General features: G+C 40.1%; 10 protein-coding genes and 6 long non-coding RNA genes across 27 annotated transcripts; 8 read left to right on the forward strand and 8 right to left on the reverse strand.

Moving 5' to 3' along the window:
- The first annotated feature begins 5,679 nt into the window (after window positions 1–5,679).
- On the forward strand, window positions 5,680–16,627 carry LOC128139767 (uncharacterized). Its single transcript, XR_008234505.1, has 4 exons — window positions 5,680–5,758; window positions 6,996–7,430; window positions 11,987–12,160; window positions 13,195–16,627. It is a non-coding gene; the product is annotated as an uncharacterized LOC128139767 (long non-coding RNA).
- Window positions 16,628–16,730: 103 nt separating this feature from the next.
- LOC128139846 (uncharacterized) lies at window positions 16,731–19,262 on the reverse strand. The gene is made up of 2 exons (XR_008234526.1): window positions 19,177–19,262; window positions 16,731–16,967 (listed from the first exon to the last, which is right to left on the reverse strand). It is a non-coding gene; the product is annotated as an uncharacterized LOC128139846 (long non-coding RNA).
- An 86,043-nt stretch (window positions 19,263–105,305) lies between these two features.
- On the reverse strand, window positions 105,306–122,207 carry MBIP (MAP3K12 binding inhibitory protein 1). Of its 4 annotated transcripts, XM_052782643.1 has the most exons (9): window positions 122,032–122,205; window positions 116,862–116,981; window positions 114,932–115,153; window positions 114,733–114,829; window positions 113,227–113,292; window positions 111,374–111,526; window positions 108,786–108,883; window positions 107,422–107,460; window positions 105,306–106,264 (listed from the first exon to the last, which is right to left on the reverse strand). In XM_052782643.1, the coding sequence occupies exons 1-9, from the start codon at window positions 122,155–122,157 to the stop codon at window positions 106,157–106,159; spliced, it is 1,029 nt and encodes a 342-aa protein (XP_052638603.1). In that variant the 5' UTR covers window positions 122,158–122,205; the 3' UTR covers window positions 105,306–106,156. The 4 variants fall into 4 exon arrangements, with proteins under 4 accessions (XP_052638603.1, XP_052638605.1, XP_052638604.1 ...); XM_052782645.1 differs by lacking the exon at window positions 108,786–108,883 and having other exon boundaries at window positions 122,032–122,207; XM_052782644.1 differs by lacking the exon at window positions 108,786–108,883 and having other exon boundaries at window positions 105,306–106,267; window positions 122,032–122,207.
- A 108,868-nt stretch (window positions 122,208–231,075) lies between these two features.
- NKX2-1 (NK2 homeobox 1) lies at window positions 231,076–233,057 on the reverse strand. Its single transcript, XM_052783751.1, has 2 exons — window positions 232,689–233,057; window positions 231,076–231,881 (listed from the first exon to the last, which is right to left on the reverse strand). The coding sequence occupies exons 1-2, from the start codon at window positions 233,053–233,055 to the stop codon at window positions 231,211–231,213; spliced, it is 1,038 nt and encodes a 345-aa protein (XP_052639711.1). The 5' UTR covers window positions 233,056–233,057; the 3' UTR covers window positions 231,076–231,210.
- A 49,284-nt stretch (window positions 233,058–282,341) lies between these two features.
- LOC128139770 (uncharacterized) lies at window positions 282,342–305,475 on the forward strand. The gene is made up of 3 exons (XR_008234506.1): window positions 282,342–282,443; window positions 304,684–304,767; window positions 305,177–305,475. It is a non-coding gene; the product is annotated as an uncharacterized LOC128139770 (long non-coding RNA).
- On the reverse strand, window positions 282,402–284,211 carry NKX2-8 (NK2 homeobox 8). The gene is made up of 2 exons (XM_052782646.1): window positions 284,031–284,211; window positions 282,402–282,955 (listed from the first exon to the last, which is right to left on the reverse strand). The coding sequence occupies exons 1-2, from the start codon at window positions 284,194–284,196 to the stop codon at window positions 282,402–282,404; spliced, it is 720 nt and encodes a 239-aa protein (XP_052638606.1). The 5' UTR covers window positions 284,197–284,211.
- Window positions 305,476–317,303: 11,828 nt separating the features above from the next.
- LOC128140228 (uncharacterized) lies at window positions 317,304–321,917 on the reverse strand. The gene is made up of 3 exons (XR_008234655.1): window positions 321,519–321,917; window positions 320,144–320,235; window positions 317,304–318,491 (listed from the first exon to the last, which is right to left on the reverse strand). It is a non-coding gene; the product is annotated as an uncharacterized LOC128140228 (long non-coding RNA).
- Window positions 321,918–337,694: 15,777 nt separating this feature from the next.
- Window positions 337,695–358,768, forward strand: PAX9 (paired box 9). 4 transcript variants are annotated; one of them, XM_052782650.1, is made up of 5 exons: window positions 337,695–338,084; window positions 338,965–339,591; window positions 341,874–342,016; window positions 347,224–347,376; window positions 356,873–358,768. In XM_052782650.1, exons 1-5 carry the CDS (start codon window positions 338,081–338,083, stop codon window positions 357,125–357,127), a joined length of 1,182 nt encoding a protein of 393 aa, XP_052638610.1. In that variant the 5' UTR covers window positions 337,695–338,080; the 3' UTR covers window positions 357,128–358,768. The 4 variants fall into 4 exon arrangements, with proteins under 4 accessions (XP_052638610.1, XP_052638611.1, XP_052638613.1 ...); XM_052782651.1 differs by having other exon boundaries at window positions 341,877–342,016; window positions 356,873–358,568; XM_052782653.1 differs by lacking the exon at window positions 347,224–347,376 and having other exon boundaries at window positions 356,873–358,568.
- SLC25A21 (solute carrier family 25 member 21) lies at window positions 345,062–627,514 on the reverse strand. 4 transcript variants are annotated; one of them, XM_052782656.1, is made up of 12 exons: window positions 627,360–627,514; window positions 476,565–476,613; window positions 431,760–431,843; window positions 390,931–390,997; window positions 384,399–384,458; window positions 381,830–381,937; window positions 376,621–376,785; window positions 365,850–366,031; window positions 364,981–365,033; window positions 353,007–353,088; window positions 351,185–351,260; window positions 345,062–345,654 (listed from the first exon to the last, which is right to left on the reverse strand). In XM_052782656.1, the coding sequence occupies exons 1-11, from the start codon at window positions 627,424–627,426 to the stop codon at window positions 351,245–351,247; spliced, it is 933 nt and encodes a 310-aa protein (XP_052638616.1). In that variant the 5' UTR covers window positions 627,427–627,514; the 3' UTR covers window positions 345,062–345,654; window positions 351,185–351,244. The 4 variants fall into 4 exon arrangements, with proteins under 4 accessions (XP_052638616.1, XP_052638615.1, XP_052638618.1 ...); XM_052782655.1 differs by lacking the exon at window positions 345,062–345,654 and adding an exon at window positions 349,679–350,817; XM_052782658.1 differs by lacking the exons at window positions 345,062–345,654; window positions 476,565–476,613; window positions 627,360–627,514 and adding exons at window positions 349,679–350,817; window positions 387,945–388,136 and having other exon boundaries at window positions 431,760–431,845.
- Window positions 627,182–824,714, forward strand: MIPOL1 (mirror-image polydactyly 1). 3 transcript variants are annotated; one of them, XM_052782649.1, is made up of 15 exons: window positions 627,182–627,384; window positions 628,977–629,137; window positions 661,117–661,181; window positions 663,722–663,856; window positions 665,084–665,163; window positions 681,699–681,885; window positions 684,624–684,759; window positions 685,740–685,845; window positions 697,743–697,872; window positions 703,648–703,681; window positions 703,941–704,111; window positions 728,113–728,220; window positions 773,843–773,937; window positions 801,972–802,193; window positions 822,187–824,714. In XM_052782649.1, the coding sequence occupies exons 4-15, from the start codon at window positions 663,852–663,854 to the stop codon at window positions 822,251–822,253; spliced, it is 1,341 nt and encodes a 446-aa protein (XP_052638609.1). In that variant the 5' UTR covers window positions 627,182–627,384; window positions 628,977–629,137; window positions 661,117–661,181; window positions 663,722–663,851; the 3' UTR covers window positions 822,254–824,714. The 3 variants fall into 3 exon arrangements, with proteins under 3 accessions (XP_052638609.1, XP_052638608.1, XP_052638607.1); XM_052782648.1 differs by lacking the exon at window positions 628,977–629,137; XM_052782647.1 differs by lacking the exons at window positions 627,182–627,384; window positions 628,977–629,137 and adding an exon at window positions 631,893–631,986.
- A 26,211-nt stretch (window positions 824,715–850,925) lies between these two features.
- FOXA1 (forkhead box A1) lies at window positions 850,926–856,502 on the reverse strand. The gene is made up of 2 exons (XM_052782659.1): window positions 855,991–856,502; window positions 850,926–853,526 (listed from the first exon to the last, which is right to left on the reverse strand). Exons 1-2 carry the CDS (start codon window positions 856,060–856,062, stop codon window positions 852,264–852,266), a joined length of 1,335 nt encoding a protein of 444 aa, XP_052638619.1. The 5' UTR covers window positions 856,063–856,502; the 3' UTR covers window positions 850,926–852,263.
- A 454-nt stretch (window positions 856,503–856,956) lies between these two features.
- LOC128140229 (uncharacterized) lies at window positions 856,957–858,094 on the forward strand. The gene is made up of 2 exons (XR_008234656.1): window positions 856,957–857,148; window positions 857,766–858,094. It is a non-coding gene; the product is annotated as an uncharacterized LOC128140229 (long non-coding RNA).
- Window positions 858,095–868,608: 10,514 nt separating this feature from the next.
- TTC6 (tetratricopeptide repeat domain 6) lies at window positions 868,609–934,709 on the forward strand. The gene is made up of 33 exons (XM_052783717.1): window positions 868,609–868,776; window positions 869,159–870,310; window positions 876,447–876,515; window positions 877,222–877,314; window positions 882,008–882,138; window positions 885,484–885,693; window positions 893,571–893,730; window positions 894,230–894,334; window positions 895,332–895,433; window positions 896,400–896,462; window positions 898,367–898,810; window positions 899,773–899,804; window positions 900,494–900,980; window positions 902,615–902,744; window positions 904,202–904,377; window positions 904,809–904,945; window positions 907,067–907,236; window positions 909,429–909,549; window positions 910,871–911,021; window positions 912,429–912,511; window positions 913,616–913,692; window positions 914,564–914,724; window positions 916,779–916,913; window positions 918,221–918,370; window positions 918,633–918,773; window positions 919,415–919,528; window positions 921,075–921,194; window positions 923,667–923,740; window positions 925,604–925,814; window positions 929,096–929,248; window positions 929,452–929,622; window positions 931,064–931,289; window positions 932,668–934,709. Exons 2-33 carry the CDS (start codon window positions 869,501–869,503, stop codon window positions 932,802–932,804), a joined length of 5,544 nt encoding a protein of 1,847 aa, XP_052639677.1. The 5' UTR covers window positions 868,609–868,776; window positions 869,159–869,500; the 3' UTR covers window positions 932,805–934,709.
- A 143,762-nt stretch (window positions 934,710–1,078,471) lies between these two features.
- Window positions 1,078,472–1,080,746, forward strand: SSTR1 (somatostatin receptor 1). Its single transcript, XM_052782660.1, has one exon. The coding sequence runs from the start codon at window positions 1,078,617–1,078,619 to the stop codon at window positions 1,079,793–1,079,795; it is 1,179 nt and encodes a 392-aa protein (XP_052638620.1). The 5' UTR covers window positions 1,078,472–1,078,616; the 3' UTR covers window positions 1,079,796–1,080,746.
- Window positions 1,080,747–1,096,056: 15,310 nt separating this feature from the next.
- Window positions 1,096,057–1,098,195, reverse strand: CLEC14A (C-type lectin domain containing 14A). The gene is given in 3 exon segments (XM_052782662.1): window positions 1,096,057–1,096,367; window positions 1,096,454–1,097,974; window positions 1,097,977–1,098,195. Coding segments are annotated over 2 exon segments (1,407 nt in total). The 5' UTR covers window positions 1,098,133–1,098,195; the 3' UTR covers window positions 1,096,057–1,096,367; window positions 1,096,454–1,096,723.
- On the forward strand, window positions 1,097,136–1,102,339 carry LOC128139778 (uncharacterized). Its single transcript, XR_008234507.1, has 2 exons — window positions 1,097,136–1,097,270; window positions 1,100,914–1,102,339. It is a non-coding gene; the product is annotated as an uncharacterized LOC128139778 (long non-coding RNA).
- The last annotated feature ends 51,094 nt before the right edge of the window (window positions 1,102,340–1,153,433 follow it).

Consider the following 1,153,433-nt stretch of genomic DNA (forward strand, 5'->3'; position numbering starts at 1 on the left):
TCCAAAGTCAGCTTGGAGAGAAAGAGCATGAGTCTCTTCTCTGTAACCCTGTAAATCCATAATTGCGTATGAAGGATGAGGCATGCCTCTGACATGCTTCTACAGAACAGGCCAGCTTGATGCAGTTTGATGGGTAAGATGCTCACATGGAGAACAGAAATTTAAAGGGGATTTGATCCTGCATCCCAAGGAAACACTTATGATACTACTAATGCTACTAATGACTGGGATGAGAAGGGCTGGAATGAAGGAATGGAAGGCTTCTCCTCCTGGATGTGATTTGTCCAAGGTTAGACATCCTCGAGGAAACATCAGCTCTTGAAGATAAGGAAGGTGGCAGAGAGCCTTCTCTGGGAACGTCAGTGGGTTTAGGTGCGGGATGGGCACCAAATTGCTGTGCACTTTCAGGACTCAAGCACTTCTGTTCATTCCTCGTGCAGAAACTTAGTCTCCTAGGAGATTTCTCTTGTGGAAACTTGAGGAAGTTTTGAGGATCTGAATTCTTGATTTGGGTGCCTAAAGTGGTATTAAGATGCCTGCATTCTCCTCTTGAATCTAATTCACGAAGGCGACTTTTTTTAAAGATACATAGTGCATGAAAGTACATGTAAGTGCTTTATTTTGATTTGTCAAAGGTGCATGGGAAATTCACTGTATTTTGGTGCTATTTATCTGGGACACATAGGGATTTTCAGCAGAAATAAGTTAGAATTAGACTCTTGGGCTCTTCAATACCCTTATCTGCCTGTCTGTCTATCTCTATCTATCTGCCTTAGTATATGTTTAGGCACTGAATACATTTGTGAAATTATCCATAAAACCCCAATGGGCCAAGGCTCCAGAGGCCCTTATGTGTCTTTGGAAATGTTTTTTATGGCATTTTACTGCTGCATTATCTGTTCTGTGGTAATAGAATATGTGGAAAAGAAAAGAGTAAGTGCTGGCTTTTTCATTTTGTCTCCAGCTATAATAGTTAAAATCCCATGTTATTTCACTGGAAAAAAAAGAAAAGAACCATGCTGAGAGCATTTCGGGCAATGTAACATTGTTTAGTTTAATTTGCTAAGCTCTTGAGAGCAGTTTCACTTAATATATGGTTCTATATAATGTCTTGGCTTAGTTTGGACTGTGTGAGAGTGAAGCATGAACTCAGGCATAACTCAGTGACCGTTGTTTTTAGTTTTGAAAATACACGGGCACACCTGATTTATAATCAAAGTGAGGAGCTAGTGATACTTGGCATGGGGAAATTACTGTTTAGCTCTGTGCCAGTTTCTGCTAAAATCTCCCAATGTACTTGTGCCTTGGCCCGAGTACTTTTGACTGTTCAAGCAGAAAGGTTCCCTTCAGCAGAGAACTGAGCCAACTGTTTAAAGGGTGTTTTTTTCCCTAATAAAACTTTACAGCACTTCTATGTAGATTTAGTGTTTGTGAAAGGCCCTGCACTGACAGCCCAGGGAACAGAGGCCCTAAGTTCATTCACTGGCCATGAGCAGTGTAGACAGGGATGGTAGCGGTGCTCCTGCCCTGCCGTACTCACACGTGTTCTTCACAGCCCAAACATGATCACCTGTGGTGGATAAAAGATTGATTTGGTCTCCGATGTTCTTCAGTCATTTGGTTTTCATCTGAGACTGTCACAGAGCTGCAGTCTGATTCCAGCTGTGGAGAGGTTTTGTGGTGTGGATGCTTGCACATTACCTTCCTCTTCACAAGGTATACAATAGCTTTTACTGGGTAGTCTTTTTTTATTGTAGTACTGAAACCAGCTGGATTTGTACCAATAACTTGCAGTGAGTGAAACGTCTTTCATTTAATGATCCAGCTCTTTAGCTCAGTTGAAATGTGATGATTAAAACAGTGGAGGAAATGTCCTTAGATACTAGAATTAAAGTAGAATTACTTATGTAGGCATGACCAACACTAGTTCTAAGGGTAAATTTGTATTAAAATGTACTAAAATCAGTATGCACCTCAGAAGCTGCATACAGTGTATTCAAAGACTGCAACTCAAGCCAGCAAAGATGCTAGAGGCAAGGAGCCCTGTCAGGATTAGTTGGACTGCACATACAGCACATAAAGCTTTGCATTTGACATACATACCCCCTTGCATTAGCTGGACAGGCTGCCCCACTGAAGCCCCATCCTGATCTGAGGAGGTCACATCACTCTTTTCCTCTAAAATGAGAGGAGGGTTCCTGCCGTTCATTGAGCAGCCTAGAGCTGGGAGCGATGCCCAGGAACGGGGAGGAGAAAGACATTGCCCCCACCGTTGGCGAGGGAGGGGGTGGGGGGCCGAGCAGACCCAGCACCCTGGGCTCTGCAGGGAAAGCGGCTCAAACATCTCAGGCAGCCTTAGGCAGGAAAATCAGTACGCAGGTGGTTCAGCAAAGACATGGTACCTTTACGTATAAGAAGTAGCACAGCTCTGAATATCTAGAACACTTTTTTACAGATATCTTGAAGGTTTAAGCACTGAGAACAGATGCAAATTATGGCTGAGTTTCATGTACTGCTCTTAGGAAGTTAAGGGAGAAATTCTGCCATTTTAGGCTTTGTTCTGTCTTCTCTTTGAGCATTTTTGAAACTACCCAAATGATGGTCTGTGAAACAGTTATGGTGTGGTAATTAACTTTTTCACTGGGGCTTTAAAACACAGGAGAAATGAAACACTTAGGAATGGAAAATGCACTTCTGGTCTGGCATGGGCATTTACTGGAGCTTGCAGGAATACATTCTAAGGGGGGAAAAATATTAAAAAAAATCTTGTTATTTGAGAGAGTAATATCAAGATGATTGGTTCTCTTGGGGAACGATCTCAGAGTGATCTGAGACTAAATGCCTCACTATATTTCCCTGGTGATTCAGCTCTGAGGGACTTGTGTCAATTAATTTGAGGCTGAATTTAGTACAACTGACTGTGTTTAGAATTAAATGGAACAATTCAAAGATAAAGAACTTATCTCACAACAGTGTTGTATTTTGTGATGATGCTATTTCAAAGTATACACAAAAATATGGCTGAATGTTGCCTTATTTTTTCTATGCTCTGTTTGTACTTCTTAAAGACCTACTGGAATTTTGTACTAATTTTTATGCTTAATTTTGCATCTATTGATAAATGGGAAGCAGCAGAGTTTGACAGAATTAATGTGATGTGCCTCATTTGCCTGTCCACCAAAATCCCACATATAAAGTATTCTTCCTAGATGGCACTGAAATGTCTACATGTTTCCAAGCTGCAGCTTGTCTTAGACAAGCTTATTTCATTGCATTTCATTTCATGGTTCCCTCCAAATGCCTTGCACACAGTACTCCTATATGTTTTCTCGTTTAGAAAGACTTGCCAGGGAAGTTAAGATATTTCAAGTAATTCTGTTCGTGATCCGCAGCAGGATTATTATAGATTGATGCGTGACGGTATCTTGGATTCCTGATGGAACAACGTCCTTAGGATATGAACCTGCATATGCATGCAGTACTGGGAGGCTAATTGTATTTGGTTTAACAACACTAATTTATTGAAACAGGCTTATTATCTGGCCCATAATTTACAACCTGAGTTTAATGAGTCCGTTTGTCTTTTGTTCCTCTTTTCTCTCTCTCCTTTCCCTCCCTCTACCTTGCTCCCTCATTTTCTCTTTCTCTTTTACCTTCTTCCTCTCTCTTTCTCGTCCTCTCGCCCCTGCCCTCTTTCTTTCTCCCCCTGAAAGCATGGACAAGTAGCAGAAGCCTGAGCTACCATCATCACTACAGTCTGAAAGATGAGCATGTGCAAATAGCACTCCCTTAGAGTCCCATAGCATCATCAGTGGCTTTTGAGGCCTCTGTGGCATGCATTGTCCTTGGGACACTGTCACTGAGATGACGGAGAACTCCCATAAATCTGGGCCACCTAAAAATAGGGCAGCTACTCGGTGACTAAGTGCTCACTGTGCTTTGCTCCCCATAAGAGAAGACGCTTTCATGCATTAGGGCCAGCAAAAAGTCCCTGTGCACTACTTACCAGCCTCAAAATAGAGCCTATGCCGCACGTAAGTGGCTCCAAAGACTTATTCTGGCCCTCTGTGCTGGAACAACTGTCGTGCAGCACGCGTGCAATGACTGCCTCCTGATGAGGAGTGGTGTCATCTGATGCTAAATGACAAGGGAGCAAACCAAACACAGGAAGGTCTTTGCTTGCTGCAACAGCTGCTCCCACTGCTAATTGATGCTGTGTATCTGTGGCATCATCCCAGTGCCTATTTTAGGTTGTTTCCAGCTGTGAAGGTTTTTGTCTCACAGCTAGTGGTATCTGTGCAGCTGGCAGAGCGAGGTAAAAATAAACACAACTAATTCAGCAAAGCAATGAGAAAAACGTACAAAGAAATGTAAAAATAATATAAGCCAAGGTTATTTAGGAGAGACATCTGAGTTTGCGTGGAGAAAGGCTGATCTGGCATGGAAAAGGGTTGATCACCTGCCTGTGACTGCCAAGAAAAGGCAAATATTTTAATGTGAATTTTGGGCTTATGAAAAGTGTCAGATGCTAAAATTTTCCAAAGACCAAGCTCTGATGGCACTATTGACAGTTCCTCTACAATGTCCTGTACATATGTTTAAATATTTACTGTTTTGAAGAATGAGGCATTTTGAAGAATGAGAATATATTTGTTCATTTATAATTTTCCATAAACTGCTTGCCTCTTTCCCGAGCAATAGTTAAGTAACTACTGCTAGTCAGAGGGCTTTTCGTTCCTCTCTTAGTTTGGATATTTCTCTTTCAGAAACAAAACTCGTACCACCAAACTAATTTCTCCCATTTCCCCACATCTCTTCTGGTAATACCCACGTTAACCCTGCTTCAACTGCTAACAGCAGTAAGGATGGCTGCACACACATTGGGTAGCACCATCCCCACTGAGACCCTAACCATGAGCTTCCAGTAACTGCAAGGGAAGATAAAAACAACCGGTTTTGTTCTGCAGTTTAATATATAACCTATTTGAACCCAGCTTGTATGCAGGCAATTTTAGAGGAAAAAGAGCAAAGTGGATTTCCTACTCATCCTTCATAATATTTAGATTTTCTGGTTATTGTAGGAACCTTGACTTCGGAAAATCGTCATGAAAAGAGAAAATTTGAGGCACAAATAACCTACTCCTTGGGTGCTGTGTTTATGTACTTTTAAGTATCCTACATGTTGGTCAAAACAGCGATAAATATGTATAACCAGAATTATGTTAGACTTCATTAAATATTTTTATGTATGTATTTCTGGCAATTTGTCTTGAATTTTAGTGACAAGAAACATAAATACTTTTACCGATATTCTAGCAATATCAGTCCTGCTTTAAGTCTCAGTTAAATCTAGGGGGTTTTCCTCTTTAAAATACAATTTGATCTATTTTATTTCAGTAAGTTTTTCCAAAGGTATTTGTATTTATTTTAAATCTTCATAGTTAGCTACAGTTTTGTGAAAAATGTAGGTCATGTGTTTGTTAATGCCAAGAACACCATGACTTTCATTAACTTAGGAAATTAATTTTAGGTTTCAGAAGGAAAATTTTGACTACAACACAAAGAAAATATATTTAATTCTCTGCTGATTATCTGTTATTCCTTCCTTTGCTTCCATGTTTCTAAATGATTATTTTTATTGTTTTGCCTCAAAGTTTTGGATACAACACCACAAGCTGTGCATCGATACCCTGGGTGGGGAGCCTGCTAGAACAGTGCCACGTTCTAGCCTGGAAATACTGACCTTGGCTCATTTTAAGTATGTGATAAACTTCTTCTGTCTGTACTCAGGGAACTGGCATTCACAAGTCAGTCACGTTACTTAGAATGCAAATACATGCTACTTGTTGTAGCGAGGCATGAACTAACAGAAAGTTAAAATAAATGAACCTTACTTGCTTTTATCAAATTGGCCTTGTTCAACTATTCTATTTACAATGTCACTAAGTGTTTTCTTAATACATTCTGATCTGTTCTGTTTTGTAAGGAGAAGCAGTACCTAGAAACACAGAAACAAACATTGCAACAGAAATGGAGCAAGTTCATAAAATAATATTTGGTTAATCTGCAATTATGGAGCAGTCCATACTTTGTCTCTTTGTTTCAGGATATCCATTTCTTCATGTTTCCTGTAAGACTGGGTCCTACACTGGTGTAAAGCTATATTAATATTGTTACATGTCAGTAGAATATGATATGAAGTCATATCTATTTATATAAGCTGCAAATCGAAGCAGCTTGTCCATCATCACCATGTTTGGTGAACCTTAATATAAAATAAAATCTTTAAAACTTGCTAAAAGTCAGTAAGTTTAATATTCTACCACAGTGTCCACTCTGAAATAGTGTTGAGTGGGAAGGAAATTTGTCCCACTTCACTCAAAAGAATATTTTAATGTTCTCATTTAGGAACAGCTCAATTACAGGTATGTGGGTAAATAAGTAGAAGCTTTATATCCACTCTTATCTCACATTCAAACATCTTCAGTTTAAAAAAAAAAAATCCTTTTTTAGTTTTACAGAAAAGTATATGAGTGAAGCTCATTATAAATGGATTTACACTGAATGAGCCCTAAACTGGTAAATGGGACTTCGTCTCTTGGGGAGACGTTGCTCTGGAATCTTAATTTTTTCAGTGCATCTTTTGAAATGTGTGCATTTTTTAAAAACCTGGACAATGTTCTACCTGTTAATGAATCTTTCCAGAATACTTGTTTGCATAGCCAGAGGACAGATGACATCATCTATCTACTGCTAGAGGAGGTTTTGTCATTAACTTCACCGAGACCAGGGTTTTATTCAGTGAGTTTGCATTTTGCTTTAAGCTGGGGGAGTAGAGTTGAGGCCTCGCATAAGGATGCAGCTCCTGTAAAAGTCACTTGCTGTCTGCCAGGCTGCTCTTCTGTAGCCTGCGGGAAACACCACTGCTGATAAGAACAGAAAAGCATCAAAGTGTAATTTACACAACTCCTTAATTTCCGATTTCTGTTCTGCAGTGCTTTCCAAATCCTGTATCTGATGAGGATGCATCTCACCTGCTTGTGCCAACCAGCCAAAATCCAACAAAGTGATTTCCACAGCTTTTGCCCACAAGCCTGAAATTGCTGCAGTGGAATGAGTGTTGCTGAATGAGAGATCTCCCCATTGCTAAAACACTATCCTTAATGCATCCCCTCTCAAATAAATCACTCTGGATGATTTCCACGGATGTCCTACCTAAAGGGACAGTGACCCAAGGAGAAAGAAGCCTGAGAGCTGGGGAGATTAAAAACTTTCTGGGATAAATAAAAATAATATTTTTTTATTTTATTTTTCTCAGAGCATCCCATTCCTTTTATCAAGCCACCTAGGTAGATTCTTGAATCCACCTCCTGGAAAGGAGGCATAAACCTGCTGCCTGAGCCGTCTTAAGAGCTTGATCAAGCAGTGAGGTAAGTGCCTTTTACTACATGGAAACTACAAGGTCAGAAAGGGAAAAAGTACTGACGAGATGGTGATTATGAGCATTAATCATAATAATATCAAGGTCTTATATAGCACTTTTCATCAGGAGATTTTAAAGCGCTGTACAAAAGAGACGAGTCTCGTTATCTCCATATTTTAGTTCTAAAATGTGACCTCCAATACCTTAAGGCTTGTTCTCTGAGGGGAAAAAAAGACTTCTGGAATCAACAATACTTATTCTGTTAAATTTCTAATTGTCACAATGAAGATTTTTTTAAATCTACTGGTTCTGTGGACTCTGTAATGGAATTTTAATTGCTTTACTAGCAGCTCGAGACATAATGAATGAATAAATGTAATTCTTATTAGGACGCTGCCATCAGCTGATTGAACCAGTACATTGGCATTCACAGGGCATATTCAGACAATTACGTTAGCATGTTCAATTATGTTGCTGGTTATTGCCTCATTTGTTGGAGAACGGTAATTGAATATATAGGTGTTGTGATGCACGGTAAAATGGATCAGCTTAAACCACTTCAGCAAGGGTTAAGCCAATCCTTCTCCTTTGCCTTTGCAAAGGACAGATGCATAGATCTTTCAAAGCATCCTAGCTAAGATCTGGCACACTAACTAGCAGCTGAAAGGGTTTTTTTTTAATTAAAACAGGCTAACAATACCACAAACAACTAACTGTGCCCTGAATGCCCTACAAAATAGTTATGTTGAGCAAAACAGGAATATTACTGTAAGCTGCTACTGAAGGGTCAGGTTTTACCTTCTGCTGTCAGGAAAATATTTATGTTTTGTTGTGTTAGAAGATGGACCTTGACATCTATCAGCATAATTTTATCATAGGAGAAAAGATTTATGTCTGCAGAACAGCAGAGAACAAAACTTGGTGCTTGCCCTGCTGCAATGTCCCTGGTGCGGAGAGGCTCAAGCGTTTGCTTGGGATTTTGTTCCTCTTTAGGGCCAAGGTTGATCTGCACAAGTGAGTCTTAATGAGAAGAGAGATTTTTCAGAGCTGTGAGGAGTTTTAAATATCAGAGAAGAAAGTCAGAAAAATAAATAAAATTATACCTTTGTCTGTGTTCAGACAAATGGCGTTGGTGAGGCAGTATTTGGGAAGGTTTAAAAGCCACCCTATGGAAAACACAGTTTTGAGACGCTGCTCCTTGGAAAGTATTTTGTGAAATGATGTTGCTTTTTAAAAGAAGGTCAGTTTTGAACAATGACGTGGACACTGACTGTTAAAGCTGCTGCTTCTAGTGTAGGTCTTGTCCCGTTTTCACTTAAGCAAAGAAGATTTGAGATGTGAAGTACATACAGAAAAAAAAAAAAGCAAACCTACTGGAATGTGCTACATTTCAGGGGACAACCTGTCTTTCCACAAAGGGTGAGACATTTTTGTATAGGAACTGAAAGCATTTTTATCTAATAGCAAACTATCTCCTTTTGGCTAATAATAACACTAATGCCAGACACAAGGCCTGAAGTACCATCTGCTCATTTTTATTTAGAATTTCTCTTTTCATTTGGTCTTTTTTTGTTTGCAATAATGATAAGGAATAAATAAGACTGATCACTTAAAACTCTATTCATCAGACTTGTCAGCTCCATTGGAGCTGGTGATAGACCTTATAGATCCTGCACCAGCTGAACTTAATGCTCTTCATGAACTTTACATTTCCTGGCACTGATGAAATGAGATTGTTTATCTTTGGACTTCAGCTCAAAAAGGTCTTGCCCCTGCGCAAGAAGAAAGATACTCAAACCCCTATAGCAAAATGCTCCTGAACACTGGACCAATATTGGCTCCAGTTGCATAAAGTTTAATGGTATAAAAAAGAAAATTCAAGCTAGCACTTACATCTATCAGGCCAAACCAAATCTGAATTTGCTACAGAACTCAATACAAGTTATTTAACATATTTGTTTTCCATCTATTTTTGGTCATATACTGTTTGCCAACAATCTTTCAGATATCCTCATTCTTCAAAAGCATTTGCAGAACATCTAATAACTTTTGTTCTGCAATTTCTTCAGGTGAGATTTTTGGTATTACAAATCTGAACTATTTTGACAAAATTTACTGATTGCTTATTTGCATTCCCAGATGGATAATTGCTATTTTAAAAAATCAATTTTCTCAGTAATATTCTCATTATTTTTGTCATTGTACTGTGGCTATGCCTTCTAAGGAATTAATTTGCTAAGACCTTTGCAATTGATCCAGTTAATACTGGGTATATAACATCAAAGTGCATGTCTTTTAAAGTTTTTTAGAAAATCCTTCAGGGAGTTTTTTAGCTTATTCTGTCCCTAAAATAATATCTATATATAAGATGCATGTTGCTTAACATGGGTGATTTCATTTCCAAGTAGAAAGAGTATGGGGACAAAGCACTCACTGAAGCAGCTTTACATTCCTGGAGTAAGTAGGTACTACATTTATATCAAAAGGCTTGGAGGAATATAACAGTTTATGGTTTACTCATGTGATGTGCTGACTACTGTCAGCTTTCAGGAGTCAAAGTGAACTGAGAAAGTCAGCATTTCCTAGAATCCAGCCTCAAATGAATGCCACTAATCTGATTATTTCCTTCCAACCTCTCCCAAATGTTTGCAAACTTGCTGTTTATCAAAATAAAGAAGCAAAAAATATTAACCCATATAGCAACGAGGTGAACAGGAGCTGATGGCCATAGAGAAGACACACTGCTTTGTATCATGTCAAAAAAAAAAAAAAAAAAAAATCATCCAGCAGCCTTCAACAGTCCCTTCAAGTAAGAATCCAGAGGTTTTGAACTAGCTGTGGAGTCAAGAGACCCACTGAGGTTTCTCCAGGCCGTTGTACAGCCTGTGTTCCTGTGAACAGACAGCCCTGTTTCAGAGAGGGGATTAAACTGATTGCATGCAAGGCAAAAGGAAAACTGCAGAAGATGCAGGAAAACTGCGGAAGATGTAGTGAGGATGGAAGGACTGAATGTGAGAAACAAGAGCCAAAAACAGTGAGGCAAATGAGGTGCTGGTCTTTTTTGTTAGCAAGGCATATGGAGAGCTAGCATTTTAGCATCTTTTGTTTTGGTTAATAAAATAGGTAAGGACTGCATTACTGAGAGCAACTGGGATGTCCTCCAGGCAGGCAAGTCATAAATTAGTTAGCTGCAATTCTTGTTCTGAAACCTGCTTTTGTTTAAGAAACCATGAAAACAAACCCTGAACATCCAAATGTAGCAGAAATTTTGGGTTTCAGAGGAAGAATTGAAGAAAACACTGATTTGATTAGGAGCACAGTGCCTGCAGATTTCACGCTGTTATTCTCCCTTGAGGGCCAAGGTACCATATCCCGTGGCAGTAAATGACTAGAGAGGCATGAATCGCAGCCTGTTACACCGCAGGGTGACAAATGAATGTCAGACTTCCTGCACTGATGTAGGCGCACAACACTAAGTGCAGCTGCCAGCTTTAGTGGCTGAGAATAGGGACTTATCCTTGGTGGAGGCTGGCACTTTCCTACTGATGCTAAAGCCCAGCCTCTCTGAGCACTCCTTGAAGGATGACAGATACTGTATCTCTTCTTATATTACCTGTAGCTCACTCTTTACTACCTCTTGGAGAACAAAATCCCTCTCGAGCAGCCTCTCTACTATTCCTTCTGTTCTCCTGGTAGTCTCTTGGGAAAGCAAGTTTTGGGAACAGGTGCCTTTTCCTCCTTTTAGTACTCTTCCACCTCTTTGCAGAGTCTTACAATGCACCATCAGTTACAGTTTGTAAGTGAATACCTATGAAAATATTATATGTACCCTGGGAGGTCTTTATGCCATTTATTTAAGCACAACCAGTGTTGACTTTGTCCTCTTTTCAATATGGTATTATCTTTCACTTCAACTGTGAGAATTAACAGCTGTGAATATTTAACAACCTATTTTCCAAGTTGGTGATCTTGGTCATAAGGTCAGAATGCCATGGTGTCTTGATTAGTTTAGCGTGTCTCCCCTTTTGTTGTCTGATCTGAATGACAATTACAGGGCAAGTACTCTGTTTTGTCACTGTCCCAGTACAGCAAATTATGTTCTTTTTATTTGTCACATTGTTAATTTTTGTGAATGGATAGCATTGATGAAAAGCTACTTAGCAAATAAGACTTCATTTGTGAATGCAATAAGCTTATTCTGGAGGGAATCTATTTTTTTATCCTTATCACTGGATAAAATATGTTAAAGAAGATTAATTCTGCTGTGGTGCAATACTTTGACAAGACGTTGAAATCCTTGCATCTAAGACAAAAGTACAGCTCCATTTGCATGAGTGAAGAAAAAATGAACGTGTGCTCAGAGTATTAGGTCTTAAGGCCAGGTTATTCACCTTCTAGACTCATAGTCTGTTTGCTCAACATATTTGATTACAGGTTTAAAACATTGAACAAAAAGGCAGTGCACACGCACCCCAGTTCAGACTTGACTCATTAATAACTCTGAAAAAAATTAAATTTAGCTTAATATCTTCAAGGCTGAAAATGAAAGTTGGGCTCTTTCAGACCATTAGGTTTGGAAATCTCCCACACATCCCCACGGGAATCCCTCCGTTGATTGTTGTACAGCCAAAGACCTCTAGACCTGGTCAAGACTAGACATACTTAACTTGGTGACTCACGGGCTGAAGATGTTAAGGGAAGGTATGGAAGTGACTGGAAATAATATAGCAACAGGTTGTAAGTAAAAGAGAAAAAAAAATTTTGAAATTGCTAGTGCATGTGTTGGAATTTCCTGAGTTAAAGTTTGAATTTATGTTTAACAACGGCTTTTAAATGGCTGAAATAGTTGGATAGAATTGAGAAAAAAGCACTCTAAGAGAAACTCAGGCTGAGTCCCCTGCAGCATCCAAAATAGCTTTCCTACTACTTTTCCCTTTCTTTGTCAAGTAAGGTAATTAACAATTAGGGCTACATTTGCTTCCAAAAGTGTTCTGGAAAATTCATTTTTAAGACAAAATTTATGAGAAACAAGTATATTTCTTGATAATGTACAGTGCACATTAAAGATTTTCTGGCTTTTTTTCCTCCTGTTTCTGTGCTTTCCATGGTTCCCCATCTCTCTTAGCAGGCAATAGACTGCTAAAATATCTGATTGCTTTGCTACTTTTGGGAAAATCAGGTAGATTGCTTTTCTGTGTGCTGAAGAAACGCAACGCAAGTTTTCACACCACTAAAACTCCTTCTGTGAGTCAATCCGTTTCTTGAGAGCGTGCCTGAGCACCCCAGTTAATTCACTCCAATTGCTACTACTAGCATTTTACCTTTCTACATCTTCTCTCCAATTGTAATCAGCTGCTCTGTAATCCTTTGTTTCAAAGTGAAATGGATGTAGCTTTTTTTTATTACTATTTATTTATTTATTTATTTGTCTCTGTATGCTACCATCCCAAACACCAGCAAAATGCATGCCACGGCCACAGAGGCATTATGGCAGTTCTTTAAAGGAGGAAAGAAGACACTAGGCTTTAGAAAATATGTTATTATAAGCCTCAGTAAAGGAAAAAAACCCCAAACTTTCTTCTTTTGACATTTTTCATTAATACATTTATAACCTAAAATAAATAACAGAAACCTACTTTATTGCACAGCTGATCATATAATAATAAAATATGTATAAAATTGTTTAAAAAACTTAAACCTACGGAAGTGTAATGTAATGTGGAAATTATCACGAAAAACTGTACGGGAACAAATGTTTCTCTGTACTCCAGCTGCACCAGAAAATATTGTGTATTGAAGGGGTAAAACCAGACCAGGCAGCCCTACCACACCAGGGGTATTTTGTCATGTAACACCAAAGCCATTACACTGCTATGTTTCAAGGGCTTATAAGGAGAATCAAGACATCCCATCATCTTTGGTTCTGTGGAACAATGGAACAACACCTGAAATAGAGAGCAATCTCATAGGTGGGGGACTTGCTAAGTTTGATTCTGTGGTAGTCAGTGAATCTTCTGTCATTCTCCAATATATCTCTAGTATCCATTCAACCTCTGATAGTATGAGAGACTCTTTATTCACTGAGGAGAGGTGTTGATTAATAAAATTATGCAAGCAGTTGTCTGAATTTTCTTCTTACAATTCAAATACTCCAATGTAATTATTCTGTGAAAAATATACATGTTTTCACAGGCACTGATCACTGCTGTGGTTGATGTTCTCTGGTAAAGTCCAGTGTTTCTAGGAATACACTTGGATCTAAAGTAATAGCTTTTTTAATGATCGGTGAAGACTTGGAAGCTCATAGTCCTAATACCAAGGTTATTTTGAAGATGAACCTAAAATAACTTAAGCTGTAATCATGTTAACTCTTCTAGTATTCTTTATGTCTCACATTGTTTTGGAGCTGGCCCTCCAAAGTGCTAAGCCAGCCAGAAACATGGAGTTGAGCTAACCAAAGCGGTGCTACCTTTGGCTAGTGTTTGGCAGACCTGGAGAGAGACGGTGAGGGTCAGCTGACTGAAGAGTCGTGTAGTCCTAGAGGAGGTGCTGAGGGTCCAGCCAGACCAGAAGGTGCAAGCACCTCCTACAGTCCCATCTGCCTGCCCTGGGATGCCTGGACTATCTGTTGGTCTCTCAGTTAGCACTGGGCTCCTACATTTAGGGAACCGGCTGGTGCCCTCAGTGCTCAGCAAGATTTGTGGTCTGACCTTTGAATGTGTGTATCCGCTTAAAAGAAAAGAGCAGTGGGAGGTGGCCAAAATCTTCATTTGACCGCAGTTCTGCTTTGGTTAATCAGAGAAAATGAGCAGAAAGAAAAAATGTGGCAAGTGGAATACATGCAGTGCTTACTCTCTATATGCTGCTTTGTTTTTAAAAGAAAGAAACCAAGTTCTCACAGGTTTCCATTTTGCTGTTCTTATGAATGATGATGCCATTCTGAAATTTTTCAATGCCAGAGAGAGGAATGTGTCTAAAGTATTTTTGTTAGGGTCCAGTCCCAGTAGAAAGAAAATAAAATACAAAGGTTTTGAATAATATTTGAATGCTACATGTTTTAAAGAGAAACTTGCTTTCTTCTTGCTGGCAGGGTTTCTTATGTTCATCTCTTTAATGCAATGTCGATAACTGAACCTCTTTTTATTTTTAATCTCCACAGTATGATTTTCTGTAAGTATTCTGTTGAGTCTATGAGACTAAAAAACAAATAAAAAACCTTATCAGACTAGGTCTAGGAATACAGCTAGCCAAAAATAGGGAATTTCCACTCCATAAGAAAGTCTGATACTTCAAAATTTGTTTTTGTTTATGAAAATACCCTGTATTGCTCCAAATACTGTAATTGCTCCAAAATTGCACTGTAATGCTCCAAAATTGATGTTTGTTTCTTTTGGATTAAATATTACTCTATATTTTTCTGAGGTTTTCAAATGCTCCTGCCCTGTTCACTTCAATTGGGTGGGCTATTCATGGAGCTGTACTTCTCTGGGCATCTTGTGAAATGCGACCCGACGGTTGGGAGTCCCCTCCGCAGAGGGATGCGGGAGCTACAAGCCACTGATCCATACCTCCCGCAAAACACGATGGTAACTTGAATAGAGGCATAGATGCATACTGGATATGAGACACAATGTTTGTTTGCGAAAAGAACCCTATATATTTTGACTGGAACCAGCTTGAGCCTCGGAGAACTCCTTTTCAGTGGAAAACTGAAAATGACAACAGGACTGAAGTAATTAGGCTAATTCCAGTTCTGCAAAAAAAGATGTTTTCAAAAAGAATGGTATGTATAGCAAAGTGTCTGACCAGCTCTTCTTTGACTGACTTCGTGACTTTTCAAAAGAATGGAACGTTTCCCCCCAAAACCATTTTGTTCTATAAATAATCCATGGTCCTGAGAGGTGAGAAGCAGCAGAGGGAAAAAAAATACAAACCAAGGATAGAGCTGGAGACCCAAATCTTACAGTAATTTTATGCTCAGTGCAGGGCCGTGCAGAAAACACCAAATATAGCGGGCACAGTATGAATCTCTTCCTTTAAAGTTTAATCCAAAGGCCACAAGAATCTCTATTGGATTTTGGCTCAGGCAAAACTGACATTATAACTTTAAATAAGGGTAAGTCACTTGAGTGTGTATATCTATCTATCTATATACCTCCAAATACACTGAATAAAATTTAGGAGTTGGAAAGAGAGAGAGACTGCAAACGTGCATATGAAGAGTTTGCCTACTATCAGGTGGAATTCAAAGTTATAATTGTTTGACTTTGGAAATGTGATCTTTCTCTTTAAGTTCATTCTTAGATTTTAAAGCATAATTTGTTTTGATTGAATTTCTAATGTTAATTAGTGAGGCTTGCACAATTAAAGACATCAAGAACATATAATTACGTTCCTTATAATTATACCATAATTGTTTTAGTATGTTAAATGATCTAATAGATTTTTTCCTGTTTCAACAGCAGCATTACAACCATCTCTGTTTTATGAAATAACTGGCAAACATTCAGTAGGTACTTTCAAGCATTTCAAGTAAAGTTGTGATGGGTATTCATCTACTAATGAAATATTCATGCATTATATTTTTCTCTATTACAAGTGACTTTCACTGAAGCGCCTAATGCTTGGTTTGCTTAGACAGATATAACATTCAATCAAACTAATGGAAACTGTGGAGTACTGTTATACTGGATATTATTAAATCAAATGCTCTTGATAAATATTGAGTCTCTGATGTTAAAAAGCATTTCTAGCATGATGCATGAATAGTAAAACAATACTCTGGCCCCTTGTTAATAATGTTAGTATTACAGCTGTCATCATTTGACAACTAATATGATTTCCCATGTGCATAAATGCTTTAGTCTTAGAGTATTAAAAAAATACTCTCCTTATGCTGTTTAAGGTTTTCCATATTGTGTATGCATTTGCTCCCAATGTAGAACAATCAGACAAGTTTGTGCTACCAGCAAATTATGTACACTTTGTCTGCTTAAAATTTAATATTTCCTTCAAGTAGCATAACTTTCACCCATGTCAATATGAAGAGATCAGTTTTGGTAATTTCATAGGCAGGAAGCTAATGATCCTCTTACAAAGCAATTGCTAAAGGTCTTTGGAGAATTGTCTGGGTGTATTGGTGCTGTTTCTCCTACTTGTTCTCTGGATGCTAAATTTCATTAAATGAAACTAAAATAGATCAAATGTTTTCCTGCAATACTTTTCCACATGAGTTTTTTTGATAGTTTTTGCAAGAAAAACAGGGTGCAAATGTGAAGTGGTTGACAAAACAATGAATAAAACATGCTTCGTGCCAGGATTTTAATGAATAAAATTAAAGTTCAGAGCTTAATATTAAGCTTAGTTTTACCACTTCTGCATATATGAAAGTTGTGACTCCATCAACTTAATATATGCCTAGTCAAAGTGAACTTTGAGTTCATTTCTTTTTAGATGACACTGTATTGGCTTCTTCCAGGGATCAGAAGGGCCTCAGTAAAGTCAGAGTAAGAGCCAGCTCAGCAGGGAAAGTGTCAAAGGAATACTGGAAAAGAAGATGCAGAGAAGATCAGTAATGAAATTGCACTGTTTGATACCAATTAAAGGAATGACTGGACATGTAAAAATATTTCACCAAATATTTCACCTGTTCTATATTTCACCTGTTCTGAGTCACCCAGAAAATAGACACCTTAAGTCACACTCGCTATAAATATGTACAATTCACAGGCCCTGGTGAAAAAAAATTGTCCTTTGTTATCGTGTGCCATGAAGGCACATGATTCTCTGCCTTCACAAAAGAGTTTATGGTATGTGGATGCTGTGCGTATGCAATGCATGATATTCTGGGATCAGGTAACCCCTGCTAAAGGTTAAAAATAAGATCCAGATGTGTTCTGAGGTCTGTATGAATGAATTTGGAAAACTGCCTAAAATCTAAGCTAACCTATTGAGTCACCAGCCTGTAGTAGCCTCCTTTGCCACCTTGCAGGCTGTGGAAACAGTGAAAAAGCGTTGACACCAGGACTTGAAACTTATTCCTTCTTGTGGGCCCGATTCTACTACTTTTACACTGAGTTATTTGATTTAAAATACTATTATACAGTGTTCAGGGACTAGCTGAATAGTTCTTTTGAGATTGCTGTTTTATTTTATTTTTTTACATTTAATTTTAGAAGGGCAAAGCATGGTGCTAGGAAAATTAGGAAATGTGTATAAAATTACGGAGCAGTGACTCTGTAGGGAAAATGTTTACTCTGCAGGCTTTTCTCTTTAAAACACAACTGCTTTAAAATATCACATTAAATTCAAATGTGTGTGTATTTAAAGAAGGTACAAAATATGTGAGGAAAAAAGCCTATGAAGTGCGTAAGGTGGGGCTGCTGTGGATAAGCACTCCTTCTAGCAGAATACTACTACAGTGGTGCCATGAAATCCTGCGTAAGTGGTCAGAACACAAGTAAGAACTGCCTGTGGGTAGTCCCAACCTATTCACAAGCCCTTTTGAACAATTTTCCTACTTTTTAAAATACTGTTTTTGGCAAACATTTGATACTTGAAATACAAAATGCATGAGTCACCTACTGGGATAGGCACAGTATGTGGTTTATTGAATTTAGCTAAATTGTGAGTCATCTATCAATAGTCCTCATAGTGAACGTACTTGTAATAATTTCAGACATTACAAACAAGAGTAGGTATGATTTTTCAAGATTTTTTTCAAGTATTTTTCACTTGGAGTTTTTACTCTTTTTATTGTGCTCCATTTAATGTGGTAGGGAATTGTTAACTTCTTAGTGGTGGAGGATAAAAAGAAAAGGTAGTTTATTGCTCGTCAGTTTAAACAACAAAGACCAGAAATGCAAAACCTGACATATTATAAAATACTGTCTTACAAAGCAAAGTCCTCAACATGAGGTTGAATGAATACAAATTCTTCTTATACAGCTATTGAGATTTATTCTTCTACCAGCATACCAATTTTTGTTAAGTAGTTTTAAAATTCAGAGGCAGCAGTTCTGAAGGAGAGAGCTGCAAATTACCACAGATTCTGACTTGCCAGAAACATATGGTAATTTTTTGTGCTTTTTGGAGGGGTGTAGGTTGCTTTTTTTAAGGGGAAAACTAGCGAGCAGAAGAAAAACGAGGTGAAAAGTATGTATGTATAAAATAGCATCATAACTGTCGTCTGTTGGAGACAAGGAATATAATCTCTTTACTGCAAAAAACCCATGACCATTCAGACATAAAAGCACGGAGGAGCTTTCCAAACAAATTCCTCAGCAGAACAGGAATTCAGCATCCCTATGATGAAAGTGACTGAGTGGTCAGCCCCCTCCAAATCCTTCACTTTAGAGCGGGCCTCTGATAAGAACCTTTCCCTGAATGTTTTCCATGAGCATGAATGATTACACGGGCATTTAAGTTTGCCCCTAAAGTAGTTGTTTCAGTAGCTATTTGAGGATTAGAAGCTGCGAACCCCCTTACTGACAGCACAGAAACTGGCTCCTGCTTGGTTTTCTCTTCTTGCCTCCTCGCCCCTGTATTTTGTTCCTGGGAAGACCGGGCGTCCCCCGGAGCTCGCCTGGGACGTAGAGCTCTGCTCCCCATGCACGACCCTCAGCGAAGATGTTTGCCCTGACGATGGGTTAACCGGTCTGTTATGATAAACTGGTACCTTGTGGTAAACTCCCTCCCAGAATTACATTTTACCCTGGGGGGGGGGGGGGGGGGGGAACCCCTCCTGCCTTTACCCTTGCATTTCCGACGAGGTTCTGCCGAGTTAACTCCTCGCCTTTAGTGCCGTTCCTCTTCGTTTTGCCCGCAGGCTGCCGGGCACCGCACTTCCGCGGGCAGGAGGCGGCGGTGCTGCCGGCCGAGCCGGGGCGGCGGGGCTGCCCGGCGGGGAAGGGCAGGCGGCGCCGGCAGATGGCGCCCTTGCACAAGCGACACCACCGCGCCGGGCGGGGCCGGGGGCGCGGAGCGGGGCGGCGGGGAGCGGGGCGGCGGGGCTTCCCTGCCGCTGCCAGGTGGGGCGGCGGTGCCTCGCTAAGGCAGCGGCGGCGTAAAGACCCGCCGTTTCTCTTAGGCGACTTCAGCGTCGCCCAAAGTCTGCGCCTCCGCGTTTTGTGGAAGAGGAGCGATTTGGCAGTGGGGGGGATGAGGCTGAAAATGAGGACGTGCGTCTAAATTAAGCAAAGAGCCCTGGTGATTCACAAATGAGAAATGTAGGGAGGAAAAGGAGGGCAAACCAAGACAGAGGTACGCGCTGTAGTCACCAGGGTAGCACCTCTGCACACACCCTCTGTCACACTGATCATGCGGCACTTCGTGTTTTATTAAGTTTAATTAAACAAAAATATATATATTTCTTGTCATCGCTGTTAAAGAAGATGCTATTATCTGTTAGTGCGATTTCCTCCCCAGAATGTTACTGCTGAATTGCTAGTGGTTTATATTCTTTCTAACTCATCAGAAGCAACTTCTGGCTATAATATGAGCCAAATAAGTCTGCGTGGGGATTTTTTTATTTCGTTTTAAGAATTAATAACTGTTGGGTTATTAGAGCGAAAGAAGGGGCTTGTAGAATGGCTTGTATGTACACATAAATATCTGTGCAACCAAGTGATAAACTCAGGCAAATGTGGCCATTCCTGCTGGTCCTGTAGCCGTCAGCACTGAAACTTGAATGTAGTGTGAATAGATGGAAGAGAAGCAACATGAACTTTTCCCCTTTTTTCATATTTAGCTTCATCTTTGACTCTCTTTAAATTTCATACATTTTTAGGCACAAATGGTCATCTGGACAAAGCACTTTACCTTCTTTGTTAAGCAGTGTGGAGATCTCAGAGGAGTGAAGATAGCATAGGGACCTGGAAGACCATAGTTAGACAAGCTGTTTGAAAAAATGAGTTTTAAGAATTAGATGAAGCTGGCTTTTACGTTTGTAAGCTTTACGCTTTGTATGCATCCTTCTTATTTCATGCTGTTTATGAAATGCAATGAAGTAATGCTTTAGGAGAAAGGAAATTGTCTTCTGTTAAATCTCAGAAAATGGCTAAGTCAAAACATAAAATACAAATATTGTGGTGTTAAACGTACAGGTCTGGTTAACTTAGGTGGACTTATGTCAGTAATTAAAATCCTGGCTGACAAAAGTTTTGAATTGTATATTGTGGAAAACAGGAGAGGACAGACATGGAAACATTTAAGGAAACCATGGCAACAAATGGCTCAGTAGCTCTATACAGGTAAGAAATGCATGAAATGTATTCATAAGAGAAAGAGGCTTAGGAAAAGAAAACTCTGCAGCCATAGGGAACCAGGGAAGCAGTTAATGCCTGACAAATAAGACGAAGAGAAAAAAAACCACCTCCCCTTAGCGTGTTTCCTAAGAAAACTTCACACACCATCTCTTTCCCAGTCAGGGTTTATGTATGCAGTGTCTTGGGTATGTTGTGAAAGCTGGAATAAGTTTGTGCCTACTTACATCAGAGCAAAGAGGCTATGGAGTCAGTACCAATGCTCCAGCCTTTCCCAGATCTATGGGACAAGAAGGGTCAGGAGGAGAAATTATGCTAGGGTTTATTGGACAAACAGGTGATTCATCCTTCTGCAGAAAATGTCCATTCTAAAGGACTCCTACAATGATCCCTTGACCATAAGCTTCTTCGTTGGCTGTGCTTAAGAGAACTTTGTAGCTCAGCAGTCCTTAAAATTTGTCAATAATGTTTTAAATCAGAATATTCATGGCTTCATGGCTGTGCTGGTTTTGGCTGGGAGAGAGTTAATTTTCTTCACAGTAGCTAGTATGGCGCTATGTTTTGGATTTGTGCTGAAAACAGTGTTGATAATGCCGAGATATTTTTGTTACTGCTGAGCAGTGCTTACACAGAGTCAAGGCCTTGTCTGCTTCTCAACCCACCCCACAAGTGAGTAGGCTGGGGGTGCACAAGGAGTTGGGAGGGGACACAGCTGGGACAGCTGACCCCAACTGGCCAAAGGAATAGTCCAGACCATATGATGTCATGCTCAAGCATGGCGGAAGAAGAAGGAAGGGGGGACGCTTGGAGTGATGGCGTTTGTCTTCCTGAATAACCGTTAACGCATGATGGAGCCCTGCTTTCCTGGAGATGGCTGAACACCTGCCTGCTGATGGGAGGTGGTGAATGAATTCCTTGTTTTGCTTTGCTTGCATGCACAGCTTTTGCTTTACCTATTAAACTGTCTTTAGCTCAACCCAAGAGTTTTCTCACTTTTACTCTTCCGATTCTCTTCCCCATCCCACTGGCAGGGGGAGTAAGCGAGCGGCTGGGTGGTGCTTTGTTGCTGTCTGGGGTTAAACCACGACAATAGCATAGATTTCAGGTTGTCTGATGTGAATTGTTTTTGGACTCTGTTTTCTGTTTTGAGGAATGTATTGTCTTATTTGAGTACTTACCAGTGTGGATCCAGAGGCACACGTATGCCTTGTGTATGACTTCTGAATAGCAGGGTTTTTTGAGAACATGTATATAATCCCTGACTTTCATGCCTCCATGTGAGGCTATAAAGAACACAGAATTCCTGTCTCTTCCCCAGCACTTTTAAGATGCAACCCGATGACTGCTCAGCTCATCCTTTCTGAGAAACTTAAAACCTGTAAAACCTTTTTACATAGGTGTGAAGAGCTTTTTTTCTTTCCTTGTTTGAAATAGATATTTTTTTAAAAGGCTATATCTGGCAGTCCTGTCTAATAGGATTCAGTGTTTTGCATCCATGACAGCTTCTATGCCAAATTCTGAACCTTTGGGATTCATGTATAGGCATGGTCTGTCCTACTGGGAGAAAGTCAGGCCAGGCCCCAGAGAAGTGTTCAGCATGTTTGTCTTCTGTCTGAGAATGCAAAAATTTGAGTGTTCTTGGCTTAACATCCTTAACACTAGTCATCTCGATATTTTTAAAATGTAATTCTAACAACTGCTGTGCTGGTAATGTCAGACTGATACCCCGCTCATGACATTGAAGTCTCCATGAGGGAACCTCTGATGGAAAATAAATATAGTTCCAAAAATCTTTGTGGGATTCTTCCAAAAGAGGACTAAGAACGTTATATTGCTCTGAAGCTAAAGACTCAATGTCCTCTCTTGCTCCCTTGCATGGAGATACAGAATACATTGCCAGGTGATGGATATGAAGGGAACCTTGCTACTAATCCCAACATCACTGTCCATACCAATTAAGGAACAGTGGTGCATCCAAATAGAGGATTTACCACCTTGTCCAACAGTGTCCTCTACAGGGAATTAGCAGTTAACACTGATGTTTGTGGCAGTTGTGTCACTTCATAAGCCCATACCTCATCAACCCCACTCAATTAATTGTTTTCATTGGTTTCAATTGAAAAATCTTCCTCCCTCTTTGTGGAAAGGAACTTCGAGGAAAATTCTGTTGGATCCCACTGGAGTGATACCACAGATGACCATTCTGGCTACCAAGGATTCATAACCATTACTGCGCATCAAGGAAGTGATCCTACTGTCCACCAGCATCTTCAGCCAGATGATCTATGCTAATACTGAGCACCATCCTCCTTTGCGTGAGCCGGATGAATTGTGTTTGTCAGTCATCTGCAGTGAGAACTATTCTGGCACACACATGGAGTAATCATTCATCCTATGGTGGTGCTTTGAGATGCTGCAGCCAGCCTGGACACCCACCCACACCACTAAAAGTTTCGAAGGATTTTCAGGAACTTCCCTTACAACAATGGAGACCCTCAGGGTGCGTCACCCACCCCAGTGAACATAAGCCATGGAAAGACCCCATTATCCTACACACCTACAAGGCTGTGAGAGTCCAAGGAGTGCCTGTTACAGCTGGGTAACTTACGGCTCTCCCAGTGCTTTACACCAGTTGCCTCTGTACTGCCTAACCCACACTTAGGAACTGAAAAGGAGAGAGGAAATGGAAGGTGTTCATCAGTTGCAATTGTGCCAGCAGAGGCAGATAACTGTCATCACAAATGCAGTCTGTAGGTCAGAAACATGGCCTGAAACCACAGAAAATGCAGGTGAAATGACTGAAAACTTGGGAAGAAGAAAACAAGCTTAAACAAGCTAAAGGCTGCAAAACCACAGGGAAAAGAAAACATTACTTCTTGACACTAGATTCTAATCTGAAAAAAAACGGAGTTCAAGGCTTGCTACAAAGGATCAAAGAGATCAGATGACTAACTGGCAAGAATGAAAATGAGGCTTAGAAGTGGCAGACGGGAACCTGAACTGGAAAGCAAACCAAAGCTTTCTGCAGCTGAAGAGGCTTGGCAAAAAGGATCAAACCATCATGGAGAATGAAAGCTTCAGACACAATGAAGATGAAATAATGCTTGCAAAATCCTAGGTTGTGATAAAGGAGGCCAATTGCCTAAAACCATACCTAAAGTGCCTGTCTCTGCTACTTGGCTCTTTTGTGGAGTATTTTTGATGAATTAAGGTTTGGTTAGTATACAGCATTGAAATTTAGATGATGAACTAAATACATTTTGTTGGAATTTAAATTATTTAAATCATACATACATTAGAAGCAATTCCATCTGTTACAGGTACAATATCTCCAGGGGGCTGGTGGTGTTTGAAGGGATGGAAATTGGGCAGCAAGGTTAAGTGGTTCTAATGCACTTTCATGAATAGGGTATGTGCCCCTCTCTTTTCACAGTCAATATAATCCAGGTAGTGTGGGGGAACTGAACTCTTGTCAGCTCTGTTAATTCAGTTCCTCATTAGCCAGTTGGTGCTGCTGAATAGGTACTCACCCTTTACCAGAAAAGCTGCTAATGTATTTATCTTTGCAGAGTTGTGTATGTATCCGATGAAGCTGGTCAGGGAGGGATCGGTATCTTGACTGCTGACTGCTCAGCTGCTTCTGCCCAAATTGTCACATTGACCACAGCTAATGTATTTATCTCAGGACTCGGATAGACCACCACAGGTTCAGTGGAGATCTTCCCTGCTTCTGGCACCATTAATAGGCATAAAGTCCGTGGGACTACCAAAATGTTTGCAAGCTGTTTGAATTATGGCTCCCTTCTGCCTTGAGCCCTCTTTCTGGCTGTGGAGGCAACCTGCCCTACCTCCAGGTTGCTGAGTTTTGACAACTCTGTGGTGCGCTGTGATCTGCAGCTCTGCTGGGCTCTTTAGAACTCTTTTGCAAGTGCTAGTGGCTTCTTTGTCTTTCTGGTGTGATCCCCTCATGCTTTCTGGGATGTTGTAGGAAGCTTCCATTGTTAGCTGGGGTCACAAATAAGCAAGAGAATGTGCCTTTACCAGGGACAGCAAGGAGGAAACTCAGAGATCCCAGGAAAGGTTGGGAATCATGGAAACACTCGCAGTAACATCATGAGAGGGCTTGAGGGCATCTCTAGTTGCACAGAAAATTTCAGTAGTTGCTGGACCTGCAGATACCTGTTTCCCTGCAGAAATAGCTAAGTCCTGCTGTTTATCCTCAGGATACCATTGTAGTGATCTGAGGATCAGAAGTCATAAAAGATAGCCCATTACAGAGACAAACAGGAGCTTGATCTTCTCTGATGTTTCAGGCACACCTTAGACCTTTTCTGCAGGATTTTATAACATTCCTGGTCCCAGCTGTGGCTACCTTGCACAGGTCTTGCTCTTCCCTGCGCCCTTCTGCATTTGGCATGCTGCGGTGGGGAGAGGTGAGCTCAGATCGTTCTTTGCTTCAGTTGCCTGCTGTTAATGGGACAGCCTTCTGAGGCTTGTTGCAGGTAAGTAATTCAGAAAAACTTCTCTAAATTGTCCTGATGACTGAGTTAGCTCCTTGCTTTTTACTGTTTGAGAGATCTGGATGAATAACAAGGGTGAAAGAAAATTACCTTTTTCTTATCCCTTGATCTGGTCCTGAGTACAGCTTGGCTGTAACTGTGCAGTAAAACTGGTGTTGGGATTGATTGCAAGTTATTACATGATCTTTCTGTAAAAGGACTTCTAAGGTGAGCCAGGTGTGTTTCAGCAGGAAGGGAGGGAATGGAAGAAGAGGTGCTGTTTCTTGGGGGGTTCTTTTTTATATTTAAAGTATCTCTAAATACAGTTGCAGAGGCTGGTCCATGAATTCTGCAATCAGGTGCAAATATAAAGCAGTGAATAACAGACTGAGTGGAAATAAGTATTCTTTACAAGGCTGGTTGAAAATTTTTGCCTGAAACAATTCTTCAATGTCAGATAAAGTAGTCAATGATAAAATTATGATTTTTTTTTTTCAGAATATGTGCTTTCCTTAAAAATGTTGAGATTTCTTGGGAAACTTGAACATGTCAAAACCCCAACCAGGGATTTGAAGTGGTGCCTTTTCGGTGACTGAAATTGTTGAGGCTGGAGTTGAACAAAACTTCAAAATAACTAGAGAATTGTAGTTTTGGTTGGACCAAAACCTTAGCTTACTACCAAAATTATGTAACTGGGAATTCCCACCTGGAAATTGTGGCTTGTTTGTCCACTTTTATCTCTGGGCTGGACTCCCCTATCTGGCTGACTTTTGGGGGCACACATTATCAAAGCCGGGAGCAATGGACTTTTCAGCTGGAAGGGAAACCACCTTGTACTGAGCCTGGGAAGCCTCGTCCCCAGTGGTGAGTGGCAACACAAGTCACAGTGGCAACATTACCAAAGCTGAGTTTTCTGTATTTGGCCCCAAGTGTTTAATTAAAATTTCTTTTACTCTTCCATTGAAATCGAAAAAATGCTCCAGAGAAAGTACAGTTACACAAGTTGCTTTTTTTCATCTCAGTATTCCAGTGGATCTTCCCCCCCCCCAGTCTCTATCAAGGATTTCTGTATTCCTTGCAGCTAAACTGTCTGTCCTCTTCCATTAAAAAGCAGAGAAACATGTAGAAATGCTGCCAAATGTCTGTGGTGTGCTCTGCTCTGGCTGCCGCTGCTATGTGCCGATTAACCTGGGAGCTGCAGGACCAGCAAGTCCTGCTGGGCCAGCAGGATGCTGCAACTGGGACCGGCAGGTACCACTGACCTAGTGCAAGGTTCCATAACCTGAGAGCAGCTTCCTGGTAGCACAGTTAAAAATGACAGAACCATAGAGAAATTTTGGAGAATTCAGCTTATATTCTTGTATTACGCCGTTACCGAAGTTGTGAGGTGCCTCTTTCTCCTTACTGTTTGTTGCTCTGCCTGTTTTTGAGGCTGGCTGGTCTTGCTCTTTGTTCTGAACACTAGCCCAACTTTGGAACAGGATCAGTGCCTCCTTGGATCTGAGAACCTCATTTTGTGAGAGCAACTTTTTGTCTTCCTCCAAACATCAATGCAAGGGTACTTTTTTCTGCTTGAGGTATCTTTGGTCGTCTCATCCCTTGATATTTTTCAGTGACTTGACCTCTTGGGTTTTGTTTGCTTTTGGTTTGTGTGTGTACATGCTGTATTATCCCAGATAAAATATATGTAGCATGGGAAGGGCTAAACTTCCAGTTTGTGTTGTGGTATATGGAAAGAATATCTGTGCCTTTCAGAATGTCTGATTATGTTCAGATGGTTCAGTTGACTTACAAACTAAATAGTGACAGGGGCATGCAAAAGGAGAAGGCTAAGGAAGAAGTGTTTGTGGGTAAACAGAGCCATACAGGCTTACATGCTTCATAATTTGAATAGAGGCAGCATGGTCTGATAGCACTAAGAATGTTTTTTGGTATTTTTTGTTTTGTTTGTTTGGGGTCTTTTTCTGCAGTTCTGACAGTGACTTACTATGTGCCCTTGGGTAAGTCACTTTCTAAATTTCTTTCCCTTTCTGCTTTGCATTTGCTATTTGGATTGCAGACTCACCAGGGAAATGGAGCTTTTCCCCGACATATTTGTACAGCACTGAACTCAGTATCACTGTGTTCTTAATTAGAGTGTTCAAATATGGATGTAATACAAATAATAATAATAATTAATTAGGCATTTAATCATCATCAGTATTTACATAACATTGCCAGCATTTAATGTGAATGTTTTATCCAAATATTTTGTGGGAGTTTTCCCATGTATTCTTATCACAGTAGTGCTATACATCTTCATAAGGGAGAAACAATATTTGTTTTTTTATGTTTTTGATTTTTTCTCTCTCTTTTAACTAGAATGTAATATTCTCTCTCACAGCTAATAAAATTTTCCCAACCTTTTAAAAAGGCTCTCATTGGTTGAAGGACATTGCACATTAGACCATAACTAGGCTGCCCCTCATGACAGTCACTGTCCTTATGAAAGCTCTTTAAGTAACCTACAGTGTAGATTTCCACAAAGAGTATCTTGCAGATGCTGGAATGCACAGATTTATTTAGTTCCTTTTGGTATAGTTTAACCAGCTGATTCTGTATAGCATGAACTTTATTATAACAAGCTGAGTGTGGTGTTACCCCAGAAGTTTAGTTAGCCCATACTGTTGCTAGTACTGGTGAAAAGAGTGCACAAAAGTGCCAGATCTCAGGCTGGTGGTCAAATTCGAAAATTATGCATGTACATCCCTCTGTAGCAGTTGAAAGAAAAAAAGACATACAAGATGAGAAGAAATAATGCCAGTATTGTAAATGACAAAGTCTCATGAAATGGCAGAGATATACATGGCATATTGCCAGGGCAAAAGCAGTGTTGACTGTATTGATTTAACACTGGTGGCAGTGTTACAACTCCATGCCTTGGCCTGAGTTCTACATTACCACTGGATAGCAAACCAGATTCTGTTACTGCCAACACAACACAGAAGAAACATTGTCTCAGGGAGAAAAGCAACAGGTTTAATTAATTATTGAAATTTAAGTTTGAACCTGAAAACTGCCTAGGTGCCCAGCCACCGGAGCAGCGTGGCATGAGAGCATGCACAGGGAACTACAGGACTCTTTGCCCTCTCTCTGCAGCAAATCTATGTGTGGTCTGTAGGTAGTTCCCAACGCCCTGGCACAGGATGGGTGGTCAAGGCCATCTTCTCTGAAGGACTGGAACAAGGAGTCTTGTTAAAAGCACTGGTTGCAATGAGTTTGCTGTGGCCTCCGAGTTGCCCTCCTCTGACGGAGCTGTTGTTCTTAGCACTACTGCCCACCAGAAAACACTGTCCTTGTCAAAATATTCTGAGGCCTGGTTGGGTCTCTCATTTGGAGCTAACACAAGGTTTGTTAGCAAAGTCTAGATGGAAATGTAGAAAAGACAAATATGCTTCTTAATTTGCATAATATCAAATCAGGGATTAATGAGATCACATCTGCTGTTTGCTCTGTGATACCTGGTATATGATGTTTGCATTTCCTATTTCATATGGTGGTTTGGGGGTTTGCTGGAAGTGGTTATTTTCTCTAAAGTTGGTTCACTGGTCCCTATTACTCTGGAGGATAGTGGGGCAGTGCCTCCCCCTAGCAGACCCATTAATCTGCCCCTGCACCATTAATCTGCCCCCTCACCTCCCATACATTTTTCCTTCTCTGCAGACTAGACCAATTTCCAGAATAAAAAACCCTGCACATTGGTTGTAGTTTTAACCACTGCAGAGGAATGACATTCATGATGAAAGGGAGAGAAAGGAGATCTCTTTCCTGTTCCTTTTTCCTTTTTTAGGTGAGAAGATGTTGAGAGAAAGCTCCATACTGCTACAATCCAAGGCAGAGTTTCTCAAAGAATCCAGAAACATTGTAGTCACTAAAATATTGTCCTGCCCTCATTTTTCCCATGCTTGCCAGCAAAGCTTTGGCAAATTTGGACAACATTTTTTTTTCTCTGCAAACCTAGGATTCATTTCTTGCAGGAGCGTTACACACATTCTTGGAAACGTATGCACTCTCCAAGTGAATGAGGCACACTGTGCGACTAGGTGGTCCTGCTTTATCATAACATTTAAGTTAAAAAAGTAATTTTACTTCATTCTATTGAGATAAGGAGTAAATAATATGGGATTTGCAATCATGGCAACAAATACAAAAGACGAGAAGACAATTTTAGATTGTTTGTTAAACAAGGTCCTTTTTTTGCTGCTTCAGCATCTCAGCTAGCTTGAAAGACTGGCTAGTAGCTTCTCCACCATACCCCAGAGAGGTGCTAGGCGTTCCTAAGGCTACATCTTTCCTGTTCCTATTTCACTCTGCCAGGGCATCTTTTCACCTTCCCTGCACTGGAATGCCTTACTTCCAAAACCCTTCATAGTAACTGGGCAACATCACCAGTTATTGTGGTGGATTACCTTTTCTCTTCCTCAAGCTTTCTGAAAGAAAGCTGCTCTTGTGGGGCTTAAGTTGTATGTCTTTCCTTGCCCAGCTGGCTTTTCTTGTTATAACTTCCTGCAAGCAATGGTAAAATTTCCCAAATTGTGTATCTTGAAAAATATTTTTTTTTAAGACTTGTTCACTTTGGTATAGGCATCATTAGAAGACGAAACATGGTTCAAGGCACAGAGCCATGGATAAGAGGATATTTGGGCTAAGAAACAACTATGCACTGTTAATTAAGTGGGGATGAATCAGAGATGTGTTCTACAGGAGATCTCTATTCCGTATTCCACTTGGATAATGAACAGGTCTGTGGCATTGAAGGGGATGGTTTCCAGCAAGCTTATCTTTGCCAGTCATAGCCAAGCTATTTGGCACACTGGTTCTCTTAATTTTAACTGAACATAAAATGCAGTCAAGCTCCTTTATGAAACCAAACAACAAAATAAGAGATGTCTGTGCCCAAAGCAGAAAACAGTTAGAAATACTGTAGAAAAACTATCTTTGATAGACTAAGGTGGTGATTTTTTTTTGGAGGGAGGGGGATTACCATTGTTCGGTAACGCAGAGCAAGGGCAGTGGGTGGAACACAGCTGTGGATGTTTGCTCAGGAAGCAGAAAGGCAAGAGCTGCGGCAGGAGAGGCAGGAGCACTCATGGCAGCATTGGCCCTGAGAAGCAGCCAAGACTGAACTTGTTTTGAGCAGATTAGTGTTTGAGAAGGGAAGCTTGGAAGTGCGCCCAGATGAACAGTTCTTGTCTGTTCCTATTGTGCTTGGGGAAGCAGAATGATATGTACATTCTTTGTGTATAAAAAGAGCTGTAGCAAAGAAATATCTGACTCAAATCACAAGCTTCTCCACCTAATAGAAACAGTTCAGCAAATCCCCAAAATTGGCTTATTACACCGAGAAGGCGAAACAATAAAATAAACAGATGTAGGAAGGTACAGCTTTTCCATTGGAACAGTCTACTGCTGGAAAACACTGTTTCTACAACATGAATAATTTCCATTAGAAATCCCTTCTTTGTGGATGTTTTTAATTTAACTAAGTATTTTAACTAGGATTGGTTTAACTCTATGTAGAATGTTCTGTTTCATGTTGGTTTGATAAAATATAAACCTAAATTTCCATGGCAGTGAATTGCCTTTACAAGTAAATGTTCAAGTCCCCACCAGCTCTCTATTGCATCAGCTTGTTGGAGGACTGCCTCTTTCCTCCCTCTATGTCCTTGTGAGTTGCATGACTTTGGGTGCGCACATTCCTCCTGCTCCCTCCCTGCGCCCCATGAGGAAAAAGTCTTTGCAAAGCCTCTTTCCCAGAGAACAGTGTGTTCAAAGCAATTTAGGTTGAGCTGATGCACTAGGAAGTGCTTTTCAGGTATTTGTAATGGATTTTCAAGACAGTGGAAATATCTTCCTTCAACTAGAAATTTCAAAATTTGGGGTATTTCAAATCAGATATTTTTTAGAGTTTCAAATTTGGAGAAAAAGTAATCATTCAGCATGAGTTGTCCTGAGTTTGGACAAAATCTGTCTCTTCCTTCAGGATGGACATTTCAAGTTGCAATCAAAGTACTTAAATCCTAATGATCCCCACCTCTGGTCTTCCCAATGCATCTTGTATATTCTTCACTGGTTGGTCTGTAAACCCTTCAGGGAAGGAAGCATAATTTTTCTTTGGCATCTTCTGAGGCACCATTAAAGCCCCAACAACAGTAGCAGTAAGAGCAGTGACATTATTGATCTCTCTTCTACCTTCTCCCCCTTTTCCTCATGCATTTTCAGTCATTTGAATTCTCTTTTAACCATGTTGGAAGGAGACATCTGTAAGTTTAAAGCTGATGTAGAAGGTTGAAAAGGGAGTCCATCAGTGTTGTCCAACATCAACAAAAGCTGAATACCAGGGAAATGGAGGGCTTTTCTTCTTCACACATAGACACTGACACTCATTCCAGATGGCAGGGACAGTTGTCTATAGTACCTAATAACAACAGAGTTTCAAGTCCTGATGGAAATACCTAAAAATGAATTCATAGCTGAGTTGTCTTAAAATCTGATCATGATTCAGAGCATTATGTATATGCCCTTGAGGCTGAGGATGGAAATGCTCAGCTCCCATCTCCTACAACAGTGACCTAACCACTGAGAAATGTGGGGCTTTCCTGTTCCTTTTGTTGGAAGCTGGTCCACTGTGCTGAAATAAATGCAGGATTCTTGGCATCTGAGAAAGCAGCGACTAGAAGGTTGATGGGCAAACAGTGAGGGAAGCAGGGAAGCGGCTGGTTCTTACCAGTATCAGTTTGGTGCAAATTGCTACCATGCAAAATTGTCTATGCTGGATTTTTGACCTCTAGCCAGTCTGCCTGTTTAGATGAGGCTGCTTTTCATTTAAAGTAAAATAACACTGCAATGGCATAAGGAAAAACACAGTTCTGGGAAAGCCTCTTTTCCCTATTCTGCATACGGTTGTCTTTTGTATTAGCCTTTACTAGATCATTAAATTTGTTAAGGAGGGCATTTTTTGTGGAGGAGGAAGAACCACAGTGGCAAAACAAATAAGTAAATCAGATCAAATCTGGTGAAGATTTTGGATGCCCCCAAAATTGAGGGGGAGAAGCTGAAATACTCCTGTATTTTCAAAGAAAGAATGGGATGTACCATTTTGAAATGGCTTTTGGATTTTGAAATTGGCACATTTCTAGAAATTCATTAAAAAGCATTGAATAGTCCAAAATATTAAAATAAAATTACTTTTCTCATATGTTGCATCTTTGGATGTCTTCTTTTATAGCTTCTTTACTTTTTGTCAAAAATACGTAATGTGTATTGAGACTTGTTCCTTCTTCAGATCCGGAAGAATTTCAAGGACTCCCCATTCCCACAAAATGCTGTCTGCTCCAATCTGTCTCAAACACATCTCACCTTTCTTCTGGGAATTGCAGCCAGGCAGAATTTTTTTCAGTGAACATTACGTTTCCTGAAAATGGAAAGTTAAGGATAGGAATCAGAACTTTCTATAAAATTAGGTCAAATTTGGTGATGAGTTTGGACAAAAAGAAGTTGGAAAAGAAATTGAAATTCTTTCAATATTTTCAAAAGTAAATCATTTGATGTCTCATTTTGAAACTGATTTTGGAATTGAGATGCTGAACCTGGAAGTGATTTTTAAAAATAGGCTAGAAAAAGCAAGTTTTAAAAAATGAAGATGGAACTATTCCCCCCCCGCCCCGTTTTTCAGTTCAGCCATTGAACTGGAAAAACAGAATTCATTTTGGTGGTCCAAGCCTGGTTCTCCTGTCCCTGAAAGCAGTGGGAAACCTCAGCAGGCATTCCTTATGGTCTGAAATAGCAAATCTAACAATTTTAGATGTATAATGATTATTCTTTCTGGCATTCATCCCTCTAAACTCAACAGCAAGGCTGTACCTACATGGCGCTCAGCCTCTGCCTTCTTCACCAGACTGGCAGGAGATTAGCTGGTGTAGGTAAGGTCTCATTTTCCCCACTCCCCAGCACGCAGGTGGGCATCGCTGTGCCCAGAGCACTGAGCACAGAAGAACCACCCCAGACCTTCATTATGCTGGCACCTGCCTTCTGCTGTGGCCTGAGACCCTTTAATTTCCCCCCACTGATGGCTTTGGTTAATGAAGTGTTTCATCCACCTCCTTTCTTTAAAACAAAGCTGAAGCTGTTTCTGATGCTGCTTCTTTAAGTGTTTCCAACTATTACAAGGACATCTCCAGAACAATCTTGGTGATGTAGTGTAAGCACTTACTCTGGGGAGGCAGGTGGAGTTAAATTAGATCTTTTGTGTTGTTCAGGTTAAAGATTTTGTTGTTTTGATGGGTTTAATATTCTCAGCAGCTGATGAAAAAGCCGTAAGCAATTAAAAGCTGATTCTATTAAAAACTCTTGTATGCCTGTTAATGTTAAATTGCTATTTCAGATTGAGATGAAAAGAACTTTGTGATGAAGTTCAGTTTTTACGCTGTTTTCTGTAAAGTGGGCTTTGCTAGTGGTGATACTTTTTACTAATGACACTGCCAGTCACTCCTTATGGTGTGGAGTGATTTGTTTGTTCTAAAATGAACTAGAGATTACAAATATCTCATTTTTTCCTAATGGTTAACCTAAGACTTTGATCTGAGAAAAATCCATTTACAGGTAAGAGTCAGACTAGCTTTATCCATTGCATCAGAGGAGATCCCAGAGGTGATCATTTGTGAAAGATTGTAAACAGCAGTAGAACTGGAAATGATCTGGAGGAATCCTTGCAGAAAAAGAGGCAGACTTCATTCTGAGAGGTGTTAATGGGAGTGTCAGTTCATGGATGTGAGAGGTGGTTACTCCTGTCGAGTACTGTGTGCAGCTTTGGACATGGTACTTCCAGAACAAAGCAGGTCACTGGAGAGAGAGAGGCCACAGGAATGATAAAGAAGTCATATTTGCTAAACTGTGTGGAAAGCATGATGTGTCTGGATCAGTTTATGCTAAATGAAGGGAAAGGCAAAAGGGAACAAGACACAGTTCTTTCAGTATGTCACAGATGGTTATGAAGAGGGTGAAGATCAGTTAGTCTTTGTGTTCGCTACAGGGAGGACAAGGAATTTAAGGGGTTTTCTCCAAATGGGTCAGTGGTAGTCTCTGCATAAACTCAGAAGGCTGAAGCATAACCAGAACACTAATTGCAATTGATTTACCTGTTTTTTCAGCTTCCGTGTATTGTGTTAATCATGTTACTTCATAGTCTTACTGTTTAATCTTCCTTACTTTTGTAACAACCAGTTTTATTCATAATTTCATTAAGTATTTGTATTGTTATTCATAATATGAATATTTGTCCTCACCCAAGATGTGTTGGAAAGCTTGCTTAGACTCACCCAGACAACCGACAACTGTGCCATCATTCTTGCTTTAGGGTGGCACTCATGGAGCTACTAAAAATGGCCACTGCCACTGTGTGGTAGGTGGTGGTTTGTACCACCCGAACCAGAGCGTCGTGGCACCATCATTCCTGCTCCTTGGACTCAGGTGGGCAGAGGTGGGTGCTCGACACCCCACTGTGCAGAGCAGGGGTGTTCAAGATGTACAGAGGAAGTGTGACATTCAGCAAGGGTTTTGGTTATGCAGGGAGCCCCCAAAACAGCCAGGTGCTCTCAGCATCAGCTGCTGAGTAGGGTTAATTTTTGATTGCTTTGGAGTTTTGGAGTTTGGCACCTGAAGCTTGCCTGAGCTCTGTATTAGGGTCTGGATTCTGTCATAAGCCTGGTCCTAAATGTTGAGCAATGAGAGATTTGGTAAGGAAAAGGCTGTAATAAAATCACAGATGATGCTTTTGGGGACATCTATGTGACAAGGTTATAAGCATTTATACCAAGAGTAAGATTTTATGTACCTTTGTATTTTATTAGAGGATTAGTCGTATTTAACATTTCACAGAGTAACGTTCCACATGATAATTCCGTGCTTTATGCCCATCTTAATTAAAATGTAAGAAAAGAGGAACATTTTACTCACAAAATGAATATGAGAAAATTGAATTACAACTGATACTCTAGCTGATCTTTTTTTTGAGATGATTAATTCCATGTGACCAGACTGAACATAGGCTGTACAAGTAATACTGAACGTTAAAGAACCCTGTTAAAAAGGCTAGTATTTTTACAAAAAATGCTGAAAAAACGACACACAGCATAAACCCCCTGGAACAAAATGACTCCATTCATGTCAATGAAAATCTTGTCATTCACTTCAGTGAAGCCAGGTTTTATCTGCCATTTCACCTCACATTATCTTATAATATGAAAATAAGTTTCTGCTACCTATATAACTAGAGAATTAGAGTACAAGATAATCTCCTCTGTAAAATGGCAGGCTTTTGTTCAAAATGTCTACATTCATTGGTTTTATCTGCCTTATCGTCTCTTTTCCTCTCTGATGAATGCAAACTGTTTGGGTAATTTGCTTTGACCAGATCTGTGTCTGTGAGATCTTAAGTGGAAAAACTATTTGCATACTTAAGAATCCTGAGAACAGAGAGTGGCATTATAGGTTGGGATTTAGTTGGGCATTTTTATCCCCTGTGCTGGGCCAAGAGAGACACTTTACATTTATATGTAGCAATTACCATTCCTCATTTTTGTAATTAAACTGTCTGGTGAAAAATTTAACATATAAAATGGAGGCTGCCAGGCTAAGCTTCCTTGCTATTTTCTTTCTTTATTTTTAACATACCATCCCATTAAAGTTTGGATATCCCTTTCTCTCTTCTTTCCTCCTCTGACTTCCGTTCAAAGTTGTTTTGGAAAGTATCTTCTCTCAAAAAATGTGTTCTCCGTAGAAACAGTACTTCACTGGAAATTATATGCAGAAATACTAAGGGGTTGCTTTCATTAGTTTTTCTAAATTAGTTATAGAAATTGTCTCACACACACAAAATTGTAATAGAATGGAAATTGCAGCTGCTACTTTGTGTCATTTTTTGGTTGAAAATGTCAGTGCCACTAAAGAAGACTGTGAAAGATGTTGCTGACAAAAAAATAAACCTACGCAAAAATACGTGCTGTAATAGAACTTGCTGAACTGGCCAGAATTGTGAGTGTGTTTGACAAAACGCATAAATCTGCCTGCAGGCAGGACCTTCGTTCCGATGGCAAGAGTGATGTGCTGAATAAAGCCCACTATGGTGGCTGCATCAATACAGAGAAGTCCATAGAAAATGACCACCTTCCTTTTGTCTATGAAAAGTTTTATTTAAAAAAAAATCCAAACAAGAACATGCTATTAGCAATTTTCTTTTTCATTTGTGTTTAATCATCCAAGTGCAATTCAGAGGCTGAAAGAGCAGCAATGTTAATTGGAAGTATTCTCTCTGCAAAAACTGCAAAGCAGGGAGTAATAAATTCAAACTGGAAGTGGCGGGATGTTTTTACTGATAATACTCATGTACATTTCATTATCCTTTTTGACCCTGGTGGTTGGCAAAATGTAAAACCTATCATTAAAAATGCAGATTTTCTAATATTAAACAAATTTTATGGCTGTTGCTGATAAGAACTGAAACAGATACGCTAGCTTCCACTAACAGGTTCCCACTTTTTCACAGGGCTGCAGTGGTCTTTAAAGAGTGTAGGAATAAAACTCAAATTTATTTCTGTCTCCTATGGTTGTGTTTCAGACTATTTACAAACAAAGATATTCTAAATAATGCTTTGAACTTGTGTTGCTACTCTTACTCAGGAGTGAGATACTGTAGTTCTAGGAATTCTACTTCAGGATGTTTCAAAGCAATTGCCAAATTATTACTTTTTAGACTATAATTACATTTAGTTAGAAACTCACATAACATTTCCATGATGTATAAATATTTTGTAATTAATTCCCACTATCAGTTATGTGTATCAGCATGTGTAACCCCTTCTGTGGATTTATGATGTTGATAATTTTACAGATATTAATTTCACAGTCCTTTGATTTTGTGAATTTCCATGAAAGTGCTGTATTCTGCATGAATTTTCAGGAACATTAATTTTTTCATGTTGCTCAGACTCACAGGAAAGAATTTGCTTGCTGGTCCTATAAAATAGAACTGGCTGTATCGGTCAGAAAACAAGATCTTATGTCCAGATGCTTTATAACTTATATCTGTTTTTTAAACTATTGAAAAAGTGCAGCCTGTGGGCAGAGAAATCTCATTTCTTAAAATCTGCACTTTGAGAGAATTTAGAGTTGTACAAATGGATTTTAAGTTTGATAAGAAAATTGACTGGAGATTGTACATTGTGAATACATTAGGTTTATAAAGACAAAACATGCATGAAGTGCAATTACTGCTAGTGTTGCTATATTAGTATGAATGTTAATAGCATGTTTGTTTTTGAAATGGGTTATGCATTCTGGTAAATGTCTGCTTGAATCTAGTCATCTGTGTATCACTTGTCTAAGTACTCTCATTTAAGATGCCATATCCCTTCTTGTAGCAATAAAGGGGTAAAGCAACATTAATATTAAATAATTAGAAAAACAAAAGGGGAATGATTAAACATATTTACATAATTGAAATAACACTGAGTCGCAGTGGGAAATCGGGACAATGTTGTCTCCTTTCAAAGTAATTCATAATTCAGATTTTTAATTATGGCATATTCATTCATTTAAAGATGATTCTGGATGAGAGGGCCACTAATGAAATACAATCATTAGCATCTAAACAAAGTAATTTAGAAAGTCTCCTTTCGGGGAAAAGATTTCTAGAACATCATCAATCACACAAGATATGCAAAAACAAGCAATTAAACCACACACAAGAACTACAACAACCTTATATATTAGTAATGTACACATGAAAACATAACTGATTACAATGATTAGAGTAGGGTAGTGTGGTTAATTTGTATGTTATGTAGCAATTTCATGGTAGAATGTACCAGGACAGACACATCACACAACAAATGAATGCCATGTCATTGATACATGTTTTAAATATATTAACGTCATTGCAGTCAGTGCCAAGCTATCAATAATAAATCCAGTGATGAGAATCTGGAACTTTGTTCTTCAAAGATGTATAACTCCCCTAGTATGAACTGTGGGCTATGGTTTTGTTTTGGGGGTTTATTTGTTTGTCTCTTTTTTTTTTTTTTTTTTGGTATTGTATTTGATTTTGTTAAATTGGTAAAATGTAGGCTTAGGAACATATTTTATGAGAGAAGCAGGTGCTGCATTAGTTTCTCATTAACTACTCAAATCCTGCTTTGGGCTTATAGCAACAAAGTGCTCATAGACCTAAATGGGTCAGTGATTTACAGGGTCTTTCCATATACACAATTACAATTCATTAAACATGCGGCAGCATTAAATGGACGGAGTAATTCTGCACGACTTTTAATGTCTGTGTGCAGTGTCCTGTTAAAGGGACACAAAAAGGCTGACTTTAAACACCTTCTTCTTTGGGTTAAATTATAATCTTGTTGGAAACCCGTACCATTTCCTCCTCTCATGTAAAGAAAAGGCAGAAACAGCAGTGTGTGCATGCGGGGAGCATCCTGCCGCGGTGAGGCAGGAGCGGCTGGTGTAGCTGTGCTGCCTTTGATAACCACCAGGCTTAGAAGCCAAAATATGTTCTATTGGGTACTCAAAGGATAAAAATACTGGTTAATTTTCAACAGTGCTCCTTCATTTGACTTTACAATTTATAGCAGTGAACATTAATGCAAGAATAGCTTGGTCGAGGAGGAGTTTAAAATTAGAGCACCTCTTCTCATTAGCCCCAGCAGCCTGACCCAGGGTGAACTGAGAAGTAATTTGCCGCCAGATCCTCATTTTGCTTCTGTTATCACTCCTTGTAAATGAAGCGCAGCAATTTATTGTAGCACCTCAAGGAGTCAAGAACATAATGTGTAAAACACATACAAAAAAAATCTTTCTTCACATTCATTAACACCCAGCACATAGAGGCTGTTCACTTTTCACTCTAATGAAGGAGGGGGATCTTAAATCTAAAGCTTTCCAGCCTGTGAAGAAGGCCTCTTCAGGTCATTAGACAGAAGCTGAGCTGGACTGAAGAAAGGTCATTGACAAAAAAGGGAGAATGGCAATATGATGAAAAATAGAAAATGGATAAAAGAAGAGACTTTAGAAAGCTCGGAGAATGGAAAGTACATTTTTGGCATCAGTGATCAACCCTTCTTGTCTCTATGTTCATTTTCCGTTGTCAGTGAAGAAAAGAATATCTGGCTTTTTATTTAGCTGGGAATTGCTCTCGTGTTTGGTCAATTCTCATTTCATCACCCTTGATCTGACCTTGCAGGAAACATTAATAGGCTTATTTTTAAGGGAGCTTTGTCTGCTGGCTATAAATTCAGCCCTTCATTTTGCTCTTTTTTATGAAAAACATGCAGTCTACCAGATTTTAATGTATTCTGATTATGTAACTGACAATTTCCCCTTAGGGAGATCTTTTGTCTCACTAGTCCTGATTAACACTTTGGGTTTATAGCTGTATATTAACACCACATTCAGGAATATTAGGAAGCTCCTATATGCAAGTTAATTTATATTGGTAATATAAATAGAGGAACTTAAAGAGGAGTTAGGAGCACTCCCTGAACATGTGCTGAATGCAGAATGTAACATGTACTTAGGGGTGGAGGCTACCTAAGCCAAGAGGCATAGAAACTCATAGAAAATACCCTTTTGTTTTATTTACCCAGTCTCCAATGGCAGAAGGGTTGAATCTTGCAGTTCTGTAGCAATCACCGTTAAGCGATCTTTTTCCCCACAGATGCATGTAACTTGCACTGATATAACCAGTTATTGACACGTACATGTATTGTGAGGATAAAGACAACAAAGCCATCTTTTTTTGTGTGTTACCATTTTTGTTGTTATGGACAAGCAAATATTCTTTTTCTCATAATATATTTTCTCATGTTTGCCTACATCCCATTGCTGGATCTTCCCTTTGTACAAGCTAATCTCATAAATTAGAGTGTATATATTTTACCATAAATGCTTTCCCATTTAGTTAACAGCATGAGACCATTATCTTGTGACAAAACTCTGTTCCAGTGAAGTCTCTTCATTAAATAAGTAATCATCCTTTACATACAATGGAAACTGGAATTAGTAGTACATAAATATACCATTTGAAAAGCCATCATTTGACAACAACATGACCTACATCAAATTACGCCTTATTCTCCTAATCCTTCTGGAAACTGGTGTGCAGTTATACCCCTTGGATAGTCTTAGACCAAAAACCCCCAATACAAATGAGCTGTCAACATATTCAGCATATCAAAGAGAAGGTAGAGATTATTTTGGAACTCCTCAAGGGTTTGGTTTTACTTTTCTCTAAGAAGCACCCTCGTGAATTATGCATGTAAATAATGCTGCAAACCACTTTATTTGCTGCTGAGCTGGAACAGCAGGTTGCCCAAAACTAATTCTTCACTGTACCCCCAGTTCTGTGAGCTCTGATGTTCAGCTGCTGTCTTGGTATTAGGTTGCGGTATTCTTTTTAACCCAGATAGCTTGGCAGATAGAGGTTAGGGAATGGTCAGACAGGCAGAGCCTCTGGATTGCCACCACTGAAAACCATGTTGAGGTGAAGAAGGCACCAAACCCCCAAATCCATTCATTAGCAGTTAGAACAATTTATCTGCTTGCTTAAGCCATTGGTTTCATCTTACTGCTGATTATCAAGCAGAGTAGAACTAAAGGGGGTAGACATGGGGTCTTCCAAAAGCCTAGCATGTTGAGCCAATTTAAATATCATGGCGTAGCTCGCGCTGCTGCTTCTCCCGTGCATCTCTCAGGTCCACGAGCATTTCAGCACAGGTGCTCACTGGCAGAGGCATCCCGACACCAGTTTGGCCAAGGCTTTCAACAAAGTTATGTCCATGCACAAGTATTTTGTGGGGTCAAATAAAGTACTCCTGGGGTACCATTTTTTTTCTTCTTTGACAATGTTTTCCATGGAATATATACACCTTGTGCCTCTTGCAGGCAGTGCTGGAATTAGAATTGTTGCTGGAATTATGGTTTTCTCTGGAAAACCTGCTACTTCCCTTTGCTTGTCTGGGACTCAGCTGAGCAAGTAGCCCTTTTGCTGAGCCCAAAGGAGTATGTCCTGGAGCACCACAGCTCAGCTGGGTGGAGGGAAGAGAGGGGATGTTATCTGAATTGTATGTAAATGTCCAGAACAGCCAGCTCTAATTGGGAAATCATCGTTGTTCCAAATGCTGTTTATATGGCTCTGGATGTTTATATCACATTCTATAAGAAGATAATGATAACACGACAGCAGCAGCCCTGATATCTGTTCAGTGGTGCAACACTACATTTACAAGATCATATGGCATAGAGCCATTAACGGCAATCCCAGGGGTTTGTAGAATGAATTTGAAGCTGGGGTATTTAGTGAACTACCCACACATCAACTCCCTCATGTTGGCTAGCTAACATTTAGCTGGAAAAAAAGCAGGGCTTCCCTCCATGACTGGAGGTCCCATTTTCTCCATGGGTAACTGGGGGATGGAGGAAAGAGGCCACATCACACCTTCACACCAGGAGCCTGAAGACACCACAAATGGGTCTTTCACTCTGAAGGAAAGTGCTTGTGCCTGATGTTGTAAATACCATGGCAAGTTGAGTCTAAGTTATTAAAAAACCCCTCCAAACTAAAACTCTCTCCCCCCCCCCCAAAAGTATAAAAGTGAATTGATGTTCTTCAGAGATCAGTACATAGCTACTGTCTGTGTTTATCAATTTTTTTTTAAATACCCAGTGAACAATGTGATCTGAGAGACCTTTAAACGGATGTAATATTTATTCATAACTCAGTAGGGCAAGGCTGCAGCATTCTTTTACCTGATATCCAAACCCCATCATTTTACTTCCTTCAACCACTTCCTACTTTCCTAAAAAATGATTAGACATCTCATGTAACTTGTATCTGAGACATACACCTCATTTCTATAGGTAAAAGTGGACTATAGCAGCTCAGACAATAATTAACAATGTTGAATCAGGAATAGCAACATCTCACAGAATATTCACTTATCGAATAGTACCTTAAAACCAAGCAAATAAAATGTTTGAGAAAGGAGGGACTAACTAGTTTCAAAGTCCTGCAACCTTTGCTCAATAGGTATCCAAATGAAAGATTTTTTTCATTTTTTGAAAATACTCAAGAAAATGTCTTAAAATTTCACTTGGGAAATTCCTTGGTGATGTTTTGGTCTTTCCTTTCCTGTCCTTTTATTTGAAATTGTTGAAGAAAAAAGAAAAAGGGAGATGGAAGGGAAAAACAAGACAAAACTTACCAACCATAACCTCTATTTTTTTCATAGCCCAGTATAAAAAGACAACCTTTCCAAAAGCCAAATTATTTTCATGTAACAGTCTTGGTCTTTTTAAGGTCCAAAATACTTGTTATTGAAAACTGCCAGTGAAGTCCTAGAGACAGATCTTTCTCTTACCATCAAATCATTTTGGGGGACTGGGTGGTTGCACATATAAAAGCAATTATTTTGACAGTGTGTATTCTAACCATGTGTATGTATGTACATTAAAACAAGTGTGTATATACTTGCTTTAATTTTCTTGTACGATCCTTTCTAACCCTCGCCTCCATTCAAACCTCCTCTTCCTCCACTCTCTTTTCATTCAGCTCTGTTCTACATTTTTAACTCACCTTGAGGTTTAAAACAGCGAAGGCTGTCTTCTTTTTTTACTGGAGAGCGGGATACAAAGAGCTTTTATGCTGATTGTCACCCTGTGTGGTGGGGAAGGAAGAGCGAACTGAGAGAGGTGAGCCAACCAAGGCGCAGAACGGGGAAATGGTCCAGCTCCTGCCCTCTGTAATTCGCAGACTATTTTAGACACTAAAATTGTGACAGCTTGCTCTTGTGATAAAGATGTTAACAAGAAGAGAAAATGACATTAATTTGATCTATTCTTATAGGTCATGCTGAAATGAGACTGTGATGATACAAAATTATAATAATAAATATGGTAGTAATTTCACAATTCTTTATAGATACTGTTCACAATCCTTTCACATGCAAATGTCCTATCCCGTCCTTCATGACAGTGATTTTTTGGTGCCATCCAGACTCTAATTCAGCATCTTCTAATAGTTGATTCCATAATTACTTTATATTGCAAGAACAATGTAAAATTCTAACCCAGATTAGGATCTCAAGATGGCTTTACTTTTATTACGCTTTCCCCTGGGCCTCTAGGAATATTTCTGATTTAGACATTTTCCATGTTTTCAGAAGCAAATTAGATCATCAGCATTCTCAGCTCATAGTACATTAATAACCAGAGACAAGCAGTGTACAAAACACAAAGTATTGTAAAAAAAAAAAATATTTAAAGATATTTTTGTATGAATTAAAGTGGTGATTTTTATTTGTTGGTATTTTTAGTAGCCAGACAACCTGACAAATTAATTCCTAAATCCTGAAAAGTTTGTGGGCAAATGATTATTTAAATCTGAATGAGATTTAGTTATTTAAAATTCAGCATTTTTATAAGTTCCTCATTCAGTCAGAGAAATACCATCTCTTCTAAGGAGTAATTCAAACAGCAGTATTAAAATTATTGAAAAAAATTCTAATCTAAAATGATATTTCTAATCTAATTCTAAAAATGAGAATTGTGTCATCACAGTGTCTCTTTTTTCCAGATTAGTTTATCCCAGGATGATTTTTACTAAGCAGTGTTTGCGATTTACCCAGGGAATGGCAGCATCTCTACTGAACAAAAGATGCTGAGCTGCACCTTCCAGATGGGAGGAGCGTTCCTCTGACTGGCGATGAGCCCTCATAGTGTAACTTCAGCAGCAGCAGCATCCCCAACGTGTGTTTTGTTGAGTTTACACCTTCTGTATAATCTGGTAGATACCGAGAGTGTGTTCTGCTTAATAGCCTCAATTACAGGTGGAAAAACATATGGTATGGAAATCAGTACACACTAGATGCAATATAATTGCAAGGTCAGCGTGGACAATGTTTGGCTGAAGTGCTGTTTTAAGTGAATAATTTCAATGATGAAAGTGTATTTTTTCATATTTGAGAGCTAATGTACTGAACTGGTCTTTCAGAAACATTGCTCCAATTGCACTGTAATGTTAGACAGCAGATAAATATTAACAGATTTCCCCAACTTCAGCACTAAGCACATATCTTAGTAGGTAATGTGACATGTAGCTACCCATAATTGTACTGGGTTTTGAAATATACCGCTCTTAAATTTAGAATGGGGAGTCATAGGAGAGGACGCTGGAGAGATTTGGTATTCATAAGCAAAGACGGCAAGGGAATAGTATCTGTTCACCTGGGACACTGAAAGCATTGTAGAAGAGCACTGAAGCATAGTGCAATCAGTGGGCCCTGGCGTATGTTCCTCCTTCAAAAGCAAAGTTTCAGGATGACTATATAGATTTTGAAAAAGATAACTATGCTTTCCTGTAAACAAAGTTAAATTGATTTCAACTATTAATATAAGTTATACATAATGCACTCAATTTTGTCTTCAGCTAATGTTGGGATTTACTTCAGTTAACAACTTCCAGTGACTTTTATCGAGTAAGATCTCACCTGATATATTCAGGCAGAAATTGTCAAGATATTGAATTTAAAGTGCTTTTAAACAAGTTTTACAGGAGAGTTACAGAAAGGTGCTCTCCTTTGAAGCACCCATTATTCTCATAAACAAGTAAGCATCAATTTGTTTTCATGTGAGTGTAAAAGAGGAGATTCAGTGAACAGTTGCTTACAGACTTGTATGCAGAAGTACTAATGATTTTAGCAGGATTACTCTTGTTGGGGAAATACATATAATAACGAAGAACAGTAGCAGTCAAGAGTTACGATACAAAAAGAAAATCTGGCAAGATCGTAACAAAAGCAAAAACAAAGAACATAAACTGTATCTAAATAAATCTGTGATCATTTGGCATATTTGAGAACAACACATTTCATTACCTGCAGCTATCTGTCTTTTTCATCATTGCGATTTGTGGTGTGAAGACTCTGAGATAACTATTTAAATTAATTTACTCTATTTTCATAATTCTGATTTATTAAGGTATGCTTAATTAAGCTGATTATTATTGAATAACTTCTGCTGAACACCACAGTTACTCTTTTCCTTAAGTTAATTTTGCATCCTGTTTCACATAGATTATTTCTGATTTATTATGAAATTCAAGAAAGTAAGCATCTGGGTAAAAAGGATGTTTATTGGCAAGGGCCTAATTTACTGCACATAAGTACCATTATTCATTATTACTCTCATTATAGTGCAAAAGACTTAGTTAGCCTTTCAAGTAACACATTTGTAACTAGGTGGAGAAGGTTAGGAAGAAATACAACTCATTTCTCTATTCATACCAATGGTAGCAGGAACCATTCCTGGAGGGAAGCACCAAATGTGACCTGGTATGATTACCTTTCTTTGTCTCCCTCCTCCCCATTTGCTCTTAAGTGTAGTGTAATGACTTTTCCTTACGCTTACCTGGCTGGGAGACCAGAAGACCAAGCCCTTTAGGAAGCTCTATCAGACCTTGTGATGTAGCTGCTGTCAGGTACGTGGTATGTACGCTGTGATGAACGTCACAAAACTAAATGAATTAGAAGTCATAATACTAAAAGAATTAGTTTCAGTTATAAAAATTCTGTGGAAAGTTTCTGCTTTTACAGGAAATGTTGATCGGGGGATTTTTATTTTTTTTTCCTTAAACCTCCCTGGTTTTTTAATACAAGACCAAAATTTTCGAGATAAAGAAGAAACCCTTCTTTAATCAAAAGAGAAAAATGTACATAATGAATTGCCATTGCTTTCAGATTAACTTGCTTTCTGCTTCAACTGTTTGGTCAGGAGATGAGTATATTATGCACTGTGATTCCAAACAAGAGCAGTGACATTGACAAAAGATAAAGCTAATTGAGCAAGGTTTTTTTTTTTACCCTATGGCCCAAGCAGTGCAAACAGCCACCCCCTTGAAAACATCCTGCTGGCATCAATATTCCCCTCTGCATGGCAGCAAGACTCACACTCTTCCCAGCTCAAGGAAGGTGATGTTCTCTTAAAGTCATGCACCATTTTTTGTGCTATTGATATTTAAATGACAATCGTTTATGCAAAATAAAATTGATTTTCATGATCTTTTGTAGATAATGGGAATCACTGGAAGGGACAGGGAGACAGCTAAAGACACTGGAAACCCTATGGTGGTCATCAAGCAGACACATCATAGCTGCATGGACACAAAGGATCCACCCATGCCTAGGAGAAAATGTTTAAAAGTAGCCACTTGCATGCTCTTACTGGATTACAAAGAGGAATACATCTGGGTGCTTGTTTTATTAATGCATTTGGATGAACAAATTTCAAAGGATGTCTATTCCCTTGTTGATACCAGCCTCCTCCAGATAAGAGAAAAAATTTGCTTAAAATAACAGCCGGTATTAGAACAAGAGTAAAACACATTCACCACATAAATGAAATAATTGTAATCAGAAGAGTGGAGTTATCACACTAAGAGGATTTCAGTGAACAGATGAATTCTGTGTATAACATAATCAAATTGTCAACATTGTTTAGTCTAGTCCTACTATTATTCATTTCCTGGATTTTCTGATTGATTTAAATCATGGTTAATTGAGTAATGAAACATTCAGGAAAGTTCAGCTAGAAGAACAATTTGCTAGAGACGATTTCCACTTATTCTTGTTACTACACAGTTCAGTAGATTCAATACATTAGTAAAAAGTCTGAAAGACTATTAGGAGAAAAGTGGTATTTTTGACTGAGGGGTGCTTAAATTGTGAAGCTACATTGGAGGGCTCGGTAACACCTAGTACCAAAGCCCCAACGCGCCAATAAGATTGCTTTTATAAGTTATACAAGAAATAGAAACCTGGGGAATTTCCCAAGGGGGAATATCCAAGGGCTAGGAGAAAGAGGTACCTCTTTTATAAAACACCTTTCCTTGTGATCATTTTATTTACTGATATCGCTGAGTGACAGCGAGGAAAAGCCAGTAGCAAAGAAAAGTTTATTATGTTGTCCTTGTCTGTCAGCTTTTGTCTTCTCCAAGTTCAGAGATCTCGTTTGGGGCTAGGGAATCTATTCATGTTCAATTAGGCTCAGCCCAGACTCGGGAAAAGAACCAGTTCTTGCAGGCAGGGAAAGTGGCTAGTCGTGGTGGGGAGGGCAGCAACAAATATTGCAAAATGAGACAAAGAACATCTGTTTGTGCAGGGTGGGCAGGCACGTGCACTCAGAAAGCTACCGGCATCGGCACAGCAATTGTAAATGGACCATGCAGTTCAGCAGGTTGATTAAGTTAACTCTTTGCTGGAAATATTGTTCTTGGTCATTAATCATGATCTTACTTGTCCAGACTTTTTTTTTGTGAGAAATTAATCAAGCTTAAAGAATAGCCTTTCCAACTCTGCAGCTGTTTTTTCTTTATCTTACTATATATTCACAGACTGGTCTTAACAATGCCGGCTACAAAGCAGATGGTATGACACAGTACATTTAACCTGATGTTCTGATAAAAGATACTATCGAAAAAATTATAATTCTTTGAAATGGAAGCTGATGAGGCAAAAATGGACAATCTAAATAACATCGCTCCAAATGGTAGAGGTGGACAAACGACGCTAGAGTACATTATTCCACTCCACTGGATGAAGTGACTTTCAAGGACTGATTAGCTCCATGTCTGAGAGGGTTAGCCCCCTGCCTGTTATAACAAGTGCCTATGAAAGGGAGAGCTGATCCGACAACTAGCTATGCCAACCGTGAAGTTATTTCAATACTTTCTCTGCTAACAAGTTGATTAATCCCATCATCATTTTGAAAACCTATTTTATATTGAATAAATCATTTTCTAATAAAAAGCAGTTAGGAGGTGTAAAACTTTGACTTCTTCTCAATGATGCTATCAGCTCCTCTGCAGATTTTACCATTTCTGGCTCTCTGCAAGTTCTCTGTGCTGAAGATGATTTTTTTCACACTGACTGAAAAGTTTTATTTTAAAAATGCAGCCTTTAATATCCTAGTGACAACGTCACATCATGAATCTTCTGCAGTGAAGACGTACAGATTTTACTGTAAAAACCAATGTTAAATGTCTCCATTATTCTATTCCTTCTCCTCATTTTTCCCCTTGCTATTACTATTAAGCCAAACACTATACAAACAAATGACTGCTCCCTCCGGGGCCACATGACAAACACATCACTACGCACAAGGGAAAGCTCCAATATAATGTCTTGCATTTGCAACATCACATAATTGTTTGGACCATTTAAGAGATTGTAGACAGCCTGTGAGGAAGAGAAAGGGCTCCAATTAGCTAGGGAAAGTGCTCATTTATGTACTCGGAAATGCAAAGATTTGAAAAATACAGAGCTTAACATTCAGTGGAATTGCAATAAGGCAAATTATAAAAATCACAATAAGCATTTTGGTTTTGTAGAGCAGTTCCTATAATGACGTAACATTAAAAACCATCCTGAAACCCAGGAAAAAAACCCCAAACAAAAAGACGAACCTATATTTTTTATAATATAAGTCCAGGATTTCACACACGTTTAAATACAAATTGCTTTTTAGGACAAGGCTATTTTGTACTGAGAAGCTGTTAGCTTAATAATTTAGAGGAGATAAAACTGGACAAAATTAGTAAGTGGCATCTCAGGGAGAAAAAGGTACATTAGTAACAGTCAGAAAGGTTGAAATCCCTGTATTGTACCTAACTGATAAAACTATATAAATCAAATATGTCCCTGGGAGTTGGGGAGCGGAGATGTTCTTCCTTTAGCTTTTAGATGGAGTCCCTTTGCCCACACTAGAAGAGAGGTCCTTTAGCTGACAGTAGTTCCGAACCCTTGAAAACCTCCTGTGGATATTTCAGTTATGCAATGCTCCTTGCTCACAGGCAAAGTGTCTGCCCACGTGCCGAGACAAAGTCTGGCTGGTGAAGACATGAATGGCCGGTCAGGCTGGGAAAGATCAGTCCACCCGGAATACGAGGCTCCGTACACACGAAGGCTTCAGGTACTTGTGCAGAGCCCTTCTCCTTGTAGGAATGAGAGTTTCATCCCTTAGTGGGTCATTTATTGTTTTTCTAACATTTTCCCCAGGCACAGAAGATGTTTTTACCTTGCCTTCCAAAGGGACAGTAGTCAATCGGAGAGCAGTTTGGATGATAGTATTGCAACTGCCTGTTGAGTACGTGGGGGGGGACAATTGGAGAAAGGGGAGATCTGAATTGTGAAGAACCCCCAAGCACAATTCAACGGTGTAGCTATTAGAGGTGTCCCTCTTGCAGAGAAGGGCCTTTTCTCATATGTGCAGTGTAATGATAGGGCATGTGCCCTTGGACCAGAGTGGTTGAGTAAGTCCACACCATTTATCAGCCAGCTAGAGAGAGAAAAGTATCTTTTTGGTGGGGTAATGGGGATGGGAAAAGTGGAATAAGTGCATTTCTAACTTCCTTGCCACCCCCTTCACTTTTACAAGTCTTTGTGTTGTCCACTTTGGAGTTTATAAATAAATATTTGTATTTGCTTGTATTAACAGTGTTTTCAAGGTGATTGATGCCCCATTTCTGGTCGTGGTGAGCCTTAAGACTGTGGTCCTGAGGCGACTCTGAAGCACACTGCTCCAAGCAATGTACAAGGTAACTGAAGACACCTTCCCTAAGCTACAAGTCAGCAGTAGTACTACAGGGGTGGCTGTGAAGGAACAATCTTCGGGTGACTATGAAGAGTAAGGAGAAGGTGTTCTGGCTGAGAGAGGTGGTGATGTGCATTTGTGAATCTCAGGGACTCGAGATGTTCCTCGGTAACGATTTCAGCTTTGCCTTAGTCTGGGTAAGAGGGGTGTTGCTGAATTTCTCTTTTGCAGTAGTAACAAAGATTTTGCAGTACCAACAAAGATTTTTTTCTCTACCTTGCATTCAAGAAGCTGCTACTCCAACATCCCCTGGTGTGAAATTCTGAATCTACACCATGCTTTATTGTAAGGTCCACGCAAAAACACAGGCTCTCTGTGCAATAACCTTGGAACAAGACTGGTGTCCTTTTTCGTGCCTCGTTTCTCATAATTATCAGAAAAAGCCTCCTACACCCAGGTGTCACAAGCCACAGCCTGGACTCAGGTCTGTCCTCTGCCTAAGGGAATTTAAGCACAGGTTTCTGACATGCAGAATTATCAGTCCATACAAGGGGTGGGGGACAGCACAAACTTCCTGTTTTTTCTGAGACATTCAGTTCTATAGGAAGATCTAAAAGTTCCCTGGGCCAGGGAGAGAAGAAGAGAGAGAAAGGAAAGCTCATTTTCTAAAAAATGAAAATTCCTCTTCAAAAGTTGGATTTATATTTTTTTTATTCTACAGAAATCTGTGTGTAGGATATTTTTAAGGTATCTGATTAATTAAGCAAGGTATTATTTACCTGAGACTCTGAAAATTTTCACGGTACGAATGTGGAGACGTTGCATTAAGGGCTGTGTTGCATTTTTAAGATCTCATATTCTTAGCTAGCCTATTTCAGGGCATGAGCACACCTAGTTAAATACATATCCAGAATTACAAATTTGTTTCCTTTGCCCTATCTCGTTATTCTTAAACCAGAGGAAAGAAGCACTATCACAGTAATGGCAATGGCTAGAAAAGAAGAAAATAAAAGCTGAAAGTTCTAATCAAAACTGTAATCAGAAAGATGACAAATGGTGACGATTATTAAATTTTCTTTGCTCCCTTGATGAATTTAATAAAGAACTAATCAAAGATCATTAGAAGGCTTTTGTGCTTGGCCTGCATTGTAACGGGATTGCAATCTGAATTTGTGTTTTAGTGCTTATCTTGGGCTGAATTGGACATGTAAATATAGAAAAGAGATATTTTTAGCATTTTTCTTTGAAAATATTTATTTTAAAATGTCAAACCATTGTATGTTGCTTCTATGTTTTACACAATAAAAGCAGAACATCTTTCACTGTGGTTAGAAATTTTAAAATTAATATCAGTGTTTAGTGTGAATTTTCTAATGATCTTTGATTGTTTCTTCCTTTAATTTTGCAGGAAAATTAGAAAAGAGACATTTATTTCCCAGGTAATTATGTAAGTATTCCAATTGCTAGGACTACTGACAACTCAGAGTGCCATAATAATATGGAAATTCACCTTTTGCAAATCTTCAGGGTTAATTTAGCATTCTTAAATTTTAAAGGGTGCTTTTTAATCTCATTTTCATATCTCCAATTTGGTGCTGGAGTAATAATACTTATTAGATGCAGTAACTGAAGGTGTTATAGTTTGAGCCATCTTTTTTTTTTTTCTTCTGACTCTTGATATCTGCAGTCTCAGGTTGGATGATGAAAGAGAGATTTTACTTCTCCCCTTTGGCTGAAGTATAATTAAAAGGATAACTAATGCTTGAATATGCTGGAAGAACATGTACACTTCAAATACTGAATTTATAGGTAGCGAGAGTACTGGTATGAAAAAAAAAATCTTCAAGCTCTTTTTAAAGTAACTCTTAGGAGGGTCTAGTTAGCTGGTGATTTATAGCCAACTGGTTGGTTATGACAGGGTAGAGGAGCAGACTATTGATTTCATTTCCACTCACCCTTCGTGTCACCTGGCTAGTTTCTGTCTCCCTAGTTGGAAAGTGCTTACAATAGTGTGCTTACAATACCTGACCTCAACATCTGATCTGTTTGTCTGCCACTGAATAGAATTTTGCTCTTACTATTGCTTTAGCATTTAGGGAGATTTCTTGCAGTAATGTGTAAATATTAAATTAACTAAAGAATTGAGAGTTGTGGATCTGGTGTTACAGAATAGTGTGGCATCTAAAGTGGCCTAATATGACACTTCATCATTTCTGAGGGAACAACATAGATATTTAAAGTAAAATTATTAAGACTGTGAAGGACACATAAAAAATTATTAGGGCACTCTGGCAAGAAATAGCAGAAGGCTATAACAAAAGAGGTAAGCATGTCCACTCCAATGGAATCTACCCCAAATCTAGGCATTACATAACACCATATTAGAAATCCTTATTATTGTTATTGAATAGGATGCTACAGCTTGTGTTGGGTTTTTTTGAGTTAGGATGTAAGAATATCTGTATGTGAAAGAATAATTTAAAAAAACATCGATTTGCTACCCCCCCAAAAAAGGCTACTTTAAGACTTATCCAACCCCACTGAAAGGAATGGGAGACTCCACTTGGTAGTGGTGATGCGCACAAGATTCTTAAGGTATTTATTATGACATGATTATAGTAATTTTGGAGTTACACACTTTGTCTCTCATGCAATAAGACCTATAGATATACATGCAGAAACAGATCAGCTGTTCAGGTGCTCAGAAAGAAATAACACTATCACCCAATATCTAATATAGATGCACCTATATCCTATTGTTTGTGCAGTGTCCAAAAGCATGAATAGCCTTTTCAATAGAAAAATTGTTAAAGAAAAATGGGATATTAGCCTCCAAAATAAGCGCATGATAGTTTCAGGAATAACTCTTTCTAGGACTAGTAAGACATGGGATCAGGATCAGAAGGCAAAGTTAGCTTTGGCTTGATTCCATATTATTGAGAAATTGAAATTGAGAGAAAGCTTGGCCTCTGTGAATTAGCAGGGGATGTAAATTACTACCTGTGTAATGAATAGGTCAATAATTTCAAAGCTAATGTAACTCGACCACATCATCAAATCTACAGACATTGGAAAATGTCAGATAATGGTGAAGTCCTAGCAGAAACACCTTCTGGCATTCAGTCTGCATAAACTGTAATTGTCTGCCAAGAAATACATCATTTCAGTCTTTTTAACAGTGAAAGAGCAGATTTTCAAGTATTACAGACTTCTTTGGATGTGAAGGACAGTTCAAGGACAGGGGCAGCCCCTGGCCCTTCAGCTACTGATGCAGAGATGCTCCTGCCTGCGCTCCCTCCTCTGCCTCCCGCTGGGAGCAGCCCCAGGCTTAGTCTGTGCAGGGTGCAAACCATGGAGCTACCCATGCCATGAGCACTGCTTGGATTTCTTCTTGGAAGGACCTGGGAGGTTTGCTGCAGAGGAGTCCATGAGCAAGCGAGGGTGGCTGCAGGGTAGTTAGCTGGGGGCACAGGAGGGACACAGGGAGCGGGTCACGCTCACGGTACAGACACAGTGTTCACATCCCTTCAACGAACAGGAGAGGAGAGGGAAAGACCCCAAACCGAGTACTTCACTTGTCTTCATCATCTATGGATGTTTTAAATATTTTTTGTGGTCTGTAGTGTTAACACATATGTGATTAACAACTGCTCTATAATTCTAAGTTTGGTGACTCTGTCTTTAAGGCCGTGGAACAAGCTAAAAAAGAGGGTTTATATCCCAGAGCTAGGAATCTACTAATAGAGATCTATGCAGCTAAAAAATGTGAAGCCACGTACCTTGAGGGTGGAGAAATGGTTTAAAATGACTTAAGCCTCTGCATGGCCGTATGATTTCCCAGGACCAACCACAGAAAATGAGATATTGATGAGCAGGAAGACAGAGGATGGAAGGAGCATTTTTCTTGGGAACCTACTTGAAATAGCTGTGGTAATCTTAAACAGTAAGAAAGAGGAAATATACAGCTTTGAGAAATTTCCAAGTCTTGCCTGCCAGACTTTGGATTTGGGTGATCTGCTACAAGAAGACATTTTATTTCTTTAGATTGGCAAGCCCTAAATACAGGAAAGTGGGGAACTCTTGCAGTGCCTGGCATTTCCATGTATTTCCATAGGACATTCACTGGGTTATGGAGGTAACAGCACTTCATGAGCTGGTTTAAGATCTGGTAAAGCATGAATCTGTGTGTAACAAATGTCAGCCCTGGACCATAAATAGCCAGGAAAGATTCTGCACATCATTAATGTAAATGGGAAAGGTACTTGATGTCAGGGGTCTCAGAGGACATTGCAATGGTGAATGAAAATTGTTGCTGCTTCTAGGTAGCAATAGTTCATGGAAAGGGGTAAAAGAAAGTGATCAAATATTGACAATGGGAAAATAATTCCAGGAAAACTAGGGTTTTGGTGGTTTCTAGATATACTATATAAAATTCAGTACCCAAGCACCAGCATTTTTCCAAGTGCCCTTCAAAAACATGTAGTGTGGAGACGATCAGATTCATGTTGACAGTATTCAGCACGGTATGTGACCATTTATGCTTGTTTGCAAATTATTTGCATGACTGTATTCACCACATGGCACAGTACTACAGAAAAGGTTTTAGAGAGGCAGCTTCTTTTAGGTTTTCTTTCCTGTGTAGAAGGAGCTCTCAACTGGCGACATGGTTCCTTCTGGTTTATAGTCCGTGAACCTAGGAGACATGGAGTGAAGCAGTTATAATTTGTGCACAGTTGCATCATGCCCCTGTGTCCTCCTATAATGCACCGAGTGAAAAGAAGGTCCGTGGTGAGGATGGGCCAGGAGGTTGTAGCAGGACCTACAACGTGAAATCCTGCCTGCATAACATAGAGCTACTGTAAGGCTCCTCTGAATGACACCTAGTTGGAAACTGAGCATGTTCCCAAGCAAGCACAGTTAAACTTGCTTTTGTAATTCCCAGAGAGCCACCACTATCCTCAGCAAAGTGTTTCAGTGACTAATTATCGTCATTATGAAAGTGCCATACCTCATTTCGAGCTTGAATTTGCTTTGGTCCAAATTCCAGCACGTGGAGCTTGTTCCACCTTTCCGTGGCAGGCTGCAGAGGCCTTTATTACTTTTTTTGATTCTTACACAGACACTTGTAGGCTGTGATGAAGTTAGCCCTTCGTATCTACCCCCTGCAGTTAGCTAAATAAATAAAACGTATTTAGTGTTTTGCTTTAGGACATATTTACCATCCTTTTTTTATTGCCATGCATCCACCCTTGAGTCAGGTGAATGCAGATCTTTTATTTAAGTAAGTCCCAGGTCTTGTATCCACTTCTTTTCACTTTGACTAGAAAATCCAGTAAGAAATGATAGACCTGCATCTATTATTCACTTTTATTTTATTGGGGGATTTTCTAAGTGTATCTGAGTGTGCAGGCACTGCGGAGGCCAAGGACTGAATATACCCTGAATCTGAGACTTTAATAGAATGATTTTTTTTTTTTTTTTTTTTTGTAACTGTCATTACTTTAAACCCATTGGGTCTCCTTTCCTCTTCAGGAGGAACAAAGGACATTCCAACTCTCCCCAACAAATGGAGGGCTTCCAAAGGAAACAAAGAGATAAGCCATGCAAAATAAAAAAATCCTCACCTTGCAGCAGTGGGAGAGACTCTGTGTGTTTGTTGGGGGGTTTGTGCCCTCGTGAATTGTGTGCATCGCTCCTGCGGCAGTGCCGGCATCACTCATGCTCCCAGAGCTGTGCGAAGGCAGAGAAACGGGGGATAGGAGCTGGCAGCAGAGGACAGCTAAAGCCTCTCCCTGCTGCTGTGGCAGGGAAGACCAAACCCACTGCCTTGGATCTGCACTTAGTGTCAGGTTTGCTTTTGCTGTGTCGGAGTGGGAGGCTGCACGCTGCGTTGAGCTCAGGCTGCTGTGTGAAACCTGTCCTCTTAGCAGGGATACATCCCCTGGCTGTGGAAATCATCCCACACCCCTGTGGTGGTACCCGCATTGTTATATGAGGGCCCCATCCCATTCCCTCTTTTGCATTAGGGCTTTGCCTTCCCTTGGCAAGAGCCAGAAAATAGTCCTGGAGCAGCAAGAGTACAGGGTTGTGCCTGGCTCTGTTATAGTGCTTTCTGCCTGGAAATCTCAGGGTGCCTTGCCAGGATTACCCTCCCGGGTCAAACCTAGATTTAACTGGCAGCAAAACCCCAGTTCTGCCTTACTGTTAGTTTTATGATTGATGATGTTTATTTAATTTCTCATCTATCACTGGCCTGGGATTGTATTACAGTACAGTAAGTATGAGCACAGCTATTTATAGATACAGCAGTAAAGGGATTTGCACCCACTTGGTATTTATTTCTAATTACTGAAATATTTTGAACTAGAGTAAATGGGGAAAAAAACATTAAAATGAGTTTTCTAGGCCTGTGTAATTACATCTAGGTAAAATAAGCCCTGACTGGGGAGAAAAGTCTATGTTCAGATTTCCCCCAAAGCACAGAAAAAACGAAGAGCTGTGAGCCAAGTGAGAGGCAGTGGTTGCGGTGTTGTAGCTTTCTGCCTACACTTGGGAAACTGCTGCTGCAGAAGATAGGTCTGCTGGAGTCGAAGGTGTGATGGCAGCAGGAGGTTGAACACAGACTTCTGCAGGGGTTGCTGCTCAGATCACTGGGTTCTGGGATGTACTCTGCTTGCTAGATTGCATACTTGCACTGCCTTCATTGCCAGAGCTAGTTGGATTAAAGCTGGAGTGGGTGTATTTCCAGACACTACAACACTCCCTTCACACTGCTCTGCAGACACACACACACACACATGCACACACATGCACACATATATAGGCAGAGCTTGGAATCACCCACCCACCCCTGCCTGGTCCTCTCCTTCATTGCTGCAGCCAGCACTCTTTGCTTTTGCCAACAGCATTGCACATACAGGCTGAGTGTCATACCCCAGCTGCCTTTTATACCCTGGCTGATCTTACAATGCAAGAATAGCTACACAATATGGAGTGTATTGTTAAAAAGCACCCCCATATTAAAAATCACCACAGAACTCATTCAGGCACAAGTGTCTCCTGAACTCGGTTGTGGGTTTGGTGGACTCTTGCCTTGCATCATTTGTAACTGAGCAGTATTAGTGCAAGATGCTACTTTTTCTGTTTGGTTTTTTTTTTTTTTAATATACATCTGCATGGAGAGGTGCCTTTCTCTCTCAGTTCCTCTCCAGCCTATGTGCCTCCTGGTACTACACAGCAGTAAGTAAGTGTCTGTTGTTCAGATGTTATTCACTATTCCCTTTTGTTCTACCCAATTTATTGATACAGTGTGAGAAAACAAGTCGAGAGAGGGTTACAATGTTTGTTTCTAAGAGCCATAATGAGTGTTACATTTGTACTTCTGAGTTGTTGTCGTTTATTGCATAACAAAAAGTGAAGAAGCCAAGTACTTTGTCATATGAGTAGAAAATACTTGTGCCCAAAATTTAACCCTTCAAGCAATATATAGGAATCAAAGCGGAATCCATAGAGTTTTTCAAATTACTGAAGGCATTGTAGTGCAATACTTCCTACAGTCCCAGCAAGCTGGTTGTAAAATATATCTTACTGCTTTTATACTTTTAACTGACTTTTCTTTACACAGTGATCTACAGAGGCATAGCGTGCTCAGCCTGCTCATAAATTAGGCAGTATAACTGTAATAGAAACCATGAAGAGGACTGAGTCTTGGACTGAATGTTATCATGCTATATGTCAATAATGACTTTAATTGAGCACACATTACTAGTGAGCATCTATGGCCATTGAAGAACTTTTTTCTTTTTCACCTCCTTAAATATCTCAGTTAAATTATGCGGACAAAATTACATCCTAGCCCATTGCATAAAATCTGAAGAAATAATTAAGGAGTAAATGAAATATTCCTGTTGAGAACAAAAAGAGCTCTGGCTGCTTTTAATGTAAAATATCTTCTCATTTACAAACCTTGTGGAAAAAAAATAGAAAGTGTTTTTTGAACTACTATCCTATTGGTACATATTTACCATTGGGTACAACTTTAACATAGCTCATCAGAGTAATTAGCTATCTATCATTTAAATTGTGGTGAAAGTATCTTAAAACTACTTTTGTGCTCTTATTGCTTTTTAAGGAGCACATTTATACACAAATTGCTTGGCATCTCTGTATCAAGGCTTTGATCTCCTGCACTATCAATTGTTGGCTCAGGTACAAGAGACTGTAAAATATACAAAGCTGACTGCTCTAGACTCCAGTTGAAATAAAAAAGGAGGCTGTTTATACACAGCCACTTATTAGCTAAGTCAGTCAATATTTACATGTTGCAAGTATAATGCCTCCTTTATGTTAGATAAATTATTTAATTCAACCTCTATGAAAATTCCTTTCAAAAGACTAACATTTACAAATAAGTAACTTTTTAGTTCCTTAACTATAATCACAGCCTGAATACTATCCTTGTCTCTTCTTTTTTATCCCAACTATTTGCTTAGCTTTGATAAAATGAGTGTTTTATGATTGATACATAAAGCCATTTATGATTTGTTGCCATATAATGTATTTTTTTGAAAATGTCATCAAACAGGAAAACTAGCTTTTGTGTTACAGATATTTTCCAAGTTTGTTGTTAATGCTGTATGTTGTAGACTTAGTACACCATCATCTGAGAATTAAAGTTCAAGCCTATAGGACCTGGCAGTTGCTAGCATTGCCAGCACGTGTCTTGCTGATAGAAATGCATGTAATGCATTAGATGACATACATCTGTTGATGGCTTGTTTCTTGATTAATGCTTTCCAACAAATTAGGGCTAGAAGCAACAGTGCCTTTCTTCATTTGTGCCTCTCTTTCTGTTGGGACTTTTTGTTGATCTCCAGACTGACTCCATTCTGGTCTGTCAAGTCAGCTGTAAGCAGAGGAAGAGCTCAGAGCTCTGTGTCTTCTTACTATTTTAGTACTTGAAATGGCACACAAATGCCATGATTGCAGATGATTATAACAATAAACAAGACAGTAGCAGCATCACTCGGAAAGAACAGGGAATGAGGGGGAAAGGATTTCTGGCCTTATGTACGTACAAGAAAATATAGACATGTGTGTTCACGCATTTTCATATACAGAGGGTGTTAAATTCTGAGCTCAATTTAGGTTTCCAATATTCTAAAAAATAGCGTGGGTTTGGGGAGTTTGGGGTTTTTTGCATTAAGATACATTCAGACTGCTTTCAGCATGTGGCTCAGAATCTTTCTCTTTTTTTTTTTTCCATTTGTATATGCACATAAAGAAAAATATTTTCCTGCTATTATGTCTTTCTCGCTGGTTTTTGTATAGTCCTATCATCCTTGTAACATTTCTGTCGTGAATTATGTTAGTGGCATTTTTGTGTAAGTGTTTCAAAATACGTTTCAGAGATGTAAGAATGCAAGTGACATTATTTGCAGATGTCACCTCTGACAGTTTTAGAATTTTTATGTGTTTCTTCAGTGGCTCTGTAATGACTGTTATCTTCAGCATTATTATACTCAATAGTTGATTGTATATAGCCATTATTTCCTTAGCGTAAGTCCTTAGCTGTATGAGACTAAAGCTGGGTATGTCCTAAATGGATAAACATAGAGTATTTTGTATGGGGAATGCAGATACAGGTTAGGTTTCCCAATGCAGACAGGCATATTCCACTGAGAGGAATAGAACATAAAGCAGTATTTTCCATTTTGTACTCCTTAAAAAAGGGAGAAAAAAATAGTTTTATTTCTGCTACACCCCGAATCTTCTATTTGTGGATATTCCTAGAAATCCCACTGGTGCCAGTGATTTATTGACATTTGAAAGATTTATGACCCACCTACTTTTCATCTTCTGTTGCAATTCATCCACTTACTGATACTGCAGCCCAAGAGAGCTGTATAAAATTAAACATGTGCAGGTGAACTGTTAGAAGAAGGGATGTGACCGAAAGAGCATGGTCCAATTGACTCAGTGTGCTCCTAAGCTATCGGAGGGGTTGATGCAATCCTCCCTCACAAAGCTTTGCTGGTTCCTAGCAAGCTGAAGGGATCGCTCATGTGGCGTGCAAACACAGTGCGTTCTAATGGCTTGGTTATACCCTGGTCCCTTGGGGGGGTCATATCTCTGCTCTGGGTTGCCCCTCCGCCAGCCTGCTGTCACCTCTCACAGAGCCCCACTGCAGCAGGCAATATATGGCTGTGGTTAAATGCCCTTCGTTCCCAGCTCAGCTTGGATGGGTGAAAACAGGCTGGATGAAGGAGGTTTGGGAGACCAAACAGAACAGGATAAGCAAGAAAAATCTCATGTGTGTAGCGAGGGGAAAGGAGGGAGGGAGGAAGGGATGAGGGAAAGGAGTATTATTTCCAGGCTATCTGTAAATCTGCAGTGGCTTGATGTTTGAGACTTATCTCCTACCAAAATCGTTGCTTGAAAAAAGAAGGATACAAACTTTGCATTGGTGTGAGCAGTTACCCGTCTTGCTAGACCACACGGCTTTCCCCAGCTTGAATCACAACGCCGTGAGCATCTCGTCTCGCACCTGCATCACGCGTAGGCAGGCGTCCTTCTTCAACCACCTGAAATGCCGCCCCTTACTTTTGTTTTCTTTGTGGATACCTAGTGCCAGTATTTAATTTCTGACAAGCCTCGGTGTCGAGGGAGCCTCACAGAGGCTGAGTGCAGGAAGCCTGAGCCAGCACGGGGTACTAAACTGGAACATACCTCTCCGCCACTTGAGAGGTCGGAGTGGTGGAGCTGACTCATACCTTGTAGCCATCAGGCTCCTGGGGCTGGAGATGCTGTGGAGCCAATGTACTTGATTTTAAAGTGGGAGAGAGCTGCAAGATCCTCTCTTCACACAGCATTTCCTTCTTGAAGTGGTATTACTGTTGGCTCTAAAGAAAGCATGTTCTCATACTAAAGATTACGCTAAACCCCACCATGTATTATTTATAGAGTAGCTCCCAGAGAATATTTCCTAATTTGAAAGAAAAGCTTGTGGATTTTTGATGGCCAAAAGATTTTCTACTCATTTGACCACTCGTTTTCTACTCCTATTTGACTACTGTGAAATTATTTCCTGTTATTAGCATAAAAGAGATCTTTTGTGCTGTTGGTCCTTCTGCCTTAAAGACATGAAAATACAGGTTTAAGGTGTCTCGTGAAGGAAAGCAAAATCATCCATTAAGGTCTTTACTATGATCCTGTGCAATTCAGACCTGTGCTCTATGATGAAATGTAATAATGTCCTTTATATTTTATTTATGTGAAAAAATGTCATTACATTTCATACATGACAACTGATTGGTAGCTGGTAGTTTTAGGTTATTTCTCACTAGCCATATGTACAGCATACGGTCTGTGAAAGCACAGGAGCATACTTTTAAGTTGTGTGGACAGTATATCAAAGAATCTCCCCATGCTACCAATTAATCTCATAAAATGTTAATGTAATCCCTTCACAAATATGTAAATGCAGTGCCACTACGGGTCTGGCAAATAATAAACAATAGTTACCTTATCCTGGGCTTTTCCTTCATGTAATTCTCAGCAATAATTTAGTCCTTGTCTTCCACTCTGAAGGATTTAAATGGAATGACCTTAATTCTGGTTTTGTTTGCTCTCTATCTACTAAGCAGCTGCAGTGAAGACGAAGACAAACAGTAGATTAACAGTGGTACCTTTTATAAGGCTGATTAGTTCTTAAAATATGCTCAGTGGAAACAAAAAAGCATGAAATGAGGTCTGAGAGAGAGGCTTTTAGTCTTTTCATTGAAACTGCTACATTTCTTTCAGTAACCCACAGATACTGACTTTTCAATGAAATACTTTCTTGGAGGGTGGTTGTTTTTGCCACCACAGCCTGTATAATATTTCGGAAGTGCGAGGTACGTACTTCAAAAATAATGTTATCTATCTCATTTATTTTGCTGGTTCAGATGAGAACTTCATGGTGGATGAATTAAAAATATTTACTGATACTGAATATCATCCATTTTTTGGTGATTATATATATAATCAGCTGTTAAAACCAACACTGGAATTGATATGGGTGATAGCCGTAATGAGTGCAGCTGGTATTCCTGCAATTTATAAGCACTTTGCAGAAATATGTTTTTAATATGTCCAAAGCGTGTAGGAGAGAAGTGACTCAAGACAATGGGTTGACAACATGGTTTATGGCATGGCTTAACAGCACCTGACAACACCCTGCAAATTTTAGGACTGGATGTAGGAAACAGTTTATCTATCAGTCAGCAAGGCAAAATGTACTCACCTGAGCTGGTGTTAGTTAAAGCCACTGCCTGATAAAAGGGTAAAATAATGCCTCGATCGGGATTTCTGTTTTTACACCTCTCTCCCCCAAAAGCTTACCCCTTCCGCAGCACATGCTCCGCTCCATTTGCGTTACCCGAAGTGGAGGGGAGAGCAGGCTTGCTGATTTAGCCGGCTTGCTACATCACCCACATCCCCTTCCTGAAGCACCTAGGCATTCCTTAGATGTCTCCTATCGAAATCCTGACCCAGCCTGACCCTGCTTATCAACCGCTTGTTGTTCTTTCAGAGTTGAAAGGATTACAGCAGATTAGCTAACACAGCTCCCTTCCCTATATTGTTCTGTGTGCCAGTCAGTTCTATAACAAAATAAAATAGCAATTATAAAGCAGGTTTTAAGAGTGGGTGTACTTCTAATTTGCTGAATGTCATGTTTTGGTACACTTGAATTAATTTTTACATTTTTTTTTAATCTGTGTTTATCAGCAGCTAGCTATTTTTTCCCCCATTTTTTTCTGGATCTGGTTTAGTTGTAATGAAATTCACCACATGCCTAGCAAAATTGCATCCTTTGAGAAGACGTTTTCCCATCTGATGTAAAATATATGTTTGTGTTCAATATAAAATGTGCATAAATACATTTTTCATCTCATTCTCATGTCTGTATTGATTTTTTAAATATACAGCTGTTCACGTACCTAGCACCATCAAGAATAGCCACAAGGTATTTGGGCATTTAAAAAATGTGTTTCCAAGAAGAACTTCAGTTTGGAATTGTAATGAAATCACATGAGAGTGATCCACACTCTGAATTTCTTGGGAGGGTAGGGGAAGGAGGTAAAATGAAATGGAGACGGAAATGAATAAAGTAGCTGCTACAAAGCTGGGTCAAAGGCATCGTCAGAGGGAAATGCTAGGGGTAAGCCAAGCTCCCGAGCAAGTCACAATCCTGAACTACCGAGTTTGCAATAATGTCGAGTTTAAAAGAAGAAAGCCAGTTTGGACAGTAACTTCAAAGCCTGACTCTCCAATGAGAACTGAAGAACTGAGGTCCTGGAGTTGCTTGTAGACAACAACAGAACAATATGGCATCACTTCCCTTTTTGAAAACTAGTAAATTATTCCTTTAATTTTTATCTTACATTTGTGTTTGACCCAGTGGGCTTCAGTGACGTTAATCCTCACTTATCATGGATGTTTATCATCCTGAAAAGTTTCATGTGTTTTTTCTGGCATCAGTAACTTTCTTGGGGTCAGGTCGGAAAACAGGAACCACTCACGCGCAAAATTCAACGGCGAATGTTGAGCCTTGTTTGAATGTGCATCCAAGGAGGTGGTTTTGAGGTGAGCAGGCTCTGACAGCAACCACACCTCCTGCCTGCAGAGCACCAGTGGCTCCCCGCTCGGTGCATGGCCTGTGTCGGCCAAACCATCCTGCCAGCCAGCTGGGCACCTCCTGGGCTCAGCTGTGCCCATTCCTATGGGCTTGCTTTCCCCTTGGCCTGCAGATCTGGCCTCATGGGAGAACCTGGACCAGTGAGGACATACCCAGAGAGCTAGAGTTTAGTCCTGCATCTTCTAATGTTGCACAAGTGGCTGTAACAAACTCTTGTCCTTTTGTATGCCAAACTTTGTCCTCGGGGTTTTTTTATAATAAAGTCTCCTTTGAACTTTATTTTCATCTCTCTAGTCAAAGAGAGCTCCACCTGCTCTGCAGAACTGGCACGCGGTCTTCATCCTCGTTGTCTTCAGCCCCGCTGGTCACTGTGTTATGTTTGTAGGGCATGGAGCCATGTAGGACTAAGGGCTCAGAATGCTGTGTGTTTTCTGCTTGTATTGGGAGAGATTTCAGAAATTCTGGAAGGGCAGTCACTCTTATTTAGAAGTTGAACTGTGGGTATGAGAGTTGAAATGTTGGCAGTAAGGTCTGAAATCACTTTCTGGGCTTGAGCAGTTGCAAGGGAGCCAACTGTTCACCACCCACCTGGATGAGTATGAAGAGTTACACATTACTTTTCATGCACTTCAAGTTAAAGAGATGTGAGACAACCCTGGTCTGGAAACCACATAGCCACAGTAGCTGTGTCACTGTGGCTTGACCTAATAAGCCCTGCTGAGGTGCAGAAACACAGAAGATTTGGCAGTTCTGTCATTTTTCTTGATCCCTGTCTGGAGCAAGTCCCTTTCTCTCCGTCACTTGCGACTGTTAGGTATGCAGAACAAACTCTTATTTTCTTTTTGTTGCCAAGTTATTAATTGACATTCAGGAGAGGGTGGGAGGAAAGAAGCTTTGTCTGGCTCTGAAAAGCACCAGATGTGCTTTTTTGAATTGAGGAGAGGAATTAATTAAAATGAGGTAATGATATTAATCTGTCGACTGCAGTTAAGGTTGACTGCAACAGGAGGGGGAGCTCTCAGCGCATCAGGCAGGGGAAAGGGGGCTGGTGGGGAGCTCAGCTCTTCCAAACCAGAGAGGGGCTGGGGACCCTCCTGTGCTGCAGTGGGAATAGGGGAGGGATGTCACGTCACCCCCTTCACCAAAATACCTGTGTGACTCTGCTGGGCTGCTGCCACACTCAACCCAAAGGCAGAAGCAGGAATGAATATTCAGTGATGAATGCGGGTGGAAACGCTGATGGGAGGAATGAAATACAAATTAAGAAGCATTGGGATTCTTCTTAAAGTGTGTCTGTTTTGATTGCTATTTCTGTAGATTTTTTGCTATGTATTATATTGTTTAACAGAGCAAAAGAAAAACAGAATACATGTTTACTGTGTACTAAGCTGTAAGTACCTTTTTCAGACATCAGTAATCATCCTTTCCAGCTGAGAAGGCAATACACTTGCAATAGAGCTCTCCAAAAAACAGCAATTGTCCTATTTCAATGTTTCTGAAGCTATCCCTTATGGGAAAGCTCTCCTGAATTTAATAAGGGTAAAATGAACAGGGCTATATAGTAATTTCATAGAATTAAAAGAGAATTAGGAATTTAGCAGGAATTATACCTCTGCCGTAGATGAGGCTGGCATTAACTGATGCGAGGCTGTGTGCAGACCTGCCTCTGCCATCTGAGTAAATAATCTGTGTGCGTGTATGCGAGCATGATAGATCCTGATTTACTACTCAGTCTCAGAGGTGTTCGTGTGCACGTTCTCTGCCAGAGGTGCCGGGCATGTGTCCGGAGCACCTCACAGCAGAGGAGCGCGGAAAGGCAGGATCGCTGCTGCGGCCAGACCCCGCTCTTGCGCACGCTTGTGAAACGCGGGGCCAGCTGGAGTCCAAGGTGAACTCTAAGTCAGAGAGTCACTGTACTTCAATGTTGCTTGGCAAATTGTATGAAGACTACCAATTTCTCTAGCTTTTAAAAGTAATTTCTGAGAAAAGTAGAAATTTTTGAGAAAACTAGAAATGATGAGGGATTTGGGGATGCAATACCCATGGGAAGTCATTGTGGCACAGATGCCCAAGTAATTTCATTATTTTGAAATCCCCACTCTTAAGCTTTAAAAGCACATGGACTCCATGATAGGGCAATCTTTCTTCCGCAAAGAACAATCCATTTTTCTGTTACACATAATAGTTATTAAAAAGTTTCATATTCGTGGCAAATTTTTATTTTTTCTATCTTCACCTAAATTACTTTGGCATTAGTCAAAGAGCTAGTCCTTGGATTATGTGTTTGTATTGGTTCCCCTGCAAGGAAATCAACGTCTCCTGCTATTTCTTTTTCGATTCCCAATCCAACACGTGGAGGAGCTGAGCACCTGAGAGGCAAAAACTTCCTTCAGGTGCTAAGTGTGTGCCACCAGCAGTCCCCAGTGCAGGAAGCACATGGGGTACAGGATGATCCCAGCCCTGCTGGGCTCAATAAAGAGTCCAGACAAAAAAAATCTCACTAAATAAGGAGGAAAAGGGAAAATGTCATTCTCATTTTACAGACGTGAAGGGCGGAAATTTATGTCAACAGGTGTTACAACCCAATTCAAGCCACTCTGTGCAGTTTTTCAACTGCCTGTGCCAGCAGTCAAAATCTCACCTCACTCCACATGTGTGGGATCTTGGGCAGCTGAACCCACAAGCACGTGAATCTCAGTGGCTCCACTAAAGATGGTGAGCACATCCATAGCTGTTTGAGTGCAGGTTCTGGCCCTGCCAGCTTTACAGGTAGGCTGGGTTACCTGCAATACTCATTTTTGCTGGCTTTCTTTAAGATTCTTGAGTTTTATTGATAAATTAGTGCTGTTTTGCCTGCAAATCCATGGAACTTTGGTGACATCCAGTGACAGGTTCTGCTGAAAGGTGTTTTTTCCCCCTGGAATGACAGGAGAGAAACAGTGGTAACCTGCTGGTTTCCCCTAATGGGATCAGCAGATGAATTTGAACACAGGCTGAAAATCAGAGACTCTCAAACCATATACTATCGATTGTTTTAAGGCAGTCGGGATTTACATTAGGCTTACCTTCAATCTTAACATGTAAATTGCTGTTGAAAAGGTGTTAATTACTCACAATTTAATGCCAATATCTTGTCTGGCGATCCCTTTAAATAAGCTAAGTCTCCTTGAAGAACTTTCTCAGGGCTTCTCCCCTAATTTTCCTGAGAGGTCTCTTAAAGAAATTGTCTGAACGTCAAAGTCAAACCTGTGAAGAGTCCCTGATGTTTTAATATTTTTTCAGATAGTTTAATTAATATCAGAGTAAAACCTCATTTCTTGAGGGAAAAAAAGGAAAATCAGTGATTACATACACTGATGGTGATATAAAAAGTAATAAACTAACTGTGGTAGCTTACTTAAAAAGGCAGACATTCATAGATTAAATTTTAAAAACCAAATTATTGCATTCACCTGCTAAAGTGTAGTGGTTTAAGCTAAATAGAATCCGGGGTTAAACGACATTGCAAGCTGGAGAGAAATTAATGAATAGTTAAAAACTATATTCAAGCTAAATTGCCAAATGGTTAGCATTGTATAGTAACATTCAAATCACAGCAATTGTTCTTGTAATAAATATAATTTCTACAGCATTTCCGTAGGTTATTCAGTTAATCGTCAGCGCTGTTTTACCTCTTTATAATAATGCATGCTTTCTTTTAAAAAAAAAAAAAAGAACTTGGTTATTTCTTTGGTCAGGGCCTATTTGCTCCTTTTTTATGTGAGATTTTCAATACTCGGCAATGATGCCGAGCAAAAAAGGTCCATCCACTTCACTTGTGATGCCTCGTGCATTACCTAAAGCACAACAGAACAATGCCAGACAACAGAGCCTTTCTCCCCGCTAACAATGCAGTCACCATGACAACCAGCAGAAGAACGTTTGGCCAGAAAAAGCTGGGAGCTTGGCGGACCAGCCTAATCAAAAAATGGAATAACATGACAACAATTACACTGATGAGTGAGAGGGAAGCTACAGATGCATTCAGACACCTATGGCACTGCCGGCTGGATGCATTCAGCATTTTTTTTTTTTTTTTTGTTTAGTGTCTTCTGTTTTTTAAGAGCAGGTAAATAGACAAGATCGAATTGTGTAACAGAATGTCAGTGCTCTAGTTAAATTGAAAATTCTTTTTCTTTTGCTGTGCTACTTCAAGCACACTGAAGAGGCTTTAGGAGAGATGAGGTTTTGAAGTGAAATATGTAATAGATACAATATGAGTGTCACAAGGCAACTTTATTTAGCTTTAAAAATGTAAACTCAGATTTTCAAATGCGCGGATGCAAATAAATATGACCGGATTATGCAATGAATAACTGACCTTGCCTTTCATTATAATTTCAGAAAACTGGACACGTGTCAAGCATTGATTAGAAGTGATGGCTTGTTGTTTTTAAACTAACCCCTTCCGCCTATTAGTATCCACTGTAAAATTTATCATGGCATTTTGTGCAGACCTCTCTTCCAGCTCCAGGGAAACTTGAACTGCAACTGTACATGTGCCACAAATCAAGCAACAGACATAACAATGTACTTCTTCTCTGAAATATCCCAAATTTAGCATTGCGCTAATAGCCTCCTATTATAAGCTCCCAATTGTATGTTAGAAGTTCTGGTATTTTCTTTATAGGAAAGGGGGAAGGGAATTTTCACTGCTATTACTGAAAAATGTGTTTGTGATTTCTACGGTTGAGAATAATTTATACATTTTAGGGAAGGGGAAGGAGGAGGGAAGCTGCTGTTTTTAAACGGTGAGGTATTTGGGGATAGCCAGGAGGTATTTTAGTGATTTGAAAACAGCGGTGGGCACAAAACCCTGGCCATTTCTTTGTGTTTATCTAACAATGGCATGCTGGAGTTGTGCGGCCAGTCCTTTCCATACTACCCCCTGCCTTAGCCAAAACTGCCTCTGTACACCCTTCTGCCCCCTTTCCTGCCCTTGCTACCTCCCGTGTAAATCTTGCAGCCAGCTTTAGATAAGATATCACATGGAATTATTAATTATTTAAATGCACAATTAAAACCGCTATCTGAAAAAATGCTCAGGCAAACCCTTGCTCTTGCTTAAAGCACTTTGAACCTGACTGATTGTGTAAAGGAGCCTTCAGCCATTGCAAAGAGAAAGCCGGGGGATTCTCCTGCTGGGAGCAAATCTTTGCCTGGCACAGCCACCAGCCCTCATCGCTGAGACTCCACCACGTAGGAGAGGGAGACTGCTGGGTGCCAGGGATGGGTCCTGCACAGCTCAACAAACTGAGGGTGGAATACAAGCTAACAGCAAAGCCGAGCAGTGCTTTACTTGCAGTGGTCATCACACACTGACATCATCTCCTTATGTTAGCAGTACAAGAGTTTTTAGGCTGCTAATTTCTACTACCCTGCCACTCTCCCACTAAATTCTGCTTTCCCACTTGCATCCCAGATTCCTAGCACCAGCTTCATATCTGAATTCAGTAGGCAGCTAGAGATAGCCCCATAGAGATCCTTAACCCCATATGCTACTTGTTTTGTACATGTACAAAACTCTTTCCCTCTTGCCCTCTGAGATGTCTGCATTTCACTCGGACACTGATGCTGATCATCTCCTTTGTGCAGCCATCTAAAACCCACCATACCCACTAAAAATGCCTTAAGCGTAGTTGAACTCAGGCTTTTTGGAAGTAAAGTTCCCAGACCAGCAATGAGCTCATCTCTCAACATAAAAGCACTAACCCCCATCACACTCATCTTGGAATTGGGGATATTGGTGCTACAAGGAGGGACAAAGGCAAATTAGGAGGTGATCTTAGGTTGTTTGCTGGGCACCATTTAGATTAAATTAGGTGAGGTGTTGGAGAGATTAGATAGAATAGGTCTGGGTGATAATGGTAAAGCTTAGCAGAAACCTTAGGAATAAGATAAAAAGGGGGGAAACTGGAGAGATTAAGAGAATAGGGACTGTGTTGAAGACAAGTTCAGGTCAGCCAGACCTAGGCTGAAGAGTGGAGATAGAGGACACATTGATCCAGAGGAGGCTAGAGCAAGGCTGGGGCCATAATCATGGTTGTACAGCAAGCTACCGTGCTTGCCCTGGCACCCTGCTGCCCTTGGATCTGTCCCCTTCTCTTACACCAGGCCTGTTGTTGCTGCACCTGGCCTTCTCCAGCTTGCCTAATGAGTACTAAACAGTAGACCACCTGGATTTTTTTTCTTATTTTCTTCTTTCTTTTTTTGTTTTCACAGAAGACCATGCCCTCTTGCTCTACTTTGGGCTCTGCACCCCATTAGATACCCTCAGGCATCCATGAAGGGAGGCACAGAAAGAAGACACATCATAAGAAAGCGGGCCTTCTTTCTACTAGAAGTCAGGCAGCAAAGCCTCCACCTGCCTGTGAGTGCCCTTTGAGATAACTTGAACAGGCTGGTATATCCTTGGGGCAGGCTATTTTCTTGATACAGCCTTTACCTTTTTCATATTTTTTTTTCAGTAAAAAGGGGAAAGATGGATGATGTTCAGCTGACGGAATATCATCAACAGAGTTGCTGCTTCTCCAGGGACTAGAGGCAGCAAGTTGCACGCTTCTTTGAACAGCCAGCAGCAGAAGTGGTTCCTCTGACACCTGCTCTGACCAGAGGAGTGGTCTTCTAGCAGGGGTCTTGCTGGACCTGCAGAGGTGAGCTCTGGGCTGTGGGGAAGTTGGAAGCTAGAGAAGAATGCAGTCCTGAGACTTTCCTCAGCAGTGCCAAGTAAGTATTGCACCATAGAAAGGATCAGCTCAAGTCACAAGGCTGATGCTGTGGTCCCCAGGACCCCGGTGGGGATCTCCAGGCTTGGTCAGTTTCTGGTAGGAGAAGCTCAGCAAGTATGCTGGGCCTAGAATAAGGGACAGCCTACCTCACATCTTTAGGTGAAGAGAGGTATGTCAGATGAGGACTTTGGCCAGGAGTTGCTATTTCTATGTTCTAGATCTAATTCCCATGGAGTGTGTACATGTGGTGACCCACAGTTGTAAGTCTGCCACCTTTTTTGGAGAGAATCATGGATCCAGTGATTCTGGAACAGATCTTGGTTGGTTTAGACACTACTGTATTTTACTCAAATAATAATAGAGCAGAAGTTACTTCCTTCTCTCTTACTTCTATTCAAGATCCTTCTAATCTACCTTCAGTCCTCACTACCTCACTAAAAGCTCACTTGACTTCTGCTTGGCCAAATCTTGGAAAACTGCATTATTGCCCTTTTTCTGCCATTAGCAATTGTCCCCTCCTTCAGCTCCAGCTGCTGTCATTTACCTTCTAGGTCTCCAGCAATTCACATGAAGGATTGTTCTTAGCCATTTTTTTTGCTGAGGTCTCGCAAAGCTTTGTGTCAGCCCCTGTTGCTTCTCTCTTCACATACGTCTCTCCTGACAGACATTAAAGGTACTCCCATTCACACCTACCTGCAAGCAGCTGTGGCTAATAAATACTAGGAAGGAGTGAGTCACAAAGTCACCAGAAACCAGGTGACACACAAACCCCTTCTAAGCAGTATATAGTCATGGTCTTATAAAAAAAAAAACAACAACAAAACCTCTTTTTGTAGCAAATAACAATTAACTGATATCTTGACAAAAACAAATGAAATTTGGGGTTTTCTCTGTTTTTGTTGAACTAAATAACAAAATGCATTGAGGTCAATGGCTTTCAGTCGGACTCTTACAGAAGATAGCTTTTTACTCAGTGCAGAACTGGGAATATTTCTCTCCAAAAGACATACATACAACCTTAAATAAAATCTAATGCAACAAAACAGCAATTTGAACTCTGACTTGTTTTCCAATATCTGGCTATAGAGATCACTGTTGCTGCATTCTTAAATTGAAGTTTAAAAAGATGGATAAAGAAGTAATATCTAAATGTGGAAAATAGGATTATTTAAGGAGACTCATCTCCTAGGTGCATAAAAATAAGATATTCAGGTAATTTTCAAAATGCAGAGCTATCTTATACAATGGAGACAGCTAAAAAGTACCATTTGCTAGCCTGCAGTGAATGATTTGTAGTCATCAGGGTCCTGCAGGTAATTGAGGATATCTGCATCGACGTATTCCGCACTACTGCAAGAATATTATTGTAATGAACCGGTGCGCGTGCACGAGTGTAATTGCCCTCTAGTGCACAGCCTTGGAACTGATCCCAGCTGTGCCATAGGACCGCACTGCTCGAGAAAGGAAAAAGATTCTGAAAAAAAGTCTGAAACGCGGGGAGCCAAATCCAAACCCCAGCGGCATCAGGAGGCTCTGAGTAGCCATGGATGTGATAAGGGAGGGAATTCAGTTAGTGCGCACCAAAACCATCCTGTGGTCTGAACCAACACACGGTAAGTGGAGATGACTGGGGGATTTGCTTCAAAACCTCAGGGCGCCTCCAAACTCAAATACTAACACAAACATGGCCATTAGGAGCCTAGATAACCGTGGGCCTCTTGTTCTGCATCACTTCCAGTTGTTTGCGCAGGGTCGTGTTTCACGGGAGGCTCAGGGTGGACTTCCATAACCTTGTAGCAAAATCTGATCTTTCTGTTAGTGCTGACAAAAAATGAAATGTTCTGAAGGTGCTAATTCTTTCCTCATATGTGCAAGAGAATAAGTCCTGTTTTCCCAATGCAAATCACAGGTAAAATCCCCTCCGTGCTAGTGAGCAAACATTCAACAAAAGCCTGCAAGTAAGTTCATGGCTCCAGCCTCCGAGTCGGATATTTTGTTTGTGTTACTTCTCATTATGTAAGATGTAAGGATTTGCCAGTGACAGAAGGGAATTTCTAGACAAATCGTTGCACAGTGCAGTATCTTGTCTCTTTATGTGAAGAAATTATTTGGTGACTTGTGTAGTTCACATACATGTCTCTCTAGTAGTTTGTTCACAGATTTAAGTCCTCTCTTGGTCCTGGTACTGTGTCTGGTGTTCTAGTTAGTGCAGGTTATGCATGGTTATCTGCCTTCTCTCTGCTTTACTCAGTGTTACCTGACGGTTATCCCATGGCCTATAAAGGATTGATCGCTGGCAGTATTTCAGTTCCTTGATTGCTGTGATAAGCTGCTATGGTTGAGGTAGGAATAAAACAATGTAAAGACTTTAATGCAGTGTTTTCTAAATTTTCCCTTGGTTCATTCTCTCCTCCATCCCTCATATTGCCATCTGACAACTTCTGAGCCCATTGGCAGGTTTCAACCACATTTGTTAGAGCTTCCCACAAGTACTGTAAAAACTGGTGGTTGGGAAGAGGACAGGGAGGCACAACATTTTGCTTATCCAAGGCTTAAGCAGCGACTTGAGCCCACCAAGGCCTGTTTTGCTTAGCCTGGGGGCTGGCCAGTCAGCAGCCACATGGCTTGAAACCCCCCAGTAGTGCAGCTGGGAGACTGTAGGAGGTATCAGGGCCATGGCAGTGGCTTGTTTGTGTAAGTGGAAAATTGGAGATATAGCAGACAGAAGCGAGGTTACACAGCAGATGGGAGACGCTGGTGTTATGGCAGCATGAAGATGCAAGGGTGAGAACACAGATATATTGGTAACCAGCTTTACTCATTTGACTGCTCGTGGAATAGCCTGAAGATGGTCAAAGGCAGAGTGAGGAGCTGAGTCCCTGCCACCCTCCTCAAGCAGGCGTAGCTTCTGCGAAAGCTGCATTAGCACCAGCCTTATGGCAGCATCCCCACCTTGGTTCATCACACAGTCACAGCCCCCGCACCATCCCCCAGCAGAAGTGGTAGGAATAGAAGGCAAATACTAAAGGAATCTTTAAAAAAAAAACCCCAAACCTCCTAACCTGGCTTTACTGCTCTTGTCTACTCTAGCTGGAAAGTAGCAGTCACTATTGTTTTAATTAATCTGCCTTTTCTTGATTGCTTCAGTCCTAATTCCAGCTTGTAGGGATGAGCTGCCCATTCTTTGCCCCTCACTACAATTCCCTGTAACAAGCTGGGTTCAAGTTGTTGAATCTTCTTAAAGTCTTTCCAGTATGGGATGAAGTCTGGATTCCTTTCAAGTCAGTGGTAAAATTCCTGCTGACTTTCACAGAATTTTGCCCACAGCGATTTCAGTATACAGCATCCCTTCACTATTTGTCTTTTAAGACCTCATCAAAGTTTTAAATCTGCCAAAGCTCTATCTGAGAGTTTGCACTCTTAATAGTAAGATCTATGTGTTTGTCAGTCATCAACTTAAAAGAAAAAAGTCAATTTCTGCAGATCATCTTCCTGGGTTTTGCACCATTTTCCTTCCTTTCAGAAAGAATAAATACATTTCCAATGCAGTTAGATCCTTTCTACAATAGCACCTAAGAAATGGCCTCTGCCACCAGACATTTGCAGCAAAACTGTGTTATTACATTTAAATTTCCAAGACTCAGTAGCCAGCAAGTTACTAGAGTTCTATTATAGTTGTAATACATGAACTGCACATTGTTATGGTAATGACATTTTTTTTTCTTCCCTTTGAAGTAGCAGTGTAAATACAAAGAATATCACATTGGTCTTGGAATGATATCTCCTTTGCCTCCACTCTGTGTACCACGCAGTAATCAACTTGCATAAGAAAAAATTAAAACATGATATAGCTCATTCAGTGTTCCTGCTAGCTTAACAAAGGTCAAAACTAAACCAAAGCATCTGTAAGCATTAAGTTCAAAATAAGTGAAGGGAAATACAAATGATACTTTACCTGGCCATCAGCCATGATGCCTAGGAAGCTGGTCTTCAGGTTCAAGGATGGCCTTGGGACAGAATCCAGAACTACACAACTGCGCTCTGAAAGGATCGTGGGGGTTTACAGTGGCGGTAAAAAAACCAACATTGTTTCTTCATATAGTCATCATAAAATATTACAGCTGACCAGATGGTGGAGCAATTACATTTCCATAGTTCTAAATGGCTATTTAGCTTATCCATTTGTGAACTGTTAACTAAAATTGGAAAAGATATCATTCACGTTCAACGGGTAGACATAACTACATGGGACACGCTTAAACTAAGACAAAAAATTTATTAAACCAGAGATTCATTTCCTTCACCTTCTCACCCACCCTAGTAAGAAACAAACAAACAAGAAGTCTTTGACAATAGGGCTGCGGCATAAACAGATGAAAGGCAGGAAACTCAGGGAGCTGAGCTGTCCTGAGAGCACATGTGTGCAACACTGCACGTTGTTTGCTGCAAACGAGCTGAACCCCTCCAGCTGCATGGGTGAACACATGCCGCACTGAAGATCACTCACACACACACAGAGGGAGGGATGAGCTGCTGTGTGAACATAACCCCCTCCCCCAGAACCAGATAGCATTGACACTAACAACACCCAGTGCCATCAGGTCACATTTGTGGGGGTATTTGTCTTAATTCAGCTGCAATGCAGATAGTTTGTGGGTTCAGCTTTATGTAATAGTTAATCAGTGTGCTATTAAATTCTATTACAAACTAAAGTTTAATTTAGCCAAACAGATATGCAGTTCGAAATACTTATCTGTAAGGGTAATGATATATTCCTATATTGTTATAAAGTGAATTTTAGCGCCATTGCCTTCATATGGGTACACAAGAGATAACTCGTGAACAAACAAAGGAGTCTCAGGGCTGAAGTGAATAAGGCAGGGAAAGTTTTCAGGAAGAAGCAATATCTTTTATTGGACAATCCAATTTAAATGGAAAAAGAACAGGCAATGCTTCTTCACGACTGAAACGGATGAGAGCAGAGAGGGGTTTAATGTAGCTTAATGCACTCACTTTAAACCTCTCTCCTTAGTTAATTCAAGTTAACTTTCCTGAGTGCCTCTGTGTAGACTAATCTGCAGGCTTCTGAAGATGGAGCTGCAGTGTGCTGGGAGCCCTGAGCTCCCACCCAGCCTCCAGACGAAGCCATTGGGGTCTCAGCCCTTCTTCTGTGTCACTCCTTTGAAAGGGTAAGGCACAGGTTCCCCACAACCGCCGGGCCACAGCTGCAGTGTGCCCTGTGGTACCAGAGGGCAAGGAGGATGTGCATGCTCGCCAGTGTGGTCTGTGCTATGCCCTGTCTCCTTTTTCCCCACTCCTGGTGAACCACGAGCCTAATTCTGCTGGAGGACTGCAACTGCCTCAAGCCTGTATGGGCTTCTCTCTGCCCATGCAGCAGGAAAGCGCAGTCTGCTCTTATTGTCCATGAGATTAAAAATACCCAAAACAGCTCGAACAAGAAAACGTAAAGAAAAAAAATGAGGAAGGGAGATCTATGTCTCATCCACCATGCAATGACTTCAGGAGTCAGCAGAGCTCTGTAGTTAACATGACCTTGGTACCCTGGGTTCACTGAGAAAAAATGGACTTCAAAAACTGATGCGGAATTTGATGTCTTTTGAAAACAATTAACATAGTAAATGCTTTTAGAGTTTACCTACGGGGGTGCTCAATGCACATTGCTGATCATTTCTGCCCATTTGATTTGTCAGTCATTTTAAGTCCTCCTCCTGTTAAATGTAAAATGTTTGAGGGAGCCACAGGAGAAGTGACCCAGACAGCCATACCGCAGCAGCCGCACCATTGAGGAGGAATCAGCCAAGTATGTAGTTCACAATTTTTCTTCTTCAAAGGATTTCTGAAGTGTCTGCTGTTAAAGTACCCTACAACAGCACCTTAAAATACATGGAATTATACGTTAGAAATAATGTTCCTATCCATTATGGAAGAACTTTAACTTAAAATGCTCTCTCACAGGGACTTTAAGACTTGTCCCCTCTTTCTAACGAGAAGCTCACAGCTTTGTGCCTGCCCTTGCTCCAGACCCCCAGGCTCTGCTGCACTGTCCCTATCGCAGAGCAGCCCTCCTGCCTGTGGCCTGGGAGGAGATCGCAGCAAGGCTCTTAGTCCACTGAGCAAGAGCACTGCTCTTTCAGAGGACAGGCATGACACTTGACTTCCCAGGCAATCTCCGGGGCAGAAATTGGAGGTAAATAAAATGGCAAGCGATCAGCTAAGCCAACCTGTTTTTTATGTCGCCGTGGCAATTTCTGAATGCAGACCCAGAGCAAGACCTCCTTCACACAGCTCCTGGCTGCTCAGCTAGGACCGCATTAAGGTTATTTCCTGATGATTCCTTAGACTTTCTTTGTCATTGCCTGGCTCCTGTATCCCTTCCTTTTAATGCTGCAGCTGTCCTATAAAAGTATCTCAGGTAGTTTAAACTCTGCCTTGGATGGCACTACCAGCACGTAGCGAACCAGAACCCACGTTCATATCCAAAGTCCTGGATAGACTTGTACAACCTGCCCTCAAGCCTGTTTTTACCTCCGTGGCTTAACTACCACATCAGTGAAAGCCAGCACATGATGTGAATATGAAGAACTGGATTTCTTAAAAGCATTAGAAGGCATGGGCTTTCAACAAAAAACGAGGGACAAAAGTAGAACTAGCTGCTGCCTCTTTTTTGAGCCATGTCTGTAATAATCCGTTAAAGGAAAAGAGAGTCTGAGCTCTGAAAGCAGAGCTGGCTCGAGCCTTCACACCAGAGAAGGCCAAGTGGTTTGGTTTCTATTTTTAACACTTTGTTTATAGTGAAAAGCAAGTGAGTTGGGTCTAGCTGTATTTTACAAAAAATACTTCTTTAAGTGAGAACTATACAAAACATACTGGTACTCAAAACTCCCAAATTTAAGAGAGCTATAATTAGCATTGGATGGAAATGCTTAAGTGACACAAATTGCAGGTACCGTCCTCACTTTTCTTCATCCAGAGAATCCCAAGTTACTTCACAGTGAATTATTGTAAGAACATTTTGGTGGCCATTTTTTGTTCAGCAGTGTTTGTGCTCATTCTGCATGTAGTGAAGTGGGGCGTCCACATGACTGCGTGTGCTTTGAAGAGAACGACTGAAACCACCATAACGAGAGAGTCCATGGGTATGACCTTTAGCAATATGTTAACAGTCCCACTTGCAGACTATTTGCAGGAATCAGTTTTCTTTTCCTTCACTTCAAAGTCGGATGCTGAATTATATGACTCTCCAATTCTTTTGACTGGTCTTTCTGTTCTCTGAAGATTGACTCATTTCCTGTATTTGAATAAGATAGTAAAAGTGGATATAAAATATTATTTTGCAATTGTAATCAGAATAGCTCTCAGTGCGGATATTAATAGTGAATTCTAAGACTCTGCCCAATAACAGCTGAGTTTATGGTTTCATGGGCTAGATTCTGCTCTCATTTATTTCTTTGTAAACGCAGAGTAACTCCCAGAAGTCAACTGACTTGCTCTGGATTTCTGCAAAGATAGTGGAAGTCTGCCTCTTGCTCTGTGTTTCTTCTGTGGTGGTGGGGGTGACATCATCAATCTGGATATATGAATCAGGGCGTAGATGAATCAGGCAAAATTAAAAGCAGCTCATTCTCTAAACTGAAACCTCTGCTTTTTGGATTCATTTGTATAAAGAGATCCATTACCTCGCTGCTTCTCTGAGCTGGGTAGATCCTATTTAAACTCTATCACCTCTATCAGCTTTTACCTGTCATTTTTTCACTGCAGTTTGTACAATGTTTTCTGAAACACTGAAGCATGAAACTTGCAGAATTCAAAACAGAGGTACACAAACAACAGGCAGAAATGAGATATATTTTATCAGCGAGGCATGTGGCTCTTAGTACTTTTAAGGAGAGGCTGTTGAGCAAGAGCTCTTCTGGAATGCAGTTTGGCTGTTAATTCTTGATTTTACCAGCTGCTGTGTTGCTTCAGACTTTGCAGAAGTGTGTGCGTATCTACGTGTGCATGTTTGAAGCAGTGTGGGAGGATCTCACGCTGAATCTTGTTTTGCTGGTTAGAGTTCAGAGGCTGAACTGCAGAGTGTAATTCTGAAATTTACCTCTCTCATTAATTCAGATCAGAAGTGTTCCTTTGGCACACCTGCCCTAAGCATACAGAGGAAAAACATCAAAACTGATAACATGTTGGAATTTCATGATCATCCCATGCCAGTTGTTTCCTCTTTTGATGCAAACAACTATCGTGGCTTCTTTATTCAGCCTAAAGAAGGAAAACACAAACCTGTCTTAGCTCAGACCAAGGCAAGTAGAGGAGAGTCAGCAACAGGGCAACCACTGCAATGCACATTTTGAGTTATTCTTTGGTCTCAGAGAAGTTAGGTGTTAGATACAGAGCTTCACATTTCTACATCACCCCCTCAATTCTGTGGTAACTTAGAGATAACTTTGGTGTCTCTTTCATGGGCTACAGTGTGTGAAGTACATCAGTGGTCTGCTTGTTTCCTAATGTGTATGTTTTTCATGTTTCAAAGATTGCCATTTCACGTTATAAACTGTCATTCTGGGAGAGCCAGGGGTGAAACAAACCACAGAAAACAAATTGCTCTCTTATGACTAGATACATTAAAGCCAGCACTTAAGTAACTTTTCTGAGCTCAGTATCTTATCCAGAAGTGTCATCCCAGATGTATGTTAAGAATACCATTGGTCTTTTTTTAAGGTTCGTAGGGATGCAAGAGCATTCTGCAAGCTCCTAGTGGGTCTCTGTTGTCCAAAGTAACTACAGGAGTTAGGGTTTAGCTGCAGTTCAAGTTTCCTGTGTATTGCTGCACATTGCAAAACAGCAGATTTTGAAGCATGGTTACAGGCCGGTTGCTCAAGATGGATTTTGAAGCAATGCTGTGAGAGGCCTGCACATGTTTAACCTGGTGCTGTGCCCAGGTCCAAATCATATCAGTCCTGTGATTAAACCAGCAAGACAGACCCAGTAATTTAGATACCGGTTGCACAGCCAAGGTTCTGCATATCCTACCCGCGGTGTCTGCATACCCAGTGGATTTCAGGAATCTGCACCTTCAGGGGGAACAAATTTTAGGGAAAATGAGAAAAAGTGCTGATCATATGGGCCAAGATTTGCAAACATTACCTATGATTAAGTTTTGGGACAGCCATAGATGTGGGATGGAGGAAACAGTAGGAAAGAAGTTATGGGACTCTAGGGTTCACAGAGGCTATTAACAAGGTGCCAGAGAGATCGGGCTGCCTGGGTCCTCATAGTAGAGCAATGCCATGCCACCCACAGTCCACTGACACCTTCTGAGGGAAAGGAGAGGAACAGCAGTCTGGTATTGAGGTCCTGTTAGAGAGTCCGCAAAGGTCAGGGAAGTTCAAGGTTATCTCTTGGCACACCTCAAACTGCATGGATAACATACCATCTTCATGCCACCTCAGCTTCTCAGCTGGATGTCTGGCTCCTGGGCCTTCTATAGGATCCTGAGAGCATTATTGGCTTGACCAATGCCAATGGGACTGCCTCAGTTCCTTAGTCAGGTGCTAACCCCATTGCATGCCCTTGCAGCCCTTACAGCCACCATTCATCTGGCTGAAGACCCTGGTCCTCTTTGGGAGGAATTCTCCCTGGAACAATGAGTACACATGACACGTGCCAAATAATAATGAACTACTTGATTATCTAAACGGGACTGTGGGAGGTAGGGCTGATGGACCTAGCTGAATGCCAGATCATTATTAAAGCTGGGTTTAAAAATGACACCATTTCAGTGTGTCATCTCTTGGCAGACTCTGCCTGTTCAGAGGACCCTTGCAAGGGATCTCACCGGGGGCTACTGTAGAGTGGAGAGCTGTCAATTCATGTGAGGAGGTCTACAGGCAGAAGTATTTTATTAATGGAGTGTTTGGCTCTTTTGGATGCTGTGGGAGAACAAGGAGGCTTCGCCAGTGCTCTTCTCACCTTGTCTGAGACAGGACAACTGGAAATGGTTCAATGCGTGCAGGAGCTTATAATCGTGGCAGAGAACAGTTAATGGGATGCTTTGCAATACAGGTCTAAGGGATGGGGAATCTTTCCTGTCCAAAAGGAAAAGATGATTATGTGTTTCTTGGATGTCATATCTGTGTATCAGATAAAACTTAATTCAGGGAAAAAACAGCATGCTAAGATATGTTTGGCACACACAACAAAATGCACCGATGGACATAATTTGACATGGAGTAAGGCAGGTGCAGCTATTTCTTAACAAAATCTGTCTCCTTTGGTTTTGACTGTGAATGCAGCTATATTTCCAAATATGTATTTGCTGATGTTTTCATTTCTTCAGCGCTGATGACATAAAAGATCTTTGCACTGGGTATGCTGTTTGCTGAGGAAAATTCCACTTGAACTCCGGAGCAATCTGAAGAATTCTGACAGAAAGTTTGAGGGGGCAGGATTTTACTTTGCACTCTCTCTTGACTTAGGTCTGCTCCCTTTGAAAACAGCCGTAAAGCTAACATTGATTTAAATGGAAGTGTAAGTAAATTGATACTGATTGCTTTTAGAAGCCCTGCCCTGAAAATTCTGAGTTCGCAAAACTTCTGATTTTATTTCTACTGCTACTTTGTGCCTTACAATTTAAAAAGAAAGACCTGCCTACTTAGATTTTCATTAGTGTGAGTTAAACTAATTTATTGTAACCTTTTTTAATGAGCAGTGTTGCTTCCCTTAGACTTGTAAAGTCTGGAAAAGGTAATGCTTTCGAGAGCTTGCACCTAGAAAAAGAAAAGAAATGCTGTGTTAGTGTTGAAACATCTTGTTTTAACATTTTGGAACAGGTTTTGATAATTAATTTTTATGTGCATTTTAAGAAGCCATATGTAAATACAAGCAATATTAATTCTAAAATAAAAATCTGAATGTAATGTTTAAATTATTTAAATAAATCATTTTTACCGAGCAAAATTTTTCTGCCTGAAACTTCATTTGCTGGCTAACTTAAAAAATATTTGCCATCTGTTTGAATTCCATTTTGGAATTTCCTGGAAAATAGAAAATGCAGTTCCTGACAGTTGTAATATGTGGGAGATGTTTTGCTTAGCATTGCAGAATGAAAGTATTGTTATATTTGCAGAGCTGTACTCTTTCTAACAAGATTTGTTAAAACATGGTCAAATACAAGGTATTTTCGTCTTCTGGAAGAAGGAATGTGGCTCTTATTTTTAAGGAAGGGACAAGCATTTTGGAAAAAAGGGTTGAAATTATTGGGGCTAAAAATAATTGAGCTCTTAGTGTGGGAGTTGGCAGCTGAGAAGTTTTTGGGTGGATCAATGGGGAAAAACTGAGTAGAAGCCAGGGCCCTAATATTAAGCATTAGTGAGATTGCTATTGGAAGAGCTTGTGTTTGTCTATCTGTCTTTGAAAAGGACCCTGACATAGAAAAGTGTTACAAGAAAAAATCTGGGAAATCTGACTACAGTAAGAAAGTCTGTCTACAGTAAGAAAGTAGAGGCATCAGCTTTTTCAGTTTATCCGGAAGAAGTTGAAGATCAGGCTTGACTATGGTCTATAATTTCTACAGAGACATGATTTCTGATAGCCCAGGGCTCTTGAACTTTGCAGACCAAGACACAAGTAGGTAGAAAAAATTTAGATTAAAAATAAGGCAGTTTTATGGTGATGCTAATTAACTTTCAGAACAACTTGCCAAGAGATGGAGTGGATTTTCTGTAATTTGAAATCTCTAAATCAGGAATTTTTTTTTTTTTTTTTTACTATGTGTCTTCCTGCTCATCCCTGGGATATAGATAACGCACAGGAATTACCAGCTGGAAACCTCTGTCCCATATCATGCAAGGGATTAAGATAGTCCCTTCTGGCTGTAAGTCTGTGCATATATATTTTAGATAGAGGTGACAAATAAAAGAGTAGAAAGAACAGGATAGAAAGGTGCAGAGGTTGACGGTAGAATTGTCTGGTTACTGCAGATATTATGATTTAATATTCAGTCTTTGATTCATTTCTTTCAGGCTCAATCTTGAAAGGCTCAGGTCTTAAACTAAGTAAGAAAAGACTGTAGCTGGAGGGATCTGCCATGGGATGGGTTTTGTACGTAAGGCACAGCCAGAGGGGCTGGGGGCAGGGAGGGAAAGTGGAGAATTTGTCAATTAAGAGCAGGCAGACAACCTGCTTATCTTTGCTCTTGTTTTTAAATCTATACATACCAAAGGGAGTGGATTATATTTATATAGATGTATAGAAAGAAGCTTTTGCTCTAAACAGCTCCTAATGCAGGTGAAAACCGTGTATTGATTACTTAAAGAAAGTTAAAATAAAAGCAATTTTTCCCCCTTTTCCACACATTGCAGCTTTTGGCCTACCCACTCATAGCTAAAAAAGCATTCTTTCCTGATAATCAAGCTTCAGCTGTCTGAATTTCAGGCCGAGCCTCTCATCTTGAGCTTTGCTGAAGAGCTTCTTTAATTAACCATTATACCACAGATGTTATTGATTTTTTTTTTTTTCAAATCTGGTTGAAACATCATTGTGTTGGATCGTCGCCAAGATGAAGGCCTGAATTTTTTGTGCACTGCTTTTACTCCTTCTGCATACCTTATTAGTCTCCATGTCTGTTAAGTGCAACCCTTAGTATTAACTCAGAAAATACAGCATTGATTTTTAGCCTTGCAGCCGTGATCTAAGGGCTCCTAATTTGGAATGTGGAAACCAGAGTTCTGCGAGAAGCTATATTACCGTACACTTCCTACAAGTAAGACCTTTCACTCTCTTTACCTTTTTGCCAGACTTTTGGTGTGGTTTAAAGTTCTTGGAATTGTTTTGTTGCAAGAGGAACAGAGCAACACGTCTAAAACATGCCTGCTTACCTGTGCATAAATAAACATATGTTTATATATATTACAAAATACATGAGTAAATAAAAAGTCTGATTTGCAAAGGTGCTGTTCACCACAGTTTCTAATTTTTTCAGCTGGGTTGTGGCAGCTCAGTTGCTCTGCAAACCTGTTTTCTCACCTTTAGCTGCAAAAGTGTAATTTGGGGACCTAAATTTTGCCGCCAAGGTTTCAATGTTTTGGCGGCGTTGTTTTAAATTTGACTGAATTTTCCTCTTTTAGCCTGTCATTGGGGTACTCGGATCAGTTATTAGCATGGTGTAACATCTCTGGTAGAATTAGTTCTTGAATTTAAGGACTCGGTTAAATCAAGTCTGCATTGTCGGGGGGGGGGGGGGGGTGGCGTGTGTATGTTTTAGCTTGGGGCAGAAGCTGAGTCCAAGCCTTGAGTGAATCTCAGCCTTCCTAACAACAGCACATTCCTTTCAAAATACGTCTTCCTCTGATGATGAATTCCAGAACTAAAACAACGACAATAGGTTCTTAAATTCTGATAAGATTTCTCTGAGTTTAGTGATACGTTATTTAAACATAATTTGAAGCTTTTAAAAAACTGTAATGGCACCTCTTGACCTTTCCAAAATCACATGGAGCAAGAGATGGTGAAAAATGTTTATTTACTCTGCATTAGAAGCTAAATCCCTGTTCCTTCTTAGAACCGGTAGTTCTTTTATACTGGGGAACTCATGCATGGCACTTCCATTCTTCAAACAAGAGCTAGACAGTCCTACTTGAACTGCAGAAACAATGACCTGCAGTCTATCCTATGCCTGAGTGATAAACAACAATGCAGACCTCTTGACAAGCTCTGGCATCAAGCGTGGAGTCTTGCAGCTCAACATGTCTGCTGAACAGAAGTTAGAAAAAGAAAAGATCATCTTGTAAACAATTAATTAATGTTTGTCATGAATTATCATTTTTACTTCCTTCTCAAGAGGCTCAAAGGGAATAAAAAGGCATTTTTGCAGGTGGTGGCATTCAAAGTAAGGGCAATCAAATGTTTGAGAGCAGTGGCACAGCACTTTGAGTCTCTAAGGGTGAATGGTGCTAGGATTAGAGCACAGCAGGGGGTTGAGGGTTTCAGGTGTGAAGCTTAATGTTTGTGATCAGCAAAAAAAAGTCTTGAATTTATCTAAACTGCTCTTCTGCTAACAGTACTTCTAGCACATAAATGTTCTGAAAGTGACAAGTGTTCTCATTGCTCTTCTAATGCAAACATGATCTGCATTTGAAAGATGCATCCCTTTTGCCTAAATTAGAATGTGCATCACAAAGAGCGTAAGATGATGACCCAAAAACAGTTCTTTACACTCTCTCTCTCTCTCTCACTCACTCTCACTCTCTCTCTCTCTCTCTCTCACACACACACACTTCAATTCACGATACAGCCACAAAAATGTAAACTTCCACTCCTTTTTAGACAGCTACCAGAGCTGACACTCTGTCCATTATTCTGCCTGCACCGCAGGTTTGTAATTAGGATGCTTTACCACCGGTGCTTCAGTTCTTATCTAGCATCATTCACACAGAGTTTCGTGTCTTTGCCGCGCTGTGCACAAGTAGCTCAATTTTATTTCGGTCAAGCAGTTTTCAGGGATTTTATGCTGTGCCATCCTAATGCATTCACACTCCTTACCTCCTCCCCCTGCTTATATTGCTGAGCACCACAGAGAAGGTAGCATGATAGGAGTCCTAACAATAAATTTAAGCTATTCTGAGGAAATTAATGGGTTTAGGATTTGTGTAGAATGTTTGCTATCCCTGGGAAAGAAAAGAAGGTTTTAGTAAATAAGACCAATAAACGGCTTGTGCAAATTAATTTCTGTCTCTCCTGGGACCATCTCTTTTGCCTTTTTGGAAAATATTTTTCCTCTATTTAACGTTAAACAAAATCTTAGTAAGCAGCAGGAAGAATCTGTCCCTAAGAGAAAAAGCATTGTGCAACACAGGTTAGAAATGAAAGCAGCAAGGAAAAAAACCCTCAGATGTATATACAAATGTAGGAAAACTTGCACGGATCCTCTATTTTTGCTTCAGATGTTTTCATGATGCAATATGCTATTACAATTTGGCATCCGGAGGGAGCATGCTGCGTTCTAGAATTTGAGAACTATTGAGGCAGACAGCACAGGCTGCAGACAGTACACATAATGGTAACTATATATATATATATATATATTCCTACATCTTAATTGAACAATCAGAAGAGGGAGTGTTGTCTAATGATTTACTTCATGGGCCTGGGCTGGCCATGTAAGATTGGTCAATAACTTCAGCTTTCAGTTCATAAGCTTGTCTATTTGTAAAATAAGATTTTTAATTGGTATAGAAGCCAATTTTATGGGAATTTTGACATTTGTCATTGTCATAAATTAATAAATTATTTTTGTAAGATACTGTGAGATAGAAGAGGAAGAGTGGTAAAGTAAAATAACTTCATTTTTTAAAGTCTGTCACATAAACTGATAGAAACTGACAATAATTGATTAGTATACGTTTTCATCAGCTAACGTCTGAAGTTCAAGGACTAGATTTCTATTCACCCTGAGGTCTTTCCACCTCTCTTTGGCAGAGTGTCAGGGACTCCATGACGCAGCACTTTATCACCAGAAAAATCTCTATTTGTCAAAACAAATTAGTTTTAATCCGTGCTGCGGAAATATCTGTTTCTAGGCAGTGGTGGCAGGAGAAAGCGTCTCAACTCTAGTTCAGCCCAGGGGGATGCTCAGCGGGAGTAACCAATCTCCAGCTTAGAGCTCTCACTCCACTTGATTTACGCACGGGTCTGGACGTGGTCCTTCCTACTCCAGTGAGTCTCTAAACCCCTCTTTTGAGTGCCCGTCAGCTGGGCTGGAGGGAGTCTCCATCTCTCTAGTTCTTTTTTGGGTCATCCCTGACCCTCACTCGAGCAGAGGACTGATCCCCAGGAACCATCCATGTATTCTCACCCTTCTTTGCTGATTCTTTCTTGTGTGCTTGCTTTTTGCAGAAATAACTAAATAAGAAAGACAGGTCTTCCAGAATCCCAGTAAGTAATGGGGAAAGGTTTGCAGCCCAGGAAAAGTTTTCTGCCCAGCTTAGCGCAATTCCCACGCAAAGACAATTTTGAATAGAGAACCCATGACTTGTGCCCCCACTTTAAGGACCCTTTTACGCCATCAAAGTGGCTCAAGGGGTCCCAGAAATGACAGGGATCTGGTCCAAAATGTTTCTGCCTGAATTCCTGTTGCTGGCCACTCGTTAAGGTGGAGGCAGGAAATAAAAAAGACCAGAAAGTGCGAGCTCTCTCCCACTGCCCCTCCTCACCTGATTTCAGACATTTCTGAGATAACTCACCCCCTCCTCTCGGAGGGACCAATGTTTGGGGGGGACTGAGCCGGGACCTTTCCTCTCCGTCAGTCAGGCCCCATGTCAAAACACTCCTGACTCCCAGGAAGTCGGCTCTGCTGAATCCCGAGGCTTGCCAGTGCCAGTCAGCTGCTGTTTGAACTGTCCTGACCGCAAAATCAAAAGTGGGTCCAAAGAAAGCTGTAAACAGTGTGCAATGAGCCATTTGAAGGCAGCTGATGCCTCATTTGGGGTGACATGTTGTGGCTGATGAGTGTGGATGATGTGGGGTTTTCGATAAGTGCCTCATCAGTATCCTCATCATGATCGTGTTGCTCAGCCACGGCGTGTGCCCTGACTTGATTGTAATTGCCTGAATCTGCTCCTGCTGCTCAGGAGCGCACAGTAATATGCAATAAAACAGCAAGAAGTGAATGTTAACCATCTGAGTTCTGACATGGCTGCTTGCAGTTCAAGTTTTCCATTAAGGACAAAAAAAATCTATATAGACACACAAATATGGATATATAATTGCATGCTTAGAATAATTATTGTTTGTATATGCAATAAACTCATTTTATAAATAATGCATGATGGTCATATACAGATACATAGATAGATGTATCTATATACATCTTCTCCCTGACACCTGTATATACCATATATAAATGAACATCACATGCTCATGGTGTGTAGGTAAATAGTAGAGGGATGAAGAGCATCAGGACCATAATTTCATTCAAATTTTTAGGAACATGAGCAGAACCTGTAGTTAAAGCGATGCAGAGTCTTCATAAATCTTAATAACACGTGTGCATACAGATAAGTAATTGATTTTTAGATGCAGTTAATCTACTCACGTAAATATGTGTGTGTGTGTGTACTTGTGCAGGTGTGAGGGGGGGGGCAGGTAAGGTACACAGGCATATGTGGTTCATACCGCTAAATTAGTCTTTGGAGAGAGCACACTTTATTTTCACATGTTAGCTGGTTTGGATTAATTCCATAGCATCACTGGCTGGAAAAAAAAAACAAACCCCAAACTTTCTGAACCCTGTGCCTGTGAATCTGACAATACAAAGTACTGAGAACTTGTGCCCAGGGGAAGCTCTTCAGAGACTTTTTGTAAGGTGGCAACTGTCATTACCCTGTTGGGATCCCAATGCATGAGAGGGGTTCCGAGGTGTTCTGTTCATGCCCAATGGTGGCAACAGAAAGAGCAGGTTTGTTGATGGCTAGTCAAAAAATAGAACGTAATCAGAACGTGGGCTATGCTCCTTTTTAATAAACAAGTGGCATGGATGGTGTTCTTGACTTTAAAATTATGTTCAGCTTTGGTTATAAGTCAGAAAGGTAATAAAACAAACAGATTACAGTTGTATAATCATAATCCGTGCTGTCTCAGAGTCTAATACTACACCCTTGCAGTCAACAGCTTTGGGGTTTCTATATGCAGCTGGCTTTTTGGCATAGTTTGGGGGACGTTTAAATAATAAAATGTAGACAGGCAAACTCTGTTTGCATTCAGTTAATGCCTGATGGAATGAGCACGTGGGTTTTCGTCTCCACGGTGTTATTTAAGCATTTCAGTAAAAGTGCACAAAAATGTTTCGAAAATGTTATTTGCAGCTGCTGTTGTTACTGTGCATCGTCCTGCATGCTCTGTGCCTGCGTACGGAGGCTACCACTGTAAGGTACGGGTCCTGCTCCACTGAGACAGAAAGATCAGTGTTAAAGTGAAAGCGGAGAAGAGAGAGATTGTTATTTGCAGACCAAAATCACCAGGGCATAAGATTTTTGAAACCCTTTAAAAATAATTCTCTTTCCCCAATTCAAGTGAAATTTGCTCTGCCTTGGAAATGTCCTTAATATCTTCATTATAGAAAACAAATCTGTACAGATTAAACACTCTAAGTCTGACCATTTGAGAGGTAAGACAATCATTATAATTATAAATACTTCTGTTGTCATGTGTGATCAAGTGGATTCGCTGTTGTAGCTTAAATATATTAACTTTAACCCTTTTTAATTACGGATTTAGCACAATGCTGACGGAGTCCCTCCTAGAATCCCGCATTCACCCTGGGCCTCTCTTTATGCTCAAAATATGTAGACAAATAGAGAGGAATTCCAAGGAGGATAGAAAACATGACTGAGAAGTTGGAAGGATTTGTTTATGAGGAAAGATTAGAAGAATGAAATGGGGAGCTTTAGTTAAATGGGATTAAAAGCAACTAATCTGCGTAGCGTTTATAGTTTCAGCGGATGAAACTCATCGTTCCTATTAAATTAACTATGCTTCATTCTTTGAACTTGTATATCAGATACCTGATTACTACTTTACTTATTAAAAAAATAACTTTTACTGTCAACAATTCTGATTTTTCATCATTTTAAGAAAAGAACCTGCGTTTGTTCCACAGAGCAAAGTGATAACAAAGGGATGGGTTATAATCGGGTACAAGCATACGGAGCGTTCAGAAAAGGAATGGCATTTCTTGACTTGGTAAATATTGATTCTGACTATCAGCAGAGAGAATTTTTTAAGGGAGCAATAGCTGGGCAAAAGCCCAGATTTTCTCTCAGTAGCACATACAGGTAGTAAAACAGTTTTTCAAAAGGGGGACTAGGATCTCCATTGCAAGAAACATAGACTACCAGTCTGGATTAAGAATTGGGACAAGATTTAACATTGAGAGCAACCTGACAGTCCTGAGTTACACAGTTTTGCTCTTGAATTAAATCATTCTTGCACTTGGTATTTATTTTCTTTTTTCTTTTTTTTCTTTTTCTTTTTTCTTTTCTCCTTTTTTCTTTTTTCTTTTTACTTTTTTCTTTTTTTCTTTTTTTGTACTTAAAGTATGCATTGCCTTCACATGCACACAAACAACTTTGGATGTGACTTATTATTATCATTAGAAACTATCCTGAGAAAAATTTCATTGTGAGTTTTGCCAGGGACTTTCTAGACATTCAGAAAGAGGCAGCATGTGTCTTGAAAAGTTTTTATACTAACTTAAATTAACTCAAAAACAACAGCTTTATGCAAGTGTAAACCAAATTAATGCAGTGATGAATCAGACCCCACATCTCGGACCTTTCTGAGATCTAAATAGCAAACCACAGAGTCTCAAATTCAAGGAAGATGCAGTATGGTGTAAACTGGCTGGTTTGTTAACTTTGCAGGATTAATGTATCTTCACAAGAAAAGTTTTCTTAAGAAGTGGAGGATAAACAATTCTTTCAGATTGCAGTTTCTACTTAAAACCCATGACAAGAAAAATGGTTTTTTCTCCTTGAAGGTTTGTGTAGCATCAGGATTCCTTTGCATAAAAGAAATACTCCCTAATAATAAGGTATAAAGGAGAGTACAAAAAACCCAGTTTCACCCCAGGATGAAAACGTAAGATTCAGCATGAATCAATTGTAAAAGTTATTCTTCTAGCCCTTGTGTTCATAAACAAATGCACTGGCTCAGATGTTTTTTATCTGTATTGTTTAAAACTCCTATCTAGTCCTGCCTGTGCCAGCTGGGATCAACCAGTTTGGTACTTTTGGATGCCACTTCTAATTCCAACCTGGTGCTCTCAGCCCATCCAGTATAGAAATGTTAATGCAGCATTTCTTGATCAAATGATTGAAGAAATCCTGCCAGATCCAAGCTGGGCTGCAGATTTGTCCTTCCCTTCCCCCTGCAACCCTCCATTCCTGCAACACACAGGATATTACCCCTAATTTTGCTTTCCTCTGCCCAAGCAGTATTCCCAGGAGTGTGGAAGAAACTGTCCCATGGGCTAGATATGCTCACCAGGTTGCCATCCTTGAAACAAAAGATATTTTCTAAGATCTTCATTTTGCTCGGGCAAGCATAGCAATGACCGAACAAGGAGTTAATTGTCAGTAACGGGGGATTTAATGCTGGGTAGGAAGCATGATATCAGCTAAAAATACGATTGTCCGATAGTAATGTTAGAAGTCCTTCACATCTCCTTGCAAGTTCAAAAGGGTATTTGACTCATAAAGAACTTTTTCTTTCTTTAACAAGCTGTAAATTCAGAATTAAACTTGGAATTAAATTCTTAGTTATTTAGAATTACACCTTTTGTGCAGTGTGTGTGAGGGTTGCAAGGAAGAAATGGGCCTGTGCTGCACCTCAGGACACTGTTTATGCAGCTTTACTCGTGCTCTGGAACGACTCTGCTAAAGCCAATGCACAGGAGAATGATTTGTGACCCATCACCTCCAAAGGAGTTTCAAGTTCTCCCTTTTACTGGCTCTTGTTTTTCTGTTCAGAGCACAAGCCTGCTGCACACCTGAATCTGACTCCTTGCCACCACCACATAAGGCATCTCTCAGAGCACCAGTGGGGCTGGGTGGGCTCTTACCATCCCTTGCACACTTTCTGTACAAAGGCCCAAACCTTATGTCTGTATTATATCCACAGTAACATCCAGCTCCTTCTCGGAGTGCTGCTGGTGTGGTCCCTGGGCAGGGGGGCTGCACCTGGCCAGGCCCCCCTTGCTCGGAGCAGGGAGCAGAGCTCAGCCTGTGCCGTGGTACAGGGCAGAGGGTAGGTGCAGCTGCAGTCTGGGCGAATTGTTCTCTTGCTAGATGGTGGTGAGGGAAGGGATTCTTCTTGCCTCACAGTGGCAAATGTTCTGCCTTCACACTGAATACGTGTCCCGAATATTTCCGTGTTCTCAAGATAACTTCAGAGATAAGGGGTTATTTAACTCTCAAATCGTGGCATTTGTTCTACAGGATGTATAACTGCCAAATATTTATGCGATTAACATCTGAATTCAAGCATACTTTAGTAGTACAAAGATGTGATTAGTCTCACCAGAATATGATTTTTTTAATGGACGTGGCTCCCACTTTCCAGCAAAGATTTAATAGCTGAGTCCTGCAGGGAAGTCTCCATTTACTGAACTTTTATAGCTTCAAAAATATCCTAGGGTACATTTCCTAGCATGCAGCGTGGCACAACACAGAACTTAAATGAAATTCCGTGTTCAAAATGAATGAACAAGGTGCATAGTGTCAATCACTAACCTCGTCCTTTCCTACTTCTAGCCAAAATCATATGAATGACTGGTACTGACAATGGGCATGGTTCCAGTGCTTGGGAGCAGCATTTTTACTCTTCAGCCTGAAGATCTGAAACAGGGGGCTAAGAGGCTCTGAGCGCACTTTGGGGTAGCTCCTCAGCCTTCTCCACTCCTCTGGAGATCTTCTGGCATCTCCAGCGTGCAGTGGACAGGCATGGAGGCAGACCAGCTCCCACAGCTGGTTTTGAGCCTCCTCGATCCCAACACACGCGGGGAGACAGGAGCAGTGGCAATGGCACGGGCCCTTCTCTTTCGCCCCTCCACGTGCATCTGCAGCGCCTGCTGACGTCTGGGCAGCTCTGACCCCTACCAGGTGTCCCAAGGGACCTGGTACACGAGCTCTGGTAAAAGCTCCTGGGCTGCAGGAGCCAGCCATTGGGACTTCCCATTAACTTCTCCCACCTTGGTTCTTAACCAAAGGTACTTTTTCCCCCTTTGCACCATTGCCCTCAAGGTCAGAAAGTGGCTCCTGAGCCCCCTACCAGAGGGCAGAGGGCAATTTGCATGTTAGTGCATTTGCAAATGGAGAAACATAAATAAAACAGCAGAAGCGTCTCAAATTCCAAACCCCACCACCTTCCGTGATTTCTTCGCACAGTTAACTATGACAAACCCCAAGTCGGTTGTTATTATGGGAAGAAAACCCAAACAAACTGGAACATAGGTAACATGTTTCAACCCTAACGATGATGAGGACAGTCGGTGGTCAGCCGAATTGCCTTCTATGTGCAACCGAGGGCTCAGACTATGAATCTGATGTAAGTAGCTGGGTGTGCAATAACTGCAGAATCAGCATCTTGTTTTGAAAGGACTCCTGCAAATCCTGCAGGAACATTTGAGTACTAGATGGTGTTGCTATGGGCACCAGAAGGAAGCTTAATATAAGAGAAACTGTCTTAGGAATTCATGGGGGATGGGTGTAAACAGAATACGTATGTAGGAACCGGAATGTCCCTGGCAGTAAAAACCATATGGCATTTGGGGGTTTTTAATGTTCTGCTAATAACATTTTAGCGTAGGTCTTTCCAGAGGGAAAATATAAGCTGGTACCTTTTTTCAAGTTGCCTAAAGTAAAGGATAGGTAAATAGGTAATCGAGTTCTGTAAGGTATATCTGCATCCCATGTAGCAGAAGCATAATGAAATCTGGATGTTCCAGATAGATATAATTTCTCTGTAAAAACAGATATTAAAAAACGGGAATGGAAAATGAGGGAAAGACAAGAACTGCAGTTCCCTCTAGTATTCAGGAAAAAGAATCCCACTCTGCCTTTGAGTACAGTTCGAACTTTAGGCAAAAATCACATTGGCAAGGGACAGCTGGATGATTTAATTCATGGCTAGATTTCTCCCATTCTGTCCGTCTCTCCACCACTGTAGACTACCTAAGTGGATGGAAAGAAAGAAAAAGTAACCAGTGCAGAATAACTGCAAGTATGTCTCAAGACAGACAAAGAGAATGCAAAATTAAATTCTTGATGTGAAAAGGATGGGACAATGAGCCCCTGTCCCCAAGATACCTTCAGAGAGGATTCCATTTCAGCGCTTTCTTTCTTGCTTTCTTGCATTATTTTTCGTTGATGCGTCCCAAAGAAAGCCTGAAAGCCTTTTATTATTTCTTATTTTCTTTTTCCTTTTAGTATGTGGTATAAGTTCTTTCTTTTTATATATTATTTTCCTGCCAATGTTAAAGCAGTTCCCATTTTTCTAGTTTGTTTCTGACACCTAGCTGTGATCAACAATGCTTCCCACTGAATCACTTCTTTCATCTATTCAGCTTCTGTTATTTCCCTTATCTCCTCTCCCCCCTTCACCAGCTTACCTCTCATTAACCCTCAGGGTTCCAAACATATTGTATGTCTCCCAAAGATACATATTTTTATTCAGACATAAGTCATTTTTGCTCGCTAGCCTCAGTTTCCATAATTCCCTAATAGAATAGCTGTGTGTAGTACATACTCTTTATGGCCTGGTGAACAATAAACCCAGACATTAATTTATACTTGTGCATTGTACGCTGTTCCGCTTCACCTTTTTCCCCCTCTGAACTGATAGTCAGATAAAAACTCATTCTTCTCTAACGTAGGAAATATAGTTCAATCCACATGTAAAAATCCGCTTGGCTAGCAATTTTGTTTGACCAACAAAACGAGTATTTTCTAAGGGTCACTTTAACCCATCACAATATATTTAAAATCACATTTTAACTTTTAAAAGTAGTGATAGTGATACATTAAGCTGCATTTCTGCTAGTATAAAATATATGGGGTGTTTCTAGGAAATAAGCTCTCTCTTATGTATACCAATATATTTATGGCTTGTTTTCAGATGTACATCTGCCTTTACTTTTCAGAGGATGAACAATATGCAAAACCCAAGAGATTTAACTCCTGAGATTTAGCTATAACTTTTGCGATTGAAACTGGTGAAAGCAGCTGGAAATATATCCAGCTATTCATGTAGACTTCTCTTTCTGCTATCCCTCCAATTAATTGTGTAACTCAGCTCCAATCCTGAAGTCCTTTCCCAGCTAAAATTCATATAAAGTTTTCAGAAATGTATGTTGTGTAGCACGAGGTGAGAGTGTAAGTTCAGATGCACACAGAAAAGGCTCATTGCTCATTCTGGTAAATAACACACCTGTGTCAATAAGCTTACACAGGCATCTATATTTAAAGTAATATATGGGAGATTATGTAAATACCTTCAGAATTCATTGTGGGTGTAAAAAGAAAACATATTTTGGAAAACACGTTTTTTCCTTGCTACTTCAAGCTTTATTAACATTGGCTTTAAATAAAGGTTATTTAATACTCATGGAAAGATGTGCTTTGTTAATACATTAATGAGCATGTTTACTGGAATCAGGTGGAAGTTTTTATCTGTTATATTAAAGACACTAAACTGTGTGAATGGATTCATCTGTCTCACTCAACTTAAAAACTAACAGTTGGATGATTTGATGTTTATAAAACACAAATGATTTTTTCTTTTTTAGTTTGGGCAACATTTCTCCTGATTTTATTATGTAAATCATCATTATCGCTTGAATGTATAAAGTATCTTTTACCAAAAAAAAAACCCCTTAGAAAAATGAATACATCTTTCATATTTTTAAATGAAATGTTCATACTGGTTTATGGTAAATTTTCTCAAAATCCAGTAAGATTCTAGCACATTTCAATGCAGTCTTTTGAGCAAAAGCAAATTACACCCAAGAACATTCTTATAGATATCAAAAATAATTGGCATCACTAAAAATTTCAAATTCTTGCCAGGAGCAAAATAAATATTTGAGTTACATCTGGTGCAAGTAGTCCTTGCTAATATAATCCTCAGAGATACTCAGTCCTGTATAACTTAATCTCTCCTTCATCTTATATTTATTTATTACTTCGAAAGGTTAGATTTCTATTACAGAGGAACTTATTGGTTCATCAAAGGTTTAATTGAGCTCCTTTGAAAGTATCATGATTGTCCCTATAAAATCATGCATCCGCAGTAAGTGCGTTTATAGAGAACTTACAGCTTTAAATTTCACTTAGAAAAAAAGCCTTATACTTTCCTGCAGGTTCTGAATGCAGATTTACTATAAAATAAGTGAATAATAATACCAGGTTATTTTGGAAAGTGTTCTTTCATGCAATCTCTGCATTTAGCACAATCCCAAAATGGCAGCCCAACAGGTGGTCCTTTCACAGCCGTCAGCCCAAACAATCGGAACAAAAAGGACACCAAGAATCGAATGTTCTTCAGGATTTAAAAAGCTGTTCACTTCCCTTTGTTCATTTTCAGATTTAGCCATGTTCATTATTGTTAAGCCACAAATGCAGGACATTCTTTTTTGACATTTTGCCATAAATAGACACTGACTGAGGCTGACTAGCCAGCTAGCTGCTTTGTCACATGCAAGCGGAAACTACTTCTTCACAAAGCGAATGCATTCCTGGTGCCTCAATGGCCCTGGCAAGCACCGGTTGTGACATGCTGCAAATCTGGCAAAGTCTAGGTTAACAAAAGTATGGGTGACAAAGGCTGAAGTTTCTCTTCCTATATTTTCCTCCACAGTAAGTATTTAATTCTGGCCTAATGAATTTGCCTGGAAGACTGGGTGTCACGTTGACAGGCTCTTGAATGTCTGAAAATATACTTCTGCATTGTGGGCTCTCTTTGGAGGGAACCGTTAGTTAACTGGTAATGATGGACTTCAGGGGCGAAATCTAAGACGAAATACTTGTTTCTCGGTATTTTAAAAGTTGTGAAAGTTCCTTGTTACAGTCATCTCAGTCTCAACATACGTAACAAAAGATGGGCCCAGTCCTATGAGTCTTTAATGATGCAAGGAGCCTTTACAGCCGCCTTCACTGCACTGCGAGGAATTACTCACACAAGTAATGTGCGCAGAGGCACAGAACAAGATTTTTTCCCTCGTGTGTATGAATAAATGTGTAAAACACATGCTTTGTACAAAAGGCAGAGCTATAATGGTACCTAACTGTTCAAATATAGTAAGTGAATTTATCTTCACAATTTTTAATTTACCAAGTCAAATCCTCTTCTGCTACTGTATATTTTAAATGTAGTACACATAATTTGAAATCAGTAATGAAAAAACTCAGTGTTGAATAGGTTATTGAATTAAGCCGATGTTCAGCGGTGTTTGCCATCTGGATGTTTGTCTTGTGGTTTACTTGAGCCCATTTTATGTGGACGAAGCAGTTTATATATGAATGAAAGGGTGAAAGCCAAGACCTGCTGTTGAGACCATGAAGATACTTGGGCAAATTACTTCACTGCGGTTCTGCCCTTCCAGGCTCCTGAACCCACTGGGGTGTTTTCCCTGCAAACCTTCACAGAGGGCTGTGAGTCCTCATGGTGTTCCTCCAAAGGAGGAGGCTCCTGTCCTTTTTTTGTAGTAGCAAAAGTAAAATTGTTCAACTTTTTAATCTAGGAGTGTAAAATCCATAGCTCTCATAGATTTCAGGGGGAATCAGTTAGTCAAATGCTTAGGCAACCACCACCCAAAATGGTTATTGGGTGCTAAATGATGAATATGTGTGTAAGAGGACTTTGGCTTACTTCAACCACAAAGTACACACAGGCCAGAAAAGTTAGCTTGTAAAAAAGAGTTCAATGACACAAAAGTGGGACTTGATGCTCTTTCTAATCTTATCCTTATTCTTAGTTTTATTCTAGCCTTCCTGTCATTCCAAGATTCCCTTACAACTGTTTTAAATCAAGATATCTTTCATAAAGAAAAGTACTTATACGGAACATCTGCATACATTTCTGCAAACCCAAGTCCAAGTTTCAAGTTAAAACTCTGGGAAAAAAAAAATAATTCTGTTTGTGTGGCAGTGCTGATTCAAGGGAAGAAAAGTAGGAGTCACAGGACACAGAGAAACTTCACTAGAATAAATCAAACAGCACTGAAAGTCAATTAATTGCGAGGTAGAAGCAGGGAAGCATCCAGCTTTACCTCTCTCCAGACAGCAATAAGTCTCTTGCAAATTTAGCTGTCAGAAATGATTGCTTTGTTTTCGACAAGTGGCATTACTTCCTCTTATACTGGAATTAAAATTGATTGAAATTGATTCATGACTTTTCAATATTTCCCGTGCCCCTTCATTCCTTTCAATTTGAAAACATTATTTCAGTGAAATAAACACAGATAGAAACAGCATATATATGTTTTGGGGGTTTGTTTTGGTTTTTTTTCTCTGAGACATCTAAGTATTAAAATGAGAGAATGGTATAACTACTGGGTTTTGACTGGGTAGTAATTAATTTTCCGTTAAAGAAATGCTTTCAGAAATGATGTCTTCCTAAGGGAACAAGGTTTTAAAAAATTTTTTTACTGATTCTTCTGGCAAAAAAAAAAGGGAACAAAATAACTATAAATTCTTAAGCAGCCACACAGAAAGGTTCAAATCGGAAGAAAAGTTTTGCTATGCTGCTTGGAAGGGTTTCCCATTTGAAGTCTTGCTCTTGCTTTCGGACCCCCCAGGAGGAAGGGCAGCGAGCAGGCGGTGATGCCAAGAGGTGGGGCTGGCCCGGGAGCGGGGCCGAGGGGGACAAGGAACCCGCGCCAGGCAGGCACCCGCGGGGGAAAGCAGAGCCTGGCAAAAGCGCGCTTATGGTTCAAGGAGCTCGTGACGACATTTTGTGGTGAAACCGCCTGCAGCGTAGCTCTGCCTGAACTTCTTTGGTTTCAGCAGCTGTAAAACTGTGTTTGTTTGGATTCAGCTGCAGGACCAGTTTACCTAAAGTCTTGCAGCAGCGGAATACGGTGTAATTCAGGCATCTTTACTCTGTAGCATTGTTAAAACAAGACCCTATTAGAAAGTCTGCTTATTCTTGTCCCAGATACAAGATGTGATAACACCATTTTAAGTGCAGGACCCAAACACATTTCTTGATATATCGTGACAGTAACCTTGTAAGCCAGTCTTTATGATCCCCATTTAAGTACAGGGAACTGAGGGATAAAGCAGAGAAAGATCAAATGATTTGCACAGAGCTTCACCAGTAACTTGTGGATGTGGCAGGCACTGGCCCAGTCCCTGCTAAATCTTAACAGAGAACTGTAACCATGAGAATATCCTTTCTCTCAGAACACAGAAGTTTGTATTTAGTCTAATTGAATTCTTTGTTTTTCAGTGTTTCTACCACTTGTATTTCAGACCTTTGCTGACTTCTGGTCAACTGCAGAGCCCCACATGAAGCCAGGGTGCCTTGCTTTAAAACAGAGACCTGCATGTCACCCTTACATAGACCCACTGGCAACAGTCCAAGGACTTCCCTTATACCAGCGGGCTTTTTCACATGTTCCAAGCGGTGAATAATGAGCAGATCACCAAAAGCACGGCAGAAAAAGGGAGAGATGAGGGCAGTAATCTGAGCAAGGGGGAGCAGGTGGAAAAGGTAGCAGTGATTGCATAGTAAATTGTCAAGAATGGGAGTGACTAAATACAAAGCAGCTGGAGCCATAGGGAACATGTTGGGATATGGTGAGGAGTGTTGGACTGTGGAAGGATGGTAGGGTTTCTTTCTTATCATGAAGGTATGCTATGTTCTTGGTGATTAGTACCTGGTAAACCTGTTTTTCTAACTCTTACCATAGTAAATCTGTTCCCTCAGAAGGAGGCAAGCAGGCAAAATTCACTGTTGTCACACAGCAGTTTCTGGGCAATGGACAAATTGAATTGAAAGGATATAACAATTATTTTGTCATTCATCAAATTTGTGGAGCTACAAAAATGACTATAACTATCTCCCTGAAAGCTAGATGGTGAAGCCAATTCCTTCCTTAGTTAATCCTCCAAGAGCCCTGAACCCTGGTTATAAGCTGCAACATTGATATTAACCGAGAGAAAACCGGTTCCTGAAGCCTGTAGCCATTGCAGGCAGAATCGTGGGGCTCTGCGTCGTTAGGAGTCAGAAACACCTTTTGCACGGAGATGTTCTGAGGGACTAATAGTCTGGTATTCTTCTGCATGGAAACAGCTCTCCTCTATGCAGTTAATGACCTGATACCCTTTAGACTTCTTGGTGTCTGTGTAACCTTCAGCAGCAGCAGCCTGTCAGAGTCACGTAACCAGAATTGGTTCCTTCCTCTCCTGTTAAACTGCTTTTTCTTTGTTTTCATCTCCTCTGTGCTAACAACCCTTCTGTGTAGCATCCTGCAAGGTCAATCTCTTACACGCTCCTTTGGCCCATCTTGTATCACCCTGGTCTCTTCTCTACCTTCACCGCTATCTGTGCTGGGTAAGTGTCTTCTCTTCTGCAGCTCCACCACCTGGAACAACCTTATTTTGTCTCTTGTTGACTCTGTCTTGTTTCAAATTGCATTTGAAATAGCTTTTCACCTTTGCTATACCTATTTTTCTCATTCTCCGCTGCTTGCTTGCTTTATAATTGCATTACAGGCACTCGGTGAAACACTTTGGCACAGCTAAAAGACAAGTCCATATACACAAATGTTATTGTACTGTATTAAAGTGGAATTCACAGGCCAGAACAGTTTGTTGTTTGGTATGTGTTATTGTTTGAAAACCAAAGCAGAGATGAAACGTTCCCTCTAAGTGTGGGTTTTGAACTGATGCTTCCCTCAACCTGTGCTGGTGGGTGTATCAGTACTGTTTCTCCATGGGTAAGAAGCAGTTAGCATCAGCAACTCTTAACATACTGATTTTTAAATACTTCAAAACATCTCCGTTTTGTAGTGTTTTTCCTCCTTTGCTGTTTGGGACATGTAATAATGAAGAATTGTGAGTGTTCACTCTAAAGGAGAATCTCTCTCATCCCCACAAGCTAAGAAATGTTTTTGTCAAACTATTGCAACATGTCGGTGAAGATTTTCCACCGTGCTGAGGAATCCTGTATTTGGCTGTCTCATGTTAAGCTGTGGCAAATAACTCAAGCAAGCATGACATTTGTTGTTGCGCCCTGTAACTGAAGTTACAGGTGGCAGAATCTGCTTAGCTGTCATTTGAACAGGCTGCCTTCCCACAGCGGTAGTTTAGTCTGTATTAAACAGAAGGCTCTTTCTGCCCCCCTCTCCCATTTTATGATGCTGTTATTTGGTGACATCAAATTCTGAAAAATTAAGGGCACTTTCTTCTGGGTCTGAAGTTGATAACAATTCTTCTGTATAAAGACAACTACAGTGCAGGTTATTCAAACTGCTCCCCATATACCCAGAAGACTCAGAAACGAAACGGAGCAAGACCTAGGTTTACAGGCCAGCGCTTGGTGAAGGCTTGCTCATGCTATGTGTTTTCTCAGCAAGAGAGGATACTCTTTGGTGGAAAACACCTAGCCAGCTTCTGTTCATTTTGACAACTCAAAGGGAAGTGGAAGAGTCTCCATCAAATGCAAAATTCTGTATGTATAAACTGTGGATAAAATAATGTAGCATATGCATGTACAGCTGTATGAGTGACTATGTATAAACTTACTAGAATTATCCTATAACAGGCTACAGAGGCATAGCTTTTATTCTCTCGCAAGTGTTAGTAGGGGTATAATTTTAGTTTTCAGCCAAATGAGTTTGTGACAATTGATTTAGCCTGGCTGTTGCTACAAACTTCATAATAACAGAGCATATTGTAGAACCGGTAAAATAGGTCATAATTAAGTAAGAAAATTTATTATATTTATGTATAAACAACTTATTTGTATTCATAGTGGATTGTCTCCACAAATCTATTCTTGTCTCAGAGCCAAATAGAAATTTAATGTCATTGTTATGTTTAGGTGAACATCACACTCTTATATTCCCCTCTGTTTGGCCTTGAATAAAAATCAGAGCAACAATAATATAAATGGTATGAAAGTAGTCATGAACAGTAGCCCATCTGTACTGGACAGAATTCTTCAAATCAATTAGATGGTCATAAAAAGCTAAACAGATGTGGATGAATCAACTATGGAAATAAAAAGGATTGAACTCTTACATTTATTGTTCATGTATAACCCTTTTTAATAACCAAAATGGGTAAATTACACTAATTAACCTTTAAAAATTTAGATGATTTCTAAATAATAGCTTCAAACAATGCCTATTCTTTTCATTGTTACTTCTAAGTGTTTTGTCCATGACAAGGTAGTTTCATTACAAGATCTACAGAGGCAGTTGTTTAAATGTGCTTTTTCTTTTTTCTTATTTCTCAATCATTAGACTTTCTACAATACATACTCCCACCTCTCCCCCATCAGGTAGCGCTTGAAGTCAGAAGAAATCAAATCCATATATCCTAGGAAGCAATGACAAGAAAACTCATCTCCTGGAGACCACTTGAGTTAGGTCTTACTGCTCTTGGGTGGGATAGATTATCCGATAGGACAGCAAATCCTATTCCTAGCCATAGGAGCATGTTATCTGGGCTAGGGCAATGCTGGCAGCAAAGGCAATGTGTAGCCCAGTGCTTTTGGACAGGTTGCCTGGACCCTCAGCAACCCACAGGGCTGCAGATAGTTTTAATCCACTTTCTGCCATGTGAGAAGATTATACAGGTTCATGTTATAGCACATCTGAAATCAGGGTAGAGAGATTCCTATGGCTACAGAAGCCTGAAGTACTCAGCAAGTCTTCAACAGGAAGGGTTAAGGGAAATGCTTTTATGGGGGAAGGGAAAAGGTATCTGTAAGGGAATCTTTCTGGAGATGTTTTTTCCTCTTCAAAGCCCCCCTCTCCATGCCCTCATTCAGGAGAGGATGGTTCAGCATCTGTTACTGTAGAAAATGTTTTGTTTGTTCTCGCTGGTGCAAATGATTTGTAAACTCACCAATCAAAAATACATTTTTTATGCAGTATTTTGACTACTTCCCCTTCAAATAATGTATCTTTGTCATTCTGCATTTAGAATTTCTCAGTGGTGTTGTAAGGTCTTAATTAAAACAAAAGAGATAACTTATGATGTATTTTTAAATAAATAAATAATCCAGCACTGATCACAATACATTGGATGGAATGGTGAATGGTTTGAGTTTCCTAAATTACTGATATTACCTGCTGATACGAGGGCTGTTCAAAAGGGCACTTCACTTTTGGGTTTATTTATTAAAATCCTGCACTCAACTGTAAGAAATTAGCCTCCTAGAGATGAATCGCTCCCTACTCACGGGAGCCTGAAGCAAAGAAACCGATCATGCACACACAGCAGAACTGCACAGCAACACAAGCTCCGATGTTTTACTACATCTCTCATGCAAGGTGCTAAACAGCAACGTGAAGCATTCCTAACGGAGACAACTTCTTGGCTTAAAAGTGATGCTCTTGGACACCTTCCTCAAATAATTAATGCCAAATTTACAGCGCTGTATGATTATCTTTTTTTATCTTGTAACTGGAAGCCCTTAATAACTGAGCTGAAGTGTGAAATGCAGGCTATTCGACTCTGCAAAACCTGGAAAGATCACTAGGTCAGCTTTCAGGTAAGCATAAATAAGGAGACGCAATGTCTCATTTTATCTGTGAAATTTTACGTATTGCCGCTGGGATACAAGTCTGCCTTGTCTTCTTGCAGCAGAAACCAAGCTATCCTTTCAGTTCTTGGTTGGCTACAGAGATTTTAAGCATTTCCTTCAAAGCATGCACCTTGAACACATCAGAGCAGAAGAGATGTAGCTCAGGTAAGAGCCTTGGCAGCCTGGAACACTTTGCAATCTCTCTCCAGCAGGACATACCGTGGTCATTCTCTTTTCCTGCCAGTTTACAGCAGAATAAGCTTGTTGGTGTTGGTAACGTGGAATAGCTATACACTAGAACAATGGTAAACCTGTTCTGGGTAAGTTAATTAAGCAATGCCATTCTTAATTGCCTGCAATTTTAATATATATATAGATTGGACACGTGTGGGAAAGGTTCACAGAATTTCATCTGAACCTTGTGATATATCATCCTGCAATGGGTTGCAGTTACTTCAGTGCAAGAGTTCCTCCACAGGGAAATGTTCTATACAAAATTACCATTGTGTAACCCAAATCCAGGTGGCTTTTATCTACTACCAAGTTAGGGGTTCACATGGTCCTAAGAGAATTGCTTTTCTTACTGCTACCTCTAGCTGAAGTGGAGAAGGAAAAGATTTTAACCAAGATATAAAGTTCTCTTCTTAACCATACTTTGGTGTGTCCTTTTGGAGGAAAGGGAATGTAAATCAGCCCTGTATCAGTAAAAAGGTCTTGGTTAAGGTGTTGAGACATGTCAACAAGATAGTAAACACTTCCTCTGCTTTTGCTTCATCTGTAGTTACCTTTCAGACTTCAGCTACTGCAGCTCCACCTATCAGCAAGCACTGTTGTGTTTCAGGTGCAGAAGAAAGAAAACCAGCATAATTGGTAGTTCTGGGAAATGGGTAGTGTATGAGGTCTATCCTGCATCCCCTTTATTATGGGGGTGTGGTGGATTGGGTAGCTAATCTCTTCCTGCAGAAATAGTCCTTACGGTGGAAATTAGTTGTAGGAGGTAAAGCCCAAAGAGGCAAAAGGCAAGCAAGGATAAACTAGTAAGATTAGTAGCGCTGAATACAAGAACAATGTCCAGTTCCCCTGTCCCTCTACGCATAAAAGTCATATAGCAGAGGAAGGGAAACTTCCAACAGCTTGGCAGCCCCCTGAAATCTGCAACTACTTTTAATGTGCAACTCACAGCAGAGAATATCTTTCCAATGAATTTTTATAGGACAGGCACACTGTCATTAAGTGTACAAGAAATTAACAACTTGAAATCAAAGAGCGGCAAAGGTCTAATAACAAAGCAAGATGAATACCTTGACATTTTTCAAGTGTCTCTGTAGCATTTATTTGATAAAGTATATAGGGCTAATAAATTACCATCCAGAGTACTTCTGCTGTTGTCTCCTTAGCTATTGTCTTGCTACAATGCATCTTCATTATGCTCTCAACCCTTAACTGCTATGTTGCTGCCATCTTGAGAAAGAGGAAAAGGAGAATCCCATGGCAAGACATCTTTCAAGTAGCAGGCAATTCACTGCAGAAAAAGCCACTTTGAAACTGCTAACGCAGTCTTTTTGTAACCAGCCTCCCTTGAAGAAAGCAGCTTGTAATTTATTCCAAGAACTAACCCCAGATGAGGATTGAAGTATTATTTTTTTTCTGTATATACATATATATGCACTTGTTTTAATGTAAACTAACAACAAATAATTTAATATTAGACAAATCTTTTATACCTAGGTAATCTCTTCTAGGGCTTCACTCCAGAATTTTCCAGAGAAAATTGCATAGTGCAAATGCAGTAGACTTAGCCAGCATGTCCTACCAGTACTTGAGTTATGACGCACGTGAGTAGAGGCTACTGCTTTGTAAAAGCTAAATCCCTGTGGTCATCCTTCCTGTCCCCAGCTGTAACAGCCATCTCCCACCACTCTTCCAAGTACTACTGTGTGAAGTGTGTGGTGCTAGGCACAATTATATCCACACTGTACTCTTTTGAACTATGACTCTTGGGACCCAGTACAAAAAAAAAAAAGTTTGCAGACAGCAAGTAAAGCTTATCTACTGGAGGTAAAAGTTGCAGTTCACTGTGCTGCTTCATCAAAATACCCCTCATAATATGAGCTGTTAGGATTTTCAACAATGGCAATGCTTTGCATAACAGAAGTAGTCACTGTAGGATATGGTACTGATAATGTAGCATACAATCTGAGTAACAGTGCTACACATAGGCAGGTCAGAGCCTTCAACTGCAAAAGTACCTCTTTGTATCCAATGTTGTATTTGAGGCACTCATGACTGCTTGGGTTTATCTCTTCCTGGGTGGGTATTAAGCATCTGAACAAGTAACTATCATGCTGTCTTCTTTCCTGGAGCTAGGACCAGAGCTCAAGCAGCTTTGTCTCCCACTTCTGCTGGTTCGCCTTCAGAGAAGCATTAGGTGCAGTTGCTACAACAAACGTCAGTCTAGATAAGAACACGGAATCACATAAAATGCCTACTATTCTTCAAAGTGCAAGACTGTGTCCAGTCAGTACTGTTTATAACACCTGTCACAGAGACTGATATAGGGACATCGATAACATGACTTATGTAAACACAGCAGTTAACATAGAAGTGTAACAGCTATTTTTCTTCTAAACTGGAATAAAGACAGAGACAGCAAACAAACTAAAGAACTGGTATAAATAGAAAATGGTTTATTTAAAAACAAAAACAAAACCAAAAACCAAAATCACACTTCAGTGTGTGGCCAAAGGTCTGACTTCAATTTAAACTACGTACCCAGCATCCATGCTTCAGAAGTCATGTAAGCATGCATATGGAAGGAAGGGAAGCTGTTGCCTGCTGGCATGCTCCTCAAAACCTCCCCTGGTGTGGTCTTTAGGATATATTAAGTTTGTTAGCAGAGTAAGAAGTTTGAATTCCTACAGGACACTGAGGAAGTGAAGAACAGGTGTGTCTATTTACACATACAGGATTTCCATAACCATCTTTCAAACAGAAACACAATTTGCTGCATTTATAACAGCTGTGAAAACAGCGACAAATATGGAAGAAATGCAGGTAAGCATGCATAATGCAAGGTTTTTTGTAATTTTTTTTTTCCTAAGACAGTTTACTTACGAGGAAGTATTTAATTTTATTTCACAAGTCTATGCAAACTACTTACATGAAAAGTATTCAAAAGATAGCCCTTTTGAATACTCAATCACCAAGAATCACATGTGAAATGTAGCTTTTGTATGCAGGTTAAGACTTTCCACATACAAACAATGCTGCAATCCTCCTTTATAACAGAAGGGAATGGATTATTAGAATGCTATTTCTAAAACATTCTTCATTTTAAAGTAACTATTTCATTAATAAGACCATTTTTCAATGAGTTCTTCTGAAAGAAAGCTTTCAAGATCATCCAAAAGGAGCTTATATGCATGCTTTGCTTTCATTGCTAAAGTCATCCCCAATGAACACTACTCAGGTCTATGGTTTAGGTATGTGTCAAGCATGATGAGGATTCTGAAAAGACTTTATCGAAGAAGCCGCTCAGCCTCCTTGGACTTGCTTTCTTTTGTTTTCCTCAGTAATGCCTGTTTTATAGCATTGATCTTTTCATCAAGTTCAGCCAATGAATAGTTCTGCTAAAAGAACAAAATAAAAACCACAGTCATTTACATCTTGTAATTACTAGAGAAGTGGCCTAGCACTTGATACTTGAGGTCACTGCATATTGCACTAAATGATAGAAATACTTTTGCAGAATTGTCTGAATCTAGTCTATGGCTATTGAAACTTCAAAGAGAAAGAATGTAAACTTAGAAGAAACTGACAGTCCTAATCATGGATCAATATATCCATGCCATTTCCATTAGATGCTTGTTTAACCTGTTCATAAAGAACGGAAAATCCTTTGATGTTAAAACACTGGACAAGACTAGATCTTGCAGAACCCAGCTTTACAACTGAGGGGTTTTTTTCCTATTGCCCAACATCAATCTCCTCTGTGTCCACTTAACCTGACAATTTTTTTTTCTCTTCTTACACAAAGAACCGGTCATCATCCTTTTCATAAAAATATTTCACCGTATGGAGGATTTTTTTCTTGTGTAAATAAGCCTACTTCCTCAAGTCTCAGATGGCCCACATCCCATTCTAAGCATTCTCTCCAGTCCATCTGTCTCCAAGTGTGCTGGATAGTAGCAGACAGTGTTCCAGCTACGGTCTCACTTGCACTGAGGAGAAATTCTCTCTTGTATCGTAAGGTACACAGTTAATGGTTTCCCTTATGTGATAGTGTCATAAAACCAGCAAGTCTAACTGACTTAGGATAACATCAGCTATAATATCAGGTCTTTCAGCAACACTTTTGCCAAGCCAGCCATTTCTACTTTTATTATCTCTTCATAAACTGAAAAAGCTAATAAAAAAAAAAATTAAAATCAACAAAAAAAACCAAGCCACAAAACAAAACCAGAAGACATTACTAGGAGGCTGATCAGAATTCACAAATTGCTTGTTACCCCCAGCTTGATAACATTACAGATTCATTTTATTCTATCATCCTTCTAACTGGTGAAAACACTAACTAACCTACCCTAGTACAGACTCTTAGAAGACTCATTTCATTGTGACACCCATTAACTTTCTGTCTTCTTCCCTCTCTTTCTTTGCCAGCAAGCTATCCAATACTGATGCAGCTGTTTCTGAGAAGTCAGGTATTTACTTGGTTGAACTTCTGATTACTTTTCAGTCAGAACATCCTAAACTTAAGGTAAACAAATTTAATAGCACTTACGTGGGGAGGTTGAACCTTTCTCCTCTTGCCAGAACAGCTCTAAAGAAAAGACATAATCAAAACAGACTTAATGTTGCACTGACAGAGGACCAATGTAACAACATTGACAAGAGTCTTTAAAATACAGAAAGAACACTGACTGCCATTCCATGGATTAAAGAAATCTTTTTTATAATTAAGTACTTTGGATCATGAGAAATACTACTGGAGAGCAGTCAGAAGCTGTTGAAGCTTCTCCACGCTTGGCAGCCAACAACTATCAGCTTAACTAAAGCTTTCTTCAGACAAAACCAAGATCAATATCCAGCTTTTGAAGCTGTCAATATTTTTCTCCCTAAAATTTTCATGTATCCACACTAATATTTACGCAAAACTCTGGACAAGAAAATGCTAATTACTGCACAACACTACTATTGCCACCATCACAAATTTTTCCCAGATCCCCATTCCAGAGAAAATCCTAAAGCACTTTCCATGGAAATTTCAGCTTATGAAAGTGTATGTTTTAACTTCTGTTTTCCAACAACTAGAAGGAATAACCTCACAAAAAATATTGGTCTCCAACACAAAAAAAATGAAACAAAAATTTATAGTACTGCTATTGATTTTTAATTGCTGACTCTTCTTTGGCTGGTCTCAGGGGAGAAGATACAAATTAAAATATGATCAACAGTAAGAGAGACGTTCTTACTGTTACGTGGGGAAAGAAGAGCAAGATAACAGACAAGAAATTTCTACAGACAAGCAGAGCCTGATGTAGCAACAACTAATGTTCTCTTTGTCCTAATCTCCTTTGGTGAACGAAGCGTAAGGTTTACTATTCAGAAAGACAGAACTCTGCCTGAAGACTAGCAACAAAGAAACCAAAGTCACAGAATCACACCAAACAATTTTTAAAGGGTTTACTCTCTCATCCTATTGGAAGTTATTTCACGTAGCTGATCTTTAGTAATCAGATCATGTACAGAAGCCCGAGGGATTTCAGCTGATTTAAGCCATTAATGATTTGTATCGAGATCAAAACTTTAGTCAATTTTCTTGTCATAAGAAACACTTTGGATTTTTGGAGGGGGTGCGGGCAGAATCCAACCTCTATAATACATTTCTTACAAATTAGTTAAGCTCGGGTGGCTGCAATTTCCCCCCCCCAACAAATACTATTTTCTTTCAAATGAGAAATTAGGTAGAAACATGAACTTACATAGATAGTCCACATGAAATATAACCATTACACCAAGCCAGAGTTGTCTATCAAAAGAGTCTGCCCTCTGACTCCTTAGGTTTTTGTCTGTACATCAAAGATCTGAGCACAAAAGTACTGAATGCATTTAGGTACGCTGAAAGAAGTTGAGAGAATTTCTTACTACAGATTGAAAATATTCAGGAGATAGTCCTTCCAGCTCAAGGATTTTATCTTCAAGCTTCTTAATTCTCTGATAAATGTCTCTTGGTACAGGACCACCTAAATACACCAGTACAAATACAAAGAAACCAGGAAAAGCACTTGAGTAACTTTTTAAACTAAAGATTGCAAGTTTTACAGGTAAATTCTTCGAGTCCAGCTATCAACCAGCAGCTGAAACAAAATGAGCGGATGGGATAATAAAAAGGAAGGGTAATTAATATGATTCAGAGTAAAACCTGATTGATAAGCCAGGGCAGTCAGTGAAGACAATAGACAACTTTATGCAGGTGGATGAAATATGTCTGACAAGGTCCCTGGAACAACTCATGATCACTCTTACAATACATTTGTCACGCACCAAATGTTACCACTTCAAAACTGACAGCAGCATCGGGAGGGAGCAGATGGGATGGCAGACAAGACATGAATTCAGCATTGATACCTAAGGTTGTTCTGAAGGAAACCTATCTCCGCTGAGCATCAGAGGTTAGAGGACAGGTATGAGTTGTGCTTGACAATTAACAGCGTTTGCCTGGCCATAGATGGGAGAAGCAGGGGTGGGGAATGTGTATGTGGAATGGAAGAGTAACAGAGCTTTGGAAAACAAACAAACAAAACCCCAAACTCCCCCAGAAACCCAAACAAAAAAGAACAACAAAACCCACAAACACAACAGCAAAGAAAAACCCCATATCAACCCATTTTGCAGCTGTACCACAGCAGCTTGAGCTTGTTTCCCCATGTAAGAACAGAACTGATCAGAACATCAGCCTTAGAAAGAATCTTATTTATGCTACATAGTATTCTATAACCTGAAATCACTGTTTATCACAACTAACTACTGGCTATCCCAATTAAAATGATAGTCTGGGTCTGAACAGTAGTGACAACCAAAGCCTTAGCAAGCTTTTACTCTTTCTCTTGCCACCCATTTCCATTTATTTCTAGGTCTATTAGGTAAGACAATTCTATTCCACAAACTACTGAAATAAGCACTAATGGGTTTCTTGCCATTCATCTATTTCCTCACTTCAGACAGACAATTCTGCAGGTAGCTTCCCTCCTTCAGTTCTGCTCTCTAATGTCACTCAGCAGCTACTAATTAAATCGGCTAACCTCTCACTCTTCTTAATATTGCTGTCTCTTAATGTAAAGGGAAAAGAGCAGTGCTAGCACTAGAAGAAGCTGTTCTGAAAAACAGCAGGTGAGTCAAGAACAATTCTTTCAGTCTTCAGAAACAAAAACTGGTGAGCAGGTAGCTGAGGCAGGTTACCTGCTCAGATGAGTACTTTTTGCACAGCTGCTGGGGTAAGTAACAAATGATCTTGAGACCTTCCCCAGGAATGCTGATTTGGACAGGAGCTGAGCTGGAATTGCACACTTTCATCCTTTTCCCCTATACTGCAGTTTAGCTGACCTGCTCCTTCAAACAAAATTACGTTACCTATTACAGGCACAATCTGGAAGACAGGACCCCTCCTTAGCTACCCCCAATCGTTATCCCTGATATGCATAAACTCCAAAGCTAGTATATGTTGTAACCTTAATGCTAGCGAGCCACTTGCAAATTCTATTTCCATGCACAAAAAGCACCATATTTTTGAGACACCTATACAGCTAAGCATCAAGCCCTGCCGTCTCAACAGTATCTAGGAGTATACTACTCTCCCTACCACCAGAGGATCCAGTATGCATTCACAGGAATCTAGTAATCTAGTCAGTGTTCACCATATTCTTAGAGAAAGTATTGGCATCTATTCAGTATTCAGAAAACAAAAAAAGTAAAGTGTGTGTCTGCAGTATGATGTGTAGAACATTCACTTTCTTAGGTGAAGATCTCAGCTTCTGTTCTGTTTTGAAAACATTTTTCAGGAAAAATACAGATTCCTCCTTGATAAGTGCCTCATTGAGTTATATTCTAGAAAACTGGGGCTGGGGTGAGGAAAGAAACTACTTAAAGTCAGTAGCCTGGTGGCTATGGCATTTATTTTAGTGAAACGTGTGGACTCATGTTTGCATGGCTAAAGGGAAGTACTGACAACAAGCTTCCCACATTCTGGGAAATAAGCTTCTCACATAACTGTATTTCAATAATCATCCACCTTTAGGAAAAGGTTACAGGTTGTGTTTTGGGTTCATCCTATCCCCAGCCCACAGGGTGTCCATGAAGCACGACTGAGTCCTAACCTCAGCTTTTCCCATTCAGTGGGTCAAGGCAGAAGGACTCCACTGACTATGGAGAACCCCTACGTCCAAACATTCCAGATTGTTTTAAATCCCATTCTGAAGTGCTCCTCTCTCATTTGCCACCACATCAAGTGTAGATTTACTAACTCAGCACCCTAATTTGGGCATAAATCTGGGTTCCATTTGGGGCATAAGAGCCTAAACATTAGATTGCAGTACTTGGGGTGACTAAACCCTTCAGTGGATCTATCCACTGTTTTTACAGTCACAGGTTTTATAGACTTGCCCAGGTTTACTACAGTAATTATAACTGTAGTACAAACTGGCACACTGATGTCAAAATAAAAACATGATACAAACCTGTCTGTAACCGTAAGTGTGCTTCAATGTTTTGCAATCTCTCTTCAACAGCTTGGTTTCCACAATCATGAATGGGTACATTGGCTTTGTGACTGGACCCGTGTGCTCCTTCAGATCTAGTCTGAGGTCCATATGTATTTACTACCCTGGAAACTAAGAAAAGAGGACACAAATTTAACATATATGCACATGAAACACAAAGTACATCTAACTAAAGCAATCAAAATATTAAAATATGAAAACGTATGTTAAATCAATTTCACATCAGTCTCTCATGTGAAGGGTCCCACACACATTAAGATCAAAGGTTCAAGTAAAAGTATTTTCCTATTTTTTCATGAGTAACTAAACTAAACAAAAACCTAGGACTTTACATATGCAAAGTAAAAGAATTACTCATACATTCATGTAGAATGGCAGTATCAAGAATTTGTCATCAGCTGCTGATAAATAGCAGAAAACCTGATATCTATGTCAGCAGTTGCACATGTGAGCTGCTGTGAATGCGAAGAAGAGGCCAGACCTAATATTACAGGAAGCATCATAAATACATGAAGATGAGGGGAGGTAAACAACTAGAAGAACCGCTACAAATCTCAGCAAGGAAGTTCTCTTCTAATTTTTGTTATTCGGGTAACAGCTTTAATGACTCTTCAGCTGCTTCTGGGTCTGTCTTTTCCCCCTGCTGAACCATGTCTTCATCGGAAGATTTTGGTCACTTCTCTTGAAATCACGGTCATTTCTCAAATCCTTCCTGATAGGAATACTGCAGTGTACTACAGACTTAAAGACTATGTTGGCAACTCTAGACACTGAAGCACACACCTTCTTACTCAGTACTTCATGAAGGTCACATGTTACATTCTTGCTTCAGTTTATGCTGGTTTTACTTCCAAGTCCTTTCTAAGTGTTATTCATGTTTCAGTTATGAACTGTTTGGGTTTTAGTTACTGGAAGTGCAAACTTTTCTTTTTTCCTGTAATAAGCTACCAGTCAAGTTACAAACTAGCACTCAGTTTAAAAAAGTGACTACTGAAAGGGGTTCTTAATGAAAGATTCTAAACTCATACCCACTTCCCCATCTCCCTTAGTTCACCAGACCTTTTAATGCTTATACCTATCATCATGCTTCACAGTATTCAGAATAATGAATTGCTTTCTAGAACCTGTATTAAGTGGATAACTGAATGCTACCACTCCCAAAAATGGAAGAGAGGGTTACTTTCATTCTCATTTTGGAGATTTTGTTTGTTTGTTTTTAAACACAGCGTAACTTGCATACACCTAGAGAGCAGTAGATGGACAAGCAATCTTTTATCCATAACTTCTGTTGGACAATCATTTCTACACTATTTACTCCTTGCCCAAAGGGTAGTGCAGTGGTAAGCCTGTTCCCCAGCTTGCCACTTCCCATAAATCTATGTCTCAGAACTTCCACTGTGTCCCAACACTATTTTCTAATTCAATATACTTACACCGACTAATGAAAAATAGAATATAATTTTATTTAATCTCAACTCCTTAACTGGACTGCTAGCTTCGCCTTACAAGAAAAGCTAAGAACTGTTCAGCTTCTCTGTCCTGCTTTATCTTTTGCATCTTTCCTTTCAGACAATGAAAATAGGCTACTTTGTTTTGGACTTTAGTGCATAACCATCAGCTTAATGAAGCAGTTATGGGATTGAAAACTTTGGAGAAGTAAGCGAAGATATAAAAGTATTCACTAGAGTCAAAAATCAATAGGTTAAGTTTGAATTTTTTGAGCAATCTATAAAACATTTTAAAGTAAAAAATTCATCAGTGCCATTCTATCTGGACACTCTTAATAAATGGGTGTTAAAATAGTTGCTTACCCTTTATATGGCTTTTAAATCCAGGATAGGGTGTGAAAATGGCATCTGTTCTGGCACAGCTATTTTCTAAATAAATAATAATAATATAAACAGTGAGGTCCTAATTACGTATTTGTAATTTAAAATATTCTAACCATCATCAGTTTTGAGGCTTTTAACAAATCTAAAATTCTTCATACAATAAAAACATCAGAAATACTTCCTTCATTCTATAAACACTTGCTCCTTAATAGTTTCACACACTTGCATGGACCTACTGGTTTTAACTGGATAAGTCACTTATATAAATGTATGCACACTTGTATATAAAATTGTATTGGATCAGGACCAAATTTCTTCCAATTTACATTTTATTTGGTTCTTACTTTTCACTGCACTCCTCTGTAACTTATTTCTTTCTTTCTGCACAGAAGTCTTTTACCTGCTTACCACTGTTATTCTGTTTTTATGTCCTTTTTTGAACTGTTCTCCTATTTTCAGACTGGTCTAGTTTACTCATCAGCATTCTTTTGTCACCTTCCTGCATTTATTCTGATGCCTGTGACTTCTTTAATTTAATCATAAAAACCTACAGTACAGATCATCTCAGTTTATTCTAAAATTTATATTTTAATCTCTGTTCATATACACCAAAGCTTTACACATATTTTATTATGCCTGAACATAAAAAGGAAGGTCTTATATTTCTTCTGTACATAATTAACAATTTTAGGAATCAGTATTTTACTATCTAGCATATTCTACTAGACTTCAGATGTCATTTTCATTCCAACTAATATTCCAGGAGTTAAACTCTCTTCCTATAAAGCTTATGGAACAATAAGCTTTGATCTCTAAAAGCTTAAGTACATCACAGAGACAATGCTCACAGGTACTTAGAAAACCTCTCTGTACTACTTCTGTATATAAAAGTGTCTTCACTTTTAAGACACATTTGGTTACACAGTTACTAGTCATGCTAATGGGATCCTGCCTCCCAGATGGACTTAAGACTGATTATAGATACAGCCAATTGTGACAATTGGTACATTAAAAACACCAATAGCTTGAGTAATGTTGAAAGGAAAAAGTTATTCTAAGTAGCTAGTAATTAAAATTGATTGCAAAAAATACTTTGGTAATTTAACTAGCATTAAATTAACTTCAGTTTGAACACACAATTCACAAGACATTTCTGAATTGCAATTCTGTTGACTTTGGAAGGAACATCTAGCTAAAACATTGGGAACAACAGCTACAAAATCATCTGATTTAAGATCGCAGTTCTTAAAATGAACACAGTAATAGCTATAATCTTTCTGTATGGGATGCATTAAACATTGTCATCCAGTGACTACTTTCTTTTTTTGTCTATCTGACAACATCTGCAGTGCACATGCAAGTTCTTAACTTTAAAACAAAGTTACTCTTAAAAGTTCTGTTTTAAATATAAAATAGTGCTTTTGAAAAATAAAAAAATAAACAACTTAAATTGCTATGAAGATTAAAGTCTGGCTAGCCAGTTACCTTGATTACAATCAATAACATTGCAAAATTCCCTGACATTATTTTCATTGATCTCAGCTTGTTTCCTCTCGATGAAGGCTGATATCCGCCTGTCAATCTGTAGGTAATAAACATGATGGCATGTATCTATTTCATTGTTTAAATATAAAATTTAGAAAGGTCTTTTTGTGGTTTTTTTAAATTTAGGTAAATCACTTACTTCTGCTTTTCCAGCTTTTATTTGGACCACCTCTGGATCAAAATTAATATGAGCATCCTTCAGATCTCCCAAGTCATAACTTGCATACTTTTCTTCTGTCTGACAGTTACCATCATAAACATCTACACTTTTTTCACAAGCTTGGCCTTCTGTTTTACCTGCAGGTTCAACATGGCCTATATTTTCCTCTTTAATCAATGACTGGAGTTTCTCTAAAAGAGGCTGAACAAAGAACACAGTACGTTAGGGTTAAAAAAAAAAGCCAAAAAAACCCCCAAAACAAAAAGCAAAAAGTTATATTACAATTTGTAAAACAGACTAACAAATAATTTTAGAAATTCCATCTGCCTCTGATAGAACACAGTAATAAAATTAAAAAAAAAACCAAACAAACAAAAAGCTATAGTTCCAAATACTGTGCATGCCATGATTCTGGCCTTTTTGACCTGTGCCTTTTAGAAGTTTGTATAGGAAAGCTCCCAAATTTCTGCAAAAGTCTGCCTGCTACCTGTCTGTTACTAGCTAAATCAAAGCTTCAATCATTAGCACCAATGCCACTTAATTAACATGTCATTCAAATGCCTACTCAGAACAGTAAGGCTTAGTATTTTTCCTCCTTAACATGAAAGCCAATGCTTTCACACTGTAAAGCCTTTACTTTATCACCACAGCACTACATTCTCCACTTGAAACTGCAGTTGCCCAAGTGAATGAGAGAATACAGACATGAAATATATAGATGTTATCCTGAACACATGCTTTTTGTGACACGGTTGATTATCTACTTAGGTCATGAAATTAAATGAGAGAATGCACTGACATTTGTAGCAGCAAAAATGAATGCTTATTCTACTGCAATAACTCACATAAGATGTAATCACGAAACCTCAGTACATATATATATCACACCCCCTTTTTATAATTTTTACCAGTTTCATCTAGTCTGAATTTCACTGGTTATTTTCCCTCTAGAATTTTTTTTTTTTTAAAGACAACATGATTTTTACCAGTCACGTTTCCTGAAATGGAATCAAATTCCTACTTGCAGTGTTCTTACAGTTGGATTTTACTTGCTTTTATCTTGCATATTTTCTCTTTTTGTTTATCACACCAAAGATTTGGTGGATGTCTGGAAAACATTAAAGGTCTTTCTTTTACCTACAGACAAGCAAATACAAGAACTTCCTTTTTCACCCTCTCAGTACTACACACTTGAAATAATTCATTGACTAGCTGAAGCAAAAAAATGGTATTCAAATCCCCACCTTTTACAGATGAACTATCAAGGTCAAAACACTGTTCAGTTACCAGCTGACAAACTGCTCACCCTGCCATGCAACTAAATTACACGTACTTTTGGCAGGGTTGGAAAGTTTCAAACAGTTAAAAGAAATCACAGTAATGGTGACTGGCTACTTGGCAAGATGAGACATTAATGTCAAAGAAATTACTCTTTAAAAAAAAAAAAAACTACGCTGAAAATATATTTAATTGCAGTAAGACACTCCAGGATGTGTCATGCTGGGATAATGCCACTTCTTGAACCACTGAAAGCACTCCGTGAGCCTCAAAACTCACCCAACGCATGGAATCATTATCATAGCATGACACACACCTGCCGTGTCTTATTGCTTAATTATAACCCACCATAGATGGAAATGTATCACATTTACAATGCAAGTCTAGAAATCAATGAGGCTGCATTTATTCAGCCTGCTCACCTACAGTGGCTATTCCCACCACGAATCTGAAAAATCCCTAAGTGTGAGTACCTATGAAGCATAGTGGAACCCCAAGCATATAATACTTCTGCATTCTTTTTTGTTGGACATAGCAATATAAGATCAAAATGACTGAAATTTTACAGTTTAGATAATATAACCACACTGATCACTTTTGTCAAGTTGAATGTGTCCAATGAAATATTTACCTGCAAACATAAAATATGCTGCTGAAGTGCACTAAAGAGCAATGTTGGCTGAAGTGCTGATGTGCTTTGAAGCTTGCTCCAATCGATTACAACTTTCACGATATCGTCTCCAAGGTTAAGCTTCAAGAGAGCAAAACAAGCACAACAAAAAATTACGTTGTTATGTTGTATTAACATCACAAAAGTATACAAGACTTCTACAGGACAACAATTATGCTCAGTCTCATACAGACCCCTTTTTATATGAGGACATTGGAGAGGTTTGACATTAATCATAATTCAAGGAGCTGTCATTTTCAAAGTAAGCTGGTATTTGTAGAGTATATTCAAAAATTAAGAATTCCTTACTACCTCATCACACTTTCATTGTATTAATTTGATCTTTAACTTTAGTCGATTCTCAATTCAATTAACTATTGTACAAAAACATACTGTTCATGTTAATCACTCAAATCTTTTCTTTTAACAGATGATATAACCACCAGTAGGAAGAAACCTGCACCCAGGACGGCAGTCTCTGTAAGTTCTTGTATTTTATTCTGAGATTTGCAAGGCTATCTATGCCTGTACGACCAAGGTCTTGATACTGCACCATGCCACATTCTTGAAATTTTTATTTGCTGCTAATCCAGAGGAGGCTTTATATTAAAAATAAGTCTTTAAAAAAATAAATCTTTAAAAAATCTTGTCTTTAAAAAAATAAATCTTTAAAAAATCTTGAGGTTAAACAAACTCTAGACTACACAGCACCACTATCAAACCCATTTCCAAATCACACTATTTCCCTTTATATGCATTCAGATCAAAATAACAATTGCCATAGTCTATTCTCTTTGCCAAGGAATTGCAATATTTAATTCCCAAAGCAATAAAGAGAAACACACATAGTGAATCTGAAGTTTTACTTAAAGGAACTATATATCTTCTATAAGCTAAAAATAAACTTTCACTTTCTAATACAAAGCTGATTGTTAATAATCACTAATGAACTACATACTTTCACACCCATCTTTGCTGTTTTGTTACACTAAAGGTCTTCTCAAGATCTTGAAGTAATGAGCACTTTCATTTCCCAAAGCCAAGTAGGTTGTTCTCCAACCAAACAACCCGTGATGCCCCAAATTCTAGATACAGATAAAACTCTTGTTTAAAATCAAGAGGACCTACAGGTACTCTGAGACACAGAATTCCCAGGTCATATGCATATTTGTACATCTACATCTCAATCCTTCCTTTTTTCTTTTTAATAAAAAAAAGAAAGGAAAAGAGACCTCGGGCAGATGACAAAAGTGACCTTTAACATATGGTCTAAAGATATCTAACTTCTAACGGCATCAAATGTTATGGACAAGAACACAGAATGCATATGCACTTGTTTCCTGAATCCACTGCACAGTGTATGAGGAAACAATGAGAACTAAACACAAGAATGCCTCCATCACTCTGAAGGCAAAGCAGTGGATACAAAGTTGTTCTACATTAATTTTAAACCCCAGTATTATCACAATTTTGTATGTAAAGAACTATAAGCCTGAGCTTTCCTTCTTTCGTCAAAGAATAGCCTTGTTAAATTCAGTGTTAGATTCCAAATTACATACCAAAGGAGATGGTCTGACTAGATATAAAATGTATTTTAGATCATTTTCACACAAGTACTTAAACTACATAGAATGTAGGAAAAGTAATGTTTTAGGAAACACTAGTTTTGAACACGTTACAACATCAAGAATGTTTTTAGAATTTAGTAAGAATAAAACTTTAAGAATTAAGCCATTGTGCATATGTGATCTCCTGAAGCACGTATTTCTTCCAAAAGTTTCTGGAGTAACATCTACTATACACTACGTTACAGTCCACTGACAGGGTAAACAAGGCATAGATGTTAGTCATCGTAATGAAACAAAATAGGAATCCTACTGCAATTTTGTCCTGGTTTCGGCTGGGATAGAGCTAATTTTCTTTCTAGTAGCTGGTATAGTGTTATGTTTTGGATTTAGTATGAGAATGATGTTGATAACACACTGAAGTTTTCAGTTGTTGCTAAGTAGTGCTTAGACTAAGTCAAGGATTTTTCAGCTTCTCGTGCCCAGCCAGCAAGAAGGCTGGAGAGGCACAAGAAGTTAGGAGGGTACACAGCCAGGACAGCTGACCCAAACTGGCCAAAGGGGTATTCCATACCATGTGACGTCATGTCTAGTATATAAACTGGGGAGAGTTAACCGGGCCAGGGCAGATCACTGCTCGGGAACTAAGTGGGCATCAGTTGGCAAGTGGTGAGCAACTGCATTGTGCATCACTTGTTTTGTATATTCCAATTTATTATTATTATTGTTATTGTCATATTATTATTACTATTATTATCATCATCGTCATTATTATTTTCTTCCTTTCTGTCCTATTAAACTGTCTTTATCTCAACCCACAAGTTTTACTTTTTTTTCCCCGATTCTCTCCCCCATCCCACTGGGTGGGAGGGAAGTGAGCAAGCAGCTGTGTGGTGCTCAATTGCTGGCTGGGGTTAAACTACAACAAATTTCCTAATAAGCCTCCTTTTTCAAAAAGAATCAGCTGACATGTGCCTTCATATCCTAGTGTGTGACTCCTGTCCAGGTGGTTCAATGGACAAAACCAGGAGAGCTTCTGATTTAGTATAATTTAGAGGCCAGTGATATTTTAAACTTATAGACATAGTTTTTAAATATAAGTAAAGAATAAACCCCTCCCACATCCAAGTATGTTTCTAGTACAACAGAATTAGTTTTCTCAGTGTTTCACATCCTTCTACCTATAAGAACTGTGACAAGCAGGTTTATAAATTCTGTGATTTGGTAACTTCAAAGCCTTTGTATATTTACAAGTCCACAGCCTATTCTGCAGCAACTCACAGGACCATAAGTCATTTCAGCCCTTTGAAATTGTTTTATGAAAGACACTGACTGTGACTTGGGGCTTAAAGAACTTTTCATCACTAGTCATATTGGTTTTGAGAGTTGTTATGCCCAGATGTCCACCTAGTCACTGTGCTGCAAGTGATGGCTCTAACAAAAAAATTCCTGTGCCAGAAATATTCCTGTTTACAGTCCAACCTTCTAGCATAAATCCAACTTAAGCTACTACGATGGATCACAAACTGCGACAGCTAACGATCTGGCATATGTTCACTCATCTCTATAAAAGGGAAATGGGGAGTCAGTAGTTTCAGTCAAAAATGCAAGATGGATTGCTAGAGTCAGTAAGCTGGTAAAACACCACAGTTAAATCTACCAGAACTCAAGTACTGGCAGACAAGAGTGTAACTCAACAACTGGAAACAATCATGACCGAGCAATTAAAAAGACCTTCTCAGCTAAGATGGAGCAACCAGACCCCTACTCACAGTTCAGTGCAATGCACAGTAAAACAGGCTTGTCGTCATGGAAAGAATACACTCCAAATGCCAATGAAGATAATTTTACTCTGCACCATAACTACTGTAACTCTACTGAGGGGATGTAGCAACTCTAAACTGGTCTCTTGCAATTGTCTGTGCACACCCAAATATTGTTAAAAATCACGAAGCTCTCTCCAGTGACATGCTAGACATAGAGCAAACTTTGGAGAACAAGTACGCTACTGAAGAAGAGAGAGAAACTAGAGTATTTCATGTAGTTTTGAAAACAATTAATTAAACTTGTGATGAGTACCCTAGTTAAGAGCTTAGGAAACTTTTCCTTTATTCTTCTTTGTGTTTTTCATAAATACCGGAGTTCAACTTTTCACTCATGTTAACATTGTATGAACAACAGTATGAATGACAGTATCACATCTAGATAAACTGACAGTGCTAGTTCTTCATTGATTACATTTAGAATTTTCACCAGGAAGAATTATGGGATATTTTGTCCACAATACAGATAGTCTTCCTGTCTCTGCAATCCTATGAATCAGTGGTGTATGATCATCATGTTGTTTAGCACTCCTGGTCAAAAGCAAGGATAGTTTTTAATCACTTTAGAGATAGGAAAACTGAGACTCTTACTAGTCAGCACGTGAATTTTCAGGCCCTTAATTTTGGATTACTTTTGTCTGAAAAGGGAGACAATTATTAGCAGACTTCGAGGTGAGAAGCAAGTATAACACACAATTCTATTCAGATGAGAGGTGAAATGCTCTAAAAAACAATTTCAGATCACTCAGCAGCCACCACTAAAATGCCTCTATTTAACAGAGTCCATTTCTGAGTATTTTTCTAAGATAAACATACATTGTTATATTATCTCCTGCAGATATCGCTCACCATCTGGCCCCAAACCTTCAAACTGCTGTCTAATTTCAGAAGCAAGAGCATGCTTCTACTGCCTTTGCAGAACTACATATATGCTTCCGCAGTGGAAAAGGAATTTATCTGTAAATGATTTATGGTAATAATTACATTGTTACCCAAACCTTCTCCTGATAAGGGCCTCCCACCACTACCTTAACATCTGTTAAATAATTCATAGCCACTACTAAACCTAAAGTAGGCGTTTCAATTTAAGTACCACAGAATTTTTAAAGCAAAGCTGCTTTAAAAATTCTGACCCACCGAGATGCACTGTGTGTTTCATAGTATGTTATTACCAAGGCAAGGCTAACTTCAAGCTCCTGATCATTTACTTCGATTTCAAGCACAAGTAAGCTTTTAGCAGCTTTTCAGTTCCGAATCACTAATCGTTAAGATACAGCGACTGGGCAGATTGCGGCTTCCTACGGGAGAGATGACCCGTCAAACTACAGAGTGACATGAGACGTCCCGCCACGAAGAGGCAAAGGCACGGCCAGGACTATGAGATGCAGCGGCAGGCCGCGCACCCTGGGGCTGCCCGCGCCGGGAGGGATGCAGCCGGCGCCCCCAGCCCCCAGCCCTGACAGGAGCGTCACCGCTCCCGCGGGCAGGCCTCAACAACCTCCCGAAGCGAGGCCGCTCCCTCGTTCGCGGCGGCCGCCTTTTCTCTCCGGCGCCGTACCGGAGCCCCTGGAGCCCAGAGAGGCCCCGCAGGCCGGGGAGAAGCAGAAGCAGAAGCACGCCCTGCTCGGGCCCCCGAGGCGGGCCGGGGCGGGGCGAGGCGGGGCGAGCCGGGCGCGGTGCGGGGCCCGCGGCGCCCGGGCCAGCCCTGCCCCAGGCCTCCCCCTCCGCCCGCCCCGCACTCACCTGCCCCGCCAGCCCGGCCAGGCAGCGCAGAGCGCTGCTCGCCACCTCCGAGGCCGCAGGGTCGGCGCCGATCTCCGCAGCGTGGCCGCCGGGCTGCAGCGGGCCGGGCGCCGCCGCCGCCGCCATGACACCGGGCCGAGCCGCGGCCGCCGGCAAGGTCCCCGCCGTCGCTCCGCGATGACGAACCCCCTCGGGTGGCCGTGCCCGCTGGCCCCGCCCCCGCGGCCTGAAGGACCGGCGCGGCAGCCAATCGCGGGCTGCACGGTCGCGGCCGGCGCTGCGCCGGGGGAGCGGCTGGCCCTGCGGGCGCCGGCTCGCGTTGGCGGGCCGGGGAGGTGACCGGTACCGGCAGCGCGGGGGGCGAGGGGCTTCTCCCGCGGCTCCTGAGCCTGGCTGCCCTGCCCTGCCCTGCCCTGCTCGGCTAGGAGCTGCTCTGCCCCTACGCGCAGGAGCGGCGGCCCGGGGCGGCTTCTCGGCTGCGGCAGCAGGGCCCGGGCTGGGGAGGCAGCCTCAGGCCTGGCTGTCCTGGCCGGGCTCTGACCGTCCTCCTCTGGCCCCCTGGGTTTCCACGCTGTGGTGTGTGGAGGATCCTCTCCTGCAGTACCTGTCTCTGCAGCGTGGCGAGCAGCCCCGTTTCCCAAGCCTGAGGAAGCATCTTAGCTTTTGCTCCTTTCTCAGACCTCTCTGGGACCCTAAAGCTTTTCTCAGCACAGGTCCATTGCAGCCAGCAGGTGAATGACCGCCTCAGTGCTCGTGGAGTCACAGCGTGTTGGCCCAGGCGTGTAGGCCCACCTCTGCGTGCTGCTTTGGCACCTTTGGTACCACCAGGCTTTGAACCCTAGACTGCAGCAGCTCCTGTGGGGTGTCCTCTCCCTGCAAGGCCACCTTACTCCCTCACCCTTTTCTTTGCCTCCTGGCTCCTTCCTGTCGTTCAGCAGCATCCACGGAGCTGTCAGCATGGGCACGTGGCAGGCAGGCTTATCGGAGTGCCTCCGCTGAGTGCTCGTGCATAGAGGGAAGGACAACGCGTGTTTATTAAAGTGCTTGTTTCAGCTGTGCTTTTCTGGTTATACCTTCACTTCTTTACATTCATATGTGTTTCTCTTCAAAGCCTTGACTGTTCTGGTTACAGCAAGGTTGTTTTTTCATCAGACCACAAGGAGCAGGTTTGTCAGAGTACTCTCATTATGGGACTTGCGAGACTGTATTCCTTCTTAAGACCGTCTACTTCATTTCTTTCCGAGGACAGTATGAATGCTGACAAAGATATTCTACCTGATGTTTCCCTTGATACCCTAATTTTGATACTTTAACCGTCATACCTCTTCCTGTTCCCTCCCCCCAGAATTTTTTATTCCATTGGGAAATGGTGAATGTTGTTGTATATACAAATGTTAAAGCATTCTTAAATAAAAATGTTAGGAAGGCAGATTAATTTATTTGACTGATGTTTTGGGGGGTATTTTAAAGGCATTCCTCTGTAAAGCATCCAGATAAAACTGACCTTAATTTACTGAAAATAAATCCCACTAAACTGAAGACGTAGTATTCTGTGTCTCCATTCAGCAACCAACTTAAATATTTGAGAAGTCTCAAGTAGAGTCTGCTCAGTTCCATAGGAAAATTAGTTCCAAAGAGGACTTCAGTGCTAATGATTACAAACATATTTCATGGAGAGCTGTGTTTTGCAAGAATATCTTATCTAAGGTGAGCTAGATGCATTTGGCTGGATTCGGATGATGAGAACCACTCTTCTGGTTCAGAAATGCTTACTGCAGAATGTGTTCCTGATTTGGAAGCTCTGAAATGTAGAGAAACTTACTTAATTCCTGCAAAGATACTGGTTTTGTCAAATGACAGTATCTTGAACACATACACAAAACATGGTAGTCAGTTAAGAAAGATTGTGAGATTTTATTTTGCAGTTCTGTCCAACAATGGTAATTCCAGCTCATGGTCAAGGACTTGCTGCTTCAGCCTGCCCTGGCTCTTGCAGTTTTATCTCCGGACAGGCAGCTGAAGCAATTCTGCGGAACATAATCATTTGGATCAAATCATGAAGCTTTCAAGAATAAAAGAGAATACAATCTCCTTTCCCCTTCCCCCACCAGCACTATAACACTGAATAAACATGTAAGTAATTTGCTGGCCAGAACAGAATATGGAGCACAGATGTAACACCCTGGCATTGATTGTTGCTTCTCAGTGTCAGAGGCGGCAATTTGCCCTGACTGAATCTCCAATGACCTGCAAAGATAGATCAAGTCCAGATGTTTGAACCAAGTTTTAACTTCAAGTGATGAAAGCTCAGCTACCTGATAAATTCCACTTCTGAAAAATGCAGCTTTCCTGGAGTGATGGAGCAGGTGTATGCCTACTTAGCAGTGGCTAGATGTAGCTTTATTAGTTGAGAGACCTGAGATCTTTCCTTTGCTTTTGAGCATGTTATCTTTACCCCTAGCAAGAGGTTGTTTTGGGGTACAAAACGTTTCAAATGAAAAATAAAGTGATAAGCACATAAATGTCAGAAAGGTACTGGAGGTTACACTGCCATATACATGGAAATATAAGGGAGGATGAATGAATGTGGAGGATATCAAGAGATGGTGGAGGTGATGTACCATTATTTATTCAGTGATCATTACAAGAAGAGTAGGCAAAAGACCATGAAGTAGTCTGTAGAGTTGTTGATGTCCACCTATTATTTACTAAGCAGAAACTGGATCTTGGCCTTCTTACGGTCGATGGCAAATGTCTTCTCTTAGAGAAAGAGTAATGATTCCTGTGGGTAAAGAGGACACAGATTTTCTTCCTACTTTCACTATCTCAGAAAGCCTTGAGCTGTGTTGCAGCTGCTAGTTGAATAAATTTGGTAGCATCTGAAATTTCACAGATTAAATTATGTAATGCATTTTGCAAGCATGAACAGAAATAATCTAAAGTGATTTAAGAGATTAGAAAAATGAGAGCATGTGAGAAAATAAGACTACAGAAAAAAATGTGCAAATACGCTAAGACAAAGTATGTTAAACATTCATATCTAATGCAAGAGACAGACCAGAGCAGAACGGTTCCAGAAGATGATTATATGCTCACTGTGTGTAGTGCACAGTAAAAATGAATACACTTGCAATCGCCTCTGGCAGTAAAGCTGGCCACAGTAAATCCAGGCCTCCCATAAAGACAGAGGAAATTACATGGCATGCTCACTAAAGCTGGTGAAACAATAAAATATTGGAAGCTCTCATTGCTGGAAAGATACTGGTAATTTGGAGGGAATTTGTAGAAAACTGGCAAGAAGTAGATTGCCGGAGATACAGATTCTAGTTTAGAACGAGGGATCAGAAGATTTAAATATGTGTAACTTGGCAGTAATGTCCACTTTGAGATATTTTAATAATGTGACTACCAAGGGAGGGAATAATCTGGAATTGCTTTCAACATTCAGGGATAGAGTTATCATGATAATATTAAATCTTCTGCAGCTTGGATCCCTGAAATGGATCTCTGAGGTGTATGAAAGCCTCTCCCACCAAAAATATAAACACAATAGCAAATATTGTTGTTTGGGTGGAAATTATTTTGAAATGGAAAAGAATTTTCTTTTGGTTTTGGACTATTGCTCCTTTTTATTTGGTTCATAAAATGATAAAGATATACACCTCTTTCCAAATCTAGGTGCCTTTAAGCACTTTAAAATCACAGTAAAGTTTAATAAATTAACACAAGTTCTGTTTGCTGGTCACCACTGTTATAATTACTAGCACTATTTCTGCTGAATATTACATTAACGTAATTTCTGAACTCACACTTTAATTTTGTCCCTAACTAATACCCAAAGAAAGGTGGGTGCTTTGCAGAATGTACCAGTGGCTGAGGTTTGTTGTGCTAAAGAGTGAAATGCTGAGCTAAGGAGCCTGTGTAATGTATAAGCAGATTTTTCTCCTGAATAGAAAAACTCATGCTGTGTACTTCTGCTTATGTCAGCTGTAGTGCATAGAAAGGCAAAAGAGACAACACTTCAGAAAAAAATTAAACTGAAATCGTTGGGAGCTTCAGAGGTAAAAACAATACACTGAATTCTGCCCAGTGCCCCAGGCAAGTGGTTCAGCTTGGCAGTGACTACTGTAAATGTAGTTTTCCTTAATATTCAGATTATCAGTGCTGCACTAAATTATCTCAGTTTATAAATAGAAAATTGATAGTATCCTACCCATTGGATTAAAATAGAATAGGACATAACAAAGTCGCCTCCAGAATAAAAGTTTTTATTTATTTTTCCAAGCATTAATTTCAGAAGAAGAGCACTTCTGTTGCTACCTGGGTACCCAGGAAAAGGCATCACTCCAACCAAGGTTATGGGTCCTGGTTCAACAAGATGCTTAAGCTGGTGCCTAATTTTAAGCACTGCTCCAGCTGAAGAAACTCATCCTGCTTCCCTAAAATGTAGCCATGTGCTTATTAACTTCATCAAATAAAGGCTCTGAATTGCAATTCTAATTCTCCAATAGGAGCTGCATTCCTTCAAAGCAAATGTCTTTGCTGACCTTTCGGTGTTTCTCTCACTCTATCAAAATTTAGAAAGCCCTGTTCAGACAGGATTGGAAGGGGATTTGTATGAATGTCCTGTGGGAAATACAGCTGTGATGTATTTGCATTCAAAGAAAAAAAAAAAGCAACTACAAGTATCTTATATTTCTGACTTGCAGTAATTTTATCATTCCTAACAAAATGCAAAATCTTCATGAGGCTGTTGCCTGCTTTCTGTTTAGTGTCCTTATCCTGACATGCACGTAGACCCGTGGCCCTTCCTTTCTGAATTTTTTTACCCTTCAGATTTTCCAATACTGCTCCATGCTTTGCCTTACTTTGGTCATTATTTTTCATGTCTTTGTTCAGTAATTTTACACCATATTTTTTATCTACCTGCCTGCCCTCTCTTTCTTGCTGCTGTCTGCAAATAAGATTAGCATCTTCTGCACAAAATTCTTCAGTTCAGTTATATAATTTGGGATCAAGAACTGACCTCTGCAAGGCCCAGCTCAACAGCTCTCTTAGAAGTCAGTGAACTATTATTATAATTATTCTGTGTTCATGAATTTTAGACTTCTATAGCTACTTTGAACGGTTTGATTATAAACCTCCTTTCTGTAATTTCCTTTTGAGACTATCACATGAAAATGTAGGTGTCTTGCAGAGTAGGTTTCTATGCTCATAGTGTTTCCCTTGTCTGTAAACTCTCAGTAAATTGACACAAGCATTGTGAAATTAAGCACTCATACCTGAAGATAGTCTAAAAATTAATGATTTTCCACTGCATTAATATGTACATGCTGCACATAGTATATATTTAACTCAGGTTTAATGGGATACTTGAAAATCTATATTTAACAGGGAAAGAGGAATATAGCACATTTACTTCAGAGAAACTTTAACTTTTGGGATTCCTTGATTGCCGAGTGCTTGATTTTAAAAACTGTAGCTTGCATCTTTATTAGTATAATTTGGCTATTATTTTCAAAGAAATAATGGTGATGGATGCTTAAGAATATTTAAAATAGGGTTCTTCAGCTGTGCTATGTACAAGCTTTTCACACAGCTTAGCTGGGAGCCAAGTCATTTTCTAAACATACAGTCTTCCTAGCCTTTTCTGTGGAACAGTTAAGTTGCTCAAATTTAAATTTACCTCCTGCTTCAGCAGTTGACTTATAAATCTCTGTACCCCAGTAGCTGGACAGTTATCATTTAATAGACCGCACCTGTTATTATTGGTCCAATCAATCATTCAGTATCCTAGCAGGCTCCTCCATTGGCTTCAGGAACCAGATCCAGATCTGCTTTAGATATGAGATTCATGGACTGATAGTTGAAATTAGGGACCTATACTATGTAGTTGAGTTGAGCCTCTCAAATAGCCTTAAGGAGTTAATATATCCATATTACAATGCAAGATAGGCACCTAAATCCTTTAAGCTCCTCTGGATATATCACTCTGTGTTCATACCGCCTGCAGTATTCTTCCAACGTCTACATCTGTACAAGTAAATACATAATGCCCTTTTTGGATATAAAGTAACTATAAAGTTATTTGAATGATCTCCATTGTATTATAGTGAATGGACAAAACAAAAGATTACACTCATCTTTACACTGTCAGTATTTTTCCAATGCAGAAGAGGCATTTGTTAATAGGGAATATGGAGTCTTTGACATTTTGGGTCCCGATCCTTCAGTGAAGCTAGTCATGCACCTGCTTACTTTGTGCACAAATCATTCTAATGAATTCTAAAGGACTATTCATGTGCATAAAGCTAAGCCTGTGTGTAAAAGCCTTTGCAAGACTGGGCCTAGGTTGTAAGTTTGATAATGACCTGAGGCTGATTCAACAGAGAACAAGCAGTCCTTTTTAAATGTTGAGAAGTGTAACTCCAGCTCAGCTGCACAGGTATGGGCAGTGCTAAGGAACTTCGTAGTACATGGAACTCTCAAAACTGACCAAGAAAAAATGGCAAAGGGTATCACAGATATTTTTTCATTTACATTTTAGAATACTGCATTTTACCTTAATCTTTTTAATTCTTGGCTTCAGCTTAATTTCATCATGGCTATGAATTCCATTTGAATAACTTTATTGCAGGAGCTCAGAAACTTTCCTGTTTTAAATTCATATAAATATATATCTATATAGCCTGTATGAAAGAGTAGATCTGCTTAGAGAATGGTAATTGTGAGAAATCATAACTATGCTCTTTGGAACATTTTTGCGTGAGGAGAAGGCAAGATATCAGCACTGTTTCATGAAGAAGTGCACAGAAGAGCTTTCCATACTTATTTGTTCATACCATGCCATATTCGGGCTTCTGCTGCAAGTGCTTTGTGCTGCACCACAGCAGTTTATGATCTCAGAGACAGCGCATCACCTGCAGGAGCCTCCCAACAACATCAGGGCAATTCCAGTGGTTATGATACATCTCCTGAAATCTTTTTCTCGATATTGCTTCCATAAGTTGCTTCCATCATGAGCTTCCACAGAATTTGATAAAGTTTTTTTCCTGTGTTTAAACACACAGGCAGTGCTACCAAAATCACTATGAAAAATCTATGAGATTACTTAAATGTAAACTGAGTTCCTGCTTGGGGCTATAGATTTGGGCATTTAATATGCTGAGTGTATGAAATAGGGATGTTTATGCACCGTCACAAAAGAGAAATGTTTTCTTTTGCATAAAGCTAACCGTTGTCTTACCATGATCTACTCACTGCTAAAATGATCACTCTACTTAGTGGCCTTTAGGTACCATTGACTATGAAATGTCACTTGTTTGTTAGGCTCACTAAGATAAAGTTGGTAAAAAAGAGGGAAAGAGTCTTTGTCCTGCAGCTTCATCAACTTTTAGTCACACTAGACTGGTCCATCAGAAAATTCCAGTTTCTTCAGTTAAAGGATGAATTTAATAATCTCAGCTGCGTGAAGAACTGAGCAGATTAGGCACGGAAAAAAGCACACCAAAGCTGCAGTGGGTGAAGGTGATAGTCCTGGGACCACCACTGCTGGCTTTGTTCTAGTTGTTGGTCTTGGGGACAGGACAGATCTTTTGCTTGATTTGATGCAGGAAAAAGAGTGAAGAAGATACCTCTTATAAGGCATGCTAATCCTTTACTAACCTTTTTAATTACTATTTAAACAAAGATTAAAGTTTTGGAGTTGGAGAGTCTTTTGCTGCTTTATAATTTAGCAGTTCAGGCTGAAGTTTCCTTTATGTTTTTTCTGTTTTTATGCAGGCAGCCTAGAAGATGGACATTTGACAGGCCACAATAGACTGCTCCTTTCCCAGGTATCTCCTGCTTTTTTCCTTTATCTGTGAATAGGAAATGGCTTAAAGGCACCTGTGTTATGAAGGTCCCAGGGGCAGCTGCCTGACTAGTGAATGCCTGATTATGTGTTAACATGCTTTGTCAGATATTGGCAGAATCTGTTCTCTTCTTTTGCCTTTTCAGCAAGGGTACCATTGACAGACTGGCTACCCATTTATAGAAATGTTGTCCATCAAACTGTGAGGAAGGACAATGGTGTTTTTCTGTGGCCAGTGACTGTGGGAAACTTTTCTTTGGCTATTCAGGCAATTTTTGTAGCTTGCTCTGAAGAGGAGAGACTGATGAGTGCAAAAAGTACAATTAAGCAAAGCCAGACTTCAATTGAAGGCTGTAGTGTAGTCTGCTGTTCTCATTTTTTTATTTGGAAAAAAATCTATGGGTTTTCACATTGCTGTGTGGCATTCAGCGGGGGGCTATTACAATCCTAAATTTTTTTTCTAGACCACCTAATTCTAAGTAAAAATTAAATGTAATGAGAGCCACTTGGAGTTCTGAATATTTTAAAGCATAATTCCCACAGAAGGGATTCGACCTAAACTGCGGAGAGCATCAGTTGGCTAATTATAGCTGCATTTTATATTACAGCAGGTGTCAGATGCAGTCATCTCAATAAAGTCCACATAATACTCTGGAAAATAACAAAAGCTTTTCTTTGAATGTGGGTACTAATTTCTGCTAGGTGTCATATGAGCTCTGATACTTCTTATTGGCGTTAACAAGAGCACTGCAGCACTCAAACATGCTTTTTGCTTAGGATGAATTGATACTGTAAAGCACTTACTAGTCAGCCTTGGCAGATGTCAGTAGTTAATACTAGTGTTGCAGAGGTTGGTATATAATGCAAAGAGTTTTACATAAATACTTTTAGATGATGGGCTGGTTTTGAGAATGAGTGTGAGCCGTGCACCAACTTACTTAATGAAAGCCAAACAGACAACAGCAGGATAACTGCATTTCCTTTAGCTTCTATCTTATTTTAAGTCCTCTGCAAGTAAAGGGCAGATGGGAAGGCAGTAAACTAGGTGAATGAAAACATTAAACTTAATAAGCACTTCATGCTTTCATACCATTTTCCCAATTCAATGGAAGCAGCAAGTTTGAGTTACTGAAATGATGGGTGAGAAAGGTCTTTCCTAAGCCTTGAAACTGAGATCCCCTAAAGATTGTATCTTCAGAACAGCCTGCATGTGATGAAACTACAATCTATAGGCATTTGATGGTCACCTGACTTTTTAATTAAAAGATGGGATTCTATGATTCCAAGAGGAATGTGTTTTAAAATATTCATGAATCAGTAAAATAAATACTGAAGTGGGTAGCCTGCACAGAAGCCCTTGAATACAAGGAATTGTGATGACATTGAAGTGGAATTGCAGGCACAATGGGCAGGGTGAAAAGCACAGGCAGCAAAGCCTGCCCAGCTGATTGTGCTTGGCCTAACATGCAACAGAGGCACTTCCCAAGCTTGCCAGGTACCCTGAGAAGCTGTAAGACAGGAGAAGCCTCAGTACAGAACGGCAGGGTCAGGTCATGGGAGGCTTGCTGCTTCTCCTGAAGGGGATAGGATGTGCCTGGTCCAAGCATGGACGAGGAGAAGGGCTTCAACAAAGAATAATGCCAAATGTTAGGCCAATCATGCAGGAGGAACAAACGTCTACCTTATACTAGCAAAACAAAGGAAATTCAACAGATGATGAAAATCCTCCAACATCTGAGTCTTCTGTAAGAGCAACAAGTCACTTAATGGTCTACAAGCTAGTGCTATATAGCTCTCCCCCACATCATCTCCCCCGAGAAAAGGTACTCCCAAACACCAGGCTGCCTTTGTCTCTGGCATAGAAGCACATGGAGAATTGCAGAGGTTATAGAAATAATAAATACAACTTAATATAATAAATCTTTTCTTTTAAAAATGTAATAAACAGTCAGCAGAACAAAACTGAACCATAAGTTCCAGCATGTTACCTTAGCAACTCTGTAAGAAAAAACAACCACAGGTTATGAAATATCATTTAATTTTTTGTAGAACTGCAGAATAGTTTAAATTACAATCTTACCGCATTAAATACTGAATAGACTAACATGTAGGAAGAGCCTGGATTTGGCCTGAAGACTAGATGCAATAAGTAATTTGTAAAAAACAAGTGAAAGTAAATTACAGAAATATATTCATATTAAAAAGACATGTACTTCTGGACTAACATACACATATTGTTCAAAAAAGTTTCTAAATACAATAATGGACATATATAACCCATGTAGCCTCTAAACCTGGCCAAAACCAGATAGAGAAACTAAACACAGAGGTACAGAGAAGAAAATGAAGGGAGAAATAATTCCTTGGCTAATCTGTGCCTGGCATCTGGGGAGCAGAGGACTGTCTATGAGAGAACTGCTTTAGCTCTCACACATGAGGTTACCTCTAAGGAAAAGACTTATGAAAAGGCCTGAGAACAAAAGCCCAATTATAAAAGCTGAAAGCATGATTGCCATTGTACAAATGAATTTACTAATTTACCCTATTTATTCCACATAGCCCCTTTCTGAAAGCTTTTAATATTGAGAGCAGCCCAGCTTAACCTGGAAAGCTCTGAGGAATTCTGTGAAAGGTTGGAAGGCAAACAAGAGGTGGAGTTAACTGCAGGAACTGTCAACCTAGTCGTCCTTTGGCTGTCTCCCTTTTAGCCCAAAAGGCATGAGGAGACCACCACTGTAGTACATTGGGTTCGTACTATTGCTTTCCCCTGTCTTAAATTTCTGGTGTTGGGATGTGCTCCTGTGCATGTGATACAGAGCTGGGTATTAAAGAATAAAATCTCCTCCTGCCAGTAGACATCCTAATTTTTTTCATTCTAGGGGGAGAAGGTAAGAGGTAGTTTTCAGCAAGTAGAGACGCTGTTGTAAAAAGTAACTACCAACAGTGTCACTCAGAATTTATTACCCTCTGCAGATTACAAAAAACTAACGGCTTCTCCTTGTGATGTCTCTGAAGGATTCTTCGGAAGCAGGCATCTGGCAGACAGTTCCTATGGTAATGACTGTTACTGCCCTATATATAACATGAGTTTTATGTGTGTGTAATTCTTCTCAATTATTCTAAAAAACTGAATCAGTCTGGGATAATTTTGTGTATCACCTACTGTGAAAATTGCTTTGGTGGCAAGCAAAATCAACTACTCTGTGACCTATACTTCTTGATATTAGAGGTTATATGAAACTTACTGCACTCTCTCCACAGTTATTGCTACTTCTTCCCCTCCATTTTTACTCTAAGATTACAGGGATGTGATTGCATAATACAGGCAGCACAGATGGCAGCTGAAGGTCTGTATCTGCCAGGTGTCTGTGTAACAGCTGAGTCAGTGTATGCAGCTGAGCACAGCTCACTTTCTGACATAGATGTTCAGCGCCATTTCTCTGAATTACGGCCTTGCATAACCTTTGGAAGTACCTCTGGCAAATTTTAGACTATACTCAAGTACACAATACTTTGGCAGGCAGAAGTCAGAAGAAGTCTTGCTCTGAATTCATTGTAAATGCTCAGAAGACAGAAATACCTCCTGCATTTGCTACTGTGGATGCAAAGGATGGAGTTAATGATGAAAAACACTGGGAAAGTGTAGGCCCTATATAAATATATCACCTCTAAATATAAACAGTATATAAATAATCACCTATACTCAAAGAAAGTTTGCAGGAGATCCGCTCAGGTTTGCTGACAGACTCCAGTGGAGAGAGGAAGAAGAATCTTTAGAGCCAAGGAGGAAGTCATGTAATCCTATGATAACTAGGAGAGAAGAACTGGTTCTTGAAGTTTGGGAGGGCAGGACAATGTCATTCTGAGCTCTGTGGAATTGACTTCCTCCTGGTAGGGCTCAGATACATCCAACAGCTCCCTGCTGATAGCTGAGGTTCACAAGTCAGGTGTCATGGGGAGAGAAGTGGTGTGATGCAATATATGCACCATCCTGTGACGGTACCACAGTGAGATGCCCTTTTCTGTAGATACTGCAGTTATACACCAGTAGACAGTGCAGATATAAGCTCTTCCAGCCTAATGCTGCTGCTCCCCATGTGCAAACAGATGCAAGAGGTGGGAGACTGGGAACCTTGACTGAAGGGGGAAAAGAAGTCTGAGGAAGAAAGAAACCAGGTGATGGCTTACATAAGAAGCAGTTTGGGAAAGAAGAGGAGGTTTGCACCTTATAGGTCCAAGAACTTCAAATAGCTTAGGGAACAGAGGAAGGTAAGAAATGCAAGAGGGAGTTCTGGACACGGTGCCTAGTGTGACTGACACATTAAGGGGAGGGGCCAGAAATGGAGCCAAAGCCTTATGATTGAGAAGGCTTTGTGCCTCTCCAGTAGTTTTATAGGCAACGTGGTTTCACTGTCCACATGAAACATTAGAGCTGATTACAGTGCTGTAGATCCAAACAAACTGGGGAAATTTGAAGAGGAATGTTCTTCCCTTGAGGACCTTCACAAGATCAGCTTACAGAAAGGGGTGGGGAGTGGGAGAAAAAAAGCACACGGCAAAGAAGAACTGAAAATTCCCAGAGAGTTCCACCAACCATCATAGCTGTCAGGAAGGTGGTTTGTGCCTAAAAGAATGGCAAGTTCCCCAGGGTGCCAGCAGTGCTGTACGGTTTTTGTAATGATTTTGTAGGGAGGTACAGGGACGAGTTCATCCATTACCAGCGCTGCAAAGAACTGAGCTATGGAGTCTAATGGTGGAGAATTTCATTCCTAGATCCAAGCCTGTGAGATTGAAACAATGGTGCTTGCTGCTCCATGTGAAAGATGTATCTTCACTGAGAGCTCACTTCTTTTCCTTGATTAAAGGAGAAAATAAAAAGATTTTTGCAAAAATGAAGAGTAAAATAAACAGGTGATAGTATGTCTGTGGACACAGTTTCATTTTACTTCAACTGTGGCATAAAAGACCATGAAATATCTTCATCTGGCCTTTCATTAAACCACACTATCTTTAAACATATTTGAAGGAAAGTAAAGAGTTTGGAGTATTAAAAACATATACAAAGATTTCGCAGGTAATGTGTATGTGAAGGTTCAAGTAATCATCCAAGGCCAGAGTACTTGAAGAAGTGAGGGACTGTTAAATTACTATGATCTTAAAAATAATTACTGTAATACTTTGGAGAATACATTTGCCATAACAAATATAGAACATATTTTCTAATTTCTATTATGGTTATCAAGGTCATTTAGTGACAGAATGCAAAATCTTTTATTTTTTCTCATTCAGATACTGTCAGGTGCATAAATTCTATAGCTAATGTGTAAAGGCATTTAAAAATTGGAATTCATTAATGAAGAAATTATGTCTTTGCCCAATATCACACAATAATTTTTATCTTGTGAACAGAGTTTAACAATACACAGGATCAGGCTGGCTTTATTCCACTAATACATGCCATTTCCAAAAGTGTGTTGCCTATATATTAAACACAGTGCACACACAAGTACCCTAGCATTCCTTGAAAATGAATTTCAAATCCACATTTATTGTAAGTGCTTTGGGGCAAGAACCATCTTTTGTTATTAAACAATGCAAATGGGATCTTGGCCCATAATTGGGGCTCCTAAGCACTGTGAATTCTTTCACCAATGTCTCACATTCTCTTTCTCCCTCTCTTTGTCCCTCTGCAGATTATGCCAGTGTTTACAAAGGTTGGGATCCCTTGCATCCTCATCAGTTTTTACATTTGCCCAAGAATCAGATTCAGTTTAGCCTAGCATTCTTCACAAAGATAAAAGGGTGACAGATCCTGACACATTTGTGCCTTTCAAAAGTAGAAAAGCTGATTTCATGCATAAACCCTAACCTAAAGCTGTCTCCAAGGTGAAATTGTACCAGTCTTGGTACAAAAAGTGAAAGGAGAGAGATGTTTGAACTACATACAGTGATGTGCTTGAGCACTCTTTCTTATACTATAACCAGAAAATGCTATAATACCCTTATTTTCCATTTTCTTACTACTGAAACTTTGCTTTAAAGCTGATTTCTTTGTGATCAAAAGACACCTAAGACACCTCATTTGTGTCTTAGGTGGTAGCTAATCTTTACATGTATGGGCTTCTATCAGTATTATTTAAAACTATAATACTGGGCAAGAAGATATATTATTGAATGCTTATTTTACAGTTGCATTACCTGGACAAACATACACATGTGAATCATGCATTAATCACTAAATTACTAGACTTTAATGGTCGATTTACACTTGACAGATCAGTATGTTCTATCATAAATAAATGAGTGAATTTACTACAGTATTGATAATTCTTTGTGATTTTATTCAGTGACAGTGATTTAGTAAAACTAGAAAGAAACGTGAAATTATTAAAGACATACAAAGAGCCAGAATGGGGGATACTGCCAAATTAGAAGTCTCTTTCTCAGGTCTGATACTTTAGTCTGTAGTTAAAATGAGCTTTGCCACTGAAAGAGCATTGTGACCATAATGCTTGTTCCCCAAACAGGAGTGGTGTAGCAACAACTATTCAGTCACAGGTTCTTAGGTTGTTTGTATAGTATAAAGCCAGTGGAAACCATTGCAATTCTCTAGCTAGACCTCCCACATAACATAGACCTAAGAATTTCCTGGAATTAATTCCTTCTGGAATTAGAGTGTATGTTTGAGAAAACATGCTATTCTTTATTATAACATTTCCAGAGATAAAAAATCTAGCAAAACTCTGAGTATGATGTTTCAATGATTATTATAACAATGAAGAAAATGGGACCTCTAGTCTAAATTTAGGTAGCCTTTAATTTTAGCCACTGAGTCTTGTTACACAATGATTTGCCCAAACAGAATACATTGATCAAACTTCATCTTTTTTTAGCAAAAACCTTATAGAACTTGGACAAATCACTCTTTAACTTTATTTCTGGGCTTCTCTACAGACAGAACTTAGTGTGCAGAAAGCATGTGAATTCACAGTGCTTGAGCTAGTCAGCTCTAGTTTGCCGGGCACACCCATCTGATGAATGCTAAGTAGCTAAGACATAAACTACCTTACCTTAAAGACAATTGTAATGTAATATACATGAGGTTTTTTTATTTTGCTTTGAAATGAAACAAATTGCCTCTAAAAAAGGTTGAACCAGCAGCAAGAAAAAAGTGATGTACACCTTCTCCCTTTACTCAATACTCTTGTATTTGTGTATGCAGATCACATGAGGCCACAGTTATCATTGGCATATACACAACAGGCCAGGCTAAACCTTATATTCTCAGAAGTATTCAGTATGTTTATACTTCCGTCTGATCTGGTAAGGGAGCAGAACTATATCATTTGAATTATAGTCTGCACTGCACGTAGGCTATAGCTGTAGTTAGGATTGTTCCTAAAGCTCATGTACTGGCTTTAAAATAATTAGGGGGGCTAAAAAAGTTGTCAAGGAAGGAAAACAGTTGATGCCAAAATCTTTTCCAACAAGAAGTTCATTATTAATAGCAAAACATCAACAGAAGCCTCACCTTCAAGGAAATCATGATTAGAGGCTGGAAAAGGGTTAAAGAGATATAGGTACAGCAGAATGTCAAGGGAATCTTGCTATTATCTTATCTCATGGGACATGTTACACAGTATTAGTAGCCTGGATATGGATTTGGACAGTAGAACCACTGACAGGCATGTGACTGCATGGAATTGCAAGATGATAAGCACAGCTCATAGTCCCACATTGAAACCCAGTATTCTGCTGCTAAAGAGCAGACAGAGGTGATAAAGACCCACCACAAAGAAGCAGACCTCTAGAAAGATCCAAGAAGTCATTTTTTTAAAATATTGATTTGGACAGCTGGTGTTACCAGCATAATCATGGTATTTCAGAAATCTATCCAAAGCTACAAGATGTGGTACCAAAGCTACCACAGGACCAGATGTGGGCGGTGTGTCATTGAGCTAGATATGCAGTTCCTGAGAAAGGCATTCTCAAGGTAGAAAATACATGGCCATGATTTTGAAGCATTTAGCTACAAATATCAATTATGTCAGTAGCTTGATGTAACTGCCTGATCCAAATTCAAGGCATCCTTCTTAGAAAAGACCTGAAATTGAGAGCCCAAAGAGCTGTTAGTAGTACAGGCTGAGCTTGAGCACAGTGTTGCAGGGAGAAATCTAATCTGTAGTTCTGCCATGTCCTCTAAGTTATTAACACCACCACAGATTTCTGATTCAGGGCCTCCCATTGAGAGAATTCCTGGCAGCTGCCTTGTTCCTGTGAGAAAACCAGGCCATATAAAACCATGTGTTGTTTGCTTGAACCCTATTACCAAACAATGTAGATGACTTGGTATCTGGTTTCTCCTCAGGCACTTCTGCATGAGACACCTTTAGGATGGCCCAGCCACAGGACTATCCCCATGGTTGTAGGGCAGTTCTGAGCAGAAATGTGATGTCCTCCCTTCTGTAGAAGGTCAATGCACATACTGGTATGCAAGGAGCGTGGGTCAGAGACGTAAATGTGCGCACACGTCTTGGGGAGCAGGGTTAAGAAACCCAAGCTCATCCTCCCATCTGGGTCCCCTAATCACGTTAGCTGAAGTCACACTTGGTCGTGCCATGTCTCTACCTGCACCTATGACTTTTATATTCCTCACTGTTTTAACAAGGTGGGAGAGGTTTCCAAGTCAGAAAAGCCAAAGCCTTGTGATGACACCTGGTCGTACTGGGCCCTTGTAGTTATGCCGCTTGTTTGGGTGGCAGGACCATTGAGTGGAGGCCTAAGCCAAAATTTTTGTAATTACTCTTGGAATTAATATCACTGTCAGATGATAATATGAATATATCATCTTGCTTTTCCAAATACAGAATCTAAATATTGATATAGAGCTTCTGTTTAATTATAACTAGTTCTGCCATTTCAATCTAATAAAGTGTCTCTTTGGATTTCTTTTGTTCCCATTTTTTTTAAATGTATTTTTTAAGTTTAACTCTGTGTAGTTTTTATTCTTGTTAGTTTGTTCTAATTTGTCTTCTCTGATCTGTATCCATTACCCTTAACTTTTCTGTTCCTCCATTTGTTTTATATGAAGTGTGAATTCACTTATCAATTATTTTTACAGCTGCTTTCACTTGGCCATAGGGTAGGTTTGTTTCATAATTAGTCTGCCCTTCTTCCCTTGTTATGCTAATGTTTTGGGAGATATCTATTAAAATGTTCTTAAGCAGCTCACAATTACTGGTCACATTTTTTCATTCATGTTCTTCTCACAGTTGATTTGATTGATTTGTTTCCAGATTGGATTTTATTCTGTTCAGCCATCAAATTTCCTGATGATCCCTTGTGCCCAGGCAACCACTAATGCTTAGTTCTGCAAATAATTCCCCTTTACCTCCTCACTGTAAGGTCCAAGATGGAAACCTACATGGTAGAGGCAACAGTCTGAATAAAGACATCATCACCTAGGATTTCTAGGCAATCCACTGATGTTTTGATATTGGAAACACGAGAAACATGAGAGCTCTTGTAGGGGAGCCCTCTGAGGGGGAGCAAAGATCAGCCAGTCCTGGCTTTATGCCAGACTACCACTTCTCCCCCTTCAGTCTTCAAATAAGTGATACCCATTGATTTTAACATCCCAGTCATGCGAGTTTCCTTTCAGGTCTCAGTAATACCAATGAGATTGATTTTAGGCTCATAATTGAGCTATTCCAATTCCCCCCCCCCTTTTTTTTTCAGCTGGGCTTCTAGGAGTAGTGCCTTGGCAATTCTATAATTTCTTCTCTTCATGCTCTTCAATGTCTCGATTAAGTCTGTTCTCAACATCTCTTTTTTTTTAACTGTGTCAGTGCTCATTTGTTTCCTTTTCCACTCTGTTCTGTAACTGCAACACCTCCTCTGACTCAAGTAGTTGGTCCATCTGCTATAAGACTTGTTCCTCCTCCACACCAGAAGCCACACAAACTGAGCAGCCTCCATCCACCCACGAGATAAAGTGGTACTTCATCCACCTTGCATAATTTACCTAATAAATCACTTTTTGTTGTATATTTTCTATTGTCTTAGAATAGGCTTGCAGTATTCTGTGATAAAGTGTAGTATTGCATCAAGCTAATTACCATCTTGTGAGCACCGTGTTGTACTAGTAGTCACAGAATACATTCCCATTAACTTCATAATCTTGGGATCTATTGAAAATGGGGGTATAAATAAGCAGGTCTTAGAAAAGTGAGTAGTTATATGATTTATTAGCTTTTAGCTTCACTTTCCTCTATTTTTAAACATCCTCTGTTAGTCTTCCCTGCCTTCAGTTGGAAAAAGTAGTGCTGTTGTAGCAGTGGTGATCTAAGAATAGGCAGAGACACAGGGCATGGAGAAAGAGGTACATCAGATCTGCTGGTGTAGTTGCAAAAGAGAGGAAAGCTTTTGGGAGCAGTCTCCTCACCAAACTGTTACCTGTGCAGAGCTGTGATCAGGAACTGCCTGAAAGCTTGTCCCTCTTTCCCACCTTCACCAGCTTGTCTTATAGAAGCTATTCTCTCTCTGTACAAACTGTGTGTATCCTAAATCGCAATGAAGTGATGTTGTTTGCTTTAATTAATTGATGTCTTTTCTTGAATTCTTTATTCAGAACCCTGAGTGAACAATTTTGGATGTCCAAGATCTCTTCTTTGAAACAGAGGTCTATCTTGCATTCTTGAGCACTGTCTTTAGCAAAAGATTTGCAGAATGTTTGAATTGCCAGATTAAGGCTATATCAAGGGTAATTGTTAAAAATCTTCCTACATATTGTCATTCTTTTAATCCTGTCAGTCTCCCCCACATTTTTCCTGGTTAGGATTTCTCTTATCAAACACTCAAAAAAAGTAAGAGGTTGAAGGGTAATGTGATGTTAACACATTTATAACATATTAACTACAGCATTTGTGTCTCAAACAGATATCTGCATAGGTCTTCACAGAAATGAAAAGCAAAATGCTGCTGTGCAAACTAATTCACTGTTTTGTCATAATATTTCCAGAATTGCAGTCAGCTATAAATTAGTTTGAAGGATTTTTTCTGTAATAACAATTTTCAGCATGAAGCTTGACGTTCTAGTTGAAATCTCAAACTGCTACTGATATTGGAGAAGAAACAGAAAAGGATTGGAGGAAGAAATAGCAGAAAATTTTTTAGCTAAATCTGTTCTGGCTTATATTATGTATTCTGTAATTATGTACTTGGGTCTTGTGGTAGTGATATGTTTAATGTAAATGGATGCAATAATGAACTTTACTGAACAGATTTTATAGTACTTTAAATTTGGTTTATATTTATATATCTCTAAATTTGATAAGTCCACATCATAAAAATATATTTATATTGAGTGTGCTGCACAATTAATCTTAGATACTTTAATTACAGTTTATCTTAGTTAAGAATTTCAAGAAGGGTTACGTCTTGTAGTCTTGGGTGCCTCCTTTTTTTCCTGTCAAATTTGGCACTTCTTTAAAATGGGACTGATTTTCAGAGGGGGAGGCACTCACCTGTTTTCTGTAGAGCACATATTTCAAAGGTTTCTTGCTCTGGTTTCCAAGCACAGAGACACTCAAAATTTTCACTTGTTTTTGAAAACTCTTGGTGATACCACATTTTCATATTTTAAATCACACAAAATTTTCTGAGCTGAGGCACAACAAATTGTAGAGGGTGTGATCATGAAGTTGAATGGATCGGAAACTCGTAAGTGAAATCTCAATATTTTGGAAGTATTGAGAGGGGCGAGGTTAAAAATCTGTGTCCTGTAATTATTGGATTAGCTTCCTGGTGAACATGTTGCAGAAACGGCTTCTTTTTTTCATATGAATGACTATATTTTTTTTAATCTGGATTCTGTGAGTTTATATTAGAAGGGGCTGAACATGCAATTCTCTGTAAATCATTTAAGCACCTGAGTAACAATACTGTTTCAGCATCTGCTTAGAGTTATATATATGCTTAAGTACTCTGTTGGGACTTAAATGATGTGGGTTTGGATAGCCTGGTCTTGTTATTACTATTGTCACTAAAGCCTGGTCTTGTTATTACTATTGTCACTAAATATATATAAAATGAAAGTACAAAGCCCTATGATTAATACCTGTGTTGCTCTACTCCTATTTGTCTCAGAATAATAAAGTTTTCCTCTTAGAAAAATTATTTACTTTATTCCCTTACCAATATCACAATATGCTGTATTAGTCCTTGATTTAAAATTTTCCTGAATACTCTCTGAAAATGAAAACCAAATGCATGCTATCTATTTGTTCCCCTGATTATGTATAACCTGAAAGAAATACAGATAGTGAAGCATAACCTTTCATTCCTGAGGCAATATTGGCTATCCTTCATCAAGCTGTGCTTTTCTAAATGGTACCCATTTAATGTCCAAAAATGCTTTTTAAGATTCCCTCCTTCTAAAATGCATCCAAACTATACAGTCTATAATTTCCTGAAGTGTTCCCACAGTCCATCTTCAATAATGACATTATGCTGGCCATTTTCCCGCCATCAGGTCTTTTTCTGAATCAAATGGCTTTGTAAAATGTCTGCAAAACTTGCAATGATAACGCCCCTACTTTTTTTAAGAAATATTGAATATTGGTGATTATTTATTAGTGGAATGCTGTTATTAAATGTCAATATATTATTATACCATATTACAGATGAATTATTAGTTTCCCTTTCCCAAAACCAAATCCACTGTCTGTGTTTCATATAGAAAATACTCACTTGAGGTATTTACTGTAAATCATACTTGCATTTTGTACCTGGTTGCATGTGGTTATTTATAGTAAATGTCCTTAAAATGAGGTGCTGTTTTACAAATAGGAAAAGAGCTAAATCACTTCATTTAATACATTGTCTTTTAAACAGAAAGACAGTGTTCACGGAACAGATTTGAAAAGAAAACTAGCAGAAAGTTAGAGAGATATGCTTGCTATTTAATATATAATTAATTTCATTTAAAGTGCTTCAAAACTAAGATAAAAAATAACCAGAAAAAAAAAAGTATATATGGAACATGTACAACAATACTGCATAAAAAGATGGGTATCAGAAATGCTTCTAGTATGGTGTCATGGCCTGTGTGCTTTAGCTATTTAGGGCAAAAGCCAGTAGCTTGCTAACACAGAACCTGAAGTGTCATATTCCTTTTTAAATATGTTAAATTTAGTAGTAGTAGTACTATCACTGACATTTCTCTGTACTGGATCATATGCCAGTACAGGAGTTTAAGCCTAACTGTTCTATGTCCATATAATAAAACAGTGGCTACTGTCCCATAGAACCTACATTTGAAATATTGGAAGAGAAAAAAATCTGGATACTGGAAAAAGAGGACACAGGGTAAGAGTTACATGTCAGTCACTAGCAGTCACTGTGAAACTACTGTTGAGGGCTCCTCATTAAGTCAATGTTAACTGACTGACCATATGCATGCTCCTATCTGCACCAAATGCAAGGTAAAATATGTTACGTGAAACTGCTTTCCGTGAAAATAAGGCTGTGTGCACATATGGTCAATTACTACAGCTCAGTTGATGCTCAATACTTTGCTAAGAGGTGGTACTGCAAGATGTCTAAGCCTTGTGTTTTGGTTAGTAATTTTTGTGAGGTTTTTGGTGGTTTGTTCAATATATTGCTCCAGCACTTCATTTGCAATACAAATTTTTCATTTTAAATAATTCATACTTAATTACAGTAGTTGTCAGTTTATGTGGTCCTTTTCATTCTTGAAATGCTTTAGAAGCATTAATTCCCGCAAAGTTTTGAGAAGCAATTAAGTATTAATGTTCCATTTTTACACACAAAAACCAGAAAATACAGAGGTTGGGCAAACATTTCTGAACATCAACTGTAAAATTAAGCACTGACTAGATAGAGACATGATCTAATTTTCGGAGGCACTGAAGACATTTGCATATTCAGAATGGAAACTTTTGTTCTAGTAGTTAAATTCATAAAGAATCTTGGATACCGTAATACTGAGCATTACAAGTTTTTAACTACCCAGGATCAAGACATGGGAGGAGTTCATTAACTCAGAGTAATGTTTACAGCAGGTGAGTGTGAAGCTGCCTAAGCTAACACAAAGGAAAGACTGATTTCCAGATTCTCACAATTCCAGCTGTATAAATAACCCTTTACAAACTTCCCTCCACAGGGGGAGAGCTGAACGTGGGCTGAAGAACTGTGCATCCATTCCTGGCATGAACTGCTTAAGTCATTTTTAGAGAAAAAGGAGATTGAGAGAACTGGGGACTGTGAGTATGATCATAAAATCTATTGCCTCAAGCACTCATAAGACTGGGCAAATTTTAGGACAGCTGTTTAACAGCTCCAACAACCAATGAAGAATGTGTGTCCCAAGAAGAGATTTCAGCCAAACAGTGAAGCTGTTTCTTGCTTTTTCCCTCAGCCTGAGGAGAGGACTGCACCTAGGGGAAATGCTCTGATATCCAGAGTATGGTAGAAAAAAGCAGGTCAGTACATGCCTTTATTTTTAACAAAATAAATGGCTAATACTGTTTCACACAAAACCAGTCTCCTATATACACACTTCACATGCTCTGAGCACAGCTTCTATTTCAGGCTTCTCAAAAGGCATAGGTGGGGTGCACCCAGTGTCTTGCTATGAACAAGGAAAAATGGGTATGAGGTGGGTGTTCTGCTGCTGAGCATTTGTGAACATGTATGGAAAAAGATGTATAAGTAGTGAGAATTTTAACTGGTAGTATCTCTGGCCTATGGGACTAAGTTGCAGCTTTGAAGATTTTGACAAGAGTGGTGTTGAAACTGTTATAAATATATGCCCTAAGGGTATGTCTATAATGATAGACATTCAAGGGTTCACCTTGAAGTTATTCTCAAACATTTTGAGCCCCATGAGCCAATATTTCTTGTTTTCATCATATATCTGCGGCTGTTTGGTGTAAACCAAAGCTGTTTGCGTTGCATTTCTATTTCATGAGCATAGAGGTAAGATTTATCCCAGGTTTCCTTGTGGGACACTGCTGTGAATCATTTGGCAACCTTGTCTCTCCTTCTAGGTGAGCTTCCATTTATAAATAGTAAAGAAAGGAAGGAGGTACAGAAAGACTCAGAAGCAAAGAACAGCAAATTGCCGCATTCCTGGTGAGAGTATAAAAGTATCTTCCGATGTGAATTTCTGAGAAAGTATAGAAAGACATGGCATAGTGAGTAATGTCAGAGTGAGCTTCACACCCTGAAGCATTGCAGGTTTCCCAGTACTGAGGTAGATGGCTGGGGATCATGTTTAAGTATTCACAATTCCTAAAAATTTGTGGCTCCAGGATTGAAGGTGACTGTAAAAATGACCCCAGTGCAGGCATAACTGAAGTGAATTATCCAAAGCTACCAAGGGAATTTGGGGTCAGAGCTAAAATCAGATGTTAGGATTTCTAGCTTCCTCCATCTGTAACCCAGATCACTGCACCTTACCTCTCCAAAAAGCTAGATCAAAACATAGAAGTTCAGTGTTGCACTCAGTGTTTAAGAAAAAGCAAATAACAATGAAAAATGAGGAATAACTGATGTGCAAATTGTTAAGAGCCATTTATATACATACTATTAGCAAAGGATTACATGCATCGATGAATCAGCGGTTTTAATCAGATGAAAATACTTTTGAGCACAGTTCCAGTGTGATGAATATGCTAGAGTTGTAGATCACCAGGAAGAAGATTAATATTCTGTGTATAATTATACACATTTCTTCTCAATTCTTTTTTTGAAGACAGACAGCAAATAGGATTTAAAGCAACAGTCATTCACTTCACATGAGTACAAGGAAAATGTACAAGGAAGCATGCAACTGCCTGCCTCTCACCTGCCAGCTTCCAGCATCTCTCTAGAAGACATCTTCTACTTAATTTCCTGTCTACTCCTATCTTGTTCCTCTGGGCCTGGTCTCATGGCCCCACTCAACGTTCTTCTTCCATCCTTTTTCAGGCATCAAGAGGCTCCTGGCCTGTGGCAGATTATGCAGAAGTGCAGTGCTGGATAGTTACCCCTTGCTGGCAGTAGTCTTACTCTCTGTCCCTGGGATGAGAGGTCTCCCTGTAGCTGTGTGGTGACCTTTGACAATGGAAGTTTCTGTGGGTTCATTTGTAATGAGGCCTGCACTGGATGAATATGTTGAATATTTCATTTGCAGCCCTTCTGAGTATGTCTGTGTTCAAAGTCTTTAATGCTTTTCTCTTTCGTCAGTGGGCGACACTGTACCTTCTTCTTGTGCATAACTACAAACTGTCCATCTTTAGCCTTGCCTGAAGCATCTCTTAGCATTTTCCCTGGCTCACCTGCACACTAGCTTGCCAGAGCAGGCAATGATCTCTGCACAGATGTAGCTGTTTTCAAAAATGTAGTCTCTTCCATCCAGTTTCTATTTGGAAAGAAGCATATGAGCCTCCTACTGGGATGAGAAGTTGTGTTGTCCCTATCTATCTCAGCCATTCGACACCATTAAGATTAAACATTTGTGCTGTGTCGTTTTGCATAGTGGCACAGGACATCTGAGGTAGAGTGTGAAGTGCAGTTTGGGCCAAGCTCATGGTTTTGTAGGACAGGGCGAACTTGGGCTTCTGTAGACCATCCAGTTATCCATAATACTTTGCAGGTCGGGTGTTCTGAGGTTCCCCACTTGCTATCAGTTGAAGAGCTCAAAGTGCACCCTGAGGGACAGTTAGTGGCTAGGCAATGTAGACAGTGAGTGAGGACATTCCCTGGGATGCTGATGCAAGATAACATAGATGTAATTGTTTTTGCATCTGTGGGTCAATGGTCATTAATTTGCATTCATTGACTGCTTGATACTGTCAAAGGTCTACAACATAGCGATCTCAATAATGTAAGAACAGCAGCCAGTTCTATTTCAAAGAACTAATTGGATGACTCATCCTAAACATCAATTAGCACGATCAGGTCCTTAGTGATGATTTTTGAAGCATTATTGTTAATTTTCTTGTTGGATTTTTTATAGCTGTCATCTGTTGCTATCAGACAGTGTTAATGTGATACACAGTGTGCTCTCTTTGTAGGAGCAAAATGAGAAAAACATTTCTGTACTGCACACTGATAGCTACTAATTACCTTTGCTGGGGAGAATTCCATTCTGTGTTGAAGAAGTGTTTAAATACATACAGTGGCAGAAAACCATGTTAGGTAAAATTGAAATAAATTCCACAATTTCTACTAAAATACCTGGCTTCTGTTAGAGCTGTACACGTCACCGAACTGTAGTTGTTTGTCACAGTGCATCCTTGCAGGCCAGTCATCCAGACGAGGAACTTTTTCAGAGAATGGCCCAACTCCCTCTGACATTAGAGGTACAACAGGAATGGGGTGCACACCGATTCCCAGTTCAGGACCACTCTTGCCTTGCTGTTTGCTGAAGAATATAAATAGGCTAGATCCCTGCTGCAACTGTAGTGGGGCATCAAGATAGCTCAGCCACAAAGCGTTCATACTGATGGCAGCATTTTTTTGGAAGGGAAAATTGATCCAAGCTGACAGCTGTGCTGGAATGGCTAGACTGCATCTAAGTCATTTAAGGCCAGTTCAGATATCTTGCCCTGCAGTGCAGCCCAGACATGGCATAGAGCAGTCCCTATGCAAAGAAGGCACACTTTAACTAAACAGTTATTGTGGGATTTTGTTATTGTAGAAGGACATTAAGAGAGTTTGGTTTAGAAGTTAGAAAAAATAAGGACAAGTATAAATAAATGAATACACTCTGAACACGGACAGGGTCTTTTTGCTCTTGCAGTACAACAGGGCTGTAAAATGGCCCTGAAAACAACAGCTGAAATCATTTTAGATACCCCAAAACTTCTACACAAGCCACCTTGAGACAAGACAAGCTGCAGATCTTGCTGGCTCACTCCGAGAGCACAGAGGGACAGTGACCTGCACAGCAGCAGCCCCCATGGCAGAGCTCACCCAGCTCTTTTGTGGCCAGCTCATCAGGTAGTCAGAACCTGGAATGCAGGTCACAAGCATCTACAGATATTCAAAACAGGTACTCAACATTAAATGAATTGATAGTTTCACTTTACTTTTTGCTAGTAATGGCCTACTTTATAGAAAATACACCCGCATGTGGCACTCTTGTTAGTACTTCCAGCAGTGAGACAAAGAAAGGAGTATGTCTGGAGAGCAAGCTGCCCAGGGTCACTATAATAAATCTGTGGTTCGGAAAGGTCTGAACAGCCTCTGTCTCTAGGTACCTGTAGTTTGGACAAATTAAGAGGTTGGTATCCTTTTCTGTTATCACCAACTTAATTATCAACATTAATAAAAATGCTTCAGGATTTTTTTTTTTTTTTACTCTCTTCCTCCAGTACATTTATATCTGCTGTCTGGAGCAATGACTATGCCAGGCCTTTGCTTTACTCCTAGGCCTAGAGAAAGTTTTGTGAAGAGAGATAGAAAAGTCTGGGATTCATTACCTGAGAGAGGAATTAATGAAAGGGAACAGATTAGAATATGTAAGATAGTGAGAGGCCGAGAAGACTGAGGAGGAACTTCTGTTCTCTGAGGCTATGTTTAAACTACGTCTCCATCCTCTGATCCACGTATGGATGTAAGTAGAAGCATAGCCCTCAGGTGGAGACATGCCATCTTTGTCTGTCCTCTCTGCTCTATGTTGGTTTCCATGGAAAACGAAGCTTAATGTGAAGACCAACAGCGCTAGTAGCATAGTCTGGTCAGGTTCCTACATAGGCCACAAAGGAGCAGGATCCTGATGCTTTGGGGTTTTTTTATACATATACATACACGTACACATATACATATACATATACACATACATATACATGTATAGAAAGAGAGAACCTACCAGCATCTGCTCATCTACTCACATTTTTTCTCTTGCACCAGATTTTGCCTCAAAACCAAGTGTGATGGCATGGAATAATTTTATTTTAAGACTGTGGTCATCTGTTTCTCACCATCAGCTGGTTAGAGCAGAAGAGGCAGTAGCTATTACACTATCTGATGCTTGTCTGAGCATATGTGGTGTTTTTCTAGCACTTCTCTATAGTGCCCCACCTTAAACAGGAGGGAGGGAAAGTGCCTCCATCCAAATTAACTTGTAGGTGAAGATATCTTCCTAGAACATGAGAGGTGCACCTGTCAACTTGCTCACACCAAAGGGAGATGTTCAGCCCTGGTAGCTCACATGGCACAGTGAGCACTCTCACTGCTAGACAGCTTGGTTGTATGAAATAGCAATTAAGTGCTTAATTCAGTGTGAGGGTTTTAAGATGAAGCATTTTCCTTTTGATCTGACAGATCAGAAATAGGTGCCTAAGCATTGAAGAGCAGGGTCATTCTGTACTGGCTAGTTTGGGCATTTCTCTTGTACCATCTGTTATGAAGACCATTTTGAGATGAGTTTAGCCCAAAAGGTGCTTAAATGTTTGGCATTGCAATAGCTACATATCTGTGGTTTTAGCTTCTAAGCCAAAATCCTCCTTTTTCATTGCCTAAATATGCTTAGCGCCTCTAAAAATCAGGTCACGTACTAACTTCTTATATATGAATATGGCATCTGCAGCCTTTACCAACAACAAGTTTCTATTTTCTTCCATCTCATTGATAAAGATATTGAATAGCACTGAACTAAGAATAGAACTATGTGGAACCCCGTTATATAATGATGCCCTCTGTGCAATTACTTTTTAGCTGTATCAGCCTTTTCCCACCAGTTAAAATATGCTACACGGATTTTATGTTGTGTCACTTTTAACCAGAAGGTCAGAGCACAGGGTAAAATATCTCAGCTCAGTTATATTAAACAGCTTCCTTCAGCAACAGAACCTTTTGATTTCATCAAAAGATGTAATCAGTTTTATCACTAATTTTCCATGAAAACTCATTCACTGAAATGGATTATGCTACTGTCTTTATAAACTTACTGATTAGATCCCATTTTATTCTATATCCCAGTATTTTGTCTGGAATGAATATAAGGTTACTAGATTTTTACTTACTTTGGTAATGTTGTTTAGGCATTTAAAAAAAAAAAGCCAATGTGATAGATGTTTTCTAGACCACTGAAACTTTGACAGCATTACAGATTTTTAAGATTGTTCCATTAGCAGTAGAAAGAATTAAACTTTATTTTCTTTGGAGTTATATCTTCCACCCACTCACTGCTGTCATCCCAGCTCTGTCTATGTCTTCTAAATCTTTCCCAACAGTTCTGCCATGTCATCCTCTCTGTGTCTCTAGCTGTCCTCCGTCACATCACCTTATCTCACCACACCACTGCTGTGCACTCCTTCCAGTGCCTTTGATCTCTGATACCATTGTCCCTGTCCCCGGCTCCCTTCCATCTCCTGTATGTCCAGTACAACAAAAGCTCCATGTTCTCCATGCTCTCTATATTCTTCTTTCCATGTTCTCTACCTCTGTATTTTGCCCTGCCAGCTGGGGAAGAGCCAGCACATCTGGCACAGACATGCTGGCTAGCTGGCTAGTATCTGTGTGATCACTGAATAAGCTGGCTGCTGCTAAGTGTGACAGACAATGAATTCTCCTCTGTGGCATGAGTAGTCTTTCTTTTCTACCCAGACAGTATTTTTTTTTCCAATTAAGTGTAGGGGAAATTAATTCTCTTTGCTACTTCTATGCCTCTGCTAAATGTGACTGCAACTAACCCAAAGGGTGAAAATTATTTGGGGGTGGGGGAAAAGCGTGGGGAAGGAAAGGAGAACTAGTGGCCAGCTGAAGGGGCAGCCACACAAACTGCATTATTTGTTAAGCCACACAGATAAATCAAACTTAGAATGCTTCTTTGGCCAATTGCTTTAAAACTCTGGGGTGCATATTATGCCATCCTTCAGATCTGAAAATGATTTAATGTCAGTGTCAGTTGTAAATATTCCCCATCACTGGGAAAATAGGAGGTACTTTTTATCACTGAGGTATCACTCGGTTTCTTTCCAGTTGCCAAAGAGAATAATTTATATCATGCATTGATATGAATTAATAATATGTTTTTACAGTAATGCATCTAATACAAACTTCAAATACAAAAGAGAAAACTCTAGCACGTATACGTCGTAACACAACCCTGAGATTAAGAGGGTCAGTATTAGTTCAGAGGCTTTTGCTGGAGACCTGTAAAAAGCACAAGCTATAACTTGTACTGCCGAAGAATGCTCTTGTTTACTTGACTCATGTGAAACCCCTTCAGTTTGCCAGTATTGTGCCCTGCACTGCCCCAGACTAGGAAAGTGCACTTCACTTAATATACATATAAAAATACTAAACAACATAAATTCTTCAGCAAGAGCTTGAAGCAGTATCTGTGCTACAATCACATATCACATTAACATTTGATGTTATTACTGCTTCGCAGGTGTAACAATCCTTGGTCCTTGCCCCTGTGGGAGAGCAGTGGTTGACTTCTATTTCTTTTTTTAACTGTTTACATTTTTACTTCAATCATAGTTTGTCTTATCTCTCCCTCTGCAGGAGGGCAATCATCAGTGAGATTTGCCGCGAATACATTGTGGCTGATGTATCTAATGGAACCTGCACTTATAGCCAGACCTGTCAATAACCCTAGCACCATTACAGTAGATAGCTTTTCACAAGATTGGCTTCTTCTTGCAAAGATTATTCAGTACCATATGCGCAAACAACAGCAGCCATTATTGCCCTTTATTTCCCACCTCTCCTTTCCTTAGACTAGCACATCTCTTTATTATTATTTGACAGCAATGAAGAATAGCCCAATCTTTGCCATCATTTGGTAACAACAATTCTTAGCACTTTTCGTGTTCAAAGGGCTTTGCAGTCATTATCTAATTAATCTTCACAACAGCTCTATGAAGCTGATAAGAAAGGTTTAGCCTCATTTTATAGATGGGGAAACTGAAGCTGTGAGTTTAGCCGCTTGATCTTCAAAGGTGCTGTGCATTCTTGGCTCCCATTGAAGTTAATGAGAGCGCAGAGGGAGCAACATCTCTGAAAATAAAGGAGCTTGTGCTAGCTTGCAGAGGAGGTTACTATCAGCATGCGGTGGGCATTCCTTGGTCCCAGACCTGTGCTCAGGCCGTTTGGCCAGGCCTCCCTCAAATCTGGATTGTCAGTGGCAAGCTGGCCATTACACCTTGAATATTCCCAGCTAGATTTTCATTTAAATGTTTCAGTGTCACAGGAGAATATTTCAGAAACTCTGCACTTGAAGTTTCACCCTAGAGGGATTTTATCTGATCTGTCCTCTAGAAAAATGCCTTTAACCTGTTAAAAGATGTCACTGTGCAGTGCAAGCACTAGGTTTCACATACATTGGTTCACTAGCAGTTTTATGGCTACATTTTACAGAAATTGCACTTATTTTGAAATACTCCCTAAGCACTAAGGACCATAGACAGAATGCATTCACTAATGCTTCCCTCATTCATGGAGGTGCCTGCTTTACCAGTCACTATCAGATCCTTAATCAGTGGAGTTGTAAAGCTTGTAGATATTCAGTAAAAGTGCTTAATAAAAATCATTTAATTCTAAATTACAAGAGTGCACTTAACCCTAAAGATATTAAAACTGATTGTTTGACGCACTGCACTGAGTGGTAGAAATTTAAAAAGAAAAGCTTTCCTTACTTGCATCAAAGCGAATAAATATTCTACCCTTCATATCCTCGTGTCATGATATTATGCTGTGATAAACTAATCCATTTTAGAGTTTAAGCTGTAAAGACAAAGTACTTCAACCTGACTGGTGACAACAGGAGGAACTGAGTTTTGAAGAAAAGAGCCAGCATTACGGCTGGCTTTCCTATTATATGGTTCTTGAAGGCCATCTGTCTCTATCAGTGTACTTTCTGCGGTGGATTTATAAATCCATCCTACAGTCTGCCTGGTGGTGCAACATAGTGGAGTGTTGTAGTGCTTGTTAGATATTTTTGGTAATAAATTATAAAGCATCTGTGTCTCCCCTTTCTAAAATATACTATAGAGCATTTATATTCACCCCTATATGCATGGATAAGTCCCCCCCAGACACACACACACACCCATTGAGGTGGTCGCCTTCTTTTCATGCCTCTTCCACCAGTAAACATTCAGAAACTGGACCAGCAAACTCCAGGCTTTGGGTGGGCTGAGATGTTGGTATTTATTTACATCGTATGAAAAGTAATAAATAAGCATATTTAGACCTCATACCAACTTTTTCAGTTGAAATGATTTTGCAGTTTGTTTGTTCTCAAAATGTAGCCTTTTAGGAAAACATCAGTAGCAGTGATTCTTTTGAAGAAATAAAAGATTTAACATTTTTTTTTTTGGCAGTTAGTAACAGAATGATTTCTTTTTATTCAAACTTAACAAATGTTAGTATTTTATTGTCAAAAAAGAGATGAAAGAAAGGTGATGGATGTGTCTGGATTTTGATAAAATGCAAAAACTTATGAACATATATTCATTTTTAGAGCAACAAATACCTTTTAAGTTCCAGCACTTTTCCCATGGGAACAAAAATCATCTTCCTTCCATATCTATTGTGCAAATAACCATCACAGAAATATTTTAAAATATTTTTCCCCTAGCTCTTTACATATTGCCTGTCTTTCTGGACAAGATGCAGGGCTTGCCTAAGTATTAGTTCTTGGCAACAAGACTGATCTGGATGTCAGACTCTATCACAGTTCTGTATTTCTCTCACTGCTGATATTTTTTGTATTCAGCTTCCTTTATTTTCCAGCTTTATAGCCAGATGTTTCCAGATGCATTTTCTGACAGCTTTAATAGAGCATTCATGGGTTATGGAGTGTTTTATTTGCCTAATTTGGAGGAAGTGGGAAGGTGCGGGTTTTATTTTCTCTGAAGTCCTCCAGAATTGTGATACAGAATCTAACAGTTCACTGTACTGAGAATTGCTTGTAATAAAAGAGGTTTAATTGCATCTTATGATGCAAAAAATCTCCCACAATTATAAAATTATTAGTCTAAAAACTTTTATGTGTTCTGGTTGTTTGGATTTCCCTTATTCCAAAATAGAATTTAAAATCTTGGGAACAAGGAGTCATATGCCTTTTGATTTTTTTTTCTTGTAATGTTTTCTGACGAATTTGTACAGTATGTTTGATTGCTTAATTGTTTCATTTTGCCTTCCATAAACAAGATTAATTACAATCCGCTAGCCTGAATAATATATACCCATTATAGTAAATAAGCAAGTACTGACATTCTCCTTCTGAGCTGTAATGAAAACTTAAGACAGATAGAAATGGGTGCACTGCAATCCTCAAACTGTTCCTGCCACCTCACTACACAGCATCAGAATAAAAATGGAAGATTTTGAAAAGATTATTGCATAGGCTTACAGCCTCGGAGGGCAAGAAGGAGATGACAGGCAGGCACTGATTTAGAGGCCTGCGTCTCCTCTCCCATCACTCTTGGATCCACTGGGGCAACCTCCTGTTTCTTGCTGGTTTGAAAGAGAGGAATAGGATCTCACCACCCTTTAAAGTACTCTAAGGAGAATTCCTACCACATTTAGAGGTCATTGAGCTTCAAAGAGGCCACGGTCAGGGTTCAGAAAGGGTTCAGAAAGGCTGCCTGGCTTTGTGGATCTCCCATCATACACTTAAAGGCTCATTCTCGTCACATCATACTGTTATACTTCATGTAACGGAATTGACTTAGTCCATATAGTGCACAGCTCGATAGATAATGGCTTAAATATTATATACCATGAGGGATGATGTAAAGAAAAATTACTAAAAACTCCGTTGATAAGACCCATGCTAATGAAAATTGCCATATAGTAATCACCTAATTCAACATAATGTTCATTTAGTTTAATTTACTCGTTTAACCACTCACACACATGCAAAAAATATTTCTGTCCCCCTGACTCCCAAGCACCAGACTGAATTAGTTAATCAAAGTTTGCACACAGCCAGTTGATTCTGAACTCAGTTTTTACCCATTTCACACAAAACTAAATATAAACTTAACTTTTCTCTCTAGGATAAACATTGTGAGTACAGAATACAATAGGACCTTTTAAAATGGCAGTTGAAACATTTTAACTGAATTTGACTGCTCTGACTCTGCTCCTTCTTTTTCCCTTTGGCAAAACCCCAGGTACAGTGTATGTAATCAGAGTTTACAGTAGATATGCACACGGTGATCAGCTAGCTTAAGATAATGTTACAAGTACAATTGTACATATATTGATAACGTTAAGAGATTAACATTTCTGCCTTTACTTGATAGAACTATAGTAAATTAATTAAATATTTGCATTAATAGTTTAGAGAATTGTTGTTAAAAAGTACAATCTTGTTCTGCATCTTGCATAATTTTCCACATGGATGCAAAGAATTTGCCACTTCTCCTTTTAATAATTTTGCAAAAAGATGTGTGGCTATATAAAAGATACGTGGCTATATAAAGGACAAAACAGCAGCAGGAAAATGGTTAATTCCCTTGTTTATATTACTAAGTATTTTAGATTATTGGAAAGGGAAAAAAATCCAAAATTCACTGTAATTCTTAGGATTTTTTTTCTGCTTGTTTACTTTTTGCATTTATCTTACCTTAGACATTTAAAAATTTTAAAATTAATTTCACTGCAGCTTATAATGAGTTTCCCTATTTACTTCTTAGATTCTAAAAAATACCTTTGCTATATTAAATATTCTACTGATTATTTTGTTTGGAAAAATTTACAGTTACAAAAGCACAAGTTTGGATTACGTTTCGGAATTTAGCCCACAGCTAGAAACTTAATGAGTCAAATCAAAAATATTTATCAGGCAATGCCATTCATCAGAGTCCTTTTTCAACCAATACATATATCCTTGATACTCAACATGAATGCTATATAACACTAATTACATAGTACAGAAAGTCATCTCTGCCTGCCTGAATTTAAAAATAATTTCTTAATACTTGTGTTCCAGAAAGAAGAAAATGTTCAGAGTAGCCTAGTAGCCAGATTCTCAGCTCATGTAAATTAGCATTAAAATCACTGATCCAGAATAGTTATTGTTTCAATGGCATGAGAAATAATGTATTGAGTTTTCATTTCCAGGAGTTTTTCTTGATTCAGCTCTGCCAGATGTATAATACTAAACTCTTGAATAATTCCTTTTTAAATTAAACAGTGGATTCATATCTTACCAGATTTATGAGTCATTTATATTCCACTAAGCCACACTACCCAAATGGTTATGTATACAATTTTGATGAGCTGGTAGTTTAAGTACAGAGATAATACAGAGAGGTTTTTCTGAAGTGGATATGGGGATATTAGTATAGTTGGTGTTTAAATATGTTTTCAATGTGAAATAGAAAAGCTGGAATAAAATCAGTTTGCCAGTAGAAATCATAAGAAGTTTTAGTCTAAAGTTTTTCAGAATGATGTTGATGTTATGGTAAATCCACAAGCATGGTGATGCTAAAAATACTGTGAACTATATACTAAGTAATATATATGTGTAGGTAGTGCATTTGAGTTCACTGAAAACTGAATATGGGTTGTGGTGGCAGGATTACCCCCAAATTATGTAAAAATAGAAATTTGAGTTTCACAAGAAATTCACTATTATGGCAGTTTTCTGGAAAGCCACTAGGTGGAAGTTATTTTCCTACTGAGCAACTTTATTCTGCTCACAGAAGCCATTGCTTTCTAATATAAGGCTGTAAAGGAGTCATTTTCCTTCAACATTATCCATGCTAGAATTTCAGGCAAAGACTTAGCACAAAAAGTTGTCATTTATAGAAGTCCTGGAATATAAAGCCAGAACCTGCCTTTACAGGAACAAGTGCTCAGCAGGAGTTATTCTACTAATATTGGTGCAATCAAATCGATAAAAAATTTGCCAAAGTAGAAGGGATCAAGCCAAATACAGGTGAAAAATGGCTGTAAAACTAATGATAGATAGAGAAAGAAATTAAGCAAAATATAGTATTAAATCTGAGCGGAAATTAAAAAAAAAGTCTAGTTAAAACTGCAGAAGGAAAAAGCTCTTTCATCAGAAATGCTTCCAGCTTTTTGAGATTACTATTTTTACTGTATAAAATTAATCTTACTACACAGGCTTTCCGATAAATTATTCTAAGTTTGACTTTCCGGTCTTTTCTGAACTTGGCAGTACAAAACCCAAATAGCAGTGAAATTTGCATTTCAGCTTGAACTCTTCGACTGTATTTGCAGAAAAGTTGAAAGGATCATGACTTCAAATCGGTTACTGAACCTCTTCTAAGGAACAGAGACTTCCTCACCATGCAGAAGATGGAGACTGCTCTTTCCTGAATTTGCCCTTTGCTTTCTAGTAGTCCTAATTTCACTAGTGATGAAGGATTGTTATTTGGTCCTGTGCCAAAGAGGATATGAATAGCAGAAGGCCATGCTTGCAGTCTCCATTGTAACTATTGCTTTCTTCTCCTGGTGTAGCCTTTACTGAAGAAGAGGGTAGGATGCACAGCACTAATAACTGGCACAACTTGCATTTCATGTCAAAAGGAAAATTTGGACAATTCTGAATATTTTTTGCTGAGGCATGTGATAAGGAGTACAAAGAGCCAGAGCAGAGCATACCACCCACTTTATGTTGTCTCCAAAAGAGAAGGAAAACAACTGATTGTTAAGCATGCAAATACAGAAATCATACCTTGGGTATAATACACACTGCTGGGAATACCACATGATTAGTGCCAATAGGCTGCCTAAGATACCTGAAAAACATCACTTTCCATGGCAAAGTTTTGTTGTTGTTGCTGTTGTGTTTTTTTTTTTAAATTGAGTAAGCTCACAGCAAAGAATTAATTACCAGGAACTCTTAGCATTTTAGAAAAAAGCGACTTTGCCTTTTTAGCCTTTTTATTTATAAGGAAAAGAAGCAACATCATTATGTTGCTTTATGTGATACCTGAACATTAGATATGAAAATCAGGAAACTGATAAAACTTGATAGTATAAATAAAAAAATAAATACCTAAAGGAAATTCTTATGACCTTATAATGATTTTTAGCAGGATGAAAAATGAAAGTTCAGCAAATCACTCTAAGGTCTGCCACCATTTTCTAGTATAAGGATTTATCCTGTATGAACCATGGTGGTAAAAAAATTTGTAACAGTAATATGTCTAGATAATGTAATTATACGAGTCACAGAATCAGAGGGCCTGAAATCCTTTCAATGAATGCTAGCAGTGGTTAAATACATGCTAATAACCAATAGGAATATACTTCTTCTTCCTCTACTATTTCATAGAGCAGAAGAGAGAAAAAGCCAAGATGGGGCCAAGCAGTTTAGAAAGTGATTTTTGATGGGGTTTTTCCCTTCCTACCTGAACCTCTTCTCTCCAGATAGATTCTTCCATAAATCATTTGGAATAAGAAGAGAAACAGATATGGGGAGACAAAAGTCAGAGACAAGCTAAATGGATACTCACTCTAGACTACAATCAGTCCTCAAGAAAAGCCAGTTAATAATACTTGAGACAATGGGCTTGATCTCCTGCTCTCCCATAGCCACCCTGAAATGCTCCCACTGTAACCGTTTCATAGCAGCCTGGTTTCTGCCTCAGCCCGTCCTTCATCCTTTGTGGGGACAGTCTATGGCCCTCGCTGTGGGAGATTATGTTGTGTCCAGGGCAGAGTAAATAGAAATGAAATAATTCAAAAGACAAAGCTGAAGGCATTTTAGGCAATTAAATTTGTTAAGATAAGATTTTTTTCTTGTATTCATAAAGCAATTTTGACAAACTGTATCAGTTTTCCTGGCTCTCTGCTGGAGAAGGAACCCTTCTGCAGTGTTTCTAACCAACGAAATGGGGCTTGCCTGGTGAGGAGATCTAGGAGTCCTGGCTCCAGCAGAAATGCCCAGGATCTAGGGTACCAACTCAATGACAACAATCTTCTATACTTCGAAAGGTCGAGTTGAAGATGGGGCCTTAGGACTTCCGTACCCTCTATCCCATAGTGAAAGTGCTCTGTGACTTTGGGGGCCTTTCTAAGCTGTACTGATCTAGATGTTCTCTGCAGTAAACTTGGGGCAGAGCTGGTGGAGGCTAGGAGAGGTATCTGTTGCAATGGTTGGCACCTCAGCTGAGGGCAGGAAACCCCAGGGATTTCCAGGGTGTTGCAGAGCGGGTATGACGTGGCAACATGACAAATGAAGTAGGATGGATAAAGGGAGAGGAACTGGAGAACAGGAAGAAGTTAGGAGCAGGGCAGAAACTGGAGATGGGAGGGTGGGAGTAGTGGCAGTTGTCAAACATTGAGGATGAGACAGTGAGGACAGCAAAAGAGGAGGACTCTGGGGGCATGAGAAAGAGCAAAAAGTAAAGAAGCTGACTGTGCGAGATGGGATCCTAGGGGACCAGAACGTCAGATGACCTTCTCATCCACCTTTCAATCAGCTCCAAAAGGTTCTGTGGCTCTAAATATTTCAGTCCTACTAAAGAACCTGCTCCCTGTGGAGTCATGCAATGAAAAATTCGTTTTGCCAAACTCTAAGATTTTATAATATGAAAAATTATTTAAAAATCAAATTTTAAAAATTCCACATATAGAGACTTGTAAAAAGGTCATATAGTCAAACACTCAAAATAAGGATTACCAGAATTAAGACTGCCTTTATTATTAAGAGTATAGTAATACACTCTTTAATTCCATGATTTTGTAAGCTTTCTCAGCATGAGAAACCTTAACCTCATTTCACTGTACCTAGGGACTAGTCTGAAGATGAATCCATGTTATGTGCTTCAGGATATTGCCACCTCAGTAACCCTATCTCATTAATTGCTGAAACCTGAGAAAGCATGCACTTGGTGAGAAAGGGAATTGCAGGAAGGGACATAGAGTGCCCTGATGACTCAGACAATGAAACGCTGTCCTAACAAACTGCCTCTTATCCCAAATTCTGCCATGAAGTTCCTGTGGGATGCTGAGAAGTCACAAGCCACCATTTTCACAAAAGGATACTATTTTTATTTTGTCATTTTTCAAATATCATGTTTGTGCTTCACTGTTGTACCAAGTTCTGACCTCTGCATCTTAGAGCCTTTGCAAGCTCTACTGTGAAAACAAAGTGCCTTAAAGAAGTTAAGACACAACAAAATTAGGTCCTTGGTCCTTCAAACCAGCCACCCACATTTACTTGTCACTGTCAATCTGGGCTTTAATGTCAGTGCCTATGTCTGCATTATGGAATTTCAAAGTGCTTTTATACTGGAGAACACTTTGCAGAGGGGGGTGAGGAAGGGGTGTGCATCAATCCCTTTTCCTAGCCTTGTTTTATTCAGAATAAATCCATAAATCTGGTCCAAAAGAGAACTTCAGTGAGCAGCGCCATTGCCACATTCCCTTACCTGGACAATCAGGCTGTACCCATGGGATGCACTTTCCCTGCCTCTTGATTGCCCATCTGGAACACAGGAAGGATAATGTCACCCCTCAGGGAAGAAGCAGCACAGGTCCTAGTGTTTCTGAAGAACTCAGAACTAGGTCTAAAAAGGACTTAAATCAGAGGCTTCTCCCACTGTCATGATGCAAAGACCTCTGGGCTGAGTCCACAGGATTTGGCTTCTGCGGCTACACTAGTGTTAATTCATGGGTTTTGGCTTCCTCACACCACTGCATTGCACCAGCACAACCAGACTACTTTCAAACCTGAGCTGCTGGGTCTACATAAAGCTGCTCTGCATTGTGTGGACGTACTAGTTCAGGCCAATACAGGGATCTTTGCGCTGAGATCCATTGCAGTATAAAACATGCCTTTGGGCACCTCCAGGAAATGTCATGAGCTCCATTCCACCCAAAGTTAAAATTGTGACAACTCCTGGAGGTGACCAAATCATGGAGGTGACTAATCTCCATAAGCACCTTCCTCTGTAATTGTGGCATTCCCAGGTGCAAACATAGGCACTTCTACATGGCCAGAACTGTCCAGTTCTGACAAATCTGAGCAGATTCACCCCCAAGTCCCAACCCCAGTTTCCATGGGATACCAACAGACATTCCCAGAGCATAGCTGACTAGAGATCTCTACAAAATGCAGTTGTGGGCACCATTTTCTTTCCATTTGCAGCAGGAAAAGGAGGAGATGCAGCCACCTTTCTTACAATAGCCAGTTACTGGATCTATGCTGCTTCAGTCAGTGAAAGCCAGAACGAATACAGATGGAATCCCCATAGGGCATTTTATAGAAGGAGATGTTCAGGATTTCAGTCAGTCCCTCATGTCTTGATAGATATATTCAGCATATAGTTGGGACTGTCTCTGTACCTTATACAGAAACTGTTTTGTATTAAAATGTAAAATATGAGATGCCAGAAACTAAAATCCTCATTCTAGTCTGGTACTTAACCATTAGTCATGCTCCTTCCTAAGACTTGATTTTCTGCACACAGGTTCAGGTTCAAAACAAAGAAAACGAGAGGAGCTGACATCTGGAATGTCTTGCCAAAGTTTATGTGTGTTCAAGAGAAGATGGGACAATTGTATGGAAGACAAATCCATCAGAAGTTAATAAACACAGAGAAATTGCATCCACCTCAGAAATTCTCTAAATGGACAATGACTGGAGGCTGGAAGAGGGCTCAGAAGTACTATACATCTTTTCCCCTCTTCTTGTACTCTTTCTGCAGCATCTTCTTTTTGCCACTGTCAGAGAGCAAGGGACTAAGGCATGGGATATGCAGCAGGCAGGGTGGACACAGAGAAACATTCAGCAGTAACCCATTCCATGCAGATCAACCATCTCATACGCTGAATGAGGCACAGCCACATGAGAAAAAAATCTGAGACTTTTATTTGTGACTGGAGTTTTGGGTTGCGGTTGCAATGGTGATTTAAAGATAGCTGCCTAAGGCAAGCTGTGTGGTGGGAGAGGATAGCTTTGATTAGATCAGGCTAATACCTTTAAAAATAACTGACTTGTCTTTGGGTATGCAGTCCCTTCTGTAGGTGTGAAATAGAAGCAGGACCTTCCAAAGCACCAGTGGATCCTGTATGATGAAGGCTGTTTTGTAATGCAGTCACAGAAGATACTGAATGAGGTTTGAATAGACAAGCGCAGTGAGGTTTTCCTTAGCTTTTGAGGGCTTGTCTGTTGCATTCTTTTGATGTAGCTTTGTCACATAATATTGATAGGAAGGCTATGGAATTCTTCCTTAATACCTGGAGTAAAACCCAGTACTTCATCTCCTCACGGATGAAACTGCATCATGCTTTTTTCTGCATTACCCACATTGCAACCTTGTGATGCTTTTAATTTGCATTCCACACCCCCAAAAGCACTACACACTCTGGACTCACTCCTGTTGATCCTCTTCATAGAAATAAAAGTGACAGCTTCTGTGAAAGGGGAAGTATGGCAGGGAGCGACATATGAGCATTGAGCAGAACAATGCAATGAGTAAGCAGCTGAACCTTGAAGGGAATCTCTATTGAAGTAAAACACAATAGGAGAGGCTAATTCAATTAGCAACTGATGCTTGTTGCTTGAACAAACTTCACTGAATTTTGAAAAAAAGCAGGAAATACACAGCCAATGAGCATGTTGGCAAAAACAGACAGACACATGTGAATATCTTGAGTTTGTTCAGTTTGCCTTAGATCTTAGTAGGCTTCCCAGCTTACTAGTGGGGTTTTTTTTCTGGTTCCCTCTCATATTCTGTATTTTCTTCCACAGATGAAAATGATCTAACATAGCTAAGCCTCTGAAAGTATCTTCACACCATCCTACTATCCCATGTATTTTGAGTACCCTCCTGTACAACCTTTCCTCCAGAACTGCTGCCCTCGAAGCTTTGAGTTACATACAGACTTATCCAGGCTATTTCATTCCTATCACTATTTCATTTCATTCCAAAGAAAGATGCAAACATTCATTAAGCAGAGGTGTGCCAGTCCACTAGCTGGAACATGCTATTAACCAGACTAGGGAAAAGCAGAACTTAAATGCCACACAAATACATCTAGTTCTCCAAGAGCCCTCCTATCCAGACCAAAGCAGCCTGAACGCACTGATTTAAATGTATTACAACAGCAAGCCCATTTTTCCCTATCAAAACTTTATTATAAGGCAGTCAGTCAATCCTTATGGTCACTTTGGGTAGCAGTGAGAAGGAAATGAGTCAAACATCAGATCACTTGGTGTGATCATTTTCACTATTAGTATAAAAATCCTGCCAGGGTAAGCCAGAATACTTTAAATCTAGTTAATGTAATTTGATCTGATTTTTGAAAAGGTTATTAAGACAACAGACAAGCAAAAAATAACAAGCAAATTTTATCCTTATTTCTATGTACATACATGATTTCATCCTTTTAAGAACATCCATTGCTGTAGCACAAAAACAGTTTCCTTTAGCTTAGCAATAAAAACAATTTTACTTAGCTCATGTCAAAGTTTATTGTGTGACTTTAAAGCATCTGTTAACTTTAACAGCATAAATGAAATCATCACTGAATATGGCCTCACAAGGCAATTTTTTTTTTTTAATGTTTAAACCATTCTTGTCTATACCCCCTTGTCATTAACTGGTAAATCAGTAATTTATTTCCTATTAGAATTTATATAGTTTGCAGCAATTAAGAAGAAAAGCATAATTGCTGACAAACCCAGGGCACTATTTAAATCACTTCCTTGTTGACAACATATTTCTCCTTCCTAAAACTGAATGTCACTGAAATCTGATTTGTACAGAACCCTTGTGGACTCATCATTCAAATGTACTGCACCTGTCACCTGTGTGCTAGCATTCTGCTAAGGATCAATTTACATAACCTCATTTAATGGTTCATAAATCATACCCATTAAGCCCAGCTAACAGGAACCAAGGGTTCTAATTTATGCTGCCTTTCATAGCAGAAAATTGGGAGGCTGGAGCCTGTGGATAAAGAACCCAGGTCTTGCCTTTGATTGTTGATTGTGATGGTAAATGTATGGATGATGAGAACAGATTTTCACTTTATTGATTTCCTGCCAAAGCACAGCATGCTTTATTGTGAAAGGGGGCCTTTTGGCAGCAGTGCTAAAAGTGGCAGTTGTTTAGGAGCCCTTTGCCAAGATGACATCTAAGACAATACCGAGTGGTAAATACTAAAATAATATCAAGCTGAAATGTTAATTTTTAAAAAGAAACCTCCCCAAAGGTTCATAAAATCAATGATGTTTTCTACCTCAGAGTACCTCACTAATAACCATGAAGCCAGGTGATTACTGTGGGGTATTAATTTTTTTAAAAATCTATTTTTCTTAAATTCTTTACTCTATTATAAATTATTCATGGTATTTCAGTCAAAGTAATGCAGATGTTTGAAACCCGCTGTAGAGTGACAGTTCAGCCAGAGTTGTGTGCTGGGCCTGTCTTGAGCTTTGTACTCTGATCCTCCCTTTGATTAAATACCTGGAAATAGCTTTTTCTGTCATTTGACTTTCCATTTTTAAGTTCTATTATTTAGTAGGTGGCTGCGTGCCGTAGTGAGCGTATTGCCAAATGGAATATGCATATGCATAGGCATACAGCAGTCTTCCCACATGAGTTTAGGCAGGGTCTCAAAATACCAAAAATAGTCTCGGCACTACTTTCTAGAACGAAACAAACTGTGTTGGTTTGTTCCCCTTGTCTTGCTCAAAATTGCACCCCTTCATTTCAGTTCAGCCTATAATTTTCTGCTTAAAAGTAAGAAATCCTACTTTTCTTTATCTTCACTTAGGACAGACTGATTCTCAACAACTCAGAATTTAATCCTGTTCAACTGTGCAGATGGACAAATAACTTTGCTGGACTGAGACGACAGTTTGTGTCTTCTGCCAGCCCTGATACTAGTTTGATAAAGACAAACAACGTGCTGGGTTTTTTCTTCTTCTCTAGCTACACTTTAGGAATTAAGAGCTTTATCTTGGAAGATGCTGGCCATGCTCTGGGGAAATACTGAAGTTACTGAATAGTCTTGCTGTAAAAAAACTTGCTCAGAAAGAAAACACAACCCAGTGGTTGGGGCATTAGTTGAGCTGCGAAACTTCCTATTGAGGTCCACCATAGATTTCCCTTGTGACTCTGGGAAATTCAGTAGAACTCTATTCACCAAATGCACTTGTTTTGTTCAGTAAATTCCTAGTATAAAATACATAAATAGTCAACAGAGAAGGTATTAAAACCCTACTACTTGCCTCCCTTCCCCATTCATCCCTGTCAAGTGAGCTGAAGAATTGTATCCTGTCTTTTTATGTGCTGCTTTCATCTGGTTGCTGTCCATCACAGCTCTGCAGGACGGAGAGAGATCTCCAAGCCCAGAACAAGCTACGGTATTCTGGTACTTTGAGAGGGACTTTCTAAGTCTTCAGCTGGGAAAAAACATTAATAAAAATCTCCCATAGTGTATCAAAATCCTCTACCTACTCCTCTACATTATGAAAGGCACTGTATTCTTTCCTGCCCATGTTCGTGCAGACCTTACTCTAATAAGTGTGCTCTACGAGATCTATATGAACAAGATCCAGGTGTGACAGGCACAGGAATGCTTCATAGATCCCGGTAAGTCTTAGCTATAATGGAGCAGTTTACCTCTATCAAGATGGATATACTGGACATCCCAGCACTTATAAACACAGAAAAATAGAAAATTAGGTGGATTGTAGGCACCTTCATGGACAAACAAGGATTTTGAGGATTTTAATCTTGGGCATTGAGGGAGTCATAGTTGTCCCTCTGTAGAGTTAGCTCTTCAAGCTCCAAGAGTAAGTTTTGGTGAACATTGCTGGGGCAGTTTTACACATCACCACCGTAAGCTCCCTGCCTCATCCCTCTCCTGCAGGTAACAAATCCTGTAGCAGAAATGGCAAAAAGAATATGTGGCTGTACCTCAGCCATTCTAGTTCACAGCTTTGTGTATTAACTTTAGAGCTGTTGAAGTTTGCACTGAGACTGGAATATGAAGTGCAGCAGCTGGGGAATGAGCACACATTTGATTCAAACCTCTCTCTTCCTGCAATGGTGGCAGCAACCTCTGGCAAAGGAGAAGGGAGAACAGATGGGACAAGCAATGACTTAAACTACCATAGTTGCTTACTGTTGTGTACAGAAGTGGATCCCTCAGCCTCTGTCTCACTTTCCATTTGCAAAATGAGGAGATAGTGCTGTAAGAACTAGATACATTAAAAAGGATAGGAGCAATTAAGTCCACGTTAGTATCTTAGATTTCTTCTCTCAGTAGCAGCATATATTTAAGTGTTTTGCAGTATTGAAGTCTGAATGTTAATTGTTTTGTAGATTGGAGTCCTACATTGGTTTCTTTGTCTCATGAACTCTAACATAATTTTTTAGAGATGGAAACTGCTGAGTATCCTCCAGTTATTCTAATGCACCTGAGTCCTGGGCTCAAACATCCCTACTGTTCAAGTCCTTGGCCTTCGCTTAAACAGAAACCAACAATCCTACTGAAGAGCGGGAAGGCTTTGTAATCTCAGCCTACATGCTAGTAGGTTCATGTCACTGTACTCATTTTCATTTGTGACATAAATAATATTTCAGATCAAGATTCCAGAGGTGAAGGGTTTTAAACTCGAGCTTAGCTCTACTAAAAAAAAATACTTGGCTGCTGGAATTCTGCTATTCAATTTCAAGGTCCTATTAATCAAAACAAAACAAGCACAAAAGCACAGCCCATAAAATATCATTCTGGTTGTTATTTATATGAGTATTATTTATTTTTCAGACGCAGGAGTGAGCTGAATTTTAGTGAAGTAAGCATCTCTGCAGGTGCTGGGGGATGTCACTGGCAAATCTTACTGATCTCTTTTAAGGTGTAACCACACACAGATGTTCCCATGCCTCCTTGACTAAGGTTACCGCTGCTGTAATAATGAAGCAGAAAAGATCATGTGCCTATATCTTAACTAAGTTCACTGTCTGAAATGTTATCCTTGTCCTCCTTACCTGTGGAGGTGATAAGCCCAAACAGAGCAATGGAGATGACACCTCAGGAGGTGAGATTGTCGCAGACATGCTGTTTGGAACCCACAGTTACTGTGACCACTTTATTTATTTAAATGAAATCACAGTTGGGTTTTTTTTCTTATTAGAACTAAAGCAGATCAAGACCAATTCTAGCCTCCGCAGAACATTTCTTCCCAGGTGCTACTCCTTCAAAGCTTATGCGCACAGTTAGCTTAATGCATTGCAGATAGCCCACTGACATGACTAGACCAGATCCACAACTTATATAAACTCCATTCAAATCAACAGGACTCCCATGACTTGCAGTGGATTATGATCTCTATCAGTGGAGCTAAGCCAATGAGAGAGACTGTAGCCACCATTTAAGACAAGCATGTTTCTGCTTTTGACTTCAAGGCAGGCAAGACTTCACGCTACAGCATTCCCATGTATTGTCAGTGGCATTGATGGATATATACCATGGTGCATAAGACTACCCAAGGGCACAGCAAATATGTGGTCTAAATGCCCAAGGTACACTGTACTGCTGGACCTGCCCATGTGTGTATAGACCTATTTCAGTCTGTTCATATCAACAGTATTCAACCTTTATTAAGAGAAAGCTAATTTACTGGAGCCATTGAACTGCATCATTCTGAGTTACAATATCTCTTACTTCTTCCTTTCCTTGTCCTGAATGCAGGTCTGAGTTTTAAAACTGTTCCACATTGACCAAAGTCTGGTGCTGCTATGTGGGAGTATAATAAAGAAAAGTAAGAATGTGGGGAAGGGAAGAGACAGAGCAAGGTGGGAATGCAGGCAGATATCCAAGATATTTAGGGCTCTGACAGAGTTGTTGGTGACATATTAAAATTAGACAGCTAACACTCCTCTAGTGGGTCTTGCCACTCTCCAAGGCAGAGCTGTCCAATATGCTCATAAATCAGCCTGTGAAAGTTCACCACCTCAGATTGGCATGTTATAGGTAACAGAAATTATGAATAGTTTGATCTAATGCCTTTAGTTTTACCCATTGACTTGTGGTGGGTGCTCCTGGTGGCATTTGCCAACATAGTCAGAAAATAATCTTTATGAGCAGAAACCAGGTATAACTTCATTGAAATTGATATCTTATCCAAGTACAAAACTGTTGTAAATGGAATAAGGCAATTCTACAAATAGAAGGTACTATGTATTTTAAATAGTGTGAAAAATCCAGTATTTGACATATTTTTTGTTTTTATAGGGAGGTTAAATAAAACAGACTATGCAATATTTTTTAGTCAAGTTGGGAGCAGAAGTACAAAGTCTGGTCCACATCTAACATGAGCTTCCTCTGATTAAACTTTACAGGATACAAATGTGATCATACTCAAATGCTTTGTCTCTTAAAGGTAAAGATCATTGTACTTGCAAAACTATGCCAGTATACCCTTTCAGCCATGATCCTGTTGATACAGTTCTCCATTCCTTATTGAGATATGTCCTGAGATTATCCCGAGAACACAAAAAGCATCAACTTAAATGCAAAATTCCAGGAAAAACCCAGAAACATACTAGAATACATCCTGTATGTGCTCTAGTCTTGCAACTTTTCCACTCCACAGAACAACTCTGTGTGGCATACTGAAAATGTGTTAAATAATTTCTCTAATGTTTAGTCCTTTTTAAACATTGGAATGAAAATAATCCTAAAATATGCCAATATTGATTCAACTGTATTGCTTAACAGGGAAAGAAATAGACTTTTTGAGGTCATGGAAGCCCAAATAATGGGGATGGGGGGGAGCTTTTTTCTAAAGGTGCAAAAGGTTTGTGTAATTGCTCCCCCCATCCTCCTGCTGCTCCCCACTCCCCTTAGTAAGTCCTCAATATGTAGCCTAATTTCAATGAAATTATACAGAAAGGTTAGAATTCTTAAAAGAGAGATTTCAGGTTCAAGCTGAGTAGGAGATACATGAAAGTCGGCAGCTGGGCAGGGATGTAAAATTAAAGTGTTCTCATTGCCAGTAAGATTGTGGTACAATATCGGCCATCAAGCCATCAAGGCTAACCCAGGAGAGACACCATAGAACCAGGTTTCCTAGTTCTGATACTCACAGAACTATTTCTCTCTCTGAGGCTTTTACATTCAAATCTAATAATATATCTACAAACTAAGAAATCTGCTGAATTTGTTTCAAAAAAAATCCAAGGGACTTTTTCCTAGTATCTTACCTCTCCTTTTGGAAGCTTTTCTGGCCTCCCAATTATAGTGTCTAATGAATAAATATCTGAATGCAGCTATTTGTATGATTATTAAAACCACACTTACGGAGTTAGTGTGCAAACTCCATTCCAATAAAAGTAGGTTACTCCTTTTGTATAAGATAGAAAGATGTAGGTTAGATTAATTTCAGTAGTGGGTAAGTCCCTTTAGAAATAGAACTTTGAACAATTCTGAGGTACCTGGGAGGGGAAAAGGTATATTCATTTTCGTAATAAATACAGGCTGGGTGCAATAAGCTCTAGTGTTAGCTGCATTTCAAAATAGCTTCACTTACTAAACATATGTGTGCATCTGTAAACATAAATCCTATAGAGTGTAGTTAGATATTCTTTACCAATCCATCTGTTCAATTGCTACCGCAACTGATGGGTCTTACACATGATAAATCGTGAAAAGAAATTAAATGTCTAGCCCTGTGAGATAATGCCTATCTGTAGTTCCTGTTGACTTCAATATCTTTTAGAAACAGTCTTTAAGGACAGTTTTAAGCATTTGGTTAAAAGTCTATCAGGGACCCCTGCTGTCTTCTTCCCTAAATAGAAGAAAAAGAAAGAAAAAGAGAAGAAGGTAGATTTGTCTCAATAATATCAGTAGCTTTATTGTGCACATGGTATCTTTAGACTGACTTGAAACATTTTTGATGTGACCTAACAAGATCAATATTGACCACAGGGCACGTTAATGATGGAGCTTCCTCTTTATATGTTCTTGTCTTAGCAAATCAAATTCTTAACATTCTTTCAGTGTATTTTTCTTTAATTCAGTTTGGTTTGTATAATATGGGGGTGGGGATTGGGGTTTTGGTTGTTGGGGTTTTTTTTACAATTTAAAGGATTTTAATCCAGCTAATTCAGTTGCCAAAGTGCAGAAAAAGCTCAGACTGTCATGGGCCCTATCCATTCATGGTGGAACTGCAGGAGACAACAGAATTACACCAGCGATGAATTTTGCTCATTGTGTTTCTTCCACTTAAATTTAATCAACCCTTTGTGAACCTCTTTCATTTCAGTGGCATTATATGAAACAACTCAATGTGATACTATTCTTCTGTTGAAATTGCATTGATTCCTCTGGAGATGCAGATATCAACACAAGTCTATAAAATCTCGTCTCCTTTAAGGTTACTAAAACAATTGCATTTTTATTTAATGCTTTTAGGCTTTTAAGTAATAAAATATCTAAATGAATTTGTATGTTAAACCTGGAGTTAAATTGCATGAGTTCAGTGTTATATTATTGCTCCCTGTTTGCACCAGTATCACTGAGAACTGAATCAAAGCTTTTCTTTTCCAACTATGAATGATTTTACTTCTGAAATAAAATGTACTTATCTAGATTCCAGGTCATTATTATATAAAATTCTGACTATTTTTATATGTTTGATGAATTAGAGATATTTACTTATTTGGAGATAATTTTAAAGTAAATTGGGAATACTAAAAAAATAATACACTTCCATCTAGGGACAAAACATTATGGTCTTAAAGACATTTAAAAAATCGTATTAAAAGTTTGGTTGGTAATAGACACTTAGCAGTAACATATAAAAGGGATCACTATAATTATTATCCCCTGCCATTGGAAAGAACTCCTTTTGTCACTGCTGGCTTCTGAGGCAGAAAAAATTATTCTGCAGTTCTTCCAACTGATGATGTCAAAGCACTGTGCAAACATTAGTGCTGAAATTAACAATTAGAGCAATTTACTTGTTATAAATCCAAGGTTATTTCTCATTCTTCCCCTTTTCTTTCAAGCAAAGGCATGCCAACACCAAAACCAATAGACTGCCTATACAGTTCTTGTGTTACTACAACCGTCTGTTTAAAAGGTGCCCTCCATGCCAGGTCAGTGGTTAAATATGTCTTTAAAATGAAGACACTAGTCAGGTTACTTCTGCTTGTTCTGAGTTCCTTTTTTTCCTTCCTGACCTCATGTCCATGCTTGAGCAATTATCAAAAAGTTTGTGTTGGAGAAGATGTGGTTTCCTCTAGACCAGATCCCTAAGGGTACTTCATCTTTGTGACCTAACTCCAGGGAAGGCTTATAGTTGAGGATCCTGAGCAAAGGGAGGCTTTTTCTCTGGCCCACCAACTGGATTCAACAGGTGAGCCAGGAAAGTGCCTCTTCACATTCTGCACCTTGGGAGCTTCGGGAGGTGCCTGCTGGCTGGTTTATCCCTGAAAATACTTTCCTCAGTATCTGACTCTCTCCTGAACATGGAAAGCTTCCATGTCCCCTCAGGGCTGAAAGTTTAGCAAGGAGCAGGTTGAACTCTGGAATGAGCTCTCCAAGAACTTGGAAGGGTCTGGGCTTTTGGTTGCTGCTTGTTACAGACAAGCATCCACATACTGCAACACACATAGATATATTCATCATTTTCAGTGTATGAATAGCCCCACTGATTTCAGTGGAACTATTTAAATTTAAAAGGAAGGTATTCATAATTGTTTGCACAACCAGTGACCTAAAAGTGATTCACATGCCTTTTTCCCAGTAGCTTGAACTCCCCCTTAAACTGGACTATTAGACTCACAAGTCATCCTCTCAATATTAAGGCAGGACCTAGACCTGTGAAAGATTAACAGAAAGTGCTCACTTTCATGCTTTTTTTTCCTATGAAAGGAATTTGAATTTACATTTTTTAAATTGCTTTGGGAGTTGGCTTTTTGTGTGTGTCTGTGTGTAAAATTGGCCAGTACTAGCAACCTTTGTAAAATATTCATATGCAGTGTCCATTATATTTTCTTCTTCCCAGATACACTTTTTAAAACTTACCTACATTATGATAATAAAAAAGGAAATATTATGTTCCTAAAATAACTCTTCAACTGCAGAACAGATAGCAAACCCATTCTTCTTGCAGTGAGCAACAGTGTACTTTCCAGCTACCGCCAAACACTATGAAAATGGTTTCATCTACTTCCAGAATTTGCCAAAAACAGATGATGACTGAAACTGGTAATGACTATTTTCTATTCTCTATCCCTAAGTAATTGACCATTAATTATAATATCAATAGGCTGTGGATAAGTAAAGCAGACACATGTTAGGGCTACATTTCATTTGTAACTGTTTTGTATATATCATAAATCTCTAATATTGGGCTATTGTCACACATGATGAATTATTGTAAGCATGTCAGCACATAGTGGAAGTCAAGTACATTCAAATACTACTCAGTCAGAATTGAATTTGGCATGATAGTCTCATAAAAGGGGACTCAATTGAGAGTTTCCACTTGCCTGCTCTAAACTTGTCACTTGTAGGTGCTAAAGAGCTTGTTGTGTTGGTTTAATTAGTCAACAAATCGGTCCTTACTTGATTGCGTGGTCGTATCACATATGTTAACACTTCACTGTTTGATGGAGATATTAACAAGTGACAAGAGTCTCTTGGTCTATGGACTTTAAAGAAGAGAAGCTCTTCTATATTATTTCATTTGGTCCTGCCAATATTTATTAGATCATGCAGGCTGCAGGCTGCCAGCAAGAGAAAGACAACACAAACATTTTTCAGGGTTATGCTCATCTGTATCCTAAAGAAGGGTCACTAAACAATCGATGGTAGAAGAATATAAGTAAGATGAGTGTTTTCTACCACAGCTTAGAAATTCATTATTTGATACAGTTTGCTGCAGACCTCCTTGGAGCTTTTTTCACTTAAAGATAATTTATGACAAGAACAGAGAGGTTCTTGAAAATGCTATAGCAACTGGAGCTGAATGATGCCACTCTGGCACTAGATGCATAGTCACCAGAGGCCAGTAAAAAGGAAGTTTGCATTTGTATGAAGAACTGTATTAGTTAAGCATTCATCAGTGTTGTATAAAATATTCATATTACTTGTTGGTGGAAGATTAAACAAAAAAACTTCAATAATTAAAATGGCTTATTCCCAGGAGTGGGGGGTAGGGAAAAAGTTGGTCCTCTGCAAGTTTGCAAAAGGGCTTGTCTATTCACTTTTTGTATAGCAGCAAACAAAAGAGGAGTGCATACTTTATAGGCTCCACTTGTTTGACCACCATTCTGTTATAGCTTTTATCTGTGCTTTACCAGTAATCAGGTCTCTGAAGCATGTGCTGTAGTAAAGGGAAATATATCACATATAGAAAATCTCGTTAATAATTTTTGGCAAGTCTCTTGCTAGAAAAAGCCATTTAAGGCATTTTGATAGGTGCCATAAATGCTATCAGTCATAAATATTGACTGACTGGTCTTGGCAATATGTGAAGAATTATAACGAGAGAGGATCTTCTTAAGTTTGCTATTATAATAGTGTTATAGCTAATTTTATTTCTTTTTGTTGGAAAGCTAGTGGGCAATCTGAATAATTCCCTTAAGAGGGAAATAGATAATGATTCATATACATAAAACATCATTGCTTCCATCTTCATCAAAATGTTACAGCCTCCCTACTTCTTAATTTTCACTATAATGGTCAAGCTGAACTTTTCCTTCCTTTTAATGCATAAAGTGATCCTCAAAAGTCAGGGTCTGCTCCAAGACAGCTGTCTTAAATCACCCTGAATTTTTCACGGTGACTTTAGCTTTTTCATGTAATGTTACTAGTACACGAAAATTCACAAAAACAAGTTAAAACATTTGTAATAAACTTGCTCATTAATAACCAATGATAGAACAACATTTTTAAAAACAGTGGCAAAGAAGTTGGTTGTCTGATGCATGTCTCTATGCACCATTTTGCAAAAATGTTAGGTGTGTTCAAAAGCTTGAACATATATATAAAAAATGAATTTTGTAAAAAATTGATTAATTTGTCAATAACAAACATGCATAGATTTTGGAAATGCAAATGCACAACCTCAGGAATAGAAAGTTGTTGTAATCTTTTCATCTGCACTGACATCCCTCATTAGTACAGATCATTTATTTATACACCTATGTGTAGACACATTTTTGTGAAAACAGTAAAATTATTTACTAATAAGCATATAAAATGTAATGGCTGTTCTAAACTGATTTTTATTTATGTGAGTAGACTCTTGCCAAGTATTTTTATCTGTGGTTCTCAGATGTAATCTGTATTAGTTTGAATTGTTTTAATTAGTTTGAAAGTATTGTTCACTTCCTATTCAAGTATCTGGAGTTAATTGCCTTATATTGTTATAATTTTTATTGCAATAACAATGAAGGTGCCAAGCAGGAATTTAGGGCCCAGATATCCTGGAAACATCACAAACACAGAACAAAATATGATCTTGCTTTTGTCTTACCAATATTTACCTTAATATTTACCTTTTTTTTATAGTGTAGTATTTTTTATTGTGTATGGTCATATTGTGTATGCTTGGAATATGGATTATAAATTCCCAGAGCTTTCAAATTATTCCTGCCTTAGGCAAGAGACCACACCTTTGAGAGATGTTCAAATAAGAATCTTTGCCCAGATGCCTAAAGCCTCTTAGAGAGTTTGCAGTTGTGACAATCCTTCAAATTGTTGGGGAGATTCTGTGAATTACTAAGTACCCTTAATTTCTATCAATTGCAGTGAACAGGAGAAAATTAAAAATAAATAAAACTGGAGACTTCAAAGTGCATTTGAAGTCTTTCCAAGTGAGGATTTGCAGTGTCCTAAATTGGTGACTACTCTGGATTTGTTATGAGTTAACTTAACTTGACGTTTCTGGAAGTACCTCTCTCCCTGTGTAGTAGTTCAAAATTTTCTTCCTTGCTTGTTAATTCAAAATACCTTTTTTTAATTCTAAAATGCTTTTTTACTCTAATCACTGATCAATACCTTCTCTTTCTCTTTTCCTGACTTTTTTTTTTTTAATCAGATCTGTTTAATTGATTGCTTTTGCTACAGGATATTATTTTGGTTGTGTGGCAGCACTACACAAATCCCACCTCCTCTATACAGAGCTGAATGACCTTCTCAGTGCCACCGTCATGACTGAAAGCTGTCCTTCCCGACACTGAAACCAGAGGCTATTGAGGTAAGGCTGGTAGGTCAGTTCAGAGAAGCAATGTCCACCCTGTAGGTACTGGGGGGCTGCTGTTAGATCCCTCGAAAGCTGCCTCTTCTCCAGGTTGAACAAGCCCCAGTACCACAGTCTCTCCTTACAGGGCAAGTGCTCCAACCCCTGACCATCTCAGTGGTACTTTGCTGAACTGCCTCCCACTGATCATTATGTTTCTTGTTACTGGTGTACCCAAAACTGGACAAAATATCTAGATGTGGTGTCCCAGGGCTGAGGAGAGGGCAATAATCACCCTCCCCAGTCTACTGGCTGTGCTCCTGTGAGTATTGCCCTGGATGCTGTTGTGCAGGGGCACGCTGCAGGCTCACGTTCAGCTCACTGCCCACCAAGACCACCAGCTCCCCTGGGGAGTAGAGCTGCTCCCCAGCCTGGCAGCCCCCAGCCTGTACTGCTGCAAGGAGCTCTTCCTTCTCAGGGGCAGGACTTTGCATTTGTCCTTTTTGAATTTCGTAATGTTCCCATTGGCCTGTTCCTCCAGCCCATCTTGATTCCCTTTGGGTGGCAGCCCTGCCCTCAAGTGCACCAACTGGTCCCACCTCTTTGGTGTCACCTCACACCTGATGAGAGTGCACTCTGCTATCTGCTTCAGATCATTTATAAAAGTCGTTAACAGGACAGGTTTCCATGACAGATCCCTATAGCGCTCCATTTGTTATCAGCCTCCAGCTAGAGCATGACTCATTAGTCACTACCTTCTGAGCCTGCTCATCCAACTAGTTATTTACGCATCCATTTGTCCAACAATCTAGACCATAACATCCCACCTTGGGTACAAGAATATTTTGGAAACTGTCCAAAGCCTTGCTAAAGGCAAGGTAAATGATATCCACTGCACTCCCCTCATCCACAGAGCTAGTCATATCATCACAGAAAGCAATTGGGAAAAGCACGATTTTATCTGCTGACTTTCCAGTCACCTTCTTCATACACCCATAAATGCATTCAAGAAGGACTCATTCTATGATTGTCCTGTAGACCAAAATAAGGCCTGTACTTTCCCAGATTGCCCCTTTGGCCTGTTTTGAAGATGGGTGCAGCATTTGCCCTTCTCTAGTCATCATGGACCTCCCCCTGATCTCCATGACCTTTCAAAGATGACAGAGAGTGGCCTTACTATGACACTGGCTATAATATAGATCCCAACAGAGATAAGAGGTATCATGCCCTAAAAGCTTTGAAAAAATATGAACTTTTTGCTGTTCAAGCCACAATTGCATACTAGGAAATAATAAATAGTTTCAGTGTAGGGAATTAGTTCAACGGGACAATTTGGGTGATTGTCATCACCTTGTCAATAGCCTCGAAGAAGCCTTTTCAATAGCCTGGAAACAGCCTTTTATAAAGAGTGGAATTATATGGAAAGTGTTAAAGAGAGTATCTTTCTGAGTGCTCTTTATTCTGTCCCTCTAGATTCTTCTTTACATATGTTCATTGAGACACTGAAGTAAGTTTTTTTACTATTGAACCAGTGCCACTATGAGAGGATGAATCCCATCCCCTTTTGACTCATACATTATCAATATAACTGTTAGGTATGCATTGACTGAAACATGTGCAGCTCTATTAGGACCAGTTCTTTCTTGCACAGTGAGATGCCTCATCATAGCATACATATGTATATGCACAGTCATTCTTCAGATTAGCCACAGCCACATCTTTGTAAAGTGCTTAATTACCAGAACACAAAACACAGATTACATTTCCTCCCCTAATCAGCTTCAAGATACAGTCGATTCTGCGTTGGGGCTGGAAGATCAATGTGATGACATCTTGAGATCCCTTCTAGCCTTATTACCCGTGTAATAAACAGGAAACAAAGAAATCCAATTGCCAGCTATGTGTGCTTGGATTTCTTGCATTGCCAAACATGAATGAGAAAAAGTGATAGTTAGCTGTTGCTACTAAATTGTCTTTAAGTATACAAGTAAGAGTCAGCCAAAGATGACAAATGCATTGTTATTTGAAAGTAGCATTGACAATGCAGTAGTCCTCAACTACTCTTAAGTCCTTAGAGAAAATGTTTATTTTGAAAGATAAAAAGATATTCCAGTGCTATCCCCCCAGCCATGTTCTTAACAAACAAAAAAAAAATTGTTCTAAACACAAGCAGGGATGCAATGTTTTTCAAAAAGGAAGCTGTAGTCTAATATCAAATGTTTGAGTCTAACTGGACATTATATATCAGAAATGTATGGATAATCTGTAAATATCATGAGTGTTATCTGCCACTAAGATAAATATTAAATGCACAGCTTGCACAGCGTGGGGCTCAATTATCTTACAGTCTCTGGAATTCCTTGTCTCTCTTCAGGAGCTGCAAAAGGACCCTAAATGACTGGCAGTTCAGGTGCCTCACTTTTAGGCAGCTAAAGTGTGGTGGAATGAATTCTGTCTTTAGAAATGACGTGTGGTTCATCGACGTTCTAAGCTGAGATGCTGAGCAGTAAGCTAACATCGACTCAGGCACAAATACATATCCTGTTCTGATACATCTGCTAAAGGGGTGGTTACCTCTGACATGGGAACTGGAGTAGTAAACCCTGCTACAGGTATAGCCCAGAGAGCTTGAAGCAACAACTCTAAAAATACTGCAGTTATTTCAGCTTGTCTGTCACAGCCCTTAATGACACACAAGTAACTGCAGAGCAAAAAGTATTGATTTCTACTCAAGTTTGTAAAATGGGAACCACATGTCATTAAAAGAATAAGAAGCAGTAATAATGATTCTTAGTGCTTGTGTGCAGGTGCTTTCCACATACGGTAAGTTCATCACTTTTACCAACATATGCCTCTGCCCTTACATGCAAAGTACAGAGACTCCGAAGTGTCATCTGCCCAGCGGTTTTTGAAAGGTCTGTATGTGATCCACTAGGTGTCAGGGCACTGCACGCAGAAGCATCCTCACACGACCAGATACGCAGTGGGATTCTCTGATCCACGCTTGGTTGTGTGGAGTTTCCCACCAGCCAGGTCCTGGCCCGGCTGGTAAAGGAACCGAGGGGTAGTCCTGCCAACAAGCAGGACCCTCACCTGGATGCCACGGTATGGAGACAGTTGGAAGACACCCTTTTTCTTTACCTCGAGATGACTTCTAGTCTGTGTTCAGCTTCACAATAAATCAACACTTAGACGTTATCTGTGCAAAATTAAGAAAGTGATGGAGCTACCTATAGATGACTTCAGTTCCGATTCAGGTCCGTGCTAAAATCTAATAAATGTATGAAATCCCATAAATGTAAAAACATAAGGAGTTCACCTGCAAGGGATCCCACAAAATGAAAAGGCGCAATTTATTATATGTCAAGTTTAGTTATTTTGCAACAGCCACATAATGATTATGTCTCAGTTACAAGTGTTAAAATGTCCTTTGTCTAGTTTCAGATTCTGTTGTGTTTCAAATGCTGGCAAAACAAGAAACTATATCCAGTTTAGGACACGTTTCAGGTTGCCATACCTGCACAACAGAATGCTGGTACATAGTCTTAAGTCACATAGGCTCTAAGGAGATATAAGCATATGAACAATATGTTCATTGCTTAGTGGCTACTTTTGTTTTGCCAAAAAAGAATGGATATGAACATATGCTCAAATTTCCTATCAAAGTGAGGGCATGAACAGCTGTCCTACTTTATTGAATATGTTAAGGGCAGAAGTTAATAGGTAATTTGTAGTTAATTTCACGTTCCTTATTAAGTTCAAGGTGCCTCATGGCACTTGCTCTAACAGTCAAAAGGTAGCATTTCTAGCTAAGTGCTTCCTACTAATTTTAACCAATTGTTCAGCCACACTTAATAACACATTTCAACTATTGATATATGTGTGGTAAAGTGTTAAAAATAATTCTTAGTGAGCTCTAAATGTTGGCAGAGCTACTGCAGGAGATTATTGTGAACTTCAATTTGAGACCATTTGAGTTATAACGTGATTTCAGATTTCTTACCCTCTTAAAAAACTGAGCATCTGCTTGGTACTGGATAGCATATGAGAACTGTAAGGTCTATATTAAAACATCAGGAAAAAATTTTAATTACTTGTTTTTGATTTTATGGTGCCTTTCATGGCTTCTTAGTCTGTACTCCAGGGAAAAGACACCTGCAGAAGGGCCAGAAGGTTCAGGAATACTTGGATTCAGTGGTCAAAAGTCTTTCAGACAGGATCTCGGTATCTGTGCCTGCTAGCCAAGTTGCAACCCTGAGCATTGCTCGGGTCTGTAACATGAAATTAAATTCCAGTAGACAAAGCTCAGCTACATGGGGTTTGTATAAGATGTGAGGAATAGTGAGTCATCTCTGAATTTACAGCAGAACATCAAATATGCATATACATGCAGATGCAGACAAGGTACATATGGTAAAATATGAAACTGTGATCATTTATTATGCTTCTATGATTATTGCACTTACCTCTTACATTTCCATCTCCTGAGCAGCCCTTGATTGCCACGAAAAAAGAGACAAACCTCCAGAAAAATATTCCCCTCTCAAAATTAAAATATCATTTCACTAATCCTCTCTGCATGGGGGAGAGTATTACACCACCAGAAATGATGGCAAGACCCAGGAGGATAAAAGTCTAGCAGGCCTGGCAAGACTGAACATTGAAGTTGAATATCTTTAGATAAATACTTTCGGTCACTTTTAACAGCTCCAACTCCCTGTAACAGCAGCTGTTCTAAAAGTAATTAAATCAACTTGACACTAAATATAGCCCCAAAAAATGTTTAAAGGCTTTCTAAAATAATTTTGAAGGGTTTTTTATCTGCTGGAAATTAGAAATTACTTCAATTAATACAAAAATATACTCCAACTGAGGCTATAAATATATACATATATATTTAGGCTATATGTGTATAGGCTATATATATATTTAGGCTATATATATATTCAGGCTATTTATATATAGGCACATGTATATACATGGAAGAGTTTACAAGGATTTTTACAGAAGAATGTCACATTTTTAAAGGTCAATAAACAATATAAGGGTTTCAAATCATGGCCATTAAAAATAACCCTCTAGGCAAGCATTTCCTTTCTTCTCCTGTGGTTAAAGTTTACAGGCCAAAATTATGGTGTATTTAATCCTGGACAGATTGCCAATGCAGTATCATAACCTTGGAGTACCTGACAGTGCAGTACCTTGCCCCAGTAATATTAAAAAGGCGAAAGCCCCAGCTAGCTCTGGAACTTGCTTTGGGTCCTGGAAACACCCCTGATACCAACCACTAAAGCTGTGTAACATTCCTATTTGCCTTTATTCACTGTAAGCATGGCAAGGCAGCTAGTCCCCTCTCCTGGAGGTGGCTTCCTGACAGCTGACCCCATTCCAGGTACATTCCTTTCATTGCAAGATTGCCATGCACCACAACAGAGGAAGAGGAAAAAATTGGTTTCAGGAGTATGAGATTTACAGGGAAGGAAATGAACATACATTAAAAACTTAAACGTATTTTAAAAATCTCCTAAGGCCCCTATGGCTATGCTATTACAATATCACTGAATAGAGCAGGAAACAAAATATAAAAACATTACTTTAAACCTGTAGTTAGGGTATTAGGGGCCTGATCCAATGCCAAGGGAAGACAATAGGGAGGGTTTGTATCAAATGCTGAATGCCCTCTGAGCCCATCAAAGGGATTATGGACCATTTGACGAATCTGTGTCATCCTGTGCCGGACCATGCTAATCTTATTGTGCCGTTTCAATTGTGGTAAACATGCAGCTGATGCAAACATATATAGGACTTACCTTTTTTCCAAATCCCAAAGGATTTATTGAAGGAGATCTAAAACTCCCCCTCCTTCTTGCATATCTTAGTATCGCAACTTACTAAAACATTTAAAGAACTTCAGAATTTCTTCATACAAAGTCTATGTCAATTCCCTTAGTTAATAAAACCAAACTCAGCCAAATCAAATATGATACTTGATTCTTCCTTCATAGAAAATATTTTACCCATTAATGAAAAGTTGTCTTATATAAAGGAATTCAATTTTTTTTTTTTTTGATTGGCATTAGACTCACAGACAGACAGAAATAAGCTGCCATTCTTCCATTTGATAGCCAGACGCTGCCAGTTGTTGCTAGGGCAGTCATGCTGTTAAATTAGGTCTAATGAACGAGTAATTGCTTTAGGTATAGTGAACCATTTCAAAGAAAACAAGGATTCTAATTGATTTGCAATTTGTTTGGCACATTGCATTGTCTGGGGCTATTGATTAGTCTTCTGGATTTCACACTGCATGTGTTTCCCTTTATTAAGGGAATAACAGGTTACTGATTACTTTCCTTCTGGGTTTAATGTAGCGGTTAATGTCTACTTTGTTCTTGTGTCATGTCACAGGCAAGGAAGGAATAATATGCAAGTGGGTGGCCCTTTGCTAAGAAACTCCCCTGCTGCTTTGAGCTGTGTACTCTAAGACATGCTGAAAAGCAGATCAAGAGAAAGGGTTAGAATAGCAGGACTCACAAGTTATGGCCTGAGTCAGGCTAGACCCAGGCTAGAAACTTGGCTTTCCTTTGCTATCAAAGCACAACACGGTATGAAGCGGTTGGTGGTAGATTTGTTCTTGTTTGATTACGTGTCCCTATATAAGGAAACATACTATAGTTTTATATGCCTTGGTTTATATACAGCAGCATCTTAAATAAGGAAGCTTACAACAAATTTATCCTTTTGCTGCAAGAGATTTACTGCATAGCATACATATTCTGGAGAGCATGCCATTGCACATTTTAAATCTATCTTGGTTTGCAAAAAAGTGAGTTAATTTAATTAACAGCTTTGTTCCTTTCATAGGACAACTTTTTATAACATAGTTAATGTATATTAAATTATAATTAATTTCCAATTTCTTAACATCCTTAGCTAAAAAATGTAATCCTTAGCACATCTTTAACGGGTATTATGGTGAAATAAAACAGGCTCCATTGTTCTAAAACTGATCATGGCTCTGGAGATTATTTAGCTTTGTATTTTGCATCCCTGTCTTGGGAGCCAGTACCAATGAAATTAAATATAGGCATTTAGATTACTTACAGGGTCTAAGGAATCATGGTTTTGTGTCCATAATATGTGTCTTCCTCTCTTAGAGGGATCAGCCATGTAACATTCATGTGTCTGAAGATCTCTACATAAGCCTGATCCAAAGCCTGTTGAAGTCAACAGTAAACCTCTCATTGACTTTCAGAAGCTTTTGCCAGTGAGCCCATCAGCTTTCTTGATTCATCTCTTGAGAACACGTACATCATTTCAACAAGTAACATAAGTTTCGTTGCCAGGTGAGCCACCGTGCAGTGCTCTAAGTGCCCTAAAGCTCCAGGTAGCAGCAGTGGCACCAAGTGAGCAATCTCAAAAATCTAGACTTTGCTCCATGTGCCAGGATTTGAAATTTCTAATGCTGTAAAGATATTTTTGCTGAGTTGTTATAAAGATTATTATCAGTAAATTGTCTGCACCCTATGATTGTTTTTTTCTAAAAAGGACTACAATAGATCCCTGAAATACAACATCGGTCAAGTTCAGTTTAGTCCAAAGATGAATTTAAAACTTGGTAGCTCTTGATGTTTCATGATCCAGAAGTTGCTGATTTCTAAGTATTTGCAGTGGGATACAGAGCAGCTGTGAGTTATCTTGAATTCATCCTGAATTTCAGGTCATCCCAAATGTCTTAATTAAATCAGTTCCACACTTTCAAATCCCTGTTAGACTGAAATTAATTAAGCCCTTGGTCTTCTGGGCAGAAATGTAAGAAATAGTCTCAATAATGGAAACACACATAACAGCAGCCACAAAAATATTTTGGCATCATGTTTGGCAACCATTTGGCATGCACCAGGTACAGAATATAGTGCTCTAAAATTGTCACTGCTGTTTTGGGATGCCCTATGTAATTCATTTTTGTTACCCCATTCACAAATTATGAACCATTGTATACTGAATGTGTATACCAAATACCAGATATATACCAAAATTATTCTTATAACTTAGCAGATCATAATCTATTTCCTTCTATAGTCTATGATCTTATGACATCAGCATGCCCAAGCCATACAAAATGTGTACTTAGGTATATATTAAATTGGTAATTAAATATATTTTATACCATACGGGTAACCTAATGTAATTGTAAAGTAAGAGAAACCATAAAATTTTAATTCCCCTGTGTTTGTATTTTAAGCCTTATATGTGGTGGGGGAAGTCCAGGATGGGAGCAAGATGGTGCAACTGTTCAATAGTTATGGTGGACCACAGGCTTGAGGCTAGCAATTTCAGGAACTTGCAGAGAAAATGCAAGAGAGTTGAGAAATTAATATCTTTCACTTCACCCAGCCTTTGATTCAGTAAGATAAACCTGGAAAAGAACATTTTCAAGCAGGAATGCTTACAGGAAAAGATATCAGTAGCTATTGAGAACTAATATTAGAGTCCAAGCATAGTCCAATTACAACCTTTAAACCAGATTAGAGATCAGACTAAATGTGAGTAGTATAGAAACAAGCATCCTAACATGGTATGACTTGAACCTTCCTAAATGGCATGTTACAGCCCATCATTTCATAGAATCACAGAATCACAGAATCGTTTAGGTTGGAAAAGACCTTTAAGATCATCAAGTCGTGCCACTAAACCATGTCCTGAAGTGCCTTGTCTACGCATTTTTTGAATACCTCCAGGGATGGTGACACCACCACTTCCCTGGGCAGCCTGTTCCAATGCCTGACAACCCTTTCAGCAAAGAAATTTTTCCTAATATCCAATCTAAATTTGGACCACTGTCTGCTATTGGAGAAGCTCAGGATGGCTTTAATGGGGGTGATCTGAGCTGATCTCTTTCAATAAAGTATATACATAGAGGTAGATTGCTGTGTTAAGATGATGAATTTCCCCCAATTCAGGGAAATCTTCTATGTGCTATGTATGTGTATTAGCACTATGCAAGCTTAAGCTTTTCATTTTCTCTCTTTTCTTTGTTCCCACCAGGATTGAGATATGGCATTTAATTCTCAATAAAATGATGTGGAACGTGACAATGAAGCAATGATCAGAAGTGATTCTACTTTTTACCTTTAGTTGTAGGGCTTGCTCTGGAACAAAGGCCATGGGATGCATCACAACTAACAGATAATTCACTGACGAATTCAAGAGCCAACATGCTATTGTCAGTAAGGTTAAGTTAGTGTGTTGCAGTGAAATCTTTTTTTCTGCTTAGTGGGGGGACTTAGAAGGGAAATTCTGTTTCCTAAATCTTCTTCTAAATCTTCTTCTCTTGGGTTCAAATAGTCAAGTTTTATGCTTAGGTCCACCAGGTTGCATATGCTGTGGGGTAGTCCAGGATTCTGGTCTCTTAGTATCCAGTAAACAACCTGGCTGCCAAAGGCCACACCTCCCTTCTGACCATATGAAGGGCTGTGTACAAAAGACAGCTGCACATGCCCAGATTTCACCCTGAAATGGGGTTTACATCCACCCAGGGAAGGCATTGGGCCCAACAAAAGAAACAATGCCAATGCCCCTGTGGAAAGTTTTCCACTTTTTAGAAAAGAATTGAAAATGTGCTAGGACAGAGAGAAGGAATGTGAGATGCATGACAGCTGAGCCTAGCACTTAGGATAATTGCACAGGTTGAAGATGTCCTGAGTTCCCTCCTCCTGAGGGTGTTTCTGTAGTTTATCCAAGAGTCTCCTCTTTTCTAGTTAGTTAAGTTCCCTAATCTTTAGAAGCACCTGTGAAAATGTACAAACAGTGGACATTTACCTGTGGAAACCAAATCCAAAGGTCAGCACCTATTTGAAGCTTTTTGTCTCTGACACACAACTCCTGGTGAACCAGACTGGGAAAAATTGTACCAGGGAGAAAAACAGCACTTGTGACACAGTCTCCTACTTCAGTATCAGAAGCAACAAAAAATAAGTGTGTTTCAGTGCCTCAGCTACCCAACACATCACTCAGTATGTTAATGTAAGTCCTTCTTCTTTTGTGGGTGAAGCTGAAATGTAAGTTTGTGAACTTTGCATTGGCCCTGACCAGCAGAGTTAAAATAACAGTCTCCTGTGTACAGATCTCTGCTTCACAGAGGATGCAAGCAGCATGTATCTACCTTGTGGGCCGCTGCGAAGCTCAGCTTACCACTACTGCTTCTCATTGACAACAGTATGATTCTTCTTAGCGTGATATAAAGAGCAATCTAGACATGCACAGATTTTTTCCAGCTAAAATTTAAGTCTCTATAGGCATTGAGTGCCTGTGGCTTTAAGATAGAAACCTTGAGGATTGCCCCTTTTGATGTAGATACTTAAACCACCCATGAGTGGCTAATTCTTTCCATGGCTATAGAGATTAGTTTCTCAGCTGATGTATATGAAAATATTTTAATTGAACTCCACAGAGGTTATGGTCATCAAGAATATTACCTTAAATATCAGATAGCTCCTCAGAAATGGAATGCATTTTCCATTCTCATTTTCATTAGTTGTTCTCCATCACTGATTGTAATATTGCATGGAAGCCACGGAACTACTGAGCCTAGTGTGCTGGGTACAGCCGAAACATGCCTGACTAAGATCCTTGCTCTTGTAACTGATCCTTCTACCATTATTGTCTTAACTAAAAGCTTGGACTCCATAGTTTAGTCTCACTCTCCTACCTCACTCTGTCTTCTTTGGGAAAATCACACTGATCCTGAAGAATGTTTTTGTTGCTTCTTTCTGACTCCATCTGTGTTGAGATTTTTTATTAAAAAATAAGGTCAAAAACTACAGTTGCTAAGACAAGACAGCTTACTTCTCTCTAACATGGCTTTGCTGGTTAGTATGCACAGGAGCAAATCACATTTTAAAATATTTTAAAAACATGGAGGAGCTTTAAAGAACTGTTTAAAAAACTGCTTTTGGTTTGGTGCCAGCTACAGATGCCATGCTGATTACAGAAGATTACATAAATTCCCCAAGCCTTATTATGCTTTCACTTATACCTATAAAATTGGGAAGCATTCCACTGGAGTCACTGGCATTACACAGTTGTAAGCCTGTGCTGGAGAAGAATATGGCCCTTCTGGTTAGCAAGCTACCAGAGTTTTCAGTGGGTCCAGTTATGTCTACCTATCTACTTATACAAAGAAAATACCCAAAGCAAAACATGCAGGCTATGATCTGCCTATGTAAACACTTCAATCTTCATTGGTTTCATCTGAGTTGCACAGATTTATGTGTCAGCTGAATTTTGACCTGACTACATAGGGAAAAAATCCAACTCTTTGGCATCTTTGTTGTACCACATTACTGAGATTTTTATACAGCGTGTATTGCTAAACAAAACAAAAGATGACTAGAGCAGGTCAAACAAAAGTTTCAGCTAGCTCTGGAAGCCTCTCTGTAACAACGGCTTAGAACGAGGTGTAAGATGTTCAAGGAAAAGCCGTGTATGTGCAGAAGGAGCTTTCCCTGACATACAGTTGTGTATCTTGACAGTTTCAGAGACTTTCTGTGCCTAAGGGCACATGAGTAGATCATGGGTACTGCTGGGGACCTACCTACTATGAATCCAGCCATTTCTTCTTTCAGCCTGTTTAACCATTTGCCCCATGCCATCCTGTGGCAATCAGTTCCACAGTTTAGTTATGCACCATAAGAAGAAGTTATTGCTTTTGAGCTTTTTAAACTGAGTGATTTTATTGGGTGACCCTCAACCATTTTTTAAGAACATGCAATTAGTTTTCTTCACTCACTTTCTCCACACCACCTATAAAAGTATAAGCCTCTACTATATCCCAGTCAGTCATCTTTTCCATACTGATCAGTCTGTTTAGTTTTTCCCATTTCAAACGCCATTCCACACCACTGCTTATCCTTGTTGAATTTATTTTCTATGTCTACTATTACTCTCTTTTGAGGTGGCTTGCAAGACCAACATACAGTATTCAAGATGCGGGCATACCATTAACTTGTGCATGATAGTCCTTACTCTTTTGGGGGGGTTGGGTTGGGTTTTGGTTTGTTTTTTTTTTTTCATTTCTACAATAAGGACCATATGCTAGTGATGATTCTGAAGGATTCCTAGTAGGATTGTGAAGGCCTTTGTAAGTCAAACAACTCCAGGGATAACATCACCACATGTTCACATGAAAAGCAGCAAGACGTTGGTATGTTCCATGATTCTTTCTGCGTTATTTAGCTGACAGTAGTGACGAGGAGAATTAGAACTTTGTGACTTGCCAAGTTTCCACAGAGGCCACCAAGAGCTCCACAGACAACCAGTGGCCATGAACCAATGACTGGGAACCCAACTGCAAACAATAATTTTTCTGAAGAGCTGGGATGATCCTATGTTCTACCATTGTAGAAAAGCCTTAATACCTTTGCTGTGGTCCCAAGCTCTCAAGTAAGATGAGAAGTTCTTACTCTACAAAAGAATTGTGTATTTCTTGAACAATACAAAGTTGAGAATAAAAACAAATTTGTTCCTTAGAAATTGCCTAGTGAAGCAGTTGTTTCATACTGCCTGTTGAACATTTGGGTAGACTGATTCAAATGTTAAAGCTGTGTTCAAACCAGAAAAAATAAAAATAATAAGCTGTCAGAATAATTACTAAGAACATACAAGGATTATACAAAGTAAACTGCAGCCTGCAAAAAGAGAATTGCATGTTAGCTAATTGTTAATTTTAGCAATTGCAATGGCTAATTACTGTGGCACACATTGACTATTAGCATGATGCCCCAGCACCTGCTTTCTCCAATGAACAGATTTCTTCATTGCTCGTGCAGGAGCAAAATGTGTAATTATTGGCCATCATTGGGGCGATTTTTCAGTGATTCTTTTGTGTGATGTGAATGACGCATAATGACATATTTTATTAGAGGGCAAATAGCTGTTTGTTAATGGAAATGATTCGAAATCCAAGAAACTAGGAGCTAGGAGCATGTTTTCAGTATCAGCATGAATTCAAATGTATTTTCTTTTAACTCTTTATAAAAGAAGCATAGAAATCAAATCTAAACTTAGTATAATATATTTAATGATATGTGCAAACACAGCATTGATTAATTGCCTCAAATGTTTTCAATGCTACACCATTTCATTTGTTACAGCAGTCTGCTAAATTTATGCATTTCTTATTTAAACTCTTCTTTCCTGGGCATATAGTGTTAGCAAGATTATGTGGCTTGTTCCTCATTTACTGGGGAAAAAAATCATCTTTGTAACTTAAGCAACAATTATGGGCTTTATGAGGCACATTTTCATTGCACACATTGTAGAACACAGTGCACTGGCATTATTATTCCTGAAAGTACATGCTTGAATGTATCTATCAAGACCCAAATGTCAGCTACTGAATAGATTATGCATAGTTATCCAAAACAGAATATAGATACATAAAATCTAAGCAACAGAATACTCAGTTCCTGAGAAAAGATTTTTATTAGATAATCTGCATGATACTTTTGAAGAACAATGCAAATGAAAAAATCACATACGAACCTGAGACTACAGTGGTGTTTAAAATAGCAAACTGCTTTGTCATTTTTGAAGGACAGGTTATGGCTAGAATAAGAAAGCTAGCCTTTTCATTTTGCTTGTATTTGAATACTGTTCAAAGTTGAAAAAAAAAAAGGGTTACTAGGGGACATAGTTTGCTGAATTCCACTGACATAAATCTAGACTAACTTGATGGAAAACAATGAAGTGACTTTGGATATCCAAGGAAAGTAGAAACCTTGTGAACCTCCGAGAAACTTTTAACAATAAGTAGGAAACTGAAGCCTCTTCTAGACTCTTCAGATAATGAAGCCAAAAATTTAATGCTACCTTAGAAGTATAGTAATAGATTTTTTGGCATGACTGTGATTTCATTCCATTTTGACAAAGATCCAGTTGCTGACCGTTGATTAAATCTGACCCAATTTACAAACACACGAGTTAGATGAAATTCAGACCTAATGGATGCATATGAAATGACTGATGGAAGTAAACTCAGTTTTAAAAGCATATTCAAATAAATAAGTAAATAAAACACACACATAGTAGGTGTAATAGGGAGGTATAGTAAAGGATCATATTTTTTACATTTCTTCTACAATTGCATATGATACGTGCATTTCAAAACCGCAGCTTCAAAGGCCACCATAAGAAAAATTAAGCCAACTCTACATACACTGAAAATCTGGCTCATCCCATATACCAAGTCTGAGTTATTTACAAACTTGAGGAAGAAACTATGAATGGGCACTTCCTCTTCTCACCCAGGGCCTATAGCTTCTCTGCTGTTGCAAGATGTAGATAAGTTTGGTATTCAGGTTCACTGTTTGACCCATTAAACTGGTATTGAGGTATAATTTGTGTGTTTTCCCAGTACGGTTGCACATAGAATGGGGTTCATTTCCACAAGTTTGAATAAATTTATCCAGTTCAGTGAACCTGTTGTTAAGCTTAGCAAAACTCAGTAGGTGGCTTTAAAGTCCTGTAATTAGCCCATTACATAAAATCTGTACTTTAGATTTTTGCACATTGGTTAATAAGTATAACGTGATTCGTATATATAAATAACATTACATTAAATGATGCAATATAAAGGAATTAAAGGCCAAAGTAGTTAAATAAAATACTTGAAGGAGATCTCAAATTAGCATGTTTAATTCCAACTCATTGAACAGGAAAAGGCTTTAGCCTTACTGTACCAGTTCCATACAATGTGCAGAATAGCAGATATTTAGTCTCCATTTTACATAAGGTCGCTGTCATCCCTGACCTCTGTGTGACTTTGGGAAAATGTTCTAATTAGCTTGTTTCTTTTAAAATCTAATCATTACAATGTCTAAATATAGTCATGAATTACCAAGACAGCACTTGCCTCAACAAATTTTCATAGTTTGTACATAGCTAATTAATTCTTGATCCTTAATTTTTGCTTTCCAAATGAAATATGTGAGGAAAATGAAGTCTACAGCTAATTAACCCATGCAATGCTTACTGTCTGATAGTAAAAACACTTACCGTAAAGTTCAAGCTTTTTAGTAGCTGTAAAAGTAAAAAAAAGCTTTGAATTCTATGGCGATATGTCAAAGTTCCACTTCAATCTGACAGATTATTATATTTGTTATTTTTAAATGTTGAAAAAATTATGTAACCAAAATCCCAGACCTCAGGTTTTTTTCAAGTCTATGAAGAATTCAGTGATATGAATTAATATATTGAAAGGCAATGTTACACATATACCCATCATCTTTTTTGAAATTTTTTTCTATTTATATATATAATTAATACTATGTAACATATAACTCTCTTCAGAGATTCAGAGTTATCAATGCATAAAGAAATATATTTGAGAAGTTTTGTATAAATGCACATATGCATACACACATACATCTATCCATATATACATATATATATGGGGGAAAAAAATAGTATTTTAGAGTTACATGAAATACTCAGAGTTAATACTGCAGCCAAGGGAAACTTGTTCAGATTTGATCTCATGAAAAACTCAATAGTCCTGGATAGTTTGCCAAGATTCATAAATACACAGATTCTGGTGGATGAACCTGTCCTTATTTACATGTTTATACTGAATTAATAGTAAATCAATGGTTTCGCTTGATCTCAGCCTGAAGCCAGATCTCATTCAAAACCCAGATCTCATTCATTTATAATTTTAGGATTCATCAGCAAATTCACAGAAAAAGCCTGGATAAACGTCTTTATGATGCACCACAAAAAGAAAAGAGGATTGAAAGTGACAAATTTCACACATCTTATTATGCTTATTGTAACATGGCAAATAAAACTACCCCAATTTCCAGTTGTGTTCTGTTCATCTTGTGCCATTTTATACCATGAACTTTGAGTGGCTTTGGCTTTTTTCCCATTTCATTTATTGCAACTGCCCCCTATACTGCTCTATAGTTGTTGCTAAATTTTTCATTTTACTGACAATCTTAGTTTAAAACTAATGCAGTTGCTTCTTTATATATCTCTACGTTGTCTCCTTTTTTCTCATATAGATTGACATCTGGAGGATTTTTGTCCTTTAGTGAGACATATCCAGCCTTGGAGCTAATTCCATTCTCAGTCATACAGGTACATTTCCTGCTGGTTTCATACAGAGCTGACACCATAAAATTGGAGTAAAATTTGACCTCTAGTACAAGCAATTATATTTCTCATGGAACTCTCTGGACTACGTTTGGAGGTACCAGAAATGTTGAGGAAAATATCACATATGGTATTAATACATCAGAAAGTAAGACTAAGAGGTGGAATGACTTGCATTGATTGAGTGTTCTGTAATTTGTGCAAAAGAATCAATTCAACAGTTCAACGGTTAAAAAGAAGACAAGAAGAAATTGCGGGAAGGAAAACAATCAGTGGAAGACACAAGACAAGCCAGGTGGATCTTCCTTGTTTCATCCCAATATATTCCCAACCCTCCATCCTGTCTTGTAAAATACATGTCCTTTGGTTACCTCTGAAGGCTGGGTTAATGCTCTGTTATGCTACTTTCCAACACGTGTTTAGACATATTTTTTTTCTGACAAATTTGAATCGAATCTCTGAAGTACACCATCAATTACACTTCTTTACACTATAGATCTGCTTAAGTGAAAGAGTTAGGAGGTCACAGCGTATGGGTTATTTTTGTGAATGGAATACTTGATTCAGTCTCTTAATTGACCATGTGCATGAAGTCTACTTGTGGGGAAAAGTTACAGGTGAGGGTGAACCTGCAAGAACATCGAAGGGAGGCAGTTATGGACAGCAATTGCGAATCTGCCTTTTTCTCTCTCTAAATATAAAACTCCTCATTAACATCTAGCAGTAAGTTAATGAGCCAAAGAACACCATCTTTCCTACCAGCCATAACTCTCTGTTTTACAAGAAGCAGGAGCCACTAATGAATAGAGCACACCAAACCAACTAATTTTTCTACGTGTAAAAAAATTACTAGATGGAAGATGAAGAAAACTATTTCTGTTTGCTAAGTCATTTTGTAAACATATGTATTATATTATCAGGCAATGCTTGACCACATTCATCCTTGCACATCTTTGGAAAGAAACTGTATCTAATTTTCAAGATAGATAGATGTGTTTTATCATAGCTGAAGAGGGTTTTTTTTCCCAGCAAATAAATTGACTTCAACAGAGGACTTGGTTCCCTCTTTCTAGAAACGGGTAAGCATATACAAATAGATGACTAGTTACCTAAAATGAGATCCGTGGATATATACATGGTAATAAATTAAAGTTTTCTCAAGTGGTGAGAAATGTGTTTTTATTTCAAAAATCAGGTCTACACAGAGAATTAGGTGCCTGTCTTTTGGTTGTATGCACATTGCTAAATATTACATCATCAGCTAAATCTGCTAAATATCACCCTGCATCAGTTCTAAAGTTGTGTATCTCTGAAGCTTATTGGTGGTACCTATGAAGCAGCGAAGATACACAATTTTATTTTTGGTTGCTTTTGGATCAAGAAATTATTAGTAACATCGCATCTGGAAGCATCTACCAAGTTTAAGGACTTTGGCTGAATATTGTTTAGTTTATTTGGGGTTATTTAACTATATAAAGAGGAGAATTAACCATTGAAGCACATAAATGTATAAGTAATATTGTCATAAAGATAGCTAAGGCAGAACAAACTGAGGTGGAAGAAACTGCTTTTCCTTCACTTACGCTTTTTGGCAGAACAATACTACTGATGGCTGTCAGGGCTTGCTTTAGCTAAGCCCTCAGTTTTCCTAGATACACACATTGACTTCAAAATATATGCTTTTAACCATCCTTGACTACTTTTCCTTATATGCCGCATTAAAGACTAACAGGCACAACAGAGCAAAGATGTTGAAGAAGTGGTGTGTTCTCTGTTGCTCCACTGATTATGCTTTCCCGAAGTTGAGAGAAAAAAAGTCCAAATGACAAACTTCCTTTTCATACTGGAGCTTTTACAATATATACTGAAAACATGTTACCTGAGAACATTTTATGTGGAACTAACAAAAAAGACAGATTTTTTTCTCACAACTATTATTATGAAGGCACTAGTCATGACTGGATAATGAAAAATGAGTCGACCTTTTTATTTAAATGTAACAGACTACCCATGAGTGCTCTAGTATAACCAGTCATCATCACACTCCCCAGCAGCTGGCAAAGACAAAAGTAAAATACAGAAGATATGCTGCATGAGTTTATGTAATATGTGTGATAATTATTGCTTGACCTTTTGAATCTATATTTTGAATTGTAGAAGTTTTAAGCATGCTGGGGAGTTTTGAATAATTTACTGAGTCTGCTGTCTTCTCTATCTTCTCCTGCTAAGACAAGCTTTCTTTATACTGTGAATCTAATTATGTACACCTCAAAAAATTGAACAGCATTTAGCTCACATAGCAATTAACTCACTTGATTTCATCTAATATCCTGGGATGGTTGAAAGCCAGAACCTAGTCCCATGGATTCCACTGGGACAGCTAGAATTTTTATTTTCCAGTAACATAAATCTCTGGGAGACAAACAGTTTCCTGGTGCAAAGTAACCGGCTTCAGAGAATATAGCTCAGCAGAGAACCCAGCCAAAGATTTTTTTTTCTAGCTGTTCATGCAATGTGAGAACAGCAGACTTAGAGGAGACTAAACAGTGACCACTCTCCAACTCAAATGAGGACACACTGGCACTCAAACGAGTTCAAAGTCTGAGTTAGAAAGGATGCTTCTGTGGTAGATCAGTTTCTTTCAAAAGTACAAAGATGACCTGAACTTTCACGGAAAATATCATGGTAGGCAGAGAGCACGTCAGGCTGCCAAAAATACATGGTAAACATGACACTGCAGTGTAATACATTATTACCATCACTGATGTGGTGCCTACGTTTCTATGAGCACATAAACTCATGGAATTTGTTTCTAATATCGCTAAGTTAAGAGAAAAATTTCTGTATACAGCATTAATATCAATACTTCTGATTTAGAAAATACTCATTCTAGAAGCTGCTGAAGATCTAAAACGACAGTTTTGTTCATTGGTAATTTCTACACTTGTTCTACTAATTTTGTGGGCTAGTTGTTCATCTTCTATCAAAAAGATCCATTAAAAAATAGATATTACAGGATAAGAAAAAAGAAAGGTTACTAAAAAGAGTATGACTGCTTTATACAGAATATGGTGTAACTGTATTTCCTATGGTCACCAGCAAATTTTATTTTATAGTAATTCCTTCTAAAGGTATATGAAATACAAACTGACTGCATTTGGCTCAGGATTGCAACCAAAAATCCCTGCAGACAAGACACCTTAATGAAGTGGAAGGAGTTTTGAAACACACAGTGACTGCAGGATCAGGCCTAAACAAAATACCAGGATTGCATTATTAATTTTAACCTATTATTGCCTATAATCAAAAAGAAACTATATTTATTAAAAAAAAAAAAAGCCCCAAACACTATTAAAGCATACAAATCGTGGAAAATATTTGCCATTATTATAAGAACAGGAACAAGTTCAGTGAAAGAATCCTTATTTTCTGAGGCCATTCAGTTTTAGGGACTGGGTATGAGACCAGTGCTTGTCTTCAGACTATGTCATTCCACTGCCCAAGAAGTCACACTTTCAGAGGCAATTCTGTTAACACACCATTTAGAGAAGGGAGAATAGGTGGCTGAGAGGGAATAAGAGCACAGGGAGAGAACTTACACAGTGGAGGAAAGTTTTAGATCAAGTAAGAGAAAGTTATATGGTCTAAATTAATTATCCGAGCTTTTTTCTTGGTCAAATGTTTAGAGAATTATACTGGAAGTTCCATTATTCAGGGTATAAACTTCCAGCACTGCTCTAGGGAAATGCATGATGAAGCTTATTAATTTTTCCAAAACAAACTGTTCCTAATAGGTTCTAGCTGTCAGAACTTCCCATGCTTTCTCTGAAAGTGTTTTAATTTCATATTCACAAAACTTCTCCCACTTTAGCAAGTGAAGCACAAAAATTTCAATCCACTTAAAACTCAATGCAGGAATCTGGAAGGCTCAAGAGAAAGAATTTTGCATCTCTTTTTTCAGAGCACAAAACCTTTAAAATGTGTAAATAAAGCACCAATTAGGTTTACCATTCTAGAGGATAATGAGAAGTGCCCATCAAATATGCTACATTCTTAAAATGTTTTGATTTAGCAGGCTAAATTCAAAACACCAAAGTAGCTTCCAGAGTAAAACCTGATTGCACTTACATGTCACATTCATAAAAAAGCAAACAAAAAAAAAAAAGGAACGACACCCCCCCAACACACACAGACACACACGCGTGCACGCGCACACACACACACACACACACACACACAGAGAAACCATAAAGCTCTAATTGGAAAGCTTCCATCATCTGAGTACTTGCTTCCTGGCATACATGAAATGATCAGTGGGGAAAGCAGGGTCAATCGAGACAGACTGAGAGTGAAATTAAAATAATAAAATGTCTAAACATTTAACTGCAAATAGGAAATCTTTATACCCACCCACACCCTATTCTGTAGCATAAAACTAAGGCAACAATTATTCATATACCTCCAAGTAATTTGCAGGCTCCATACAAAAATCTCATTTAAAATAAGAAATTGCTATTTCTGCACATTTATTCTCCCCAAATGCTGGCTAATTGCTGCAATGGCCATTATAAAGAATAATTTTCGCTTAGTGAAAAAAAAAAAAGGAATGAAGAGAACATTTTCTGGTTTTGTTCCTCTGCGGAGGCTCTATTCAGCGAATCCTGAATGCACAGCGTTTCACTGCTACATTTATTATGCTGAGAGGTCAAGTATTACACAGCATCTTGTATTACGCTTTGCATGCTAAGTATTTCACTTCACAAATTGACCCTTCGGTGTACTTACTACATAATGCTCTAAAAACCCAGCTAAAACGCAGGACAATTAGCAATACTTTGGCTCCCGCTTAACAATGGGGACACCAATGTAGGTGATTGCATTTACAGTGTTGCTTTCTTCACAAAACATTTTTGACACATTAAAGGTACTTTGGAATTGTGCAGTACCAGTCGCCTCTCTCATGAATGGCTTTTCCAGCACGTACCGAGAGAAACAGTTACTGTAGTTTAGGGCTTAATTGAAAAGAATTCAGGCACGGCCCTATGAAGCGCCAATTAGAGGGATATTATATCATAAAAAGCTGTAATATCCATTTTCAGGCTTGTTCACCAGCCAATACAAAGTAGGGCACGGCTTCAAAAGGGACGGAGCTGCAACTCCGGAGAGCGGGATGTTCGGGGAGGAGGAGGAGGCCGGCGGCGGCGAGGGCGGCCGCCGCCCGCGGGAGCAGCGCCAGGTGCGCCCGCCGCGGGGGCGCGGAACCCCGGCCCTCCGGCCCCCGGTGGGAGCGGGCGGCACGGCAGGCCGGCCCGGGCTGCGGGCGCCAGATCCTCCCGAATTCAAAACGCGACGGCGGGGCCGGCCGGCGGCGGCGGCGCGCACGGGGAGCGCTGCCGGGAGCAGCGCGCCGCCGGGGAAACCCCCGGGACACGGATAATGAAAACACCCGAAGTCGCCGGGATTTTTTAACTATTATTATTTATAGCTGTAATCATGGAAACAAACAGAACCCTCCATTAGCGCCGGCGGCTCGGCGCGTTCCCGCGCCTCCCGCTCCCACCCCCCCGCCTGGCAATCCCGAGAGCGGCAATTTCTTTGGGTTCATTGTGAGCGGAAAACAAACAAACATAAACTTATCGCCCCGAAAATTTTTGATTTCTCGTGTCAAGCCGCTAACAGAGCGACATTAACGGATCAGCCCCGCGAAGTGTCTCTTCACCGCCTTTAAAGTATCTTTCGAGTGCCTCGGGGAAGCTGAGGCGGGCGCGCGCCGCCGCCGCCCCGCCAGGCGCACCGCGCCCGCCGGGCCGCCGCCGATGGGGGCCGCCGCCGATGGGGGCCGCCGCCGATGGGGGCCGCCGCCGATGGGGGCCGCCGCCGATGGGGGCCGCCGCCGATGGGGGCCGCCGCCGATGGGGGCCGCCGCCGATGGGGGCCGCCGCCGATGGGGGCCGCCGCCGATGGGGGCCGCCGCCGATGGGGGCCGCCGCCCGCTACGGGCACCCCCGCGCCGCTGAGGGCAGCGCGACGCCGCGCAGGCACCGCTTCGTGGCCGCGCCCGCCCGGCTCCACCGCCCCGCTTACAACGCCGACCCGGCGGGGTAGCCTGAAATTCACTGGCCGCACCCGCCGAAAACACAGATTTATTTTATTTTATTTTTAAATGGGAGAAAACGGCAAGCACAGAGGGGGAGCGCGGGAAGCCAAGCAGCCGCGTGCGGTGCCCCGCCCGCCGTACTGGCGCGGTACTGCCGTGCTCTGCTGTCGCCGCCGCGCCTCCCCGCCCTGCCCCGGGGCGCGCTCCCCCGCGGGCGCCGCGTTACCGCCTCTGGCGCGGCCGGCCGCCGGGCCCGTGGCCGGCAGGCGCAGTTCTGCTGGCTGAGGCAGGGCGACACCTCAGACACCATTTTACTGCCCCGCACGGGTGCCGTTCCCTTGCCTCAGGCAGGTCAAGGGCCTGCCGGGTGCCGTTGGCCTGCCTCGGGCAGGGCAGCGCCTCACGGCGGCCATTTTACTGCCTCAGCCAAGGGTGACTGCCTTCGGGGCACCGTTGCCCAGCCTTGGGCAAGATGAGGGATGTGTCGGGGTGCCGACCACAGGGTCCATCTTTGAACTGATTAAGCAACAGGAGCCCCAAACTTTCTGTCTTCTGCCCAGCAAAGAGTCCCCTCCCAAAATCTCCTTATCACCTACCTAATGGTGATGCTCTCTGCAGTCAGGGTGGGCCCTTGTACCACTGTCCAGGGCTGGGAGAGAGCACTGGAGGAGACTAAATGCAGTTCTAGGCGAGCCCCCAGCGTACACTCTCTTTTCGGCTGAGCTGCTGGGAGGATGTGGGCTGTCATAGGAGCTTCCCTTCGTTCAGCCCCGTACCACTCCTCTGCACCTGGACGTACCAGGAGGACATCCTTGGGGCCAGCTGTGCAGCGGGCCTGCCTTTGGCCTGTGAGAAAGGCAGGTTGTTGCTGTAGCTACGTGATTTCCTAACCAGATCATTTCTCAGGTTTACCAGAGTATTTCTAATGTGCAAATCTCTTCATATTCAATGAAATTTAAAAGTAGGGGAGAGAGAAAAGTCAGGTATAACAGGATTAAACTCCCCTTCCTTTATGCACCGGCGAGGGTGGTTTTGCCTGGGGCATGCAGCATGTCTCCTGCCTGCTCTTTAGCCCATGGTCACAATAGCCTGTTCCTGGCTCCTTCGCAGCTAGTGATGAAAGGGTGACGTCCAGTGTCAAGACTGCTGATGAAGATTTTCACTGTGGCTTCCTGAAAACATGGTGAATGGGTACCTCAGGCTGTGTCCCTGTGAAAATACATGGCCTCAAGAGGAACAACAAAGACTGCTCTAAAGGAAGACAGCACGGAGTTACATCTGATGCCTCTTCTGTCGGCTTTTGTCAACCCACATATTCTCTTCCATTCTCTTTCTCCTCCCAGCACTGGCATCAGGTCTTTAGCACTGTCCTGGCAACACAAGTGGTGCTAGGATCATGATAAGAGGGAGGAGGACGAGTAACAGCAGGAAACTAAACCTAAATGGTGTGGAGAGAGGGGACTGCTGGGGGCAGGGAGCTGTTGGACCTGTGTACTGTCTGGGGAGCACTATCCCCCTGCGATGCCAGCTCCTGTTACATGTGCTTCATGTGCTTAAGAGACATCCTGTAAATGATAAAGCAGAATTTTTCCTCTGAAGTGAACTGATAAAATAGCACATTTTGGTGGAATATGGTTCCATCAGAGCTCCTCTGTCTTGCTCTCGAGACAGTCTTCATGCATAAAGCACTGTTGTTTGTGAAGAGGAAGAGCTTTGAGGGCTGATAGCAGCTGTAAACTCTAGAGTGGCCCTGCTTTAGCAAGTGCAAAGTCACATGTTTTCCTCTACTAAGGGCTTTTCGGAACTGCACATAGCAGTGAGTCATGCTTTTTTCCCATACTTAAATTTGTGACAGCTCACTTCAGGTCAGGCAACTTAATACTTTCACATGAATGGCCTGTGGTTCAACTTTGGCTGTGCCAGTGGCATCTGGCGGCAAACCTTTCAGCACCTGCACATAGCCCTACCTGTCTTAACCCTAAAGTAAATCTTTTGAACAACCTATAAACAAATGAGGAACCAAATCTACAAGACTGACTAGCTGAGTGTCCTTTCTCCATGGGCAAATGGTATGAGGTGATGATGCCGGGGAGCAGTGTGTGATGATGGTTTTCATACTCGGCTTAATTAGAAATTAATTAGAAATTAGGGATATTCACCATCGCCACAGACTGCAGCTGGTTTAGCTCATTCTTCTCAGCGTAGTGTTAGATAGACTGTGGCAAGTACACAGCAGTTATGTATTTCAGCAGCCAAAGCAGTGGAAATGTGCTCTGCTGCATATGCAGGAGTAACCAAATGGGCAGCAATCTGGACTTTAAGTTTTAAGTTTTTATGTCTGGTACAAAATAGGTACTTGCAGGGACCTGCTGCAAGACTTATTGGGACGCCTATGTGACATGCAATGATTCAGTGTGGTTATAAGTTGTGATGTAACTGGCATTAACCAAAATATATTTTTCATATGCCTTCCAGGGAAAAACATTTTTCTATTGATCAGTTAATGCGATCACATAGCTGATGAGGTGTGGCTGGTCTTGATTGAAAAGAAGTATTTGATACTATATCAGTATACATATATCACTTTGATACAGAATATATCTCATTGCACCTTGTCTGTACTTTTGGATCCCTGGTTTAAAAGCAGCAGTTAATCTTTATTCCTAAGAAAGAAGAATTACTTAAATATTGGCAAAGGTTGGTTTGCACCATGACAAGCTAGCTACATCAGTTGGCAATAGCCACAACATGGTGTTGAATGGATAAATGCCTTAGCAACGCCAACACTTGACAGAATGATGGACGTGCTGATGAGTCCATTGAAAATTACAGGCTAGTTGTACCGTAGAGCTTGAGGAAACCACGCTGAAATATTTTTGAGACACTATTTTTATGCCTCCCATGTTAGAATCAAGTTTTAATGGGCATGCAAGAGAGATGTATGCTGAATGTTATGTAGACTTATCTTCCTTTAGCTGTTATGTTAATCCCAAGTCAAACAAACTAAAGACACAAAAAGAGGAGGACAAAAATATCCAATAAGGAAATTCTAAGAGGGAAAAGATTTGCAACAATCAGCAAAAGTGAAGAAAAAGAATTAAGTATCATTGTACAATCAAACTTCTATATTACGTCTATATTGTTCGTTGCTAAGTTTGCAATTTTTATTTATAAAGTATTTTCATTACTTATAAAGACTTACACAGCTAATCAGTTAGAACTGACATATATTTTGGCTAAATACCTATAATTACAGTTGTTTCATACCTGAGCCCCTGTTACTGATGTTGTGTAACAAGCAGTCCTGATTGCTGACATCAGCCCACTTAATGTTCCTGCATTTATGTGATAATTAGATAAAATCGAATAAAGACTTTCTAGTAACTTCATAAAATACAGTAAATATATTCACTGAGATTAGTGTAGATCTAAAACATTATTTATGGTTTCATCTTTTTCTGACAGCAAAAAGGAGCATGGAAATACATAAGTGTTTTAGCTAGGAAATGTTAACTTTTAATTTAAAAGTATGCTTTCCAGTGTAACAGTGTACAGGTCCGTGATACATGAAGTGAGATTTGTAGAGGTAGTAGCTTTGATTAGACCCACTATTTAGAAAAAAACAGACAATTCAAGGCTTTGTGCTTGAAAGCTTTCTGCTTTTCCCACCTCCATCAGCTCTCACTTACACCCTTAGACCACCACTGCTACAACATGAACATTACATATTTGTATTGACCTAGAATATACAGAGGACCAAACTAAGACACCCTTGTAAATGAACAGGTGGAAATGATGGTCTATTTAGAAATGAAGCTTCAAAGATACTTTAGAATATCAGCTTATTCAGAAGATGCTTCAGATGTGCGAGGTTAGAAAAGCTGACAAAAAGAACCTTCAGTCATTCTAAATAAGGCATAACTGAGTGGCAGATTTGGATTGAGTTGTAGATCTTTCTATTTAAATGGAAACCTCAAAACATCAGTTATTCAGTACATGCTACAAGTAAAATGTATGGGTAGTATACACATTACAGCACATCACTTTTAACATTGGGGTGCTAAAAATGCATTTGTTTACTCCAAGGTGAAATTCATTGTAGAGCAGAGGGTCTGCAAAGGCAGTTTTTTCCTATATTAACCTGACAGTCTGGATGTGCAGGGAGCATGAGCCAAGTGACCGCTCTGCAGCAGTCACTCCATGCCCAGTGGAAGCCAGAGGGGTGGGTGCTCTCTGCCAGCGTTGGCCATGCGCACCCAAGGTGACCACTGAATCCAGGAATAGTCAGTAGTGGCTTGCGTTTTCTCCTTCAGTCTGTAGGCTAGAGGAGATTAGCACTGCAGCCTGTCAGGCTGTATACAAACAGGCAGTTGAATTCCAGTCCTCAAAGCTTTCTGCTCTCCCTTGTTCAAATCTTTATTTCACTGACTCTGTCACTCAGTCGTACTAAAGCTCATCCCACTAGACGCTCCGTGATTGGGTCCTAGCCTTTTGGGTCAGTTTGCACTTAAGCTTCCCTTAGTCTGAGTAAGCTGCAGCACTGCTTCTTTCCTTGACATGTCTGACATGTATCCTAGGCATCTGCTTTCCATCTTTAATCCCTTTAAAAAAATGAGTTCTTGCTGGCCACCTGCCATAAGCCTGCAAGAGCAGCTTTGGCTTACCAGGCTTCTCATTAAAGTGAGTACCCTGAGCTCCAACTTTCCAGGCTCTGGTTTATCACTTCCTGGGCATATGTAACAGTTAAAGTAAGACAACGCAAAGTTTGAGAAGATTTCAAAATCACTCACTGTACCTGGACTAATACAAATGTACACAAAAATAACAAACCTTTACAGGTGTTTCTTCACCTCATCAGTCTTGTGTGTTCTCCACATTCAGATGAGAGTACCCCTGCAGAAATCTTTGCCTTTCATATTCTGCCCTCATAAGCTTTTCTTTGAATCATAGAATTTCCCTTCTGTATATCCATTTTCTTTTTCCTTCAGCTGATCTTGCAGTTAAACAGAACCATTCTGCTTTGGAAGTATGCCCATCTGTTCTGCCCCAGCATCCTTTGTCTGCAAGTTACCTTTGAGTGACCCTGCAGTCTTTCAAACTGTGTGGTTTAAAAGTAGTCCTGTTAGCTCCTGTTCTCTTTCCAAAGCCTTCAGAAAGGATGGAAATAAATGGTTTCAGCCAGGATATGGCCATTCCATTGCTTCAAAATTACTTTTGATTATTTCTCATTAGGTAGATACATGGCAGAGTCATGATGAAAACCAACCAATTCTGCAACTTTTAAGGTAAAGCAAAGGCGTAATAATGGTTTAATAAAATCAATGAGAAGTTTTACATTATATACAGATTCTCCAGGTTGTCACATGGGCATTTTCACATCCTGTGATTTTGTCAGGAAACTCCTAATATTTGTGTTTACCCTAAATTTCTGTTTTCTGGAAGCATGTGGCTACATGAAAATACCAGCTTTCATTTTTTCAGAAAATTCTCATGTGAACATAAACAGAGGATGGCTGTGTTGGATCAGATCTAGCTAATCCAGGACACAGTGTCTGACAATGTTCAATAGCAAACTCTCAAAATCTAATAGGTAGGGGAAGTACAGCATGGTACTACTGTGACGTCACTTCCATATCTAAGCAATCAATGGTTTAATAATTTCCTGAGCAGAAAGTTGCACTGCGGTCATGTTGTGGCCATGTGATAACAACATGAAGAGTTTCCTTCCATAAATTTTCTAGGTTTTTTTTAGCCCCTTTGTAATACTGCCCCCCCCCCCAAAACCTGCATCAATGAATTCCACAATAAGATTATGCAGCATTTCTTGTTACTTTTAAATCTGCTACTTCATCCTTTCACTGGATGCCCTATAGTTCTTCCTTATTCACCTTCTTCATGTCATTCTTTACAGGTCTTTGTTTCCAAGCTGAAGAGTCTTAATGTATTAAACTAACACTTGGTAAGAAACTATGTTATCCTTCTGATAATTCTGATTATTTTTTTTTTCCTGAATCTGTTGTAGCCTTGCTGTATTCCTTTGTGGTGAGTTCACTGTAGGGCTATTATTTAATATGTGGTTGCAGTATGGATTCATTCACTGACATGGAGATACTTTCTGTTTTCTTTTCTATTCCCTCCAGTAACTCCTAACATACCATGTATGGCATGTCATTACTGACCATTGAGCTGATGTTTTCAGAGGAATATTCAAAAAGACTGCCAAGAGCTCTTTCCAGCACAGCTGGTGAATTTAGAGCCCATCTTTGTGTACACAGAACTGTATGTAAGGGGATTGTTTTTCTTCAGGTCTGTCACTTTGCATACATCATCATTAGGTTCACCAGCCATTTTAGTGGCCACTTACTAGATGTCTTGAGATCTTTCTACAGCTCTCCATAATCAGGTTTAGTTTTGAAAAGCTTGAATATCAGCAACAGTCTTTCTTTTCTCATGGCATCCCCTTTTTCTTGTCATTTATGAGTGTTCTGGACAGATAACTAGAATGTACTGGTAACCTACTGTCATGGTTTAACCCCAGCCAGCAACTAAACACCACGCAGCCACTCACTCACTCCGCCCCCACCCAGTGGAATGGGGGAGAGAATCGGGGAAAAAAAAGTAAAACTTGTGGGTTGAGATAAAGACAGTTTAATAGAACAGAAAGACAATATTAATTATAATAATAACAATAATAAAATTACAATAATAATAATAAAATAATCAGAATATACAAAACAAGTGATGCACAATGCAATTGCTCACCACTCGTCAACCAATGCCCTGTTAGTTCCCGAGCAGTGACAACCCCCCCCAAGGACAACTCCCCCCAGTTTATATACTAGGCATGACGTCACATGGTATGGAATATCTCTTTGACCAGTTTGGGTCAGCTGCCCTGGCTGTGTCCCCTCCCAACTTCCTGTGCCCCTCCAGCCTTCTTGCTGGCTGGGCATGAGAAGCTGAAAAATCCTTGACTTAGACTAAGCACTACTTAGGAACAACTGAAAACATCAGTGTGTTATCAACATTCTTCTCATACTGAACCCAAAACATAACACTATACCAACTACTAGGAAGAAAGTTAACTCTACCCCAGCCAAAACCAGGACACCTACTTCCATATTTTTCATCAACATGGTAAAAGCTAGACATTTATTCCCATCCTTTAAGCAGAGAACCTACCCTCTTATGCTAGGACAGCTTCATTTCAGGGTCTTTAGTGAAGAAGCTTATCAAAAACTTTTTTTAATATCTGCCATACACTGTGTAGCAAATATAGGAGCATTGATCTTTTTTTTTTTTTCCAAAGTAATCCTGGAGTTACTAACTGCTGTTTGCTTAGAAAAACTGGGGAGAAAAACCAAACACTCACATTTAGTAAACGCATAAACAGGATCCTACACATATATTAAAAATTGTTATTTTAAAGCCTGTTTTGTAACTTTTCAATGATTGGTGTTGGCAATGCAACTAATTGCATGTAATTGGTAGTACTTTAGTATTTATTTCCCTTCCCATTCTGTATGGCTTTTATTATGCATGGCTACTTGTAGTTAGGGAGGAGGTGCCTCTCTGAAAACCCATTTCACTGAAATAAACCCTAAGATTTACTCTGAAATTGAAGGGGATTTCCGAAGTTCCTGGGCTTTGCATTAGTCCTGTGCAGAAGGCAGAGTATCAGGCACTGTAAGCCAAAGCTACTTCTATGCAAAGAATTGAATGGTGTGGAATGCTATCATTAATAGGCACTCATAGTATTGGAGATAAATGTAGAGAGGGAAACTGTAAGCATTCTTATAAATATAGAAGGCTTAACTGTACCATTAATCCACAGTCACCAAAAAAAGGACTGCATTGAATCAGAGGATGTGGGGATACTGTGCTTCCAAAAGTACCAGGCAATATAGCTCCTAAGCACATGGACCCTCCAGCAAGAGATCCTCTCTGTCTCCATACCCTGCTCCAGGTTTCCCACATGTAATGTGTAACACCAAGTGAGATGGACAGAAATATGAGGAAAATGCAAGGACTGAGATGGTCTCAGTTAGTCATATTGAGTCACCAATGGGAGTAGTCTATGTGCCATGGCCCTCATTAACCATTGAGCCCTGGCTATGGAAGTACTGATCCTGACATTATTTTAGTAAGTAGAGGTGCAGAAATGTTGGAAGAGCTATAGCATATATCTTTTAGAAGCAATCCTGAAATTGGGGATATAGGGAATACAAGTTTGCTTTCTTAGTGTTTGTGCCTTCTCTGCTATTGCTTTTGTATCACAGTTTAAAATATCAATACCTATACTTCCCTGCAGCTTGCTACTTTGATAGAGAAACGTACTTGACTCCCTACAGTTATTGCAATTGGAGGGGGATCTGATTAGGATGCTTTTCCTAATTAAGTGATATCACCTAAAGTGAGTTTCCCTACCATTGTCTCACTGCAGTATAAAAATAACAACAGCGGAGAATCATTTGGTTACTTTATTTTCCTGATTAAAATGTCTTTACTCATTCATATTTTACAGGGTAAAATTCCATCTTAATGAAAGACTGAGGGTCAGTTTTCTAACACAGCTAATTATGTGTCCTCATATCCCAATCATAGTTAGGGCTCAATTTTGTTGAATTCAGCAGCAGCACATCTCAGTAGATCCACACATAAGAAGAAAGCCCAAGGTGGATACTCAGCCACCAGAGATCAAATGAAGGGTCCTTCAGAGGTTTTTTTGTCCACAGTCAAGTCTGGGAGAAAGCTACGTATCATCCCCTCCCCAACCAAATGCAGCATAAAAGTGAGTCTTCACAATGTGCCTGAACTTCTTTGACTTCAGCTGATTCCGTAAGATCTGTGTATTTCAGATTCAATTTTTGTGTTTCTGCTTTGGCAAGAAACCACTCTCTCCCTGGAGGAAACACTCCTCTAGAGTTTTCTCCCCTTTTGTGCTCTTTTTAAAGGTCCAGCTAAGCCCATGTTTGACCAAAATTCTGCTCTCTTAACCAATGCAGGTAGTTCCACTGAACTGGTTGGCCAAATAAAGGGGGTTTGGAGCATCTTTCCACATGTTTCTTGTTAATAAATACAAATAAGATAGATGAGCTCTGTATTTTATCAGCACTCTCTCTTTGGTTCCCCATCTTATTTAGGCATCTGTTCACGAAGTTGCATAAGAAATCTTTTTTAAGACCTTAAAAGTTAAAAGGCATGGTCTTAAAAGAAATGTTTCTCCCAGAAAGAGAAATAGTTTGTTACGGCAAAAGACCTGTTTTATTTAAGAAAACATTGAAAGTTAAATATATTAATTTGTCTTTTTAATTAAAGAATTGCAGGCACAGCTGTTGGATCCAAGTCTTACAGCCAAATATCATATTTATGGAAATCTTGCTCAAAACAGGCTTCAGGATCAGGCCCTATTAGATAGATTTTCTAAATAGATTATCGTGTTATGTTCATTCATTCATTTATTGTTTGTTTACTTGTAACACTAAAATATATGTTGCTTCAGTTTCTTCTCATAATTGTATGCAGCACACTTTAAAAAGAAGTTTTCTTTATACTAATATAAAAGTTGAAGCAGGATTTCATCTGGCTCATTAATTTCATTCTGACTAGTAGTACTCCGTATAGAACATTTCATCCCTGTGCTGCTGTCTTCTGTGCCTTTGTGCCTGCATGCTTAGCCATTAATGGCAAAATAGACTTTCCTGCAGTTCTGAGTTTTCTTTCTTCTACTTCCTTTCCCAGTTCTGTTGTTTTTATTGATTCTATTACAACAAGTAACACACAAAAGAGAAGATTAAGGCAGAAAGATTTCCCTAGTCCATCAATAAATTTCCTAGGCTTCATTAGCTGTAATTTCTTGAAAAGACTTAGAGTTACACTTATATTATGTAAATAAAATGTATAATCCAAGGGATCAGCTCTTTCACATTCAATAATGTGTACCAAAAATAATTCAGCTGAAGCCAGTGGCTTAAAATTTGTACAAGAGAGCAGAAAACCAGACTGGTGTACAAAATGGCAAATTCTTGTCACTTCTGCTTAGGCAAAAATCTAGAGAAAGACAGCTGTGAGAGTTTTGTCCAAATAAGAATTTTGATCCTCAGCCAAGGAGCATGAAGAAGACCAGAATTAAGTACCAGTATTTTCTAGATAGAAGTGTTTGATAGACTGCTCTGTGCTTGTGATTTTTTTTTCTTCAGATGTTTTTCTTTTCAGTTGTACACACTGCACCAGATTCTCTCCTCATTAGCAGAAGACAGTTTTGCCTGTTGAAAATGATGACAAATGATGTGATTGAAACTTCTGTTTAAAAAATTGTCCATACAGTATATCCTCTTGAGCTAAAGTCTAATCTCAACTTTCCAGAACTTCACATCATTCCCTTTACAACTTTGTCTATCCAAAGGATTAAAATATGTTTACCCAAACCGTTTGACCTTTCCCTGAGATATATTTGCTTTAAGAAACAATGAGTTCAGAGACAAGTCTGTGACTACTTTAATATTCAAAGTTGGCATTATGGCACTGACATTGTATTTTCTAAAAAATGGTGTCAGCAATGTTATTTTTCATTAACCACTGATCATAAAATTGCCCTCAGTGTGAAGAACATTGGGGTCTTTACAAGCAAGCATTGTCACATTCACAAATGTTTAATTGAAGTATGAACATGAAGGGCACAATTGTCCTGCTGGTCAGTTTTGAATATCTCCTGTAATAGGAACATTAAATAATTTGAAGGCATATAGTCTATTGTAATAGTAGTTTATTAAATACATATGAAACTTCAGAGAGGCTAAAGAGCAGTCTTTGAAAATGCATTTAATTCTGCTTTTAATTTCTATTGCAAGGGGGTTTGGGTTGGGTTCGTTTGTTTCTTTTTTTCCAAAAACGAGCAAACTAATGATACAAGGTAGTTGCCTCTTAAAGTGGGAGTCCTTACATTCCCTCCTCCTAATTAATCCCATCCCCAAACCCCATTCACTTTTGCAATAAAGGTGGCCCCTGTTTGGTGGGTCTGGTACATTTACAACTGATAGGCAGAAAATGTCTTAGTACTACTTATTTGTTACAATGTCAAGAGCAGCAAACAGTGAACAAATAATAAATAATGTCTAAAGGAAAATATGTTGTCAGGATTCAGAAAGTTCACAAGAAAGCTGTTCTGCTCAGCATGGCTTTTTAGACAAAAGATTTTTTGTCTTTTGCATTCTCTAATATATATCCTGGTTTAAAAACAGGCATCTAAACTTGGAAGCACTGCTTCTGACCTCAAAAATAATATATATTTCTAAATATGTACACAGTGAATAATAAATCCCAAATTTTAAAATAATACATTTTAAAGCAAATACTATATTCTGATGTATTTACTAATAGTAATCTGTGGACAAGCTTTGGCGTTCTTCACAAAAGTGAAGTTACAGTCACTTTTTTGGAAAGAAAGCATTTTAGATGGTTCATCTCAGCTGTTAGGTAAAATGGGAAGGTGTTTAGTGCCTTTTGAGACTGTAAAAAATAGTAAATTTTACATGCCTGTTTGAAATGCATGGTGCAGAGGATCTTAACCTTTTAAATACATGTATTATACAATCAAAATTAAGTGAAATAAATAAAATGCATTAAACAGGGTGCTCCTCCCTGGCAAGTCACTGGCCTTATACAAGTAAACTCTGCAGCCTCCTCTGGGCCAGAACACTAGTTGAATAGTTGCAATGAGAGAATCAGATGCTATTTAAAGGCATTAAGCAAAGTGCAGATGTTTAATACAGGTAACTCAGCTGTGCATTCAGTTAATATGGAAATAATCATTATAATGTAGCACTTCATTATTTATAATGCATTAAATGGAGATTTTTATATGATGCCTTTATAGAACAGACAGTTCTCTTGCGTAACAGATAACTAAAGTACACAAAAATTACAATAAACACAGAAAAGCTGAAAGATCTTTTAAAATGCAATAGGTATGATTTGATGATTAAGAATAGATATTAACCCCCCCCAAATGCTAAGCAAATAGGATTACGAACCACACTGTTCAGTGGTTTAATCTCTGTTTTTATGGAAATTATTTAAAATCTCTTCTCTGGTGCGGGCAAGACTGTCTGAAATACCTCCATATTTTGAATGACTAAGCTATGTATTTTCTAGTTATTTTCTTCATGCAGAGTGTGGGAAATGTTTATTCTAAAGCCCAGATGAAGCACCGATGTAAGAAATGTTGTAAAGCATCTCATGTTGACTGGAGCTAATTAACTGCTATGCTCCAGTGTTGTTCTCAGTTTTAAGCAGGAACACACAGCACAATACCTTTTATTTTGCTGTTCAATAGATTTTTGCTTAAAAACAGATTAATTCAATATCCTTACAATTTTAACCCTTTTTTCCTTAAAATGTTCTTAGTAGATACACTAAAAATATTTCCAATGGCATGTTGCTTTTTATGTTCTAAAATAAAGTATAATTTGATAAACTTGCTCCACTATTGTGCCCTTCTATAAGTATAGTGTACATGCAAAACATACTACTTTGTGATTGCATTTCCAAATCAGAGCTACATTTTTTAAGATATGTATACAAAGAAAACAAGCCTAGACATAGAAAAAACCTAAAGAAAATCAGTGATTCATTTCCCCTTCTTCTCTCATATACAAGGTAACCTTGAATCAGAAGTAAATGTTGTTGTCCTGTACATCCTACATTTGCTTCTGTATATCTGTGGAGATACATACATTCAGGGTGTTAGAAGCTGGAATACTAAAAAGCCGTTTCAGTGCTGTAGAAGCAGGCATTTTGTTATTGTGCAAATCAGATTGTTTTAATATTGAACACGTGTGAAATACATAAGAATTCATGATTTGCCTTTAGTTGGTGGCACTGAAATTTTAATATCTAGAGAAAGTTCAGTGCAGTGAATTTTATTTCATATTAAAACAAGCCACCACTTCTAAATAATTTGATTGAAAGCATCTCATATTTCCCATTGGCTACACACACACACACAAAAAATCTCTGTAATTTTCATCTGACTAGCTGTGAATTTACCCATCACCTCTTCATGCCACTTTCCAAATCCTTTATCCTTGTTTCAAGAAGCGCCGTTTTATTTTTTATTTTTGCTGCGAAGTTTCTTCATTACTGCCCATACTGACTCTAAGAAGCAGAGTCAGAACAAGACATTCATCTAAAACCAGAGGGTCTAAAACAAGCCATCTGAAGATTTTAAATTCGAGAACAGTTCGGCTCTGCATCACGTAGGAGCCTGTTCCCTGTCTGCAATGGGAGCTCTATCCCACTTGGAATCTGCATCTTTTGAGGACATATCTTGTAATCAGTCTGTGCTCATCACTCTCACTGCCCCTCTGGGGCATCAGATTCTCCTGTTGCTTAGGAGGGCTGCAGGGACAGGAGGGACAGACAGTTGGTTAAAACAAGCAAAAAAAACCTCCAGAGTGAAAATGCCAGAGTGAAGGCTGTCAGCTCTTTGACTGTGGAAGAAATCAATCTCAGCTGAAATACTACGTATATTTTATGTTAACAGTAGGTAGGACCTAGCTGCTTGCTCATCCTTTCTCTCCATCCCTTGTTATGCCCCTCAGGCAACCATGACATATTCTCAGACCCCTATGAAATCACACTTCTATAAAGTGGAATTGGAGCTGAGAGGCCTCTTCAGGCTCAGGGTCAGTGAGAGCATACTACATCTTTTGTTTCTGTTACACTGCTCCTGCTGCTTCGAGGGATTTGAGAGCAAAGAGAGGAAGGAGAGACTTGCAACTGAGATGTTAGCTGCACAGTTTGGCAGGATGCTTTCTCATTCCCTGTCTAGTTACAGACTTCCAGAAGAGCCTTGAGCCTGTTTCTTCATCTCTCTCCAACTCAGTTTTCTCATTAGGGTAAAAGTCTCTTTCTCACTCTTTTTCTCTGGTTGATGCTGGGGCTCTTTCTGGGGTTTAGGCACTGCAGTGAGATGATTAAGCTCTGCTGTATGTGTACATCACCACCACCTTTGCACCAGTAACATCACAGGCCCTATGTGTGACAGTGGTCATCCATGCAGTGGAGAAAGCAGAAATCCATGCCAGTTCTGATTACAGTCAGTTTTTTAGTCTGCAGAAGAATACGCAGTGAAATTGTACCTTGTGGGAGGTTACCACAGGGGTTAAGAAGAGAATAGGTACTGCTTGTAATAAATAAGTATTCAATCACCTATTTACATTAAATCCCTTTCTATGGTGTTAAATACTCAGAAAGAAGAATTCTCCCCTTCAGGACAACCAATATATTCCATTTCTTCCATATCTTCCTGCCTCCTCTCTATTTTCTCTGGCTTTATGCTTTTCCTCTGTTTTTCCACCTTCCTCTTTCTCTGCAGCCATTTGACTTCCCATTACTACCGCCTTTTTTTTTTTTCATCCTGTCTCCTTCCTCTTATTATCTACTAAGGTTTTGACAACAAAGTAGCTAAAATTGAAATGATCTCTGCAATGGGAAGAGAAGGTATGCTCTGTTTCATGTTTTCTGAAGGCATTGATTAAGGCTTCCTTGTAATATTTATACTTGTTTGGCTCCGAGAATTGGAGGCATTTGAAAAATGTGACTGTGATTCCTGTGCAGACTGAATATATCATTTGGGTCATTGAGATATATTATATAGGCCATATCTCTAACATCTCAGGTCTCCAAACCATGTTTTTTTAATTAACATGCATCTAGTAATGCTCCACCTTCAAGGCAGGTCATACCTTTTCCATTAGAAAGCACCGTGCAGCTCTTTTCTAGAAGTCCCCTTATTGGAAGTATTATTGTGTAGCAAAGAGATCCAAAAGCAGCGTTCAAATCTTATTTCAATAATATTGTTCTGGATGTGAAGCTAGAATTGAGTAAGAAAAGGTATAGCATAAAAGGCTAAAGTGAAAACCGTGTTTCAGATTAATTGGGATTTCTCCTTTCCCTGACTGTGTTGGGTCTGAAGTGTTGTTAAAGGCTCTTTGCAGCTGCCTGTCAAAGTAGATTTTTCAGCCCCAGTTAGTTCCTGGTACACGAGCATGAGCTGCCAGCAGAGCTGACTCCTATGCCCTCTCCCTCTCTCTTTCCCTGCAGAAACACTTGGATTGGAAACCACACAGAAGATACACAGGGAGCAGAAAAGTGGGGCAGCTATGGCAGTGAGCAACAGAAGTGTTAATTCTAGCAATAGACAAGTGGTGAAAGCTCTCTGGAGGCCTCTCCCTCTTCGGTCACATACCCAAAGAGCCCAGACTAACTGAAGCTTGGATGGAGACTATGAAAGATGAGTTGCCTTGTGTTTCCATCATGTGTCTGCTTTCTCCAGGCAGACTGAGACCATCAGGGAACTTGTCTGAGGACTGAGTACTGGACCCCTGTAACAGCAGGCACGGTTCTAGCAGGCACTATGGATTTATGGGTTTTTTTAGTGTGGACTTTTCAGTGGCAATTAGGGTTTCAGTACCTTCATGTGCCTGTGTAATGGCAGGTTTGGGTTGTTTTGTTGAGAAACCCATGTTTAGTTCCTGGGTTTGGAAAGGCCCCAGAATTTCACATGCTGTGAAATACAGGTGGCTGGTAATGATGGACTTGTCAATAGAACGTGCTGAGGTGAGAAAGTAATGCCTCTCCCTGGGAAGGGAGGTGTCTGGGAATTGATTCACTGGCTTGTTGACCCTACACATGACGGATGACACAGTAAGTGTAGAGAAGCAGTGTCCCCATGTATATTGAGCATTAACATAGGGACAGAAGTCTTTTTCTTCAACTGAAACATTTGTTCCTATTCACTGTTTCACAGTTTTCTGAGGATAAAACCTTTGCAGACTTCTCACTATATGGAATTCAAGTTGGGTATAGCATAAATGCAGGTCTCAGGTTATCAGTGTTAATTTTGTAATTCAGTGGTCAATATTCCTGATCTCCAGTAATACCCTTTCTGAACAGGAGAGTGCTGAGTCCTCATAAGGACAAAGAGGCTTTGGTCTAGGATTCCTCAGAGTCACAGAAATTGAGACGAGAAAGGACCAGTGTGTGTATCTTGTCTTACTTTCTGCACACAGCAGGCCACCATATGTCACCCAGTAATTTCTGCATCAGGGTTGTGTCCATGCTCCAGAAAGACATACACCTTTGAGTTGAAGTAGTGGAGGATCTATTATACCACTCTTACGCCTTCACTGTTAAAGATTTGCACCTTATTTCAGCTGGACTTTGCCTAGCTTAAGATTTCAGCTGTAAGATGTCATTATGCTTTTTTTCTACTAAGTTAAAAAGACATCTAGTATTGGAAATCTTTTCTTAGTTACACGTAGACTGTGACTGTGTCATCTCAACCACTTTGCTATGGCCCTGGAAAACACATTTCATTGATTTTGTATACTGGAAAAGCCTCTCAATTCCTTAAATAAATATAACTAAAATGTCACTTCTGGATTGGGGTAGAAATGGAGCACTTAAAAAAGAACAAAATGGAAGGTACTAGTTGTATTTGCAATGAATTAAAAAACAGTACCTTCCTAAGAGCATCATGTAGGGAGAGAAAAGAGTTTGGATTGTGGCACAGATTTTTGTCTCTAGTTGCTGTGTGAATTAAACAAGCAGATGTTGATTCTTCAACCTATGAAAAGACTCATTAAAAAATGTAGATCTTTTTCTTCAGAGGACGTATTAACTATTCAGGATAACATTTGCACTGGTCAAAATAGTGATGTATAGCTCATGCTCTAAACCGAGATAACAGCAATGAGGACATTAGAAATAAGAGCAGATCTTTGGATCTTACAGCATTGCTTACTGAGTCAACAGGAAGAAGAGTGGCTTCTCCAGGTCCCCCCACTCTCTGCAGCTTCTGGAAAAAAGGTTACATTAGAAACTGCATGGGAAGATCATGGTGGAAGTGATTACAAAGTACTGTGAGAAAGGGCAACCCTAACTTTAATATAACACCACAAAGAAAGATGCCCTATGGAGTATGCCTGTTTAAGAGCTCAGGAAAGGAGGGACCTTGAACTGCCAAATGTGAACCAGGTCATGGATTAGTGGTGTAATTCATTGCCACAAGATAACCCTGAGAAAGTCCAAGAAGTGATGAAGTTCAGAAAGCTACCAGACATGCTTCAGAAAGCTCTCTTCTGGGCCAATTATTCTATACTTAGCCACTTTGAGCACCCTGGTTTAGAAGCAATAGGTAGTACTGTTGTCAGAGGAAAGGGTACTGCGTTATATGAGCTACTGGCCAGATTTGACTTTGCCTTTTCTATATAACCTTTTCTCTAAGCCCAACCATTGCCTTATGAATAATGTTCTAGTATCTGGGAACTTTTGAATATTCACACCATCCCTATTTCTTTCCTGTACCTGCAGTAGTACCAGGATTTTTGTCTAAGCTGTAATATCCTCATACATTCCCATGGGCCTTACCCATTTATTAGAGCCTGTTTTTTATTGCTGCAGCTCATTATTGGGAATGAGTGGCAGAAGTTTTCCTCACTTCAGCCAGTGAAGGAGTCTAGGCAGAGAACTTCCAGAATACACCATCTCCCTTTCATTATTTCTCCAAAGTTTGGGACTAGTGTGCATTACAGTGCAAGTTCTATTTGGCAAAGAACTCTCCGGATCATTCACTCATTTTGCTGACTGTTTTGAACTAGGCTTGCCTGGGTGAGACAAGACACCCAAAATGAATGTGACTGCAAACACTTTTTTGAAATCTGTTGTCCTCTTTAGAGGCACCTACCTTTCACACTATTTGCCAAAATTCAGGTTGTGACCAAGGCATATTTTTTCTACTCAAAAATGTGGAAAAACAGGCTCATTTCATTGCTCTGGGCACATTAGCTTAAAACAACCAATAATAAAGGTTCCATTATGGAAAGTCAAGGATTACAAATAATGTGGTTCCATTATTTATATTGCTAGAGGACGTGATTGCTCTGCGGCCTATGTCTTGTGAAGCAGTCTTGAGAGATCTGGGTTTGACGTAGCTAAATTTTTAGATAAGAGAAACAGGAAAAAATAGGGAAATGCTTTTGTCACTGAGGTCTTCCTTTCTACAGACAAATCACTCACTGTTGCATAAGAAATCCCAGTGCATTGAATCTGTAAGCCAGCACTAGTTGGACCAGATTTTACTCTAGATAAGCAGATCTGTCCAAGTGGCAATAGCCATAGCAAAAAAGCAGTAAAACTCATAATTTGGTTTCTTCACTGAAAGATACCTGTAACACAGAGGACTTCAGAGTCATACAAAATACAAAAAAACCCCGAGTTGTTCTGTGTGCAGCTTTGTTGAACATTTCTCTGACTGGCCCTTCTGCAGCAGTCAAATCTGTTCTCACCCCTGAGCTTCCCTAAAATACTCACTAGAGGAGTGACGTAACTGCTTCTTCAGAAGCCAAGAAAGCTTTTCCATTAACTTCAGCGTAAGCAAAATGAGGCCATTTCTGGATGTTTTCAAGCCCTATATTGAAATCTTTCACAGATCTGTTTTTGATAACACTGCGTCCACCCTTTCTCTAGCTGGAAAGACTTTCTCTGCAACCTAGGAAGCTGTTGGTTGCAGGTTGTATTTCACTTTTCTTATCGAAAGAGCCTGCTGGTATCCCTCTTAGCATAATTCAGAGACTTATCACCCATGACCCCTTTGCTCCCTCCTCGATTTCAGCACATAACTTTTCTGCATTACTATGTTGGAAAACCTGTCCTTCCCCAGTGACAGTGAACTGCCAAAATCATCCAAATAGACTGTGAACTGAGCTTACTTGCATACAGTCTGATCAGCTGCCTCCTGTTTCTAATAAGGACTGGATAAGGAGTCTTTGGAGAACAGGATTATTGTTCTTATCTTCCACGCTGTTTTTGCAGAGCTTTGCACGTTAGCATTGCTCTGTCTTGTTTCTTCATGCTTGCTCTCCACTGTTAGGGCAGCTCCTCTCATTATCCTAATCTTGCGTGAGATAATGCTAGGAGAAAATGCTTGCTTCTCCAATTTTTCCTTGCCTATAAGCATTTTTCAGTACATGCATGGATTTACCACTATGTTGAAAAAAGTATCAGCTCTACCTGCTAGTTTTAGTCTCTCATTTAATGCTTTTTTAGTCCTTGGTTCTGTCTCAAGCAAGAATAGTACCATACATTTCAGTTTCTTTTGTCAAAGTAGAACCTTTGCCGGTTTAACTTGGCCTTTAGCTCAGCTGTTTCTGCCTTCTGTTTTCTGTGAATATCCCACATACACGCAATCACAGGTGCTGCAAGCAGGGGAAAGAGGAGGGGCAGCAGAGACACTGGGTGATTCTTGGACTGGTACCCCCAAAAATCTTGTCATTCCATCACTCATTCAGCCCTGTTCAAGCCTGACTGAAAACAGATTAAGTTGTGGACTGGGTTGCTTTCATCTGTAAAACAGCCTTTTAAGGCAAGAAGAATTGCCCATTCTTTCAGACTGCAGGAAGAGAACATATTTGCCTGCATGACACCATTTTAATAAGAATAATTTTCTTAACATTAAAATCAGTTGATTTGGTGCATCCTACATTCTGCAGAGAGTATCCTTGAGTTTTACTGTTTTATTTTCTTAGAGCAACGATTATTTGTTGAATGTATCTCCACATTATAGGAAAGGTCTGAAGAGCACTTTGTTTTGCAGAAATATAGACATATCATGGTAAATCTCAAGTTTTGTAAGGGAAAATTATGTCTGTGATTATGAGCTGAAAGGAAAAGACAAACTGTAAATCACAGCAGGTCTAAGGAAGGACTGAAAATCTGAGGTTTAAAAAGAATCCTGCAAGACTGCTGCAAAGTTGTCATTTCTGGGAAAAAAAAAAAAGAAAGAAAGAAAAAAGAAAAAAAAAAGAAGAAGAAAAAAAGTCTGGCTCGTATCCCTCTTACAGCCCTGAAACAAAGTTTTTAAAGTGATAACGCTAGACTACTCCAACACTCCCTGTAAAGAAGTTTTCAGGTCACATGGAGCAAGCCTAGCAGCAAAGTTGTGGAGCAGGATACACACAGAAGCTCTTGATGTTCCAGTCCAGCGCTCAGTTCTGCACTCAGCATCAGGGCAGAGACTGTTCCGAGGGGAACTAACTCACTTTTAAAAACGTGAGGTTTGACTTCAGCAGTCACCATCGGGCTGAAACGTTCTGAGCAGTATAGGCTGATGGGGCTAGAAGATGCAGATGGTATTATTATTTTTTACTGTTATTACTTATTAGAGTAGACTTCCGAGGCAAAAGAATGGCAAAAGAGCAGTGGGTTATTGGTATCACTGCCTGTGGGTTATTGTGGGTTGCGAGAGGTGATAAAGAGCTGTTTGCTGTCACCAAGGAAAAGCAGGATAACTTTAGGAGGAGTAATATCATTGCACCTGACCGGGTCAAGGTTATAATGGTGGCTGTTGGGCATGTGCTGATGCTATTAAACCTCTATTAGCATGGAAGGGCTTGATCCTATTCTGCTGAGAGCCGGCGGAGGTCTCGCGTCGTAACTTCAGTGGGAACAGGATCGGGCCCAGACCGTTTCAACACAGGATACCGATGGCAACTGGCTCACATGGGGAGAAAAAATTGTCCCCAAATTTTTAACAGAATGGCCACAAATTTTAAAGCATTTTGGGAAGTTTCGGGTTGGATTCACAGAGACGTGGTAAAGACTTTCTGAAAAGTCCTAATGACTGAAAAAAAAAAAAAGAAGAAGGAAAAAAGAAAGGAAGCGTTTCAGTTTAAAGAAAATAGTTCTGATGTGAGAGGATGCCACTTGAAAACCGTAATTATGTGGATGTCAGTAACCTGCGCACAAATAGAAACTTGCCATCCGAGCGAGAAAAGAACCCCTCCGAGTATCTATTTTTCGCGTTTCACCATCTTATGCCCTAAGCGTAAAAGTATCGGACAACTGCAGGCAGGTGGCGTGGTTAGGTGTTGCCTCGCTGGGGTGGGTGTTTTGGAGGCTGGGTGAGACGAGCGAGGTGTTTAAGCTGCCCGGGTGTGTGAGGGCAAGCGTGTCACGGCGGCCGGCGGGCTGGGAGATGGGCAGTCGGAGCCCCACCTCGGTAACAAACCCATCCCGGGCTCCCGCAAACGCCAACAACCACCGCCGCAATGGCTTTCATATCGGCGACCCCCGGGCCCGATGCTGGGACTGCTTCGCCCCGCTTCCAGCCCCGAGATTTGCCCGCTCCGAAGCAGAGGGGCTCCGGCCGCGGGGCACGCCGCTGCCCCCGCCGGCTCCGGAAAGAAGGGGATGCAGCAGACATCTTCTCCCCTCCGCATCGCAAGGAATTTCAGCTTGTTTTTCCTTTCCTGCTGTTTCCTCTTCAGTTCCGGCCGCGGAACCCGACGAGTGCTTTGCACTCCAAACCGCCGAGCGATGGGGCCGTGAGGAAAACGTTCAGGGTTTGAAAAAAATCGCTAATGCCTCGAGAATATCACTTAAAAACTGCTCCGAAATATTCCGCAGCTTTTTAATTGAAGTAAACAAAGTGCAACAAATCCTAACTCAAATATGATTGCACTGAGATTAGGCTCTAATTGCTTAAGGTTCAGGTGGAATCTGCAGGCTAAAGCCTATAAGAACAATCTGAATTTCACAATCATTCTGTCAAAAGCAAAGAGATGAGAGCCCACACGCTTCCTAACAAGTCATTTTTAACAGTTACAAGCTTCTTACAAAGACCACACAGGGAGTCTAAGAGATGCAAATCTAATCCCTGGTCATTCTGCAGGCCTTCAACAAAGATGTACTAAAGCCTAATAGAAAAGAAATCAGTTCTCTGTCACCAGCTCCTAGTAAAATCTATTAGAGAAAGTACGGATCTTGTATTTGCAGCAGTTGCTTTTAAAGGTTAAGGACAAGTACATATAAAAGGTATAAATTTTTTTGTGTATGTGAAATATTTAATAAAATCCATCATCTGCTCTGTTTTATTCCTAAAGATGCTTTGGATATTTGTATTCATTGAGCAAAAGAATTACCCATCCCTTTGGTCTTTGAAATATAAGCAACAGAATTTTTTTTTTTAATGTTAGTCATTTGGTCGTGTGCCGTTTAGCTTTATTTTTTTTCAGGATCCCTCGTTTAAAAACGCGTGCAGGGATCTCAGAACAGCGGTCAGTATCTTGTCAAAATACCTTGAAATATCTCCATCCCATCTGTAGTTTGACCAGTGTCCAGGAGTGAATATTTAAATCAAACGAATATCTAAATAAAGAGGAATAAAAAGTCTGGCTGCGCATTGGCAACCGATACACTGAAATAGCCAGCCTTTCCCACGATACTCTCCTCTCCTAAGTTTTGTTTTTAATGAGATCATGTCTTTTTTTTTTTTTTTCTTCCCTAACTCGCTATATACTGAATTACCTCTATCTCCCGGCAAATCTCACCCTGATTTAGTGTACAGTTGAATAATTCCAATTAACACCAAAGTCATCACTTTTCTACACGAACACACTCATATGCAAACACACATCTACGCACACCTTAACATATATGCATACATTATGCTTTTGCAGAAGATCTATATTAACACGGGGGATACACACACACACATTTGTAGCACCGCTAATTTTTAGGTCACTTCTGTTCGTAAAATGTTCGCCTGTTTGCCCAGGGAAGGCTCTGGGTACGCAGCCTATAGCCCAGTAATGTAAGTCAATGAGGTCGCGGTCCTGCGGTCTCCCACTTGCAAGGCGCCAATTGGGTTAAGTGGGAATCTTGCCTGCCTAACCGCTGTGGGATCACACCTTCCATTTCTCCCTTGAAAATCATTGATAATAAAATAAACGGGTCACTTGTTGACGGACTGCGAGTTTTCTTAGAGTGCAGTATGCATCGGGGAAGCCGAAGTGCGGGGCGGGAGTGGTCGTCCTTAAATGACAAGGGGAGCTAGAGTCTGTTTGGGAGAACAGACGATGCTTCTGGGGGTAACATGGCTGTTTCTGGTTCGGGGTTGTGTTACCGATGTGGGTAAAGATTTGACCCCCGACAACAGGTAGTGTATCTCCATACCTTGGTGACTCACACACAGACCAAAAAAAGAAAAAAAAAAAAAAAAGAGAGGCTGTTCTTTAGGAATTATGTAAAAAGGAAATCGGATTGGAATCGTTTCCCTGTTCTGCTGGGAGCCCTGGGATGCTTCTCCCAAGCGATGAGAAATTCGGCACGACCCAGCGGGGTGAACAACCAACGAACCGGCGTGGCTGGAGGAGAGGAGAAAAACACGTGGGGCCAAAAACTGCTCCTTGCTCCCCGTGATTAGCAACATAGATTTCAGTGGGACAACTCGTGTGAATAAAACCACCGGTGTCTGGGCTGGGAAATAACTTTTCCTAAGCGGAACAAATCCTCTTCCTTCCTCCTTTTTCGCCCCCCGTGCCCACCTCCCCACCCCGTGATCTTCGTGGGAGAATCGGCTCCAGCCCCTGGGCTGGAGGAAAGCTGCTCTCCCTCGGAAACAGCGGCCACCGCCAAACCCTCCTTCGGCACGGAAGGTGCATCGTCCCCCGCCAAGCGGTGCGGGCTGCTCCGGGAGACCGGCGGGGTAGAGAGTCCTCACCCCGCGGGCACCCCTCGCCTGCCGGCTTGGAGGGCCCCTTCCCTCCTTCCGTCTGGAAACTCCCCCCCGCCCCAAATTTGCTTCATGAGTGTGAAGCCAGCCCGGAGAAGCTCCCTGTCCCCGGCGCCCGGCTGGACATGGGGAGGGTCCCACGAGCGATTAGCGCCCACTTTTCTTTTTTTTTTTTTTTTTAGGGGGGAGCGGGGGACAGAACAGGTTTGTCACTGTGATTCCTCGGGCCGGGGAGGAAACGCTTCAAAGCGCCGAGAGCAGCTTTTCGGGGCCTCCCGCACCCGGCCCCTTGCCGGGCCGTCTGGCCCGAGCCCTAATTGGGGCTCAGACCTAATTAGCTGGCGCGGAGGCGGGAGTGCGGGGTCCTTTCTTGGCGGCCTGGGGGGGAGCAAGGTAGAAATCCCAACGGAGAGAAGTTTCCCTGCTCTTTCTTTCTTGCCGAGGGAAGGGCGGCTAGCCCGGGGGGGGAGGCGCTCCGAGCGGGGGGGAGAAGGGGCTGGGGGAGCAGCCCCGCGCCCTGTCCGGAGCTGCCCCTCCCGCGGAGCCAGCGAGCGGGGGAGAGCCGGCCCCGCCGCGCCCCGGGACGGGCCCCGGGGCTGCCCGCGGGGAGAGCCCCCCTTAAACGGTGCCGGGGAGGACGGGGCTCTGCACAAACCCACCTGTCATCCTCCTCGGTCTGCGTGCGGTTTGCAAGTCAGTAATAACAGTTTGTACCCCTTATAGGGCTAATTCAGCTTTCTACGACATTGCCTTATTTATTCAAATATTTATTTACTCCCTCCCCCCTTCCCGAGAGCTGATTTGGCCCCTTTGAAGTGGAAGAGAATAAAACAGCGTGGCGGAGGGGGGGAGCCGGGAAAAGCAGGGCTGCTGTGACTGGGACGGGCCCCGGTATTTAGCTGCAAGAAGCAAGTGTCTGCTTTCAAAATCCAAGCAGAAAACAGGGCGGAGGGCTGGGACCGGGACTGGGACTGGGACGCTGCCTGCAGCCACAGCGCGCTGTCAGCGGCGCACACAGTCACATAAACAAGTAAATGAGGGAAATCGGAAATGCCAATTAATGTGCTATGTGCGGTGTTGGGAGAGCCTTTATTTCGCTATTGGTTACCCGCAGGCGAGCCTCAACTTCCTTGCCCGCTCCTCTCCTGCAGGATGATTACGATGGAGGACGCGTAGGCCTCCTGGCTTTCTCTTGGCTTCGGGCACTTGAGGAATAAGAAAAACGCTCCGGAGCAAGCAGAGGCGGGGAAGTGCGGTGCCTGCTCGGAGCAGCAATTGCTGCGGGGAGCGAGGCGAGAGGGGCGTCTGCCCTCCCTGAGGCCAAATCACCCCCTCAGGCCCTGCGGTCTGGCTTTTGTGCATCCTTTCCCCCACTCTCTCGCCAGGACAGGACGCGGCTCTCGGGGGACAGGACCGCGGGGAGTCCCGGTTTGCTGCGGCGGCCGCGGGCGGGGGCGCGGGCTGCCCCGGCGGATGGGGCTTCTCCGGGGCAGGGCTGGCTTTGCTGCCGGGCTTTGGGCTCGGCGGGCGCTAGCTCCTCTTTCCACCCCCGTGCAACTGTCCTTCCTCCGGGCCTTACTTTAAAAAACAAGTTACCATTTTCTAGGGAATCATTTACCCGGTGGATTCTTGATTAAATGACTGTTAACCCTAAGAGACTGATAGGACAATCAACATGCTTTTCCAATCACCATTCTTTTCTTGGTTGGGTGTTGGTTTTTTTTTTTCCCCCAACGGGGAGTCTCGCTGTAGGTCAAAACCTTACTTTCTAAAGCAATTAAGTCATATTTTCAGAAGGAATATTAGATTAAAAATACATCGTCATTAAAGCATCGTGTAAAAGCTCTGCAGCGGGAAGAAAATATTTGGTGCTCGTCTGTAGATTCTCTCACCTACCACCTACTCTGAATGCGTCCTGTATCTTCCAGCGTGTCCGGCCCTCATGATTGCAAATAGGCCTGTTTTCAAATGGAAATAGGACTTCCAAACTGATTATGTGTATTGAATCGGAATCACTCGCTAGATCCTCTTGTTTAAAATGTATTGAAAAAAGCATGATGGTTGCACAGCTCTGAAACTGGCTCCTTCTCATCTCAGGGAGGTCGATCTATTTTGCAACTTTTTGCCATTTGTGAATGTTTCAGCTAGATAATTACGCTGCCATTGTGGAAGGGCAAGGCACTCACACACAAACACCCCCTCCCCCGCTACACGCGCGCGCGCGCGCACACACACACACTCCCCTCCCCCCCCACCAGCGCATACACCTCCAGCCACCACGGCGGAGCCTACTCCGTGCACAGCCCACGTCGTGCCCGGACTTCCACGACGAGAACACGCCCGCCCTCCCCACGGCAGCGCAGCTCCAGCGCCGCGTTCCTGCCACTGCCACACACGCACGGCGTGTCCCAGCGCCCCGCCACGGCCACGCACAGCCTCCCCTTGACACCAGGCACAAAATACACGGTCCACCAGCACCCTCCCGAGCCCCACGACACAACACGGTTCCCACGTCTGGGTTCTGCTTCGTGAGCTACTATTTAAAGACGAGTGGTCTGTGTGTGTGTGTGTGTGTGTGTGTCCGTGGAAAAGCCAGAGCCGGGGAGCAACAGCTATTGCTCACACGCTGAAGAATGAGGACAACCTCCATGCAAAGGTTCCGTCTATTGATATGTAATGAGAGCTTTAAACCCTGTCATATCTTCCACAGAATAATCCATTCAAATTCAGAAGGGTAATTAAAAAGCGAGGAGAGAAAAGGGGGATCTGCACCGGGCAGAAAGCGGGCAGCCCCCCGCGCCCGGCGGAGAGAGAAATGGGCGGCAGGACGCGGGGTTCCCCCGCCGCGCCCCCCGAGGAGGGGGGGAAGCCCCGGCCGCGCACTCCCGGCCCGGGCTGCCCCGCTCCCGCTCCCGCCCCCCGCCGTCCCGCCGCTGCTCGGGGCGAGCACGCCCAAACTTTCTGGGGTGCTTCCTCGGGGGTTGCATTCCCCCCCACCTAAACCAACGAAACGAAAACTGAGCAGGGAGGGAGTGGGGGTGCCCAGTCTTGCCTGCCTGGAGGAGCGCGGGGAGCCCCGGCGGCCGGGCTGGCCCGGCAGGCAGAGGCCGGGGCCGGGGCCGGGGCCGCCGCTCCGCCAGGCACGTCGAGGGGAGCGGCGCGCCGGTACCCCCCCAGCCAGCTCCCGCGAAAGTGGCTGCACGGGAAACCTCTCACACCGCAGAAGATGCCAGTGCCGGGACCTGTCCTCCGTCCTTCCCCGCACTTGCACAGTACCTTTGCGAAGACGCAAATTCATCCGGCCGCATCCCGTCCTCGATCTTTTTTGGGTTACCGCGGAGGTGCCACGCGCTTCCCTGCCATTACCCCGCTAGGCAAGTGTGGAGTGTGTTGCAGTGACGGGGCAGGACCGGCTCCCCGAGCCCCATACCACTCGCCCTAGCTATGGCAAGGCGCCATAGGCGGTCAACACCTTGTCAGGGCGTTTGGGAGCAGCATTTGGACGAAAGTCAAAAGGGGTTCCCGGCCCGGCGCTTGCAGCCCTCCCGCCTGGGCATCGTCCCGTGTGCCAAGGAGGAGAGAGGCGGTGGGTGCGCACAGCTGGATCTGCTCGGGAGCACCTGCAGCCTGGCAGCCTGGCAGCGCGGGCAGAGACTGCCTTAGCTGGCATTTAAAAAAATAAAGAGCGAGTCAGGCGCTGCCCCTGCTCGCCTGCAGCCTGCGGGAGGGGAACTTTGCGGGGCTGCTCCCGGCTCCGGCGGGCAGCGCAGCACCCGGGGCTGCGGGAGATCCCGGCCTCTGCCGGCAAGAGACCCCGCGCCCGGGCTGCGGACGGCCCCCGCGGCCGCGGAGCCCGCTGGCAAAGGGCAGGATCAGGCCCGTTCCCCCTCGACGGAGGACGGCGACCTGAGCACTGGCGGCGACTTTGGCCGCGTCGGGGTTTTGGGTTTTTTTTTGGTAGGCGACGGGGGCCGAGAGGCTGCGCAGCGGGAGCCCTGCGGGGGTCCGCGGCGCTGCCCGCAGGGAGCCCGGGGAGGCTGCGCTGCGGGGCCGGCTCCCGCCGCCGGGGCAGCCTCCGGTGGGCAAAGGCGGAAAGTCGCGGGAGGATTGCCTCGGTGTAAAATAAAGAGCGGAGCGGAGGCACAGGCCGGCGGGCAACGCTTCTTTCAAAGTAAGAGTTCTCCCATCCCTGCCCGCCTCTGCTCCCCAGACCCCACGGTTAATGCTGGGCACATCGACTCCTACATACACCAGCAGATGCACCCATCTATAGGTATAATTCGCATATAGACGCAAACACGTAGACTAAACGCTCCGCAGCGGTCATCCACTGGTTTGTGGGTTTTTTTCCCTCTGCGGTGAGCTAATGCAAAGAGGGGTGCAGGGGACGGGGAGCTTCGTGCACTCCATTTCGCAGCAGCAACAGTGTGTTTCTGAAGCAATACGCAGGTTAAGAGCAAAAGCTGACAGCAAGAAGGTTCTCAAGAAAGAGATAACATTTTTAAGAGCTTCTCTGAGAAACAGCAGCACCGAAAACAAAAAGTTTAAGGAACAAAAGCACCGAGAGAAACTCCGACAGAACCGTGTCCTAGAGTCACATTATTAGGTCAGTAACACACTGAAATGAACTCAGCCACTTCAGCAACACCTTTGATATGAAGCAAAAAAGTCTGTTCCCTCCAAGATCCCAGGTGTGTGTAAGTTTGTCGCCTTCTAGCACGTTATTACTTGCCCAAATTTACTTGATCGAGGACTCCTGTGAAATCCATCAGAACAGATGGAAGTGAAGGTCTCATACCTCACTTAGTTTTCTAAGCATTGCAACTATCCTTTTATTAAAAAAAAAAACAACAACCAAACCAAACACAGACGTAAGTAAACAAAGCCCCCACGAAAACCCCCAACCTCATGTGTACATGCGCTTTATTCTTTTTCTGTACACTTTAAGGAGCCCCTGTATCGATGAAGCACTACTCAGAATGATATGGGGAGTTCTCATCGAATGAATGCAGTAAGTCGTATACGTTCACTAAAATCAGCTATGTAAATTCACTTCCTAAAGGAGCACAACCTACAAACTAATTTAAAATTACTCGGAAAGTCCCGCTGTGTTTAACGAATAGAAATGTATCTCAGAAAACCGTAGCCATCTTATTCAGTTTTAGTTGTTAGCCTGAGATATGGAGCTAGCCAGTCAAAACAGACCTAGTCACTTGGTAAATATTTTTAGAACATACGTTTTAAACTTTTTTCCATTTCTATACGCCGGCTCAGGACAGTGGATTCATACCGTCTTTCGCAGGTAATGCGTTCGGCCATTTGTAAATGGTTTTGCTTCTTAATGTCTGTGTCATTGTAAAAAAAAATACCGATTTCCCTCTTCCCTCTCCCCCTAACAAAAACTTTTACATCGTAGATTAAATGTGATAGTTAACGTTTTCGTCTCTAGGTTTCCCAAGAAATTTTCTGCATAGTAAGTTGTTTCAAGCATGAAAACGATTTTCAGTTTCTTTTTATATCAATACATCTTATTCACTGTCTTATTTATATAGCTGACCAGAAGCCGTCGAGAGAAAGACATAGGATATAGAAAACTTTGACCTTACCTGCTCCCTAATGTGCTTGCAGCCAGAAAAAAAAAAAAGAAAGAAAAAAAAAGAAAAAAAAGAAAAAGAAGTAATTTCGTATTATTCACCACTTTGCCAGAGACGGTAACCTCTCTACCTCATAGGAACAGCCGTACTGGGTCAGATCTCTGTACATATTTGATATATATAAACAGTATTACCATTTACTTAGGGTTTGGGGGGGGGGGGGGTCCCTGAAGGGGATCATGAGAAGAACAGCGGGTCAGACAGAAAAAAAAATATTTCTCAGCTTTGCTCCCGACACAGCCATGAAAGGACAGAAATTCTTCAGAAGTCACTCAGTCTTTACCTCTAGGTCCCCTTTGTAAAAGCAGCCGTCACCACAAGTTGGACCGGGCTGCCTTCCCAGCGAGGCCCCTCTACCTGCGCTCCACCACAAAACTCCCAAAATACCTTTTTTTTTTTTTTCCCACCCCCCTCCCGTGGCAACTTCTCTTGGTGTCATCTCAGAGCTGTCTCAGATTACATTGTTTGGGATCTGCACTTTGAACACTGTCTTAGGGCCCTGCACTGCCTTTTGAACCGAGATGCAGGGAATATACTTTTAGATCAGCTCCCCATCCCTTTCTGCCCGCCCCCCCCCCCCCCCCCCCCGTGGGTCGGGTAACAGCTCCCCGCTGCTCCGTTAGCCCGCTGCCGGGGGAGCAGCAGCGCCCGGTGCAGGCCCCGGCGCCGCGAGCTCCTCCGAGCCTTTTCTTCCGAGCATCCCTCTTGCTAACAGGCTGCTGTGAAACAAACCAACCAAACAAACACAAAAAAAAACCCCAAACAAAACACACACACACAAAAAAAAAAACCCAAAACCAAAACCAAAAAAACACCAAAACACCCACCCCACAACCTGTTTTGATATGAAACAGCAAATATGAAGAAGCCTTTTTGCTATTGTTGCTGTTGTTGTGGCCGTTGTAGTGGTGGTGCTGGTTTTTTTGGTGGGTTTTGGTGGGTTTTTTTTCCACAGCCTGCTGTGCCACTACATGCACACTTCATGGCACTCAAGCATGAACTCCTATTTAGAGCAGGAAAAAATGCCCTCCGCGGTTCTCCTAGATTTACAGGCAGTGCCAGGGAGTGGGGGAGTGGAAGGGAATAGCCATCCTTCACTAGATCCCTTTATCTCTCAAAATACGGGGTGCCCACGGTCTCATGTCGATAAAGGAGCAGTTATATTGGGAAACGTGCATTTCTTCCATCATTTCAGATTTGAATCATGCTGCCACCCCCCACCCCACCCCCCTTCGCTATCCCATTATCCAAGTTCTGCATTGATTACCGGGAGACTGAAAATCAGCGTATTGGAAGAAGCAGGCGTTTAGACGGAGGCACATATTTTAATTTAGAAAAGCTATACAGTGACTAAGTCCTCGTGAGTGTTCTCGAGGGAGCCTGGAGATTAAAATGTATTTAGCCCACCCCACCCCCGAAATATCTTCATCCCAATCAAGGCATAACTGGTTTATACAAAGAATTTTATGATAAAAGGCAATAACACAATGTCATAAAAAAACTCTATAAAATTGTTAAAGAGCAGTTTGTTTGCATTTCTCCTGATTGATATGTAAATACAGTTTGAACTGTGTTTGCTCGGTCTCTAGTGCTTAATAAAGAGATGAATTCACCTTTCTGTGGAACAAGTAAACAGACTTTAAACTAAGCCGACATCAGACAAAGTGGAAACGAGTTTATTTAATCGAAACTAAATCTAGTTTAAGAAAGATAAGTCAGTGTACATAATAATCCATTACAGTAATTACACCCACCACCAAATATGTGTTTATGAGGTTGTCGAGACACAATAAAATTCATTTATTTCCCCCGAAGTCTATAGTGAAAAGTCACTGGCGGGTTCTCTATCGAACATGTTAATTCCAATAATTTTGGGGGGGGGCAATAATATTTCTCGGCTGTTTTAGTGCCTCTCAGTGCTCCTCACTTTTGAACGCTCCTGTGTTTGAAAGGATGCAAACATTAATTACATCTGAAGGGGAAATGTCGACTTAACCACAGCACTTTCCCCTCGGTCTTGTATATTAACTCCCGGAGAAACTAACCCTAATTTAAAAAAATCCGTAGAGTTAACCCTGCTCTCGCTCCCTCCGCGGGAGCTGGCAGCGCTGTGCCACGGGCCAGAAATTCCCAACACTTTCTTCTTTCAGCAGAAATAACAGCACTAAGCTCCAGACCGCCCCCTGCCCCCCCCAGCCATGCTTAACATGATGATATAGATCTGAAACGAATATTCTGCGTAGAGAAAGGAAAAAAAAAACCAGGAATATTTTGGGGGTTAGTTGAGAATGTCGCTGTATAAAGCGGGACGTAATATAAAGACTGAAAGGTCTCGAAATTCCTGTTGACACACGTGATGTTCTCTAGTTAGAAATAAAGAGGGGGGGGGCAGAAAGAATCCGATATTCTTTTTTTTTTCTTCTGTCTATTTCCTTTTTTCTCCATCCAGACTAGCACTTGGTGTCCGAGTAACACCGACTATCTTGTATAAATAAAAGACTGGAGCTTTCGAAAGCTGCTACTTAAACTGGAGGTTGGGTTGTTTCCATCCCGCGCAAGCTGCTTTCTTTCTCTTCAAAAATATGAGCATTTCATAATACCTCTGTAATTCAGAGGTCTTTCAATGACTGCGATTCGCTTCCGTGGTGTAACTGAGGGGATCTGGAGAAAAAAAACCGAAACCGAGCAGCAGATGCGGAGGAAAACACGCTACGAGGTCTTTTAGGATGGGGGGACTTCTTACTTTGTTGCGCTCACAAAAGGAATGTCTGGGACCCGAAAGATAGCGAATTACATGTATTTCGGGCTTGTCCGATACGAGCTGCTTGACTGATATGATTTATATATTTACAGCAAAGTTAATACCTAACTGCCTTGCATTACCCATAATATTTACCTTCCTACCAGCCGCCCCTCGGTGTCTCAGCCAGGCGCGCACCCCGCTTACCCACGCACCCACGCACACCCACGTGCGCGCACACGCACTTTCTCCTCATCTTCTTTACAAGCTTCCCAAATCGCTACACGCACACACACACAAAAGCCCCAAACAGAAACAAAACCAATCCGCCTTAAACTGAGATGCAGCCTGCAGCTACCCTCTCGCCTGGGTAATGAGGTGGACGTGTGCAGGAGAAACTGCGTGGTCGTGTGTGTGCGTTGCTTGCGGGGGTGGGTAGGTGTAGAAAATTAAATACAGTCTGATAAAGAAAGTTAATTCAAACTACATGTCGTACACAATAAACTATCTTTTTATTTTGATTATAAATAAGGTGACTGTACTTCCCTTAAAATACAAGTACATAGGAAAACCTGGTAGAAATTATTATCCTTTTTTTTTTTTTACAAGGTATTAAAACTGGACGCTCTTTAAATCGGCCGCATGTTCTATACTGTCAGCAGGTTCTTCGTTAAATTGTTTTTAGTGGCGTTAGACTTTTACCTTCTTTCTCCTCCGTGCCTTTGGCATTTGAATTTCTACTCCCGGAATACTTTGCTTTCTCTAGCAAGAAGTCTCTGAGGTGCCCCCCGCCCCCCCAATAATCGGACTAATGAATTTGGACTCGATCCCTTCGCTCTCGAGTTTGTGAATCCCACGCGTTTGCTTGTCACTTTTGCACGCTGAGGACTGATCCTGTACCCCATTAACTCCCTGGCGCAGCTCCCCCCTGGGAACAGGCTCCGGGCCCTGGGAGGGGCAGGGGCCTTTCAGGGTTTGGCAGCATCCCGGGTTGTTTTTCCATCAAGGAAAAAGAAAAAAAAAAACCAAAAAACGATGGGGGAAGGGAGGGTCGGGAGGGGGAACCAAAGGGAAATAAAAAAAGAATATTCGTAATGTGTATAATTTATTAGAAGCTTCTTAGGAACTATATTTAAGCCAAATATCTACATAAGTTACAACAGGAAGAGGCGGCGGGCGCAAATAACAAACTGCCAGAGGATTTACGACGGGGCGATCAGTGTCCATAAAAAAGGTGGGGGTTGGTTTGGTTGATTGTATTTTTTTTTCTTTTTCTTTTTACAACAAAATATACAGGCTACTAAAAACTATGGGTTTAGTCCAACTTTTGACAGCATTATACAGCTACAGGTTCACATCAAACGTAAGGAGGAAAATAAAAGCCAAGCCTTTGATGACTCCACGTCTCCATCCGCTGGCCCTGGCGGTGGGGCTGGGAGAGGAGACCGGGGGAGGGGGGAAGCTGCTTCTTGTGTCTGGGTGACGCGAATGCGTTTTTTGGGGGGAAAACCACCCCATCCCCCAAAATCTCTATATTTACATGCAAGTCCTAGACGCTGGCAAAGTGTACATCTGAAATCCAAGCCTTCGGACCATGCCTAACGATGGTCCCCTTTCTGCAGACTGCTCCGTGGTTATTAGTCAGAATTTTTTTTAACACCCCATACAACAACCTTGGGAAAAAAAAAAAAAAAAAAAAAGACCCCAAACCATCAAGAGTAACAACAAAACCGAACAAAAAAAGGTCTCTCTCTCTCACAGGTCCTTAGAGAACCACTCAGTAAAACGGGGGCGGGGGGGAGGGGAGGCGTTAAAAAAGAAAGAAAAAAAAAGAAAAACACCCAGTAGTTTGGATAGGACAGAGATTTGTGTGACTGGGAAAATCTGCCTTTTTTTTTCTTTTTTTTTTCCTTATTTTTTTTCTTTTGCTTTGTTTAATCCTTTCACCAGGTCCTACCGTATAGCAAGGTGGAGCAAGACATGGCAGTGCCATAGTCAGAAGTAGAAGAGTTTAGGTGAGACAAACTGGAGACTTGGCTCTGCAGAGAGGAAGGGCTGGCCGAGTGCTGTCCCATGTCTGGAGACTGCCCCGCACTGTTTGTCTGGTGGTTCTGATGCTGTCCGAGGCTGTTGCCATTGGTAGCCACTGTGATCGTTGTAGCTGCCTGCTGCTGATGGCTCTGGATAGCTGCTGTGGGTGTGTTGGAGCCTGCTTGGCAGGGCTTGCCATCCTTTACAAGCACTGGCACCGCCACCCTTCTGGGAGACTGCTGCTGCTGGCAAGAGCCGTTCTCCTGTTGCATCTGCTGCTGCGCAGCCTTGTCTTTGGCCTGGCGTTTCATCTTGTAGCGGTGGTTCTGGAACCAGATTTTGACCTGAGTCGGGGTGAGATGTATCATGCTGGCTAAATGTTCCCTCTCCGGGGCGGAGAGGTATTTCTGCTGCTTGAAACGTCTCTCCAGCTCGTAAACCTGGGCCTGGGAAAAAAGGACCCTCCGTTTCCTCCGCGGCGTGCTCTGGAGCGGGGCCATGCTCTTGCTCACGTCTCCCAGGGAGCCGAGGCTGCCCATGCCGCCCATGTTCATGCCCGAGGACGGCGCCATGAAGCGGGAGACTGCAAGGGAGAAGGCGGCACGTTTTAGGCGGCTCGGCTCGGCGCGGCGCGGCTCGGCTCGGCCCGGCCCGAGCGGGGCTCCGCGCTCCGGCGGCCCCCGCCGCCGCTCACCCCCACCGGGGCCCCGCAGTCCCCCGGCAGCCCGGCCCCGGCCGGGGCCTCGGGGCGCCCCGCTCCCGAACAACGACCCGCGTCCCCGGGGCGAGCGGCGGGGCAGCGGGACTCCCTCCTCGCCCGGCCCAGCCCCGGTGAATAAAGGCGACCGCTCGCCCCTCGCCCTGCCCGGGGGGTGACACCCGACCAAGCACCTGCTGTGACAGCGCGGCGGGAGCGGCCGGGGCCGGGGGCTCCGCCGGCGCCGGCCGGGGCGGACTCGCCCGCTCCCCCCCGCGTCCCCCGGGACGCGGCTCCCGCGGCTCTGGCTTCCCCCTCGCCCGCCCGGTGCCGGGCGGCGCGCAGGCGGACGGGCACCGCCGGCTCCCTCCCGGCCCCCCGGGCCGTGCCGCTCCCGCCCCGCTGGACGGCGAGCTCCGGGCTCCCGCTCCCCGCCACCGCCGGGCAACCCACCCCTTCCCCACGCAAAAGCAGCCCCGGGAGGCTGACATGAAACCAGCCGGGGGAGGAGGCACCGGGCACGATCCTCGGGCAGGAGGAGGAATTGGGGGGGGGGGGCGGAGAGGAGGGGGGGCGGCTGGGATTTGGACCGACTTTTGCCCTGGCGCGGAGCCCCCGGCGCCCGTTGCCGCGGTGCGGCGAGGCAGAAGCGCGGCCACCCGCCGCCGGCCACCCAGCCCCGGGCTGACTTACTTGAGGAGAAGCGGGGGTCCGGGTTGGTGCCGTACCATCCTGTCGCCGAAGCGCTGTTCCGCATGGTGTCCTGGTAAGGCGGGAGCTCGCTCATGTTGCCCAGGTTCCCATTGCAGTAGCCCCCCATCGTAGCATGGGAGAGCTGGGGGACCCCTGCCGCTGTCATATGGTAGGCGGCAGTCACTGTTCCGTTGTGGCCCATGGGGTGCTGCTGCATGGCCGGCTGAGAAACCTGAGACTGTCTGTAGGCTGACAAGGGAGCCCCCAAGTTACTGCCCTCCATGCCCACTTTCTTGTAGCTTTCCTCCAAAGGACTCAAGATGTCAGACACTGAGAAAGGAGTCGTATGCTTTGGGCTCATCGACATGATTCGGCGGCTGGGGAAAAAAAAAAAAAAAGGAAGGGGAGGCAAATCTTTTTTTTTTTTTTTTTTTGCCAAATATTCTGGTGTTGCCTTAACGCCGATCTTGTTAGATGTACACGTAACCGAGTGGACGAAGTCCGCCTTAATTGGATTGAGTGGAGGCTCAGGGCTGCCTTTCGTTTGTTTTAGCCAGACGCCAGGTTTTAGGCTGCCACCAGAGGCGGGGCATAGGCACTAAAGCAACAAGACAATAGAAGCCTACATCTTGCCCAAGATAATTAGCTTACATGCTGATGACAAGGTAAACACCTTTAAGTTTTACTTGTCAGGATTTTTTTTTTATGTCTTAAAAAAAAGAGAGAGAGAGAGCGGGAGAGAGAGGGAAAGAGAGAGAGACCCCGTGAGCACAACTCATTTTATTTTTCTCGGGGGTGGCAATATCGTGGACGGGAAATGGAAGGCGAGGCGAAAAGACCCCCATTTGACTGGGTGAAAGGATTTAAAATCAGCTCCCGGGTGGCGAGGCTGTCAGCCCAGCCTTTGTGAGAGCCGGGGAGACGGGGCTGAATGCCGGTGAGCTAAAGGACCGAGTGCCCTTCTCCCCCTACTAAGTTTGGTCTGGAAGGAGCCCGGCCGCCGGGAGGGCAGCTCTCCGGAGGGCAGACGTTTCGCGCTGGGCCATCGCTCCCAGCGCTCCGCACTCCCCGCACCGGCTTGTCAGGTACCCCGGCCGGCTGGTGGCTGAACAGCGCTTGGGATTTAGCATCTCGGGAACCTCCTCTATGTCTCCTAAGACCCCCAGTGCGAGACCCCCAGTGCAAGGATGGTTTCTCTCCCTAAACCCATAAGTTCCGTTCACCTAGGGATTTTTTTTTTTTTAACTTCAGGGAGAGGTGGAAGATGCAAGTTTGCAAAAACAAGCAGTAATTTAATTGCCTGGGGCGAGAAACTGCTGAAAAATAGGTTAGCGCAAAACGTCGCTCGTTATTCTCAAAGGCAAAGACTGTCACAGGCTCTCGTGGTCCCTCTGAACCTGAAGCTGCTTTCTAAGATTATTTATATAGCACGGGAGCTGGATGGAGAAGACCTCTCAGGTCATCTGCTACACCACCTTGCCAATGAATTCCCTGCAGTTTCGAATAAACGGCAATTTCTGACACTTTCGGATCCGTTCTCGAATCTGGTGTGAAAACAAAAGCGAGTCCATTCACAGCCCCACACACTTACATGCAGCCAGCAGCTAATGTCACTCGGGTCTTTGAAGAAATCTCCCAAGTTGTCTAGTGTCTCCAAAGCTTATATTTCGGGGTGTTCCTGGGCGGAGGAGAGAAACCTCCCCTGAGTGTTTCACACCCCGGCCTACGGCCCTGGCAAACCCAATTTAATACAGCGATTACCTGAATATTAAGAAAATTACAGCGAAGGTACAGTTAACCCAGTGACTTTGAAGTGTCAAGTAACTATTTAGTAATTGCACTTGTAAATATGTTTGTGCTCGGCTGCTTCGTGCTTAAAAATGCAAAAGTGCACTTGCTACCCGGGAATAACTAAATATCTTTGTCTAAAGTGGCAGCATAAATAGCCGGTCGCTTTGTGACTGTGCTTGATATTAGTACATAAGGATCATTTTGCTTCAATTGGGAGGCTCTCATTCACTAGGCAAGAAACCGTTTAGGAGAAAGTAGGTTCCCGTATGAGAGTTAACATCCTTCAAGTGTAAGCCTCAGCCTTGATTACACTTTAGAGCTCTGCAAGAGGTGAGCTTTTCCACACAAATATAATCGGGGGAACTTTCCTTCAATCAGGCCTCCAGCTCTCCTACATCATCTCAGCTGCCTCTTTCGGCACCAGCTCCCTCAAGGCTGAATACCCCGAAGTGGGCTTGTTGTGAGTCTGCTGGGTCACCAAAGGCAGGGAAGGGCGACTTTGGGCTAGAAAGGCGGCTGCTTTTGCCTCTTTTCTTTCCTCTTTTCTTTCCAGATCTTTAGATCTTGTCTTTCCGGATCCCTGGAATATTTTCTCCCCCCACCCCCCCAGCCCCCCTTTTCCCCCCTTTCTGTGCGTGTTTTTCAGTACGGTCTTTGGTTTTGTTCCTACAGGGAGAGACACTCGACCTTGCCTTGGTGGTTTGTTTTTTTATCACACCCCCCCCCCCCCCCGGATTTCTCAGGCACATCAGCTCCGTGCCTGGTTTATTAGCCTTAAAAAGGAGGGGGTGGATGGAGGGGAAAAAAAACAAAAACAAAAACAAACCCCCCCCCCCACAGGATCCACCAAAATGACGCTGCGGTCGGCTCAAATCCGAGACGAACGACAGCGAGTGACCGCGCAATATGTGGGGCAGGAGCAGCGACTCTGTTTCTCCCCAGGGAGTGCGAGGTGGGGCAGCTGGGGAGGCCCCGGCCCCGCCGGGGAGCGGGGGCGGACGAGGCGCCCCGCCGCCCGGCCCGCGCCTTCCCGGGGCCGCCGCCAGAACGACCCCTTTCACCGCCGGCTGCTGCTGGGCGAGCTTATTTATCCTCCTGCTCGATCGAGCGCATGTTAAATCGCCTCCGAAACATTGCTCAATTAGGTTAACCCGAGCGAGTCCAGCCTTGACTCTGCGCGGGGTCTTGTAAAGGGAAGTTAATGCGAGAGCCCGTCATTGCCCCTTCGCTGGGGAGCGGGCTGAAACTCTCTTCGGAGGTCTGACCGCTAATTTAGAAATACACCGAGGCGCGTGGAGTCACGGCTACGCTCCGCAAGGTCCCGACAGCACTTTTAGCCCCGCTAGATCGACCTAGTGAAAAGGATGCGGGTCAGCCTCTGCTCCTCCTTTCCCGCTCCACATCAGCTATAGCGGGGCGAGTCGAACTGCGGACGAGTGGCGAGAAAGCTTCTTCGCTGCTGCCCTGTCCCGCCCGCTCACCCTTTTCGTTCAAACCCTCCACCCAAGTTTCGTCTGCCAGAGCTGGCTCCCCGCAGCCCCCGGGGAGGGTGGCCGCCCCGTCAGGGTCCTGCCTAGGCTGCCTCTAGTGATGTGTTCGTTTACCTGGTGATGCTGCTTAGTAAAACGCTCGAGTTAGAAAGAAATGCTAAGGAGGAGAGCAGGGAAGATGAGATGCGTTTTGCCTGGTGGAAGCATTTTCATGAGAAAGGCACGGTCTTCACCCCGTGTTTGCAGAATGCGGCTACACGGACGTCCCTTCAATAGCTTCTGACCCCACACAATCCGTTTGATAACACTCGAGAGGTGGAAGAATGGGAGACTTTGTCAATCAAATGGTGCCAATCCCAATGGAAACGGTGCCACCAAGATCGCAGCGCGTTTCCTCATCAACTGGATTGCGGGGGCTGGGAACTCAAGGATCAGCTTTTGAAAGTGCGCACAGGGCTCTCCAAAGACAACAATGTCTTTTTTATACGAGCTGCTGTGCCTCCCCAAGGGGAATCAAATGTGCTCGGCCAGCCCGAGCCGCCGAAGGGCTACAGCCCTGCCTTGCCACCCATTTCGCCGGGCAGGAGCCGGGGGCGGGGGGAGGCGCTTCTGCCCGGTCCGGCGCCTAACTCGGCTCCTTGCCCCAAATGGCTTTTCCCCTCCTTTAGGCGCTTGCAGCTCCCGCGGTGGCTCCGCGCCGTTCCTCCGCAAGCGGAGCCCACGCAGGAGCGCGGCCCCGGTTCAGCGCTGTGCTTAAGCATGTGCTCAGGGGCGAGCGGCCGGTGGGGCTGGCTGGAACCCTCGGGGCACCTGGGCTCGGAGGGGAGGGCAACCCGCAGGCAAATGCTTTCCCACCAAGAGAGACACTTTCTAGGCGTAACTTCTTGGTACAAAGGCATGAGGTGCCCTGTGCTCCCCCTGGGCCTGTTCGCGGGTGTGTGCCTGGCTGCCCCAAGCCACCGGCACACGAAGCACCCCTGTCCGGCCCTGCCGCCCTCGCTCCCAGCGCCGAGGGGGCGGCCCTGCCCGCAGCCTGCCCTGCCGCGGGAGAGGGGCTCGGCGGGCTCTGCAGCGGGGCCGGCTGCTCCTAGAGAAGTCTGAGTTAAAGGGCTCAAGAGCAGAGCTGGGACAGACTCGTTCTTCTCTTCTGGTCAGCACCACAAGCCCCAACTACCCACGGAGAGATTTAAATTGCCCTTCCAAAGCCCTGCGGCTGGAAAAGGGAAGAGATACCCCGCACCGCCGAGGCAGCTTGCTGCAACTCTCCCTCCTCGACTCGGTGAGCTCATAGAAACTTCACCACTGGTTTCCTGTGCACGTCGGTGTAATGCAGCCCCTGTCCTCCTAGCCCCCCCAAAATGGAAGATGTGCCCGGCACACGGTGCCCAGAGCCCACGCCGGGAGGGAGGGAGGGAGGGAAGGAGGGAGAGGAGCGGAGGTTTCCGCAGTGACCGAGTAGGGCGGACCTGTGTCCCTGTCACCGCCGGCCGCGGGCAGGGCGCTGGAACCGCTCCCTGCCTGGGAAGCACATGCTTGGGCGTGTAAGGCAGGAGTCCTACCCAGGCACGCTTCCTGCGAGCGCTCCCTAGGTACAGAGCGCTCGCGGGGGGGGTCGGGAAACTCTTGCCGTGGCTCCCGGGGTCCATTCCCCGCCGTGGGAAAGCCCCCCTGCCCTGGTTACCTCGTCGGGTGGGAGAAACCCCGCGGTACGCCGGTGGAAATCTCTTCCCCTGGCGTGGGAATCTAAGAAAACAAGCGAAACCACCAAAGGCTAACGCGAAAATCCTCACCCCTCCGCAGCGCACGCACAGTTGCTCCTCCAGCTGCCCAGGGCGTGGAGCATCTCGCATTGGGGGCTTCTCGGGGCCCCTTCGCCGCCGGTCCTGGGCGGCCCCGCTCGCAAGGCTCAGTGCGAGGGCAGCGCTGCCTCCTCGCAGCTCTTTTCCCTCCTTCCCCAGTTCCTGGCGGATGGCTGAGCCCTCCTGCCCTAATCCTCCGACACCCCCCCACCGCCCCCCCCTCCCCGTCTTTTTCCTTTGCCGGGCCGTTCCCGGCCGAGAGGGCCAGGGTGGGGCCAGGTACGGGGTGCCAGGGCAGGGCTCCCGGAGCCGCCGTGCCAGGGCGGGGGCGGCCGGCCTCCGGTGCACGCCTCGGCCAGGCGGCCACACCGCGCCCCTCCGCGGCTGTCCCGCTTGGGGCCCCGGGGGAAAGGGCTCTTTGGAGGCATGGAAGCCCTGGTAGCCGGGGGGTTGGGGTGGATAGCAGCAGCGCTCGCGCCGATGTATGAACTGTTGTTGTGTGACCTCCTCATCCTGGCACCGTTATTATCAGCAATTAATAGAATGTCCCCCACACCTGGCTTCCTGAAGGTCAGTAGACTGTCACCGCCGCAACACTGCCGGTACACGCATACAAGATTTATCGTTGCCCCGAAGCATCTTTGATACACCCCAGCCAGAGCTGATTTCTGCGGAGATCTCTGGAAGGTGGTTGTTGAGACAATTTTTCAAAAAGTTGTTCTACAGAGATAGTTAAAAATATAGGCATGGATTATATAGATATAAATACATACGTAAATACTGTTTATTGGTACATATGTACAAACAGAATCCTGCCGGGATTGATCTGTTTAACTGTTTTTAGATATAGCCATCGGCATATTACATTAGATGGCTTAGGAGTTACGTGCTTTTGTATGTATACCCAGACATGCCTGCCCACACATACACACAGGTGTGTGGGGTGCATACCTCTGGCAGCGGGTATGCATGAGTGTATATTTACGCATACATTCACAGTCCTCAACCCTGTCGTCTCTAAGTGTTTCAAAAAGGATCTCAGCTTTTAAGTGGGTCACCTCGCCGCCCTCCCCTCCCCTTCCCTCGCCCTCCCCGTGGGCTCCGCCGGGGCCCGGGGCGGCTCCTGCCCTGGCAGCGGTGCCGCCAGGCCTGCGGCCCCGCCGGCGCCGGGGAGAGGGGCTTTTGGCTCCCGGGTGGGGCTGGACGCGGAGCCGACGGACACGCGTGTGCCTGTGGGTGCTGAGCAGCGGGGCGGGCTGGGAGCCGGATTTACGGCAGCCCTTTTCGGCGGCCGGTTTCAGCGTGGCTGGCGGCGGCGGGCGGGGAGGGGGCACGTCGACCACTGCCCCCCCTGGTTTGCTGTCGAAGCCCCCCCGGCCCCCCGTTGCCCCCGGGGCTGCCCTGTCGAGGGGGCTGGGGGAGCTGCTGGCTCCGCGCCCTCCCGCGCCCTCGGGGCTCCGCGGCCGGCGCACGGCCGCGGCCGGGCCCGGGGACCCCGCGGAGCTGGCGGCCGGGCCCGGGGGCGCTCCCCCGCGCCCGCCGGGAGTACGTGCGCTGGCGGGAAGGCGACCTTTCCCCCTCGACCTTTCCCTGGGGGTAACCAAAGCTCCCTTTTATTTTCAATGTCACTTCGGAGTTTGCCTTTTGTTCCCCGCTACCTCTCGCTTCCAGGGATACGGGCGGCTCCCCGCTGGCTCGGGGAGGGGCGAGCGGTTGCAAAGATATCTCATTTAAAAACGACAATGGAGCCCTTTCGACCAGCCCGGGTGGTGCCCGAGCTTTATTTTCGGGCTGGGGGGAAGGGACTTGTTTGCTTTGCTTTTGTTTTCACAGCAAAACTCGAGGGCAAGTTACAGGAGGGCTGCGAGGAGCCCCGGCCCTTCCTCATCGCCCCAAGGTACCGGTCAGGGCCACCCGGCCCAAGGCCGGCGCATCCGCCGGCATGCCCGCGGCGGCCTGGGAACCCGCGCAAACTGCGCGGCTCCAGGCGGATCTGTGCGCAGCGGCCCTCTTGTCACTGACGGCGGGGCGACCGAGTGCTCCCGTCATTGCCCCCAAATCCTGCTCTGCCTCCCCTCAGCTCCCCGGTCTGCGGCTTGGTCTGAGTTTCTCCGGGGGCTTTAATTCGGGAGGAAGCTGCCAGCTGCCCCCTTGTGCCCTTGGCTTTTTCCCCCTGGCAAGGGCAGTCACTGCGAGGTAGGGCGCTGCATTTGCGCTCCCGGGCCGGGGCTCCAGCTGCCAGCCGTGCCCGGGGAGGGACGCGTCGGGGCCAGAGCCCCGCGGGCCCTCGGGGCGGAGGCGACCCACAGCAGCCTCCGCTGGCCGCCGGGGGAAGTGCAGCGCCGGGCCCGGGCCGCGGGGGGCTGGAGCTCCCCTGGCCCTGCCGACCTGGTGCTGCTGTTGAAATTTCGCCCTAACCAGGGCAAAAACAAATAAATGAGGAAACAGAATGGGATTTTGCTCAGTCGTCCTCGTAGGAGAGCGATGCAATTACGTGGATGTTCGTCCCTCTTCACTGTGCGTTGCTCCAGATCTAGAGGGAAGGGTAAGCTAACCCTTTTAATGTTGCTGCAGCTCCTCCTCAGCACACTCCCATAGACTTAGCTCGGTCTCTGAGCAGCATTCTTCCCCCTCTCTGGGAAAGTATCTGCAATTCGCCTGTTCCTGGATCAAGAGGAGCTGTTTAATAATTTGTGCCTGCTCCAAGTGTTCGCTTTTGAGCAGCCCAGTCAGTTTCAAATAGTGCTCTTGACAGTTCATGGTTACATACACAAAAGGTTCTAACTCAAAAACTGCCGGTTGGGAGTGACTCTGCCTCATCCCTATCTGCTTCCTACCCCCTGAGCCTGCAGCTCATGAGTACATCCCATGAGGGCTGAGCTAGCTCAGTCCCCCCCTCTGCAGGGGCAGCCTGGTTGCCCCATGCTCTTCTCTGAATGTGGGGAGTGAATCTGCTGAGCCATCGGGGGCTGAAGTCTTCAGAGGAAGAGCTGAGATGAGTCAGTGAGCTGGCCTGGTAGGGCCAGACTGACCCACCTGCCCACTGTGAGTGGCAGGTGGATTTGTTTATTTCTCACGTGAGCCTTAAAATCAACATTTCCCCTGAGTCTTAAAAAAAAAATATAATCACAATTCACTCTGCCTTGATTTTCTTCTGTTCCTTTCCTGGGGGAGAGGACACAGAGGTTTCCTAGGCAAAGAGGACCATTTCAGAAGCCCAAGGGCAATTCTAGGGATGTTTCAGAAGTCTCCTTTTCACTTCATGGGAACCAGAGTCTCTGGGAAGATCATGCCCTCAGTCTGGCTAGTACAACTGGTAGGTCTAGTTAAAAGCTGACGTAAAAAGCTACAGCACAAAGGAAGCCATTTGTAGGGAAACTCAACAATGAACTTTATTGGTCCTGCTACCAAACCCATTAACAAAGCTATACACTCTGCAGCATTGTTTCCAGGCCTGGGTTTTGTTAACCAGCTACTGACATATATATGGCCCAGGGTGCTGATGTAACAGGTGCATTCCTCTTGCCAGGAAAGGGTTCAGTTCAGCTACCAGTTTCAGCTAGTTCAGTTTCTAGGTACCACTCTTTCAAGGGTTTCCTGCTGTAAATAGGGTCTCGAAAGTTCATTGTACAGTGGGACATATGCATGGCATACATGGCAGGGAAGCTCTGCTCAGGCCACGAGACCTGTGTGCCACAGAAGGAGTTTGACTACTCTGACAACAGCTCTCATCGCCTCTAAGGTGATGGGTCAGGCATCCTGGAGGCCAGATCAGGCTCCATCAGCTGGACTACACTGCAATACTCTATCTTTCAAAGAGTGCTGTAAAACCAGCGTGTGCAGCTCGCTTACACCAGCACCGATGGCACCTGTATTGCCATACACAGCTATGGAAGCAGAGTCCCTCTATTTTATGTAAGAAATGGAGATGGGGGTTAGCAAATTATTGTTGTTTGCAATACTGAATTACTACTGAGTGCTTGTCTGTTACTGCATGTACCCCATATCCTTGCTCAAACACTGGCATTTTCACTCTCTGACATTCACTCTGCCAAATGTGTTTGTTTATATGAGCTGCGCAGTGCAAAGTATGGGATCTGCCAGGATGTTTTTCTGGCCAAGGAAGGTGAAGCAAAAGGTTCATCAAAATGCTTCACCTTTTCCTTCTCCCAAGAAGAACCAGTAACCTGGCAAAGAAAGGACCCAGTTGCAAAGGCACCTTTTCACCCACTCCTGCAGCTGTGTGAAGAACAGAGCTGCTTCTAAATGAACTGGTCTTATTGTAATCAGCTGATGTCCACATCTTCCTCTGTTGCCCCCAGCAGTAATCTGTCTTCCCTTTGGACATGTTATTGATCCATTGAGCAGGATTCTTTGGCTCCCTTATTTCTAGGTGGTGGGCAGCACGGTTCCACTTGCAACTGAGTGCTGACCAAAATGTTTCACAGATATAACAAAAGATGGGTTCAGCCTTGCTGAGCTGATCAGCAAGAAGGAAAGAATGAAGTTCAGCTTGAGGTTCAGTTGGGTTGAAGGGCTGAAAGTTGGAAAACAAAAGCAAAGCCTATTTGTATTGTAACCTAAAAGGTGCACCCAAGAAGTTTCCAAAGGTCCAGAAGTACTTTACCTTTGAATTAGAACAGCACTTTCTATTCAAATAAAAATCCTAAAACATGTGCTAAAACCAGTCCTTGCTAGCAGCCCTATTTTCTGTTTTCCCAGACATTAGTCATTATTAGCATTCTAGCGCAGAAGAGTCTCCATGTAGCAGGACTATCTTCTAAATTACTTTGGATGATAGACATAATGAAGTTAAAAATTTCACTCATCTTTGCCCTGTCATAAATGAAAGCACATATTATACTCATTCAAAAAATAGCTAACCATAGAGTTAAGTTCAAGTTACATTTTCAGTGTAGAAATGTTTATGCTGAAAAAGCCTGGATACTTTCTTGGAAGTAGTTTAATGATGTAAAATAGTCCATTAATGGATTTTGACTACTGTGCGGTTTTTAAAATAATGTCCCTTATAATTAGTTGTTTCATCATTCCTTTATGTGCCTTGCTTATTTCAAATTCCAGGGAAAGAAGACTGCTAAGCTGGTATAATGAGATAATATCCTTTACTGGCATAAGTAAGGCTATGAGATGGATTGCTACCCACATTGGTAATTATACATGCTCCATTTCCACAACTGGAACCAGAATGAATACTCTAAAGCATTTTACTGTGTCTGAATAACATTAACTGAAAAAAACCCAAGTAAGTAACTTGTTTACGTATTCGTATTGGAGGAAGCAACCTGAGCTGCCTGTCCTTAAGTCTGTGGAGTCAAACTCATTCAGTGAGCACTTAACACAGGACTAAGGAAGAAAGCCATTTTGCCAACTGCATACAATGCTTGCTGTGCCAGCTCTGCCACCCCATAGGGGTGCCAGCTTCAGGTTCTACATGCCCTGGGAAGTTGCCAGAACACAGGGAGAGCATCACAGGTTTGTCTAGTTGAGAGATACAAGCTTTATAGGTGAATAAACTCTACACTTCCATCCCATCTTCTCTGTAGGATCTCAAAACACTGTGAATATTAATGGTCTTAGGGTGAGAGAAGGAAGCATTTTGTGCTTATTTTGAGATGGCATAAGAGGCAAAGATTTAGCTCACGGTCATAGGGGAAATAGGTGGGTCCAACGCCATCAGTGTGCCCTTCTAGAAACCTGTTTTGACTAATGAATGGAGGTAAATCCACCGACTGCCTGTCTGGCCGCACTCACCGCTCTGGCAGCACAGACCTGCTGTCGAGGCCGAGAGGCAGGATTTCTGCTAAAAAGTACATGCACAGTCAGAGCAGCTGGATGCTGCAGAGAAACGAAGGCCCCAGTTGTCTCTGTGCCTGCACTGGGTACAGAGCAGCTAAAAAAAGGTCGAGAGGAAAAACACCGGGGTGACCGAGCAGCTCCATAGTCCCTCCTTGCGGGGCTGCAAACAGGGCTGCAGGCTGTGCCTCAGGAGCTTGTACGCTCTGCCATCGCCTGCAGGCAGGGGTCCGTCCTGCCACTTTGCCACCTGTGGCCCAGGACTCCCCCAGAGTGAGAAATAAGGATTGCATTTAAATTCAGTGGGAAGAGTCTCTGGTACTTAAAGCCTTTAAAGCTTGCACTGCAAAACCTATCAGAGAGTACTTGCTTTTCATTATTGCATTTTGGTGCTTTTTCAGTAAAAAAGCTTTGTCCTGAATGCAGCCTGGAAACATCAAATGGAAATACATATTACATGAAGCAGGGGTTTCCAAACAGATCTTGCTTTGGGTACTGCTTGCTGCAGCAATGCTTGCTGCTGGCAGGGATGGCAGCTGGAGCTCTTGGTGTCAGCTGTGGCCAGGGCTCCTGACAGCGATGGTGGCTGCCAGCACTTTGTACCAGCACTGCGCCTCTGCCCATCCCACCGCCAGCTCCCCAGCCCCTTGTCAACCCTCTCCCAGCACTAGGATGCCAGTCGTAAGCTTCCTAATCTTTCCCCAGCCACACTGCCTTTTTTTTCCCTCCTCTTCCTCCTGTCCCACTTTCAGCAGCTGACCAGCACTAGCAGTGTACTGGCAAGAGCTGGCTTTGGTGGCAGAGGCTGTGGGACAGCTTGCCTACAGGTTCCAGCCTCACAGCTGAGCCCCTTTCTACGTAACACAGAGCAGTTTGAGTACCAGCAGAACTATGCAGGCTGCGGGATCTTCATGCCAGGAAAATTGCGAATTACAGTGACCAACCACTTTCGAAAAAAGGTGTCTGAAATCTTTGTACCTCTGCGAAATTTTGGTTTCTGTAGAAACTGCTCAGTGAATTTTGGATGCTCAGCTCTCCATGGCCTGTTCCTTGCAAGGCATAATGCTTTGCTGAATGTGCAGCCCCTCGAATTGATGGGCTTCTCTAAATTTTCCTTTTCTGACTAAGTTATTATGTATCCTGCATTTGCCAAAAATGGCTAGAAATGCAGGACTTTGCCTTTCTCTCAATCTGCATGTCATTCCTTTACAAAGCTTGAAAATATTTTTCCTCTGGTAATTATTCATTTTGCTGTGCTGTCTATCCTATTAGACTATTCTGCTGCAGATTCAGAAATGAGAACAGTTCCACCTCCCTCGCATGCAGCTCCATTTCTCTTCAGTTTCATTTCCCTCAGGGTCACTGTTAGGTGATGATATGCAGTAATGTCCCCAGTGAGGTGCTGTTTCCATTAGCTTTCCACTTCAGAGGTGGCCAGAGGTCTGAATTCTTATATGATTTGTTTTCTTGGCTACTTAGAAGGTAAGGTTCAGTTCTGATCCCTCTTCTACACAGAAATGCTTCATTTTCAGGTATTTCTTCCTTTTCTAATAAGACAGTGTCTCTTACCTCCAGTTTTAAAACAAGAAGTATGTTTTGGTGGATGATTTTTTTAGTCAGCATTCAATACTATTTATATAAAAAATGGTTATAAAAGGAGGAAGAAATCACATGGCAGAACATAGCATACACATCCATACACCCCTTAATGAAGACCACAGAAAATGCTGTCAGACACGTATACATGAAATGCAGTGAGAAAGCAAAAAAATACCTCCTCCTGTGGAGCACAAAGAGTTTTCTATAGATGGGTAGATGTATAAGCTCCATACTAAAATGATGCAGTCAGTTCAGTAGATGTAATCTTTGCTGAATCAAAGATGAATCGACTTCCAACATGCTTTCGGTTATGCTATTTTGGCAACTGCCTTTGGGGGAGGAGAGGGGATGACAAACCAAGTACAGCAGGTTCCCATTCTTCCCTCAATGAAGGGTCATTTGACAGTTTATATTCTTCTGAGCACAGAAATGGCTTTTTTCTTCTGATCATGAAATTCTGACGTGTGGGAGCACTTCAGTGCCTTGCTTACAAGCTTACAAGCTTACAAGAGTGGTTATTCCCTCAAAGTTAATATTACTTGGTAGCCTTGTATTGGCTCTTCACACCACTTGAGGCCCATGGTAGGGCTTTGTGAGAGAAGCTGGAGACAAATGGCCCTGTACTTCATCATCATGGACCTTGAATAAACTGGTGTGGAAGTGGGTTTGGAGACAAATTAGGGCTAGCATCTCAGGGGAATCCGTGACCCAGAAGTTTGGAGGAGGGGGTTTAGACATGCAGTGACTGTTAATGGAAAATCAGAATTATTGCTCATATAGTCAAACCTATAAATAAGCATCAAAGCTGGGGTGAATTTCAATCACCAGTCCTATTTCTTTCATCTAGTTTTGTTGATGTTTCATTATATATTTCCTACAGTTATCTACATTTAACTAGGTAAATCAATAGATATTATAGAGTAATTAAAGCTGACAAGTTTAAAGCTGGATTAAACCATATAATTTTCGGTAGAAAATATATTTTTTCTGAATTGGCATCTTTTTCTCTTGAGCAAATCCAGTTGAAACTCCTAAGCAGTGCCGCTTGCCCACGTTTTTCTCTGTCCTCCAGCTACTTAGGTGGATGCCATCTCCCAGCTGTATTGTTGGTTACAGTCTGACATTATCAGAAGTTGAATTTTCTCTCCCACAAATATTCTTTTCTCTGTTTCAATACAGAAGCAAAGCAAGTATCAAATGTCAAGGCTTTTTTCAGAGACAGTAATTTCACCAGAACTCCTGATGTTTTGATAAATGGTCTGGGTTCAGGAGAAGTATCAAATTCTTCTGTGAGAGAGAAATTTCAGTTTGCAATCATCTCAAATTTAAATAAAAACCCCAATTGATTTGAAGTCTTAAAATTGTTTTGAGTAACTAAATGCCCATGAGAAAACCTAATAGTCTGCTTCCTTCCAGGGAGCAGAAAGCTGGGGAAAAAAACTCGCAAACTGTACATCTGAACATCAAATGTTTGGCAGAAGCCCGCTCCATCACACGAGCTAAGTAGTTAACACAACCTTTTTCCTCCTGTATGAATAACTGATGTTCGTTTATGTAGTTTATCAGAGTGAGAATAGAAAATCAGTCATGTTTTCACTACAGCAGGACTAACTGGGTCTTATTTAGCATCGGGAGTGTTATGACTGCTTTCCAGGCACTGAAAGGTGTCTGACCTCCCTTTGCCAATCAATGTCCATGTTTGTTACCTGTCAGAGAAGGACTTCATTCTTAGCTATTAGGGTTTTTGTATCCAAAGCCCAGCATGGCTTAGTTTCTTGCCCTAGAAGTCATACAGTTGGGAACAGAGGTAGCTGGAAAACAGCTAGAATAAAATTTTAGGCAACAGCTATAGATACTACATACTACCCATCTGCGTTTATAGACACCCTTACAATCTAGACTGCAGAACTCCTTTGAGCAGTACAGAGTCTGATCAAGCCATATTGTTTTATTGCATTAGAAAGCCTTCAGATAATCATTACACTGAGCTGACCACATTATTCATCACTGTTGTCGCAAGACCGAGGCATTGCCAAAGGCAGGAATCCTGCTTCTCCTAGCTGGGCAATAGCGCTTGTTTCTCAGAGGGATGTTTCTGAGTCTTGTGAGGTCACCTGTGATACAGCACCAGAGGCTGCGGCAGCATTCCAAGGCGCAGTTAGAAAATGTGCATGCTTTTGCTCTAGCAGACCCAAGGATGTGGGTCTCGGGGTTTTTTTTAACATATCATTCTATCTCTACTGGTTTAAAAATGATTGTATGAAAAAGTGGTAGTGTTTTCTTTTTAGCCATTGTTCCCTCCACATGTATTTGTTTCCTTCCATCTTTTTTATAGTATTATTGAATTTTACTTTAAAAGATGCTCTTCCGAAATGCTTAGTCTTTAAGAGGGAATTGGAATGCCTCTAGCATTTTATTGAAAAACAAAACCCAGCGTCTCCATATGAGACATGCATATTATACTTTTATTTGGTGAACCAGAGCATTCTGTACCATCACTTTTAAACAGAGCATTGTGGAATGCTTTGGATAAGACAACCCATAGCCACACTACAAACTATCATAAAACATCTGCCATCTTAAATTTGCTATTGCAGTAAAAAGCTCCTTTGTTTCTTGTTTTCAAGTCAACAGCTCCAGAGATGCATAGGTAAACATCTTCTCTCTTTTTTCCACAGGAAATGTTTTCCACCAAGTTTTACAATGGGCATTATTCTTTGTACACTATATTGTCTCCCCTTGTATTATTTATCTAAATGAATGCTAGGTAAAGCTTTTCACTTTCAAACCTTCCTGTCTTTATGTGCACACATAACTTCTACTGATCTCACAGAGTTGTGTGCATATAGAGAAAGGGTAGAGACCTGGTAGTGGCTGCCATTGTACCTGACAATGTAATCATTCTTTTTGCTTCTTTCTTTAACTTTAAATGCAACTCATGGCATCACTATTAAATTTCTTCTCTCTGTGATTGCCTCTCCCTTTATCTGTTACTTTCTGTTGTTAAGCCTCCTCCTTCCCTTGTCATCTGCGCGCATGGGTGTTCTCTCTTGGTGTCATGCCAGAGAACCGAGGACATCAAGTCACAGTCCAGGAGAAAACAGTTTTGTGACCATGAAAGACATGCAGTTGCAAAGTATGTTTCTATTCCAAATCCAGCTGCATGTCCATTTGTTGTAAGAAACCCACAGAACTGATGAATGAGGGAGAAAAGGAGTCAGAGAGCAAGTGGCACATATGACTAGAAGAATTTTTAGAGGGGTGGATTTGATTTGGCTGCTCAATGGTGGCATGAGTTGCTCAAAGGGCTTCTAAATGGTCTTGAAATTAGAAACTATGGCCATTTCTCTCCAGCCGTTTGTGCAGTGGAAGGGACATACTGTGCTAGGAGGGCTCCGTGTGCTGAGACAGGCTGGAGAGGGGAGGGAGCATTGCAAGCTGTGTCTCTGGCATCCACTCCTCCCCTGATGTATAGCTTTTGAATTGGCTCCAGGTGAGGTAGCTGCTACTTGTCTACTTGTGTCTATTCACCTTTACTCCAACTCAGTTGTCCTCAGACAGCCTGGAAAACTGGGTCATAAACGGCTTATTCTCCCTTGCACACAGCCTGAGAGGTATGTGGCCAGGTGAGGAGATGGTGCGGCTGACTCTCAGCCAGCAGCCTGGTGAAATACCACTTGTAACAGAGGCTGCCATGGGGACTTAGGGGAGGATGCTCCTTTTGCTTGTTGTTTGTGGAGCCAAGATTTCCGTGGGGCACTGGGAGAAAATGTGCCTTTTCCATTGGTGTGGGACTTGACTTGACGTGACTGAAGCTTTCCCCAAGTGTTTGAATCCAACACCAGAAAAAAAAATCATCTCCAGTATCCACTTACATGATAAAGTCCCTCTCAAAGTGATTGTACGAAAGAGGATCACAGAAGCTTTATACTTTTAAATAATCTATATTCACATGTTTCTTTCAAGGTTAGTTTCTTTCTGGTAATAATTTCTTTAAAATTCATTCTTGCCACATCTCATTTCTTTTCCACATCGTGTGCTACATTTTTCTCTTCAGAAAAAGGGCAGGTTTCCTTACTCTCCATCCATGTGCATAGCAGAGTCAAAGGGCTGGAGTCTGAAGGGTATGTGGCTGGAATATAACTGTATTGACTTCAGTAGTTACTCCAGGAGTACTTGAGAGAAAAGTCAGGGACAAGTTATTTTTAACAAAGCAAAGCCTACTGTCACAATTGTTTAAAGCTTTGTGGTACAATATAAGATGTGTCAGACAATGTTAATTTTTAAAAAGTACTCTTCTGTTGTTTGCAACCTTCTGCTAGCTGAGAACTTTGATATTTTGTTGGATTTCTCCTTCTCATCACTCAGTTTTGCAATTCTTTTCTTCACTAGCCCAGACTAAGAAACACTTCTGAATCACTGCATCTGGTAGCTCCGATGGTCCCCTGTGACTGCCTAATTTATTTGTGTACTTATAGATGAATCATGAGTAACAGAAAACAAACTTGAACTCTACCATTTCCACTTGCTCAAATAGGTGATTTTAATGAGCAGTAAACTTGCTGGAAAATGCAGTACCAGTTTTCGTGATATTATGCATGTGTGAATTGCACAAAATAACAGGACTACATGGACAACTTGACTGAGTTGTCTCCTTTTTAATTGGAGTAAAGGACCAAGATTCCTGAGGCGATCTGAATGAGCTTACTAGCCTGTTAGACAGAACCTCACTTCGTTGGACTCTTTTGAGTCACCCAAGTGCCTAGCTCAGCTGTGTGTTTTACACCCAGTAGTATAGGTCCAACAGTGGAGGATTGATTCTTCCTTCTCTAGTGCTTTATCTTTTCTTGGATGGGTTTTTCACTGCTTTCCCTGACGGTTCTCTCCCCTCCTCCAATTTTTCCAATGTTAAAACTACTCTTTTCTTTCTATTGCACGCTGCTGCTTTTATTCACACACATTTTGTTATTCTGTCACTTTTAGCCATGAATACTCTGTCTCTGTCACATTTTTATGCTACAGATGTCCTGTTTTGCCCTGTTTTACACACCTACATTGTGAGGAGTTGACTCACCCTAGAAATACTTGCTTCCCTGTATTGCCTACAAAAAGCAGTTTATATAGCTGTCTCTGAGTAGAAATCTGCATATTGGTATCTCTAATTAGGTGTGTTGAATCTAGCTCTTTTGGTCATCACCAGTGTCCTTGCACAGTGACTGCTGGGGAGCACAGCAGTGTTTTGAAATTCTCTTCTCAGAGTGGAACTGGCCAGGGAGCCGAGTGCTAGCCCCTCGGTCCTTTCTCCCTGCTCATCTCTTTGCTCAAGATTGAAACTCACTCCCTTTTCTCACATGCCTTTATTCAAAGCTTCCTTACCTCTGCTTTTTTTTTTTTTTTTTTTAAATCTAGTAGCAATGTAGCTTTTGAAATTACATTCATTGGCACTGTATATTGCTGTGAAAATTCACATCCGTCCTCCCTGCCCTTCTCTTACTCATTCTTTGAAATAAAAATGCAAAACTAATAAATAAGATTCCTTTCCTGAGTCTGTACTTCTTAATTAGCACATTTTTTCTAGCTTAGATGGCCCTCCTGCTGTTCACAACATCCGTAAGACAGTTACAGTATTTCATTAGTCATATAGCATAAGAAGTGTTTGCTGGACAGCAAGTTTCAGTGAGTACTTTCTGTCCACTGTTAAGGTATCAAGGAGGACAACATGATTCATCCCCCCCATTGAATAGCCTCATTTCGGGCTTTCCTCCCTTCCTCCAGATTCTGCACCTTGTGTTTTTCCTAAACCAATCTTGTGTTTTTATTTCTATCTCCCCAGACTCCTTTAGTCTTTTCATATTATACGTCTGTATAACATGATGTCCCCAGTGAAGGATGGGAACATTTCCCAGGGAAGAATCATCTGCAAATGCCGTAAGTGTATTTCTAATTTTCTTTTTTTCTAATCACACTAAAGATATTAAATAAAATCAGAGCTAGCTTCGGTCTCTGTAAGAACCCTCTAGGCACCTTCCCCAGCTTGTCACATTAGTGCTTATCATTTCAGTCCAACAGCTAATTTATAACTCGTGTTAGTGCTCTTGAAGAAAATTAATGTAACAAAACACAATTCCAGACCTTTTGGAAGCAAGGGTGATATTTGTTTTAAAGAAAACTGACTGCAGTCCCTCATGCTTCTTCTCCCACTGATTTCACCTGCTCATGTTGTCACACCCGCATACTCACAAGCACAGCAGCGTGTCCCCAGGATCAACTGCGTGCGACTGGGAATATAAGGAAGACTAGCTATTGAGTCCTCACTACATGTCTTGGGTTCCTCTTCATTGGTGACAATAGGCAGGATTTTGGATAGGCCTTTTACACCTTTTAGGAGTCAAAGTTGTTATGATATGATCCCTTGACTCCAAACCTTGCTTACTTCATGTTTCATAAATCTAAAGTTGATGTTGGTTGTCTCTGGGTATCTTTAAGGTTACAGCCCACCTTCACACTGGGGTAGTGGCAAAAGGAAGGACCCATGTCGTACACCATAACTTTTTTACCCCACTCTCCTTCCATCAGAGGTCTGTGCTGTGGCCTTACTGGAGCACAGGCCTTCAAGTCTTCATGTAAAAATCACATTCCTCAAGGTTTACCAGTTTGACTGCAGCTGATCTTGTCCTTGGTTGTCAATGCAGGTACCTCAAGGATTGTTATCTTATTGGTCTGTAAGTATGGCTACTTACCGGTAATTTTCAAAGTTGCCTCAAGTAGTCATTCAAGGGATTTCCATTTATTTTTTGCATTGTGGGGTTATTTATAGGTTTTATTTTATGTGTAATCTGCTTCCTTTTATGGAGCTGGTCAACAAATGCTAAATATGATTTGTTTATTCCTGATGGACTTCTAAAAATCTCAGCCTGAATAACCAGTCATCTCAGACTCTAAGTTAATGTGGCACATTATCAAAGCACTCAAAGAGAGAAGGTCCCATCCTGTGGAGTTTGATTTTGGTAGAGTGACTGAAGCATACTCTAAACATGGGACAAATAAGTTCCATATCTCAATGGTTTTAGAGTTGCAGTCTGTTGAGCTGAATCAATTACAAATGGAGGGTCATTCAAAGACAGCAAAACATTTAAACTGTAATTTCTCATTTTGCAACGAGTCAAATAGCACTGCACAAGCTCATCTTCTGCATGTTTTTGTTCAGTGTCTATGGTTTTTAGCACTGGTGGTGTTAGCTATGAACACGCAAACCCAATACACATGTTACATATTTATTCTATTTCAAGGTCAAGATTTCCTGAGAGGATAGAGATATACAAATAACTTACATTTGATATGGCTGGGTATTCAAGCAGCAGTGCTATTGTAAGTGATAACAAAAGACAAAACATAAGTCTGATACTTAAGGCCAGAACATGTTGTTTTTTGAATCTTTTGTAATAATATGAAGGAATAGAAATTTTACCTTCCTTGAAAAAAACCTTTATTTCTCTGTATGTTTAGTTCATTATATCAGCTTTACAAAATTATTCAAGCAGCCTTTGCAATAAAAGATAACACGTTAATGTTCCTACAGTATTAAATACTATTTCTTGATATACATGAATATCCAGAGGTCATTGCTTTCTTGTCAGAGAGAAATCTTAAGCACTGTTTTGTGTGTTTAATTATAAGATCCTTATGTTTCAGTAAACAAATTCTGACCTCACTTAGATGCTGGTTTAGGGTTCTTTTTGTAAAAATGGCTGTTAGGGGATTACCGCTGCCATTTTGTTTATTCTGTGTGTATGCATTGTCATCTCTAGTTTGGGTGGTAAAACTCCAAGTCCGGTACATGCTGATGAACATTAGTGTGCACATACACTTCTAATTTCTTTGTCTTCTGTTAAGTTTAGAATTTCATAGAAAAGTTAAGATAATCCATACTAGAAAGACATTGTCCTACATAAATTTTTTGTTCTAGCACATAATTGTCTATCACATAAATCATGAAACCATTAAATAACATTAACAATTTTAAAGGGGTTTTGCATCATTTCCTCCATTTAGGGCTGCATTATGCCCTGAAGTAAAGCCCTTTCTAGGAGAGGGGATGGGAACACATTCATGGGGCTGCAGTGCTCACGAAGCCGTGGTGGATGCCATTATACTGGCCTCATATCGTTCCCAAGTGTGCTGGGAAAAACAGTCATCAGTGGAATTTCATTCAGGTTTGTGTTCAAAACCTAGCACAATGCACTGGAAACAAAGGCTCCCCAAACCTTACAGCTCAATTCCTAGCCTGTTCAGTGAGGAAGGATAAAGAAGGAGCCAATTTTTCTCCTCATCCTTTTCCTTCACTTGTGCTCCCAAGAAATGCATTTGTTCGAAGTTCAGAGGCAAGCATTAGGCCAGCTAGTCGGCACGGTACTTGGAGGATGTAGGAAAGAAAAGGTGAGGCAAGTCGCACAGGAGGATACTCATGCAGCCTGCACAGCAGAGAGGGTGCACAGGCTCAAGGGACAGAAGATGAATAGCAAGTGAGGAAGGAAAAAGAAAGGAAATCTGAATGGAAGGAATGGCCAGCACGTGTCCTGGTATCGACCTGCTCTCCAGCACCCGAAAGAGCAACACTGGCTGCTACTGTCCCGGAGGGCTCTGCCTTCTGCTCCTGCTTCCCACTCAAATCAAAGGCCTCTGTTCTGGTGTTCAAATCCCTCTTCAGGGACAGGTCTGAGTGACACAAAGATGGTTTCTGCTTCTGTGAGGCTGGTCTGATTCCCCAGCTGCATTTCAACCAAATCTTGACTGTGTAGTGGGAACTTCTGTCACTAGGAGAAGGAGCCATGAGTCTCACAAGAAGTGCACTGAAGTTGCAGTTCTTGTTCTTGCAAGCAGCAAAGATCTGACTACGGATCTTAATGCTCTAGGAGCTAAATGCAAAATGCTGTTCATCTACTTGGTGCCTCTGCAACAATTTTTTCAAATACAGACATCTAGAGGTGTAGCACACCCATTTAATCAACATAGCAGAACTGTTTCAATTTTGTCTCTTGCATTGGGAATTTATATTTTATTTCAGCCTGCTGCAGGCAGCGGCACACTTGTGTCAGGTTCAGGTACAGTCTGCCACAGAAGAGGAAAAAAAAGTGCTTTCTTTCCCTCCTCCCCCCCCCCTTTTATTTTTTCCATTATCTGGAATAAAGAATTCAGGCTCTCTCAGCATCACCCTAACATGAGCCCTCTGATACTTGGAGTTTTGCATAGATCCCAAGGTCTCTTTAAACATATGATTGTCTCAGTTTAGTCTTCTTTTATCTTCTTAAGGCAAGGTTCTTGCTCTCATACCTGCAAAGGAAAGACACCTTGAAACAGCATGCAAGGCTCAAAGAGTAACAGGCAGAAAAAGAGCTAGGGATTTCCTATTTTTAACAAGTCCATACTTTGAAGGCAGTTAAAAGATTTTGGAGAGACTGATCCTAAATTTTTGGACATTTGGTGTTGGCAGTGGCACAAATGTAGGGCGTTCTTTTTTGAAAGGTAAATTACCCGTACAAGGGAAGTTAGCCTGTTAACCAAAATACGAGTTATTTTGCTGTTCCCTGACGGGATTGCAACTCAAACTTTTCTTGTTCAGGAAGATTTGTCATAATATCAAATCTTCAAGCAGCAGACAAAATAAGAAAATCAGGGTAAAATAAAGAACAAGGATAATCAAATCAGTGTCCAGTCAAAATGGACAGTATGGAAAGAAAGAAAGAATTTCAAAGCAATGAGCCTAATCAAATTATCCCTTGGTTCTGGTCATGTTATATAGCCTGAAACATTCTAAGGAAATCCAGTTCAATCTACTGAGCACTGAAAACCCCATCAAAAATGAATGACAATCCACTGAGACCCTTGCATATAGTCCAGTGAAATCTTAACCCCAGGCTGCCTGATTTTCTATTGAAGTGTGTTATTGTTGGAACAGGTACACAGATGGTGAGCAATTTTGGGGAAAAAAATGATTTTTTTTTTTTCTCTTCTGAGCTTTGCAGCAGTAGCAGAGCAGGTTCCACAAATCCTTTTTGCAGTTAGCTCCAACTCTGTCCATTTTGCTCTGATCCCTGATTCCATCACAGCAAGACTTACGTCAGGTGGTTTCAGATCCCAATGGCGATGGTTTGTCCCCTGGGGCAAAGCAGAGGGTATGAGTCCTCACGGTCATGAGTCTCTTTCTTCTCTACTCTACACAGGAAAAATCATTCCATCTTCCTGCTTCTCTCTCCAAACACTCAGGAAAAGCCCAGCACTGTTTCAAATCTTTTGATGCCAATTTTCCAGGGAAGAGATTAGAGAAGGAAAACAAACCTTGTGAACTTTTGAGCCTGGGAAATTGGATACTTTTCAGATCTGGAACAAGAATCACTATCTGTCTGGAAGAGGTTCTCAGCAGGTGTCAGATGACCTAATTTAGTTGTCAAACCAGATACAAACAAAAATGAACTTGTGGGTCTCACGTAGGAAGCAGAGATAACCCCGCTCCTGCTCAGCCCCATAGGAAGGAATGGAAATTCTATCCCAAATCCAAGCTGTCCTTTCAAAATTTTCAGACCACAAAGGTGTGACTAGTTGTACTGGTTTTGGCTGGGATAGAGTTAGATTTCTCCTTAGTAGCTTGTATGGTGCTATGTTTTGGATCTGTGCTGAAAACAGTGTTGATAACACAGGGATGCTTTAGTCATTGCTGAGCAGTGCTTACCCAGAGCAGAGGCCTTTTCTGCTCCTCACCCCACCCCACCAGCGAGGAGGCTGGGGGTGCACAAGGAGTTGGGAGGGGACACAGCTGGGACAGCTGACCCCAATTGAACCAAGGGATATTCCAGACCATACAACGTCATGCTCAGCGATAAAACTGGGGGGGGGGGTGGGTGGAGGTTGGCTGGGGCTGCCACTGCTCAGGGTCTGGCTGAGCATCAGTCAGTTGATGGTGAGCAATTGGGGGTTTTGCATCACTTGTTTTTCTGGATTTTGTTTCTTTTCCTCCTTAATGTGTTTTTTTGTTGTTATTGTTTTGGTTTGGTTTTTGTTTTTTAATTTTAAACTGTCTTTAAACTCAGTCCACAAGTGTATTGGTTTTGTGTGGCAAGGTTTTGGTAGCGGGTGGGGTTACAGGGGTGGCTTCTGTAAGAAGCTGCTGGAAGCTTCCCCTGTGTTCGACAGAGCCCATACCAGCCGGCTCTAAGACAGACCCGCCGCCGGCCAAGGCCGAGCCAATCAGCGATAGTGGTAACGCCTCTGTGATAACATTTTTAAGAAGGAAAAAAAGTTGGGACGGGGTATTCGGCAGCCGGAGAGAGGAGTGAGAACATGTAAGAGAAACAACCCTGCGGACACCAAGGTCAGTGAAGAAGGAGGGGGAGGAGATGCTCCAGGCGCCGGAGCAGAGATTCCCCTGCAGCCCGTGGTGAAGACCATGGTGAGGCAGGCTGTCCCCCTGCAGTCCATGGAGGTCCACGGTGGAGCAGATATCCACCTGCAGCCTGGGGAGGACCCCACGCCGGAGCAGGTGGGTTCCCGAAGGAGGCTGTGACCCCGTGGGAACCCGCGCTGGAGCAGGCTCCTGGCAGGACCTGCGGATCTGTGGAGAGAGGAGCCCACGGAGCAGGTTTTCTGGCAGGACTTGTGACCCCGTGGGGGGGCTCACGCTGGAGCAGTCTGTGCCTGAAGGACTGCACACCGTGGAAAGGACCCATGCTGGAGCAGTTCGTGAAGAACTGCAGCCCGTGGGAAGGACCCACGTTGGAGAAGTTCGTGGAGGACTGTCTCCCGTGGGTGGGACCCCACGCTGGAGCAGGGGAAGAGTGTGATGAGTCCTCCCCCTGAGGAGGATGAAGCGGCAGAAAATAACGTGTGATGAACTGACCGTAAACCCCATCCCCGTCCCCCTGTGCCGCTGGGGGGGGGTGGTAGAGAATCCGGGAGTGAAGTTGTGCCCGGGAAGAAGGGAGGGGTGGAGGGAAGGTGTTCTGAGATTTGGTTTTATTTCTCATTACCCTACTCCGGTTGATTTGTAATAAATCCAGTTAATTTTTCCCCAAACTGAGTCTGTTTTGCCCGTGACGGTAATTGGTGAGTGATCTCTCCTATCCTTATCTCGACCCACAAGCTCTTTGTTATATTTTCTCTCCCCTGTCCAGTTGAGAAGGAGGGGGAGTGATAGAACGGCTCTGGTGGGCACCTGGCATCCAGCCAGGGTTAACCCATCACAACAAGTTTTCTCACTTTTAGCCTTCCAATTCTCTCCCCCATCCCACTGGTTGTGGGAATCAGCAAGTGACTGCGTGGTGCTTAGCTGCCTACCAGGCATAAACCACAACACTAGTGAGGTCACTTCAATGCCTCAGAAAAAATGCTCTAAGCAAAGATACTGAGTAAAGACATTAAATGTAAGCATCTTATACAGCATAATGCTTAATTTAGCATCAAAGACTCAGCACTGAGTCAGGGAGGGGGGTCTTGGATTTGGTTGGTCAGTGGTCTCGTATCATATCCATTGATCAGTGGTGCATTGCTTTTCCCATTCCTATAAACACTTAGAAAGTACAGGAATGTAAGAAACCACCTCCAGAGTCTTCCAAATGCGAAACAGAGCTAGTCTCCATGTTTCATCTTCCTCCCATCAAGGATGAACTCCAGCTCCAATAGACATATTCTCTTATTTCAACAAGCTCCCAATAAAGAGCAGATCTGCAGTGGAAGCATTAACATCTATTCCCACAACAACTGACAAAGGAGACTTGCTGCCTTTGCTACATTTCAGTAGGTGGTGTGTGTCCTTGGCATTTACCAATCTCTGGCAAATCTTTTCCTTTTGCCACTAAGGTGCAACACTGTTGACCTGGCCGCACCCTTGCTTCCATCCACCAGCTTCCTGTGGGGCTAGGAATCTTGCATGGGGAGCAAGGAAGGGCATTTGAAAGGGGTAGGAGAAAAATAAAATGTTACTTGGGGAAATTTGTTGTGGAGTCCTGGTCCCCAGCTCATGCATGAACAAATGCCAAATCATACTTCCAATAAATCTTAGCAGGGAAACAGAGTGGGTTCAAGGTTACTATTTCTGAAAAACTGAATTGTATTTTCCAGTAGTATACCCCTACTGCAATTCTTGCTAACTTACATATTCAGAGAAAGAAAAGATTACTGCCAGCGCTCTCAGAGAGAGAATAGCTATTCAAGCATAGAAGTGTCCCCTCTCGGGAGTGTTTCTGTTCCCAGGGAGAAAATTCAGGGTCTTTTTGAGAGATCAATATGAACTACCTGTGAGTTGCAGGATCCTTTCCTTCAAGAAAAGCTAGTCAGAAAATCAGAAATGTTTTATTTCTTTTTGAAAATGTTCATTGCTCAAACCCAGAACTTTTCACAAAGACATTTTGTCTTCAGTCAGCTTTTGGCAGAAGAATTTTTCAGCCCTCTGTGCTCCCAGGAGTGGATTTGAATCCAGAGCCATGGTGCCTGCAACCAACTGCTTCACTGTCTCTTTTTTGCACAGAAGGAGAGTCTGATTTGGAAGATGTAATCTTGCTTTTTCAGAGATTACATGGGAGACTCTTCCCCAGAGACACCCTCGCCCATGTGGCGTGTCGAGAGGCTAAGCAGTTCTGCCATGCAAGGAAGAGCACACGAGAAGCTGAGCACACATTCTGCCACGCAAGGAAGAAGATGTCCATGCCCAGAGATACTGGGCATCTTCTCACATTTGATTTGTACCTCTTTGCTTTGTTCTGCCCATGTGGTACCTTGGCGTCCCTGGGAGGCCGCTGCTCAGAGACATCTTCCTGAGCATCACCGTTGCCACCCAACACCAACATCAACTTGTGTTGAAGCTAACTTGAGCTGGAGGACTGACAGCCTCTGTGTTCCCTGCACTTATCACCCCTAGCAAACTGCTCAGCCCCTGCTATTTGGAACAGTCCGAGGCACAGCTAACCTTACATCTGCTCCTCAACCTGGACTGACATTTTGTAACCCGCCTGTGTTATTCATAAAAATGACAACGCAAGAAATATCATCTTTTCCCCACTGAAAACTCAAAGTTAAAAGCCATCACAGCTGCTGCAGAGGCTTCACCAAAAGCCGTATCAGCAGTTTCTGTTTTAAAAACATTTTTTTTTACCCAGTCACACTGATGCAGCTGCAGTTTTCGGCAGAGCCTTCTCTGTGGCTGATTTGCCGTTTTCTCTCACTTTCCGTTAAAAAACATCTAGGGTTTTCAACACCTCAAGACTTAGTTTTTGAAACTCTGAAAGTGAAGGTTAAATATATCACAGCATCTGGCAAAGCTCTGTTAGAGCCAAGGTCAAGTATTTTGCATTTTTAGATGGAGAAAAGTCTTTGTTCTCCTACTGCATTCTGAATGCCAGCTGAAATTACCAAAAGTTACCTGAAACTTGCCGTGTCAGTAACATACTGTGAGTTCCTCAGCGCTGATGGGTGCTACCTGATGAATTTGAATTGGTCTGCCAAAGGCAATGGCAGAGGGTCCAAAACTCCCGTGGTCATGAAGGCAACGAGGAGCTGGTTGGTTTCATAAAAAAGTAGGAGCCAGTCAGTTTCACAAATGCCAGACTGCATACCATGGGAGGCAAAGACTTGCTGGAGTTTGTACTGCTTCCAAAAAGTGCTTTCCTCTCTCTAGACACTCACCTCCGCCCCCCCCAGGAGCCACCCGGTCCAACTCCTGCCATCCAAGGTTCAGGTTCCTTCAGAAACAGACAACTGGGCAATAGCTGTTCAAGACGTGGGAAAAGAAAAGAGTTGGCTCTCATGAGCACCGTGGTAAGAGGGTGTCCCCTGCTGATCTGAGACCTTCTTTAACAGCCTGGGCTGGGCAGGAGCGGGTGGCCAGGCTGATCCCTGCAGAGCTTTACAAGGGGAACTTGCAGCAGAAAAAAGGAAGGCTGTTTCCATGCCCTGAGAAGTGTGGCAGTCCCACAGCAAGGCTTCAAGAAAACCTTGTGGAAGAGGGAAGAAAATTACCTCCTAGGACTCCTAGTGATGCAATAGGAGAAAGGAAGGGAACATGTCATCAGCTTAAAGATTGTTTTCCTTTTTTTCATGTACTTTTGTGCTGTTTTCTTGGTGGTTGTCTTCTGTGAGTGCTGTTCCCACACTTCTCAGAAACAAATGGATGGGTGAAAAGGATATTCTTCTCCAGCTGCCCTTGATATCAAAGCAGAGATGAGTACTTTCTAAGGTAAAAGATACAAAGACTGATTATCTAACACCTCTGCTTGACAACTAGCTTCTGCGTCCATATATATATATCTCTCTCTATATAAAGATACAACCTCTTCCCTACTCATTTCAGTCAGTGTCTGTGCTAGTGGTTGTGGTAGGATGAAAGTAATTTTGGGGGTTTTATGCAATTCAGTGCATGTAATTTAACAACAAAAAATTGAAACAAAAATATAATTAAAAAATCACCAATAGTGAGAAGACGTCAGTGACACTAGCCTACCTCTTCATTATTACAACAGGTATCCGAAACAGTAATACAAAGTGGTCTGAACAAAGAAAGATGAAAATCAGTGAATGGTGGTTTGCTATATGGTGCATTTTCTTCTCTCTGGTGGTTCCATTTCATTTTTGTTAAGCTGGACAGATCTAGTTATCTAAGAGTATCTCTGACAAAATTCCTACTCTAAGGGCTTTCCCAGAGCAGAATCTCTTCTGATATAAGATTGCAGGAATATAAGAACTTCAGTCAGACAGCTAAGTCAGATCAAAGGTCCACCTAGCCACTATCCTATAATAGCCAACAGTAGATGTCTGGAGGAGAGCAAGAGGGTAGAGAAAAACATATAGTGATGCTGCTCCAAAATAACCTTCTGATCTCCAGGAGCTTGTGGCTCAGAGATCTCCTGAGCCAGACAAGGTATTCAATCTTTTATGAGTTTCTGTTACTTGAAATTCTCCAGTCTTTCCCTGAATTCATGCACAGTTTTAGTACCCACAATGTCTTTTGATATTCTTTTGCTTAACAACATTGTGTGGAGAACCATCTCCTTTTTGTTTGTTTATAATCTATCACCTGCCAATGTCATGGGATGCTCCTTCGCCCTTGTACTGGGAGAGGGACAATCATCACTTTCTATTTGTCGTCTCCTTGGCACTCAGGGCTTTATACACCTCCAGCATATTTTCCCTCTGTTATTTCTTTTCAGGTTGAAGATGCCTCCCCTTGTAGGGAAACAATTTCATACCTGTGCCAACCTTCTCGGAGCCTTTTCCAATTCTGCTGTGTCCTTTTTGAAAAAGGCAACCAGAATTATACATACTGTTCAGGATACAGACATACAATGAATTTATACAATGGTATTATATTTTCTCTTTTGTTCTCTTTTCCTTTCCTTGGCATTTTTAATGTTGTTTTCATTACTAAGCACTGAGATGACATTTTCATAGGACTGTCTGTTATAACCTTTCATTCCTGAGTAGTCATCTCTGAACCCATAATATTATATGTGAAGTTATCATAGGATTTTTTTTTTTTATGTGCATCACTTTTAATGTTCATCTGCACTAAATTTCATCTGCTATTTAGTACCCAGCCACTCCATCTTGCAAGATCCTTGTGGACAGTTCTGCCACCCTACTACTTACAATTGAAGCATTCAGTATCTGCTATTTCAAAGAGTAGAACTTGTAGTTAATTACGATTTAGCTTTAAGAACATATTCAAATTAAATTTATATGAGAGAAAGTTATAACCACTTGGTCTAGTTTATATATTCAGTAATGTCAGGCTTCCTATTTATTGTGAATCTGTGAGAGAGAAGGAGAAGCTTTCCCTGGAATGGCTGGCAATGTGATGGTTGGTGGGAGATGCATGCAGGGTGTGAGCTGGAGCAGTATCACATAAATAATCCATGCTGTCTTCTTCCTTCACTATAAATAAGCTACTTCCATTGACTATTGCTGCAGTGGGAACAGACTGCACATATGGGACATTGCATGTGCAGCTCAGAGGTGTCTCAGCAGATGTAGCCTACATTTGCTGTCAGAAAATATCTGGAATCAAATGCCTCGTTCTTGGGATTGAAATATTTTTAAATCTGTTTTAAATAACAGCCCCCCCCCCCTTTTTTTTTCATGAAAAATACTGCTTGGAATTAATAACTGGTGTTTAGGGAAAGGATGGAGAGCAATGTTCCTATTCTCGGTCTGTGGACTTTGACCTGTTAGTTTTTCTTCTCTGCCAGGCTCTGTGCTCTACATGGGGCACAAGCATGCCACAGAGGGCATACACAAGGAATTCCCAAGTTCTTTCCCTTGAGCCCTGTGTTACCAGAGTAGCACAAATCCAAGAGAGAAAAGGGGACCATCGTTTTCCTTGTTATGAGCCCTGAGACCTGTAAACTCCCACATTCACCGTGGAAGTGGGCTTTAATGCAACATTTCAGAAATAGGCTACAAGAAGAAGAAAATATGGAAGTTGATTAAAAATTATGAGGAGGCAACCTAGACTTCACCAAAGACACCTTGTAGAAGCATAAACTTTTCCCCTCTGGCTTCATAGGGATGATTTAACTGCCAGGATGCAAAGAAAACAGAAGCTAATTATCAAATGAACATTGTCTTAATATGTTAATGAAGCGGTTTTGCTAATAGCGAGAGACCTGAATTTTAATACATTTTAAGAGCTCCTTGATTATGTGTTTGTTAGTTGTTATGATCATTTTAAATTATCTGTGCATGGCTTTATAATGGGTTAAAAACTGTATTAAGCACTGTATTCTAAACAGGCCTTGATGAGGCAGGCGAATAGTGCAAACATTGTCGCTAGGAAATTCACTTCAAAAGAAATGTAAACTAGTTAACCTAAAACGTGTCATCAGATCCAACAGTCACACTTAGCAATGTAAGTAATTTTTTATGTACCTGCCAGCTACTTCTTCAGAAATGTTCTTTCTCATGAAAAGAGTATTCCAGGAACCTAATAGCTATTATAGCGGAGTGTTTCTGTATGCAGTATAACTGGTCTCAAAACACATTTTGCTGTTGGATTTAGAGGAATGAGTGAAGTAGTTCCGAATATACTAAGTTAATCAATCCTATCCTTCATGATTACAAACAAACCCTGGGGTTTTTTTAATTAATTTATCCACAGATATACGTATTTTGTTCTTCCCCATTCAAAGAATCTGTATAATCATCTTCAAGCAGGTCTGGGACCAGTACAAATTAAAAATATTTTCTGCAATGACTCTAGCATAAAAATGTGCACACCTACATGGCACTTTTCTGTTAGAAGGCTTCTTTGTCCCTTTTTCCATCAATTTTATTTCACATCAAGTCATCCTGGACCATTATCCTTCCTTCTCCAGCTTATTTTCAGCCAGCTGGAAAAGCCTTCAACTGAAGGGTTCCCGATGACCGACTATTACTCCTATGGAGCTTGTTAACTGAACGGGATCTGCTGCTCAAGAAATTAGTGACTGTTACTAGTCCTCTGGCTTCAGTTTCTGCAATTTCTGGAATCAGCCATATAGAGGTATCATCTCCAGGAGAGAGCCTTCAGCCCTTGAAAACCTGTTTTCAGCCAAAACACTGACAAAAAGCCAACATAGCGTCCATGTGGACAGAGAGATTGTAGCTCCTGGAAGGATGCCGGTGTTTGCTGGGAGCTGCTCACACGCTCATGTCCATTTGGAGTTTTTTCCCCCCTGTTGTTAAATGAAGTGCTCGTTGAGCTGTGTGTGCCAAACATGCTTTGTCTGCATGTGTGTGAGTGTGTGTATTCTGCCTGTTTAGGTAACTGAGGAAGTCAGACCTTCGTTTCCCAAAACCAGAAAGTAGAGCTCTGGATGGCAAGGGAATGGGGACCTGGGCACAAATGGGAGCTGTATTTAGACAAACAGCCATTAGGTGGTTTAAATCTGCCCCTCATTACTTCCATTAACATCAAACAGAAGGCTCATGCTTGCAAAGTAAAGGTGTTTTGTGATCCTCATACACTATATAATATAAAGTTATGCATACAGGACAGAGGCTTCCTCATTTTGATGGAGACACACATCCCTCCCTCATTCAGACTCCAAAAGTGTCTGGAGGACTGGGCCATTGTAGCAGTTTGGTGAGCATTTGGGCTACCTTAGAGCACCAAGCCCTGGCAGCGCCTGATTAATGGGCCAGTGCTCCCTACCTCCCTCATGCTTGCGTACCCAGCTTAATTAAATTCCTCTGGATCAAGCCCATACAGTGGTAGAGACAGGCAAAATCTTAAGGCTAGCACAGGGAACTGAGACCATCCAAAACTGAAGCCGTAAAACCCCTCTTAGGAAACCACCTGAGAGGATGCTTAAGTACAATGTACTTGGCTTTGACAGTTTGCGAAATTAAATATGTGTATTTTGTGAGCCAAAGAAATTAATATAGGGTGATGCTGCTCATTTTATTATATTAATTTTCTCATATAATTTGGAAACCATAAGTATCTCCCGATTTCTTGCACCTTTGTGCCAATTTGTCAGCGGAAGGAGGAAACACAATCTTATTTAACATAACCAGCCTTTGAAAACCCCTAATTGCCTGGCTCCGTTTAATTTCTTTTTAGGTCATACTGCCCTCTAGGGGATTAGGCAGATAGCGAGGGATTTTTTGCATAATAGGAACATTTTTTAATTCACAGGAAAAGACATCTCTTACTTTGTACTGCAGTAGAACGTAATTCATGTATAGAGCCCGTAATTTAGCATTTTAAGTGTAATTTGCATTCATTTTCTTGGGGAGTATCTTTCATAATTAGCATTGGGTCTCTGCTTTCTGGATGCAGGGCTGACTTCCCATGCACGGGATATTCATCATTTACATTAGGAAGTTTGTGCAGGGTCCAGTCGATACAGTTAAATCAAGGGAACTTACCCCCTGATTTCAGGTAGTACTGCATGAGATTTATGAGAAAACTTGCATACTTAAATATCCTGTATAGACAACATATATATTTGTACATCAAACATAATCTCTCATTCAGTGTTTTTGAAAAAAAACCCCACCTGTTTAAAATGGAGCAAACAGCAGCAAACTCATCATATCAACAGTTGTGAGTGCTTTTTGATGGAATATAAAAGTAAAAAGAAGGAAAATAAAGAGGAAAATTAAAGTTTGGAAAAGAGAAAGAAAATTATTAAGACGATTTGCCTTTAGGTGGGCTGAGAAACCTGCAGGCTTTTTCAGAGGTGTCAACACTTGCTAAGGAAGGAGAGTAGCCTTCTGCAAAGGGCTAAAAGGCCAGACATCTAGTTGCTTAATTATCTCCAAAAATCAAAATCTTGGCCCCTTCAGTGTCCCTTACTGATGTGATGATCCTGCCACTGACTTCTCTTCATCCCATTTTAATTCTAAAAGAGCAGCATAATCTTGGCTGGCCAGATTGAACTAAGAAACAAGGCTCAGAACTGGGGATGCCTCACCAGGTCATCATTGCATTTTGTGCTTTGATAGCTGGACCTAAATCTGCTTTGCTGCTTGGCTTTTTTTCTTGAAGCAGCCGAGTTTCCTTTTTTTGGAAAGACGACCTTGGTCCAGCAGCTCACAAATCCCTGATCTGGGACGCTTTGCAGATGAGTCCCTCCTCTAGGTTTTCACTTGGCTGTGAGAGTCTTGGCCAATGCTGCCCTCATCCTGCTTGTCAGTATTTCAAGGCAGGTTCTGTGGGAAGTTCTTATTTGGCCCTGATATTAATTTTAATTTTACTGTGGAGTGAGTGGTCTGAGCACTGCAATGTGTCTCCAGTTTCTTGTTTGATATCTTCCCTGCAGTGGAGGGATACTGTTGCATGCTAATGGTTCATGAGATATTCACCTACCCATCCTCTAGCTTCACTCAACCATGCTCCCATCTCCTTTTTTATAGTCTGTATCCACTTTATAAAGTTTGTTCTTACACCTGGAAGGATAAACTGCTGAGCCTTCTTAGGCAAAATGGCTCTTATAGGCTTCCTCGCCTGGCCATAGCAGTGGGGGTTCATCTCTGCAGCATTTTTTCATTTGATCAGGGCAGCCCTATGATATGATTTGCTTTATTCAGGCTTGTACCACCTGTATTGTAGTCCATGGCATGCTGATGGTTTCCGCTTCTAGTGGCCCAGCTGTGTCATGCTCTGCTCAGCAGCTCCACAATAACTGGCTTTTCTGACTCTCTGCTGATTCTCAACTCATCATATCAAAATCTCAGAAGTATGTGTAGCCTTGTATTCAATTTTTTGTTTACGAGTAATGATATCTTTATACCTTAGCTCACACTCCCTTGGTAGGTCCTTCTCTTACAAATACTAGTAACCACTGATACTAATATTGAATGGTACTTGTCCTGAGGTGGTGCAGTGACTTGATGGCTTGTCTACCTGCTGGCGTGCCAGAACCTTGACTTAGGGTCACAAACTGGAGAAATGTTTGGCTTGGGCGGTTTGAGCAATACCTCCTGTACTAGGCTGGAAATTCACTTCAGTGCTCTGTTAAGTCCCGTGTTTGTTCTGGGTTTGTGTAGATGTTCTGTTTACCTGGGAGCATGTTCCAGCAGGGGTAGGATAGTTCTTTCTGCGCTAACCTGCCTCCACGAAGGCAAACAGAAATGTCCTCACAGGTTACTCATGCCCACAGGAAGAGATTTCTAGTACTGTTTTGTAGCTATAGGCATTGCTTTCACCACCCTTGCTTATCTCAGTGTACAGTTTCCATGCTCATGTAATATGAATTGTCTGGAAATCATGTGTTCCCATTCACCTCTCTGCAGATTAACAGCAGTTTGCTGTTCTTGCTGGGATTACAGACTGCCCAACTCCACTATTCATTGGGAATCACATTCTCTGATTGCACAGTTCAACCCCTGCAAAAATGGCTGTCAGCTCTTTTCCCCAGGTTGTGGACTGGGATCCTCCAGATCTGGAGATGCCAGCACAAGTGCTTTCACAGGATATCTCTGTGTCCTCCATCCTTGGCTGTGCCAGTCCCAGCAGAGTGTAAAGGGCCAGGGCTTGCGTCTGCAGAGTTATTTGTGGAAGTCTAACATCCCCAGAGATGCCCTCAGGTTGTCTGTTTTGTCTTTCAATTAATCACGCTATTTCATCCCTGTGGGTCCCACTAGCAGAGCTGTTCCCACCATGGTTTTCAGCCTGTGTGTGAGGTAAGAATGCAGCTGCACTGGCTCCCTAGTGAGACACATGCTTTTGGAGATGGTACATTCTCAGCTAACATTCGAGGCATGGGCAACCAGACTTGGACTACATGTGTTTTCCCTCCTACAACTGTGCTTCTCCCTCAGTTTCCACACGGGCAGCCTCTTTGCAAAGAGTCGTTGTGCTTTGGAATCCATATTCTGCAAGGAAGTGCAAAATACCAACAAAAAGCCAGCTCTACTTCAGAAAAGGAGTTAAACAATTAGAAATACCCTGCAAAAAAAGGTGGGAATCCTTTTGGATTGAAAAACCAAAGCAATGCTTTTGCACAGCCATCTTAAAAAGAATTCAGTGATGCTGAGCAGGTGTTGGAGCTTTTCATACTCCATGCCACTGAGCTTGGTGTGCTGCCCCCAGGCAGGAAGAAGGCATGGAAGATAAACACTAAACTTCAGCATTCGCATAACCAGTTAAGAACCTGCATGGCTAAAAAGAGTCCTTTCAATCTAATTTAAGACACATTTTACATAATATATTTTCCTAGATCTTGCATGCCTGCATGAAGAACTTCTTGACTCCATAAGTGATTCTCTGATGGAAACAAACAAGGGCTGATGGTGACTAAAGTGCTCCTCAACACAAGAGCAGTGCTGCAGCCAGATTCTGCCACAGCCATTCTTGCATTAAGTAGTGACTTAGTCTACAAGTAGGATGTTTAGTCTCAGCCTGAGCACTGCTGGTGAAAGGTGCTACTCAGCCTGAAAAAGAACCTGATTTACAACAAGAAATACAAGCCAAAACAACAGCTTCTCCAATCACAATGGTTGAGTGGGAAGGTTAAGATGTAAGATGCAATGCTTGAGTTAGAATTTGCCCTGGAAAGCAGGGTTAGATCCTCTTTTCTGCAGTTCTCCTCAAAGCCTTCCTGCTTGCCTGCTCCAAGGATCCAGTCTGCCAAACAGGACTCAGAGTCACCCTGTGCCCTGCAGACCTGTCACTAGCATTGCTTCTCTACTGATTTACACAGACAAGAATAAACTCTGAAAGCAATTAATCATCTCATCCAGCCTCCTATACATGAACAGTCATTTCATGTCACTGTTAAGACCTGTCTTGAGCCTTGAGTGATTTGAGTGTGATTTAAACATGCCTTGCAGAGGGGCCTCCAGTCTTAGAGTCCTTACTGTGGCTAATTACCCTCACCCTTCCAATGGTGTGCCCTGCTCCAAGTTTGGATTCGTCTGGCTTTCAACCTCCATTTTTGTTATGCCTTTCTGCCCTAGATTGAAGAGCTTTTTTGCCTCTAGGAAGACTAGAGCACAGCTGATCCTGTGGATCAGCCCTCTTACTGCAGAGGGTTCAGCAATAAAATCCCATATGTCTCTTCACATAATAATCAGCATAATAATCCCATGTGTCTCTGGGAAGGGATATTTATGCTGTAATGAAATGATCTTTCAATCTTGTTTCTGCTAAGCCCAGTAGAAATAGTTTTTTAAAGTCTTCTACTATTTTATTTTCATCTTTCTTCAATTCGTTTGTGGCTCTTGTTTGCATGCTCTCCTGCAACATGTTTTGAAAATATGGATACAATAGACATAGTGACCTAGCACTGATCTCATCGGAGCTAGAGGTGGAGAGAAATCACTTTCTTTCTCTGGCTTTCCAACTCATTCTTCAAAATCCAAGGATTACACTAGCCTTTTAAACTCCATAGTTGTACTGGCAGCTTCCACTGAACTCCTGGTTCACTAGATCTCTTTCAGACTCAGGGCTTCCCAGCTATCTTTTCCCTATTCCTTCTGTAGGACCAGTATTTTTCAGTCCTTTCTGTACCACTTTCCTGTGGCAGTATTCAAATGCATTTTTTAAAGGCCCATCTTTCAAAGGAACACGGGCTGCTTTTTATGGTTGTCTTTTCCACTCATTCCAGTCATTTCCATTCTTCCCTACACTTGGGGTGCCAGGGATGGGAAGAGAGAAGGGAATCAGATGGCCCTTCCAGCAGCAACAAGCTGATAGGCTAGCTCAGCCATCTTGCCATCGTGTTATTGACAGCACATAGAAAAGATTTTCTGTCATCTGTGCATGTTTTAACTTGGGAGAAATAATGTGAAGAGCAGGAAAAATAAAAAACATTGAGCAATTGCCTTTTAAATGAACTCCAGCCATGCTGTGCACTGAATGAGGCACAGATCTCATAGGACAAATTCAGTGTGATCAGCTGATTAAAGACTATGTCAGAGTAAATAAGCCCAAGGGGCTACCTCATTTCTGGAACACCCTGGCTGTTGAAGGTTTGACTTTGCAAATAAAAAGGCATTTAAATATATTTGCATATATATCACTTATTATTTATCTCCCCTAGGAAACAGCCTCTGGATAAGCATGAGGCAGATCATGAACTTTAAATTAAAGTTAAGCAGGTGTTTAAGCTTTTCCCTGAATAAGACAGGCCTTAACTACCACTCTAAAACTACAAATCAATGTAGGTGTTTTTAGACTGTATACTTAGGTTTCCAAGTACACCCCTAACAGTGTCAAGGGCTAGTTTTCTGAAGTGTGAAGAGTCCAGCAACACTTCATCCTCGGCTAATCTACCTATAATACGTGGCTCACCCCTGTGAGCCCCTCTTCCACTCCTCTGTCCCTGAAAACTAATGTTTGTTATTCAAATAAACGCAATAGGTTTAGGTATTTTTAAGCAGTCAAGGATGGCTCAATTAATTTAACTTGCTTACTGTACTATTTTTTCCCCTTTTGTTGGCCTGTGAGGGAGGCTCTGACAGTATATTGCCATATATTTAGACAGCTCCTACCGCAATGTGGAGCCCTCCTCCCCTCCTGCTGAGGGACTTAGATGCTATTGTGCTATAGATAAATACTGATGGTATATCTACACAGTAAACAAAAAAAGGTAAAGGTTCCCATATGAATAATGCTTAAGGGAACCTGGGGGAAGATGGACTTATTTATTTCCATTATTCTTTCAATCATTTTGTTTCTGACAGCAAAAGGTATTTTCCTTGAAGTTAAGATCAGCTATTCTTTAATCCCCAGGAAAATGTTTACTATCATTTAAGAAAACGATATTCTTTCTAATTAAGCTGTTTTCAGACAATTAAATTGCTTCCTGATTTTCATAATTGTCTCATTGCTAAGATCTACCTCTTTCCTGATTAGCAAGGTGGAAAAACCCCAACAATTTTACTCTGTACAATATTCAGCAGTTAGGAAGGAATTCCCAGCAAATATTCTAAGTCAGACTCTTCCACACGACCCGCCCTATATATGCTGGTCTGGCTTCATAAAGTCAGATCAAATAGCCAAATGCACCCAGAATGGTGACCAGGAAAGTAAGAGGAAACCTGTTTGGCATAGTCCTGTGAGCTAGCAAGCATGGGAGGCACCGCACGCGGGGACAGCAGGGTGAATCTCTCCATCACCTTCAGCTTTCATGAGGAGAAGACTGGCTTCCCAACCAGCCCTGGTGGGTGGGCTGTGGATGTGCTGTCCAGACTGCCCTTCTCTGCAGCACAGCAGAAGATCGGGTCAAGGGGACATGTTTGAAGGGTGCTAGCACCATGGCACTGCCTCACAGTTACAGAGCACACAAAATCACACAGTCAGTGGCTGCATGTTTTGTGCTACTTCAGCCAGTTCACCTGCACACCACCTGTCCCTGCAGTGGTCACATCGGAGACTCCAGATCTCCCAAGAGCTGTACATAGCTACCCCATGGCAATGCACTCTTTTTTTGTCTCTTTCCATGTGCATGTTCTCTTCTTCTTTCTGTCCTTCATTTGCTTTCTCTCTCCCTTTGATTTCCTTCTTTTTTACGGTAGGGCATTAGCTGTTAATGTAAGAAGTCTAACACTTGTTATAATACACAAGTGTCCTAGGGTGCTAGGTGTTAGGGGTCTGGGGAACCATGGGGCTTTTGGCCTGTGAAAGGTGCACAGTGGAAGTCCTGTGGATCTTCCCACATTTATGGCATGGTTGCCTGCAACTTCATGGAGGCTGTTCCAAATGACCCAGAGGGTCAATACCCTTAAATTAGGTTTTGGAGGAAAATATGTGGATGGGGAGTCACTGTTTCAAAAGCTTTGTTCCTAATTTGGCACGCATACACTGTCAAGGGGTTGTTATGAGAAATATAGATAGTAGGTTAGTCAAGGACTATGGACTAGAGCTGTGTAAACATGAAGGTGAGAGAACATACGATATGTATGTATCAGTGCCAGGTGATTAAATTAATCGAGTCAGACCCTCAGCTGGACAGAGAGATGTTCCTAGAGCTACGGTGACAAACACCATCTGGAGAGCTGGCTCATGATGTTTTTAAAGGCCGGGCTAAGACTGAAGGGACCTTTCCACCACAGCTAATCGCATGAGGGACAAATTATTTTACAGGAGGGTGGGCCTGCCTTTGAAAATAAAGAATTTATCAACTCTCGTGATTTTCACAGGACTGCCACTGTAACTGTTTCAGTGGCCTGGTTCTTGAAGTCAAATGATGAAGTGACAGCATGTGCAGGGACATGTCATTTTAGTTCTCATTAGGCTTAACAATCTCTTTTGGAAAGAGAAAATAGATCAAAAGACATTTAAAATGTAACAAAATTGTTCTTCAGAAAGAAACTTGGAGGCAAAAAAAAGGGTTATGGCTTTCTTTTTACATCTCATGATTCTTTACACTGGCCTCATGATTTTTGAGATCTGACTCGTTGATTTTTAATACTTGTGTGGCCTGGTCTTGAAAATGTGGAATAGACTCATAAGCATAAACACATTAATATAGCTAGAAATATTCCTTCATTAGAGATATTCATGGGCATGTTAGATATCTCCTACAGTCTCCTGCCTTTGGCATTTCCAACCAAAAGAAAGAAGTCCTGAAAGCAAATGGTTTTGCCTTCCTGATATGAGGAGCTGTTTTGTTGCAATATCAAAGGCCATTATTGTTAACTGCCTCTTTTGTCTTTCAAATCGTTCCATGAGAACTGTTTTTATGTGAGCTTCATCTCTTTATTGATAATTTTGTGAGAGGAAGGTAATGGTTGCCAAAGGTGAGGAGGGCAGTTGTGGCACAGCCAGTGTTGAAAGAAACACAGATGGCAGAGCACACAGGGGTATGAAAATGAAATAAAGACGCAACCAGTTAGTCCATAGTTTTCCTCTGAGAGCCAAGCCTCTGCTGTCGGTCTTGTTTTGGTTACTCTCAGGAATACTGACACTCTCACACTCTTCAACTTTTTGCCTTTTTCACCTTGCACTTTAACAGCCTGTCACAGAGGGTGGCAATGAAGTACAAATAAGTTTTGTCTGTGGAAAAGAATCCTGCAGAAAATACCATGTGTGGGAAGCAACACCTGCATGCCCCCTCTGAACCGAGGGCTGAGCTAGCTGAAGTATGTTATAAGACTAATACACAGATGATCAGTGAGCTCTTTGCTTGGCATCCCTTCTTCATTATGCTGCCATTTTAGAGAAATGTTTTTATAGCCTTTGCTTGATTTTCCATCAGATCCCTCCCTCCCTGTGAATCCTCCCTTCCTGCTTCCTACAGAATGTGGCCAGCTGGTTACTGCTAAATTTAAACAAAGATGTGCTACTTGTAACTCTCTTTGCTTCATCCACACAATATTACTAGCCTAACTCAGCTAGCAAGAAGTACTTCTATTTTGATGTGCACAGGGACTGTAAGCCCAGATGAAGGTCAATGAAGGCTGTTGCATAGATAGATAATGCTGACAGGGAGTGCTCTAACTGGTTTTCTGCAAGAAAGTACTGATTCAGTGGAATTGGGACATTTGAGGGGTACATGTGAATTCTGCTCAATGTGTGGGAACACGGTGGGAGCTTAAAATTGGGTGCCCAGTGGAGGTCTGCAGAGCAGCTCCTGGGAAATGAAAAATCCTCCTTTCTAGTCAGCTCTAATTACAAACAGCATAGCATGTTTAAAGAACCAATAAAATAGGGCATCAACAAAGAAGCTGCTCTTTGCATCTCTGAGATTCATACAGCATCCAAGAGCTCAAACATCAAGGAGAAAACAGCAGGTAGCTTAACTTCCAAGATCTCTCCCCTGCTGTTGTTATCATTGACAATGAAGGCAGTGTTGTAAGTGCAGAGTGCAATGGACAATTCATGCACTTACCGTATCTTGCACTCTAGCTACAGGCGCGTGATTTTCTGAAGAAATGATGACAGGATCAAACATATTCTGGCAGATGCTCACAAAATCAGAGCCCCTTTCACTCAGTAAATGACCATAAAAATGCTTTGAAGATGACAATAAAAAGTTATTTAATCATGTTCAAAACAGAAGCACCTGCCAAGTCAATATATCATTTTTTACATGATTGGCTGGTACAGTGACAATAGCGAAAAATGCAAAGTGAGGCTGTTAGGAGCAGCTACTGGCCTGATTCTATAGTAGGCATAGCCTGATGGTGGAGAGAGCGAGCAGGAGAAGAGGAAAGAAAAAGGAACAGAGTCACACATACATTTCCTCAGCCTCCTGATTTTTCAGCTCTTTTTCCCGGCTGTTCCAAGGTGCCCTTGGGAATCTAGTCTGAACATGTCCTTTGCAGCCCCCATTTTCTGTGAAGTCAGTGTGAGAAGGAGAAAGGACAGTGACCAAAAGGAGACTTAAGACAGCCTGGGTGATCTTCACACTGCCATAGCAGAGGGGGAAAGGTGCTGGGAAGAAGGGTAGAGATCTGGCCTTCTGGTAGCATCGCTGCCCTAGGAAGTCTGCAAACTGGTAGGTGGGTGCTGCTAGAAATAGAGACATAGAGAGTGTCGTGTGTGGCCGGGCACAGATCTATCGAGCAGCCCAGGAGAGCCCGTACCTGCCATCAGCAGTGTGGGCTCTGGGGCTATGCCATGCAACAAAGAAGAGCCCGCACTGTTGTTCAGCCCCACCACTACCCTTACAGCTGCATCTACCCCAAATCTGGCAACTCTTCTAGACAAACCATTTACCTGTGAGCTATGCATATGCAGTTGTCACACTGAAGAGCTTTCCAGCTATCTCTGGTGCAGTTCAAAACCACCTTTGTGATACTGATTGATTGGGCTCTTTCATGATCAGCTGAAATTAAAGTAGCCCAAGGGTGGTGATAATTTACGTGGGTTGATGACAGAGGCTGTTCTGGCACCTGAAGTCCACCAAGGTAGCAAATTTAGATGTCCAGATTTTAAGGTCAGAAGGGCTTGTTCTGACAAACAGAACAATATAATACAATATGAGCCATGGGGATTGCTGGAATTAATTCTCAACACAAGACCAACATCTATGATTAAACTAGAATGTTTTTCTTCAAATATCCCATTAAAATTTTTCAGAGTCAGGGAATTTGCCACCAAGTTGTGGTAAAAATGGCTAATTATTCTCATTGACTAGAAGTCAGGCCAGATTTCAAACTAGGTTTTATCTAACTATTGGACCTCAGTAAACTTTCCCAGCTAAACCGAAGAGCCTTTTATGACTGAATTTATGTTTACTGTGTAATTGCTTTAACTTAGATTACTTCTTCAGTCACTTTCATAAGCTAGCACAGACAGGACACCTACTCCAACCTTCACTCCGCAGCATGATTGCCAAGCCTTCACCTTTCCTGTGGCTCTTGTACAATGGCTCTTGAGTACTTCAACATCTTTCTTAAAATGTAGACACCAGAACAGTATTCCTGTAGCAGCTTGAAATTTCAGTGCGCCCAAAATTCAACTCTCAGTTGCCAAAGGAACATTTAAAACTAAAGTACTCAAAGCCAAAAACAGTAATAAACTCCAGGTTACTTTGAAGCATAGATAAAGTTAGTGTTCAGTAGCCAAATTTGAATAGACAAATGTTAAAGTAATCACAAACATACACATTGGTACTGTGAAAACTGGTTGGATAACTGGGTCTGAAGGTTACTCAGTGGTAAAACTAGTTCCTCAAGATTGTTATATTAGACATGAATGAAGAAAATGGAGTGCTAAATTGCTGGTTTAAAAAGAAAAGATGAGGAAGGGAAGAATATTAACATGACCTCAACCTTCAGTAGAAGGCAGGGAAACCAGGCACAGAGGAAATACTTGTGATGATGAAGGCAGAACTTCAATGCTGAAGACACAAACAATAGCACTGGTGCGGTGTCCTGAGGCCAAGGCAGGGGAAGCAAAGGGAAGAGCTGAGTAAAAGCAGTCATGTCCATCTTTTAACTGTTGTCCTGGTTTCGACTGGGAGAGAGTTAATTTTCTTCTTCGTAGCTGGTACAGTCTGGTTTGGATTTAGTGTGAGAATAATGTTGATAACACACTGATTTTGTAGTTGTTGTTAAGTAGTGCTTATCCTAAGTTAAGGATTTTTCAGTTTCCCGTGCTCTGCCAGCAAGCAGGTGCACAGGAAGCTGGGAGGGAGCATAGCCAGGACAGTTGACCCAAACTAACCAAAGGGATATTCCATACCATAGAATGTCATGCTCAGTAGATAAAGTGGTGGAAGTTGGCTGGGAGGGGCTGATCGCTGCTCAGGCATCGGTCAGCAGGTGGTGAGCAACTGCATTGTGCATCACGTCTTTTCTCAGGTTTTTGGTTTATTTTTCTTTTTTTATATTCCTTTTCATTATTATTATTATTATTGTTGTTGTTGTTATTATTACTATTATTTATTATTGTTAGGATTACATTTTATTTTACTTTAGTCATTAAATTGTTCTTATCTCAACCCACGAGTTTTACTTTTTTTTTTCGATTCTCCTCCCCATCCCACTGGGAGCGGGGAGGAGTGAGCGAGCGGCTGTGTGGTGCTTAGTTGCTGGCTGGGGTTAAACCATGACAACTGCATCTGCAAATAGCACAGAAGGACGTTTGATGACATGGTGCTCTCTGAAAGCAACTGGGAAATGGAAGAGATCAGGAGGAGCCCCCAACTGGTGCCCAGCTAGCAGCAGCAGATGCATTTTCTGAAGTGTGATGGCAAAGCAATCATCACGGATGATACTGTATTTTGCAGAGAGCAGATGTGTCCAATTAGGAGCTCTACGTGAATGCACACAAACAACAGAAACACACAAATCAACAGCTTCCAGAAAAGCACTGCACTAGCTAGTGGGCACCTTTCCATACCAGGCTGCAGCCTTTTCAGGGAAGTTTACTTTGTCTGGCCATGTTAGAAAGTCATGAGCATATGGGATAGGTGTAGAAGATATACAAGACAGGATACAAACTTTGAAGAATGGCTATAGAAAGACAACAGTAGTAGAAAAAAGAAGTAAAAGGCTTTATACAGGTTTTATGAAAACAGCAGTTAACACAAATAGTCACATGTCTGAGCTAAAATACAACAGATGGCAGCAATCTTCAGTCATTTTCCACAGTTTTCAGATATGGCGAAGTATCAGTAGTATATTTTCTTCTCAATTGCCCTTTTATCACAGCTAAAGAAAGACATGATTTACTTAAATACATGTAATGTGTATCGGGTAAGGCATGCAAGCATCCCAGCATAGCACCAATATACCGAAATTCAACTATATAATTCATATGTAATTACATAAATCAGTCTATTTCATAAAAATAAGGATTTTTTTTTCTCTCCAGATCGATATTTTCTATATATAAGTGACTATCTTTATGATTTAGTAAAGTCATGATTAGTGTTGAATATCATAAAGTCATTAACTTAGTACCAAATCTCCCATCCACCCACAGCAGGAAAATAAGGAGGTAAGAGAAAACTTGCATTCCCAGCATACAAAGTCTGATGCTTTCTGCCAAGGAACACTGCAAAGCAAAACACTGTGGCTGTTGGGAACATCCAGAAATCATTTTTGTCCTCAGGGACTCTATGAACTAGTGAGCAGGACTGTCCTGTATGTCAGATGCCCCCGAGGAATTTGGCTGACTGCTTGAAAGCAGCATGGACAGTCCCATGGAAATGCACCCTCCACGCTCACCAGAACTGGTAAGGAGATTTACCCTCTTTATTATTGCTACTGGCTTGTCTGCATCTTTTTCCTGTTTCTCTCTGTTCCTTTTCTCTTTTAAAGTATTCTTCATCCAGAGCCAAATTCTGTCAGATTCTGAAGAGGATATGTAACTCCCAAGTTTAAGCATTAGATGGAGCAAAGGTTTATGAAGAAGTAACTAACATGACATCGTCTCTAAATTATTTGGTCTCCTTTTGTTTGGGAAGGCAGCCTGAGACCTGTGGATGTCTGAACTGGACTTGTTCTCCATATTGGTCCTGAATATAAAGAAAGGTATAGCTCTGCTCTGGAGAGGCATGTCCCAATTTTTGCTTGGGAGACCTATCTTTAGAGACTACATTTCTAACAGACTTCATGACATCTTTTAAATAGAAGAGGACTGGAGAAAACAGGATGAAAACTGGCACAACTGCCAACATCCTCAGTCTAGAGAGCTGATTCCCTTCGCTGTTTAGAATGCAACCACAAGCCTGAATATGATGAAAAGTAATCCTGATCTCATAGCTCAGTAATCTGTGCTTAGTGGCAGGCAGAGATCTCTTATCCCTGTTAAAACTTGTAGATGTGTAAATGATTTTTTATATTAATAATGTTAGTTACCGCTGATCTGAGCTACTCTACTCCTGCGTGACACTTGAGCAGAGTTTTATGCTTGAGGAGCATAAAGCAACTTCTCTGACATGGGCAACTCTGCATCCACTGCCTCCTTTCCCACAGGAAGTTCCCTTTTAGCTAAAATGAGTTAGAAGCCTTCTGGAAGTTACATGAGGTGCTCGCGGTCCTTCTGTCATTGCTGATCCTGGCGGTACTTGACTCTTCGTCTGATTTTTTTGTGTGTCAGGCAGATGGAGTGGAGTCTTTGCTTTGCAATTCTTTGGTCATGGCAGGAATTCTGGAAAGTGTGCACTACCTGATGGCCAATAGGTATGGGACTGGACCAGTGCTCACGGGTTGGAACCATCAGCTGAGGAAAAGGAAAATGTACATTATCTAGGCTTTTGATGAAAGGGCTGAGTGCCATTAGTAAGGCTCAGAAACTGCTGTTCCTTGTATCCTAGCTGCTCCCATCTTCTCAAGAAGCAGCAGTTATCAGGTATTTGTGTCCAGTAAGGCACTACCTTCATCAATGAACTGTGGCTTGTGAAGGGCACTGAGTACAGGGAGAGCCAGGCCCATGCTCCTCCACAGATAGTGGCTGGGCACCACCAGTTTCTGAAAGCAAAGTGAGCTCACTGTCCCACTCCAGCATCAGCTGAGCTCTAACCAGGGGTGGAAGGCTTACTCTTATCGAGTGCTATAAGGTAGGAGGGGCTGAAAAGTCCAAAGAGGTTCCACAGACCTGACTTGCACCTAGTTAACAGTACAGTCCAGATGGATTATTAACCCAGACATACATACTGCAAGGCTGCCAGGAGCCTTTCCTAAGTCAGTGATAAGATAATATATTTTGGTGCATGGCAGAGTTCTGCTTGGGAGATGATGTTTTTCATCTGTTGCAATTTTTAAAATGGATACTGTGTACATCCAAAGACTAATGATGGATGTGCATTGGCAGGGGCACACTCAACTCGTTCATAAATTATTGCAGGGAAGCTCGATCATATGCTCTTTCAGAACTATTGTCCATTTTTTTGGAGGCAGTCTAGTGATTTGTTTTAATGCCTTAGTTCTGAGTTAACAGTGCCCAGGGGCTCCCACTGAAACAGGGCTGGGCCTTCGCAAAGTCAATAGTTTATTTACTGACTAAGAATAAAGCACTGGGGAAGGTGTTTGAAGATGTTAGTAATGCTTTTCGTTAGCTGAAGATGGCATTTAGGTCTTGATCATGGCATGTTTATTCATTAATTTCAGTGAAATCACAGGCCTGTTTGCAGGATGAAAGTAACAGTGAGACCTGGTGGGGCAAAAGAAAGGGAGAAAAGGCAGAGATTGTGTGTGTGTTCACCCCTTTGAGGAGGAGAAACAAAAAACAAATCAGCAACCGACATGATTTTTTGCCTTATTAAAAACCAAGCCAAAGTAACAGAAAATGCACTGCTGTAAGTTTCTTTTGCCCCTAAGCCGTTATCAACGACATTTATTAAGATGTATCTCCTAGATACAGCTTAACCACTGGTAAGGTTAACAAATCAATTTTCCTTGCTAAATACACTTAAAGTTTAGATGGGTTAATTCATATCTATCAGGAAAAATAGCATCTTCGGTCCCACCCTATCTTCTTCACAGGACTTTTTCTTTTTACGGTAAATCTCCATAGTCTATTGAGTTGACTCATTATTTAATACATTCTTCTTTCTACTTGGATGTGTCAAATTAAGGGGGCTGCTTTTCTCAGTACTTGAACCTGACTCTATCATCTTCCCTGCGCTCCTGTTGCGGTGACTTCCCCTCAGCCTGCAAGGGCACGGCTTTAGCCTTTCCCGGCGCCCGGGAATCGCACCTTTCCCATTCCGTGGGCTTGGTAAAAGGCAACGCTCACAAACCGCACATTTTGCGTCAAGAAACCCGCATCGGGGGACACTGCAGCCGGTGACGAGAGGAAATCACTGCAGCCTGGGGCTGGGAAGGGACACCCTAGCACCCTCTGTCATCGCCGGTACGAACAATAACTGACAAAAGCAGTGATCTAATGAAGAGCTCCTATTTTACAGATCCTTCCTATGGCCATGTGTGGGCTCCAGGACAGGAGAGCAGCCCAGATAACCACGGAGCCAGGGAGAGAGCCTTCCGGGTGGGATGCTGCCAAACCCTCGGCAAGCTGACGGAGGGTAGATTTGGGCCGAGGAGGAGGGGTCTTCTCCTGTTGTCTTTGTTTCCGTTTCTAATGACGATGTCACACTATTTCCACGGCTGATCCTGCTGCATAGCTGGGTCGCAAAGAGTTAAAATGGAGAGCAGCATGTGCACTTTTAAAACTACATGCGACAAAGTCCATTGCTTGAAGTCCGGGTCCCTTCTCCCCCCGCCCCTCCCCAGCTTCCAGCAATCATTTATTATAAAGCGGTTTTATGATACAAATTTGATAATCTCCCATACACATTGACACTGTTCTAATTGGAGTTGTAAGCCCATAAAATTCAAGCCCTTTGTTTTCATGAAGGCCACAAGGTTTTAAAAGATACTATTGTACCGCCTAAAACCCATAAAATTGTCACTAGGGACTGATTAAACAGTCCTGAATTGAAACAGTGCGGATTTTGTCTAGGTCCTTTTCATGCACAACAATGCTCTTTTCAACCCCCAAGACAAAAGGAGGTTTAAGGAGCGATTCTCTGGGAGATTCTTCTAAGATAACCCCATCCATATGGGAGACAAGGTGGCCAGCAGCTGAGACAAAAAAAAAAAGAGGAAAAAAAGAAAAAAAGATTTCGGATGGCAGGAGGAAAATAAAGGGAAGGGGGAGGAAAGACAACAACAACAACAAAAACCAACCCAGGTGACACAGAGGCTGTATTTCCCTGGGCCCTTCCCGCACGTCCCAGAAGCCTGCTCCACTCTGCCTCTCCACCTTGGCACATGCCCCCTACCCAAGCAGAGAAGAGGATGCAGGTGGGAGGACCGGCGTCCCTCCGTCCTCCCCGACCCCTCCTGCCTTGCAGCTGGGTCTGGTCCTCTCCTACGGAGGCCAGAGGCGACACCGAGCCGCCCCGGTGGAGGGGGATGCAGCCCTGGGGAAGGCGGGGATGCAGCCCTGGGTAAGGCAGGGCTGGGAGGGGAGAGGGGCGATGCTGCTGCCTCCGTCGCGGCTGGGGAGGCGGCCAAAAGCACCCACGGGCGTGCTTTTGGCCGCCTCCCCACCCGCGACGGCGGCGCCTCCCAGCCCCGCTCCCCGGGGGCTCCCCGGGATGTGTCGGCAGCACGACACATCCCAGGGGCACATCTGGTCCGGAGTAACCCCCTTCCAGGGAATAAAAAAAAGAAAAAAACCAAACAGCTTCTGCGGGTCCGCTTCCCTCGACAGCCTTTCCTCGGCGGGCAGGTTATCTGCATCAGTCCCCGGGGGTCTTCGCCCCCAGATATTCCCTCCGCGTTCCTGATCCGTGGCTCCGGTCGGAGGGATGGAGGCAGCCTGTCTAGTCTATATTTCAGAGACTTGGGTTTGTTTGGTGTTGTTTTTTTTGTTGTGGGTTGGTTGTGGGGTTTTTTTGAGGGTTTTTCCCCATTGGCGGTTGCCAGGACAATCATATGATTCCCCCCCCCCCCCAAAATTCATAGTTCCTCCAAGGGTTTCAAAACATAATTCTCTGGGCGCTAAAAGGCATCGCTATTTTCTCTTGGCTACCCTTCCCCAGCCGATCTTTGGAACAGAGACAGACTAGCGGGAAGATTGTCTTAACTCTGGATCCTGCCTTAGCGGCTCTAAAGAGGACAGCAATGAACCGCGGCTGGCTGTCCGGAGGAAAACCTGCGCCCCAGCCGCCGGGGCCTCGGCCGGCGCCGGGCACCGCCGCCCAAAATGAAAAGTCGGAGAGCCTCCGGAGACGGGGGACTCCGGGCTCACGCTTCCCATAGGAAATATCACGGGGTTTGCAGCGAGATGCTTGCAGCAAACTTTATTCGCCGTTTACCGGCGCAGGTGGGTAAGGCAAACGAACTCGAAAGTGAACCTCCGCTGGCGCGACCAAGGCAAGTATTTAAGCTTTTATGGCACAGGAGGTAATCCTAGGAAAAAGCCCCAGTCGTCAAAGATACACTTCTCGGCCGGGAAAAATTTATTTGCCCAAAATCATTTTATTAGTCACTGGAAGAATCACCTATTTTAAAATAAACTAGGTCGCTAGGAGTATCATCATCATCATTATTATTATTATTCTTTAGCGAGGGATGTCTCGCGAAGGAGCAGGCGGAGCGGAGGTTTTACAAAAATTTGAGCCGCGCCCGGCACCCGCGCCCCGCGGTGAGGCCGGCGGCGGGGAGGGCGGCCCAGGCGAGCTCGGCCCCGGCCGGCCGCGCCGCCCGCCCGGCTCGGCGCCCCGCCGCCCGGCCCGCCCGAGCCCGGCAGCCGCGGTGCCTGCCCGGCGCCGGGAGCCCGGGGCTGGGGCGGGCCTCCCCGCGCCCGTGGGATGAGTCCGGCCCTGGCGGGCGAAGCGCCGCCGTCACCATCCCCAGGAGACGACGGCGGGGTGCGCTAAGTGCTGGTAAGCGGCGGGGAAGACGCCGAGGGCGGCGGCGGAGGCGGGCGGGCAGGCCCGGTAGCCCTGCAGGGCGAGGGCGGCCTGGGCGCTGCAGCCGGCCAGGGCGCAGCCCAGCTTGGGGCGGGCGGCGGGCGGCGGCGGGCTGGCGGGGCAGCCGCGGCAGGGCTCGCCGTCCCGCACCAGCACCGGCACCACCACCCGGCGCAGCAGGGCGGGCGGGCGCGGCGGGGGGCTGCCGGGGGCCTCGCTCCGCGCCCGCTTCATCTTGTAGCGGTGGTTTTGGAACCAGATCTTCACCTGGGTGGGGGTGAGGCTGAGCAGCCGGGCCAGCTGCTCCCGCTCCGGCGCCGAGAGGTACCGCTGCTGCCGGAACCGCCGCTCCAGCTCCAGCGTCTGCGCCTTGGAGAAGAGCACCCGCCGCTTCTTCTTCTTCTCCTCGGCCTCCGAGCCGCGGGCGGGGAGCGACCTTTGGGTGGAGTCGGGCAAGCTCGGCTCCGGGCCGCTCTCGTCGGAAGCTGGGGACAGCGAGGGGGTTAGAGAGAGGGGGCGGCCGGGGCCGGGGCGCGGGGCAGGCACCGAGCAGGCGGCGGGCCGTCGGCAGCCGAATCGCCTCCCGCGGGGAGAGCCCCGCCTGTTTACCGGGCCGGATTAAGCCCAACGGTCAACAGGAGACGCGAGCTAAGCCCCCGAAGACGTTAAACCTAACCCACGGGACGGGGCGGGCTCTCCCCCCACGGGGGAGAGGCTCTGCCCCGGCGTCAATCCCCGCACGGGCACGGCCGCTTCGCCGCGCACAGCCCGCGGGCCTGCGGGCTGACAGCGGTCGTGCTCGCTCGGTGCTAAAACGGAGTGCCGGGCCGCCCAGTCCTTCGTTACTGCTTTTCTCCAGCCGCTCCGTTACCGTGATATTTAACGTATCCCGAGGGGGTCCCCGCACCCGTCCGAAGGACGGTCTCCCCCCACGCACACGCAGGTACACATTAAACGCCGTATCTCTGCGGCGCAGTTTCTGTGCGTGAGGTAAGAGCAACGTGCTACATAGGAGGGTCTGTGAGCCGGAGCCGGCTCCCCGCGGTGGCAGACGCGGGGATTTAGGCGCGGGCGCCCGGGGCATGCTCCGCGGCAGCGCGGGGAGGCGAGGCGCTGGGGCTGGGCTTAGCTTGCCTCTGCTGTGCGTGGGGTGAACCGAAACCCCGCCAGCACAAAAAGGCAGGATTACTTGCAACAGTGAAACGGGAGGGGGGGGGGGGGAAGAAAAAAAAAAGAATCCGCGAAGCGAGCTTAAACGATAAGCGCAGAGAGACGGGCGGATACAGCCTGAGGTTTTGCTTTCTGCCATACCTGGGAACATGCACCGACCTACGGAAAAAAAAGGAATTTTTTCTCTCTTAAGCTCGTGGCCGGGATGTTCCTCCTGTTTCATTGTTGCAATTCAGTAACATTCTCTAAAATTCCCAGCCTGGATCCCCCCGATCCTGTAGGCTACACACGCTGGCGATTCGCTTCTTCGCATCTTCCCCAAAGGAAGGGGAGAAAAAAGTAAAAGATAGCTGTGCGGAGATGGCCAATTCCTGTCCGTTTCATACTCACAGGGATAGTGATTTCTGTCTGTTTCTATCCACCCTCGGTACGGCGAGCCGGTGTAGTTCTCCGCTGAGTGGTGATGGTCAGAGGCTTGCTTTATGCTATTAGCATCCTGCTCTGGTAAATCCAAAATGCTCCTCACCGTAAAACTGATCCTGCCAGATGTGGCCATGGTAGGCTGTGCACACACACCCCCCCACAAAAAAAATATTGCCCCAAAGCCCCGAACCCCTTCCCTTAAAAGCTGCGAGGAAAGGACTGCGCCCAGTTACTGGGGAATCTCTCGGCTCAAGAGGACCTTCCCTTCCATCGCCACCTAACCCCAAATATTAGTGTCGTTTACAGAGGTGTCCTGTTTATATAAACAGTCCTCCCCACTGCAAACACTGCCTGCTTTCAAACCGTCCCTGTCTATAGGATGCTAAGTACCTGAATTAGTCAAGTGCTAAAGCCCTAATGGGAGTAGGTGTAACCCCCCCGTCCCGCCACCCCCATGAGAGAATAACCCGTTACCTCCCAAAGACAGCAGGAAACAGGCTTCATCATTACATATTCTGTCTGATTAGCCAAAAGTGGGGACAGATAATGGTAATTGTTAGCAGTGAATAACATCTTGGGTGGCATGTGGATGACCAACAACCACCCCCCTCCATCCGCCACCAAAGCCACCAGCGTCCCTTCTATCCGCAGACAAAGTGAATCCTCCCAGGACATCCGCAGAGCCTGCCGAGAGCCCCCTCCTCGCTTCTCCCTCTTCATTCCCCCCCCCCTTCCCCCTTTAAACCTGGAAGGAATTTAAGTCGTTATTTGTTTTATTTCCCCGGGCTGTTTGCCGTGCTACCTCCAATTCTCCTGCTTGTCATTGGCAGGTTTCCTACCCTCAACGGGGGATTTTTCACACCTCGGCTGAGCTCTCGGCGGGGAAGGCTGGCGGGTGTGCGCCTGGAGGGGACGGTATCTCCGGCGGGTGGGGGGGTGGGGGGGTGCCTCTCCTGGGCATGGTGGATGGAAGGTGCATCTTTCTCTCGGGAAGGGTGAGGGCCCAAGCTTGGCTGAGGAAACGCGGGGAGCCCGACGCCCTCGGCCCGTGAGCAAGAGTCGGGAGATTAATTTTTTTTTTTTTTAGCACCGTTTTGCATTGTACTAACGCAAGGAGTATCCCCTCGGGCGGTATGTGTGAGGGACTGAAACGATTCCAGCTGGGAGAGAGGGAGAAAAGATCAAACATGGCGCGTTTATTTATCCGCGCGTCTCCCGGCCCCGCCGAGAGCCGCTTCATCTGCCGAAAGCAGCAGCGGACAAATCCGGAGCCCCGGCCCCCCTCCACCGGGAGGAGGGGTGCGGACACCGGCCGGGCACGGCCCGGGGCTGGTCACGGCCCGGGGAGGCCCGGCGGCGGCTCCGCGGTCCCCTCCGAGGGACAAGAGCCTCCTGGCAGCCTTTCACTGGGCGGCCCCGTCCCCCCGCGAAGCTGCGGGATGGCTTTGCCCAGCCTCGGTGGCCGCCGAGGACTTACAAAAAAATACGGTATCGAGACACGAAGCCCGATGAGCCGTTCAAACGCAAAACCGCAGTGGCAGGGCTCGCTCCTCAGCCCCAGGGCGGGGGCAGAAGCGACAGACGGGCGCGACTAGCCTGTTCCACGCGGGTCGCCCGGCGTGGGTCAAGCCATGGGGGCCGCAGAGGGCGGGGGCGGGACACGGTCCCCTCCCGCATGCCGCAGCGCCCGTCCCCGTCGCTTCCAGCCCGTTTCGCGGGAGGGACCCGGCGCCCGTCTAGAGAACGAGTGGGAGGCCAGTCCGGCGGGATGGAGGGAAGCCTGGAGGGAAGGGGACACCCAACCTCTCCCGAGCAGATCCGCTTCCCCTTGAAAGCCGGCCAAAGCGCACACAGCGCGGCCCCGTCGGACAAACGGCGTGAAAGCCTGGGATGACGCACGGAGCGCCTGGAAATAGAAACCCAGATACCCAGGGAGATAGTCTACTAGCCGGCTGCTTTGTTGGTTCAAATTTCCCTGTCCAAACAGACATCTATAAGCTATTGTGTATAGATTATATTTATCCATCCCTGCTCTCGCCCCCCAGCCCCGCTCGCCGCCTGCCCCCGGCCGCCGCCGCCCCTCCCCGCCCCGCTCCGGGTGCCCCTCCTGGAAGCAGTGACACTTCGCGGGGAAAATGTCAACAGAGCAATAACGACAAGGGAGAGGCGAGATTTACATCGGCGAGATTTGTGGGCGAGATGAACGGGGCACAAGGCTCCGTTTGGCCAACTTCCCGCATATTTCTTCGGGACTGGACAGGCTCCATATAAGCGATTCCCAGGCCGTGATTACTGCAGCCACCTATCAAGCGTGCCTGGTGACAGTAGTTATCTCCCCGGCTCCAAGCACAGCCTCCCAGCCGTCCTGGGTGGTCGGAGCGCGGGGAGCACAAATACATGCCAACTGCTAGGCCGTGAACAAAAGGGAAATGTAGCCCTATGTCCCGGACCTGTTGGAAGCATTTGTTCCAGTCAAGATTTTGCATTTGTTCAGATCGGGAATAATAGGTGATTGACGCCTTCCCACAATGTGCTTTAACTCTCTGGGATAAATCGGAGCTTGTTCCTTGTTGTCATGGTTTTCAATAGGGTTCAATGGGATTGAACCACTATCGACTCTGCTTTACGTCTCCGGCAGCCCCGGCCATACAAATTTATTAGTTATGTCTTTTTAAATGAGATTAAATTGAAACGACGTGGCCGTCCTCGGCGGAGCGGCTCCTCCCGCGGTCGCCCTGGTCCCCGGCCCCCGGCCGCCCGTGTCACCGCCGGGGCAGCCCGCGGCCGGCGGGAGGTGGGCGCCGGCCCGGCCCCCCCGGCGCCAGGTACGGCCGCGCTCACCTGCCCACCCGGCGGGCCCCGGCCCGGCCCGGCCCGGCCGGCAGCACCGGTGCTGCCCCGCGCTCTCGGACGCCCCCGGTATTAAAGAAGGCCGAGAAGTGCTTATTAATAACTTGACCCCGCAAGCAAACATTTGCTGAATGCCTGGGCTGGAGCGGCGTTTCGGGGGGGCGGCCAGGGGAGGGGGCGGCGGCCGGGGTTCAGAGAGGCACAAACTTATACAGGATCCGAGGCGGTTCTCAAGAGGAGTTTGCCAAGGACACTCTAAAGAAAGTGCAAAAACTTTGCCAGAAAAAAAGTCAGGATGAGAGAAAGAGAGTCTACTTCAGTGACCTCTCTTAGCCTTTTAATCTATTTAACATCCTAAGCCCACACTGATGTGTAGAAATAAGTAAATGGTACTCCTCAAGCCTTAAGAGCTCTTCAGCATCAAATATTTGCACTTACTCTTAGAGTTTTTCTCAAATAGCGCGAGACACATTCTCCTTGGACGAGCCGAGCTGTCTAAATATACCTATGCATTGTTATCTGCGGGAAATAGTTCGCTTCAAAGGGCGAACGTAATAACCTAAAATGTTTCATCTCTTGTTTTGCTTGGGACCGACTTGGAGACTTTTCAGCTCTGGCTGCCCGGCCTCATTTCGGGGTTTGCCGGTTCAGGTTTCACCCTCTCCCGTGCCACTTGGGCGTTGGGGCTGGGGGAGCGCTCTCCCCCACGGCACCCAGGCCCCGCCGTCCCCCTGGGGACGGCATCCTTTGACCCGGGGGGGGGTTTGCCGCTCACCCCTCTGCACAGGCCGCCCTGCCGTCCCGCGGTGGCCCCGGACGACTGGTAGCCCCGGGGCCCCACCCAGAGCCGCCTCTTTCCCGACGGCACCCACGGGGATGAGACGGGGCAGGCGTTTCTGCGGGGGTGCTACACGTAAGCGGCAGCGCCCACGCGTGTGCTCCACGAGCCCGTCGCCGTGGGCCCACGGGGTGAGACCACGTCCGTCTCCGTGGGCCCGAAGGGGACAGCTGCGCGTGCCCGGCCGCCCCGTCCCTTCCGCTAAATCCACAGAAACACTTTGGGGGCCCCGGCGCGTTTAAATGAATTTTCACGCTTCCAAAGGGGTAAAGAAAAAAACCAACCACATTTAAAATTAAAAACGTTTGTTTCCACGCTGTTCGCCGCCGACCGTGCTTGGCTGCAGCCCATGTGAAACAGGGCAGGAAAATGAGGAGCGGGGGAAACCGGCCGTGTGCCCGCAGCAGCCGGAGCCAGGTGAAGGGGAAGCGGGGGGGCGGTGGCCGTGGTCCTCCGTGGGGATGCCCCCCACCCGCGGCTACATGTGGAAGTAACACCCTGCACCGCGGAGTCGGCTGCTCGCACCCCGGCAAACCGGGGTCTGGGACGGAGACGACGGGGCCTCCAGCCCGAGTTGTGGCCCGGCCCTTTTGGGATATCCCGGGGCTGGGTCGGACCGTCCCGTCGGGGCTCCCGCCGCCCTCTTGCCCCGCTGCCCTCCTCACCGGCCCCTGCCGGGGAACTCGGGCTGTTAAAAACACCTCCGACCACCTGAGAAAATAGCGGCTTATTCTTCCTCTTTTTTTTTTTTTTTGAATGGGTTCATTTATTGTGCTCAGTGGAGGATTGCAAAGCAGATTGACAAAATCGATGTACGTGGGATGCTGAAATCGAGCATTTTCCTGAAATGGTTGATTGTGTCTACACCTCGAGAGGAGGAAAAACAAACAAAAAAAATTTACATCGATAGAAGTGGCCGTCTGGCTCTGCTTCATGTAGTCCCGGCTTTAAGGATGGACTCTCCACAGGGCTGAGCCAGATGAGCGTGGGGCAACGCTAAGAGCCAGGAGAAGCCCTCTTGCTGGGAGGCTTCCAGGCTGTGTTGCGGACTGGATGCGGTTGCCGTGTTAGGTTAAATCCCTGGGATAAAAGCTATGGGGACAACACACCTCGCCAGGCTGACACCCGCGGGTTGGTTGATGACTTGGGAACGGGCACGGAAAATGAGTGACTTTGCATACATCACAAAAAAAGCCCATACCAGAGCTGGCAAATGAACCCCCTGACCGAGAGCTTCCTTTCTCTAGAATACTGGATTTTAGTAATTTAATCTGTATACAACATACCTGCGAGGGAGTTAAACTCAGTACTTTGACTGTACTGAAAAGAAAACCTGACCTCACAGAATTCAATGTGAATTTTAGAAGTGATTTTAAAACAGGCACGATTCCACCTTTCTATAAAAACAAATAACCCTCTACTTCATTTTTCCAATAATGAACATTTCCATAACTTTACACCCTTTTCCTTCATCATCTCCTGAAAATAGTATCCTTACCTCTCAACAACTTTGTCTTTTTGCTTTGAGACTGGTGTTCATTATGGTACATCTTCTAATTAGGGCAATGTTGTGGAAGGAGTGTCATGTTCCCTATAAAAAGGATTGGTTTCTATATATTTCTGTATGTGGTATTTGTCTCTCTTTCCCGGTAGAATAATGTCATTTGCTTTTAGCTTTAGCTTTTCCCACTTCCTAATACTTCCTAACAGTCTACATCTTTTTCTGCAGCTCCTTTATTTCTTCTTTTCGTGAGTATTCCCCAGTCTAAGTACATACATACATCGACTTTAACCTGTTAAGAAGCTCAACAAAGTTAAACTCCTTTCTTTCATGGCTAATTTTGAAGATTCTTATTCTCTGGTGCGCTAACTTCAATCCCACCCCAATTATGACTCCCTCTGCTATCAGTCTTCTTTTGGTTTTACAGAGCTCATAAATTAAATAATAATTATTAAATCTGATACGTGCAAAGCATGCTATCCAAGGCTTACACTTTCTCTGAAACCCTCAGTTTTCTCTTCTGCATTTAAACAAGAGACTTTACTCCTTGGAACAGGGATTACCCACACCAGTGGAGGATTCGGGATCGAGCTTTTCATTTGCTCTGTGTGATCATCCTGGAGGAATTATTTTGCAAATTGACTGCAAGCAAAGCAGCAAGGAACAAGCCCTCCCTGCTCTCTAAGTTGGTTTGGGACAACCTTGTGCAGAGCCAAACTGGCGTGGATGTGAGCAGGGCTGCCCAGCTGCCTGGGCTTTCCTTCCCTTGGGCTCCTCGGAGCTCAGCTCTCAGGAAAGGCTGAGGGGATGGGGCTTTTGCTTCCCTATCAGCACGCTCCCCTTGGGCAAGCAGGGAACAGCCACTGGGGTTACCTGGGTCATGGAACTGCAGCAGTCATTCTGTTACCAGCTGGCTGGAGTACTGGCTCTGTACCTACCACCACTGCAATGCCATTCCCCTCCCACTTGCCCCATTTTCATCCCACACTCTCAGCCTGCATGGGATGTACGGGGGGGGGGCAGGAGCAAGCTCCAGCTGAAGGGCAAAGTGCAGCCAGGACAGGCCATGCTCTCGGGCCTGGATTCAGCTGCTGTAGCTGGGGTGTGGGGCCCTTTCCCCTCCCTGTTGTAACACATCTGTGTGAGATGCTCAAGGGTTTAGGTGGTATGTCTGAAGCCCAGAGGGCAACCAGTAGCACCGATGACCTTGAAAAGCGGATGCTCTCAGGCAAAGGCAGTGACCGTGCCCCAGACACAGCTAGTATTTAGGCATCTAACCACCCTTTACTTCAGTGGGAATTAGGTGCCTAAAGCCCCTTGACAGTCTGGCCCCAAAACTGAAGTGAGTGGTGCTAGGAAAACGGGGTGAATGGTAAGACAATAATAAAGTCCTTAAGCAGCTGTTGAGAAACTGCAATAGATGACAGGCATCATCTGACTCCTGAGGGAAGCTGTCCTGTTCACCAACACCATCACCTTCAACAGACCTTCACAAAGACAAAAGGCATTTTGTGTTTTGGACAGTTTACAATGGTATATATTGGATTTCAATGTTTAATTGTTTGTCCTGCACTGTAAGATATCAATTATATCTTTAAGTAGTCATTACATTCTGATAAATATCCTCTATTGGTTAAATTCTATTGAATTCTGATGCATAACCTCTATCAGAATTAAACTGGTAGCCAAAATGGCAGACTTTTAAAAGGTCCTTTCATTATTTTCATAAGGCATTATTTTCTTCCTCTATGCCATGCCAAGTCACCAAGAGGCAGCAGTGCACACTGACTGACTGGCCATCTCAAGCTGGCGAGCAGGCTGCTGCCAAGCCAAATATTTGTTTCCTGTTAGTGAGCCAGTAAGTTGGGCTTTTTCTCAAGCCATTAGGTTTCACAAACCTCCTGTGATCATAATTGGCTTTGAGACTTCTGATCATCTATCAAATTTGGTTGAGGCTTTTTTTTTTTTTTCAGATGGCAGGCAGAAAATAAGATTGTGTGAGCCTTGCACTTTGAGAAATGGGGCTAAAAAGGCACTTGTAGCTCCCAACAGAAAATGTTAAGGAAAAGGTGTCTTGTGGCTGTTAGAACTGAAAGATTTGTCTCTGATACTGCAGGTAAAAAGACATGAGCACAGAAAGTCAACTTTAAAATTGCAGTCCTTAGTTTCTTGCCACTCTTGGGCTGAATTCTCCTTTCATTTACACACTGTTGACTACAGCTGCCTTTAAAACGTTGAGTAAAGTAACTCTGCTGACTTCAAGAGCATTCAGCTGGGTGAAGCAGTGCTGGGTCTGGCATGCCACACAATAAGTGACAGAGAGGCTTTGGCTGTACAAGAAGTTGCCACGAGGGAGTTTACAAGGGAGTCACTTCCAGTCCATAGCAATAAAATTGGCTTTTATGCTTGACTGTACATGGGCCAAAGCCCTGATCCAAATGTTCCCATTTCCACATGTAATTAAAAATCTGCATCTGAAGTTTTCAGTTTTGCTCTGACTCAATATTGAGCTGCTTTTTTGCTCCTGCAAATGTATGTTGTAAAGAGGGCTGTTCCAGTTTTGTGCAGCAAGAAGCTGTAGTTTATTTTCACATACAACAAACTACAGACATCTAACTTTATATATTTTTATACATGAAAGTGCATACACACAATTTTGATGCTCACTATTTAACATAATAATAGTCTTTAAACCCCACAGTAGATGATTGATCTTCTTTTCTTCCCCGGTGTCTGCCTCCACAGCTTTCTCCTGGTTTTCTTCACTTCTCTCAACCCATGAGTTAGCTCTTCTTGCCTCATTTTTGCCTCTCCATGGTTTCCATTTTAAAGCTTAGTTGCAGTCATTTTCTGACAGTAACATCAAGTACTGGACATACTCTATTATCAGAGGTTACATTAAGAAGCCAGGAGAATGTGTGGTAATTTCTCAATCCTGCTGCAGTTTCTTAAATGCCATTAATAATGAAAACTGAACAGCAAAGCTTTCAAAGATCCCCAAACAACCCCAGACTGGAATATCTGGTTATGAGACAATAGCTGAAAGTGTGTTTTCAGATATGACTTATTTTAAGCTTGTGGTCAGAGAGTCTGGTAAAGTCACTGGGCCTCATTCTGCTGTCATATTATACATTTGTAGCCCCAAAGGGCAACGAGGACTCGAATGAGGCAGATATAGTTTGGGTCAGACGTAGAAATTTAGTCATTTATTTGAAACAGATGAAAATCAGTTTATGCAGCTACTTTTATATATAGTGAGAATATAAATGTCTCCCCAAGTTATTTTCTCAAAAGTTCTTTTGCACAGTAATTATCAAAGTCCAACTTTAGTAAGACAGCAACATGGTCTGAAGGAGCATGTGTTAGATGAGAATGGAGGAAGATCTGAAACTTCATTTTGGTTCTGCCACTCTCATCCCACATGGCTTCCTTGATCTATTTCTTTGCCTATAAAATAGAGTCAGATTCTATTAAATCAGCTATCTCATACAACTGCTGTGGTTGTACATGGTGTGACTGGTGAGGAACCATATAGTGCATTAACCATATAAAATGTTGTCAAAAATTCTAAATAAGCACTCGTCTGAGATTGTGGGCGCAGGTATTTCATGAAAGCGATCGTGCTTCATTCTGAACTTGTGTGTGTGTGCCGTGCTTTTGTTCACTGAAGTTATTTAAATGGCCACAGTTCTTAAGGCAGAGAAGTTACGAATCGTGTAGAAACAGCTGCTGCAAGAACGTTTCAGAAGAAAAGTTATTTGGGGATTTTACTCCCCTGCAGACCCAGTGACATCATATTAAGTAACAGCTTCCAAAACGTGACTGCTGAAGCTCCCGTAAAAGATCCAGGAGCGATTTCTCATAAAGTTTTCAGCCAGGCAGTAACACTGTTAAGAAAGCAAAAAAGAGTAATTTTCACTGACGGGCAGCAATTAACAACGTAGGAAAGTCCAATTTGCTTTCACACCACTTCAGTCCTGCTTGTCGGCGTGCTGCTCTCCCAGCGCAGCTCCACGCCGGCGCTCAGCTGCTGAGCACACGACCACTGCCTTGTGAGAAGTTAACATTTATGAATACTCACAGACATACTTTTTTTTTTTTTTACTTTGAGTGGACTTGTGTGATGATTTAGAGCCATGTACTCCCCTTGAGGTTACTGTGGGCAGGGGCGGTGTGCGCTTGAGAGCAGTTTGAATCCCTGCGGATGCAGAAGCAGGACAGAGTCTGTATCTACCTCTCGTCCTACAAAAACAGCCAGCAAATCCCCCGGCGGGCTTCTCAGAGAAGGAGCTGGCTCAGGCATCAGACAAATCCTGAACACACAAGCTATGTGAAAAAAGGCGGACAGAAAGCCAAGGGGTGGAAGAACACACAATAACTAACAGTGAATAAATGACTGCTGACCCTCCCCATCTCTGCCCTCCTTTTCAAGCTGATCTCAGAGGAAGGTTGTACATCAGCTGTTTTCTTAGGAGTCTTTAGTCAGCTCCACACATACAGTTTTAAACTCAGCTGAATCATAATTTCTTCACCGATTGGTTGTGTGCTGACATCCTTCCTAGATTAAAATACTTGGAATTAATATCTCTGACCATCTTGTCTGTGATAATCTCTCAGCTTTTCACAGGACAAATGCTAACCACTTTAAACACCTGGTGGTCAGTTCTGTTACATTCAGAGCAGTTTACTTTTTGGGTACTGCAGCTAAGTGAGAAAGCTCACTGAAATTCTCAAAGTTATGATATTCCCCAAATCAGGTTTGGGAATATCCCTTCCTGCCTCTGGTCTTGGGCACTGGATGAATATAAAAACCAGTTCCAAGATTTCCTCCCTCATATTGCAGTGCTTAAGCCTACTGACAGGAAGGAAGAACAGTGGATGATTAATTTTAAAACAAAACATTCCTGCCAGCCCTCTGCAGCTAAATGGAAGTTGTGGTGACTGAGGCATTTATGGAGAATATTTCAAAGTGAGATATATTTATCCCATGACAACACTCTATTACCGTGACATTTTGTGGTATACCTTTAATAACGAGTAACCTTTGTATAATAGTTTTCATATGATGGAATTTGTTACATCAGTGAAACAAAGCTACTTTACTATTTCTGGAGCAGACACATTCCAATCTTTTTTTTTTTTCTTCTTTTTTTTACAATACGCTTTCCTGCCCTGTTCCTCATCTAGTCAGTGAAAACATCCATTGATTAACAATACAGTTAAAATTCCAGCTCACATAATCATCTGTATTATGCCCGACATCAAACAGATTTACAGAACTTCTTAAAGTAATGTTTAATAGTACTGGCTTTAGAAGGCTGACTTCTCTGAGTTCTGATCTGTTGCATTGATTTAGTAGGCATTTAAAGTTAAAGAGTCAGCATAAGATTGCACAATCCATATTTAACTTGATAAATATTTTAAGTTTCTTTACAGCAGCGGCTGGTTTTATTCTTTTAATCAAAGAAGTGTTTTGTAAAGCTATTCTGCACTTTGGTCCGTAACAAATGTTTACTTTAGGGTAGGAAGAAGTTCGTCTGTGCTCACATAGTTACATTATGCATGTTATCCTGCTGTACTGCGGGAGGAATTACATTTGCAAATAGAAAATAAAAATGGAATGACAGAGGGGAAAAAGCAAACACTATTTGTAGTGCCTTATCTCGCAGACGCATCTCAAAATACTGAAGAGAAATGATTGAAAAAGGGCTGTTGTTAAGAATGATTCTTCAGAAATCCCAGTGATTTGCATCCAGCTCATGGCTGATGAGCACAACTGTGTCTTGCGTTTGGACTTTAAGTGCAGGGAAGGTAGCAGTGCCGGTACTGACAGGAGGCAGCAGGGCCACGTGCACAATGGCTGAAAGAGCGACCACCCAATGTGACGCATTTCAGTATTGAAGATGCACGGAGACCTGTATCAGTTGACCTCAGCCTGTGACCAGCGGAGTAAAGAGTCAGTAACTCAGAAAGGTAACTTGGGCTCTGCTTTTCAATGGCTTTGTAAATCAGCATAAGCACCTTATAACGAATGCAAAACATTCTTGGTAACCAAGTGCAACTGAGATGGGATTGGAAGGCTGGGGGGTTCCTAGGAGCAAACCTCTAGCAGCATGCAGAGTCCCAGCTGCTCTTTTTGTACAGTACTGTCTGAAACGCCACACATCAAACAAGCCAGACCGCTAGGAAATATTGCAGTGCTCAGTTGAAAAGTGTATATGTGCATCTTCTGATTGCTTGGGTCACCAGAATCTGCCATCAGGAGTCTTGAAATAGAGATGGAAAAACAGGGCAGAAGTCTCATCCGTACAGTGGCAGCAAGACAGTAAGAACATGTGTTTTAACACCCACAAAAGCAGATACTTAAGCTTCCCTGGACCTAAAAAGGTATTTTGTGCCACTGTGTGCTTCTAGGCTACTTTTTCACACTCTAAATAAGCATTCAGCTTGGGATGCAGAGAAAAAATAATGCTTCACTTAAATAATGTTACAGTTTATTGCGTTTTTTGGTCCTCAGAGGGTTTTAATTTGCTTGGATGTGACAGCTGTATTGCAGCTGGAGGCAGAATACTCTCGGTCTTTCTTTACTGTCAATGGCAACATTTTTAGAAATTTCCTGTACTGCCTTATTTGGCTCCTTTATTTCTTCCAGCTTTTATTTTACGTAATTAATCTTTGTATGCAGAGTGTTTAAGTTTGTGTTCTTCCTGCCTCATTTTTGATCCTCATATGCTCTGTTTGGTGTTTCACTTCTGCAGTAACCGCTACAGCAACATTTTCCCTTTTCCTCTTTCAGATCCAGAAACTCAGGGTCCAGAATTCGCCTATGACTAGCATTTGAATTGCACGTTACATTTTGGGTACCACACCTAGTGAAGGGGGGCCTGGCTTCCTGCATCCTCAGGTTATTCTTCTGCATCTCCAGTCCAATCATTTGAGTTACACTAGCTGTAAACCATAGTAGTGCAAAACAGAATCAGAGCCTGGATTTTTAGTCCATTGTGAAGATGTAACACTCGCTGGCCAGCATGATGTCTAGTAGATTTTATTAGCATAAGATAATTGCATTTATGCAAGGTGTCTATGCCAATTCAAACACACCAAAAATTAATATTGACTAATAAGCTGTCAATACTCTTTTAAATAAAGTTAGTGTCTTCTCTTCAAAACAAAACACCCCCTCCTCCCCTGAAACAATAAAGAGAAATAAAGTACGGATAGACCTATGAAAACCAGGGAGCATTGATTTTGGTTTATATAAAACTAGATTCAGTGTGTATGTGTATGTCTATAGCCCTACTGACTTTGTGGAGCTGCACTGATTTAAACCAGTTAAGTTGCTGGCTCTAGATATTTTATTCCTTCATTTATTGCCTTACCATGCCAGGCTTACAGAACAGACAGGAGAAATGAAGGCTTACAACACTTGAAAATGAGCTGAAATTTTGCAGTGCTGGTTAAGTGTTTAACTGCTCATCAAGGTTAACAATGTGTTTAGTGTGCACACATGAGGGAAATCTTAAACAAGTGGATTTACAGAGACAAGCCTTTGCTAGATTGAGAGTATAAAGGTCTATAGCTACAAGTTGGAAGATAATTGCTTGGAAATATTGCTATAAAAATAAACCATAAACCTCCATGACCAGCTTCAGATAGTGTCATGGGAACAGGCTGCATGCCAAGAAACAGCAGGGAAGGTAAGAGCTAACAATCACTCCTCTGCGTCCAGCAGCACTCCAGCACGGACTGTCCACTCCCAGCCCGGCTGGATGCCCAAGTCAGGCTCGTCTGGCCAGAAAATTGCATCATACAAATGGGAATAACAGAGAAGAGAATCAAGCACCACAGCATCTAGACTCTACAGCATCTTAGAGGAAGGATTGCGCTAAATAGTGTTTCCATCCTCAGTTCAGAAAACTCCCTTGCTTCCTCTTTAAATTTTTTTCTTTTTCTCTTCTTCCCTTAGGTGTCATATATAACTATCCCATGGCATGACAGCTGGCACAAAGCGCCAGGTTACAGCTCCTGTAGTCTGCAATAATGCACAGCCACAAACTTTTACTGAAAAATCTGCCATGTTTGTCCGTTCCTACAGAGCAGTTTAAAGATACACTTGCCATTAAAACAGTATAAAGACACTTGAGATGGCAAAGGCAGAGTTTGTATTGGCATTTTGGGCACCAAACCGGGAATAACAACATACTGAAGACTGCAGTCTGGGCACAGCCTGTAGCAGTTTACCTCTGGAGTGCATTGGCAGTAGGTTATGACCCTTCAACCAGTGGAAAGGACTGTGCCAGGGCTCCTGCTTTTTTCCTACCATCTTCTTGGTCTTTCCAAATTACTTACCATCCCTTTTCTCTGAGAAAACAGTCAACAGCAAGTAAGCAGCATGGTTTCTGTGTCTGTAGGTTTGAACTTCTTTTGCTCGCCAGGTCTTTGCCTGGGACATAATCTGAGACCTATTTTAGCCTATTAAAAAAGAATCACTATAATTAGCATTCAGTATCACTATTTTAGAGGAGTTACACAGTTCAAAATGATATATTTATATCAGAAATAATATATTGCCCTCACTGTAATCTTTGTTTAAGGTCACCATACAAGCAAATATTTTCAAGTATTTTCAACGTTTTTTTTTTCAGGTATAACACAAAAAACCATACTATACTGTTGCCCCTAATCATGAGCTAATTATAATCATATTAGAATGGACAACGTGGCCTCTGAGGTCCTTTTGGGAAATTATATCTTGCAAACACAAAAGCTAGAAATGAACCTTTTTTGAAAGCTAAGTTTCTTTTATGTTGATATGATGTCAGTACTTGGGGCTTTAAAGGAAAAAAATCAGATTACTATAAATCTGTGAGACTCACCCACCCTACAAAGGCCTCATCCCTTTGCTCTGACAATATAAAATGCACTTCCAGGGCATCTGCATTGTGTTTGTATCCACTTTAACTTACTTTGATGTTCATTGGCAAAGCGAGGCCCTTTTAGTTTAAATAACAATCTGCACGTCTATCTTTTACAGTAATACAGTATCACATTTCAGCCTTGAAGAATAAGCATTGTTCAGGGAGCTCAAACTAAAAGGTAGTGGAGAATCAGAAATATTGGCTAAGCCCTAAATGCCATGAAACACAGTGATTTTTGATGGGAATCTACTGTTTTAGGAAGGAAAAAGTTGGCTGAGGTTTTCCTGCAACTTGGCCATTTGATCCCGTTCAGAAAGATAGAAAGACAAACTGAGCTGACAGGTGATTTTAAGGCCTCTAAAACCACGTGTTGAGAAAAAAAAAGCAACCCTTGTTAGGTCTGCTGGCTTGAACCTACAGCAGCAACATTAAATCCTTCAGGGAATGAAGCTCACTGACAGTCCTCTGATACTCAGTCCCATAGCAGGTGGGATGAAGGAGATCAGTCCAGTCTGATGGTGATTCAAAACTAAACAGTACGTTTTTGAGTTCTTCAGTAAAATGAGTTGATGGAAACAGTTCTTTTCCTGGCAACTGGAGGATTAATGGCCCAGTGAAAGCCGGAGCCAGTAGTATGTATGCCACTGACTAATCTCCTTTACCAGAAGTTAGCAAGGAGCTCAGAAAACGCAGGCTTGTGGAAATGCATTTAGGTTTTTATTGTACAAGTTCTGTGCATAGGTATTACGTGCCTTCTCTAGGGTAGGCCAGCTGGCATAAACAGTAAAAAAAAATCACCTAGATGTTAGAGGCTCATATATGGGACAAGTAAGCTGCTGGGACCTGGTCATGCGAACAGTCACTTTTCAGCCTTCCTGCATTTCTTTCTTTGTAACAACCTGAAATATTTCATGGCAGCATGAAGACAACAACAACAGAGAAAGGGAATTCTAGCAATGCTTATTTTTAAAGTGTCTTTCCTTCCCACACAAGGTCCTTTAAGACTGGCAAGTAAAAAGCTCTTGTCAACCTTCCACTCTATTTATTTCTATGGCTTCACAATGTGCTTTCCCTCCTTGCATCCTTCTGCAGCCTCTGCTGGCTCTTTGTTGTCTGGAGACTCACTAGGATTCTAACATTTTACCTAAATTGTTCAGTGGAAAAATATCAGAATATTTCATTTCATCATCTTGAAGTGCTTTGCTTCTCTATGGTTGAAGCACTTCAATACAGCTGTAATATTATGACTTCTTTAGCAAAATAACAAAATACCCTAAACTGCAAGTGCTGAAGTCAATGCAAAAAGATTGAAGCTTGCTGTGGGTGTCTTTTTGATATTTTCATGTCATGAGCAATTTTGATTTTTTATTCTGATTCTAAGCAAGAGGAAAATTTTTTGGGGGGGGGAAGAAGTTTCCTTAAAAGTTTGAAACAGAAATTCCAAATTTGGTTCTGTTCTAATAAAAATAGTTATTGTCCAACCACTGTTTGCTCATACCAAAAATATGCTTCCAGAAATTCCCCCAGAGTTTAGTCTTTTTATTAAAATTGGCCATAATATGACACATAGATTGACAGGTTCCTATAAGAGAACTGCTCTACACAGAGCAGCTGAGAGATTTACTTTTGATTTTAAATATTGTGGAAATTTGCATTTGTCTTTGCCTGACCACACTTCTCTCGGGCTCAAAACAGTGCTTAAAACTGAAGCCGTTCAACAAAATTAACCCTAAGGTAGCTGGATAGCTAAAGTTTTGTCCAGTCTCCCCGTGTCAGCATGAGATTCAAACACACGTGCCCCCCCCATTAGGGTGCCACGTGCTCCTCTCCCATCCCAGCTGGTCAGAGGATCCCCAAACCACAGGAAACCTCCGGGCTCCACTGCAGCCACAGCTTTGCCCAGAGCTCCCCACCCACAGCACACCATGAAAATGGGCTTTCCCTTTTGTTTTAGCCCTGTCCCCATCATGCTGTCCAACTCCCTGTTGCCCATGTCTGTCAGCCTGCCAGACCTCCTCTTCTCCCAAGCCCTGCATGGGGCCATGCAGCGGCAGGTTGGGTAACTTTGGGTAAGCCGTGAAGTCCGTGCCTGGCACCTAAAAGGTCTCTGCCATTAACAGAAAGAATATAGTGCTCAAAAGCATGTGCAGGAGCCAAAACTAGCCCCATTCAGTGATGTAACTTCTACCCCAGAAGGGTATAGATGTTGCAGTCGAGTCATGTGAAATTATCTTCTTGCTAACTGGCAAGGCAACTCACATCACCCCAGCAGTCCATAAACCACTTCAGAACCAGAGCAGAGGTTTAATTTGGGTTTTTGTCCTCAAATGAGCAAAGCTACATAGATGAGTCACACAGGCCACCAGGCTTGTCCCACAGCCCAGAAAAAGCTGGACTTCCACTCCCAACCTTTTCTAGACTCTTCTTTCTGGAAAAAAAATGAAATTACTCCAATGAATGACTAGTAATTGAAAAGAACCTACTATCTGAAGCTGAGCGGTTGACTGCAGCTCATCAGGCTTCAGAAAGGTGAAAAGCCCTTTTGTGGGTGAGTGAAAAACAGTGTATGTTTTTCCTCAGTTGGTTCCCCCTCTTCTAATTTCATCATGACTCAATTCAAAAAACACTATATAAAATAAAATGCTTTAAAACCTTAACTGCAGTTACAGCTTCTATGGAAGCAACACTGCTTTAAAGTAAATTGGACCACATTTATCTTTCTTTGATTTCTGTCTACCTCAAGTCGCTTTTCACATCTAAAAAAGCATGTATATGATCAAAACACAAGCAATTCTGAAGTCAGTCTGGGAATACTTAGAAATGTTGTAACTATTTTGCTTCCTAGGAAGAATTTTAGCAAGCCTAGGAACTCTTGCTGTTGTTGACTGCAATGTGTCTTCTTGGTCTTTCAAGGTCACAAAAGTAAATGTCAAAGGGATATTGTGAATTTCTGCGACTCAACAGCCATTCCATTCTCTGTAACCAAGATTTTCAACCTAGCAGACTGGGGTCAAGGGAGTCAACATAGCCAAAGATCTGTCCTGATTTCTGTGAGGTAGTTCATGAACTTTGGAAGAGGAATCAGCTGAAGTGTCAGGTACAGAGATAAAGAGGGAAATCTTTGTGTTGTGGAGACAGATCATCGTTTCAAAATCTTACTATGTCCAAAACCAGCCAAAGGTACTGCACAGGTGAAAGAACTACTAAATATGAAAGCCTCAGTAGAAAAATAATGGAGATGTCCTTAGTTCTGCTCATGTCTTAATGAAATCAGTTTAAAGCCATAAAACTCCCTCACTGATGCCAGAAGATCCAGCAGGGAAAAAACCTGGAGGGTGAGGAGGGTGAATAAAGGCACAAAGATATCCTGAAGAAGGACTTTTGAAATACCAACTCCAACTGACATATGTATTATGTCAGCTTCGCTTTCTTATATGGGCAGAAAGCCCCCGCTGCCAGCAAGAGTACCATGCTCTGAACGTGCAAAGGAAATGGAGGTTCCTGGAAAGAAGCAGGAGATATTGAACTCTGGGCATCAGGGAGGGAAAGGAATGCAGAATGCAACCTGCATTATAATGTTTATTTATTTAAAAACTACCCCTAGCAGGAGTTTCTAAATGATAAGTAAATTACACATATATACACTTTCTGTTCTTGAAGAGGCAAAAAGAATTTCTGACTTTAATTTTTAAAAAATATTTTTCTCTCAATATTTCTAGTTTTTTTCCTGGGGCAGAAAAAGGTGAAAAAAGTTTTTTTCAGTATCCTCGACATTTCCAAAAATCTCTAGTTTTGCATATTGGCTGGTACCACCAATAACCTGTGGTTCAGCTTGGGATCTCAAGCAAATACAAGCTGGAAAAGTTACCCATGGCCAAGACAGGCCCCCAAAAGAGCTGCTACTTCCACTGCCCGCAAATGGAGGACCTCTCCTCCTGCTGGGGGAATCCAGGTCCAAAACGTGGATACAGGTCCCGTGTGCCAGGTGCTCCTGGGTCCAGCACTTCCAGGGCTGAGCAGATCCACCAAGGAGCTGGTGCATAGATGACCAGCCTGTGCCTCGTACATTCAGGACATTGTGAATACATCAGGCTTGTTCCATGTGCATAAGCCAACGGCACAGCAAAGATGCACTTTGTCTCCAGACACGCTATGCATGGTCTGCGCTGTTAATGCACCCATGTGAACTGTCCAGGGCTTCCAAACATCTGGAAACTCCAAATAAGTGGCTAAATTCCTTTTCCATCTGGAGATCATTTACACACAACATTCATGCTAGCTGTCGTGCTGTTCCCTTATCTCTTGAATGACAGGCAGGAATGAGGAAGGCAAGAGGAATTATTTATATTCATTACTTTTGTTTATATTCCACATAAACAGAATCCTTTAAGTTACTGAAACTCAGGATTTCTGCAGAGCTGCAGGACAGACCTTCCCACAGGGGGGAAACACCTCCTCTGCTCTGCTTTCTCTGCTCGCGATAACTCCAATTTTTAATCTGAACACCTCACCCCCAGAGCACCTGTGTAGGCAAGTGGACATGCAGTAAATGTGGTGTCTTAGCCTCATTTTTTTTTGCCTCGCTCTCATTGCAGGAGAGCGCGTGAAGCCTTCTGGCCTTCGTAGCGTCACAGCGAGGGGGGGGCTCTGAGGACAGCACAGGAGCAATTATATGTCAACAGATTATGGGGACAACTCATTGCCCCCCGTTCAGCTCTGCCCCGTTTCAAAGCCCGCAGCTGCGCTCTGAGCAGAAAACCAAGCGACGCCAAGGAGTCCTCCGCTGGTATCAGAGCAAGGGTTGCTACAAGGCTTCCTCACGAGCCAGCGCCTCCAGCTCCGGCAAAACCGTCGTGTGTTTGCCAGGTGATTCGGTAACATTGACAGGGTATTTGGCAGAAGACACTGCCGCAGCCAAGCCCTGCCTGAGCTGGCCTCGCCGCGGGCTGGAAGCAGTACGCAGGTATCTACCCCCCTCTAGAGGTAAAAGCCTGAAGCATCTGGTTCATGAGCAAAAGCACTTGGCTCTTTCCGAGCAACTGCAGCGGTCCAGGCTCTCGTGGCTGCCACACCACTAACATAGCTGATGACTTCGGTTGTATTTCCTGCTGCGGAGATTGAATGCTCCCATATTCAGTGTTTCCCATCTGTAGAAACCCTGTATGCTCCTGTAAAGTGGGTACAAACCCACCGGCGGGTCAGTGGGATTGTAAATTGCAGACCTCTGCTCAAGCGTAAGAAACTGTAAACTGTAAAAAGGCAGTGGAGGACCCAGGTTTCTAACTCAGTGTTCACTGCACAGAAAAAAAAAATCCCACCACGAATAGTGGAGGTTTTATATATTTCTTAATATTTTGCCACCTTTGTTTCAGTCTAAATCATATAGCCATTGCCCTTGTCTGAAGGGGGCAAGCCCTTAACAAATGCAGCACACACATAGATAAATATATGTGCAGAGCCCCCATATCTGAGCTGCTCTGAGCTCTACCCTCCCAAATAGAATCAGCATCTCATAGGCACCCTGGGGTGACACAGGAAACCTGCAGTTATCACAATTACTATGCACAGGCATGTCAGATTTACCAGTAAGGATGTGGAAATTTGTTGCATGACTGTTGCAAACCCACCTGACCCACCTGAAGGTGGTGGGCTGGAAAATATTAGAAAGACAAGAAACTGTAAGATATTTTACTCTATAAGGTACCTTCCCTAAAACAGGTGGAATAATGCAATGCAAAAAATCACATTATTGCATTAAAACTGATTTGCCAGAAAGACACCACGGTGTTGAATTTAAGCTTTTGAGTTTTTATTTTTTCAGAAGATTCTGCTGCTGCAGCCCTTAAGTCCCCTGAAGTCAATGTGAGTTTTGCTGTTGATTTCTGTTCAGAATAGGATGGGAGAAAATAAATTAGCATGGTTACAATGTTAAGGCATGAAATTAATCTGGAGGACATAGAGGTGTCATGATTGGAAGGACAGAAAGGCCTTGAAAAAAGGTGTTTCATCTGTAAATTTGATTCTCAAAGTGCAGGTATGCAATCACAAATGTACAAGTGTACGGTTCATTTGAACAGCTTCTGATGCAAGTTTTCAGTTATATATTGCCCTGACAATGCAGGAATTCATTATAGACATATAATCGAAGTGTGTAGGTCTGTGAGCATGGGTGACAGGGCCTTATTCTCTCTATTCTCACGGGGGTCAGAAAGTTTGAAATGAGTGGGGAGAAGGTACTAAACTTCTGGTATGCATCCCATTTTTTAATTCCCTTTTTTTTCAAGGTCATAGAATCACAGGATAGTTGAGGTTGGAAGGCACCTCTGGAAGTCGTGTAGTTCAAAACTAGGCCAACCCTACTCCTCAAGGTAGGGTCAGCTACAGCAAGTTGCTCAGGGCTATGTCCCTTTGGGTTTTGGATATCTCCAGTGTGAAGAATCCGCAGTCTCTCCAGGCAACCTGTTCCCTTTTTTGACTACACTCACAGTAATTTTTTTTCTTACATTTAAATAGAGTTTCCTGCATTTCAACTGTTGCAGTGCAAAGATGAAACAGAGGATGCTGATGTTGCTTTTAACACTACAAGACATTTGTGAGGTAAAAGACTGCAAAGAAAAAAGTGTATCCAGAGGAGGGGGAGGATTTGACATACAGCTGATCATCACATGTCTGTCTCTTCTGTGTTAGCACTGTATATATAAAATAAGAGTCCTTCATGGTGCTATTTTCCACAAGTTGTCTGTAAATGCTCACAGCTAACTCTGTAAATCCTTCTTATGTGGTAAATTATGGTTATTATTAACTACAAGACGTCTGGAAAGAGGGCTCCTAACCCAAATATTGCTCAAGATCTGGAGAGTATTCTGGGTATATGTTGTCACATGAGCGCTCTCTTCCCGCATTCCTCCACACACAGCTATTTTGGGCCACTGCTGAAGACATGCTACTTTGGGGTGGTTGGACTTTTGGTCTAATGCAGAATTCTTCTTCCTCATGCTTTTAAAAGCTCCAGTAAGGGTAGCACCACTGATTCAGTGTACTGGAGACCAGGAAACCATAAAGCCCATTAAAACACAACTGGAACCAAGAGGGGAAGAAGGAGCCTATCATGTGTCCCAACAAAGACAACCCTGAAGGAAGAAAAGAGCACATAAAGGCATGGCGTGCCAGCCTAGGCAGGCTAAAGTAAGAGTGTTTCTGCAATAGCTTTAGGCAAGCTGTGTTTGCAGAGTGCCTAGATCACTGAGGTCATGGTTACAGCCTGTAAATGCTGTTAAATCGCCATTAAAACTCAGCTTTCCTCGGGGAGGTTTATTTTGTTGTTTTACTTCCGAGTGGAATTTAATTCCTTGTTAACCTCTGGGTTTTAAACACAGTGAGTCTTGTTTTATCAGTGCTCTGCAAGAACATCACTAGGCGAGCACCTCTGGATTACTCCCTCCAAATTCCTGGTCTAAGTTTTCCCAACAGTCCAGGAAGAGATGCTCCTAGGCTTTGAATCACACTTCTTGTGGGAAAATGTGAACACTGACACAAATCCCAGAGAAAAGGTGAAAAATCTCTCAACTGACTTCAGTAGGCTTGGTGAGTTCTCTGGGATTACTTGTTCTGGCAAATACTGCGTGCCTACCTATCAAATTTCTGTGCTTTATTTCAGAAAACCTCAGAAACTTGGGTAACAAGAGTGACTGCTCTATCATCTATTAATAGGGAATTCTTAGTTTGCTGCTTAAGGCTGAGCCACATTTGTAACATCTATCTCATATTCACCATTAAGAGAAATTTCAGCTAGACTTGGAGCCAAATAATTCAGTGGCTTTGTCAACTTCTATTACTCAAGTGTAGGAAGAGGAAACAAATTCGTTTTGATTAGGTCAATCCAAAGGAGTATTTCTATGCCCCATTTAGTAGTGTATTTCTTCTGTAATGGAGAATAAATTGTTTGAGTCTTTTCCTAGAGTATTTTTCCAGAGAAGAGATTAAACTAGGTACAAGTTCATGGTCTGATTGGGGGTATGGAATTCCAGACTGGCCTCAAAATGTTATTTTATATGCAGATGGTGGGGGGGCTCTCCAGAAAGAAAATGAGAAGAAAAAAGTATTTTCTGCAAGTTACTTCAGAAAATGTGTTCCAAATACACCTGCAGGCCTTCATTAATATGAATGACATAGGAAAACATTCACACTTACACATATACCCACCATTAAGACTTTCACACGGAAAGCTTGAGTGCTCAGTTCCAAAAGGAAAAACAAGAACTTTAATTGATTATGACTTGTGGTGCTAGTTTAGCCAAAGGCAAAGTTGTACTTGGGCAGGAAACAGACTGCACAAAAACACACTTTTTCCTAGCTGATCACATGTTCCAATCAGGAAATTCACTTGGTATTTGGTAAAAAATGTTACGGTTTCTATGGATCTTCAGAGGAAGGCTGAGTCAAAAAGCAGTTATGTCCTGCTTATGCAGAGTCCTCTCCATCAACAAGTTCTTCCTCACTGCATCTTTTACAAATCATGTTCTACAAAATGTTAAATAAATTTATATATGTATGTGTGTGCATATTAAAAAAAACCCAACAACTTTGTAAAAAAGGAACAAGAAAACAGAGAGTAAATTATTTTGTCTTAATAGTGTAAACCCCAAAATTACTTTTAAAAGGTCAGATTGCATTAAGTAAGAAAAGAAATGTTTCTTACAAAATTAATCTAATTTGAATTTCCATCCAGATGAAACATGATTTGTAAAAACAAAATTGTGTTGCTAGGGGCCTATTGCAGACAATCCTGCCTTCGCTTACAGCAAGGCAATGCGCTGGCTTCTTCTCTTACACCAGTTCTATGTTGTTCTGACCCCACCAGACTTGCAGGTATAAATAACATTTTACAGCTGTGTGAGTACAGCTGACATTCATTGAAGGCAGTGGAAGCAGAGCAAACTTGAACTTGCAGCATAGATTAGAATTTCAAAGCAAAATTCTTCTTGGTGTCCTTTTATAGTGGGCTAGATCCTTGCTGTAATTCACCCTTTTGCTCTTTAGGACTGAGTCCATCACGGCTGATCCCTCATGTCTGCAACTTCAAACCCCGTGAGATGCAGCATAGGCCTGGCTCCAGCCATGTCTAACTCACACACCTGCCTGGTTGAACAGTAAAAGAATGTGAGCAGGAACATACCATCTTTATTTTACATGACGCATTCCTAGGGTGTATGGTGACTAAAGAGTTATCTGTGCAGACACACAAGAGTTTAATGAGTTTCAGAAGGAAGGTGAATTTATTTTAGGTGCATTAACACTGTTTTATGAATAAAGTGGTTAGAAAAGCCAATGCAAACAGTGTGTGATGCTTTTATAAATCTAGCCTGTAATTGTTAACATATGAAGCACACTTATTTTACTGCAACTTGAATTGCACAGTAAAAGCTTGATTCATGAAGGCATTATGCAATAATTAAGTGGGTTTTCTGTGAACTTAACCAATAAAAAAGTGCAGAAAGGATATGTCTGGAAGTTTCACTGGTCACTAAAAGTGCAGAAGCTGGCAACACACAGGTGTTCCTACGGTATCAGCCCATGCCTGCTTGCAGCAGGGAAGGGGGGAAGAAGTGTTTTAGACATAACCTTACACACTGTTACATGTAGTTATGGTGCTTCAGGCAAATTAGGGCAAATGTTGTAAGTATCAGGCTTTGCCCTAAAATATTAAAGGGAACCTGTGGCATGAGTCCTCTTTTGTCACTTTCTGTATATGGAAATACATTGTCTTCATCAAAAAGTATCTCTTGGTAGATTGGCCACAATATCTTGCATAGGTGTTGGAAGCACTAAAATATAACAGAGCTAGAAGTATCTGCGTTGTGCCAAGCTTGGATATTTTTTTCCTAAGAAATAACTAATCCAATATTGCTAGTTCTGTAATTCTGTTAAGCCACTTAATCAAAGATCCAATTCTGGCTCTATAACTAAAAGACATTTAAATAATTATAACTGTGGGTGAGGGGCGGGGGAGATATGTGAAACCACCTTACTCTTTGGACCTGCAAGGTAAAGTAAATCCCATCATAATTCAATTAGTCAATAAGTCATAAATAAGCTGTCTCCTTGTACCTGTCAATCTCCTCTCTCTAATGCTGGGAAGAAAGATGGAAGAATTTCCAGCTCTTTCTTTGTTTGCTGCTGAAGCCCTGCGCATATCCACGAGCATGTCTTAACACCTAACACATTGTCACTTGCAGCTGGAGTGTGCTAAGAGCACTCGTACACTCAGCTACGGCAGCTCAGCTGATGGGATGTCGCTTGTTACTCAGTACTTTAATCTGTGCAACTACCTATCCAAACCTGGTCATAAATCGGACTTACTGTCTCTCCTGCTTTTGAGACACTGAAAAAAAAAAGGAAGCAAAAGCCTCTTTGTCCTGACAGTCACAGATGCACAGGGTAAGGCTCATGCTCTGGATGTGAGATCCATTGGGCTCAACTCGCACCAGTTCACCACAGCCCTGCTATCTCGCACGCTGGGCTCATTGTGCCGTAATGTCTCCCTGGCTCTGGACTGTGCTGGACAGGCAAGGTCAGAGGGCTGCAGGGCAGTGCCACTGTGCTGGGCCCAGTGGCCAGTGGACTTGGATGAGTTGTTCAGAAAAAAAGAAGTGTAGGCCTTCTGAATGGCTCCAGAGAATGGCAACAGAAATCCAGGCCACTGATTTCCCTCGTCCTTTTGTGAGACCTTTCTGAATGCATTATTGTTGTCATTCATTCTTCTGCTGACTGCATGGGATTTATCAGGACACTGCACCACACATACTGGGTCTGCTGCTGGGATGGTTACTCTGGGCATAATCTCAGCTGTTGTCTGATTGTTAGTTAAGAAATGGATATCAATAGTATAATTGCTGACAATAACATGCTGCTGCACTCCACGTCCATTCCTCCTACAGGAAGTGATGCAGCTAGTTGAAAAAGAGTGTATCCCAAGATGTCAGAGGCATTGGCACATGTAAGGATAGAAGTAGTTTATGAAAAATTGTCCCAGAACAGATTCATATTAAATATTAGCTATACAGAGCAGGACTTACGAAAGGCTGTAAGTGTGTAAGTGCATTTCTTCCCATTTAAATTCCTGTGCCCAGCAGCCCCTACCCCCGGCTTTGACAACACCCCCACCCCATACCCTCACAGCTGGTACCTGACCCTGAAGATACCCCTTGCGCTTGCTGCCTAAATCCCCTGCATGCCCACAATTCTCTTGCTGGGCACAAGGAACAGCTGAAATCTTTTCTGTAAAGAAGCAGCTCCCATGTAAGCCCCGTGGGATTCACAGACCAAGCATCCTTTTGCCTATCTTGCCTGGCATACCTGACCTCCTTCAGGCATGGGGAGGGCCTGAGGCAGCATTACTGTTCCTAGTGCTGCCAGTCTCAAGGACCCCTCGTTAATGCCAGAGCTGTTTTAAATACTTTTCAAAACTGAACCAGTTTGATGGTTTTGAAGCTATTCTCCATGTCACTCATCAGCCATGGCTTTGAAAGCAAATGTGAAACACATTAGCTAAAATTTATCAAACTCTTCTCCTGTGACCTGCGATGCTTTCTCACAGGGTGTTTTTCAAAGTAATTTTTACTGTTGATTGCTGGTGTCAGAGCCAGAGAGGGGCCTCCACAGAGCAAAACACAGAGTGCCCGCTCCCCTTGCCACTGCTGGTTATGGGAAATAGGGGACCGCAAGGGCTCTGCCCCTCTTTGTCAGTGCTCCCCACCATCCCCAGCAGCAGACCAGGTCAGCTGTGGCTGTCTCTATCTCAGCCTTGAAAACTTCCTTGGGCGGAGGATCTGCAGCCCCTCTGAGTAATGACTTCCAGTACTGCACTACCCTCCTAGGAAAGAAATTTCTCTTAAAATATCACCTGAACAAAAGATTTTTTTTCTTCTACTGAATAATTGAAAATACCTTCAGAAAATGTGATCTCAGCACTGTGTGTCTGTAACATCTTTCAAGTTCTACTGTTGGTTTTTTTTCCCCTGGGGTAGTCTAAGATGTTCCTCCCTCACAATTTCTAGTGAGTACATGAGAATGGGGGTTTATGAAGACACTAAAGAGTAATATGTGATACGCCACATTTAAAATAATCAGTTGAACTCCCTAGCCTCACCTGTCTGTCTGTATCTGTACTGGGTTTGTGTGGCAAGGTTTTGGTAGCTGGGGGGTTACAGGGGTGGCTTCAGTGAGAAGCTGCTGGAAGCTTCCCCTATGTCCGACAGAGCCAATGCCAGCCAGCTCTAAGATGGACCTGCCACCCGCCAAGGCTGAGCCCATCAGCGATAGTGGTAGCACCTCTGTGATAACATATTTAAGAAGGAAAAAAAAAAAAGTTGTGGGAGCCACAGAAGCGGCAGCTGGAGACGGGAGTGAGAACATGTGAGAGAAACAACCCTGCAGACCCCAAGGTCAGTGAAGAAGGAGGGGGAGGAGGTGCTCCAGGCTCCAGAGCAGAGATTCCCCTGCAGCCCATGGGGAAGACCATGGTGAGGCAGGCTGTCCCCCTGCAGCCCAGGGAGGTCCACAGTGGAGCAGACATCCACCTGCAGCCTGGGGAGGACCCCACACCAGAGCAGGGGGATGCCCAAAGGAGGCTGTGACCCCATGGGAAGCCCACGCTGAAGCAGGTTCCTGGCAGGACCTGCAGATCTGTGGAGAGAGGAACCCACGCTGGAGCAGGTTTTCTGGCAGGACTTGTGACCCCGTGGGGGACCCACACTGGAGCAGTCTGTGCCTGAAGGACTGCACCCTGTGGAAGGGACCCACGCTGGAGCAGTTTGTGAAGAACTGCAGCCCATGGGAAGGACCCACATTGGAGAAGTTCGTGGAGGACTGTCTCACATGGGAGGGACCCCACGCTGGAGCAGGGGAAGAGTGTGATGAATCCTGCCCCTGAGGAGGTTGAAGCGGCAGCGATAACGTGTGATGAACTGACCATAAACCCCATTCCCCATCCCCCTGCACCACTGGGGAGGGGGTAGGTAGAGAATCCAGGAGTGAAGTTGTGCCTGGGAAGAAAGGAGGGGTGGAGGGAAGGTGTTTTGAGATTTGGTTTTATTTCTCATTACCCTACTCTGCTTGATTGGTAATAAATTGAGTTAATTTTCCCCAAGTTGAGTCTGGTTTGCCCATGACAGTAATTGGTGAGTGATCTCTCCCATCCTTATCTTGACCCACGAGCCCTTTGTTATATTTTCTCTCGCCTGTCCAGCTGAGGGAGGGGAGTGATAGAACGGCTTTGGTGGGCACCTGGTGTTCAGCCAGGGTCAACCCACCACATTATCGCACCCTCCCCTCTTCATTCCCTTCTTCATGCTAACATAGCTGAGGCATCCCCTTTGGTCCTTCCTGCAGTCTCACCTCAGTAGGTACTGTGTAAAATCCCCTGGAGCTCCTGCATGTGAAGCTGCCTTTCAGTATTCCTCCACTTCAACCTAATTCAACCTTGACTAGGAGTAAATATCTTCTCAGTTGTCATCACCTTTTAATTTCTCTTTTCTTCTGCATTTATTTCTTGCTAAATGAACAGTGCCTGTTAACTCTGCAAAAGCATTTTGGGATGCAGTAGGTATGAAAGCTGTGATCCCACACAGAATGCTACCTTCAGGCTAATATGTTCTTGAAATTTCTGTCCTAGGTTCAGAAATATCGGGAACGTCAGGTATAACTATTCTATTTCTAATGGAGGGCCACCTGCTATGTGAACCAGTCATAGGAAATTTATCAGAGGTGTTTTTCATGTCTTTTTAGTCAGAGGGAGGTAACATGAACCCATTTGGAGATTCTTGTGTGAAGTGCCCAGTGTAGCACATATTTTCCCTTCATTACATACAAGCAGCTCCTAGTGATGCTGATGGAAATTACAGGTGTGTGCTCTTAGAGGAGAATATAGATCTATACTGTGCAAATTACTTCAGAAAACAAACTCATTTTATGGACATGGACTGTGCAGAGCTGAGCAGCAGTATATTTCGAGCAATGTTCCCTGCATACCACGTAGTAAAGGGAAGAGGGGGCTGGGGAGTGAGGGAGGGCAAAGATCTGGATTTTATAACTACTTTTAATAACAGCCATGGAGGATAAAACCTGCAGAGTTTTGACTAGCTTCAAAATCACTTCTCACCTCCGGTTTTGAAATCTCCAGCCCAATTATTTGTTTACTTGATAGTGCTAAAGTCTTATTCTCCATCGTTATTTGCTTGCTAGTAAAGAACCAAAAAGAACAGCAGTCCAAAGGTAACCACACAACTAAATCACTTCCAGATGATAAGTCACACTCTGATGGTGAAAGCAGACTTTACAGTTTCAGTGTGCCAGGTAATATATGGCAGTCACCCAGTTCCTATTAGGTTTTTGTAACAGTATATACACATGCTCTTTTTTTTTTGAGCTGGATCAGGGTTGGCTAATAACACATTCAAGCAATGTTTAGCTCGATTTCAATCAGAAATCTCCCCCCCCCCCAACCCAAGAAGAAGACAATTCTAAAGCATCTATTATCCCTAACCCTCCACACACAGAAATCATATTAGCAATTTTTGTTGTGACATTAAATGTGCAGCAGTTTGAATAGCCAGACTTAGGAGCATACAGTCTAAATATGCTCCCTCTACATGCATGTTTGTGATGCCATCTTTAAATACATGACCACTTTATGCCTTTCCCACAGGATCCCTGTCTCATTCACTGCTCAGGATGGGTGGCATTCATTGATTGAAAAGCTGTTCAATATTTTGCTTTCTCCATGTGTTTAACATGTGGCCTAAACCCCTATTTACCACAGCCCAGTCAATCTTGATCTGAAGAAAGAGTTTTAATTTAATTTGGGAGGTTTCCCATGGTCTTAATGACTGTAGTCTCTAAGCAGTTCACAAATGTGTATTTATTTTCAGATCGCCCCTATGATTATCATCCCCATTTTACAGCTGGAAAACAGAAGAACAGAGAGGTGCAGTGATTTCGGGTGCCCAATTTAAGACTCCAGGACCTAATTTGTCAGGGTACTTACCATTATGTAATTCTTCAGATATTCAGAGCAGAGCTCCCATTGAGTCCTGCTGCAGCTGTGAGTGCTCAGCACTTCTCCAAATCAGACCCTGGAGTCTCAAGTCAGGGTATCCGTATAACTGGGAACATGCAATTAGTGACCATGTGTGCAAAATTTGGTGTAAGAACTTACTGATGTCATATAAGAGATATGTGGCACAAGCAGGGAGAGATGCATCCAGTTCTTCAGATTGGCATTCAATAGCTTTAAGCAAGACAGTCATTGTTTTTCCCAACTCCTCAGCTGTATTCAGAACACACCATTCAACCTGAAGCAAATGAATAGGGGGCTAGGTACCTCTCGTTACACAATCCTGGCTCATCTTGAGCAGGACCAGGACTGAGCACAGGCTGGCACATCTTCTGTGGGAAAAGAGTATGGCTTCCTCTATTCCCAACACATACATGTAAAAGGGGAAAAAACTGCACAGATAACTTCAGCTCTGGTGCTTTCCAACTTCTGCGTGTTTGCTTTGGCAGCTCACAGAGTTCTTTTAAGAGGGTGTTTGTGGGTAATTTCCTAGGTTCTTAATGAAGCAAAGTGGAAAAACAAAAATTCTATTATGTGGCATCATATTAACACCTCTATGCCTCATGCTATTGGGGTCAGCTCTTAGCTTCTCCATGTGGACTTCTGCCCTCTGAGTTAATAGGGTAATTTGTAGCAATACTAAGTTGCCAACTTCTCTGTGGACCAGGGGACACTTTTGCTAGCGGCTGAGACCGGAGTAGTGCCATGACCCAGGGTCCTCATGCTCCATTCCCTGCCCTGGAATGACCAGCGAAGGGGCTGTAGCCTCTAGCGAATGTTTTCCTCCTCTATGTCTTACTCCCCTCTAACCATCTCTGTCCCAGTCCTGTCCTTCCTCATCTCTGGCTCCTTGTTTCCAGCCACTGCTTTCTCTCTCAGCCAGTTGCTGTTCCTGTTTCCCAGCCAGTCTCAATTGCTCATTCTTTCTCCCTGCCAGCCTCTTACCTGAAGGTGCCGGTCTCTCCCACCTGGGTTTTAAGTTCCGACCTCTGTGGGTCCCCAGACCCAGCTCTCCACCTCCTGAATGCAGCCTCCTACCTCCAGGTTTTTGCCCACATGCTTAGTCTCAAAGCCTTTTCCCCGTTTCCTCACCTAGATGCTCTCTAGTCACGTTTGATACCTGGTCAGTATTTCTCTCTCATCAGCCTCTTCTGGTTTTGTCCACCTGCAGCCACAGATCCTCCCAAGAAGTCCTGAAGTAAAAAACTTTCCACTAGGATAAAACCACCTGTCATCATTCAGCATGTCTCCCCTCCTTACTCCACCTACTTTTTTTTTCAATTACAACCCTTCAGGGGGGTCCACTTACATTTTTACCATAAATAAATGAGACATTTTTAGCTTTACACCTATGCTGCTCTTTCTGCAAGCAGTCTGTCAGATTAATGTGTCTCAACCCTATAGAAGCTAGCAATCAGTTTTTTAGGGAACATAATTTTCTCTGGCTGGATAAATGCTTATGCATGTAGTGTTAATGCTAATGGTGTGTTTCAGTGTTGTGTAGCTTTTTACTGGGCTTTCAGCAGGGGTTTGCAGGAAAGGGCCGAGAGGTGGGGTCGCTGCCTGGATTTCTTTTTGAGCTACCTCTGAAGGACACAGAACAGATACTCTTGCAAGGGTCTGCAAAGCCAGACATTGCTGAAAAAAGAAATAGAAAGAAGGGGTTGGGGGGAAAGCACATGTGCTGTTTATGGGGTTCAACTTTTAAAAGTAATGCTTTAAAGTTTGGGTATGGTAAAAAGCTTTTATCTTCAGCACAAGAGGTAAGTAAATGTGTGTGTATATATATATATACATACAGAGACACCGATACAGATGCAGACATAGCCAGCCACTGACACACACGCATCCTTGTAATTCATTTATGTTTTAAAACTGCAGTTTTTGCTGGGTTGGTTGTCATTGACAGTAATGGGAGTGTTGTCTGCAAAAGAAGTGCTATGTCAAGTCCCTCAGCATAAGCAGAATTTGACTGTTATGTTTGGAAGGGTTTTGAAGAACCTTGTCTTACAGATTTATTAATTACGAATGTGGTTTAAACTGAGGAGAAGAGGCAGGGATACCCCACACTGTCTGATGCCCCATAATCTCTGTGCTTTCAAGTTTAGTCCACCAACCCTTGAAGTCAGGGCAAGATTTGCACTCAACTGAGGAAGACCCTGATCACGTCTTCATGTCAGTCCTTCAGTTTGGTCTGTACTGAGCGAGGGACAGGGTGAAGTACTGGACATGAGTGCAATTTTATCTTGCCTGTGTAGTTTTCCTAGCACAAGCACAGGGAAAGCCTGGGGACATGGTTTTAAAATGGTATCCTATGTGTGTGGCTCTTGCCCTTACAGACATGTACATTCATAAATAAAGTCAAATATAAAAAAAAAATGCTGACTAGTAACAAGGTAATTAGTCAACCAAATGTTCCAGAACTCTCATAAGGAGGAAGAAATAGTGATCTCAACTTACTTCAGTCCACCGTCAATATCAGCTTGGAGTGTGAGTACAAAGCCAAACTATTTCATACGCTCCGCACATGAAAATGGAGATGGAAAGTGATGAGCTCTTTATATGCCCCTTTCCAAATAAATTTGGAGAAGAGCTTAGGAGTTTAAGCAGGTCCCAAATGGTTTCTGCTGCTGAAATAGCCTATTGATGCTTTATTTTTCCCTTTAGATTTTCCACTACATTAAACATTTTAAACTACCAAATATTTCTTTTTAAAGGGGAATGGAATGAAAAGATGTCTTACATGATTTATTACAAATTCAGAGGGAAATACTCCCCTTGTAAATAGTTCTAAAAAAAATAGCATCATCAATTTAAATGTTGACATGCTTAATATTAAAGGGTCATATTATACTGAAGGTCTTCAAGGAGAACTTCCCATTCAAAGGAGTTGAGTTCAGCGGGAACTGATTGAAGTAGGGTTTGTGCTTTCTGGTAGTTGGTCTTTCTCTGGGCTTAATTCTGTGATTTTCAGTGCAACTTGCACCTAATTCTTATTTTTTGTGGGTCAAATTAGTTCACTCCCTGTTTCACCCCGCAGGCTCCCATGCCGCAGCCACCCTCACGCTGCAGGCACCTGGGCTGAAACCTCACCAAATGCACACTGAAGTCCTGGGGACACACGGGTGCTGCGGCACCCAGGGGGTGAGGTTGGAGATCTGAGCCCTGGCAGGGCCTTACCTGGTCCTTACCTTGTCCTCGGCGCACGCTTTTTCAGCTCGGGCTTTGTGCAAGCAGGTCAAATCACATTATCAGCTGTGTCCGGCACAACCTCCCAAAATGTTCTTCACCCTCACAGCTCAGCCTTCCTCTGGCAGCTTGCACAGACAGCGAACGCCAGCCCTTCCAGAGGTGACTGTGGCTTCTGGCCACCTCCACACCTGAGCCAGCCCAGCAGCCTCCCCAAAGGGGCAGAGCAATGCTCATTCCCCAAGCCGCAGGGTGCCCAGTTGCTCAATATTTAATACATCAAAACCTGTAGAGCACCTCTTATCATAAGCACAACTAGATTTCCACTGGAAAAAAAAACCCACACTATTTTGAGTGGTTTATGTTTTATTTATATATTTATGATTCTAAAGTTCGTGTTTATTCAGGGAATTTTTTTACCATTAAACTCAGTGTTCTGGAAAAAAAATACTTCATCTAGAGAAAATATTCAGCCCCTTTTCTGTCTTTCTGTTACTATTCAATATGAAAAGGATATTGTAAGTGCATATTCAGCCGAATATGCGGTTTGGCAGCGAGTGGCTATTCAGCTGCCCTGCTTCTACCTCAGAGTTTATTCAGGTCATAAAAGAGACATATAAGCATTTGAGTTAAGATTTATAGATACATTAACTGTATCAGAAGCTTTTTGTACTTAATATAAAACACACTCTAGCAGCTCAACATTGCTTTATTCCACAATACAGTCAAGATTAGACATGTTGCCTCCTGTAATTACTGACATTAATAGCCTGAGGAATAATGGCAAGTGAGTTAAACGCCAATGCGGTAGATGTAAATGGGACTTTACAGTACATGTCATTTTGAAATATCGTATGAGTCATGAAATTTGTACTTAATATTTCTTTATTTAGTAATTAAGCAATAATCCAAGAAAACAAAGGATGTCTTCACTTTAACACAGCATGAATCAGATTTTGTTATAAAATCAATAAAGAGGTTGCCGTAAGAATTTAATTTAAATTCCATGAAAGACTCAACCCAGCCCTGACTGAGCAGAAGAGAAGCTCTTGCAAACAATTTTTAGGAGAAAGAGGGGGCCAGGATTTGTACAGCTCCCTCCAACACCTTACAGTGACTCTTGCGAGGCTTTAACCAGCACTGCATGAACAATGTTCTTCTGGAAAAGAGGCTGAAGTCACCAGCAACTCAGGCAGGAAATCTTACATGTACATCTTCAAGCTGCCTTCGATTTGCTAATTTGGAAATGCTATTTTTACCCCAACTCCCTCAAATTATAATTTTATAAGACTTCTATTTTAGAAGTTCCTCTTTCCTTCATCATTCATTCTATTGCAAATAGACATTCGTTCTAAGCCTTTGCACAGAAGTAGCCCACTGTTGCTACCCAAAGGTCTTGCACGACTGGAAAAGGATAAGACTGGGGTTTCTTAAGCAAATAGTATCTCCAGAATGGCACACTGTCTGAAATGTTTAAGATGAGGAATATGCCTGTAATGCATATTTTTCTCTACAGTCTTTTTTATTTTTCATCTATGTATTGATTAAACTAGCATTATCCAAATGCACACAGTCAACACATTAGCATTCAGATGATCCTATTTTACCTTGATGTTAATTGCCTGTTAGGTGAACAAAGAATAAAAGAGAACCTACTTTTACCTATAACCCTGATCCATTTTGAGATCCCAAGGCTTTTCTGTTAATAATAAAAACACCAATAAATCCTCATCTCTTTGCTTTTTAAGCCTGACAGATAGTCTTTGAAGCATTATTGCATTTATTTCCTCCAACCAGATGTGCAATTTGTATTATATTTGATAGCAAACCTTAGCATTATAAAAGACACTTGTTCTAAAATAATAACACAAATGTATTTTCCATCACTGGGCTAAAACATTCCCAGCAATGTCTCCAGTCCCTCCTGTATTGAAGGACCTTGCTAATATTCTTGCAACAGCTCCTTTGATGCTGGTAAGTCGAATCACCTTCATTTCACAGAGATCTAAATGGAGTCAGTCTGCAAACAGAATTAATACAGTAGGTTTAAGCAGGGCAACACCTAAGACCCCAGCCTGCATTCGCAAGGGGCACACTGTAAGGAGAATGTCTAAATGCTACTTTTGAAGAAAGTTGCATTTTTTTTCCTTAAAAAAAGACTCAAAGAGCCAAATATGTGACGACTTCTACTCATACAAGAAAGTTTATGCCTTTATGCACATCAGAAATGTGCAAATGGGGTATTTGTTTTTTTCTCTTACATCTTTATCAGCCTAGCTTGGACCCCTGATACAGTAAAGAATTGAAAAGTAAACACTTTTTAGTGATTTTGAACAGTTCAGCTGTGGTTCCTATGACAGAGAAATGTAGAACAATGCTGGTGGAGAATCCACTGGTCTTTCCAAGTCCCTTATGGTGGGGTGGAGGTGTCATGGTTTAAGCCCAGCTGGCAACAAAGCAGCACAAGGCCACCCGCTCACTCCCTGCCCCCTTCCCCAGCTGGGATGGGGAGGATAAAATATAAAGAAAAGCTTGTGGGTCGACACAAGGACAGCGAGGGATCACTCACTAATTATGGTCACAGGCAAAAAACAGACTCAACTTGGGAAAAACCAAAATCAATTTAATTTACTACCAATCAAATAAAAACAAGAATAATGAGAAGTAAACCCAAATCTTAAAACATCTTCCCCCCTCTTCTTCCTGGGCTTAACTTTACTGAACTTAACTTTACAGGGGAATGGGGGTTACGGTCAATTCATCGCATGCCTCTGCCGCTCCTTCCTCCTCAGGGGCACGACTCCTCACACTCTTCCCCTGCTCCAGTGTGGGGTCCCTCCCACGGGAGACAGTCCTCCACAAACTTCTCCAATGTGGGTCTTTCCCACAGGCTGCAGTTCTTCATGAACTGCTCCAGTGTGGGTGCCTTCCACGGGCTGCAGTCCTTCAGGCACAGACTGCTCCAGCGTGGGTTTTCCCATGGAGTCACAGCCTTCTTCAGGGGAATCACCTCCTCCGGCGCACCTCCTCCCCCTCCTTCTTCACTGACCTTGGTGTCGGCATAGGTGTTTCTCTCACATCCCACTTCCCTCTCTGCTGCAGGTTCCCCTTCTTAAATCTGTTATCCCAGAGGCACTACCACCGTCACTGATAGGTTCGGCCTTGGCAAGAGGCAGGTCCGACTTGGAGCTGGGGAAGCTTCTAGCAGCTTCTCACAGGAGCCACCCCTGCGGCCCCTTGCCCGCTACCAAAACCCCGCCAGACAAACCCAATACAGGAGGTGACCCAGCAAGGGCTCCTGGTGCTAATATCTAGCTGTAGGGTCAGCGACCCACACAGGTTCAACTCCTAGCTCATACAAGTAAATGACCCTTTACCATCACTGCGAATCACTCCAACAGTAGACTTTTCCCTCCACTCTCTGAAGAGTATAGCATATGCCTTGAGGCTCTCAGCCATTGGAGGATGTTGGTGTGTGGCTTGCAAGGTTAGAGATACTGGCAACTGTACTTCCAGCATATGGTATTGCCAGCCGTCTGCCATGAGCCTTCAGGATTTTACTGAGTGGGAAAAGTGATTGCTCTCGCCTGACAAAAAATTTTTAAACAGAAGTGGAAGGGAATTATGGTCCTTTACTCCTGCACCTAGAAGGAGGCATGCAGCATTACTCACCTCAGGGGCACACAGTGGTCCAAGAGGTAAAACAGGAGGCTGAGCTGTCGATGTCTTCTCCAAGGACAAGCCCACAGGGACTTTTGGGCTTCCTGAAGGAACACAGCAGTGACAGTAACCCCAGAGAGCTCCCACCCAAAGGCAGTCTGCCTCATTACTCACCTTTCTTTTCCTATGTTTTCCAACCTGGAGTACGGTGGCCCTGTGCCATTTTCAGTACCTTAAAGATACAGTCGTGCTTTCCCTAGGGATGAAAGACTGCAGAACTCAAGTCATAAGTCACGCTCCCACTCCTGACTACCCATAGCATTATTATTGCTTATTGTTTCTACTGCAGGTGAAGCACCAGGCAGGATCATGTCCAGTTGTGCTCATTGTTGTACAAAACGTACAGGAAGATACAGAAACATTTTACAAAATACTACAGTCCTACATAAAAGTGTGTACATGATGTGGTAGTTATAGTTACTATCCTCTTGGTGGCAGAATGAAGTCTATAAAAATAACATTCTGAGAAATCAAAGGATCACAGCAACTCGAGTCAATTTTACCTTCTGATCTATTTAAAAAGTCTTTATTAAAAAGATAAATGGCAATAGCAAAAATGCTGCCCTGGGAGCAGTTCTGATGTATACTAATTGCAAACAGCTCTGCACATTCATTACATATGGTACGGCTCCTCCTAGTGAAACCCTGCACAAACAGTTGAAGACTAATTTTCCTCCCTTCCAGTATTTCCACCACCTCTTGAATTGCAGTTGAATTGCTTAAGGGAAGGGAAAAAACCCAAAGGATTATTTGCAGTTTTACTTCATAAACAAACTTCTGCATTCAGATGTCTGTGTTTGGCGGCTGCTGGCTTCTGTGGCTCCTTTGCATGTGTGTGTGTGCCAGTTACCATTTGGGCCATCATAAATCAAACCACTGTCTCAAGGAACTCCAGAGTGAAAGCATAAGCTGCTAGAGTTTGAGCTAACAAGACAATTGTCATCTGCTATAGAGTATAAAGCCTCTTTCATACCTTCTGGTAGCTCCCACCCTCTCTGAAAAGCAGAGCAGGTGAATCGTAAGGCAGAACTTGGCCCCATGGCTTCTAAAATATTGCACTTTGCAGTCATACAGAGAAAATAAACCTTTTACCTGAGTTACTTCATCTGTTTATCACCATAGATGGCTATTTAATTCACTTAGTAAATATCATTTTTGCAGTTAGTTTAACCAGTTTTGTTGTAATGATAATGTTTTAGTCATAAATAAATGCCAGCAGCAAAAGTAAAAAATGAGGTCACAGGAAGACAAGAAACTTCATTGTCAGTGAGGTTAAAAATGGAAGTGAATAATCAAAGGATTTGGTAGAATTATGAAGAATTCATACCTTAGAAATTTCTGCAACTTTTTGGTCTGGAAAATTTTGAAAGTTTGGGTTCATTACAGGAGATGAGAAGAATTTCAACTTTGAAAGGAGGTGATTAAAGTAAGCTTTAAAATATTCCCTGCTGAAGTCTGTAGGAGGCATTGACAAACAGAATCTATTTGTAGCAAAAAAAAAAAAAAAATCCCCCAAACAAAACAAAACCACAACTAATCTATTTGTCTGTCCAATTAAAGGACCCATCCGGCCTGCGGTAAATAGTATCTAAATGAGTGAGTTAAAGGCAGTATACTCCAGAGTCGATGCTCTGTAGAGGCACAAAGTAAATTGCACATCCTTAATAAGCTCCTTCATGGTTCGCTCAGTCCTCTTCCATGCGCTATGCTTGGCTGCCTCTGGTACTGGGGGTGGTGTGGAAAAGGAGATGTTTGGGATGAAGAGTTGCTGCAGTTTAGAAAAATGGACAGAATTCCTTACACACAGGATATTGTTTATAGTAAAAACTTACTCTTGTCCTGAAGCTGGGATAAGCATCTGTGACCAGCTCTCTCCTGTATCCTAACTCTGACAGCATTGTCTTTCCACAACTACTAAGTTGGAAGCTGCAAAAAATGAGCTGTAGGCACAACACGCACAGAGCAAGAATCTAAAGCTAATGACAGTCCCACTGCGCGGGAATACTTACCACTGGCACAGACATCAGGATTACACCAACTGGCTCCTCTATTAATGTTTCAGGAACAGATCTGAAAGAATTGATAAATTGAAACCTGAGTTAGAGCTGAGTGACTTTTAGACCCTGAAGACTTCCCTGCATCCTTGTTTGACCCTGAGTCTTGTCACTGCCATTTCATTGTATTATCTGTAATGGATGCAAAGCTGAGATTGATGGACAGTTGTTCTTCCCTTACAATTCGGTATGAATCTGTTATGGAAATCCAGCTGGTTATTTCTAGACTTTCCTGAAATGACTCTCTAAACACAGCTGCCTTACAGTCATGGTAAACATTCTTCACAAAGGCCAGTTTGCTCTGCAGGCCCCAAGGAATGTGACAGCTTGATACCTGGATAAGCCTGGGCTCAGTTTCTGTTTCTACAGAAAAGCTGGAGTCTCTAGCGGATGTTGGTAAACAAACCCTGGAGCCATTACTTGATAGGGTTCATAAGCTGTTACTCAGCACCTTGTAATATGGAGTTGGATGTGACAAAATGGAAGACAACAAAAAATCAGAAAAGTATTTCAGAAATACCTGCAATGAATAATCATGCACAGAGCAAGCTGCTACTGAGGTGCTATGCCCAGTTATTCAGCTGTTACCCGTGGCCTGACTTGGCTCACGTTGCACCAGGCTGAGGTACTCAAGTAATTGTAGCTGCTAATAGGCACAAGACCTCTTCCCCAGTGTCCAGATATAGTTCTCACAGACTTCAGTAGAGGAACGGAGGAAAAGGTAGGAGGGAGGGAGAGCGGGATATTGAGCCAAGAGCTGTAATCCACTCCTGTTATCAAATATAGAGACTTTTTGTCTAGAAAATGCAGTCATTTTAATTTGGGGTTTCTGAAAGCTGAGGCTGGGTACATTCATGTTAGAAGCAGCATACACAAAACTCACTACTGTTAACTAATAGATAACTTTATTTAGAAAGTGTTTAGTTATCCATTACATAAAAGAGTTTGTGTCTTCCCAGGAGTTCAGAAAGGATATGCTATAGCTCAAGCTCTTGGAGCAAGCGCCACCTGGCAAAATTTGAACTGGTGAGGAGCCAGATCTCTCTGAACTTGCTGCTGCTTTTTGGGAGCTTCTGTTTGCTTTTGTGATGGGGAGGCCATGTAGGGAGTCTTAGAAAGGATGCAGGTAAAGAGCTATTATTGTTGTTGTTGTAGGACCAGTTCCATCTTCATGACTAAGACTGAGTGAAACTCACTGCCGAATAAGATATTACTTGCTTTGGTGCTTGATGGTGCAATTGAGCCCAGAAAGAAAATACCTGGAAACCCAGGCTTGACTGTGCAAGTGTCAGGCACCACATGTGAAATTCCAGGCATGCCAGCACCAGGCAGCTTCCACACCCACTGGCAGCCCATGGAAGGCTGAGCTCTGCCCACGGCTGGGCACAGCAGACCACCTTGGTGGCTTTAACACACTAGCTTGTCTGAGAGGACTTGTTCTTTCTGTGCGCTATGATCAGCTGGAAGGGACTGTTGCTCCACAGATTAGTGGAAAGGTTTTCAGGTTTGCATCCTTGCAGGCAGACAAACATAATGAGCTAAAGGAAGAGGAGAAGAAATCAGAGAAGATTTCTAAAATGCTTCAAGAGGGGCCAGATGGTTGACTGCATCTCAGGAAGGACTACAGGACTTCCATAGTATTGAAGGGCTGGTAAGGTAAAAAAGGTCATCAAGGACAAAGACTATTAGCAGAGAAGCCCTTGTTTGGTTGTGAGTAATCTCATTCAAGTGCAATATTGACACCAGAGAAGGAGGGAAAGCATAAAGTTAAAACTGTAATCCTGGGACTGGCAGAGGGAAGGATGAAAAAAGAGAAACCAGCTGTCAGTGAGAGCTACCCTGTTACTTTGAAGTGTATTGATCTTGTTTCCTGTGGTCTTGCGTTACAGCAAATAAGACAATCATCATCATCACCACTACCAACACAGGATTCACCTTCTTTCAAGCAGATGCCACCATAAGCTGGATGAATGATAGTGTTTGAATCTGTCTTTCATAGCTTAACTAGTTATTCTCAAATTCATGTGACTGACTTAAACGTACAGGGGAGTGTTAGATATAAACACTGCACTCAGCCCAGGATTACGTTCACACTCAGAGGGGAGATGGGGAAGGAGCGGGTGGGAGAAATAACCCTTTGGTATATGAATACTCTCCGAATTACAATGCCTGCAGCCTTGTCATGACCCAGCAGAAAGTCCCAGTCTCACTGTCTGTCACTGCATTGTCCCATCCCAAATGCTGCAGATGAATTTAATCACACAGAGGCCTGGAGCACTTTCCATGTTGGAAACAACTAGTTTCTGTGACTGAAATGAAAGTGGAAAATTCCCAGCACAGTGAAGCTCAGAGACTTTCCTCCACCCCAACCGCTCATCAAGCAAGGGTTATTCTAACCACACATCACATCGACTTGAGGGAGGCTGCCGAGCTGCCTCTGTATTTTAAATGAGAAGCAGCAGCACTTTAAGAGGATGGCTTAGCAGACAGAAGGGGAAGCCCGACGGCTGCAGGAGCGGTAGAGATCAGGCCACACTGCAGTCACCTCTAGACGATGGGGTCACCCTCTGCCCCAGGTCTGGGCCTGGCCCCAGAGCCTGGCTGGTGGGGCAAAGGCTGCAGCATGATGGTTTTGATGGGGCAGGCACACTGACTGTAATTCAACGCTGGGAGCGAGACCTTCCATTACCCGTCGGTTTCCTTCTCCGCTGGAGGTGCTTTCCCAAGACGTGAGGAAAAAAAAGCACTGCGGCTGGGGGGCACATCTCCCCTCTGGGACGGCCGGAGTCCCCCCGGCACCAAGGTCCGAGCCTGAGCCCCCTCCGGACTCCCCAGTGTTAGACCCACACGCGGGCCATTTCGGAGGGGGGTGGCTGCTCCCAGAGCGATCCTGGTTAGCAGGACGAGGCGAGTATTGTTCCAAACGGCTAATCGCTCTTAATACCAACCTGGCAAGAGAATAAAACTAGGTTTCCCTAAGAAACAAAGGCGCGGAACACCCACAGCTCCTGCCTCCCCTCCCGGCAGATTCAGGCAGCCCCGAAGACCGCGGGTGGTGGGCAGAGCTATTTCTCTCGCCGGGTATTTCACGGTGTTCATGCAGCGCGGACCCCTTTTTCCTACCGTGCAACGTGTAGAAATACTGTAGAAATAGCACATTAGCCTCTCCAGGCAAACAACACCTTGGCAAATCGGCGGAGCGGAGCTGCCCCTCCACCCGGCGGGAGCTGCGCCCGCCCCGGCGGGGAGGGAGGGCGGGCGGACTCCCCGCAGCCGGGCCCGGCACCCACCGCCCGCTCCTGCGCGGATTTCGGGCTCCTGCCCGGAGAAGTGTCACTCTCCAGACTCAAGAAAATATGTTTGTCTCTCGCGCTCTGTCCACATGGTTGGGGGGGGGTGTCCCCTTTCCCATCAGGCTCAAAGATTCAAGGAGAGATGGGAAAAAAAGAGGCAGAAGAGCCTGCATTTGCTGCGTTTGCTTCTGACGCCAGAAGGGATTTAGAGATACTACCGGCAGCTTATTTACAGGGTCCCAAAGCACACCAAGAGAAAAATAAACGAGCAGGAAAAAAATCGTTGGGTTTAAGCACGCAGTCGGGGAGCAGCAGCGGACGAGCTGGAGGCAAACGTTGCTCTGGTTATCCCGGCAAAGCTCCCGGGGAAGGAACCGCCTCCCACTCCCAGAAAACGTCCCGGATCGTGTAAGACACAACTACGCTGAAAACAAATGTACATACAACTATATATGGATCGTGCGTTGGGAAAAGACTGACGCTTACCGCTGTCCTTCTCGCCGGGAGAGAAAGCGGGGGCATTTCTCGGCCCCGGGGGCTCTCCCTGCTCCCCCGGCAGCCGGGGCCAGGGCTCTCCCTCTCCCGCGGAGCCGGGCGAGGCACTGCGCGCAGTATCCGCGGGCATCCGCGCTCCCTTGCCCCCAGGTGTGTGCTGCCAGGGCAGAGCGGTCCTGGTGCCGCACCCCCCCCGAGGGGTGCCCCAGCTGAAGCGGAAGGATGGAATGGGCAACCTGAGACCACCAGGCGTACAGCTTCCCGGTCAAAAAGCTGGCGCCTCGAAAGCGATAAAAACCCGGGCGATCGCGAATTTTACCCCGTTCACAGCCGGAGTTGCCTCACGGTGCCCCCTGCCTCCGGGTGAGGGCCACAGAGGCACCACCGAAAGCACAGGCTGCGTCCCCGCGGGGACTGGGGGGCTGCTGCGCGGCCGGGCAGCCTCCCCCGGCCCCGGCCCCCCGGGGCTGGGAGACGGGAAAGAGCGGCGGCCGAAAGCAGGGCAGAAGGGGCTGCAGACGTGGGCCGCGGCCGGGGACCTGCTCCCCCGGTTGCTTTCTGCAGTTTGCATGCGGTCACCTTGAGCTGGCATCGGGCGGGTGTCGCCCGGGGAGCTTGGAAAGCGCTTCCTTTGGGCGGGGGAGCCCGTAGGGTCCTTCGGTGTCACGGCGGGGGTCGGGCCCCCCCTCCCACCCGGGCGCTGGGGGCAAGCGTCGCTACCTGCGGCCGGCCTTTCCACACCGATTCACTGATACAGAGGTCCGAGCCTGTAAAGTCCTTTCCCCGCTGCCAGTGAATTTGGACGTCCTGATAGTCTAATACCTTCCCCTTAGTCCAACAAGCAAGCACTCGTATGCATATAGCCATATACATACACCTAAAGGAGACCCATTTTAATGCGCACCTGTACATTCAAAGAAAATGCTAACCGGGAAATACGAGCACAAAAATTTTAGCTGACTTTTAATAAAAACTTTTCTGAAAGCCAAACTAAAGTTCATCTTTAGCGTCTAAATCCGCACCACATTCCGAGTGTAACCCTACCTCTTTTGCATTGTTTCTCGGAACAGTGTGCTCAGTTTTGTTTGTAAATGAGAAACTGTATTTTATGTGTTTAAGCACAGAAATACTGAAGGTAATAGGTTCAGAAGTTTTAAACCATTTTTGTTCCTGAAAGAAACATCCATAATTTTTTTAAGGAATTTGTACGGTTATTAATATAGGAAGCTGGTCCTGATAGTGTTTCGTGTCTGCTATGGTGCTGCAGCTGTCCAAATATAAAATTATTTTTAATTTACAATAACAATACATTAATCATTAATCTATGACTATTTGATTCTTTTAAATGAGTTTTCCACTCAGAACTTCGCAATTATTTGGTCTTGCGACTATATTTAACAGGAGTGGGATTTACAACAGATAAATTTTTTTCCCTCCTTTTAATAGTCACAATTTACTAGTGGAAGATAAAGGTTAAAAACTGCAAGGTAAAAAGGGCACCTCATTCAAATTCCGTGGAAGTGCCCTCCTTCATCCTAAATTGTGTGCATACAAAGAATAAACAAACCCTTCAATTGTGAAGAACAACGGGGTGTTGTTTGCTTTTTTTTTCCTAAGTGACATTTCATCTATTACTCCTATTATAAGTGGAGGGTGTTTGTACATAAGTGAAGAGAGATACTATGTGGCTTATACCCTGATATCCAGAGACTAAGAGGCTGTTCGCAATACTCTGGATGATACAAGAGAGACGTCGGACAATTATCTGCAGGTTTTGACAATGAACGGAAGCAGCTGGCCTGAGTTTCCTAAATTGCTGAGCCGTTGCTGAGTTCGTAGATATGGACACCAATCTGTGAACTTGTGCCCAGGTCCCACGTCCGCCACTTCACCCTGCCTCTGCCCAGCGACCGGCAGCAGGTCTTTGCAGCCGAAGGGTCACTCGACTCGGTCAGGGACTGGTCTGGTACCTGGAAGTCGCAGAGATGCAGTAAACCTCGCACTGCACTGCAGGGAGCTTCTGACTGGGCACCCGTGGTTTGCCTGATTTGGGGTAAGCACTGACCTTTGTCATGCAGAGAAGCCCTGGTACAGGGGTGCGGGGAGCTGCTAGTAGCAGCAGCTATACTTGGAGGTCTTGCCTGCAAACTTTCTCTGGAGACCTTGGCATCACCTTTCTTCCCATCATAGAGGTCCTAGTCTCCCTCAAGCAGCAGGAAAAGCCCACACCTCCCAAGGTCCTTCTGTTCCCCGGCCCCGCCGCTGAGCATCTTCTGCCTATTGGGCGGGCTGAGATGACCTAAAAAGCTCCGAGGAAAAACGTCCCCAACGGGGATGTCTCAGATCTCATCCTTGGGGAGGAGGAAAACTCTCAAGTAGAGACACTGGTAAGGCCGGGTGGATGCAGCACGCCTCAGTGGCGGGGGCAGTGTGACACGGGGCCCTGTCGTCGGTGGCACGGGGATGTCCCGAGGGGGTCTGAGCCGGGGCCACACACCGAGCAGCCGCCGCTGCCTGTCGGTGTGGAGCCGCCCATCGCCGCTGAGACGATGCCTCGACGCTCAGCACAGGGCTGTACACGCCAAAATTCCCTCACCTTCCTCCCTCCGGCTCCGCCACTGGAAGTAATCCCAGGGCAGTGCACGGACTGCAAAGGCCGGATCCGGCTTTCCAGCCTGGAAGCTGCCCCCGTCGGGGATGCTCTGGGGCTCCCTTGCCAGGAGTGGGACGGTTCTGCAGCCCAGGCGCTAGTCCTGCTGCGCCCTCTCCCTAGGGTTGGACCGGGATACGGGGCCGGAGGTGGGCAGCTGCGGGAGGGGGCAACGCGTCGCCCCGACGTGCGGGGCTGCTGGCTGCAGGCCGCCCCTCTCCCGCATCCCCCGGGATGCACGCTTCCCTCGGGGCTGGGTGGGGGTCCCGGCAGCGGGGGGCGTCCCTGTAGCGGGCAGCTCCAGGCTCTGGGGCTCGGACATCAGCGCTCGCAGCCCCTGGAAAAGGGGGTGCCGCTGCAAAATCACAGCCCGACAGGGGAAGCCAAAACGCCCCTCAGCGCCGCGGCTGGCTCCGCATCGTCCCTGCGTTACTCGTTGTTGCTGCATTTGGCAGAAAACCCACGGAGAATCCCCTCTTAAATGTCGTTTTCCGACGCCACCAGAAGCCCGAGGGAAAAAAACCCTTCGCGCCGAGGGGCACCTGCCTCTCCCCGGGAGCGGAGTCACGTTAGGTGGGCAGTGGCGAGGGGCAGCGGTCTCCTTTCCTCGAAACAGCCGTTCTTCTCCAAAGGAAACAAAAAAAGTATATCGACAGCACTATTCTGCATTAAACGTTGCAGCGTCTCAACGTTGTAAATGCGCTGCGTGGGTTTTATTCTCCCAGTTATTATACCGCAGTTGCGGGAGAGAAATATTTTGCAAACGAAATCGAGACGGCTCGGTGCGAAACCGGGCCCCGGAGCTCTGCACGCCCGGGGCCGGCGGCTCCTCGGCGGGAGTGGGCTGCCCTGCCCCGGTCCCGCCGGGCTGCAGCCCCCGCGGGCGGCCGGAGCCCTCCCGTTCCCCGGGCCGGCCCGGCCTGGCGCTTTTGCCGGAGAAGCGGCAGCGCAGGCTGCTGGGGATAATTGCAATCCAGCACTTGGCTGGTACGCAGCGTGGGTGCAATGACACTTCCATTTCCACGCGTGGTGTAGGCGGGCAGGGCTGGACGGCATCCGCCGTGTAAAAAACACTGAGTTTCACCGCAAAAACTTCAAGCCGGGGAGGCAGAAATTTGCGTTTACTTTATAAAAAAGCAGCAAACCGATAGCGAACTCCACGCCCGATTACGTCTTCGCTATTTCACGTCGGAAATAATTTGTTTTCACGTGCCTCAGTAATGTCACCGGCCCTTTGGGGAGTGGGCTGAGAGGCGCGACGCCGGGGCCCCCCCGGGGACCGAGCGTCGAGCGCAGCTGCGGACCCGCGCAAGGCAGGAGGGGATGGGGCAGGGAGAAGGGACAGCTCGGTTCCCTCTCCGCGTCTCTTTTTTTCTCCGTTTTATTCTCACAACGAAAGGAAACCCTCAGAGGGGGAACGGTCTGGTTTTCTCCAGGCTGTAAAACATTAAGACGGCTACAAATCTTTCAGCGGAGGCCAAAAAAACGTACTTTCTTTCATAAACATGATCGCATTTCCTACACTATCAGGAAAAAAAAAACAACCAACCAACCCTCCGTGTTTTGTGACTATGTAATGCAAAGGGGAGACGAGGTTTTGGAGAAAAACGCTAACAGCCCTTTTCCTTTGGAAAAGCCTCCAGCCCAGACTCCGTCCTGGCGCGCCGGGGCCCTGCGTGTCCCAGCTCCTCCCCTGTTTCCACCTGGGCTGACTGCCGCGGTCCGTGAGCCGCAGACACCGACGTCCCCACCTGCAGACAAACCTCAGGTCATCTCAGAGCTATCTCCTTTCCAGAGCAACAGGGCACCGACGAGTATAATGCATAGGATGAAGGTATCCGTATACACATTTTTGGATAAAGGGTTCATGCACACGTAAAGCTCTGGGAACTGAAAACCCTTAAAGAGAAAGGATCGAGACGAAAAAAGCGCACTTTCAAACCTGATCGGGAAGGATCGCCACCGCCGTTAAGTCCCGAAGACAAATATTCAGGGTCGGTTATTACGGTGGGAAAGGATTAGCGGACACAAAGTCAAGTGAGGAAACTTCCTCCCCGGCGCAGCCACCTGCGGGATCGCAGCCTGGGCCGCTACCCACCGCCCCCGGCGACCCCCTCCCCCGCGCCGGCGACCCCCTTGGTGCTCACTCCGCCGGACTGCACGGCCGCAGGGAAGGAGAAACCCCGCTGGCAGCCGAGGCCCCCCCCCCCCCCAAGAGGCGAGGGAGGGGATAATTATTCTTTCCCTGGAACTCCGGAGACATTCGTTATAAATCGTCCGGCGAAGGTACAGCCCCGAGGTGTGCGGGAGAGCAAGGCAGAGCCGCACTCGGCTTGTAGCTGCCTCTCGTAAAAACACAGTCAGGAGATAAACAGGCATTGATTTGAGCCGCTGTGCAGGCGAGCGCCTAAATTCCCCGTGCACGTAAGTGTGCCGGGCTCCGCCGGCGCAAGCGGGAGCTGGGAGCGCCCGCCCGCCCCCCCCTCTGCCCGGCGCCCTCCCCGGCACCGAGCGGGGCATTGCCAGGGCCACCCCGAAAGACTGCTTGGTGTAAGCAAACTGTGCTCCTGCCCCTCGCCTTCGCTGGCAGCGACTCCCCTGCCCCCGCGGGAAGGGCTCCGTCCCTCCCACCTGCCGTGGCACAAAGGAGCCCGCCTCCGTTTGCACTCATGGGCACGCTGGTGTGTGCGTGCGTGTGTGTGATCTCGAACGAAAGCCAGGAAGAAAACCCAACGGTTTTCAAAGTCAGACTTTCTGCAGTGTGTCTGGGAAGACGACAGAGCTACCGGGACTCTCTCAAACGCTTCTGGTTACTTGAAAGCAGCTCGAAAATGCAATTATTCCTGTAGGTGGCACTGGTACTAGGTGTTGCAGAAGCAAAGGCAGAAATGGAGAAAATTGCCTAGGAATTCCCAATTGGTTCCTATAATTTAATGCAGAACAATAGAGGTATTTTTTTCATTTACTTTAAATTCATGTAACATGTGACAAATGAATACCCGATTGCTTTATTAGAACAAAATATGCTTTTAAAATCTGGGCCTCTGTAGCTTTATGGCCTGGTCCTTGAGAATTGTCTATTTCCCTATATGTCATTAAACAAATCCTAGCGCAAAGAGAAATTAACTCAGTGCTGCTCATTCAAGTCAAATGTTTGCACCAGGAAAGCCCTAATGAGACACTGTCTGGTTTCCAGAGGGGTTGCTAAGAACAAGTGGCGGCAAAGTTATTAAATCTGTCCAAGCAACTAACACATCATTAAGACACCCCCCCCCCCCAACCCTCCCAACCTCGATCGGAATATTCAAGCGAGGGTGGAAGGAGTAGGACGGTGGCACCCCCGTCGTGGGCCAAGAGAGATGTCGTCGTCGTCCCCCGGGGGCGCTGGGCTGGGGCAGCCCCGGCGCTCGGCGCGGCGGGGTTTGGCGGGGAATCTCGGTCCGCGGGGGTGTCGTTAACCCCCGGCTCTTCTCCCGTCTTCGCACTACTGTACATTTATTTCACCTGCTCATCTGTCTTCAGTGTATTCCAGCAAAGGGCAGGCGCCTGCTCTTGCCTTCACTGGAGAGGATCTGCTACAGACCTGAGACGGAGGGGGGGGGTCAACCCGGACAAGGCAGCCGGGTCTGTCTGTCCCCTCCTCTCTCCTGGGAAGGAGCCAAATGCCCGGAGGCACTCGCCACGGGTCGCCTGAGCTTTAACAGACCTTGCCAGCTCCTCCCAGCAGGGCGGGGGGCGGCTCCCCGCGGCACCCCAGGGGCTGAGAGGCCCGGCCGGGCCGGGCAATGGGAAGCAGCCGGCGCCGAGCCGCTGGGAGCCGCTGCCCGAGCCCGGGCGAGCTGCTTGCGCTCCAGGCGAGCTGCCGAGGCAGCCCGACACTGCATGGACGTTTTCTAAGCGCTGACACGGAGGTTCCCTGCTCCTGCACGCCAGGAAGGGGATTTGCAGGAGGTTGCGTCCTTGCGTCCCAGAAGCAAAGCAAAGCCCTGTGCCTTGATTTCTTGCTGTGTTCCGTTTCCCTTCAAATTTTGGGGTCTGTCACCGCCAAGGTGATTCCAAGACCTGACTGTATTTTGCCCGCCATTGCTTCCTAAGTATGCAGGAAATGTTCAGACATGGCTTGTTTGTATCCGATGAAACTTTGTTAAACAAAACTTCATCCTATTACATTTCCATTCTCCGTCTTGTCCCTGACGTCAAATCAATTTGTTAAAATTGAAATCACACACTCACCTATGGCGCTGGCCCCCCTCCGCCCCCCAGCCTGTTTGAGGATGGGACACAAAAAAATCTTTTGTGGAAGTTTCAGAGTTGTCGCGAGTATTTCCGTGCACGCATTTTCCGTGAATATTATATTAATTCAATTAATGTAAAACTATCCCCTCGTGGATTCCCATGTACTTTTGTACATGAACGCAGGCAGTTTATGTGTATAAGCGTGTGGTTTTTAGCAAGCTAAAATAAGGCAGCGGGCAGCAATAAAAGATGCGACATCTACCAACTAAGGATCGGCGACGTGTCCCAGGACCACTCTCACCGAGCCTTTTTCCCCCGAAGAGGGGAAAACAAGTGGAACACCAGGTCTACCCCTGCGGAAGGGCGGGGGCTGGGGGTGGCCAAGGGGCCTGGGGGCTGGGGGGGTCCCTGCCTGCAGCCGCACGCTGGCGGAAAGAGGCATCTATCTCCCCGTGAAAATCCCCTCTTCTCCTTCGCAGCCGCTTCCAAGCGAGCGTCTGCCAGGGGCTTGTTTGAAGTGCGTTTGTCCCAGGCTACGCGGGAGGGTCAGCACACCTGAGACCTAGGGGTCAGGCCGGGTATTTTCGAGCCCGCAGGCTCGGAGGGGGAGCGGGAGCGGCGGGAGCGGCGGGCCGCCCTCCCTTCTTCCCCGGGGGAGCGCGGGGTCAGCCGGGACCGGCCCCACACCCCCTCCCGCGCCCTTCTAAGGCACGGCGCCCTAGCTAACCTGCTGGGCTCAGCTATTTTGTCGCATAAGGAAATGCACATGGCAGCCAGTGATACGCGAAGGCCTCTTCATCCCGCATTTGGTTCCTTACGTGCCTAGCAGAAAATGGGAGCGACCCCGGGGGATCCCGTGGGATTTAATACACCCGCGTGTAGGAATAGCGCTGTGCAAAACGAAAGCCCCGTTTCAAAGCTCCGTGGGCCTCACCCCTCACTACATCACACAGCACCTTCCCTCCAGGATGGGTCACCTCCAGCCAGGGCCCAAGGTTGTCGCTAGACGCAGCACATCTGTGTAGCTCTGGCCTCCGCCACCCCAGACCCACAGCTTCCCCACACCACCTCGAGAAACCCGGCCACCCGACGTGGGTGGGGGCTTTGCCCTTCGGGAAGGGTCGGGGAAGACTTCTACTTACAAAATATGTTGCCATACGAGCATCCTTCTGCCTTAACAGCTCCTCAGTAGCTTCCTCCCCTCGGGGAAGAAGAGGGGTTTAGCTTCCTTCCAAAAAAAATCATTACAAATCTGCAGCTTCAAAGAGGGGCTGGGGGTGGGTACCGCCTTTTATTTGGCTGGTTTCTTCCTACAGTGGGAGAGCGGAGGACGCTGGGGATCAGCGAGGCACTACATCCCGCGGAGCCGCTCCAGAAAGGCCCTCATGGAGGACAGGCTCTCTATGAAGGCGGCTCAGGGAGGCAGGAGCCGGGCACGCCGAGGGGAGTACGGCGGCGCTGGGGGCCTCGGCCGGCTCCCGTACCGGAGCCCGGCCGGAGGGGCGCGGTGCCGCCGCACCGGGACCCCGCTGCCAACTACGGCAGGGGCTCAAGAGATTCCGGGGGCTGGGCACCCTCTGGAGGCCCCCCCGGCCCCGGAGAAGGCCTTCATGGCCGGGGGGAGCCAGGGGCTGCCAGCCGCCGCCTCGCCGGTACCGCCCGCGCACCGGGGCTGCTGCCGTTCAGGCGATTTGCTGCGGGCAGCTCACGCCAGGTCCGTTTCGTGGAGGAAAGAGGGCGAGAGAGCCGGGTTTGAGGGAAGGGAGAGGCGCGGGAGCAGCCTCCAGCTCCCCATTGCGATGCCTCGGTGTCGAGGGGAGGCGGGCAGAGGCAGTGACGCCGGAGGCACACCGGTGGGCTGCCGGCACCGGGGGCTCCGGCAGCATCCTGCGGGACGGCACAGCTCAGTGCCTCTCTTCGGCACGGAGGGGAAGGAGCGGGAGGGGAAACCCGGCTCTCGGCTGGCCCTTGCCCGAGCCGCTTTCAGCTCCCCCCCCTCCCCGCTTTGCTTTGCCCAGCCGGGGGGACCCCGCGGTGGGGGCGCGGGTGCGTGCCGCGGCGGCCGCCGGCGGAGCGGCCCGCACCTCGGGGCGAGCCCCTGCCCGGCCACGCGTGCCCTTCCCCGGGTGGAGAAACCCCGAGCCCGTGCCCCCCGCCCTCCTCTCCCTGCCGCCTTTCCCCTCCGATTCTTCCATGATTTCCTACCTGAAAAAAAATTAATCTTTTTGCCAGGCAGGTCAGAAGCGATCAACAGGCTGTTGTATATTGTAATGTTTTCATATTCCTCCCGGCTCCCCCTGCCCTCTACCGACTCGCTGTAGATGTGACCTTTGGTATTTCAGCCCACACTCAGCAGTTGAATGGAAACAAGTTGAGCACGTTCACTTCTGATAAACATTATCCTTAAACCACTGGAGACCCGAGCAGAGTAAACGAGCTTTTCCGACAGGACCACATCAGGAACACACATTGAGAAAGGGAAAGAAACCAAATATCCAGGAGATCAGAGGCGGGCTCGGGGGTGGAGGGGTGGGAGAGGGAAGGAGGGGGAACACAGGTTGGAGGACACGGCGGAGGGGGGAGAAAAGGACACAACTGCGAACACAATAGGCGCAGATGGGGAGAGAAGCCGCCCGGGCAGCGTGGGAGAGCAGCGCAGGGTCACGCCCGAGCATCCCAGCAGCCCTGGGGGAGCTTCAGGGGCGCCGAGCGGGTCCAGGAGTCGCGGGGCCGGGCTTACACCAGCCGTGCGCCCGGAGGTGGCCCCCGGCCACACGCCGCCGGGCCGGGCTGAAGCAACGGGAGAGGAGGGGACGCGTGTGCGGGGCGGCCGGGGCGGCGGGCAGGGCGCGGGCAGGGTGCGGGCAGGGCCCGGCAGGCGGGCAGCCCAGACTGTGCCGGGCGGGGAAGGACGCCTGCCGGGGGGCCGCCTTGTCGGGGATCCCCTAGCGACTCTGCTTCGGGAAGAAGTACGCTGTTACTGCGGATCGGAAGTTTTACGGACGCGCACTCCCTTCCATTGTTTAATTACATAATTCACTTAATGAAAGGCTGGATCCGGGTCCCACTAGTTCAATGCCCCAGCCTTAAAAATACCCAAAGCAGGTCGGCTCACAACACCGAAAAGGATTCTGGCTTCACCAAATGCCTGCAGTATTGGCTGCGCGGCGTGCCATAGCTTTCCGACGGTGGCATTTGCGCGGGGAGGTGGGGATCCCCTTTACCAGAAGTAATTTTATCTAGGTTGAGGAAACACCACAATTTACAAGTGTGATATTCTGAATTTGCAACTCACGTTTCTGAAATAAGCACAAAACTGCCATAGAAAATTTGCTGTTGTTGGTTTTGGGGTGGGGGTATCTTGTCGTTTGGGTTTTTTTTTGTTGTTTTTGTTGTTTTGTTTTGATGGGGGGTTTTTGTCTTTTTTAATACCTGTGGAGGAAGCAGAAGTATCCGCCGATATTCCCATCAAATAGAGATAACCTCCGAAAGAACGACGACTGCCTTCTTTCCACCACATAAACGTCTGCAACATGCCATTAATTTCTGGGCGATCTCCTGCAACACCCTACTTACTCCTACCTATGCACGTTCGTAACGATATGTGCAGGCTCTGAAGTCTAGCTCAATTAATTTGATTTTTTCTAAAAATATGTTACAAACATTTCAATTAAGATAATATTTATACAGCGTTCATACACACCAGTGACACCAATTTTTACTTGCTGATATTTCGTGCACTCCGGCCACCACATTATTTCTATTCACGTTTTATTTAATTTATAGAGCCTGTACCTTCGAGACTCTATTAAAAAATAAAATAAAACCCAACCCAAACCCAACCAAAACAAGCAAAAAAGAATCTCAGGGAAAAAAAAAAAAAAAAAAGGAAAACATGATAAATCCTTGGTTGGAGCTGGGAAGCCCATGATGTCTGTGTGGAACATGACGTACGTGGGATGTATGCAAGAGGCACACACACGAGCTCACAGATCCGTACACCTAATGCCAAACCAAACACTTCTTCCACATACACAAACACGCCGTGACCCACACATACTTTAATTCCTACCAGCTTTGTCTGTTTTTCTTTTAACTGTTAATATGTAGCAGTGTCTTTGATAAAGCTGAAATCAGCTGCGAGGCGTTGACATTTTACAGTTAGGCGCCGTGCCATATTTAGTGTGGGGATTAAAACAAAGCCGGGGCCGGTCTTTGGCGGCCGGGGAACCCCGGCATCCCGGTGCCCGGGCGCCGCAAGCCCCGGCCCGTCTCCTCCCAGGGCAAGAGAACCTGCAGCCGATTTCCCGACCGGTTTGCGCTTTCCACCAAAAAATGACTCGAGCCTCACCGCTCGCAGCCTTCTCCTGCACCACCCGTAAAAATTCGTTAGTGAGAAAGTCCTTTATTACAACAAGGGGACCGTAAACGCGGAAGAACTTCTCTGCCGCACCCGCCAGGTCTAACCGCGCCTGTGTCAAGACATCGCTCTGCTTCTGTCAAGGAAAGGAGGAACCTCTCCGCCAGCCCCGACGTCCCCTCCCCGGCCGCTTGCTCTGGGAGAAGGGCCGGGAAGGGCAGCCCGGCGCTGCGCTGCGCCGCGCCCTGCCCTGCCCTGCCCTGCCCTGCCCGCCGGCGGCGGTGCCCCCGGCCGGGTGATGCCCTAGCGCGGTACCGGTGCCGGTGCCAGCCCCGCCCCAGCGCGACCCGCGCTTCCCGCGCAACTTACCGGCGGGCAGGTAGGAAATAAATGGCCATTTCTATTGTGGCGGGGACCCAGGTGCCGAGCACGCCTGCGAGGGAGAGCGGAAGGGCCGCCGGCGCCGCGCTGTCCGTCATCTCCCCTGGCCATTAGGAGGGCGGCTGGGCGGCGGGGCCGCCCCCGGGGGCGGGCTCGGGGGAGCGATGGGCTGCGGCGCCCTGCCCAGCCCAGCCCTGCCCACGTTGCCCTGAGGTTGAAATGCAGAAGTCAAGGCTCTCTCGTCGGGAAGCAGATTTCCTCGTAGCCTTTTTTCCCTCACGCCCCTGCTGCCTCCTCGGTGGAGACCAGAGAGCCTCGGGGGCTGGTGCGGCCGGGAGCGCAGGAGGCTGGGAGCCCGTCTCCGGGCGTAGGTCTCCGTTCGGGATTTAGGGCAGCCCCAGAGGTGTCCTGCTCGGAGGAATGGGTAAGTGGCCGGGAGCTGCAGGAGGGCTCGAGGGCTGTCAAGAGCGGGGGAGCGCCCGTGCGCCGGCATGTGCCGCCGCCGCAGCTCCCTTATTGACTTTGCTCGTGTTCCTACAAGTCGTAAGAACACGCTGAGGGTCAGGAGCAGGGAAGAGAGAAAGCCAGCGACTGCTCGGCTTATTATGAATGTTATCAGGCGAGCGCGAGGCAGGATGGCAGCCGAGTGGATGGCTGGAGCCCGCGGCACGCTGTATATTATTCCTGACACCGATCTTAGCAGTTAACATTTTAGCACGTTTGGTTTACAGCCTGGTGTAATTGTGCTGTTAAGCGAGAGGCGCTAACAGCACCAGAAACGGTCTTTAAAAAGTTAGTCGCGACTCAGAAGCACCGCGTTGCCCTTGCCTCTCCCAAGATGTAAAAGAATTTCCTCAACTACTTTTCCTTCCTCCCCCTCCCCCACGTCTTCGAAAATGCTTTTCTTCTCTTTTTCTTTTCTTCGTGGTCTTTTTTCCTGTGGCAATAAAGCTGACTTGTCTGTTGGGGCGATCTCGTTTTTCATCTCGGGAATGTGCTTTTTTGGAATATGCTTGATGCCCAGTCCGGAGAGCTCCGACATTTGTTGCCGCGGATTTTCTTGCTTTCTTCCCTCTCTTCTTTTTTTTTTCCCCCCCTCGTTTTGTTGGGTTTTTTTTCTTCCCTATTTCTCCCCCCCCCCCCCTTTCAATTTCGGGGGCATCCCGCTATTATAAAGAAGCGTGCGTGGAGTGACCTGGGGGTCCCCGAGCTGTGACATCTGCCTTGTGATGAGGAGCAGTTCGGACGCCCCCTTCTGAGCCATTCGCCTTGTCCGACGGGTGTGTTTGTGCGTTTGCTTGCAGAACCTGCCTTCGGGGAAGTGAACCAGCTCGGGGGGGTGTTTGTCAACGGGAGACCCCTGCCCAATGCCATCAGGCTGCGGATTGTGGAACTGGCGCAACTGGGCATCAGACCGTGTGACATCAGCCGGCAGCTCCGCGTTTCCCACGGCTGTGTCAGCAAAATCCTGGCTCGCTACAACGAGACCGGCTCCATCCTACCGGGGGCTATCGGAGGCAGCAAGCCTCGAGTCACCACCCCCACGGTGGTAAAACATATCCGGACCTACAAACAAAGGGATCCGGGCATCTTCGCCTGGGAGATCCGGGATCGCCTGCTGGCCGACGGCGTGTGTGACAAGTACAACGTGCCGTCGGTCAGCTCCATCAGCCGCATCCTCCGGAACAAAATCGGGAACCTGTCTCAGCAGAGTCACTACGAGTCCTACAAGCAGCACCAGCCGCCCCCACAGCCTGCTCTGCCCTACAACCACATCTACTCCTACCCCAGCCCCATCGCTGCTGCAGGAGCCAAGGTGCCCACCCCTCCCGGGGTGCCAGCAATCCCCAGCACCATGGCCATGCCCAGGACGTGGCCGTCCTCCCACTCGGTGACGGACATCCTGGGGATCCGCTCCATTACAGACCAAGGTGAGGAGGGGGGACCCGGGGCCGCAGCGGCAGCCAGGCAGGGCCGGAGCGTTTCGGTCCGCTGCTCCTGGTCTCCTTCCTCTCCGAGGGTCGGAAGGAGGTTTCGTGCTTTGCCTCGGGAAACCTCTCGCGTTTTTCCCCAGCCCGAGCTGGGCGCTGAGCTTACCGGAGGATGTGCCTCGGGACGCGGGCGGATCGGAGGTCCCGGGGTGGGCTGCGGGCGGACCAGCAAACGGTCCACATGGGCCGTCACCGCTGCCGGGGTGGCCCGAGGAGTGGCGACCTTGGCCGGAGGGAACGGCCCGGGGTGCGGCGGCCCCCGGGCGCGCTCAGCCCCGGCCCCGCCGCCGTCCCGCTCCCGGCCGCGGCTCGCTGCCGCCCTCCGGTCACAGGCGCCGCCTTGGCGTTACCGAGAAGTCCGTTTTCTCTAGTTCTCGCAATCAGGCCAAATTTGCTCCGGCAGGAAGTTCAAATGTCACCTAATTGCTTTCATTCTGATGCGGTGTTTTCCTCCGAAGCGGTGATCCAGGAAAAGCAAACCCCCAAGATTTGCTTCTTTTACCCCTTCCACCTTCTTTCTGTTTCTCCGCCTGGAAACTGCGTCGCGACTCCCAGCCGCTCGCTACGCTTTGCCGCAAAGAAAGGGACATTTTTTCCATTTTGGTCTCTGCCAGTGAACTAACAGTGAAAGTGCTTAAAACAACAGTCTAAAATATCCTTCGCCTACAGCGATCTCAGTGTCCCACTCTTCCCTCCCAATTAGCGGAGGGGGGGGTGTGTGTGCGATTTCTGTTTTCATTGCCGGTTCCAGCAGCACTTCAATCCGGTTCCAGCAGCACTTCAAATGCGAACTGATCCTTTAGGCGCTGCAGAATAATTTTCTTTTTCTTTTCTCAAAAAGGTGGTATTTTTTTAAGCAATACACACACACACGTATGTTTTATTTCCATTCATACGTACAAAAATACCTAAGTTTTGTCCTTCTTCGCCCTCTGCTTCACGCTGTAAACTTTATCCTCAGACCACACTGGCACAAACAAATGTGTTTCTGAGTCGACTTTAACAAATAGACGCCTGGCAATCTCTGCTCTGTGCTGGGGAGAGGTACTGTTGGCAATGAACATTAAAAAGAATGAGAACATTACAATCACATGAGAAATGGAGGTTTTTTTTTTTTTTTTTGCGAGTTCCTCTTTTTATTAACACCACATTGGCAGGCAGGCAGGCCTCTGACGGTACTGCCGGGTGCCTCGGTATCTGCCCCGTCTCCCTCAGACCTCGGAGCTGCACACATCTTTCTGCAGCATAAAATTTCCCCCCTTCCCCTTCCCAGCAGAGAGCCGGGACTGCTGAGCGGCCGATGCCGCAGATGGGGGCTGCTCGCCCTTGATTTATAGTATAAACTGACCTTGCTGACACGGAAAGGAAGCCCCTATTCATGGGAAAGTGTGAGATCAGCAGAAAAGGGCGCTCACCGAGAGAGCTCAATTTCTTAAGACAACTTCAGATTTGTGCCTTTCCCCAGCCTCGGCGAGGGGCCGAGCGAGGTGGTGTTGCGGGGAAGCCCGCTCCCACGGCGGCTCCGGCGGGCCCGCAGCCCCGCAGGCTCCGATGCGGCGGGGCTCGGGGGAGCCGCCCCCCCCGCCCCGGGTTCCCCGGCGGGGCCCGGAGAATGTGCTCGCCTGCAAAACAGCCCGGTATTCCCGTGCCGCGGCTGATGCGCATGTAAATAACAGGACTTTTATCCGCCCCCCCATCTTCCTCCCTTTTTTCTTTAAAAAAAAAATTCTTTTTCTGTTTTGGTTGTTTTGTTTTCTTGCTTTTTTTCGTCCCAAACTTGCTTGGAGCCTGCTTCATCTGCAGCCGTGTCAGGGTTGCTTCTAACGGGGGGTATCGTTTGCCCTCGGGCTCGCGCGCACGCACACACACGAGGCCGTTGCCACAAATGCCCCTTAGGAGATCCCGGGGGACAAGTGCCGCGGGGCAGCTCCGTCCCGCCAGCGCAGGGACGCGGGGACGAGCGACTCGGCCAGCTCCGGGCTCGGCTGGCGATCGCTGCCATCAGCCGCACGGAGCGACCCGGCTCCGTTCTTCCCCCGGCTCACCCTCTCCTGGGGCTCCCAGGAGGCTCGGCGAGGTGTAGCGGGCGAGCGACGGGCTTCCCCTCAGCTCTGCCCCGCAGACCGAGTCCCGTGGGGAGGGGGAGCCGTCTCCGGCCCGGAGCAAAGTGCTCCGCATCCCGGCCCCTGCCTCTAACCCCCCCTTCCCGCCGTGTTTCCCAGCAGTGAGCGACACCTCGCCTTACCCCAGCCCCAAGGTGGAGGAATGGAGCAGCCTGGGCCGAAACAGCTTTCCCCCCCCGGCCCAGCACGCCGTGAACGGGCTGGAGAAGAACTCCCTGGAGCAGGAGGCCAAGTACAGCCAGGTAAAGAGAGGGGGGGGGGAGGGCGGGGATGCACAGGGCCCCTGAGCTCCGCCGCGGGCTTGCGGCCCTCGCCCGGGGCTGCCGCTCTCGGTTTGGAGCCGGTGCCGGCCTTCCCTCGGTTCTGGTTTGCAAACGGAGTCCGCCAAGACGGGCGACGTCGGGAAAGAGCGTGGCTGCCTCCTCCGCTCCTCTCTCCGCTCCCTCCCTCGGCACAGCCGCCGCAGCCCCCCCCCGGCAGCCCCAAGCCCGCCTTTCTCCCGGCCGAGAGCCTCCCGGCCGTCCCGGGCTCCCGGCGCTGCCCCCGCCGCCGCGGCACAGCCCGCCCAGCAGACATTCGAGAATCGCCGCGCACCAGCCCCCGCCGGCCGGCCGCCCGCCCGCCCGGCGACCGGAGCCCGCCGCGCCGCCCGCCGGGGCTCCGGCCCCGGCCCCGGCCCGGCCCCGAGCCCCCGCCTCGGCCGGGCCGTGCAGCCCCGGGCCGGGCCGGGCCGGGCCGTGCAGCCCCGGGGCGTGTGAGCGGGCACGTCCCGCCGCCGCCCTCAAAGCCGCGTTGTACCCTGTCCGCAGCGTGCTCTGTAGGCAGGGGAATAATTTGAAAATGAGGTGTAATTGCTTCCTACATTAAGCATTTTTAAACGCTTAAGTAGACGGCGAATTTCCTACGTTTTAATTACAGCACGATATAACTGTTACTTAATAAATCTCTGTCTAAATCTTTGTACTTGCTAATCAAATCCCATGCCAGGAGAAAAGCTATAAAAGGCTCAACTGTTACTCGTTGGGAAAGCACAGGTTTTGAAAACTGTTTTCCGTGCGATGGAAACATTTCAAAACCTATCTATCAGAGGTTTCTCAGATACACTGACTTCCCGGCCATTCATTTGTTACGCTTATAATGGAGTCGAGGAAAAACTGTGGTCTCCGTTTAGCGTGTTCCCATTCAAAGACAGAGGTTTTGGACGTATTTTTCGAGTTCTATGTCTGGTTTTGGATTCCATGTCGAGGAGACTTTTGTAGCTCGTAGTTGGTGCTGAGAGTAGCTGAATCGGACCCTTTCAGATTCAAGATGTGGAGCACAAACTGCGGGAACGCTTGCAAAGAGGTGAATGAGGCAGAGTGGGAAATACTGTAGGCCCCAAAAGTGAACACCCACTTTATTACATATATTGCCTTACATACAATATGCCGCCCTTAATGCTGTCCTATTTGTTTTGTATTACATTTTTCTATTATGCCATTATTATTCTGTTCATTTCACATCACAAATAACGTGCACTGTAGCATAGCCATGACTGCATGGTTAAAGATGGAGTTAGATTTAGAGTTAATATTCATCCTTCCACAATTTTCTTTAAAAACGAAACAAAGTGTTAGCAGTTTTACTAAAAATGATGGAAATGGCTTGTCATTATTCTGTTAAGAACAGCTGTACTGCGGCTGCGTTGTCTTAGGTTCCAGGCTGGGCTTTCTGCACACGATTCTGCTGAAATATTCACAGGATCTGGCTCGTAGGCTATAAACCATTGCCTCTGTTGGAATCTCATTTACCTCAACAGACGTGCTGAGGAACAATGTTATGTAAATCGGGTTATTTTCAGTGCTGGTGTTGGAAACTATTTTTTATCTTTTTTTACTCTTTCAGTATTTATGCTTTCATCTTCATAATATATCACTGTTCTACTGTCAATACCAGTCTTACTTTAAAGTTTTGTTCAACCTGAAACGTCACCTGATAAATGTAATTTAATCATACTTGCTATTTAAAAATGGAGCAAATTGCTATTAATAAAATGGAATTCATTTATCAAAATACATTGTCCAGAGAGTTTAAAAGGGCAGAAAAGCTAAAGAGTATTTATCCAAAAGGTCATTTTCAGAACGCTGTTCACTAAAAAGAAGACACAGAGGAGATTCCACCCCCCCACCCCGCCTCCCCCCCCTTAATAATATGGGTAAATAGAATTTCACTTTGGAGAGTTCTAAAGTATAGACCAGTCTATTCATGTAGTGTTCAGACTTGCTTAGCAGAGAATTCATTCACATGTACATTAATTGCTTGGTCTGTCACAAGTTTACTACCTTGCTAATTTAGAATGTATTCCAAAAAAATTAATGTCAAATAAGGATGTGAAAATGTGATTTTTTGCAGTATTTGCAACATTATTTTGCCAAAACATTTGTTCCAGCCAGGTGCAAAGTGAAGTTTATGAACTGAATTCTTGCTGCACGTAGCACTGACTTACTAGCTGTCCGTTCACTGAAGCGCAGCGAGTCTGGGGTGACAGTCTGTGACAGCAAAGTCTCACCAAAAGCCTCTGACGTCCTTGGATCTTTTCGTAGTCTCTTGCAACGTGTACTGCTTTGGGTGTAAACAGATGAGCAGGGGACAGGAGAGAACATTGGTTCATTTGTGCAAATCTAGCAAAGGCGTATCTGGAATGGTGGAAAAATAGGGAAGCCACAGTCGTAATTTATATGTCAGAAGGACTACAGTGAAATAGGCTATGTCTTTGGATGTCAGGGTAAATGCTATTTTCCTCATCTCCTTTGGGCAAAGCTCATTACAAAAGCTGGGTCTTAAGAAGGCAGACAGCAGACTTCCCCCAGAGAAGAGAAGTGACTGTTCTGTAATATTTCAGTTCTACGTCTGTATTACCGAAGTCAGAGGCGCCTACAAGAGGAGTAGAGCAGCAGGGAATCAAGCGTGCGTGCTTTACTTAGGCTTTCCAATTACACAACAGGAGCAGAGGGAATGTGCTCTGAAGCACATTAACAAAGGATTTTGTGTGAGTGATAGGGAATTCTGCTGTTTCCAACAAATATCAGCTATATATTTTAAGCACCAGCAATGCATTTTAAGCATCAGCAACATTCAAGGTTCACCTGTCTACAGCTTGCAAATAGCTCCATAGCTACTAGTCGAGTGAAGGACTTGTTCCCCAGCCTTAGTCATGGAAGATACTATTTTACTTCTCAAGAAATCCCCTGGAAACTCCCTCTGCATTAAGGGAAGAATTGAGCCCAAAGAACAAGGTCTTACTGTACTTGTAAAATGTATTTATTTGAGCCCACCTTTTATACGATATACATTTTTTTTAACACATGGGATCCTGGAGGCTTTTTTCAGGCGAAACTCTTATTGACCTCCCAGACTTGTCAGCTGGCAGCCGAGGCCAATCTCTTCGATGGGTTCGAATGGCTGCATTTCACCCCTTGCCCCACACATCAATGGGAATTCGGCCTAGGAAAGGATTCCATAAAAGAGGCAGGAAGACTTCGCATTTTTGCCTCAGCAATATACAGTCACACTCGTTTAACACGAAACTGAACCTCTGGATGTAGAACATTTTTCACTTTAAGTATTATGAATTTCCTGGTGTCTCTGGGGCCTTTGTTTGCAATGTTGTTCAGTATTTGGGTTTGGGGAGTTGAAAGCTCTGCTTGGCAGACTGTGATTCTATACCAAATGTTCCCCAGGAAATCACAGAGATGCCTTGTCAAGTTTCTATTCATTTTTAATTACCTGATGTCCCAAGTTGTCATTTATACATAAGCAATTGCATTATATTTTCCCGGTGCATCGTATTCACAAATTTGTCATACAGCTTTGCAAACAGAGCGACTGTGAATCAGAGAAACTGAAAAGAAAAATAGATTTTTCTGAGAGCTTGACAGTTTTGGGTCATACACATTGCATACAGAGCTCAGTTATATTGCGTATTTATGTGGAGAGGCACATTCGATGTAGTGTTGGGGGGATGGCTTCTTCAGATAATTATATTATTAATGCAAAGGATGAATATTCTGAGTATTTTGTGCATTATGCAGCTTATACTGACAGATGCATTAAGGAAAAAAAAAAAAGCTGAAATCACTGAAATACAAACCCATTTGTACCCTGCATTTGAAATGACAACATTTAATAAATATGTATCATATTTAAAATGCAGTTTTCAGACATCTGATGCTTGTGACTTTCTGGACTAACGTCACGGATGTGGAATCTGAAAAAACTGTGGTCTCTTTTTACACATGTATGAAAATGCAGAAGATCTGATGTACGTCTGTATGATTTGTTGAGAGACAAATAATAGCTTTGGAAATATTTTTTTTTTCAGAATTTTTTGCTGTGTGCATTGCAGGAAGCAGATGTACACATTGCCAAAGGGAGCTGATGATACTCATTAAGGGAAAAAGCTTGTAACTGTGGGTGTCTAAGAGCAAGCGCTTATTGCAAGCTCGCTCCTGGAAAGGGTATGCTGTTCGGAGGCCTGATCCCAAACCTACCGCAGTTGCTGAAAACACTCCTCCTAATTCAGAGGGACTTGTGAACATGGTTTGAGTGAGGTCTTCCTCTGACATATTGGGCAGACCCCAAAGTAGCAACCGCTTCACCTTTGTCTCAGCTGAACTTCATCAGCTGTTAGCAGCTTGAGTTTTTTGCTTTGCTGGGATAGCACTCCCTGTCCTTTGGTTGCATTCTGATTAGGGGTCATGAGCTCCATGTGCTGTAAGCTCATAAAGGGAAGGCTCCATTTTAGGGCAAGTGATTACAAATAATTGCGGGTGCAATTCTGGATGATTATTTGCACAGAAAAAGTAGGCAATGTAAATATTTAGTTCCTGATCTTTGATTGTGGATGAACAATGAACAATGAACGCAGTGGCCAAAGCATCTGTAATTGTTTTTATCTGCAGTGTTTAGAACCCATAACATACCGTAGCTTCTTTGGGAATAAGATGAAAATGTAACCTTAAATGTTATGGCCAACTACACGACCCTCCTTCACAGGTTATTTATTGAAAACTTTAATTAGCAGATTACTTATTTGGCATCTTGTATTCTAACTCAGGATTTAGGCAGTTGGATTCCTGCTATGGGTCTGTGCAAAATCCATCAATGATAAAGGTCCGGACCTCCCGCTCCTCACTCATACCCGGGGGGGAAGGTGTTGAGGAGAGGTGCTTATTTGCTTTCTTGCCGTAGTACCTAGTAGGATTGTTAGCAGAGTTCCTGTCTGGTGCAGGGGTTCAGACCTTGGCTTGGAGACTGGTTCTGTGTCACTCATTAGGATCTCCAGACCAGTGCCTGTTATTAAAATACTGTCACTAAGATAGCTTGCTCGAGGTCTAGGCATCCATGTCATTGCATGTTGTGGGTGAGGGGCATGAGCTGATCCCACTACATGCACCCGATTCCTTCCCAGGTGATCTGGATGGCACCCCATTCGAACCCCATTTGTGAGACCTGCCTCTTACTGGCCACCTGCTTCCACGGCCAAAACACAGTGCCCTGCCCACCAACCCACATGGCTTCAGGGCACTCCACCCGGATGAAACTAATAAAGAAAGTCAGAGAGGTGAGTGAATGGTATGATGACGCTCAAACTGCACTCTCAGCACCCTCTGCTCAAAGGGCCCCAACCCCCCAGGAGCTCCGCCATGACAAACACGACCAGGGACTGAAAAGCGAGAGTGGTGGGAGATACCTGTCCCCGCCAAGGAGCAGAGTGCCAGGGGCAGGGGGATTAGATAGGACTTGATCTGTTCCGTCTTCTGGTGCTTGCAGTAGAGTGGGAAGTAGAGAAAGACTGTATGGTGTGTTTGAATTTGTCTGTTGTGGCAATTTATCAGCTCTTAGGAATTGCCTACGTACCTAGTCATAATGACCGTGGGCATTCAGTAATCAATGGGCTGTGATTTCACCCTCATTAATTTACCAGCTTCCCAGTAATTGCCTCTGCAGCATCAGAGATTTGTTAGACAAAGGGGATTGCTGTTTTGGCGCTCCCTGAAGAGGACAAAGTGGGGTCTTTACCAGTTTGATCCCATATTTGCCTGGCTTCTAGCCATCAAGAATCCCTTTGATGTCTCTGTGTCTGTAAATCTCCTTCTTCCAACCTCAGTTTAATTTAAATAACACCATATTGAAATTACAATATATTGTTAAATATATTATATTAAGAAGGCATTTTTCATAGAACCTTTTACTAATACATTATAGTTTTAACCATCAGCACAGAAAGAACAAATATTAATTCCTGTTTGCTTGTTTAATGTCCGTGTGTGCCCTGCCTGACTCCAGATTTTGCCAAAATACCAAGGAGGAATTACTGTGCAAATCTGTTCTAAAACTATGGGAATCTGTTGTTGGTTCCTACTCAAGGGAGTTTGCTTATATGGCATGATTTTTTTCTGAGCTTTCCTTTTGTCCTCTTAAGCACAGTATATCTGTCTAAGGGAGACTCAAGTTGTTATCTGTCATCAAAATCAAGCTTTGTGCTCACAGCAAATAGAATTTGTTTTCACTCCACTTCGAGGTAGTCTGCTTGTGAGGTTTGTTAAATAATAGAATATATCACAAGATCCAGCGCCTTCACTGGAAAGGCAGTGACTTCCATTTATGTCATCCTTCCTAAACTGGAGTATGAATGGAAAGCAACCATTCAGTGAATGTACAGACCTTGCACAATAATCTACGTTTGAGAGACATTTTAGGTGGACATATTAGTGCGTGCTTGGTGTGCCGTATGTGGTAGGTCTCACTTCACTGTGAAAACTGTCTAAAGCCATCCCTCTTCTGAAGCAGCATTGGAAACCCTTGCTCCCTGCTTTTCCTCAGAGTGCGCTTAGGTTTTACAACAACCTCTGTCCTCCTTGTCTCCATCGTGCCTTTTTCTCCTACCTCTCTTTTCCTCTGTTGTTTTTGTAGTGGATTCCTCAGTCTCTGAGAAAGAGGGGTTTTTTTTTGTTTCTGCTGTAGTTTGTTTTGGAAAAGACATAAAATGCCCCTGGCTCCTTTAGGAAAGGAGTGGTGATGGTGTGTAAATTCAAGTTACTATTACTATTTCCAAAACTGGGTTTTTATTTCCCTGAAGAGGCCGAGATTTAAAGTTTGATAAGAAAATATAATTAAGAGTGATCTTGATGCATGTCGCAACTATAGTTAAAACACTCGATATTATCTGAGTTCTGTGTTATTCAGTGCAGCTGGGGATGCCTACAAGTAAAGGAAACAACTTTAAGTTAATAAAAAAGCACATTAAACACGGGGAATGGGATCTGCTCATTATTAAGGGAATGAACAGTATTTTAGAAGGAAGCAGTGTGATTTTCTTATGCAGTACATTGTAATGCATTGAATTTAGTAACAGGAGAAATAACTGTAAAGAAAATAGCATCTTTGTAAGAGACACTGTATAGGATTGGGTAACTAATTACGTTTGGAATCTTAAAGCACTCAAGCATGCAAATAACTCTGTTTTAATTGTGACTTCAACTAGAATACCAGTATTGCTTCGTACAACTTAAGGTGAAAAAGAACTACTGTAATTCCCCATTCTTGAAAGGTCTCTTTCCATTTTTCAAAGGTCAGTCTTCTGGGAATCAACCCAGCTTAGCTGGGCAACAGACTGACTGTAAACCCCTTGCCCGTGTCTTGTTTTAAAAGCTCCTCAGATCCAATGTATTACTGCTGTCCAGTCTTTCTTGAAAATAAAGGCATATGTTTCAAAGTAATATCCTACCTACAGAATGTGTCCCGTTCTGTTCAAGATTTTTTGGATGTCAAAATTACTTAATGACAACGTCCTCATTTTTCAGAGTCTGTTTTATTCTCTTCTGCTTGCAGTGAAATTAATAGAAAATCAAAGGGGGAGCATGTTCAGTAAAGTAAGTTCATTCACCTAAGAATATGGGTATATAGTCTAATATGAAAAGATTTTTGCAAGAAATTTTTCCAATATTATAAAAAGACAGCAAACCCTGATTTGCAGGGTCAACTCTATGTTGTTCACATACAGCTTAGCAATTTTATTACATTTTTCTTAAAAAGATTTTTAATAAAAAGTGTTATCATAAACTGGAGAAATTTACTCAGTGCTCACTTTTGTAATCATTCTTCTTTAGGTAACTCTGACTTACCTGTGTAGGTGTGTTAATTTTAGTGGGACACTGATCCGAATGAGTGTTTGTAGGATCATGTCATTTTTCCCGTTGATGCTGTAGCACTGAATAGCTGCTTCAGAATTTAGCTCTAATTTAGTTAATTACAGTTTCTACCAAAATATTATTTAAGGTTATTTATTTTAAAACCTTAAAAGAAACACAGGTACATTACTTACATCTTTAGGTAATGCCATTTTCCTAAATGAGATTTCCATTACAGGCCTGCTGCTGATGTTTTACTTGGAAAATTTGTTTACTCTTCCCTTGGGATCCCATATGTTGGTTTGACTTATAAATCATATTTAACCTCGAATTAAAAAGGAAGATTTACCATGTTTGCTTCCTTTATGTTTGCAGTTTGTGTTTGATTGCTCCTAGTCTTGTTGCCATAACCTTTTCTAATGATTATGTGCACGTCACTAAGAACATGAGATATCCTCTGGGTTTTTAAGGTAATTTGCTCTTCCGATTGAAGGACTAGATATTCAGCTCAGCTCCCTGCTGTGCTTTTCCCTTGCTGTGGAAAAAATGACTTCTCCAGTAGCTACATTGTGACTGTGTTTTCAGGACATTCAGAAAAGACACAGCATGTCCAGAAATTGTTTTAAGATTTTCCTTTTGAAAAATGAGCAGCGAGAGGGTGTCTGTCTGAGGAGCTATGGTAGCGTCCCTGCAGCTAAAGCTACTGCCAGCACTCCACTTTGCTGGGGAGCTGCTGCTCTCAGTAAGACGGTTGTGATATCGCTGCAGATTTGTTTCATTTGCTCTCGGGGAAACGCTTCGTGCTGGAGGATCAAGGCAACGCGCTGAGCTTGCTGATCCAAGGACAGGAAGGATTCGTTCCATCCAAGTCACTGTTAGAATTGAGAAATACAAGTGAAACAGCAACCTTATTCACCAGAGGTGTGTTCCCCAAGTCTTGACACAGGCTGAACTTCTGCTGATTCCAGCAGGGGAGTTTGGGCTGAGTCACTGTCCAAGCTCATTAGGGCTGGTGAATTAGGTAACTCGAGCTTGAAGCCTATGTCGTTTCTCCAGAAACACTTCTTTTTCATAAACATTTAGAATACTTCTACAAAACGTACACTCTTAGTCTATGCAAGAAATTATCTATTTAATAAAACACTGTAACAATTACATTACAATGGGCAAGTGATTCAAATCATTGGTAATAATAACTTTAAAATAAGAAGAATCATTTACATTCTTTTGGACACTTACTTTGGAGTTAGACTATAAAACTGAGGTGGCATCCACCTGTGGCATCAAATCTGCTGGCGTTTATATTCTTGTAAACCTGAAATGAGATCATTTGCATTATTGCTATTAATGCTAACTAACATAAATGCAGGTCTGTGGTTTTGAATGCTGTGACTCTGGGTCATTTTCTGAAACATTTAGAAGCCACATGGGAAGGGGTCACAGGAGGTGATCTAATTTTGATATTGAGAGAACACATATCTAGCAAGCAAAAGGCAGAGAAGGAAAAGTAGAGAAGGGGATGAAACAAAACAATATCAATTAATCTGAAAGTGGAATCCAGCTTGTGTGTTTCTCTGGTATTAACATAACCAAGGCAGAAAAAACCCAAGTCAGATAGTTTGACGTGGATTGATTGGGAAGTTTGTCCATACAGCTTGTGCCCTGTCTCTCCTTACCATGCAGGAGGGAGGAGGCTGAAGCTGTATGACACATTATACCAGCATAACCTTCATAACAGAAATCAAGGTGTGTGTGGTGGTGGTGGTTACCTCTGGTTTGGAGAGGAACTGTTCTGACTTTTAGGAGTCCAGACAGCTGATGGAAATTACTTGTTCCAAAGACAATCCCACATAAGCTTGGTTCTGGACTTGCTTTTCATCCACCCACCCCCTCTGTGTCCCAAATCCCAAACAGACTGAAAACAACAGTGACAACAAAAGTCATCTCTAGCTAGCATTGTACCTAAAGTGTCTAAAACTAAAAATTCTCTCCGTTAAAACTACTGAACCAACCCCTTCACTGGTGAAAATACATGAGTCCGTTTGTTTCAGCAGCATCATTTTATATGACCTAAAGCAAGACTTCATGTCCACCTTGGTTTTGAATTCTGGCCTGGATATTCCTTTCACTGGCACTGGTGTGTATCAGCAGTAACTTGGCAGAAAGGCACTAGACCTAACTTGTGATCCTGGCCCAACCACTGCTGTTTTGCAGGTATCTTTGCGAGAACATGTTTAACTGAATTTGCAAATCGGTGGGAGGTCATGTGTTCTAGGCTTTGAACACAGCTCTAAAATTTGGAAATACTTATTCCATCAGTTTTCTCAAAACATTGATAGAAGCAGCAATTCAGAGCAAATGTTTCTTTCCGGTCTTTGTAGAAGCTGGACAGTAAGCGCTTTCAAACAGGAACCGTTATCACTTGCACAGCAGAGGTTCTTGTTCAGTTAGAATTACATGTTTGTTTGTTTGCTTTAAAAAATTAGATTTCCCTTGAAAAGCAATGGTTTAAATTAAGAAAAAAAATATTTATAAAACTTAAAAACCAAGTTCAAGAAGCTCTGCACTTAAAACAAGTTCTAAGGGTTTTAAAAATCCATAAACACCATGGGGTTCTCGCACTCCTAATTATGAATGTTTAGATTTTGGTGTTCATTTCCTCTGATTGAAATACTGCAGGATGAATTATTCATCCAGTATATACAGGGTCATGGAACTTAATCCCCTCCATTTATTTTAAGTGAATGTCATGTTTGTAAAAAGTGCCGGACTGACAGACAAGATTCAACCCTTCTGATAACCTACACTTTTTATCTAAAGCTGTTTAGAAGTAAAAACTCTTGCGGTTAAAATTATTGGGTCAAGTGCTTCACTGATGAAAGTCAGAGATGAAAATCAGGGTTTTTTTTTTGAATAGCATAGTTTTAAATCACACAAGGTGAGGTTTTTTTCCATCCCCTCTGCTTTAAATTCGGGCCAGAAGAGGCCTCTGGCTGCTTTGCAGGTACTGCTCAAACCTCCCCTGAAGCAGAACGGCGCTCCGTGCCGGGCCAGTCCTTACCCATCCCAGTGCTGCCTGCTTGGCTGAAGGCACCTAGTGGCATCCACATCATCATGGTTTTGAGCGGTGAAGCTTTGTAGCTCTGGAACAAAAATAAGAATGATTCATTAATTCGGCAAGGCAGCGACAACAGCTGTCCAGCATTGGTGGCCTCTGACAGGTCGCAACTGGTGGTCCCTACACAACTGCCTCCACGTCCTGCCCTCAGTAGTTAGGGCAAGATCTTTCTTGCATTCAAAATAGACACTGTAAAAACAACAGTTATCGGAGCTGTAATTTAAGTAAAGAGAGGGTGGGTAAAAAGGTTGTTCTGTTATAAATTAGGATAGGTATGCTTTTAAATTAAGCTTTTACAAAAACTAGTGAACCTTTAGGCAAGTCCCATCTGTTTTATCAATAACAACCCAAGTAGCACCTCCAGTGTAATTCAGTGACAAACTAGGGCTTCTCCAACAATTATAGTTCAGAGACTTTCATTTTACTTTGTGCCATAAGACCATACTAAGGAAAGCCACACGATGATAAATAGAAGCAGGGGAACATACATATGATTGTATTAAATATTTATCAACAATGTCTGCATTAATGTGAGCTGTTCAGGAGCTCAGATTTGCCCCAAATCATGCAAAAAGTGATTAGTTTCTGGTTGCTGAGAAACCCCTGGCAGCCTTGTCTGTAGGAGCTGCGGGAGGCCAGGATGTGGGCTCGAGCATCGGTGGCACAACAAAGAGGTGGCTTGTTGGCACATTGCCTGGCACAGATCTAGCCCGTGCCCGTTAGCACATGGCCGGACACTGCCCCAGCACAGGGTCGGGCAGGGCATGGCCCAGGGACCCTGCCTGACAGGCTGTGTGGATGAGGACACGCTGTTTCTAGCAGAAGAGAGGTGAGCTGTGCAGCTGGGAATTCCATGGCGCTGCTCATCCTCAGGGCCAAAGAATTGGCCCTGGTCTGTTTTATTTACATGTGCAGACACAGTCATCCCCTCCAAGGAATTTTTTGCCTGGACACAGCATTGGACATAGCAGGAAGTAATTTCTTGAGGACCAAAAGTTGCCTTTCTCTACCCATGCACTTGCGGCCTGTGATGGTGGGGTGAGGAGAGGTGCTTGGCAAAGTGATTGCATCAAGCAGTATTTCACCTTGGCATAATGCAGCACTATGCACAACTTTGAAGGATGCATTAACAGTCTTATTCTTCCTCAGATGAGAGGCTGTTAGAGCATCTGCCTTTTCTAAAGACCTCTGAGAGGAAGTGCCAGCAGTTGGAGAGCATCCTACAGCATGGCAGTCTGTACAGCATATGGAAAACATTTTCTCTGTGGCAAAGGAGGGCTCTGGCTCTTCCCAGAGCCACACGTGGTAGAGGGGAGCAGTGACAACACAGGAGGCTGGAGGGACATGCGCCTCCTCTGCAACCCGGGAGGAAACCTTTCAAAAGCACAGCCAAGGGTTCATGGGATGTGACCACTTATAGCGAGGAATCCTACTTAAAATGGGGCTTCCAGGCATAGCCTTGAGCTGGCTGCTTGGTACCAGCCTGCTTGGGAGTGGGCAAGCCTGGAGGAGCAGGGTGGCCTCACAGAGTCCAAAAAACCTCTTCTGAGCTTCAGAGGCTGGAGGTTTGTGCTCAATGGCTATGAGACTCTTCAGGGACTTGCCCCAGGTCTTTTCTCCTTCCAGCACTCCTTCAGGGTTTCTGTACTTCTCTGTGCAGGGTACCTTCGGGTTGTGGCTCTTGATGTCCCAGTGTTACAGCCTGGCTCAAATGGCTCTACTGCCTCTGTGCAAAGCTTTTTGTTGCTGTTTGTTAGAAAAAACAGAGAGGTGCTCATTCTTGTTTCGCATTCTTCTGAAAGGCACTTTACATGTTGGAAGAGGCAGGGAGCTTGGAGAACAGCAGCTTTTAGGGCCTGTCACGCTTTTTACTTTCTAGTAAATTCAGTGAAATAATTTTCCATGTGATTTAAGAAGTGTACTAATTTACAGTGCAATTATTTGAGGGTTTGTATTAATTAGTATTGTTGCAAACACTGATACTTAGCGCTGAGGCTAAAGTGTAATTCTGAGACACAGTAGGAGACGTGTAATTGGAGTTGAAGGTCAGGTCACATATTTGGATTTTCAAAAGAATAAGGCAAGTTCAGCTTCAACACAGTGTTTATGGATTTGGAATGACAATTATGGTGCTGCTGCAGCTGTATGTTTTGTACTAATTAATATACCTATTGGAGGCTTGTGGCTGGGATCCCGTCAGTGTCTCCTGCTGTTTTAGATTGCTGTACACATTTATATTGACTCCAGCAGGATTACTGCTTGGTTTCCCAAGTGGCAATGAGAGGATAGTCCAGCCAGTGGAACTGTGAGTTAAATGGGTAGGCAACTCACGAGCCTGAAACCAGGCCAGTGCCATCTATGGAGGTAAATACTGGAAATTTAGGCAGGTGCAATCCAGACAGGAATTGAACAAGTGAAATGTTAACATCATGTGAAGTTTTAGCAGAAGCAAAAGTCTGTTTCTTTTCTTAACTCTGCACTATCCAGGTTAGGTCCGGTTCTACCAGGTGATTAAAAATGGCAGATGCTACATGATTTGCTGAACTGATACCTGTTCCTTCATATTCAGATAGGAAACGTTTTCTGGGAAAAAATACCACCCCAAATCCTAAAACATAAACACTACACAAATACAAATTGAAATTTAAGCAAGATAAATGATCTTGGTTTGTACCTGTTCTGCTGAAGAAGCATTTACAGGGTGTGAAATAAACCACCAAACACTTTTTATTTAAATAAGGAGTCATTCATTGTGAAATACTATCGTGGCAGACTGAAGGACTCTCCCTTCTCTATTTAAATAGAAACCTTCTCCCCAGTCTACGGAAGGACCTAGGAAAATAGCTCACAGGAAAGGACCCAGCCCGCAATTGTTTTGTGCACAGAAGCCTTATTGAAACCAGGAGAAGCTGTGAGCAAAGAACATTTGCAAGGTTATATCCCCAAGTACCTAGAAAACAGATTTTTAAAAGACATCATCAATAATAATACTACTATTACTATAGTTCTGACTCATGCTCTGAGCAAACAGTTACGAAAGAGTTCAAGATGTCCCCACCTCCCCCAGCTGCTCGTTACCTCTCCGCTCCAGGGAACGTTGCTTCGGGATCCATGCCCGCACCTGCCCGCTGCAGCTCAGGGCTGAGCCCACCCTCCTTCGGGCCTGGGGTGGGTGAGGCGCTGGGATGGGACCATCTCTCCTGCCACTGGTATGGCCGTGGTCACTGCACACCCAGCTTAAACTGCCACAGCACTACCTGCCAGAGCCTGGCCACAGTGGCCAACACCCCATGCGAAATTGGGGAAGGCTGGGTAAATATTACAGCCCACCTACTCCAACCCGCAGGACTCATTGCCAAGAGGATGAAGGTGCTCAGTGAGAGAGATGGGACAAACTCATCACAAATACCACCAGCAGTAGCTCTCAAATGTAATGATTAGATGCAACCACGTGCTTAAGGAGTCCATGAACATCAGCCTGGGGGAAGGCAGGCAGGCATATGGGGGGCCTTGGCGGTTCCTGCCCTGCTCTCAGTGTGTGTTCCCTAAACATCTGCTGCTGGTCCCTGTCTGGGACAGGCTGCTGGGAGAGGTGTGCAGGGCTGATGTGAGGTAGCTGGTCTTAAAAGCAAAGCACAAGGAGGCCATTGTGCCCCTGAAATCCAGGGAAGTGGTTATGGGTGGCTCTCTGGGTGTCCCCACTGGCCCTGGCCCTCGTACAAAGCCCCAGCAGCATCTGAGGGCACCATCTTTTACAGCAGATCCACTGTGTCTTACTCTCTTAGAAACGTTTTTCCCTTTCCTTTCAGGCACCCAACGGCCTCCCAGCCGTCAGCAGTTTCGTGTCAGCACCAGCCATGCCTCCCTACGCCACACCAGCCCAAGTGTCACCTTACATGACGTACAGCGCTGCCCCGTCCGGCTACATGGCGAGCCACGGCTGGCAGCATGCTGGAGGCACGCCGCTGTCCCCTCACGGCTGCGACATCCCCGCCTCGCTGGCGTTCAAGGGCATGCAGACGGCCAGGGAGGGCAGCCACTCGGTCACGGCCTCTGCTCTCTGATGCAGGAGCCGGTCCAGGCCCACCATGAGCCCGCTGGCTGGTCGCCCCCTGAGCCTGGCTCAAGACTGCTCTCTTTGTGCCAGCGATAACCTGGCGTTTCTCCTCGTGACTGGTCTCCTGTCAGGCTTTTGGGATTGAAAGAGCTGAAGACAACATCAGAAACTGAGGGAAGTGTGGTGTTGCGCTCTTTAAGTAAAGACCTTGTGTCCCTCAAAGGGCTCGTGGAGCCTTGTCCCACTCTCTCCTGGTCAAACCACATGTATTTATTCTTAATCATCACAGACTTTCTAAATGTGCAATTGTTATTAAGATTTGTGTAAAAATCAATAAAGAAAAATCACCACAGAAAATTCTGCTATGCCTCGAATCAGCAAAGGCGGTTAAATGGGAGGCGTTTGCCGATTGCCTAGAGAACAACCCTTTCATCGACGAGGTTATACAGTCCACCACTATTAGAGATCACTTTTTGGTTGTTTTGTTGGGTTTTGGTAAGCAAATACAGAACCAAGGCAATAGACGGCTCTCAGATTCTTCTGGCATGTTGCCATTGTCAGGCAGTAGTAATACCTTTGTGTTTTTAGCCATTTGTAAATATAGGCTTTTGACAGCATTTGTTTTCACCTTCCAGTACATTTATTTCTACTTTTTTTTTTGAAGTTAAAAAGGTGACTTTCTAGCTATTTTATGTGTCTTTGCATGGTGGGGTGATAGCTTCAGGTGATGACGTTTAGGTAAGGTTTTTTTCATCATGTTTTTGTGCCTACAGTGGAGGCTTCAACATCTCATGAAATACAGTTATCTCTTTAGCAGAAGATTCAAAGGCAGAAATCCAGCCAAGTAACTCTCCCCAGCTATACCCAGCCTCCCAGATTCATGAAACACCACATTCTTTTTACGTGTACAAACAGAAATGGGTGGAAAATACCTGAACAAAACTGAAAACTGTAGCGGAAAATGCTGTTAGTGTGCAACCTGTGCAGAGATGCTTACAAAGCCTCGTCAGTCAACAACCCACTGAGAAACAGAATTGTACCGTCATTGTCGGCTCACTTGTGTCCGGCAGTTTTGGCCCCAAGATGATGTAATTTTTTTAAGAGGAAGTTGTCTTTAATTTCTGCTTTAATGAATGTAAAATATGGCTCTTGGTAAAGTTTACATTGTTGTTCTGAAGCATTTTTTTCCCTTATAGGTATACTGGTGGTGGTGCTACAAACACAGATATTATTTAATATTAACAAATTCCCTTTCTACATTTCTGTATCCAGTGGCAAGTACTCTGTGCCAGTTATTTTTGCTTTAAACTTCAATCCCAAGAGAGCTAACGTTCTGATCTTTGAAAATTTACCTGTTTTCCTTGGGCAACAATAAAGTTCTGACTGTTATTCCAGAATGCTTTCCACATGCTGTAGGTATGTTCAGAATATGAACGTGGAAAAAAAAATTAAGCCTGGTGTGACATTTCATATACTTCATAGAATATTAATATATTGTGTATTTTTATAAATGTTGTGCAATAACTTAAATTACACTAGAGAGAGTTAAAGCAGAGGAGAAAACTTCATTCTTCCAATATTGCTCTATCTGCATACCATATTAAACATTCATTCAGTGGGAAGGTAAAATACAGTCGCCTCTTAAAATACAGTCTTCTCTTTGTGGATATCCAGCTTTCATCACTGAGACAGCTGTGGGTAAATTTTCATAATAATCTAAGTAACCAGTACATATATATTATGCACAATATATCCACTGAAATACAGACGGACTCAACTGGCTGCTGCCACCTTTGCTTTTTGCATTAAAAAATAGTTAATGGAACTGTATTTCTATAAAGAACACAGGTATTGTATTATGGCCCTAAGGAAAGAAAGATCTGATCTCGGATGTGATCCTGTATTCTTCAGCCTCAAAAGCATTCAACAGCTGCTTAGCTTTAACGAGATGCTGAAACCCTTGTTATTCAGTAGAACACTTTTTAAAGAATGTTTCTTTGAAACCACTAAAGGTAACGTGCACACAAGTGCATTTCCACTCTGCCATGCTGTTAGTGACGTGATGGATGTTACTCTGCCTTTATGCAGTTGTAGCTGAAATAAGATGAGCCTTAACACCATGAAAAAGAAATTGGTTTAATTCTAGACAAGCTCTTCACTAAAAATAAAATTGAGAAAAAAAACAAGAAGAAAAAGATCATGAGTCAATAAATGACTAAGTTGGCAACAGGATTTTAGCTTTCAACCTAGTTGTTTTACTGGATTACAGAGTCATTGAGTAAGTCTACCTATTGTTACCCATACAGCATAAAGAAGGTACATCAAAGGAAAAAAAAAAAAAGCCAAACCCCAAAAGAAGAGAAACCTTCTGTAGCACAGCTTTTTGAGCTCCAAGGATTCACAAGCCTGTAACAAAGTGCGCCTATGTTAAAAGTTTTCAAAATTTTCCCAAGCCACAAGAGGTCATTTCTGGAATAAAAGTAATCTTTTCTGGCATTCACATGAGGCATTAGTGTGTTTTGGGAGATACTTAGAGAGACAGATCTTTAGCTTGTGTCAGTTGTTTGCATTATCTTGTCTTCAGCTAAATTGGGATAATTTATAAAGCAAGGACAAGACATGATGTTAATTATTCCTCACATGGGACTACACCATCATGAACCATTTTTGTTTTGTGTTTGTTTAGGTACAGCCCTTCGCGCATCTGCCTGCTGTATAGAATACCTTACCCCCAAGTGGAAAGTCAGTGGGGCTCTGCGCAGAAAGTGTTGCTCAGGGTGAGCAAAGGTACCTGACCTTGGCTCTTGGTGAACTGCCTGTGATGGATTTCTTTGTGTGAAATTTCATAACAATTTTTTTTTTTAAATGTAAACCTATGATGCAGAATACTCCTTTGCCCAAGGAATTTTTTCCCTGCTTATGCTCATGGGTAAACTGAAAAAGACAATGTTAGCTTATTAGCCACACAACTTTAAGCAACTTTACAATAAACAAAGGAGGAAACGGGATTTGTTTGTTTTTTTTTTTAAATAATAAACAACTGTCAACTGCTGCTGTCAGGTACAGGGGTATAAATCTGGAGTGAACCCACTGAGGTGAATGGATTAATTTGGGAAATATGCAGTATATGTGAGTGTAGAATTTACGTTTTTCATCTGAAAAGCCTACCCTCCATTCCCAGAGTGTCAAATATTTTCAAAGAAATGAGTGAAGCCTAATACTCCCTTCTATGACAGCCCCACTATGTTTGCATGGTCCCAGTACAGAAGACCTCCAGTGCAGAACTGCATCAGACCCCATATTACACCAGGAGTGATGGGGGATTGGGCTGGCACATTCATGGGTTTGTTTTCTAAAACAATGCTGTGTTTTCTGCTTTCTAATGGTTCTCTTCTTATCAAAGATCAGGCTGAGCTATTAACCGGAAAAAATCGTGTTGGAAAGGATGTAAAACCGAAGGCTATATATGTATATACAGTATGTTTAAAGCTTTTTATTTTTATATTTTCAATGCTCTAAATTAATAAAAGACTAATTATAAAGCATTTTGCTTTTAATTTTCAAAATTATCTTAGTAGTGTCTTCTCTTTGGCTAAGTACCGATAACAAAATGCAACAAGGAACACTTGGCTTAAAATTATAAACTGTAACAGAGCTAATTTTCTTGATTTTAGCTACGAAGTAGCATAGGTATGAGAATTTGCTGTTGTCAGATTTAGACAATAGAGAGGTTTATTGAGCATGTCAGTACAAGCATCCTTGAAAGCGCTAAGAATGCATTTCTATTTTTAGCTTTTTGTTGCTTTTCTAATGCATTAAAACCACTTGTGAGACGAGACTTCACATGTGAACTGTCATTTTCAAGTAACAGTCTGGAAAGGTATTTCTTTAGGATTGCTGGGAAAAAGGTTTGTACCTCCTTAAGAGGAAGAACATTTAAAGTTAACAGTGTGAATGTAGGATGGGGTGATAGACACTTTCAGCAATTGCAAGATGTGCATTCCTTTGACAACAAACCAAGTTTACATAATGGAACATTTTTATAACAGAATAATGTGTAATTTTAAGTTATTTAAAGAGTTCTTGAAACTGTAGAGTGGCACAACTGCATGACCTGAAACTGTCTTCACTCAGCACAGCAGAAATTATCGCATTTCACAGAGCTAGTTAGAATGACTAGTAAAGACAGGAGTACATCACTGAAATACTATTTATATTTACAGTGACTGGGAAATGCAACAATTTTAGCTTTAGAACAACATTTTTTATCTATAGAAAGGTGCATTTCTTTGAGGTGCATGGGTAGCTAATTATGACTGCATATGTGCTATCAGTCTAGAACATTGTTTCTCCATCTCATGGTGGTAATGAAAGGGTGAAGGGGCAGTTAAGGTGCATTGAACATTTTTATCACAGGACAGCTCTTTAAGCAATGATGTATGAAGGCAGATAAAAAATTCACAGCAAAATCTCATATGCCTAAAAGTAATTTTTTTTGTTAATTTATTTACTCATTTCTTCTATGACTCCCACAGTTCTTTTGCACTTTTATGTACTTGATTCAGACTAATTATTTTCAGTATCTTCTGTGACCTGAGTGAGATTTATATGACATATATGGCTAAGAACGAGTAGAACATTTAACAGTATCTGTGTTTTTAAGGCTGTGGCTAGGCATGCTGTCCTTTTTCTATCCTAACTCTCAACAACTTCAGAAGCTCTTCTATCAATGTTGAAATCGTACTGGACTGAATTGAAACTGGACACAAGATTGACACAAGAGTTTGCAGAGTATGGGTCATGTTCTTAACGTGGAGTCAATGGAGCTGTCAGTTTACACTAGCTTAGTATCTGGCCCCACAGGATTATTCAATTTTTTTCTTCAAAATCCCCTGAAAATTATTATCTTGCCATTTCAGCTGAAATTTTTTAAAAAGTGTATTGACTACATAGTATAATTCAGTGTCCAGAATTGTCAGTTTGTCCTTGAAAAACTAACTTGTTCCTATGTCTCCTTTATATTTTCTCTTGATCCAGTAAAATAATTACAAATATCAACTGTGCTATTTACTTATGCACTTACAGAAAAGCATGGGCTTAAATGTTTTCTTGGATCAGGACCTGAAGACCAAATTTGTTTTGAACTGTATTAACATCAGTGTAATCTGTGGGCGTTAACACCGTAAAGGGTGAGAATCACTTTTACTTTATTAAAGTGTATTTTAGAATGCATATATTTTAAAGAGTACATTTTTCAGAAGTGCTACTTGTGATCAGCTCTGTCCTGAAGCCATGCATAAACGTATTCGTAAACCAAAAGCATCACTGCACCACCTGGAAGAAAAGATATTATTTTACTACATATAAAATTCAGTATTTTCAAGATTTTGTAGAGCGTTTATAGTGTGTATTCTAAACCAGGATATGGCAAAGCCTTATTTGCAAAATGGATAATTCTACTAATTCCCTACTTCATTAAAAATTCACCAATTCTTAAACCATACCAATTTTACTTAATGTTAGACCATAAAGTTGATGTGAAAAGCTTGTATATTAAATCAAAATCACCCTCAGTGTGATTTTTCCTAACATTTTTTCAAGATTAATATTTTTCTTTGTTCTTTTACAAGTGAAGCTTTTAATCTGAGTATGTGTATATTTGCATGTTTGTTTAGAGTTAGATTTGGCCATGAAAGAGCAACTTGAGTGGTGGAATGACAAAAATTCATCACCAGGGTGATGAAAATGCTTCCAGCTAAGATTCAAGAAGGGTTTTCAGCTGTTAGTTTACTATGTCTAAGGCAGAAGATCACAGTATTGAAATGCGTGTAATCTTCCTGTGCCTCTACCGGGCTATGAATCCACAGGCAAAGTTTTGATCTGATGAAATGGCATTATTTGCTAGAACTGATAGCAGTATAAAATCCCAGCTTGAATGCCATATCTTTACTGTTAGTGAAGCCACAGTAAAACCCTTCTGTAACCAGTCTGTAATTACTGTATGAGCTAAAGAAGGGAACATTTCAGAAGGTGTATATATATAACTAAGCATATAAAGAAGCTTCTGGTTGGAGAAGTTGGGGAAAGAGAATCAGATTCCAGGCTGCAGGAGTAAAAGTGTGTCACAATGTGGTACTTGTGGGTGCCAGCACTAGGGCACAAAGGTTTTCGTCCCTTTGCCTTTGCCTGTTGACTCAGGGAGCGGGTTGGAGTGGCACTTCTAACAAGTCTTCTGCTGAACTGGGCTGTCCTTTCTAGGTAGATGGATAGGCTCAGACAACCAGGCACACAGAACTACCACATGAGTTTTCCTATGTTATTTATCCTAACGAACCATCATCAGACTTGAAATCCTCTATGAACAGCAACTCACACATAGCTAGACAGAGCAAAAGTTTGCAAAAGGCTTTGACCAACAAACAAATCATAGACACAATGTCTAAGATGTGATTTGAACTCAAATCAAGGCTGATTACAATTCTCATACTGTGTGATGTGTTTGTGTCTCTCTTTTCCTGAAAGCATTCACGTGTTGAAAGAAGGAATTACTTTTCCAGTCAATAAAGATAGCATTATTGTTTCATCGGAAAGCCAAATCTACATGTTAGTCAATGGGACTACAAAAGTGTTTAAAATGACGTGCACACTTAACTGACTTGCTGGATCTGGGCCAGAACGCATAGTCGTTTGTAAGATGGACAATTTTATTCCAAAATCTGCTGTGCTAATGGGTACTGGGGAAGCGAAACCCTGCCTTCTCTTTGTCCTGTATGTAGTCTAGTATCTTTGGAGTATGAGGGAAAAGGCTCCAGAGTTATGCCTAGCTGCCTTGTTTCCCCTCCCCACCTTCTTCCTTTACCCTGCACAACAACCAGGCATGGTGTAGCACTTAGCCAGACGGATTGGATATGCAAACATTTACAGACAAACCTAATGCCTCCTTTATACTGCAGAACAGACTCTGTACCTACTTGCTTTTAACCATGTGTGTTCTTGCCTATTAAACCACCTTGCACAATTGGAAATAAAATTTCATGGGAATGGGATACTGTTCAAATTGGGGCTTCTGCTCTTTTTGACACAGACTGCCTCTGTGGGCTGGCAAAGTCTAAGGGCCCAGAGCTTTGCTTTCATGATTAATCAAAACCAGTAAGGGAAAAATAGCCTAAAAGTCGAAGAAGATCTAGCTCTCAACCGCTGTGCTCCCGCATTTGGAGTAACAACTAGTGAGAAGGGGTCAATTAACAAACCCAGTTTTAAGCTATCCTTGTCCTCTTAGTCTTCTAGGGCCATGCAAGTCTCTTCCCAGCTCATGCTATCGGCCTTTTAGTGTCTGTTCTTTACAGCCCCCGCAGAGCACAGGAGAAGAAAGCAGCTGGAATTTGATGTGCCTGAACTATGCTCCGACTAGTTGAGAGCATTTATACTGGAGAGATTCTAACCTGCATTTTAAGGTGAGTACAGAATAATCCTAGTGAAACTGAAAAATCACAGTGGAAGGAATAGGAAGCTTTAAGAAACACTTCCAAAGGTTTTACAGTTCTGGCATTTGCATGGATGCACTTTGGCTTGTTCACAAATAAAGCAATTGCACAAACCAGCAGTTACTTGGATCTGCAATCCTCTGATGTGTATGTGTAAATGATTTTTTTAGACACATATTTAGCCAAATCCATCTATGATACTATTAGATGATGCTATTATAAAAAAAAATCATTTGAAGATGAAAGAGATTTTGATGATTTCTGATACACTGTTTCATTCATTTGACTGATGCTTACTACATTTTGTCAAGAAACTGAAAACCGGAAAGAAAAAGCAAGAACAAAAGCAATATAGAAATGACAGAGGAAAAATTACCTGGACCAAGCCTCATGATCTTGGGAACCAAGCCTTTGTACAGAGCCAGAAATCTGTAGCAGAAGAAAAACAAACAAAACATTTCAAACAATATTCTTGCGCTAAAAGAAGAATGGAATTTTAGCATGTGTTTGTTAAAATGCTGGCAGAGCATTTAGAAGCAATTATTTGAAATTACACATGTTCAATAGCAGGCCGTATCTGGATTTTAACATGTTACAGAGGCAAATCAGATGAAGAGAAAAAGTTAATCAATGTTCAGTCACAAGAGCAATGTTGTGAGTTTAGCCAATCAGAAACATGACTTTAATCAGTGAGATGGTTTTACTTTCAAGACAAGTCTGTTAACAACAGCTGCATACATGGACAAAATGACTGCTATAATTGAATATCAAAGCTACAACTCAGTCCCCACTTGAGAAATATTTTAAAAAGTTGGAAAATATTATTGCCAGAAGGATCTGTCCCCAGTTTAATTATTTCAGCAGTCATTTTGAAGGTACAGAGCTCTGTATAATTACAATTAGATTAAATTGGGAAATATTCTGTTTTCTGTTGATATTTTTCTTTTACAAAATGAAAAGTTGAAAAAATTACAGAAGATATACAAAGCATTTATTTGTGGAACATAAATTTTGACAATCCAATAATCATCTTGTAAGTCTTTTGTAAAAGGTCACATGGAGTAGGAGGATATCTCCTTGTAATTCTAAAATACATTTTCAAAATGTGACATTGTGCTCTTTTGATATGTGAGTTCAGGGTGGCTTAATGGTCCTCGTCAAATCTGAAATATAACAACGTGGTTTTATGGACCCATATGAACTAAAACAGAGGTCTGGACATTTATTAAAATAAGAATGTTTTACCCTTCCTCTTTATAGACTGTTGCCATAGTTTTAAAACAGGTTCTGTACTTGATCTCTCCAGGAACTGGCTGTGGTCCTTGAATCCTACTTTTTGCAACATCAAAAGGAATGTTAATAATTGAGGCTATTGTTCCTGAGACTAGCCCAATTCCAAATTTCCTCAAAAACTCCAAATTTGGATCCTACAAAAAAAGAGAGAAAGAAAGAATAAAAAGGGAAACGGAAGGACCTATGCAGGTTAAGCACTATAAAGTAATATGTATTTAATCAGAAAACATACACAACACAACACACTCGTGTTATTTTAGCGGAACACATTAGGATTTCCTATGCTGGAACTTGTTTTCTTGACAATCCTATTGGCTATGTTTTTACACATGGTCTAAATTGCTGAAGTACACATTTCCTCACACAGGATTTATAAACACAGTTCATAAAGAAAGACTGGTATGGCATATGGGGATGATTTGTATAATTGGGCTTCACAATGTACTTAGTATTACTGTATCAAAACAGGAGAAATCCAAGCACACTATTAGCTAATTGGCCAGAATATTTTACAAATGACAGCAACTTCCACCATGAAGCCTACTAAAACGCTCATTTGTGTGTTGGACCCCCAAATGCTAAATTAAATAAAGGCTAATCTCAGTCTGCTGCCATTCCCCTCCAGGTTTTTTACATTTATTTTCACATGTAGCTGATCCACTGTACTGAGAAGTGCTAGCTTCCTGTTATTAACAATCCAACTCGGCGCAACTGCAAAAGAGCCTCCACGTTCTGTGCATTATAAATGGTGGTAACTCACTCAGCTAATTGGCTGAAGAATTTACAACAGATTGTTTCTGAACCCTACTATATATTCACAGTAAAAGTTAGAAGCAGGTTAGAAGTGCATCTAAAAACTTCTTTGCTCACTCACAGTTCACTGTGCAACTGGGTTTTATTTGATCTTTTAGAAAGACCTCCTACCTTGGCATTTTCTATGACATCAAAGAACCCAGAGTTTATCTGGGAGTCAAAGTCTCTTGAAGCAAGTTTAATCCTATTTCTCTAAGTAGTGGAAGTCACAGGGAAGTGTGTTCCAGGGCATTTCCTATGTACATAATTTTTTTGCTATTGGTCTTCAACAGCAAGGACACTTTTTTGCTGCATCAGACTCTGTGTATGCAGTTCCATTTTTTTTCATGAAGGTACTTTGATTATAGAAATCCGTCAGTAAAATAACAAATGATCTTGCCATGTTATAACATCAGCACGATATTAAAATGAAAGAGTTCTTTGTTTCCTAAACCTGTACATTTGTGATTGAAGAAGGAAACAATGAAGAAGTTTTCCTTTCCAGATTAGCAACAAGAAACATAAATTAAAACTTCCATAATATGCACTGGACGAAGTCCATACAGGTGTTTAGAGAGAAATATCAAAATCAACAGGGCTTTTTATTACTTGCAGAAACTCAACACCTTGATTTCACAAAACATGAAACATACTGGTAATACCTTTTAAAAATTAGAATGGCTTGTGGCACATAAAGAATTGCAAGACTTTATTAGCAAAAAGCTTAGCAACAAATTTCTGTTTTTTTCAGTACACACTGACAGTGGTTTAAATGCAAATTAAGTAAAGCCAATATTTCTGGTATCTAGAGAAGAAAAAAAGGACCCTTTTTGAAGTTCAAGGGGCAACAGTATGGCAGCCCCATTCCAGCATGGTGCCTGCCTACCCACCTCCAGGCAGCAGGCGTATGATTATACCCACACCTGAGAGCTAAGTACTATTCCAGATTGTGCTAACCTCCTCAAACCAGGCTGCAGCCAGGAGGCTACCACTGCTCTGTTGACTTTTCATAGTCCAGAATGGTCTGAAGTATTTTTGTCACACAATTTGGCGCAAGGACACTTTCTTCCATAGTGCCAAGCACAGTGGGCTGCCCTCTGGGCTAGGCAACGTATGTCAGGCAAAAATATTTACTTGTTAAACATTGAATTGCAAGCCTTGCCACTCCTGACAAATCCTTTATATTTGAATGATTGAACGTTCTCATATTTTGATGAATTCCCAATGCCAGTGTTGCCTGCTTTATGATTGAGTGTGCCACAGAGTATAGGATACAGTAGGTGTCCAGTCAACTGAGCATCTATTAAAATCTGACACTGCACTAACACAACTAAAAGGAAATTAAACCAAATTGCTTTATTTCTGTTCCAGTATTTGTGACACACAAAAAAGTTGAAAGGCAGCATTTTGCCTATTCACAAAACTGGATGCTAACCAAATGTGCTATGGTATACAGTAGCTTTGCTATGTAACTTGTTTTTTTATTATATATCTCATGGGAAAGAGTTTTTCTATGGCATTCATCACTGTAATATCTGGGTCATTTCATTCGTATAACAGATTCAAAATAAATTTAGCTGTGAAAAATAATTAAAAAGTTATTTTTTCTAAAAGCATAGCTTAGTGGCATTTTACTGTGCTAATGCCTCCAGTTGAAAAAAGAGATTTCCAAACATAATTTATGCCTCTCTGTACAATGCTTACATGGACAGAGGAACATTGGCTGTCTATCAGGTAGGTGCAAGTTGGTGCTGTCAGGAAGCAGCGTCATTCTTTTTACACCAAAATCTGCCCTTTTCCTGCCCCATGGACAATGCCCAAATATTCCTAACAGTCTAGGATCCTGTGAAAGGAGACATAAGGATAAAGAATCTGTCTAGTGCTAACACTGCAACTGGCTAGCAGAGGCAGTTATCATCACGTTATTGTCACTAACTTCTGCACCATGCAGTTCACTGACCAAATACTACATATTTCATATGTCGTACATTAGAAAAAAAGATTCTGACAAGCTCCTTTTGCTTTCATAAATGACAGAACTGGAGGAAAAACATATATGAATTCTGGTTTTAAGCAAAGGCGATTTTTATGTAGTATGAGCAGAACATACAGAACAGAAACTTGATTTTAGATCATGCCTCACCACAGTACAGTATACTACAAGGAAGTGAAATACCAGTTTGCTTATTCACAATGGAATAACTTTGCTGTGGTTGGATAATGTAATCTGTGATCATCTCACCTTTTTACCACACTCTTCACAACTTTTCCTGTACACCTGAGTCCCTGCCCTGTGAGCGCCAGCAGCCATTAAAATTAAAGAGAGAAGCAGGCACCACTAATAAACACCATATCTATCCAAGTCCTTCTGGATTTCCCTGCTTTGTTTGGGAGGAAAATTTTGAGATGTTATCTCATTGCTTTTTATACTTCATTACTCCTAGCATAACATTTTTAAATAAGTGGAGACTCCATAAGTTCCTCCTGAATCATATGCTGCTTAATTCCTTCTTTTATATTTCATAATTTCTAGCAACAGAAAATTCTAGCCCTAAATCCGGCACATACACACCCATGTACAAGAGTTTCACCCACGTACAAGAGTGTCACCCACTGGAGACAGTTTTAATTTATCAGTTTCAGTCTCCAAAGCCCCAGGCTTTCCTTTCCCTACTAATTCATTCACTTGTTTATTTGTTGGGCACTTTGTCAACACTTCTGTTTAAATCTTTGATTTCAGTCAAAAGCTTCCAGACTATCTTCATTCGTACTGAAGGAAGGTCACTTAATTCACTAAGCAGCAGAGATATTAATCCAGCAATGAAATAACCCTTTGGTAAAGGCGTGTATGCTTTTAATTTCATTAAAAGTTAATTTCATTTTTTCAGAATAACTGAAAAATCATTTTAGAATAGATAATGACTCACCACAGTAGATATACTTGTACTGATTTAGACACCCATCCTAGGTGCAATCCAAGGGTTCAAAGGTAGGACACCACACTTGCATATGAAGTGGAGAGAAGTAGGTACCTTCAAAGGAACAGCTCAAAGTCCCTAAGGTAGGTTGCTTGAAGTAAGCAGAAATAGATAATGTGGACAGTCCACTGACATGCATAATAGTGTTTGGAAACCTGACCACGGAGACACTCAGGAATACTACTTGTTTTTCCCTTGTGAGGTCCTGTGCAGTCTGAGTAAAAGTGGCAGAATGTGTTGCAAAGAAACTTGTAATTTAACCCTATTTTCAAGCAAAAAAAAATCAATGAAAGAAAAAGATCAATAAATATTAATTTGTCTAACTGAAGCTATTTTTAGAAGTTTGTTTGCTTCAATATTTGGATGTTTGTCTTGAGATCTTTTCACTATTTTTTTTTCCCAGTTGCTGGAGGTACGTATCTTATGAGAAAGAGTACTTTTATAAATACTTTTTAGTACATCTGAGCACCTTGTAGATAAGTTCACTATAAAAGACTAATGCTTACTGGATAAGGGGAATGCCAATTCCTGACAATTTGCTTGAAGAATAAATAATAATAATAGAACAAAATTTGAAGTTGGTAATTGCAAAGCAGTCTACTGAAGTTAGCCCAAAACTAATACTTAGAGTGGAATATTCACATTAAGTTTCTTAAACTCCTTTGAAAAAGTTAGTCATAATATTAGCTTTACAGATGAGTTACACTTGGCCCGAAAGGGCCAAAAGTTATTTGAAATGACCACTAAATTTAAATACATTTGCTCAAGGTTACATACCGGGTCAGCAGAGAAGCCAGGAATGTTGCTGAGAGGCTTTGCACTGTATGCTGTACATTGCACCTCCCTGTGTGTGACAAGGGAGACTTTAAAAGACAAGGCTTTGGTTTGGCCAACTCTGGTTCTGCCTGGTACACCTAGGAATTACAGGACTGAAGAGGGAGATAGGCCAGGAATAAGGAGTAGAGTTGCTTCTTGGCCCTTTTGGCTAAGGTCAAGTGTAATAGCATAGGACCTCCTATGGCAAGCTAAGAGGTGCCACAAGACCTGACCTAGGCTACATTGACTATTACCAAGTGTTTGGCAGCAAAACAGGTTGTAAGGAACTGCTTTAGCCAGCCTGATAATTGGTTTTAACCACTAAAAGGAGCTTCCTTTGGCAACAGACAGTGGAAGAAAGGAACGCAGGGGTCTGAGGAAGGGGAGCTTCCAAGACAGAGGGGAAAAGGTATATTCAGAGAGAGGCAAGGTGGGAGATAGCTCTCAGGAAAGCAACAAGGAACAGATGAAAAACTCAAATGAGTTGCTTTCAACACAGACACTGAGCCAGAACCCAGAGGAGAGGGAGGGTCTGGATCTTCATGCTGAGTCCTAGAGGAGAGCTGGGAAGAAAGGCTGTCAAATTCTGCTCTTAGAGAGGGAGAGGCTGATACAGATGTGATCAGATGATTTGGAGGCATGTAAACTCCCAGCAGAAATCAGCAGTAAGGAGGAGAAAATTATGTAGACTCATTGCAAGGCTCCAGAAAGGATGAAAATGAAAACATGAAAGTGAGTCTCATCACTGTTGTGATAACATTATGCTTTGATTCTTTTAAAGAATATTCAGAGTTTTTGTTTGTGACTTAATCAAGATTTGACCACAGCTTAGTGAACAGCTTCATAGTTTTATTGACTCTAAACTTCTGTCCATCTCATGCATTTACATAGTAAACTCCTTATTGTAAACTAAAGCTTACTGTCTGATTAGTACAACGATGGTCTGATCTTTGTCAAAAGGCATAGGAAATGCTGAAATTATAACTACAATAAACATATTGATGACCAGGAAAGGCACTCCAAAATGCATAGTCACAGCTGCACTTTGTTTGAATTAAATGTGCTTTTTCACACTGGTATTATCTTGGATTCCTCCTTGAGTGCAATCTCATTGCAGCAGACATTTAAGTTTTTCAAATGCACCTGTCAGATGTCTGACAGCATAAGAAGATGAATGACAGCAACTAGGATAAATGTTCTGGCTAGTCTCCAGAGTGACATGGTTGTCTGCTGTACAGGGTATACATTTTCAAACAGTCTGCAGTCCTCTCAGTGATTTGTTTTTCTCACAATACAGTTTCCTGATAAAGTTATTAATCTTACTCCAGATTTGTAAGTAGCATTATTATCTATTATTTACTCCTTTTGGACTCATCGGGCAAGGCTAGGACTTCACTTCATTTAGTCCTAAACCAAAAGGGGACCAAAGAACTTTTGATGTAAATAAAAACCCAAGAGACAACAAAATTTGGTGGTCACCAAATACAAAATATACAGAATTCTGGAGACTCAGTCAGTACAGTCAGTAGGAGAAGCACCAGATAGCTCTTTACTTGTTCATCTTATTCATCACCATTTTTGTAGATTATTATTAGACTGTTGAAAGCAGAACACCAAAGAGGCAAAAGAAACTCCTGCCCAATTTCTTTAGGTCCCCACAAATTTCTTGTCCATCTTCTCTGTTAGTCCCATAGCTGCCTATATCAATGACTCCCAGGTTTACCCAAGAGAGGGTACCTAGTGTTCCTGGCGTTCACTATTCGGTGCATGTTCTTGTAGCTCCTGGGGAATGACCACCTGGAAAACCATTAACCACACTGGTAAAAACAGAATCGATCTTCCAACCTCAGGTGAGGCTTCTGCTGTAACTCCAAGCAGCTCTCCTGCATAGAGTCAGTCTACGCAAATGATCAGATTGTTCATGAAGTGTTGGGGTTACAAGCAGGTCAACTTTTCATGGCATCATTTAAGCACTAGCTATGCAGAAAAGGGCACCCAGGAACGTATGTCTTATTGCTTATCCCTGCATCCAGTACCTTCATTTACACTGTCCATCTTCAGTCTCAGTTATGCAGTAATTTATGAAACAGAAAAAAAAGAGCAGCCTCATGAATACCAGAACTAAAGAAGTTTGCTGTCCTATCAGCCCTTGTGACTGATTGATACTGATGTCTGGAAAGGTACAAGCCCAGACTAAGGCTTACGTGGGCTTTCTCCTATGGAATTCAGTGTTTAATAAGGCATAAGTTCTCACCGAAAATTTCCCTCAGTTGGGCACTCATAAGATGCACTTGTAGGATCTCTCCTCCTTTCAAATGATTATTTGTGTGTCTTGCAAGAACCTAGCTATTTTAAGCCTGCCTCTCTGCCAGCTATGGTTGAACCTGGTTATCAGTTTCAGCATTATCCTCATTTCCGTAGGAAAACAGAAGGAACTTTTCTTCTTCTGTGTTTCTTCTTCACACTTTTATTTTGACCGAAGATTCCTCTCCTTAAACTTCGTATCTGTCTTGCCTACAGGAATACCACAGTACAGGAGCAGGTGAGGTAGCAACAGACTCTCCCCCTTTGATACAACATCTTTTGTTGATGATGGTCTCGGCTGAAGTCTTTAAACAACACAGGCAGTCATTTCAACAGCCACAGGACACCTCACAGTGGAGAGTACGCATCAATGGGTGGCTTGTAAGATTGCACTGGATACAGCACTGCCACTTTTTTTTCCCTTCCGTTCTCAGCTCATCCTGAAACCTGAGCTTGGATAGTAGCTCTGAGGTTATTCCATTTCCCACTCTGATCCAATCTTCTCCTAAATCACCTTGGTCTACTATTTTTTCAACTCAGTTGCACCCCATGCCCTTTTCTCTGTCTGTTCCTACATATAACTTCTATGTTGGCATAGATCTGACAACAGCTATAATAAAATGGTTGTCTGCTATCTTATTTATTTGTCAAGCTGAACAGCCCATTTCAGTTTCCCATCTCTTCTTCTTTGCCTACAGAAGTTGAGAGCCCTTTCTCTGACAAAACAACACCCGGCTCAGCTCCCACTGACTGATGCAGCAGTCCTTTTAAGAGGAGGCACATCTGTGGCAGCTGGGGCAGGCAGTGCCTGACTTGAAATGAGTTTTGCAGTTGGCCACGTTTCAAAGGGGGCTTTTAACAGACGGTGAGGAAATTCCATATTGTTAAGAAATATGACAGCCACTTGGAGGTAGTAGTGAGCAAAGGTTTTAATGAAACTAACGTTTACCATCAAACCTATGACAAAAAATTGAAAAGTGAGAGCTGCTGGACGCCTATGAAATGTGCTATAAAAGCAGGTGCCATAAAACTGAGATGATATAAATTTGCAGACTAATTTGATTGCTAGTGCAGATGCATAGCTGTTAATGCTCTATGGTTGATACATTAGTGGCAATTGAAACAAGTCTGGCTTGTTCCATTTTCAGTAAACAGAGCATGAGGTTGGCTGTAAATGGTCTGTTTAGCAGAATAGACTGAACATGCGAAAAATTATTCATTACGAACATTTACAACCCACACATGTCATTTATATCATTTGACCACTCAACATAAAAGGTTTATTGTTTTTGGCAAAATAAGCTGCAAACATCCCTAATTGGGATGCAAATTTAATGCACAGTTTAGCACTGTTGACAGCTAAAAGGCTCATATGGACATTTCCATACATTTTTCCACTTACGTTACAGATGGTGAACAGCAGATACATAGTCAAGAGCCAAACTATTTCAAAAGTGTAGTATTCTTATTTCACAATTTTTATATGTTTGTCAATATTGCAAGACTGACTTTAAGATTTTCTTTTCTGGCAAAATATACAAAGTGAACAAACCAGGTTTTGTAATGAAATCAAGTATATGAGAAATCTTGAAAATTTACAACTGTCTAATATTTTTCAGACTAACTGCAAAACAGCCTCTACCAAATTCCTTGTACAGGTTTGATAACTCTCAGCCTCTAGTACCTGCCCACTGGCAGAAGAGGTTTAAGTTACAGATCACAAAGTATCGTTGAATACTTCCATTTTCCAGTCACTGAAGTGAAGTTCAATGCATGTAGACACCTGAGACATAACGCTGGCTAGCACAAGCCAGATGAGGCCTGATCTATACCCTATTAAATTCAGGGTAAGATTTGCATTGATTTTAATGGGAGTTTGATTGGAATTATTTGCTATATCTGTATGTACAGAACTGTCTATGGCACTGGTGCCAGCTGGCCGAGAGAGTCCTATTAACTTTATTAGCCCTATTAAATGCTATTACCATTCAAAATAGACTGGCTGCATGAAACCTGCCTATTAGGAATGGTTCCTTGTCTGCGCTAGCTCCTAAGCTGTACCCAGGAACAGTGTTGGCTGGCCTGGGCTAAAGCTGTGCCAGGGAACATTTAACAGCACAGATGACTGAGTTTCAGTGACGCTGCTCAATTTACTAGTGCAGATGTAGCCACTGTGCAAGCCACCGTGCAAGCCACTTTGCACTGGTCGAGCACAAGGCAAACCTTTCCACTTATGTGCAGTTAATACAATCTAATCCTACATTGATTAAATTGTCTTTTGCTTTTGATAGGATGTACAGGACAGCTGGGCCACTGGCTGACACCATTGAAGTAATTTCTCTTCCATTTTCTAGATGTATATAAATCTAAGTTGTAGATGTTAACTATTCTCTGTATCATACAAAATCTGTATAAAGTGCTAATTTCTCTTAGAGCATGAAGCTTTAAATCTTTCTAATCATGTAATAATTGTTTCCTTTTTTTTTTTAATCTGAAAGGCTAGGAAAGCATGCTTATGCCAAATACTGTTGCTATTCTTCAATTGCTATGCAAGAACACTTCAGGATTTCCATACAAGTTGCACACAAGCCTCTTTGTCCTTACCTGCATATGATTATCAATGTTCTGCGTAGTGATTATAATTTTTTCATCTTTTGATCAACATAAACTTGTTTACCCCTATCTTAGTATTGATCTATGCTTGTGCCTTGAGTTTTTAGAATGTGTGATTAAGTACATTGTAAAGTATGCTTAACTACACTAAAAGAAACTTGTAGAAACTTGTGGGTTAGCTGCTCTTGAACAATTCAATTTACTGTAATGATCTGCAAATAAGAAGTGGAGCTTTTCTCCATTTACACAATGTTGCCAACAAAAATACCAGGCTACTCAGAAGTGCAGAAAAAAAAGAGGTGTTACTTCATCTGGGAATAGAAACTGATCCCTTTTGATGTAAATTGCAGCTTCTTATATGAATATCACTACATATTACACCTGTGACTGTTTAACTGTCATCATCTAAAAATCACATTAGTGAAAACACAGTTCAGTAAGTAACGTACTGGAGTCATTAATAAACCATTAGCTGTTGCTCACACAGTCATTTAGAAAGTTGCCAGTATTACCACATTTTCATTAGTAAAATTTCCCTTTGTTGTAAAGGGAAATGTTTCCTTTAATATAAGACTATGAAATAAAATTGCTTCAAGTGAAATTACAGCTATAAAGATTCTTTTTTTTTTTTTTTTTTAACTTACAAACTACATAAAGCCCCTGTGCTTGACCCTCTAAGTCCTGTTTTGGGCTGGCTCCCTCCCATATGGATAAATCTGCCCTGTCATCCTTCAGCACTAGGTTGAACTCTCTTTTGAGTAAATAGGCCTGGTTCATGGCCAGAATACCCTATGTACTGCGGCTCTGCCATCTCCACAAGCTTAGCCCCTTACTTTGTGAATACTGAAAGAAATTCTAGAAACTGGTTTTTCTCTTCTAAGCCAGTTTACCACAAAGAAGTGCATACATACCTAACATAAGCATAACATACCTGTATCCCAATTTCTGCCTTTTTACATTGCTACCATGGTATAAAAGGAAATTCATAAAAATGAGAATTCAGACATGACTACTTTATTTATACTCAGCTTTGCTTAAAAATTGAGAAGTACAAATCCTTGGTTTGCTTCCATTAAAATGCTATGGATTTCTGCAAAACAGAGCGCTAGGTTAGTCACTGTTTATTACTGAATACCACAGCTTTGCACAGAAAAATACAGTGTTAATGAAATTGCCAAACCTCTTATCTGTTTGTCTGTTGCACTGTATGAAGAACTTACTTTATTGACTGGAAGAATGTTTTTCACGTTGAAGTAGAATCCAAAGTAAACCATGTTAAAAACTCCGTGACGGCCCAGTGTTGCAGTAAGACCTTTGTTGAGTCCTTGGAAGCCCAGACCATCGGTTTTAATGATCTGCCGAGCTTGAACAAAGCTAGACGGTTGCTACACAAGTTAAGCAAAAGAAGGAAGAGATCATCTTTACAAAAAGAAAACAATAACCATAGCATCACTTCAATCCTGTTGACAAACACAGTGTTGCCAATTCTTGTCATTTTATCTTAAGGCTCACCATATTTGTTATTTTCCCTTTCCTGTGATCATGTAAAAGTCACAACTGTGATTAAAGAAAAAAAGATTCCTTATTTTTCTGATTGCAGAAAAATGATGAAAGCATGACTTGAGTACTGTAAAAGACTAGGGATCCCTAATCCAAAGAAAAAGGTCTTAAAATAAAAATTAAAAAAAAAAAGATTTTATAGAGCAAGATGTGGCTTTGAATGTGTGAATTTGGCAATAGTTTTTTCATCATTGATGCTGTGCTGTTAAGATTATGACAGATGAAACCCTTACACAACTGGAGTATATAACAATTATTCTGGACAATAGGAAAATAAAAACAGCTTCTCTAGTAAAACCGATGGCACAGGAATATGCATGGTGAGGGAGTAATAAAAGGGACAGAATTGGAACAGGAAATTTTTGAGCCATCATGGCTACAGAAGCAAGTCCTTGGGAGCCACAAATTAGAGCAGCAAGGGAGACTATAAATATTTGTGTTGAAGATCAGTTCAGCAGTTTCCAGATTCAGTGTTAGGAATAGGGTTGAAAGGGTGACCTATATTGTCTGGGAACCCTTCTGGATCCTCTGAGGCTCTTCATGCTTTTAAGAATGCAAACCACTGCTTTAAGACACTGGCTTTTGAAGGAGTTATTGGGTACGCAGCACTTTTTAAAACCAGATCACATGTTAAACTTTCTTCTCCTAGTGTTGAAAATCTTGAGAAGAAGGTGGTTTGGGTTTTTTTTCTCTTTTTTTTTCTTAAGCATCCAACTGGAAATCCTGTTTTGCCCTCCTAATGAATTATTTGACTTAAAAAGTGTAGTTAGATTTTCAAAATCAGAACACCCATTTAAATTCCAAGGTACAGAATTAGGAAATTGACTTTAGAAATCCTATTTTGAAAATAATGCCCAAAAGGCATAAAAATCATTTTAGTCAGCCAAATTCCATTTAACGAAAGGCAGAAAGGAAGAAACTTCTGCAGAATACACATATATAATGACCAGTTCTTCAGACAGGGTCTGCCTGACTACATACACATTTGATCTTTTTTCCAATACACTGTGACACTCAGAATCAGATGTTCCCCTTCTGAACATTTTAGATTTCTTTTTAGCAGAATTATAGAGAAGTTCCTTTCAAAAAGTTGTTGACTTGAGTTTGGCTTTCTCCAAAGGAAAAAGCCAGCTCGGGGTAACCAAATATTTAATTAGAAAGGCAAAACATGACTTCCACTAGGAGGCTCAAACATGAAAATATAGAAGAATTTTGACTATAACACTGTGAACACTGCTGATTTCAATACACTTATTTGTTTAATAGCTTTCCATTTCAAAATATCACTGTGGTAGATCAACAGCATCAGCCAAATGATGCCTATTATATCTGACACAGCATATGACTGCTTATTTAGGTGACTGACAAGTTTAGTCTTTAATACCAAGTTTCATTCTGTTTTTTCATATTTGGTAATTAATATTATCCTGTTAGTGCTCTGCATACATTTTACTATAGTTTCCTTTTCTAACTACTCCCAGAGATTCAGATCAGAATCTATTCTAAAATGTAGATACCCTACATCAAATATGGTCCAGATACTAGCAATAACATCCTTTCTCATGCACAAAAAATGAGGATTAGGTCTTTAAAAAATAACTAGTCATCCTGAATAAAGTGATTTAAGCTGAATACAGCAACTTTCAATAGTAAGGTATCTCTTGGTCTCATCTTGAGTACGGATTTACTAATGACTCAGAGAGGAAGCCTGTCACTTGCTGAACGCCTGAGATGGGGTTCATCAGTCCAAATGTAGATACCTGCAATGTCTATGTCTACATCTGAGCTACTCAAAAAGACTCCCTTTTTCAGTCCTTTAGCAATAAAGAGGGCTCTCTTAGACAGCACTTCACTTCATCCAAAGTCGGCATCTAAAATGTCAGCTGATCAAGCCATAGAAGGTCTGTGTTTCATCAGTGATGATGGAAGGACCTTAGGATGACTAATTCAAATGGAGGAATTTATTGTATAAACATCTGGAGTTAATTCACTTCACACAACTGTTGACTTATACTTAATAGAGACCTAGTCAGTGGAATCTGGAGTCAGATTCTTCTCATCATAAAGCAGAAACTTGTATTTGTTTAATTAATCACAACTCTTAAGTCAGGTGAGAAAATTTTTATTACCACACCAGCTTCTATAGCCAGTGAGTTATCCATGGCTACAGGGAAAAGAAAAAAGAAAAAAAGAAAGAAAAAGAGAAAGAGAAAGAGAAAGAGAAAGAGAAAGAGAAAGAGAAAGAGAAAGAAAAAGAAAAAGAAAAAGAAAAAGAAAAGGAAAAAGAAAAGGAAAAGGAAAAGGAAAAGGAAAAGGAAAAGGAAAAGGAAAAAGAAAACCAAACAAGGTGTTGGGCCTTCTAGCAGTTTACCTTAACAAAAAGTCACCATTATTTCCACCTGTAGCAATTCACATTACAAAAGTGCCAATACGTGATTTATAGTGGCCTTCCTCTTTAAACCTATCAACCCTCGAAAGATGATCTGGTACCACAGAATAATTCAGCTGTCACCGTTGTGTGTGAATATTTGCTTTGGGGGTGTGCAGGAGTCTGGGTGTGGGCGTATGTGTTCATGCTCTTCCTTGTTCCTTTTAAATAAGATATATTTATTATTTCAATACAATAGTCAAAGAAATATGTGAACTGCATTAAATTTCATCGTACAGTATGAAAGCTACACAATGGGATAGGTACATACTTTACTTAAACCTTTTAGAAAAACAGTGCATGGTAATGAAATGAGCGTACCATTGCCTTACGCTGTATAATAAAACATGCACATGCTTCTTCCAACAGGCTCGAGTTTACGTGCTTCAGTGTGGAATGTTCTTTAACATATTCTTAATGAGAACTTGAGATCATGGTAATGAAGTCACTGGAGTTTTCCCGATGTACAGCAAAATGTAAAATTCTAACACTTTTTTTAAAAGATATATTAAAAATTCATATGTCTGTGACTTAACCATCTTTGTGATTTAAGAACTTCAGTCCCTTGGGTTTTTTCATTAGGGCAAATAGACACTTTTATTTATATTTTAGGTGTAAACTAGGTTCCTAGTGGAGTCCCAATAGCATTCTTTTACAATTTTATTTTTATGATAATATAGTATTATTTGGATTTTGTGAAAATTTGCATTTAAATTAAAGAGTATTCACCTAAACCAAAACAACTCAGAATGCTTTTGAACAGCTACACTGATTATTGGAGTATTCCAAAGGTCACCAAGGAAGGGATGCTGTAATTAAAGTAAGCAATTGCGTGAAATTTACTAAAACACCCCAGACTTTGTTATAAAGTTTGCAATAGGGAAAAAAATTAAAATGTGTGAAGCAAAGGGATATATTGGTCTCTTGCAACTTTACAGGAACCAGTTTGCTCAAAATATAATACTGGTGTATTTACACTCAAACCCAGAGGTTTTGTTAAGATAGGTTAATTGTATGTTCACAACTGTGAGGCAGAAAGATCTATAATTTTTTCATATCACCTTCCTGAGAGAGACATCCTCTCACACATTGCCTTCTCCCACTTTCAGTCTCTCTCCTTCCAGGATCTTAACCTTTTTACTCCTGTACTGTATTAGCTTTCTGTTTCAGTGGCTTTGCTGCCCTTGGTTAAAAAATGTCTAGGCTGGAGACTTGAAGCAACCAAACATCTCTTTTGCATGCATTGAGAATCGAACACAAATTTACCAAATGGTTTAAAATTTATTCTGGAAGAGAATGCTTCTCTGGATGAGTTACGGAGTAGGTACCAGCTAGTCTATGACATTTGGAAATCGGTGGCAATATTTTGCCAGAGTGTACCTGAGGAGTTTGGCCCAAACAGCTTATGTAAATGGCCAGGTGATAAATCTCTTTACTGTGCATCCCCCAAAAGGGTTCAATTTGTGCAGACGAGTGCTACAAGGCATGCAAGTATTAACTCAGTCAAAACTTAATAGTAGAATACGCAAAAAGCATGCCTCACCAGGGATTCAGCCAACCTTTTCATGCCATGCTTATGTGATTTGGCACTTCTACCATGATACAGCTGATTTCTCAAAAAATTTTGAAAGAGCTGATTTGACAATTGTTAGTCTTAATCACTGAGGAAAGAAAGAAGGAACTGTGTGACTGCCTGCCTTCACTTTAGCCTGGATCGTTTTCTACATTAAAATTAATTTAAGCTGGTGCATTCCTGGGAACACTTGATTTTGATGAATCACTGTTTTCCAGTCTAACCTTTTCCCCCTTTCAGCAGTAGAACCGTGGACAAAGGCAGTTTTGCACACTGAGTTCTTTGAACGAAACACTATTTGAATAATAAAACTCTGAAGTGAAACAGGAATTTAAATTATCGGCATGCTTTATTATCTAACTATCCCGGTTTGTGCTTATAAATGTGAAGACTTATAAATAATTTCATCCGAGACTCCGAAATCTACCAGCTTCATTTTTAACATAAAATACACCAGCTGGACCCTGGCTAGGGCATGGGGCCATGGTGTTTTACGCTAACCTTCGGTGCTCACTTGAAGCCTGGAGCCTGCTGGGGTAAACGCACTGTGTACAAGGGGCTCAGGTTTGTACTTCTGGATTACAATTCCTCACGGTGCTGGGCTTCTGGCTGCTCTGGAGGGATGAAGGTGCACTTCAGGCACAGAATATTTACAATGGAGATGCTGACATCACTGACAATACTGTATGCATCTCTACATATCTGAGGCATCATTTGTTGAGTCTCTTCTCTCTTTTTCCATTTCTATTAAGCTTATGGGAAAATCATTTGCATCAACCCAATATATAGACATTCTGCTCTGAATATGAACTTTGAAGTGCGTTATGCCTAATAAAGCAGGAAAAGAAGAACGGAGCAATTCTCATACCTCTGTGAAGGCATTCCGATTTGTCTGTAAGGTAACCTTTACTACTTCAAAAGGGTTAACCACAACTGCTTCTGTCAATCCAGATCCCAAGCCAGCAACTGCAAATGCCTAGGAAAGTTAAAATTGAAGTTAAAAATTAAGAGGTAAAATTTCCCATACATCAGATTATGAAACTGAATGATACAATGCAAACTGCGAGATTACAGTAATACAGCAGTATTCTATTACTAAACAACTTTAGTCCTTGATTAGATGCTGACAGTTCATGAAGACAATATGACAATAGCCATAAACCACATTCCAAAAAATACAAAATAAAATGTCATAGCACTGTCAATGAATTCTGTTTTCAGCTGGAAGAAAAATTGTGGTACCAATTTATTACGAAAACATGGAAAAACAATGCCGTCATGTTATCTTTGGGTGGAGTATGAACAAAAACACAAATATAATGCAGTTATGCAGCACTGGATAAAACAAGAACTCTGCACTGAGCACAAAGCATATAACACTAACATATTAACTTAAAAATAAAATAAATGTAAGAAATTAAAATAGTGCAGTACTTAAGCAAATTGCACAAGCAGAAGAAAAGTTCTCCTAAGTAAATATCAGTCCTGGAAAAGTTTATATGGGAATGAGTGGCACACATGGAAATGTCAGTATTCACTGCAAAGATGAATTAACTCCATTTACTTAGAAGCTGATGGTACATTACAGCCATAGATATGGACGTATTCACTGCTTTGCTTTCTATCATGACACAGCATTTAAAAATACCTTAATTGGTTTGTAACAGAAAAATAATAGTGAAATATTTAGGTCAATTGAGAAAATTCAGAGGGGTTAATTTTAGTGATCACTTTACACATTTATTGCCTCCATTTAACATCTCCAAACTTTCTAGGGGCTGAAAAGAGTCCCAGGACCAACATAAAATATACTGAGTACATTTGCTGAAATTCAAGGAAACCAGTGGTAAGGAAAAAACAATAGTGAGAAGAAACATATTCAATACAGAGGGATTTGAGCAGGGACTCTTGAGAGCTCAAGGAGAAGAATGGTAAGTTAGAAGGGTAGTGGCAAGCTCCAGCCTTTGGAGAAGACTGTGTTACCAACAAATCTATTTTTCCAACATGAGGTGGGAACATTACCTATCCCCTTCATCATCAACCATGAGACTGAAGCCAGCAGGAAGATGGTGCTAATGTACGCATCTCTCTTTTAACAATAAATGTTGCCTTGATATGAGGTCTGTTGAGGCACCTGGAAGCATTCTGCCTAGTTTAGACCAGAATCCCTCTCAGTCTTCTTTTTCCCTCGCTACCATGGTTATCTTAGGGGTAAAAATGCCTCTATGGTAACAGTGCTGCACCAAAAATGTCAAGGATGTCTGATAGTTGCTGCATCTGCTATATGAATCAGAGCAGCTTTTGGTCAGCTATTGCATGTTTACAAGTTTCTGGCATATTTTCTTGGCAAAAAAGTGCTGGGATACCATGGAACCTTAAACTCTGTTCTTTCCACTTGCTAGAGAACAAATATCAGCCTCTCTATTTACATCTAAGGATGAGAAGAGCCTGCTGAAAAATAAAAGATAAAATAGGAGATACTGTAAACAACTATAGGGTCAGTGGAATAATTAAGGGGAAGAGGAAACTTGCTTTAAACTAGTTAATATGATTCCATGACCATTCACTCACTGCAATGGAAGGCAGATGTAAATGGAAGCAATACCATTTGATAGAGACCTGAAATAACCAAAACCTTTATAGTGTAACCATAAAAATATCAATTGTTTCCTACAGTTGTGAAGCCATTATTGTGAAAAACAGATATTTACTATTATTTACATTCTTACACCACAGAAAGCACTAATTCTTATAAAAAGTATTTTATTCCAAATGGTACAATAGCAGAATTAAGCTCTATATATGAGAATGCAGACAACACATGCAAGCTACATCTTAGCATGAAAACATTTTTGAGTATATGTATGTCCTGTATTTTGTTTTTAAAAGTTATGTTCTTGACATGAAATCCTAACTCCACTGATGTATAAGAGAGTTTTGCCATTGATTTCAAAGGAGGTAGCAGTTTCTTATCAACAGTTTATGCTTCTACTATAAAGTCTTTAGAATAAGACTGAGGTCTGCATTTTTGTAATAGTTGCACTGTGCCTTGCAGAATAGCACTTTGAGGTTGATGTATCAAACTAGTCACTATCACATGAATAAATAAATATTGATAATGTTAGACTTTTTTTTGTTACTTTGCAAGAATGAAGAATGACAAGCTGCATACAGACTCTTCCATGGTGACTGTTGCTATCTATGTTAACAAATGTTATGACATTGTAGGGAATTATTTTGAAGACATTTGATATAAAAATGTATCTACCATTTTGATAAATTCTGTTATCAATGATTTCAAGGGACAAGTCTGTTCTGAAAAACTGTTGGTTGAACTGACCCCTTTAATTTTGGGCTCCTTCTATGGGAGGAAATGGATGGGAATGCTCAGAATACACGTATTAAATTAGAACATGAAGTTCTGTATCCATACATACCAGTCCTGGTGGTAACGATGCATATCCTAGTAGCTTCTTGTATTGTTCGAAGGTGAAAAACTGTAAAAAAAAGTTAGACTGAAATTGTGTTGAAAAAAATTATGAGTTACTTATGCAAATGAGTAAAACCAAACTACAATGGAGCTTCACTACCTCGTATAGTAAGTATCTGTGTGCAGTTCTGCAAAATAAACATAAGTCACTTTTGTTTCATACTCTCTGTAGCAGTGTTAGATGTGCAATAGTAGACAACTAGGCTGCAGAACTGATTTTATTAGTGTATCATGCATAATAGCAGCAGAAGTGCAATTAAAGTAATGTTTTATGTAAGAGTTCGCTTGCAACACATAGTTCGTGTTTTTAATTTATAAACTTTTCCTCTAGCATTGAACTTTCACATTCTGGTATAAATGTAGTAGCAGATACTATCATTTCTCCCAAGAAATCACCCTCACATCTTTAATATAATATACTGCAATCACTTTCACATTTCTCAGATACTAGTCTACTTCTCATCAGAGAGATGTAATTGCAGATTTTGAAGACTGAAAGTCTGTAGATTTTTCTAATATTTTACTGTCAACAGACACATTTCTTTTAGTTGTTGCTCTTTACAAATAAATCTTTCACCCAATTGTCTGCTTTCAGTCAGTGGTGCTCAGAAATTCTGAGCATCTGCAATTCCTTAGAGGATAAATTTTGAAAGCTGTACTCTTGGGTGGTTGAACTTCAAGAAAGAAATGAGAAGCTCAGTTTCACGTGCACCAACATGGAGAAAGGCAACCATTCGTAAATGGTTTGCTTTGCAACCTAACATTTCTTGCCATCTAAATCCATTAATTTTCAGAATAGCTTTTGTGAAATCTTCTAAAAATCAAAGCAGAATAAATTAATGGATTTGTTCTTCTAAGAAGAGTGTTGAGAATAACCCTGACCTGAAGTCAGTAAGAAGCTTCCCTTTGACACAGGCAGACAGAATTTCACTGCCTATTTCCTTGTCTGTGGACACAAAGCCTAAGATGCATCAGTCAAGGTATACTCTAAAGAAAGGGTATTTGTGACATTTTACAAATCATTGGTAAGATGCCCTCTGAAATACAGCACACAATCCCAGCCACCTTTGTTGAAAAAAGGTGAACTCAGACTACAGCATGTTCAAAACAGGGTTACCAGGACCATAAGGAGAGCTTAAAAAGATTTCTTTAAGAATGAAGACTGAAGGAGAGTAAATGCTTGCCTTGTTTAGTCTAGCAAAAGAGAGGCTGCAAGAGAATGAAAAACAAGGAAAGGAAAGATATGTAACGTAAAGTAATTGGGTGTAAAAGTAAAAACTACTCATAAATAGAATGTGGCTTGAGATCTGATGAAGCTTTCTTACAACCACAGGAGTGGGGTCCAGAATAGTATTCCAATAAGAATAATGGGGGAAAAATCTTAATCACTTGTAAGAGAGAGTTTGATAAGTTTATGAGGGAGATTATAGAACAGCAGGGGACTAGACTTGCTGACCTAAGAGATCTTTTTTAGTCCAGTGTTTCCGTGTACAGCAAATCTCCCCAAACCCCATATTGTTTCAAATTCATATTCTGCAACTATGTTGCTGAAGCCACTGAAAAAGCACTTCAGGCTGATGCCACATAAGACAGTTCTGAGGGCAGTGAAAATGATCTTCTAGCATGAGGAATGAGGACAGCAGAAAATCTTGTGGGTTAGAAAGAGTAGATATCTGAATTCCAGGTAAACCCAAAGATATTGGAGGTATTACTCCATATAATTTTCACACATGGAACAATACAAGGCCCGTAACTACAGCTCACTATTTGTGAGTCCTGTAATCTGTCCAAGAAGTATTCACGACTTTGCATCCAAAAAGAAAGTGGCTTTTACACAGCACGTCTAGTATTATGCGTCTGAACAACAAAAACCCGTTCACAGCTTCACCAAGACTGCATCAACACACGTGGTTGTCTACTAGAGCAAGAGCTGTCACATCCCTGTATAGCAAAAGTAAATAACTAGAACCTCTGACTTTCCTGGCTACTTTCCAAAGTTGACCTGTAATACTTAATTAGTTTAGAGCAAGCTGATTCAAATGAAGGTGGGATCCTCTGAAAGTCTGTGCATTTCGCTCCCACACATGAGGCTGTGATCCTTCTGCGTAGCACTTGCCCATGCATGTGACAATCAAACTGTTTCACCACGAGAGGAAGGCAATGGGAAATGAGGTCAACGGAGATGTGGGGATTGTTAAGAAACATAAGGGAATAGAGTTTTTCAGACAAAACAGAAAGACTGGGTGACCTGTGCTGGGTCTCAGCCAAAGAAGACAAGCTCAGTCCCTCAGGGCTTGGTTACCACAGACCTATCAGAACAAACCAGCTTTTCCACAAACCACGTGTACAGGAACATGAGTAATAAGCACCACATTGTCATTTTAACTTGTTTAGAACCCTGTCCTATGGCAAAGTCAATAACATTTTTCAGTCAAGACCTGCTTCAAATGAAAAGTCACTGGAATCACACCAAAACCATCAGAGAACTGGGTGTTAATGTGTTAATAATGCCACCACATTTAAAGCAGAAGGGAATATGTATACGTAATGCAAAATTAGGGTGTTAAATTTTGAAAACTGAAGGACTGATACTCTGGCCAGTGGGTAGATACTTTTTTTAATCCTCAGTAGGGATTATTATCTCATTTTGCAGAAAGGTCCTAGAATCGCAGCCCAGATTTTAACTGTCCTCCAAATAGCGTACAGATTGAACGCTAATCTTGCAAACATCCTGCAAATATGTTTAAAATTGTTGTACTGGCCTTGCCAATAGTCAGGAAAGATAGAAGTGTTACTTAGACTGTAGGCCTATCTTTTTGGATAGCTGAAGATATTTTATAGGTAAAAGGAAGTCTCTGAGAAAGTGTCAATTGTGGTTGGGTGAGTTACTTCACTGAACTAAATTAACTTCTTATTGTGATAAAGTTTGCTTTATTCTCTCTCCAGCATCTTTCTAACTCATTGTTACCCTCCTAACCTTTAATGGAATTTCTGGTATTCCTTAATGTTTTCCATAGTGTTACAGATCTGTAAAATGGTTGTAATAAAGGCAGAAATACATTACCTAGCAATTTTTTGGTCTTAAAAATGTTACCTTGAAAATCAATAGCTTCCTAGAGTCATAAATAAAATAACTACTTAACAGTAACTATGCTTTAGATCATTTTTTAAAGAAAACAAATCAATAGCAATAAAACTCAATATAAATGTTGCTGGGTGTACTAGCGTGGCCAGTATACATACAATTTTGCCAAAAAGTATCTAGCTGTATCATATGGATTTATATCATGTACATTCACCCAAAATGTTTTTAAAAACACAGCATAATTTGTCTTTTTCTCTACAGTTGTATTAAGTTAATAGGTTTGTGCAAAAAGAAATCTCAGAATAAATGTATTTAAAACATGCTTTTGTGTATATAATAACCAATATTGTCCATCTGGCAAAGATACACTTTAATTCAAGTTACACAGAAAATAGCCAAAGTACTTACCAGATGTCTCAATAACTCTAAGGTAAAAATATATCCTTGAAACAAGATGTCTGGGAACACATGAACAATATAAATTTGCCCCCAAAGTTCATCTGTTAACCATTGTATTGGCATCATCACTTCTTTCCTCCAAGTTCAATCTAACATAAAGTTATAAACTTTGACTTTTCATCTTCCAGAAATACCAGCTTTCTTTTTAGAAGGGAAATAAAGAGAGAGAAAAAAAGAAATAGCAAGACAGACATGAGAATGTAGCTGACTAAAAGTGAAGCTGCATCTTCAACACTTAGCTGAATAACTGGGGCTAAATAACTTCATTTTAGCAGCTTTATTTTTATTTGCAAATATCCACACCAGATAAATACAAAATTCCAGTAGCACAAGTACATTTCTTCTTAGTACAAAATCTCCCTTGTCCATTCCCTATACACTTTTATGAGATGTAAAAGACACTATAACTAGAACTTTTCAAAAAAGTTCATTACAAACACAAACCAAGGCTGCTGGAACCTAGAAATTGCCTCTCTACCTTTTCTGCTTTCTCAAGTCTCAAAACCATAGGCATGGGCATAGTCTTCCTCTAAATCTCACTAGTCACTTTGGCAGTGGACAAGGGACACCTTGGGGCCTGTTAAAATGAGGAAAACTATTAGAAGAATAAAAGGTGGAAAGTGAGCCAAAGGAAGCAGTGACTTTTCCATTGGGGTCATATCCAAATAAGGTTAGTGGAAATTTGAGACAAGCTGGATTCTCTTCAGGTCAAAGCATGGGTACAAATTTCACTTTGGATGTCAGAAATTGTGCTGGTGTATAACATCTCCCATTGAATTGCTTCAGTGTTCAGGTTCTTACAAGGACATTACTGTCCTGCCCTATTCCATCACTGAATTCTTCTAATGCAGAATATAGCTGATGTCTCAAGGTAACTTAAAGTTCTCCTGGGATCCTAGGAACAGCATAAAATTTAAAGGAATAGTGTAAAGAGTTAAAGAATTCCATGATTTAATTAAAAAACATTTAGCATTTAAACCTGATTCTCATGGTTGCAGAAACACTGCTGAGCCCTCACATAAATGCCCAAGAATGAGGTAGAAAGCGTCCCACTAAGGGAGCACCAGTAAGACATTTAAGGAACTGTGAGCTTATGATGTACAACAAGAGGCTAAGAGAACTGAGTCTGCTTAGCCTGGAGATGAGAAGGCTAAGGGGATATAATTGCTGTCTTCCACCATGTAAAGGTTATACAGAAGACAAAGTCAGACTTTCTCAGAGCACAGAAGCACAAGAGGCAATAGGCAAAAGTTGCAACAGGGGAATTTGGATTGGATATAAGGCAAAATTCTTCACAGTGAAAGCAATTAAGCACTGGAGCAGGAGCACAGAGAGGCTGCAGTCTCCATACTTCAAGATTTTCAGAACCGGACTAGACAAGGTGTCCGAGCAACCTGTTCTAACCATGAAGTCAGCCCTGCTTCGAGCAGGAGGCTCACCAAATGACCTCCAGAGATCCCTCCCAACTTAAATCTATGATTCTATAATTATATTGAATATCATGGGGTTTAAGCCAATTTAATAAATTTGAGTAAGAGAAAGTGACTCAAGATTTTCGAATGACTCAGGATGGTAGGAGAGAAATCGAACCTGGGTTTGTATTTTAACTAAATATATGCTGGAATCTAAAAAGCATGATCAGATTGACTTTGACCTGTTTCAAATGAAATGAAATGGAGAGGCAGAGGAAACATCACAGTCCGAAGAAAATGGGTTACTACAGATCTTCTAAATATCATCCATCTATTCTTCACTGCCACTTTGCTATTAAATAGAACTTTAGTTTTCTTAGTTGTATTAAATAATTTTGAGATAGGTGACATATGTCATTTGCATCTAAAATGCCAATGCAAACAAGAAGATGACATTACCAGAACTCCTTTAGGATTCTGTTACAAGGTCACATCCTGTCACTTTATACAAATATTATTCCTCTGTAAAGGAATTGGAATGTGAGTGATTAATTGCAGACTAAGGACCAGAATCATATGCAGCCTTTTTAGAAAGAAACAAAAAAAGAAAAAAAGGAAAGTCAAGACATTCTGTATAATAACTGCTTTTAGACACATTTGGTGCAACTACAGGAAACTTCAAAGTTCTGAAGTAAAAGACAAAGAAACATCTGCTTGTAACACAATGGATGCTTTGATAGATTTAGAACTTTAAGACGAGGTGCTTAATTACTGGGTTTTAATTAAAAAGGTTGCATGACTTAACTGAAAAAAATTGATGTATTGATGTATTTTGCTGAGGAATGTTACTAAAATAATGCTCCACAAATCAACATAAAGGATAATAAAAGAAAATTAGATCAACATTGGACAACAGGTACACTTTGAAAGGCTAGCATCTATTTCAACTGTAAGAGAGCTGGAGTAAAATGTTCTTTGCATGATGAAGAGTTGTACCCATTACCATGTTCAATCTGTAAAAAAGTGAGAGTATGGAGTAGAGTGCTCTTTGGAGTACAAGGAAACTCTGGGCAGCACTTCAAACCTACAGATATACTGCTTCAAGTTACTGAGTAAGTACTTATTAGGAGTGTCTTCTTTAATGGCTTCTTGTGTTAATTTATTAAGCTATGATTAGTTGTTTTGCAAGTAAAACAAAATGTCTAAACCAGAAGTAATTATGAGGCCAAGATATAATATTTATATAATTTTGATTATATAAACTAATTGTAATTTGTTTTTCAGTAACATTATATATACAGGTCAAAAATAGCCTAGCATTTAAAAGCCTTATCCTACATTTCTTAATCAAGCAGTTTTTATTGTGTTATCAACAGGAAAGTTTCCTCCTAATAGAAATCAGAGGATTAATATGACAAATACGTTTAAGATTCTAATGTGAATCAGCTGGGGAGAAATAAAATGTTTTACAGCTGCCACTGTCCCTACTCATATTTTTAAAAGAGGAAGTATGGGGTTTTTACCTTCACCGCCCTTTTGGGTGTCTCAGCCAAGATGGGAGGATATATTCCTTTGTAGAAGCCAAGCAATCTATTGAAGAAAAAAATAAATTATTTTTGTATGGATAAACAACATATCATTACCATACTGCCAATTTGATTTTCACTTTTGAGTAAAGCAACTAAACTTTCAGCATTTCCAAGCATACAGACAAATAATGATACTCTCTGCTTACTTGCTAAATAACTAATGTTCTACCAATTCTGTTATGTGCTGGTGAGATGATATAAAAAAGCCAGCAATAAATAAGTAAAAATTCAATCCATTTTTTCTGAGTAGACAAGAAATTGTATTTAAAGGAAGAGGAACAGTTTTGACAATGAAGAGGAAGTATTATTTCATTGTTTTAATTTTCTTGACACAGCAATGATCAATATTAAAAACTGACATCACAAAATACAGATTTGGAAAAAACTGTGACTTCAGCAAGTTGCATACAAAAAAACTGCATGCTTATCTTCAGATGCTAAGTTAAGACATCTTTTAAAGTTTAGTTTTAAATATGCCTCAAAATACATGAAGTATTTTTTTTTGACAACTTAGTTTTAAGACAAGTTAGCTATTCATAGAGCCATAACAGAATGTATATATTTCATCTTGGAAAAAACATTTGGGCAATATCTTGCCACTGTACTCCTTCAGGTCTTTGCCCCTCTCTTGCCTGGCTCCATAAACACCTAAGGAGTTTACAATAGCTGCTGACTTTTGGAGCTGGCCTGAAGCCAAAGATCCCCTTGTTGCCATGCTTTGCTTTGCATCATCTACATTTTTTATACAGCCTGCTACAACCACACATGGCATTTGCAGGCAGCCTGAGCTCTGCTTACAAGGCCAATGTAGATGCATAACGCTGGGTCTTGGGAATGCTTTGAATGACAAGTAGTTCTCAAAATCCCCAGGTGAGGTAAAAGTAGACATAGTTCTTGTCTGCTAGGTCTCCACATTAACCTAGATAGTACATGGGGAGAGTTCAGAAAGGCATCTAATGCAATCAGCAAGAAGCTACCTGGCCAGCCAACGCAGGTATATCTTACAACTTATCCATCTTCAGAGTTCACACACTTCATTCAGGACTGTAAGAGGATTCTGTCTACAGAAGAAATCACTTCTTAAAGCAAAGCATTTGTGTCTTTTTAAAATGTTGAAAGGTGGTTATGTTGAAAGGTGGTGATTAACCTTTCTAAAACAGCCTATTACTTGAAATATATTTGCAGGGTGTAGAAGAGTCATCACAACAGATTCTCCTATAGTTATCCTGTGCATGTCAAAGGAAAACAATTAAATTCATATTCCCCATGTGAGTGTAAAATACCACAAATGCTATACCATTTTTTCCACCCCTCTTCTAATGCTTCTCTGGAGTTCTCTTCGTAAGCTGCTCCAATATAAATTAAATAATTTAGGCTTTGTAAGATGCTCCAGAGTGGGGTATCACTTATCCTTCCTCTGAAGTAAACAAGTTATGAATTCCAGTCCATGATAAAAGAAAACTTTGAGCATTTTATACAATTATGTTTTCATGACAAAACACTGAAAGTCCTTGGGTAGGAGATTTCAGGCATTCAGATGAGTCGTCAGATGTTTGAATTTCCCTAAAGTCTCATTTTCCAAACATAAATATATACACATACATACATATATCTATATCTATCCACATTGATATGGATATAACTATAGATATCTATAGATACAGATATAATGATATAGATATACTGGATCCAGTTTTAGTCTTTAACAGTTCATACATATTCAGAGTATATTCTTGCTGATTCAGCAAGCTATTGAAATGTTGAATATTAAGCATGTGATTCATACAGTTTAATGTGAGTTCAAACTGAAACTGAGGTCCAAGTAGGATCAGCTGCAAGAACATAGATCCCTATAAACACTTTCTTCCTTTCAGCTCAGTCTAAAACACTGTAAGCGTATCTACAATAAGCATCCTGTTTGGAATTTCTAGTACTCCGGCATGATTGGAATTGCAAAATGAAAAGTGCTCTACTGCTCTACTCACAGGTGTAGCTCTGACTACAAAAAAGTGAGCCCCAAACTTGGTCCAGATTTTCTCATTAATAAGAGATGCATAAGCAGAGAAATATGCAGTGTAAAGCAACAATTCAATTCTAAGAACACACAGCAGCATTACCTAGCTTTGCACAGCAGTACACGTTGCTTTCCCAGGTTGCCTTCTTATATACTCAAATGTACGCAGCTATTGAATATGTAAACCTTGTAACATTCCCATGGTCTCTGAGGATCTCAGGGAAAACTCTTCAGAGAGAATGTGGAAGGGAAGGATATACCAGGAATTTGAGCAACAGAGCTGCCATGTCAGCAATCTTGTGAGGCATGTAATAACTTCTGAAGAGTAATCCCCCATTCTATCACAGCTTGGTGTTGAAATACCAGCAATTCAGATGATTAGCAGACCAGGCAGTGGATTGTTTGAAAATCCTAGAGAAATAGGAACTGAAAATATGAAAAGCAATTATCCATTGCTCCTGAATCACAGAAAGGTTGAGGATGGAAGGGACCTCTGGAGATCATCTGGTCCAAACCCCTGCTCAAGCAGGGCCACCTACAGCCAGTTGCCCAGGACCACTTCAGACAGCTTCTGAATATCTCTGAGGATGGAGACTCCACAACCTCCCTGGGCAACCTGTGCAAGTGCTCAGTCACCCTCACAGTAAAAAAGTGTTTCCTGATGTTCACACGGACCCCCTTGCGTTTCAGCTTGTGCCTGGTCCTGTCACTGGGCACCACTGAAAAGAGCCTGGCTCCATCCTCTTTGCACCCTTCCTTTAGGCATTTGTGCACATTGATGAGATCCCCCCTGAGCCTTCTCTCCTCCAGGCAGAGCAGTCTCAGCTCTCTCAGCCTTTCCTCATATGAAAGATGCTCCAGTCCCTTCACCATCTTGGTGGCCCTTCACTGGACTCTGGCAGTCCATGTCTCTCTTGTACTTGGGAGCCCAGAACTGGACCCAGCACTCTAGGTGTGGCCTCACCGGTGCTGAGTAGAGGGGAAAGATCCCTATCCTCGGCCTGCTGGCAACACTCCTCCTAATGCAGCCCAGGACACCAGTAGCCCTTTTGGTTGCAGGGCACATTGCTGGCTTATGTTCAACTTAGTGTCAATGAGGACCCCAGGTCCTTTTCTGCAAATCTGCTTTCCAGCTGGTTGGCTCCCAGTATAATACTGGTGCACAGGGTTGTTCCTCCCCAGGTGCAGGACTTCACACTTCCCCTTGTTGAACTTCATGAGGTTCCTGTCAGACCATTTCTCTAGTGTGTCAAAGTCCATCTGAATGGCAGTACAACCCTCTGGTACATCAGCCACTCCTCCCAGTCTTGTATCATCAGCAAACTTGCTGAGGGTACACTCTGCCCCATCATTCAGATCATTAATGAAGATGTTGAACAGAGTTGGATCCAGTATTGACTGCTGGGGTACGCTGCTAGTTACTGGCCTCCGGCTAGACTTCGCACCACTGATCAGCACCCTATGGGCCTGGCCATTCAGCCAGTTTTCAATCCACCTCACTGTTTGTTCATCCAGTCCATACTTCAATAGCTTCTCTATGACAATCTTATGGGAGACAGTGTCAAAAGCTTTACTGAAGTCTAGGTAGGCAATGTCCACTGCTCTCCCCACATACCAAGCCAGTCATTTCATCATAGAAGGTTATCAGGTTGGTCAAACACGACTTCCCCTTTGTGAATCCACGCTGACGCCTCCCAGTCGTTGCCTTGTCCTTCATGTGCCTGGAAATGGTTTCCAGGATTAGTTGCTTCATCACCTTCCCAGGGATCAAGGTGAGGCTGACCAGCCTGTAGTTCTCTGGATCCTCCTCCTCGCCCTTTTTGAAGATAGGAGTGACATTTGCTTTCCTCCAGGCCCCAGGCACCTCTCCTAGTTGCCATGATCATTTAAAGATCATTGAGAGTGACCTTGCAACAATATCAGCTAGCTCCCTCAGCACTTGTGGGTGCATCCCATCAGGGCTCATGGACTTATGTATGTCAGGTTTGCTTAAGTATTCTCTAACCTGACCCTCTTCCACCACGGGTAAGTCTTCCTTATGCCAGACCTTCCCCCTCTCTCCAGAGCTTTAGATTTCTGAAGGCTGGTCTTGCTACTAAAAACTGAGGCAAAGAAGGCATTCAGTATTTCAGCGTTTTCCATGTCCTGTGTCACCAGGGCCTTTGCCCCATTCAGCAGCAGTGCCACATTTTCCCTAGTCTTCCTTTCACCACCTAGATACTTACAGAAGCACTTCTTGTTGCCCTTGACACCCCTCACCAAATTCAACTCCAGGTGGGCTTTGGCTTTCCTAACCATGTCTCTGCATGCACAGACTGTCTCTATACTCCTCCCACATTACCTGTCCCTGCTTCTACCATCTGTACACTCCCTTTTTATGTCTGAGTTTTGCCAGGAGCTCCTTGCTCAACCACACAGGCCTTTAGGCATTTTTGCCTAACTTCCTGCATGTTGGGATGGACTTCTTTTGAGCAGAGGTGATCCTTGAATACTATCCAGGTTTCCTGGATCCCTGTTCCCTCCAGAGACTTATACCATGTGACTTGTCCACTGAAGAGGCCACAGTCTGTTCTGAAGTCCAGGGTTGTGATCTTGCTTTTCGCCCTGCTCCCTCTTTGTAGGATCCTGAACTCCACCATCTCATGGTCACAACAACCAAGGCTCTCTTCAACCTTCACATCCCCAATGAGGCCTTCCTCATTTGTGAGTATGAGGTCCAGCAAAGCACCTCTCCTCATTGGTTCCTCTTTCATTTGTGTCAAGAATTTATCATTAATGCTCTCCAATAACCTCCTGGATTGCTTATGCCCTGCTATGATGTCCCTCCAGGAGGTATCAAGGTGGTTGAAGTCCCCATGAGGATCAGGGTCAGCAAATGTGAGGCTGCTTCTACCTGTCTGTAGACGGCCTCACCCGCTTGTTCTTCCTGGTCAGGCAGCCCATAGTAGACATCCACTACAAAGTCACCAGTATTGGTCTGCTCTTTAATCCTTACCCACAAGCTCTCATCATTCACCCTTGGGCAGAGCTCCATGCACTCCAGCTGCTCTCTCCCATAAAGGGCACCCCCCTTCCTTGTCTTCCTGGCTTGTCCTTCCTAGAGAGTCCGTATCCCTCCGTTGCAGCACTCCAGTCATGCAAGTCGCCCAGTGCATCTCTGGGATCCCAACAAGATCTTACGCCTGCAGCTGCACACAGATCTCTAATTCCTTGTGTTTACTTCGCATGCTGCCTGCCTTAGTGTGCAGGCACTTCGGGGAGACTTTCTCACTTATACGCAAATGCTTGAGGTGATGCCACTTAAGCCCTGTTTTGTTCACCTTGTGTTCCTGGTCACATCACCCCAGGCACTTTGCTTGTCACCCTGTCCATTGCTCCCTCAGAGCTGCGGTAACTCTCTCCCTCCCTTGTGGTTCCTGGTTTAAAGCCCTCTTTACCAGGTCAGCCACCCTGCGGCAAAGATACCTGTGCGAAGCTATCAGTGTGCATGTCATGTCAAGCTGATCTGCTTATTGCAGCTGTAAGGTCAACACTGAAGATTTTCTGCTGGAGGAATCTCTACTGTGAACCAAGAGGGTCTGCAGAGCTCATATTCATGGCTCTATGAATCCCTAAAATTTTAAGGGATCTGTAACTGGGTTTCACTGCTTTACTCCTCCTTTCCTCTGTGGAGGCAAATCTCACCATAAAAAACAGACAGGAAGGAGTTAATGTCTATTCCTATGGAACACATTAAGTTTAGAAATCTAAAAACACATGAAAACTTTGAGGATATACATCCATATATGCAATATGTAATTCAGTAAACATGGTAAGAACTAGCTCAGTATTTAATTATGAACTGTGGTTTAGGTTTTTTTTTTTCTTCCTCATTTGAAATAGAAACAGAAAAAAGGTTAGCAAGCACAGCCAGTAAGATGAAAGGAATAAAGGAAAGGAGGAAGTAGAAGACAATCCCATCCCATCACTGCCTATTGTCAACTGACTAATTTTTTGCATAAAGCGTAGTCTCTTTTAGAACCTTCTGTGCCTGAGGTGGAGGACAAGCAGCCGCCCCCAACTTTTCCAAATAATGCTTTATAAATTGTGCCCATTAAAGACACAATTTTTTTAAATCTTTGCAGAATGAGCTATTTACTTAATTTTAAAAAACTAGCATGATAGTAACAAAAACTTGAATGTTGGTCAGTCAGAAAGTACATACACACACAACGATCTTATACTTCTCTTTTCCTTGGTCAATAACATTGAGTTAGCCTACTTGCACATGGTGTATAAAATTTTTCAAAGTCAGCTAATGAATGGTGATGACATTTCACATTTGAAAGACACTATCACTTGGATTCAGGCCTCCTTTCAGAAAACTGGTGTTCAGAAAAATTATGGAACAGCAGCAGCAATCACTGCAGTGTGTGACAGAAGAGAGAGGACGTGACATCATATCCCTAGCTAGAGACACTGGAAAGAACAAGTAAAGCTCTAACAGAAACACAGCTACATCTTATTTTGTTTCAGCATTAAGGGTCTAAATGAACATCACCATTCAATTGTATTCTGGGCAACAGCCCAAACTCATCTTTGCAGCAGTTGATTTTGAAACATTACAGTCAATCATATCTTCTCAATTTGTTCTTTCAGGCTTTCGCTATCCTTCTGGTTTCCATTTCTTGTTTGGAAGCCTTGAGTCATTCACCCTGGCAAGACGACCAACCTAAATCAGTTATTTTCTCCAAATTATACTGAAATTGGGATCTTGCTTAGTTTGTTGTTTTCTTCTTCTGTCTTTCACATAATTTTCCCTTTAAGGATCTAATAAAGCTGATTGAAGGCATGAACACAATATTTCCTTTCTTCTCTTCTTGTCAAATCCAAGTCTCTTACCCACATTGTTTTATAATTGAACCAAAAAACCTCTTAGGTCCAATTCTGCTTTCATTACCTCTGCATTATCCCAAGGATAAATAAAAGACCTGGGTTTCATGACCATGTCAGTTACATTAAATGAATGCGCGACTTTCTGATTTTACAAAATGTTTTATTTCAACAAAAAGAAGGAATTTTGAAGACATGCTTGGTAAAAGGGTGGGTGTTTTTCAAAAAGAGGAAGAAAATATGTCTAAATGTAAAAAAATTTGCTTAGAGTTTCATTTAGACCAGGAAAAAGGTATCTTCTTATTTCATGGTATGTAGCATGTTGTGAATTTATTATCAACAGAAAATAAATCAATTGAAAAGAGGGCAATATTACTTTAATGTAGCTATTAGTGTGAATTAATCTTTATGTTGACCTAGCTGGATATTTAAAAGATTTTCAGTTCCCAGAAGTTGCAGAAAACTAGCAAGTGCTTAGTGAAGGCAGGCACAAGTTAGTACCTACCGCTGAGAAAAAGGGACCAACAATTTAGCCATTGATTTTGAGAACAGCAAGCCACTAGCCAGTTCACACGTGTAGTTGACCCTCAATCACAGTGTCTACAACCATTTGTCCAGCTGAAGAGGTATGCTATAGGGAAGGCTGGGTGCCATTCAGGGGCAATAAGCACAGAGTTGGGCATACTTGAAAAGATATTGAAGGTTGGACACATTCACAGAAAACTAGGCTTGGACACTCTGTTGCTCTCCAAAATGCTTTTTTTCTTGTGAAGTATGTTATGTACATTATCCTACTGCAAATGTTAAACACATGTCCCTTCAGAAACCCCATATAAAGCTATCAATGACACACTTAGCCAACCTGGCTTCTGAATTTCTATTATGCAAATATATTTATTTATCTATTCTGTGTCTACTATACAGATACGTGCCATTTTAGACACCAGCACTAAATACTAGGTACTTATTTTCATAGCATATTTCACTTTTTTCACTGAGCTTGCATTGCAACACATGGGAATTACGGAAACGCAATTTTTTTTCACAGCAAGTAAATGTAATACAGAATTATGCGTTACCATGTGTCTGTAGTAGCACTGATGTTATACTATATACTAAAAAAAGACCAAGTGTCCAGCTAAAAGAATACTAGAAGCAGATCAATTCGTGAAAGAAATCCCTCAAATAAGTTAAGACAACACAGAGTATGAAAAGTGACTGGTTAAAGAGAAAGGGACTGTCAGTGACAGGAATCAAGATACTGCGGTGGGTTGACTCTGGCTGGACGCCAGGTGCCCACCAAAGCCACTCCATCACTGCCCCTCCTCAACTGGACAGGGGAGAGAAAATATAACAAAGGGCTCGTGAGTTGGGATAAGGACAGGGAGAGATCACTCAACTAATTACCATCACGGGCAAAACAGACTTGCTTTGGGGAAATTACTTTAATTTATTACTAATCAAATCAGAGAACGGTAATGAGAAATAAAAACTAAATCTTAAAACACCTTCCCCCCACCCCTCCCTTCTTCCCAGGCTTAACTTCACTTTCGGATTCTCTACCTCCCCCCCTCCAGCGGCGCAGGGGGAGGGGGAATGGGGGTTGTGGTCAGTTCATCACACATTGTCTCTGCTGCTCCTTCTACCTCAGGGGCAGGACTGATACTCTTCCCCTGCTCCAGCATGGGGTTCCTTCCCACGGGAGACAGTCCTCCACAGGCTTCTCCAATGTGAGTCCTTCCCATGAGCTGCAGTTCTTCATGAACTGCTCCAGTGTGGGTGCCTTCCACGGGGTGCAGTCCTTCAGGCACAGACTGCTCCAGCGTGGGTCCCCTGCGGGGTCACAAGTCCTGCCAGAAAACCTGCTCCAGCATGGGCTTCCCACGGGGTCACAGCCTCCTTCAGGTGCATCCACCTGCTCCAGCGTGGGGTCCTCCCCAGGCTGCAGGTGGGTATCTGCTCCACCATGGACCTCCCTGGGCTGCAGGGGGACAACCTGCCTCACCATAGTCTTCCCCATGGGCTGCAGGGGAATCTCTGCTCTGGTGCCTGGAGCACCTCCTCCCCCTCCTTCTTCACTGACCTTGGGGTCTGCAGGGTTGTTTCTCTCACATGTTCTCATTCCTCTCTCCAGCTGCAGTTGTGCAGTTTTCCCCCCCTCTGCTTAAATATTTTATCACAGAGGAGCTACCACCACTGCTGATGGGCTCGGCCTTAGCCAGTGGTGGGTCATTGGAGCCAGCTGGCATTGGCTCCATGGGACATAGGGGAAGCTTCTAGCAGCTTCTCACAGAAACCGCCCCTGTAGTCCCCCGGCTACCACAACCTTGCCATGCAAACCCAATACAGATACTTCAGAAAAATACTAAACAGTGGAGGAGCTGGCTCAGAAACAATCAGACTGGCCAAGAAATGGATTAATAATCAGCATCAATCTACCTCACTTATTCAAAATGACAGTCATCACCATATTTACTGCATGTGGGTCAGATTATGAAGTTATTATGATCCATCATCCATGTGACTTTGTTATTCTTACTGAGAAATGAGTCTTTCTTCCATGACTTTTAATCACCTCTCAATCTCTCGGTCAAAATCCTTGCTAATTTTTGGCTTTCTAGGCTGCACTCTGAATTTATATGAGTTACAGGACACACCTAAGTATAAATCCCTCAAGAAAGGGAAAGATGAAACCTTCTCCTTTGTTTCTTGTGTCTATGGCAGCTAAAAGTGAGAGTTAAAAAAAGGAATCTTTGTTAAGATCTCTCTCTATTCAAATGAGGGTCTAGCCCTCTCTTATACTACATGTTTCTCACATGCTTACTGTGTTTTGCTATACCCAAGCACCTGAAAAAAATTTCTAGGAAGGTGAAGTTGGAGCCTTGCATTGTGTACAACATAACCTCAACAGTTCTCCGTGTGTAAAAAAAGAACATCTTGTTCTGGCTTTTTTTTCCAAGGATGGTTATAAATTCATTAGTTAAGTGGTACATTGTTACCATGTACTGCTTGAGTAATAGATTCATGTGTATTAAATTAAATTTTTTTTTAAAAAAAGTAGCTATGCTCACACCTCTGCCACTTACTCTGCAAGTGCAGCCTGTGAAGCTTGGGCTGACTGCTGCTGCTGAGGGAGGAATCGGGCTACCTGGGAGGAATCGGGCTACCTGGGAGGATGGCAACTGGTGGCGGGCAGAGAGGCAGGACCCTGCCAGCGGCAGCACACACTGCTTGCTCCCACTGCTGCCAGCCCAGCAGCAGAAGCAGCAACGTTCACTCTGCAGGGCTCCCTGCCACCTTCACCTGTTCCTTCTTAACACTTTTCTTGTAGTCTGGCCCCCATCGCCAGTGAACGAAATGCCAGTTTTGCCCATGCTTTTGAGAAGCCTTAATCTGGTCTGTTTGATGTAATTCCTGTTGAAAACAGTGCAAATAGCAGCGTTATTATCACTGGCAGCTGGTCTAGGCTCTTACAAAATTGCCTGCATGTAATCACTAGCTGGGCTGTAGAATGGGTCTACATGTTTCATTTCTTACAACTGACAGCATTTTCTTCCCCCAAAGACCTTCCCTCTAGCTGCCCTTTTGTTTGCAATGGGAACAAGCTACAGACATGCCAAAACAGCTTTGCCTAGAGCTTCTGAAACAGAAAAATTCTTCATTGCATTTTGGATTGTCAGAACTGGCAGAATGCTTCATTTGTTCAGTAGGAGTTTTAGTTGTTCAAACACTAGAAGAGAGTTTAAGGGGTTTTTTTCCCCCCTTTTGCTAACAGTACTGCCATAACTGGTACGACAGGAAGCAGTCACTGTTTTAATGTAGCTCCACACCTACGTCTATTGAAGCAAAAGAATGCAAGAAAATGATTCATTTTTAGTTTTGATATCAGAGAAAAAATAGACATTTGTAGCTATGGGCTTAGAAATCTGTTTCTGACACTAAAATAACCAAAATCATAGGGAGGATAACTAGGTGAGTTTTCTGGAAAAGACTGACAGCATTTCTCTGTGTTAAACTGATGCTGTTATTCATTATATGAAAAATCATGAGACGAGCAAAATTTCTGTGCTTGCCCTGGGAGACTGTCCTACTCAGATTAGTTGTGACTTCATAAAAATACGACATTAAGTTGTTTTAATTCCATCAGAAAAAATGTGGCTCAGGAAGGAAATTTTTGATTGCAAGTTAATGTTAGCCTTCATTGGAATAAGTTATACTCTTCAATATCCACATGCATAAACCCTAGGGAGTTATATGACTACATGTATTCTTTCCCATCTGCTAGCTAAATATGAGATTCAAGAGGCTTTCAGTGTCATTATACAGATTAGTGACTCTCCCAAGAGGACTCCAGGTTCATGATACAGTGAATAACTTACAATGAGATTCAGAAGACCAACTTTCAGAGATCATTTTGTGTTTGTATCAGAGTTTTGCACCTGCAATTATTTGTGCTTGTAATTTAGGTTACTTAGATGTTTTTAATTTACAGATGCAATCAGTGATGTAGATACTTAAACTGAGCTGAACTGCAGGCAACCATAACTGCAGGTGAAAAATCTTGTCTGCAATGATTTGAATTCATAAACACATCCATCTTCTGAAGTCTAAAGTAAAACTAGGCCAGTAGTGGTTTTTATAGTGTTTTTAAGAAACTAAGAAACTTACATATTTTTCCTGTTTCTGAAAAAAATCTCAATGCAGCACTTTTTAGCATTAAAAAGAATAGGGTATCTTTAAAAATATACAAATGCGCACATGATAATTAATTTGATTCCATCTTTTAGCATCTTGACCTTTGGGGCATTTTTCTTACTCCCTTTACAGTACCTCTAGCAGGAAATCATAAAAGATTCGTGATTTTGTAACAGCAATACTGTTGATAGTTGCACCAGTAGAGAGCAACAGTCTTATATGCACAGAGATCAAAGTGTGCAGAATTTGTAGCACTACTTAGGTAGTGAACGGCACCATGAATACATATGCATACTGGCACTTGAATTTCCATCTGGCAGACAGTTGTGGTACCTAGACCCACCATGGGAGTGAGAGGTATTATTACATAGATGTGTGAGGAAATTCGCACAAATGGCAACTACCTGCCTAAAGACAGACAAAACACCTGAGTGTGTCACTGAAACTGGATTCTGTTATAAGAAAGTTATTAGAAAGAGTTTTATGTACTTGGGAGCAAGAAAATAACTCCTCAAAAAGCAGAAATTTCTTATAGTTACAGGTGCTGTCCCTAGGTACAGTGACAGTGTCACAGATCCTTTCCTTCACCTCCGGAGTGCCATCATGCAGTGCCACTGTGATACAGCAAGGGCATGGGTGTGAAGCTGAACTTCAGCCCTTTGTTCCAGCCAGCTCATCCCAGCCCAGGTTAGACTGCTTAAGAAAACTCTGTCAGATGGAGATCTGCATTATACGCTGACTGTCATGGATGCTGGAACAATGCCCAAAAGGATACCTCCTATTTGTCACGTGTCACACACAAATGCCCTAAAAATACCATGTGGATTAATAAATTTTCCTCAGCATTATTCCAATCGAAGAACAAATAGAGTTGACAGTTAATACAAACAAACTTATTTTCATTTTTTTATCACAATACATTTTAAACATGAAAGCTCCTTTTTCAGGCAATATGCAGCAATGCTTCCAAACTGATTCCACCTTCAATACTATGAAACTTCCATACTATGACGACATTCCTCTCATCCTTCTCACACAATTTATAAGATAAAGCACTATGATGCCATGTCATTACTTTGTCTGGAGAGGTCACTAACCTTCACTCTGAGTTTCTCAAAGAGAAAAAGGACAGGCAAGGTAGGTTCAAATGACTGAGAAATGAAGATGACTTACCAAAGATTTACCAAGGAATTCCAACCAAAGTTGATGGTTAAAACTATTAGAAACACATATTGCAAGGCTTTACACAAGGGATAAACTTTAGTATAGTTACTGATGAAAAACCTGCTACAAGATTGTGATGCAGAGATACGCAAATACCTTTTGAGACCAGATCAACTAGCAAGACAAATATGTAAAAGGAAGAATCATGTAGAAGTAGCTGCCCTAATTATTATTATTGCTACTTATTATTCAGTTTTTATGTAGCCATGCTCCACCTGCCAATGGTCTCCTCATCTGCATAGACATTTGTAAAGAAACCTGACAGATTTTTTTAAAAAAGTAATGGACTCTGTGTCTCAGTGATGTGGCAGTTTCTACTGGATTATTTATTTAAAAAAAAAAACCTTGCCATGTGTTCTTTGAGCAGCAAACCTGCCTCAGCAGGTTTAACTTGAACATCTCTTTTGAAATGTTTTCTTTTTCTCAATATACTGTTCTGATCCAGCACCCTTCTCATCTTGAATTCTTCTGCAGAAAAGAAATTTTGCCACTTTGGCATTGAATAAACAAAACAAATGAACCCTCTCTCCCAGGTTACTTTTAAAAGCATGCAGCATATTTTACTTCACAAATGAACAAAGCGTTTCATGTAGCAATTCAAGTAAATACAACACAAGCTATTTTACAGCAGACAGCATGATTTTTTTGTGTCAAACCTTTCTGCATTTTATGACTTAAAATAATAACACCTTTATAACCGTCAATATGTCAAAAAGAAAGTCAATTTGGGTCAAATTTGGTTTTCTTCTAGATCTCTAATTTTCTCTGAATTGGCAAAAGAGAAATCTTTTTTCTTGCATAGCTCACAAACATGCCATGAGGTTTGCTCGGTAACCGGCTCTGAGCTGGATTTAGAACTCAGCCAGATTAGCCGGAGATTATCATTGCACCTCTGTAGCAACATGGTCTGCCATGATCTCACATTCTGTAACTGCAATTTGCAACCACACTACTTCCTTGTTCACCATCATCAGAGAGCATTACAAAGTCAATATAAACAACAGTTCACTAGGCATGACTAACGGATTACCTGGTATTCTGCAGAGTTGATTTAGAGACATGTGCGAACCTTCTCTATGGACAGTACAACCAGCAAGGACATAAGAACACACTTATATTGTTTTAACTGGGGTAACAAGCTGTCAGAACTGCAGTTTCCTTGCAAACCTGTGCCTAGCAAACTGCTGTGGAAGACAAGAAAGTCTGTGCTACAAGCAGATTTGCAAGGCAAGGGTGGGCAGAGAGCTCCAAGTGCAATGGTTTCTGCTGTAATTGTAGTTGGTGTTGAAGGAACAGGTGGTAAAGTTGTTCAGAGCGCTGGGCATCCGCAGGCAACGCTCCGAGAAAAGGCATCCAATGCTATCAGCACTGATACACAACACAGTAGGTTCTTCTATGGGTTGTGCTTTGCTGTAAGTTAAAAATGCTGAAAAGCCCACAAGTGTCAGTGAGCTTTTAATAAAACATGTGTCTGGAGTTCAAGAACGAACTACACAATTTATGATTTTGTACTGAAATTATATAAAACTGGCAATACAGTAAAAAAAAAAGAGAGAAACTTGTCAGTGTTGGCAACAACCTTGTGTTCTCCTTTTGGGTTACAAAAATTCAGACAAGGGTATCTATCACCCGAGGCCAGCTGAAAATTATCTAAACAGCTGCATAACTAAAAAATGAGAGAAATCATAAATTCTTGAGCAGTAGTATTTCTGAAAGCAGTAGTTTAACTTAACTTTCTGTCTGCCACGATGTGCTGGTTGGTGTATGATGAGTTCTTCTTCCAGGGAAGGACATACTTCTTAGTAAACAAATTTTTACACTTGCTTGTGTAAAACTGAGTAACAGAGCTATGGACTCTTCTTCACTGATTCAACTCCTACTGAAGTCAAAGTAGTACTCTTTATTTTAATAGAGTTTATACCACATCTTTTGCAAAGAAGTTTTAAGAGAGTTTGGAGAACATAACAACACCTTTTCTTTCAAAGACTACACATTCCTTAGTTTTTTTCTCTAAGTATTCAAGACCCTTTTGCACCTGTGGTTCTTTCTTCCTATTTTTCTTCAGTTTTTACCTATGAAACCTACAATCCCAGTTCCAAGTAAAAAAGCTTGGTACCGTTAGTTTTCCAGAGACAAAACAGAGCAGACAACTGCTACATTCAAGCTTTAAGGAAAAACAGTGAATCTAACTTAGGACTACTGATAAATGTCTATTACCCTATACAGATCTATACCACTAACAAACACAACCAGGCTTCCATGAATAACATTGTACATTTTGATTCAGGATTTGTAACAGAAATGATTTTTTGGTTTAGAGACACTTAAATAATGGCTAAACGTACATTCCGATAATGAATGTATAAAACTTACACCTGAGGATATAAAACCCCATAAATAATCAATAGAGAGTGGAAAGAGAAATGTAATGCTTTCCATCATCTCTGGGGTCTGCCCTACGCATGGACCCCTCGGAAATCACAAAGTAGAAAGGAATGCCTCATAATGTAATGAATACTTGCGCTTTGTAGGAAAAGTACATTTACCACGCATGCAGACACAGAATGTAGCAGTGCATGGAGCCCTGGTACCACAGCTCGAGTCTGCTACCATTTGAGCTAAAGCAGAACTACATTAGCTGGCACTAAGAGCAGTTCATTTATCCTGTCTGCAGGCAGGCTATCATAAGGCAGCAGCACCGCACACACAGAGCCAGGATCACTTTTCAAGCAAAATTAGTAGAGAAAGGAGGTAAGGAGAAAAATACAACCTTGTATTAAGTTTAATACATATACCTGTCTAATTAATTCATTTTTCAAAATTATTTAAGCCTCTGGGAACTCAGCCTTCCTGTGAGACATTATACTCAAATGGCACCACATCACAACAAGTCAAGCACACAGAATCATCTTAGAGATGATGAATAATGAAGTATTACTTGAGATTTTCAGCTTATTCACTCCATACTTGTTTGTGATGATGTGGTAAAAAAAATGCTTTGGATCTCAGTTTTAGCCATTTTACTGGACATCTGGTGTTTGCTGCTTAAAGTTTCACTATTACCAGGGTCATTGTAATTCTATAGCACATCTGGGCCAAATTCCCTGGCAGTTTTTAGTGAATTCTGTGGCAGTGGAAACATCTGTAGCTGTGCACAGTTCCACACATACAGAATTGTGAGGAGCTGCAGTATATTCTTGGATCTTTTGCATTTCAGTGTCCAGGAGATTACCCACTGGTAGTGGATGATCTTTTGGTAATATATATATTTTTTTTAAATCTTCTGTGGGATATGCCCAAATCGAGTAAAACCACACAGATTCTAATCGCTAACATTTTATTTTCATCAGTTGTTAAAGAAAACACTGGTGCCTCAGTCTTCATGTTTTCAGAAGTACACACGGCCTTTGGAAACATTTTCTTGGAAGTGGGTGGACTGATGCAATGTGAAACTGGCCTACTGTCACTGAAAATTTTGAAAATTGCAAACAAAGCCAAGGCTACCAGAGTTGAAGAGAATAAGAAGAGAAATTTAGCAACTGAGTCTGGCAACAAAGGACCAAGCACAGTAATCATTAATTCTTATCTTCTAAGGTAAAAATAAAGATTAAAAAAGTGGACTGCTATCATATATCTGCCATTTGTGTGTGATCAACTTTTGTGTTAAAATTCTTTTAATGACATTATAGTATAATCTAAGTTTCAGTTATTTGTTCTAAAATGCTAGAATAAAACTACTACTTGTTACAAAGAAAGGCCTGTGAGAATGAATGATCTGGAAGAAATAGTCTTTTAGTCCCCAGATCCTGAAGTATTTGTGCCAACTAGTTAGGATTAAATCAATTTATTACAACTGCCTGGACTTGATCCAAAACTTTGCTTTGCAAAACAAAAGACAAACAAACAACAAAAGAAAGAAAATCCTAGCACCAGGTTTCTTTCCAGTAGTGTAACACATCATTGACTAAGCCACCAGAGGAATAAACTAAATTTGTTCTGTTATTTGCTGAGTCACTAAGCAGTTCTTGTTGTATGTGCTCGGATTGGCAAAGTGAATCATTGGACAGAGTAAAACCTCATCTATATCTCAGCCTAAAACCTAATCTGAATTAAATGCTAAATTCTTAAGTATTATAGTAAAGATACTGAAGGAGGCTTATGCTGGGGTTACAATGAGTTAGCCTACAGTGTTTTTTCAGCCTCAGAAGAGGATTTAGAAGTAATTTTACAGAAGAAAATGCAGTACAGCAAGAGGATCATTTGGAGGTATAGCAAGGATGAGCATTAATAAGCTATAATAAGCAAGACAGGCGAAGAACTGGACAACCTGTATATATGGATAGCGCAGGTTGGAGAGGAAAGCGCAAGGATGCCTACCATAGGAGGAAGGATCTATGAAAGGAAATAGGTCACAGAGATTTAAAATGCATTTAATAAGTGCTCAAATAGCTGCATTTAGTAACTGCTTGTTATAGGGCACGCATTCTTCAGTGATGTGCCTCGTTTAAGAAATGCCTATAGCTTCCTAACAAAGCTTTCCCCAGATGCTCATAGCATCTCCATACCATGGCCTTCCACACTCATTCATGCTAATACAATTATCAGGAAAACTGCACTGTACACCAGATCACTGAAGAGTGGAAAGAGGAATTCAAAAAAAGAAATGCTGGGAACAGTAAAAGTCTTTCTGGAATGGAAATCTTCTGAAAGAAACAAACGCATGTGGAGATGACAGGATGGATGCGTAACCAGAGCATTTATGGTTTGAATTCTGTTCAGGCTGACTGAAGGGATGCTCAATAGGGATAAAAAGACTTTTCACTTTGCTGTATTTGTTCTCATACAGATTAAAGACAACATTGGTCTTGAAGGCAGGGAATCTGAGCAGCAGGCTAGGTGGAATGCAGAGAATGGCCAGAAAGAGCCAGAGACGATGCCTGGAAGAGGAAATTTATGATATTCCCTACCAGACTGATGCAGAAATTCCTTCCTTACCCCCAAACTGTAAATAGGTAAGACTCTGAGCCTTCAAAAATACCACCCCCCCTCCCCCCACAATGGATTTCCTTTTTACCTCGAAGGACTAATCCATGCTATCACATCTTCATCTGTATCCAATCATGCTGAAAAGGAAGGAAAAAAACCCCTCTCTATAATGAATCTAGTCAATTGTGCATTAAGAAAAAATAATCCCTCTTGATCCCTGACAGTGACTTGCTGAAGCTCTGAAGCATGATGTAAGTACAGTCATTACTATAATGCAAACCTCCAAGTGTTATGGAAGGTTTAGGGCAGTGCAAGATTTCCTGTTCTCAAAGCTTAATACAAGACGGGATGAGTTATGAGAGTAGACCACAAACTCAGAAGGGACCCTTTAGGATACATCACCTTACTGATACAAGTTTTCATCTAGAAACTGCATTAAATAATATTTGGAAAGACTTAAGTAACGACCTTCCAGCAAAAGCCCTCCAGATGATTGTTCCAGTGGTTTACTACATTCAGAGAAAGCTGTGTTTGAAGGCTGCATTTGCTTAACATCAGATTCCAGGTACTGGTTGTGGTGAGCAAGGCTGAAACCCCTTGAACTCACAGGTGCCAGGAAACTTTTTCCATAGGTGAAAAATACATCTATACATAGCAATCCAGTAACTTTTCAATATTCTCTTTCACAACCAGAAAAACTTAGCCCCTTGCATTTTAGGACAAAAGGCTTATTTTCCTCCCAAGATAGTTTTGTGGCACTCTCAAATTTCTTCAGTATCTCTGCATTTTCTTTGAAGTGTTGATTTAATTCAGTATCTTATCAGTTGTGTTACCAGAGTTATATCCAGAGGCAAAATTCTGCACTTTCTTACTATTCCTTAGTTGCACATAGTGTTTTTCTTTTTGTATGCTTAGGATTGCATAATCCTTTTTGCCATGGTATAGTCCTATGAGTTCATGTTGATGTAATTATCTATAACAACTAATTATTTTGGTGTTACTGCTTCCTAAGACAATGTTCTCTGCATTGTTGATATAGCAAGTACAACCTGAATTTTGATTCCTCTTGAATTACTTGTATTTGGTCATATGAAAATGCCTTTAGTTGCATGGTGACCATGAAATTGGGCATAAATCTAAAACAATAATCTGTTCTCATTTACCGCCCCACCAGTTTCTGTGTCTATTGATACATTTACCGACTTCATTAAAAGTTCACCAGGAACAAAACACAATACTGATTTTAAATGCTTATTTTAATTTCTACTTTCTGTATGTGGCTGCTTTTTTTTTTATTTAACTGAAACTCTCCCCACTCTTAATTATTGTTCCCTACTTGATTCAAAAATATTAAGGGCTTGGCTGAATTACACATTTGATTTTGGAGATAACGATGGCTTTGAAGCATTCCCAAACCAAACTTGAGAAAAAAGAGACTTTAACTGATAATATTTCAGCATACATATTTAAAGTGTGTGAGAGTATTAGTTTCACATCAGGGAAATTCTGAATTCTGTCATCTGCCTGGCAGACAGAAAATTCACTCTGCCAAGATAACTGGGCCTGGTGATACCACAAATCCATTTTAGTCCATTTGAAGCTCCATTCTCAATACTGGTTTGCTGAGTGGGACAGACTTTTTCAAGAAATGATTTATATAATCAGTATTGAATGTTATAGCACCGAAAGCACAGAAGGGAAGCCCTTTGATGTGATTTATGTTATCTAGGTAAATTATTTTCTAGGTGTTGTAAATGAATAATGCCAACTATGATGGAAAAATGTTTCTACTCTTAAATAGTAGTCATCAGTTATTTATTACATATCTCGACAGATTATACCAAAACTATTTTCTTTCCATCCAATAGTAACATGTACCACACCGCTTCCTTCGCTTGAGCAAAGAACTTCCTAGTTGTGATTACAGAAAATACCTTACCTTATGAAAATATTAACTATCTAGAGTGGACAGGAGTTAAAGAGCTAATATCATGTGGCCAGCTAGTTCTCAGTTGAGTAACCATGAAGGCAGTGAAAATGACTTGTTGAATTAAAGCCAAAGTTGTAAACTACAGTCTTACTGATAATAGCCTTACCAATTCTCTGTCCTCTTTTGAATAAACCACCCCATCTACTTCATGTTGTTTTTCTTCACTTTGCATTCCACGTTATGCTATAATCACAGCCACAGTGAGACATTTTGGTGTCCAGGAAGTATCTCCAAAGCCTGGACACTGCCCCCACTAGCCTTCCAGCTGCCCTTGCCTTTTGTGTTCTCCACTCTTGTCTTCCCAGGTGGCAGCTGCAGCAACTGGGATTTACCATATTTGTCTCCAATAGCTCTGGCTATTCTTGAATTCTGGTTTCACCCACATTTGGCATAAACTAGCACTGTTGTCAAAAAGGAAATAATCCCATCTCCCTCATCTTCCTTTCCCAGTCACTATCCCTTCCTTTCCACTGGCAAAATGTCCGTGTGCCTACGTGATGAGCCAGCCAGTGGGAACCCTTCTGGACTACCAACACATTTATTTTTTCATGGCCAAGTTAATATTAATCCGATCATTTTTCCAACATCCATGACTCCTGACCAGGTGCAGAAGGACATGTGCTGTCACGAAGGAGAGTGTGGCACAAAAGCAGGAACTTACAGCTCTGGGCACACAGCATACACCATTGCTTCTTCTGGTGGCAGTGCTGGTTTAAAACATCCATGAAACTATGGCTTTGGTTAGACAGAGATCAGGATGTAGCCCATTATGTTTTCCTCTTTAACTTGATTTTGGATGTATGGTTCACATCTTGCCGTATATTATACTCACCCAGCTGTGCTAAAATAATGGCACTTTTACCCTCTCATCAGGCAGTAATTTTGAATTAAAAAGCCTCTTCTAGGGATGGCTTCTAAAGTACAACACATACCACCTCATGAATGTGGTAACTGATATGTCGACATTCCAGAGTGCTAAATAGGTGAGGATGTTGGCTTTCAGGAACAATCTCTTGCCAGATAATACTTCATTATCTGACAGACCATCTGGTTTCCAGTCCGTCAATGCTATATTAATACCATCAGCTCTCTATGCTTGATTATTGCCCAACATTTCTATTACTTTGTAAATAACAGAACTCAAAAAAAAAAAAAAAAAAGTCTTCCAGAGACTGAGCAAGACAAATCACCACTTGCTCACGTCCTTGTCATTGTCATTTTTGGATAATGGCTAAACAGCGGATTTTTCTCCATGTGACTTGTGAATTCAGAGTACAGCATACCCCATTGTTATCAGGAGAAAGATCACCAACTTTTAATTGCACAATATATATAAACACAGCTGGCCTAGTGACTCATTTAGTAATGCAATATGTTACTCCCTAAAACTCTGTTTCAGGTGTGACCTCGGGAGTCTTTCTATTCCAGTTGTTGAAGTCTGTGAGATTTACAGTGATTTACTCCTAGACTACTGGGAATATTTAAAGGAATCTTTCTTTTCTGGGATTTCAGAAGGAATGTTTGGACTGTAAATGAGAAGCTGTATCTATTGGATATCCTTTTGGTGTGTGTTCAGAGCACCCTGTTTTAAGAATGACTAATCAGAAGAGCGTGCAGTTCATGATTCCATAAGCAATAATAGTTGATCTCTTTACAGTAAAATATACATTCCTCCAGTGGGAGGAATGTCACTATAGGAATGTAATGACATTACAGTACAAGACCATGAAGAAGAATATTACCTGTATTTTTCAAAGAAAGATACATATTAAAACATGAATAAAAATAGTGTTTTAGTGTAGTTAGTAATGGAATGAAATTTTTATAAATATTGTATTGGCTTCTAGATGAAATACTTCTACTGTGAGCCAGGAAGCTGGTGAATACTCAGCCATTGCTTGTTACCAGCTCTGAGTATTTGCCTTTTGTGTATAACTCCCCTTTCCCCAGGAATCAGCAATGAGCATGCTTACTCCTGTAAGCACGCTCTCTCTGTGTCTCTCTTTTTTTCCAATAGTCTTGACTTAAAATTTCAGTTACCCCTCAGTAACTGATGTAGTCATCCCTGGCAATACATGGTCTAAGTTAAATATCTGGTTCAAAATCTAGATGCCTAAGGAAATCGTACAGCTAAATAAATAAAACTCAGAACAAAATATTTTTGAGAAAAGATTGTGGTTAGCTTCCAGTGAAAAATGCATAAATAATCAATTAATGTTCAACGTTTCTTATACTCTTTTTTCCCATTAATTGAATGTTTTTCCAGTGAGTACTCAAGACACTAATGATCATGCTCTTATCAGGCATGTCTGAAGTCCTTTTTCCAATAATGAAACACAAATATAAATATAAGCAAGTTACGGTAAAAGAAAGACCAAACTGTTCCAAAAAGTAGTTACAACTAGATTCAATCCATCATAAATGTCTGTTTTAAATTTAATTGTTCTCCATAAGTCAGGTCAAACATGAAAAAACAGGAAACAGAAATTAACTGGAATAACTTTCTTTTATTCCAATTTACTACTCGGTGCCTACAAGACTCCAAAACAGATGCCTCTGAGGCTAACTTCAGTGAAGTCTGAGGTACTGACTATTTCTCTATTTCAGAACAGTAGACTACTAGGTTTATAGTTTTGTAGACACACATTATGTATCTCAGCAAAGGTGCAGCAGCAGATGCAGCCCTGATAAAATCAGGTCAAGTTGTGCAGCAGTGGAACGTGCCCGTTATGCTGCACAAGAGCCAGCACGGCCCCAAGGAATGCTAATGGGAGAACTAAAGCCCTATAAGTACCCTTCTAAAACCATGCCAGGCTGCATTCACGTGCTAGCAAAATAAGCAGGAGATGCTGCTGCCCTGCCTCAGCAACATCTATAAAAACTTGGCAAGAGGCACCACTCTTTACTTCTGCAGTCAGTGCTATCCCTGCAGTGCAGATCTGCTTTTACAGCATGTTTTCCTTCCCAGCAAAACCAGAAATTCCTCTTCAGGGGCTGTAAATGCTCCCCCCAGTGCTGCAGTCCCACAATGTCGGTTTCCAGGACTCTCCCCTCTCAAGTCCCATTGCTCTGGGATACCCCCTTAGCACTTACAGACTTGATGCACTGTGCCGTGCTACAGACTTCATGTGCTTCATTATTCAGTTACAGGGAATCTGAGTCCAAAGTTGAACTTTTAATAGGAGAATATATCACAACACGCTGTAGCCTCTCAAAGCAGAAGGCCTGTGGCAAGACATCCTGCCTGCTTTCTGATCACACCACCTGCTCTATACAGCTTTGGGTAGACATGCTGAGTTACATGCCTGAGCTTTTATAGTGACCAACCTCCCAGGGGTGGTGATGTTAGAGAGAGAAGTGTGGACTGACTGTCTAGTTCAGGATGCTGTAACTGCTGAAGGTGGTGTGACCCCAGGGACCTGATGTGTTGCTGTGCTGGGTGAGAAATAGGTTGATGAAACTCCACAGGCTCAAGCTAACAGACAGCTATTTCACACAAGCAGAGGAGAACTGGGTTTCATGAGCAAAGGTGGTGCTGTAAAGAATAAGCTTCCCAGCATGGGGTACCGCAAGACTCAGATTCACTCTGCAGAGCAGCCACTTGACTGCAACGACAGAAGTTTTAATATCCCACCTCTTATTGCTGCGTAAGTGGCATAGTGAGGAGCACTTCCCTTCATTTATCATTCATGGTTCACAGTCCCCCCTCAAAAACAGACGGTCAAGAAGATAAACACCTATTATTTTGCAGGGGAAACAGTAGGAAGAATTGGTTACCTCTCTTAACCAGAAAGTCAGGTTCAATTGCCCTCTTCCACGTCTGCAAGGGATTTTTTCTAATAAACTCATTGTCATAAAGAGTTTAGGGAAAAGAATTAGAAGCCACGACTCCATCCAGATGCACTATCACTGAGTCACAGACCATGCTCTCTGGACCGACACATTTTGAAGTACAGAGTTCCAACAGAAATGTAAAATGAGTATTCTCATCTCTAGTCTCGCTCCTCTATGTCTACCAAAAGAGGATGTAAAATGGTGGTTAGACCATGCTCCAGCAAGTGGGAACTAAGGGTCAGGATTCCTGTAGGTACAGAAGGAGTAGGAATCTCCAGTTCCTGGGCAAGCCCTTTAAGCCATTGTATAAAGGAAACTATCTTTCAGAGGCTATCATTTCTCAAAACCAAGGTAGCAGACATAACTGTATCTTATGAGGAGCCCAATCATATGAATGTGTTTTAGGCACGGTCTGGAAATGCCTAAAGGTGGATTGAGCCTGCCACGTGTCTCCACCTGGCAACTGCGTGAACTTTCATACAATAAGAGTTTTAGACTTAGGTGACAATATCTTTTTCTGGACGTGGGTTTTTTTATTTGTCTCATCAGTATCAAATCCAAACTTTCTGGTATGGTCCAGAAAGAGTAGTTTAACTCGGGTTAAATCTGATTTTCTAAATTAAAAGAAGAACAATCACAGGTTGGAAAAATGAAAAATAATGCATCAGTTTTCATAACACTATAACTATTGGTACAGATTTTCTGGTTTAAGTAAAATGTATCTGTGCAGGACTGGTTTTACAAGTAGCTTTATTCATAAGCAATTCATATTGTAGCTTTACGGTAGCAGTTCTTCTTGCAGTTTCCAAATCCTGGGGCCTTGTCCGCACTCTAGGTTGCATCACATCCTTCGTCCCAGGGTCTGTCTATCCTGGCAGGACTTTCTACAGATATGTGTGTGTTCATAGTGGTGCTCTGACCACATCTTTCTCCCTGCACTGGTTTGGCCAGCTTTATTGTTTAAGTGTCTTCTGTGTAGGATGATCTTTGGCAGGATGCTAAGCAAGCTTTATAGTTTGCTCTAAGGACAAAGCAGATTTTGTCCCCCACGTTTAAGGATTATTTCAAAGTTCTGCTAAACACAAACAGGTGCTTAATTTAGTTTCTTTTCTGATGAAATGACTGTCGGGCACACATATGAAGACAGTAGCAAACCCTGAGGGCTAACAGAATTCTTAGTTTAGCTGTTTTTCAGTGATGTGCAAGGAGTGTCATTTAGATATTTCTGTTACAGTTACACATATATAAGTGCTTTATAATTAACTTCTTCCTGTGAAAGAATTTCTATTCACAGATGTTTATAAAGCCGTCTCAGATGAATCACAGAAGCAGAAGCTTTGGTTATGCATCAGTTAAGGTAGGAAATGTAGACATGCAAGGCTATCTGGAATGCTATCAGGCATCCCCACATTTCACCATTGTTATCCACAACATTTTCTATGACAATGAAAACTCTATCTAACATTAAGAACAAGACCCTTCACAAATGAAAAGAATTGCAATTAAAAAAAAAAGAAATTATTAAGAAAAATAGTATAATAGATGATGACTAGCCCATATATTTCAGGTACTGTCTACACAATTTTATCTGAATTCAAATTTTGTACAATTCCCATGTAGACTTGTAGAAATGCCTGTTAGACACCTGTTGGCACAATACATGCATATTACTTACATGACAGAAGTATAGGTGTCTAAATTCTGCTTTCCGTGCTGGATATCTTAAAACCTAGGGCAACTGTAAAATTAAGAAGTGTGTAATTTAATATGTTGTCTTGCCAGAAAAGACTTAGAAAGGTAGCACAAAAGAACTTGGTAAATAATCTGTAATTTTGTAGGTCACTAATGAATGTGGAAAGAGTGTACTGTTTATATAGAGCCTACGGCACTGTAGACTATAATGATCACACAGCAGGACAGAAGCAAATTTATGTGCTATGCTCTGGAAGGCAATATGAACTTCATTTTGAATGAGAAATGTCTTAGCCGGCACAGAAGGAATCAAGGAAGGTCCTAAGGAGTAGATAAGCAGCAGCAGCTTATATGGTCAAAGATCCTGGATTGCTTTTTTGGAAAAAGAGATTTTTAAAGCATTTGTATAATCTAAGCAATCAGAACCAGGATCTGCACACTTTGAGTAGTTTACATTCAAGTTTGCTCTTTTCCTCTACTGAAAACCCAATACTATTGCTTACATAAACCAGAAAGAATATGTTCCAGTTTTTAGACTGTTGTACGTTGCACCCTTTCACACCTGCTTTTGGAAATTTTTTTATTCTTCCCCTCTTGTCTTTGTGTCATCTTCTGGTATGGAACTCTTTCCTTCTCTTTTTGCTTCCCTAACTACCACAGTTCCCCAGACCCTTTCTATGTCAAATATCTGCTAAGTATGCATTTCATATAGGAGGTATCACAGCATTAACACACCAAACTATACAAGTTTCAGTGTATTTCTCCTGACTGACTCTTCTCTTCTTATTTTTTTGCAACATGTATACTCATTTTCTTTTTTATATCTGATTTAGGTCATCTCACTGGTAGCACTAACATTTAAAAAACAATGGGAAGGAGTAAATCTTTATATAATACTACCACTAGCTTGAGTATGAAAATGAGGGTTGTATAGCAATTACAGGTTGAACTTGAGGGGATTAATTATCATTTAAAAATAAGCATGTACATTTAAGCAGCACATATTACCATCTCTATTATGGCAAGATGATAGTCTATCTCCCAGAAGCAGGATATCTATTATGTCATTTGAAATTGGAGTTGCTATAGCAAACATACTAGCTAGTAAGTACATAGTTATACACAATTTTTATGGACATGGCTGGAATCAACATTTTAGTAGCCTGTAGTCGGCTTAAACTGTTGTGCATACAAGGCTATTAACAAACAATGTCTACCACTTGTACGGCTTATACCTTAAAACAGTGCCTTATTTTTCATATGTACTAGGTTTACTTATATCCTGGAATACAAAAAGGAAATTCTTTATCTTGATGTCACCAGAAAGGATTTTAATGAATTATAAATTCTTTGGGCACTATTTGAACTTTCCCAGAAATTTGCAAACAGCATGAAACACAATTCAGGCTTTGGCCATGGACAGGTTCTAATGTCCTCAATAATTTTTTAACTCTGTCTTCATTCAGAGTAACTTCCAGAATAATGCCAACAAGTAAATAAAGCATAAAATCAGAGCACAGACTTCAAAATCTGGTATAGGAATTACTGGGATCATGAAAAAAACCAGCTACAAGAAATACCGTATGAATTTTTGAACACCCCAATCCCATTTCTGATTATTTCATGAGTGACCTGTCAGGTTCTGTGATCAACTCTCTGTATGCCTCCATGTTTAATCAAACCATTTGTGCAGAACATAAACATTAAGACTTAAAGTAAGAGTTACATTAAAATTACTATTTAGGTGTAAACTTGCATATAGTGAGAAACAGGGAACTGTATTTTAATGACAGCCCTGGGTTCTGTTGCTTAAAAGAGAAAGAAAACTAAAGGCCTGATATAAAGGGTTTAGCCAACAGAATATTTTCCATAGACTTCAGAAGGATGTGAATCAGGCTTTTAAAGTAGCAACTCGTTTAGTACTGACTGCTAAATTTATAGCACTTCTTTATTTTCTCTAAGCATAACAGCATCCATTCATCACACTGCAGTAACAAAGCCGTAACCTGATATATGACAAATATTACAAGCTTAATGGCTGATGTCCATTACTGACGGGACCTGCTCACCATTTAGAAAAGATTGGCACTGAAGGATTACTGAGCAAACATAGCACCTGAAAAAACTTGCATGCAGGAGTCTGTCATCAGGTGTGTGATCGAGGGCATTACCCGAGAATGCTGGCTCTTATCTTCGGTTGGAAACTGCTGCAATTGCCAACAATTCTCAACAAAGAGCTTCCGTCATGGAAGGCTGATACACCGAGCCAGTCTGGTGATGGTTTACCTTCCCAAGGCTTCATTCCTTTTTATGGATCACCTGAGACCAAGCAGCACACCAGTCCTTAATAGCTTAAATAGCAGGACAACCTAGCAAACTGATGACAATCAAGGGGAAACCAATCCTTTTTGGTAGAAAGACAAAATTCCAAGCATTCCCTCACAGTAACTTAGAAAGACCTACTTCTAAAACTGCATTTTCCCAAACAAGATGCTGAGGAATACTTCCTTGCCACTGATTCATAGCATTTTGCAATGACAGCTAACTCTACCTATGTTAAACTGCTCACTAGTCAATTTTTCACCTCTTGCACCACTGTAATTGTTCTCAGGAATATGTTAAATTGTCTTTTCCCCTTTTCTAATACTAGATAAAATTACTATTACAAAATTACTGTTACAAAAATTTTGAAGAAAGCCTATGAAAATTGCTATTTGTACAAAAACATACTGTTATTTTTCTTGTTGTAATATTACAGCTTTAAAAATTATTAATTATTTGCAATTATTAACATGAGCTGTTGAAATATTGATGGAGACATTTTGTTTTTCTCAAAATTGTGACAATATATTTCACTTGCACAAGATTTTTTAAAATGTACCTGAAAGTTTTGGTTTGCCTTTTACATACTTCCTAAAGAAAACCTAAATTAGTTTTGATATTTTAATTAAATTACCCATTTATTAAGAAAAGATGAAAAAAATTGAGATTAAATACTTTAATACGTTGTGACCCAATAAACATATGAAAATCTGAATATTATGCAAGTATACTATTTTGTGTTTTCAAAGGTAGAGGCACATTATGTGAGAATATATTAAAACAAAGGCTCAAATGCTAATTAGTTAGTACTTTACTTTCATCCACAAAATGGATTCTTCTAAATCACAGTGGCAATCATAAGAATAAATATTACCTATATACTAAACGGTAATTCATACCGGAGATAGACAATATTTCCAAATAAAAATGGTGTAAAAAATAAGCTCTTAAAATATCTAAGACATTTTTTGATATTATCAAGTATTTTATACAGAAAACTATTTGAATTTATATTTTTACTTTAAGACCTAAGTGGAATATTTAATTTGTTTTAAAATGGGGTTTTGCAAAGAAAAGAAGGTACATTGATCAAAACTTGACTTTTGTTAAGTCAGGATATAGAATTATTTTATGTGGGATTCAAATAATGAAAAAATGAGTTTTATTAAGAAATGTTTTAACAGTAAGTAATCTGAGCCCTTACCTAGATTAGGAGGCATCAGGAGTGTAGAAGTATTTGTCCCTGCCAATGAGTTCAACTGCTACAAAGAACAATGAATAGAATTATTGGGTTTGGCTACCAAATTCCTATGATGCAGAGGTGTTTACTTATTATGGAAAATTCCATTTATCAGATTAAAATAAATCCTAAAAAATCATTCTGTACTTGAGACACCCAGTGCATGATAGTCAGCTACAAAACAGTGTATATGCAAGTTCAGGCAAAGCCAAAATACGCACAAATACACAAACACTGAAGGCAAGCTGTAAAAAATAAAAAGCACGGGAATTGATCTTGTATTCATAACTGCAGCCGATGCTTCAGAGTTAGAGTTACTGCCCTGTATGCTACACGAAAGCTTCAGAAGTTTACTATAAAGTGTCTGCCGGCTTACTATAAAGAAGCTTTCTACGCTGGATAGAATGCAACAGTACAGTTTATCTGTGCTTATATGCATGCATTCCTGTAAGGAGATGCAGCGTGTTATACACACACTACACTTGATATAGACATTTTTATAATTAAATAAAATTATTTCTACTGCATTAAAGTTAGTATTGTTATTTATAGGGTAAAGAACCACAGCAGGCTGTAAGTAAAGTTGCATAAGCAAAGAACGTGAAATTTAAAAAAACACCCTCATATGTATTTAGAATTTTATTTTCTTTGAAGAGCCAAATAGCATAACAGGCAAAGTAAACTATTTCTTTTTCCCAGTTTGATTCTCAGAGTCATATGGAATGCAATGTGCCCTAAAATATGAGTTAGCATTATACAAAAATACACTCTCCTAAAATATTTCCATACTCAATGCTAATTCCTCATTTTACCTTGTTTTATTTAAGATGCATTCCATGGAAAATATACATAACTGTCAAATATTCATAGCTATTTACACTGCCTTTTTATTTTGAGTTGGTGCATTGCTTTTGATGAATAATTTCTCCTCCATGGTCAAGCATAGACATCCTCAATTTCTAGCTTACTAAATTTCTTTCAGAATGTGAAGTATGATATACAGGAAGACTTCACCTTGGGTAAAAAATATTGCAAAGAGAAGAGGGATTGGTAATGGTGTTAAAGATGAATGATCAGCATACCTAGCAGTTACGGCTGCAGTGGCAGCTCTGTGACTCAACAAAAAGAAGCCTGCCAGGCAAAAACTGTCTTTCTAACAAAGATGTATTTTAGAAGTTTTTCATATAATGCTATTCATCTTCTAACATAAAAAAGAAACCAAAGGAATGTATTAGGAAAAAACCTGAGGATACCTATATGTTCAGAGTATGGGATAATACAAAGCTGTTAGTAAAAATATTATAAGTAACATATAATTAGTCTACCCTGAAAACAAGAAAATGATGAGTGTTGAAAAAATTCTACCTATTCTAATACATCTTCATAATTTAGTTAAAATAATGAGCAAATGTATGTAATGTAAAGCTCAATTATTGCTGGAGCGAAAATGTTTTATCACTGAATGCAATACTTTATTTTGCATAGGATCTTCATCTGCATTTTTAGAGATTTAAAAATTTCAGGGGTTCAAATCAAGCAGAATTATATATAAATAAAAAACTGAGGACTATAGTAATTAAAAGGATTGGCATAAAAGAGACAAAGCTGTGTTTTCAGATGTAACCAGTGAAGAAAATGAAATTAGATGAAGACATGCAGATTAGAGAGAGGTATAATAGTGTCATTATAAATAAATACCAAATATAATCTAAGAAATATGCTAAATGTATGTTGTCTGATTAGTTAGGTCAAGACACGAAAAAATTAATGAGGATTTTTTCTCTTGCCCACTTCAAACTACAAACTTCTAAACTTCTATTTTAAAAAGAATGCTTTTGACCTAAAACATTGTTGCTCATTTTACATGCATGCTTCCTACAGCTTAAATAAAAATGCTTTACTTTGCATTTTATGCTGTCTGCCAGGTATTTCCTGTGAACATCCCATCTAAAATCTCTTGGTTCTAGTAACTAACGTCTGTAAAGAAAACCCTGGCAAAACTGTAGTTCTAAGCTTCACGAGCAGCCATTTTAAACAGAAAGCTGGTTTCGTTGTGTTGACAATCACATTTTAAACTGATTCCTTCCAGATGAAAAGATGCTTTTTCAAACAATGTAATAAAAGTGTAAAGTCAGCTGTTCTAAGGACATAAAAGTGATTTATCTGTTCTCTGGTCACTGTTTTTTCCCTTGATACAGGGGAATTTTTCTTTAAAGAATAGGTGAACAATTAATGGCTACTAGAAGCCCAAATTACGGAGAAGTAAATAACAATTTGCCTTTTAAAGAAGCACAACACATAATTGCAATTAATTTTGCATCTCATGATGCATCTACTGTTGTGTTTATGAAATGTTGAATGTTAATGGCTAAGTTTACATAACAGATAAATAGTGAATTCTGACAGCTGCCTATTGACAATGTCATCTTCAGATTTCAGAGCTATTACCTTTGATGAGAAAAAGGTTTCAGATAGATTTCAGATCCTTTTATCTGCCTGCAGCTGGGCATGACAGCCTCACACCGGCTCAGATTTGAGAGATTCCCCACCGCTCCATCAGGGCTAGAATCAGTTTCTCACCTTTTAAATACAGGTTTAAATTCCGGAGGGCTCTGACGGCGCTATATATATACCATTTCAGAACAAGCAAGTTGTGTGGGGACAGATCCCCAAAAAGCAGCATGATCCAAAAGTATGACTTAAGCTTAATTTAGCCACTTAGCCTTAACAGTAATTCATGAAACCCTTGCGCAGAGGATATACAGCCCTGGCTGTGACTAAACTCGGAGGGGTCTTGGCTCATGACCTGAAAGCTTCTCACTAGCTGAAAAATTTCGTACAGCCCTGGGTGAGCCAAGGAAGCCCTGGAGAAGGGCAACACGCGGTGTGCGAGCTCTTCCCAGCTTTCTAACTCTAGATGGCTCTCGGCTCAGCAGCTCGGCCGCCCGCGGAGCACCCCTCCGCTCCACGCACCGGGGACTGCACCCAAAGGCACGGGACGTTTCGGGGCTCAGCTGCGGCACCGCGTCGCTGCCCAAAGCCAGGCGAACGGTGCCGGGCAGAAATGACCCCATCAGGGCCCCCGGTGTAAACCTCTGCTTGGAGCGCCAGGGAATGTTGCTGTCACCGCTGTGAAATACTGCAGCCCCTCACGCTGAACCAATTACTGAAGTGGGAGAAATTCATGGCCGTTATCCTGGGCTACCAAATTTGGCAGATATGTTCCTCACGTTCAGAGAACATAAACACATTCAGAGAATCCAATACAGCATAGTATGATATTTTCCACACACTAAACTAAAAGGAGGTTTTTTAGAAGCATAATTATTACATTGATCTATTTAAACAAGATGTTTGAAACCAGCAGGAAGCTAATGTGGTAAATGATAAATACTCTTGAATGTTAAAATCATAAGGACGAAAAATTCAAGTTCTGCTGATCTTTCACTAACTAGAGTAGATGGATAAAAATGGACTGTGAACAGTTCTTGAAGGTATCTTCTTACTACTCTAAGTATAAGCATCTTATAATGCAGTCGTCTGATTCCAAACTGAGGCCTGTAGGAGCTATTGCTATAAATACTAATACTATAACAAGTTCTATTTATGTTATATTAGTAGAAAATAGAGACACAAGAAATCATAACTTTAATATTAAAACAATCTGATTATGAAAATATTTGAAACTTAAAAAAAATACAACTCGGACCTTTAAAAAATACAGAACAGACACTTACTCAATGTAAACAGGTGTTCCTCCAGTGGCCTTAGCAAATGATAATGACTAACGCCAGTTAAAGTCTGGCCTGTTTACTTCTAAGGTGCTTATAAGATTTACATGATTTTCTTGTGTCCTGTTCCTATGGGAAATAAATAAGCATGTGTTTCATCTTTAAAGCATATGATTCTCAGAAGTGATTCTTTAGGAGAGTGTCCTTGTTTACTGTGTTGCCATACATACCAGATCAAATTTTGCAAGTAAAATATGTGTCCATCAGTAATAAAAACATGGTTAGCCAAACGCTGCTCTTAGTCACACCAGTACAACCTCATTGTATTTCAGAGCGCTACACACGTAAAACTGGGAATAGAAGTTTTTCACATTCCAGAGCCATTTCTTATGTTTTCAAGTGTTAACATATGAAGATGGGGGTAGGGAACCTCCAGTCAGGAACAGAGGATTCCTGCCTGAAGGGGATGATGAAAACCTCATGACAGTAACATCACTGTAAATACTGCTGACTATCTGGAGACAGCACAGTCCTCTGAACAGGGCACTAGCCTTGCAGTCAGGCTATCCAGCTTCAGGCTTAAAACTGCCACTACCTCCATGTATGCCCTCAGACAAACTACTTCACAAAATGGATTGCCAAGTAAGTCTTCAAGACCCCTTCCGAATTAGCAGCCTGTATCAAAGAATGCAATTTTATGTCCAACACAAATGTTCCTCAGAGCTTTGATATTAACATGCTAGCATGGGGCAAACAAATGACATGGTAACAGGCTGCTCCATGAGAACCACCTGCGTACATGCTCTGGTCCAGATCTGCTTGACTCCCTGGCACTTTACACCTCAGCATCCCCATCTGCACAGTTGAGATAATGGTACTTCCTCCTTCTGTGAAGTGTTTTGAGACCTACAGGTTAAAAGAACAAGTATCATCTTTGTTTCATGGCTGACTAGTGTTGCAGAAGCATCCAGTCACTTGGGATTGACGGCAAAACTTCACTGGATTATGAACCGGTTAATTTTTATCTACGTAGAGACTAAGAGAATGCATGAACATTTTATAAATAGGCATGCATACACATATGTATATGCATCTTAAAACATAATGAGGCATCAGAATTTCCTGAGATTTTTGCTGTTTTTATTGGGAAATGAGACAAAATTGAATTATCAAACATGGATGTTTATTTACAAAAGAAGGCAGAATGCACATAACCTTCATATAGATACACAAAAGATGTCTCCTTAGTGGCCATATTTGATCTAAAACCTTGTGAGCATAATACAAATCACAATCTTAAACTAAATTATCAGGAAAATTTTGTCCGTCAAATTTTATGCCTTCCCCTTCTCTAATCCTGAAAGCAGTCTTAATGATGATTTTATTCAAGGCTGTACCATCATTTAAATTTTATGGCTCAGCACCCATTCAGTGTAAGAACAAAAATGACAGTTTTAAGACACAAGTCCAAACAAACTACAGACAACCAAATGAAACTGAAAACAGTAAGACCAGATATTGCATGTAGGTCTATGTACAGTAAGACATGGGGTAAAGTGAGAGTAAGTGGCACAAGAACAGTTACAGGGAAAGCAGATCTATTACTCTGCATATATATATGTCATGGATTATGAAGAAGGAACTCTTGCTAATTACCCAGAAGAAATTCTGAAATTCTTTTATCATGGGGCACCTTAAGTCTATGCTAAGGCACCTTTTTTCCTTTCACTGCAGATCTGTGAGCCCCGTTCCCCACAGGGCCACGTGAATCCTGTCTTCCAAACTGCACAGGTACGAGGCACTTGCTGAGGAGTGTTGCGGTTTGCCTGCAGAGGAAGAGACTTTGCTTGTAAGAGCCAAGTCTCAACCAACAGAAAAAATGGCAACACAAATGGAATCGCTCACTTCCAAAAGTAAATGGACAGATTAAACAGTTGATAATTTTAATTATGTACCACGAGAACTTGCCACGTCCTTACCTAAATTTTGCAAGCTCACGTTCCCTGAAAATATGCAAATACTAGCTTTTCTAACACTGAGCCTTTCTTCTTTGAAGATATGCAAAGCAAGCACAAGGGTTCAAAAATTCAGCTCTAAGACTAATTTTTATCCACAAAAGCCAACAGATTTCACACAGGTTCAGAGTTCAAGCCAATACACTGTCCTTCATGATTTCAGTTACAGTTCTCAATTCAGCAAGGTGTTATAAAGCTTAATTGACACTTTACATTTCACATGATATTATTTCACACAGGAATGTGATCATTATTTCTGATACTCTAAATCACAGTTTTTTAGTGAAGTCTGCAATAGACACAACAGTATGGCAGGAAGATGCTAATGTAGCATAATGTGACCCACAGAATACTTCTACAATGTGTGGGAAAAAGAGAAGAAAAATTAGCAATATACTGGGACTCTGGGGATGCATCAGGATAGACAGACATTTTCGTACCGTAGTGCCTTTTTTTTTCATCTTCAGTCTCATTTTAGCAAGGCTTGTACAAGTATTATGAGTTCCTAAGTGTGAGGCAGGCCAGCAGAACTAGAAAAGAGAGGGATCTATGTACAGATACTTCTGAAGTACAAGTGCTAGCAGACTTTCCTCAGTGTTCAGGTGGAAGTTACTGTTCCTGTAGTGGGGGCAGAAGAGAAAAGGTGGCTGTACTGCAGTTTGCAAGATCAGTCTCTGAAACGGGCAGTGCAGGTGGGTGTCTGCTAAGAAACAACATTCTTGAAGGTAGCAAGCATGCATGGGTCCAAGTTGCTTCTGCTCCGCCTAGTATGAAGTGCCTACAAGAAACCAAGGAGTGGGGCAGATAGCTGTGGGGGGAAATAACATCTTCATCTACTGCTTCTGCTTGCCTCAGAGCACTTAAAGCAGAGCCAAAGTCTGGTCTTTTGATACCACAGGAATTTATGCCTCCAGTAAGTGGAAATGAACCTCCGCTTCATAACTGCTCACTGGGAAAAGGGATTTTTGGCATGACTGACCATGTCACACTTCCCTGGCTGGCAATTTCATTGAAGGATTCAGGCGCAGGGTAGCCAAGTATTTGTATCTTGTATAACACTTATTTGGCAGCCTTTTGCTAGGTCTCCTCAGCCCAGCTGGAAGAGCACACATCCAGCTGGGCCCCAGAACGGGCGGTGATGATTGCTGGTGAGTGCCAGAGGCTGGTGCTTGCCTGCAGGGCTGGCAATCCTGAAAGTCTCCTTCCCTGACCTGTTGGCAATTAGAAGCAGCAGAGTATCATCTGCAGCCAGCTGGGAGAGCCAGGCCTCAAGAGCACTGCTGTAGTCTCTCAAGCACTTGTTACCACCACAGACAGCTGATGGATAGAGGCAGGACAAAGGAGAGTGCTAGCAAATTCCTTAATTGATGAACGATCACTGCTATCAAAACCAGGAACCCTCCAGCTTCTGCATGTTTGCTGACAACTCCACAGTCATCCAGCTCCTGCTTAGTCTTGGCTGTTCTCCCACCTACTCCACTCATAGCTGACAAGTTTTGCGCAGCTTTATAACCTAATCCCACTAATGTATGAGTCAGGGAGTTGCTTATCAAAAAAAAGGTGTATGGTCATACAGAGAATTATAGGTACAAGAGAGCGGTAAGGTGGTGCTGAGAACAAGACAGGAATAGTTATTAAGCTATTGGGCTGTGTAAAGGTGGAGGTACTTGCTCCTTCCCAAACCAAATTCAACATAAATAATCAAATAACTCAGCAGAAGAAATGGAGTCTCAAATGATCAATGACAATTGTGTTTTGCACTTTCCCAGGACCATCTATTTCTAAGGAAGGCTAACAGCACTTTAAACTGTAACTTATTCAAGTATTGAGTTATAAAACTGGAAAGCAGGACACTACTACCCTTTCTATTTCAGGGAAGTTAACCAACAACTGAGAAAGCAACAGGTTTCTTGACTGAGTACCTACCAAAAAAGCCAACTGTAACCCAGAACATTTACTGTTAAAATTATGAGCCCATGAAAATCCAAGTTTATAAGAACAAAGTTGTTTACAGACTCAAAATAACAGCATCCATCATTTTAATGCTGTAACTCCAAATTAAGACAGTGCAGATGGGCATAATTTTCCATTCTTAATATGAGACATAACACCATGTGTCTTTAATATAAATGCAACGTATACATTCAGCTAGACCGTCGGTTTATTCTTACGTTTCATGTTCAAACCTAAGTCATTATCAAAGAAGCGAGTGAATACAAATGCAGTAAAGATGATGATGATACAAAAATTGGTCGTTTAACATAACCTAACCTCTTATTTGAAGATCTAAAAAGAACGAAAAGTTCTCTCTATTAATGGTTTCAGTTAATCCTGTATCCAAACATTTTCCCCAATAAATATCAGATTATTTTTATGTTGGCTATAAAGCTGTCACTCCTCAATAAACAGATATGCTCCTGGTGGGTTTACCTCTGCTGTCAAAGATCTGTCAATTCATGCATCATCTCATAAGCGAAACCAGAGGAGCTCGGACGCACGGCTCCTAGTGAATCCAGCTGAGCAGAGGTTGCTCACCACCTGAGCAGATTCATGCCGCTGCAGCCCCCGTGCAATTGGCAGCGACTGGATGCTCCCAACACAAGTTCACAAAAGCCCTTAAGTTAATACTCCTGCCTCCCTTTAATAGAAAGCTATGTGACCTTTAATGCTCTGCTCGACTGAGCCTTCCTTTAGTGAGTCTCAATTAAATTTTATGTTTTGTGGCTCCCATTTTCTTGTAAGACAAGAAAAGAGTTCAAGGGATGGATCCTTCTTTGAAGAACTTAATTCCCTGTGGAGAAAATTTATTTCCATCTGAAGAGCCACTCAAAGTTTGGGGGAAGGGAGCTTTTGTAGGGCCTTTTTTTCTGTGGTTTTTTGGTGAAGAAACTTCTAGTATTTTGTGAAGATAAAGGAGTCTTCAGATTCTTTGAAAGGACAGTGTTCTATTAGTGGTTAGAATGGAAATATTTCCTCTGTCCTTTTCATTATAATGAGGAGAAAACCAGAGGGATCATTAAAGAAATCCTGGCCATTGTTTGTGATGAAGAAGCTTTCCACGAAATCATCAGATTACTACTGTGATACTGTAGTAACATAATACTGGTTAATTTTCAGTAAGAGGCACTGCAGCAAATTAAACATTTGCATATATAGTCATAAATATAAGTACTTTCTAGGCTGATTCTGCATACTTAACGTCAACAAGGTCAAAAATTTAAAGCATTAGGAAGTGTCTTGCCTGAACTGGGCTCTGACATTCTAGCTCACCGTAGCTGCTATTATTGAAAATATAAGTACAAATGAGCATAAGCACTATTCCCAAATGTAAACATTTTCAGGAGCAGGCCATTAGTAACATTTCTTTTCCCACTATGTTCCTTTATTTAATTAGTTTGTTTTGTAGTCAACTTAACATAAAATCACATATGCCAGCAGGGAATTCTGAGTACTGGAGAGAGATGCCTAGACTCTTTATAGTCAGTGTACACTGAATTGGGTATTTCAGAAAATCAGTCTAAAAATGCCACACTCTGATGGGGGTATTTCATATAGCCAATATGAAATAAACATGGGGCATGAATGAATTTCTTGTACCTTTCTCCCAAATTTACACACCTGAATCTGAACACCTCATAAATTGTAAATTGTTTTTGTTGCTTGGTATCTAAATGTGAAGCCTTTTCTTGGTGCCCTCTTCTGCATATTTTTGTGGTCACCCAAGGAGGGGGTTATCAGGATTCAAGGTTTCCATTAACTAAAATACTTCACAGTCACCTCTCTCACTTCTCTCACAAGTGGCATAATCACTATGCTCCAGAAACTGGGCAACTTGTGCGGATGGGAATGCAAGACTCATGGAGTCAGACAGGTTTTTCAGGATCTGTTGATTACTTTTTTTTATTTTTAGCCAAAATTTAAGATTATATTGTATCTGAGATTCTTCGTCTCCTTTTTTCCTAGTGCTTACTACTGATGACTGTTTAAATGTGACCTTCTGCCTCTAACTTCCTGGAGAAAAATAGGTATTCATAGCATTTGCTTTTTGTTTAGATGAGTATTTACTGCTTTTGCAACAGGCAAGTAAAACTCTGTATTAGCTCTAGCCTGACAGAAATTTAGTGCAATCCACTGCTAAATTGTGATTTAAATCTATAATTTCATGTAATCATCTTTTCCAGCTTACAGAGTCATGCCTTAATATAAATATAAAAAAACATTCTGGTTTGATTCCACTATTGGGGCACAAGCATTCTACAGAAAAAACCCCCAACTCAACAATCTTTGTCTCTCCTTTCTGAAGTTCATTCACAGATGACTCCTGTGCTCAGACCCTTCATTGTTTCTCCACAGTCAAACAGTTTACGTGTGTTAGGTAGCACACTGTTTGAACACTGGTAAAATAATAGTGGAGTCAAATCCATAGAATAAGTGAGAGCTGTGTCTCTGAGAAGCACTTGAAAAGCACAACATGTAAAACAATTGAAACATAGAGTATTTGTTTCCTTCTCCCCCTCCCCCAAATAGTAAGGGAACTATATTTTGAATGGTACATTGAAGTTTGCAGTGTCCTGCTACTATTTTATACATGTGGGTTGTACAAATATCCAGGAAAACAATATAATCATACAGGCAATAAAATAAGACAAAAAATCAATTAACTTGGAAGCTGTCTCTTGATTTAGACTTGTTCTCCAGATACGTCTACCCATTCTTAATTTTACATTTTGTGACTAGTTCAACAAAATGTGTGTAGCAGTGAGTTTGGATGAGATAAATAGCATTTTCATGATCACTGACTTCAATATTGAAACTAGTTCTGTATTTAAAAATAGATTGACGTGATTGCAAATATTAATATTTTCCTATTGCAAAACCCATAGTTTTCTTTTGAGAAGCAATAAAAATTAACATATACTCAGCTTAGAAAACCCCAGAAGCCACAAGTTATCATTTTTCAGAAATCTTTTTAGCTTTTAAGCTTTTTAATGCCTTGTAGTGATAATGCACAACATTAGTCTTTCATCAGAAATAAATTTGCTACTGATAAGGGCAAATGTGACAACTTTCTCTCTCAACACCTTAACGAAACTTCTCTACATCTCCCTACTTTAGCAACCGAAACCATCCAGTTCTACATCTACATACTTATGTAGTGTAGCTTAGCTAAACCTCACTGCAAGAAACAAAACTGGTCTAGTTCTTCATTTTCACTGCTCGTCTCACCTCTGTTTTTCCAGTACATCTTGTGGACACAAGAAGTCTGTGCCTCACTGCACCTATGCTGCCTTCATACGTGGCATCTGTGCCACTATATATAAGAACAGTTCCATTTTGCTGAATATATGGATAAAAAATTGGTTGGTGTTGTATTTACAAAGTTCCGATGGAAAGCCTGCCAGCTACTCAAAACTGGGATTTACTAATTAGAGTTACCTTGATTAAAGGCTAGCTCCCGAAGAGCTCCTGTGGATAACAGGCTTAACTTTAAGCATATGATCAGTCCCATTACATTCAGTGGCTTTAACTGGACTGCTCATAAAATTAAGCGTGTATTTAAATGCCTTTCTGGATCAGAGCCCAAGTCCCTTAGAGGAGTTCAGGCTCGGAGCGGTGGTACCTTCTGAAGCTGGTATGATTCAGGTGGCTAAGGACCATAAACCCTTTTCCATATTCTGTCAAACTGAAAAGCTGTGGAATTTTGCTCACACAGGTCCTGGAAACATTGTCTACCACAGCTAACTGGGAATGCCAGTTCATCAGAGCTTGGAACCAAGTACTTCACTGAACTGGTAATGGCTCAGGCTGAGCTAGTTCAGAAAACCAGGACAAGAAGAGCCAAGAGCCTAGATACTGCACCACACTGATGCAGCCATCCTGCTCCCAGTACTGAAGCAGCGTTTGCCCCCGGTGTCTCTACACAGCTGTGCATTCTGGTCTTTAAACATATCCTAATAGCAAAACTTGGTATTGTGAGTGTAAATAATGCTAAGACTTTTCAAATTGTGCTTGTTATGTAAGACTACATGTTTGCTAAATTCTGGCAATTGCAAAAAAGGCTGGAATATAAGGAGGATCTAATGTCTGGAAAATGGGTGATTAAAAAAGGTCACATAAAATTGACAATTTAAAAAACATATACTCTTACCCTTCTCGTTGGAAAATAGTCCTAAAAGAGTCCCCCAGGCTCTTGTAACCGGTCGGATCAGTTTTCCCTCTTTGAATTTGGAACCTAAAAAAAATACAATTTACATCACAGCATGAGAAGTCAGGGATTTTAAGTCACTTTAACTTTCCAATTATTATATAAAAGAAGTTTTAAAGGTTTTTTTACGTATCTGATTCATTATTATATACTGTTCCTGATATACTTATTAACACTATTTTCATAGAAGCTGTTAAACTAAGGAAAAATAGAGCTTTAGTAGTAACTTTTTTTGTAGTTTATGGAACTCACAGTATAGCTATCACCTTTGACATTTACACCTCTTTCTAGTTGTTTGAAAAATAAGCTGTTAACCCTGTGCCTGATCCAAAGCCCATTGAAACTAATGGGATTCTTTGAGTCAAACCCTGTTTTTGAAAATCTGAAATGGAATACTATCATGTGTTTCACTATGAAATGAATCCACTGTGCAGTTTCTTTCTTTTTATATCTGACACAATTACAATAAAAATCAACCAGAGACATGGCCAGAAATTAGAGCACCATTCATTTTCCATAATTTAATAATAAGATGAACAATAAAAGCAAGCAATGAATTATTTTAATTAAAACCTTGTTTTCTCTATTCACATTTGGACAATAATAAAGGTTTCAACAGGAAGCTTGTAGCCTTGAAAGGAAAATCAAGATTATGATTTAAGATTGTAAACATCTTATTATTTATGATTTATGGCTAGCAACAGTGAGTTTAACAAACTATATTATTTTACTAAGTATCTCAGTTAGATTACCCTATTTTTTGCAGTTTTAAAACTGCAGCCAACACATTCAACTAAACAGTATGGAGAAATTTTGAATACATTTTTAGCCATAAAACTTCTATTTAAACTGCTACTTACTATATAACACTTAAAAAACCCCAGAATATTGATGTTAGCAATTCCAGTCTACAATAGCCCCCTATCAGGCAATCACTAAGTTGGCTTTATCACTAAGTTCAATAATAATTCTACACAACAAACAGCGTTCAATAGTTTCAAGGAATAACTGACACTATAGTGAAGTATGTCATGTGCCACAGGTATGTTGCTGTTCTGAGAAACATTTATTGTTACTTATTCTAATCATGATGCTGAATCTCATTAATACGTACCAAACCAAGGTATTTTTACCTCAATGTTAAACAGCAATGTTCTCTCTCTCTACAGAATTCAGTCAGGTCAAATCAGGGTTTGTATTGCGGCAAAAGGCATTAATTGTTCTGAACGTCAGTATTTCCTAAGCTGTATTCTATGCTAACACATCTAACATTTTATTCATTTTGAGCAAAAAATTTCCAGTGATGTAATACAATTCTGGGCAATTATGAAGGCAAGCCCACACCTTTTTTGAAAACAGTTAGAAGGAAACACTGAGCCCCTCCATAGTCCTAATAAAAGTAGTTCAGGCACATCTGGGATCTCTATCTGGGGTAACCTCTTTTATTAGCATGAGAACTTGCTGCCAAGTTGGCAGAGAGGAGAATGCTATTCAATAGGCTTACACTCAAATAAGAGCTGATGCATAACATTTTGTCTGAAAAGAACCCTTGGGAAGGCTAATAGTTGAAAAAAATGCCTCAATGCCATCACACAAAGTCCAACAGTAATATCAGCTACAGAAGCTTTTACGTTGTGGCAACCAAGCAATCAAAATTATAACAGAAAGTAGATTCTATGCACATTTTACTATATTTAAGACTTGATTATTTATAGCTCTCAGTTCAAAACCAAAAATGGCTTTCTTTTGCTTAAAGAAATCTTGCAAAAACTCACCAGTAAATAACTTTTTCCAAGTATTTAAAAATTAAAGCTTTCTTAACGCAAACTCTTTTCCTCAAGTTTCAAGATTTGGCCCACTTGTAAACTCAGAACAAAGCATCACTGTTTCTAAAACATCCTCTGAATAATGCGCCTTCCCTCTCTTTCACCCTGCAAATGCTCAAGCATGTCCTACTAGCATGTGTGTAAGGCTCCCCACTAAGTCGTGCACGCACAACTCTGTAGAACCAGGGCTTTAATCCCAGACTCACTGTGAATCTCAACAACATGGTGAACATACTTATATAATTCTGTTTTACAGTTAACACAGTGTCGACTTCTCAACTAAATTTAAATGATTTAATAAAAATACATCTTTGATAGCAATAATGAAAATCATAGCAGAAGAAATGCGGTAACACCATATGTAATTTATGTGTATTGGATGAAGGCTAACTTCTTGCTAAAAAAGTTAAATCAAAGGACGTTTACATTTATTTCAGTTTTTTGTTTTACTGTAGATAAGACCTTAGTATTAAATGAGTCCGTTTGTAACACTGAGTCACACAAATAACATATTCCTTCCTTTAGGGTTTTTGGATCCATTCCTCCCCTAGTAAATCTTTTTTATAGCTTTAACAGCGATCCTAAAATACATGCCAATTATGTGCTTCAACCTAGATCTGCGAATTGGGTTCTTTGATTCAGAATTGCTTGCCTCAATAAAATAATGTGTAACTTTTTAATGAACTAGCTAATTGATCAGCAGTACTTGTTATAAGAAGCTTAGGGAAGAGCTGAAAAAATGTATGTTTGTTTTTCTGGAGGCAGCAGCCTGTACTAGCAATTTTAATAATACAGAAGAGTGAAAGCATTCACTTCAAAAAACAACCTGGCCTGTTTTTAATGATTGTTTAGAGGAATGAACACAACTGGGGGATACATAATGGCTTTCTCTGCTTCAAATCCATTCCTTTCTAAAAGCATTATAAAACCACTGAATTTCATGCATTTTTGAAAGCTGGATGCCTGCCTTGTATATTATTAGCTTTGCTAGAACAAAAAAGATAAATTCTCCTATAAATATAATCAGAGCATTAACTTCTGATCTAATTTATTATTTTGAAGTCTGAAAAGAAGAACGTGCAGGCAGCATTCAGAGACACGGTGAACAGACGTACGGGCAGAGAGGCTTGTCCAGGACTGGGATGAACGACCTGCTACTCACTGCTAGCACACAAGTGTCAGAAGTCACCGGACACTCCAGCGTGTTACATGTTCACCGAGACAGAGCTTTATCGCTCTAAAAATGATCAGCAGGCTAACTTTCGTCCCCTCATTTTCCTGCTTCTTGGCTTTTTGGCCAAAACGCTGTGGTACCGAGCACTCCCCCCAGGGAATGCTCACGGAGCTGTGGGAGGCACTTTGGCCCCCAGGTTACCTCTTCGTACCCAGGACCGCCCCGGCACCTCCTGCCTGCCTGCTCAGCTCCTCCTCACAGTTCCCACCTCCTGCTCCCACGCCACGGGGGACCTCACAATCCCCCTTTCTGGCTCATAGCAGCAGCCCACAGGGCTTGGTCTTGTATGCCCCGTTTGACTGAACAGTACCTTTGCAGTAGCTTTGTTTGATACAAAAGTGCCCTGATGTTGTTTAAGAAGAGAACATCAGCGTCCTTCCCTGTTCACCCCAGAAGAGACGTGGTTGGGATCTCACAAAGCGGAAAGCATGTAAAACCATTTGAGGTTTTGGGGTCTGTTCAAAAGGCAATATCTTCATTGAAAACCCTGCATGATCTAAACCGATGAAAATATTTTAACTTATCCACACTAATCAGCGCTACAACTACTACTTGTGAAATGAATAAACCTAAATTATTCTTATTCTGATAGCACGAGAGAGAGCATTTTTTATGGTTATAACAGTCCTTGATCAATAACTCTCAACAGGCTCAGCCTGAAATCCCACAATGCAGACGATGCTTGAGTCCTTTCATCAGTTCTCCGAACGACTTACCATGTAACAAGTGAGACATCATATTGTGGAACAATGACTCTACATAAACACACGTATCTGTATCCAATGCCTAACATACAGTTCTTGTTGGTTTTATAATAGCCAGTATTTTATTCCAAGTTTTATAAAATCCTCAGTCCACAGGATGCTTTCCTGCCGCGCTTCCGATTGCAAAAGTCCTCTACGTAGTCTTTTCTAACACAATATCTATCGGAGAACAAGCATATGCGTGTGCTTTCTGGGGAAAAAAAAAAAGAAAAAAGAAAAAGAAAAGAAATATTTTTTTCTCTCTCCCTCTATCAGTTGCTAAATTTTTTGTTCAGGCTTGCTGAACACCTCCTCAAAGTTGTCTTGTGGATGTCTGCCACTGCAGTATTCAGGCATTTAGTGTTTAAAGTCTGTTCACCACAATGTTAACTAGCAATCCTCCCTGTTATTTACTGATCTGGGCTGGAGAAAGATTTCTAATTCATGCTGAAATTGTTTTAGTCATCTTAAAACCTAAAAGGAAGAAACCAGTATTTTCATATCTAGATTCGAGTAGATAGTGAGCAGTTAAATCCCAGCTATGTAGGACAACCGCAATGTGATGTAGAGCAGACTAGACTCACCAAATTCTTGCCACTGGGTTTGCAAAGACTATACCCTCCTGCGTAAATGCCAGAATTTCTTGCTGCTTTTATGCAGTGCTGCTGACTAGTTCCTCAACCACAAAGTTCAGAGGGAAAGAAAAACACTGACTCAGAGAACCAGGCTTTATACTATGTTGCAGTGCTTGCCAACAAGTGGCAGTCTTAGCTGTATTTTCCTTCTCTTCACATGTCTTACTAGGATTTTATCATATGTTCTACTCTATTTTGAATAAAGCTTCTAACATTTCCCTCCGTGATTGGGACTTAGGCAGCACCAAAGCAAATAATCTCAGGTACCGAGGTGTTTAGATGCTATAAAGAAGAGAGTTACATGGCATAACAACAAACCAAATTAAATTATCTGTGCAATGTTAAATTTAAAACAACTATTAAATAAATGTACAGCCTTTGGAAAACTGCAGAGAACATTTACAGCTTTTTTGCACTTTGAGTAATTCCCATGATTCCAGACACTCCTAGCTGTAGTTACTCCTACCAGCATAAGTTGATAAAAAATGTATAGTCTGAAGCTTTATATAAATATACGTTATTTAACAGTTCACACGCTTAAAATAAAAAATAACTCCATTATAATTTAAAAAGATTTTGATTTGCTAACTTAAACATTTATTCAGGTGTTACTACTAGTTATGCTATCTACTGATGCTTAGATTTCATGCAATACATTGCACGGCAAAATGGACCTTGATAATATAATTTATTTCACTTTTTGGCTCAAGTTCTTTGAGTTGCTTATGTTACTTACAGGATAATAACTAAATTGAGAATATAATTCTGTCACTTATTTTAACAGTAAATCATATGAGTTGTTGAAGAACTGAACATTAGATTTCAAAACAAAAAACCTAATTATTTTAAGCCAAAGATATAAATTTTGCTAGTGCAGGAGTCATAAGTATTATAGTATTGCTATGATGATGATTAAACTGCAAAAACCATATAAGAATACAGTAAAGTAGTAACATAGAGAACAGGCGAACAACAGAACTTACTCCGATCATTCTCCATAGCAGACATAGATTTGCCTCCATCTAATCACAGAACTTTTCATACGGTTCATTCTTACTTCACAAGTAATAAACCAGAATCATGGGTAGAGAAGTATTACCAAAAACCATTTCAAAATTAATCTAAATGAATTCCACTTTATTGGAACTCATGATGTTTGTTAGTTTATTTACCTCTATGACTTTTGGAGGAACGTGGGTTTTTTTGAAGAAGAAAGGAATAGTAATAATGGAAATAATTGTAGACGTACCCTGAAAACTCAAAATTCTCTGCAGAGATGACTTCTATATGAGTTAGAACATCAACTACTAGGTATGATGGTCAAATAAAGAATTTCCAAACACAAACTGATGAATTCTCACATTTACTGAAGTATTTATCAAACACTACAACTCATAAATTCGTCCATTCCACACCTGACCTCTGCGTTATTGCAATCCTGATCTGCTGTTCTGTCCTCTCCCTGTCTGACTGGTTATCCAGCAATTTGTACTTTGCGTCTGACAGAAAAATCTCAGAAACTGCCATGAAATGTAAGTAGGGCAAAAGGAGGAAACATTACCAGTGGATGAGAAAGAAGCAAACACTTACCTACACCTGCATAAGGACTACATTCACAGTAAACGTTAGAGCTAGATCAACAACAGATTTAGCAATTTACGGCAGAATTTAGAGGGAACAGATTGGCTATTCTGATCAAAATTTGAATCCAGTAAGATCATCATCAGTTGCCACCTCCCTTTAGGTTAGCTAAAAGCAATTTATCTAAACCCTCATAAAACAACTGGTCTAAATACTTTCAGCCTTGATGATGAGAAATTCCCGTGCATGGCTTACTCTGAGCTTACAATTTTTTGAAAATATTTTCCCTGAACAAACTGCATCATTGAATAGAGAAACAGCAAAGTCCTAAACAGCTTAGGTGTTACAGTAGAAAGACAAAACAGCTTAGGTGTTTCACTGGTACTCTCTGAATGAACTGGTCAGTTCCCTGAATGTGGTCTTATTCTTAGACCAGACAAAAGTACACTAATCAGAAAAATAACTTAATCTTTCCCGTACTTCCTATTCCTTTTATGGATGACTTTCCTCTATCTCTTGCTTTTATATTCAAGCTAAGCAGCACATTGTTCCCTTAGAACTATCAGTGGGAAAAAGCAAGCAGTACTATATATACCAAGAGCGTAATAAAGTGTTTTAGAAATGAAAGCGGTATGTTGTCAGCTACTAATGAAGAACTATTCCACTTTTTAATCCTGCAGTAATTTTTCCATTATGTGCATGGGACAAACATACAGTAGCTATAATGTCAGAAAGAAATTTTCCTTTACATGTAGTTTTAAAAGAGAATATTTAGCAAAAATAAACTTGATCAGAAGCAGGTCAAATTAACCCATGTAACTGTTTCATGCAAATCTACTCTGGTAATTTTGCTAATGAATAACAAAAACAACCAGTCACAGCAGTTGCATACAAATAATTTAATGCCTTCTCAAGAAAGAAATACAGCAGAAACTAAGTTCAAACTGTAAATATTTTAAATATTCTAATTCCATCAGTGAGTGTGTGTGTGGAGGGGGAGTTCAAACAACAACTTTAGTGAAAACTACCATTCTTTCATTCCACACTAAAAACTGCTCAGAGAAACATCATGCATACTAATAGCTATGATGTTATGCAACTTCCCTTTTATTTCAAGGACGATAATACTGAGAACACTTGCATGTTTAATAGCAAGGTGAAACTACGGCATGAGGCTCTGAGCGGGTCTCCTCCCCACCACGTGCACACACACAGCCAAGCGTTTCCTATCTGCAAGCCCCAGCCTCCCAGTCCTGTTACACCCTTGTGTTTCTGGGGTCCCAGACACAACTGGCAGCTGCGGGCTTCTGCGAGCTCCTCGCGTAGTACTAGCCTTTCCTCTCAGCTATGGACCTGCAAACAGCACACATTTTTCTTATCCTTTAGAAGTTGCTGTAATGTTCTTCTGCGTAAAAAGCCTATCTGCAAGTCCGGCCAGAGCAGGAATGGCTCCGCTGACCTCTCTGCCTGTGCCGGGGATAGCTCAGAGGTACAATTCTGCCTTTGAAACTTTGCTTTGGCTGCCTGGGTACAACTTAAGATGACAGTGATGATCATAAAGGGACCGCTGTATTTGAAAGATCACACAGTATTTTGTGTGAAAGATCATGCAGTATGTGTGATCTTATGAAGGTAAGATCAACTAGGAGTGCTGACTGTAAAAGTGATAGGTGAATTTAAACACTGCTTGTGTTTATTGTTTACATCTTCTTGTGGATAAAGCACTTAGTTATGCTGGTGAAAGAATTCGCAGAAACCAGTAATGGTAAAAACAGCATTTTGTTTTTTACAGTGATAGTTTATTTCTGAAACTTCTTGTAATCTCTATTTCCTACGTAAAAACAACCTGTCCAAATCTATGGATTTTTTTGCCCCTTATCTAAACTGGACAAATCATTGAAAATGGCACCATAAGGAACAATTTTGTATTGTCAGAGGTGATGGAGCTATTTTTGTGATTTTAAATACGGGTCGTCACTTGTGGCCTAATACATCAACAGATGAAGTCTGGTTTTCATTGGTTTTGGATAAAGTCTTGTATGTTTTCCTTCAAAACAGCTTATAGAGAAACAACAGACAAAGTGATGAGGAATATAAACTAATGACTAGAAGAGATTTCACAAGAAATCAGATATTAAATTATATTATATGAAGGGGCCAGTATCTAGTCTTGATTCAGGGAAAAATGAGAATGTGGTTTGGCTGATTTCAGTGTGTAACATGTACCTGCTTAAAAACTGTCCAGTTTCTTATCTCAGTTTAACTTCTATTACAAAAATGTATATCCTCTCTTCACCTCTCTCTGCTGGACTAGACAGACCCCGTAGAGCCATTCTTGTGCCCTGTGACACTACTGTGATCTATGAATCCATTACTGAGTGTCTGCAAATTAGAGCCTTTGAAAAATTTAAATGCAAGTATGAAAATTTCATCTACCAGTTAATTGATACCAGATTAGAGGAATAATTTTGCTGCCTTTAAAAAGTAAGGGTATTCTCCATTACTTTAAAAAGATGCAAAGGCAAATCTCAATGCAGCTTTGTATAATAAAACATGTATCTGATAAGCCACAGCAAGGCTTCAAATGAGTAATTACTATTGGTCATTACTGGACGATACCTGAAACACAAACAGTAAGCATTGTTTTAAAACTCTTCCAGTTTAGGAAAATTTAATTAAGATCTATATTCCACAGGAAAAAGTCACTTTTTTCTTCAACAATTCCTATAGAAAGGGCCAAGTACTTCTACATAGTTTTCTCAACAAAGCTTCGATTTCAATGTCCCCTATGCTAACCACACAGCACTTTTCCTTCTGAGAAGGCAGGAAAATCATTGCGGCTTTCTGGCAAGAAGATTTTGGGGGAGGATTTTTTGGAGGGTTGTTCAATACTTTCCAGTATGCATTAGCATTTTAAATTCTTTGATGAGATCAATCCCAACATAGCTTAGTGTATTCAGATTTTTTTGTGGGGGGGGGGTTAAAATGATTTAGCACCAAAAATTTGCAAACTGCAATGAAATATACATTACACTTGCTCCCTACGGTCAAAGTAGGAAAGATAACCAAAAATATCTTTTCTCCCAAAGGAAAGAAATGATCAAATACAGAAATCCAAATCCATTTTCAGTGGAAAATAGCCAAAATCAAATTGTGAGTTGCTGAAAGAAGTGTTAGTTTTGAGTGTCCACCCAATCTCCTATGCTTGTGCTGGAAAATTTTTAAAAGGGAAACAACTTCATTAATGTGGCTAAGATTTTTAAAATACTGGAAGGGATACAACCAGACTTACTCTACTGAAAAGTACAGCTAACTACCCTGCATGTGAAAACCTTAACTCACATGCCCTTTCATATTAACAGACAAACCATTTTAAATGACTAATAGCTAATATACATAACATGGACATTACCTACTATGTATATGCTGCTTCCATATAAAAATGACTTTTTTCTATTAAATTGTATGGCTAAGTGACAGAAAACGTACACCCTTAAGGCAGCATTACCTTTTGAAATGAAACTAGTAAAATGAGGAAATTCTGAGTTAAAGACTGAAACTCAACTCTTACCCACCCAGCTGTGCCCCAATATTACAGCTTATATGGAATTCATTATTAGCCAGTGCTGAGCGACCTCAGCAATTCTTAATGTACAGTAGGGCATAACAAGGCAAGTTAAGGATGAAATTTCCTCTGAAGCGCTATGACTTTCTCTGCTGTGGTGACTTAAAGTAAAACTAGTAAAATATTGAAACACTCTTGCTTTCTGTAATACAATTTATCCTAAATAGTACACTTCCCTCTGTAAAAAGCAAAACAAAAATGTAATCCTGTAACTTTAAGGGAAGTTTGCTGTGTGTTGAAATGGTAGCTAGCCAGTCTCCTTCAGAGTCCACAGATACATAACCACACTTTAAGCAAATTTTTGTATAACATTAAAATTTATCCTAGGAAGTGAAGGGAAATCTTTGACACCTGGGAATATACCCTATTAATTCACTGTATGAAGATATTACAAAAATAAAGAAGATGAGTTCTCACAAAGTCAATGTAGTGGAAAAATAGCAGCTATTTTCAGACTTCAGTAGATTTATCTTTATTTTTCTAATAACTCTTATACTATTAATAGTTAACAACAAAAAATAACACTGAACAAAACTCAGGAGAATCTAGAATCCAGGTTGTACGCTGTGGTCAGAAGACTAATTCTGAGTACACAAAACTGTGAATCACAGTTGCTACAAAGCTGTCAGGATACTATTTTTTTCGCAGAACTAAAAAGCCCCACCCAATGAGATTATTTTTCTTATTTGTAAATATATTTTCAAAACTACCAAAGTTCAACTTCAAGTATTTTACGGCCCAGATTTAAACACCAGAAAATAAGACTTAATGCTGTAACGGAAACACTAACAGGCTCTTGACAACAGCCGTGCAAGGCTGCACCTTTATATCACAACACACTCTCCCAGCTGAAAAAACTCACCAGTTACCCAGGATTATGTGGAAAAAAGAGCGTTGTTATTTTAGGAAAGACAGTTGCTTGAAAATTGGCATAAAGTGGTGAAAATTAAAAAGGAAGGTTTCTTTTTCCCCCCAAACTCAACCTAACTACTCCATAAAGTAATGCACAAATCATTCATTATAATGAGTCATAACAATGATTTGTGATCTTCCAAGTTTTCATTTTATGCCCCTCTGTTTTTCCTTAAAGACAGGAGGATAGACAAAGACTGGAAACTTTGGGTCATATGGATCACGGCACCACTGCTATGTCTGGAATTTTCTTATAAATATCCTATTGCTCTGAGGTTCATAGGCCTGACTGAAACAGCAGGGACGATCTCATTTGTACTTTTATAGTTGTAGAGGGATTTGCAAGAGTTAACGCAATTTTCCATAATATTTCTTACCGACTTCAGGAATAAAGGGAGAGTTCCCTTCTTAATCAGTATCTGAAACATTTTTAAGTCTAAAGAAAAACAGGACTTCTTTCAGATTTAACAAGACTTTTCCAAGTGCTGATAATTTTAAAGGTACAAAGCAAGGCAACTTTTGAAGCAGAATTTCAGCAAAGCGTTTGTAGGTAGCAGGCAGTACAGTAGTCTGGAGGATATACTTCTCAGCAGATTTTACTACTTGTTTGCAGCCTTGTGCCTTTTAAAGATTGTTTTTTCAAAAAGAAATGATAAATGATTCCTTTTGATTTCATGAAAGTCTTCGAATCAAGGAAGTATCTTCAGGTTCTGTTACGGAAACAAACTGTTTTACTAACCACCACCAATTGGAAGCTAGAAAAACTTCCTTCATTTTGTACAGTCACAGAAGTCTTTTAAAGGCATTTTTCTCACATTCTTCTCCAGGCAGGCAGGCAGACTACGCTAACATGGCCGATCTGGCTCAGTTATTGAGCCCAAGGACTGAAAAACAGGCACAAGAAAAGGCAGCTCTGATGTTGCCATGCAGTGTTTCTCAGGGACTACTGCTTTGTTTCCTCACCTCATTCAGTACCCCTTCCAAACACCCACTTAGTCAAGTCTTCGTAGTGCTACCTGGACTCAGAGATAAAACTAACTGAATTATTGAATGCCTACTGATAAATAAAATGGGCTTGTTGAAAAACGACTGTTGGAAAAAGTGCTTCTGCACACTTATACAGAATTAATAGGCAATTACTGTATATATTATTATATATAATGAGTAAGATTATGCCTTTGTTGGTCCATAAATTGCTATTTGTTGTCTAATGCCAAACTGAGTAAGAGTGCAATAAATAAAACCCTAAGTGTACAACATGTAGGCATGCCACCTCCCTCCCTCTTTTTCTTAGCACATGTGCTAGCTAATGGGAGAAGCAAATATTATATGGCTAGCTCTTTGGAACAAGAAGAGCATAACTTATCTTCTTCCTAAGTTATGCTATTATTCTCCTTCCAAAGAGCTAGCCCTATAGTGTGTGCTACTGGTTTGCTATATGACATAACACTAGCAGTATGTTTAGCTGCTCCATTGTGGCTCTAATCTTTGTGCAATATAGTCTGTGCACATAAACAGGAATCCAAGGATCCCCAGGATCCCACTTTCCCTGCTATGGAGTCTGAAAGGTGCCCAGACTAAGGTATGAGAAGGACTTACTGTATCTAAATGTTGCAGAGTACGTTGGTATTATCCTTGTTAAAAATCTACAGCCTGTCTGACTTGTGGCCTGAACCCCTTCCAAGACTAAAGCTGACCTTAAAGGTCTGAAGAAAGGAATCTCCAGTTCCATTACATGCAGGGGAGAGTTTTCAACCTTTTTATGTTTCAAAACTCTCTTGAAAATGCAAACAGCCATCCTGCCTACCAGCTAAGAGACTTATCACCTGCCAATTTATTAGAGGTCATTTATTAGAGGTCACAAGATGCCAACTTGTCATTGGAACTGGCAGCAGAAACCGCAGTTTGACAATCGACTAACACTGCTGCTTTTGTTGCAAGAAGTTTTCACTATGAGCCTGTGGTCTGGGAAAAGGGCAAAGAGGGAAAGTCAATCACAGGGGAATGACTGATGGACATATAGGGAGTGAGCAAAACTATGAAATTAGGTGGGAGAGGGGAGTGTGGTCCTGAAGAAACACTGCATATTGAGCAGATGAAAAACCTTGAGGCAGTCATTGGTCAAAATATGAGCAATGTATCGTTGCCTTTGCTCCTTCCTTGTCATCTCTAACACCTATAACCAAACACTGTAATTCTGCAAATTTCCCTTCTCTCTCTACTACTGCATTGAAGGGATAGTGATAATGTAGACATAAATGACATCTGAATTACTATATGGTATTCATTTACTGCAGCATACTGTATCAAATTATAATGCTTAAATCCATCAGCTTCCGTTAACAATAAAAGCAGCTTAAAAATATATTAGAAACCTATGTTTTAACTTTATATGAGGTAATGCTGTAGGACTTTATCCCGAGCAATAAATATTACAAAAAGGTAGGTAGTTTTCAGAAGTTTCCTAGACTTACACAGCATCTCATATCTAATATCAAGTGGCATCTTTAACATGTCTTAAAGTCTTTTTTAGGATCAAAGACACTCCTCTGCTCACTGTTCTAACATACTTCAGCAATTGCTGTTTTCCTTCCACTAAAGTATATGTGTGCACAAAAATAACTTTCCTAAAATACACAGAGGAAATACAGTATGACTTGAGAAACTAATTTTCTTTTAAGGAATACGTGAAGCGAGAATGGTTCAATGTCTATACCACTGTTATAAATTATGTCTGAAGAATAAGAGGGATGATCAGAAGAGTAATGTACTTCCAGATCTGCTCATGTAATGGCCTCTAAGTAGCCTGCAAACTTCCTGCCCAGGGTCAAGACTGTGCACGAAAAAGCACTTGACCTGCTTCATTTCTTGTCATTTGGTTTCTGTCCCAAGGGACATGACTGTGTGGAGTTTCAATTAATATCCTGAAGAAGCTCTTCAACATAGGTGATACAACCAATTGCAAACATCTATTAAATATGACCTGCTGCCTTCAGAAGTGGAAAAATTCTCTGGAAGATGAGCACCAAAATACACAAAGTGGCTAGCCAATGGATATATACCAAGTAAAAACTGGCTAAAAGTGGGAAAAATCCTTACCCTGTATCTAGATAGATATTATAGTATTTGGAACTGCTCATCTACTCTTATAGACTAGGTTGTGCTATGAGGGAGGAATCACATTCTAAAAAACACAGAGGAGAGTCTGAATCAATCAGTAATAAATCACTTTCACCTGTTCTCTCCTTAGTCGAGAGAACTTTGCATACCTAAGAGAAAGAAATCTTTTTCTGAAAAACAACCAGCTGATTTACCCAGTATTTACACAGCTGATTCAAGAAGTACTTTCCAAAGCTCTACCAAAAATCCATTTGTTTACCAGCAACAAGCCTTCACTAGACTTCTAAGAAGTTTTACAAAAGAAGTCATGGTGTGAAAAACCCCACCAAGTTATTTCATATATAAACCCAGAAGCTCTAGGAAATCCAGGTATGATCATTTGAATGATTTTATACATGCATGCATACATATACACATTCCTTGTCTTCCCTATCATTACAAGGAATAGAATTTTTTGTATTATCAAAGAAAAAAGGTTTTCAGGAAGAAACAATGAACACACCACTAATTCACGTCTTCAAATTCCTTATTATGGTTGGTATATACTTGCATGTTAGTTAACTAAACATAAATCAATAGACTGACATATGCCATAGAGTTTAGATACCAATTTAACACCTCTGCATAAAGTTAGAGAGGAGAATTCTAAAATCACTTTGAATTTATTATTTCTAGAAAGAGTAGACAAAAGTCTTTGAGGATTAATTTCATGCTGTGGGTTAAATTTCACTCTCAAGATAGGCCAACTATTGCCTGGGGCTCTACAGATAATGAACCTGCCAAGGGATTAGCAAGGAAACACTTGTGTTATTATAAATCGTGTACACTTCCCTTTCTAACCAACTTCATCCTTCATGACATTAACAAATTACACCCTCTGTCCATGTTTCAATATAATGTGAGGCTGTGAATGACCCTGAACCAATAGTACATTAGATAAGATCTTCTCAAGGAATAAATAGCTATTAAATTTGGTTGAAGGATCCAGACCTCCTGAAGTGAGAACATAAGACATTTTATGTCAGATCTCTCCAAGACCCAGAGAAACATTTGTACATAAAATCTGTCTTAAGAATATCAGCTGATAGAGTCTAAAATGGCTTATAGAGAAATGTGCACAAAGGAATTAAATGAAACACAGAAACAGAGAAAATTTTAGGGAGAATTAATCTACCACAAATAGTCTAAATCAACCCAAAGATGTTAATCACTTGGCTTCACTGTAAACAATGGATTTACTAAAGAGTTCAAACACATAATTTATCATATGTGTTTTAGACTAGAAGTTCCAATAATGATTTTATGCCTCAGGCCAGTTAAAATATTTATGATGCAAATATATATTTCTGTATTTGACCCTTTCCTCCTTCCTTTTCTTGAAAAGCTTCACACTTTTACCTGTTAAAACCAGCTCAGTTTCTAGACAATCCGTGCCGAGCTCTGCTGGCATGCACTAGTAGTGAAATTGCGTAATATTACAACGTTAAAGCAGAAATCTGACATCACGAACTGGATCTTTCATGTACACACTACCATATAAACAGAAAGGCAAGAAAGAAGTCCAAGCTCTGAACCTTCTTTTGCTGATGCAAATCAGCTTAGGACAGCATTCCCTGAGTTTTAGAGATGGTAGTATTACTGCTAATGTCTCCTGGAGGGAGAGAGACTCCTAAAAATGGTACGGTTCTAGTAACATAGCTCATCCTTCCGCATCTTTCAGAGCAACTGAGCACAACCACAGAAAGCAATTTTTTGTACCCTATTGCCTTCCTACCTCCTTTGAAGCCAAAGGCTTCTTTGAGACAAACCATCTCCAGGGTGCGGTACCACATCACTTCCAATCACCACACACTAATCATCCATGTTAAAATACTCGGAGATTTATTCTTTGTGCTGCATTGTAAAAGGCATGGACAATTTTTTCTTTTATTCCTCTTGTCAAACTGCCTGGGCATGACCCCTTGCTAATGCTCCCTTAAACACTCTGAGGGAACACAACCTGACAGGTTCTCCCTGGACCCCAAAGGTGTGAGCTTATGATGCTGGAAAAGTGGCCAGTTTTGTCTCTTTGCTCCTACTTCTGCAAGCCAGTCAGCTCTGCTCTCCCTTGCTGTAGTTACAGACTGCTGCTCTTCCAGCCACCATGAGTCACGCTGAGCTATGCCAGATGACTCGGACCTCCTGCGTAGCTGGTATTGTTCTCATATGACCAAAACCAAGACAGAGGAATTTCGCCATTGTGCTCTTGCAATACATCAGTATCATTTTCTTTACTGCCTACAGTAGGCAAGAGTAGTATTTGCTGCACTTCCCTCTTAACTTTCTAACTAGACAGGAAATAATACAACTGCATTAGGAGGCAGATAATGTAGAGTAATAAACATCTTGTGTTTGAGAATTTGCCATTCTGACTCCTTGGCATCACATAAGGCTAGGCAACTGCTCTCTTAACCTACCCATACAGCTGAGCCAGCTCTGCATCCAACAGTGGGACCAGACCTTTGGCCAAAATTATTTTTAATGAAGGACAAAACCTATTAAAATGACAACTGAGCATTCCCTTATATTAAAGGAATAGCTGGACAGTGAAACGAGTCCTATGGCCAGAGCCCTCCATACTTTTCCAGGACTGGAGGTGCTGCAGACTAGACTGTTAGGATTCAACAGCCTTAGTACTGGGAAGACAGTCAAGTGTCACTAACATCTTACATTTTCTACTTGGGATGTAATTCGGTGAATGGTTCCTCTGATGGCACAGCCAGCTTAAGAAGATCACTACTTGTTGCCAGACTCTCTGTTTTGCTGATGCAAATATTTATGAGGCTATGCATACCAAACACCTCCCACCTGAATTTCTGCTATTAATCCAGATTGCTTTGTTTTTCATGACAAATTCAAAGCTGCTCTTGGGTGCATGCATACAATTCACACCAAAATGAACACAGCTTTGCTTTAAGTAATTACTTTCATTTTCCTCGTGCAGCCTGTTCTATTTTATACCACAGGATCTCATAGACACTATATTCAGCATAGTATCTAAGAGACATATCATCACATGGTATGTGGCTCCCCGTCTCAGCAAGTATTAAGCTTACAGCAGAAAGTGATGCCTTCATCTAAAGGGGTCAAAAGGAAACAGAGCAAGTAAAGAACTGCTGTCAAGTGAAGTGGAAATGAATTGGAGAGGAGGAACCTGGGACAGGTTGTTAAAAAGGACAAAGAAGAGACACAGAAGGAACAGATTTGGTGGAAAAGGGCAGCCACCAGTGTAAGGTGGACAGAAAAAAAGAGATTTTTGGAGCTGGAGAGTGAAGAGTATGGAGAAATGGGAGACTGGAAACAGACGTAAATGAAATTATCTGGGCCACAAGGATCTGCAATGATTTGTGCATAATGCTTTATGATACATTATTTAACAAAAACCTTTTCAACATTTTCAGTGAGTGTAATTGTTTCATGAAAATCATGTTCTCTGCCTCTCTGTGGTTTGTTTTTGGAAGTGGCAAGTTCATCCTGTGAAACTTCTTAGAGAAAACTTTCAACTTTAAACATTCCCACAAGATACAATTCTTAAGTCAGATATACAGAAATTAAAATGTGCAAAAAGAAGTTTATTTTTTGAGACCCTTTCCTCCTTAAATCCACAGGATATGTGATATCCTGCAAATGAATCAGGCTGCATCAGGACTATGGATGTTGAAGTTGGTGTATAATATGCAGAAGTTAAATGCTGAAGAGACACATTATTATGAATTGTGCAACTTACAGTTTCCTGAAAGCTAATGGCTTTAAATTCAGACACAAGTTCACTTAGGATGTAACAATAGTGTATATTTCTCAGTTGGTCATTACTTGAATAAAAAAATCTTAAGTCAGCTTCAATTAATTTTATGTTACGCTTCTAACCATAGAATAGTGCACGTTCTACTTTGCATTAAACAATTTACGTTCACATCTGTCACATATTACTCGTTGCCTCTTTTCCCCCTTCCCTGAGGGGAGCTTCTTGTTTTGACAGCATTTTAGTGTCCGTACTTTTAGATAACTGTTGATTTATAAAGGAATCATTACAAAAATAATGTAAATTTATTTCTAATTTTGGTATTTCTACTTCCTGGTCATTGACTATGAATTGTTACTCTTAGCTTATAGAGGAAGAATATAAAGAAAATCCTACCAACAAATGGAATAAGAGAAAGAAGAGGTATACCTAACTGCTAACCATCACCTGCTTTTATTATCCCTGTTTTTCCTAAAGAAAATCATAATTAGGTGTGATGGATAAGAACTATCTTCCTCATAAGAGATCTGCCAAGTAATTGTCCGCTGGCCAAACTGATATCCTGAACCATTTTTTGCCTTTTATAGAATGAGAACTTTCTATTAATATATGGCACATACAGATGAGGTCAGTTGGAAAATGCTTTTTAGCGGACAACCAGGTGAGAAAGGTTCTCATTATGAGTATTCAATGATACTCATCTCCACTCTAACAGGCACTACAATGCAACAAACACATTTAACTCTACACAATCTTTACAATTTTATATAAACTTTAAAATCAGTAGCTAAAGAGAAACTGAATAGACTTAACGTGTTAATTGTAAGTAATCAAAATGAATTATTTAATCCTCCGTGCCAGGTGGTAATAATAATTTACCTACTGAACTTTTTTGTGTCAGATTTTTTCAAATTTACAGCTAACCTAAACTTTGAAAAGAGAAGAGCTAGGCATTGCTTGACAAGCTGAATTAATGTGTCTATCAGCATTAAGCCCATGCTACACAGTGACATCTCTCCAGTAGGTAAACTGCCTCTGAGACTAACGTGTCTTCACTTATTACTTCACTCCTCTTTGGCTAAGCTCTGAAATGCCAAGGCATACAAATGATCTTGTCTTCAAAATAATTTAAAGCCTGCTGTAATACAGAATGGAAAACACAGAGAGCAAGGTCTTGTCAAAATGCAAAATCAACAGAGAGTGTCAGGAGGCAGAGCTTGCTGTCTGTAATGTGATCCTTCCACACACCATAATCTCCATTTTATTTTGCCTAATGAGGCAGGAGTTAAAACAGTTGACCTGATCAAATTCAGATGGCAGCCCTAAAGGATGAGCCCCCTGCTGCACTCTTGTCCCGACACCCTTTGTTACCTCCAAGTGAGCTGAGACCAGGCTGTGAACCATGTAAATAGGAGGTTTCCAGGTTAATGAAAAGCTGCAACACCCTTCTAAATCGGGACAGAAGGTTATGCTTTTCTAATCCAAAGAAAGTTTCATGAACCTCAGTAATAAAGTTTAACGAATGCTGGTCATTTTGAACCTTGCAAATAGAGACTGGACAAAGGGTAATAGTTTCCTTAAAAAAAAATCCTTTTTCTATAACCACTGCTCAGCACATATTATTAGAATAACATGAATTTGTTTTCTTATGACAAATTCAAATGTATCAATTAAAAAAGGATGTCTTGGGAAAAGGTAATTAATGGTTCTTATGAACTGATGTTTTTATTAGGTGATGGCATGTTTGCTGTTTCATTTCATTACTTATCTGCCAAGGAGTTTCTTTCAACACCAAATCAGAATCTACATGCTACAATCATGTAACACATTCAACTTCAGTCCATGTGCTCCAGTTGCTGACACAGATAAATCTTTAAAAGTGGGTAAAACATAAAAATCATCTACGTTATCTTTCAGCATGTAGCATAATTTGCAGTCTTTTACACAAAAGAAATAAAAATCGGATTCACCAACTATACTTCTACCTGTCACTTGAAAGATGAGACTGTGTTGGATAGTACGTCTATAGTGTCTACAGAGAGGTATGGAGAGACAGGGTGCATTAACGTGGGCTTAGTGAGTGCGTAGCTTTTTGTTCAACTTTGAGTGTGAAGGTAGGGGCTCAAATGTGCTCACAAAAGATCATGTAGATAAATGAAGTGGATAAGATATACATAAAAATACCTCAGCGTTTCTCTGGTGTTTCATTAAGAAGTTTGAATACATTTCCTGGTTTGGGATGGCTGAACTTTTTCTAACATGAAGCATGCCATTTTATGAAAATACACATGTTAACACACAAAGAACACATTAAACTGGACAGCAAGATATTGATGCCTGCATAGTCAAAAAAATACATGTATGATTTATGCTTGGCTTGTGCATTTACATTGTTTTAACTCTACTGAAAATTTATATTAATCTAATTTAGTTGTCTTAAAGAAAAGTGTGACAGATTTCACATTCGTCATGTTTTAGGCTTATCTCCTGGGTGGCTATTCATTTCTTACTTAGTATATATTACAATTTTGTGTTCAGATTTCACTGGACTGTATTTTTAGTCCCTTTTTCCTTTCCTCAATTACGCATTTGTGACACCACTTTTCATACATTCCAGTAATCAGTTCCGAAGCCATTCATCAGGATTTCAGAAGCTACTCTTGAAAAATTAGATACATGTGCTCAGTGTAAATGGGAATGCAATGATTTATGACACAGGTCATTCTGAAAACCCACGAGTTCTTCTCCAGTGACATGCCAGAAATCACAACTATTACTATAGGGCTGTGATCTGTTTATTATACAGCTTATGGGTGGTGCGCCATGTCTAATTCATTTTTAATGTGTTACATTTTTTCTGGTTGATTTTTGAAAACAAGATTTACAGTTGTTTAGAGTTTGACAAGAACAGTAAACTGCTGGTTTAGTTAATATGTTTTAAAATGGATTGATTAAACTATCAGCCTGTTTGCACTCAGCGTTCAAGCTATGAAGGCAGTATTGTTTTAATTGCAACTACAGCAGTCAGCAGTTCTGTAAATCATGTGTTATGCATCCCTTGGGTGAAAAAAACATGGATGCTCAATCTAACTGGCAAGGAAGCAATTAAATTCCTGGGTTCTCTTCAGTTTACAAAGAGGAGAGGGCGGCAATCACAACAGAAACAGGGTCTTTCCAGAAGTCCATGATCTCAGTTACCCACTCAAGGGAGGGATGAGTATGTTCCTGAACCACCCAGCTCACAAAGCCTTGTCAGTGCATCTGCTAGAAAGGTGCTTGATCAGCTCCTTCCCCTTGGTGATACAAGAGCAACAAAGCAGCTCTGTCACACACATGGCACAAATCAAATGAGGTTTTTCATGGTGCTCACCAGAGCTAAAAAGCCAGTGAAGTTGTTCACTGCTTTGGTATTGGCACAATTTCTAACCCCTGGTTAAGGGTAAGCTTATAGAAAGTATCAACTAACTAGTTTATAGTATAGATGCAGATATGGTTTTATCAAGAATATAAGAGAGCTGTAGTCCTCAGTTAATGCTGTTTCACACAGCATACAATTCTGGTTGGATGACACAGCAAAACCCATGCAGATATGCACCACAAACGTTCAGGCAGAGGGCACCTCTGCCGCTATGAATGTGGGAACTAGGTTGTACCTAGCAAGTCTAGCACAAACAGACAACTCAGTGGCACTAAAGGCCTCTGCCTTTAGACTGGGTCAGAATCTAGCCAAAACTTTTGTAATTACCTACAGCCTGTTGGAATTAGATATGGGCTAAAGCAGAACCCTTGCATACATTTTAAGTACTTACGTATTACTCATCTTATTTACCTTCAGTCATCTTCAAGCATTGAGTTTAAGTCAGTCAGTCATGTAGGCTCCCTGCGAAATCAGTGCAGAGACGTGCATCTCCAAAGTCCGATTCATCCCATCTGAAGATGGGTATCAAGGACGGATGGAATTACTTGTCCTGCATCATTGTTCCTCTCTTTCCCCTGACTATAGATGGAGCTGTCTACCTTTGATACACTGCCAAGGCTCTAGCAAGTGCCCTTAAAGAAGGGGCACACATTTGTCCATGGTCTTGTTTTCTTAGGCGGCTGTTTGGGTTTTGATCAATAACAGAGATATTTCACATGAAAATACAACCAACTTTTCATATAGAGAGCAGGTCACTTAAACTTGCCAGCAAACTATTACCAAGTGTCCCCAGACTCCCACAATCATATCCTCAGGGCACAGCACTGCTGCAGGTATCCCAGTATTTTGTGGATGTCACCACGGGAGCAGTAATGGTGAAATCTGGACAGGTAGTCCGCTTTGGTGTGCTCTCTTTCTCCACAAGACTGCAATGCCTGGGGTAGGTTGTGCTCTTTGGATATGTTATGTAATCCAGACTCTGCAGGATGACAAGGAGAGGGGCAGAATGTCTAGGGTAGGGGCAAGGCATAGCAGGAGGTTCAAAGATGGCAGACTCAGCACCTCAGTGGCTTGAGTACCCACAAACATGTACGTGAACAGGCAGTTACAATAAAAATATAGGTTTGACATAGAACCACCGGACTTGTCCACAACCTAGAAGATTATGGAAAAGAGAGATAAAATAACAAAATGTTTGATGAAAAATGCAACAGAATTAGACACCAATGTGTATTTTGCTTAATCCCAGAAGAGCACCCATGAAACAAAATTACTGAAATTCAGTTCACTAAAAACTGAAAACAAGAATGCTCATTTGATTAAATTCTAATGTCAGAAGCACCCAGATGACACCAGGAGAAAATATTTTTTTCTCAATTTTGTGGGTCCACTCTGCAGATGGCTTGGCCCCTTTGTGTTTTGCTTCTGACCATCCCGCCCCCTCTTTCCCCACTGTTCCCCTGTTCAGAGCTGAGCTGGCTTTACATGCATAGTCTCGCTGCTCCACACTCCCGGTCCCCCCCCCCCCCTCCTGAAAAATGTCAGGGTGGAGCAGTCCTGCCTTGTATAGGCTCCAGAAGGTCTACAGGTCCCACAAAAGGAACCTGCAATTAGGTTGTGCTAAAATAAAGGGAGAATCCACGCAGCAAAAGAAGAGGCAGGAGTCCCAGGAAGGTAAGGAAGAAGGGGTTGTGCGGTGGAAGAAGATCTGTGCCCAGGAAAAGAACAGGGACTCTGCACACTCAGCATCCCACTGTGCTGTGGCCTCCACCATGGACTGACCCACCCTGGGCCAAATTCTAGCCTTTGCAAATTCAGGAGCCTAGTGGAAAGGAGAGTGAGAGTGAGTGAGAAGGGGAGAGAGAGAGGAGGAGAAAGATCTTACCCATGGCCCACAAAACCTGTTGAAGCCCACATCCAAACCATTTCATATTACTGTGTGGTACATCTCCTTTACCAATACAGTGAAAGATTGAAATGGGTTCATCTATCTCTTGCCTGTTTCCGCAATGCTGTTCCACTTGTCCCTTCTCTGCCATTTCTTTAAAAAACGTCAAAGTGCAACAGAATACAATACACATCAGTAATGTTGTATTTAAAGTCCAGATTAAAATTATCAGGTGTTGTAACACTGTACTGTAGTTTACATATGCAATGCCTGAAAGAATTGTTTAAATACAAGAAAAATATTTCCAAGTAACTGCATGAGCAAGTGCAACCTACTACTTAGTGTGCAATAATTGCTTACTTTGTGCTCGATCCAAAGAGACTAATTTAGCAATAGTTTTGGCTTGAAGGTCAGAAAATTTAGTTCTACATGTAAAATACAATTTAAAAAAAAAAATCATATTTTTTACTCTAGTAGCTCTTTGTTTAATTTTAGATTAAGACAATAGGATTCATCAAGTGAAAAATGAAGGCCACTTGCCCGGGAGAAAGACAAACACAGTATTAGATTTTTCATGAATGGAAAGACTTTATTTGCTGGCAGATCAGACCAGAGGATGGTAAAACAAAAAGACTGGGAAACAGCAGTCAATATTTAAATTGTTAGGTTTTCCAAAGATATGTATCAATAATATCTTAAAGTAATTTTGATTTCAGAAAGATCTCAGATTTAATATAGGAATTAAAAAGAGTTCCAAAGGATGAGTTTACATTACTGGACATTAGGTTTCATCTAGATTGTCTTATCTCTGTTTCCTACTTTAATTACTATTTTATCTATGAAGTATAGACTCAGGGCCAGTATCTTGGAGCAGAAGAATGTATTAGATTGGCTGTTAGAAGCACCTTTTCAAATCTCCCCCAAGCTTGAATTATGTAAGCACAACTACATTCAGACTTCTAGCTATTGTTTTAAAAGATAAACTCTGCTATCAGGGACCTTAGGAAGACTGGGTTTGCATTCAAATCAAAGAAACAGCAGAAGTCAGTAGGTCGCTTTAGAATCTTTTCTAAACTAGTCAGGAGAGGATTTACTGCACATAAGCTCCTACAACAATGATAAATGCAGCATGCAGTCTACATCATGAAAAGTTTCATGTACACTGCACAGCTCTACCACCTCTGTTTCAGTTATAACCCTCTCATCTGGGTGGAGAGATTCCTTCTTTGGCAATATTTCTGGCTACATTACCTACTAGATGATTCTGATAAAATATTAAGGATGGACTCATTTCAAAAGAAAAGCTCCTAGAATTAGCTCAAGAACCTGTGGGAGTATTGCCCATAATTTGATTTGGTTTTAAGATGCTTACTCTTCTGGTTTTAGCTAAGTTTAGCCAGCTGTACAAGGAAGAGTGATTCAGAAAACAGGTAATTTTATCTTAATCATAAAAATAAAAATTCATCCCAGAAAGGGCATTTACCCCAAACTGCCATGCACACGCCTTTTCAGTACAGCTGATCTTAGCTCTTTAATTGGTCTTTAATCCTTGAAAGTTTAAGCTCTTTCAATGTTTCCTCCATAAAGTTAACCAGCAGTGTTTCACAAAAATTAAGGAAGGAAGAAAAGAATGGTCCTCTCGTAGTACATTTATCTAGTAATTTATCACAGAATAAAACCTTATTAACGACAACTGAAAGCATACTAAAGATATGTCTAGCAACAATATCAGGGATAAAGATCAGAAATAGCAGACCTTAGTTTAAAACACGTCACAGGAAATATATTGAGCAGTTGGAATTTATGACCATTGATTGTTTATTAAAACATTAACCTGTAAAAAGCTATTATGAAAAGTGGCCAACAGCACATATAGCTGCACTTGCAGAAAGACTACAGGAGAAAGGAATAAAATTAATTACCCATATTCAGATTTTCCCCAAACTCTATGATTCACATATTTCAAAAATGTCAGTTGTTCCATCCATTTTGTTCTTGTCATTACTTTGATTTTCTATTCCTTATCTAAAATATATTGCACACGTTCTCCGAGTACAATATTTTCTGCATCTCTACCAAAAGCACATGCGTTGTAGTGGGAAGGAAAATACAGAATACCCAGCTCTACACACGGATGATAAGAAGATTTAGAACAGTTTCACTACTGATAGATACTCGTCTGTTCTTATGGTTCCAGAAATAACCCCAAACCTCCAGGGAAGAATGTGTATTAGCGCAAGAGTTGAACACTATATGCAAGTCTAAGATGTAGTCTGGTAAAGCAGATGGACTCCTTCCTGCTCTTAATCATGATGTTTTTCATCATGATCTAAGAAAAGAAAAAATGCTGTCATTAGGTTAAACACTGATTATCGCTGATGACCATGAGGTATGCCAAGTTAAAACCCACATGGAGCTGCTGATCTGAGCACTATGAAAGCATGTCAGAGTCAGGCCTGAGAATCTACCACAAGAAGTGAAAGGACCTCCAGTGCAGTAGCCATATATTTCACAGATTCATGCAAAAGTTCTTGATCCTCAGCTAGGACAGTGAAGATTTGAACAAAGTATGGAAGGAGATTCTTCTTCTGACACTTGTCAAGAAATGAACAGGAATATGAAACGGTGTGAAGAACAGGACTCTTCCTGTTTGAAGGGAGTAGAGGTGATGCTGAAACATATACTACAGTCAATGTCTGTGGTCACCAGGCCAGATTCAGCACCCCAAGGAGCAATGGTACCTTTTGAAAGAGTAAAACCAATTCAGAATTTTTTTTCTTACATTTCAACTAAAATGAGATCTAGCGAAAAACCTCAAGAATAATGCTAGTTTGAAATGACACTCTTGAGGGGCAAGAGCTGATGTGCCAGCTCAGCTTCTGGCACTTGGGCATATTACACATGTGCCACACAGAGGGAAGGTGCGGGAATACATCATGGACAGCGCTAAGACATAAAAATATCCTGTATCCTGAGTGTGCATGATTCTGCACCTGCAGCATAGATATACATATGGAAATCATTTTAAGAATGGATCCATTTGACACAGAAATGGGTATTTTTTATTCCTGTGAGGAGCAAAAATGTGACCTTCCATCTTGTTATTTTGATTAAGGGGAGTTGTAGTTGGAAAGATGAGAGGCAGGATATTAGCGGCTACAGTACTCGCAATAGGATCTGGCAGAGATGTATTGAAGTTATCGCTTTGTTACAACAGTTTATAGTTGAACCATGTGCGCAAGTGAACATCCTGGAGGAATGTCTAATCAGAGTTCACATTTTCAGTCTTGCCTAGAGCAGTTACTGAGGTTTGAATAAAGAATTATGCCATAGAGACTCAGAGGTCAAGGCACCTGTGTAGGTTTTGGGAAGGTCAAGTCCAAGTCTGACTTCCGATTCAGGAAAGGAAGAATTTGAACTGGTTCTCTCACTGCTTAGCTATGTGCTATGATGATGAGGTCTTTGTCTATTCCAGATCAGTGTTTACTCTGTCAATTCTATCTTGAAATTCAGAATTTATTACATGGCTTCTTCATAGATACTAAAATGTATCATTGATGGACATAGTAATTTATATTAATTTCAGAAATATATACATATAAAAATGTGTAGTTCCTCATTGACTTTGAAGTTTTTCATTGACTCTCTGGATTAGCACCTGAATACTCAAGGAACACATGACTGCTGCTGAGCCCATCATACTTTACTTCAGTGACCATGAAAATGAGGACAAATAGATCAAACTATGCTGAGCTTCTGTTTAACTACATGACGGAAACCAGCACAGCTGGAGGCAATTCTTAGCAAATTGATCAGAATTCCTTTACTTTAACTACAGCTTAACTAATAAATAGACTTCCATAATTTTCTGCAATCAATCTAAATGTATTTGCAAAATTAGTGAAACATTTGATCTTGAAATGTTCACTAAATCTTAACTATATAACTTTGAAGAACTTACATCGTTTATCTTTCTGCCAAATTGGAAAAGAATAACTGTTTATAATAAAATCTTGTTAACTAAGTAAACTTTGTAGAAGGTGCATGTTCATAATTAATTTGCTATGTAACAAAACTTTTTTTTTTTTCTTTTCAAAATCCAGTATTAACTTTCATTACCAGGTTCGTATTCTGGTCTTTTGTTTAAAGATATTTTTGTATCAACTTCTGGAACTAGTAGTAACCCCACTGAAAATCTGAAAAGTCTGTATGCATGTTGATGTTCTTCTTTTGCCATTTTTTTAAGTAAGCACACTTCATCCAACAATCCAGACATTTTTCTGGATGGATCTGTTTCTTTTAAGGGGCTTTTCAAATATTCTGTGAACAAGACAATCTTGAACTGCCTTTGAACATAACAGGCACTTGGAAAATTTAATGAAAATACACTTTTTAAAAATGTAATTGATCTGGCTTTCACCCTTTTCACGATTATTTCTGCAGTTACAGACTAGCAAAATCTGAAAGTAATAGAAACATCCTATTTGCTAAAACAAGCGAATACACTGAACTCTTTTTTTTCTAAAAGCCCATGTTGCAATCCCTCCTAAGGGACAAAAACATAACAAGAAAAAGATGGAGTTTGAACTCAAAGCAAACATAAAAGCTTTACTTACAAAAAATCAATTACACACCCCAATTTGTTTTTACCAGCAGCCAAAGGAAAACCTGGTTAGCATGTTGCAGGATCCAAACACCTTGGATCTACATGTTTCACCAAATTTTACATTATGGCTATTTCTAAGAAACAAACTAACAATTAGAGACACCTGTTAAAAGTGCCTGTGCTCTGTTCACACTTCATGTAGTGTCTTAAAGTGACAGCATATTAAAATGTCAATGCAATTCTTTTGCATTACAGAAGTATTTATAACAACAGAAAGTGCAATTAAATTCTCTGCTTCTAAGTATTTGTACTCAGCTTGCTTAGCATACAAGAAAAGTACTAAAATACACTGGTGTAGAAGGGAAAACTATTGAAAATAAAGATTATAATACTACAAAACACAGAATAACAAGACATGGACAGAAAAAAACCAGTATCTAGGTTAAACACCCCACCCCCCACCCCCCCCAATTTTATGCACTTATTAAGCACATAATGTATTTCTTCTGTGGATAGTCCAACAATTTTAAATGCATAGGCCCATATTGTAAAGTGAGTATTGCAGATAAAAGAAATATAACCACACTGAAATTATTTATTCAAAACTTTGCCTTTGATTATGTGCCCAGACAGTATACAACTTGCACATTAATGAAACATTCTTTGAATTTGACCCCTCCAGCATAAACATATGTGCCTAAGTCATGTTAGAAGCTTCTGAGTGGGAACTAAGCCACATTATGGACCATACCTGAGAAACAGAGCAAGATAACACACCTTCAAACAGTTTCTATGGATCCTTTTTACAGAGATCACTAATACAGTGATGGTGCGTTTACAGCAAAGTTAAACAAAAATTCCAGCTTGATAAAGGGTATTGCTATGGGAAAATCTCAGTTTGATTAACATTTGTCAGTTTATCAAAACTGAATTTCTAACAAAACCTGGCTTGAATATTCCATGTCATGAACTCAAGCCCATGCAGATAATCAGAGCAGAGCATCTAAAATACTCCAGCCCTATTTCAATGCTCAGTGGAACATGAAGGGTGCTGTACAGTCTTGTAGCAGTGCCCCAATGAAAGGAAAAACTAGACTGTCCTTTAAAAATATTTTGCATTTTCTCATCTATTTCAAGTCACAGACATATACCACCCTGAATTACCAAAAAAATTCTCACGTTGTCATGCCAAATTATCCACCAATATTGGGTGTATGTAACTGATTATTCTGAGCCACAGGACTTTGTGGAATGGATTTAACAATACTGTAATCAAGGGTATATTACTTTCACCCATCTGTCCCGACACATTGCCACAGGTTACCACTTTGTAGCAGAAGGAATAAAATGAACTGACCCTGAGGCATTTTTTCTCACAGCCTTAGCTTTAACAGAAGTAATGTCAAGTAAGTTTGATGGTCTGTAAGCTGTAGTACATGAAGAGCCACCACATTTTCACTTCTGGTACACTTCTGCTACTGGGGCAGTAACCTCTGGCAGAAGGATGGAGGGGACAGCTAGGGCTGTTCTTCAGGACGCCTTTGGTAATGCTAGTATGCTTCAGGAGACCCTCTCTGATGAAGATGTGAAGCTGAGAGAATTTCAGTCCTTGCTTTGCTACTGACTAAGGGAAATTGTTTCAGTTGTCTTCCTCTCTTTTTTCTGTTCAATAAGGATTAAAACCTTTATGGTGTTCAAAGACTGCTTGCACAGTGTTCAGAATATATGAAGTACAAGGAGCATTCAGCATCTGTATCACTTCTGCAGTTTCACACTAGCTTCCAAAGCAGTAGCTTCATCATTTGGAAATCTGAAAAGTTTACTGAAAATTCTAATGACTGATGTATCTCCAAAAGATGTTTTCTTCTAACATATTTGTCTCTGCTTTCTGAAATGTGACTCATCAAAACTTTAGCTCACCAAATTTCTGTTTATTCTGAGTTTTATTATGCTCTGGATAAAAATCCTTGTCTATTTTTCAAATACAGAAGTTTTCAAACACCAGTATTTCAAGAAAGCTGTCCGTTTAGAAGCTCACTTGTCTGCAGATAGCAAAATAACCTCTTTCAAAAGGCTTATGGATATTTATTCACATCAGTTCAAATTTGGTGCAACTGCACAAATTATGTCTTTCAAGAGCACCTGTGAATCGGCCTTGTGCTGTATCAGTTTTATGATTTGTCACCCAAGATTGAAGTTTACATTATCCTTAAGCAATGTGATTAAGTGGGAGGAAGGACTGTGGGCCAAGCTTTTCAAAGCTGTTTCGTGTAGTTCCACTGAACTCAGGCTAGCCAAGAATAGTGGAACTGTTGTAGCCCCAGCACACATAACACATCTCTGGGAGTTGTTCTAATTGATGCTGAATTCCTATTAGTCACAAGGGTCTGTCCTGGCAGCCACAAAAAGCTGGAGTATAAAAGACATTCTGACCATTGACTTCTTTCCAGAATTACCTATTCCCATATAAGAGTTTGTGAGGAACAGGTGAAGCAGAGTCATTAATCCACCTCTATACCACCTACCACCTACGGATTTCTGTTCCATTAAGAAAATTTTCCAGTGCCAAAATCTCCCTCAAGGTCCCTTGAGCTGTCAGAATAGCACAAAAAGACAAGAATACGACTTTGCCTTTCCTCTTCAACAGCTCTAAATACTTCTGCTGTATACATTTCTACAAAGACTTCAAAGTGAGTAAGTAGAAATGGCATCATTAATACATCTAACTGATCTCAAAATATTGTTTGGCTAATCAGGGAAAGGTTTCATGTATAGTAGCTTCTGTAGCAGAGCCAGCTGAGAATACCTGGTACTGTTTACCTTGTTCCACAGGTGTGATTCTTCTCTGGGATTATGTTGTTTCTAATGGATGAGACGTTTTTCATGTTACTCAGAATGCATGTGAGCATCATGATTCTTTTATTACTTTTCTGATGATTTGTCATGCAAATTAAATAGTGGACTGAAAGGGGCTGGCTGAGTCAGTGAATTCAGCCCCTTTATCACAGGCAACTATGTAATATATGCCTTTATAAGCCACTTGACCCAAGAAAGTGACTAAGCTCTACTGTAAAGATAGTTAGGAGGCTTTTTGCCTTCACAGCACCTACTAGAAGGGTGATCCACTCCACAACCTTGTTGAGATACCTAAAACCTAATTCCTAGTTTTAAATATATTCAGGAGAATTTAGACTCAGTTGTTTTTGTCCTAATATTATCTATAAGAAGACAAAAGATCAGAAGGCCATCCATCCCCATCCATCCTAATATCTAGTCTGTGCCAATGGTCAATAGAGTATCATTAGGCCAGTGTATGGCAAGATGACAAGTATATACCCTCTGTATTTCCAGGCTCCATGATTCTGGAGCTCAAGCTCCTTGTTAAGTACATCCTTGCTCTCTCCTATGTGACAACAGCTAACTATGGGAACAAGTCTTTATATGGCCCCATACTTATTTGTATAGCCAGGTTTACTTCCTAGCTGGGGCAGAACACTTCATGTTCCATTTTTCTCATGCTGCTTAGCAGAACTGACTGAAAAACTCACACCACTGCCTGGAGAGAGAGGTCTCAGTTTACTTCCTTCCATAGTCCTCCCTCTTCAACTACACTTACTCTGCTGGACAGTTTTTGTTTTTTTGGTTTGGTTTTTTTTTTGTGTTTTTTTTTTTTGGCCAAGTTAGAGAGCTGGATCCGCTGAATGCAGGGCTGGCATGAGGGAGTGTGAGGCTCCTTTTAGTAGCCACGAATTATTGTATCTGCTGAAGCTGCACTATGAAATTTCAACCCTAATAACATGTTTCACAGAAAAGTCAACAGCTTTTTGTAATGTGCAATCATTTGTCATGGTAATAACAGCAAGCAACTTTTGCAATATTGTGCAATTTTATTAACAGGCAACTTCAGGAATCCTTTATTCATTCAAATTTGGCAAAGTATTTGGACACATGAATTAAGTATTGCAGAGCTAATAAATGAGTACTCTGAAGAACAGGAATTAATTTACCCATGATTTAAATGGTTTGATGCCTCTGACTTAAGCTGTTCTAGAATCAGTTGAACTGATGTAAGAGTTCACCTAAAACAAAACAGGGAGGTTTCACCCTCAATTCCTTCTCCGCTATTCCTACTCCTTTTTCACTGTGTGGTCCTGCTCCTTTCTCTGTGATAGTTCTGATGCTCACCGAAACCTTCTAATAAGCTGATTCAATACACAAATTCATCAGAAACTGTACCAATTAGTCTTCTCCTAGGATGGTATGTTGTATAGGCCCACTGGAAACTACAACAAGGTCTACAGCTGGTGTAAGGAGGAGTGGTGCCGACATGAGGGAGATAAGCATCTTGTCTTTCTAGCAACAATGAACTGCAAAATTGGCATTTCCTGTCTCATGAAACTGAAAACTAAATTTCAGTATATTCCTAAATTTCCTGAGATGTATGCCATATACTGTTACAATGCATTATCTGTATAACAATGGAATTGTAAGCTGTTTCACTTCTTAGATATGTCAAATTGTTCAGATAATAAAACAATTTGGCAAGAAAAAAAGATATGAAAAGGAAAAGGATGCATTGCTATTAATTTTAAAAGTCACCTTTCAATGGCTAAATTAGGAAAGTCTTTTACTTGCCTAACATTCTTGCATCGTTTTTATTCCCCCTGTGGTGGAACTCAACTTACACCTTCAGAGGAACATTTTTTGCCCATACTACTGGACTTCATATTCTAAGAGAAGATATAACACTATGAAGTATGTTCTAACAGATGAGATAGAAAAAATGGCAATCATACAAATAAAAGTTCATATTTAACTTAGAGACATAGTAAATAAATATGTATACATCTTTAATTAGGATGCGGTTTTGCATTACAACAGAGATGATCTAACAGTATGCAGCCACTAGAAAACAAATACTTTTTAATAGCTTAATTTTCTGATATATCATCAAGCTGAACCAATTTTCCCTGAAGTTTTGCAATTGCTAGATCTGACGTAAGGGAAATGGTAGGATCTTACTACATACACTAGAGAAGGGAGTTGGGTGGCAAGGAACCAGGAGCAGGATGAACTCTTTTAGTGTAAGACCACCCTTTCACTAGATTAAATGTAACATTGTACTCCACTCTAATGACAGTGTATACATACATGCCTTTCATGCAAACCTTTAGCATAGAGTTTGGTGGTCACCACTGATGACCTGTCTGGGCTGCCCCCTTCTTTGTCCTGGTATTGCCTGTTACACAATTGTGTGAGGAACCAATTCAGGAAACCAAGCTGGTCAAAAAGAAACCCAACCAGAAAATGATTAATTCATCAGTTTTCCACTGTGCCAGCTCCCTGAACTGCCGCTGTATGGCAGTGTAAGTGTCAAGGGAACAAATGAAATTACAAAAGAATTGAGCTTAAAATGTTATGGAACCACATTTTCAAATGAAATATGCCTGCCTTCACTTCTTTCTAAGGTACAGAAAAAGTCAAAAAAGTGTTTTCCTTTTTGCTTTTCCTCTCCTAATTTGTATTCCAGTTTAGCAATCTCAGAACCATTTAATTTGATCCTTCCAGTTTGTAGCTGACCCACTCAGGGAAAAGTATCATGAGACAGCAGAATAATCTAAGGACCTGCTGCTGCCTACAGGCACTTTTCCCAACCCAATTCCCATCTGTCTTGTCCTCCTTCCTCCCTTGTACTGTCTCTGACACTTGTCTGATTCTTGCGTTGATTCAGCTCACTAACGTGCTAAAGAAAGAAGTATCCAATGTACCTCCTAGGAGCAACCATCTTGATCTAAGTTGCTACATTTGGGAAGATGCTAGATAGATAGTATCACATGTAGCACTCAAAAGTATATCTCCCCTTTTCTCTGTTACAGACCATGAACGACATCATGTACATATAGGCACTTGCAGCACTTTCTAACCACTCTGCTGCAATGTATATGGCAGCCAGTAGGCAGGGGATCCTCAGGTACTATTTTGCCCCTGCTCCAGATTTAGGGAAATGGATAAAAAAGTATAAGGAATGGCAGTACTTTGTAGTTATGAGAAGTTAGTACTGCTATGGATCAACAATCCATTGCTGGGACAAGGGAAAACCACAGCACCTCTGAGGCACAGTCCCTTCTGTGTGCTGCTCTTCAGCTGGTGCCGTTGAGCTCTGCCCCTGGCTCAGCGTGGGTTGTAAAAGCACAATCTAACCCGTTGCCTTCTCACCAGGGAGTCATCAGCTTACTATAACATTGCAGCAGCTAAAATCTTGCAAATATTTCCTTAGGTTTTTTCCTTAGGTTTTGGTTGTTGGTTTTTTGCAGTGGTTTTTTTCTTTTTTTTTTTTCTTTTTTACTCTTTTGAGAAATAAATTCAAAAGACAGCTCTGTTGCGCCAAGATTATTTTGGAGATGGTATTTTACTTGCATCCTACTCAACATGAAGACTCTTGTTTCTCAAAACCCCCTCTAGACCTAGAATACACACTGATGCATCTGCTCGTAAAAACATACAAAAAGCATAGTTCATAAAGATATTATCTCTCTTTTTATTTATTTATAGATTTACTTGGCACTTACTGGCCTAATGCAGTTATTTTAGGGACATACTTAAATACAGCATTAATGGCCAACTTCTCTGAGAGAATTATTGGCATTGCTACAGTTACATTGTGCTTCCAACATATACAGCTTTATCCTCTTGTATCCATAGCTTCTAAAGGCTAGCTCAAACACATGTAAGAAAAAAAAGCAATGTAAAGAGGTAGAAAATGTCTTTTCTGTTTATTGCAAATGAAGACGTTAAATAGTGATTTTCCATACTTAAACTATCTCCCACTCATTTTACTACATGACCAAATACTAATAAAAGTAAACATACTCCCCCCCCCCCCTTTTTTTTTAAACGAAGGGGTTCCTTGCTTGTTTTATTTTAGGCATGTTCCATCCATGGTTAGAAATGGTCTAATGCAAAATTTTTGTCCATGGAGAAATCAGGCATGACCACGGTCTACCCCTGAATGTGATCTTAATGTTTTATACCACTGACAAATCATTAACATCTGTTAATAACTCACCCAGCTGCTTTGTTAGATTGTTTTTAAAAAATCTTATGTACACTGTAGATGTCTCCAACTTGTAGCCTATATAACCTTTCCCAGCTGCTTAATCCTTATTTAAAATATTACTTTAAAATGCATACATTTTAAAAACTATCCCATTTCTTTGTCTCCAGACTACTTTTGTAACTGTGCTAACATCTGTTCATTTCCGCTCCCCAATTCCCATCTTAAATACTTATTTTCAGCATGTATTTTTCTTGTAAATAGAATCCCATGTACTTTCTCACCTCCTAGCCCTCCACTTTCTGCTTTCCGCTCTTGCTCTCATTCCACTCTATCCCTCATGGTTTCACTTGACTCATTATATATTAAATACAGGATTGATACAGAGAAAAGATTATTTAAAGAACTTCTTTGATTATCTCACACTAATTTAGGCTTGGGAAAAAGAAAATGGGGGCATGCCATGCATCTCCTGCATCTAAAGGTAATAAACAAAGGGAAAGGCGAACAATGTACAGTAAAGGGGGTGTAGGTAGTTGTTAGGGATGAAACTGCATAATGGAAATATTGGAACATTAGAAAATACTTCCTGGCTGTGAGAAGCAGTAGACTATGCAGGAGCCTCCCAAGGGAATCAGAGGGAGCTTGTTACCTGGCACACTTTAAAATACGCTGGACAAAAGCTGTGGTTTGGGGCCAAGCAGCTAACAGAGGCAGGGAGAGAACAGAGGAGAGGAGAAGAGAGGAGGAGAGAGAGGAGAGGCTGCTGAACTCAACACTGGGATGGGGATTTCTGAGTGCTGGTACAGCAGTGGCAGGAGGCAGGACATGATGGACGCAGGCTGTAACACCTCATTTGGGAACTGGCTGTGATTTTAAGTGCTGGTTCTACTGAAGTGGTCTAAACTGCCTCCAGTATGGCCCTGGATAAAATGCTAGCAGTTCTGGTACTATTCCTCATTGCCATCAACTAGCAGATGAATAGGTGAATAGATGTCCCGTGTCCAAAATAAATAAATCAGATTCATAAATGATGTACAGCATAGTCCACATTACATTGAGCACTAAGACTCTTAACATTAGTTCTTTCTGAGACAATTTACATAACCCAAAAATGTACATCACCATGAGTTATAGTAATTCTTTTTTTTTTTTTTGACAGCAATACAATGGCATATCCTGAGGCTGTGGGAATCTAAACAAATAAAATAATCAAACACATCTATTGTGTTTAATACAAACCATAACACACACCATAATACTTCAGGGTATTTTCTGTACAAATATGGCTATATTTTTCCAGACCTGTCAGCTGACTCACATATCCAAAACGTTTCAAACTGAATTTCATTTCTGTCATGAAGATTTGGTCATGGCTTCTGACTCACGTAAACGCCCTGATTACCTGTAGAAATCTCGAGATATTACAAAGAGAATCCAAGTGTTTCTATACTGTCTCTTATTTCTTTGGTAGGCTCTAACTAGAGAAGCAGACAACAGTACAATGAGCGTATGTTAGAGGGCATTTAGTCCTAGGTTCTCTCCGTTTCCTTCCTTTCCCCATCAGACAGTGCAATGAAAAAAGAATTATTCTGTCATATCTGTAACCCATGGCATGGTTCTTCCCCATAATTACAGTTTTGGAGCTCTTTTGTCACATTTGCCTATTCTGTCTAGAGGAGCATTATTTGTGGCCTCATATTATGAAAGGAAATACTTTCATAAAACTAAGATAAAAACAAAGGGAAGGAGAAAAATTCAGAGCTTTCTTGGATATAAACTGTCAATGCACAATGTACAGCCCATGAAATCACAAAATGCAGTCCACTCTGCCTTCTTGCAACTGCATCATGAGGACACAGCTAATCAACTGCAGGTTTTTCCAGTGCTAGAGAACTTAAACACGAGGAAACTTCACTTTCTCTACCAAGGAAGATGCTGTACCAGTACAACCAAATATGTCTGTGTACATTTATTTTTAAAACATGTAAATATATAGATGCAGATTATAGAAGGGAAACCTGCAGGCTCTTGTCATATTACAAGTTCTGCCCATGTAGTTGCCAGGAAATGTTTACATGAACTTTGTAAGTACTAGAAATCCAAACACGGAAAGAATATTGTGTTATGGCATTAGAACAAAAGCAAAATGTAAATTCAAGGGACCTGAAATGAACTATTTTAGCTCATTGTCCAAATTGGAGGAAAAGCAAAATAACAAGCATGAAATTGTTAAGAGAACAAATGCATGTTTAAATTTTGCAAATGTCCATAGTATAAAGGATTGTCACTAGTAGGACGGATAATATTCAATATGTCTTTTAGCATGATTTCCATTTGTTCCTTAGATAAGCTGCACAAGGAATCATCTGTAAGGTGATTCCACTAGACAGAGCTGTGCTTGGGGTATGTAAAAGGACATACGGAAAGACATACCAAAATAAAAATCTCAAACAAAATTATATACTAAATTTTGAAGATGACTGAGGCCACTCCATGTCAGCTTAGATCCAGCTTCCTTCCAGAAACCCAAAACACACCTTCTGCATCCACTGGATTGAGAAGAAAATATGCAAGAAAACCATCACACATTCCCTCTCGTCAGTCCTGGTTCTTCCTCAGACATTCTTTCTCTTTTGCTCTCTGTGGGAGACTGTCCACTTACTTTCTCTCCTGAAGAGCTCATCCCCTCTACTACTGCCTCTTTCCTCAGTTCTCCTATGATGGTCTCAACACGTGCTTCCTGCACACAGAGGCATTCCTCTTCTTTCTAGTGTCAGGGACTGGACAGCTGCACCCCTGCAGTATGTAGATAGCTAATTAGGCATCTGGAGTTTTCATTTATTTCATTTCATTTACCTAACAACCTCAGAAACAAGGAAAGGATTCTTTAAAAGGGGAATAGAGATTATTGTTCTATATTGAGCATGCTGAAGGTGGACCTGGCTTATTTGGTGGGTGTTAGAAATTTCAGGTTGTTACAGCTCACGAGTGACTCAAGAAACTGAGGGTAGTTTTGGTATGGCCAGTGAAACAGCACAGATAACATGTAACTCAAAGCATGGTATCACCATGCCATGCTGACTAATGGAAATTATTATTTTATGGTATTTCAATTGTTTAAAAGAGAGCCTACTATTCATTAAAAAACAGAGTAAATGGCAGAATGCTTAACCAAAATTAAGGAAAAGCTTGAGAAGAGACATCTCTGGCAGTCTGATTTGGTGATGCACAAATTCAGTTTCTATCAAAGAAGGGATAGGATTATTCTAAAATCAAGAAACAATATATGTTACAGTTTTTACAAAAATCTACACTGATTTGAAATAGGGATATTATTAAGCAGTTCTGCCGTTTGATCACAAATAACACAGTATCACATGAGGAGACGATGAAGCTGCATTTATACAGTTCCTTTTATCCCAAAGGATCTTGACACTCTTTATAAAATATACATATGGTATGCCTATGAATTAAAAAAAAAAAAGCACATAGGAACAGAAATCACTTTGACCAGCACTGCAAATTAGAGCATCTGTTTAACAGTGCACATCAATATTGTTCTTTAATTCAGGGAAGGATTTAAATTGGAATAGTATATCTAGCAGGAATTATTAGCCCGTGTGCCCTTATTAATTCTTAACAGATTGTACGTAGAAGGAAAACAAAGGGCAAATTACAGAGCCCTGGATCACATCCACATCCAAATTATTGTAAACTTGAGATAAGTTCTTATTATACAAAACTTGGATCTGTAAGGAAATATTCAAAATATTTCAATGCTAAAATTCAAATGCCAAAAACAGAGTATAAGTTACAATATGCACACAAACCCTATGAACAATTATGCCAAAAGCCACTGATAAATCAAGTAAAACTAATCCCAGAGAAAAGCCTTGACATTTGGTTGAAGTAAGGACATTAAGCTGAGTTGGTCAGGGATTATTTTTACTAGTTTTTTTTTTTTTCCCTCAAAATGAAAAAAACACTTCTGAGGAAATGATCAGTTTCAATACATTTTTATACACTTCTTTTAGATGACAATGGATGTTGTTCTCTACATTTTCAAACCAAAACTTCTGTTTTCCTAGTTCAAAATTACTTAAAAGTAGTCAAAAAGAAAAAAAGAAATGGAAGTAAAAACTTCCAAAATTCAAAATGAATTAAATGAAGAGTTTCATTGGCCAACACCCATTGTTTTTCTACCAGTCTTCTGAGAGTTCAACTGTTCATTCCAATACAGAATTGTTTGGTATCCTGATAATTTTCCCAGGACAGGAAGACTATTTTCTGCTTAAAACTGTTATGAATCTAACTAGAGCAGTTTGCATCAAGTACCATGAACTTAACATGGCCTGATGCGAACCAAGTGAGCTATGGTCATTTGGAAATGGTAACATTGTATAAAGACAATGAACTCTTCCTTAAACCAATGTTTTTCAGAAACAGGCTCCACTACTGCTCACTCAAACAAAAAAGACCAGAAATCAAAGAGGAATTAATGATATAAAGGAAGTAGCTCTTGCAAAACAACAGATGGAATGAGATCGGAAACACATGTAGTAAGCTGAACTTTTTTAATAAGACCAAAATGACAGAATTGGAACAAAGGAATGAAATGGATAAACATGCACACAAATCAGCACAACAGTTGCTAACTAGAAATGGGTCTGTAACACGGAGTCCAAATCTGGACTTTGATCCCAAATTATTTTCTAAATTTGGGGCTTTAGATCCATGATGTTGGTCTAGATTTTTACAGAAAGAGTGGCAAACCCTAAAATCTCCATCATGACTAGATGAAAACTTTCTCCAAATTTCTAAGGTGAATTATTGGCCTCATTTTTTTAATGCTGATATTCTGGATTGGACATAAGATGTAAAGTCAGTTAACATGAAGATTCTGATCTAATGCTGAACTGTGTAAAAAGGTGTTAAAGTAGAAGCAACATGGACTGCATCTTCCCCAAGGTCCACCAAAGGTGAGAAACAGCTTTAAGAAAAAAACCACAGAGATCCAATAGGTTGATCAGGAAAACAAGCTATACTTATTAACTTATTCTTCTGATAAGTTGAAGTAAATGCTTTTGAAAGAATGCCTCCTGGGTGTCTCTTAGGCATTGCTTTCCAAATTGCACACTCATCCCAATGTAAGGCTGTGTTATGAAGACACAATTAAGCCTGAAAATAGAAGAGACTGTTTAAATAAAGGGCAAAAAAATTTAAAATCATCTGGAACTGTCATTATTTGAATTAACCAGAAAAGTATTAAAGCACTGCCTGTTGAATATAGGTTTAATTTGTTAGGACGCAAGTTACCCTGATGATTCTCCTGATAAAATAATAAACTAGACTTTCTCCAAGTCCTTTAGATGGTAGTTGGCTTATGATAACATTTACCACTCCTTGAATACATTATCTGGAAGTAAAAAAACCTCAAGTGGTATGAACTAATCTATCTCCACCGAAGTCAACACAGATCTGGAGCACAATTCTGTATTAGTCTGACATGAGACAACGCATCTTTCTTTGAAATATTTGTCTCAAAACGTATAGTGATGTCAAATTACTGCCAAAATGAAAGAGATAAATGATTCATCTAGTTCACATAACATTTTTCCTATTCACCGGACTTTCAGACACAAATCTGTTCAGATGTGTTATGTATTTCAAAGTTTTTGGTGATGTCTTATTTTTTCTCTCTTATTTGAAAACACTTAATCATACATTTCTTCATATGTGTTTTCTATTAAATTCTGTCATGTAGACAACTGTTACAAAAAGTTACAAAGTATGGTTTCCATTTCCTAACTACACAATACTAAGTCACATCCAAAATGACTATTTCTACTTCAATATATGTTTCATAGTTTGTATGAATACTTGCACAGACAACTTTGAAATTTGTTTTCAAGAACAGTGGAGTCACTAAAATTCAGCTGTATAAATATTGGTGATAATCAATGAAAAAGAGAAAGCATGTGTAAAGGTAATCAACTTATAAACCTGATGAAATATTAGCCAAAATTTTATTTCTAGTCATAGTTCTAACTTTGCAATATCAGTCTTGGTTGCATGCATTTTTTGAGGTATTAAAATGTAATAGCAAGGAAAATTATGTTAGTGCATGTAGTTCAGAAGTTATCAAGCTCCTGAAAATGTCAGTTTTATGCCGGCAACCCAGTAGTAGAGAAATTTTAAAAAATGAACAGGTTTTTTTTTTCTGCAAATTCAAGCTGTTCAAGGCTATAGGACTACATCAGAACATAACCTGGAGCCATCATACAGACCACACTAACATCCTCCAGTTATCAGTCAGGCTTGCTTGACTGATCCCTCAAACAACATTAGCTTTCCCTTGACTTCAGGCAACTCCCTGTAATTCTCTCCCTTTCACTCACCAACTGCACCTGTGAACTGTTGCTTATAACAATAAAACGTTATTAAGTTCTGAATTTTGTACATTTCCTTAAGCCAAAACATATGCCACTAGGACACAAAGGATACGCTCTAGCTGAAAAAGCACTTTACTGGTTTTAATTTTAAAGTAATATATATGACAATATCTTGTCCTACGTATCACAATCTAGCATACCCTTTTGTCATGCTTTGGTAAATTTGATGGATGAAAATGACATTACAACCTGCATTACACTTAAGACCCAAAAAAGGGTCCAAGATAAGCAAAAACAATTTTTTACCCAGACTAAGACAATTTTCTCCTCACTTTCCAGCAAAGAAAGATCATCTAGGTTTCTTAACTAAAAAGTAGACCTTCTGTGTCTTGACTGTATCCGTACCAGAAAACTCTTACTTGCTACTGCTCTCCTGGCTCATACATAGCCACACACATAAACCCTGACCAAATTCTGTAAAACTTGTATTTAGGGTGGCAAGAACAGAGATTCAGTACTTTATTTAATCTACGGATGGCTAAATTCATCATAAGAGTAACTGATAAATAAAACAGCTAATAGAGTCTCTGTTATACTGAGACATTAAAAGTTTAGCACAATTTTTTTAAGTCTCTCATCAGAAACTATACCAATATATATTGTAACTGAGAAAAGAGCTTTATTTGAAAGAATAAGTGGGATTCATAGAGCTAAAACAATGGATCATAGTTATCTCCATCTAGCTAGCTCACTCACATGAATTTCTTAATGATCTTTGGTGTTCTAATAGATAACAAAATAAAATTATTTTCAAATGTACATTTAGCAAAACCCACTCCATTAAGCATTTGTCTTGTCTATAGTTTATACACATGTATTTTTATATATATATTGTTCCTCCCTTGATGTGAGGAGATAAACAAGTCTAGCATTGTTACTGTAGAATAATAGAAAATTACTAAACACAGAAAAGATATTGCAAAATGTTGTCACAAAAGAGCCAAATAATTTTCGAGGGTTTCAAAATAATGTCTGACAGGAACTTTCTTTTCTCCAATTTTTTATTAAAAACATACACATACACACAAAAATCAACAAAGTAAAGATGCTAAGCCACCAGTCCACTAGATGTGAGCCTTTGGCATCTTCCCTAAACTCCTTCAGAATGCTCACTTAGATCAATAAGATTCCACTAATTTGGAAAGGCCATGGGACTTTTTCCACCAAACAAACACTTTATAGCAAAAATGCAGGAAACTTAAAACAACATAAAAATTAAGCAACAAATGCTTCTTTTATACATCCTTTCACCTAATGATAAGGAAAAAAACCCCAAACAAACCACCATAACTGTAATAGCTGGAAGTGATTAGGAAATGACAGATTATCAATACCATGCTGGGAAAGAGTAAGTGCACTGCACTACTTAGAGGCACTGTAACAAAGGAATAAAGTAAATGAAAATGAATTAGAAAACATTCTAAATCCAAAGTTCAGAATTAAAAACAATGTTTCACTTGAACTTCTCCAAGGCCATCAAAGAATTAATCTGCTATAGTAAATTTGGACCATTACAAAATGAAAGGAAATGGCATGATATTGTGAACATAGAATAGAATGATGGATGAGATCAAAGGATATTCTATTCTTGGTTTTGTCATTGGCTTTCAAAATGTAAGTATTTTCAAATACTAACATCTGCTAAGATCAGCAGAAAAGTTACTGCAAAATCTGTGTAATATCTCTGAATACATCTGCATCAACAAAACACTGAAAAACTATCACTTGGGGGCTGCCCAATTCTGCAAAGAGTTGCAGCTAACTCAATGGAAGAGTTGAGTTAACTCAACTTCACTTGAAATTTCTTCAAAAGAAGTTTGCTTAATGGCTTTTTTACTTGATTCAGCCCCTTGGTTTCACCATAATCCATAATCTGATTTCTCCTGCACACCCACTGTTCTTTCATTTTTTCCTGCTTTCTTCTTTAATTCCTCTGTTTATGGACTCAGATTTCACATTTAAAGGGTTCCCAATTTTTATTATTTTTTTTTTTTTACTATTGATACAGCTTCAGACACATCCCCATACACTCTTTAACACTTTCCATTTCTGGATGTCAGATCTGATTAGCATTTTTCACTACTAAAAGTATGACAAAACCAGTAAAATCTGGAATAGAAACAGGGAAATCTGTCCTTGTATTCTGAGAGTCCAGTGTATGCGTGGTTTCTATCAGAAAGCTGAAAGTACATCTGTTGATTGCCAGTTTATCAGAACAGATGTGCAATTAATGCTTTTTATGTTATACGATATGTAGCATGTCCTAAATCATGATATATTAAGTTCCTTCAACCAAGACTGGGGGCATGAGGATGTGTAGGATGACAACCTCAAAGGCACCCAAGACATGAGAAGTAAATCACTGATGCTGCATTTATACAACAGAAGAACAAGACTCCTGGTTTAGTACAAAGAGGAAAACAGGAAGAGGTAAAACCAAAAGCTTGAGAGCTATAGGTGAGTTATAGCACAACTTGCCAAAATGAAGTCACTAAAGCACATCCCATGAGGACCACATGACAGCAGAACAAGACAGATTTTTTTTCTTTTAAATTTGGTCTTGTACTTGTTTTGCTTGTACCTTATTGTTTCTGAGTCTTTAATTTCAATCTTTTTATGTAAAGCTTCTTTTAATAATAAGGTCTCTTGGAGGGGCAGAGAGGACCCTTGAAACTACCAGGTGTATTGTCTCTATATGAATCAACATATTCCATATTATGAAGGCATACAGAAGAATTACCTGAACAAACTTCAAGCCCCAAGGAGTACCTACAGCACCTCAGCAGCAGTTAACGTGGATGGAGCCTGCATTACCGTCCTCTGGTGTTGGGCAATGACCACAGAGACATGGCCTCCTTCTCCAAAATACAAGCTGCAGAAAAGTGTATCTCAAGGTCTAAGGCAAACCCCAGAACGTGATTTAAACAGAAGCTGAAAATATATCCGTAACGAGCTCACATGTTGGCTAACTGGAACTAGAATCTCAAGTCATAATTGACTGCTTCAAGCATATTCCAGAGACCACAGCTGTCCTCATCATTTGTTTGGGGCTGATTCATCCCCTAGTGAAGCTTTCCTGCCTATATGACCGAGAATTAGATAGAGCTCCAGGAGCAGTATATGGTAATTATTGGCATTGTGTGTAACACACATAGCATGAAAAGTTTTCTCTTCCTTATTGTATGCTTCTGCATTCTGGTTTGCTTTTCACGTATGGTAACGCTCACTTATGAATTGATAGGAAAACTAAAAAGCATAGAAAAGCAAAAATATTCAAGAAACTAGAAACACAACTATTCTTTTTCCATCTCAATAATCAACATTAAAAAAAACCTGATCTGACCAAATTTTCTAGGTCACGTAATCATTTATACTCACATAAGCACAAATATTCAGAAAAGAAAATAGGGGCAGATAAAAAGATAAAAAAAGATAAAAGCATGAAGTTACTTAGCTTACAGACAAAATATGGAATACCTTATTTTATTATTTTTATCAGGTCTCAAAAATCTGTGAAAATTATTTTGGAAGCAATATGGTATTTCCCAATTACATACAAAAGCATTACTGCAGATGATACATATAGTAAGTGAATTTAACTATAGCCCTCTTCATGTTATAGGATTTTGTTACAACATTAAAAATACATGTCATAAACCAGATTTAACACCTTTAGATGACCTCTAATTAGAAATGTGTCATGCTATTCAAATTCCATCTGTCAAACGCTGCAAATACAGGTAAGTAAATATAAATGCCGTTAAAGGCACAAGTTATCTTACTTGGAGAAGTTCTAGCATTTTATTTTTTGACAGCTCCTAATTTGGATATCTTCCAGTGTCAACAAAACCTGTTCAAGCAGAATCTTACCTTGTTTTCACTACATCAAGGGGATGCATCAGGCAAATTTCTACAAGACCTATAAAATAATAATAAAAAAAGGCCTAATAAACATTGGTACAAACAGTAGTTTAATTTTCATTGACTCCAATAGTTTTTGAAGTTTGCAAAGTGAAGTAAAAGCCTAAACATATCATTGATGATACAGTACTTATATACCTCATGTATTAACATAGTGTTCTGTAGTATATTGGAACCATTAGGGATTTTAGACAGTAAACGGTGCTAGTTGTTCATTATAGTGGGGAAGGTGAGAACTTAAGCTATGTGATCAATTTAATCATAGTTTTTGCTCAGTTTTCTGACTTAAGTACAGTGGGAACATTTGACTGGCATCATAAATAAAAACATTAAGTCTTGCTGAAAGTAGTGAAGGAAGAGAGTTCAGGTTGGCACCAGCTTCTTTGTCATGCAAGACTAATCCCTAAGGATGCTGCTGTTATGCAAGACAGCGCTGGGGGCTCAGACGACCTTGATGTTCAGATGACAGCTAATTCCTGAGCTGGCTATCTGAGCTGCAGCTTTACTGATTCTTCATCCTGTCCTGCTCCACGCTGATGCTGTGTAGTCCTTGCTTTCCCCCTTCCTGCTCCACTACTCATCATGAGCACTTAAATTCACATCCTGGGGACCTTCCACATCCAAGAATGGAGGGTGTGAATAGCAGGGGGGGAATGCTGAGAAAGAAGAGATCTGGAAGATCCCGAATGCACCTGCCACCACCAGCTTCGAAGCTGGTTCCGTTACTATTTTTCCACCCACCTGACACCTCGTGAGAAGTCCAGAAGTTTACCACCTACATTTTGCCCATGCTCCCAGGCATACATCGTCTGGGGAGAACTTTCAGAACTTCTCCTTATTTGCTTAAATTTTCTAGGCTTGCTTACTGCTCTGTCCATTTGGTATATCACCCTCGTTCCAAAGAGCAAACATACAATAAGAAGATATTATTCATCAAGATCACAGTAAAAGTGTATTTTTGAGACCTGTCAATGTGCAGAGATAATAAAAACAACTACACAAATCTTAAAGGGTTTTGAAATGCCAAGAAAATATATATCTGTGTGTCCAAGATACTAAATTATCCTGTTTTTGAATCTTCTGTGCCCTGGTTATTCAGACTCTTAAGCATCTTAAGCATGGTTTCTTTTTATCCAGAGTAATAAATTTAAGGCTACAACATGCAAAAACAGTTTGTGAAGACTATACTTACTATAATGTTTGAATGCATCTATTTTATCTATTTATTATTATAGCAAAAATAATTACAAACCTTTGGTAATACAGAATATGTCATTTGGTGATTCACAGCTAAACTTCTAAAAATGTTGATGCAGGAAAGCATTCTTATTCAAGTTAAAATACCTGCAAATTCCTTTCTTTATGTATACCATACAGTCCCACTGAAATTAAGCGCATGCTTGTGTTCCACTAGATGCTCTCCTTTTTCAGATATCACTGTCTTAAGGTGCCCATCCTGTCCTCTTATTTTAATGGCACAGAATATGGCTGAGCTCAGGTGTCACTAAAGCTAACAGACTCTAATACCTAAGACAATTTATTACATGCTAGGCTACTCAACTACTTTCTCTTTCTAAGCAAGGCAAAGAAATTAACACAAAGTGAAAATCTCATTTTGAAATGTTCCACACACAAACCATTGAACTAATGGAATTTGCGTTTTGGAGCTATTATTTGGCAGACTTGATGGAGAAAGACTCTTGGTGGGCTTCATGCAGGAACCAGGCTCTGCCTGGGTAGTGTGCACTGCAGTGTCAGAAACTTGAGTTCTTTTTTTCATTACTGAATATAAATCTAAGGAAGGCTTAAAGTTTCAAATTTAAATTATTTTAGAACTAATAAGTTTAGTAGTTCAAGTAGAACAGGAAAACTGTGGGGTTTTTAAAGTTTATATAAGAAAGGATTAAATTCCAAAACATTATCTACTTTCTATTTCAACTTTATCCAAACTTTCTGAGTAATCATAGAATCATAGAATCATTTCGGTTGGAAAAGACCTTCAAGATCATCGAGTCCAACCATCATCCATGCCCCCTAAACCATGCCCTGGATTACCCTGTCCACTTGCTTTTTGAATATCTCCAGGGATGGTGACTCAACCACTTCCCTGGGCAGCCCATTCCAATGTTTGACAACCCTCTCAGTAAAAAAATTCTTCCTAATATCTAACCTAAATCTCCCTTGCCTCAACTTGAGGCCATTTCCTCTTGTTCTATCTCCAGCCACCTGACAGAAGAGACCAACACCCACCTCACTACAACCCCCTTTCAGGTAGTTGTAGAGAGCAATAAGATCTCCCCTCAGCCTCCTCTTTTCTAGACTGAACAACCCCAGATCCCTCAGCCGCTCCTCATAAGACTTGTGCTCAAGGCCCCTCACCAACTTGGTTGCTCTCCTCTGGACACGCTCCAGCACCTCAATGTCTTTCCTGTAGTGAGGGGCCCAAAACTGAACACAGTACTCGAGGTGCGGCCTCACCAGTGCCGAGTACAGGGGAACAACCACCTCCCTGTTCCTGCTGGCCACACTGTTCCTGATACAGGCCAGGATGCGATTGGCCTTCTTGGCCACCTGGGCACACTGCTGGCTCATATTCAGCCGGCTGTCAGCCAGCACCCCCAGGTCTTTCTCTGCCAGGCAGCTTTCCAGCCCCTCTTCCCCAAACCTGTAGCGCTGCATGGGGTTGCCGTGACCGAAGTGCAGGGCCCGGCACTTGGCCTTGTTGAACTTCAGGTACTTAATACAGGTACTTACCTAGAGTAAGCCTTTTACACTGAACTAAAGCATTAGCAGAGAGAAGATTCTCATTACAGTCAAAGGAGAGTTAGCCAATAAAAGCAATAGTTTTTCACTCAGCCTATAGTAAATACCTATAAAAATAACCATTTATTTTCTGTTTCATATACTTTACATATCAAATACATATTATTATTGATAATTGTTACATATTCCTCTCAAGGAAGAATAATCTATTTATATAACAACAAAGGACTGCAAAAGTTTTTGTACACAAACACAAGTAACTTTTGGAGTTAGTAACAGAAGGAGGGCATAAACTGTAATGCTAAAATTCTCAACTAAATGTATTTGAACAGGAGTTTACATGAAAGTTTCTGAAGATGTTAAAATGTTTAAACTGAATTCTTGACATAAAATACTTGCTGAGAGTTCTAATTTAACATATACTATTTTCCTACTTTTCTATCATTCCACTCTAATGTATAAAGCTTGCAAAACATAGAACTGGCCAGATAACCCCCTACACCTAGCTTCCTGCCACTGTTTGAATGACAGTATCAAGTTAATATTTATGACCATTGTTTTGTCGTATTTTCTTTCCACTCCATGCAACATTGTTTTGTTTTTCAGTTCTGGATAAGACAACATAGGTGGTATCAGCCAAAGAATATTAATATTAGTAGTAAGGAGAGTCATTAAAAATAATGCTATTTAATGTTATCTTTTTTCTAGAAAGCAAAAGTCGTTATTTCTGAACAGGTATATTTATTGCTGTAATTATTGCCCAGGAATGACTTCTATTTTACTAAAATAAGGCCAAATCACATGTCACATAAGGGAACACAGACTATAAGATTTTTATCCTGATTCTGTCCCAAAACCTATAAACTACTCCAATAGCTGCCAACAGGTGCTTTGCAAGCAGAGCTGCAGTTGAGTGTTTCAGTGCTGGCAGGGGGCATAGCCTATGAGTTTTTTCCTTTCCAACCACCCTCCTTTTCCAACTTCTCCTCCCTTCTCTCCCCCCCCACCGTTTTTGATCTTCTATTCCATCTTGTTTTGGCAGATAGAGCCTACAGTAGGGGGCCAAACATGGGGCTAGGGGCTATTCACCCTATTCTGTTTTTGCAGCATTAATGTCCATTTTGGGAGAAAACTGTACGGTGCCAGAATTTGACTCTATTTTCTTGGTCCTCATAGGATAATTTTTAATTCAGGCATTTTTCCAGCAACTGAATCAGATGAATTCCAAGGTCCTTGGCAAGAGCTCTGTTTTGATAACTTCAGGATTCTATTGGTTATCTGCCTTTCTCAGTCTTTCCTTTGTCTCATCATTTAATTACGGACTAGGTTTTAAACAGTGTAAAGTTACTTGATTTCACCAGACAAAACTCTTCAAAAGATGCTGGGATTATGACACAGCTCTCTGAAGAGCACCAAAGGAGTGCACACTGTGCAAGACACTAATGGAACAGCTACAAACACAAGCTACATTTTTCCATCTACATAGTAGTCATGCAAATCATTACAACATCCTACTTGATAGCCTGCCCAGAAAGTGCGGTGGCCCTACTAAATTACAAGCACTCTGAGATGTGCTCAATAAAATAAAATATATTGCTCTTTCTTTAGCTAATGTTCATCAGCTTTGTGACAAATTCAATTAGCACTATGAAAATCTAATTTGCTGAACAGCTATATCAGGGTGCAATATATTTTAACTTGTCACACTGTAAAGACTACTGTTTACAATCTTTATTTTCATGATAAAGTAGTTAACATAGCTACAGATAGATTATCCAAAAACATATTCTAATTGTCCCATTGGGTCTCCTTGGTGATGTCACATGCGAACTAACCCAGAGTGATTTATGATCGCCTAATTATGTTTAAAACAACTCAGATCCAACTAGCTGAAAAACAGCCCAAAGGAAATATAGGAAAGAACAATTACTAGGCCAGTCCAACATTTATTGTCTTCTGGGTGGGAAAACATTCCTTGTGAAAACTGGATACTAACCATAAAACAAGCCATAATCAAAATCTGTGTGTTGAAGAAATAACCAGCTGTCATCATTGACATCCTCTGAGTGTACACAAGTGGAATATCAGCAACTGAGAAGGGAGTCCAGAATTCTATTATGTAAAACATTCTGCTCAGTAACTGAGCCCATAGAGGGAATAAAATGACAGAAAATATTGACCCCCAAACCGACCCTCCTCAGGACGGCATTTTCCCTTTTCCAACTATTATCTTCTGTTTTTAAATTGTTTCCCATTACGGATTACATTACATTTCCCTCTACAAGATTCATACTTAAAATTTCAAACTGGCAATCTTCATATATATCTCTTCAATGCAAACATTTTGGTGACTCATGGGTGTTTTGAGTTCCTTTGCTCTTTGTTCCTTTATTCCATCACACACACAAATCTTATATCAATAATCATACAACATGGCCTGAGAATACTATGACTGTTTAAAATGACTCTAATTATCCATCCGGCAAAAAGTGAAACTGAGATTTCAGCAGCACAGGATTATAGTTCTCCTCATCTCCCCAGGTGTTTCCATACTTTGTCTATTCACTGAATAGGGAGAGAAAGAATGAAATCTAGCTAACGGTACTTGCTAAATAGCACAAATAAAAATAGAATTGTTATGACTTTGGTCCTCCTTAGGAGACAAATTCTTGTCTTCAGCTCTTCTTTGACGCTCAAAGCTATAAACTGAAAAGTATGAAGTGCCTGTGATACATACTGATTTGTCTTTCAAAGAAACCTGAGTAGCTCACCCTCTACATGTTTTCTGCATAATACACCCTGAACACAGATTCCAACACAGATTCAAGACATGTAGAGCATGATCCATGTGTTAATTCAGACAACCCCCTACAGCGTAGAAGTCATTATGCACCCTCCTCCCCTTGTGTTACTCATTTCCCTGGAATAACACAGTCACTGGAGAAACACAACAGAAAGGAGACTGGTCATAGAAAATGTGGCAATAAACACATCAGGCACTGTATATTGTATAGCTGGAAGAGTTGGTATTTATTTTGGCTTTTACATAGATATAGTTACAATGTAAGAAATGATCATAAATATTTTATGCGTACTATGCATTTCCTTCTGAGAATATATGTCCAACAGAAAGAATCATGTGTTGATCTTTGTATCCTAATAAAAACAATGACAAACTCCTCTTAAATCTGCTTGTCTGTTGGCTAAAACACTTTCTTTGACAAGATGAAGCATGGAACCTCTTCTTGATTGTAACAGCATTATCTGAAGAATAATCAAGGCCTGGAAAAAAGTATCCCTGTAGTCAATTACACAGGCTAATTTCTATCAGCCTGCTGTCCCACTCCATCTTCACGGACACATAAAGCCTTTACCTGTTCTGTAAGGGTACATCTCCCTCAGAAAAGTCCACAAAATGCTAGGTTCCCTGTAATATGTGTGGCAGCAAAGGCCCACTCCTTTCCCAGGGAGACAGTCATGTATTGTGATGGTCTCAATTGTAGTATGCGTCAAGTAGGCTCCAAGGAAAACTATACGGCAGTATGCACAGACTATGCTGGAAAAGATCTACATATTAGCCTTCACTTAGGAAAGTGACACTTATTTTAACTCTTGCCCAGGATTCTATTTAGCGATGTGGTATGGGATTAACTAATGGTACCCTGGAGCTCCTCACAAACATTAATTAAGCTTTTAGGTAATGAGCCAAGTCAATGCTTTCCTCAGAAAATGTGGAGAAATGGAAAGTTACTCCAAAAAGTACTCCATAATGGCAACGCTGCATTCATGAGTCATTCTTCCTTAGAGACCTTGTCTACACGGAGAAAATATACTAGAAAACATGTTAATTAAACAAGATGTTGAATATGATTTTTCCCTTGGTGTGGACAAGGTTGTCTGTGTTTAAAAATGTGTTAGCTGAACACAATTAATCCCAGGAGGAACTCTTGGTTTACCATCGTTACCTAATGCATGTTAGAAGAAGGCTTTTGCATGCCTACAGGAGGAGCTGGGTCATGATCAACATCTTGTTAGGTAACAGTGTTCCTTAATGGATGCAACCTGTCAGTGTAGCACTGCTATCTGGAAAGTGAGGAACAGCAGGGTTGGGAACAGTGATTATCTGGCTTTCAAAAAACCCCAGTACTTCAGCAGCAGATGGAAATTTCTGATGTTTGGCCTGTAGCATTTGTGCTGAAAGTGGTCAGTGTTCTTGGAGCTCTCTCCACAAAAGCAATTCAGCCTGTGTTGAATTCATAATGGCTCCTTGATTGTATAGCAAACTAGCATTTTAATCTTTGAGGTTTCAAGTAAAGGTTACACAAGTGCTGGAGAATCACATCCTAGATGTGTGGAAGACAGGAGCTCGAAATGAGTGTTTCAGGCAGCATGTCATCTAGACCGGCTGTTGCTGAGCTGTAAATGCCCTTCAGTTTCCCAAGTACCAATCCATGGACCTAGCTAGAAATGTGCTTATACGCAATACTCACATCAGACAGTTCAAACTGCTCATCTTTGGTGCTGACAATGCTTACCTATTTCACTGCTCCCTGCACAGCTAAAGAAAACATTATTATCACCAGATGGTAAACTGTTCAGTTCTCTTGCAAATATAAGAGAAAAGTAATTATATTCTATTATTTTTGCTGAGCTTGAAAATTGGGTTATAGCAGTTAAGTGAATAAAGACAGAAAATGGTATGGATCTTCTTAAATAGTCATGCCATGAATCCATGATACTCAAATCTAAGTTGTGATTACACCTGGGCACATATGCATAAACCTTTATAGCCTTTGGAAGAGCAAATTCCACTTTGTGATAATACTTGCATATACAAGTACTGAGAGGATACTGTAGTAATAAACCAACATTTGCAATGCAGCATTTGCCAGTAAGGAATGTATTGTGAAGGTCTTAATGTTTGTCTTGATGTCCCAGGTACTTTGTTAAAAAAATGAAAAAATAAAGGTTGTTAAAAACCCTAAGATTATGCTTATATTTTAGTTCCCTTTTTGACTTATTTTTATTGGATCTTTAAATTGAAGACAAATGGTCCTATCGAGCTATTGTATTTCCCTTTCACAGTAGTTCTACCATAGTATGGGCTTTTTTTTCCAGCCTAACACACAGCTGAGCTGATACATGTTGATTCAATGTGAGTGGAACAGGTGTAAATATTCTAGTCAAAACTATGGGTCCTCAATCCACAATATGTACCTATTTTATATTGAGCAGAATTCTGTAACAATTTACCAATGTATTTCTTGCCTCTGGGTAAAAAATATCTAGCTTTAATGTTTAAAGTATGTATGCAAACTACTCTAAATTTAGCACAAATTTATTCACTGTTTGCTTTTCACAATGTTTTTGGCACAATCAGCCAAAACAGTATATTATGCTCATGCTGCCAGCAATAACCACATCTTTATACTTTTGCCTCAAATACAGCTCACTGAATCTTTTAATGTGCTTCAATTAAAATGCTCAATGCTCATTTATGTTCTCTGAGTACTGCTTGCTGAGTAAAACAAAGGCCATCTTCCAGTTTAATTTGAATTTTTTATTTGCTGCTTATTTTAAAATGAAAGAATTAAGTACTTGGTTCACAGACCTACCAACTTGATTAACCTCATGTCTATGACTTGACAGCAGAAATACTTATATATCTGCTATTAGACCTATCTATGACAATTTGGAGGATCAAGCCAGTTTTAAATTATGTATAGTTAAATACATCTAGAGGAGGACCAGGAGGAAATGTCAAATCACCCAGGAAAAATCAGTAGCTAGTCATAGATCTTCTACTACATCGACATATCTTTGGAAGAAAGGTTATTCCAGGCTCCAACAGCATATGGCACTTTCATAGGCAAGCAATTCCAACTGCACTGCTTACATAGAGCCTTTCTGAAGTAAAATGCCATGTAGAAATTTTCTTTGTATGGTAAGACCTATGAAATTTGCATTTATGGCATAGTCAAAAAGGCAGTTGAGATGACTATTTTAAAATTCCAGACTTTTCACACCTTTACTGGATTTTAAAATACGAAAGCTGTTCCAGTGGGGCTGAATAGCATGGAGAGTTTGATTATGCAGTGAAACAATGCAACATTTAGGTACTGACACAAAAGGTCATGGAGCAAAACACAGCACACAACACAAAAAAAAGCAAATATTTTCTCTAAGTTCTTAAATATTATTGAGGCAGTATGGCATGTATCTCCAGAATTTACCATTTAGAATGTTACAGGAATTGGCTTCACCTTAATTTCTATTTCAATTCCTATTTACAAAATAATAATACAAAAATTAAGATATCAAACAATTCTCAAAAAAATATACTGAGTTGGACTCAAATATTTCTGGGCAATGTCACTTTTTCCAAAATGACTAGCAATAAAGAGTTGTTTATACAGCTAACTGATTTTTTTTTTCTTTATTTAGTCTTTCTACCTCCTTTACTGATGTTGTATTGACGTTAAAGCTTTGACTTATAAAATAAACACTTGCAATTTACAAACTTAAGTATCTGAGTCTCTAGACACAAGTGAAAGGCTATATATTGTGTAAATTCTCCATAAATTTTTCAGCAAGTATTACGTGCTATTATGTCACTCACATATGACATATTCTTTCCATCATGTGTGTCTGAAAAGGAAGTTTTTTAAAACATGATTGAAGGGACCACTGAGGTCAGCACTGGGTTACACGACGTTTGTGTCACTACAGCTTTAGATATTTCAATGCATATTGAATCAATATTCCTGCAATGAAAATGTGTAACCTATATTTTCTTTGCCGTTATAGTAAAATGCTTCTCAATAAACTTGTTTTCATAAGAAGTTTGCCCATTCATATGTCCCAGAGCTGTTGTAATCTTCATTGCTAATGCTGATCTAAGAGCATGGACATTATTCTATTTCTTGACACATTTAAAGTTCTCTAATGAATAAAGCAAACAGCTTATGGCTGCTTGGACTGTCACTTGATTGCCCCGGAGGGCTTTAATGTCTTTAAAATAGGCCTCCTAGTTTGTATTTAACTACCTTGTCCACAGAGGTCTGAGGGGTAGAGCAGATCAAAGATGTGCTGGAAACATAAAAAGCAGCTGTCCTTCATTTACCTTTAATTAGCTACATCTGACCAGATTCTTTATGGCCTCTTTGTCACACATTCAACAGTCTATAAGCCTTCTGACCTGTCCTTAAGGACTGTACTGTTACAAGAGTTACAACAAAATGCAAATGTAAAATATTAAATACAGGACTTCGAAAAAATCTTTGGTCTCACTATGGAAATACTATCTGAGGCAACATTTTGGATTTATCTTCTCAGTATTTGGAGAGTCAAAATGGGATGGTTCCTGAACTTAGATTTAGTTACCTATGGTCCTTTGTGCACTACTCAACATTGCAAAAAGTAAATATCACACAATAAGGAATCCTAAAGAAAACTGAAAGGCAAGCAAGCACCTCTTTGGCTAGCCCAGCAAAGCACTTCTTTATGCTGCCCTTCAAGGAGCTGTGGCACTCTTTGTAAAGAAAGTCACATACCTGCCCTCCGTAGTACCCTTTTTACATAGATCCCATTACTTAGAGACCTCTCGGCTTAGCACAGAACGCCCACCAATTTCCAGTAGCATTTTGACTGAGGAGAAAGTTCTGTCATTGCTGCAGGATCAATAAGCGGTTCTTGTACGTTACAGCCCCACATTCAGGGCTGCACTAAATGCTTGTATCGTCAAACTAAGGCCCTTATAGAATAAAAAAGCCATTTAACATAGCAGCTAGAGTGTATGCTGAATGAGTCAAGTTATTGGTACTTGATGACACAGCACATTATATAAAGCCACTGAGGTGGATGAAGAGCACCTCTTCAAATTCTCTGGATTTTGGGTTAGTTCCTTTCACAAAGGATTAGCTAACAACAGAAAAAACTATATAAAAGATACATTTACAAAGTTGAAAGGTTTCAAGAACTGATTCTGTAGTCTAAACTATCTCTTGATCTTTTTCTGTGCATGTAATAGCAATTTGCAACCTCCATATTCTTTTCCAAAATGTCAATCTTTTAGTCTTCCCTAAGAAAGTTTTAATTAATCACATCTCCAAACAAGTTAGACCCTGAAAGACAGTCGTGGTGAGGTACATAAACAGTCAAGTAGCCTACCTCAATATATGTACAGTAGCTAGCAAGCAGGTGTGGCTAGAAGCCAAATTTTATTCTTCAAGAAAAGTCCATACTATGAGCAGTATGCAGAAGTAACTTTCTCCCAAACTATGAACATTGAGGGATTATTGTTACACCTCAACTTCACTCTTCACAAAGTTCTTTTCTAGTATCGTAGAGAGTATTTGACCCAAACTGTACAGTTGAAGGCTAGTGTTATTGATTTAAAACAGGAGTCAAATCTGCTTCCATACATAACTAAGGGAGAAACATGTATAAACAAAATAAAACTAAGGGGATTTAAAAATCAATTCAACATGCTTACTTTTGTCACATACTTCCTAAAGTTAAGAATAACTGAAGAATTATTAACGAGATAGGGATTTTTTTCCATCTTTTGCACCATCAATATAAACACATATTGAAGTATCTAGATGTATGAATAATGAAATGACACTACCAGTTCCAGCTCAGGAGAAGAAAGCAAATAGAAATGGGCATAGTAATGCTGAATGTGTAATACAGATAATGGTAATTTTCTATGCATTACTTCATGTTACACTGAAAATACATCATCTTTGACTGGGACACTCCTGTGTCCCAAAAATTTCAAACTAGAGCTCTGTACAGAAATTATTAAAAAGGTCAAAGAAAAGCTTGCCCAAAGACAAACCTAACAGCAGGAATGGAAATGTTCTTAAAAGATTACAATTACAAAGCATCTATATAATGTAGAGTAAAACCTTATTTTTCTTCTGAATCAATGAACATAAATCATTCTTCTGGGTAAAAATATACTAAATAGTTAAATAAAAAGACATAAAAATTTTGGCAAAAATATACGCACAAGACATGGAACAACTAGTGTTTGAGACATTAGAGCAGCCTTCTTTGGAACAGCTGAAGAACCCAACAATGCTATGAAAAAACAGAAGTGCAAAAACCTTATTGTTAAGTCTCTTACTCTGGGGTCAACCATCTAGTCACAAAGTGACCAGCTATCCTAGGGTGAGCTCTTCCTCATTTTCCTTACTAAATTTCAATGGCTTCCATTTCATGCTTGTATGAGCAGAAACATTTCAGAACTATCAGAGAAGAGCAACTCCTGCTTACATCTTTCGTTTACAATCTGTAAGTAATATTTTATACAAAATATACCCAAAAATGAAGCGTATATGCTGTGAAACACTACTTCTGACTATGAACCTAGGTTTCAAATCAGTGATGTTACCCCACATGTAATAAATGGAAATACATGAAACTTGGCAAAAATAATGGCTAATTTGCCATCAGGGGAAAGCTCAGTATTGGATGGCCATTGCCTGGAGAGCGAGACAACTGACCACAAATAAAAGCAAAAATTTCAGAATGAGCTTATAATGAGATGTAGGTTTGAACAATTGCTGTACCTTAACATATCATGTCCATTTTAGTTTTGCAAAGTGGCTTTCTAGCACTGTCTTTGCTAATCTGTATTTGAATGACTTTTCTGAAAAAGTTGTGGTTCCCACCAAGATAGCTGGAACAGTGTTTTTCCAACATCTCCACTAATTGCAGCAATGTAAACTGAACAATCCCTGATTTTTCCATTGGCTGTGACACAACTCCAAGGCTGATAAAGCTTTATAAAATTTTTATGAAAACCTAAACTATCTTTAGTTCCCTGCCTAGTGAAAACATTTATAATACAATCCAAAGTATAGGTAAACTACTGTTGTACAAATATCGTAAGTCTATTCCAGATGGCTACTGAAAAATTTTCTTAAAAGAGGCTCTTTTCACTGTTTAACAATGAATACTATGTAAAAGCATGTTTAAGATAATGTTTTTTTCCCATTTCAATTGCTGTAATTTAGACTTAAATTACATTTTCTTCATTCCTCTTAATCTTTAATATCAAAGATTAAATTTAATGGGATTTTTCCACTTTACTGGGAAAAACAGTGACAAAAATATCAAGTATAACTGTACCAAAACCAGTTTCACAACAGAAAACCTTCATCTTCTACAGTCAAAATTAGCTATTTCTCAAATGCGGCTCCTTGTAAATAATTCACTTAATCACCCCCCCCCCCCAACCTTAAGGCTGTAGAAGTTTAGATTTTCATCCAGTGTTTGAATATTCGTGAGATTTTCAAATACATTGTTTGTTGGCTTTTTTGCCTGTGCCAGTAGTTGTAACATTACACGATGACAAAAGAATACATTAGTGTTAAAATGAGGTTGATCTAGTGCTATTTTAAGGTTTGGGTTTTCATTAAAAATTTTGTACTTATCATTTGCAGGTAGTGCTCATCAATTTCATAGTACTTTACACAGGGAACTACAAATTGTATAATTCTGCAGTACAATAAAATAAAATAAAAAAAAACAACTCATCTTTGTTTTGTTGCTGTCCAAAATTTCTACTGAAGCTTGTAAACATTTTTTTTCTACAATGGAGACAGGATCAAATTGCAAATGATGTCTCAAGAAGAATATATTCAACCTTTGTATATCAAAGCAAAGTAGTATTGCAGTAGGCATAGTTCTTCAAAGAGATCAAAAACTAGATGCATCTTTCTTTTTCTTCTCCAATGTCCTACCAATATTAACAACACCTACTATAGGATTACAATACCAATATTAATCCCGATTACAAGAATAGGCCTAAAACAAGTGCTTTATATAAAAAGATATTCAGGACCCAATTCCCTGCTTATTAAAATGGAAGCAGCTTCCTAGCATTTCAGAGAAGTCTGCTAATGTATACCAGTAAGGAACTAGACTCGTGGTGCCAAGGCTACTAAAACACAACAACTAATTATCAATTATCTGTGTATAGAAGAAAAAAAGATAAAATATTTTCTTGAACATGACCTGTATACGCAATGCTGTCAAATATTCTAGGGTCTTCTACTGCGTGCATTTTTTTGTTGAATTCTGTGCTGTGGCAACAGGTGATGACAGCACCACTATTTTGTGTTATTTTAGCAGTCACTGGTCTTCCCAGTATTTTTCACCACTCCCATTTGCTGGCAGTATATCATGGCAAAGTTTCAAGAGAAATCTACTATGAAGCTGTGTGTTAACTGGGAAATGTCAACATGCAAAGCCATGTCTAGAATTAACCTGTCTTTAACATTTTCAGGCACCCACACCCTCTCTTCTTTCCAAAACTTAATTACAGCAGCAGCTTGCCAGCATTAAAAAAAATAAACCAAAACAAAAAAAAACACCAAAGAAGAAAAAGAAGGGGAAAAGGTGTAGCTGTATTTAACACAAAGATAGAGCAATAATCCTCCAACAGAGGCACAGAGGATGGTAACGCTGAACTTGCCAAGAGACAAATGTCTTAAAAACATAAATACCACCAGTTAAGAAGGAATAATTTTCCACTGGAAGTATGAGGACTTACCACCAACAACTGTATTGATAGATATTTTCAACATCTTCCTTTGAGAAAATATCTGATTTTTATTAGTCAGCTAGCAAATACCCTTGTTCTGGTACGCTGAAAGTAATTATGAATTACTAAGGATCCTTTCTCACAGAAGATGCATTTCCTCCACTAAGTTTTACAGAACAAGATTTTTTTTTCAGATCAAAATGAATCCACAAAACAAGTGAGGATTCTATAATCCCCTTGTTTATTTCTTTAATACAAGCTCTAATCACTGACAGGTGGTCAGTTACATGTCAAGTAAAAAAGGAGAACAATAGGTCTCAGTTTAGCTATGGTATTTTTAGAGGGACTTCATCACTTGTAGAGAATGCCTCTGCCACAGTGTAGTGGGCCATACTACTGTTGATGTTAATAGGGAAGCTGTATATCCCTTAGTCATGTCCGTCCTTTCCCGACAAAAATATGTGTATCAGAGCCAGGTCATATAATGCAATCAGCATCTGAAAAGTATTCTACAGATCCAAGTTTTTGGCATCTAAAGAGTGGATGTCCTGAAACCTGCACTGTAAAGTCAATCCTTCATTGTCCAGATCTCTCTTCTCTCCACATCATCTTGAGCTAGAAGGTACAATCCATCCTCTTCACATAATCATAACCCCCCCCCACAAACCAGGAAAATTAGATTTCCTGTATACTGGCAAGTTCAAGTATTGTCCTCTTCTCAAGCTGTGAAAGTAGGAATGGGTAGACCTGCAAAATCCACCCTGTGAGGATCAGAACCAGCTTGAGTGTTTGCAGGAGGCAAATGATGACACATGCTCCTTCTACACTATGACATCAAAGAAGCAAAAACTTCCTGCAAAGTTCCTAAAGATGCAGCATTTGCATTTTACATTATTATTAGAAGACTGTGACTAAAAGACTCAACTAATCCATTCAATTCCTTTTTGCTACCTTGTTACGTCTATATTTGCAATTAATTAAGCACAACAGAAATGAGTGACAAGATTAAGCAATTAGGGCTGAGGCCCCAAAACACCTACATTACATACACTCTTACTTAAAACCAGATTTTATCTTATCTTCTAGTTTGGTTTGGACCCTTTTTCCTTATTAGGGTTTGGAGAGTGCTTGGTGAACTAACAGCAGAGCAGGCAGCTTTGGTTCACTGAAAATTTAGGGCAAAGGGGTTTTTGTGAAACAAAGAAAAATACATTCATTTATTTTCCCAAACTGCCAGTGAACGTACCCTGCTCTGCTTTAGAGCTAATTCTCTGATCAGTTTTGATGTGATATCAAAGGAAAAGAAGAGGTAACCTTGGCTTTTGAGCTACTGTGCAGCTCATCTACCGGTGTACATCACACCACTGGCAGTAAGACAGCACCGTGAATTCAGGATGGGCTGCTCTGTGACACTAATGTCTGATTAGAGCCTAGCTCCATAATGTAGTGGAGTTTTGCTGTGTCAGGAAGCCACTGTTATCTTCTATTTCCAAAATTTTTTCGGAGTTCCTTGTTTTCACAAGTGCCTTTTGGCACTCAACTACATAAGGCGTTGGCAGTACGTAGATTTGGAAGTCCAAAGGCTAGCCACCCTTTACATCAAATGGGGGAAGGAAAAGCTAATTTATCTCAGTAAGAGGTTGTAATAGGAGGAAGGCATGGGAAAACTCTGGGACTGGAAGAAAGAAAATGGAATTCAGTAATGTCAGGTAGTATTTGTATACAAAATTACACAGAAGATCTTGCGCAGAAACCAATGGTGCAGATTTGGTCAAAAGCCACATAAAAAGCTGAATATAGTGAACTGGGGCAAACACCAACACTTAGGCTGAAGAGAGACTCCTGGTGTCCACTTCTCATTCAGCTATGTGGAAACAGAGCTTTCTGTTGATGAAGACAGTGTCAGGGCACCAGCCTTAGAAATCACCTTAACTCAAACAGACATTTGTTCATTGCCTATCCTTCAGCACAGATCTGAACCTGCAACACTGAAAATTTAGTCTGTAACACAGAGCATTCTTATTGCAACTACTGATGATAACTCTTAGTGATATAAATTTTAAGTTGTTATGCTCTTTTCTTGAACATGTGCTTTTTTATACCACTACACAAGTTATTTTTGTTATGCATGAAATCATAGCATGATTTAGTTTGGAAGGGACCTCCAGAGATCATTTAGTCCAACACTAGAAAACCCTGGTCCGCTCCACCCAGTTTGGCGCTATCCACAAACTTGCTGAGAATGGCCTCCATCCCATCATGCAGTTTGAGCACTACTGCTCCCTGTATCGATCCCCAAGCAACACCACTGGTTACTGGCTGCCAGCTGGACTTTGCATCACCGATCACAACTCCTCAAGCCCAGCGGTCCAGCCAATTTTCCACCTACCTTATTGACCAGCTCATATCTCACCAATATGGTGACAGCGAGTCTACAGGAGACTGTGTTAACTGCCTTACTAAAGTCGAAGTATACCACATTCAGTGCCCTCCCCTTGCCTACAGATCAAGGCATCTCATTATAGGATGATTAATTAATGGCTGATTAATGTAAAAATTGTGAGGCCAAAGACTTAGACAAGGGTTATGTAAATTACTTTGAGAACAGCCACAATCCTGTTATTAATGGGAATAGTCTTACTCTTAGTTGCTTAAATATAATCAGGCCTTTAATATATGTTTGCTACTATTCTTATTTTACACGTGATTTTGGTTCTAAAAGTTAGGTATTACTTAAAGTACTATTTAAAATCAACCAAAGAGTCATTTAGTGAAATGTAATTAATATAATTTTGGGATACACAGGCTCTTTCACTTTTTATCAACCTTAGTGTCATAACTCACTTTAAAAAAATGCTTTTAACAGCCTCACTATAACAGAGAAAATCTTATATTTTAAATAGGGCAAAAACATAATTTAAAGCTATGAGTCCCTTTTAGTTCCTGAATTCCTCTTTTCAGTGTATGCAATCTATGTGCGGCACTTCAGCCTCCATTTTTGTCTGTATCTAGCATGACAGATCCAGGTAAAGAGAAACATCAAGTTACAAAATGCATGAAAAACCCATGAGACTTGAAAAACCTGGAAAAGCTAGTTGGAAACCTTGGCACTAGCAGCCAGAGAAAACACTCAGTTTCTAATATTTAATTCTTTTGATATTCCTTAATATTCCACACTTGGAACTTAATGCTGCAGATACTGTAACAACATATTTAATTCGTAGGTTACATGTTCCCATCTTGGATAGCTTATCAGTATAAAATGAGTCTGTTCATTCAGAGTGAATTCTGAGAATTCATTCTTGCCGAAAACATAAAAGTGCTTTAGAAGAAGACCACCTCCAGGAGCCCTGCACTCTGGAACCATTCCAGTAGGAAAGTCTGTGAGAGCAGACCTGCACTACTGAGTTGCAGGAGAGCACTGAAACTTGATACTTAGACAGGAGAGGATATCATCTGTGTAGCTAATTACCACCATTTTTATGGTATATGCACAGGTACATGAATAAACACTGTGTGTATGTTGCAGGGTCATTAATTTATAAATGGTTAGATTGCAACTTTTATTTGGTTTCCTACCATGAGACCCAGTGAAGAAAACTTCACCGTTTTCCTCAAAAATAACGGCTGGTGCCTCTGCACCTGACTATTTATAATGACTGTACAAGCCTGTACTGGAAAGCACCCCATTTCTGACTAAAAATGTAGGGAAAAATATTGGAGGTTTTTGTGAAATGGAAAACTGTTCTGAGGAAAGTGACACAGTTTTCTGAACTATTACAGTTTGTTTTAAACACTAGCATTTATCCACTTAATTTGGTATTAAAGTATTCTTTTAAAAAAAAAAACAAAAACCAAGCCTCTGCGGTCGGTCACTTTAAAAATAATATGAATTTTGAAGGAGTAAAGAACTTTAAAGTATTAGGAACAGCAACCCTTCTTCTAACTTAAGTACACTGTGTTTTCCAATGTTCAACATTCTCAAGTGCTATCACAGCTACATAGATTTTTTTTTTTCCTCTCTTGCAAACCAAACCATCAGGACATTTTCTTACTAAATAGTTTTTGAATACTGATTTGCCATGGACATCATCATGTTTTAGAATCAAAGTCCAGCTGATAAGGTTTGCATCTCTGTAGATTAATGTTGAATCTGTGCTATATAACAGATGTGTGCAGAGAACATAAACATTAATCAAAACAGTATTCTTGAGTGAACATCAGATGAAGTCACACCAGCAGATATCCAAGGAATCTGGCAATGCAGACATTATAAAATGGCATCAAAAAGGGTAAAACTTAAGTAATAATAGTTTAACCTATGATGACTGCAGAATTCAGATGGCTACAGCTATACTCAAACTTTGCACATATGGCACCATCACTGCATTATAACCACTTATTCTTTTCCCTTTCTTTACATCTTAATTTACCACTGCCATCCACCTGTTGTATCTTGCCATTTTTGTGAACAATAAATCAGACTGCATCTGTATATGCACAGCCTAGCAGTAGGAACCATAATAACTCACAGAAGCCTTGATTTACTAACGCTGTTACTTCTGAATAAACAGTATTTTCCAATTTTACATCTTATGCCTTACTGTTTTCTTTTAACTTAAATCATATTTGTTTTCAGTTGGAGGCACTTTTTTTTCCTCAAATGCACTAGAAAATACATTGCATATTCTCCAAAAGCACAAATAAATATTTAAGACATGCATATTCTTGTTGTTCCCTGAAGATCTCATGCGACACTGTCATTTATTAGCTTGCTCTGGGCCATTACATTTCTACACATTTTACTTATACTGGCACTCAGCCAGCATGGACTGTTCAACTCTAGAAAGCCCACATGTTTTTGTATTTTTTGAAACTAGCATGACAACCATTCTGAAGAGTAGCTCTCTCACCTGGTATGTTAAAATGTAAAACTATGAACATTGATGGTGTTCTCTCTCTATTTAGTGCTGAAAATGAAACTATTTTTTCAGGTGCAACAAGAGCCATATGAAATCTCCCTAATGTGTAGACATTCTGTAGCCATATTTTTAATGGAACAGATCCATTAAACTTATCTAGAAATATAAAAAATAAATGCATGAACAACAAGCTTTTAAAACAAGCCCTGCATATACTGCTGGACAAAAATCGTAGCTCTGACAAATGCTGGGTAGCACTCACCTCTCTCTCAACTTAAGAAGACACTGAGAAGTAACACAGCAAGAGAAGCCCTTTACGCAGACAGAACCACAATAGTATTCCACCAATGTATGAATGCATCAGAATTGAATCTGATGCAAACTGGGGAAATACTGAACCGGGAACAGCATTATACATCTGTAAAACTAGCAAAACATACCTTGTTTACTTAGTTTTCACACATTTATGTAAAAACTATTGACTTCAATATATATTGCCCGACTAAATTCTTAGACTGTGTGTGAAAGCTGAGCATGTGAATTATTTTGATTCAAATAATTAGCTAAAGCACTTCAACATTACTACATGAAAGTTTTTATTTAGTTAAGGAATCATGATCACCTGTAATTTTAGCTTAAGAAAGTCCCAACAGCTTTTTGTTACTGAGTTTTTATCTGCATGAGCTTCACCAGTATGTTAGTGTTCTGCATCTTTTCAATTCACAACCCATGAATCATCACTGAAAAATCAGCCAAATCAATACTAGTAGATCCTGAATGCCACAAGTTAATCTACATCTGCTTTACCAAACTGAACCACAGACATTCATCATCTCCCATGACCCTTCATCGAATAATTTTTTTTGCTACCGCTCATGAACCCCCTGAAAAGGGAAGGAGGGAAACTGAAGCTCTGATTTAATGAATAATTACCTCACTGGGATTCGTAAAGTAACTAAATGGTATGAAATGCTTTTCTGCTGAAAATTTTTCTATCAATTCTCTACTGACTATTCCCCTAAGTTTGTCTTGCCCTGATGTTTCCTTTCTTACTGTTTCCGAGTCCCTCAATGGCAGTTACTCTCTTTGAGCTATTAGTGTTACTCAATATTATCACTCAAATAAAGTTTGTAAATCCATTTGCTGTGTGTTAATTGCTTATATTACTCAAGAAGCTAGCGACAAAGGAGATTAGAAGAAAGCAACCCTCATTTGGTGATCTACATCTGTGCATACTCTCAGGCACTGATCTCCTGAAAATCTGACCCAACTCCAAGTGCTCAGTTTTCCTAAATACCTGGACCTTAAAGTTTATATGCATACCCAGAAAACAAATGAATAAAAAGTTTTCAAGAAAATGCTGTAATCTATCCGGGTGAGGATGTAATTTGATACACTACAAGAATAACTGAAAAAAGACATATGAATATGTACATACACATATATGTAGATTGTTTAAAAATAATTTCTCTCCTACTTCCACTTTGAAACTAGAGAATCTGTAATGAATTAGAGAATTAGTATTTGTCTTTTCTTCAAATAAATTAGCTAAATATTAATTAAAGTTCAGAATTACACTTTTTGATTTAGGTCACTAATTGCAGGTTCACTAAAAATATTTCTGACTGAAGAGAATTCTTCCATCACTATTTGCATATCAAAGTGTATTATGATCAGCAAGAATCCTGACACACAAGTATCTTGCAGAACATGCCTTTTTTTTTTTTTTTTAAATAATTTCTATTTCCGAGAGGAATTTATAATAAAATGCTGTTTAGGTCATAGTTCATTATGATTACTGTAGCTGGCAAAAATGCTATTCCATAAACAAGTTGCACAATTTATTGAAATAAATAATAGCCGGACAGCAGTTGTAGATCTAGAGGCTGTTTTGCAACACTGGTTGGTGACCACTGTAAAATTTTAAAATTAGAATATTTATGGAATTAGACAAAACTGGAGAAATCCTCACAGGCCATTTTCTTGGTAGGTGAAAATTATTCTCTTTCCCATATGTCTGCCTGACTTTGCTAGGCCTGTTCTCTATGCTTTTCTCCTACTTGTCACTTCTGTATTTGAATACACCATGTTTCTTTAACTAAGTGACAGGTAACTCAAAGGTGGAATACAAATACCAATGTGAAAAATCAGATTTGATAAGGTGCAAGTGCATGTAACTGTTACTGGAACCTATTCTACAAAATAAAAATCTAAAAATGGGCACAATTCATAGGCACTACATTTGTCGTTTAAATCTAAACTACTCAAATCAGTAAAAAGAATGTTATGCCCAGGCTACAGAACAATTTCTAGAATGGCACAGTGCACAGCTAAGGAATAAAATGGCATCTTTGCAAGCAAGTTATGTCTGAGAGCACAATGGAATGAAAAGGGGAGGATTTAAACATTTTTACAGATCAGTTATATATTTATATAAATATATATTATTTATAGTTTTATATATATAAAATGTAGTCAAAGTTATAACTATATTTTATATAGTCATAGATGTTACTTTTATCATTCTATTTCTGCACCCACAAACACAGTGAAGTTATACATTCAGAAACTTTGAAATGCCATGTGGTCGTGGCACTTCTACGTGAAAGGGAAGTCAGTAGCCTGCATAAACCTCATTAAAAATTCAGGTATAAGCAGAAGACTGGATTGCAACATTATTTTTCTTCAACATAGCCAATTCCTTTATCCAAATTCACATATCCTGATGAATGAATAGTGCTGTTAGCGACAGAAAAGATGTTGTTCCTTTGCATAACCAGCGAAGTATTCTGCTCACAGTGTTGGCTAGTATTTCTTCCTCTAGCTTCTGCACATCTTGATATTTTATGAACAGGTAAAAATCAAATCAAATATAATTTTAAGTCACATTGCCTGATCATTTTTGGGTTGATGTACAAAACCAATAATTACCCCTACTGCTTACGAAGTAAAGCTTACATACATTCAACAGTACTGAACTGTAAGAACAGTTACAGAAAATGTCTTGTACATGAGCAGTACAAGAGAGAGATGGACAAACTGGAGTGAGTACAACAAAGGACCCTGAAGGTTATTAAGGGACTGGAGCTTCTGAGGCATATACCAGAAGAGGCTCCGAGACCTGGCACCGTTTAGCTTGGCGAAGAGAAGACTCGGGATCTTACCAATGTGTATAGATACCTCATGGGGCAGGAGGTTGCCCTTTTTCAGTGGTACCCAGCTGACAGGACAAGAGGCAAGGGGGAAAAACTGAAATACAAGAACTTCTGTTTCACAGAAGAGTATTCTGTAAGGGTGAGACTCAGCAGGTTGCCCAGAGAGGTTGGGGAGTCACCATCCTCGGAGATATTCAAAACCTAACTGGGTATGGTCCTGAGCAATCTATTCTAGCTAACCCTACTTTAAGCAGGAGGTTGGACTAGACAGTCTCCAGAGATACCTTCCAACCTCAGCTATTCTGAACACCTTGAACTCATTGGCCAATTTCAATTACATTTATCAGAGGGATAGATATCTTAAATATATTCTTCTATCTTTATTTTTTTTAAAAAATCAGCTGCTAGGAAGTCAAGCTAGACACTTTTTTAGTCTGATAGTCTTATCAGCTTTTATTAAAAGTGAAACATGATTAGTAATTGTGTTTGGCAACAGCCACATAACTAGTTGCAGGTGTTATTTACTAGTCTATTCACACAGTCATTGCACCAAACTAGCCACAGCTCATACTGTCTTTGCCCAACTATAAGACCACATGGGTAAAAGCTAGCAAGATTACAGGATGGTATCAGGGGGGAACTCAGGAAGAACAGAGCACCTCAAGGCGTAAAGAAGGAAGGACTGAAGAATCCGTTGTTCAGCTAACTAATGCACTTTTATAAATTACTTTGAATGAGACTAATAAAAATAAATGTCACTTTTATGTTCGTTTTTGCTACTTAAAATGGGAGAAAAATCTTGCCACCTTGCCTGTGCTGCAAAAGAGATTGTAGTATCATAACATTACCTGTTAGTAGCAAGAAGCTATTCAGCTAAGGGATGACAGATGGTGCAAGGGTTTACATATAGAGCAGAGGCTCATGCAGTCTTGGAAGTCTCTGAAATAATGCAGATAACTTTGCATGTAGATTCTGTGCCCCAGCATTCTGCTGCAAAACGGGGCCAATGATATTTCTTGTCCTCCCAGCAACGCCAGCAGGATAAACACATTCAATACTGTGAGGTTCTCAGCTATTCTAACAACAGGAGAGGTAAGCGTTGCAGCTGAAAAAACTGCAGTCACCTGCTATCCTTCCACCTACTACGTTTTGTATTAATCTTAGTATTTCATTTTTTATACCCTATGAACAATGATACTTTTTACCCCTCAGCCTCCATCTATCCATACCTTTCCTTATGCTAAGAAAATTTTCTTCTGCACGTTTCCAAATGCATCCATATTTTTGCAAAGAAGAAAGAAACACTAAAAATTGCAAAGAATGAAAAATCTCTTTTAAACCTTGATGGCGAATGATGCAATTACAACTTATAATGGAACCATAACTATAGTAAGTGAAAATACAAATAATGCTAAAACTCAGGCCTCAAATCAGCAATGACTTTGCTTATATGAAATTAATAGATATATAGGAGTATGCACATAATCCTTGCAGGATCAGAACAAAGGGCTTGACTCGACACCTGCTGAAGTTGACAAAAAAGCCTTGCTTTTACAGTCTTCAGCACGTTAAGAATCAAGCCATCAATTTTTCCTGTGAAACATGGAATAGAGATGACCAGACTTTAGTAGCGAAGGTATTGTTTCACATCCTATTTTGTAGAAGGAGCCGCTAAAAACATGACCGATTTGATGTTTCTCTTGCACTGCTAGAAATCACAAGCAACTTAACTGAAGTCATTAGTGTAATACAGGAAGGTAAGAAACAGGCCAAGGGTGTTGGTACACGAAGCCATATTGTACCAGACTCCCTTAAAAAGAAACTCCTTGTTAACTCCTGTTCTATTTAGAAACTAACGGCATGATATGGCTCAGGAAAGTTTGCTTTAGGAAAAGCATTCACAGAGGGCAGCTCTCTATTTTCAAAAATTAAGATTCTATTTTGTTAACACTGATAATTTTAAGAACTACAGCTTTCTAAAATGGCACCTTGTACAATAAAACATTCTTTGGTTTACAAGTTTACAAAAATGTGTCTGAAAACCACTAACTTCTATTTATGCACACCCCAAGAAAGCAGAGCTTTTTTTTTCAAATACATATTTTAAAAAATCACTGCCCAAAAAAGACCTCACAGCTTCTCTAGTTTATTTTTAAATGGCTGAGTTCAGTCATAAACACCCCAAAATACAAGTTTACTGTGGAAGTTACATGTTCTTAACTATAAAGTTATGAATGGAGTTGTCACTCTGATTCCTAAATTAATTGTAGAAAAATGCAACATTTTTGTATGCACATTTTGTTTGCAATCTCCTATCTCTCAGTTAAGAACTCAATAACTTTTTTAACTTTAGTGTCTATTATCTACACAATTGCTTAAAATCATGTATGCAAGCTTTCTTATTTAACTGTTTTACAGTTGAACTGAAAGGTACAGAAGTGCTTCTTATGCAGTATAGCCAGAGGATGTATTATTTTGTATGCCTAGAAGAAATAGGAAAAATTATTGCAATGGGCATGCAGTTAACTATGTAGTAAAATGTATTTGATCTTTACTGTCTGAGAAGAAACAGGAAAGTGATGGAACTTAAATACTCATTCATACTCCATGTTGTAATAAGAAAACAAATAACAGTTATATACAACATGTATATAAAATGATGTCTCAAAGGTGAACCACAGCATTTTACCAGAAGCACTGAAATAAACCAGCCTTTAATGTCGCTAGAAATCCTAAGTCAATGTACAAAGCAATCCTTTGTAATGCTCTATCATAAATTTTAAATGTGTAAGCCTTACATGGTCCTCAGCCATTAAACATAAATGGGCCAAATTCTATTCAGACTTGCACCGTTTTGGGGAAGCAAGTTAGTAACCAGAGCATAAATCTTGTCAAAATTTCAGCTGGCAATCAGTACTGTAAATCATAATGAATTTTTTTTACAGGAATGATGTTTTATGAGTAAGTTATTACAAGTCTGTTTTTTCCTAAATATTCAAAATTAACCTTTCTATAAGGTTTATGTTGAAGGTGCTTGGTAAGACAACCTATCAAACCAGTAGAGTTATTTCATTTTACTTATTGACTAGCACATTTTATTATTAATGTGCAATATTAATTTTGTTTACGTAATTTGCTACTGTATACATTTAGGTATTCATTTTAAAGACTTATTCTCAGGATGCAGCAGAAGAATGATAGAAGCAAATAGTTCTATTATGTTACAAAGTCTTTATTAAGAATCAGGACAATTTAGTATGAGCATGCAACTATACAAGCTGTAAACACTATGCACAGTGACAGTGTAACAAAATAATCTCATCAAAAGCACGTACTATTATCAAATGTATAAAAAAAAGTTTATTATAAACACTAAATGTGGCACTTTTGGGCTTTTTAATACTTTCACTTGGCTTTCAGAAATATTTCAAGTCTCTATACCTGACAAATGATAATTGTAATTAATTATACAATTATATGAGAGAGAGATATATGCGTGTAGTGAATTTAATTTTTACAGTAAGCTTAATCTCGTACAGGGACATTGGCTGACGGAATTCATCGGCGGACACTTGGAGACATAACTTTACCCAAGTATAGAGCAGCAGTGAAATGAATGTTAGCCAGGATTGGTTTTCAAAATGCATGCAATTTTGCATGGTAATACAATTCTATAAACTTTATCTTTTGTTTTCTTTCCAGAGCTTAGTCTTCTCAAACTTTTACAGAAAGTAAGAAGTAACTAAGTGCTGAAGTAAAAGACAACTGCATTATAAAATACAATACTGAAAGTGAATAATTTATCTCTAATTAAATCACTGTAACAAGTCGTATAACCAAGGGTTAACTACCCTGCACAATCTATTATTTATTTAAAAGAAAGCTTTATTAATTTAAGCTCTTTTCTTAAAGACCAGTACTACAATCAAAAGTATAATTGTTCTGCATATCTTACCTTGGGGTTGAAAACTGCTTTTTTTTTCCAGTTACTTCCAGGATTTGCTTTTCCATAGCTATTTATCAGACCACAGTTAAGCCACTGTATTACCTTTCACAGTTCAAAACAAACAACTCTGCTCAACAATAAGGAATTTTATTTGCATTAACTAAAGTAACTATACTGAGAAAAATTTCCTTACCGTATAAAATTTTTTCTCATTAAAAAAATCATGCACAGCACATACTTTTCAGTTGGAAAGAACACATTCTTAGAAGTTTGTACTGAACTAGTTTTTTAAAAAACACCTATGGATAATAATTAAAAAAAGGTAAAAGAGCTGTACTGTCACCTAGTGGATAAAGGTAGTAGAAGAGTACACCTAGGATTACTTTTTAAGATACAGTTTTAACAACATTAAAATATACCTCAAGTTTTATATTGATTTCCTGGAAGAGATGAGTAAACATCAAGAATTGGACCTATTGCTGTCATAGGTCCTCTGAGTACTTTAAAGACAGACCTACAGAGCCTTTGGCTCTGAATATATCTTTTAATTGATTCAGTGTAATATTGTGTATTACATTCTAAATCTGAATGTAAACATTGCATTTTTAAGAGCTTGGGATGTAGGAGAAAAACCTCAGATTGAGAGGCTGACTGGTAGTGTAGACAGCACAAAGAATAAAGCCAAAAAATGCTGTGCAATCGACCTTTCTTTCGCCTTCTGCTTTGAACACACCACCTTGTTTTTGTACTTCAGGATGTCTTTAAGAAAAGTCTGACAAAGAAAGACTACAAGTATGATATTTCTGAGAGACACTAGAAAGCATCTACACTAAAAAGTTTAAGCCACTGAGTTCATTCAATAATTCAATCTAAATATATGCATGGATTAGACCCCTCACTTGTACGGTTTCCAAATAGAAATACATTTTTTCAGAGAAATTCTTAACATAGCAGCAGGCAAATATTTAATTGAAATTTTGCCAAAACTTTTCCCTATATTAGAGCCTGTGATTTAAGAGCAAAGGAAAAGCTTTGCTTTGGGACGCTGGTGTCAATACTCAAACCACGCCAATGCTGCCACTCTCCCCAACCCTTCTTGTGCAGCAGAAACATGGTGAAGAGTTGTACCAATTGTACACATATGATGGGACTTCCCTCCACATAGTCTAATATGGCAGCAGAGGAAAAAGATTTTGGGAATGGTCATTTATTTACTGACCACTAGAATGTTTTTTTAAAGAAGGAAAAGTAATACCTCTTATTAAAACAATTAAAGGTATTATATTCTACTTACATTCATTCAACAGTCATACTCTCAAGAAAATTTTCTGTTCTATTCCAGCATTTGAAACACGGGTTGAAGCTCTTTATAACCACCTCATCCTTGTCCATGGATTGAGGAATTATAGAAAAAATGTAGCAAGTATAGATTTCCCTTGGATGGTCATTTTTATGAAGTCTTTTTTTGCAGCACAGAGTAACCCACATTAGTTTTGCAACGATTAGAAAATTCTGTGGGAACATGCATTACAGCACGTTACTGCAAACCTTTACTATCGTAAGAAAGAAAGCATATGCACTGGAACTTCTACGAGATGCCTTCATGGTGTTGTATTACCTGACATTAAATCATTTCACCCCTGTTTGCCTTCAGTGAAGCAAACAGATTTATTTGTTCTTAATGCTGCAGTCTGAAGACTGATTCATTCAACTAAGGTTCATACTAGGGGGAAAGGAAAAAAAAAAAAAGGCAGACAATATTCTACCTTATGTTACACTTTTCAGAAGACTTAAAAGATGAAGCCTATGGCTTTCTAGTACCAGAAGAATAAAAAAATACTAATAACAACATTCTCTCTCTTTCTAGGCAATACATATACAATCTATCTTGAAATGTTTTAAACAAAAAAATAGCCTTCCAACACAACCCTGCAAACTGAAATGCTGTGGAAATCAGAAATTATTCTAAACATGCAAATTTTGTTCAGGATTTCAATTCAAGCATATTTATAGCAATTCAGTAATGTTTTGGTCTCTGTTTTGACACCAAGTATTTGAAGAAAAAGGTTTATTTCCATATGCATTGTAATGTGCTTACTAAAACAGTTTTTATCATATCTACAGAGGAAATTATTAAACATTTCTGTCATAGTCACATGAGCTATATTATGCATTTTTTCCTTGTGAAAAAATCTATCTTTTCTTGCGCATTCCTTATATGGTTGGCTTCCTGACTACAAATTGCAAATATGGAGCTTAAAACAGAACTGAGTAAACTTTCTGCATTGAACAAATTCTTACTGAGCTGAAGTATCAAACATAGGTAGAGGTGAACAGTGAGTTCAATGTGACTAACTGGAATTTAAAAACATGAGTGGCAAATAATATGATGTACTATGCCCTTGGTGTGTGAGACTTCTTCCTCAGTCTTCCTTTTATACTAAACTCAGTGTTTAGTAGAACTACTTGCAACATACATTCATAATTCACATTCTGTAAGCAGGCAGCCATATGTGCTTACAGCTTATGCTTTCAGTCAATGTTCTTACAGGTAAACATGTTTGCTAGAGTATTCAAAGCTGGAAAGCAAACATCAGAGGGCATGATCATTCAAAGTAATTTTTAAAAAAAGTTTGGAAAAACATTTACAAATTCCTTCCTAGAATGCAACACCTTTTAACCTAGACTTTATAGAATACACACTTTAAACAGTATTACAATATTTGCAATATTGACTGATACTTCAAATGGACTTTACCAAACTTTAAATTATAACACGAAGGGGTATCTTGAATGACAGATAAATAATAAATAATTTAAATTCAAGAGCTACTTTGGATGTAATAATTTGTTTCATCTAGAGAAACAAGACAGTTAGTTTCACAGCTATAGGAGTGAAGAATCTATTTTCATCCTCTGCATCTTCTTTACAAGACATTTAATATTAAACAAGAACAGGACATTCCAGAAGTTACTCTAATTGTTTCCTAAAGCTGGAGAATGAAGAGTTCAGCGCAGACTTATTCTTTACCCTTACTGTATTTTGTGAAATACTTTAGAAAATACAGGTGATGTAGGAATTTTTAAAGACTGGAAAAAGCACAATACCTGGAAATAAGCAGAAGAAAGAAAAAATATTTCCCTCTGACAGCAGAATTACATCCGTTTGGTGTCAAACCAAATGAGACAGATTGAGCTATAGGGTAAATGTTAATGGAACAAATGAAAACTGTGCCTTTTGCACTATGTTTTTCTAGATTTTATACAATATATAAAAGTAGAATTCTCTGCAACCTTTATTTCTTTGCATGGACCTCAAAAGCTCTCTGAGATGCACACTGTGAGGACATGTCGATTTGAAGAAACATTTTCTTTTTGCCTGAACATGTGATGGCAGTTCAACCAAGCTCAAAATACGTATGCCCTAATCATCCATGTCAAGGCTGAGGACAGTGCAAAAACTGTGGAACTACTTTATAAAGTGGCTGAAGCAACAGAGAAGGTTACATAAAAATTGTCTGTAGAGTGCAGAGAAATTCAGTTAGTGGGCTTTTACAGTGCTGGTCATCTGCTTCCCTCACTTTCTCATTAAGGCAGGGTGGTTGTGGCAGGGCTGGATGCATTACTGACATCCAAACCCTATTGAGTTTCTTTGAGCTAAAAATGGACGCTCCCATCCCCCATGCGTCACGGGATCATAATCTCACCTCTTGTGCATCTCTTTCCTCTCATACCTGACTAAAAAGTCTCATGGTTGAAAATATCGTGAGGCAAGAATTTCCTGTGAGATTTCCTGCTAGTCCCAAGTTCTGTAAGGTTGAAGATATTGCAGTTCCTTCCCTCACCTCCTGTCTCAGCTAAAGCAGGAAGTTCATAGACACAAAGGCAAAATAAAGAAAAAAAAGATTTAAAAATTAAAAAAAAATTCTTAGAAGAATTTAAGAAAAAAATCCTAACAGAAAAACACAGCTTTGGTCTAGGTTTCATTTTCAATGAAGATTAGGGATGACTCTAAAGCTTTATAGAAAGTTTTATTTACTTTAAAAGTATCCCAGACTATCATAATCACTAAATGAGAATTAAAATAACAAATGGTTTCATGTATAGCTGTAAACAAAAGATGCGACTAAATTGAGACTCAGGAGACCTTGTTTCAATCCTCAGCCCAACCACAGGTGTCCTGTGTGACCTACGCGTGCCACTCAATCTATCTGATGTTATAGTTCCTTGGCTGTATAATTAAGCTAGTATTTCTCTGTCTCAGAGGGATCCTATGAGGATTAAATTAATAATTATTTGCTTTTGTGTTAGTATGGTGAAAAAGTTTAAGTAGATTCCAAAACAGAAGTTGTGGGAATAAGTGTTGCAGAGTTTAATACATTTTAAAATAGAAACCAGGATGTTGAAAATGGAAGGATTTATGATACAAGCAATTTTAAAATTCTCCTATCTCATCTAAAGAAAAAAAAAAGGAAAGAAAACCCCAACAACTTGTTAACAAGCTGATAATTATATAAACCACTAACACAGAGACCAGGAAAGCTGTAAATGCAAAATTACTTTTTCAGCTAGGTTAATTCCAGAGTTAACCTATACTAATTTTAACAATGAACTGTGACACTTATTCAAATGCACTTGCCTTTTGTAAGTTCTTTTTCTAACATACAATGTGATCAAAGACTAGTGTTAAGAGCTTTAAATCAGAATCAGCAATCTAGTAAAGGGCAGATGTCTGCAAGGCTTTCTACTCTTTCCTAAAAGCAGTTGCAACTTGGGAAATGGAAGCATCATCACTTTAGGAGATGACAGGCATGAATACCAAGCAGATACAATTAAGAATGAAGCAAACTTTTCTACGGTCTGTTTCAATATGGACATAACTTCCTATGAATTAGAAGACCATGAATTTAACCACACTTAAATATGAAGGAACAGTTGTCATTTCTGCAATTTCCCACCATTGTTAATGCCTAACCTTTAATGTCATCGTCAGAAGAACAAAAAAGCACAAAGGCTAAAATTTGAAGGTATGCAATTAATACAAGTATTCATAAGAAATCACTAAAAATACTTTGGGAAAGCAAAGGCAGGAATCGATCAATAACAGTTTGCTGTCTAGAAATAGAAAACAGACAGCTTATCTACAAACACATTTAACACTTCATATCATTGTAACAGGTCAGTGAAAAAGGGCTCCACTTCAGCAATCTGACTACATACCTAGCTTGCAGTCAGGGTATCACAGACTGGGCACAGCTTCTGCTATGATAGACGTTCTTAGCATTACCGTTGACACAGGCTGACTTGCCCAGTCAAGTTTTTAATATTTCATGTGTGTCTTCATGTTTCATTACATAACAGCTTCTTTTACGCATCTCACCTCTGATAGCACTGTCATTATGGAAACTTATTTCTTCAGTAATAGAAAACCGCGAGGTCCTCCTGAGTCAAAGGTCAAATGCAGTCAATTTATTGCAAAAAAAATCAACAACCCACCAAAAAATCTCAGCTGCAAGTTACTACTTCACTCCAAGGAGTTTTATATTTTCCTTGCCTTTTGAAACAACCTACAAGTGATAATGAAATGCTTAAAGCAATAAGAGAGAGAATCAGGTTTCATCTACCTGGACTGTCTGGCAGCATACTGTGTAACAATAAACGAGTGTTCTTAAGTCACAGCATTTCACTGGAAATGAGGCAGAACTTGTGTATTTTAACAGCTTTTTACAACTAGTAACCACTAGCAAATTTATTTTACTTTCTCAGGGAAGACCAGTGAACGTCCCTAATTTAAACTAAAGGGCCATTCAGCCTTGAAGACAAAAAGCACTTCTGCTTAGCACCTGAGTAATACATGGAATATGTACAGGTGAATCAAGAGGACTGGAATCAAAGATAGTTTGTCTTTGGCTGGTCTGAAAGGTCTGACTCATTTCCAGTTCTGTGATCATTTATTATCCAGAAAAGAAAGGCTAGCTTTTTGCACTGCAAACACAGTGGTGGTCTGCAGCTCATGATGAATAGATTTACCAGGTCTGCTCTGAATTGCATGACATAGAGTTTTCCAGCAGGCTCTGACACATATACACCTGATATATGTTTAAACTTCCTAGTACAGAAAGGCCTGAATATCTACCTACATGCACTTTTTCTTAAAGTTATTATATACAAAATACATTCTCAGGTGGCATATTATTTAAAACAACATCACAATACAGAAATATTTTTCATCAGTAATTTCATATCAGATAAAGACTTCCCTGCCAGCATTCTGACTTCAGTATAGCAGGGGAGTTTGTTTTGGTCCTAAAACGTCAGTTTCCATATTTTGAAGTTCCATCTTATTCAAAGTTTATACAAGACTGGATTTACATTTGTGGAAATACAGAAAAATAAAAGATAGCAATGATGTTTTTTATACTCAAATCAGTGCAACTACTGAAGTGTTTATCTGCACTGCCTTGTGATAAATAGCAGAAACTCCAGACAATTACTCATGAACTTGGGAGTTACATGCCAAACTAAGCTTTTCGAAAGTCACAAAGTCCTAATTGAAATCAAAGTATTCACTGGAGGAATATCACAAAACCAAGAAAATTCACTGGCAACACTTAGCAGCTGTCAAATTGATAGCCACACTGTTCTTTGTAGTTTACTTCGTTTTGCAGATAAAAACTAATTTTACCACTGCACTGGAAGCCCACACCTCCTTTTAGTTTTAAAGAGCCTGCCATTTGAGTAGTTTTAAGTGTTAGCACACGGTCAAAAACTACTAAAACCAATATTAAAATATTATCATTAATCAAATATGTAGAATTAGCAATTAGAAAAAGCTAAACCAACATTGATAAGCAATCTTTGATCTGCAAGAGAAAGGATCAAAACACTATGCAGCTATGTTAAAATACATAAACCCACAAAAATACAAAAGAGAACATAATTTTAAGTGCTGCTTCACTAACTGTGCTCCCTCTGAAATTCAGTTTAAATGTGTAGAATTATCTAACTTTTTAAATAACATGATTTAGTTGATTAGCCTGATGATTACTTAGAGTCCTACACACACAAATCTGAATCTATTAAAAAGACAAAAGAAAGAACAACAAAATGCCCTTTCATTCAGTTCCTAATAAATCAATGCTGGTAAATTCCATACAGAATTAAGCAAAATATTTATTACTTTCTAAGACATCCTAGAAACATTGTAAGCATTGTCTATAACATCCAATATGCAAAGGAAGCATACGCTAAGCATTCATAAATGCTGAGAGAAGCTGTTTTTTAAAGTAAGTTAAATCACTAATCACTATCTGAGCTTTACTCTAAAAATTCTTTCAACAAAGATCTGCACTCTTTATTCTTACAGTTGCACTGAAGTTTATTTGCTCCAACTCTCACAGAATTGTCATTTCAAAATTTTGTTGGGCACAGAAAGTGCCCTCCACTCTGCTTTATAAAGCTTAGTTTCCTCCACTTAGTCCTCCCTTTTTACATCCTCAGTTCATGTATCTATGATTTTTCTAATTCTTTAACTTTCTTCTTACAAGGAAGAGGATGTTTTCAGTATTAGTAGAAAAGAGCGTGTTGTCGCGCTCTCAATACCGCTGACTTCTACATTCACTTGCTGTGGCAGTAAGAGAGAAGACAAAAATTACAGCACCCTAAAGGGTATTGAGAGGCTATACAGTGTATCAGGATCACACCTTTATGGATTTGGATTCAGAAGACAGAAGGGGGGAATATTACCTGGTTAAAAGGGCTTCACCTCAATTGCAGGAACATGAAAATCATCAGAACGTGACTGGAAAAGATTCTGCATCAATTTGCTTCAGAATTAAAATCAGCTGTATAGAGCATTTATAACATAGCTAAATTCTTTCACATAGTTCCCAATTAGTGAGAACAACTCTTGGATGGGTTAAAGCTTGGTGGCCTAATTAATAAAGGAAATTATCTTCCCATAGAGGTAAGACATAATGAAATGAGACAGTTAGAGAGCCTTAGTGTTTTCCAAGACTTTTCACAAGTCAAAGTCAGCCTGAGGGTGAAAAGACTCAGATGAAGACCACACTTCCCTTGTATCTCTGGAGAGGCCCATGAGCTGAGACTACCTGATCCATTTGGGTGCTATTAACTTCCCTAACTTTGTTTTTCTTAAGGTCTGGTGAAAAACAATGTATAAAATATTCTGTCTATATGAAGAATAAGATGAGAACTTGAGCCTATGTTTTTGGATTCATTGATACACCATCCTATCTGAAACCTAGATACATGCAGGTCTTTTAATTATTTATTTTTTTTAACATTATTTGTTAGATTATCTCCCAAATTGGCTGGATTACAAACATAACTTCCCTGACTATATCTCAATCCATATACTTCAATGTTCCAGGCAGGCAGAACAGCTTTACATTCTAGTTTTTGCTAGCACAATTAATGAAGGGGAAGATGCTTTTAAGAAGTATCTCCCTTTTTGTCCTATTCAATTCTCTGTCAGGACAAGTACACGGAGATTACACATATATAGATCCCCATATTTTGAGACAAAGAAGATGAAAGCAGACCAACAAACTACTTAATATCTCCAACATGCTGATATACATTTTTTTTCTTCCTGAATAAACACTGTTTATAAGATTGTCTTGTTAGGAAAATTAATTCCTGAGCCCAAATACAAATACAAATGTGCAGTCTCAAGGAAGACAAGATCATAGCTTGGCCTTTAAGAACAAAGTTGGTATTAGGACCTTTAGCTAGTTTTGTTTCAACTTTTGAAAAAAACCTTTTGGAGTCAATGTCAGTTTGGACTGAAAGATATCTAGAGACTCCAACTTGAACTAGTAAAATTGACTGAAGAATGGAAAAGGTTCTCATTTGATACATACTACAACTAAGAGCAACTTATACATCATTGTTAAGATGGAAGCTTAAGTTTTACATGGATTTCAAGAATGGTTATGAGTGCACACATTTTCATAATTTTAAAACCAATTCAGTACTTAGAAAACTAGCTGCTGCTGTTGAAAGTGTAATATTCTGAATTGGAAGTGAGGTTAAAGACATCCCTTCTTCCACTGATCTGATCTTATAAAAGAGACAAATCGATTTCTTTATTAAATAGTGGCACCATCTTTCCAGTTCTTCCACTTCCAATCATTAGGGGTAGACATCTTCAGATCTTTTTTTTTTCAGATTTTTTTCTTTAAGTGAAGTTGAACAGAAATAGTCTTCCAAATAGAAGACAGATCTATTCAAATTACATGTCAACTGTTATTTTCATTTTCAGTAAAAACTGCAGGAAAACTAAGTTCTATAACATTTGCCCAGAAGGTCGATCCAGAATCCTTTTTCTAAACATTGCTTAAAATTCTGGTATGTTCATCTAAAATTTTCAGTTCAAGTGAATATTTTAAAAGGAAAAATCAGTTCAAGAAAATCGTATGTATAAAATAATCAAAGAGCATCCATGTGCTGATGATCAGAAGAGAAGATAAACACAGAAAATTTCTCCAGGAAAAAAAAGAAAAAGAAAAAAAAGAGACAGTGTACGAAGTCCCAGATTGGTCATACATTTTGGTACTGGTCAATAAACTAGACCACCATATATAAACAAAACATTCCATTCAATATTATGTCAACCTTTAACAAAAAGATCATCAATCAACTGCAAATGCATGTTCTATGCACCTGTAAAATCTGATGGACATTCTTTCAAGTTTTTATTTCAACACTGTGTCTGTCAGAATTACCCCCCACTATAAATGTATTATTAATGTTGGGAGAAGTTTTCCAAATGTCACCAAAATGAATTAGTATCACACTGAGCCCAAGACTTAAGAGAGTCACCATATGCATTTATGTATTTTCCCTCCTATAATACTGACACATTTATATCTTTTCCATGTCTGCTCCAGGTCTGGCGGAACTGCACAGTACATGTCTCATTTATTTTGTTATAACATGGTAACAAATATAGGAATTTATTTGCACAAAGTTTGTTGAAAAATTGTTAGCACAACATCCACCCATATGATGCTTCAAATTAAAACAAAGCAAACAAAAAGGTTTTTACTAATAGTATGACAAAGTGAAGTAAAACACCTATTGCACTACGCATTGTTTCTAATGTAATGTTAGAACTTAGTTGAGTTTCACATATACATATAGGATGGTGTGTTTGATAGTAAAGGACTCTTCGTAGTGGATAAAGGTATAATATGATCAAAAAGTTGGAAACCAAAGCTAGACAAATTAAAACTAGGAATAAAATACTTCTTAACAGCAATATTAGCTAGCTTTTAGAATAATTTCTGAAGTGTTTCTGGATTCCCTGTCACTAGGACATATGCTTTTTAAAAAAATGTAAAGCTAAATAAGGGAATACATGCAGTGCTTGTTACATCAGAGAACCCCATCACAAAATAGTGCTTTCCTGATTTGCAATCATTTAATTTATATTCAGTTTACTGCTTATGAACTTAATGTTCGAGAGAGAACTATAACATACTACAATAGGAACACGCTATCACTTAGTTACCATGCAGTAAGAAGGATACAAGTTTCAGGGTGGGACAGGCAATGGTGTTTCAAAGAAAAGAGGCTATTTTTCATTTATAGTTCAACTTCAAACAGTGTATATAAGCACATGCATGATTTTGAGAGCTATTCTCTTGACTTCACTCTGTCCACCACATAAATAAAGGGAGGCACAGGACTTCATCTCTAAAGATTTTACAATATTCTTGAGAAACTATACATTTTGGTATATTCATCTGACTTCCTGAAACAAAAACTGTACTTCTCAACTTCCTCTTCACATACACAATGTAAAAAATGCATTCTCCAAGTGCATCGATTAAGTGTGTCTGATTTCCTGTAATCTAGCTAGATGTTCTATTTATGTTTTCCCTTACATCACTAATTCAATAACCTACTCTGGCACACTTTAGCTATCCACAATTTTTTTAGTCCTCACTTTATAACCTAAAAGGCCTTCATTATGTGTAGAAAGCAGAATCCTGAACAAATGAATGGTGATGCAGGTCACAGTTCTACTAATTTTATTTAAAAGTCTGTAAATGTTTTATCAAAAAGTCAGTAAAAGTCATTAAAGGTCATAACATAAGACCCTCATTCAGATTTCACTTGAGCAAAATTCCAGCTTCTATAGATTTCAAGGACAGTTTGCCTGAAGAAAACCTTACTATAGGTTTTATGATTTGTCCTGAAGTAAAGAATAGTCACTTACTGGTAGTAAGGACACAGACAATAAATGGATATATTACATAAATATTAAAAACAGAAAACAAGACTTTCACAAAGCAAGTTTTATAGCTTGTGTGGAATTCTTTGCTGGATCCTGGAATTGTTTCACTTGGACTAGGTGTTAGATTTCTCTCTACAGCTGTGTGAATCCTGCAGGGTTCAGTTCACAAAACGAACCCCTGCAGTTTGATTCAGAAGGTTTGGAAAGGAACCAATATCTCTTAGTTCACTTACAGGTTCAAGCATTTGGTCATCTCTTGAATTCTTAGCACCTTTACGTTAAAAGATTAATCCCTGTAATCACCAATGAATGAATGCTAGGCAGCCCAAGGACTCCTTGCATATGTGTACACAGATGTAATTCACAGAGCTCCACAGTCTTTGAGACCCCTGAGGATCTGACTATAAGCAGGACGAATAGGAGAGTTTTCCCGCTCTCATTTTACTCCAGGGAAGTCAAAAACCCCAAAGAGCTTCCAGATCTGGAAAATTAGGTGGCAAACACTAAACTGACCCTAAATAAAGCCATTCCAAAAGGCCAGTAACAGGGAAATCACCAACTGGTAACTTGGATAACTCCACTCAAGGAGCGTGACTCTAAATTATGTTCCAAAGAAGCTGGGAATTAACAACCAAACTGAAGTCCTGTAGATTCACAGAGTTACTCTTTAAAAAAAATAAAAATAATCATTACAGCACTTCAGGATGAACGGAAATGGTTGGCTATAAAAAGAAGATTGCAGGATAGTCACAGTGCAAATGGTCACGACCTTCATAAGCACAGACTAAGGTTCTTTAAAGCATCAGATCTGAATTAAGCTAAATTTCGTATTTGATAAAAATAATTTGTACATCTCTTCTGTGCTTCCCATTTCACTTCTTTGCTCTGGCCTGCATCCTGATTTTTGTTCTTTTAGGCAGTAAAAACCTTGCAAAATATCTCCAGTCCATAAAGTTATTATTTCTTTTTACATGGCTTTGTCTACAAGCATAGCCATCTGTGGCTATCAAACACTGCATTAAACAGAAGTTTACATCTTGCATTTGTGCCTCCTTTCAGCCTCTAGCCTCTCACAGCATCAAATTAGACTGGAGGTATTAGGTTACACTAGCAAATCATTTGTTCACCAACTCTACAGCTAAGCTATGATTTATACTAGTAGAGTTCTATATTATATTACTCACATGCTGTGCTGGCTTCTAGCATTTCTACAAAAATGGCTGAGAAATTGAAGTGATTGAAACTCATCACCTTGCATTGAAGGGACTAGTGTTAATCCAAGGGTGAATCATCTTATGTTATGGCCTTTCCCCGGTGTGACTGAAATGCCTATCCCTTTGTTGGTGATTACGCATGATATTGCAGAAGCAGGGTGAATGTGAAGATTTCCGAGACAATGCGTGTGAAAATCTTGATGAGGTTGAGGAACAAAGTTGTGAACAGCAATGAACAGAGAAGTTGAAGAAGGATATAACTAGTAAAAAACCAAAATGTCTGTGGCAACATCTTCCTCCTCCTTCTTCACTAGGGAAGAAGAAATAAGGGGTTCCTGAACTGAAGATTTTCTAAGTCTAGCAAAGGTTTTAATTCAAGGGATGGGAATAATTTTAAATTTTTAAAACTCATTTTCTTTTCTGTAGTGAAAGCTTTCCACTTCAGTAGCTCATTCAAGCAGTTAACCTTCAGACCAAATTATTATAACGTGATCTACGGGAGCCTGCTTTTGAAACCTCTTGTACACTGGATGTTTTGTAGAACATGGCAACAAAAACAAACCAGGACCTTTGCCTGTGAAACTAATGTTACACCTAGCATTTGCTATGAGTCAGGGGAGAGCAAGGTCTAGGTTTTGCAGTCTTATACTGTTGGAGATTGGCTTCCCTGGAAAGGAAAGGGTAAAGGGGAGGGATGGATATCTTCAAATGGAAAGAGGATAAGGAGGGAAACTTTACTGCTGAAGGCCCAGAAGCCTGGGATCAGCACTGAAAAAATTCAGCATCTGCACTGTCAAAGTTCTTTGAATTAATCCTTTTGTCCTATGTTTCTACTCTTCTTAGTTATTTCACACTTTTGTTTAATGTGTTGGAACTGTAATAGATTTTGTGTACTCCCACTGTATAAAATACTGATCACCACATATCCTTTATGTCTATGTGCCTGATTGATATTTAATATGGTTAATTTGTATCAAGGCAGCTCAAAGCCTTCAAGGCACTGAGAACAGTGATAACAGTACAAAGTAAGTGTTAATTTATGAGCTGTTCTTTCTACTTAATATAAGAGGGGGGAATGCTTTTAAATCAGTGTTCTACAAGCTGAAAATTAATCTCCTTGCATGAGATGTCTGAATGAGGTAACATACAGCCAAGAAAAGCGGCATTTAAAAGCAGAGTCAGTAGTTTGAACGTCTGATAAAAATCTTTAGGCAGATAGTTCATTGGAAGTAGTTTTCCTAATCAGAAAGGAATGTTGTATTAAATCATCATATTTTGACACAGTTTCTGGAAGCATGTGTGTTGCAGATTCTCTACTAATTTGGAAGGCAGCAAGCCTCTATGGATAGGAAAGCACACAAAGCACATCTGGGAATGCAGAAGAAGTCCTGTGTGTGCTTCCATGAAGCATAAATGCTGGCATGAAGCCTGAATTAGGACGGAGTTTAGGTGTTAGATCTAAAAATGATTCAGCACATGTGGCCACTACAACCAGTATTCTTTAAAAAGATTACCTTTTATCAATTAAATATACTGGTGCTGCAAATCTATAAATCTGGCCAGAATTCTGCTTCTATTGCCTCCTGAGCACGAGAGATGAACACAAAAAGCATGCAGAGCTGCTATTTCTGCTCATATGATAGCAGGAAAAGAAATAAAGATGGTGGGTGAAAAAAAGAACATATGCCTCTTAAAAGCAACTTAGTATGTGAAATGCATCTATGATTTTGCAGTAATGACATGCAGATAGTCATATTATCATGTCACCAGAAAAAGGAGCATTGTTTGGGCCCCCTAATTGAGCTTTCCATGTCATAAGCTATTTGGATTTCCTTCCGATTTAAGTATCATTTGAACTTCTTGAGTTTCAGTGCACATTTTAAGGAGCAACTGCAAAAACTTCAAACCACTGATACACTCTATTCTTTAAATTCAGTTATACACAGGCTTAGTCTGCAACTGCACACACTAGAATAAAGGCAGTAAACTTGCTGAGGGTCAGTGCGTGAAACAAGGCTGAGGACAGCGTTTGTCATTCCTCCTTCTCCATTTGCATAACCTGACCACATTGTGAGCTAATTCAGGTTGTTAAACCATATGATCATAAGAATGGCTGTACTGGGTCAGATCAAAGCTTCATCTAGCCCAGTACCCAACAGCAGATGTTTGAGGGGTTTAAGAACAGTGAGCAGAATGATACCCTTCCCCCTTGCAATAGACTTCAGTAATTTACAGCTGAGAGATTCCCCACACGAGAGGTGGTTCCTTCTGTATTTCATATTCCTCAGGATTTCTTTACAAACCTAAAGAGTCCTGACTTGTTTAAATGTTCCCTGTACGAATACTGCTTCATGGTGAGCCTTGCCACCATTCCCAGAATCTGGCCAAGCTCTAACATATCTTTATAGAGACAGAAGACGACTGTAACAGCATATGGTCTTCAAAATATGGTAACAAAACAGCTGTAAAAAGAAACATAAATTTTGTTCTTGGTTTTGTTCTCTGTTCCCTTCCAAAAAATTACTAACATTGGATTTGTTTTCTTTTGATTGATACTAAACTAATATTTTTGCAGGACTATTATTTCTATTTGTCTCTCTTGCTAAAGGAATATAATACAAATATTTCTACTTCTGTTTAGAAATATGTCTATTAAAAGCCTAAGATCTAACTACTGAGTAATAACAGACATCTCAAGGTCTGTCTTTTCATATGCAAAGCCAGGATTTCCCTCCCTCCCCTACCTATTAATTTACACTAAACTACACTGATTTTATCTGACATTCTATCACAAAGCCATTCAACAGACTTTGTAAACTCCATTTACAATTCTCTATAGTTGGCCCTTGTTTTCATTTCCTTCTGTAACTGTATAATTCACAGACTGTCACCTCACTATTCCTCCCTTTTTTTGAGACGACTCACTGGTGATACCCATTTGCTGTGAAAATTGACCATTTACTTTTAGTTTCTGTTTTCTTTTGTTCAGTTATTTATCCAATGCCAGTAATTTTTTCCTTATTCTCTAGCAGTTTCTTAAACAACCTTTGGTGAGGACCCTCATCAAAAGTCTCTTGAAAATCCAACTAGACTGCATTCTTTGTACACATTTCTTTTGACTCCCTCTGAACTCCCAGAATCTGACTTCCCTTTCCTATGTCCATTTCGACTCTGCCTATACACTTACTAATTCTAGACTGGATTCTAGTTCCTGCTAATCTGCATAGCACAGATGCCAAATTCCTTCCTCTGTAGTTCCCAGGATATTTCCTGAAATAATTTTTAAAAAGTGTCAGGGAAAATTCATCTTACAAACCAACAGAATAGTGTTGTTCTTGATTTTCGTCCCTGAACTGGCTCACCATGGAACTCTGCAGGTTCCCTCACTGTCAGTCAGGTAAGCTCTACAGCTAAAGAAAAAGAATGTATCTAAGGAAGGAAAAGGAACAAGACCATCCTTTCCCATGATAGCTAGCTGTTGGTCAGCTGAGGCACAATACTACATAAATTGTACAAGTAACTTGGCTGATTTTCAGCAAAGAGCACTGGGGAACGTACGGGTGAGCTGCCATGTAGCAAGCCTGTGCAACGGAGAATCTCAAGCAAACAGCAAAAACATCTCAAAGTGGCATAACTGAATGCAAAATACATTTTAGTCTAAACCTCAGTTCTACTTGCAAAACTACTTTTACGGATTGGGATAGATGCTGCTGAGGTGGATTTTTGTAACAGTCACTATGTATTCACCATAAATGTAAAGGGAGTCATTAAGTTCTTTTAAGTAGCTAGACAGGTGAAATGAAAACAGTCTTCAATCCAGACACAAGCACATACAAACGTGGGTACAGATGTTTGGTTGTGTGCATCTGCCCACCAATAAAAGAAACAGCAAAACCCCCAGAAAAACTCATGAAGAAAGCAACAAAGTAGTGCTGAACACAAAAAAGTGTTTTGTGATCCTCGGGTTTCAGATTTAGCAGTTTCTGCTCTCACTGCTGTGGCTATACAAAGAGCTGTGCTAACACAAGTGAGGAGGAAAGGGGGACACAAAAGGCAATTTTTCTTCCTGCTAATTACGCATTGGAAAAACACATGGAGAAACTGAAAAAATAATGCTGAGAAGCAGCAAATAAGATATCATATGTGGACTGCAGGGAGGATATGCAGAACTGGGGAAAAAAAAAACCCCAAATGTCTAACTTCTGTACCAGGCACAACCCTAGAAATTAACAGTAAAGAATATAATGCTTGTCCATGTGCTACTAATTCTATAAAAGAAGTCAATGTGGCTTTCATAGAGGGAAGTTATATCTCACAATGCTACCTCAAATAATGCCTGTTGTCAGTCAGCAAGTAAATGAGATTAAACTGATTGATTGTTCAGCTCTGGGGCCCCCAAAATAAGACATGGACCTGCTCGAGTGGGTCCAGAGGAGGGCCACGAAGATTATCAGAGGGCTGGAGCACCTCCACTATGAGGACAGCCTGAAACAGTTGGGATTGTTCAGCCTGGAGAAGAGAAGGCTCTAGGGAGACCTTATAGCAGCCTTCCAGTACCTAAAGGGGGCCTACAGGAAAGGTGGGGAGGGACACTGTATCAGGGACTGTAGTGATAGGACAAGGGGTAACGGTTTTAAACTAAAAGAGGGTAGATTTAGACTAGATACTAGGAAAAAAATTCTGTACTGAGCAGGTGGTGAGGCACTGGAACAGGTCACCCAGAGAAGCTGTGAATGCCCCATCCCTGGAAGTGTTCAAGGCCGGGTTGTATGGGGCTTTGTGCAACCTGGTCTAGTGGAAGGTGTCCCTGCCCATCACAGGCGGGTTGGAACTACATGACCTTTAAGGTCCTTTCCAACCCAAACCATTCTATGATTCTATGATAGAGATGGGGTGCAGGAAGCCCATAACATGGTAGCCAGAAGCCAGGAAAATATACTGAGAGAAGGATCAGCCTTCACTTGCTCTGTTCTGGTATGATTTTCCTAACAATTTACTCATGGCCATTGTCAGAGGGAGCTCACCGGACATTTGCTCTGAGACAGTACATGCACTCCTACCTCATCCTGCTCTCACAGAATTTGTTGAAGCTGAACAGTTCTGAAGCTTCCAGTCTGCTAGATCTGGTTAAGATTGGCAAAAGAGTGAAAAAGTTATGAAGGGGAGGGAGCAAAAGGCAGCGAGAGACAGACACAGCAGGATTACATGAGCCTCCTTTCTTCATGTTCCTAAATGATTCCAGCAAAAGCTTCTGTGGAAGACTTGGCCACGGTTTTTATCTTGAAACATTTAGAATTTAAGAGGGTGTTTTTCATTGTCTTCAAACATATTTGGATTTAATGATAAAAATGCCATGGAAAGCATTTTTCTCTTTGAGCAATACATTCTGTTTCCTGTGATATATACAAAATTAAAGATCCCAAACCTACACAATTACAAAGTCTTCACTGATACACCAATATTTACATTTCCCTATTTTAAGTATGGAAGAGAAGATAAGTATCTTAATTAGGGTCATCAACTAGTTTAGCTCTTAAGATGTACTATCTTATCTGATCTCATGTAGATTTTTGCTAGTTCCACATATTTTTGAAAAGGTTTTGTCTTGCTAAAGAACATTGTTATTAAAAAGCAAAGAATTTACCCTACCCTAAAGTAAGTGTACTCTGATTGAATAGGTTAAAATTAGATATTAGCACATAAGCAAACACAGACTTTTATACATGAATACTATGAAAATCAAAACTGTTCTAAGCTCTGCTGTTGACTTATATTACAGTAAGAAGTTAAGTTTCAAAATCTAAGCACACCAAAACTTCGCAAAAGTGAATTTCCAATTCTGAGCTCTGCAGCTTGAACCTATTTCTAGTAAGAATTTATTGCTGTTTTGAATTGTAAATGGAGATTTAGAGTATAAATAGGACCATCTGTAAATAATAGCATTCAAGCACCTATCATAGACGAAAACAAATTCCTTTTAGCATCATGTGCAGCAAACATTTTATTTAGAGAGATCCATAACAGTATTTAGATAGAATTGTAGTCAGTGTGTTGAAAGCAACTGGGTCTGGGTAAGAAGTCACAGGGAAAACCTCTGTGGCACAGGAAGTCCTTTCACTTTTCAGAACGTCATCCATCATGCTGGGGAAACGGCAGGAAAGTAACCTACTACTTCTTAATAGGCTTCTGCATAGCAAGTCGCTTTGAAGCAGCAGCTGCCCACAGTAAATTTCGCTGACCCTTAGAGCCTTTCTCCAAGTTTTCCAACTGTTTTGTCTCCTGAGTTACAACTCAGTGTTAGGTCCAAGTCACCAGCACCTGACAAAACTTAGAAGCTCCAACAATGTGAGAATGTAAAGCTTTCAGGGATGTTATCTTTTCCATACAGCACCAGCAGAGAGACCTGATGCCATTACATATAGCAACAGAGAAACTTTTCTCCCTCCAAGACAGGGACTATTTTAGAGGATGACATTACACTATGCACATGTGCACTATTACAGAATGTAAGATAAACAAAATGTTAGATTCCTGGCACAGGAACTAGCACTCTCTCATCATACCGAGTGCTATATCTTATTCATTAAACCTTAAACATGTAATAGTTTAAATCTGCTGTTTGCACTGAAGTGGTGAAATTAAATATTAACATGCAATTATAGAGAATGGCGGAGTATAGCACCCTAACAGTATCCTACAGACATCAATTAATTAAGCCTTACAATACTTGTTTATTCATGCCCTGCTAATCAAATGCACTCCTGCATTTTTTGTTCCAGCATCTCTGGACTCAGTGCCAGCAAATTACTTGTTCTGCTTAACTTCCTCCTTAAACCAATCTTTCTCACCAGGGTTTGTGAAACAGAAGACATTATACCAACCAACTCTACTTTAAACAAATCCTTATTCATCGTCTCCTCCTGTCCTCGCTGACACCAGGTGTCACCTTTCTTCTTCCCACTCCTTATCTGTTTCCTTTGGATTGCCCTCCTCTTCTTACTTTTCCCAATGCTGCTCATACACGTTCCCTTCCCCTTTTGTCTTCCCCTCCCAATAGCAGTCTGCTATGGGTTCTGTGCATGCCATACTACTACTATATAAGCATTTACCTTTCACAGTGCCACAGTCCTTCCTTCTAGAATGAATAAATCACAACAAAATGAAAAGATTGAGGATTTTTAAGAAGGTCCACTTCTTTTCTATAAATTTTGCAAACCAGGATATTAGTAACTTTTCCCATTTTCCTGTACCTCTGATTTCCTTTTCATTTTTCAAATGGACTACCTAGAGAATAAAAGTTTCATTTAGCTTCAACAGTGGTGAGTAATCTAGCCTGATATAAATGCTTGGCATGCTTATGTTAGTGTTGGAGCTCCAGCTACTCTGTTAACGTTCAAGGTCAGGTCTTCTATACTGAACACTGCTAGATTTAATTGTGTTAAACACCAAAAATAGAACATTAGCACACTAAAATACTATGGCAAGATCACCACTTGTCCTTTACACTTGCACATAATAAACGGATTGTAAATGTCCTTTTAGTTCCTCATATGAATAAAACATGGCAGGGGGTCACATAATGGCAGAAAGAATATTCATTCCAAGATCATGTATCCCCGAATAAGAAGTGGTTGGGATAGCAGAAGAATATTTGCCTTTCTTGGAAATTTGCCTGGGCAGTTAGAAAACTAATAGGAAATGAGATTAAATTGCTACAAGTATAGACTAGAAACAAACCTGACCAAAAAAGAAAAAATTGTGAATCAAAATTCATTACTTCATCTAGTTGGGAGACCATGCAAGTCAATGTTGTCCCTTATGCACCACTTTATGTAAAGGCTTCCTGAATAAACAAATAAAGAATTGCTTCATGAGAAAATATCATCACCTGTTTTCTCTTTTAGAAGAATTGTGAATGAGTAGGAGACAATGATTAAACAAGAAGAAACCTGGTAGAATGATTTTGAAGCATAGACTTATGCTTCATGGAATTTCAGCAAGTGTATACCACACATGTTGTCAAGTAGCCTGAAAGCCAGACACCACTAGCCTACCAGTTATGCTTTGAAATAAGATTTCACAAGGTGAAAGGGAAAAACCGCACCCTAATTTTGTTGGTTTTTAAGATTCTATGTAAATCACAATTGGAAAAACCTGTAAATACCTGAAGTTTTGGGATTGCATTGGGTTGCCCAAAGAAACAGCAATAATATCTTCAGAAAGTATTAAGATTGAGAAAAATGGTGCAAAAATACATGTATCTGGAAAAATCATGAAAGACATGCCCAAACTAGTGAGCCTTGTTATTGGCTGTGGTTTCGTACTTTTTCTTTTGTTATTTTTAACTGTGGCAGTATAGAACTCAGGGCAAATTACAAAAGCTCATCTAAGAAATGAGGTATAAACTTGGGTGATGAACTCATGGTAGGACTTACCCTGCTGCAGTTAGTATGGTAAAGTATTTAACAAATTTTTATTATGACTAGCTGAAGAATATTTGTATTTCAGTGCAATCAACTATGAGTTCAGTGCAGACTTCTTATTCTCTACCACCAAGCTACACAACAGAATGTTTGTTATGCTGCTGTACACAGCCCCAGTCACAAAGACTGTTTGACGGCACACAACTCTAAAACGATCAGAAGATGTCCATTTGTACTAGGCAGGGTGGCAGGAGTTAAGCTGGGGAAAAAAAGCACTCTGCAGCGCTTGCTTTGCTATCTGTATTATGCATATACAGATCATGTGGGATTTCTGAAGAGAATTCTGAGCTGAAGGAATGCTTCCAAAGACACGTAATTTGCAAATTACTGTAACAGTCTTGTTACTTGGATCAAATAATCCTTTAACACTTAATTTGCTTTCAATGGACATTGACACCAAGCACTAAAAGCTTCATTTACAATAAACGGCGGAGGAAGAAGATACACTACTTCATACAGCCATGGGGAGGAGAATGTGTGTCATCACAATCAAACTTTGAGGAGAGCTATGGACCTTTAAACTTCCTTTCTAATAAAAGAACCAGAAAGACAATTCTTAAGCAAAGTAATTGAAGAATGGTCTCTATCTGGGAGAAGAAAGAATATATGAACTCAGATTAGATGGCTTCTCAGAATTAAACAATCCTAATTTGGAAAGGAAAGATTACCTTTAGAAATCAATTTTGAAATCGTATTCAAGGGGTGAAGTGCTATTGAGTAGCTCATGCAGTTCTCAGCAGGTGTGGTTTTAGCAAAAAAGCAAGCTTAGTTTTGAATGACAATACTAAGACTGAATACCACTCAATCAAATCTTTGGCTCCTTCAGTTAAGACACACTTCAGAGAAATCATAAGCAGAAACTAGCACAACACTGGCAAGTAAAAACACATTTTATATTATTCTTTGTTTTGTAACATTGATTCCAATTGTAAAGTGGAAAATATAATCCCTTCTTTTCTTGAAATCCTCTCTATAATTTTTTTTTTCTCTACCTTTTTAAACATGTCGAGTGTCCAGAATGAAATGAGGTGAATCTGACATATGGAGATTCTATGGAGAAAACAAATCCCCAAACCCCAGTATTACTGAAATTTAGTGCAGTACGGGAACGTCAGGAATTACAGTTTGCTTCTCATCAAGCTGCAAATGGCATTTTAAGGACTGGTACAAGAATCAGATCTTGCTTGTAGCCGGCAGATATAAATGAAGTCCCTTTTGGCGAAGATCAAAGAATAATGCAAGAGCCTACAATTTTTGTTTAACACCATTTTGTCACAGCAGCTCTGAAAACTACCATAACGTAAATAATAAACTATGTTATTACAAATCTTCCAGCCCATGCAACATCTTTAGCTCCATGCACTACTCCAGTCCTTCTGTTTTTTTCGGCCAGGGTAGTTTTAACCTGGTTGCATCCTCTGATGTGAATCTACACAAATCCTCCTTCTTATTCCAGGAATGAAGATGACAACAAGGGAGGAATGCACAGCTGTAAGCAAAACCACTTCTTTAGCAGCAAATACTAGACCATTGTTTAAACGCAAACAAACAAAAAACCAACTTAAGTGCACTGACAATTCCGCCTCTCACATCAGTCTTTAGGCCATGCGTCTCAGTGGACACAGTAATCAAATTTTTCTTTCTATGGTACCAATAGGAAAAAGCCATAGAATAGCTCTCTGCAAAGGCCGTTTCACTATTGCCAGATAGTAGCTAAGTATTCCAGAACAGGTTGCAAGACCTCTTTGTTCAAGAAAAATGAAAGTTCCTGAGATATAAAAATTATATAGTGAAGGCTGCAAACAGATTTGAAATTACATTTTTAACTGTTTGAAACAATCAATTTTGCTCGTATGGACCTATTTTTCATGGCACCAAATAAAAATACATTCAGCTAAATCAGCACCTTTCTTGAGAGTTCTTCTTGAGTAATTTTTACATGGGTAATGCAAGGTTTCCTTTATTGATACCTGCCAATTTTCCAACAATTTTAGGATGTGGATAAAATGGCATCTTCTTTTGATCGCCAGGTTTATTTTTTAATTCTGTTTATTATTCAATTAAATGAGCCACAAATGAACTGTACCTATTTCATGTCTATCTGTAAATTTATGTCAACAGGGAAATCAACCTATTATAAAAAAAATAAAGTTGCTGGTTTCTAGAGAATAGAAAGATACCAAAGCCATTTGCAACTGTATGTAGAAAACATACTTTCCTTTTCTTATTTCTTGGTTTCAATTATAATGTCAAATTATATGAGATGTTTAATACAGAACGTCAAGTTCCAGTAAAAAACACAGAACATTCAAGGCCAATGTTTTGTGCATTTTATCACTTACATAAATAGATTATTTCTTTTAGAGGAGGTTTAAAATTAATTTTTGAAAAAAACCCAAACAAAAAAATCCCCTGACAAATTAATCTTGAAGTTCTAAAGAACACACAGACATCAGCAACCAACTGAATATTTGGAACAGAAATTAACATTACTGAAATATGATATTATATAAAACTAAATATTAAAGAAGATAAAAAATTGGACACCATCTTTAAAAGAAGATTATTTATATGCACTGCTTAGGAAAATTCAGGTTTAAACTGAAATAAAATAAAAAAAGTGATGGCAGTATAGCATAAATAAGCAGAGGCTAAAGGATGAGGTACAATTAAACTTAGTGAGTTTAGAAGAGCTGAAAACAGGATCCTGTGCAAATGCACTAGAGTTTTCAATACAGGAGTCCTGGCATCTACCTAAAATAACCAAATACAAGTTAGCATAATTTAGAAACAAGATAAAATCACCCATACTCTACTTTTCATTAACAGCCTTACAACTCTGAAGGGACAGAGTGCTCAAAGGCTCCACCTTAAGCTTCCAGGGTTAAGGGGAGTGACATTCCTAACTCCCACATCAGGCTGACAATAAACTCGACTGAATTGCCCCCAGAGACTGCTTCTATTTCTGTTACTGTGCTCCTACTCCTGTTACTGTCTTAGCTGTATCACACAAATTTTACTGCAGCCTCCCTTCTCTACAAACTGAGCTTATTTTTAAGTCATATTTTCACCTCCTGAATGCAAATTTAATTTCTCACACTTTAACCCATTAACAAGAGCAACCTGGTCTCTCTGTACAGTAAGATTTGATCAGAAAGTACCTAAGGAAGTCATATAAATGTATCAGGATGATAAAACACGAATGTGTGTGTGGCAAAGGAGGTTCAGTCAAAAATTCAATTAATGCTAAATAAAATGACAAAAAAGAGCCTACAGATTTACTTAAACATTTCAAATTTCATACACACTTCAGTGCATGAATTGTCTGAATGTCAAAATTTAAGTAAAAAGGAACAACCCTAATTAGAAACCAAGAAATTGCCTTGAGAAATAAAGCTTTCTTAAAAAAAAAAGGTAGCAAAGGAGATGTATATAAAATTCCCAACTCACTATATACAGAGGCTGAATCACAGAAAAATTAAAGCTGAAGAATAGCACAAACCTTCTATTTCCCTACAATTTGCATATGAATAGAGAAAGAGAATTGGTAAGGATGATATGGCACTAATTATGAAGTCCCATGGGAGGGGAGAGGAAAAAAACAAAGATCGTAACACCTAGTAGGAGTTAGGGTCACAAAAAGAAAAAAAGCTAAAATAGAAAGTTGCAGAGAAAACATCTGCAAGTAGTGCTACTGTTGAGAGAAAAGGGAGAAGTACACCATTACCAAGCAGCCTGAAATTTAAACCAACACCATTGGTATGGGATTTTTCTTGCAAGATGAAAAGGAAGCAGCAATGCCATCTGCTGTTTGCTTTGAAAAATTGTTAGAGCAGATGTTCCCATGTGTGGACCCTGCATCCCTTCTACTAAGAAACCACTTGAAAAATAACCATGAAATAACATGGGGAAAACATCTGCATGGTATACAGCAGACCACCAGTAGTGAAGCACAGGAAAGCCAAGAGAGGAGGAGAGAAAGGGCTAGAGCAATTCAAGCACGTCTAAGACTAGGTCAGAGACAGGCACCCCGTTGCGTGGCATAACCTCCATATGTATACATATGTATAACCACTCACTGGTTGTCTTTTCCTTTCGTTACTCAGCAGGAGGAAGCCAGATTTCTCACCCATCGGGCCTATGTCAGGCAAGACACTGTGTGTGTAGTTAAGCCAAACATCACAAAGAATGTGCTAAAGAACCTGTATGGCAAGGCACAAGAGTGACTTGCTCCTTCCTCTCCTTTTCTATAGGCTTATATCCCACCTAGCACAATAAAAACAAGGTAGTGTATTTATCACTATGGGTAGAGAAATTATGTGCTTTCCACATTTCTAAAGCTGCTTTTATTTTAAAACTGTGAAATCTTCAACAATTTATACTGAACCTTCTATGTACTCTGACAAATCTTTCAACAATACAAATACAGTACAATCACAAGCACGAAGATGTTATGGTACCATCTAAATACTACATGAGACAGACAGAAAGAAGATACAAGGTGCACTGAGTTTCTTATGCGTATCCTGGGAGTCTTAAAGTGGGCACATTTACCAGTCCTACAGCACTTTTAGAGATGATGGCAAAATATATTACCAACAAAGAGACTAGCTTAAAAATATATATCGTAACAAAAGACATTCTAGACGGTTGTGAGATTAGAGAATTAGTTTGCTTGAATTTTAAAAAAATGTTCATGGCAGAACACTTTAAAAGGACTGATGAATTTGCACAGCATGTGATTTTAGTGAAGAAATTACACACTATGACAAAGTTCTGATAGAAGTAAAGAATGGATGATGAGCATCATTGCAAAAAGTCTGAAGAAACAAACTACGTAAAGAAGTGAATTGATTTCAGTGGAGACACCACAGTGAATTGTTCATTTCTCTTGACCTCCTGATCTCACATTTTAGAAGCTTATTAAAAAAGTTAACCCAAATAGCACTATACTACGTAAATATTCTACGTACAGGCATATAACTTGCCATTTTAAGTTACCCTTGAAATTGCGTCACCTAATTGCTTTGCAAACAGCAGCCTGGAAAGGGAAGCAGGTTTGTTTAAACTGCCATATTCTTCAAACTGCCTTGGTACCATCTCATAACGTTTGCCAACGTATGTATGAAAAGACCTATTTCTTTCCTGGAACTGTGGAGGACCAGGGTGGACATTAACATTTTTTGACCTACCACCTGTTTGCCATTATTTTAGGTATGGAATAACAATTTGTTAAGCTTTGTTCTTAGCAGACTGCTGAGTTGTGATCTGTACACCACAATAATTTGTTCCTGACTAATCTAGAATGATTGAAGAACACATTCAATCTTTTTAAGACTGACTGATGAACTGGTAGATTTCAACTTTTGGAGAAATTAAATGTTAGCGTTTGGGTGAAAATGCAGCTAGCACAGAGACACTTCCAGAAAGGTTCAACAGAAGTTTATTGAAGTTTTTCAGAGATTACAACTGTCTTTCTGCTGGTCCACTTCTTAATGTGTACCACTCATGGATCCCTTCAGTTATTACAATGACAGTGTAAATATATGCTTGTTAAAAACAAAGAAATCCTTGATTTTTTAATTTGAAATGGCAGCCACCAGAATTGCTTGATTTCACCATCAAGATAGTCAGTCATTTAGCTATTCTGCAGCTTGAACAGTGTTGGGCAGCTCTGGTCATCTCAGACTGGAGACCTACCAGCCCCTGTTTCATAGCGTGGCCTTTTAAGATTCCAAGAACACACTACTGCATCCCTGGGGCAAAGTCAAACACTGGATGTGAGGAAATACCACAGAGTATTGGGTTCTTTCTTTTTTTTCGAGATTGAACTTCTCTTTCTATCATGGCCTAGGAGCCTCCTAGTGCAAGTTAGACAAAACTCTTCCCTTTCCACATCACACGGAGGAAAATACCAAATACAGAACATAAGACACAATATCCCAAGAAAGAGAAAAATCCTAAAAAGACTGAAGGATCTGCATGCTGAATGCTTCCATTCCAAACAGACTAAACTGAAAAAAAAGCCATATGGGAGATGCTGGTACTTAACTACAGCTAGCCTAAATTAAACTATCTACAAAAGAAGAACACAAAACTCCAGAAATTTGCGAAGAATGATCCTGACTGAGCTAGATCAGACAAATGGAAAGAGGGATGTAGTGGGCTGAAGCTTATGAGATGAAACCTGGGTGAATTAGCACCAATAAAAGGACTGGATTTGGGAAACTAAATTTTTTTCAATACTCTATAGGACAGTCAATATAGGACAGTCCTTTTTAGGGTGATCTTCAAAGTACTCTAGTATGCAAGAATTCAGGGGGAAAACAAGTCAAACCTTATACAACAAGAAAGTATAGAAGGGATGGAATGCTGCTACATAACCTTTCAATACTTTATGATGACAACATCACAGAATGGTTGAGGTCGGAAGCGACCTCTGGAGGTCATCTGGTCCAACCCCCTGCTCAAGCAGGGCCACCTACAGCCAGTTGCCCAGGACCACGTCCAGTCAGCTTTTGAATATCTCCAAGGAGGCAGACCTTCACAACCTCTCTGGGCAACCTGTGCCACTGCTTGATCACCCTCACACTGACAAAGTGTTTCCTGATTTCAGAGGGAATCTCCCATGTTTCAGTTTGTGCCCATTGCCTTTGGTCCTGTCACTGGGCACCACTGAAAAGAGCCTGGCACTGTTCCCTTTGCACCCTCCCTCCCTTCAGATATTTATTCACGTTGATGAGATCCTCCTGAGCCTTCTCTTCACCAGGCTAAACAGTCCCAGCCTTTCCTCATATGAAAGATGCTCCAGTCCCTTCATCATCTTGGTGGCCCTTTGCTTGATTCTCTACATTATGTCCCTGTCTCTCTTGTACTGGGGAGCCCAGAACTGGACCCAGGACTCCAGGTGTGGCCTCACCAGTGCTGACTACGGGCAAGAATCACCTCCCTTGACCTGCTGGCAACACTCCTCCTGATGCAGCCCAGGATACCGTTAGCCTTCTGATACAAATAGCCCAAATAGAAAATGCCTTAGATTCGTTCTGAATGTATTCTTCCATCAGTCTAGATTAACCATTCTCAGAAGGATTTAACACACTACATCTTGTACAGATATTCCTAACTTCTCAGATACTTTAACCCATCTATTCAGAGTTTTTATAGGGTCATTCAAGTGGACTATAATCCTTACGCATACTACTCTTTTTTTAATCTCTTGAAGTGATTGAGTAATGACTGACCTGAAGTAAAACTGAATAGCAAATGTGAGTATGTCAAGACTACCTCTCGGACCACTTCTCTTTAATAAAAAAAAAAAAAAAAGTTGTCGGCAAGAATTATTATCTGAGAATTCTCCCCTAATGATATCCCACAAGATTTCTATGGGGGTGAACTATCTTTAGAACCTCACAATCCCTTTAGGTTGTTAAGAAAAGCATAAGCTTTTTACAGTTTTCAAAATATATTTTTTCCAATTCAGCAGTTTGTGCCCTAATGCTTGTATTTGTCTTATAAACAACTGAGAAGTGGTACTACAACTACATTAGCATTATCAGCTATGTAGTTCAGGATTAAAACATCACATGTAGTTCAGATCTTAGAGACACTTGAATCTGGATTTGAACTTTGCAGAAGAAAATATACTCGTTTTAAGGTACAGAAAACACAAAAGTGACTTTGAGAAGTCTGGAAATTAATTTGGCCCAGCTATGTTTCAGATGGCTACCATCTGTGAGTTTCTCAAAGACCAGACACAGATATGTGAGCCAGTCCTTCAAATTACAATAGAAGGCAGAGCAATGTGTGCACACATGTCTAGCCAATATGATAAATAAAAAAATAATATATACTGATTTATCACATGAACATTTCTTCTTTCTGCCAATGCCTTTTGGTATCTTTTCCCCTTCTTCTCCTGCTTGCTCTTTCTCTTTTCTTTCTATTCTCTATTTCTTCCTCCTTCTAATGATAAAAAGAAAAATGAATCAGAATTACAGTAGGCTATGATAAACATTTGTGAGAATTTCTTATTTATATACCCAGAGCTTGGTCCTCTGACAACTCAAGACACAAGCTCCTTCCTAAATCTTAGTTGAAGGTTGAATCATCGCCCATAGATCAGAAACAAATGGATTGATTAGAGGCAGCAAGAAACAACAGTTTGCTTAGAAATATTTTAGGGCCAATTTTTCAAATTCCACCACGTGTTCAGTAATCAGTATCCAAAACAGGTAAAAAACCTCAACAACAACTTCTGGTATCTCCTCTGAGACACCAACACACTAAAAAAATACAGTATCTGCCATCTAAATGAATGCTTTTCAGTGATTAGAAACTATTCTGTCCAATTTTGCCAATCTATTTTTTCTGAAATTAGAAGTCATTCATGGGCAAAACCAGATCTTTAAATTTGGTGCAAGTATAATGCTTAAATGTAGTATTTTATTAGGAAACTATGGGTAAGACAGAACTTAAATGCACATAATAATTTTTTGTTTTCTGTAATTTTATCTAGAGTTTCAGACAATAAAAAAGTACAGTATTATTTCTCTGAATGACCACAACTGAACAGTATATTGTACTACCAATTGCTTACATATACCTGTGCATTATATGATCTATTAACAAAACTATATTAAAACTACAACATCAGGTTGTTCTGACATATTCGTATAACTGTATCTTTTACTGTAATTAAACATATCATGACTCTTCTAGATTTATATACTACTTGACTTGCAAGCTTGAAGTTGTCCCCATAATATGTATTAGGCTTGCTTCAGGTGGGTATAAGAGACAAAAAATTGATGCTTTGTTCCAGAAGATATTCTTATTGACAGAATATGTCAAAAGGACAAAACTTTGTTTCAAGGGATTACAGCTGCAGACAATTATTACCATTGTCCTATCAGTGATTGCCTTTATCCCATAGTGATGAAAAACATCTCTCTGCAAGGGATTCTAGAAGTGGACATGTATGTGTTATCAGGAGGAGCAGAATAACCAATTTCCAAACATTCGTTCTCTATGCGACAGTCCCTAAGTACAAGCAAAAATGTTGCTGCCTCAAAATGCAGAGAAAGAAAGTAGTAAGTTAATGTTACGGGGCAAATTTCAATATTACTAATTTCAAAAGTGAGACATTCATATTATGAAACATCATTTGGCATACATCTAATGCTTTTATTGTTTCAACTTCATACTCTCCACTTTTGATTCAAAACTTCAAGTAGGTCAAGGAACGACCATTTTCTTTCTCTGTGGCTTCTAAAGTAGCTTTTTCTGTTCATGTTACAAATGTAGCATTTCTTGTTCACAATAGAACATATTCAATAGGGATAGAAAATCATCTACTAAGATATTGCTGATGAGGAGTTCTGTGAAATTTATTGTTGCTGGCTTCACTTTCAAAGCATATTCTGGCCCCCCATCCAATAGTTATCCAATTTAATATCAGCCTAAATATGCAATTTGTAATCAGTTTACATGTATTTCAGAATGCTCTTTCTGTAAGTCTTGCTATATACATACTATTGTACCATCTTTTCCTTCCAGTCATCTGGAGATCTACTGAGGCATAATAACAACTTACACGTTTTAGAAGCTGGAATCATCACTGGAAACAGAACACAAGTTGATTCAGATTCAGACAAATTTTGTTGATATGCGCAGTATTTGTAAAATATTCTGTCTGCTCATCCCTGCTGCCTATAAGAAATACTGTTATATAGGCTCAATTCTTCCCCGGAGTCATTAATCTTAGAGGCCTCGGCTGGGAATCTCAAACTGTGAAGCAGCTGTCAATGCTTCAGAAGGAAACGTGAGCAGCCAGAATGAACACCAGTGCTGTTCCTTGCTTGTTCCTGCCATTATGCAACGATGCTCACCAGCTGTATAACAATGTTAGAAATGCACATTTAGAGCCTCCTAAAATGATTTAAACAGCTATTAGATTTAGCCACAATTCGTAAATATTCTGTATCTTCAGTTTAAAGACTTTTTCAAATTAACATCTCCCAAACTGTAGAAATAAATAAAATATCAATGCTGATTTTTTTCTTTGTAGTAATATTCCACTACCTCAAACAGAAAATTGGGGTTTTTTTACTTCTTTGAAAATACAGAAAAATTGAATTACAAACTAAAAATTCTTCTCAAATTGTTTTTAAGGAGAATTCTTATTCTTCTGCATTATTTTTATCTTCACTAACTCATAATTCAAACAAAAGAAAAGCAGTGGTTTTAAAGCACTAGTTTGTATCTTTATACTAGCCCAACTTGTATTTACAAAAAGAAGATATGTGAGGTTGTTGACTGTTCTTATGACCTCAGATCCAAGCTGCATGTTTCTATGCAATATTTTACCAGGAAATTCATCATACGTTGGGCACTGAAATGCAATATCATAAATTCAGTTCAAATTAAATTGGCCACATATTGTCTATTTTGTTCCTTATCCTTGGAGGCTGCCAAAGGAGGTAGAGAATACTGGACCATACCCAGAACCTTAAATTCATAAGAATTTATGTTTGTGAAACAGCATGCTGCTCAGGCCTATAAGCAAGCGAGAGACAATGAAGCAGAGTAAGAAGCCAAGGCACTGGGAGCAGATGATGAATGTGTCTAGCTTTGTAAAGAGTCACATCTGGTATTACAACTCCTCGCCTTTCCAAGTTTGGTAACTGAATAGCATATATTCTTCTTAAGAATTTTGATTGCAAAAAAAAAATAATGGTTTGATGTACAAACCTTTTGAAAATATGCTTCATACAAAAGTTGCTGGCTTAGGAGCTGAGTCAGAGATTTAATGATAAGATAAGTATGCTGAAGCTTGGTAAGTAAGATACTATCTCCTTCTCTTGACCTTTTTCCAAAACAAAGACTGTCCTGGAAATAACTAAGATGTTATTAGCTCTTCCATTTTTTCCTCTCACTGTCCTGCTTCTGAAGATGTTTTGCAGTTGCTGCTGGTACTAACAAGAAGCTTAGCAAAACAAGAATAGAAATGAAGATTTGAAAGAAGGAATCAGATGCCACTGGGAAATATTGATATAGAAGTTAAGAATCCAAAAAGAAAGCAGTTTGTAAATAAATGTTTATTGATGTAGCAAAGCCAGTTATCTCCAAATGATTGCCTGCAAGTCTAGCATCTATAAATTCACAAAGGCATTATTTCCTAATTTTACAAGAAAATGATGTAATGATTCATTTTGTTATTTTATGGACTGAGAGGATTAAGATGTAAGAGGGACTACACTGTTTGTTTCCATAAAGCAGCTTTTGCTTTTTCTAAAATAAGTGACAGATATACTTTTATTATACCATGATATATAGAGTAGCATCAGAAGACACTGAAGGTCATCTTCTTTGTAGAAGACAGGAAAATATAATCTTTTAATAAACTCATAACAGGAAAGGTAATCTTGCCTTGGAACAATGGCTGAATTCACTTCTGTAGTCTTCCCTTTATTCTCTTTGTACCTGTTTTATAAGGTAGTGCACTCTCAGGTTTGGTCTTACCTTAAATGATCAGTCAAAGGAGATGAACAAAAAAAAGAAGAGAGATTTTGAAATGGAATGCATTTTCATAACATACGGCATTTGCTTTCCAGCTCTCAGGAAAGGTGACAATAACTTCCATCTAATGTGCAATTTATATGCCAAAGTTTGGAGCAATAACATCTGCAAAGAAAATTCCTGCTGAAACAAAGTAATAATTTTCCAGAGCAGAAAAAATTTATTCACTTGTCCAAAAATCTCAGCATTAGCTTTATTTCTATGCACCCAAAAATGCTATCAACAAAATATTTGGAATGCTATCAGAGTTTAGCTTTCAATTCTGGTCTTTTCTAATAGTCATAACTATAACTGGGGATGATCTTGCCTACATCCACAATGCTGAAAGTTTCACTTTGAAAAAAACTATTACAGAAGTATACTTTCAAAGTAGATTTTATGTAGGGAATTTTTTTGGAGAGTCTTTCCACATGAACAATAGTGAGCCTGTTGCACACATGCAGAGTATGAGTCCTGAGACAGAACCATCAAACTCAAGATTGTTGTGAACAAGTCTAGTCTGCATAATGATTTTGTCTTCCTTTCTGAATGTTTGCAGAGATTTTTCACTGGCATTGCACAGTTCTGCAGCAGTGCTTAAAAGCCAGTGTTGAGGAAGAACTGCAAAACAAGGTTTACAAACTATGAACATTTGATAATTAGAGCAGTTAAATTAGCAAATAAATAATGAAGTAGTTGGTGAGGAGGAAATCTCTATGTATGCCTACACTAGACCTTTAGCTAATTTTTGAGATATATTGGATGAGTGCAGTCTAATCAAAAGCTACTGAGAATCCCCCAACTGTTTGTCCTATGTATTCACGGGGAATACTGGATGGGTGTCATCTCTCATAACGCATCCTGCATGTCCTTGCAACATATCTAGCTTGGCCTTTCAGCATTTCTCTCCATCTCATTTGTCTGGTCCGTGAACAGCCTCCCGAGTCACACGCTCCTTGTGTATTAGGAGTCTTGCACTAATCTTGGCATGCTCTGCAAAACACTGAAGCTTATGAAATGGAGATAGCCTGGAGAGAGGTGGGTTGAACCTACCAAATTCACATCTACCATATCCCAACTTTTGTCATCCGAGGCTAGACTCCCACTGCAATTTCAACCTTCTTTGGAATACTGAACTGCAATGCTACTGCTCTGTAATACCCCCAGGATAGTCGTCTTCCAAAAACTGATGGCTGTCCATTTCTGCTGTCTTTTGCATTTTGGAAATCAGCAGCTTGCTGTTCTGCAAAAGTGGGTTGATTAACCATGTGTCTGCCTTGATGAACGCTAGTTGTTCACAGCCAAACTCAAACACAAGGGTGTGCTTCTGTAGCTGTCCTGTTTGCAGATTTGTGTGGTTTTGCACAGAATTGTACAGTACACACATATAATGTAAGACATACTGAGTCTTAGATTCACTGTAGGCAGCTTATAGAGGTGTAAAAGTTATCAATAATTATTTATGGTTTGCAAATAATTCACAAGTTATTTTGATTTCTTTCAATCACTTTGATATTCAAAATTGTTTCACAAAATAGCTTGGACAAACACTAAAACACATTAAGTCAAACTAATGGCAACAATGTCCTTTTGTCAGCACATATACCACTTATCTCTTTGTTCTATATACCAGAGGCTTCTCCATTTCACTAAGCACTATCTTTGCAAACAATGCCTAAACTAAAAGAATCCCCAAAGAAAACAGCATTCTGTTTACTGGAATTTCCACTTATAGTTTCTGTATCACTGTGTGTCTATGATTTCATTTTAGTAAAAATCTTTTAATCGCCCTTAACATTTTGCTAGATATGTCGTGAATTCTTCTACTACATAAGCAGAAGTTAGTTATTCTAAAACTTCAATCCTTAACCTGTCCTGGTTTCAGCTGGGATAGAGTTAGCTGTCTTCCTGGTAGCTGGTACAGTGCTGTGTTTTGAGTTCAGTATGCGAAGAATGTTGATAACACACTGATGTTTTCAGTTGTTGCTAAATAATGTTTAGACTAAAGTCAAGGATTTTTCAGCTTCTCATGCCCAGCCAGCGAGAAAGCTGGAGGGGCACAAGAAGTTGGCACAGGACACAGCCAGGGCAGCTGACCCAAACTGGCCAACAGGGTATTCCATACCGTGTGACGTCCCATCTAGTATAGGAACTGGGGGGAGTGGGGGTGGGGAATCGCCACTCGGGGACTGGCTGGGTGTCGGTCGGCGAGCAATCGCACTGCGCATCATTTGTACATTCCAATCCTTTTATTATTGCTGTTGTCATTTTATTAGTGTTATCATTATCATTATTAGTTTCTTCTTTTCTGTTCTATTAAACCATTCTTATCTCAACCCACAAGTTTTACTTCTTTTCCCGATTTTCTCCCCCATCCCACTGGGGGCGGGGTGGGGGGAGAGTGAGCGAGTGGCTGCATGGTGCTTAGTTGCTGGCTGGGATTAAACCATGACGCCAACACTGGTGCACAAATCATACTATGTATCCGCTACTATCCTTTCTGTACAATCCCTCACTTTTTTTTTTCTTGCTCTTGCCTAATATAAAACTATGACAGTGAGGAAGAAGAAGTAGCTTTGATTCTACAGGGCACTGAAACATATGCAACCTTTCCTGTTTCCTGTACTTTATAAGAAAATTTTATGTTGCACTGGGCAGAGGCAAGGAAATAGAATTCAAGAAACGATGCCATGTGTAACGTTAGGCAAGTATTAGACTCAGAAGAATGATAGCCAAAGGCATAAAGAAAGCTTTAGGCAGCACAACCAGGCATACTATAACCACCCAGTCCCAGCTTCCCCACATGGGCATGATTGCAACAGAGGACAAAAAGTGCTGGAAGCAAAGATGAGACAGGGAAAGACAGAAATTCCTAGGACTGACAGGATGCAGTGCATACGACTCTATAAGGATAGATAATAATAGATGGATGAGGACAGACTGCCTGCTTGCTTAATAAAGTCTACTAAGGCAAAGTTTAAAACCAATAGGCTCTGTGAATGAAATTTATTGACTTTTGTATGATTTTTTTATTACAACTAATATGACTATAATTTTCATTATTTGCATTTTTGTCTTATAATAACTTCTTAAGGTAGAAGACCCTTTCAGTTTTTAGGTTGGCCTGCATTTTATTAAAAAAAAACCCAAAACTTTATCGCTTTCCAAGTCTTAAAAAAAAAAAGATTGTGAGCATTAATCTTTTTGAAGAAGCCACTTAACCAACAAAGAAAAGGGTATATCCTCACATACTTACAGCTGTTCAATAAGCGGGACAGCTTCATCAAAATGTCTCATAAACAATGATTATTAGAAAAGATCTTGAGATAATGAAAAATTATTCTGTTTGCTTGTGGAAAATGGAGTTTTGCCTAAGGTTAGACAGGAGGGCTTTAAGAGTACTAGGAACTGAAGACAGATTTCCTCAATCTCTTAGGGCTTTAACCACAAATCTTATTGCATGTATACTGACTATGAAGTGTCAGCATGACTGACTATAAGCTCCAGTACTTGATGCATCTAAATGGTTTTTTTTTTACAAGTAAATAATACCTACCTGTATGACAATAGCATGCAAACTGACACTTTTTACATGCTAACATCAAGTTATGAACATGTAGACTGCTTTTCCCCTCTCAAATTATAGATTGTCTTAAATGTGCTAACAGCAGCTATGCCTAGCCAAAATACATCAAGAATTCCAACACGTTTTCTTCTCTCACAGACTTACTAACACAAATGTAAGCATCCAAACTCTCCTACCTCACTTCCATTAGCAATACAGGAGCATTAGTCTAATAGAGACCCACTTGTTCAGCAATAGGCTGGAGTATAGTTCAGTTTGTGTAGCTGTGTATTGCACAGAGGAAAACTAACTAGCCTTCAGTGGACTTTTATTGTCAACAGCACACCAAATAAAATACAAATTCTTCAAAGCTGTTTTTGTACTAGCGGGAATTATGTAGCATGCAATGCTGCTCTCCTGTATATAACCTCATTGGTTATGTGCTGTCCTTTCTTTAAGCCCTGGTTACTATGCCATTTGTCAAATACACGTTTCTCAGATGAAACAATTCCTTTCTAAAGCTTCTGTGGTGGCCCTCAATGGTCACCTTCAGTGGTATCTTGGTTTCCAAACGCTTAGCAGTTATGCTAAGCCAAATCAATCCAAATCCAAGCCCACAATTATTTAATGATTCAACAGGAAGGAGTGCTGGATGACCCACAAATTCTTTTACACTTCATTTTCTTCTTGGGTAGTATACATTAAGACTAATATTTTAATAACGTGAACTATTCTCCTGCACTGTATGAGTCCGATCTACAGCATCTAGTTTGAAAAGAAACTATAACTGAGACCCCATATTTCAGTAACAAGTATACCAAAGCAAAAATTGCCAGCTACTTTCTTCTTTGACCAAATGAGCCCCCACAAAAAGGAAAAATGGGAAAGGAAAAGAAAAATCTTGTTTTTAGAAGAAACCTTGGTTTTAAAACTCTGTTTTTCATGGAGGCACATCGAAATGGATCATTGAGCAGTTAGGTTGGAGCATGATGTTGAACTAACAGAGAGAAAATAGTTTCATAGCTAGAGCCCTCATTTCTATGTAAGGAACTTTTCCCATACTCTTCTAACATCTTCTAGTTTATGTGAGAAAACACCATTGAAAAATACTTTATCAGGCTCTCCAGCATGAGGTATGATCCCTCTATTTCAGACAGCTTCCCTGGTTAACAGTGGTAACAGGGAGGCAACTCTTCAGCACAGATGCTGAATTCCTTATGCTCTGCCCTCAGCTCCTCCATATTCAGCATGTGCATGTGCCTTAGTAATAAGAGGATCGCAAATCACACTGAAAGACAGTTTCCATTCTGTAGCTCATGGCCATTGCTCTTCCAGTTCATGCCACCTCAATCACCCTTTTGGACTCTTTTCCTTAGGGTGATATAGTGGCACAAAAGAATCTGTTCCTTGCACTCAAAACATCTTCCTGACTACGTATGTTAAGCAACCACCAAACTCCTCCTTTAGGCATCAAATGAGAAAAGGATATTTTCAAATATCGTATCTGCGTACAGTGCACATTCCAAAACCTCTTATGGTACAACTTTACTTAATAAGATAAACATACTGTTATGTATTTGTCTCATAACTGAAATCTGCTAACAAGCTATGCCTCCTTATGCATCCCCAATTACCTGTCGCCTTGCTGGAATACCTCTAATTTAGAGGAAAAGCAACAGGAAACAAAAAGCTCTTTTCTACCACTTGTATGAGAAGTGCCAGGTAGCCTAACACACTTTTTTTTTTTTTTTTTTTTCTCCTGTGGGCTCAAATAGAAGCATCATGAAAAGAAGGAGGAACAGAGAGAATAGCAAAGGAATACAAAGAAACACCATTATCTGAGAACCTCTGCTAGCCTCAGGTGACAAATCAGCAACTGCTAAACATCCTAATTGGACAAACCTGGCAGTAAATCATACAGGTGTGCTCCCCAAAAGAACTGATCTAATACACCATATGAAAAATGGAAAACTAGTCAGTCAGAGCCACTGACTCTACCAGAAATAGACAGTATCACCAGACACAACTTGATAGCAAGTTTTAAGACTGGGCAAATTTCCTGCAGTGTTTGACAGCAGGGATAGTCTAACTATAATTTTCATTATGTTGCAAACTTGATACTTCTGAGAGAGGAAAAGTCAAAATAGGAAGAGGAACATTTTAACAATTTCCACAGAATAAAAATTCAAAAGAGAAAAAATATCAGGACTACTAAACTAATTTTGCTTTCTATAATGTCAAATTTTCCTTCTGGCAGTATTAAGATATTCAGTTTTCCAAGATTAAAAAAAAATTCCTAGCATGCCAATTTTATTATTTTTAAAAACTTAAAACATACTATAATATCAAATGTAATGTTACAAGCTGAAATAAATATGTAAATGTTATACATAAATATTGAACACACACATTGTAATAAACAAGTCCAGATAAAATCATCAAAATAAAATATTTTATCATATCAAAACCATACGTTTTTGAAATGAATTCAGAAAATTGTCAGACTCACTTATTTCTATTCTTATTATTGAGACGTTATCAAAATAAGCTGCTCCCACAAAACTTTTTTATTGCCCTAAAACTGCATTTTTATCTTTTATAGAGAAATCTGTTCCATTAAAAATATTTTAACCAGTTTTAGTCAGTCTAGAAACAGATGAGTTCACGTAATCTGCTAAAATGTGTTACAGAGCCTAGAGAGGGTTTGAACGATTAGTTGCTGTAGCTAGGAAGCCTTGACTCTTCATTTTGTGCTTAGAGTTTTGGAGTTTTGGTTTTAGTCCTTGAATGCCAACAGAATGATCAGGGTGTTGGTCCATCAGGTACATCTAGGGCCTCAGGGGCTAAGAATGATCAGGAGTCCATGCTGAAAACACCCAGGTGACAAACCACAGAAAGGAAATGCATGCAAGGGCTGAGACAAAAGGTCTCCTGAATAAAGACTAAGGTGGAACTGGGCTATTTCAAACCTGTGTTGCTGCTTTCTCTAAGTCTAATCAAGATGCAGCATAAGAAGTAATGTTAGCAGCCACATATTCCCTCTTCATTCTGTAAATACTGAGGTACAGAAGAGAGGTCAGCTTAATTAAATGCTTCCACCAAAAAAGAGTACCATTTACCTCTCCTTCTGCAGCTCGTCTGTGGAATAAATTATGTACCTTCAAGTCTAAACTTTGCCTGGTCTTTAAACATACTTGCCCAAAGATACTGCTAAATACTAACATCGGCCTTGGTCTCAACACCGTTGTATCTGTGCAGCGGCCAAAGCTCCCGTGCCGATCTGGCAGAGCTCTGCCATTCAATATACTCATGCTTACCTTAGTTGATCTGGGAGAAACTTATTTCACCAGAGGTGAATTCCACTGCTGCAAGATGGTCCTAAGACACAGTGTGTGTGAGCACGTAAGGACTGACATCAGCAAGACAGACCACGTTTTTTTTTTTTCCTATGCATGTTTATTATTATGCATACATGTTTGGTTTTTTATTTAGCTCTACAGTTTAATGTTTACTTGACCCTACAGGAGCAAGCTGCAGAATATATGCCTATGTGTGAACATTTGGCAAGGCATATTTTTCTAAATAAGACATTGTTCTGTTCTCACAATTCACATAAAAGATCTCATACTATTGTGGACATTTAAAGAGTTATCCAGGAAAATACCTAACTACACAAAAATGTCTGCTTTAATTTATTGATTCATTTTGGACCATCATGGGAAACTTAGGGCCTAAAAATATCTTACCCATAGGCTTTATGTTCACATTTCATATGTACTGAGAATGACTGACTGTACTAGAGGCCCTTGGTACCTGTTGCTGAAGTTTCTGTACTCAATATTTTTCTTGGATTGGACTTGCAGCCAACTGGTTGTAATTGACCCTCTACTGGGACAAGTTAGGATAAGAACATATGCCTTTCCTTAAAAAACAGAGAGAGAAAAAGAGAAGGAGAAAGGGAGAGAGAAAGAGAAATATCACCAGTATTTATTTTAAGTTGCCTTCATTTCCAACTTTTCTGGCAGAATGTCAAGCTTCTGTCATAATGCAGAACTCCATTTAAAAGCAGCTCCTGGAAAAAAAAGACTACATGAAGAACTGTACCTAACTAAAATATAAAATTTAAGAATGGAGCAGCAGAGTTATTTCTGCCCTGTAGGGTAGACAGTCCACCTGACATTGCCATAAGATTTCTGCATATGAAATGCCAGGCTGGCATTTCTCTTTAGGGCAGTCATTAGTCAATTTGTCATACATCATGCAAACATAAATTACTAAATTATAACTGCAAATGTGAAAACCTCCAATGGTTCTTTACCTCAGGCCAACTATTTCTAGGCTAAACAAACTTGACACCAGGCTTCAGCAGCAATTGTAACAATTCCACAAGGTTCTCAAGGGAATTACTGGCTGTACCATGTGAAAATATGCAAATTCTATCTAATTTTTAGCGTATGAAAAAGGAACTTCATTTTTACTAAACTTTTGCATGTAGAAAAGTGTATTAAAAAACAAAGCTAGTGTCTGTTTACATGAATCTTTCTGCAACATGCTCTATGTTGGTGCACGTAAATGGAAACTACCACCATCTAACCTTCATTGATAAGCTCACGCTCACACTAGCTTCATTCTCATTTTTGGCATATAATGCAAACCTTCTGAAATCAGCAGTCAATTCCTAATGGAACTCAGCATCTCTTGTTCCTGTCCTAGTGTCCAAATACAAGATTGCAGGTGTAAACTTACTAGGAATCATCCTTTTTTCTTTAGACATGTGCAAAAAATTACTATTTTGGAAACTGCCATACATACGCCTCCTCCTACTAAAGGAGTACTTATTAGCATCTTTATCAGTAACATACATCAACACTTCAGATTTTCAGACCCAAAGTTAAATACTAAGTTGCAAAATACTGATTGATGAAATCTAGTCCCTCCTCAGGTGAAATTCCTTCATTTGTCATGGAAACGCTCCAACCTCTATCATAAAATACCACAATGGAGAACAGCCTGCACAGCCATAGACTCCTGCGGTATCTTTAATAAATACAAACATTTGGTGTCACTATTAGGCATTGCTTCCAAAAGAGAAATCAAGTAGCTCAGTATCTCCTAATGCTATATAAGGATGCTGATGCAATATTTAACACATAATTTAACCTCTCCTAGTGGTGTGCACAACTCCCACACCAAAACCACGCATGTCCTGACTTATTGTTCATCCCCAAGACCAGCTTTGTTTGCAACATAGATGTGTCCTTCTCAAAGTCACTGATCAGAGCACTAAAACCAGCACAGTCCTGCTTAGCTTAGAAAACTTCCATTACAGCTGAATATAAACTATTGAAGCTAACGGTAACGTCATAAAGAGACTCGGTGGCTTACAATGGATTTATGAATAAACAGCAGGCATTTGTAACCTAACAGTTTCTAGCTGGATGAAAACTGTTGCTCTTTCTTAGATGGTAAATGGCTGTTGAGCAGCCGCTTGTCCAGACAGGCAAAACAAGGAAAAGCCTTTTCCACAAGAGAAAAGCAATGCTTGTGTGCCATAAACATGCTTCTCACCCTCCTGCATACTGCTCGACTCATGCATCTCGGTGCTCCCACTCCTCCCTGTCCCTAGCTGCATTTCTGGGCCCGTAGGAGCTGTAATGGACTTATAAGCTATGTAATTGCTGCGTGTGACTTCAGCAGCAGCAGCCACGCAGCCTCGGGGGGGGGGCTAATACTAGACGACAACAGAGCATCTGTTCCTTTTTATTTTAACATAGCAGCCAGTCATGGAAGAACCATCTTTCCTAACTGTTGGTATGAATGCAAGGATGGCATTAACATGGACAAAATGCCCATGAGCTACACTGCCACACACGGCAGTGGATATGGCTGGAGTCTCTGGAAGGACCCATGAGAAAACTGTCCCCAGCTGTCTCACAGTCCCAGCTTAGGTCTTCATCCATCCACCACTGCGAGGGAATCAGCTCCTGACGCACAAGTAGTGCTGCAGAGAAATTCCTGTATTCTTCATAGTGCATAGGCACTTTCCACAAGGAAAAAATATGCACCTCACACTTCACTCTTTACACTGTTGGCAGGTGAGGATAATCTGAAAAAATGTGAAATTATGCAGAATGAGAAAAGTTTTCTCTTCCTCTCTCTGTCTCTTCTTTTAAAGCAGAAGCTTAACGTCTTCCATGGATTTAACATCATAATCTGTTGCAGCCAAGAGATTTGTAAGAGCTATGTTATCAAAACTGAAATCATCAAGAAATTGTATCAGAAAACGCTGTTTAAGTCCAAGTCTAATTACTCCAATCTTTTTTTTTTTTTTCCTCTTTTTGTTTCCTTTGCATAGATCCACTTAATCCCATCTCTTAGTGTGGTCAAAAGCTGACAGTTGCATGACAAGGAATGTTTCCCTTTGTAAAAGCCTACTTCCTCTCTGTGTAGTTTTAGCCTAATTGAAATGTTTCCTATTAAGCTCAATCAAGGCAGCAATTATCTAATTACTCACTTATGCTTTCCCAGTCAGAAATTGTACAACCAAGTATATTAGAGGGCTGCATACATATTTATTATTGTTTTTATATGTCCTTGTTTAGGTTTAAGCAGCAATCAAACGTTTTTACAGTACTTTTGTACTGCCCCTAAGTCAGCTTGCTACTATTTTCTACCACAAAGATTGCGCAGGTCACAAAACCACTTCTATGCCTCCTACCAGTTCTGCAGTAGGTAGATGGTAATTTCAGAATCAAGTTATTCCTACATAATACAGCAAAGAGAAAGGAGGGTTAAAAAGCAACCCATTTCTTATGAATGGGCCTCACATGAATAAATTTGCAAGGCTGAAATGATTCAAAGGAACTCTGAGGTCTTTTACATGCACCACATTTATGATGAAACTTTTTTTTTTTTTTAAAAAAACTCAACTGAAGAGGGATTTTACAAGACCTTCATAAAAACACACCTTCTGTATGTCTAGACATATTCTATAGCAAGATCCCTAAAATCAAGAGTATCAATGCTGCAGGTGATCTATATTCTTTATGGCAGTAAATTAATTGCATGTCTCATTTAAAGACCCATGAAATCATCAATGATTAATTTTTTACTAATGTACAACATAAATTACAGTACATATAAGTACACCATGACAGTGTTGGTTGCCTACCTAGTTCTTGCTCTATATGTAGACAGCTATCATTTTGTTATTTCTCTGAATAAAAATACTTGTTATTGATAAATTATTTTTTAAAAAAATTAAGAAACTTTTAAATGCACGATACTTTGTTTCAGAATGCTTCATTGCTCAAAGGCAGGAATAGAACTGTATTAAAATATCTTTACACAATCTGTATAGCATGCAATACTTTCTGGTTGGAATTGATTTTACTGATGTGAATTATCTTTCCAAAACTGACTTGTGACTTTGGACACCACAGGCTCAAAACCTAATAGACCATATGGTAATAGCTACGTTTTCAGAATGGTCATCCATTGAAACCTAGACCTCTTTCCCTATCCCAGTCTAAGAACTTGAAATATAAAAAGAGTTGCAGCAATGAGTCTATGTCCCTTTTTTCATGGGCACTTGAATCGCATAGTTTGGTTCACGAACACTTAAAGCTCCACGAAGCCTAGAAAGTTCTTCCCAGGTCCAAAGGAATCTTGTTTTTTAAGTGAGCCTTCTTAGAGCGGTCCTTCCAACATGTATACAGCTATAAAAACACAGTACTCCTTCAGTAGCCTCATGCTGGTTGGTTTTCATACAGTAGCTTCTTTTCTGAGAGATACATTATAGCAGAAACACAGCCACAGAAAACTTCTGTCCTATGTTGCAGAAATACTGCAGCTTTGACTTTTCACATAAGGCCTCCTGCAATGCATGACAAAGGCAATGGAAAGATTCTCTTTGACTTCATGTGGTCCATAAACAGAAGGGGAAGTCTTTTTGTAACACTTAACAGTGTAAGAATGAAAGGACTGGACGTGCCAGCTAAACACTCACTGCTTCCCCCAAACGGTACATAGGAGAGCAGGAGACCCCCCTCGCACTCTCACCCTCACGCCAGTCCCTGACTGGGGAGGCACTGTGCTCACTCCTAACGGAACAGCAGTGATCTCTGTGGCAGGTCATCCTCAGCCTTCCCGCAGAAATTTTGTCTTGGTCTGCAGAACATCAGCCAGTTCAAGCACATTCACCCTTTTCTCCTGCCCAGGCCACCTCCAGATTATGCCCATCAAAGACAAGAACTCAGTACTTTTTTCAAGTTTCAAGTTACTTTACCAGTAAAGACTGCTTAAAAGTTATGGGAGTATTTAATAATTTTAAAAAGGAGAAAGTAAAAAGTACCAAAAATGAACATTTAATGAAAACAAGATTAGACAACCCCCCCCTATTAAAACTTATCAGTCAGGCTGTAAGAATTAATGTTACAGAGCATGACACTAAAATTACAAATGTATTATCCCCCTGCATGAGACATGCTACATGTACATGGGTTTAAAGCACACACACACAGTCAGTCTGGAAACACTTAGCAGTGACAGCCTGCACTAGTGGGTAGGAAACCTATCTTTAATTTCTAGACCCAGGACATCTGGGACAAAAGTAGAACTAAATGACGTTCATCACATGGCTGCCCTTTATTAACTTGCAGACTATAATACTTTTTTGTCATCATGCTATGAACGTATTCTGTTGTCTACTTTTTAAGGTGAAATTGTTCATTGTTAGTAGAAAGGATAATTTTACAGGAAAAAAATAATTTCAGACTTGTGTTGTCATAGTTAGCATGTAAATGGATACTTACACAGTATTTCATAAATTCATGAAATGCACTATTTTTCCCACCACCTGACTGTGATGTTGTTTCATATATATTATCAACAAAAATACAGCTGCCTGGGGTTTCTGGAAGATATATGTATATAGTACACACTCACACTCCATATACATGGAGGTAATATCCATGTGAAAAATTGGAGAGGTATGTGATACCCATGACTGCATCACCTGCCCACTAATCCAGCTCCCTGAGCATCACTAACATTCCAAACTCCTGAGCAGCTTCAAACAGCTGCCACTGGGAAAAAAAAAAAAAAAAGGAAAATAGCCCCAAACCTCTGAATATGACAGTGAAATGCTTCTCCTTTCCCTCTTCTCTTACCCCTCCACAAAATATTCCCCTAAAGTAAACCATGAACCACTCCCATCTGAACTACAAGGTAAACAAAGCCAATTTTGAATTAACTTTGAACTTCTACCTGTAGAAGTGGTATGAGTCCAAAATCCAGCCCTTTCCCCAATGATTAACATCAGGGTGGTATTGACTAAAAAGATTTATTTTAATAACTGCAGCTATAATGAGCAGTTCCAATTTTAAAAAGCATTGAAAGATTCAGAATTCCCAATATCCCAATGCAATGATTGCTACATCCTTAAGAATGAGTACAAAGAAGCAGTCTAGCTGCACAGAGAAGATTTTAATTCAAACTCAGAAAAACAACCAACTCGACTATGAGATTACAATATAACAACATTCAGGGGAAAACTGCTGTAAATTATACCAAACATACAATCCATGTAGTCCTTTATACTGCAAGAGAAAGACATTCTTAATCTCTAGCTTTATCAGGGCTCATCGACGATAGCAAACTTCTCATTGCCACCAATAATAATCTGGACAGCACAGAACAGGATCAGACCCATTCCCTCTAACTGAGACTCCAGAAAACTTCCTAGATGATATGAACAATGACACATATAAATGCTTCGGCTCACAAAATACTCTCTGGCATCATTGTTGTCCCCTGTATAAGTAAGTCAGTCTGTGGAGCAGGTACACCTCCACTTTAACCAGCTCTGGTCCATATGTTATCAGTAAGAAAAATTTATAGTGGTGTTACCTCTCTCACATCTACCCAGTAATATCAAGTCCTGCAAAAAGCTCATATATGCAACATGAGGAGTGCTGCTGAATTCAAGTGTTTAACTGTTAAGAAGGTAGATGCTCCAGCAGAGTAGACATCAGCCTAGCATTCTGGTATGGAAGATTATTTTCTTCATTGTTCATTCTTCTATCAATAAGCTATTTCGACAACTTAAAACATGTTCTACATTTTGGAAGTACAAAACTAACCCCAAACAGTCTTGACTCTTGATTTGAGCCCAATACAGCTGCCACAATACTAAGAATATTTTTCTCACAGCTAGGGTTGTCAAACACTGGAATAGGCTGACCTGATGGGCCGTAGAACCTCCACCCCCAGAGATGAGACAACTCGACTGGACATGGCCTGAGCAGTCTGAACTAACTTTGACACGCTTTAAGCTGGACCAGATGACCTCCAGAGGTCCCCTAGTGCTTACATGGTTGTATTATTCTATAATTCTATAATTATAGATCTATAAAAAAACCCCTATAATAAATATTCTAATAATTGTAGTAGCAATAGCATTAACAACAAACTGAGTCTACAAGGCAAAAAGCTCCCTATGAATATATACACTAAACAAGGTAAAAAAAAAATCTCGAAATTGCCTATGAATATGAACACTAAGTAAAACATAGCAGAATTTCATTTACTGCTGTTTAGATTTCCTTTGTCTTATGAAAAGGGATCTACCATGACTATGAAACAGATACTATAATTGGAAATTCATTCCATGCCATTAAACAATTTAAATGACACATTTGAATAAGGATAAATTATTAATGAAATTTTAAAAGTTGAATTAAAATGTAAAGATTAGTTGGATATATGAAATAAATCTGACTCCTTTTCCAAAGATAAAGCTTTGAAAAATATAAAAGATCTGAAAATTGTACAGAGTGAGTTTTTAAAAAAGTTTTGGTGGATATAATCAATACAAAGCCAGAAGGAAAATGCAACTAAAAGCACATTACAGCTCTGTATTCTATTATGATTATGATGACATCATTGCTAAGTAATTAGTAAAACAGTTGATTAAGAATTATATTTTCATGACACATGTTAATAGTTAGAGAATTTTGACAGTTAATACCAATAGCTGTAGGAAAGCAAAGTAGAAAACACAATATTTATCCTAAAAGAGTTCTTCATACTGCAGAGGATGGATGCAATGGAAATAAAACAAAGATTTATTAAAAATAGCTACTGCTTATTAATTTTTTCTGAGGCCAATAAAATCGAAAGGTAGAAATGTTAAGAGCGAAGAGGGAAAGGACTAGAAGAATTAAAATCCTTAAAATCTTTAAATCATTGCAAAGTCAATAAGGCTAGTGGGGATTAAGAACATTACAAAAGTCCCAACTGTACATGTAAAATAAAAGAATGGATAAAACATATGTAAAATGTGAACGTTTTTATATTAAAAAGAACAGTGTTTCAACTATTACTGCTCTGATTGGCAAACTGCTTGCTATAAGAATAGTGAAGGCTGGAAAGCATGATCTATACAATTTACCTCACTGATTCTCAAGAAAAACATGATGTCAGGATCCTGATGGTAGGTGGTCTTTGAAAGCAATATGTTGATTTCGTATAACACAGATTCAATTTAAAGTGTATGTGGAAATAGACAACGCACATCCAAAGCACAAACCACAATATATTACCTTTGTACACAGATATGTAACAGCGCAAATTCCTCCAAATTATAGGTTAAACGGCTCCCAGAGGAAGAGCAGTCTAGCCAGCCCCACAGCAATGTAATCACGTTACAGACCCCAGAGGAAGTTAGAAGCCATCGGGACAATCGCCTTTGGACTCTACCCTACAGCTAGACACTGCTGCCAGTAGCCGATTTTCCACAAGCAAGAATCTGTTTTTGAAAACAGCTCTAATCCATTTTGCAGCAAGTACAACAGCCTAAACAGTGAGATGAAGCAGGAAACGGTCAAAGTCTAGCTGCCTTATTCACGTGGAACTGTTTCCTATGTTCTCACTAATAAATACTCACCCAGTGTAGTTTTTCTTTTATCGTTTCATAGACAATATACTGGCCCGCTATTGTATCACTTTTGAGACTGTAGGATCTGGAAATTTGTTTCTGATTGTTACTTCTTTTTCATCTTTTACTTTAGTCCAGTTTGGAATTTTGCATTAAACAATAATTAGATAGAGGAATTAGTTGGCTCCCCCTCTTCCATTAGTTTAACAACTCAGGCTTGCTCGTGTTTGTTTGCCTTCTTGCATTCCTGGCAACACCACACCCCACTCCAAGCAGCAAGGGTGAAGAAGGACCCTCTACTGGTACAGTCATTCTCTGGGACACAGCAGCAGGGGACTCATCTAGCATATGGGAAGGCTGGGGATGAATCTCTTCAGGCTGGAGAGAATTCAAACCACATCTCCTACTTTTTGTGCTTGTCAATAGCAATTACACAACAAAGAGCATAGCTGTGTCCTGCTCTCAGGAGAGACATTCTCAGTTTGGATCCCAGCTGGATGAAGTACTCACTATGCAACTCTAAAACATGCATCTCAGCTGAAAACAGGATCAAGAATCCCCCAAAATAAGGTGCTGTTTTGTATTGACTCTTCCTTCAGATACACCTAATTCTCTCCATTGACTGCCCCAGTTGCTTAACTCTCACAACTCTATGCTCTTGTGATACTTGGACACCTATTTTTTAAGTATTGTCATTCTTTAATTATAGGCATCAGGCAGGTGTTCTGGACATCCTCCTGCTAGGCTAAGGCTGAGATGCTGTTTTCCTGTCACCCCCAACTCGATGTTGCAGCCACACAGAGCTGCTGATGCCTGGTTCCAGCTGTAGTGCATGAGAACACTGAGTCTAATGGCAGCATTTGCTAGAAGCTATGTCTCAAAGGAAGAGGGAGAGAAACAGTATTTTGTGGTAACAGCGCCATACAAAATAACTATGAACAGCATGTGGCTACTTTATTCTGAGCCTATTCCTGAGTCTCAGTCTGTTCCTGAAGTAAATGTGTGCTATAGTTAAACTTCTGGCAGTCAAGTAATTAAAGAGAACTTTCAGTCCAGCCCTGACGAGCTCCTTCCAAAGATCCAGAAACTCACTTCAAAAGAAACTGCCACAGAACATTTTCTCTAGTGGCTTTTCATTCAGCTTGGCATAGTGGCCGTCTTTTCTGTCCAATTGTTTCTCAGCTAAAAGCACATCCTTTCCTCAACTGCCAGCTTATTCATTTAGTTAAGAGACACACAGCCAACATATCACACTTTCCAACTTGCTTACAACTCAGTCTTATAACACCTTCTCCTCTCACGTGGGGAATCATTACTGGGGTTCAGTATAAAGTCATATTTTCTTTAGATTTAGTCTCAGTGTGAATATTTGTCTGCTAATGCAATAATTGCCAAAGCATATTAAAAAGGGATAACCGAAAAAGTAAGCATACATACGAAGTAACTGATGGTGTAAAGAAGCCTAATGATTAATTCCCTTTTCAGGCACTAAATACAACGTCTTCAATATTATACTCTCTCATATAACTTCATATATATCTACTAAAAAATATTATTTATAACGGCCTTTCACAAAGGTGCTCAGGATGGGCCCAATGACGCCAGATGTTGAGAACTCTCAATTCCAATTAATTTTAATGAGAGCTGAAGGTATTCTGAATGTCCACCCCAGTTGCTAGTTAAGTAGTGATCTTGCAGTCACACTGGAGTTTCTGAATCCTAGTAAAATTATGCAAAAAGACATACACAGCACCAAATTGAAGTAGGTAGGGTCACTCTATTTTCAATTTACTGTTAAAAATGTCCACTTTCCCTCTCTCTCTCAACAGGTCTGATCCTTTTCTACACGTTTTCCCTCTCCGTTTAATTCTACTGTGGTGCCCAAGGAAGAAAACAGCTACCTGACTCTGACACGCTCATGCTAAAAAAACTCAAATATTTTCCTGTGCCATTGAAGCTCCACATCGTTTCAGATGCCCCACTCTCTTTACATGATACTGTTGACTGTGACCTAAGTTTTGAGAAGTTGCTGGTACTAAACAGTTGCATGTTTTTGGAGGATAAGGGAGGAATATTTCCTACTGAGCCAATTTATCTGAGATGCAATCAGTTTCCCACCCTCCCAGCAGGATTACAGAGACAGGCACATTTGGATTCAGAACACTACAAATTAGAAATCTACTATTAAAAGTAAAGTAACAGACTGTATAGTTTCTCACAAGCTGCAGTTAATACACAGCAAAAATAGGCTAAATAAACTGTTTCCCAGAGGTAAATGAGATTTTCACCTACATTTCTATGGAAAAGGGGAATACTGAAGCCTTCAGACTGTTTCTTGCCTCTCCTACAGCTGGAAATAGTGAGAGGAACTGTAAACTGAGTTTTGAGAGAGACAGACTGAGGGCATCTGCCTCAAATTATGCTGGGAGCAACTGTTACATAGTATGCTTGTACTTAAATAGATGAATTTCTGTGCACTGCCAAGATTATAATTTCTAGTCTGCCTCAGTCTCTACCTCTATTTCTTTTGGCTCTGAGCAAGGCAGAACCAGAGATGCTATATGACTTTCCTAGAGAAATAAAAAGGGCCCAGACATACGGTCCAGTTATCTCAATTCAACTAGTTAACATGCATCAGCTGAACCATGGTAACTGCCTTTGTACCCATTCTTAGTCCTAGGAATACATGCTTGTTCGATTTATAGGCCAAACTATTGACAGAAGGCTAAATTGTAAAGCAGTAATAAAGTGTGCTTGATGTTGAGCTTTCAGAGTCTGAGCTAGAACTGAGGACCACTAGCTCCTCATTCTGCACACTGGTTTGAAGATGCACATGGAACAATACTAAGTAATACACCACACTCACATCTGCTTCTCCCAACATTCCAATATGATATTTCAAGAGCTGAATAAATACACAGTAAAGTACTCCAAAATTACTCTGTAGTAAACAGAAGTCAACTTACTGTTTTGATTTACTGTTTGGGGTCCATCTTGCATAGACTTATTCATGTATTTAGCTTTAAAAGAATGAGTAGGCCTACCAGGGCTAGTGGGGCTACTTAAGCACATAAGACTCTCTAAAATCACTAGCCTATTTTCCTTGCACTGAATCATAGAATGGTTTGGGTTGGAAGGGACATTAAAGATCCTATAGTTCCAACCCCCCTGCCATAGGCAGTGACACCTTCCACTAGACCAGGTTGCTCAAAGCCCCATCCAACCTGGCCTTGAACACTTCCAGGGATGGGGCATCCATAACCTCTCTGGGCAACATGTTCCAGTGCCTCACCACCCTCACAGTAAAGAATATCTTCCTTACCCTTATCTAAATCTACCCTCTTTCAGTTTAAAGCCATTACCCCTTATCCTATCACAACATGCCCTTGTAAAAAGTCCCTCTCCAGCTTTCTTGTAGGCCCCCTTTAGGTACTAGAAGGCTGCTATAAGGTCTCCCCGGAGCCTTGTCTTCTCCAGGCTGATCAACCCCAACTCTTTCAGGCTGTCTTCATAAGACAGCTGCTCCAGTCCTCTGATCATCTTTGTGGCCCTCCTCTGGACTTGCTCCAACAGGTCCACGTTCTTACCTGGGGGCCCCGGAGCTGAACACAGTACTCCATATGCGGTCTCATGAGAGCAGAGCAGACGGGCAGAATCACATCCCTTAACCTGCTGGTCATGCTTCTTTTGATGCAGCCCAGGATACAGTCGGCTTTCTGGGCTGCAAACACATGTTGCTGGGTGATGTTGAGCTTCTTGTCAACCAACACCCCCAAGTCCTCCACAGGGCTGCTCTCAATCCACTCATCGCCCAGCCTGTGTTTGTGCTTGGGGTTGCCCCGACCCACGTGCAGGACCTTGCACTTGGCCTTGTTGAACTTCATGAGCTTTGCACGGGCCCACCTGTCAAGGTCCCTCTGGATGGCATCCCTTCCCTCCAGCATGCTGACCGCACCACACAGCTTGGTGTCTTCGGCAAGCTTGCTGAGAGTGCGCTCAATTGCACTGTTCCTGTCGCCAACAAAAATGTTAAACAGTGCCAGTCCTAATACTGACCCCAGTTGGCACTGCTCTCCCACTTGGACATCGAGCCATTGACCACAAGTCTTTGAGTGCAACCATCCAGCCAATTCCTTATCTACCAAGTGTTCCATCCATCACATCCATGTCTTTCCAATTTCGAGACAAAGATGTTGTGCAGGACAGTGTCAACTGCTTTGCACAACTCCACGTAGATGATGTCAGTTGCTCTTCCCTCATCCACCAATGCTGTAATCCCATCGTAAAAGGCCACCAGGCATGATTTGCCCTTAGTGAAGCCATGTTGGCTGTAGCCAATCGTCTCCTTATTTTCCATGTGCCTTAGTATAGTTTCCAGGAGGATCCGCTCCATGATCCTGCTGACACAGAGGTGAGACTGTCTGGCCTGTAGTTCCCCAGGTCTTCCTTTTTTTCCCTTTTTAAAAATGGGGGTTATGTTTCCCCTTTTCCTGTCAGTGGGAACTTCCCTGGACTGCCATGACTTCTCGAATATGATGGATAGTGGCTTAGCAACTTCATCCACCATCTCATCAGGTCCCATGGACTTGTGCGCCTTCAGGTTCCTTAGATGGTCTCGAACCTGGTCTTAGTGGGTGGTTCTTCATTCTCCCAGTCCCTGCCTTTGCTTTCTGCATCTTGGGCGGTGTGGCTCGAGCACTTGCCAGTGAAGACTAAGGCAAAAATGTCATTGAGTACCTCAGCCTTCTCCATATGCTGGGTAACCAAATCTCCCGTTTCCTTCCAGAGAGGGCCCACATTTTCCCTAGTCCTCCTTTTATCACTGACATACCTATAGAAGCTTTTCTTGTTACCCTTGAGATCCCTGGCCAGATTTAATTCTATCAGGGCTTTAGCCTTCCTAACCTGATCTCTGGCTGCTTGGACAATTTCTCTGTATTCCTTCCAGGCTACCCGCCCTTGCTTCCACCCTCTGTAGGATCCCTTTTTGTGTTTAAGTTTATCCACTTCCACCGAGGAAGCCTTAAAACTATGTTATTTATTACATGGGGTGGAATTTATCTCATCTACCACCTTAGGCAAAAAGTCAGGCATCTAGTCTAAGGAAACAATTTCCAACTCAACCAGGATAGATAAAAGCTCCATGGGAGAACATTTGTCCCTACTTTAGATACCAATCTTAGGACAGTTTTGGACAAGATGCCTCTCAGTGTGCACTTTACTAATACAGGAAGCTTAGATAACTAGCTTAGACTAGACACTGAATTTATACATGGCTAAATTAAGAAGACCTCCAGAAACTCGAACCATGTGTGAAAACTTCAAAATGTGAAATTGGCCACTGAATGTAAGGTTGTAGAATCTCAAGAGAGCCAGAAAAAAAACAGTGGAGCTAAAGCAAACATAACCACCCAAAACATTCATTGGTGATGTTTTGGTTTTATTTTCTGTTTTTTAAAACAGAGCGCATATGAAGTCAGTACTTCATTAACAAGAATCATGCATACATATATACAAAGGTATCACATGCATATTCTTCTTTTAATATATATTTTTACTTGTGAGAACTAGAAGTGAATACAGGTCTGCTGCTCTAGCAACATTCATCCCCCAAGAAGTATGACTAAAGCAAAATAAATTTAGATATAAAATTTCTCAGGACTTTGCTCTCACTGTAAGCAACTTGGAAGGCAAGAAGAAACAATGGCTATTTTTCCACCTAATTTTTTTCTTGTTCTTTAAAATGAATTGTTACCCCTTTAAGAATAAGAAACGTACCATCTGCAATCTAGTTAGCATCTACAAAGTGGGTATGCATATGTTATTCTTAAACAAACAAAAATATAGTTAGTATGAAGCCAAACTGCCTGTTAAGAGACTTCATGTTTTTTAGTCTATAGTAATTGCTAAAAAAAAAAGGATAGGTAGAGGGATATTGAAAAGGAAAAGCATCAATATTCTTGACAGGCAATTAAGGATTCATCTGAGGGACTTCAAAGTAGCATGTAATTAGAAATTCAGTGCTATAATGCAGACAAATACAAAAGAAATTCCTGTTTCTCAAAAAATGGTTTGGAAAATGAATGACATCCATGTTAGTATTTATAGATACAAATAATACTCATTAATGTAGGCACGCACGTATACACATGCACTTGCATTAATTTTAATGCTGTTATCACAGCACAATACTAAGGATTAATTACAAACGTAACCTCCAAAATAAAATCTAGAAAATATGAGAACTCTATTTTAATATGATGGGTTTGAAGTAAACATTCATTTGAGAAACTTCTTGGGAATTGAAGCATATTGAAGAACTGATATGCAACAGCAAGAAAACTATGACCTTTATGCAGAACATTTTCTCAATCAGAATTTTTTCTTTCAGAGTCAGCAGAAAAACTTTGAGAGTAATCACAGGTTTTAATTTTTTTCTTTGCCTTCTCTCAATGTCCCATTTCTCTTTACCAGGTCTCAAGGAAAGAAGCAGGAGAGAAACAGGAACCACCCCCACAAAATATTACACTGAAAGCAAAAAGGTGGTGGTGAGAGCAGGTTTCAAAAGGTCTGTTTGTCCCCTGCTTCTGTCTTCTCTGCTCTGTTAAAAGATCCCCTAGCATACTTCAATGACAGCATAGCTGATGGGACTTTCTCCAGCAGACATGCACACCTCTCCATTTATTACTATCCTATATGTATAGAAAGGCACATAAGGAAATCAAATATTTATTTGCTCATGATTCTTTGAGAACATTTAGAAGATAAAATATAGCAAAATAGATGGCATATTACCCATCTTTAAAGTGCTTGGTTAACCTACTAATCCATTGTTCACCATAAAAACTCACTGCATCAATGTACAACAGAAGTATCATTAAAGAGGTGTTACTAGGATTTTAATTGTTAATTCTTCCAGAAAGAGGTAGACCATTAGACTACATTACAATGAAGATAATTTTTCAAGTCCTTAAGTACTAAGTGACTCTTATGCTCATGAGTATCAGACAATGATCTAGTTCAACAGTTCAGTCAGCTCTTGCCATGCTCCTGACAAGCTGAAGAGTTGGACTTCTCCACACTGTCAAGTATTTAAATTTTGAAAGAAATCTAAATAATTACTTCTTTCTCAGAATTATCACCTCAGTCCTTTAATTCTCATCTGAGTAGGAACACACTTGCAAAAATGAAAGATTTCTGTGCTGCTTTAAAAAAAAGGAAAAAATACAAGAACATTGGAATTTGGAAAAGTTAGTATTAACTAACTTTTCAACTCAAAGATAAAGTGCATTCTCAAAAAAACTACAAAAAACCCCAAATCTATAATTAGAGAAGAAAAACCAATTCACTTATACTGATAAAGACACTACTGCTCAAGCTGTCAATCTTCCACTGCTTTCCAGTCTGGAGGACAACCAAGAAATAAGAATTGCAGGAGCTCAGTGCTTCCTTGCCTGCACCCATACACAAGGGACCTGAATATTTACTACAAACTACGTATCTTCCTTCTTGGCTAGGGAGCAGGCAGATGCAGATTCACACCTTGCTGGCTACAGGGCAGGTCAGAATTTGTGTGCCTTCCCTTTGCTTGTCATTGTTCTTTCTTTTTTTTTTAATTCTGTAGCCTTATTCCATTTCTCTGGATACCCTGATACTATAGTAATATTATTTTAAATTAACAGGAAAACAACACCTTAAGTATTTTATTTCATTGTGATTAAGTATAGGTGAACTACTATTACACAGTTAAAAAAAAATTAAAACCATACTGGCCATGAGGACTTCAATGCCAGACTTCAGCCTGCTGTGATGTGATATATGAAGGAGCTGTAAATCTCTACCTATCTTTGGTTGGTGTCCAACTGGAAATTGATCTCCCATCATTCTTCTTTAAAGCTTGGGTATAACTCCAGAAACCTGGCCAACATTTCCTCTCTCAATAAAGTAGGATCTAAATACATCTAAAGATGTGTGAGAGCTACAGTTGAACTTATGGCAGATGCCGCAGATGCCGCATTTGCCTACTCACTGCACTACCAGTAACCAAAAATGCTACTTTGTAAAAGACCTTTGTATTCCTCAATATTGAAAAATAGTATATAAACCCATTTTTAATATGCATGTGTATATAAAATGGATTTTGAACCTATGCAGTTTTGTTTTGGTGGGTCCCTTAACATGTAAGCAGTAAAAGTTATAGGGATGTTTTATATTCCCAGTTCCTTATAGAAATGGATTGGGAAAGCTGTTTCCAATATTTTGCCAGTGTACATTTTAATAGGGAAAAATAACTGCTGATTATTATGAAACAATGAGCCACATTTCAAGTAATCCAGCCAATCAGTAGAAAGGATTTGAGGCCTTCTGGTTTATATTTGCATGCAAACAGCTGTATTTCATTTTTTAGCCTCTTTGTTTTCCAAAGCTTTTTAACTTTTTGTCAGATAAAATCCCTGTTGTCATGGTGGCCAACACACTAGCAAAATTAGGGTGGAGGAAGGGGGAGAGTTATAGGGGAATTGAAAGTCCCCAGGTTGAAGTCTGCAAAAAAAACCAAACAAAAACCAACAAAAAACCCCCACCCAAAACAACAACAACACCCCCCCCCCCCAAATCCCCCAACAAAAATAAAATGAATATGTAGAATAAGAACAGTCCATCTGTAGTTAAAATATCGGCTCCAGAATACATTGCTTGGAATTGTAAATACTGGTTATTGTAGTGATCTCAAATCACAGCACTGAATAACTCACTGCTAAAAGATAGTATAAAAAATAGTCTATCATACAAACTTGACACCATAGATTTCCTAATTTCCTAATTTTGGTAACAATTTATAACTTCCTTGGGAAACTGTTTGGATTTGTTTTAATAAAGCAGTTCAGGAAGAATGAACACTGGAAGAAGTCCAGCTGCAGTACGTGCAGTTCTTAAAAATTAAAAATAATAAAATAATTTCATGACTTTGTAATGGTTTATTGCCTCTTTTAAGATTTACTTCAAAATTTAATAAGTTTGTTGTACTATAAAAATCTGAGTAGAATTTCAGTAGGGTCAAAAAGTCTAAATCTAGCTGGCACTGCAAATTAAAATGCGCTTGGTGTTCTCAGTTCAGACCTCCTGGGAAAAAAGTTTATGTCAAAGAACTACTGTATACAGAGTATAATAGTGTAAGTGCCCCATATTCCATGTACTCCATGCATGTGGCTTGCATGCTGGCCTGATCAAGCCTATATTTTAGTATTATGGGAAGCTTTGATCAGGAAAGATCCAAGAAATAATTGCAAGACTCAGCTGACAGCCTAAAAGAAGAACACATCAGGTTAGGCAATGGCCAGAAATCTAAGCAGGAAGGGGCTTCATGGTACAGAAGTCATTTAGCACATGAACACATCTGTGCTTTCAATCTCTTTTCAAAGAACAGCCACTTCTGAGAACGTGAAGAACATCCAAAAGAAAACTCCAGCATTTAAACTCAGTGGGCCAAATTCAAAGCCTTGCTCAGAACTCTGACTTCCAAACATAGCTTTCTCATGCCAAACACAGAAAGCAGTTAAAGTAACCTTTTAAATATCTTCTCTCTCATATGGCCCAAGTTGACCCTCAAATTCCATGGGATGTTTTCCTACAAACTAATCAGAAATGCAGAATGTCCTTGTTCAAAATTGTTTATGTACTATGTAAAATTGATTTTTTTCTTTAATACTAAAATTTGGTCCATCTGTTGAGAAAACAAAATATTCTAAATATATACAAAGAGTAGAACTGCTTCATTCCACTCACTGTATCCTGTGGTAGATGCATTTTCATCAGTATGTTTGTCTTGCAGACAAAATGAATATCAGATGGTGATTTTGAAAAAGGGCAGACCTAACATGAGGTGATTAGTTTCAAAAACAGATTTTTATTCTTGATAAATTATTACCAAATACAATCATCTGTTGATTGAGGATATAAAACAGATTGGTCATACCATAACCCACAGGTTAAATGAAAAACGGAAATAATAAGTTTATTTAACATAGTCTTGCATTAAGTTCCCAAGCAGTGCAAATCTAAGGCAAATAATTAGATTTCCAATTTAAAGATATACAATTGTTAACTCAGACGTTTCTTGAGGTCACCTATTTCTTTAGTGGCTATTCTATCTACATTGGGTACTACATATGTACATGGACTTTTGCACGTGTATATAAATATATCATTTCAACTTGTGACCAATGATTAATGTACTTTGTACAAGACATCAACTGGAATTGCCATTGCCATTTTATTCAGTTAAAATCCATAACCTATTACATTTGCTGATTATTTGTGAAGAAATTTGAGAAAACTGCTGGCCTACAAAAAGAAATTCTAGTTGAGTACTACAGAGAAAAAGAAAGTGATTCTTAAAGCAGTAGGAGTCCTGGAAGAAAAGAGCTTTGACTTGCTAAAAGTAACTCATAACAATACTTGCCTAGCAGATCTTACTGAAATGGCACAATGAGTTATGTATGTTTCAGGAAGAAATCATACTCTCTGAAAACTACCTTCTTTTATCTTGAAGACAATTATAGCTGTACTGTGTTTAACATGAAGATGGAAAAAAGATTGTGACCGCAAGTTTCCCCAACATTCACTCGCACCTGAGTAAAAATGATGACTTTTTCTCATATTTTCATTGTATTCTATGACATGTAGTCATCTAGGCAAAGTTTCCTGCATAAAAGTTCTCATTAAAATGATAAATTAAAGCCATGCGTATAAGCATTCCAAGTTTAGTAGTGACAATCATACAAAATGAAATCACGGAAATTTCCCATTCTCAGAGACAGCTCTCTGACAAGGTTTTTAAATCAAAGCTAACTGCTGACTAGAAGTCTTTAACTTCTTTATAGGGACCATGCTCTATTAACTGGAATTCTTCTACCAACCAGAAAGCTTATCCACCTCTTCTGTTAAAGCTTCTAAAAATAGTATGCAAAATCTATAAAAAGCTATTGTTTTGCTTCTCTCATGGTTAGTGTGCAAAATTTTCACATATAAGAAAAGCTTCACCCTCACATATCCTCCAACTGTCAACAGCAAGTTTACTCTTCCAACATTCAATCTAAACACACTTTTACCATACTGAAGTGGGGAAAAAATAGAGAATTTTGCATTCTTGAGTAGACAGAACTATTTAAAGTGAAAGAAACAAACACATCACTAATTTCACTTTAACATCATTCTGGGATTTTTTTAAAGCCTTCCTGAACAGTTAAGTATTTTTGGACACTGGTGCTTGTGGTGAGTTGACCCTGGCTGGATGCCAGGTGCCCACCAAAGCTGCTCCATCACTTCCCTCCTCAACTGGACAGGGGAGAGGAAATAGAATGAAAGGCTCATGGGTCAAGATACATGGGGTCCCTCCCATGGGGGACAGTCCTCCACAAACTTCTCCAACATGGGTCCTTCCCACGGGCTGCAGTTCTTCACAAACTGCTCCAGCATTTGTCCCTTCCACGAGCTGCAGTCCTTCAGGAGCACACAGCTCCAGCATGGGTCCCCTGCGGGGTCACAAGTCCTGCCAGAAAACCTGCTCCAGCGTGGGCTCCTCTCTCCACGGGTCTGCAGGTCCTGCCAGGAGCCTCCTCCAGCTTGGGCTTACCACAGGGTCACAGCCTCCTTCAGGCACATTCACCTGCTCCGGTGTGGGGTCCTCCATGGGCTGCAGGTGGATATCTGCTCCACCGTGGACCTCCATGGGCTGCAGGGGGACAGCCTGCCTCACCGTGGTCTTCCCCACGGGCTGCAGGGGAATCTCTGCTCCAGTGGCTGGAGCATCTCCTCCCCCTTCTTCACTGACCTTGGGGTCTCTGCAGGGCTGTTTCTCTCATATGTTCTCACTCCTCTCTCCAGCTGCAGTTTGGTTTTTTTTTTGCACAGCAACTTTTTTTCCCTTCTTAAATATGTTATCCCAGAGGCACTACCACTGTCACTGATAGGCACAGCCTTGGCCAGTGGTGGGTCTGTCTTGGAGCCAGCTGGCATTGGCTCTATGGGACATAGGGGAAGCTTCTACCAACTTCTCACAGAAGCCACCCCTGTATTCCCCCCACTACCAAAGTCTTGTTACGCAAACCCAATATACTGCTGAATAAGGACAATTTCATTTTATACTTTTCATAAAGTACTTGGAAGTACCTGAGTACCTAAGTACCACTGACATGTAAATCACAAAGAATTGTGGGTTTGTCTGTTTGGTTTTTTTCCCCTGCAGCCTGTAATTCTGTAGTAGTTATCAGAATTTTCTGAAATATAGCTATATATTTTGTTAATGAGACTCTCATTTACTGTTTAGAAAAGAGCTTTTTTTTAAAAAAAAAATTGTGCTATTCAAATTACCTATGATATTGTTAACTTTTCACATTTTGTTCAATGGTTTTGCTTTTTCATTGCAGACTCTTTCCAGATGGGAATTAACAGGGATCCCTAAGAACTTTATCATGGTTTTTAGCCAGTGGAACCTAAACATTTCTCATACTGCCTTTTAAGTATCTTTTATTCATTCCAAGTGCTATTACTTAGGATTTGATATAATTGACTCTTAAGCCCAAGACTTCTTTGAATACCATCATTTGCTTCATAAGGCATGAGGCACACTGAAGTAAAGGGATCAGCAATCATCATTAGAACAGCATTCATATGAAGTTTAATTCTTCTCCCTCCCTATCAGCCATCTGTATTTATTCTCCTGTTGTGGCCTTCCCTCCCCTGCCATTTTTTGCATGCAAGAGGCTCCATGGTCATAAAGTAAATTGAGTGCGGGCATTCTTGTCAAATGAACAGGGGGATTGATTGGTTCACAGTCTCTTTGGTGAAGTGTATTTTTACGTATTCAAGCTTTAAGCAACACACAGGAGAGCACATAGCTGATTATTATTGGTTTTACCAGCTTTGTATTATGCAACAGTAAAAGTAAAATTATACAATTAAACCTATGTCAGACAGGAAAGGTGGAATGAACAGCATCAAAGGGAAAACTCTAAAAAAGCAAGACTGAATGAACAGGAAAACTTTCAGTACCCAAAGTGTATATATATGTAGATATCAAACAACAGCAACTACAAGATCCCACATCAGACTTGTCCAATAGGTGACTGAATTGTACCAAAAGTACTAAGAATCCATTACTACATAAAAGCATGCAGAAACCTGTTCCTCAAAAGTGGCAAAACACACACTATGAAACTTATTTCATTTTGCAGAATTCACATCAAACCAACATTCTGTGGTGCAGTCCATCATTTACCATCAAATGTGTGACACGGAAACTTTCACCAGTTGCCTTATTCTTGCTTCAAAGACTGCAGTGCAACATCAAATGATTTTCACAATACTTTTGCAGGTCTTTTCTTATCATAGTCACAGAAGGGGTTTTAACAAAGTGCTGTCACCTTCTATACATCTACAGCCTCACAAGAAATGTGCACATATTCATAAAAGCCAAAAATGCAAAGTTTTGCAATGCTGATGACTGACATTTCACACCAGTCAAGTAGAAGTTCAGTAAGTATTTCTCAGCATTTACTGTTCAGAAGAACAGAGTTCCTTCACTGAAATGGATCTGCTCTGAGTCATAGTTCAGTTCCTTTTCATAGAATGTGGAAACTAGTGCATGGACTCAATTTGTAATTTTCCTGTATATTCACTAACTATTTAATAATGTCCCCAGGAATTTCCATCTTTACATGGGCATCATTAAGCAGTTTAAATAAGGATACACTGGTGTTTCCTGTTCTTCCTTTCTACCCACCCTCAAATGCCTCCTAAGTTTAGTTTTGAGGATGGTGTTATCTTAGCCTGTAATTTTCACAGAATGTAAGTGTCACTGCTACAGAGACAAACTTAGCCATGCTTAACTCAGCAAATACATCACTTGAACACAACATTAGATAGCTCCTGAGGATCATAGAGTAGCTCTGGCATGGAGTTGTCACTAAGGAACAAAGACAAATTACATCTCTCCTAACCAAACAGCTCACTATCAGTGGGCTCAGCTGTGACAACAGAAATGTTTGCCTTCTCCTTTTCTACTGTGTGTCTGAGAGCCAAGAGAACACTCATTCACCACTGTGGATGCTCCCACAAAGCAGCTCACTCTCCAACTTTTCCACTTTGAATTTTTTTGTTGTTTTTATTTTTTACACTCCAGAAAGCATTTGTTTAATCCATCACCTTAAGGTGAGCAACTGATAAAGTCTCCACCTGTCTCACTGATGAAGTGAGATTCTGCAGTATATTGACTAAAGATGTATAGGTTTCTCTGCCAGCGATGAAAGGATGCAATATAACTTCTCTATAAGTGGAAAAGTACAGAAATAACGTGTAACCGTTTCTTACTATAGGTATTGTCAATGAAATTTTGAACAATTCTTTATTCTCTAACCTTAGTGGAATGTGTCCACATCTCTCTGAAAAGGACATTTCTGTGAGTCTTCTAGCATCAGATCAAATGTTTTATGGGCTTTCCTGAAAAAACAAACAAACAAAAAAACCCCAAACCAAAACCCACCAAAAGCAAAGTCCATTTTCTTGAAAATTTCCTCTGTAGCCCCTCTGGGTTCTGAAGTGTACTGGCTTTCTTCCTTCCTGGCTCTAGGCAAAGACAGAAACTCCAAAACACAGGTATCTTGGCTAAGTAGAAACAGGACAAGATTTTTTGTTTGTTTGTTTTGGGTGTTGTTTGCACTATGAAAGATCACATATGGGAAACTAGGAAAGCAAAGAACGAACCCTCAGATCCTGGCTGAGGCAACTGCAGAGTGATGAACTGCAGGCAGAAAGAATGGAAGGGGATTTCACAGCACAAGAGAAAAAAACCCCAAGTTTAGGCTTCCTCTTGGCATGCAGAAGTTAGCTGGGGGATGTGCAATAGTCTTAGGCTTCAAGGGAGCCTAAGAATAACCACTAGGGGAAGATCACACTATCTTTCCACCTAATGTACTTAAAAAGAGGTAAGGAGTTAGAGTTAGGGGTTTGGATCAAAACCATGGCTATTTTCTGCAGTTCATCATGTAATTAGAAAAATAAAAGCACTCAAAAAACCTCCCAACCTTGCCTATAGGACAATTGCACAAAAGCAGTAGAAAGAAGTAGGAGTCCCTATTTCACATCATCCTGTCTGCATGTATGCACAAAGAGTTCCAGAGTCAGAGGATGGCTGCTCTCTTCCCTAACCGGCTCAAGGCTTTTCCTACTGAGAGCTATTTTACACTCAGAGGGATGATGGGTTTTCAGAGCTGATGGCTCAACAGCCACTTCCTTTGATTCTAGTGAAAAGGCCATTTTTATCTAGGTTGAATGCATAAATAAAGATAAGACATACCCATTTTCAGTAGCTTGTCTTTATTTCCATTTTGCTTAAACATCAACATGTACAATTTGCTTGAGTGATGTTTGAAAGAACTGGTCTTCATAACAACAAACTAACAGGAAAATGTCTTAGCATTGTCAGGATATTCATAAATACATTGCACAACTTCAGTCTATATGTGTTGTTTCTGTAATTTGATATTGAACATGGATTTATCACAACAGTGACACTGGATGCTGTGAATTTTTAACTACACGGTTAATTTCTCTTTTGAGTATTCATGTGTAACCTTTGAGCAATAGCATCAATAACACACAACAGTATTAACATAGGATGAAGACTTTCCACAAATGCCTTACTAAAAGGATAAGTACACTATAAAGATTCTTTCCTAGAAACTTAATCCTTCAGAAAGAAATATTTTCTGGCTTTGGAGGACATTAACCTTCCTCAAAAGCAAAAGAGATCTCCTAGCACACCCATTTATGACATTTTTAGAGCAAGCCTTTCAGCCTTTCATGAAATACACAGGATAAGCGTGGCACAATATAAGCAACAGCTTTGAGAAAACAAGACACAGAACCACCCAGAGCCTGATAACCAGTCGATGTGATGGAAGTGAATACCTTCTTGGTGAAACCCTGGCTCCAAGACAATTACATTGTAAAATCTCTCTTCACTGAGATCAGCTACCTGCCCGCCTTTCTGGACTTCATTTTGCTCCAAACTTTCTCCCCCCATTGGGACAACAAAGTGGTGCTTAGTCTATCAAGTTAAAACCCAGCTACACTCAGTGCCAGTGGAGATGGGGTGAATTGGTTGTTGTACAATTGGAACACATTCATATTTCCTATACGACTAAACTCCACTGCTTAAAGTTATGATGTAGCTACCTTGATAACTTTGAGCTCCCAAACTAATATTTGCATATGATGTGTATGAGCTGAGACTAAAATTCTACTTTCTAAGAACAGGATAACATGTAATTAATTATTGCAAAGTGTTCTGAAGACAAAAAGGCCATGCAAAAAACTATAGTATTATTTTTCTGTGTCACAACTGCACAGATAAGCAGCCACCACAAGCAGTGCAACATTTTTCAGACGTGTTGACTTTTCCAAAGCAGGACAGTAAGGGACAGAGTACAGAATTGCTGAGTGTGCTCTATGTGGAACACAAGTAATGAGGCATGGCACTATCTTTTCTAAATGGAAAAACATAACCAGGGCAGGAAATGCTATTAGTGAAGCTGTAAAAAAAATATCAACAATTTTATACAAAAGCAAGTTTTAAACTGGTTCCAAAGATGTGAGATACATTGAACAGTTTCCTTTTCTCATGCCTGCTTTTTAGACTACCATGAAAGAAAACAGACTGCAATAACAGAACTGATGCTGTAAATAAACTTATCAGAAACTTCTTGATTTTGCCAGCTGTTTCACTTTCAAGCACAAATTCAGCCATTTTTCAAAATTTGCTAAAACGTTCATATAGTGTAACACACAGAAAAGCCAGAGAATCAGCGATATTAGAACAGTAAGAAAACTTGTGCAAAACAGGAAAAAAACCCCAAAATTTTATGTCTGGATTCTCCTTTCAGTAACGCATAATGCCATTAAGACAGTTTCTGACAATCACTGTATTATCAATACATCACATCGGTGTTATGGTAGCCCTATAAAACACAACAAAGACAGTGGTTGGATACAGATATGGTTAAGTCCAATTGACTTAACTGCTAGATAAGGGCTGGCATTAAGTTTCAAATTTCACAGCAATGAAACCTGGGAAGTATATGAAGCTTCAGGGTGAAATAGCAGAGATGTGCTGACCTTGTAAAATATCAACAATAAAAACAGTGACAATGCGTGTCAACCTGTGTGCCAAATATTCACAATGATGTGATTCACCACTTTAGCTGACAAACCACCAAAGTGCAAGACAGTGACCTTACACAAGGTAATTTCCCCTCCTTTGCCACAAGAGAGAAAGGTCATCTAGAAATATGTTTAGGGCTGAATTCTACCTGCACCCTTTAGTATTTGAAACCACTCGTCATGAAAACTGGGATCAATGTAAAACAGAACAGTAGCTCCCCCACACATTGAGTGGCCACGGCAGTTCAAGCACGCAATTTTACAGCAGGCAGCAAACAAGATTGGGAATTCAGGGTTAAAATCTCCAGTGAAATTTTGTCTTAAAGTAATGAAAGTTGACCAAGAGAGTAAATCACATAGATCTCCTAACAAACTGAAAACAGCTGTTTGGCCAAGTTTGTTTCTGATTTAAGTTTGGTAATTATTGCCCTACTGTGGCTCAAGGTTATTCTGTATTAGTGAAATAGGATATCATATGAAAATCATCCAACTTCTTAATTTACTGTAGCATCAAAAATTCCACTGTATAAAAATAAGCGGGAAACATAACCTTCTAAAAACTTACCTATAAACCTTTTAAATGCCCATTTATTTACTCTTCTGACACACAATTACACAAATTACAATAAACTAGAATATCTAATGCCAAACAAATGATATGTCACCTCTAGTCACTCCAACTATGTTTTCACATAAATACACTGAGAAACAACTTTATAAACTCAGAGACAGTGATACAACATCTTGGCTTAACAGCCCACTCCCTGGACTACTATGCTCTATGTTAGCATGCAGAAAAATTGCTCAGATTCTTATGAGAAAGATTCCTACACAGGAAACTTTCTTTTAAGGTCTTCTCATACCAATAGGAGCACAAGACACAAAGCTACAAAATTTAATTTTTCAAAGTTGAAAAACTTCTTAAAGAAAGCATGGTAGACATTTGATTAAACTGAAGTCGCTCAACTAATACTTGATCCTTCATTAATTCCAAAGTATCCTGTAGTTTCATTAGTTGCTTCTATTTGGGTTATTAGGTGTCTTTATTGCCTAAGAAACATGAATCAATAATCTATGTTAATAATGTAATTACTACAGTATTATGGGCCTGCCTGTTGGACATCAAACAGTGTACAAGTTCATGAAAGTGTTTAATTGGCTGGAGCATCATTTTTAATGCCTAAAAAGTGAAGAAACACCATGTGTGTTCTATGAGCAGCGTACTAGGATTTCTGTTCTGGAAATTCAACAAAAAAAGTGGCTCGCCCTCACACACAGGCTGCAATTTTTGAGTCAGTACCAATTACTGTACATTTCTAGACAACCTTTAATTCTAAAAACGTAAGCGTAACAAATATTTCATTAAACAATAATATGATCCTAGTAAATTATTACAAATCAAAGTGCTTATTCTTTCTGAATCTTTCTTTCAAGATCAACTGGAAGTCTCAAATCAAATGATTCAGGTGATTTAAGGTCAGCTCCAAGTAAACACTGAATTCAGCTTAGTACATTACAAGAGGAATAATTTCACTTAGAGAGTGAGTTATCACAGATTAATTGCAAACAGGCATTTCAAGAGTATCCTTACTTTATCCAGCACACCATCCTCTTTGTTTCCCACTTTCTCAGTTGAGATATGCGCAAATTAAACCTTTGCCAAAACAAAATGTGTGTATATACATTCTAAAAACGTGATAATTACTAAGTATATTACTGAGTATATGCCACAAAAATAACATTTTTTAAATGCCACAGTGCTAATAAATTTTTTTATGTCAACAAAGATTGGACAGACTCAAGCAGGAATAGTAGTAAACTGACTGTTTACTCTTGAAAATAGAGTGGGCTCTATGCAGGTCTTTCTGAATACGTAATACAAAATAGGCAGACATCAGTCTGAAATCCCTTCTGCATATCCTTTGCCAAGCAGCAATTTCCATATTGACATTGTTTAAATACTCATACAACAGAAGCCAATAAAGGCACTTCGGCTATGAAAAGCATCAAGACACACACCCAGCCAAAGACCCCCTGAGCAGCATTGCAGAAGAAACCAATTGGAAGCAAGCCCCCACTGTTTTTAATGAAGGGCCCCATAAGAAAAGCAGCTAAACTGAAAGAGAAAGAAATAGAAGGGCACAATAATTCAAATTTACCTGCTGATCTCAAGATACTTGATACTTAAAGCAACATCAGAGATAACTCCACCAGCTAACTATCAGTTAGAGTACTGTGAGCTCCAGCCTTGTCCCTTACAGAAGGATGGGAAGCAGATGACCTAAAACCAAGCTCTACTGGCTTATGTGGCTTCAGCAATTTTCCCTGCACATTTTCAGGCACCCCTTAGAAGCATTTTTCTAGCTGCTTCAGTCTGAATGCAGTCCAAACCCCATCCATCTTAGCAGTTTGGCTTTACTAGAAAATACAGGGTAGGCCCAAAGAAATCTTTGGGCACCTACAAGTCATTCTTCAGCTCCAGCATCTAATGTAAACTGCCATATCACCTAGTGCTTAACATATTTTACGCACACACTCAGGATCCATGAATGACATCAAGTACTGTCATAGCTAAAAACAATTATCAATTATGTATTAATACTGCTTTCCTCCTGCACTTCAGTTTATTGAAGTGTGTAACAAATGTTTCTTCAAAGAAGAGGATACACATGGAAGAGGGTGAAAATTAAGGATTTAAGGATTAAATTAATCCTTGTCATTAAGCAGCCTGAGACAGGCTTACTCCCAATAAGTGACAGAAGTCTTTCATTGGCATTTAAACTCAATAAAGTTGACTTAATTTAACATATTGACTGTTGATTTCCATGAAAAATATAAAGTAACTAGCAGAGGATATAAGCTTCTAAAATAAGACTTGGGACAACTTTATGAACACATTTCAAAACCGCTCTATTCAGAAGCTGCCTAACCTTGAAGGCAACTCTCTAAGCTTAATGTTCCATAAGCTCTCGGTGATGCTTCTGAGCCCATCAAGATCTGCCTCTCATAGCTAAATTAATTCCTGCTTAAGCCTCTTCAGGTTTCAAAACTTAAGTAGGGCAACACAAAAGCCACATGAGGGGCCCAATCCAATATGCAAACCCACAACATACTTGACATGTACGCACAGACCAGGACCTTGTGAAAACATGTCTGTGAGCACTTATAAAACAGCCCTAACAAAGGAGGTATTGGTAGTGCTCAGCCTCAGTCACTTTTTTATGGGAAACCATAGAGATCTTAGGATTGAAATCTTTCCTCAATCCAGAAGGGGTTCAACACCTTCTACCTGACAGAAGCAGGTAAAGGCTAGCTTCAGTCTGATGTTGCCTTTCAGTAGTGCTGTAGAGTGTCATTGTGCAGAAAGAGCAAAATGCACAGCATCAGAAATAGACTATAAAAGATAAAGCATGCCTTTATTGCTTAAAATTTCAGACTTGCCTAAAAGTAGAGTTCTATGCTCTGGTATGGAAGGCATCAATCCAGGGTGTTTCACTTCCTGAGAATTGATCTAGCCACCTTTGGATCTGGTCTCCATGCAGGAATGTAGAAAAGGTCTTTAGCATGACCATGCTACATTATTTAATACAAAGTTCCACTGTGTAATTCTGTATCCTGCAGGGGAATACATAGTCTTGAATATTCATTGAGACAGTTCTACAAGGCAACCATAAGGACTGCTGTAATATCAAAGTAACCACCTCTGCTGAAACATCATAAAATTGACTGTTTCTCAACAATGGCTATCATAGGGCAGAGGATCCAATGCAAACTGTTCAATTACAGACAACAGCTAGATCCTTCCCTTTTTAACTCTGGCATACATGGTGTATGTAACAGGAACATGCTTTTTGCAATTATAAATATCTCAACTCTGTTTTTGTAAAAAAAAAAAAAAAAACCAGTAAAAAAAGCTTTGGTTTGGATACCCATTAAATGGATATTGTTTCTCCTAAAAAACATCTGACACAGAAGTCGCAACTTCTAATGATATTAACAGCAATAAACTGTTAGTTCTTCAAAACATGTATTACATGTTTTTTCCTCAAGGAAACCATTTCATGCAGAAGGAGTCATGAATTAGTTCCCTAGAATGCTTCTGTCTCTTCTGTCTTTAGAGTATTCAAACACTGAACAGAGAAAATAAATCAGAGATGCAGGAACAGTCATTTTAATCCCTGACAACATTCAGTTGACATATTTTGTGGTGTTCTGTTTGCATGGTGTTTTTCATTGAGATCAGTGATGTTTTCCTCTTAATTGAATTATGCTTTCACATACTGACACACAAACTTAAAGATGAGCTCATCCACCACCAAAATGCCCCTGCAGTCAGAATGCAATTAGTCTTACAATAAGTACTCTGAAATTTCATACGACAAATTCTTAAAGCAGTTACGAGATGCAGCAATATACGACCTCTATTGTTAATATTTTGTATGCACTGCAATCCAGCTTCTTTCTCGTACCTATATAGAGACAGCCATCAAAAATAGAGTACCACCTACTACAGTGAACGGAAACAAGTATTTGATTCCTCTGCCATTTTGTCATCCACACTACAGAACTCCTCCCCTTCATGACACATCTGGAACAGTGTTCAGCACTACAATGTTTCCAAAGCTTCTTTTTGTAATAGGATCCAGAGTAGAGGTGAGTTCTTTGAAACTTCAGAGTTAGCAAGACCTGTTCTAAATTTCGATCTGACATCTACAGAAGACGACTCAAAAGGGGGTATAAATCTTGGGCTACTTTACTAAAAATGCTACATTGCTGTCAGTATCTCAGCATGTGGCTATCAGCAGTGACAGTATGTAAGTGTCCTTACACATACTGCAAGTCACTGCCCAGCTGTACAGCAGCTGGCTTCAACTAAGCCCAGTAAAGGTCAAGGGTGACATGAATCCTCAAAGTACTGCTGGCTTGTTGTGTTTATCTTTGATGGCCAAAGAGTGCAAATGCCAAAAAAAGAAAACACACTTTCCTTCACCTTGGATTTCTTAAATAATTTAATGTCTTTGTCTCCTATGAGAAGCAGTTCAAAACATGACACTTGTATCTGCAGACTGGTCACTGGATGCCATTGTGCATGAAGCAGTGAGAGCAGAAGCTGTTAACCAGTCAGATTTCAGTAGCCTACCTTGACAAGGACATGGAATTATCCACAAAGATGTTTGCTGACCTAGGAGTCTCAATGGCTTCTCAAATAACATTCTATTGATAGGTACATGACTTCTAATTTGCAAAGCCAAAGGGCTGGGATTTAGCCAATTTTCAATCTTTCACATGCAAAAGGAACTGCTCTGTTCTGAATTTGTATAGCAACATAATGCTGGAACAGAAATTACCAAAGAAAGGAACTATCATGTTGATTCAGTTGTGGATAGAGCTAGTCGAGTAGCCTGCACCACCATTCACAGTGTTACATAAAACTGAAGAATTTCTTTTAGAAAATTTCTATACCAATTACAATTTTATGCTTAGTATGCTCCCAGGAGAGAAAAGTGAAAACATAACACTCCACAAAAGCACACTATATACTTTACTACACAAATCTAATGGTACAGACAAATAAGAGTCAGGTATACTGAAAAATTAAAGCCAGACATGCCCACAAAACTTGTTACCATTATAAGATACTGTTAAGGTAGGTACTTCTCACTATAGTTTGTTTTGATTCTCTGTTGGCATAAGAGACTTCATAAACTTCTGATAGTTTTGCCATTTAAAATCTAACCCTCTTTTGATACAGCATTTGGAATATCAACATGGTAAATGGGTACAGAAGTAAACAACCTGATGCATAATGAAAATACATAGAGCTCAGGGAAGAAATTAAGTGTACTGATTAGCTATAAAAGCATTAACTCCGGCCAGCTCTGCTCAATAGAACTCAACACTCAGGTACTGCTCTTGGTAACTCACATGGCTGTGCCACAAGATGAGGCTAGTCTCACCTGCTTGGGCCTTTCACTTCATTGCCCTCTGTCTATACCCTCTTTTCCCTCTCCCAATCCACTTTGTTTCATTTTGTTTCTGAAGTGCTCGTTCAGGTGTTCTGGTAAAGGTCAGCAAAACTATTTTCTCTTCTGAGAATCACTCTGGTAGCAAGAGAGGGGGAAAAAACCAACAAAAAAAGGCATTTCCCATTGCATATGATCATCCTAACCACTCACCAGCAACCACCTCCTTGCTGTGACCTCAGAATTCCGCAGTCTTTGCTGCACAGGAAGCTTTACCAAGGGACAGGAACGTTCTCATCCCATCTAGCCCACAGCCTCATGGTCAGAGGATAGGCTGTGGTTAATTTGGGTCTGAAACCTCTCAAACTGATCTTCCAGAAGACAGTAGGCATGAGTCCTCGTGACTTCAGCTGGACTACTCACGCCAGCTTCTCACTAGTGGGCAAAAAAGTTCCACTGTTTGGCTTTTAAAAAAAAAAAATCTGGATTGTCACAAGCAGGAGCTAAACAGGTTGCCACCAGCACTTCCTCAGATGCATGGATATAGCTGGTCTCTGGTAATGATTTTGTGCTTTGCATCTTGAATAATGAATCCTATTCGTGTGTTCTGTATTTACTAGTAGAGCTAGACACCTACCTTTATTATCGAATCTAGGTTGTTTAATTTAATTGTAATGGAAAGCTTAAGGTCAGCTTATATTTAAAACTGTTCACATTTCAGAAATGCCCCCCATGGGCATTTAAAATCCATAGATTTAAAGATAAGAAAATCAAAATGTTTTTAATGCCAGGTAAACATAGTACAGATGATGCAAAGTACCTTAGAGTTCAGCAATATTATTGGACTTCAGAGTAATTCACATCATTTTGTATTATACTGGTAGGTGATTATATAAAATACATACACATACAAAAACAAGGATATGCACACCTACATATTCACACACAGTTCAGGAATGTCCAGACTGCCTTGTTTTGGGCTCAGTTCTATTCAAACACACATGTATAATAAAGGATTTAAAAAAAAAAAAACAAAAAAAAAAACCCCAAAACCCCCCAAAAGAAAAATCAACATTTTTCACAATATACTTTTTACATGGGCAATTAAACCTCTATTTCAATAGAGGCATTCACATCACCATAGGCTGTAATGACACTGAACAGTGCTTATTAAAATGTTCTCACTGAAATCAGGTAGGGCCAGAATGACAAACAATTACTTCTAGATGGGAGCTACTCACATAAATAGTCCCATGGAACTCAGCAAGTCAACGATTTTGACAGTCTGGATCTATATAAACAAGTACCAATACACTGACCTTAATTTAACAGCAGCTCTGTTCTTACCATGCCTTAGCTTAGTGTAAGCTTGACGCATTAAGTGTTTTGTCTTAACATCACAAGGTTATCAATAGCTAAAGACAGCTGTGAATCCTAACTCACACAAAACAAAGTAAAGGTTTTATTTTAGCTTTCAGGCAAAGACAGCTCATCATTGTTACTTTCTCTAGTAGTTTTTTTCCCCTCTTTCATTATTCCATTTTAGTACTTTAAGTTATTGCCTGCAAAAGAAATTAGAAAATGCTTTCCACATAATACTTGAATACCTGAATGTAATCCAATGTACTCTTAGTAGATATGAATTGTCACAGATTGCTGTCTTTTAAAAAATGTTTTGAAACATCTTATTTGTATTTTAACATCTAGATTTTGAGGTCCAGTTGCAAGCGTTTACCATAGAAAACTCAGTGAAGCTGGTGTTTGACCTTTGACAGGAAACTGCCCTTACTCCGGCTAGTGCCAACAAACGAGGCCCAAGACAATAAGCTGCTTTATAGCTATTAGCTAGGCCAGTGTGTTTCTCCAGGAAGACCTCAAGCTGAAAAGCCAACACGCTTGACAACCACAGCCAAGGTACCAAGGGCCCAAGCACTAGACATTAGAAAACAAATGGAAAAGCACACATGGCTACATCTGGAATCCTAATGGGCCACCAATGGTTCCCAGCTAAAGGAAGAATTACCAATGTTATTTTATCATCCCCTGTGCTAACTTAGCTGTTTATGTACAGCAATAAATGATTTTTTAAAAACATATTTGGGTCATTATGTCATATACCACCAGCAAGTACGATTGTTTTATTGTGCTTGGAGTCAAAATACACTGCTATACCCAGATGTGAGGGAAGTTCAAAACCTCTAGTCCTTCTGTATTCATTCCTGTTGGACAAATGGATTAAGTTTTTAAAAGGGAAACTGAGAATTTTTATTGCCTGTACTCCCATCTCACTAGTAAAATTCACACTGATATTTTCCTACAGAAGTTTGCCTTGCCAATGCTAACATTAAATATTAACTTAGTAAGCAAACCAAAATTTCAACCAACAGGAAATGCCACACATTTTATTGTCAAAACATCCCCATTCTCTTCTTCCAAAGCCACAATATGTTATAATAAAGAAATAATTTTGATGTGCCTTTTTTTTTTTACTCAAATGCCTATTGAAATTTAAGGCAAACTAATCATTGTACTGTGGAACAAAATTAAAATACATATATATTTATTAACAGGCTTAATAAATGAGAACTCTGCAGTTATGGCCCTGAATTTATATGTGCAAAACCAAGCTTTTCCAAAATCTACAATCAGAATGTTGTTTCCATGTAGTGAAACATGGAATTTATGTAAAGACTCTTGCAGTGTTTCTAACCCTAGTACTATGGCATTTAAACATTGATATCAAAGCAGAAAAAACAAAAGTTAGATCCTTTAGCATTTGCTGCTTGAGAAAAATATCAACTCAGTAAAAAAAAAAGCAAAATATTTATTTTTAAAAGACATTATAATAAACAAAAGGTTCAACATTTGTTGACAATACTATTCTAAAATTGACTGTATCCCAACAGTTTAAATCAACATTTATCAACAAAATATTTCACAACTTTCCATTCCAAGAGACACTGAAGGTATTTGAAAATAAGTGCAATTTAGCAAGTGACAAGTGAATCCAATTGCAGTGAATGTAATTCTAATGGACTTACATTCATTTTAATGGAGGCTGGATCAATTTGTAATCAAAATGAATAAACAATTCAAAGAAACCAGGTTTTATCTTCTTCCCCTTCCAGTCTCATTCCCTTTTTTTCTATTTGTTGCTAGCCCTGCTGTACTTTTGCTCTCTTTTCACTTTTTTTGAGGGGTCAGGGCTGAGGAGTTGGGGGGGAGCAGTAGCTCTCAGCTAAAAAAGCCATTTTTCACAGAAGAAATAGAAAACTAAATAGAAATACACCAAGACTCTACAATTAACTCCAATATAGAATACAGAGTTTTCCACGATCTAAATTTTTTAGTATCATTTAATATCAAGCTGCAGCTGAACAGAGCTGTAGTATTTTTAAATCTTGCTACCTTCCTAGGAAGATTGCCAAGAGAGTGCACACACTCATCACACAGGTTACGCTACAACTGTGCCATCCCATTCACAGCGAGTCAAGGGGAAACCCAGTTGGGAAGACTGCCGAGAAGCAAATGATCCAAAATAGAAAGACACTGTGATAGACACGTGCACGTCCCAGACATGCAATGCTTATGATGATGATTCACTATAACGTAGTTGAGAATGTTACCAGTGCATCAAGATGGATGAACTGGCCAATAACCTATAGATGACTTCCATTAAATTAGTTGGGAGATAGCTCAGAAGATTTTAGGGATTCTTCTATCAAGTGACTGAAATTACTTCAACACATAATGACTAAGGAAGCAGCGATTAAGCAAGCTATTTGCAGAGAAGTCAATTCTAAAAGTAGCTTCTTTTCAAAACAGTTTTGATCACCTTGTTTTTCTTTTATTATTACACTACGGGCAACCCTTATTTGCCATGAAAAAAACAGACATGTGAATTCGATACCCTACACTTGATGTGTTTTTAAAGCTGACAGGAGAGTGCAGAATGTGAAATGTCCTTGCTTCTGCTGCCACATGTCAGGTTAAAAGCACCATTAAGTAAACAGATAAGTGTTTCCCCTGATTTCCAGGAACAGCAGAAACATGTTAAACCTAAAAGAAAAAATACATCCCAGCAACTAATCTCTAGACATTATAAAGTAGCTGCAGAAGTGTCTGTTCTGTTTCCAAAAGGTACGCTAAATAGGGAAACAAAATACTTAAAAATTCATTTCTGGCACTGCTGTAAAGCACCACATCTCTATATAATGTAATGCACTATATTTATAATGTTTAACTTTGGGATGTTAGTATATATGTCTATATGTACATATTTTTTTATATATGCTAGCATCCATACTTAGCAATTTAAAATAATTCAGAATACCTTTTCCTTGCTGCCTTTCCAGATGTTTTTTTACTTAATGAAAGAAACAGAGCAAGGATTAGAGAACAGTTTCAGAGAAACACAAAGCACACTGACAAATACTGAAAAGATAAATAAATGTTTTCATACTCACATAAGTGATACCTTACATATGCCAATTATTCCCTCATGTTATCATTAGAAAAATTTGATCCTTAACAAAAATAGATTTTAAAAGATATATAATCCTAGAGGACCTTATATCAACAGAAGTGAAAGAAAAAAAATTATGCACTCATTTTGTGTTTCATCTGCATATTAGTTCATATTATTTTCTTCTCCCTTTTCTCCACTCCCTGCCTCCATATTCTCCTCCCCTTCTTTTCAAGGGAAGGGAAATGAAATGATTGATTTATCTCAGTGTTTGCCACATTCACCTGTGCAAGACCCTATCCATCTTAAGCACAATTCATTACATTAAAACAAGTTTTAAATAACACAGAAGGCTTTGTGCAAGTACATCACAAACAGGAATTTCAGAGGTGGATACTTAAAAAATCAGATTTACAAAATCCTTACTGATGAGTCCTGTTCTTGCCACAACGATATTTATAATTTCATATAGAGAAACTAATTCTAAAAGCATAATTTAAGTATCCCTTTCAAAAACACTGCTGGTATTTATTGGCAGTCTCCATTATAATTTTAGATGTATTTAGCAGCAATAATGAGTAATTTCTACAGTTTCTCGCTGTACTCTCACAAATCAATTAGAAAACATCAGTTTCTAATTTTATTGGTCTGGCATTTTTCACAATAACTACATTTTATTATGGAAAAAATGTGTTTTCCCTCTAGTGACTATTTGGCAAATGCGTGTGGAGTATTTCTACCATTAATTAAAGTGGCTTATTTTTCTTTACTTCTTTATGTCCCAGTATCTCCAACAATTTTAAGAAGAATATACCCAGCTGGCAAGGGGCCTGTTTAACAGCTAGATACACCACAACAAGGTATTTCACACATTTTGGGTTAGTCACAAAAATGGTGAACTCTTCAAAGTGTCTGTCTGAAGAGGTGGGGTGAATGGTTTTGAGAAAGAAATTTAGAAGTACATTCCCTATTAGACAATGAGAAATACTTTAAACCAGTGCTTAAGTACATTTTTAAAAGAAGAGAGATGTTTGAAAATGGTTATGACATACTTCCACATGTGATCATATTTTCACAATAATGGTGACCATCAAACATTATATTGCACATTAATTTTTATTGTTGAATAAGATACCAGAGCCAAGAATACTGCAGACTGTAAAGCACAGACTGCTGCAGCATATTTCCAGGCCAACACTTCATACCACAGATGTCGGGCTGCTATCCCAAACCATTCCACATATTTACTGGTGCTCTCATTTTTTCATATTAGAAGTCCTGTATTTAGATGTTCTCCTCAGTAGCATTAACCAAGCAGTTCATAAAGTCTGTTTTTAAATGCAGCTGCAAATATCTAACTGCTTTGTGAAGCCACTTGTTTCATGTTCCCCTTAAGATCAGCCATCTGCCATTAACAGAGACTAAATGGCCTGTGACTTAGGTGGAGAAAGTTGTTCAAAAGCCAACTAACATCTTGTTTCAGAGGGTACTTTTGAAGCAAATGCCTAATGTCAAGTTTAAATATAGGTCTATGATGAAGTACGTGGAGCCATCAGAGTTTAAATACAAACACTGCCAATATAGTATCCTGCTAGAATTAAATTATAGTCTTCCAAAGACTGAATAGTCATAAAGCCTTTAGGCAATATTAATAATGGACACCAATATAATTTCAACACAAAGTAATCACAGGTCAGAGCTTCCAGCAAAGGTTTCTGCACCATAACTGAAGACTTTTTTCAAGTTCTTAGCAGCCCAACACTGTTCCTACTAACATCAGTGGGTACACAGACTAACTTTGCAGATGTGAACTGAAATCAACTGCCTTCCAAAAGAATTTTATAAGTAAAAACATCCTGGTTTAAAGTTGAGTATCTCAGGACAGCCCCACACAGTGTATCTTACTGAAGCCAAAAGTGTCCAAAATATGACAGTTTGTAAAGTACTAAACTTTGCCATGCCAAGTTGATTATTGTCCAGTTTTTTTTACATAGGCCAGTGTATTTTTTGGAGGCAGAGAGTACTTCATTGGCTAGGAGAAAGGCAGGAAATTTTTCTTTGGCAGGTTGATTTTTTTTTTTTTTTTAATTTTTTTTTTTTAAATTAGCAGATGTTTGAAGCTGCTCCAAGGTTTGGAATGTCAGATAAATCCCAGTGGGGATAGATTAGTGGCAGAAAGCAGGTGAGGTGGTCAAAGGTGGATGTAAATACAATTTATCAGATGACTCTGCTATTTGTCACATTGGTATCACCATTGCACATGTGGCATATATAAAAGCTTTGACAACTGAGAAAGAACACCATTCCCTCTAGCCAATGTAGTTAGAGAGGAATTGTATAGCAACCAAGGGATGTGCTACCAATAAATGAATCAAGAAAAATCCTAAAAAAAATTACTCCTTAGTTTACAAAAATCCAGTGTGCATCCTTGCACTAAGAAAGGATAGGGGCAGGTGTTCCACTAAAAAAAACCCAAACCACAAAAAAAAAACCCCAAACCAAAACACACACATTGCTCCCAGACTCCAAAAAAATGTTCTTCTATAACTGGAAAACTGAGCTAGGCAAATTATCAGCTCTTAGGCTAAGCATGAGTCATAACATGACCAGTTTGTCAGGTCAAATAGTTCAGATATGTTCCTAGACTCCTCCCAGGTGCTCAATTCTCACATCACAGTATCTTTCGGTGAAGCTTTCTACCACTTTTGGCCAAAAAAAAAATCCTACTCTGCTGGATGATTTGTGATTACCTCAGTTATATTCTCCTTTTTCAGACCCAATACTACAGCAAAGTCATGGCTTATATCTTTAGTATAAAATATTGTACTTCTTCTCAGCAGCCAAACAACTAGGAATTTATCAGTGTGCTCTCTACTGTGTTCTTTTGGCCTCACAGACTACCAGGACAACTTCAGTGGAATGGACTTTATCTTTAATATGCTAAATGTTTCCAGACAAAAAGCTGAAAAGCTGAATAAAATCAAGGGACTGGATGCTTGGTCATTAAATTAGTTACCTGAGAACACTGGGTTCATTTCTGCATCAGTGTCATCTTCACTGCAGTAACAAAAAAATGAAACAAAATCCAGCAGAACATACATGACATTACTATCTTCCATGCCATATACCAGGTATAGTGCTTTGATCCTCTTTTCTATATCATAAATACTTAGGAAAACATATCAAGAATTCATATACATATATAAAGATTACAGTATCAGGTCCCTCACACACCTGATAGCCAGAGATATGGGCCTCCATGTAAACAATTGTCTTCCTGGGAAGTGAATAAATTAAATTTATCAGAACTGTTCAAAAAATACTGAAATCTGTCTCTTCCCCAAAGATCCTAATTAGTCTAATTTAATATTACAGCCCTAACACCATTTGATCCATCAGTACAAATAAAACCCTATGATGCTCTTTTAAGCTGTGATGAAATGCTAAAACATCAATATGCTAATGTAGGTAGGACTAGAAGTTTCCCTTCTATGAATGAAGATACTGCCAGCACCAAGCAGTGTACACATACATACCAGAGTCCTGGTGAAAAGGTGGGCCTGGAGAAACTCCCTCCCCCGTCTCTCTAGCCCAATTCAGCAGAGGACTCTGGTTGATGTCCAGCTGATATGAACTGCTGGGAATTACCAGAAAGGTTCTCAAACAAGGGTTCTTTGGTTTTGGAATCAGTTACCTCCAGTTGTCTGAAGTGGCTCACATCTGATAACTGACTTCATCTGCTTGTGGAGGCTATTTTTTGCCTCTAGGAATTTTAAGGGAGGAAAGCTGGAATTTAAAGTTTTCTACCTTAGTAGAAACAGGTTTTCGTAAGTAGCACTACAAACTGATTATATTAATTGCAGCATGTTCATAAGAGTTTTGCTAGACTGCATACATCATCTAATAGGTTTAATAAACAAGCAGATAAGCAAGATAAATAAGTGCACAAAAATATTAAAGCTTTTTTACCCCACCAGCAGTGGCAGTAGCAGCTATCACCACAGGGGCCAAGATCCAAGGTAGATACCATCATCGACAGGAACATTGGTGGCCCTGGCTCAATTTTAGGATGCAGCTGTACATATACCAATTTGGAAAACTTCATTTCAAGAATGGTGATAAATTGAACTACTGTGAGGAAAATAAAGCATGTAGCTGAGTATAGAAAAACTACCAAGATGTAGGTAAAAACAAGATGCATATATACTTGGAAGTGTTGGAACTGTTACTGTATCCAAGAGCTTCCTATCTCTGGGACCCTTCCATTATGGGTTGGTTTGGTTGTTTTTTGGGGTTTTTTTGTTTTGAGTTGTTTTTTTTTTTTTTCTCAATTCAGAAGATCTACCGTACGGATTCTCCATAATTTTTCACTCATGGTTTAAGATTATAGAGTTACTTTATAATTTATAAGATTCTTCTCACGCATACAAGAAACAAACACGCAAAAAGTGTTAAATTATCTTGTTCCACCTCTAGGAAAATAATGGAACAGAAAAGTGTTAAAGCACCACTATTATGCATTAACGAGATACAGGTCAAGGTATTTAATAACTAGCTCTCCCAGACAGGACCTCTTAGGACTTGAAACAGGAATGCATAACTAAGCATATCTCAATAAAGTAAAGCAGTAGCAGTGTTCACACTGTATGCTTGCTCTGTAAGCTGTTCTTACAGTGCCCTAAACAGGACTTCAGAACTGAATCCTCCTCTTGAAAGTATACAACAGATGCTAGATGATGTCTCAGCTTGTATCGTTTACAAAATGGAAAATATGAAAATGGAAAATAAATTACAAAGTGGTATTGACTTATGTTCACATATTCCTACCTTGCAACTGCAGATTTCTTCAGTCCTCTTCAAAAAACAAGAAAAAAACCTCTTAACAGTCCAACTCTGAATTATGTCTCTCTCCTTCATTGATCAGTTGGATGTACCCAAACTTAATTATCTCTGCCCTTCTGAGAAAAAAAGTAACACCCAGGCTTCAAAACAAATTACCTCGTTTTTATTTCTGACACATTTTCCTCCTCACACATCCATCTCTTTGCTTGACTTGTTGTCCATTAAAACTTTATGCCTTAAAACATTCCATCTTCCTAACATAACACTCTTGTGGCAGCCTGAACAGTGTGTGCCAGAACAGCACATTGTCATTACAACAAAAACCCTTTCTATGACACCAAAAATCAATTTGTAAACTTAGGGCAAGACAGGACCCATTGATATAATACTCAAGCTTGAAAAACAAAAAAACACATCCTGAGTAAGGAAGCAAAACATTACAAGAAAAAAAAAGTTTTAAGCAGTGATATTCTAAGCTAGGAGCATTAATTCATCTTTTCACTGTTAAGAGTCAAAGAAAGACAGCACGGATAGTTTCTGTATATTCTTAATGAATTTACCCTATCATTTAGTGAGGCCCAGCTGGTAATGAAAAACACATCACAGTGTCTAGACACAGTTCCTACTTCTAGCAGAGTCCTTTGCATTTCAAAAGTCATAGCAGAGTCTTCTGTACGGGAAGCTTTTCAGAGATGTCCTTCAAGGGAAGAGCTGAAAGTAACATGATAAATGGAAGGGTAATGCCAGAACAGTCCAGAATGACAGGGAAATGCTTTCAGGGAAAGTGGTGAGAAGCAGGTCTTGCTGCAGAAAGCGTGAATGCATTGCATTGTTTTATCCTGTGGCCCACTGAAAGACATGGCACAGTGTGAAGAAACAAATGTTGTGCCAAAAAGAAATTCCGTACTTCCAAAAACCTGTATGAATTGTGTAACATCTTTGCTTATTTCAGCTCCTGTGTAAACATTAATGTATGCAATACATACATGAAACTGAGGATATCTACTATATCGTACTAGGAAAAGGAAAATATTCTACTGTGCTCTGCTTTTGCAACAGCACAGATTACAGAACTTAGTCTGATTACTGTTACCACTGCAATTTAATAAGTCTACCTCCTGAATGTAGCAACAATGCTCTTAACCCCAAAATATTTTAATAATTTTATTAAAACAAACTATTGTGCAATAACCATATATCTGTATTTGAAACATCCCATAAAATGATTGATGACTGTGGACCCACATTTCTTTGTGAAGATTAAAGGTGAGAAAAGGACTATTAATAAATGAGAAAAATATGTAGTCCACACGTAAGTGAATTCTGAGCTGCTTTTCCGAAAACAAGAGTAAATCATGCAATGAACTAGTTCATGCAAGAAGAGACAAAGAACGCTAATAGAATTTATTCATTAAAAAATTACTACAAAATTGCTTATACAACTTTTCCAGTTTCAAAAAATAATTTTAAATACAGTGATGGAAAGTTTCCTAGTAGTATGTGGTTTTCATAAATATTTTGAACACTCTTCTTTTCCTCCTAACCTTTTTTAGTCATTATGGCTCTAAAACCAAAATTTAGTTTCTCAGAAGGCCAAATTAAATTACCTTTTGATGGCTGAAAGTTGGCATATGTGATACAAGCTGTGCTTCATTCAATCCTCAGTCAGCTTGGGTACTTGTACTATTTTGATTATGACTACAGTAAAAAAACAAAACAAAACAACAAAAAAACCCCCAACCCCAAAAAACTCAGGGCTCCTAGTGCTAAATAGTCTACAGACATAAAGGAAAGAGAGACTAAAGCAGCTTACAATTCTAGTAAATGAAAGCCACTTGTCATGGTTTGACGTACCTGGAATGTCAGTAAGGCTGTCTTATCACAGAGGTCAGGGAATGAATGAAAAGAGAAACTATGGAAATATGACTATGTCAGTAATAGAGTGCAGGTGATGCTTTGATTGAAAGGACCTGTTGCTTGCAGGTTGGTGAATATCTGGCTTCAGAAGACTACATAATTGAATTAACAAAAATTAAAGGAAATAAAATGCAGTCTGCAGACACATCACAATTGTCCTGAGATGCAGATTTCAGATATACTGTGAGTCATAAGAACATTGATGTGATAATTACATGAATGGAAAGAAAAGAATATATAATTTTCCCCTTTTTTAAGTGTTCCATGGACTGCATTCTCACTGGTACAATATACACAGCATTGTGCACAGGGCAATACTGATAGCAAACAGTCAACAGCCCCTCATCTGTGAACTGTTTATTAGAACCAGGGCTACACAGACTCCACACTAATTTAGGTCTGAGCCAGTTTAGGTTCAGATACAGTCTTAATCCAGAATAGCTGCACCAGTACAGACCTCTGTCTCATCTTTAGGCCAAGTGCCTATACATCCACTGTCATGGTCACCAAAATTTTCTTTCATTGCTCCATTAAGCCCTCAGTGTACATTCATATGGCTTAATCTGTTTCCTGTGGCTTTGCTTACTGGGGTTATTCCAATCCTTCCTCTTCCCTATTCCAAGTTACCCTATGTAATTCAGAGCTGATTATCTATCAAGACATGATTGGTTCTGGCTGCAAAAAAGGGTTCACATAGTTGTATTTTTTCTGGGAAGTGAGCTGTCTCAAATCCTGAGCCTAACATCACAAATCTGCATGTGGTATGCTAGAAACTTCTGCTATGACAATTTATGTTCAAGCAACTCAGACTAAGTTTAAAAAAAAAAGCTGTCTTGCCTTGCTTAAAAACTAGAGGAATTCAGAAAAGTAAGCAATACATAGAGGAAACTAGTTATTAAAAGTGTGAGTTCGTGTTAGGAAGTTCCTCTGAACCAATACAGATGTCTGAGCTAATTGATCAGACTCACTTTGTACTCAGAGAAACAAACACTGTTTTGCATGGTTTTACTCACCCTAAGAAAAACTTCTAACACAGGTCAGATGATAAGTATCCTAAAGCGACTTACTTATACCTAAGGACTATAGAGAGAGCCCAGAACAAATAACACAAATATAGCCATTTAAAATAACCTGAGAAGAATTTGCTTGTGTATTGCATATGCTCTTTGCACCTGTATATATGCTCTTGGAATACACCACCAGTGAACATGGATGCTTGCTCCTGACATTTAGGGATGCAAACAAATCTACATGCATGAAAATTTTAGAGGCCAACCAAAACTGTTTCATTTCAATCAGTATATTCAAATCTCAGATCCTAAAATCTTGTAAGACAGTAAGATTACAATTTTCAACACTGTAGTCTAATCAAGCAGGTAAGTACAGAAGGTGAAGTCAATGTATTTCTCACACGATCAGCCACTCAGAAACAGTGCTTGCTGCAGTTTGTGTACCTGTCTGCTCAGCAGAAGCTTGCACTGGAAATGGCAAAATGAGAAAACTTTTCCTCCTCTTCCCCTCTCAAGCTCAGGACCTTAGTGCTATAAAAAGAGAATTCGCTGAGTGTAAAGGAATATCAATATAGTGTGATAAATATTAATATAGTGTGACAAATACCAAGACTACTTAATTCCTTTGTCATTCTCAACAGCCAGTCTCCTAAGGACACACTAACTGAGGAATGACAGTGTTGTCATTTAGGACTGTTTTCCAAACTAAAGCTGGCTACTAATTGGATATAATTCAATTAACTTGCAATCTCAGTCTCCCTTTAGTTCCCATGCTGTTTTGATACATGTAGCCCCAAATACATGATTGCTACTTGGAAATACTTTGCTTCATCTAACAGACACACCTTGCAATTCAGCAAGTCTGTTGTTCATTGGTGACTTTTTAATAGAACCACATAAAAGATTTAATGCGCACGATCTTTAATAGGTACCTTGAGTCACAAATATAGCTTAAGATCAATTTATTTGTTTATTAAAGCCTCTGAACATTTATTGAAAGTAAAGCATATGCCTAGAAACAATGAGCCAGACACAAAATGACTGGTTTTGACTTAGATAAGATTTTTAGAGCAACTTATTGATTTAAAACTACTTTTTACAGCAACAGAAGAAAATCATATTCTTTTGAGGAACATGCAAAAGATGAGAGTTTAATTTTTACATTCTGTAAACAGACAATATTTAATCTGTTTAAAATTAAACTCAGAAGATCAGATAGGCTTTTGAAGGGCTCAGACACTGCAAGTAGTTTAGCATTGTATTTGCAAGAGATACAGCCAGTTTAACCACACAGATATCATTTAGTCTATAACTTAAACAAGCATTGATAAAGTTTTTTTTATAAAAAGATGCTATCAGCAAAACAAACACAGTATTTTGTACTACTTCAAAGCTTATTTATAATGTGTTTAGAAATATTGAGTGGAAACAGGAAAATAATGTCTTGATTTTCTAAACTTTACAACATCTGCTTTTACTTACTTGCAGCATTGTAAAGTTCTCCAGATTTCAAATGGGTAACTTTTTCTTTTGCCTGGTCCCAAATTTGAAAGTGTTCACATTGTGTGGGGTAAAAAAAAAAATTTTCCATTTTTCACTTAAGAATACAGCCATATGAAAATCTCTGCAGCCTTCTAACAGTGGTAAATACTAGTTGCATAACTTACATTTTAAATAAGCACATTAGAAACCTGCTAGAAATTACTCTTCCTCAGAAGACTAAAATTCCTACATTTTTATCATTTCCCAGTGTACATATGTAACTAACTTTTTAACCAGATATCATGCTGTTTATTCATACTACTGTCTCCCAGTTGGGTATAACCTGCAGAAAACATTCTTTTCAACAAATTTTCACTGGCTTGGTTTGTGGAAGTGACTACAACCATCTACAACCAAAGAGCTTCTCCTTTAACATTTTTTCCTTCTATAAGAAAGGATTCAACCTGTAATCCTAGGCATTAAGATGTAACAAATGCATCCGTATCACTTTTAACATGACCTGTTTGATGATGCACTATTATATATAGCTTTATTGATTCTCCTCCACTATGTAAAATTAAAGCTGTTGGTCATTTAGTGATAAGTCATATCCAAAGACTTCAAGTACACAATCATGCACTATTTGATAAATATACAGTAACATCATAAGTAACTTCCTCTACCTGCTTACATAAGAGGTAGACAAGCTACTCCTGCTCATGAGTTACTTTCTGGCTGTGCCTAGGCTAATAAGCTGCGTGTGGACTGCAGAACATTTTATGTTACTATGTACCTTGGGCTCCTGATCACCCAGATCAGGCTCATCAGCTATTGCATGGTCTGGCTCCCATCTGGCCTCATACTCAGGTTTCCCTCCCATCAATCAATAGCACCTGGGGGGACAGAAGGAAAGGGAAAGGAACTGGTGGAAAGCTGGGTCTTAAGACCACTGTTGGGATACGTGGCTGCAGGGTGAGGCTTAGTTTGTGCTTGAGTTTTGCTGCAACACAAGATGAGGTCAGTCGGACATGCCCAGACCCCAGAGGCTGGAAACGCTTCCAGGTCTACTAACTTAAACATAGCTTCTGTGTGCCTGACAAACAAAGGCAGTGAAGACAAAGATTTCCTGCATAGTCCTTGAAAAAACAAAAGCATGTTTGCTGCTGTGCTGTAAACAGCTGCATAGCACTGATGCTTCTTTTTCCTTTAATTCCATAACAATAAATGCTTAGTTTTAATTGTAGCTTTCCTCTTAAAGCCATCATTTTTCATACCTATGTCCGGAATAGCCACTGAAACATGGGCTTTACCATTGGCAGCATGGTACATGCAGAGATTTAGACTTTGTAACATATTTCTTTGCAGTGGAGCGGAGGTGGAACTAGTGTTCTAGATCTGGCTATCTCAGGCTGAATTCAGGTACACTGAGTGATTTTACATCTAATTCAAATCTGCACCCCAAATTCTCCTTTTCAACCAGTTTTCAAAGCTTGACACATACTGGATTCCATTCATCTCAACCAAACCTATGAAACAGTTGAACCGTTTTTAAACCCACTTTTGGCAAAAATTTTTTTGAAAGTTTTGTTTTACAAGTCTTCACTTAATTACTGCCACACAGTAGTAGATTTAGCAATGTCTGTGCAAAGTTCTAAGCAGAATTCTCACACATATTTACCAATGGGTAGGTTTAGTATTTTTGGTGCATGGTTTACCAGGTTACCATGGTAGCAAGTTACATGAACACCAAAAATTTTAAAGGGAAAATCCCTGACATGGGATCACTGGCATGATGATTTGAGAGCTAGACCCACATAGCAATTTACACTTAGATGCCCAAGAAGCATTTTAGAGCACTGCTCCCTTTGGGGTACTTAAATACCGTTAATTTCAGTGACTGTCAGGGGAGCCTCCGGCCCCAGTTAAGGAAGATATGGGCAAGAGAATTAAAAATTTAGATTCTCAGATATGCTTCATACTTTCTGCCCAAGATATTTGACAACACACACTAGAATCTACATTTTGGTATGTTACAGGCTACATAGGCAGATGAAGTCTGCTTCTCTGCTGCATCCTCTATACGTGATGCTCTAAGATCTGTTGCCCACTTACCTATGGACTTCAGTTCTCCATCCACAACTCATCAGCTTGAAATCTTTTAGACAAAGACTACTAGAGCAAAGAAAGAGTGGATACTAAAGACTAATCTTAATGCTTGAGGCACTTCTCCAAAAGCCAGGAGGTGTGAAATTAGTTTCTAGATCCAGTAGTTTCAGCTTTTTTTTTTTTCCCCTCACATATTGTGACACAAATTCCCATTAAAATAGTAACAGGAACTCATGACTCTTGACAACATATCAGTGTGCCTCAGTTATGAGGCTAAAAAGCCATACTCTTCTATTCATCCTCTTTGGCCAAAGTCCAGCTGTTTGAAGCTGCCATAAAGTTCCTAGTTCCTCAGTAGGAGCAAGAGAGCTAAATCTCATCCTCTGCATTTTCACTTAGATGGATCCCCTGTTCTGTTTATTGGGAATAAAAGTACCTATTTCAAAGATATGGATTCTGCTCCCAGAGCATAGCACTGGCTTACTTTGCAGATACGGGCTTTTCTTAGTCAGTTAGTTACATAGCAAATAATTAGTATCAGGTATTTGAAGAAAACTAGCTGTGGAATCAACCACTTGACTTCAGCTGTGTATAAGATGCCTGTTCTAGCCAGTGGGGGCAGGAAAAAAAAAAATTGCTTGAGTGAGCAGTCATAGTCTTGGTAAGGTTGTCAATATCTCTCCCCCATAAAACAGGTGACAGAAGTCCTCTTCTCACTACCTCAGCATATACCAGGCTGTACTTGAAGATGCCAATTCAGTTCAACCCCTGTGGTGCCAGAGGAGATTTACTGTCCTCATGCAAGTAAAATCATGTCCTTTGATATCTTTTGCAGGGTGTCAAAAGACTCAGGGGAAAATTCTTAAAACAGAAAACAGCCCATTGACCAAAATGTACACTTCAGGCATCTTCCCCTTTCTATACCATAGGCATTGCCAGAAACAGCCCTGATTCTCCAGTTTTAGCTCTGACTCAACACATGGCATACTAACTAGCCAGGACAGTAGTGACCCCTGACTAAAGGGGTGAGTTTTTAATCAGCCTTCTCATTCCTCAAATTACAGGTGTGGACTTAGGCAGGTAGGAATATAACTCAAAAGGCTGAAGGAATGGAGATAACTTGGGATTCCAGGAACATAAATTATCAAATTCAAAGCTTCAGCAAGGCTGACAGGGACAGCTCAAAACTTCTAATGCTTCAACTTATGATGAGGCCTCCTTGTGCCATGCATTGCTCTGGGGCACAGCACCTGTAGCTGCCACTAAAGATTCCTGGACCCCAACCTCAGCTGACCATTGCAAGAAGTCCAGCTCCATTTTCCTCCACCAGCCCATATGAATCACTCCACATTGCTCCATGCAGAGAAGAAATGGTGAGGAAGGAGAGAGCTGGAAAAAATCTAGCATCCAGCAGATCACATGTATAGACAGAAGTAGAAGGTAAGGGATGATAAGTAGAGAGTAAGACACAGAGCACAGTTTCTCAGCTGTGAAAACTTTTAGTTCATTAAAGGATGGAATGATCAACCATAAGAAACTTCTCTACCACACAACTTGTGGGACATACCTTTTAAAAGCCCCATGATCTTTGTGATGGACCTCAAGAAATGCTTTAGGGTAGAAACAGACTAGTTTTCCCACTGTATGGCCTCCTAAAACTTCCTTTCTCTCCCATCTGAATCCAATATCCCGTTCTAACTGGCTGTACAAATGCTAAAACAGCCACATAGCAGAACAGCAGCTGAACTAGCAAGAGAAACCAGAAAGTCCAACTTGAGTGTCCTCTGCATTCGTTATTAGACAAGCCTCCTTAGTCAAATAAGCCATATAAATGAATGTGAACAAGCTATGTCCTCTTCATCATTTGTTTGTTCATTATGTGTAAGGAAGGGGATGCCTAATCGCTACTGTCACCAGCTACTTATGGCTGGTCAAGTTCAATAATGAACCACTTGATAGTCCTTGTGGAGAAAATAAAACTCCCTAGATAGCAAGAACTTTTGACTTTGTGTTACTTGACTTATTGGTAAAAAACAAATCTCAGATTTTTACTCAAAACAAGCATGGAATAAGCAACTGATAATTTGTTTTCCGTGCTTGAGTTTGATGACTCTATAAATCTTGCTTCTCTCATACTGGCATCACAAGCACAACATTAGTAAATCCAACTCAAATTTGTATTTGGAGCCTCTCTCAGGATGAGACTCAAAAGCTTAAACCATGGGTAAACATTCTTCTGCCAAATCTGTTGCTCCCCATTCCCTACCACCCCTAGGCAAGGGTAAAAGATGGAGTTAATTTTTAAAATTAAACAAACAAAATATTTGGTCACTTAGTTTCAGGTTCTTCTGGCATTGCTATCTTGTGGGTACTATATCAAGCCATGAAAAATAAATAAAAGGGAGTGAACATTTCAAACACTGTCAGTGAACTTTTTTCCAGTTCAGTGAGGTTAATAGGCCTTTTAATTTACAAATTCATAAGAATAGGATTATATTTGGTTAATATGTTTTTATATACTCCTTGAAGTCTTACTACTAGAAATAGAAATTGGTTCCTCATGACAGAAAGAGTCAAGATTAGTTGTAATTAACAGAAAAGTTGCATTCAGACTTTAGACAGCAACAGCTAATTACAGCAACCAGAACATACAAGCAAGAAAGCTGTGAGCTTGCAAACCCTTGAACAAATGATTAGACTCCAGCATGTCAGTTGGTCCAGAGAATCGGTTCAAGCAAGTTAAAAACATGCACAAGTAATTTACAGGACTGGGAACAAATCAGTCATTTCATTCAGGGATCAACCCAAATAAATTTCAGATCCTTCACAAGTCTCTTGCATTGCAGAAGAGATGCACCCATGTCATGTTACCCTGTCAACTGTCTACATCAAATCTTCAGATCCAAGCAATGTTGAATTACAAGGTTCAATATTATTTTTATTCTACATTTACTATGCCTTGTAAGAAATATGTTACAGTGTATCCATGCATCAACTGAAAACAGGGAAATAATTTGGGAGTTTGCAAAAAAAAGTGTTTGCCTTTTTTGTCATCTTTTGTTGTTTTGTTGTTTGTTTTTAAGGGTGACAAGCACAAGATGTGCAACACCTTATTACAACATCAAGGCAGTAAACAATGGAAAACTAAAAAAGTAGGAAGTCCTCTATCAAATTTTCTTCTTGCAATGTGAACCTAGAGGAAGAATTTAACCTGCTGAACATTGCAATTATTTCTTCATGCTAAGAGAAGCTTTGCTCAGCGCAGCAAGCTATAGTTCCTCTTTGCACACCTATTTGTAGAGAAAATGCTTTATTAAAAGAACCTTCAAAGTGACAGTGTCAGCACACGCAACTTCCATTCCTTTCATATGCTTTTCTAAATGTCAAATCAAAACATGGCAATGCGATTAAATACACTGGTAACCATAGTTTTATTGTAACTGCCTTATAAATCACATTATAGCTAATTAATCTAATTAACAGTCCTATGTCCCAGATACATTACAGGAAAAGACCAAATCAATCCAGCCTTGAAGAAACCACTAATATGTCTCAGACACCAATCCTGGATTTGTTGAACATTCATTGAATATCGACCTGCTGTGAAAATATTACTATACCTGCTGCTTTTATGGGACTGGGTTTTGCTTGCCTTTTTTTCTCTTAAAAAAAATTTAGGAACACAGAAGTTAATGCTATGAACTAAAAATACTTTGCTAGCAGCTTGGCATTTTAAAGATAACTAATCAAGCTGAACCTCTTATAAGTTAAGATTCACAGGTTGAAAGTTTAGTATTTTTCTGTTATATACCTTTTTCATCTGTCCAAATTGAAACACTGGTACACAAATAAAACCACATTAAGTCCCTCGAAACTTGGGCTGAAAAGTCTCACATTTTCAGAAGGTAAATAAAGAGCATGTTGAAGCAGAACAGTTTCTAATGAGTTAATGTAAAAAAACCTCATGCAAAAGCAATCCGCATCAAAGCTAGCAGGCAATGCCCTGACAGTCATCCATCAAACCAAAAGTCCCCTTAATAAATGCCAATTATAGGGCAAATATGCACAAATACGGATAGCATAAGCCATGGGATCATTTCCTTCCAAGAAAATTAGTGACCAACAAAACACCCATGCAGCCTGCCCTACAGCAACACTCACTCCTGACTGGAATACTAACTACTATTATTATTTCACTCCTTTTTATTTTATTTTATTTTGTACTTTTGTAAGAGTTCAGAGCCACACAGATTTTTGTTTGGGGTTATACAAATTCCTTCACAATTTGTATAGAAGTCTAACATAACTTTTTAAAAGCCATGACATGCCTATAATGTATACAGAGTCTCTGACTTCCGCCGTAAGCGAGCCTTTTTCCTAACTTAATCATACTCAAATTTCACCCCTTTTAAAGATCCTGATTCAAAAATGTTCACTCATTCTCCACAGTCCACAAATTTATACCATCTCTTCCTGTAGTATTATATGTGCATAAATTAAAAAAGAATGGTCTTGTACAAGGACTGAAAACGGAACATTCCAAGTGCCCACCCCCCAAATCTAACTTCAATTTATCAAAGAAAATGTTCAATACAAAATATACATTCTTATAAATTTATCATTTTGTTTATGTATAGGATGTTTTGAATTTGAGCAGGGTTGTTTCCCAAACTTAAAACTAAAGGGTAGTACAGCATACTAAAGTCAAATGAACAATATTAAAAGCCTCTCCACTGTTATATTTACCATATCTCCGATTTATTTCAGCCCCTTTTGCTAACACCTTCTGCATATCACATCTGATCAATGCTTCTGTTCTCCCAAGAGCAGATATTTTTTAGATTTATAATATCTGATATACGGTATACTGAAAAGTAGCACATTTTGTCTTATAGAATATCAGGGGTCCATACCTTGAGGTAACAGTTGAGGTCCAAGATAAAAACATGCTAATAAGACAAAGCAGCTTTGCAAAAAATAGTTAATACTAGTATCATGACAGAGAATTAATTTCATAGATGAAAACACTCACATTTGCTATATTTATAGAAATAGAAATGCTACATTAGTCCTAGTTTGATGTCTTATCTAATTGACCTCTAAAGCGACATCTTCCATTGCACAGGCTGGCCCGTGCTATATTCATTTATTTCTATCTTAGCTAAAATTATGATGAATGGTCTGAGCTCCATTCAATTATTGCAAATGTGCAAAGAAACAGAAACAATGGAACTGGCAAAGTGCTCTGCATTCTTAGGAACAATTTAGGCTAATTAACATCAACTTCTCCCCCATTCATCATACCCCTTTAGAAATATAAACAAACTGTCAGCTCTAACCTAACAAACAGATCACTGAGCTACTTAACACAAATTATTCTTACATGAAAAGCTCCTTCTCAGGCAATATTCTCCTCTAGGGCATCTGGGAAGCTGAGCTATTAAAATTGAAGACATATGTTTCAGTCAAACTTAACTCCCAGATTGTAGTGATTGCTGTTGTGACAGTTTTCCATCAGCATGCTGCTGCTGGCAACATACTACATATTTAAACAAAGCGATGCAACAATAGACTTCAATGATGCATGTTCATTTAGTACAATATCAATACCACCCAATTAGCATCCTACACCTTGAAGTAGCACTATTAAAATTATTGCCTAGGTACAACTCAAATCTCAGATTTCATTTGGGGTTTCTTTTGGAATTACAAGTTCTATATGTTCCTGCGAGCATGCAGAAGGCAAGAGCTATGCCACTGTCAGCTATGACAATAGCTTAGTAATTCAAATCAAGCTGCAAAGGCAATGCTCTGAAGAGGCCATAGAGGGGAGCACTGTTATCACTCCTGGGTTCTAGCTCAAACATCTCCATAGGTGCCACAAATAAAAGGACAGCTCTAAGCTAAAGGAAAACAGGGAGGTTTGCAGAGTTGAATTCTTCCTGAAGACTGCAATCCATGTGCTACTTTGAAAGCCAAAATGATAATGAATTACTTTCTTCCCTTTCTCCAAAATGCAGAAGGAACTAAATTTGTCCCCCACTCCATACCCAATTAAGAGATTTTTATGCTAAAGCTAACACTTTTTCATCATTTCAGTAAAATAGTTCACTATCTGGTGAAAGGAAGAAATAAACACTGGTGTGGAGCTTCCAGTCTCCCAGGTATTTAAGATTGTGTGTACAGAAGAATAAGCCTTTTCCAGTAAAAAATGCAAAATTGGGGAATATCCTCCATTGTTTTTTAGAAACATGCACACTGACAAATGTAATTTTGAAACTCCAGAGACATTGGAAATAATCAGTGTTGAGAAGCTATTTCCTAAGTTGGGTTTTTCTTTTCAATCCCTAAGAAAATTCCTACTTATTGCCTTAGTTCCCTTTGAACAGCAAAATATGTAATTAGAACTTCGTGAATTAAAAGAGGAAGACTTTCCCATCCTTTATCCTTTGACTTTCTTTCATTTTTCTGCTTTGCTATTTCTTCCTGGCTCCAATTTTGTCTTGCCAGAATCACTTGTGTACATGTCATAGCTTGCCTTTTTTTTTTTTTTTTTTTTTTCTTCTGAGGAAGGTAATGAAACCAAGCAGTAGCAGCTTTGTGGCCTGTTTGCATAAAAAGGCGTAGTCTGAATTTAATTGTTTCATCTTTGGGTGAGAGGAGGAAAGAAAATCTTCCTTTAACTTCCTGATTTGGTCCTCACTGCTGGCTGCACATGCAATTGCTTTTTCCCCTTGCATACAGAACTTCCAAGGCCTGGAAGCATATGGGGAGTCTTGTGAGACCCCACCTGGAGTACTGTATTCAGCTCTGGGGCCCCCAACATAAGAAAGACGTGGACCTGCTCAAGTGGGTCCAGAGGAGGGCTATGAAAAGGATCAGAGGGCTGGAGCACCTCTCCTATGAGGACAGGCTGAGGGAGTTGGGGTTGTTAAGCCTGGAGAAGAGAAGGGTCCAGGGAGACCTTATAGCAGCCTTCCAGTACCTAAAGGGGGCCTACAGGAAAGATGGGGAGGGACTCTTTATCAGGGAGTGTAGTGATAGGACGAGGGGTAAAGGTTTTAAACTAAGAGAGGGTAGATTTAGATTAGATATTCAGAAAAAATTCTTTCCTGTGAGGGTGGTGAGGTACTGGAATAGGTTGCCCAGAGAAATTATGGAGGCCAGGTTGGATGGGGCTTTGAGCAACCTGGTCTAGTGGAAGGCCTCCCTGCCCATGGCAGGGGGCTTGGAACTAGATGGTCTTTAAGGTCCTTTCCAACCCGAACCATTCTATTCTATGATTCTATAATATGGATGGGAACCAGAACATTTAGATATGAGGCCCCCAAACACCTCCATGGTGATATACTTCCTAAGAGCAACAGAGATATACTTTCTGAATGATCACAGAGCAAAATACTATTTCTTGCTTCCAAAGAAAAGGTTCTTGCATTAAGATGTGACAGCCACCTCAAAAAGTGTTTTAGACATTAGTGCTGACCAGAAGGCCTGATCCTAGAAGTGTTATGCGAACAGATTGGTAAGATTTGAAAGTGAGAACCAAGGCAACAGCTCTTGCCTATCTTGTCTTAAATGAACTCACAGCTATGGGCTTGACTGACCCAGAGAATTCATGATGTAGTTCATGTTTATTAAGACAGAATGAAGAGACGTTTTACAGTGAAAGGACTAAAAACCTGTTTCAGATATCCTGAACATAAATTGATACTTCACAGTAACAATTCAAGATTTTAAGCTAGACAGAAACACTTGAGGTCTGAAGTAAAGAGATACAAGTCACAGCATAGAAACAACACTTAGACTCATGTTTGTAGATAAGACTGCTCAAGCTAGGTACAGATGTAAGAAGAAACAGGACAAAAAAAGTCTCATGAGAATCTCAGAGGGCTGAAGCAAAAGAAGTTAAAATTACCCACCTTTGTTCACACTAGAAGACAAAAAACATTCCAGTGAAAAATCTGAAGGGTGACTACACAGAAACCAAGGGGAAATAAGCATTCAAGACAAGGGTAAGTTCTGACAAGTCAAGAAGGATGGAGTACTGCTTCAGCAACTTCACTAGAAACAGGATATTAAAAACCTTTGGACTAGAAAAAGTGTTTTAACAAAACAGAGGCTGGCTTAAGGTGAATCCTTCTAAACTGTTCTTCAGCTACCCAACAACAGAAGCACCTAAGTCTCAAATATAGACCCAAAGAAAGAGTTTATTCATGAAAACTGACCTCTAACTTACAACACTGAAGTATAGTGTGAAATGGAAATCTTAGGATTGCACCCAGCTCCTATACCTTTCTGGTTTTGTTTCCAATGCCCACTTAAAGAAAACATGAATAACTGTGTTCTAGAAAGAGAGGCATGAAATTAGATTCAAAGGGACAGAGCAGCACTGAGTATTTCTTGGGTGTTAAAGCAGGAATCATAGAATCATTTCGGTTGGAAAAGACCTTCAAGATCATCAAGTCCAACCATTAACCATGCCACCTAAACCATGCCCTGGAGTACCCTGTCCACTTGCTTTTTGAATACCTCCAGGGATGGTGACTCAACCACTTCCCTGGGCAGCCCATTCAGGAACTGGGAGTACACCACAGACACAGCAAGCAGAATGTCACTTAGAGGGCCAGTAGTTTTCCCTGTGTTATGAAAAAGGATTGTCTTAGGTGGGGGTTGTTTTGTACAGGACAGTCTCAAAGGGGGTCATCAACCAGCACTTTTTGCTACATTACTGAAAAGAACACAGGGGATTAAGTATGCTAATACCCAGTTGGATATTCCAGTTTGCCTATTTTTTTTGTTCTTGGTTCAGCCATTTGTCCTGGTTTTGGCTGGGATAGAGTTAATTTTCTTCTTAGGAACTGGTACAGTGTGTTTTGGATTTAGTGTGAGAATAATGTTGGTAACACACTGGTGTTTTAGTTAGGGTAAGTGCTACTTAGCAACAAGTTAAGGATTTTTCAGTTTCCCATGCTTTGCCAACTAGCAGGTGTACAAGAACCTGGGAGGGAACATAGCCAGGACAGCTGATCAAAACTACCCGAAGGGAGATTCCATACCATAGAACATCATGCTCAGTATATAAACTGGGAGGAGTTGGCCAGGAGGTGTGAATCACTGCTCAGGCATCAGTCAGCAGGTGGCAAGCAACTGCATTGTGCATTACTTGTTTCTTCTTGGGTTTTATTTTTTTATTTTATTTTTTCCTTTTCATTACAATTATTATTATACTTTGTTATTATTGTTATTATATTTTATTTTACATTAGTTATTAAATCATTCTTATCTCAACCCACAAGTTTTACTTTTTTCCCCCCAATCTCCTCCCCATACCACTGGGAGGGGGGGAATAAGAAAGCAGCTGCATGGTGCCTAGTTGCTGGTTGGGGTTAAACCATGACAATATTAAAAAGACATTTTCCATATTTGCATCTAAAGAGCATCTAATATAAATGAATACATAGATTTCATCTTCAGTTTCAACTGCTGTCTCAACAGCTACAAAACTGTCCTTACTTTTAAGAAGCTATATGCATGTGAACATGACTGCCTTAGAGACAAATAAAATAAATATTAAATCACATCTCTGGAAATCACTTCCAAACTGGCATAAGACTTTGAGCTATGCTGAAGCTCAGAGAAACTTGCACACTGTATTTTTAACATTATGTTATATAGATCAAGTTTGCAACATTCAAGGGTTAGTTTATTATTTACAGTGAGTTGTTCTCACATGGCTGTTAATTTTTCTCATACATTTTCAACTGTTTTCTGTTGGTTCTGAGTTGTTTTCTTCCTGGTTGCAGTGCATTTTTAAAGGCACAGCATCAAGTAATAGAAACAGACAGGAAATAAGCATTGTTGCTCTCCAGAGGATGATTAAGCAAGTCTGTACAAGTTCCCCAAAGTTCCCACAAACAGGCTCTTATGTAACAACATATGTTTTCAAAGATATTTTCTCTGAGCAGTGAAGAGTCTTCATGGGAAAAACAAACTAGCTTTATAATAAACACTGTGGAACATGAAATAAAGAGCACTATAAGTGAAGTTAATTATTAGATACTTAAAATACTATAGCAACTAATTCTCATTTACATTCCTCAGAATTAATCTTGGGTAATAAAGTACCCAGGTCCTGCAGTCTCTTGCTTATGCAAACAAATCATATTCCATGTTCCTTAGAACATCATCTGTAACGCTCTGGGACAAGTCCAGATGATGGTTTTAATGCAAGTAGTCCAGATGCCTTCAGTAGACTGCTTCTGTGAAGAAAGCGGGATCCATCCTTTTCCTCTCACTTATGCCCAGAGGAGAATTTATAACTTGAAAAAACTTTAAAAAAAAAAAGCACCCTAACATTTCCCTTGTGTTAGACCTTCCCAGTATGTACTATCATTAGATTATTCAAACTATCGATAGGTTGAAGCCATCCAGTATTGCATAGTTCTCATTCTTTGAAAAATACATGCATATTATAAAACACTAAGATTTTCTGTCCTTCTCTTTAAAGAAAATTCTGAATCATTTTATTACAAGAATTTTAAGCCTACAGAAGTGGTTTAGAGTCACATGAGGAAAATACTTGACTAGCTAGCATTAGACATGAGGATAGACTATAATAGACTTCAATTTTTCTACCAATAAGTAAAAATTCTGAACATCAAAAGTTAAACTACACAGCATAATATATTAAGTCTTCAAGTTACATTCATTTCACTTAAAATTTCACTGCCCATTTACAAAGATTTGATATTGCAAAGGTAGAAAAGCCAGGTCAACCAAAAATGCCAAAAGTTAACTATGCTCTCACAAACCAGAATCCCACGCTGTGTTCCAGCTGAACATCTTGTATGCTCTGAAAGTCTGCTAGCAGACTGCTTAGCTGGTGCTTTGTTGTATTGGTGTATGCCTATGCCCGCATGGTTAAGAGCGGGAATTGACTTTGTGGGGTTGCTTAGTCATAGAAACTGAACTAGAAGTGACCTAACAGGCCATTTCCCTGGTCAAACAGGATCATTCTTTCTATTCTAGTCTATTTTCTAATGAGCTGTTAAAGGACTTAGGTGATAAGACTTTCACCACTTTCTTCTTTCACAGCTTGTAGATCTCATTGCTTGAAAGCAATACCAACAGTCATTTTTTCAGGCATGGTGTTTCATTTTCAACTCCTCTTCCTACACATTTTTATTCCACAACCAATTATGATTCAGTACCAAACAATGGCCAAACCAGGCATGATTATCACAGCAACAAATATTTAAAAGTATTATAATGTATCTATTTCACTCTACTTCAAAAATTTGAGCAAAATAAAAAATAGTAAACCTTTCACTGACAAACAGCAAGAGCTGAAACCAACTAATGTTATACCATACTGTTTTAGGTATGATTTCAATCTCAGTTCTTACTCTTAAGTGACTTCAGGGAAGTTATAGTGAAACTCTTAAGGGAAAAATGGAGTGCACAAGCTGCAATTATGTTGATCTGAGCCATTCCTGATCATAAGAAGAGTTCATAAAGGCAAGAATTGCATCTCCAGTTCATATATAAAAAAGTAATTGCATTGTAACAGCTTCAAAAAAAAGAAAAGCACTCTTGGAACAGCCCTAGTAAGGAAAACTGAGAAGACAACTGCTACAGAGTTAAAAACAAAGCTTCAAAGATATAGAAATGCTGGAAGGCAAACAAATGCCAACCTATGGGACTAAAACTAAAGATCTGGTAAGAGAGACTACTTGCTTCATTCAACTGGGCACAAGTTTGCTGTGCTCTCTGATTACCCTACTTGGGAAAGATGGGTATTAAAAGGGATCATAAAATAGATAATCCAAGTTATTTTCCCATCATCTCTTAGGTCTGGCTTAGTACAGCCTTTAATACATTATTCAGAATAAAAATTAAGGAAAACACCCATAAAATTTTTCTGTCCCTCTTAAGCCTAATGAGGTGATCCAGAACTGAAAATCTATGCCTTCCAGGTCACATGAGCCTCTGAAGACAACAGATGGAAGCACTGTAGTTAACAGAAGCATCAGGAAAATCCAAAAAGCTGCCAAAGCATTCCTGCTTTTTGGTCAGGAACTGCAGAGCTGCCAAAAACAGGGGTCAGGAACAGAGAACTGACAACTTGTGCAAATGCTTTCCAGGCTATGAAAGTCATGATTCTCAGGGCAGTTAAGCTCCCTAGTTGGGCCTACATAACTTGAAAAAGCATACTTTAATTTTTTTTTTTAAAGCCATGGGTGGGGAGGCAGGACCTAGGCCAGCTTCTGGACTAAAAAAATCACTTATTTGCATTTAAAAAACAAAACCTGTCGCTTAATGGGAGCAGGGTAGATGGGCTCAGGCCAAAACCTGTTTACAATTCCACCCCAGCTGACAGATGTTCTTTGAACAAGGGAAATTCCTGCTCATGCATTAAAGGGCTATCTAACAAACATGGAAGCAAATGGGAGTCTTCCTACCAAGTTCACGTAAAGTGCTGCATCAAACCACACAGTCAGATGATTTAGTGGCTGTTATTCCTAAAATTTCAGTTCCTAAAGCAGCACAAATGGGCTCCCCCAGCTTGGTGCATCCATCGGAAGAGTCAGGTTTGGGGCCTGAGTAAATGTACAGTTTTTGCTTCTAAGCCTGTAAACTGGCTATTAACAGATCTTTGCATACACATGGATGTTCATTAAAGGGGTAGCTGAAGCAGTTCAGGTAGTGAATGCTGGTTAAAGATTGGTTAATCAAATAATATTGGTTAAAACCCACGTAGTTAACTAGGAACTTAGGTGCTTTTGGCACAAAGCATCAGCCAAAGGAGGAAGATACTGAAATTTGCGTTTTCAGTTTAGGTTGACTGATCTATGAAGCAGTAGAGATATTCTAGGCCAATGTATCTTGTTTTGTCTCAGGTATCTCTCTCATTTAAATCCTGCCATACAAGCAGGGGACTTTAAGCTCCAAAATAAGCCACTAAACAGCCATGATATCCCCCCTACTTCCACATGGCCCAATTAAGAAAACAGTTCCCAAAGTCACTGGAATGCAAAATTACAGACCACTAGCAGAAAAAATAGTCTTGAAAGAAGGGACAAGTGCAGGGTGTCCAGAAAGCTACCTTTACTACTTAAGGTTCTAGAACTGAAGCAGAAAGTAACACTCTTGAAGCCTTAACCCTGAAATGCAGGTAATCCTTATCAGCCCGCAGAAGCATCCCACAAACACTCAAAGTGTGCAAGAACAGCTGGGTCTTCAGTTCTGCTCTTCTGTGCTGTGTGTACAGCCCACCAGCCACAACTAACATTTTCTTCTGGAATTGTCACCTTAGCTAATTTAGTGGGCACAGATCCAATTCACAGTTGTTCTTGTCTATGCTTTTGTCAAAGTGTCATTTTGAAAATGCCCTTCAGAAGGAAAGATGGAATACAGTTTACCTTATGTTGTTTTACTGCCTATTTTAGTGACTCTGCAGTAAGCAGCTTGTTTCAGGTCACACAAGAACAAGAAAGAGTGCCACTGAAATGGATGCTATACTTAACTCATTTTGAGGCTGTTTTGTTTGAGCTTTTCTCACTATTATCAGAGGAATGGACATTTACCCTGCTCTCATTAGCCCCTCACACCTATAACACTTTCAAGATCTGAAACTGCTGCTTTGAGCCTAAACCCATAAAGAACATGCTAAGAAAAGCTGTATGCTATTGCACCTACATTAAATTTTCTGCCTCATTTGTGCAACCCACACTGGGTTAGGTCGGGTTCCTGAATGCTTGATTCACAAACAAGGTAAATACCACTGAGGTTCCTCAAAAGAGCCAAAAACCAGAGGACTCAACTGAAGAGTAGCAGTGAGTCATGCCAAGGAAAGGGAGAGACTCTCCTTCAGTATCAGGTACCCAAATTCTCAGCAGGTGTAAGGCATCTCTCTCCACCTGGTATTTTCAACCTGCAGCCTCATCCTGGAGTTAGACACATTAACATTTGTCCCTCTTTTGAAAGAGCAATGACAGCAATTGTACCCCCAAACCAATAGGTAAACATGTCAACTGGTAACTGAATTATAACATCAAGGCAAGGGAAACTGATTCCTTGCCTGCCTCTTCCAAAAGGGATTTACATCTGCCTTTATCATCTCCAGAAGACTGCCCTAAAATACTAAGCTACAATAGAAGAACTGTACGAGGTAAGTTTATGCATTCCCTTCTGTTCAAACCAGTCCATTTTGCATAATTAAAGATCCACTTGATCAAAGGCTATATACTATGGCCTAGTGGAAGAGGCACTCATGGGAGGCAGGAAGTCCAGATTATAGTCTCAGCTCCAAGAAAACATTTAACACTTAAATTGAAACCTCCTTCCTTCCTCCACAGTCATGCTTAGTCTAACAAGCACATCACTTTTCTCTGCCCTTAAATATTTCATGCAAACATGTTCAATACAGAAGGCTGAGAGCATGAGCTGTTCCCCACACCAACTTAAAGTGGGCACCATACTACCCCAACACAGTGAATAATGCAAGCTTGAGTTTTCACAGGCAGAGAAGGAGCTGAACCCAAGTCTCATGCATCAGTCAAGCGATCTAACACTGGAGAGCTAGAGAAAGCAGATGCAGGACAAAACTGTGGGGAATTATCTTCCTTCCCACAATGGTTTATATAAAGCCTGATCTTATGAAGCTGCTCTAAACACGTCTGCTGAATGGAGCCCTGCAGGGAAGATGAAGGATGCCTACCTACACTATTAATCCTAATACAGCATGGACATGAGTAAATCTACAAACTGAACATTTATGACTCGCAAATTAGATTATTAAAAACTGAGCTCTCATTCAAATGAAAACTGAAAGAACTTTTCAGAATCCAAAAAAATCAGGCACCTAGTCTACAAAAATTACTTAAATTTAAATCCTAAAGGTCTGTAACCCTTGGACTCCATTTGTTTCAAGAATGTTTACATCTAGTATTTCAGCCAAACAGTTCTGTTTTTAAATGTATGTACATCTGTCACATCCAGGCAGGTAAGTGTTAAAAGCAATGGGAAAACAATAGGAGGTTAAAGCATGCAATGCAGTAAGAATGTTTAGCATGCCCTGACACTCCAACCCCCCACCCCCCCACCCCCAGCATCTAATTGTTTGCTTTTCCTCCTACATAAAATAATGAAGTGAACTACAAAGTGTGATGACAAATGGTCCCAGGGTTTGCATTCTTTGGAATATATTGGCATTTGTAAACCAAAAGATAGATGTAATCAACCACCCTCATACAAGAGAAGGATCTGGAAGAATATGTTGGCAAAATCTTCAAACCACATTAAGCATGAATTTGAAAGTATGTTTGAAAGGAAGAAAGCAATGCATCTAATACCAGTTTATTTGTGTAACAACAACTAGACACTGAACTCAGTAGACATATTTTGAAAGATGGAAACAATTAAAATACATTAGTGATCTAAACAGGCACCATATTTTAAAAGAAAAGAACTTTAAATAATCAAAGTTACATATTTTGTTGACTAATCCTCACCTTCCCTTGATCTGCTAATATTCAGTACTTATATTACATGGAAACTTTGCATCTGTGCTTGCAGTAATTCATAAGAGCCAAGTCTGAATACATTTGCTTATGGAAAGAGTGATACATTCTCATATGAAAAACCACATCAGCTGCAGGATGGCAATTGTTCTGCCTCCAACATTAAAAACTTTGACCCTTCTATCCAAAAAACAACATACAGCTCCAAACACAGAGTGTCCAGGCTGCACCATATCATCAATGTAACCACTAAATGGTCAGCTCATTTCACTAGTAAATCAAAATGGACAAGTACGCTGAGAGGACATGTTACTCATGTCTTCTTCATTAGCAAGATCTTGACCAGAAGGGTAAAGGACTCAGTATGGGAGCAGGCTTAGCAAGGAGATGAATAATAAAATATTATTTTAAAAAGTAGTTTTAAATATTTAATACTTAAGTTCAAATAAATCTCAAATTAGGGATTAACATAACCCGCACTGTTTTCAGTCATGTTTGAAATGCAGTACTTCAGATTTCTGGACACTAACAACCCCTCCTTCAAAACAAGATCAAATCATTCCAAAGCCCAAGTATGAACTGTTAAAAATAGAGCTATCTTTAGATACTCACTTCTGACCTGCTGCAGTCTTACCAGGCCACCACAGACACATACGAGCTTCAGAAGAACACTGGCATGTCTTCATAACATGGTACTTCCTCTCTTTTTATACGCTTTGATGAGCAGCAAAATTGTTAGCATTTATAAGCATCATCATTAGCATAACATTAGCACGCAGTAAAATGAACAGTTCATGCCCACAAGCTACCACTTCTAATCTTCTGGAAACAGACATCACTACAGTGGTTACAGTTACTTTTAGTCTTGAGGATTTTATGTGCAGCAGAAACTTGGCTATAGAGAAGGATGATACAGAGTTGGAGATTTTACAGACTTGGAGATTTCCTGATTGGTTTTTTATCTCTTTGTTTTACATGAAGCATGATTCCAATCCCTACCTTTGGTGGGAAATTACTCTTAATTACAAAAGCTATATAAATGTTTTAAGAGGCCATGTTAATTAATGCTTTTAAAAAACAGAAAACCCCAAGGGTGTAATCAGTGCACATCAATCACCACTTTAGAGACCCAAGGGGAAAAAAAAATCAATATATCAGAATTTAAGGTACAATATTTGCAGCTAATATACAAGAATTTAAAATACCAAACAAAAAACAGATGTAATGCTTTCCTACTACTAGAGTACCTGGATTCTAGGAACAAAGTGGTGGTAATTACCCCATGAAACAGCTTTGTCATTCATTAAAAAGGTTAAATGGTAAACACTGAAGACAAAGCATAATAATCTACTGAACTCTAAAATCACCATTGATACAATGGGTAGACAGATTTCAAACACACACAAGCTGTGCCATCACACTATATTCTATAATATTTATGTTTTAATAGTGATATACCTTGCTCCACATGGTCTGGAGCCAGTTTTCAAGAAATTCCTGCTTCAGAGGAAGAGAAAAAGTAGTCACTGCAACAGGCAACAGAGAATTGGGACTAGAAAATATGAATGATGTCACCTTTTAAATATCAATTTAAGGAACAAACTTCAGACAGATCTGCAGTTGTAAATTCAGTCACAGACATTAGAGAAACAATATACACAGAAACAGTATGATACATTCTGTATATACTTTGCCCCTCTTCCAACCCTGTTTCACATATTTTTGTGATGGCTGTTCAAATGCCTTAAGTATCAAAGTCTTCACTTGTAGGATAAAATAGGTAAGTCCTGGCATTAATACAAGTTCTACCACATCTCAAGGGTTATGCTCTGAAAACTACCACTGCTGATGTGGGTTTCAAGAGCAACGAAGAACTAAAAATGCCTACACCACTAATATATAGTATATTATTCTTTCATACTATATATGCCTTCATATTTCCCAAAATATTTATATCTACTCATGATTTAATAGGTGCTCAAAGTTACACAGTTGCTACTGAATTCTACTAATAGCTGTGTGAGTCACTAGGACATAGCTTAACAGATGCACATTCCTGTTCAGAGTTTGAAGAAGTGTACACTGAAACCATCCAACTGTAGAAGTGCTATGGGGGGGAACTTAAGGAGGAAAACTAGAAGGTTAAAAGTATCTCAGAATAACAAAGGTATCTCATCTGTGAGGCTGTGTTAGTAAGAGATTCAATAAATATTTGCTTATATAGTTAACATAATATGAAAACAAGAAAGCCAAGGCAGAAGTAGTCAGTAGAGCTTAGATCTTCAAACTTCAGTGTGCAAGCAGACACTGTGCAAGGTGACAGTATCTCAGTGGGCACTGCATCCACAGGTGCAGCATCACCAAGGTCAGCGTCTGGCTGCTTTCCAAACACAAGGCCAAAGTTCCAGGTGTTCGGAGGCACTGCTCTGGCTCCACCAAGAACACATTTACATTATAGGTCTTTCAAACACAGAACTGGGGTTTTATTGAAGCCAGGAAATTCGTGCCCAGACACCTATAACCTTAGTGACAATGTTTGAAATTAATATTACAGTTTCTATGAGTGTTTATAAAATTCATAATTACTATGAAAGCTTAACTTCCAGACCATGAATGGCTCAAAAGCCAATTTTCTTCCATTTTAATCTAGAACACAGGCAATATACTATATGAAAAAGTTATTCTTAATTTAAATATTTTTCAATCAAGTGTTATATAATAGAACTTTTCAACTAATACCATACTTCCCTGCAACACCTACAGACTGATCTTTAACTACTTCCAGTAGCTTCTTCCAGTATTTTTGTCATAAGACATAGCTGTCTTCCTATAGACACAATTGCACATAGCAAACCCCCCTGCATGGTTAGGCTTCTGTTTGCACACATGAACTCAGCAACAACAGAGCAGCCTGAGCATCCTAGTAAGCATTTGCTTTTGTCTCCAAACAAGACAGCGGAGAAGCACAACACTGCCATCTCCACCTTAAATGCTGAAGTACAAGTATCATACACAAAAAGATCACAAAATACAGCAAACAAGAATATATGTAAAGGCTTCTAAAACTTTTATGCAAATTAAGAGAAATACTGTCAGGCAGAAAAACAAGTTTAACCATAGTGTACCAGAAAAAACATCAAAATCAGCTTTGAAGCCTAGAGAGGACAGAGCAAGCAAGCTGAAAATGCAAATTCCCCTCACATTTCCAGCCTCAGCCCTCAAGTGACTGGCATCAGAAAGGCAGAAGACATACTGGAAAGTGTTTCTATGCCTTGGTTTATTTGTCAGTGTTCCAGATAAACACAAACTGTGATGGTTTTTCTAATGATGGGCTTATGAACTAGGAAGCAGACCACCAGTGACTCAACTGCCACAGCTGCCATTTGCTGGCTTTTCCACACATACAGCCAAGTGGGTTATACACTAAGCAAAGTGCAATACAAAGCCCCAAATACATCCCCCAGACCCTAAACTCAATTTAGTATTAGTATATGTTCATCAGCACACCAGTAGTACAGAATGCTTTTTAAGAAAGAGCTTAAACTGAGTGGAACCTTCCTTCTCCCTTAATCCTCACACAAAGCTGAGCAAAGTTCTTTTTCCTGGTGTGGATTATTTGAATAAGTATTTTCCTTTAATGGTATTTGTTAAAGCTTCAGGTTACCCAAGAAGCAGGTCCTACAAAGGAAAATATGGAAGGTGACAAACAGCTTCATTAGCTACCACAATAGAGTAAGCAAATTAAATTGCTGATGTCTGTTAAGCTTTGGGTGAAGTTCAGAAGCGGAAGTGTTCTTGGCACTCACTACAGCCTAATAAAACAGGTAAGCAATCCCACAAGCCAGCTGCTACCAGAACCATTACCTACTCTTCCTACAGTGACTGGGAATTCCTTCCAGATCCCACAGTTCAGGCAAGTAAACTGACAGAAAACTAACCCTACCAAAAGCAATTAGGTGTCACTTAAGCTCCTTGGATCAGTTCCCTAAAAGGTGAGCATCATTTCAAAGAGTTTGCTAACACAATAAGAACAGGCATAAATAGCACCACCTCTCCATAGGTCAATGAGGAACATTGCAACAGATGAATATATCAACTTAAATGCACCCAGAATTCGTGCACATTTTAATGCAGATAGTGACATGAAAGCAACAAGTAAAATGAGGAAAGCATTCTCATAGGTAGCCTTTGGCTAAAGAAAAACAGGGCTTGCACAAGCAACTTTGTCCCTACTAATAACACAAGCTAATCATAAAAGCAATTAACAAATGGAAAAAATATGAAATATCAGACTGACAAGCACCCTTTCTGGTGTTTCAGCTTTGCAAAGTGTTGGTATACAATAAGATAGCACACAGGATTAACACAACCAAGGAACCATTTGGAGAGGAAACAAGGAAGTTCAACATACGGAAAGTTCATGCTTAGTAAATAGGGAACTTCCTTCAAGAGACAGCCTATAAAAAGCTTGGGTGTTTATTGCTTTAGGCATCACAATGAACAGAAGGAACTGAGTGAATATATTTACTGGCTACAACAGGTGTGAAAAAAAGCTCAGGACCTTCATTTATTTACCTAGTTTGTAGATATGAAAAAAGGAGTATTTAAACTACGTGCAAGAGCAGAGACTTGAGCGATGACTGATGGCAAATATTTTTCCCATCAGCAGGTTTGATACCATCAGTGCTCTGGCAAGAACAGACAGGAAAATGAAGCACATAATTGTATACAGTCAGTGCATCCTGCCATTTAGGTCCTGCTTGGCACAGAACATGTTTTAGAAAAATCTCAATCACCTGAGGTTCTACATACAAAGCATGACCATCAGAGTTTTAGAAAAAGCTAGAGTTGCTGAGCAGAAGCAAAGCAAAAGGAACTTCCACGGAATGGAAACAAACCTGGAAGAGATGTTAGCACTGTCAGACCACTGCCAACCTACATCCTTCAACGAATGAGGGAGAAACATAAATATGCACTGGCCACTGAACAATGGGAAGAAACTTGTGCTCAATCCAGCCCCAGCCTCCAACTGAAAGCCAACTGAAGATGACTAATACATATGGGATGCAAATCTCAATAGAAAACATTGAGAAATTGAACAAGTCCCAGCTATGACTGAAAGAGTAACTGAGATGTCCATAGAAGCTTCTAAGGCAAATACTGACAGTCCTCTTATATCACAGTTTCAAAGTCTAAACTAGGAATTCAAGACAAAACAGCAATGCTGTTAGGTAAATGTAAATAGGCTCAGACCGAAGACTGCTTAGGTTTTAGCTCACTTAGTACAACAAACTCAGGAGAGGTTTTCTAAATGTCTGTGGAGTCTGTAAAAACCCTGTTCCTCACTCAGCAAGACTACCATTTGCAGACTGATTACAAATAAGAAACTATTTCCAGATATGCACCCCAGATCCTTCAGTAAAAGGCCAATGAAGCCAGGTCCAAAAAATACAACAGTGTCAATGTGACTTCACATACATAACTTGGGGTAAGGGAAGTAAAATATTAAGAAGAATTTTGTTTGAGAATAAAAGTTCTAGAACAGAACAGGAAATAACATAAAGAACACTGCAGCCATGAAAGGATTTGTGAAAAAGGATGCCAGTGGTACATCAGAATAGCTCTCCTCCTTCCCTGCAAAAGTTTTAATTTGTTGGGTAGAAAACAGTTTTATACAAGACTCCAGGGTGACTAGTTTTCCTGAAGAGATTTACAGTGCTCTTCTGTGCACCATACAGCTATTATCACTAAAACCAATACATCTGATCCAGGAGTACCTGACAACAGGTTACACATTTTAGAAGCACAAATTCAGAGCTGGCTAGATTTTTCAGCTATGAGCTCTACAGCCTGTTACAGAAATATTTTTTTCCACCACAGCTATAAACTGAGAATGTAAGCTATTACAGAAATATAATCAATTAGCTATCACAAAAGCCATTGCCTACAGGATTGTTTTTTTTAAAAGATAGCAAATTTTCCAACATTTTAGCCTAGTGTCCAAACGCAGGTGGGAATAGCAATTCAAGTAGTGTGCAGGATTTCAGAGACATAACTTAATAGATTGTCTTAGATTTACAAGTAACTTAAAAAAATAGCATTTCTACTACAGTTAAAAACAGTAACTTTGGTAAGATGGGATCTTTGGTGGTCATCTGGTCCAATGCCTTCTCAAAGGTGGACCACCTCTGAAATTCATTCAGACTAGGCAAGGCTCTGTCCAGTCCATTAACTATCTGTATTTTATAACATTGTGGAAAACACTGGAATTTTCAACTCACATATGAATTACATATTGTTCATCCTTAATTGCTGTGATTAGCCTCCATTCTGCAACAGTTTATCACAAAAAATTACTTTTGTGGTAAGTTTAGATTTTGAAATTTAATATTTACCACGGTTATTTTAAAATAGTCAATTAGCAAAGTAAAATTTTGAACCGCCTTGGTATAAAGTGAATATTCTTCCAGTTTAAAACTCTTTTTTCCTATAAGCAGCGTGTGACAACTATCTTTTAAAGTTTTTGCTTAAAATTAAGGCAAAATAATTTTTCCCAGTATCAGTTTTTTTCTTCAGTATGGTTTTTAATAAATTGATGTATTTTAGTCAAGCAAAGCTTCCAAAGTCACTGGGATAGGAACCCTTTACCAGTCTACCCTACCAGATAGGCACTTACTTTACTAGTCCCCATTCTATTCCTGTGGACTTCAATGAGTTGTAATAAAAGTAAGGCCCATTTTATTCAAATACTTGATATATGCTTTTAGGCACCCAGTTTTAGACACTCAAAATAGAAAAAATAATTTTAAAGGTATTTGCCTACATACTTTAGGGACATCAACCTAGGCACTGCAATGTTTAGAAAGTTGCTGCCTGACTTCAGCTGGACACTTCAGAGCACCCAAGCCTGCAGCCAATGAAATAATTCAACAGGTCTATCCTTGTATACATACAGGGAGTAGCCACCTAGAGCTAGTAATGAGTATGTTGACATGCTGGACACCACAGGATACCTGATGCAGATCTAGCACAGTTCAGAAAAGATTCAGGAAAAGAGTAACTTCCATTGATATCAGTGGAATTGAGATACTGATTAGTCTCATGGTTCAGGCACCTCCAGTTCCCTTAGAACTGAGGAATGACAGTTTCCCTGAAAGTACACGTGAAAAGTTAATGTGTTAGAGCCTAGAAAGCAAAGAAGTTACACCTAAGGTTGCCCTCAGCTAAAAAAAATTAAAACCCATTATTTCACTTTTCAGGAGACTTGACTAACCACCAGGGCCATACTGCATATACAACACTGCATATACAGTTACTCTCCCATGTTTGGTCTATACCACTATGCAAAAAATGATTACAAGATTCAAAGACCTAGAAAGAAAGCAAGAATGAACCCAGTTTTACAGCCTGGTGAAAAACACTCTTGGAAAAGAGGATTTTCTTGGTTCCTTGGTTTCCTGGGCTACAAGCTAAGCCAAGGACAGTCCCAGTTATTTCACTGGTCTCATGAACCTGCTGGGTCTGTTCCAAATTGTTCGATAAGCCAGAGACACCCAGTTTTTGCTTATGCAGAATACAGGCAGTCTAAATCTCGCCCATAGTCAAAACTATTTATACTACAAACTTGAATACTGAAAGGTTTACAAAACAATTAGCAAACATATAAAATATGTTCATATTTTATAAACAGTTCAACCATCATATAAAATGTAATAGTGATTTATTCCTCTGTCTGAATTTAATTTCTTAACTACAGAGTTCGTAGTCAAAATAAAGACAAAGCAAGGTATCCCTAATTCCAGTTGCACTAGGTAAGGTTCCAGCCCTACTGATGTCCCACTGAAAAGGGGATTTATAGAACATTGACTCAAAGTTTTTCAATTCTTCACAGGTTTTGCAATTAAGGTTCTAGGTGCAATTATAAAGATTAATTAAAATGTAGGAAATGGATTAAGACTGAACAGAAGACGACCAGTTTAAGACTGAGCTGGTAATAATTGTGATACCATCTCTACTTGACTGCAGTTGTTTTCCCTGAAGGATGCTACCCCCATTCAGCACATAGAATGCATACAGCTCAGTCTAATAGAGTAGCATTTAGTTGTTACAGTCCTCTCTACTACTTAAAAACAGTTGGAAGATGCACAGATAAGGAAACAAAGGACTACAGGCAAGGAGAAAAATAAAAACACCCCAAATTAAGGTAGTTAAAACCATTTCTTCCTCTTCCCTCCCACGATTATGTCTCTGCTTCTCTACAAGTTGCATAAAACATTCACAGCATCCCAGTAAACACATCTACTTTACTTGCAGGTGTCTATCTTGAGGCACCAGAGGACTAATCACTCCTGCAAATCTCAGCACACCAACTGAAATATTCAGTGAAAATACTCAAGTAGCATAAAGATATTCATGCATAATCAAGAAGAAATAGTCTGATGTTGTATATGTGATAACATACTACATGAGAAGATAAGTATTTAAATAGAAAGCCATTTTCTTTCCATTCCGTGAAGAAAGTATACATTGATATGGAGAAAAAGGAAAAGGCTACCATATAATGAAAGGTAAGATCATATTACACAAGAGTTGCTGCCCAAGTCACTTCACCCCAATTCTAAGTGTTCAGCCTAGGGCTGCAAAACTAAGCAAATGTGACTAGTCCAATTAAAAGTGTTGTGTCAACTGATTAATATTCTTGCAACACTTTTGAAGAACATGTCTGAATATAGAAAATCTTTGTGTGTAGACAATATCTAACCACAACACTGTAAAACTGCTTTATTAGCAAAATTTTAAAACTTTATTCTATACTGCCCCTTATCTTCATACCAACAATTTTGACAAGTGACATTTTTAGTGGATGCTTAAGGGCTACCTGCTCCAATTTTGTGACCACTTTTTGCTTCTCAGAAGTCTTCAGAAGATACTTTGTTTGTATAAACTTTAGTTTTTAAATCAACTTATTTTTCCCTATTGATTTTCAAAAACTACCTTTTGTTTAGAGTTTGTACAATCCTTCTGTTTATTACTCAGCTGCCAGAAATATTTGAATTTCAGTTAAGTACAATGTTACAGAAAAAGTTATATCAAATGTTAAAGTTCAATACAGGGTAGATTATACATTTTACAGATTTTCCAGATCTATAAACATGACTGAATTCCTATGCATACAAATACAGAAAAGGAGTCCCATTTATATACCATTTCAGCAAGGGGTCACATTTTCTTTTAGTTCTTGTATGAATTACCAGATGTCATCCTATTTTATGCAAAACAGTGTTCCTTTTCATTAATTTTAGAAGAATCTTTTCCATTTATTTTCCAGAGTTATAAACTATATTCAAAATCTTGATTCAGGAAGAAAAACTTAAAATAATTTGTTTACAATAAATGGCATCACATAGGTACCACACATTCATTCACTAGGTTTTAATTACATCCATGCTGTGCTAAACAGTGTATTGCCCATGCCCAATATACATTTGTCTATCAACATTCACTTAATAGCAACAAGCCCCTAGAACAAGACAGAATGAAAGCTCCTTTTTCAGGAACATGAGATCTCCTCCTTTTACACCCTTTGTGAAGCAGAGATATGACTTTTATGCCAGTGTTGGCCCAATATCCACTCTTACATGAAAGAAGAGGCTCCAAATACTGCAAAGCAATTTAAGTTTTTTCCAGGAGAGGGCTACTCCAGTTCTAACCCAGCAGACCTCAATGAGATTACTGAAAAATGCTATATCATCCACTGCCTAAATTTAACAAGGTGCACGCAGCACAAAACACATTTCCAGCTCTGCTGGCTACATCAACCTTCCTAATCACAAATGACAGAAAATAAAAAATGCTGTCCCACAGAAATGTTCACATGAGATCTGGGCAAAGTGTATTTTGCAGTCCAAGTTCCAAGCATCCAATTAATGTTTTAGTGCAACCTTTGCATCAGCTTAAAGAAAGGTATTCTGCCAGTAAAGTAGTAATTGGGGAAAAATATTTAGCAGTGACAAGAATAGCTATATGTCTATTAGTACAATACTTCAGTTACAATTACAAGTGGCAGAATTCCAGCAACTCAGTAACTCATTTATCTAAACACATTAAAAGCCAGTGTTGCCCATATAAACTTCAAAAAACTGAAGAGATGTATTGATAGGAAAAAAAATACATTTTCAACAGGTCTATTTTGATAATTATGACTTGATGAAACATTGAAGACTTTCCAAAGTGTTTTTCACTGTCACATATGAAACCATCACAGCCATCCACACTATCACGTTAACTGCAGCTTAACAGAAGCTATTACTTGTGCAAAACCATAAAGTAGTAAAAATACTAGCTACTGTTATGTCCTATTATGCAGTCTTCAACTGATACTACATTTTAAGTTCTACCATAGTCTTTAACAAGTTTTGGGGGAAGGTATAAATGACATGGTACATTTGCTTTTGAATTCAAGGAACTTTTAAAAGTAGTCTGTTTCCCATTTAGCTCTCCAATGAGAAACAATATTTTCATTTGTAAACATACTGTATCATAATCAGACATTTTGTGCTTTTGAGGGTTCCCTGAAATAAAGTCTACTGAACTCTAATAACTTATTTTAAAAATAAAGCAGTTCCTTTTCAACATACATCTTTCAATACTTCCTGCACCCCTTTACAATCTAACATATAAGGAAAGATTTCAAGGAAAATTTAATCTAGCATCCAAATGTAACTTTACTTTAAACATGAGGTCATCTAAACATCTGTCTCCAATATGTCCCTAGGGATTTAAATCAAAAGCCTGCTAAACATGTACAATCATTTTGAAAATAAATAACAGAACAAATTTAGTCTTGATTATGATTATCATGCTTTTTAAAGGGAAACATTTATTCTAATAAGAAAAGTCTGAACTAATTTAAACTTTATGGACATTAACTTAGAATTTCATACACTAAAGACATTTCTTTCCACTTAGTCTAGTCTCTAACAATATTTATTGTTTTATATTTGCAGAAAGCCCATATGCTTTCTTCCTCCCTTTTAGAAATGTCTAGTCAATAAAGTTGTATTTCTTATCATATTAAGAAGTATAATTTTGCAGAAAGGTTTGCTGACAAATCAGCAGAAGAGATTGATCTCTTTCCTTTTTGTCATCTAGGATAGCCATCATCATACTTCACACTAAGGAAGAATATGCCAGACAAACCATATTGCATCTTGATACTTATTTTCTTCACTACTTAGAAAAAACACAGTAGAGGCTGTTTTAAGCAAGGACTATCTCATTACCTGGTCAGCATTACCGTTCTAGGTAAAATTTTTACTAACAGGTATAATGAATAAGTGGCAGCCATGTCTCCCCTGCTTAATTCAACAGCCCCAATCCCATTCAGAATCCTAATCCCATTTAGGAGAAGAGAATGAAGCTCTCATCCATACAACACAATACTTTCTTAAAAGTCCCATCGCTTTGGCTCTGTAACCACAGACTTGGAAATGAGTGAAGAGCAGGACTCTGAGGACTCTCAATGCTCTCAGGTTCTTTCAGAAATCTTTTCTCAGCATACTGCCGATTTCTTTACATAAGCACTCTTTTTAATGAGGAATTGTTCCAAGGGTGAACCAGTACAGCAATCAAGAGACAACAGAGGCTACCAAGGATATGATCGCAGAAGCACCTAAAAGAGTGCTGGATACAAGGTTTAGAATGTGTGGCATGAACAAGGCAAACACTCTTGTTCACACTATTATGCAATTCTGACAAAATTAGGGTGTATATACTCTTAAAAGATCATGCTGACACTTGTCAGCATCTATAAGGCAGCAGTGTTTTGGAAAACAAGTTCTTCTAACAAGCTATAAGCAGCCTGATGCTTTGTTTTCTACTTGTTGCCATGAGGTTATGTTAAACACGTGTATACACCATCACATGCAACGCAGCATTGCAAACCTGCCTGTATAGAAGATATATATATAACCAACCTCAAAAAGGCTAGTGTATCATCACTAACCTCAAGCTTTCACAACCTCATGGCTCAGATCCCAAATTAATCTAAAAATCATGAGAACCATCTTTAAAGTTTGTTTGGGTTTTAGGTTCTTAAAGCCTCTACAATTCATCATTTGAAGCTTTAATGCCACAACACTGAGGATAAGCTTATTTTTTTTTTAGAATTCAAGTTTTAATCAAACTTTCAAGTTCTGAAACTAAATCACACAGCTCCACAAGCTGGAAGAGACATCAAATATCACAAAACCCATAATAAAGAGTTAAATTTGGTTTCTGTGTCTATGATTATGGCAGTTAGAACCATCCTCTGGGGTTTTTTGGGTTTTTGTGGTGGTTTTTTTTTTTTTTTTTACACCATGCCCTTCATGTTTTACCAAGTTCAGCAAGCTCTCTGGAGTCAGCTGAAGAAACAAAGTTGAGCGATATTTACTATACATTCAAAATATACACTAATTTTGAAAATCAAGCCTCTAACTAAATATTAAGAAATAGGTGTTGGTAACAGAAAAATAAGTAAAACTTAACTCTGTTGCAAAGCCACTCAGAATCGGCTTTAAGAGGAGGTGAAATAGTGTAAAGCATTTTCTCAAACTGACAGTACTACTAAGACTCTCATTTTGCTTTTGGGAGTGTTGCTGTTTGGGGACACCAGCCACATATCAGCACACTTCAGTATAATAAAAACAGCAAAAAGCCCAGGAAACTAGGATAACACCCTGAACTAGGAAATGATCCATTGGGTAAAGGCTGAAAGATGACCCATAAACTATGTTTCCTGCCAAAATTTGGCAGATTGAAAAGGATCCATAGGAAAAACAAAAGCAGCTGTTAACAGTGTAGTTCAGTGACTGAAAAGCAGATCTAAAGGCCAATTACTCCTGTGTTTCCTTCCCCACTATATGGGTGGGACTTTTCAACAGCATTGACTTTCTCAGATATAACCACAACTTCTCATCAGAAAATCACTGCTATAGACAATTGAAGCCTTAGATGTTTCAGATGTTGGTGAAATTATATTTAATTGTAACGAGCCCCCAGGACAAGACATGCTGCAGGAAAAATAGCAGGTACTTATCCTGCAAGTATCCAACTTTCAACACAAGCAAAGCAGCTGACCTGTACTACAGGCACTCAGTACAGAAACTACTATTTAATGACTGATATTTTTATTCACTTTCTTGCACAAATGATAATTGGGCATCAGAGAGCGAGAGCTTCCCATTATAAAAACCAGTATTGACTTATTTTATCCATCGACAGGACCAGTGATGTTTTCCACAGGTAGCAAATGCCAATTCACCTCCTCAGAGGGGAAAAAATTACATATTTTCAACTCCAGTTGAAGCAGAACAGATTTAAGGTCTTCATGATCAAGATGCAGATACTTGAAAATACTTAGAGGCATCCCTATAATGGAACTATAGTCAGTTCTCTCCATTCATTGCAATATTGATTTTTCAAGACTTCCAGGTTCTAGGAGTCACATAATTATCTGAAAAGGTAGGGTTTTTCCTACTTGTCTTTAGTTCTTTTAGCATTTTTAATTCATACCAACCCTAATCATAACACTTAGGCCAGTCTGAGTAGTTTAGGTTAATACACCCATTTTTCAGAGAGAATTTCAACAGAGTCAATCTTGTAATAGATGAGTTCCTTCACTCTCAGGGGTATGATTTTGAGTGTCTCCTACCCAGCTAGCTTAAAATAGAAAAGTAACAAGCATAAGAAAGAACATTTACAAGTATAAGAAGGACATCCAAGGTAATGTCACAGAAACTAACCTACAGTTAAGGGAAAATTTTTAATATCACTTACATGCAAAAATCCCAGATTTTCTGCACATAAATAACCAGAATCAGTTTTCATTTTCCTTTCTAGAACACTGCCACAGAAAAACACATGCTATCAAAAGGCATGCTTTGTTTCTATACATTAGAATTTTATTCTTACTACATAATTAGCCTTTTTGTTATGACAATTTAACATGGATTTGAACATGAACATCAGTCACTAAGCACAACTGATGAAACAAACAGTAATGAAAAATTGTTCTTTACCCAAATATAGTCTTTGCTCATAGAAGTTGATACAACTTCATAACTGTCTCTGCAGACAAAGCATTTTTTGCCTATAAACTTTACAACAGGCATACTCCAGTATTATTTTGACTACCTATTTGCTTTTACATGTATAATATGTACTATTCTATAATATTCTTTAACTTGGAAATCTGACAACAAAATATTTAGAGTTTATTCTGAAGTACCCATCTTTAAGCTTTTATATTTTGCTGTAGGTCTCATTCCTGCCAATACTTGAAAGAAGGTAACAGAGGATTACAGCAGCATGTAACACAGCAGTCTTCACTTTGGTTATAGATGGGCATTGAGAGTTTGAAGAGATTTCTGCAATATCACATAAAATCTATGGTAAAATTAAAATAATAAAGACTCAAATTCCTCACTCTGGAAATCAGTAGCTAGTTGCACAGATTCCACTGGGCCAGGAGTTTATCCCAAGTTTTCTGATTTATATGTGGTATCTTGGCCTTAGGACCATCTTTTGACCTTTACCAGTGATATATGACCATTTAGTTTTTGCAGTTAATTCAAGGAAAGTCAAATTCAACACCATTGGTTTTACAGTACACATATGAAATCAGCATTTATTGATCATTATTTGTTTTATATTAAGCTTTGCTTTCAATATTATCATCCAAGATGACATACACTAATCTTCTCACCTGCAACAGCTTCTACATACATTTTTATTCATCTTCCACCCACGGGAAATAGCATATTTAGCATCTTATTGTAGTATTACGCTGCCATCTCGTGGGTAGTAGAGCAAATGTGTATCACTTCATTACTCCTTAGTTTTCTAGGTTTGGGGTTGGTAGTTTTGTCAGGGGTTTTTAGTTGTTTGTTTTGAGGAAAAAAAAACTTGTTACACTAAAAACAATAGAAAAAGTATAACCTTTCTTAAAACCCTCAGGCTTACCATATATACGAAATCTTAAGGATAAGTGTCTTATTGCACACCCATAGAGGATTCTGTCCATAAGAAGTTTTGTCCCTATTGGCTAACATGCCAGACTAAAAGCTCAGCCAGCTACTTGCTTTCCCCAGTGTTTCTCTGGGAAAGATGACAGAATGGGACCAATGAGTTTGCTGCAGGATGTTCAAACCAACAGTGAGTATCAGAGCAAGGCAAGACTAGCTTAGTTTGAATTAACCCCCAGGTTCAACAAGCAGTTTGTTGTGAGCAATTTCTGAGTCCATAGGCCAACCAATTCTTTTCAAGGTCCCAGTTGCTACAGAAAGTACTAAGCATACAACAGGTGTCATGACACATTAAAAGTTATGAAAAGTCTTAGTTTGTTAGTTTTTGTCACTGTTATGTAAGAATTAGTTCTTCATAACTTAACCCCCATATAAAGGCTATTAAATTTAAAAAACGCATAGCTTGAAACACATTTAAGAGCTCCAAATGGATGTTCATAGCTTGTTAGTATACTGCAATGACCTAATTGAACAACATCAGTTCACCCTAAACACTACATTGAGGTTTTAAGTTGTTCCATTTAAACTAAAATTATATTGCAGCAATATTGTTTCTTCAAATTACTTAGCTGTCTTAAAATTTACAGGAATTTTGCTAGCTGCTAGCTTCACATATTCAGCACAGTGTATGAAAGCCCATGAGGATTTCATTAGTTTCCACTAAAATTAAACAAGGTTTTCTGAGACAACCCCATACCACTTTTAATTAAGGAAGATGTATATGAAGCAAACAGTCCAATCTGTCCTTCAGATTCAGGGGTGAATTTTTAGTATTATCAGCTGGTAGAAAAGGGGAAGCTCAGAGACTGAAAAAATATTACTTACAGAATTAAAGTTTGAAATGCTGTAGTAAGGTGGGAAGATACTCTTAAAAGGGAATGTTCATGAGGTAACTGCAACTTGTTCATGACATGGCATTCTGCATATCCTCAGCTAACTGGACACTGCAGTGGTCTGCAGCACAGAGGTACATTCTCATTGGATGAAAAGTATTACTTCACCTGTTTAAGTGCCCAGGAGACTAAAGTCAGCAATTCAACCATACTAACTTCAAAACTAGCATCAGTTTCTGTGAGCTTCCCTGATGGCAGTCCCCTGTTCTATTCCCAGGGACCCACTGAAGTCACAAATTGTCCTGAACACCGTATTCCCTCTCTGCACTGTATAATGATGAAAGCAATAGGGGTTGCACAGACCTTGCAAAGGTATTTCACATTTACTTTTCAGCACATTTTGTAAAATACAGCATGAGGGGATGGTTGTCTGAGCAGCAACAGATAGAAATCTTTCCAAGTCTTAACTTGCTGACTGTTCCTATGTCCTCCAAATTCCCAGGAGCATACTTGAGGAGGTTCAGGATATCTGGTATGTCAGTTTACACACACTTAACCTTCTTCTGGTCTTCTCTTCACCCAAAGTTCTCCTCACCATATTGCCAACCAAGCAACTCCCCTCCAAAGCTTTAAGTCCAACACCAGGTAGCACACTATCAATTTCTCAGCCTAGCAGAGAAAATTGGCTTCACTGGTAAGAGCAAGTACATACCCTTGGAGTACTTTGACTTATAGGATGTTTCCTTGAAACTAATAATATTTGACTGCTTCCCACCCTTAGCTTTTTAATATAAGCAGTCTTTGTTAACATCTGAAATGCCAAATACAGGCAGTGAAAGACAATTAGCACATACTGTGGTCTTCAATAATATTTCAGCCTTAACAGACTTCAGAAAGAGGAAGGCTTAAGAACTTTAAAATATTATGGTTTGAAGTCAAGATAGCTATGAGGTTTAGTTAAGTACTTAGCTAGTTGAAATTACCTCTGAGCATTAAGTGATTATTTTAGTAACATGTGAATGCCAATTGCATGGCTTAAAAGCAAGAAAAAAAGCAGTTAAGAAAACATAGAACACTCATCCTAACTTTAATTCCCAGGAAAATGTCAGCAAAATAATCAAAACAAATTAGTTAAACACCTGGGGGGAATAAAAGGGGAGAATTAGTCAATTTTCCTGCTGTTAAAAGTGCTTCCTGTACATCTATCACCCTCCCTCTCCCATTTGTAGGGACCAAATAACCTGAGGTGTTTCACAGAGTATGCTGGCTAGCATACCTTGTAATGATGTTTGTCTGCCTAATGCCTCTAGTGATAGGAAGACCAAACACTGTTTTTAATACTGCATTTGCATCCAACAGTCTTACTCTTGACTATTGGCTTCCCTGCTTATAGATCTCGTTCAAAGGAGTTGCTGCTACCCAGGATAATCAACTTCATCTACTCCTGAAATAAAACACCTCAAAAGAAAAGGTTTGGACTTTCAAAGGAGCTTAACAGAATTAGACTCCCAAATCCTATGAGATTTCAATACAGCTGCAAACCTAACTCTTCCCCCCCAAAACTGATGCCAAGAGGTCCAGAAAGGCAGAAACCCTGCTGTTTCATGAAAATATGAAGAATAGGGAAAAAAAGACCAGCTCTGGTTGTTCTTACAAAGTAATTTTTTTTTTTAAAAAGCTCATTTTATTCTGACTTTCCCATATTCATTTTGCAGTAAGAGAGCCAATAGTTCATGTTGATTTATTAAATGGAATTAGGAAAAGAAACACACTGAATTACAGCAAAAAAGTACTTAAAGATTAGCTTAATATTACAGATCTGAAAAACATGTCATCTTTGTATTTATCACCTACTACACCTATTAAATTCTTCAAAATTTAAACTTCAAAATTAAAAATGTATGTTATTTATTTGCAAGTGTATGGAAGAAAGAGGTGAACATACAAACTAAATATAAATTAAATTATATTTGTTATCTGTGGTTTTAGCTAATGGTCTTCATCTGAGCCTTTTTTATTAAAAAAAACAAGAACACACCTATACCAAGTAGCAGCATCCTAAAACCTTCAGGGTAACTATATTCAGCTGCTTCCCTTCACTCAGCCAAGGGTCATCTGTGCAATTGTTTATGATAACATTTGCACTTCATCAAACCAACTCAAGACTGTTACAAGGATGTATTGGGAAATCAAGCTGGGTATCACACAACATACTTCACAGTATTCAATTCCTCTCTGTGAGGAAAGACATCTCCATCAACTTTGTATGCAACACTATTACTTTAATTTTTTCCTTTTCCATACAGGAAGACAAAACAAGGATTTTTTTGATCCTTGTGAATTAGAGAAACAATTCTGCTTGTGACTTGAACCCTGCATTGACTGGACTTCTCAAATAGCCTTTTGAAAAATTGCTATAAACCTACGGAAATCAGTTAGAGATTCCCAGGTTGTTCTTTTCACAGCAATTCTTACAGTTTAGTGAGTTTATTTTCTGTTTAATTTTTTCTACAAATTCCACACATGCCTTAGTTTACCAATTAACTACTAAAGGAGTATGCCTGCAGTTCACTGTACAAGAAGGGACCAAACTTATTAACGAAGCATCCCAATTACATTTCAATCAAAGTCCTGTTCCTCACTACTGTCATACACCCAGGCAAGCAAACAAAAGCAAGTATTTTCAATTACGCCATTAACCTCCATTCAGAAATCTGAAAGATGGGAGCAAACTGAATGCCAGCAGAAAGAACACAAGCCAAGACTGAATAAGACTTCGTTCATATTTAAAATTGAGTTCACCCTCAGGAAGCAGAGCTTTCAATTTAATATGAAGTCAGATTACAAGCCACACAAGCAGATGCACCTCTTGCTGCAGACATGAAGTACACATGAGATGCTGTAATGCTTGAGTTTCACAGTTCAATTACAGCAGAGTGCCATTCAAGTTTACCATTAACATTGAAATGCCTCAGACAGCCAATGGTATGTTTAAATCTTTTCCTTTACAACATTGAATACTTTCATTTCTCCTTCCTTCAGCATGCCAGTATCTTCCATTTTACCAGTCCTGTAGGCTAGGGGTCATGCTTGATTTCTTACTTTCCTCTTCCCTTGTATTACGTCCATGAACAAGTCCTGTCATCTTCCATAAAGCTTCAAAAATCCCTTTCTTCCTGTTCCGACAGCTTAGGCTTACCTCTAACCATTTTCCACTCGACCTAGCAGAATCACTTCTTAACAGATCCTTTTGCATCAGACATGCAGATGCTAAATAGCCTCTCATTTTATTTATGCAGACAGTGTTTCTGACCCTTCAATTACACCTATTCTGCTGTGCAGTTCCCTAACTACCTCACTACTTTCCTATCATTATTTTGACAAGGACACCAACTTATAGTATCTTTCTGACCAACGGCTTCATACATTCCTTGTGCTTAACTGTACAAGTTCAGATGATCAGAACTTCTTAGAAATCTAAACATTAGTTCACCGCAATGATTTTTTTTTTTTTTTTCAGTTTTCTTCTAAATGTGGTACAGGCAGCAAAGCCACTCTAGGATGCCTGTGACATTCACAGGAGGCCAGTAACTACAAGAAAGCACCTACAAGAGCCCCATGTCCTTCTGCAGAGGCAGCCAAAAGCAATACAGGGTGTCTAAAGTGATACTGGGAAACTAAGGTCAGGCAACCAAATCCCTCACTAGGATGAAATACTAAGTACACTCTCAACAACTCATGCCCTCCATCTTTTCCTTCCTGCTTCCACCATCTCCATGTCAGATCCACACTTGCCTGAGAAATTCAACCTTTAGACTGAAGACCTCAAAGCTACAGCCTTCCTCTTCTATCTTCTCTATAAATGACCAAGAAAAACACCACTGTGTTTTAAGCATCTGTCAAGAAAGTTTTCAAGTTTGAGCCATTTCCCTTGAATACCTTAAAGCTCCCACTTTGAGCCATACATTTGCCAGTCCCTCTGGTACAATTATAGTGTTGTTCAGACCTAGACAACAGTCCTTACTGGTTTATTTCAAAACAAATGTGTATAAATTTCTGTTCAGATTTAAGGCTAGTGATAGAGCTAAGGAACCTGCCTGCTTGACAGGAGACTAAGCAAAAGGATGCAAGCATCTTTTAACAATATGCCTCTGGACTAGATTCAACAGGCCTCCCACATTATACCTTAAAAAAAGGTGTTAGGTGCAGTTCAGTTGTCCCCTTGAATTGAGACTTCTCTCACCTTAACATTTATGCCTACCAGAGCAGCAAATAGTTTTCATGCTGTCTTCTCCCTACACCACCCTCAAACACACTTTCCAATTCTAGTCCTTCTATAAAACTTTGCCTTCTAAATGACAATTTTCTTTCCAGTGCGTTAGTCAAGCTATCTGTTCTTCTACAAACAAAGAGAGCCTGTAAGGAAAACAGGCTACTGCCAGAGGATGGGAAGATGCTGAGTTAGATCACTAAGACACAGGTCCACTGCTATGGGCAGGTAAATCTGTCATCTTGTAAAACATCTGGTGGCAGAACACCTCAGTATCCCTTCAGGTAGGAAGGGCCTTCAACAGTCTAGTGCAGATTAAACCTTTCCTTTCTCTCCTAAGGGAAGAAGGGGGTAGTACCAAGCAGAACCTAAAAAAGCTTTAGGATTTCCAAGGCTGCAGAAGAGCTACATAAACGCAGTCATACCATACACTGGAAGGGCCAGGACAGCAGACCTCTCTCCACTTCTGCTGTGACATCTCTCCGTGTCAAAGCAGAAGGCTGAACACAAAGGACGTGCAGAGTCACGAGCATGAAGAGGAAGCGCTCAAATGTGTGTTGGTGGCAGGAATGCATAAAAGTGGATTTAGGGGCAGCAGGGGAATTAGAGGGAACAGAACACCAGCTCACATGCAGTGTCATGGCCACAGAGGACTCATCCACAGGAGAATTGTGCTTGCATGCATTGCACTAAAGCATTACATAAGACACAGCAACATTACTGTGTAGCTTTCCTCTTTCAAGTAAAACATAGTATGACATACAGCATTTGGACCACAAAAGAAACACTAAAGAACACTTAAAACTACACTATGTAGTTGAAATGCTAACAGGATTTATATATATACACTGAAGGAGCAGCATATTGTGTAAATATTCCCAACACTGCAGACTGACTTAAGTTTATTTCAGATTTATTCCGACATAGGGAAAACAAACTGAAGAAATTAACTAGCAATGCTTTCATTGCTAAACAGACATATACAGTTTTGACATTTATAGTTTGCAGCACAAGTAGTGTGATGAATTAATAACCTTGACATTCTAAAGTATGAAAAACCCCACAGAAACACATTTCCACTGCAGCCCTGCATAGGTTTCTTTATAAGGCAAGGACGGAGCGTGCCACAGGGAACGCACTGAGAAGGGGAACAACGTTTTCTGCCCCGCATCAACGCGCCGCTGGCAGACTACGCGGGCTCGCACGCCTGTAGGAATGACTGAGTCCCCCCCAAGGAAAGACCAACCACCGCCCACCAGGGAAGCTCGCGAGGGGACACCGATGGCTGTTGCTGTTGCAGGGGGCCCGCCTGCCACCCTTATCACCCGAGCGGCTGCAGGGTGTGTTTACCAGAGATACACCACAGACCCGGAGAAGCACTCCCTCACCCCCCCCCCCCCCCCCCCCCCCTCCGGGGACCGAGCACCGTTACAGAAGTAACCGCCGCGGCCCGGCCGCGCCGCTCCCGCCCCCCCCGGGGCCCCCGGGCCGCTGGTCGCCTCAGGGGCCCGCCCGCGCCGCCGGGCGGGGGAGGAGCCGCCGCCAAGCCAGGCCGTTCCCCGCCGCCGCTCCTGCACCCGAGGAGAGCGGCGAGGGGGCGGAGGCGCGGCTACCTTCACCTCAGCTTGGCGGAGCGCCGGCGGGGGACGGGCAGACCCTCCCCGCCCAGGAGGAACATGCCCACTTACCCGCCGAGCCTCCGGCGACGACTTGGTGAGAGGCCTCCTGCAGAAAGCCCCCGGGCTTGCGAGCCATCCTCGCCCGCGCCGCGGCAAGAGGCAGCCGGCGCTTGGAGAACGGCTGCCGAGCCGGGGCCGACTCCGCGCTGGGCGGGTGGGGAAGAGCCGGGGGGAAGGCGGGAGCCGCGGTTATCTGCGGGCGGGGCGGGGGCGTGCGAACCGGGTCCCCACACTGGTGGAAAATATATGGCCGCGCAGCGGCCTTTAGTAACCGGCGGGCAGAGGGCGGCCCCGGCAGGACCCGGGCTCGCAGCTGCTGGCGATCGCGGCGAAGAAGGGGCTCTCTGATCGCTTCCAGCTGGCAAACCGTCAGCCTGCCTCTCTCGGGCAGAGCTGGGGCGGCCGGCGCTGGTATCGCTCTCGCTGGGGCACGAGGGCAAGGCTTTGGCGGCCTGTCAGTGAGCTGACAGGAAAAGGCCTGTCACCTTCTTCAGGCTTCTGCCATTTACTCCTGGCTTCGGGGCTGGTGCCATACAGCACACACTTGCAGTCCTGCTCCTCACAGCTACTGGGACCCAGCTAACACCTGCAGATCCCTTGGTGCTCCACTTCTAGGAAGGCTCAGTGGTGCCGTTTGGCTCACCAGCTACCTTTCTGTTCTTTTAAAACCTTTAGACTTTGGTTCCAGCTCTTCAGTGTTCAAAGGACATGGGTGTTTTGTCACTTGGAGAGTGGCTATTGCATGTGTTATGCAGACCTGTTGGCCTGTCTTAGTAAACGAAACAGAGCCAGGGCATGGGCTTGAGTGCTGGGACACAGTCAGTGGCATTGCTGACAGTCCCCAATGTTGTTTTTGCCAAGGCCAAACTGTGCTTTTCCAGAAGACGCCAGGGTACATTGTGGGGGACATCATGGGCTCATCGCCAGAAGCGGCACCGTTGAAGGGGAAGACAGTTCAGCCATATGGATGCAGAACACACATGGACATTTATTCTCAGGGCCAGAGAATGGGCATAGATCCTTTCTGTTTATTAGTACAGACATAGTCTTTTTGACTTAGCCAGATTCAAAATGGCGCTCAGGTTAATAAACTACAGCTTAAGCACTTAATCAAGAACTGAATACCTAAATGTTTCTATGGATTTGGAGCCTGCAGAAGTTGGGAGCAGATGCAGTATTGCAGGTGGTCTTTTATTTTCCCTGCTGTATCCCTGACCCTGTTCTACTAGTCAAACCCCTGGGTTGCCAACATCTAGCTGTAAAGATTTTTTCCTTGTTTCCACTTCTTCTCTTTCCCCTAACTCTGAATAGCACTGTGGTTTCTCACACTCTTCTCTCTTTCCTCCTTTTGTACCTAGCCCACAGCCTCCAATACTGCTAATTTTTCTTACCCCAAGGGAAGGCTCGTCCACTCTGAGCTTGACCTTTCTTCTTTCCTAACAGTCAGGGGTACATACAAGCTCAATTACATTGGTTGGGGGAGAAAACAGAGCTACTGTTGATCTCAAGGGCACATTTATTAGAGTTAAGAAGGTGGATTTAAGGAAATGGCTCTTGAATAAGGTGCTAGACTAACCAGTCACATGGATAATTTGGGATTATTTTTTTTTTCTTCCTTGCTAATAGTCCTACAGTGTTAACACAGACAAGGATATTCATTTTGAATCAGAAATCCTTCACGTTATCTTCAAAGCGATTGTGAATTCTGTGTGTGATCTTGAGCATCTTGAAATAGAACTAGGAGGCTAAATTTGCTGGCACCTCTTCAAAAGAGAAAGAAAAGAAAGGTATTTTTTAAATCCTTATTTTTTAAGTTCTCTCCCCTGAAAAAAAAAAGACTGTTGTTGCCTTACAGGGGCATCAGCTTATGCTAAACTCAAAGCATAGATAATTTGTAACTAGGTGCATTTATGTATTCCTGCAGCACAGCTACCAAAGACGAATGTTGGTACCTAGTTCTTTCTCTATTCCTTAAGAAACGTATTAAGTTAGATCTGTTTCTTATGTCTGAACAGTGTATGTATGCTCTGTTTTCCATGTCTGATAGGTATTTAACTGCAGTCTGCTGTCTATATACAATTTAGTTTAGTAAGAGAGGGGCTTCCAGATGTTCATTTAAAGCCTTTGAGGTAATGACTTCAAGGTAAAATCCTAGGCACAGTGAATCCTAGGTACACCAGAGGCATTGTGCTAAAATCGGGATTTCGTGACTCTGACTCTTCAAATATATGTAGCATAGCAGAGTTGAAGAGAATATGTGCTGGTTTCCCTTGCCCTCCAGTCCTGGAAAGGTACCTTTAAGATACAAGAGAAATCTGCATTTGTTACAATAATACCACATCTTTTCCTCAAGGAAGAGGGAAAAAAGTTGAGGAAAAAATCCAGTGTGAAGAAAGGCACTCTTGACTACTATAAAAGTGAAGATGGAAAGTTGATAGACAGGAAAAAATAGTGTTCCAGCATTCTGGTGGATGGAATTTGCATATTGAAGAGATTAATTAATAAATGAGAAAAATATATTTAAGTAAAAGACAAAATATATTTTAGATTGGGATTTAAATGCCATTACCTATTTCATATAGGCAGAAAGCAGTGCAGTCAGAGAAAATTTGTTTCAGATAGTATTGCGAAAGAGAGAGTTCTCAGATCACATCTCTCCAGATTGGATGGATGGAAATACAAAGGTTACTGTTAGACTGAGGGAAAGAATCTGGAAATAAACCTAAATAATGAAAACCTATTAGAAACAAGATTCATCTCATTTAACTGTCCACCTCATTCACTGGGAATCTTGTTTCTTCATGTTTTACATGAGGAGCATTTTGAGAAGGAAGGATCCAAGAGCCTACAAGTGGGGTTTGTGCACAAGGTTCTAAAACTACAGTGTTTTCATCCCCCTCGGAGGCTTTTCTGGGAGTCATTTCTCAAACCTTTCCAAACACATTTTCCTGTTTTGAGAACAGATTGCAGGTGCCATAGTATTTGGAAGCCAAAATTTTATAAAAGTGTCTTTGGGAAAGTATTTTCATAAAGTTTTAATACTGTTCTGATATGTTAGTTTGCAGAGTGTCTGGGAGTGTTTTACCATAGTTTAGCAACAAATGTTGCTAACTGAAGAGAGGTTCCAAGTTGGAAAGGAAATGTAGCCTTTGGTAATTTAGAACAAAGATTGGAGAAAAACAACAGGTTTATTGCTACTGAAAAGCATGGGAACGTAGAAAATATACAGAGAAGCGTTAATAAAGTGTTAAAAGGCTGAGACCCTAATAGCAAAAAGGAATACTATTCACGTATAACATTCAGTTACATAATTTGCATGCATCAGCAAATAAACGGTAACTTGAATTCTTTGATCTGTGTAAAAGCAGAATGGGGATTGCTGTGGGAATACAGATTAACTCCCTTAAATTAATAAACTTTGAATGTGCTGACCTTTAAGTAATTAAAATCTCAACTTCAATGTTTCATTAACATTTGCCTTAGTTCACTTGGTTTGGCTCTTTGAGACTGCTGCTCGATAAATATAGCAGGATCATCAAGTCTCCGGTGTTCTGTATCATCAAAAAGCAGATGCTGAAACATCACTACTTTTTTGTTCCAGAGAGGCAGGTCTCCCTGTGCAATGTCCCCTTTGATACAACTAGCAAATCTAGTATTAAGGCGGACTTGCTGCAGCAGTTCAACAGTAAAGAGAATTTGGAGTTGATCAGAGGGTGTAGAAACTGGTTGGTTAGATTTGTTTTCTGCAGAAGGTGTCACTGCAACAAAAAGAAGGTTTACATGAAAAAACTGAAAAATAATGTTCAGAGTGCATATAATTTACGTAGAGATATGTTTACAGAATAGCATAACACCTGCTCCTTAAAAATATAAACTCTGCTATTGTTATTAAGTTTGCCTCACAGTGTTCAACCCCCAAATCTATTCACCTCAACACAAATTCTCCGGCTGAAAGTCTCTTTTACATATGGCACATCTCCCTTTTTCTCCATCCACCCCTCCCTACTCTGCCGCAAAGGGCAACCTTCCCATTGTGCGGGTTTCCTAAGGCACTCCTAGGCTTAATCCCACCATTTCCGTAGGGCCTCTTCCCAGACGAGTACTTGTGCGCCGCTACGTTCTCCTCCTTCTTAACCCCGGCAGGGTTTGTCTCCCCATTTGTGATGACCCCATCCCTTAGCAGGGAATGCCGTTCCCAGCCAGCCTGGGCAGCGCTCCAGTGGTAACCCACCCCCCCCCCCCCCCCCCGCCAGAAGGAATCAACTTTTCCCTGTGCGGGGGAAAGGCGGGCAGGGGAGGCGCCCGCTCCCACGACCCGTGCCAGGGACGCCCGCAAAGCAGCCCCTCAAGCTCCCGCACGCCGCAGGCCCGCGACCCCGCCGCGGTTGGCCTTGCGCCGCCTCTCCCGCCCGCCGGGCGGCGCCATCCCCGCGCCCCGAGGCCAGCGGCCGCGCCGCCTCGCCCCGCCCTCGGGCCGCGGCCCCGCCGCCGCGCGCTCCCGAGGGCGGCGCGCGCTCGCTCGCTCGCCCGCCCGCCCGCCCTCCTCTCCTCCCGCCCCGGCCGCAGGGTCCGCCCGCTCGCGGGCTTTGTTGTGGAGGCGGCGGCGCGGGGCCGGCAGCGGGGGAGGAGCGCGCAGGTAACGGGCTGGCGGGGCGCTTCCCTCGGCGGCTGCGGCCCGGCGAGGCCGCGGCTGCCCCGCGGCGCTCGGGTTTGAATTTGCCCCGTCTCCTGCGGCGGGGGTCGGCAGCGGCATCGCGTCCCGCCGAGGCGGCGTTTGTAGGGGCCGCTCGGCCCTTAGCGCCTCCCCGCGGGCAAGCGGCCCTGCCCGGCCTCCTCGCCTCCCCCGCCGCCGCCGGCCGGGCCCTTGCTCCGCTTACCGGCCGCGTGCGCCGTGGCAGCCGCCCCCGGCGCAGCCCCTTGGCTGGCTTGCCGTTACCTCCCCCTGCCCCGTGGCCGCCGGGCGACCCTGGCTCGCCCGACCTACCGCCAGCTCTGCAGCTGGAGAGGCGGGGAAGGACGTTTCCCGTGCGGGGATGCCGGATTCGGAGTTTGAGAGGCTGTCAGCTCAGGGGGAGGGAAGGGACGGACAGGCTGCCGCCTGGAGGGAGGGCAGCGCTGGGAAGGTGGCTTGGAGAATCTGAGGTGAAACCTCTCCCGAGCAAATTCAGGAGGTCAGTGCTGGATCTTTAGTGTCAGGTGAGAACAAACTGGGGCGGGTACTCGGAACAGTAGTAATACATTTTAAAAAAAGAAAAAAAACCACACCAAAAACTTGCCAAAATAAAGTTTGCAATCTGTGCTTTTTTTTTGAACAGAAGGACTTTAAAAAAAGCTCCTTAGGAAGTCCAAATGACTTGTATGCTTCAGCTCCTAATGTAATTAAGTTATACACTAATTGCTTTCTTGATGGTCTTGCGAAGGTCTGTTTCGGCTAAGAAAAAAGACTATGGTTTCTCAGTGGGAGCAGTTTGGAGGAAAAACATTCAGTGTGTGTATTTATCTGAGACAGCACACCCTCCAAAGTTTGCCTGTGGAACAGCTACAACTGGGTCTAGGTACAACTTCAGGGGGTTGAGGTGGTCGGTTGGAGTTGGGTGCTGTAGGAGTTTGCTTACCCGGAGTTTGGGAATTCAGAGTGCCCTGCAGCGGCATAGTTTCTTTTTGAATATTCCAGCGAGGGCCTTCTAACTGCTGTTAGAACTGCCTTAAATTGCAGTGCTTTAGTTGTGGAAGAAAAATCAATTAACCACAGCAATGCGCTTCTGGCTCAGCGGATCTCAGAGCTGCAAATTCTGGAGGTTGTGGGACCTGTGGGTCCTAGGGAAATGCAGTGATGTGCTTGCCTTGTTCTTGTACCTGTCCTTGAGCATCTGTTCTCGGCCAGTTTTGCTCTGGGAATATACAACTTTGGTTCAGCCTGAAACCACCTGTTTTGGATTATTTGCTTATTTAAATATATCATGGCACTAACTTAAATATCTTGTGCAGTTTAACAAGAGTTAAAACTAAGTCATAACAGTTAAAGTAAACATGCTGTGTTATGTGGTAGTTCTGGTTTTGTTCTATTTTGCTTTTAAGTATGCAAAATGTAGTCATTTATGACAAGGTCCTTCAGCTGTATGGGATTTGTGAGACTGAGCTGTATACACCAGTGAGCATCACCAGCGTGACAGCTAAGAGCTCTTCTGCCCATCACCAGTACAGAGATCAGCACTGATTTCAGGCTCTTGAAAGTGATAAACTTGTCTTGCCCGTCCAGCTAAGGAGAAGTTACTGCAGTTCTGGTTGCAGTATGGAAAGTGAAGGGAGGGCTGGGAGGTAAAATTATGTACAGGATTTGAGAAAGTAGGAACAACCGTTCCTGCAAGTTTTGAGGGAAGGAGGTGGAGTTTTGAAGCTATGCAGTCACTGCTGCATCTGATCACTGGGAGTGACAGCATTATCAGGGAGATATAGCCCTCCTAGGACTTGGTATATCTGCCTGTGGAGAGGATGTATGGTAGCAGAATATCCATTTTACCTCCTGGCACTTTGTTCACTAGTGTTAGATGTTTTGTCTAGTTTTCTTCTAGATACCTAGACTGATAAGGCTCAAACCAAACCAGTAGATTTGTAGTCAGGAAGATTATATACTGTCTTAGATTTAGTAAATGATTGCTTATTGTTGGCATCTGTATATATCCTTTTTGTAGTTATTACAGGTTTTCATATAGTGATACTACAAGTTCTTTAGGGCCTGATTCCCACTACAGTTTGTAATGGGAACTACTCTGCTACTCTGTCAGATAGTAGTGGGTAGCAAATGAAATTTTAAAAATCTGTTCCCCAGTTCTCACTTGATAGCTGATTAGACTTATTGCCTTTGTTTTGTTTTGTTTTGTTCTGGATTAACTTCATTTCCCTTTTAATTAATAGTTTGTCCCTTTTGGAGAAGGAAACGTTGCTTTTGTTCTTCGCATTCTGTTATTCTATCTCCCTGCGTGTTAGAAGTCATTCCAGATGATGCTAAATTAGAAATGCACTAATGTGGTGTTATCCTCTTTTCTTGACCAGTAAGAAACAAACCAATTGTCAGGCTTACTATTTCTCCTGCAGCGAGACAAACCCAACGCTTTGTATTACTGGCAGAAATAGGAGTACAGTGCTGATGCCCTGTGGCCCAGGTATAGCTTTTTGCAATTTGTGGGGTGTTTAGTTTTTGAGGGTGCCTAGGTTAGTAAAAATGTAAGGAAGTTTTCGGGGCTTGCTTGAAGGGGTTAGGGGAGGAGAGAAAATATGGGGTTTGTAATTCTTTGTGAAAAGAATCATTAAACTACTCACTAGAATTGAAAGCAAGAAGGTACATGTGAGCTGAGGGTGAAGGGGGAGAGAATCCTGCCTGTGGTCACAGTTTTGTGTAAAATAGTAATGTGAACTTGAGAGATACCCTAACGAATCTTTTTGCTACTTCCTCTTAAACTTTTTAGGCTGCTAAACATATGGCAGAGTAGATGCTTCATGTTAATGGCAGCATGCAGATAGGGAAATGTTTTTAAACTATGAATTGCTGATCTGACTTGATGTTCGCTTTAGTACAGATCTCCCAAATCTATGCAGAGGCTTCTTTTCACTTTTACATCTCTTATCCTATATGTCCAATAGATGTTTTGAAACTTACTTTTAAAACAACTAACCAACCCTTCTGGACTGCAGTCTATTAACGGATTTATCTACAGGGTAGTGTTGCAACTGGCAGGTATTCCTGAAAGTACGATTGCTGGCTTTTGCCTTTTCCTTTTAAAAGAAAATTATTTTGAATGGGTAGCAGAAACAGTTTTGAATGCTTATTTGCAGAACAGATACAGCTATGGAAAGAACCAGTATGTATGCTCATTTAAGGTGAATCTCTGCTGCTTTGAGGCACCAGTTTTTTAAGTGATAGGATGGTTGGTGTGCTCCCTGCTAGCCTCATGAGTCATGATACAGAAACCATAACAGCAGGCTTCTGTTTTCTACAGTAATTCTTGGTTTGGACTTGAGTCTGTTAAGGACAGGTTAAAATGCAAACTGGCAGTTTCTGCAAAGTGATGGCCTTTGCTATATAAAAGAACATTAGGTATTAGAATTTTGAAAATATTTTACATGTGTATTGGGTTTGCGTGGCAAGGTTTTGGTAGCAGGGGGGCTACAGGGTGACTTCTGTGAGAAGTTGCTAGAAGCTTCCCCTATGTGCGATAGAGCCAATGCCAGCTGGCTCCAAGATGGACCTGCCCATGGCCAAGGCTGAGCCCGTCAGTGATGGTAGCATCGCCTCTGTGATAACATATTTAAGAAGGCGGGGGGGGAACCCATGGGAATTGCAGCCAGAGAGAGGAGTGAGAATATGTGAGAGAAACAACCCTGCAGACACCAAGGTTGGTGAAGAAGGAGGGGGAGGAGGTGCTCCAGGCACCAGAGGAGAGATTCCCCTGCAGCCCGTGGGGAAGACCATGGTGAGGCAGGCTGTCCCCCTGCAGCCCAGGGAGGTCCATGGTGGAGCAGATATCCACCTTCAGCCCAGGGAGGACCCCACAGCGGAGCAGGTGGATGCCTGAAGGAGGCTGTGACCCCGTGGGAAGCCCATGCTGGAGCAGGTTCCTGGCAGGACCTGTGGCCCTGTTGAGAGAGGAACCCACGCTGGAGCAGGTTTGCTGGCAGGACTTGTGACCCCGCAGGGGACCCACGCTGGAGCAATGTGCTCCTGAAGGACTGCACCCAGTGGAAGGGACCCCTGCCGGAGCAGTTCATGAAGAACTGCAGCTCATGGGAAGGACTCACGTTAGAGAAGTTTGTGGAGGACTGTCTCCTGTGGGAGAGACCCCACGCTGGAGCAGGGGAAAAGCGTGAGGAGTCCTGCCCCTGAGGAGGAAGGAGCAGCAGAGGCAACATGTGATGAACTAACCACAACCCCCATTCCCCATCCCCGTGTGCTGCTGGGGGGAAGGAGGTGCAGAAAACCAGGAGTAAAGTTAAGCCTGGGAAGAAGGGAGGGGTGGGAGGAAGGTGTTCTTAAGATTTGGTTTTATTTCTCATTACCCTTCTCTGATTTGATTGGTAATAAATTAAATTAATTTCGAGTCTGTTTTGCCTGTGATGGTAATTGGTTGAGTGATGTCTCCCTGTCCTTGTCTTGACCCATGAGCCTTTCATTCTATTTTCTCTCCCCTGTCCAGTTGAGGAGGGAAGTGATGGAGTGGCTTTGGTGCAAACCTGGCATCCAGCCAGGGTCAACCCACCACAACATGAAATATTGCTGGGATTGTTTTTTGGTTGTCATAGTATCAGTGAATCAAATCATATTTTTTTATTTAAATGTGCATGTGTGTTAGTTACAATTCTCTCAAATAAATGGCATTTCTTGAGCCTTTTTGTATGAAGTGTGAAACAGGCACTGCTTATCTGTCCCAAGTACAAGTAATAGAGACATAATAATTTAAATTGAATGCCAGTGGATAGCTATCATAATGCAGTATGTGTTCATGGATTTCCTCTGTTTGTTACTGCACATTAACTACACGTGAAAACAGCTTGTTGTATTTATTGTTCACCTTTACACTTGGCTGAGCCTTGTCAAAGATGTTGTCAGATTTATTTCATGCTTTTCAGAGGAATTAAAACTCAGTGATTCAGTTAATTATTTTGAAAGCTTTTTTTTTTTTGAAAGCCAAAGTTGTGGCACCTGTCACCTATGGTCAACTTTGTTGGCCACCAGAATACATGTACAGCTTGTTTTCTTTTTTTGTTTACCAGTGCTTTTCTGTTACAGGTGTGTAAAAGGAGTTTATTGGGTCAGGTGCCTAGTGGGAGGCTATTTGTATGTGTGCTGCAAGTTCGGTGTGATACATGTGCACGAGATGACTTGTAGGGATGCTTCTGTGGGTTCTGGAGTGGGGAAGGGGATGAAGGGCTGAGTAGGGTCCATGAGCGACTCTACAGGCTGTTTGCCATTATTGTTGCTGAAATGTATTCTGGAAATTCATGTTGAAAAAGGCATATAATTCCGTTGGTGACTTTATGTGTAGTTAAAATTATCATCGATATGTTGCTTTCAGTTTTAGCAGGGAATAAAATACATGAGACTGGTTCATAGTATCTTTTCCTTATTAGCAGGAATCTATGCTGTCATTTTGCTCAGTATCACTTGCTAGAGTAGCAAACCAAGGAACAGATCCAACTTCCCTTTAGGTGAATGGCAAAACTTCCATCGGTCACAGCAGCGTGGGATTACACTGCGGGTTTGGAAGAAATAATTGGTAATGAGTTCAGTTCCTGGAGGGCATTAATTTTTGCACCATGAAATCCATAGTAAATTGAGTTAAGGAGATCCACATAACATGCTGGTAGACAAATGTTATCCTTTCTGTCCTTTTATGTAAATATGTTGAAGACAGAATTTGATCTTTAAGTTATACGTTCATTTAAATAGTAATATTCCAGCTAGCTATGCACTAATTTAAATGTTAAGTGTGAAATAAATTAGAAAAATCTAATCTGCTTCAGTAATGTAGTATTAGGACAAAGAAGGATTAAAATACTTGGTTATTGATTAGCTCTTTGGAGGGAGAGGGTGGCAGTTCCCATCAGGATTTGTGGAATGAGAGCAGGGTTGTGTCTGAATTGAAACTGTTCTGAGAATGCTGTATGGTGCTCCCCTGTGAGAGAATTTTAACATGGGATCAAAGATTGCTGTACTCGAAGCAGACAGATTGAATTTTTAATGGTGTTTTTAAAATGTGCAAATCTAATAATTTATGTTGACTTGTACTTTAGCTTATAAATAAAAATGTCCACTTGTAAAGAGACTATTTAGTGCTGAAGAATTGCTTCGTGCTTTTGTGTGTGTATGTATTACGGTTGGTGGGAACAGAACTAGAAACTTGTCATTAGTTGCCAATTTAACAAATGAATGGTACTAAGCTTAGATTGGCTTGGGGAAAGGGAATAGGGCTTTCTGAGGCATGGCAGTTGTTATATATGGAAATGAAAAGTATTATTTCTTTTTTGCAGAGTGTTTACACAATTAAAAATATTACTGTGCGTTGTTTCAGTTTTTAATGCACAAAGTTAAATATGTATAGATATTTGTATTGTGAACATTGTTTCTTTTTTTTAGATGTCCTTGGCTTGTTTTCCTTTGGGAGTAATCAGCTCTGCTTTAGCTTTCTTTCACTACACTATTTCCAAACATATATATTTGACCCCCTCTCTTTGTTAATTCTGTGTATCAACAGGTGAGGAATTGGAACCATTCTTAGTGCTTACGTATTAAATTTGATAGGAAATAAAATATCAGTTTGTACTATGTTTTTGTTGGTTTTTCCCTATGTATTATAGATTTAACTTCATTTTAGAAGCTTAATTGACTGCCAAAAAGATAAGCCTAGTTACCAAGAAAAATGGTAACTCAGCTTGTAGCTGAGCATAGTTAGAGAAATGAGAATACTAACTGAGCATAATTAGAAAATTATTCTAAGAAATTCCAGTGGCCACTTCAATGCTATTGAAAGAATTTATGCAAAAATAAGTGTGTTCTTTTTTTAGCATTCATTTTTCTTAATAATGGTATGACACATAGTTATATATTTCTTTAAAAACAGCTAGTCCTGTTTGAGAGAGATTAGGTAGTGAAATGTGAAGAAAATGCATATCTAATGCAGTGTCCTGTCTGGATATTGTCATTTATGCTGGTTGTAGTTGCCTAAATTATACCTACCATATAATAAAATCATTGGTATTGATACAATAAAGTTATTAGTGTCAGTATAATAGTTTAACAAAGTTATTAGTATTACTTTTAGAAAGGCACAATTTGGTTTTCTCAAGTACAGTTCTTAATTTCAGGTTTCTTTGATTTACAGTTGGACTTGCTTTAAGATTCTGTTGCTCAATGTGTTGTCCTTCTGGTCACGTTCAAGTAAATAAAACTTCAGGTTCTATAGGATTTTGCAACATTAGGTGCTCAGTAGGTGAGAATGTGTTAACTTGGTTATGCAAATTTTTAGATACAAGCATGAGAAACAGAGCAGGATTTTTCATTGTGTTTTTCTATAGTGTGCTTGTACTTGTGCACAGATACAGGCAGTTTCTTCCATTTTCTGTTACAGCAGAGTATTAGCATGTGGTTTTCCTTGTCTGAAGTTTGACTTAAGCACTGTATGACCGATTTGCTTCTTGGTACCTTCCTTGTAATGAGGCACTGTGAAACACCCACCACAATTTTAAGAATTGTTGAATGTTTTGTAGCTCTTTTTGTAGAGCTACAAAAATGTGTTCTGATTTTGAATTTCTTTATCACAAATATTACTAGATGAGTGATAAACGTTGTATCATAGACATTCAATTGCTCAGTGTAATCAAAGTAGGACAATCAAATACTCAGATACCAATTTAAATATGTTTTCACAGATGCTAGTTGACTTTTTTCCACTTTTTCTTTTTTGTTTTTTCCTCTGCTAGTTGTCAGGATACCATAGGCTTGCTGACAGTGTAAACAGTTTAAGGTAGAATAAAAATTAGTCTTGAAGTAGTTAATATCTCAGTTCCCATGATCTGTATCTGAAGAAAAACAAACAGTATTTAATAAGTCTGTATCTTGGATCTGTTTGTAATGGTATTTATTTTCATTAGACCACAGGAATCTTGAAGTTAAACTTTTCTCTTTGCATCTGACTATGTATGATGGAAAAGGATGTAGTTCCACACCTATATCCTTCTCAAGTGTACCCTGCATGGATGTCATTGTTTCTTAAAGAGACATCAGCAACCCCATAGTTCTGCTCAGTTGTATTTGTAAAATGCATTTTGATTAAAATTTGAACTTAGCAAGTGAAAAGCCACCTTCAAGGTTTAAATTTTGCTTTTCCTTCAAGATAAAATAAAAAAGAAAAAAGGCAGCATTCTGTTCTCATTCTGTGGTGTTATGCAAGTTCATTGTAGGAGATTTTGTCCATTAGTCTCTTCAACTGTCATTTTAGGGCGACAAGCTAAATTGGGAAAACTGAGCCCCAGGAGGAGCTGCATGAATTCCCTGGTGTCCTTGTTCACCAGTTCTCCCTGCTTTGTAGGATATTCCATAGTGCCTGGGTTTTATTACTCCTTGCTCCATTCCTGCCTTCTTGCTGTGACCATCTGTTGGTTGTTTGCAGGTGTTCCTGGCTAAATTATTCTCGCATTTTCCTATGTATAGGTATGGTTGTGAGGGATGTGGATACTTCCATGGTTCCCTTACCCTGACCCCATCGCTCTTGTGCCTCTGACAGTACTGAGCACCATTTAGCTGCCTTCAACATGGCGTTGAGTGTGGGGCAGGGTGGTTAAAGAAAAGACGTGGGGAGGAGTTGTGGAGCTCACTGTCCTTTTCCTGCACTGTCTCTTTTCTTGCTCCAGGTCTTAAGTTAGCTGCTGATCTTGCTAGACATGCCTTGGAGAAAAGAATTGGGGTGACTAGTCAGCCATTTGTTGGCCCTTGCCACCTCTAGATGTGATTGCTGCTTGGGCAGGCACTATCTAATTTCTCAGCTGTTGCTCTGCAGTCACCACAGTAAGCTTGTTCAAAACAAGCTCAGGTAACTACCTGAACTGCTGCACAGAAGTGGTAGCACTGCTGCTGCTTTCTGTTCCAGCTTCTCTTCTGCAGCCTGAGCTCAGCAGGCTTGGCTGATGGGCACAGAGGGTCCTGGGGAGGAAAAGATACTGCTCTTTTTCAGTACCAAATGTGAATTGAAGGCAGAGTGGGGTTAGTAAGGCAAGGGCTCAGTTTGAGAAATGCTGCGTATGACAGCAGTTGCCAAATTAATCTTTAATGTTAGACATACTATAGCTGCATGAGCTGCAGTTGCTACAGTGCAGAAATACCCTTGATGAAAACTGATGGCAGTCTCCTACTGAAACTTTTTTGCTTCTGTATGTTTGAGGAATTCCCTTTTTTAAGGAAAAAGACAACCACCTTTAATGCCTTAAACTGTGCAGATATTATGCAATTAATTTTCAGTAATTTTTTTGAGTTATCTGTGTTTGCTTATTTCCTAGCTTTAAGAAAGAGCAATAAAGCTTTACATCTGGATTGGGAGTATATAGTCATATGTTTGTTCTTTAGAGCAGTTTTTTAGATACATTTTACAGATATTAAAGGATAGTAAAAAATTTCATATACATACAACTGTTTCCACCTAGCATGTGTGAGTGCATGTATTTGGTTGACTGTTTTCTTCTGAACCAGTAGTGTTTTCTGAATATCCTGATCTTATTAGCAAATGGAGATGTGAAATAGCTGTTGAGATTTTAATTTTTTTCCTACCTGCTCTTCCCCTGGGTGTGCAGGATCCCAAACCGGTAGATGGAGCCCTGTGCCAACAGCCAGCTTTAAAAAGGCTGCAGGGTGTACTTGCAGCCTCTCTATCGGGAGAGCCAGGCAGGAGGGGCTTCTTGAGCATGTATCGTAATATGTTTTATTCATATGTAATAAATGAACACGGGTTTAAAATTAAATGTCTAGTATTAGCTGTGAAAGTCAAGGCAGTGACCATGTGCTGAGATGCTTAGGGACAGTTTTGCGGTGTTTGTGGGGGCCAGGTGATTGGGTGAAATACCCTGATCTGTTCTAGAGCACTGCCAAGTATGACAGCTCGTCTGGTATGCCATGCGTTTTCCCTTTACACTTAATTTCCGAGTCAACTGCTTGTTGTTAGGCAAATCTTGGTTGAGAGCATCAAAAACAGGGCCTGTGGGAAGCTCTTAAGAAACTTACAAGGCAGAAGAATTTGCTTTTCAAATGTAAGTTTTGGGATTTGGTTTTGTATTTTTGTTTCTCGCTAATGCTAACTGCTGATCCTTTTGAAACTATATTTTTGAGTATTGAAATTGTTGAATAGTGCAGTTCATAAATTCAAAATCAGCAGTAGCTAATCTTGCATATGCCCTATTTTGCATGGTGTGTGTCCACACCCTCAGCCCAGTGCTGTGTTATGCAGTTCAACTAACTGATACAGTGGGCTTGGTTTGCTGATATCTGTGTGGGCTGCTTGTAAAACTATGAAGAATGTGCAAGTTGCAACAACTTTCTTTAGAAATAAGTTTACCTGATGCGGTTTTGTGTGTAGAAGAGATACGCTAATTTCGACGATAGTGTCGAATAGATGAGATAGTGTGAGAACAGTTCCTAAATAGCAAGGTGCTAATTTTATTTGAAAATGTTCTTAATTTTAAAGGGAGAAAGGAGGATAATGTTTTAGAAATAAGAAGAGGTAGTAAGTTTTTATTATTGTTGTGGGGTTTTTTGTTGTGTTTCTGCCAATAAATATATACTTGAAAAATCTGCCAGATTAGGATTATTCTGTCATTGTAACAGGTACACAATTTGTATAACATGTACCCTGCATTTCTTATTTGAAATTCTAGGTGACTTAATGTTTACATTTCAAAACAGTGGGAGGGGTGTGGGTCCCCGGTGTTCTTGCTCTGACTAATATTTCTGTGCAGTAACACTCCTGTACAGTATCTTATATCCCAAAGGAAAAATGAAGTCATTCTCAAAGCCTGCAGATTTGTCTGATGACTATATGAATACTGAGCTAAGTTGCAATCTGAATAATCTTTGGAAATGTGTTTCTGCCTGCTGTTCATTATGCACGTGAAACCGGTGTTCAGATGTTAGGGAATGGGGTTAAAAGTGAGATTGTGAAAGCATTTGTCAAAAATAAATTACTGAGTTAGCATTCTGCTGGAATGGTATAATTTGGTTTGCTTTATTTGTTTTAATGGTTAGTAGTCACTTTTGCTTATGGTTTGCAAAAATGAAATTAGGGATTTTCTTTCACATGGCACATAGCAAACTGTAGTACAGCACTCCAGTCATTCAAACCCAAGTATTTGTTGCACTTTGGAGAGGGAGCTCTAGACAGTATTCCAGCTTGTTACTGTTTCAGTGCATTTAAAAAACAACCAAACACAAACCACAACTATGAACATCCTTGTGCATTGGAGGGAGAAAAGAAAAACAGTCGCCTGGTGGGTTGACCCTGGCCAGCAGCTAAGGACCCGCACAGCTGCTTGCTCGCCACCACCCCCAGCAGGATGGGGGAGAGAATAGGGAAAGCAGAAGGCAGAAAACTCATGGTTCAAGACAAAGACATTTTAATAAGCAAAGGAAAAAGAAGAAAGAAAAAAAAATGCAAAAAAGATGCAAATAGTCACTCACCATGTCCCACCCACAAGCATACCAATACCCAGCCAGTCTCTGAGCAACAGCTGCTTCAGAAGACAAAACGCACACCCCCTTCTTGCTTTACCCCAGTTTCTGTTGCTAAGCATGACTTATATGGTATGGAATACCCCTTTGGCCAGTTTGGGCCAGCTCTGTCCGCTCCCAACTTTTCTTTAATAATTTGGAAGAAATTTGACTTGTATGCAGCAGTTGGTCACGACAATGACTTTTCACATACCAACGAAGTTTCAGCATGTAGATTTGGCATTAACAATGTATCTTAAGCCGTCTTTGGTTTGTTTGAGAATGATCATGCCATTTAATTTTGAGGCATCATTAGAGGGGTCATGCTTTTGTGTTCTTTGAATTTTTATTTAGTTACTAGCAGAGGCAGTGATATTAGCACAAAAAGGAAGCTGTAGAAGAATACAAATACTTGACTTAAGTGTTTATAAAAACAAGCTTTTTCCCCCCTCTAGGGAATGGTTACAAAGTTTTAGCTCATGATCTTGTTAAAGGAACCCATTCTTTGGAGAGGAGTTGAGCTTTTTCAGGAAAAGTTTGACAGTGAAGCTTTTAATGAAATACAGGGTAGAGCTGAAAAGACCAAATGTCCAGAAAATTACATTCCAATGAATGTTTGTCCTTAGAAGCAAAAGAGGAGCTTAATAATCTTGTATGAAACATGAAATGAATGGCAGAATCAACAGGGTGGGTTTACTGGTCATTAAAAGGTGGGGAGAAAAAAAGACAAGCCTTCGTAAACTTGGCCTTAAAATGTTTTTAAAAAAAACAAAACACAGAAACACCAAGTCTTGCACCTGCCAGTACATGGAGAACATCATGAAAAGATGAGTGATAAATGTTTTTCTGTGCTTGATGCATCAGTTGAATTTGGCAGTTGCCCTGAAGAAAGTGGAGACCACCTCTGTGTGTGTTCAACATTCCTTATGTATCAGCACCTGATTCTTTTGATAGATTTTATGTAGTGCCTGAAGCATTTAGCAGGGAAGTACAACACATGTTGAATAGCAGAGGTTGTAGTGAGGTCTGATGTTTTGACCCAAGGAAGATGATAGAAATGTAGAGCTAGCAATTGTGAAAAGCTTTGGGAAGAATCAGAGCTTCTAGGCTCTGGTTTCTTTTCTCTTGATCCAAAAGATCTCAGGTGGTAACTGAAGCAGATTAATTTCTGACTCTGATATAAGCAGAAGTCATAGATTTTTTCTCCTGACAGTATAGGGTACCTCAAAGACCTATTGATAGTTGCCTGTAGCATGAGGTTTCATCACTGCTATAGTTTTTTTTGTTAACAGGTTACATTGAGTCGGGAAGGAGATTATGGGAACTGAGCCCTTTAAAGAACTCCTGCAAAACACAGAACAAATCATCAGGTTGTGCAGAGGCTTGTGATCTTCTGTATTGACCAGCTATAACATAGCAACTGATTGAAAAAGGTCTGTTGGTCTTCTGAGGTCTGAGTGGTTTCTGAGTGCAAATGGGGGGGAGGCAGGACACCTAGACAACTGCAGTCTTACATGCAAAACTATTCTGACTGAGGTCCTTGAACTTTTTATGGCTTACATTTGCATCTTAGCAGCAGGATTGGGCAAAGCTTTAATATTCTGTGTTTAACGTTCGTTGAGACACATAAGCTCACTAGCTCTAATGCAAAGCATCTTTCAAAACGCTAATTCTCTGTTCTCGCTGTAAAATATATGTGGTATATACTTGCAATCTGGCCCATGCCTAGAAACAGGTTTCCTGCTGGGCTAATTATCACTAATTGTGCTACTCTTGTATAGCAGTAAGGGAAACTGGCAAGGTAAATTGGTCTAATACTGACATTTATGAGCTAAACAGTATGGACTGTTCTGTTCTTAGAGAGGTGTGGTATGAAATTTTAGTTGAACATAAATCAACCAACCAAGAGGGAAATTCACCCAACAGTTAAAATATCTTAAATGGTGTGCACCTGTGACACGTAGCCTTTTCTGAAAGTTGAATGACTTTGGTGGTGGTTTGATTCTTATTCCCCTTTGAAAGCAGATTGTACAAGCTGGGGAATTGTGCTGGCTTCCCTGTTCAGCTTTGTAAATGCAGTGTGGTTCAAACTGATGTTACTGCTCTTTATACACCAATGAGCAGTTTTGCCTGTTCCTTATGTCTAAGGCACAGATTCCAGGTGGATGTCACAAAATCCCTTTTTCCTTATTTTTTGTTTGTAGGACAGATTTGAGTCATTATCTCTAGGATAAGGAGATGGTAAAGCACGTCAGTAATTTCTATAGGAACTATTTACAGTCTGGCAGAGGAAGGATATTCCCAAAGGTTTTTATCTTATTTTACATTGTTTATATAAGTGTGTCTGTGTATGTATTTAAAATAATGTGCTAGGATTTTCAACTGTTTTCTAGGATTTGGCCAGATTAAAACTAGAGTTTGTGGTTTTTAATCTTTCCCTAGCTATCTGTTGCAGTACCATTTCACTGTAGGACTTTTGTTGATCAGTTTTTTCTTGATTTTTAAAAAGCTATTGAAGAACACCTGTATCTGTTTTTGTATAAAATCTGCTGATAATATGAAAAAGATACTACTAGAATGTTTTCCTGGCTCAATTAAGAATGATAGCAGATAAGCAATTTGATATTTCTCTATATGAAACTCTATGATTAGGGCTTAGACAAGCTGCTTTAATCACTTATTGCTTGTATCTTATAGTTTTATAGTTAATTTGGGAAGTAAGAGTAATCGTTTTTGTTGTATCCTTTTGTGGACTGGATGTAAATTAATCACAGAAGTACAGTGTCAGCAGTGTCATAATGCAAATAAACCAAATGGTTATTTCATTATTTTATTGAAATGGCAAGAGTTTGCAAAGATCTTTTGTCTTAATAGATTAGCCAGAATTCATTGGAAAAAGTCTTAGTATGTTTAAGGTAATGGAAGAAAATTGCTTTCAGTACATCCTACAGAGATCCTGTTTAAAACAGATGACAGTCTGTCACGTTCAGTAGCACATCAGTCATCAGATTTATTCTAATTCCTTAAGCTGAACATTTCATTCAAGCTTGTAGATTGCCTTGTCAAGCTACCAAAAGCCTCATAGCTTTTCTGTCAAGCATTGAGTTGCACCAGCAGTTCACACATAAATGCTAAGCTGCAAAAATATTGTTTATTTTCTTTAACCTTTTATTCAGTTAACTACAGTGTTCTTTTGTGTTATTTTCTCCACATGCGTTTATCACAAGGTATTTGAGGGACTACTTCCTAAACATGCCTCATCCTGACCACAGCCACTTCAGACCAAGGGCCACTCATTTTGGGATGTGTTGTTTTTACTCGTAGCAGTCTAGACCACCATGGTTACGACATTCCTCCTCTAATCACAAAGGCCCAGTGAACAGCTTTGTTTGCTGCAGACATGAAGGAATTCCACTGCCAGTGCTCATGTGGCACTGGTGTGGCCAGTCTGGCTTTGTGCAGAGTAGCCATGGTCATGGACTTCTGCTTGCCCTGTATGGAAAGTGGCAATTTTGCTATCAGCCCATATAGCTGTGCCATTCTTCATATTTATTCATCAAAATCTCTTTTCATGCTTTTTCATGTTTTTTCATGCTTTACCATGTGTGTTTGTGTACAAGTACTGTGGCTGAATTGGGCTCCTTGCTTTTGTTGCACATGTGCCACCTTGGAGAAAAGAAATTTTTCTTTTTTTTTTCTTTTGTCTTTTTTTTTCTTTTGTCTTTTTTTTCTTTTGTCTTTTTTTTTCTTTTGTCTTTTTTTCTTTTGTCTTTTTTTTCTTTTGTCTTTTTTTTCTTTTGTCTTTTTTCTTTTGTCTTTTTTCTTTTGTCTTTTTTTCTTTTGTCTTTTTTTCTTTTGTCTTTTTTCTTTTGTCTTTTTTCTTTTGTCTTTTTTTTCTTTTGTCTTTTTTTCTTTTGTCTTTTTTTCTTTTGTCTTTTTTTCTTTTGTCTTTTTTTCTTTTGTCTTTTTTTCTTTTGTCTTTTTTTCTTTTGTCTTTTTTCTTTTGTCTTTTTTTCTTTTGTCTTTTTTCTTTTGTCTTTTTTTCTTTTGTCTTTTTTCTTTTGTCTTTTTTTTCTTTTGTCTTTTTTTTCTTTTGTCTTTTTTTTCTTTTGTCTTTTTTTCTTTTGTCTTTTTTTCTTTTGTCTTTTTTTCTTTTGTCTTTTTTTCTTTTGTCTTTTTTTCTTTTGTCTTTTTTTCTTTTGTCTTTTTTTCTTTTGTCTTTTTTTCTTTTGTCTTTTTTTTCTTTTGTCTTTTTTTCTTTTGTCTTTTTTTTCTTTTGTCTTTTTTTTCTTTTGTCTTTTTTTTCTTTTGTCTTTTTTTCTTTTGTCTTTTTTTTCTTTTGTCTTTTTTTTCTTTTGTCTTTTTTTTCTTTTGTCTTTTTTTCTTTTGTCTTTTTTTCTTTTGTCTTTTTTTCTTTTGTCTTTTTTTCTTTTGTCTTTTTTTTCTTTTGTCTTTTTTTTCTTTTGCCTTTTTTTTCTTTTGCCTTTTTTTTCTTTTGCCTTTTTTTCTTTTGCCTTTTTTTCTTTTGCCTTTTTTTTCTTTTGCCTTTTTTTTCTTTTGCCTTTTTTTTCTTTTGCCTTTTTTTTCTTTTGCCTTTTTTTTCTTTTGCCTTTTTTTTCTTTTGCCTTTTTTTTCTTTTGCCTTTTTTTCTTTTGCCTTTTTTTTCTTTTGCCTTTTTTTTCTTTTGCCTTTTTTTTCTTTTGCCTTTTTTTTCTTCTCATCGCTGCCCTTTTTCCTCTTCCCCTCCTCTTTTCTTTCTCCCTGACTTCTAATTCTGAGCCTTTTGCTTTCCTTAAAACAAATTTTCTGTGTAATCCATAGCACTTGCATACAAAGTATACTTGGGCGTGTGTGGTAGTGAGAACTTGAGGCGCAGTTCACTTTCTTTGAAGTCGGCATATGTATGTCTAAGGTAGTAAAACATTGGGATGGTTAGTTGAAGTGATGTTAGTTAATTGCGCTAAGAAAAGAAAGTAAACTATTAGGTTGATGCATTTGTATAATTTATATTTAAGCCCCAAAAATTGTTTGGTAAAGTGATTTTTCATGAACCACTGAAAGGCTCATGTTCAGGTTAGACTAATCTCTATATTAAACTGCTAATGCTATGGCATTCACATAAAGTCGTGGCTGCGCTTTAATAGGAAAAAGACTTCCTTGGTTATCTTTTTCAGCTATTTAAAAAACAAAACCACAAAACAAACCCTAAGCTCTGTGTTAATAATTTTCCAGAACCACCAACTTCAGAACTCTACTTTCTACTTCTAATTCTTCACTGTAACTTGTGATTTCTTCTAATAGGTGTTTTTCTGTCATTTACATGCAATGCTACATTTTCTCTCCTAATCTGGTGTTTTTCTTTTGTTATAAAATCCTGTTATTTCTTTATACTGTTTTTTGGTCTGCTAAATGGCCAATATGTTCTTCTAGCAGGCTTATGCCTTGAACAGATATTCTGAAAGACACATTGTATGTGTCTAAAAAGGAACTGTGGGGTTGAAGCCCTAGATAAAATTAAAGCCTGAGTATGTTAAAAAAAAAAATTGTTAAAATGTCAAGATAATGAAAAGTCAGAAAATAAATTATACCTATTATTAATTTTGACTTGTATTCAAACATAGAAACATGTAGCGCCGACAAAAGCTGGTTACAGAGAGATAAAATTCAATTTTACACTAGGATAATTGTTTTATGTATTTTATATTTATTTATAGGATCAGATAAAGGCTTGGAATTCTCAATATAAATCACAGTATGGTCCTGATGAATGCCGTGGTCAGTAAGTGGAAAACCCTTCACTTGCAAAACACGTTACTACTGCTGAAAATACCAAGTGAATAAAATGAAACTGATAAGCACAATCTTTCCTACTATACGTTCTTTACTTGCATTATAATGTTAGAGCTTTGAGTATTTTTGGTTTTCAAAGGAGTTAGTAGGTATTAACACTGTCAGCATCCTCCCAGATATTACCTTGTCCTGGTTTCTGAAACCAGGACATACCTGTAGCCAAATTAACATGTCTTTGTTAAAAAGAGATTAATGCAAAACTTGCTTGAGGTCTGTGGGTGAGAACAGAACTATTGCTGCAGTAACATTGGGAAATTAGATTGCCCTGTTCAGACGGCCTTGTGTGTGCTGGAGATGTAGTTGATGGGATCCAAATGCTATGCAGATGATGAAGCCCATGATTTAAGAATACATTTCTGTAATAAATTGCTTCCTATCAGGAGCATCTTCTATCAAGAAGGCTTATTTTATCCAGAATTGGATCTCTGGTATGTCTTGAAGAGAAGGAAGTTTAACTATTTTTCAGATTTGGCAGGTCAATAAAATGGAGAATGTACGCTGTTGATGATTTTTTTCTGCAGGGAGGTGGTTCAGTCTCGGGTACATCAGCTGACCCTCTATGTCAGTCTGAACTAAAGAAGGAGACAACCTCTAAGTAACCAAATTGCAAGCTGAGATTTGAAACAGGTAGGTAGCTAACTGAAATGACTGCCATTCATCCTACCACAAATATTTAATAAATAAGCTGTAACATTCAGTGACAGGTTTTTCCATAAGGTAGCGTATTGGAGCTTTTGAGTTCTAGGGCAATAAGAAATAGACTTCTCGACATGGCATCCACTTCACAAAAAATGTTACTAGACCTGGCAAGACTTTTGTCAAGCTGGACATTTTTCAGAAGTGTTGGCTTCCAAAACATGTCTTGATCAGCTGCCCTTATTATACAGAAACAGTGAGTTCTACATCTGTTGCTTGTTACAGATTCCAGGTTTTCTGGGCTTCTGACAAAGTACCAGTGTCACTGAGGTCAGTAACTTGCCACTGTTACCTGAGTTAGATCACATCAGAGAGTAGTGGCAATGAGTAGTGACTCAACAGCCCTAGGGTGCTGATCTGGTGTCACTAAACAGCTTCTCTAGGCAAGCACTGAGGATTACAAATGGTCTTTTGTTTTCTGCAGAAGTTGTAGTTTGTTTGTAAGCTTGTAACTTGTTCTGCTTTGGCAAAGGAAAGGCCACTGTGGCGGGGTCAGGATCTGATCTTTGGTTTGTCAGGTAGGCTTTAACGTAAAGGGTTTTGCGTACCAAATGGTTTAACAAGTGTGAAGTTCTAGTACAGCACTTGGTAAGCTTCTGCACAGGCAGTAGCTCAGCAGCTTTCATTTGCTGGGCTGGTGATCAGATCACTGACGTCTGCCTCTCCTGCAATCAGGCTTTCTTTCCAAATGGCAAAGATCGATTGGACTGCAGAAGGACAGATATGGAAATGCAGCTCCCTGTGAGAATAGACTCAACTTCCATTTTTTGATACAATGGAATTTCTGTCAGGATCTTTCATGGACCCAGTCCACTAGTTCGTCCATGGCACCCAGACAGTATAAAAGAATGGAGCACCCATGAAGGATTCCTTTGTCATAAATGTTACGGATTAAGGTCCAATAGATGTATCAAGACTGTTATCCTAGGATGTATAGTCAACCAGTTAAGGGTATTTAAGTTAGTTTTCTGCACTACGGTAGCATAAACGTAGGGTGATATAAATATGACTGAGAGCAAACTTCAGCTTCTTGCTTTATGGACTCAGAATTTGATGGTAGCAAGAGTAAACATGGTTGTGGGGTGTAACACTTTCTCACACTGTACTGAAGGTGACTGCTATGCAGGTGTACAAGGTAACTCTAATTAAAACAGTTTCCCCTTGAAATGTAATTTTGTTCCTCCTCTTCACTATCCAGTGGTAGACTAATATTTGTCTCCAGAATGTTTTTCCAGGATCTGAAGTGGAATTACAGTATCTGAAGGTTACTAAATATTAGGCAAAAATTATAATTCTCTTCATAGTTTAAAAGTATCTTTCATATTTCAAAAACCCTCCTGGATGTAAAATTCTTTTGGCAAACATTCACTGCCTTGCACTTACGAGAGAAAACTTACTAAAAATAGCATATGCTGCTATCATACTGAGGTTCCCCTCCAGTTGTATCTGCCCAGTAGCTTGTTTTCTACTTGGTGTAATATACACTTCCAAATTTATCTTAAAAGTTACCAAAAAAAAAAAAAAATCAAACCAGATGTTTTATTGAGAACCCATTTAGTATTACATATTACACTTTCTTTCCAATAATACAGCCATTCAGTCCATTAAAGAGATCAGGGAAATTAAGAATTGTCTGTACATCTGCAGCTCTTAAAAATCCCACATGTAATACAAACAACCCAGTGATGGACTTTTTTTTTTTTTTTTAACTGTAATTCTGTGTAATACAATTCTATGTAAAAGTGTCACTGTTTACTAATACAGGAGTGCAATACTGTAAATAAAAGCAAAATTTTGTTCCAGTTGCTATAGAAATTCGTTTAGACTAAAGTTAAACCCCAGTTATAAAGGAGTTCATAAAAATTATCTAATGTCATCCAAACTGTATCTCATCTGTTTAAAAAAATAAGGTGATTGGAGCATGAGTTTGCTAGTTGTAGGGTCTCTGGGCTTCTCGAATGTCTTGAGAAACAGGTTTCTAGGGAGGTGTCTATTAATGGATGTCTGAAAGTAGGTGTGTTTTTTTTCAACCTGTCCTGAAAGCACTGTAGAAAACCTTTTAAGTACTAAACTACCTTCTCCTGAGGTTTAGCTTTTTTTTAGTGAGTATCTTCGATAAAAACAAAAATAATTTTACACATCAGTGAAGTTCAGTGTGATGAGTAAATTAAACTCACTTCACTCTGTTCAGGCAGGAGCAACATATTGTAATAAGCTAAGTTATGGCAAAACCTGCAACCTTTCCGTCATACCTCTTCTTCCAAACCAGTCTGCTCAGCAGATGCAATCCAGCTGAAAAACTGAGCACAGTGAAATACGTCCTTTAGTTAAGAAGAAAACACAAGAGGGTTGTGACTTACTGGCACAAGTTTTTACAAATGGAAATAATTGTTTAGATGTTGTGGCTTTAAAGTCGTGAAGAACTTAAAAGAAGAATATTGAAGACCACTTGGAAAGCAGTGTCAAAATGGCATAACTATCAGAAAAGTTACGCCTTTTTTTAACATTGAAGTCTGAACATGTTAAGATTTGCCTTTGACAGCAGAGAGTCATGAAAGCACAACAGTAAAACAAAGTTGCCTTCATTCATAATGTGTTTTAAGAAATGTTCCAGAAGACTTTCTCTCTTCTTTGCTCCCGGTTTGACTGTGAAATAGGAAGCTATTCAGGAGTTTTTCTAGTGCTATGATTAGGCACAGAAGCCATCCTGGTGCATGTACCTAACTTTGTCAGATGCTCCTTCAACATGAAAGGGGAGGTAAAACTCTGGAGTCTACAAATCTTGCAGCTTCACAATGTCCAAGAATATCTTCAGAGTTGTTCTGAGTGTTTGAGCTGTTGGCCAGATTTTCCCTTTTTTAATCTTGGGTTTTATCTATACTTCTGTAGCTATAAAGTCTTGATTTTTTTATTTTTATTTTTTAGTGATGCCAAGCAGTGCAACTTGTAACACCCAGAACATCTGACAAACAAGCCTCAAACTGTTCAGCACAATTATGTGCAAAGGAAAGCAGTCATCAGTATAAGCCTGGGTTTCAGAAGTGCTAAGGAAGGATTTTTCCTCCTTCGTCTAGTAAGTGGATTTAGAGCTCATTCGCTCCACCCAGGAATAACTGGTATGGGGCCAAGATTTAGCTGCTGCCTCAGCTCTCTGCAACCTCACATAATTTCTTCTTTTTACCCCTGGTGTCAAGTGTTTTGGCAATGAAAACACTAATGTAGCTTGATGAATCAAGGAATAATGAATGCAAGATATCTGAATTTATGATGAGGTTGCAAGAAAGAAGAGAACATCCATCAGTTTCTTTTTACAAAAAACTGAAGAGAATAATCTTGCTGAGACTGGCTAGATAATCCTAGGTCTTGAATTTTTCCAGAAATTTTTCTTCCTTTTGTCTGTGTGGAAAGAATCTGATTTTAAGGCTCAGAACCCCTAATAAGAACTTATTCTGTCAGTTGTGTAACCCTCAACTTATATGAACCTCTTTGTAGGTTATGTTCTCAGAGGAATTCTTCAAGGCTTCTTCAATGTAAATTACTTTCATGGTTTTGGCTGAATAATGTGCTTAAAATGACCTTTAATGGGTTTAAAATGGTCTTTATTCAAAACCCAGTAAATGTTTTTTTTAAGAAGTCTGTCCAACTTCTTTATTCCCTGTGTTGTATATCATAAATAATGACAAGATTGAGGAACAAGAATGATCTACTTGTTCAAATGCATATTTAAAAAAAAAACAAACTGCTTCAACCAATGAAATAGTCAAGAACAGAAATGACAGAGCTTTCATTACAGGCCATCTGATTTTTCTGCCTATGCTTAAAGTTGTCCTGCACCTTTCTTTGGAAGACCTTTTTTCTTGAGTTTTCCATTGTTTGTAACTAACATTTTAGATTGAGATTTTTTTTTCACACTAGGCATTTCCTTCCTACTGGGTGAAGATGACTTTTTTTTTTTTGTAAGTTTCAGCTGAGAGGTGGTTTGGGATATTTTCCAAACTAGGGTTAAAGGATAAATATATTGTTTTCCCTCATGTAAACAAAAATATTGCAGCAGTTTGATTGGGAAGCTGGTATGGGGTCATGTTTTGCATTGCTTTCTTAAAATTTGGCAAGGAGATCGATCCACTGTCAGAAATGTCTGTGATAATGTGACTGATGATCTAAACTTCTTTAACTTTAGCTAATGCCTCTTTTTTTTTTCCTTTTTTTTTTTTTTTTGTGTGTGTGTTGTAGTTTCTCTTCCCAGCTGCCTGGCACTGACTCGGAGTCAATGGTGACTCCCCTTTAATCTTGTACCCTCCTTTGTTGGTGCAAGAACAGGAAGCAGTGCAACAACTCCATGGTGCTGAGTGTTTGCAGGTTTAGCCTCGTTGATTTGAGCTTCCATTAAATTCTGGACATTCCAAACAGACTTAATTTCACTGACTCATCTCCAGTTCTCACTGAGCTCTGGCCCACCTCAGAATATCTGATTCTTCTCTGATGGTCCAAGACCATTTCTGGATGTGTAGCTTGCTATTTTAAATTGTATTGGCCTTCAGGTTTCTTTGATATAGCAGTAAATTTCAGGGAAGCATCTGGATTAAGTTTCTAAAAACACTAGCCTGCTAATCATACCTAAATAAGCAACAGCTCATGATAGGGCATGTTATATATCATACATGTTAAGCATGTAAAGCACACAGCCAATGCATAGGTGCTGAAAACACTCTGAAATGTTGTTAGAGTGTAACAATCATATAATCAGAATTGTTTGGGTTGGAAAAGACCTTTAAGATCATCAAGTCCAACTGTAAACCTAACCCTGCCAAGTTCACCACTAAACCATGTCCTTAAGTGCCACATCTACACATCCTTGAAATACCTCTAGGGATGGTGACTTAACCACTTCCCTGGGGATCCTGTTCCAATGCCTGACATTTTTCCTAATATCCAATCTAAGTCTCCCCTGGCGCAACTTGAGGCGGTTTTCTCTTGTCCTATCGCTTGTTACTTGGGAGAAGAGACCGACCCCCACCTCGCTACAACCTCCTTTCAGGTAGTTGTAGAGAGCGATAAGGTCTCCCCTCAGCCTCCTTTTCTCCAGGCTAAACAACCCCAGTTCCCTCACCTGCTCCTTGTAAGACTTGTGCTCTAGACCCTTCACCAGCTTCGTTGCTCGTCTTTGGACACATGTCCTGAAGTGTGCCATTCCTCTGTAACTCCCTCCACTTCTCACTTAACAGGGATGAAGTTACTACTCATAGTCAATGAAGGCACTATGTAATGGATCTAGTTTTAAAAAACTAGCTAGATTTAAAAAAAGTCAGAAGTTGAGGAGACACTACATGTTTATTGAGTCAAAATGTATGTCTGTGTTCACACCTGAGCAATGCTATATGCTCAATGCTCTTACTGCTGTGCAAGCATAGTTTAGGGAGAAATTATGCTTTTAGTTAAAGGATAGCTTTCTCTTCAGAGAGTCATCTAAGAAAATGACAGCTTAGTTAATTTTCTTATGAAGAACAAATCTGGCTGATCTGGAGTCAGTGTTCTATTTCTCTGCTCTTTTTAGCTTGTGAAATTTCAGGTCATGTGATTCTCTTCTGCAGCTGAAGTGTATATTGTTGAATTTGACTGGACAAATAATTTGGGGTAGAACCAATGCGCTGGATATGTTGGTTTATGGCAAAAGCGGAGGTGCATTGTGTTTTCATGCTGTTCAAAACAGTCTGACAGATAACGTAACCGGTGCGGCTGTATTTCCCTGCAAGAGACCGATGGGCCCCTCTCAGTCCCAACGCACAGGACTGGGTCTTGAAAGGTTGGCACGTTTCTGACAGGCCTCCGCATGTTCAGTGCTTGTGATAGTTCTTGGTCAGGCTCCAATATCCACACTGTTTGTAGCCTTTATGCTTTTTATTTTTAGTGCATTTGCTGTCAGGAAAAATGGCACTATTTGAAGGTACTTTGAGAAATGTGAGTTGGCTGGATAAACTGATTTTTTCTGCTTCAGTGTGGTTAGTTGCCGCCTTTTCTTCACTAAGTCCCTGTTTGATCTTCCTTCTTTCTGTGAAGGCAGCTGAACAATTAAATTGGAATGCTTTTGGTGGGAGAAATATCATTTCTGCTTAATGCTATTACTTACACTAGTGGTTTATGAATCTGGCACTAAGTTACCATTTCTCATTTTTATGGGCATATAATGTTCTGTGACTTTATTTTTGCTTTTATGGTAAAGTCTAGGCTCGCAACTTATTTCTGTGATAAAAGAAATTATGATTTGGGGATTTGGGAATTTCAAGATATTGAATATGCTATACAATGAATTGTTCAAACATAAGCACTATAGACTCAAATGTTTCTTGAGTCATTTCCATAGTTAGCTTTGGAGCTCTTTAGTCACAGTGACTTAAGTTTGGGAGGGGGGTGGATTTTGCGGGCCTTGAGGCAAATGCTTTCAGAAAGGCAGGTGAAATATCTGTATCAGTGGTCCAGTTTTGGTTTACTGAAGGATGGTGTGCAAACCAGCATTTGACATTTGGCCTAAGACCACACCATCCAGTGATGTAGCAAACTGGAAAAAATGGGGTGCTCAAGACAAGTAGTGCTCAAACTGCTGTGCTGCTGCTGCTGTTGCACCATTTCTTCCCTGTTGGCATTCTGCCTGGCTGCAGCATGGGTCATCTTTGGTTGTGCCTCACTGCTGGGTGGTTTTGTGTTGGTTTTTTTTCCCTGCTCTGCTGTCCTACCCTGTAAAGCAGAAAGCAACCCAGAATTTAGTGTATTGTAGGAATGCTAGTTCTGGTGGGTTTGTTTTATTGCAATCCTTAGAATAATAAAATAGGTAGGCAGGAAGTGACCTGTTGATACAGGTCTAGTTCACACCTCTGCTCAGAATGGGGCCGTCTCCAAAGTTAGATCAGGTTGCTATATCCAGATGAGTGTTGCACATCTCCAGCAATGGAGATTCTGTATCCAGCAACTTGTTGCAATGACCTTCTTCACTGTGAAAAAACTCTTACCAATAACTCTCAGAGTTTTCTGTGTTACAACTTGTCTCCAAGAGAAGAATCTGTCTCTGTCTTTTCTGTGTTTGCTGACAAGGCAGCTAAAACCCAATAAAACCCCCCTTTAGCCTTCTCTCCTTAAAACCAACTAACTCAAGCCTTTCAGGTTCCTCATAAGTCATGTGATGCAGACCCCTAATCATTTTGATGGCTCTCTGCTGGACTTGCTTCAGGATATCCATGAGAGGGTCTGACTGGATACAGCACTTCAGATGTGATCTCACAAGTGCCAAATAGAGGGGATTAATCACTTCCCATTGTCTGCTGGCTATGATCCTGTCAACAGAGCATAATATGCAGGTAGTACTCACCACCATGTAGTGCTGATTCTACTAAAATATTCTATTAAATATTCTTTTGGCTCCAGATAAGACAACAGCTAGTTTAAAATATATGTATTTATCCTTAAAGGCTATGGAAATCACAGTCTGGTTGTAAACTGTTTAGAAATGGAGATCTGGCTGCCTACTTGATATATAATAATTGAGTTATAAGACCAGTGAAGTGCTTACAACAAAGCTGAAGGATGGCTAAATGAATTGGTTGTTCCACACTTAACCAAAGCATATCACAGTTTCATTATCAGAGTGAAAATAATGTTAATGGAGGCGTCACAGAAGAAAGCTGTTTTACAGAATGCACACCAAGATGAGAAAAAGCTGGAAAAAAAGGAGACACAGTCTTTGACAAGATCCTCTGCAGTTTTCTTTACATTTCAAAGAGGTGGCGGGCAGGGGGAGAAGGAAAAGGCATTTATTGTCAAAGAGAAGACAAAACTAAGGCAAAAGAAAAGAAATGGAGGAGAAAGGACAGCTAAAAACTGGGAAAGAAGAGAACAGAGCAGGCTGAAGATTGTTTAATAAATAAAATACAAACGAAGATAGTTATTTTGGTTGTTAATGGGGGGAAGAGAATATAACAGAGGGGAGAAAAGGAGATATGGGTCTATCTGTGATCTAATATGCATATAAACCACTTCCTGGTATGCATAAAGAGAAAACTGAGCCTGGAAGACACTGGACTAATAGCAGAAATTAGGGAGAAAAAATAAAGAGAAAAGCACATGTCCTTTATCCAATTAAATTTAATTCAGGAATAGGTAAAACCTATTGTAAACTAGTTGAAACTGCATTTTTATGCCTTTTCTCTTGCCTTTGTCAAAAGCATGACATAGAGAATGATGCTCTTTGACTTAGTGTATGCCATCATTAAAAGCATCAGATGCAAATTCTTTAATGACTATGTGAAGAAGCTGCTGCAGGAACAGAGTAAAAATGCTTGAGCCCTGGTTCTCTTTGTCTTTTCTGATTTATGCAGGTTAGTTGGAACCAGCTGCAAATGTCTCATCTCCTTTTGGGCCAAGAATCAGTAGGGGAGGGGGAGAAAAGCCAGGGATTATTACATGACTCTGCCCTCTGGGAAGATGTTTTTATCAAGCTTCCAGATAATGCAGTTACTTTTATAAACCAAAATCTTGAAGTCTTTGTTGCAGTGCTGGAGTTTTAAATTCGAAGTACTACTCATGCTGCATTCATCCACTTACGGGGTTAATCCGCTTGCCTATGTTTTATATTCTTTTAAAAAGAAGCAGAATATTTTGCATGAACTATTGTCGTGGTTTAACCCCAGCCAGCAACTAAACACCACGCAGCCGCTCACTCACTCCCCCCCACCCAGTGGGATGGGGGAGAAAATCGGGAAAAGAAGCAAAACCCGTGGGTTGAGATAAGAACGGTTTAATAGAACAGAAAAGAAGAAACTAATAATGATAATGATAACACTCATAAAATGACAACAGCAATAATGAAAGGATTGGAATGTACAAATGATGCGCAGTGCAATTGCTCACCACCCGCCGACCGACACCCCGCCAGTCCCCGAGCGGCGAATCCCTGCCCCCACTTCCCCGTTCCTATACTGGATGGGACGTCCCATGGTATGGAATACACCGTTGGCCAGTTTGGGTCAGGTGCCCTGGCTGTGTCCTGTGCCAACTTCTTGTGCCCCTCCAGCTTTCTCACTGGCTGGGCATGAGAAGCTGAAAAATCCTTGACATTAGTCTAAACACTACTGAGCAACAACTGAAAACATCAGTGTTATCAACATTCTTCGCATACTGAACTCAAAACATAGCACTGTACCAGCTACTAGGAAGACAGTTAACTCTATCCCAGCTGAAACCAGGACAACTATTTATATTTAAAAGCATATAAAAGTAATAGAATACAATAAAATAAGTACCTCTGTAATCAAATATCAAAGTATGTTTCATTTTACAGCTTTCAGGTATCTAACAGATGGGTGTTATTCCCCATTTGACAAATATTTGAAGTGGCTATTTATTGACATTTATTTATTCTTTGACTACTATTTTTATAACTGCCCAAAGGAAACTTTAACTTATTTTGAGTTGTCTTAGATTTCTGATTTGGCATAAAGTTTCTTAAGGTAGAGAGGAAATGTGACACTTTTGTGGAGGAGTGTATCATTGCATCAAAACTTGGCATCCACCTGGGCTAAGCAAGCTGTCTGTTTGTTCCCTAGGAAATGCTTCTAGAAGGTAACTTTTTTTATGTAGTGTACCCTCTTAAATTAAGTTTTTTAGTTTAGCTTGCCCTGAGGCAAAACGTTTCAGGATATTTTAGAACAACCTGGTAATCTAATTAATCTTATGAAAATAATACTAAAATTTGTTCTTTATTTCCCTATCCATAAAGTATATGGTGTTCCCTCTCTTACATAGCTCCATCCCTGCACTGTCAATGGCAACTGTCAACTGCATAATTAAGGGGAACAAAGACTGGCTCAGTGCTGGTCCAAGGAGTGGGGGGAACTGGCCTCTTGTGCCACCAGAGGCCGGGCAGGTGGGGTAGCCCTCCTTGTGGAAAAACTCTCCCAAGACCTGAGGACTTTTTGTGAAGAAGAGGTGAATTCTGTCAACACCAGCAAACGTTTGCTTCCTGTCACAGTGGCTAAGGCCATGATGCAGTAGTTGTCTTCAACACTTGTCAAGGCAAGACCAAGGAACGGGGGTTTGCAGTCATCAGGGCTCCATGTGGGAGGGTGTCAACAGCCTTTCAGTTCCCTGGGGTGGGGAACTCCAGGTTAGAAAATGGACTTCCAGATCTCCTGCCCAGGGAGGGAAGGTGTTGGTAGCTACAGCAGACTGTCACTAATCTAAATACCTTGGGTCAACATCACTGTTCAGACGGTTGAAAGTTGGTGTTATTGTGGGGTGCTCCCTTGTATGATATATATTCTGCAGACACTCTGGAGGTTTTTTCCTCTGAAAGTGGAAATACTGCCACAGCTGTAATAAAAGCTATTCAGAACTGCACAAGTAAAGCACTGTATGCTTCCTACCTTCCAAATGTGTGTTGTTTTTATATACCTCTTGTTTTTATTTAATTCCTATTAAGTGTTTGTGTTGGTGAGTAATTAGAACTGGGACTGAAATGCCATCCTTTTGAATAAGCCATTAGTTTGTTTAGGGTTTTTTTTCTCCTAAAATCCATTCATATTTCAAGGTACTGGAAGGCAAAATATTTTGATGGCCATCTTTGCAGAATATATCCCCGAATGAATGAGGAAGTAGTAAGTTTAGTTAGCACTATATAAAAAAGTGAAGGCAGTGCAGTGAGCTTTATTTTCCATTTTTACCTGTTATAGTTGTAAATAATTCAAACACATAAGCGTGGAAAGAAGTTGACAGTTTGAAACTGTGACTGCACGAGTCTCGTACGATAATGTTAAAATTTCCTGTGTGCTTTGATTTGACATTCTTTAGAAAAAGGTTGTTTTTGCTGAAATATAAACCAATTAAAAGCTAATGCTGTTTTTCACTGGGCGCCCATGCTAAGCTACAATGTTCGTGTATTTCATGTGTATGCTTATGTAATTAAGCATCCACTAATTTCTTTCTCTTTAGGAAATACTTATGCAAATCAGCACTCCATATATGAAGAGTTAAGATCATATCATCTGTTGTTTAAGGTAAGGAGAAGGACAGACATTATTATTATTATTTTATAATAGATTCTTAATCCTTTATTCTGTGAAGTGTTGACATTTTCATTAAAATATGTTGCATGTTTACAGAAAGCCTGAAATCTCAATATGTAGTCTATCAATTTTAATTATTTGAATCATTAGAACATCTAATTTTTTGCTTAAGGGTACACAAATGTACCATTGAATCTGTTTTTTAAGGTTTTTTCCAGTTTAATGTCTGAATCCAAATTCATAAAGAGTTGGAAAAATGAGATGTCTGAGCTATAGGATTCACAGGGATTTTATATGAAGCCTATTTAATCAGGATAACACTGTTATTAATATTCATAAAGTCAGCTGGAACACAAATGACAGACTATGGAGCCTAAATTTTTTTTACTTGTGAATTTATTAAAAGCAGCTTAAAAAATTAATGGAATTTAAGTAAAGTTGACGAAAATGAAAATCTTATGTTAGCAGAAAAAATCTTTATTAGAACTTTCTCTAAGACCATCTTGCATTGATATCTTTGACAGATTTCATTGGTACTTAAAGAAGAAAGATGCATGAATGGTCATTTAAAAGGATTTAAACACATTGGCACATTAATTTTTACATGAATAATAAGTAGTTTCCAAAAGCAATTAACTTACAGTGTACAAGATTTGAATAGAAAAATAGGACTGTGACATCAAAGGGCAAAGCAAATGTGCTGTACATTTTAAACTTTTAATAATATGACATCTTAAAATAACTTATTTCATTTCCATAGTAGGTAAAGTAACAGTGAAGGTATTTATGTACCGCTTGGGTTTGTTTTGAAATACACCAAGATCTGGAACAAAGAAATATTTTGATGCCAAAGTACTATTAATAAAGAACAATTTCAGGCTTTTACAGGGATCAGGTGCTTCTGAATCGAGCTTTCTTACAGTTGGTTTCTCTGGGTGGAAAATAGTCACATATTGACCACAGTGTATGATTTTTCTCCCATGTTGCTATATGCAGCACTGGGAAGCATTTGTTATTTCTGTAGAGGGCCAAATAGGTAGATCTGGGATTTCTTTCATTAGTAGGAAGATACTGGTTAATTTCTATTCCTATTTGTAGGTGGTTTTATACTTAAATATTTCATGTGAATTTTATGTAACTATTGCATATTATATTCAACACATAAGGACAATTTTTTTTTTTTAGCTTTCTTTTCATGATGTTCAAGTAGTAGTCTTAACACTAACGCAGCTTGAATAAATAGATAGTGAATAAGGAAATTGACTCTAGATTTAAAATTAACTCTAGATTTTGGTTTACAGTTTCATTTTGTATTTTCAGTTTTGTCTCAGTCTACCAGTATAATTTATTTTAATCTCCAGCTTTAATTTCTTTTGATTATTAGACAGATTGATTATTAACAGATTGTCTTCAAATTGAACTAAAGCAAAGCTTTAAAATAACTGTATTTAATTTTTCTGATGATTCCTTCTGGGAAAACCGTCATGGCCAGCTTCTGGTTGTTGTTGATGTGGCAAAGTTTAACACTGTCTGAATAATGATGGTTCAACAAGTTTTGGTTCTAAAAATACCTTATGTTTGAAGTACCTACTGTAAAGGTACATCTTGAATGATATGTAAGTTTTGTGTATACATTAGATACCTATTGCAGCGTTTGTGTTCACAACAACCGATTTACATACTTAGTGTATGGAAAGTTTTGTTGTTCTGTTTACTAACATTTTTATTTCTAATAATAGGGAAAGAATACTGCAAACCCTAGGGAGCCCCAAAAGGTCTTTTGGTTCGGCTTTGATCGATAGGTTGCCTTAATCTGATATCAACAATGTTTTTATTTTCTGTATGTGTTAACAAGAAAATTCCTATTAATTAGCAGAACATATTTCACCTATGCAAAATCTGTAAAATGAGCCTCTTAACATCTGTCTCGTTATTCCTGTGCCATAGTTTATTATTTCCAGGAGAGGGCAGCATTTTCCTACATCAGGTAGATGAAGGCACATGCCCTGCTTAGACTGTCAATGTTTCTTGTAATTACTCCCAGTATATTTGTTGCTTGCTTATGAATTAACTTGCATTTATGGAACTAAATCATTCCAATCATTTAATTACACCTGAGGAGCTGAACTATAATTGCTTGCTTCCAACTAGGATCTGATATGGCTTGAGCAGTATTAATTTGGTGTTTACTTTTCTGAGTGCTAAAAGCATTAAAATGATTGTGCAATGGGATTACATTTTACTAATTGCTGGCATTCATTAGCTGGGTAAATGGCGAGGAAGAATGACTGTATATTGTGGAGGGATAAAATTATGGTTTTAAATAGTATATTACTAGGCACATTAAGGCCCTAAGACATGTTTTAAAATACTCCAGAGGTTATTAAATACCGTATTTTCTTCATGTCTTGCTATATGAATATCTTATTAAAATACTGCAATTATTATGAACCTTTTTGTGCAATATGTAGGGAAATGGCTTCATTGACAGAAACCTATTTCTTGATATTAATAACCTTCTATATTTTCAGCTAATCCAAAAGTAAATGAGGAACTTAGGAAAAGATTGCCAACTCCAAATCAACACAGTTACACAGAATTGAAAAAGAAGCATACAGCTTCATTTGAGGGGTTCTTGCAAGGAACTCAGTGTTCTGCGATATGAGGTGAAGTTGTTATTTTTTTGTTAAGACCTAAGCACGTCAAATCGTACACGTTTTTTTTTTTAATTGTGCACATTTATAGTTAACAACACATATGAGCTAAATATGTATTTCTTGAATGCTTAATGTAAATGTTAGTGTTGAATCTTAAGTGGTTGCACAATTATTACACTTTTTTATAATCTCAAAGACAAAAATGAAAACATCTGCCTTTTTGATGTTCTATAGGAAAAGAATTTCTGCTGCTGCTTTATTAGTTAGAACATATGTCTTGGTATAATATGCTTGAATTTTAAAATGTGTACTTAATTTTTTTTTTTTTAACTCTTCCGTTTATCAGCACAATGACAACTCTGTGGGTATTTTCATGATCTAGCCACTGCCTCTTCAAGGCATGTGTACCTTTTTAATAAATGTAGAAAAAATATAGCAGGAAAAACATACAAAATAAGCCCTATTACATAGTTAAAGATGAAAAATCATCCTTTGTACAATACATCTTAAAAGAGGTGCTTGAGTAATAAAATTTGTGGTAAGCTTACTATATTAGCAAGATTACAAATTTATTTAGATTTCCTTGAGATATAGAATATAGTCAAATTTTTAATGTGTAAGACAGCATATATTTTAACACTCAAAATGTTACCTGATAAGCATAACATTTTACTGTAGATCTTATTTTTGAGTATTGAGGGTTGTTTCTTGAAGATCTTTGATGATATGCAATACTGCAACTGTGTAATTAAGGATTATTTAGCTGTTTAGAAAAACCTGCAAATTCAGAGTTGGAGTGGTCATGGGCCACTTTACCTGTATGTTATCCAGGAAATTAAAGCAGGAGAAAGAATGTTGTAAAGTGAAATGCGTATTGCCATCTGTAATAATTACCAAAGTAAGCAGTTTCATTGCCTCTAGCGGACCACTCAGTGTGATTTGGGCTGTGTTCAATAGCATGTAATTCCAAAACCAGAGTCTAGAACAAGAAGACAAACTAATAATTTTTTAAGTGAAGGAGTTACATACAACAGAAAGCTGAACCAAAACATTATAAAAATTAGATGTGTGAAGAAAAAATATTTTACTGAGAAATATAATTTAGCACTGGCTGTTGAAGTCATGCTATAAATATTTTTAAATCATATGTCTTGCAAATTTTCTGTCAAATGAAGGCAAAATATAGGTGTGTTATATTATTTCAAGTTTATTTATCTAGAGTTTGCTTTATTTTAGCTCTGAAATCTTCAAGCAAAAACTGGACTCAATGCCAGATCAAACAAGTTCAGAAGAAGAAATGGAGAACTGGTCTAAAGGTAAGGACTTTTAAGATATTAATAAGGAACCTCAGGTGTTGTACCAGTGCTAGGCAGTGACTAGAATGTAGTTGTTCTTGCTGATACATGACTGACTTTGGAAGAAAAGAAAAAACAAACCAAAAAAAACCCCCAAAAACCCAAACCCACAGCCACACACTGCCTCTTAAAAGCATTTGGGGTAACAGGAATATAAATAATCAGCTTTATTTTTATTTTCTGGGTTATTGAAAATGTTTTTGTATAACTTTGAGACACCTTATTTAAATTCTTAGTCTGTACATTGCACTCTATTTTCCAACTTTTTTTCTTAATGGGTTAACAACAAATCTGAAGTCTGTCTTAAAGTAACTTTCTTGGCTATTCACACCTGGCTAGAGTATAATTAAGCTACCTACTAATATTAATGAGATTCTGGTTATTACCTCAACTGAATATAGACAGTAAGGTAGGCTTGGAGGTAAGGGGGGCCTTGGTTAACTTGGAACTTCCATGGTTCATGGAGTTTTCATCTCCATCAGGATGGAAGGATCTTTTTCTATTTGGATGACCAAAATTTTGCTCTCAGATACATTCTTCTATGTTTCATGGCAGAAACTTAAAAAAAAAAAAAAAAAAAAAAAAGCACTGAGTTTGAGAGCTCACTAGTGACTGACTGGCTTTACAGAAGAGAATTGCCAGAAACTGGCTTGTGACTAGATGATAATGTGTAGATTGAAGAAAGGGTAAGACACAAGGAGACCTTCAGTACATCATAAAAGTGTTTTTTTTTCCAGTAAGTGGCTATGTGTACATGGAAAAAAAAATTTAAAAAATGGAATAGGTGTGTCAACATCAAAGATGCCTCCTATATCAGAGCCTGATAGCATCTTGTGTATTTCCTTTTTTTGAATTTTATACTATGTATTATTTCTCAAAAGATAATAGATGTCAAGTTTCTCATGAAGAGTCTGTTGTTTAGAAGAAAGAAGAAATACTCCATCTTGAAGATGATGCATTTCTTACATATGTAAAGGAATTTCTGTCTATATTATTGTGTAAAATAAACTACTTGTAGACCCCTTTTAATTCATGGAATTTTGAGCTATTACTGAGTGATATTAAAAATGTTTTTGAATCGTATACTCTGAAAACAAAAGTAATCATGGTGGAGTAACTTTAGTGGAGAATTGTAATCTGACAATTTATACTTTAAATGTGTAATGGCTTAATCAGATTTAGTATTTTTAGACCTTTAGGGGTCAGCATACCCTAAGAATGGTTCAAAAGGTTAACTTTTCCAAAGTAGGCAAGTGAATACCATAAACTGATTGTCTGTGAAATATTTTCTGTCTAACTGCAAGAAATGGCGTTCTGCTGCTGCTCACGGATACTTTAAAAACTGGTTAGTTACTGAGTTTAATGTGTATTATTTTTCTGATGCATTAAGTTAATATTTTGTGCTGTTTAGAAAGCTATTTCATCCAAGCTAACACTTACGTATTTGTGTATCCAATAGAAATTGTTGTATAGACAAAAGTAAAATTGATACACTTTTTCTAGATCAGTCATTAATAAGCCACATAATTCTTTATGCTTTTACTCCTAAGGAAGTTAAAAAAAGGGATTATGGCTAAATCTGAAGTCATCATACTGGTTTGGATGAGGAATTTTTTTTTCTTAGAATTTTTATTTGCATATTAACAATTAAATTACACTTTCTTATCATAAAGTTAGTAGATAAATTACAGCAGCATAATGTTCAATGTGTACCCTTGATAGACATTCTGGTGCATTTTCTCATTGAACTACTAAATCAAAGCAACTTTCAATCTTCTATTTAAATGCCTGTGTTGAAGTGTGTACCGTTTTGTGTTCCACTTTGTCATCTGTGGTATCTTTCCTTTTTGCAGCTGGTACTGTACTCTATCTAGTTGTTCCTTGCTTGTAACTTGGAAGTTTAAAAGCAGTTTCTGGAATAACGCTATAATGATTTTTTTTCTTTTATAACATACTGAAATGTTGGAGATTAAATTATTTGTCAAAAAATAAGGATGTTAAAGCACGTCTGAGATTAAATTCAGCTGACTAGATGAAAATTCAGTCAAGCAATGAGGATTTAAAAAAAAACAGCAAAAATGTTAGGCACAGAGAACTGGTAGGTTTATGGCAGTTATGTGGGATAATATGTAACCTTTTAATAGATGTTATAAAATAAAATACTTGCAAGAAAGGCGGTGTTTAAGAGGAGTATATCTGAAGTGTTTGATAGTTGAGATTTTCTTTTTAACTTTGCATGTTGTTTGGAATATATGGAATATGTCCTGGTATATTAGGAAGAGTTAAAGAACAGCCTATGTGCAAGGCTTATTATTTTGGGTTTGTATCTAATTTAAATGTACTGTTTATCTCCGCAGCACTTAGTTTTTAACAGGAGGATAGTAACTTTTCACATTCTCTCAAGCTTTCTTAGAGAAATGAATCAAGAGCATTGGCAGCAGGCCAATGAAGACTCTGTAATTTCCAAATGAAAAACATCCAGGATCCAAGCTAGAAGGCCTAGGGTGGTAGTCCATTATAAAAATAAACTTATATTGGCAAATACGTGCATTTGCATTGCAGTGGCAGTATGGGAGGAAGCACATTGCACCTGGGTGGAGTTGTTACTTTAGTAGGGTTTACATGCATGACAAAAACTGCACAAAGATTAATACACAAGACACAAGAGGGAACCTGGAATTAGGTGCTTTTCATACTTACATATACATTCAGTACTTGATATGTCAATTTTCCAAAAGCGTTAGCAGGATAGGAAAGTGGTGAGTGTGCAAATACTGGAGTTAAATTTGTGTCTCATTTGACTCGTATCATGTACCATGTTTGAATGGGTGCAGCTATACTTGTTCTGTATTATATAGTCTTTCAGTATCGTAATGTTTTTGCTTGTGTCATACTTCTGAGCGTGAGCATCTATGATTTTTAAGGACAGGGCAGAAATTAGGTGAAGCCTTTGAATAGCAAGTACTGTTTGGTCTGTTTTAACAACAAAATTATAATTTTGCTGACTCCAAAATGAAAAGCATTGTATAATTATTATGGAATTTCCTGAAACAAGGTAATGGATGGATTATTTTTAATGGCAAAGTGGTTTGCTTCCTTAAAAGGTGATTATTATATTTTTCAAGCATAGAAATAAATATATATATGTATTTTTAAACCACTACTTAAAGCACATATTAAAATGTAAGTCAATAAACCAATTTCACCTGTAAGAATTCAATGTCAACTCTTAGTTATAATCCATATAGACACTTTCACTGTAACTTGCTATCCTTCAAAAGAATGTTTGTGTGGCCTGTAAAAATACTTTAAATTGGATATCTGGAAACTGTAGTTCAGAGGAGACTCTAGCTTTAAAGAGATGTGATAATGTAGATAGGAACAGAACTGCAGAATCAGCTTGTGCAGGGAAATTTGAAAAGTGTTTTATCTGGTGGTGAGCTGTTGTTTTCTGGTCCTGATCCCTTCAGGAAGAAAAGAAGAGGAAAACAGATATGCAAACCTAATGAACAAGTTACGTATAAATAGCTGCTCAGACACATGTGCATGTGATAAGCTTACGCATAGACAGTTGTCTTAATTGCATTGTGTGTTTGTGCATGCATTGGTCTTGCACGAACGCATGGTGCTTACTGTTAAGAATCTGGCCATAGCTTGCTTTGTATTGTCATGGTCATGGTGTGTATATACGTGTGTGTTGCTTACAAAAATACTCTTTAGTTCTTTTGCTGCGTAGTGAATAATATTCAGGCAATAAAATGTCTCTAGAAATATTTTTGCATTTATTTACTCCCATTTATAAATTCCATTAATTGTTAGCAGTCCCTTTTGCATTCATGGTAATTGAGGCAATGTACAGTCATATGCATAGGTTAAGTAAAATGAATCATATTTTTTTGCTAACTTCCTAGAAATGAAATTCCTGTTCCTCACCATCTATTTGTCGACTACTTATCAGAAGTAGTAAGTTTTTTTCTAGTTGTGTAATGATTTTAATGTACTTTTTTGTAGGTTTGGTTTTGTAATAGTAATTACAAGGACTTTTTGACTGGAATTATTATTGTGTGACTTTAACACACATACACACAAAGATGAAGGGGTAAAGAAAGCTTTGAGAGTAATGTGGTCGTGTAAAGATTTTTCACCTGATGCTGTAGTTGGGTCAAAAAGCAACTAATTGTAAAGGTGCTGCCTCCCCTTTCTCCAGGACATTACAGCTGTAAACACTCTAAAGTAAATCTCAAGCCCTTCATCCAAGGCTGTAGTAGAGGCAGAATAAATGATACTTGTCATATTGAAGTCTGTTTCTTTTACATGCCTCAACAGGAGATACTGTGAGCCTGTTCTTCCTCTCCTTCCCTCTTTTAGCAATAAGGAGTGCTGTTTACCTGGGAAAGAAAGAAGACCTGGATATTGCATGGGTGTGTATGCAGAAGAATCTACGTGATATGCAGAGAGGCAGAGTCCTCTTCATGCACATGGCTCAATTGATTAGTGTCGGAATTCCATGTGTGCTGTGCTTTCAGCATTGAACTCACTGTGTGCTAGCTGTCAGAGATCCCCTTGCAAAGTGCAAGGGTAGTTGCAGGTTTATCTGCACAGTATAGGAGGTAGAAGAGAGGTTCAGAGGATGATCTTGCATGAGTCAAACATAGGAAGAGTGGCTAGTAACTGTTGAGCAACACTAAGTATGAAAGATGAAGAAAACATTTTGCATGGAAAAAGAGGGAATAGTGTGTTGTGACTTTGAAGATAAAAAGGAGCTAATGATAACTGAAAAATCATCAAATACTGTCTGGTCTTTCCTGTAAATATAATCACCCTTTCATGTGTATAAATTCTCATCTGTCCTTTTTCCATCCCATTTCTTTCCTTGTACATTTTGAATGGTTAAATACAGTGCATTTCTGGCCAGGCTGCATGCAGAAAGACTCCTCATCAGAAGCACAATTAAGTGTCGAGTATCTGCCTGACTCATTGGAGTGTTGTGGATATCGTTTTGTTAGACCTTTTACAGTACACTGAAAATGTGTAGTGCCTTATCTGCACCGAGTACTGCAAGCACTAAAGATGGAGAGAATGCATGCCTTGAAGTATTGCACTTTGAATCGCTTAAGTTTTTAAAGTATGAGTGCAGCTAACTTAAGAATGTCTTGAAATGTGCTTCAGGGAGAGCAGCACTTATTACCACAGTAATTTTTATGTAGTGCTTCAGAAGGAGCTTTAGAAGACCTAGCACAAGTGCAAGAGGAATTTGGTTACTTTCTTCTTTAGAAACCTTCTTTGCTTCTATTTTAATAACTAGAATGAAGCTTAAGTTCAGAACAAAGACATAACCAAAAAATTTATTAAAAAAAGGTTCTCCAGGGAGTTAATTGGAGACTCTTTTCTGAAAGTTCACCTGCATCTTTAGTAGACCACTTACTCGGAGTGAAGGATGCGTGGGCAAGGTGTCTTGCTGGCACTTTATGCAGAGTGACCTTTCTTTTATGTCGGACGCTTAAAATGACAACATTTTTCTTCACTTCTAAAGCTGTAGTTTTCTGGGATTTTGTTTAGAACTCTAATTCAGCAAAGCCTTAGTTGTTTGTTTATGGTAGGGGAGGTTGAGTACATTTGGATAAGAGAATTTTCACTATAATTAATGGGCATCAGGAAACATGACCCTGTCTAGATAAAAGGGAGTTCTGGATCATTAAGATTTAGATAATGGAAGGGGTTATATGTGAAAAGCAATTGTCTGGTATGACAATAGCAAAAGAAAAATGGGGTGGGAGGGTTTACTTTGTTTTTAGCTGGTTTAGAAAACATAAACACAGCACGCTTAGTAAAACTCTAGCAGACACTATGTTTGGAAATTATGTAATAACTCCATATAGGCTGTAATGATATCCTGAAACCCTGTATTTAAACTAACCTGAATTACAATGAGAGATAAACAGAATATTTACCCATCCCTTATGAGCTGCTGCTGATATGTAAATTTATTCTTCTACTTTGCACAAATATACTTTTGAGCTACTGCTTAAACACTTCAAGGTCCTTAGCCAAACAGTTTTAATGATGCCTCCAATATTACGAAAGTGTGACATTTGATGAATGCCTTGTATAGTTGTGATATCGGGGAAAGTGTAAACAAAAAACGCACATCAAGTCATCGTGCAACACCTAGATAATTTATAATTTTACTGTTTATATCCATCTTGACATTTTTTATCTGCCAAAGGCAGGTTTCATTTGGAATCTTAATCTGAGATTTATTTGGTGGATCTGGAAATCATAGCTAGAGTTCCCACAGGAAATGGTCCATCTACCAACAGATTAAATGGCAGTCCTGCAGTTGTTAAGGGAGCTCTGCATTTAACACACATGCATACTCATTCAGTCAGCACTGTGGAGAAAAATTAAAGTAGTAACCCAGGTTTAGGAACAATGTAGCTAAAAAGTCCCATATTTGCTGAATGACAAAGGGTTATATAGCAGCATTTCATTTTATTATTCGTGCTTGAATTTCTTGTTTGCTTTGTTGAGTCTGCTGACGAATACTAATAAATGCCTGCAACAATCCAGACGAGAGATGCCTGGCAACAAAGCTATGCGGTGGACCTCCCTGATCTTCTCCAGTTCACAACCTGACCTTTTGAAAAATTGGCTGGGCTAAGCTGCAGAATTTGGGTGTAATGGTTATTGTTAACTCCAGCTTTAGGATTTATTAATTTGTGTGATCAAGACTTACCTATACTTCAAAGTTTCAAAAGACCAAACACAATCATCCATCCATTAGAACTAACATTGTGTTTCAGTGAATCCCACTTACTATCTGCCTAGAGATTCTGCTGTTTTGATGCATTCGGAATATAAAAATGCTTTTTCATGTGTGAGACCGATCCAGTGAAAATCTGGTGTCTTCTCAGAGACTAATATTTTAAAATAACAATATGTTAATGAATTGCAAATGGAGAGTGGAATGCCAAAGGAAATGTCTGATATTTACACGTTAATAAATGCATCACGATTAACTGCAGTGAATACCAAAATGATTGGCCACGTATTTTAAGACTTAGAAGCATTACTCTATTTTAAATATTCACCAGTTTATACACAATTGCTGTTTAGATGCAAAATAGGAGGGCAAAAGACTTAGTGAGAGAGACAGGCGAGGGAAACATCATTACTAAAATAATCAGAATTCTCGGAGAATTGTAAAAAATTGCCTGTGCCAGAATAACTCCAACTGTTCTTAATCTCCTTCTCAATTTATTTCTTTATGAAGGGTGTTGCCAGGGTTCCACACAAGTACAGGTGAATAAAGAAGCATTCAAAGTAACACAGATGTCCCCTCACTTAAATTGCTAACACAGAATGAATTCACTGTTCTCTTTAGATTCCTTTAAGAAAAATGAACCATTAAACTTCTGAGTTTTGTCTGTATTTTAGCAGACAAAATATTTTCAAGCCTCTGGTGTGTGTGTGTCATGGGATATATAGCAAACTAAGACATTAATGCAAAATATAACTTATGTTATTCTTACTTCATTTGCAGAGAACTTTCTCAATAAAGTTCCAATAAGAATACGTTGTTCTCTCTGATCATGATTTTGGACAACTTAAATGCTTAGCTGTAGCCAGAGGTCGAGCATTTGAATTGTATTGTTCTGTTAACCTGACTGACTTCTGAAACAGTTTTAATTGTTTGGAAGTTCTCTGTATTAGAAAGGTAGTCAATGTAAAAAAAAAAAAAAAAAAAAAATTAATTTCTTCTGCCTACTATTGAAATTACAGGAAGTTTGTATATACTATACACTGCACATCTGCCTTCTAATACAGAAGTACTGTAGTCTGTCATTGTGAAGGAAAACTATCATCATAAAGGAGTGTGGAAGGATACCAATTTAGTTATTTGAAATTTCTCTTATATTTTTGATTGTATAAATGTTACTTTATCATTCCTAAGTAAAAATGGTTTTTTTTTTTCTTGAAGTCCAATTGAAATTAGTTGCTAAAGCCTCTCTGATAGGAGAGAAGAATTTGAGGTCTCTGAGGAGGTGGCAGGAGCAGGAAGGGCCACCGGTGAGGTAGCACAGGCTCCAAGATACCCCATGGATACAGCACCTTGGGCTTTTGCAGCTTTACTTCTGCCGTGGCTTGCTCAGTGACCTCGATCCAGTTACTTCATTGCTGTGTGCCTCAATCTTGTTGGCTTTAAAATTACTATCACAGTGCTTATGCATCCCTTACATCTGTGAGAGTTTCCAGAAAATGTTGTTTTCAAGGCTTATTTCAGTGAACCTCTGTCATTTGTTTCTTGAAATAAGAGCAGATACCCTATCTCAGTGTAAAATCCAGGACCCTTCTGAGTAAAAATTACTTAAAAGTAAGTTGATTGTCCTCATTCTTCTGTGTTGACCCATGGTGCTCTCAGCAGGGCCCACAGTTATGTATTGTTAGGGCATTGAGTACAATGCATCTAGGTGGCAATTTCCTCTTTGTTACTGCCAAGGGCTTGGCTGGCTATATGTGGAATTTTGGCTGGGCAGAGCACTGAGAAATAAAAGGAATTAGCTTTGTATTAGAAAACTACTCCTGAGCTCAGCCTTCACTTATTATCAGGTTCTTATGACTGCTATTCTGCTGTGCTACAGAAGTGATTGAGATCTTAGAGTCCTACTGAATAATCATCTTAAAGTGTGCCCAGTTTTCTTTAAATGTTAGAAAAAGTCTGTCATGAAGGGACAACTATTTGCTGTTGGTTGCAGCTTATTGGTTCTCAGTATACTACACTGCACTGAAGGGGCATAAATGATTGCTAACATAAGTAAATCTGTAGTAAGTCCAAAGATGAGTATAGCTGCACTTTTTCTTATTTGTTTGGGCAAAAATGTATATTGATCTTGTACTTTTTAGACTGAGCTTTTGTAATAGCTTTACAGAAACAGGCATTACTTTCTTCTTGAAAATTAAATACAGTATCTTTTCTTGGGATTAACTCCAAAAACTTGTTTGCAGATTGAGGGAAAGATAAAACAGTGAGGAAGAAGTTAAAAATAATGAACACCCTTTGAGATATGCATGTAAATCATGTATGTTGCATCTGTGTCAACTCAAATACGAATGAAAAAGGAAATAACAGGCATTCTGAAAATGCATAAAACTGATACCAATTCTTTTCCTTCCACTAGTGGCAGGCAATAGGATCAGATTTCTTCCACTAGTTAATTTTCTTTCTTTGCATATTTATGCCTATAAAATCCTTTAATTTTGGTTTCCCACTCATTTTCAGGATTTATGCCTTTTAATCATTCAGTAAGGGGTGAACTGTTGAGCAATCTGAGTCTTTCACAGTCATTCTATTTGGTAGACATTCCAGTAGTTATACAGCTGAGTGAATGAATGTTTGTCTTTGACAAAAAGGCTGACTCATCATTTTCAGCTCATGAAGGAATATTCAGCCATAGTACTAATTTCATTTGCATAGCTTGAAAAGTTAGTGGCTATCAGGTTCAAGTTTTTCATTAGACTTAAATATTTAATTTCTAGTTATTTATTATATATATCTAAGAATTCAAGTCCAGTGGGATTAGATGTTATGAACTTAAGACAATTTCATAATTCATTTTTCACATTAAGCTATTAAAACTGCTTTTTATTAATGCAGCAGCTGTCTTGTCCTAACAACTTGTTAGAACACTTACAGACGTGTGTGTATGGTCATACGTGCCCAAAAATTATCTTTTCAGAAATGTTTGTAATATTATTAACATACAAAAAAATGTAGGTAATTTGAATGTCAGTAATAAAAAATAGCATTTAGTCTAGTGAAAATGAAAAGAAAGTGAAGTTCTCAAGTAATGGTCTTACATACTTGACAGTTATTGCAGCAAGTTGAAGTAGATGTGTGGTTTGCACGTAGGGGCAAGAGCAAGTATTTTTAAACTGTAGTAAGTGTGTCCTTTTATTCCAGTGGGAATAGTTTAGTTTGGTACAGGGTCAGGGTGGCTCTCTGCTTCGATAGTTTTGTTAGATAGTGAATATTCCCTCTTGGTGTTTGAAATTCAAAGTTTTTGGTATTGTACAAACACATACACACAAAAAACCCATAGAAATTGAGGCTGTGTTGGTTTTAGACTGAGAAGAAAAAATAGATGATTAACAGTAAATTAGAGTTTATCAATCACTGAATTTTAGGGGCTTTTAATAATTGAGATTGCAGTTAGTTCCTCAAATGTTCTGCATTTTTTAAAATGTTTTTAATCTGGCAGCGTCACGTAGGAAGAGTACGCTACTGAGTTTGCAGTCAGCTTTGCTCATGCTCCCAGTGTGTGTATGGCTCATTCTCTTCCTTCCTGGTTTTGCTCTTTTTCCTCTTCTGCTTCTTACTGCCATCCCTCTAGGGGTTCATTCATGCAGTCTTTTGCAGACAGATGAGAAAATGCTTTGTTTGTGCTACAGACCAGCTTAAAACAAATACTGGGAAGCTATAGGTAGCAAGCAGTAAGTACTATTACACTTGAAGCTGGTTTGGAGCACCAAGGGCTTCCAGTGTCCCCATACTCATCTGCAGGCAGATCTGTTGCCAACTGTGTATTTTGCAGTGCTGCATGCATGTTCCGTTGGTTTTTGTTTGTTTTCCTTTATTGTTATTCTGCAGAGATCCCCTGCAAACCTCTGAGCTGATCAGAGTGGCTAGTGGGGTGCTGAAAGACTATGAACAGGGAAGGAGGTACCCACCCAGCTTCTGCTGGATGACGGGACTGCGGAATATGCTGAGCGGTATAACAAGAGAAGCTACTGCCTTCTTAGCCTTCCAGGTGAATCTGCACCTTCTGTGCACTTACATCTTCTGTGCACTTACATCTTCAACACTTCTTTCTGTATTATCAGTGTCAGTACAGGATTCTCTAATGCTGTGCTTTCCCTAATCTCGGTGCCAATCCCCCGCTTCTAAGAAGAAGCTATGAGGAATAGTGGCTGCCTGCAAAATGTGTTTGGCTCAATGCTTTTACTTGACTTTTAACCACTCCCAGCTTAACAACATTGAATTCTGTTCTGTCTTTACTATTTCAAGCCATGACAGCCTTATCTTCCCTTTACGTCCCTCACAATCAATTCCCAGCTTTAATTCTAGTGTCTTTATATTCCTTCTTCCTAACATTTGCTTTTCTTCCTCTCAGTGTGAACAAGCTATTCATTCAAGATAAATACATACAGAAGATCAGCTGTTCAGCTTCTCCCTATAGTGAAATACTAATCTGGGCTACTGAACTTGTTCTATTTTATATGGAAAATAAGTTGTTTAGTGTACTCAAGAACCAGAATCAATGGTGGTGATACCACTTAATGAAAACTACAGCACTTTTTGCAAAGCTTGCAAGGCAGTTTTATGCTTTCTCTGATGGTCCTTGTCCAGCCTGATTATTGCAAATGCTACTTACTCCCCAGTGTGTCTCTGCAGCATTGGTAATTAGCGCACAATACAATTTGTAGGAGGCATGAGGAAAAGCACTGAAGTGCATTGATTAATATTGCCACTTAGTTTAACAGCAAGACAAGCTACCATGTACCAAGGCCTAAATTACTTGGGGTGGGGGGTCATGGGCTATATGCAGAATGAAGTGGTTTTAAAAATAAAGAAGTTGCTATGCCCATTGATCTGACAGTGTTCAAAATGTCTTCCCCAAAGTATTCTACTGACAAATTTAGCATATTGACTAAAAAAATGCATTACAGCTTTATTAAACAAGTAAAAACCTCTAACCTTAATGCCTTCGGGCAAAGCGCTTCCAATTCTGAGTGGAGGAGGCTGCCATCACCTTCTCTCTTACAAAGCCACTAGGGAAAAAAACAGACCCTCTGTGTTTCACTTAACGTTTCCAGGGATGCCACTTACAGGCTTGCTGTGATGCTGCTTAGTCTTACCCATGTGCTTGAGGGAATTGAATCTGGATGAAAAGGTGTGCTGCAAATGTAAGTTGCTTGAAGCAGCAGCATTAGCATTAATAAATGCCAACACAGGTCTAGTCCCATTCTAAATTATTTTTTTTCCAGCTGCTCTAACTTACAGTTGAAGGCATAAAAATCCGTATCTTGACATGGCCTAAGGATTTAGCCTGAAGTTCAGCTGCTAATGCAGATGTTTACCTCATCATGCAGACATGTTTACTTCATTCTGTTTAAAAAAAAAAAAAATTAAAAAAAAAATCTGTCTGCTTACTTGCCCTGTCTAGAGAGCTTTGCTGCTTCTTGGGAGCTCATATTCAGGAAGTTATAAAGAGGCTGCTGAGGCTCATCTGACCCTCTGTTACCCCCTGCTGCTCTTCCACATAGGCACCAGTGATACTGTTGGGGTGACCTGGGAAGTATTACGTGTGACTGTGTGGCTCTGGGGGTGATGGTCAAGGGTGTGGAGACCCCGGTGGTGTTATCCTTGATCCTGCCAGTAAGAGGGAAGAGCATGGAGGAGGACTGGGTGAAATAGAGGAGAGGCCTTGTTCAGACAACTGGAAGAAGCCTCATGTTCACAGGTCCTGGTCCTCATGGGGGACTACAACAATGCTGATAATCTGCTGGAAGGACAACAGCAGTGCACAAGTGGTCTAGGAGATTTCTGGAGTCTACTGATGACAACTTCCTGACACAAATGATTGAGGTGCCAACAAGGGGAGGTGCTCTGCTGGACCTGATACTTACAAACAAGGAAGAAATGGTTGTGGATGTCAAAGTTGGGGGGCAGCCTTGGCTGCAGTTACCATGAGGTGGTGGAGTTTAGGATCCTGAGAGGAGGGAGCAGGACAAAAAGCAGGACCTCGGCTGTGGACTTTAGGAGAATAAACTTTGACCTCCTCAGAGATCTGCTTGGAAGAATCCCATAGGATACAGTACTGGAGAGAAGAGGGATCCAAGAGAGCTGGTTGATATTCAAGGATCACCTCATCCAAGCTTAAAAATGGTCTATCCTGACAAGCAGGAAATAAAGCATGGATCAAGCAGGATGTTGTTTTCCTTGAATTTGAGTAAGGCTTTGGACTCTGTGTCCTATAACATCCAAATAGAGAAGCAAAGTATGGGTTAAATAAGTAAACAGTGAGGTTGATTGAAAACTGGCTGAATGTCTGCACCCAGATGGTGATTGATCAGTCGCACAAAGTCCAGTAGGAGGCAAGTCACTAGTGGTGTACTCCCAGAGTCAAAATGGATCCAATCCTGTTCAAGGTCTTCATTAATGATCTGGATGAGGGAGCAGAGTATACCCTCAGCAAGTTTGATGATGATACAAAACTGTGAGGAGTAGTTGATACACCAGAGGGTTATGCTGCCATTCAGAGGGACCTCGACAGGCTGGAGAACGGGGCAGAGAGGAACCTCATGAAGTTCAGCAATGGGAAATGTGAAGCCCTGCACCTGGCCAGGAATAATCCCATGTAACTGTACCTGCTGGGCACCAACTGGCTAGAAAGCAGCTCTACAGAAAGGGATCAGGATCCTGGTGGACAGCAAGTTGAGCATAAGCCAGCAATGTGCCCTCATGGCAAGGATGGCCAACAGCAACCCGAGCTGCATTAGGAAAAACATTGCCAGCAGATCGAGGAAGGTGATCTGTTCTCTCTGCTCAGCACTGATGAGGTCACATCTAGAGTGTCAAGTCCAGTTCTGAGCTCCCTAGTACAAGAGATGGACTTACTGGAGCAAGTCCAGCAGAGAGCCACAAAGGGACTGGAGCATCTTATGTATGAGGAAAGGCTGAGAGCTGAGACTGAGCCTCGAGAAGGGAAGGCTTGGGGGAGTGGATCTTATCAATATGAATGATATCTAATAGAAGGGAATGAAGAAGAAGAAGCCAGACTCTTTTTGGTAGTACCCATTGACAGGACAAGAGTCAACGAGCACAGATTAAAACACATGAAATTCCATCTGAATTCAAGGCAACAATTTTTATGAGGGTGATCAAACACTGGCACAGGCTGTCTAGAGCGGTTGTCAAGTCTCTGCTTGTGGAGCTATTCAAAAGCCGCCTGGACGTGGTCCTGGGCAACCTGCTGTAGGTGACCCTGCTTGAGCAGGGATGATCTCCAGTGGTCCCTTCCAATTGCAATGGCTCTGTGAACTCTTTTTAAGTCCTGGCACTAAAAGCAGCAAATTCAAAAAATGGGAACTGTGAAAAGAAGAAAAACTTACTCGGTTGATTACTTTCATGCTAAAGGGATGGAATCCCTTTTTTGATTTGTCCCAGTGTAACTTTGGTAGCTAATGTCATGTAATCTTCTTAGCATTCTGGAGTGAGAAGGTTTTTCTTCAACTTTCATATAGTGTGGGCCAAAGGAGAGTGCAGTAATGCTAAACAAAGAAAAAAGGTTCATGGCAATAGTTACTGGTTATTGCAACAGATGTGTTGTGCTTGAATTCTTCTACAGAATGCAACAGACTTCACCTGAGGCAGTTCAAATATATATGGCTTATAGAAAATGTTGATGCCCTCAGGAAGAAGAGGAAGAAAAGTTGTGGCAAGTGAAATGTTGCACTTCCCCTTCAGTGTGTGAGAACGTAATTTGCAACTATATATATACACATATCAATGCATCTGAAATGGGAGAAGTGGACAGAATGATGTTTGATGGGCAGTTCCTTATAATATAAATCAAATGGGAAATATATCTCAACCAAGTGTATGCCTCCCTATAAAAAGCTTTGCAAGTATTGAAATTCAGACTAGGTTAGTTTTCAGATAGTACTAACTGGAGAGGATTCCAAATTTTGGCCTTATGTGTTGCCACTCCCAAGTTGGGGTAGGTTCTTAGATATAAATAGTGAATTTTTTAATGCCTGTTTCTTTAGAGATCCTCACTACGTACTGTAAGGTGGAGCAAAAGGTTGAATCCAGTTTTAAAATGCAGCAGCACTTAAAAGGAAATCTCTGCTCAAAAACCTGCAGGATTTTGAGCTGGTGAACAACAGCGTACATTTGCTCAAAGACTCCAGGTGGCTGTAGGCTGTGTTCAATTTCTGCATTAGCTGTGAAATGATCTGAGGAACACACTTCAATCACAGTACTGAAAGTAGTGTTTGGTTATACTTGTTAATGAGTGTTTTATCAAGTTATGGTCCCCACATGTTTATGACTGCTCAGAAACAAAGATTCTGATGTGCTGTTGACTGTTGTTCCTCTAGTACAGAAATCAGTGGTTCTAGTTTAGAGGAATAGTGAGAGTCGATTCAGGTGGATTTATGCTGAAGTAGATAAGGAGAATAGAGGTGAGCAGTGGGTACAATAACTTTTTCCTCAAGGTAGTAACACATAGCTTTGAATGGGAACTTGTTAAACTGACTACAGCCAATCGACAAGTAATCTCTCTGTGCCCTTGGGATGTTTCCTGTGCCATTGGCTGTGTCTTTCCTTCTTCAAGGAAAGAGTAATCTATTGCAACAGATTTTAGAGACAGTCTTCAGTATTTTTGACTTGGATCTGTGGGTTTGTGTCTTACATGCAGCATGACACCTTGATACTGATTGATGTGTATTTTCAGGCTATTTGTAGATGATTGCAACTGTATAGACAGTTTCTTGTTATTTTTTAGGAGGAAGTAACAAGTTGGATGAAAGAACGTATACCGTACAATTTATCCAAAATGTTTGGAAACGCTAACTTTATTGAAGGAGCAAAAGCTCCAGTGTTTGTTCTCTACTAATCTAAATGAAAGAATGAAGAATATATGCACTTCTTTCCCTTTGCATCTTTTTTAGGCTTCTTTCTCCTCATTTTTTTAATGCAGTTCTATAATTAAAACTTATTTGTTCTTACTTTATGAAAGAACATTCATGGTATGTAGATCTTTCTTTCTTTTAAATACCTTGATATCAGAAATATGTCTTAAAAATATCTAGTGGCCAAGCTTAAGAGAACTAACTATCACAATCAACATTTTAATCAGATAATTTTTCCCTTTGACACAATTTGTGCTTTGCATTCTTCAGGTTCTTTATTTGTATGAGCCTGTACCTTACACTCTCCAGGAGTGAATAATGGGGCCTTAAATTTGTTGTTGCTCATTACAGCTTGCTGATACTCCTTTTGTAGCCAAAATGGATTTGAAAAAGACCTCTATATAAGTAAGAGTCTAGTTCGCAACCTGCAAATTTCCCTGTCTACAGCAGAAATACATCATGTCTTGCTAGGGTAGAGCTGATTTTTACAAAAGATAGGTAGATAATTTCCTAGGGTCAGCATTATTTTAGGCAGTCATTTAAGGGGAAGAGGGATTAGGAAATGGTGATTAATTTTTCAGGTTTCCATGAGAAAAATCCAGTAAATAGGTCCTAATACCTACATCCATGCTCTAGATAACACAGCTCTTGGTCCTTAGTGGGATGAGGAGTCTGACACTAGAGTACTTTCTCCTTTCTGCTACAAATAAGAATATAGCAAGCCATTTTCGAATGAGAAATCTCAAGTTTGTGCTTCTTTTTCCAAATGAAAAAATGTGTTTGCTTCTATTTCCAATTAGAAACACGCATCCTGGAACTGAAGAAAGAAGACTTTTGTGTTGAGTTTCAGCTTCATCAGAATTCTCAAAAAACCCCAGAATTTTTCATCCCAGCTGAAGCTGAAGCATGGAAACTTTCAGATTTGCCAGTAACCGGTCAAAGAGGAGCAGCCCCAAATGATTGTAATTCCAGTCCTGAAGAATCAAGGTGAAAACAAATATCCCTATATATAGTTTTTCTAGATTCAAATTATAGACAATATGCATATGGATTTTTGGATAAAGATAGGGAAGTTTAATTCCCAAATGTGAATCAGCAAGTCAGCTTTTTACTTAGACTCACCATATCTTTCGTTGTGGAATGCAGCACTTCACCACTTTATTCTCTAACACTGATAGAAAATAGGATCATGGCAATGGCTTATGTGACACAGTGCAGGGATTTCAATGATTGTGATCTCTCCAGATAATTTAAAAAATGCATACTGAACAAAATTAGAAAAGATGATCTAAAAGTCTAGTATATCTATGGCTTTACACAACAGGCACAGCGTACCCTAAGTTTGATGAGTGAGTACGAAGCAGGAATAAAACAGGGTGGAAGTGAGTAGGAAGCAGGAATAAAACAGGGTGAAGTCCAGATGACGCTGGAAGAGTGAACATGAGGAGCTGTAATAACTTGTAGGCAGTCTGTGACAGGAATCTGGACAAGGGCAAATATGGTTGAAAAGTATAATACAAACTCTGAACATTTTATTTTGTCGTTAACTTTGGTCATTTATTGTCATTAATTTCCATACTGAGCTATGGCCCTCTACTGCAGTCTTAAGAAACATATACACTCATGCTATATGTGGCATAATATATGAAGGTATACCTAGCTGACTAGGGAACATCCTACCAGTTCTGAGTGACTTAGGCATTCTGAAGCCCAAGTCTTAGCTGAGAGTGATAGAGTTGCTTTTGAAAATGGGATCAAGGCTGCAGACCCCTAAGACATACTTTTGAAAAATATACTCTAATTCTTCAACTGTCTCGCAGATTCTACACCTGGTTTTGTTACCTTTAGTATGATCTAGTGGTGACCCATTAGGCCCAAACCAGTCCATAGTACTTTTCCATCTATCTTGTTGCTTTTTTTTGCATTAGGGCTTGAGATATATGCTGTTAGGGCAATGCATCCTGTACTAAAAGCCAATATAATCCTGAGTGCTTAAGCACAGCTCAGCACAGAGTCAGCCAAAGATTGTTGCTCCTGCCTTTCACCAGTGCCACTCACACTGGCAATCAGGCTGGTCTTGAACACTGAGATTAACCTCCCACAGCAGTCAGCATGTTGAACCGTCTCATCTGCAAATATATTGCATGTAGGATCCTAAACTTATAGGCCAAAAACTCAGTGTGGTAGATACTATATAAACTGCACAAAATCTGTCCTTCCCCAAATAGATTGCAATTAGCATATGAGAAAATATCTTGATATAGAATGACCCAGGAAATATTGAGTCAGTGGTGATTTGCATTATAGATGGTGGCCTTAGTGTACCATCAATGTGACTTGTCAAGTTTTCTTTTAGACATCAGGAAGAAAACATTTGAGGGATTGAAAGATGATGATGAGGTATATTCAAACTTGTTCATGGGAAGCACATCCTGAACACGGAAAATGCACAAAAAAAGCTCGAGGTTTGTAATGTCTAGGCAGTAGTATCCAGAGGCATCTATCACTTACAGTCTGAAACAATACTAAATGAAAGTTGCTAGACAGAGCAAAGATGAAATAGGCTTTAGGATCTGGAAAGTGAAGACAAGCAGTTTAAGCGCTCTTCCCCCCCATATATAGTGTAATGCACTAAGTAAGTACTTTTTTTTGATGTGAATCTCCCTGCTGTCTATGTATGATGTGCTTTAGGTTGCACCATAGTTTGCCTGCAGAATACAGATCTTAACTTCCTTCTTAAAGAACCATAGAGAAAATAAATCCAGTGGAAGCAGCTGAAGAAAGGGGTGGCTGAGTACAAACAACTGTCTATCTAAGAGAATGACTCTTTGGAGCAACAGAGAGCTTTCCTTTTCTTTCTAGAATGTGAATTATACATAATGAAAGTAATGTATACAGCAGAAATAGGAGTTCAGAAGGTATAGCTTTTCTGTGGCTACTTCTTATGACTCATTGGCTATGAAGCCTATAAACAGAAAACAGTTAAGGGAAGCAAATGTTAAAAATATTTGCTAATCCCCCTTCTAATCCATTCATCTACCGATTTTGCTGCCATCTTACAAGTTAGATGTGAGTTATCTGTGAGTATCAACAGATAGCCAAGGAGTTTTATAAAAGTCTTACCTTGAGACGGAATTTTTGTGGCCATTGAATGTTGTCTTATTTTTCCCTGTCTATGACTAAATAAGTTACCGTAAAACTCTGTGAGTGGTATACAGTATGGAATTCCTGTTGTCAGTTATATTTAGAATAACACCATCATTTTACAGATTTCTTCAAGATGAACTCCTAGATCTTGTCTTCTGGATATTCTTATTTCACTTCATGTGGAATTGTCGATCCTACCAAAGAATTTGTTTTTTTTTAACCTGAACATTAATTTGATCCCCAGATGTTTCATTACTTTGCCACTCTGTCTTAAGCACAGGTTTTTAATATTTGCTTCCCTTAAGCATTTTCTGTTTATAGGCTTCATAGCCAATTTATATTCATCTGTTTTATGCCTAGTACTGTAGTATATTTATTTACTTTGCCAGATTTACAGGTTTTTTTCAGAATTACAGAGTTAAGAAGTGATAGAAGGACATCGCTTTTACTGGCTATTTAATACATTTGCGATGGTTAACAAGTTTTGATAATTTATTTCTGTGTATTTTGTTTTGGGAGGGGAGAGGAACTGGTTTTGCATTATTTTTCTTTCTTTTTTTTCCCTCTCCTAAACACAGCACCATAGAAAGAAAGGCTAATAGGATACTCCCTGAATTTGTATCCTCATGGAAGGATGCTGCAGATTTAGGTGGAAAAACAGAAACTGCATTCCTTTTAAAAGAATTGGACACTCTGAGGGCCAAAAATAAGAAGGTACAATTGAGATATTCAGATCACAGTATTTGCTCTTTTATGGTTGTCTTACAAAACATACATTTTAAACTGTTCCTAATTTAGTTTTGTTATTTATTTTAGTGCACCAATCAATAGCTTTCTTGTCATTTTGAATTCTTAGTATCTGTTTAACAACTGCTTCTCTGGAATTAAAAAAATCTTTCATCCTACCCTTTGACCTTTTTAATCAGTGACATAGGTTCTTGCACCATGGATGAAAACCAAGGAGGACCAAAACCAAGGCCAGGATTTCATGAATAGAATCTGGAGGTCATGCTTCTGTACACATGGTCCAGATAATGAATATGCCCTGATACCTCCTCTTTGAGGGGAAAAAAATTCCATCCTACTTGCACATTGCATTGCTTCTAGCATTAGTAGCAGTTGCATGCACCCAAACAACAGAAAAGTGTATAGTCTTTCCATGAAGTGTCATTGAATATTCAATGGCAAGCTCAGATGAGCTTGTCCAAGAACAGATTTAGTGAATTCCCAGTTAAAAGAAAGGCCTCAGCATGCGAAAGAATGCCAGTTTTCTATCTGGCGATGCACATGAAAAATTACGCATTTACACCACAATCTCTTCAGGCTGTGATGTCACTACTCTTGGTAGAAAATAGGCTATTTATGCAGACACTACTTGCATTATATTCCATGTAATTCTGAACTTGGTGAGAAGGACCACAGCTGGTGATATCTGAAGAAGAGAATCCCAAGTGAAAATAATGGTACACACATTGCTGCTTGTCTTGCAGAGTAAGATAGGGCAGATGATAAAAAAGATATTTTTAACATTTGTCCTTTAAATAAATAAATATAATTAATTGAACTTCTGTTGTATTGCTTAGTGTTTGTATTTTGGGGGTAAGGAACTATTATTTAAAATTTTGTTGTGGTTAAAAGAGCTAGTTGACTGTTTCAGCCAGATAAGAATCTTACTGTCCATTTGTTCAATTCAGCTTCAAGATAAGCTGTCTGAAAAGGACAAGGAGCTGAAGACAATAAAACTGGACTTAGAGCTGCAAGAGAGAGCTACAGAAGCTAAGATTGCAGAAAAGATTGCAGGTACAGTAGGCAAGCGTTTAACAGATGGCTGTATGGCTCATACAGTACCTGCGGTTGCTATATGACGTGGCCTAGTGAATGTTAGCTTTATTTGCTAAAGGAGGGAAGATTTGACTTTTTTTTATGTGTTTAGAGTTGCTTAGAAAATAGGTGGCTTTAACATCCTGGTACTGGTATTAGCAGGAGCTTTACCTGTATTCATACTGATTTGGGCATTAAATGCATTGTTAACACCATGTCAATCCAATCACAAAAAGGTTGTTTGTTTTGTTGGAAGGTCCTGAACAAACAAGGGGAAATAATGATTACCAGTGCCTCTACCTTTCAACCAGCAGTTCAAATACCACTTATTGTTTTAGCTTGTTCAGAGCAATACTACCCCCTCCCCATGTATGGTGATAGTTGCACATTCACCTCAACTAGAGACATGCACTTTTCTTGAAAAATCTGTTCTTTTGGTAGTTATAATAAATTTTTGTCTGATGATGGTATGTCTCCAGTGAATGAAGTTTATACAAATTCCCAAAATGAAAGGTTTTTAAGTTTATAGTTGAAAGTAAATGCATGCTTATATTGGTTGTTACTTGTTCTTTGGGCAGACACACAAGAGTGGAGACAGTTTGTATTCTACAATTTCAGAAATTTCTACAGTAATGAAGCTGAGTACTTTTATTATTGAAAAGTAACTGTGTGTAAAGTGTACCAAATGGATGAAAAATACTCTGAGTTTTTCTGAGGAATTAATGGGAGTGCTTTTATAAATTGATCATATCATTTGTTCATAAAAAAAGTGTAAGCTAGGTAAAATTGTGTCCTCATAGACCACACACACTTCATATAGTATTAATAATACTAATGCCTGTCCCCAAAATGTTGGTAATGAAAGGAGGAGTAACTGTCTTCAGGAAAATGGAGCAGCAAATGAACTCTCCAGCTGAAAAAACAGATGGCTGACTTTCCACTTAATGTCAAACTCCTGAGAATACAGTATTCTGTGTATATTATAGATGGAAGAGAGAATTCCTAGATGTTCTGTGGTGGAGGAAGGGCAAGGCAAATCTAATCTACATATTAGGAAACAAATTGAAATACAGGCATAATTTTATTCTTATTTCATTTTGCATAAACTGCTTGCTTTATTTTCAGAAGAAAAAAAATCCGCACTGTGTATCATAGTTATATCCAGCAGCCGAAGGCTAATGCAAATTGTTTGGGTTGAATCCCAAGTCTTCTGTTTGTTCCTGGATATTTGCACAGTGTTTTACCTCTGTACCTATAATAGAGAAATATTCTCTTTGATATCGGTGTTCATTGCTCGTTAAAACCTGGAAAGAAGTGTGTGTCAAAAGGTGTGTCAAAAACATGTTTATTTTCATTTTTATGGATACAGTTGAAATATTTGTTAGTATTGTTTTTTCCTACACTACTGTTTAAACTTTCTAACTATGTCCTATGCATAATATTCTCTTCAAAATAGTATGGCGTGCATATGGATATAATAATTACCATAGTTATTCCATTTTAAAAGGAAGAATAAGCCAAATTTTAGTGAAAGATACAATGTGTAATAAGGATGACCTTTAAAAAAAATACCCTTTTTTCTCCTTTTACGAGTTCAGGAAGTATAAAATCCTTTAAATGCTGAGAGAGGGCAGGAGGCTCCTTACTACTTAAGCTGTTTGCCAAAAGGAAGCATCGTTAATATTTCATGGGGTTTTTGCTTCCTGTCTTACAGTTCTAAGAATGTTACCAAGTTTGGATAAATGTTTTGAAATCTGGAATGTTGTGAACCAAACTGAATTTGTGGAGGTCTATGTGTCTGTCTCTCGTAAAAGCCTTGGGGCAAGTTCTAATGGACAAGCAGAACCTAATAAAGAAGACTCAGTGTGTTTAAGAAAAACTTTTTCCCCTTGTGTTAAGTCCTTTGAGGAAAGGAGAACACATGCTGCTGTGATTTCATGTTGCTAGTTAATGTTTAATTACTGCAGTGTATAACACATGGTAGAGTGAAGCTTGTAAATATGGGTGTTTGCATTTTTATTATTACTTAGTACTGACTTTATGATAAGAAAATGATTCCACAAAATTATATTGTAAAAAACATCAGAAAGGTACACCATAAAAATGTTATCTCCTTTGAGGAATATTACAATTCTATTTTAAAATTTAACCCTCTAATTGATGGGTTTTACCTAAACAAATCCCATGGAAAGAACAGAAAAGCTGAAGACAAAGGCCATTTTAAAATGAAGCTACAACAGTCTTCAGAAACAAATAACCCAATGCTTGTTGCTTTATGATTTTTACTTTGTTCAGACAAAGAAGTGAAGAGAAAAAGTGTAAATTTGTGAAATGCTTCATAAAAGAATAAGAAAAAGTAGGGTTAAGACAGAAGATGTACATGATGGAAGAGAATGTTTAATATTGTGTGCAGTAAATAACCTATTTTCAGAAGGTGTTTATTTTAAAATTTTAGTAGCCTGGAAAATGGATTTTTAGAACTTCCTTGGGTTCCTATCTCTGTGTCAGGTAGCTATGGCTCAGGAATTCACAGTTTTGGTTGCAAGCTTTTAAGCATTAGCGACTATTGTTTCTGGTGGTCATAGTTGCCACAGGTTCCTGCTGCTGCTTCATTATTCTTCTGTTGTATTTCTTCTCATTATAAGCCAATGTCAGGAGGTACCATTAGTTTCGGTCCTCATCATGTAGAGGAGAACAGAGGTGGAGGCAACATTGGGAAAATCAAGGGAAGAACACATCATAAAAGAACAGAGACTAGGATAATATAAGGAAAAAAGGGAACACCATGTGTGAACTGGGTATGAAGAATAGACAAATTTTGAGATATGGACTGCAGAACTTTCATGTATTGAACAAAAAAGGGAATGGGTGCACTCTGTGGGAGGGGAAAAGGGGAAGGAGCACACATCTTCTGAGAACAGACTGGAAGATAAGGATGGAGGCATTGCAAAAGAGTAAGTCTTCAAAAGAACTAGCAGAGAGAACAGATCTCACTTTGGACGGGCATAAGTGACTTCATTTTTTTCTAATAGAAGAATTACACAGGGGATGTATAGGAACTTTTAGAGGAAAGAGCTGGTTAAGTATAAGTGAGAATTGTAGAGCATAGTGGTAGACTTTCTAGACTGGAAAAAATATTAAAGCCCTAGTCTTCTCAACAGTAACCCCCACCATTACTGCAACAAGATATACCATAGTTGGCATCACAGCCTCGGCTCTTGGAATATTTTACTTGGTATCACAGTGCTATATATTGAGACTAAGAATAATTCTGAAGGAAAATATAATAAAAAATATTTCTCCTTAAATCTTGCTGTAGCAAGGTGAATGAAAATATAATAAAAAATATTTGTCCTTAAATCTTGCTGTAACAAGGGCTATTCTGGGGGGGGGGGGGGTGCCAATATCTAATAGTAATGTTACCAAAATTTAATACTTCTTGAAATCAGAGTCAACTCAGCAGGAAGTGGATTGAGTCCAGACCGGCTAGATCTGGTAGGTGTTACACACCACCTTCGCTGCTGAAAACTGTATTAGCATTCTGCAGATGCACTCTGAAAGACCAAAGTGGTGATAGGAAATATAGTGTGGAAAAAGGAGAAAGCAGTACTTCTAATACTGTTGTATATGTTATACAGCTTTCAGTCTCTGGGGAATGATGGCAATATACCTGCAATGAAGTCCCTTTTTTCAGGTCTGTTTTTACAAAAATGTTGAGAATTAATATTTGTGGTATTTTGGAATTCTTGAATATGGTATGGAAATGTTCATGAACGTTATTTGAATTTTTCTAAATTAACTTGAAAAATAATTACTGAATGCGTATGCAATAGTTAATAATAAAATATCCAAATGGCTTTTAGCTTAGAGTTAGTTTGATTTAATATCCCATAAAGTAAGAGGAAATAAGTAATCTTGCCAGTAATAAACTTTGGGTGGCAATAACTTCCAGCACAGAAGAAAAATATTTTCCATTTCTTCAAAGCTCATTTTAGAGTGCCTTTTTAGATGTTATTTTTTTTCTTGCATGTCATCCATTAAAGATTAGCTGTGGAAGGTTGGAGCATGGAGAGATTATGAATGACAGAACAACTCCTGCAGAATAATAATCAGTTTTTGGTATTTAATGCTGTTTGGCTTTTGCAGACACATTTCTTATTAACCTTTGGTACAAACAGAAATCCAGGTTCCTGATATCTCATGGAGAAGATGAATTCAAGATCCTCTTCCAATTAAACTGAAATAAGGCCAATATTGGGCTTTAGCCAAAAGAACTCAATAGTTCCCAACCCTGGTGTTTATAAACCTAAATATGAATGATATTTTACAGTTTAAGTAGGTAATGCATATACTTCCCTAACTCAGTTTTCTGTGCATAATTCATTTGTATATATAGTCTCTATAGTTCTTAGGGGGGTTGTCCTATTAATGCTTCATTATGCAAAACTATTTCCTGAATATTTTTTCAAAATATTTCCTGGTAAATAACAGAATTTTGAAAATAACTGTAGGATTTGAATCCTCTTTAGGGGAGCTAGACAAACCATCTAAAGGACAGAAAAAAACCCCCGAGGTGGTGTTCTTGTGACTGAGAACATCTTGGCTTAATTTTTAACAGCTTAATTTGAAACAATGTAATTTTACTTTCAGATTGTCGGAATTGTTGATTGTCAAAAAGTTGCATGCAGCTCTTTGAAGTACAATGTACGATGAGCTGGCATAGGTTAAAATGTAAATTACTAACCTATTTATGGGTGGAGCTTTTATGTGAAAAGCAAGCCAGTATCTTCTGTATATTTTTATGATTAGTCTGGCCCTTCTCTCTTCCCCACTATAGTGCTAGATGAACATAAAGAATTGGGGTTTATTCAGGAATAAAAAGGTCTGCAAATAATCTACTTTTTGGGGTGTTACAAAACCTTTTATTTAACCTGTCAAATTATAACTCACAAACTTTAATGCAAGATTTATATTTTTCCCCCTAAAGTAAATATTCAGGCATCAGTAATTATTCACTGAAAAAAAGTTTAACGGCATTATGGTTTGAATTTTTAAGTCAGCTGTGTTTAGTGTATTAGAAGCAGAGGCTTAAGTATTGTACAGGGATTGGCTTTCACAAGAACTGCCTTGGGGTCTGTGTATAATACTCTCTCCTATTCTTTCCCACTTTATTTTTTTTTTTTTAATTGAATTGGGATCTGAGTACACAAAGAAAACCCTATGCAGAGCTGCCACTAAGCAACTTTAGCTTCTTATTAAGAACACTCTGTTTATAGCATTGGAAGTGTAGGAGCAGATGAATGCTATGCACTAAATACATACAACAAACACAAAGCAATAAAGAAGTCACTGTGTTCTATCAGTGTTTGTTCAGATTGCTTTATCTATAAAGTCACATTTGGGTGTAAATGACTTGTAGTCTATAATTCCTGGTATAGACCGGTGAAAACTCTTAAGTAGTTTTCCTATGATCTTCTTATCACTATTTTGCTTTTATTTTTCAGTTACAGATCATAACTGAAAGAAAATGAATGGTAGCTTTCAAAAAAAAAGCTAGGAACTTAAGTTGTCTGTTTCGTAATAGAATATTTCAGCACTATTTTTAAGTCAACAGTAAGCCCTGGAGCTCATGGTAGTTTGCCATTAACCTGGATGAGAACTGTGTAAGGGCCTTAGGCTTTGAAATTTTCTAGGGATTATCCGCATTTTGTAACATGTATGTGCAGAGACCAATTAATGACACATTTTAAAGGCTTTCATAGCAATGCAGTAAATCTTTTTTTGTTTATTTGTTTATTGGGCTATGATAAGATTGATTTCTTATTTAAGAATTGTGAGCACAGTTGTTAATCCTAGTAGAAAGAAGTCTCAGAGGATTTTGATTTCTAAAATGACTAGATAACAAATACATACATGTTTGTATTTCTCTAAGGAGAACAAGCATGTATCCATATGGTTAAATAAAATTTAATCATAGTGGCCCATCTGGAAATGGCAAGGATAGTTTCCAAGTCCTCCTGTGAGTAGACAGAGACCCAGCAATGGTGGAGTGGAATGAGAGGACTGATGAAAGTGAAAATCCAGTGTACTTCCCTAATTCCTCACATTCATGTAGCTGCTACTCAGAATTCCAAACTGAAGACACAACAAAAATCCCTAAAAAGCTTAGCTTAAACCTCTATGTAGGATAAATTTCAGCTGACAGTTTTTTCACAGAAGCAACTGAGCACGATAAACAAGAAGCTCATTGCGGGAATCTTGACTTCTAAGTATGACTTGGCTAAGCAAGTTCTTTCATGTTTCTACTTTTCCTTCAGAATAATATACATCTTCAAAAGGCATAAAACAGAAAATATTCTTTGCTTCATTTTTCTCATGAGTTCAACATTCTCTATGTTAGAGCTGTATACCTGTATGAAACAGAAGTTGAATCATGCATCAAATAATTTTTTGTCATTAATTATTATTATTTCAGTCAATTCTTGAATATTTAAGATGCTCAGAGCCTTTTCTATAAAAACCTATCATGTCATTTGTATTTCTTTTTGCTGTAATGGTGCGAGTAACAAGCAAAATTACTTTGAATGTACCAGAATCAATGCCAAAGAAAATCCCAAGTCACTTATTGTTCAGCAACCACTGATCTTGAATACTAAATCTTAAACTGCAAAACCTTGACCTTCTGCAACAATACATTGTTATTAAGGGAAAAACTTTCTCACCATGTCTTTTCCTTGGAAGTAACTGATCAGTATAACTAGTGCTTGTTACAAAAACAATTAGCAAAATTTTAAATGTACTATTTCTTGAATCACTTTTTTTTCCACATAGTCCAAAGCCAAAAGCAGTATTTCATCACATCTTAATGTGAAACACCTTGCAAATTCCAAAATATTGTTATTATTTCTGTAAAACTGACTTAGCTTGAAAGCCAATTATTAGAGTGTTATAATGTTTACTGTATCTTCTGAGATAGTGTGGGTAGTGATCTCATCTTTTCCTTATAAGGTCTGGCCTGTATTCTGGATCTTACATTTTTTAATGAGTACCGTGAAGTGATTTCTGCTACCATAGATGTTTTAAGTCCTAACAATTTCTTTTTTCTTACGTCTCCTATTCAGTTATTTTATTTACACAGATGACCTCTAGGAAATCAGCAAACAGACTTTTTTCCTGGGAACTGTGCTTCCTTCCCCAAAGTTCTGTTGTTTGGAAAATCATGAATCACTGATTAAACTAGAATGATTTCCAACACACCTTCTCACTACTGCTGTATTTTAAAAGTAGTTTAAAAAGTGTAGAAGATAGGTTTGCCAAAAGAATCAGGTTCAACTAAGAAAATATGTACACTGCTTTGACTCAGTAAACTCATACTCGGTATGGTTCATCTTCTCCATATTTACTTTTGCCCATATTAGAAAACAATTAGCTTACTAAACAAATTTGAGTATTTGGGAAGAAAAAATCTACTTTGAGTCTCTCTCATTTGACTAAGAATTACATGATATTTGATAAGCTTGTTTAAAAATGGACATATCCAAATATTATTGTAAACACCCATTGATTTGTTTTACCTGCAATATAAGTATTTTACTTAGTTGGCTTACATAGTAGCTAATAATATTTGTTAATGTAATTTAACTGCTGTGAACCTTTACTGAACAAATATTGAAATTTATACAAGTCAAAGAAAGAGAATCTCTAATGACTTTTGTAAAAGCTTCCATTTAATAGTTAAGGAGAAAAGTTTATATGACATACCAGATGCAATTAACAGTAGATTTTACATTTAATAAAAAGAAAGAAGCATATGTATTTGCTTTATTCATTCCATCATAATTTGCATTAGAGCTGTGGGTGTTTAATGAGCAAATTCCAGCTAAAATGCTATATTGATTTTCTAAGTGAACTTTGTAATAGCTATCTACCTTACAAAAGCTCTCTGTTTACAATTGTTTTCTTTACTAAAAACTAAAAATGTTTTAGAATTGATGAGTTTAGCATAATGATTCTTTTAAAATAAAGAGCTCTTTTACAGTATGCAGGGGTTTTAGTTACAAGGAGAAAGATGTTATTAAATTATTCCAAAGCAAATAAAGTTTGTGCAACTAAATAGTAATATCATATTTGTATATATTACAATGTTTGCAAGCATTGGAAAATAATCCTTTTTTCTTAATTTAGCACTATGGGATTTAAATATTTTAACTCTTGAATGTCATATGTATAGGAATTAGTAAATGACATAATTCATTTTAGCTTAATGCTTGACTATTCATACTTCATTTTTGTGTGTCATTTTCTTGCTTGAAACATGAGTTCTATAAGAATTTGTGTTTCTTGTTGGTCAGGCCTCAAGATAAACAGGATGGGGGTTGGTTGGTGCGCCATTGGAAGGTCTCCAAGAAAAACCTCGTGGTGTCAACCAGAGCAGTTGGTGACTAAGTAGCTGGATCACTTTTTTCATTGGAACAGGCATCGAGTCAGTGTGCCAGTATGGGGCTACTATTTTGCTGGATATGCCATATCTTGAATCAGACTTAGGAGCCTTACTTGTTGCTCTCAATTAATTTTTGCCTGGCATTTTTAAGAAGCATAGGGGTGATAATCTGGATATTCTTTACTCTTTTTAATATGGAGGATTTTTATGTCACTCTCTCTCATAGACTTTTCATAGGACAGCTTATACTTTACATACTTTCCTAAATATGACACAAAATGTTTTGGTTTGCTGCTACGTTGCAACCCAAAGGTGTATGTATTTCAGTGGCTTATTTGAAGAATCCAATGATCCTTACGGTCCTGAACTTTTACTTGTGACTCATCCACAGCTCAATCTGAATGGTGAACGTTATTGTTAACAACGTCATACTTCAGACTACCTGCAAGTGTGTAACTGTTAAAATATTCCATATAGTATTAAAAAAAGGAATTTGTAAAATATTAAATAGAGTCAGAAATGTATAGGCATGGGATAACAGAAGTGTCTGAACTAAATTCAGCAGAAGCTTTGGCTGGTAAAGGAATCAGGTGAGTTAGCCTTCTGTAGATGACTAAAATGAGTTAGATGAGGACTCTTTCTTTTTCTGAATGTTTTCATACTGTTATATATACATTACTTTGGTTTAAGGCCAAATAAGCAATAACCTGTTTTTTAAAAGCCTGTGTAGTCATTATTACCACTGGTTATAGTTACACAGAGAGCGAATTAGATGTGTCAAAACACAGTCCCTCTAAGTGTACTTGTATGCTCAAGATCCATTGTAGCAGTCAGCAAATTGTGGTTTTCCACGCTGAGGTGGGAATGTTATAAGGTGACAGAAGAAGGAATGCACTCAAAGAGACTAGAAGGAAGTTAACTAATCTGGAAACTAATTAACCCCACAACAGTAATGAGTGCCAAATCTTTGGTTATTTTAGACAGCTTTCTACTCATTCCAGCAATTGTTTTCATTATGAAAATTACATAATGTTTCCACTTGTAGCTTCATGGAGAGGGTTCTCTGTGCAGTGTAGCTGGCATGATGCTAGATAAACTGACATAATTTACTGGAAAAACTATGGTAAACAAATATATTAAGGTACAGATAGGTAATAATTACCATACAGAATTAAACTGCTTGTGTATTCCAGATCTGACCGGGACATAGCAGTTGCATTGTAGTTTACCCAGGCAGTCAATGCTGAGGCACTAGTTTCCCTGCCATCAAAGATCTCAGCAACCTAAGTGGAAGTCTGTTGAGCTGAAATGCACACCCCACCTCATACAATTTGTTCTTGTTCTTATGGAGCCACCTAGTTTTGCAGATATCAGACTTATCCTCTGCAAGTGCTGCAAACTTATTCCTGACTACCGATCTGTGCATATGCAGTTTTGCAGCAGCTTTGCTCATGCCTAAGTTTTTCCATTCCACATCAAGCAAAGCTTTCTTGTTGTGAACAGGGGAAATCGATCTTCAAGAAAAAAGACACTATTCTTGTGGAACAAGTAAATACTCAAAGAGAATTAAATTTTGTTTGTTTGTTTGTTAAATTTTGTGTACATTTCAAGATTTGTGCTTCTGATGCTGAATTTCCTTTTTTTTTTTTTTTTTTTTTCTTTGTTGGGACGCAACTTGGTACTGCTCTGGCCTGATGGCTAGGCTAGCAGCTCCACTGCAGATTTTTGTGAGAGGAGGGACTGCACTTCCAGACGTAACGTTTAGCCTTTCCCTGTCTTCTTTTGTCCAGTCTGCTGTTATTGTGCAACCTTTTGCTAGACCTGCAAAAAATGCTTCCTTACTCCTCAATAACACTCTTTTCCCCAGCTTGAGGACAAGAGGATTGCCTTCCTACCTTGAACATCTTCCTAACTCATCTCTCCTGACTCTTTTTCTGTTCATCTTCTCACTTGTCTTACATCCCTGGTTATCTGAGCTGCTTGTGAACTGTACAGAAACATACCACTTTTTGTATTTCAGTTGGTTAGGGAGTTTGGGGTTTTTTTTGGTACCGATAAAGTGTATTTTGTGCAAGCAATATATCTGCTACCAAAATGTACTGCTATGTTCCTATAGTTCCATGCTGTGAAGAACCATAAGGTGTTCTGTGTTATATCACACTGTGAAGTTTTTGTACAGTAATGTACAAAGGTGAAGTAAGAGTAAACTGACATAAAGGCAACAAAGTCAACTGAAGTAAGAGTGTTGGGATAAAAGCTTTAGGCTAAAGTGAGGAGGAAGGAAACCTTTCTTTGAGATCTTAATGACTTAAGCAGTGGTTCAGAGAGGAGCAGAGAGTTCTGAAGGGGTTAAGGAAGCCCAGCAGCAAAGGCTTAATACAGAAGGTTCCTGAGAAATAAATGCCAAAGTTTGAAAGAGACTGTAGTATGGTATTAGGAGACTGTGGCTAAACACCAGCTTGGCAGACTAGAAGGGGAGCATGGAGAATTCTGGAACCTACAGACCTCAGCTGAGTGTTTTGGAGGTGCCTGTGGCAATCGGAGAGGATATAGTCCTCTGTTTTGGAGTGACAGCGGTCTTAATATGGCATCCTGAAAGTCCCTAGACATTTTGACTGCTGGGTTTTATGATGACTGTGAGGAGAGATTTGTAGTATTGCAGAGGGAAATGATGAAAGTATGAATAAAGATTTTAGTGGAGGCAGGGTCGAGGTAAGGATTCTGGCAGTGTGCCAGAGATGGTGTTAGACATATTGACAAGGGAGAGGCAGGGAGAAAATGTAAGCTCAGGATGAGGAATGACTTGAAGGTGTTAGTTTGCTCCCAAGGATAGACAGTAAATCTTAGTTTATTGGCACCTAATGCTGCAAGGTCCATGTATGCCGTAACAGATAATATACCAGTATATTACACAATAAAATAAAGGCTTGGCAGAGAAGGAGAGATGCCAGCTGTGCCACTCTTGTGATACCAGAGACAGACTATGAAAATATTAGAATTTTTAATATTTAATATCAGTGTGCCACCCTGATAGGAAGCAGTGTGATGGTAGAAGTAGTTTTAATGGATCATTACTTTTAACTCTATGTCCTAGAAGAAACCTACTTGTGTCTCATATGATTCTGAGCTTTAAGAATTACTTTCGCATTAAACAAGTATTCAGAATGCAAAGCGAATCACTTCCTTTCCCTGTTTGATTATACAGGGGTGAATTTTAAAACACATAGCTTTATTTCATTCCTTAAGGTATTCATTTTAGCAATCAACAGCAATTTATTGTTGTGTCTGAAGAGTAATATCAACCTTAACCAGAGTAATCTGAGGTCAGTGGAGAAATGTTGATTTTAGGAGATGCTGGCAAAGGCCCACGTAAGTGCACCTAATAGTGTCTTTCCCTGTCAAACTTGCTTGTTAAACACACTGGTTACTTTTGCAGCTCTGGTGGAAGAAGTTTATTCTGCTCAACGGGAACGTGACGAGGCTGTCATGGCAAGGCTTAGGTTAGCCAATGAAGAGAGAGATGAAGCATTTCTACGAGTCCAGCGTTTAGAAGAGTCTCTCAAAGAGTAAGTATACATTCCCTGCCCTGTGCAAAAAGGTTGTTCTGTCAGTCTGTGACTGTCATGAACTGCTTGGCAGTGGTTATATAGGAGAACTTAGCACAAACTTCTCTATGATGTCATACCAGGCTAGTGTTAATCTTACTGTGCTGTTGGTTAATTTGTTAGCCATCCTTTAAGACCGTATTTTCTCTGGAGACTGAGAGCAAGGTAAATAATTTTGATCACAAAAATTAAAAATATAATCAAAAGCTTTGGTATTGATTTATTCAGGGATAAATAAGAAGAATGCCACATTTTATAGGGATCTTTTGACATGGAGTACCAGAATGTCAGTCAGAAGTTGCAATGTATAGGAAATCAATCAAGCCATTAAACCCACTAGACATTTCCTTCAGCAAAATTTCTACTAATGATGTGGGTGATGTAGTAAAAATACATGGTTTTTTTCTTATCTTTAGTGTAGGAGCAGTTTGTAAGGCAATAAGGGTATAATTAATACTTCATAGAATTTTATGCATGCCATGTTAACACAACAGAAATAGGCAATTTCATGTTAAACAAACCTGTTAAGTCAGGAGAGGAAGATCAAGAACAGTTTCTTTTCTCACTTTGGAATATAGGCAGCTTTGAAGCTACAATTTGCCTTCTCCATCCAAGTTGTGTTCATCTTGGTTACCGTCTATGGTAGTCCCCCAAAGTTTAGAGCAGCTGAGAAATTTCTCCTATTTTTCTGCCAAGAGAAATACAAAGCAAACAGAGAAGTTTTTCAAGGTAGGAGACTGAATAGGTACAGTTGTTAGTTAACTAAATGGCAGGTGATTACGTTTTAAATAATTGATTCTACTAAGAACACTCCTCTTTGTGGCAGAAAACCAGTTGTCTTCTTTTGGGTATTTTTGTAGGTAAGGCCAGAGAATGTTATCTAAATAAATTTCAATATTCTGCACATAGTTTGTGCACCATTACTCTGTGGAATTTACAAGTTGCTAGAGTTTGCACAGCCTGTAAGTATGACTCAACAGCAAGACTAGGAGATTCCATTCCCACAAGAATTAGTGCACAATTTGTTAGAGTAAATATCTCTACAAAGCCCATTATAGGTGTACGTGCATCTGAAATCTTGCTTTGAGCAACAGTCTCTGAGGAAATTACAAATGTGCGTTAAATTCCCATAAGAGGCATCATAACTATGAGCCTTACTCTGGTCTTTCCAATTTGTTCTGTCACTCTTCTAATTTTATATGTTCCAAGAATAAAGAAAGCAAGAAAGTTTTGTATGGCCCCAAACATCAAATGAAACTGTGTATAAGCTGTCAGTGTAAACTCAAGATCTTTGGGGTTAAAGCACTCAAGTCCTGCAGCAAATTAATTATTCTGCTCGACAGACCTAGTCAATGACTTTTGGGTTTCTGGAAGAAATCACAAGTTAAGTGTGTGAGAGGCATATTGCTGCTTTTTCTACAGTGGAATCCATAGACACACATGTGGCAGGTCTTGACACACATGAATCCTTCAGAACAACATCACTTGTTTTCCCTTCAGCCCCTTCTGCCTGCTTCACTCGTGTACTGGAGGACCAACTCAGTTCTAAGCTGAAGGATGAAAAAAGGGAAGAAACTCCATTTATTGGAGAACATGCATGCTACCTTCCGCAAATGAATGTCATTGCAGAAGGCACTGGATACACTGGTAATGACAAAAAGAGTACTTGCTCCAAGGAGAGGGTCAGTAACTCCCTTGGCTGGTAGCTTGGAGCCAAGCTATTATACCTTATTGCTATCATTTAGAGAATAGCAATTGTTGTTGCTGTCACCCACTTGGGTACTCTTTCTGATCCTTTATAGAGAGGCCTCATACCCTGATGCCATTCGCAGTCTAAGAATTGGCATAGGAGATTTCCTTGTGAACACCAACCAAACACAGGTAAAATTGCAATGGGCTAACCAGCTACTGTTGGTTCAATACCTGATATACATTACTCTTTGCCTAAACCAGTGACCTATTGTCTGTAGCTAGTGTCTTTTCCTGTATATTCTTCAAGCGTGTAGGTCAGGCTTCTGTGTGATATTTGCTGTCATGACAGCCAACACCAGGACACAAGACTGGGGACAAAACCAATTTAATTCAAAAGAATTGTCCTTGCCAGGCTGCATGTGTACTCTAAGATCATAGTTACAGTATTTTCCGGGGTCTCCCATTCTGCATTACAGAGACTGACTGTGGCAATGGCAGCTTGTTGGGAAGAATCATACCCAAGTCTTTCATGTCCTGGGTGCTGTGTGAGCTGTCACTGAGGGCAAACTGGACATGAACAAAATCCTTAGGCAGATCCCAAGCAGGATTATGTCTCCCATAGAGCACAAAGATGTTGCTGAAGGGTTCTGAAAAACGTTACATGCTTTTATTTTTATTGTTTTAGTGTTAGTCATCATAGCAGTAAAAGAAAAATCCTAATTGACAAAAGCCACAAAAGTAGAGAGCCCAAAAGCTTCATTTGTTCCCACTTTAAAGTTTGTTAAAGTTTGTTAATCATTCATGCACCAAGTACTTAATGGTAATGAATTACTGGGCATTAATTGTTGTACGTAATCCCTTGTAAGGGAGAAAAACTCATTCTTTATGTTCAAGTAATCATCATTTTCACTGCATCAGATGTTTTAATATCTGCCTCTTTCCTTACCTTGCTACCCATTCAGTCAAACTGCAAGTGTGATAGGAACGTCTTCAGCCATATTGGACAATGTAAGAAACTTCAAAGATGTCTTGCTCCATTCCACCAATTCATTTTCAGTATTACCTCAGCCCACAGTGACTGCATCCATTTGTGTAACCTGACCAAGGTGAAGCTGACCACAGCTCTTCCCTGACCCATATCAGTCCTCTATGTGGCAGCACCTTCTAGATAATGGGATATTTCTTCCAAAAAGAGCAATGATATGGTACAGGGAAACATTTCCTGTTGTCATCATTGGTTTGGAGGGGTTTGTGTTCTTTTTTTTTTTTTTTTTTTGAAGGAAGTTCTTTGCTGTTTTGGAAATCTTTGGGCATTACAGAACCAAGAAGGCAGGATTGCCTCCAACAGGCTCAGCTGCTTTTCTTTGGGTCTACTTATTCTAAGCTTACAGGATGTTTATTCATGCAGCCATACACCTTGCAAACAAGAAATGGTTGAGTGGAGCCAAGATTCCTACTGGAACACCAGTCTGGCTCCAGCACTCAGGCTTTTCAGAACATTGGGCATCTTTACTAACTGCAGTAACATCTCAGCTGAGGTCATAAGACACGCGTTTCTATCTCTGCCTAGATGTCTGACATTTTGCAATGGGAGGAGCAAGCCAGGACTGTGACTGAGAAGAGTTGAATTGAGGTGCTGCATTCTCAGAAGCAGAGTCAACCCTATGAAGAAATTACTTTTCTCAGCCTCTTTATTCTAAGTAGTTGTTTACTGTGGCTGAATTGAAATTTTTTTGGAGTTCACCTCACCACTCCACTAATCCTTTGGAAGGAGCAGAGATGATGGGATGAGCCATGAGGGACTTGGTTTATTTTATTTCATTTTGGAGTTTCTTCTGGAATCTTGGAACTTTTCCAATTACCACCCTTAATATTTTCTTCCTGATGCTTGTTGTTAAAAAGGTCAAGTTCTCTGTCTCAGATGTGGAGCACATAGAGGTTTGGGGTTTTTTAAAGAACATTGGCTACTTGTGCCACACTCATCAAGTTTTAGAGCACAGGTCACTCCTTCCATCTGCTTTGGACTTACTCCAATCAGAGATCTTTACAAGAGGGCAATATTGAACAGCCTGCCAACCTTTATCAAAAGCTTTAATGCTTTCTTTAAATTAGCAGCTGGAGCAATTCTGTTGTCATTATTTAACTGTAACAACCAAAATTCTTTCAGTTCTGTTGGCCCTAAGGGTTACATTAGCAGAACGTGTGTAGAAATGGGGGGAAGAGGAATCCTTGGTTACTGCTGTTTAAAATCATGAGAGAACTGAGGGTCACTTATTGCCTATGCACAGCACAGGGAGATGCAGCAGGGCAAATACACAGCTCTGAATGCTGCTTGTTAAAAAATACTGTCACCTAAGGAGGTGTATGTACACCTGCAGACAGATCCCTTGTGGCAGTAGTATGCTGAAGGGCTACACTTACGGTAGAAGTTCCTGTTCTTTTTCCCAACCCCATTTCTCCCTAAGGTGTCTTGCTTACCCAGCCTGTTGGTCGGCTGGGTGATTTTGTTGACCCACACTTTTAGCAGGGTAGAAGTCCTCTGGAGAAGCCAGGTCAGTCCTGCCAATTTACTTTGACAAATACCGTTCCTTTCATTGTGAATACAAACTAGCTGGAGATCCATTTTTAAGTCCCACATGAAGTGGCACTTAGCAATGTAAAAACCTAAAGCATGAACTCTACAAGGAGCCAAGTCAAGGAGCCAGTTCTGAGAATTTGGACTTATAATATGTTTGTTATTTTATGATTTGTGTTACTTTATGAATACAAGTCAAACCCAGCAAAGGTTAGCTCTTACTTTGTTTTGCTTAGTCCTGGTGCTAACTATATGTTGGAGTATTTACTGCTTGTGAATTCCATATGACTATACCAGCTGTTGTACACTAGTAGTACATTTTGAATTATTTCTTTTTTACTTAAAGAATTAATTTCTGTACTGGTTGATTTACTATGCCTTATGTACTGTTATCTGGTAAAAATAATGCTTTAATGTAAAAGGTGCTAGTGTGCTGTCAAGTGCTCTATGATGTTTGCTAGCTAAAATCTTGGCTTCAGAGCAGCACCTGTCACAGCAGTGTTCAAAAAGCATGTGTTGCTGTTTAGTAGATGTTTAATGGAACTATATCTGTCTTTTAAAATATCATATGCTAGTGACAGACCTACTTTTAGTAGAAGTCACTGTTAAGTAAGTAGCAATGGAGTGGTAAGGTAACTTTAATATGCTCATTTTTCCAGAAAAAGAGGTCTCTTCCCTTTTAAAATACACATAAGTGTTTTAAATAATATGCTGTCCATATAACTAACCTTAGGTAAAACAAAATGTGTTCTGTCCCATTTATTAGATTTTTGTGCTATCACTCACTGCTTTTGCACAGCCAATGTTCAATGTTGTATTACTAAATTCCTCATATCATCTTTGTATTTGACAGGTCAATATATGTTCTGTTGAAACAGAAAGGGAGGAAAGTGCAGGGGGGGTTGTTCCAGAATTAAATAAGGGCCTTGCAGAGAATTGGCTTAGCTTGCTATTTTATGCAAGATGTAAAATCAAAATATTTTTAAGGAAACTTCAACTAGGGTTTTTTCCTCATTTTGGAAGAGAGAGGTAGAAAAAGAATTACATTAAAATGAAAAAAAAACCAAACCTCCACAAAAGTCCTGTCCTGTTTCATTTGGGGTGCAGTAAAAGCAACAAAAATACATCAGGTAAAAGTTGTAAGCCCAGAAATAAATAAAATAAGAGCATCAGTCATTTCTATCGCTGGGGAACTTTCTTCATCTAAGCACATATGAACAATTGATCCTTGTAGTCATATATAGCAGTAAACATTAATAACTTAACAGTCTGAAGTCAGTGCTGAAGATATGGAGCATTATTGAAAGATGGAGTCGAGCAGGTGGCACTTTAATATGTTCAGTGTCATGGTTGACTCTAAAGACTAGTAGAATGAAATTACTTGAGGTTCTAAAGATTTAAAAAGCGAACTCATTTTGCTGCACTAAGGAAATGCTACTGATCAGGCTTTCTGTGTCCCTTTTTTCTAGGCTAGAAAATATTAACCCTGAAGAAAATGACATGGTAAGCCATTCTCTGAGGAGATTTCTTGATGTCAGTCTTATATCTTAGAGGCTTAAGTTCAATTGAGTGGGTTTCAAGAACTAAGATGTGGGAAAAAGAAGAATTGACACACTAATAATGTACATCTTTGCTGCAATATGAAAATTCAATAACTTCACTCAGTCAATTTACAATTCACATGTGCCTATTAATTAAAACCCTATATTAAATAAAATATATTAAAACTTCATGTCTGACTAACATATAATGCTGTTGGTAGACATTACAGGAATTACTGAACAGAATAAACAATGCAGACACAGGGATAGATATACTGAAGAATGGAGCTATAATTCTGAATCGAATACACAGGACCAAAGAACGTAGAAAGAAAATAATAGCTGAGGAAATGAATGCAGTACTAGAACAACGGGATGCTGCTTTGTCTCAAGTAAGTCTCTACAAGTATATAATCACTCAATACCAAATTTCTTTCTTTTTTCCTTTTTTTTTTTTTTACTTTTGGGGAAGAAAATTATTTCGTTTACTTTTCTCTGTTGAAAATCTCAAAGAGAGTCCTTGTAGTAAATGGCTGATTAATGATCAACTGTTTCTTCATGGTAATAGTGCCCATTGAAATGGCATCAATGCGTTTCATGAGAAAAGTTATTTTTGTATTTTTTGCACCTGATCAGTAGCTGTCTCCTTGTTTAAAACAAAATAGTTTTCAGTGTATTGACCAATCTAAAAAGCTATTAAGGGCTTAGTTTTGCAGTATGCTGTATTGGTATAATGCATTGGACGACAGTTAACTGGGGCTCAAGGATTTGTAAAGGGTTATAAGTGGCAGAAATATACGTTAAAGGAAGATAACAGTACCCCATGCAACAATACAAGCAATTCCTCCCTTTGTTGCCTTAGATTCAGGAGATAAAAATCAGCATGTGGTCCTTGACTCTCAAAGTCTTACACTTCTGCTACGTGACTTGAAAGACCCTGAGGTCCTTTTTCTGTTCAGATCACTCATTCCCTGCAATTTCCTATTTTCACAGAACAATATTGTCTTCATTCTCTTCACCATGAAGAGAGTCTCCTTGCTTTTCCCATCTCATGGAAGAGTTTTTCTGTTGTTTTGGTTTTTTTCCCCCATAGTTTTCTTTCCTGGATTTTAGCCTAGATTTAGCTCAATAGGAACAGGCTGTAGGGAGGAGAAGTCCAAGTAGGGGATAGATCTCCTGGGAAAACACAAGATTTTAGACTGGATGAAACTTGTTATGTATTCATCCCAGGCAAGATATTTCATCTGACCCTTCCAATATTGAAAATTTAGATTTTTAACGTGAGTTTCCAAAGTTAGCACACATCTAACTGATTTCTATTAGATTTAAAGTCAGGTTTGTGATCTTGAGTGGTATTGATAATGTTGATTGAATTTATATTGTATTGAGAAGTCTCCTGGTAAAAGAGTCCCTTCCACAGACCCTGTAATTTTCACTTTTTTTGCAATCGTTGTTTTTGCATACTCTCCTACTTTAACCTTGAAAGTCCCATCTGCCTGGTACTTAAAATATTTTGTGTGTCTATCCAGTATGCACTGCAAAGGATGTTAACATTGGAAGATGTTAATGGTGGAACTTAACTTTTTCAGTCTACTTTCTTTTGCTTTTATAATAATGATGAGCAGCATAGCTACTGGGAAACATCCAACAGTCCTGCCAAAAGTGTCTGTTCTTTCTTCTTTGCACGGGCATTTGAAGAGTGAGCAGCTTATAAGAGAAACACTTTCAGCAAAAGAGAAAGATCTTTTGATATTTTTATTTTTGTTCTGTCAGTTTTTGCTTCTTTGTTGAAGTGGACTTTCAGACATACTTGGACCATAAAACTTTATGAATGTCAGAAGAATGTCATTGTAGGGCATTTTAATATACATTTTAATTGACATGGTGGGTTGACCCTGGCTGGATGCCAGGTGCCCACTGAAGCCGCTCTATCACTCCTCCCCTCAGCTAGAGAGGGGAGAGAAAATAGAATGAAAGGCTCGTGGGTCGAGATAAGGACAGGGAGATTTGGGGTAATTTGCCAATTACCATCACAGGCAAAACAGACTCGATTTGGGGAAATTAATTTAATTTATTACCAATCAAATCAGAGAAGGGTAATGAGAAATAAAACCAAATCTTAAAAACACCTTCCCCCCCCACCTCTCCCTTCTTCCCAGGCACAACTTTACTCCTGAATTCTCTACCTCCTTCCCCACAGCAGCACAGCAGGATGGGGAATGCGGGTTGCAGTCACTTTGTCACATGTTGTCTCTGCTGCTCCTTCCTCCTCAGGGGCAGGACTCCTCACACTCTTCCACTGCTCCAGCGTGGGGTCCCTCCCACGGGAGACAGTCCTTCACGAACTTCTCCAACGTGAGCCCTTCCCATGGGCTACAGTTCTTCACGAACTGCTTCAGCGTGGGCTTCCCACGGGGTCACAGCCTCCTTTGGGCATCCCCCTGCTCCGGCGTGGGGTCCTCCCCAGGCTGCAGGTGGATATCTGCTCCACCATGGACCTCCCTGGGCTGCAGGGGGACAGCCTGCCTCACCATGGTCTTCCCCATGGGCTGCAGGGGAATCTCTGCTCCAGCGCCTGGAGCACCTCCTCCCCCTCCTTCTTCACTGACCTTGGGGTCTGCAGGGCTGTTTCTCTCACATGTTCTCCCTCCTCTTTCCGGCTGCAGTTTCTGTGCTGCAGCAACTTTTTTCCTTTCTTAAATATGTTATCACAGAGGCGCTACCACCGTCGCTGTTGGGCTCAGCCTTGGCCAGCAGCATGTCCGTCTTGGAGCCGGCTGGCATTGGCTCCATGGGACATAGGGGAAGCTTCTAGCAGCTTCTCACAGAAGCCACCCCTGTAGCCCCCCCCCCGCTACCAAAACCTTGCCATGCAAACCCAATACAATTGAATTTATTTTTAAGCTGCCTGTTTAAGGAATAATCTTTTTCAAGTAATCAGCTTGGAAATTAATAAAGATAATTATTTTATATAGTAATGGCTCAAGTGCCACAATTAGCAAAGCCATCTTTAGGCTTGTCAGTAAAAAGCACAGGTAATGTTAAGTAAATAGTGCAGTTGAAAAAATAAATTAATAAAATAATAAATCCCCACAAAATGAAAATTTAAATATTTGTTATGAAACTGTACTACTGTGATACTGTTTTTAATTTATAATATCACTGTTTTAAATTAATTAATAGAACTCTATTGATCATGCGTTGTATTTTCACACGTGTAATGCTTTTACAGCTGTAACTCTTGTATCTTGAAAAGAGGTCCTTGGAATTGAAGCTATCATTTCAACCTGCGTTTCTTACTTGATGATTCCTTGGGAATTCGTACCGTACTTGAATTATTAGTAGTCTTTTGTTAACATTGCAATAGCGATAGTTATTACAGTGCTAACAGCAAGAACAATAGGAGAGGGATTCCTACATTAGACCACAAAGGGACTAGATATAATTCAGGGGATGTATATGCTTAGCATAACAAATGCAAATTATTGGAAGTTAGATCTGAGGTCGCCTCAGGCATTCATAACATCTGCAAGTTAAAATCTTTTTCTTTTTGGTGGAGGTGACAGCAAGTATGAGGGAGGGATTGATGAGAACAGGCTGAGACAAAGCAGAAATAGAGTAATAGAAATAGAGTAAACCATTAGCATGCTGTGGCTATCCTCTGGAAAAGGCGTTTTTAAAGTTCAGAGGTCACTGGGCAATGGAAGCTAAATGCTTCATGACACTTCGTGTGAACAGCATGTTGCTGTGTTCCTGCTTGCTGTTGTACAGTGCTGGAGACAGTGGTGTCATTTGAGTGACCACCATAACTGGTTCCATATGACAGAGAACTGCCTATATGATAATAAGGGTTTGGACTGACTGTGTTTAATGAAGCTGCATCTGTTATCCTTCTTTATGGTTTTCTTCATGATAGCCTGGCATTTGGCAATTGACCACAGTGAATATAAGTAGTATCTAGCTTTTGGGGCTTTACTTGTAGGATTTCTGATTTTTCTCAATAAGAAACAATAATACAAAAGCCTTCACAGCTCAAACACATTGCTTTGATTTCAAGTAAGGAATAGGTTACATTCCTAGAGAAAGGACATTCTATAAACTGTGCATTTCCTGTGACCAAGTAAATACATATTACTTTCAGCTAGTCTTTGAAATGCAGTTTTGCAATACTTTTTCTGGTAGTTATACTATTAAGTTGCATTTAACTGGACTGCTATTGCAGCATACTTGACAGTGGTTAGCTAGTTGTGATTCTTCTATTTGAATTTTATGGGAATAATTTTTTTATTCTTCAAAAAATGAAGAGCACTGTCCATGTCTTGGAAAAGTCATGAAAATATTTTTTTGAGCCATAACAACCAAGAACCTCTGCATTTTTTTTTGTGATTTCAAACATGTATGTTACTTCTTACTAGGAAGCAGATAGAGGCACTTCTATCACTGTATTGAGCTGTGCATGTGTATGTAATCTTAGATCATTCACTAGATTGCTGAGCAAATATGCAAACTACTTTTTGTATTTGTGAAAACAAATAAAATGGTATAAACTCAAATATTTGATACTACTTTTAGTATGTATTTTCAAGTGAATAAAAAACAAACAACTAAAGCGTGGCTAAACATTGACATCCATCTTCTCCTGTACTAACCCCCTTAAAAAAACAAACTCAACTGTTTGGTTGTATTTGCTAAGATATGTTTGTTAGTGAACAGATATTGTGTTATACTGGGGAGCTTGAGTCTGTTTTATGACTGATCCTCTGAAAGGAAAATGGAGAAAGATGCTGACTGTCATGAGAAATAAAACGCCAGTTTCTTGTCTGTTATTTCAGTTTTGTCTTAACCCGTTCAAGGAAAAAACTTACTTGTCCAGTTAGTTGTACTACAGTTCTGCCTTTCTTCAAAAAATCTTTCTTGCTTGAGCAATCCAGTTAGTGACAGACCTTTAATAAAGATTACATATGGCATAGTCACATTTTCTGATCTTCGTAAAATACTTTAAAGAAGTGTTTTCCAGCAGGAGGCAATACAGTGCAATGTCTCAAACTAGCAACCACCTATTAACCACATCACACCTTGTGGACAGGAATGTTAATATGATTACAGGGTTGGCAGCTGAAGCTGAGGACTTGAGTAAGTCATTACAATTACTTTTCTGGTTTAGAGAAGAAAGGGGACCTTTAAATTGGTACAGCTTGAAGGAAGTGATTTTTAAAAGTTAAATAAGAGATGGCTTATAGTTCAGGAGATTGCGTGTTTGGTATATTTTCAGTCCTAACTTTCATTCTGTAAATGTTTTTTTAATTGGGAACAGTCAGTTCTATACAGAGTTTTAAATATTAAAGGTGTAGAATTTGTTGTTAAGGAAAAAGAGTGGTTTCATGGCTGGCAAAGTATCATCTGTAAGACACTGATCTTGAAGCAATAACATAACTGGCAAGCAAACCTGGTTTTACAGCTTTGAATAGTTTGATCACATCCTGCTGTGCAGGAACATGCTTATGACTGTTCATGTAAAAAATTGGCATGCACCCAGTTGCTCATCTGAAGCAAGTTTAAGTACCTTTCTCCATTTTGAAGCACTGTCTGGCAGCAGGGAGCACTTTATCATCATTGAAAACAAAGATGAGAAGCACTACGCTTGACTGCCCATCATTATCAGTTTCGACTAATGACTAATAACTGATAAATGTCTGTACTTACAAGCCAGCTTCTTGCTAACTTTTTTTTTACGTTCTGCTCAAACAATTTCCCTGCTTTTACACCAAATAAGGTGTAGAGCTCTGTTATCTGTGATTCACAGAGCATTAAGGCATTCTCAGCACACATGAGTGAACAGGTCTTACTGAAGTAATAAACCCAAGAGCTGTACGAAGCGTAAAAACAATAAAAGCATATGTAAATGAAAAAAATTACTTACAGATATTCGGCCCTTAATTGGGAATACTCAGGTGACAAGGTTACAATGCCTCATGACTCTCTTATCTTAGGATAGAGGTGTGATCCCTTTGCAACCCAAACCACAGTTTGGGATGTTATTTTTAGTAATTTGAATTAGCAGTTCAGTTTTACACTCTGTGTTTTGGTACCCTTTGACACTTCCTGGTTAAGGATACCAATCGAGTTCTTGGTTGGCAGGAGCACATTTGACAGTGTCCTCCTAGCTGCTCTGCCAGGATGCTTCCCCTACTACCTTTTCCCTTTTGCCACTGATATTTGGGAACAGGAAAAGAAAAGGTAGGACACTGTATTCACAGTTGTTTGTGAACGAAGCAGCTGCTGTGGGGTACTGATGATTTTGGTAACGGGCTTCTTTGAGGAGGGAAGTGAAGGTAAAGGGGACGTTTATCATAATTTGAGGATCCAAGGACCATGCTGGTTCACTCTTATGGCTGGTTTCCTTTGGGCAGGCAACAGCAAGTTCTTGTTTCCCTCATTTGCAGTGCTTTTCTCTGAGAGGTAGCAGATGAATGGGCATGGGGAAATTACTTGCCAGCAGGATGGTTAAACAGAGAGATGAGCTGTCTGCAAGATGCCCCTTTTGCCCTGCAAATTTAGTCCAAGTCCCAAGAGAAAGCAATAGGGATATGGAATAAAATATAGAATAGATTTAAAAAATAATAATTTGAGATTTAACATTAAAAGTTGCACCGTGACTGCAGGGAGAAAAGAAACAGGAGCTGAAGAAATGGTTGTCAGTTTCATTGGTATTCTCATCAGTGGCTTCAGGTAAACCTCACAGACATCTCTTCTTTGCAGGTAATGCTGAGTAAAAGGATCCTAAAGAAAGATCACAAAAAGCCAAGTTATACAAGCAACTGTTGTGATTAGCAATATTAGTTCCGTTTGATTGTGTTGCACTGGAACAGTGCTTTATAATGTCACATTTCATTTCCTGTGTACCTAAATAAAGATAATCCTTTGAAAGTTTGACTAAATCCATGTTTTAGGAAGTCCATGTTGTACTGAACATGGTTAAATCCATGTTGTCTTTGCTGCTTCTCAGAATAAACCAAGTGAATCTCACCAGTTACAGAATTTTCAAAGCGCCAAACAGAGCCAGTGACTGCTGTAGTTGGGAGGCATGGAGTAAAATTATTGGGAATGATGATGAAGAGCATCAAGAATCTTTTGCATCTCACAAAAGGGTAGGTTCTTCCCTACTTGGCTGCTTACTTCTTCTAAAAACAAACCCAGCTTGAAAAATTATAATAATTCTTTACTTTCTGAGGTGATTAGGTATGCCCTTACTCTCTACCTTGGATATATTTGTGCTAGCTGGAGCGTGAATATTTTCCAGGGGAATACTCAGTTAAATATTTGGCTAGGTTCAGAAGATGTGTGAAGTATTTTTTTCTTCTGAAGTAGGAATTTTAGTCCACTGGAGACTAAAACAGAGAGGAAACTGGCCAAACAGAATCCTCTTGATGTCTTACATTGGGTTTTCTGATTTGTGTAGAATGTTCCCCAAAAGAATAACACCTGTTTAATCTTTCATCACGGTGCTCTGTTTTCTTTGATCACTGTATGTAACTCAGTTCTCAAGGCATTAAGAAAGCTGAGGAGAGGTGAGATGTTCAGACAGGAGGATAGAAGATTTGGGGACATTACACATCTGTGTCTGTAGTGTCATTTGGTCTCTTGCACTGATGTAGCAGAGGTCATGATTTGTTTATAGGGGGAAGTATTTGTTAGTAGGGCATGAAACTCCCTTTGATTTCACTGGAGTCAGAATTTCACTAGTGAAAGTGAGTATTTTGCAGCTTATTCCTTAGTTTGACTTCAGCGAGGCTTTGGTTGCATGAGGTCTTGTAGTTTTTGAGTTAATGCTTCTCACAGCTGGGAGTGCAGGTCAGCTGGTAGGTCATTAGTGGGAGGGAGAAGATGATCTGAAGGAGATTACCCTAAGGAGCTCTTATACCGAACTTTTGTATTTAGTCCATGAATGCTAAGTATGAGTAAATATGTAAATGTTAATGCAGTGTTTCCTTGAAGAGAGGGATTACAGTTTGTCTCTTTGAACTTCTGAAGCAAATTTTTAATTGATACTACATTTCTTCTTTTTACTGCCATAAGGTTCTGGCTGAATGATGCCCTAAGGCACATCATTGTTTGCATTGTTAAATCACCTGTTGTTCCTCTGCAAACAGTGTGTTGTGCAGAATTCAGAAGATACATGTCTGCATAGTATTTGAGGGCATGATCAAGCTTTGTGTCTTTAATTGTAAACTTTAATGAATTTCCAGTCGAACATTCATCTTCTCTTCAGTAGCTAGAAACTCCTCACCCCTTTGAAAATGACACTAAATTTGCATGCAAGCTTGTTTGATTAATTGCTATTTGACTCATCTATCATGGTGCTAAGCTCTAGGTTCACACAGCTTAGACTTCCAAACCAATTTCTAGAATTAATTTAAATATTTAATGTCAAAACCCTAGGATGAAGGAGAGGAAAAATGTTTTGTATGCTTATTGATCGCCTGTTTCAGTAGCAACAACCCATACAGGAAATGTCCAATGTGATACAAGCAGAATTCAAATAGTATTACCTCTGAAAAGGAGACTGAATCACTGTGCATGCAATAAGTTCTATAGGTACCAGAACTATTGTAGAGGTACCTAAAGTAAGTTTTCCATGGTACTTAACGCTTCACAGTTTCAAGTTAGGTACTGAGTTTTGAATCAGATTTCAGTTTGCTTACCTTTTGGATAAAATGTCTCTGATATTCTTAAAAATAAATTAAAAAAAAAAAAATCCATCTGTGTGTTTCATATTAAAAGGCAGTTTTCTTAGGCAACTTTCTAAGAAATCTTTTTGCAAAAATACTTGTTATTTTGGATACCCAAATGAGTTTGCATAAAAATTCTTTTGATAGATGACAAACAAGATTTTTATGTTTCATATTTATATTTAATGTGGAGTCTGAAAAGGTTAATATGTCTGACTTGTGTGTTCATTTCCCTCCTTACTTTTACCCACTTGCCTCTTCTTGAATGTTCACAGTTGCAACTTTGTGGGGGATTATGTCTGTGTTAGCAGGTAGTGTGAACAAATAGGAATGGATCTGGAGTATGAAATAGCTCTCAGCATCTGACATCCACATTAACATGTTTCAGGGGGTGTGTGTGTTGCACTTTTTTTGTTTTGGTTGGTTGGTTTGTTTTTACTTTGGACTAGGTATAGTCAAGTCCTATGAACTGAATGCTCGTTTGTGTCAGAATGCACTATGTGCATTCCTGGAGTGCATATTTGAGTTTGCTTTAATCAAAAAAGGAATCCAGTTCATGTTCTCAGATAGCACTCCGTGGTGCAAAACAAAGCATAAGAAGTAGAGACTGGTGAGAGAAATTACAATTTGCACCCCCAGTGCAAAGTAGCATGCAAATTGTGTTTCTTCCATGAAAATTTCTGAGAGTTACTGAGAAGTTTAGATAAAGCTTCATTATTTATAAGTATAGAAATGGAAAAAATCCATTTAAACCAAGAAAATATTTTAAAAATTAGTTACATTAAAGCTCTGCTAGTGTATTACATGAAATTAAGGATAAAAATGAGATGACTTCAAGAAGGAGAATCAGATTTATTAAAAAAATAAATAGCTAAAGGAAAGTAAAAGCTATCAGTGTTCTTGGAGAAAGTATTCCAGTACGTTTCTATTCAGCCTTTTTACTTTGAAAATTTTAGACTACTTTATATGCACACTTTTCTGGTGAAGATTTTGGACCTGTCTGCAAGACATAAATGAACTTGGTTCCTTCAAGGGGAAACAGGTTTCAAACTAGTAGCATAGATCACAAGTAAAATGACACACAGAATGTAAAGTTTGGATTTCATTTGGCAATGGAGATATCTTCAAAAAATAGCAGCCAAACTATATTGCTGATCGTACCAGTACCGTGACATCAGTAGTTGGCTAAGAATATTGTGGGACATGGGACTAAGAAGAATTAATAGAGCTGCTTTTTGTTGACTTCATTATTTTTTTTTTCCCCCCAGAGTCCCTAAAGTGAAATATTGATCTATCTTCTAGCATTGCAATACCCTCCACAGTCATCCTTATGATTCAACATGTGTGTGAATCAGTAAAGAGAGGTGGTGAGTAAGGAAGTTTAGGTCTGGCAGTAATAGAGGATGTAAGGAAAAATTATTGTAATGATGATAAGCTGATTATTCGTTTTCAAGAGAATGGTAGATGATTGTGAGTGAAATGTAGGACTTAATAAACATTTTTGTTACTTCAATTTCTTTCTAGATTTTTAATTGTTTTTAAATGAACAAGTAAAAATTACCACAAGAGCAGTTTTCCCTCATACTTTGGACTGGACGTTGTGACATTTTTTTTGGTTGTGAAGCCATTAATCAGTTTCTGGAAGTCCTCAGTCTTGATGAAATTATTGTACATATTCTGGTCTAAAGTGTGTAGTGGCCCTGGCAAAGAAAGCGGAACAAGAAAATCTATCAACTTTCTCTTTATGAAAGAAAGATTTCACAGTAGCATTAACTTATCTATGTCTCGTTCACCAAGTATGCCTACATTTGTTTGTTGTATGGCTTTACTGTTTCGTGCTTCAGATGGTGAGTATCTAGGATTTACCCTCTTTTCCATGTTCTGTTTATTCACTGTTAATTATTTTTCAAGCCGAGTTGCTTGAGAACAAGAAAAATTTAGCTTCCATTACCCTCCATTGTAAATGAAGGACAGGCTTTCCTATTGCGTGTCGTCCACATGTGATTGTAAAATGCTGTTGTCAGGGAACTTGTTAATGCTTTCTGATGTTTATGTCTTGTTGTCATTCTTTTCAGTAGTGTTTTTAAAGTACTTATTGTTGAATATGCTGTGGGTATACACAAAGGCAGCACAAAACATCATAGTCTGATTTATAGTTTACTTTTGTATTGAAAATACTTTTTAAAATGACACAATTCAAATATGTAGAAATACTTAAAGGCCCTTAAGAAGTTGTGATTGTGTAAAAATTATCATACTTTTAGCTATAAGAAAAAAAAAAATTAACTGTGGATGAAGAACAGTATTAAATCATAAAAGTATGAGAACTTTTTGCAATTCTGGAGTTGTTACCAGAAATACAGAATACAACAAGTGGCTAACTACAGGATATTTCATTAGTGTAATGTACTGATGCAGGATGATCAGCAGCAATGCTTCTGAATGTGTACTTTATATTGTTGAGAACATAGAATGCATAACTAACTTTTGAGAGAGAGGTGAGTTTTAACATTACTTCTAGTTAGTGAATTAGCACCTATAAACATGTAAATCTATTAACCAAAGTTCTGCTGCAGTTACTTGTCATCTTTCAGTTATGCTGAGTTATTTCTTAATTAGCTGTAACACCTTTCTCTGCTATCTGCAGAAGTATTACCAAAGTTTAGATAAAACCCAAAAAAGAGAGTAAAGCTCTGTATCAGAAGAATGGCTATGAACACTTTACTCCTACTTGTCTCATGAGATGACTTGTCACCAACAGGTAAGATTTCCTTCCGAGTCATGTTGTAATCATGATGAGGAATTTCATACCTCAGAGACTGTGTTACAGATCCCAGTAATGTTAGGAAACAATAGATTTCACTCTTTTTTGCCTGAAAGAGCTCTGCTGGGTTGTGTTCAGGACAGGAGTGAACACCAGCCCTCTCTGTGAGTTTACCTCCTTCCATCTTCTGTAGCTTTGAGACAAAGTATTCTTTCTTAATCTGCAAGCATTTTTTCAGCCTCATTGCTTGAGGTCCCATTCACAATCAAAATGTTAGGACTTTAACTGAATCTCAGTCTGCAAAACTAGTCTTGAAAGTCTCACTGTGCAAATGAAAGCATCCACTGCCAGCCTCCCAGAAGAAACAGCAAAATCCTTGTTAATCCCTTGTGCTAAATATCAGCAGTCATATCAGCCTGCTTTCTACTGTAGGGCTAGCCAGCAGCTGTGTGTCTTGTTACATGTTCTCTTTATGTCGTGTGTGTTGTCTTCTATGGTATCCAGACGCTTCTCAGCAGTAGTCATGCGTTTTACCCATTTTGTTTGTTTTGGCAGGCAGGCCCATCACTTGCTTTCAGAAGTTGTCATAACATTCTTCTATCTTGGTGTTTTTCTTAATTTTTTTCTGCTTTGGGTGTCCTACCCTCTACACATGAGGGATGGAATTGCCAGGAAGCTTTGAGTTGGATGAGGCAAATGTTAGTAATTGCATGTGTCGAAGGCAGCTGAATTTAGGTTAAGTATTTCTGCTTTTCAGTAACATATCTGAAAGATTTTAGATGGCTGTTAATTCAAAGCTGCATGATCAATCCTCTTGAGAAGTGTGCATCTATTTGGGTAGCTAGTCACATCGATCCCTGTAAAACACTTCAGTGAAGCTAAAACTAAATTTTTTTACAGAGGTAAAATCTTCAAATTCAACTAATATTGGACAAGTCTTATTCATGTACCAAAATCATACAGATGTTTCTCAGTATTACTGAAGCTGAGCAATACATAATTTCTAGATGTGTGGTTTTGGTTTAGTTTTGCAGAGCTTTTGTTTACTTTCTTAAACGTTTCTTTGTGGGGTGTCTTTGTCTTCTATGTATGATTCGTTTTAAGCTTGTGTAAAGCTGATTAATTTCTTGATTTTTTAAAAAATATTTGTCGTGGTTTAACCCCAGCCAGCAACTAAACACCACGCAGCCGCTCACTCACTCCCCCCCACCCAGTGGGATGGGGGAGAAAATCGGGAAAAGAAGCAAAACCCGTGGGTTGAGATAAGAACGGTTTAATAGAACAGAAAAGAAGAAACTAATAATGATAATGATAACACTCATAAAATGACAACAGCAATAATGAAAGGATTGGAATGTACAAATGATGCGCAGTGCAATTGCTCACCACCCGCCGACCGACACCCAGCCAGTCCCCGAGCGGCCAATCCCTGCCTCCCACTTCCCCGTTCCTATACTGGATGGGACGTCCCATGGTATGGAATACACTGTTGGCCAGTTTGGGTCAGGTGCCCTGGCTGTGTCCTGTGCCAGCTTCTTGTGCCCCTCCAGCTTTCTCACTGGCTGGGCATGAGAAGCTGAAAAATCCTTGACATTAGTCTAAACACTACTGAGCAACAACTGAAAACATCAGTGTTATCAACATTCTTCGCATACTGAACTCAAAACATAGCACTGTACCAGCTACTAGGAAGACAGTTAACTCTATCCCAGCTGAAACCAGGACAATATTTTTATTCCACTTTTCAGTGCATATGAGGAAATTTGAAAAGATGTCTGAAATATAAATTTTATATATTTGCTGTTACCTAGATCTCTGTATTGGTGAGAAAGAAACAGATTTCACATTAACATTTGAAGATTTATAATGTTACTCCATTTTCACACTTATTCTCAGACTGTCAAAACACTGGTATTAATATTGCTTTCAATATTAATTATTGTGATCTTTAGTATTGAAGTTTCCTAAAAAAGCATGTTGCTTCCATGGAGAAAGAGCAAATACTATCATTCAGGTCATATATTCAAAAAGTGTTTCTCATCCCTGACATATCTGCAGAACTTTGTGCTTTCACCTACCTAGTTAGCTGGTTTAGTTTGTTATAATCTCTAGTTTAAAGTAGCTTTTATTACACATTAAAGAAGTTTTGGGAGAACACATTACACAACAAAAAATTGAAGAACTGCCACTTAATCAACTGGTGTCTCAATTGAGAGTACGGTATTTATCAGAACAAACAGATAGTGTGTACTACGAGGAACACCTGCAATCCCATGATACAATATCTGAATAAAGAGATTAAAAAACTGTGGCATCTATACAGTGATCCATGATACTGTTTTCTCGAATAATGTGATGATATTTAAAATCAGACCAGAAGTATTCCTCTCCTTTTGTGCAGTAAATGCCAACTTAACGTTTAGGCAATAGTCTTGTTTGCATATGGATTTTAAGAAAATCCATTGAAGATTATTTGAAAACCAGCTCATTAGAATGACAGATTGTGTACCAAATTTTGTTTTCTTGTCAACTAATATTGGTTATGTTCAATTAAACAAGGTTACACTTTCTAAAAACGTATCACTGTCAGCAGCTGAGTGCCTTGCATATATCTGAGAATCAGATTCCTGATTTCTAGATCTAGGCTGTGAATGTTTCTTTCTTAAATTTCTCATTTTTGTACACCTTTCATACCTTTGCTACCTCCGTTCTACTGTATATATTTTTTGCGTACCAACACTGTGGGGTATTAATGGGGGGTGGGGGAAATGCTTTAAACAAAAGCAGTTGTCAGCTATCTGTCATGGTGTGCTGTGTCAGATGTTTGACAAGCTGCCTCTTGGCCACAGGCCATCTGGTTGTAGTGAAGCTGACTACTTTTCTGAGGAGCCAGCAAAACATGTGGCCACGGGAAGCAATAGCTCTGTATCATTTGGTCGAGTCAGTCAAACAAAGGTTTTAGGTGTAGTAATCCCAATTCTGACATGATCTTGTCAGTTGATTAAGCTTCTTAAACTTTCTGTGCTAATTTCTCATCCCATAAAACAAGGAAGTCCTATTTACTAGCTTCATTTAAGTGTTGGAAAAAGTGATTAGACAATGTTTATCAGGAGTTATATCACCAAACACTTGTATAATTAAAGAAGAGTTACTGAGAAGAATCGCGTAATAAAGAGAATATTTATGGGAACAAGATGAAGCAAAAAAGTAGACAAAAATGAGACAGTGCAGTGGAATGGACCTCACACAGGCCAAGATGAGAATTGAGAAGTAGACTATGTATACATTCTGCCATGCAAAAGAGAGGAGGAAAGATGCTGCATTTGAAGGAGGGAGAGACTAGAGAAACTGGAGAGGGAGGACTTGTGTTTGCTCCTTTCAACAATGAAGGAGGTGAAATAAAACAAAAAAGTAAACTAGCTAGTGAAATATGAAGTTCGTGACTTTCTGAAATTTGTGTTCCTTCCTTTTATTAGGAATACATCGTCTTTTATAGTCCTTTTATAGTCTTCCTCATTAGAGAAATTCAAAAACCATCTAGACACGGTCCTGGGCAACTGGCTTTAGGTGGCCCTGCTTGAGCCAGAGGATTGGGAAAGACAACCTCCAGAGGTCCCTTCCAACCTCAACCATTCTGTGATTCTGTGATTATAATTCCATGTTAGAAAGAACGTGTGTAGGATCTATAAATCTGCAGGAATAAAATGTGATTGTTTTTTGAGCCCATGTGATGAAAAGGTGGCTGGCTACTGAGGAATCTGGCCCTATTTAACTGAAGACAAAAATCAGTGGTATATTAGGTTATCTGCATTTACTAAGTGTTGTGACTGCAGTAGCCCATTTCATAATATTATAGCTCAGTGTGCTAACGAATTGCACAGTAATAAGCACTGGAGTTTAGAATGACCTGAGCTGCCTTGCAAAATAGTCTGTAAATGAGTATGTGGGAGTTGCATTGACTCGGAAAATGGATATTAAGACCTTAAGTAAAAGAAGATCAGAATAGTGTTTTAATATTCAGCTGCTCTGACTGACTGCTTTAGGACCTTTGTTGCAGTACTACCTACTACTCAACCAGGGTAGAAATTATTTCAGGTAGTCAGTAGGGTATTTCAGTCCTGGTTCTCTTGTAAGTAGTATACTAATACGTGCCCTGCTTTAATGGCAAATTTATTCCAAGACCGATTTGGTGTTGTGTAATTTTGTTCTTTAAATGTTTTTAAAGATGTTGAGGTTAGTTACTCTGAATTATTTTCTGTGCAGAAGTTTCTACTCTGAAATCATCTCTTGAACCTGTATGCTGGAATTGCTGCCATGCATTGAAAGTAAAACTGATCCTAGTCTAAGAATTATTGTACTTACAGACCTTTATTCAGTGATTTAGAATTTAGCTAATAAAGATTTACTTGTTTTAATTTTTTCTTGTCATTGCTTTTAAAAGAGAATCTTGTGACTGTTGAATGATCTTTCCCTCTTATGATAAAATTTTAATTAGTACTTTCCATTTGCTGAATTATTTGGGAGTATTGGTAATTTTCTTTGCTTTTGAATACAACACACTGACATGCAGACTATATGAAGTTCATTGTACTGTGCCAGTTTCTAGTGTTTCTACAACTCTGCAGTGGGGCGTGTGTGTGAGCAAGCATACTAGCCTTGCATACTACTCATCAGCTTACATGCTTAGTTTATACATTATTTATTAGACTTATAGGCATGAAATTAAAAAATTGAATTAATAATGTGACTTCCATGTAAAACAGAAGTCACTTATTTATATATGACAGGCAATTAGAAAAAAACCACTCGTAGGTTAGTTGAGTGCATTTTTGCTTAATTTCAGACCCAGTACAGCCTCATGAATAAATGTTTGACTCCAGGTTACTGGCTTTATGTTCAGATTAGAAACGACTATAAAGAATGCATCAGAGGTGAGGTAAGATTGGTAACTTATATGCAATGGATACAGGATACTTTGAAGGTGACCCAGTTATGTGGCTTCAGCAGCTCCTGCTGTTAAGTTTCCTCCTGCAGATCAGGAGTCTGTCAGCAACCTTCTGTTAGCAAAGCTGTAGTAGTCCAGTGGCACAGCCAGCACAAGAACCTTGCTTGAATGACCTGGGAATCACATATAGCTCAAGAACATCATGTTTTCCTTTCTCCTCTTCTCCTTGCATGTTTTTTATAATGAGTGTCATTGATTAGGAAAGCCTGTGTGTGCTGAGGTCTTTGAGAAGTAGATCAAGCTTGTCTTGATCTTTGAAATGTCATCACTGAAAAGAAGTGTAAGAATATATAGAGAATGGAGTTGGGTGGGTGAGTATCATAGGGCTACTCAGTGCTGTTGAATAGCTGCACATGTAAGGACTGTTAATGTGAAAAGTGGAAACAGTTAAACTTTATTGTCTGAGTTTTCTGAATGTCCTTCTGTGCACTTACAGTTCCTTCAACTGTTCAAATGAAAATAAATTAAAGCTTGTTTTGCTGCATTTTGAAGTGTTCAGAAATAGAAAGGGAAAGGAATGGTAGGAGGAAACTAAGTCATATATACAGCATATTATCTGCCTTAATGCTGCAGGTTCCAACAAGCTCATAGTGACGAGGAAGACAAAAATGTTTCAGTTGTATTTTGATGCATTTTTTTTTGTGGCTTCTGATGGAGCAAGACACTATTGCACTGCTGCAAAAAAAAGGTGTTTACATTTAAGTGTTTCTCTTACTAATAGAATATAAATTTTTAAAGACGCATATGTTCCTGAGGCCTAAGCTCTACAAAAGCACTTCTCTTTCTTGAAATCCCAGTAGTTCTAAGCTGCTGGGCATTGTATAAATAATCATTTAAACACATTTGTTGATGGTTTGCCAGAATTTTGAAGAAAAGTCTTTTCTTTCAGAGATTAGAAAGCCTTAATTAAAAATTTTAATTTAATGGAAAAATACTTCTAGTTATTATTATGTAGAAACTCATTTATTTCTTTATTTCTTTTAAAATTATTATTTTAGAAGAAAAAGGATAAAATCTATTTATATAAATATAAGTGCTTCCAAACATCTGCAGTTCAAAGTACATAATTCACAGTGACACCAAAGGTTGGTTTGTGTTTTGACTGGATGACTTTGGTATTATTTTTGTCTGCAAAGGAAAGAGTTGTGCAGCATCCAAGTGGCGCAAGATGTTTTCCTCTCCAGAAATCGTGATGAATTTGGGACAAGGGGCAGACTGTTAAAAAAAAAAATATTGAGGGGAGGGGGAGAGAAGGGCTGTTGAACTGAGAACACTTGCATTCCATTCGGCATCTTTGAGCTGGGAGCTACTCTGAAGTGCAGATCATTATAAACAAAGTAAGAAAAGGCGAACAAAATGCTAAACTAAGAGAAGAATCAGTTTAATTGGTTTTGTTTGCTTCACGTGGCTGTTTGTTGTATTCACCTTTCCACAGGTGATGACTTAAAAAATATAACAGGTGAAAAAGTAGCCATGTTTCTTCATCTTTTTCATGTTTGGTGTCTAGAATAATTATCTGTACTTCAGTTGTTCATTGCAGTGAATATATGTTGACTAATTTCAAAATGTCTCTGCAATTTGTCACTTCTGAAAGTATTATGCTGTGTTGTAGTAGGATCTTGGTATCCCATAAGCTCATCTTTTAATGGTATTTGTGCATTTTCCATCAAGATACAAAATGTCATTTACTTTGCTGATGAGCATTTTGTTTAAAATGCATAAAGGAACAAATGCATGTTGGAAAATAGTTCATCTGCCATTCAGATGGACTACTACTTTCCCATAATTTGGAGGACATAAACCATCTTCCCAAGTTATTCAGTAGGAACTAGGTTAGCTTTATTTCTTACTACTTCAGTAATTGAGATCCTAGTTCAGCAAGGTCTTCATGCATAAAAGTCCACAGAATGTGATAGGGTACTCACTGTTTAAAGTGAAGGCCCTGATATGCAATCAAGTAATTATGCACCAGCTGATCCATGGTAAGTGACTAAGCACTCACTTTCGATTTTTGCCTGACTTGAATAAAAATATGTTACCTTAAATTTAATGACAGAATGAAGCTATTGGTGGGAGGCTGTGGTTATGTACAAGATCTGTTATTAAACTACGGAGACCACATAAGGCTGACTGGATGGGATCAGATCAGACCAAAGATCCACCTGCCTCACCACCCTAACCCCACTCAGCCAATAGTCTAGGCCTCAGGAAGAGTACAAGAACAGGGCAAGCGCGTTGTGGTACCTCCATCTACATACTGTCCTTTTTTTCAGGAATCTCATCAGTGGAGTCTTGTGTGTTTATGCCAGTGCTGATTCTTAACATTATAAGCATTGTGGGTTTTGACAAGGACTCGAAATGAACAAATATATTTTCATAAAATACTATCTTTTGTATGTACTAATTGGATGAGACAATCAAATGTAATTCAGAATTCAGGAAAGAATAATTTGCAGAAGGTGGTGCAGAATTTGGCCTCATCTTAGTCCTAGTACATTTATTTCATTAGACTTTGACCCTCATATCTGTATTAACAGAGACAAATCAATTTTTTTTTTTTCCTAGCATATAAATGGCATAATGTGCTGGCTCTTTTTTTTCCCTAGCATATTGCCATAAGTTCAGGAGGGGTTAGTTTGGATTCCTTTTAATGAAAGATGATGGAAAACATTGTATGCTATATAGTAATATTAAAAGCAAATATAGATGTAACGGGATTAAATAGCTACCAAGAATGCATTTGTAGTAAGGAAGTGTTATGGTTTTCTGTTATATTCAACTTTAGCTGTTGCTTCCTCAGCCAAGGAGTGTCACAGTACCCTTTCTCTGGGTCAAATCTGTGCTGAAATAGAAAATGAGTAATGCACCTGACATTACTATCTAGTTCAGTGAGATGAGAGCAAGGGACCCATGTAGTAAAACATTTATGTCTCTTTAAAAGCACGTGAACAGTCTCATCAACCTGAGTAGAGCAGTTAAATATGCTTCTGCATGAGGCCTCTGGGAATAGGTGTTGTCTCATTTGAACAAACTGCACAGGGACCAAATGGTTGGGGGCAGGGGGTTGCTCCACTCAATGTTAATGCTTTGCTGTATTCCATCTTTGTCCCTCCTAATGTTATTTCTCCAATGGCTTGCAGATTTTTCTTTACTTTTATGTAATGTCTCTACCTTTTTACTTTCAGAACACCTCACTGAAGAATCATGTTAAGTAACGATCAAAAAATAACTCATCAGTCTGTGTAGACATGGCAGGCGCCATAACACTGTGTTAACATGTTATAGGTACGAGTTGAAGAAGAAGATGCTGAAAGCTGACAGCATGTTAAAGATGATTTGTTTATACAAGTGCTAAAGTTATGTTTGATATGTTAATGCAACCTCATTTTCTAGTAAAGGCCAAACACTATTAAGTGGTTATCTGCATTGATTTTTTTATCTTCTGAAATACTCATTTCATTGTAAACCATCTTTACTCCTTTTGTGTACCTGGAACTAGGACCACCTTTTAAGTGTCTCTTTCTGGGCAAGCCTCAAGGACTTTGTGATATTCTCCTGATTCACTTCTTGACCTTTCCACCAGTGTCCCCTTTAGCAGGAGCTACTTTTTGCAGTTTGTCTGGATTTTCCCTGTGGCATTCTCAACCCTCCCACCTGGATAGTCACTGAAAGGGGTCAGCACCCACTGCTGGTTGAACTGCTGCCTCTCACAAACATTCTTGTTCTGCTGAATCATCTTAGCTGATGCTTGTTAAAAAAGGCTCACCAGTAGCCTAATGGTTTGAATTAGAAGATGAGAGGGAAGAACAGACGTACTTGCTGCCTATCCTTTCTTTACTGGCTGACTCTCTTCTTATCCTCTTGGTATGTTACCTGCTTTACTTTTCATTTTGTGTCTTAGCTGCTTGTGATATATCCTGTGCTGGGTACAGAGGTATTTGTTTGGAAAGACTGAGTGCATTTAGAAGAGCACAGCTGGGTTGCACTGTGGAACTATGGTTAAAGAGAAGATTGAGTGCCTGTTGCTGGGAATGGATGATGTTGTAGTGAAAACTGTACAGCTGGGCACTGATGATTGCTCAAGGAACACTTGGAGTAAGCGTAAAGAGGTTCACTGTCTGACAAGTACGTTGTCACCTGAATGAGGCTAAGTAAGGCAGGAGACTTTTTGAGTGAAATACATTCAGAGAGGGGAACAAACATGAGGGTTTGGAAGAAGAGAGGAAACCTTTTTCTGGTTGCGGGGGGGGGGGGGGTGTATCTTAATATTGCCTCTCTGGCTACAGAACTCTGAATGCACACAGTAGACCACAAGATGAAGCTGGTTCTTGGTGGATTGTTTGTATGAAACCTTCATAAAATGACATGTTACCATTTTTGAGGCTTTACTATCCCTTACTTAGCAAAGCCTGTAGTGTTCTGATCAAGGCATGTCTTTGACATTCATCTACACTGCTCTCATATTCCTTGATGTACTCAAAGTATGTGAGGTAGAGAAGTGGTTTTCTCAATTAACAGCCCGTCTTCCATAAAATGTTAAATTCATGGGAACTTCCATTTAAGTGCACAATTAGACCTCAGATCAGATGTTTAGGCAACCTGTGTTGCACAAAATATTTTGTCTCTGACTTTAAGAGGATTCTGTTTGAAGGTTTCCCAAGTATGAATTTTCACAAGTTTGGGATAACAGGATTTAGACATTCTTATTTAAAATTAAACACTTCCTTTAGCTTTCAGCTTTCTTAAAAGGATACATCCAACATTTCCTTTTGCCAGTACTGAATTGGACGATGTCTTCTCTTTGCTGTGCTCCAAGAAGTATTTTTATATATGTTTTTAGAAGGAAATCCAGTTTCTTGCTTGCAGCTGTTGGCATTTTAGAGCCCTGGAGAGAACCAATAAAAACACATGTTCTTTTAAAGAACACCTATTTTTACTGGACCTTGCTAACAACCAATGACACAGAATTCAAAAAATGTTGGCTCAAATTAGTAGAAGGACTGCATTGTTTTAAATTCTATTTTTAAAACTTTTATTTACAGCAAGATTACACAGAAATTTCATATGCTCTTGTGAGAAAGAGTGCTTGCTTTTAGACTGCTATTTTAATGTTTTAGAAGTAGTTCAGGTATCTAAGTGTTGTAGACTATAAAATATTAGTAAGACATACACTATGTTGCCATTTAAGAGTATTATTATAATACTTTCACAAACAGGATAATTAAAGATTTTACTTCCTAGACAGCTAGGAATAAGTAAATTTTGATTGATAATTCAGAACATCTTCTGTTAATACATAGTTCCCAACATATTAAGATGCTTATGTGCAAAGGTCAAATTAGATCACCATTTCTTTCAATGATACCCTCAAAATAGATTCAAGCAGTACGCTGATTGAATATGCCTAGGTTTTTTTCAGATATCAACATTCTTAGTGGAAATTAAATTAAAGATTAATTACAAAATGCTACCAAGATTGATGTGAATGTAATCATGTCAAGGTTGACTTGGTAGAGAGGTCCATCCATTTTATGTTACTTGTGTTGCATCTTTATCATACATGCTGTATATGCTGCATGATACTAGAGTCCCACTGCTGCTGTTTATTTCAGTCCTCTCTTCACAGGAGTGGAGAGCGGAATAAGATTGCACCCATGCCCTTAGTTGTGCAACGTGCCCTGTACATCAAGATTTTTTTCCGTATGTTCCTCTAGCTAGGTTTTGCTCTTAGCATATTTTCAGTTCTCTTTTGGAATTGGTAGAATAGCATGAATATAAATTCATGTTTTAAAGGTAGAGATTTTGGCCTTTTTAATAATATTTACTGTAAGAAAACTGTGCTGTTGTCAAATCTGGAATTCCAAGGCACTGTTTTGAAGAAGTATGTTGGCAAAGCAGAAAAGTGAGAGACCTGCTGAACTTACATGATGTAATAATGTGTGAAGTGTCATAATAATGCCTGAAGTAGTAGATTGATTTTTTTAAATGGTCTTTAGATCATGTATGCTAGAGAAAAAAAGCTGCTAGAGAAAAAAATATGCAGAATCTGAGTTTAGTTCTTCAATAGTTTTATTAGCACCTTCATGTCTGCAGACACATAATTTTCATGCTGCACATGGAAAAAGAATTACAGCTGTGATTCTGTGATTTGTGATTTTTGTGTGTGTGTGAGATAAACATAGACATTAAATGTCTCAAGTCTGTAAAAATATTGGCAATCAAATGTATCTTAACATTTTTTCTGTATTTCTCTATTTTATGGGAAAGTGTCTTTTTCTCTTTTTCTTGCACTAAGAATGAAAGTGTGCATTAAGGAACTTTACAACAGACACTGAGAGAATGCACTAGGCCAGAGAGATTTGCTGCCTTTAAAATAAGTAATCCTATTAGAAATGAGCCCAGATTTCTAACAGAAGTAATGAAATACAACAACAGATATGTGAATTGAATTTTTTAATAGTACTGTTGGGCACCTAAAATTATTTAAAACTTATTCAAGTATAGGATTGAATAATTCTGTTTTATATACTGTGCTGGATACCTGATGTGCAGTACATTGTTAAGGACTTATTTGTGTTTTAAGAAGTGTATGTATTGGTATGTCTTTAAAATTTCTGTCTTAAGATTGTTTAGTACTCCTTATTTTACTTAGACCTCAGTTATAACTTTTATACAGCTGTCTGTTTCACAGTTTTCTTTTTTTAGCATTGACATGAGCCATGCTTCTTTGTCCCACATACTGAATTGCTCAGGAATAGGTTGTATACACTCGATGGGAAGCTCAGTTCTGTGTCTTCCACAATCACTAAGATAGCACAAGAGTCTGATGTTTCCAGATCTTTCATTTGAGTCAGCAATGCTTACATAGGCATTATATCATGATTCTCATACTTTTCTTACTAGTGTTTTCAGAAAGTATTTATTAAAATACTTTTTATCAATTAATTCTTTTGTTCCAACAGAGTCTATCAGCTTTGGGTTTTGGTGGTGATATCCAAACTACTTGCTTGTAATATACTGTTTTAAAATGTTCCTGCTAATACTATGTTTTTCCCTAGTTTTAACAGTTGTTCCTGTCTTCCTGGTACTTTGTCTGTTTTGGTTTGCTTTTTTTTTGTTAAACATTGATTTTTTTCATAAGACAATGAACTGTCTGCTGACAGCTAATTACTCCTTCAAACCAAGTTAACTGGGCAAGACCTCTTATGGTTACCATAAAAACCAGTGAAATATAATTTATCTCACAACTTGCAGATCTTTAATCTGTGAAATAGATGTTCAGCTGACAGCAGTAAGTATATGTGTGTATGCACACAGTAGCAATTGTTAAATTTTTCATTCTTTGTTATTAAGTTAAATATTTAAACAAAACAATCTTAAAACTTCTTTCTTTCAAGATGTGGTGTGTGTTTGGGAATTAGAGTAATCTCTTAGCGTGAAAAATACATGTATAAACATTACATGTATAATAAAAGGCTGGGTCCTGGATTTGGGAGGAGGGTCTTTCATTTGCTTGCTTTTCTAAAAGCATGTATTGCTTCCTTTATATCCACTTACTTAATACATAAGAGCCAAAATCTAGCCTTATATTGGCATAACCAGGAGCAGAAATTCAAACCGACGTTTTTAAGACTTTTTAAAACATTCCGCAAAATGTCTTTATCTGATACTAGACTTAGATTTTTTTGGCATACGGTTGGACTAGGAAGAAACTGAATAATGATGCATATTTAAAAAACGTAGCTCTAGTACTGGTCTGGGATTGTAACTTGCTTTTGTCTGATGCATTCACTACTGCAGAAATGGTGATGGGGTTATTTACGTTAATTCATTTGGCTTGTTGAAAAAAATGTGCCCACACTCCTCTACTTAATGGGATTCTTCCCTCGTTGCAGTGCAAACGGCTGGAGCAGGAGCTTCATCATCTGAAAGAGCAGAACCAGACTTCAGCAAACAACACGAGACATCTGACTGCTGAAAACAATCAAGAACGTGCTCTGAAGGTAAATCTCCATTTCTTCTTGCAGGCAAATTAAGGTTGTAAGCCCCTGGTGCCAGCTTTCTGGGCTGCATATATCAGTTGTGTACATTTCGGCAGAAGTGAGCTATGGTGTTTGCCAACAACCCCTTCTTTAAACACAGATACAGCACCCTTCTGTTATGGTTTTATTTTATTTTGTGTATGAAAACAACAAGAAAAAAAATAACTCATCCTCCAAATTATTGGGCTGGTAACTAACGCTAAATTCTTGGGGTCCATCCTTGCAGTGTTACATTTTAACGTGAAGAAAACTGCAACTATTTGCCTCATGGTACCTTTGCAAAACTAATATTTTAAAGCATGGCTGTTTGATCTGCTCACAGCAGTGTGTGCTATATTAATAACATTGTTGACCTATACTACTAGTGACCACATAGTTGATACTACTATTTGCAAAAGGGTAGCTAGTTGGAATTGGGAGGAGGAATAATAAGTCTTGTCAATAAGAATAAAAATGAGCAGAGAGGCGGGAGAGGGTAAGAGAAAGGACAGTGTAAAGTGACAGGTTATTGCTGCTTTGAGAAAAGGAAATTGTAAAGTCAGTGGAATTGATAGCTACATAACCAGCAATCTCACCGCTAGCCCTAGTAAGAGACTACACCAGGTAAGATGTGCAAGCATTGTGCACACTTATTCAACCACTATATTCTTAAAAATCTCTTTTATGTGTACTGGAGAGAATATAGATACAGAAGTTACCCTGCTGATACTGTGTTGTCATTTTAAAACTGTGTTTGATTTAGGCGGTAAGATCCAAATGTATCTCATTGTGTAGGCAGATTTTCTTCTGCCTCCTTTTTCCTTTTTTTTTTTATATTCAGGAAACATCATTATTCATGCAACAACTTGACCAATGCAAAGTATAGGAATAAAGGTAAATCCTTGTGTAGTTTGACATTTCTCGGTAAAAAAAAAGTATAATGAGTAAAACAGAGAGACTGTGCGCCACACAAATGCTGTGTTCCATGGGTTTATAACTGTCATCAGAATCTGTGGTGAATATTAACAAAATCAGGTGTGCAATGCTGAAAGCAATCCATCCTCAGATGACTAGAAATAGAGATCGTAAACATTCAGGGATGTTTCTTACCACAATAATAGTATTGTTTTGAATCTGGTATCACTAAAAGTTAGTGCTTGCCGAGCATGCTACTTATTGAACATAGTATTGTGTTTCATTAATTGCATGCTGTTTTTTCTGTGTCATTGAAAATATTATGCACAGAGTCTTTCTGTTAGAAAACAGAAATGTTTTATTGAAACTACACTTTTTACATTTAATATTTCCTGACGTAATGCTTACAGAATAATTATATTTTCAGAGCAAGAAGTGACTTAATAGTTCAGAGTGTTACTAGGATTTCATTCTAAGCCTGATATTGCTCTCCCAGCACCTAATCTTTAAAGAATTTAATTTCTGGCTATCACAGGCATTTTTTGATTTTTCAAATTAGAGGTTAATTGGTCGTAGTCTTTTAGAGATGAGAGTCTGGGGAGGAAAAAAGGAATGCTTTTCAGTTTTTAGTAAAGTTGAACTTTTTTTAATGTTGTACCTCTGTAGAGTTTGTCTCCGTTCATATTACTGTTGCCTACAGTGAGGACAGGTCCTACAGTGAGGAAAGTGGAGTACTTTTTAAAAGGCCGATGGGTCAAGTTGAATTCTTGACCTTGAAATCTTTAAAATACCCCTATAAAATATTGGCAATAGTAGTTAGCTCTGATATACGGCATATGAACACTCATCCTGACCTAAGCACTCATGTAAATGAAAAGCTTATCACCCCTTTTTAGTGTTGCTACAGCCTAGAAAATATGGATGGGCTGGTAGGGATGAAAGTCATGTCAGCAACTTCTTTAGAAATGGGTTTGGCTGGTGCTCTGGGTCTGGCAGCGGCTGGCTGGGGCGCTCCTGCTGCCGTCGGTGACAGAGCTCCCTGCCGGAGAAATATCCAGCCGGAGCCCCCTAACAGGTAACAACACACTGTGGGGTCTTGGCACACACATCCCCTCTGAAACCCTCTTGTATGCACTCAGTAGCTATCATTAAGTGCTACATGCAGAGTGCATGTACAGGCACAAGAATCCCCTCCTGCCTCCTCTCTGCTGCAGATCACCCTCTGGTCTCTGACCATTTTCAGAGAAATAGAACAGGCCGTTTGTCTCTGTGGGGCAGTGTTAAATATCAACACAACTATTTTTATTTTCACCACGATCCAGAGAACTACATTTACTTTAACCACCTCCGTGTGCAAACTGGGAACTGTGCTTTGCACTATTAATTCAGATGTAAACACCTGTCCTGCAGAAGGAGTCCAGATATTCATTGCTTCTTTGTCTATCCAGGACAGTTTCTGTTAAGAAATTTTTTTTTAAAAAATCTTAAATTTTCCCTACTCTCTCAATTAATGTTGTCTGATTCAGTTTGACAAAAGATGTATTCTGGTGATAGGTGGCAGATGAGGAATTCAATCTGCTTTAGATTTTCTTTGGGGAGTAACGGAAGTGTAAACATCAGATGTGGTGCAAGGATACTTGCAATCGTAAGTGGATAAAAATACAGTAATCAGGATCAACTAGATTAAGGATGGCATAACAGTTTGTGATAAAAGATGAGATCATTACCTCTATGGGGTCCTGAAATACACTTAACAATAAAACCCAACGGCTATTGTTTCTTTCTTACTTTTTAAAAATCATCTCACAATAGTGAATTGCTCAAAAGCAAAAAAGCGTAAGACCAATCCACAAGAAACCTATTTCATTCCACTGATGGTATGGTCTACTGGTAAGATAAGCTGCAAGCTTTCAGCTTTATTTTTAGTTATATTAGCTCGCAGGCCTACTGCCACCCTTCTTTGAGGCAGTAGCAGCCTGAAGACTCCTATGTGAGGCAAAGCAGCAGAGAGACAGATTGTGACTGGGGGAGAGGTGTGGTGGCAGTAAATTGGCCAGATCCAGGATGTGGAAATCACAAAGATGATGTAAGCACTCTTGCATACTTTGGGGTTTACACTTTTAGATCCCATGTCACACCTGAGGATCATGTGACAAATAAAACATATGACACATAAGGCATGCTGTATAGACCTATACTGTGCCATTTCATCTTATTGTACAATATAACATCTGCACGTTTTTGGTAGGATAGCTCTTCTTAACTAATCCCTATCATACATATTAGTAGTACATGATCTAAAATTTCCATATTTAATGTATTTATTGCATAGAACATTCCTTATTGTGATGTGGGCCATTCAGTCCCACAATGCCAAACTGGTACTCCTAATTTTTCTAATATTCTTATTGGTTATAGGGGATTGTATTAATTGAACAAAAAGGCCAATTTCAAATCTTCCCTCCAGGCAATGCCCACAACTGCACAGAGGTCATTCAGAGAAGCGTGTGGGCCCCTATTTTCATAGTTAAAGTAAAATAATCCTCTTCTTTTCAAAACCATTTTTAAAAATCTCTTATAATATTTCAGATTGAATTATAGCTAAATCTTTTAGGGATAATTGCTTCCTAAGGGCCTATACATTTGCACTCTTAGTACATTTTCATAAAATAAGATCTGCAGTGCTTTGCAGTTCTAATGTGTCAGGGTCTATACGTAATATTATTCATTTGTGCTTGGCCTTCATAATTAACATTTGGTCTCTACTGATTCTGATAAATGTATTCCCACAATACATTGAAATAGCTGATTCAGTTAAACATAGAAAAGTTGAAGAATTGCTATTTTTTCATTAATATCCCAATCTTGTTGTGGTTCATTTTATTGTTGTTAGATTTGTGGGAGTAGTTTTGAAATGCAGAATTTTAAGTAATACATTTTCCTAAAGAAAAATAAAGATTTTGCCAGTGTGAATGTCCTCTTTACGCAGTTGAAGAATAGGAAATAAGTCTTGTGAAACAAATAAGTTAATGTGAAAATTAATGGAAAATGTTTAACTGGATTTGAATGAAACATAGGGAGAGGTGACTTTTTTTCCACAGGCCTGATTTATTTTGTAATTTCTAATTAGGTGGTACATTCTTCTTAAAGCAGCTATTAATCTGCTTTAAAGACCAGAGTGACATACTAATTTTACTGCCAAGCCATACTCTGAAAATAGAGAGGAGGCCTGTTTCATGATGATACAAAAATCAAGTGCCCTTTAGTGACTAAATGAGTTTACTCCGTCCAAGTATGATGTCATTAGAACTTGTAAAGGTTATTAATCTCCTTCAGAGCTGTTAAGATGTTAATCTTTGGTTATGATTGCTTGTTTTGTTATGTTTTTCTGACTGATCAGTCTTTTTAGTTGTGATTTTCTGTAGAATTCATCCTACATGCTTCCATGGTTTTATTAAGAATATCATAAATTCAGAGTCAGAGGCAAGAAAGTGACCTGAAGGAGCTGTCAGAAATTCATTTACAGTAGTGTCATAAAGCAATTGCATCTGATGTCATCTGCTTTCTGCTGACACATAAGAACTGTGTCAAGGGCAGGAAATCCACCATGTATAGCAGTTTGGTAGTTGTTCCAGTGACAATGCCTGTGAAAAAGCCACTCTAGAAGACTTAATTTAAGTACTCCCAGATGCCTGTCATAAATTGTATTAAGCTCTGTTTTGATTCCCAGAATTTCCCAGATTCTTAGAGTAGAAACCATTTTTGACAATGCCAACCACAAAAACAAATCCAGCTGACTAGTCAGTGTATCATCCACAAAGAGCACGATCCCAGGAGGATCTGATGTCATAAAAGCTTAAAAAAAATTAAGAAAAGATTTAACATGAAGTTTAAAATGTTTGGTGCTGTTGAAAAGCATGGACTATTCATGCTATTTAGGTATATAAAGTTGACTATGTAATAAAGTGCTTCTTTCAGAAGATAGTAACTGTGGCCCTTACCTGCAAAACCTAAGTTATTATAACAATGTTTTTATGTTAGAGCTTCAGAGCTGAAGTTTCAGAGCTTCATTTTTAATGAGTTTAGAGCTGGTTTATGGCTATAAAGCCTCTGATTTGTTTCTGACAGGGCCACAGGTTTTTGAAACACTCTGTAATCCAGGGAAACGTGCCTGAACCAGTGGTGGGAAACTGAGAGATTCTAATCTCATTTCTTCTATTCAAATTCCAGTTCAGCATACAATTTTACATTTTAATATAGTTATTAATTGCATCCTAGAAAACTTTCAGAGAAAAGCCTTTCAATACTTTCATAATCATTTTACATGAGGTAACAGAGATCAGGTTGATTTATTAGAAACCTAGAACGTAAGTTTTGAACGTGGCAAGGCCCAGCCACATCCAGAAGACGACTCTGCCAACTTCAGCCATTTCAACTGCAGTGCTGGGTGAGTGATAGAAACCGGCTGCTGATTACCAGTATTTTATAGCTAACAGATGAATAGCTGCGTTGTCCACTGGTGAAGTGGGTGTTACACCTTCCTCCAGTTTCTAGCTACAAAGTAACTAGACATTACTCTGCAATGAGTTTAAAACTTGCTATTGATCTACTTGTTGGTATGGTGTTATTGTTTGGTAAAAGATGCTTTAAAATATTGTACTTTCTTCAGAGTGGTTGGTTTTTTTTTAATGAAGCAACTCATCGATATTCATATGTTGGACAATCCACCCATTTCTCTCACATTTTGCTATGAATTTCTCTGGCCAGTATGCACTGTTCCCTCTGTATCTAACAGGATATTAACCTGCAAAAGCTCAGCTTGAGATCTCACTCTGTGGAGTTAACTGTAAAGCAGTCATGCTTTTCATTTTGGATGTTATGTGCTGCTACCTATAAAAGAGATTGCTATCACATTTGCAAATGAATTTATAGGTATGTTTGAAGACTGGGATGCCAGCTTCATATTGGAAGGAGAAGGGGAGGAGAAGTAGATTGCAGATCCACTGCTCAGTATGAGGAGTTACACTGTGCCCTTGCATTTACTTATGATCCATATCTATCTTTCTGAAACTACAGGAGCATTTCAGGAGCAATGGAAATAGTTAACAGGCTTCTTGGAGGCTATCTCCAGCAAATGATATGTTGTTACAACTAATCCTGAAAGGTTCTTCATGCTATTCTTCCAATAACTTACACAAGGATAAAATACTAGAGGATTTATCAAAGTAAGCTGCAATCTCTAAATTTGCACAAGGGCCGTTTCATTAGTTCAGTTTCTTCTAAGAAAGTCGCTGCTTCTCTTCTTCTGTTTTTAGAAGAGTTGTCCAGTTCAGGTTGTAGAAAGCCACAATGAGTTCATTTCACTCTCCAGTAGCTACTCTAAAGCAGCATTTAAGTGCCTGGGCAATGTGAAAGACAAATTTGCTACCCTGTCAGTAAAACTTGTTATAAAGCACATGAGATCACTATTAATTTTGAGAGTGGAAGTTTGCTGAAGTTTGAATGCTTGAATTGCTTTTAAGTACATAGTGGAGGTGGAAATAAAAGACCTAGTAAAACTTGGAACATGCTGCTGACAATCTGGATGTGGATAAGAATGCACAAACATTTTTCTTCAGTTGCTGCTTCCTAGACACTTTATCAGACAGAGTAGATACAGTTGCAATCTTAATTGCATTGAACAGAGCCTTTGCTTGTGCTGCACCCAAAAACAGTTAATCACAAGGTCTTAAAGGGTGTCACTAAGGTTAGACCCAAGTCTGTTCAGCTTTTATCCATGCTAGAAACAAGATCAGTCACTTTACAGCTGGTGTTATTAAATAGTACTGTACAGTATTAAGTAGTACTGTATCAGAGGATATCAGTGTAAGTCGGTGCATCATGGCATAAATGAACACTCAAATGAGGCCATGTACAACTCCTGCAGAAATAATTCTGTCCATGTTCCACTTCAATATTAATTTTCTGCATTCCTTTCTGCCTAAGTTGCAGTGTCTCCAAAAGCTATTGCTACAGACTTCTGACAACCCACCCAGTTATCTGTGTGTATGGAGAGGGAGAAAATAACTTGTTTAATCCTACAGTGACCAACATTCCCCCTCAATCCCAGTGGAAAAAATGTGAACACTGGTTGAGTGGTCTTTAAAGCAGACATTTGAAATTTCCTTAGACCCAATTGTTCCTTTGAGCCAGATGTCATAACCTGATCCTCTGGTCAGTTCAGGTCCAGAGATCCTCAGCCAGGGATTTCTCCTTCATCTGCTGTCATATATTTAGGAGTGTAATAGTTTGCTTAAGCGTATCCCCTAGAGGTGGGAAGTGACTAATTTAGCACATATATTTGATCAGGAGTCAAAAAGGTAAGTTCAGAAATTTGGATTACAAGTATCACTTTCAGTGGCCAGTTTTGTTAATTGGTGTTTGTAGCCATCCAGACTGGAAGGCTTTATTTAGTTATGCAGATCTAGACAGAATAGTTGTTCACAAGTGACAACTACATTCTTAGTGATGGTCTCCTCCCATCTAGTAATTAATATTTTAGCACTGATAGGCATTTGTATTCGTTGACCAGAAATATCTTAATGTGTATAGGGAGTTGAAAGTTAAAATAATTGCTTTAATGTGCCATAAGCAAATAGTACAATGTTTTCCCCTGATGGAAAACATGGGACATAAATTATGAGATCAGACACTTGCCCTTCACTGAGAGTAAAGTTGTCCAGAGTCTCTTTAGAAACACAGGGTTCCAGAGTCTGATAAATCTGATTTATATGAAACATCTACCTGGGAGTTAGAAGTGAAATGATGTTTGGTAACATTAGTACTTGCATGATTTTCAGTGGTCAGCTTGTGTTGTCATTAAGTGGCTGTGTGTATAGGTGGCAGGGCCGTTTGTACTGTTCTTGGTTCACTAAGACATCACTGTGGGCCAGAATTTTGAACTCGTTCAAGCCTTGGGTTCTTTTAAAATTGAAGGAAACAAAGAGATGTACCCAAGTTCTTATCTTTGCTTCCTCAGTTGCACTGGCCATTCCACCTTCCTGTATCTGTAAGGCTGTCCCTTCGCTGACAACACTGTCTGGCACAGCAGCCCTGTGTGTACAGTGTTCTCTGCACAGCAGCTACTCAGGATTTCTTGGACTCTGTTCAAATGAAAAAAGACCAAGCAGTGGTGCTTCTTACTTACTGTGACCTCAAGTCTTTCAGAATTGTTTCAAAGCAAAGTAATATATGGATAAGAGTGAACATTTATTGGCAGAACATTTGTCCAGAAAATGATCCTGAGAAGAGTTGTATCTGTCTAATTAATTATGCCTGTCTAGAGCACTGTATGTCTTACGGAATTTTAGCATGCTTCGTATTGCCTGTAAACAGCTGCACAAGAATGCACTGAGTGTTTCTTGATAGACTGAGCAAACAGCATCTTGGCTAAAAGAGTTTGTTCACCTTGCCCGAGAAGTATAAGTCTTCCTTCTCCCCTGTTAACAGATGCTGAACGTCTCTTAACCAAAGCAGATATATTTATTGAACTTTGATTCAGTTCTAAGCATTAAGGAATTCATTACTCATTCACACTTTGTGTTTGATGTCAGCTTTCATCTGCTCCACTAAAAATTCCTTGGAGGTCTGTTGCTTTTTATTTGACAGCCTTCAAATCTCTCTTGGCACCAGATTACTCTTGACAATCTTAAACAACAACAAACTGTTTGTATACACCATAAATGTCCCTTTGTCATTGGGGATGATGTGGTCATTCAAACCTTTTGGCTGAGTCTTTTATTTTTTGGTTTCCATTTCATAGGTGGAGATTGTCTTCCCATTAGGTCAGTCGGTGTTACTACTTCCAATTAGCAGAAGTATTATTTCTGATGAATGCAGCAGGTTCTTGCAATGCAATATTTTGGTTTCAGTTTATTCTAAATCTGGATTATCAGTCTCACAGTCATCTAGGCTGCTTCCATGTCCTCACTTTTGGAATGCAAAGAATCATCTCTTTGATGGTAATAGGCTTCTGTGACCATGAACTTCCTGTTGACAAGGCCCTCTCATCCATGTTTTTCATTTAACCATTCTGTAATTGTGCATCTGCACATATTATATTAACTTAGCATTTTACAAATACTTTGCACTTGCTCGCACCTGTTTTTCCTTCTAACAGAATAGATTCCACTTTGTATGCTTGATTCATTTGATAGCCGTCTGGGTGACTTCCTGGAAGTTCCTTCCTTGCTCAGTGATGCTGCCACTTGGCCTTCCAGTTTCAAGGATGCTTTGTTTCAATTGTAAATGTTCTGCAGCATTTTTAGGTTTTTGTCTAAATCCTGTTAAAGGACCTCGAAACTAGAATACTTTGTATTTGTATGATTTATATCTCAGATAGATGTATTCTAGAAATACATATCCTGAAATAAACATTCTGAAGTTACAGAAGAAGGAACAACCTGTGCAGGCATCCTGTGGGCAGATAGAAAGCTGGCTGCTACCTGCTTTTTCACTCCTTATCTTCATAGAGGTGACACCCATGCCTTAAACCAGTGATAAAAAATTGGTGTGTTCTAAAATACACTGAAATTCATCAGTATCTTGTAAATTAGAATTACAGAATCTGATACAAAAGCAAAACATACTGTAGAAACCACAATCATTTAGAAAAGCTACTTATATGGAAAGGCGAGTTCTTATAAAAACGAAAACTCTATTTAACTGTAATGATAAGCTTCATTGCCATCTCCTATGGTACAGTTTATCACCCCAGTCATGGGTTCATTTTTCCTTCCTTCTGCCCAATAACACGTCAATAGTAGTGCTACAATGAACTTTTCTAACGTTGGAGGAGGTGTCATATTGCTGCACTTCAAAAAGCTATAAAAAAATATTCTTTTACTTTCCCACTAGTATGGAGCTTCATTTCAGGATTACATGGGTCAGGAACAATGGGCATATGTTCATCTAATTGTAAAACAATCACGAAGCCTAATGTATCAGACTTACCATAAGAAAACTAGGACTCCCTCCTTTACTTGCCACTTTCTGATACTATAAAACATATTTCCCAACTTAGTTAAGAGATTCTAAATCTGAAGCCATTTTGTACATAAAACAGTAACTGTTCTGCAATGTTTAAAGAAGCCCTTACCATTAGTTTCTGTTAATAATAGCATCCCTTATCTTCACTGGCATAATTTTCAAAGTATCTATCAGCATCGTACCATAATAAAACAAAGGAAGTACCAAAAATATCTAGCCAAGTTTTTCCTTTTTCAGAGATATTGAGTATTAAATGACGCTGGAGACAAGATATCAGATTTAATGAATAGAGTAGTGACATTGTTATGTATTATTTTTTATTTCAGAAATCTTGTTTCTTTCTCCATATGAAATCTGTTATTCATACATGCAGGGAGAAAGTGTGCTAAATCTTAATTTTCAGTCATTTTTTCAATGTCTTACTGTACACCCTTCATTTTTTATGCTGCACAGGAAGATGAACCTCTCTTGTTTGAGCAGCAACTGTAAACAAAATCTTGAGCCTGAGTGCATGATGACATGTCAGTTATTTGTCCTACAATAAAATGTATAAAAGGTAGTAACCTAAGCTCTTGTGCAAAAGGCAAGCTACAGGGTCATTAAATAGCAAAGGTCTTGCTCTGACCCATCCATGACCTCCTTATCTGAAATGCCTCTCAGAATTGATAGAATCTACTTTAGATGTTGGGTAGAGGAAACCAGGGATAGGGTAAAGGATCAATAGAAATATTTCAGAATTTTAGGTATTTACTAAAAAGGAATCTTTGGTCTTTGTATGTTTAAGTTTATCCAAATTTCTGTTCAGAATTGGAGAACCCTTTCCTAGCATTTTGCATACAAGTGATCATATGAAGGATGGTTCAGAGTAGGAGGGGTACACATGGTAAAGGAAGATGCTGAAACATTAGGTCTTAGTATGCTTGTAAGGCTGCAGACTAGCCTTGATTCAGAAGTCTCAAGGTGCTACCTCTTTGCTCTTATTTATCTTTTTACTGTAATCTGAAAGTCTCTCCTATTCTGTTCCCAGGTGAACAACTTTAGGTTTTAGAATGAGATGAAGTCAAAAGAGCCCATGTCCAGAAAGTGCAGCTTGGTGCTTAGCAATGACTTACTCAGAGGAGTCAGGACTCGTTTTGCCTGTCCTTTTTAATTCCCATCTATTGATGCGGTCTGGTGCAGAGGCGCATTTTTGATGTTATGGCACTGGTGCTCCTAGATCACTGAGAGGCTTTTGAAAATCCCTTTCTTTTCCCCATAAATAAGAGCAAAATCCTATTTGGCTTCCACGTATGTGGCCACACAGAGGTGTAAAGGAAATGTGGACTCTGCTGTTCACATACTGAGGTTGCTAAGGGGAAGAGATGTACTTGTGTGCAGTAGGTGTGTATTTCTACACTAGCAGTATACAGGTCATTGGGAGAACGTCTGAAGAGCAGAAGCAATGAATGGACTTGGATTTATTTTGATGTTTTTATTTTTCTTCTATGAAAGTGGGCTTTATGAACTAAAATATTCCTCACCTGTCTTCCAGTAGATCTCCACAGCTTTTCTCATGAGATTGTGGACTGGCAGCTGGACTTTGGCTTTTCTCTAGGAGTAAGCTTTAGAGTGGCAAGCTATACGTTAGGGTCAAGTAAATTTGATAATGCAGTAATGCTGAGTTTCCAGACTTTAACCATAAAAAATCTGTGCAGGCGCACTGGTGTACCACCTATTCAGAAACCATGTTAATATTATCTTTACTGATTAACACAAGCACAGATAGAATTTTGGCATATGAAGTAAGTAGCCTTGTTTTTTATTATTTGAATACTTGAAAGGTATAAAGTAAGCTTCACATCAGCAGAAGTATATCAATGCATTAGGATTTCAACTCAACATATATTAGGTTTACCTTTATATTTAGAAACACTGCATGCATAGCTCTGTCATGTAGCTGAATCAAAATTACTTATTACACTTGCACAAAAAATGAATTATTCACTGAAAACACGCAAAGAAGGTCTGATTTCTCCTGTAAAGTATGTTTGCAATTAAAACTTCAATTTCTTATGCCTCCAGATTTCAGTCAGCTGCGTTGTTACTTCCAAAATTCAGCCTTCCTTAGTGGTAAGATAAATATATCTTATAAAGAAAAAGCAATAAAAAGGTGAAATTAGAAAAGAGCTGTCTTTAAACTTTGGATAGGAAGCTGAAGTAGCAAATGCTACTGTCTAATAGTAAATAAGTGTATATCACATTGCCTGAACATGGTATTAATGTGTATTGGTGATTGTGTTAAGCTGCTAAGCAGCTGAATTTGCAATTTAAAATTAAACTCAAAGACCCAAATGTCATTTTGTAGTTAGACTCAATATATAAAGAAACCCTTCTGGGACTTCATTTTCTGAACTGTGTTGGTTCATACTGGATTTTCCATCTCCAGAACTGATTCTCCACTGAAGAACAGATGTTATCTTTCACAGTTTTACTAGACATATTCAGTTTCCATACAGTTTCATAAATTTGCCATTTCCTTGTGGATCACAGTCAAGATGATTATTTCTAGGCTCGTTTGTTTATTAAAGAAATACCTGCTATGCTGGAGGGGTTATTAAGATGGTGGTGGTGTGACTTGCGCATAGAGTTCTTTCTTTACAATATCTTGGCCGCACATTTTGAAAAATTGAGAGAACTTATTTTTTTAAAGAACACCACCATTTAAACTATTTTTTATATTAGAAGCATCATTTGGACCAGGCTTTCAAACACTGAAGCTAATCTTGTAGATTAGGTCTGATTCTGTGCGTGTATGTAGTAGTCACTCCTGGAGAGCAGTCCTGCTGACATTAACAGTTACTGTTCTAGGATCTGAATTTTGAGAAGAAATGAACCCTTTCTTGCTTTAATCTTGAAGCTTGTGAGTTCCACATGCACTTAGATTTTGATGGGACTAGGTCCCAAATCTGTGAAGCCTTAGGCTGTTATACACACATTTAGGCTGTTATGACAATATTCAGAGATCAGAAGAAATTCTGTTCAAATTTGTTTTCATAAACTAGGTATCTTGCATGATCCGATGAGATCTGGTAAGAATACATTGATGCTTTGCTAGTTCTTTCAGAAGAGCTCAGGCCAGAAGACATTTTAACAGGAAGAAATCTTTGCTGTCCACGTTAAAAGAATCTATTATCGTTTCTCAGTGAAAAACACTGTATCCCTTCAAAACCTTTCCACCCAAAATCTCATTAACAGCACCTCTACTTTAACCATGCTTCTTACGGAGTTATTTGTAAAAAAGGAATGAATCATAAAATACCTCATTGCCCTGGTACTTTAATCCTTCATCCCATCTTCTGAAAGGATGAAACTATTTAGTATGGGTTTCTAGTTCACAAATGAAACTGTGTTTTCTCCACTGTTAAACAACTGAGTAAACGGTTTGAATACATTACTTGGTGTCAACAAGCTGCGTTTTGAAGAGACACAGATTTCAAACTCTTTCCTTGCATATAGTCTAGAGGAGACTTAGTATGCCAAACATTATCATTTTTTTGTATTGTGTTAGACTTTTAAGCATTTAAGACTATCACATAAAATGAATTGGTTTTAATTGGTTATCTGCTCCTATTTCTTACAGTTGAGCTGTAATTGTCTTAGATGTTGGAGGAGAGGGTTGCTGAGTGACTGGGAGGAGAGTGACTGAAACCTTGGAAATGCTGCTGATAGCTCCTTCCGTTTGGAATTGCTATACCACAGTTAACAACGAAAACACTCATTTTCCAAACTAGATAAAATAAAATCTGTTTATCTAGCCTATTAAATCTGGGTGCCAACTTTCAAGCAGATGCCGTTTTAAGCTCTGTAGATGCTAAATCCTGAAACATTTGGTCTATAAACAAAAAGCTGACATCAAATACAGCATTGCTGCTAGACATTTTAATGGTGTATATATGCTGCATTTACACAAAGTAGGGAAATGATTGCCTTTTTGTATGTTGCTTAGGGTTTTTTCCTATGTTAGAGTATTAAAACAGATATTAAATTTTATCATTAATGCGGTGCGTGGTCTCTCTTCAAATCCCCTTAATTACAGATTGACTCCAAGGATTACACAGCATGGATTTTAATTTTAACTGAAACAAAAAGAAAAGCTGCTTAAAAATTATCCTTGCTGAGTGACTTGTTGGACCACAAAACAATTTTTAACATCTTTTGACAAGTGTTGTCAAATTTAAAATATTAGAACAGAGCTAAGTGCACCTTCAAACTCCAATTGTATTATGTCTACTTCCCAAACAAAATGTTTTATTAACTTTGTCCTCACAAAAGAATGTCTGCTTCTCGTGTTTTTGTTTTTTCAGTTATTCTTTAGGAGAAGGAGACTAGCAGTCTTGCTGAGATGTGTTTATGTTTGAAGAAAGTGACATCAGACTTCATATTTCCTTTCTTTGGTAATTTGAGAAAAATTACCAAGCAGAGTTGTCGTTGTAGCGGCAACAGTGTATTTCACACCCTTGCGTTGTTTCCCTTCTGACCCCTATCTTTAGGACTGAAGAGCTCCACTCTGAAAACTTCATTCCAGCCTGAAACTTAGAATAGCAGGTCTGAGTCCAGAAACAACATTTTCACAAATTGGGGCCTAATCCAGTAAGCTTCACACAGGAAGCTACTTCTGTGAGTACCTATTATTCATCTGAGTAAAACTTCAGGGATCAGTTTTCAGTCTGTTTCTTATGGGGTTTTTCCCCATTTCTTAAAAGATAAAATCAGCTTCCCGATTTGTTTCATTAAGTAAAATTCATTTTTCATGGTTAAAGCTTATTAGTATTTTTTTACAGTTTTACTGTATATCTCCTACTGGTTCTTTAAGACACATAGAAAAAAAGAAGTTGCTCTCCAGAGCTGCATCAAATAATAAATGCCCAAAGCTGAATGTCCACAACTTCTCTTGAAGTTAGATGCAGCTGAAAGTGCCCCTTATCTCTCAAAATGTGGATGCAAGTTTCTTGCTTCAAAAATCAGCTCCTTTTGTGACCAAGTAATAATTTTGACTACAAATGGCTGGAGGAATGAGAAATTTGGTTTTGACCAGGAGGTCACTGTAGTGCTGAGGGGATAAATCTATCTTTGCTGTTTAATGGTAGTTAGTGGTTTGATAAAGTTCCCCTAACTCAGTTTATTAGATTAAAACATACTTTCTGAGACTTCACAGATCTGCAGGTAAGTAACACCATTATTGCTGCATCTTTGTATGGGGTGAAATTTTTGCACTTAAAAAGGGTTATTTCAACAAGCTTTTCTCTCAGAATGTTAATGGTTTTCTCCATTAGTGTACTAGTGCACTTTTTTTTAATGGATCAGATTAAACTCTATTGCTTTGTGTTACAGGCAAGCATAAATCCTTCCTATTTTAAGAGAAAAGTATTTCTAATGCAAACCAATGAACAGGCTAATTTATACACAGTATTGTTCAGTCTAATTTGTACATTATGTGTAATAGTCTCAATAGTATATGATTTTCAAGTCGTGTGCTTAATGCAGAGGACAGAAACAGCAGCAAATGAGGCGAAATAGTAAATACGCTTGCTCTTTATGGCTTTTGTTGCAGTCTTAACATACGTAGGTTAATAAGCGTGCTTGTGTGTGTGATTTCTTTTAAGTGTTTGTTAGGGAACACACAGCGCTGTGAGTGATACCGCTGGCAGAAGTTTGATGCTTTACATTCATTACAGTTGTGTTCTCTTGCCTACATTCAGTAAAGCTTTAAATGTATTATTGGTTAGACTTTTAATATAAAAGTATACAAAATAGTTCATAATCTTTGTCAAAAACAAGATAAAATGGCCTAAAGGAAATAAAAATTACTGATTTTTAATGTAAAGTTCAATTTTGCAAGTCATCTCTTGAGGCCTGTTTTGTGAGATTGTGAACTATTTTGAATGCCCGGTGCAGTTAATAGGGGATGAGGAGGCTCAGGGCTGTTCAGACAGGTCCTTTGATAAATAATACTGTCTCTTTACCACACCGGACTAAATCTGGAAAAAAGCAAAAATCCTGGTTGTGTCCTAACATAAATAAATGTATGCATGAGCGCTGTCTGTCTTATGAAGTCGTTTGTGTTTGTTTAAGTTGGAGCACAGGACACACAGTAAGTCTGGCGTCTGGTTTTTGAAACCGGGGTGTGTAAGCGTCTACGTCAAAAAGAAAATCGTTCTGGAATCTGAAGGCTGAGACTGACAGGAAAAATCATCCGTTACAATAAGTAAGACTGGATTTTGACATGTTAGCTTTTCAGCAATGTTGTACGTTTGCAATACATTCGCTGTTGATATAGGTGTGAGGGTTGCGCTGCTTTGAATATAAAACTTCAGGATTTTTTGCTGGATCTAGATTTTGATATTTAGATTATGAACCAGTTTCCATTTGGGGGCGAGGAGTGTTGCTGGGGCTGTTAGTTTCAGTCCAAGTGTAACCATCTCTGTTTAGTTCACCAGTTTTTCAGAACTAAATTGTAATTGTCAGTAGCTGTTTCATTTTTGTAAATATATTACTTTACACACACACACATCAGCTGCATAAGTGAAGAGTGACTACATTTCTGGGGATTTGTTCTGCTTTTGCTTTCCATACTTTTTCTCTAGCTAGTCAGTACTTCATGGCTGTTAAACAAGATGTGCTGTTTCCTGGAACAGCTAATTTACAAGCGAATACTTTCTCAGTTTTGTATGTATTCTTGCACAATAATCAAAAAAACAAGGTTTATTCTTTTGGTTTGGGGGATTTGTGGCTTTTTTTTTTTTGTTATGTCTTTTTATTTATCCTCTTATCCACTGGATTAAATCTCTTGTTTAGTTATTGCAAAATCCCCTTGCTGTCTTTTTAGTTGAACCTGAATCATGAAAACAAGGAGTCTGAATTACATTTGAGGAAGGAAATGTTCAACTTGAAACATGGTGCTTGCAGGTAAATCAGTGGACACTGAAAATAAAATAATTAGAAATAGAGTGGCTCTTTATTTTATGTGACTGATTTGGAGTTGGCTACGTCTGAAAAGGAATGAAAAAATGATCTCTTTGTTTGAGATTTGCCAAACAATGCTATAAGCTCCAAGTTATTTTGAGGTGGTGAAAGGTGAAACATTTGACATGTTCTTTTGGGGCAATGCTTTAAAAAAAGAGAGGGCGGGAAAGAGGCGTTGCCACATCAGAGTTAAGGGTGTTTGTGGTTGTCCATGACAGCGGCTCCAGTTTTAAAACACCTGTGTTTACTTTCCAGCTTTTCTCAATCGGCCTGAAAGTGGCCTGAGAATGGCAGAGACAGACCTGCAGTATGGCTGTGTTGCCTTTGCAACACACACAGAAAAAAAAAAAAAAGGAAAAAAAGACATAGATAAATCTCTTGTTATGCAGCTAATCATTAACAGCATTTTTGTGCCTAGCTGAAAACATTTTGAACTTTTTTAAATTTTTATAGTCTATCAGATAACGCCTGTATTTTTTTTCCTAATCTATTAAGCTAAATTTTTATGTTTGCCATTTTATTTTCTAGCAAAAAAAAAAAAAATCAATTTAGTGTTGGTTTGGGGGTTTTTTTAGTGATAAATAATAATAACAAAAATTGGTATTTTTGTTGCAAAACAATATTTCATTCCAATATTTGGAAATAGGTGTATCAATACTCCAGTTTAAAAAAAAATAAATTAAAAAGAACAGGTACAACCCCCCTTCTGCCATCCTGCCTGAAAAAAAGAAACTCATTTTACAGCTCTTTTCTGAGTAGAGTTTTGCTTCATAAAATCCTAGTATTGGATGTGTATTAACTTTCTGTAATGTGCTAGTTTGCATTTTATCACATAAATACCTTGTCCTGCAATGGGTTATAGACTTAAGTTAGGTGTAAAATATACATGTCTTGAAAACTGGGTAATGGAGAATGAAAGTTTAAAAAAAAACGACAAGCTGAGATAGCACATGTTTTCAGTGCTTGCTTAGAAATTTTAAAATCATTTGTGGGTCAGTATTTAAGATATTCATCTGATGAGAGGCATATTTTTACTACTGCTCCAAATTTTTTTATTATTACCTTTAAAATTTGTTCATGTCTTACAAAGTTTTGGCTTTTTAAGAAAACCTCAGCTTTTTCTAGTTTTTTTAATTGATGTAACATGTCTTCTACTTTCTACTCCAGATGACATGCCTGACATTCCTGTTTATAACAATACCTCTGCTTCATAATTATATTTGTTTTTCTTTATGGATCACTCATTATAGGTCAAGTTTTGTTTTCTGGATGTAGGAAAAAAAAGCAAATGAAAATATAGCGCTGATAGAGGAGCACAGGTGATTTCTCCCTTAGACTGTTTTCTTTTTAGAATTGTGAGCTTAATAGACAGATTCAAGGTCAGCGTATGGGGATGAACAACATGAAACCCCTTAACTGAGATACGTAGCCTAAGTGGAGCACAATTACTTTAAAACTGTTGGTCTAATGTGATGACTTGACAGAGCAAACTGGGAGCATGCCAGTCGCCTCCAGATCAGGCACCTCTGATAAACTGAGAAATTGTATCAGAATCATCTTCCTTTGTGATACACAGCAGAGCAGACACCAAGTAGCCATAATTTGGCTGTCTCTGGTCTAGGCTGTATAGCATTGTTAGGGTGGTACTGAATCCAGCACATGATACCTAGCATCTCACTTGGGAATACTTTCACATAGACTCTTGAGAAGAGCTTGTGCAGCCTTTTGTAGTGAGTTTGCAAAGCAGGTTTTTGGGATCCCTCCTAAATTTACTGGACTTTGCACTTTTCCTGTTCCTGTACTGGAATAGCATCAATATTGAGGGAACTCTTCCATCTTAAGAAAATACAGCCAGAAAGGGACAAATACAGAAGCTACAGTCTCTCAGCCTTTTTTTTTTTTTTTTTTTCATCCTACTCAACAGTGCATTTGATACTATAGATCTTGCATATCTTGCTACAACTGAAATATCATGGATTCCCCCGCTTCAGTTTGGTCAAGGCCTGTGTGCTGGCAAGGTTGCTTTTACCATCTTGCTTTTAGTCACTTTACACATTTCTGATCCAGGGGTAAGAAAGCATCTTAAAGGTAGGATACATTTTTGTCAGCCTCAGCACCACCTCTTACTGTGTTTCCAGGGGGTGTCACATCCTCAGAAGAGTGTACAAGTGTCAGGCAGTAGTGCATCTGGTTGTGCATGGACCACATGGTGTTGTCTCACCTGGTCTTATTCAAGGTGCAGTCAGAGGGAAACCAAACAGTTTATTTGGCTTGCTTCTAAAATATGTCAATATCTGAGATTTGCAAAGCAATTCTTATTAGTAAACAACATGCAGTGGATTTGATTTCTCCATTCGGTACTTGATCTGGGAAAGTTGCATTCTTAACCACCTGATACATCAGCTACTACCTCTGATCCTCTCAGAGAGATTGCCACTTGCAAAGTCTTTACTGGTATATATGCTTAATTTATAGAAGCTATGGGTCTTCCACTCACTCTAAAAACTCAAAAATCCATCTGCCTTTTTCACTTTTCAGTCAGAGACTCTGAACAAGAACAAAAAGAGGTGGAGAGGTTCACATATGCTCCACATTTATGCCTGTGTTTGCAGCAATTTTATGTACAGTCCATGGGAAACAACTATTTAAAAATGTCCTGGTTTGCAAATATGAGGCTCATCTTTATCTTCTTGATGACCTTTTATTGTTCTGTTCTTTTCCTGTGTACCAATGTGACTGGAAGCCCTCTGTGGTCTTTAGATCACAGTCTTTTCTGGATAGAAATGATTTCTCAAGAGAACGCTGCATGAGAATGTACTTTAATTTTAATATGGAAAAAAAAGAGAAAGGATTTTGTATGAAGTATCTAGCAAGCAGTTTTTTTAGCCTTGTTTCCCTAAGAAAATAAGGGATATATGATTATGCAGTCTTTGTTTTCACCTTCTGATTTTTAGCTACTTTCAACCAAATCTGACAGAAGAATAATGGTTGGATCCCTAACAGGGTTTCTCTCTTCTACTCAGTTGCCAGTTTTCATGAAACTCCTCATGTCCCACTGAAGGAAAAGTTGAGGAGAACTTTATCAGTAGCCGTTACTATTTAGCAGTAGACAGCTGTGCAACAAGATATCACTACTGTCCAAATGATGGACCAAAAAAGTTAAGTAGAGTGAACTTGGAGGTATTGTAGTAGAAATCTGTAAAGGATATAGGTAGAATCCATTAATTTTATGAGGACATTGGAAGGAATATGAGGTTGTTATTATGAGGAAATGTAGTGGGAGGGAAGTGGAGAGAGAGAGTGAAGATCAGTATCAGAGCTTTGTTAGTATTGCTGGTACAGAAGAACTTCCTTGATTTTTATACTGTTTTTTGGAGAGACCCTTTTGCCCAAGGAATTACAAACATTTGAATGTCAATATAAACTTTTTTCTTCTTTTCTTTTAGATATCAAAATACTGCACCTAGTAGCAGAACTGCAAATTTTAAATCTATCAAGAGTAGTACAGCCATGGTGAATAGCTTCAATCATTTCTCTCTGTTGCTCTTTTTATGCTACATTTAAAGTGATGACATTAAGCCTTGAAGGGGTTTTAACTTATCAAATTAAAGTCTATGCCTTTCAATAGTTTTTAATAGCATGAACACCAACTGATCTCTGGCAGTTTTGGGGGGAGTAGTGAACATTAAAAGAGGTGGTACTTGAATTAAGTTAATGATGAAAAGATACTGGCACCAAAACCACCTCTCATAGTTTTAAACTCATTCACTTTTGTGGTCAACGATTCATTCAGTGGCATTTCTGACTTGGAAAAAAGTATTAAAAAAAATTTTTTTGTATTTTTAACAAAGTTAAGGAGAAGTGAGTCTTACTTTCTGATATTTAGAGTAATTTCACTTATTTCTCTTTAGAAGAATTATCTGTTTAATATTTCAATATTAAAAACTTCAGATATGTGTCATTTATGCAAGTAGTTCAAAACAGAAAAGTTCAAAAAAACTAAATATAAAAAAATCACAGAAATTCTGTTGCATAAAAGAAAATGGGATGTGAAAAACTATTTATCTTTATTTTTATTCTCATATGTTCTGCTCCTTCCATCTTTTTACCTACGTCTGAAAAGTACATTGAGCTTTGCATTCTTCTCTTCCACATTTCCATGCAAGTCTTTACTTCTCTCTTCTCACATCTTCCACCATAACTTCAACATCACGCAGCTTTCTTCTATTCCCCATTCTCAAAAATGTTTTCTTTTGTCTTCCCTCATTGTTTTCCTAACTTATCCTTCCTTTTTTCAGCCTGGATGTTTGTTTCTTCCTCATCTGTCTCAGCCACTTCATTGGGCCAACAAGAGCCTGAACATCCCCCAAAGACCTTTGTCCCATGCTAAGAGCTGTACCTAAGATACTGGTATTTTTGTGTATGTTGGCTTTAGTTGTTCTGTGAAGCAGAAAGATTACTTCAGGTCCCCACTAATCAAGCGGAAAATGGATGACATGAGCAAGGTGTGAAAAGCTCATTGGTAGCCCCTGGAGAAGCATTGCATTCAAAGTGGACAAATTGCAGGGGATTTAAGAAGTGCATGATAGGGCAAGCAAATGATTTTGCTTTCAGTAAAGTTATTCATCAGAACATTTGTCCTTTCAGGAAGGCAGGTTATTTAGACAATAATTATGAGTATTGTGTATGTGCACAACTGTACAGTGTTATTTGCTATACATGCAAAAAGCTACACTGAAGTAGCCAGTTAATCAAGAGTTAACCTCAGTTCTGGCATTTCTGAAGCAAGCATCTTCATTTACTCCCCTTTCCCCTGAAACAGTATGTTAACATTTTTCATTACAGGATCATGTGTGCTTTATTTCACAGCATTCCTGCTCCACACAGTATCCAGAGAACAGCCAATCAATATATTTTTTTATCTTCCTTGTTCATTATGTGTGCCAATCCCTTGTTTACTGGATACTGTTCAAACCTTTCCCTGAAAACAGAATTTTGAGTAACCATCATGAGGATTTTCTATAGTATTCAATGTTACAAGAACCTAAAGTTTAATAAACAATGATTTAATGTATTCCTGCAGGAGTATTTTCTTCATGCTTCATGGGGAGACCAAGGCATGAAGAAATTAAGGTCAAAAGTACCCACAAATTTTGCATGCCTATTTGAAACGTACAAGACTTTATCTTTTAGAATATTTATCATTCATAAATTCCTAGCACGTAAGGCCAAGCCCAGAAGATATTTTTATGTAATTTAATTGGTCTTCTGAATATCACAGATCATTGATTTCACCAGTTGTCCCTGTATTGAGCCCAGAAATTTATGTTTGTTTAAACCTGCTTTCCAGAAAAGTGTCTAGGTCTGAAGTAAAAATTCCAAGAAGTGGGGATACCACCATTTCCCTGTGATAGTTTGTTTCAGTGATTCCAGTTACCCTTACTCAACTAGATTAAAAATTCTTTCATATCCTGTATTTTCTGTCCATTTATTGAGGGACAATGAGAATCAGTAGCAACACAAAACTATTCCATTCCTGGGACTTGATCTACCTTGTTCAGAATTAGCACATGTATCTCTGTAGATCTTTACTGAGTAGGCATATACTTAGGGTTTTTTATAATCTGAACAGAATAAGCTCTTTCACTATGTGCCTTTTTCTCTAGTGCTTGCATTACTGGTACGGCTCTTTTCCGGATCTTCTCTGGATTTTTAACATCCTTTTGTTTTAGAATGTGGACACAGATGCATATGCATTTTTATATCCTTGTTTCTTAGTGTCATATATAAAGTAAAATCACCTTAATTGCTTCATGGAGATATTATTTTACTGTGTATACATCAAAAGATTGCACTTTCCCAGTTTTTCCACAGCATTGTACTGTCACCTTGTATTGAAGTCCCAATGCTTTTTAGAATACAGTTACCCTTTCTGTAAGTATAGCCTGTGTTTGCCATTCTTAGACTAGGAGTTTTGCATTTAGTTCTATTAAAATACACTTGATTTGAATATGCCTAGCTACCAAGTGGCCCAGAACATTGTTTTGTCATCATTATTTACTTACTTGCTAGTAAGTTCATGAACATTACTAGCCATGTCTACCTCGTTCTGAGTAATTGAAGGATACATTGAGTAAGAGTATGCCTAGTACTGATACCTGTGCAACCTTACTAGTATTCTAGTATTACTCAGTGACAATTGCCTCTTGGAACATGGGGTTTTGGTGTTTTTTTAACTGTCAGCCCATTCTGAACCCACTTAAGAATTTTTTTCTTGATGGTGCGTAGTGATTTTTATTTTTATCAGTCTGTTATGTCTGACAAGTCAAAGCCTAACAAATCTCTGTACAACATCCGCTTCTAATCAAAGAAGGAAATCAGATTTGTTTGGCAAGACCTATTTTACACAAAAATGTATTAACTGGGAGTAATTATATTCTTTCATTAAAATCTGTATTAATTGAATCCAGTGTTTTCACTTATTTGGCCCAGTTTTAATCCCACTAGTCTTTTCTTTAATATTGACACATTATTGGTGCTCTTCCAGTCTTTGGGAATGTCCTAGTATTTTAAGATTGATTAACAGGGATCTTCCCTAACAACCCGGCGACACCTAAAGTGAAAATTGTCTGAATCTGTAAATGTAAAACTTATCCCTCCTTGATTTCTAATAAACTGAAAAGTGCTTATTAATTCCACATAAACTGTAACTATATAATCCAAAAACTATATCATGGTTTTTCCAAAGACAGACCAGCTTAACTACTGAACATTCCTGGGGGTTTTTTGCATTAAAGTTTATGGTATAGATATTCCAAACTTGGAATGGTCTTACACATTCACTGTTCCTCTCATAATGAGAAATCCTTATTATCTGTAGTCCTGCCAATGATGCATTTTTGCTTGATGCCTTTAGCTACTCTTATCAATGGGCATCACTTCAGAACTTCTACCTTTTAGGATGTATTTGTACTTTTTTCCTCTGTAGTTTTGTGACATCATACATTTGCTTTACTTACTTTCTACATGAAAAAGGAGTTCTACTTTTGCTTGGTTGTGAGGTCAGATATTTTTTTATTTCCACCCTTAAAGGAGTCCCCAGTCTTCTATCATATTCTTCTATCCTTTTTTCTCCCAGTTTTGAAGTACTGCGTATACTTGTTCAAGTGTTTCTGTGCACGTAAAGATTCTGGTTGTTTTTTCCCATGTGGGATTCACTCAGTTTATTATCACTTATCTCTAGGTATTTATCAATCTCCAGTACAGTGATTAACATCCCTTGTGTTATAATGAGATTGTTTACCTCATGCTCATAAATAATATATGGGTTTTGAAAGTGTTTAATACGAGTCTATAATTGTCCGCACAAGACTCCCAGAATACATGTCCTAAACTGAAGTCCCCTATAGCATCATTATTTCCTTTCCAAAGATTATAGATACATGCTGAAGAAAAACTTGTCCTGTGCCCTAGTTAATTTGCTGACCAGCAAGTCTTCCTTAAGTTATGTTAGTTAGCAAATTGACCTCTACGTATTCAAGAGCTGTGGTCCTGTGTTATTGATCACTCTAAAAGGAATAATGGCATGGGGGGAGGGGATTGAGGTATCCTGTTCCCTTACTGCCTCTCTTACCCTTTCTGTTAATCAGAGATTTTAACATGCCAATTGTCCACCACATTTTAGTAATGCTGGTTATATAAAATTTATTCCCATCAATGAGTTTCCTCTTGCTGCTTACCCAGATTCCTACGATCAATACATAAACAATTTAAGAGATTCTTTTCGTTATATTCTTTGCTACATTGGTTCATCTTGCTTGTTAGGTGCTGAATTTGAGCATGTACCTCATTTGCCTTCCAAATAACCTCCCCTTGTGTTGCTGATTTAATATCCTGGCTGCTCCAGCTAGTTTCCAACTGAGAAGATTAGCCTCCTACTTGTGTGGTGTAGGCCGTCTTGTTCATACAGTCCCTTCTTTCACTGATGTGTTGTTTCACGGATCGAAATCTGCTTCTTTTCAGTCATGGATGACAGGCAGAAAATGCTGGAAATAAACTTTCTCACTTGTGATAACTGTGGATAGCCACTTACATTTTAATTTTCCTCTTAATTGTTTTCAGTGAAGTTGGAGCCTTCAGTAATTTCATCTGAGGTCTGATGTGAAGACATTATATAGCGTTTATGTTCTATCTCCCATTGACTTCAGTTGCAGCTGTGAGTACACGGTACTTCTGCTGATTAGACATGAGGCATTTATCTTGCACAGTCAGAAAATGGGTAACATACTATGAATCCCTCTGAAAACTTTCAGTTAATTCATGCTAAGGTGCCTTGACCAAAGGAAGGATAGATTCCACAACTGCTGAGCAGCATTCAGCTCCACTAAATATGGAGTGTATTTGCTCTCTTACTGCAGTCCCATTCCAATGGCTGCAACAAAAGAAACGGGAATAAACAGGTACCGGGCTCTTTCACTGGGCAGGGGTGATTCATGCCCAGGTATAGATCCACCCTGTGCAACATCTAGAAAGAAGTCTGGGAAAAAAAATGATCATGCAGGTAAAAGAAGAATCACGATGCATGTGAACTGGTAACCTTACATCTGGCATTTCCTAATATCTCTGTTCTTGACTTCATGACTTTATTAATGACCTGCCAAGGAAGGGGTTCACTCACCCAGCTTTAGCTGCCACTTGTCAGGGCTCCATTTATATACAGTCAATACAAAAGAGGGGGACATATCACCGCAAGGCAGTTCTTCTTCCCTAAAGAAAAATGCAGAAGATAGGTGAAATGTTCTTTGGAAGTGCCTGGTTCCCTTAAACTTCAGGTGGCTAAGGGTAGGGGAGATAAATGGCATCATTCCTCTGTGTGTAGTATTTGTGCGTATATTTATACACATAGGTCTGTATGGAAAGGTACACTCACAGATGGGTTTAGGTGTGTGTGGCCCTAAACACCCATATATATACAGTGTTAACATGTAGCTGTACATAATACTGTGTTTCTCCTCTACTTAACAGTACTTCAAAATAAATCTTAAATCAAACCTCAGGTGTGTTAAAGTTGCGTTTCTGAATTGAGCTACTGAATTTGGACCAGGTCTTAATTTGCTTTGTTAGTCACTGATGAGAGCTAGTAGTCCTGTCCCCCAGATCATCTTGGTAAAAATGTGTTATACCTTCAGCAATGATACGGAGGTGACTCTGGGTGGTAAAGAGTGGCTCCTTCCACTTCAAATGAGCCAAGAACATCTCAAGATGTGGTGTGTTTAATGGGCTTCTGTTAAAAGCTTGATAACACATTGAACAATGAGAGGTTGTCTGACTTTTGTCCTTCATTGTTTATAATGAAACAGGGTAAAGATGTGTTCCCTGAAAATCCAGGGGTATGTGTATTTTTTTCCTTAATCAGTTGTTAATGGTATCTACTTTTTTAAGATACATGTTTAGGGGATTAGGCTAACCTTGAGACAAGTTCCCTAACATTGTCCTTCCCTTTCTTGTATGTAAAAATATTAAGTGTAAAGCCATTACTTACCTTATTAACAAAATGTTATTCATAAAATTAAATTCCTAAAATGTGTGTTGGCATAGGAGATTTTTCTAGTCAATATTCTTGATTTAATCTTTGTTCCTTAGTAGTGTTACTTATTTTTCTTCCTGTGGAATAGTAACTGCAAATATGTATGTTACAAATATGCTGTAGGAAAGATTATGAATGCTTAGTTTAAATTACTGTATTTTTTTACAAACTTTTGAAAAGTTATATTTTTTAAAAATAATAATTTGGTTCAGTGCAGTAATAATTAAATAGCAAGATACTTTTATTATCAAATATACTTTGAATTTGTCAATCAATATTTATTTACTGTGGTTTTTTACTGAGCTGTGAAGTTTATTGTAGATACCAGCAGTTAGTTTCAGTGTTTGTAGCAACAAATATTTCAACCTAAATGCTAAATTACGATAATGGTGATGATATTTGTAGTTACTAGGAAGCAATTATTCTGATCATAGCTCTCCAAAATATAATATAAGGAGGGTTACAAAAAAATCCTTAAAAATAATAATCTGTAAAATAAAGATTTTTGAAGAGAGTAGGACAAGCAAAGGGGTTTGGTAGTAACTCAGTCAAAGGCGTGGTTACTTAGAGTTGAAAAACCATTGCTGATTATGGACTCTGAGCTAGCAGTTTATCTAGGAGAGATAGAAATTTTTATATATACATATATATATACATAAAAGGCCCTATTTTCAGAGAAACTGGCAGTTCAACTGCAGTCTGCTTGATGTAAAAAGTAAGACTTTTTGCAAAAGGTTATATATCACCTAGATGCTGGATGAAGTTCTCAGAATTTTTCAGAATACCACAGTGCAGTAAATTAAAAAGAAATCTAAGTTTTATAATATGTTGTATTTTAAATTTGCGTCACACCGTGAAGCCTCAGCACACAGTCTGAGTATTAAATAATGCTTCTCTGAGTGTAGAAGCATCAGTTTCTTGAAGCCTGAAAAATTAATTAATCTTTGTAGGAAATAAGAAGTTCATTAATTCTTGCCAACAGTGACAACTTGTTAGTGAGTAGACCAGAAAGAAACCCCTCACCCCTACTGAACTTACTGTGACAACTTTTACTGACTTCAGTTGAAGCAGCATTGGGCCCTATGTAATTAAGTCCAGTGAACTGTAAATATTCCTATAACATAATTTCGACAGTCACAGTTCATCTTTAGTTATTTACATTTCATAAGTTATCACTAACTCTTTCCTAGGTTTTATTTGATATTCTGGAAAACCGTGGCCTATTGATGGTGTCTCCATTCAGCTGCTGTTAATATATCCCTAAGAGCTGTTATGAATTAGTACTTTCTTTCCCCTCAAGAGGTGCAGCATAGCTGGATTTCCATCTTTGAGAAATGGTGGGAGTGCAGTGTATCTTCACAAATCATAAACCAAGACAGGCTACCAACTTCACTGAAAAACAGTATCTTTGGGGGCTGAACTTGCAAATTCCTTAATTTTTTGAGTACACTTTTTTGGAGTATTTGATTTTTCTGTATGAGTTATTAATTTTATTAACTCTGATACTTGAATTAAATTTAGGGAGTATCTTTTGTAGAAAACAGTTACATTTTACCAGCTGCCAGGATTCTGGGCAAAGGGCAAAGCAATACTGGTATAAATAAAACAGTGATAATTTATAGTTTTTAATATAAAAATCAAAAATCTGTCACATTATGGAATACAGAAAAAACATGATTTGAGGAAAAAATCTTGATTTCTTAATATTTAACTTTAACTTGTATTCTCGAAAGTTTTTCCTGCTGCTTTGATGTCTAGCAGTAGTAGTGGTGAATATTAAGATAGCAGTCCATTTCACCAGAGGCTGTTGATAATTTAGTCGTCTGAAACAGCTTCTTCTAAACAGTGTCTCTAGGATGTAGTTCCTCCCTCCAAGGGGTGTGGTCTTTTGTTAGATTATGTAAATCAAGAAACTCATTCATTACCACTGCATTGCTAATTCCTGCCTTAACCTGCAGAACCAGGAATTGCAGGGTGCTTTTCCTGCATACAGCAAACATGAGAAGCCACTGTTACTGCATTTGCTTTAGTTTCTTGGGGGAATTGAATGAAAGTAGATTCAAATCAGCGGGGGATTTGTTTGTCAAATTTTGCAAATCAGGCTGCAGAAAATGGAGTTTTACAAGCCCCATTCAGCAGTCCAACATATCACGCTCGCTTCAGTTTTCAATATAATGTTCATACTGACTCTTTCAATGTTAATTTTGATTGATTACTTACCAGCAGAAGTTTATACTGAAATCTTTCCTTTGTCCTCTTTATCCCTTGCTCACCTTTTCATTCTTTCCATGTCAATTATTAACACCGTGACGTTACTTGTTGCTGCAGTAACTTCGTTTCAATGCAGCTGTTGCCAGGTGAATTTTCTTGAGCGCTTGATTGTCACATTTACAAAGATTTTATGAGATATCAGAAAAGTTTTTTTTCAGGCAGCAGTCTTTAACTTTACATTCTCAGGGAACTGGCCTGTGTTGTCTCTAGATGTTTTATTTGAAAACAAAATACAAAGGGAAATGCACTGTGTGTTGGTTCCAGGTTATGTATGGTAGGTTTTGTTAGCAAGATAGATACCAAGACTTTGCAATATATTGGATTAAATTCACTGGGACAGATTTGCTGTGGCCCTGGTGCAGTAGAGGTTCACGAGGGGCTCAGCAGACAGAATGTGTCTGATTCATGTGTTAATTCAGATCTTGTTGGGTCTGTTTTTCAACTGGGAAGTGTTGCTGTAATTAGATGGTGAGTCTGGTGAAGCTGTGTGTTACCAGACTGAGACTGTTGCAAGACACGAGACCAAAGTTCAGGTGCTTTCAGCTCTCTGACAGCGTGCCAGTGGCCACGCAGCACACACCCTGGGGTGCTTTTCTGCTCTTAGAGTAGGGGCTGGTGGTTAATTCTCCAGAGATACACTTCCAGTTGTGACTAATTCACAGGCTTTAACTGGTCATCCCAACTGCAGGATTTAGGCAGAGGAGGCCCTTGCAGTTTGAAAGTTTCCTAGAGCATGTCTTGGCAGAGGTGAAACAATGTTCACCGTCATTTTCTTCTTCGAGGCTTCAAGTTCCTGCTTGTTTTGGGGTAGTTTCTGCCACAGAAACCCATGCAGAACACCAGCTCTGAAGAATTTTCTGATTTCTATCCTGAATTTCGTTAATATCTTTCCACACTGGATACAAACCTTTCTTCAGATCTCTTCCTAAGGCAGAGGAGCCCTGTACTGTCCACTGCTCAAATTAGTTCCTCATTGGCACAGTCTAAATGTTAACTTTCCGTTGGTAGACCAAAGCAGAGTGGGACCAAAACTAAACCACTTTCCCCCTCTCCCCAAGCCGCCACCCCCCCCCCCAACTCATTCATGGATGACAAACAAAAGGCAAAGAGCCAAGTTTTTGCCTTCCAGGGGAAAACCGAGTGTAACAGCCTGAAAACACTGCAAGGGTAGAGAGAAGCAGCTGGAGAAATAAGGAAAGAATGAAAAGCATATGAAAAGCCGTTGCTTAAAACCATTACTTCTCCTTTCCTTTTCCCATCTTTTTTAGCGTTCTTCCAAAAGTAGAAAAATGACAACTAGGCTCAAGTTCTCTTGTTTCTTTTATAGCATGCTGTGGATTCCTGTTAATAGATGTGAGGATGTGTGTACAAGGATCCATGTCAATTTTCTTGCTATAAAGAGGTGTTTTTTTCTTTTGAAGTGGGAACAGAGAATTACATTGTTTTGCTTTATTTCAAAATAAAAAATAATGTATCCTGCAGTGTATATTTCTTAAAACATAGCTGCTGTGGGAGTATGATACATTTTTACCCATCCCTGTTGTTGAAACTTTTTGGCTAGTTGATTTCTTTACATGTCCCTTAAAATGTTGGTAGCTCCTGTTAATTGTCCCAGTGCCTACTGAGGAGCCCAGAACTGATTGTCAAGCTTCCCTACTTAAAGCTCAGAGAACAAGCTGCTTATGATGACCCAACAGAGACATAAGGGAGGTCTATAAAAGGGAGAGTATTCAACTAGCCTTAATCCTTGTTTTCAGTAAGGCAGTGTCTTTAAGTGCAGACTAATTAGTGAACAGACATGATTGTAGATTCTTGTAGACATGTCTTTTGTTGGCTTGAGATGAACTGAGCAGCTAATAGAAATGGTTTAAAATCTCTGCTTTGCTTTTCTTTTAATGCACTTTAATAGGGTATGGAGATGAGAAAATACAAATCAAAGCAGGAGCAAAAGTAAATATAAACCATCCGACTACCTATGCTGATATATTCCATGCAGATATTAGCAGTTATGCTTGTAGGCCCCATTCGTGGAAGTCAGACCCTATGCTTCTAAAAGAACTATTCATTTTAAAACCTTTGACGTATATCAATAATACAAAGGCATGCATTTTTTTTTCCTGTTACAGTAATGTATTATGCAAGCATTACTTTGCATTTAAATAGTATGTTAAAGTCATCAATCACAAAGTGATCAATCAAGATAAACATAGTTCTCCCATTTTAGCACTTGGGAAACTGAATTCCAAGAAGTGAAGTGAATTTCCTTGAGAATTGATTGCATGCCTGAGACTAGAACCGAACTCTTTAGAGGGATGGCCCCCCTCTTTAATTATTTGTTTATCATATCTTATTACATATTGTATAATAAAATTTCCAACAGGTAGGAATAGCCATCTGCACATTCCAAAAAGTCATTTATGGTAAATTTGAATGCAAGGGAAGGCGTATGGGGAAACTCAGTTAATGATGAATAACATCTAGTCATAGTCACCTGAAAGAGAAAGCATTCCTTAAAGATCAGCAAGGCATTTGCAGTATAGCAAGAGGGTTAAGAAAAAAAAAATCCAAACCAAACTTGTGGGTTTCTTTTCTAATTGTATTTTCCCTATTATTTGCATATTGCTTGACCTTGACACAATGCAGATAGGAAGCAGACGTAGCAACTTATTGTTCTACTCATTTTCTAAAATTAACCATAAATTCCAGTGATATTCAATAACAGTACCTTGGTTATTGAAGCTCATAATCTTTTTGCTGCCTTTATCACCTGTATTATCGATAGGAGATAATTACTGCAAAGCAGCTGGCTGTTGGTTTTAGACAGCATCAATTGTTCTCCTGTCCCAGCTGTTGGCTAATAAGGACAGTCAACACATCTGTTTCAACAGCTGGTAATTAACAAAAGCCTAATTGCTGCAACTCTTTTAACAACAAATCTATGAAAGAGTAGGGATGTGGAGGAATATTATTTACTTTGTGCTCTGCACTTTCTGTGACCAGTTTCTTTTTTCTTTTTCTTTTTCTACTTTGAACACCACTGCCTTTGTCTGACACATTGAATAGCAGGAGAACACAATATGGTAATCCAGAGCTTAAGTTTTTCAGATCTTTGTTGGTGTTTCTTATTGCAACATTTCTTTGCTAAGTTGCAAGATAAAATGGATCAAAAGCATTTTGTGGAGTTTCATACAACAGCTACAATCCGCAGCAGCATGCCTATGCAATAGGGCTGCCAATCCAGCAGCCTGCAAAAGAAAGTAATGGGTTTCCCCATTTGTGTATGAGTTTAATAGCCCCACACCCCTTTCCAAAAAAGGTGTCATCATTCTGAAAGTGGTGGTTATTTGAAGAATTCTATTACTGCTGTTCAGATCCTTCACAAAATTTGTTGCACAGACGGTGTTTTTTCCTTCCTCTGTTGAAACCTGCATACGTTGGTCAGTTTAAAAGTAAATGCCAGGTGGCACCTTGCACTGCACAAATATCTCAGCATTTTAGCATTACAGAATCGGAGAGGGTCCTGCACAAAGCTTGTCTAAATATCTACATTTATAATATCAGTCAGCAAACACGTAGTCAAAGACATTTCTCTTAATTAGACTTATTCTGTGTGTTATCCTTGGGTACAGCACACATATAATTGGAATACTCATCACTAAATAGAGAGAATGCATGTATACAAATACAGGGAAATGTTAATCCCATTGAAGTCAACAGTGAACTTCTGTTGGCTTCAATGGGTCAGGATTTTCCCTGCAAAACCGAATTTTCTTAAAAGCTGGAGACAAATTTGGCATTCATTATGCTACCCGTGAAAAGAAAGTGTTCAAGTATTAATGGAACTATTGCCTGAAGTATTATGCAAGTCAGGCATGTATTGCAGATTGTGTGAATGACTGAGTCAATAAAAATTTCTAAGAAATAGCATTTAAAGTGGTATTTTGAAGCGGTAAACTGATGATGAAAAAATTGTGATTCTTTGCTAAAAGTTAGTCAAGATCACTTGATTAAACTTGTCTCACTAACATTTCTGTTGGCAAATATTTCTGTACACTGAGTTCTTAATTGCCTGCTGGGTATGTTGAAAGGTATATAAGAAATTCTACCCAAGTGCTTGCCATTGACAGAATACAGATTGCATAATTAAAAATATTCTAGCAAGACAAGTTTAGTTCAACAGGTGTTCAAGTGAAGAAATGTATAATAGGTGCAGTGAAAAAGTATAAGATATGCTTTGAACAAATAAAACCAAAGCATTGGCTAAAATTCTAGCTGTGAGATAGTAACGTAGAGAAGTGTTTACTGTCTGGGTTTATCAGGACATGATTTTTGTACACAACAATCTTTGGTGATTGAAATGGTTTCTTTTGTCTTGCACAAATAAGAGGAAAAAAACACCTGCATTAGATTATACTGTGGAAAATTGCTGGAGCATTTGATAGTTGACAAAAATGTTTATCTTTTCAGTGGGTTATTTTGTTTCATTTTGCAAGTTATGATTTTCAAGAAAAATGCCTGTGGGTAATGTATCACTCTTCTCATTCCCTTCCCTTCCTCTTCCTTCCTCTGAAGATTACAAGAATTATCAGATATGCAGCAACTAGCTTTTTTTCCAGTTGAAATGTAGTTGAATCTGAGTGAGTTGCAACAGAAATTTGGACAACTCCTGCAACTATGCACCAAAACGTAGGTACGAAGTGGAAATAATGCTTTTGCCCAAGGCAGAGATCTAATAGAATCTAATCAAATAGATATGCAGTAGGGGGAAATGTGATTACCTCATATAAAATCTAGTAAATAGATTTTTAGCAGAAAGGACCAGAAAGCTTTAGTATCAGAATATGCTTTTGAATCCTGAGTGAAGGTAACTCATCTATATCAACAGATCTCATCCAACAGTATAGTGTCCATAAAAGTCCATGGGGTGCCCATCCCCTACTGATTCAATAGGAAGGTGCTGTCTATTGAATCCTTTCCTGTACTTTTTCCATCAAGACAGATGGTTCCTATAAAGACTTAAATGCGTGTTCTCACGATCGCCTCTATTCGCTTTTCTTACTTTCATTTTAAATCCTAAGTCCGAGTTCTACTTGGGTGGAAAGCATTGCAGTAGGACTGTGGAGAAAGCAAGATTCAGGGAGTTGTTCTGGTCAAAACCAGTACCAGCTATTCAGACTCAGTATAATTGATCCCTTTTACAAATCTAGAATTGCCCAGATTGAAAGTGAAACTGTTTTAAATTATCTGTTGAGGATCCTCTCATCACAGGAGACGTGACAGTAGCTTGTTCACAGCATCTTAGAAACTCACAGTCACCCAGTTGCACAAGTGGCTCAAGGTAGTGAAGCCTGCAGCCAGCCTTGGGAGCAGGCATGAAGCTTTGTCTTTTTTCCCCAAAGTGCTAGGCACAACTTTAATCCAGCTGGAGAAAGAGCCCAAGTTGTCTTGCTGCATTGTCTGATGAGAACTTCAGATATCAAAGGAGAAGTACTAACAGGCTTGCCAGGTTCAAAGTTGGTTTGAGAACATCTTGGTAGTTAAGGTGTGGACATGTCAGTGTGAGGCATATACTCGTGGATTCTTTCTTATTCCCAATTTTCCTGCTAACGGATACATTTATTCAATAATGATTTATTCTTTTCTTAAGTGTAACAGTTGCTGTTGAACTCAGCACTTTGATTCTGAGTTTCTGTGTGTATGAAAATATCAGATAAATTTGAGTGTGTATACCTGCTAGTAATTCATTTTCCGTAAGGTGAAGACCACAAGGTGAAGTAGTAAATATTAACTCAAGCTCTTCTCTGCCTTTCCTTCCAAATCCTGGAAGAGTTATGGACTGAAGCATTCCCACTGAAGTGATTGGGACAATTCATTTTTATAATCCTGTACAGACTCATGGCTTTTATGCAAGATCTGTAGTTTAATTCTGATAGTGGGATTAGACACTGCTGCCTTCTGCAGAAGTACTGTTTGTCAAGAGGCAACAGTCATTCTGTCTCTTTGCATGAAAGGTTATAATTTGGAGTATATTATCACTTAGCATCAGTTATAAGCTTTGGAGCGTAAATTGTTCACTCCTTTTTTGCTCAAGTTACTGCCTTGCATGCTTTTTTCTGCTCCTTTTATGAAGCACGAGTTATTTCAACGTACATATTTTCCTAAGGAAAAGAGACTTGTGAAATGTTGCAGAGTGTCTCAGTTGGACTAGGTTGTCTCAGTTGGACTGGCATCACGCTGAAATCAGGGGTAAGGAACTGTAATAAGTGAATGTCTCATAACAGAGAAGCCACAGGGTAACCAAGTCCAACCGGGAATGGAAGGGCATGGTCAATGACTGGTCAAAGGTCAAAGCCAAGGACTTTACAATAATGGGGATCTGCAATAGAGGTTGAGTAGTGAAGTAAGTTTAGAAAGATTTACCCCAGCAAGAATTACTCCTGCATCCTTGGAGTGGAGCTGTGGGTGACACCTGTTGAACAGTCAAGAATGCCTCACCAGCCTAATGGGAGTGGGAGAAGCAAATTGTCAGCCAAACTCATATATGTCAGGTTTATCAGTCTTGGTCAAGTTTATTAAGCCCTTATTAGTTGACAAGACCAATTACCTGTGCCTACTCTAGTAACTAAAATAGGATCAAGGCATGGGCTTGCACAGTGACATGCAATCATCTATGCTTTTTGTTAGAAAGTTCCCTGGCACGGTTTTAACCTGCTCTCCCAGACAATGCCTTTGAATGATACTATGTACCAGGGCCTATTCCCCTTTGACAATCCGGTGTTAGCAGCCCTTCCTTTTAGGGGTGAACAGAAGAGAGCTTTTGACATGGTAACACAAGGCAGGTCATGCCAGTAGATCTCAAGGCTGGAGCATAGTTTCTGGCTGGTTCTTTTTAGCAATAGAGAGGTGACTGCTGTGGTCAGTTTGGGGTCTGTTAGCAGATCCTGAAAATGTACCAGACAGAGAGCCCTGAAAGCACACAGTTTCTGGCTGCAGCACAGGTAAAACATGTCTGGCTGTAACACAAACTTTCTTCTGTTCTTCTGCCAGTTCAGTTCCGCCCTGAACTGGATAGGACACTTTTGGGGCTGAGGGGAACGTTGTTTTTATTGAATAGGGTCTTTGTTTCCGCAAAGCTTCTGAGACAACATTACAACACTACCTTTTGGTTCCTGTGCTGACAACTTGCTGTTTGTGGCAGATACTGACTTGATATCGTAAGTGGCCAAAGTCATTTGCGTGGACAACGGATTTATCGTGGGTGCTGACATTTGAAGCTTTCCCAGAGTAATCTGCCAGTAGGTCTCAGACACCACGTGGAAGGCTTCTTCAGCTCACTCCAGCCTACGTGGTTGTTTCCTTCTTGATTTCCCCTAAGGACGTTGCCAGTGAAGTTTGTTACAAAGTGTAATAGTCTTCGTGGTGCATGTGAAGCAAGTCAGGTCTCTCACAGTTGAGGGAAACATGTCTGTTATTAAAGTAGATCAGAGAGGTTTTTTCTTCTTTGTTTTAAGCTTATATTTGATAACCTGGTCTGCCTTAGAAGGGAGGTGTCTGTTTTCTAGTCCAGTTACCTATGCAGCTGTGAAGGGGGACATAAGAAGGCTTCCTCAGATAAACAGTATACACCATGCCCAAAACAATGTGCTTTATTTTCCCTTCAGATAAGTTTCTCTGTATTGCTGATGTCTTTCCATTACTTATTTGAAACTGCATTTTTCCAGCTAATTTTTAGATCAGAAATGAAGTCTGTGATGTCACCAAGGCCAAACCTGAATTACAGAACATGGAGAAATGTGCCCTTTCCACATGCCCACAGCTGAAAGCAGTCTTTAATATGAGAAGTAAAGGAATTAACTTTTGTTATTTTCATATAGATTCTAAAGCCATAGCTACTATGCAGAAATAACTGTTGTGAGTGGCTTTTTACTTCTCTATGAAAACAAAGTCTTCATTTGTTTTCTTTTGATTTTCTTTTCACCGTGTGCATCATGGTTTAATAGTGTCTAAAGTATCTACCTATCTATATATGGAGCCCTAACTACTTGCTGTTTTAAAGCACCTCCAACTTGTGTTCTTAATAAAATCCCTCCTACTAAAAGGTCAGCATCTCTGCACATGACATTATTTACGTGCAAAGCCCAATGCAGTTATGAATGTGTATTTTAGAGCTGTCATCCTTGAAAGTTTTCAGGAATCTTTTTGTTGTCACTAAGGTTATATCTTACCTGAAATAACCTTTGCGGTATCTGTAGGTGGTTATCCGTATGCACATAGTAGGCATGTATGATGGTATCTCTGGGGTTTTTAGCTATGTACTCAAACAAATGGAAACCATAAATGAAATCTTGGCCCTGGGAAGTCAATTACAGTTTTGGGTCAACCTCTCAGGGGCAGAATTCCAAATTAATCTTCCTCACTCCATGAATCATTCTTTACAATAAAATGGTTCCATGTATTAGTCTCACATACTCATCACATGCCTTGGATTGTCCTTTGAATAGCTAATTTCTCCTACAATTTCAATATACCATATATTGCTTGGAAGAAGTGTAGGATATTACAAAATAATACTGCAGATGATGAAGAAACTTTGTATCAACATCGTATCTGAGGTTAGATGAGCAAATTCTTAATTCTCACTGAAAAATATCATGAGCATTTCATATAGACACTTTCTTGCATAGTGTGATAACGGACTGAATCTGCCCGTAATATATGCTCATTTGGGCACATCATTAGGTGAAAGAGTAAACTGCTTGTCAAAATCTGCTGGTACAGTGCACTTCCCAGTGTGATGTGACCATGCAGTACAACAGTGAGGCATTCACATCTCAGGCATAATGGTTCAGCTGGTATTGCTTTAAGATAATTAGTAGATATTAAGTTTGCTCTTTTTGTAATAAAATGAACCAGATATGTACCTATTCTGGGCAAAAATGCTGTTGGATGCTTTCATTTTCTTTGACAGAGCAGTAAAAGGCTATTTGGTGATTTTTTTTTTTCCCCCTGATTGCATAATCTGCATATTTGTTGTGGTCTGTTGCTGTCGTAGCAGTCACAACAGGATTTCTCAGAAATTAATGACCATATAAGCAATATTCATATGGTATGATCATGTATTCTTCCTGGGGAATTTGTTGTTGTGATGAAGACAAGAGTCTGGACCTCAGATAGCGACATCTTTTACAAGTCTTCTGAAAAGCTCCCTAAAAATAGTAAGTCAGGGATAGCATAAAGACTGAGTTGGGGAAGGTGGCATTAGGTAGACTTGCAGCACAACACTTCTTGAAAATGACAATTCCATTTTGGAATAAAAGCAAGATTATGGGATTACCATTTTTAATTCCAATAAGAGAAAACATTAAGACATTCTTTGTAAAGTAACTGAAAAAGATGCACCTATACATGCTAAAAAGCCATTGTTGATGCATTTGCATCCTATATGTGAAAACCCTGACTTCAGCTCCCTGATCCAAGTTGGGCACCCTCAAACATTTTGATGGCTGGGCTGTGGAGTTAGTCTCCTTTCCCATGATGCATCTTCTGTCTGGATCTGCTTTTCGCATACTTAGCATTTTAATAAAAAATTATTTGTGCCAGTCACAGAGAGAGGACATAGACCAATGGAAGTCACCAGAAACATGGGTAATTCACATGACTTTAGAGCAGGGAAGTATTCTCGCTGTTGGGAGTCTGCCATGTCCAGAATGAGTTAACGCAAGAGACTGGGACTTAACATTAGGTTTCTGCATCTAAAACTAATAACCTAATCACATGGCTGGGGAGGGGTTCTCTATTCTGTCAGAAATTCTGCCTGACATTCCTCAGAAATATTTCCATCTAAACCAATGCATTTTCACAGGGCATTATTGTTCCAGTGAAACAATGCTTTTTATTAAAAAAAAAAAAAAGTTTCATTAACTGATATTTATTCTGACCAACAATAGCATTAGATTGTAGAGTAAAATCTTATTATGGTTAATTGTTTGATCCTGATGCAAACTCATAAAGGTCATGTTTACTGTTGAGATCCCATTCCTTTGTGCCCAGAGGGAATGTCAACCCGGGTGTGGTTGTGGTGGTGTGTTGGGGGAAGCTGTAGCTTAAAGGCTGTTAGAGTTCCCACCACCGCCACTGTTACCCTGAAATTCACACACAAAAACAACCCTCAGGGTAGGTTCTTCGGGGTAGTTTTTCTAGCTGTACTGATCCTCCACAGCAGTGCAGATCCATCAGGGATCAGTAATACAGTTGCTTGATTTACTCTAAGTAAAGATAGGTTTAGTAAAAACTATTTCCATTAGAAAACGATGTGTTGAGAAATAACTTTTCATGCACTTCTAATGATTTCAGTTAGTATTCCAAACTTTTCCAACTCCATTTTATCTCCCAGAAGTGTTATTTGGTGAATATTTGAAACTACATTTCAAACTTCAAAAATTCCACTTGAAGTTTTAATTTTATATTTTAAATTTGGATTTATTATTGTTAATTATGTGTTTCATGATGTGTCAATAATTTATAACATTGCTACAGTACAGTTCTAATTTTCACTTTTCATTTTTAAAATCGTCAAGGACAGCTGATACTTAAATGGAAGTTGAAACATTTTATCTAATTTTCTAGGTCAACGTGTCCCCTGTTTGTATTGTAATACTGTAAACAGTTTGACACGTTAGCCCTGTGATTTAAAAAACAAGGAGATCACTTAGTGTATTACTAGAGTGCTAGGCGTTTTCAGTCCCTTCCTGTTAGCTGGAGTCTTTTTCTTGACCCTGAAAACCTCTGATCCCCTAATTAATAAGACAAGTGCTTATATTCTTTTCTAGATCAATGTGTCACCTGCTTCTGTTGTTGGTGGAACAGTTTGATATGTTGACACTTTGATATAGAAACTAAGATGAGCTGTTGTAATCTGCACTAAGTAGCAGCTGCTAATGTAAAAATAACAGAATGGTTAGAAGTTGGATGTCATAATGTGTCACAACATGACCTGCTCTATCACGCAGTACGCACTCCTCTTATTGAGATGATGTGTAAAATGTAAAAGCGTTAAAAATAGTGTAAAATAAAAATAATTCTTCAATGGTTTGAAAACATTTTTCCAGATTTTTTTTTCTTGCTTATTCATTCTAATTCAGAATGAAAGAAACCTTTGTTCTCCCTCCCAGTCTCCTGCTGCCCTGAGAAGACACCTGACCTCTTACTGTCCAGCTAGCCTGCTAATATCAGCAGAAACATACTTCTGTCCTATGAGAAATGGTAGCAATTCTCAGTTGTGTGTTTGTGGCTAGATTCCATTTCAGACGCCAGATAACATAGGACCAAAGGAGCAGAAAGACATCTTATTGCCATCTTTCCCCATTATACAGCTCTACTGAGTGTAAATGGTTGAGTCCATAAATTGCAGAAATGACCTTTGAGACTCTCCAGACTTCTCATCCAGCCTTCTTCTAATTCATAGGAATATCCTGGATCAGTAGAAAGCAAGCTGTTGATAGCAACTATTACCGAGTTAAGGAATACTTGCACGTTGACAGATATCTCAGTCAAGCTGGGGGAAAATGCTTTGGGTGGGAAGGGTGTCAGTTCTAATTGGGTTAATTATAATCTCAATAAGAATAAAGTAAGAATAAGTCTTCTACAAGAAGAATACTTATTAAGCAAGAAAGTTACGTCTTAGAAAACAGGAGATATAGAGACAAATGAAAATTGCCAGAGCTATTTAGCTATAAGCTAAATCGGCCCTTGGAAAGGAAATTAGAACGAACAATAGTGGAACGACTGAAATGAAAACAAGGAAAGAGGAAATGTGCCACCGCTCTGAGCATGGCATGGAGATCAAGGATAATCCGGATTAGGTCCAAAAGTGTGTGATGTTATTTTTTTTTCTCTTAGCATTGGGCAATGATGATGTCAACTATGAGGACAGGGGTTAAGAAAAGTGAATGTATGGAAATGGAGTACATCATAGCTGTTCAATAGATTATTGTGCTCAGATTGGGATAATGGATGGTTTCTATCCCGAATTCTGAAAGAGCTGGTACCTGAAATTGCAGGAATGATAGTAAAGTTCTTTAATAAATCCTATGAGGCTGAGTACGGTGTAATATGACAAGGAATTAGCAGAGGCAGCATCTGTATTCAGAAGGGCAAAAAACATAATTCTGATAATTGTAGACCAGTTAGTCTTTTTTGTGAGGCTTCAGAGTAAATTTGGAAGGAAAATGTTTTTAAAGCATGGATCCATCAACAATGGATTGAAGTACAACTTTCACCCAAGTAAGATCATGCAAGAATTCTTCTTTGGTGTGATAACTGGTTATTTAGACAATGAAACTTGTTAAATATAAGCTGACACATAAGCTTATATGTGGTGCCATATGGAAAATTATTAATTATGGTGGAGAATGTGTATATTATTATTTTACAAGCAGGCACAAGCTTAATGTGGGAAATGCTGCTTGCTGTTAACTGGGTTCACCTAGCATCTCTTGTTTGGAAGGATGGGCATGTTGAGCTCATGTCTGTCTGCAAAATGTCATGTACCCATGAAAGAGATGAGGGATTAGTCAAAGGCAATAAGGAACTAGTTAGCAGGAAGGCAACAGCAAACAGCTTTGAAAGGAGAAGCGTTAAGGTCCAAGGATTTCACTAGTGGAATTTCTCTCCAATTTCTCACCAATTGGTGCTGAACCAGTTTTCTTTAATGCTGTCTTTGAGAACCTTTGGCATGAAGAGCAACAGCGTACCGACGAAATTGGTTGATGACGCAGAGCTGGGATATGTTATTAATACAAAGTGGAGATATTATTGATACAAAGCAAGTTCAAGCTATCTTGCAGAAAGATTGGAATGGCCTCAAGTCCTGGAAAAATAAAAGCAGTGGGGTGGAATTCAGTGGTACCAAGTGTAAGGTAACATCGTTTCAGGGTGAATAAGAATTTCTACTGTTAGCCAGGTAATACCAGTGGGCAGGAGAACAGACAGGAACCAGAGTGTGACTGTGAGCAAAATGGATGCAAGAATGTATCAGGTAAGGTGTTTCCACTGGAGTTAGGACCTATTGCTAGCAAAGTACTGATGAGAGATGGGTTTGAATTGATCAGAATGGAGAGCCTGCTTACTGAGAGGTAACAGAAAAGGTTGTTTGTTTAGCCTATGTAAGGAAGGAGAAATATATCTTCTCCATAAATATACATAGGTGGAAATATATATGCTCTCTATAAATACATGAGAAAAAAAAAATCAGTAAAAAGATAAAGCTATGAAGCTTTGTTACTCGAGTTCATTGAATGTTTTTTTCCTTCTGTTGGATGTTGGAAAGCATTATAAAAACCATCTCTCACCCACAGGGAACCTGACAGCATAGGATGCTGTGTATTCTTTCTTCTTTCAATTTAGATTAGAGTTGAGGGTGCTCATGTTTGCCCTAGAGGAATTAGGAAAAGATAAAAACTAGTTTTACACTGTTTTCCTTTGCTTAAGTCTTGTGTTTTTCCAGCCTTTGGGTTAACAAAGCACATAGCATTGTTCATTTAAATATTTTGAAACAAAAGCAACAGCAAAAGGATCAGTAATGATATTTTCTTAGTCAAGATTGGCTATTTTAAGTTTGATAGGTAGCAATTAGCTTTTAGATTTAATTGGAAAATTTAAATTTTCAACAAGTAACTTTGCTAAAATGCAAAATGGGAAAAGTGTAGAAACGAGAATTCTCTTTTACAGGAAAGTGCGGGGGGGGGGGGACAAAGAAGGGGTAAGGATCTATCCACGTTAAACCAAATATGAAAGTGCAGGAACTTGTGCGCAAAACAAAATTGTGAGAAAGAGACCATATCCCAGTGATCAGAATACCCTTTCACGGTTAAACAGGAACTTCACTGAGGGTGACCCCTGTACCAAAGTGGTGACCGACCTTACCTCTAAATTGACCTTTTTAGGGAAAACCTCCACCAGAGGAACCTGAGTGCAATTCTTTTTCTTCTTGTTGCTCCTTCTTTTACCCTACCTTCCAAAAAAATATAATCAAAACTGATCTATTTCTGTGAAGAGTTCTGATTTCCACAGCTTGACATTTTCCAAAGGAATAACATTTTGTTAAAAAGTTCCCAAGCAGCTATTGTTATTAGTAGAGGTGAGCTCATGTAGGATTTTTGCCATGTGCACTATGGATGGATTTCAATAGACATTATAGGAGTCTTCCAAATGTTTTATAGTAGTGCAGGCACCATTATTTTAGTTAGCAATTTAATTTTGTGTTGGGCACTGTTTTGCTTGCTTTCTTCTAGTCTAGGATGTCTAGGAAGACATCTCTCTTTTGGAAGGATATTTGAGTCATTTATTTGTGTTTACCACTCTTCAGGCCTGTGAATGATGGTTCATTTTGTTGCATGGTTGCATGCTGTGCACAAAAACTCTTGTGCTAGAATTTTTGTTGGTCTCATGCAGCTCCCTAGTACCAACCCCACTACATGCTACTGAGGAGGTTAGCAAATGTCTACTTTTCTTTCCTTCACTTTTTGTAGCTGTTTTTTGTTAAATCCAAAGCACTTGATTCTGCTGTTATTTTTACTGGTGCAAACCCAGATGCAAACCAACTCAAATTAGTGTAGTTTTCTCTGCTGAAAAACTGTCATAAATGAGTCTTCAGGCTGTAGTGCCTTCTGACTTTTGTCCTGAAAAGCAAGTGGAACACTAGGTGTATTTTTTATGATAGTTCTCCAAAGAGACTAGCCGTTAATCTCTCCGTGAGTAGGTGTGTCAGCTGCAAACATTTCCTTCAGTCTACCATTTCAATCACACTTCACAGTACACTGAAAATTGGCAAGGATGTTAATTATTGGCCTCTAGAACAAACCACCTACTTTGATTCAAGCGTGTTTTCCAATTTTTAAGAACGTTGTTTCACCTACAGAACAGTATAATTACAGAAAATAGCTTGGTTTGGCTAACATCCTTGTGTTCTGTGAGTTCTGCTTGCAAGGCAGCAAGCAGCAGTGGGCAAGAGGCTCACCTGCAGAGGATTTTAACCTCTTGCTGACAGAGTTAGGGCTTGCCAGCATCCAGTACATTGTTTTCAGTATCAGAAGCTCTAAAATACTGTCACTCAGAGGTTAAACATTAACGCTTTTTGCTTTCAAAGCTGAAGGAACCCTCCGTATAGTAAGAAAGTTGGTTTTTATTTTCCAGGGAACTTCCTGTTAAAAGTTTATGAATGTCTGTTACAGGAGCAATTACAGCGGTGGGTCCTGTACCCAGGCAATGCAAAACCGTGGGTGCAACATGACACACTGAGCAGCACGGTGCAGAGACTGGTTGTGTAGCTGCATTTGTGCAATGCGGTGTTTAATAAAATTTGCCAGGAGTCAGCCATGTATCCAGGACATGATTAATCAACCAGGAGAATAAATTGCCCATAGATGACTGGGAGTTGACAGTAAACAGTAAAACACCTGCCTTGAAGACCTACAGTTTTAATAGACAAACAGGAAACAGAAGCAAGTGGGAGCTCTGTTTAAGGAGAGAGATTTTGAGGCATACAGGCAGTCGTTCATGATTATGCAGTGAGTTTGGCAGAGCTAGAGGCTGAACTCTGTGCGTTTCCCTTCATGTTTGTAGCTCATGTAACAGGTCTTTAATTTATGAAGAAACTTTTCCGCAACGCTGTCCTGAAGAGTTGGCAGAATCCGCAGTCAGCGTTTCTCACACATGTGCCTCTTGGTTTGGGGCTCTACAATTTGTACAATTAATAACTTACTCCATGAATTAAAAACATTGGAAAGCAGCCCAATGCTCAAGCTCATGTGTCAAAGAATTGCTGTGCAAGCCCGGTCTTATTTGTTGTTACAACAATTATTCATCCGCTGATTTTAAGATAATTTATATGGTACCTGGGCCCTCAAGGGAGTCCTGCAGTGCTATTGAAACTGGACGATTTTAAATTAATGGTGATTAAGCTATAGAGCCATATTAAATATAGCTGAGTACTTATTTCTCCTACCTCCTCTTTAACTGTAAGGCCATGTCGGGGCTGGCTACCTTCCTGACTTACAAGCCACATGCTGCAATTTCCATAATGGCTGTGAGTCACAAGCCCTTCACAGGGTGGTGTGAATAAACAATGGGAGAGGGAACATCCGGGAAGGTTCACAGGTGGGAGATGACAGCGATTGCTCAGGGATTCCCTTGGTCCGCTATAAACTAGATCCTGGGTGAAAACGCGCCCAGGCCCCAGAGCGAGCCGGCAGTGCTGGTCTCAGCAGTCCCTGCTGGCTCATCGCCTGCCGCCGCTCAGGGCGCGGGTTCTCCGGCAGCTCTCCTGCCCGTCACATCAGCCAGTGGCTCCCACCATAGGAGCCGCGCTTAACAGCCGGAGGGCCATGTGCAGACCAAGAGTCGTGCATCAGTAGTTTACGGCTGAGTGCCTTGCTTCACTCTCTGTGTGTCGGTCAACAGTTTTGCCCTATAGGAACATTATATTGACGTGAAATATGTTTGCTGATAAACACTTGGCTGAACTGAAGAGGTCTTAACTTAGCCATTCAAAAAGTTTACCATATATGTGAGCGAGGCCATTCAAAACATCGTTCTGCTGGGAAAAAAAAATAGAAACCATTGCAATGCTACAACAAGAAAGGATTTTTCATAAGAATTAAATAGGCAGCGTTGCAAAACAGTATAACTTTATATGTGTAATTATAATAAAGCGTGGCTGAAGTGAACACACAAAGGATTGTTACGTTTTCAAAGCAATATGGATATTCTGAATAAATTGTTTATCATATGTTTATCATTTCACAGGCAGAATTGATAGCCTTGCAACAAGAAAAAGAGGCTGCTCTTCAACAGTGCAAAAAATTAGAAGAAGAAATCCAGACATTGCGTGTTTATTACAGGTAAAATAATTAATACTAATATAAATCAGTGACTCATAGGAGAAATTTTCTGTACTGTGTCTGACTGAGTGAGGAAATGGCCTTATCAAATAGGCATTTGTTGGAAATGTGAATACATCAATGAATCAAGGCCTGTGTTTCTGCTTTACTGCTCACCAACCATCTCTTTGAAATTGAAGCCCTTTTCTTATAGCCTAAATTTTCTATTGGTTTCTTCTAATGGAAGGGGAAGGTTGCTGGCGGTTGATTCTCATAAAAATGAAAAAGCTGTGTTATAGTGATGCGCTCACTTAAAAACACGAGGACAAAAGAACCAGTTGACATAAGTGCTTGCTTCTTCCCTGGTTGTTTGCACATACCTAACTTAATCAACATAGATTTTAAAATAATAAAATCTGTAATTCTAAACTGTTTTCTTTTTCAGCCCCAATATAATATGTATGTTTTAATTCCTTACGTTCTGTAGCAATATGTAGAATGAGGGAAATAGCCATTTTCTCATTAATTTAGGTGGGCTGCACTGAACATTTGCATGGATCAGTGGGTTTTAGTCCCTAAGGAAAAGCTCTGTGTGGTCCAGTGAAGGAGTTAGGTTGTTTTATGGAGTGATGTGGGGTTATAGCTCTCATTTCATCCTGACCTCCTGTGTGAGAGGGGATACAGAGCTGCCAGCAGGTTAAAGGCAGGAGAATTGGCATCAACACAGCAGAAAATTGTGAATCTGAAGGCTGAATGTCTGTGATGAGGGATGTGGGCTGCAGAGGTAAATAATAAATGTAGTGTGAATATTAAGTTCATTGGGAATAAAGAGGACTAGTTAGTTGTGACTAAAAAGCATTTGCAGTAGCAAAACTATGTATGTTTTCAGTGTTTCAGCATTTACAAGTGAAAAATACTCGGGTTTCTAGAGGTTTTTTGAGTTTCCCCCTCTCATTAAGTTTATTAAAACCTTGGAGGGAAGTTTCAAAACCAACTTTTGTTCCTAAATCTCATAGGCATTTATTTAAACCCTGTTAATAGTGAATAGAAACCCCAAGCAATTTGTGATTATTGCTTTTAATGAACTTGGTCAGCATTTAGTGTGTGAACAAATTATGGTATGATTTACCAAGCTAGAAAGAATTTATTGTAGTACCCTTATTACTCACTTAAATGGGTTTTGTAGAATAATTTAAAAACTGAAATGCAATTTTTGTATTGATATTTCAGAAATTAAGAGTTTGCTTGTGTTTGTCTCTGCACGTTGCAGGAGATTTTTCATTGACTTTTGAGTTATATTTTTGACATAGTGCGTCAAGTTTGCACTAATATATAGCATTCAACAATCTGAAAAACGTTAACAATAATGACTTGCAGGAATCACCATTAGAACGTACCATGTTGTTAACTTACAGCCTTTAATTTGAACAGGCAGAATTTCCCTGTATGTTTGATGATGGCATTTTCAGGGTTTAGCCATAAGGTGTGGAAGTGCTCATCTGAATATCCCCTGGGGCAAGAACTATTGTGTCACTACTAAGTTATGCAAGTTACGTACTAATTTAGAACATTAGAAGTGAAAGATTTTATCTCCTCCCTCACTGTCCTTGGAGGATGATTTTTTTCTAATGCATTCTGAAGGGGACCCTCAGAGTCACATGATTGTGTGTCACAGAGATTGAATGATGTTAGAAGGGAGCTCTGGAGGTCATCTTGTCCAACCCCCCTGCTCCAGCAGGACCACCAAGAGCAGTTGCCCAGGACCACGTCCAGAAGGGTTTTGAATATCTCCATGGATGAAGACTCCACAGCCTCTCTGTGTAGAGACACTGAGCATACAGAGACATGGCTAGAAAAGCCAAAGGCCACCTGGAATTGAACCTGGTGAGGGGTGTAAAAGGCAACGAGAAGGACTCCTATAAGTGCATAAGTAGCAATGTTTGAGGTCTCAGGCCTATCTTTTGCCTTGGTTATAAATTAATCCATGATGAGGATTCTTATGAACAACTTAACATTTTGGTTGCAGTTTCCCTTATGTTACGTGAACATCTGCAGCCTCTGTCATCCAACAGAGTGGCAGTACTTTGAACACATGCCAGATGAGAGAGATGAAGAAAAGAATGTATGTCACGTGTGCATAAAGCTGTGGGGACTGTATTAGGCCAAGGGTGGGATGGCCACAATAATCATGAATGACAAAGCAGAGAGTACTTTTCTCAGGCCATCCCAAATGAGTGAAAATTTACTCTCTGTTTTGTATGTGGAAGCTAGTTAAGGAATGCTTATTTAGATGTCTGTTGGGTCTTTTTATTTCATTTTACTGTTTGACATGCTGTGATAATCTAGAGTAAGCACTGAGTGTTTTTCAGACACCCTGTTTTGGACTGAGGTGGAAGTTTGGTGCTTTGATCCAAGTGAGTTAGCTAGATGATTTGCTGTTCAAGACTACATTTCCGTGGAGTTATTTCTCTTTTGGACTTCAGAGCTCCCCAGTGAGCAAAATATAGGCTTCTGCACATGCTCCACTCCTCATCTGAACTGTGGAGCTGCAATGAGACACGTTATTATGCAGGGCGCACATTTCCTTCACCTACTGTTCTCTCATCCCTTTGCCAGCTTCTCGCACCTTCTTTTGTCTCTGTCTGCCAGCATGACAGTGGCTTGGGAATTTTGGCTCCATTTGGTGCCTTCTTTTTCTGCTCTTAGGTCTTCCTTGGCCTTAGAAAAAGCATTTTGTCATACTTTTTTTCTTTGTTTCTTGTTTTAACTGAGACTTCTGCATCGTCCTTTAACTTAGGAGAAACAAGTTTAAGAAAAAACCAAATGCTGGAGGCTAACGTTAAAGCGTACAAAGGATACCTAAAGGCATGCCTTAATGCACAACCATATCTTAGGGGTTTGCTCATAAAAGTAATGATTGTGTGCATATATTAACAATTTTTGAATGCATACGTGTGTAAACAGTAACGTTAAAATGTATTTTTATACTGATCTGTCTTTCACAAACATTAGTATAATCCAGAAAAAGCCAAATATCATTTTATTGTACAAGATCAGGGAAGAGATATTTAGGTCCCGAATATCTGTATGTGTGAACGTGCAACTGTGTGCATACACAGGCATTTTCAAAGCAAGGAAACAAGTGGACACCTTCAGGAAAAAAAACAATCCCTTTTTTTCTCCAGGAGAAAGATTCCTGGTATCTAGAATACTGCAGCCAGTTTGGGGTCCTCAGTAAAAGTAAGACATCTATAAATTGGAGCAAGTTTGACAGAGGGCCACCAGTATGATCAGGAAGCTGTAGCATTTACACTGTAAATAGAGACTGAGGGTACTGCTCTTGTTCAGCCTGGAGGAAAAAAAAATTTTCTTTCTTTGGTGGCTTCAGGGAGACCTAACAGCAGCCTGACAATGTCTATGAGGAGGTTATCAAGAAGGACAGGCTCTTCACAGTGCTGCATGACAAGAGGGTGAGAGACAATAGACTCAAATTGAAGCAAGAGAGTTTCGGACTGGTTATAAGGGAAAACTTTTTCACCGTGAGGGCTGTCCATCATTGGAACAGGTTGCCCAGAGGAGTTTTGCCATCTCCATCCTTGGAGATTTCCAGTGCCTGACTTGATAAAGTCATGAGTAACCTGGTCTGATCTCATAGTTGATATCACTTTGAGAGGGAGGTTGGTTGGACTAGAGACATCCGGTGGTCACTTCCAACCTGAATTATTCTACAATTCTGTGATCTGGTAGCTGCTGCTGTTTGAAGCCATTCAATTTTCTTCTCCACCTGTGAAAGAAGTCTGTGTTGTAAACCATACTTCTTTGCAGATGAAGTGGAAAGTGAATCCTAGCTGAAACTGGAGTTTCATGGAAGGCCTGAAAGACCCAAACCAAAATTAAAATGAGCTTTTGGGGAATAAATGATGGAACATTGATTTCCACCTGAATTTTGACTTTCTGAAAAGAAAGCACATCCCAGAACAATACCAGCCTTCTTTATAAGCAAAGAGAAGTGAAAAGGAGGAAAAAGAAAAGGAGGAAGAATCTAGTTCAGATACAGAAGGGAGAGGAAATTGGCTCCGAATAAAGTTGGGCAGGTTCTCTTCTTCTGTTTGTTCTTGTGTTGTTTCTCTGTCATGTCTCAAAAGGAAAATTATGTTTTCTGGATAGTAACCCAAAATTACATATCAGAAATGAAAATTTGCATAACAGTTAGGAGCAGTATAGAGTTTCTAGCTTACTAATATAATTGTTTCAACACAGTACTCTTTAAGCTAGGGATTAATGCAAATCCTCAGTGACCAAAGAAGGCTATATCCAAATAATCAGTTTTGAAGTATGTCGGAGTGTTAATCCCACTACCTCTTTCTCACATAGCTCTGTTGTTTGAACATCATCACAAGTTTTTTATTTGCATATTTTTCAGTTATGTGGTCTGTCCATTTTTATAATCAGTTTCCTTCTATTTTAATAATGCTTCCAAAGTGTACTCCTCCTACATGTTAAAATGCTGACATAGACATATGCTATTGCATACTGCTTATTTTTCACATATTACCTAAAACAGCACAGCTGTGTATGAGAAATATTTCTCTATATAGGGAAGTACATATATATTTTCCCAATTATTTTTATTTTAAAGTCTACAGTATTTCACTGAAAAGCTCTGGCACCAGGAGTTTTCACAGACAAATAATTTGAACAAATTTTAACTAGTACAGCAAAAGGTACACCACTAACATGTCAACCCTATTGCAAAGAAAGATAAGACAGCAAAATAAAAATACAATACTATCCTCACTTAAAAGTATGTTTTTGATAGGTTTCATATTGGGGTCAGGTGCAGTGAAGGACAATTCAATAAAATTATTGGTTACTCTCCAGCTGTGTAAGATATATACATCTGCATTAGTTCACACACCTTTGAATGAAGCTGCCGAGGATAAGAATTGGTATGTCCAGGCTCTAAGGTAAAATTTAGGCATGCTTTTAGTAAGTTTCAGTAGTTATTTCAATGACAATTTAAGAGGCTCCTCTGTGATTTAATCAAGTGCTCTAAAAGCCATATATTTGCCAAGTCTGATGTTCACGAGGGAGGAGGGACAGTGAAAACTTTTTGCAAAAAATCTTTATGCAAAGGTTCTTCCAATTTGCTGTTGAAATGTGTGAGGTGCAGAAATAGCTGCAGGCTGGAAGTCATAATGGGAAGAAACTTACATTTATCTCAGCAAATTTCCTAATGAACAGGCATTTGAAAAAACTTGCAATGTTAAAATAAAATTTAATTTAGAATTACTTTTTACTCTCCTGAAGTTGAGATGAAGATCTGACAGAAAGATAATAGCATGGAGAGACAGAGTTTTAATGCCAGATGAATGTCACAGTCCCAGGAGTTGCACGTTGCATGGGAAGGATGGGAGAAAAAGATGGCTTATTTTACAGTTATGTGGTGGTTTTCAGTAATGAAATAGAAGAGTAACTTCAGTGAGACCGCTTGTACTAGTAAGTACTATGACCTGAAATAAATATTTTTAGAGTCAAACTTCCAATTAATATGGATAGCTTCTCTGTCAGCTTTTGCTTCCTGTTTTCTTTGCTCCTCAACTGTTTTCTTGCTTCCTAACCAGTTGTATCACTTTTATAAGTTACAAACTGTTGAAGAAGTTTAACAAAATTTCAATCTAAAAGTTTCAATGCTCCTGATACTTCAATTAAATTGGAATTCATGTTTAAGTGACACAAGCAAACAGTCTAAATAAAAATTGTTTTTGTGGAGCTCCATATATTTTTCCCATGAAGTCTCTTGTAAAATGACGTGGAGGTTCATCTTTTTAAAGACCTAAATTGATAGATATGAAAGAGAAGAGAATCAAGAAGGTTTTTTATGATTTCCTCAAATCACAGGGACAATCTCAATTTTCATCTTAATTACAGAACTAAATCACCCTATAACAGGAGAAATAGATGAAGAAAGATGCTTTGCAAGGCATTATTTGCAGTCCTGGAAAAAAAAAGGCTGTTTTCTATTCAAGCTGTGAATACAGTGATGTGTGTTTCATTTACTTCCATTCTATAGTTTCATAGCTGATGTTATGGAATGTAATACTCAGATGGTACCATTTCAACCATGCTCCATGGACTCTGTGTGTGGATATATAATAGTGTAATTCTTGCTGTTAGACTGTTCCTCTCATTCCAGTTTTAAGGGCTATTAAAAACTAGAAATTATTTTTACCTAATGTGTCAATATTCATCCTCTTCTTGTATTCTATGTGGTTCACAGCCACTGCAGTAGCAAATCAGAATGTAACTGCCTAAATATTCAGTCTTCTGTTCTCTGACTGACCCCTGCTCAAACATTTCAGCCTGTTTGTTCTGCCATCTCTCAGTCTTTTTCAGAGATTTGTCCAGTCCAGATTTCTCTCAGGGGGACATGATGTGTAGCAGAAGATTGGGCTGCTCTAACATCCAGCTTCCCAGTCCAAATGAACTGGAAACCCTTTACAGTGGGATTAGTGAGGCTGCAACCACTAGTGCAGAGTGGTGATCTTGGTCCTTCCTCTAAAGCAGGATACCTTGAGCACCTGCCCCTGCAGTTTACATCAGAGAACTGGTCTTCACATGACTGGGTTTTTATCTCGCTTTTTCAGTTATGGCCATTGACTCGTTTTCCTGCTCCTTTTATCCTGTCTGCTCACTGCTATTCTGGCAGTTGCTGTTGTTGTTTCAGTATTAGTTGCTTTAGACATAGCATGGTATAATTACAGTCATTAAGAATGGCTGGATAATGGTATCACTGTAAACCTACTGTTCTTTTTGCAGAATGATTTTGGGGAGATCAGGGAGAAGATGGCAGTTGTGTTTTAAGTATTCTCTGTCCTTGCAGCAGTGACTTCTATTTTATCCAAGAGTTTCAGACACCTGACATCAAACATAAATCTTGAGCTAATTAAATTTCCCGCTTCCAAGCAGAAGAGCGATTCTCTTTTATATCAGAGATGAGGCACTTGCATCTATTATACAGTGGGAGACAGTGTGATATGTCTTCTTGTAAAGGACCCTAACCTACTCCAATTCGATACAGCCTAACATATGGAAAACAATGGCTCTGTAAGGGAACACTAAGGTTTTTGTTTGTCTTTCATTATTATAAAAAAACCCTCAGGTACTATCCAAACTATATTTCTTAGTTTATTCTCTACATATAAAGTCCTGCTGATTTCTGTGGGAGATTTAGACCTGCAAAGAATGGAGATTTAGCCCTTGTTTGTGGTTTGGGGTTTTTTTTTAATGTGCATGCTTTCTTCCTGTTTGTTTATTGAACTGAGTGCTGAAATTAGTCAAAAATGGGGGGCAAGGGGCTTTATTGTCTTTTAAATCAGATTAGGTAAAACCACACCTTCTCTGAACAACCCGTGGAGGTTTCAGTGAATTTTAGTCAATTTGTGGGGACAAGGGGAGCCAACACCCTGGTAATTCGGACCTGGGATTTAGAATCTGCGGGTTCAAGCTTCTCCTCTGTTATTGTGCCACTTTGCAGTGGGGTGCTGCAACCCCGAAAGAATTGGCATTTTAGGTTGGTGGGTCTTTCTCACTCTGTAGTCCCATAAGCATCTTCCCACTGGTAAGCCCCTCTGTCTTCTTTCGCCTTGTCTCCTTATTGCTTGTTATGTTACAAAAGATAAATGTCCAGGGTTTGGGGGCTGTTTCATGAACTGGATCAGCCAGCTGAAGGGGGAAAAACAGATCAGTAAGCTGCTCTGCTTTGGCAAAGCAGCTGCATGAAGTTTTACTGGCAGTACTGAGACAGCTGTATTTCACAGTGTCTTGGTGAAGGTGAGTGGTGGAGGCAGAGCCCTACCTTGTTATCTTTGTTATCCTTATGTATTTCACACTTTATTGGATTCATTATCCTCTCCCCCCTGCCCTGTTCCCAGACTTCTCGTTCTCTAGCCTGGAATTGATTATTGTCTCTCCTTCTGCATTTGCTCTACTTTGTAGCAATAATAAAGTCAGAGAGACTGACTTTATAAATAAGTGGATAGGGAACTTTCTTGGGAGCATGCATCTGTACTCCAGTTAATATTTGACCATTTCCACAGAAGAGGGATGGTAGAGAGAGACTCCAGTATATACCATAGGCTTGGTGTTTATGGTGCCTGTTTGACAGGCAATGAAAAGGCAAAGCAGTATCTGAACCTGGGGGGGGGGGTGTGGGGTGTGAATTTTTGCCTCCCAATGGAATATCTTAGCCATCAGAGAGAGTGCTCTCCGAGCTTTCTCTGTCTCTCATTCATTTAGAGACACACACAAAAAATACTTTTGAATGTTTCTCTTTTTGCCCTGACATGATTTTGAAAATTTTCCCGTCTCACTGAGAAAAAAAAATTGTAGCGTGGAAAAACAATTTCCTACTCAGCTTTAGTGATTTATAAAAACTTTGAGGGAGAGGAAGCACTGAACTGTCACAGTTCAGCCTCCTGGTGGAATAACAAGCCACCCCACACCATCCCTGCAACCAGCACAGAGGTGAATGTAGTACACTCAAATTGCCTTGTGCTGCTGTTGACTCAGGCATGGATTGGTCTGACCTACATTTTATGAAATCTTTGTGCCTAATGTTTCCAGGGGCTGGCACTTGGCCTTCAGAGCTGCCTTGCCAATAAGAAACACTAAGCAGCAGGTCTGAGGAGGAACATGGGCAGCATGAATACGGACCGAAGTGCCTAACACGCTCTGTGATGCAGTTTTAATTTGTACTGTGTACTGTGCTAATTCTGCTACTGCTTCTGTTATTAGGTGTGTTATACTGGCAAACTTTCTCAAGTTTTTAAGATTAGTTGAGGACCAACCAGTCACTTGTTGTGCCAAGCACATTAAAGCTAGAAGCACTCCGCGACTCCTTATACTGTATTTAATCAGACTTGAGCAGAGTTCTTCTGTACTTACGTGCTGTCGTGGGGTAACATGAACTAAAACAACGTTTACCTTGTCGTTTTTGCTATGGTGGACCTTTTCAGATGAGTTTCTGCTCTTCTTAAAGAGGAGGGATTTGCCTGACGGAAAGGAATTCCTTGCCATCGGATGCTGATATGGTCTCACGACTCTGTATACATGGCCCTGCTAGCTCTCTGTTAGCAGCTCTGCTTCGCCTGGCTGATTCCTTCCCCTTCTCTTTTACCTTGGCTCTCTGTGGTTTTCTGTTATGACTTCCTTGGTTTCTCAGTAAGCTGAAAAGTCTAGGAAGTCTAATTTTGTTCTGTGCTTTTTGGAATAAGTACATAGCTAGAGGTTTCTAGGAACTGTTTTTCAAATTTGTTAAAGCCTAATAAAATGGAGTTATTGGAAGGAAAGTTTAAAGTCTCTGGAAGAACTACCTGCGAACAACTGACTGACTGCTACTGATAGGTTGGAGTAGATTAGTAATACAAAATATTCTACTCCTGTAGAAATACTTGTAAAAATTAGGACATTGAGAACAGTAGAGTTTATATCTATTCTGTATAATGTAAGGATACTCAAAAGAAACATTGGAAAATCTATAAAGAGCATATGCAGGATTATGAAATCTGTTATCTGGTAGAAAGGGAGTGTGACCAGAGGCTACATATTCTGATTCTGCCATTGAAATGCTGGATGAATATAGATGAATCTAAACTCTGCTTTGGCTGCTTTATTTGTATAAACTGAATAAGAAGTTTGACTGTTTTCCATAACACCTTTTGAGATCTATGACTATGAAAACACAGGTACTTCTAATTTAAAACAAGGGATGAAAACAGATACAGGATAAGAAGCAGCCCTCTCTAGAGCAAGTTAAAGAAATACAGGAAAACTGTGCGTGTAATCAGAGCTGTTTGAAAGACAAATTTTCCCATGAGAAGTTTGAAAGAAAATCTAAAACTGCAAAAAAAGAATTTGGCTTGCCCTATAAATATTGTATGAAAGGGAATTTCTTTTGTTATGCATATGATATTTAGAAATAAAGTAATAACATTGTTGGGGGACTTTAAATGCCATTTCTTTTTTGTTGATTTTTCACAGGACATGTTTTTTATGTTAAAATGTCAGTTCAATAATAAAAAATGGTCATTTTGATGTGTTTCAGTTCAGTTCTCTTCAGCTGAAGAACTGAAACAAAATAGCATTTCAAGTTGAAATGTCAAGGTGAAAGGAAAATTTTCACTTAGAAATTTGCCACAGGAAGCCAACATATTTTTTGTGTTGGAATTTACATCTCCCAATAAAAAAATATTTGTTTGGTGAGAAGACTTTCCACATGAGCAATTTTCAGCCAGTGCTAGACATAACATCGCTTTTCTTACTTTGAGCTTAACCCTGCTTTCAGTGGAGTCAATGGAAAACTTCTGTTAGGAAAGATCTAGGAATTCAAGTGGCAGAAGTCCTCAGCCTGTCACAGAACACAAGCCAGAAGACTACCCACCTGTTGTGTTTACAAAGAGAGAAGCTGAGTAAGGTATTTTCTTTATTCAGTTGCTTTTTTAAGTTAGAGCTTTTATTAAATTGCTACATGCATGTCATGCTGATGCCTTTTACTGGAAAATTTTCCAGTTTTACATTCCATCCACAAGCTGCTTTTCTAACTAGTGATACAGGTCTTGTGTTTTGGAAGCTGAAGGTTTTTAACATTGTGTCCAGCATTGCATAATGTGTTACTCATCTGGTACAGGTAATTCTTCCAGCGTAGGTGTGAAGGCTGTCATTTTTAGAGAGGGTAGGGACCGACTTGGAAGCTTCAGCCACAGTTTTCCAGTGAAGAAGTGGGCCTGCTGGGATTTGCACAATTCTGAGCCTCTCAAATATTTGAGTAAAATGTAACATATTAGTAATAGTTTGCTTTTATAAGCTGCAGCTTGTATGGTCATGACAGGAAGGAGAACGAGCACAGAGCAACTTGGATTTTTCCTAACACCACCAAGAAAGCATCTAAGCAGCAGTACGGAGCTGCTCTCTCACTAGCAGAGAAGCTTTTCTGGCTGTGAGTTTGGAAGGAAAAGCCACAGAAGGAGAGGGAGGGAGTTACGCTGAGTGAATCGTCAGTGGTATATTTTCTTTGACAGCAAAGTGAGTTTAAAGAAGCTCTTCCCCAAGCTATATCAAGAGATACAGATTAGAGGATGGCCACCCACAAATGTTTTCAGGAGCAACACAGAAGTGCTGTGTTTGTTTCTTTCTTTCACTTTCTTCACAATGCTAGCTAGTATGAAGGCTAGTATGAAGGCTACTGAATTGAAAAAGACAACATTGCAGCGTGTGATAGTAAAATTTTCTTCTGGTGACTGGTGACTTGTGTCCTGAGTGAACAAGAGCCAAGAATCAGATCTCAAGAGGAGGAGAAACCTGCAAACCTTGTAACCTCAGGTTTGAACCTACTGAGGGTGCAGCTGATTGGAGCAAATAAAGTCATGGTCTACCACACAGAATCCACCACTGCGTGTCTCCCGTCATCAGGAGAGCTATATTTATACAGGTTTTGCCACTTTCTTCAGGCTGCTGCATTCATTTTTGAGAGAAATTTCTTGGCTCTGATAATTTAAGTATTTTTTCTTCATGCTCAACATTGTTGGTTCTTACAAGCTTTCAGGATTAATAACATGTGTCTGTACCATTCAGTAGACACCCGGACGAAAGCACGGATCACCACAAAATAAGCTTTGAGATGCCCAAATTGTTTCAAGAGTTAGAGAAGGAAATAATTATGGCAATTGTATAAAATTTGTTCATAAATGTTAACATAAAAGCTGTAACTGCAAGGGATCTCTCACTTTTCAATGTAAATTTGTATTCAGTGCTGACTAAACTAGACTCGTAGGTGCAAACAGTATCTGCCCAACAGCCAATAGCCTAAACTATAAATACAGTAGTTTATTTGGGATTTGTTTGCTTGTCTTCTGTATCTTTTTTTTTAAAAACAAAGTAAGTAGTGAAAAAAAAGAAAGAGTGCTCATTTGTCTTTTGTGTTATTTATTTGTTATATATTTATTTTGTTAGTATTTCTGGTGCTTGCAGCAGGAGAATAAATCCTTTTATTTCATTTATCTATTCTTTTAAAATAACATAGTAAGAAGTGTTGGGTAGAAACAAAGTGGAGTCCAGTTGGATATTACTGTTACAAGATAGGGGATGACAATGGTATCTTTTCAGTGTATCTGTTATCTGTGGTGTCGTTAAACCTAATGATGTGCTAAATAATAAAAGCAGCCTTATCACATCGAAAGGCCTTGAATTGTCTCGAAGTTTCCATGCCTGTGGGTTCCCTTTGGCTTTTGGAAAGGGTTTGGAGTCAGAAGAAGCTGCAGTTCAGAGTGCGTTTATGCAATCAAAGCTCTTTAGACAGATGGCTGCTAGCACTCCAAAATGATTAAAATATGTTCCAAGCAACATCAGTCTGTGGGCTTGGGGACCCAGCCTTTCATTAGTCAATAAAGGGTCTTGCATTCTTGAAAATGAAATCTTTAAAAGCTAATAAGGCTGCTGGTTTGCTCTGAGCTCTTTCTTTGGATTTGCAGTTGTGGATTGGACTTGGGCCAGTATCTGTCCAATAATAGGAGGCTTTAAAAAAAAAAAAAAAACTGGTTACAAGAGGCCTCCCAGCAGATCTGCCTGTTAAACAGTGTGGCCAAAATTTTCAGTCTTGGATACGTAAGTTTAGGCACCTGAGTTTGTACTTAGGGAGCTGGGAAGGGATCTGCAAGTGCTCCTTTGGAAAGCCAGTCGCTCACTGGAGCATGGTTTAACTATAGGCACCAAAGTTTGATCATTTTGACCTGTACTATTTTATTTTTAAATCCCTATGGGTTGACCCGGGAGCATCTCTAGAATACTTACAGGGTACCATAAGCAAGATCATTAAGCAAGTTTTCGAGAGCTTTTAGAAATCGGTAATATTACTTACAGCTTTCCTGAGTGTTGTCAGTGCTTGCCAAATATGAATGTGCCATGGTGTAGTTTGGTGTTACAGTGCAGTTGGGTTTATTCTCTTGTCTACGCCCAGCTTGTGAGAGGTAGCAAATGGGGGCTTGTGCAGATGTGAGGTGTCTGTAACCTCTGCATGTCTATGTGAGGGCAGCAGCAATAAACATCTGTTTAAGAAGATGTTAGCAAGTTCAAGCCTTCTGTTTCTTTTTTCTTCTTTCTCTGACAGAGGAAAAACAGCTCTCACAATTTGTAAACTTCTGAACTTGAAGTGTTCTTGCCCCATAGACTCTTTCCACACAAGTCTCAAAATCTGAAGATATGTAAATTCTCTCAAAAATGCCTCAAAGTTTAGCCTACTGCTGTAGAATGTATTGTAAAACAGATCAGAGTTTTGACATACACCAACAGAAGAAAAGCAAGTCATGGTGATCCCATTAGCTCAATGTGATCCCATTAGCCAAATTGTTCAGCCTCTCTTCTTTCACCTTGGGAACAGCTCTCGCATTCCTTTTGTCAGGACTTGATGGGGCTGGCAACTGAAGTTCTTCCCCCTGCGCACCATAGTTACTCAGAGAATGTCATACTCCATTTCTCTTTCCTATAGTCTCCCTCTGAAGGCTTGCCTGTGCTTCAGCTTGAACAGCCAGTGAATTTTACTCGTCATACACATAGGCAGGATGTTACTGTCTTTCAATAAATGTACATCAGATTCTGGATTCTGGTTATTCTGGTGAGCTGATTTTTGTTTTTATTTGTTGTAAAATATCTGGTTTGTGTGTCCCAAAGTTTTTTGTCCACCATCTAAACAATCCTTTCATCTGCTCTGCTCTTACATATGACATCTGAACTGGGTTGCATTCTCCCTAGCTATAGGTGTAGGTTTTTAACTATGAACTCATTTTCCCCAGAGTAGGCAAAACAAGACAAAGGTCTACACTGAAAGCTCAGGACGTAGTGAGCATGCCTGTTTCTCTTAGTGTCTCCATTTCTGGAGTTTCTTGTGAACAGATACATTTACCTTGGACTTAAGAGTTCTCCCATTGATTTAAGTGTGCTCTGAAGTGGTCCTGTTACTTTATCTCTGTTACTGTTCTGCCTCTTAAAATTTAGGGAGTTGACCTAATGACCTAAATGAGTCAGAACTTCAGGGTAAGGAGATGCACAAAGCCTTCATCAAAGTGTTATGATTTTAAGGCTCAATAGATCACAAAGAACTAGCACTGGGAAAGGAAGCTATAAAGAGCAGATTCACAATATCTTGGGAGCAGACAGAATTTCTCTCCATAGGAATTATGTCTGTCTTTGTATCTCCTAAGGTACCAGACTTCATATTAATCACTTTTCCATGTACTCCAGGGAATCACGTAAAGACTTTTATAAAGCAAGCCAGCATCCTACGTAGCCTGTGTCACTTCTTTTTTGGTTCATTTTTCTGAGCTCTTCAGAAGGTCCATTTCCAACAATGCGTGTAACAAGAAAGTGCTGCAGAATGCTCCATCCATGTACTCAGGTCTGAGGTTTCCAGAGAACCAAGCAGGACTTCAAGAGCGACATGAGTCTGGAGAAGTAGATGATTTTATACATGCTACTAAAGTTGTTGTGGGGGCTTCTGCTTTGAATATTCTGATTTGTCATTGTTTTCATCTGGAGTTGCAAGTCCCTAAAACTTGTAAACACCAAGTCCTAGCGGTCTCCGTTTGGGGAGTGGAAATGAAGGGCCTCTTTTGGAATGTTTTTTCTTTGCCTCTCGATTCCTGTAGCTGTAAGGTGTGAATAGTGCTACTCATTCATTTTTTGGAAAATACATTGATTTAAGTTTTCGTTATTAGATTCTGCTAAATATTAAATGGGGTAAACCTAAATTTATCCCAGTAGCTATTGTATTGCAGCAGTCCTTCTGAAATGCGAGTACAAAACTGCCTTTTCCAGATGAACCATACACTGTGAGTGCCCCATTAATACATTTAATGTTTAATGACCAACTGTTTCTCCTGCTTCCTCAAAATTACTGTAGTTACTATTCCAAGGAGAGAAAGTAGCTTTTTATTCTGGAGAAGACTGTGGCATTCATTGCTTTGAGTGAGAAGGTAATCTCAAACGGTTCATAATATTTCCTCTACTAAAAGGCAGCAAGAATTTGGAAACCTTTGAAATAAGGATGAGGCTGCAAGAGAGAAAAGAAGTATCTGCTTTCCAGGTAGGTGAGTCCAGTTGTTGTATTAGTTCGGGTGAGGGGCTGTTTGGGGTGTTTTTTGGTCAAATTAATGAATATATATATATAATTTCATTGTAGAAATGTTGCAGAGTTCCTTCTTTCTGTTTGTAACAGTGCAGCTTTTATGACTGGGGGGAAAAACCTGGTTTAGCGAAGGAGGTGTTGAGCCTGCCAAAGTTGATGGAGGTGAATTTGGATAGCCATTTAGTGTGGGACAGCTAGATGGGAACAGAGAAGAATGTAAAATGAGTAGATTGCTACAGATGTATACTTGCCAGAACAAAATAGGTATATTGTTTGTGAGTTTAAAGACCCTGAGTTTGCAGACTTAAGTAAAGACATACCTTTAAAAAAATCCAAGGAGATGTTGGTATAATGATGCTTCTTTTGAACGTTATGCTGGAGGAAGGTTACAAGAATGTCAAACACTTAAAAATGATTTTTACTCAACTAATGCTTCCATAATGGACGTTAATACTGTTGACATTACTCATGGATTGAATGCAAGCAATTTAGACAATAGATAGTATCAGGTGCTAATAGATCAAATGTAATTACTGTTGATGAAATAATTTTACGCAGTTTAGCAAAATCGTTTCAATTATTCACTGTAAAAGAAAACATTAAGTAAAAGTGAAAATACTAAGCTTTCTCCTCTAGGGGCATTATATGCATTTCTGAGTCATATTTTTTCTTCCTAGCAACCTTTCCTCTATAACAGCTTCCAGTGCAAGTTATTACAATTCTTTTTGCATAAGATAGGTCATGTGAAGTTCAGCCGTAGGTGGGGCCACTGTGGTAGATTGGGGGACAGTCTTAATAGATCCGTTTCATTAATTAAGTCATGCATTTTTTTATTAACAAAACCTGTAGGTCAGGTTTAGCCAGCTGGGAGCCATTCTTATGGTTGTTATCTTTGTCAGAAGGAATATTGTGAAAATAAGGAATTACTGTACACGCTTTAACTCCTGATTAAACAGAGGAATGACATCCGCTCGCCCGCTGTCCGTGAAAAAATAACTTAGGGGCATATCATAGGCTTGATTCATAGGTTCTGATCTTCCATATCTCATTAAGGTAAAAACTCTACATCGGATTCAAAATTTACCCTGAAGGATTTATATCATACCTATCCCATGGTCACTGAGGTAAGCAAGGTTAAGGCCAAAATTTCAAACTTCAAGATTTTTATTGTTTCTTTTTACTCTTGAAGGAACTTTTTCTTCTTGCCCCTCTTTTTGGATGTATAAAGCACTATTTTCTTGCATTCTTTCTCTTCTGGTGTTCCACTCCCAGCAATCAGGAGGAAGCAGTAAGATTTCCAGGAAGTATTTAGTTGTACCAGACACCCAGAACAGTGTAAGCACCTACTGATGGCCACAACCTTTAGCTTCTTGATGCAAATAAATTCAAGGCATTCTTTTACTAGGCTTTCTCCTAGTCCTCAATGGGAAATGCACTAATGATTTCTACTACCATTAAAGGAGATTGAACTGGGAGGAGCTTTCACGAAAGAGGAAGGAGAAGTGCTGCAAATTTGTCCCTCATGCAAAGGAGTGGGAAGAAGGATGGGTAACAAGGTTCATATTACCTGATTTATCTTTCTTTTGCTCCTGAGCTAGGCAGGTTCTTAATGTTATCCAGGCTCATATAACATCACATTCTGTTTGTTTCAATCATATTCTGTAAAAAGGACTTCTATCCCAAGGTCTTTGGTGGAGATACAGAAATACTTACTCTTCCATTTAGCTCTTCTTCCCCACTGTCTTTACCAAAAGAGTCATATATTATTATGCTTCTACAGTTGTGACAGTAGAATGAGGACTATCGTGATGTGGGAATTTGGTTCTCCCTCTTAAGCAACGTTACTGCTCCTATCAGAGGAGAGTATAATATCTGTTGAATGTGTCTAAGCACAGTAGGCATTATTCATACCAATAATTATCTTGTCCTGTTCAAAAAATAAATAAGGAATTGAACAGTGTTGAATTCAGTGTTGGCTAGATTTCACAAGAGCTTTCATACTCATTCAGTTTCCTTGTCAGGTCCTGAGAAAATAATTAATTCTTTGGTTCAGTGCAACCAATACATTTCCTGCTACAGTATTTCACTTTTACCCGCTGGTTATGGAGAAGTGATATGCTGGCAAAAAGAAAAAGCTGCATTTTTTTCTTGTGAACTCCTGCTTCATAAAGTTAAAAATGTTGTTCTCCTCTTCACCCAAGCTAAATTAAAGTGCACAACTATATTATTCTTTTACAGATTTTCTTTCAGTATCCCAACGGTCAAAACTCATGAGGGTAAAGGAGAGAGGTGAGGGAAGCTGATTTAGAAGTTTTAGGATACAGAAATCAATTCAGCATCCATTTGCAGCCCCTTTCAACCCCTACACTTTGGAGCTCTCTCTTCACTGATTTTTCTCCGGCAGTCACCTGTCTAATCTCTCACTTTTCAAGAGGTGTGTGATTCGGCTTCCAGTCGGTGGGCCGTATCCAGCTGATGGCCCCTTTTGCCTGGGAGGAAGCCAAGAACATCTTCTCAGGTAACAGGGATCTTGGTGGTCACGGCAGCTCAACAAAGCACAGGAGGCTGCTGTCACTACCTATGCCCCGTGCTGGCAATGGTGGCTGAAACTGCCTCCTTGTGAGAAACTGTTGTGTTTTTTCTAAAAAGGTCCCAAACCTGCATCTGTCTGCTGAGGTTAACTAGGCTGATGTGCATTGCCAACACACGCATGCTGTTAATTAGCTCTTTTGCGTCTTTCCATGAATAATAATTTGCACTGAGACCTGAACCAAGGTCAGGGCCTCAGGTTTCCAGATGCGGCACATGAAGGTAATAAGAAGCAATCCTGGGCCCCCAAAGCTTAGAATTTAAAGAAGACAAAAAGCGAGGGAAAGGCACTTTACTCCCAGTTTCAGCATGGCAGGCTGAGGTTTGCATGTTGTGACTTGCTCAGTACCACACAGAAGACGTGAAATAGAAGAGGGAATTCAAGACAGAGCTCTGATCCCCAATCCACTAAATCATTCCCCTAGCATGCGTTCTTGTTTTGCGTTAAGGAGAATGGCCCAGACAAGTCTGCCCAGTTGCTTCAGTAAGCATTGGTACAATAGGGAAGCAGTCTTCCCCTATATTAAATTTCCCAGGCGTTCCCTTTATCATTTAAGCCATCGTTTTAACTGCCTTGTTTCATAGCGCTTAACTGTCCAAGGAGCTGTATGATTTATATGAATAAGGGTTTGGCAGCAGCAGCTAGGTAAGACATGGCTTACTGAGTAGCAATACGTTGCCATTGTGTCATTTAAGTGGCTTTCAGGAGGTGACTTGCTAAGTGTGTATCTGCATAGCAATCCCCAAACTGACTGCATTTTTGTATGGGAGAAGCCATGATGGGTTTCAAGTAGACATTACGGGCGTCTGGAGGAAGGTTTTCAGACTGCAGCACATGCAGCCCTCCTAGTGACTCACCAGCCGTTGCAGAGTGGCACGTGTCGGTGTGCACAGTACCAAGAAGTGGGGAAAGCATGTGCTAGGCACGCTCACCTAGAGTTCATCAGTGTACCTCACTTCTTGGCACACTGGTGACCACAGCTGGGTATGTGCTGGGAGCACAGGACACCTTGTTTGCTTTTGGTCAGAGTTGCCCAATACTTTTCAGTAACACTTTTGAGAAAGATCAGACAAAACTGTTCAAATACTCTCTGTTTTATTTTCCTGGGGCAGGGGGGGAAGTATCCTCAAATAAAAAAAAGGTTGGTTGTTTTTTTTAAAGTCATTCGAAGATTTTTAACCAGCTGAATCATTCAGCAAGAAAGTAATGGCAAGAGGGCAGAGGCCCATGTGGTTCCCCTTCCCAGGTAACTCACACTGAGGGTTTCTAGCTTTAGGGCTACTCAGCTCATCCATGAGATCATCCCTCTCTCAAATTCCATATGTATTTGGTTATTCCATCTTTGAAACACGTTTCCATTCTTTCTATTTCTTTTAATTGCCTTCTCCTGGAGAGACTCTTCTCTTCCATCTACTCAGCTGGATGTTCCTGGCCATGCTGGAAGGCAGGGCTGGCTTCCAGCCCTGGGTCCAAGACAGCTTTGTCTCTTGCTTTTCTGGTTCAGTGGGGGAGTTAAGCCAAGTGATCACAATAGCAAATCAGGACAACCATAAAGTTCACGATCATGTCTGATTCATAAAGATAACATTGTATTAAGTACAAGATATTTTCTGAGGTTATTAGTAACAGGCTTTCTTCAGCCGGTCATTGCCGAATGGTGCCATGTGCTTTACTGCTTGATTCATGTATATGTCTTTAAGATTTTAATTAACACCGTTCTCATCAGAGCCAATTACAAGTGATTTGAAAACTCCAGGCTGTTCAGTTTATCTCTGCCAGTGTTTGGGAATTATTCCCATGATCTTTATTTTTGAAATTTATTGAATGGCATCAAGAGCACTAAAGAGGCCATTTAAACACTGGGGAAAAAAAATAATGCTTATACTTCTGGGAAAACATTTATGGTGATTCACATTTTGGAAGCTGAAACACTATCAATTTTTATTCCCAGATTATTTTCCAAGAAAAAGCTTGGATCCACTGCTGAATCAGTTTCTTCAAAATACTTAGGCTCATAGTGAAATTGGATCATGCAGAGAAGGCTGGAATACTGTGCTGGGGGAGGAGGTCAGGAGACTCCTCCATCCTCCATCCTGTGACATTGGCACAGAGGGATGGAATAAGCCTACCTAAGTCTCTAAGTAGACATTCGGATCCTACCTGGCTGTAGCAGAGGGGTACACGCACTAGATGTTAAAGGATCAGGATAAACGTGTTTCTCTGTTTAGTGATCTAGATAAGCTGCTTTGCACAGAAAAATAAAAAATGGAAAAATGCTTAATAAAACTCATTAGCTGAGAATATACCCACTTGAAGATGGGAATAGTCATTGTATGGGAACAAAAAATCTCTGGATCTTAGTGTAACTATTTTAGAGGCGTTTTTTTCCCTGGTGAAAAGAGGCTAAAAATCCTACACCGTCTTGATGTGAGTGAGAGCTAAGAATTTTACAGAAACTGAAGCCTTGTAAGAAAATCTCGAATGTGCACTTGTATAACAGGTTTTGAGCAAGTCTGGCACAGTATTTACTACTACAGTATAAAGGGCTGGGTTCCTTGATGTATATTTCTAGTTGGCATTTTATCAAGGAAATAAACTTTCATTTTTCTTTATTTTGTGACATGAAGATTGAAACTACATTTTCTCTGTCCAAAGCCTTGACTTAAAAGCATTAGATCATTAAATTAAGTGCTTTTGCATAAGACTAAAATTGTAACTGAACAAATTATTTATGCAGAGAGAAGCAAGATAAAGTTTCTTTCAAGAGTTCTTTAACATATCAGATTGATAAGAGTCAAAACACCTTTACTGCCATTAAATATTTACCAAGACTTGGCTTTTGGAAGAGGGGCAGTTCAGTGCAGTGTGTTTGGCTCCATGCAATGCTATTGATTAGCTATCAGGAGGACATAGTTAATGGGTAACTGGAGGTATTACAGAGCGCTCCACATTCTTGTCAAGTCTTTTCTCTGAAGATGACCTAAAATAAAGTCAGTTGCAACTGGCGTTCACCCTGCGACAGATTGCACAAGCTCACCTACGGTATGAACAAAAGGTTCACAAGAATCAGTTGACCAGGGCTTAAGCAATCCTTTCTAGTAGTTGTTGTCATCACTGCTGGACTTTAGAACTGCACATGTTTACATTTAATTAGAAAGAACACACAGTTTACATCGCACAGTAGCTATCAGTATCGAATCAGAATTGATTTCCGCTGTCTTTCTCAAATGACTGTTTCCTTCAGACTAATTAAAAAAAGGCACATAACAAAATGACTCATATAAATTTTAAAGGAAAGTAAACATTATTCCCTGGAGACAAGAATAAAAGTCAACAGCACATAGTCATTACATTGAGCTTCTTTTCAGGTGATTCTGATGCCTGCGTTATGATATATATGAGTACTATCAGATTTATTTTATATAGATGTATATATGGATGTATATATGAAGTACCCCTTTGCACTGAGTGGACACTTCACTGACTGTTTCAGTTTTGAGGGTCAGGATTCTTATTTGTTTCATCTGAATTGTTGTGGTTGATCTAATGCAAGAAGCGATTCACTAGTATTACTACTTTTTGCAGAAGGATTTTGTTCATTTCAAATGAAATTGTCTATGTGTATGTCACCCATGTAAAATGGAAGTCAGAAGCCATTATCCTTAGCAGTAAGAAGCTGCAAAGGAAACTAAAGGCACAAACCAAATTAACCTTAACTTCATGCATAATTTCCAACAATGACATCTCTATTAGATTTTGTTAGTTATGCAGGCAAATCTAAATTCAAACTAGGGTGACAGGAGATGTCATTTAAAAATCCTGGCAGAAAAGCCTGACTCTTGATTGTGCACATTCTTTGTCATCAAGGAAGATTTCCATGGGTGGCATTTTGGAGAGTAAAGGTTCAAGCCAGCAATTTACCGGGTACTGTCAAGTCCGTGGGAGCTGAAGGGGTTGCAGTCCAGACCAGGCAGACCACACCAGGTAGGTGTGTGTAGCTGTAGGAGCTGATTCTGAAATGCCTGCTCAAAAGGCCTGATGTTCATTTATGCCATAATACCCTGGTTTCCATGTAAGAGACGGTGTTCAGAATGAAGCTTTTGGCAAGGATCATCAAAAAAAGGAAAAAGGTAATACATGCTGCATCTATTTTCTACCTCTGTTCGTTGGTATACCACCAGCTCTATTATTTTAGCACCCAACCAGATATATAAAAAATAAGCTGCTATGACCTTTAGGACAAGATCCTCCGTCTCTTTTCCACCAAGATTGTGTTTCTGCAAATCCCTGACGTAGGCAATTTCCCTGCTGGGCCGCAGCCAGAGTCACTGGCTCTACACCACCCATGTACACACCCCTTCAGTGATCCATGTCAAGCAAGTGGCCTCCAGCAGCTGGCGGAGAGGCGCAGGGGCTGCCGGTTCAGCCCGGGGACCGGGAAGGTGAAAACACCTCTTGTCTTTGAGCCAGCCATGCCCCTCCTGCCTGCCCACTGCCCATGGCAGAGCCAGGATCTGCTCTGCCCCTGCGACGATGCTCGCGCTTCCCGGGGAAAGTGGCCAGAGTTTTGTGATACATGGTAAAACGTGGAGTTGCTGGCATCATCTTAAATATCCTTTGTATTCAAATACTGAGGTCACTCTTGATGATTTGATGCCAGTTCTGTCTTCGATTAATAGATAAGGTTCCCTCTGTATTTGCAGTGTAACCTAAACAATCTATTACTGTAGGGAATAACTGCAGTATTACAAATACTAAGTTAAAGTTATTTTGTTAACTAAAGCCATTGGCAAATATTGAGGAATGGCCAAATCATATGAATTGGCAATAAAGAACAGATAGAAGATAGCAAAATTCTTTCTTGTAACTTCTAGTATGATAAAGTAAACACCCTACAAAATAAAATTATTTTTAAAATTTCAGATTAATTTTACTTAGAAGCAAACCTTCAGGGCTGGATAGTTGTACTCTGTGAATGCTTAGGTTAGAATATGCTAACACAGCCAGTTCTCTGTCAAAACATGACAGGAACATTTTACAGCAACCTTGGTTCTGGGAATAACATGTAGTCTAGTAAAACTGTGAAGAGCATCCACAATAGTTGCTGTTGTACTGAAAACATTTGTGGAAGAAATTTGAGAGCCTGTGAATCTGTGTCTTGCAATTAACACAGGTACATTGTGGAACCGTGAAGATGTGTAATTAATGTCAACATGTATCAAGTAATATTCAGGGTTAAAGCATAAAATCTACAGTAGTCTCTTCTGTAAACTCAGATGCACTATATCTGAGAGTTGATGTATGTGTGAAAAAAGCTAATGCTAAATTATCATCTTGCAGACTCTAATTAATCAATTAGAGGTAGCAGAGATCCCAGCTCTAGGTGCATCATGTGCTCAGGAAATTCAGGTGGATTTCTTAACTACAAGCTATCAACTGTGGGTCTGTGGATCTAGCTGAAGAGGATAGATAGTACCACAGCTGCAAAAATCTCAAAAACGCTTCCTTCTACTCATCGGTATCATGTATGTTTTGCTCTGTTTTGACCAAACTTTATTAATCCAGAAACTATTTTATGGGGGTTCTGGACCATTTGATCATGTGGTGAATGTGAGGATTGATCAGTGGTGCTGGATGTCGTGTGTGTATCGCTGTCATGTGAGGCTGTGCTATCTGAGCGATTTGCCCAGTGGCTGCATAAAGTGAACTGGAGACATTTGATTACTGTGCAACTCCATAAATGAAGGGTTTGTAATGGACATATGATTTCCGATTATTTCTGGTTGAGAGCAAGTCTCAGCAGTCCTTCAACTTCAAGAAAGGCTCAGATGATTAAATCATATGCCCCATGTCCTTACTACCTCTCCCAAGCTAGTCACAGGGGAATGGCGTGGGTACTGCAGTGGTCCAGGAGAGTGAAAGTGAGGCCCAAAAGAAAATGTTTGCTGCTTGGCATCATCAGAAGACTGTCTGGGTTTAGTTTTGTCCTAAATTCAGACTGTGCTGCATCTAACTTAGCTCTTTCAACAGTGATGGGTCTCTTTTCAGTAGCAAAGCTCAGAGCACCTTGCAAAGGTAGTATTGTGATTGCTCTTTTTTAAAGACTAGGAGACTGAGGCCCAAGGAGGAAAAAAGTGTTTGTTGAAAAACGGAAGTTTTAAGGTGGATGATAGTCATTTCAAGCTTTCACCGTAGATCATGAACCTGTGCTTGAATCATCTAGTATCCAGACTGTTTGGACCCTTATACAGGTCGCAGGTTTCTCTAGATTGTTTCAGGAGAGAAGGCTGAAACTCAACCCATTGCTCACTATTCACATGTAATTGAGTTTGGATGGTATGGACATGCATGATCAGTGCTAATCTGTCAATACGTTATCCTGTAAAATCCTGAGGTTATATCACCAACCACCACAGAGAAGAAATTCAGCGGTGGGCTCTGTTCAATGAGTGCTTATCATTGGATTTGGTGAGAGGCTAGAAAAGAAAGAGGATGCCTCAGCTCATCCTAGACTGACAACGCGTGGGTACACGCCACACGAGAGAGCGACACTCTGTGATGGACTGTGGCAGTGCAAAGGACATACTGTGCATTACGCGCAACACGCGCTACTGTTGTAACGTGTTCTGTGGCCTGTGCGCCACAGTCTAACACAGCTGCTGCCTTCGGTTAAATTAGTGAGAGGTGTTTGGGTGGTTGTACTGAAGAGAAAACACCATCCTCTTAACTCATGTAATTGCAGATGAAGGAAGGCTAGTAAAATATTTGTCTTTGGTAGGGCAATGCCATCTAGTTACCAGTCTACCAGCTGTCAGGCTCCTGACTCACATGTAGTGCAAACTTGACCATTTTATATCCTCCACTTTAGAGCAAAACGTCAAAGTCCTTCTAGGTCTTATGGGGATTTTTTTAATATCGTCTTATTGCAGTGTTTCCTAAGAGACCCTTTGAGGTAGTATTTTCAAGGTATCAGTGCTGCCTGACCCTTGAGCGCACTCGGCGGTATGAAGGGACCCTCTTCAAAGCCATCCTGAGCGCAGGCTGAGGTCTGAGAGGTCTCCAGAACTTGAGTGTCAGAAACATTTGTGGTGAAAACCAAGGTCAGACCTACATGCCTTTGGGAACATTGGCTATGTTTATCACTGGGGTGGGGGAGGAAGGAGGGGACGGATAGGGAATGTTTGTTTTTTGCTGGGTTTTTTTTCTTTCTTTAGGTGGAAGGTTTCTCTGTGTTGTTCAGTAATTGCTTCAGGTGGAAAATCATTTCCCACCTTGCAGCAAAAGTATGCCTGGCAAGGAGAGAAGTGTTATAAGAGCAGCACTTCATACAGTTGATTTTCAGCCAAAGTCAAGTCCTTCTGGGAGCAGTTACAACTGGTGAAATTTTTTAGCAGGCTTGAAGCCACTCTGACTTTGAGGGCTGAGGAAACCTTTTGCTATCTGCAGGAGCTGCGTAAGTGACATGTATGTGACTTTTTCTTCTGCCTGGACACAGTTAAGTTGGGCCCTTGAAGCTCTCAGACCCAAGCTGGAGCAAGAAGGGGGCCGTGCTGCCATAGTAAAGCAAAAGGCTTACTATAAAGAACACGTGAATTACTTAAATCAAGGAACTGTCTGAATGCTTCTGTGACCCATTCTTCAGGCCTAGAACTCCCATTTATTTTTTATTTATAGCATCAATATTCTTTGAAGAAATAATCTTCGGGACATTAATGAAGGAATTTCAAATTAGTAAGTATCAAAAGGGACTAAATAAAAGTATTTTAGCAAAGCACATATTGATGGAAATCTGGCAATTGCATGCTTTTGAAAAAAAAAATTTAAAAGATCTATCAACCACAGTGCCTTTATCTGGAGGAATCACACTGGCTACAAAATATATACATGTCATAATCTATTGATCACTCAGATGCAATCATTATGAGTTAAAACATGTGATAGTGTATTGCATACTGTATTGTTCATGGCCAGTCTTTGAGAAGAAGCCTCGTTGTCACCACACAGGGCCAGTATTTTAGAATCTAAGTAAATGACTATATTTTTCATATGTTCTGGAAAAAAAACTCTCCGCTGGTGTGAACAAGTTCGAATATTTAGGCTATCCTCTTTTTTTTTTTTAATCAGGGACCCATATAGTCACTGAACAGTTTAGCTTCTCATCTGTCTGTTTTTTTCTTTTAATCTTGCTAGGTGTTTAAGAAGCAGGCAGCAGTGGTATTTCAGTAACCTGCTTTCAGCATTATTTGCATACCTTTGTATTTTTCCATGGTGATCAATGCTCGACCATAGTGGAACTTCAGTCAGTAAATTTTATGTGCAACTGTTAAAGTAATTTTATTTTTAATGAGTCTGTTCTAGGGATTTTAATGTCCCTTTATAAATATTTATATTTTCAATATGTCTTCATTTAATTGAAAAGGTTCTTCACATTATTTTCAGACAACTGCAGGTAGTAGGCGTAATGATATATCAACTCTCTGACCTTTTAGCTCCTGGATTTCTGTTAGTTCATCCACATTTTGCTTGTCCATGTATATTATATTTTAGTTTGTATATGATTTTCCTCTATGGGCTGTTGGAACAAAGGGTGTTTTCCATACAAACACCTTAATAAACTGGAAAGGAAGAAAATATGCTATTGCATGCTAGCAGCTGTCATGCAGACTGCGTTTTGAGTATTGTAATCAGTGCGCGCTGCTACTAGAAATCCACACTGAAATAATGTTTGATATTTGCATGGTCATCAGTCAGAGGGATGGTCTCGAGTCCTATTCATCAATACAGGAACAGCTTCTGATATTCATGAAGTTGTTTTGAGATTACTTCAATTATTTATTTAAAAGCACTGCACACTATGATATCCTGTTGCCATCACTTTTGTTAAAAATGTCTTCCATTAATTTCTTCTACTACCAGTGTCATTTTCCACTGGTGTAGAATTCACCAATGAATTATGGCTATGAAGACATGGGAAGCAATCATAATTCCATGGAGAGCTTGCTGGTGCAGGCTCCTCCCCCAGTAATCAGCTATTAATGTGATTTCTACCACTGCACTTTAATAACTCAAGCAGCTGGCTACCTACTGATTCCTTGGGAAATAATTCCACAGTCAACAGACTTCATTGAGAATTTTTCACCTGATGCACCATCATCTTTATTCTCCTTTTTCCAATTTCTTCTCATTATTTATAGGCAACCTGTCTGTCTAATATCGTTCTTTTTGCTTATTATCCATAGCTATTGTTAGCCGATCCAGGCGTATTTATTTCTTTTAGCTTCATGAATCTATTGCCTTAAAACCCTATTCATATTCATTTTTAATTTCTGATCTCCCTTTGATTTGTTCAGAAGTTTCTGGCACGCAAACACAAAGCATGTAGTACTGTATTCTGGTTTGTACAATGAAAGGGTATTATTTTTGTGCTCTATGATTTGGTATCTCTATGAATATACCTGAAAAACATGTATAAAACTGAATGGGTTGAATATACATTCATGGCCCTTCAGTGTGAAATAGATGGTAAACATGTCTACTTTTTGCCTGAGTGAAGCCAAAACAGTGGGTCAGAGAGGACCTTGCAAGAAATTATGCTTGAGGACACTAGGTTACCTATCCCTGTCTACTATAGAGAGGCTATTTAAGGCGCAGTATATTCTAGTACAGGTGTTACTAGCTTATTTAAAGCAGCATCAAGTAATATTTTAAGTTTCCTCTCACAAAAATATTGACAAAAGACCTTTAGAATTGGTTAACTTGCAAATCATCCATATTTCTAAGTAATCCTGCTGCTTTAATTATTTTAATTTTTGCATTGTAGCATTTTTATTCCTTTCATTATATTGAAAAATCTGCAGTTTTGCAAATAAACCCCCTGTAGTTGGTGAATCTGCTTGCTAAAAGAGAGTCCTGTGTAACACGAGTTAATAAGATGTCAGTAACTTACACTGATTAATTCAACTTCATGTAAATCACACTAACAACTTTTTGCTGCAGCTCAAAGGTGATCAGGAAGATGATACAGCTGAAAAATACTGCCTTTTCAGTTTTTGTTGAATAGTGTTTTGACTTTTTAAAATTCTGGTAGTTGTTACATACTTCTAGAAGAGCCTTGTGGAAACAGGATGTTCTTTTTGTTCTCTGTCACTTTTGAAATAAAACTTGTTTTGTTATTAGTGCGTGTGGATCCGTATATGGTAATATTAAAAATATTAATTAAACTGAGTGTAGTGTTCTTGCAGCTCAGCCTTAGACTGAAACTTAATAACACGTATGATTTTGTTTTCCCAGCTTATACAAATCTTTGTCTGAAGGAATGAGTCTGAAGGACGAGCTTAACCATACTTCTGAAGGAGAACTGCAAGGCAGGGAGGGTGTTGTGACCCTTACCTATCGCCAGATTGAAGATCTGGCAGCTCAGCTGCAGCAAGCTCGGTCAGAGCAAAAGGACACGGAGCTGAAGCTCCAGAAAGCCCTGGAGGCTTCACAGGAGGCCAATGAAAAAGTTCAGAAGTAAGTCACTTGCCTTCTTTCAAGAAAAAGTGCAGTTGAAAACCAAATGAAATGATGTTTCTTTTGGTATTTTGTCGATGACTGAAAGTGTGGCGGTACTCAGAAAAAGTCCTTTAAAACAATTCCTTCTTTGTCCGCCGTTCAGCTCATTACCTACTCAGTGTGAAGCCGATCATGTTAACAGTTTTACAGTATTACGCAAGTCAGTGTGCCTGTCATTACTGTTATGGAAACTGCTTTCTACATGTGCAAGGCACAGAGAAAGTGTTTCCATCTCCTGTGAATGGTTTTCACTGTCTTTTTACCCCATGGCAATCCAATGGCAACAGGGTATTTGCTTTATGATTGCATGTTAGAATATTAAGGTTTTCATTTTTGGTCTGTTACACATCTGGTAGGTTTCATGCCGCGGTAAATGCTGGTGGGGTTGTTCAGGGGTGGCTTCGAAATCTCACTGAAACCAACAGGAAGTCTCTGAGTCGGTGAACGGGGATTGTATTCTCTTTCCCATCATAAGATTCCCTGTTAAAAGGTTACTGAACTCCAAAACCTAAAGTTCATTTCTACTGAAGTCCTTATTGTCATGTTTGTTATTACTAGCACATAAGCCTTTGAAAGTCTGATTGCTGGGACGTAGGCAAACGTGTAGGCAGAGCCTCTTCACAGTCTGGCACTTCTCATCTCTGCATTACATTCATCAGCTGCAAAATACCCCTCTCTCGCCCTTCCAAGGTGGTCGATGCTGAACTGATGCAAATTCTCCCGTCTTCCCATGTTTGTCTTCAATGTCTGCAGCATATTTCCAGAGTAGCCAGAAATTGGCTTATAATATATTGCAAGGACCTAACAAGAGTTCTTCCTGGTTAAAAAAATACATGCTGAGTTCTCCTATTAAAAAGATAAAGAAATTATATTTTTATATTTTTAATTTATTTGTAACTACATAAAATATAGTTAAGATAGATATATATGAAAATACATATTTTCAGTCATGTCTCCAAAAGCTCCAGTGGTTGTTTGAGAATCATTCAAGTCTTTATTCTGAACACTACGATATATTTGAAACTTCAGCAGGTGCATGCTTGATAAAAATAAACCTACCAAAAATAATTACAGCATGTTAAAGAGAATATTGGTTAAACCTTTCTGCACATTGTTTAACGTTGTTATTTCATTGCATTTTATTTATACACATTTACTAACCATAGATATTTGAGTGAAGGTTGTTTTTTGGTTTGGGGTGGTTCTTTTAGTGAAACAGTCTTGTTTAATCCCATGTAACCACGATGGCTAGTGTAGAAGTGCAGCCACAACCTGAATTAAAGTGGTGGTGATGCACTGGTACAGTGAAAAGAATTTACACAATTTAAGATGCTCGACTACTTGGGAAAATTTTGGTCAGGTTAGTTTTCATTATTGCTAAGATCAGACCACTGAGCCTATAGCAAAATTAAACAATTGGGTGAAGTCTTTTGACGACAATAGCATGCCCTTTTTACCGAGAAACTGTGGAAATGCTCTGTGCGTCTTCCCAGCACCCGGAGTCATCCACCCCCATCTTATAATTCAACCTGCAAACAGATTAAGCAGCTGAGTTTGTGGAAAGTGTGTTTACTTTGAGCTAAGAACCCTTGTGTGACACTATAGAGATTCCTCTGACACCTCTGGGAGAGCTACACAGACAGTTCGTACTCATCAGCAGGGAAACCAGGCTGAGAATTCCCAATTTCTTTGTAACCTCAACCGCTTCATACAAATCAGTGTTTGGCAATTAGGCAGGAACTCATTTGTTAGCTTAGTTTTTTATTTCAAAGATGCAGGATGTTCTACATTTCAAAAAGGAACTGACAATTTATAAACCTGTCAACTGAAAGGCTTCTTGGTATTAATTACAGTAGTATTAATTATTAGCACTGTCTTAAGAGGATGCTTATTGTAATTTAAAATGTGACACTACGATTCATAGCCTAAATAGGGTTCTAAACCATCTGTTTTCTTGACTTCTTTTAAATGCTTAAGTAAAATTGAATTCTGACATATGAGGGAAGTATTTTTGGCAGCTATATAAAGTTGTTTCTCAGTATTATTCAGTAAAATATCTAAATAATGTAGCAACAGTTTAAAATCAGAAGAGGAAAATAATTATGAGCTTCATTAAGAAAGAACATAATTAAAATAATTAAAACAGTTAAAATAATGTTGAAAAAGGATGGACTTTGTATCTTTGTACCGTGTAATTTACTGGCGTTTACTATGCCTTTGCTAATCTGTTCTCTGGCAACACTAAAGAATTTTTTAATATTCTTAAAAATGTCAGTGTTTGCATTCAGCATCATATGCAGAGCTTGAAATAGAGATGTAATTTCTTCACAGCATTGCCATCATGTCAGCCATTTGTGTACCCACCTGCAATTGTTGCTTTCTAAACATGAGATCCAAGTCAGAATAGTGGTCCTGTGTTTTCCGTCAGGACACAAAGCATCTAAAAAATTTCTGGATCCTATCCCACATGAAACAGCAGCTGTGAACCAGAAGGGGGATATGTTGGAATCTGCTTATAGTGAACTTGGATATAGTAAAATTCTGTTTGTACTGAAGTAGGGTGAACATCTCACTTTGACTCTCTGCAGTGTGAGTAATAAATTGCAACTGTGTGCTCTTGCCTGTGAAGGTGATTCGCCATCCTAGCAGGGGTGGTGGTGTGCAACAGAAAATGATGTTCAGAGAGTGACCACACAGATTTAGCAGCATTTGTTTGAATCTATTTTGATTTTGAAACATTAACAAGACACACATTAGACTTTTAAGAGAGCACTTTTCTAGTTTATAAAGCAAATACACATTTTAACTGTGTGGCGTATGTAAATAAATACATGTATACGCATACATACGCAGTACCTACTTATTCAATCGGAAATTATGATGATCTGTGCGATACTTAATATTTTTAGCCTATACTCTGTAGAACGGCTATGACTATGGTTTTCTATATTTAATTAATGTTTCTAATTCATGGTTACAAACAAAGAATTAGGACAGCGGTGCAGAATTCACCAGGAGTGTTGGCACAGTGCCACAGGCCCCCTGCAAGTTTGTCCTGCCAGAGAAGCCAGGAGCCAGCTGGTGCAGCCCCAGCGGGGAAATGGGGCTGACCTGGAGAAGGTGGCTGGAAAAGCCTGTGAATTAATTAATGCCTCTGCCAGCAGAGGAAGCAAGACATTTTAAAACTGTCCTTCCTGCTGGAACCTCTGGGATTGAGGAGTGGCTACTGATGTCAGTGAGATCAGAGGAGGTTATAATGTAATACCAAATCAATATTAGCCAATTATCAGTAAAGGTTGAGGCCACTTTTGATGTGTTTTTTCCAGGAAATGTTCTGTTCTTCTGCAACAGCTTTGCAGCTGGAGTGAATTTTAATGCAATTTGTCTGTTGAGGGCTTCTATTTTTTCTCACAAATTAATGATTCTAGCTCAGTAAAGTGTAGCACTCTGCATGTGAGCAGTCCCGCTTGCACACTTACATAGCTGTATAAGGTGGCAGCGGAGGGTGCACGTGTAGAATTTCTATGTAATCCTCTAAAAGTAAACACAAATCCAATAAGTAGTAGTGCAATGCTAAAATATACAGGTATGAAAATAAGCATAAATGGTGAGAAACATGCTGCTTGTGCACTTTGTCGAGGTAGTTCTGACTATGAACAAAGCAAATCTAAAACAGAAATTATTACTTCATTTGTCCTTAACCGTTTATTAAAGAGACCTTTTCTCTCGATTTGGGGTTTATTTCTTTTAAGGAGGAAGTCAGGAGAGTTACAGATTTGGATAAAATATTTCAGTGGATTGAATACATAAGAAAACTAAGCAATCTTCTGAATAAGCAGATAGTTTTATCAAAGGAAATTACTATCGCTCGTAAAAGAAATACTACCCTTAATAACATTTGCTTTACCTCTTAAGGTGTGATTTTTTTGGCCACCTAACTTTCATTGTTACTGGAACACACCCTTTTTTTGAGTAGTCCTGGATTTCCCTGCAGCGTTTCTGAACATGCTTTCTCTGCTTTTGTAGTTGTTCAATTAGTTTCTTAGCTGATGCTGATAAATAAGTCGATCGATGACACAACAAAAGCAAACAGTTCTTACCAGCATTTGACATAGTTGAAAAGAATACAAAAAAATGGAAAGAAATAAGAAGCAAGCATTTATTAGGTTGTTAGAGTGCCCCTCTTGTGCAAGTCAAACTAATCTGCCTTCCGAGTACGGGAGCTGTGTGTGTTTCACATCAACGTCCAAGACGTTCTCCAGTGCTGGCTGGAGGGTCTAATCTTTCCCAGAATGATCTGAGCAGTGCAGTTCAAGAACAAGAATGAATATTTGAATAATCACACCACAATGTGAGGTGACCCTCTGACAGGGGACTGACCAGATACACATATGGATTTTGGGAAGACGCTCTGATGCTCTTTTTTAACACAGCTGTGAGAAGAATGTGGCTAAGACCCAGTAGTTTTTCTGGAGTATAGCTGGCAAAGGAAACCATGAGGAGAAGAGAATTTAACACATGGGTGTAAGAGAGTCTGCTTCATTGATGCGATCTGAGGGGAATGTCTAATGACTGGAAGAATCAAACTTGGCAATGAAAACACAAAGCTCTTTTCATCAATTCAAACGCAGACTCTAAAGCTGCAGATGGTTACCTCCAGCCTTGCCTATTCAGTGCGAGCTTGTATAAAATGGCACTTGGGCGAATACTAATAGATCAAAACAAAGATTTAATAACATAAAGATGTGGTGTTCATTTTTAAATGAGGATACAGGTCAGTGTCTCGGAAAAGAGTGAAATTAGTATCTTTATGTATGGGTCTAAAGTCTCTGGAGATTTTTAACTGCAAACATGATATCTTTAGTGTGCAGATTGTATTCAGTACAGCACAGCTATGCAGGGAACAGGCTAAAAGCAAGATTTCTGAATTATTATACTAATTTAGCCTCTTTGCAACATGCAAATGTTGTTAACTAGTTATCTCCCTTTTAAAATCACACCTACAGATATTTAGTTGAAGTATACATTGTAGCTTGTATGCGTTCAGTCACTCGTTGTAGGTAAGAATGGAGCTAGTTAATTAGAAATTGCAGGCAGAAGCACTGCACAAAAGAAACAAGTTGTACATTCACCGGGACTTAAAGCTATTTGTTTTGGAGGAACCACCAAATGTTAGAGAACTCGCTTGGCTTTATTTTAAATTTGAGAGATACGTTCCTTTAATTTTCATCTTTCAAAACAATAAATATCATTTGATTTCTTACTTTGTTAAGATGTTACATTTAGATGTTCAGACTTCCTTATTAAACTAGACTGGTTTGTTTGTTTGTTTTTTACTTTCAAAACTGTATTCTGCTGAATGTCAGATCAACACGTTAACTACTGGAGGCTAGGAGTACAGCTTCATAGATATTAATAGTTTCACTGGTTTGTGTCACTAAATAATTTAGTAGATGTCAAAAGTGATTTTGCTTTTAATGAAAACCACTGTGCTGCCTGCCGCTGTGAAGTTCTGCTGGGACTGAATAGTTGGTAATCTTTTAATATCATATAGGGAATAATTTAATTGGTGCTGGTATTTTGAAATGTAAAGTAAGTTCTGGTGACTTGTTGAAAAATGTAGATGTAGAGCTAGTTTCTTAGTTACAGCAAATCGACTTAGCTCAGTCACACTGAGTTCTGTCGCACTGAGTTGCATTCATTTGTCCCAGTTAAGGATATGACCTGTAGTTTACTGAGAAACAGATGCTGGTGGGTACATTCAAAAGATGAGCAAGTGAGGGCAAAGTACTAAGAATCTTTTACTTGTTTTAGCAAGCCACAGAAGTGAATGGTTATGAGAGTTTGTATGGAAGGAAATGGGGAGCTGAGGAAGACGACTCTTGTGGCAGTCTAAGATACCAATGAAAATCAGCAATAGTTCTGGACTTTCAGAACTGGATCAAAAGTTATTAAAGGAGATTAAACATGGAAAAAACTGCTTGATGAGGACTGTGTTGTCTGCCTCATGCAATGATTAAAAGCAGATTATAAGCTCCATGGGGCCCATAAGAGATACACAATCTCCACGGGCGGGGTTTTATGGTGTTTAGGAAACCCACACTAGCCAGATGGAAGATTCCCAGACACGCAAAACTACCACATACCCCGAAGAATTCTGTAGAGTGCAGCAGAGCTGATGCAAAATTTCTTTGGCATGCAAGACATGAATAGGAACATGAGAAAGTCTGAAACACAAAATCTAGTAACAATCACATCATATCATATACGAAAATATTACTGTTAACTAGAGTAGCAATAACAGGCAGTGTGAATTTATTGGATTTAGGGGCAATGGGCTTGGAAGTAGTCTGCTTTAGGAATTCAGTGAGGAATTAAGAGTAATTGAAATGTGTGAAGAAAGTCATGTGTGATCTAACCGAAAGCAGTACATAGTAGGGTCAGAATTTATTTAAATACTTGGAATTCTGCACTAACGCCAGTGACTCCTCTCAGAAAAATTCCCCTCAGACTGCACTAATATGCATGGTGAAATGATGAATTAAAAAGTCTTGTAGAGATACCTGTTTGTTGCAATAAAAGAATTGAGTAGGCCAGTGAGGTTATGTGCAGCCTCAGAGAAATTCAACATCTAGAGTGAAATAAATTTTCTGGGTCTGGAGGAAATAAAATATTGAACTAGTATTCAAATCTAAGGTGAGCTGAACAAATTCAGTCACTGGTGGCATATTCTTCGGGCTGTTGTAGGTATACCGCATTTCTGTATCACTAGGAAGATCTTGTTTCCCTTGGTAAGGCTAACGTATTATTTGTGCTGTACAAAAGGAAATATATCACTTTTGCAAAGCTGTAATGAAATGTATTTTCCGCATTGGATTATATTCTCTTCATTGGATGACACTTCACTTCCCAATTTTTGAATTGCGTACTCCATGTTACTGTCCAGGTAAAATTTGCAGGCTGTGATGGAGGGGGTGCCTGATAACTCAGTACCACTAATACTAATAACCTCCCGGCCCAAAGAGGAGAGGACTTGGGTTAGCACAAGCAGAAAACTTTTGACTGTACAAAAAAAATACAAAACAATCGACTTTTTGTCTTTTCTGCCTGGATTCCTTGGAGACCCAATGGAGAAGCACGTGCTGAACCAGAGTGATGCACACTCGTTGCACTGAGATCCGTGCGGAACAGCATGACCTCAGACATTTTCTTTCAAAAACTTCCTCGGCATCTGTGCACCCCCACCCATTTTCTAAGTGGTTGTTTGGGAGCAGGGGTACTCCTCTGGGGTGAGACAGAATAGAGCTGAGTTTCCTTCTCCATCAGAGGAGATCCTGGTTCATATCTCTTGTATCTCAGAGGGATGTTTTAGCCATGCAGGCTTGGTCTGGATGCTCTGTATTCCTTGCCTTGAAGGAGTACCACACAGCAGAAAATAATGCAGGCTTCTCAGATCAGAGAGCAGTGTAGGCTACTCACCTCCAAGAAGGGAGACCTGGTTCTGACACTTTCCTTTAGGGCTTTTCTCAGTTTTATCCAATGCCTGTTGAACATAAATACAGAGCCAGTATCAGAACACCCATCTCCCATTTTCCAGGTGAGTGCCCTCCATCACCACCCACAGAATCACTGTTTAATAACATTTCAGATGTTTCTTCTGTAGAAATTCATAGCTTCAGAAAGACAATTAGAGAAGACTCTTCAGCCCTGGAGTGTACTGCTCTCCTGAGAAGTGACAGATGTGGGTTAAAACCAAGTTTTCCTTAGCTTGGCTGAATGCTCTAGCTGAGAGTCAGAATAATTTGTTATACTTGTTTTTAAAAGGAGGAGTGGTAGCATTGCTGTTATCTTTGTCATCTTAAAAGAAACAAGTGGCCTCAGGTTAGTTTTAGAGAAGGGCAGCTTGAGGACCTCTGGACAGCTTGGAGCAAGACACTTAAAGCAAGGGGCTGAGATTTAAAAAAAAAAAAACCAAACCAAAACCCACTATTTGGCTAGTTTAGGAGCACCCTTCTTCTTAAACTAGTTGTTGCAAATCCCATGCCAAGGTGCTGCTGTGCTCTCTGTGCAGTCTGGAGCAGGAATGTGCCGGTCCAGAGTACCTGTGGAGCTGCAGATCCCATTCCCAATACCAGAGTCCTGAACGACAGATTTGGTGATGTTCAGAATTACTGCAGCTGAGACCCTTTGTAGTACTAATGATTCATAATATCCTCTGAAGTCTCCTTTTCATTTGAAGATGGCCCTTAATAGAGCAGTTTGTGATATCAGTACCAACAGTCTCATACAGTTATAATGTGTTATATTGCCAGAGCAGATTATGGCATATCCTTCTCATGGATATTTTGGTTGTCATAAATTATAGGGAGGCCTTTAGCATCTGACGGTTTATGATCAATGCCAGGATTACGTTCAGTGGTGTACGTAACAGAATGAAGACAAAAAATCCCAACCAAAGGGAATGACAGGTAAGCCTTTCCTGCATTCCTTACACATCCGAAATACCCATTGACTGCAGGGAGTTTCATGTGGATGAAGAATGCAAAACTGAGCATACCGTCTTAGTCAAGTATTTATTTTCTTCTTGTAGTTATGGTTTACATTTACTTAACCTCTGTAAATTGTGGATTGCAGTGCAGATATTGTTTTCTTAAAGTATGGGTAGTTACAATATAAACACAAATATTTATCGTCATTTGAATATTTATCATCTCAGCCTTTCACGAAAATATAAGCAGTGCTGAAAGTTCGTTCTCTCAAACACTAAAATGTATTCTATGAAAGTCAAATGTTTTCAGAGTCAACATAATCACAGCATCCCAGTTTTTGACCTGTGTGTTCATTTACAGTTTGCTTATAGCTGCTTCACAGAGATGGAAGTTTGTAGATTACAACATGGTTTTATTGATTTATCAGTAGCAAAATACACTAAGTATACTCAGTAAACTGGATCAGCTAGCTCTTGGGCTTGTATTGTATAATATCAGCTTGTTGTGGAATACTTCAGAACAAAATCAGAATGTTGGCATAGTTAACATCAATGGCGTAAACCAGACTTGCAAAGACTAATATTTAGTAAGACCAATAACACAAACAAATTAGATTTTGAAGTTGTTTGCCCAATAGGAAGAAGCATGCTGACACAGTATTTGTAAGCTTATAGTTAACCATTCTATGACAAATTATTAAATAACTTTGAACAGCAGATTGAGTGATCCTTGAGGAACAGCAAGAAAACTTTTTCTCAGACTTGCTTTTTTTTCCAAGATGATAAAACAAGTGTCACAGCAAATAATCATTTACTTTAATATTTTATATCCAAATAAAATAAGTCCATGGCATTTACATTGCCGTTACTAAATAGTATTTGGTTTGTTTGCAAGAGTCATTTATTTGTGGCTTGGCTGAAGGAATAAAAATAAATTTGCGGTTCTTTCTGTTAATACTCATACTGTTTCTTAACATATGCAAAAGATTGAAGACTGTAAATGTATGTGCAGAAGCTCAAAAAGAAAGCCCAAACTTTCTGAAGCTTCTGAATTACGTATAATCTTTTAGAGAATTGCTGGAACAGTTCTTTACGGCAACAAATAGAAATAACTGACTAGGCCAGCAAGGTGTTTAATTTTAAGCAAACTTAAAATCATTTAAATTTTTCCACTGCTTAAAATTAAGGTTACCTTTACTGAAGCAGGGACTAGTTCTCCAAGGAAAAAATCACAGTTCATGTTTCTAATCTAATACTGAGTCACTAATTAATAGCCAGGTTTTTCCACAAGACTTTTAATTTTTTTAACAAGATTTTGTAGAAAGACAGCATCAATTGTATTTGTAAGTATGAGAGCTAAAACCAGCTTTAACCCCATCATTGCCACTGCTGTTTTATTGACAAGTTGCTCAGCTTTCCTATACTACATTTTTGCTGTATGTGATGTGGGTATAAGGATATAGATCTAAACACTGAGTTGTTGGAAGGCATAAATCTTTTGGACCAAATTTTGTCATTTCAGCTTCAGATTACGGAATTTTTGCTCATAGAAAGTGTCAGAATTCAGCCTTTGAATGGAAGACACTGCAGGTATTGGAGATGTGTATAATAAAATTACTGTATTTAGCACTTCATTCTGTGCCTCATAATATATCCATTTCTATCACCTCAGTCTTGGATAAGATAATCATAAATTATATGAAGGATGTAACATGCACATCTACATCTGACAAAAGGGATATCTAAGAGGTGAACTCAATACAAAAGATGTTTCACAGATCTCCAATTTTAAACACTGAGGAAAATATTTTACTCTATGCTTTTGAAGGATTTAGTGACTGTTGATGTAAAGCCAAATTTTTGTGCTTTCATCAGCAGAAATTAAAAAGTTTTTCTCCTACAATCAGTCCCATTCATGTCACCTCCAGGCAGAATTGCCACCAAGGCCTGAGTCTGCAAGCTCACCAGTTCAGAAGAATTAAAACCATCCTCAAAATGAGCTGAAGGTCCACTGCTTCTCTCCTGAGTCAGCCTTGCTTGGGAATTTGCTCACCTCCCAGGAGCAGGAGGAGAAGTTCATTCCCAGTTGGATGGCAGGAACATGGAGCAAAATAGGCCCAGAAGGCCAGTGAAAAAAAATCTCATGTGAACATGTCTGGCTAGAATGGTGCAGGAGACAGTTGGAGACTGTCTGTCTGCCGGCTACTGGAGAGAAGTTCCTGGAGCTTGGAAGTGGGAAGGCTTGTTTTTACCTTAATGCCCTGAAATGGCTGCCAATTTAGTAAAAAACCTATGTAGTATCTTAAGGAGCATTACGCATGTGTAGAATGCACTTTGGTCTGTGATGCTAAGTCTCAACTGGTATTTTAAAAACACTTTTTTGTGTATAAATGAGCAGTTAGGCATCTTTTCTGGTTTTATCCCTGCATAGGGGACCCTATCGCAACATCATAATAGACAAGCTTCGTGTTGCTAACATCCGTCTATAATATATTGCAAACGTTAAGAGGTGGAGAGGATGTTTCATCCATGGATGTTTTGTTACTCCACTACTGAGGGAAGACTGCTCTTATTTTTTCTGGAAATACTTTTCAGAAGTATGACTAAGTGTGAGTTGCCCTGAAATCAGAAGTCTGTGGGCACCACTGGATTTCACAGGAAGGGTGGGGAGTTCACCTACCAGTCTGAGCCCATTACAAAGGACTTACCACAAGTGGCAGCTTAATTAAATGCTTTCCTTCTATATCCAAACCCATTTCCATTGTTACTTGATCTCTCAGTGATGTAAAAGTTGTTCTAGCTTGGGCAATATCACATCAATTATGCCAGGAAGGCAAATCTATTGAAATATATCAAACCTGTGTAAAAACAATTATTTTTAATGTAAAGTGGAGGGATTTGATGATGGTATATAGGAAGGAATTTTCTCTCCACAAGCTCCAGATTACTTTTGGTCACGAGGGTGGAACCACCTCAGGGAGGTGGAACGTAACTGAGAGCTGCCTAGAGCCAGCAAGTCTGCATCGGGTTTTGTAAAATATTTGTGGAATCAAGAAAAAAGCTCATGTTGTCTTTATTGTTTATGATATCAAGAGGAGTCTGCCAAAGTTGTGCTTTGATGGGATGTACTTGGGAAACAGCTTGAGCAGTACATCAGTATTTGCGATTTTACAAACTCATTGCAAACAGGACTTGACCAGAACATGCCCAAAAGAGGTGAGACTGGCTTGGAATAGGCAGCTGAGAGGTTCAGACCTGGTCTTACAAGGAAGGCTTGTTTGAAACGTGCAGAAAGGTGTAACGTGGTGGTTTCAGACAGATACTTCTAAAGTTAGAGTCTCTTAGTAACCCCATTCTCTACAGATCCATAAATGTGCATCAATCTGCTGGTCCTGTATCCTGAATATTTTTCCTGTGAGGAATCCTGTCTAACTGTTTGTTTTGAGCAGATTTGAAATACTATTTTAGATAATCGATTTTTGACATTGCTTTTAAATATTCTTGAAGGAGGATTTAGAACACACCAAAATCCTCTAAAAAATAGGTTCTTTTCCCGTCTCCTGAAATACGTTTCAGCTGGATATAGAATAAGAAAACTGGCTAGTTGTTACCAGCTGACATGGTTCAGAGCACAGATTGAGAAGCTGAGAGAGAAGGGCTCTGTATCCAGCCATTTTAGGCTCTAATTCTGCAGGATACTTCTTTTTTTGTGCACATGAGGAACCCACTTTAGCTCAAGACCACATAAAATTAAACATGTGGGGCTTTTCAGTCTTCTTGGTTGGTTGAGCTTCAGCAAGCTGTTTCACTTCTCTGTATGCTGTTTTGCCACATAATACTCATAATGCAAAATAGACCTGATGTCTGCCTTTTAAACACTTTACTTAAAAGTTCTGACCATCCCTCCATGTTGTGAGCATTCAAAGCAAAGAGTATTCACTTTTCTGAGATCGTATTGCTCTTAAGAAGAAGGTGGGAAACAGTTCAGAGACAGAATAAGCTTACCTGTGATTGATTTGTGGCACTCTGATGATACCAAATGTCATTACCAAAGGGCAGGACTAGTGTTCATCAGGAGCTGATAGGAAGTAATATTTTTCCCCCTTCAAATGAATACATACTATGGCAGAATACTTTTTATGGGGAAGATATATTAGCATAAGGTAAAACTGCTAGCTTTTTCTAAGCAGGTGACAGAGAATTCCAGGAAGTATTTGGCAAGAAAATCCAGGAGACCCTTGCCTATTCATATCAGCACAAACTTTGTGTAAATGCTGTCACTGTAAGGAGTAGGCTTCGATGTCAAGATTTCTCCTAAAAAAGAGACCAGCTGTGACACCAAATGCGTGGAAACAGTAAGTGTCAGTGCTAAAAGTAATTCAAGCTTATGGAAGGAGATATAGAAAAGGTTTTTCCTGCACAAATAGAAGTAGTAAACTTTGCATAAAATTGGCATATAAACTGTTGGACTCAAGCTGGAGTAATTAGGTGAAATTCTGTGATCTGATTAAATAATCTAATGAGTATCATTTGGCCTTAAATATGCCAATATATCCTTTGTCTCAGTTGTTAATTTTTTAAGTCTTTAATACCAGCCATGCTCAGATGTGAATGGTCCATCCAATAGTAAGAGCCTGGTCTGTATGATGAGCATGTTGTAGATCTCAACGTACTGAAATACAGATGAGATTATAGCATAGTTGTTTCAGGGTTTATTTTTCTTTCTCATAAACTCGTTTATTTTAGGCAATCAGTGTCAGCTGTCCTGAGAAAGCATTCGAAAGCAAAGGAGCGATACCTTTCACAAGGTGGCATTAAATCCAGCATAGATGAAAAGTCCTGATTTTGTATTATCCTGTACTGTTTAGCAATCTACATCAATGCAAAGTCAGGTGAAATGCCATCAAAATAGACCAACTGTGTTTACCACTCACTTTTCCTGCTGCTAGTGATGGCACAAGGTGAATAGTAATGGTGAGCTAGCTCATAATCTTCCAAACAGAAGGTAGAGAGCAAACAATTTGACAAGATTAGTTATTGTGGACCACAGATAAAGGCTTAATATTTTAGCCAAGGCCTGTGTAAGCCAGGTTTATTTTGAAATATGTCTGCTGTCAGGAGCCCAACTGGCTGTATTTACTTCTAAGTTTAATCATATACAGAATTACTCTTTTGGGTTGAGAAGACACTGAAAGGGATTTAATAGGAATGCTTGTTTTGTGACAGTGCTTTTCAGAGGCAGAATGGTTTGCCCTGCCAAATTTAAGGCCTGTAAGTTCAATGGAACATACTTTTTGGAGTGACATTACAAACAGTGTTGGGCAGGCAGGAATTGGCAGCAGTGCCTGGAGTGATTAGATTCAACACTGTGGTCTACCACAGTTTAGAGCTCACTGATGCTGCTAAATCAGTCTCTAAGTCTTGTGTTTTAAGACCAGAAAGGACCATTAATACCAGTCAGTCCAGCCACCTGTCTAACACCAGGCACCAAATTTTACTCAGCAATTCCTGCATCAGGTTCAAAACCACTGCTGAACTCCAGTGTGTCATTTAGAAAGACGCCCAGTCTCCGATCCAAAAGATGCAGAGGGAACTTTGTTAAGCAGAGAGAGGCAGCCTGGTGCATCTGAACCACATGTAGTCTTTACCACTGTGATGATTTATGAAGGAATTGTTACAGACTGGTGTATATGACCATTAAATGCAACCAACAATGTTTTTTTAGTGAGTCAATCAAAAATTATTATTGTTCAAAAGGCAGACTTTTGAGGGGGCAAAAATAATACCTGAATTAAGGAGTAAGACTAATTAAAGATTCACTGAACCACCCAGAGGTAAGAGGGCGATGCCTCTGTAGCATGGTAGATAGGCCACTCACTGCGAGGTCATACCCTTACATTCCACGCTTTGATCCAGTGAATATTTAAGCATTTTATTCAATCAGAGCAGCCTCAACATTTGATACTGAGAACAAGCCACCCCAGCAGCCAGTGTTAGCACAGTGCTACTCCCTCAACAGGGAAGCAGCTGGGATCCACTTCCCTCGTACAGATAATAGAGCTGAACCAGTTTCCTCCAGCCTCTTGAGTAAATGATCCTATCCAAGTGACTGGTTTCTGGGCAAGACTAGTATCACAGCAGCCTCTCTTCTCTGTGTCATTTGTTTCCTTGACTTTTAGAGAAGATGCCTGAAAACAAGCACTCCATTTAGGTTTTGATGAAATATATCCAAGAGGAAGACTGAAGGAAAGGAGAGGGAAAGGAAAGGAGGTTTTTTATTCTGAGACTAAATTAAGTGAATTTGTTTATATGACCACTCACTGAACAGTCATTCACTGAGCTCTACTGCTAAACTGCTTGTAATGCTTTTGTCCAATGCATTTTATTTACCTAATATATTTTCAAATGCTTGGTTTCTAAAGAGAATTAGTGTTAGCAAAACACATTCCACAAGTCAGAAATCACACAAGTAAGGCCTCTTCATAGCCCGAGCCTAATCTTATCTACTGGAAAGATAACCAAGGGTTATAGTTTAGGTTTATAAGCCTTTATATAGCATTTCAAAACCCAGGAGGATTTTGTTTTTATCGCTGAACTCCTCCATCTGCAGGTAGAAGCTATTGTTTTCGGCTAGTCTATATATTGCTTTGCAGATTAGGACATAGGCTACTTGAAGGATGCCTTTTTCTTTCAGTTGGGTATCCATTTTGACTATTTGTGGGGCATGATGCCCTGGAAGATCACCCTGTGACTGTATAACTGTCATATTCAGAACTTCTGGATAAAGGCCACTGCTCTTCTTTGGGGCAAGTTCCTTTGGGCAGAGATGGAGCAGTGTGGGAGGATGTACTGATCTATGTGGATTTAGGCAGTTGCAGAGTTTTTACTGATCCCAAGCTACAGTTTAGAGCTAGACTTCTTCAGCAGAATACATGAAAGAAGAAAGCAAGCCAAAAATGCGCATAAGAGTCAGCAGTAGAGACCAGTAGGTAACATTTCTGCAACTATACATCCCACTTCTGGGCTCCTGGAACAAACTTCTCTGTCAGTAAGGATTTTAAGTCTGCTTTATGGAGACTGGTTCAAAAACCAAAATGATTTATACTCAAGGGAGTAAAGCTTTGTAAGGCTTTGCTAAAAATCAAAGCAGGTTGCCAAACAGTTCGGGAGCTACTTAAGAACACTCCATATAACAACATACACTCCATACAGGCATTTTGTCAGATGTATGCATAGGTGGTAAGAGAACACAATTTGAAATAACTGGAAGAGGAGTTGAGAATGGCTGAGAATTTGTCTTGGGGAAGACACACCTAGCAACGTTCTTGTTTAGGCAGCCTTCCTCTGAAGACAAGGACCTTCTTAAAGCTTAGGAATGCTTTTGAAAGTACATATTCAAACTGGTAATATCATAGCAGCAAGCCCCTCAAGGAAATCTTTTTATTTCTCTATTAAAACACAGATTCACCTGCTCAATTCCAGATTTGTATTGAGGAAGCGTTAAGCCACTGCAATTCAAGATTCTTCACAATGATGGACCAGATGTTCCTTTCCTAATTGGGGGGGTGGGGGGGTGGGGTGTATTTTTCCATTTTATGGAAGCACTGAGATAAGCATTACAGAAGTAGGTAGTGTAGATAAAGAATATTTTTAGCTCTAATCTTTGTGCTTTTCATTGATGCAATTCCATCTATCCCAAAAAACACAAGACTTTTTTACTTTGGATATGTGCAAGTCAGTATAAATAAAACCAAAGTTGTACCTATCCATCTGAATACATAGTTTGCTCCTGTATTTTATATGTCATTTTGTACTCATTTTGCATGCACACATACAGTAATTGTGTAGAGAATGCTGAAGTGGCATTTGCTGAGAGAATTTATTTGTTAAGGGACAGATTTTCTAGAATTATATAAGTACCAAGAAATAGCAAAGGTCACCTGCTGGGATTCCAAAATCTCTAAGCAAGAAATTGAAATCTGTGAGAATGAGGCATGAGACCTTAAGAAGCTTTGTTGAACATTCCTAAAGGTGCCTGTGTGTCCTTGCACGTTTGGACCTTCAGCACTGCAGCAGAGTCACCTGCCATACCATTCTTCTGTCTGACCTAAAATACAAACCTAATTACTTTCTTCTTGAATGACTAGTTTGGTTACTTCATGAGGTGTAAATTCAATGAGTGTCTGTGCTTACATCTCAGGAGAAGAGTGTCATATTGCACATTTAATTTATACTATGAGGACTGTTTCCTTCACAAGCAAAAAGACAAATGTCATTTGTTAAATCTGTGTCTTAGGATACAGTCAAACATAGTCAGTACTGCTTTCAGTTAAGTAAAATATGGTGAGATTATACTGGCAGATATATCATGATTGCACAAAGTAATAAACATTGCTTTCTTCAGATCAATGTCTTCCGTATTTTGAATAAAACTCTGCAAACACTGAGACTTTTAGGGTAGTTCCCAGCACCTCCCGTTTGTCTGTTTAGATATTTAAGTTACCTTTGGTCTTGAGGTGTAAGACTATTCCTTCAGTTTACCGCAGATTAAAATGCTCAGCCTCCAAAAGGAGCTGCCTGCAGCATCCCACTGGGCTGGGTGCAGAGCCTTATCGACAAGGGGCAATTCTGCCACTCTCACCCCTTGCAGGTAGTATACCTCAATGACACAAAACCAGCCTTGTTAGCTGCCTTTTATTACTCACAAAGAAAAATGTTGCTTAGTGTGAGTCAGGATGGTAGAGTTGGGCCCTTGGTGAACAAAGAGTCCAGGATTATCGTTCCGAAAAGCCCCCTGAGGCCTGTATCAAGAGTTATTAACCACTGATTCAGCCCATAGCATTATTTTGCAGGCTTAAGTGGGATTTCAGTGGTATATTGGGTCTTGTGTCTGTGTAGGGGTGAATTTTGCCCTCTGTTATTTTATCTTATAAATAGCTGTTACAGTTTCTCTTCTACATTATTGTTTAAATCTCTTTCAAAGGTATGGTTTCTTAATCTCCTGCTGCTTTTTTTTTTCTTTCTTCTAATAAAGAATAAATAAATTTGCAAATCCACACATGACTGAAACAAAAGGCAAATAAGCCCTGCACGGTTTGTATTTGGTGTGGGATACCTCATTTTGATGACTTCAGTCATCATTCATTTGAAAAGCAGAAGCTATGATTGTTAAGCCTCATTATTTTCAATGAAGCCTGACAGTTTCAAGGTTAAACAGAAGACAGCTACTTTCATCCCAGTGGTATTTCTCTTCAAACATGGGCAGCTCTTCGCTAACTTGTTCTGCTCTGGTGTGCAGTGTCATTGCTTGGTCACAGAGTGGTGCACATCTAAGGCCAATTGCAGGACAGTGTGTAAGCAGTGACCTCCGACCTATGTCTCCCCAAAAGAAACCTCAATTATTGAAGTCATTCTTCCCCCACTTGTATAAGCCACAGAGTATTTCTTTTTAACTGAACAGTGATTTAAATGAGCCATGATCTCGGATTTTACTATTTTCTGCTGTCTCCCAGAAAACAATTTGCAGCCCAAAGCTTCTGTTTGTCCAGACAGTTTGAAACATTTCTTCTGTCTCTGAAGCACATTGGAGAGGGTGCTAGTGTGAGAGAGAAAGAGACCTCCAGTAATAAAGTAGCCGAAAAAGCTGCAAGGCTTCTGAACATACGTGCTGTTAAAAGTAAGGACTGATCTGCCATTGCTTTCTGAAATTGCATGTGGACTAACAACTGATTTAACAGGGAGACTTCTCAGTAAAAGAGGCTGGGAAACTATGACCTATCAGTAACTGAGTTAAAACCCTTAGAACCCAGAAAACATTGATTTATCCACTGTGAGAAAACTTTCAGGAGCAAATAACTTGTGGAAGCCCTGACTTTATACTTGCATGGACAGACTGCACTGAATTATGACTGTCTGGGTGCTGCCTCCATAAAGACGAAGAAGTGCAGTAGATGTATGTTACAAAGCCATGAAAAATGCACTAGTTGGTTAGAAAGGAAAAGCAATACTTGGAAAACGGAAGGGAGAGGAGTAGCTAAGCAGTAGTTTTTCACCTGTGCTTTCACTCCTTTAGCGTCCCTGTGTAACAGCTAGAACCAGCTGAACTTTCCACGTACGTTTCCTGGTGTCTGATAATTACATTCGGGTGGTGAATTCTTAATCTCGTTTCAAGAATTAAGTCACCTGGTGAGTACAATGAAAGGTGTAGCTTCATGGTGCTTGCTGGTTCCTGGAAAACAAGAGTGTTTCAATACGTACCATGTGCATTAGTCATGACTTGTGGCAATAAATCCAAGACGTGTTAACTAGTTTTCCTGCACTGAAGGTACTAATGCATCCATGAGATAAAATGAATTTTGCAGTTTTGATAAAGCTGTGTTATTTTTATTTCCTATCTGCATTCCTCATGTTGTATAATATATTAAAAAAAAAACAACAAACCTGTCTTTTCAGATAAGAAAAAATAGCCAACTTTGCAACAGTGAATACAGCTATTTGAACCTGCAACTCTTTTTATCCATTATGGAAGTTGTGTGTATAAAATGCTGGACATGGCTCTAAAAGTGTTTTACTACACAGTGTCTGCTTTTATATAGTTAGTTTATTTGTAGGAGAGCTTTTATTGAAGGATTCCATTAAATACAGATAAATTGCAGAAATAGCTTGAATGCATGATTACTAGAGTGCTGAAGATAAGTGTGGGCAAATGGAAAACGCTGAACAAATTTAGCCCTTTGCATTTGCCTGCATACTTTAACAAAGGGAAAGAACAAATTAAGCCAGTGAGATGCTGGACATGCTTACAGCCTGTGCCTTAAAACTAAGAGAGGATTAGGTGGCTCTCTGTCCTACTTATTTAGACTGATAATTCTTCTGTAGTTGTGTCAACATAATAATCATATGGGCCACCTTCAAAATATCATCATCCACATCCTCAGGAAGCTGGCTTGTTGAGTATTTTGAAAATACCCCACATGGGGTTTTAGGCATAAATTTATAAACTGGACAATAAAAGTATGTGTTGCGTAATGGGCAGAGTATTTTTTAAGGGGAAACAACAGCTAAGTGTTACATTTAGCAAGAGCCATGGACCACTCATATTTTAAAAAGTGCAAGAACTGAATGTCCTGCTTACACCGAGGTGTGTATGTGCCACAGGATTGCTGCACAGGGTTTTGTGTTAATGCCTTTTGGGGACCTCAGATACTACATATACTGCAAAAGAAAAGTGAGTTGATATATATCACTGACTGCACATGGGTTGGGTTGTAGGTTAAAAAGTTTTCTGTAAGTGGTCTGCATTCTCCCTTAATGTCTGTCTTTTACAGTAGTGCTTTGTTTCTGAGCGTGACCACCACCAGGACAGCTTGGTTCAGTGCAAACACTGTCTCTTTCAGCCAGAACATTCCTAACGTTAGCTTCCTTTTTTTTTCTCTCCTCTCCCTCTCCCCTGCCCCCTCTCAGGTTGGAAAGGCTGGTGGACGTCCTGAGGAAGAAGGTTGGAGCAGGGACCATTAGGACCGTGATCTGATTGAAAGCTCTAGTCTAAGGAAGCATTCACATCTGGTGACCAGGCTGCTTCATTCAGCACTGTGTAAACACTAAAGCCTTAACTTAGCAAACAGTTGTTAGAAGTGGGACACTCCAGCAACATTCCAAGCTGAGATAAAATCAAATCATAAATGTTTAACTACTTTGCTGCTGAGTTCTGTGATTTGTTGAAATGTTTCACTGGAAACATATATTTGTTTTTAAGCAGATGCATTGTGGCACTGTGTACTGTGAAAAATGATGTAGATGCTTATTTTAACAGTCTGTCCTCTCGGTGTTACTAGACTATAGTCTGCTGCAAGGCACAGCTTGATCATGTTTTCAAATACTGCAGGCTTCAGGTGCAGAATCCTGCAAAGCAGTTTCAAAATTTAAATCCCTTATGTTATTTTGTGACACTGCAAACAGTCCAGTATTTGTATGTTAAATATATTAATCGATAAAGTAGGTTCACGTTCAAGAAATACCTCTAGCTAGTGTATTGGAGATTTTTTCCTCTTTACTCATAGCCCATTGAATTGCAGGTAGTGACTGTGGCTACGTCTAAAGGAAGGATACATAAACAGCTTTCTACAATGGTTGAATAGCTACTGCTAGTACATGGCATTTTCAGCGTACGTTAAAAAGAAATGTACAGTTAGGTTTCACTGGAGGTACAGCTTCATAAATTGCAACATGAAAGCCTTGTGACATTGTACCGTATCTCAGACAGTGGGGAAGGTTTCCTGTATTGTTTTTAGTCACTCCTCTGTCCTTTCCTATGAGGGAAAATCTCTCAAATATTCAGAAACCACCTTATAGAGTCAAAATGCACATTTTCAGTGTAAGGTGGTTCCCTCACCCTTTTCCTGCAAGACTTTTTGCCTGCTTCTTCTAGACCTCTTGTAGACTGTACTGCTTTGCAGTGCGGCAGTACCGTCTAGGTTGGGTTTGAGGCCAGACTGCCAAGCCTCTGCTTTGTGTACTCCTGAAGTGCCCTGGGACTGAACTCAGAGGCTGAAAGATAGACTCCTACAGAGAGGGCAGAAATTGAGGGGTGAGGAGGAAAATTTGGGGCACACAGCCGTTATAGACCTTACAGATACAGGAGAGTTGGACCTAGAGTTGTATTTGTGACCCAAACATCTCCCTGTATTCGGTATGTCTTTGTCACATGACTAAAGGTGAGCAGAAGGGTCAGGTCAGTGCTCGTATAAACCTGCTCAAGAAGGCACCTGTAATCTCTAAGCAGCCCAAATTCATTAATGAATCTCAGGAGCACAGTGGGCTTTAAGCCCACTCCCAGGACCAGCCAGCTCAGGCAGGGTGGATGTAGCTCCTAAGGCTTCCATTTGCCTACTCTGCTTTGTGTTTAATGTTGTTAGGCTGTCTTGCCTCTTAATGTTTGCTTGTACAGATGTCATGATAGGGCAGTCTAGCTTAAGAAAATGAAATTTTCATTTTGGATAGGGGAGACATTTCGATGCCTGTTTTTCCTTTCAAGCACTTCCATGTTCAACCTTCATCATCTGCAGACCTAAGCTCCTCCTAGTTTCAGTTGCCCAAACCTAACCCCTTGCAGGGAGACAAGTAGCATTCCTCCAAGCCAAATTTACCCAAGTCACTTCTAGAAACTTCTGAAGTGCTACTTTTTGACCTTTGGTCAATCCTAAGATAGCCAGTGAGTCCGGAGTCTCTCCCCCACACCTATTCAGTGGGAAGAAACTTTACTGCTTCCAGACCAGAGGACTGTCACCCCCCAGCTCCCAGCCCCTTCACCATCTCCAGTGTGCTGCTGTGCAGCGCTTGGGCGACTCAACTGCTCTTCTTCCTGCTCTCCTCATTGAGCTTTAGTGCACTAAGTGAGAGACAAGATCTCCTGAGCTGTCAGTGCTGTTGAGCCATTTCTGCTCTAATGAAGTGGTGAGGAAGGAATAAAGATGAGAACGTAAGGACTACCATACTGTGCTAGACCAAAGGTCCAACTAGCCCAAAGGCTGCCTTTCTCAATAACCAGTAGAAGACACCTAGGAAAGGGTATAAAGTCGGGCCAGCACGAGTGACCTTTCTCCTAAATGGTGTCCCAGCAATTTGTTATTTAGGGGCTTTCTGAGCCAGAGGTGGTGTCTTTATATTTAGCAGCATTTTTTCATGACCTGTTTTTGAATCCATTTAAACTTTTAGTATCTACTTGTTCCTGTCACGAGGACTTATGCGGTTAATGATGCATTGCGTGAAGAAATATTTCCTTTTCTTTGTTATGAACCAGTCTATTCATTTGCTGTCACCTAGTTTTTGTATTAGAGAAACAGCGAACAACCATTCTCTGTTCATATTGTTTCCATGTCCCTTGTAATTTTACATATTTGGCATCCTTCCCCCACCATCTCTTTTCCAGAAAGACCCCTAGTCTCTTGTAAAGAAGCTGTCTCGTGTTTTTAATTGGTCTTGTCATGCTAATCGATTTCTATTCCAGTTCTGCAGTGTTTTTACTGAGATACAACCAGATTTGTGCCCGGTATTCAAGATACAGACAAATTGTGACTTTAACAGTTGTCATAATGATGTCTGGTTTATTCTCTATGCTATTTGTAATGATTTTTAGCATTGGATTTGCTTTATGTCAGCTGATTTCTTGGAATTAATATTTCTGTAATAATAACAACTCTAGATCTCATTCCTCTGTTATAATATTCAGCTCAGGGTTCATCATAGGGTGTATGCAGACGGAACTGTTTTCTGAATGCATAGTTTGCATTTATGGGTACTGAATGGCATCTGTTGTTCTAGCATGCATTCCCTGGTGACCATGAGCTCCTGTTCCATCTCTTCTCACAGCTCATCTTTACTACTCACAGTAATATAATATCATCAGCATCTCCATGCTGAAAATGGTGATATGAAATACCACCATCTCCAAATTAACACCCTTTTCAAGGTGATTTCTTAATTAAGTTGAACAACATGGGCTTTGGGACAAAGATTCCTGTAGGACAATAAGGTAACTTTCCTTCACTGTGAAAATTATACATTTATTCTTACCCATTGTTTTAATCTAACTTTGAACTGTTTATTTTTTGATGTAAAGATCTTCCCTCTTACTCCTTGGCAGCTTTGATGAGGAAGCTTGTTTGCTACTTTGGAAATGCAAGTTTACTAAATCAGGGCTTGTTTTCCATGCATGAATGTGCTAAGTTCCTCCTTCCCCTAGGAGTATCAAGAGCTCCTCACGTTCCCCCAAGTCTTTCTGCCTCTGAGCGAATAATCTTGTGGGTGCAGGCTTCGTACAGCAAGACTGTTTGACCTCCAGCCTCTTGCGTCTGCTAGCTTTGTTTGGGAAAGTAGGATTGGCCAGGCAAAAGCCATCTAGCAGGCTTGATGTCAGATACATCTGGTTGTGGGTAATACTGGATTCATTAAAATTAGTTGCTTCATAATCTTCCTTTTGCCACATTGTACCTAAGGTGAAAAAATACTTCCTGACTCTGTCTTATGTCTTGTACCAAGTAGCCTGAAATTCAGTAAGCTTTTTAGTTAGGGGGTTTTATCATCCTGTAGATAAATTACTTTGAATCATACTTAAATTAGGTTTTAATTTTTAAAATTCAGCTAGAATTGTTTGTCTTCTTTGAAAAGGACCTTGGGAAATTTACTGTGCTGAGAGGCGAAGATTCAGAAATGGTTGGGTTCTCACTCTTCCTTGCTAACAACCTGGTGTGTGGTCTTTGGCAAATCCCTTAGTGACAGTCATAAAAGGTATGCAGCCCCTGAAGAGGTGCCTAGGGTCCTTGGGGGAGTTTGCAAAAGCATCTGTGTGGCTAACGTCAAAGCACTTTCGCTTCTTCACCAGCTGAAGTGAACAGCAAAAGTCACACAGGTCTGGTAATGCAGGCCCAGCCTTTAGTGCCTTCGGGTGAATTTCTGGCCCCATTGAACCCGGTCTGAGTTTTGCCTTTCAGCATAACAAGGGCAGGGATTCTGGTCTGGCAAGTAGAAATAGGCAATAATGATAACACGGGTTAATTGGCTTTTATCATATAGTTTATTCATTGAGAACTGATTGATGTCTGCACAGACCTCTGAAAGTGAAAAGAAGCCTGATCCTATACAGCAGACAAATGCAATTGTCTCTTCTGTCCTAATTTATGAGAAGGATGAGATTGCATCAGATTATGTACCAGGAGCAGCAATTCATTTGCCTCCCGATGGAACAGCAGTTCATGATGAAAGGTGGCTCACTATAGGCAATGCTTATGGTGACGGTTGTAATTACTGGTCAAATTAGTGTCCCTGCTGTCTTGAAGAGCACTGAGATACTCAGAAATGTCCTTCCCCTGTGAGATTTTGTGTGTTTCTCTTGATGATCCGGCAGCACGTTATGCATTGGGAGCCATTTCTGGTATATGCCAGGGTAAAATATGTAAATAGCATCATGTTGGCTCGGGATAAGAGCGTTATTAATGCTTTTCGGCACTGTAATTATATTCATAGTAAGCCTTCCCTAAGCCCTCACTAATTAACAATATTGTGACAAATCAACTTTAACAGAAAAGAACTGCGGACCTTTAGTCATTTAGTACTGTTTTTCATTCAGCCCACAGCCCAAAATTTGTGGCATGGTTTTCTGTACTAGTGCTGGGAAAACTGCTGATATTTGAAAAGTTCAGAGCCAGCTCAGTCTTGTTAGTGGAATCCTGTAGATGAGGTTGGTTTGATTCCTCTTTAAACATATCCACAAGAAAGTAAGATTCATTAGTTAATCATTAATGTAGGGGAATACTAAAACTGCTTTTATAAATAAGCTATCATACTGAAATAGTTTAGTAATGTCAATATGTTGTCATAGGCACATTTATTTATTTATTTATTATTCCGAATCACAGGACTTCTTACAAGATACCTTAATTTTCAAATTAAATGCCTTTATATTCTTATCAGGTGATTAAGAGTTGTAACATCTTTAATCCACGTACACAAATGAACTTGCTATCTAAATGTCAGGATTTCTGTGTGCCTTTATTTTCTTCATTTAGAATAATTCCAGATGAAGGATGTTAGGTTTGTTGGCTTTTTTCTTTTAATTTGTACCTCAGAAGATTTTCCTCCCGTGCAAGAATAAACTGTGAGGCACATGAAATCACTGACCGGCAGTTTCTCTGACACTGTGCTTGCTATGATCGCAGCATTACATGTACTGACTCTTATCGCTGTACCATTTCACATCAGGTCTGCAGAACTGGACTTTCTCTGTTTGTTCTTCTCATGCATTGGTAAATAAAATGTATTCACAAGTCCAAAAAACCAAAGTGGTGTTCTCATATTAGGTTGATTATAAGTCAGCTGTTGAGCTTCAGTGGTCTAAACATTTCATTCTTCAGTTTTGTTGGGAGCACACGTGTTCTGGGAGGCTTTTAAACAAATACTTGAAATGGTTGAAAGATTTACATTGCCAGTGCCTAGCTAAATATGTAGTCTTTAGAAAAGACATGGTTTATTTTGGCACCATTTGAAAAACTCAAATATTTTAAACATTTGTTAAGTTCAAGCTTGCACATTTGAACTAAAAGTTTGCATTCCAAAATTGCATCTCGGGTTACCTGTCTCTCTCTCTTTTGTATTTTATAATCCCTTTATTAAAATAGCCTGCAAAAAAAGTTGGGTTTGGAGTGTGGGTTTTTATTGTAAAATATTGCCATTAACTTAATCAATTTTAAGGTAACATTTACCTGGTAACTTTGTTCAACTAAGCATCAGAAATGCAAAGCCAGAAGTGTTTTCAGAATTTAGGGCTTCATGTTGGTAGCCAAGACTTGGTTGTAAAACTAATCAAATACAGGAATAGTGGCCAAGTCCTGCAGTGCTTTACTCTTAGTCATACTATGTACTGTGATGACTGAGTACTAACCCTGATGGTGAGTGCAGGGCCAGGCCATAAAGAAAACAGGTTGGAAAGGTGTACTGAACTGAAAAAATAGAGTAGCTCAAGGAAAAGGAAAAGCTGTCTTTGACCTGGAGTTGGTTTTCTTTTCTTTCCCTTGGCAGCAGCAACATTTAGTCTAATTTTTTCTTAAAAAAAAAAAAAAAACAGCTTTTATTTTCTCATAAGTTTCAACCTGAAACTTGTACTGAAACTTACAAAGTTGAGAACGTATAAATTGAAACCACCATATTTTGTCTAAAACCTGTGAGAACCGCTGTTCAGTAAGTCCTGGAACACACCATTACAATTGTGCGCATGCTTTGGTGTGTTACCCAGCCAGTCACCAGCTGCAAAGGGTCACACTTCTTTCTGAGAGGCTGTCATCAGGAGGAGTTTGGCATGTTCCCTCCATGGTTACCTTGGGCCAAAGCTCCATGCAGTGTCACATTCACAGAAGTTCATCATTATTTGGATGGCTTCTGAACATGATAGAAGCAGATCCATTGTTACATGGTAAAACAACAATGTACCTGATAGAATTGGTCACAACTGCTTCCCAGTGGCCGTGCTAAAGCAAGGTTATGATAACCCTTGCAGAATACATTAAATGAATTTGCGATGATTAATACTCACGCATGAATATGCACACCATATTTCACATAAAATTGAAAAATGTAATGGTTTACCGAAGAATTCAAAGGATGGAAACTGATATATTTGTTTATGAACTAAGTATTAGTAGAACTAATTCCAGAACCAAACTTATAAAAGAAAAAAAATATCAAAAGGTTAAGATGCAAAAATGAAAAACTACTTTGGTACTATGCTGATTCATTGTCTGAAGCCTCAGGACTGCGTTCATGAGCATTTGACTTTCACTGATGCCACTATTTCACAAGTTTTGTGATCAAAGAGTTAAACTGTTTTCAAAAATCAGTCTATGAGAAATGAGGCTGCTGGTGTCTAAGTTGATAGATATCAGTTTAGAAGTTGAAATCTTGCTTAAAAGCAAGACTTCAAGTATCTGTAAGAATCAGCTTTTCAAAAGTTAATTTCTTCACTTGGATATTTAGCTTATTCAGATAACATACTCAACTCATATGCAGCCTCTGTGAAAGTACACTAGACTAGAAATAGAATAACAAACAGTAGGAAGTCTCCATCAGCACATGCTCACAGCACTAATATCACCCCCTTTGGTGCTTTAACAGGCTATATAAAATTATCAGCTTTGTTTCTTCCACTTTATATAGGGAAAATTTTCTCTCTCACCCCTAACATTCTACGAATGCATGGTGACCATCAGTATTACAGATGATGGTTACTAAACGTTAGCCGTAGAGTTAAGCAAGAGAGGGAGATGCAGGAATAAAGATTAGGAATGTGATCAGCTGTGATATTTGTTATATCAGTTTGTTTTAAAATGGCAGTGCAGAAGATGAAACACTTCAAGCTATGAGTGTGGTATGGCAGACCAGCTCTACCACTCAACCGTATTCTCACTGGAGAGGACACTACCCTCACCCACAGTTCAAAAATGCAGGGCTTCATATCCACGGTACAGGGCATGGATATGGAGCTATGGGTCGCCAAAATTTGGGCCTAGGGTTATGAGCTCAAATCAGCAAACTGTGAAAGATGTAGATAAATCATAGCTTTGAATGAGACCCTTCTTCCCATTAGACAAGGAAGGCACAAATCAGGACACCTGGACTGTCCTGTTGTTGCTAAAGCAGCGTAACAGAGAAAGTGCAAGATAGAAATTAGATTTTGAACAGAACAGCAGAAAGCAATGGGGTGAAGCCCAAAAACACATCAGTCTGCAAGCTTTGCCTGCTTCAGGTGTAGAAAAGGAGGAAAAGTTTTACAAGCAGCAACAGAAATACTTTGCTTCGCTTACACATAGAAGTCTTGAAAACTTCATGAAAGTCAAAGCAAGATACAGCTGTTATAATATTTGAGAGTAGGTGTCTCACTAAGGTTAAGGTTGGTGTGTGAGCATAAGGCTAGGAAATTAGTTGAAATTTGGTTGTGTTCAGTTTTTTCACTAAATTGTTGTTTGATAGGGCAAGCTACCCTGGTTCTAAATTTCAAATAAAACAACATTTCTAATTAACATTTAGCTGGTTTGGTCACTGTATAATCAATATGAAAATTGGCAGCGTCCCCTCTACTTCTCACAGGTTGAGCAGTAGAAATGGCAGTTGTCCTATCACTGAGGCTTTCTTGGTATAAATATGACACAAATTATGATATCAAAATAGTAAATATTTAATTATATTTAGTAGGATCTGATCCCTTCTACAATTTTCATCAATGAATCTCAGCACACATTTAAAAGGAAAATTAATAATAATAGTACTTTATCCCTAAGTTGGTAAAAGAAGTGCCTAAATGAGCATTTGAGTGCATGTTGTATTTCTTCACTCTGGGCCTGATTAGAATTGACTAAAGTAGACTGAGGATTTTCCAGGCAGATCTTACCACTTCTGTTGGTGCAGTCAGCACTCCCAGATGCCAAAGCACTATTCTGGCTCAGGTGTACTTGTGAAATGCCACCTCTAGCCATCCACAGCTCTTTATCACATTTCTAATGGTTCCTGCTCTCTGGTTTAGAAAGTCATGGCGGCTTCTGTCCAAGCAAGTAGAGAATGAGCAGGGCTTGGTTCACCCAGCTGATTTTAGTTTAGCTAGCTTAGGCAGTGCTGAGCTGGCTGGTTGGATGTGTGGCAGCTCTGTGTAGGAAGGTAGCGACAAACAGCTTGAGGGCCTGCAGCCTTTTCAGTGGGCCAGACTGGTGACCACTGGGAACGTCTGGAAGATCTAGTCCTTGCTAATTTACAGCTCTCAGGGATTCATTCTGGGCTGTCTCCATTATTAGTCCGAGATAATGAGTTGCCACTGTATGAATAAAAGTAAGGGCCATGTCTATAGCAAAGTTGTCATTCGATGGCTTAAATTTTAATGTGCCTTTATTTGCTCAGTAGCTGCTTTAAGTCAAGCTATAAAATCATATCAGCAACAAATTTTATATGTACAAAAGGAATTTCGTAGTCTTTAAGAAAAATAATACCCCTGTTGGACTGCTTTATAGACTAATGTTTCGCTACTGAGCCATGGAAAAATCTCTGGAACTGGTCACAACTTCCCAGGAGAGTCAACAAAACTGAATTGTACCATCCTAATTTTTTTTTTTTTCTCTTGCCAGTTGCAGCAATGTTCAGCTTTGCAGAAGGGAGAGGGGCTCACTTGGAGGCAAAGAGGAACCTGTGGAGTTTCAGGGCATCCAAAGATATAGGGACAATACTGTGAAATTGAGCAGACTTCAAGGGGATCTGTCATAGGGAATGGGGCTCAGAAAGGTTAGTGTGGTCTTGGGGACCGACTGTTCCCTCAAGGGATATTATCCTGTGGGGGCAGCTGCGTTGTGTGCAGTAACTGAGGTTCAGCAGCAGCACCGTGTAGGCAGCCATGCCTTCTGCTGACTAGAAGACCCATGTTCCCCCTTCCCTAGGGGTGCAGGATTCCTCGCCTGGCGCACACGCGTGCACCATATGACCACTTGGGCCCAGACATCTCCTATACTGAGGTAAGTTCTTCCTTAATTCAGTAGGTCCCCATAAAAACCAGCCAAATAAATATTGATCAGACCAGCTGTGGCCAAGAGGGGTGGTGCTGCATGTGCTGGTGAGCCAAGTGGGGAAGGAGCGGTCAAGACAGAAAGGGTGGAGGGAGGAAGGGTGGAGGGTGACCGTGCTTTGGAGATCCTTGCAGGGTCTTGAGATACCATCTGGCTGTGTGGTCCCAGCAGACAGGGACCCACTGGCCTCTGTGTCCATAGAGGACTGGAAGCAAGTTTTTAATACCATTCCCACCCTTGACAACAACTAATGCCTGTGCGTGCCTGAAGTCACCTCTGTTTCATTCAGGCAATCAAATCTCAGCCCAAGCCATTTACAGAATCTGCTTGTTGGACTACATTCAGTGGGCTGCCTGGTAGCGGGCAGTAGAAGCACATCTCTCTCAGTTTCGTGTCATTTCTGTGGGATCTTCAGTGCATCGAGACTGCTCTGGGACAGCACAGAACCAAAGCACAGAAAGCAGAGCCGGCTGGGAGAGTGGCTTTTAAAGTGCACCCCTAACACAAACAAAACGCAAATATAGATGCATCCTGAGTGAAATCTGCCTCACGAATTCGCTATTCAGAGATGTCTGGCTGGCTGGCCTTTTGCACAGAGCAGGGCTCACTGCTGGGCTGCGATTCCCCCATTCTGACCCAAAGGCATTGCGTGTGGGACTAACTGCACCCGCTTGCAGTACTTTTGGACTAGAGTTTGCTCACCTCCTGAGAGCCTGAAGTGCAGGAGAGGCAAGGGCAAAGATGTGCAAACTCACCCTGCACTCTGTGTTAAGCAAAGGCTTGACTAAGGGTTGTGCTGCCGGTGTGCAGGGATATCTATGGAGAGCGAGAGGGACTGCTTGTGTCTGCAGAACTACAGCATCAAACATTTGAATACAGCAACAACTGCCATAGCACGTGCTGGAATGAAGGCCACAAAGCTTCACAGTTTTGCTCTTTTTTGATCACATAATGGAGAAACTCAGCTCAATTACTTTTCAAGCAGCTAAATGCCCTGCTTCCTCCACGTTTTGCTTGTCTGCTCGTGATAACTTTATTTCCCCAGAGCTCTAACAGCCACTAGAGTAAGACTCTTATAAATCTGAACTGCCTGTGCCTGAAGAAAATATGCTTTCATCAGCGTGTGTTTTTGTGAAATCCCACAGGACTGTTCTCAATAGTCCTATATAGCAAATCCACAACTGCCTGTTGTAACTATCCACCCTGGTTTTCAGTAATGGCATTATCCTTGTAATTTTCCAGTCATTGAAATCTGGTCTGCAAATGACTAACGTTACATGTTATAAGGTGTTTCATCCAGAACTGCACCCTCACACAGCCTCATTTCCGGTAGAGCCAACCATCGTTATCAAGTGACCTGCTACCTACTATCTCATTAAAAGTCTTTTTTTTTTTTTTTTTTCAGTGCTATTGACATTTTATCTTCTTATGGCACTTCTAAAACCACCTGCTACAGGTGTCTAACTAGGTGCTGTGACTATTGCTTTCCACTAGTAGTAAAGCGAGCTGAGGTCTGGCAGGCTGAACCACATATTACCCTCTTGACCCAGGATGTGTAGGAGATATACCACCACCTGTCATAGGCATGTCCTGTTCCCGCCTTCCACCCCACCCCCCCCCACTTGCAAAACCTGTAAATTGTGTCTTTAGTTCCTATTCAGTTACTCTTTTACTTAAGTGATTCATATACAACACATGTATCTAGCTAGCTACCATATCAATGTATGGTAATTATAACATTTGCATATAGTATAGTTCAATCCAAAGAAAAAGATTTCCTTGGCTTGGAAAGCTATTGTGCATTGTAAAAGTGAGAAACCCTATAGAATGGTTCAACATATAAAAACTACATGGCAGGCTCCTCCTCCTTGATTTACTGTTGCTTTTCCGGTGCACTCACCCTAGGAAAGCTGGATGCCAACCAGAACTGCATTAATTCCAGCACCCCTTCGTCTGTTACACCTAAAGCAGGTCCCAGGCCTTCAGGTGGAACTACAGATGTGTGGGGAATTACAGATCCCTGACTAAGGACACCACAGAGAATCTATTGCTGTTATTGAACTTGTTTTCTAATCTGTCTTTGTCTTCTTTCAACTTCAGACCAGTAAGCCTCATTACACTTCTTTTTCCTGAGAACTTAAAGAGCAATTTACTACCCCAGATCCTTCCCATTTTGATAATGGGGGGCCATGGACAGATTACCATTAATCTTCTCTTGGATAAACTGAACAAGGCGAATTTCTGATATCACTTATCAGGTATTGCTCAGACAGTAAGGCATTGCTAATTCTTGGGCATGCAGGTGCTTGACTTGGACACAACACTCCTTTCCTGCTCTCAGACATGGTCTATATAGAGCTGATCTCTCCCTGCCCTTACTGTGTACTTTCCTGATTCCAAGGACCATGCTCGTTCTCTAAGGCACAGCATCACCCCAGGACCTCGTGCTCAGTGTCAGTCCTAGACAGCCCTTCAGAGTACGTGTATCTGTGATCCATTCCTCCCTAAAATTTTCTGGATGTGGAAGAGACCAGACAGAAAATTATCTGAGGCAGAAAACAATAACAAAAGAGTGATCTGAAAGAAAGATGGTAAAATAGAGTTAGGAAGCTCATTTCAGCAAACTCTGCTTCATTAATGGTGATGCCTGTGTCCTGTATTTTTGTTGCTGGACCATGAATCTTGCCCAATATGGAAAGAAATACATCCCTGTCATAACCATCTGATAGTCAACATTGCTGAAGCCAGGTAGATGTCTCGCAAGGCTGCTACAGAAAAACCCTGAAGTGATTGTGTAGTTAATCTTGTTGGTTTAGTTGTGTTCCGTGGTGATTTTAATTACACTGTAATCTGAGCTAAGTCAAAGGATGGTAAGAATAGTGGCTGGGTAGAGGTTAGTGGAATGTGAATGGAAAGAAGTGATTTGGGGGGGCAGATCTGATGGGAAGGAATATTGCTCCGCTCCCGGGGAGGGGGTGAGGCTGTTCTTGGCATGAGCATGACAGGGAGCAGTGCCAAGAGGCGGGCAGGGCTGGCGGCGAGGGATGACAGCCGCTAAGCAGGAAGAGTGATACTGCACTGATCATGAAAAGGGGGTGAGAAACACTGCACCGATGCTGGTTAAGAGGGAGGAGGTCAAAAGCGGGACTCAAAGATGTAAGGAAGGATATCACAAGAACAGAACTGCAGAGCTGAATGCCAGCACTGAGCATCCACCCTCCCTGGCAGGCACTTCACAACATCGACAAGGCTGAACCTTGAATTCGCTTGAGGTTTTTTTTTCCTGCCTGACAACAGTGTCTGCCCCTCACAGCTAGAGGGGTATCCAGCTCATAACTTAGCTTTCATGTCCATCAGTAATGGCTGCATTCAATCATCAGCTGTGGCACTGATGGACCCTAGATTACTGCTGTTTGATTAAGCAATGCTATCAGAGCTGTGTGCTCTGCAACACTTACATGTTATTTAGGTGGACTGGCATGGAGTAGCAGTAGTTTTTGACCAAAGTATTCCTAGGAATGTTAACACTTCAGTTGAAATACACCTAGCACAGCTACCTTGGACTGTAAAGCCATGTAAGACACATCAAGCAATCATTCTTAAGTCCGTGCTGCAGCCTTCTTATGGTAATGAGGAGCTACTGAGGGTCAATATTAAGAGCACTCATTTTACCGATGGGGCAAAATATTTTATTTTGATGGGGAAAAAGAGACAAAGCTCAGAAAAGAAAGGCTGGGGTTTTGTGTTTCTGTAGGATGTACTGTGTATGTGGCAGACAAGTCTTATTACTGAGGGGGAAATGGTAGTTTGTGCTGGCATATAACATATTTTGATGTCTTGTATATCTTAAAAGACGAAAGCAGTCGTAGGGATGACGAATGGCCCTAAGTATGGTGGAGCTGACTGCACCCCTCTAGTTAGAGAGCAGTGGGTGGGTGGAGGTCCTGTGGACTCCTTTGAAAGCCAAGAACTCCCTTATAGCAAACTCGTACTATCTCATGGGATCAAGACCACAGATTTCCCCTTTGATTTTCAAGAGCTCTTGTCATACCAAAGAAAAGCCAGCATTAAATGTGTGCCACCTTTGCCCCCGCACTTTGGGGAGCTCTTATCACAGGAGAGACCGCATGACTGCTTTCAGATTTTGGAAGGACACAGAATCTATTGCACTTTCTTACAGTGCCCTGGAACATTGGCTCTAAAGCAGAAAACTAATGATGGACAGGTTGCAAAACAAATTCTATGAAGTTTGCTTTGTGAAGAAGCTGATCCAACTTTTTTTTTTTCTTTTTTTTTTCTCCCCCCCCCAACAAAAGCAGGTCTCAGAGTAGCTAGCTGGAAGCCTTGTTGCCTTCTTCCTTTAGATACAACACCAAATTTTGTCAATTTAATAGCAAAATTCATATTCTATTTCCTTCTGTTATATACTCGCATAGATGAGATTTTAATTTGTCTTTTTTCCAAGGGTAAAGGTATGGATTTCCAAGCCATATAAAGTAAGAACTGTGCCATTTTAGTAAAAATTACTTGAATTCTGTGTATTATTTTCATAATCCCATTTTCCACTCCTATATATCAGTATTTTTTCTGTATAGACTCTGTGGCTTGTACGCGGTCTTGTTTTTTCTACAGCCGTTTCTTGACAGCAGGATCAATCCTGCTCCTGCCAGGTGCTGAAACTGCTGAACTGGCTTTGGCTGAATAAAAGCTATGGGTGCGACACCAGCAGCTCTTAGCTCCCCTCTGTGGAATGCTACATTTGTATTAACATGTATCTTTCTTTGTGACTTTTTTTTTTTTTTAACTGAAAATGATGCCCTTCAAAACCTCTTCCTGGAGAAAAAAAAAAACAAACCAAAAAAACTCCAGTTGGAATTTAACCTTAATTTGAACCAAGATCAGTGAAAGAAAAGCACTTTCGTGCATTGTTCACCAGCTCCACCCAGCCAGCCCCTTATCTAACCCGAGTCTCTATTGCCTATAGCTTTGTAACTTTTGCGGTAGTACGCTCCACATGCTCTTACATGCTTTAAAACCAACCTGGAGACAGTGACATTATAATACCAAGAAACACCTAATGATCCTATCTTGCAAGTCCTTAGGCTGCACGGTGCGGCTGCAGCAGGGACTGTCCTTCCACGGGTTTATAAAGGGCCTAGCGCGTACTGCGAATAAACAGCCATGGTTATTCCTGACCCCTGGCAAAGGTGACAGCAGGTTCTGAAACCCCTGAGTCAGCCACTCCCTACACCCCAAACCAGGGGATATTTAAACGTTACTAACTCTTCATTTTAACCTGATTCCTTGGATTTCTTTTGCCTTTAGAGGGAAGCAGTCAACCCTTGATTTGCATGACGTCAGCTCGGGGTCAAAATTCAACCTTAAACACACACATAAAAAAGCAAGCTTCCTTGTTTGCTGTTCAGAGGCGGACTTCCACTGTACGTCTCCTATCGCCTGCACTGGGGGGAACAGCCAGTAGATTGCTTTCCTATTACTTTTCACTTCCTAGAAAAGGCAGTCAGCTGCTCCAGGTGTGGTCCACCTTCATGCTGTCCCCTATCAGCCACCTGCTCCCTGCAGTCAGCTCCCTTTCCCAGCATCCTCCAGTTTCTCCTGACGTGTGACCACTTGGTCCTCTTTCCCCCGCTTACTGCCTGCTTTATACCCCTTCCTTCCACATCCTCAATCTTCCCTCCAAGCCCTCGTCGCTCGTTATTCCCATCCCTGCTTCTCTCATGCTCCACAGTCACAGGCCTTCTCCCTGGTTCTCCAGGGTCTGGCTTCCCCAAGCCCATGGCCCTTTTTGCAAAGCACTGGCTCCCTTCACCTGCAGGCAGATGTGGAAGACACCTGGCAGAGGGCAACCGGTGGCGCCACTCCAGCTAGCAAAAATGGTGTCCGTCACCTGGGGAGCAAACTTCTTAAAACTGAAGGCAGGAATCGGCCATTCACAACAACTGCTCAAAATAAAGACCAAATATTGTGCGGCTCGGAAGGAAAGAGAGGATACTATTAAATGCACCAGTGGCTTGCCGTGTAACCTCCCCTTTTTAAACAACGGCCGGCTGCTTTTCTTTTAAAGAGGTGTTTTGCGAAATGCCATTTGTTTTCGTTCTAGATAGCCTAGTAATAAAACCCTTCAAGGAAATACTGCATATAGCATTGTTCTTACACTCCTCGAGTGTTTGAAGGACCCCTTGGAATGAGTGTGCACCAGGAGACAAGAGGGAGGAAGCAGGAAAAACCGAAATAAGAAATATCAAGGAGACACAGTCAAGCATGAATCATTTTGGTCTTTCAGTTGAAGCCGAAGCAAGATCAGATTTCACATCCACCCTTGACGGGGCTGGCGTTTTCACACACATTGCAACCCCGATGGCATGGAGGTGGCTTGATTTCATGGTTATTACAGGGGCCACTGGCATATATTTAAGCCCGACTTAGGGGGGAGGGGGGGTGTTCCAGTTTTTTTTAAGAAAACCGCAGATGAGAAGAACAGTTACTCGCGCCTAAAAAAATAAATAAAGAAATAACCTTTCGGACAGGTAGGCAGTTTTAGTAGGTACCCGCCCGCCGGGGAGCTGCGGCCCAGGCGCCTCAGCGGTGGCTGGAAGCGCCATTGACCCCACGGAGGAGTGAAGGCGGCTGCAGCCCCGCGGAGGGAGCGCGGGCGCGGGGGGGCGGGGGGGCCCTGCGCCCCGGGAGCCGCCGCCGCCGGGTGCCTCTGCCCCAGCTCGCTCCGGGGCTCGGCCGGCAGCAGGAGGAGGAGGAGGAGGAGGAAGAGGAGGAGGAGGAGGAGGAGGAAATCCCCCGGCGCGCGGGAGCGCTCCGGCCGCTGCCGGCCCCGCGGGGACTCCGCGGCCGGCCGCCGCCTGCAGCGATGTGCCGGAGCTGGCGCAGCAGCCGGGTCTGGCGGGGCGGGGGGCACTAAGCCCTTGCTTTTAGGAGCTTGGGGGGGCCGGGGGGGGAGTTTTCAGCCCGGTCACAGGCTGACGAATAGGCCAGATCCCCGGCCAAGGCTGGCCGCGGAGACGCCCCGCCGCCCCCCCCGCCCCTCGCCGCGCAAGGGGAGGCTCCCCGGCCCGCTCCCGCTCCCGCTCCCGCTCCCTGCCCGCAGCCTCCCCGCCCCCACCGCTCCGGGACCGATAATCCCTCTGCCGCCGGCGCAGCCCACACACCCGGGACTGCTGTGCGCCTGCGGGGCGGGGGAGGGACGGGGAAAGGGGGAAATCCCCGCGCGTTGCTGGGGGCGTGGGCGGCGTTCGGGGTCCCCCCGCCCGGCGCTCCGCAGCCGCGGCCGTGACCGCCTGGGGCGGCGGAGCCGGCGGCAACGCCGGCAGCAGCCGGCCGGGGAGCCCCTCCGCCCCCCGAAAGGAGGCGAAGCCCCACTGACCGCTCTGAAACCGGCGGGACGAGGAGGGCGCCGGGCAAACCAGCCTGTTACCCACTGGACTGCTAACGCCTTTCGGCGGCCCGAGCTTTAGTTCCCCCTGTGATCATCTCGAGGCGCCCCTGTGTTTAGGAAGCCGAGCAAGAATTCTGTAATTAAACCAGTGTTATTTTGGAAAAACTCCTTTCCTTCCCTTTTCTCTTTTCTCTTTTCTTTCTTTTCTTTTTTTTCTCTTTCCTTTCCTCTTTTCTTCTCTTCTCTTTTCTTCTCTTTTCTTTCCCTTTCCTTTCCTTTCCTTTCCTTTCCTTTCCTTTCCTTTCCTTTCCTTTCCTTTCCTTTCCTTTCCTTTCCTTTCCTTTCCTTTCCTTTCCTTTCCTTTCCTTTCCTTTCCTTTCTTTTTTTTTTTCCCATGTAGGTCTTTAATTTCTAAGTATCCTGCTCTGCTCATACTGGCTCAGGCGTGTTTCATGTGCCAAACCACAAAGCCTATAGAGCACAGGTCCTTGCAGATGAGGAGAGCTCCAGCCTGTGCCTTTGGTAAATTAAAGAGCTCTGTGTCTTCATGTGTCTGTATGTTGACTATTTTCATAGGGTTTTAGCTGTGGTTTGCAGCTCAATATTGAAAGGCGTTATTGATACTTCCAGGGAAAAACTGAGAAAAAGATTTTTTTTTTTTAAATATAATGACAGCTGATGTTTTCTCCGTGGTTTTCCCGCTTTTTTTTTTTTTCCTTACTCAGGTTAGTGGCATGGGAACAGGACTGTTGTACTTCATGACTTCATTGACACATGCTGCGTATTTGCTGCAGTCTGGAGGATCTGACTGTTAAGAAGTATTCGATCCAAAATTTATATATTGATTGTTTGGTCTTAGATTACCCTGCCACAAACAATCCACCTGGTTAAGTATAGTGACATTCCTTCTTCTGAAATTACAAATTTGAAAAGGAACAACTCCTTTCGATGAATGTATTTTCTGATTAATACATACTGTAGCTTTTATTCTATTCCAGTAGTTCTAGAATGGAGACAATATATACAATGGGAACACACTTATGCCTTAAAAAACATTTTAATACATATTAAAGTCTTGCACGTCACCAGAAACTTAAAGGTATTGGCAAATCTGCCAGTACATTAGACTGAAATGTTGTGGTTTCTCAGATGAACATGTATTTGCCAAAAAGTTCGGAACTGCCGTGTGAAGAACCCCTGTTATCAGACAATATGTAAAAAATACTGTATTCTTTCTTTATTTTTAGTGAAAGAAACATATTTTCATAGCATCAAGGTGAGTCTGGAAACACATACAGTTTTTCCAAGCTTTAAAAATCCGAACTACTGTTAAAAAATATTGAGTAGCTCTTGCACTTCCATCCTGCAAAGTGCCATGCATCTCTTAGAGGCACTTAGAATTGCTAGTATTTAATTAGGTCTTATTTATTTATTACATTCCAGTAACCCATGGATTGTAACATGCTCTGTAACAGAGTGAAACAACAGTCCCTGTTTTAAAGGGCTGATAACCAAAGGTTGGAAGTACCTCCGAAGGCCCCCTGCTTCTGCCACTAAGGTATTTCCAGCCTGCATTTGGCTTGAGCACAGCAAGGCCCATGCAGTTGGCTCCCCGTGGACCTGCATTAAGCAGCTGACCTCTCAGTGCAGCTCTCCCCTTGGGATGCTTTGTGTGTGTCGTGTGTGTGTGTGTGTGAGACTGAGTACCAATGAGGAAGAAACTCATCAGTAGGTCAGTCTCTCCCAGATTCCTAGAAGCAGCAGAAGGAAACCCATCAGCTAATGTACACTGCTGATAATGGAAGAGTAGAAACTGTCTGCAGCCCAGAGTCCTCCCAGCCATCCTTGGGCATCCTTAAACACCTCTTTCCCTTGCTTAGTAGTGTTAGGTGGGTGACCTCAGATGACTTCATTCTTGAAGTAGGAGTCAATAAAAGATGGTGTCAATGGAAGGGGAAGCATTTGGAGATTGCTTTCGTTCAGCAGGGCTTTGCCATGTATCTCTTGGCTCTCTCTCCTGTCCATCTTGGTTCTCAGGTGGGTTTGACCTAGTGGCTTGCACTCATACAGGCATGCAAAAGGTTTTTCCTGCATCAACTTCTATGTCCCTCATTTGTAGTTATTTAATTTTTGAGGAGATCATGGTCTGAGCGAGCCATTCCCACCTTCACTGTTGTCAAAGGGCACCAATAACCAAGAAAGACAAGGGGAAAAGCAGGAGCATCTAGGGGTGAAGGAGCTGGCCTGAGGCTGCCCACGGGTCCCTCCACGGTGCCCACCCCCTGAGGGCAGCAGTGGGACCACATGGGACATCCCCACCCCCCCCAAGCCCCAAGGTTTAAGGCCACCTGTCACAGACGATGGTCAGGCTGGTTTTGGGACAGGCTGAAGCTGGTGGGTGGGAGCTTGGGATCCATTTGTCGCTGGGTTTGTTTCCAAAGCTGAAAATGTTCCGAGTGGCTTCACCCACCGCATGTGCACAGGTTGTCCCCTCCAATGAAACACCCATGGAAACTCAGAAACAGGGTGTGTGTCCCTGCCGTCCTGCAGAGGTGAGGGTTGAGGGTCGGGCCACCGTGATGCTCTGCCTGTGCCCAGCCACTGGACAGGAAAGACGGTCTCCATCTTAAACCTGGTTTGTTTTTACAACTTCTACCTGAATTTGGGATATGCTGGTGATCGCAGGGAAAAAAAAATAATCAGCCATCAGTCCAAATGCAAGTGATACTTTTAAATCCAATCGCCTTTGTACTGGTTTCACTGGAAATATGGAAGGCTAAAAATTAAATCCACAGAGCTGCCTTCAACTTCTGCCTGTTAAATCACGATTTTTTTTTTTAATGGAATTCTGTTTAATTTGGCAAATTTCTTCTCTTTATTTTTACTTAGCACTGCATAGCATCACATGCAACTTTTGGCCCTAGAAGGGATGAAGGATGGAAAACCCTGGACAGTTTTAAACCAGAAAGAAATGCAGGGTAACTAATGTCTGACTGGTCCAGCGAGCTGGAGATGGTGCCGTGTCCTGCTTTTTACTAGAAAGAAATCTGGCATGAAAACAGGATCTTTGTTGCCTAGGAATTAAGTTGTTGCTGCTGCTTATTCCTTACCTGAATTCCTAATCCTCTGTTTGTGCTACGGCACAAAACAAATTATTTCTCATAGACCAAAGGGCTGCCTTGTAACAATTAAAGTCTATTGTGTAAAAGTATAAATGGCACATTGATCGTTAAGGTAAGCTGACTTGTGAAAAGTAATTCTTGGACATGAAGTATGTGGTCATTTAATGTATACTTTGGAGAAGTCATTATGCACGGGGAGGTAAACTACAAACAGTAAAATGCTCAGTTAGCCAGTTAACACGTATGCTTGGTCTGAGCAGACCTCAACGTGAGGTTCGCTCCTGCTTCTGCAGAAGACAAGAGTATTTTGCTACTGCTTTCCCTGGGAACAACCACCTTATTCTAGGGTTTTTTCAATTTCTTGAACAAATAAGCAGCCCCCTCCCCTCAAATAAAAATAAACCCCTAAAGCACTTTACAAAGTGGGAAATACCCTGAAATCCTTGAACCTCGGACTCTGCTGAGGGTAGCGCAATCTCGGTCCACACATTAGGGAAAGAAAAAAGAAAAAAACTCCCCCTGCCCAGGGAGTGTTTAAAAGGAGGAGCGTGGATCCACAGAAACCAGTCCCGTCAAGGTCAGCTTTGTCTTGTGAGAGGGAAAGGCGACGGGGTCAGCGTTATTGCACATGAGGAAAGGAAACCCCCAGGGGGCTGGAAGAGGTCGTCTCTCTCCCCTCCTGTCTCCCCCTTTGGCCGATGTGTCCCTTGTTGGGGCAACCCTCCCACCGACGGCGATGGGATTTCTTGTTCCCAGAGGGAATTCCTCAGCTGGCCAGTTTAGGGTTCCCGGCTCCCAGTTTAGGGTGGGCTGGGAGGACTCCTGCTCCCCGGCGCGCAATTTGACTCTGGGGAAGCGGGGTGTCCCCCTGCCCCCCCGGGAACAGCCAGGAGGTCCCTGGGTGACCGATACGCTTTGCTGGGCCCCTTCCGTGTGACTGCCAACGCCCAAAGGGCATTGTCTCTGAAAAACGGTTCGGAAGACATCGTTGGCAAGGTGTGGCAAACACCCGGGGTGTGCGGCTGGGGCCCCGCGGGCGCAGCTCTGGCCGCCCCGGCCGCTCCCCCTTGGTCTTCCGCGCCGGCGTAAACTCCTCGGGGGGCCGTGCCGTGGGCGCTGGGGAGTTGGGCGGCACAAGTGGGTTCTGCGGTGGGATGGATGCGTGTGTGCGTGCCGGTGCGCGGAGACACGTGGGACACGGAGGTGTGCAGCTCTAGCCCATCTCACCGCCGCCCCGCGTGCCTGCGGACACGCGTGTGACACGCACCCGCACCAGGGCCCCGTAACCGCCCGTCACGCGTGCAATGCCTTTAACCGCTCGTCGCTGTATTTTGCTTGGCTTTGAAAATTAGCCTGTTTGGATAACGCCCGATAGAAAACATTTACGCTGGAAGCCAAACAGGCAAATATTTTAATCTCTCATATTAACACAGCGGTTTTCCAATCCGTTGATTTTTGTGCTCGAATATTTATTTATTTATGTGTGCGTTATTCATTCATTCGCTCCGTTCGTTCGTTCATTCATTCATTCGCTCGACCATTCATTCATTCTCCCCTCTCTTGCCCTCCACCGACGGGACCGAATCTCCGGCATCCCGGGCTGCGCCTGCTGCCACCGGAGGCGGTAACCCTCGGTGGGGTTCGTTTGCACACCCATTGCAACACCCTGGACGGTGTCGGGGTGGGACGGTGCTGAGAGCCCCGGTCCCGAGCCCTGCTAGGAGAGCCTTCTGGGGGTCCCTGCCGTCCCTGGAGGTGGCGGGCGGGTGGGAGGGGAGGGGGCCGTTTGCCTGCTTGGCTGCTCTGTGCTTGCGGCCCTTCTCCATCGCTGCTTCACCTCCGCCACGCCAGCGTGAGCCCGCGGGGACCGCAGGTGCTGCGGCCGCACCCGGGCAAGGGCCGGCGGCCCAAGGCAGGGAGGTCCCCCCGCCTGCAGCCCGGCTGCCACGGGGACGGGCGCCGGGGGGCGCCGGGGCAGGTCGCGGAGCGGCGGGGCCCGCCGGCCCCGGGGCCGTCCCGGGGAGGGAAATGTCAAGAAGCTCCACCGCAGCCGGTGCCGACTCGGCCGGCGCAGGGAGGAATGCGCAGTCAGACCACCAACGCGCCTTGAGCCGTACAATGCACCACTTAATACACTTCTGTAATTTAAACTTCTGGGGACCCCCTCCTTCCAAGCCGATTTTCGATATAGGTGTTTTCTCATTTCCACCCCCCCCCTTTTCCTTTGAAATGCCCCCACCCCCCTCACCCTCCCGCTCCCTTTCTTCTGAGCCCCGCTCTCTAATTCTAGATGAGTATTACTTTGCTCTTTTCGTTGGCCAAGCACAATTGTGTTATTGGAGATAATGAATTCAATCCCCATCAAAGAGTATTAGGAGCGCCTTGGCCCTGTAGTGCCTTTTTTCAAACCGGGAATGAAAGGCAGAGAGAAAATTCTCTGGGTAGCCTCCGCGATGGCAGCTTTTGAAGTGAAGGGAGGCGGGCATTGTTGTTCACATTTTTGTCCATACGGCTGAAGAAAGACCGGCGGCTTTTGATGAGAAGATGAGAACCGCCTCGTAAGTTGAGCAACAAGTTAGATGGCGAAGTCTTACCGCTGCCTACTGCCTGTGGATAACATATGTCCCGCATTAATAGGGGCTCAACGGAACAATTGCCCGGGGGGGTGGGGTGGGGGAGGGCTCTGCTCTGCGCCGGCCAGCGGCTCTTTTTTCCCCCGTCCTCTGGACACCGATGCCCCGATGGGGGTGTTTTTAAGGGAGACCCGAGGAGATGCTCCGTGGCTTTTGGCTTGCTCGGGTGTCCGCGGGGCCAAGCAGCGGGAAGGCGGGGTGCGGCCGGCACCCGGGAGGGGGGACAGGGGCACCCCGGTGGGCGGGTGGGGATGTGCGGGGTCCCCTCCGCTCACAGTTTCTGATGGTCCTGCCAGGGCTCCTGGTGGCCGGGGCGTGATGTTAGGTCGGCTGCCATGTATTTGGAGGCCAGGGCATTCCCCCTCTCTAAACAGGAATCTTTCTCTGTTACTGGTTTTTTTCCACTAAATGTGCGGTCGGGGCTTGGGTTTGTTGCCTTTTTTTTTTTTTTTTTGGTTCCCTTTCCATTTCATATAACGTAATGCCATACCTGAAGTTTGTAAAGTACTTCCTTAGATAGAGCAACCAGGCAAGGAAAAAAAGACGAGGGAAAACGTCTGTTGGTCACATCAGATAACCTTAGAACCAGAAAACTTGTTGCATACATTTGAATAAGTTCAGACATGCTCTTATTCCAATCTCCTGTCCCGCAGTTCAAAGATTCCCCGCCCCCGGGGCTTTATTATGCTAAAGAGGTCATTACTGAGAGTCACTATGGAGAGACCCCGGTTTGCAGAATGAGGCCCACCTCCTAGTTACCAACATGTTTACATTTTCCGCCGGTCATAACCGGAGGAAACGTGTGTTAGAAACCCGCCAGGCAGGCTCGGAGAAGAGAAGGAATAAAGGGGAAAACATATTTCAGCTGCTGCGCAGTAGATTGCAAATGTAGATGTTTCATTAGGGAGCACTTAGAGAGAGGTCTCGGGCACAAAGGCGGTGTTTGCCGTAGAAGGGGTTGCTGCGAGAGGGCCAGATCCTGCTGCCGGGGCAGGCGGCACTGCGCCTTGGTGCCCGGGCTGGCTGGGAGCGAGGTGAGAGCCCGCTGCGGGCCGGCCGGGCCCCCGGAGCGCGCCCGCACCCCCCGTGCCGTGCCCCGCTAGCGCGGCGTGGGGTGCAGTCACGTGGGTCCCCCTCTCAGCGGCGTGGGGCAGCTCCCGGAGCCCGCCAGGAGCGGGTGCCAGCCCTGGGGGGCGGGGCACGCGGCACCTCCATCTGACTGCTCACGGCCAAGGGGTGCCCCGTCCGTGAAGGAGATGCCCCCGCCCCAGCTGACGGGGGTGGGTTTTCCCCCGGACGACGGCGGGCTCGGCCCCCTTTCACTGCCAAGAGGGGTGTGAACGGGCCCCATTTCGGAAGCAGAATTGCGGTCACCCGAAACACGTCCAGCCGGCCACCCCCGCCCCCCGCTATTCCCCGCGGGGACCCCAGGAAGGCGACGGACGGGGGTCGCAAACCCAAAGCTGGGCTGGACCACAGGTGGGCAACGCCTCCCGCTGGGGAAGGCTCGGGCCACCGGGGCCGGGCAGGAGGCCGTGGCTGTGGGGGCGGGCACCCGCGCCCGCCCGCTCCCGTGTCGCCTCCGCGCCGCTTCCGAGCATCCCCCGCTGCCGGGGGGGACCGCCGAGGAGCGCCCAGGGCAGCGGGGGCACGGCAATGCTCAGGTTCAGCGCGTGTTCCGCCTGCTGGCTGGAATAATAATTAATAATCATAATGATAATGATAACGTTTCCCATTCTGCCGGTAGCTCCCCCTTGGAATAACGAGCAGGTGTATGAACATTTCATGGGAAAAATTAGATTACCAACAGGAAAACAGTAGCAGCAAAATAACGACGAGCTTCCCCTAAAATAACCCGCCTGGGCAAAACCCGTTCGAGCAATGCTCCCGCAGCAGAGGCGCCATTCCGGGAAATGATCGTTTCAATGAATTCAACTAAATGTAGCAGTTTTGGGCTGGGGGGAAGAGAGGAGACTGCAATTTTTTCCCCTCGTAGAGACAAATGGATTCTGCCATGAGGCTACATATGTTTTAAATCCTAATGACTGGAGACAAAGGTGAGCGCTGGCAGTTTGATCTGTCCAAAGTTCAAAGATCTGAAATCTCAATGAGTTTCTGTTTGAGGTGAAGGGGAGAAACACAAACACCATGGCACGGCTTGGGCCAGAAAGTTGCACGGTTTGGGAGTGAAATGCGAGGTTATTTACACTAATCTATCCTTAACTGCTACTTTGTCACAATGGGCAGAATAATTAGTAGAAAATAACCAGAGAGAACAAAGGCAGGTTTTCTTCTTATCGCCTCCCGTTTTCCACTCTTCTCTTCCCTCGATTATTTTCTCCCGCTGAAAAAGACCTTTCGACACTGCAAATCGCAGAAAACGTTCAATCTGGTGGTTTTTTGGTTTGTGGTTTTTTTTTTTTAGTTATTACTCTGCATTTGCTAGTAGCTGAGAAGCGTGAGTTTGCATTAGGAGAAAAAAAATGACCCATTTTGCAGCACCGCCCTTGACATTTAAATAATCAAACTAATTGCGTTTTTATTTTAGCTATTAACCATTCTCCTATATTTCCTAACACGGTATTGTAGCGTGGGAGTTTTGCGAGGACTTACGTGTACATTCCGTATCCCGGTCACTCTGTGTGCACTATTGTGGTGTGATTTTCGCCTGGTCATTGTGTGTTGTGTATATTTCCACTTGTCTCCCCTGGAAACAAATACATATTAATTATATGTATGTTAATATATAAAAATATGCATCGATATGCCTCCCGAGAGAACTTTCTCTCCCAATGTTTATGTGAGGATAATTTGCTTCTTCGAGAATTACAATCATCACGAAAATGCACGCGAAAAGTACATGTTTATTGAGTCTCTGGTTTAAAAATATTTTTTCAGAGTGATTAATCACATATGGTCACACATATATGCCTAGATCCCCGTTTTATCATAACAGAAAAGAAATAATACAAGGTGCATTGTTATCGCAATCAAGCGTTTTATCTACAATATCACTGTAAAATTAAAACCGAGTCAATTGCTCTTTTAAAGGCTAGTTGGCGTTACAGCAAGGGAATTAATTTATTTCGGGCTTCTGTTGACGGACCAGTAACCATTCAAGTATTCAATATCTACTCAACATTTCAAAACAATTTTTTGAAGCTATGCCAACGGCTGAAGTGTTTTCTCGCGCCCTTCTTTTACGCTTTACTTATATTTTATTGACAGGACTAAGTTTCAGGGGGAAAAACTGACCGGGAAATATTTTTTCTCATCTTTCAGTCCCGAACATTTTAAATTAATTCCTTCCAATAAACGCACACCCTCCGATTGTTTGCCGATGTAGATGTCAGTGTTGTCCATTCGCACTCGGAAAACAACCCAGGAGGTACTTGTGATTTTATTTCTCCCCCCTTATTTGGGCGGCTGAAGTTGCTTTTATTCCATCGACTCGTCCCTTCTCCGGGGGGGGACGTGCTGTCCGCAGGTGGTCCGAGGAGATGCCACGGGCGAGGGCCCCATCCCGCCCGCATTGCCGGGGGAGGCAGGGCCGCCGGACCCCGCGGCAGAGGAGGGTCCCGCTGTGCCAGGGCAGGACCCGCCGCGGCTCCTCGCCCCCGGCACCGGGGGCTGCCCCCTGCCCAGCCCCGCGGAGTGGCGGCCGGCCCCGCCGCGCCGCCTCGACGGCCCCTGCCCCGCCGGCGCGCCCTGCCAACGCGCCCGACATCCCCCCCCCGCGACACCCCCCACTCCCCCCGCCCCGGGCCGGGGGCCTCCTCACCGCCCAAACTCCGCGTAAAATTTTACAGAGATCCCCCGCCGCCCTGAATTACTCCCCGCTTGTATTTAATGACGTTAAATGAGCCGGTTTCGCTCCCTCGCACGTGGCCGGTGGGAGATAATTGCCGTGTAGGAAAAGGCGAAGTTCCCCTATAAATTGCGGCGACGGCCGGAGCCCGCAGCCTGGCGGGCCCCCGCTTTGCCTGTGCCCCGGACGCGGGGCTGAGAGAGCACCTCCGACACGGGCAAAAACCCCCGCACCCGCCAGCTCCTTCCCTCCCGGCGCAGAGTGAGCGGTCCGGCTGGAAGGAGAGATGCTCGTAAGCTGCCCTCTACACGTTGCGGGGCGGGGGGATGCACCCTCTTCCTGTGGAGCCTACTTCTAGTTTATTTTTGCAGTGTGGCTGGGGGCTTCTTGAGCACGGGATTAAAGCAGCAGCAGGGCAGCTGGGAGCGGGACAGAAAAGAGGGGACGCTTCTCCCCTCTGGTGACTTCCAAGTCAGCAGCTCTCTGCGTCGGGTACGCGCATTTTTAACGTGCGCCGCATCCCTGTTATGTCGGTGGACCACTGCCCACCGCAGCCCCCGTTTGCCTACGAGAAGAAAGGGAAGGAATATAATCCTGATGGCGAGCGGCGAAGGGGCACAGGCTGTAGCGGTGACAGGCTCCGCTCCTTATCTATGAGAGGTTTGGGGCCGCGTCGGTCCGCTTAAACCTTTTTATTACCCACGCCCCGAATATTTCCATTACACACGGTCTGTGCTCCTCAGCTGATATGTGAAACCTGCTGCCTTATCGCTGTCGGTCGATTGATATTTTCTGTGTACAAGCCCAAGGCATTAAATCAATGTCTCCACTCTGCAGTGGCATATTCTCTATAGGCTAGTCTGTGGGAGACAAGTGAAGTCTTGCTGCAAACGGCCTTCGTCCTGTCTCGATCTGCACGAAGCACCTTTTGGCAGAAGAAGCGGGACTTTAAATAGGAGCCACCTGCCCGGACTCGGTGCCGAGCAACCCCGAGCTTGCAGCCCTGGGAGCTGTCGGTGTCGGCCGGTTCAGGAAACACAGAGGGCGAAGGGGCCGCACGGCCGGCTCGCGGGGTACCCGGCCGAACCCGGCGTCCCGGGCACAAACCCCCGCTCCCTCCCGCTGCAGGACCCGCATGCGGCAGCCCGGCGGCACCCGCGGTAAATCTCCGCCCGGCCGAGCGCATCCGCGTAGCGCAACGCCGGCGCCGGTCCCTCCTCGCCGGGAGCGCCGCGCCCGCATCTCGGCCCCTCGCCGCCGGGCTGCCAGCGGCCGGGCCGGCCACACCTGCAAAGCCCAGGGCGGAGGGGATCTCCGATATTTTTTTTTTTTTCTCTCGTTTTTCGCTCGGGAGTAGCGCTGGAGGAATTTGGTGAGATTTCTGGTGCACTGGCTTGGCTTGGCTTTCCTAAATCGACCCTTAAATTTAGGTCGTCGCTGCTGTCCCTAACCCGTCAGGGGCCAATTATGTGACAATTATGAGAATTACACGGTTCTTTTATCCGACGGCCGTGCACGAAGCGGGCTGAGCACAGCGAAATCTGTTCACGTTTAACACGCACCCCCCCCACCCCCCCGCGCCGATGCCGCTTGCTGGAGACCAGCGCTCGCCAGCGCGGCTGCTGTTATTACCGGCGCCGATGGGAGCCAGGGCTGCAAAGCGGGAGACGGGCTGGGAGCCCGGCCCGGCCTTCCCAGAGGCCCGGGCGAGGTGGAGCAGGGCTAGGGATGCTCCCCTCGGGCGTCGTCCCGTCCGGCGGGGAAACGCCGGGTCTGGCTGCCCCCGGCCACAAAGCACCCGGGAGGTTACACCGCCTCGGGTGGCTTTTTCCCTTCCCCTACCTCGTGAAGTAAAAAAAAAAAAAACAACCAACCCCCAAAACCCCCAAAAAAACAAACAAACAAAAAAACCCCATGCACACCCGCACACGCCGGGGGGACCGCAGCGCAGCACCCCGCACACACACCCTGCGGGCGCGTCCCCTTCCTTCCCTCCGCATGGGCTTGGCCGTACACATCGTTCCTCTTCACATCCACGCTTTAGTGCTAGGTTTGTTTTTCTGGCGGCTAGCTCCGTCCTCCGTAACCCGCCCCAGAAATTTTGAAAGAAAACAGCAGAAATCTTGCATTGTTAACATTTGATTTATTTAAAGTCCTTAACTGCAAATGATCAAAAACATACTTCACGCATTAAATTCTCAGTTATTGTTTTAAATCAAAATATTTTTTCAATTACAATCACATTTATAAAATTAACAAAATTTCTTAAATTCACGTGTAATTCTTTTTTTACTGTCATTTAAAGCAATTTCCAGCTGTAGAGAAAGAAAAAAAATATAAACCATGCAATAAATTAAGAACATTGAGACAGCGAACAGGAATAATAATAAAACCCGTCTGGCTATGCTAACACCGTGTAAAACTGTGGAAAGTGCATTAACACTGGATGAAACAAGCTGACGATGGCGATAATTAAACGGCCACAAAAAAAATTGGATGTGGAATTTATTAAACAAGTTGGAAAAGGGGAGAGAGACAGAGCTCTCCTCTTTTCCTTGCATCGGTGTAATAGTCAACGTTTCCAGGGGAAGGGAGAAAATAACCTTGTTATAGATACACAGTTCTAGCTGGTACACGATGAAGACACTTAAATTAAATAAGCATGTCATCCAAATGTTGATGATAGTTCCTGATGAACGAGAATCTTCAGTAACAGATGGGAAGGAAAAAAAAAAAATCCGACTGGCTGTGACCTCTTGTAACTTTATATTACATCCCAAGACAGGTAACACTTGGAAAAAAATAAGGGTCGCATCCTGCACTCCAAAGCTCCAGTTGGTCCCCGCGGGAGTGCAGGATCCGGCCCACAGCATCTGGGTGTATGCGGGTTGTACTAGCCGAAGGTTTATTTTGCAAGTATCAAAAGGATGATCCGAGAAAGTAAATAGTCCTCTTGTTGCTTAGAGATTCTCTTAGTGTTTTGCTACTTCACAGCAGTATTGTCCTTCAAAGCCTTTTTAATTAAAAAAAGTCTTAAATGTCTACTCGCTTCTTCATCTCCGTATTGTTAAAGTATTGCCACATACCTGTAAACTTACATGAGATTATAGAGCACAGAAGGGGGGAGACGAGGGGGGCAGAAAGCACAAACAAGTAGTTTACAAGCTCAACAATTTTTTCTTCTTTTTAATAACACCCTGCAAAGGCTAGAGGGGATCTCCGGGGAGAGGGGCTGGGCGGGGGGGGACGGGGAGATGGGAGGGGGTATGTACAAGCAGGACGCGGCCGGCTTTGCAGGAGGTCATGCTGGATCATAACAACACACAACGCGTTGCGAGACAATTAAAAAGTAACAGTCCTTTGTATGCAGCGTGCGGAAACACCTCGGTTTCTCTCAGGGAGAGGGAAAGGGGGGAGAGAAGCCAGGAAAGGGGCTTGGGGGGGGGAAGAGGGGCTCACCCCGGCGGCGGGGGTGCAGAGCTAGGAGGTGTTTAGCACGGGTCTGGAATACACACCTTGGTAGTAGGAAGGCTCTAGGGCCGAGGGCTCAATGCTGCTCCGGCCTGCCATGGAAGCGCTGCCCAGGGGCAGCCCACCGGGGATGCTGGCCCCATAGGAGGAATATTGCAGCGCCTGCTCGTAGGCTTTGAAGTCCAGCTTGTGCTGCTGCTCCGAGGAGGACATGAGGTTGTTGATGGAAAAAGGGTGGTTGAAGGAGTAGTGGGGATCGCCCTTGAGGTGGAGCTGGGGTTCGTGGGCTAAGGAGTGAGGGGGGTGCGGGACGGAGGCCAAGGCGGGGACGGAGCTGATGGTGGAGGAGGCGGCCGAGGCCGAGGTCTTTAGCTCCGTGCTCGATCCGCTGTGGTCCATAGACTGGGGGCTGGTGGACGGGTTGGAGCTAGAGAGGGAGGTGGCGGTGTCCAGCTGCGCCGGTTTATTGTGGCCTCTGTGCAGGGGGGAGTTGGAGCTGGAACTGGAGGCCCCGGCCTGATCTTTCCTTCCCTCCTGAGGGGCTTTGCTGTTCGCTGGCTTCTCGCACTTGAAGCGCTTTTGCCGGCGGAGGTAGCAGCCGTTTTCAAACATGTTGCCAGAGTCGGGATGCAGGGTCCAGTAGGAGCCCTTGCCAGGCTTGTCAGGGGAGCGGGCCACCTTGACGAAGCAGTCGTTGAAGGAGAGCGAGTGGCGGATGCTGTTCTGCCAGCGCTGCTGGTTCTGCCGGTAGTAGGGGAAAAGGTCCATGATCCACTGGTAGATCTCGCTCAGCGTCAGCATCTTGCTGGGTGCCTGCTGGATGGCCATGGTGATGAGGGAGATGTAGGAGTAGGGCGGCTTGGCGTGGGGGTAGCTCCGCTTGAATGTCTTGGCGTCCCGCGTCCTGCCGAGGTTGGACTGGGTGTAGGCCATGGGGCTCATGCAGGGGTTCATGCCGCCGTAGGGGCTCAGCCCGTTCATGGGGGCTGGCTGGGCAGACATGGCATTGATGCCGCCAGGGCTCAGCGCTGTGCCCATGGCGGCCACGCTGGCCGGCATGCCATTCACCGGCCCTGCCGAGCCTGCCGGCATGCCGGCCACGGCACCAGGGCTCAGCCCGGCCCCCAGCCCTGTGTTGGCGTAGGACATGTTGAAGGAGCTGGAGGTCATGTTGCCGCTCGTCGTCATGGTGTTCATGGTCATGTAGGTGTTCATGGTGTTCATGGAGCCCAGCCCCGAGTTCATGTTGCTCACGGGCACCGAGGAATAGGCCTAGGGCAGCGAGACGGAAAGAGGGGGTTAGAGGGGAGAGAGGAATGGGCAGGACCCCGGCGGGGCTGGATCCACCCGTCCTGCCCGCCCTGCCCAGCGAGCAGTGCGACCGTCCTGCCGCGGGACGCCGTCTGCTTCCCCGACCCCCGGGAAAGCGCTTTCCAAAAGCCACACGGAAAGGCCTCCGGCTCGATGAAAAGCTCTAATTCATATTTATACGTGTTTATAAGCAGACACGGAAGAGGGGGGGCTCTCTCCCGACGCGATCCCGTTCTACCGGCGTGCCGTAGCTTGCGCCGGGATCACCGGGGCGCACGGACCAACGGCCTTCCCGGAGCAGCTCCGCACCCCCGCAGAGCCGGGCTGCGGGCTTTATCTGCCCCTGGAGGAAGTTTTCTCCCGGAGTATTCCCGTGGTTTTGCTGATTTTGTGTCCCGTCTCGCTAGCTAAATATTTAAACTCATCGGATTATTGAAATTTACGGGCACATGCTGACTGTGCCAAGGAGAAATTCAGCTGCCTGCACTTTCTTAGAATAATCTCATGCATCTCTCCCACCCTGCACTGATTTAAATTTCTATTCTTACATAAGATGCGATAATGTCCTGTCGTAAAAAAACCACAAAAACCCCAACAACACAAAAAAAACCAAACCAAAACCCCCAAACCCAACAGCTCACGTCCGCGCATTTTATCTGCAGAAAGCTTCTCCCTTGTCTGCATTTTCTATCAAGTCAGTCTTTAAATTAAAGTTAAAAAAAAACCCCCAAACTTTCCCAAAGTACGAAAAGCCTGAACTTTCCCTGCCTGAGATTTTCTACAATTGCCCGACGTGCAAAAATTGTAGCACCCTACCGCATAACACAACTCTTAAAAAGAGCAGAACCGGAGAGCCTGAAATCGTGCTTTCCAGTACGGCATCTGATTTAACAGGAGGGAGAAAGACGTTCCCCGTTTACCTCGAACAAAGGCAATACGGCTAAGAAAAGGAGGTTTAGGCAACGGTTAAATGTATAAAATTCATTACTGTTCACTACGAATTCCACGAGCTTCTAAATGAGCTTTTAATTTAGAGGATCACATTAATTATTTGAGATGGTAGAACGCGGATGGGTTTCCCACCTTGCATCCGTGCAGTGATTCAAATTAAATAGCAGGAGAGGAGAAAAGATTGAGGCTAAAAACCAGCAAAAAGCCAAGGTCGCTTAACTTTATGTTTGTGGATAATGAGTACGGCGAGGATAAATGGAGTCTGGAAACGGCACATAATTAGGATGACCCTTATTTGCCCTTAGCCGACTTTCCTCTATTAAGTACGATGCCAGCAGGGTGACACGTATCTGCCTGTGCCCGCGTGGCCCTATGGGCGCTGTGTGCCAGCTCCGGGGTGCGGGGACGAGGCGTGGGGACCGCGGAGCCCTGTGTCCGGGTGTGCTGATGCAATGCCCGGCTGCGCACACCTAGGTGCCTGCCTCGCTACCACACTTCCTTAAAACGGCTCCCTCCCGGGCGGGAATCCGAGGGGCTGCTGGCGGTGCTGCTGGGCGCCGGCGTCTCCCGGGGACCGCCGCTGCAGAGCCGCAGCGGCACAGTGTGACCCGCGGGCCCCCGCAGGGCCGAGGCGCGCCGCGAGGAGGGCTCCGGGCGCTTCCGTGGCTCTCTCCTCCGCCGTAGGTGTTGGCGCTTGGGCCGCCTCTCCCCCTTCTTTTGCACCGTGTTGCCAAACGAGCGCGGGGGGCGGAAGCGCCTCCCGGGGTGCCGCGGGCCGGGCCGGACCGGGCCGGGGCGGCGGGGCCGGGTGCGGGCCCCCGCTCCCGCTCTGGCGCCCGGGGCCGCTCTCGGCAGCGCCGCCCGCCGGCCCGCGGCAGCAACGCACGCCGCAGGCTGCCCCTCTTGCGAAGTACGAACGAACGGCTATCTTCTCCCCCCCCCCCGCCTTTCTTCTCGCTCGGCTTTAACAGGTGAGGCCCCCGGCGACGGCGAGCAGAGAGGCCGGCGGCCCCGCCGAGGAGCCCGGGGAAGGCGCTGCCTCCGCCCCGGGACGCGCTTGCGACCGGCTCTCTCGCCCCTGCCATCTGCCGGGAAGGAGCCGGGGGCCGGCAGCGCGGCGAGTCCTCTGCCCCGAGCCAGGAGTTTTCGGGGCGCTTTTGTGCGCGCCGCAAGCGGAGATTACGCCTTTTAGACGAGATCGAGGGCTGCCCCCGGCCCCCCGGCCCTCCCGGCGGGCCCGCAGCCCCCCCGGGTCTCCCTCCAAGGCCCGCCGGGCTCTCGGAAGCCGTGTTTTCCTCGGGGAAGACTGGCCGGCTTCAGCGCCGGAGGGAGGGGGGGAGGCACGTTTGCGCTGGCAGGATCTGGAGCGCAAACCGATTCCTCCGGTTGCTGCCCCCCTCCAGACCCCCAGCCCTCCCCCCCCCCCCCCCTTGCAGAGGGGCAGCAGCGGAGCCAGACCCTGGGATTTACTCACCTCCTGAGTGTCGGCGTAGTAGCTGTTCCAGTCGCTGGTTTCATGCCCTTCCATTTTCACAGTCCCTAACATTATGGAGCCAACCTGCCCGGTGTAACCATCCAGCCCTCTTGCAAGTGAGCCACGGGCAGCAGGAAAAGAGCCCGAAAGCCCGACCTAGCAGGAAACCAGCTCTCAGGAGGGGCGGGGGGTGCTGAATTCTCCTCTATAACCAGCCAAAAAGGAGGCAGGGAGCGGTGTGGGGCGAGACAGTTGAGAAAGTGAGGAAGTGCCGGCTGGGATGTGAGTGGAGTTGAGCTGATGTGTATCTTACGTCGCAGAAGTACCCACCTCCTCCTCCTCCTCTCCCCATTTGTCCGCCGCACAAAGGCGTTCGCACCTACAAAGCCGGAGATGCACCTGCAAACAAGGCAGTTCCCCTCGCCTGCAACTCCCCCCGGGGCGGCACTTTATTTGCAAAGCGGCGTAATTGGTTTAAGCTTGTGGGGAAAGAAGGAGAGACAGAGGTGGGAGAGGGGGAGAGAGCAGGAAAAGGAGGGGGGGAACGACCCACCCTTTCAGATGGACAGGACGAATGCTAGGAGGGATCGGTGGAAATGAAATGAGGTAGATAAGGGAAGGGCAGACCCCTCTGTTTGAAGAGAATGCGAAAGGCCATCCAGCCTTAAACCCCTGAGATTAGGGGCAATATTTACTGAAGTCCAGTAGATGCCCTTTTAACTTGGTGGCCCGGACGTGCTCCAAAGTCCCGAGTCCTGCAGTCCACAGGCTCCCCCCCGCTCCCGCCCCTCACTTCAAAGCTGGTTACCGCGCAGGTACCTCCGCGGGCCCCCCCCCGCCCCGGCCGCGGCACCCCCCGTTCCCAGCGCCCTCGGGGCGGGGGACCGGCCTCGGCGCTCCGGGCTGCGAGCAGGAGAGCTCGGCTCCGCGCTCCCCAAAGCCTCCCGACCCCCACTGCCCCCCGGGCTAAACCTAGCCCTTCAAACGGGGCTGCCGTCCTATGTAGGTTGGTGATGGTGATAGTTCTTTTCTGGTGCCTTACGTTTAGAAACCATGTGAGTCACCGTGCTGAGACATAACACTAGAGGCACCCAATAAATGCGGACAGAGGCTTGAATGCGGATCCACCGATATTAACCTCCACTTGGCAAACATCAGGTGAGTCACTGGAACCATTTTATATCTTTACTGTGGAAAGCCTCCAGCCCAGAAGGCTCCCTTGGAAGGCTCCAGGCACCCAGGAGCAGCAATAATAAATAGCGGGTATCTCATTACCGACTTCTTGCCCATTAACCTGATTTCTCGCAAAGAACAGGGGAGGAGGAATCTACACGGGCTGGTAAAAGGTAAAAAGGGGCAACACCGATTAAAAAAATTGACATTGGACAACGTTCTTTATTATTATGGAGGGAATCTCTCAGTCTCTGCAGACGGATCGAACGTCCTCTGTTTCTGCTCCTGCCCTGTCCGACTCTTCGAGCTTATGTCAAGATCACAGACTTTTCTTGGGTTTCTCTGCTCTATACTTTATGAAGTTGCTCCTGTCGAGCTACCAGCACTTTATCACCTGATAGTAAAAAAAAGACAACCCCCCAAAACCCCACCCACCAACCAACCAGCCAACCCCCCCCCAAACCCAAATAACTTCTCGGGCAATGGGAATTTGAAGGAGAAATAAAGTTTCTTGGGATTTTGCAAAAGGCTTGCATATCATACCACACAAACTAAAATACACATCTGGGTCTGAATTTCTGCCTGGCATGTTTATCGTCCAGCAGGATCACAGTTGCTTCCACAGTGATTTGTCCTCGAGTGATCTGCGAAAACGTCACCCTCACAAACACGATTTTAAAGTTCCTTATACAGAGACCCAGGATTCAAACGACGAGGTACAGCATATCTCCACTTCCACAAATACGTTTTAACTTGTCCTCTAAATGTGTTTTCTGTTATCCCTTTCTTTGTTCTTTCCCTCCTCGTCCTTCTTTCTTTAAATCTGGCAACAGAATCAAGTCAAATCCTCGAAACAAACAAAACTCTGGAATCAGCAGATGACAACAACGGATGAAAATGTGTCTTGAAGGAAATAAAATAGATAAAAGCACTGGATTAAACCCCTACTTTCTCAAACGGTCAAACTGCACCCATGGAAATTGGAACAAACCCCAGTGGAAAACCTAAGAGATGTTAAAATTGCGGTCTTCATGTATGCACCCTCCCTCTTTCACTAATGGCAGCGGTCTGTACGACTGAAAATAGAGACCCTTCGGTGGTGGCTTGTTCATTTCAGTGCTTGAGGTCCCCACAGAAGTACAGCTGCATGCGGCGAGGCCGGGAGGGGTGCCGCGGTCCCAGGGACCCCGCTGGCGGCACCTCCCCGCCGCATGACCTCGGGGCGGTGCTGTCCCGCTTCCCAGAGCCCAACCCCGCGGGAGCAACACCCGCCGGGACGCCGGGCGGCCCACGCAGGGCTCACTCCGTCCCTGGAAAAAAAGAGCAGGCACGAAGCCGGCCCCGCTCCTCGGATGCTGCTACGAACCGCGGAGGCGTTTCGCCGGGCGGAGCAGACGTGGCGCCCGGCAAAGCCGCTCTCCGCGCCGGCCGGCCCCTCGGGACGCCCCCGCCGGGATGCCCGCCGGCCGGGCCGGGCCCGGCCGGGCGGGGCGGGGAGGTCGGGGGTTGTGCAAAGTCGCAGCGCCTCCTGTTGTCCGGTTGCGGCTCGGGCTCGGCTCCCTCTTCCCAAGGTTGCTCCCAGAGGTGAGAGCAGAGGCGGGCTCCTGCCTGCAACCTTAGAGAGGTTGGTGTGCAAACCAGCAAGCCCCAGGCAGAGTTAGCCGTTCCTGGAAATTCCCTTCAGCCCGGGTTGCTGTGTTGCAGCCCCGGTGGAGAAAAGCCTTCCTTGCGTGAAGAGGAGGGTCATGACAGCTCTGCCCACGACCACGGGAAAAAGAGGGTATTTCGGTAGTTGCCCTTGCCCTGCACTTGAGCCTCTGCGAAACTCTAGTGTGGGATGCTCCGAGAGTCCAGCGCGATTTGTCCGTACCCTTTGCAGCAGGCTCAGCGGGAAGGGAGAGACTCTCCTAGGATGGAGGACGCGCGATAGCAGCCAGGAGCTCTCCACACGCGTTTAGCTGCTTATGCGTTTTCTAGACTTGACGACGGCAGCCCTGGCCCGATTTACAGAGAGACTTTCCCCAGCTCTGGTTAGAGTAGCGCCAGTTTCTGATCAAGCTGTACACTGGCTTTTTCTTTCTCTTTTTTTTTTTTTTTTTCGGGGGAGCTGTTTGTACAGCCTGGAGAAAAGCGCCGGCTTGAGGTGAGCTGTATTTTCCCTGTCTAAACGGGAGCAGGGTCTCAGCTCCTGGCTCCACCGGTGAGCGCTGCCAAGGAGGCAAACAGAATAACTGACCTAAAAGAGGAAAATATGCGTGTGTGGTTTGGGTGTGTGCAGAGCGGGGGGAGGACGTCCACGGGAGCCCGTGTTACCAGCTCTGGCAGTGAGAGCTGGGCCCCGCAGAGGCCACTTTTTGGGAAGCGCATCGCTGCGGGGTCCCGGCTGTCAGGCCGGGCAGAGGGGCCTCGCCCGTGGGAAGGGGCCTCCGGCAGCGCCGCGGGTACCGGAGCCGGCACCGGCGCGGCGCTGCCCACGCGAGGAGCCGCCACGGCCCGGGAGCTCGTCGGCACCCCTTGCCCAGAGCTGCTCGTGAGCGCCGCCCGCAGGTACTGTCCCACGCGTGGGGCGGGCAGCCATAGGAATCGGCGGGGGCTTCAATTTTAACTGTGGAGCGCTGTTCCAGTTGGCTCCGGCGTAAGAGCTACTTTTCCCCCGGCAGGGGCAGGGCCTGCCGGCCACCCCTTCGGTTTAATTTGCAGGGTCTTAATTGATTTTACCCGTCTCCTGGCCGGGAATCTCTGGCAGTGCTTGTGCGGGAAAGCTCGGGAAGGAGCCGCGAGGTTCCCTCTCCATCAGGATGCCTTCCCTGCTCCTCACTGCACAGCCGCCTTTTCTTTTCCCCGGATCTGTCTCCTGTGGAGGGTCGCTGGTACCCGGCTTTCCGGGCGGGCCCAACCCTGCGCAGCGGGTCGCCTCAAACGCCGTGGGACACCTCAGCCTCTCCCTGTCCTTACTCATCCACCCCTCTCGACGGTGGGAAATCCCTCTTCCCGTCTGCTTCCGACCCGAAATCCTCCCCCACCCAAGCGGGCAAACAGTAATCGGGTGGGAACGTGCCGCTGCCCAGAGCCGAGTCCTTCGGACGGGGTGGGAGCCCGGGCAGTCCTGGGCCGCCCCGGGAGCGGGGTCCGTGACGGGCGGGAGCGCCCCTCGCTCCGACGGGAGCCCATCGGGACGGCGGCGGAGTCGGGGGCTCCTTTCCCTCCCTCACCCTGGCAGAGCCGCCCCGGCTCTGCGCTCCTGCCGCTGAGCCCTCATCGAGAAGAGCCGGCGGGCCCCCCTCCCACCGCCCCGCCCGGGCTCCCGCTGCCCGGAGGCCCCCCCGACCCCCGGAGTTCACCAGCCGGTGCCACGCGGTAAGGCGGCGTTTTCCTTCCTCCCCCTCGGGAGCAGCGCACGGGCAGGCGAGGGCACCGCGTAGGGTCAACACTTGCTTTGGAGCCTTTGCTGCGTGAACTTTTCTTATCTCCGACAGTGACGACCAAGCGACCCCCTTCCCCCGACCGACCCGAGGTAGGAGGGGGGCACCCCCTTCCCTTTCTGCACCTCCTCCTCCCCAGGACCCGCGGTCTGGATCCTCCTGGGCGGACTAGACGTGCCCTCCCGCAGGGAGGGCCGGGGGGACGCAGCCCTCACACGCCGGGCCCTGCCTCCCCGCTGCCTGCTTCTGGGCCGCCGGTTCTCCGCCCTTTCCGCCGCCGAGCGCAGGGGGGTCCGGGGCGGCCGGGAGCCCGGGCAGTGCTGCCCTGCTGCCGGGGGGGCCGCGGCGGAGGGTCGCCCCTCCGGAGGCCCAGACCTGCCGGGGCCGCGCCCTCGGGGCACCGGGAGCGCTCCCGGGGGACGCCGGGCCTGCCGGGCTCTCACGGGTCACGCTCAGGGCGCGCCTCTCGTGGGCGCTGTACGAGGCCCGGCAGACATTGTGTGGCTCGTTGCAGTAGCCACTTGCCGTTGCTGGATTCTTATTTTATTTTAATTTTTTTTTTCTTCTCTTTTATTTCAGTGCAGTTCATTGCATTTCATTTTTCTAGGCATCATTCAGAGTTGACATTATCAGGCTTGAGCGGCACTCTTGACATAAAATGTAATACCCCACCCGCCTAAAAATACTCATGTATCAGACCAGCTAAAGAGGCACAAATAACGGAATGAAAAACTACGAATAAGTTAATATCCGATGGTTGCAGTTGTGAGAGTAAGGAAGCCTCTGGGGTTTTTTGTTTACTTTAGTGTAACAAAATAGTTCTTAACTAGGCAAATCATGACCCATTGTATACAATCACTTTATTTTTGCTAATACGGTTAGATGTGTGTGTGCTGTTCGCAGAACTCCAGCTGGCAGGATGCCCACACTGCTGTGTGTGATTGGCCAAGTGTGTTTTACTTACTTTATGTAAAAATAAATGCACTTGATATTTCTCATTTGATTCAAGAGCAGCCATGTAGGTATTTATTTCAATTATTGGGTGTTTCATTTATGTTATGATTTACTGAAACATAAACGGAAATGCGTCTGTTGTGCATTTCAATCAGTGTGCCAATTCTTATGCAATTACTCGATATATTTTTGAAAGTTTCGTTTGTTTTGCTTTGTTTTAAAGGGTGTTTTGTTTTAAACTAGCTGCACTACTATGGCATGGAAGAAACAGTATCAGATGAGATGGGAATTCGATTATGCACAGAGAAAAACACATGTACATCAATGGCACCCACTTTGTAGAATCTCACCCAAATTGCAAAAGTCCTATTTCAGGACATATACAGATTTTTGTAGTACACATATAAGGAAGCAAGAGAGCAAACTAAGGCAGTGAGTGCAGTTAATCTAAATAAACTGGTATAAGAAACAAAGCTTGGTACGAGAGACACTTTTGCATGAATCCTAGAATTACTTCTTTGTTAAAGTCGCCCAAGTGACTTAATGGACCAAAGTCTGCCCTTCCCCTCCCCCCCAACAATATCTGCTGCTTGAACAAAAGGTATTTCCACTCTCCATGAGTCTTGCTTCTCCAAAACCTGCAGTGAGTTCTCTGTGAGAACATCTGTTTTACTGATGTAAACCAAATATTGCTGTATTGGACAACAGATGCAGAGCTGATCAACTCTTTGTAATCATGTCAATGTAATATTCCAGTTCCTCTGCAAACTGACCTTGCTATGCAGAAGGTGGACTTGGTTTGGTACCTTGGATTTTGAGTGATGGAAAGTGGAGGAATGCTACTCTTCTTCCACTGCATAGCACCATATTTTCAAATTGTTTGCTCTGTTCTCCTTTACCTGCAAAGAATTATTCATCTCCCTGTCTCTGTCTCTGCAGCAGTTTTACGGAAAAGCATTGGGAGAGACCAGTATCCATCATAAATGGCTTTCTTGGCTGGCTTCAGCTCTGAAGAATCAAATGTACAAAATCAAGGCTGGCTTACTTAAACTCCTCCCCAGGGAGCAGTTCCACAGCTTTACCCAGCTTGCCGTTCCTAGAGCATAAATGAATTCAGGCTGCATTAACTGCACATTTTCTTGAGCTGTATCAATATGGACAGTGAGCAATTGTGGGATGTGTGGCAGCATGATCACACATACAGAAACACTGGCCATTTACTCCATCAGGGGACATACACTAACCTGCGTATAGGAAAATGATGTTTGTCCTGGAAGAGGATGCCCAGAGGCCCTATGTAACACATCCTGTAGTTTTACATTGAAATATGAGAATGTGAGTATCAACTGGTAACACCCTAAAATCATAAGCAAGACCCATAAAATAGGATAGACAACTAGGGTCTATGGGAAAGTAGAGGAAGGTCTGGATTTGGTAACATTTTAGGACTCCTCAGGGGCAGCAGCTGTTCAGTATTTTGGAGAGTAGTTGGTCCTCCCAGCAGTTGGCCTAAGCTTCTGCTGCTGCTTTAAGCATTTCAAGGGTGAATCTCCCTGCTGAGCAGTTTTAAGGGAATGACATCAGAAAGGTCATTTAGGTCACCATGTGCCTTCCCTTCTGCCATCACGTGGGCTCAGTTCCTTGTGCAGCTACTGGTGGGACAAGGAAGAATCAGATTTAATTCATTCCTCCTCCACCCCTCCCCAACCAACAAGGCAGCTGCCTAAGTATTTCTGCAGTGCATGTAGTTTCAGGTTTACTCTTTAGGTAGTGACTTAAGTTGAGATGATTGGGAGGGAATCCAACACCTGACCTTTCCTTCAGTTCCTCCAGAAGACAGAGATCCTCTCTTCCATCCCAACAATTGCATAGCTCATCAGGTGGCTTTCCTACTACCCATTGAACAAACAATCCTTTTCCCCTTTTAAGGATCAATATCTAGGAATATTTACTTCACCATCCACCCTGTGCCAGAAATCCTTTAAATCTTTTTTAACATTACCCTTAGAGGTAGCTGGAACTTCAGCCTCTGGAGATGCCTTTCCTCACCCTTTGCAGGGCATTTCATTTTGCTGAAGAAACTGATCAGATGTGAAGATTTTTCTTGTGATTAAATGGGATTCCTGTGTCCCCCCAACACTGAGTCTTCAGCTGTGAAACCTATGAGATCTACAAAAACACACATATATATCTACATCTATATATCCACAGTCAAGCTGTTGTCCTAAGAGAACAGAAGAGTTGAACTGGAATAGCTGACTGGAAAATCTGCTGTATTAACTGAAAGACAACAGAGCGCAGAGATAATATGATCAAATTTTAAAACTAAAGCAAGTAAAGGGCTGAGCCCAGCAAAGACTTTGGCAGGTTTTTAGCTGTAATTTCTCCATTTATTGCTTACAGCCTTCTTCAAAGACAGGAGTGTCTCTGACCTTGTGGCTATAATAAAGGCTATGTGTGATGGGCTTCTAGAAGTAACTAATGTTATTTCTCTTGGGCTATGTAATAAAATGGCACATATCTGGAAATGTGACAGTCACATCATACTAAAAAATAAATCTGGCATTCATGATCACTCAAAATGACCAAATGATTCTCTCATTGTAATGATTTTCTTATTATAAATATGGTTTTAAATAAAAGGGCTCCACCTTGTTTCCAACTTTTTATTTATTTTTATTTTGAATTATAAAGGAAATGCCATTATTTAAATAACGTGTTTCAATCGGGAGAGACCAAAAAAGCAAAGCCCAAAATCATAGGAGGAAGAAAAATTTTAACTATTTCTGCTGGCATAGTAGTGGCAAATGCAGCCATCTCACAATCATAATGGAGATTAGTAGACCTGGGTGTGCATATTTGTTATGGATCAAAGATAGGATATAGTGATTAGAAGAATGACAATGCTTTCAACACTCACAAAGGGATTGAATGTGTGATTTATAATACTAATTCCACAAAACCTTTCTATGGCTGCTTACTGCACAAAGGATTCAATACGGATTGATCACCAAAAAAACCCCCATATTTCCTTCAGCTCAGCTGGATCAAACCCTTGCAACTAACCAAAAAGCTTTTCATTATTGACACTCTCAGATTTAAGAGATTATTTCCCCCCTACCTGTTTACTCCACTCTTCTGCTACAGATTACTGTCCCCACAGTGTAACTGTCAGAGAAGTTTGTGTGCTACATTCCCAGCGGCCATACTTCACAGTTCAGTATTTTAGCTTATAATTAATTGATTTTCTCTGAGTATTTATGGCCATTTTATATATATATGTGGCAGACATATTAAACCAAAGGTGTTGATGCCCTGAAAGAGCAAACAATAGCCTGTAGCCTGAAGATACATACCTCTGATTTTCTATTTACTAGCAGTCAGAAGCACAAACTCAGTTACGAATCTGCCACTTGTTCTACTAGGGGACTTTGGAAAGTCATTCAGACTCTCTTTGTTCTAGCTCCTGGCCTCTAAAATGGGATAATGCTACTTGGGCATCATGGTAAAACTATTTGCAAATACGCTGTTATTCTTGCTAGAACTATTGCATTGGTGAACAGTTTTGAGCAAGTGTACTTGCCATTTTGAGGCAGACTAGACTAGCGCTTTGGCTGTAGCACACCAAAAGGGAAGGAGCAGCATCCCCCAGCAGGGCTGGGGAGGCCTTTGGACTATTTTTATGGGAAAAGAGTTTCACAGCCAGGTGGAAAAGGATACCAAGGTGAGGCTTAGCATCTAGTGGCAAACTAGACGTAAGCCACAGAAGAACTAGCAAAGTAGTTATGCTCTTACTTTTCTTTTTCCTTTAAGTAATTGCTATTCAACTTTCCAAGGACTCCTTCTGGCATTTTCTGGAGAGCCCATACCAGGCTGTACATATTTCGTATGTACCACACTGTCCTGATTCCTGATTGCCTAGGTGAAGGTGACTATTGGCAGCACCATTAGCTTCTCCTGACTGTGCCCCAGTTTCTACCCAAAGCCTGTGGGGGCAGGCACTATGTGCATCTTGGTCTCATTCCAGCGTGAACTTGGATCATGGCAACAATGTGTGCTGGGGGTGGGACTTCCTACATGGCATGGACTCAGACAATTTAGAAGAAAAGAAACTGCATTTTTTACTTTCTTCAACCAACTGAACAATTTTTAAATTTTCTTTCTTTCTAAAAAGGAAAAAACCCTTCCTTGTAACATTAATAGGCTAATAACTTAGATGATACAATTTATGTGATATTAGAAAGCTTAGTGATCTGGTGAGGCCTAATTAAGAAAAATAATAATGTGTACCCAGGGACTGAACTTGCACAAGGTTTTCCAAATCTAGATCCATTTGCTAAGTATAAGGATTCATCTACTGATTAAATTTTGGACTTTGCAAGCTACAGAGATAGGGCTTAACCTGTTTAACTAAATACTTAATAAAAAACCACCTTCAGGCTTCAAGCATCACTGTGATCATTAAGAGAGGGGCACATGCTAATAATATATGGGGAAAGAGGAAAAAGCTTTCCCTGTTTTCCTGTGTCACACAGACAAGAATCTCTGCAGCTGTCATCTCTGGAGCTCAAGCTGAGGATCTACAGGATGTATCAGCAACACTTACTCCTAGAATGACTGCTAAGCAATGTGTGTGGCTTAGTAGGGGAAAAATACAGCATTTGGGATTTAACTTGACATCAGGTCTCCTTGGGTGCTTACTCCCTTTGCTTACAAGACCTAGTGTCTAAATGCTGTAAACCAGGAAACATTTATGAACCAAGGCTTGAACCTTTCTTGCAAGCTAACTACATTCTCCAGGAGTCATCCCCTGGTCTGCTGCAAGCAGAACTGACAGACAACAGATGCAGGAAGATAACGCAGCATACTCATTTTCCATTTTACCACAACTATTAACCTAAAGAAGAAACCCATGTCTAAGGATTTCTTCCTTCTTCCTAAGATTTTTTTGATGCAAATCCTTCTTGCCATTCAGCAGCTTCTTGCTGGAACTTGCTGATGCAAATACCTCTTCACATGCAGGGCCTTTTCTTCCACATCCCACTGTGACTCCTGCGGAGAGGAACTGTTCTAGGTAAACACAATTGTTGAGGCTTTACTTACTGTTTAACTAGTTTGAAATGAATCTGTTCTCTAGGCTTACAACTGCATTAAACTGCTAATGGGATTCATCTTCAATGAGGCAATTGAACACTTCATTCCTGTTCTGAACTGCTGTAATGGCCTGGACAGCTAACGGGAATCCTTCAACTCAGATCAACTACTTCATATTTCACCTTCTGCTCCTCCAACTACTCTCGGATTCCTGCTAGAGAGAGGAAGAAGCAAATTAGACACCAAATAGATAGGCTTCCTAGGGTGTACTGCAGGGCTTTAATCAGTTATCTTGCTATCAGAAGAAGAAAACCTGCTATTGATTGGGATGTAATGCGACCCGTAATGAATTTTTCATCTTCACCAAGTTTTTCATTGCATTAGAAGTTGGCCATCTAGCCCAGCGTAAGAAGCACTGTTTGCAAGAAGTACACTGGCTGCCTCTTTGAACTCCAGGAATACAATTAGGTGGGGAAAAAAAAAGCTACAAAGCTGTAGCTGAAAGCTACAAAGAAAGGAGAGGATAACAGAAGACATTTGCCTGTGAGATCAGTGGAGCCTTTAAATCAGTCGAGTGTCATATTTGAATCCAATATGTGCAGTTAGGACCCTATGGTTCCTTGTTATCACATGGGTGTTTGGGGACCCAAACTGAAAAAAACCTTTATTTTTACCCACCATAAGAGACTTCAGTGGATTACAGCTGTAATTTTGTAAACTGCTGCAGCCCAGAGATTCATGGAAATTCCAGTGCTCTGAGTTCAGATGATATACAGGAAACTCCCCCTCTCCCCTTACTGCTATAACCTGCTTCTCTTTGCCTGTGTTCTAGACAACCAGCCTTCTTGGTATCCTGGTCAATGTGACCTTGTAGGTTTCTGCCATAGTTATGACCATCTTGATAGATTCAGTTTGACTTTTCACATATTCTTTTAATTTATATGTTCATTTTTTTATTTCTTTCCTGAAGTTTGATGATTTTTGGCACATATTATCATCCCTACATTTGCTGGCCACTGAAATGGTCATATATTTTCTTGGTCCCCTTATACTTCATGCTTCATGTGTGAAAAGAACTACTGTTAAAATTTAACTTTCACCAGGCAGCTGTCACATATATTTGATACCTCTGTTCTCTGAAGGACAGGCTAGTAAAACTCCAAGACACGGGGTCAGGATTCCTCTCAAGAGAACTGTTTCCAGGCTCTGCTCGTGTTAATACCGCAAAGCTGGTTGGTTTATGGAGTCCGAGATGGAGTCTATCCTGTTGCAGGCAATCCCTAGTACTGCAAATAAAATCCCGATAACAGAAACTTTATTGATGATGATAAACGTGTCACACACAGCTGAGTTAGGCTTTCCTCTCTAAGCTGACTGACAATTAGGAAAATCAGACTGGAAAAACGCATCTGTAGTTACGGCTCGGAAGCGGGTGCACGACACGGTACACGAATCCCCAGCAATGCCGTTCGTACATTTGGCTTTCAGGGCAAAACTGCGACGAGCCGCTGACTGACAGCAGAACAAGGGGGGCCGCGCACAGAGGGCAAACGAGGCTAAAGCGGCACCACCGACCTCGCCCGTACCGTGCCCTGCGGAAGCCCGCGGTGCAGCTCCAACCTCTCCAACGACGTCTCCGGATGGCGCCGACACCCGCGGACCTTCTCGCACGAGCTCACTCGACGGAGTAAACTCGCCCGCCCCCGTCAAGGACCTCGCGCCCCCGCCTCCCGCGCGCAGGGAGGGTGGGCGCATCACGTGCGCCGCCGGCGCCCCAGCCACGCTGCCTGCCTGCGGCGCGCGGGCTGGCCCCGGCCGAGCCCTCCCCGCCGGCAGGGGGCGCTCGCCAGGGGCCGGCAGCCGGCGCTCCCCGCTCTCTCCCCCAGCGGGACCCTCGTCGCGCGGTTACGGAGCGCGTCCTTCCCCCGCCCGCCTCCTCAAGTGGGAGCGGCGGCGGCGGCTCCTTCTCCTCCTGCTGCTGCTCCTGGGGCTGCGGGCCCGGCTCGTTGTCGTCCCCGAGGCCGTGCGGGGGGAGACTAGTAGGCCTCCTGCGCGGGGCTTGTGTCGGTGCGTGGCGGGGTCGCTGGCCCGTGCCGTGCCTCTCCTGCCGGCGGCCCGGCTGTGGGCGCTGCCGGGCTGTGAGGTACTTTTCTGAGAGGAGGGAGGCCCTTTGCCTGCTCGAGGGGGAGAAGGGGGGCTTGGAGGGGCCCGAGGTCACTGGTTTTTGTAGGTGGAAAGCTTCTTGTGGTTACTTCGAGAAAGCGTTGAGCTTTATCCTTTCTCAGTTTTTTTTTTTTCCTCGGGAGTTTCTGTCCAGCTCCCAGTTTATGCTCCCAGAGATAGAAATGGTTCACTTGTTTCCTCGAGTAAAATGCTGATAGCCATTGCCAGTGCTTAATTATACGTGTTCAGAACAGTCTTGTTAAAAATCAATGGGGCCTTTAGCAAAATGAAGTAGTCTTTGTAAGACTGGGTTCTGTGTTGGTATATAAAATACAAAAACTCATTTCTGTTTGAATTTACAGGCTGCATACAGTAGGAGAAAATTGCTAGAAAGCATGAGCACTTTGGACTGAGTTATGTGGAAGAGCTGAACATGATTAAGGAACATGACTCTATATGCACGGAATCTCAGTGGGATAGTCTGAAGATCAAATAAGTAATAGTTACTGCTCCTAGAAACGTGAGCATTTAGCCCTTATTGGAAGATTTAACGCTGGATCAATAGCACCAGTTAAGAACATTATCCTCCCCAGAGGTCAAAGAGTCCACATAAGCCTGTCATGAATATAAATAAAAATATTTGTAATTAATTCATTGGGTGTTCTGAAGTTCACAGAAAGTAAGGATCTTCTGAAGTAAGAGACATGAAAAAACAAACTCCCGATCTCAGGGTGATGACTCAGAGAAATAAATCTGTGGAAGAAGATATTGCTGACAAAAATCAGAGAAGTTGCTCTGAAAAAGTTAACAGAGAAAATGCTACTTGTAGTCATGAAAGCACAGTTGTAAAACTGCCAGTAATAGCATCATTTGCAGGTACCACTAAAAAAATTGTAATGCTCAAGCACCCAGCACCACCTCAGAAGCCAAGTTACTGCAGGTCTAATTTTCATGTTAATAGCTCCCCAATCTCATTAGAAAAGACAAAAGCTGTTAGTAAAGTGGATAGAGTGTGTATGCTACAGATGGATCTCCAGAATTTAAACAGAGATAAAACTGAAGAAATAGGTACTGTGATTAAAGATGGTGATGAATTTTGCTCTACAGATTCTGATAAAAACAAAAGTATTTCAAGAAAGGGAAAAATAACCAGGGAAAGCTGTAAGAAGAGAAGCAGAGTGATTTCAAAAGCAAAGCAACAAGATTTAGGTGTTGAATCGGGAAGAGTGCTGAGAAAAGGAAGCAAGCAGCCAAGTGTGAGGTCTGCTCGAGAACAGTTGGAGGAGGCAAGAGATGTGACTAGACCAGACACTTCAAAAATATACGAGAAGAACTTCCAGCAGAGCAAACCTGAAGAGCCTATTTCCACACCAGCATTGCCTGTGAAAGTGGTTGCAAGGTCTATTGGTGAAATAATTGCTTCCCTGCAGTCTACTTCTCCATCTCCCTCAGACCAGACGATCAAAGAACTCCTGGAGAGTGTTCTTGGCCAGAACTACAACATAAAAATGGAAGTAGGTGAACCAGAACAAGAGCAATATTTTTCTCTTGGGTAAATATTACTTTTATAAGAGTTGTATATTTTTTTTTCCAGCTCCTACAATGTGTTACAACACGGAAGCCAGACAAAACAAATGGATAAAGACACTAATGTATCATAGAATATTCTTCACTGTTTCTTCTGCCAGTTTTTTTGATGTCCCTTAAAAATGGAAATGAGCCAATATAAAAATATATTAAAACATAAGCTCTTGTGGGATGTTATTTTTATTATACTGCTTATAGTTTAATACACCTTTTTCTTTACTCTCCTTTCCCTTTTTTAAGATTACATATTCCGGTCTGACAGATGAAGAAGTGCATTAAATGCATTTGGGGTATTGTTGGAAGTATTGCTTCTTTTAGTTGTTGTTTAGGTTGTGAAGTCTTGATAAGACAAATTCTTTATTTTCACAGTTAGGTAGATTGTGTAAGCAGCTGTAAGAGAGTCCCTTCAATTAATTACAGCAGCAGATATCAGTAGTAGTAGGCATCAGGTAGATGCTACAGAAAACTTTCCTACACTTTCACCAGAGGGTTGCTGATTAATTTGTTAACAAGACTAGTAACTTACTATCAGATGGCTCTGTGAACTCTCTTAGCAGGACTGATAGTTTTGTTCTAGTTGCAAGAGGGCTGAAACTTATGTCACAAAAATCACTATCACACTTGGTATTCATGCTAGTACTTGTTAGGGATGCCATGGAATGAATAGACCCATGGAGGGTGAACTACTCCTTTTCAGCAGCAACCGCCTCTGCAAGGAAGTGTGGAAGACTGATGAAAAGCGTATGAACCTGTGTTTTAGGAGGTGGTAAAGAACATTGTTTCCCACAACTATCAAAGTGCTACCTTTTATGATCAGAGAGTCTCTCTCGTAGAATGTAAGTGTAGTACCTTATATTCCCTTAATGTGAGATTGACTGTCTTTTGATTAAATACAAAAATTGGGAGAAAAAAGAATCCTGAACTGAGTTAATTTAAATGTGTAAGTCCATGAGCAGCAATAGTCTGAAACTGCATTTCCAGTAGATTTATGTCCTCTGATTTGATTTTCTTCTGAGAGCTGTTTGTGTGGTTGAGGCATTCACAGTGTGTCCCACTCTCTGTATATTTTCTGGTGTATTTCAATTGGGATTGAAATCAGAGAAGACTTTCCTCAGTGTGGCAGCATTGAGATGACCCCTCTTCATTGCTTGACTTGTATTTTAGGAATGTAATTATTTGGGACTGTTCTCTTTGTCTGGCTGAAATTTGCCATTTGGTTACAAAAATACTTCAGGCAGATGGGAAGAGGGCTAGAGAAGATCCTGGACCTGGAAAACCATTTCTTGTTCAACTTACCAGAAATAATTATTAGTGGTCAGTAACGTGCTGAGTTGCATGGTTTTTCTTACTCTTTTATAAACGTGTCTTATGTTCTAGGTAAGATTTTTCAAAATTTGGCCTCTAGCAAGTCCTGATATTCTAAAATTGAAGAGAACTGATTTTCTGTTGTTTGTAGTGGGAGCTGCTGGGCTCTGAGCTTTGAAAATCTGACCTCTGGAGTACTGTGATGTTTAATTCTTTATTTCTAAAACTTACATCAGTCAGGTTCAAAGTAAAATGAAAATTTGAACTTGGTGATGACTTTCTGGTCTGTTGTTGTTTGTTTGTTGTTTAATGTTTTTTTAGGTATGGACATATGGACATCAGTGAGGATGAATGAGACCCTTGCTGATTACATTTTTTTTTTAATCCAAGGCATTTGCAGCAGGTGTCTTTTGAACTTCCGTGACCTCATAAATAGGATGAAGACGCTAGCAATTCTTTATTATCATTATGCATGGTTTATTTACTTTACACTGAGCTTCAAGGCTTGCCTTCTCTAATGAAGTAAGAAATGCATTCTTTTAAATGAAATAGAAATACCTAGGAAAAGAACAGAACTACTAAAATGAAAAAAGCTCTCAGAATTAAATGTGTTTTTCATTTCTTACAAAAAAAATATTCTGTTCTCTTTATCTTATTCTTGAACTTGCATTAATGACTTGTTAGCATTGATAGCTTATGATATTGCTGTGGAGGCTGAGCGCTGTTTCCCCTTCCCCATTGAAAAGAGCATTATCTGGGGAATGGAATGCCAGCTCGGTGGGATGTTAGTACTTAGCCCTGTTTCTTTTGTGGGAAATCAGTTATGAATAATGATTCCTACCACATTTTCTGTTAAAAAGTAGAATTTTTATTATAAGAATAATATAATTTCCAATGCCTGGAGTAATTTAGTTGCCTTGAGGCTTGTTGCTACCCCTGAAGTATATTGAGTTATTAAGTTATATGTTGGATTTAGTATCCATAGGAGGGTGTTTATATTCATTTCGGAAATGCATTTTCTTGGTATTCAGCTTGATGTGCAGCCTTCTTGGTGATGAACCTGCAGCTCGTCTTTAGTTACTGTTTTCAGCAGATCAGTTCTTTGGTACCTCAGAAGAGCTTGTGAGGGTGGTAACTAAATGAACAACATTTTTGTTCTCGAAAAATAACATCAAATTTGAATACTTCCATTAAACAAGGACTACACAGTGCACCATACTAGCAGCAAGCCAACATAAAATATACTGTACTGTTAAAAAAACATTTCTAGCTCTTGTCAGTTAATCTCAATAGTGAGGCCTTGAGAAGATTTTCTCTGTAATGCATTAATACTCTCCCTAAAGTGGTTTGATGGAGACTAATTACTGTTAAAATTCAGGAAGAGATTGACTTGTATTTGCTTTCTATCTGTCGGCAAATACAAACAAGTATTTGCTCATATCTTTACAGTATCTCACTTATTATTTGCTCTATATATTCTTTATATTTTAGCTGATATGAAAATTATGCAACAGATCATCTACTGCTTTCTGATAAACAGATTATCTACTGCTTTCTGATAAAACTATTTTTAAGAGGCTTATTGAAAATATTTAATTTTTTTCCCCTTAGGTGCTATAAGGTGTATTCTAAATGTCATGGAAATGAACAGGAGACTTCAATTTATTTCATTTAGTTCTCTTTAAGTGGTGAAAACCTTAACTCTTCCTATTGTTTCTCTTATTTTCTGCTTACAGGTGGCTTGTGGAATGTTCTCAAAGTCTTAGCATCCATTAAAATGTAGCTAAATCAAGGCCATGATGCTTTTTATTATTAGTTTGCTATTACATTGCTAATTCAGGAAGCACACATTATAAGGTTGATCATGGCAAAGGCTATGGCACTTCCTGCCACTTGCTGAAGAGAGCTGCTCAGTCTTCAGGGGTGGACACTACCACTCCTGGATACATGAAAATTTTTTTCTAGAACAGTTAACTCGTATTACTTTAGATATTTTTTTTTTAAAGATGTTTTATTTTCATAATGTTGCAAGAAACTGCCTAGGGAGAGATGTTGAGTAGATGGTTTACATGTGTGGACTTCTGAAATCTATCTATTTCTTCAAAGTTACCAGTGCAACTAATTAAGAACAATCCAGTTGTGCAGTTTGTTACGTTTTATCAACAATCACTTTCCAGTTCCTTGTGATCATTAGGCCCACATCATTTATACTTGTCTTAAAAAATGCTACAGGCTTTATGGGGCAAGGACTATCTTGCCCTGAAGTCTAACAAAATGGGAGACTAATCTTCAGTAGATCAGTAAGCTGCTGTATAATATGAGAACAAATTGTTTTTTATTGGATAGATTGTAATCTCCCAGAATTTCAAGCTTTGTCAAAGGGGTACAGGGTGATTAGCTATGTTTGTGTATAAATAACTTGTATAAATTCACCATGTTAAAATAATGTTTTAAAATATTTGTATGTTCACACGTGTAGATTGACTTTGTTTTGTCATTTATCAGGGTCTTTTCTGCACTGGTGATAGAGACTTGTCAAAACAGAGAGGAAAATAATTTATTTTAATAGCATGTAACTATCAAATGAGGAATCAAAGAAATACCAGATGAAAATATTTAAATACAACAACAACAACTTAATTTTCTGTATGTCAGGACTCGCAATGAGTCTTTTCAGCTACAAAGGATACCACAGACATACCAAAATGACTGAAAATGTTAAAATAGTTTCTAGTGAATTATCAAGGTGCTTGGGTACCTAGATAGTTTTCTACACCTGCAGGAGGAAGCCTATGGCTAATAAAGCTTTAAAAAGGCACAGTAGAAGTTTCCATCACAAGGTTAAAATATCAGTGCAGGAAACAGCTTCCTCAAGAATGGGCAGAACACTCAAGAACAGATTTCCACAGGAATTAAGAGTTGCCACAGTTCTCAACACTTTTATTTCCCAAAGTTAGATCACACCTCTTTGGCATTGTTTTTGTTAATGCAAACACACAGCCCACAGTACATATATAGACAGTACACATAATTTTATTAAAATAACAGAATGGCATTGTGCCTGTGATTCTCCCTTGGAGAGTGGACAAAAGAGAAAACACTGCACCCAACAAAGGAAAGCAATCACATAACATGTACAGATGTCTAAAATGAAATTAAGATAATATTTGCTCATATAATTCTGTTGGTTTTGACAGAACAGGAAAATTAGTATGTAAAATTGTAATTTACATATTATGCAATAGTTTAGAAAAGTAAGTTGATCCAGTCTGGTTCAATGAAAGGCTTTGTGAAAATTTCTCTCTGATTCCATGAATTGGATAATAACTTGCATGGGAAAAGAATTACAGTTGGCTAAGATGGACTGTAATAATTAATAGTCCATGGTAATCACCATGTTTGAAAATATGCATGTGTTGCAAAGAGGAGGAAGGTTGTTTGGTATAGCTTGAGAAGATAATGCTGAATCTGTTCCTTTTAGTCTGAGTTGTTACTACATTCCTCTATTTTAGTTCCTTGCTGTCATGGTGATGAAAAAAAATATGTAATATGAATTGTATTTTTCTTAAGCTGTCTTTTCTGTCAAAGGTAGATAAATTACTAAGGCTTTGGTTAAAAGCAAAACACCAACATGTACAATCTTCTGCAAGGCCGTAGCTTTTTATTGCTTTATAGTTTACATTTTTGTGGTAGTATGTGCATTTATCACTTTGTGTTGGCCTGGAGACTCCTTTTTTTTCCCTTTTAATTTTCTAATATGCAAGGAAAAAAATGTTGCAGCTCAGAGTATGCTTCTTACGTGGTATTAAAGTTAAATGCAAAAAGTCCTAGGCATTAAAAAAAATTAATATTTTTAGATTGTTAGGTGGACAATACACTCAAAGGAATAAAAATTCTACTGTGTGGAAGATTCTTACATTAAAAGAGCAAATGGGCATTTGCAGTGCCAGCAAAGGATTTTTTTGTGACGTGACAGACTGTTTCTAACATGTATTCAACTGATAGCTTTAATGCATTCTTGCATCAACTTGTGGCTCTGAAATATTTTCCCTAGAAATATTTAACATTTCTGTAGCAGTTTTAAAGAACTGTATTCTAAAATGAAATGTACTTTAGATGTGATACTTCTGTTTATTACTATTTTCTTTAAAACTTGGTTCCTCAAGCCAGTGAGTGTATGGCACATACGGTAAAGTACGTGTGTGCTGGATTACGTACATGTATGCTAACCAGGTGCTTAGAAAGCACACTGTCCTTAAAACTACCATCTATTTGGAGAGTTGTTGCTGCGTTTTATTTCTGCTTTTTTTGTATGGATATACTGTAACCAAAGGGGACCTGAACCGTTCCTTTGACGAGGAAGAATAGTATGTCTGGGAACTAAGAACGATTTCAAATTTTGTAGTAACTTTTCTGCAAGTGAAGCAATTATAATTTTCTCCTGTGGAGAAAATGATTAACTGAAAATTGCACTCAGCTTTTAAACTTCTCTACTATAAGTAGTTCCATGGAGAAGTTATTTATAGTAAAGAGTTAAGCATGTGCATAAATGTTTGCATAAAAAAAGATGAGCCTAAGATCATTTGTCTCTGAATGTACTTGTTGCTCTCAGGCTAATTTGTGTAATGAAGACCCAAACTTTAATTTATGCATATATATTGTTTTGATGTTGTTTTGTTCTGTAAGGTAGTATGAATAATTTTTTTTTTTTTAGCATTCTTGTTTGACACTAGTTTTCTTCTCTTGCTTATACAACAGGCACCAATTGAACATGAGGAAATAAAAACTGAATCTCAAGTCCTGCCAAGTTTTCACCAAGCAAGCCTGGTAACATTCTGCATTATCTAGGAATGTTAAAATATAATAAGTTAATAGTGCTTCTGTTTGCTTGCAGAGTTGTTAAGATACGTAGTTCATATTTTAAACTGATAAAACTGGGAAGGAAATGAAATAGTCCTTAAAAACATTTTGGTACTTCATAAATCACAAGTATACCTTTATTTTTCTCTTTTTCCCTTTTGTGTCTTGTTCATTCCTTTTCTTATGGGATTTGATTCTCCAGCTGTTGGATATAATGAATTTAACTTTTATTAAGTAGCATGCCGATTAGGGCAATGGAATTGTAAGACATTCATCTATAGTCACATGTATTAGTGCCCATCATTCTATGCCTTTCATTCAAACTGTTTTTAAAATTTAAATATTTAAACTTAGATATGTTGGGGGATTGCTTAATGTTTAGAGGCATTAATGATTTATTTGCTTTAAAGGCTCATAGATCTCTTGATATAAATTTCTGAGGTCCTTTGCCTATTACTATATTTATTTTTGGAAATCTAGTTAGCTGTTGAGGAAATATTTGACTTAAGAGAAAATTGATACAATGTTCTAGGTGCTTCATAAAATGCATGGATGATGAAAGAATAATTGCATATAATAAATATTGTACTGAATTACCTTTCAGGGAGCACAAAAGTGTCTTTAAAAAAATACTGTACATTCACCTTTTACATTTTTTCCCCCTTTCCCTCAGAAGACACCAGTAGTTCAGAAAGAATCTCAAGCAGCAGAAAATGAATCTCAGCCTAAAGATGAGCTGTTAACATATAATAAGCAGGTGAAGCAGGTAAGCAGGTTTAGTACTATTGTGAGATAGTATTAGTTTTCCCATGCTTAAGGTTTTGATGCTTTAGAGCATACAGAGGTCTGCAAGCTGTTTCTTTACCACCTGCCCTTTAAAAGAAGATTTTCTATAAAACAGGTCTTCATACTGGTCTTGCAGCTTAAGGTTAGAGGAAAAAACAAATTAAGGTTCATTCGGTCAGATGTTGGGTTAGGCTTTTTTTTATGAGATTGGAAAGAAGATTACAAATGAAACAACGTATAAATAGAATCCTAATCTACATTTAACAAGTGGATGCCTTCCTGGAATATGGCATAATGCTCAATATCCTTTTGGTTTTGTGATATTTCACACATGACAAAAACTGTCATTAAAATATCAACTCTATAAAGCTTAGATTTTCAGTAGTGAACACGTATCAAGTTTATAGAGACTACCACAGAGGAAAAATTTGTTGCTAAGACCAAATAATGTCTTTTCCCATATGTTGTCGGTTTCTAGCATTCTGGTATTGCAAGGCTATAACCAGATACTGAAATAAAACACTAACCTTGTTCCTTCTGCAGCTTCAATGTAAATATTACTTTGCCTTAAAGTTATTATATATGCTTATCGTAAAACAGAATAACACTATTTGTGTTTACAATGGTATAATGAGAAGGACAACCAAGAATGGGATATATTTCCATGAGGCAGTGTTATGTGCAGAGATACCAGATAGCCTTGGCCTAAACTTGAATAAATGAGATGATCTTAAGGTTGGATAAGCTGCATGGGAAGACAGATACAGGTGTTGAAAATAAGGAGTTAAAGGGACTGAAATGAAAAGAGGATGAGACACCCATGTGAGATGCTTGTTGATGGCCCAGTATTTGCGAGTATGTTGTTTCAAGGTCTAGTCATCATAACCCAGAGGTCTAGCCAAAATAAGAAACCTTCTGAATGTCTAAGGGCCTTGCTTCAGCTGCTTCTTCAGCTCCTCCTACTGACTGTAGTTTGGCCCTGATTGTGTCCCTTCAAGCTGCATGGAGAAAGGAATAGAGAGAGGTAGACACACACCTAGAATTCCAGAGCATTAGCAACCAACTTTCCTGATCACTTTTAGGATAGCCAAGAACCAAAGATGCACACAGCTTACCCTGAAGGGCTAAGGGACAGGGGATCCCTGGGAATGAGTCACAGGGAGGTGACAGAAACTCCCATCAGTCCTGGCACTGCATTCTGCAATAGGCCTACAGTGGACATGAAGTAGAGCCCTAAGTGGCCTGGTGATGCTGGGCTGAGCAGTTCCAGTTAGCAGGCATTCTTCTGTGGCTAAGAATTCATATTTCCTAGCAACTTCTGTGGTAGCAAAATAATTTCTGTTAGATGGGTTAGAGTTCTGTTGAAGAAAATGGATGAAAATGAAATTATGTTACTTTTTAAAAATTCTGCTAAATTAGAAAAAATATTGTGTTTTGAAATTTTCCTTATGATATTTGTCTGTCTGTAGTTTAGAAATGTTTCTAATCCTGTGGTAACTGAAATCTCATGTGCCATCTGTACTTGGCTATAATGATTTATATAATTAATATTAATAATGGTGTTTGCAGGTAGTTTTAAGAGTATACTCTGCAACATCAGTTGATCTGTTGGTTACTAAACTAAATATGCTAAATGATGTGTGAACAATACACAGCACAATGTCACTGATGGTAATTTTTATAATGTTCCAGAATATAGTAAGATTATTTATTACTTCACTTCTAATTTATATACTATTTGCCAACAATTTCCCAGTTGTTTAAACAGTACTGGGGTACTGTGATGATGTTGTTTAGATATTTTAGTATTATTTTGGGCAGCATGCCACTTCTGTAATGCACTGGTGGTATTGTTGCAACAACACCCATCAGTGGTGTTCAGTGATCTTACAACACAAAGTAGTTTGCAAGATTGGCACCTGAAAAGATAACATATATTTGGTTCCATTTAACACACGTACTATGCAATTTAAATATATTATTTAATTTGAAAGTGCATGCTTTCACTTTTACACATGGAAAAAATAATGGAGACAAAATTTTAGAAAAGGAAGGAGAAATGGTTTTAAGAACCCATATATATTAGCTAAATGCTCTATCGCATCCTTAGCAGAAGTATTTCTATAGAGTAACAGCAATGTACTGTATATTAGTATTTCTATAGAACACTATTCTTTGGCATGTTTTTGTGACATCTTTTGCTTTGCTTAGTGGGCTGCAGGGCCCATGCATCTTCAAGATAAATTGATTGGCCGGGCAGATGAACTTGCAAATTTGGTGACACACAAAGCAGTTAGATGAAAAAACAGATATTTGCTTTAGTTATTGTAATTTTATGTTACATCTGTAACTGAATTACATAAATATTTTGAATAAAAAGTTGTGTGTTTGTTCACTGGTATTTCTACAAAGAAAATGAAATAAAATATGAGATTACATACATTTAAAATGTCCATCTAATAGTAAGTGTGTTGGCTCAAGTTCTCTGATTTTAAGCTTAAAGGATCTCCCCTCTACTTAGTATAGTCTCCATAATTCATTAGCAAGAGTGTGTTAAAGTCCCCCTTTATGATCTGTTTCACAAAAAAGATGAGGTCACAGAACTTTGGCTTATGATTTTAAAATAGTAGCTGCTCTAATTTTAGTTTTGGAGGTTTTCATTAGCCATATTGGTGTCTAAGACATCGACAAGTGTTGTTGAGTATCTTCTGTTACTTTGGATATCATTTACATGGCATTTTTTTCAAATTATTCGAGTATCTGGGCATTCCAAAAGCCGGTAATGGCAATGCATCCAATCAGGCTACTTTTTTTCTTTAAACTGGACAAGAGATCATGACAGAAACATTTACCTGACATTCAAAAGCAAAAATCATAGTCTTATATTTGGCTCATTTTAATGATACATTTTCAGGTAGACGTATTACTTTCAGACTTTTCTGTATTCCTTATTTTTGTTAGCCTGTTTCCTCTATGTAAAATTTTGATTGACTTCCAGTTTCTTTGGTAAACATCAAATACCTGGCTTTGGTCCTTCATATTTTTTCATGGATGTGCTGATATAAAGAGTGGTGTTGGTTTCAAAAATAAATTAACAATATATGAAACCATTTTAATTTTGAGTAAGCCTCTTCAGAAGGTAGTGACTCATTTAGGTATCTTCTGCAGTTCTTAGTATCTTTTACTTGATGATTAATATGCTTGTTGATGAACTATAAACTTCCATGATTTTTTCATGCAGTGATTTTTTCTAAGAACTTAAATACTGCTGAAGTTATCAGTAGACATAAACATTGTGCCCACTTATATTCTGGGATAAATAAAGCATGTGAGTGAACAAAGAAGAGTAAAATCTTATGCCTTTGTGATTCATTTAACCAGATATGTGATGGAAAATCTTAATTAGAAAAGCATTTGGTTACAACAATTGTGTTATTTGGGTTCCTATAAACTAAGCTAGCCAGTCTTACAGAAGTAATTACCATGGTGTATCAGGAGGAGCTGGGCAAAAAAGTGGACTTACTTTTCATATTTAGAGAGAAAATTTTTTCAAGACAAAGCACTTTAAAATTTGTTTCCCCCACTGTGTTGTTCTGTTTCTGTCTGTGTTATGTTGTGATTATACTTTAATTTGTGGAATGTGCTTTGTTGTGTTATGTATGCAATCTTTTAAGTGGAGTTCAGAAGAATCCGTTTTATTGATGGCACTTCTAGTCTGTTTTAGGAAGATGTTTAACAGTTTGCAGGAAACAGAATTGTGGAATGGTTGAGGTTGGAAGGGACCTCTGGAGGTCATCGCAATATGGAAAACGCAGCACAAGGGTATAGATTCCGAAGCTGAGTTTGTGAAGCAGATGCAGACACTTTGGCAGCAATGATGACTTTGGTAGTTCCTTTTCCTTGCTGTTTGCTCACTCCTGGATTACAGTGAGCTGTGCCCGACAAAATTTCTATGTAGGGACTCTCTACAAAGGGAATCGGAGATCTAGATTAATTTTTACCTTCCCTCCATGCATTTTTTTAACTTTTTTTTCAACGTGGATCAGTTTTCTGATCTATTTCGCAGTGTGAAAAACAATTTTTGGCACAACTAAGCAGGTGGTGCTCTAATAAATAGGAATGAGCAGCTGTGCATGGAAACAGTAGGAATTCCTTACATTTGTATTCCTGCTGAAGTTCCTGTATTTAATAAACATAGCCTTGAAGAAACTTTTCTAAAAATGTCATCCTTTAAACTATATGTATCTGTTAGAATTTGCTTAAAAAGACAATACAAATTTTAGATGTATTCATGCTCTTCTAAGTTTTATAGTTCTGAATAGTAATATGATTTTTATGCTTTTTTGATTATTCTCTTTGTAATATATTGACATAAACTTATCTTATACACTATTCAGAAATGCAGGTTAGGTAGGGCACATTGGAAATTTATTTTTATCACACTTTTCTGCTTATTCTATATCCTGAATAGCTGTGGGTGCTGCTGTGATCTGTGTAGTGACAGCAGTTCTAAAGTACTCTAGTTTAATTGAATTGTTTTTTGGTGGTCAGAGTTGCTTGTGTGCCATTGCTCCTTGTTCTACTCCAGAGTGGGATATCCATATAATAATAATATCCATATAATTTATCAGTTTGTAACACTGTGTTTATCTTCTGTTCATGAACATTTTCAGGCTCCAGCCTCGGATGCGCTACAGGTGGAAGGAAAAGCAATATCAAAAATTAAACCAGATGAAGTTCAGAAAGAGCTACAAGAGGAACACGACTTGCAACAATCTTTGCTTCCTCAGGCCTCAAATGTCAAGTAATTTTTTAATCTTCTTTCATTATTATAAGAAAAATACTGAAAATATATTATTAGTGCATAGCATGAGAGGTAAGTTTGGAGACGAAATAATGCCATCCCCCCAAATTTGGATCTGAACACTTGCAATTTCTCATCTAAATTATCAAGTTTAGTTTGGTCTCTCTAGTTTTAATTTTCTGTTTATCTCCTTGAAATAGTTCTGATTTATGGTTTTTAAAATCTAGAGGGCCTATTCAGTCCTGCTGTATGCAGATGAAACTTCTCTTGACTGCAGCAGAAACTGAAGTTGCTTATGTGGGGGTTGAATTTGTCCATGCAATTCCAAGCATAATCTAATCAAAATAATTAAAAACAAACAATGGAAAATACCACAAATTTAATATAAGCAATGCCAGCTGTAAGTCATCATCTTTAAATAGAGAAGATGTATTAAAAATTCATTAACTTGAATTTGTATTACAGTCAGTGCTTGTCTGAAATTCAGGAGATTTTACATGGAGAGCTGTAATTTAAGGACAACTGCTTATTACCTTGCTCTTGTCGTAGGTTGTATCTGTCATTCTGTAGTAGAAGTGCAGATTACAAAAGTAGTACAGACTGTGTCCTAATTTAACTGATCCTGTCCATCCCATGTGAAGTGAGACTCTTCAGTTTTATGGTCTTCACTGCTAATAAGATCTTTATAGATAGCTTTGTTTAGATGTACCATAGGTTGCTTCTTCACTTCTCTATTGAGAAAAGGGGGAAAAAAAAAAGAAGCTTTAATTATTAGCTTTTGTTGTTCTTAGGGTCCTGAAAGGTCTATTGGATACAGAAGAGAGCCTTTTTATGGCAGGCCTAAAGTTTGTAAATGGATAATACTTTCAATTAAGTAGCTGAGAATAGTCATGGGAAAAGAATGCTTAAGTTTATGAAACAGTCAAATTGGCATTTAAGTGACCCTTTGCATGCCATTGCTTATCTGCATTGCTTAAAGATCATTTGGTTAGCAAGATTATATATTAAAACAAATAGTGTCAACAGACAATGAGTGTTTTACCTTCAATAAATACTTACTGTCAGATTATCAATGGTGCAGAAACTGCACGATTTTCTAAAAACCCCATATTTAGTGCATTAAGTGAAGGTAATGTAGGCCACACACATCGTATTGTTTTTTCATGTCCCCTTTTTTCAAAGAATGATAAATAGTCTGTTTTAGGAGAGTGTGTGCTGTAAAAACATTCACCTTTACCTGCAGCATGCCCCAAATATTTCAGTTTACATTGATAAAGCATTCAGTTAGTTCATTCAATGAAATGATAAACTTCTATACAAGAGCAGTAATGATAATGCAATAAAAATAACATTCAAATTGTTTTTATTTATTTAAATTAAATTACAAACTTAAGAAAAAAGTTCCTAGAGAATTTCAGAATTATTTTGCCTGCCATCATTTACAGAAATCACTCCAAATGTTGTAAGTTCAAAGTTAAGCTGTTTGCTGTCTATTTTTGTTTGTTTGTTTGTTTTAATTGTGTGGTAATTGCATTGCAGAGAAAGTGAACTGTATTAGAGCATCCTGAGGTAAACTACTAAGAACATTTATGAAGATTATATACTCTCTATCAAGTTAAAAAAACAGTGTGAAATATTTATTTCTAATTTTAAATTAATGTGATCTACTTATTAAAGCACTGATCTCTGATTTGACACTCCAAACCAGTTACTTACTTCCATTTATGCTGTAAATATATTCAATTAGTTTAAAAAAAAAATCCTTTGCATTAAATGGGGTTGCTGTAAGCATGCCTTAAATCCTAATCCGTCTCATGTATTGTGTGATTGAGTTGCTTTTCAAACTGGATATTTAATTTTTATGTTTAACTTTCACATTTTATTTCATTGACCCTGTTCTCATTCAGGCAAAAATGCCACTGATTTCAGTAGAGACTGGATTGTAAGATCTGGTGAAACTGTTTTGTTGAAGCATGAATTAACTAGGCTCTTTTCTGTATATTAAAGTTGTATGGCTTGAAAAAAAATATTTTGACCAGTTTTAATTAAAATAAAGATTTATTGGCATTCTTTCCTGTTGGGTTGTCATGTGCCTATAAACTTAGGGACTCAAACTATATTAATGCAACAGAGATATATCTGGTATATACTTGATGTGATAATTTCTTGAATGTGAGTCAAATTTCTGTTATATTACACTGATTTTCATGGTTATTTTCTTTACATGTGTGATTTTTATCTTTTACTTTTTTGCTGTCATTATTTTTCAGAAAAGCAAATATAAAATACTGTTTTTGTAACTTGAATATGTATTGCATGATAAATCAGTCTTGTGTTTTTCCTTACTTCATTTTGTAGTTCTCGCTGATTTCCCCTTTATAATATCTGTTCATACAATAAGGCATAGTTCTCAGTAAAACAAAAAACCAAGTTGTTGAAAGTGTCATTGTCTCAGGAAAACATCAGAAAAATAGTTAAACCTGAAAACTATTCAGTGTAATTTCAAAGTGGAATTTTAACTATTTTAATTTGGGATTTTCTCTTAAAATATGAAGGCACTTATGAACTTTAATTAAAAGTAGCATATATTTGGGGAGCCATTTCTGAGTTTTTTACATCTCAGACGTTTTCCGTATACTGCTCTTCACGTTGTAACTGTCTGCATGTTAGACATTTATTAACTTTTTAAAGTTCATACAGTAGCCGGAGACTGTTTTTAGAATTTGATCCATGGCCTATGGAAGTCAGTAGACTTTCATCATCTTCAGTACAACTTAGATGGGAGGGTTAAATGGTAGAATTTTTAGTTATTAACTTTTCAAAGATAGTCAAAGACCCGGTGTTTCCTCTAAATCAACAGCTGAATTGAAAAGCTAGGAAGAAGTTCAACTGATAGCATATCATAAAACTAATTCAAAGTTTCAAGGGTATTTACAAGGTACTCTGTCATGGGAGAGAATTTGCAGATGAACGTATGTGTAACATTTTAACATAACATTTATTCACATACCCAATTTAAGCTGTAAATCTTCATTACTTGGTTTAAGTCTTCAGTGCACTAAGTGAAAGCTCTACTTAAACTGGGAAAGTAAAATTGTGACTACTGCACTTATTTTTTACTTCAAAATTATTACCAATGTTTTAGCTTTTACCTGTTTTTCTTTTCTAAATAATGTGATCTCTACTTTTAGTAGAAATTACCAGGCACTTTATACCAAGTATTTATCTTAGCAATTTATATACTATGGTCTGATGTATGTCATGATGTAGTATTTGATGAACTATGTACTTTAGAATATAGAGAATGGATATTAAGGTTCTTGATTTCTTTGTTTTCCTTTCCAGAGGTCAACATTATCCAAGCATTCATCGTCTATGTACTGCTTTTCCTAGTTTTATATTGCCTCCTTATTTACAACTGGTTTCTAGAGTTTATCATACGTTAGACAGAAGAGGTCACAATATCTTATTTACAGCAGAGGACACGGACAATAAGGAGGAAGAACCAATGTGTTCCAAATGTATTTATTTGAAAGAGCAAGCTGAAAGGAAAAGGTATGAACTTACTTATTTTCAGAGTTACTATGATTTAATTAATTTTGTAAGTTAAAGGATTATATGTTGAGAAATAACTTTCATAGTGTTTCAGTATTTAGTAGTTGCAAAGAAGTGGCAAAGAAAAAGATTTGAAAAAAATTGCCTTATTTGGTAGATGTGTTTTAAAATAATTAGAACAAAGGTACTAAAAGGCTTGTATCTTTCTTAGACTGTAAAATGTATTATTTGCTTTTAAAATAAATTGCATTTTACAGACATATTTTAAGTTATATGTCACAATTCAGGTTATAAATATATGAAGTTTTATACTTCATTCTACTCACAAGAGGTCCCTTTGAAATAACAAGAAACACTGAGCAAATAGAGTAGGCTTTCTGTGAATATAAAATTCTGCAACAGTAAAAGGTTTAAAGTACACACCCACTAGCCCTTTATCACAGAGACAATCTTACCTCAATCCTGATTCTACAAGGAACAAACATAACTTTAAGTAATGGAGTGTAGTTCTGTTGAGCTCAACACGTGCACAAAGTTAAGCACATACAGAACTGGGACCTAGATAAACTTGTAGTCAAAAGTATTCATTGCATATGTAAAAGGTAGTCATGTGATAACTGGAGGATCCTGCATCTTTAATGAATGACGAGCTGAAGTAGAACAAAATGCATAATAGTTAATTTTTCTGAGGTTGATGCAGCATGTAAGAAGAGATCTGTCAAAAAAAATTTGTTCTGTAAGAAGTAGTGAGGACATGTAGATGGATTTTGCAATAAGCCTACTCAGTTTTATCATGTTATTATATTACCAATTTTTATATTTGATGGTAGTGAATTCCTAAATCTTTGTTTTTTTCTTTTTTTTTTTTTTGACGTGTTTTGCACTAAAATAATGTGCATATGAATGAATATGAAGCATATTCTTTTTTCACTGCTTATTACTTTGGTTACATTTTTGCTTTTTTGTGCTTTTCTAGTTTATATAGTAACATGAAAAATTCAGAATTGCAGCCTTAATACTCCAAGTTTTCCCTGATGGTTTTTCAGACTGGCCATTTGCTACTTGTAGTTTCTGTGTATCACCAGCTCCAGAAATATAAAATTATTGCTCATAAAGTCTGTAGTGATCTAAAGAATGGTAGAGTGGTAAATAAGGATAAGGCTAGGTCAGTTTTACAGGGCAATTTGTGTAGCTTGTTAACCTGGGCTGACTTGAAAAACATGCGTTTTAGTGCAGCCAAATGCAAGGTCATAAGGATAAGAATAGAGAATTAGGGTCATCCTTTGTAGGAGGGGAGATTGCATCCTGAAAAGCAGTAACTCTGAAAGGAACTTTACAGTCTTGAAAGATAAGCAACAGAAGATGGCTGTGTAATACTCTCTGAACTTTAAATTAAACATGTTTACCTTAAAATAAAGGAGGTGAGACCTTAGCAATAATATAGAAAAAAAGTTTTGGGATTAGAAATATTATACAGAGCTTTTCTGTTCCAAGTAAGTGCTCTAACAACTGAGATAGTCATGTCACCACTTGTTCTGTCTCTTGGCTGCATGACTTTTGCATTCTTTTCTGCTCAACAGCTCAACTTCCTGTACCCAGAATGGTCATATAATCTAATGGTGAGTGAGGTTTGAATCCTCAGATAAGCAATGAATTCTTATTTCATGGCTCTCTGCTTCAATAATGAATTATCATAAAGAGGTGGAAATCACCACTCTTATTTTTTTTCCCTGTCTCATAAAAGAAAAAAAAAAATCACCTTGCCCTTCCTTGAAAGAATGGATGCATCCACCCTTAGAAGAAGGCTCTGTATTCTGGATTTGAAATGGAGGGAAATTTCTGCCTGCAGCCCCTGAAAAAAATCTAAGTTCCAGAGAGGGGCAGCAGATTTCCTGTTGGCTAAATCTGTGATTCTTCTTCCATATGAAGGTTTGTAGGAATGTTGTGCACTTAATGCACTTAACAGAGTGTTCCAAATACCATTCTAGGGGAGCAAGTACAAGTGTTGATTCTTGTATGTGATCTCTCTTTTTCTTGAATACCAGTTCTGTATTAAGACACTTTAAAAGATCATCATGTTGGTTTTACACAAGAGATGGTTTGAATATGTTACCTGCATGGTATAGTTTCTGACGCAAAAGGATTTGCTAAACAGAAACATAACAGACCCAGTAGTTGAGGTTTCAGTCCAGACAAATTGAGAGTAGCTATAAGATTTCAATGTATAGCAATGAAAGTAGCAGGTTATGAAATTATCCATTACTTACAGCCTTTAAATCAAAGCTGGATTTCTTTCTGAGGTATATCCTGAGTTTCATCCAGCAAATTGTGAGCTTGATGCAGGAGTACTGATGAAATTTTATTATCTGTATTATTTAGAAGGTCGGGTTGGGTAATGATGATGCTTCTTTCTGACCTTAAAACGTGAATCCATAGATTACCTTATGAAAGTTTTTAGTCATTGAATTCTTTAGATGTAGTCAAGATTACCCTAACCATCAAGGATGGCATTATTTCAGGGTATATGATTAGGCCCTGATGTTTTCCTTTGGTTTTTGTGAGCTTCTGCTTCTGTCAGGAGTTTGGGTAGCATATGAATATCATTCATGGCCATAACTGAAGTCTTTGCTTTTGATTCAGCAGCATTTTCTGTCTGTTGGACAGATACAGACAGAGAATATAAGGACTCAGTGAGAATAAGGACACTGATCAGCATTGTAAGCAGGGGTTTCAGCATACCAGTAACCCAGCCATTAACTGTTTTGCAGGTCATGGTGGAAGAGGATTTAAGGAAATTCTGAGAGAATAGATCGATGGCTGTAGTGAGCTTTTCTCAGGTGTGAGGGGCAACATGAGGGTGGGCAAAAAGATTTTCAAAAAGGAGAAAACCTCAAACTTAGGAAACTGGTGATGGAGTCAGAAGTCAGTGTTGGAGTTAGAAGTCACAAAAACAGAAGTTATCGCTTTACTGATCTAGAGAGAAAAAAGGAAAGGCTGTGAAAGCTTTGAAAGCAGAGGAGCATCTTATATTTGAATGAGCTTCTCTTTTTCTATTACTTCAAAGAATGGGATAACGTTCAAAGCAAGCAATGATCTTTGCAGCAGTGCTTTGAATGAATGTGAACAGAACAAGGTGATGCTTGTCTAGACTAAAGAAATGGATGCTGCAGCAAGCGAGATATGAAATTAGATACCAGACTTTAGCTTTGTAGAGAGATTAGAAAAATACTTTAATTTTAGAATGTTGTGAATGATACCTGTGTTCTGAGTCTGTGTGAATGATGGGATGCTAGCGATAGTGATGAAGAAAGTAAGTAGTGGGGAGGCCATGAAGGTTGAAAAGGGAAAGGCTCATTAGATCCTTATCTTTCAGCCTTGCTGAATTAGCACTGGCAGCTTGACATCCCTAAGAGGAAGATCATCTGATTTTTTGTTGGTGCAGAACACAGTGACGCATCATGCTCCAATTCATTACCATGGAGAGGGAAACTGTACATGGTCTTTGACTAGAACATTACTAGAAATAGAGGAAGAAGAGAAGAGAATAGGGGACAGAACCTCTTGAAATACTCCGGAAGTGTAAGGAATTAGGTGGGAGTGGGACCAGGAGAGATGAACTGTAGAAACTGTGGGAGGATGGGATTTGAAGAAGAGAAAGGTTTGGTTTTCAAAGAAGTAGCCAACAGGTTGAGGAAACTGAGGGTGAGTCTGAGCTTTACGAATCAGTAGAAATTTTTGGGAAGAAATTTTTACATTGAGAGCTACATTCCCCGGAGATGAAGAGAGTTAAAGTTTAAAAAGAAGCCCATACCAAAATTCCTTGCTGAATTTGTTTAGTCCTCGAAATCTAGAAAACTAAATTCTTTGGAGCACTGCCATCTAGTGGCACCATCCTCTACTCTCCTCTTCTGTTTTTAATTTTTAAAACTCGTTGCCTTATGTGAGCCTTGAAGGTCAAAGGTATCATTTACCTGACACTAATTTAGGTCCGTTTAAGCTGTTCACATTTCATTACTGACCTATTCCCTGCATTTAGCTAATTTCACAAATGCAAATGATCGATGTAGGGGTAAGCATGATTTCTGTGTTGTAGATAGTAAAATTCAAATGACTGTCAACTGTTTAAATAGCAATAGATCTATCTTTATTTTTTTTTTTACTAGTTCTGAGTTCTTCTGTGAAAGAATCTTGTTTGACTGTAACAAAGTCCAAAGAAGCCTACAGTGGTAGGGTTTTATGGTAGATCAGATCAAGAAAGCAATAATTTTCTTGCTCTAAAGTCTTGTCTTCACTATGAAAAATATCTACAGGCTTAAAAATATATATAACTTTTCATTGATGTCTGCAAAAAACATCTTGTGGAGCAGGATGTATCAATTTATCAAGATGTAAACTTCCCAAGGTCAGCTACAACTCTCTCCTGGGACTGACTGTATTAAGTTTATTTCATCAGATAGCAAAAATGCCTTGCTTTTGCACTCCTGTTTAATCTTGGTATACTTGGCAGGCATTAGTTATCTGAGAGTTAAAAAAGCTACTTTTCTAGCCATGAAGACAAATATTAAGCTAAATATATTTTTATGAAAGGTATATATGGATAATCAAACCTGTTCCTGGCAGATATCCTACAAAAAATTTAACAGGATTTGTAGCTTCCTGTTATGTTTGTTAAGATTCCTTCATGCAGGAATGCCTGCATCTCCCTGAGACATTCTGATGTACAGTTTTTTACCAGCAGATGGAAACAGAACGATTATATCAGTATTATTATTACTTGGAGCTTTCCTCCATGATGCATCTCTCTTCCAGAAATGAAAAGTCTGAATGTTGTTTTGCATCAAATCACAGTTGATTACTTAGTTTTCAATTCAAGGAGTTTATACTATTTATGGCAAAAGTGCCCTAAAAGAGGGCTCTTTTTATGTTTTTCACTTAAAACACTCTTAACCACCAAATGCTAAGGAATATTTTGATTGCTTTACCTTTTTGTATCTTGTATAACGTCACTTGACATTCCTTTGTGGAGACACCCACCTTGAAGAGTCAGAACCACCTGGGGTGGGTTGACCCTGTCTGGATGCCAGGTGCCCACCAAAGCCTCTCTATCACTGCCCCTCCTCAGCTGGACAGGGGAGAGAAAATAGAATGAAAGGCTCGTGAGTCGAGATAAGGACAAGGAGAGATCATTGACCAGTTACTATCACAGGCAAAACAGGCTCGACTTGGGGAAATCAGTTTAATTTATTACCAGTCAAATCAGAGTAGGGTAATGAGAAATAAAACCAAATGGTAAAAACACCTTCCCTTCACGCCTCTCTTCTTCCTGGGCTTAACTTCACTCCTGAATTCTCTACCTCCCCCCCCCAGCAGCACAGGGGGGACAGGGAATGGGGCTTGTGGTCAGTTCATCACACGTTGTATCTGCCGCTCCTTCCTCCTCAGGGGGAGGACTCCTCACACTCTTCCCCTGCTCCAGCGTGGAGTCCCTCCCACAGGAGACAGTCCTCCATGAACTTCTTCAATGTGAGTCCTTCCCACAGGTTGCAGTTCCTCATGAACTGCTCCAGCATGGGTCCTTTCCATGCAGTGCAGTCCTTCAGGAACAGACTGCTCCAACCACCTGCAGGGTCACAAGTCCTGCCAGCAAACCTGCTCCAGCGTGGGCTCCTCTCTCCACAGGTCCATGGGTCCTGCCAGGAGCCTTCTCCAGTGCAGGCTTTCCCACAGGGTCACAGCCTCCTTTGGGCATCCACCTGCTCCAAGCTGGGGTTCTCCACGGGCTGCTGGTGGCTATCTGTTCCACTGTTAACCTCCATGGGCTGCAGGGGGACAGCCTGCCTCACCATGGTCTTCATCACGGGCTGCAGGGGAATCTCTGCTCCGGCACCTGGAGCACCTCCTCCCCCTCCTTCTTCACTGACCTTGGTGTCTGCAGGGTTGTTTTTCTCAGATATTCCCACTCCTCTCTCTCTTTGGCTGCAGTTGCGAAGTTTCCACCCCACCCCCCCCTGCCCCAAGTATGTTATACCAGAGGCACTATTACTGTTGCTGATGGGCTCGGTCTTGCCCAGTGGTGGGTCCGTCTTGGAGCCGGCTGGCATTGGCTCCATGGGACATAGGGGAAGCTTCTCGCAGCTTCTCACAGAAGTCACCTCTGTAGCCCTCCCGCTACCAAAACCTTGCCATGGAAACCCAATTCACCACCAAATACTTAGATGTAAAGAAAAACTAGGAAGGCCAAACACTTGTCAAAAGTTAGGTTTTCAGTTCCTGTTTTTCTTCTCTTTAAGAAATAGGTTTTTTGTCAAAGCTTCCACTTGAAGAAAGGAACATTCCAGAAAGAGTTCAAGAACTACTCCCAGATCTATAATCTTTCTCTCTGTGTGAGAACTACAGCTTCTGGGCTAGTGCTACATTTTAACGATTCCTTTTTAACCTCCAAATGTACTTCAGAAGGCATTTTGTTTGCTAAATCAAATGGCTGGTTCAGTTATGTTGAGGACACCCCCCCCCCCGTTTATATAGTATTCTGATAATTTACATAGGTCTTAAAATGGAAGTACATTGCAATTAGCATAAATGAGAATCAATATAGCAGATATACGTCTGACAGTGAAATTGCAAGTAACAGAAGTTACACACTTTAGTTCCATGAATGCACAGAGAAACTTCATTATTTAGTGTTTGTAGAAAAACTACCCCAGACCTGACTAACACCAGTAGATGTCAGTGTTGACATATGCCAATGTGTTGAGAAAAGTGTGTTCCATGTAATGTGCATTTTAATTTACATACTTATATGGATACCTGAATATATGAAATTAACTGTTTTTTCTCTTTCTTTTGTATATACATTACATATTTCACCATTTATTGCATTCTGTGTTTGTAGTTGGTAGTACAGTAAGAACTATATAAGTGAGAACTTAATTCTTGTATTATAAAACAAGCTACAAGAAGAATAGCAAAAAATATAAATGTAACCTTCTCTTTGTTAAATAAAAACATTCATTTATAATTTTATATATAAATCCTATAAAATATCTGTTCAAGTGATAATGTTAATAGTTGTTGCTACTAATACCTAAACAGTTTTGCCAGCTTAGTAGTAGTAATAGATCCTTCAAATCTGAATTTCCCTTTAGAGGTGCCAGGAACAAAGGAAATAGAGGTAGAACAGTTATTACAGGATTTTTTTTTTTTTATATATATATATATATGGACATGCATATATAAACATACTTATGAGTTACTGTGTTGTGTAAAAGTGGTCACTGTTTTTGGAAATTGAAACTGTAGATAGATAGGAAATTGGGATGTATAATTACTTCAAACTACAGCTTTCTGAAGTGAAATATTCCTTTTGTGAGGTGTTTGCCATAGGCAGATTTATTTAAAAAAAGGACAAAAAAAAAAAATCAGAATCCAATCACATAAGGTGCTGTTCAAAACCAGCCAGACATTCCTGGTGAAATCAGTTTCTTTTGGCATTTAAGTATATCTGAGTGTAAGCACAGCGCTTGTGTGGTGTATTTGCCATGCATGAAGTTATGCATGTAATGCATTTTGTACTAATTTAGAGCTTAGTGTTATATTTTTCTTGTGACTTCTATAATACACACCATGGACCTGATCATGAAAGTTGTCTTAAAATTATTTGGTGTGTGACTAAAAAAATGACAAGCTTGGCACCAGGTTTCCATTGTATAGTATGTAATTTCAATCTTTAGTTTATAAAACAAAGTTTTATTCATAATTTATTTCTAATTTGATTTAAACTTTACCTAATTTTCTTTGTCTTTAACAACTAAGCTATTTCTGTGCTGTTATTATCTCACATAATCAGAGTAATTTATTCATCTTTTATGTTCCTGCAGAGTTTGTTATGAGGGAGTTCCTATTTCAGAGCAATTCCAGAATAATCGGACAGATGGGATTCACTTTCTTCCCCCTCATACATCAAAAAGTCTAGCGGAATGCCAAAAAATTGCTGAATATTGTCTTAAAAAGCCACAACTGCAACTGTTAGGAGAGAAAGTAAGAAATAATTTTAATAAATGTGTGCTGTATATGCACAATCCTACAAATGAAGACACAAAATCCAGGGGAAAAAAAAGTGTTTTTTTTTTTTTTAATTGTCATGCAACAAAAGAACAGAACACCTTGGAAAGAAAGTTCTGCTGATTTTTTAACATTTGACAATATGCAATATTAAAATGTATATGGAGTTTTTCATCAATGGGGAGGGTTGTTCTGAAATCTCATGTCTCAGTTCTTAATTCCTTCTCTGAAGTAATAAAATATGCTAATGTGCTGATTAATAACAAACAAAAACACTAAAAGAGCAAACCAGGTAGTTCATTCAGGCTGTGGAGCCCTATACCTCATAGGATTTCATTATATTTGGTGGGGTTGTTTTTGACAAAACCATGTTTAGCAGAAAACAGCATTTCATCACCTAATAGTTCAGATTCACTACAGACATTTATAAACTGGGTTTATGTTAGTTGATAACTGCATTGTATTGGTTTTGAAGGTTTCCATTTATCCAGAAGCTTTAAAAATGTTTTGGGCTCCAGCTCCACCAAAATTCTCTGCTCCAATTTCTTCATTAAAGGAAATTTTATTTCCTACGTATGAGGTAAATATTTAAATGTATTTTTAATGTTCCCATCTTTTGCAGAAATATACATCTTTTTCTAACATTATATTTGTTAACTGTAACTGTTGTATATTATGCTGCTATCTTATTAGCATTCTTGTGTTTGTTTATTGTAATCACAGTATATAAGTCATTGTACAATTTGTAATAGTATGTATTGAATAGTATTGTTTCATTTTCTGCAATAATAAAATTTCTGGTAGTAATTATTCTTAATTACCATGTGCTATTATGTTATCTTGCTTAATGTCTTTACATTTATGTTGAAAGATACTTTTGCATAGTTTTTCTTCTGCTATGCTATGCTGGCAGTGATTTCTATTAAAATGTAATAAAATATTTCTTATATTTAACAAAGTCCATTTTAGAAAATGCCAAAGTTTTTGAGCTTTGAAATGTTTTGAATGTAAAATCTCCACTGTGATTACATTATTGGGAGAGATGAGCCATTCATGTAAAAGAGCATGCCTATTGTATGCCTGTATTTGTAGCACTCTGCACCTTCATATGGCAAAGGTTACAGAGAAACTAGCATTTCATGACCAGTTCACACTCCTGTGCAAGAGATAAAGCACACTTATGCATGGATTAATTGATAGCAGGAATAGACCTGACATAGTTCCCCATCTCCTAGCCTTACAATGACCAAATTGAGAGCTCTGGTTATTACTGTATGGACTACTGCGACCTGACATAAATTACCAAAGCTAGAGATAAAAACTTTAGAGAATCAGGTAGCAATAATCGGTTTCCTCAGGTCTCTGCCCCTTTTGCACCATGTAATTCTTGATCGCATTAAAGAATGTGTTCCATCAGAAGCCTAGGATAAATGGCTTCTGTGATGTTGGTCTTGCTCATCATTAATCTTTAGCTCAAATACGTTATAGGCTTTATTTATCTGTTACTATGTTTTCTATAGCTGACTAAAATAATAGTATTGCACATACTCAAATATGCAAATATATTAATATTTCAGAGCAATGCTGTTGAGGATGTTGTATTTGAAGGCTTTTTCACTGATCATGATGAAGAGTTAGAAGCTGAGCAAGATGATCATGATTTCTATGATTATGGGCTGGTGTGTATTATGGTACAATTTTTTTTAATGTAGTACTGAAAAATAAGATTAGCAAAACAATTCGTAGTTTAAAGATCTAGTCATAAGACGAAACATTTCTATGTAGTTGACTTCTAGAAACAATTTTATGTTAGGTATTTGTTCATTTTTTAGTAGTTAGAAAATGCTAAATCTCACTTTCTGAAACTTGAAACCGTGCTTGGGAGGAGTCATTGCATAATTTAAATATGCTTCTTTTTTTGCATTATTATAGCACTAGGTTATGATTTAGGGGAGGGCCTGTGATTATAAATAACAGGTTTTGAGTAATATGACATATCTCAATGAAGCGGCTTACGGGATGTTCCACTATGCCCAGACATCTAAAAAAAATGCAAGAGTCAAGAAGCAGAATAGGGGAAAAGACGTGTTTCCAAGTGTGTGATTTTTTTTTTAATCTAGAATTTGTCTGAATGTATTATTAAAGGATAGGCAAACAATTCTATGCAGGTGATTTTCAAGTGAAAGATTGAAGTGTGGCTCTAAGTTGCAGTGTGGGTCTTTCCAGTTACAGAATGTTCATTGGAAAGACATCTCCATACAGGCAGTAAATTCACAAGATGTTCAACAGTATGGCATATTCACAGTGTGTTCTGAGATTGGAGCATCTACAGCACTGGACCATCTATGTCCACTGACTGCTTGCTCTTTAGCATTAATTTATATGAGCATGTTGAATGTGTCTCAGATTTTTGGACATCTGGCAGTGGAATGGTCTTAAGACATCCAGAAATCCAGGGAAATGCAGTCCTCACTTCACTCTGGCAAAGGTGGGGTTGGTTTTTTTTTGGTGAAAGTACAGATTTGTTTGGACATTAGCTCTATTTTCATCAGTCTCTGCTTTTAAAAGCAGAATGTATCTGAAAGCTTTATTCATATTAGGCTCAGACTAATTCAGACTTATTTTGCTTTTTGTTTTATCTATAGACAAAAAGTTTACTGAGAAGATGCCAATCCTTGCCTGACTTTTCTGACAGTGAGAGCTCAGAGGTATTATTTTATATTTACTTGTATTTGTTCCTGAACTGTGATTTTGTGGAAGAAATTCTTCCACTGAACTGAATTGAGCTTAATATTTTCCTACTAAATGCAAAAGTGAGAGTCTCAGAGGTCTTTTTCAGGTGGATTGGTTACATTAAATAGGAGAACGTAGCTCTGCAATGAGAACCCCTGTTAACTTTACAGGCATTTGGATAGAGATAAGTGTGAGTACTCTGTACTCTAGCTAACCTGAAATGAGTGGGACAACATATCTGAGTAAAGATTTGCAGTATCAGGTCCTTGGATTTCAGATGTATCAGGGCATCAATGTTGTCAAGTTTCCAATCTGTAAAGTGCTATGTACTTTTATGGCTATTGCATACATAAAGCAGCAATAAACCGTGTAAATTTTACAGCTATGCAAAGATGACCTTGGTAGCATTATACAAGTAATATTTTATTAACAAATTTGATTTTGAGTAAGAATTTGAGGAGTATGTATTTATTTAAAACTTCTATAGTCCATAAAGACCTGCTTAAAATGTTGTGACCATGTTGTTTTAAAGACGGACATGAAGCATGGCAGCAGTTCGTATGCAATGATAAATAAAATTTATAATTTAAACACCAGATTTGCAACTTGAAGTAAGCATTGATGCTTGATTTTTAAAATACTAGTTTCATGTTCAAATAGAAGTAGTCTTGTTGAATTCAGCTAGCCATCCTTTAGCAAAACTATGCATAGTTCATGAAAAGAATTTATCAAGTAACAATTTAATATTTATGCAATTTGCAATCAAACTATATGATTTGGTGATGACAGCTAATGGTGGATACATGTAGTGATAAATGATAGCTTTACATTGAGTTTCAGCTTTTAAATAAATCAGTATGAAGCTTAGATTTAAAAAAAAATTATAATTTTCCTAAAGAAAAGTGGCACACTTGTGACATTATTTTTTTTTTATCTTTTCAAAACTCCACAGGGTATAATGCATTACCACAAGGCTGATGCAGTGTCTTTCTAATAAATATACAAATTAAGTGATTCTTAGCAGATGTCTGTAACCAAGCATTGAAAAAGTGCTTCTTTGAGTCTAATTAAAAATTATTCAACATTTTTAAATGCTTCATTTATTTTTTCATTTATTTTATTTATTACTAACAAGTGTTTCTCTCTGTAAATTTCAGGCAGTGGACATGAAATTGCATTTTATTTTCTTTGACAAAGATGTGTTATGCCTAGTATTATAGTGCAAGTTAGTGAACTGGAATTAACAGAAAGACTGAGAAGCAATACATTTGTTATTGCAGATAGTATTTGCTTAGTAATTAATAACAATTAAACACTAGAGGATAATAGTTATTCTTTTGGTTTTGATTTCATCAGGCAATTCAGGGATGGGGGCACAAGGTATGAGGGTGCATAATTCCATTCAGATATTAACTGTGTTTCCATGTAATACAGTTGTACTTCCAAACGTTATACAGAGTCCTCCTGTCTTTTCTTCTGAGTTCATGAATATATCTCAGTTCATCTTTTTGTAAATGTCACCACCAGTGACATACGTTTTTGATTTTAAAATTTAACTTTCCTACAAGGACTAGGGGTATTTAATTCAAATTTCTTGTGATACTTTTTAGAGAAGATTGATTTTAGCCCTTCATGAGCTTCAAATAACTTTGGATTAATATTTCAGATCTCTTTGCTTTGACACATATCCTGAGATATGCAGATCTTTTTTCCCATTAAATACTATAGGTTTTTTTCAGCAGTGTAGTCCCCATATCGCTCTTTTTTTTCTTTACAATTTTATACAAAATAAAATCCAGTCCATTACAACTAAGGAAATCTGATATATAAATCTTATTTCAAATGAACATCTAAATAAATTGTTTCCTTTTTTTAACAGACAAGTTTGATTAAAAGATCAGTCTCAGCTCTGGAGATGACTGCTTTCAAAGATGAAACTACATTAAATATGTCAGCTAATTTCAAAACCAGCATGAAAGAGTTGAAGGTTATGAAGCAACGGATAGCTGAGTCAGAGGTTGAGACAGAGATCGGGAAAAGCTCCCCTACCAAGCATCTATTGCATGAAATCTGTGACGATCCTCAGTCAATGCAAACAGACATACCAGTAGAAAAAACGCCTGCTTTGACTGGACAAGAGGATAGTGAGAATGACATTGTTCTTGTGGAGCGATCTCAAAAGGCTGGGATTAAATACACTGTTTTCCCAAGAAGAAAGAAAACAAAGAAATCAAAGAAAATAATAAACCCTAGAAAATTAGAAGCTGTGATTAAGAAATTAAGTCAACCCCCAAAGATTCTTAAAAGGTTTATTTTAATTAGCGTATTGCCTTTTTAAAGAATGTATTTTAATTTGTAGCCATATTATCTAATTACAGGTTTTATCTTTTTTTTAATATTAAATATTGCTCTGAAATTAAGTAATAATAGTTTAGTTATTTAGGAATAATATACTTTTTTTTAATGCAAAGAAAAAATACGTACTGCTCAGGTATCTTTAGAACATTTAGTATGTATTATACTTTAAATGGAAATGGTGTTGCTTAATGCAACAACAGAAAAAGTTTTATCTAAGTATAAATGCATGATTAAATTGTCAAGCTTCTGAAAGACAAGTGGAAAATTCTAAGTTCTTAGGAAACCAAAATGCTAGGCTGGACTAACCTTCTTTGTACCATGAAATTTGTAGATTACATCAAACAAGTAGTTTGCTTTTTACCTTTTGTTTTCATGTATCACTCTAAATATTTTCCTAGTGAATGTTTACTATTTACATACTTCAGATATGGGATACCTTAGAAAATATTCAAGTATTAAAAAAAAAAGAAAAGAAATTCACGTTCTTGCTAGATTTTTGATATTTCTTAAATACTTATGCTTGAAGTGTGACCTGCAAAAAAACCCCAAATGTTGTCTATTTTTGTGTACAGTCATATGTGTCCACATTGTACTTACACTGATGCTCAGGCCTGGTCCTTCAGGCCAGCTTTCCATTCAGCTGCTTCTTTTTTCAGCTTTTAGGCACCTTTTAGTAGGTTTATTCTTAAGAAAATCAAAGATACTTAAATGGTGTGAAATACTTTTATGGTGAGCTGTGACTAAGCGAGAAGTTGTCTTTTTTCCAAAGTCTTGTTTTAGACTGGGGTACTGTATGTTCTTTGCTGTCTAAGGCTTTCATATCAGTTTTGCTAAACCAAAGAGATTTCATCTTTGTACTATTTTGCATGTCTCTCGTGCATGGGCCTGCTACATTTTTTATTTAATTTCCTTTTTTTTTTCTAGTAGGATCCTTATGTACAAAATATTATGAATATTAGGTACACAGTATTATAAATATATGTATATGTATAAAATATTTTCTCTGTATTCCCCTCTGGTATTCCCTTCTGTGTTAGCAAGGCTAGTATTGTTTATGATAAAGATTTAGTGTTTCTGTTAAAGTCTTCAGTTTCTTTCACTTTGATGTCTCAGAGCAGATGTTGATATTGAACATTTGTGAAGGTTCTCATCTTGGAAGTTACGAATTTTCCCAGATTATCATTTTGGAAATGTCCTTGTAAACTCAAGTGCTTGCTTTCACCTCTGGGTGGTGCTTCTGCTTATATTCTCATGGCCTCTTCCTAATATCATTGGGATCTATCATTGATATATTCATCCATCTAGGATTTATCATCATTTAGCCAGGCTGATAACTGTCCACTATGAAATATCATCCTTTCTTAGGTTTAGTATTGTCCTCGTAAACCTAAATTAGAAGCTTTTGGAGGAAATAAGCATACAACTGCAAATAAGTGCTGAACATTCTGGGACATAAATGATTCAGAACAATTCTGCTTACCTGCGGCTTCAGTAATGGTTTTTGATAAATGGCTGATAAGTTAAAATATTATCATTAACAAAAGAGCTAACAACAGGTTTTTGAATAGTTGTTGACTGGCAAATTGCAATTTGATATCGTTAATATATCTGGGAAACTTTAGTTAATTGTTAATACATTTTTCCTTAGGTCTGTGTCTCTGGGAAGGCTTTCTATTTGTGATAAAGTCAGTACCGAGGTGTCTTCAGCAATCAAACAATATCAGAGCCCCAGCATCCCTTGTTTGTTAGATTTTGAGAAGTTTGCAAAAGTGAGGGGTGGAATTCCAGAAGAAACTTCTGCTCGCATGTGGGTCAGTGGAATCTGGAACTGCTGGTTTGATGAAACTTTCCCTCCTAGTGGGACTGCTTCTGAGGAGAAGGATACTGAATTACTAAAAGGAACTGAGATGGTGGACTCTCAAGAAGCAAATCTACAAATCGAACTAGTTGACTCAATACAGCCTGTTCTTCTTGAAGGAGCAACAGTTAGTATTGAAGATTTAGAAAAAGAAGTAAGAAGACTGTCTGAGCTAATAGAAAAGGAAGAGCATCCTTCAGCTTTTCACTACTGCAGGCGTGGAGCAATACAAAGAAAGTTAGGCAAGTTAAAGTCAGCTATGGATGACTTGGAAAAAGTAAGTTTAATGCCAAGTTTTACTTCTATCAAGCACTTTTTTTTTTTTTAAATTGAGTTTCTGAGTCCTTCAACAGGTGAAGAACTAGAAGCAGGAGAGCTGATAACTAGCTGAGTGCTGCCACCTTTTACCTCTGTATGATAGCATGATCCAAGTTTAGTCCCACAAGAATGAAGGCTCTTAATAAACTGTGTTTATTTACCCCAGTATTCTCCAAGCACCATAATGTTTCTTTGGAGACCCTTGCTCAGGATACAACACTCCTAAATAGAGTTGGAGGTAGGATAGACAAAAAGGACAGAAAGTCTTTTGCTTCAAGTTTTGTTGCTGGCAAAGCTGACAAATATTTTTTTAATATCTGCAAAAGCATAGTAAGCAAATACATTTAAAAGTCGTGTATTTCCTGTTTAAACTATCGTTTGACAATAAGATTTTATACAATACTACTAGTGTTTTTCTATGTATGCTTATTTTTTCAACACTTTTAAGTTCCCTTTATAGTGCTACAAACCTGCCATTACTTCCACCCAAGACCCTGCACAACTAGAAAGAAACAACCAAAACAATAAAAATGTTGCTGAAAAAAACAGAAATAAAAAGAAGATTTTTAAAGTCTATAATTTAAACTTGGAAGCTGTAAAAGCTTTCAAAGGCATTCTTTAAGCAAAGGTATAGTTCTGTATGTTTGTGAAACCTGGGTAGAGAAGTCATGTGTTGTACTTTTGGTATAGTATTTTCATTGTCATTTAACATCTTTATTACACACAGCTAGTCATAAGCAGATTGGGACCCCAAAGTACTTCATCCTATATATAATGTTGTAGAGCAAAAGATGTGCTTCTTTCCTTAACCAACATCTCGGCTTTTAACATAGCATTTGGTGTTTGGAGAGGCAGTCCTCAGCAGCTGCTTTGGGGTTCAGAATCCTTGTACTGGAGTGCTTGATAATGCAAGATTTAACCAGATCTTTCATGTTGATATTACTCTGTGGGAGTTATTACTGCTTGGGAACTAACTGGGCATCGGTCGGCGAGTGGTGAGCAATTGCATTGTGCATCGCTTGTTTTGTGTATTCCAATCCTTTTATTATTATTGTCATTTTATTATTGTTAGTACTATCATTATTATTTTCTTCCTTTCTGTCCTATTAAACTGTTCTTATCTCAACCCACGAGTTTTACCTTTTTCCTTCCGATTCTTTCCCCCATCCCACTGGGTGGGGGGAGAGTGAGTGAGCAGCTGCGTGGTGCTTAGTTGCTGGCTGGGGTTAAACCACCACACTTTCAAATAGAAGAATTCTGATTTCTAGAAATAGTTCAGATAACTATTTTAAACAAATCATCAAACATGGTAATATCCCAGCTGATTAATATTTTGTGCTGAATATTCTGGTAGCTTGGACTCTGATTCTGCATATGCGTAAGTACATGATTCTTTTAAAGAAACAAGTGACATTAGTAAAATTTTTCAGATTTTTAGGTTAAATTAAAGTTTGTCAGTCTAGGAATTTTCTTAAAAAAATAGTAATAACAATTTCAGTGCAAAAATTTTCTCATTTCCTATGTACTGTTGTTAGCACATTTGACAAGTTCCTTCTGCAATATAAAAAAAATATTTACTTATTTTGTTTATAGGCTATAAGCCTAGAACCACTGCTGCTTGATGCTTACTGGCATAGACATTTGATTTACCTCTTTCAAGACAGAATTTCTGCTGCTTTGGATGACCTGAATTTTATAACTAAATGGAGCAAAAATAAAGCAGGTAAGTAACTATTGAAGTGTAGCTTAACAGTTATTTTTTTCATGGTGTTTTTTTCTCTAGTTGCCTTTGGCCTTAGTTCTGCAAATGTTTTTGTATGTCTTTAACCTTGTCAGTTGTTTTATCCATGTTATACAAAGCAGACATGAATCTTCAAAGGCTTGGAACAGAAGTTGGGTTTCTAAGGCAAAAAAAAGTACTTAATTTTAGTGTGTTTTTAAAAAATGCAAAAAAAAAACCAAGAAAAAAGGAAGACTGATGGAAATTGTATCCATTAATTTAATGTGGAAAGCTGATAACAAGCCTGTAATGGAGACAGTGTGCTATTGTGCTTCAGGTCAGCCCAGTTCTGCCATACTCTGTAAACTGGGAAGGAGGAGCTTAAAAGGGGAAGATACCACCTGGTTGACAGGCCAGACCCTGCAGGTCAGGGGAAGTGCTTCCCAGGTTGTGATGCTGCACCTCCAATACTTTGTCCAGTTTTGGAACCCCTGGTATGAGAGCGACAAGCTGGAGAGAGTCCATTAGAAATCCATTAAGATGGTCAGTGGTCTGGAGCCTAAGTTCTATAAGGAAAGGCTGATGGAGATGAGTTACTTAGCTGGGAGAAGGTAAGGCTAAGAGGGAAATCTGTTCTCAGCTACATAATTCGTGGTAACAGAGAAGACAGAGTTGGACTCTTCAGAGAGATGCACAGCAAAACAGGAGGCAATGGTCACAGGTTGCAACAAAGGAAATTTTGATTGGACATGGACTTGGAAGACACCTTCCCCCCACGCCCCTTCTTCCTCTACCTTTTTTTTTTTTTTTTTTTTTTTTTGATGCTGAGCATGACGTTATATGGTAAGGAATATCCATTTGGCCTCCTTAGGTCAGCTGTCTCAGCTGTGTCCCCTCCCATCTTCTTGCCCACCTCCAGCTTACTTGCTGGGGAGAGGGTAGAGTGGGGGAAAAAGAAAAAGAAAGCCTTGCTACTGTGCAAGCATTGTTCAGCAAGAGCTAAAACGTTGTGTAATCAACACTGTTTTAGTCACAAATCTGGAACACAGCACCCTATGGGCGATTATAAAGAAAGTTAACTCTATCCTGACCAGACCCAATACAGCGGGATAAATATTGCGTGGGCCCATTTAAACTAAATCTCTTTATATTTGTTTGTGGTCAACACTAAATGGCTTGATGGGCCATTTCTACAGAGCTCTACAGAGAGCAAAGATTTTTAGTACCCATGAATCCAGCAAGAGCTATCAGTTTACAGCTGCATGGGCTCCACAATTGAGTACACAGCTATAGCTCTAAACTTCTGAGTTCTGTTGCTCAGATTAAAACAGGACTTCCTTTTTTTTTTATAATCTACTGTTCTATTTCTACTGCTTGTGTTAATTACCTTGTAAAGAAGAAATGACTTATTGTTCTGGACTGCTGAATAGTGCCTTTTATATTTTGGGTGGTTGTTTCAGATACATACCTGTCAATGGCTGAAATTTACAGGAAACAAGGTGATAATACATTGGCAATCATCAGTTATAGCTCTGCAATACAATGTAGCCCTACAGATGATGACATTTATTTTAGGAGAGCTGAGTTGTATTTTGAGGAAAATCAATTGTTATTGGCCATGGATGATTATGCCAAAGTAAGTTCACTTTTTTGTGTTGTTACAATAATGTAGTAACTTTGTGTAGCCTTAGTAAAAGTAAACTGTATTTGGATATATCTGGTAAGTAGCTTGAAGAACAGATATCCTTTCAAGTAAGTGATGTTTAAAAAAAATCAGTGCTATGGAAATAAATAAGTAATTTCTGTTACTCCTGCCAGCTAATTCAATAAATTACTGAATGTCTACAAATTATCAGCCACTAATAAGCTTGCATCACTACTTTTTTATTTCACTTTACAGTTAATGGAAATGACAATAAACATTAAAGGACAAAGGCATAAAAAAAGAAAATCTGAGAATAAAATAATATATTATTTTTATGCTTGGTTAAGACTTCTAATCATTAGAAATAATAAGAAGGAGGAGTAACATAATGTACTATTTTTCATTATAATTTTTCATTATAGTGTTTTCAGTGTAACCCTAAAAGAACAGATGCACTTATGAAACATGGAATACATTTCTTTCACCGTTCAGTTTTGCCTACAGCTATTCAGGATTTTACAGCTGTGATCAAGGAAGACCCCAGCAATGCTCAGGCAAGGTAGAATATATAGTTTGACAAAAGTATTTGAATTTTAAGTGGATTATTAAAAGAATATAAATATGTAAAAGACTGAATATGCATTAAACAATAATAAAGCACTTGCATTTCCGAAGAGGTGTCTAATAGAAAAAGAATAAGACTTCTAGGCCATGATATTCATTGGGGAATCTTTGTATTGCTTTAATGACTTTGGATTAGTCCCTAGACCTTAATTTAACTAAGCACAGAACCATGTGCTTAGATCTAACTGGAGTAATGCAAATATAGAGTAAGTTGGACTTAAGCACGTGCATATGTGCTTTGCTCTAAAGAACTGGATTTAAATACATGCTCAAAGTGAAGAATGTCCTTATGGATTACATAGTTCTATGCCTAATTTCCATTGGTTGCCTTGACACTTCTAGTTTTAGCATTATGCTGAATTAATGTTTTCTGTGAAAAAAATTGAACTATGGATGAGAAGCATCTTTATTTTTGAATTATAACAATGATTTTGAGATTTGACTTACAAAGTCCAAAAAAAATTTATATGATTTCCCTACTAGAAAATGTGACTTCTACTTAATATCATTCCTGCAAAGATTTACATTCTGTTTATACTCTATTCTGGATTCATGAAAATAGAGGTAAAATAAAAATAAAAGCAGATATTCAATACCAGATTATGATACCAGAATTTAGGTGTCAGCTTGCTGTATCCATGGGATGTAGGTGTCTAAGCAGCCATTATCACCAAGGACTCTAATCAATACAGTTAGTAGACTTCAGGTAGACTGAATATAGACTCTTCTATAAAGCCTGGAGATCTGTTCAGCTAAACAGAGAGTAAGTGTATATTTTTGGATGAACTGAACTGCTCTCATTTCCTTGGATTGTATTGACTAGATCTCCATCAACTGTAACGGAAAGTCAGACACCTAACATATGTTGCAGACATCTACAAATTGACACCTAAGTTCAGATGTCTTATTCTGGAACTGATCCCCATCCAAACTGAATAGAAATGGCTAGGGAAGCATTCCCTTATGTGTATCTTCTACCTGTCAGCCCATTTCCTTCATCACAGGGAACCACAGCATCATGCAAAGCTTTCTTATGACATTAGGTTCCTGTGCTACTAAAGTAATTTACAGATGTTCCTTAAGACTCTGACTTTGAAATAAAATCTTGAAGCAACATAAAGCTGCATTTGGCTTCCTGAAATCCACTAGTTCATTGAGGCTTACATGTTGATGTGTGGGCTCTGTGAATAGTCCTAGTGAGTATGATTAGTATAAGTGCCTTGTGTTTGTGTTAAGCACGTGATTTAAATTCTTGAGGAACTGACTTTACTGCGTTAGATTGAAAAAGGATTAGTATATATTTTGCATGATAACTCTACATAGAAGTGGGATGTGGCATAAGACCTGCTTAATATGTGAAAGCTATCTTCAGTAATACAAAAAGATAAGTTTTATGTATTACATTTTGCATTGATAAAATAATTTGACAGCCATTGCTGTCTATTCACACTTTTTCACATGTGCTTGTGATTTATCTTGTTTAAATATATTGCTAGCTTCCTGAATTTGAGGGATGAATAGTGTAAAATAGTAGGATCTGATTTTGTAAACTTGTCTGTTTGAAAGAAATATTGAAGAATAGAATGGATGTTTTCAGAAAGCTTTAATAGTAATGAGGGCAGTTTTCTTTTTTTTCTTTTAAATCAGATTTAACAAAATCCATACAGGAACTGCTGCACTAATGGACTATGGAACTTGGAGAGTTCCATTCAACTCTGTGATGTCCAAAGCTGATACAGGGTTCTATTATATTGAACTTGGTTTATGCGAGTGCAGTGATCTACCTATACAGTATAGATTACCAGGCTTTGTTACTTCAGACTTGCTTTATTAAATTCAGAAATAAAATTGAATGTTTATTCTATATTTCTACAGTTTTTTCCTGAATAATTACTTGAAGGTAGCATGACAAAAACAGTGGAAGAACTCTTGATATTAAGTTGACTCAACCTGTTAATATTAAATAATAGTCTATGACTTCACATTGTGACTTCATTCTGTAGGTATAATTTTCTAAGGGAAATTATATTTAAAGAGAAACTTTCTTCCTTATTAGGCTGTATCGAGGAAGAGCATATGCTAAGCAGCAACAATACAGAAATGCAATACAGGACTTAGCAGCAGCGGTTCATCTAGACCCTTCTTGTTGGTTAGCATTCTACTATAGAGGTTGCATACTACGACAAATTGATCCAAAAAGAGCTGTGCAGGACTTCAGTGTTTCTGGTATTGTTTGTTTCTTTTAATGGTGTGTATGTTTATCATTAAAAAGAAGAATGACAATTCACTAGTAAATACTGTACTGCAATGTAACACAGATATTTCATGTTGCAAACATTGAAATGTATGGTTGTCATTCAGTGTTTGGTAATAACTTGCTCTTTTTCATTTCTATTAAGTTTGCTCTTAGACATTGTGGTAGGTTGACCCTGGGTGCCAGATGCCCACCAAAGCTGCTCTATCACTCCCCCTCCTCAGCTGGACAGGGGAGAGAAAATATAGCAAAAGGCTTGTGGGTCAAGATAAGGACAGTTTAATAAAGTGAAAGCAAAGAAAAACAAATGATGTTATTCTCTACTTCCCATCAGCAGGCGATGTCTGGCCGCTTCCTGGGAAGCAGGGCTTCAGTACGTGTAGTGGTTGCTCCAGAAAACAAAAATGCCCCCTTTCTGTGTCCCTTTACTTAGCTTTTATAGCTAAGCTGACGTCATATGGTATAGAATATCTGTTTGGTTAGTTTAGGTCAGCTGTCCTGGCTATGTCCCCTCCCAAGATCTTGCCCAGCCCCAGCCTGCCATTGAGGGGGGCGAAAATGTTGGAGAGACAGCCTTGATGCTGTGCCAGCACTGCTCAGAAGTAGCCAAAACACTGGTGTGTTATCGACACCTTTCTAGCTACCAATGCAGAGCACAGCACTACGAGGGCTGCTATGGGGAGAATTAACTCCATCTCAGCCAGACCCAGTACAGACATTGGCTCTTGCTGCTTGTTTTTCTTCAGTTATTTTGCCTCTGCTTCCTAAGCTTTTCTGCTTCACTTTTAACAATTCAGGTGGGTGTAACTGAGAATTACAAATATGTCTTGAAGGTATTTCGTGCCACAATGAACAGTTTCTGTTGTGATCTAATATGTTTTGTTATGGTTTATCTATGATATTTTATAAAACTCTAAGAAAACTACAATAAGAAATAATGTGCAAATAAGTTGCATGGATGTATTGGTTTTGTGTGGCAAGGTTTTGGTAGCGGGGGGGGTTACAGGGGTGGCTTCTGTAAGAAGCTGCTGGAAGCTTCCCCTGTGTTCGACAGAGCCCATACCAGCCGGCTCTAAGACAGACCCGCCGCCGGCCAAGGCCGAGCCAATCAGCGATAGTGGTAACGCCTCTGTGATAACATTTTTAAGAAGGAAAAAAGTTGGGACGGCGGTATTCGGCAGCCGGAGAGAGGAGTGAGAACATGTAAGAGAAACAACCCTGTGGACACCAAGGTCAGTGAAGAAGGAGGGGGAGGAGATGCTCCAGGCGCTGGAGCAGAGATTCCCCTGCAGCCCGTGGTGAAGACCATGGTGAGGCAGGCTGTCCCCCTGCAGTCCATGGAGGTCCACGGTGGAGCAGATATCCACCTGCAGCCCGTGGAGAACCCCACGCCGGAGCATGTGGGTTCCCGAAGGAGGCTGTGACCCCGTGGGAACCCCGCACTGGAGCAGGCTCCTGGCAGGACCTGCGGATCTGTGGAGAGAGGAGCCCACAGAGCAGATTTTCTGGCAGGACTTGTGACCCCGTGGGGGGCCCACGCTGGAGCAGTCTGTGCCTGAAGGACTGCACGCTGTGGAAAGGACCCATGCTGGAGCAGTTCGTGAAGAACTGCAGCCCGTGGGAAGGACCCACGTTGGAGAAGTTCATGGAGGACTGTCTCCCGTGGGTGGGACCCCACGCTGGAGCAGGGGAAGAGTGTGATGAGTCCTCCCCCTGAGGAGGATGAAGCGGCAGAAAATAACGTGTGATGAACTGACCGTAAACCCCATCCCCGTCCCCCTGTGCCGCTGGGGGGGGTGGTAGAGAATCCGGGAGTGAAGTTGTGCCCGGGAAGAAGGGAGGGGTGGAGGGAAGGTGTTCTGAGATTTGGTTTTATTTCTCATTACCCTACTCCGGTTGATTTGTAATAAATCAAGTTAATTTTTCCCCAAACTGAGTCTGTTTTGCCCGTGACGGTAATTGGTGAGTGATCTCTCCTATCCTTATCTCGACCCACAAGCTCTTTGTTATATTTTCTCTCCCCTGTCCAGTTGAGAAGGAGGGGGAGTGATAGAACAGCTCTGGTGGGCACCTGGCGTCCAGCCAGGGTTAACCCATCACAATGGAGTAACTGAAATATATGTGAATATCTGAACAGCTGATTTTTATTCTCCCTCTCCCACAGTACTCATCAATGACACTCAGGAAAATTTCTGTTCTTTTCTTCATCGTGGGATTGTTTACTTAGAACAGTGTCAATGGTCCCTGGCAATCTGTGACTTTGAAAGTGTCCTAGCTTTGGACAGGTGATTGGACTTGAGAATTTTAATATATGTTGTTTGTATTCTGATTATCTGGGGGCATAAAAGTACTAATAAAGGAAAATAGAATCAGAACCATTATTCAGCAAATAGACTGGAATTAAACCACACAAAACCATAATGTCTTCTTTTAGTATCTTTTGCCTCATTTACTATAGTCTGAGTATAATAAAAATAATTATTAATGTATTTAAAAATTAATTTTTATTTTGCCTTACATGGCAACTTGCCAAATAAATTATTCAGGTCTGGCAGACAAAAGATGAAACTGAAGTCGTAAGTAAAGTTGACTACTCATGCCAATAATAATTTCGTTAGTCTTTTGGGAGGGAATGTGTCCACAATGCAGGTAAAAAGTCAAACTACTTTTTTTTCCCAAAAGAAAATGCCATAATGTTTTCTTTAGCAAAAGCTAGTAAATGGTGTCCCTGAACTAAAATTTTTAAAAATGCTGTTTGTGGTCCTTGATAGTTGATGACTGAAGCTGATGTGGTTTGTCTGAATTGCATTTCTTCCTACCACTTAAAAATACTTCAGAAACAGATTATATCTGTAGCAGCCCTGCCATGCAAATGGCCTTACAATATGCAACAAGCCTCCCATACCAGTTAGCTGCATTAATTGCCTTACTCTAAAGGTACTGAGTTCTTGTTCAGTCTTGGGCAACCTCAACAGTCCTGTCTTGAGCAAAGGCTTCCATTCTAATCTGTGGCAGGCCTAAAGACTCCTCAGCTCTTCCTTTGTCTTGGTTCTGCTATAGGAAGTCTTGAACTTTGCCTAAAAACAGTCTGCAAGAGTGGGCTGCACAAGATATTGCAGATCTTGGAAACCCAGGTCTCCCTAGCAGCTAGCCAAGTGAAATGATAGAAAATAAGGGACAGGCTAGATGGCAAATGTGTAAGCTTTGTCAGTCTTTTAAAACTACAATGTGTTTTTAGTGTTGAAGAATTCAGTATTTCTCGGTCTATTCAGTGTATACAAAATTACCAGCTAGCTCTATTTCTAGTCCAGCTTCTACGACAGAGACTTGTCATCATTTCTTCACAATTCACATTTGGAGTGCTGTTTTTGGTGATCAGGGAGCCTCTACTGAAGCTTTCAAGCTTTCTAGCTTTCAAGCTACCGAAATGGTGGGTTTTTTTAATGAGCTATCTCCTCTGCTGGCAATTACAGTTCTTTAGCTCAGTGTGATCACAGAATAGATGTGTGGTAAATGTCATAAAAGTAGATGAAGCTGATGTAAGCTGTGGTTAATACAATGACATATTTTGTGCAATAACAAAAGGAAAAAAAATTCTGTTTTTAGGTCTGTCATCTTTGCTTACCTAAATATTGGTTTGATACTGCTGTTGCATCTTGATCAATGCTATGAAGCTATTCGACAGTTTACTAATGCCATTGAAATTGATCCTCTCAATGTTCGAGCCTATGTATGCAGAGCGCAAGCATATCATAAGGTAATAAATTCCTTTTGCTTTTGTTTGCCACTTAATATAGCTTTATTTATATTTATTGTTGTTGTGGGGATTTTAATACTTATGCCTTGGTGTTATACAGGTGTTAGAACCTGCTTATAGCTATGTTTCAAGTAGTCCTTGTCAACATAATGGAATTACATGCATTGCAATTGTAGAATATTGTTGCCATGTAATGCAATGACACAAAATATTTCAAGTGTCATTTTATCTTTTCTACATCAGTGTACATCTAATCTGAGCTTTAATACATTTTTTTGAAATATATTTCAAAACTATTTTTTTGAAAATATGTATTTTTAAAATATAGAACCCCACATTTTGAAATATGGTGTTTTCTAAACAGAATTTTCTTGAGAATACTTATTTTTCAGGAAACTCAAATTTTCTTCCCCATAAATGGGAGTGAAAACATCTTCAGTATTTTATTTACTGTGAAACAGAGTGTATTCTACTTCTGCATGGGATTTGAGAATAATTTCTGCTAGCAGTTGGGTTTTTGAGACCCTCTCAGGAGTACAAGGAATGGAGTATTCAATGTGACCTAAGTTGTGTAGATTTCATTGGCAGAATTCAAACAACTGTTGTGTCTCACAGTGCTTAGTTTGTTTTCAAAATGTTTTGAGAAATTGCTCACACTGTTCTTTTTCTTCCACGACTAAAGGAAACGGCTTTTAACTCAGAGTCTAAGTGGATTAATGATATTCTTTTTTTTGATATTGTCTTTTAAGAACTTGTGCCTGATAGTTTATATTAGAGGTCATCCACTAATGCTCAGGTTGCTTTTGTAGGGGTTTTTTTTGTGTTTTTTTGTGGGGGTTTTTTGGGCTTTTTTTTTCTTTTTAAATTTCAATGTAAAGCAGTAAAATAAAGCTCCATACATGCATTCCATTAATGCTGTTCTTTAATGAGAGTTTGAGTTAGCAGCTATCCCAGCTGGATGAATCAGTCCTTGGGATCTTCACTGTAATGATCTCCTTTCTCCTCAGCATCTGATGCACGCTGAATGGGACCACATGCACAGACACTTGAAAAATAAATGCAAATTCATTACAGCAATGAAGATTCATCAGGACATATGTGCATGTGGATCTCATGACCTAGTCTCCTTCCCAATAGTCCACACTCTTCTTTGGATTTTGGAAAAGTAAAGAAACTGCCTGGAGTTTGGATTTACCCTGTGGGAAAGTATGGAAATATGTAGCGTAAATGTTTCAGATCTTTATTAAAAACATGTTGAGCTCCTTTATAGAGGGCATACGTGCCCTGTGAGTTGTTACTATGTGGGCATTGCATCCTGCAGAACTACATTTATAGAAATAGTAATTGTGTTTCCAAATTGTGTTCATATTAGCAATTGAATTGCTGTTTGTTCTTTATAAATTGCAGATTCATAATTTACCAAATGCTGTGAAGGATATAAACCGAGCCATTCATCTTTATCCAAATAAATCACAACTTTGCATATTAAGGTAGGAAAGTGATTAGCTGAGAACTGCACAGATACCTCACTTCTAAAAAAAATTCCATTTGGAATGCTCTTGGGAGCTACCCTTGTATTCTTTGAAACCTGCTCTGAATGGGTTTAAAAAAATGTAGTATTTTCATAGCATTTCCAGACCTGAAGAACTTAATCTGCATAGTGTCACCCAACTATCGTAATTGTTACCTTGGAGGGAGGAACCTTGTTTCATATACAGGATTCTGCTCTTTAAGGTACATGTAGTTTCTGGGGAAAAAGAAGTAAATAGGTGCCATGACAAAAAAAGCAAGTCTGAACCTTTAAAAATTTAATAATTGTAAATGTTTTCCCCAAGTGGATGAGTCCTTCACTGATTTGTCTGCAGAATCCACATAATGGAAAGAATGTGGAGGATTAAGTCCAGGCCAATTTAGGTTCGAACTATTCTTCTTCCCCATCTTCAGCCCAGTGAGAAGTAGTGACCTTTACCAAGACTAAAAAATAAATTACTAGATAAACCTGTTTCCTCCCCTGAAAAGCTGTAAGAACTAAGGAGGAAATGCTAGGATATTATTCCTCAGGTGTATTAGGAGAATTAGTTACTATGTTCCAGTAAATAATACTGTATTTTCCCAGTTTTAAGAGTGGGTTTGCTCAGCTTGTCTCTCAGTGTGGTTTGGCTAGCATAACCTCTTATACTGATGCCGATATCTGAAGAGGCAAAAAATTGTCCTTGAAAACAGAATGTATCTATCAGCTATCAGTCTGTGGTGGATTTTACAAACAATATTATTAAGATTATTGTTGCAGTTCTTGAGATTGTAAGGATTACTGTCTGTGGAATCCAAAGAAAATGTATTTTTGTAACTCCTATAGTCTGAAGAGAGGCAAGCATATAATTTCTTGGTACTGTGATGTGAGAGAAAAAATTAAAAATTTGTCAGATATTTCTGATTAAAAAAAGGGAAAAACTTTGGATGTTTTTATTGGAAGGCATTATTTTTCCTTTTTCTCTTTTTATACTAGTGAAAACATATTTCAGTAGTATTTGCACTTTGAAAGAAATGCTTGGAAATAGTTTTACTAATTACATCCAACAAATATTTCATTACAGGGGACAGTATTTAATGGAGTTGAAGAAAGATGAGCTGGCAAGTTTATGTATTCACCAACTTGCAGAAATGGATGAAGGTAATGTCAATTTCATCAATTTTCTTAGGTAGTTGTGAACCATGGCAACAGTCTGTAACCAAGGAATTGTTCAAAAAAATTAAGTTCAAGCATGCAAATAGGTTAGTTACTATGAATCAGCTAAAATATAGGAACTTATTATCTAGAGTATTTTGTTTGCATGTCTGAAGCCCTTAAAGGTAATAATGGTGTACACTATTGCCTGTATTATCACCTGTGATTTCAGAATTTCCTTTATCTTTTGAGTTCTTGTTTTTTATTTCTACCTTTCAATATTGGTAATTTCTGCTTTAAAGGAATATTGAGTAAGGATTCTGTTCTGTTCTTATGTACAGTCTTTCCTAACAAAATATCAAATAGCTTTGGAACTGAACCTTCCCAATGTGTTTGAACAGTAAAAGTGTTGCAGTATAGTAGTTTCTTGTTATGTGCTGGGCATAAAATGGCAGTGTTCAGTGCATCCTGAAGCTCTTGGTGATCCATATGAATAGCCATACTGTATAAGATTAATTTCCTGTCTCTGGTAGTGACGAAGAGTGGATACACAGGGCACACAAGAATATGAAAACAAAGCAGGCATATGGTGATAGTTCCACAGAGCAAAGCCTTCTTAGAAGTGGGGAAAGGGAGGTAAATATTTGCAGATGTTTAGCAATCAAACTACACTCATTGATAAATAACTGTTCAACTTCAGACTTTTGTAGGAATTTTGTTTACATTTGTATTTTTGTGGATGTTAAAACAATCTTTGATACTCCAAATATTTTAATAGTATTTTAAAGTTTGCATATCATTTAAAGGTATTTTATACTGGAAAACATATAGGTTGAAGTAAAAGAGATTATTGTTTTTCATGGTGGTTTCCTTCCAGAATCCTTTATGTCTCAGCCTGTTCAGCAAGCACTCATTCAGTCATTTTGTCAAAATCACAATAAGGCCATAGAGTGCTTACGTGAAGCTGCTGCAACTCAACCCGAGCCTTCGATGTTTGTTATTTTAGGAAAAATACAAATGAAAGCCAAGAAAACTAAGGTTAGAAAAGTTTACATTATATATATGCCAAGCAAGACAATGTTTTTCTTTCTGTATTCTTTTAAGATTTTATGAAACATGCTAATAGATAAATAAACCTTCAGAGTACCTCATTGTTTAAATTATAAGAAGACCTGAGTAAGAATTTTCAACAACAGCACTAATAGTTCAGCATAATTTAGACATTTTTAGTTTTAAAACATTTAAGGTGATCAATTAAAAGATACAATTATGTAGATTGAGGTCCATTATGTGTAATGATTTTGCTTCTTTTGAAATAAAATAATACAGAAATATGTCTAGCATTTTTGGTCTAATAAAATGCACTACAAAAGTTTAATTTGGGTATGTGAACTGAATGTATAATGTATAGTTACAGGTGTTTTCTCAACTTTGTGAATATTCATATGTTGTAGGGTTTAACCAATATTGTCACTACTCTGAGTCCTGCAGTTAGCCAATATTTGAGGCCTGCAGAATTGTTGAAATTGGGAGTATGGATTACCTGTTTCTTTTTGTACAGTCCTATTTGTTTATACAAAATGTAGAGAGTCCTGTTTCCCTAAACACAATAACAGCAAGCAACAGGTAGATTCATAGAACCTTGAATCTACCTATCTATTGAGTTCTGTGTTTGAAAGGCATAGTCTGTTTCCTCTTAGCCTCATGTTTGCAGGTTCTTTTTAAATGAAAAGGCGTTCACTTTGCAAAAATTATGCTCCTGCTCCCTGGGCTTGTACCAGATAAAACCTCTTGATCCATTCAGCTTTTTTCTTTAGGCATGGGTGTTTTATTTGTCTGAAACCATAATGGGACATTACTAGTTTTGCTGTTATTGAAAGAATGCTAAGTCAGTGATCATTAGTACGCTCCAATACAACCCATTTCAGTTGTCGTGGTTAAGAGGATGTGTGTTAGAGTCATTCCCTGATTTCTCAGAGTGCTTCACCCAGAGGTGAGGACTTGCATTGCCACCTCTTCTGGAGAGGAGTAACACAATACTCTCAATATAGGAAAATGATCAGACTTCAGGCTATAGTGCCCTGCTGTGCCTTTAGAATTATATGTGAGTGAGTTCAAGTATCTACAGTTCCTTTTCCTTTTAAAATATGAGTATTTTTGGATGTAGGTATAGAGAAAAATGATTTTTAAATAGCAGTGAATGCAGACCTGTTTCGTTTAAAACTTCTACTACCCTGACAACTTAGGGAGGCAGGTGTAGTATTTGCAGACAGTCCTATGGGCACTGGTATTTCAAACTGATTTTTCTAAACAAATACTTCTTCAGCTCAAAAGACTCGCTTAAGAAACAAAATGCTGTAATTCTTTTACTCTTCTTGATATTGAAACTTTCAACTGTGGTCCCTTCATAATCCTCAAAGGCTAAGGAATGGCTTATCTTGAACTGTTCTTAATTTTTTTGGTTGTTCTCCTTACACTCTCCTTTAAACCAAAACATTATTAAATATGCATAAATTAGTGCCCAGATCTATGAGACATGGTAAAATCCTGAGAGGCTATTCACTTAAGTTCCTTCAATACCTATACAGGGTTGATCCTTTCGATATATTTCTTAATGGTTATTAAATTTAGTGTGTTGTCTATGGAATAAATAGTTTGTCATTATTTACATAAAGAAACCTGTAACAAGTACTTCATTATTGTCAGACTCCATCAAAAGGTATACCTCTTCTTCCCGAGGAAATAAATATAAGTAAAATTAATAAATAATTATAATTAAATATGTACCTAAATAATGGTATAAATGAACTGTATGTTATTTCTAGATCATGTACATTAGCTACTTTGTCATATATAAATAAAACTCAGCAGTATTTCTGTTTTTCTAATCAGTTATTAATATGAACCATTCAGAGATCAAGAGTGTGTCCAACTCCAGCAACATCAAAGAACACTAGACTAGTCATTTTTACCATAATGTTCCAAAGAAAGACTAAAAAAAAAAAAAACCTAAAAATAATTTAAAATGTCTAAAAAATCTTGCAGATTTTCAGTTAAGTGCTTTACAACTATTAATGTTCTCTGTATTGCAGGATGCTGTGAGGAGTTTTAAAAAAGCTATGAAGCTCCTGATGACCTCAGCAAAAATCCTGCCTAATACATTTGAGACTGCAGAAATGTATTATCTCACAGGCCTGTGTTACATGGAGCAAAAAAGTTTATTTCAGGTTGGTGTTAATTATATAGAATACATTAGCCTTTGACTCCACTGCTTGTAAATAACCACCATGATAACTGAGCGAATTATTTCAATATTTTTAAACAGCCTCCACTGCCTTTAGCAATTTTCTTTTGAATTCATGATGTACATTAGACTGTCTTGCAAGCTTGTGAGTCATTTTTCCAGCACTAATGTTATGATCTTTTTTAATGTATGTCATTAATTGCCATTCTGATGGAATAAAGAACATGAATTTCTTTTGTGTTTATCAATGTCTTCACAGATCTTACAGACAAACAACACTCATGTAGGAGTATTGGTGGCTTAGTGAATTGGTAGTAAACTTGGACAAAGGAATTCCTAGTTTATTGTATTATGGAGTTGTTTGTAATTTGTTAACTGTTTTCTATATTACTGTAGCTCATAACACCCCTAGCTTGTTCTCTTTGGCACTTATGTATGACACTTAAGAAATAAACTGCATTACCTAAGAAAAATATACTTCCCTTCTTTCAACAAATCAATACTTTTAACTGTATTAGAGACTTTGTTGAAAACTATTGAAAGCTTACCAGTGAGCTTTGTGGCAGGCCTAGTGTGAGTTCATGCAAATGTTTTCTATGTTGATATTTTAATAAATGTTTCAGTTGTTGATTTGCTAAAAGGCTCAAGACAGAAACTAGAAACATTTGAAATAACAAAATTTCACAGGGAAGAGAACAATTTCTTGCCTTGTCTGCTTCCAACCCCATTTGTCAAAAGTGATATTCTTTTGGAAGAAGGCTGTCAAAATTGTCTGAAATATCTAATGCGGTAATACATGACAATTGCAAAATGTGACTTTCTGTGTCAACGTACATCTGATATTACAGCTGTAGATCCTGGAAAAGCCCATGACTTTGTAACCTAATGTACAGTGTGGAGGAAAAAAGTATCTGGATGTATTTTAAAGGAGTTGCATACTAGCCATGTTAATCCATTGTCCATCAAAATAAACAACTTCACTACTTCATCTCTTACAGACAGAAGACCATGTGCGTGGTTAAACTTTTGCAGTCTCACTGAAGAAATGAGATTATTAAATGAGTTAGATTGTGCCTCCTTGAGGTTATAATTGCATTAGGTAGGGTGTTAAACGTTACAAAATTTTAAGTACCAGTAAATGGATGAAAGTGATAAAAAACAATGCAGGTATATAGCGGGTTCCAACTGCAAAAATAGGTCATATCTAGCTGTACAAAAGAGTCAGTTAGGCTATGGTTTCAGCTGAACAAACAGACCATATTTAACCCTGATGATATGTCATCCTTTTAGGCCCGTGATGCTTTTAGTATGGCTATCAGACTACATTCAAGTTACCCTGATGCTTTTTATCAGCGAGGGCTGTGTAGAATGCAGCTCAGACAAGCTACGTGCATCCGAGATTTCAATCGAGCACTTGCTCTTTGTCCATCACATTTCCAGGTAATATAAAGACTCCTGATAGTTTGGTTCTGTGGGAGATATTTTGGATGGCTTCAAAGACTGAAAGGTTTTGCATTTATGGGTGTATTGCCTTGTAATCTGCCAGCAAGCACATGGCAAGCATTGAATAAAAGAAATTACAAGCTTTGTAAGATGTATGTTTTTATAAACTTGTAATTTCTGTCTTCTATTTAACCTTTGTTTTATAATGCTAAACAAAGCTGTTTTCTACCATGTCGTCATTCTGTCTTCATCTCTACAGGCATATATGAGTCGTGCTGCTTACTATGGAAGTAAAGGTAGATACTCTAAGGCAATTCTGAATTGCAATGAGGCGATCAAAATTCTGCCTAGCAGTGCGCGAGCTTATTTTTACCGAGGAACTTTAAAGTATCAGAATAAGGTGGGACTGTCTTTGTTGTTGTACTTTTACATTCTCCCTTAAAACTTATAATGTGTCTTACTTGACACTTGAGAATGGTGAAATAATGGTAGAAGTGTTGCTAATGGAAACCAGGAATTCCACCTGATTATTATACTTCCCATTCCCCGTTGAAGCTACTCTCTGGTTGTTCTGTGTAACTGAAAATGATTGATGGGTTGGAGAAGCTACTGGAAATCTATCTGGTTATTCTCCTCTTAAGTTCCATGGAATAGATTCTTACTTAGTGATAGACAGAAGTACCAAAACTCCACAAAAGATACCTTCTATGTTAGGTTAAGATATAAAATGTAAGCTAGTAAAATTAAGGATTGATTATGTATTGCAGTATATGGATGTGATGTAAGAAAACACTAAGAATGTTTGTTTGCCCAGTCTTTGCACAAATAGAGCTTCTGAAGAAGTGCTCCCACTGCCATAAGGACTGCAGTAAGTAGTCCATAGAGGACATAGTGAAATGGTTAGATGCCTTCCAGTACTAATGAAGAACCAAAATGTAGAACTATGAAATAAAATTTTACAATATGCTATTATTTGAGGAAGCATATGTAGTACCATGAACTCTGAATTACAATTTATTCATAGTGTTTTTTCATTTGCAGACCTTTAAAGCTGCAATTGAAGATCTTTCAAAAACTATTGACCTCAACAAAACCTGCATTTTGGCATATTATAACAGAGCCATCTGTTATCATCAAATAAAGGACTTCAAAAAAGTATGGTATTAATTTTTTTCAACATCACATGAGCACTCAATTGTTCGTATTAGCTAGTAACATGTTATTGACAATTAGTCTAAATTTATGACCTCTTGCAATGTCTTTCTGAATGATTGTGCTCTTCAGGAAGTTGTTTAAAATAAATGTTTTTTTGGTCTCTACTATCATATTAATTGCATTTGATATCCCTTTGAAAATATAAGAACTATACCCAGAAGACGACTACCTCAAAACAGGGATTTGGACTACATCCAACCCTCTTTCACAGTCCTGTTTTTCTGGACATGTTGATACTTCTGTCAACTTGCCTGTGAGCTGCCTCTGAGTGTTTCTGCTTTCTACCTTTGTTATAAAGCAAAGGCACAACAGGGTGCGCAAAGGCACTGTAAAGCATCAGACTGGGAACACAATGATGTTGAACTGTCTTTTTGATGAGGCCTGTTTTCCAAGACAGAGTTAGTTCCAAAGTATTTGAGCTCAGATGTCTCAAGTCAAATCAACCTTGGGCAAAGGCCATTTGTCCTTAGAGGTTAATTGGCCAAGAATGATGCAGATGGGTAAAGAAAAATAGGTGATTACAGTAACTGAAGGTAAAAGTTTAAGATGTGAAAATGATAGTTCCTTCATAAATAAGGTATTATGAAAGTTGTTCTTTGCTATCACTCTCCAGAAAAGCCACTTAAAGTACAAGGGAAGTTGCAGAAAAAATGTAGTATGTTATTGACAGAAGAAATTTACAAGATCTAACAAGAACTGGATTGTTTTCTTTAAAGCTGTTTCTAATATCTAGCTTAGTTTAGAAGTGACAAAGAATAGAACTTCTTTTAAGTGGCTAATATATGGAATAATGCAATCAAGGACATTTTTGTCATATTACCTCTAAACTGTCTAGTTATTCTTAAGTATACTATATGAGTTCATTCTTCAGGTGAAAAAAGAGTTGGGCTAGAACTTCTTCGGATCAAGCATTGTTGAAATACTGTTCAGTTTTGATAAATTTGAGAATTGAGGCTTCTTCAGTCTACCTAATCATATCACTATTTGCTCTTTTACAAAATTTACACCCAAATTTCGTTAATACAACTAGTGTTTAGATTTCTCAATAACAATAATTTATATTTGCAGATGCTTAATTTTAAAAGTACCTTACTTTGACATTAATTAATGACGAATTAATCTAGAATAATTTGTTGTGTATTTTTAAATAAGAATTTGGACATAAAATTTAGCAGTAGAAGTAATTAAGATTTATTTCTAACTCTGAAATTTATAAAATGGCGAAATAAGTTTTAATTATGTCTATTTAATATATTTGCATTATCTTTGCTTCCGTTCTCTAGGAATGGGTATCTATGTAATTACAGGAGGCTCCAAATTCAGTTAAATTCAATGTGGAAACAGTGAAACATTGGAATAGCCACACTGAAGTCTGTGCTTAAGCACATCATTTGTAGGAATTTGAAAGCATGTCTTTTAAATTTTGAAGTATCATCGTATCCCTCTGAATAAATTATGGTTTAAAATACATTTTATGTTTTTGTAGGCTTTGAAAGATTATGGAATTCTTCTTCTCCTTGAATTGAGTAAGGAAATAGCTTTCAAAGTGTTAATTAATCGTGGACTACTCTATGTGGAACTTGGTGATTATGCTAATGCATGTGAGGTACAAAATCCTTCTTTGAGTAAAGGAAATTTAGAGTTTTCTGTTAAACATAAGCCATTGCTGATATAAAGACCAGCTTGACAGTTTTTATATTCTTCTGAAATAGTTTGTGGCCAGTTCTCATTTGCTCAACACCTAATACCAGCCTGGCTGTGAAGATGCAAATAAAATGCAGTTTTACTTGTTTTACAGTTTTATGCTACTAGAGTTAAACATGGGAGTTGCACAAAATTTAATAAGCAAGAACCTGATTTTTCCTTCTTTTTTAATCTTGAAGTAATTTATGTTGAGTCCAAATGTGTACTAATTCATTGCAGAAGCCTAAACAAATTGAGGTTCTCATTGAGTGGGCTTGTTTTGTTCCTCTGTGTATGTGTGTGTGTGTGTAACTGACCATTTTTGTTGAAAGGGTAGGAAGGGTGCAATCTCAAGATAATTTTCTTAAATGTAAAAAAATAGTATGTGTTTCTGATGCTGACTCACAGTGCAGATGACTCTTATTCCGTGGGACTCCATCTGGTATAGCAATAGCAGGCTTGAAACCTAACAGTGTTAAACATTACTCTTTCACACACATGGATTTTAATTTTTTAATTTTAAATAGTTTTAAAGTTTTCTAAAAGTTTTATTTTTTTTAAAAGCAGTGCTATTTATTTTTAGTGTAACTGGTGCATTCATTGCTTCCATCGTGGACTAGTAACTTTAAAATGTGTTACCTTCTTTATATGATAGCAACAATTTCAGTATAGGCATTCTAAAAATTGAGTAATATTTCTTATTTGCAAATAAAAAATGAAGAATGAATATGAATCCTGTTCCAATGACCTGGAAGTGTCCTATTGGAAGTGCACAACAAAAGCTCTTTACAGTTGGTAGACCTTGCACAGAAATAATTTAAGTAGACATATTGTGTTATTGGTCTTTTATGCTTCAAGGTGCAGTTGATCAGAATAGTTCAGAAAAGAGGCTGAGGTGGTATGAACTGATACGTAAGGCCAGTAGAAAGAGACTGGGGCAGAACCAGCAGGATGAGCAAGAAATTCTTTGAATGGATTGTAGCGAAGGCAAATGTACAAAATGGTAATTGAACAACAGACACAAAAAATAACAGCTTATTTAAGAAAAACATTAGTGATTATAAATATGCTTGAGACCTTCTTATGTGTCAGTTCTGATAATATTTTATTGCAAGGAGTATATCTGTATACACATATAGTGCTAGTTGAATTAGGATGTAATTACTTAAGTACAGATACATACTACTTGAAGTGAGTGTATTCCTGAATTGGGTACACTGGAAGAAAAAGGAAAAGTTAAAATTCAGTCTATATAAGATCTGAATTGCTATATAGAAGTGTCTTTTTCCTGTTGATTCTGTGAAACGTGCAGTTACCTGTAAGGATAGCACCTTTGGTTTAAGTAAACCAAACCTGGTCCTTGGAACTCTGATCCTGATTTTGCTCTGCTCCATACACAGAGCAGAGTGTATGCTCCAAATTGTGCACATGAAGAATCCCATTAGCTTTGCTGGGTATTCTTTGAAAGGCTTTGCTGGATGGGAATAGTGTGTCCCAGTAGTTTTTTAAAAACAGACCTATAATTTTATGATAGCATGTTCACCAAAAGAGAGGTTTTATTTTAACAAAATATTAACATATATATATATGCATATCATTATTTTACCACTTTTGCAATTCCAAAAGTACTAAAATCTTCCACGTAATTTTATTTTTACAATTTGAACAAGTAAATGCTTTCGAAGTTGTAGTTCAGTGGATGCATCAGCTAAACCACTCCTACTACATACTGATTGCTTTCCCATGCAGAAGCCTAAAGTGCTTCCTTACATCATAGTTGAAATGATTGTATTTGATTTTAAAAGCACCTGTACAGTTTTTGCAATTGAACCACATATATCAAAACCACAAGCATTTTGAAAAATGTTCTGAATGTTAGTAAAAGGCAAAAGTCAGAAGCCCTATGAAGTCTTTCAGTGGAACATTGTGCATAGAGTGTCCCAATGCAAATATGAGTTTGGTTTACTCCATTTGTCAAAGTAATAACAGAAAGTAACTACATAATTTTATTATTGGGATAATTCTATTGAAATTGAATATAGCAAAATATATTTTCAATATATATGTATTTAATAATAGCAGCTGAGGTACAGTATTTCCATTAAAAACAAACAAAAAATATCTTTCTGGAAGGTTTTGTTTCTGGAAATGTTGCCTCCAGCTTTGTAGGAAATACCATGATACCACATAACTTTGAAGATTTTATTCTTTCAAAGTCTGGGACAAGAAGTATAAAAGCAGTTAAATACATCTCCAGTACTTCTGAATGTATAATGCCTTTGTCAGACATCATCTCTGTTTTTATATAGAAGTATAAAATTGTTTAGCTAAAACCACAGTTGTAGGTGAAGTGAAACAATATCAATTTGCATGGTTTGATATCTGTTCTTTTCAGGACTTTAAAGAAGCAACGTTGCTTAGTCCATATGATAGCCAGATCTTTCAAGCTATTGGAATCTGCTATCATAGGTAAGATATGTAGTTTTGTCTGATGGAGAGTAGAAAAATGAAATAATTCCTGAGCTTTATATTCCTTTTCACCTTTTTGTATAGAGTATGCTGAGAACTGTGGGAGGGGAAAATGGTAAAGAGGAATGGAAAAAAGAAAACTAGATACTTTTCAAGTTTAACAACTGATATTAAAATCTTCTGGTATCAAGCAACTATGTGTTCATGACAGCATCAGGAGGAAATACTAGGATGATAAAATAGAACCAAGAGAAGGAATGAAGAACAAAGAATTCTGAGATAAACAGAGTTGGGTTGGTTTGTTCAGAATTAGCTAGGGTGCAATTTCTGTTTAAATACGCATTTTTGTCCTTTAAAGAAAAGCAAAAGCCTCAATGGTCTTCCTTGCCTGGATTTTTTATTTGGAAATTCTAAACTGTAGTTTCATCAAGATGAGGTTTATTTAGAAAGACTAAATTAAATCTGTTAATCACTTAAAATAGATATAAATTGGAAGAAATAAGATGTACATTATTATCTTAGTCTACTTACCCTAGTGGCATTTGGAGTTGATAGCTCCTATTTCACACAAATATCACCTATGATAAAAAGGAAATTTTAAGTGCTATCTACCTATTGGTTTAGTCTAATCTATTTTATTCTACAGTTATTCTGCCATCAATCACTGCTTAACCTTGTTGCTGCTAAGGCAGTGTGGAGGTGGACATACTCAGGACTGTAGCATCAAAACTTTTTGTGTTACTATGCCTGTACTTAGGGCATAACTGACTCATCTTTCAGTGTCTGGATGATGTAGAACTCATACAGCAATGTTGAATCCTGCTTCTAAGAACTGAGCATATGATTTTGGTGCCCCTGTCTGTATTCAACTGGCAAAAGGAGTCCCTAGTAACTATATAACTCAGCTATATAACCCATTTTAAGATGCATTTGGGATTCATCCTGTAGTCTCTAACCTCATGACTGCCTATCAAAAAAATTTGGAATGAAGCCCTCATTTGTTGTTGCAACTTTTAAAAAGCATTTAGTTTACAGCCCTTAAAGTTATTTGTTAGCTAAATATATTTAATCTTTCCTCTTTTGGTAAAGAAGTCAGGCTGTGCTTCAGGTAGACACGGGTAGCTTATATTTGAACAATACCTTATCTTTCAGTATCTTCTTGGTAAAACAATTTTGTACTTTGACATGTTAAAGTCTTTGCTTTATGTGTAAAGATACTTACTAGCATTCATTGACATCTCAGGTATTTAGTCCTTTTTACTCCTACTTGGTATACCTTAGATGCATCAAGTTTTATCTAAGAATGGAGTTCTACATTTGGCTTTCTCTTAGACCAGCATGGTCTTTGCTTAGAACCCTGAATATCGTTTCTTTACCCTGCAAGTTTAGCATCGTTTGGATAAGTTCAAGAATTGGAATGAGAAAAAACAGAGACAAGGCTTGTATTAGAAGTAAATTATTTATGGCCGAAACATCTGTGTCTGAACAGACTACCAAAAACATGTTTGGTCATGACATTTGGACAGCATGAATGACTCAGATAAAGTCTCTCTGTTGAGTACGACTGTTGGAAAAGTGAAATCTTGGCCCAGCAAAAGTTAATGAGAGTTTAGCTGTTTTCTTTCTCAGGCCAAGGAATTCAAACTGAAGTCTCCAAGGTCTTACACAGACTACCTTCAATGTTATAAACAGCAGGGAGCACATACAGAAAGCAAACTTAAGGAAAAAAGAAAAGTGTCCCTTTCAGTCAGAATTGAACTACTTTCAGTGGGCATTATGGGGTAGTATTTGCTGATTATTCATAAATTAAGAATTTTATTTATCGAAATTTTAAACAGCAAACATTAATATCTCTATTTTTAGACTTAATGAGTTTGAAGAAGCTGTGAGGTCATTTGACCAGGCTCTCAAACTAGATCCTGTTTCTGTGGATGCCTATGTTGGACGAGGAAATTCGTACATGGAAAATGGACATGAGGCTGGTTGTAAACAAGCACAGAAAGATTTCTTGAGAGCAATTCACCTGAATCCAAAGTGTATAAAAGCCAGAATTTGCTTAGGATACAACTTTAAGGTAACACACCAAAATTCGTTGTCAATGTTATGTTTAATCAAACAAAATAACATCAATCTCATATGCATACATTTATATAGTACATAAAATAATCATAATAAACATAAAATCATCCAAGTACTTTAGACAAACCTTATGGCATCTTCTGTCTTTTTAAGTAAATGGATAGACCGTTATTCTTTTCACTTTTGTGCCCAATCTTGTTGGAGTTCTGCTCTCGAATAATGGAATATCAAGTAACCTTACACTTGTTTGATTTGCGTATATGGTTCTCTGATAAACTAACATTAAGAACTGGCATGTTTTGTGTGTATGAGTTGTTTACTGAAGTAAAAAGCAGCCAAAGTGTTGACAAATCTGTGTAAAACAAAATCTTGTATGTAATTATCAAAACTACACTGTTAGCAAATCTGCTAAAATCCCTTGGTAAAGGCCTTATATATAATGATCTCTGAAAACTACTTATCTACATAGAAAATGAACTTCTATATTAGCAAAGGGATATATGATATGACTTGGCAGTTTTTGTCTCTGTCTAATTTCTGTCATTGATTTACTGTGCTTTATTATATCCAGTTGTCTGAAATGTCTTGAATTGTCATGGTTCTTGTTGCGGATTATTTTTTGCCAATGTAAATGAGGGATTAATGTTAGTAGCCTGTGTCAGGTAGTCTTGCATAGGTGTCATGCAAATTTCCTTTTACAGCTTTGCCAATTCACTTAAATTCTAACTAATGCTTTCACAGTGCTTTGGGAAGTACTGTGCAAGAGAAAAATCTGGAGTGACTACATTGGTGAGTAGGTAGGAATAAAACGTAGGTAAGAATTAGACATCTTAGGTGCAGGAGCCAACCCAGAAAGTTCACATAGTGGCACGTGCTTAATTTCTGAGAGGCCTAATTCTCACTAGATGCCTTCTCTTAAGCCTTATACCTTTTGGGACTTAAACATAGACACATGTAGAGAAGTATTTTGATGTGAGGAATTAGATGATTCACCTTCCACCTTTGCTTAATTAATACATATATTGGGTAAAAGGTTTACATTTTGCCTGTGGTCCCAAGTGGCCTACTTGCCCAGAATTAAGCACTTTCTTGATTGTGCTAAGTCCTTCGCAATGTACAGTATACCAGAATTCCATTTGGCCATCCAGGGGAGGTACTTTTGGTGAACAACCTAGTGGTTTAATTTTATTGTCATGTGAAGTCTTCAGGTCACAAGCTCATATATAGCCCATCAAGAGTTGAATCTGGTGAGGGACATGAAGGTCAACAAGAAAGGCTTCTACAAGTATATTAGTAGCAAAAGGAAAATTAGGGAAAATATGGGCCTGCTGCTGAATGTGACTGGAGGTACAGTGATAAAGGACATGCAGAGGTACTCAGTGCCTTCTTCACTTTGGTCTTTACTGGTAAGACTGGCTTTCAGGAATCCCAAGTCCCTGTGACCAGACCTTCCTTCCAGAGCAAGGAAGACTTGCCCTTGGTGGACGAGGGTCAGGTTAGGGAATATTTAAACAAAATAGACATACACAAGCCCATGGGACTTAATAGAATACACCCACAAGTGCTGAGGAGCTAGCCAACATCACTGTGAGGCCACTCTCAATTATCTTTGAAAGGTCATAGCAATTGGTAGACATTCCTGAAGACCGGAAGAAAGTAAATGTCACTCCTGTCTTCAAGAATAGCAAGAAGTAGGATCTGGGGAACTACAGGCAGGTCAGCCTCACTTCAGTCCCTGGAAGGGTGATGAAGCAAATAATTCTGGAAACTATTTTTAAACACATGAAGGACAAGGTCATTGGGAGTAGTCCACATGAGTTATGAAGGAGAAATTTTGCTTGATCAACCTGATAGCCTTCTATGATGAGATGAATAGCTTGGTGAATGAGAGGTGAGCAGTGAATGTTGTTAATCTCGACATTAGCAAAGCTTTCAGTAGTCTTTCATAAGGTCTTCATAGAAAACCTGGTGAAGTATGGTCTAGATAAGTGGACAGTGAGGTGAAATGAAAACTGGTTGAACTGTCAGGCTCAAAGGGTCATTATTAGTGCAATAAAGTCCAGCTGGAGGCCAGTCACTAGTGAGGTACCCTCAGCAGGCAGTAGTAAGTCCAATACTGTTTAACATCTTAATTAATGACCTGGATGATGGAGTAGAGTGCACCTTCAGCAAGTTTGCAAATGATACAAAATTGGGAGGAGTGGTTGATACACAAAATGGTTGTGCTGCCATTTTTAGAGGGATGACACGCTAGACAGCTGGGAAAAACGACAGACAGGAACCTCATGAAGTACAACAAAGGAGAGTGAGTTCTACATCTAGGGAGAAATAACCTCATGCACCGCTACAAGCTGGGAGCTGACTGGCTTAAAAGCAGCTTTGCAGAAAAGGACTTGGGGGTCCTGATGGACAACAAGCTGAAGTTGTCAGTGATGTGCCCTTGCAGTAAAGAAGGCAAATGATACCCTGGGCTATATTAGAAGCAACATTGCCAGAAGGTCAAGGGAGATGATCTTTCTCCTCTACTCAGTATTGGTGAGGCCACATCTGGAGTACTGTGTCCAGTTCTGGGCTCTCCAATACAAGAGAGACATGAACATACTGGCCACTAAGATGATTAAGGCCTTGAAGCATCTGTCATACAAGAAGGGAGAGATGAAGGCTCAAGGGGGAAATCTTATAAATAGGTATAAATATCTGATGAAGGACTGTAAATAAAGCGGAGCCAGGCTCTTCTTAGTGGTGCACAGTGACAGGACAGGAGGCAATGGATACAAACTGAAATACAGGAAATTCCATTTAAACATCAGAAAACTGTTTTTTTTTACTGTGAGGCTGATCAAACACCGGAACAGATTACACACAGAGGCTGTGGAGTCTCCATCCTTGAAGATATTCAAAATCTAACTGTACATGGTCCTGGGCAACCTGCTCCAGCTGATCCTGCTTTGAGCAGGGGGTTGGCCTAGACAATCTCCAGAGATCCCTTCCAAACTCAACCATTCTGTGATTCTGTGATGTAGAAGAGGTAGTATTTGCAGTTAAAACAGTTGTGACAGATACATGACATAGTTGCAAAGACAATGAGTATTGCATAATTAACAAGATATTTGAAAATTAACAAGGTATTTGAACTAATTTTTAAAAAAATTTAGTTAACTGCATTTGTAAATATAAGCATGCTTCCATTCTCTGCTGTAATTTTTTAAGTGGGACCATTAGTATGTTTTACATTTCTTATGTTTCTTATTATGGACATATTGCAATTCATTTTAGGCCCTTGGAAGGCTTCAGAGAGCATGGAGCCAATTTACAGTTGCCATTTGCATTGATTCAAAATGCCATGCTGCATATGATGGACGAGCTTCAGTCTGTCTTCAAATGGGTGAAACTTTTGCTGCATTTCAAGATATAAATGCCGCACTAAAGGTAGATGTTAACTTAAAGTGATATTACTAAAATCAGCCTGTTTCTATGAAGCCAGCCAATACTGACATTAATAGTTGCCAATTTGGATTAGAAGGTGCAATTCAAATCTTTTTAAAAGTAAATGTATCTTTGAAAGCCAGAATAAATTACTGCAAAAGTGTAAATTTTCCCTGAGTAAGAATGTATCTATGTTTTCCTTTCAGCTCACTACCACTGCTCCTCTGCTAACAAATCGGGGTGTCATCAGTCAGTTAATGGGATATCTACCCTGTGCCATGAAGGACTATCAACAAGCAATTTCTGTTGACCCAAACTATGCATTAGCCTATTTCAATGCAGCAAATATCTACTTCCATAATCGACAGTTTTCACAGGTAAGTCTACACTCTGTCTTTATACTCTCTTCAGAACTTTTTTACTTGAATAAATACTGTTGGTATAAAGCTGTCTTTAAGTATAACTAACATGAGGCTTTCTTACTTTGAATTTCATGGTCCTCTACCAGGAGATGATTGATCTGTAGTAATTAATAACAAATAGTTGCCCTACTACTGTGTATTTTATCATTGATATGAATGAACTAAGATTCATGACACCTAGGATACACGTCGTAAAAATTTGTAGATAATTGAGATACCAAAATCTCACTAATGTTCAGTAACTTCCCCCCCAGCCTAATTCCTGCACATTAAATAACTTGCCCAGATTCACTATAGCACCATGACAAGGAGAATGAAAAGAATCTCCTGCTGATGACCGTCAATCAAGACGTCAGATATTCCTCCTGTTACCACAGTAACTTTGGAGTTTTAAATCACCTAATTCTGCTTAAATACGGTGGGTATATTCAAATACAGAAGAGTTGGATACTGAAATTCCTCTTGTGAGAGAATCTGAAATCTTCTTGAAGGCAAGGATCATTTATTTTTCTCTGCGTGAGGAGGCCTGTGCCATGATTTTTATTTGGTTTTCCAGTCACATTTCCTGGGCATAGGCTCAGGCTTTTGTTTGATTGGAGCTTTGTGGTCCAGCAGCTGTGGAAACCCGGAACCAGCATGGATGCTTCAGCACATTTCATCTGCTTGAATTAATTCTCTCCTAGAGTTGCATCTGTAAACATTTCAGCTTGCAGTTAATTAAGGAATTCATCATGTATAGTACAGACTTGGCATACAGTGTTAAACCTAGATTGTACTTCATAAAGTACAAGAAATAGGTCATGTAAGAAAAAAATTTAATGTTCTTGTGTGTTTCTCTGAGTTAGATTCCTTGTTGCTCTTCAGCATTAGTTAGACTTGGATCAGAAATTCCTTAGGAGTCCAAGGTCAGTGCCCTGCATATGGCTTCTTCTGTGATCATATAATCTCTTTTTTCGTATGCATCTGATATCATTCTTCCATGACTGGTCTTGTGTAAGCTGTTCTTCCTTTTTACTGTGTTTCTGTGACTCCTTACTGTCTCGCAGAGGCTGTCTAATTATGAAGAAAGGAGTTCAAGAATAGGTGTTGCATTATAAACTATTTTCTATGTTAATTCAAGTTGGCCTTAGTGTGTAGCTTATTTCTTCTGCTACAATTACAATTCTGCATAAACAGCTGTTACTTTTCAAAAGTCTGTCTGGATGGTGATCGACCTATTTGTGGATAAACATGCTGGTGCTGTGTCTCTTCTGTGCACAAAGAACGCTGAATAGAATGAGTAAAGACTTAAGAGTACTAACGGCTAAAAGAAACAAACTGGAATTTACAAGTTGTACATAAGCCATTTCCTCAAATTTTAACAGCGTACTTTGTCTCCAATTCATGTGTTTTGCAGGCCTATTGCTATTATTCAAAGGTATTACAACTTGACCCAAGAAATGAATCTGCTGTTATGAATCGTGCTATTACAAATGCATTACTAAACAATATTGAAGAAGCAAAAGAAGACTTTGAGAAGGCAATTTGTCTCTGCCCATTCTCTGCAGCAGTGTATTTTAACAGGGCAAATTTCTATTATGGATTGAAGCAATATGAACTAGCTGAGAAAGACATTTCAACAGGTAATCTTTATTTACCTGTCATGATTATGTTTTGTAGCATACTAACAATTATGATGATAAATTGCTTGGCTTTATTTCATGATTCAGAAAGTGTGTGTGTATTTTGGCTGATATGTTTTCTACCTAATTTGATCAGATATTATGATGTGATGAAAAAGAGGAAGTTAAAGTAAACATGCTAATTAATTGTGGGTTTATTCCATTCTCAAAATTGGAAGAATATGTAAATTAGAAGATAAACTGTTTCATATAATAATTGTCATTAGCAGCTGAACAAAGCCCCATTCTAAATGAAATTGTGGCAAGAAGTTAATGGGAAAATACTATACTTACCAAGTCCGAAAAATTTTTGTGAGTTTTTGTGTGTGTGTGTGTATGTGTTAAGATATGTAGGTGCCTAGAAAATGGCATTCAAGTAGCTTATTTTATATATAAACATGAAATTTAATGAACGTGCTCTTTGTAGAATAAGTTTTGAAACAGTGTTTGGCTTCCATAAGCTTTTCTGTTGGGAATAGACATGTTTCATAGAGAAGAGGAACTGAATCAAAACCCAAAGCTTTTGTTCAGGTTCAAAACAGCTGAACTGTATTACTCCATTGCTGCTTTTGTCATTGCTACTAACATGAGATTCAGCAACTCTGGATACACAGGCAAACTTCTTCCAGTAACTAAAGCTATGTTTAGTTTGTATTAAATTCACTGAAACAAAATTTAGTAGTGTGACTTTGATTTGACAACACTTGATTGCACAGGTAATCATCTTTCCTGAAAGGATAACTTTCTTCAGATTTTTTTTTTTTTTTTTTTTTTTAGAAATTACTTTACTTTTACAGTGATATTTGTCAAAATAGTGTTTTTACTTCATGGCTTTCATGACTAATGTTTTCATAGTGTTAGGTGGTGAAAATTGACTAGACCAGGGAGCTGATTGATTTTCAAAAAATGTTCTCTCTGAAGCAGAATTTTAAAACAGCAGATTAAGCTTTCCAACAAGTACCTGAATCCTTTTCATACAATGGAGAAACTGAATAAGATACTGGGTTCATTGCCATGTTCCAGAAGTTGGATAGTAGTAGTTCTCTAAGATTTTGCTTGTATTTCAGAGGAAAGCAGTTTCTGCTGTTGGGGCAAAGTTAAAGTGGGGTTCATAAATGGCATCAAAACCAGGAAAAAAACCCCCAAAGTATAAATAACATAACAAAGTTGCCTACCTCTTGATGTAAACTTAATGTATGTAATATGTTTTCTCTTGTGAAAGCATGTCTGGAGAAGAATTTGAGCACTGACAAAAGTTTTTGGATGATGCTTCTCTTTATAATCATGTGATAATGTTAAAAAAAAAAAAAGCCTAACATTCTATTTCTTATTTTTACAGCATTGTCAATTCAACCTAATGATGCCTTGATGTATAAATTTAGAGCTGATATTTGTGGTAAATTAGGTTTCTATAAGGAAGCTGTAGAAGACTACAAACAAGCAATCAGCATTCAAGAAGAGATTGATTCCATGTGAAAAGATACCAGTTCTCATACCACTTGGGTTCTATTTGCAGATTTCTCAGACCTATAATTAAAAAAGTCCAACATGCAAGAAAAATTTATAATTTATCTTCATTTTTTTATATTCTACACACATTTCATTCTCCTAAATAAGTACCTTGATTGTGCAAAACTAGCCAGAGTTGTTTAAGAATAGAATGCCACATTTAATTTTTATGAGTTATATAGTTTGTTCTTTATTTGTTAGTGTCAAGAGATAATTGATTGCGTTGTTTGCAAAATGAAGGACAGAGAAGAGGAATTTATAGGCAAAAGACCTCAACTGTATTGGTTATAGAAGGATAAAAGAGAGTACACTCTCCCTTCCCCCCAGATATAAATGCTTACAGTGATGCTAATTATATGTCACCTGGACCATCTGGGAAATAAATATTCTAAGATGGCTACCAAATGCTTGTGACTGCTAACTAGGTCTCACTTTCTTCCTGATCTTTCTTCTATACCTCTTCATAAGATTTCCTGTTCCCTGTCACTCACATGGTTGGGGAAAGCCATTGTGCAAGGTCTGTCTGTTGCAGTGCATGAGAACTACTCCAAGAACTGAAATTTGAGAAGGACATGATTCAGTTTGTGAGTAAATAGTTGAGGCTACTTGCTTCCAATTAAATATATTATGCTGTGCCAGCTTGAAGAGACAGGTAAAAATGCATAAATAATAGATCATAGTTTTGTATTCTAAGCTGTAAGAATGGGCTTAAGAACAGCCTCTCACCTAAACGTGGAGATTGAAATGTAAATCTATGTGACCAAAATTTAAAAATTGTCAGGCCCTACCCATGTACTAAATTAAACCCCCAAGTTTGGCATAGTATGGTGCAGATAGCAAAAGGATGAAGCAAAACAGATGCCTTTGTCTCAGAAAAGAGAAGAAAGAGGAATGTTAAGGTCTTATTCAGAATGCAAGCAGTCCTGTGGTCTCATACAGTGGAAAGATTTCTAAAGGCACAAATGGCACTTCAATCCAGTGGTATAGGAATTGTATGTGTAATTTCAGGTTAGGTTTATATGTAAAATGCTATCAATTTTCCTCTTAAAAAAAGGCAAAAGGAAAAGGTGAGAGGGACCTTCACAAAACAATAGACCTAACACATGCTGATATGTGCCTGTAATTACTTAATGTTCTGTATGTGGAATAATCCCTAGGTAGTAGAGAATAATTCAGAATAAAATCAAAATTAAATCATCTAATTTATATAAAATCGGTATTAAAGAGTTACGTTGGTCCATTTAACTTTATAACTGACCTTTTTTTGTACTCCTGGAGTTAAGTGATTTTTTTCATTTATGTGCTATGGAGATGAAAGTAAAAAATGTTGTCATTGCTTTGTCTCAAAGAATTGCATTTTATTTTCTCTGAGTACTTAACACATTGCTATAGGCTATTTCTGTAAAAATATCTGTTCTTGCATATCTATGCAGTGTATGTTTAGTCAAGGCGATAGACAATGACTGGAATTCTAGCTTCGTTCTGGTATCTAAAGTTTTGCGTTTCTAATATCACATTACATTGTAAAAATTCCTATGCTTGTCACCTTATGATATCTGGGTTGAAAAAAAAAATACTGTGGAAAGGAAATTCAGACTATCACAGCTAAAAGCAGTTAACTCAGTAAAGCATTTGACTTCATCCCTACTCTCCTTGACTATCCTCTTGTTTAATATCTAGCGTGATGAGACTATGCACCTGCAAGGTCTGTGGTGATAAGGTTGACTGGAATAGATGCATCACAGTTAAGATGTATAAAAGCTAAAACAAGTTCAAAAAATTTTGTATTTAATTTTTGTTTATTCATGATGAGTGTCTCTGATGTTTAAAAATGAATGTTTATAGATATAAACAATAAATTATTTCTAGACATTGTAGGATGTTGCATATTAATATTTCTTTCTATTATTATACATTAGAGCATTACTTATTAGAAATATATTTGCAATGACAGTTTTTCTTAAAATTAAATTAAAACACATGACCATGGGATGATCAAAAAACAATTTCTGCTTTTCTGTTCTCCAGTAATTTGAAATATAAAATGCTAGTAATAGCTTTTAGAAGTATTAGTTTTACCACACTACGATAAAAAAAAAATCTGGTAGACTGCAACACACAATAGGAAGAATTCTTTGTGACTGTTACAGAATTCAAGAATCAGAATAACTATGTCAGGTCTGATTAGACCATTGTAGCTACACGTTTCTGTAAAGAGTTTTACTCTTCAGAGGTTTTGCTTTTGTGCCTTTAATGTTGACTGTTACTGAAGATAAGTTTGTGAAGTCCAAGGTGATTGAATAATTATTTACTACTTTTCCCCTCTTGTTCTTTTTTATTTATTTACTTCATTTATTTTTGTGTTATCATTACCTACTGTCCTGGTTTCGGCTGGGATAGAGTTAATTTTCTTCCTAGTACCTGGTATAGTGCTGTGTTTTGGATTTAGGGTGAGAATAATGTTGATAACACACTGATGTTTTAGTTGTTGCTGAGCAGTGTTTATAGTGAGTCAAGGACTTTTCAGCTTCTCTCACTGCCCTGCCAGTGAGGAGGCTGGGGGTGCACAAGAAGCTGGGAGGGGACACAGCCAGGACAGCTGACCCAAACTGGCCAAGGGGATATTCCAGACCATATGATGTCATGCTGAACAAAAAAACCTGGGAGGAGCTGGCCGGGGGTGGAGGCCCACTGCTCGGGGACTGGCTGAGCATCAGGTCAGTGGGTAGCGAGGAATTGCATTGTGCATCACTTGTTTTGTATCTTCTTTTATCATTATTATTATTTTCCCTTCCTTTTCTGTCCTGTTAAACTGCCTTTATCTCAACCCGCAAGTTTTGCCTTTTTTCTGATTCTTTCCCCCATCCCACTGAGGGGGGTGAGCAAACGGCTGCGTGGTGTTCAGCTGCCTGCTGGGTTAAACCACAACACTTACCCACGTGGATCAAGTGTAATGTACAAAGTATAAATATACGTGTGTCTGTATTTCCATGCGTGATTATCGTGGTGGTTGATGCAAATTGGGGGATTATTTACCTAGTTTCCTATAGGCACACAAAGTCGAAGTTTGCTTGCAAGATGGTGTTGGCGGTATTTTTCTTTCTCCTTCTCCACATGCCTCTTTCAGTGCTCTTTTTTATTATCTGAAGAATTGTTTATTGATGAAATTGCTAAATTATGCATGATTCTATGGCCTTTTCCTTTCTTTGACCTCCTTACGAATTACCTGCTGATGGGTTGTGAGATAGTGGTACCCTCATCATGTATAGTGCATCATCAAACTTAAATCGGAATGAAGAGAAGTTGAGCCTTTTCCTTGGATCCTTTTCTTGTGATATTCAATGTAAATTTTCTTTAGTTTAACCTCTCTTGAACATCGAACAGAAATGGACACATAAAAGATTTTTATCTTCACATTTAAAAACTGAAACCAGATGCAATCACGATGATGCAGTTATGCAATCATGCACTCTTGGTAGAGTGACTTGACTTAAATAATACGGGCTATTGTAATCTGTCTTCTGCTTGTAATTTTTTTTATTCTGGATGGTGTAGGTCTATTTTTTTAATACTTAAAAACTGAATATTTATTAATTCTATGGTTGGCTGCATGGAGTTAAATTTTTAGAGCTTTTCATCTATTACACAATGCTTAGGAAATGGCTAGTGTCCCATTGTATTTCCAATTTCATCATTTAGCATCACTCATTCACAATTCGGGGACCATGTTAGATGCTTTTTAAAGAAAGTGGCTGGAGAATTTATTTGCACAATAGAACATGAAAATTTCAAGTTGCATGATCAAAGCTTACTGCATTCTTTGAAAAATAGATTATCAGCTCCTTTTTCCTTCAAATCTTTGTTTTAAGTTTCCTTTCTGCCCTAAAAGAAACTATATATTTTCTAAAGGCTTTCAAAAGTAGGTAGAAATATTTTGTATAATAGCACTTCTTTTATGTCTTTTTAAAAAAAATAGATTAATAGAGTCATTAGTGACTCTAAGAATCACTGTTCCACTAATTAATTACAATTGTATTTTGCAGGCTGAACAGTAGCACTTGAACTTCCCTATTGGTAGGGACTACGGTAGATTTGTGGCATTCTGAATTTTGCCGAACCCAGTATGGGATGGGTGTTAAACTCTGAGGTTACTTCCATTGCTAATAATAGATCCAGTAGATTTTCATACTGGGGATTATCAAAGTGATTTTGCTTCACAAATGCAATTTAAGAGAAGCTCTTGTCCTTTGCTATGTGATCATGTTAGTTCTTTTTGGATTTAAAATCTGCTAATCTGAGCTTCATTTTTTCTGCATTTATTTCCTTTCATTCTCATTTTCTAGAAAATCCTTTTGATAGACTGTAGTTAGAAAAAAACCAGTTACTAAGGAACCTCAGTTGCATTCAGGTTTTTCCTCCCTCTTTAAAATACTGATAATACATGCATTACTGGGAAACAGGTAACACTGTTTGATTAATGGAGAATGAAGTTATAAAAAAAGGACCAAAGCAAATATTTCCATTTGAAGCCCAATAAGGGAATGGGAAGTTTTGAATAACCTTTCACAGAATAGTAAGTTACCTACATACATCTATCAACTGAATGTTAAAGCTTTTTCTTTCAATATTTTAAAATTTACACTCTTGGATGGGATGCACCACCAAAATGATGATGAAGCAGATCTTTTGTTACCTCCATTGAAAAGCAAAGGAAAGTGGTACTTCTTGAAACAAAGTGGGAAACTAGTTTATTTATAAATTTGGGGAAGTTGTTTTGGTTTTTGCAGTTGTTTTGCAGCAGATCTTTGCCTAAAGTTATTGATGAGGCTTTAGTTTATATCAGACTAAATCTAATTTATTTACAACTCAAGTCAAAAAACCATTTGCATAGCAATAGTATATCTCCACTTTAATAATCTAGTCTGAGAGAGAATGTGACAATCAGTGGCAGTGAGATGGGTAGCCGGTGAGAGAAAAGTAAGGGGCTCAAATTTTGCAGTTTGTTATTTCATGAATTTGAGATGATGAATGTCATTGATTTCCTTATGTCTTCAAGATCTCCACCTTTGTAAAATAAGTAGATAAAATTTACTTTAAAATAATCTCGTGAAATCATTGCTGAAAAATATTTAGATTCACCTTGGAGTTAGCATGAACAAGCGGTACATAGCTTTCTGTAGCTTACAGAGGACAATAATAAAGAAAATTGACATTAAAGTGACAAACTGAAAACTTCAATAACAGTAAATAAAACAGAACAGAAGCAAATAAAAACATTGTGTTCTCAGCTGAACTCCAGTGTCAGCCGCTCTTCTGAGTTTCAGATAGTTTGGGTGTATGGGTGGGGTTGTTTTTAATTGAGAAGCAGGTCTTTGGGACAGGCTACCTGTCAAAAAAATGCAAGTCCTTCCCAACTGGCCACATATATGAGAAGTGCAGTCAATTCAGAAAATAAATTTGTAGCTGAAGCTGAAGACTGTATGGCTGAGATAGCAGATTGACAAGATTGCTGTACAAGATTGCCATAACAGTGAAAGTGAAAAATGTGTGAAAGTGAACCAAACTCTGCACTACTATAGTAGAAAACAAGCCTTGCAGGAAAGATGCTACTCTTTAGAAGAAAACCCGGGAGTTTTAAAAGGTAATTTGGGAAACCTCTTTGTCAAAATATAATGAATGCAAGTGGTCTATCTTTATATCTGAGCTTGTAGTGGTTTCAGTTTACTTTTCTTGGGCCTGAAATAATGCAGTAAATTATAATGTACTGCTGGCTTTGTTCATCCAAGTGGGGGAAGACTGGCAACTACATTTCATAGAGAAGGATAATCTTACTGCTGCTGCTATGGGCTTTTCACCAGACTGTAGTTTCAGAGCAGAGCAATCAGGTTTTAGTCTTGCCTTTCCGGGTGTGCATATGAAAGTGAATTTTCTTTTTGAGTGGTTAGGGAGATGAATCAAATCTTAGTTTCTGTGTTATTTTTATCTCAACATTTTTTCCCTAAGAAACATGTTTCAGAAACATATTTTGTTTTGAAGGCTGTGCCAAATGATAGCAGATTTGTAATTTTCAACAAATTAAAACAAATGCAATATACCCTAGTGGAAGGGAGTAAGAAAACTGTGGGTAATGCATTTCTAATTTCAATGAGAAATATGTCAATTTTTTCACATTATTTATGCATATGCTACACCTGCACTGCATTTTATAAGGCTGAGCCAAAACCAGGTTCCAGCTCAACTATAAAACTGCCTGAACTTTCTATGCGCACACTGTGAGAAGTAGGATGCAGGATGGGTATAACGCCCACGCAGTGCTATATAGACATTACTGAGCAAAGGCTGCCTATGACTCAACACAAAAGATGTTTCTTACTATGGGACACTCTGACTGTCTTCTTTTTGTAACACTGTCTGTATACCATTGCCACAAGGGCAGATGGAACACCAGATGGTCTAGGCTGGTACGGGGTGAGCTGTTTGGTGAGCCATGGTATACCTGGGTGTCCTGGTTTCAGCTGGGATAGAGTTAACTGTCTTCCTAGTAGCTGGTACAGTGCTATGTTTTGAGTTCAGTATGCGAAGAATGTTGATAACACTGATGTTTTCAGTTGTTGCTCAGTAGTGTTTAGACTAAAGTCAAGGATTTTTCAGCTTCTCATGCCCAGCCAGCGAGAAAGCTGGAGGGGCACAAGAAGCTGGCACAGGACACAGCCAGGGCAGCTGACCCAAACTGGCCAACGGTGTATTCCATACCATGGGACGTCCCATCTAGTATAGGAACGGGGAAGTGGGGGCAGGGATTCGCCGCTCGGGGGACTGGCTGGGTGTCGGTCGGCAGGTGGTGAGCAATTGCACTGCGCATCATTTGTACATTCCAATCCTTTCATTATTACTGTTGTCATTTTATGAGTGTTATCATTATCATTATTAGTTTCTTCTTTTCTGTTCTATTAAACCGTTCTTATCTCAACCCACGGGTTTTGCTTCTTTTCCCGATTTTCTCCCCCATCCCACTGGGTGGGGGGGAGTGAGTGAGCGGCTGCGTGGTGCTTAGTTGCTGGCTGGGGTTAAACCATGACACTGGGCCATCTACTATGCTTAAGGTAGGAGCATCCCTGGGTAGAAGGATTATTAGCTCAAGTTACCTGTTATGTCTTCGAACCCACGCCTCAAGCCAGTGCTTGAGCCATGGGCTCATGTGGACGCAAATTGAATTTGGATTTGATTTGGCAACGGACCAAACCTTGAAAAGCAATATGGATGCAACCTGAGCCATTCCGTGGGATATCAGGAAAAAAATATAGTGGAAAAAATGGGCTTGCAAAATGTGCTCTGAAAAAGTCAGTGTGAATGAAGGTGGTGTTTTAAGACACCTTACTCAAAGGACGACTGTCTTACAAAGTGTGACTTTAAGACAGACCACCAGAAGATGGCAGTCTGTAATCTTGAGTGGAACAGCTCTACTTCCCGGTAACAAACCGGCTACACCAGCAGCCTCTGGCTCTCGTAACCCTTGTGTGGATGGAATTGCGCTATATCGGTGTTTTCTAATGCCTCGGGTTTAACTGACAGTGTTGTTCTCTCACTTCCTTTTTGTTATGCTACATACAGTTCTGTTATAATAAAATGATAACTGAGATTATCATACCTCACAAGCACTTGCGTAACATAATACTGTAATATTATAGGGTAAACACATATATATGAACATGTGCACAAGCACACCCCCATGTATATATGTATACACACATGCAATAATAACTGCCCCTTTCCTGTCCTGATTTTTTTTCCTCTCCTGCTTTTGAGGTACTTTTCGTCAAAATGAGGCATTCAGAAAAGGAAGGCAAATGGTGTGGAACCTTTTAACTGCTCCCAGCAGTTGTATTTTACAGCATGTTTCTTTTTATTCACTCTACTGAGTCAGTAAATTCTTTTTGTTGCAAAAGGAAAAGGCTTATCATTGCTATCTGTCGGAATTCAAACAGAAAAGCTAAAAGGTGGCCACACCTTGCTTCATGAGACATTCCTCCTCTCTGGCCTTTTTTGCCCCATTCTCAAAATGGACACAATGCTTTGTTTGCGGAGAGTGAAAAAGATAAAGTGCTTTTGCTCTGAGGAAAAGAAAAACCCGACCCCAAGCTTAGAGTAGCAAGCAGAGGTTGTGACCTTCCAGAGCAAGTCTTTGTCAGCTCTAATAAAAGAAAAGCAGGCATCAGGCATTTTCAGAGCTGCAAGCCTGGTTTCTCTGCTGGGTGAGACTCTTAATTGAGTTGCAGTCTTCTATTTTTTTTGTGACTAGATGCATATGTGCATATAATGCTCATTAAAATCTGTATTCAGAATTCATTAAATTCAGTGAAAGGAGCTTGACTAAATCTTGAGTCAAAGCTACAAGCTACAGAATGACAAATACTCACTCCCTTGCCATTCCTTTTTCCCATGTTTATGAAAACTACTGGAAAAGCGATGCTATTTATCAGCTTTTCCTGATCTGTTTGACAGTGATACAGTGTGCCAAAGAGCTTATTTACAATTCCTAAAATGTAAATTTATAACATATGAACAACTTTGCAGTGACGTGTTTTTGTCAAGTAGTATGTGCAACTTCATTTAGTGGTCTCACAAGTGTACTGTTTACTAAGGCTGTTCTCATGGGGAGAAAATACAAAACAAAAAAATGCACTGGAAACTCATACGCTGTTTTACTTAAGAGTAACTTTCCCAGATAGACCTGTGTGGTGTAGATGAGCTCTCCATCTACAGAGGTTCATCTCTAATAGCAGGATGTTTCATGTACTATTTTTAAACAGAAATGTCTGGTATAAAGGGAGGAAAAACGTGTCTGAAGGGCAGGGCAGAGCAGGGTTCTGCTCCTCTCTGTTGTCCCTCTTCCCCAAAAATGTCAGGTGGCTATGAATGTTGGAGAGATACTCTAAGCTCTCTGGGCAGGGATGAGCCTTTGTGCTTGTCCCCACTGCAAAGGCCGGGAGACACTCCTTCCTGAGATGATGCACATGAGGATCCTTGTACCCGACATGTTGGTTCCGTTCTTCTTTCCCACCTCACCTAAAAGAGAGGGAAATGGCCCAAGGGCCCCCAGCCAGGCTGTTCCCAAGGAAAGGGGCTGCCTGGAAGAGAGGAGGAGACAGGCCCGCTTGCAGGGGTGCCACAAACCCTGTCCCAGCTCCAGGAGGAGTGCTTGCTGAGCAAAGGCAGGGCTGGGGGAGGCTCACGTCTTTCCCTTCCTTCTCTTGCAGGAAGCCAACTTGGGAGGAGAAGGAGGAAGAAGCACTGCAGCAAATGTATATCTGGGCTGCGATGCCAGCCGGTGTCTGCACTGGGGAGGCAGGGAGCAGTGGGAAGAAGAGGGGTAAGTCTGCAAAGGAGCAATTCCCCACATCCTTGGTGGAGGTGAATGCCTGGGCAGGGTCTGCCCAGGTCTCTGAAAGCCTTGCAAAGAGGTGGAGGGGGGGTGTTGAGGGGAGACACAGAGCTCTCCTACAGGGACACTGATCTTCCAGGGGATGAGGGATGCCCCAGATCTGATGGCACTGACCAAGGGCTCCTCCAAGCAGTGGAGAGGGCTGCTGGGGCTCTGCCCAGGCCCGTTTGTCTCAGCAAAGGACTTCGGGAATCACAACCCATACGGCTGGCTACAAAGACCTCTGGCAATGGTGCTGATGCCCAGCCCTGGCACGTGTCCTGGCCCTGCTGGCTCCCAGGAGGCTGTGTGGGCTGAGCCGGAGGTGAGGGCCAATGTCCTGGGAGCTGAAGCCCGTGGATGAGAAGGGGAGAGCAGATTGCTGGTGCCTGAGTGGCTTGCACGTGGCCCTGGCACCTGGCTGGGGAGCAGGGCTTGGGCTAATTCTGCCAGGCTCTGGCATATCAGTCTGTTCCTGGCCTGGCCTGGGACAAGTTTGACTGCCAGGGAAAGCCCTTGGGGATGGAGCAGAGCGAGCCCCCGCTCCCTGTCCACCCTCCTCCAGCTCACCCAGGTGCTGCCCAGAGCTTGGTGCAGGCAAGGAGGCTGGGGAGGGCTGGGGAAGATGAGGACATGGAGACAGTGGGAGCTATGGAAGCTGGGGATGCTGGAGGGAGTCTTGCTTTGGGCCAGAGCGTGGGGCTAGAGTCGGCCCGGTGAGGGCATTTCAGCAGGAGTGGGATGTGTTATGGAGTGGATGGGCGCTGGCTGTGACAGCAAATCCTCAAGGACTGTGCAGGGGCACTTTGACTTGTGAGCCCTGGGGACACCCTTCCCCAGCCAGCCTGTCACCTCCTGCTCATCGCAGTCCTGGGGAGTCCCTTGAGGAGACTTTCTCAGGCTCCTTGAGAGGTGCTGGAGTCACGCCCTGCTCCTGCTCTTCCCTCAGGGTTGGCAGAGGAGCTGTCGGCACCAATTTACAGCATGACTGCCATGAAGAGGAAGGCCCCCCAGTCAAGGGAGAATGGTGAGAGCAACTATCCCCGCAGCTCCCTGAAACCAGAGGGTAGGGCAGGGCAGGGGCTGTAGGGGCAGGGTGGAGGGAGGGAGGCAGGAGCTCCCCAGAGCCGCCGGTGCAGAGCCTGTCTTGTGCTCAGCAAGGGAGGCTTGTGGTATGGGGAGGGATGACCTCCCCAGGCGTCTCCAGAGGCGCTTAGCAGGGATGATGCTTGCCCCCCATTGCTCCCTCCCTGCCTGTCTCCACAGTGCGTGCTGTGCTGCTGTGCGGACTCTGACCTGGATGCTGGCGGGCTGATGCACCAGGATGATGGTCTTCTGCATGGTGAGCTGCCTGGGGGCTGCCCTCAGCTTTCCCCAAAGGGGCACCCAAGGTCTGCAGCTGTGAAACCCTGATGTCGGCCACTTGGCAGATGTCACCTCCTCCCCCAGCGATCCCAGCACAGCCTTCCCATGCTAGTGCTGCTGAGCGACGCTATTCCCTGTGTGCGGGAGATCCAGCCCTCCCAATCTGGTCCTCCCAAGTGCATCCTCCAACCCAGGGGAACTCAAGGGTTTGCTTTCCTGAGCTCTCTTCTGGCTCTCCACTGTGGCCACCCAAGCATGGCATCTGTATAGCTCTAGAAGCCATAGTAGCCACCTCTGCGGGGCTGGTCTCCAGCCCTTCTCCGTGGCCCCCGGTCAAATGCTTGAGGAGCCACAGCACACCTGGGGTGCAGCTCTCCTGGTCTTTGTGCTTCTTGCTCAGGATCAGGTCTGAGATGAGGACTATTGCAGCTCACCCAGCCTGCAGTGCAGCACTGCCTGTCCACACATGGTCTCAACTCTCAGCAGGTTTAACTTCTGCAGATTTTGTGCTGGCCCCTGTCTCGCTGCCCTGATGAGCTCCTGGGCTTTTCTGTCTTCCAGTATCCATCCAAGGGCCAGTGGACATTGTGGAAGGTGATGGGTTGTTTTTTAGGAGTCTGGGCTTGTGGGAGGTGAGCCTGAGCCTTGGGAGGGAAATCCTGGTGTTTTCATAGAAACATCTGCTGAGACCATGCTGAGGCCTTTTGGTGTCTCATGCTTTTGGGTGGGGGGCATACTGGGAGAAAAGGAGCAGCAAGAGGGACGTGTGCCCAACGTCCCAGGGAGACAGTGGCCTCTCCAGCATTTGGGGAAGCCTCGTCCAGAGCTGTGGATGGCCTCCTGTAAACCTTGGCCTTGCTCATGTTTTCCATCTCTTCCCCCAGCTCATTCTGCTGGGAGCACCACCTGTAGCAGACCGTGGAGGTGCTTCAGGAGGAGGATACCACATGCATTATCTTCATGGAGCTGGTGGAGGACAGGACCTCCTAAACCACCATGGTGTGCCCCTTCTGCAAGCATGCCTGGTTCCACCGTGGCTGCATCCAGGTAGGAGGCCCTTCCCTCACCCACGTCTCATGGATGTGGTGTGACCAGCAGCCGTGTCCTGCTCACACTGTTATACTCTCTTCTGCAGGGACAAGCTCTCCAGGCAAGGATGAGCCTTTTGGCCTGTGCCCAGTGCAAGGAGAAATTTCTTCCTGAGACGATGCACACGAATATCCTCATAACTGGCATGTAGGTTCCTTTTCCCCTCCCACCATGCCTAAAGGCGAGGGGAATGGCCCAAGAGCTTTGCCAGGCTGGCCCATGGTCCCTCCAGCCCAGCTGTCCCTTGAGCTCCTATTGTCAGGGCCTTGATGGCACCTCCAGGTCTTACTGCCCCTGGCCAGCCCTGGGGGCCTCCTGGTGCGAGCAGCCATAACGGCGGCCTAGTTAGAAGGGGAAAATTACTGAACGGAAGAAATGGATGTATTCCTCGTCCCTGTCTCTAGTCACTGATCCTTTTGGAATGATCTTCCTCCATCCTAACTGGATAAACCACTGATACAATAAGTGATAAAGCTTTTAAAGAATTATCTTTCAGGTTGATGCCGCTGCTTTTAAAATCCATATAGAAAACAGTAGATGTGTTTAGCGTACCTCATTTTGTTGCATTTTCCCAGACTTCATAACTGATTTTTTCCCTCATAAAGCTTGATGAGAAAATCTTCTAAGATCAGCTTTATGTACCGAACATTGCCCTTACTGATTGGCTTGCTCATTGTGAGATAAATTGCAATTTCTTGTTTGCAGAAACGAAACTCAGAATACACTCTTCTATGACTTCACTAGTGTCCTTATTTTATGGAATTATGGCAGCAAATGTATAATATTAACTGCAGCTGTAGGAGGTGTTGTCCTGCATAATCTTCATAGCCAGCCTCTATCAGGACAGAGTTGAAAAGTATAAATAAGAAACCATTTGTACTTACTTAAAAACCACAAATGGTATCTTATTTGTGCTTTTTAAACTTTTTGCCTGGCCCTAGTTTACATGCTGATGACTCTGACAAGCTTGGTGTCCATGCAGTTATCAACTATAGACTCTGATTTAATGAGAAATTCATACACTAGTCTTTAAATAACCATTTATCTCAGAAAACCGGTAATTATTTAGCTAGAGGCTTTCCAAATAGTATTGTAATTCTAATTAGAGCTATTCAGAAGCTATGAAGTAAAGAAAGAAAACCTGCATCATTGAAGACTAGCTCTTTAGTAACTAAACTATGTATCAAGCAGAACAAATGTGTTAAGGTAGTCTCAATAGGGAGCTAATTAGTACAAGAACCATTAGCCTTGTTTTCTAATAATAACATTATCTAATATTCCATGCTTCTCTCCTGGTTGTTTTCAGGAGCTCGCAAGGAAAAAGTACATTTTATTTTCCAGCAATATTGAAAACTTGCTGACTTGCCTAATCTCATTAAGTATCGCAGTGTTTATTTCCGTGTCAAGGGACACTGCAAATAGTCTGTCAGATTTTAAAAAGTAAATGTGAAACTTCTGGTGCATATATTAAAAAAAAAAAAAAGTAAATGGGACATGTATATAAGAAAAGGGCAGGAGAAAGAGGATTGTTTTTCTGGAGATATAAATCCAAGCAATGTGGGTATGACTATGCTGTATTTATGCAGTCAACTTTTTTCAGCTCTTGCTCTCCATCTCAGGATGGGGTTCTTGCTCTCACAGCTTTGCAGAGGTTTGTGTAAAAGGGCCGGGTCAGTGCAAGGGGGCCTAACAGCCCTGTTCTGATCAGGAGAGGCCATCCTTTGGAGCAGATATGGTAGAAGAGAGCAGGTAACTATCTTCTGAAGGCTTACAAGGACTGCAACTCTTGGGGTAGCAGCTGTGCTAAAATAGGGCTGGAGGTGGTTGCAGCAAGTTGTAGATGAGGCTGGGTCTGCAGCACTGCTGAGATCCCAGGTGGCACTGTGTTGCTTGCTTGCTTCCAGTGGTTGCTGTGGTATTGATGGCTTTTACCACCTAAGTTATACCTTACCATCTTAGTCTGACAAACTGCAGACTCTTTTCTCTCTTTGCTGCCATTATCTGGGATTTGGGAGTGTGAGCATTTGCAATGTTGAGCCATACCGATGTAGTTGTATTCATAAAGGAACTGCAGTTAGGCACTACTTCAGCACTTGAAATCCTGAGCTCTTAGTACTTCTCTTAGCAGCCCTTCTCTGTGAAACATTTCAGGGTGTATTCTGTGAGGACATCTGTCCATTTCTGGCCCATGTACAGAAGTGCTTTTAACACATCAGCTTGGTAAACTAAAGCACATCTTGCATGGCACCCTCCACGTGGCAGCTCACAGATTCTCCCCCAGATAGGAGGGAGGCACAGAGCCCACTCAAGATTTGTTCCAGTTGCTGGTGACCATATAACTCTTATTTTGAGAAAGGCAAGTGAATGCAAATGTGTCCTGGTTTCAGCTGGGATAGAGTTAACTGTCTTCCTAGTAGCTGGTACAGTGCTATGTTTTGAGTTCAGTATGTGAAGAATGTTGATAACACTGATGTTTTCAGTTGTTGCTCAGTAGTGTTTAGACTAATGTCAAGGATTTTTCAGCTTCTCATGCCCAGCCAGCGAGAAAGCTGGAGGGGCACAAGAAGCTGGCACAGGACACAGCCAGGGCAGCTGACCCAAACTGGCCAACGGTGTATTCCATACCATGGGACGTCCCATCTAGTATAGGAACGGGGAAGTGGGCGCAGGGGAATCGCCGCTCGGGGGACTGGCTGGGTGTCGGTCGGCAGGTGGTGAGCAATTGCACTGCGCATCATTTGTACATTCCAATCCTTTCATTATTACTGTTGTCATTTTATGAGTGTTATCATTATCATTATTAGTTTCTTCTTTTCTGTTCTATTAAACCGTTCTTATCTCAACCCACGGGTTTTGCTTCTTTTCCCGATTTTCTCCCCCATCCCACTGGGTGGGGGGAGTGAGTGAGCGGCTGCGTGGTGTTTAGTTGCTGGCTGGGGTTAAACCACGACAAAATGAAAGAACACAAGTAGCTTGTTGTCTTGAAGAGGTGATAACGTGCCTCTGGTGAGATTGCGCAGGCTGCATGCAGAAATGTTGGGTTACAATGGCTGGTACAGATGTTAGTAGGTGTACTGATTTGACTGTCTGAAACAAAATTGGAAACACTGAATGGTGGAGCTGCGCCAGAATGAAAATGAAATGTGAACAACATGGCTGATTTATGTACTGAGATATACAGGTCAGTGAGGTAAATCAGGCCTGTCCGTATGCAGGTGGCTATTTCTTCTGGAAACTTGGAAGAAATAGTTTTATACCCACCCTCTTTCTCTTTTCTCTGCTGCTTTGTTCTGCTTCAGTTTCTCTGGTATTCTTTATACTATAGCAAAGTGTAGAATAACATACTCTTGCTGCATTCAAAAAATATTGACGTGGTCTGAAATATTGCAGCAATGAAAGCTACACTTAGATAGATGAAGAGAGCTGGCTATTTTAGAAATGCTGGTGGTATCTTCTGTCAGTTGCTGGGAATTGGGATAACATGTAGAGCAGCCAGCTTAGTCCAGCCAGGAGGTTCGTGGCAACTGCAGCTCCCTAGCTCTGGTTATTAGTTCCTCCTCTACATTTTGGAAAATAACAACAGATGGATTACTTGTTTAGAACAAACAAGGCAGCCAAGAGTAGAGCAGAGCCAACTGTGCTAATATTCCAATCCTTCCCTAATGATCCATTAGTCCAGCTACTGATGTGACTCTGTTGTCAAGTAGGAATGACAAAACACAGTCCAACATGAATGGTGAATCTTTCCTACCTTCTGTTCTGGGAAATAGTTGCCAGGATTTCCCAAAACAATGTTTATTTAAACAAAATATAATTAAAAAATTAAACTGTTGAGCTTAAACTGAGAATTTTCTGCATATTCTCTGAGAAAGAAGGAAACAAGGATAGTTCAAAATGGGATAGCGAAATCAGATTTAAATTAATTTCTCAAAAGTATCTGAAAGGATTAGAAGGCTACTTCTCATTTTCAAAAGGAATGTATACATTTACATAAAAATATTCCAGCTGGGGACTATCTACATACTCAGGTGTCTATATAAATCTGAAAATCTGCAATGTAGCTGATTGTTAATTTGACTTTCATTTAAAGACAGTATGATTAGTGTTAATCAGAAATTTTTGGACAAAAGCTTTTTCTATCAAAAATGTTGTTTTTGTTAAACCCAGACGTTTTGTGGAAGCATGCCCATGTCAGTGAATTCTTGTTTAGACAAAAGCCCAGCAAAAGAAAAGAATTCATTTGCATTCTATTTTGATGTTTACAGAACAGGATACTTTGACTTTGCTTTGAAACAGCTCTTTTCTGTTTTGAGAAGTTGTATTTTACTTTACTCAAAAAGCTGAAAGGAGTTTAAATGAGATAATAACATTTTAATTAAGTTAAAATAAAATCTTAGTCCATTAAAAACAAAATTTCATTTGGGATATCACTTCTCAAGGGTGTTTAAATTTCCTGTTTACTCTCTGAACTGTAGAAAGCTTTCAGATTAATTTTATTCTCTGTAAAATCAAAAAGTCCAGTTCTCCTCAGTGTGGGAGTATTGTCTTTTGAAAATTTTACTCAAACTTGTGATTTTTATGGTGCCATACTGCCAGTGAGTGATGAATGCTTTAGTTTTCCTGGCTCGGTATTCTGCATGTGGTTTTTTTGTGTACTTGGAGTTATATCTAGAACCTATTAGTAATTTTTAGAAGTACATGATTTTACCATTTCTGTTTTCCTGTGAGTACTTCATTTTACTGCAACAAAACATAGCTGTGGTGAAAGAGAGAAATTAAAGCAAAACGCTGTCTGAAGATTGAGAAAGTTCCTTCCTTTTTCCCCTCTCATCCTCATGCTTCAGTTCTCCAGGCATGTGATCCAGATGGTTCTCTTCAGATTCAAGCATGAGCTCAAATTCTAAGCTAACAAAGAAAATTAACTATAATGAGTAGGAAAAAAATTCCTAATTGAGTTTATCTGAAAAAAAAAAAAAGAAGTAACAAGAACAAATAAAACAGTAAGAATCTTAATTCATGGGGGAAATATCTATGGAGTATGAAAATAAACTGAGTTGTGATAAACACGTTGGATTTTTATGTTGATGAAAATATTTTTATTTATGGACATTAGTAAATAAAACTCCTTCAGAATCTAGCATTATTATTTTCCCTGGTAATTGAATTTTGCAGGCATTTTTTCAGCTACAGTTGGTATTAAGATTTGATAAAGTTCATTGGCAATGAGCAAATGTTTTTTGTAATGCTTTTATGTAGCTTTCATTTCTTGAATGCAAGATATTTTCATTTAAATTAATGAAAGTCTAAGATCGATACATTCATACATGATAACTGCCAAAAAGACCAATGTCATTGCATGCTGTAGGTTGCACTGAACGTCGGTGTTTGCATCCCATCTTTTTATGCCATAATTTAATATGTTTGCTAATGAGGAGATAATGCATTCAGCTTTGGAAACAACCAAGGGAAGGATTGCTGCTTTATTCTTCCACCTCCTATGGTTGGCATTAAGGTGTGTATGGTCGCTGTAAAAGGGAGTCCTTTGTCTATGGTACTGTAATGGTGAATACTCAGGTGTTTTAGCTGTAGTGAAAACTGAGGAAATGGCAAACAAAATGGAAGTAGGATGTCCGATGTCCAAAAATGGCCATACTGAAGTGAGTAGTTTGATAAACTGATGCAGACAAAGAGCATAACTGTGAAAGTTCTCATAAAACCAGGTGTCGATTTACTTAGGAGAGTTATTGGTGCAAACACAAATGGCCAACTCAGGCCCACCCTTGAGCCAAGCAAATAAACCCTCCTACAACAGTGGTGTCCCCACAGCCTGGTTCAGACCCAGTGCAGCATAAGCTGCACTACATGTAGGCTGGCACCTGTATAGCCATATCAAGTATCTCCTTTTTCTCTGCTCCTCAGTGCTCTCAGAGAAGTGTGAAGGCAGAGGAAGCAATGAACACAAGATGGATCTCTGCACTGTTGTGTGACTGCACCTTCTTTAGTGAACTCTTAGACCTGGAGTTGTGAGGGAGCAAGTTGAAGGAACAGGCTTCGGGGAGATTTTGGAACCCACCACCTGAGAGATGGCATGGCTGATTTTCGAAATCCCAGCTGACCTCAGTCACCTCATGCAGAGCTTTCCCACACTGTGCTTCCTGGCACTTTTGATGATAAGAATGGGGTGCAGAAGTCTGCATAAAGTGCCTGGGATCCCCGCTGGTTCTGCCTCATGCAAGGGGATCTGAGCCTACTGTGGAAGCAGCAAAAGTGTATTTGCAAAGCAGTGTGCCTGAATTAAGCTCCACTCACCTAAACTGCTTTATTTCCAAGGTTGTGTGCTGCTTAAAAACGATACCATCCCTCCTCACACCTGTGAGGTGCATTGGAAGTGTTCATAGCTTTGGTAGTAGAAGTAGATGGTGGGAGCACTTCCTCTGCTACTTTAGGTAATCATAGTCACTACAGCGATACCATTCTGACTTGCACAGTTTAAGAGTGGCACACCATGTCCCCTTTTCAAACAAAGCTGAGGAGATAACATTAGTGAGGGCAGGAATGGTTTAATTCAGCTTGGCTGCATCTGGATGAGGATGTCTGGCCATGCTATGAAATCAGAAACAAGAAAAACAAGAGCCTGAGCTACATCAGCCAATGCTGTAAGGGTGGTTTGGCTGTTCTGACAGAAAGCGCTCCTGGATTATTCAGCTTATTTGATCTTCATATTTATTGTTCTGGGAAATTTTAAACACACTAAATTAGGCATAGATGATGTTAAGTAGTCTTTTAATCAAATAACAGTTTTGTAAATGATGTTATGTAAAATGAGAGGTCATGTTTTAACCTTTCCCTCAGTGAAATAAGGCATTATCATTTTTATGTGCAGCTCTGTGTATATTATGCATTCTGTATAATGATTGTCAAGGGTCACTTTTTCAAAGCCATTTAGGAGGCATTAATTTTGATGAGTGAGTGGCTCTTGCCCTAGATAGCTATTCAAATCTGTCAGGTTCCTTTTAGATGCTATAGACTTTGTGAAAGGCAGAATCAATGATGCTTTGCTGATCAATGGAGGTTTTTCTTCCTTTAGTAAACTGGGTGCAGACACTGGATGTTGAGTTGATATCAGGATTATTTAACTTTTTCTCTGCCATTCTTTCCAGTGTTCGCTTTTGTGATGGGTTAACCCTGGCTGGACGCCAGGTGCCCACCAAAGCCGTTCTATCACTCCCCCTCCTTCTCAGCTGGACAGGGGAGAGAAAATATAACAAAGAGCTTGTGGGTCGAGATAAGGACAGGAGAGATCACTCACCAGTTACCGTCACGGGCAAAACAGACTCAGTTTGCGGAAAATTAACTCGATTTATTACAAATCAACCGGAGTAGGGTAATGAGAAATAAAACCAAATCTCAGAACACCTTTCCTCCACCCCTCCCTTCTTCCCGGGCACAACTTCACTCCCGGATTCTCTACCAACCCCCCAGGGGCACAGGGGAATGGGGATGGGGTTTTCGGTCAGTTCATCACACGTTATTTTCTGCCGCTTCATCCTCCTCAGGGGGAGGACTCATCGCACTCTTCCCCTGCTCCAGCGTGGGGTCCCACCCACGGGAGACAGTCCTCCACGAACTTCTCCGATGTGGGTCCTTCCCATGGGCTGCAGTTCTTCACAAACTGCTCCAGCATGGGTCCTTTCCATGGTGTGCAGTCCTTCAGGCACAGACTGCTCCAGCGTGGGCTTCCCACGGGGTCACAGCCTCCTTCGGGAACCCACCTGCTCCGGCGTGGGGTCCTCCACGGGCTGCAGGTGGATATCTGCTCCACCGTGGACCTCCATGGGCTGCAGGGGGACAGCCTGCCTCACCATGGTCTTCACCACGGGCTGCAGGGGAATCTCTGCTCCGGCGCCTGGAGCATCTCCTCCCCCTCCTTCTTCACTGACCTTGGTGTCCGCAGGGTTGTTTCTCTTACATGTTCTCACTCCTCTCTCTGGCTGCCATTTTCCTCCGTCCCAACTTTTTTCCTTCTTAAAAATGTTATCACAGAGGTGTTACCACTATCGCTGATTGGCTCAGCCTTGGCTGGCGGCGGGTCCGTCTTAGAGCCGGCTGGTATGGGCTCTCTCGTACACAGCTTCTTACAGAAGCCACCCCTGTAACCCCCCCCGCTACCAAAACCTTGCCACACAAAGCCAATACACTTTTCACATCATTATAGGTCTACGATATTACCATTTCTGGGTCATCCAACTATTCATGACTACTAGCATGAAGACTCATGCCAAAAGAACCTCTGCAGCAATTTTTATAAATGTTTTTATTTCCCAAGTGTTAGTTTTTTCAAGTAACTATGAATGTCTGTGGATAACTTTAAAAAGACTCAGAGCAGAAACAATACCAGATAATAAGCTTCTTTTAGGTTACTCTTTACAAAATAACTCATCAAATAACATAACATGGCAATTGTGCTTCAGATGTTTAACATAATTACATAAATAAAATCAGCATCAAGTCTCTTTTTCTGAAGTTTGTCAAAATATTTTCAGACAATCATTTCAGTAAGTACTATTTAATATTCAATGTGTATATGGTAGAAAAAAAATGTCTGCTTTAAGAATTTCCATACCCATTCTTAAATCTTTCTTATTTTTACAAACATGTTACTGTTTATTCTGTGAATGGCTTTCACAAAAGATTAAGAAAGATATTTCTCCAACAATACCTAATTAACTTTTTCAAATACATTAACTCCTTTGTTCTCTGCTAGTTCCATTAATGTAAGGGGGCAATTTTCAATGTAATGACAGAGCTACCACCTCTAGACTGGAGGTTTCTTGAAAGTGTAAATGTGCGTCCTGGTTTCGGCTGGAATGGAGTTAATTTTCTTTCTAGTAGCTGGCATAGTGTTATGTTTTGGGTTCAGTACAAGAGAGAATAATGTTGATAACACACTGATGTTTTCAGTTGTTGCTAAGTAGTGTTTATACTGAGTCAAAGATTTTTCAGCTTCTCATGCCCAGCCAGCAAGAAGGCTGGAGGGGCACAAGAAGTTAGGAGGGGACACAGCCAGGGCAGCTGACCCAAACTGGCCAAAGGGATATTCCATACCATGTGATGTCATGCCCAGTATATAAACTGGGGGGAGTTGGCCTGGGGGGGATCACTGCTTGGGAACTAACTAGGCATTGGTCGGCAAGCGGTGAGCAACTGCATTGTGCATCACTTGTTTTGTATATTCCTATTCTTTTATTATTATTATTATTGTATTATTATTATTATTATTATTATTATTTTCTTCCTTTCTGTCCTATTAAACTGTTCTTATCTCGACGCACAAGTTTTACTTTTTTTTCTTTCCTGATTCTCTCCTCCATCCCACTGGGTGGCGGGGGAAGTGTGTGAGCAGCTGCGTGGTACTTAGTTGCTGGCTAGGGTTAAACTACGACAATGTGTCTGGATGACCCAAAAAGGGCAGGCATGAAAAAATGTCAGCACAGGGTAAAACTAATGAATTTACCGAAGCATTCATCTATTTGTGTGCTCTTTCTTTCACAGGTTTTACAGGTATTTTGGATTCCCTATGCTCATGCCATGAGGTGTAGCAAAAATTCCTTCTATAGCTTATTTCTGTTCTTCATTAAGCTGTTGCATTACCTGGCAACTTCTCAAATATTAGTGAGGGTTTGGACAAATTGGCTAGCGCACTAATTAGGTGGAAATTGGAGGCCTTATCAATTAAGACTTCTGCCATAAACAGTGTTTGGGGCATTACTAATTTAGAAGAGTCCCAGAGTCTCTTATATGCAGTCTTTCAATGAGAGAGTTAACTGCCTTTGCAAAGAAGAGAAAAAAACCTTAGGGAAGTGCAGCTGTATACACAACTCAACAAACATTTTATTTATGTACTGTACAAAATGAAATCTTGTCTTTGGAGGGTGAATGCGGTATTCTTCCAAATTTTCCAACTTTTAAGATGTTACAAGTAGACACAATGTAACAGACTTTCTTTGAAATGTTTCCTTCCTTTGAAATGGCATTAAGATATTATGGCATATTTCGTAGCTAAGGTACTCAATAGCTGATCATTTGTTGATTGTAGTTGCTTTTCTGATACAAAGCTTGCATATTTTATAGCTAGAGAGGGTCAAACATCAGAATGATTTATCAAAACTCTGCAAACTTTGAGAGCTTTTTTTCTGTCCCTCTTTTTCAGTCTCATGAACAAAACAGTGATTGCAACCACATTCAAATACTACGTGCAGATTAAAGTATGGCAGTGACCTGGAGAATCAACCTGCCTGGAAAAAAATGAGAAAACACGGGCAAGAAAGCCTGCCTTTATACCATGCCTTGTTCTTAACTGAATCCAGAGGGCTGCTGGATCAGGCTCTGGGTCTCAGGGGCATTCTCTTTTCCTCTGCAAATACAGACCTGTCAAGTTTTGTGCAGTCTGTGCGAAATGCACGCGACCTTCTCCTTATCCCTTCCCCTGCACCTCGCCTGCTTTCCCTGCTGGCCGGGAGCGCCTGGGTGCAGCGGTCCCAGGGCCAGGTGCACCTGGCTGGCAGCTGCCTCCTCGCTCCCTCCCTGGAGAGCCCCTCCAGAAGGGGGCTGCTCCAGGGAAAGCCTACAGTCACAGCCCCGTGGCAGTCACAGGAATAACAGCGGGATAAATATTTAAAACCAGCTGTAAAAGTTATTTTACCAGAGACTGTGTAAGTGCTCGTGAAAATGTGTGAGCTAATTTTCCCTTAGAGTGTAAACTTTTGGGACACAGATTTCTCTTTTCTGTACGCTTATAGGAAAGCATATAGGGAGCCTATTGCAACTACTGCCTGGCTTTAGAAGCTGCTGTAATACAACCAGCAATAATACTACCTGTCTGCAATAAAAGGCTTGATGAAAATGTTTGTTCATAGTGTATGTTATAGGAACAGTTACTATTTCGTTTCTATACGGAATTGCTCACTAGGTGTCCTCGCAGGATCAGAACTCATTGAATAATTTTATAATCGCGTTTGGAAATGGTTATATTTGCCCAATCCTGATTATGAGCTATAAAGGGAAACTAATGATGTATATCTGTCTCTGACTCAGCTGGGAGATTAAGATGGACAGATGGAGATGGCCAACTTTATATGCATTTTTACACTTCAAGTTTAAAACTGTTACAGTTTTTGCTGGCTTTGTACAGAATCCATGCAGGATACTGAGCTAATACAAATCATAAGTTAATATATAAGTAAAAGTTAATGTAATCATTTTCTTACAGAAGAGAAAGCAGCATGGAATAATTAACAGTACACAAACAAGGACTTAAACAAGAATTTGAAAGCCTTACTGTTGCTCGAACATACTTCAGATAATCACATAGAATGTAAGAATGATGGTAGTCTCAAATTAAACTTGTTAGATCTCCAGGAAAATGTTTTATGTTCCTCAGAGGTAAGTGCAACAGATTTACTTGATATTGAATGAATAATTGTTTCTCTATATCTGTGTCTTCTGGTTATTGATTATTTGTCATCAGTATAACTAAAACAACTCCCACTGTAAGCCTGTCTTTTACTTGTCTTCATGTCATTAGTTATCCTTCTTAGGAGGCTAGGAAACTGTCTTTTCTAAGCTACTTTGTTAACATAGATTTTTTTCAATTATAACACCCAAACTGACCATGACGTCAATTAATTTAACCTCCTTTATAACATATGCCATAGATGTTCAATAAAAAATATAAGCAGCTATAACTGCACATCTAGAGCTGCTGCTTTTGGAAAGTATGGAACATACCTCAGGCAGATTTTCGGCTCCAGCATGTTGCAGCCAGCTAAAGACTAATTTTATCCTTCATACAGATTCATGCTAAACAGGTCCTTTTTCCCTGCACAGGACCTAGGAAGAGGGTTGCTATGGAGCTGCTAGGCTGGCTCAGTACTATACAAATTAACACGTTGTTTCCATCTTATTTGCATTTCTAAAACAGGGACCAGAACTGCTCTTTGAATGACGACTTCTTGTTGGGGATCATCTATTCATAATAGAGTGAGGGGTAATGCAGTAGAATTGCCTTTACTCATGTTTTTAATTATTTAAACTGATCAAATTGTTTTGACATTTAGCACCTAGAAGTGTCATTAGTAAAACATAACACGCAAACATCTTTTAATGGACCAGAATTTTGACATAGTGGAGTAGCAAATCAGTTGGTCCTTCAAAAGATGTAACTAGACCAAAGATGGTTTTGGCTGGGAAAAAAAGACAGAAGTTGATGGAAAACACAAATAAGCAGGTATTTTGGAACTCAGTAAACAAATCCAGCTCGGAGTAGTGAAAAACTAATACTTTACTGGGAGATAAGCTATCAGATAAACTTAGCATGTGAACTACTTTGAGGTAATCGCTTTTTAGACAAGCTCATTTGTCTTTTCCTTTAAGAGTTAATTCACAGATATACCTCATGTAAAAACACCTGGCAAGTGAAAGCAATTATGTAAAGTCTTGTACAGAAATAGAAGTGGCGAATGGAGGTATATACTTCTTGGAAAATGTACTCACTGAAAAGGATCAGGATGCACAGTGAAATAGCAGTACCTGGAAGGCAGTTATGCTAAAGTAAAACTAGAATTCATAATGCCTGATAGTTTAATGGTGAATATGAGTAAAAGGGAAAAGTAGTGGCAAATCTGAAGTGTAAATACTGAAACACCCTATCATAGACCAACACAGGCAGTACCACCTGCATTGCTCAGCAATGAAGAGGTTTTTAGATACAGCCAAAGCCTGTGGAACAATAACAGGAAAAGATCAAAGGTCAGGCAGAGCTAATTTATATAGAAAATTATTTTTTAAAAAGGCAATTGTACATAAGCTGACTATGAAGATCTCTAGGAAATATGGACTATATTCATAGAACGTATTTTAGCTTAGGAAGCCTAATCTACCTAGGATCTTACTATAGTCGAAAGGAGGAGATGAAGTTTTGCAGAGTCCAGTCAGATTAGACTCACGTGCTTACTACTTGCCTGGGGAAGTTTATCTTCATTCACCAGAGGAGACGCCTATCTTCCCTAGCATTTGTGACTATCTCTCTGTGTGATGACAACCAACCTGGTGCACGTAAACATAAATTCATTGTCTAAATTAATGGAGGAGAAAATAATCAGTAAAAATAATCACCAAAAGCCTGAAGAACAACCCTCAAAAGAAATTTGGGCAAACTGTTATGAATAATATTGCATCGGTAATGGCTGCTTGCAGATGAGATGCTTTTGAGAAGTAATGGATGGAATTCATACCTTCTGAACTCCTTAAAACTCTACAGAGGGTAAGGGCTTTGACACTGAACTACAGGGAAATGTCCTGCACTGACAAGAGAATAGACTTACTTGATACAATGTTGTTGGGTCTTTTCTAACAGTCGTCTATAAATTTAAGCATATTTAGTGCCATGCAGTGAGTGTATATAAATGACAAAAGAAAGCAGGTTTTCTAATGAAGGGCATTGGCAGAGACCCAAATTCTCCTCTGACAAGACTGTGCTTATATCCCAATCAATATTTTCGAAAATTTGGAATGAAATGTTAAGAATTTGGCTGGAAGGAATGAATGTGGCACACATTTCCACTACTGGACTCCTAATTGAGTTTGGGAAGAGGGGAAACTGTTATCTATGAAGAGTTAAGTCACTGTGTGGGATCTCTAAATTATTCTGGGAATGGGGACAGCAGAAGCCTGGTCTAGAGAAAGGCCAAGATATTATCTGCAATACCCTGCTAGAACTGCAGTGTTTTCAAAGTAGAAATGGAAGCAAAAGGAAGCAGTAGGTACATAGCAGCACTCTACAATATGCCTGTCTGAGAAATAAACATGGGAGTTGTAGTGATCTGAAAAAGAAATTAGAGTTCACAGTGGAGAAGCTGAAAGGCTCAGAGAGGAGACTTCAGGTAGATGCAGACTGAAGAAGTAGTGTTTGGAAGGCCAAGCATAAACTGACAGCTTTAAAAAGAGAGAAGAATAAAAGTTTTCCAAGCATGCATATATTGCTATGTCAGTAAATACAGGTGAAAGAAAGAAGCTGAGTAGTTGCTGGAGCAGCTCTGATTTGAGTGTGTGTTAGCAGTGTACTGCAGAAAAGGCAGAAGTGAAGACAAATTAATTCTGTCGTATGTTCTGCATAACTCAAGGACTCTAAGAAAGCAAGCACTAGGATCTCTCACTAGTGCACATCTGTGCTGCTCTATTCATGTCAGTGTTCTCAGGGGTTTTAAAATGCATTAGTACCTTCATGGCAGTAGAAGCAGAATTTTGCCTAAACATCCAGGCTGCTGTTCAAAAACTGGTACATTTATAAGAGGTAACTTTGCTATTTTCTGTTTTGTATCATGCCCAAATGTTGTGCCTGCAGGCGCAGCATCTCTGTTATCTGCTACGGTGACAACACAACTCAGTAGCTGCCTTTTCAAACAGAAGCTAATCAAGTAATTTATTTTCTGTAGATAGCAGTATTTGTGGGTAATTGCTTGAATATCATAGAAACTTCTCCACAGGATTTCTTTTCATGGTATTTTGATTTCTAAAGTATGCTTTCATTAGTGTCTTCTGAACAACATGGTTAGGTCAGCTCTGCTTAAGAGAACCAAAGGAGAGGCTGGATGCAAGGATAGCTTAGTTCCCCATGTGTGTTAATGATTGCTGACACTGCAAGAGGCTGGTTCAGTCTCCACCATAATCTGGGGGTGTCTCCAGAGCTTCTCTAAATCATAGATGGCCGCACACCTATTACAGTGTCATTTTACAAATGAAAATTGCCAGAACAGAACATCTGTGTGATTTCCAGTACCTCCTGTGTGGGAAATCCTGGTAGAAGGAGGCAGAAGGAACCAAGTACCCAGTTCCCTGACTATGAATACAAAGTGTTATTTCTAAACCTTTCTTCCAGCAACCTTCCTTGTTATCTAGTCAGCATTTCAAATCTTTCTGATACCTAATTGAATTACAATTTTTAATACCTATATTTTCCTTACCAATGCACTGTGCCTGAGTTAGGGCATGAAGGATGCTGTGCAATTTTGGGTCAAACCCAGAAAATGTATGAGAAGTTGTGGTCTTGATCTAGTTAGTAAAAAACTGTTTATTTATTATAACACCTGATTTGGCATTTGTAATCCCTTGAAGTCTCCCAAAATGAACTTTGTGGGCAAAAAATTCTGTAGATAGAGGACTGCTAGAGACTTTAGTGATCTGAAGCAGCTGCAATGAACCCACCTATGGTAAGATAATAAAAAAACACCAGTTCAGGCTGGACTTTCCCTGTTTTATGTGGACTAGCATTTGATTCCAGCCCTTCTTTCCTCTGCAGCCTTTTCACCTCAGCTTTGGAGCATACCTGGGCTATCCCTTTATCTGCTCGTATTTAGCTCACACTGCCTTAGGTAAAACATTGATTTCGTCAGTCTGTTTTCATCATATTGAGCACCACTGCTGCCTCCGCTCCCCATCTCTCACCTGTTTAGACCAGGACTGTGGCTGCCTGTAATTCTGTTGGGACAGTGTCCAGCATTGTGTAAGGCGGCAAGTGATCAACATGGAGAAACAGGTGCAATAAATGTAATTAAGCATATAACATTGAGATAGGAGAAACTGGTTCATATGAGTCTGTCAGTAAGATAGAAGTCTTACTTTTTACATACGCTTTTTGTTTCCAAAAGCATAACCAGACATTAAAAAAATAAACAGTAGTCAGTTGTAGCATTACATTATTTTGCATCTTCTCTCCAGTTGCTCCTGCTGAAAAGTACCTTTCAGTTTGGTACTGAGACTTAGCCAGCCAGCAAGGTTGTCTAAACTTCAGGTATCAGCAGTAAGTTGAAATGACAGATGAAAACCTGAAATAGCTCTTCAGGTATGAACTGGCATGAGGAATTAGTCTGAGGTTTATTTGCAAAACTGTTACCATGCTTATGCTTCTCTTTTATGATGCTGTAAAGGTCCACCATCACACCAGATGTGAAGCTTGTACGATCTTCGCTGGTTATGCACTGGACATGGCTCAGGGACCTCCTGAACAACCTAGGTGAGACCACAAAGTGCACCATAGACAATGGTGATGTGAGAAAATGAGATTGCTTATGTGTTACCTCAACTATGTCATTTTCCATTGGGCATGCGTGGGTATGTCAGAATTGGGGTGTGGTGTGAGGGCATCAGTATGCAGCCTAGGTCCTACAGACCACATCCTTTTTTTTTATTTCTTTTCAAATAAGGCTAGATGGAAGTTGTTAATCTAACAAATATCATATCTGTTGTTGGTGTATTTTTTCCACTGGGAAATACACTTAGCAGAAGATATGGTATTGCAAATAATTTAAATTACCACTCTAATGACCGCATTAATGCTGTGTCAAATAGAATGATCTTTCCTCAGGGCCTCAGTGTGAAGCTTCCCATAACACTGGTGTTTTGGTACATTATTTCTGTTTAGGGTTTTGGTCTTTTTGTCATCATCGATATAATTATCATTAATCCATCAGTTTCTCAGCCAACACAACAGATCTTTTAGCATCTACTACACGATGTTTAGTGTAAAAGCTGAGACACTAAGATTAAAAAATTACTTTTCAAGTGGAGGTGCTTGAACTTTAGACTTCTAAACGTGTATTTGAGGTGTCAAAATGCAGTGACTATTAGACGTGCAGAAGTATTAACTCTGGTGAAACTGTAACATTTAATGCACAGATATGGGCATCCAAATTAAAAAAATGTTGGTCCATTTGAGTTGTCCAAAGCTATTCAGGATGTCTGTAGCCAAGCTGAATTGTGAACTTGAATCTCTCATCTCCCCTTCTTGTAGTTTATTTACTACGGCTGCCCCTTCCTGCATTGACGTTTTCTAAGTAGTTATTTCCAACTGATTTCTGACTCACACCATTGCACCCCGTCGGGTATTTTGCTAATTAGTCACCATTTTTTCTCTGTAATAGTCTTTCACAGACAGTCTGAATGAGTCTGTCATTCCACTGCAGTCCTGATATATGGGATGCATTTTGGGCCACACGCTGGGAATAGGCTTTGGTGCTCTGCACATCATATCACAGACAAAGGAAAACTGGGGAGCTGGAGAGAAGCAAGAGGGTAGCAGTGCCGATGTTTAAGGCTTGAAAGGACAGCTTTGTATTATTCATTTATATTTGCCAGTATACCAAGTACATTCCAATTCCGTGGATTAAAGTCACAGGCAGTTTATCACATCTTCCAAATTACTAATAAAGATAGTAATCTGGTCAGTCCAGAATAGAAATCCTTTCTTTCCCTTTTCATATGCTGCTTACGGGAAGAAAATAAGAGAGAAACAGTGAACAAAAAATATTACTAAGCTCTCTCTGCCTGGGAAGAAGGAATAAATTAAACAGTGACCTGGCTGTCAGAAGTACTTCTGGTAGGTCTTTCACATGTTGAAAAATCAGGTCAGCTTGCTCAGCTTTCTGTCAGGTTACTGTGACACTGGAAAGAAAGTATGATCATAGTATACAACTGGTACTAGAAAGCTGTAGATGTAGCATACCCACAGCGTTTAACATGTAACCTGCTTAGAACATAGCATACTCTAGGCATGGATGCACTTAGAAATCGGCTGTACTGGTACTTGCCATGAGAACCAAAGTGGTACTAAACACCTCATCAATCTGCCTGCATAATTTCTTTCCTTTCCAAAACATGCTTGTAGCTACTCTACCTAAGCTGCATATAGCTTTGGGCTAATGAGTTGTTGAAGAATTCAGTTTATCTGTGAGTTTTGATTAAGACCATCTTGGTTACAATGAAAACATTTTGTCTTTGCATTGCATCCTTGTCGTGGTTTAACCCCAGCCAGCAACTAAGCACCATGCAGCCGCTTACTCACTCCCCTGCCGCCCCAGTGGGATGGGGGAGAAAATCAGGAAAAAAAGCAAAACTCGTGGGTTGAGATAAGAACAGTTTAATATAATATAAAAAGAAGAAACTAATAATGATAATGACAACACTAATAACATGACAACAGCAATAATAAAAGGATTGGAATGTACAAATGATGCGCAGTGCAATTGCTCACCACCCGCCGACCGACACCCAGCCAGTCCCCGAGCGGCGATTCCCCGCCCCCACTTCCCAGTTCCTATACTAAATGGGACATCACATGGTATGGAATACCCTGTTGGCCAGTTTGGGTCAGCTGCCCTGGCTGTGTCCTGTGCCAGCTTCTTGTGCCCCTCCAGCTTTCTCGCTGGCTGGGCATGAGAAGCTGAAAAATCCTTGACTTTAGTCTAAACATTACTTAGCAACAACTGAAAACATCAGTGTGTTATCAACATTCTTCGCATACTGAACTCAAAACATAGCACTGTACCAGCTACTAGGAAGACAATTAACTCTATCCCAGCTGAAACCAGGACAATCCTTCATGTAGAAGAAAGGTGGAACATTAGGCAAAGGCACTACTACCATGAACTGACATTTCTTCTTCTGAGGGGTACAACTGTTGGGTTAAAGAACATTTTACACCAAGAGATGAAACCTTTAAAAAGACTAAAGAGAAATAATTTGCAGAGAGGAAAATTGGACAGAACATTGGTGTACACCATATCTAGTCTTGCAAAAATTGCACTGAAATCTTTTATGGTTGCAGAGAGTCGCAAGGTGTACCGTCACTCTCCTGAAAAAGCACAGGACATAGTAATGCTATCTCGTGACATTAGAAGAAAGATTGCCAATTCCAAATATGCAGCATCTTGTGGTTTCCAAATAGCAGTTGACACTAGTGTTTGGTTGTGTTATCTGACAAGATCAAATTCTGAAATGGTGAATAGTTTTGGAGAAAATTCCATGAGCTCTGTAGGCAAATGGAAAGATAAAATAATTTTTTAATGTTTTCTGCAATATATCTGTTCAAATGCTTAAACAATGTAGTTTTGGAAGCAGTAATGACATAAACCGCAATGCTGAAATCTGAAACGGACACTTAGCAAATTATCAATATCATTGTCACTGTGCTTGGATACAGTGACCTGTTTTTTCCTCTGTTGCTCTTACTATTAATTTATTACTGTTTCAGAGTACTTTACTTTTATTTCCTCTTAGCCCTGCAGCGTTTCACAAAATGGTACCACTTATTCCTCAGCCTGGCTGTACAGTAACCTATCTGTGAGAAAAGGAAAACTATCGCTCTGACACCTCTGAACTGGCCCTTTATGCTTTGCTGTAGGCTGCGTATTTTGCCATACCTCACTGGACCTGTTTGAATGTGTCCTGGTTTCCTAATGAGACTAAAGAACTTGGGTTTTTTTGCAGGCTGAGGCATGGCTACATGCTGTGATGCTAACAAATGTTTTTTAATTGATTATGTGGGAGGAGGAAGGAGGTGCTTTCTTTTCTTTTTTTTTTTTTTTCTTTTCTTTTCTAGTAGTAGTAGTCTTTTTTTGTTTGCCTTTTGGATAAACTATTCCTGATTCACTGTATAATACATCTGTCCTCATACGTTCTGCAAGGCTTTCTGAAGCTCTGTGATATCTTTTGGTACACTAAATCTCTGAGGGAACAGCTCTCCATGCCAGCATCCACGCTTTGATCTAAAGTTCAGTGTCAGTAGTTTGGTGCTTTAACCTATAGTGTACAAGGACCAGTTGTGTAGTATATAGAGAAACTTTGATCACAGCAGTTCACTTACCTTTCTTTTAAGGGGAATAACTATTTTTTGCACAGAAGAATATCTAATATTATGCAAGAGACTCGATCCAAAACCTCCATCCACTTGTGATGACATTACTGATTTCAAGTGATTTTTTTATTTCTGAACACCACAATTTCACTAAAAATCAAGTATAAAATCCTCTGAGAGTTTAGGTTACTTGAAAAGAACCAAAGGACCTAATTTTAATTGATGTAGTATGTTGTTATTTCCCAATATAGGTGGTATTGCAAAATCTCATTGGGGTGATGCTGGTTCTTGTTTCACAAGAGGTGCCCTACCTACATACATCACTTTCTCTGTGATTTCTCTGTACCAGTATAATTCTTGTCATTGGACTAAGGAGGAGTTTTAGTGGAAACATCTGTGTACATCTGCAGTACACTTCTGGGTAACATTCATGACCTTTTATTTTTCCAGTTCAATGAATTTTGTAGTTGGGAACCCAGTAAAATTTTGTTGAATTGTTTATTATGGAAGGGATGTTTTCCTGTATACTACTGGAGATATTTTTTGCTTTCAGGAAGAATTTTCAGTTAGGCATTTCCTTTCTATGTTACAGTCAATAGAAATATGTGTGATTTAATTTCTTTTGGTTTTATGTTTGCTGTTGACTTTGCAAATGAATCACTGATTTATTTCAGTAATAAATATCCAAATTTGGATTTTGCATGGACAGCTGGTGAGGAAAGGCAGGGTTTAACTGCTGTGCAACTGTGAGCATGTAGGGGAAGTGCCAGGATGGTCATAGCTGCTTCTTGGACTAATTGAACGTTTTATGAAATCAAGGGCAACATATTTGTTGACTTAGAGATGGAACTGACTCATACTTTGATGGATTCGAGTTTCCTGTCACTAGGGTTTCCTGACTGGCTTAGTTTATGTTTGTCTGGAGGTCAAACACTGAGGATATAGCCTTAAAAAAATACAAACAAACAGGGACTAGATGAGGACAAGAAAGACCAAGTCTGTATTTGGGAAGATCTGGCACAGGCAAGAACAGGACCTAATTTCTGATATTTACTATTTTTCTGTGACTTATGAATCATCTATGTAAATTTTATTTATAAACAAAAGGCAAATAATTTTTAATGGATAGCAGTTGATTGATCCCTTGAGTTGTTCCAGACAGGCCCCAAAGACATTAGAGCCTGTGGCTGGCAAAATGATAAACAACGATTGCTTAAAATTCTATTTAGAAATTACCTTTGTGCTGTACTTTGCCTAGCTCTACTTATTGACTGTCTGGGCAATGTACTTTACATCTTCAGTAGCCCAATGAATCACAGCATGTTATTAAAAATCAGTGTTGGCTCTTACCATCTCTCATCTCCTAATTGTTTTGTGCTATGTGGCAGGTATCATGCTTCTGAGAGGCTTAAGTAGTTTCTATGTTGCTGCTACACTGCATCCACCCTTGGTTTTTGATGTATTTTTCTATAGAAGACAAGGCAATATAGAGCATGGCATCCCTGTGTATTTCACACACAGCTCAGGCAGGGGAGAGGAAGAGAGGAACATGATGATGAAGGCACTGTTCTAGCTATTTCAGCATCAACTTTTCTTTCAGTATTGGGATGAAAAAGAGGGAAATTGCTCAGTAGCTAAGGCATGTGAAGTATGTAACAGAAAATTCCAGGTATACAGATGAGCCAAATTTAAGGCAGGCATGGGAAATGGATATATGTACATATATATGGAAATATATATACATATATGTAAAATACATATATAAAATAAATATATAAATAAAACAAATGTATATGTGTGTATGTAATAATATATTTATATTTAGAAAGTATTTGGAATAAGGGTTAATGATAAAAAGGATCAGCTCACGTACTCTCAATTTTTAAAAAATCTTTTTAGGTGAAACATTTCTCAGGTTCTGAAAATTTACCAAAGGGAGGAAGCTGTGTGGGTCAAGACGTTAGGATTAGATAGTGACATATAGATCTTTTCATCTGTGGGATCAAGAAATTAAGCCATGAGCACAAAAGAGCAAAGTCTTTTCGCACAAGTAATTCTATCCTTCTCAGGAAAGCTTTAATCCTGTGCCTAAGTCCCTGTGAAGTCTGTGAGATCTGTCTGATAATGATGATGCAGTTTCTGATTATATTATAGCACAGAATAAATACAGTGAAATTCAGCATTGTGCTGTGGAGAGGAGGCTTCCTAATTTAAATATGTTTGAAGAGGTATCAGAGACACTGATGAATATTACTCATTAAATCCATGATTAACTAAAATGTAGTTAGTCAATAACATTTCCTGAAGCCTTAATGCACACTGTCAAAAAATTTCTAATGTTTGTTCCAGTTTTGTGTTCAAAATTAGAAAAATTGACACAGTGATAAGTAGTAAAAAGATGTACAGAGCACATCAGCATGGGTATATCTACATGAACAGAGGAATCCGTTAAGTGACTATAGAAGGATATCATGTGCATGTACAAGTTTTCTGTTCGGTACTACAAACAATGAAGTTTGGGACATGAATGGTTTGTTCTGGAGAATTCCACCAACAAAGGCATTCATGGCTGAAACCTGACCCTTTTGCCATAACTCTGCATATACGACTCCAGGAGAAGGATAAAGTAACTTTCACATGGCTTTCAAATCTAGCTGAAAATTCGTCTATACTAAAAAATCCTAACTGGAGCAGTGCGAATATGAGTGTGTATATCCTGAAGCATTTTTGCAAGCCATGAGAAGAGACATCTCTTGATATCTCTAGGGGAACCAATTGCTGGAATGAGAATTTTGTCTTGCAGTACTTAGTGGTAATTCTTGCTTCTTTTTGTGCACTTTTTTGCTTCCTTTTGAAATAGAAAAATTGAAAGTGACACATCAGTCACTTGAAAAAAAAGACATCTATGCGAAAATTGATATTATAACTCTCATCTGGAATTATTTTACATGTGTTCAACCTTACAAGGTCAACCTAAGTGACAGTTGTGTTTTAAACCCTCTTATATACTTGATTTTATTAATTATCTTCCTACGAATGCTTTTAAAGCTGTTTTTTGAAGTAAGACAGTCCCACAGAGAGACACAATGCATCTCCATGATTTACACAGGTATTCTTGTTTCTATGATATTGTCCCTGCCCATCCCTTAGTGAGTTAATGTCATGTAGCAGGCAGATGGGTTAAGAAAATAATTTCGTACTATAAATGGCCTCAATCTGAATATTCCACTGGAGCAAAGTTTCAAGAATTAGCCTTTCACTTCATCGTGATGATGATGGCTCGCTGATGCTTTGGAGGGTTACTCCAAGATCAGACTCTCTATCTATTGGGATCTACAGGTAATGATGTAAAGCATACAAAATACAGTGGGAATCCTTTCCATTGAATTGTGTTGATTTTTACTGGGTTCAGAATGAATCACATGAGATAGTCACTTAAACATTGTTCTGTAAATTTATGCCCTTTGATGCAATCAAGTGTTAGAACTTTCCATCTTTAAATGAGGTTTAAAAGGGAAAGTTATTTAAGAAAGAGAAGTAGATGACCAGCATATTTCTGCCACTAGAAAATTCTAGTCAGTTTACTCACTAGCGTATTGCTGTACCTTCCATGATAAAACACAGAATACGCAATATTCTGCACATTACAATGATTATTATACTAATGCTGACTACCTTATTATCCTATAATCTTCCTTAAATAATTTGATTTTACACTTGGCTGGTTTGCCTCAGCAAATTAAGTAAATGCGCTAAGAATGAAGATGGGTAATAAACTGTTCTCCACGCATGAAACAAAAATTAACTGATATTCTGAGGTAAATTGTAATTATAGCACTCCTTTGTAAAGATGTCCTCTGAGTTTGGTGAATTTGGGAAAGACTCTGTCCTGGTTTCAGCTGGGATAGAGTTAATTGTCTTCCTATTAGCTGGTACAGTGCTATGTTTTGAGTTCAGTATGAGAAGAATGTTGATAACACACTGATGTTTTCAGATGTTGCTAAGTAGTGTTTAGACTGAAGTCAAGGATTTTTCAGATTCTCATGCCCAGCCAGCGAGAAGGCTGGAGGGGCACAAGAAGTTGGCACAGGACACAGCCAGGGTGGCTGACCCAAACTGGCCAACAGGGTATTCCATACCATGTGATGTCACGTCTAGTACAGAAACTGGGGGGAGTGGGTGTGGGGGGATCACCGCTCAGGGACTAACTGGGTGTCGATTGGCAGGTGGTGAGCAATTGCACTGTGCATCATTTGTATATTCCAATCCTTTTATCATTACTGCTGTCACTTTATTAGTGTTATCATCATCATTATTTGTTTTCTTCTTTTTATATTATATTAAACAGTTCTTATCTCAACCCACGAGTTTTACTTCTTTTCCCGATTTTCTCCCCCATCCCACTGGGTGGCAGGGGAGTGAGTGAGCGGCTGCGTGGTGCTTAGTTGCTGGCTGGGGTTAAACCATGACAGACTCACAAAAACAGGTCAGAGGACCTGAAAATGTAGGTGACAATGCACCACTGGCTACTTTCGGACTTCTATGTGGTCTGTGCTTGTGTAGAAGGTCTTTCTTTTAAATGCATGGAAATTGTACAGATTGGGAAAAGGCAAAGAAAAAGAAGTAAAAAGAAGAAAAGAAAAGGAGAGCAAAAAGATATGACTTCTTGAAAGTTTTTTGAAAGCCAGGTTCTTGCAGAGGATTTTCTCAGCGATCCACCTATGCATTTTTGTATGAGAGGAACATTATTACAAAAGACATGTTGATATGTCTGACAGGATGGTAGATACTTTTTTTTTCATTTTTATTTTTAATGACCAGTTTGCTTTTAAATGAGGTTCAGAGCCCTCAGGATAGCCTGAGATATGACATAAACATGAGGTCACATCTTGCACTTTCAATGCAGCCCATCAGAGGAACTGTAGCATGTCATACTGCTGTCTTTCTAAAACAATCTTTTAATCAAAAGTGCAATAATCCATCACCTCTGCATAGGCAAGGATCGTAACCCAATTCAGAGCATTACTAGTGAGATGAATGCTTTTTATGTCCCCATATTTGATTTGTGGGATGAAGGCGAATTAGCGAGAAGCTGATGAATAGGATTTCAGACTACGGGACAGGAATGGAGGTGCAGTGACAGTGTCTATTCTGTCCATCAGCAGTCAATGTCCCCTTCACAGAAACACCACCTCAGTTAGAAGTTTTGTTTGTTTGTTTGTTTATTTTGAATTTTTATGAGATTTTTAATGGGTGCTTGGGGGTTTTTTGTTTGGTTGGTGTTTTTTTTGTTGGGTTTTTTTTGAGGAGGGGGCAACAAAAGAGACTAAGGCAATAGAAGTCCTTTGAGTCTGCAGCCTTAAGAAGGATTTTTTGCCAACAGTTTCAGTGACTGCATGCCAGGCAGCAGCGGGGTCTTGCAGTACAGCTTCCTCTGCTGTTGGCAGGCCGGAGGCTTACATTTCTGTTGTGGACACATTTTGACTAAACCTGTGACTGAAATGAATGAAGCAGCCCTAGGACAAGGAGCTTCTGGACTGAAGCACGGACATTACTGCTCCTGGTACTTTCCAAGAGCAAATGATCAGGTAGCCCCGGAAGAGAACAACGTGCCCAGGAAAATCTGAGCACTGCGATGGAGGTAAAACGAGCCTGGTTAGGGCAGAGGTAACAGCGTGAAGGGAGGGGTACCATCTCTTGTGCATCACTCTTCTCTATTGAGTTTTGGGCAGCAAGGAAAGGTCTTTGATTCTTCTCCTGTGTGTCCATGACCTAAGTCAATATTAAATTGGAACATTACTCAGATATAGCTGACTTACAGGACTAGGTTATACCCAAGGCCAAGAAGGGGAGGAGATTGATCCTTAGGTACAGAAATGTAGCAGCTTATGTTTCCTCTCTGATATACTTGGTATCGTTATAACAGAATGAGCTTTTCAATATGAACTCCAATTTAGGCAATAGGTTTCAGACTCCAAGGTCCTGAAAAGACAGTTTTATGTGTATCTGCTGTTTTGCTAAAGGGTGGCTTATTTGAATTCATGGAGGTATATTTTAAAACATAATCTATAGTAGACATATACCTGAATTTTTGTTATTGTATAGCAACACTTTTGTCAGCAAGTTTTAATATATTAGTAAACAATAGGAGGTGCTATGAACACCTTGGGGAGTGCTTTTTCTCTGAAACTGCCTTCTGTATCATGTTATTTGGCCTCATTTTCTATCCCTTTAGGAAACAAAACTATAAAATGATTTTCATAACACGATTGTAATTATAATGATATTTCTCTCATTGTTGAAATATGACATTTAGAAATCTTATTTTTACATAAGAGAGTAAGAAAACATGTTTTATTGAAAGAAATAGTTAAGACTGGGTATATCATGATCAAGTTAAAATTTATAGCAGTTGAGAGGTTTTGGAACACGACAGCTGAAACATACAGTTTCCTGCAGAGAAGAATTTATGAAATGCTACAGGGCGCAAGGAAGGATGCATTACAATATGGCCTTTCCCACAGAGAGGGACCTTAAAGAAATCTAACCTAAAATTGCCTCACCTTTATAGGCATCTAAAATGAAGCATACCTCATTTACCTGTAGCAAGTGTCTAGACTCTTTGCTTTTTCCCAGAGAAACCACAGGGGAAACCTGAAAGAATCCTATAAGCTTCATATATGACTGGCTACTTTGGAATCTACTAAATTAAGCCAAGACTTTCAAGTGGAAATCCTATCCTCTGCTCTGTTTTTCAGCTGGTCTTTTTCTGAAAGACCTTGTAGATAGTTGCTTCCTCTGTGCCTATTTAACCAAATAGTTAGCTTTTTGTGACCATCACATTAGCTTTTCCTGAAGCAGCTGAGGAAGCAATGCTCTTTCTTACAGGGAAAGCAGAACTGGAAAACCATCGAAGTGGTAAGATATTACCAGACTTTTAGGCCAACTTCATTTACATCTAAGTTATTTTAAAAGAGCATTTGAGGGGAAAAAAAGCTTATAGGTAGGATGCTGTAATGACCCTTTCCAGGTGTATATAGTAGATTGCTCCTACGATTGCCAGAAATATTACTGCTACGTTAAGACCTTCTCATTATTCCTCGTACTGTCTACACGTTAGGAGACTCCTCACTGTGGTTTCAGCCCAGTTTTGAGCTTTAGACTTCGGTCTCTTAAGTCTGTTGACCTGCTGCAGTTGTGTTCAAAGTGGAGACAGTGCAGTATGTACCCAGGTGAAATACTTGCATGATTTGAGTCTTTTTACCTCCTTGTTTCTGGGTGCTGGTGTCAACTGAACACAGGTGACTGGCAGAGAGAAAGGGGTAGGAGCTGCTCAGTCTGCCCTTCTGTTGTAACTTGCCTCTATCTTAAACCCATAGTAGAGGTGACCCAGCCTGCAGCACAAAGCTCACTGCAAAGGAGCCTTGAGGATTTCTGGCAGGACAAGGCTCTATTGTTAGGAGTAACAATTTGCACAGATGATGACCACTGGCTCCAGTGGTTATCCCATCATCTGGGACTTGCATTTGACATACTGGGCTTGAATGTGCTGTTTTCAGTCATCTTCAAGTAAGAGGAAGCAGCTAATCTTCAAATACATGTCCAGTGCTTCATTGTGCAACACTGCAAAACCACAGCTTTGAAGACAGAAAGTAAACTCTGTAAAGATGGTTACTTTTTTCAGGGCAGAGAGGGGGATATGTGGCTGTGGGGAACATTAGGAAGACATATTTTACACACTTTCTCAAGTGTATCAGGGCAAACAAAAAAGGTTTTGCATAACCATCTGGTGTCAACCACTTTACAAGTTTGAGATAAAGTTAGAAGGGGCAAAAGAGGACACTAGAAAAGTCAAAATAAGTCAAAGAAAGATTTCTTCTTAAACATCAATGCTGACACACTGAAACAGATGGGTGCCTCAAAAGAATGTTATGATTTTCTTTTGCCACTTGGCATAATGTGCCTGCAAGCATAAATAAATACCTATGAATTTATACATACCTGCGTGTGTACAGAGATACCACTGTTGCTGGAGAGCAAGAAACATACTGTTTATGCTACTTGTAGCAGTGGCACCTGGGAGTAGCCCAGGAGACTCTTACATGAAGGATGTTGAGACAGGTTCATTTACGAAAAGGTTTATGAGTGAGGCCGGTCCACAGCTGATGGATCTTCTGGTTAAAGTTGCTCTTGGGGACAAATAAATCAAAAGAAGAGAAAGATAGAAAATAAAAAAATTCCACCTGGGAATAGCAGGGACAGGGTCCCAGACAAGTATCCTCCTCTGGGGGCTCTCTCCAGAGCAGCAGGCTGCAATGATGATGATGATGATTCTGATGAGCTTTTGACATCTTTCCCCTAATGCTATATATATTTTTCATTAGGACCCACACAATCTCCCTCTGGGTTGTTCCCAATTAGAATGTTATTAGTGCTGATTGGAGTGTGCTGATTAGTTGCCAGTGTTGCACACTGATTGGTTGTTATGCTTCTGTGCACATAAATTATTGGATAATATTTGCTGAGGATTTAAATGGCTCTGAACTGCTTCCTTGTGTGCTGTACTTTGGATTTTTCTAATATACATGTATATATATAAAAAAAAATCTAAAAAAAGGGGATGAAGGGGGGGAGCAAGGAGAGGGGGGATTCTCATGCCAGTGGTGCCCATGGTACTTGAACATGAGAACCTGCCATAACAACACTGTCAGTATTTGCAAAAGCAAGGCTGTGAGAGCAACAATAAGAGTACAATAGGATGGGAAGAATAAGGGAAAAATATTGACACAGAGGCCCTGGAAATGCTGCCTCAGTGGCTTAGGTAAAAGGTTACAGAGTTGTAAATAGTAAGCTCTTAGCATTACTAAGACTAAAGCACTAAAGTACCTAAGACAGAGTGGAACAAGACAGATTTGGCTTTTATTACATCTGCATCCTTGAAAGTAAGCAGATGTGCTTGAGAGGCAGGTACGAGGAGTCTAAGGACATTTGTCAAGACTCAATTCAGCAAAGCATTGAAGTGCAGGGGTGTTTTTATCCATATACTCAGCTGTTTTTCCAGTGCTCTGTGAGCATGCTCTGTGTTCATGGGAGGAAAGAGAGCGATCAGTGATAGCCAGTATGCCTGTTGGTTTCTATCATAAATCTGTTGGTGATGTTTTCGTGTCATATCAGGCTTCTGCAAGCAGAAGTTCCTGAAAGGGCCACCTCTTTAGTGGCTGTGCAGCAACAGATTTGGATACTGTAAAAATGGCATGTGTAGTTATAATCTCAGTAGATGAACCTTCATTATGCCTCCTTTACAGGTAGATTAGTCATAAGCAGCAAGGATGATGATGCAAGCATGAATTTTACCTGGAGATTGCAGGGACGACCCAGAGACACAGCACAATGTTACTGACAGGACAAGAGCACTAACTTTGCACTTCTTGAATGTCTAATATTCTTGCTGCTACACAGGTGTTCAGGCACTTGGATAGCATGTAATTGCCCGTAGCTTCAATACCAGATTATCCTGGTGTTTGTGTAGGACTGGAATAGAAATACAGAACAGAGAAGTGAAGGACACAAGCTGTCAAGGCCTGGAGTTGGATAAAAAAATTGTTAGTGTGCCATCCACCGACATTTCCAGTTTTAGAACAGACGACTGACTCAGTGAAGTGTGAGGTAGAGCAGGGTCTGTGGCTGACTTAGCCATGCTGAAATGTGTGGGGAATTCACAGTGACTGACCCCCAGTTTTAACAATTACAGATGTCATCTTGCTTTGGGTAACTCCTCTCATACAGCTGATCTTAAGGTATTAAGGTGACCCTTAAGGGCGTGTGAGAACTCTCACTATCCTTTTGTGCATCTTTGTATTTAGGCTCAGAATTTTCCACAAGGTGAGGTGAGATTCTGAGCATTGAGTTCCTTTTTTCCTGAATGCTGAGTGAAATTATGTTGTGTGATCTCCACAGTGTCTCGACCAACACTGAATGAGTTTTATAACAGCAAAACAAAATGTTTTTCCAGTTCAGTTATGGATGCTTAGTAATAACCAGTATTTTGTCTGTTCTGCCTTTCCCCTGCAGGAGTCCTGGTTTATAGCAGTGCTCTGTAAGTGTCACAGCAAGCGCTACCGGTTCTGTATGTGGAGATGAGGAGAGTATCAGCTGTCTTCAGGGATGTGGCAGCACACCAGCTGTACAGTTCTTCTTGCTCTCCTCATTTGCACACAACGCTTCCAGCCTGCAAAATACAGAAGACGGGGAAGATGATGGATCTGAAGGTACTAGTACCTCTCTCCTGTTGTCTTTGAAGCTGCTGAGAATGATTGCTTCTGTGAATAAGTGATTTTAGCTGAGCGTTTCTACTCTTTCTGTTATTTTCCTTGCGCTGGTATGGCTTTGATTTCCTGTGGGGAATGGGTGATAGTTGTTTTTATTTTTTTAGTACTTAGTTCAGTAGGCATTGGCCCATGACAGGGGCTCCCATCTACTGTTAACCTTGGAAGATTTGGCTACACTTTGGACTAACTACGGATGAAGGGCTTCGAAGAGCCATTCTGCCACCACGGAGCCTCACTCTGAATGGCAGGTTATACTAGCTCTTGTCCACAAAGTACTTATATTGCTCTAGATACAGAGTAAATCTCAACCCTGGACTTGTGTCAGACACTGATGTCTTGGGGAAAGAATTTTTGTGGAGGTAAAGAGGACATTAGCCTTTGTGTCTTGATTTTTGCCACGAATCAGTGGCAATTCACATCCTCTGTAGCTGCAGCACAGCACCATAGTTTCTCTTCAGCTCCTCCAGCATGTCCTGCCATGGGGACAAACCTCTGTCTTCAGGCTCAGGAACATGAAGGAGACACTCCTGTGCAGACTCTTCCCCTTGACTAACATTGGGGTTATTTCTGCCCCTGGTTCCCAGGACTGGGAACATCTAGAAAGACCTAGATCTAGGAAGATCTAAAAAGCACACAAATTCACAGAATAAACTCAGGTCTGAGATTGCTCTTGAATGAGTAAGTCCTCGCAGGTGCAGAGTGTTGGGGGACCTGTGGGCTCAGATGACTCAGAGCTGGTTCGAGTCAGGCGAAATCAGAGGTGCACTTTCTTGGCTACCTCAGTGCAGAGACACCTGCATCTTTCTCTGCGGGATTGCCCAGCTATTTCCCAGAGCCCACAGTGTCAGAATTTCTCATCATTGGTTTCCCTCTTCTGGAACAGTAAAGACTTCAGAGTATTTGGCTTTTTTTAATGGTGACTGTATTAGAGCTAGAAAGCAACTGCCCAGATTTAAATTTAAATTTATTGGATCAGTCTAAGAATGTAGAATAATATTTCTGTTTTCATTTGGAAGTCTGAGGTGACTCTAGCCAGTGTGCTTTAGAAAGGCACACTGAAATATTTAATTTAGCAAATAGGTATTTACAAGGACAAAAATTAAACAACCAACTTGTTTTTTACATAAGTAGCAATTAAATATGTCAAGCGATTACATTTCTCATATTTTATGTTAGTGCATAAAAGGCTCGTTCCTAAGCTGTGTTCCCAGCCATAAACTGAACATTAAGTAGAAATTTCGTAGAACAATTCTAAGCATGTAAAGAAGGTAAGTTCATAATCCCAATATAAAATAATCAAAGCATTACACCACCTGGCAAATGTTACTGAAATGAAGCTGGATTTCATTTAGGTGGATCCACCGTAATAGAAGATTTCAAGGCTGTGTGATATATTAGCATCCACCTGTTTAAGAAAAGCTAATTGTCGTAAAACAAAAATACAGTCCAGCAAATTATGTAAAGCAACTGGTAATTAATCAGAACGTTTTAGAGTGAAAAGCGATTGGAAATTATTCTAAGAACTATTTTTCCAGGCACAGAATAGAGACAAGTTTTATTAAAGGCCAGAGAAAGAGATCAAGTAATAACTACATCTGAGTAACTATAAAACTGAGGTGAAAGGAAAAGGTTTGCATGCTTTATCAAAGCATGCAGCTCCATTTTAAACTTTTTTAATAGACTCACCTTGTTTCAACTTGACCTAAAGTAACATGTTTAAATAACCCATGAGATGCACAGAGAGTAACACTAAAAATGCATACTTGGCCAGGGGTTGCAAGAGGGTATAATGATTAGGAAGTGCCTATATAAAAAAAACAAAACAAAAAGCCCTTTCAGTTCCTTCATAGTTGGCTAGTGTGCTTTAAAAACTGGATATAAAAGTCAGTTAATTAAGGAATCAGCTAGAATACCAGAATGTTAGTGACATAAAGAGGCTAGTCAGGTTTGTAAGAGGGAATATTTCTTGCATAAAGCTCAGATGTGTAGAGAGGTGTCAAAAAGGCTTTAAGGCATGCTATTCTGACTTTGCTTCTGCACAGTTTTCCTTGCAGAAATTAATTCCACATGAGACGTTAAGACAAGAATGAAGAGAAGACTCAAATCAGAGTTCTTTTTTGGTAATTTATAATGTTTCATCTGCCTGACCACCTGCAGGGAAAACTTTACACTATTTTTGACATATCATTAGCATAGATCTCAGGTTCCCAGCTACTAATTGTGTCTGTTTTATCTCTGCTGTCAAACTTGTTCACAATGTGAGCAATCTTTTTTGGATCTTCAAGGATACCTGGGAAGTGTTTTATTGTCCCTGCAGAGCTCAGCATTGGCTCTTGTGTTGCTTAGGGTTTATATGCTAGCTAGAATACACTAACGAGTCAGCATAAGGATATCTAAATGTTGGAAACAACACAAGCAAATTAATTTCTGTGTGCATGTTCTCCATTTTCTATGAACATAATCTACTCCAGGCAAATGATAGAGAGGCAGAAAAGGAACCAGTAAAACAACTCTTTCTACCTCTTTAGTTTTTCTCTTCTTCCTTTAAAGCAAAAGCCAAGTTTCTCAAGAACAGGTGTAAACCTATTACTCCACATATATCCACACTGAGAAGTCTATGAAGTAGAACAGATGCATTAGCTATAAGAAATGGTATAGCCAAGCAAAAGTTTTGTTCATAAAACTTTCCAGCTGTGAATGCTGCTTCTTAGCGAAGAACTTCAGAAAAGTGCTTTATTATTCACTTAGCTCTTCAATTTCTTTTCAGTTTTATTAGGCAGTGAAGTGGATTTGTTTCCAAACAGAAAACTTCTTGTAGAAGCCACGAACCTGTAGCTGTGCAGAGTTCATGGGTCGTAAATGGGTTTTCAGTGTGTTTGTTTCCTGTATGGAACACTAGAGTCTGAGTGCTCATTTTACATTGCTGTTGTGGTATTTCCATAACTGTGGCATAGGTTCAGAATGGGATACTTTTGAGACAAGTGGATACAGAGGATGAGTCTTTCTCCAAATTTAGGATCTTATTCCTCAAATGGTGCATGATTGACTGCATGGCAGTCAGCCAGCTACCAACTTTGTGGCAAATAAATCTCTCCTTTCTTTTCTGCTTTCAACTTTTAACTCTGTAAAAGATTTCTTGGAAACAGTCTTAGATTCAGTATAGGTGAACAGTTCTTTTGCTGGGGGGGGATTGTTTTTGTCTTTTTAATCTTTCAGTCTTGGAAGAACTTGAAAGAGTAAAAATAAAGGATCTCACCTCTCACACATTGCAGGACTGTGATATCATGAATTTGAAAACCCTGGAGCGTGGTTTTACTGAGGATTTTATAGAGTTGTTTGTACTTCATGAAGCATAATAACTCTTACTGATTTTGCAAGGAAATTCATTGCAGAACCCTGGAACTGTAGAATCTGCACAGTAGTTCTTTGTAAAATGGCTGCAAAATTCTTGTTTATGGGCATAAGACCCCTGCAGGGTTAGACCGATAGTTCATGTAGCCCTTTATTCTGCCTGTGACACAGGCAGAATGTCCATGGCAAGAGCTTGTCCTTCTCAGGAGGAGTGCTCCTTTTGTGGGGTTTGTCTGCTTATAACTGCAAATTGCACTGAGAAGGACCACTGGCCATGCTGTCAACAGCAGTGTCTGAGTCTCTTTTTCTTTTTATTTGTCCTCTTTGGCAGCTCTGTGCTGTGTGGGCAAATGTTGCATGTACACAAAGTTAGAAGATTTGGCTTACATCAGAATGCCAGTATAGATGTAGAAGTTCCCCTGAGGTGTTTTTAAAAGTTAGTCGTTGTGTGCTAAATTCCATTATCTAGTACAGGATGTATATCTAAACTAACTGCTCTGCCATAATGTGATAGCTGTAGAACTGAAAGGGATCTCTTTCCTTACTGAGTCAAGTCCTCTGCTACTGTAGCTAAGTTATAAAATCACTTCCTAAACAGATCAAATTATTATTTATATGTATATATTTGATAATATCTAGATCTAACAGTATCTTTGTTCTCACAGCTCCTACCAACAGGGTCTTTTATAGCTAATGCTCATCAGTCTCTGTTTTTGAGCCTGTGTTTAGTCACAAACAATTTATACCTATAGGTGCCTGAGATGATGTTCCTTCAATAAAACGGCCAAATTATTTCTGGTTTCCTCTGTTAAAAAGCCTCTACACTCTCCTGATTATCCTATGAATCCATTTCTGCAGCTGTTCTTCTCTAGATTCATCTATCTTAAACAGAAGTTGCTTATGTCTAGTGGAAACACTTCATCTGATGTATTTCAAAATTGCATTTCCCTTTTTTCACAACATCATCATATTGGTGGCTTATGAACATCCTACAACCAAGCAGAACACACAAGCTTGCTTTCCATTATTCCAAATCAATAAACCCCAGAATTTCTTGTTAAGTTGTTAAGTCCATTACACATGCTGTAAAACAAGAGTATAATGTCCAGTTCCATACGGTCCCATTAAAAAGTGCTTCTAACAACCATAAATAGCCTCCACCAGGAAACGGGAAAGTGGGTTGTGCAATATAAAAGTAGTGTCTCATGTTCCACGTTAATCTGGGTGTATCTGTTTGCAACAGCAATATGTGGGTTATTACTGCATGTCAGAGGAGTTATCTGTAACTAGGGACAGTACAGGTGAGCAACTGTCATGTAGATGAATATTATGCATAGTCAATTAGATAGCTTCACGGTACAAATTGAAGTCCTGCTAGTATACATAGCAACAGCAGTGTTCTGTAACTTCTGTGACCTCTTTTGGTGTCACTTTCATAGCTTACCCTGAAGGTTTCAGACATCTTTTGTAGCTTTAGAAAAAACAAGATTTCTGAAAGGCTTAAATTACTTCACACATATTTTGTCAGGCATTGGAACGGGCTGCCCAAGGAAGTGGTGGAGCCACCATCTCTGGAGGTGTTCAAAAAACGCGTAGATGTGGCACTTCAGGACATGGTTTAGTGGGCATGGTGGTGTTGGGTTGATGATTGGACTTGATGATCTTAAAGGTCTTTTCCAACCTAAATGATCCTATGAGTCTATGATTTTCCAGATTCTTTAACTTGCAACTGGTATTTGCTATGGCTTTCTGTGGTGCTAAAAGGGATCATCAGACACAATCAATGATTAATATATATGGTATTTGTACAATAACGGTGGCTTGAAGTCTATCCTTTCAATTTTAATGGTTCTTGCAATTCTATGTTTAGAAGAGTCGTAGATAATGTTTTGCACTGTACTACAGGAACACTAAAGCAGAATTGATTGCTGAAATCTGCTTTACACTGACACGTCTAGGTCTGCAGAATGGTTTGTGACAGAAAAAGGCTCTGCAAGGTTCATCATCATCATATTTGCAGTATGATGGGTATTTCCCAGTCACTGTATCAATGAAGAGCTCTGCCTTCAAGCTCTCCAATTTCCTTTCCAGGGTCCCAGGAGACAGCAGGGTCAGCCAGAACAAGAGCAGCAGTACCCTGAGAGATGCCTGTGGGGTGTGGCTGCCTGATATTCACAATTCAGAACTTGTCTCCTCTTATCAAGAGCCACCCAAATATTAAGCGCACTTTGTGAATTAATGCAACCTGGGGCTATATCTCTCCTGAAACTATTATTACTGGGAACTGCTGGCTTCACTGTTGCTCACTTGTCTCTGAAAAGGAGTTGGTTGTTCCAGAGCAGTCGTTAATTCCCTTTTTACAGTCCTTTCCCCACTCAGATTTTCAGAGGACCTTGAAGAAAAACTGCACCAGGCCTTCATGACTACAGAAAGCGTGACTTCTTGAGTGCTTCCTGGTCTATGGTGGATGGCTTAGAGTGCCTTTGGCTCCTCTACCACACAGCTCTGCCAGTAGATTCAGAGGAGAATGTCACCAGTGTGACACCCTTCCTCCAAGAGGTGCATGGCGAGACCACATGGCAGCTGGCATTTAGTATGATGTAAAGTGTAGGAGAGATCCCTTACTATAGCCAGACTCCACCTCTGAAAAATAGTTTTGTTGGTGATAAAGTATTTGGCATTTCCTCTGACTCAAAAAGCTAAGTTAAAAAATACTGGTATTCTGGCATTTTGCCTCTGTAGTTGCTATACTGGTACAGAAGAGGGCCTGATTTTAAAACACACATAGTGACAAGGAAGTAACTACAGCCCACAATGAGTGACCTTTGCAGAGCGGGGTCTGCTGGGTAGCGATGTATATTCATGGCTGATCAAAACTGGACGCGTTATGTGAATAGACCTGTTGTGGTTAGTGCTGGTACCTTTCATCGTCCAGCTTTGGAAAGAAGTCAGAGGCAGTAAGGTGGTCCAGAAAGTACTTAGACCAGCCTAAATATGCCATTACTTCCATGTCAGAACACCGTGCATGTAGGAAGCTTTTTGCAAGGGATTTAAAATTTTGTCACTACTCCTTATCCAGGCATTCTCATGAAATTACTTTCCCTTGCCTGTGGGGCTGAGGATGAACAGGAAACCTGAACATACTAGGAAATGTGCTAAGCCTTTGCTGACATACTGAATTCAAGCTGCTCTGAGAGTTGAGATGGAAGGAGAAATTCCTTGTCACAGAAGGGGTCTGTGAGTAAGATAACTGTACCCTACCTTTTCTCATTCTGATGGGTAGTCACCGACTCTCTTGCTGAGCAGGAGCATAACATCTAAAAATTAGTAGACAAAATAGTCTACTTCAGCCATGTGCCAGGTTTTGAAGTTCTTAACTAAGGAAAAAATTTGGGCAGTTCGGAGACTAGGCAGGCCAGTGGAAGAAAATAAATGCCCCCCTGAGCAAGCCCTTTTCTCTGCAGTATGGAAACCCGGCTTTAACATAAGTACTGTCTCATTCTGATATTCACAGGAGTCTAGGTGAAATCCCATGGTAGGTAAAAGCACTTCTTTCTTACCTCAGGTCTTGGAAATAGGACAGAAACCAGAAAACTGGGTAGAATTATTTGTAACTATATTTTAGCAGACATTTAAAAGTGTGCCATTTATGAACAAATACGTATCTTTCAAAAAGCTTGGCTCTGATGACTCATTCTTTCATAATTGGTTTGAAAGAAGTATCGAAAAGCTACTGTGTGAAGTCCTGTACATTCACTGCTGTTGCATTTTAAAATGCCTCTGTGTGTGTTTATGGAACATGAAGGTCTTACTAAATATCTTACCAGTTGTCTCTGTGAGACCTCAGTGCAGAGGCCTTTAGGCTGAGAATGTACATTTACAGGCAGGACACCTCCCATACTCTCTGAAGATACCACTGGGTTAGACGGGGTACTTAATCATGTGCTAGATTTTCAGCAATGGCCCACGTTCCCCTGAAATTGCTGAAGTGCTCGGGCACTATTTGGAAATCTGTGACACAAGTTAGAGCTTTCTGCAATCCCAGATCCCAGCATAAACTGTGACTGCATGCATAGGCTTTGCTTCTAAAAAACAAATGTGGACATCGTATATTTTCCCATAAATTATTTCCACTTTCCTTTATATATTCCATGAAATCAGGTAGAAATGGGCTTTTTCAGTTTGCCATTTTAAATTTCTGATACTCTTGTGCTTTTCTAACAATTTCTTTTCAGCTTTTTACCCCAGTGTAGTTTTGGCAATTATGAAGTTGTCTTTTCTCATTCATGTAAATCATTAAAACAATGCCCTTTCCTGTCACTGGTGCAGTGGACATTCACCAGAGGTTTTCTCTCAATTACATGCCTCACTGGGCCCTTCCTGATTTAAATATTCTCATTTTTCCTTTGTTCTAAGCTATCAATATTGCTATTCAGTGAAGTCGTGTCAGGAATCATAGTGTCTATTCCCACAAGATGCTTGTGCTTTTTGAAATGCTGAAGTCTGAAAATCAATTGGTTTTGTAGAGGGGATAGTGGAGGGGTTTTGTGTGATTCTCCACCTCTGAAAGGGATTCTGCATGAATGCGCTCTGATTTTTATGTAGCTATAAATGTAGTTACTGAGCAACACAACCTGAGAGTTACCCTTCCTTTTTTGTCAGTGTTTATTGCTCACAATCACAGAAGAAGGTTTCTTTTTACTGGATACTGTTCAAATAAAGCCCGGGCTCCACAAATGTCCACCTCCGTGTCCTGCAGGTGAACAAGCAGTCAAGCAACAGCTGAAAAAACGTCAGCTGTGAAACTCAGTTGCTCACTAGTAAATTGGCTAAATTCACCTCAGTGTCAAACAATCAAAAGGTTTAGGAAATATTTGGACAGTCCACACGTCAGTGGATGTTATTCATCTAGAATTAATAGCTCATCGGCTAATAGCTGAATAGCTACCCGCTCTTCTTAAGAACCTTCTCTTTCCAGGGTGGCAGAGCACAGTGCATCACTTCTGACATCATTAAGGGCTGTGTCTGAAAGTGCTAGATTTCAGGAGGAGATTTATAACAAAAAGAAAGGTGAAGAGCCTGAAAAAAATTTCCTTCATTCTAGAAGTCTTTTGAAACGCAACTAAAGTAAGTTCTTAATGATTCATAGCAATGTTAATTAGGTATGCTGTTCTTTGTAATTTCTGAAGTTTGAGTTTATTACTGAACTGCTTTTGAAATGTACCGCATAGGGAGGGATGGACACTCACTTCTGTCACTGGACTTCTGAGGCATTAAACTTCCCTCTGGAAGGGATCACTCACAGCCTTTCTGAGAAGGATGGGGCTTTTCTCTGTGATTGCTCTAAGTCACAAGCTGTAGCATAGTTTTACTAAACACAGTCCTTCAGGGCACGCACTGAATTTTTCAGTGCGTTGGCTGTTGCCACATTGCACAGGCTGTGTCTGGGCCCTCTGGATTATGTGGCACTAAATAGACAGTTCAGCCTCAGACTTGCCTGCAGGGTAGTGTGTAAGGGCTAACTGCAGGGTACCAGGGTCGCCTCTTGGTGATTAGTGTCCTAGACTGGCTTGTGTGGCATCTAGGGATTACTGCTGTTGTCCATGTTGCCAGGGCTCTATTTAAATCAATTGTGTGCTATTTCTAAGTGTGGGACACACATCCTGTGTGCTGATTTGGTGTAGCTTGTCATAACACTTTTGTGCCCCATCCTCTTCAGGACAACAAAAATGCTTTGACTTATTCTGATGTCAGGAGATTCAAAATCAAATTTGCAGGATTTTTTGTCTGGGGCTGGAGAGAATACTTCAGAAGTTTTCTTCACCTGAGTTTAAAGGTATAATTGAATTGTCCTACCCTGTAGGGCTGTTCTCTGTTTCTCTTTTTAATAGTGGAACAAAGTCAGCCCCCTACATACAGTTCAAAATGAAATGCTCACAAGTCCTTGACTAGTGAACTTTATTATGGAGATGGAAACCTGCCAGCATGAAGTCAGGGTTAGCCAATGTTAGTTTGTCTGAAGTATTAGAGTCACCTTCACAGTGGTTGGGATCTATGTTTTGGGCACTAAGAGGAACGTGCTTCTTTCTTAAAAGAGAAGAGTGAGGACTTTACACAGAGGCAGCCAATTATGCAGTTTGCTCGAAAATGAGCCAATCATTCATTTTAATGAAGAGAATTTCAACTTAGACATAAGTATGTCCTTGACATTTTTTAGTAGCAGTGACATTATCCGAGCAGCTTGTTCTAAGAGAAACATCAGACATACACAAGTACATCTACCTCTACAAGGAAAAAACACTAAACGAGGTCACTTGTTTAGCAAAACCAGTAACAGCTTATTAGATACTGCCAGAATTCAGTCTTCCTCAATTCTGTGAGTTTGTGCAGAATATCAGAGGTAAAGAAGTTGCAACAGATAAATGCAAAGCTACAAGATTCAGAAAGCAACTGTAAGAACTGATGCTAAAGTAATAAGCATTGTTTCTTTGAAAGTAATAGCCACAGTTCTTGTCCAAGATTTGTGGTATAAAGGACTTCTGACAATGTGATCACACTGGTATTCTGTTCAGCAGTGTTACCTCTAACAAGTCTCTGAAATTTGTGATGTCAGTTGGCAAACACCATCTTTTTCCTCCTCTCTTTTTCCCCTCTCTCCCCCTCTTTTTTTTTAATTTCAGCTATTTGGAATATTCTTCTAATGTATAGATGGTTCTAAATTTAATTAGGAGAGAGATATTTTTCTGGGAACCGCTAACTATTTATTCATTATAAACTAGAAATCTCAGCAAAGTTAGTTTCATTATACTAGTTACGATAAGAATACACAGTAAGAGACAGCTATAAGAACACAGGTCAGGGTTTCAGGTGTATTTTAACTCAAATTGAACACACCAGGAAATAGATACCTAAAATATATCTTCATCCACCTTGACAAGTCATGTGAAAAGGTTAGGGGTGTAGAAAGAAAGATTGACTAGCTGCATTTTACTGATAAGGATTAGAGACAGAGTGCTCAAGGTTGTGTTGCCTGTTTTGAGGTTGTCTCAAAGACTTAGATGTATGGTGTATGGATAATGGCATAACAGAATGGCTCTGCCAACAGGAAATTCAGCTTCCAAAAAAAATACAGTTTTCTTGGGAAACTGATTTTACATCCCCAATTTTTTTTTTTTTTTTTTTTTTAATTAGGAAAGACAGAAAGAGTGAGCCAGCTTTGGGATCTTGATTTATGAAGTTCTTTGGTGTCATGAAGTTCTTTGGTGTCATAAAATTCTTTGGTGCCATTCCATCTTGATATAAGAAAGAATTTTTTTTACAGTGAGAACAATCACTCACTGGAATAACCTCTCCAGGGACTTGGTAGAGCCCCGTCACTGGAGGTTTTCAAGATGTGATTAGACAGGGTGCTAGATAATCTCATCTAGGCTCCCTTTCCCACAAAAGGTTGGACCAGATGATCTTTCTAGGTCCCTTCCAACCTGGGCTGTTCTATGATTCTATGATAAACAACAAACTTTTTTCATAAATATGTATACCACTCCATCTTTAAAAAAGCTGGGTTTCTTGCACATGCTGCACCTATTGGAAGTAACATCTCACACTTTCCTCTGATTTACAGCTTCCATTTATTTGGGACAGTTTGTATTTATTTACTCTAGTTTCAAGTCTGGTTTGTTTTTGTTACCTCAATAGCTGTTCTCTCTCCCTGTTGTTTAAACCTTGAGATATTTACAGCATTTAATAAAAATACCTCTCAGTCTTTTCTAGCTGTAATGTAGTCTTTTTACATTGTCTGATCATTCAGGTTCTTAAAATTTGGAGCATTTTAGATCAAACTGATTTCACATGAATCAGGAGATATATTTTTTTTTAAATTCAAAATTAAACATGTCATATCAACTCAGTTTAAAACACCTAGCTGAATTTGACTGGCATCTCATTTTCCTATGGAAGAGATTTTTTGAATTCCCAGTCTCTCCTTTAAGCAGTGCTCCCAGAAAAAAAAATAAAAATCCTGTAATTCATTGCAGATATCTTCAAACCAAATGGTGTTGCACCACTAGAGGCACATGCCTCTGCATGTGTTGTGGAAAAAAATGCTTTGCCCAGGATGCACTGAAGGTGAGGAGAAGAAGGAGAAAACCATAGAATCATAGAAGGTCATCTAGTCCAACCCCACTGCAATGAGCAGGGACATCTTCAACAAGATCAGGTTGCTCAGACCCCCATCCAACCTGACCTTGAATGTTTCCAGGGATAGGACATCTACAACATCTCTGGGTAACCTGTTCTAGTGTTTCACCATCTTCACAGTAAAAAATTTCTTCGTTATATCTAGTCTGAATCTACCCTCTTTTAGTTTAAAACCATTACCCCTCATCCTATCACTACACTCCCTGCTAAAGAGTCCCTCCCCATCTTTCCTGTAGGCCCCCTTTAGGTACTGGAAGGCTGCTATAAGGTCTCCTCAGAGCCTTCTCTTCTCCAGGCTGAACAACCCCAACTCCCTCAGCCTTTCCCATAGGAGAGGTGTTGATCCCTCTGATAATTTTTGTGGCCCACCTCTGGACCTGCTCCAGAAGCTTCATGTCTTTCCTATACTAAGGACTCCAGAGCTGGATGCAGTACTGGATGCAGATGGAGTCTCACCAGAGTGGAGTAGAAGGGCAGAATGACCTCCCTTGACGTGCTGACCATGCTTCTTTTGATGCAGGCTAGAATATCGTTGGCTTTCTGGGCTGTGAGTGTGCATTGCCAGCTCATGTCCAGCTTTCCATCCACCAGTATCCCCAAGTCCTTCTCCACAGGGCTGCTCTCAATCCCTTCATCCTCCAGCCAGTATTGATACTGGGAGTTGCTCCCATTCAGGTGCAGGACCTTGCACTTGGCTTTGTTGAACCTCATGAGATTCACATGGGCCCACTTCTCAAGCTTGTCCAGGTCCCTCTGGATGGCATCCTGTCCCTCAGTTTATGTCAACCACACCACTCAGCTTGCTGTCATCTGCAAACTTGCTGAGGGTGCACTCGATCCCACTGTCTATGTCATTGATGAAGATATTAAACAGTACTGGTCCCAATACAGACCCCTGAGGGACACCACTTGTCAACGATCTCCATCCTGACACTGAGCCATTGACTACTCTCTGGTCGTGGCCAGCCAGTCAACTCCTTATTAATCAAACAGTCCATCCATCAGATCCATATCTCTCCGATTTAGAGAGAAGGATGTTGTGGGGAACTGTGTCAAAGGCCTTACAGAAGTCCAGATAGATGACATCTGTAGCTCTTCCCTTGTCTACTGAGGTTGCTTCATGATAGAAGGCCACTAGGTTGCTCAGGCAAGACTTGCCCTTGGTGAAGCCATGATGGCTGTCCTGAATCATCTCTGCGTCCTCCATGTGCCTTAGCATAGCTTCCAGGAGGATCTGTTCCATGATCTTCCCAGGCACAGAGGTGAGGCTGAGAGGTTGGTAGTTCCCAGGGTCCTTCTTTCTACCTTTTTTAAAAATGGGTGCAATGTTTCCCTTTTCCCAGTCACTGGGGACTTCACCTGACTGCCATGACTTTTCAAATATCAGGGAGAGTGGCTCGGCAACTATATCAGCCAATTCCCTCAGGACTCTGGGATACATGTCATCAGGTCCCATAGACTTATGTACGTTAATAACAAATGGGGGTATTGGGTACCTGTATTTGGGTACAAAGTCCACAAGGGGAAAAAACTCAGCTGAATGATTAATTTAATCACAGAGCATTTGGGTTGATGTTATTACTTGGAATGAATCATTTCAGGTACAGATAAAATCATGTTGACATCTCCCAATATTTTTTAACTCAAATCCATCACATATAAACTTTAAATTTATCCTGATTTGGAAAGAAAATTATTAACCTACATGTTAACCTTTCCCTAGAATAGAAGTTGCAAAATTTACTTACCTCTATTTAGGCTGTATTGGATAAACCTTCGCAAAAACCTTCTACCCAAACCCTGAGAAAACTGTTCTCAGTTTGCCTAGGATATTCAGGATAAAGCCTGATACTGAATGCAGGTTACTGAGCATCCCAAGCTAGTGACACAAATATTCTTTGTCACTGAAGCTGTGTAACCTCCTAAAAAGCTCAGAGCTCCTACCATCAGACACTCATATTTTCAGTAATATTTACATATAATGAAATCTATGAGAGCACCTTTGTTTTCTTCTGCTGCCCAAATTACATCTGAAAATTGGAGTCTAATACACCTATCACTAAATACAGGTAGTGGTATAATTTTAGGAGGAAAGGTTTGGCAGTTCTCATGAAATTCATGGGTCAAAACTACCTTTTGAACAAGTGATCATTCCATGCACGTGGCTAAAAGCTAGATCTGAATTTGACCTTAGTGTGTCTCTTCCCTAGATAAACAGAGCATGTTTTTCCTCTGCTAAGTGCGTATACTTGATTTGAGACCATCTGAAGGTTTTAGACTTGGCAGAGGCTTGAGTTTTATGTCTGAATCTAATACATTTTATTAAACAATGTGAGCTGTGATATGTTTCTGGAGGCGAGGTAATCGGCATCACTGAGACAGGAGCAAATGGCTTTGAATCTCAAACACATATTTGAGTCTCCTGTGCTCCTCCATCTGTAAACGTTGTTACTAGTTGTTTCAATTCTGCTGTTGGATTAATTATTTTTAGGTTTAGGGCATATGTTGACAGTCTTACTTAAACATGCCTGCTAAGCCAAATAACTCAATTAGTAACAGGCAGATTCTGTATTTAAAATTAGCTTTCCTGAACCGTTAAAAACTTCATCTTGAACTGTTATTGGACTGAAATGGTTTCTCTACACCGCTTGCTTGTAAAACAGATCTTTTTCTAAACCTGACCCATCGCACAAAGCAAGAACTGTTTATCATTCCTCATGCTCATCACCATTGTTTTCAGCCCCGTGGTCCATTGTATCTTTTATTAATAATTCTGATGGTTTTCCAATCCTGTTTCCTGCAGATGTTTCTGGGATATCCATGCCAAATACCTTTTCTTCATTTGTTGTGAGCCAAGAAATAGAAACAGAATTGCATGTTCTGTGATATGTGACGTATATTTCATGATCTGGATATTTTCATTTCCCATGGCCTTTAACAGTATAGGTAATAATTTTTCCCCTTGAAAACTACCAAATATGAAGCTGATGTTGAATGTCTTTGACTTGGTTTGGTGAGAATGGAAAAAATTGCCATTATTTTTCACCTTCAGGTTCTGTTTGCTCCTAAGATTTGGACTAGTTGGACAGAGCTAATTTTTTATTCCTGTGTGGAGAGTCTCTTGTACAGTGAAATCCATGGACTAGTCTTCCTGTGCAACATATTGTTTCCCTTGATGTTCCCCTAGACTGACAGACAAAGTTCTCTTCTCTTCTCTTCTCTTCTCTTCTCTTCTCTTCTCTTCTCTTCTCTTCTCTTCTCTTCTCTTCTCTTTTCTCTTCCCTTCTCCTTCTCCTTCTCTTCTCTTCTCTTCTCTTCTCTTCTCTTCTCTTCTCTTCTCTTCTCTTCTCTTCTCTTCTCTTCTCTTCTCTTCTCTTCTCTTCTCTTCTCTTCTCTTCTCTTCTCTTCTCTTCCTCTGAAGACTCTGCCAGGCTTCATATGCTTCTTGTAAACTTTTCCATAGCAGAAGATATACCTACCACAGCATATTTTTTGTGTTTGACCTACGCAATTCCTCTAAAGACTTCTCTAGTGCTAAGTGTGGAGTGAATGACCTTACAAAGCTAAAAGACTGCACTTCACTTGAGTATTTAGAGAGGTGTCACATCACAGGTCACTGAAACCTCACGGACTCACCAGTTTACACATGTCCTGTGGCAAATGGGGCCATATCTAGGAAGGTTGTGATGATATCACTGTTTCAGAAAGGGGAAACTTTTTAACCAAGATAACTAAACACTCTCAGCCTCAGCAGGGACATTTCTAAAGCTACGAAGTTCTGTTTGCTGCTGATTTAACTTACCCCTTTCTCAAAGCAGATGCAACTAGCTGTAGCACCGAGGGAAACAGCCTCCTTCCCACCCTGCCAAGCCCACTCTCTTGTAAGATGACTCAGAAGGAAAGCTTCCTATTTCTTTTTCAAATTTTCCTGTGGAATAGCAACCCTGGCCTCGTTATTTTTGAAAGATAAGCAGAATGATATTTTGGAAACAAATATGACAAAGTTGGTGGATTAACTCTGGGCTGGAAACCCTGTTTCCAGCTTCCTTCCAGTACAAATGGGCTTCAAGAGCTACACGGCAGAGAGCCCAGAAGCCCAGCCTCAACTAGTAAGATTTCCAGGGTTCCCCATTCTGCAGAAAATTTGCCTGGTTTGCACCAGAGAAGCCAGTGATAAAAGGCAGGGATAAATAATACTGATTCAGGCTTGTTGACTCTCCATTTTCCAGTGAAGACCATCAGAAAATGTCAGTGTCATACTGAACAACCAAGTGCACACTTCCAAGAACTCTGCTGCAGTTAACGTGGCAGGAAATTCTAATGTAAATGAGTTGACTTGCCCAAGCCAAGTGGCTGCTTTTCCACCAAACCTTTCCCACCACGTGGCTGATGCAGTCCCACTGTTTGGACAGCCTTTATCTGACCATCTCCCTCTGGTTGGCAGGCACCAAGGCTGAGATATATATACTGTGGCTTTAACTCCATTGTGGTAGTTCATATACCTTTATATGACTCTTAGGGTGCCCTAGTTTGACAACTGAAAAAAGGAGGTAGGCAAAGCTAGTACAAATTTGAAAGACTAAGCAATTTCTCTGAAGTAAAATGAAGTAGCATGTTTGTATTGCCTTCAAAAGAACAAAATGGCATAGTGTACAAATTGAAAGTAATTTATCTGAAAGCTGTAAGTAGAAAACCATGAGATATTTGTAATAAAAAAAAATCTTAGGTATCGTATGATTTCATTGCATTTGACCAATATTCAAAATAATTTATAGGAATATCACAAGTGTGTAAATTTCTCAGTAAAACTCATTTCAAATATTCACTACTTCTGAATCACTAATTGCACTTTATGTTTCATCACCTAAAGCACATTGCATTGTTTTTCCTTTAAATTCACAACTTCTGAGTTAGCTGATCAGTCTGTGTAAGAGAATAATCATGCAAATACATACTTGAGTGCATTTACCATTCTTTTTTCTCAAAAGATGTTCTTATGAAGAACACCTTATTCATATGAGGGTTTCCCTTAAGGGTGAACAATATTAGTCAGAAACGCCTTCAGAGGATATTTGATTTTTATTTGAATCAATGTTCCTGAAACCGTTTTTGTGCAACATTGTTACTTCCATGCAAAGGTAAGTTTCAGGGTTGATCAACATGCAATACCTGAGCTTTAGTGCTCTTTCTTTGTCAATTTGAATTTATTGGCCACTGAGTTTTAGACTGGGAATATCTTTCGCCTTTTAATTAGATCTTTAATATGGGGAACTGAACAATCTGGCAGATTCTACAGTCAGAATTAACAAAAGTAAACACAGACAACATTACATGTCCTAGCTTCTGATAAAACAGGATGATCAGAAACATGTTTTGATGTGCATGACAAACTATGGATCAGCAAACTATGTCTGCTTCATGTGGTCTATACCATACAGGTTTTCACTCACTTTAAATTCAGGTTTTTTTCAGAAGGACAAACTAGCAAACACCCTTTGATCACCTCAGAAGGGCTTGTAATAGCCATCCAATAATTTAAAATTTAATTGTTTTCCTGGAATATCTTTCCCAGGTGTAATGTAAAACAGCCTTTTTTCAAGATCTTAAGTGACCATGGTGTGGTGTGCCACCAACATTCATGAGTGGAGTAGAACAGCACGGTACAGGCACCTATGGCAAAGATCACCATAGACACTTTCTGTAGTCAACAGCGAAAGACAGAAGCCCTCCCAGCTGCTGAACCAACTACTCTGCTATGTCTCCCTTGTGCTGGATGCTTTGCTTCAGAGCAATCCAGTGCCTTCACTATTATGCTGGCTGTGAATTTCACTTTTATTAAAAAAGTAAATTTGCCTTGGAATCAGCTGGTGTCCTTACAGAAACCCTGCAAGGGGTGCAGACAGTAGGCACCGAGAACAGAGGCAGTTGCCAAGTAGAGTCACTGGAGGAGTGTTTCAGATGGCACTGCTGGGGTTTGCTACTACTCTCTGATGGCCAAGCACTGCAGAAGCTATTATGAGAGTGAAATTTGCTTAGTGCTACGCTGCCACAGCACAACTGCTGTTTCTTCTCATCAACATCAGAACATGAAAATAAAGCAGAGTCATGCACAAGTTGCAATGAAACCCATTGTGAAGATCTTCATATTTTTACTGCTAATAATGAAACACTGTTCTTCATACAAATGCCTCATCATCTCATTATCCTAGGCAAGGGCAGGTTCATATAACTCACAAATTATGTTATTTCAATAATAGCTGTGGATGCTAGAATGGAAACACTTTAATCTTGCAGAGGGAAATGTCATGACAACAATCACTAATGCGGTCTTCACTGTATTAAGCCAAAAGCTACACTGGAAAATGAATATGCTCCATATGCTGGTAGGCACACGCAGAGCCACAAGCAGCAATCTTTTTTCAAAGCAGGTTTTAAGGGTGACATTTATAGAAAACTTTTTTTTTAACTCAAAATTCTGTTAAAAAACTTCCAGCATATTTTGCAGATAAGTGAGGGTTTTTTTTTTTTAATACAAAACTGGGGGCTTTGGGGCCCAGATGCTATGAATTCTGTTTCTATGGCCAGTATTTTGTATTTTACAGGTTTATAATCCTGTATAGGTCCAGTTCATGTTTCTGGAGTTCTCATTACCAGAATCTGTGAACACTAATGAAGAAGAAAATCCGAAATGTTTTGGCTTTGATTTCACTCTCTCGGACCCAGTCACTTTCTCTTATCTTCACTTACACCATTCTGTTTATAGTTGTGCCTATTTCTGTGAAAAATGGTTTTTGGAATTTATTTTGAGGATGCTGTGACACGCAGACAGTTTCATAGTGTTCCACAGCTTGAACTGGTCCATGGTTTCCTTACAATCTTCCCTGTTAATGTGGCACACCTCGGACCCAGTTTTTCTCTCCCATCAACCCATGTTGCTCCTGACAGACAGAGCTCTGGAATTCTGTGTATGCACCTGGTTACAGGCAAATCCTGGTGGATTTTGCAGTCTGCTGTCCAGTATGCATGTATTTAAAGCTGATGCTTTTTTGGAGTAAAAGGGTCTGATTCCTGTGGTTAATAGGAAATTCCCCAGGCTATGGTGCTGTCTTAGTTAAAAAGTTTCCTACTATTTGCTATCAAACTTAACACAACACTAAATGATGCATGTTTATGCTCAATTGAGACTTGTTTTTCTAGATAGAGGCACCTGGCCAGAGAAGGACTGCAATGGTGGCATGCAAGAGCCAGAAACCTTACACTGCAGCTCTAGGTTTGTTGTTCCAGGCAGTCATAGCCAGTGCAAAGCAAATAATGTCCTTCTTTCCATACCCTCCATCCAGGAGGTGTCTTTCCTGGAAAATGGGACAATCTTTTTGCTAACAGATGAAGTAAGTAAATAGGAATTTGCTACACTATATGAATATTTATCTTTTTATGTCCAAACACAGTCATCAAGAACTAATATTTTAACCTCTGAAATATTCTGTGTGTGCAAATTAAATGCTAAATGGCAGTGTTGGGAAGCTATTAATAAAAATTTAGTTTCCTCTGCTAGTAAAAGATTCAGAGGTTTCTTATTTCCAGTTTAAAGTATGACCCAAGCAGCTACATTTATCACTGCAGAGTTTTTGGTCTTAATACATAGGTTGATAGTGTGAGGACTGGAACCAGATCCAGGTATACAGTAGAAGCTGCAGAGCTATGTGTCTGTGTCTGTAGCATGCCATCTACCTGCAGTAGTAATGGGGGAGTAAGGAAAGATAGATAATTTGTATGTGGAAGAACAATGGACTTTTTGACAGTTTACAGAAAGTATTGTATTTGGAAAAGAAAGGAAACTTGTGTTAGAGTTAAGCAAGATACTAGAATCCTGACTAACTTTTATGAGCTCTTTCAGCAGGACAAGCTCTGCTGAACTAAAATGGGGAGATCTGGAGGTTGAACTGTCTTGAGGTAGGTAGCAAATGTGAGAGCTCACAGCCTACAGAAGGCTGAAGCATGAGCACTGCTTCCCTGCCAGTGCCCTGGGGCGTGTGGTGTATTTGTGCTCCTGCCTCAGAGCAGTTGCAGCTGTGCAGCAGGTACGTACTGCTTCGCTCCCCCAGGGATGGGATTTCTTAGAATTTACTAATTCTCTGAAGACTGATCTGGATCTCAGTGAGTAGTACTTCTAGGCAAACCCCTCTTACACTGGTGGGAACCAAACCATGAAAAACCAAATGCCTTCTTAACTCTCTTTCTTGAGGCAGTGACACCCAGCTAATGCACTTGAAAGGACTTAAGTGAAGTGATAAGCTGCTGGCACTTGTCTAACCTATTACTTTTAAACACAGGTTTAAAAGTACTTTTAACTACAGGTTAACCTCTTTGATTAGAAACCTTCAGGATTCACTTCCTAGAGAGCTCCCAATGGCAATCAGTAGAAAAGTAAAAACCACCCAGATTGTCTCTCCTGAAAACTTGACATGAAGGAGGAACATGCCCTGAAGTCTGCACGTGTGACACCACAGCAAGAATGAGTGAACAAGGTAAAAATTCATAGTTTATCGTTTCTTTCAGCAAGCTATTAATTCACTTTCACAAAAAGTTGAGTTTAGATGTAAAAAAGAAAAGTAGAATCTGTCTTAAAAATGCTCTTGAAATTTGAATGAAACTTCCAGTCAGCTGCAGCAAGAAAGCCAACCTTATGACATTAGGAATAGATTCTTTGTATGTCCCTATCAAGTCTGAAATACATTTCTTAGAGTCTTGTTAAAATGAGAGTTTGGAGGAAAAATCATGACTGTACACCAGACGATTCTCAGTCTCTAATGCAGACATTTCTAAGTACTAATAAATTAAGTTATGGAAGGCTAAAAGGTTGCTTGAATGATAAATAATACATACTTCAAATATCCTGCATGCTTGTTTCATCACATGAAGCATATGCTGCTGAGATTTCAAATTAAAATGAAATTAAAAGAATAGTGTCTGACTCCTTATTCCGTCTTTTCTTTCCACACTCCATCTTCAATACAAATTAATTAGTTTCACCTTACTCGCTCTTTTGCTAAGAGCTTTAAATGGTACAAGTAAAGAGTTCTGTGCTTAATCTTTGGATGTAAAGTGTTATGGGGATTGAGACCCTATTTCCAAATTTTTTAGAGTAAATCTTGCGATATGTTAGTAAGTTATTAAAATATAACTTAACTAGATTAAACATTGCCCATTATTTAGAAGCCTGTGTAACTTCATTTTTGTTGTCTCTATGAATCTTCAGCTGGGATAAAGTTTAAAATCCCCAGTACCCGTGACAAACCCAAATATTTGACATCCATCCCTTGTATCCTCTGTAAAGGTACTCCTGAAACCTTTTTAATGACGGCATTATGGTCACATCAAGTAAACACTAAACTTTGAATGGAAATATGTGTAAAAGGAATTTGCAGTCCCTAAAATAGAGTATGTTTGCTAGAGACAAATTTCTTTGAGCAACATGATTTTTAACATCTGGTAAAGTGTTGACTTTTTTTCAGCTATGTAGGTGTTCTGCAGATACAAGATGGTTTACTTTTATGTTAGTAATTGTGTATCTGGAGCCACACACTTCCTTTATGTACACAAAATGAAAGTGCTTCCTCTTTCTATCTCAATCACCACTTATGTCCCTGGGTCATATTAAAAAAACAAATGGAATCAATCACGCTGCTGATGAGAGGAAATGTAGTGGTGATAAATACATATCCATTGACTTTCTGTTGCTGTTCTGGAGAGGAGACAAATTGAATGACAACCTAAATGTGTTGTAACAATGCACTGAGAAAATAAATGCAGCTGACACATCACCCACAACAAATGTACTGTGCTCAACAGAATGGATAGGGTTTAAACACTTCCTAGCGTATTAGTTAGGAGTTGTAGAAAGTTCTTTCCCAGATGGCTGGGTTAGGCTTCTGACATGGTCGTATGGTACCTGCTGGACATAAATATGTGTTGAAAAGTAATGCCAGGCACTCACACACCTACAAACCTGGCAGTGTTGGCAGATTTCAGATTTATCTAATCTGAAATACCTAACTCCAAGGAGAATCATCCTTTTGGGAAGATATTTTCACATTTTTAAGATATACGAGATACCTGCCTCTCCCTTTAAGCAGAGTGTGGTGAAAAGTTAACAAATACCTGTCTTTGGCAGACTTGCTGCTAACATATTGCCTTAAAGGAAAAGTGAATGTGAACTTAACACTGCTTTCTGATGACATTGAAATGTGCATTCACACATTCTTTGTCTCTCTTTAACCTACTTCACATGATTTTAAAGCTGTAAAGTCTATTTAGAATATGTGTGTGCGTTTTCTTGTGTACTTCCTAGGAAAGATTCAGGTGGTAAGTTACAAATGAGGAATTGACAATGCATTCAACAAATCTACAGATAATGCAGATGCATAACATGTAAGTGGGAGTCACTTTATTTACATTTGACTTTTTTTTCATGAATTAAGTCCTATAGCACACAAATGTTAGTTCTGTGTAGAGAGTAAGAAGGAACAGAAATTGAAAAAGCAAAGAGAAACATTCAACCACCTTGATAATCACAGGTTAATGCTAAGGAAAACTCATGATACTATGGATTCCCTCCTAGGTTTCAGTTTTATGACAGACTCTTTTCACCTTCTACCCTTACCATAGTCTTGGCCTCAGCCCAGGGGTCCTGTTTTCCTTCTCACTGCTTGGACATTCCTTTCTCCTCAATGGTTGCAGCACTTTTTGACTCTTTATGCCTTCCCTTCTCTGTAGGGATGTTAAGAAATTTACATTTTTCTGGATGGACAGAGATGACAGCTGTACCTGTACCAGAAAGAGACTAAGGATTTGTGATTTGAGTAACTGTGGACAGAAGCTAGAAGAGGTGAGAAAGGAGGAAATGAGTGTTGTAGAATTTGAGAAAGGAAGATGTGAAAGATAGGAAGAAGGAAAGAGTACTCAGGGAAGAGAACAGTATTCTTCAGCACTATGACTCAGAAGACACCTAAGCCAGTGCTAATCTTTCCAAGTATGGCAGGTAGGAGGTAATTTAATGCCTGGGGCGTTGCAATAAAACTTTCATCTTGTATGCACTGGTCTTAAGCACTTACGTAGTTAACACTTTTAACTCAGCAAAGGGATCTCTCAGTTACTCTGTGCAAAAGCAAGCAGGGCTTTTGGACCCAGGCATAAGATCTCTTTCAGAGGTTTTATGCATATGATTGACTGAAAGCTGGCTGATAGTCTCTGGCACCTTGCTTAGTCAGCTGTACTTTAATTTCTCTGTGTGTCTGTATGCTGGATACCAAAATATTTTACATACGCAGTTTCAAGTGGGATAGAAGGAAATAAGTAATGCTCTAGGTCCTTATTGGGATTTGTGTCTTCAATGTTTCATTATGTTCTCACCAGTCATCTGATCACAGTATAGCTGAAAATTACGTGGTTGTTTTTGCTACACAAACAACGAACCTTGACTACATTAGACTGGAACATATAGAAGAGGCATAAAATGCATCAACACTTTCTCCATGCTGAATTCTTAATGCTGCCAAAAGTAGATAATGAGAAGTGTCAGCACTACTAGCTGTCAACCCCTGGGTCTAGTGAGCAATATTGACATTATTCTGGATGCGAGTTCCTATTTCAGTAATGAAACTGTAAATCTAAAAATTCCAAGGAAAAAAATGCATGTACAATGGAAGGTGTCTACTCCCCTGCCTTTTCTTCAGCTACTTCAAGCATGAGAGCTCTCAAGCATACCCATCTCATTTCCATTTTGAAAGTTATACTGTGCAATGAAAGTCTTGATCAGTCTCACACAGTGACAAGGTAGAGTACCACCAAATTGAGTTTAGCAATTTTTCTGATTACGATGCAGTACCATACATGCTGGCAACAAACTGAAATATTTAAAAGGGCAAGAAAAGTTCATAAAATGATCTGTGTTTTTTGATTTAAAGTTACAGGAAGGCGATGAGATTCTCGGTGTAAATGTAAACCAGTGTTGTTGTAGTGAGTCCAGTAAAACTCTGTTGTCATCTGCAAAGTCAAAATCAGCAGCTACATTTGCAAAGACATTTATGCATCTGGTTCCTATTAAAGCAAACAAGATGCCTAAGTGCCCTTAAAATCTGTTCTTTGGGCTTTTAAAACTGAATTACCTCTGAAAAGGCAATGCCTTTTCAAAGTAATTTTACCTCCATGAAGTGGATTCTGTATAAAGCAGTGGAAAAGCAAACTTTTTGAAAATGAAGATTGCAAACTGCAAATACATTAGCTTTTAGCATTTCCTGTAATTTAGAGATTCTTTGCACAGAGTGACCTATTTTTTGGCTTTGAGGAAAAAAAAGCCAACTCCTGTCAAGATTAAAGCAAATTTATTTTTATTATCATTTTCATAACAAACACATTTATCATCCTTTTTCATTATCTTGCCTACAGTCCTTGCAAGTAACACGGAGAGGAGGAGATGATACAGGCTTACACGTACACACACGTGCACATTGCCTATCAAACAAACCTCCCTGCTGCATGTATTAGTATAGTGCTGGTTTCTGTATTTGCCAGTTGTCATTAACGGTCTAAATGCATGTGCTATGTTGAGAAGTATGTGCTGTGAGAAGTACTTTGATTCCTCTGTACTTTTGTTAAATTACTGCTTCTTTCTCAACCCTGCACAATAAGCAATGCAAGTAATTCAGGGACTGATTTGCTTCCCAGCTCCTCTTCCTTTCCACCCCCACAAACCAGCCTTTGGATTTTCCAGCACCGTGTTTCATTTACATGAGAAACTGGCATTTTAGAAGGTAATTGGAAAAATGTATTTAAAACCAATCCAACAAAGCAGACAGTCCACACTTGTAAATCTCATTAGAGGTGCTCCAGGCTGTGCCATAATGGCCTGGAAATCACTGATACACAGCTCTAACTCTAGTTGAGGAGGAATAAATGTAAAGACACATTTTATTTGGCTTTTACATATAAAATATCAAAGAGCAGAATGTAGTTGCCTGCTTTTTAAATGCAGTTCTGTTAGTGAAAGTCAGTTGGGGCTGTCAAAGAAATAACTGCAAATTCTTTCCAGTTGCTCGCAATTACTATAACTTATTATTTCCCTTTCTCTTTCTGTAGCACCTTACATGATCTACAGAACTCAGAACAGCTCTCAAAAATCATGAATGAAGCCTAATGAGTAGATTTCCTAATGAGATGATTTCCCAGTTTAGCAACAGGGAATTGAAGTTAAGGGGCTTGCTGAGGAAAACATCACAAGTGATAGATCTGAAAGTGAAACTCAGATCCTTGGATACCTGATCTTCTGTTTTAATCTCTCCTAAAGTGAAGTGCTATTTTCAAGAATATACATTATAGCTCCATTCAACAGTGTGCTGATGTAATAAGACAATCTCTAAATGCTCTCAGCTTAGTGGCAGATTTTGCTGCGAGTTCATTATGATTCTGTTATGGGGTAGCGTTCATTACATCTAGCTTGGCCTTTCCAAAATTACACATCTAGTCTAAGTTGGTTGTCCAAGATTTGTTTCTATTCAGTGAAGAGAAGCAGATATTTCCAGGCGGTGGCTCACCCTAGTCTAAGATAAATGTCCATGATAATGTACCGGCTCACTCCATGGAGTCTCTATCTCTCCCGACTGCAGTCCAGACTGTGGACTTGCAGACTGGAGTCCTGAGGTTACGTGAGGGCATTCCTGTCCCAAATGAGAATTTGCCATAGACATCGTTTCAGCTGTACTCTCCACAGAGGCAGTTTGCTGTTCAGCACTTAGGAAGAAAGCTACTAGATTACAAACATAATTCAAATTTCTGGAGGAAAGAAACATCCTGAGCTATGTTTGACTAACGCTCAGAATTAATTTCTTCATGTTAAGGATAAAAGATGGCACAACAAAACTGAGTGCCTCCAAAAGAGAACTGAGGAAAGTTCCCAATGATTTGGTGGGAGCAGTTGATACAATGAGAAAAATGTTGTCATGTCCAGTTTTCATAAAACTGTCAACAACATCCTAGCTAGAAACATCTTTCAGCTCTATGTAGCATGGTTGGCTGCAATTATTATGCTACATAAAGCCAATAGTATCCTAGGCGTCACAGTGGAACAATGTAAAATTTCTCAGATGGTAAGTATGCAGCAGACAAAAGATGTGTGAGGTTTTTGCTTGGAGAGGCTTTCTGATTATAGGAAATTGTTCTGAAGGTTTATGAAGACATACATTTACCCACAGTATGTCAGCCTTCCCATCAATGACACCCTGTTATTTGTTCTTTCTTTCCCATTATATTTTCAAAAGGTGTATTCTCCATGTGCTACTATGGCCTTTCAAATTTATGCTTAGAAATTCAAGTTTATTATTTAAACTTAAGGGGTTTTTAACTTTATTTAAAATTTAGCTTAGGAGGCTTAGAATCTAAGAAATTAATCTTAAGGAGAAAGCTCTCAATCCGGAGATCAGTATCATGCTTTCTATCTTGCTTTGCAGCTTTGCACTTACACTCATATCTGCTGGACCCGTGATCCATGCAGAAAGGTACAGGTATCTACTTTCCTTTGAAACCACTGGACATGAGGCACTGTAATATCTTTTAAGGTCCTATCCTCTATTACTATGTAATACTTGCTGTCTGTTGTTTGCTGAAGGCAAACCAACCTTTTTCCCTGTAATTTTCCGTGGGTTGGTATTCTGTTAATACAACTGCTTTCACCGTTTGCCATGCAACACTCCTAAGGCAGTGACCCCTTCACTTCTTATTAGAGACATTTGATTACTGACCGAGGCGACATTTTCTTTCTAGTGAAAACTCTTGTTGCTTCCTAGACAGACAGAAGTAATAGTACCTGACACTGGATCTTGCTGAAACAGATCTGTAAAGCAGAAGAGGGGGAGATGAATAATGCTGCCACAAATCTAGGAAATTGGCATTTCTAGTCAAAATACCAGAGTGCTGGCAGTTAGCCTGCATATTATATCCAGCCGGTTGGCAGCCATAGGAATCATCTCATTTCATAACAAATCTGAAAACTTGGAAGTTTTCTTTTTAACTCAAGTCATTAAATCATCTTATTTCTGAACAAAATAGTCACCCTCCAGGTCTCCTGGTTTGAAATTACATTAGCTCAGGGTATTCTCATTTAATTGCAACTTTCACATAAAAACATGATAACATCTGAGAACCTTGCTTTTGTTACCCGTGCGTGATTTAATTTTAATTACTACAAAAACATGCTACTTCAGACCTATAAGGCAAAAACTTGTGTTTTGCTATGGAAACGGATATCAGCTTTAATTTTCCAGACTGTAATGGATATTCAAGACAGGGGGACAGTGTGATTTTAATTGCTGATGAGGCTATTTTTTGTTGGTCAGGGCAAGACTAAGCCAGTAAGCTGCCACAGGAGACATCCTTGTTTAAAAAAGATTTCAGTTGTCAGGAGTATCACTGTGTGTCTCCCACAGAGCCCTTCAAGATGATTACAGCTATCACAGCCTGAGCTCTGATTTGCTTGGAAGTTTTCTGAAGATAAGGGGCTGGCTCCAGCTGCATGGGGTGCTGTTAAATAACAAAGAAACTACTCCATGTCTGGTTCAGCCTGATATGATTCACGCTGCTCTGTTTAGATATAGTTAGAAGTGAGCACTGCAGCTTCAAATTCTGTTTTGGGAGGCCTGTGTTTTACCTTATAATCCTAGCCACATATCCTTATCCATTTTACCCAAGCATGTTATTTTGCTCTTTTGGGTTATTCCAAACCTGTGTACAAAAGCATGTGCCTCAAATATTTGAAGATATATTGTTTTAGCACTAAACTTACATACTAAAGTTGTGATTTGTGACTATTGTCTTCATTAGCACAGCCAGTTCATAATGGAGAAGCTATTTTCTGGTACATACTGTGTATAACATAGTGTCGTGCATTAAGAGTGTGCTGTTAAGTACACAGCATTTCTTTTCCACTTTATGATTACCAGGCCAACAAAGATATGCATAAGGTGTTGCATATGTTTTCACTGTCATTTCTTTTGACACATCCATCCCTGAGAATAGCATTTGGCCCGAAAAAAGTAGGAAGAAGTTAAATGTCATGGAACAAACAAATCTCCAGATAATGCAGAACACTAATGTTTTGCACAATTTTGCAAAATAGCCCATTCTGATTATTTATTTTTCAAATTTGTTGGGTGGCAAAATATAAAACAAGGATCCAACATTTCCCTTCTGAATCTGGGCTTAATTATCAGCATGGAGACATATAAAGTTTTTAACAAAAATGTTCAAGACAATCCGTCAGTTCATTAGATTCACCAAATATCACATACACATTTGCAGCTGAAGCTAGTGCTTTGTTCATAAGAAGTCATGGTCTTCATCAGTTGAGACAACAGAGACTTGGAAAAACTTCATGTGCCCTTATGTTATGTTGACTAGTAAATGCTTTTAAATCATTAATTAGTTGTTGAAAGTAAACAATCTTTACCACAGAACAGCAGAACATTCCTCAGTTCTCTCTGTCTAGCAGCATAATTATATTTGGTACCAACTTTATCATTATATTTATTCATTAAAAAAAAATCAAATTCTAACATTTAAAAAACAATTTATGACACATTTTAAGAACTATAACTTTTAACTTTAATAACAAGTTATGTGCTTTCCAAAAAAGAATTTAATCTATCATTTAAGTAGTCTTTATTTTCCATTTTAATTGCTTATTTAAGGCAATACTTTACAATATTGCAGAGAAGTGTGACATATCCATTTGAACTGAGCATGAGTTCATTGCATCGCAGTGAGTCATCTGTGATTGCTCATGTCCCTGCCTTTGCCTGCCTTCAGCTAATCTCTTCCTCTCCTTTAGAACCGTTTTTCAGAATGCTGTGTCTTTCCTGGAATGTCCTCTTCTACTGGGTCTTGAAGGTTACATTTAAAAGTGTGACTGCACTATGTTTTAAGAAGCCCTGACTGCTACTGGAAGATGATGCTACTGTAAGGCCCCATTACTGCCCCTTCCCACCTATGCTCTCCCCGTCTCTGTATTGAAACTGGGATTCCTCATGTGCTTAGCCCAGACTCAGGTTCATAACTAAGCTTTTCTTGCTTCCTCTCTGCTCCATGGAGAGACATAGCATATGACCAGGACAGGTGTAACTGTAATGTAGAGGCAAGTCTTTGGAGGAAAGGAAGGTTAGGAGGCTGCATGAGTGTCAATACAGAAGCTCTTGCTCCAGAGGTAGGTAGGAGGTGTCCTAAACACTCAGGTTCGGAAGCTAAGGGAGTAAAGGAGCAGCTTTTCTGAGCAATGAATGTAACAAATAACTCCCCACTGGGGGATGAAACCCAAACAGTTCACATAGTCCTTCCTTGGATCCCCCTGCTTGGAAGTAAGGCAGGAGAAAGAAAGGTTTCTCCTTTTAAAACAGTGTGAAGTTACAAGTTTTTACCCTTTCACCTAAACAAAGGGATTGAGAATCCCTAATTGTCACTAACAGTTAATTAGTGTCAGCGAGAACTGACCCTAGGGATTTGAAAACTTTGATTTGATCTCATGCAATCTCCCCTGCCTTTTTTTTTATATAGGCAAAATACAATTCCAAACCAGATTTTATCTTAAATGAGGAATAGAAACTTCATTCTGAAAATGTCCACATGGGTTGTTTTGACCACATAAACACTTTTCCTCAAATTTTGTTAAACTGGAAGTTCCATTGATTTTTCTCTCATGAGAAGTTTTAAGCTTTATGAACTGTGGTTTCCAAAGTGTCTAGACATCTTTTTTGTTTATTTGTTTGTTCTGTTAGTCTAGATTTCTCTTTCTTGGAAATCCTTCATTACTGATCTCATTTTTCTTATCTTTTCTCTTTTCTGCCCACTTTCTTCTTATTAGTCAATGGGTCTTCAATTTTTAAAAGTGTCTGCAAATATTTTGAAACTGTGATGGTGCCACAGTGTGGGTTATTTTGAATGAAAAGGTTAGTATATTTGCTTCAGGAAAGCAGTTTAAGCTAAAAAAACAGTTATAATTTTACAAAACACCTCTATTGGAACAATTTATTCTTTTTTTTACCAGTCTGAGCCTCTTCAGGTTAGACTGTATACATATTGCATAGGACAACATTCCAACTCATTTCATGCAATAGTCACACATGAATATATTAATTATACTGGTCCCCTGAGTAATGGTCTTATATTAATTTACGTGCAGTGCTGAATTCAGAGCAAAATAGAAAACAATGAGGTTGGAGGAACCAATAACCAAGCTATTTTTGCTGTGGGCTATCAAATTGGTTTTCTTTTAGTATTTCTTAATAGACTTTTCCTCTAAAACATCTAGTTTTTGTGATACAGTCATGTGTCAGTGTCTTCATTAGAAATCGTGTATTAGCAAAAGGATCAGGAACTTTTTTAAATTTTTTGCAGTAAAGCTGGATCAGTCAGAAAAAATGGACAGGAGGAATTGAAATTGCTTTCAAGTTTCTTTTCCAAATATACTCTTGTACAAAAGGAACATTTGTTTTATAACAGTGCGGTAAGAGGTTCAAAGCAATATGTAGTAGAAATCATAGCAATATCACATAAATCCACAGTGAGGACACAGGATAATGGACTGAATAATACCAATAGCCTAATCTGAAGCCTGCTAAAATCAACAAGGTCTTGCCGTTGACTTCAGTGACCTTTGAATCAGGTCCACAAGAAATGCATTTCTTTTGTCATTTCTTCATGACTTAAAACATGATATTTTAATGTGGAATATATAGTCACCAAAAAAATCTCCAAATTTTATTGTCTCTGGTTCTTCCATTCCTGTGTCCCTAAGCTGACACAAATGGAGAAGGCGGTTCTGTGGCTCCTACTGCCTGTGTGCAGCACGGATTCAGGGGCTGTACTGCAGTTTGGGGTTTGGGTTCAGGTGCTGAGGTGCACAGCTGATCTTGGACACACGCATCAAGTGAATGGTTGAGAGATGGGGAATTTATGTAAGATTTTGGTGGTACAAGGCCGGAGTGATTTCATGAGGGGCAAATGCTGCCATCTGAACTGAAAACTCTACCGATAGTTGATCAGCATAGAACTGAGAGGTCAGGATTATAGCAGCAAACGCATTTAATTCAATACAGTGTTTTGTTAATAACCAATAGATTTCCATAGCCTTAAATCCCATACCTGCTTTATGGACTTTGATCTTTGACTATGGAAGGTGCAACTGGAGTTACTAAATTTGGAAAGAGGTCATGATTTATGCAGGGAGAGAGTACAATGTTTAAGGATTAGCATAAACCTGATCTATACATGTTGACTCTCTGGGCACAGTGGGGGTTTAGAAATGTCCAGTGATTTATTACAAAAAAAAAGGAACACTCAGAAATGAGGGAAGGTATTTTTCTGTCAAAAAAAGGTTGAAGTAACTAATAACATGGCTTCAGTTACCCTGCACTATATTACTGAACCTCTTGACCTTTCCTCCTTCACGTTCTAACGTTGCCTCCATCTCCAAATCAAGCATGAGGGAGAGACCGTCTTTCACTGCAGAATAGAAAATAAGATGAAACGCAGATTAGCATAAAGCTATTTCTCTTTGCCCCTTTCCTTTTCTTCCCCCTGGTTTTAAACTGCAAGCAGTGCTCAAGTGTTTTAAATATATTTATCTAAGTAAAACTATCTGTATCAGAGTACATAGCAACTGAGCATGCACTTACCTCATTCTGTACATTCATCAAACTTAACAGGTTACCAGCTGCCCTTTAATAACACATGCCTATCAGATGGACAACATCACAGGCATACAGAACTGAATGGAGGAAAAGAGACTTCTTTAAGGGGCAGAGTCCTCTTTGGAAGCTTTTAAACTAGCATGTCACCCTCTCAGTTAAAACCTGTTAAACACATACATATTAGGATTGAGATCACTGAAAGCTTTTTAACAACAGTGTGTGATTTTGTGGCGGAGGTAACTGAATCCTTTGCACGTACTTTTCCATACACTGAACTCACACCGCAGCCATCCTTCCCATTCTCAGTGCCTTATTGTATAACCCAAACATCCTCTATGCTACCTGTTTTCCTTTATATCAACTCCCCTATAACCTTTATCACCACAGATTTTGAGTACCATTCACCAGTGCATTAAGCATTGTAACTGCCATCTGTCATATATTTGTCCTCTGGTCCTCTCTGTAGGGTGTGTAATGTGCTCAGTAAAGTGCCTTGTTTTGATAGGATTTTTGTTGGGGTAGATTTTTACAAGTGTGTAAAAATAGATGGAAATCTGCCTTGACCTTAGAGAAAAAGGTGAGGATGTCAGTGGTGTTCTAAGTTTCCAGTTCATGGGGGAGTTTACCCCACAGACTGGACCAGCCCCTGAGACAACGATGTTTCCCTGAGAGAGGAAACCCTGCCCTTGTAGAAGGTACTCTTGGGTCTTTCCAATCTATATTTTAGATAATCTGGGCCCAGACCAAAAGGCACTTCAAAGAAAAGATTCAAGACCTTGAATTTGATTTGGGTACTTTTGAAATCCTGCAGCACAACTTTGCAGTGCTCCTGGTAACTTTTGTTCCTGAAGAGACAGTTCTTATTCTTGGCCCTTTCTTCCATCCCAGACTGGTGCTGCAGCAGAGTTTGCCAATCTGTCAGGACACTTTTTAATGCTGCCTCAACAGCAAAGGCATTGCTTTTGTCTGCAGGCTATCAGCCAGGCCTTTCTGGGAAAACATCACATATTGCTTTCATTCCTTTTCAGAAGCCTCCTCCAGCACTTGCTAAAAACTTGTCTCAGGTCTTGCCCAGCTTCCCATTGGCCATCTTTGATTCCTGAAAACGCTTTCATTACTCATTTCATTTTGGTTTGATGGGAGAAATTCAGAAACTCTAGAAATTTAAAAGAAACAGTTTGGAGAGGTAGGTAGTTCTCCAATACAATTCCATTTGTGAAATTCAGAGTGTGTTTCTGTGTGTGCTGTGTTTTGTTATGTGGCATTTTTGTAACTTTTTGTAGCATAGACAGATATGCAGACAGCTGAAAACCTGCATTTATCATAAAGAAATTCTGTGACCTGCGAAGAGCAGCTAGTGCATGAACTTACACAGGTTAGTTGTTTAACAGTGGTTTTTCATGTTTTTGTCACTAAACCAAGGGTTGTACTGTTTCCTTCAGCAGCCTGACACTAAAGCACCTCCTATAACAAACAGCTTTAAAGTGGCACAATTGATTTTAGTTTGAATAAGTAATGGGTGAATGAATTAGGTAATAAAATAAAAGTATATGTCCAGAGGTGAAGTGAAACGTGGAGTTTAAAAACCTGCAAGTTACAAGGCTTGCTGTAAGATTCATGATGCTGGATGGAAGACAAGTGCAGCATGTTCTGTTACTGTTTTCAAAAAAGCAGAAGAATCTTGAAGAGTTAATACCAGGGCTTCTTGTTACACCTAGAAGTAGTTCTGACTCTCTGCTGGGTTATCTCTAATGATAGCACTTACTTCTAGCCTTATCTCTGCTCAGTTATACAGGTTTCTCTAAGGATGTGTTTCTTAAACCCATTTAGTGAAACCTGGCAATACAACCAGGGTGATTTTGGCCTAAGTTTTTCATTAAACTGGTAAATCTTGGAATGTAGATAAAGTTTCTATTGCAGTTGGTAGTATGTGATTTCTATATCCAAGCTGATCCCTGCTTCACAACAGGACCATTACTAACTTTTTAATTATTTTGGTCATTTTCCTCCTTAAATAAGCATGGACAGTAAGATAGCGAAGTCATGTCAGAGCTGTAACGTACAGGAATTCTACACTAAGCTTTTGGGGTTTTAGCTCACGTTCACCTTTTTTACAGTTTAATTTTATTCTAGCTTATATACTAGTGTATTGCTATGTGAAAAGGATTTTTTAAACAAAATTGTCAAATAAAATCTCCTTTTCAGGTAAAGCAGAGTTTTCCAGACTCTAGTTGAGAGATCATAATCTATTAATTTCCTCAGGACCCAGTGTCTCACAAGTGCTAATAGTATGAGCTGTAGCTCTTTAAGGCTGTTTCTGTAAAGTGTCTCTGGTCCACAAGACATGGTCAGTGGCCCGCAAGAATTGCACAAAGCAGCAGTATATGTAAAGGCTCTGCTCTGAGTGGAGGTTGTCTGGGTGGCCTTACTAACAACTCTAAACAACATTTAGAGTTGTTTAGTTTCACAATGGTCTGCAAGGCATGACAAAGATTGACAAGGTCCATTCATTGAAATGTTTTGAAGCAGTGCTTTAAAACATTATTATGAATGCAGCTCTGCCTGATACTGCTATGAGGGTCTGGATCAATGAGGGTCTGGATCTATACACATATGATTTCTCACAAATGTTCATTATTAATATTTACAATATGCAGAGCCCATGCTGGAAGGGAAAGTGTGCTGGGGAGCTGTGTGCTTAATATGAGTGATAAAGAAACCCTTACTGTGACTAGTCTTTGCAGTGTTATACCATTCTGTTGAAAGGCTGGAGAGATTTATGATTCATGAAGTGCAAACTGATGGCTATGCTGGAAGATAAGATGTGTGATCTGGAAATGCCAACTTCAGCATAGTGCAGAATTAAAGAACTGCTTTTCTGGCAGCTAGATTTGGAATTCATTGTCACAGACTCCACAGAAAAAGGGTCAGTGGCAAGGGAACTGGTTAGGTTGTAAATTGAGTCAGTGGACTAGTGATCTGTAACTAAGAGATGCTTTATCCAACTAATGGTACTGTCTCAATATCAGATACCTATTGAGTCACCCACTGAGAAACAGAGGACAAGTTTAGAGGGACTTCTCCAACAAACACCCATACTATAGGAAAGTAACAGGAACGAAGATCTTCTTAAGGTGTCTTAAATGGAAAGAAGTGCTGCTGTCCTGGTTTCAGCTGGGATAGAGTTAACTGTCTTCCTAGTAGCTGGCACAGTGCTATGTTTTGAGTTCAGTATGCGAAGAATGTTGATAACACTGATGTCTTCAGTTGTTGCTCAGTAGTGTTTAGACTAATGTCAAGGATTTTTCAGCTTCTCATGCCCAGCCAGCGAGAAAGCTGGAGGGGCACAAGAAGTTGACACAGGACACAGCCAGGGCAGCTGACCCAAACTGGCCAACGGTGTATTCCATACCATGTGGCGTCCCATTTAGTATAGGAACTGGGAAGTGGGGGCGGGGAATCGCCGCTCGGGGACTGGCTGGGTGTCGGTCGGCGGGTGGTGAGCAATTGCACTGCGCATCATTTGTACATTCCAATCCTTTCATTATTGCTGTTGTCATTTTATTAGTGTTATCATTATCATTATTAGTTTCTTCTTTTCTGTTCTATTAAACCATTCTTATCTCAACCCACAGGTTTTGCTTCTTTTCCCGATTTTCTCCCCCATCCCACTGGGTGGGGGGGGAGTGAGTGAGCGGCTGCATGGTGCTTAGTTGCTGGCTGGGGTTAAACCACGACAGCTGCCCATAGTCTAAATAAAAATAAATACAAAAAATATTCATAAAGGCAGGAGGGACAATAAATGTCAAATAAATGTGCAAAATATAGAAATGTAACAGTAATGTTGGATGGGATGATCAGTCAGGCAAGTCTTGCTCTGCTGAAAATACACATGGGAACAGAAAACATTACATGGAACAGTACAAATAATAAAGGTGTGGGAGGTACAGAAGACAAGCAAAGAAGAGAAAAGTTCAAGTGATCTTTCTGGTTTTATGAAAAACAGAAGAGAGAACATCTTGGAGATGAGTGGTTGGACAGCTGACTGGTGGAAGCAGAAGATTTCAGTTTTGTGGAGCACTGAACTTTGTCACAGTTTAGTGGGAATTGGTGCTACTGTCCAGAACAGGCTGTATCTTATTGATAGGGAGCTAATTTTCTCAGCTGGAGACCAGCTTGAATAAGTAGGAGGAGAAGTAGCAACATGAACAAGGGGTATAAAGGTAGCAAAGGCAGTACCTGTTCAAACTCAGTGTGTCATAAACAAAGTGGTCTGATATGGCAAGGAATGTGAAGGCAAGGCATTTTTCACTAAATCATTTACCCATGCTACAAGACTGACTCGTGAGCTAGGGAAACTGGTAATTCTCATTGATGAGAAGAAATTTGATTTAACTGGCATTACTGAAACCTGGTGGGAGGATCTGTATGACTAGAATGTTAAAATCTCTATTTGTAACCTGTTTAGGAAATAGAGGGTGAGAAAATTAAATTCTATATTAAAGATACCATTGATAACTCAGAACTAAAACATCTTGAATGCATATGAATCAATGTACTATTTCAAATGCTCAGGAGGAAGTACAGGAGGAAGGGCTCTGTAATAGACTGTATATCTGCACCAGAGGATTGGCTGAATGCTTTTATGTGCACTTACTTTGGTTATGTATGGAAGGAAAAAACTGTACCCCAAAGGACCCCAGTCTGGAAGGTGTAGATAGATGGTGACAGGCACTGTCGCAAAATATCATTAGAGTTCTAGAAATTGATAAAAAGAAAATTTTCTGGTAGAAAGGTGTCTACCCTCCTGTACTTTACTTGGCTTCAAGCTTCATTACAGCAAACAAAAATGAAGGACTAGAAAGTCAATGCTTTGTAGTAGACCTGATAGCATTCAGTATGGGCAAATGGAGGACAGACCCATGTGGGAGTATATGCTGCTTCAAATGGCCAAATTCAGGGAAAACGATGAGTGAAACTGAGTGTAATTGATTAAGAAGAAAAAAAAAATGTCAGGAAAAAAAATGGGATTTTTTAAGACCAGATTACCATAGGAACAAAACCTTCTAACTTCACAGTCAAGAAAAGGAACATTTAAAAGTATAAGCTTAGTTCTGGATCAGTGAGAAACAAAATCAGCAGAAATAAGCAACTGATATGTTGCAAATAGAAAGTGGGTCTAGAATAGACACTAGAAGTTACAACTGATAAAAATTCACAAGGAAACTCAAGACAACACAAACTCCCTTATACATGGCAGGTTAGGACAACCAGTATAAGCTGATTTTAGAACAAAACAAATGGTAGTAGTGGTGCTGTTCTCTTAGTAGGTTGAGATTGTGAAACTCTTAAGAGCAATCCAGAAAAAGCAGAATGCTCAGTAAACCCTCATGAGACAACCAAGGACATGTTCTTGTTTCTCAAGGATATAGGAGGGGTAGGGAGAGGGATATAATTAATGTCTACCAGAAAAGTAGTATGGAGAATAGATCTCATCTCATAGGAGATTCTTTAAGGAAATTGCAAATTGGGTAGATGAAGGTAACTGCAATGATGTAATAGATGTTATTTTTGTGAGATGCTTGGCTGTCTCATTCAAAAATGAGTTTTAAAAGTATGCAATACACACGGTTAGTTAACCAGAAGATTTTAAACCGTAGGTTCTGGTAAGGAATCATCATCGAAAGGGGTTGTCTGAACCAGAACCTGCAGGGCTTAGATCCAGCATTTCAGCATTCAGGATCTCACTGCAGCAGAACCATGTCTCTGGGAGCAGGTAATGCAGGCGGTACTCAGAGAATGCAGGTCTGCAACCTGCAAAGCCATGGAAGAAATGGCCAGGAGTCAAGGCAGGCAACAGAGGCTAGTGCAATCCTTTGGCGTGTAAACAGGAGTAAGACTAGAGGATCTGTTGGTTTTTTCCTGGTCTTCAGAGCACTTTGTGAAATTCAGAACAATAATTTCAGAGATTCTTGTAAAAGCCTTATGTTGGAGGATTGTTTGCTCCAACCTTTAACACTTGGCTTGAGGGAGCAGTCAAAGGTGTTATAGCTGTGGCTGGTGTCGCCTCAGCAGCAACAAGTATGTTTTGGAGTTGAGCAGTGCTTGTCTCATGCTTGGAGGAAGAAAGTCACACACTGTGACTTTCTGGTACCAGGAGTGAAAGAAGGAGGCGAGGTGGCAAGGGCAGGATGAGCCTGCCCATGCAGTGACAACAGATGGCAGTGTTTGTTAATGACAGTTGTGATAATTCATGCCCTGGTGCTCTATGCCCTACATTAATATATAGGAATAGTAACACCTGAGAAATATTGGCATCTCAGCATCCACATTTGTGAAAGTCTGGATAAACTACCTATAGCTCATCAAGCTGATTTGCCAGCGTAAATGACCGCATTAGTCTTTTAACCGGGGTCCTTTAAGACATACCATGCTTGAGGTGCTTATGTGTCAGCTGTGAGATGCCATAAATTCCATGATGTTCCAGAAACATAACATAACAAAGGCCTTGAATAATTATGTTTAACTTTGGTCACTTAACTGAGGCGTCTCTGTTGGGAAACTCACTTCCCTAAGTTGATGGACAGAAAGGTCACTTCAGGGAGTGATTCAGATCTGAGATGGGATCTCTGGAGGTGTGAGGCCTCTCTCACTGTTGACTCCACAGGGCACAAGGTGCTACTGTGCATGTAAGCAGGGTGTCTTGGTCAGGTTTTTAGGTCGGGGTGCTGAGCCCAAACCATAAACTGTAGTACAGGTAGGAGGATTAGAGGTTGGGAATAATGTTAATTCAGTACTAGGATTTTCTAAATCATCATTTTCTGCATACTTCAATGTTTAATAACATTGATGACCAAATAATTATCCATGAATTCCTGTTAACAAGCAGTACTGCAGTGATGTCCAGGATTCTCATCCTCACGTTCTGTAGGACCCTCTGTAATGAATCAAAGCCTGATTGTGTTGTCCACTATATAAACATGTAACAACCAGAAGGCAACACAGCCTGGACAGGTATAGCAATGCATTTCAGCAATACATCCATATTTATGCATAGGATAGAAGCTACATGTGATTATATCTCCCCAAAATATGTCTCCAGGTCACCAGTTCTCTATGATCAGAGAACTGTTTATACAGATCTGAGAGAATATTCTGAGGGAATTTCCTATTCATTTCTTTGATGATGCTTATTTAGCATAATCATAGAGTATATCACCCTTTGTTGTCCGTTTTTGTCCCAGCTGGTTCTCATTTTTAAGAGCATTGGTGCCAAAACTATACATCAATAATGTGACAAACAGTAATTCAATATAAATAATCTGACAAGTCAGGTAACAACAGCTTTGAATGCAGCAGCTCACGTTATACTCTCAAATTGTCATGAACTCAAACATTTCAAAGATATCATGTTACAAATGTTAAATATTTTTTTCTCAAGTCATAGTTTTTTCCCTTATATTTCTCATACTAAGTAGACAGATGCTTCAAGTTAGACATATCCACCAGACAGTTTTGCCTGCACAGAAGCAAATATTTTTGCCTTCTCAGAAAACATATTAACTGCAGTATAGACAGAACTGAGAAACACTCTATATAACTAGGTATCTGTTTTCTGCTGGTTTCTAGGACAATAGTCCAGAAAGTGCATCACAGATTGAGACAACTGAGACCAGCATGCCACGGGTCCCAGCAGAAGGACATGTGTTTTTGCGTCTCTATTAGCCAATGTAAAGTGATTGAGCTTGGCATTCATTACGAAGGAGCAATCTGCTCGGACCCTGGCTGCCTTGCTCCGGGGAGACTGACGCCTTCATGAGATGGGTGGCAGAGAGCCTACTCTTTCAGCAGTGCCCAGTTTTAGCAGATTCCTCCCCTAGCCATGCTTATAGTTGTGCATTGGACACTTAAGAAGGAGGTATTTTGCAGAGGCCAGCAAAATGTTTTCTTCCTCTTCCTATGCTTTTGTTGCTCAGTGCCCCACTCAGCAAGAGTAACTCAAGTTTATGAGGCTAAAATTTCTTAAAAAGACAACTTTATTAGCCTCTGTAATGTATAGACTTCAGCATTTTGATAAGCAAAGTGAGCCTTATTCTGCAACATGAAAAAATATCCCCAAAGGCACAAGATTAATTAAACCAAAGCAGATTTCATGAAAGGTAAAAAGGCTTTTTTCTTTTTTTTTCTTTTTTTTTTCTCTCAAAGGTGCTTATCACTAGGTATCTAAAACCACTGTCATGGGACAGAGTCTGCATTGTTAGATGTAGTTGCAGATGAACAACTCCTACACTGTACAAAGCAATACAGTACAGCTAAACCCAGGATCTGGTCCAATGTTCTGTAGCTAATGTGTAAAAAATACAGCAAATGAACATGAAACCCCCTTGACACTGTATCTGGTGGATTCACCAGTCAGCTTGTTTCAGTGCTTAAAAGGACAGTTTTGAAAATCTTTTTGTTCTACTTTTTTTTTTTCTTTCTTTTTTTGCTCTCCTCTTGCTGTTATCAGCTTGTTAAAATATTGCCAGGCTAAAACAGAAAGCTCGGGACGTATGTTAGCAGAGGGGAAGGGGATAATAACTTGACAAGTTTTTTAAAGGCAGAATCCTTTTATTTTCAGCAGAACACAACACTCCAATTTAAACAATTCTGTCTGTCTTCCTTTTTACTATGGTATCATGGCCGGAGATTAAAAGGGTTACATTTTAATGCTTATAGCAAGAGAAACTCTGTAGAATAATGAACCTATAAATCTCCTGGCTCCATTGGAGGTCAGCAGCTACCCAGGGTGTTTAACCTCTTCCAGCATCAGGCCCTGTATGAATCACATCAGTTTTTCGATAACAGTGTTAATTCCTTCTCTCAGACCTGACTTTCTGCTTTTGAGTCACAGAATGATCAAAGTGACAGGAATAGATTAATGTCAGCAGTAGGACTGGTTGGATTTTTGCATATTGTCACCCAACACAGTGAGGCTAAGCAAATTGAAGAACCAGTATTTCTGCAAGCAACCTCTTAGCTTTCTGCAGATTCTGACAAAGCTACACAGTTTCACTGGTGCTGGCACCTTGGTCCCAAGCTTGAAAAGAAACCTAGGGTTAAAGGGCTGCTATATCAAAACTGTTGTATATCTAGTAGAACTGGTTAAAATATTTCCATCTGAATGGTTTTCCATCAGAAAATGGTGACTGGGTGGAATCCAAGTGCTTCACAGCCTAGTTTTGGCGATGCTCACATGTTCCTGGAGAGCACAGGGATGCTGCCAGGTTCCCTGTTGACTGTCTCTCAGCTCTGAGTCCGCAGGGAGACACACAGACTGTTTCAGACCCAGGGAGGCTGTCACCCCAGGATGTTGAAAACAAAGCAGGATTTGAGAAATTCTGTATTACTTTTACAAAATATGACTCTTTGAATATGTCTATCCCATGCAAAATGCTGCTGAGTGCTAGAACTGTTATGCCTCCATAGGACTTTAAGTACTATACAAAATGATGGCATCACCTGGAGTCAGTCAGTTTGTGTTCACTTCAAAGCTGATCTTTACAGAAAGAAGTGAGAACATATTGCTCTTTCTTTCATAAACACAGCATTTTTGTTCTTTCTTGGGTATGCTTTTCTCTGAGAGCACAGCAAGTTTAATGCTAGAGGGACTGGAAATGAAAGCACAGTGCTGGCATTTCGGCCCCCACATCTGCAAGGGTAGGAGGTAGGCTTGTTTGGTTCACTAAACTGGCATAAATAACATTATTTTTTTTCCTTCAGTATTTCAAAGTTAATAATAATGTCCCATACCATAACTTTTACTCATTGACTGTAACAGGACTCTTGAGGGACATAAACCACAAATGAAAGCAGAAAGGGCTTATATCTCTATCTGATCAGAAATATACCATTGGCATGAGGTGAATTGCAGGTGTGCATAGAAAATTGTACATTGTCATTTCAGTTCAACTCCAGTGCCTGCTCATTGGCTTCTCTGGAGTTACATCCAGGTTAACATTCTTTTTATTGTTTTTATTCATTGTATATTAGCCATTTAGACTTTATCTACAGTGCTGAGAAGCTAATTTATAATGCTGAGAAACCATAAAGCACTGAGGATGTCCTGACACTAATAACTTATAGATACTCTTCTTTCAACTGCAGTTCGCTGAAATCTGTTTAGCTGGATGAGAGTGTGTGGTTTGGGAGAGATGAATTCTCAAGATTTCTAAATTCTACTTTAAGGCTGAGGCAGAGATAAAAATATTATTGTGTATTTAAGAATTCATTGCTAGAATAACTAGCTGTTTGGTTTGAGACACTGGGCTCAGCCTTGCTCCAAAGAACATAATGCTTTCTTGTTCTCCTGCAGAGCTTGAAAGTGCATCTTGAGTGCTCTGTGGAATATATAATTTTTCTTCACTTTTGCACCTTCCTGAAACTGCAAAATTCAAAGCACACTGGTCTGCTCAGGTTTCACTATTTACTGTTTCATGACTTTACATGTGGATTTCTCTCCCTTTACTTATCATGAAATGAGGACTCCTTCCAGTTTTATCTTCACAGGAGCTTTGCCCATTTAAAAGAACCTGATTCCCATCCTCATGGATGTGGATGAAAGAGAAGAGAGAAGAGCAATGTCAGGAAAGATGATAAGAGTATCCTGAAAGAACAAGAGAAATATGGAGGAAAAGCAAACGTGGTAAGGATAATTGTGTTGTGTATCTGCCTCCACTTTGTCCATGCTTCATTCCAGGAATGAAATGTCACTCTATAAAAGAGACAGAATCTACCACAGAGAGAATAATCCCTGAAGCAAGATGATGCCTGTTATGCTTTGAAGTGTGGGAAGATTATGGAGGTCTGTTGCATCAAATCCAGACGGACCCTGAACATCTACAACTCCCTTTTCTTATCTGGTGTTTGGTCTTTCTCACAATATTGGAATGTATTTAAAATGTGTCTATCCTGAAAATACTGAAATTCTCTGGGCACTGCTCGCTAGTTTTCTAGGATAAAAAAAATCGCTGTTGGAATCCAGCTCCTCCCTTTGGTGGTGTTCTCATTCTAAAGGAGGGAAATGTTGCCATCTTTTGAATTTTTCTGTTGTGAAACTGATTGCAAGAACCTTCTAAAATAATATTTTTAACACAGGTAATTCTGAGTTACTATATGCTGTTTATTTAACAGGTATAAAAACAGCAAGATGAATAATCCACTGAACAGAAAGGACCGTATAATGTCAGAGGCAGCACGTATACATGGTAAGAGATGTTCTGTATATAAGAGTTACAAAATCTAAAGAGACGTGATGGCAGGTGAATGGACATATCACTGTGCTCACGTGCCCAGTCACACAGCACATCTGTTACAGAGGAAAGATTAATCCAAACTGAGTATGAAAACAGTTTCTCAATTACAGGACTAATCTTTATTTTCCTGCAGTATACTTCCTATCTCAGTGTAACACATTGCACATATTACCATGATGACTTTCTCATAATTAATCTGAACATAAAAAAGGTTTCATTGTCCTGACTGATTACCAGAAGTTATACCTTTCATGTGACATCCCATGTTCTTGGATACATTATGTCCAAACACAAATTTGAACAGCTCTATTTTTACACGTAGGTCTTGTACTTGTCACATTTTTGCAAATATTACCGATTTATTGAAGACAGTAAAGAAATATGGAAGCTATAAACAGCAGCCCCCATCAATAACCTGTGTGAACACACAGCATACAGAAAAGGTATTACAGAAATGGCATCTATAAGATAGTGCTCAAACTTCTAGCACGTGAGTTCAACTGATACGGAAGATGTGAGCCGAGATTCATTTGCAGTTATTTCACATCCATGATTGTAGTGTAGCCAATCCAAGAACTAATGGAGATAAATCTGTCTTTATTAAAGATAGTGGAATAAAATAAAATTATATTAATGAATAAGATAAAAGCGATCAGCATAAATCTCATGCTTATTAAAATTAATAAATAAGACTCTAAGTGAAAAGTTCTTGATGTCCAGCTTGATTTCTTTTCTGTGCTTTCTTGCAGTGTTTTTGCAGAGCAGATAGAGTGGACTGAGAAGCTGCCGTGGTATAGCGTGGTAAAAGGTATAGCACATTGCTCTTTAATGGTGGCAAAGGCATGAGGCCAGGTCAATGCACACAGTACTTTGCTGGGCAACTTGAGTAATCCTTATGATCATATGCAGAAAAACATACAGTTTTTATCAGTATTTACTTGACTGTTCCAGAGAAGTCAGATAAGCCCTTTTTGCTGGAAATGTCTGCCAAAATGCGTGATCACCAACATGTGCAAAATTGAAATGGATCGATTCTGAGCAAACGATGAGGGAAGACATCCTTTCCCTCCAGAATACTCCTGAACCAGTGTGTTCTAGTCTGACTCTTCTTCTTTAGGGAAAACTCCTCTTGAAGCAAGAGGAAATTTTTGCCTGGACAAACTACCCAAAGACAACCCTAAATCCAAGGCGAGAAAATTCATAGCTGTGTCATCTGTTTCTGATTCACACTGTCCTGTTCTCCTCTCCTGCCTCCCAGCCACACTAGGTATTTGGGATGCAGACCAATAGCATATCCAGCCACAGTGCCTACAGCCACTTCTGGGTAGCTGTCTGGAAAGCAATATTAACTTTTTTCTGTTCAAGACAAATTGGCAATTTAAAGGCCTCTTTGAAAACAGAAACAGTGTTAGGTGAGGTTTGTATGTTTCCACCTGGGCTTTTTTCAAAATTGATGCTGGGCAGCATGTGTCATTCATAATGATTTATTTCTTATTCTGTTAACTCAGGCTGCAATTAGAGTCTGTGCATAGTGCTTTCCAGGACAAAGACAAGAATAAAGCTGTGATGTACCTTCTAAATCAGAGACCTCAGATACTTTCTTTCTCAAACAGGAGAGTGTGTGTCAGTCCTGTGACAGGAGGAGGCTGCAGCTGGGAGCGACTCCTTTGAACGTGGAGATGTGCCAAGAAGATCATTCCTCCACACTCTACAGTAGGTTGCAAATCAGACCAGGTAAGTGCAGCTGGCACACGGGATACTAGAGTAGGACAGAGACCATGATGCTGTACTGTAAATAAGTGAGGTATGGAACTAGCTTCAGGAATGTCACAAGACTGAAACCATTTGCAAGAGTCTAAATCACAGTGTTCAGACTCAACAGATCTGAGATCTGCAAAGACTGGAGTCTAGACACCCCCCTGGGCATGGGTATGAACTGGTAGTGAACAGTAGGACATCACACAGTTTCAGGGACTTGCTCACCCATATCTTTTGTGAACTGAGGCTTCTATTTTTATATAAAGAAAGATAGGTACTGGTGGAAAACAGTAGAGAAATGGGATGTAAGGACCAAAGGCCAGGTAGAGAACTAACAGGGCTAACCTGCTCTGCAGATGTCTTGGCTAGTGGCCTGGCACTTCAAAACAGAACTTTTTTTCTTTTGTTTTGGTGCACAACTGAGGGAAGAGCAGGAGGGAAAAGGGAAGACAGGTGCAGATGGCATTGGGATAAAGAAGAAATACAGTTGGATCCAACTGAGCATTAGCAAGACCAAAAAGAGGCCTTTGAACAGTTATACTGAAAGACTCATAACTATTCTGCTCACTGGCTTGTGTGTTGAGGAGTGCTGCTGTAACTGATGTTCTGGAAACTTTTTCCAGAGAAAATAGAGGAGGAGGAAAGACATACATGCTCTGTACATCCTTCAGTATCATGGCTGTTTGGGATACAGCATGCCTTTGAAAGTTTGGTCATCTGTATGCTCTGTGGCCTACATTCACTAAAGAATGGAATTCCTAGGAGCTACCAAACTCAGCAGGATGCTGCCCAGCCTGCCCAATACAAAGTACTGCAGAGATGAGCACAGAAGTAATTAGATGTCTCTGTGATAAATGGAGACACCTGCTTCACTTCCAGCTCAGCTTTTCCCCAGAAATTGAGTAAGATTGGCAGCATTGTACTCATCAGAGCTCAGTGCTGACAGCATTAATATAGGATGTAGAAGGTATATTCAAGGACTTCTCTCCATGAATTATTGGCTTAGTCTCCTGTCAGCCATCAATGAAAGAAATGCTGCAATCCATGACAAATGTGTAGCAGGTAATTCTCAGTCAAGTTGTTGAATTGTCATCAAATATTACATTAACTATTCAATCATTCAGTATTCACTGAATTGTAGAAAGAGTGGATGTGACCTTGTAAATTAGCAAGGGTGCATCTGTCTGATAAGAGAGGACTTGAGTTCCTGTTCTTCTTCCAGTTAGCATGAAACTATTTCATGGAAGACAAAACAGCTTCAACAAGAGATCCCAATAGTTGGGTTACAAATGGCTTTGGGTGCCAATCTTGTGTATCAGCAAGTGGGGCCTGACTCTGGGTGCCTACTATACTACCTCAGGTTTCTGAGTGCAGGCTGCTAGTTAGACTGTTGTGCTGCCTGCTGCTGAAGTACATAGGTGTGCTCTGATTGTGCCTACCAAAGTATGCTTACCAGTTTGGGAATAACGTAAAAGCAGAAAAGTGGCTGCTTCTGACACCTGAAGTCCTGGTAAACAGCCTTTTAATACATGATTTTGTACTTACTGCTAACTTTAACCTTGTTCCTATTACTTTAATCTTCAAGATTAGTTATACTTCTTGTAATATAATCCTTCTGGCTCCTGTGTTGATTTTACATCCATCACTGAATATTCAGGAAACTTTGTCAACTCAGTGTTTTGTGCCAGTGTCTTTACAGGAAATGTTAAAGAGACTCAGTGCCTCCATCTACCCTTAAGGAACATCAAAAGGAACCCCATTTTAACCAGTGTGCTCTGTTTGTGATGGCTCTGATTATTTCCCAGTTAGGTCTTGATCTGCTTTACAGTCTTTGCACTAATCCTTCCCCTCCAAGTTTTGCTAATGATGTTCTGGTCCTGTATTAAATTAATAACTAGCTTCCTTTTAGGTTACTACATTTCTCCAATCCAGAAAATCATTGGCGTTATCAAAGAAAGAAGCTAAATGTACTCTGGTTTCCTAGTACCCCTATAAATTGCTTTTCCATGATTGATAAGATGAGATGGTGGCATAAAGATTATTTATAACATAACTCTTAATCCGTTTGCTCGTCAATGTTCTCCATAGTTATGGCATTTAGTATATACTGTCTATTAGCTTTATTGACCTCAGACTTAATATTACACATTTGTTTTCATTAAATTGCATTTTCCATTTCCGTGCCAAATGATATAGGAGATCAAAATCTGGCCACAATATGCCTTAATAGTAGGTGCACCTTCAAATTATTATTGCTGAATTTGATATATGCTTTAGATAGCTGCATGAAAATAGTTAAACATTTTTCAAATAAGACAGGTTCTCAAAACGACCTCAGAAAGCTACAGTTAATAATAATTAAAAACTCCCACACCTTTCCAGCTCAGTAAGTTAGTCACTGTTATTTTACAAGTCCTTTATTTAGTGATATTTTAACCCTCATGAAATTTTGTCATTCTTATCATTAAAGCTGAGCCTTTTTTCTTTTCAGTGAAAACTAAGCTCATGGCAATATTTATGATTTGATGTTTACCTAATACCCTAATACTGTGATCCAAAGTGGTATTTGCTATGTAAGTCGGAATATATTTTCTGGGCTAGAAATACAAAAATGGTGGAGAAGTTCTTGTCTTCCTTTTGTCCAGCAGAAAATGGAATTCAGGATTCAGTGCAAGACCTAAATCCTGCCCACACTTGCTCTCCAGGGAACAACAGCTAAGCCACAAGTATTCTGGTGTTAATATCAGAGGAAATAGATGGTTTCTCACTGTCTTTTGTTTGAGTTGTTTTATTTAGTAAATGCAGTTAAACATTCCCTAGAATACTCAGGTGTTTTATCTCCTTGTTGAGTGGTTAATCTTCCAGACTACCACCATTCTTTTGATCTATATCAAAGACAAACTCAGTATTTTGTACAAATCAGAAAAAATGTAGTAGCTGAGACTGACTGGGTCCCATCTCTTTCTGCCCTGTTGCTTAGTGGTTAGGACATTCATTTAGGCAGTAAGAGTTGTGTTTAGATCTCCTCAGCCTGTGACCAACTCAAAATTCTTCCTCTCAGATTAAGCTTGCTCAGCCTCAAATGATTGCTAACTGCAAAAGACAGCATTTCCTTCAACAATTTTGTGAATGGTGTGCATAATTTCATTTGCTTATTCTTCCCCATGCATACACCTGAAATGATTCTTATACAAAAATGTCAATGAAACAAAATAGTTTTGGTCGTTTTTCCTCAACAAACCAAAAAGTGGTTTGGAATGAAGCTTTTCAGTTTTTTTGGTTCATTTACTGAATTGAAAAATCTGTTATGAGCAAAGTGTTAATTACTTTTTGGTGCAGTTCTGTACAGCCGTGATGCTCGTACCACTTACCATGGGACTAGTAGAACACTTCCCCATCCCTTTACAGGTTAGATGATACATTTTTCTTTGCAGAATATAATTGAATTTCCAGATCTAGATATCACAGAAGGGTGAAGACAAAGCCTACTGATTACTAAGGAACATATCCAAGTCCTTTCACTGTCTATGAATTTGAGGAGGCTTTCCAAAAAGGGATCCACCCCCATGGCGAGTTTTCCAGTTCTGTTGGATCCTCTCACTGCCATATCTAAAGGCCAAGTGGAAGTGGGGCATGCAAAAGCAGAGTGAAAATTACAGCAGAGCCACTGTTTTACCTATTCTGTGGCTTCCTCAGAGAAATGGAAAATGTAAGGCCATGCTGGAGTAAAGGTATTGTCAGTTGAACACCGCTGTTTCTGAATCATGTCTGAGTCCTTGAAGTTAATCAGTGGGTTGGCAGTGAGTAGTTAGAATGTTTGTTTTCCATCAATAAACGATTATCTTGCAACATCCTAGACTTTGCATTTATTTAACCAAGGACAAAACTGTGTAACTGTTCCACAGGATCATCAGAGGTTTAGGATTTTATCAAACGTAATTTTGTAGTGTAAAACAGATGACAGAAAAAAAGAGAAATAGTGTTAGAAGCATAATGCTCCCCACTTTGAAAACCAAGTGTAACCTCAACATAATAGGTTAGAAAAGAGGGAAAAGTGTTAATGAAGCTGGTCATAATTTCAGAAGAATAAATCACCATTCATCATGAATAAGGGTGGGACAGTCTGGCAGAAAATGAGTCTAATTCTGTGATAATTAGAGACTATTTGGGGGGATCTATAAATAGGAAAATACATAGACTGCAATAAGCCTTTCACTAGCTGAGTTCTTACATACATAAGTTTAAACCTGAAATTTTCTGTTTGTAAAGATTTTGGCTAATGGCACATTGTACTACAGGTAGAGGCAGTAATGGTTTCAAAGGGTAAGCAGGTGGCTGCCTACTTTTACTCTCAGCCAGAGAGTGGAAATGCCTTTTTGGCTATCCTTACTTGCCTGCACTCTAAAGCAGTAAGCAGGTTTTTTAAATGTTTCACACTGAAATTGCTCTTTGAATGCCACACAGCCCAGTGAAGCCATGTTGTCAGGCAGGAGTCAAAAAAGGGCTCAGGTCAAACCTTTTATTACCAATGAGCAAGGAAGTTCCTTAAAATCTAAGCCAGGCTCTCTGAGGCTTTTCTCATTCATGTGTCTTCCTGCTGTAATCAAGGGTCCTGTAAGACATGAGTAGAGCTTTCTGTTTGGCTCCTACAGGAATGCTTTTCTCAGGAAAGTGCAAAGCAGAAAAGGGTGCTGCAGATTTGCTGCCTTCTCCCGCTCGGTGAGTCCTTGCCTCGCCTCTCTTTTGGGTTCTTTTTCCTCCCCTTCTCATAAGCAGACCGGGTTGGGAGTTAGCTGCCCCTGTCATGGACCTCTCCTCTCCACCTTCCCCGGCTACTTAGGTCTCAGAGAAGGGAATGAAAGGGAAGAGGGACATAACAGAGGTCTAAAGGGGCACAAGGAGGGGGACAGCCAGACCTGATGTGAGGGTACATTGACAAGACTAATTTGCCAAGGTTAGAGTAGGATGAGTAGCTAGTTGGCAGACACACACGTAAAATTGTGACACTCTTCTTCCTCGTACATGATCTGCATACTGCCTCCCACGTTTTTAGGTCTCTTCAGTGCTGGGGGAGGATGTTCAGAAGCCAAAGAAGTCCACCAGTATCTCCAGACATAGCTCACAGGGTGCAGTTCTACTACCCATCTTCTTCAGCTGTAAATCTGGTTCACAAAGTTCCTTCCCCTCTCATCCCCTCCTGTCAGCTGGAACATTTTTTGTTCTCTTTGCCCATGCTGCTCTTCACTACTGCATTATTTGCATCAATACAGCTGTAAACCAGGTCAGGGAGATAATCCAAGATAAAAAAGATAAAGCTCATTGTGGTCAGAGCAAGAAATGGGAAAGGCCTTGGTCCCTTCATGCTGCGTAAGGCCTGTGACAATCTAGCCCAAAGGCTGTTACATTTCTTTTAATATTTATTAAAATTTTCTTCCCCTTTCCCTATAACTGCTTCATGAGCCTGCTGTAATCCTTCCAAGACTGATTAAAGTCACTAACAACTAGTCCTCAGTTAACCAAAAAACCTCTGTTTTTTGGTTTGGTTTTTTTTTTTTTTTAAATCTTGGTCTGTCATTGCATCAAGTGACTGATAGTTAACTTGTAAATGATATAGATGGTTCTAAAACAGAATGAGTGATCACACTCAACATTTTAAAGAGCTAGATGGTAAGGGGAGATGGTGATCATTAGTTTATCAGTTCTGAATTTAATATTGAAGTAGTTTGCTCATACCCATCTTGCAATTTCACAAGCTGAGCCAAAGGTAAAGGTTACCAGGCAAGCCTGTAAATAAATATGTCAAAACCCACAAAGCAATGTTTTTGGAACATCATGAATTTTCAGTCCGAGGAGCATAAGCTTCTCTAACTACTAAGAGCAACAAACCACAGCACATATGCCAGAGTCTTTTGAAATAATTGGCTGAAATTGGATGTTGCTGCTCAAAGTTATGACTGCAACCTAGGCAAACAAATGCTTTTATTTTAATTACAGTCCATTGTATTTCCAAGATTCCTACTTGTTACTACTGGTTATACTCAGATGGGCATTTGTAATGTGTTTGCACGTTCTACAGTCACCAGTATTAACATTTTATTTCATTATTCAGCTTTGGAATACATACACCCTAGCTTTGGTTTCATACATTTCAGTGGCATGCTTTGAGTAAATACTTTTAGTGTTACTATGCAAATAAGTTATAAATCAAAACCCTTCACTGTTTACAAAAGGAAACCCTGCTCAAAAAACTTGATGGTACAGTACCTCCCAATGCAGGTACAACATGGTAGTTCCCATCCTATGATTTACTATGTGGATATATTTAACCTGATGAACACAAATTGTTCCATTGGGACTATTCTTCTGCTTGAAAATGTTTGCAGTGCAAGTATTTGTATTGAGGTTAATATATAATGTAAAGGAAAAATGAAAATCTTGCAGCTAAGCCACTGAATTAGGAGATAGGTTTTCCTCCTGCTCTTCAATTAGGGTACAGAGCTAATTTATGCCAGTGATATTTTTTGAGCATTCAGCAATGCTATGCCCCTGCAGCAGTAATTCTCTGTGCAGGACACCTGCTAAATAAGATTATTCTGTTGAGGTAGAGCTTTGCAATCCTTATATAGTTTGCATCTGGTGTAGATAATGACCCAAAGAGCAACACAGAGTAATAGCTTCTCAGTAGAGCTGACCTTGGCAGGGTGTTGTGAAGCATATGAAATTGATATTGTTGAAGTCCTCCACAAGTCTTGGAAGAAAAAACCAGTACTCTGAATGATGATCATACTGATTATTTCTCTTAGAACCTATTTGCTTAGCACCTTGGCTATAGTTTAAGCCTGGCGTAAAAATACTCTCGGATATAAGTGTTTGCAATCTAAATAAAAGCCAATTTCATTATTCAACAGAATGTATTCAACTGAGTATAATTATGCATTTCATCCTTACTGTTACCCCTCTGACACAATTCTGTTCTTTCAGAACTTCGCTGCAGTTTGAAGAGATGGGCAGTTAACTTGGTGTAATCTTCAATGGCGTAAAATCTTTTGCTATACTCTTTAATGCTAATGAAGCTGCAGTCAAGCAACCCAGCATAGCCTGAAAGACCATTTGAAGCCTATTGGTTCTTCATTAGCTATGATACTGGACAGATTAAAGGGCCACTGAACACATCTGGGCAGATTGCTGATGCGCAGAAACCTGCATGGAGATGGAGCCTGGGGCAGCTGTTAGAGAAAGTTGTATTTCTCAGCATTCCTGAAGCTGTTCTTTGAGACAACTGTGGACTTGATGCCCAGAATGGACTATAGGAACATACAGTCTGAACTGATATCATGTATAGTAATGCATTCCACTGCAAACCACTTTCTCAAGCCCTCATGCTAGTCCTCCCTGCATCCTCTACCACATTTCAGTCTCTCTTTTATTATGCTTACCTGACTAATTCCACATAATTTGGGTATCAGTCACACCAATGCTTTCTTAGCATTAGTTAGCCATCTGTCTGTCCTTTCTAGTCAGGTAGAATTCCTATTATCTAACTGTGGACATCTGCAATGAAGGCATGTATTTCTGGGCTAATCCTCTCGACTTCTTTTATAGTCACTGGAAGGAGATAGAGAGCTGTTTAGTTGCTGCAGCTTTCTTTTAGTATCGCATTTAGTCTGAATCTGAGTCACAGGGATTTGCATCCCCTCCAGACTTGCACAAAATTAGAAATGTTCCACTATAACCAGGTGAGAGTATGAGGAAGACCACGTTATCTGAAGTCTAGGAAATGTGAGATAAAATACTAAGATGTTTTGCCATATGAATAACACACTGTTCACAAAATGATTACAGAATAGATTGCATGGCTGCCAGACTTTTAAGAGAATAATTGGAGGCTGAAAACTGTCAAATTTTGCTTGGCTTGAATGAATGCACTACATCTCCAGTTACTGATACTGTATACCTAACTGATTCGTCATAAACTTCAAGTAAAAGCCACATAATTCTGTAAAACCTATATTAGACTCTCCTTTGTGCTTTGTACTCTGAGAGCTCATTATGTAAAAAACCCCCCATAATTACAAAATTTAAGGAAAGTCTCATCTTTTTCCTTCCAAAGTGCTTTCCAGTTATATGGAAAATGGTCTCGGGTACTTACAGAACAAAAGACAAGTAGCAAATGGGAGGGACACCCTGGAATTAAGAGTCGGTCTTTAAAGTTCATTCTCAGGTAAGATGCAGTTACAAAAATGGTGCAATTTCAAATGTGTGTTTCAAAAGCACAGGTCTGTAAAAACAGAAAGCTGCCAGGCAATCACATCTTTTGAGTCACAATAAGGACAAAAGAATGGTTCTCATAAAGAACTCTCAGTTATTTGGATGCAGTAAATGGTTCAGAGTAATTGTGTATATTTAGTATTGCATGCGGAACAGTGTAGTATACCTTATCAATCAGTTTTTCACAGACAGTGGGTCAAACTCTGGTTTAACAGCAGAGCTTCCTGCTGTGAATGGGTTTGCTGAGGCATAATGTAGGAGACTGATGCTGCTCGGTGCCAGCAGCCAGTCTAAGTAAGATGTTATCACCAAAGGTGCTTCACAAAGCTGACGTGCCGCTCAACCTTTTAAAGCCAATGTTAGCAACTAGGGGATTATTGCAAGAATGCTGAATTATTGCACTGAGTACAGCTACAATTCACCTAGATTTGTTCCCCTGTAGCCAAAGGTGGGGGAAAAATCAAACCATGCTATGTGTGTATTTTTCACTTTAAGGCAGAAATTACGTGCACATTCTGTATCTAGAAAACTGCACAAGATGAAAAACCATGTAGTTAGATGGCTCCATCATGGATTTTATATTTGTAACAACCCTTCAAAAGAGGTTTTAAATATTCCCAGCAGGATATATATTTAAATACATAATATTTGGCATTGCTGCATGCTCTGTGCTAATTTCAGTAAGGCCTGAACTGTGAATAAGATAGAAATACAAATAATTTGCTGTGCCCTGCTTCCTGGATTCTGTGTGGATAATGCTCTGTATATAAGACAGTGGCACCTGTTCTTTTACACCTAAAATAAAGGTGGTTTTTTTTAATGTATTAAAAAACATAATAAAGTAATGGGCCTGCAATTCAGCAGCACTTATCAACGTTCAGTTGTTCTGCTCATATTATGATTAAACAACCTACAGACAGATGTAATCTGTGCCACTTGATTATTTTTCAGTTTAGTGGAGTTATCACAAACAATAGATCTTACTGGTTTCTCTTAATTTTGTGTAACTGTGAAGTAGCTTGCACATTTTAATTAAAAGAACATGGTAAATTTTCAACTGTAGTTCTGGTTTTAATGTTATACTGGTTGTTTTCTTTTATGCTGTGCATTAATAGCCACTTTGTAATTAACTTGCAAGAAGACCTGGAGCGGGATACAGAAACAGGGTAATAAGGGAATGAAAATTATGTAAACTGCAGAATCAAAATTTCTGATATCTGTAGTTATATAGTTATGTTCCTTTGATATGAGAGCTTCTAGCTGTGTTGAATATTTATGCACCAAAGTCTTTCCTAGCAAAACTATCAGAGGTGATGTGAGGTCATTTTACAGTATTTTTCTCAAGATCAACACTTGGAGCGGTGTACAGGACTGCATCGGTTGTCAGTGTGGTAACGTGCTGGAAGCAATCAAATTCTTCTGAAATCAGAGGTATTGTCAGTGCTAATTAGCAGAGGTGTGAAATAATGATGTCTTTTTAATCAAGAAGTCTCACTAGGAGCCAAGCTTATGCACATATTTTATACTCTTTACATTGTGTTTAATTGGGACACCTCTGAGGCTACTTGCTGGATAACTGGGACCCTTCAAATTGGATCTGGTGGCTGATTAACTCTCAGTTAGTGGTAATTATGAGAGGAAGGCCCAAGTGTTCAAATAAGCACTGCACCACACTGTGCTGTGATACACTTTGCCATACGTCTCTCACTCTGCTCTCATAACACACTGAATGTCCCTCGGTCAAGAATGTTGACATGAAAGCCGGGGTAGTTTCACTCCTCCAACTGCAGCTGCCAAGGCTCGTGATGTTTTAAGTGGAGTGGTAAAGGGTGACAGTCTTTCTCCTTTTACACATCATATGCCTTCAGAAATGTATATCCTGTGTGTAAAGCCTTTATTTTTGCCCTCAAAGTCCTAATCAACGCTGTGGTAAATGTTGATTGCGGACTTTTGGCTGACTACAGGAAGCTTTGCTGGTCCAGGGAAGCCAAGACCGGAGCAGCTGGTCTGGCAGCTGGCAATGGGAGATGGCAGCAGATACAAGCAGCTAACAGGAAAGTGCGAGTGTGTTTGTGAAATTAGAAATCCATCAACTACGTGGTTGGGCAGGTGGAGAAAGGGAAGCTGTTAGAAAGCAAGCAGTACAGCAGACACTTCGGACTAAGTTAGAAGGTGAGCTGGGACATAAAAATGGGCCTAGGGGTTGTGACTGGTAGAGAATGTCAGAGCTAGTGAAGTGATCTAGGGCAGGTTTTTTGAAAGAGTGGGGCTATTCCATCAGAAGGGAGCGAAATAGGGAAGTACTTGGGGTATCGATGGAAGAGGTGTTTGTGAGAAGTTGGGACTGCTCTTGGGAGATCCAGATTCAAGAAAGGTGAAGTGCTTTTGGGAAGTCTGAAGAGCTCTGGGTGAGCTGGGAGGCACTGGGGAAATCTGTGGCTCTGGAATAGCTTGGTAAGAAGGTAAGAGACTCCAGAGAGAAAGGAGTGGGAAAAGGGAGACTCAAACAGCTGAAGTTAGGAGTCACACAGGTATCTGAAGAATCACCATGGGACATCCACCCAGCAACGCACCTGTGAGTGAAATCCCTCTCCTCATACAGAGCTGAGATACTCTATGTCCCTTTACTGCTTTAATTCGATATGTTCCTGAATTAACATGAACATGTGGTAGAGAGAAAAGAAGGGTGAGCAAGACAGAAGGAAGAGGATATAACTGTACCATGATAACAACAAAATAGTCACTTAAAACAGTGTTTTTAACTACAGACTACCTAAAATAATTTGGAGAACTAGAGTTTGGGCAGCCAAACAATGCAGGGAAAACAACAAGGAATGTGAGTGACAGAACATCCCCTAACTACTTCAGTGGCAAAAGGACTCATGCACCGCTCAGTGGCATGTCTAGTAGGAACATAAAATGGTAGACAAAGTATGAGGGCCAAAACAGAAGGAGGCAAGATAAACCTCTGCGATCAGCAGAAAAGGGAGTTGCTAATGTACTTAGCCAAAAATAGAAAGTCCTTCTGGAACCTGACATGAAGAAGTCCTGCTACACCACTGCACTGCTGTCTTCATGAAAAGCAATGAGAATGGTGATGCTCTACCTAGCAAGAAGTGATGAGAAGCAGATTGCCTGTGGGGTAGGCCTTTTAAATTGAGTTATGTACAGAGTTAATATGAGAAATATCGATGAATTTTCTTTGGAGGTATCTGCTTAGAGTTGATATGTTAAATCTATGTTTTTCATTTATGTACTTCTACCTTTACACTATGCGTTTGTCTCAATTCCTCAAAGCTTTGTTTTATGGAAATGCCAGTTCTCCATTTTAAGCCTAATTTTTTTTGTGTGTGTGGTTTACTTTGTTTTCTTTTGAAGGTTTCTTTGAGTTTTATATCTTTTGATACTAATTAGATGTTAAAATCCAAAGAACTGTGTACTCCCTGACTCTGGAGAGCACTGATGCTGTCATTCATTTTAAATTCTCTTTTAAGTCACATTTTTCTATGTCATGCACCTGGCCAAGATCCCTACACTTTCTTAAATTTTGAAATATTTGATATTAGAATCAAACTTAATTCCTTGAGGCTTCACCTGTTTCTGTTTATCTCTTTGTTCTTACCATAGTGTAGAGTGTTGCACAGGGAGTATTTCTACAAACACAGTTTCTAAAGGATGTGCTCTCAGCTGACCTCCAGTCATTTCATAAGAGAGTGATGTTAACTGCTGAGTTGCTGGTCTGACAGAGAAGGCAGGCTGAAACACAAGCCCTCACTTTGGTATTACAGATATGGACTAAGTACAAAACCAGTACAAATGAGCAGGAGTGCAAGAACAGGTTAAACACTGTACAGATTGGTGGTTTTTTTCCTTGAAAGACTTCTCTGTTGAACAGCTATTCTACTTGTCTCCCAATCTGTTGTTTAATGTCATTCTATGTGGTTTGATGTTCTGCAGTCTGTTTAATAGACAAGTGAGCAACAACAGTTGATGCAGAAAACCAAAGCAGCAAATACATGACCTCTAAGTTTCTGAGGCTTTATCAAGGTGTCCCAGACATCAATGGTAGCCCTAAATGAGAAAGACAATGCAGCAGTGAGATTGGGAAATGTAAAAAGGAAGGTAGAACCAAACCTTGGTTTATTTCTTTAATCTGTTATTCAGCCAGAACTGTTTGTATTTAAAACAGAACAACAGAAAACTCAGTTACCCTAACTGGCTAAATAAACCCAACATAGCAGGCACTCTGTCTCAGGTTTATTTTCAAAGGACGAGATGGAGAGTCCCCTCATGCTGTTCAATCTCCATTGTTCTACAACATAGCTCCTGAGGACTGCCCTGGGAAACACACTCCAATCAGAAGTTCACTGCAGCCACACTATAGACCCTTACAACCTCTCCAGAGAGCAAGTCCGTCCTATTGTACCCAGCAGGCAAAGCTCTTCTACCACTCCTCCCCACCTCTGACTAGTTCAAACTGTGACCCCCATCTCACTGCCCTGTACTAAGGATTCTATTGAACGCTCGGTGTTGTATGACAGTATTTTCAAAACAAATCAGTGGGGGCTGGATCCAGACCTCTTAGGCTTTCAAAACATCTCTGCAAATTGTCTCTGCCCGAACCTTACAGCCTACATACAAGGGACAATGAGCATCTATTCCCAAGGCACAAAGCTACTACTCAAAAGACTTTCCCTCTATCACTCCACAAGGCTCAACAGCGCGATGGCACGTTGTCCTTCTTCACCTGTACTATGCTGTTTTCCACAGGCTTCTGCAAAAGGGAACCAACATGCTCAAGCTGGGCATCAAGGCAGGAGACAAGATAGATAGCATTGTTATCCTCTCTCCTCTCCTTACAGCCAGGCAGATTTACCTTGGCCACGCACTCTGTTTTTAAATAGGCCCCACTTCAGCCCATTGTTGGTCTGCAAACAAATGCTGGTTGAGGTAAAAATAAAAAAGGTACTTGTTATTGCATCATACATCTCCATTTCTTCCTGGATCGTCTTTGTGGTCAAACTGAGCACTAAACAAAAATCTGGTTTGAACCCTTTGGCAGTATTTTAGCCTATGTCTGTAGCATGGTGCAGTATAGCTAAGCCAGAATTTCATACCAATTTAGCCAACTTGTATTCTGTGCTGATGCCACTGACTTGCCTCTGGACACCAAACAAGCTCAGGCACCCTAAGCTACACAGAGCTGTGAGTAGACCCACCTTTGCTTACTGAAGACCCCTTCTTGGAGGGAATGGCTTTTGTTAAAAGCATTTTTTAAAGTTTAGTTTTGAAAGTATAACCTATTGTCTTTACATATTTAATGTTTAATACTTCTAAGCAGAATTTTAGAAAGCTGCCTTCTTTGTACTGTATTTATTTAGTAATTGCTATGAGATTAGTATCTCAAAAGGAAAAATCTGTAACACTTCACCATATTGTCAGGTAGAGACAATATAATGCCTAACAGTCTTTTCACACTAAAATAAAATGTCTCTGAAATGCATCTTTACCTCTCATAAAATATCTTCCAGCCTTTTTAATAACCACATTTTCTGCACTGGATCTATTGAAGCTAACATTTTAGGATCAATTTAGTAGATGAAAAAATAATAACAATCATTTTTCCATGTCAAAGCATTTTGAAAAATGTGAACAACTACAGAGCAAGTGCTGTTTTATGTCTAACAAAAACCAATTTTTAAAAAAACTTCTATTGTGTTGACATTTAAAATGGGCTAGAAATAGAACTGTGGGGAAAAAAAACACAACAAAACAACACTTCTGTAATGCAAGCCAGATCAAAGAGATATTGCATTGCAATCTTGTGATGAGGACAGGTTGTCCTTAGGGTTTGCTGAGGTATATGAACCATTTGGGAAACTTATTCTTTATTTTGAGCATCCTGAACTTTTTAAAAGGTATCTGGGCTGAAGTTAGTATTTCACACAACTCTCCCATCAGTGACTGGATTTACGAAGCAGGCAAAACTTCCCAAAACAGACAAAAAATAACTCCTTAGGAACAATAAGTTGCCTTTTGGTTTTCCAGAAGTTTGCCTATATCAAATGGATGAATTGTATGAAAATCTCCACAAAGCAAAATAATACTTAGTACAATGGCCCCCTACAGAGGCTCTAATGATCACTTGCACAACTGAATGTGATCTTTATTTCTCTTGCACCATCCCTTCATTACCATGTTTGCTTATAGAACTATGCTGTCTGAAAATTTGGGGGGTTTCTGACAAGGTAGTTACCAGAATTTTATTTCCAGTGACATATTCACTTTCTGCTGTGCCTTGTGGTATAGCAATAAGACAGTGCTGCGTGCCATTGCTTGGATCTCAGAGTCAGTCACCCATGCAGTCTCTGCAGCTGTCCAGAGTCCCATCGCTCAATAGAGTTCACTTCCATACTCTAATTGTACTTGCAAATTTGGAGGCAGCACAAACTTGTTCACTTATTGTACTTGGAGTGGTACGTATCAATTATCTGGAGGGCCTTATTGCTCGAATTGCCATCATCTTGAGCTTTTCAGTAGGTCTAAGACACAGCCAGATTTTCATGAGGGAGATGAAAAACACATATCTGATATAAAAGCAACCCACTGCCAAATTGCACATCTCTGCTTCAACACACAGGATAGGCAGAGCTGTTCAAAGACAAAAGCAGACAGAATTTTGAGTGCTGACCACTTTATTTTCACTGTCTTTAGTCTCAAAAATAGTATAATAAGGGATTCAATCACCATTTTCTCTTTACAATTCCTTGTATGTAATTTTCTTCTAGGTAATTTTTCTTTCTGGGAATAATTAGAAAGAAGGCTAGCTTTAGTCAGTGAAAATGCAGCATTTTTCTTTGCACTGAGGGACTCACTCAAGACTATGAAAAGCCAGAAAGCCCTTTGTCTGTGAAGTATAAGAAAAAAGGGAATAACACCGGAAGTCTGAGTGCTGTTCTTTCCTGTAAGTTCTTTCTTTGACTCCTTTTTGTCATTCTGTGCAATCTCAGATCTGACTAGCAGCTTCACCTCAGCCCTCCCTCTAGATCCATGCATCTCTTTTCTGTTTAAAAAAATGCAAACAGTAAATTATTATTCCCTTACAGAATGCAAATATTCAAGATGAAACTGAGCTCCTAGCTTCACCACCTCTGGACCTGATATTCTTAAAAGATGGTCTGTGCTTAGATGTAAGGTCCTGAGCTAACCTTAGCTCTAGTAATTATTGACCTGACCTAAAGCTATTAAGTTAATGGGAACCTTCTAATGGGTTTCAAAGGACTTCGGGTCAGGATTTTTGTGCATATTAAGTCCAGTGATGCACTAAGACACCCCTTATATTTTGCTTTGGACACTGACATTTGAAAAGGTCAGTCTGAAGGAACCTTTGAACTGATGATTAAGAGGAAGCAGAGCTAAAATAATAAAATATTATCTCACAACGAGCTCACTGTGTGCTTTAACATATTCCAAGTAAGATATTAACATTCTCCAAGGATGGCAAATGGAGCCATAAAGTACCTGTTAAGACTTATGTTATGCCTCTATGAATGTTTCCAGAGTGTGATTATTGTTGAATTTTCTAAGTACACCGCCTTGAAATGAATAGCTTTTAACCTCAGTGACTGTTGGAAAAGAATGGTTCAACCCTTCAGCTGGTACTTTTCTCTGACGTGTTTAAGGAGTCAGCACAGCCAAGAAAATTAGAAGACAAAATATCTCAGTTAGGACACTCAGTATTCATTGCTCAACAAGAACATCAAGCAAAGACAGAGCAGCTCTCAATATCTGTGATAAGATTCTCCACCCTTTACAATGCACTGGTGCAGTTGTTATTCAGTCAAGACCTCCCATTTCAAGTTTCATCACTTAGTACATTTATGTACCATTTTTAATTCTGTAGACTCCAGAACAAGCTGATTTATTGCTGTGCTACTAGGACATGCAGTTAGTGTGTGCTGAGCTAGATGGTGTGTAAAAGGATGCATAACTGCGTGAAAAAAATGGTTTGTCTTAGAAAGGGCAGAAACAAGCACAAGAGAAACTATGAGATTCAACCCCTGGGAGAATGGAAAACCTCCCTCCAGTGTTTGTACTGAAAAAAGTTGGCTTTCTTATAAAAATAAGCAAATCAAAGGTGACAGACTCTGCATTTACAAATGTCACTGTCCAAGACAAACCAGATAAAACAATACTTATGTTTTAGTTGATGTTACTATACAAAGGAAAGTGAAATGGCAAGTCTCTACAGTTAGTTTGCATTCATTAGCTACTCCTTCAATTCCATCCATAACCAGAGTGATTTTGCTGTTAGGGAGAACACTTACTTAGTCTCATCTTCAGCCTCATGGCTGATGTATGGCTGGGAGAGAAATGCTAAGGAAGACATGAAAGTGGACGTAAAATTTTTGGGTAGCCACTAAAACCAGATTTAATTATCTTCTAACTTTCTGTAACTTAGTTGCCAATATTGTTGTAGAAAGGGTGACCTACAGTGATAAACTGCATGCATTCCTACAAGTAAGCTCTGTCTGCTAATAAGCATGGCCCCTAGGTCAGGCTGAAGATTGCTGTGTTGCTGTAGGAAGAGTGGTTTATCACTGGTTGCTCTGGGAGGAGCAATTACCCAAAATATGTAACAAGGTTGTAAAGAGCTGAGATGTTTATTTTCCATGGAGCTGCAAGAACCAGTCAAGGCCTAATGATGCCAAATGCTGCATCTGTCGGAGGAAATCTCCTTTGTCAGGCACAATCCAATGACTCTTGACAAGTGGAAAGAAGGGTGTGATATAAAGAGTGTTCTGAAACACTCTATCAATCACACTCCAAAAAAAATAGCTGTGGTGAGGCAGAAATGATTTGGGGCATACTTTTGGACAGTTAACATGCTACAGAGCCAGAGGCTGTCATTGACTATGGAAAACAATGGGCAATGTGTATGCTGGCTTGTAATTTCAGCAGATGCTGCCCTTTACAAGCTAACATCAAAGAGAGGGGAGTTAATCGTGCCTTCACTCAGCAAGACCAGCTTGCTTTGTGTTTGGAAAGGAGTAGTGCCAAAGTGGTAAACTTCCCGCAGTATTTTATGGCTGATTGTTCACTCCAGGTGTCAGACATCAATTCCTAAAACAAAGATAAAGAAAACCTGTATGCTGTGGACAAGGCAGACGAAAAGCCAAAACCTAGGAAGCAAAAACTGATGATACAGACTTGAACAGATCAGGTTACATCTAAATAATGGAGGTGAACTTACAATTTGTCATCTCATAATATAATGAAAACTGAACAGAAAGAGAAAAAGAGATCTCTGAAGGTTTGTTTGCTGCTTAATCCAAAAATAAGTTCCTATCTGAGAATGCTGTAAAGTTCTTGCCACAGGGAAGTAACTGGAAATCAAAGTATAGAAGATAGGACATACTGCCATCAAATGAAATTTGAAATCTTAAGCAACTGCATGATGGAAATAAATGTTTAAAATAATCAAAGACAAAAAGATAAAATGAAGGTGAAAGTGTGAAGAGAGGGTAAAACTTAGGGAATCTCAGAATATAAATAAATACTCAGAGCTGACCAAAAATGAAAAAAGGAAGAAGAATGCAAGAAAATTGGTAATTAACTGCACCTGTGAGTTAATTGAACCTATGCCTGCGTACAGCATTGCAGAACTATTCATCTGTTCCAGAGATCATTCTCTGCAGTTCACGTTCATGTAAGCCCTGTTCATCCTCCACGTATGACCAGACACAGGCTGCATCTGACAAAGGAGGTTTCTCTCTAGGGAGGTGCTGTGTCCCATGCTACTAAGCCTTGAATTGGTCCTTGTAGATCACTGAAAATGTGCCTCTCAGCTACCGAGTACCCCATTACTTATTTTGACTAATACTTCTGTTCACCATAACTCATGGTCCTTGGCATATGTCTTCTGAAGTTAGTGCAGTCAGATAAGGCATTTAATTGGAAAAAAAAAGTGTCGTCTTGGATCTCCACTGGTTTATGGCTCAAGAGATGTGACCTTATTCACTGTTCTATACGTTACAAGAATTAAAGTCAGAAGTATAATTTCTGACAGTGTAAAAATGATTTTTGGTACAGCTGGTCCAGGCAAAGTTGGCTTCTAGTGAGCATTTTTATTATAGAAATAGAGTCACCTATCCTCAAAGTACCTGAGATAAGTTTCAGCCTTTAGCTGTTAACCAGTGCAATAATAAAATGAAATACTTTACTAGAAAGGCTAGTTCAAGAAAAAAATCTGACTTGCTACTTTATTTGCCCTCATAACTATTGCAATTCAGTGGGTCTATCAAGTATATAGTCTGTTCTGTAACATTAGGTGGGACGTAATTAATGACAACTGTTTTGTTCCTTCACCAGGTAAAAATCATAGATAAAACTTCAGCTTCAGTAAGTGCAAGATGGATCACAGACAGCTTATGGAGGTGCTCAAAAACACACACTGAGGCTCTGTCCTGTCAGATGATCACCTCTCCTGCAAGCAACACGGCATCTACCTCAGCTAGGTAACTGGATGCTTGTATGTGTCACATCACATGGACAGATGCCCACCAGGTGACATACGCTTCATGCAGTTGTCCTTCCCTATCATACAGATGTGTCAATGACAGCCATATGACTAGGGAACAAATGAACATCTGGTCAGATGAGATGTCTTCCACTGCTGGAAGACATCCATATTTTGACATAAGACAAGAAAGCCCCTGGTCAAGGGACAGAATGTGCATATACCATCCCTATATTTAGACTATTGCTCCTATTTCATATAAACAGTAAGACCATAGTCATTGAGAGCCTAAACAGTGAAGATGTCCCCCCTCCCAACTGTAGCTCACATCTAATCTCACTTCACTAACCAGTTCAGATTGGTGTGGGTTGAGTTGTATCCATGAAGTTTAATAGCAGAGAACCTTGCTTTTGACACACATTTCTGATGTTAGAAGCAGTCAGACAAATGTAGTTCATTTGTTCCCACTAAAGCAACAGAGCTGCACAGCAGGACCTGGAAACATAATTGGTACCATTATCTCTTGCTCTGGTGAACGCAAAAGCAATACTCTTTAACTTAAACTGTATCTATTCCTCTATCTCAGAGCCAGAATTGTTACCAAAATATCTACCTGTATGGTTGGGCACAGCACCTCTTTATAGAGTGTTGTGGCTATTTTAACTCAGTTGTATAGTTCTTTAGTATGCAGAAACTGTGCATAGGTGACTTCGCCATCTCTGTTTGCATAAATCTGTGGGCACTTCTGATGGGTTTATGCTCCAGCTCTTCTGGAAACTAAGTCACACAAGGCAAAGCGAGTTGTCATGACATCAGGCTATATTTGATCACACAGCATACAAGGGAATCAGGCAGGCTTTCATTTTAAAAGACTTGGCACAGAGTCCAGTAAAACATCTAAATGGTTATCATGTATTTGTTGTTTAATTCCCCTGAAGGGGAGTCTTTTCAGCCTATAGAAAAAGCCAATTAAAAAAAAAAAACCAAACCCAGAAGTCAATATTATGATGATGCTGAAGTTAACATTCTAGTTCTGGAAAACAGCTCAATGTTTTGAGAGTTGTCACAGAAACATTGTGAGGGGCCATGTAGTTGTGCTTACATGTTCTGTGTGCAGCCTTCAAACACCAAGGGAGCGGTGATGTATTTTCTCTAGCAGGAGAATATAGAAAAGTTATAACTTAATCCTTTCTGGTTTTGTCCTTCGGATAGGAATGGTAAAGTAGACAGTATTCTGAAGTTGCAAGAAGCAGTGAGTCCATGCTGTATGTAAGAAAGTATTGTAACAAAGGTAAATGTGAAATCTTGTGCAGGGAAAGGCAATATTTATTTATAGGGTCTCTAAGTAAGTTGATTTCACCAATTTGTATGCATTCAGTCTCAGATTTCATTCATTCACAGTCCCACATCCACATCCCCCAAAATATCAGGACATGTGTGCCCAAGTGGTCTGTCCAGGAACACCTGCATAGAGGACATGGGTTGCTGAGTCCTTGTTACATCTCTGATGTTCTTTTGACTGGCAATGGTGAAATACTTTAGGGACAGACCTTTTACACTCTTTAGGAGTTCTTATGGGCCATCCTTTTGCTTCAGAACCTTGCTTACTTCAGTCTCTATAAGTTGCAAGCAAAGTCACATCTCATTATCTGTTCTTCCTTGTCTGTTTGAAATCTGTGTCTGTTTTCCTGGTGGACTAATAAGACAAGCATATGTGATTTGCTGCAACCTGGCTGCAGTCATCCAGTTGACAAGGCATCTGTACTGTGGCCTTATCAGTGCACAGGCCTTCAGACCTTGGCACAAAAAATACATGCCTCAATTTTGCTTCTGGGAAAGGTTCCCTGGGAACAGTGTCCTGGGAACGGTGTCCTTCATTATCGGTATAGGAGATTCTCTTAACCCTTGTTCTGCTGTTTCTTCTGGTGCTCTCACGCACACATTTGCATTCATAGTTCGTTTATACCATTCTTTTATTTCTGTTACAAAACTCTACAAGCTGGTCTTACTACTTTTTTGTGCAGGATTTCTTACTTTTTACATTTTCATCTCCAGTTCATTACAACATTTGTAAATGGTGAGTTTCTGCTCTTCTCCTTTTCTACTTGCTTGCAAAACATTACAAAAATTTATTTTTTTCCACCACTTCTCACCCAAATGCCAGTACTAATGTGTATTTCCCTCTGCCATGACTCAGTCACGATACTGAGAAACAGGCAAAACTCCTTCATGTCTGAAAGACATGCCAGCATACTGATAGAAATGTTGCCTCCATCTAAACTGTAATCAGCAACTTTGAACAAGCATTGGTGCCAGATGGTCAGATATCAATTTAGCACTTGAAGAAGATATGTCAGAAAGTTGAAACAAATCAATAAAACTATTTAGAAGAGATTTGCAATGTGAGTTTTTTGATAGCTGGCTTCATTCTCCCCTTCTCCCCCCCAAGATTGACTGATTAGATTAAAGCTGTACGAATTAAAAAAACAAACAACAAAACAGGTACTGCAAATTAAGCAAAAAAAAAGTATAAATACTCTATCTACATGTTAATAGATACTCTCATATAGTCACTATGTCATTGCACTTTGTCTTTATCATCCAAAATATCTATACAGATAAGATAACTTATCAAAGTATCTTAGAGTGAAATTCAGTATCACACTTTAGACCTGCTTGGTAATGAAGCTCCACAGTCAATATGCTAGACAAAGAGCAAAATTCAAGGACACACTTGCAAATAGTAATACTGGAAAACTGGCCATGAAATAGTTCACTCTGAATCAGTACTTCTAAGAACAGCCTAATTTTCCAGCTGAGTTCATGCTGGCCTTATGCTACTTGTATGCAGCTCTGCACTGAGGTTGCAAGAGAAACTGATTCTTGGCAGCTCAGTGTTGTCTATAGCTCAGAGAGGAAAAAGCAGCTGAGAACCATCTATACGGTACTTCTTGTCCCTCTGCATGAAGGAACTACCTTAGCAATGACGTACACAATAAAGAGATGCAGGGGTGAGCGACAGACAGACCAGAATGCATGGTGTTCTGCTGAACCTGGAGCTGCTTCAGCAACTTCAGCCATGCTGAAGTCTCCAGATAGCCCATGGTCATGGATGCAGTGAGTTGTTTAAGCGTTTTTGTGCCGGTGTGGGATGGCCTATGCACTGGACCTTTGCTCTAGCTAGCGAGGTTAATAACAACAGCAAAGACAAGGTTAGTGCAGGCTTCAGCGTGGCCTTGCACAAGCAGTCCTATGCCCCTGAATATATTCTTAGACTGCACCACCTCCTCCATCGTTTCTCTCTTTTAATGTTAATCTGATGTAGCTGAAGACTGACACCTTTGTCTTGCCCATGCAGCCGATCTAGGGCATGTCTGTTAGATCGTGGCTGGAACTCAGATTTATAAGTATTCAAATGGGTGTTGAAAAAAAATAATACATGCAAGAGCAGGTGAAGGCCATGATTTAAGAATCAAAGAAAGCATTAACTGTAGGTAGACTATAGAGCAACAGTTCTGTCTAATTTTTTTCTTCAGAGAAAACCCTTTATTCCCTTTGTCTTCAGAAAACATGTAATAAAGCCATATCATTACTAACATGCTGTAGTTTCAACAACTCAAACCCAAGGTCTCACCAGCTGTACCTAATAAAGTGCTTGAAATTCAAAGAGTAGCACCATATCAAATGAAAAAAAGCCAAAGTTTCATGGCAGTCCACAAGCCAATAATAGAAAATGGCATTTACATGTAAAATTTTATAAGTCCTTGCCCCTTCTGAAATCAAATCTGAGGAGAACAGAACTGGGGTCTCAACACCAATGCAACAGATGCACTTGAAGAGATTTGTATCAGCACAAGTGAGATCAGGGTCTGGGGCAAAACCATTGGAATATATATTTTTTTAAATCTAAGCATTGAAATGCCATATTTTATGACCATTTACATGTGCAAAGAGACATCTGAGCTCAAAGCAGACAGATGCATGTTTAATTGTTCAGCCTGCCTGCACAAATAACAGTTTCCAGATATGACAAGCTTGTGTGTAGGAAATGATATTTCATAAATTTTATCCACAGTCATGAAGTCTGGTTTTTGAAATGCCTCTTTCAGATTAACTCCTGCTTCCTTAGAAATCTTTCTGTTAGCAGGATGAATTTCAGTCTCACAAATATGCATATATACAAAGGAAGGAGATGCTGTTGATCAGAGAAACTCTTTATATCAAGCTGCCAAAAATGAATACTGAAACTCTTGCCCCAGTAAAATCAATGGTGTTTTCCTCACTGACTTCCATCCTGACAGAATTTCATTTTTAGATGTTCTTGTTCAAATCATAATATCTGAAGGGATGCTTATAAAGTACTGAGTTCTCCTAGAAGAATCTACACCATGCCACTCTCAACTGTGTTGTTAAGAATCAGCTCAATTCTTGCTTGTTTCAAATGGCTGATTAAAGTATTCGTACCTGAAGGGGACACCAGTGATTGTGGTCTGCAGAGAAGTGGGGTATTTTTTCCACAGGCAACAAGTTCTGCACTGTATTTTTTAAAAGACCAGTATGTACAACACTTAACTGTGACATGCACAACTTTGCACGAGGCACTAAAGAAGATAAAATGTCCTTTTTCTTTATGTTTGTTTTTTCAGTTTCCACCTCTTAACAATTCTTTTTGTTCCTATTGTATGAGCAAAGCTAGCATTTAGAAGTGAACTCTAACAAACTAATCATAATACACTACTGAATTTCAGATACCCGAAACCATTAAAAATATACTCACAGAATTTATTTTCTAAAGAATTTATCCCTAGATCCACACAAGATCTTAGTAGTGATAGTACATCACCTTTAATATGCCTGGCTGCCTAGTACAATCTATAGCCTTATAAGCAATGAGGCTCCCTATACAATGCATCAAACTACCTGAAGAAGAGGATCAGCAAAAGCCAGCATCATGAAGAGGTACGGCTAATAGGAAATACTGAGGAGACAAATAAGCTTATCTCCTCACACCATTTTCAGTGATATAAGTTCCTTAGCCAGTGAAAAGGCACTATTTCTGGCATTAAACAGCTATGTTAATTGAAGGTTTTACCTCTTCCAGTTACTTATTATTGCTGGCAAGGTGTATATGAGTGTCCCTATAGATCTGCCAGGGGAACAAATGACATACTCATCTCCTTTGAGAAATCAACCAGCTTCATTTAGATCATCTTCACTGACTTTTCACAATCATATTCTTGACTTTGCTTGAAGCAAATATGGGAGTCCTCACACAGTCGCTTCCACTGGCAGAGCTGTGAAGACAAGTTTATCCCCTAAAGAAGGAATACTAGGGTGCTCCTTTCTCCATTAGCAGAGCTATTGTCAAAAGAGCTGTTAATCATAATCATTCATCAAATATTCTGTTCATTCAGGACATTATCAATTACTTCTGGCCCCATCCTGCCTCAGAATTTGTTGCATCACAGCTGTTTAGTTGTGGGTTTGGATTAGCATAGGCAGACACAGCATGGCTCTCTGTACCTGCTGTGTAGAAGTGCCATTAAACACGAGAGGTGATGGATTGTCTGAAGATTAAGAGAGTCATCAAATCAGGGATTTTGGCATTCTTTTCTGATAAGCCTTCATAATTGCATTTGTCCCCAAAAGGATGGTTAGACAACATGTGGACTCCTGAGTTAATAGGAAAGTCCTTGGTGACTGTTGAGCATTTTTGCATGTGGCTTGAAAGGCCATGTATCTTAATTTTTCCTGCATGTTTTTAAAATAGTGGATGATCTTAATGGTATTATTTTGTGATGCATGTTGTGATCAGAGTGAATTCTTTCATAAAAAATTCTCTATTAAGAATTTCAGGAAAATATATTGTAGCTTGTTATTGACAAACAGTGCAAGCTGATGTTCATAAAAAAAACAGAAGGGTGCTTGTGTAGGATGGAATGAAATGCTTTTTCTCTCTCAGCCTGCTATTTCAGGTCTCTATTTTCTTCAGAAGCAGGAGCGAGATGAACGAAACATTTCTTCATTTTGCAAATAAAAGAACAAATCTCTCTTGCACCATTTTCTTTTTTCACTCCATGAATGTTATGAGTAAATGTTATTTACAAATTTATATTGTGACGTCACATTTTTTTATCATGAAGGTAATTGTTCTGAGACATTCAGTCATGACATTTTATAGTTGGCTGACTCATTTTGTCTTGCAATTAAATAAGATGTGTGTATGTTTTGATCTTTAAAGATGAATGCTGGATATTATGCCAAGAAGTAATTGAATTATTTTGCATGTATTATGTTTTTGCAATTCAGACATATTTAGCTAAATAGACTTAGTCTTGTTCTCTATTTGGCTTATTTTTGTTTTTTAATGATTCTGCTATCTCCTTGATAGCTTGAGATCTCCCTTTTCAGGAGGCTAAGCATTGAGATAAATAAAACATATTATGGTTCTTAGGAAAAAACATCAACTGTTGAACTGAGAAACATGTAGTGAACCAAATATCTAGTCAAATATCTAGGCTCTGTGTTCAGAGAGATGGAGGGCTCCCAGCATGGTCTGCTGCTTTGCCATTTGGGCTTGCTCAATCAGTAGTGTTAATCCTGCTTTCTGTTTTGTGATAGGAACCCTGCAGATGATTTGCCCTAGCCCCAAAAGCAGTGCCAACTCCTACGTTCCCCAGTGCCTTAACAGATCAACCCTAATGCTTCAAGCCCATGGGTCCTCATATTGTTTCCTTCTGGGACATGTCTTTGAGGAACTAAATAAGATAAAATCCTGAATTTGAAATTCCAGTGAAAAAAACTTCTTACTGCTCAGTGACCCAAAACATAGATTTCAATCAGAAAACTCTGGTTCTTGATTCCTCATCTCAGTTTCTTTTTGGTCTTGAGTGTTCTTATCAAGGTCAACATCTCCTGGATTTTAGGTCCCCTTTTCATGACCTCGTTCCTCCATCTGACTGCCTTTTCTATAAATGCTTGAGTACCTGCAGCCAGCTTACTTAAATTTCAGCTGACTCTGGCAATCCAAAGATTCTCTTCCACCTCAGAAAGTGTTCCCACTGGCTTTTGACGTTGTCCTATTTTGTTCTTTTAAAAGCAAGGATTAGCAGCATCATCCTTTATTCTCAATTTTGTATTGTGAAGTTATTTACAACTCAGATGACTTTCACTTTTACTGCTCAGTCACTGTACTCTTCATCCTCAATTATTTTAAACCCCTTGACAATTGAATCTGAGAGACACCCTTCGGAGCAACTTGAGAGAAGAAAAAAAAATCAGTCATGAGAACCTCCACTATGCATGAACACGTAGAATTTACATAGTGTTTGTCCTATGGCCTTATTTTATATCAATGCTGCTTCTTCATGATGATCATCTATTAGTCTTACCACACTGTCCCTAGTCATCTTCCTTGGATCTGTTTGAAAAAAGGATTTGTTGTTAAAATCTATGTCTTTTTCAAGTTTTCACCAAATCATTTTAGAAAGCTTTATTTTGTTTTATATTTAATTACCTAGAGATTATATTATTTTCTGTTTTCCTTGTTTATCCATGATTGCGAGGGATGTCTTTATGCTAATGATTTCCCTTTGCCTTCTAGCTAATAATGCCAGTAGTTTTAACATAACTGATTTGATATGTTGTATGTGTTTACTCTGAACTGCTAACATGATGTCTTTATGCTTCCCATATGATAACTGAAGCTTTTTGTCCTTTCATCTACTTAATTTTCCATTAACAACAGTCCTCAGTTTAAGTAGTTCCCTTTTTTGAAGTTAAGCATTACTTTATTAGACTTTTTGGCTTTTTTTGTTTCTGCAGAAATCTTTAATTTAAGCCCATTAAGTCACTCTGTAAGAGAGGGTTTTGGATGATGACATTTGAACTGGGTTCTCTGCACTGCTCATGACTAAGGCAAGCGCAACTTCTTTTCTGGATTACTCGACTAATGTTAATTACTAGTCACTAATGTCACTAATGTTGTCTACAAATTTAACCTTGCCATCACATCGTAACACATTTACCCATATTTACCTGATGTACATGACGAGGGGAGTATAACTGAAGTCCCCCATTGTTAGTGTCTCCTCCTTTCATAGCTGATAGCACTTGAAATCAGACTTTGTGAGAAGTTGAAACTGTATCTGTCTTTCATAGTCCCAGACCTCTGCAACAGACTGAAATAAACAACCAGTCTAAGACATCTCCAGAAAGTTTTCAAAAGTGTTACACTTTCATTTTGGAGGTTATTTCTAACATTGTTAATCACTTCTCACTACTGCTGCTTAAAGCTTCAACCCAGCATCTGCCAATGCACTTACAGTCGGGTCATCAGCTACAGTAACTTGGCATGGCTGTATCAGACCAATAGATATGCTGTTTTTCACCAACCTCAGGTCTGCATTAGATCTCAGGGTTTTATCATACTGACTAAATTTTTGCTGCAGCTCATGCATTATTTCTACTGAAGTCAACTACTTAACACTTGGGTTTTATGTTCTAAGCATCCTTTGTCTGAATCCATTATTTAAGCTTTCAGATGTATTGTGTAGCTGTAGCATCTCTTAATTTCTTCCTCTTTTTAGTGGTATGTCATAGTATCCCACACTACAGCTCAGTGTGAATCATCAGATGATTCATGTGTCCATATTTTGTATAAAAGCAACATCACGTTAGAGCAGTCTCTAAAATGAGAAACTTTGTTCCCCATTCCTTTCTTTCCTTCACCCTTAGACACTCATTAATGGGCACTCATGAATAAAAACACACATGGTACTTATGATTTCATGGGGAAATCCTGCTAGACCTTACTGGTTTTTGAAAGAGCCTAACCCCTAGTAAACACCAAGTCAGCACCTGAGAAATGTAAGCAAATGACTTAGACCATCCAGATACTTTCCCACAAGAGAAGAAAAAGCGGAGGTAAGTGCTCCTAAGGAAATTGGGAAAAGATCCAAAATAGAAACCTTAAATGACAAGAAGCCTGCTGAAAGTCCAGTGAAAAATTGCAGTCTGCAGCTCCCAAAGGATTTCTTTTTCATTTTGTTTGGGATTTTTGTTTTGTTTTGTTTTGTTTTTTTTAGCTGAAGGTACTTTACCTACTGCAAGTTCAGTCTCCTGGAATAAAAAACAAAACCCCAAACCCAAACCCAAAACAGAAAACAAAACAAGTTGCCTGATTGGTATAGCTAAGCACCTGGCTCCTGCCTGAGCAAACAAAAGTACGTAATGATTATGTCTGGACATCTGTATAGGAAGAACCTTACAGATAGCAAAAAAGTCTCTGATCTGGCAAGCACAGGAGGAGTCAACAGCTGGAAGCTGAAATTGCACAAATTTGAGGTAAAATAAAGTGTACGTTTTAACAACAGAGACAATTACTCATTGGACCACCTCACCCATGTTATGTGGTAGTCTCTCCATTACTTGGTTACTTTAAAATCATGACTGGTTTCTCTGGAAGATGTATCATCTGTCAAAAATGATGGGAATACATATGGCATGAAAGACACGTTCATCAAGGGCCATTAATTGTGATGGTCCATATGCAACTTCCATCACAGGCTGTCCTGAAATTGCCAAACGTGAGAAACAGAGTATTCTGTAAGAAGTATTTCTCAGCACATCCCCTCTTCCCCTAGGTATTTTTTATTGGTTACTTTAAGAGATGTGCTTTAATCCAGCTAACAGTCCTTATGTTCTTAGAGATGAAATACAGTACATTAAGAGAAGAAAAAGGAAATTCCATTGCATATTTGATAGAATCACAACACTAATTGCTGTAGCGGTTACTTCCGGACTTCAAAGAAAACTTGCTTGTGTTGTATGAAAATTGCACCACTGTTGAGACTGAGAACTCCATTCACTAGCCCACTTTTGAAATAGGCCCTGATATAAATTAGATAATGTGTCTATAATTATAAAGTGATAAGAATGAGAGATGGTGCGTGATGGTGCAGAAGAAAGGCAATTTTAAAATGCCATCTCTTAAGAATATTCACCTGTTTTTAGTGCACAGTCTAAGAATACGCTGGGAGTCAAAGTCAGGACAGAAGGGTGACAATGACTTCCCAATAAATCAAAGCAAATCAGCTCCTCCCTCAAGTAAACAGATTTTGGGAAGGAAATACAGTAACATACCATTCTTGTATTAATAGCCTTTGGCAAGCAGGCATGCAAGAATGTTTTAATGATGTATTGACTCATTTTAAGATATCAGTTTCCCCACAGAAGACATGAGCGCCAAGGAGAACGCAAACCAGCATTAAGACACAGAGATCAAACACATTCTAAAAATTGAAACGTAATCATTACCTTCATTTTTCCACTTACCAAAACTGACAGGATCTGTGGTCATTGTAACTTAGCACAGACAGATAAAAAAGAAACTAGGTATCCAGTTCTTTAGTCAAGATGAAAGAGATTGTCAAGCCACAACAGCACATGAGTGTCAGGCATATTCCAATAGCTATTTATTCTACCTGTATTGGCTGTAGTGTAATTACCAAAATAAAAGTGGGCCAACAGCAATTTGTAGTTCCTGTCAAGTATGTTGGGACAAACGTGTTTAGTATGAGGTTCAGAAAGATTAAGTTTCAACTATGAGAAATAAAGCAAGCAAGCTGTGTGCAACAATTTAGAATGAAAAATTACTATGCTCAAGATAGTGCACTGGATATATCAAAAGTGGCCTATCTTCACATCTTAAGAGCAATAATCCATACGAGGCAAATTGTTTCATAAATCGATATGAACTGATGATGGCAAAAATTAATATTAATACATTCATTTCAAAAGAAATTAGGAAAAGATTGGAAGGAGCATGTACAACCCGCCCCCACCTCTAATTTTTAAATCCTTAAATGCCTTTTTGATGCAGTGAAGGTTGGGCTCTAACAGAGACAGATGTTATAAGAAACATGCAGCAATAAGGCTGCACAGCAGGACTGTGCTTGGATACTAAGGCAAGGAATGTCTATAGACAAACCCAAGCAGGCAGATTGTCTTGTCCTACTATAAGCCCTGTAGAAACAATAGATGAAAGCAAGATCACCAAATAAGAATTATCCTGCTGCATTTTGACTTCAGCCTTCCTCTTCGCCAGGAAGCCTCTTTCCATTAATGTTATTTTGTTTGTAGGAATGGTCATAATCAACTTGCAGGGAGGACACCTTCTACTTATGGTTATAACTACATCAATTCATGTGTCATTGTCTGAGATTTGTCTGAAATGCCCTCCCTGTTACTGCAGAGGAAAGCTGGAAGAAGGAATCAAAGGACTTAACTCTCTTATCTTTTGCTTCAATTTCTGCCTGGCCATCTGTGAATAAAGCACTAACTGGACTACATGCTTAACTAACCCTTCCACCCTTCCTCTGTTCCTTGCCATTTAGCTCCACCTTTTCCAGGTTGCAGTGAATGAGTACCCATCTGGGCCATGGAAAGATGAATATCTGGCCACCCATTAATGCCCAAACCACCAAGGCTGTTTTAGGCCTGAGCATATTTCCAGTCTATCTGTAACATTGCGGAATGGTCTTCATTTAAAGACAAAGTTGACAAATCAATGACATGGTCTCAAGGACTTTTTAAATACCATTACTGTTTGAAAGCTATTACTTCATGCTGTCAAGTGGATACCACCACCATTAATATAAAATAGAGTAAATAATTAAATGGAACAAATAAACTAAGGAAATGCTTAGTTTATAAACTTTGCATTTAGAGGACCAGTTTTGATTTGGCTGTGCACAAATTCTGGGGGTTGAAAGTCTTCTGTTTATTATTGCTATTTACTACTAATGCATAATAAATATATAATGCAGACTGGAAGATGACATTAATTTCATACACATTCAGAATAATATACCTGCAATGTTTTGTCTTGTCCACTGTAGCAAAGAATGGAACCTCCCTGGTCCTCTGATGTGGTGGGTTAACCCTGGCTGGATGCCAGGTGCCCACCAAAGCCATTCTATCACTCCCCCCTCTCAGCTGGACAGGGGAGAGAAAATATAACAAAGGGCTCGTGGGTCAAGATAAGGACAGGGAGAGATCACTCAACCAATTACTGTCATGGGCAAAAGAGACTCAACTTGGGAAAAATTAACTTAATTTATTACCAATCAACCAGAGCAGGGTAATGAGAAATAAAATCAAATCTTAAAACACCTTCCCTCCACCCCTCCCTTCTTCCCGGGCACAGCTTCACTCTTGGATTCTCTACCTAGCCCCCCCAGTGGCACAGGGGGATGGGGAATGGGGTTACTGTCAGTTCCTCACATGTTATCTCTGCTGCTTCATCCTCCTCAGGGGCAGGACTCGTCACACACTTCCCCTGCTCCAGCGTGGGGTCCCTCCCACAGGAAACAGTCCTCCATGAACTTCTCCAACATGGGTCCTTCCCATGGGCTGCAGTTCTTCACAAATTGCTCCAGCATGGGTCTCTTCCACAGCGTGCAGTCCTTCAGGAGCACACTACTCCAGCGTGGGTCACAGCCTCCATCGGGCACCCCCATCCTCTGGTGTGGGGTCCTCCCCGGGCTGCAGGTGGATATCTGCTCCACCGTGGACCTCCGTGGGCTGCAGGGGGACAGCCTGCCTCACCATGGTCTTCCCCATGGGCTGCAGGGGAATCTCTGCTCTGGCACCTGGAGCACCTCCTCCCCCTCCTTCTTCACCGACCTTGGTGTCTGCAGGGCTGTTTCTCTTACGTGTTCTCACTCGTCTCTCCGGCTGCCGTTTGTGTGCCCACTGCAACTTTTTTCCCTTCTTAAATATATTATAACAGATCTGCTACCACCATTGCTGATGGTCTCAGCCTTGGCCAGTGGCGGGTCTGTCTTGGAGCAGGCTGGTATTGGCTCTGTAGGACATAGGGGAAGCTTCTAGCAACTTCTCACAGAAACCACCCCTATAACTCCCCCTGTTACCAAAACCTTGCCACACAAACCCAATACATCTGATAAATTTTCACAGTCTTTGAAAATCATCAACTAATGCATGGCATACCAGTATGGGGGCAAAAAGGCCAGAATGCCTGCGGGGATCATGCGTACAGTATGTTATGTGGCTGTTTTTCATCAGTGATAATGGCTTCTGAGAGGTGAAGAAGAAACTGGTTGAAAACCAAAGCATTTTCTCACAAGTGTGCCTGCATGTACGTGTGTGTGTGCGCACACACACACACTGCTTTTTTATCTTTTCTGGCTTGCTATAGATTTTGTGGTGGTCCAAATTTCCAAGGAAGTACTTCTAAGGGGGTTGCACTTTGTTGTTCTTTCTCTTTCATTACTGATGTCAGCAGTTTTTTAAAAGCCACATTATCAAAATTATGGTAGACAGAAGGTCTGGCATAATTAAATGGCTTATAACAAGTTTTCCCACTCTTCTTTCACTTGATAATGCTGCTTTTGAGAACTATTCACTGTAACAGAGAGAGAAAAACCAGCCTGCAGAAAAAGTAGACCAGATTCATTCTCTTTCTTCACAGATGACCAGAATGATTATCCACTTTGAAGTCATGTAAGTGAAAAATATAAAACTTGCTTAAATATGCTTATCAGTTTTGATTAGCTACTGGCTTCTTTCTTAGGATAATTGGCCCTTCTGGGAATGGCATTTCTTGTATTTCCCATTTGTTTCTTCTTGGCATCCAGGGAACCTTTACTCTCCAATTCCAGTGAAATTTACTCTGACTAGGCTTAGTTGTTGGTTTTAACTGTCCTATGCAGAAAATAGTGGCATTGCTAAGGGTTAGGCGTTAGGATTTGGGATTTTATTATTAGATCTCTAACTTGCTTACATTGTACCTTTGTTGTTCAAACGTTATGTGCTTTTGCTTGCCCACCCATTAAAGAGAGGAAGTCATCATAATCCTGAAACTGATGATGTGAGATCAAGTTTATAAAGCTTTTTTCACATTTTATATGTGCATCCAGCATACCTTCAAAAACATTGTAAGTTGTGTTGACTAGAAGGGAGGAATGTGAAGAATTGAAACGACCTCATGTGGGATCTTCTGGTCCTCTGATGTTGTGGTAAACTCAGACAGCAGCAGTAGCCTGCGTGCCCATCTGTCTCAAATGTCCAGAAGAAACTAATCCTTGTTTTTGAATGCAGACTTTATGAAGCTCGTATCTCACTATCTTCATACAAGGCTTCTGGAAATGATTTCAGTAAGCTCCAACTGTGGAGATAACTGCATCCTCTGAAGACAGTTATCCCAGCAAAAGTATTGAAGGCTGCATCAAAACTCTGTCATGGAATCACAGGATGGGGTGGTGCTTGGGCTTTCCACTGTTTAATGCAAGGCCTGCCCGTTCATGTGAACAGGTCCAAAAAGCAGCTCTTGAAGAATGGCCCATAGTGTTTCTCACCAAGAACAATCCCATTAATGAAAGAACCTTGATCAAAGGAGAAGGGGAAAAGATGCTCAGTGTGTCCAGAACCTCTGGTTTGTTAGTTGTGTTACTGCTAGCAAATACTGCTGAACAGAACCATAACGAGGCATTTTGATGCACAGAAACTGTCCCTCTACAACCACCTCTTTCCATCCACCACCACCATTATCTTCTGCTTTCCCTGCAACTGCAGCTTTCACCTCACTGGGAAGCTGCTGAAGCTGGCAAAGCTCAGAGATGTTAATCACATTATACATCTCCTTCAGAAAGGCACTGGCTCATCTTTCTCTGCCTGTGCTGCAGCACTGCAGGTAGATTTGGGCTAACTATTCCCAGTGAAATCACTAGGAGCTTTGCTGCAGTAAAAGCTTAAATATATTTAATAATCCTATCCTGTAGTAATGGATTTGTTGATAATAAAATTAAACATACATCATGCCAGTGCTATAAGTTTGAGGGTAACAGAACACTATTTAAACACAGTACTTAAAAGAAGCAACATTTTATCTGGTCATAAGAAGATAAAAATCACCTTCTTTTGAAGTTGCTGATGTAATAGTGTAGAAAATACCATGGAAAAGTCTTGACAATTTTCCCTGTTATTTTGTACTCACACATTTGGAAACCAAATAGAATCTAGGATCTCACAGTGCCCCACACCCATGGGAGCTTACATTTTAGTGTCTGATGTGCTTAGAACTGTCAGTAAAGGGTCAATGAGGACAAATTGTTCTTTCAAGATATACTTGTTTTAAATACCCTTACTTTTCTTCTGAGATTAATAGCTTTGTGAGTACTGTAAAGAAGATGGAAACTACTCCAATTATCTAAGGAACTACGGTGAAAGATCTTACTGGCTTTAGACACTGTGAGGTCTCTAAGAGTATTTCATAGTTATCTAGAGAAGCAAAAAAGGAAAGAAGAACAACTCTAAATTGTCTTACATACTATGAAGAAATAGGTTTGATTTTGAAGAGCTTAGAGTATTTCAGACTCATATTTGTGGCAATATGTAGGCATGGATGAGTTAGCACTTACAGTCTGCAGCCCCATTTTCAGGGGCTTCAGAACACCATGAAAATTACTTTTTGGAAGATGCTGGAATAGTTTCTGCTTTTTCTTGCTTTGAAGGGCTTCTTGATAGATTTTCATAAGGTTCTTTGAGTTGTTCTCAGCTAACTCAGGTGGCAGCGTTAAAACTATGATTTTCTGTGATTGAGATTGCCTAGATGTTTCTCTGAACTCAAAACTAAGCAAGTTGTTTGTGATTAAAAGTTCTATGCCAATGACATTGAAAATGTGGCCTAAAAATAAGGCTTTTGTTTTAAGTAAAAGTAGCAGACTCTATTTGACCAGCCAGACCCCAGCATGGAAAAAAAAAGAAAAGTTTGAGGACGTATGTATACCACTCAGTTCCACTGGGCCAGTTCATGTGGATTTTCCACTTTTGCTCTCTTTTCAGGACTGCCCGTAATAAATAGAAGCCTCAGGTACAGGTTGCCTGAGGCCTGGGTGGAGACGGACCTGCTAACTGTGGTGAAACAAAACCATGGAAGAAAATATACCGCACAAGCTATTAACATAGGCTCAGAAAAATGGTGCTACGAGAATGGCACCACTGCTCTTTGTTTTTCTTGACCTTAGGGACAGAGTGAGTGCTCAGGTTATATCTGGGAACATGCAGCAATAAGTGACAAAGAGCCACATGAGGTTCTTGTTAGTTCTGCTAGTGTGTCCACGAACCCCTCTGAGGTCTTTGAACAACCGATTGCAGAGCAACATCTCCTCTCTTTCCTCTTCTTTATAAATAGGTAGAAGGGTGAGAAAGTAAATGAATGGAGTGCTAGTACTAAGTCTGTCCCATACCGATGTGAATGATGGGCAAAGGATGTACAGTATGGGCAGATTAAAGAGGTGGGAGAGAATTGAAGTTTTCTTCAGTGCTGGCACTGAAACTGAGGTGATCAGCTTTGTGGAGGCTGAGTACGGCTTGTATTGGGGCCAGCTGTCGCCTGGACTCTGTGGAGAAGTTGAGGCAACTGGCCCTCTACCATACAAAGCTCCACAGCATCCCTTCCCTTGCAGAGCGGTGAGGAAATACAGAGAGAAGACTGCTATGTTCCATGCACATACCTGTCCTGCTAGGGGCTGCCATGGTGGCTGCTGCCTGTTTGCACAGGCATTTTGCAAACTGAATTTCAGCTTCTTCACTTAACATAGAATTGAAATTTTGAGTAATGTTTATAAAATGCACATTCTTGCATTTAATATTTGTTAGTTTCTCTCATTTAATTTTTTTAAAGAAAATCTCACATGATAAATTTTATCTAATCACTATATAATGCTCAGGGGTTCGAATGATTTCTGCAATAATTTATGCCTGCTGATATGTGAATTGGCAGCATTCGATCCACAGGCTCCTTTAGAGCAATGGATTCAGCACGGGAGGCTGGGATGCACTCTGTGCTGTGTCTTGTTCAGTTTCACGATTACGGTATAGTAGACTGTAAAACTCAAAGCATTAAGTTTTAATTTAAAGCAAGCTGAATTTCTTAAACTGGGTTTGCCTTTGTGTTAGTCAGTGCCCCACAAAATGACTGATGTTTGTGTGGAGCATGGACAGTATCTATTCTACATTTACATGTTTAATATAGAGAATGGATCCTTCTCAGGCCATGACCTTTCTGCCTGTTTTACAGACTTCAGCCTTGTAGCAAAGCTACATTTGGGTGGCAAAGCAAATTAGGACAATACTGTACAGCCTCTGAGTTCTTCAAGTTGAGAAACTGAATTAAGTCACAAGCTAAAATATTTATTTGGTGACCTCATTCTCCTCTCCAGGGTATCGTATTGCAAATAGAGGTGACCTATTCGCTCAGTGGAACAATAGAAAAGGCATGGGTTGGATGAAATCTCAAGAAAATACTCTTTTAACACAGATATTTCCTCATTACTGACAAGAACAGAGAAAACAACAAAGGTTTTAGCTGCCAAAATGGAAAGGGAAAGGTACAAGCTTTTCCAGGATGAGGTTTAAACTCCTGGACTGTCTCCCTTTCTGTAGCCTTCAGCTGCCAACAAAAGCTTGTACATGCAATAACGAGGAATGTTGACAAATGGACCCTGTGTGGGTGAACTGATTTGAGTCGAAGTGTTTTGAATAACTAATCTTAACCTTCTATCAAACCAGTAAGCAGGAAATCTTAAGTTAAATAAGCAATTTTAATCTTGTTTTGCAGATATACCTTTCTTTTATATTCCTAGACAATCCTGGAGTTCTTTTTTTCGATGGAAATTGATTTTTTTATTGGAATAACTACTAATAACTGTCTGTTGGAGATTAAATACAATTAAATTTGCAGCAAGTTAGGAATCTCCTCGTGCTAATCAGCAAACATACATACCTCTCCCTGTATCCAAGTGACTGCCACACACTTTCTGACAATTACGAGTTTCAGAAAAGTCTTTTGCCCGTTCTCCTGTCTGCCAATGAAATTCCAGACAGAACTACACACGAGAAGTTATGTCTTCATCACTAACACCTACATTACCTGCTCCCAAACTACACAGCTACGGTAGGAGTGTTAACCCTCTTGTCCTTACCACTTTCACACTATTGAAGAGTGAGGTGCAGCACTAGCTTCCTGAAAACAGTGCCGGTGCCCCAGTTTTAAGGGTTGCCATGTTCCTAGGTATTGAGCTCTTTACTGTTTACCAGCTATCTTAGAATTTCCCTGAATGAGACACAAATCAAAGTGAAGTTTTTATTTTTGTAAGCTCAAGGAGGACAACAGCTATAGCAGGTTTAGAAAAAAGTGCACGGAAATAATCAAAAAATCACAGCCCTTGAATAGATTTTACCTGCCTTTTTATTAGGTCCAATATATTTCTCCATCTATGCATTGTTGTTTTTCACTCATCATTCACTTTTTTTTAATCAGAGCTTTTGTGGCCTCTTGTAGGCAGAATTTGGCTTTCAATTTAAAAAGCACAGAAACATCATTTAAAGAGTTTCAGGCTTTTGATTAGATGAAACTGAAATATGTTGTATATATAAGAAAATCGCCTATTAAATACATGTTTATTTAAAACTTTTACACAAAGGGATATTAATTGCAATTTGTGAATGGATGGATTATACCTGATCATAGGTGGAATTTTCAATCATACCTAGTGGGGTCTTCACCCAGAGTTGTACCATTCATAATTTGAGTACAATCAATTATGTTTTCACAAAATATCTATTTTTCTGCTGTATATATTTTTATTCACATTGCCCTGCATTTGAGAGCTATGATGCTGTGGACCTACTGAGGCATTCCAGCACTTGGGAACCTTCAAAAGGAGCAAGGCTTGTGGAAATTTTTAATGATCAAAAAACGTGTCACTGGTAAAACTTTCACTGTGACCATTTGGAAGAGAAATTGGCACGTGAAACTCAGAAGAAGAAAGTCACTGATAGGACAGATGCAATAAGCAAAAACAGGAGCAGAAATAAAGGTGTGGAATTGGGTCTTTATTGGATTTAACAAAATATTAATGTCAGAGCCCTGAGAGCACCAGCAGACCTTAACGGTGCTGACCAGCCTCACCTGGGACTCCCACCCATACCCTCTGCCCATGGGCTTTGGAGCCCCATTTCAGCTCAGGCCTGAGCCCCCAGTCCCTGCCCGAGCGATGCTGTAGGGGTGTCTGTCCCCAGTCCCGTATCACACACGGCCCCTCAGACCCGTGTTGCAGCCATGTCTCCAGTCCTGTCTGCAGCCCTGTCTCCTGCTGCTCCTGATGGGACTCTCTGGATGGGGCTGTGGATGGACCCTGTTTCCAGCACCCGTCCCTGCCTGCCATGCTCAGGTGCTGGAGGACCATGCCCTGGTCAGTGAGGGCACTGCCTGGGCTGGCATCACCCTCGGCTCCTGGCTCACTCTCCCTTAGGAGCAGCCTGTCCTTGCTGCTCCCTGACAAGCCAAGACAGGACAAATTTTTTTTCTTGCTTTCATAAGTCACTATGTGATCTGTACGTAATACTCAGAAAAGGACAAAAAGCTGAGTGTAAGCACATCAAGAACGCCCAATACTCAAGGGAAAGGCAATCCACCCACTACTGAGGCTTGGAGCCTGTGTGTGATAATACTGCGCCTGGCAAACGAGAGGCAGATGAGAGAGAGAATCGGGATAATCCTCTCAACTGCTAAGAGACCTTGATCATGTAACACAAGTGTCCCAGACAGCAGAAAATGTTCTTTATTCTTGGTTAATGTTTAAAGGCTTCAAAGTGCAGTACTGCTATGGCTGTGATTGAAAAGGACAAATTCTGCTCACAAACTTACATCAAGGTTTTCTCTCTTATTTCGTACTCAACACTTTTTTTTTGCTCAAAATACTGACAAAGCTGTTGCTTTGAGAGACAATGACAGTAGCTGAAAACTGTTTGATCGACTCTAGGACCTCAGGTCCTCTAGCATAATGCAAAGACTTTACCTTGCCCTATGTGGGTTGTAACACTATTGTGTGTTTGACACTTGTAACACCACTGGAAGAACGCACTCCTGGTAGCATAAAGGTGGGAGGACTCTAGCCTTCACAGCTGTTTTGAATGCCTAATTTCCATTTCCAGGAAATCCTGACACTAGCAAAAGTATAGCTTATTTGGGAACCAAATGCATCAGTTTTTAAAAATTTGCCACAGGCACAAATTTCTTGAAGTGCTCTGTTTTGGAAAAGCTAAATAATTTCTTTGATTAGTTGGGGTATTTCTCTAAGAGAACAGAAATAGCTATACTGATTCTTGGATGCTGTTGGCCAGGAATCTGCTTTAGATTTCCTGTGATGTTCTTCACTCCTGGGAGCAGCCCTGGCTCTCATCCTCTACAGAGGAACTAGGACTCTCAGATTTGCCGTGGCATCTCAGGGAGCAAGGAAGTTCAGAAACTCCCTGGAATCAGCTTGCATTTCAGCAGTGATTTAATGAAGTAAACATGATTTGTGAAGCAGCATTTCCTAAAAAAAAAAAAATCCAACAACCACTGAGTGGTGCCTCTGCCCCCTCTTCACTGGCACTACATTTCCCTCAGTGCTGGCATAATACTGCTAGTGTTCACAGCTGCCCCTGTAAAGGGCTATAAGAGCTGGCTCCTGAGATTTACTCTCAACAAACTACATAACCACCTAAATCTGTACTACTTTGTTGATTCCATTCACAGTTAATGAGGAGGACAGCATAGGCTCTTTTACCAATTCACCCTCTCCCTATATTTTAAATTCCCTCTCCCAGAGCTCTTGGTGGAGAGAAGCAATTTGTAAGAAACAATCAAAGATTCATTAAAACGGTGACTTGGAACCTGACTGTCCCTAGTTAGTATCCTAGCCAACACATATAATGAACTACTCAGCTGGAGTAGTTCATTGTTTAGACAAAATGGGATAGCTTCAGCAGGAGATACTCTAGTCTCAGAATACAAGGTGGGACTGGGACTGAATTTTAACATAAAGTTTGAAAGGTTTGAAAGAGGGTCTCTTGCTTTCTAGTGACATACTTTAACCCCTGTGAAATGGGATATTCTGGGGAGGATCCCAATTTCTTATGAAAAGGGGCTTCTCTCCTTCCAAGAAAGGACTTGGGTAGGTGGTGCTTGACAAGCAACAGACATATCCCACAGGCTTGGAGTTGATGCGTACCTACCTTCCAGAGACATGACTTGCCCATATTGCTCCTGAGCATCCCTGACTGGCAATGTCAGTGTTTCTTCCTTAGCACACTGGCTTCTGGAAATCCTTTTCTTTCGCTGCACATGTTTCACTCTCTGTTGCTCAAGGCACATGGGCACCTATCCTGAATTCCACTAAACAGCAGGACAGCAGCTCTATTGGTCTCAAGCATCTCGCTGTGTTATCCTGAGAAACTAAACCCAGGTTACCTGCAGAGCATTCTAGATTCAGACCTACAAAGGAACGTAGAAAATCCTCAGAGGAGTCAGGTTACTCAATATCTTCTCGAATCTGGGAGAGTAGTAACTAAATCATTAGACAGCCTCCTCCCTCAGGTACACTGCATAAATGGATAATGTGCAATAGGTAGTTGTAGATTAATGAAGTTCATCTGGAGTACCAAAGAGAGGGTTTTCCCTTGAGGACTGTGATTAGACCTCATATACTTTCAGTATAGCCAATCCATACCACTTGACTCTCCCAGTAGTTGCAAAGTCTAATATTGGCAATATTGAGCTGTGGTAGCTAATTAGGCAAAGGCAATAAGTAGAAAAATATATATATCTGTACAACTCCCTTTCCCAGAAAAAATCTTTCTCATCCCATTCCATTTGGTTGTCCTTTTATAGAAGTCTTATTACTGTCATTTGCACTTTCCACACAAATACGATGAATGCCATCTTCACAGTAAGATGCTGCTGCTGCCCTTTACACTACTTCTTGATATTTGAGAAACAGTTTGTTATTCAGATATTAAAATAACAGCACAGTTGTGAGATTTAGCCCCACTGGGTGATATTTCAAGCTTCAGAACCTTTTATGTTTCTTTAGCGGTCTAATTTTCAAGGTGATTTGATTCATTTTTGCTCTTGTATTCCCATAGCAACTGTAGCCAGAAATGTCTTCTACCATTTGGGCAGGCTAAAAGGCTGCAGCCTTTTTGCTAAGATGCAAGACTACATACCAGGATTGATGGTGACATCTTTGTCACAGGAGGCGGTGATGCCTGAGGCATTGATGTCTGTTACGACCAAGCTTGCAGGCTGCCTGGAAACTGAAGCTGATTCAAAATGCAGTGGTCTGCCAGAACAAAGAGATGAAAAACATTATACTAATCTCTGAATTGTACATTGGCCACCCATTGGAGCCTGGTTTTAATTCAATGCACTGGTCCTTATCGCTAAAGCCTTAAGATTTGGCTGACTCTGAGAACATCTATTTTCTGCCTGCTTGCATGAAGGCTGCAGATGATTAATTTTTCAGACTTTTCAGCTCTAGACTGAAAGATGAGGGGGGCAGGGGCACAATGCACCAGTTACTTCTTCCCATTTCCCAAGTTCATCTCTTTTTCCCTTTCAGACTCCAATACACTAATTCAGATTTCCCCATTACAGAACATGGCCAGCAAAATTCTCTTACACATGCAGTTATGACAGTTTTCCTATTAAAGAAAGCCCCATGTTGCCACTGGTGAACATAGTATCAGCTCTTTTTATGAAGATGTCTGCTAGATGGGATGCTAAGTAGTGTTTTAAAAAGTCTCTAATCGTAAAGCAACAGAGATAGAAAAGAAGCATTTTCCTGTGCTTTAGCTGGAGACCCGATAAAGCCTAGTGTTGACATGTGTCTGATACATTTATGCCACCTAGCAACTCTTTTACTTCATCAAAAAAGTTACCAACTGGACACAACAAAAGGATAACTGTACCTCCGATTTTTTTGGCTGGGGCACACAATATGCCTTGAATGCCTTACAAATACCATAACTTCCTTCTGCAAGCAAAGATAGATAGTAATGCAGCTGTGTCATTTCTAGATTTCAGCCTCAGTCCTGCAATTAATATAAACATGGTTAATGTTGTTCACACCTGTAATCATAGTGAAAACAGTGGACTTATTAAAATAAATTTCATGTGCTTAAATGGTTGCAACAGCAAAGCCTTAAAGATCAAGAAGCTGTTTATTACATCTATTTCTTCAGGGTTTTACCTTCAGGTGTTTTCAATTACTCTTTGTATGCATAAATCTTTATTTAGCATGGTTGTTGTTGCATACAAATACAAAGGTATGCTAAAAATATAAACAGCAGCAAATAAAGAAGCCAAGAGCCTATATAAAGACTGATAAGGAAATGCAGACGGATACAAGCTCACATTAGTGTTGAATCCCCATCCACCCTACAAGTTGAAACACATCAATATGCAGAAGAGAGAAGTCCTTGTGTCAGAAATAAAGCAAACCGCCCTCCTCACAGATTCTTTGCTATAGGTTGTGCTGAAATGAACTGAGATTACAGCAGTGATTAACCATTTCCTTCCAAGCATCTTTAAAACTGAGTGAACAACCTGAGATGAAACTTGCCCTATCCACAATAGCAGATATCCACATGGATGTCTTGTTAGAAGATGGTAGTTTGTATTAGTCTAGGCTCAAGGTAGAGGATGTCCACTTCTTGTGCAAGAATTTTCTCTATATGACTGTGCTTTAAAGCAGGTTTGTCTCTCTGAAGAAACTCGGTCTTATCAGCACATACCAGATTTTTCTCTCATCATGTTGACACAATGTCTGTGTTCTTCCCCAGAGATCTCAGGAGGTCTACATAGGGGAATGGCTGAGTTGTGGAACCCTGCCAGCCTCGGCACTGAGCTGGGCGCTGGACTGAAGTGATGGGGCAGTTCTGTACATTTGCATGAAAAAGGTTCCGCCTGTTTGTGGAATTTTAATAACGATTTGGACAGTACCTATAGATTTTTGGTTCCCCTAGACAGCCACAGAGCAACTGCGGGAACTCAATTTACAAGTCTGGTCTTGGTGGTATCTTTTCTGATTCTAGATTCAGTTTCAGCATCTGAACCCTTTCCTTCGCCGAGTCATTAAATTCAGACAACCAAAACCCTGCTCAGTTGGTGCCTAGCCTTGAAGAAGCCTAAAATTTATGGATAAGTGAGTTTTATTATTAAATGTCTCCACTGTATCTCATGAAGCTGAGCACACTCATTCTGTGCTCGCTTTAACTGATGACATCTGGTGCTAGTCAGGTTTAATTGTAACTGCTTTGGAAAGCTGTAATCTTTTTTTATTTCATTTAGCTTGAATTAATCTCCCCTAACAAGCACTCAAAACAGCCCTTTTCCCTCTAAGTATGTTGGCCACAGTGCCATTGTTGTGACTCATTATTGAGAGTCCTTTTTCTGCTTAGCAAAATTGAGACAAAGGAATGCCTCATCAAGTTTTTACTGTTCTGCTGCTTTGCATTTATAAAGCTCATATGAATGGGCTATATGCAAAAGTCCTTCCTGTAGAAGGTGACCCAATTAACAGCTAGTGCACAGAAGCATTAAGTTTTATTAATACAATCCTTTGCTTTAAACTTTTTACAGCTAAAAGCTTTTTTAAATTGCTAGTAATATTTCTGAGTATAATTGCAGTTAATTTACAGTAATTAGAGAAATTACGGCTCTGAGTCTTATATTCCTATGTATATTTAGCCCACCAATATTTCAATGTATAAACATCAAAATAACTTTAAAAATCCAGTCATCATTCTCTCATTTCTCCAGCTTCTTGAGGAAGTTGTAATGCTTTTTTCCCCTCTGCTTTCAGACTGTAAATTGTTCGGGCTGAGAATTCTGTTTTATTATGTCTCTATGCAGGATAACAGGACAATGATTTTTCTCGGGCTCACTGGATGTTAGTGTAGTCATTACTAAAATAATTGAGGGAAGACCACAAACATAAGCTGCGATGGATGGCTGCTCACTTTCCTCCATCCGCACCATGTGTTGCAGTAGAAGGTGGAAAGGGAGGAGGAAACGTAGGTACTTCTCTCACCCATGTCCTCCCCTCCCTTTTCATCTCTGTTATGATGGCAGCTCAGCGTAGAAAGGGACAGCTAATGCTACTGGAGAAGACACAGTAAGACCTTTTCATAGATTCATAGAGATTACACCTCACAGGGATCATCCAGTCAGACCTCTTGCTAAGCAAGTAAGTTCTCTATATTCAAATCACAAAGCATAATTAAACTGAAGTCTCTCTTTTCTCGGAAGATTTAATTGTTGTATGTTATGGGCAGAGAATAGGAGACCACCAAGCACTGCCAGTACTTGAGTTTACAGTAGTTTTGTAGTATGGAGGTATTCAGGTGATCACAGCAGGGGAAGAACAGCACCTAATACAGAGAAAAATAAGAACTTCTCCTCTTTTCTGCCACTTCTGTGAAAATACTATGTCAGTTCATCAGGTATGGCCAGTACACATAAACAAGGCTTGTAATCTCAGGTCTTGGGAGAGCTGGGCTGTTCTACTCCATGTTCTATGTCTTCCTACAGATAGCCTAACGTTTTAGAGAAACATGGGGAAAAAAAATCTTAGAATGCAAGTAGACTGTCATGGGGGAAAAATATAATTTATGATCTCTGCCTAGAGGGACTTGGTGAGAACTAAGCTTTTCAGGGCATTTTAAAAATACATTTAACTTCTTATTTCATTGCCAAGTCATAAAGGTCACTTGCATGATCATGCAGTGCTTAACTACCCTAACTACCCTTGCATTGATAACACAATATTAGAATACAGTCACTCTTTATCAACATTGAAGCATGCTCTCTTTCATAATTATTATTTATAATTAAGGATATGGTGAAACAGTTATAAGGGCATGCTGACAGCAGTTGACTTGGTAGCAAACCTGAAATTGGCCATAATTGCTGTAATAAATCAATTTCACCGGGATTATTGCTACTGTAAAACTAATAGTCTGTAAGAGTAGTATGTGATTAAAGAAGGCTCTCTGTCAGATCTGAGCAACTAGGAATTTAGAATGTAAAACTAAACTCCTAATGTAGAATGTAAAACTAATAGAGCTGCTGATAAAAAATGAGGTTAAAACTCTGCCAAAGCGTCAACAATCAAGGAACAAATGAAGATGAATAAAAGGAAAGCTTGATCAAATTTTGAAGCTGACAGGAAAACACAAACCAGCATGCATACTACCACACAAAGCTCACAACCTGAATGCCCAAAGCAGTCTCGGCATCATTAAGCTCCCTGCCCTTGTAGTGCTGTAGGAGTTGTGTTTTCACATCTGGAATGATACCACGATGAAACAATAAGCATGGCTCTTTCAGCTGGTCTAACCGAAACGATTCATTAAAACAAATGTCAGGATCAACCACTGCAGTAGTCAAACTGTAGCTTCAAATTTCTGTTTGTTCCAAACAAGCATTTTCAGCACTGTATCTGTAGTTAGTGCCAGGACACTCATGGCTTCTGCTCGCTAAAGTATCTGTAGAACTTTTCACCAATTTTGGTCATGAGAGGATCCACATTACTCTTGCCTTCAAGGAACCAGTCTCAAAAAATGAAGGATGGCTGTTCTCAGGCCAGTTTTGTCACATTCCTTGCTTGTATCCTGACTCTAAATGGGGAAAATACACATGGCTAATCTCTCTTTTGGACTATACTCTTTTTCACATTGCCCAAGCAACACTGGATGCTGAGGGCTTTCCTGTAGTGTAGAGATTTCCGAATATGTCAGAAGGATGAGTAATGAACCAAAGTGACGGCTTCCATGACAACTTATGCTACATGTTTCACAGACCTGTTTTTCCCCCATCCCTTAGAATACAGGGTACACTTCAATGCATTATCAGCTTATAAAGCAGAGGGGGGAAGCCTTTTGGAGTATATTTCTTGATCTCTAAAAGCCAGTAAGTCTTCCTGCATCCATGTATGTGCCCAGAAAATCTAGAAGTTCACCAAAGTAGGAATTAAAAATGTTAAGTAAAGTAAAAAGTTTAGAAGTTTTAAAAAAGCTAAAAAGTTAAAAATATTATTTCCTATATCTGTCTTTAAATACTTTGAAGGTACTGACACATTAGTTTGTAGTGTTTGTGGTTTATTCATCTTAGACTAACTAGCTCATAGTAAAGGTGAAATTCTTTTGAGTAAGCCTTTCAGACAAGTACAACAGGAAAATATTAACCTGGTTTTGTACCTACATGTGAATGTAAACTGGATTTAGGAGGATTATTTACTGCTTTTCTTATGAGAAAGAAAATAAATTCATGCAGACTATAAAATCATACGAGTAAAATCAATGCTAAAATTAGTGACCGTATATATAAGAAATATGCACAGAGCAAAAATAACAGTGAAGTAAGAACTCACTACTACAGTGTTCAGCTGATTCATAACCAACTTCATTAAACTGCAAGGCAGAAAGGAGAAAGAAGGTCAATGGCTATTGCTGCAAAATCCATTTCCCTTTTACTTTATTCATAACTTTTTGAAGAACAACTCTTCATATCCTTAACTGTTACTGAAGTACATATCCTTCTCTCTCACCAGCCTGTTTCTATGCATCCTAAAATGCTGCCACTGAGAGCTTACCATCCACTCCATCTCAAAATAGGGTCCACGAATAACAAGACTGTGGGACTAAAACTGCACAAGTGCAAAGAATGTGTTGGAGTTTTAATTAAAACTTTGACAGAACCTGCAGATGGAATTCTCTTGTCATTCTTGAGATAGGATAGCAAGAAATGTTGCAGCTACCTCCACCTTGTTTTCTTGAAGGACTGGCAATGCACGGAAAGGATGGAAAGCTTGCAGCTCACTGGGAAGCTCATGTGAGTTAGGACTGCTGAAACATGATGAGCAGGAAACTTGGACCCTGGCAGAAGAGAGCCCAGGTATTCACTGGGTCTCTGCGTAGCTGCAGAAATAAACAGCATTGCTTTACAATGAGCTTTAATTAACCAGACCTGGAACAAAGTGGACTGCATATTTTAGTTACTCTTCAGCCCTGTAATCTTAGCAGAGTAGACAAAAATTAGGACCTGACTGGGGAGCTTAGATAGGCCTGTCAAGTTACAGATGCCTGACGAGAATTTTATCCATTAGGATGTCAAGTAGTGACTTGCCTCTGGTGTCAATCACTGTTCCACAGGAATCCGATCCATTAATCAATACATAGCTCACGTTGATGGTACTGCAGACAGTTATTTCTCCACAGATCTGTATGCCTTAAAACAATGATGCTGCATCTTTAAGCCTGGTGTTCTATTCCTAAAAATAGAATCCAAATAACACAGGTTCCAGGCAAAATTTTTGGCAGTTTATGAGAAATTAAAAGATGAGACAAATTTCTGTAACACTGTCCTGAATCTATTTTATATCTCTTTTGTGGAAGGGTTTTTGTTTTAAGATGATGAGACAAAAGCTTTAAAATGATCACATCATATAAATGTTAGCAGTCTCCAAAATTGTCTTGTTTATTTTTCTCTCCACATCAGAAAATTAGTCTGATAATGCTTTGACTGAAGTCAGTAGAATTGTTTCCATTCAATTAGACCTTAAACCTGCAATGGGACTTGCTAATGAGTCTAATGTCAAAGCCAGTGCAAGTGATGAGCAAAGGGTTTTTATGAGGCACAGTCAATAATGAACATTTGCCTTTAGTTTTTCTGGAAGGCCTAATTTCAGAATCAGGGGAATATTCAATGCCAAATATCTACTTCAAAGGGCCAATTCTTCAACCAATACTCAAGCTAAACATTCAAAAACTGTTTCAGACCAGCTTCTGTGGCATTAGGTGATACCTGAGGTGCATGAAGATGGCAGCATCAGAGCTGATATGAGTAAGAGGCATCAATGACAGAAGGAAACAAATAAAGAGCATTCAAAAGGAAAACAGTGCCAAGCAATGCCTTCAGAAAATCCTCCCATCCCTGTTCTTCTGTAGTTAGCATTAAACAAAATCCTCCCTGGCTGATCAACTCAAATTCCTAAGTGTGAAAATAATTCTGCCTAGCCCACAGCATGATAATGGTCATGAGATGAATTTTGCATCTTTAATCCACCGTAATGTAATCCCATACAAATGGGAAGGAACTGCACTCACAGTCATATTTTTCACCACTGTTAATGGTATAGTCTAGTTAAGAATTATCTCCACACATTTTTCCCATATTTACAGATAGCTGTTCAGTTTATGGAAGCTAGAAATCTGTAATGTACTGTACAACATCTATATTCTTTCTAATTAGAAACCCCCATCTTTATAGATATGGTTTTATTATCTGATAATCATGTAATAGCACAATGTGAAGTGTTTATTTCCATCAGTACAGGGAATGCTGAGTTATCTGATCATCTTCCACAGTCTCTCTCAAATAAAATACTGGCTTCACTTAATTCAGTAGAAGTTTTACCACAGCTGGACCAGCATATCATGCATCCTATCTTGAGTACTTTAAAATAAATAACATCTTTTAGTCATTCTAGGTTTTATAAGAGAAAAAAGTAACAACATCTAGATTTATTCCCCTCCTCTTGCATGGAAGTCCTTGTGGGAATCCTGAAAAACCACAAAACAAAACAGTGAGTGTGATCTGGATATGACTGGTATGTCTGTTTGCAAAATACCGGGCAAGAGATGCACAGGGTGACAGCAAAACAGGAAAACAGATAAAAATGGAAGAAGCTAAGTCTGGATGGTGGTGTAAAAATTTTGTTTCTCAGCACACACTGTTTGAAAGATTGAGGGAAACAGAGAGGGTCTCACATCCCTTGAATACATGCTAACAAACTTCCTGCTCAAAGTAGTGTTCTGTACATAGAAAAAACAGGGATTGCCCTTTAATATCCATTCATCGTGGTGAGGGAAGTGGTGCATGAAATACCATAACGAAGCTCTCAGGGTGTCTAAATCAGTAGTTCAATTTGGATCGTTTTTCAAGTATATGTCCTAATATCACTACTTAGTCCCCTTTGATTCACATTGTGGAGTGGTGCCTGAGTGCAGAAACTGAATACGTGCTCCAGGAACACACCCAGTATACTGCCACCACAAGCAGGCACTAAATCTGTGGACCAGATTTGTGCTAGTCCAAAATTTAAAATAACCCGCAATGTGACATCCAGACCTCAGCACTAACTCTTTCACTCTACATATCTACTGGTTTTGGTTTGCGCTACTTGCTAATATAAACTTAGCCTCAGATATCACTTTTTGCAAGTGTTAGCAAATGCTGACAAAGTGAAAGAGGTGGTATTAAAAATAAAGTGGTTCTGGCTTCAGCCAACAAGGGGACATGAGAGAAAGGGGAGAGAAAAAAAAGAGGGAGGGAGAGACAAAAGCAGAGGCAGAAGGAGTCCTACCAGCATGGCTCACAAAGAGACTAGCAGAGTGATGCTCTGAAACTCTCAGAGAAGTTAGGGGAAACAAGGTGGAAAGATGCAAGCTTTCTGCCACTACCAAAGGATAAGGTCTGAAAGGAGCCAAAGAGTATATGAGTCATTATTAATATGGGAAGGTAAACATGGATGCTGCCTAGAACATTTATTTTCTTTGCATGCACTCTCGTTAATCCAAGAGCTCAAGCATGAACATCTTCTAACCAAATGCATATACTTAAAAACTCTCTTTCCTGAATTTCGTTGGTATATTAGCACACTCATTTTGCATTCTGAGATGATGAGATGACATGAGGTACATTATTGACCGTGACACAGAGATGAAACAACCATTTACCATCCCTGCCTGCTTCATGACCTTCACCCAGTCATCTTCTCCTTCAGACAGTTTTGAATATTGCAAAATGCCTTTCCTGTCTGAAAATTGCAGCAACTGGGTAAATAAGATGGTAGATAGTCGATAGCATGAAGGAAGTGAACAACAATTTGTATTTCTTGTGTCAAAAGAGGGTGATATGCATAGGTGAGAAATTAAAAACAAGTAGTCTGGGTTTTAAACAGAGGTGAAAACAAAATTACAGATAGAAATGGACACTTACCTTGAGGAAATTGCCTGTGGAAATGACTAATAGTATCTTCGCTCAAGACATGCAGATGAGTTTTCAGCCTACATGAAGATTCCCTTTGACCCCTGTCCACACTATGAGGCAGTGATATGAACATATGTGTTACATACCATGATACGCTTTGTTGTTTCACACTCCACGGACTCCAGATGGTCTTTCAGTACGGGAAGAGTCACTGAAGGTGTTGAATTATTGCAGAGTTTAGTCCCATAGCACCTGCATGGGGCCAGGTTTCAACTCAGAAGAGAGGCATCACCTGAAATATTTTTATTGTTGCTGTTATTTGGAATTTTCTCTTTGTTTGTTAGAAGGTGGAATTTTTCCTAAAATACTCAGCATAGATGACTATTGCAATAAATCTATTTTACAACTATATTTACTTAGCTGCAACTTTTTACTCTGCAACTGCATTTTAAGCTATTAAGCTCTAGTTTAAAAAAACAAAACAAAAACTGGCCTTTGGCTTTTTTCTGGTCATTTAGAAAATTAAACAAAAGTCCTTCAACTTAATAAAGTATGCAAGATAGAACTGCAAAAAATCTTTGATCATGTCAGACTGGAAGGGATTGCCTTCTGTTTTACTGCATGACATACCATCAGGGACTACATGAAACATCTTAATTGGAGTGCAATTTGGAAGCGGAGATTTTCTGTTGCGTCATGGTATTTTCTCAAACATACTTTCTAGCACTTACTTTGCTCAATACAGTACACACATAATAGCATTTTACATATATGTTGACAAAATTTCCTCATTTTTGTATGCTGCATAACTTTCAGAATCCCTTAATGAGAACCATTTGCATAGCTAAATAGAAGAACTACAAAAGAAAGAGATTTTCTTCAAGTGAGACTGAATGCTAAAGGAAGATAGATTGTTAAATACAAAATTCAGCACCACACTCAGCATGGCTTTCCAGTGTAAGAGCTCAGTGAAAAGTTTCTGTAATAAAAAAAATAAACTTTTTTCATCAAATGCACTTTTAATCATATTCAGAGGCTGGTGATCTTTGATGTTTTACTAAACTTCAGTATCTTAGGTTTAAAAACATCCATTGAGTACTGCAACTTACTTCTGTGGCATCCTAAAGGAGCAGAAACTGAAGCTCCCCATTAAAAAATTCTCAATGTAAACTTGCCTCCAGGTTTCAAAGAAGAATAAAATCTTAAGGAAATTTCAGAACCAGGTGCCTGTACACAGTAAGATACCACATATGAGTTTTGCTGGAGTGCAAATTTTAGGTTTGCCCTTCAGTTTGAAGTCAGTGGCAGTATTTACAAATCTTGTATCTGCAGGTCATCCTCAATGAATGGAAAATTCTACTTATACAGTTTTAGAGTCTGTGAGGTATTTTTTCCTCAGTATTTTCCCTATAAACACATGACAGCACACCCTATGTTATGAAACATATTTGGATATGCTGACAATTATGTATTAGTCATTGATTTTCCAGTATTTCACAGCGTAAGTGATTATTTGTGTGTTATATTTAAGATCATAAAGGCATCTTTGTATATACCTTTTGCAGTAGCATTGGTGGCTACTCAAAGTACAGGACATCAGAATACCAAAGATAACAGATAAAAAAAGAAAAATCTGAAATATTTTCAGTGACTGTTAGATGTACAAAATAGTGTGCCCCAAATGCTGAACTGTCTTCAGAAGTGTACAAGTACCATAGATAGCCAAAGCTAACTCAAGGATTATGGTTTTCTTCAGTCAGTCTTGTGCAGGTGGACTTGAACTTCAAACAACACAAACTAGACCTGTGCTGTCGCTGTATGATGTGTACCGCTACTTCAGTTGTTAGCAGCCATATTTCCTTTTAATTGTGTATTATTATTTCCATGATAAAAATAGCTTCCCATTGCTCACAAGTAAAAAGAAACAATTACACGCCAGATTATGATGACACATCAATTTTTAACAAGACTTACTGTGAATTAAATGATTGTTTGCTGTATAACTATGTTATACATAGTTGAGAAGGTTGAGAAGTTATTCACAGGAAGATCTGTATAATTTATTCATATGACCTTTAAATGAAAACTCACACACTGAGAACTCTTCTCATAAGCTAGATGAAATAAGTAATAAAATTTAACTAGGTATCACACAACAGCTATGATTATCCTATAAATTTACTTTGCTCTCTGCAATCATAGCAGTATTTCCTGATTTGTTTGAAGTTATTTGCATGCAAACAGCACCTACCCTTCTCCCCAGTCCACCCCATTCATAATTGATCAACCCCTCATTTTGCCCATACATTTTAGTGCAATGTTTATTCTCTGACTGTATCCAGGCATGCCAAAATAAATACTTAGCACTGGCAAACAGTATCCAACCAACATAAATTTAAATGTAACAATTACTGTAAAGAGGCTGGCAAAGACTAGTAATTGAGCCATTCCAAAACTAGGCTGGACCAAGCACCAGAGAAGAGCATTAGCTGTAGGGAATTACTTCACTACAAGACAAGGAGCAGAAGACCTAATACCTCTAGCTTTTGTGATAATTATTTGCAATTGCTTGTGCTTACTGAGGGACACAATTCAACACAATGAAAGTCAAAAACGTCACAGGTGCTTTTGTTTAAATCAGTTGTGAAACAGTTCAAGCAGCTACATTAATCAAATTGTTAGGAAAGTTCACTTTTACAGACATTTTTCAAGCCCAGAATTTTTCAGGGGATTTACATGCTCTTTGAATGTACATTTCCATCTCTGCTTGAATGATGAAAAATTCCCATTCTTCCTGTAACTTATATGAATACAGCTATTTAAAGATTAAGCAGTTCTTCAAAACAGAGAGTCTATAGTGACTCCCTTGTACGACATGAAACAATTCCAAGACCCCAAAGATTACACAGCAGGGAATCAGTAGAATTATAGCAACACTTAGAAAGAAGCAAAACCAAGCAGAGTATTAAAAATTGTATAGAATTGTCCACAGAATTAAAATGGTGGTAATACAACACACTTGGCCTGGGGATTATAACACAAATTTGTGAATAAACTGCAAGCTTGTCCCATCAAAAGAGCTTTCTGACATTTCTGTTTGACAATGGCAATTTTAACAAGTTTTCATTTACTTTCATTTCATTATTATCTCTTACAGTGAAAAGATAAGAGGTAAAAGCAATTCTATTCTACAGGTGAAATAAGAGAAGTGTCCAAAATTTTCTTCAGGGGCAATGGATGAAGCCCCTCTTGGTTTCAACAGAGTTTTGCCCATTTATCCGTAAGTAATTTGAGACATGTTATCCTGCACAGCTACACAAAGTAAAGAAAACTGCTGTAAACAACACCACAATTTCTCACCATGTGAAATGTCTTTTGAGATTATCTTTGTGTTCAGCCTGACTAAATTGTTTCAAATTTTTTTGTTTAAATACAGTGATACCTATCAAATATCTTGAAGTGCTGCAATTTTATAGGGGCTAAATGTAAAGATAATAAATAAAATTCTCTCAAATCCCCGTGGAAGCTTCATGACCATTTCTCTGAAGAATATACTGTTTCACTATAAGACAAATCTCCATACTCAGGGCTGCATAAAATGGTTTTGACCGAGATCAAGATGGCTGATAGGTACAAATTGCAAACCAGCAGCTATTTTATTGTTTTATAAAAAGTGCTTTATGCTAGCTAGGCTTCTAAATGTTACCCAAAAAATGTAACTGGAGCTTAATTTTCTCCTCAAGATATACATCTAAAATTATACAAGTCTTGCCAAGGAGACATAATTAGGGGTGAAATCAGTTCTGACACCAGTGTTGTAATCTGAACTCTGGATGTTTTCAGATGCCAGCAACATCTATATGTATCAAATCACAATTCCACACTTCTTTCCTTTTGAGGAAACACACTGGGGTCCCGTCTGTTCAGTTATGCTGTAATAATGACTAGCAACTGGGTCATAAATATTCTGCCCCGGGATGGAATACGTACCACTGTGAAACCTCAGAGGCAAGCCTCAATTAACATAACGATCCATGCTCAGCAAAGTCAATACAAATAAGGCAATTTTCACTAGATTAAAGACATTCCCCCTTGGAAGATACCCCTACTTCCAAGTAAGAAGTAAAGCATGCAATTTTCCTGCTATGAGTATTTGTTTGGTTTATGCCCTTCAAAGTGCTGAGACTAGTTGCCTTACTTTTTTAAAACACAAAACACCAGGGTTTTCTATCGGAATATGCATTATAGCATAGCACAAGACAGTATTATTTGGGGAGCATGACTTCTCAGATATAATTTATCCACCTAAAACAACATATAGAACTCCCTCATTCTTTTCAAATATTCAAGTTAATCAAGCAGTAACAAGATTTTATGTACAACTGTCTGCCCTCCTCCATGCAGGTTTTAACTAGGTGTGATGAAAATCTGCTAAATACAGTTTGTCCTTGGCTATGTTTACAGCCAAAACATACTCAGTTGCATTTCAGCTGCACCTACTGCTGATGACACTTGTCACCAAGTAACTTTCTGAAGGGAGGCAAGGATTGAAAACTGAGGTTCCAACCACTCATACATCAATATAAACCTGGTTAATTACAAGTCAAGAGAATTACACAGGTTTGGAAAAGTCTGAGATCAGAATCTGGCACTATGTCTTATCTTGTTTGCTGGGGCAGCAATGTCACTCCTGAGAACTTGGGGAGTGTGCTGTCAGCATGTGTGTTCAGCCCTCAGCTTACCTGAAAAAATGAATGGCACAGAGCAGTTTGTTGTATGACTGCTGGATAATTGATTTCAGTAATGGTACTCTGTGTCAGTTATTAACTACTACAGCAGAAAACGTGATGAAGTGGGAAGAATTGCAATGTAATGCAGCTTTTGTCAACCATCTGATTTTAATATTTTCAGCAGCTGAGTCTGAAATAAATGCTTCTGTATCAAGAGACAAAGAATCGTTTATGTGTTCACTAAGCAGCAGCTTGACTCTTTCTCCGATGAATGTGGTTTAAAACATCTGTTTTTACAGAATACATGTGAGAACAGAATTTACAGAATGAGAACAGAATTTCTCAATTAATTGTAAAGTTCGAATGACAAAGTTTTCCTTTTAGGAGAAAATGCTTTCTAACATGCCATTATAATGAATCACTTCCATCTGTCTATTTGCACTGCATTTTCAACCATAACTAAAATTGATGTAAAGTTTAGGCACTCTGCTAAAAGTAAAATGATAACCAGTGTCATGACTTCTAAGATACAATAGCTGTATTAAAAGGGAAACATTTTAAAACATGTTGACAGTCTAATGAAAAGTTAAAAACTCTGCTGACTCACAGCACATCCAGTAACATCAGTCATAAAGCAAGAACAGAATTTACATCTGAGTGGTTTAAGTGCCCCGAAATTTTCTACCTTAATCAAAAGGTCATGAAAAATGTATGATTTCCAAAAATATGCAATTGAAATGGGTACTGAATGATTTTTATCAAAACTATAACAGATTACAATTCAACTGATTACCCAAACTATATAATATTTTGCTCTTTTGTAGGCAGGTGTTGCTACAAAAATGGGGTGTTGGAAAGTATCTACGTGTGTCTTAGGCCAACCTGAAGACCGTGTTGAGAAGGTCAAGCTGCCCTTCCTCCTTTTGTGACAGGCAGATTATAAACACAAGCTAAGACCTCTGCCCTACTCTTTACAGGCAAAGTCCTTAGGTAAAAGAATGAACTGCAACAAAAATAAAATGTCTAAGCATGTTCCCAAATTAGAGTTGGTTTATATCAGAATTTTTGCTTTAAAGGATATTTTGATTGTCAGAACTATGCCTTTGTTTCATGAGGTTGAAATGAGCCAATGTTGGTATTTATAATGGTATTATATCATTATTGGGATAACAAAATGCATTATTTCTAATCAAGCATTGCTACTTTACCAAGTAGTTGAGGTTAGAAATATATGCTTTTCAATCATGAGCAACAGGCAATTGAGCGTTTGTAAAGATCAGTAGCTAGAATTTCTCAGTAAACTAATACATATGAACTGTGTTAGAGCAATTGGCTTAAGTGACTAGGCAGGCAATCAAACAGTTCCTTTTTGGAAAAGGGTATGATTGTCTAATGTGAACGTAATTTTCCATACCCAAAGGGAGCTTCAATGAATGGAGATACAGAAATCCTCAAGCCTTCTAAGTAGGACATATAGCACATGGTACCTCATTATAATTATGCCTAGGATGGCCTTTTGTTTTTTCTGAGCATACATGTCAAGCAGGTATGTGTGTGACGCCTAATGAGGTTAGTACCTTTGCAGGAGTTACAATTTACAGGTAATGTATTTCAAATCATTCCAGTAAGAAAGAACACCGTGCCAACATCTATTTCACCAGAGGAGCTTTTACTGACCCTTTTGGGGGCAGGGCATGGCCAAATGCTAGCATTGCAAAGTAATTAATTAAAATAGGCCAAAGCACGAATAAAATGGGCCAAAGCACAAAGCTAAAATGCCTCCATGAGTGACTGTGTGTTTATATGTATGCAAATACAATGGAGGGTAATGCAGACAAGAACCAACATTTTGTGGTAGTGACACTACTATTAATAGTTTCAAAACCAACCCTTTTTGCTCCAGTGTTCGTAAAGACCTATCTAAAAGCATTCATGTTTCTAGTCATACTATTGTTAAATGCCGATTTATAACAATATGAAAGAAGGAAACCCCTCAATCAATCCTCTATAAGTAAATGCCCCTTAAAACAAATGCTCACATAAACAAAAACTGGATTATATTTGAACTATAGTTTTTCAAACAGACTAGAGTGCTGCAATCAACCAGATGTTCTTGTTGATGGGTTTACAGCTATTGATTTACACTCCTTCTCATATCAGTGACTGAAAGCTGATTCATATTCTCCCAGGATATAAATTTTAAAGAAAATAATTCTCCAGCTGAATTTACATAATTGTAGAGATTTGAGCAGTGTCAGATAGCACACTGCAAGTAAAGGTTTTGCATGTTGTAGTTAAATATAAATCTTTGTTTTTCACTGTATACTGGAAGCTCTGAAACCCCAAATGTAAAGATGAATTTTCTGAGAAAAATTTTTATGGCATCCCCAAGTGCTCTAACATATATAAAACACTCAAATACAGCAATAGTCCTAAGAATGGTAAGATCATTTGCAAAGGCTGCTCAGTAAATGAATTTCTATACTAGAATATAAATACAAAAAGTCCTCAAAAGTCACAAAGAGTATCATCCAAATAGAACTTGTGTGCAATTACTAAAAACTGAATAGGGTTATTTTTATATATCATTAAATTTATGTGTAGGGGTGTACAGATACATATATATGTATTCACAGCCTACTTTTTAGTCACAGAAGAAAAGGAAACAACTTGCTTAAGGGTCATGCAGAAGTATGCATGTGCTAAATGTAATACCTTTGACAAGGTGTCAAAGAGCACATGCTGGTCACATTGGAGTGTCTAGGTGTGTATTGATTGGAGGTGATGACTGACATGAGGAAAATCATACAGTCAGAGAGGTTACATGTATGTGTTGGAATAGCTGCTGGTGGTGATAAGGGGTATGGGGATATATACTATGCTAGAGAGAATAAATTCCTTATGATGGGTTATAATGAATTGATGATAATGCTGCGTGTATCTGCATATTAAAGTGGTGGGTAGTGATAATATGCATAATTGTGATGGTGGGCAGACAGTGATAACAAGATGTGTGAACTGTAGGAGGTGATGGGTATGCATGGTAAAATGAGTAGGTTGTAAGGATGCATGTGTGATGCTGAGTGTAGTGGTGCTGTGGGGAGCATATAGCAGCATATGCACTGTGGTGATATTTATGTGGTGTGGACTTGCTGTTCTTGACAAAAGTAGGTGGTGCTCATAGGCGACAGTTTATGGGAAGAGGCAGGATGGTGTCCATACAGGTGTAGTATGCTCATACATATAAGTGGCTACAGCCAACAGAATAAGCAATTACTTAGTATTTTGTATGTATGCCTGTGCTGAGGGAGTGTTGATGCAGTGAGCAAGTGTAAGAGTGTATTAGTGAGTAACCATGTCTGGTTAATACAGAATGGGCAGGAGGTGGTGGTATACAGAAATTAAGTGGTTATGTGTAAGTATCTAAGGACAGCCTGTATACATGGAGCAGTAACATATAGGGACATAAGAGACATATTGCCCAGAAGGAGAAGTGTATGTGAAGGTCATACATTAAAAAAAACCAAACCACCAAACATACAAAAAAGTATGCTTTCCAGGGTATAGAGATGCAGTATTAGGACTATCTGCTGGTGTTCATGTGTGTTTGGAACTGGTGGTGCAGATGAAGCGTGTAAGGAAGCAGTGCCTGTCTAGGAATGACAGTACGGGTAGCTATCAGTGTTTATGACTGTGTCTGTCTAGGATCAGGGTGTGTGTACAAAATAGCATGGTATGGGTCAGTGTGTAGAAGCAGTTTATGGGTGTAGGGGTGTAGTGTGGGGCAAGTCATTTATGTAGTGATGGCTACATATATGTAGAAGTAGTGTATGAATGGAGATGGTGTTAATGGTTTGTGTCACTGTATAGTGCTGAGGGTGGTTTATAGACTCACCCCATGTGGCTGCAACCCTATCAGGGATATGCATATGTTTTAAGTACATTATTAAGAGAGAAGGTTGTAGCACTGGTGATGCAGCACATGACGGTTGAAGTGATCCTGTGAGTGGAAGCAGTATGTGAGGGGACAGAAGTGTGGATAGACAAGGTGTTTGCATAGGATAGTCTTGGCAGCATTGTGGTGTAAATAGTGACGGTGAGCTGTAGTGTGCAAACTGCTGCCTGCACTGTTGGATGTGTGATGGACAGAGGCAGAGCATGTGCTGGGGTGTCAGAATGGGACGGGGGGCATGTTTCAGGACAGAGTGTGTGGAGAGGGGCAGGGCTGTAAAGTATTGGATGCTGCTAGTGTGTGATGTCTGGTGGTGGTAGTGGGACAGGACAAGGTAGGGGGCATGGAGCCGCGTGGTGGTAGGAGGCACGGGCACTGCCGTTTTCAGGCAGTGCTGTGCACTTAGGGTCGAAGGTTATGTGGTCCATCATAGTCGGTGCCATGCCTGGTGCGCGTGCCGTGGGGTGGGCCATGCACATGATGCGGTGGCAGGAGCGGGTTACAGCAGCCGCGTAGGCATGAGGCATGCCCGTCCAGGTAACGTTGCCCACCCACCCATGACCCAGGCTTTTTTGCTAAAGCAGAAAGGATGGTCCCTTTGCGTGGGGTGCCCCTCGCCTGGACCCAGAGGCCATGGAGGGGGAGTGGTGCAGAATGGAGGGGGAGGAGAAGATGCTGACTGGGGAGGGCACACCAGTGTGGGGTGGGAGGGCAGTGCAGCGGGGGGGAAAGAATACTGGATGGGGAGAGCAGTGTGGGGTCGGAGGGCATTGAGGGGTGGGGGGCGCAGTGGGACGGGGGGGAGGCTGCACTCCGGCAGCCCCGGAGCTGCCAGCGCTGCCAACAGCCGGAGGGCGGGATGGGAGGCGGGCGGGGGGTGGGGGTGGGTTGGGAGGGACACGCACTTACGTCTCCTCCTGCATTTTTTTTTTTTTTCTCCTCCTTCCCTCCTCCTTTCCGTAGCTGGTGACGCGCCGCTGCCTATTAATCATTCACCAGCCGGGGCGCAGCAATTCCTACCGCTCGGAGCGAGCGGCGCCGGCAGCCGCCCTAGTCCGTCCGTCCGTCCGTCTCCGAGCCAGCGGCCCGCGGCAGCCGCGCCAGGAGCCCTGCCGGGATGCTGAGCCCGGCCGGCGGCAGGCGCCTGCCGCTCTGAGCCGGGGGCGGGGAGGTCCGGGCAGAGGATGCTCCCCAATGGCACCTGCACCAGGCTCCCGGGCGGTGCAGGCAGCGGCAGCGGCGGCGGCGGCGGCGGAGCCGGCAGCGCCTCGGACGAGGCGGCGGCGGGGGGCATGGACTCGGGCGGCAGGAACTCCTCCGGCGCCCCAAACAGCACCCTGAGTGAGTCTCAGGGCAGCGCCATCCTCATCTCCTTCATCTACTCCGTGGTATGCCTGGTGGGGCTGTGCGGCAACTCCATGGTCATCTACGTGATCCTACGCTATGCCAAGATGAAGACGGCCACCAACATCTACATCCTCAACTTGGCCATCGCGGACGAGCTGCTGATGCTCAGCGTCCCCTTTCTGGTCACCTCCACCCTGCTGCACCACTGGCCCTTTGGCTCGCTGCTCTGCCGCCTGGTGCTCAGCGTGGATGCCATCAACATGTTCACCAGCATCTACTGCCTGACCGTGCTCAGTGTGGACCGCTACATTGCTGTGGTGCACCCCATCAAGGCGGCTAGGTACCGCCGGCCCACGGTGGCTAAGATGGTCAATCTGGGCGTCTGGGTGCTTTCCATCCTCATCATCCTGCCCATCATCATCTTCTCCAACACAGCGGCCAACAGTGATGGAACGGTGGCTTGCAACATGCTCATGCCAGAGCCCACCCAGAGGTGGCTGGTGGTCTTTGTGGTCTACACCTTTCTGATGGGTTTCTTGCTGCCTGTGGTGGCCATCTGCCTCTGCTACATCCTCATCATTGCCAAGATGCGCATGGTGGCCCTCAAGGCTGGCTGGCAGCAACGCAAACGCTCGGAGCGCAAGATCACCCTCATGGTCATGATGGTGGTGATGGTCTTTGTCATCTGCTGGATGCCCTTCTACATCGTGCAGCTGGTCAATGTCTTCGTAGAGCAGGATGACGCCACCATCAGCCAGCTCTCTGTCATCTTAGGCTATGCCAACAGCTGTGCCAACCCCATCCTCTATGGCTTTCTCTCGGACAACTTCAAGCGGTCCTTCCAGCGGCTGCTCTGCCTCAGTTGGATGGACAATGCCGCAGAGGAACCCATCGACTACTATGCCACTGCCCTCAAGAGCAGGGCATACAGTGTAGAGGACTTTCCCCCAGACAACTTGGAATCAGGGAGCATGTACAGGAATGGCACTTGCACCTCCAGGATTACCACCCTCTGAGGAAGCATTCCTGCCCCCCCGCTCCCCTACTGCCCCCCAGCAGGAGGGTGAGCAAGGCCAGGGCTGTGGCATGGGGAGGCTGGGAGGGAGGGGGTTTCGGTCCTGCCCACCAACAGCAGTGTTTGGCATAAGAAGGAGCAAAGAAAATCCCATGTCCTTGCTCTGCTTCCCCATCCTCCCCCCCACCTGCCTCCCTTGAGAGCGGGTGTGTTTGCTGATGCTTTGACACCCACTCAGCAAATTGCCATAATTGTGGGTCGACTTCGGGTCTGGCAGCCAGGCTGTGCCACCCCTCTCTGTGTCTGAGGAGTGGTTGTACGGGTCTCGCAGCGACTCCCCCCTCGCCTTTTGTACATGTTGCCCTCCCCCTCGGTTGGTGGGACCCCCCAGGCCACTGAGTCGAGCCTGCCTCAGTCAAGCCCCAGCATTCAGGCTCAGACTCTCCCTAACTAAAAGCGACCCTGCTCAGCATCTGTCAGTACGCACCTTCCCTTCAGAGAGTAGAAATGCTGTAAAAATCCGCCCCCCCCCGCCCCCCAACACACACCTTGCCCTCCTCCAGGAAGGAGCAAGTAGCCTCTCTCTGCGCCCCCCTTCCCCCCCCCAGAATAAAAAAGAAATCAGGGAGCACAAAGGCCCCGAGAAAAGAAGCAGCATAGTCACAGAGCTGTCTTTTGCTCTGCAGACAGCTTCCACCTCACTGGGGCTCTGGCTCTCTGTGCTACACTCGGGGGAAGCAAAGCAGAAAAGGTCTTTGGAAAAAAAATCTGTTTATTGCTGTGCTTCAGAGCTGCGCAGCAGGTTTCTGATAAGGAGAGATAAACAGTCCCGTGACTCACAGGGAGCAGAGCACTGAGCTGGGAGTCGGGGGGAGCACTGAGCTGGGAAATGTTTGAATGTGTCCATACATACGATAAAGCGTGCTAATAATAAAGTTTAAAGGGAGCACTAGACTGTGAAGCTATTGTCTTGCGCCTGCTCCATCAGCTGTGAAACAGCGATGAAGGGACCTGAGACAGTTTTGAATGACCTGAGTGGCCTCAAAGTCACTTTAGCCTACATGGAAAAAGAGTAGCTGTTTGATAATAGCTATTACCCTAGCTCCAGTTTCTTCTGTTGCACTAAAAAAAAAAAAAAAAGGGTTTCATATGTTGCCAATGTAATATACTGGCCCAGAGCTTCTTAATGTTTCACTTCTGAGTGTTCTTGTTTTTAGTGTGTGCCAGACGTCTTTTTGTTTGATTTTTTTATTTGATTCTTGTCACTGTGTTGTGAACGTGTTTCTCTGAAGCAATTTATACTGTGTACTTATGTCTGTGGTGGCTACTTGCAAGGTTGAATTTAAAATGGGTGATGCTCAAGAAGGCTCCTTTTCAGATAAAAAGGTTGTCACTTTTTCTAACTCTTTCATCTAATTTGTCTCCACCACACAAATTCTCTCTTGAATTTTGTCTCTTCCCCTCTTTTGACAGAACAACTTTCGTATAGATGAATGAAGCTTTCTTGTTTGATAAATGACAGCTGATTAAACTAAACCTTCTATCCCTGCTCCCTCTTATGCCAGACATAAGAATCGGTACGGACCGTGTTGAAATAAGCAGCTATGTTTTTTGCTTTCTACCACCTATGTTAACAGTGTCACACAGTGGCAGGTGTCCCAGTAGCTGTGACAAATTACTTCTCTAGAACAATACTGTGGTTGTATTAATTATAAATGCTGGCAATCTGAAGCAAGAGATTGGGGAAAAATCTCTAGTAGCAGCATACCCGTAGCATTGTACTGGTAGCTATGGTGCTTAAGTACAGTGTTAAGCATAAGGTTGATAATTAAGGCAACTAGCATTTGCGGTGGTGGACTTACTACAGGTTTTTGTTAAATTATACTCTTTAACTTTTCTCAGCAGCAAAAGGCAGGATACTACTTTGTACATTTCTTTCACCAAGAATTAGGTACTGTTAAATGAATGTATAAATTTAGTATTTCAAAGTTGTCTGATTCAAAGCCCATTGAAATGAGAGAAAAAAATCCTAATGCACTTCAATGGACTGTGAGTCAGCTCCTTTTAGTTTAAAAATTGCTAATGTGGAAGCTGTTACATCCCTTATTAAAATATTTTGTGAAAGGCTTTAACAACTGTAGTTTCTTTCTTTTACTTCCAGCAGACCTCATTTAAAGAAAACATGCAAATACTAATTTTAGTAATGTTTTACATGTACATATGGGGAAAAAAGGGTGAAATCTCTTTATAAGCTTATTTAACTTTTCACAGAAACCAAACATCTGTCAAAACAGTAAAATGCCCCACAATACCACATGATGCTCTTTGTAGAGCTTCACTTAAAATCTCACTCTCACTCAATCTCTTCAAAATGTATAAATCTCAATCTTACGTGGTCTTTTACACCTAGGCTTATTGTTATGTATGGTCAGATTAAACAGAGAGTCAGTCTACTTTCTACTGTTGGATTTGTTTAACATCAGACAGGGTGAAGCAAAAGTTAAAAAGCAGTGGTTCATACCCGATAGTCACCTTTGATAAAAAGTTGAGCCTGTTTGGGGGTTTTGGTTTTTGTTTTTGTTTTACTTTGCCTTTAAAAACAGCTGTGATGGATGCCTGCACACCTACCAGCACATGCACTTTAATTTCGGTTCTCCCAGGCAGAGCGCAGTACATCCTGGGCAGAGCAGCCGGGTGCTGCAGCAGAGGCTGTTGGTGCCTGTTGATGGCAGGCTTCCCTTGGCAGGGGTGCGCTCACTCACTCCCAGCCAGCAGTGCCCCTGTCAGTACTGGCTAAAAACATCCTCTGTAGTTTCAGCTGGAAACAAAATCTGTTTATCCTAAACTAACAGTTCTTGCCGGTATTTTTTCACCTTGAGTTTAGTTTTGACTTTGGCAGGGGGAGAGGTGATCAACAGCTGTAAATTACTCTTAATTTGCTTTGGAAGAAAAAGTTAGTTCATTCTGTGTTATTATTCTAAATAATAGAATGTAACTACCTGAAAAAAAAAGTTGTCCTCATGAAAAAAATGTGTACCAGAAAACAAACAGAACTCTTTTCAATGCTTTCCAAACTGCAAATAAGAGTCTTTAAATTTCATACGGAAATGATTTGAACTAATGCTTAATTCACGGAAAAAAAGAGTACAGTGACGTATTTCTTGGTGACGTTTTGCCTCTTTATACAGCTGTAAGAATTTTCACCTACAAATGGGCAAACTGTAATTTATAACCAGTAGTATGTTGCTGCATTTTATCCATGAGTATAATATTTTAAAAATACTGCGTACACTTTGTCATGGAAATTGGCCCCGTGCCACTGAAATCCATGCAACTTTTGTTGTTCTTTGTTTAGCCTAAGACCTATACCCAAAAGTGTGATAGCTCTGGCTAGTATCTAGTCAATGGACTGGCCTATTTCCCGTGGCAGACACAAAGAGAGAGTGGTCTTCACATGGCACATACATCAGGTACCTCTGCAGCATTCTCCCACTCAAAGGCAGGCATGCAGGAAATTACTCTCCTTTCTCACTAGGCTTCCCAGCACAGCAGCAAAGATGATGGCTGACCGCTATGTGCCGTTAGTGGGCTTGAACCAGACTGGTTGCAGAGGCTTTATATCGGGGCTGTGGATGAAAAAGGTGATGGCCACGTGCAGATCCTCTGCCTCGTGAGATGGTCCCTACTGCAGAGAACATCACACAGTGTATGGTTTCTTTGCATTCAACACTTAAAGAACCCATCTGATTTCTTCACAGAGTAGAAGAATCAGATTTCTGAATGTGACGTAAGTGTTTCTGAAATGCCAGGTTTCCAGTGAATCAGAATAAAATAAAAGGCTTTCTGGTTGTTTTAAAAAAAACTAAAAGTCTGCATTTCAAGTGTGTGTGGCACACTATTAACACTATGGCCATATACTGTATTTTAACCAGTTTCCAAAAATCAGCATCCTAATTTTAAATATTAAATCATCTTACTGAAATAGAATGAGCCACTGATGAATAAGGTATGTAAGATTTTACTTTTCTCTGCCATGTTTCCAGAACAGCAGTGTAAATCAGTGTCTTAAAATCCTGCCAAAAAAAAAAAATCCAAGAAAAAAAATTTTTTAAAAAGCCAGAAGAAATTAGCCAAGAAAGAAATGTCAATCCAGTGTTCTAGACTCTGTGATTTCAGCCCCTAGAAACCTTAACTGACTCCAGAGCTCTACAGACAAGAATGTGAATTATGAATCTCTAGAGGAGAATAAAATATTTCTACTGCATTGTGTATTCAGCATTTCCATCCTCTTCGACACAGAGCCTTATTGGACCGCTAACTGCAGGCTAAGCCACAGGAAAAGAGGGTAATTTACTAATTAGATTACTCTCTGAGAATAATGCTTTTAGATGTTATATTTTGTAGAGAGAAATAGCCAAGAAGAACAGGTGAACCAGAGAGTATTTCAAAGTATGTCACTAGACAGCTACAAACGAAGCATAGTTTTGACAAGAAAGATGCTTTTCAATAGAAACTAACTATGCCCACCCCCTTCCAAAAGCCTAAAATCTGGCTTTGGCAGATTAGTAAGCAGCCATGAAGCAGAGACAGCAAGGTGGTGTATCCTACCTGAGATATATAGGTTTTCATTTCCACTCTGGATGGAATACATTTGTCATTATATGCTTATCGTGTCTATGATGGGTTGTCACGTCCCAATCTCTCAGGACGATGACTCAGGTTTGCTGATTCCCAGGTCAGGATTAAGGTGAGACGACACCAGGGATCCTTTAACTCACAAAACAACTTTTATTTGCTCACAACAAGAATTGGCATGAAACTATGCCAGTAAACTGTGTAACCATGTGCTAACCATACATCACCAAATATATACTACAGGCCTTGCTTATTTGGGGATCAGTTCAGGGAAGACAATAAGGAGAGCCCTCCTGTCGGGTCACGAGGTTGAGAGCAGACCCCCTTTTGCTTTCTAGACTCCTTCTCAGACTGCAGCCTGGGGACAGCTGGATCTGCTCCTAGTCCCAGACTTGGTCAACGGTTTATGTCCAAAGGGATAAAGTGTTAGGATTACGGAGAGAGGGAGGAGAGAAAGATGTCAGTGGTCCTGGGTCCAGCATTGGTCCCACCAGCCAAGGGGTCCCATTCCAGTGGGCGCACACCCATGGGGCTTCAGTTTGTGTCCTTTTATCATCCTTGCCCCCCCTTTGGGTGGGCACTCGAACTCATTAGGCTAATTAGGTGTCATGAGCAGTTTGTGAGCCTTTGGGAAGGAGGTCCATGGGCTTGGGGGGTCGTTTGGGGAGTAACTTCCCCTTCCCTGCAGACGTGATCTTTGGCCATGCAGGGTTAGCTGTCCTGCTCAGCACATCCAAACCAGCATTACCAGATGAGGGAGCTGTGCACCCTCCGGCCCGCCCTCCCCCTCCTGTTGCTGCTGGGTGCTGCTGGGCTTCTCTTCACCTGGGGTTCCTTGCTAGGCAGAGTTCCTTGTTATCCAGAGTTCATCTTTAAACAGACGGGTTAAACAGACAGGTCCTTTTATCATCCTTGCCCACCACGATGTTTGAGGCATTAAGTCTTTCAGTCTCTCTCATGGGTAGACTCACCTTGAAAGCAATATAAATGTACAGAAGACCCATTCTACTCTCTTTTTTCCCAAGAAAGGTCTTTTTTACACAGGTTCTTATGCTGTGTAATATGACTTGAGGGTCGCTCTGTGGGTTCTTGAGCTTCCTAACTAAAAACGCTCATCTAAAAGTGCTCAAACGCATAGCATATGGGGGTTGTAGGGCAGACAAGGCTTACAAGATTTATGACTTGGGACCTGCTGATCCCTGTGATAATCACGCTAATTGGATTGTATTGGCCGTGTTTACATTGCTGGTGACAGTGCTCTTTCAGTGTACGTGTGGGCCCTCCCGATCGCACAGCTCTGTAAAACATCCCAGAGGGAAGCTGTGAGCTTCTGCAAGGGTGCTGTAACACACTGCTCTGCATCATGCTGAACAACGCTGAGTAACGGCGGTGCTGGCAATGACTGATAAAAGCGAAGGGCTACAAGTTCAGCTGACTCATGCAGGACTTGCGGGTACTCAAATTTACAACAGCAAGCTCAAATGATTGCTGGTCAGCTGGAATAGTTCAAAACGTGGCAAAGCTGTACAAAGCAAACATGTATGAATGTATACACACACACACACAACATGCATGCGCATATATACGCTTCCTTCTTGTGAAATATATAAACACCCTATTTGGTCCATTACCCAGCATGTAAAGGGATGAATTAGAATGAATATTGGCTACAAAGGAATTTATTAGTAGTAAAATTCAGATTTCAGTTGCTGGACAGGTAGATAGCACGATTTTACTATTTAGGCAACAGTAAGCCTTTGGTTTGCTTTTGTGCTGCTCTGATGTGTAGAGGAAGTTGGTGCGTTAATTCTGCTAAGGAGGTGAGTCCCTGCCTGATGAAGTTGGAACTGGTAGGAGATCTTACAGAAAAACCTGTGACTAGTGTTTGATTTAGAACTGGAGTGGCTATATTTGGAGATATCCCTTTGAAGTTCAGAAAGTTTGGAGCTTGCTAGCACTCACTGAGAGCTGCAATTGCCCAGCACTTCAGGAAATCACTCCCCATGCCTACTACATGGACCAACCACACCCTTCCCCAGCTGGGATAAGATAAACATCTCTATCGGAGGTCTAAACCAGGAAACTAGCGGAGGCTATGATTATGGTCTTTTCACTATTTAAGTAGGTTAAATACATTATAATACATTGTAAATGTATACAAAAGTGCATCATCTATGAGAGTACCAGCTACAGGCTGGGGATCTTGTTGCTCTCTGGTTTCTGTTAAAAACAGACATAGATGGATCTTGCCCCCTTACCCAGTCAATGAGAGACAAGTCACGGATAAAAGAAAAATTTGAAAAGCATTGGATTATTGAACAGAAAATCAATACCAGTATTAGTGAGTTTATTTTCCTAACACTGCAGCAGAATTATTTTGTATATCATTTGGTCACAGAAAGAGAAAAGACACTTTTAGAAGCTAAACCGACTGTACAATATTGTAAAGAAGCTTTCTTTAAGGAGTTTCATATGTCTTCATGCAAACTACAACAACTTTGGTGTTAAAACATGCTTATTATCTTATGCCTTCTATTTTCTATACCATTTTGTATTCTTTCTATAAACTTGAGTGTCTTCATAAGAAAAGTTGCTTATTTACCCGCTGAAGACTCTTGGCTGCTATCAGTAACAGTTTTCAGTGATGTTTTGAACAGCTACATCAGCTAAAGATCTAGTCTATGGTTCATGCCTTAGATTTATACAAATTACACAAATCAATTGCAAGACAAAATGAATGAATGAAAGAAAATTCAATGAAGTGAAAGGTAAGAACCACAGAGAATGTATTTTTTAATGCACAGTATATACCTTGTTTTAATTTTTATGCCGGTAGCTGTTAACTGATCACATAATGAGTCCAGAAGAAATTGAATCTCATCTGCTACTTGTACTAATACAAGAGTGTACAAAATACTCATCAGTTAACTGAGAAGAAAAGTTATGGGAATGGCGCTCTCAGATGCTTGTATGTGAAGTTGTTACAGGTGTGGGGAGAGGTGGGGTTTTAATTGTCACTGTTGTTGTTCCTGTTATTTATGGTGGAAAAGAAGGTGGAAGGGTTGCAGGGCTTTATGTCATGTCATACAAGAACAGGCAAAACATTCAAGATATATTCACATCAGGGCAAAAGACTGGATATCTGGGGAGAATGGATGTGAAAGAAAGCAAAACTGGTGGATATCTGACACTGAACAGCCTTAGAAAGAAGGAATGTGAAATGGAGAAAAATCAAGGGTGGGACGCCCAGGAGAGGCCATTTTGTTAGGAAAAGAGGAAAAAAAAAAATATAGAGTCCAGTACAGGCATTATAAAGCAGGACTTGGCTCTTTCAGGTAATTAATTTAGATTTTTTAGGGCACAGCAAATACATAAACTTCCAACTCAGCAAAAAAAGATGAAGTTCTGATTTTTATGTCAGCTGCTATTTTCAAAGCTAGCTATTCTTTTTGAAGGTTAGAAAGTATCTAGTATTTTTTCTAAGAACCAAGTGATAATTTAAGTAGTTTATGGAATTACTAGAAACTCAGGAAAACAATGCAGAAAACAGATAATAGATTTTTTAAAATCTTAATTTATTTTGGATTTTTCAGATGCTCTGAATTTCATGGATTATTTCCTTTCCTTTTATCATTAAAATTGAAAAAAGTCTTACCAAATTTTTGCTCAACACAAAGAACAACTCCATATCAACAAGACAGAAATGGAATACAGCAGCATTTTCTCTGCTCCTTCACTGTCATGAAGTAAGATTTACAGAATCTCTGACTTTAAAAGCATCTTCAGTGCTATGACTGGGAAAATTACTTCCCATAAGAGAAATATATACTCTTAAGAAAGAAAGGTAATGTTCACATATTCCTCTCCACAGGCCTTGAAACTCTGAACTTAGTTTAGCGTGAAGGCATAGAGCTACATTCCCAAGATGGCTGATCTGATCTACAGAGGATTGCAGGTTTCAGTGTACTCATTCAAGAACCTTTCATTTTAACTAAGATTTGACTGAAAATAAGCAAGAGAATAAACTCCCTAAGCATGGAAGAAAATCTCCTTATACATTCATATTTGTGGAAAAATATGTCAGTCTTATTTGCCCTGAAATAGGTTCTAGAGTCTGCAGAAGGACTTCTGACCAGACAGAATTTTGCTCAAAGAAACTATTCCCACAATCTCAAATTTTACTGGGAAAGCATATTCTCTGTAAATGTATACCAATATATGCACAGTTTAATTTTTAACACAAAAGAAGAATATGCATTTAAACCTAAGTTCTTGTCTTTTACTGCAGCACAGTTGACTTTATATGACAAGCCAGTACAATAGGATGTTCTTTTGAGAGATCTAAACTGGATTTATGGAATTGCAATGGATGTTAACAGCATTAGTGTGGTCAATTTATTTGAAAGTAATGAAAACTTCCTCATTAGTGGCTGTCTGATTTATAGGTAAGTAAAAGAGGACTTGTGACGTAAAAGTTTTGGATATCTAATAATATAATATCACTAAGTATAGGGGAGAACAGACCGTAATGCACATTGTATATTAATAGGTTGATGCTCATGTTGTATATTATCCTCACATCTCTTTAAGCTTCAGAATCTAGAAAAGAATGAAAACCAACTTTGTTTTACTTAGGAAGAGTAATGTGTGTGTTCTTACGATTACTTATTCTCTTAGGATATCAGAATTTCTTCAAATGGACCAGAATCTGCTTCATCATCTCAGTGGTTAGGTATAATTGAAAGAGAATCAATTCACTTTAAGTGCCACCACTAACACTGTAGAGTTGGAAGGGTTATTGCCATGAAATCTAGGAGGCTTGTATTCTGAGAAAAAGCTGCATGCACCACATACACACAATTCATTACTTCCTCGGAGAGGAAAGAATCTAAACACAAATGTATTGGGTTGCAGTTCTTCACGAACTGCTCCAGCGTGGGTCCCTTCCACGGCGTGCGGTCCTTCAGGCACAGACTGCTCCAGCGTGGGTCCCCCGTGGGGTCACAAGTCCTGCCAGAAAACCTGCTCCAGCGTGGGCTCCTCTCTCCATGGGGCCACAGGTCCTGCCAGGAGCCTGCTCCAGCGTGGGCTTCCCACGGGGTCACAGCCTCCTTCGGGCACCCACATGCTCCGGCGTGGGGTCCTCCCCAGGCTGCAGGTGGATATCTGCTCCACCGTGGACCTCCATGGGCTGCAGGGGGACAGCCTGCCTCACCATGGTCTTCCCCACGGGCTGCAGGGGAATCTCTGCTCCGGCGCCTGGAGCACCTCCTCCCCCTCCTTCTTCACTGACCTGGGTGTCTGCAGGGTTGTTTCTCTTACATGTTCTCACTCCTCTCTCTGGCTGCAATTCCCATGGGGTTTTTTCCCCCCCCTTCTTAAATATGTTACCACAGAGGTGCTGCCACTGTCACTGATGGGCTCGGCCTTGGCCAGCGGCGGGTCCGTCTTGGAGCCGCTTGGCATTGGCTCTGTCGGACATGGGGGAAGCTTCTAGCAACTTCTCACAGAAACCATCCCTGTAACCCCCCAGCTACCAAAACCTTGCCACACAAACCCAGTACAACAAACAACAAAACATTTTTTTTTGTGGGCTGCTATCATGACAGACTTACTAGTAACTAAATTTCCAGACATGTTTAATAATTTATTTTTAGCACAACTAGTAAGATGACCCATAAGAGAAGAAACAGATCCTGATTTTGTCCTAAGAAATGGACGTTATTTGGCTGAACACTGGCTACAACATACCTAAAATGGACAACTTTGAGTAAAAAAGCTAAAAACATTTACTATGCTAATGTTTAATTTCAAAGCACGGTGGTGCATATAAATTAAGAAGGATGTTAAAAAGAAATTAAAAGGAACAGCTAAAAGGGTAAAGGCTTGCAGGTGGCACTGGGACTATTTAATATTAGGGGATCAGATTAAACACATATTACATATCAAAAGAAGACATTAGAAGACCACTTTCCCCTCAAAAAATCTAAAAGTTTAACAGTACATAACAGAAAAGGACAGAATTCAAAGTTGAAATCAAGTACAAATAAAGAAAACAGAAGAAAGGGTGAACTTTAGCAAATAAATAGTAAAATTTTAAAGCAGGCCAAAATAAAAAAGAATTGAGGAACATCTGCATAAATACATAGCAACTACCAATGCAAAATTCAGTAGAGCAGGAAACCAACCAGTGTACTTACTGCTGATGAATGATGATTGTATTTAAGAGTTTCTGGAAGAAAGAGCCATAGGGAAAAAGCTGTGAAATCTGATCACCTCTGTTCATTATAGACTATTCTTTTTTTTTTTTTTTTTTTTTTTGGAAAAGGGGCAATGGATAAGTCTGCGGAAGTTCATCAGAATGAAGAGTTTGTAGGAGTTTTGGAGTAAATCAGACAGCGGACAGTACAAAACTATTAGCAGAGGTTTGTGCTCCCCTAAGAATTCAGAAGGAATTCCCTAATGAAAGAGCTGTACTATTAACTGTGGTGAAACTTGCTGGAAACCCACAGGGCTCTGTCCTGGGACTTGTCCTGCTCAAATTTCTCATAAAAGATCTGGAAAAAAACTGAGTGATAATTATTTGAAAACATCGGCACAGTTCTCTGCAGTGGTCCAAACAAACAAATGGTTATGTTAGTAACTTCTAAAAACCAGAAGATACTGTTAAGCCATCGTAGAAGACTATAATGTACATACATCTCCAACAGTTTCTAAATTTGATTTCACAAGGAATCCAACAGTATAAGAAAAGGTGCAAAAAAGATTAACAAAACAATCAGATCTATAGATTTGTTTCTACAAAAGAAGAAACTAAATAGACTCCTCTACTTGGGATAGAGATGAATGAAGGAGTGTATGGCAAAGGTATGGAAAATCAAGAAGATGAACTGGTCTACTTTTTTGTCACATGTAAATAAATTGTGGCACTAATTGATAGAGGATGGTTGGATGCCAAAAGTAACAAATCAAATCCAAGCTCTGTTAGACAAATTGTAGACTAACAAAAAGTTTACCAAGTGTGACATGAACTCAGTCTCAAAGTCTTGCAACCTTAGAGTACCTAGGAGAAGTGTCACTTACAGATGTCAAATTTCCTATTCTATTTCCTAAAGCATTTTCTATCATCACAGAGAGATTACCGACTTAGATGACTTTTAATCTCACTCAAACTATCTGTTCTTGTGCTCCTATGTTATGTTCCAGGGAACAGTGTAAACCATTCTTATCAGTCCAAAACACAAGACCTTGTTGGTTACGTTCCAAAAACAAAACCATGCTTTTCTGAGATATTACAGCCCATGTGCTGTTTCTGGATTAATGACTGAAAATGTTTATTTGTTCGCAAACCACCACATTTTGAGTAACAAACACCTGAAAAAATACGCAGCAAGAGGGTGGTAAGGATGGATACATCCTGCTAAAGATGGATACTTGCCTGTCCTTCTTATCTCTCCCTCCTCAGCTCATCCTCTCCCAGGACCTGCAGGATTCTCGCTATGTTATCCATGAAATACATAATAGTAGTTGTTTCCCCATCCTAAGACTGGCAGGTGGCAGGAGGGAAAGGACATAAATGTGGGACCACTATCACGTCTCTGCCTTCCCCTCGTCTACTGCTGCTCTCAGGTAGCTCACTTACAGAGAAGCAGTCCTTCGTCTGCAATGCAGAAAAGGGAAGAGACTTGCTTGCAAACAGATGACTCCCAGTTCACATTCACTTTCCAGTCTCCCAGTGCCAGAGCTCTACAAGTCCAGAGGAGAAAGGCAAGGCTGCGTAATGGGGGAAGAAGGAAAGGCATGAAGTTTATTCTATTTTCGATCCCTGGGAGTGTGGTTACTGCTGCTGCCTTGCTGTGTTTGCCTTTTAAGTCAGTTATGTATCATTAGTGAAATGTATGAATCACCACTCTACAGCCCTGATAAATGTCCACATCCTGAAGAAATAGAAAATATTATTTCTAGAAGGAACTAAGTTGCATGTACCAGTGATTAAGCCCCATGCAATAAATGAGGAAAGATAATGAGGTCTGAAAACATGAAAAAAATTGATAAAGTGATAGGAAATTACCCTTCCTGGGGGAAGCACAGAATCCATTCATTTTTTAATCTTCTTTAAGCTATATACTACACTTAAAAAAGGAGAAAAGTTCTTTAAAGTATTTGAATTTTGCCCATGTCCAGTTTTAGATTTCACTTTAATCCCATAACACACTTAATCAAGCCCTCAGCAGTATAAACCATTATTAAAAATTTGGGGAGAATTAAAATTTTATTTCTGATTATTTGATGAATACAAACCATTAAAAATTCACCACATGTTCATGAATAAAATGTACAGCTGACAAATGATGTGCCTACCATTCAAACTATCTTTGGAGGAATTGAGGAAATCTAAAAATTAGATTTAATAATTGACAACAGGGGACACTTTTTGGATCACTGTGACAGATGAGAGGTTTGGACATTCCTACTCTTTACAGAAATCACCATTTAAAAATGTGGACTCACAGATTCTTGTGTCCACCATTTATTACCGTTACATTATTACATCCAGTCTTCTAGTTAAGAGCCAGGGTCTACAACACTATGCATTAGCCCAGGGAATTTACAATTTAAAAAAAAAACCCACTTAATATGAACCACTAGAATTGAAAGTATTAAATGATTTTAAATCCTCCACGCAAATGTATCTATTGTAATACTCACAGATACAAAGTTTATATGTGATTTATATGGCTTTAATATGGGATGAAATAATGTTTTTCCTGTACTGAAAAAACATAGTTGCAATATTATATACTTATACAATATAAGTTTAGTCAAAGGACATGTATGTAACATGAGGGAAAAGGAGAAGGTTTGTATCCATCTCTGCTATGTTTTGGAAAAATATTTACATTTGATTATGTGTTTTACATATGGTGTTACATAAGAATTAAAAGAAAGTTGCATCCGATTTCATAACCAGACACTTCTATCAGTCCTTGTTATGATTATCTGTACTCATTATGACCTTACCTATTCTCCTCCTATGGATGTAAACAGCAAACCCTGCACTGTCTGCCTCGCAGATGGTTACGATATGAGCCAATAGTCCATGTTGCAAGTCAGTTACCTGTTGGTTTCCTATTTAAGAAAGAAACAATTTAAATCGAGAGTGGAAAGCAAAAATGATTTATCCTTTCTCCCAAACTGTGCACTTCTTGGTCTGAAACATTAAAGAGAAATTCATGCATTTCAAACCTGCTCAGGTTCCAATCAAATCCAAATGCTATTGGCTTTGTATTCTACTGACTGCAAAAATGAGGTAAAGAAACCCAAACAGACAAAACAAGAATCTCTAACATGTAAAAACAACAGAAGCTTCGGTAAAATTATGGCCATTTAGCCATTCCTTGAAGAGACACAAGGCACTGTGATCTTGCTTTTAGAAGGGTGACTTGCACAGCTGGAGACATAGGTTAGCTGATTTTTCTGACTTAAATTTAGATGTGTGTTTTACAAGCATTTAAATATGAGTAGCCTCCCTAGGCTTTCTTTACAGTCAATGTAGAGAAATGGCACTTTTAGGATGCAATTCATTGGCCCTGTTTGCAGCATCTAGCCTAAAATGAGAGAAATTGCAAGTACATACTTCTCTCCATAGGCTGTAAGGGAGTCTAGGTGAGTAGATGAGTCTAGATGAGCAGTTAGAGATGTCTACACCTGGTGAGATGGATCCCATCCTTAGATGTAAAATACTCTGGTTTCAGGTCAGTCAAATTATAAACCAGGGAAAACATAACAGAATCCCTGTGTAGTCCTTCAGACTGAAGTTTAACCTATTTTGAAGCCCTGGGAGTGTGGTTACAGCTGCTGCCTTGCTGTGTTTGCCTTTAAAGTCTGTTATGTATCATTAGTGAAATGTATGAATCACCACTCTACAGCCCTGATAAATGTCCACAACCTGAAGAAATGGAAAATATTAATTCTAGAAGGAACTAAGTTGCATGTACCAGTGATTAAGCTCCATGCAGTAAGTCTAATGCAGTAAGTCTAATGCTTAATCCTGAATCTTGAGTGTGAGAAAAAGAACTCCGAAATCAAAATGTGATTTCACAGGAAGCCAAGACAAACAGTGAAATGAGAATAATAAGATGAGACAGGTGAATTGCTTGCAAGGGCATGAACTTGTACATTTTAACTGAATAGTCTGAGTCAAATCCTGAGAGATGCCAGAAGAAGCAGTCCGTTACAGGCACTTAACTCAGTACTTAGCTGTGTGCTTGGTAAGAAAGAATCCTGAAACAGATAATGTGAGTATTTCTAGAGCTTAGAAAAATATACCTCGACAGTTGTACAGTCCCATTAAGAGTTCAGCCGTCTAGTATGTGGGAAAGAGGAAAACATAGAAATAATAACTTAGGGAGGCTCTCATTCATCTTAGTTGCTCTTTGCTTATACAGCCCCTTGCAGAATGGAGCTCCACACACTGCCCTCTAAAACAAATGACTTACAGTGATGGTAACAGGTGTGGTATTAAGACAAAAGGCATTAACGGGTAAGTCATTTTCCAGATCTGTGCACATCTGAATGTAGAATCAAGCCTCCTACTGAAGCTGAAAAATGCTTGCCTTCTGAAATACAAATGTCAGATAAACAGATTAGAAAAGCATGCAAATTATGAGACAGCTTTGTAATGAGTAGCATTCTCACCTAGCTGGATTTCATTCCTGTCATGATACAATGGAATATATGGCTATAGACAGCCTGATGGCTCACAAGTGTCTGTGATCCCCTTAACAAAAGCAAAAGACTGTTTCTCAGATAGCAACAGCCTATTATCATTAAGCGGAGAGGAAGGGAAAAAGAAAAAACCACACTATGGCATACTTTATCCTTAGCAGATGTTTACACCAGATTAATCTTCAAGTCTCTGTTTGCAAGAAAAATAGGTAGGTAATAATACACATTGTTTGAAACAGAGTTCTCCAAACTCAACAGGAAAGTGACAAAATGAAAGCAGTAGTCAGAAGGTCAGCTCTAAAGAGAGGAAAACAAACCAAAAAAAAGCATCTTTAAAGACATTTCAGAGCTAAAGTTCTTTTAAGGGGAAAAAATATTTCCTTACCCTCCCCGCACCCCAAAAGGCTTGGATGAGATCCAGTTAGTTGTGTCTTACCGCACTCAGAAAACCTTGAATCAATATTTAACTTTAATTGAAAACCAACACCATAATAATAAGTGAGCATCAGCACTCTGAACTGTAAAGAAAGCCAGCTCTGCAGCCAGGACGAAAGCTGCTTTACAGGAATTCCCAAGGGAAATCACAGAGGAAGTGTTTACCTCATTTAGAAAGGGGGACAAAGGGTGAATCCTTCTTTCCTTACTCTCAAGGGACTCCATGGAAAACAGTGTATCTGACTAAAAAGAATGGAATTTGCATGATGCATTTGGACCCACCTTAACTCCGCTCACAGTGCAAAGCGTGTCAGCACCTTGTCTGTTTGTAAGGGAGCCACATATTGTATGCAGAAACCACGTTTTGTACCAATGCACCTTAGGAGAAAAACTGTAACTAAAAAATTTGTTGCTCTGCTATAATAAAAATGCATATTGTATGAAGTAACAAACATAGCAGTGACTTAGGTTTTAAATCATCCTTTATTCTTTTCATCAGCTGAAGTATAAAACTGACACCCCATTAACCTCCCACTTCCTCAGCAATTTAATGACCTTCTAAGCATAGAAATGCTCTTCATTTTTAAGAATGTCAGTCTGAAAGAGTATGGGTCACAGTTTCCTCCAAAATTATGGCAGTTCACCTCTCCAAATGCTCCAGCAATTAGAAAGAAAACGAGAGCCTCCAAGTACCACTCAGACAAGGAGTGACTTCTAAATTACAAGACGCGAGCGCTCAAAGTGGTCCCCTTTACACTTGCTCCAAGGACACTTTCTGTGAGGATAAAAACCCACAACCATTGCAGCTGCAGATAAGCAATCGCTCTGTCGGCCAGGCTGCTTTATTTATATTTTACTTACGTTAGCACCTAAATAACTGGTTTTCAGACTGACAAAAGCTCGACTGTCCAAAGGCTTCAAACCCCTGAAAGAGGGGGTCGCTGCATGCCCCCCCGTCTGACGATCTGCAAGTCCTGCGCAGCCAAGTCCCACGGCGCCTCTTCCTCGGCTCCCCGCGGCAGCCGGGCTGGGGGCAAGGGAGACGGGGGCGGGGGGGGAGCCGAGCGCTACCCTGGGGTGGGAGCTGCCGCTCGGGGCAGCCCCGAGGGAGGGGGCCCCGGCCGCCCGGGGCTAGTCGCCTCCGGCCGCTCCCCCCGGCTCCGCGGAGCCCGCCTCCGCCTTGCCGCCGGCCTCCGGCGGCTCCTTGTCCCGGCGGCCCTCGGAGTTCTTGTTGAAGCAGAGCTTGAAGACCCCCAGGACGGTCATGACGAGGATGACCAGCACCACCACCGCGACCGTCACCAGGATGAAAACGTAGTTGGAGGAGGAGGAGGAGGAGGAGGGCGGCGGAGCAGCCGTCTTCGCTCCGCCGGCGGCCCGGTTGGTGGCGGCGGGCGGCCCCGCGGAGCCGCCGGGTGCCGGGGCGGAGGGGCGCTGCCCCTCCGCCCCGGCACCCGGCGGCTCCGCGAGGCCGCCCGCGGCGGTGGGGGCCGCCTCCGTGGCCGCGCAAGGCGTCCCGTCCCGCCCGCCCGGCGTGCAGGCACAGGCGAAGCCGCCGGCGGCATCGCGGCACCCGGCGGCCTGGGCGCACCGCCCGCTGCCGGGGCTGCGGTAGCTGCAGGGGCAGAGGGGCTCCTCTGCCCCCTTCCAGGCGAAGCCGGCCCGCTCGGGCTTGCAGGTGAGCCGCACCTCCCCACCGAGGCACGCCACGGTGAGCACGGTGCCCGGCGGGCTGAAGCCGGGGCCGGCGCTGGCGCTGCGCTCCTCGAAGGGGAGGCGGTAGTCGAGGCGGAGGGCGCCCGCGGGGCTGAGGTCGGGGCAGGCGCCCTCGTACTGGTACTTGCACACGTAGCCCTGGCTCTCCCGCTGGCAGAGCCGCTCCTTCCAGCCCCAGCTGCGGCCGCCGTCGGGGGCCGCCGCCGCCAGGTGCAGCCCGGCGCAGCGGGCGGTGAGGCAGGACCGCACGGGCTCCTTCACCCAGCGGCCGAGCGCCGCCGGCACCTCCCGCGGGGCCGCCCCGCCGCCGGCGCCCTCCCAGGAGAAGCCGCGGAGCGGGTGCCCCGCGTCGGTGCAGGCGGTGGCGTTCCTCTTCAGCCCGACCCAGAAGAGCGAGGGCGCGGGCCTCGGCGCCGCCTCCGCCAGCAGCCTCAGCACCAGCCGCAGCTCCGGCTCGCCGCTGACCCAGGCCAGGCCGCCCCGGCGGCGGCCGCAGGCGCTGCGGGCCTCGGCGTAGGAGCCGTTGGCGAGGTGGGCGCTGAAGCAGGCGCCGGCGGCCTGGCAGCGCACGGCAGCCCGCGGCGGCGGGGGCCGGCCCAGGGCGCAGGCCGCGGCCAGGAGCAGGCACCACGGCCCGGCCCGCCTCATGCTGGCGGCGCGGCGCGGCGGGCCGAAGGGCGCGGGCTGCCCCGGCTGCTGTGGCGGCGCTGGGCCCCGCCTCGGGCTGGCCCCGGCCGCCCCACACCAGCGCCGTCCCCGCGCCCACGGCCCTCCCCCGGGCCTGCCGGAGGAAGCGTGTCGGGAGCCGGGGTTGACCTCGGCATCCTCCGTTTGTCGGCGGGCGGGCGAGAAGCACCTCCCAGTGCAGCCAGGAAGCGTTCCCCCTGCCCGGCGGGCGGGTGTCCAGCCTCGGCGGAGAAGGAAGGTGGAAAATCCCGGTGCCCGCCCCGCTGTCGGAGGGGCAGGAGGGTGGCGAGGCCCAGGACCTCGGCGGCAGCGGCGGGGTCACGGGCCCATCTTGCCAGCCTGTTGCACGGCGCTTCCAGGAGAAAAGCGGTCCAGCTTCAGTGGCCTCCTCTTCCCTGAAAGATGGAGGTGTCTGGGTGAGGTGAAGCCATGCACCCAACCCCCTAGCTCCCGGTATGGGAGGCAGTTTGACGCTCACAAAAACTGATTCAGCTCGCTCTTTTCAAGCAAGTTGGCCTAAATGCGTCATACATAAGGTACCTGCGATGACTTCCACTAGGTTGTTCTTCAGTGAGTTTAACTGATCTGCTGCAACTGTTCCTCCATAGGCAGCCTACGTGTCGCCTTATTTTCATGCTCCTTACTGCGATGTCTGTCTGCTGTCATGTGTATGTTCAGATACAGCACACATCTGAGTCTCTTCCCCAGGCGTTTTAGGTGGCACAAAACCACATGCATATGCGTGCATTTCGTTTTCCAGCTTTCACTTTGGAAGAACCCCTGTCAATGTTTTTGGTTTTGTGAGTGTGATACAGTACGAATTCCTAGCGTTTGAATATACCCGCCCTTCCCCCCCCAAAAAAAATTGACAAAAAAAGCAGAAAATAAAGATTCTATTTTGAATTTTAAAAAAAGTAAGGTTCATCTAGTTGTCGTCTGTGGAGGCATGAGTTCTACAGTCCTGGATCAAGGCTCCAGGTGGACTCAGTCCTGCACAAAGTGCCCTCACTGCTCCAGTACACTAGTAGGCTCTGCATCTGTTTAGCCCTTAGAGAATTTAATTTCTCTTCAGGGGGAATAAATGTGGATTGACAAGTCCCATTCAGCCAGCTTGTGACAAAGCTGCACAGATCTCATTCACTCTAGGCCTACACTGAGATACAACTCATTTTCTCTGGATACCTCAAAGAAGAATTAGAAAGATGGGTGTACAAACACACTGTGTGACGAAGCTCTGAAGCACAGCCTATTTTCATAATGGATTCCAAATATTCAGTAAATTTTTTAAGTTTTCCGGCTGGAAACTGTCTTGATGGACAAAGCTGCTGTTGTTGCCAGTGCATTGCCAGAACTGGAGTAAACCATACTGAAGAAAATCAAAAGCTTGGAGTTATACTTCTCCACTTGTCCCAGACCCTGGGTCCTCAGCAGCAGAGAACACAGGAAGCATGCAGCGGTCTCTATTCACAAAATTAATCTTTTTTTATTAACAGAAGAAGGGAGAGGGGTAAAGGGGAAGAATACTGTCTATGTAAGTTCTATACAAAGTATATCCCCGCTGCCTGGTATATCTCCTGTGTATGGTATGCTTTAGAGTTAGAGACAACGTGCAAGCCACTCCTGGTTCTGTCTGCCTTCTCCCTCTCCCAATACTTGATGACAAGAAACTGCAGCTTGATGGAAGCTGCTTTTAACCTTCATTTTCTGACAATATGTTGGATAGGCTTGGCATTCTTATCTCCTAGCTGAGCACAGAGGTCGCAATAAAGCAAAAAATAAGATACTAATAATAGAGTAAATTCTGGTTTCTTTAATTGTCCAGTTTGGCAAATAATTATCAATAATTAACACAGACACAGACACAGACACACACACACACGCTGCCAAATAAAGCAGACTTTCAAGCATTTTTTATGACTTTTCAAGTATTCCAGTACTTAAAAGGTGGCTACAGAGAGGATGGAAGTTCTCTCTTCACAAGGACTCACATAGAGAAGACAAGGGGCAATGGGTACAAGCTGCACCAGAAGAGGTTTTATCTTGATATAAGAAAGAATTTTTTTACACTAAGAACGATCATTCACTGAACAAATTCCCCAGGGGTGTGATAGGGTCCCCATCACCGGAGGCTTTCAAGATACAGTCAGACAGGGTGCAAGATAATCTCATCTAGGCTCCCTTTCCCACAAAAGGTTGGACCAGGGAATCTTTCGAGCTCCCTTCCAACCTGAACTGTTGTATGATCCTACAATTCTATGGTAAGTAGAATGGTTTAAATATTTATTTCAGATCTATATAAAAATACAAGAATTAAATATAAGCCTCTCCTCAAAATATGCATCTATTTGTTACTTCATTTTTGCTTTGGGGAAATATCTTGCTAAATGCTTGTACAGCCCCACTGGGCATCACATACACAGAAATGCTGTTTATCACAACTGTAAGAGTTAACAAAGCAACATTTTGAAATAAATGAAATAGAAGAATTTGATTAGGGGTAAACTGAATTCACACATTCATAACTGGTTTTAGTTAGATCTTCACATTCAGTTGGTATTTTGTTTCTCTTGGTATTCAGCAAAAATGAAACTACATCAAATATTGCCTATATTCTTACAATTTTTATATTTCAAGAGCTTTAAACTGCTTCGGTAAAAATGATGATGTTAAATTTGCTACATGCAGCGGGGAATGTAATTAAATTTGGGTGCCAGTAGACTTCATTTTATGGAAAATAGGTTTTCATAACAAAACAAGAACCTGTTCGTTTAATTCTAGATGAAATCAGAATTTTGGTTAATCGAGGTGTAGAGATGATACAGCCACTAAAGTAAAAATCTACGGTGTTGTAGCAGCTATATTTTCAGAGCTCTGCTGCCTACTGGGATTGTCACGCCGGTGTTCGTTCTTCTCCACAGTGCGTCAGGACAGCGGCACCGAACCACATGCCTGTGCGGGTGAGCACAGGGAGATCCTCGCTCTCTGCCTATGACCCAAGCTGGAAAGATGCGACTCTGTTTGCATTAGGAAGCTTTATCATCTAGCATTTATATCTCTAGTTCGTCACTGGATCTAACCTTAAATGTACCTAAACTAAATGAACCATTCCTTTAGCCCTTTGATATTTCTTGGTGATGTACAAAAGCTACACTTCTACAAATACCTGTCAGCTTACTATCTTGAGACATTTTCCCGAAATGTGGTTGGTGGGTTTGGGAGAGACGAGAGGTTGCTACAGCTTTACTACTGTGGTCTTGCTGGGGAGTGCTGACAAGACTTTGCCTAATCTGCCCCTGCAATCCTAGAGCTTCAGTTTGTTTTCTCTTTCAAAATTGAGTTCATTTATTACAGCTGAATAGAAACTAACCATTATAAATAGAAGGAATAATATAGAAGCCCCCAAATTTCCATTTTATGCTTCAAACCTAAGGCTCTGTCCCTGGAGAGGAGAACGCAGCTCAGGTCATGAGAACATTTGCTCCTTTGCTTCTCTTCTCGGCTGTCAGCAAGGGCATGATTTGAGCCATCTGGGATGGCCTCTCTGCCAGGTAATTGACGGGTAGTACTGGCTCATTTCACACAGGCCATGACTTTAATTTCGTAGGCTATATTTGAACCAGCAATTTAGAAAAAACAGGTTAGCCACCAGTGCCCCAGGCAGCCCAGTCTCATCGTCAGAGCTCGTACCGCACGGAAAGATGAAAACACTGCATGCCAAAGCTGAAGGCTTTCGCCAGCAGGAAATAAGAGACAGTAGCTGTATGTCTGTCTACTTGATCTGCCTGTATACCTGCTCTTCTCTCCTACGGCTGCCCCGAGAGTCCTGCAAAATATTTAAAAAATAACAGGTCTACTACATCTCCAGAAAACAGCTGTTCCTCTGGTTTTGAATGTTCTTCTAGTTCTTACTTTTAAGTAAATAAGAAAACACTCTTTAAGTGTCTTCACGGGGCTTTTCCTGAAGAAATCGTTTCTTGAAAGAGAGGATTAGCTACTTGCACACAAATGCTGGTACCAGTCAGTGTGAGAGGCAACTAAACTTCTACATATAAAGAAGACTTTATTACATGGATGTGAATGTTATATGGCTGATTGATGTGTAAGTCCTAATGCAGCTGTTTTGCTCAGCAGTAAAATCTTGTTTAGCTGTGGTTGTTCCTTAGTCTTCTGCCTGTAAGATATGAGCCTTTGAAATACAGTGGCTTGCTTTAATTGTAATTTTACTGAGAGCCATTAGGTTTTTTGTTTCATTATGTAACTGTATCTGTCTTAAAATAATATGTACATTTTGACTAAGGAGTAATGAGAGAAGGGCTGAATTAATAAGACTACTTTTCTCTTTTAGGGTGGATTCTTTTTTGCATTTTTATAAGGTAAATTATTTTTGCGACTAACCAGGAAATATGTCAGCTGTATGCAAGCACATACTTTGCAACTGCTAGGGCTTAAGGGGGTGTATTCTCATTAGAAGTAGTCTTTTAGAGAGATACCATATCCTGTTCTTACTAAGAGCTGTATTTTGCTTCACAGAGGTAGATGGATGGCACAATAAAAGAGATCTGCCTGGCTGTGAAGGAGACAAGTGAAATGATTGCATAACACTGCCATGTGTAGGGCATGAGTAACGTCACTAAACTGGCTGGTGAGACTTCTTATCCCCAAAGGGGATACAGAAAATGTTTGGAAATGGAGCTGTCTACCCATTGTGCCACAAACCTGTAAACAGTGTCTAACAGCAGAAGCAGCTACAGCGTCTGTTTTCTGCTAGCGTAAAGGAAGGCTGCTGAAGTGCACCTCCCTTTATCACCTGTCCTGTACGTGTGAAGAAACCTATTGTGGTCTGTTGCATGATACTGATTTCTTTGGGATTGGAAACTTTGGAAAGGGAGTGAGAAAGGAAGGAGAAGCCATGCTTGTTTGCATGGCTCCAGCCTTTTAGCTTGCTGCAACCTTGCAGAGTCTACACCGGTTGGCAGTGGAGAGACACCCGTTGGCAGTGGAGAGACTGTACTGTCCCTATGAGCTCGCTTCTTCCCACTCATCCCAACCAATATCTCTACTGGATCCAGACATCCTTGTGGTGATTTATCATGAGTAAAGTCAAAACACATTCCCCATCTTTCAGTGCTCTGCTAAGGTATGGGTAATAATTTAAATAACCCAATGGGATCAGGTATTTCGAACAAGTGAGAACCACTGTTGTTTGACAGTGTGCCTCAAAAATTATGAGTTAAATCCTCCTTGCCTCATTCAGTGCTTCATGAAATTGATATCTGTATTTAAGAAGTGGTTTATGAAATAATAAGGCAGCCCTACATTTCACATGTAAGTTGTGTTTAACCAAAGAAAAGTATTTTCTCACTAAAGGGTTATATTCTTCTTTAAGAAAATACCTAAGTTAAAACTCAGACCCTCTTGAAGTCAGTGAGAACTGTCTCATTTCAACAGTGTACCAAGATTTCTCATGAATTTCCCTACATTCAGTCAAACAACTTGCAACAGGGAGTAAAAATGCCAGGTGGAATCTGGCATGCTTTTGTTACTTTTCCTGGGAACAGCATAGGAAATGAAAATAAGAATTTCTGTCTTATTGTAACAACTTGCATGATCGTAAGAATTTAATTATTCATCTCTCAAAAGGCCTACATAGATAACAAGGTTCACTTACAGTTTGGAAAAGATAACCCAGCAGGGGTCATGCAAGTTCCTGTCTACTGTAATAACAACTTCCAATGACATTATCACATAGCTATGGGACTTTTTTAAAAATAAGGAATAATATTTAACTGCTGTTGCGAACACAGTGGTATATCTGTTATGTTTATGACATGGACATAAAATAGAACTCATCCTGACTTACTGAAGGGACATTTAATAGACGGACTGCATTGCCAAAACCAAACAAATGAAAAGATGTGGCTGTAGCATTACCCAATATGCATATGTTCCCCTTAAAGCCTGTTCAGTTTAGATGTTCATGTTTCCATTACTAACTATGCAAGAAAATAATGTATTCTGTTAACACTTCCATTCATCTTTAATGAGTTATTAAGAAAGATTCCAATACTGTAATTAGCTAGTGGAAATGAACTCCAGAACTCTCAAATTAAACACTTTAAATCTTTTCCAAAAATACTGGATTCTATAAATATTTTTTATTCTCACTCTAGCCCACTCGCCTTCCTTTTGTTGACTGGATAATTCATACTCATTCTGTCCCAGCCTCCAGATTCTTCACATCTCCTGTATTACGTAGCACTGTCAGGTTGCTCCATTGGAGCTTCATGTTGAGTATACATTGGTGTGAGGGGGTCCACAAGAACTGGAGGTAGGGTATGGCCATATGGTCTAGTTTGCAGTTAACAATGTCAAAAATAGCAAAAACACTGAAATGCATCATGTTATGATCAACCTTCCCTGCATCATCTTCTCTTTTCTCTGTACCTTGAATGACAAACACCCAGCAGTGGTCAGAGCTTTGACTGGTTTGATATATTTTATTGGTCCATATGAAGTGTCCGCATGCTGCAGAATCTGAGCTTTCAGTTGTGTTTGTGTGCGTGCCTGTATTTAGATGTTTGTATGTATAGCTATAGAATAGAACAGAACAGAATGGAATAAGGCTGAGAGTGCAGCACAGAGTTAAGTTGAGGGAATGGAGAGCTGCAGCACAGAATAAAGTGAGTAGGCAGAAAAAGAGGGAGTAGACACAAAAATAAGAGAATAGGGAAGAAATCCAAAGAAAAGACGGAAGTATGATCATGCACCAGCGCAGAAGTACCAGAGGGGCAGAAGAAGCTGAGGGACCGTGTCCCTGTTGCTGCTGCCCAGTGCAGCACATGTGCTGGTGTGTGAGGTGGTGCTGGTGACCGCAGGCGTGTTTGCACAGCTGGGCAGCCCCCACGGCAGCCTGATGCCAGGCAGTGCAGGGCTGTCAGCATGGAGCAAAGGACATGACAGCTAATATAAAAGGCAGTTGCCACATAAAGATGGCGTGCAGTTCTTCAAACATATTCCTTTAAGCAGCTGCGGGAGACCCACTGTGTACTGAGGGACGTTCATAGCCTTAAAGGTCCTTTGTGGCTCAAAGGCCATCCTTTAAAAGCATTATTGTCAGAATGCATTTGACACCTTCTTTATGCCATTTCCTTTCTGGTCCTTTGGGATGCTCTCAGCAGCCTGTGTAAACCATAGGTTTCGGAGGTCTGGGAAGATGTTGAGCGTAGTTCTGATGTCCTCCCATCCTAGAAAAAAACAAGCAAAAGAGAAGAATGAGAGATGAATTCAGATTAGCATATATCCTATTATAGGTTTCTAATGTTTTGTCAGATTTTGACCTAAATAAAAACATTTTGGGAAATTAGTTAATTTTCATTTAAAGTGAGAAACCCCCACATTTTTGGTAACTTTCAATAGAATTGTAATTATACAACCAACTTCTGGGACTGGCAGACTTTTTGGGATGAGGCAAAGTTTCCTAGGGAAATAAAGTAAAATAGAAGGAAATCTAGTGGTAAAGAGGTGATTTCACTTCCTGGCCTTTTGCCCAGACTGACCATTTCAGAGAGAGTCTTGAAGTATTTGCTTGAAAATGGGCAAGGGATACAGACTAGTAAGAATAAATTCAAGAGAGAGCAGCTGTGAGATGGAGAGGCAGCAGATGCTTGTCTACACAAGCAGTTAATTCCAAATGAAAAAAATAAAAGGAAGGAAGAATATTCTGAGCCTGGTGAAATAATTGTTGTCACGGAGGTTATGGGAGGTAAACATACCTTTTATAGAAATATTTATTGCCATTCTTTTTGTGAGACTGGCCAGACTAAAAAGGTTTTCGTTCACTTTACTAATGCATTTTCCCCCTTTCCCTTTTTAAATAATGCCCTTTCCTGAAGCATTTGCTTCTCAGGAATGTCTGATGTTTTAAATGTTCCTCATTGTTTGCTTGCAAGACATAGAAGCAGAGAGTTTAGATTATTTGTATACTATAGAAAGGGGAGAAGATTTTAGAGGATCCTGCTGTATGGCACATGGCTTTTTTCCTCTCCTGTTTATCATGGTAAAAAGGCCAACAGTGCTGTTCTTTGCACTTGCATGTTAAATGTGTGCTCAGCAGTACTCGCTCTTGCTATCCTAAATGGCTTTTTACTCATAAAATGGTGCCTAGGATCCTGAAATTTTACAAGACATAAAAAACACAAGGAAGTTATCTTTATGCTCTGGAAGAAGTCCATTTCTGAAAGCAGATAGGCTCAAGAAACAAAACTGGTGTCTGCCTATGGACTTCCCACACTTCAGGATGCGGGATATTCAGAACTGGGGTGTTAGTCTGTGTCTGATTAAAACAGGAAAATTAAAATCATATTTTAACTTTATTTTTCAGAAACAACTCATGGTTTAAGTAGTGGATGTGTCTTAGCTGCATTTCTTTCATGCTAAGGTTAAAATCCTAGTAGCTCTGACAGTTTTTCACAATTTAAATGAAATAAACATCTCTGTTATGACATATGAGAATGTTGTTTTTCAAAGTCTTAAAAATTAAGGTCTATCACTGCTAAAGGCATCAAAGACCAACTGTTCCCATGAAGAATAAAACAAACTGCTGCTTAGCAAACTCATTTCAGAACACGCAGTTACATATTCCATGCATTAGCAATTATGCATCCATAAGGTAGAAGAGATCTACGTTTTCATCCACAAGCAGGGTTTGTTATTATGATTACTGTTTTTTAATTTTTGTATTATGGTTGTGTGTCAGGCCCTGGTTTCCTTGTCTTATTATTTCCATTAGATTATCTCACATAAAATCAGCAAAGATACAGTCCTTGTACTGCCGATATTAACATCTCAGGGCTGCAGACAACATGTAAACATCATGTGTCTCCTGTCAAGCTGTGCAGACTGACTCCCATCTGAGTCTATAGCTGATCTGTTCTGGGGTGTGTGTGTGTATGTAAAAGGTAAAGTGCACACATGCAAATTGCATACCCATATGCAATGGGTATTCGTATGCCCATTCTGCCCATATCTGAACATTTGTGATTATCCATGCCCTAATATTCTGGGAATCCTTGAGGAAGATATGCAATCTATTCATATGACAAAATAAAGCCCTAAAAATTGCTTAGCTGAAGACAAAAACAATTAATATCCATATAATCATATTTAAAATAAGCCATGAATAACAGGATGTGAAAACAAAAAGTGGCCTCACTTCCTGGTGTCATTTAGAGTGATGCCAGCCAGAGGCTGCCCTTGAAGATTTTCAGTGTGCAGAGATTGTCCATGAAGGGAGGGACTGTCATCACCGTACACTTTATCTACTTTTATGTGGTACAAAAACACAGACACAGTGAGTTGTTCCTCAGTGCTCATCAGATACAGTATAAGGTGAGGAGGAGGCTAGAATCTGCAGGAATTTATTTTAGGTACCAGTGAGCTCTACAGACAGGCCAAGTTCCTTGCAGGGTTGGTTCGTATTTGGTAGTTTTTTCCCAGGTAAGGCACACACTAGCAACACGCATGTGTTGCATGCTGCTGCTTTAGCTGCCCGTTACTCAGGACAATAGCCTGCAATCCAGCTGCACCACTTGATGCTTGCGTTCAAAGGCTTTGGTTTCATAGTAGTTGAATAGAAAAGGTCAAGAAGAGGTGAGAGACAACTGAATGTTAATAAATAATAAAGGAATGAGAGCTGCAGGTGTTTGACCCATCCCTGCTGATGTGATATCGATCTGAACTAGAAGAGAAATGTCAAACCCCTCCCCACCCAGAGGTCTAGAAACACGTCTAATGTGTGTCAGTAAAAGATAAGAGTCCGACCAAGAATCTATTAGCGGATGCCACAGGGAATAAAGGATAAACAACCCAAGAACAACAGTTACTGTGTGTTAGCTACAAAGATATGCTTATTTGGCAGAGCACGTTCTCCTTATGCCAGTTGCTTCACAGCAGTCTGGGCATGCCAAAGAGACTTCTCCTGGGAGGAGAGGTCAGGTACAAGGAGACTGCATAAGGGTAAGGTGGCAGGTTCATGGGACTGCAGCTGTGCCCTACATGGGGGGGTGGAAGGAAAATTTGAAGGCAGTGGATTTGCTCTAAACAGACTTTCCACCCTACATGTATTCTGACTGGGAGGTGTCCATCCTTCATATTTTACCCTGAGAGCACCCAGCTGGATCCATGAAGGACTCTAGGCATCAGGCTACCATTTCCAGTTCAAGAATAGATCTTCAAAGCTTCTGCTATGCTGTGATTTAACCCTCCAGAGGCAGCTCCCCTACATACCCATTTTCCTTCCTGTAAAGTACTTTACATTTTTCCTATTAGACACGTGTGTACAGCTTGACCTTACACTTGACAAGAATTGTCCCTTCTGTATTATTCTTATTCTTTGATCTCAAATGAATCAAATCAGCTAAACACACCTACTGCATAAATTCTTGCACAAAATGCAGTCAGATAGCAAAAGGATGGATAAGGGAAATCCTGTAGGCTGAAGGTTAAGGCGTTTTTCATGACGAAGCAGAGTTACTTCTGCTGCAGTGATTATTTCTGTATTTTATATCCACTGAAAAAAAATTGTCAGGAGAGACTGATACGGAAACCCAACTAAGATTGCCCAGTCTCCTGAAGCATGGGGTTTTGCTTCACATCCCTGCTCACAGTCTGACAGAAGAACGATTTGAACATATATCTCTGACATTCAAGTAAGCATATTAATCACTGAGCTGTCTGTTTTTTTCCCCTTTGTCTTGTTTAGAGAAACTGACTACATACCAGTTTTCTGATGTATTGGAAGTCAACCAATGGGGATTTGGACTAAACAAACCTCTTTCCCTTCCTTCTTCCCTGACAGAAAGGGCTTCAGTATGTTTCCATCTTCAAACGAGCTAGGAACACAGTGCTTTTGACAGAGGTTGTTCCTTTGAAGTCGATAGTAAATTGAGGCTTGTCTACAATATTCAGATTGCATTACAAAGGAAAGAGCTCTTGCAAAAATATCTAGAGAAACAGTGCTTTTGCTGAAAGGTTCTCTATTAGTCTCCTGCCACATCAGGATCAGGATGGCAATGTTTGCTGCTGTAAAGCCAGTGAGAATCATCCACTTTTAAATGTATTGGTTTTAGTCTTACCCATGCTTTGCACCAGTGTATGAAAAAGGGATTTTTTTTTATTCTTTCGTGTTTAAATATTAAAAAAAAAAAAAAAAGAAGGGAAATAAATTACTTCCTTCAGTAATTCCTAAAGACTTTCTATTTCAATGTAATAAAACTTAGGGGAATGAATATACTTAATCTTAGGTAAAATCTCAGCATTATGTTTTAATAAAGATGCTGAAGTAATTGTGACTTCAAGCCACTGCTCACAATGGATAACATTTTCAGGGGAAACAGGAAGGGTGCTTGGTCGGTGTTTTTGATTTAGCCAGACTCCTTTGGTGGGAGACAGGCAAGGGAGACAGATGAGATAAAGCTTCCAACTCTGAATCCCCCTGCCAGACTGGCCGTATTAGTCACTACAAAAAGAATTTATCCTGTCCTTCTGACACTGTAAAGATTAGCTTACCAGTTTAATTATAATTGGTCATGCAACATACACAGGGTTTTTTCTTTTTTTTTTTCATGTGGGGGAGTATCCCATAAGCACAAGAAAAGTCTGTAAGAGCCACTGGATTTTCAGTTTCTCTAGGAAAGTAAGTTAAACAGGATTAAGGAATCTTATAATAATTTAAATTACTTTCTTTCTAGGTCAAGCAAATGTTACATGAAACATCCTTCCTTGAAAAGTAGGCTTTATATAGACCTTTAACGTTAGACATTAAGTTTAAACTTGTATAGTCATACAAATTAACTGCATGTATATATGCAATGCCAGTTCAGAGGTGTGCTTGAATACATTCATTGCTGATATGCTGGATTTATGGCACCTGGACCAGAGGGCCATGAAACCTTGCTCTCCTCACTCCCAAAGGGACTGGACTGAAATGCTTCTACTGTTCGGTAGTCTCGTATGCTTGTCACCGTTAATGTTTTCACTAATTTATTTCTCTGTGTCTGACAAATGACCTCCTGAATACCAGTGTGAAACCTGTAGCCCTAATTCACACGAGGCCCATAATGGGACAGGAAAATAAATGAGTTTGTAAGTAAGTCCTCTCTGTGCTTTTGATGTTCTGGGGCTCACTTAGTGCACGGTGTAAGTTTCTACAGCTTTGTGGCTTCTTCACCATGTTAGAGAGTAGGAAAAAGTTATTTTGCAATGCAAATGTGTTCCTGACAGGCCCCAAATTACACTGTGTCCAAGGAAGCATAGCTGCATCACTGACAGAGACCTCTTGTACAAAAACCTCAAGCAGATTGAAAACACACCTTCCCAGTCAAGTCTTCATTTTTAATTCTGTCATTCCAGTAACAGGTAAAGAGGGAGGGGAAAAAGAGAGGCATGGAGAGTACTGGAAATCATCCTTTATGTGGCTGGGAGGAATAGTGCACCTCCCGCTGAGGAGGAAAAGCCAAAAGAGAAGCAGCTTGTGAGTCTGGACCTACCCCTGTGCTCCAGAGTCCTGGCCAGAAGATAGAAAGGAGGCTGATGGAAGTGGCTTGTAGGCCTGGGAGAGCACCAGGGTGTCTGGGAGACAAGTGACACTCAGCTTCCCCTGTCCTGGTCCGTATGTTTGCAAGTTAAGGCATTTGCAGATGGACTTGTGGAAAGCCTGAACTTGTGTTGGCCTGAGAAGTTACTACCCTCCATGCACATCCTCCCCTTTGGCACTGCCCAGGGGCAATAACCTCAGATGGAGAGCCAGAACAAATCAAGGGGTGCTGGTCTTTCCCCTGTCACATCCAGGTTTTCTATCTCCTGCCTTTCTTGGCCATTGCAGTGGTCACTAGTAAACCTGGTCATGACTACAGCTGTGCCTGGCACAGCCTGCTCACTTCTGTGGCTCCTCTGTTAGGCACAGCTGCCTGCTCAGGGGGTGGAAGCACCATCCCATGGCAGTGACAAGCTGCTACATGCAATGTGTAATACATCCCCAAACAGTCAGGCACATGAGCACAAAATTAACCTTTGTAGGAGTAAAACTCAATTGTTCCAGTGCTGACAAAGTTAATTCGAAGAGTGAGCAGGCATGGGTAAAATGGCTTCATTTTGAAGCCTGAATGGAGAAAGAAAAATATTTTGGAGCCATGTACCATTCTTACTCTCTCTCTAGTGCCATATTTTGTAAAAGTGACCTATTTGACTCCAACTTGTACTCCATGGTGTGGTTTATAGATTATTTCTAGTGCACATGAACAATAGAACCTCTGCCTGAATGCACAAGGTCTCCCTGTATGTAAATTGGACCACTGAAAACAACCCTCTGCACCTGAAAAGCAGGGTAAGGGGCTGAGTGAGCAGGGGTCGTGGCAAAACAATGCTTGAAAGCTGAACAAATGTGGTCTACATAAAAAAGAAAATCCTTACTCCCATTTGAAGCAGAGAGAATTTTGCCACTAGATTCAGAAAGGCTAGAATGCCACTCAAAGCACATCGGAAAGTATAAATTAATGATTTCTGGAAAAGACACTCAGATGGAAATATCAAAATTAATTTTCTTCAAAAAGAGAAAACAGCATTTCTATTTTAGAAGAATGCATTTTAAAAAGATCTGTTTTAGTTTGACATATTGACATCGACTTACTACCCACAGCAGAATTGAAGAGTGGCTATTATCCAGTGACAGAGAAGTAGGTTACTGAAATTACTGGGGCTTTAGCATTCCAGCATGCCTGACACTAAGCCTGATTGCTGTTCTTAAGATAAAAAGATTTTATATGGTTCTATATAGTAACAGGGAACTTTCCTATTATCTTCAGATTATAAGCATATGCAGATTATAAGCATTTTAAAAAAAAAATCTGTACACAGTCTGGAGAGAGGCTGGTACAGAGTATTGATGATAGCCTAAAACTCTCCTCTGCTTCATTGCCCTAATGCCGTAATTCTTAAATTGAAGAGTCTCAGGGTGTCCCACCCATGTCTAGGCAATGAGTCTAGCCTAATTCTCATTCCTGCAGTCATCTGCCTGATAATGGCTAAAGCCTTGATGACTGTGGGGCAGCATGCACTGTAGTTACCTGTGATGTATAAATTCTGCAGAAAAAGCAAGCAGTTATTTTTCCAGCACTATCTGCTTGGCACATACCTTCAAAAAGACAGTATAAAGAAAGGAGACGGGCAAGAGTTGAATTTATTATCTTGATTTTATATGGATCAGCCCTTGGCAGGACTGAAGGACAGTGAAATCAACACTCATAAACAGAGCACAAACAAAGGATCATCCTATAAGCTGTTTATTTTGTCCTTTGTTTGCAATTGTTGCGAATTCAAAATTAAAACACTAAGCAGCTGTCACCTCCTGTTTCTGGCTTAGAACAAAAGCCCAGCAAAACCCAGAATTTTTACATAGTTCCACACTGAAACCATAATTCAAGCCTGTCCTGATCTGAACAAAACTCACTCCTTCCCCCAAATACTGAGGCAAATGAGGCAAATTTTACTTCCAGGTTTTCTGTTGGCTTTGTAGGTCAGGTGTACTGGTAGCGCCATGAACATTTGGGGTTATTTCCTCTTTCTGTAGCACAGTCTGAAATCCTTAGCAGAATCCTCATTGGACAAACATTAGTATTCTCCTTGAGGAACGAATTCTATCACAACCATGTTCTCCATTTCTCATTCTATTTGTCATTTCATTTTTAATTTAAAACAACAGAATTGCTGTCTACCTTTCCTCATGGTCTTGAAAAAGACTGTGAATAACTCACAAACTCATTGATATTTTGGAATAAAATCTCTAAATAGGTAAGGAAGGACCCTGTGATCCTTATTTTGCTTCTAAACTTACCCTAAAGAATTCTTCAGGGCGGTACAGAAACAAAACCAAGACCACATTTAATTTTAATTGATATCTATTTCTTGTACTGACTGAAGAAAGTGTGATTATGGATACCTTTCAATGTCCCTGTGTCTGTTTCTTCAACTGTGTGCTTCAGCTGAAGAGTTGAATAGTTAAGTGGGGGTATGCATATGGTTAAACCTTTGGGGAAATTTTGAGCTGATGTGATTATTATGGAGTAGGAGAAAGAAGGTAGGGGAGATATCTTGGAGGTCTTTGGAGGCACTGGTCTGGGACAACTGAGGCAGCTGTACTGCTGGCTTGTGAGGGGTCAGACAGAAGGCCATAGCTTGCTTTCTGTGCTTAGAAAGCACACCAAAGAGGCAGTCAGGGGAAAATCAATGCTTTAGCATGGTCACGTCAAAAGATGCTTAAGAGCACACATTGTGGCTGGGCCTAAACACAGCCATCTGGTAAGTGTTCCTCTAGAAAATGCTTGTGAGGTCTTTAACCAGTAGATCTGCAATCCTTATTCAACTGGTCTTTGCAATCTGTGCCCTCTGAATCCAAGTTTCTGCAGGTATCTAATAGGGTTTAAAGAAAAAAAACCAATGAAATAATCTTTGATTACACAATTAAAATAGTTTATTTCCAGGTGATGGCCCAAAAGTGGTTTCCTAAACTGTTTCAAAGTCTTTTAAAAATACAATGAAGGAAAATACTGCTTCTTAATGTTAAATTTCAAAAGGAAACATCAAAGAGAGAGAGAGAGCGCTCTACTTCTGTTGCCTTAATAGAGATGCATTCATAATAGTACAGAACTCTGAATGTCAAGCTTAAGTGTCTTAAATACCAATATCGACAGATTTCTCCAGAGATCATATGCAGTTATATTAGCTAAAAGACTAAAGCACTGTTTCTGGAAGATGTTGAATTTCCTTCAACTCCCTTTGAACTCAGTGGGAAAGATAAGGGTGTCCCGGGCAGGAGAAATTATAAAGGTATTTGATAATGGCATTCATCATCTTGCTTCCTAAAATGCAAACTCCTTTGGGGTTTTTTTTGTCTCTCATCACTTCTAGATTAAAGCTCAGGGAGAGGGTAGAATATTAAAATACCATCCAATTTATAATTGGTTACTAAAGTCAATTCACAGATGACCTTGAAAAAGAATTAATCCAGCAAGCTTATAAAAGAGGATGACCCAGTCATTCTGATTAACATCAGAGCAGGTGATGAAACAGTAATGTGGTGGGAGTGAAAGAAGACAGAGAAGATTAAACCACCCAATCTGTTAAAGGATTTTTTTAGAAATTTCCTCTTCCCTTGCATCCTGACAAAAATCCACAGATTCCAGCTGACAGTACAAATATATTATAAATTCAGTATCTGGTCAGCAGCTCTTGCTACACATAAAGCAGACAATTTAATATTCTGTCAAAGTATTATTAGTTCAGATTTTTTCATATTAGCAGGAGAATGTCTCTTTAAAAATGTAAACCAAATTCATGACCATTCTAGAATTTATTTCTAGGTTTATTTTCCTGTCTTTTAAAGCAAACTTTAATTAAGTCACTTTACTGTGGGGGAAGACTTAATCTGTGGGGAGTAACAGACAGGTGGAAGATGGTGAGAAAAAGGTTTTTCCTCAACATTATTAGAAACAGGATAAAACTGGATGTCCTGAATTGGTTAATATTGTCTTTAAAATATGGAACTTTGGAATTTTTCTTTAAATCAGACAGTTATGCATCTTCAAAAGTTTCATCCCTGAGTATCTGGAAGGGATTGACTACCATTCACAGTTTTGTACTGTCTAGAACTTTAGAAGCTTAATTGGATGGAGAGGAGAGAGAAAAATCTGAAACCAGCTTTACAGGGTAAAATGGAGTCTTGAGGGAACTGAAGACCAGAAGGAGCCCAAGTGGCCGGCTGCTACAAAATAGTCGTAGTTCAGATGCCTCCTTGCTACAGTAAGCTTAGTCAGATACTTTAAAACTTTTTTACATTGGCTGACTTCCTGAGAAAACTTTTAAAATAACAGGGAAAACTTCAGCTACATGAAATGGCTGTGCTCTGATTTCATGTATTTGCCAGGTGGCCATATGTTGTGGTTTAACCCCAGCCAGCAACTAAGCACCACGCAGCTGCTCACTTACTTCCCCCCCCACCTAGTGGGATGGGGGAGAGAATCAGGAAAAAAAGTAAAACTCATGGGTTGAGATAAGAACAGTTTAATAGAACAGAAAGGAAGAAACTAATAATGATAATTGTAACACTAATAAAATGACAACAGTAATAATAAAAGGGTTGAAATATACAAATGATGCACAGTGCAGTTGCTCACCACCCGCCGACCGATGCCCAGTTCGTCCCCGAGTGGCGACCCCCACAGCCCCACTCCCCCCAGTTTATGTACTAGACGTGATGTCACACGGTATGGAATACCCCGTTGGCCAGTTTGGGTCAGCTGCCCTGGCTGTGTCCCCTCCCAACTTCTTGTGCCCCTCCAGCTTTCTTGCTTGCTGGGCATGAGAAGCTGAAAAATCTTTGACTTCGTCTAAACATTACTTAGCAACAACTGAAAACATCAGTGTGTTATCAACATTCTTCTCATACTGAACCCCAAACATAGCACTCTACCAGCTACTAGGAAGACAATTAACTCTATCCCAGCTGAAACTAGGACACTGCAGAAGGGAAGTACCTCCAATTCTGAGTCCTACAGCTCCTTACAAGCGATTCCCAAGGGCGAGAAGACAACCATGTTGAAACCCTTAGAAGCTGAAAAGGAAGGGAAACCCCTTCTAATTTCTAGTTACATATTGAGGTTTACCTTCAGGGCTAAACCTTGAAAGTTTAGCGCTGACTTCCATAACCTTCATGTCAGATGTAAAAATGTAGTACTGTATAACAATAAAATCAATGGACATGAGCAGTAGGTATACTTTTTTTTAACTTAACAAAACACTACACCAAATGTACAATTTCTTCCTCAAGGTAGGATGAGCGACAAATGATTGTCGTGTTGCTTAATGTACTCCTGGAGGCTTTTCCATGAAATATGTAAAATCCAAACAGAAGAGATGATGGTCTTGCAGAAGTGAAAACCTTGTTTGAAATCAGAAACAGTACACCTGTTCCAGTGAATTTTAGCCTATTTTTAATCCTCCATGGCCAGACAAAGTCTCTACATAGATATTAGAAAGGGAGATGCACAGGGAGCTGGAAACACCAGCACAGAAAATAATCTGTAGGTGATGGCATCTCCAACAGTTAAGGCAGGTTTTCTGTCTGACAGAGCTGCAAATGCATAAATAGGAGTGGCTGAGGAACAGGTTTTAGTCCTGAAATATTGTCACTTTCACTTAAACTGTTTATGTAAATATTGTCCCTAATTAACAGGAATCCTTATAAAACTGAAAGTGACAGAGCTAAATAACCCACTGTTATAATTGTGTCTTTCTCAACTGCTAGTTATTAATGTCTATTTAATTACAGCAACGCATACAGTTGTTTTTAAACTTTACTTAAACTTGGTTTGCTCTCTACAGGTGCAGCGATCCTTCGCACATTAGTAGACTGAATATGAAAACACAGTGTTTAGTACTAGATTTGCTAATGCCTTGGGTTTTGTAGCTGATAAATAAATGAAGAATTCTGCCTTTGGATTTTGTAGGAATTGTTGTTTATTCCATATTTTTAGCTAACATAATAATTAAGTTTATTATTTGATACTGAGCCATTTTATTTTGCTGTGTCAAGTTAATGACATTTTCATTTGATTTTAGCTGGGGTTTTAATTTTAGAAATTATACACAATTGAACAATTTTGTCAAACAAATATTTCTTAACCAGGCAGATAGTGAAAATAAACTTTATGGTTAGTAACTCATTACTGTTCTCATATTCTTCAAAATCAAATCACTTGGAAGTGTTTATTTTCTTTGGAGACAAGCATTGCATTTGACTACACAGATCTACACATTCAGAAGTGCCCAAGCCATTTTTTGTTTGTTACTTTTATTACACTGTACGTAATAGAAGTCATTTATTATAGGGAGAGATACGTCACACTTACTTGAATACAAGTCACACCCAATCCCCTAAATCCTTTCTTTTTTTTTTTTCACTCTCAAAAAAGGGAACACAGAAACTGCCATAGTGGCTCAGCCAAATGGATCATCTAGTTCAATATCCTATTTCCAACAGCAGCCAATACCAAATGCTTCAAAGGGACAAAAAAAGACCCTTGAATTAAAGAGTAGTGAATCTACTGAAGACATTTCTGCACAGCCTAATTGGACTAGATGATGTGAGGCTGGACTAGATTATCTTTCAAGGTCCCTTCCAATCCAAACCATTCTGATTCTATGAATATAAGGAAAGTTAATGTCTTAAAGCATTATTTCCTTCAAAACTGGAGAGTTTACTTTTCTTCTTAGACCTTTAGACTGTCCCAGAACAATTCAATACATAAAATTTTACATATAGTCCTGCCTCACTAAGGATCTATCCACTGGGGGTTGGGGATAACACAACAGTTACAGCTATTTCTAAGTTTCTTACTTGTACAGTAAAAAGGAAAAGGAAAAGCAAAACTAAGATTTAATTGTGTCATTGCCTGTAGCATTAAGGAATTTTGTTAAACACCAATTCATCATGCTCTAGTGATACAGCTGGGGGATAAGGCTCCGCTTCACTCCAGTGATAAGTCTGTCTTTCTTCTCATGCTTGACAAGCTTAGAAACAAGCACTAATGCAAAATTTCAGAAGTATCAGTTCAGTCGCTTTGAGGTATCAGACATGAAAAGTACAGTTTGAGAGTTTTAAAGAAAACTCAGCTGAAGTTTCAGACTTGCTCTAAGGGAGCTTAAAAATCAGTTTGGGTAACATAAACTCACAGGAAGGTTTGTGATGGTCTGGTCAGATCAGGAAAACACAGCAGCTTCTATTCAGTGTTACATTATTCTGTGTAAGAAATTGTCCATTTGAGTGTATAACCCACCCCAGAGTCACCCTGTGTCTGTACTTCCAGCTTAGAGTCTCAGGAAAACTGTTACAGTTCACTTTTACATACATTTTTACTCTGGGTCATTGATAGTTCTACACAACCGTGGTGCTTAGAAGCAGATATGCGTGTAATGCTTTATGAAGTATGTGTTATTAATATCTAATTATGATGTTACCACAGTAACATTATCAAAAATGCTTTGTAACAATCCAAACACACTGGAAGAAGAGCTGCTCTGGAGGTGGTGTGGTGTGGCCAGGTAGACACTGGGCTGAGCTCCCTGGCACGGCTCTCTCCCCGGTGGGCTGTACCGCCCGTGCTCGGCTTTGCAGGCAGCTTTCCCTTCCTCCGTGCGCCAACACCGTCTGCCCGAGCAGGTTGCTGTGAGCCCATTGCGCATCTTTAGCTAGCTCCCTTTGGACTCCTGAGGGAGCAGGCAAAGGAAAGGGGACCTGCTAGACCTCAGGTAAGGTAAAGCTTGTAAGTTTATTACTGTTTCTGTTACTTTTCCTTCCGTAATGCCATGGGATAAGGCTGGGGAAACAGGAGGAAGAACATGCTCTTTGTAGGCTTCATTAATCCTTTCTCCTTCAAGAGCTGGATGTCAGCTGTTGCTTACACTTCAGCCTCCTTTCCCCCCACTAGGTACAGCAGGATCCCAGTGGGTTTATGCAGCTATCGGAATCGAGCATTTGCAGCAGTTTCTGGGCCCCAGTCTCATCCTGCCGCAGTGTTGTTCCCCTTTAGGTGAGCACAAACATCTTCTCTTTGCTTCTGAAATATGGCTGGGCTGTCCTGCAAGCTCAGTGTGCTGCTTAGAGATGCCTTGCCAAGGCTTACACACAGTTTTTCTTTTGTTATTTCTGATGCTGCTGAATAATTCTCCCCGCTGCTTTAATTTCTTAGCTGTGGATGAGCTTCTTGGAGAACAAGAAAATGTGTTGCTGTCTAGGGCCCCGATCTCTCCAGGTGAGAAATGCTGTCAATTCTCAAAAAATGATGACTCCAACAAATGCTGAGATTGCCTGTACACCGTAGGATCAGAGATTAGCACATAGCTCCATGTTACTCACTAGGCAGTACTGGACATGCTGCTGTCTTAAATCCAAGTGCTTTCTGGAGCTGCAGCAGTAGCTCACATAGCCCTGGCAGGAGGCTTTCATTTCCCTGGTGGAGGTCACGGCCCTTAAACTTTTCCCGAAATGAGGCTCATGGGAGAAAGGTGATTTCTTTTCCAGTCCTTGCTTGAAATTACTATTTCAGTATTTTACCAAATGTCTGTTTAATGTAATGTTCAAACAGGTTTAGAAGTCAGTTTGCACTGCTATTCCTTCTCTAATAAACACCTGAACTTCCAGCCTGGTGTCTTGTGCTCAGCTCTTGGACATCATCTTCCCCTTTAGTTCTTTGAGTACTGCAGGGAGGGTAAATCAGCTTCAACTGAAAGCAGCAAAAGCACTTTCTCACATTTTGCTTAATTGGCAGCCAGATGGTTAGGCTGTGCTTCTCTGTCAGGAGAGACACAATGATGAGTGCCCTCTCGAGAGGGAACTGAGCCCCCCGTTTCCTATTCCCTGGCTGACACAGCGACTTGGGTGCAGAGGGACTGCTGTGGCACCATTTGTGCTAGAAGCAGCATCAGCACATGTTTTTGAAGCATGTCTCCCAGACCAAATACTTCCAGTGGTACAAGCAAAGCAGGCTCTGTTGTATTTTAACACACTGCAACAAAGGTCTTTATGACCATAATTTGTATTAATAATGGAGCGAGATCAGAACTGGACATGTAATTTTTCAAGTTTGCATCTTCAAATAGCGTTGATATACTTCATGCAGAGTATCTGATCTCAACTCTGTTTATGGTGATTAATAAAACATGAGAGCGCAGGCTTTGACTGTTTTCAAACTACTTGTTAACACTTGTTCATTTGACAGATTTTCTGAGCAAGAGGGTATGAGAATACTGTCACTCTTGTTTGTGCTAAAAATGTCAGAGTTTACATTATGTTAAACATTCATGTTATAGCACAAACAATTAAGAAAATCATCTCCTTTTTACTCAGTAAATGCAATCTACTAATACTGGTTTGCAGTAACTATTTCAAATTCCTTTGCTGTACTAATAACTGCAGGAACATTTAGAAAAGCAATCATCACTTATAACACATATTTAATTTAAGGAGAACTAGATGTTTTTAATGGCTGCTCACTTACTCCGTGATTAGACTACATATAAGTCTTAGGTAAAGTTAATGAGGGAGAAGTGCGGTGTTCAGAACTTGACACCATGCAAGGCTCAGCACTTCCTCTTCTCCGCTAGTTTTAGGAACAAGCTGTCTTGAAAACAAGATGAGGAACAAAGTCATCCCCCCTTTTTTCCCCCTTCCCACAAAACATCTTTGAAATCTTGGGCAGACCACCCAGATCCCAGGCCAGTGATGTGCAAACCATTTTTTGAGGGTGGTGTTGTGTAAAGGGGACTTTTGCAGGATTAAGAACTGAAAACAGGCTTCTGAATTATCCTGGGCTGGTTAGCAGCTGATGAAAATCCTTTTTGCACAGGACTGGCAGGATGACGATTCCAGCTCAGAGAGGCCTGAAGCCTCCAACCTCCCAGTAATCTTTTTGCCCCTGATATGATTGGAGTCACACTAGTAGCAAGGGGAAAGAGGGGGAAGGCAAAGAACAAAACAGTAAAGCCTTCAAACACATACTTGATTTAAAACTCAGAAATGCATTTATCTAGGACTACTACTACTACTACGACTACTACTACTACTACCACCAACAGCAGCAGTACCTGAGCTCAACTACTAGGATTGTACAGAGCTGAACAAAATGGCTACGGTGTCAAGGGTACCAGCTAGCAATAACCCACATCACTTCCATGTTCTGAATACAAATGAATATTTCCAGTACTGTTGTCATTACAAATCTCTTTTCAGTTTCAGGTCTTACTTTCCCAAGCTCAGATATATTCTTAATTAAAATCAGGTAGAGAAAGCTCCAAGGGCAGCCTATAACAAAGACTCGGAACAAGTTATAAAGGATTCAATAATTTTAACACTGAAGTTTTTTCCAGTAGGTTTAGTTTAAGGCACTGTTCAGCTGTTGAAGACAGAAGACTGTAGCTTAAACCTTTTAGTCTTAAAAACTGAATATCTTCACAGCTTTGCAACAGACTTAATTTGGCTTTACTGGCCTTACGTCAGCCAAACTACCAGTGAAATTAATCACCCTTATAGATTAGTCCCTACCCACCACAGAATTTTGCCGGATGCCTTGTAATTGCAGCTACAACACACTGCAGGTCAATACTCGGTATTACATCATAACTTTTAACTGGCTTTATCACTTTAATCTGTCGAGCCAAACTCAATCTATTATAATGCTAACCAATCTTCACTGCATAGCTTTGTGAAAAGTCAGCTGAGGAGCCTTTCATTTATATTTGCTCTTAGAACGTGTCCCTACAGAGTGCCAAATGTCATCAGCTCCCAGGGAAGTCCCGTGGAATTGAGGCACTTTGTGCCCTTCAAGACCAAATCCTAAATGGAGTTCTTAGCTGTACAGTCATGGGGTACCTTAATTTGCTACCTGAAACAAGCTGCAAGAACAAGTAACCTTGCTAGAACCAGCATTTTAGCCCAGTCAGTTTTAAAAAATCAGCAGTCAGGGGCCAAACCCTTGGGGCGCTGAGCCCTTCTGCTGCTGCTGACCTGGCTGGCTATTAGAGCCGCTCAGCCCTTCGCTCTTTTGCTCAGCACTACCCAGATTCAGCCTTCCAGGGTCAGCAGCTGCCATTGCCTTCAAGGTTAGTAGCTTTAAATGGCTGCTGAAACATAGAAAGGCTATCAGCCTTTGTCTCCCCATGCAATTATAATGCAGCAGTTCTTGCCATAGCAGTCACGAGTGGATCAGTCATGATTTTTCTCAACAATGTTTTTGACTGCCCTTGAAAACTTGCCAACAAAGAGAAAAAAGGAAAAAAAAATGCCTGCCAAGAATGCAGTGATGAACAGGAGGAGAATATGGGAATGGTGTTTACTTATGGTTAAGGGAAAAATAAGTGGCTATCATTTTGCTAAACTGGTGAACAATTATGAAATTAATTCGGTCATAATATTCTGGTGGATAGGAAGCTTGTGACACTGAGTTAATAGCTTAACAGTAACAAGATATGAGTCTTGATGAAACGTATAATAACGTAAAATTTTTTCTTGATGGCTTCCCCTTTCTAATTCATATGTGTTGGATTACACCTTTATCACATAGGAGTGGGGATTCTCCCAGAGCCTGCCTTCCTTGGGCTGTGTGGGGTCTGCTTCTGTTGCCTATATGTAAGTGCCATTCAAGACATCCCAGGGGTATCTGAGACATCCACATGGGGCTGCGGATATTACACAGGAGCTAGGAAATATTTGTGCTCTTTTGAAGAGGCAGTTTACTGCCAGGCATCTGGCTGAGATGCTTAGGTTTCACATAAGCCTGCAGACAGAAAGCGATGGGCTAGGATGGAGCTGGCCTCAGCCAAAAGCACATAGTTTTGGAGAATAAAATGACACAGGTATGCAGCAATTGTCAGCTCCTGGACCTCCCTATTTCTTCTAGTATTTATTTCCAAATGTTACTTTTATTGCTCCAAGAAACTGAAATACATGTATGAGAGAAGATATAACCAATGGCAAGGGAAGATTTTTTGTTACTGTAGTTTTATGTCCCCTGTGCTTGATGCTCTGATGTCCCACCATACCAGCTGTGGTGGGTTGACAGTGGCTGGCTGCCAGACCCCCACCCAGCCACTCTCTCAGTCCCCTCCTCAGCAGGACAGGTGGAGAAAATAAGATGGAAAATCTTGTGAGTTAAGATAAAGACAGGGAGATCACTCAGCAGTTACCATTACAGGCAAAACAGATTCAACTTGGGGAAGATTAATTTATTTTATTGCCAATTAAAAATAGAGTAGGATAGTGAGACACAAAGACAAATCTAAAACCACCTTTCCCCACCTCCCCTTTTTCCCAGGCTCAACTTCACTCCTTCGTTCCTGACTCTTCTTCCTCCTCCTCCTTCCCCCTGCAAGTGGCTCAGGGTTTTGGGGAATGGGGGCTGCAGTCAGCTCATAGCGCTTTGTCTCTGCCACTCCTTCCTCCTCACAATCTTTCCTGGCTCCAACATGGGCGATGCAGTCCTTCACGAACTGCTCCAACGTGGGAGCAGGAATGACCTTCATGTCTACACGTGTTTCTCACATTTTTATCGCTCCTTTCTCACAGCTGCTGTGCAGCATTTTTTAGCCTTTCTTAAATGTTTTAACAGAGGTGCCACCAGCCTGGCTGATGGGCTGAGCTTTGGGGAGCTGTGGGTCTGTTTTGGAGCTGGCTGGAGCCAGTTCTGCCTGGCATGGTGCAGCCTCTGGTCCCTTCTCACAAAGGCCACCCCTGCAGCCCTCCTTGCCCCCCACTAACAAAACCTTGCCACAGAAACCCAGTTCACCAGCATCCCCTTCAAAGAGTTCTAGTGCTGTATGTAAACTCTGAGATAAGGATATGGTTGAGCCCAGCTAGTCAGGATTATTGTGACACTATCTGTCTGCTTTGCTTGAAGTTCCAAAAAAACCGCAAATGCACCAAAACCACCCAAAAGCCAACACAAAACTACCATAATTCATTTCAGGTCCCTGAATAACTGATTTCCTTTTCAAACTTTCAGGTCAGCCTGGAAAGAACATTTTCAGAAATATCTGTCAAACTGAAAACACTTCACTGAAACTATAATGACTGGTTTGGATCTTTGCTTAATGAAAATTTGAACAAGTATTCAATTACTGAAAGCATTTTTTACTCTATTAAACTTTCCTTTTACCTCTAAAAGGTTAAGAGACAATTTATATATTTTCTCAATTACATATCTGCCTTGGTCTCCTCATTGGCCACCTCCACTATGACTTGTGAAGGTGTCAAAAGAAAACTGTTGTCCAGAAAAGACTCAAGAAATAATTCAAAAGTAAAGCATTTATAGTGTTTCTCACATATTTAGATCCTCACCCAGCTGTTAAAAGAAGCTTAATCTGAACAATTGAGGTCTGGATGACAATTTTTGTCCGGCTGAAAGAGTCACTTTACAATTAAACTCACACAGCTGGTTCCTCCAGTAGATCCTTGCAATCCCCTGGCTGTACACTGTCTCCACTCCAATTTCTTGTTTCTGTGGTGCAGGAAGCTGTTGAGTGGTGCAAAGGAGAGACAATGTTCCCTGTCTTGTTTCCTTGTGTTCAGCTTCCCCACTTCTTTCACAGAAGAACAAGCTCCAAAAAACTTACCTCTGCCAGTAGAAACATGTTGAAGGGGTCTCTGGTCTCAAGGTGTAAAACCAGGCTTGAACTTTTCCTTCATTCAGAGCAATTACAAGGTATCTCTCATCATTAGCATGATGATAATAGGAACTTAATTATCTCAGTGCTTTTGCCAATTGTGAGGGGAACTAGGTGGTGGGTTCAGAAGCTACTGGCAGAGATGTTCACCTAGGCTGCTAATGGGACTGCATGGAAAATGTCACTGTTGGTGACCCTAATTACTTTGCTAAGTATGACTTTTATATAAAATAATTTGCTGTAAAATTAGCAGTGACCTACAAGACAGGGCTTTGGACTGGGACTTAGGAGAACTGGAGTCTGTTTCCAGTTCTGCTGCAGATCTGCATAGTGACTATAGCAAAAACTTCTTCCTTCTGCTGTCTCAGTTTCTGCATCTGTTAAACAACATTAGAGTAGACCGCTTTCAACTAGTACTTTGAAATCTGATTTCAAATGTGTATTGCTATTAAGGACCTTAGACTTATTGTTATATGGAGGTTAGCAGGCAAACCAATCTTTCTCTGTGTTTTGAAAAGATCTCAGTTATAGCAGTCACCATTTATGTTCTAACATAAGCTGGTCGCTAGAAGAGGACTACAGCACCTTTGCTCTTTACTAATGTCAACCTAAGATGAAGGTGTTTTCTGTACTGTTGCCATAAGTGCTGCATGACTGCAGAAATAAGTAGATTTTATTTCATAGCCATTACATGGTTCCTCTGAAGGTATGATTTTTGTAGCCTAAATCAACAGGATTGTAGTTTATATAAGAAATAATAAGGTTTCTCTAAACCTGAGGTTTTGCTTTCTCTAAAAATTTAAAAAAGCTACACATGTAAAACACTTTATTATTTCAAAGTCTTAGTAGCTTATCAGATGTTTTCATTTCAGGTTCTCCCTGTTTCTATTAAGGTGTTTAAAGTTATTTGCTTAATGCCTTAGATACAGTACTGGAAACAATCCTGCACTGTCAAAAGGATGAAGCAGATGGCCAGAAACTAGACAGCTTACCATGAATACATGTAATTCTGGGCCATATGCAGTGTTGGTAAGTGAGGTAAGTTTTTTTGTGTGAGTTCTGAAAAATAAAACATATGTGCTGATGTCTAGACTGCCCTAAGGACAGGAATAACACTTGTATCATATTGCTCTTAAGGTTAGGTCCCTATAGGAAGATTTTAAAAAGCCAGTTGGTTAAACCTGTATTTTTGAGGATCATTGTCTTGAGCTATGTCTGATTTTTTCACGCTCCCACATACCTTTACCTCTCATCACATACTGCCTGTTGAAAATTTCTGGAGAGTACTGTCTTGTGATATTAAAAATAAATGCCCAGATAGACCTATGTGGGTTCCAGTTTATAAACAAAATGAAACAAAAACCCAGAAGCCAAGGTCCACATTTCAATCCACTGATGCCATGGCTATTGCCGTATATAACTGCTACATAAAAGCATCTTACGGGCACGAGAGGTAACATTTTCCAAGGACTCTGGTTTCCTTTGTGCAGAACAGGATGGCTCCCAGACACTCCCACATGGGTGGGTTCTCTTCCCATTAGCAAGAGAGGGACATTTGTGTGATTTCCAGTATTTGGAAGTAACTGTCTGGGTTAGGTGAAGCAAAATAATTTTAGTGGTCACAAGGGTGTGCTTTAGCAGTTATAGTCTTAAAATGGTAATTTGTGTTGGCAACACAAGCTTCTCTGTCACAGACTTTTTTCAAATTGACTTGATCTTGGAAAAGTCTTGTTGACTATGCGTGCCGTTTCTAACCGTGCAGATATATTTCAAACATCTAGGTAATGTATAGATGCCTTAATATACAGATAAATTGCCTGGTTCCTGTACACTTGTGGTGTTGGTCACCTTTGTTAGGAGCCACTGAATCCAGTGGCCTGAAAGAGGCAGAGCTGCAGCAGCTCCATGTTCCTTGGTCAAGCCAGTAGTATGTATTCTTTGTGGGCACCCATGTGCACATACACAATATACACATATATACATGGACAGCCACCCAAATTAACACAGACAGAAACACTCATGCAAACACAGACTGCCTAATCCTGTCCCCCTCTCTGGCAGTTCAGGGTGAAGGTCCATTAGTGGGAAATGTATACATATACATGACATGGATCCTTGCAGTAGCTGACTCCTGGACCCCCAGTTTACCCAGTTGCTGGCACCTGGACATGCAAGCCCCTGTGGACAGCAGCCCAAGTCCATCTGCTAGTACCGAGACCTACACACACAGAACTCAGATGTTATAAAGCTGCATTACCTTTCAGTGGGGCACTTAGTTTGTGTTAGTTGAAATTCCTCCTTATCTTGGGGAAAGTAAGAAGCTACTGTGCCTATAGTGCTACCTACATGGTACCTCTGGTCTCTCTGCACAGACTGGCACTGTGTAATGTCAAGGTTCCCAGAGGCAGGTGTGATCCATTTCAACTTCTGTACTGGGAAGACATGGAAATGTGGCATGCAGTAAGTACTCAGAACAGGCTGTGGGGCCTGAATCACTTCTTGTGATTGTAGGAACACAGAAAGGAAACAAGGCACAGATCCAGATCAAAGGTGCTCCATACAGGTAGAGATAAACAACACTCTAGGTGCTCAAGACAACAAGGAGTGCACTATACCTTTAAAATGAATCAGAGTGTTTTGTAGTAATTTAGATATGAACTTTCAGAAAATAATTTAATGTTCTCCACTTTTACAAGGTTAATTTTTTCACGGCCTCTTGATCACACAGGTAACTAGTCAACACCCAGATTTAGCTTTTGAAAACATCCATTTGCCCTCTGGTTTCCTTCAGTGCTATTACAGTGTGTAGTTTAAATCTTCTTTAATCTACTTCAATTCTGGCAGAGTGATTAATAAACATTAATTATAAAGGTGCTGAGTAGGCATTGTGAAAGAAGAGGATGAAGAGGAGGTAATGGCTGGGGAAGGGAGGGTAATGTAACGATCTTTCTAGTCTGCTATGTCACTATATGTGAGTATATCTTTGTGTTCCCTATTATACCAAGTCTAGCAAGCGATCTCACATAACTAACCCCTGACTTCTGCTGCCACACAGTTGAAGCTCCCTCTCATGCATTTGCAGCACTGTCTCAGTCTCTACTCTCGACTGTGCCAGACCTTGCCCATCAAGGGTTTGCCATCTGGCTACATCTCGCGCTCAGAAAAGCTGTGTTCATGAGCGTACTCACCTGCTGCACCGCTGGGCTAGGATTTTTCTCACATGGCTTGATACACTGGCTGCATTCTTGAGCTCATAAGCCAGCACAGTGTTGCTTCATGCATCAGAGATGACGTCACCTGAGAAGCCTTTATGCCAGGTGCTGGCAGTAAGAATAGGCCTCAGTGGGAACAAATTGCTGTATTCATTTTTGTTTTCATCTCTGCACAAGAATTTTTTGATGCTTGGTTGGAGAAAAGTTAAGAACAAGAAAGTCTGCTTAACTAGACATATAAGCACACCATCAGTTTGTGCCCCTGAGAGCTCAAGGGATAGTGTCAGCAGTGGAGAGTGCTGTGATAGAGCAGAGTCTACCATTGTGGCAGGAAATGCCAAGGAGAAGCAAAGGCATGTATAGAAGAGGCAAAGCTTAAGATTTTCTTTTTCCAAGTCAGAGAAGTGAATGAGGATAATGTTCTCTGGGGATGGAAGTAGAGAATAAAATTCCAGCTAATACAACATATTCATTCAGGAAGATATATTTAGATCTGCTGAAAAACAGTAGCAAATATTTATGGGTATGAATTGTGATTAGCAAAAACATGTCCTTAATTCCTCCTACTTGATAAATCCAACTAACAACACAGCATATCATTTTCATATTTATTCATTGACAATATGATTTTGTGGATGAGCTGGTGGATTGCCACATAGTTAACTTACTGTTGGTCTGACAAACCCATTAAAATGGAGCACTGTGAGAGGATAACACCTTCAACTTTGGAAGCAAGAGCCTCCTCTTTGCTTTCCCCACAAATACCATGATGTTTCTGTTGTTGCTGTGGTGACTGCTAGCTGGTTGCCATGTGCTTTCTATTGTCATTGTTCCTTTATTACAGCACATGGAATTGCTGCTTGTCAATTAGAAAGGTGCTGAATGGATTTAATTGCTGATTTAAATCAAAACAGAAAACACTCACTCACTGTTGTCAGTCCTAATATATCACTTTGTAAAAGTAGTTCTTCAAGGGAAAGTATGATGTCAGGAACAAAATCAGCATACAATTATATGTTTCATAAACCCAAAGGCCCCTCAAATATGTATGTGAGTAGAGCATACTTTAGGACAGGAGAAGGTTTACTAGAAGGCTTCAGGGGCTGTAGCTGCCTATCAGCTCTGCTCATTGTAGGCTCATGCCCAGTGTCATACAACTATGGAGTGATTGCACTCCTTTGTAACTCTTTTCCTGAATCCTTTATGCAGACACATCCAGCATTGCCCAAGCAATCAAACCCTTCTGTTTCCTATGTGAAGCCATTAAATTGTTTTTCTGAAGTCTCACTGAGCAGAATGATACCAGTCACTGAGAAAGGCAGGATCTTTCACCAGGCACTGGTTTTCACCATAAAGACCTAAAATCCTGCCAATACTTATACAGTCTTCCCTTAGCTCTGATACTAGAGAAGGCTTAGGAAATCCAGGTTTTTCTCTTGCTTTTGTCACAGGTTTCCCGTGTTGTCTTGGGCAAGTGGCTTAGGCCAAGAGTTAAAAACATGACTGGCTTTTTTAGGTGTCTTAACTTGAAAAATTTTAAACTTTTTCCAAGAAAAGGAGCTCAGGATATGCAGGAGGCACCAAATAATTTTTAAACGCTACATTTTCCTTCCCGTTCTTTTTTTTTTAATGCCATGGTTATTAGTGTTTATAGTGAGGGGAGTAGCTACCAGTGCTGAGAATTCAAAGTTAAAAAACAAATCTCTTTCAAAATGCCCTGACTTAAACCTTTAAGCTTGGTGTTCTTTGGGTTGCTTTTGAATCTCTTAGTATTCATCTTGCTGGGCCTCAGCAGCCCAGGCATAGCAGAAGCTGTATAAATATATTTGCATCTGATAGGGGTGTGCCATAGAAAGACTTGCAAAGAAACAGACCTCTGAACTTCAGAGAGATGACTCAGTGAGCAAAGGTTTCTGTCATCTTTCTATCACATGAAGGCTTTGCTGCAAAGTCATCATCTTTCCTTTTTATCTTATATGCCCTACACATTTTAGAAACCATCTTCACTGGACACCTACCTACTCTATTTTTAATGTCTTCTTCTAGATTGTTTATTTCATTATGAAAGAACATGAATTTAGATAGCTGCAATGATTGATTGCTTTTTCTGTGTTATTACGCCATAGCATTTTACTTGTGTGTTTTCAATTTCATGGTGGATTAGAATAATTTTTTTGTTCACTAGCAGAAGTTGGCATTTGTTCAATAAACTATTCCAGAGATATATTAATTCCTATGCAGGTGATGTTCTAATGATTCCTTCCATTTTCAAAGCTATTTTGAGGCATTCAAAGTCAACTTCATTAAGCTGATAGATTGAGACCTGGGATTTAGGCACAGAAAAGCTCAGCACTGCTGAACCTAACATATGTGTCTACCCTCATAGTGTCATTTACAGTGCTGAGTTATGTGCCTAGGCACAGTATTTCATAAGGCTCTTAGCTCCTTCTGGCTTCATCCCAAAACACAGAACTTCTGGAAGACAGTTTTTATTCTCCCTAGACCCCATTTTATTGTACCCATGGGTACAACTCTGTGAAAAAGCTGCTTCTAGTCTTCATGAAATATTACTTTCACATCCTGGCTAAATCTAAATTAATCCAAGAGGCACTGTCAAAAATCCACTGCTATACTTTAGCTGACAGAAAATGACTAATGATTATTTGGCAGCCATGGCATTTAAATATTGATAGTCTTCCTTAAAAGCTCTTTTATTTCATTATTTGATATTTGACTGTTTTACTTTGTATAAATGTGCAAGCAATTTGCACCTAATTATGCACTTGTCACTTAACTCCTACTTAGAGTTTTCCACATTGCTATTCTGGATAAGCATGAATTAAAATGATTTAGCTGCGTTAGATCAACTATCTTTCTCTTGAAAATTCTTCATATCCAGGAACATTGATGAACAAAAAGTAAGTTAGGTTCTAACTAAATAAGAGTAAATGAATAACGCAAAATAACTGATGAAAGGGTCCAAAATGTTTATTGCTTAAAAATGGCTAATCTGAGGTTCTTGGGTGAATCCCAATACACTACTGAATGGAACTGCAAATAATAAAGTTCTAGTATTTTAACTAATACAATAGATCCTTAGCAAATTCTTAGAGTTAGCTCCAAATGAGACTTCCTGATCTTTCTCAGTGCTTACACATTTGGGACATCAGATTACATCTACAAGGAAAACTTCAGGGACAACAGAAGGATATGGATCTGGTTTGACTGAGTAATGTGAGCTCAGATTCAGTGTCCTGGCCGAAGTATCTGTTTTGTGAAAATAAATATTTTAGGAAGTTAGTTTACACTAATTTTCCATAAAGAAGTATCTGCATATACACTGAATGATAGTCAGACCATAGTCTCCCACAAACTTTCCTAGATACTACTGTCCAGGTAGGAGTATCTGTTTGAGCTATTACAGCCACATATCAATTGTTTTGGAAGGAAGCTGTGATGGCAGGAGTTCATATGAGCTTTTCAAATACTGTCATTGGAAACAGAAGTGAAAAAATGTTCCCTTAGTACGTCTCACTGAAATTTGGAAAAGGATTATAGAAAGGCAGGAGCTATGAGAAATCACTTGGTGAATCAAGTTTTGATATATCACAGTTCCCCAAACTGAGTCTTACACTGAGGCTTTTAAAAAAAGTTTTTGAAACGAGGAAGCGTGATAATAAAAGTCCAAAGCACTCCATGGTAATTCTGGTACACTAAATTTTAATAATACTGATGTATTTTTATAAAGAGTAGGCAGGAACTGTAACAACTTAGTAGAGAATGCAGTTGCAATGAACCTGAAAAGCATATAGAAATGAGAGGCTGTGTCTGAATTTGTTCTTTAATGAGTTTTCATTGCATATGAAAATAGGTGAAGGCACAAATGATACTGAGAGTCACAAAGAATGCCTCAAAACACACTGCAATAAAGAGAAGTAGGAATAGCTAACACATGTAATGTTAAGAAATAATAAAGCCAAGGATGATTTAGCTTGTGATCCAAAAGCCATTGTGCTCTTTAAGAAGAAAGGGTTGCAGGACCCAAGGGACTGTGAATTACCTGAGACTTGCCAGAGCACAGAAATGTTCCTACTGCTGCCTAACTCCACCAGCAGGAGAGCCTGCATCCCAGCCGGTTGGGCACCTTGCTGAGCAGTTGAAACTGAATTCCCTGAAGGGGAAAGGGAATCCCCTGAAGTGGGAAGGAAGTTTAATATACTCTATCTGTGAAGAAACCATGTACCCCTTAACAACTCAAAACTATCTACACATCTTTCAATATTTATTTTGGGAACTGTTCACCAGGATGACTGCAAGATACAACTGTTGGGTAAGGTGCCTTTATTACCAGTTTGTGAGTGATCTAACATCCCTCTGACTTTTGTATGTCAGAACCGCAGGAAACCTGTGTGTGCTTGTGTATAGCATAAGAGTTATGGCTTCCCTTCCACTTTGCATTTGCAGACACAATAATATAAGCCCCATTGTGCCCTGGTGCTTTATTCAAACTGTGTTTCCCGCAACAGCAACAACTAGCAGTTTGTACACTTCAGAAGTGCTCTGCAGTTTAGTAGATAATTAGCAGTGTGGATGGCTATTTTTTTGCTTTTCAGCCTTTTTAGAACAAAGACATAGAAGCACTCTTGCACACATTTTCCTGAGCATAATCTTTGTTTCAGAATTTTGAATGCACAGAGCAGAGCAACAACTACTCCCATGGTATTTCACAGTTTCTATGTTTGGTTGACATTGACAAGTACAGAAACATGAATAGTGCACTTTTCCACACTCCTCGTGATAAGACATGATGTAGCGCCTCGGGGGAGGTGGTTCCCTAGGTGCTGAGATCAGTACCTGTTGGATCATGCTGCAGCTCTCATCTCAGCTGTGCACCTGAGCTTTCCTCCCAAGAAAACCAGGGTGGAGGAGTAGATGTGTATAGCTGTGCCTTGTCCTGAGGTGGAGGCAGGAGGCATTCTGAGCCTGCAAGCAAAACCACTCAGAAACTGTCCAGGTTCCACGGGCTGATGTTGCTCCCATTATCTGAAGTGTGTTGGAGCAAAGAGGTGATAATAAAATCATGTAAGCACAGAAATTGTAAAGCACTCAGGGGTAGAGAAGAAATAAAACAAACTCGGAGAGATCTAGGAGAAAGAGCTATCAAAATGCAAAATGAGCTTCATTCAATATGTAAATCAATCTGAATCTGCATTTTCTTTCTGTCTCACAGCAGTCTGTAATTAGAACTATGCTGACTGCTGTTTGTTGCTGATACAGGAGCCAAGAGAAAATCTAGTTAATTCCCTAACATTGCAAAAGCCATACGGCTAAGAGAAGAGTTTCATTTAATGAATCAAAAATATGGACTTGGCCCACTGATGCTCAGGGAGCTTTTATACAGTCCATTTTACATGCAAGAACATTTCTGACTATCCCAAAATCCAGCTGAAGGTTTGGGGAAGGGACAAAATAAAGTGGTATTATTAAGTTAAAGGTTTGAGCCTGTCTGTCTCATATAAAAAAAAGGTACTTACTAACACAGTGATTGCATTTTGTATATATAGGTTCAGTTGTTTATAAATGACGGTAATAGCATAATAGTGTATTTTGCTGGTACCATTGGTACCGTTGGTAACCATCATGGGTTCCATTACGGATTAACATTTAAAAGCACCTTCTAAAATATAATTTCCTGGATATGTAGCCTTTAAAGACATTGTCAGCTGAAGGTCTTCTGTGTTAGCTGCTAGTCACTTGCATGTCCTTTGCTTATAATATGTCTGGCAGGTTACAGTGGAATAGCTTATGATAACTCACCACATCACTTTAAAGAAGCTACTTAGAATTGTTTTGTCTTTTAAAGTAGTCTAATCAAGATTGTCACCTTTTGGGACAGAAGAGGTCTGAATTACCTAAAAAAATGAAATCATTCAGATTACGTGGAGAAACAGACAAGCAAGTAAAATGGACATGAAAAGTGATGGTATCACACAGCTAGATGGCTGCATAAATAGCTTTAGGAAGGGATCCTGAGTATTTAGTAAGATGTACAATATTTTTAAGGACAGAATATTGTCATGAAGATATCAGGCTGCCCAGATTTTAACAGAATGTGAGTTAGCTATTGAGGAACCAGATCGTAACCATTCTTTAACATGCTTCTCTGAAAGGTAATTTGCTATGAAATCAGGAGCAAATGATGTAATGGTCACTGCACAAACATGTTGTCCTGTTTAGTTAATTAGTTAATGGATGAAATTAGTTAATGGACTAAATAATTTGCTAGATGTATTTTATTTACTAATTATGCTCACAATAATTCTCATAATTTCTGATTCCATTCCTTTCAATATTTCTCAGTGGGTTTTAGCTGCCCTAAGGGAGCCCCAGGAAATTCAGACTAACAGTAGATTATTGTGGCAAGGCTATTATCCAAGTTGCAAAGAAAGGTACAAAAAATATATCATAGATTTTGTTGCCTACTGTTACAGGATAGAAATCTGGATTTATATCCTGGATTTTATAATTAAAATAAACAACACATTAAAACATTAAAAATGCAAAGATAAAAATGTACACCAAAACAAAATGTGTGACATGAAAAAAACTTAAACATTCCAATCTAACATGCAATCTCTTAGGGACAAATTCGTATGACCTAAATTCTACTGAAGCTCATCTAACATGGCATCTTCTTTAGACTAGTTCTTCACCTGAGAAGCCTAACCATGGAAAATGGCAGCTGATCTCAACAAAATCTTCTTAGAAAAACAAATCCAGATATGCCAGCATTTTGACAATGGTTTTCAGCCTTTTTTTTTTTTAAGAATCTCCATCCCTCTTAATCAATAAGCTTTTTGACTATTCTCTGTTTGGCAAGTTATTCACCCAGAACTGCCAGAAGTGCAGGGTACTCTGAGCTGATGCTAGAGGTGACAAAATCCAGGAAAAATTCCCCCTCTCTTGCAAGTGCCCTTCCTGCGAGAACCAGGTGGCACTGAGATGATCCCTGAAGCATCACAGTGAATTATTGTGTTGCAATAACATTTATAACAGCAGCATATAACCTGATATGACTGCATGCCAATAATGATGTTTCTTCTCTTAGGATAATAAACCATTTTAATTATCATATATTATCCCCCCAGGTCATAACAGAGATGTAATGTTCACTGCAGAGCTGTCTATAGATTTCTTCCACAAACATTTACAATAGCAAAGGTGAATGTCACTCTGCTTAACAGCCCCTTTTTCAGATAAAAACCTGTTCTGTAAGAAGCAGAACATTCACGGCTTCCACTGATTTCAATACAAATTAGACATTCAGCTTTTTCACAGAATTGCATCTAATAAATGGGTATGTCACATCTCACAGATGCTCTGTTATTAGTCTATGAATAGCATCAGTTGAAAAACTGATCTTTACTAACACTGAACTGCTCTAAAATACATTTTAAACATTGGCAGTATGAATTTAAAGTTTTCTCAGCAAAAATCAAACGCTTTCAAACTTCTTCCTCTGCAATCCCAGCAGCTCATAGTGAAATTACATTCAGACTCCTTGATGCACCTGTAATCATAGTGATTCTCCTCAGTTTTACTGACCGCAATGGCATGATGTCCTTTGTGCACAGCTCTCTATCTTTTGATGATTTTTCTTCCTTCTCTCTTAAATATATGATTGTTAGCATTGCTTGGCTTGCCCCTTCCCACTTGCCCATAGAGTTGCAGTTACAGAGGACTTTTCCAACATTCCTCTAGATGCTTATGCCAAGACTGTAAGTGTAGAGGATTCACAAAGTAATTTCACTTTCTCCCCTTGAGACTAGGTGCATCAGACACTCTAATCTTTGCTCCTTCTGCAGTAATATATAACTTATGGCTTTATTATTACATGCACTTTTCCCACTGTCCAGTGACATGAATAGTAAGCAGCACAATCAGAAAGCCATGGAACGAACTCTACCTTGCTATGAGTCCATGAGTCTTGCCATGACTACCTAATTAATCTTGGACATCCTCCTAACTAGGGGTGACTGTAGTATAAATCACTCAGCTAAATAAGATACCAATAACATTTATGGGCAAGCCTTTATTTTTATTTGCAAAGAACTCAATTTTTTTTTTTAAATAAATAAAAGCTTCACCCACCTCCATTTTATTTTGGACAATGTGCAAACTTGTAACCATCCTTGACTGACATACCTGTGTATTGTCTTGATACTCCAGCTACAGATCCTGAAAATGAGCTATTAACATAACAAGTCTGAAAATATCCATAGTTTTCATAGTTTGGCACAGATGCCAAAGGAGGTAATGTAAAGAAAGTATCCAAATGCCAGTCTGCCAGAATGCTAACTGCAATTGCAGTATCTGTCTATTAAATGGCAGTTTAGTTTTCAAGCATGGAGTCCCCTTGTGTACCCAAATATGGATAGATGAACAAATTGGCATAGAAGCTTTGGGAAAACCATAATACAGTTTTTGCCAGTTCACCTCAGATAAACTTGTTGACACAAAACAATGCTTTGAAATGTATTTGGAAACAGTTGGACATTACTTATTCATATCCAGAGAATTGAAGGGTAAATCTGCTCTTTTATTCATGCAAAATTATCAGTTAGATTTAACTAACCGATGAAACTCTCACCTCCTGTTACAGTGCCAGAAAGGAGAACAAAACTCTCTTACTTCATGTTGATGTTAAGGACTCTGTGTCACACAGCTATGTAGAGGCCTGTCTCATGTTAAACAATACCTCTACCTGTGGGTTATTGGCTTTTGTGAACCTGCAGATGAAACGTTCACCTGTTTCAGAATACGGTCTTAAACAACTAGGAGGATTTGAGGTAAGTATCAGTTTTATACACACCTTTGAGACTTTTATACATACCTCTGAGCAAGGTATGGCATTTAAACTGGACCACCTTGGGATTTGAGCAGAGGCTGCTGCAACTCAAACACACCTCTGAAGCATAAAGTCTTTCTTCTGTTAGTACCAATTCACTATCAACCAACCTCAGCAGAATTTTATTACTGTTCTCTTGCTAGGTTAGCTAGTGGTAGAGAAAGGCAGCAAGAACTCTATTTCTCATCCATTTCCTTCCCCTATAGTGCTACTTTCTTTCACACAGAGAGTATAGCTATATGCCTATACAATACAAGTAAATTCATCTCTTATCTGCAAAAACAGTATACTCACATGTACACTGCAGCAGTGTAAGCCCTGGAAACTCTTGCATGTCAGCTGTTAAAGCTGCCTGCCTGCTCCAAATGAGAAGCAAACCAGTCTTATTCCTGCATTTCCAGAGTCAAGCTCCAGTCTCACAACTTGTTTATAATCTGGCTGCAGCCATGCCAGAAGCTAAGGTAACTTTCCACACCCCTCATATTGTCTCCATCTCTGATCTAGTGATGGGGCTGCTCCACTGAGTATGCCCTAATATATTTTTTTGAAAATGAGCTGGGTTGACTTTCTAGTCTGTACAAACAAGTGGAAAAGAGGAGTTGAAGGGCACTGACTTTCTCTTGCCCCATTTGCAGATCTATAAACCAAGTCACAAGTAGCCAATATCATGCTTATGATGTTCTGCAGCAGAATCTTCTTGCATAAAAAAGCACAAAGCTACTTGACCAATTTAAAAAGAATCCCATTTAGTAATTCTCAGCTGAAATTTGACAACCCAGAGAAAAGTATATTGGACTAAATGGTAAAAACAAGCTCTCAATAGCAAATCAACCTTCACGAAACTGTTGTATTGAAAGTATTTCTCAAGTTACATATTCTATTTCACTTTTTAAAGTAGCTGTTTACTATAGAGAAGACATGCAGGTTCAGAGACACTAATGATTCATGCAACATTCAGCCCATCAGTAGCTATCTTGGTCTCTAATGGGCCTTTAAAAGCCACTACTTTCATTTCATTTCATATAGAAATGGTGCATATAAATACACTCCCACAGAACACATACTGACAAAAAAAGCAATACATTGTACTAGGCTGGCAAAACCATTTGGGTCTTCTCAACTTCTGAACTAATACGTCCTATGTGGTATTCTGCAGTGTGGTAGGAAAGAAATTCGTTATTCTGATAAATGTTAAACATCCTGACAAAGTTATGGTGAGCTCTTACACAGAGTTGTGTGATCCCTGCTTGTGTGGCTGAGCACTTATAACATACAAATAACATCACTGGAGCCAACAGATCTCCTCCCAGGGATCAGTGCTCACCAAGGTTGAATGAAGACTTTATCTGGCTCAGGGGTGTTTAACAGAATTGTTTCTATTTGCTTTTTTGTTTGAGATGATTGCAAGAAGCTGTCTCCTGTTTATACTAGGTCTGTTCCTTGTCTGGGGAGAAATGTCCTTCCAAAAAGATGACGACATAGCAGGGTTTATTATTTGTATGTGATTCATTGTATTTAAATCAGGTTACTGCATGATTATCTTGGGAACACCGCAAAATTTTCACACACAGTTACATTTCAATAGTGTACTGTATCAAGAATTAATTAGTTAAATGAAAAGAAGATGCATATATTTTCCCTCAAAAAGATGTACTCTGCTCCATCAGCTGTGAGTCCCCTCCCGCCATTTCCTTTCAGAAAAAGTGGACAGACTGGGAGGAAGATGGGAAAGCAGTGCATTCAGTGAATGATCCTAGAGCAGACTTGTAATCCTGCTTGCCTTCCTGCCTCCCATCTATTAGTCTGGAAGCTCTTTGGAGCTAGCACTTCTTTTTCTATAACATAATTGATTATTTGTGAAAAAGCAGAGCTGGGATCTGAGTTAGAGACTCTAGAAGCCCTTTTTCCCCTAGTAAGAAAGGCTGCCGTGGGAAAGTTTGTGTTCTGTAAACTGAATCTGAAGTCAGAGAGGTTCATAGCTCCCTTGTGAAATTGCTTTTATGTTCAAGAGGAAATGTAAAAAGAACAGATACAGTAATACTTCTTAAATTAATGCATACTTCGAAAGCATACTACTGCTTCAGAAACAGTAAGTGGAAGATAGCACTGTGGCTTCTGTGTAACATTAACTGCTATTCTGTTCCTTTTCAAATTCAGATAAGGCTAAGGAAAAATAATAAAGTTAGATGGGGACTGCCCTTGTTTTATTGTTTATTGCCAGGGAAAAGCAAAACCCAAACAAAATTCCAATACCCTTTTCACCCCATGGAGTCCAAATGTATTCAATTACTCAAGCCAATTAATAACAATGCCAGCCAAAATTAGGGTAAATTAAACCGTAAATCATTAAATTCTACATGATGTGATCAAATAACTTTCAACATCTCTAGGAACTAATGAAAAACAATAATGAAATAAAATCAAGTCTTTTGTATTTTCTGAAGTCCTTGCTAGCTAAAAGCTTATCTGAGTGTGCTCTGCCAAATATTAATGAAATCAAATGTCTTTGCTGCTCTCTACACTTATCTTCTCTGTTTACAGTGTATTGAGCTATATGGTTAAAAAAAAAAGGCTTGAACTAATAATTTATTAGCCTTTAGTTAGTGCTGGAAATACAAGACAGGGGGCACTCTGAATGTTCAGTTAGCCACAAGGGGGTTAAAAGGAATGAGGATTGATGGTTTTGATAATGCGGTCGTAAGCACAAAAATGACTCCCAGCATTTCATAAACTGAACAGTCCCTGTGTACAACTACTAGACAAGTTTAATAGGAGTGTTTTCTTGCATAGTAATTGATTTACTTTACATAAATAATGCATTAGAATTTTACAAGGTTCTCCATCATACCTTTGGACTTTAACTGAGCACTAGGCATGAACAGGATGAATTTTTTTTTCTAAGTTATGATATTGCAAAGGGGTGCATTCCAGTTGCTGAAATGTTTTTCTTTCTGACAGTGTTGGACATATATCTAGATTATATGATTATTCCTCTCTGGCATAATTCCTGGTTCCATTCTGTTTTCAGCTGTCATTCCTGTTTTACTGACATTAACTTGCACTAAGGACCAAAATTATCTTACACTTGAATCAATAACTTTAACAACATACAAACGTAAAAATCATTTCAGACAGTCATCCTCGTCCCAGCTCCCCCCTCTCCCCTGCCATGCATTCAGTATGTCAGTATAGCTTACACTATTAAACACTTTGCTTTGTATCAGAACTGCATCAGGAAGTTTAAATCCATTCTGCCTTCCCCGTTGTCTTGTCAGGGACTTTTTTACCAAGATCGTCTATTATGAGTTTTCAGGTATATACTACTCTTAAATTACCAAACCCCTTGGAAGCTGCAACTTGAGTCAATATTATGCTAACTTAAAGTTTCTTGTAGTCTGCCTAAGCAGAGTTATCAAGTGGCATCTCAGAGTAACCTGACCAAACTGTTCTCATCTAACATCATTTAGGTTCCTATACGCAAACATATGACAGTGTTATCTCACTATCTGCCAATAACAAATTAAGCTAAAAACCTGTCAGACATTGGTTATGGCTCCTTCCCTGTCCCCTGTGCTCCCCTGACCCCTTGAAGTTGTTTTGCTTTGTATAAATACTGGAGAGTTCATGGAAGCAAGTCTCCCAAAACTCATTTGACAGTCAAAGAACTTCTGTGCAATATGGAATGAGAGGTTATAGGTACAGCTGTGAATTCATCCCCCAAGGTCTTTCAGAGTCCCAGTGTCCTACCCAAAAACCTATCAGTTACTCATTAGTCGTTATCCCCCTCTTCCCATTGCTGTCAGAAAGCGTTCTGGGTTGTTTTTTTTCTTCAAGGCTGGTACATTTCCAAAAAAGGTTTCTGTTTTTATAAAACATCATTTTTCAAGAAAGAAAGAAAAAAAAATATTCTGGATTATCTCCTTTCACAAACATCTTCCTAAAACCCCATTCCTTTTGCCATAGCTCCAACTTTGTACCTGCTCCATTCTGAAGCTGCCTATCTGTAAGTGGCTCCATACACCATAAATGTCTTGTCTCAGATTGCTTTAACAATGTCCCCTTTCTCTCAGGCTGGCTCGGGGCCAGTCCAGCTTCCTAGTGCAGCAATTGCTATTCCAGTATAATAGGCAAGATAAGCCACTATCAGTCTCTCTTACAGCAAAGTCTTCACTAATTGCTTTACTCTGGAAGGACTCCATCTCATTGCTGTCCCATATAAAATTCTGGAGTCTAGTTTGGCTAAAAAAATATTCCCCAAGCACACATTGCATGGCACATTACACAAAAACAGCGCCTGTTTACAAACATTTTAATTAGACATAATGAAAAAAAGAAACCCCAAGTGTTCCAGAAACATGCATATGCAAATGCACATTTAACACAATTCATCCTATATGAATTAATTCTTTCAAAGTTTAGTACAAGGGATCTTATATTCTCTTCGCTTGGTATAGACACAAAAATACTGCAGCTCTTTCCTATGTAAAGGAGGTCATTCAGATCTGCTGCCACTCTCACCATGCAGCAATGGTTCCTTCAGTATCAAAGCCCCACACAAGTTGAGCAAAATCTACCAAGACAAAGCAATGGGCTGAATTCTTATGCAAATTCCAACACACTCTTCTTTTCCTTCTAATGCCAAGTGGTCCATTCACTGTATGTCAGGAAACAGAAAGCTACAGATGATGTTATAAACACGGTGGCTTAAGAATGTATATGCAGGAAAACATATTAACTCTTACTAGACAGATAGATACAGCCAAATGAAAAAGTAAGTTTTCTGGCATACAAGCCATTTTTATGGTCTGAAACATAAGTAGCAGGCTCCACAGGGAGGAAAAAGGTGCTTGGTAGGTGTGAAGCAGAAGGGGATGTTTGCAACACAAGAGGTGAGAAGGTAGCTAGCCACTGTGGTTAAAAGAAATAGAAACAGATATTTATCACCTCTAGAGCACTGAAAGATTGATTGTGGAAAAATTATAGTATGTGATAAAATCAACATCTTGATTGAGTCCATGATTTTAGTGTCTCCCAGACTTAAATTTTAAAGGTATTTGTAGGCCTGGATTGCAACAAGACTTCCTGCACTTGAAACTGCTTCTTTATGATGTGTGGTGCTGTTGACACACTGGAGGGAAGGGATGACATCCAGAGGGACCTTGACAGGCTTGAGAGGTGGGCCCATGTGAACCTCATGAAGTTCAACAAGGCCAAGTGCAAGGTCCTGCACATGGGTCAGGGCAATCCCAAGCACAAACACAGGCTGGGCAATGAGTGGATTGAGAGCAGCCCTGTGGAGAAGGACTTGGAGGTGTTGGTTGGCGAGAAGCTCAACACGACCCGGCAATGTGCGTTTGCAGCCCAGAAAGCCAACCGTATCCTGGGCTGCATCAAAAGAAATGTGACCAGCAGGTCAAGGGAGGAGATTCTCCCCCTTTACTCCACTCTTGTGAGACCCCAGCTGGAGTCCTGCGTCCAGCTCTGGGGCCCCCAACATAAGAAGGACATGGACCTGTTGGAGCGAGTCCAGAGGAGGGCCACGAAGATGATCAGGGGGCTGGAGCACCTCTCCTCTGAAGACAGGCTGAGAGAGTTGGGGTTGTTCAGCCTGGAGAAGAGAAGGGTCCAGGGAGACCTTATAGCAGCCTTCCAGTACCTAAAGGGGGCCTACAAGAAAGCTGGAGAGGAACTTTTTACAAGGGCATGCAACGACAGGACAACGGGTAACGGCTTTAAACTGAAAGAGGGTAGATTTAGATAAGGGTAAGGAAGAAGTTCTTCACTGTGAGGGTGGTGAGGCACTGGAACATGTTGCCCAGAGAGGTTGTGGATGCCCCATCCCTGGAAGTGTTCAAGGCCAGGTTGGATGGGGCTTTGAGCAACCTGGTCTAGTGGAAGGTGTCCCTGCCCATGGCAGGGGGGGTTGGAACTAGATGATCTTTAAAGGTCTCTTCCAACCCAAACCATTCTATGATTCTATGATAAGCCATGAACAGTTTCCCCTACTCTTGACTGAAATTCTACAGAAGTGGTATCAACACACTGTTCCTGTACATTTGTGGAGTAGGCAGCTCTCCAAACATCAAGTTGTGTTATCCATCTTTGATGTAAATTCAGTACAATACAGATGAGTTTGCAAAATCTTTTTGTGTTTTATATCTTGCCTGACCTTTTGAAAAACTGGCATAGACGGAATTGTACAAGAAACCAAGTATCTGTTAGCCACTGATGCTAACTGAAAAATACTTCCTCAATACATGCAGGAGGTCGGTTATATATTTTTAGGTTTTACCATGTTGTGATATCTCTTTGCTGGTTTAGAACTGGTGGTAAAGGCTGGTCCACAGAGGCTCTTTCTTCTCACAGTAGAATTTGTGAAGAGTAAAGTGTGCCAGGCTAATTAATTTTAGAAGGACAAGAATCTGGAAACATTTAAGATTATTAAAGTTTAGTGGGTGATTTAAAAGGGAAAAAAAAGTGATGTAAATGGAATGATGATGGGAAGACTGAAAGGAAAAGAATAATTAGTGGAAAATCAAGAATTAGAAGAAATTACACAAGTACAAAGAGAAATGAAATATAGAGTGGAGCAGAGATGAGATTTCATTGAAAGGAGACATTGCTACTGTTTGGGACCCTCTTCTCAGCATACTATCACAATGGGTTTTACCCTAATAATTGAGGTAGGTAGGGATACTTAATGAAATTTTGGCATTTTGTGTACCCCATCAAAGAGGCTTGGGAATCTCTATAGTTTGGTAGGATCAAGGCGAAATTAATTGGTGGCTTTTTATATTGTATCACTGTCATGGAAATCTATGCAAAAAGTATCTTCATCAGCAATAGAAGACCTACAACTGGAAAAAAATTAAGCAAAGATGAAACATAAATTTGCATATTATTATATTTGGAAAGCAAATAGAGAAAGCCATGCAATACTGTTTACTCTATTTTATCCCAATACAGTGTATCCACGATAGCCTATAACTTAGGGGAGAAAAGCCCATGGAAAGGGCATTGCTGACAGGCAGAAACTAGAAGCAATAGCTCTAAAAGGACAGAACCACAAATGTTTTTATATACTGAGTCTTAGACACCAGTCTGAATGCTTTTTAGTTTAATTCTGGTTTTTATAGCATTCTTTTTTTTTTTTATTCCAGTGCTGGTTTATTCAATAATAGTATTAATGTGTGTCAACAAAGAAGATAATGACTAGCTAATAATTTGAATCAAAAAGACTTTCCTCTTTTCATGAAATGCAGAAGAGAAAGGTGATCCTCAAATCCTCATGCAATCTGTACTCCAGGACATTCAATATTGTCAAATTGAACTTTGTGAGCATCAGACCAACAGCTCACAATCAGGCAAGCGAAAGGCAGGAAACACTCTTATTTAAAAATAATAAAAGTGCTCTAACAATGCAGCTGTGGAGAAAGAAGGTTTCAGAAGCAAACCTGAAGCCAAAGAATGCTGAATTTCAACAGGGAAAAGGTACTCCGAAGAGAGCTTGTGCAAAGGAGAAAATCATCTTGTTATTAGATCTCATTTCTAACTGAAGATGGATTCAAAACCTTGGATCTAAACAATCTTGAATTACTCTAGTTCTAGAAATCAAAATCCACCATTTGGAATCCTGCCAAACCAAATTATGAATGCAAATAGTTACATTAATCTTTACTTCTCCACAATAGGAATGAAACCTCGGGGGGGGGGGGGGGGGGAGGAATAGTTTGTATATATGTAGGAGGAAGAAGGAAAGAATTTATGTATGCCAAAGAGCACTCACCAAATCTTAAAAGAAAGGGAACATACTTTTAATGATTTAGCTTCCAAAATTAATTTTCATCTTTATATCATATGCTTTCTGATTTTAGATGTGATACTCTTGATTATTAGAATTCACAGGATTTCCCTCCCACAAAGTTAATATGCTACTAAATACAGACTACTAAATGTTCAGTGAATACAAATTAACCACTAAAGACCTTATAGCCTTGCAAGGATGCATTACTTTACAATATGTTATATTGTGGGGCACAATAATGTAACCGTAAACCAGCATAATCAAGTATGCAGGTTGCCAAAAAAATACGTGCCTTTTTCCCCATCTTAAGCCTTGTCTGGATGTGTTGCCACGATATGCGAGATATGTGTTTAATCCCCCCAGGTAGAGAAAAACCTACAATTCAGGTGACTTCTTTTCAGGAGGAGTACTAACTATCCAGCTACCCTTCTCCATCCTCTCCTATTCAGTCCACACTTTATAAGGAAAAGCATGAGAGAGACTGAACTGCTAAATTCTTTCAAAGACATTTTTAGGTGCCTAGTCTCTGGGGAGGATTGGGATGCTCAACAGATGGAGGTGTTTACCCACAGACCTGATTTAGAAGCATAATCTCTGGAAAGGGCTGGGTTGCTGATATTTTTTCCCTTGCTCTTTGCTTTCCCTCTTTGCTAGCAGTATGTCTTCTCCATGCTCAGTATGATGCTTATTTGGCTTGTCCTTATGAGGCATTGGCTAGGGTGCTTGGACACTGGGATTTTGCTTCTCAGTGAGGGACCAAGCACTGAAAACCTGCATGCTGCAGCCCCAGCAGAAACAATCTTATAGGTTAGCATGAAATGATCATTCCCTAACATATCCCTCCTGCCCAGAGGTGGGGTCACATGGAGAAGTATGAACATCTGCCCTAATAGCAAGGCGCCTGAGTCTTATATGAGGTCTGGCTTCAACAGTATTACATAAAAAGTTTCTCTAGTGGGTGTGAATCCTATCAACTCTTAATCAAAGTAACACACTATTAAAATATTTTTCTACTATTACCACCAAGATGGAATTGAATCAATAACACACAAGGTATATATTAAACCTGATTTTCTATATGATGCAGTAATGACTGCAGCTTGTCACAAGAAAATGGCCATTTGCAAAGTGGACAGCTCACCAGCTGAACTGGTCTATAATATCTTTGCCTATTACATATGATTTCTGTGCTGCAAAGTCCTCAGATCTATAACTGGAATATAAATCTATTGTATGGGGAGACAGTTAAAAGGAACTGACTGCCTTCATACAATTTATGTAATACACAGTGGGGAAAGATTAATAACCTAAAAAAGAGAACTTAAAAGATAAGCTTCTATTTAATTGTTTAATTAGGCATTATGAAAAAAAAAGTATTTTACAGGTGAGAACTTCCATTCTTGGATAAAAGCCTATTGTTGCTGTCTCCACAGCAATTAGGATATAAAATGCTCCTTTGAGATATGGCTTCTATTAAATAGGCCTGAGAAGCAAAGTCACAATAGCAGGGGCTAGAATAGATGGGTATTAAATGTTTCTGTGAATGTGTATCTGAATTTTCTTCCACATTAGCTTGACTTCCAAGGAAAATTGGGTTTGTGAGATGACATTGTCTCTGTTCCAGTATCTGCCAATCCATCATTCTCTATCTCCTTCAGTAATGCTTGAACCTGCCAGCCACTTTCAACCAAACTTCTGGACAGAGGTGTAGAGGTCTCAGCAATATCAAATTCCTCCAAGCTGCAGGAAAACAGGAACAGGAGGAAGAGTCAAATTGGCATCCCAGTGTTGGGGATCCCACAGAGTAAGATCAGTTATGTTATTAGAAACCAAAGATTCGCCAGGAGGGAGACACTATGAACACTCCAGTCCCAGGAAAGCTTAGGGCAGAACTTGCACTTTATCAGACACTAAATAATCCAAGCAAATATCACATAAAACCAGACTTAATAATTTCTACTCTTAAAATTATTTGTTTAGGTATCGAACTGTGACTGTAACAACAAATCAATGAGAGAGAGTTGTTTATCCCATGGTACATTCCCCTTCTCTTCTCCACATGCAGTGGAAGGGAAGTGTTAGGAATTGTTTATGTGTGTGTGGTTGGATTGGCTTCCATCCTTACATTTAATTGTTTTTTTCCTTTTGTATAGGCAAACTGATTCACTATAAACAACAGGAGATATACGCTGATCCACAGAAAAGGTTTTTCAAGCTGCATTGACCAGAAGATACCTTCAAAATATTTGTAAGGATCCAGCAGAGGGATCATTAAGTCCATGTGAGAAATAAATATAAAGCATAGTATAAAAATAATACCCCCCAAAATGACATTTGAAATAAAATTATAATATTACCAAAAAAGAAAAAAAAATCTTCCATGGGACTTCTCATAAAAATCACTGTTTTTTAAATGTTGTGACCTAAACAAAAGTAACAATGTTTGTTAAATAGCATTTCAGTGACAAATTTCAGGCCAGCCTTCTCCAGAAGGGTGAAGAATTTTGAGAAAAGCCTGACAGTCTGACAGGACATTTAAGCAAACGGTTCAGAGAAGCCATTCCTGATGTGAATAAGCTTCTCAGACTTCATCATTTCTCACAAGAACTTAACATAACCACTTACATCTATTTCATAGTCAAATTCACTGTAGAGAAATGTCAAGCAGACTAAAAGATACAGTGAGAAAACTGCAGGTCCTTTTTGAGGAAAGTATGAAGAGTATTAGTGTTTCTTATTGTTGTAGCACCTTTTGATGGGCTTTTACGTGGCCCAGCTCTCCTTTGTGTGTTATACTACATGCTGTGGTATGTGGGTTTCAGTCATGCAATTTGATAGACCTTATGTATTCCTTTTAAATGAAAGATCTTTACAATTACATGTTTGTCTCCCAGACTATTAGAAATGTGAGAATATTTACAAAGACTGTCCGATGTTAAGGTAAATAGACATATATAAAACTAAATATACTAGTAATGACAGATCTTTATTTTCTCCTTCATCCTTCTATGTTTTCATTTTGTGCAATAAGTCTATGAATGAGATTTTTCCTTCATCTTTATAAGCTTATAATGAACAAAAAGCAGAGTATTAATGCAGTCCTAAAAGGTAAATTCTCCAAGTTTCAAAAGAAACACATTTCAATTCTCTATACTCTTTTCATAGCTCAAAAGAAATAATCACTTGTTAAAGAAATTTTTTCATGGGCTTCAGTGTATTGCTCAGTTCTTTCAACATGCTATGCATATCACAAATTTGCTAAAACAAATAGAAGATAACATATCTGTTGGCCAGGAAATCATAAAATGTAAGTGCTCCCAGTAGTAGCATTGGGGAAAGCACAGAGATGTGAGATCTCTGATACAAGTCTAAAGGCAAAGCTCTGTGCAGTGGAGTAAGATCTACAAAACTGGAGGTTTTGATCCACATTTCCCATTCTTGAAATTCTGGTTTTGCTTTTAGAATTAATGAATCCTGGATGAATTTATTCAGATGAAAATGTCAGGTGTTAAATTTTGCCCTTAACTGTGTTTGTTGCATCTTTGTCCATGCCTGTAGGATGATTTTTAAACACACATTACTGACATAAACTGGAGTGAGATGGAGGCCAAATGTAGGTCTCATAAAATGTGCAGAATATGTCTTTCCATTGATTTGAATCCATTTCTGTGAGTACTGCATAGCCTTTGACACAAAAGCTCTGTTCTGTTTTGCAGTCCATTTCCATGCTGCTATGTGCTCAGGCTCCCAAAGGGTATTGCCTGCAAGGGCCCAAGATACTGTGTTTACTGATGAATGGTCTTTGCTACCATAGTGCAGCACAGCAACGGACTGAATTACAGCACTGCATTACCAAGAGATGTGGTACCAAGCCTGTCACTGGAAAGGCAGCACACAGAAACCTGGAAAGGTCTTCAAAAGCGTGCACCGACAGATATAACAGTAGAGATCTGTGAAAGCTGAAGACAGGTTTGGGGTTTGTTTGGTTTTTTGTTTTTTTTTTTTGGGGGGGGGGGTACTTTCCTTATCAGTTATGTACTCTTTACCTCTAATTAAGAAGTGAAAGCTAACAGTGACTGCAATATAGTATTTAGGGAAAACTCAGAAGTTTTTATATTCTGACTGTACTTTATTAAATGATGGCTCTGTTGAAACATTCAGCTTCTTACAGCTCAGACTGTAGCAGTATTTCAGTTCCTTTAATTGTTTTTGTTCTGCATTCTTTATTTCATGACACCTGTTAACCAGCAGTAGTTGTAGTCACTTTTTTATTTCTGTTCCTTTGGTTACAGAGAATAACCTTTAGTTCAAAAAAGTAGTAGGGGTTGGCAGAGCAGGGAGATAGAGGGCAGTTTTATGTGGTGCCTGTCTTTTGAATAGCACTGGTTGATGAATGTGTCTGTACCCAGGCACCTGGGTCCAAGAGAAATGATTTCATAATTTCTTTCAGGCTTTCACTCCCTTTTTACATTCTTTGCCTTATTTTTGCTTTTGCTTTATTTTAATTACTATTTCACTTATTAAAAATGTCCACATTCTAAAATTAGCTTTTGTAACTAGGATGGCTTCATCTAACCAAATTTAACTGGAATCTCACATCAAGCGTAAAGAGAGATCAGCAAATTTTCTCTCAATAATAAGGCACCTATTCCCATCTGTATTGAAGGAAATGTAACTCATGAATGTGGATTCTCTTTGCTCAAAATTAGCAATATGCCCACTTTATGAAATTTGACAAATAGTCCCTGCAGGCCAGCATAGGGTATTTAACATAAATTAATCTGCCAAAACACAACAGAGTTCTGGTATTTTTAAATCACAGTATCCTTTCTTTTTCACATTTATCTCAATCTATTATTACTGCAAATAAACTGGATTCTTACATTCATCATCCTTTATGACTTTATATCCCCATGCTTAGATTTGGACTCCTGTAACAACACTTTAGAGTTTGCCTCTTCTCATATACTTTCACAACAGTCAGGAATAGCCAGAAACTTTTCCCAAGGGCTGATGACAGTTAGCAGATTTACAGCTCATTTTGCACAAGTCTTTAATTTTCCTGCCTAATGAAAAATATTCCATTTCCTTGTCAAGGTTTAAAGTTAACACAAATAAAATATACGATGTTCCCCATTGATCTGCTGGTCAGTGTTGCTCCCTTAATAATAAATGCTACTAGTGTCAATGGTAATCTTTTGATGTATTACACTAATATCTTCCTAAGAATATATTCATCTGGAATACTGCTCATCACCCAAGCAAATCAGAATATCCACAACTTTGCAGTGAGGAATTGCGTATTTGGCAAGAGCAGGGCTCACCTGAGATGCATTAGGAACTGAGACAAAATGCTCATTATCAAATCATTTGTTCTCATTTATGTGAGAGAGAATCCCACCTGACTTCTGCAAACAAAAGCAGAATGTCATCTTAGGGAAGTGATTATATTTCATTATTACAAGCATCTTTTTCTCTTGCTGCAATCTTGTGTCAATGTTTATTCCCTGTGGTGTAATACTAATGGACTTGTTTAATTTTCCTTGCTCCACATTTTGCTACTGATGTTTTGTCCTGGCTATGTGTTAGCATATATTTCATCAGGATTGTCTTTGTTCCATCCTGGAAATACACAGCAGAGAATTATTTCAGAACATGGGTTTAAACACTGATTTATCATGAATGCAAAGCACATCAGTTAAACTTTCATTCTCTGTTTAAGTCTGAAACCTCTGCCCCAGCAATCCTGATGGGGTCTGGATGAAGAGTCCAGCTGCGCTGTTTCTACATCTACACTGCAGTCAGTCCTGTTTTACTTAAACTAGAAAAGTCTTATCCCTTTATGGGATATTTATTCTATGACAAATAATTGAGTATATACCTATCACTAGCCTTGAACTGTTTAACTCTAGTATTTGTATTGATACAGACATGATAGAATATAGGTAAGTATAAGCTGAAAAGTCTGTCTGAGAAATGGGATAGATTAGTTTGCATTGAGCTACTACTATTCTCTGAACAAACTAGCTTAAAGGTGGCTGGTGTATGTCTACTCTATGCTGCGGTGATCACTCTGTCCTAAACCCTCAGCAGTAAGCACATGGAATAAATACTAGGAATTTGATTCTTTTCCTAAGGTGCACAAAATAGGATCTACTGCAGTATAGACATACTTACAGTCATGTTTAAATTGTCCACCTGTGTTTTATTTCAGTAATACTACATCTTTCCCAACTTTAATAGTTGGAGTTAATAAAAAATGAAAGTAGGGCCAGATTTGGTTGACTGTTAAAGCAAAAGTGATAGTTTACTCGTTTGTGCAGCTGACTGGTTTGTCAATGCAGTTATGGTAATCTTGTGGGAAAATTTTAGCTAGAAATGTTCCTGTTGTTGTTTGAGAACTGATCAAAGCTCTACGTGTTCGTGACTTACTTAATGAACAATGGACTGATGGAAATATGTAGATAGGGGCTCTCAATATTGTTGTGTTGTGGTAAAAATACAGAGGAAGCAGAGCAAAATGAAAATAGCCTGCAATCCTAGAGGGATATTGGATGTCGTTATGTATAGTGCATTAAATCATTGTCTTATAACTTTGACTGTTCTTCAAGGGAAAAAATGTTAAAGGAAAGTGCATAGTGAATGCTCATCAAGCTTGAAAAGACATTGCAGGGATTTTTGATACTTTCAATTATTTTCAGTGGAAAACACATTTAATTTTATATGCTGTTAAAGATGACAATAGCTAGGGTATCATTCTACTGCCTGGAAGGAGTTGGACTTCAGATCAGGTTTCTGGTTTGGGGGTTTGCATTGTGGGTGCCTTGGGCTGATTATCAAAAATCCACATGTGAAGCTTCCACTGACTTCTGTTTAAGAAACTGAGGTACCGCCTATTCAGTGAAGACTTTACGGGAACCTGCTTTCCACAGGGGATGTGAGAATGGCTGGGAATGATCTCTGTGCTGCTCAGGGTGAGATCCTGTTGGGCTCAGCAAGGAAAAGGGAAGGCTTTTTGGGCACCTTCTGCCTTGCAGACTCCTCAGAGGTGTATTAGTAGAATCCAGCCTCAGCTGTACCATTTTAAAAGGCTTACTTTCATCTCAGTCTTCTCTCATTTCAGCAGTGATGGCATGCTCAGGAAGATAAAAGAAGGGTGTTGTGCTTTGATACAGAACAAAATAATATGCTTTAAACATGATTAATATGAAACTCAGTGGCCCAGTCCAAAACACCTAACCTGCTCTGTGCTTAAGAACATCGATCAGCCTCTAAAGTTCACCATTTTCACATCTCTCACATTTTAGATATGAGCTTTATCTCCAGGAAATAACACTAGAAACCATTCTTCTCCTATTTCCTCCAGCCCAAACTTGTAAAGTTTGAACTCAGGAAAACAAAAAGGGAGGAGAATTCACAACGCCTGTATTATGAATTGAATCAGGAAAATGATGACTTTATTTTTCTGTTCCAGCCTGGGTCTATTTTCAGTCCTGCCTGGATATGCTGAGAAAGCTGAGGTCAGAAAAGCAGGTACTGAGTAGCCAAGTAGGACAAATATTTTTATCCATCCTTCCCTGTCATTTCTCTTTTGGTGGTAGTTTCCAAACTTTTCATACCATGGGTTCCTAGGTGGCTATCTTGATTGGTAGCGGTCCTTGTAAGGCAGATAAGTTATCCATAAACTTTCTATCACAGTCTTCATGCAACAGTTTACACTGGTGAGCTGTCTGTGTGCTACATCATCACCACCAGTGTTATCTCATTCTTTCCTTGGCGCCTTGGTCCACTTGAATATATATATCTGATTTCTTTCATTTCAGACTGCAAGGTTCTTGCGGCAGAGGCCACGTTTTCCTTCTGTGTTTGTACTCACAGAAGCTTTGTCGTACTGCAAATAAGTAAAGGAGGATCAGGTGCACTATTTCAGGCTGTGAATCCTATTGAATTTGAACAGCACAAATAATTCTAACAATTAATTATTGTAACAAGTGGTTCTAGATGAGAAAAAAGCACATATGTTTTTCACGTCAAGTGCTAGCTATGTCTAGAGGGGGAAGAAATGATACTGAAGACATGACACTGAAGATATGACACACAGATGCATTCTATAATAAAGACTGCACTGCTCCTACTAACTTTACTGTAATAGCACTTGTAAGTCCATGCTGTCATCCAGGGTTACTTTCTGCAAGGCCTTCAGTCCTACAAGAGAAGCAGGAGGTGAATAAGGACCATGTCTAAAACCAGTGTTACTTTTTTTTTTCCCCACAGAAAGTTTCCCTGTGTTATCAACATTTTTAAAATCATGGTTCTCATAAATATTTTGGGGGTAAGGGAATAAAAAGGCTACATTGTAGTGATGTTGCTATATGTAAAGATCAAATTCTGCTTTCTAAAAGCCCTTTTAACCTGCATAATTTCAGAGAAAAAGCTTGAAAACGTGACTTGGATAGGTGAAAACATGAGCACTTTTGCAGTTATTTGCTTTCTGGGTTGGTTGAAAAACAACCTCATGAAGCTCTGTGGAACCCAAGTCCCCTGTTTTGGTGTTCTTGGTATCAGCAAACTTGACCCCTGTCAAGCAGGAAGAAAGCCAGCCTGCAGCGTGCCTCATCCAGCACCATTAGAAATGGGGATTCGTGGCAGACTGCAAAGTAATTGGACAGACACTTCCTAATGTTCTCATCCACTGCCAATTCCTCCTAAGGTCGTCTTTTTATATGAGTAATTCCCAGAGTGCATTTCTGGAAATTAGCCCTCTGAAAATGATGTCTTTAAATTGCAGTGCTCCTGAGACTGGTTTTCTGCTTGCTAATATTGTTGTACTATTGTTTCTAGCTGCTACCATCTTAACTTTATTGCACTTTCCCTTATTTCCAAAGAAATCATGCGGCTTCAGCCTGGAGAAGGAGTGTTCTCCACATCTTTCCCCATTATACTCCATTCGTCTTATACTGGAACTGAGCAGTAAAGGTAACATTTGTCATACATAGGAGGAACTCATTATGCTGCAGACTTTGATCCACTCCCCTTTCTCCTACAGATCATTGCTCTTCCTTTTGTCCCCAGTGGCAACATAAATATTTCCTGCAATGTAATTCTTTTCTGGGGTTTGTTCACTGTCACTGCTCAAAATTGCTCAGTTGTTCAGGAAAGCCTGGGCTGCTCGATTAGTTAGGATAACCATGGCTACAAGAAAATATTAAGTGTTAATAAACCTAACTGTAGGTCTCTGTTTCAGAACTG

Source organism: Harpia harpyja, chromosome 3 (genome assembly GCF_026419915.1).
Source record: "Harpia harpyja isolate bHarHar1 chromosome 3, bHarHar1 primary haplotype, whole genome shotgun sequence".
Classification (NCBI taxonomy): Eukaryota; Metazoa; Chordata; class Aves; order Accipitriformes; family Accipitridae; genus Harpia; species Harpia harpyja.

Coding starts and splice junctions, on each gene's coding strand:
- MBIP (XM_052782642.1), bottom strand. CDS start 117,137: ATGATTAATGTCAAACCTCTCCAATGTCCTCATATAAAAAGGGGTCTG. Junction 111,527..113,226: donor ATTTAAAAGCCATATAAAGG/GTAAGCAACTAT, acceptor CTCTTTTCTTAG/TTTCCAGGGTAGTAAATACA. Junction 107,461..108,785: donor CTGAATATTTTCAATCTGTA/GTAAGAAATTCT, acceptor TCTTTTCTTTAG/AGCTGTTCTGGCAAGAGGAG.
- NKX2-1 (XM_052783751.1), bottom strand. CDS start 233,055: ATGTCGATGAGCCCAAAGCATACGACTCCTTTCTCAGTGTCTGACATC. Junction 231,882..232,688: donor GGACCCCCGCTTCTCCTCAA/GTAAGTCAGCCC, acceptor TCTCCCTTGCAG/TCTCCCGCTTCATGGCGCCG.
- NKX2-8 (XM_052782646.1), bottom strand. CDS start 284,196: ATGGCCACATCTGGCAGGATCAGTTTTACGGTGAGGAGCATTTTGGAT. Junction 282,956..284,030: donor AGACAGAAATCACTATCCCT/GTGAGTATGAAA, acceptor CGCTGTCCCCAG/CTTCCGACGAGAGCGGCCCG.
- PAX9 (XM_052782650.1), top strand. Junction 342,017..347,223: donor AGGAGGCCAAGTACAGCCAG/GTAAAGAGAGGG, acceptor ATTCCTTCCCAG/GTGATCTGGATGGCACCCCA. Junction 347,377..356,872: donor TAATAAAGAAAGTCAGAGAG/GTGAGTGAATGG, acceptor CTTTCCTTTCAG/GCACCCAACGGCCTCCCAGC.
- SLC25A21 (XM_052782656.1), bottom strand. CDS start 627,426: ATGGCTCGCAAGCCCGGGGGCTTTCTGCAGGAGGCCTCTCACCAAGTC. Junction 476,614..627,359: donor CGTCGCCGGAGGCTCGGCGG/GTAAGTGGGCAT, acceptor ATTATTTTATAG/GTCTTGTAGAAATTTGCCTG. Junction 390,998..431,759: donor ACTATTTTCCAACGAGAAGG/GTAAGAGTATAT, acceptor TTTCTTCAATAG/ATTGCTTGGCTTCTACAAAG.
- MIPOL1 (XM_052782649.1), top strand. Junction 665,164..681,698: donor AATGGAGAACTGGTCTAAAG/GTAAGGACTTTT, acceptor ATTTCCAATTAG/AAACACGCATCCTGGAACTG. Junction 728,221..773,842: donor ATCAAGAACGTGCTCTGAAG/GTAAATCTCCAT, acceptor ATCATTTCACAG/GCAGAATTGATAGCCTTGCA.
- FOXA1 (XM_052782659.1), bottom strand. CDS start 856,062: ATGTTAGGGACTGTGAAAATGGAAGGGCATGAAACCAGCGACTGGAAC. Junction 853,527..855,990: donor ACTACGCCGACACTCAGGAG/GTGAGTAAATCC, acceptor TCGCTGCCCTAG/GCCTATTCCTCGGTGCCCGT.
- TTC6 (XM_052783717.1), top strand. CDS start 869,501: ATGAAAAAACAAACTCCCGATCTCAGGGTGATGACTCAGAGAAATAAA. Junction 896,463..898,366: donor CTGACAGTGAGAGCTCAGAG/GTATTATTTTAT, acceptor TTTTTTTAACAG/ACAAGTTTGATTAAAAGATC. Junction 913,693..914,563: donor ACTTGCAGAAATGGATGAAG/GTAATGTCAATT, acceptor GTTTCCTTCCAG/AATCCTTTATGTCTCAGCCT.
- SSTR1 (XM_052782660.1), top strand. CDS start 1,078,617: ATGCTCCCCAATGGCACCTGCACCAGGCTCCCGGGCGGTGCAGGCAGC.